The 1,121,806-nt window shown below is 46.2% G+C and overlaps 4 protein-coding genes, 1 non-coding gene and 1 pseudogene across 9 annotated transcripts; 2 read left to right on the forward strand and 4 right to left on the reverse strand.

The window, feature by feature from the left end:
• Positions 1 to 39,048: 39,048 nt before the first annotated feature.
• Positions 39,049 to 876,091, reverse strand: macf1a (microtubule actin crosslinking factor 1a). Of its 5 annotated transcripts, XM_038800551.1 has the most exons (104): positions 741,373 to 741,765; positions 546,094 to 546,155; positions 510,274 to 510,363; positions 498,390 to 498,467; positions 490,086 to 490,178; positions 431,328 to 431,494; positions 429,707 to 429,819; positions 428,750 to 428,856; positions 422,430 to 422,549; positions 421,264 to 421,359; positions 409,730 to 409,857; positions 397,684 to 397,777; positions 396,671 to 396,825; positions 394,039 to 394,318; positions 392,540 to 392,668; positions 384,620 to 384,697; positions 382,986 to 383,147; positions 375,441 to 375,545; positions 364,166 to 364,261; positions 357,935 to 358,060; positions 356,415 to 356,567; positions 356,021 to 356,110; positions 355,230 to 355,384; positions 350,613 to 350,739; positions 348,840 to 349,023; positions 339,053 to 339,213; positions 338,611 to 338,789; positions 336,504 to 336,642; positions 330,098 to 330,291; positions 328,655 to 328,817; positions 328,177 to 328,260; positions 327,967 to 328,074; positions 327,755 to 327,853; positions 319,508 to 319,660; positions 316,101 to 316,189; positions 314,119 to 314,254; positions 304,496 to 309,553; positions 296,371 to 296,520; positions 295,955 to 296,170; positions 288,059 to 288,208; positions 285,318 to 285,551; positions 283,308 to 283,457; positions 279,964 to 280,197; positions 279,062 to 279,313; positions 276,049 to 276,277; positions 275,456 to 275,772; positions 272,985 to 273,161; positions 269,484 to 269,607; positions 263,167 to 263,375; positions 259,164 to 259,481; positions 256,903 to 257,069; positions 240,679 to 240,835; positions 239,658 to 239,784; positions 237,860 to 237,922; positions 236,605 to 236,840; positions 235,127 to 235,256; positions 231,827 to 232,026; positions 231,231 to 231,720; positions 214,090 to 215,561; positions 167,435 to 167,596; positions 163,436 to 163,606; positions 159,344 to 159,510; positions 156,679 to 156,838; positions 154,191 to 154,517; positions 152,858 to 152,942; positions 150,160 to 150,401; positions 149,788 to 149,994; positions 141,031 to 141,150; positions 139,627 to 139,734; positions 139,033 to 139,251; positions 137,454 to 137,657; positions 136,355 to 136,363; positions 134,690 to 134,921; positions 133,171 to 133,397; positions 132,855 to 132,977; positions 131,575 to 131,676; positions 131,386 to 131,487; positions 125,009 to 125,182; positions 123,447 to 123,602; positions 122,410 to 122,607; positions 119,297 to 119,425; positions 116,870 to 117,040; positions 116,397 to 116,552; positions 114,477 to 114,683; positions 109,474 to 109,593; positions 105,682 to 105,851; positions 105,080 to 105,239; positions 104,687 to 104,881; positions 103,396 to 103,524; positions 102,999 to 103,142; positions 99,863 to 100,051; positions 97,456 to 97,552; positions 96,805 to 96,974; positions 95,868 to 96,030; positions 95,334 to 95,488; positions 92,234 to 92,308; positions 77,766 to 77,783; positions 73,766 to 73,883; positions 71,738 to 71,809; positions 70,333 to 70,401; positions 57,341 to 57,552; positions 55,686 to 55,796; positions 46,042 to 46,150; positions 39,049 to 40,274 (listed from the first exon to the last, which is right to left on the reverse strand). In XM_038800551.1, exons 1-104 carry the CDS (start codon positions 741,464 to 741,466, stop codon positions 40,021 to 40,023), a joined length of 22,335 nt encoding a protein of 7,444 aa, XP_038656479.1. In that variant the 5' UTR covers positions 741,467 to 741,765; the 3' UTR covers positions 39,049 to 40,020. The 5 variants fall into 5 exon arrangements, with proteins under 5 accessions (XP_038656479.1, XP_038656489.1, XP_038656514.1 ...); XM_038800561.1 differs by lacking the exons at positions 285,318 to 285,551; positions 288,059 to 288,208; positions 295,955 to 296,170; ... (1 more) ...; positions 304,496 to 309,553; positions 741,373 to 741,765 and adding an exon at positions 875,604 to 876,085; XM_038800586.1 differs by lacking the exons at positions 55,686 to 55,796; positions 70,333 to 70,401; positions 71,738 to 71,809; ... (2 more) ...; positions 356,021 to 356,110; positions 741,373 to 741,765 and adding an exon at positions 875,604 to 876,091 and having other exon boundaries at positions 339,053 to 339,210.
• On the reverse strand, positions 447,564 to 449,474 carry LOC119967714. Its single transcript, XM_038800598.1, has one exon. It carries the CDS (start codon positions 448,875 to 448,877, stop codon positions 447,618 to 447,620), a length of 1,260 nt encoding a protein of 419 aa, XP_038656526.1. The 5' UTR covers positions 448,878 to 449,474; the 3' UTR covers positions 447,564 to 447,617.
• Positions 703,406 to 703,477, forward strand: trnag-ucc. Its single transcript has one exon. It is a non-coding gene; the product is annotated as a tRNA-Gly (tRNA).
• LOC119967723 (protein ZBED8-like) lies at positions 729,174 to 730,383 on the reverse strand. Its single transcript, XM_038800611.1, has one exon. The coding sequence runs from the start codon at positions 730,294 to 730,296 to the stop codon at positions 729,178 to 729,180; it is 1,119 nt and encodes a 372-aa protein (XP_038656539.1). The 5' UTR covers positions 730,297 to 730,383; the 3' UTR covers positions 729,174 to 729,177.
• LOC119967732 lies at positions 737,964 to 738,934 on the forward strand (annotated as a pseudogene).
• A 127,509-nt stretch (positions 876,092 to 1,003,600) lies between the features above and the next one.
• ndufs5 (NADH:ubiquinone oxidoreductase subunit S5) lies at positions 1,003,601 to 1,011,679 on the reverse strand. The gene is made up of 3 exons (XM_038800635.1): positions 1,011,506 to 1,011,679; positions 1,004,284 to 1,004,501; positions 1,003,601 to 1,003,903 (listed from the first exon to the last, which is right to left on the reverse strand). The coding sequence occupies exons 2-3, from the start codon at positions 1,004,497 to 1,004,499 to the stop codon at positions 1,003,799 to 1,003,801; spliced, it is 321 nt and encodes a 106-aa protein (XP_038656563.1). The 5' UTR covers positions 1,004,500 to 1,004,501; positions 1,011,506 to 1,011,679; the 3' UTR covers positions 1,003,601 to 1,003,798.
• Between the last annotated feature and the right edge of the window lie 110,127 nt (positions 1,011,680 to 1,121,806).

Below are 1,121,806 nucleotides of genomic sequence, written 5' to 3' on the forward strand. Positions count from 1 at the left end.
TACCAGAATCACAGAATACTACAATTTTAACTCCAAGCCAACAAAACTTGCCCAAAGCAACTGAGCCTATCACTCCTCTAAGTGTGCCCAGAAAAAGGTCTCTGAATTTTCAAGCATCGAGACCGTCTGAATTTATAAAGTTGGAGACTTGAGGTGATGGTGGGAGAAAGAGTAACCATAAAGAAAGACTACTGTAAATTTGTTGGGTGAAGACTTGGCAGAGGTGTAGCATAAGGATGCTCAGCATAGCAAAGGTTAGTGTGGGACTGGAGAACATGTGTGAAAGTAGAAAGACAACAGAGTTGTGTGGAAAACCTCAAGCAGAAGCCAACATGAAATTAGCTCCCAGTTTGGGCCATACTTTGTACATATGTATATAGTTATGTGTTACAATAAACACTACTATTCAACCGTACAAGCCTCTGAACGTTTTCATGAGACCTACTGAACAAACTCTGACAGAAAAACCACGTAAAATGGAATGGAGGAAATTTAGTAAAATAATTCTGTTATGTCCAATTGCCGACACAGTAACTTATGAAATTGAATTCAACAAAATTTGGCATTTGCAACCTAACGTCAGGAAGGTAACGAGCAGAGGCCCCAGATTGTTCTACAAACCCAAATAGTTAATCAATGTCCTTCCAAGGAAGGAATTTGCCACCCTACATACTCTGATCTGTGTGTGTCTCCAATCCCACAGTAACGTGGGTGATCTTCAATGTTTTCTGAAGTGGCCTAGCAAGCCACATTGTTGTCAGGGAAACCTGGGATGGGCAATAAATGCAGCCTTACCAACATTGCCCACATCCTGAGAACATCACAAAAAAAGTAATGGAGCTGGCAGCACGACTGAAAAAAAAAATCAACACTGCATAAAGAAGGGTCATCCATGAAGAGATGCAACTATAAAATATTTAACATTAATCCGTTCAAATTTTGGATCGCCCCTTCTAGCAACTTCATATTGTGAGAATTGGAACCCTATCTTTCAGGATAGATTCCTTGTTTCTGTCCAGTCAGAATTGGTGTTGGCAATGGTTTGGGGAAACATGGGCTTTGTGAAGAACTGTTTCTCTTTGTTTGGATTACTGAATCAGGCTGGTTCTGGTATTCATTTTAAGACTTCTTTGTAGAATTGGGATTAAACCATGGAGGAGGCGTTGTGCATGTTCTTTGTGAAGGTTACAATTAGTCTTAACACGCATTTAACTATTTTGTCAGGGAAAGATTGTGTAGCTGGAAACAGAAGTAATGCTGGCTCAGAATTTCATATTTGTGGTTAGAAAGAGTGCCAGGCCAGAATGTTATCCTACTTTTATTATTCGATTCAGCCTCTTACCACACTTGCAACTTCAAATGGAAATCAGATGTTTTGCAGCTACCTCAGCCACCAGCTAATCAAGGTCTCAATTCATTATCAATTTGGCATTGGTACCTGCTGCAATCCTTTCACAGGGCTGGGAACTAACAACAATGTAACCTTCTTTCCTGGCATTTCAATGTACTTTTTGTGTTCTATGACTTATAAATATCAACATTGCAGCAAACATCTAGTCATTCACTGCCACCTCCCAATAGTCGTCATACAATGAGTTGTCCTCAACGTTTCTTCATTAGCTAAATGACAGATGTCTGCTTTCATTTCTAAATATAAATTTAGAGTACCCAATTAATTTTTTCTAATTAAGGGGCAATTTAGTGTGGCCAATCCACCTAACCTGCATATCTTTTGGGTTGTGGGGGTGAGACCCACGCAGACAGGGGGAGAATGTGCAAACTCCACACAGACAGTGACCCAGGGCCGGGATTCGAACCCGGGTCCTCAGCGCCGCAGTCCCAGTGCTAACCACTGCACCACATGCCGTCCCCATGTCTGCATTCATAATAATAATCTTTATTGTCACAAGTAGGCTTACATTAACACTGCGATGACGTTAGTGTGTAAAGCCCCTCGTCGTCACATTCTGACGCACGTTCGGGTAAACAGAGAGAGAATTCAAAATATTCCAAATTACCTTCCAGCACGTCTTGCGGGACTTGTGGGAGGAAACCGGAGCACCCGGAGGAAATCCACGCAGACACAGGGAGAACGTTCAGACTCTGCACAGACAGTGACCCAAGTCGGGAATCAAACCTAGAACCCTGGTGCTATGAAGCAACAGTGTTAGCCACTGTGCTAGCGTGTCGCCCATTGTGATAGAGGGCTGATGCGACCATCAATTCATTCAGAGACACGAGTTGAAGTAAACTGTGGCTTTAATCGGCTTACAACTGAGCCTGCCTGCGACTATACTGAAATGAGGGCTGACTTGTAGGACCGCAGCACTTATACTTCCTGCTGGGGGCGGAGCCAAGGGCGGAGCCCTGTACATGCTCCTCATCTCCCCCTGTGGGCAGAGCCGCACAACGGCTCACAGATGGAGCCCACAGGGACACAGTAATGTACAGTGTGAATTATAGTGGTTACACATTCACCACATTCACCCCGTGTTAAAAAAATCAAGTCCGGCGGGGCTGACGGGTCGATAAGTTCAGTCGGTCCTGCGCTCGAATCGTGCGTTGAGACCGACGGAGCACTGGAGTTGCAGCCGCTTTGGATGGCTGTGGACAGATGTTCGGTGCGAATCCGAGGATGGACTCTGGGAGTGGTTCTTCCAGAGCTTCGTTCCTGCGGACCGGTGTGACGGGTGGAAGGGGGCGCGGGAAGCAAGTAGGTGCAGGGGCGCAGGGCGTGGGAGGTCGGATGGGGTGACGTGTGAGGGGTACCTTGGCGGTAGTGGGAGTAGATCCTGCAGGTGCCAGGTCCACGAGGGAAACGGTGTCCTGTTGACCATCGGGGTGTTTGACAAACGCGTAGTGGGGGTTTGAGTGCAGGAGCAGGACCCTCTCTACCAGGGGGTCTGTTTTATGTGTCCGGACGTGCTTCCGAAGGAGGTCAGGGCCAGGTGTCCTCAACCAGGATGGAAGCGAGGCCCCCGTGATAGTGCCCCTAGGGAAGACAAATAATTGATTGTGAGGAGTCTCATTTGTGGCCGTACAAAGGAGGGACCTAATTGCACAGAGCGTGTTGGGGAGGACCTCCTGCTAGAGGGAGGTCGGGAGATTCCTGGGCCGTAGGGTCAGTAGGACGGTCTTCCAGACTGTCATGTTCACCCTCTCCACCTGCCCGTTTCCCCTGTGGTTGTAGCTGGTAGTCCTGCTCGAGGCGATGCCCTTGCCGAGCAGGTACTGACACAGTTTGTCGCTCATGAAGGACGAACACCTGTCACTGTGGATGTAGCTGGGGAAACCGAACAGGGTGAAGACACTGTGCAAGGCTCTGATGACAGTCTGGGAGGTCATATCGGGGCATGGGATGGCAAACAGGAAACGGGAGAATTCATCTATAATATTGAGAAAGTAGATATTACGGTTGGTCGAAGGAAGGGGCCCATGAACTCAGTCATTCAAAGAGCGGGGATGCCTTTACCAGGTGGGCCTTGTCTGGTCTATAGAAGTGTGGTTCACACTCCGCGCAGATCGGGCAATTCCTGGTGACGGCTTTAACCTCCTCGGTGGAGAAAGGCAGATTGCGGGCCTTGATGTAGTGGGTGACCCCCGGGTGGCAGAGGTCATTGTGGATAGCCTGCAGTCTGTCGTCTTGCGCGCTGGCGCATGTGCCGCGGGACAGGGCATCTGGGGGCTCATTGAGCTTCCCAGGACAGTATAAGATGTCATAATTATAGGTGGAGAGTTCGATCCTCCACCGCAAGATTTTGTCATTCTTGATTTTGCCCCGCTGCGAGTTATCAAATATAAAGGCAACCGATCTCTGGTCGGTGATGAGCATAAACCTCCTACCAGCGAGGTAGTGCCTCCAGTGCTGTACGGCTTCCACAATGGCTTGAACTTCCTTTTCGACTGAGGAGTGTCAAAGTTCCGAAGCGGAGAGGGTTTGGGAAAAGAATGCTACTGGCCGCTATGACTCCTTCACGTAAGAGACACCGGACTTCAGATCTAATAAACACCCTATCCTGCAGGCTATACCGCCTGCTGCGAGTGGCCACTGGTTTGCAGTTGGCGGTGAGTTTAGCGAAGAGTGGAGGGGGGTCAATTTTCAGAGTTATTCGACTGCATATAGTGAGTGGGGGAAGGGGTCCGCCGAAGCTGAGTGTTAGGCTCCTGAGGTTGCACTGGAAATCCAGTCCTAGGAGGAGGGGGGGGGGGGGGGGGGGGGGGGGGGGCGCAGAGGTCTGGGAGTACATACAGTTGGAAGTTGGTGTAGTTGGCGCCCTGTATTGTTAACGTCGCAATAGTGCGCCCTCGTATCTGAACGGAGTGCGACCCAGAGGTGAGGGAGATTGTTTGCTGTGTCGGAAATATCGGGAGCGAGCAACTCTCTGGGTGAACGAAGCTCTCGGTGCTCCTGGAGTCGAAGAGGCACAGTGTCTCATATCCGTTGATCTGGGCGGATATCATGGAGCTCTTGAGATGCTTTGGCCGCAACTGGTCCAAAGTGACTGCACTGAGCTGCGGGTAGTCGGTGGCATGATCGGCGGTGTTGGAGCGGCCCCGTGATGACTGTCCGTGGAGGTCGTAATCGTTGAGTGGCGTAGCGGGTGATGGTCAAGATGGCGGCCCCCGTTGATTGCACGTGGCGGGTGGCGAGGTAGATGGCGTCCAAGATGGCCGCCCCCATAGATCGCACATGGCTGGCGGTGAGGAAGATGGCGCCCATGAATCTTACATGGTCGGCCACGTGGGGGAGGATTGCCAAGATGGCGGCCCCCATGAGTCGCACATGCTGTGCGGAGGCGGAGTCGGCAGGCATGCTGCCACATTGTGGGGTCTGCGGGCCTGTGAGTTGGAGGAGCAAGTGTTCGGGTTAGGGTTCGAGTTAGAGTTTTTAGCTTTGGCCAGGCAGACCTTAGCAAAGTGCCCTTTCCGCCCGCAGCTGCTGCAGGTCACATTGAGGGCCGGGCAGTGCTGCCGGGAGTGTTGGGGCTGACCGCAAAAGTGGCACGATAGCCCTCCGTGGTGGGCGGGTGGGCGCGCGGTGCAGGCCTGGGGAAGTCTCTGGTCGGGGGTCCACGATGGGGTCGCGTGATCGGCCAGGAACGCATTTAAACGAGGTTGATAGTCTTACCATGTCATCCAGGTCCTGGGCCCCTTTCTCGAGAAGACGCTGCCGCACATAATTGGATCGGACCCCTGCAACATACACGTCTCGGACGGCGAGTTCCATGTGCTGGGAGGCTGTCACGGCCTGGAGGTTACATTCTCATGCTAGATCTTTAAGGTCACGCAGATAGTCTTCTAGCGACTCTGCAGGTCCCTGGCAGCGAGTTGTAAAGGTGTGCCGCGCGTAGACTTCATTCACGAGCCGCACGTACAGGCGGTCGAGTATCGCGAGGGCCTCGGTATAAGAGTAGTTACATCAAGTTGAGTTGAAATATGATGGCTCACCTGTGCGTGGAGAAGACTGAGTTTCTGTTCTTCTGTGACAGAGGAGGTAGTCGACGCAGCCAGGTAGGCCTTGAAGCACCGAAGCCAATGCAAAAAAATTTATTTTGCTTCTGCGGCCTGTGGATTGAGTTCAGTCGGTCAGGTTTGAGGGCTGATTCCATAGTAGTTTTTAAGTCGATTAAATTGATGCGACCATCAATTCATTCAGAGACACGAGTTGAAGTAAACTGTGGCTTTAATCGGCTTACAACTGAGCCTGCCTGCGACTATACTGAACGGAGGGTGGACTCGCAGGACTTCAGCACTTATACTTCCTGATGGGGGTGGGGCCAAGGGTGGAGCCCTGTACATGCTCCTCATCTCCCCCTGTGGGCAGAGCCGTGCAACGGCTCACAGATGGAGCCCACAGGGACACAGTAATGTACAGTGTGAATTTATAGTGGTTACACATTCACCACAAGGGCAATATTAGACAATTTGTGATGTGTCAGGCACCTTTATGTTTTAGATGTCTGTGTCTAAATGGTAGATACCAGGTTTACATTTTTAACAAATTTGGCCAAATATTACAAAAATGAAAAGTTTGACAAATCCACAAATACAACATTTCAAGAAAAGAAAAATGCTAAAAAGAATACAAACCCACACAACCCATACCCTCCTTCCCACCCCCACTCCCCCCAGCAACTGACAGTGATTAGTTCCTTAAAATAGTCAATGAAAGGCCGCCACCTGCGGTAGAATCCCTCGACCAATCCCCTCACGGTGTATTTGGCCTCCTCCAGGTACAGAAACTCTATTAGGTCCCCTAACCATGCCGAGGCACTGGGTGGGGTAGGAGACCTCCACCCCAGCAGAACTCTCCTCCGGGCGATCAATGAGGCGAAGGCGAGGACATCCACTTACTCCCCAATCTGCAGCTCCGGCAAGTCTGACACCCCAAATATGGCAACCAGAGGACAGCGCTCCAATTCGACATTTAGAATCCCCGACATGATGCTGAAGGAGGAGACCCAAAAACTCAAGTCTGGGGCAGGACCAGAACATGCGCGTGTGATTGGCCGGGCCCCTGGAACACTGCTCAAACCTATCACCCACCTTTGGGAAAAAGAACTCTCATCTTCGCCTCAGCCAGGTGCAACCTAAACACTACATTGAGCTGGATCAAGCCCAGCCTCGCAAATAAGAATGTGGAGTTCACTCTGTGAAGTGCCTCACTCCACCCTTGCCATCTACTATGGGCCCCAGGGAGACCGGGCTCTAACCTCATCAGTAGTACCTTAGGCAATACCTTGGCATCATCATTTGACAACGAAGTAGGAAGGTACGACCCACATGCCATAGGATCCTTAATATTTTTCAACAGGAGGGAAATCGATGCCTGCACTAGTGTCGCTGGAAGGGAGCCCCTTGTCGGAGAGTCTGAAACATGTCCACCAGCAACGGGACCAACTGTCTGGCAAACGTCTTATAAATCTCCACCAGAAACCCATCCGGCCCTGAGACCTTACCTGTTTGCATCTTCCCTGAGGCTGCGAAGATTTCCACATCTCTTCGCGCTCCTCCTTCCCCACCACAGGAAATTCCAGACCCTCCAAAAATGTCAACGTATCCGACCCCCCCGCAACCCCCTTACGGCTCTGACCTGTAAGATTTTTTATAAAATGCCTTAAGCGTACCATTAACTCAATTGGAGTGGACTCCAGTTTGCTGCTCGAGTCCCTGACCTGAATGATCACCTGGGAGGCTACCTGCCACCTCAGCTGGTGTTTCAGGAGACGGCTGGCCTTTTCCCCATATTCATAAATAACCTCCCTGGAAAGCCGCAGTTGGCGCACTGCCTTACCCATAGACAACAGATCGAGTTCAGTCTGAAGTTTCTTCCTATTTACCAGGAGCTCCAGGGTAGGTTCACTTGAATACCCGCGGCCCACATCCAGAATATCGTCAACTAGCTTCTGCTGCTTTTCCCATACCTCCCTATCCACGTGCACCTTGTATGATTATAATCTCCCCTCTGATAACCGCTTTCAAGGCCTCCCACAGTGAGGAAGGAGACACAGACCCATTCCCATTGAACCCTACATACTCCTCTATAGCCTTAGAAATGCGCCCACAAAACCCCATAAATTGGCAGTAGCCTCACGTCCAACCTCCATATCGGACCCTGAACAGGGCCCACCTCTTAACAAAGTCCGCCAAATACGGAGCATAGTCTGAAATGACTATAGCTGAATATACTGCTTTCCTCACACTGGGAAGGGACCTAACATTCGAAAAGAAGTCCATCCTGGAGTAAACCTTATGAATTGGGGAAAAGAAGAGTTCTTTACCCCCAGTGCATGAATCACCATGGGTCCACGCCCCACTCCTGCTATTCCTTCCATAAACATATAACAGAGCCTTCACAACCCCTGAAGGAGCCAACGACTTTGGGCTAGAGCGGTCTACCCTGGTCTCCAGCAAACAGTTTAAATCTCCCTCCAGGATCAACTAGTGTGTCCAAATTCGGCATGGAGGACACATCATCCCAATTTAGGGCATATACATTTACCAATAACTCCCCCAAGAACCTGCTGACCACCTCCCAGAGAACAATGCTCCCTCCCTCCTCTCCAACCCTACCCCCCCTCCTCTCCAACCCTACCCCCCCTCCTCTCCAACCCTACCCCCCCTCCTCTCCAACCCTACCCCCCCCCCCCCTCCCCCCCCCCCCCCCACCGGACAAAAAAAATCTTGGCTCATTGAACCACATCTGAACAGATCAACAGGCTGCATCCCCTCCTCCCACCACACTCATTTCTGAGCCAAAACTTTGCTGCTGGCAAGGTAACCCCTATTCAGGGTAAATATTAAGGGACAAAGAGAAAAGAAGCTCCCTAGCCTGTTCCCATTACATATGTAAAAAAACAAAATCCAACAACCCGGCAATGCTCAAATTCCCATCAGGGATCATATATTTCCATTACTGGTACCTTAACCACTACCCCTACCCACATTGGCCCCCCCTTCAGGGCCGGCTCAAGGCACCGGCAACTCGGGCAGTCGCCCGGGGCGCCATGTGCTAGGGGGCGCCATGTGCTAGGGGTGCCAGAGACTCGGGTCCCGCGCATGCGCAGTTGGGCCGGTGCCAACCAGCGCATGCGCGGTGGCCGCCCTCCCCCAGGGCGGCCCCCCCCCGGCTCAGTCCGCCTCCCCCGGCTCGGTCCGCCCCCCGCTCGGTCCGCTCCCCCCGCCCCCCCCCCCTCGGTCCGCTCCCCCCGCCCCCCCCTCGGTCCGCTCCCCCCGCCTCCCCCTCGGTCCGCTCCCCCCGCCCCCCCCCTCGGTCCGCTCCCCCCCGCCCCCCCCCCTCGGTCCCCCCCCACACCCCCCTCGGGTCCGCCCCCCCCGCCCCGCCCTCGGTCCGCCCCGCCCTTGGGTCCGCCCCCGGGTCCGCCCCCCCCTCGGGTCCGCCCCCACTGGGTCCGCGCCCCCCCCCGCCCCCACCTCGGGTCCGCCCCCACCTCGGGTCCGCCCCCCCCACCGCCCCCACCTCGGGTCCGCCCCCCCCCCCCCCACCCCCACCTCGGGTCCGCCCCCCCCCTCGAGTCCGCCCCCCCCTCGAGTCCGCCCCTCCCCGCCCCCACCTCGGTCCGCCCCCCGCCCCCCCACCTCGGGTCCGCCCCCCCCCCACCCCGGGCCCGCCCCCCCTCGCGTCCGCCCCCCCCCCGCCCCCCCCTCGGGTCCGCCCCCCCCCACCTCCCCCTCGGCCCCGCCCCCCCAAGGGCGCCGAAGTTCAGCTTGCCCGGGGCGCCAGCAACCCTAGGGCCGGCACTGCCCCCCTTCATATACCATAAGCAAACCCCGAATAACAAATACAGTATACAAGAAATATCAAACAAACCCATTTATCAACAACCGCTCTGCAGCACAGTGGGTAGCATCGCTGTTTCACAGTGCGAGGCTTTCAGGTTCGATTCCCGGCTTAGGTCACCGTGCGGCGTCTGCACTTTCTCCCCGTGTCTGTGTGGGTTTCCTCCGGGTGCTCCGGTTTACTCCCGCAAGTCCTGAAAGACTTGCTGTTAGGTAATTTGAAAATTCTGAATTCTCCCTCAGTGTACCTGGACAGGCACCGGAATGTGGCGAACAGAGGATTTTCATCAAGTAACTTCATTGCAGTGTTAATGTAAGCCAACTTGTGACAAAAAAGATTATAAAAAAAAAATGAACAGTCCCTTCAGAACCCCTTTAACTGAGTCCAGGACCGTGTGCTTTAACAAACGTCTCCGCCTCCTCCGATGTATCAAAATAGTAATCTTTCACGCGCAGCTCGCCTGAGAGGCCGCCCCGTTTCTTTGCCAGCTCTGTTCCTGATGGAACCATCAATTCACTAGACACGTGCTTTAAGATATGAACAGTGGTTTTAATCTACTTACAACAGAGCCAGCCTGTTCCACATTGAACTCTCGATGAACTGAACGACTGGCTCTGAGCATTGGTATTTATGCAGCAGTCCAGGGGGAGGAGTAGTGGGCGGAGCCAAGGGTGGAGCCCTGTACAAACTCCTAAGCATTCCCAGCGCTACTCCCCCTAGTGGTTGGGCAACGCAACTGCGCTTACAAATGCATGGTCCCATGTATATACAATACAGTGTGAATTACGGAGTCACATTCACCACAGTTCTGATGCCCATCTACAGTCTCAATTCTTTTTGGCCCACTTCAGGACCCTCTCCTTCTCTCGGAAGCTGTGGAATCTTACAGCTACTCACTCGCCGGGGACTTTGCTGAAGAGTTCAATGGGTCCTTTCAAACTCTGGAAGGGACATCTGACCATTTCCCCCCACCAGCTTCCTGAACATCTGAGAAAAACACTCAGTGGGATTCAGGCCCTCCATCCTCTCCAGCAAACTCCTTGATCTGTTCTCCAGGTCATCTACTTTCGCCCTAAGCATCTATTTTCACTCTCCCACCAACGAGATCTTAGTCTCCAATGATGAGATTTGATTACCAGGCTTACTTTTGCTCAACAGTTCAATCCAAGGCTTCATTTTAAGTTTAGTCCACCGCGATGTTGTGCGGAATAATAGGTTGGTATAGGCCATTGCCCCGTGTCTACAATCATTACTCTTTTACCTCTAATTGAAGCCTCACTTGCATGGGAGGTCTGAGTCATGAAGAAACAGTGTTATTTGTCATAAACTTAAACTTCATTGGGAGGATGCAATTATTAAAGGCAGATGACACAAAACAGATTTTTCCTTGCTTCTCAGCAGTCTCAAATAGCTGTGTCCAGGCTAATGTTGGTAGTCACCCCGTGACAAATGATCCTTGTATCTTGCATCAATACTCGAGATAGATTTGGAATCATGACTATCCTCAGAGTAAGTCTACCAACACCATAAAATTATCTGTGAGAGTGAGATAACAGCAACATTAGCTAATTATAGCCAAGCCATCTGTGAAAACCTCCAGCCTTCCTGTATAAAAAACACTTACCATTTGACAGCACTCTAGCAGAAGTGGTTCTCCACATTAACTCCGTGTTAAGAGCAGCACAGAATAGAGATTGCAAAGTTGGCATCCCCTGGCCATTTATCTGAAAAATTATGCAAGATAATATGTGATGTTAACTCAACTGAAATGAAATTTAAAAATGTATTAGTTGTACTTTTACTTGCCAAGTTCAGGGTACATTGTGACCTCTTTGGATCATGGAAGGTGAGAGTAGATGTAATGGTTGGTTCAAAATTTTAAAACAAAAATATATTGCACATAAAACTGAAGACATGACCTTCATAGAAAATGTGTCAATTACAAAGGACTTTCTAATTGTCCTTGATGTAACAATCGTGGGACATCCATTGCCATTTTTATTCTACTGAATGGATTGCATGTAACGAGGAACAGTTTGAATTCAGATCTTAAAATTCAACTATAACTTTAAAAATTATCAGAATTTGCATAACTATGGCGAACAGTTAGAAACAAAGTATGTTGCAATAAAACAAAAGATTTGAAGGCTAGTGAGTTTAATTGGCTGTGTGAATGAAACAATATAGAAGTATTGCCACAGGAGACTGAGTGGTAGAGCACATATTCTGCAAACTTTATGCAAAGTTTAAAACCACCCAAGACTAATGAGACAAGAATTTATGGTCCTTAGCTTGGAAATCCTGAAATCCTCATGGTCAAGGACAGTGCATAATTGCCATGAAATACTCAACGAGAGCAGTTGCAGGAAATAGAAAAAGAAATTGCATGATGCAGTTAGTAGTTATCTTGAGGTTATGGTTGACCTGCTAAGATTTGGCAAAGGGAACTTTACTGAGCACATATCTTGATCTAGGAGTCCTTAATGTGCACATAATTTATCAAAAAGGACTAACACATCCATGTGTATGATATAAATCTGGAAAATCTGAAAACGTAAGTTTGTATTTTTTACTGTGGAAACCAAGACACTCAAATTTAACATGAGCAATTTGAAAATAAGAAGGGGAGCTATATTGGAAAAGCATTTTAATTTAAATTAAAAGTTTTCAAAAAAAACTTGGCTTCACTGCTTAGAATCAAATGGGAATGTCTTGTTGCAGTAACTTAAATGCATCAATTACTATATAGCTGTAACTTCCAGTACTACATGATGAATACAAGACTGGGACGTTAATCAGCGCAATATGTAATCTGCATAGTGGAAACAAGGTACTCATTTGGGTGAAATAGGATTTAGGCAGCAAATGAACCATTCAAGACGCTGGACAATTGTACCACAGTTCCTCTATCACCGAATCCTGCTTGCTCTATCATATTCACTTTTTGTCTTGTTTTACTGCTCGGACCAAAAACACAGCTGCTAATCTTTCTTTATGAGTAAAAGTTCTGAGGTGAGACCTGAGGCATATTATTCAGTTAGTGTAGAGAGAGCTTTATAAAGCCATGTTTCACAGAAGAGGACTTTGTGATAACACTGAGCGACCAAGTAGAGAATTATTCGATGTACCAGACATTGCTCACCTTGATAAGCACACAACACAAAATAAATCTGATATATCGAAAAGGCTGTAAAGCAGGAATCTGCCAGGATTTAGATGACTTAATGAACTAGAACAAAATTGGTATAATTTATTAGTATAATTTGAATATCAGGATTATGACCCCCCCGCCCGGGCCAAGGAGACCGCTAACTTTTAAGAAGAAATTTAAACTTCCAGTTAACTGCTGAAAATTATACGACAAGATTTCACATTTTACAAATGTCTTAAACACTACGAAGCACTATCATTGTAGCTAACTTATACTTTAAACCACAGAACTGAATACCTTTTCATTCTTAGCCCAACCGAAAAATACACACTGTAGAAATAAACTTTGCAACATGCAGGTGGAGGTCGTGTTTGTGGCTCCTGCCAGAGTTGTCTTTTTTGGCTCTTTACACACAGTTTTTGGGAAAATTCTTTTGCAATAAGTTGTGGGGATTTCTAGAATGTCAAAAACCGGAAAAATAACCCAGGGAGAAGGGGAGTGAGCGTGGCAAGGAGTCCAGCGGGTGAAGGGATGGCGGGAGAAAGCTCGTCAGGTGGAACCGCGACCATCACAGTGGAAAAGGTGGCTGGAGTGATGGCTGGGGAGTTGAGCAGCTGTTCTCAAAACATTTTGAATGGCATTGGACAGATGATGTTCTCGCTTAAGGAGGGGGTGGGTGAGACCCTTGACCCCATGAGAGGGGAGCTGGTTAAAACCTTGATGGCAGTGCGGGAACAAGGATAGGAAATGAAGGGGGTGGAGGAGGCATTGCCGGGGCATAGTGACCCGATCTCCTCATTGGGTGAGGAGTTGCAGAATGTGGCAGAGATCAACAAAGGGCTGAGAACTAAGGTAGTGGACCTAGAGAACAGGTCACAAAGGCAGAATTTAAGGATCGTGGGTGTGCCTGTGGGAATGGAGGGCCAGAGGCCTATAGAGTACTTCGCTGAGATGCTGGTGAAGTTGATGGGGTTGGGGGAAGACCCCTCCCATTACGAATTGGACAGGGCCCACCAGTCTCTCAGACCGAAACCAAGAACGAATGAACGGCCAAGAGCTGTGATCATCTACTTTCACAATTCTCAAGTGAAGGAGAGGGTGCTGAGGTGGGCGAAGGAGGTGGAGTGGAACAGCAACGGTATACATATATTTGAGGATCTGACGATGGAGTTGCCAAGGAGATGGGTGGCCTTTGGTCGAACTAAGGCGACATTGTAGAAACAACGTGCAGTTTGGTGTGGTCTACCGATGAAGCCGATGTAGGGGTGGGGGCTCTGGCAGGGGCCACCACTCTAGCAAATGCAATGTTGGCTCCTTAACAGGAGTGAGGTGGGGGAGGGGCTATGGTCGTTGGAACCTGTGTGGGCAGGTTTCATTGGGCCCGAGAATGATGGGGGTCTGGGCATTATGCTGGGTGCAGAGTTTTCAAGAGGAAGTGGTTGGGGGGTTTCTGGGGGAGGAGGGGGGGGGGGGGGGTTGTGTGTGATGGTGATGAGGGCCGGGGCTGGGTCTTGTCTGCCAGGCGGGGTCTGTGGGGATGGTCATGGTGGGTAGGTAGGGTGGGGGGGGGGGGGAAAGAGAGATGAGAAACCCCTGGTCAGACTGGTGACATGGAATGTGAGGGGTTTGGGGAGACCAGTAAAGAGAGTGCGAGTTTTCTCACACTTGAAGGGCCTGAAAATGCTGTTACTGGAGACCCATCTAAGGGGAAAGGGCCAGATAAGGCTCAGGAAGGGCTGGGTGAACCAGGTGTTTCATTCAGGCTTAGACAGCAGGGCTCGGGGTGGGTTGGGAGCGATACTGGTGGGTAAATAGGTGAGGTTCCAGATGGAGAAGGTGGTGGTGGACCAGAGGGCAGGTATGGCATAGTGATGGATGGGTGCGTTGGAAGAGAGGCTGGTGGTGCTGGTTATAGCGTGTATGCCCCAAACTGGGACGATGCTGAGTTTGTGAGGAAAATGCTAGCAGCCATCCTGGATTTGGGGGGGAAGCGGTGAAACGACACTGGAATATGGTGCCGTACCAGAAGGTGGGCAGGTCCCGGCCATGCTTGCTGACCCTTTTTGGGGGGCGGGGGGGGGGGGGGGGGGGGGGGTGCGTGGCGTCAGCCAGGTTCATGAGGAGATGGGAGGAGTGAATCCGCGGAGGTTGTTACATCCGCAGGATAGGGAGTATTCGTTCTTTTTGCCAGTGCATCAGGTGTACTCAAGGTTTGACTTTTTTGTGCTGGGGAAGGTGCTGCTAGCTGGGGTAAAGAAGTACTTGCCGATCATGATATCAGACCATGCTCTGCACTGGGTGGATGTGATCTTGGAGAAGGGTCCGGCCCAGAGGCCGACATGGAGGCTAGATATGGGTTTGATGGCAGACCCGAATTATTGCACTAAACTGCGGAAGGTAATTGAAGAGTATGTGCAGTTTAACCAGAATGGGACGGTCTCGCCGTCAGTGGTCTGACGACAGTATTGAGGGGCAAAGTCATTTTATTCAAGGCGAAGACGGACAGAGAAGTGCGGAGCATGTGAATAAGGTGTTTGAAAACTTTCATAGCACTTGTACAAGTCAGAGCCACTGGAGGATGAGTTGGAGATGAAGGAATTTCTGGAGTGACTAGAATGCCTGGAGGTGGGGGAGAAGGAGAGGTGGGATTGGAGGAACCATAGGGGGTGGAAGAAGTACAGGCAGCGATAGAGAAGATGCAGTCGGGCAAGACGACGGGGCGAATGGGTTGCCGGTGGAATTCTATAAAAAAAACAAGGATAGGTTGGCACAGCTGATGGTAGAAATATTTGAGGATTTGATGTTTAAGAGAGTATTGCCGGAGACAATGGGGCAGGCATCCACCTCACTATTACTTAAAAAGGAGAAGGATCCAGTGGAGTGGGGGTCATACAGGCCCATTTCTCTACCAAACGTGGATACGAAGATATTGGCTAAGGTGCTGGCAGTGAGGTTGGAGGAGTGCCTTCCAAAAGTGGCGAGGGAGGATCAGACGGAGTTCGTGAAGGGCAGGCCGCTGTCATCGATTGTGTGGCTGTTGCTGAATGTGATGCTTTCTCCTGCAGAAGGAAGGGAGCTGATGGTGGCATTAGGTGCGGAGAAGGCATTTGACAGAGTGGAGTGGAGTTATTTGTTTGCGGGGTGTCTCTGTATGCTGACAACCTGCTGCTGTACATCTTGGACCCGAAGCGGTGGGGGATATAATGGGGTTGCTAAGGAAATTGGGGCGTGTTGCACGTTTTACTATGGGCGTAAAACGCGTTTATTGGGGTGTATTAACTTCCAAGTGCTTAACACCGCTAGGCTCTGTTGTATGTATTTATTCAGCTTTAGGAGTCGCCAGTTGCCGTATAGACAACGTCACTAGTATTCCAAGGTCAAGTTCAAAGTAATAAAGACGATACACCGATTAGTAAGGTCCAAACGATAATATTTATTATACAGTAATAATAAATATTCATGCACACACTAAGAGACTAAGCTATGACTAAACTAAAGTAATCAGAATACTTATCTAACAGGAACAGGCAAGGTCAGGGAGCGAGGCCTTCGTCCTGGTCTTGGGCTGCAACCTTCAGCAAGCGTCTGGTCACTGGGGGTTCTAGCGGGCTTAGTTTGCGTAGCGAGCGTCGTACTGGCACTTACGGTTCGGCGGCTGGTGCTCAACGGCTGGAGTCAGAGTGGATCTTCAAGTTCTTGGTCAGGGCCGGAGCACGGAAAAACAGACCGGACAACACGAGGTCCCTATCTTTTATAGGGGTTCCATTGTCCTTCCCTCTTCTCGGGCGGGCTCTACCTATTGGATCAATTTCTTATCGATACTGGATTAATTCCCCAATGCGAGGGGGTCTCCGTGATGGAGGGGGCGTTTCTTATGTCCTTTTGTTTGGAGGTTTCTGGTGCCTCGATGTCTGGGCCTTGATTAGAATGTGTCCATTCAGAACCAAATGTATCTATTGTGTGGGTGTTCAAGTCTGATGGCCTCATTAGCATGCAAAGCGTTTTGCCATTTGCACCTAGCTAAGGTCTTCTCACCTGAGCCCAAACTGGTTTCTGCTGCTGCAGAATGCAAACTGCTCTTTGCAGACTGCTGTTCTGGCTAAACTGGCTGTTTCCCAGCAGTCTTAGCGGTTGACCTATTTTGTAGCTCAGCATCCATTTTAGGTGGCTACAGGCGTTTTTGGAGGATAAGTTAAAGTTAGGGAAAAGTAAATATTTTGTGGTGTCTTCTCCAGGAGCAGGGGCGGGGGTTGGCAGGGTTGCCATTCCGGGTAGTGACAATTAATTATAGGTATTTGGGAGTGGAGGTGTCACGGGACTAGGCACACCTTCGTAAGCTTAATTTCACGAGCCTAGTGGGGAGGGTGAAGGAGGACTTGGTGCGATGGGATAGTCTCCCCGTGTCACTGGCAGGCCGGGTGCAGGCAGTAAAGACGAACATTCTGCCACGGTTCCTGTTTCTGTTCTAGTGTCGGACGGTCTTTTTGCCAAAGTCATTCTTTAGTGGGGTGGACAGGCTGGTCTCATCGTTCGTGTGGGCAGGGAAGGTGGCTAGGATATGGAAAGTGGTGCTCCAAAGGGGATGGCAGTTGAGGGCATCTCCCTTCTGAACTTGTTACACTATTACTGGCCGGCGAGTGCGGAGGTGTGGAGCTGCATTAGAGAGATGGAGGCTTTATGGGTGCAGATGGAGGCGGTTTCTTGTAAAGGGTTGGGATTGCGGGTGCTGGCAATGGCGCCATTACTGTTCACCCCAGGGATGCATTTGGGTAATCCTGTGGTGGTAGCCACATTGAAGATTTCGAGCCAATTCTGACTTTAAGTTGGGGGCAGGTTCAAGAGTGATGCCGATAAGAGGGAACCACGGGTTAGGGCCAGGGAGGATGGATGCCAAGTTCCAGGGATGGGAGGAGAGAGGGTTGAAAGAGATGAAGGATCTGTTTTTGGAGGGGTGGTTTGCAAGCTTGGAGGAGTTGGGGATGAAGTTTGGGCTCCAGCGTGAGGAGGCTTCAGATATATGTAGGTGCGGAACTTTGCAAGAAAGATCTTCCTGAACCTTCTGGTGGCACTGTCCTCCTCGCTGCTGGAGGAGGTGTTGTCAGTTGGGGGGGGGGGGGGTGCTGGACGCAGGGGGGCCATTTTGGCGAGTTACTGTCGGATCATGGAGGGGGATAGGGTTTGCATGAAAGGGATGAAGGCCAAGTGGGAGGAAGAGTTGGGCTGGGGTTGGAGTAGGGACTATGGTGCGAAGTGCTGCAAAGAGTCAATGCCCCAATCTCATGTGCAAGGTTTAGGTTGATTGACTTAAAGGTGGTGTACAGAGCGCATTTAATGAAGGAGAGGTGTGAGAGGGGCCCAGCCAATCATGACCATATATTCTGGTCCTGCCCGAAGTTGAAGAAATTTTGGGGGCCGTTTTTCAGCACCATGTCTAAGATTCTACATATGGATTTGGAGCCAGGTCCCCTGGAGGCCATATTCGGGGTGTCAGACCTGCCGGAGCTGCAGACCGTTGTGGGGGAAGATATTTTAGCCTTCGCCTCATTGATTGCTCGCAGGTAGGTCCTGTTGGGTGGAGGTCCCTGTACCTTGGTGTGGCTGGGGAATCTAATGGAATTCCTGTATTTGAAGGTGAAATTTGATCCGAGAGGGGCAAATAAGGCATTCCACCAGAGATGGGGGTTGTTTCCCTTACACTTTGGGGATCAGGTAGCTGTTAAGAGTTAGGGGGTGGGTAGTTCGGAGGGGGGGGGGGGGGGGGGGGGCAGGGGATGGTGTTGGAGCTGTGTCTCTTTGTTGTAAAAATGTTGAAAATTTGAATTCAAATATTTTTAAATAAAACTTTACATGCTCCTTTATGTGGACATTCAATTTTCCCACAATCAATCCAAACCAACTCCTGGCTCCTGTGGATTCATTATTTGTTTTTTCCTCAGCTTGGTAACTTTCAGTTTTGGAACTGTCTTTCACTCTGCAATTTTCTTTTCCCAGGGACTCTCCCTCTATCTCAAACTAGGCAGCTCTTCCAGCCTTGTTTCAACTCCCATGAATTGGGTCTTTTCAATTCAAGTGTGAGCTTTCACCTCTACATTTTTGGCCACTGGCTGCTTTTCTTGGATCTATAAAGACTCCAAAAAACTGTGATATTCAGTGATATTTCAGGAAAGCTTGTAACCTGGTCTTTCTCTGCATCCTTCCTCATGGCAATATGAATCACATGGACCTTGTATCTAGGTAGAAATTCTAATTAGCTATTCTTGGAGAAACCAACTCTCTTACATCTTGGAATTAAATGAGTACCCAATTCATTTTTTTTCCAATTATGGGGCAATTTAGCGCGGCCAATCCACCTACTCTGCACATCTTTTGGGTTGTGGGGGCGAAACCCACGCAAACACGGGGAGAATGTGCAAACGCCACACGGACAGTGACCCAGAGCCGGGATCGAACCTGAGATCTCGGCGCCGTGAGGCAGCAGGGCTAACCCACTGTGCCACCATGCTGCCCTTCCCAACATTTTATGGGACTGAGGAGACTCTGAAGTCTCTACTGTTGACAAACAGGCTGTGCCAATTGTCTCCAACTGTAAATATCTTGCATCTTTTCGCTACTAGAACAATCTAAACCATGGTTTTTCAAACTATGGGCCGTGACGCGCGGGTGAATCATGGGCATGTGTTGGGAGGGTCACGGAGTGATCAGTCATGGTGTTCCCGATTGGGAGAGACATGGCCAGCAGTTGCGACCGGCTTTGAATTGAGAATGCCTGCTGCAATTGGCTTTTAGATGCAGTCTTCCGACCAGATGTGGAGAACAGGTCACGCGCCCAGCATGTACAGTAATGTCACACACCCTGTACGTCTGTGAGGAGAGGTTCCTCCATTTTCTAGTTGTGAGCAAGCAAGGCAGATGAGAGTAGAATGTAATCGAGGCTTTATTACACCGAGATGTGTGGCCTCCTACAGCAGCTGACGAAATGGCTGCTGCACGGCGAGCATACATATTTATACTCCGCTTACTGGGTGGAGCCAGCAGGCAGGGATCTACCCCCGTACCTGTAGTACAGGGGCCTTACCGTAAAGCACCTATATATACATCAGTGGTGACTACCACAAGCTCTTTGAAAAACTTACGGTGGATTGTTTTAAATGAGCAAAAACTGAAACTGGGAACAAAGCTGCGTAAAGATGATTTCTTGAGGTATGGCTTGTTAATTGTGCCAATGTTGTTAAGGGCAAGGGTTTAGGATTAGTATATCATGGAGTTCACCTCACCTGCAATTGGTCCTCTTACCTCATGACCAAAAATAGGTTCAAAAGTACTGAATTTGGTTGACTCATTAGGTGCATCCCTAATTGCAAATAGTATGAATGGAATTCCTTTATCCCAATCCTCTGGATAATCTTGACAATAAGCCCTCAACATTGTCTTTAACGTCTGATGTCACTATTCCAACGCTCCCTGCGATTCTGGATGGTACGCAGTTGGTTTAAATTGTTTTACTCCTAAGTTATCCACAACCTCCTTGAATAACCTCGAGGTAAAATTTGATCCTTGATCCGATTGTATTTCTGTGGGTAATCCATATATAGTAAAAACTTTATGTAACTCCTCCACAATCTTGTTAGCAGTAATATTGCGTACTGGAATGGCCTCTGGAAACCTAGTAGACACATCCATTATAGTCAAAAGATATTGATTCCCACTTTTCATTTTAGGAAGCGGTCCTACGCAATCAATTAAGACCCTTGTAAAAGGTTCCTGAAATGTTGGAATGGGTATTAAGGGTGCTGGTTTTATCACCACTTGAAGTTTCCCTATCACTTGACATGTATGACATGATTGACAAAATTTACCTACATCTTTATGTAGTCCAGGCCAATAAAAATGTTTTTATAATTTAGCTCGAGTTTTCCTTCCTCCCAAATTAACTCCTACTGGTGCCTCTTGTGTCACTCGCAACACATCCTTTCTATACCCTACTGGCCATACCACTTGATGAACTTCTGCCCACTTTTTATCCGCCTGCTTATGTAAAGATCTCCATTTTCTCATTAAGTCATCATTTTTAAGGTAATAACATCCTAGTATACACTCAGATTCCTCCTCCGTGTATGCTTTCTGATACATCCGTTTTATTTCTATACCTTTCTGTTGTAGCTCCGCAAACTTTTCTGAACAAAATATATCCGCCACATCCTCCACCTGTTCTTGTTCTCAAAAATCGTTTCTAATAATTCAACTTCATCTTCACTCTTTGATTTCTCCTCATGTCTTAACCTGTGACTTTGCAACCTTGCTACTACACAATCAGGAAAAATCCCAGGATATTCGTCCTTCAACACTTCAGTTGTTTGATTTTCCCCTGGCTTATCAACCACAGTAGGCACCACTCCCTCCTGCGATCCAGCTATATCATTATCCAAAATAAACTATTCCTGGACAAGACAATTTGTCTATTACTCCTACTACCACTTCACCACTCTTCACTGGACTTTCAACCTCACCGTATATAATGGAAAACTACTCTTCTCACCCCGAATTCCACATATTACCACTTTTTCTGGCAATATTCCTCCCAACCAAAATAACTTCTAATCTCTTTCCATCAAAGATTGACTTGCTGCCGTATCTCTTAAAATTTTGACTTCTTTACCTACTCCTCCTGGTACACATGAATAAACTTTACCCACACAAGTAAATTCTTTAAAGAGATCTGGCACCTTCTTATCAATCACCTCTTGATCAAGCTGTACAATCTTTTGCACCTCCTTCGCTTCAACTGGGATTTCCTTTACCACTTTAACAAACCCCACAAGCTTAGCCTGTTTTACCACATTAGCCTTCCCAGTGCTTTTCATAAACCCCCAACACTGACTTTACATGGCCTAGTTTATTACAGTAAAAACATCTGAAACTTTTAATTTCTCCTCTACCCTCCTGGATTTCCTTTTTAATTTGAGGTATACTATCCTTATGATCTCCCATTAGATCTCCTTTACTTTTACCACCTGTGTATTCTCATTTCCCCAATTTCTATCCCTCACAGGCTGAAACTGATGTTGGAAACCAAATTTTAATTTATGAATTAATTCATAATCATCTGCCAAGTTGCCACCCCTGGCGGTGTATCTGACCTCCGATTTAGCCAGATCCTTCGCCAGGCAATCAGAGAGACGAAGGCCACAACATCGGCCCCCTTCCCCTCCAGTAACTCTAGCATTTTCCATATCCCAAAGATTGCCACCATTGGGTCAGGTCTTACCTCCAACCCACAATTTTAGATAACGTCCCAAACACCGCTTCCCAGTAACTCTCCAGCTTCTCATATCGCCAGAACATGCGTGCATGATTCGCCTGATCATTCGCTCACATTTCTCGCACTCACGCCACCCTTTGAAAAAACCCACTCATCCGTGCCCAAGTCATCTATACTCTGTGAACCACCTTGAATTGAATCAAGCTCATCCTCACGCAGGAAGTTGAACTCACCCTATGCACCACATCCTACCACAGTCCCCAGCCTATTCCCCCCCCCCCCCCAACTCCACCTCACATTTGTTCTTGATCCTCACCCTTGCACGCCCTGCCCCCGCTCTCCCAACCACCCATAAATATCCCTGATCCTACCCTCTCCTGACTCATCCGGTAGCAGCAGTTTCTCCAACAGGATATACCTCGGTCGCATAGGAAACGTCCTCCACTCCTTTCGTGCAAAGTCCCTTACCTCCATTTATCAAAATTCACTCCCCCCAGCAACTCAAACCTCTCCCGCAACTCATCCACACCTGCAAACTTCCCTTCCAAATACAAATCCCTCCCTCCACTTCCCATACATTCCATCCATCTCTCCTCGCTCCTGTCATGTTCGTGTGCCAGGGCCGGTAGGAGTGATGCACAATAGAACATCTAGTTCCTTTTTTATACCCTTTTATCATTGGGACGTGGCATCTTCAGGATTGCCTTCATTTATCTTGATCAGGCTGAATGTCTTTTGCAAAGAGCTTACTTCCCAAGAAAGTGACACTATCAACAACAATTTAACATTTGGTTTTGTTCAACTTCAAACCATTCTTTTTAATGCTCTTCAGGACCATGAGAAGCCTTTTGTTATGTTCTTCCCATGTTGATCTCCAGATGATTATGTCATCAACATAAACTCTGACTCCTGGAATCCATTAAACTGTGCTCCATGGCACGATTAAAAAATTCTGATGCAGAAATTATGCCAAATGGCATTCTTAAGAAACAATATCGTCTGGAAGGTGTGTTGAAAGTACATAGCTTTGTGCTTTCTTTGTCCAATTTAAGCTGCCAGAAGCCTTGTAAAGTGTCTAACGTACTGAAACATGTCGCTCCTGCCATCTCGCATGCTATTTCCTCCCTCTTTGGCATTGGACAATGTTCTCTCTGAGTGTTGAGGTTCAGGTCTTTGGGTTCCATACAGATTCTTCTTGACACAAACCATGGGGTTTACCCAGTCTGTAGGTTCTTCTAAGTGTTTAATTATGCCTAAAGCGGTCATCCGTTCTACCTCAGCCTTCAATTTGTCTTTCAATGGAGCTGGTACACGTCTCGCTGCATGTACTGCTGGCTTTGCGTTCTCCTTTAACTTATACTTGGACGGTAAAGTACTAAAGACTTGAAATATCTCAGGAAATTCCTTCAGTATGGAATCTACTGATGCATGTTGTTTGGTTGCAGCCCTGTATGCACTGTAAACCCACTTAACTAGCTAGTGCCTTACACGCTTCCACTCCTAATAGAGATTTGCGTTCCACCTCTACAATGGAAAGTTTTACTGTGTGAACTCTGTGTTTCACATTTACATCAAGATTGCATGCTCCTAGTGTCGTAATTTCATTTCCGTTGTAGTCTTTCAGTAGTAATGCTTTATGTAATACTTGCGGTTTAATTCTCAGCTCTTTTAAATCTGACAAACTGATAAGGTTGGCCTTCTCTCCTGTGTTGAGTTTGAAGTTTATTAAAGTGTCATTAATCATTAATGGAACCATCCATTTGTCTTTTTGAGTATTCTCATTTACTTCACTATTGCTGCAAATAGTCATGAAAGGTGTAGTTTTTTCTGCATATCTCAACTATCCATGACCTCACTGGAAATCATGTCGCCAAAGAACGTGTCTTCGAGGCATACTTCATCAACCATGTTGATTAATTTTGTTTGTTCCGCTTTTTTAGTGGTAAAGCATTGCTTAGCAAAATAATTGTTGCTGTTACATTTGGCACATATTTTTCCGAACGCTGGTCTGAATGTCGATTGTCGCATCGCTGGCATGAAATGGAGGATCCGGCTTGGGGGGGGGGGGGGGGTGTCTTTCTACCCCCCCCCCCCCCAACCTTCTTCTCTTTTTTAATATACAAAACAAGCAAAACAAAACCAGTAGAAGGGGCACCTGGGTGTGCCCCTGATATTGCTTGCATCTCTTGGTCGTTTTTTTTGTCCATTTGCCATAGCTTCGGCCATCTGTCGTTCCTTCTTCCTCTTTTACCTTGCTGTGTTTGTTGTGTACATTGTCGTTTCCTGTGTTCTCCCCCCTCTTTCCTCTGTTCTGGCTGCCCTCTGTTGTTCTCCTTCCCTCATCCTTCCTCCCTCCCTGTCGCCCCCTCCCCACCCCACCCCTCCCACTCTTCCCTACCGCCTTCTCCCCCACTCCCTTCCCCTACTTTCACCTTCTTCTCTGCTACTCCCCTTCCTTTTCTGTTGTGTTTTGCTACTCCCTCTTGCTCCGCCCACCCCCCCTCCACCCCGGTCCTCCCTCATTTCTCCCTCTTCCATCATGTCTTGGCTACTTTCCCTTGGCTATTTATGTATTTACGTGTTGGCCACAAACAGGTCCCAGAACAGTCGGGTAATGGCTTCCATGTTTTGAGAAAGCCTTCTTCCGACTTTCGGATGGCGAATTTGATTTTCTCCATTTGGAGAAATTCCAATAGGTCGGACAGCCAGTCTGCAGCTTTAGGTGGTGCTGCTGACCGCCACCTGAGCAGGATTCTGCGGTGGGTGATCAAATAGGCAAGGGCGTCCACCCTCCTCCCCATGAAGAGATCTGGCTGGTCTGATACCCCAAAGACCGCCACTTTCGGGCATGGCTCCACCCTCATCCCCACCACTTTGGGCTTTGCCTCGAAGAAGGCTGTCCAGTACCCAGCAAGTCTGGGGCAAGACCAGAACATGTGGGCGTGGTTGGCCAGGGCCTCCTTGGCACTGTTCATGTGTCCTCCACCTCCGGGAAGAACCTACTCATTCGGGTTCTTGTTAAGTGGACTCTATGTGCCACTTTTAGTTGCGTTAGGTTGAGGCTTGTGCACGTGGAGGTGATTTGATCCTGTGCAGTGCTTCACTCCAGAATCCGCACCCTATTTCGAGCCCCAAGTCTTCCTCCCGTTTCCTCCTTGTCGCATCCAGAACAATGTCGGCCCTCTACATTCATACATGTTGCTACAGTTTCCTCTACCCAGAAAGTCTGCATCCAGTCATCTTCTAGGGTGTTCGTCCAGTATTTTGTCCATTGCAGTGTCGTGGGTACATCCTTGACTCCTTCCGCAGGAGGTTTTTAAGCTGCAGGTATCGGAGTTTGTTGTCCTTAGCTAGCTGGAATCTCTCTGTCAGTTTGTCCAGTGTTGTGACCCTGCCGTTGTTTTTCCCTCGCCCGCTCGCCCCGTCCTGTCGCCATCTTTTAAAGGTGCCACTGTGGCGAGGGCCCGGAGTGAGGTCCCCCTGCAAGAGGCCTCCTCCGCGCACACCCACTCGACTTCTGGCTCCTTAATTCATCCCATAACTTTTTCTGCTATCGCTGCCAAGTGGTAGTACTGTAGGTTTGGGAGAGCCAGCACCCCCCCCCCCCCCCCCCCCCCCCCCCACTGGACTTTGTTTTCTGTAGTACCTTCTTTGAGATCCCAGCATTTTCCACCCCACCCAAACGACATGATTAACTTATCAAGTGAGTTGAAAAAGGCCTTGGGATATAGATCGGGATGGATATACATAGAAAGAGATTGTCTGCATTATCCCTGCGAGGGAGAGTGGGAGTGTGTTCCATCTCCACAGGCCCTTTTTGACTTCCTCTGTCAGACTGGTCAGGTTCCACTTGTGAACCCCGTCCAGTCATGAGCAATTTGGATTCCCAGGTAGCGGAATTTGGGCTTGTTTAAACGGCATTCCCACCAGTGCTGCCCCTCCCCCTTGCGGGTTCACTGGGAAGATCTCGCTTTTACTCATGTTTGGTTTGTAGCCCGAGAAGGCGCCAAACTCTTTCAGAAGCGTGATGATTCCTTCAATGCTGCTTTGTGGGTCCGAGATGTAGAGGAGCAGGTCATCTGCATAGAGGCAGACTCTGTGCTCTCTGTCTCCTCTTAGGATCCTCCTCCAGTTCTTTGCTGTTTTGAGAGCGATCGCTAATGGTTCGATTGCTAGGGCGAAGTGCAGCGACGACAGCGGGCATCCCTGCCTGGTGCCCCTCTGGAGCTGGAAGTATTGGGAGCTGGTGTTGTTTGTCCGTACGCTCGCCATGGGAGCGTTGCACAGGAGCATCACCCAGGATGTGAACCCTGTTCCAAGACCGAATCTGCGTTTTTTCTGCGTCCAGGGAGACGATCACCTCAGGTGCTCTGTCCCCGGATGGGGTCATGATCACATTCGGCAGGTGCCTGATGTTTGATGTTAGCCGTCTATCTTTGAAAAAGCTCGTTTGGTCTTCTGCGACCACCTCTGGTATGCCGTTCGCCAGCCTTTTAGCTCGGCTCTTGGCCAGTATTTTGGCATCTACGTTTAGTAGAGATTATCATAGAATTTACAGTGCAGGAGGAGGCCATTCGGCCCATCGAGTCTGCACCGGCTCTTGGAAAGAGCACCCTACCCGAGGTCAACACCTCCACCCTATCCCCATAACCCAGTAACCCCACCCAACACTAAGGGCAATTTTGGACACTAAGGGCAATTTATCATGGCCAATGCACCTAACCTGTACATCTTTTGGACTGTGGGAGGAAACCCACGCACACACGGGGAGGATGTGCAGACTCCACACAGACAGTGACCTAAGCCGGAATCGAACCTGGGACCCTGGAGCTGTGAAGCGATTGTGCTATCCACAATGCTACCGTGCTGCCCGAACCGGGCTGCACGAACCGCACTCCATTGGGTCTTTGTTTTTCTTACGTATTAGGGAGATTGAGGCCCGTGCTAGCGTAGGTGGCGGTGTGCCCCTCGCTAGCGAGTCTGTGAACATCTCCCACAGGTGCGGGGGCAGTGCTGGCACAAATCATTTATCGAAGTCGGCCGGGAACCCACCTGGTTCCAGTACCTTTCCCTGCCTGCATGGAGCTAATACTCTCCATGATCTCTCCCAGTTCTAGCGGTGTTTCCAGGCTCCATTTTCTATCCCCCCCCATGACTGGCATGTCCAGTCTGTCGAGGAACTGTTTCATCCCCGGGTCCCCTGCTAGGGGCTCTGAGGTGTTCAGTCCCTGGTAAAAGGCCTCAAAGGTTTTGTTAACCTTGTCTGGGTCTGTTTCCAATGTGCCTCTGCTGTCTGTAATTTGCACAATCTCTTAGTGGCTGCCTGCTTTCTCATCTGGTGTGCCAGCAGGCAGCTGGCTTTGTCTCCGTATTGCCTGGCGGAATTGGTGTACCGCTTTTCTCCTGGAGAGCAGGTCAAAGTCCATTTTTAGCTTTTTCCTCTCCGTCAGGAGCCCCAAGGTCAGGGCCTCGGAGTATTTACGGTCTGCCTCCAGTATAGAGTCGACCAACTGCTGCCGAGCCGCTCTCTCCTCCCTGTCTCTTTGCGCTTTAAAGGTGATAACTTCCTCTCGAATCACGGCTTTTAGCGCCTCCCAGAACATGGAGGGTAAGACCTCCCCGTTTTGATTGTTTTTTGTATATTCAGCTATGGCCTGTGTCGGCCAGTAATGCAGTGTCCAACCTCCATGTGGGGTGTTGGGCAGTGCCTGACTCCAACCTCACATCCATATAATATGGAGCGTGATCGGAGATTACGATTGTGGAGTAGCACATTCTCCCCATGTCTGCGTGGGTTTCACCCCCACAACCCAAAGATGTGCAGGTTAGGTGGATTGGCCACGCTAAATTGCCACTTAATTGGAAAAAAATAATTGGCTACTCTAAATCTATAAAAAAAAACGATTGTGGAGTATTCCGCTTTGACCTGCCCCGGAAACATCGATTTCCCCACCACAAAGAAATCGATCTTAGATTATACATTGTGCACTGTAGAGAAGGGGAACTCTTTCTCCCTTGGGCGGGTGAATCTCCAAGGGTCCACCGCCCCCATCTGCTCCATAAACGACCGAGTTCCTTTGCCATGTCTGAGGTCTCTCTCGGTCCTAGTACCGGTGCAGTTTGGCTTTTACTGCCCTCGGTTGTTCCCCGGCTTTGGGTTTCAGGCGCAGCGACCTTTGGGTCGTGTGTGTTTCTGGTGGATTGGGGAGAGTCTCCCTTCCCACCAGGTTGCCCAGCATCTGGGCCACGTAGTTCGCGGGGTCCCTGCCATCGATTCCCTCCGGAGTAGGGAAGAGCTGGGTGGAACAAACCTACCATTCCTGCTACAGGACAAGTGCTGGGGGGATGGGGGTAGCTATTTTGATAAGCTAGAGGAAGGTGTTTATGGCGACAAAGACGGTTACGGGCTAAGGGTGATAGAACGTCATGGTCAGTGGTATCCTAGACGTACCTACCCAACTGGGAAGGCATGGATTTTATAAAGAAGACCATGGCGGAAATCCCCGACATTGACACAGACCGACTGATAATGGAGGAGGGACACCTTTAACTGCGGGCCATTGATGGACCGATGAAACCCCAGAACAGGGAAAAAGGCAGACATGTTCGTGGAGCAGATGGGGGCTGTGGACCAGTGCTCTTGCTCAAAATGAGGCAGTACTGACCTGCACAAACATTGTTCATGTCTATTTCTTTCTCCTTTCTCTCTCTGCACCTTCCTCAATGCTGCCTTGTCTGCCCTTTGTCCAGGCCATTCGTCCGCATGACATTGTCGGTCTCTGCCGGGGTGTTACAATAAAGCTCCTTATTTTACAATGTCACCCAGAGCCCAGCTGGGAATAGCATCTGAAATTTAATTCAGTTTTTGTGCAGGGTCGATTTTGCTTTTTTGTACTCGGCCCTGCGCTTTGCCCCAATGTCTTGGTACACCCCTATTCTGTATCCTTCCCAACCACTCGCCTTTGTCTACTATGCCCAATGCAGGATCCTCTCCCCTTCCTGATACCCGTGTAGGTTGGCGATTATTGCCCTTGGCTGCTCCCCAGCCTTGGACTTCGGTCTGAGTGATCTGTGTGCCCTGTCGATTTTCGAAATCCGTCCCTCCCGATTAAGTTGCCCAGCATCTGGGCCACGTAGTCTGTCAGGTCCCTGCCCTTGATCAATGCAGGTGGGGAAGGCGTCGAGACTGGATGGGTTCCCAGCAGACTTCTACAAAGACGTCGCACCGGCTCTTGCCCCGCACCTACGGGGTATGTTCGCGGATTTGCTAGCGAGGGACACCTTACCACCAACGCTAACTCAAGCCACTATATTGTCATGAGTGTCCCTTTAAGAGATATTTTTGTTTCATCACATGGCTTCAGTGATGTCATTTTGTGGGTGGAGCTGGGCTGTGGCTCTGTGTTTTACATTCGTTTTCTGTTTGAACTAGTTTTGTACTGCAGAGACTGAAAAAGAGTTTCGCTAGCTTCATTTTAAAAGCTGTTTCCAGACTACTTGATAATTTGAGAGCGATAACTGCTTTCCGGAAGGAATTCAAACCTGCTGCAAGAATGCCGTGTTCTGGGCCACACTTTTGAGAAGGGTTATTTTGGGGGTTTATGGGATCTTGTTATTGAATTGGAACAGTAAAAGGGGGATTGTATTAAGGGTTATACATAGATTACCGTAGTTGTGTGGGGTATTTATGTTTGTAATGAATAAAAATGCTTACTGAGAGTGTTTGTAAAAATGTTAACACAATTCATAGAATAAAGCTTGTTGTTTGATTAAAAGCGCCTGAGATCTCTGCTGAGTAACACCTGAAAGGCAGGCTCTTGTGCTCATTGTAACCAACATCAGTAAACAGTTGTAGGTCAAGTGAACTTCATGATATACTTCGGAGTTTTCTAAACCCTGGCCCATAACAATATCGCTTCTACCCAAAAAAGACCCGATGGAATGTGGATCATATAGACCAATTTTGCTGCTCAAAGTAGATGCGAAAATACTTGCAAAAGGCCTGGCCAAGAGACTGGAGGATGGAGTACTGCAGGTGGTCGCAGAGGACCAAACGAGCTTTGTCAAGGGTCAGCAGCTAACTGCAAACATTAGACGGCTGCTGAATGTGATATTGACCCCATTTGGGGAGAGAACACCAGAGGTGATCATCTCCCTGGACGCAGAAAAGGCCTTCAACAGTTGAGTGGAAGTACCTCATCGAGGTACTGGAGCGGTTTGGGCTAGGGACGGGGTTCACCTTGTGGGTGAAACTCCTGTACAACGCCCCAAAGCGAGCAGCCGGACCAACACTACCAGCTCTGAATACTTCGAGTTTCACAGAGGTTCCAGGCAGGGATCCCACAGTCCCCGCTCCTGTTCACCCTGCGAGACTCTGGAAGGGTATCCGAAGAGGAGACAGAGAGCAGAGTTTCACTCTGTGCGGATCATCTGCTCCTCTAAATCTCGGATCCGCAGAATGGCACAAAAGAAATCATGAAGCTCCTGGAAGAGTTTGGGGCTTCCTCAGGCTACAAACTCACCCTGGGTAAAAGTAAGGTTTTCCCAGTGAACCTGAACGGAGGAGGGACAGAGCTGGAGGGTCTGCCATTTAAAATAGCCCAAAACAAATTGCACTACCTGGGGATCCAGATAGCCCACGATTGGACCCAGATCCACAAGTGGAATCTGACCAGTCTGGCAGAGGAAGTTAAAAAGGACTTGTAGAGATGGGATGCACTCCTGCTTTCCTTGGTGAGGAGGGTGCAGACGATCAGGATGAACGCACTGCCAAAATTCCTCTTCCTGTTTAGATTCATATGTGATAGCGAGGCTAGGAATAGCGAGAGTGCAGTTGAACACGTGGCTGCAGGAATGGTGTAGGAGGGAGGGCTTCAGGTATTTGGATAATTGGAGTGCATTCTGGGGAAGGTGGGACCTGTACAAGCAGGATGGATTGCATCTGAACCAGAGGGGCACCGATATCCTGGGGGGGAGGTTTTCTAGTAGTCTTCGGGAGGGTTTAAACTAATTTAGCAGGGGAATGGGAACCGGATTTGTAGTCCAGCAACTAAGGAAGCCGATATTCAGGACGCCAAAGCACGTAGTGATGCAGTGGGGAAGGTAACACTGACAAAGGAGAGTACTTGCAGGCAAGGAGATGGGTTAAAGTGTGTATACTTCAATGCAAGAAGCATCAGGAATAAGGTGGGTGAACTTAAGGCATGGATCGGTACTTGGGACTACGATATGGTGGCCATCACGGAAACTTGGATAGAAGAGGGGCAGAAATGGTTGTTGGAGGTCCCTGGTTATAGATGTTTCAACAAGATTATGGAGGATAGTAAAAGAGGTTGGGGGGGGGGGGCATTGTTAATTAGAGATAGTATAACAGCTGCAGAAAGGCAGTTCGAGGGAGATCTGCCTACTGAGGTAATATGGGTTGAAGTCAGAAATAGGGAAGGAGCAGTCACCTTGTTGGGAGTTTTCTATAGGCCCCCCAATAGCAGCAGAGATGTGGAGGAACAGATTGATAAACAGATTTTGGAAAGGTGCAGAAGTCACAGGGTGGTAGTCATGGGTGATTTCAACTTCCAAAACATTGAGTGGAAACTCTTTAGATCAAATAGTTTGGATGGGGTAGTGTTTGTGCAGTGTGTCCAGGAAGCTTTTCTAACACAGTATGTAAATTGTCCGACCAGAGGGGAGGCCATATTGGATTTGGTACTTGGTAATGAACCAGAGCAGGTGATAGATGTGTTAGTGGGGGAGCATTTTGGAGGTAGTGACCACAATTCTGTGACTTTCACTTTAGTAATGGAGAGGGATAGGTGCGTGCAACAGGGCAAGGTTTACAATTGGGGGAAGGGTAAATACAATGCTGTCAGACAAGAATTGAAGTGCATAAGTTGGGAACATAGGCTGTCAGGGAAGGACACAAGTGAAATGTGGAACTTGTTCAAGGAACAGGTACTGCGTGTTTTTGATATGTATTTCCCTGTCAAGCAGGGAAGAGATGGTCGAGTGAGGGAACCATGGTTGACAAGAGAGGTTGAATGACTTAAGAGAAAGAAGGAGACTTATGTAAGGCTGAGGAAACAAGGTTCAGACAGGGCGCTGGAGGGATACAAGATAGCCAGGAGGGAACTGAAGAAAGGGATTAGGAGTGCTAAGAGAGGGCATGAAAAATCTTTGGCGGGTAGGATCAAGGAAAACCCTAAGGCCTTTTACACATATGTGAGAAATATGAGAATGACTAGAGCGAGGGTAGGTCCGATCAAGGACAGTAGCGGGAGATTGTGTATTGAGTCTGAAGAGATAGGAGAGGTCTTGAACAAGTATTTTTCTTCAGTATTTACAAATGAGAGGGGCCATATTGTTGGAGAGGACAGTGTGAAACAGACTGGTAAGCTCAAGGAGATACTTGTTAGGAAGGAAGATGTGTTGGGCGTTTTGAAAAACTTGAGGATAGACAAGTCCCCCGGGCCTGACAGGATATATCCAAGGATTCTATGGGAAGCAAGAAATGAAATTGCAGAGCCGTTGGCAATGATCTTTTCGTCCTCGCTGTCAACAGGGGTGGTACCAGAGGATTGGAGCGTGGCGAATGTCGTGCCCCTGTTCAAAAAAGGGAATAGGGATAACCCTGGGAACTACAGGCCAGTTAGTCTTACTTCGGTGGTAGGCAAAGTAATGGAAAGGGTACTGAGGGATAGGATTTCTGAGCATCTGGAAAGACATTGCTTGATTAGGGATAGTCAGCACGGATTTGTGAGGGGTAGGTCTTGCCGTACAAGTCTTATTGGCTTCTTTGAGGAGGTGACCAAGCATGTGGATGAAGGTAAAGCAGTGGATGTAGTGTACATGGATTTTAGTAACGCATTTGGTGAGGTTCCCCATGGTAGGCTTATGCAGAAAGTAAGGAGGCATGGGATAGTGGGAAATTTGGCCAGTTGGATAACGAACTGGCTAACCGATAGAAGACAGAGAGTGGTGGTGGATGGCAAATATTCAGCCTGGAGCCCAGTTACCAGTGGCGTACCGCAGGGATCAGTTCTGGGTCCTCTGCTGTTTGTGATTTTCATTAACGACTTGGATGAGGAAGTGGAAGGGTGGGTCAGTAAATTTGCAGATGATACGAAGATTGGTGGAGTTGTGGATAGTGAGGAGGGCTGTTGTCGGCTTCAAAGAGACATAGATAGGATGCAGAGCTGGGCTGAGAAGTGGCAGATGGAGTTTAACCCTGACAAGTGTGAGGTTGTCCATTTTGGAAGGACATATATGAATGCGGAATACAGGGTTAACGGTAGGGTTCTTGGCAATGTAGAGGAGCAGGGAGATCTTGGGGTCTATGTTCATAGATCTTTGAAAGTTGCCACTCAAGTGGATAGAGCTGTGAAGAAGGCCTATGGTGTGCTAGCGTTCACTGGCAGAGGGATTGAATTTAAGAGCCGTGAGGTGATGATGCAGCTGTACAAAACCTTGGTCAGGCCACATTTGGAGTACTGTGTGCAGTTCTGGTCACCTCATTTTAGGAAGGATGTGGAAGCTTTGGAAAAAGTGCAAAGGAGATTTACCAGGATGTTGCCTGGAATGGAGAGTAGGTCTTACGAAGAAAGGTTGAGGGTGCTTGGCCTTTTTTCATTAGAACGGAGAAGGATGAGGGGCGACTTGATAAGAGGTTTATAAGATGATCAGGGGAATAGAGTAGACAGTCAGAGACTTTTTCCCAGGGTGGAACAAACCATTACAAGGGGACATAAATTTAAGGTAAATGGTGGAAGATATAGGGGGGATGTCAAAGGTAGGTTCTTTACCCAGAGAGTAGTGGGGGCATGGAATGCACTGCCTGTGGAAGTAGTTGAGTCGGAAACGTTAGGGACTTTCAAGCGGCTATTGGATATGTACATGGATTAGGGTAGAATAATGGAGTGTAGATTAATTTCTTCTTAAGGGCAGCACGGTAGCATTGTGGATAGCACAATTGCTTCACAGCTCCAGGGTCCCAAGTTCGATTTCGACTTGGGTCACTGTCTGTGTGGAGTCTGCACATCCTCCCTGTGTGTGCGTGGGTTTCCTCCGGGTACTCCGGTTTCCGCCCATAGTCTAAAGATGTGCAGGTTGGGTGGATTGGTCATGATAAATTGCCCTTAGTGTCCAAAATTCTATGATTAACCTAGGACAAACGTTTGGCACAACATCGTGGGCCGAAGGGCCTGTTCTGTGCTGTATTTCTCTATCTATCTATCTATACCAATCTTTATCGTCAAGGCCTTTTTTCAAAGGTTAGATTAAATGATTATGGGAGTCTGTATGAGGGGGCGCAGGGGAGAATCCAAAAATTCCTAAGACAATACTGCAGAGAAGAAGCATGGGTGGCCTGACCATTCTGAAGTTGCAATACTATCACGGAACAGCCACAGCCGAGAGTGAGGGGATGGGTAAGGGAATTTGAGGAGAAATCCATGGATCGATTGAGTGGCATTTCATTGAGTGGAGTATTGCCTGATCAGTCAGCCAATGGGCTTAATGGGACTGTGTATTTGCTGAAGACCTTGTAGCACGATATGTTATCCTTAAAATCTGCAGACCTTTGTGAAGATAAGTAGGAGCGAAGGATTCCGGCCATGTTTGATTAAAAGCTAATTGGCATCCCAATGACTCTCTTACTCCATGTTTAGCCCCCACAAAAATCCATAGAAGCATGGAACCCCTACAGTGTAGACCATTCGGCCCAAAAAGTCTGCACTGATCCTCCAATAGTACTCTACCAAAGCCCACCTTATCCCTGTAACCTTGTACCCACCTAACCTGTACATTTTTGGACTGTGGGAGGAAAGCGGAGCACCCAGAGGAAATTCAGATATTGGGAGAACGTGCCAATTCCACACAGTTACCCAAGGCTGAAGCGAGCCCATGTCCCTGGTGATGTCAGGCAGCAGTGCTAACCACTGTACCACCATGCCAGTCTTTCGAGACAGTTATGATCCTTTGAGCAGGGTTCCTTTCTGGGATCTAACTGTCCAATAGTAACATTAACTCGGATCGTTACATAATTTCCAGCAAGTATCGTCTCCATCAACCCATCTAATCACCTGCTATGGCTTCATTCTTTGTATCCTCATGTCCAAAGGGTGCTGAATTGTGCATACCACAACTGATTCAATCATCCATAACCAAGGTTGGCTGGACCACATTACCATCTTTTGCCAAAACTGCTCACTGTTCCCAGACCACCCTTTAGAGCAAATATAATTTGTTTCAATTCTCCATACCAAAAGCCTCCTTAAATGGCTCTTGCCTGCTCCTTCTATCCACACCAAAAAACTGAGCTCAGATTTTGAGGCTATTAATCCAGTTGCCTCACTCACTTCACCTTACCTCCACTGTCCTCATCATTAAACCATTTCCCCCAATTTCTCTGGTCTCCCCTCAAGCCATCTCTAAGCTTACCTTCCCCATCAACCTGCTCCTTCAACCTCCTGCCCATTAAACTGATGACCATTAACTTCCCTCCTTGGACCACATGTTAGCTTAAGTAGTACACTGTTCCCTCTTCTCAGGTGCTATCCCTCAGTTTCAAAACCAATTCCTCTTTAAAATCACCACTCCCACTTCCTCTGTCCTTGCATGCTCATTTTTCCTTGGACAACTAGAATCTTTCCAACTAAATTCCTGGCTAAGCCCTAATCAAGGGGTATTATTGCCATGCACACTCGAGCCCAAGTCCTTGATATATGTCTAGCAAAGCAATGCTCCTAGTACATCCCTGGGGAATTCCACTGCATGCTGATATGGTCCACCATATTATGAACTTTCAGTCAATACTTCAAAATTTTAAACAGCAAGACTAATAAAATGGTCACTGCAAATTATGTGCCCCTTGACATTTTGAGCACTCCTGAATCTCAAGCAAATATCTAATTAAATATGGGTGTTCACAGTCAGCTGGGGGAATTCATGCTTTTATTAAAGTTGAACTGTAAACAAAAGAACAGCATTCCAGCCAGCTTGTGTGTCTGTTTCACCATGGGGAAAGGAAACATGGAAATTCAATATGTATCAAGACAAATGTGAATTTAAGGTGCCAAAGAATACAGGATGCGCACAAACCGCCCCTTTTTGGATAAAGGGCTTTGAAGATGTACAATTCAGAAGTAGAGTAAGCCATTTTTGTTGCCTACTTTTAAAACAGCAAGAAACTGTTTTTCAGATACCCAGCTACATCACTGAGCCACCTACGTGTCATCTAAACAGCCAAGGTAATAAAGTGCAATACTTTGAAAGTTGGAGGACTTCCCAAAACCAATTCCAACTTTGAGTTCATCTGAGAATCAATGGTCTGGACATTCGATTACAACAAGCCTCATAGCTTACTGAGAATCCTTGGTTTTACAAGTTCATCGCTTCAACTAAAGCATCACCTCATCTAAGAAACGACAGGCTTGCGATGAAAGAGACTGCATCAATCATAAGTTGCAACTGTATTTTTTTTACCATCATCTGTATCTAAAGATTTATATTAGATAGTGTGAGAGAGCGAATTAATCAGATGTTGCATTTTAAACATCTGGGAAAGTTAAGAGTCAATATCATTAACCTTATTTTTTTCTAAAATATCAAAGCTTGTTGCTGGCATTGCTTAAATCGGGACCAACAATTGGAAGATAAGAAAACATACACATTTTACAGAGAAACTAGTTGGTCACAGGCAATAAGAAAGAAGCACATAAATTGTGTCTTTCATAATACTTTAGTGCCGTCCTGTCACTCAGTCAACTTTGTTTTCATCCTGCCAGTGTCTCTTTTTACCATGGGCTCCATTTTTGTTGCTAAGTACTTTATCAAACACCTTTTGCAAGTCCTTATAGACTCCATCAACTGCATTACCCTCATCAACCTATGGCAACTCATCAAAAAAACACATCTAATTTGGTTAAACACAATTTGCCTTTAAAAAATCTATGCTGACTTGTGTCATAGATTATTATTCCTAAAAGTTTTTCCACTAAAGTTAAACTGACTGCACGGCAGTTTCTGGGTTATTTGCCTTTCTTAAATTATTATAGTTGCGCATCCTTTTCCATAGCATCATAAGGTTTAAATGAGCTATGTTCACTGTTCTCTAAAAACATCTTCCACTGAAACGTGATCCAAATGGCCAACCATATACTGGTAAAGAAAATTCTACCAAGCACACTTCAAAAACACGTCTCCTTCTCTGCCCCTTACACAATATTATTCTAATATATGGGCGTGATTCAACAGGACAAAAACTGAGTCCCATTTCAGGCTCATTTAAGCAGGGTGTTTCTCAGCGCTGCAGCGCTCTCTGAATATCCTGAAATATTCTCAATTAATACTGCCTTTCTTTCCTTCCTGAACATGTTTTATCAAGTAATTTTAAAATTTTATTCATTTACGGGATGTGGGCATCGCTACTTAGGCTAGTGTTTATTGCCCATCCCAGGTCGTCCTTCTGAAGGTGGTGGTGAATTGCCTTTTTGAACTACTGCAGTCCCGGAGGTATAGGTACACCCATAGTGCATTCCTTTTTCGTGGTGGTTGAATACAACTGAATGGCTCGCTAGGCTATTTGAGAGACAACAACATTGCTGTGGGTCACACGTAGGCCAGACCAGGTAAGGATGGCACTTCCCTTCCCTAAGGACATTAGGGAACCAGATGGATTTTTACGACAATGGCTTTATGGTCATCATTAGACTTTTAATTCCAGATATTTTATTGAGTTTAAATTCCACTGTGGTGGGATTTGAAACCGGGTCCCCAGATCATTACCCTGAGTTTCTGGATTACTAGTCCAGCGACAATACCATTACACCACCCTCGCCCTGGTATAATACCCAGTTCTCCAGGACGTCTTTATTGCCCCATCATATTCCCATACATCTATTTACGCCTGCAGCTCAGCAACCATATTTACATGCTTCATGGTTTTTATAAAATAAATTTAGAGTACCCAATGCATTTTTTCCAATTGAGGGGCAATTTACGTAGCCAATCCACCTACCCTGCATATCTTTTGGGTTGTGGAGGTGAAACCCACGCAAACACGGGGAGAATGTGCAAACTCCACACGGACAGTGACCCAGGACCAGGATTGAACCTGGGACCTTGGCGTCATGAGGCAGCAGTGCTAACCACTGTGTCACCGTGCTGCCCGATGCTTCATGTTTTTACATAGGTACATTGTAAACCTGTATTGGTTCTTATTGAATCCTCTTAGTCTGATCTCAAGTAATACTTTACTATTTCTTTGGCATGCCTGCCTCTCCCAATCTCTTTGAACTTTTGTTTCTCCTTTCTAATGCTACATCCTGTTTCCAATACCCCTGCCAAATTAATGTAAACCCTCTACCGCGACACTAACAAACTTCCCCACAAGAACAATTGTCCTGGCCTTGTTGAGATGCAACTCATCTGGTCTGTACTGGTCCCACCTTCCCCAGAACTGTATTCCATGTCCCAGGAAGATATATCAAAATTATTCAAGAGTCAAGAAGTGAGCCAAGCACTCTTTCTTACCTTATTCTTCTCCAGTATGAAGTTGAAGTGTACAGGTGGAACCATTTCCTAAACGCTGCAATCAAAAATACATCTGAGTCTTGTTCCAGTCGAGTAATCTCAATTAATGAACAGGTTTGATAGTCTAAAGACACTGCGAGGACACACTGCAGTAAACCATTATGCAAGGTTAATTAGTCATGGTCTTTGAGTCAGGTCCAGTTCACAATGAAGTTTGGTGCATGACTCCTTGTTATTTTCTTTGAAGAAAGTGAAGTCTGTAAAATGAAATGTGGCATGGCCACGATTTACTTGTCCATTTACTATTTAATTAATCTGGTCAGCAGTTTAAGCCACAATCTAATACAGTGTTTATTCTGCACATGCTGAAGACATGTGATAGTATATATCCAGTAAGCTGAATATGGTGACAAGATTTTCTGTTTGGCATCTTGCTTACTAGAGATTACTTTCATAAAGTAAAGGCTACTCCAAACATTCTCCTTCGGGAATAAGGTATCATTTACTGAGACACTAAAATCTTTCCCAAGTAAAATCCCAAACTGTAAGAACGATATTAGATTGTGGTCATTCACCCCCATGTGTGGCTCAGTTAGCGACTCAGGGATGTCACCAATAGTAGAATGTTTTCTTACACTTTTTGGTATTTTTGTTAAAAGCATTTTAAACACTGTAGTAGAAATCTGACAAACATATGAAAATGAATCAGATTTTCTGTATACTGGGAAGTTTACACTAGGATTAGAGCCAAAAGCAGTATTCAGGCCAAATGGTATGTGTTTGCTGTAATTGAAATCTGTCACTAGAAAGGTGTACTGTAAGCACTAAATTTAATAGAAAATGTATCTATAGAACAGGGAAAATCTTCACACCCATGAATAATTAATATTGAGACAAGAAAAGCAGTACTTATTTTCTTTTAAGTTACTGAAAGTACATTTGTTTTTGAATACAAAAAAAATGAATGTTTGACTCATTGGTACAATTTCAGTTGAAGATTCACACAGCGACATGGTCAGACTAGATATCAATAGAATATAAATACGGCTGCTCATGTAGCCCCAGTGGTCAGTTCAAATGAACGAAAAGCAGCATAAAAAAGTGAGAGAAAGGCCCCGCTAGCAACTGCTGGTGTGGCCCACATAATAATCATCAGCTGCTATTAAAGTGTCCTTTATACTGCTTACAAGATAGCAATAGTCTTTTACAACTTGCATGTGCACTTTTTGTCATAATTATTTGCGTAACTTTCAGCAGGCAAAAATGAACAATCTTAAAAATAAGTAAAACTGTACATCACTCCATTTTTTTTTCCCACTTTAAATACTCCGTGAGGTATCCGTGATTTCTAACAAACACTGCAACATTTGTCTTGCTTACCGAGCAAGTCAAGTTTTCTTTTAAAGGGTTGTATCCTAAATGCAAGTTTGTTTTTAAAAAAAGCAGTAGTTCAAATATTCAATAGAACATGAACAAATTTAAATTTCCTTTCTCTTTAAAAGCATTCTCACTTCCCTCAGACACAGAGGTCATGGGAACAAAATATGGATGTTTTATCTACATAAATATTCACATGAAAAAACTTTTAACTTACAAAAACAAAAACAGATAAGGTACAATGATAAGGCAGCATTAGACCACAATTAATCTTTTACAATGGTGACAACAGTACTTTTTTTTGTAGAATATCATACATCTGGTGGCTTCTAAAACAGGGTGTTAAAGTGTGGGTGTGTGTGTGTGTGTGTGTGAGAAGTGACTATCTATTCCACAGTATTATTCATATTATCTTCTGGTGTTTGCATTTTTTGGGGTAGTTTTCTTTGAGGGTGTTGGGATTTTAGAAGGTTTTGTAGAACTCTTTCTTGAACTTGCTTGGGATCCTGCTGTGCTGGATTCAGAAATATCTGAGCACATCGACTGTGTTTCCAAAAGGTCAAAATCAGATGCGTCACTGCCTCGCCGACTGTTTGCCCTGCTGCCTGCACGACTCCCAGCCCGACTCGTCGGCCTACTTGGTGTCCTTTTAGAATCTGTAGCTAGGAGAAAGTCAATAGAACAAACCAAGTCATTCTTGGGAGATGTTGCATTTAGGTGCCAGCACCATATCACTAATATCACTAAGCCAAGCGCTAGTCTTTCCCTGCACCAAAGCAGTAGCCTCTGCAGCACTTTTATGTTTTTCCTAAGAATTGAGAGATTACAAATGGTTTTCCGTTTCCCATTCCCAATTTTCGTCTTGCCAACATGCTGTGGTACAATTCCACCAGACCCAGCCTCTGGGTCCTGCCCTAGTGCCACACTTCAAATGTGAGTTCATGGCTTGAGGATAGGACATCTGAACATCTCACTTGACTATCTCTAGAAATCTAAACAAGCACATTTTAAGCAGGGAGCAGAATTTGGCAGGAGAATACATGAAATACATGAATAGGATGGGAATAGAGGGATACGGACCCCGGAAGTGTAGAAGGTTTTAGTTTAGACGGGCAGCATGGTCAGTGTAGGCGTGGAGGGCCGAAGGGCCTGTTCCTGTGCTGTACTTTTCTTTGTTTTTTAGAATCCTGGGTTTATTTTCCCTTTAAATCAGGGAGGCTAAAACCAATAATGTACATGCAGTAACACAATAAATTAGCCATTTAAGTTTGAAGTAGTCATTTAACGCTGCATCCTGAAGTGGGATACAACGTACTAAAAACTAATCCAACAACCCAGTCCCATCTCCCCTTCTCCCTCCCATTCCCCCTCTACACACACCAATCAAATGACATCCACCTTGAATAGAACCTCTTCTGCAAACCCCTCATGGTGTATTGAATTTTTTCAAGTGCAGGAACTCCAACAGGTTCCTCCAGCCATGCCGTCGCCGATGCCCTCCACTTGAGCAAGACCCACCTCCGGGCTATCAGAGAGGCGAAGGCCACAACGTCAGCTCTCCTCTCCTCCTGCAGCCCTGGCAAGTCCGACACCCCAAAAATCACCACACATAGACACGACTCCACTCTAACCCACAAAATTCCGGACAGTTTCGAAGAAAGAAGCCCAGAATTTGACCAACTTAGGACATGACCAAAATAGATCCAAATGGATTGTGGAACACCTTGAACAACGCTTACATCTGTCTTCTACCCCCGGAAAAAACCTACTCATCCATGCCCTAGTCATGCGTGACCTATGCACCACTTTAAACTGAATCAAACTCGGTCTTGCATATGAGGAAGTAGAATTAATCTAATGTAGAAACTCACTCCACATACCGCCCTCAAAAGCACAAGCCAACTCTTCCTCCCATTTTCCCTTTACTTCCTCCAGCAATCCATTTCCCTGTCCATCAACTGTCTGATATCCTCCCTTCCTGTAATTCATCAAGGGACAGCAACTTATCCAGAAGAGAGGGGGCTGGCAACCGAGGAAATGTAAAAAGTTCCTTCCGGGCAAAGTTCCATACCTGTAAATATCTAAACCAACCCCCCACCAGGAGCTGGAACTTCACCACCAGCTCCTCCAGCCCGGCGAACCATCATCCATGAACAAATCACTAAACCTCTCTCAGATCTTATATGACTAATCCATCCAAGCTGGTATAAATTGATGTATATGGTTCCTACAGATTGCTGTCTAAATTGGTTCCATTTTCTCAGAGAGGCTGTTGCCACTGGGCCTATACAGTACATGGCCAATGAGAATGGAAGGGAAGCAGTAACGAGTGACCTCAAACTCGAATCTGTAAGGAAGCCTCCTCCCTAAACCGCCCCAGAGTCCATGGCCCCACCCTGCACTTTCTCAATGTTCGCAGCACAGTAATAATACATCAAATTTGGTAATGCCAATACCCCCCCCCCCGGACCGTTGATCCTTCTGCAGGAACACCCTCTGAACCCAGGGGGCCTTACCCACCCACACAAAGGTCAAAATTAGCTTGTAATCCTACTAAGAATGACTTAGACATAAAGATTGGAAGACACTAAAACACAAACAAGAACCTTGGAGGAATGTTCATTTGAACCGTCTGGCTCCTTTCTGCCAATGACAATGGAAGGGCATTCCACCTCTTTAAGGTTGCCTTCAACCCCTCCTCTACCAGACTTGCTAGGTTCAACTTGTTGAGCAAGGCCCAATAAGGAGCTACCCACATCCCCAAGTATCTAAAACTAGTCCTGGCCAGTCAAAACAGTAGTTTCTCCATCAGTTCCCTTCCTTGGAGGGTTCACTGGAAATACCTCACTCTTGCCCACGTTCAATCTATACCCTGAGAAGGAACCAAACATCCTCAGCACTTCCATCATCTTCCCCACATTAACGAGAGGGTCTGTAATATACATCAATAAGTCATCTGCTTACAGGGACATCCTATGCTCCTCTCTCTATCTCCTTCTGCCCCAAATGCAATAGCCAACGAATCGATCAGCAATGTAAACAGTAACAGGGAAGTGGATATCCCTGCCTTGTATTCCCATACAACTGACACCCCAAACTTAATGCATTGAAGCGAACGCTCGCAGTGGAGGCCCTGTACGTCAAAAAGGTACCCCACTCCACCCAGTCGAACGCTTTCTCAGCATTCATAGAGATTATTACCTCTGCATCAACCCCTAATGAGGGCAACATCATCACATTCAGATGTCTCCTAATGTTGACCGATAATTGCCAGCCCTTAACAACTCCCATCTGATCCTCGGATATTATCCCCACAGGCAGCCCTCCAAACGAGTTGCCATAAGCTTTGCAAGAGAAATGGGCCAATATGACCCACACTCCACAGGATCTTTATCTTTTTTCACAATTAATGAAATGGATGCCTATGCCAGTGCGGTCGGCCACAACCCCCGAACAGAACATCTTTAAACATGTCCAACAGGTGTGGCACCAACTCTGTTGCAAATTCTTTATAAAATTCCACAGGTAATCTGTCCAGGCTTGGTGCCTTCTCTGAACAGATACATTTTGTAATTTCCTCCAGCCTTCGTGGCGCCTCCAGCTACTGCCATCTTTCCTTTGCCACAATTGGGAAGACCAACCAATCAGAAACTGTGCCATAACCGGAGACTCAGCCCTATATCCCCCGGTAGAAGGTTTCAAATACCCCATTGACTTTTCCTGGATCAGAACCCACCCTCCCCCAGTTCTTAACCTGTGCTATGTCCTGAGATATGGTGAGCCAATAGACAACTGACCTTCTCCCCATACTCGTAAAATGTCCCTTTCACATGATCAACCTGGCTAACTGCTTTCCCAGTCGACACCAATTCAAACTCCATCTGCAGCATCTTCCTCTTTGCAACAGCTCTGCTGTTGGGGTAGCAGAGTACCGATGGTCCACCACAAGAATAGACTCCACCAACCTCTGCCTCTCCACCCGACCTGACTTAGCTCTGAAACTTAATCGAAATTAACTCCCCCATGATGACTGTCTTTAGTATCTCCCAGAACGTGGAATGTGAGACTTCCTTGTTCTTATTAAACTCCACATTGGTCCCAGTAGCGGAAGATATCCTTTCACGTATCCCCCGTCAGTGAGCAACGCTGATGCCAACCTCCATGGGGGGGGGGGGGGTCGCTGAGCGCAGCCCTCCTCCAAACACAAATCCACATAATGCAGAGCATGGTCAGATATCACACTCGCAGAATACTACTCTGTGTCCCTCCCCTGCCCCAACCCTTCTCCCTGAGCACCAATCAAGCAACACCCCCCACCTCCCCAAGGCTTGTTACCTTAACTAACAAAGGATACAAAAAGGGCCAAAACAAAACTAATGAAATGGATGCCTATGCCAGTTATGTGCGACCGCTCACTTCATGGCCGCCACCGAAGTTCCCGGTTTGATCCCTTCATGATATTACCTGGCGATTTAAAAAAAATTAATTTATGGGACATGGGCTTGCTGGCTGGGCAAGCATTTATTGCCTATCCCTAACTATCCTCCCATTCAGAGGACATTTGAGAGTCACATGGTAAGGATGGCAAGAGTTCCTCCCCTAAAGGATACTAGTGAATCAGAGGAAGTTTTACGACAATGATTCATAGTCATCATTAGACTCCTAATTCCAGATTTTTTCAAATTGAAATTCCCGCGGTGGGATTTGAACCCGTGTCCCCAGAATTCACCATGTCTCTGGATTAAAGTCTAGTGACAACGCCACTGCGCCACCATCTCGCCAAGTTTCCACACAAGCAAGTACCTAAATTAATTATCCCCTCATTGCATTTAGGAATAAGCGACTAATCAGGAAAAGTTTGATCATTTGCACAATGTCAAAACGCGATCAAACATACTTGGCTGTACAGCAGGCAATTGCATTTCGCTTTTTGTAAGAGGTTTCTCAAACAACTTTCCGTCTCCCATTTCTGCCTGTTCAGGTACAGTTCCATGGGAGCCAGCTGCTAAGTAGATATTATCCATGTATCAGCTTTAACAGGGAGTGTTGGAAGGGAATTTCATGAGGACACCTCAGTTGAGCCGGAATTGTAGGAATTACCGTCTCATTGCTTTTAGGGGCAATAAATGAGAGTCAATTCTGCTGAGGAATGGATGTTTGCAGTACCACAAACAGGGAGGGTGGGAGAGCAATAAGGGCGAGAAATTCAGGCGTTTTAAAGGTGAGCATAAAACATGTAAAATAAGTGACAACACTGGAACAAAATGGAAATAAGTTTGGTTGCAGAAAAGTGAAATATTTGGAATAAAGACATAGTATCTTGAATGCAGTAAAATGTACTATGGCACTTCAGAGGTCTAATCAGACACAAAATGGACACAAATGATGTTAGGAGAGGTGACCAAGGTGGATTTTAAGATGGTCTTAAAGGAGGAAGGAAGGGGGGAAAAATGGAGGAATTTAGCACAAGACTTAAACAGCTGTAGGGATAGACACAATGGTGAGTGAAGAATCAAAGTTATGGGACAGATCTTAGGCTTGGTAATGGTTACAAAAGTACGGGGAAGTGAAACTATGAAGGGATTTAAACATGAAATGAAGATTTGAAAATGAAATTGTTGGGAAATTGGGGACCAATGTAGGTCAGAAAGGGCAGGAGTTACTGATGAATAGGACTTGGTGGGATATAGAATATGGGAACCAGAGTATTGTGTGAACTGTAGATGATAGAGGATTGAAGATTGTCCATGGGAGCACTGGAAAGGTATAATAAGCATTTAACTGCAGAAGGGTTGATTGCAGATTATGTTACACAGATGGAAAGGATATTGAGTAGGAAGCGGATTGGACACAAGTTTCCAGAATAGTACAACCAGAGACGTTGATCAGGGATTTGGGGATGGAATCAGTTTCATGTGTATGGAGCTGATGGCAGGGGCTGAAGACAATAATGCTGGTCTTCTCAATGCATAATGCGAGGAAATTACAGCTCTGCCAAGATTGGCAGCACAGAGGCAGAACTGGAGCTGCGATAATGTTGAGAGATAGAAATGGGTGTTGTCAGAGTACTTGTCTTTTGGTGATTTTATCAAGGAGTAATACATAGATCTGAATGTAAGGATAGATTCTTTGAAGACTCTGTGGAGTTGCTGGGGTGTATTCTCTTACATTAGCACAAAATCATATGAAATATTTACATGTACATATACAAAACATCTGTTCCAAAATGCATTAAATTCGAAAAGTCTACACTAAAAGGAGGAATTCTCCAGAGTCTCAAGGAAAATAAATCTTCAAAATAAACCTAAGTCATTTTGAATTTTCCAAATCCACGACTGCAAATGGCAAGGTTCCCACACAATCACGAGAGAGGAGCACCAGAGTCTGTAACCATTCTCATTAGTTTTCAGCATTCTCTTTAGAACTCACCAGTTTTGCTGGATTTAGTGGCAGATGTGCTGCCATTGTCTCCAGTCAGCGAAGCCTTACTGGAGTGGTAGCTTGGTCGTCTGAGTTTACTACCCTGTGCAGGTGTCACCTGGTTTAAAGTACAAACATTTTAATATGCGAAGAGAAAGCTGATGAAAGAGCAGCAAAAATAAATGAAAATAGATCACCACATACATAACTGAACATTATATTCATTTTTCAGTCAGTTACAAATAATTTCAGGTCCACGATAACAGGTTTTATTCAGAGGAATAAAACATGGGAGGCTGGGGACATTTTCAAATCTCTTTTAAAATTGCACATATCAAACTCACACCTCCTTAACAGAAGTGGAAGAGTCTTTTTCTCTGAACTCTTTGTGATGTGAGATCTCACTGTTGCGACCATAGACTGAGCAAGGGATGTTGTTGGTCTCCTTAGTCAAGTACTGCACCACATGAACTTTTACCCTGAGCTATGAAACCTACTGGCATGTTCAAAAGCTTTGTCCAAAATATTAAAAAGAAACCATGAACATTGATACAAAATTTAAATTCAACAGCTTAACTACCCATCAAGCAAAAAGATAGTAATCCAGAGTGAATATTAACCATACAAGAACCCAATATTCAAATCTAGAACGTTCAGCTGTGACCCTAATGCAAAGTCAAAGCCAGTTCCAAACAGCAAATTTTGTTGTGCTTTTTGTTGGGAGTGATTTTACACTGACTGTGTTCTCAGAAGGGCTCTTCTACTGAGATGTTTTAAAAAACATGAAGTGTCAACTTGGCTTCTAGGATAAAAGGTTATGGGTTCAAGCCCCATTCTTCGGCTAGTTCATAGACACAATCTAAGATGACCTCAGGACAGTACTGAAGGAATGCTGCATTGTCTGTTTGATGAGTTGCTCATCGGAGGTTCTGTCCACCCAAAAGATCCCAGGGAACCATTTAAAAAGGAGCAGCGAGTTTGCTAATTTTTTTCAGTATTTATCCCTCAACTGTCACCACTGTTAGGAAAACAGAGGTAGTTTTAGGGATTTATTTAAGTGGGTTTAATTTAATGTTTCTGTTTATGGAAGGATAAAATCTATAGTTATATTCATGCTGGACAAAGATGTTTGAATGTGTGGGGGTTGGTTAGGTTCCAACTGTGATTCTATTTTACTTAGGGAGGGCTATGCCATGAAGAATAAATAAACCAGCAGTGGTTGCTCAGCAACTAGGGCCTTATTAAGGTAGTGCTTAGCTAATTTTTTTTTAAACAAACAATTTTATTGAGGTAGTTTTTCAGCATTGTAAACAGTTACAGACATCAACAGAAAGACAGCAAAAAAGTACAAACATCCACGTACATTCAATACTTCAATCGTACCATACTGCACAAGCCCGCTTCTCTCCCATCGGCGCTACCCGCCAATTTATCCCTCCTACTCTACTCTACTCTCTCCCCCCCCTGCTGACGCTCACTCTCCCGCAAAGAAGTCAATGAATGGTTGCCACCTTAGGGCGAACCCCTGTACAGATCCCCTCAAGGCGAACCTAATCTTTTCCATACCCAGAAAACTCGACATGTCCGAAAGTCACAACTCAGTCTTCGGGGGCTTTGAGTCCCTCCATGCCAGTAATATTAGTCGCCGGGCTATCAGGGAAGCAAAGGCCAAAACATCGGCCTCTTTCTCACCCTGGACTCCCGGGTCCTCCGAAACCCCAAAAATTGCCACCCCTGGACCTGTCGCCACCCTTGTTTTTAGCACCTGGGACATGATCCCCGCGAATCCCTCCCAGTACACCCTAAACCTTGGGCATGCCCAAAACATGTGTACGTGGTTCGCTGGTCCTCCTGCGCACCTAGCGCATTTGTCCTCTACCCCAAAGAATTTGCTCATCCGAGCCACCGTCATGTGAGCCCGGTGAAGTACCTTAAATTGAATCAGGCCGAGCCTGGCACATGTTGTGGTCGAATTCACCCTACTCAGGGCTTCTGCCCACAGCCAGTCCACCATTTCCCCGCCTAGCTCCTCCTCTCATTTAAGTTTCAGTTCCTCCGTCTGGGACCCTTCCCCCTTCATGAGCACCTTATAAATATTAGAACTCTACCCTCCCCTCCTTCTCCCCTGGAGACTATTCTGTCTTGGATCCCCATTGGCGGGAGGCGTGGGAAGGATGGGACCTATCTACGGACAAAGTCCTGCAACTGTAGGTACCTGAAATCATTTCCCCTTACCAGACCAAATTTCTCCTCCAAGCTCCTCAAACTCGCAAAGCTCCCTTCCAGGAACATATCGCCCACCCTCCTCACCCCCGCCATGCTCGAAACCCCCATCCATACTCCCAGGGGAAAACAGATTGGCGCCCAGACAGACGCCCCCATCTCCCCTACATGCCTCCTCCACTAGCCCCATATCCGCAGGGTCGCCACCACTACCGGGCTGGCGGAGTACCTGGCCGGCGGCAGCCGTAGAGGAGCCGTGACCAGGGCTGCCAAGCTGGAGCCCCTGCACGAAGCCGCCTCCACCCGCTCCCAGATAGACCCCGTACCCACCATCCACTTCCTTATCATGGCGATGTTAGCCGCCCAGTAATAGTTAATCAGACTCAGCAATGCCAGCCCTCCCTCGCTGCGGCTCCTCTCAAGCATCACCTTCTTCACCCGCGGGGATTTTCCCACCCAGACAAAGCTCATGATCATCTTGTTAACCCTTTTGAAGAAGGTCTGTGGGATAAAGATTGGGAGGTACTGAAAAATGAACAGGAATCTAGGGAGGATTGTCATCTTTACAGTCTGCACCCTCCCTGCCAGCGACAGCGGGAGTGCATCCCATCTCCGAAACTCTCCCTTCATTTGTCCCACCACCCTGGCCAAATTTAACTTGTGCAGCCTGCCCCAGTCTCACGCCACCTGGATCCCCAAGTACCGGAAATTTTCCTCAACCAGCCTAAATGGTAGCCCTCTCAATCTGTTCTCCTGGCCCCTTGCCTGTACCACAAACATTTCACTCTTGGCCATATTTAGTTTGTATCCTGAGAACTGGCCGAACTTCCTCAATGTTTCCAATATACTTCCATCCCGGCCAATGGGTCCGACACGTACAGGAGCAGGTCATCCGCATAAAGAGAGACCCTATGTTCTACCCCGCCCCTAACCATCCCCTTCCATCCCTTTGCGGCTCTCAGCGCAATCGCCAGCGGCTCTATGGCCAGCGCAAACAGCAGCGGGGAGAGCGGGCAGCCCTGTCTGGTCCCACGGTACAGCCTAAAGTACTCTGACACTTCTCTGTTTGTCCTGATGCTGGCCTTTGGGGCCTGATATAATAACTTGATCCAATTCACCAGTCCCTCCCCGAACCCAAACCGTCCGAGCATCTCCCATAGATAGCCCCACTCAACCCAGTGATATAGTGGCTTGCGACATCGTCGGCGGCAAGATCCCTCTGTCCCTTGCCTCATTAAAAACCCTCGCCAAGAATGGGCCCACCAACTCAGAGAACTTCCTATAAAACTCTTACTGGGTATCCATCCGGCCCTGGGGTTTTCCCCGACTGCATGGCCTTTAGGCCCCCCCAATACCTCCTCCACTCTAATCGGGGCCCCCAGCTCATCCACTCGCCTCCCACCTAATGTTGGGAATGTTAACCCGTCCAGAAATCTTTTCATCTCCTCCGGTTCTTCCAGAGGCTCCGAAGTGTACAGCTTGCTATAGAAGTCCCGGAATACCTTATTCAATCCTGCCGGGTCCTCCACTCTGCACCCCTCCCCATCCATCACTCTACCTATTTCCCTGGCTGCCTCCCTCCTCCTGCGTTGCTGCGCTAACAGTCTGCTAGCCTTTTCCCCATGCTCGTACACCACACCCCTCGCCTTCCTAAACTGCTCCACGGCCCTACTCGTGGATAGCGCCCCCAGTTCCGCCTGTAGTCTCTGCCTCTCCCCGAGTAAAACCCCCCCCCGGGGACTCCGCGTGTTCCTCATCTATCCGACCCATTTCCCTAACCAATCTGTCCGTCTCTGCCCTGTCCGCCATGGCTCTGTGGGCCCCAATTGAGATCAACTCTCCCCGCACTACTGCCGTTAGCGCCTCCCACAGGGTCGCCGCTGAGACCTCCCCCGCATCATTCACCTGCAAGTAATTTTGCATACACCTCCGAAGCCTCTCACAGATGCCCTCCTCCGACAGCAGTCCCACATCTAGCCTCCATTGTGGGCATTGGTGATTCGCCCCCCCGACCTGCAGGTCTACCCAGTGCGGGGCATGGTCCGAGATAGTGATTGTCGAACATTCCGTGTTCTTTACCTCCCCTATACAATCCCTGCTTAGAACAAAGAAGTCTATCCTAGAATATACTTTATGGACGTGCAAGTAAAATGAGTAGCCCCTTCCTGTCGGCTGTCTGACTCTCCAGGGGTCCACTGCCCCCATTTGCTCCATAAACCCTTTCAGCTCCCTTGCCATTGCTGGGAGTCTACCCGTTTTGGGACACGACCGATCCAGTGCCAGATCAAGGACCATGTTAAAGTCTCCTCCCCATTATTAGCCTACGAGAGTCCAGGTCCAGGATCTTCCCCAGCACTCTTTTAATAAAGTCCACGTCATCCCAGTTCGGGGCATATATATTCACCAGCACCACACTTCTCCCCTCCAGTCTGCCCCGTACCATCAGGTATCTGCCCCCCCTGTCTGCGGCGATGCCCTCTGCCTCAAATTGCACCCGCTTGTTGATCATGATTGCCACCCCCCTGGACTTCGAGTCCAAGTCCAAGTGGAAGACCTGGCTAATCCAACCCTTCCTTAGCCTAGTCTGGTCAGACACTTTCAGATGTGTCTCCTGCAACATAATTACGTCTGCCCTCAGAGCCCGCAAGTGCGCGAACACCCGCGCCCTCTTAACCGGCCCATTCAGTCCCCTGACATTCAGCCTCTCTCAGGCCGGCCATTCTTGGCCCGCCTCGTGGCTGCCTCCACCCTCGACCTCCTTCCCACTGCCTACTTCAAATCCCTCCCACATCAGCAGAACACCCCCCCCCCCCCCCCCCCCCCCAGCAACATCCCCCGATAACCCCACCCCTGCCATCCACTGGCTGTAATCTCCCCGCCCACCTGACTCCCTTGACTAGCCAATCTGCTAGCCTGGTGACTCATCACTCCGGTACCCCCCTGTCTCATTCCCATTGTTACCCCGTCCTCATCCCCACTCCTCGGCGGCCCATCCCCCTCTCCAACCCACTGGAGCAAACTCACTGGCACAGACAAGGCATGAACATCAGTAAAACAAAAACCCCCAACCCACATCCTTAACCCCCCTTGCTGACCGGCCACCCTTAGTTACCATACCGGCTCCAGTGCCCTCAGCGAGCCCCACAAAAAGTAAAAAATCCGCACGAAAAGGAAAAAACAGAAAAATGAAGAAAACAAAAACAAAAGAAAAAACCAGTAACCAAAAGCAAAGGGAAGAGTCCCAAATGTCCCGCTTGGCACCCAGCAAACTGTTGAACAGCAGTCCAGGCACATTTGGCGTCCCATCATATGATAGTTCTCGGGTCCTACTTCGCGCCCGTGGGACCTCTTTTTGGGACCAGCCCCTGATCCCTCGCAAAGTCCATCGCTACTTCGGGCTCGGAGAAGTAGTGGTGTTGACCCTGATGCGTGACCCAAAGACGGGCCGGGAACAGCAGACCAAATTTTACGTGCTTCTTGAACAGCACCTCCTTGACTTGCTTAAAGGCTGCTCGCCGCCGAGCCACCTCCTGGCTTAGGTCCTGGTAAATACGGAGAACACTGTTGTTCCACGTGCTGCTCCTGGCGCTCTTTGCCCACCGCAGCACCCGCTCCTTGTCCACGAACCTGATCACCATCGGACGGGGGGGGTCCCACCGGCCGCCCTTGCCTCGCCTGCACTCTGTATGCCCACTCCAGCTCCAGCGGTCGCGGCAAGGCTTCAGCCCCCATCAGCTGCATCAACAGGTCTGCCACAAACGCTGCAGCATCAGCTCCCTCAGCCCCCTCCGGGAGGCCGACCATCCTCAGATTGTTCCTGCGGGCTCTATTCTCCGACTCCTCCACTCTGTCCAACAGTCTTCTTTGCCGCTCTTTCAGCCCGTCAACCTCTAACGCCGCAACCGTCTGCGCATCCGCCTGCTCCTCCACCGCCTCTCCCAGCTCCTTAACTTTAACATCTTGAGCATCCAGCCTCTGATTCAGCTGATCCACTGCCTTCTGAAGTGGGTCCAGGTTGTCCCGCTTCAGCGACTCAAAACTGGTTTTCATCACCTGGAGCATGTTATCCAGTGCCTGCTGGATTGCTGAGTCCGAGGTCCGTGTTTCCGCCATCTTAGGTTCCAGGTCAGCTTCCTCTGCTCCTTGCCTTTGTCCCTTTCTCTCTCTCTTCCTCTGCTTCCTGGACTCTCGCGGTTCCATAGGTTGCAGCCCACTCTCCAGCACTTCCTCGGCCGCCTTTTTGCCGCTCCGTGGTCCCGCTATCGCGGGGAATCAGCCCCTAAAGCCCTGCCGGAGTGAGAGCCCGCGAATGTGCGGCTCACTCGAACATCGCCGCCACCGGAAGTCCCGGTAGTGCTTAGCTAATTTGATTGCAGTTGGAGATTGTGAGAGAGAAGGCAGCTTTCACAGCTCTGCTAGAAGCAGTTCATTTTAGAAGGCTAAAGAAGGAATGTATCTCTCAGCCTTTGCTCGAAGAAAAGCCATACCATGGAATAATAGTTAAGAAAACAGATGGCGGAAATCTAAAGTCCAGCTAGTTAAGAAAACGAGAGAAATGAAGAGAAGTGTGGAGTTAAGTGAACAGAGACCAAGATATTGTTCAGAAGAATTCAATGAAGAGTAACCAAGTGTTCTGAGTTAAATACAATTGCAGTAACGAGATTTAAAGTGGGACAGCAGACTTCAGAGATAGATAAAAAGTTTGATGCCATTTTAATACAGTCTGGGAATCGCGAGTTAAAGCAATTGGGGAAAGGTTGCACAACAGTCAAGACAAAGAAAACCTAAAGGTGTAACCTAGTTGATGTAAAATGCAGGACTGGATTTGCTTTTAAGAGTGGAGCAGAAGCTTTGATCTAAAGTGTAATTTGGAAAACTTGGTCTGGATTTCAGAATGTAAATTGCCAAGGGATTGCGCTATTATGAAAGAAGATTTTAAAGCATATTTTTGGGAGTGGAGTTTGGAAACTCTCATCTGGCGGAATTCGGAGGAGAAATCCACAGGCACTAACTTGGGTTCAGAGCAGAGTGTGTGTATTCGACCATAATCATCTTGTGTGCTCAAATGGGACTTTTGTGTTAATCAGATCAATGTAGTTTAAAATGTACTTTAAAATCCACTTTAATATTTAAATCTGTGTGTATTCGTAAAAATAAGGGGCGGCGCAGTGACAGTGGGTAGCATTGTTGCCTCACAGAGCCAGGGACACAGGTTCAATTCCAACCTTGGGTTACTGTCTATATGGAGTTTGCACTTTCTCCCCAAGTCTGTGTGTGTTTCCTCCAGTTCTCTGGTTTTCTCCCACAGTCCAACGATGTGCAGGTTAGGGGGATTAGCCATGATAAAAATTTCTCCTTAGTGTCTAGGAATGTGCAGGTTACAGGGATAGGGCGGGGAAGTGGGTCTAGGTAGGGTTTTCTTTCAGAGGGTCAGTGCAGACTTGATGGGCCAAATGCCCTCCTTCTGTAGTGTTGGGATTCTATAGTTCTATGGTGAAAGAGTATTGGATAATAATCTGACTTTTCATGTTTAATATTTTTTTTCTTGCTAAAACTAATTGGCGGTCCTGTGACTCTGTTCCTCGTCGTTTTATAAAAAAGAAATCTGTGAAGCTACGGTCTTTTGAGCCAGGGTTCCATTCTGGGATCTTCCCATCCAGTTATATCAACTGGGATTGTAACACTACCAAAACTAATTAACTGGTCATTTATCTATTATGGTATTTTGCTGTGCTCATAATAATAACATTTACAACAATACAAACTCACTCATTAGCCTTCAAACACTTTGGGATGTTCTGAGGATATAATAAAACCACCATATAAATATATAGTTACACAGGTTACACCCATGAATGTAAAGCCATTTCTCAACTCTATAAAGGTAACTAGCAGAAACATACACAACACAAAGTTCTAAATTGTGATGCAAGTTCTGGCACACAAATCTATCCTGAAGAGCAATCACATTGAAATTTAACAGATGAGAGCAGAGTTACAAAGAAACAAGGTTGCAAGTAAAGACATTCCAGTAATTGGTCTGATCAATTATACTCACTTTGTCAAAATATAAGCGTGTTGATATGAACCATGAACGATCTTTTGTATACCCAAAGTAGGTGTGAAAAATACCACAACTACTTCTGTTCCTCAATCTGAGAAACATAATTCAGTCTGATTGCTCTGCAGTGTGAATTAGTGAAAATATTTTAAAAATGTATCAAGTCAGGAAAAGAGTCTGACATACTGAGCTATTCTGGTGGTAAATAAAGCCTTTCAAATGTCACATGTATTATATATTAATTGATGTGAAGTTTGTGGAACATGACAAACAAACATGGTAAAAGCAGAGTCTGTGACAGAGCAATGGTATAATGTCAGTGAACCTGTTCCCTATTAGAAGTTGGTGGTAGGTCTGAAAAAAAAGAGTCAGACTTCAGAAAATGCATTCACACTTAAATTTCAGCAACTCTATCAAGACAGGCAGTCATCTCCAACTCTGCTTTGGTAGTTCTATTGAGATGAAACATTTCCTTCTTCCCCACAAAGCTCAATCAAAACAAATTTACAAATGATTTGCAGAATTAGGACTCTACTAGGGATAGTCCTGTTAGCAAACCTCAAATTCACAGCTGTCCAGTAAAGAAGCCAACCATGTATATTTTAAGGTACCTGCTGCATCTGTTACCAATAATCTGGTGAGCATCTATTTTCCAACGCATATAATCCTCCTTATAACTAAATATTTTAAATTTAAATGATAATGTAGTTGGAAAAATTCTGGAATAGAAAATCTATTCCTATAGTCAAGATTAATGATTACCCACAAATGATAAAGAAATTAAGAATTATATACGGAGATGTTCAAATGCTGGCAATGTAACTGCAGATGTTCACAAGCATATAATTGCCACTATTATGCATTTTCCCAACTTTATTCTTTAAAGAAAAAAAGTTTAAGGTGCAGAGAGGGAGATGAATGACTATAATGGGTAGAGTAAGAAGAAATTTCCTTTCATGTATATATTTCTCAAACTACAGCTGGAAATAAGACTTTGGGGATGTTTAACAATGCCTAATTCTTGAAAAATTACCACTCAAAAATGTGCAACTGTCTTTTTCCCCCAAGGGTGTAGAGTTTGATAGTTTACATACACACTGCTGTTACGCCTGATACTGTTCAGTAAAAACATTGTGATTTTTTTCTAATTCTAATACCCAGCACTAGAATTTAGAGAAAACCGATTTGCAGAAAATGCTATACATTTTGACATTAAGTATTAATTTTCAAATGGTTTTAACCCACTTCTTGAAAGTAAACCACCAAACTGTATTTAGGTTTAACCGGGAAACAAGTGCCACTCACTGACCACTGCTCTGTAAAATGTCAACTGTCTCTTGCTATTAGCTCTTTATGTATTATACTGTACCTCAATGCTTGGGATCTGGAACACATGGGAGTCTAGGCACTTAGTGGGAGTAGAGGCTTTACTGTTTGTCAACCAAGGTTTGTCATAACAACGTGTGAAGGTCTGGGGCGTCTGTGAGGTAGGATGGGGTAGGAAGGAGGAGGAGCAGATTAAAAACAAAATGGACAATGGATGATGAAAGAAAAAGGGTTTAAAGGATGGGTAAGAGAGAACAGAAAGGGATAGGGCAAATGTTAACAGAAAATTAACTTCAAATAATGAAATGGTAAAAAATGTAAATTATAAACAAAAGTAAAATGAAAACTATAACATCTGAAACAAACAATATGAACAAATTCACAAATTTCAAGGACAATGTGCATCCCTGTAAAACACTGAACAAGAAACTCTCTTTTTCTGAAGATTAAAATAAGATCAGACATCAGGTTGTTCATGTGTTCGAAAAGTTACTAATTTACCAAAAGCTCCTCTCCCCCCTCTTTCCTTCAATCAAAAATTTAATCGAAGCAACAGCAACATTTTTGAGTCTCTGCATTAATTACACATTTTACTTAATTGGGTAAATTTAGTTGTTTGTTAGATAAGGAAAGTTAATTTACCCCCCCCCCCCCCACCCCCCCAAACAAACTTCACGACTGGAAAAAAATGGAGGAGGAGGAATCCAGAATGTGGATTTCGACAGCTGCAGTTCAGGCTTGGATTAAACCTGGTTCTCGTGAAATCTTGCTATTCCAAACATTCATTCTTGTCCAGTGTAAGGGTGACATCATCATTTAAAAATGAGAATAAAATGGCATGGGATTGAATACTGGTGATAGAACATGAGCTGCTCTTCTGAATAAGGAATATTAGCACTGAGCAACATATTCAGTTGTTTCACAGAAGGACAAAGGAAATATTTTGTTGTTCTGAGCAGATAGTACTCTTTCTCGAAGAGGACTATTAACTATGATATCTGAAATTGCAAGCAACAATAATTGGCTCAGTTATGACACCAGATTCGTTTGCAGTTCCAATGTCTTACAGTGAAGCAAATTTAGATTAATGAGCAAAAATTCCAACAATGCATCTTCTCTACCGTCTAGAGATCAACTGACTGTTCATAGATTTAAAAAGTAACATCAATTTAAAAGAGAAGTGAATACATTAACAAAGATGTCAAAAGCCATCTTCATTATTGACTTTAATGTCTTTCTCATATTTACTCTTCTTCATATTAAGACAGACTGGGAAGTCTGACACCCTGCTAGTTTTGATTCAGTGTTACAAAGCCTCAGGGAATGCCCTAATTGCTAAATGAATGGTAAAAGCATCATACTATTGAATTAATATTCCACAAAGTACAGTAAAAAAACTTTCCGTTTTATAGTTTCTGCTTTGTGGATCTCATTAAAAGTTATTACACCATTGTGTGAATATCACAGCACAATTTATAGCCATCTCTAATGCTCCCATAACACTTTCTGCAGCAGTAGTGACGGGACTTAAATTATATCACATTCTTGCTTATAAATGCATGTCAATATACAAATAATACACGGATATTAAAATTTAATTCACTGGAGATTTTGGACAGCGATCAGCTTTCAGGCCTTTCCAAATAAAATTGAAGAGGTAATGTTAAAACACAACATAAATACAAACAAAAAGCTTACTCTGCTTCCACTGGCTGGAGTTGCAGGTGATGAGGGCATGGAGGTGCAACTATGGTTACTGTGGCTGGCACTGGAGCTGGATCGGGTTGGAGATGCAGCCCTGGAAGAAGGCTTTGATTTGCGCCCCTTCATCCTGAAGGTAGCCAAACCCTGAGAGGCTCCTTCTGGCAGGATAAACTTCTCACGCAGTTCTAAGTTGGTTCGTCCTCTTGCTGAAGGAGAAAAAAAAGGACAGAATATTGATATTGAGTTTTACACAGCACCTGAAAGAAAAGGAAGCAAACAAATCCATCAAAACAGATACCCATGAAATCAGCGACTTACATGACACATTATATCAAAAAATGGAGGAATAGTTACAAAAATTGTGGATGTAAAATGCAATGAAACAGTTTATCATGCAACAAATTTATTAGATTTGCTTTTCAACGCAATGGATTTTAACAATATTTGCCTTAGATGCTGTCATTGATATTCTTAAATTTAAGACTGCCCAACTCAGTCTTGTTGCTACTTACTTAGGTTCCCCTAAGTAATTCATAGGCTTATGATTAAAATCATTGCTACAGATTTTCCAATTTATTCAGTAACTGGATAAGATAATGGGTGAATGATTTGTAACAAGAGACCTAATTTGAAAGAATATGATACGGCGGAAGGCCAGCCTGACATTGCCATTCTTGCCATGCTACATGCACTTCTCTCATTTGACCACAAAACAATATCATGATAATTCAAGAGGTGTTCACAGCCTGGACTGAACTATCTTCTCAGCTGGAGGCAAGAATAGGAGATGGGGTTGGTCAGTTCGTATACATTTCTTAAATACACTCTCAAGTGGGACAAGTTAGGAGCCTGATTGTTGCAATTCTATTTACAGTGTAGGAAAATGTATTAGGCCACTGGGTTATCATTCTGCAGTCCTTCCAAATTGATGAATGAAATTAGTATTACCTGAAGAGTCAAAGCTTTCTTCAAAAAGAGACTGAACAAAAATATCACAAAAATCCCTTTCAAAACATTTAGTAAAGATAGGGTGCGGGATTCTCTGTCCCGTTGCACCATTTTCTGGTGTGGTGCTCCCCCACTGGCAGAGGGATTCTCCGTCCTGACAGCCAGCCAGTGGGATTTCCCACTGTGGGCATGGGTGTGCTGCCAGCGAAGCGGAAGATCCCTCTGATGGAGAATCCCTCCGAATGAGAATCCCGTTTGGATCTTTTAAGATAGATCTAAAGTCCCTTCACGTCAACAGCAATGTCATCCACTCTTATTTTTTTTAGCTCAGTTTTGAATTAAGCTCACCACATCACTATTTTAAAGAATAAAAAAGCCATGGAAAATAACCTAAATTGTTCATTTTTAAAGTCTAATGAAAGCTCAAAATTACAACTGATATCGTGCTCTGCCACTTGATCTGCACAGGCAAATGAAATCAAACTATTAGTGAAATAATTTTTGTATGTCACATTATGACAGAACAAATAATTTTATTTTTTATCACAATGAAATGGCAGAAGTGATATTTAACATAAATACAAAGGTTATTGAAAAGTCAAGATTCGTTTTTTCTGTAGAAATTAAAGCTTTGTCATGGACGGTAGCAGGGGATAATTAGTGCAATTAAATAGCCTCTGAAGAACAGGAACAGAAGTTCAAAGGACTCGGAGTTGGGAGTTGCCAATAATCTCATGGGAAAATTTTACAAGTGATGTTTTGTTATAATAAGTTTTTTTTTAAATTTTCTCAATTAAGAGGCAATTTAGCATGGCCAATCCACCTACTCTGCACATCTTTAGATTGTGAGGTTGAGACTGACCAGGGCAGGGATCGAACCCGGGTCCTTGGCACCATGAGGCAGCAGTGCTAAGCACTGCGCCACCATGCGGCCCCATAATTAAAATGTTAAATGCAGCAATGGCATGTATCCAGTTTACATGGATGCTAATGAGCATCAATTACAAAACCAATGGTTTTGTTTCAGTAGTGCTTGTGTCTAAATATTAAAATGCAAAAGATCTAAGATGACAAAGAACAAAAAACAAAGTGGAACAAAAAGGCTGCACAGTAGCACAGTGGTTAGTACTGTTGCTTCACAGCGTCGGGGACCTGGGTTTGATTCCCGGCCTGGGGCTTAAAAGTAGGCTGCTCTTTCCAAGGGCTGGTGCAGACTCAATGGGCCGAATGGTCTCTTTCTTTTTTCTTTAAAAAAAATTTATCACCAAAATTTCAAAGATACTTTGATATGCACTAAATAAAAAGCAAGAATGTCAGAGTCTGATCATACAGAAATAGAAGCAGCAGTGATGCTATAAACTGGACTTTGTAGTGTACAGGTTATTAACAGAACCTTAGTTGCTAAGTGAGGAAATTTCAATATAAGCAATGCATTCCATTTTGAAGACCATGGGCATGATTTATGGCCTCATTGCGCCTGACTTGGTGAAGCAACGAGGCCGTTTAATCTAGCTAGCGGCTTTTTGTAAGATTCGTGACGCTTAGAACACCTTGCATGTGGTAATATATATATATGTGTGTGCCTCTGTTAGGGGATGTACAATAGTACCGGCTATTACAGGTTTGTCGGTAAGCCCCTGCCGGCTAGCTCCGCCCACAGGAGCAGTATAAATATCCATGAGGTCTCCTGAGCTGCCATTTTACAGCTCCACTTGAGGTGATAACATCTCACGGTAATAAAGCCTCTTTTGTACCGTTTCGTGTTTCTGTGTGCAATTGTTAGCGCAACATCACAAAATGTAATATCTCGTAGATGTCGCCCAGCGAGATCCATATTAATATTTTAAACTGAGCCAATAGGTTCATTGCAATATGTTTACGCTGGATTCTCTCGAGGCCCAAAAAACTAAAGGCCTCACCTTGGAGACCTCGCCATGGCACCGTTTAGCACTGGTCAACACAAACGCGGTCCAGGCATAACTGCTCCTGGGGGGTCCCCCCCATGCCATTGGAGGTCTCCAGGTGGTTGGGCTCAGGGTGGTACCCTGGCACGCCCACTGATACTCAGGCACTTTGGCACTGCCAGCCTGGCAACTTGGCACCTTCACCTGGACATCCGGGGGTTGCAAGATGGAGGCGGCATTTAAAAAAGACTCCCTGAGAGTCCCATCATTAGATAGCGGGGTCGCAGCGCCGTGAAACACTCTGCTATACGTGCCCAAAATGGGACTCATTTCCCCCCTCATTAAATGCCTCATGTGAACACACAATATATCAAAGAGGAGCATGAGAGACAAGAGGAAGACAAGGTATCTATGCATGAATTCTCAATGCAATTCAAATGAATATTTATTTAAATTATGCTGAATAAATAAGTTATTTAGTGGTTTTAAAACAAATGTATCTTTATACATGCAAGTGGTTTCCTGCTGAAAAGATACTTTTCCTCAATTAATAGAGTTTTTGGTGAAAATGATAGTGATTAGTGGAAATGGAAAATGCCTACTATGGGCTAATATGGATTAGGCATCACCCAAAATTAGATTTTATGTTACCCTGTGGTCACTTTAGCGGATTATTTGGAAACTGATGAAGCATAAACTGAGTCAGAGGTCAAGTGTTTTGTAGAACTTGGAGCTGATTTCCTCCTCATCTTCATTCTTCCAAATCAAACAATCCCTGATGTCAATTAGTTTCAAGATCATAGAGGATTTTAGAAAATGAAGCTAGATAGTAATTACAATCTATCATCAAAGATGCGAGGTGATGATGGGCAGCACGGTAGCACAGTGGTTAGCATTTGCTTCACAGCGCCAGGGACCCGGGTTCAATTCCCGTTTGGGTCACTGTCTGTGCAGAGTCTGCATGGGTTTCCTCCGGGTGCTCCGGTTTCCTCCCACAAGTCCCAAAAGATGTGCTTGTTAGGTGAATTGGATATTCTGGATTTCCGGTTGCGGCTATGTGGAGCTAAGTCGCACGTTCGGCAGCTCCCGCTAGCAAAGGACTTTTGGGCTCTTTTTAGGGCCCGCAACGGCGCTTGTTCGACGTTTCCCAGTGTGGGAAGGGGACAGCAACATTCCCCTGCTGGTGTATGGATTGGACCAGGAGCGGGGCGATTAAAAAAGCGGCATTGCAGCAAAGAAAGGTGCGAGGGAGGAGGACCAAAATGGCGGAGGGCGGAGACCAGTTAACGTGGACGCAATGGGCCCCAGAGCAGCAGGAGCTGCTCCAGCTCTGTTTTAAGGAGCTAAAAGCAGAGCTGCTGGAGCCGATGAAGGCCTCACTCGACAAGCTGCTGGAGTCCCAGACGACCCAAGGGGCGGCGATCCGGGAGGTCCGGCACAAGGTCTCGGAGAACGAGGATGAGATCCTAGGCCTGGCGGTGAAGATGGAGGCGCACGAAGCGCTCCACAAGAAATGGCAGGCGAGGTTCGAGGAGATGGAGAACCGGTCGAGGCGGAAGAACCTGTGGATCATGGGCCTCCCGGAGGGGCTGGAGGGATCGGACGTGGGGGCCTACGTGGTCATCATGCTGAATTCGTTGATGGGAGCGGAGGCCTTCCAGGGGCCCTTGGAGTTGGAGGGGGGCCCACCGAGTGCTGGTGAGGAAGCCCAGGCCCAGTGAGCCGCCGCGGGCGGTGCTGGTGCGTTTCCACCGGTTTGCTGATCGAGAGTGTGTATTAAGGTGGACCAAGAAGGAGCGGAGCAGCAGGTGGGAGAACGCGGAGGTCCGGATCTACCAGGATTGGAGTGCGGAGGTGGCGAAGAAGAGGGTCGGTTACAATCGGGCGAAGGCAGTGCTGCACAGGAGAGGGGTGAAGTTCGGCATGCTACAGCCGGCGCGTCTGTGGGTCACCCACAAGGACCAACATCATTATTTTGAGTCCTCGGAGGAGGCCTGCGCCTTTGTTCAGGCCGAAAAACTGGACTCAGACTGAGGGTGGGGAGATGGTTGGGGATTGTTGTGTTGTGTTCCGAGGGCGTGTTCTTTCTTTGTTTTCTGGGGGTTGACAGGGCATTGTTTTGATTAGGCCTGATGGATGGGCTCGTGAGGTGGGGATAGGCAAACAACTTGGGGGGGTTGATGGTCGATAGGGTTTGATGTGGCGTCATTGGGGGGGGAGGGGGTAGTGAGACTGGGCCTGAAAAGGGAGCTGCGCCAGAGGAGGCGGGGCCGGCCGAGTGGAAAGCACAGGCTTTCTCCCGCGCTGGGGGTGGAATGGGAAGGACGTGAGCCTGCTTGTGGGCAAGGGAGGGGAGGGGGAAGTGTTACACGGGGGGGTCGGGTCGATGGTGCGGCAGGAGTGGCCGGGGTCAGCTGACTCACGGGAGTACAATGGGGGGAGCAACGCAGCTAGGGGGGGGGGGACCTAGCTGTGGGGTTGGGGGGGGGGGGGGGGGGAAGAGAGAGAGAGAAAGAGCCGGGTTGCTGCTGGAATGGCCAAGGGGGAGCTGGAAGTGGTAGAGGAGGTCAGGGCAGGGCTGGCCTAGGAAGAGTTATGGCTAATCGGCGGGGCAAATTGGGATGATGCGGGGTTCATGCGACGTATGTTGGGACGGATTCCAGATCTTGAGTCAGGAGGCCTAATAATGGGGGGGGGTTTCAACACGGTGCTGGACCCGGCACTTGATTGCTCCATGTCCAGGACGGGCAGGAGGCCGGCAGCGGCCAAGGTGCTGAGGGGGTTTATGGACCAGATGGGAGGGGTGGACCCATGGAGATTTACGAGGCCAGGGGCCAGGGAATTTGTATTCTTCTCCCATGTCCACAAGGCCTACTCCCGGATTGACTTTTTTGTCATGAGCAGGGCGCTGATTCCGAGGGTGGAGGACACGGAATATTCGGCGATAGCCATTTCTGATCACGCTCTGCATTGGGTGGACCTCGGGTTGGGGGAGGAGAGAGACCAACGTCCGCTGTGGCGTCTGGAGGTGGGGTTGTTAGCGGACGAGGAGGTGAGCGGACGGGTCCGGAGGTGTATAGAGAGGTACCTGGAGACTAATGATAACGGGGAGGTACAAGTAGGGGTGGTCTGGGAGGCGCTCAAGGCGGTGGTCAGAGGAGAGCTAATCTCCATTAGGGCACACAAGGAGAGTGGGGAGAGTAGAGAGAGGGAAAGGTTGGTGGGGGAGATGGCGAGGGTGAACAGGAGGTAGGCAGAGGCCCCGGAGGAGGGATTGCTGAGGAAGCGGCGTAGCCTCCAGGCCGAGTTCGACTTATTGACCACCAGGAAGGAGGAGGCGCAGTGGAGGAGGGCGCAGGGGGCAGTATATGAATACGGAGAAAAGGCGAGCCGGATGCTGGCGCACCAGCTTCGGCAGCGGGAGGCAGCTAGGGAGATCGGTGGAGTTAGGGATGGAGGAGGGAGCACGGTGCGAAGTGCGGTGGGTATCAATGAGGTCTTTAGGAGCTTTTACAAAGAACTGTACTGATCTGAGCCCCCAGTGGAGGGAGGGATGGGTCGCTTCCTAGACCGACTGAGGTTTCTGAGAGTGGAGGAGGAGCAGGTGGCGGGGTTGGGGGCGCCGGTTGGACTGGAGGAGTTGGTCAAAGCGATAGGGAACATGCAGACGGGGAAGGCACTGGGGCCGGATGGGTTCCCGGTTGAATTCTACAAGAAGTATTCGAACCTATTGTTGGTAAGGGCCTTCAACGAGGCAAGGGAAGGGGGGGCTCTGCCCCTGACGATGTCTACGGCGCTGATCTCCTTGATCCTGAAGCGGGACAAGGATCCCCTACAGTGTGGGTCATATAGGCCGATCTCATCCTTAAATGTAGATGCAAAGTTGCTGGCAAAGATACTGACCATGAGGATAGAGGACTGTGTGCCGCAGGTCATACACGAGGATCAAAGGGAGGCAGTTGAATGCTAATGTACGAAGGCTTTTGAATGTTATAATGATGCCGGCAGTGGCAGTGGAAGGGGAGGCAAGGATAGTGGCGGCGATGGATGCAGAGAAGGCCTTTGATAGGGTGGAATGGGGATACCTATGGGAGGTGCTGAAAAGGTTCGGGTTTGGGGAGGGGTTCGTTAGGTGGGTGAGGTTGCTTTATGAGGCCCTGGTGGCGAGTGTGGCTATAAACAGAAGGAGGTCAGAGTATTTCCGATTGCACCGGGGGATGAGGCAGGGGTGTCCCCCGTTCCCCCCTGCTCTTTGCGCTGGCGATTGAACCCCTGGCCATGGCGCTGAGGGAGTCGAGGAAGTGGAGAACGATAGTGCGCGGGGGGAGAGGAGGAGGAGGAGGAGGAGGAGAGGGGGAGGAGAGGAGCATCGGCTGTCGCTGTATGCAGATGACTTACTGTTGTATGTGGCGGACCCGGTGGGGGGAATGCCGGAGGTGATGAGGATCGTTCGGGAGTTTGGGGATTTCTCCGGGTACAAGCTCAATATGGGGAAGAGCGAGCTGTTCGTAGTGCACACAGGGGACCAGGAGAGGGGGATTGGTGAGCTTCCGTTGAAAAAAGGCAGAAAGGGTACAGGTAGCTAGGAGCCGGGGCTTAACTTTACAAGGCTGGGGGCAGCACGGTGGCCTAGTGGTTAGCACAACCGCCTCACGGCGCTGAGGTCCCAGGTTCGATCCCGGCTCTGGGTCACTGTCCGTGTGGAGTTTGCACATTCTCCCCGTGTCTGCGTGGGTTTCGCCCCCACAACCCAAAAATGTGCAGAGTAGGTGGATTGGCCTCTCTAAATTGCCCCTTAATTGGAAAAAATAATTGGGTAATCTAAATTTAAAAAAAAAAAAAAAAAAACTTTACAAGGCTGGTGGAGCAGATGGAGGAGGAGTTTAAGAGGTGGGACGTGCTGCCACTCACCCAGGCGGGCATGGTGCAGTCAGTCATAATGACGATGCTCCCGAGGTTTTTGTTCTTGTTCCAATGCCTCCCTATACTGATCCCCAAGGCCTTTTTCAGACGGGTCAACAGGAGCGTTATGGGGTTTGTATGGGCGCAGAAGACCCCGAGGGTGAGAAGGGTGCTCCTGGAGCGGAGCAAGGATCCGGGGGGGGGGGGGGGGGGGGGGGGGTTGGCGCTGCCCAACCTCTATGGGTAGTATTGGGCCGCCAACGTGGTGATGATACGCAAGTGGGTAATGGAGAGGGAGGGGGCGGCATGGAAGAAGTTGGAGATGGCGTCCTGTGTGGGCACGAGCCTGGAGACGCTGGTGACATCGCCGCTGCCACTTCCTCCAATGAGGTATACCACGAGTCCGGTGATGGCGGCTACCCTCAAAATTTGGGGGCAATGGAGACGGCACAGGGGGGAAGTGGGGGCCTCAGTACGGGGGAACCACCGGTTTATCCCGGGAAGAATGGATGGAGGGTTCCTGAGTTGGCACAGGGCAGGGATTAAAAGGATGGGGGACCTGTTTGTGGACGGGAAATTTGCTAGTCTGGGTGAGCTGGAGGGGACGTTCGGCCTCCCCCCGGGGAACACCTTCAGATATATGCAGGTGAGGGCGTTTGTTAGGCGGCAGGTGGTGGAGTTCTCACTGCTGCCGCCACGAGGGGTCCAGGACAGGGTGCTTTCGGGGATGTGGGTTGGAGAGGGGAGGATATCGGCAACGTATCAGGTGATGCAGGAGGAGGCGGCCTCGGTGTGGAGGAGCTGAAGGGTAAGTGGGAAGAGGAGTTGGGTGAGGAGATCGATGAGGGGACGTGGCGGATGCCCTGGGGAGGGTAAATTCCTCCTCCTCTGGCGCGAGGCTCAGCTTAATACAATTCAAGGTGCTGCATAGGGCACACATGACCTAGGCAAGGCTGGACCGGTTCTTTGGGAGAGAGGACAGATGTGTTCGGTGCTCAGGGAGCCCAGCAAACCACACCCACATGTTCTGAGCATGCCCAGCGCTTGAGGTCTTCTGGGGGGGGGGGGGGGGGGGGGGGGGGGGGGCATAGCAGAGACAATGTCAACGGTGGTTGGATCCAGGGTCGAGCAGAGCTGGGGGCTCGCAATATTTGGGGTGGCAGAGGAGCCGGGAGTGCAGGAGGCAAAAGAGGCTAGTATGCTGGCCTTTGCGTCCCTGGTAGCCCGGCGGAGGATTCTTCTTCAGTGGAAAGATGCGAGACCCCCAGGCGTGGAATCCTGGATTAACGACATGGCAGGATTTATTAAATTGGAGAGGGTCAAGTTTGCCTTCAGGGAATCGGTACAAGGGTTCTTCAGGCGGTGGCAACCGTTCCTAGACTTTCTGGCGGAGCGTTAGGCGATGGTCAGCAACAGCAGCAACCGGGGGGGGGGGGGTTCATGAGGGTTTGTTTGTTTTCTTGATTGGGTGTGTATATTTGCGTTTATATCGTTTATCTTTGTTAATTTATTCTTTGTGTATATGGGGGGGGGGGGGGGGGGGGGTTTGTTCTTATATCTTTGTGTTATTTTTATTGTTGACAATTTGTGAAAACTTGAATAAAAATTATTTAAAAAAAAGAATTGGACATTCTGAATTCTACCCGAACAGGCGCGTGGTGACTAGGGGATTTTCACAGCAACTTCATTGCAGTGTTAATGTAAGCCTACTTGTGACAATAATAAAGATTATTTATTTATACTTCTGAGCCAAAATTCATTGTTAGCAAAAATAGTTAAAACAAAATTCTCGACTAGCATTGTCTACTTTCGTTTTGGGCAGTCACCTGCATCATTTGATTTGAAACAAATAATATTTCAGTTCCTGCGGTAGAGGAAAACATAAATCAAGTGACATAATTTTGCACAGTAATTAACTTTTTATCGTTAAATCGCACCTCATGTGAACACACTATATCAAAGAGGAGTGTGATGGACAAAAGGAAGACAAGGGCCGGGATTCTCCCCTACCCGGCGGGGCGGGGGGTCCCGGCGTATTGGAGTGGCGTCAACCACTCCGGCGTCGGGCCTCCCCAAAGGTGCGGATGTCTCCGCACCTTTAGGCGCCAAGCCCTCACATTGAGGGGCTAGGCCCGTGCCAGAGTGGTTGCCGCTCCGCCGACTGGCCCGAATGGCATTTGGCGCCACGCCAGCTGGAAGTCCGCGCATGCACGGTGCGTCAGCGGCTGCTGACGTCATACCGCCACATGCGCAGGGGTCTCTTCCTCCCCCGCCATGGTGAAGGCAATGGCGGGGGCAGAAGAAAAAAAAGAGTGCCCCCAAGGCACATGCCTGCCCGCCGATTGGTGGGCCCCGATCGCGGGCCAGACCACCGTGGGGGCACCCCCCGGGGTCAGATCACACCATGCCTCCCCCAGGACCCCGCCCGCGCCGCCAATCCCGCCGGCACCAGAAGTGTTTGATTCCCGCCGGCGGGATTGGCCTGTCAGCGGCGAGACATCGGCCCATCGCGGGCCGGAGAATCGCTGCGGGGGCCCGCCGACTGGCACGGTTCCCGCCCCCGCCGATTCCCGGGTGGCGTAGAATTCGGGCCACGGTGGGGGCGGGATTGACACCGGGCGATTCTCTGACCCTCCCCGGGGGGGGTCGGAGAATTCCGCCCAAGGTGTCTGTGGATGAATTCTCAATACGATTCAAACTATTCCACAAATATAAAATTAGCTTTTCAGGCCAGCGAGGGTGTCCAGCAGTAATTAAAAGTTGGTATGCCATTAGAATCCCAGTAACACCTCCATCAACAAGGCATAATGTTTTCAAGGGGTTTTACAGTGAGAATAATAGCACAAAAATTAAAAGTTCAGGTTAATTGAATAATTTCTAATTGGATTTCTGCCTGATATGCCTTCAATGTACACCCTATGGGAGCAGCAGGAAATTACTGACAGTAGCTTTGGTATTTCCATATTTAACTTCACGGCAGGTGTCAGAAGTTACCATTGGTTTCACAGTTATAGAACAGTACAGCACAGAACAGGCCCTTCGGCCCTCAATGTTGTGCCGAGCCATGATCACCCTACTCAAACCCACGTATCCACCCTATACCCGTAACCCAACAACCCCCCCCCCTTAACCTTACTTTTATTAGGACACTACGGGCAATTTAGCATGGCCAATCCACCTAACCCGCACATCTTTGGACTGTGGGAGGAAACCGGAGCACCCGGAGGAAACCCACGCACACAGGGGGAGGACGTGCAGACTCCACACAGACAGTGACCCAGCCGGGAATCGAACCTGGGACCCTGGAGCTGTGAAGCATTTATGCTAACCACCATGCTACCCTGCTGCCCCTAATTGTAATGGAGTTTCGGCATCATTACAACTACAAAATCCTAGCTAATATTTTTATCATATATATTGTAAATTCTTTTTACTCTCTTCACATCCTTCTATATCAACGTTATTTATTCAAACTGGTCATTAATTGAGACGAGGATTCGTACTTGAAAATGCTTTGTTTTACTCCAGCTTTATTCATCCCTTAAAAATTAATTATATCTGTGCAAAGGTGAAGCAAATTGGGCCAAATATTAAATACCATTAAAGGAAAACAGTCTATACTTTGGACAGTAATCTGGACTACGAAACAGTCATAGAAAGTTTGAAGTATAACATAATATAAAAGTTACACAGCTGCATGAAAAAGTTAGTTCAGGTTATATTGTACCCACTCCAATCAAGGTAGAAATTGTGTCACTACAATTTTGGACTATTTCAGCGAAAGGGAACAAACGTAGAGCAGTTAGTGAGCAGTTTACATGCGATTTAGAATTAGTGCAATTGACACAGCACACAGTACAGCCTGGCTCCATGCTCAATTTGAATCAATCATTAACCTATCCATGCTTATTTTCGATATATCTTGCAAATTTCCTCTACGGATACATCTTATGATTGGAATTTGGAGTAAAAAGTACATAATTCACGAAATAATTGTGTACTTTATTTCCCCACCAGAAACAGTACACCGAATTTACTTTGGTCAGGTGAGGTTAGGGGGAAGATGGTATTTGGAAAGAATTGTAGAGATGGACTGAAATATGAATGTTGAGACAATGCTGATTGATTTTTCTTTTGGCTCCAACAATTATTTATAAGAGAAAGAAAATGTAATAGATCATATCATTTGGCAATATTCCAAGCAGGCAGAATGCTGCTGACTGTATTTTCCCTTTTTGTGACAATTTACGTAAGAATTAGGAGGAATAGGCAATTCAGCCCCTGCAGCCTGCTCTGCCATTCAATACGATCATGGCTGATCTCATCTTGGTCTCAACTCTACTTTACTACCTGTTCTCCATAACCTTTCAACCCACTACTAATTAAAAATCAGTCTAACTTAAATTTACAATGCATTCTGAGGTAGTGAATTCCACAGATACACGGCCCTTTGAGAGAAGTAATTTAGCCTCATCTAGGTTTTAAATCTGCTACCCCTCATCTTAAAACTGTGCCCTCTTGTTGCAAAGTAAAAATTGTTTCAAGATGCTTTTTTCTTGTGATCATGGATAATTCAGGGAAGATTAAATACATTAGAGTCAATCTTCTAAAACAATAATCACATCTGAATTTGCAAATGCAATACAGGACAAGAATGTCAGGTCAATGTAAACCATCCAATTAGGTTTGATATTGGCTCCGTTTGATTCAGGTGGTTAGAATGCTAAACACTCCTTGTCCAAAATTTTATATTTCTTTACATGAAACTTAAGAGCACAAAGTTAGTCCATCTCTTTGACAGATCAGCTTTCTGACCAAACCCCTTTTTGTTCTAGCTTTTGTAATTATCCTTTAGACCCATAGTCTATACCACAATGCTTTTGGGTAAAAGTTCTGCTGGACATTTATCCACATTTGTTTTTAATTTTTGTCATCTAGTATTTCAGGCCTTCATTATAGTGAAATTTTTAATCGGATTAACTTAAGTTTCTTGATTTCTGCCCTGTCTTAAATCACAATCCATGTAACAATTGGTCAGAGTTCAGATTTGAGACTATGTAAAATAGTGTAAGAAGCGAAAGGCAGCAAATAAAATAGTGAATTTTGAGAGCCTGGCTGTGGTACTGTGTGCAAAGAGTCAGTCTAACAATGTGGCTGAAGGAACAAAGCCAAAGCCATTCACAGTGAGGAGAAGGAAAAAGAGAAAGAGCTGGACAGAGAAGAATTGCCAACCTATTGGAGACTGACTGGAAATCGAAGAATTCGATTCCGAGCGTAATAATTTATTCCCTTGATGATGAACTAGAAAGAAATGACAGTAAAATCTGAAACTCAACCAGAGACAGACTGGAAAAGAATAGCAGTCATTTACTTAGTGGACTTGCACATGTCAACACCTTAACCATTTTCTCTTCAATAAGTTATTTTCCTTTCTGACCCATGCTGACCAAAATAGATTTGGATTTTAAAGTAGCAGTTGTAAAGACACGGAAGAACCTATGCAACATAGTGCTCTGCATGGATCAAAAAGGACATGGCTTAGACTGTTAGCTTGAACCCTCGATCTTAATCATGCTGCTGTTGAGAGGCATTTCCTTCATGGGAAGGAGTCTAATCAAAAGGATCAATGGCCTTGAAGTTGCTTTCCACTGATGGTTAAGGGAGGCAGTTGTGGAAACAATTCTGAAACTATTTTATCAGAAAGGGTAAAATTGAATTACAAAGAGAAAGTAAAACTAAATTAGGAAGGCTAACAACAAATAATCAGAGCACAATAAGTTGGGAGGGTTGACTTGTGAACAAAAATATTGAGGCCCTGTGAAAATTAAAATAATTCTCAACAATTTTAGGAATCAAAAGGTTAAGGTTTGACCATGGAAGTAGATAAGGAGTATAAAAAACATTTGCAGCATACTGCAAAAAACAAATGTTTTAACCATTATGTTAGTCTATCAGAAATCATATTATAATAACCATTTGAATTTAACTTTTACTTTGCAGGTTAAATGTTTTCTAATGACCATCCAATATGAAGATACATTTCTGCATGTAGCTCATCCTCGCCATTAGTTTCATGATCTAGATGTCACAAGTTTGAGTTCCAGGGTTGACTGGAACTTCCTCACCAAGTTCAGCAAATATGATCAAATCTGTGGATTTTTTTGTGGACGTGATAACTACCATGACATGCCAATAATTCATTTTACTTCACTAATACAATCCTTTCTGTTTGCCTATCAATTTGAAGGGATATATAGCAGTTCAAGTTGGTTACTCAATTTGGGTAAATCCAACCCATGCATTTACTTTTGTTTGAAGATATTAATTTCCAAACAACGACATTGTTTGATGAAATGAGAAATTGGCTGGTTTGAACATCTGAGATTCCTTAAGCAGCAATTGTAGAGAAATCTGCAACTGTCTGTCCTGATCTTTCAATTAAAGGTAGATTGGAGGAGCGTGGTAATATGAGGTCAAGAGAATTAATCTTAAAATAAAAGATTTTTTTGTAACTGATCATTAATAGAGGATGATGGGTGCAAAGGAGGAAATTCTGGCATCAATTCCCTGATAAAAACAGGGTCTTTGAAAAATTTGTCTTAATTAAAGGTAGGACTTCTCATGATTTCTATCATACCTTTGGTGTCTTGCAAGCATGTGCAGGAACACAGATTTGTAGTATGTGCAAGAGCATCAAGTAGAAAATCATCTTCAATCAGACAAACAAAACAGATAAGGGCCTTAGTAGAGGAAATAAAAGGAGCTTAAACAGTGTTAGAGAATCAGACAACAGAAGCTCAGAACAGCAGTTTCTCATTCAAATATTTTAACTACTTTGAATACTAAAGTACTGAACATTAAACTACTGTACTCCAACAACCTGCTGTTTAAAGGGTTTCTTCTTAATCTTTCTCTTCACTCTCAGTGACAATTGATGACCCCCTTCCAAATGATTCTACAACCAGAGAACAACTCTATTGAAAACTGTAATGTTAAAAATCACGTATTAAACCTGCTTTCAGCTTCTGTTGACCTAGATAAAATTGTCACAGTGGAGGGAATGATCCACTCTATCCACAGAGTGCTGATTGAGGTAAGAAAACTGGCAGGCAGCTCTCAAACTGCACAGTCAGGCTTTCTCTCAAGATATTCTGCACTCTCTGCACAAAAAACTTGGGAGGCGTGGTTCATATCATCATGGTGGCAGGCGGGGCCTGATAAAGCCAGACACCTGGCTCGGCAGAGATCAGGGCACCCTGATCTGCGCTAAAACAAATACCAACCCTTACACATACCAATGGAGTCCCCAGGCACTTTCTGGGTATGTCTCTCTTCCCCCGGGGAAGCTATATTTACTCTTGTGCTTTAGGCAAGCTCCCTTCGCCTGGTTCACACTTTTCAAAAGCTGTTGTATGCCTCACTGACTCGATGTCACAATAGCGAGGGAAATTTATAATGTGGGGGAAACATATGGCGGGAAACCCTATTCCTGCCTCATAATGTCACCGCCCAGGAAATTAGAAAACAAGATCGCCATCTGCGAGATTCTCGTTTTCTGAATTTTGTGAGATTTGGCGCCCATGGCGAATGCAGTATCTCATTACAACTATAGTGTCTTGTTCTGGCAAAATAATTCTGTACACAATTTCTAGCTTTGATGATACTTTTGGGTTGGTTACCTAAAAAGATAGTGTACAAAAACTGTGGCTTAACAAATGTTTTGAACAAACTCATCATTACTACCTTATTTTATTCTTGACCCTTTTATAAAACCCAACATTTGTCTGACATTTTTATGGATTCATCGACTTGCATTTTAACTTTGAGCGAACTATGTATTTGAGTCCCTATAATTCTGTTCATCCACCCCATTCTCACTTTTCCATGGAGTGCACACCCATTTCTGTTACTAACCTGTTACAAAGAGTCATACATATTGGATTCGAAAGTTTAACCGTTCCTCTCCACAGATGCTGCCAGTCCTGCGGAGTTTTTCCAGCACTTGTCCAATAACCTGTCCTTGCTTTTCCGAAATCTTTTAGTCCTCATCATTGATTGACAAACCCATTTTTGTGATGTGTTTCACATACATTTCTGACATTGAACGTATCACCTCAGCTTTAATTTCACCATGTGGAAGTTATTATTGTAGGTTTTTCAAAATTAAATTGTTAGTGATTACAGGGAAATTTCAAAGCCAGCATAAATATGTTTTGTAGTTTGTACTAAAATACAAGAGAGCTTGGGTGAAACATCTTCACATTATTATACAGTTCTCACTATTGCCTGCTAAATTACACCAGTAAGAAACCATTTGTAATACTGATCTCACAAAACAAAGGTCATATGTTCCTAAAGTATCCATATGCTATCTGAAATAGGCAATGGTATAACAAAATTAATTTTGAGATTGAAATCAAACAATTACAGCTTGTTTTCAGAAGTATCAAGCGTGTAAAAGCACTTCAAATATGAGCTCCAAGCATTGAAGTGCATTCTTAGTATCTTCATTCCATAACAAACACCTTACCTGTAGTACGAATTGCACATTGGTGTATCATACATAAAATACATAACACACCCCATAAAGGCAGGATGGTTCCAAGAGCTACTGGCAATGGTAGAAAAGATAAAGGTATGAGCATCCATTATCATTTGATCTTACCTCTGCAGGGGTCATTTTTCACTAAGAATTCATCTAATGCCATCCAGCCTCCTCCAACACGGACCATTACGGTGCTTCGCAGAATACGCACCAGGCGCAACTGCTGAGAATCCCCAAACTGTAGGATCATAAAAATGAAAGTTAAATTTGAAGACCAGTAATTGCCACCCTCAAATTAAAGCAAAATTTGCATGCTGGAAGCCTGAAATAAGAACAGAATATTCTGGAAATACTCAGCAATTCTGGTGAGAAACAAAGTTAACGTTTCAAGTTGATTCTGACTCTTTTTCAGAACATTGTAACTCCAGTTCTGAAGGAGTCATATTTGACTTGAAATGTTAACTCGTTTCTCTCTCCAGGGATACCACGAAACTTCTCAATACTTTGGTTTTTATTTCCACTTCTCAGCTTCCAATTGGCCAACTGAAGTAATTTTCACCCATTACATATTCCCCCAACCCCCCTCTCTTTTCACGAAACATGGGGAAGTCCTATTTTAAAGCATCTGCCAAAGTTACCCCATCTGTGGGTTGGCAGTGGGTTAACACAATTTTATTATTTCTTGCGCTCATTGATTTCTACTCAATAACTGCCCCAATGCCAGACCTTAATTCAGAAAGCAAAGCAGTTTAAAAATAAGTTGGCTAGGGCAATGACAAAATCATTGAAGCTTCAACAGAGTCTATGGTGTGGCAATTCATCTCCATAACCGTCCAAGCCAGAGTTCCTAATCTCAACCCTGTAGTACAAGGCAGAGCCAAACACAGGCCTTTTCAGAGATTGCAGAGACAAAAATTGTTAAAAAGTCAGCATCATGATCTTTGAAGGTGTAACTGCAAAAAATAAGATTGGAATCTTGAGATGGTTCACCTTCACACAATTAAAATGGGGAAAATTCTTCTTCTTCAGATTGGCCAGTGGGAAACGTTTTGACTTATAGCGTCTGAAAGTCAGCAATGAACTGAACATCTCATTACACCAAATTTTGGGTTAATCTAAATTATATTAATGATTAAACCAGCAGCTGGACTTTGTGGTGAAAATTATTTTATTCCTTTCATATTTTGACCGCATAAAATTTGATTTTTGCATCCTTCATAACTGAAAAAATGCCTTACAGAATTTGCAGCTCAGTTTAGAAACTTTTAAGACATAGAACTTAAAGTATTAATTTTTTTTGATCAGAATATTAGCTGTCTTCTTCAAAGTGTTAATTTCTGCATTAATTGAAATCGGGTTATACAAGAGTACAACAATTTCACCTGTTTCATTCAGTCCACTGTACAATGCTGATTTAACCTATTTAATCAATTTACCAGCCATTCATCTCATGCAAGTGCTATTATGGCAGATTTTATAAGCTGTCACTGTATATTCCATGCAGGTTTATGATCTGATAAATTACTTGCTGCCTTCAATGCAGCCAACTAAGCTTTGCACCACAAGGAGAACTGTATATTTATCCTAGTGGAAAGGACGAAGATAATTTTTTTTAATCATACGGGCATGAATAGCACTTGTTCCACTCAGTACCTACTAGAATAAAATAAGACTTCATATGTCGTAGCAAGGCCACTAATTTACCATTTTTACAATCCCCGCAGAATAACGCAGACAATTGGAGATTTTTCATAATTTAATGAAATGGTAATGTGATGCATTGTGAATCTTTCAATAACAAATGTATCCTATTTTTCAAGTTACTTACAAATATAGTCCTCGGTCATGTATGTTGATTTGTGTGCCAATGTGGTCTGCAGTAATTGAATTGCAAACCTGGATTTTTACTGCCACTTGCAATAACACTATGTCTCCTTCATTCGCTGCTTTATAAAATCACGCGCAGAATTTTGGTTCATAACGGTTTTGGTTATGCAGCAATGTTGTTTAGGAGTTTAATTTCAAGGGTGCAGAACCTAAACTGGATACAATCTTGATGTCCCAGAACACACTGCATGGAGCAAGGCCTTTGCCAACTGGCAAGATTTTATTTTTGCATAAATTACTCATTTAATCTTCAAGGGGGAGCTCCACTTTTCAAAAAAAATCTTGCAATTATCATGTGATTTTAAATACTTACTTCACAAATAGCCCATATAATAAAACCAGTAGCTCATGGAGAATAAGCGATTACGGACATTCCTTTACTTGTCACAAAAACATTTGAAGTAACTAACTTACCTTTATAAGGCTAATGAATTATAAGCCTTTCAAGGCATGGAAGAATTTCAATAATCACTCATTTTCAATAAGTTGTATAAATATTCATCAAACCATAAGGAATTGAAGAAAGCCCATGGGTAAGTTTTTAATACAGCAATGAAAACCATTCACCGCAAAACAAAACTCACAGCACAGTAATGTGATGAGCAGAGGTGCAACAGTTATTTAAAATAATTGTAGGCTATTTCCTACTTGCAGACTTCAAATACTTCCTTAGATCAGAATATTCAATTCAGAAACAAATAGGGTAAATGCCACAGAACGTAAATAAACAGATCCAAATCTAAACTATGCAAGAGTTATCACAGAAACCACTTTAAGTATGACATTTTTTTTGGTGGGGTGGGCGGCTGGAGAGCAGAATTCATTACCCAATAATCTTTAAATAATAATACGTGTAATAACTGTCACACCCCTATAACTTAGAAAAGGGCATGCAAATTGGTGATATACTACCAAATTGATTAGTGTGTTGGTAAGAAGTCTACCTCAGGGTAAAGACATGCCACCAGACTTATCCAGCATTAGGCTACTGATTTACCATTCTTACAATCTCTGCATAATAATGTAGACAATTGGAAGTTTTTCATAACTTGATGCAGCACATTCTAATTTTAGTGAAATCAATACCAGCCATGAGATTTCTTGTATTTTTCGTTAAACTGATTAAATCTGGTAGCAAGAAATTCCCTTAATAAATATCACACAGTGTTCTGAATACAGTCTTTGCATCTGTCTAACTGTACAAATACACTGATATCACACAAGGGGTCCTGTAGCGCACCCCAAAGATGGAGATCAGACAGATATAAATATTCACTGTTGCAATTTTTGAAATGTTGGAATTCAACATTTTGAAAATCCTCCATAAATGACAAGCATTTCAAATTTAAAATGCTGAATACTTTAGTCATATAATAAAGTTCTGTTTGATCTGAAATGCCCACGTAATGGCGCAGTGCACATGCCTGAAAGATGCTGCTCCTCAAAAACTAAACCAAACACTGTGAGATATAGTTCATTTTATATACCTGAAGATTCAGCATACAGTATCCGTAAAATTTATAAAATCGATTCAGCAATCTTAAATCAAACCCAACCTTTTAATTGACCTGACCTCAAAACTTCATGCATACATAGCACAGACTGCATTTAATTATTACTCAGTCAACAAAATCCTGGGAATATCCCCACATATGGATCAACCAGAACATGGTAATGGAGCAGTTTTCCTGTAGATAAAAGCTAAGAGAGCACCTGAAAATTCTCTCAACTGTCCAAAATGTTTAGCATATAATAGCCCGGCTTCACCAATATCATTGCTCTATAAGTACTGATGCTACTGTTTAATGCAAATACAAAGTTTGTTTCTTCTTCATCCCATTAACAATTCTTAACATGTCAAAAGTTTTTACATAAAGGAATCAGAAACACCAAAATGGTTGCTTCAGTATTTTGTTTAAATGGCGAGTACAAAAGGTACATCGGAGTAATGTGGTCAGCATGAGAATTTCTGGTACAAAGAAAATTTCTGCATTAACAGTTTTGTTGATGACATTATCTGTAAGTTTCATATTTTCACTTCTTAGATATATTTCATAAGTAATTACTGGGATTTTGTTTCCTTTTTGCACATTCTGCCAATGTATGTTTGGAACAGTTAACAGAATTTTCTAGGTGCTCGGTGAAAGACAGAAAGAATCATTTACATGCAGATCTAAGTGGCCATTCGCAGCACATAAGTCATATATTGTTTAGCACATGGCGTGCACTGTACCTGGTTTCCAAGGAAGAACTACATCCAGCAAGACAATGTGAAGGAAGAGAGAGAAAACATTTAGGAATAAGCGGTAAACACATTAAAAAGTAAAATTCCATTGCAATGGGATATATAACATATGCTATGGCAGAATACAGTATTCAGTGACTTATGGTGACACAAATGACTAAATTCATATCCCCTTCTCAACTTCAGCTTTTGTACACTAATTTTAATCAAGCCAATTGACTAGAATAGCTTGGCTACATATATACTACAACTGAATGTCTTTAATCGGTGCTCAGTGAGTGGTTTTGGATTAGAAACTGAAGTTTTCTATATTCAATAAACTATGGTTCTTGAGTGAACAAGCTGAAAACCAGTTACATCTCATGTGGTTGATAATGTTTTTGTTTTTTTCTTATTCTCATGATCAGAGAGCATATTGTACAATTAATATTATAACAAAATCTTGGGTTATTATTTCCAATTGGGTCTATCTTAAGTTATAGCCAATCACACCATGATGTCCATATTGAGAGTGCTGGTGCCTTCTTTTGATTTTTCCTAACCTTCCCAAAATGGACACTCTACTGACAAGGTAAAGCATAGCAACAGTGACCTTGCAGCTGAATAAGGAAACCAAATGTGACAGTTAGCAATCTTTAGTGCAAGAACACTGGCAGGTAAAGGTCCATACTAATTGGGAGCAATGAAGCTTTTTAATCACTTATATTCAGGTACAGGCTACTCCAGTTATGAACTGATAACTTAAATGATTTTTTAATCAAGATAAATATACCCGTACTGTTTTTGGATAAAACTACTGCACTGGAAAGTTCTTTATAACAATTATTATCTGTGAACAAGAGGTTTATGATTGGAAAACATCTTCACCCCTAAAAGAAACTGAGAATTCACATCAATTTTATTGCTTATTACAGCTGCTGGTCTGAGTCCAGCCAGGGAGAACCCTCGTCACATGAAAGTCTTGCCTGACTGCAACTTCAACACAAACAAACATGCACAGAACAATCTCTAAACATTTGAAGTTCTATTCTTTGAGAGTGCAGAAATGCGCGACTTACTGCTCTGTAATTTCAGAGCAGGTAGTTTGCATTGTGCTCACGGAGACGTAACTCATCCCAAAAACTTTGCAAACCTGGTTTGACACTGTCTTCCCCCAGGGATTTTTTCACAACTGCACTTTGGAATTAAGTGGCTCTCTGACTGTGGGTTTACATCCCTGATTTAGCTTATTGTTCCAGTCTACCACCAAACAACTAATACATTTTGTTGACATGCTAAACTCCCACGTGTTGAAGAAATCTTAGCTATTGATTAGTCCAGAATTTTCGGCATTTTTGAAATTTATTAGCTTTAAAGCTAAGCTGACCATAGTGTAAAGATGGTACTGGTAGAAGATACCAAAGTCTACCACACACTAAGACCTTTTCATCACAGAAAAGCTGCTTTAATAACATCTACAGCACTGTAAAGTGATCCAGTATACATCTCTCCTTGTTGGCTGCAACTTCTGTAATAGCTTTTATGCAAACAAGTTTTCTTGCTGTATCTGCTATAGGAGATTATGTAACAGAAAAGCTAAAAGGATTACAATAAAAGTTCAAAAAGTGTAGCAAAACATGTCATGTCCAATTAAGGATAAAGAAACTCTGAACCACCGCAATATGATGCAAGTGGTGGGAGCACCTGTGGCTTATCTTTGAACACAAACAAACATGCCAATCTTTCCTGCTTCTTACTACTATACAGTAACCCCATTTTGGAAGAGAGCAAAACATGTGTGTGTGACCAACAAGTGCAGCCCATGCTGACATTCTTTACTGGATTGGTCTACCATCACTCACGGTCAAGGCACACATATAAATAATACCTGCTACACTAAATGCTGGGGGTTAATCAGTGCTGTGGAAACATATCCAAGGAGTCAAAACTTCAGATGGGAAGGAAAGGAGAATGGAGAAAATTATCGAGAAGCATATACAACTCCTGCAGTGATGTCCTGGAACTGGGGTTACTGACCCCCAACAACCACTACAATTCTACTCATCAGTGAAACATTTCTCATCATACAATTTGTTTACTTATTTTGTAGCAAGCATGTTAAAAGTTGAAATTCTTCTCCCTTGGTCATGGGATGGAATTTTTTGCCAAATTTTAACAGACAGTATTTTGAAGAACATTAAACACTGAAGTCAGATAATGAAATATACAAACGGCAATGGAAAACTGAAATAGGAACGTTAGTCAACTGTAAAAGAACGTGTAATTATAAAAAAAAAATGACTGATTGAAGTGCGGCAGAGTCTAGACAGTTGGATATGTGCAAACTTCTAAACTGTGATTGCTCATAGTTTGTAACACAATCCCCAACATCCGTTAGTCTTCAATAATTTAGTTAATTATGTGCTACAGCTCTTTGCGATAGTTACACCAAGCAAATAATTATCCAATATGCTTATATTAAAATCATTAACAATTTAAATCAAGGCATGTAGAAAATGTGAACCGTTTTATACTTTCTGTATCTTTTTATACATTTTTTACATTTTGTGTGTTAGAAATTCATTTTTCAGTGGATTTTGTGAGAGTTCCTGGTAGATGTGTGAGGAAGCACTCTGTGCATGCTATGAATCAATGAGAAAGACGTGCATGGGAGTATTACTTGTGTTAAGGATATGCTATTTGGGTCATGACTGAGTTGTGGTCATGGGTTATGATCACAATTGATAAGTTAGTCGAAGCATTCACTGGCAGACATCAAGGTCAGGAAGAGCCCCTAGCTACAGGGAATACAAATAACAAACTCGGATTGGTTAATTGCAGAAAAGCTGCAGGGAGAGACAAGAGGAAAGGGGTCACAAGCCTTAGAAGTAAGTAGATAGTAAGAACTTGACAAGCCATATTACTACTGTGGTTACCAGAGCAGGTCAAAAGCTAAGAAACCTATGCCACGTAATTCACTTCCTGACCCCATGCCAGTCTACCTTCTCAGTGTAATGGAATACTCTCCACTTGCATGGATGAGTGCAGTTCAAGTAATACTCAAGAAGCTCAACGCCATCCAGGACAAGCAGCCCGTTTGATTTCTACCCCTTCCACAAACATTCAATCCCTCCACCGCCGACAAACAGTGACAGCCGTGTGTACCATCTACAAGATGCACTGCAGGAACTCGCCAAGTTTCCTTCGACAGCACCTTCCAAATCCACGATCACTATTATCTTGAAGGGCAAGTGCAGCAGATGCCAGATTCCTGCGAACCCCACCTCCTGGAGGATCCCTCCAGGTCACTTCCCACTCCGACTTGGAAATATATTGTTGTTCGTTCACTGTCGCTGGATCAAAATCCTAGAACTCCCTACCAACACAATAGGTGCCTACACCTTGGAGACTGCTGTGGTTCAAGAAAGCCACCACCTTCTGAAAGGCAACCAGGAATGGGCAATAAATACTGGCCTAATCAGCACCGCTCATAGCCCGTAAATGAATTTTAAAAAGCTATCCAATTAGGATACCAGTTGCTTTTGTTTGTTAAGTATAACTTTTATTGCTGAATAAATTGTTCTAATACTGCACAATGAGTCTCCTTGTCCAAATGTCATTATTTGGTCAGTGTACCTCTTACAAATGGGGCAGCATGGTGGTTAGCACAATTGCTTCACAGCTCCAGGGTCCCAGGTTCGATTCCCGCCTTGGGTCACTGTCTGTGCAGAGTCTGCACGTTCTCCCCGTGTGTGCGTGGGTTTCCTCCAGGTGCTCCGGTTTCCTCCCACAGTCCAAAGATGCACAGGTTAGGTAGATTGGCCATGATAAATTGCCCTTAGTGTTGGGTGGGGTTACTGGGTTATGGGGATAAGGTGGAGATGTGGGCTTGGGTAGGGTGCTCTTTCAAAGAGCCGGTGCAGACTCGATGGTCCGAATGGGCTCCTTCTGCACTGTAAATTCTATGAAATCCCTTCACAGAACATATAGGGACCATAACCTAGCTCAGGATTCCCAACGTGGGCTCGGATGGGACCGGGGGGGGGGGGGGGGGGGGGGGGAATGCTTTCTGGAGAACCCAGGCTCTGATTGGACAAGCTGGAAACAGTACGAAACACAAATTTCCATATTATGGTGAGTGTGGAGAGCAGAGTAATGGGAAGGGTGAGCCTTGGCCTCGGAAAGGAACTCAGAGCAGGAGACCGGAGCAAGTTTTGAGCCCAGAGTGCGCCTTAGAGCATGAAAAGAGATGTGCGTGTTGTGAGAAAGAGGGGGGCGTGTGTGTGTGAGTGAGAAGGAGGGACACGTGGATATGTATGAGATAGCAAGAGGGGGAGTGGGAGAGGTGTGTGTGTGTGTGAGAGGAGAGAGAGAGAGAGAGAGAGAGAGAGTGAGTGAGTGTGAGAGAGAGAGAGGGGGATGTGGCTGTGTACGAGAGAGAGAGAGACACACGGGTGTGTATGAGAGGGGAAGATGTGTGTGTGTGAGAGAGGGAGACATGTGTATGTGGCGACACACATATGTGTGTGTGTGTGGGGGAAAGAGACTGGAGTGTGTATGCGAGGGAGAGAGAGAGGAAACAGGTGTGTGTGTGTGTGTGTGAGAGAGAGAGAAAAAGAGGGAGGCATGAATGTGTGAGAGAGAAAGAGGGAGACACGAGTGGTCAGATATGAGTATCAGCTTTCCAGCATCAATCCTCTCATTCAAAATGACAAAGTTAATACATAAATGTTTTTTAAACAAGAGAACTTTTTGATTACGCACTCCTAAAGTGTGTACTACCTCCAGGGGTTAAGGTTAAGGGCCATGGGAGGGTGGTTTGGCCAGGGGTTAATGTAAGGGCACCATGTAGCTGGAGAATGTAATGTAGCTGGAGAATGCATTTGTGACTGTGTACCTCTTCCTAATATGCACTTGGATTATAGCTGGAAAAGACTTGTTTACATTTGAATTGTGTTCGCACCTACTTTGCGGCAAAAAAAAGGGCTGTCAACAGTATGAGAATGTTTGGTAAGGGGGATGTGTTGAGCAGACGCAGAGAAGGTGGCTCCCCTCCGGGAATTCAGAAAAAACACATTTTTTGTACGGAAATAGTGCACCAAAACTGTTGAAATCCCCCCACCCCCCGCCACAACTACCGAGAAATGCTCGGCAATAACTTCAGGACCTGAAAGGAAGGCCAGGCCAGAAAATGCCTGGAGAGGTGGAAGGAGACGACGGCAAACACGAGAAGTGAGTCAGAGCCGGCCACAAGCAGGCTGGGTCGCTGGGACCCACGCCGGACTGTCCACCGTTAAGCGAGGGGTTGGACCTCACCACTCAGGAGCTCCAAAAACACTGAGGTGCCATCAAGTTCGAAATGATAGAGGTGGTCGCGGGCACTCTTTAAGGTGGCGTTGGAGAAGACAAAGGGACAACTGGAGGGACAGGAGACAAAAATTGGGAACGAGAGAAAGGGTCGACCGACCATAGTGTCTGAAGCCTCCCTGGAAACATAAGTGTCAAGGTTGGTGGTAATGCAAGGGCCACTGAGGGGGAAAGTGGAGGACGAGAAAAATCGGCCGCGCCAGTGAAACCTCTACATTGTGGGCCTGCCGGAGGGCATAGAGGGCAGGAACCCCATGGAATATGTAGCCCAGCTGCTGGGTAACCTGGTCAGAAGGAAGAGCTTTCCCAAACCCCAGAGATAGACAAAGCCCACAGGTCTCTCTGGCCAAAACCTAATGCGGGGGAGCAGCCAAGGTCCGTAATAGCGAAACTGCGCAATACCAAGATCGGGAGAAGATCCTGAACAGGGCACACTGGGTCCTGCCAGTGGGAAGGCCATTCAATCAGAGTCTACCAGGACGTTGGCGCAGACCTGGGCAAATGCCGTGCTGAATTTAAAACAGCCAGTCAGGCAGGCGATGGGGGGGGGGGGGGGGGGGGGGGCATGGGAGCAGCTGGAAGCGGCGTCATGTAAAGGTATTAGTCTGGGAGCTTTGATAACGTCCTCGCCAACTTGTTACTTGGTGGTGGTGGCGACACTGTGGATCTGGGGACAGTGGAGGAGGTACAAGAAGGTGGAGGGAGCGTCAGTCTGGAGCCCGATATGTAACAACCACATGCTTGTCCCGGGTAGGATGATGGTGGGTTCCAGAGCTGGCAGAGGGCAGGCATCAGAAGGATGGGAGATCTGTTCATAGACGGAAGCTTTCCCAGTTTGAAGGCGCTAGAGGACAAATTTAATCTGCCGCCAGGAAATGCATTTGAATATCTGCAAGTACGAGCCTTCCTGAAAAACAGGCAGTGGCCTTTCCGACGCTGCCGCCACTGAGGATACAGGACAGGGTGGTCTCCGGCACCTGGGTGGGGGAGGGGAAGGTGTCGGCTATCTAGCAGGAACTACAGGAGGTGGAGGAAACCCTGGTGGAGGAGCTCAAGGGCAAGTGGGAGGAGGAGCTAGGTGAGGAATTGGAAGCTGGTCTGTGGGCAGAGGTCCTGGGCAGGGTTTATTCCTCCTCATCATGTGCCATGCTCAGTCTAATTCAATTTAAGTTGGTCCACCGGGCACACATGATGGCAGCGAGAATGAGCAAGTTTTTGTTGGGGTAGAAGACACTTGTATGAGGTGCAAGGGCAGCCCTGCAAACCATGCCCACATGTTTTGGGCATGCCCGGAGTTCAGAGAGTTCTGGCAAGGGATCGCGAGGGCAATGTCCAAGGTGCTTAACACACGGGTGGTGCCGAGTCCAGAGATAGCGATCTTTGGAGTGTCAGAAGACCCGGGAGTTCAGGGGGCGAATGAGGCAGACATCTTGGCCTTTGCCTCCCTAGTAGCCCGGAGATGGATTTTATTAACGTGGAGGGACTCGAAGCCGCCGAGTGTAGAGACTTGGGTTAACGACATGGCTGGATTTCTCAGCCTCGAGAAAATAAAGTTTGCCTTAAGAGGGTCTATGCTAGGGTCTCTCGGAGGTGGCAGCCGTTCGTCGACATTCTCGGGGAAAATGAAAATGTCAGCAGCAGCAGACAGCCTTCGCGGCGACAAAGACGGTTACGGACCCAGGTGGGTGCTATGTTCTGGTTAGCGGTGTCCTGGAAGGGACATCAGTGGGCCTCGTAAATATGTACGCTCCCAAATGGGACGACAAGGATTTCATAGGGGGGGTGGGGGGGGGGTGGCGGCGGCACTTAAACTGTGTAAAGGACCCACAGACAGACAGATCCAGCCCCAAATCTTGAAACTGTCAATATGGCGAGGAGCAGTGGAGGTTCATGCACCCAGAGGAGAGAGAGTTCTCCATCTTTACCCAGGTCAAAAGGGTCTACTTGAGGGGCAACTTCTTTATAGTGGGGAAATTGTGCTTGACGGTGTAATGGGAGCGGAATACTCCGCAATTGTAATCTCCGACCATGCTCCACGCATATTATTAAAAACGGGCCGGGCTCCAGGTTCGCCACGGAAGGCTTGATGCGGCCCTCCTAATCGACAAGTCATTTTGAGATTGGGTATCACAGGTCATCGACGGGTACGTATTCAACAACCAGAATGGGGACGTCTCGCTTTCTACAAACTGGGAGGTGCCGATGGCAGTGATCAGTGGGGGAAATGACTGCATTCAAGGCGCGAAAAGATAGGGAGGAGGGGGCGGCCAGGCACAGCTGGTCGACTCCATACTAGAGGTGGATCAGTGATACTCTACAGCCCCAACCGTGGAACTGCTGGCTGAGAGGAAAAAATTACAAATGGACTTTGGCCTGCTCTCCGCTGGGAAAGCAGTGGGTTAGCTCTGCCAGACATGGGGAGCCAAATAAAGCCGGCCGCCAGCTGACTCACCAGTTGAGAAAGCAGCAGCCACGAGGGAAATAGTTCAGGTTAAAGACAGAAGCGGCAGGCCAGTCGCTGTGCCAGAAAAGGTCAATGCAACGGCTGCACCTTTCTACCCTGTACACACCGAGACCTGGGAGGTGCAACGGCTGCACCTTTCTACCCTGTACACACCGAGACCTGGGAGGTGCAACGGCTGCACCTTTCTACCCTGTACACACCGAGACCTGGGAGGTGCAACGGCTGCACCTTTCTACACTGTACACACTGAGACCTGGGAGGTGCAACGGCTGCACCTTTCTACACTGTACACACCGAGACCTGGGAGGTGCAACGGCTGCACCTTTCTACCCTGTACACACCGAGACATGGGAGGTGCAACGGCTGCACCTTTCTACCCTGTACACACCGAGACCTGGGAGGTGCAACGGCTGCACCTTTCTACACTGTACACACCGAGACCTGGGAGGTGCAACGGCTGCACCTTTCTACCCTGTACACACCGAGACCTGGGAGGTGCAACGGCTGCACCTTTCTACCCTGTACACACCGAGACCTGGGAGGTGCAACGGCTGCACCTTTCTACCCTGTACACACCGAGACCTGGGAGGTGCAACGGCTGCACCTTTCTACCCTGTACACACCGAGACCTGGGAGGTGCAACGGCTGCACCTTTCTACCCTGTACACACCGAGACCTGGGAGGTGCAACGGCTGCACCTTTCTACACTGTACACACCGAGACATGGGAGGTGCAACGGCTGCACCTTTCTACACTGTACACACCGAGACCTGGGAGGTGCAACGGCTGCACCTTTCTACACTGTACACACCGAGACCTGGGAGGTGCAACGGCTGCACCTTTCTACACTGTACACACCGAGACCTGGGAGGTGCAACGGCTGCACCTTTCTACACTGTACACACCGAGACCTGGGAGGTGCAACGGCTGCACCTTTCTACACTGTACACACCGAGACCTGGGAGGTGCAACGGCTGCACCTTTCTACACTGTACACACCGAGACCTGGGAGGTGCACTCGAAGATTGAGCAGTTCCTCGACGGACTGGGCATGCCGGTCGTAAGGGAAGATAAGAGATGGGGCCTGGAAACACCACTAGAACTGGGGGAAGTCATGGAGAGCTTCAACACCATGCAGGCGGGGAAGGTGTCGCGGCCAGATGGATGTCCGGCAGACTTCTACAAAACATTCGCGCCAGCACTGGCTCCACACTTTTGGGAGATGTTTGCAAACTCGCTAGTAAGGAGCAATTTGCCACCAACACTGGAAGACTCGATGGAGTGTGGGTCCTACAGGCCCAATTCACTACTTTAAAAAACAAATTCCAATTAAGGGGCAATTTAGCGTGGCCAATCCACCTACCCTGTACATCTTTGGGTTGTGGGGTGTAACCCACGCAGACATGGGGAGAATGTGCAAATGCCATACGGACAGTGACGTGGGACCGGGATTGAACCTAGGTCCTCAATGCCGTGAGGCAGCAACGTTAACCACTGCGCCACCGTGCTGCCCCTCATCTCACTACTTAACGCGGACGCAAAGATCCTGGCGAAGGCCCAGCGAGGCGGCTGCAGAGCTGCGTGCCATAGGTAGACGCGAAGGACCAGATGGGCTTGGTCAAGGGCAGGCAGCTAACACTGAACATCAGGCATCTGCTGAATGCCATAATGACTCCACCTGGACAGAGAACACCAGAAGTGATTGTCTCCCTGGATGCAGAAAAGGACGTAGACAGAGTCGAATGGAAGTACCTCACAGAGGTATTGGAACGATTTGGGTTTGGGCCAGGGCTCACCTTCTTGGGTCAAACTACTCTACCGTGCTCCCATGGCGGCAAAACAGATAAACACCACCAGCTCTAGATACCTCTGGCTGCACAGAGGCACGAGGCAGGGATGGCTGCTACCCCCACTGCTGTTTGCCCTGGCATCGATCCCCCTCAGAAAGGTGAAGGGGTGGATGTACCTAAGGGGGGGGGGGACAGAGAGCATAGAGTCTCACACTACGCAGACGATCTGTTCCCCTACATCGTGAACCACCGGACCAGCATAGAAGGGATAATGAAACTACTAAAGGAGTTCGGAGCCTTCTCAGGTTACAAACCTAACGTGATCTTCCTATGAATTTGTAGGGGGGAGGGAGAAAGCTGAGGGGACTGCCGTTTAAGCAAGCCCAGCTCAAATTCCGCTACCTGGGGACCTAAAATAGTCACGACTGGACATGGATCCACAAATGGAATCTGACAAATCGGGTGGAGGATGTCAAAAAGAACCTGCAGAGGTGGGGCCCACCCCACTCCCCCTCGCAAAGAGAATACAGATGATCAGAATGAGTGTGTTGCCCCCTCTTCCTGTTCAGATCTCTCCCGATTTACATTCCCAAGGCCTTTTTCAACACAGTCGACAAACTAATCATGACGTTTGTGTGGGGGGTCGGGGGTAGGTGGGAAGAGCCCAGGAATCCAAAAGGTCTACAAAGAAAAAGAAACGAGGGAGGCCTGGCCCTTCTGAACCTATTGTTCGACCACTGGATGGCCACTGCAGAAAGAGTACGGTGATGGGTTAAGGAATTGTGAGCAGAGCGTTTGAAGATGGAAGAAAGTTCCTGCATGGGGGCATGCCTCTGAGCCCTAGCCAAAACCATTCTCAATCCCTCCCGGCCAAATACTGGAGCAGCCCAGTGGCAGTAGCCATGCTCCGGACGTGGTACCAAATGAGGCAACACTTTGGCCTAAGTGAAATGTCCACCATGGCCCCCAACTGCAACAATTACAGGTTCACTCCCACAATAATGGCCGATTGTTGGAGGAAGTAGGCTCCCCCTTGGATGAGACAAGGAACAAAATGGGAGGAGGAACTAGGCATAAAGATAGGGGGAACACTCTGCATCAAAGCACTGCACAGGGTGAATTTCACCTTCACGTTCGTAGGGCTGAGCCTAACTCAGCTAAAGGTGATGCACTGAGCCATCTAATCAGAACTCAAATGAGTGGGTCTTTCTGGAGGTGGAGGACAAATGTGAAAGATGCCAGGGAGGCTGGGCCAACCACACTTGTTGGGTACGGAACAACCTCCTTTGTGGCTACGTCCAGGTTTGTGGACGTGAGAGTGGAGCCAAGTCAAAAATGGCCGTGTTCAGGGTATCAGATCAGCCAGAACTCTTCATGGGGAGAGGGGCGGATACCCTAGCCTTTGCCTCCCTGATCGTCCACTGGAGAATCCTGCTCGGCTGGCGATCGGCAGCACCACCCAGCATATTGGCTGTTCGATAGGGAGAGGTCCAAGGGCAAGCTGCGGCCCAAAGTGTAGCACAGTTGCTTCACAGCTCCAGGGTCACATGTTTAATTCCTGGTTTGGCACACTGTCTGTGTGGAGTCTGCATGTTCTCCTTGAATCTGCGTGGGTTTCCTCCCACAGGTTCTGAAAGACGTGCTATTAGATGAATTGGACATTCTGAATACTTCCTCTGTGTACCCGAACAGGCGACTAGGGGCTTGTACCCGAACAGGCGACAAGGGGCTTTTCACAGTAACTTCATTGCAGTGTTAACGCAAGTCTACTTGTGACAATAAGGATTAGTAAAAAATTACAAATACGTGTTTTGGCCATATTGGGGAATGTAAAATATGTATGATGACTGAAGGGGGGTCATGGCCACAACTATCGTGAAGTTACTTGCTTGTGAACATACGTGTTGGTTTTTGGCACGTTTTTGTAATTTATAACTTTTTTTTTTTTAAAAAGTATTTTTATTCAGGTTTTGCAGACTTTTTCATAAAACAGTAATAACAATAATAACAAAACTAACTAGAGTGAATATTAACATAGTGTAAAAAGAAAATATAGAATCACAATTAAATAGACATTACCCCACGTGACCCAGTCTTCCCACACCATCCCAATGAAGCACTCACCCCCTACACCCCACCCCTACGGTGCCTAGCTCTGGGATGCCTATGGTGCCTAGTTTGGGATTCTCCAATGCTCTTGAAAGGTCACTTGGGGTTCATCAGCTCACAAAGTTTGGGAAACTCTGACTTAGTTCAACAAAAACCTATCTGCATAAGTCTATTTTTGAACCCTCAAGTACCTTCAGATAAAGCAATACTGAAAACTCTTCAGGGGTTTTCAAAGCTGGTGTACATTACCGGAGACACTGTCAATGAGCCATTTTTACTCTGCATAATATTCCAGCTTGTCACTTAGATTGATTATCCTATTAATTTAAATTACAGCAGGTTTTTTAAAATATAAATTTACAGTATCTAATTCTTTATTTGTTCCAATTTAGGGGAAATTTAGCATGGCCAATCCACCTACCTGCACATCTTTTTGGATTGTGGGGGTGAGGCTCGAGCAGACACAGGGAGAATATACAACTCCACACAGTGACCCGGGGCCGGGATCGAACCCAGATTCTCGGCGCCGTGAGGCAGCAGTTCTAACCACTGCACCATGCACTGCCACTACAGCAGCTATATTTAAGTGGAATACTTCTAAATCCTGTAAGATGACACACATCAAATTCTCCTTCTGCTCTGCTTAATAATGACAAGCAGCTGAGGTGGTGAGAATTATTCAATCATTTGGCAGCAGAATTTAAAGGTTCAGAAAGTATGCTGATATTGTCTATTCTGCCATAGAACAAATCTGTTTTTCACCTACACCTTACATGAGTGCATCTGCCAAAGCATTACTTTAGGGAATGCACAGAATTTGTAGCTTCATTCATTTTTAGTGTTAATGATTCAAAGTTTCAAACATATAAACTCACCATTGACATTAGCCCATTTAAAATACCAACTTCTTAAATTATGTAGATGTAGGGGGCGATTCTCCGATATTGAGGCCAAGTGTTTGCACCGTCGTAAATGCCGTCGCATTTCACGACGACGCTAACAGGGTCCGGGCATGACCTATTCTGGCCCCCACAGGGGGCCAGCACGCCGCTCCAGATTCCTTACGCGGCGCCAAATGGGCGCTGCGCCAACCCGCACATGCTCAATCTTGCGCATGCGCAGTTGGCCCGTGCCATCCTGCGCATGAACTTCTTACTCGTGCCTGCCCCGACCCAACATGAGGTCGGTGTTCAGGGTCCGGCTGTGCCGGAAAGTAGGCCGGGGGGAAGAGAGAAGAGGCCGGCCCACCAATCGGCGGGCCCCGATCGTGGGCCAGACCCCATCGGAGCCCCCCCCCCCAACCACACAGAGTTCCCGCCGGCAGCGACCAGGGGTAAACGGCACCAGCGGGACTCCGTCGCATCAGGGCAGCCATCCGGGCCGGAGAATCAGCGGCTACGCTGATTCCAGCGGCCCACGCCGCGCCAAACGCACTGGCGCCGATTCTCTGCACCTCAGAGAATCGCGCGCCGGCGTCGTGCCGCGGTTGCAGCGATTCTCCGGCTCAGCGCAGGCTCGGAGAATCGCCCCCTACATGTTATTTCCTCCAATAATTTATGCCAAGGGAAGTACAATAAAGAATTACTATACGGGACGTGAGCGGATGCCCTGGGGAGGGTGAACTCGTCCTCTTCTTGCACACGGCTCAGCTTAATTCAGCTGAAGGTGCTGCGTAGGGTGCACATGACTGGAGCCAGGATGAGCTGCTTCTTTTGGAGGGGGGGGGGGGAGAGAGAGAGAAAGAGAGAGAAGAGACAGGTGCGGGAGGCCCGCCGAACCACACCCACATGTTCTGGGCACGTCCGCCATTGGAGGGGTTTTGGAAGGGGGTGGCGGGGACTTTGTCCAAGGTGGTCAGTTCCAGGGTGGAGCCGGGCTGGGGGCTCGCTATCTTTGGGGTAGCATCGGAGCCGGGAGTGCAGGAGGCGAGAGAGGCCGGTACACTGGCCTTTGCGTCTCTAGTAGCCCGGCGTAGGATTCTCTTACAGTGGAGGGATGCGAAGCCCCCGAGCCTGGAGGCCTGGATCAATGACATGGCCGGGTTCATCAGGCTGGAGAAGTTTAAGTTTGCCCTGAGGGGGTCGGTACAAGGGTTCTTCCGGCGGTAGCAGCCTTTTCTCGATTTCCTGGCGGAGAGGTAGAGGGTGGTCGGTCTCAGCAGCAACCCGGGGGTGGGGGCGAGGGGGTTTCGGGATTTGTTAAGGGGGTTTGTTTTTGCGACGGTGTGTTTGCTATTTCTTTTTCTTTCTTGCACTGTTATTACTTATTAATTTATTACTTTGTATTGGGGTGGGATTTCTGTTTCTGTTTAGTTTTACACCTTGTTTACTTTAACTGTTGGGAGAAAATTGTTGTTGAAAAACTTGAATAAAAATTATTTAAAAAAAAAAAGAATTACTATCGAGAGGGGTGGCACAGTGGTTAGCATTGCTGCCTCATGGCACGAGGATCTGGGTTTGATCCTGGTCCTGGGTCACTGTCCATGTGGAGTTTGCACATTCTCCCCGTGTTTGCATGGGTCTCAACCCCATAACCCAAAGGTGTGCAGGGTAGGTGGACTGGCCACATTAAATTGACCCTTAATTGGAAAAAAAATGAATTAGGTACTTTAAATTTTTTTTTAAATTACTATTTTGACATGTTACGAATATTTATACTCCATAAAACAGAAGATTGAATCTTTATTTTTGATTTAAAATGTGCAAAATAAACGAGTGTTTGTTTAAATTGTAAATTGTTTAACTTACTCGGTACTTGTTTTCTCCAATCTGCTCCACCTGAAACCGTTTTGCACATTTACATTGCGCCACTTGCCGCGTCACCTATAAGGCAGAGATTTTGAATCAAAGTGTGCCACTTACAAAAATAGTTTTCTTTTACACATTAGTAGAGTGTGGCAGGTCTCAAGAATGAATCTAACTTCTTTTACATGAAAACTACCATCTCAAATACATGCTATGGTATTAAGGATTATCATTTGCAAGAGACAGTAACAGAAGGCAGTTGCATCCTATATAAGTAACCAAGATAGGGGTAGCAATTTTGGTGAGCAATCGGGTGACTTTCGAGGCGGTGGGCATTGTGGCGGATAAAGGGGGCCAGTAGGTGATGGTGAGTGGTAGGCTGCAGGGGGCCCGGGTGGTGCTGGTGAATGTATATGCCCCAAATTGGGACGATGCAGAGTTCATGAAGCGGATGCTAAGTCGGATCCCGGATTTGGAGGTGGGGAACCTAATTATGGGGGGGGGGGGGCAAGGGGGTTTATGGATCAGATTTTGGGGGGGGGGTGGATCCGTGGAAGTTTGCTAGGCCGAGGGAGTTCGCCTTATTTTCCCACGTGCACAAGGTCTATTCACGGATAAACGTTTTTGTGGTGAGCAGGGCACTGATCCCGAGAGTAGAGGGGTGAAGTACTCGGCCGTCGCGATTTCGGATCACGCCCCGCATTGGGTGGAGCTGGAGTTGGGAGAAGAGAGGGGCCAGTGCCCATTGTGGCGCTTGGATGTGGGATTATTGCCAGATGAGGAGATCTGTGGATGGATCCAGGGGTGTATACAGAGGTATATGGAGGCCAGACAATGGGGAGGTCTCAGTGAGTATGGTCTGGGAGGCGCTGAAGGCAGTGGTTAGAGGGGAGCTGATCTCCATCAGAGTTCACAGAGATAAGAGGGAGAGGAGGGAGAGGGATAGATTGGTAAGAGAGACACTTAGGGTGGATAGGAGATATGCGGAATCCCCCGAGGAGGGGCTGTTGAAGGAGCGCCGGAGCCTCCAAACGGGGTTTGACTTTTGACGTCGGGGAAAGCTGAGGCCCAGTGGAGAAAGGTACAAGGAGCAGGGTATGAATATGGGGAGAAGGTGAGTCGGATGCTAGTGCATCAGCTGCGGAAGAAGGAGGCGGTTAGGGAAATTGGGGGAATCAGGGACAAGGGAGGGAATACGGTGCGGAGTCCAGTCAGAATAAATTAGGTCTTTAGGGACTTTTATGAGAACATGTACAAATCAGAGCCCCCGGAGAGGGGGCGGAGGGGGAAAGAGGGGATGCAGCGGTTCCTAGACCAATTGAGGTTTCCGAGAGTGGAGGAGGAGCAGGTAGATGGCTTGAGGGCCCCCGATTGGGATGGAGGAGCTGGTTAAGGGGTTGGGGAGTATGCAGGCGGGCAAGGCCCCGGGACCGGATGGGTTCCCATTTGAACTTTATAGGAAGTTTTCCGGACTATTGGCTCCGTTGCTGTTGAGAACTTTTAACGAGGCAAGAGAAAAAGGAAGTCTTCCCCCGACGATGTCGAGAGCTCTGATCTCGCTTATTCTTAAGCGGGACAAAGACCCGCTGCAGTGTGGCTCGTATAGGCCGATTTCACTTCTTAATGTGGATGCCAAATTGTTGGCGAAGGTCCTGGCCACTAGGATTGAGGATTATGTCCCTGGAGTGATACATGGGGATCAGACGGGATTTGTGAAGGGCAGGCAGTTGAATGCAAATGTGTGGAGGCTTCTGAATGTGATTATGATGCCCTCGGAAGGGGCGGGATGCAGAGGTGGCGGCGGCTATGGACGCGGAGAAGGCCTTTGACCGGGTGGAGTGGGAGTACCTGTGGGAGGTGCTGGGTAGGTTTGGGTTTGGGGAGCGGTTCATAGAGTGGGTTAATTTGTTATACCAGGCCCCGGTGGCAAGTGTATCGACGAACCGGTTGAGGTCAGATGATGGAGGGAGAGGGGGCAGCATGGAAAAGGCTAGAGGCGGCGTTTTGTGTAGGTACTAGCCTGGGGGCATTGGTGACGGCACCGTTGCCGCTTCTGCCGACGAGGTATACCACGAGCCCGGTGGTGACAGCGACGCTGAAGATTTGGGGGCAATGGAGGCGGCACAGGGGGGAGATGGGAGCCTCAGTTTGGTCCCCGATACGGAATAACTATAGGTTTGCCCCGGGGGAAGGATAGATGGTGGGTTCCGAAGCTGGCACCGGGCGGGAATTAGAAGGCTGGGGGATCTAATCATTGACGGGCTTAAAGGCACTGGAGGAGAAATTCGGGTTACCCCCGGGAAATGCCTTCAGCTACATGCAGGTTTGGGCGTTTGTCAGGAAGCAGGTAAGAGAATTTCCATTGCTGCCTGTCCAAAGGATACAGGACACGGTGATTTCGGGTGTGTGGGTCGGATCAATTACATGGCGGGGTTTCTTAGGTTGGAGAAGATAGAGTTTGCCTTGCGAGGGTCCTTGCAGGCCTTCCCCAGGCGGTGGCAACCATTCCTTCACTTTCTCGCGGAACGTTAGGTGGAGGTCAACAGCAGCAGCATCCCGGGGGGGGGGGGGGGGAGCGATGATTTATTTTCCTTTTTGAAAGGGGCGCATGCCCTATTTTGTTTTGAGTTGGGTGTTAATTTGTTAAACTGTTTAGCGTTTAGAGGGTTAAGTTGTTCTGTTTGGTTGGCATGTTGCCCGTTTCTCTTTGTATTATTTTCCATTTTGGAGTGTTCTGTAAAACGTTTTGAAAAACTTTGAATAAATACATTTTTAAAAAAAGCAAGTAACCAAGATATAAGTTACTATGGTCTAAGAGAACTTGGCTGATTTTATTTGGGGCCCAGGAAGGAGGGAGAAGGTTGATGAAGTACGTTATGTTATACCACGACAAGGTGGCATAGGTTTCATGGGTCAATTGATAGCTTTCTGTCCTATTCATGTGTGCATAAACAATGCTGTTCCTAATTCACCATGCAATGCAGAAGAACTTCTGTCGCATTTTATCACTTTCCAGTTTTAAATATTTTGATACTATTGTTCTTAACCCAAATACAGGACTTGTGCATTGCCTATGCTGAAGTAAAGGCAGTGAACCACATACCTCATCCTCAATTTTGTCAGCATCAGTAACAGGCCGGTAGGCATCTTTATTTGGATGAAGTGCAGCCACAAATTCGTAGTAGTCAATATAACCATCTCCATCCCGGTCGAAGATGTCAGCAACAGCAGTCATTTCCAATTTACTGGTGGGAAACTCTGAAATCAGAGACAATGGAACATAAAGTTAGAAATTTTATGATATTTACCAACTTTCCAGATTTTCTTGCCCTGCCACCCTGTCTTCACGCAGAGTCCTGGCCACTAAAAACAGACTTCAAATTGCCAACGACCAATTCCGAGTGAAGCTGCATTCTACAACTTTAAACGAAAGCATGCAGCAGTACCAATCCATTCAATCAAGTTCTTGATATAGATGATCATATTTTTGAAAAAATTATCCCTTTTTAAAGTTAGCTCATCTCTTCACTGTAAACCAATTATAGCACTTGGCTCAATGAAGGAAACAAGGCTATATTTTACTCTGGAAGAACATTTCAAAATTAATGAACAAACTTCATAAAACCATTCCAATTACTTGAGGACAGGATTCCATCAATGAACTCCTGTCTTGTGATCTTTCCATCTTGATCTTTATCAATGCGCCGGAAAAAGTCCATTACGCGGGACTTCTTGTGGTTCATCCATCGCATGTATTTCTTCCGCCAAACATCAAAGTCAAAGTTGGCAAATTCTTTCAACTGAAATTGAAAGAAAGGTGTCATTGGAAATTAAAAAACAAGAACCCCACTTTGGGACAAAATTAGACTGTGCAGATTGCACAGTGCTCAGACTTAAAAAAATAAAATAAAAGTTTGATCAAAGATATTTAAATATAACTATATGGGATCTTGACTTTTTAAAATAGAGGTAGAGTACAAAAGCAAGGAAGTTATTTTAAATTCATATAAATAACAAACTAGGCCTCAGTTAGAATATAGTATCCAATTCTGGATGCCATATTTCAAGAAATATGTCCTGGAGAAGTGATGATACAAGGAAGTTCAGTTAAAGGGAAGGGTTAGAAAAGTTGGGATTGTTTCTGCGAAAGCACAAGAGGTTAAAAGGAGGCTTAATTGAGGTGGTCAAAATTATCAGAGGCTTGATAGAGGAATTAAGTAGAAAATGTTAAGTAGAAAATGTAATCAGAGATCACAGATTAAATGTAATTGGCAAAAGAACCAAAGGGATGATGAAGGGAATTATTTTTAAACAGCTAGACATTGTGATCTGGAACACATGGCCTAAAAAGGTTATGGAAGCAGACTCAACAGTAACTTACAAAAGGGAGCTGGATATACATTTGAAAAGGAAAAGGATTCTGGGCTATTGGACAAATGTGAGTTGGGCTAACTGGATAGCTCTTTCAAAGAGTTGGCACAGGCAGAAGGGGCTAAATTGCCTCTTTCTGTGCTGTAAGATTCTATGATTCATAGGTTATATATTCTAATATAATGTGCTTTTATAGCCCTTACTTCCTCTAACCGATCCAGACAGTCATGCAGCTTGCGCTGTCTCTCCAGTGCCAGTAACCAGACTTGCTGCCACCTGCCAGAAAGCAAATTTATCCGGGGGTTCTTTGCTTCAGTCTGTGACAGGATAGCAGTGGGTACAGGTGGATTAGTCATCTGGTTTAGAGGTTTTCCTAGAACACACAAAGAAAATGATCACCAAATGTTGATTTCCACAGTGTTTAAGTCATATTGTTCATCGGATCCAAAGGGTTTTAATGCCTCTAATAAAAGGTGTCACTTCAAACTTACTGTTTTTAATAAAAAAGTTTCAATTTAGTTAATGCTCAAAAAAAAAACAGCTTTATTAAGAGCAGCCATAGTACACTTAAAAAAAAATCAAAATTAAACCAACATGCTGTATGCTATAATCAACATGCTATAATCAATAATTAATAAAGTAAATATGGCAAAGCTATTCAAAGATCACTTGTTCATTCTTGACCATACTTTTTAGGTAAGAGATCATTCAGCACTCAGAAGTTATTCATCAAACATTACACCTATTCATTTTGTAAATTGTGACCAAATCCATAATTATAGTTTTTTGGGGGATCTTTTCCTGTATGTTTGATCTGTACGCTATTACCCTTTTATTGAATGAAAGAGGCTTACTTCCTCGCATGTGGGATGGTTCAACTGCTTTCCGTTTGTATGTTTTTGTTACTTTATCCACATCTGGTTGCTTCCGTGTCATTTCTTCCATGAAAGACTGAGAAAAGAAAGATAATTGAACAGGAAAGTGGACAGTTAATAATAGCCAAAACTAACGTGATGATTTTATTTAGCTTGAGCTGTATATTTAATGAAAATATTAACAGTGGGTGTTTCCATTCAATAAATGGGAAAATGTATAATTTACCATTCCAAAATATCATTGAAAAATCAGTACCTGATTATCAGCATGTGGTTGATTATTCTGGTACTGGACAAGGTTCAGAGTTTAAACCCCATCATGGTTCTTCATGAAACTGAATTCAATAAAGGTGATAATTTATAGGCTGGTACCAGATTGTGACCATAAAAGCTGCCAGTTTGCCATTAAAGCGAATATGTTTCCCTATTATCTTCCATGAAAAAGGATGTGCACCCCCTACAGAGTCTGGCCTGTACTTGACACCAGTTCCACACTATGTGATTAACCCCTTAAGAGCTACTTGGGGTGGACAATACATGTTGCTTTGTCAGCGTCAGCAAGATCACAGGAGCAAACCTTTTAAAAAGGTAATCTTGGGACTTCAGTAGACTACATTAACTAGTACTTTTCAGGCAATATATTAGTCCAGCTGGTTCCAGTCAATTTGCTGCTGTAATGATGGCGAAAAGGTCAGCATTCACCATCATTACTGCGTTGAAACTGGCAGTAATTGTGGGCGTTCGGATATCCGGAATAATGCGGAAATTCAGAAGTCGCCGTCAATGAATTTATGGTCCATCAAAGGTTGTGCTGCAAAGTTCCCACAAACTGCCATCTCGCTTGGCATCATGATTCAACAAGAGCTTTGACTTTAGCTCAGTCTGTTAAAAACTTAGAAAAGTTATACCTTGTTGAATGAGATGTTATGGATTTTTAACGGCATACTAACTTCAAAGTTACTGTTAAAGATCTTTGTTGGCTCTGTCAACCCAATTTCATACTTACAGAGTGAAATTTCTCCACAAATGATGAAAAAAATCCACGGGCGGGATTCTTCACTGGCTGACGTCGAAATCGGGAAAAGCAATTGGGCGGAGGATAGGTTCCGACACCAGAATCGCAGCGGGTGCCGATTTGACAGCAAATCGCAATTCTCCGTCACCTCAACAGCGGCGTCAACGCAGTCAGGAATACACATACAGTAAATACCGTTTGCATATCATTAGCGGGCCTGACCCGGTATTTTCCACAGCCTCTGTGATTCTCCCCCTCCGATGTGATGAGTTCCCGACGGCGGGGTTCACTTGTGCTTTTAAAAATCGTGAAACCGGCACCATGGCTGCTGAGGGAGAGAGGGTACGGAAAGTGTCCAACATTGCCATAGTGTGCTTACAGTTATGCCACTGGCCGAGGGGCCTCTGCCAGGACTGGGCTCTGGAGTCGGGATGGATGAGCAGAGAACTACACTGCTGCAGTCGGAAAGGCAGCCATGCAGATGCGCATGCTGCTGACAGCCCACTGTAAACTTACGGCCAAGGGTCATAAAGGTGTCTTCCTCAGGGCACTCCCAAGGTGCCCTCTGGCCCCAGCCGACCCATCAGCTGTATGGGAGTGCTCCAGCGCAACCATTGCCATCTTGTTGGCTGGGATGAGTGTATGGGGATCGTAGTGGATATGCGGTTGCAGTTTGTCAGCCACCCGAGTGTCAATCAGCGAATCCCGCACCATTTTTCATTGGAATTGATTGTGTTCCATGTGGCGCCAGTGCCAGCTACTCCACAGTCGCTGAATTCGTCCAGGTTCAACGACGGTTTTGCTGTCGTGAAAGTCCACGAACCCTGCCTCGGCGTCAACACTTAGTCACAGGAACGGAGAATCCAGCCACACATATATTTATAATGTTTTTTTTCTTCTATTTACAAAGCCATTATCTTTATTTTAGATTCTACCTTAATACAGTCAGACATTTATTTTGCTATCGGAAAAATGTAATTAAAAATGCAGGGTTTTAAGTGCTTTTAATTTTTTGGTTTGCTTTTGTGAAAAATTCAATTTGATTGGCTGCCTATCTGCTGACTAACATCATTGCTGCTGTATGCCAAGACGTCCCCTTTACTTGGCACTGGGGAAATTTCCACCACAGAGATCTCTAGATCTGCATGAGGTTGGTGGTGAGCAGCCTTGCATTGCTGCTGACCACAAAATCCAGGCCATAAAGTACAACATCCAATTAATTGTGAATCATAGAAAACACAAAGTACACATTTTAAAAAATTGATTGCTGAGCTAGAAATGCACCAGTCAATAAAACTGTTTTACAACAGGGTAAGGAACAATTTTGTCAATATATTTGTTGCTTGCCCGAGGCATAAGCTTTGGATATACCTGGTGCTCTGTGATGAGTGTTTTGACCTGTTCAATGTCCTTTGGCATAGAGTCCTGATCCCTCTGTACAAGCGTAGTTTCAGCCCACTGTAACCAGGCCAACAACTCATCCAATAATTCAGCGTTGGTGACCAACTCTGACAGTGCGGTTGCCAATCGTTGCTGGTGCTGTTTTGCCCATGTCAATACCTAGAGGTAGAATGAGAAAAAGAAAATGATAAATGCTTCTTTTTTTTGGCTTTGTGATAAACATAAAAATCCATAAGTAGAAAATCTTGATTATGAAGAGTTCTGCTGCTTGCTACAGACCCCTTTTCGAATACTTGACAATATCCTTGCCAAATATTACATCATTAAAAACATATATGGAGCCTGAGAAACTGTAAGAACACACTGTCCTGCATTTAGAATGCTCAAATGAGTGCTGCTATTAAGACTGTCTATGAGGTGAAATTAGCAACTAGAACTTCAAGCTTATTTCCTCTTTATTTAAGGCAATTTTTAAAGACCGGTATACAATGGGGAACCACAGCTGATGATTTCCATGCTTAGGTGGCGAACAGACTATTTGGGAATAGTATCCAGGCTACAAATTACAGTATATCATCTATTCTAAATAACTACAAATGTTCTATTTAGGCCAGGATCACAGGTGATCCTCGATGTGGCACTGTCATCCAATGAGCATCCAGGCCCATCTATATCTGAACCTGTAAAATGCGTACATCGGGTTCCCGCTGTCCAAGACCACAGGTGGACTCCTGCCACCTCTCCAATCCTAGCCCAACCTGACATTGGGATATTTCTAGCTCATCATTTTCAACTGTGCTGGCAAAGCAGTTCAGTTGGATGGCTCGGACTAGATGATCTGATTCTGGCACTGCTCCAGATAAGTACAGTAGACAACAGGCAGCAACATCCCTTCCTTCAATGTGAAGATGATCATATTCTGCTGGCTCTGCAGTCACCCATCACCCTCAGTCCATCTCATTCCTCGACAGGACCAGGAAGCAGAGGAATTAACTGAAACTACAAGCTGAGCAGATCATATCCATTGGGTCCACCCACCATAAATTGTGTCTATAGTTATATTCCTAGTAGTGTCACTGAACCATACATTGGGTGGTATAAAGTGCTGAGATAAAAATGATCACAATTAGGTGTAGCTACTCATTTTAAATATATACTTAAGAGATGTGCAACTTCTAGAAGTGCCAGTGAGAGCCCTTTTGTTTTCGCTCAAAATGCAATCTGCTCTAGTGATGACATCAACTGCTGGTCTGATTTGTAAGTTTGCAGATGACACCAAGGGTTGGCAGAGTGGCAGATAGTATTGACGATTGTCAGAGCTTACAGCAGGACACAGATAGATTGGAGACTTGGGCAGAGAAATGCTAATGGAGTTTAATGCGCACAAATGTGAGGTAATGCATTTTGGTAGGTCTAACAGAGGGGAAATATACAGTAAATCGCAAAACCTTTAGGAATATAGTAAGTCAGAGTGATCTGGGCATACAGGTCCACAGATCTTTGAAGGTGGCAACACAAGTGGACAAGATGGTCTAGAAAGCATATGGAATGCTTGCATTCATTGGACACGGCATAGAATATAAAAACTGGCAAGTAATGCTACAGTTGTAATAATAATAATAATCGCTTATTGTCACAAGTAGGCTTCAATGAAGTTACTGTGAAAAGCCCCTAGTCGCCACATTCCGGTGCCTGTTCGGGGGGGGGGGGGGGCTGGTACAGGAATTGAACCAGCGCTGCTGCCTTGTTCTGCATTACAAGCAATCTGTTTAGCCCACTGTGCTAAACCAGCCCCAGTTTGCAACTTTAGCTTCTTGCCTCACCAGAAAAAGTGTATGAATAAAATGCAGCTGAGATATTAGCTGATTTTTTTAGGGGCCTTGCTGGACAAAACCAGTTGCCTGATCATTTTGACGGTCAGTTTTATGATGAGCAACATTACACACCGTGTGCATCAGCCTCATTACAATATTAAAGTTTAAGAATGCAGGCAAAAGATTTTAATTTGGGGTAAGTCTCCACCCATACAGCACACACATTCCTCATATACACACACACACATTCCTCATACACAAAGCAGACATGACCTGCTAAAATTAATGTTTTAGTAACCACAAATTTATAGTGATGCCCTGTCACTGCTCTACAGCTGCCGCATCACCAGATTTTCCAGTTCCCAGTTTGTGTTCTAAAAGCAGACTATTTATTTGCCAATAGACTATCCAAATTAAGGAAAAGGATTCCCATCTGAAAACTGAGCATGCCCCGCCCCCTCCTTGAACTACCGGTCAGCTCTAATGCCTAGGACTATTATGGTGGCAGGCTATTCATTCCCTACTCTAACCTGTTTTCATGGCAACTATGATTGAATGGAACTGCTGAGCAGAGATAGGCTCTCTTCTTCTATGGAAAACGAAACTGGATATTAAATTTGAGAGAGTCACAATCTTGCACTTTACTTTAATTCATCTTCTGTTTATGCAATTTTGCCTCAGCGCCTTTCCCACTTCACATTAGAATTTCCAATGATCTGCTTTAGACTAGTCCAACATATAGGTGTACGCTGTAAAGAATTCCACCCATAGACATTTTTCTGTCTTCCTCTGTTCGTAACGTTAGAACAAAAAAAACACCAGTCCAGGGATTAAATAGGCAGATGCAAGTATAGAACATTTAAAATTAAGTAATAAAAACTTATTTTATTTAAAATTAAGTATCTTGACCCCACACCCGTGGGCAGCACGGTAGCACAGTGGTTAGCATTGTTGCCTCACAGCGCCAGGGTCCCAGATTCGATTCCCAGCTTGGGTCACTGTCTGTGCGGAGTCTGCACATTCTCCCAGTGTCTGCGTGTGTTTCCTCCTGGTGCTCTGGTTTCCTCCCACAGTCTAAAGACGTGCTGTTAGGTAATTTGGACATTCTGAATTCTCCCTCTGTGTACCCGAACAGGCGCCGGAATGTGGTGACTAGGGGCTTTTCTCAGTAACTTCATTGCAGTGTTAATGTAAGCTTACTTGTGACAATAAAGATGATTATTATTATTTTATGTAATCATATTTTTCACAAATCTAAACTCATCATCTGCCTCATTCCCTCTCCTACTTACTTCTTCGAAGCGGGCTCGGATAATTGTGATCCAGTGTTTTACAGTAGTCACACAGTCTGGGTGGCATACTGCGAGAATAGCCTCTCCCATTCCAGCTGCTTTATTTACATCTACACGCTTTTCCTCCACTTTCTTCATGAATTCCTGAAACATTCAAAAATTAAAAGTTAACAGCACATTATAGCTTTCGTAGAAGGACACTAAACTCAAGAATAAAAAGCTGTGACTGGAATCTGAGCAAGTTAAAAATCTTGACTTCCATCTTTAAAACAAAACTATTAAAATATTCATATTGAACATGAATCTATGGATTAATCTTCAATCCATTTATTCTATAAAGACACTGAACTTTTTAAATACAAAGAATCACACTTCACAATTCAACTGGGCAACTCACCTTGTGTAAATCTATTAAGGACTGCAGAGCCTCCACGTCATCTGGCAGGACTCCTCGGAACCGAAGTGACTGCTCTGCCTCAGAAAGCCACTCCAGGAGAGCATGGACAGCATTGCGGAATTCCTCTGCCTATGGCAGAGTTCGGTAAAGACACACATTAGTTGTTTTCTGACATTTATAGGAGAACATTAGAATTTCACAGTAATTGCATAGATATTTCAAAAAAATTACATTCACATAGATAAAAGAAAATCTAATTTTAATTTGCAATTAAGTTAACCCTTCATATCACCTTGGAATGGCCATGGGAAAAGATGATTGTGGATCACTGGGTCTACACAATTGCTAAACCACATTGATACAGATTTCTTGCCACCCAAATTCCACTTAGAATTTTGATTAACAGTTTGGATTATTCTTTTCTCTTCATAGTGAGAGGCTAGGAACTGCAGATCAGCCGAAGCATTGAGATGCTAATGTATAGAAATCACTAAAAGCTTATGCATAGATACAAAATGCAATCAGAATGGCTGAGAAACTCTTGCTTTTATCTCAAAGGGGACTGGAATATAGATTGGGGGGCAGGGGAGTTGTTCAAAGCCTTGGTCGGAAGCTATCTGAAGTCATACATTCAATTTTGGCACCATACTTCAAGATGACAAATTCACTAGTATCAGAACAGGTCTTAAATTAGGAGGACAGGCTGCATAAACTTGGTTTGTACTCCTTGAGGTTACAAGGCTGAGTCGATCACGTTTATGAGATTCAAATATGTTAGATAGGTGCGGGAGTCCAGAACAAGAGGCACAATCTTCAAATTAAAATGAGGCCATTCAGGAGTGAGCTCAGGAAGCATTTTTTCATTCGAATGGTAACTAAATCCAGAATTTCCCCCCAAATGACAGTGGATGCTGGGTCAATTGAAATTTTCAAGACTGAGTTTGATAAGACTTTTGTTAGCTAAGGTTATCAACAGATTTAACGGCCTACTCCTTCTTCCATGTTCCTACAACAGGTGTTGGTGTAGATGGAAAATTATTGATAATGCTTTGCATCATGCATTATCGGCCAATTTGCTGTGACTTGTTATTGATCGTTTTGTATTAATTACAGCATTATCTCCACTACTGATAACAAACTACATCACTGTAAAATTGGGATAGGCATCAATGCAGTGAGAAATACTTCACCAGTGCAGTTATAAATACAATATAGGCAGTTAATGTGCACCTCCTTTGCTTGGTTCTAAGTTGTACAAAAAATTCTATTAAATACCATAATGTGTTCTCACCTGCTTAAGCGCTTGTTCAAGTCGTGTCTGTTTAGAAACAGAGAGTTTACAGACTGTGTCCCACCGAATGCTCAGTTCCTGCAGCTGAACTTTCACCCAAGTTGTATCATCACGACTGTTTTCAATCAATTCACGAGCTGACCGCTTTAGCACCTGTACGCTACTGGTTCGCTTTCCAAGTTCTTTCTGGAAAACCTACGTGATAAAGGAAATGATTCAGTGTATAATATGAAATAGAGGTTAAGAAGTTTTAAATGAAGTTTTCAGCCCAAACTAAAAGCTGCAAAATTTGATGTAGACATTCAGCCATATAGAACCTTCAGTTGGCTGTTAATATTTCAAATAAACTACATAAGGATGGAATGTAATGTTTTCTTAACAATAATACTTTACCTTGTGAGCATCCATCAAATTCATCACTAGGTCCAGGTCTCCATGAACAGGCTGATCCTCAGCTAACTGTGGTTCGACCTTATAAAGCCAATCAACAAGAGCCTGGAGCGCATCAGTAAACTGTCCTGAAAACAGGAGGGCCTCCTCCAACTTGTGCTGCCTGAACAGGACCAAAACATCAACAATTATTTTGTAAAACTAAACCCGTTTAATATTAAGTTTATAGATGTGAAACTCTGTAGCCAGACTAAATGGATGGAGCTTATCAGCAAATAAACCTCCATTTTTAAAGTGAGTGGAAGTGAAAATAGATTGTGTTTGATGTAATATCATGCAGCTGTCCAGAGTAAGATTGCAGAGGGATATCAATAAATATTTAATATAATTGGAAAAGCTCTCCATATCTACACACACAAGTGTATCCAATTTCAAAGCATATATTAAAACCAGCTAACATGCTGTAAAATCCGTCAGAGCAATTTTGTCTGTTTCAAAGTAACTAATTATGACTAAATGCATAAAAATATAGCAATAATTCTCTTGGTTAGAAAGTTTCATTTGATCTTAGACAACATATTCAAAATATATTTACTCCCGCTCACCTCTCAACAGATTTTCCACAGACAGTGTCCCACCTATCTCGCACTTCCCCCAGCAGATTATCCAATTTCTGACAGTCGTCTGTAAGCGATGCCTTATCTTTCATGGAGCGGCCCATTCGGATTGTGGTGTCATACACTGGCTGTTTCCCACCCAGAGTTTTTTGGAAATCCTAATTTTTAAAAAAGAACAGCAATGTTGGAAATGCACAAGTACAGACTGAATGTCTCTGAGCAACACATCAGATCCCGATTTGGCAGTCACAGGCTTGATCATTAAAGTATCCACATTTTTGAGTTAATGCCTAAAATTTTTTATTTGATTGCCACTGGGGACATTTCCAATCATTTTACTTATAATGCTACATGATTTAGCTCCAAATCTTGTAACCAAATTTGAAAATTATATTTATAGGACCCACATGCTTTGAAACAATATTGATTTGACAGCTGCACATTTTGGGAAACATTTAAACTGTTCAATTGCAACAGCTTTTATCTAGCCACATGTTTTAGAAACAAAAACTGCGTTTTCATTTAGAAATATTCTATAGATCTAGGGTGCGATCTACCAGTCGCGCTGTGCTCGAGTGAGAGCGTGGATGGTAGATCCCAGGAGAGGCCTCCCGCGGGCATCCCTGCAGCCTTTACGATTCGCGAAGCTTCAGAATCTGAACCCCGCCCAAAATGGACTTGAACAAATGCCGCACGCAGGAGGTGGTTTTAAATCTACTTTGGTGAGCTTACCCAGTATACACCGGCCTCCTGCGATCTACCAGTCTCTCAGGGATGCCACAGCCAGGCGCCGTTCAGTACTGGTCCACACAAACATGGACCTGGCGGAAAGGACCCAGAGGGTCAACTAGGCTATCAGAGGCCCCTGAGTTGCCAGGGATAGTGCAGCGTGGCCCCTTGGCCCTCCCCCTGGAATGCAGGCACCTTGGCACAGTCAGGCTGCATATGTGTGTTGGAGATGGCATTGCCTATGGGTGGGGGGTGTGGAAGACCCACAAACTCACTTAGAGATCGGGGCACCCTTTCAAAATGGTGGCCCGATATCGGAGGTCAGCTGATGAAAATAATTCAAGCGAGGGCTAAACCGGTGACAAACTCTCCAGGACCCAAAAAAGTGACTAAGTATCATTAGACAGCGGCAGGAAACTCCCAGAAAAACCAGCCACAAATGACACTTAGAAGCTTTTTCTTGGAATTGAGCCCCTAGTTACAGTTGTGCTTCTAGTTTGATGAATTTAACTCTTCTGCCTGTACTAATCAAAATGGCTCCAAGTCTGGTGCCAACCGTGTACTCATTATCTATCTAGTTTATACAGTGAAGGAAAATGTTTAAATAATAAAACATGAATAAATGTCAATTTTGCAATTGCACAGCCACTTAAGTATGCAAGCGTATGCAGATCACCAAGAAGCAAACTGCAAACATAAGCTCACCTCAGTTAGCAATATCCTGAGTGATGCTACACAGTCAGGTAACGACAGTGAAAACCTTCCACTAACTGATGATGAATGGATAAAGATGAGGCCACTGTATATTCAACTATTCTTTTGTTTATATTGCAAAATTGGATCAAAAATTGGCTCAACAACAGGAAACAAAGAGTAATGGTCGATGGATGTTTTTGTGAATGGAAAATGGTTTCCAGTGGTGTTCCACAGGGCTGTGTTGTGGCCATTGGTGTTTGTTGTATATATTAATGCTTTGCACTTAAATTTCATGCAGAAATATTCTATAGATCTAGGGTGCTATCTACCGGTTGCACTGTGCTCGAATGAGAGCACGATTGGAAAATTTACAGATGGTAAAAAAGTGGTTGTGCAGATGACTGCGACGAGGATAGTCGCCATCTCCAGAATGATATCACTGGTTTGTTGCGTGGCAAATAGAATTCAATCTTGAAAAGTGTGAGGGCAAACAAGGCAAAGGAATGCTCAATAAATGGGAAGATGTTAGAGGGAGTGAGGAAGTCAGAGATCTTGGAGTGCATGCCCATAGGTCCGTGAAGGTGGCAGGACAGCGGTAGAAAAAACATATGGAATGCTTTCCTTAATTGGACGAAGTACTGAATGCAAAATCAGGGGTATAAATACACTGGAACTGTATAAAATGCTGGTTAAGCCACAGCTGGAATTGTGTACACAGTTCCAGTCACCACATTACAAGAAGGACATAATTGCACTGGACGCAGAGGAGATTTAAAAGAATGTTGCCAGGGCTTGAAAATTGCAGCTATGAGGAGAAATTGGATAGACTGGATAATTTTTCTTAGAACAGAGGAGGCCGAGGGATGATCTAATTGGGGTGTACAAAATTATTAAGGGCCTAGGTAGGGTAGATAGAAAAGGCCCGTTTCTCATAGTTGAGGGGTCAATTACCAGGGGCATAGATTTAAGGTAATTGGTAGAAGGATTCGAGGGGACATGAGGAAAAACCTTTCCAACCAGAGGGTGGTGGGCATCTGGAATTCACTGCCTGAATTGTGTATGAGGCGGAAATGCTCAACTCATTTAAAAGGTACCTAGATCTGCAGCAAAAGTGCTGAAAACTGCAAGGGTATGCATCAGGTGGTAGAAAGTGGGATTGAAACAAACACTAGTTTATTTTTTTCCCTCTTTTTTTGGACGGCATAGATACGATAGGCCAAATGGTCTCAGTGTAGTATATTTATTAAGAAGTATCACTTCTTAATACTTTTCCAGGGGCAGCACGGTAGCATGGTGGTTAGCTTAATTGCTTCACAGCTCCAGAGTCCCAGGTTCGATTCCCGGCTGGGTCACTGTCTGTGCGGAGTCTGTGTGCGTGGGTTTCCTCCGGGTGCTCTGGTTTCCTCCCACAGTCCAAAGATGTGCGGGTTAGGTGGATTGGCCATGCTAAATTGCCCGTAGTGTCCTAAAAAGTAAGGTTAAGGGGGGGGGGGGGGGGTTGTTGGGTTACGGGTATAGGTGTAGGGTGGATACGTGGGTTTGGGTAGGGTGATCATTGCTCGGCACAACATCGAGGGCTGAAGGGCCTGTTCTGTGCTGTACTGTTCTATGTTCTATGTATTAATGGTTTTCCATAGCAAAAAATTGCTTTTTAAAAATTTGGATCATTCTGTTTCCATTTGTAAGATTAATCAGAAATTGATATATTTAGCTTGGATCAATTGGCACACATTTTTTCTGGTGAGACTTGTTAAACACCTAGTTCGCTAAGAATTGGATAGAATTTCCACTGTTATAATTGCTGGCAAACTAGGCAAATTGTGAAGAGAGTAAAACATTGCTGCTGCCAGTCCACAGGTTTGATGGCTTTAATCACTTGGTTTTTAGAAAATGTTTCAGTTTTTTTTAAACTGAAAGGATAAATAAAATTTAGATATATATACCAACAGCCATGAAGGCAGGATATTGTTGCATGCAGACTTTTTAAACTGTACACTTTTAAAGACTTGCCATTTCCCACTTTGATTAAGAAACAGTTGTTGCTCAAATGACATGGGATGAAGTCTTCCTTATTGGTTCTGTCCAACTCTCTGAACTGTGCGTGATGGGGTGCCAGACGACAGGAGGCCAAGTAGGTCCACTGTCCAAGCTAAATTAGATAATTTCAAATAGTACTGCACTGAGGGCGTTAAAACTGTCATCAGCATTCCTCAGAGGTTGTTTAAAAGTCATCATCATCAACAGGGGATGGGCAAGGGGAATATTTGAAAGGGGGAAACAAAATCAATGAAAATTGCAGTTTGAGCCCAAAAGAATCAGAAGCAGATTTATGGAATGGAGCATCAGATTTCTTACCTTGTGCTTCGACAGCTGCAATTTGATTTTATCTGGATCATTGGAAATTTCAAGATCAGTGTCCAGATTGTTTTCCGCCTCCTCAAGCCAGTCAATCAATTTTTTCCAGGCTTCATAGAACTGAAGTTATAAAAGCACAATATTTTGAATTAAATTCACTTGGATCAAAATCAAAATATATATTTTAAGTCAAGAAATTGCAGAACCCACTTATTTGCATCATTAAAGTAGTTGGATACAAGCCCTTGGTAGAGATGAGTAAAGTAAAAGGCCTTTAAAGGAAAAACTTGCAGAAAATTAATGAGGGAAAAATATGCGGTAATCCTTGCACTTAAATTATCCTATATTTTGGAACAGCTATTTTTAGTTCCAGGCAGATCTCGAAACTCTTGATTTTCTTTAAAAATTCCAATCAGGGGGCAATTTAGCATGGCCAATTCACCTACCCTGCACATCTTTGGGTTGTGCGGGTTAGACACACGCAGACACGGGGAGAATGTGCAAACTCCTCATGGACGGCATATCTCAAATTGAGTGAAAAGCTGTTCCAAGTGACTTATTACTGTTCATGTATCAGTGCATATCAGTTTTTTTTTTACAAATTACATATTAATATTCCTCAAAGTATTAGTGACAACAAAAATAAATTCAACCAACTGTTTTGAGCAGAGTAACCCAAACTAGAAACCATAATTTTGATTGACTCTGGCACTCTGCGGTACTCCAGTGCAGAATCTTCACCAGTCTTAGTTTAGGGACGGTGAGAAGTTTTATTGCTAAGTACTGTCAAGGTATTTTCAAGGGAATGTATTAAATAGTGTTACTGACGGGCCTGCTGGAGAGCTCTGCTCAAGAAACATGATATGAAGAGAATGCTTACATTTTGTGATGGAGCATTATGGGTACATCAAGTATATTCATATTTATTCCAATAATTGAATAGCACCATGTAAGGATATCCTGCATCACACTGATTTTGATTTCTGTTAATATGGTCATTTTACCAGGGCAGCAAGGACTTTTGAAGTGTAGACATTGTTGTAATGTAGGAAACGCAGCAGGTAATTTTCACACAAACAGCAATGTGATAATGTCCAGATAATCTGATTTTTGTGATGTTGATTTAGGAATAAACACTGTCCAGAACACTGGCAATAACTCTTCTAACCAGTGCCATTGTATCTTTAATATCCATTCGAATAGGGAGATGGCGCCTCATTCTAACAAACCTCCGTACCACACTGTAGTGTCAGCCTGGATTTCTACGGTCAAGCCTGGAGTGGGTCAAAATTAGGACTTGAGTATGTTGCCACTGTTAATATTTTGCACCATCACAGGAGAGGTGGTGGTGTAGTGGTATTGCCACTGGATTAATAATCAAGGCACCCACTCTTGGGACCTTGGTTCAAATCCCACAATATTGAATTTGAATTCAATAAAAATCTGGAATCGAAAGTCTAAAGATGACGATGAAACCATTGGTGATTGTCATAAAAATTATAATAATCAGGATTTTTTTAAAATCACATTAATGTTTGCTGCACTGCCAGAGTTGAAGACATACAATGGCCAGATCAGAGAGATTAATTCTCCCAGGAATGGAAGGGGTTTTGGATAAGACAACAGAATATAAACGATGAACAATGCTATGAATCAGCTATTAATATATTACATATGAGTTTACTCTTCTCACTTGGTCTTTAAACTTGTTAACAACAAAAACAACTTGTATTTATATAGGGCTGGATTCTGTGTCGGTGGGATCCTCTGCTTCACTGGCAACGCACTCACGCCCGCGGATTTCCCGACGGCGTAGGATGCCCACAATGGGAAACCCCTTTGGCCGGCTGCCGGGATAGGGATCCCGCTGCCGGTGTGGGCGTGCCGTATCAGAAAACAGGTGCAGCGGGAAGGAGAATCCCGCTCTTAGTGCCTACAACATTGTCCCAGGAGTGTTATAGAGCAACATTTGACATTGAGCTACATGAAGTGATATTAGAGCAGATGCTAAATGTTTGGTCAAGGAAGAAGGTTTAAAGGAGCATCCCAAAAGAGGAATAAGTGGTAATGGCGTTTAAGGAGGGAATCCAGAGTTTAGAGTCCAGGCAGATGAATGCACAGCCTCCAATGATGGAACAATTGAAATCAGGGAATCTCAAGAGGTCAGAATTGGATGAGCAGAGATCTCAGAAGGATGTGGAGCTGAGTACAGAGGTGGAGAGGCAAGGACATGGAGGGATTTGAAAACAGGTTACTGAGAATTGTAAAATTGAAGAGTCTAATATGACACCAAGTTTGCAAATAGTCAGGTTCAACCCCTGACAGTTGCCAGGGAGGGGGATGGAATTGGTAGATAGGGAATGGAATTTGTAACAAGGACCGAGGACAATGGTTTCGGTGTTCTATTTAACAAGAGGAAATTTTTGCTCATTAGTACTGGATGTCAGAAAAGCAATGTGATAATTTAGCAACTATGGAGGAGTCGAGAGAGGTGGTGAAAGAAATCATATGTTTTCAGATGCTGTTGGTATGGAAATGTATGCTTGGCCAGGAAGGAGTCAAAAATAGATCCTTGGCAGACAACAGTTCTAACAATGCAGGAATGGGAGGTGAGGACACTATAAGTGAAATCTGGCTACAATCTGCTGAATAAGAATATAAAATAAGATGAACGCAGACCCACACAGTTGAACGACAGTGCAGAGGTATTGAACAATGCTGACCAACAGTGTCGAGGACTGCAAACTGGTCAAGAAGTACAAGGATGACTAGCTTACTTTTGACACAATCACATAGGATACAATTTGGAAGAGCTATTTCACTACTGTGGCAGGAGTGGAAATCATATTGGAGGGATTCAGAAATGGAGTTCTGGGAAATATGGGCATACATTTATAGCTAAGACTGATGAGTTTTTAAAAAAAAAAATTTTATTCTCCTTTTTCACATTTTCTCCCAAATGTACACCCAACAATAAACAATAATCAGTAATTAATATAATGTCAATCCCCATATCAATAACAACGATCCCATCCTCCCACCAAACTTCAGACATTGGCCCACATGTTAACATAAACAAATGACAAAAAGGAATCAGGAATCACCCATAGTGACCACTAACACACACAGTCGCCCTCCCCCTAACCCCCTCCCCCCCAGCCCCCCGAATGTTCGATGTGATCCAATTCTCAAAAGTGCATAATAAATAACGCCCATGAATTGTAGAACCCCTCCATCCTTCCCCTCAGTTCAAATTTAACCTATTTAAGCGTTAAGAATTCCAGCGGGTCCCCCCGCCACGCCAGGGCACAGGTGGAAAGGTGGATCTCCACCCTAACAAGATCCGCATTTGGGCGATCAACGAGGCAAAGGCTACAACATCTGCCTCCGCGCTCAATTCCAACCCCGGCTGGTCCGACACTCCGAATATGGCCTGACTCCAGGAGTATCTCTCCGGGCCCGTCGGGAGCGGGGCTGTCGCCAGCGCCTTCAATCCCGACCCCCTACCCAAACTCTCCTCCATTCTGACCAACTGGGAATCAACCCCTCTGATCCAGCTCCGTACCTTCTCCACATTCGCCGCCCAGTAATAGTACAACAGGTTCGGAAGACCCAAACACCCTGCCTGCCTTCCGCTCTGTAGTAGCACCTTGTTAATTCTGGCCACCTTCCCTCCCCATATGAACGAGGTAATTGTTCCCTTCAATCTCTCTAAAAAATGCCGTTGGCAGGAAAATCAGCAGGCATTGAAAAATAAACAGGAATCGCGGCAGCACATTCATTTTAACCGCCTGTACCCGACCCGCCAGTGACAGAGGGAGACCATCCCACCTTGCGAGATCAGTTTTCACTCTCCCCACCAAACTAGAAATGTTGTAGACTGATGAGTTAAGGGTGTGGATTGACACATGGAACTGTGATATTTTTACCATCGTAGAGATATGTTTGAGGAAGGGGGAGGACTGGAAACTCAACGTTCTGAGAATAGGATCTTCAGGAGAGTCATGGGAGAGTGCAAAAGAGCCGGTGGTATTGCATTATCAAGGAGACAGTTATTGGAGTGACGATATCCTGGAAGGGGAGGTCTTCATTTGAGGTTTTGTGGGTAGAAATTAGGAATAAAAAGAGGGCTGTCACATTACTGGGAGATTATTATAGGCCCCCCAAGCAGTCAGTGGGCAATAGGGGAGCAGATATGTCAACAATTCACTGAGGTGTATAAAAGTAATGATAATACGATCTTTTTATCAGGGGATTTCAACTTCCCAACATGGGATGGTCATAGAGTAATGGGTTTAGAGAGTGGATTTCTTGAAAAATGTATTCAGGAGATGGGATGGTGCAGTGCTGGATCTAGCTCTGGGGAACAAAGTCGGACAGGTGTTCGAGGTGGCGGGGGAGCATTTTAGTGTTTGTGACAACACAGTACAATTGAACTGGAGAGGTTGGAGGATGTTGCCTGGGATGGAGGACTTTAGCTATGAAGAGAGGTTGGATAAGCTTGGGTTGTTTTCTTTAGAGCTGAGAAGGCTGAAGGGGGACCTGATTGAGGTGTACAAGATTATGGGGGGTATGGACAGGGTGGGTAAGAAGTACCTGTTCTCCTTAGTTGGAGGGTCAATAACAAGGGGGCATAATTTTAAGATGAGGGACAGGAGATTGAGAGAGGATTTGAAAAAAAATCTTTTCACTCATGGGGATCTAGAATGCACTGCCTGGGAGGGTAGTAGAGGCTGGAAACATCACACCTTTTAAAAAGTATGTGGATGAGTACTTGAAATGTCATAACATTCAAGGCTTTGGGCCAAATGCTGGAATGTGTGATTTATGTAATTTTGTTAGTGCAGAATTGATGGGCCGAATTGCCTCCCTATACTGTATGATGCAATGAGATTCGAGCAGCAACAGGTGCCAACATAACAAACAAATCTTCCATCCAAGTGCTTTTGGCAAATAGGCCAGACAAATCCAGTCTTGCAAATATTCAAGTTGTTCCTGCATACCTGCTTTGCACGTTTTCTGGCCTCATCAAGTGCTCTTCCTCTCTCAACAGAACGCTGTACCACTTTCTCCCAACGTGATTGCACACTGAAGAGAAGATTCTTTATCAGAACCACATCCTGTTTTTGGCTAAGAAACTTCAATTGATTTCCAGTTTTATCCAGGTCAATGATTTGGTCACGATGGGAATTTACTTCATTAGCAAAAATCTGGAAAATAGCAACAAGTGTTAGCGAAACTTCTCATCTTCGCTCTTGTTTTCCATTCTCAGGTCTCATTAGACAATAGATAGTTCAAGTACTCTGAGTATTAACTTTGTAGTTAGTCATTGGGAAGTGTCTCATTGTCACCTGCAGAGTATTGTTATTTACATTTTCTTCATTTAAAATCTTTAAAAAAAAGAGTACCCAATTCATTTTTTTCAATGAAGGGGCAATTTAGCGTGCCCAACGTAAAACCCACGCAAAGACGGGGAGAATGTGCAAACTCCACACAGACAGTGACCCAGAGCCAGAATCGAACCCGGGACCTCGGTGTCGTGAGACAGCAGTGCTAACCACTGTGTCACCTTGCTGCCCATTTATCTTTTCTTCATGTGGGGAAATACTCAATATCTCAGCTGCAATTGGGAATCAAGGGCACAAGCCCTCTTCCTTGAATTTGATATAAACTGGGGACCACAACAAACAGCACAATGTTATTCCATTACATGACTACATTAACCAAAGAGAAACGTGACTACATTAAATTATTATATATTCTATGGCAACATCAAAGAAAGGTTTGAATTCTTTTGTCATTTTACTAAGAATTTTGTTAAATGGATTGTTAAATTAAATCTTCATATTCTTCACATCACGCCAATGTTTATCAGTTATCTATAGTACAATTAAGGTATTTTCATAAACTATTAAGGGCAAAGAAAAAGTAGGAATGTTTTGGTGTATGGACATGTTTTAAAAGATCTGGAGGTGAGGCAGTTGTCAATGCACATATTCAATCTTTTGAATTGCGCAGCTCTCCCATCTCAAGCACTGAGCAGTCACCCGGTTCTTGACCCCAGGATTGAGCAGTCACTCTTTCCCGGCTCCGGTATTGAGCAGTTGCCATGTTCCTGAACCCAGCATCGAGGAGCCGCCCGGTTCCTGACCCCAGCATCGAGGAGCCGCCATGTTACTGACCCCAGCATCGAGGAGCTGCCATGTTACTGACCCCAGCATTGAGGAGCCGCCATGTTCCTGACCCCAGCATTGAGGAGCCGCCATGTTACTGACCCCAGCATCGAGGAGCCGCTATGTTACTGACCCCAGCATCGAGGAGCCGCCATGTTACTGACCCTAGCATCGAGGGGCCGCCATGTTACTGACCCCAGCATCGAGCAGCCGCCCAGTTCCTGACCCCCGCATCGAGCAGCCGCCCGGTGCCTGACCCCAGCATCGAGGAGCCACCCGGTGCCTGACCCCAGCATCGAGGAGCCACCCGGTGCCTGACCCCAGCATTGAGGGGCCGCCATGTTCCTGAGCCCAGCATTGAGCAGCCGCCCGGTTCCTGACCCCAGCATCAAGCAGTCGCCATATTCCAGACCCCAGCATTGAGGCATCACCTGGTTCCTGACCCCAGTATTGAGCAGTCGCCCGGTTCCTGGCTCCAGCATTGAGGAGTCGCTGGTTCCTGACCCCAGTACTGAACAGTTGCCCGGTTCCTGGCCCCAGCATCAAGCAGTCGCCCGGCTCCTGACCCCAGCATCGAGCACTCAGCCCATTCCCATTATCGAGCAGTTGCCCTATTCCCCTTCCAAGAATGAAACAAAGCTGTTGTGTCATTCCTCATCCTACACCACTTCTACTATCCTCAATCCCCAACATGAAGCTGTCTGCCATCCCAAGCTCCTGCTACCCAAATTTAGTCCAGAACTCCAATACCTTGTGTTCATCTATCTGGAAAAGGACCGTATCGACAATAAGACTAGGAGGAGCTGCGATGTTCAAACTTTGCTCTGCTTGAGTAAGCCAATTAATGAAATCCTGCAAGGAATTCTGAAACTCTGTTGCGAGATTGAGAGCCTCCTCTAGCTTGGTCTGAAAAGAAAAAAAACAGGAGAATCATAGATTGGTTACAGCACAGACGAGGTCATGCTAGTTGTTTTAGAGAGCAACTCAGCTCGTCCCACTCCCCATCTTTTCACTGTAGTCCTGCAATTTATTTATTTTCAGGTAATTATGTAGTTCAATAAAAATATAGAATTTCTGGAGAGAAACATTGAATACAGCAATAGCTAACACTAGCTTTCTTTAATTAAAAGCCTTCATCTTATTTGGAATAATGATGCAATATGTTTAAAAAAAGACTGCTATTCTCCCACTTCTGATGCTGTTAACATTGCGAACATTCCCACCTTCTTTTCCGCCATTTTTGTGCTCATCGATTGCCACTTCTGTTCTAATAATCTGACACACTGTTCGACATTGGATCCTGCAGCATCATCGCGACTGTTCAATAAAAGCCGGCCTTTCTCGTGCAAGTTTTTGTAAGTCTCCTCATTAGCACAGAACTCCCTGTGAAGTTCCTAAAAAACAGAAAGCAATCTTTACAATTGATCCTTATGATTGTCAACTATAAGATTTTTTTGCCCCTTGTTGGCATATTAAGAAAAGTTTCCTTTCACTAAGTTTTTTGTCCTTGTTTAATTATATTTACCTGCTTGCTGTGTAGAAGATATTGTGAAATCACTCTATAACTTTGTCACACATTATTTATAGCAGAATACACTAGCAAATATCTGTAACTGATGAGTGCCACGATCAAGCTGGTGTTTATTCCGAAATTGAAATGTACAGGGAAGCTACTTGATATTTGGCATTTTGAGTGTTTACATTTGTATGGGATACCAGAGACTGTGTGTGGTTAGTGAGAAGCACCTCAAATGCATTTGAATAAAATGTCCATTATTTTAGCGAAATGAAATATATTTCCTATAAATAGTATTAACACATTGGCCCAAATTTTCCAGTCTCTTGATGCCATTCCTCGGGAGATCTGGGTCATTAATGATGCACCTGATATGATGCCATTCCTCCAAAGATCTGGGCCATTAATGATGCACATCACAACTGCAGCCCAAATATTTAACATTGACTGATAATATGCATTAACATGACATCTGTTGAACTCTTCGATATGATGCAGATCAGTGCTCGTGTTCTTTGTAACTTGAAGGGATATTTGTAAAACAACAATAAGTACACTATGTCAAAAGGTGATGGGATGATTATCTGCACCATGATCTTTGGAGATTTCCCAGAATTGATGAATTGAGGAGGGGAGGGGGGGAAGAGAGAGAGAGAGGAGGAGAAGGAGGAGGGAGAGAGAGGAGGAGGAGGAGGGAGAGAGAGAGAGAGAGAGAGAGAGAGAGAGAGAGAGAGAGAGAGAGAGAGAGAGAGAGAGAGAGAGAGAGAGAGAGAGAGAGAGAGAGAGCGAGAGAAAAAAAGAGAAAAGAAGAATAAAAGATATAATTGACTGGCATTGTACTGACTATTTGGAGAAAGGGATTGGTAAATATTTTACTCGGATAAATGTTGTAAATGAGAGATGGAAACTGGAAAAACAATGCATGAAGTACAATTTCTTTCTAATCAAGTCTTCTGCCAAATGCTCTTGTACATCAACTATTGAGCTTGTCGTTTAGATAATTCCCTCCTTATTTCTGGTTGAAGGTCTTGTCATATTTATTCTTAAATATTTTGGAGTCTTGGACTGACATTTTGGGTGGGATGCCCCCCGAGATCTAGATTAAAAACATTGGACAATGGCCAGTTAAAACGCATCTCTTAAACATTCAACTGCTTTTGGAACAAACTGACAGTCTTTTAATGAGATGAAAGTTGACAAGTCTAATTCTGTTACTGTGAACTTGCCATTGAATTTCCTTTTTGTAATTTGATCTATTTTTCCTCCCCTATTTTTTTGTCTTTATTGAGCTACTTTTGCCACCATAAGCCGAGTTACATGAAATATATTGAATACTTGCATTGGCCAGATTCCCCATGTAGGCTGCCGACACCCATGTTTACCTCACCAACTCCCTTAACCCTACCAATGTCTCTAAATTATCAGACTTGACTATTCTGATGCACTCCAGGTCAGCCTCTCACATTCTGCTGTCAGTAAACTCAAAACTGCATTGTACTTGTCTCAAGTCGCACCAAATCCCATTCACCCACCACCCTACTGCTTATTAACCTACACCAGCTCTCAGTTAAACAAATCCTTGATTTTAAAATTCTTCGCCTCATCTTCAAGTCTCTGTGGTCTCCACCAGACCACTAACTCTCATAAGATATCTGCATTCCTCCAATTCTTTTTGAGCATCACCAATTTTAATTGCTCTATTACTCCTAGTTGCCTGAACCATATGCTCTAGACTTCCGTCCATAAATCTCTCTGCTCCTTTACTTCACTTATCTCCTTTAAGATCCCTTCATGGCCACCACGTTGACCTAGCATCTCATGTGGGTCTACGTCATACTTGGTTTTAAAACACCTCCATTCAGCCTTGTGATGTCCTAAGACATTAAAGGTGCTTAGAATGCACACATTTCATGTTGGGTTTAGACAGAGAGTGCATGACATGTATGAAATACCACCGATTAAATAACACCACCTAGATAAAAGAAGCACTGAAACTCAAACTACACATTTCTTAAAGGATATCTTAAAGGAAATGTTTGTAACAAAAAGTTCAGTTGAATTCCATCAAATGAAAACAAAAAAGTTTTTGGGGGGAAATTCTTTTGCTTTTGAAGGAGGTAACAAAACCCATTACCAAGTGGACATTGAGTTGCTCCCGGGCTGTCTCAGGTAAACCTCCAGTGGATTTAGATGATGCCAACTGATTCTCAACTCGGCTCAGCCACTGCAAAAAGTCCTCAATTTCTCCATGAAATCCTTCAGCCTACAAAACAAGAGGTTTATTCAGAAAAAATACCAATTGACAACAAATGATTGCTAAAGACCACTGAAATGACTGAAATAAAATATCGATGGAAGCCAAATTCAGTAGATGAAGGCAACGCGGAGGAAGGCAACGCGCAGGAAGGCAAGGCGGAGGAAGGCAACGCGCAGGAAGGCAAGGCGGAGGAAGGCAAGTCGGAGGAAGGCAAGGCGCAGGAAGGTAAGGCGGAGGATAGTAGGGCGAAGGATGGTAACGCGGAGGAAGGCTTCAGTTCTACCTGAAATAGTTTGTGTTATTAATTTGCACAAAGCACACACTTAAGATGAATTCAAATTGGATTGCAACTTTAATAATAACTTATGCAAAAAACGTCTCTACATTTGTGGCCAACTAACAGTTCTAAGGCCAAATGTCAATTCTCAAGATACCAAAATGATGTAAAAAAGTAAAGTAATTTCTTGTGCTACATTGCTGCAAAAATGAAGTTACACAATATTAAATGGAAAGGAGCTGTATGGAAATAAATCAGTAGTGGACAGAAAAAAGTGTTATGGGTGAATGGACATCTTTAAGATCGGTGAATTTGGTTTAGCTCTGCAGCTGTGCTGTGACAAGTTTTATTTTATGTTTACATACATTATTTGGTTTTCGACTTAAAGTACAATGACATTGAAATTTGCTGACAATATCAATTCAGAGGGTATGCCAAGCTATGGGGAACAATGCAGAATACAAATGGGTGAGTGGAAGGTCAGATAGGCAGTTGATGTAGTGCAACGCAGAGAACTATTTACTGCTACATTTTGGAAGAAATAATTAAAATATATTGTAAGCTGGAGAATCCTTGGAGCGAAGGAACAAAGAGATCCAATGATACAGATCCACATATCTTTAATAATTGCCACTGAAGAACTGAAAGGTAAAGTTAAATGAGGTTCTGGGTTTTATATGTAGGGATACATAATACAAATTCAGTTGTGATATTAACATTCTAAGTTACATTGGTTACGCCACACATCCCAATTTTAGGAACCATATCATAGGACAAACATTAGAATTTCTGGACAAGTGTTAACATTGCTTAGAATATGAGATAAATGTGAATTTTATAAGATTCTTATATTTTGCGACTGTCTCTTCAATTTAAGGTAAATGGAGGAAGAAAGGCCATGTGACTTTGCTCTGAATTCTGACCGACAAAAAGTCTGGATTGGTTTGCTTGCTCGGGGGACAGCAGGGCCCAGATGACTTCCTGGAAGGAAGGTGCAAAATGTTCACAACTTTAGCAAGAGCAGGTGTGTTGAATAGGCTTTTAGTCTCAAGTCTTACAGGGAGGTGTTTAGGAATGTCAGGTTTTAGAAAGAGTTATACTTTAAACAGTCTGTTTAATTCAAAGATGAAGTAGAGTTGGGGAGGTCTAGAAGAAAACTAATTAGCATTTCTACCTGGATATAGGGCTTATGTGATTCACTCTGAGATGGAGATATGTTTTTGAAGGAGAGGTTCATACAAAGTCATTATATTATTAGGTTACAGAGTTTCTAAGAAATCCCTGAAACTCTCATACACAAGTCAATCTGCAGCCATCGAAAAGACAGAGATAAAAGATGGGACAGTTTTCTGTACCTGAAGCAGAGAAAATGCTGATTCTATTGGTTACCATACAGAACACAGCTGGTAACTCATGTTTAGATTGAAGAGATTGAGTTTGTGAAGATTTAAGATTTGTCTAACTTGCCCTAGAGGAAAGGAATCGCCAGTATAACCGTCACAATGGAAGTCAATTCTGGTATCAGACGTTACCTGACTGGGAAAGGAAAAGAAAGGACGCAAGACATCAGAAGCTGAGAATAACTTTGGACTGGTCCCGAGTGAATGAAGTGTTCATTTAAGCTACAAAATGACATATAATCATGATGTGGGATTTTTGGTTGGGTTAAAAGTCAAATGAGGAATTACTCTTCTGCAGTTTAGAGTATAGGTGCCTACTGAATAGTGTTTAGACAATGTTGCTTTTTATTTGTTATTAGTTTTGGTTTATTTGTTCAGTAAAAGTTTTAAAACTTGAAATCTTGTCGTGTCACTAGATATTCAAATACCCTTTTTTAAAGAAATGATTAGTCTTTATGGAAATCGTAACAAATTATACCAGGAATGAGAGGAATGAGAGGTTTGTTATGAAAGTCTTTCACTGGAACAGAGCCAGTTAAGGAGGATCTAAAAGATATTATCAAGACTATCAAGACTATGAAAATTGTTAAGGAGTAAATGTCAAAGATGAATTCTATTAATTTGGAAAAGAGTGACAAATAGGGCTTAAATCCAATCATTAGCAGAATGAAGGAGAAGTTATAGGATTTCTTTTTCATAATGGCTTTAAAGAACATGAATTTTGTTATTGTAAATGGTAGTTGAAACAAAGAGAATGACGTTGAGAGATAAAAACTGAAAATGCTGGAAATACTCAGTTGGACAAGTAGCATCTATGGAGCAAGAAACAGAGGTAACACTGAACATGTTTAATTCTATATCTCTCTCCGCAGATTCTGCCTGACCTGATGAGTATTTCCAGCTTTTATCTCAGATTTCCAGCATTTGCAGTATTTTCCTTTAACATTAAGAGAATTTGGCACATACTCCCAGAGTAGTTATGGGAAAAGCATATGAGGGAAAGGCAAAGAAATTGGATTGTATAGTAGAGTAGATGGCCTTTTTGCATTGCAATTTCAAGGCTTCAGACTCCCATCAATAAGTTTTGGTGAGAGGGCATTATGGGTTGACATATAGCCAAAACCTCAGTTTGCAAATATGTTAACCAATGCAAATTAATTTTCAAATGGTCTCAGAATGAACAGAGAAGGCAATTATAGATTAAATGCAACATAACGCAGCATCATACGCAGTGCCATGCAAAATCTGCTCGGAATTTGTCTTTGCCTAATGTAAGTACTGAAGTCTCCCAATACCCTCCTCCTATTGAATACCTGCTGCAGAGCAGCCTCCAATTGCTGCTCTCTCCGTTCAGTTTTTTGAAGCAGCAACTGCCAGCTCTGATTTAATTTATCGAGTCGACGCTTTAGGTTACTAGCATCCTCCCCTGCACTTGACTCCAGAAGTTCATTCCCAGCTTTATTTACAGTGTCGACTGTTGACTTGTGGGCAAGCACATCATTCTTCAAAACCTGTGGGGAGTTAAAGTTTAATTTACTGAAACATGCACACACATGTGGATCTAACAATGCTTAATTTAAAATGAAACATTAGCACTGGAAATACACTGCACATCCTCAGCATCTGTAAAGAGAATAATACGTGAACCCTCTGGCATCCTGAGGTCTATCCTACACAAGTTGCAACTTATGGAAAACTCTGCCATCTCTATTCTAATCCAAAGTCCAGCCCATGTCCTCCACTAGTCGCCTCTCATTCTCCAACACCCTGCTTTAAAAATCCACACTTCAGAACAATTTGCACGATGGTCTTTTCCCATATCCTTGCCCTATCTCTCCCGTTTGCACCGTTACTCCTCTCATACTGGCTGTCGGAATACTCTTACCCCTTCCTCAACTTCGCTTTAAGTAATTTAATCTTCAGCTGTCATAGCCATGAATTCTTGACTTTTTGCTCCTTACTTCATATTCTTCTACATTCACAAGCTTGTAAAGGTTGAAGTCAGCCATCATTCATTTTTGACACTGCACAAGATCAACTCTATCCTACACTATGCTATAAAATCGATTTGACTGAAAAGCAGGTGCGACAAGGAATGTACAGCTTTCACAGTTCTATGATGGTTCTTCAAACACAAGTAAAATACATTCTAAATTTAAGTGGGAGTTCAAGCTTATAATTAATATGTCATTAATATTAAATGGTTGTTGCATTAAATAGCTCTGTTTTCTTGATTTAGGACATCATCCAAAATGCTTTATATCACTTTGCAATGTCATATCAATTATATATGATTATATGATCCAATACATGCTTATGTAAGATAAATCTTTGCAGAGCTGTAACATACATGATGCTTGGCAAGTTCAATTTCTATGGCTTTTGGATCCCCAGTAATTGGCCTTTGTCCATCCAGCAGCTCCTCTGCATGATTCAGCCAAGTCATAAGTTCAGTCAATGCGTGTTGAAACTGACCCAGTGCCAGCAGGGCACCCTCCACCTTGTGCTGTGGAGAGAAAAAATACATTCATAGTTAACCATCCAGAACAAATATTCTTTCATGTTCTCAGAAATCTTCCCCAAAGTCTTCCCTCAGGTTGGGCATGTAAAGAAATATCCAGTCATTCTGAATATAGAAAAAAAAACTGTTGAGCACAAAATATTGAAACAGAATTCCAAGATAATTATGATCATGTGCCAATCCCCAGCATGCCAGCGTGGTAAGAGTGGTTCACATGCCATCCATAGTTTCTAGGAACTCACACATGTCTACTCTTGTACACTTCCAAGTAGTTGGATTGAGTGAGAATAATGGCCTGGGGTCAGATCACCTCCCTGCTTTATTAACAGAAAACTGAGGAGTGATAAGCAAAGAAGGGAAGGAAGGCATTCAGATGCTTTGCAGTCAACATGCCTAATAGCAGAACTGTAATGAATAAAAATGCACACAATGAGTTAAAGTTAACTTCACCCTTGGGAGTAGGCCAGGAGGGTCTGTAGAATTGGAACGAAAGGCGAGGAGTACACTGCCCATCATCTTCCTGACTCACCCTAATTCAATCGTGAGTGGGAAAGGTCGAGGACAACCTTACTGCCTGAAGATCAATTGAAGACTGTAAGTGGTCAATGGTCACCAATAATTTCATGCCACTGACCCAGGGACCCGATATCTCTTGGGAAGGTCAAGTAAAGCTGGCAGTCTCCTTGCAGACTTGAAGGCTCTCCTGCTTGGGCACCTTATGGCTCATGGGCCCCCCCCCCCCCCAGCAGCTAGATCCGCACCCATGGAAAGACAGAGCCTCTGGCAGCATGGCACCCCCTCAGTACTGAACTGTTGTGTTCATGTCTCTAGAGTGGGACTTGAACCCAAAACCTTCTGACCAGTTGGTTCTTTTGAGGGGTCTGATAAAGACATGAAAGCATTACTTAATAACCCATAATATCATTTTACTAAATAAAGTCCTTCACAATATGGGACTTGTATTCCTTATCAATTTAATGCTGCATCAAATATCATAACTTAGCCATTTCTTTTTAATTCTCCCAAACTCTTCAATGTGTGCTAATTTTCTCAGTGTAAATCAGGAAACCAATTGCACAATTACCATGGTCCGTTTCCTTTCATGGACTTTCACGACTTCTCCTACCTGCACAATGCAGCAATTCTTGGCTCATACATTGGCATATCTATACATGTATATCAACACCACATGAAAAACAGTGCGCGGGATTCCGTTTTGCCGGCACCCGGGGGTTTCCCGATAGTGTGAGGCTGTCCCACAATGGGAAACCCCATTGACCGGCCGGCGTAATGGAGAATCCCGCCGGCGGGTTGAGGCAGAAATGTGGTGCGGCGGGGCGGAGAATCCAGCCCAGTATCTGCAAATCATAGTTATAGCAGACCTCACGTACCTGTCTGTGAATAATCTTTTCTCCCAGATCTTCCCAGAGATGTTTGAGCTCAGTGAGTGGCTGTCGAATTAGGTCTCGGTCCGTGTCATCTGAGGCTCTCCTAAGCAGTAGCTCCCCCTGGTGGTTCAATTTTTCCATCTCTATTTGCTGCTGGTAAACTTCCATTTTAAATTCCTGTTGATTGCAGGTGCGATGGGAAAATTAAGCGACATCCATTAGGGCGTGTCAAATTTTAATGAAAATGTAACAAATTTAAAATACAAGTCATAATGTGACTTTTTTCCTCCTACTTTCCCCACCACGCTTTTTCTCCTCAACCTTTATGTGTTGCTGCAGGATATGTTCACGAACATTGGTACCCTGCCAACCATACTTCATATTCTAGTCTAGACAGTAATGCCAAAAGGCTACAATATGAAGGGATCCGCCGAGTGAGCTTGATTCTGTCCTCACTTGAAGTCTAGGGTCTTTTCCCTCCCTAACCCAATAATGCCACTGCTGTTGCCCAAGTCGACCAAGTAAACTAGCACAGCAAAGCCTTGACACCTTGTGCTCAATATAGTTCAGCTATTCACTGTCTACACCAGTTCAGCCATGTAATGAAGGAAATTTCGTAGATTTTTTGAATCTAGTAAAAGAATGATTATTCATGTTAGACAAAGCTAATAAGAAATTGATGAGAATCAAATGTGATCACATATAAAGTAGAAGGGGCTACTTTGGACAGGGGCAGCCGTGCTAGCAGGTTATGCTGGTGAACGGAAGTGAGGTGGTGGGGGAGAAGGCCAAGAGGGGTGGCTGGGGGGAGTCGGGGGGGGGGGAAGAGAAGAAGGGGAAGGAGAAAAGCGGGGGAGGGGGGGTTTCTACTTCGCGGCAGGGGGCGAGAGAAGACATGGTCAAGGTGGAAGAAAGGGCCCAGCTGGGATGGGCTAGGTACAGAGTGGAATTAAAGGGGCAGGAGTTAAGTGGGGAAGATGGGGTAGATGGGATTGGAGGCGCAAGCCTCCAGTAAGGTTGGTAACGTGGAACGTCCGGGGATTGAATAGGCCGGTTAAAATGTCGCGGGTGTTCGCACACCTCAGGAACTTGAAAGCGGGGATTGTCTTTTTGCAGGAGACACACCTCCGTGTGAAGGACCAGATTAGGTTAAGGAAGGGGTGGGTTGGGCAGGTTTTTCACTCGGGGTTTGATTTGAAATCGGGGGGGGGGATGGCAATTTTAATGAGCAAAAGAATGGGATTCGTGAGTGCGAAGGAGATGAGGGATCCAGGTGGGAGATATGTGATTGTGAGTGGGGTATTGGAAGGGGCACCAGTAGTGTTGGCAAATGTGTATGGTCCAAATTGGGATGATGTGGGTTTTATGAGGGGGTTGCTGGCAGCAATCCCGGATTTGGCCACGTACCAGTTTTTTTTCATTGAATTTACAGTGCAGAAGGAGGCCATTTGGCCCATCGAGTCTGCACCGGCTCTTGGAAAGAGCACCCTACCCAAGGTCCACACCTCCACCCTATCCCCATAACCCAGTAACCCCACCCAACACTGAGGGTAATTTAGGACACTAAGGACAATTTAGCATGGCCAATCCAGCTAACCTGCACATCTTTGGACTGTGGGAGGAAACCGGAGCACCCGGAGGAAACCCACGCACACACGGGGAGGATGTGCAGACTCCGCACAGACAGTGATCCAAGCCGGGAATCGAAACTGGGACCCTGGAGCTGTGAAGCAATTGTGCTATTCACAATGCTACCGTGCTGCCCAGTTGATCATGGGAGGAGATTTTCTTTTTTTTTAAATTTAGAGTACCCAATTATTTTTTCTAATTTTAGGGGCAATTTAGCATGGCCATCCACCTAACCTGCACATCTTTGGGTTGTGGGGGCGAAACCCATGCAGACACGGGGAGAATGTGCAAACTCCACACGGACAGTGACCCAGGGCCGGGATTCAAACCCGGGTCCTCAGCGCCGTAGGCAGCAATGCTAACCACTGTGCCACCGTGCTGCCCTATGGGAGGAGATTTTAACTATGTCCTGGAGTAGAGGATGGATAGATCTAGCCCCAGCTCGATGGGTAGGGTACGAATGGCAAGGGAGCGGGGGGGGGGGGGGGGGGGGGGGGGGGGGGTGGTTTATGGAGAGGATGGGTATGGTGGGTCGATGGCACTTTCAGAACCCAGGGGAAAGGGAGTATTTCTTCTTTTCACATGTCTATAAGGTGTATTCGGGGATTGATTACTTTGTAGTGAGTCGGAAGATTTTGGTTGGGGTGGAGGGGTTTGGGAGGTGGGGGGGGGGGGGAGAAAGAGTATGCGGGGATAGTTATCTCGGACCATGCACCCCACTGGCTGCATATTCGCTTCAGTACGGGACGAGAGCAGAGGCCGGGGTGGAGGTTTGACTCGGGGCTGTTGGTGGATGGAGGGTTTTGTGCTAAGGTGCGGTTGGCGATTGAAATGAAATGAAAATCGCTTATTGTCACAAGTAGGCTTCAAATGAAGTTACTGTGAAAAGCCCCTACTCACCACATTCCGGTGCCTGTTCGGGGAGGCTGGTACAGGAATTGAACCGTGCTGCTGGCCCGCCTTGGTCTGCTTTCAAAGCCAGCGATTTAGCCCTGTGCGAAACCAGCCCGACTAGGGATTATGTGGAGTTTAATCAGAATGGGGTGGTGTCAGCGGGCATTTTTTGGGAAGCACTGAAGGCAGTGGTCCGGGGAGAAATTATCTCATTTACGGTTGGTGAGAATAAGGAAAGGAGGGTGGAATATAACCGTCTAGTGAGCGAGATAGTGGAGGTGGACAGGGAATATTCGAGGGTGCCCACTGTGGAGGGATTTGCGAGGAGGAAAACGTTGCAGGCTGACAACAGGGGGGGGGGGGGGGCGCAACTGCGTAGGGCAAGAGGGATGCAATACAAGTATGGTGAGAAGGCGAGCCGCATGCTGGGGAGGCAGGCTGCGTCCAGGGAAATATTGAAGATCCGGACTGGGGCTGGGGGATGTGGTGTCACAGCCAGGGAAGATAACTGAGGCATTTAGAGAATTACCAGGGACTTTATGAGGCAGACCCAGGAGGAGAGGAGGGGGACATGGGGTGGTTTCTGGACGAGCTGGAATTTCCCCAGGTGGAGGAAGCAAAGAGGCAGGCGTTGGAGGAGCCCCTGGGGCTGAGCGAGGTGCTGGATAGTATCAGGGGCGCGATTCTCCGACCCCCATGCCGGGTGGGAGAATCGCGGGAGTGCCGGGCGATTCACGCCACGCCGCCCTGGCACCCGCACGCGATTCTCCCAACCCCCCCCAAAACGGCGTATCGCGTTTTGCGACAGGCCGCTCGGAGAATCCGGTCGAGCGGCGGTTCTCCAGCCCGGATGGGCCAAGCGGCCTGTCTAATCCGACCGGTTCACGCCGGCGCTAACCACACCTGGTCGCTGCCGGCGTGAACAGCGCGCGACCGCTGCGTGTGGGTCCTGTGGGGGGGGAAATCGAGCACAAGGGGGGTGCCCACCGTTCGTCGGGCCGGCGTCTCTGAAAGACGCACTCTTTTCCCTCTGCCGCCCCGAGAGATCAATCCTCCATGTCTTGTGGGGCGGCGGAGGGGAGGTGGCCAACCTGCGCATGCGACGTCGTTTAGGCGCCGTCGGCTGCGTCATTCAGGCGACGCCGCTTTGACGCAGGCGCCAAGGCCCGGCACGTGAAATTGACCTGCTGCCGCTCCTTGCCCCCTGGGGGTGGGAGAATAGGGGGCGAGGAGCGGCCTCCGACGCCTGAGTGAAACACTCCGGTTTTCACTCCGCCGTCGGCACTTTGTCTCCCTTTGGGAGAATCACGCCCCAGGGGTATGAAGTCAGGGAAGTCTGGGCCCGATGGGTACCCAGCAGAGTTTTATAAGGAATTTGCGGCGGACTTGGCACCGCACCTGTTGGGGGCGTTTAATGAAGCACTGGAGAAGGGGGAGTTGCCGGAGACGATGAAGCAGGCAGTAATCACACTAATCCCCAAAAAATGGAAGGGTCCAGTGGAATGTGGGTGGTATAGATCCATATCACTATTGAACACGGATGTGAAAGTATTGGCTAAGTTGTTGGCGGGGAGGATGGAGGATTGTGTCCCGGGGGTGGTTGCAGAAGATCAAACAGGCTTCCTGAAGGGTAGGCAGCTCGCGAGTAATACAAGACGGCTGTTGAATATGGTGATGAATCTGTCAAGAGCCCTGGTACCGGAGGTGGTGGTGTCCATGGAAAGCATTTGACAGGGTGGAGTGCCGGTACTTGTTCGAAGTTTTGGGAAGGTTTGGGTTTGGGCCGAGAATTGTGGCATGGGTGCGGTTGCTGTATGTGGCGCCAAGAGCGAGGGTGAGGACGAATATGAGCTCACGAAGCTTTGACTTACACAGGGGTATGAGGCAGGGGTGCCCGCTGTCGCCGCTGCTGTTTGCACTGGCCATAGTGCCATTGGCGATGGCTTTCAGGGGTTTGGCAGAATGGCAGGGGATAATGAGGAGACACAGGGAGCATCGGGTGTTGCTCTATGCCGATGACCTCTTGCTGTACGTTTTGGATCCGTTGTAGAGTATGGGAAGGATTATGGGCCTGTTGGGGGGGTTTGCAGGGTTCTCGGGATACAAACTGAATGCATGGAAAAATAAGGTATTCCCGGTGAATGAGCTGGCACAGCGGGCTCATTTACGGTAGTGAGGGATAGGTTTAGGTACTTGGGGATTCAGGTAGCGAGGGAATGGACGGGGCTCCATAAGTGGGACCTAACGAAGCTGGTGGAGGAGGCCAGGGAGGATCTTAAGAGGTGGGACACACTGCACTTAATGTTGGCGGGGAGGGTGCAAGTGGTGAAAATTAATATTCTGCCGAGGTTCTTGTTTATCTTTCAGGCTCTCCCAATCTTTATACCAAAGGCCTTTTTTCGGAAAGTGGACACAAACATCTCTGACTTTGTATGGGCGGGGAAGGTGCCGAGGGTGGGGAGGACCCTGCTACAGAGGCAGCAGGGGGGGTTGGCATTGCTAAACTTGCTTCATTATTATTGGGCGGTGAATATGGACAAGGTGCGGCGGTGGTGGGAAGGAGCCGGGGTAGAGTGGGTTAGGATGGAGGAGGAGTCTTGTAAGGGGTCTAGTTTGAGGGCTATGGTGACGGCAGCATTGCTAGTGTCTCAGAGTAGGTATTCAGGGAGCCCAGTGGTGCAGTCCAGAGTGAAGATACGGAATCATCTGAAAGGCATTTTAGGGTTGTGCGAGAATCATGGGTTTGAGCCGGGGGGGATGGATAGTGTATACAGGAAGTGGAGGGAAGTGGGGCTGGTCAAGGTGAGGGGAGGGATTTGTATTTGGAGGAAGGGTCGTCAGTCTGGAGGAGCTAAGGGAGAGGGTAGAGGTGCCGAGGGGTAGTGAGTTCAGGTATCTACAGGTTAGGGACTTTGCACAAAAGGTCTGGAAGGGGTTCCCTAGATTGCCGGGATACACCCTACCGAAGCGACTTTCTTCCGGATGTGGAAGGGGAGGGAAGAATTGGGGATATATACAAGTGGCTGGAGGAGCAGGGAGGCGAGCGGGTGGTGAAGATCAAGGAGAAATGGGAAGCGGAGTTGGGAATGGAGATCAATTGGGGAGTATGGAGTGAGGCACTGCGAAGGGTAAACGGGACCTCCTCTTTTGCAAGGATGAGCCTGATACAGTTTAAGGTGGTGCACAGGGGTGCATATGACTCGGGCGAGAATGAGTGGGTTCTTTCAGGGGATAGCAGATGAATGTGAGAGGTGTGGGCGGGGGCCAGCGAATCATGCGCACATGTTTTGGGGTTGTGAAAAATTGGTAGATTCTGGGCAGGAGTGTTCGCAGTCTTAGCCAGGATAGTGGAGGAGGGAGTGGACTCAGACCCTCTGGTGGCGATATTTGGGGTTTCAGAGAAGCCGGAGCTCATGGAGAGGAGGAAGACCGATGTCTTGGCCTTCGCCTCTCTGATTGCACAGCGACGAATTTTGCTGGAGTGACGGTCGACATCACAACCGGGGGTAGCAGCATGGTTGGGTGACCTGTATGACTTCCTGCGGTTAGAGAAGATAAAGAATGAGTTAAAGGGCTTAGCAGGGGAGTTTGAGAAAAGGTGGGGGATGTTTGTGACTGTGTTTGAGGAGCTGTTTGTCGCAGGGGGATGGGTGATGGGGGGGGGGGGGGGGGAAGGAGAGAAATCTGTACGAACTGAATAGTTGATTGTTGGGAAGAATGTTTCCCGGGGTGTTTATTTGCTGTAACCTACTTCGATACAAGTTTGAATAAAATGCGTTTAAAAATAAGAAAAAGTAGAAGAGAACTACTTTTCTTTAATATTTAGTGCATGTTATTCTGCTGTAACATTAACCCACCTTCATTTCATTTATTTGATGCTTCACAGTGTTGATGTCTGTGCCAACTGGAGACATCTCACCAAGCTTTATTACAGTGTTATCCAGCCAGTCAAACATTGCCTAAAAAAATCACAATAGATTAGGAAACATCATTGAAATTAGTACTTTATTCACATTTACAATGACACTATGCAGAACATTCCTTACTTGCAATGAATCTTGGTATTGCACAGCTGCCTGCATGACCTCCTCCAGTTTGTCCATCCGCTCCTTCCATGCTTTGTTCAGGTTATCCCAAGTATAATTGAGCTAGAATAGTCATGACACAATCCATTATAATAAAAACATGGTGGAACAACAACAACTTGCAATTACATAGCACCTTTAATGCAGTAAAACATTCCAATACATTGTACAGAAGCATCATCAGATAAAACAAGTGCCAAGACATTTAAGGAGCTATTATGAAAAGCGATATGAGGATAGATGATCAAATGTTTAAAGGTTTTAAGTGGTGCCTTAAGAGAGGATAGGTGAAAACGTTTATGGAGGAAATTTCAAAACCTAAAGGGCATTTCGTAGCTCAAGGCACTACGAATGGTGAAACAATAAAAATTAGAGTTACGCAAAAGGCCAGAAGTGGAGTGCAGAGATCTAAGAAATAGGGAGGGCGGCATTTGCTGAACATGACCTGCATAGGTTAATGCTTCCTATTTAATGGTCCACTCTGCATTGAAACAAAGTCACTCATAATTAATTCCTATTTTTCGAACAAAGTATCAGTCAGCCAATTGAATGTATGACAGACCAGTATTATCAGACTGCTACAAACCTTTGCTCATAGTATGAATATAAATCAAGCACTGCTGAGTCCTGATAATTAGTGTTTAGTCATAGTTATTATAATTCTTCTTCAATATTTACCTCTCAGACAGTCAATTAACTGATTTCTCATTAAACAAGTCAATGTTACCAAGGGGAATCCAGTGAGATTTGAGATTACTATCAGATTCACCATGACCTTATTAAATGGCGGAGCAGCCTGGAGGGAACGAATGACCCACTCCCGCCCCCTGTTAGTCTGCTTTATATAAACTAATATTGTTCAAAGGGTAGGTGATTGAAATATATTTTTGTTGAAAAATTATAATCTCAGCAAACTGGGGCTTGTTCAGCAAACCCAATGTTCATTTTATCAAACAGTAGTCTTGACCTTGGATTAGTTTTTAGGAGCCAAAATACATTAGAGAGGGAGCTATATGCAAACGTACATTACATTTCATGACATGTTATGCTACCTTCAATAGTATTACTTTTGGAGATACCTTATTGATTGTGACTGAATATCTAAATATACTCTTAATGAAATAATCAATTAACTTGGCACTAGTCTAATACTTAATGGTCTCTTAGTCACGTTTTATCATACAGATATTAACCCAGAGCACACATTATTCCTCACTCATTATTTAAATTTTATATTTTACCTCATCTATGCTTTTCTTCACTTCTGGTTTTTCAAATTCTCCACAAGCAAAGATAAGGTCTGCTCCCAGGATTCGCACAAATTCCAGTTCCTCATGGAGCCCATCTGTCTCCTCTTTAATTGTCTGAAATAAACAGATTATCAGAAAATTGTTATTAATCCTGTGTATTTACCACACCATAATCTATTGTTTTTGGAAAATCATTTTTTTTGTGATTCCAAACAAGACAAATAAATGAGACAAATATTGGCATCATGGTTAAAGCAGATTTGTTCACAAAAACAAAGTGAAGTTCATATTTGAACCATATTCATACCTCTGCAGCCTCCTGTTGTTGTTTAATGATTGAGGGGTCAATACCAGGACTCTCCAGGTCTCGCACAATATCCTGTGTGTCTTTAATGGTGGTCAGCAGAGCAGCCATGTCACACCAGAACTTTTCAGCCAGGTCAAGCACATCCAGAAGTTTAATATCTCTCTCTTCACCACGAGTTTTGATATCTTCCCAGTAAAATACCATCTCATCCAATTTGTCTTGAATGGCTAAAGCATTACAATTCAGAAGAAAATAAGCTAGACTATTTAAAGGTGTTCCTGTTCCGAAACTATGATAATAGAAAGATTGAATGCTGTCAGAAAGGATGTCCGTGCACACAATAAAGAGTAATAATGTTACATGTTGTAGACTCTCCAAAAACCCACTATTCAAAAGGTATTTGATAAAGTTGACTGTATAGAACTCTATCCAAATTGGGTCATATACTCAAATGTACAAGAACACTAGGCAAGAGCTTTGAGAATTTGAATTTGTCTAAACAGCATTAAACGGACAAAATTAATTATTTGTAACAAATTCTAATAATCAGAATACTTGATGTCCCCATTTCAGAGATGGGGATAAAATGATTACAATCTTTGATAATTGTATAATTCAACTGAATGCACCATACTCAAGATCTCTTCCTGCTGTGAGAACCTGAACATGGTGCAGAATTCAGAATTTAAGCACGAAAGTATGCTTTGCTTTCTGTCGCTGAATGTGAAATGAAGTAACATCCATTTTATTATGCCAAATAAAGATACAGGACAGAGGTACAAAGATCTTTCCCTTTTGTTAACCTTCCAACTCTCTAAAAAGTGACACATCTTACAAGTGAAAAGCACACATTCAACTGTGAAACTTTAAAAACGGAATAGGTCATTTAGTAACTTGATCGGTAGGTTACTTCACAGTTTTTGTTTGCAGAACACCTATCATGTGTTTGCAAGGCACCTATATATATTTGGATACTAAGCTTAGCTGGTCATTCATGTTACTGTTGTCTGGTGGAGCTTTCACTGCATAAATTAGCTGCATCATTCGTGTATTTTAGAACAGTGACTACTCTAAAGAATCATTATGGTCTGACATGGTGTAAGACACTGTACAAAGTGGATTTTAAAAAAAAATTCAGTTATGCTTCCTGAATTTGGTACAATACAAGTTTAAGGCAAAAATAGATACTGTATCATATTAACAGCAAGCTTTTAAAATTTGAAATTAGAGAACACATATAACATCAGAATGTCCCGAAGCAATAAAAAATACAATAATGTTCAAGTCTTTTGACTCCTGAACACATTCTTCGAATGGGGCTGAAAGCATTTTACATGAAAGGGATGTATCTTAATTTTGGTTTTAACATTTGAAGATTAGATTCAGGAATTGCAGCAGAACTTTAATGTGGAAACTATTAGTTTCTCATTTGAATTGTTAATGATTGTTGATCATCAGCTGGCTTCATAAAGGTGAATAGTCTTGATTATATACAAATTTAAAACTTAATATTCAATACCTTTAGCTGCAGGATCCTCATCTGCTCCAGTTGACCGTCCAATCAGCTCCTCACCACGACGTTTAAGAGCTTCAAAGGACGGCTGAAGCTTTTCTAGCTCCATTGCCATATTTTTGTTCTCGTTAATGTGCTCTTTAATCTTCTCAACTTCGGCAGGTATCGATGGAGGCATCCGCATCCGATCAGCAATGTGTTCCAGAGACTCTAACATCGGATCAATCTTATCATGGAACTAAACAGACCATAAATAAGAGAAGTTGGCAGTGACTGAAAATTCTCTCAAAATTATTCTTTATCTGAAACTGTGTAACAGAAACTATATCAGTGCAAACTAAGAAAAGCAATGAGCAGCAACACATTTATAGACATTTTGCAGTAAAAAACATTAATAACATTCAAGTAAAATCTGTTCTTGCATCAAAGTTTATAATAAATAACTAATTTATTCAGGGATTAAATAATCCAGGTTATTTTCATATGAATTTGAGAGATTTTTTAGGCACTCATCATTTGCACCAAATACAATTCAATTTTTGTATTTGGAGTAAGGGGAAGTCATTCTGTATAAACTAAACACAGACGTGTCATTTTATTTATTTATTTTTAGACATTTTCATCCCTGTTCAACCAGGAACTATTTAAAGATTTGACTCCTGAGAATAATAAGATTGTGCTGCAGATACAACAGCTGAGATTCAGGCGATTCTACAGGCGAATTTAAATTAATTATGGAAATTTATATTTTTATGCAGCTGTGTAAAACTAAGATTAAAAGAAAAAACATTTTCATAAATAAAAATAGAATAAAACATAATTTAGTTCATGTAGCAATGAAAATGCTTGAATTGTTTTCATAATTTTGCACTTATCAAGTTTATTTAGCAAAGGCTGTAATGTGGAAGACTGTTCAGCTCCTTCATCAGGTGATGAAAGCTCGTGATTCCAGATAAACCTGTTGGACTTTAACCTGGTGTTGTATGACTTCTTACTGTGCTCACCAATATACTAGTTGTGAAAATTTCCCTTTCACTCTGAAATCAGGACTTAAATTAAGCCCAGATGGTTGGGAAGAAATTCCATTTTCCATAAGGTTCCAACTTAAATCAATTCGAGATTGAAGTGGACAGGTGCCCACAATTCAGCACTAAAGACAATTACACTTGAACAGGCTATAGTGTGGTAAGTGGAATGGAATTATTGCTCTGGTGGAATACAGTGCTTTTTAAGGCTGAATGCAAGGCTATGATTGGAGCCATTAAGAGAGGGACACAGGGACACCTCAATTTAATCCAGATACTGCATTAGAACTGAGGAAAATAACACTCAATACAAAAAATGACTTTAATGACTGAGTATTAGAAGGGCTGGCAATTCATTTTAATGAAAATGTCTATCCTTAAGTACAGTGCTGTAGAAGAAACAGATCAATTTATAAGTTCAAAACAACCTATTTTATCTGGTAAAATTTAGCACCATTGAATGCATAACTATCCATTAAATAATAAGTGGCCTTTCAGAGTAGTTGGAAATTGTGCAGGGATTGTTCTTTACCTGCCAAAGTTTCAGGTAACTAACTAATAGCAACAGATATACCCACACAGAAAATAAAACAGAAAAGCAACCCTAAAGCGTGGCAGCATCGATTGTCCAAGGAACTCTGCTTACCTCGGCATTCTAATGAGATGTGATGAACACAACAATTAAACACAACGTAGCAGGAGATGTCGGCAAATAAACATTTAATTCCATGAGGTGAGCGGAATGGAAAACAAATGACATGTTAATATGAGAACACTATGATGGGATAGCACAAGGGAATGCATTGAACAAGAAAAATATGGAAGGGAAACACTTCACAAACATTACTATGTTATGCCAGAGTGTTTTTATTTCACTGGAAAGAACCAAATGTGTGTCATAAAATTCTTTTAATTCTGCTCCTCTGGCTCCTTCCCCCTATTTTGCTTCCATCGCTCCCAATTCCTGGCTAGAATATCATATCAAATTAAGCTGCTGTTAATTTAATCAACACCACTGATTAATTGACTAGCCAACGTATCAATAACCACTACATAAGGAAATGTGCCAATCTAAAGGAGCAAATAGACAACTTAATTCAACTGAGTCATTTCATTACTTCAAGGCAAAACAGCACGTTCTTTGTGAAAGAAGTGGAATCCATCACGCATCTAGTTGACAACGTTAAATACTTGTAGCACTTATCTAAATATCATCACTGTTTCTATTTGCTGGTCAGTCATTCACTGCAAATTATTCATACAATTTAGAGTGCAGAATGAGGCCATTCTGCCCATCGAGTCTGCACTGGCCCTTGGAAAGAGCACTCTCCTCGAGCCCATGCCTCCACTTTATCCCCATAACCTAGTAATGCCACCTAACATTCTGGACACTAAGAGGCAATTTAGTATGGCCAATCTACATAACCTGTACATCTTTTGACTGTGGGAGGAAACTGGAGCATCCGGAGGAAACCCACGCACACGGGTAGAAAGCGTAAACTCCACACAGTTACCCAAGGCCGGAATTGACCTGTGTCCCTGGAGCTGTGAGGCAACAGTGCTAACCACTAGCATTATGGATGTTGGCCAAGGAGATGTCTGTGACCTAGGCTAGCCAGTGCTCTGCAGATGTGACAGCAGTGGGGAGTTGAAAGGATTTAAAGTAAGATTCCCTTTAATAGACAAATAAACAGCCATAAAAAAAACCCACGCCAATATATACAGCGAGGATCAGCACAGAGTACCTGGGCAGACTGTGAAATTGCTTCATCCAACACCAAAGCACGCTGTCTTGCATCCTGTTTTATTTCAGCATAAAGTGCTTCGGCTGTGGTGTATTTCTCATGAACCATTTTCCCCTCATCAGGATTCAACACCATCAACTGAGGGCCAATCTTCATCAATTTATCGATATGGGGCTTGTGTTCCGCGATTGATTCACGAAGTTGCTGTTATAAAAAGATATACAGATTTCACAGTTTGAAAGAATGTCTAAATACATCCTGACCTAAAACACCTTTTGTATAAGATGAAAAGAAATGTCAATAGGGCAAGCTTAACACTCTTGTGCTCAAGCAGTGAGTCACATTCAAAGGGAGTTTGCGTGAGAACAAGACTACTGTACTTAACAAATAGGGTAGGCAATTGGTCCCTTTGAGTCTGCACCATTTTTCAATTAGATCATTGCTGATCTTCTACCTCAGCTGCACCTCCCATAATGTCCCCATATCCCTCAAATCCCTTCATTCCCTTAATATCCGAAACCCTGTCAATCTTTACCTGGAATTTATTGACAACTGAACACGCAAAGCTCAATGAGACAGAGAATTCCTAAGGTTCACAGCATTTTCAGTGAACAAATTACTCATCTCTAACACCCTGCCTTAGTCTGAGACTATGAACAATGACCCTTCTAAACGTTTTGTTCTGTGCAGTCTGTTCATTTCTTAATCGTTTGCGGTACCGGCATATTAAGTTTGTGACTATTAACTTTGTGACTTCTGTTGTCTTCAAGAATGGCTTCCTTCCTGGAGAAGTAAATTTTCCATTTTGTTGATATATGCAAATAGTGTGAAGTATATTCTCATATTTCAAAATACAGACATGTTTAACGTACCCGCAATTTCATTTTCACAACCAGATACTTTTTGGAGGGGGGGGGGGGCGCAATATATTGATTGGGCTATAATTGGCTAGGTTGTCCAGTTCTTGGCAGCTGCAGTGAGACAACGTTAGCCTCAAAGGCACTCCTTGTGGGTCAGACAAAGAAAAAGTACTTCCTTCTTGCTCCTCCAAGCTCACTCCAACCATCACAACCGTGCCAACCCTTACTGGGTACAGACAGCTCACCACCTACTCACCCCGAACCTCTATACTTTAGGATTGGACCAACCTACTCTACCCCATTTCAGGGTCGGCATTTTGAACACACTGATCCTGGAGTTTAGTGTCCTTCACCTGATTGGAAGCCAAGCCTGTCAATCAATTACTTCTGGGCAAGGAACCATCAGTGACGCAAGACACATCATGGAGTTAAAACTTCACAGCATGCAGGGCAACCCAGACTCACGAGTTCCCATTGTGCTGCTAGCTCCACCTGCGTAATTATAATTTCTCCCTTTATGGCACTACAGTCTCCTCGTCCCTTCATTGATTCATGGAAAGACCATGCACAGTAGAAATGCATAAACAACATGCACAATTTCAATCTTAAATCATTTACTGGTACCAAAGGAGAATCTGGTTACCCAAGTAGACTGGAGATATGTACACACAATGGTATTTAAAGGAACAGGCCAAACTACATTGTCTTTTTATCCATACCCTCATTTCTTCCTGTTGTAGTTTCAGCATCTCATGGTCAACGGCTGGTGGTGGGAGCTGTGTTATCAGGGTTTTGGTCTCTTCAAGCCATGGACACAGCTCATCATAGGTTTCCCAGAACTGGTTAATCAGGACTTGAGCCCGCTCCAATTGGGAGTACCTTTCAGTGTTCATCTGACTGACTGTCTCGTATTGCTTTTGCAACAAGTCCATCTTCTCCTATGTGGATGTGTGTGTATACAGACGTACATATTTTAGATTGTGGCAAAACAATTAAAACCTTGTCATTATTAAAAAATATTTGTCGGCTACAGGCAAATAGTTTGTTACTGGTAAATTAGAACACATCAACATTATCACAGAAACCTCCTTCAATATCCAAGGCCTTGACTGACAAATTTACATGGAATTTCTCACAAATTACAAGATTTCTGTATTTGGTCTGCAATCAATAGTTCATTTTGTGTAAGAAAAATAAACACATAAATTCACAACTTAAGTTTTCCGAGAAAGCCTATTCAGCTTTTAGGCATGATTTGAAAACATTTATTCTGTTGTAGTGGCTGGCCTGCTACAGAAATAAAGAGATAATACCTGCAACATAGTCTTCTGTTCATCACCGCAAGTGTTCAAGATTTCTTCTTGGGTGTTGATCAATTCATCTATTGAATCCTTGTGCCTTATGATATCTATTGAAAAGGCCTAAAGACATTAAAGAAAAATTCTTAAAATGTGAAATAGAGTAACACCATTACAAGAGCTCTGGTATACATATTGTAAATGGTGTATAATTATCTAGTTTCCAACCTCAACACAGATCAGAACTAATATTTATTTTATGTTAACTTGATAGGCACAAAGTAATGGATGAGTGAACCTGAGTTACAATAATAGAAATAAATCAGAAGTTTAGGACAACCAGAAGATTGTACATTTTATTTGCATGGAAATTTATGTGAATTTCAGCATTAATCAATGTCTATTTTGGGTCAACAAGAGGGAAACTTGTTTATAAATGACTTTATATTTAAAATAAACTTCAGACATCAGTCCATTATATAAAACCTATTACAATACAGGTATAAGCACCCAAAGCTGAATTTAATTATGTAAAAGAAAATTCAAACTCCCACTGGACACACATAAGACTTTGATGAGCTCATTTTGTCCAAAAGCTAAAAAATGTCAGCAGTTTACAACCATCTCCTATCCATAACACATTAACTGCCCTGTGAGCATTGCTAATATATTTGTACATTATGGAGGGATAAAGGGAAAAAAATAAATTGTTCATGGTCTGCCAACTGACATATCCACAAATAATAAAGGCACATGATTATGCTATCTTAAATTACACCTGCAGAATCTGATTTTAGGTTGAATCCTAATCTTTAATCCTCCGTCGAATGCGGCACTGAAGCTCATTAATGGAAGATAGCTTCACTATCCATTACAGATTTCAGCTAAACTGAATTGGGAGACAATCTCCAACTATTCATGCCCTTTTCCTCCACTCACTTGTTTTTTGTATTGAGCCGAATCGCAAAAGTGGGAAAGAAAAGAGTAACTACTACTATTTGGGAGCTGTGAATGAAATGGAAGGAATTAAACTATATTAGCAGAGGTGATTTGTTACACAATTCTTTTCTCCTTTATAATCTCTAATATTTTCTGGATGTTTCTTTTTGACTTGGTCAAGAAACTATGGTTTCCCATAGCTGCCATAGCTTTCCACACACACTCTCGAATTAGGACTGCTGACTAGAGCAGAAAATCAGATGAGAGAAAACTAATTATGAGGGAAGAAAAGTGACCAACATAAAAACTCTTTTCAGAAGATTTAGTATGGGACATGCAACAAACAAAATTGCCTGTGACATGCATACATAATATGGAACAAATATTTTGTGCATAATGAAGTGCAGTATTTGTTAAGGACACTCGTATTAATGGAAATCGGATACGAGTACTTCACCATTTTGCACACATCATTCCTACCTTCTGCACCTGTAGTTGAGCTGTTGTCTGATCCTGTTCCAGCCTTATCAGGCCTAAGGCTGTCAACTTTCGTGTGGTTTCTGCCACCCAGGTGAGCTCGGAGTCAGCGGACTGCTCATACTAGCAGAAAGGAGAAGCAGCACGGAACATTAAGGAAACAAAGCAGACACACAGCTGTAGACAAAAACACATGACAGAAACGAAGCGGAGCTGCAATCGGAACACAGGTGGTGCCAGAAAAATCAATGAGTAAAGCCACTCTGACTCTCAAACTCGAAAAATTCTTAACAGTGCACAAGGTCCACAGCAGCAGTGTGTTAAATCATGACCATGTTCAGTTGTAATGCACAGAAATACAGTGCTAGATTTTGTTCAATTTACTTCAATTAGATGCAGTGAAGGATAATTACATTTAGCAACTTTTGTTTTTTTTTTAATTTTAGAAAAAATAATGCAAATTTTTTATTAAACATTAAATCTGGAAATTCAAAATGTTTTTTGTATACTGACACCAACTGTTTTGAATTGCAGATCAGAAGAATATATTTACTGGCACTCAAAACCTGTTTAATAAAACACATTTGAATGACATTTTATTGTATTAAATGTTGACATTGCCAACAAGGTGTGATTTTGTATCCAGTGAGGAACAAGCAGGAAAGAACAGAGAAAAGAACATTCAGCAACACTAAACATTCTCCAAGAATTTAACCATCTCCCATGTAGCAACCTTTTAAACAAGACTTTTCTGGGTCTCAAGAATATACTGGATTCAGCAAATAATGCAATCAGTATTATCTTTATATTTTAATCTGTCTCGATTATTGGTATTTCATTTTGTAAAGCATTCCATACCCTGACACCTATCCGTGTAAAGTAATACCTTCTACCTTCCTTTCTCGATTTTAGTGAGGCCTTTACCTATTCTATCAAAACATTCACAACTTTGAAAAATCTTCATTAAGCCTCTCCCTTGTCTTTTTTCTTCAATGGAAATGGCCCCAATATTTAAGTCTATTTCCATAATTATAGCTTCTTAACTAATGTATTGCTCTAGCTAAGATGTCGATCATCAAGAGGGTAACTCATGGCATTGTGCTTCAGTTAATCAAACAAAGGCTACCACTTATCCATACGAGTTTAATTAAAAGTGCAAATCCGAACATCAGAAATTGATTTCCACCACAGGATGATAAAACTCAATTTTGGCAGATTCAGCCAGTTCACTCCACATTTCATAAGCAACGTAACTCCACTGAGCACTTGTTATGAGGGAAGCTTCATTAAAATTTCTCCAAATTCCCTCAAAAATAGTTAAATAAAACTGTACAATATTTATTCATCAAATTATATCAACTATTCTTCCCTCTGTTCAACTTCATTACATTGCAAGGTCCAAGGAGTTCAAAATCTGCTGTACACTGAAGTGATTTAATTATTCTTATCCAGGCTCATCCGTGAAATCTCTAGTCCTGGTCCCAATGTTATTTATTCAATCTACTTGCTAATGGAGTTCAAATTAAATGTTTTTATGGAGAGTGTGTTCCCCAGAAATATTACTCGGAGAATGGAGTCGGCATGGCTGAAGAGCCTGACTGAATTTCTTCGATGGGGTGGACAGGGCAATGTCAACAGATGTCATTTATGATTTCCAGAACATCGAACATAGAACATGCAGTGCAGAAGGAGGCCATTTGGCCCATCAAGTTTGCACCGACCCACTTAAGCCCTCAATTCCACCCTATCCCCGTGACCCAATAACCCTGACTAACCTTTTTGGTCATAAAGGGCAATTTATCATGGCCAATCCACCTAACCTGCACGTCGTTGGACTGTGGGAGTAAACCGGAGCACCCGGAGGAAACCCATGCAGACACGGGGAGAACGTGCCAACTCCACTCAGACAGTGACCCAGCGGGGAATCGAACCTGGGACGCCGTGAAGCCACAGTGCTATTCACTTGTGCTACCGTGCTGCCCTGAAGACATTTTACAGATGAGGAACTTTGTTTGCTAAAGTTGAAGGCTCATGGAATGGAGGGAAAATTATTGCCCTGGTTCGGTGATTAGTTCAGTGCCAAGAATCAGAGACTGAGGATAACGGGTCAGGTACTCTAATCGGCAGGGTGTAACCAGTGGCATTCCACAGAGATCTATGTTGGGGCCTAATTCATTAATGACTTAGAATAGAGACACACATGTCAAATTTGCCAATGGCACAAAGATGGGCAGTATTGTAGGCTGTGCAGATGGAAGTATCAAATTAGAAAGAGATATCAATACATTAAATTATGACAAGGGGAAAACTATGACAAATTTCAAAAGAGAAAAGTGAGGCCATCCACTTTGGACTGAAAAGGTAAAGATCAGAGAACCCTTTAAATGTTGAAAAGCTAGAAGCAGTGGAAATCTAGTCTTCGGGGTCCATGTATGCAGATCAATAAAATGTAATTGACAGGTAATAATCAAAAATACTAATGAGATTTATATTTTCCTATCTCTCGGAAGCTCTAGTTTGGCAACAGCTGGACTAGTGTGTTCAGTATGCCTTAGCACTGCACACCTCAGGAAGGATATATCTTAGGAGGGAGTGAAGTGTCAATTTTCCAGAATGTTATCTGGACTCCAATCACAAAAGGAGCTGTCACAAGTTAGGGTTGAATTCCTTGACACATAGAAAATTACAGGTCAGTTGATTGAACTTTTCAAGAATTTAAAGGGAACTGATAGAGAGATATAGAGAGATTACTTCTGTTGTTTGGGAAATATAAGACTCAGGCACAGCCTAAAAAGGTTAAAGAAAGGCCTTTCAGGGATGAAGTTAAGAAACACTTCCAAGTGTAAAATGTGTCAGAAATTTGGAACTCTCTTCTGCAAACTGGGTCAGTTAATTTTAAATAGGAGAAAACTAGATTTCAGCTGGTCAGAAGTATTAAAGGAAAGAGCACATGTAGGAATAGCAAATTAGATGACAGGTCAGCAGGATCGCATTGAATGGTGGAATTGGCTTGAGAAGTTAAATGGTCTGCTCCTGCTCCTATGACCTCAAAGCTCCAGTGACTGAATGAGTAGCTTTTTTGAAATATTCATGCCTTTTTGTACCATGCTCATCATTTACATTAAATAGCCCACGGTGATCTGAGTATGAATGTATTTTCTTGTGAATCTTCATTGGGAAAACAAGAGTTGGAAAAGGAAGCGGTTTTCCATCGTCAGCTGTCCACATGGATTCATGTTCATCCATGTTCAATTGGAGAGGATTGAACTTGTTTTCAGGATACATTTGACATTGCAAAATCAAACTCTGGTGTTTAACATAATGCAGGGTCAGGGTTATTTAACATTTCTTGCAAGATGTCAAAATTTGGATTGAGTGTGCAGCAGATGTTGAGCATTTTGAATGGATTTTAATCGTTACAAAATAGCCCATGCCCTGCTGCCAAACGTTCCATTATTACCATTAAAAATGTAGTGCGAGATGTTACCCCCATTTCTGAGGGACACTATGACAAATTCACATTAAAATACTGCAAAAAATAAGACACATTTTGGAACCCACGTTTAATTCTTCAGCAACTCAGATAATGAAGCAGTCTATATCCAAATGCAGCAAGCTCCAGACAATATCTAGGCTTCGGCTGACAAGTAATAAATTACATTCATACTACACAAGTGCCAGGCAATGATCATCTCCTATATGAGAGTATCTAGCCGTTGTCCACTGACATTCAATAGCTTACCATCGCTGAATTCCCCCACAATCAACATCCTAAGGCTACCATTGATCAGAAACTGAACTTGACTCACCATATTAATACCAGGACAGGCTGGGAATCTACAGCGAGTAACTCACTTCCTGACTCCCCAAAGCCTGTCCACCACCTGCAAGGCACAAGTTAGGAGTGTAATGGAATACACCCCACTTGCCTGGATGAGTGCAGGTCAACAACACTCAAGAAGCTCGACATCATCCAGGACAAAGCAGCCTGTTTGATTGCTCCCCCTGCCACAAACATTCAAACCCTCCACCACTAACAGTGGCAGTCATGTGCACCATCTACAAGATGCACTGCAGTAACTCACCAAAGTTCCTTAGACAGCACCTTCCAAACCCACTACCATGTACGAAGTCAAGAGCAGCAGATACCTGGGAACCCCGCCACCTGGAGGTTATCCTCCAAGTCATTCTCCACCCTGACTTGGAAATGCATCACTGGTTCTTCACTGTTGCTGGGGCAAAATCCTAGAATTCATTCCCTAACAGCAAAGTAGATGTAACTATACCTTAGGGACTGCAGCGGTTCAAGAAGGCAGCTCACCACCACCTTCTGAAGGACAACTAGGGGTGGGTAATAAATGCTGGCCAGCGACACCTACATCCCCCAAATTAATTTTTTAAAAACGTCATGTTTCTATTTCAATCCTATTAATATTTTTAAGCACACAGGAGAAAGCAGAAGTGAAGTTTATTTGATGTAGTTCTTCAGAAGGGGGAAAGCAAGGGGTTTGTTAGTGGAGAAGTTAGCAACTGAAAAATAAGAAAGCTCTTGAAAGTGATGACAACACAGAATATGTAAAACATAGCTAGATTAAACCCTTGGAGCATTGAATGTCTTTAATAGAATCCTGCTAGCCAAGTTTCCCATTTATATTTATTTAACAGCCTTAACCTGCAGATTACCAATCATGTGTAAAATTGTTCTTGAAAAAGAAGAAAATTGAAGGATTATCAATACTCTTCAGTGGAACTTAAAATGATCTTTGCATCTCAAAAATAATAGTGTCCCTAAAGGGTTAAACAATAAATAACTTCTAACAAATAAGTTAAGCGAAGCACACTTTAAAGCACCTGAGTTTATAGGCAAACAGTTACTAAGTTGATAGGCAAAAAGTTATTTGAGTGAAGTGTGCCGAATGCCAGTTTATGGTCAGTGAGTTAGGATCACATAAATCACTCAATTTATATAAATCACAGTGCAAACAGAATATATATAATTCAGCAGTGGTTGACAAATATTTGGCTACAAATTACTGATGTCTGACTAATGACCGACTGTTTTGAAACATGCTCATGTGTGCAAATATATGGAGGACCTTTATAGAAAACCACATTTGGTAAAAATCCACCTTACCACCCTTGGATTTCATGTTATTAACTCCTCCAAACATACAGCTGACAATATCTACCACAAACATAATTGTTAGATCGTGGTTAAGCCTTTTATTTTACAAACACTACAGTAACATACTATGAAAAGAATCAATCCACTAGGTTTAAGTCATGACAACCACCAATTGCACTTTCTTTCCCAATACGAAAACAGAGTTTTCCGATTATAATGCTGATGAAAACATTCATTTTAAATGGGCTACCATTGGCATTATGATTGGAAAAATATACAAATTTATAAAAATAATAAGCTACTGCTTTCAATGATGATACTCATCCCAATGGATATAATAAGCGATGTAATTTTCAAACTCATTCCATCTTATTATACCAGCTATTGGACAACTGAAAAAAAGAAAAATACGAAACGAATTTTGCTGAAAAAAAAGGGACACGTTGAAACTTTTTGTCTTACTCTCATCAGGACACTTCGCAAAAGTGCCAATATAAATGGGAAAACAACAATTTTTACCAGGGTCCTGTGTCGTAATATATGCAGCTTCCAGTAGATGCAAATGTACCTCACAGCGAGCCCTACTGACCATCTTAAATTGGTTGTTGCCGTAATTCTTTACATAGTGAGGATCATTGTTTACAAATGAGTACAAGGTGAAAAACTTCGACATGTCCCTTTTTTCTGCAATACTCAAGTTTTGTACTACCAAATGGCTATTTCAAATTAAACCAGGTGGAGTTAAACTGGGATACGAGCTTTAAAAAAAAAAATCAGATCACACTTGTCAAATTCTGGAGATCCTCCAACTTATGAAAACTTGAAATGGTCATTTGGAGTGTCTAGATTGGTTATACCATTCTTGAAATTCAGCAAATCATAGCGAAGCAATAATTTGCACCGACCATTTTTGAGCAAAGAAAGGAAATTGCAATACAAAAGGTGGAACAGCTTTTGAGGTTTTACACCATGCATCACACATTCACTCTCCCCTCTTCTGCACACACATTATACACACAGTGTTATGCCATGATCACAGAACCCATACCAACATATATCTTCACGAACTTAATGTCCGTGCACAAACAGACAGAAATGACAAATTTAAAATAATTATGTGGGCAAACAAGTTGTTTTGTATGTGTTCTTATGGTGTGGGGAAGGTTGCAGTGGATAGTGACACCACAACACTAATACTAACTAGTGTGTTTCACCTCCTGTGGCACTTTACGGAGGCACAAGAAAAACACGCACAAAACCAAAGAGATAAGAATTAGAAAGGGTAAAGAGAGAATTAGAAATGGTAAAAAAGCTTGGTGAGGAAGTGGCTTTAAGAGCTGTCTTAAAGGGGAGCATGCCGGGAGAAGATGGAAGTAACAAAATCCACAAGACCGAAAGAGGGTTTCAGCAAAGGATGGACTGAGGTGAGGAGGAGCCGAGATGCACCATACTCCATAATCAAGAATTATTACGGAACAGGAGGCAATTTTGTCCATTGCGTCTGCACCGGCTCTCCAAACAAGCATCATGACTTTGTGCCATTCCCCTGCCTATTCCCCGCACCCCAGCACATTGTTTCTATTCACATAATCATCTAATGCCCTCTTGAATGCCTCAATTGAACCTGCCTCCACCACAATTCCAGGCAGGGCATTTCAGACCTGAACCATTCATTGTGTGAAAAAGTTTTTTCTCACATCACAATTTCTTTTTTTGCAAATGACTTTAAAAATAGTGCCTTCTTATTATCAATCTTTTTTACGAGCAGGAACAGTTTCCCCATCATCATTTTGAATATCTATCAAATCTCCTCTTAGCCTCCTTCGCTCCAAGATGAACAGTACCAACCTCTCCAATCTATCCTCGTACCCAAAGTTTCTAACCTCTGGAACCATCCCTTTGCACTCACTCCAATGCATTTTTCCTGTAGTGTGGCACCCAAAACTGTACAGAACACTCTGTATAACTTCTCACAAGTCTGTAGCGTGGCACTATATCAAATATCTTTAGAAAGTCCATGTATACCACATCAACAGCATTACCCTCATCGACCCTTTGTTACCTTCTCAAATAACTCCAGCAAATTGGTTGAACATGATTTTCCCTTTTGAAATCCATGCTTGCTTTTTCTAATCAACCCACATTTTTCCATGTGACTACTAATTCCATGCCGAATACTGATCGCAAAGGAAGAAGCTCAGTATAAGGAATGGTTGAGGACTCTGGGTCTGTACTTGTTGGAGTTTAAAAGGATGAGGATAAGTTCTCATTGAACTTACAGGATACTGCAAGGCCTGGATAGAGTGGACGTGGAGAGGATGTTTCCACTTGTAGGAAAAACTAGAACCAGAGGACACAATTTCAGACTAAATGAACAATCCATCAAAACAGAGATGAGGAGGAATTTCTTCAGCCAGAAGGTGGTGAATCTGTGGAACTCTTTGCCACAGAAGGCTGCGGAGGCCAAATCACAGTGTCTTTAAGACAGAGATAGATAGGTTCTTAATTAATAAGGGGACAAGGGGTTATGGGGAGAAGGCAGGAGAATGGGGATGAATTATCAGCCATGAATGAATGGAGGAGCAGACGATAGGCTGGTGGTCTAATTCTGCTCCTATGTCTTATGGTCTTATTGGTGATGGAGAGGATATGGGGGGTCAACAAATCAGCTCATGGTCATGATTGTCATTGTACATGGTAGAAGGTATCCCTCTATATCTTCATGATAATCTTAGAAAATGAATAGCTTGTCGGATCTACACTAAACAGGTTATTATCTGATTGTCATACTAAAAAGGTAGAGCAGTTTTTTAAAAAAGTTCTCTCTTCTTTCTTGTATTTCTTTACATTATAATTACTTTTTGGCTGAGAGAATATACAATCCATTCTCTCACCCTCACCAAAGCTAATCTGGTATCAGTCATTTGATTCAAATGAGTACTCTTCCATTGTTTTCTTTTATTCACATGGAGAGAAATGTTTGATAGGACTATTACCGTCCCTCATTATTGTTGATCCCAGTACTCCATAACAAGAGTTTTCTAGGGATTAGGGTACAATGAATTGAATTTGATCATAAGTTTACAGTGGAGATTCTAATAGATGTGGCATTATCCAATGCCGATCCATTGCAACTGATTAATGCACACCTTCTATAACAGGAGTGTTCAAATATCTAATATCTGTGGGCTAATTAGGTGCATATAATGTTCCGATGTGCCATATATAAATTTTGAATCAGTGCTCCCATTAATCTTCAGATATTTGGAGTTGTGATGTAGGATTTATTCACTCATGAGGCAACAGCACTAAGTACAGATCTACAACATTTCAATGTGATAAAACAATAAGCATGAAGTCAATGGCCAAATGGAAAAGAGTTGTGTTGACTTCATCAGCCAGACCTCCAGGGCTCATGAGCCAGACTTCTAGAGTTCATTGGCCTATAATTTGAACAACCCTGCTTTTCAGACATTAGTGTTATAAACATTAGGTTACAATTCCAGTTCTGGCTTGTTTCCACAATTTTTTGAAGTCGGGCAATTTCACGTACTCTGGTTATAGAACATCTGGACACCCTTACTTAACTGAACTATTACACAAACACATCTATGCGTGTTTCTGAGAAAATCTACCTGTTGTGACCTTTGAATGGCAGCATCTATTGCTTCAACTTTGTGCGTTACAGTGTCACTGACAGTTTTGTATCGCTCATTGGCTTCTGCCACCTGCCGATCCAGACCTTCCCGTGCTCTCCATGGCACCAGTTCCAGCAACGCATTGCTCACTTCATTAATTGTGTCCAGAACTAGCCGGTATTCCATCACTTCCTTCTTCAACTCCTGAGTGTTAAGAATAGGCGATTAATATTCAGTTAAGCATAAATGTCTGCAATATTTTACAAAATATGTCAGATCACGAGAACAAAAAAAATAATATATTATTCCATTTTCCTTCCTTTCGCAGTTCACTTCCACCAACTCTAGATGCCTGGCCTTTGTGCTTACCTTCTGTCTTTCATGCACCTGTGGAATCTGTTCTCCAATTGGTGACTGAGGAGTGCTAGCAGCAAGCTCAGCCTCCACTAAATCAAGCCAGCCACACAGTTCTTCATTAAAGGCCTGGAATTTTGTGGCAAGCTGCAGAACCTGCTCTATGGTTTTCAGTGCCCTGGAACTGGAAGAAGTAATTTCTGCATAACGACTTTTAATACCATCCAATTTCTCCTGAATTATTATCACTTCTTCACCTGAGGAAACAAAATAATAGAAAAAAACAAGAAAATATTGAATAGATATACACAAAGTAATAGGAATATGTATATATAGAAAAAACAGATCATGAACTACCATTTTAACAAAATACCCTGCTTCCATGCCCACATGTCTGTCCTTGGCCTGCTGTAATGTTCCAGTGAAGCTCAACGCAAACTGGAAGAACAACATCTGATCTTCCGGTTTGGCACGCTACAGCCTTCCGGTCTCAACATTGAATTCAACAAGTTCAGATGATCAGCTCTACCCCACCTCGATCCACTTGTTTTCATTCTATTTCATTTTAACTGTCTTTTACCATTTCTTTCTTTCTTAATATATATTTAACCCCCCTCATCTTATCCACATTTCCTTACCCGTTCTCCTCTTTGCTTCCCCCTTCCCCCACATCTACACCCTTTGATGTTAGTTTCTTTGCTGTTTGGCCTTTCACATCTTTTGTCCTCTCTGGGGACTGCCATTAGCACTCTTTCCCTTTGATTTCTGTGGCCATTAGCACCCGGTTTCCCTGGGTTTCTGTGGCTATGACTCATCTTTCATTCTCACTCCACAGTATAAATATTTCCCACTTTCTCTGTCTGTTAGCTTTGACAAAGAGTCATCGGACTCAAAAGGTTAACTCTTTTCTCTCCCTACAGGTGCTGCCAGACCTGCTGAGATTTTCCAGAACTTTCTCTTTCAGTTCATGAACTACACAATTCTTTGTTAAAAAGTTGATGCCAAAAAAGGAGGAAAATCTCCAGTTTGAAGCACTGTAAAATCACAACTGCAAATACCTGTTGGTGGATTTTGCTTCACTTGCTGGACTCCATGCACACCATTTTCAGCTCAGGAGCTCGATTGTACGGCCTCGTCACGCCTGACTCTTGTGACACGGCAAGGCCAACTGAGATCTCGCAATCTGGATCTTGCCCTCACTGGGCGGGATCCAGATTTTCATATTTACTGCAGCTCAAAACCAGACAACATAGCATGCATTCTCATTATATCCATGTTGCATCTTCCCTTGGAGTTTGTTTTTTATTCATTACAAAGGCAAAGTAAAATGATCAAAAGTGGGGACTGCAATGGTAAAACCCATCAGACTAGATATTTTTAAAAATATCAACTGACTAGAAAGTGATAAAAAAAAATGCAGTGCACCGTTTTGTACCAATATAATTTCTCATCTTGCTGTTATAATTATGATGGCCCATCACAAAGGTTTTGTGAAAGAATCACAGCTTCACTTTCAGCATGCAAAACTGGCCTGATTGCCACTGAACTGGACTGATCAATTCACGATGTAAAATAAGCAAAATTGATCACTTGGGTTCCTGCTCCCACCACTCGAGCATACATAAGGTTGACTGGGAGGAAAATATTGATCACCCTGTGCAAACCTTTGTCAAGAGGATATTAGCATGGATTGAGGTCAGGGAATGCCAAAATATTTTCTGTAGTAATATATAACAATCATGATAAAACAGAATTATAAATTAATAACGCCAAAATATAGTCTTGGCTTGCACTGTGAGAAACAGACAAATACAAAAGCACCATATATGTAGGTACTAAATACAGAAAGCTGTGACTCTATGATAAACAATACAGGGCAGCAAGTGACCTGAGAACTGATGGAAGTTAGAAAGCATTTGAAAAGTTGACTCGAACACGGAGTGGTCTAAGAAGCAGTTGTGAGTAGTATTCTTTCATCACATTTGGAAACACTTTACAAATCAACACTATCTATTTTCTTCAGCCCACTAATTGTAGAGTTTCTTGACTCTAACAATTGCAATAAGGTCCTCAATTTCAGATTAGTCATTAGAGGAGCTTAGGGAGGGAGAGAATAAAATAATATACAAGCAGTCACTTCTGTCAGTGTTACACATTATCTGGCAGTTCGTTCAAGAGAAAGACTGGAAGAAGGCTGTCTGCTTGCAATCAATAACAAGACAAACAAGTTCTATTTGTGCAGTGGGTAAATGCCTTAGATTTCAGTCCCCAATGCGATAGAGAGATTCATTTTTTAAAAAAAGGTTCTCCAACTCACAATTGGTGTTTTAACTTGGGTGCAATTTTAACTCTCACTCTGTTACAGAATATTAAACAACGTGTTTTTAAAGTGTGCACATTTTAACTCATTCACTACTAAGGGTAGGTTTGGGCTTTGTTCCAACTTTATTTCTTGACGCTAGGAAGCTGGCAGATGGTGTCTTTATGCACTGTGCACAATGGTTGTTGGGCTTTAATAAATGACAACACAATGGCAACACAGAATAAATGAATCAAAAGGCTTGATTAAAGTTTATATCTTTGAACTGAAAAAAACCGTTGGCCATTTATTGTATAATTTCCCTCACTTGAATTCAGTAACTGGTCTTATTAAAACATTCCTAGCTGATCAATACCAAAAACAGAAAAGTTTGAGTGTTTCTTAACTGTTTACCTGTAGTTTGTTTCAGTAAGGCCTGTCCATTTTTAATGGCTTGATCTACATTCTTCTTCCGGGATATAATGTCATCATTCAGAGCCTACAAAGAGACCATCACAGCTGCTTAATAAAAGGATGGTGAGGTTTCTACGGAAACATCATTCCTGCTTCTCATGACTCTAATGCTAAGGGATTCAAAAGGACGGAATCTGAATCATAGCCAAGTGCAAGTGAAATTACAGAGCAGCTGCCTTGATGAGTGCTGAGAATTGCTGCGAAATGAGCAGCAACTCTTCAGAATTCGTTCTTACAACATCTCATTATATCACAAAATTATTTTAGGCCAACGTTAGACTATGTTGGTTATAAGAAAGTTGTTTTATGAATTATGCTGTTTTATAAGCCACATCTATGCAAAATTTAAATCTATGAATCAAATAGCTCAAAATGAAAAGATCAAAATGAAATCAAAAAGTGCAATTAGCAGATTAGCCAAAAATAATATATTTTTTTGAAAAGCCATGTGCCCACAGGGTGACACCAAAATTCTGCATGTCTGATGATTAACTTCTCAAATCTTGGTCTTAAATCATTAAGTCAATTTTTATTTAATATTATGCATCTTACTGTAAATCAAGTTAGTGTTCACAGCACAAAAACTGGCCTATCAGCTCAACAGGTCTATGTTGGTTCACAGATAAAGCACTCAATTATTATCCAAATGTGTTTACATCCTTACCTTAGATTGGTAAACATGTTTATTCTGGTCTTTCGAATGCAACAACTAAACAGCCAAAATATGATCAAAGGAGAATTAACTTCGAACTGTAATATTCCTATTTAAATCCAATAAAACGGACTAAGGAGGCACCATTGTTGAAGCTTTATAGTCTCTATCTCATATGCATAAATTTTTGGCTGCATAAATCTGATTTTATATTTTAGTCTACATTATGCTATTTTAAAATATTTATTAGCAATGCAAAGGTCAAGACAAACAGGGAAACCTGAAGAGGAATAACAAATGCAACAGTATAACCAAAGGCAGATAGATATTCAGCATTTTAACATGCAAAGCATAATTTTTAAGGATTTAAAAAAATAGCTTGATCTTAGCAAGATAGGTAGAGGGAAGTTACTTTAATTTAAACCTTTATGTTTTTTGAAGATAATATTGAACCAAATACTTAAATTGAGTCAAAGAAATTATAACTGAAACAACATAAAAATTAAATTATTAAACTCAAAATGAAGGTAAATTAACTAAACAGAAAATTTGTGAAGTATGGAGTAAATTAACTAAATTAATGCAACAGAAGAAAAACTTTACAAAAAATAAATGAAATACCAGCTGCTCTGTGTGTTGTTTATGCAGGATTTCAGATTTGTAATCTTTGATGGTCACCAGACTGAGCTTGTCCTGAACGTCAGCCAGCCAATTCAACACCTCCACCTCCTCCTCTCCAAAGATCTTGGCATTGGCAAGGGCTTGCTGGAGCAGGGCTGCCTTTCGGCTGCACCTGTCCCCAATCTCCCTATATTGAGTCTGGATAGACTCCAATTTGTCCTCTACCATCTCCTGGTCTGGTTTTGCGCTCAACGTCATGAGAAACTGGCCGACACTGACTGCCTGTTGGATGTTGTGACTTTGGTTTGTGATGTCGTCCTCTAAGGCCTGAACCAAGGATAAAATTATAGCATAATGAAAACCGGATTATGAAATGAAAATTTTCAAAAGAAAATAGGAGAAACTGATGCATCAAAATAAACGTCAACAAAAAAATGCACTTTTGCTATGTTGAAAGTTTAACTTTCTGGGGAGTTATAAAAAGTGGGAGGAGAAAAAAATACCAAGAAGGAACTGGGGGACATCTTTAATCTAGATCAAATACCTTTCATACATGATCTAGTGGAGGAAACATCGGCCTTAAATCTGCAATGGCCAGCTTTATCCAGAAATGAAATTAGTTATTTTCTGAGCTGAATACAAGTTTAACAAAGGATTATGGTTAGTGTAGCTTAAAGAGAGAGTCTGGGCCAAAATTATGGCAAACTGGCCAACAGGAAAAAATCTTGATACAACTTCAAAAACATTTTCTTCTTTGTTTTGAAGCCAAATGCAAACATAATAACAAATGACCTGCCTGGATGCAAGAAAGAAAGAAAACATCTGCAAAGCTAATTCTTCGCAATATAGTAACACAGAAAACATCTGAACACTTTGATACTGTTTTTTGCATGCAACATTTCTACATTAACAACATAATTAAAAACATATATAATACATAAACACAACCAATTCTGCAATCATTAAGAACGGAGTTAAGATTGGCCAACAGGTTATTTTTAACTAAAGTCAGGGCATTTTAATTCCATTAATTTGGTGGCAGGATTTTCACCGATGTTCTAAAGGTGACATAACTGAATGCTACTAAAAAAGTTTATTCACACCTTTATGTCTCTCCCGATGCCTTCAACCATTATCGTTTATGCTTAATTTGACAGAAGCAGCCTAGAGCTGTGTATTTCTCTAACATCCCCATGGATACTGTTCATTAATAACCAACATGTGGCAAGAAAACATAGATAGCTGATCTTTAGAAGTTCTTTATAGTTTGCAAAGCTCACCATAAATGCAGAACAGCACTCTTTCTCTTCATCCGAGTGCATTCAATTCGCACAGCAGAGTTGCAATAATTAAGAATGTAATTACAGTCTCAAACAAGTTCTTCAATGAGTTGGTTATCTGGTGAGTGACTGAGCCAAACAAATCAGGAAGTTTTTGGTTTTATGCTAGGAGTTAGTTAGCCTCAGCTAGTACAACAATGTGACTCTTGGGTCAGGTAGAAAGAAATCAACCAGAGTTCTAACCCTCAATAGCGAATCTTGTTTGAAGTTCACATGCATGGGTTTTGAGCAAGGACAGGTAGTGTAACCTGCTGAAATTGATTTCCATCCACTCCAACAGAGGAATAAAAGCCACCTGGGTGAGGCATTGAAATGTGCCTGTGGAACCTTACCCCAGCAAAAACTCAATGCATTAAGAGTAGAGAAAATGAGGAAGTGATTGAGACACAGCAGATGGTTTTTTGAATTTGAACTGTTTGGGTAAGAATGCGAATGAGTGATACACGTACATGCAAAAATCTTCTTGCTAGGGCTAAATCCAATTGGATCTCATGTTAGTTCAAATCAACGAACCAGATCCTGGCCTGCCCCCAACAAAAGTAGTAATTCTGCTTTCAATTGAATGGCATTGTGAAAACTTGGCTTACTCCCAGCTTATCTTCTCTTTCTAGTGTTTCCTTGTCATCCATTAAAAAAACAGAAATAAAAAGTCTGAACTCTTCCCAGTCCAAACAAAAGGAGCTTGTTTTTCTTTCTCATACCATCACAGCATTTGACAAGTGTTGTTAGGGTGGGGGAGGGGGAACAAAAAGGTGGTTGTGTTATATTTTCATCCCAACAATTCATTTACCCAAAACCAAAGTGGACTCTTGTACATTTCTGTAAATCATTCCAGACAAATATGGATTTATACTCAAGGTACTTCCCTTTTCCTGAAAGTTAATTCCCTTTTCCTGAAAGATTGTTGCTCTTTTTAAAAATGGTGAAGCAACGGCAAAGTGAGAATATTTTGCAATTATAAAGTCCATACATGGCTTCAGTAGAACAGCTAGGGCTGATGCATTGTGAACATTAGAATACGTAAAACTTGCATGTTTTAATATGACAACAAGAAAATAAAGTCTGAAAATGTCATCAATTTACAACATTTACAGCTAAACCAGTACGATACCACAAATGAAGATGTACCTTAGAATTATGCCACTTACCTTATGGCGGGTAATTTGTTGCTGGATTTTAGCAGTTTGAGTTCCTACAGGTTCAGAGTTGGCCAATTTCTTCTCCTTACTGGTCAACCACTCATTCAAGGGCTCCACGGTCTCATGGAACTGCTTTGCAATGACTAATATATCCTCTAACTGCCGCTGCCTACATTAACACATAAAGCAAGATACTGTGATGAAACATATGGGGAGGAATTTTCCAAAAATTGCAGATTACTGGGTCAGATGAGAAAAGTCGTGAGACTTATTGGCTTCATGGGCACCTTTCTCACCTGATTAAACAGCACTCTGTACAATTTATTTTAAATATTTTTTTATTCGCCTCCTTTTTCACATTTTCTCCCAAATTTACACCCACCAACAATAAACAATAATCAGTAACAAATATGTCAATCCCCATATCAATAACAACAATCCCATCCTCCCACCAAACCCCAAAAATTAGCCCGCATGTTTACATAAACAAGTGACAAAAAGGAATCAGGAATCACCCATAGTCACCCTTAATACACACAGCCCATATCAATAACAACAATCCCATCCTCCCCCCAAAACTAATGTTCAATGTTATCCATGTTCTTCATGGAACTAAGGTTCTTGCCAAACATGGCACTGGCATGGGGGCAGAGACGATCTCTAACTAAGATCTGACTGCACAAATCTCGTTTTGGCTGTCCCATGAGATTTAGCAGCCAGAATGGGATTTGCGCCCATGGCGAATGAGGCCGCTAAATCTAGCCCATGGTCTCCAACTGCTTAAATATTATTGTAGTGTAAACATCATCATAAATCATGCATAGTAACTGCATTCAATTAAATGGAATCCTAATACCCTCATTCTTAAATGTAGTTTAATTCTATTTTAAAATTATTTTCTACCAACCTAACCAAACTGATAAAGCTGTGAGGATATAAGCTAGAAAGCGAGGCAATGTGCACAACTACATTAACATGTGGTGCAAAGACAGGTGCATGATGACATGAGACATGGTGCAAGAAGCAGCTGGTGTCAATATTTGACTGGGACAAATTGACAAACAACAGAATAAATGACTGCAAATAATTATCTACATTGACTGCTGAGACTTTTTTGAGTTGAACTGGTTACATTTACTGAAAATTATTTTTCTCCTGATGTTCATTCATATATTTGGAATATTTCCAAATTGTGAATACCATCTGGTCAAAGACATTCTTTCTTTGTTATTGCATATCTGTGGTACTCTATAATGCTTGATCATTTGACACACTGACAGGCATCAAGGCAAACAACCGAGTACAGTTTTGTAAACAGAGTAGAGTATTTTTCTAGGACGAGCCTCTGATATATTTTAATGAGTAAAAGTCAATATTTACTAAATGTTACAGCTGTAGTATCATTCTTTGGAGAACATGTTGCATGGTTAATACTTGTTAACGTCTTTTCTAAGGGAGGGTCTTTGGATCAATGTAGGTTTTGATTTGTATAGTCCATAATCAGATGTTCAAATTTAACAGCTTTAGTTATTAAGCAGTGAAGCCTCATTGTAGCATTTAGACGATACGCTCTCCTACAAAGCTGCCAGTGATTCAGATGCACATCTAGTGTTAGTACTGCCACGCATCAGACATACAACAACCCTCATGACACAGCTGTGGATTTAGAAGAAGTCACTCAATTATTGAGAAAAGGAAGTAATAAATCACATAAAATGACAACTATTGAAATCTACCTTCTTTACATCTATGTGGAGATATCCTTTTGCAAATGCCTATGTAGCTGTTTGCTTTGTTAAAATGGATTTGTATTTAGATTAGTACCAAATATGATGCTTATCCCCAGTATTTTAAAATCAAATTTCTGAATAGGAGTGAGGAAATGGTACTGTGCCAGTGTCAGCTGTCGAAACAGTTGACATTTTGTATTCCTTCCAACACTTAACATACAGTGCAATGGCATGAATGGATCTACAGATTTTAAAATGGAGTAAAACTATTAACTTGGGTTTGCTTTAAGTTGCAGTAATCCAGTTGAGAATGAGCCTCTACTTGGCTGTATATGCACATGCTTAGTGAAGTTACGACAATAATGCAGCCAAATGTTTATAAGCCCAACAGCCAACACAATAAAAACTTTTCTCCACATTGACTAGGTGCAGTTAAACCTCATCATTGGTTCATACGTGATGCTCATTCAGTCTTTGCAAGATAAACATATCTCGAGTTTTGCTGAATTCAGATGTAGCAAGTGTCTGCTCTGCTTTTTGTGCATTATCTGTATTATTTGCATGTATGTATTTAGTCAAACCAACAATTAGGAAACCATTCTTGCTTCCAATGAAATTAATAATAAAAAAAATTAAAATGCAAGTTTTGTTCAACTGATTTTAAAGTTATTTGTTTTATCCTCCCATGGTACGGATATGAAAGCTTAGCATTCATACCATACCTACGATATAAGTTAAGGAACCACAATCCATCAAAATTAATGCGAGAATGTGTAATCTGTCTCAGTTTTGACGTCAAACTCTCCATGGCTATGGTGGGAACTTTTCATCCTGGGAAAATGAAATGTCTCTCCAAAGTTGTTTTGAAAACTATCTTGATATGCAAACACAGAAAAACATGATAATTTTGTCTCTCCCCACGTGAATATGAAAATATCTTGTACCTTGCTGCAGCCTTGCTGAGCAAACCACCCCATCTCTCGCCTAGACTCTGCAGTTGTTTCTGGATCTTTACTTTTTCATCTGTTTCTGCTGACTCTGCTATCCTCTCCCCTTCTGCCTTGATAATCTCCACTGTGGACCTGCGATCATCCAGTAGTCTTTGCAGGAGCTGAGCAAAAGAAAAGCAAAAATGACAACAGTTGCCAAGAGGTTTTACATTGAAATCTCACTTTTTTGTAGAGCAACTGCTCTAAGAGGCTACTTTATGTATAAGCATTTCTGAACTCCTTTATGCTTTCCATTTCTTTGCAAGATACTACAAAAACATTTTCCATCTGTTCAGTTGTTATTCTTACGAGTTTTATAAAACGCTTGTACATTTTAAGGAAAAATAAGCCATTGGTCTGTAACAGATTTTCAATCCTATAATCTGATGAAATAATAAAAAAAATAGTTACTTCGTACCTCTTAGTATACAATTCGGCTGCTTAACCTGCCATGTGCTTGTCTATGCACAGAGAGGGAATGGGCAAAAATTAAATATGGGATATGGGAGTTAAATGAAACCCCCCCCCACGAAAAGAGGTCAGAAGGAGATTGAAGCCGTGCCAGCACTATCATCTTAGGAAGAGATCTGTTGCTTGTTGACGACTTTGTCTAGTTGGTTAGCCTTTCAGTCCAGTCTGATGCAACAGCAAGATCCCAGGCATGATTACTACAGACAGATTTGACCCTGTTACAGGGTATTCCAGCTTTTTCAAGCTAGCTCCACCAATCCGTAAAATCATGGCTCATCTGATTGTGGCCTCACGTCCACATTCTGTCTGCACCAGAAACCTTTCAACTCCGCTGTTAGTCAAGAATCTATCTGCCTCTGCCTTAAAAATATTCAATGACCCTGTCCCCACTGCTCTCGGGGGAAAAGAGTTTCACAGAATCACAACCCTGAGAAAAATCTCATTCTCATCTCTGACTTAAATGTGAGACCCCTTATTCTTAAATTATGTCCCAGAGATCTAGTCTCTACCATGGGGTACATCTTTTCAGCATCCACCTTGTCAAGTTCCCTCAGGAACTTACATGTTTTAATAAGATCACATCTCATTCTTCTACATTCCAATGGATCCAAGTCCTGCCTGTCCCACCTCATAACAACCCCATTCTAGCTATCAGTCAAGTGAACGTTCTCTGAATTGCCCCTAACTGATTTATATTCTTTCTTAAATAAGCCGACCTAAAATTTACACAGTACTCTGGATATGGTCTCAACATCACCCTCTGCAACATCCCTACTTTTATATTCCATTCCCTTACAATAAACAACATTCCATTTGCCTTCATAATAACTTGTACTTGCTTCCTAATGTTTTGTGATTCGTGCACGAGAACACCCAGATCCTTCTGCCTGCAATTTCTCTCCACTTAAATAATATGTTGTTTTTTAAAATTCTTTTTGCTAAAGTGGACAAGTTCACATTTTCCCACATTATACTCCATCTGTCAAAATCTTTGCCCACTCACGTAACCTATGTCACTTTTCAGACTTTGGTTGGAATTCTCCAGCCGTTCACTGATGGTGGGATTCTGTGGTCGTGCCGGAGGCGCACCCCCACCCACGGGTTCCAAGTTGACAGCAGCAGGAGCAGAGAATCCTGCCGCCAGTGAATGTGTCTGGCACGCCGCCTCCCACTGGCAAGAAACACATGGCTGGGAGGTTGGAGAGTCCCACCCCTTATGTTCTCTTCACAACTTACTCTCCTACCTATTTTCATGTCATCAGCAAATTTAGCAATCATACATCTGATCCCTTCACTCAAGTCATTGATACAACCTACAAATAGTTAAGGCCCCAGCACTGATCCCAGTGGCAAGAATTGCACTTTTCCGGCAAAGAATAAAATTTCAACTTCAGCCAACCAAATCTGTTCAAGTAATCCCAGATCTCTCTATACACCAACTTCCTTAGCGCCAGACTGCCTTAACTCCAAAGATAGTCATAAACAAACCACTGACCTTTCTCATCAAGTACAATGCAGATCAAATATTCTCTTTATGCAAAATAATACATTTTGCTAAATTTTCAAAATCACTTTACAAATGATTTGTATAAGAAAACTGTCTAAATCAGATTAATCCTATATAAAACCCTTTTAAAAACCACACCTTATTATAATTACAGTTAAACTATTTTATAGTTAAACATGATGTTTTGAGTGTTTATTAACACATGTAGCTAAGTATTCAGTACTGAATAGGCTCAAGAGTACATTGTAGATTTAATTGTTTTACTGGCATAGATTATTTTAACTTGATAAATGGATTTACTACCAAAATACATCATATAAAAGTCCAAAACTCCTGAACTACTGTTGGGAAAAATAAACCACCAATCTGAATCTTTCTCTTAGCAGCAAAGAACAGTGGCTCAAAATAGTGGCACCATTAATGCTGCCTGACCAATATATATGAACTCAGTAATCAAGAACAAGTTCCTCCAAGCTTGAAACTTCCATTAATATCAGCACAAACAGATCATCCTAAGAAAGCTCCATGTGTTGATTTACTCCTTTTGCAAGCACCATTAAATCAAAATGCATAATTGCTTCACAAAATGAAGGCATATTCTTGGACATACAATAAAAACACACTTGCTCATTTCATTCAGCATGTGCAAAAGACTAAAAGTCATAAGTAAGAAGGCAAGTTTAAAAATATCACTGCTATTCACAAACACTGGAGTTAATTCAACATAGACTACTTGGAGCTTCACAGCCGTTGCTAAAACATCAAGGCTGCAATTCAGTACTAAGAAAACTCAGAACAGTCCAAAATGCAAACATTTTATCAACAGTTCTGGAAAGTGCAAGGGGATTGAGATTTTGCTGAACGCGAATCACGGCAGTAAACTAATTATGCCAGTCAGTTAATTATAGTAGTCAACTTCAATTTAAAGCTCTCCTGTTCCATTTGCACAGTTCTTTAGCTGTTCACATATTTTCTTGTGCCACTCAGATAATGAAAAATTTTAAACTGGATCAAATTTTAGAGAAAGTGAATTGTTATGGTCTATTGAAAAAAAGAGCCAACGTTTCCATGAAAAATTGTTTTACAAACCCCCGTTTTCTTTTGGTAGAAGCAGATGAATAATGTCCCACTTTCCTCATGGCCAAGTTATATACAAGTAACATTACAAACATTTCAAGCCTCCACATCGTATAGCAGCAGCAGCAAAAAAAAAAAAACCTTGTCAAAACCCTTGGGTGAAATACTTTGGCCTCCCCGCGCGGCGGATGATGGCCTGATGTTGGCTGGCTGCTGGATCTTCCTGTCCCGCTGCTGTCAATGGGATTTCCCATTGAATCCACCTCACCCCGCTGGGAAACCCATGGGTGGGGGTGCATAGTCGGTGGGACCAGAAGATCCTGAACGGCTGGAAGATCTCACCCCTCATCATGAAGGCAATGCTCTTTAAGAAATTATAGAAAATTGGCACCAAGAAGTTTTATTTTAAATAATGATTTTCACTATACAGATTTGGTATAGATTCGGTGGATGGCCACTTGTTCATCTTTGAATATGGATGGCACAAATGCCACTTCATAGTAGTCTGTACTCCAAAAATAAAAATGCAGCATGGTATTCTAGAAGTTTGCTCAATGCTACAAATTTCACCCCTATTACGTGTGTAGCGATTAAAACAGCATGGTGGCACAATGGTTAGCATTGTTGCCTCAGTGACAGGGGCCCGGGTTCAATTCTGGCCTTGGGTGACTGTCTGTGAGAGTTTGCACGTTCTGTGTCTGCTTGGGTTTCCCCTGGATGCTCCAGTTTCCTCCCACAATTCAGAGATGTGCAGGTTAGGCAAACTGGACATGCCAAATTGCCCCATTAGTCTCCAAAGGACAGATGAGGTTACAGGGTTAGGGCGGGGGAAGTGGGCCTCGGTATGGCGCCTTTCAGAAGGTCGGTGCAGACTCGATGGGCCGAATGGCCTCTTTCTGCACTGTAGGGATTTTATGGACAACCGCCAATATTCTAGTTTATCTATTGAAAATAATCCAGACCCATTGCCTCATTCCAACAGCATAAAATACCTTCTGTTCTTGAATTTGTGCCTTCACCACTTTGTATTCTGCTGATGGAGGTTTCTGATTGGCGATAAGTTCTTCAGTATCTGTAAGCCAACTCAACAAAGGTTCCAAAGCATCCTGGAACTTTCCACGATGCAACAGTGCTTCTTGTAACTGGGATATACGTTCTGCCACCTGGAAAAAATACATTTATCATTACATAACGTGCTCTTAACGCGGCGGTCTACAAGTTAGACTGAAGCAACGCGGTTTCAAGACCCCTCTCCCCAGCATACTCCTGGCAAACGTCCAAGCGATTGAAAACAAGCTGGATGAACTTAATGGCAGACTTACCTCTCAGAGGGAAGTAAGAGACTGCTGTGTGCTCTGTTTCACAGAGACATGGCTCACCCCCGCCTCACCGGACTGTGCCATACAACCTGAAGGCTTCTCTATTCACCGGGTGGACCGCACGGCATCTTCAGGCAAAGTGAAGGGTGGAGGGGTTTGCCTCCTCATCAACTCCTCCTGGTGCTTGGATGTTGCGACCCTGGCGACCTACTGCTCCCCAGACCTGGAATACCTGACCGTAAAGAGCCGCCCTTACTACCTTCCACGCGAGTTCACTTCAGCCATTATCACAGCGGTCTACATCCCACCCCAGGCAGAAGTGAGGAAGGCGCTGGATGAACTGTACACAGTCATAAACAACTATGAAACAGAATACCCGGAGGCCTTGTTCGTCGTGGCCAGAGACTTCAACAAGGGCAACCTCAAGAGTGTACTGCCAAAATTTCACCAGCACATCTCTTGTCCCACCAGGGGCGACAACACTCTTGACCACTGCTACTCAAAAATCAAGGGTGCCTACCGTTCCATCCCCCGACCGCATTTTGGAAAATCAGACCATAAGACTGTGCTCCTTCTCCCGGCTTACAAGCAGAAGCTTAAGTGGGAGAATCCAGCTAAGAAGGTTGTGCAGTGCTGGTCCGAGGAGACAGAAGAGCTCTTACGTGACTGCTTAGAGACAGTGGACTGCTCCATATTTAAGAACTCAGCGACTAACTTAAATATGAGTATGCCACCACAGTCACAGACTTCATCAGCAAATGTGTGGACGACTGCGTGCCAAAGAAAGCAGTACGTGCGTTCCTCAACCAGAAACTATGGCTCAACCGCTAGATCGACTCCCTACTGAAGGACAGATCGGAGGCGTTCAAGGCAGACGACCCTGTCCTACACAAGAAATCCAGGTACGACCTCCGCAAAGCCTTCCGAGATGCCAAGAGAGAATATCAAACTAAGCTAGAGTCACAGACAGACTCTCGGCGGTTGTGGCAAGGACTAAACAACGTAACGGGCTACAAAGCGAAGCCGAGCAGTATCTCTGGCAGCAGCGCACCCCTCCCCGATGAACTTAATGCATTCTATGCTCGGTTCGAGCAGGTAACTAACAATCTGCTGTCGAGTGCCCCAGCAGCCCGTAATTCACCCATACCCACCATCACAGCTTCCGAAGTCGGATCGGCCTTCCTGAAAGTGAACCCGCGGAAGGCGACGGGCCCGGACGGGATCCCTGGTCGTGCACTCAGAGCCTGCGCAGACCAGCTGGCCGAGGTATTCACAGATATCTTTAACCTGTCCCTACACCACTCCGAGGTCCCCACCTGCTTCAAGAAGACCACCATCATACCGGTACCAAAGAACCACCAGGCAACGTGCCTCAATGACTACCGCCCGCAGGCCCTGACGTCAGTTGTAATGAAGTGCTTCGAGAGGCTGATCATGAAGCGCATCACCTCCATACTCCCGGAACGCCTTGACCCACTTCAATTCGCATAACGTCGCAACTGGTCCACATCAGATGCCATTTCCCTGGCCCTACACTCATCCCGAGAGCATCTCGAAAACAAGGACTCCTACATCAGACTCCTATTTATTGACTACAGCTCCACCTTCAACACCATAATCCCAGCCAAACTCATATCAAAGCTCCAAAACCTAGGACTTGGCTCTCCACTCTGCAACTGGTTCCTCGATTTTCTGACCAACAGACCACAATCAGTAAGAATGAACACCAACACCTGCTCCACAATAGTCCTCAATACCGGTGCCCCGCAAGGTTGCGTACTTAGCCCCCTAGTCTACTCCCTGTACACACACGACTGCGTGGCAAAACTTAGTTCGAACTCCATCTACAAGTTTGCTGACGATACGACCATAGTGGGCCGGATCTCGAATAACGACGAGTCAGAATACAGGAGGGATAGAGAACCTGGTGGAGTGGTGTAACAACAAGTTCTCCCTCAATGCCAGCAAAACTAAAGAGCTGGTCATTGACTTCAGGAAGCTAGGTACTGTACACACACCTGTCAGCATCAACGGGGCCGAGGTGGAGATGGTTAGCAGTTTCAAATTCCTAGGGGTGCACATCACCAAAAATCTGTCCTGGTCCACTCACGTCGACGCCATCACCTAGAAAGCACAACAGCGCCTATACTTCCTCAGGAAACTAAGGAAATTCGGCATGTCCACATTAACTTTTCCCAACTTTTACAAATGCACCATAGAAAGCATCCTATCTGGCTGCATTACAGCCTGGTATGGCAACTGCTCAGCCCAGGACCGCAAGGAACTTCAGAGAGTCGTGAATACCGCCCAATCCATCACACGAACCTGCCTCCCATCGATGGACTCCATCTACACCTCCCGCTGCCCGGGGAAAGCAGGCAGCATAATCAAAGACACCTCCGACCCGGCTTACTCACTTTTCCAACTTCTTCCATTGGGCAGGAGATGCAGAAGTCTGAGAACACGCACGAACAGACTCAAAAACAGCTTCTTCCCAACTGTCACCAGACTCCTAAATTACCCTCTTATTGACTGACCTCATTAACACTACACCCTGTATGCTTCATCCGATGCCAATGCTTATGTAGTTACATTGTATATCTTGTGTTGCCCTATCGTGTATTTTCTTGTATTTTGTTTAATTCCCTTTTCTTCCCATGTACTGAATGATCTGTTGAGCTGCTTGCAGAAAAATACTTTTCACTGTACCTCGGTACACGTGACAATAAACAAATCCAAATTAATAACTGTACTTTAGGATTCCCCTTAGCCAAGCATCGCAGGGGAGAATAAAAATGAAAAGAACACAATTCATTGGGCAGCACGGTAGCATAGTGGTTAGCACAAATGCTTCACAGCTCCAGGGTCCCAGGTTCGAATCCCGGCTTGGGTCACTGTCTGTGTGGAGTCTGCACGTTCTCCCCGTGTGTGCGTGGGTTTCCTCCTACAGTCCAAAGATGTGCAGGTTAGGTGAATTAGCCAGGCTAAATTGCCCTCAGGGTCCAAATTGCCCTTAATGTTAGGTGGGGTTACTGGGTTATGGGGATAGGGTGGAGGTATGGGCTTGGGTAGGGTGCTCTTTCCAAGAGCCGGTGCAGACTCGATGGGCCCGATAGCCTCCTTCTGCATTGTAAATTCTATGAAAATTAAGCTGAGAAGAGGGTGAAAGTTAAGTTAGTGAAAGAGGAAATAGTGGTCCAGACCGGAGGGAAGGGGGAGGAATTTCCGTGAGTGACTTTAATGCTAGATAAGATGAGCTACCAGAACAAAGGCTGTAGAGCGAATCTCAATTATCTTGGCCTGCAAATATTAGTTTGGCTGATAAGAAACAAAGTTAATGGTCATCCCATTGTTGGTTGGCTTTGCAAGTTGGCTGCTGTCTTCACTCAAAATCAATTGTGATTGCACATCAAAATAATTAAGTACTTTGAAAAACATAAGGTGCTATATAAGAGTACACATTGGACAAAGTATCGAGTTATCCTGGGTGCCGAGCATGCCAATTCTAAAGGGTTATACCTTTTATTTTTCGAGCTGATCATGATTTAAACAAAGTATAAATATACAAAACATATTAAAAGGTTATAATTTTCAATTGGTCTTTTTTTTAAACTTCAATAATTCTTGTAACACTTTTTAAAAGGTTCCTTTTTAGACTTGGAAATAACTGACCTTTTTATTGAGTGTGTTCCATCTGGTGTTCATCTCATCCAGATCATGTTCAAGTCCTTGGGTGTTGGCATTCTTCGTAGCACTCTGAATAAGACCCTGCCCCACCCCATTAGCCTGCTGAAGTTTGTACTGGATAGGGTCCACCTGAACTTTCTGGAAGGTCTAAAACAAAAGAGTGATAAACAAATCAGTCCACAATACTGGTCACAATAGCCCACCTTGAAATACCATGAAATAATTCAATTTTGCACAGGAATGGGAGGATTATGATGTGTGTCAATATCATTCACTTATTAGATATAAAATGACATCTGAAATATAGTACAGCTGAAAGCTAAGGTCTAAGGTACAAAATATAAAAACAGCATGAAGATACAAAACGGGGTAATGGTTGTTTTAAAAGGCCTGTATTTTACCAGAATTGTTATGAAAGATCAAAGCAAGCCAAAGATTGAATCTTAGTTTACATGAAAACAAAACTCTCTCAAATCCTCAGATCACACTCCCACTGAAACACAAAAAAATACTCACCATCGTTAGATGGAGACAATTAAAACAACATTACCAAATTCTAATATTGGACAATCTTTCTTATGACATCTGAATATAATCAAATGCCTTTCAGCATTTTCTTCAACCTTGAGTTATGCTTTAATAATAATAATACTCTATTATTGTCACAAGTAGGCTTACATTAACACTGCAATGAAGTTACTATGAAAATCCCCTAGTTACCACAATCTGGCGCCTGTTCGAGTACACAGAAGGAGAATTCAGAATGTCCAATTCTCCTAACAAGCACATCTTTCTGGACTTGTGGGGGGAAACCCACACTGACACAGGGAGAACATGCAGACTCCGCACAGACAGTGACCCAAGTGGGAATTAAACCTGGGACCCTGGTGCTGTGAAGCAACAGTGCTAACCACTGTGCAGCCATGCCACCCTCTACATATTACAGGCTCATTAGTCAAGTAATCAAAACAGCATAGCCAATTGATATTTTATACCTTTTTTTTATAAATACGAAAATCCAAATAGTAGTCTTTGGTAATATTATGAAGATCATCTTCGGAAGTTATTTATAGACACTATCTAAAGTAATTATTGATATAATAATCGCTTATTGTCACAAATAGGCTTCAATGAAGTTACTGTGAAAAGCCCCGAGTCGCCACATTCCGGCGCCTGTTCGGGGAGGCCGGTACGGGAATGGAACCCGCGCTGCTGCCTTGTTCTGCATTACAAGCCAGCTGTTTCGCCCACTATGCTAAACCAGCCCAATTGTCTGTGTTTTGCTCAAGATTCTAACTAAATTAATTTCAACTCTCCTCGTAGAATCATTGCTTGCTTATTTGCAGCACAGTAGATGAATTCTATCACTCATTTAGTAAGGAAAATTGTCCCAATAAGATAAAAAGTTGGGTTAATTTCTTGATTTCCAATTCTCTCGAATTGAAAGAAATGACTACTCCATGGGACAGATTGTTTGACAATGGATCATACAATTCCAGTCCCAGAGGCAGAATGAAGCATGATGTAATTTGAAAAATTATAAATGGTTTAATTTTTAGCTATTCTCAATACTCAACGTAGTAGCAGCACGATAGCACAGTGGTTTGCACAATGGCTTCACAGCGCTAGGGTTCTGGGTCCGATTCCCGGCTTGGGTGACTGTCTGTGCGGAGTCTGCACAGTCTCTCCGTATCTGCGTGGGTTTCCTCTGGGTGCTCCGGTTTCCTCCCACAGTCCAAAGATGTGCAGGGGTAGGTGGATTGGCCATGCCAAATTGCCTTTAGTCCAAAAAAAGGTAAGGTAAGGTGGGGTTATGGGGATAGGGTGGAAGTGTGGGATAGGGTGGAGGCGTGGGCTTAGGTAGGCTGCTCTTTCCAAGGGCAGTGCAGACTCGATGGGCCAAATGGCCTCCTTCTGCACTGTAAATTCTGTGTTTTTTTCTTAAAATAAACAATTTGCAAACATTAATTGCATAGTTCTTTTGAATGAACATACAATGGCCTAACATAGTTGTGAATCTTCCTTAATTGTTGTGTAATGTGCATCACCTGGACCCACAGACTGACGTGCAAAGCCTAAGAAAAACAAAATGCCCAAGAATGAATTTCATCTTCTTTAAAGTCAAAAATTTCTCCTTTTATTTTTATTTTCTCCATTGTGCAGACAGAAAAACTTGTTAACAACTTCAATTAGGAGTGCCAAGAAACAATATTTAATTTTAGCTGTTTGATGTGGTAAGCCAACTCCCAACCAAATCTGAGACCAGGCATTTTAATTGATTTCCCTACCCCGTACTGAGCAGCAGAGAAGGTTCAGGTTCCTGACAAATCACTACTCTCTAAATTCATCTTCGAATAAAATGACAGTGGACTGGCAACCTGTTTTCTAATAGTCAACTAAAGGACAATTTGGGCAGAGTGCTAAACGATTTGCTGTTACTCATTTTGTTCTACAATTGATGACATATTTATATTCCACAATTAGAGATCCAGGAAAAAAAATCTTGACCAAGAGCACTTATGTAAAATTGAATTTGATCAAATAAATGACCAATGCTGGAAAATGTTTCGGCAGCTTTCACAATAGTAAATGCACTGGGCGCAATTCTCCGCACTCACGACGGTGCGGAGAATAGCGGGGTTCGTAAATTTTTACGGCCACGCTAGTCTGACGCCCTCCCGCTATTCTCCCCCCACCACGCCCGACTCCCGACACAAATCGCTGCCGCCGTTTTTTTTACAGCCAGCAGCGATTCTCAGCTGGCCGATGGGGCGAGTTCCAAGCCCTTCACGGCCGTTTTTACGAACGGCAAACACACCTGGTCTGACCGTTCATAAAAACGGCCGTAAAGTCCCGATTTTGAAAACCATGGCACCGATTGGCACGGCAGTACCACGGCCGTGCCAAGGGTGCCATGGGCCCGCGATCGGTGGGCACCGATCGCGGGCAGCGGGTCCAATTCCCGCGCACTCTTTGTCCTTCCGCCGCCCTGCTGTATCACTTCGCGGGGCGGCTGAGGGGCATCCCGGCCCGCGCATGCGCGGGTTTCACGCAAATGCGCGATGACGTCATCCGCGCATGCGCGGGTTGGAGTCTTCCAATCCACGCATGCGCGGCTGACGTCATGTGACGCGTCAGTCGGCGCAAACTCTGGCAAGCGGGCTTAACGAAATTCGTTAAGCCCTCGATGCCGGAGTTCACGGCCGCGGCATACTAGCCCCGACCGGGGACCAGAATCGGTTCTCGGTCGGGGAGGGGGAGGCTGGCGTCAAACCCGCCCGGATTTGACGCCAGTCTTAAGATTTCTCCCTGTCTGGGAGAATCGCGCCCACTATATACAACAAAAAAGAGTGGCTAAGATAAATATTGGTCCTTTCGAGGATGAGAAGGGAGATTTAATAATGGGAGATGAGGAAATGGCTGAGGAGCTGAACAGGTTTTTTGGGTCGGTCTTCACAGTGGAAGACACAAATAACATGCCAGTGACTGATAGAAATGAGGCTATGACAGGTGAGGACCTTGAGAGGATTGTTATCACTAAGGAGGTAGTGATGGGCAAGCTAATGGGGCTAAAGGTAGACAAGTCTCTTGGCCCTGATGGAATGCATCCCAGAGTGCTAAAAGAGATGGCTAGGGAAATTGCAAATGCACTAGTGATAATTTACCAAAATTCACTAGACTCTGGGGTGGCCCCGGCGAATTGGAAATTAGCAAACATGACACCACTGTTTAAAAAAGGAGGTAGGCAGAAAGCGGGTAATTATAGGCCAGTGAGCTTTACATCGGTAGTAGGGAAGATGCTGGAATCTATCATAAAAGAAGAAATAGCGAGGCATCTGGATGGAAATTGTCCCATTGTGCAGACGCAGCATGGGTTCATAAAGGGCAGGTCGTGTCTAACTAATTTAGTGGAATTTTTTGAGGACTTTACCAGAGTGGTAGATAATGGGGAGCCAATGGATGTGGTATATCTGGATTTCCAGAAAGCCTTTGACAAGGTGCCACACAAAAGATTGCTGCATTAGATAAAGATGCATGACATTAAGGATAAAGTAATAGCATGGATAGAGGATTGGTTAATTAATAGAAAGCAAAGAGTGGGGATTAATGGGTGTTTCTCTGGTTGGCAATCAGTAGCTAGTGGTGTCCCTCAGGGATCAGTGTTGGGCCCACATTTGTTCACAACTTACATAGATGATTTGGAGTTGGGGACCAAGGGCAATGTGTCCAAGTTTGCAGATGACACCAAGATGAGTCGTAAAGCAAAAAGTGCAGAGGATACCGGAAGTCTGCAGAGGGATTTGGATAGGTTAAGTGAATGTGCCAGGGTCTGGCAGATGGAATACAATGTTGACAAATGTGAGGTTATCCATTTTGGTAGGAATAACAGCAAAAGGGATTATTATTTAAATGATAAAATATTAAAACATGCTGCTGTGCAGAGAGACCTGGGTGTGCTCGTGCATGAGTCGCAAAAAGTTGGTTTACAGGTGATTAATAAAGCAAATGGAATTTTGTCCTTTATTGCTAGAGGGATGGAGTTTAAGACTAGGGAGGTTATGCTGAAATTGTATAAGGTGTTAGTGAGGCCACACCTGGAGTATTGTGTTCAGTTTTGGTCTCCTTACCTGAGAAAGGACGTACTGGCGCTGGAGGGTGTGCAGAGGAGATTCACTAGGTTAATCCCAGATCTGAAGGGGTTGGATTAAGAGGAGAGGTTGAGTAGACTGGGACTGTACTCGTTGGAATTTAGAAGGATGAGGATTAGAATCATATAGAAACATTAAATTATGAAGGGAATAGATCGGATAGATGCGGGCAGGTTGTTTCCACTGGCGGGTGAAAGCAGAACTAGGGGGCATAGCCTTAAAATAAGGGGAAGTAGATTTCGGACTGAGTTTAGGAGAAACTTCTTCACCCAAAGGGTTGTGAATCTATGGAATTCCTTGCCCAGTGAAGCAGTTGAGGCTCCTTCATTAAATGTTTTTAAGATAAAGATAGATCGTTTTTTGAAGAATAAAGGGATTAAGGGTTATGGTGTTCGGGCCAGAAAGTGGAGGCGAGTCCACCAAAGATCAGCCATGATTTCACTGAATGGTGGAGCAGGCTCGAGGGGCCATATGGCCTACTCCTGCTCCTAGTTCTTATTTTGAATGTTAAAAAATAGAGGGCTTAAAGCCCAAGGGTTTCACTATGTCATTACTTATCTATAACAGACAAAAGTAAAATCACAGTTAATAAGTACAGTGTTCTCATGCCAGGAGATCTGATTTCAAGTATTGCTTTCCATGCAATGTACACTGTTCTAATATACACAGTGCAGATGATAGCTGTGGTGAATGAGATTCACACGGTATTATAAGTTACCAATGTCACTCTGTTCCTATTGTATATATGTACCAATATTGTAAGTGCAGTTGCACTACCTGACCACCAGGGGGAGTAGCTCTGGGAGTACTCGAGAGTATGTACTGGGCTCCGCCCAGAACTCCTCCCCCGGAGCTGCGTATAAAGATCCGTGCCACAGAGTCAGCCAGCCAGTTCATCGAAAGTTCAACGGCTAACAGGCTGGCTCTGTTGTAAGTATATTAAAACCGCTATTCTAATCCTACACGCACGTGTCCGTAGAATTGATGGTTCCATCAATTTAATATACTTACGAAACAGTCGAAGTAAATCATGGAAGCAGCCCTCAAGCCCGGACGTCTAGAACTCGACCCGCAGGATGCAGAGACTAAAGAAATTTTCTCCCACTGGCTGAGATGTTTTAAGGCCTACCTGGCAGAAGCCAGCACCGCTGGAACAACAGAGGAACAAAAGCTCAGCCTACTGCATGCGAGGGTAAGCCACAGAATCTCCACACAGCTAAATCCGGCCGGTTCTTACACCGCAGCGCTGGCGATATTGGACAAAATGTACGTTAGGCCCATTAACGAGGTTTATGCACGCCACGTGTTTACGCCTCGCCGTCAGCGGCCTACAGAAACGCTAGCCGAATTTGTACGTGAACTGAACAATCTCTCTAATGACTGTAATTATCAAGCCGTTACCGCGGCTGAACATAGGGAGCTTGCTGTGTGGAACGTTTTCGTAGCGGGCCTTAGATCGAACTATGTGCGCCAAAGACTGCTAGAAAAGGGGGCCCAGGACTTAGATACTACTGTGGAGGCTGCTACCACTATGGAAGTCTCCTTCCGCAGCCTCACCTCGTTTCCCACGGACCCCGCGACCTCATCGTGGGCCCCCGCCCAACAACTCCCCCAGGCCTGTGTCGCACGGCCCCCCAGCTACCGCGCTGCCAAAGCCAGTTACTCAGCTGCCCCAGCCTGCCATTTCTGTGGCCAAAGCCAGCACCCGTGGCAGCACTGACCAGCCCGATCCGCGACCTGCAGCAGCTGCGGGAAGAAAGGCCACTAGGCCAGAGTGTGCCTCGCGAAAAGGGCCCCAGTTTCTAACTCCCCAGTAGAGAGAACAAATCGCTCCCAGCACCAGCAGGCCCGCAGGGCCCAAAACGCTGCGGCCTACGCCACGACTCCGCCCCCTCCCGCCACGTGCGACTCATGGGGGCCGCCATCTTCCTCGCCGCTCACCACGTGAGATCCACGGGCCCCATCTGCATCTCCATGCTCAGATAGCTCATCAGAAGACTACGACTTCCCCGGTCACTCATCACACGGCCCGCAACTCAGCGCAGCGATCCTGCATCAAGTTCGCCAGAATGTACCGGCATCTAATCAACCGGACGCCCACTCGGAATACTACGACTTCCCCGGGCACCCATCATGCGGCCCGCAACTCAACGCGGTCACCCTACGAAGTTCGATGGCGGAGGTCCAGATCAACGGGTACAGCACGCCATGCCTCTTTGAATCCGGGAGCACCGAGAGCTTCATACACCCAGGCTGGTAAGATGCTGTTCGCTTCCTATTTTTCCTGTGAGCCAAACTATCGCCCTCGCTTCGGCCTCCCACTCAGTCCAAATCCAAGGACGCACCATCGCTACGCTCACAATTCGAGGCGCTAGTTATTCAAAATTTAAACTTTATGTCCTGCCTGACCTCTGTGCGCCACTCTTATTAGGCCTGGATTTCCAGTGCAACCTCAAGAGCCTCACCCTCAGCGGGCCCCTGCCCCCACTCACTATCTGCAGCCTAGCCACGCTGCGCATCGCCCCCCCCCTCCTCTCTTCGCCAATCTCACTCCAGATTGAAAACCAGTAGCTACTCGCAGCAGGCGATACAACCTACAGGATAGGGTCTTTATCCGATCGGAGGTCCAACGGCTACTCAGTGAGGGGATCATAGAAGCCAGTAATAGTCCCTGGAGAGCTCAGGTGGTGGTTGTCAAGACCGGGGAAAAATTTTGCATGGTCGTCGACTATAGTCAGACCATAAATCGCTTTACGCTCCTAGACGCGTATCCCCTCCCCAGAATTGCAGACATGATTAACCAGATCGCCTAATATCAGCTATTTTCCACGGTGGATCTGAAGTCTGCATACCACTAGCTCCCAATCCGCCCGGAGGACCGCCACTACACGGCGTTCGAGGCCGATGGCCACCTCTTCCATTTCCTCCGGGTTCCCTTCGGCGTCACTAATGGGGTTTCGGTGTTCCAATGAGCAATGGACCGAATGGTGGACCAGTACGGGCTGCGGGCCACGTTTCCGTATCTGGACAATGTTACCATCTGCGGCTATGACCAGCAGGACCACGACGCCAACCTCCACCGTTTTCTCCAAACGGCACAGAAATTAAACCTCATTTATAACAAGTAGAAATGCGTTTTCCGCACAAACAGACGGGCCATCCTCGGCTACGTCGTGGTGAACGGAGTTCTGGGCCCAGACCCGGACTGTATGTGCCCCCTCTTAGAACTCCCCCTCACTCATTGACCCAAGGCCCTCAAACGGTGCTTGGGGCTCTTTTCATACTATGCCCAGTGGGTCCCTCAATATGCGGACAAAGCCCGCCCACTCTTCAAGGCCAAACGATTTCCCCTGTCTGCTAAGGCGCGCCAGGCCTTCAACTGCATCAAGGAGGACATCGCCAAAGCAGCCATGCGGGCGGTGGATGAATCCACTCCCTTTCAGGTTGAGAGCGACGCCTCAGAGGTAGCTCTATCAGCCACTTTAAATCAGGCAGGGAGGCCCGTTGCATTTTTCTCCCGTACCCTATCCGCTTCAGAACTCCGACACTACTCAGTCGAGAAGGAAACACAAGCCATCGTGGAGGCTATTCGTCACTGGAGGCACTACCTCGCAGGTAGGAGGTTCACCCTCATCACCGACCAACGATCGGTTGCCTTTATGTTTGACAACTCGCAAAGGGGCAAAATAAAAAACTATAAAATCCTTCGGTGGAGGATCGAACTCTCCACCTATAGTTACGATATTAAATATCGACCGGGGAAGCTCAACGAGCCCTCTGATGCCCTATCCCGCGGGATATGCGCCAGCGCGCAGATCAGCCGTCTGAAAGCCATCCACGATGATCTCTGCCATCCAGGGGTCACCCGGCTCGGCCACTACATCAGAGCCCGGAACCTGCCTTTCTCCAACGAGGAGGTAAAAGCGGTCACCAGGGACTGCCCGATCTGTGCGGAGTGCAAACCGCACTTCTATAGACCAGACAGGGCCCACCTGGTCAAGGCTTCTAGGCCCTTTGAACGCCTTGCGATTGATTTCAAAGGGCCACTCCCCTCAATTAACAAGAACATTTATTTTCTCAACATCATAGAAGAGTTCTCCCGATTCCCCTTCGCCATCCCATGCCCCGATATGACCTCCCACACAGTCATTAGGGCCCTGCATAGTGTCTTCACCCTGTTCGGGTTCCCCAGCTACGTGCACAGCGACCGGGGTTCGTCCTTTATGAGTGACGAGCTGCGTCAATACCTGCTCGACAAGGGCATCGTCTCGAGCAGGACTACCAACTACAACCCCAGGGGGAACGGGCAGGTGGAGAGGGAGAACGCGACGGTCTGGAAGACCGTCCTACTGACCCTCCGGTCTAGAAAACTCCAAGTCTCCCAATGGCAAGAAGTCCTCCCAGACGCGCTCCACGCAATTAGATCACTCCTCTGTACAGCGACCAATCAAACCCCACCCGAGCGGCTCTTCATTTTTTCTAGGGGCACTACCACGGGGGTCTCACTTCCGGCGTGGCTGAGGACACCAGGCCCGGTTCTCCTGAGGAAGCACGTCAGGGCGCACAAAACCGACCCTCTTGTTGAAAAGGTGCGCCTCCTCATTCCAACCCCCAGTATTCGTGGAGTTCCCGGACGGTCACCAGGACACAGTATCCCTTCAGGACCTGGCACCCGCTGGATCCAGCCCCCCCCCCCCACTGAGGAACCCCTTACCCTGTTCCCTATGCTGCCGCCCCCTCGCGCCCCCGATCCCGCAAGCTCGCCCCACCGGTTCCACGCGCCAGCACCAGCCCGCCCCCCAGTCGAGCCAGAGGTGTATGAAGTTTGGACGAAACCCACCCCGGAGTCTGCCATCATACCCCAGCTCTCAACACCCACCCAGCCACCGCAAGAGGCTGCAACCCCGGTGCTCCGCAGATCGCAACCAACAATTCGTCCACCGGACAGACTAACTCTGTGAGCCACCACCCCCGCCGGACTTGATTTTTTTCACAGGGGGTGAATGAGATTCACACGGTATTATAAGTTACCAATGTCACTCTGTTCCCATTGTATATATGTACCGATATTGTAAGTGCAGTTGCACTACCTGACCACCAGGGGGAGTAGCTCTGGGAGTACTCGAGAGTTTGTACTGGGCTCCCCCGTGGCTCCGCCCAGAAGTCCTCCCCTGGAGCTGTTGTATAAAGATCCGTGCCACAGAGTCAGCGAGCTAGTTCATCGAAAGTTCAACGGCTAACAGGCTGGCTCTGTTGTAAGTATATTAAAACCGCTATTCTAATCCTACAAGCACGTGTCCGCAGAATTGATGGTTCTATCAATAGCGAAAACAATAATCAATCAAGAAGCAATTCTATGGCATGCGAGTGATAATTAGGTTGAGTGGAAATAGCCTTTTAAGGAACGAAGAGCAAGGAATAATTTCACAGTCCACACCATCCTAAATGAGCTAATAACGTATTAACAAAAGAGAAGCTATAGAATTTAAAAGATGGTAAGCAGAAACAAATGACATTAAAGGTTTAAGAGATTTGTAACCATTGGAAGAGTAGCAACAATTAAGAATTGTTTTTTCTCCCAAATCTTAAAAGTCATGCATCTTTGGGAACATCCTGCTTGGGCAGTGATACATTATGTTTTGAGATGTTATGTCATTGATGTTGATGCCCACACATCAGTCTTCTGCATAACAGAATATACACTTGTAATAACTTTATAAAGAGTAAAATCCTGTTTTGCAAGGTTCTAAAGTGCCGACATGAGGGAGTATAATCACCTTGAGTATAACCACCTTGCTATAACAAATTAATGGAATTATCATTGCTGAGTCCCAACCAACATCCCCTGGCAGTGACAGTGGGAGGTCATAATTCATCAGAACATCCACAGGTTCAGCCACACAAAATAAAGTGCCTACCACAGCCAGCCAGATGCTGCGTATTTGGCAGACGACTCACCTCCTGACTTGCTAAAGCCTCTTTGCCACAAATAAGACACAAGTCAGGAGTGTGATTGGATACACTTCAATTTACCTGGATGATGCAAATGCAATAATAATCAAGAAGCTTAACTCCATTCACGACAAAGCAGTCTGCTTGATCAGTACCTCAATTCCTTGATTAAACATCCATGTCATCGCCACCAGTGTACAGTGGGAGGAGTTAGTGTGTACTGTCTATAACTGGAGAAACTTGCGAAGGTCTCTTTGACAGCACATCCTAAACTTTCCCTCCACTAACTAGACAACAGCAATAGGTGCAAGGGAACAGCATCACCTCCAAGTCCAAATCATACACCATCCTGATGGGGCCACACACACCTACCCAATAGCATTTTGAGTGAACCTTCAAGGAAACCAAGGATAGATAATAAATGTTGATTTTACCACATATACCTGCATCTGGCAAATTAATTAAAAAAAAGACTTTCAATATTTTTACAGGAAAACCAGAAAGTGTTGGCTGTCAAACTCTGTTCAAACTAATATCTGCCTGCATTCACATGTTGAAGTTCAAGCTGCATGTTGGGTGGATTGGCCATGCTAAATTGCCCTTAGTGTCCAAAAAGGTTAGGTTAGGTTGGGTTACTGGGATAGGCTAGAGGTGTGGGTTGGGTGGGGTGCTCTTTCCAAGGGCTGGTGCAGACTCGGTGGGCCAAATGGCCTCCTTCTGCACTGTAAATTCGATGAATTTTATGAAAATTAGTAACCAGATTCCAATTTCAACACCATCAGGCTGAACTATTAAGAAGATAGTTCAGGCATATTTTTTGAGATTTGGGTCCATTACTGCATTAAGTTAGCTAAGAAGATTTTAAACGAATTGAGTTGGCGGCAGTTCCAAATGACATTCTTTTAACCAAGGTCAGCAATGGAGGAGGATCTGGCTTGTGCTATGTTTTTGTCTGTTACAGGAAACATGCAGCTGTATTCTTAAGATTTAAAAACTATAGGTCCCAGTAGTCAGACAGCAAGGGGGTTTGGAAACTGATCAAGGTAAGAGTTTCTGATTAATTCAGAAGTCAAATGGGCTGCAGACAAAAATCTAGTACTGTAGTTATGTTTTTAAAGCAATAAGGTTAGCAAACACCAGAGGTATAATTTTCAATGGTTTCTATGTGCAGCTGGTAGCCATTTTCACAAAATCTAACTCGGTGATATCATTAACATCTATGTGTATCTGTTGCTAAGCATAATCCCATTTATGTAAATGCATAGCAGAACCATACATAACTGGAAAGTTATGGAACAAGTCATGCACAAGAAGGTTAAAATATCAGAACTTTCCAAAATTTGCTAAACTCTCATAGCACGAATATTTGAGTAATGAAGTTCAATGTAACTGTGCAATTATAGGGTTTGATTTCTAGCAATTGGCCATAACAATTCAATTTCTAGAAAGATTGGAATAATTACTACTTACTTTTAATTTGAAACAAAAGTTCTCAATTCATGTACCGCATGGAGATATCTGGATCATATTTAAATATGTATGTCATCAAAAAATAGAAAAATCTTAAAATCAATTTAAATGAAGGAACAACTAATGTTGCATCAATAAAAAATATAAATGTCAGTTCTTTGGGTGGGGGTTTCCAATCTTCACTTGGGCCATTGAGGCGAGAAGAATGGCCTGCCACAAAGCCTTTTTTACATCCCCTCCAAATCATTTTATAGTCTATTTAAATTACAGTATTGACACAGAATGGAGAACAACCTATTTTCCTACTCCCTCAGGGAATACACACTGTTGCAATGAGGATAACCCTAATATACAAAAAGGTATCCGACATGATATTCGCAAAATAACAAACTTGCCCATTCAGTATAAAGTAGCTAGGTAAAGTTGTCCAGTTCTGAGGAAGGCAAGTCATGTGCAAGCATTTTGCGTCCAAGCACTATTCATCAATGATACTCAGTGAAGCTGGTTTCACTTTCACGGTAATGAACAACTTTTATGTCAAAAATTGAAATAACAGACCAATATAATGCCCATGGCTCTGCCTATTTGTGACCATTTACGCAATAATTACATTGCTATTTCTTCTGTTGAAGCTTTTAGTAAACATGCATTGCTTATAATCTGATGTTACTCCAAGTTTTTCTTTTACAATTTAGCTAGAATATGAATGAGTATTAACCTAGATATCATTTTTACAGGCACCAGTTTTATTGTTGGAATTTAAAACTTCCACTCTATCATGATAGTGGAATAGTTTTGGTCAACAGACTTTTGAACTGTTGCCAAAAATGCTACTCTAACAGCCAGTTATACTTCTGTCCCATTTAACATCTTTAGAAACAACCAGACTTATTCAATAAAGATGGCAAAGTTTGAAAGTCAGCTGATTTAGATTCGAACTGAAGCAATTTTCCTGGGAATCTGATATATGAACTTTTTGCTCGTCCAGTACAAAATTATTTTACATTATCTTCAGTTTAGCCCTCCAGCAGTAAGAACTAGATCAGTGAGAGTCAATACTGCATTTTAATGCATATTTTATTTTTAATTGTTATATTTCTAAAATTGTGTGCGTAACACTTTGCCGTAGATAATCAAATTATTTGGTTTAGGCAAATTAACTGAGCACCAGGCCAGAGTGAGAACATTACAGCTGCTGGAGTCTCATGTCTTGAAGGAAGCTTTTGTTGCAATCACATTATAATAACATTTCATGGACGCTGCATTTAACTGCCTTTTGAGGCGGGGGGCCAGGAAATGACTCAAGTTTTATTCATGTGATGACTTATCATAGTTTAGTTCATCTCTGTTAGAGGCTTGTAGGCTTTGAATATGTATCAGAAATGAAAGTTAAATTTTTACTTCATTGTACAAATAAGTTGCTTCATATGCTTTTATGTCATGCGCATCATTAATTTGGCTGGGAAAACGAGCAATTTCAAACATCAGACAGTAACATAAATACCTCAATATCTGCATCCAGCTCTTCACTTAAAATAGAAAAATCAACTTCATTTGGTTCCACAGTGAATTCCTCTGCTTCTAAAATTATATTGAGTGAACCTGGCTCCAAGGTCAATTCTCTTGGATTAGTGTCATTGGATTCTTCCGGCGATTCTAACTCAAATAAATACTCTAGCATCCCAGCTTCAATAAAGTCATCCTCAAGGCATGAACCAGAAAGATTTTCCCACAGATCTGCTTTCAGGTCCGTTACCCTACTTCCAGCTGCAGTTGCTTCATTAATGTTCACTTCTTCATTAGATTGGAAGAGAAACCTAATTGCTTCAAGTAGCTGCTCAGTATCCATGTCAAATAACAATACTTCACTGGAACAGTTACTGTTTTGAACCATCAAATCAGACTCAAAATCTCTTTTTGGATGATCACTTTCAAATTGTTGTTCTGAGCTATGTATGTCCATTGGAGCAACAGGATCTAAACTTTCTGACCATTTCATTTCATCCAAATCTATCAAACTTTTCTGCTCATTGAACCGAATATCAGTGCAACCAGTGTGAAGAAGTTGAATGTCAGTTGCTTCAGGTTCCAGTTCCAAGTTTGAAAACTCGAATTGAAAGTCAATTTTCTGTACTTCAAATTCAATGCAATTCCTATTTTCTTTCTCTGAATTAAGGCGCTGCTCCTCTCCATTATAGTCACCAGGGAATTTCTCCACAATACAGCCTACATCAAGCACACAAGGAATTATTGATACTTCCTGATTATAGTTTGACAGTTCTTCACTGGATTCTAAAGGAGAATTTATAGTCAGAGGCTCAACAGCCATTTCACATTCTTCCAATTGTACAAAGGCTGCCTGCACATCCTTGGCCTCCTCCTCATTGGACAACATTGCTATCTCTAAAGCACAGTAGGAGAGACCTAGATGTGATGTTACAGTGGAGTTTGTTGAAGGATATCCAATTATATCAAGTTCACTTAATTGCATAGAATTTCCCCACACTTTCTTGGTCTCTTGCACATTGGGCAAAATTACGACTTCTTGAGCACAGCAATCAAAATTTATATTTGATGGTATGGATGAATCTGTAGGACAATGAATAGTTGTTTCATATTCTTCTAACTCAACAGACTTCTTTTGTCCATCTTTTTTTATGACAGCATTATGGATTCCACATTCCTTGGTTAAAGCTTTAAATCCACTACCTGTAGCCCTTTCTTCAAATACAACAGTGACTGCTTTATCACAAATAGAAATTTCCTCTGAATTGACTAGAACCTCTTCTGAACCAACCAAAATTTCCTTCCAATGATCATGACTGAATTTTACATTAAAATCCTCCTTGGACACTGCTGTAATCTCTTTCTGATAGACATCACCCTCCTCTTGTCCAGCTGTGTCAAAATATCCAAATGCCTGCTGTACTTCGGATTCAAAGGTGTACGCAGATTTCTCTTTCTGATTAATGTTACTTTTCCAATCAGTGTTAGTTGATTTTTGCTCAGTTGCAGTCATTCCCTCAGTGCTTTTAATGCTTTGTGATTTACCATCTAACTCTTCAGAATTCTCTTCAATTGTAGAACTTAATTTCTGGATAGCTATATGGTTTTCCTTTGCTCCTTTTGACATATCAGATTCCATTACTTTATCATCATCCAATAATTGGTTTTCACCTGCTTCAAAACTCAACAAAGAATTTGCATCATCTTCTGTGCTTTCCAAGATTACAGCATCTAGCTGCCGGAGTGCTGATTCTTCATCAAGAAATTCTCTGTCTTCAATCAAGCATCGCTCTTCTTCTTCAAACTGTAGTAGAGAGTCTGCATCACCCTTTGTGCTTTCCAAGATTTCTGAATCCAACTGAAGTGTTGACTGTTCATTAAAAACTTCTCTGCCTTTAAACAGGTTTTGCTCTTCTGCAAATTGGAGCAGGGATTCTGTACCTGCCTGTGTGCCTTCAAAGACTTCAGCATCTAGCTGCTGAAGTGCTGATTGCACATTAAAAACTTCCACGTCTTCGAACAGATTTCTCTCCTCTTCTTCAAATTGTAGCAGAGAGTCTGTGTCACCCTCTGTGGTTTCGATTACAGCATCGAATTGTTGAAATGTTGATTTTTGACCAAGTTCTTTGTTATCAATGAGTACTTGCTCTTCAAGTCTTAACAGAGAGTCTGCATCTTCCTCTGTGACTTTTATGATTGCAGCATCTAGCTGTTGAAGAGCTGATTCTTCACTGTTTTCAATTAATCTGTTCTCAAATAATCTCTGCTCCTCTTGTTCAAATTGCAACAGAGAGTCCATATCTCCCTCTGCACTTTCCTGGATTATAGCATCTAGTTGATGAAGTGCTGATTCTTCACTCAGAAATTCTGAATCAAATAGCATTTTTTCATTTTTACATTGCTCCTCAGTTTCAGGATTAACATGGCTTTTGAATTCTATGTCATAACCCTGTTCTTCAAATTCCGCCACAATCTCCTGCACGTTATATATGTCAGTGTCTAGTTTGGTTGTACCCAAATCCAAAATACCTCCACACTCCATTGATGTTGCATATGCAGTTTTCCTTTCCTGTGCTATTTCATAAGCTCTTCTATGCATAAACGAAGCATCCTCTAATGTTCCCTTAGCTCTGAAGGCTCTTGGCCATGTTGCAGATATGCATGCATGATTCTCTGGTAAATGTCTCAGCATCACTGGTACATCCTTGTATTCCAGTAATGGAGCACATTCACTTTCAGAACTTTGAGACAATACTGCAGCACCTTTCAATTTACTTTCTGCTCCTTGTTGAAATGTGGATTTTTTTTCATTTTCTAATGCTGATTTAACTGTGGTCAATTCTTTTTCAGGAAAGAGATTAGGAATTTCAACAGGGAAGTGGCTTGAATGTCTTTTCTCTTTATTTAAATTTGCACTGCCTGCAGGCTCATTTGCTGGGATTTCAGTTCTTTCTATGAAGTCTGGAAAGTTTGGTGGCAGGAAAGCTTTCCATGATCTCCTATTAATATTCTCTTTCCTCTCCACATGAGGTCTCCTTTTTGGTGGGCCAGAGGAGCGAATCACATCACTGCTTAGTTTTAATGCATCAAATATGACTCTTTCATCTAATTTTTTACTTTCAGAACTAGTTCTCATTTCAAATACACTGGATGTGGTAGGAGTTCCATTACTTGATAAAGTGCTAGTCTCCACAGCTCTCTGACTTACTGAGTGTGTGTGATCAGCAAAACCTCTTGATGGCTTTGATCCTAGGTCTATCTGTTCATTAATTCTCATAGTGTCATATATGGATCTTTGTGGAATGTAACAATCTTCAATGTACATATCATCTTCTTCACTTTTTCCTAAACAGGTGGGATTATTGCGTCGTAAACAGTCTGGCCTGCTGAGTGGCTTCCCCATAATTCCAAAGTGATTTTAAAAATCCACAAGAAAAACTGATGAAATTTTTAGCACTTAAATGACTTGCACTTCAATTCCAACAGAGAAATGTGTTTGAATTTTAATTCGGTCAGCAGTCTCTAATACGTCGATGTTCCAACAGCATATTACTCACTTGTCACATATAAATGAAGTAGATCCGATCAGTAAAATCACCTCTACGAAAAACGACATTTGTGCATTCAACTCAGATCCCCTCTGGTCTGTTCGTATCCATCATGGTTGATAAGAATTAAGCCTTTCGTATGTTGTAAATTCCTTTCATTTTAACCACAAACTACAATGCCCAAGTACCCGCCTGTTGCAGGAGAGGCAGTCCTTGAAAACTAGCATGTTTTCTTTTGAAAAGTGATTCCTAGCGGATATTCCAGCAGATTCAAAGACAGGAAGTTCTTCAATCAGTGGAGCTTCAGCTGCTTCCTTTCTTAGCAACATTATGACATTTTTAAAAACTGTACAACTTCAGAACAATGAACAAAGGTTTCCAGATGATTCTTTTTTAAAGGAATAATGCCAGGTTATTACTGAGAAATCAATCATTTGCAGGTTGATGTTATTAAACCATTTTGTCAGATGATCCTAAAATTTTCGGCAGTGTCTAGTTTACTGTTTATCCAGTGAGAGCAAAAATAACTCCAGCATGAACCACACTGGTGCCAGGAGTTGGCTGCTCCCAATTCAGCAAGGCTTGCTTAGTTATCTATTCCTGTTTCGTTCCAGGTGTTTTCCCCGTATCAGTTGGCAAAAAGCTTTTCTTTTTCCTCTTGGTTTATGAAATTAAACAACCAGACTGGAAGACGCATGCCAAACAAAGTTAATTTTCTTTCTAGTTCTTGAAAGCGTTGTATCCAGCTGTCACATACTGCAAGGCAAACTTTTCCTCTTGAACAAAAAGGGTTTTGTGAATTTCCGCTTTCTGTCCAGCCTTCCAAAAATCAGCTTCTCCCAGGCCAGCTCTTCCTGAGCATGTGCTGTTTAAAGAAAGTTAGCTGGGCTGGTTTGTTCATGGGCAGTGTGAAGCGGTTGTGATTAATCCCATAGCCTACGTCAGCTTCTGTGGCTAATTAGATGCAGTTACGTTTTCACAGCCAAAAAGAATCCCGTAGCAGCCTTGTCAAGTTCCCAGAACTTGAGGAGGTTGAAAATAGTTTTAAACACTTACTTAAAAAAATTCTGATTGTTAAACTGCCACAGGGTCTTTAACAGTACAGCAGGCAAACGGTTTCCAGTACATCATTTTCTATCAACTGACTTCAGTGTCTCCTTGCTGTACAAAGAAACGCCCTTTTTTGCTCGCTCGTTTTCTCCCCCTCACACACATCCTCTGAGTAGCATCTGCTGTGATCCTATTTTCACCGCCAGTCCTCCAACATTGTGAATGCTGCCGAAGTTTCGACCTTGTGCACTTTCCCCTTCCCCTCCTACGTTTCAGCCCATGTGGTCAAGCTGCAACTTCTGAAAAAGTTGACTCTTTAGTGGCCGTTTGTCTCCCACTTCTGCAGTAGTTTGCACACCAGACACCGATACGGTGTAAAATGTGTTGCAGCAGAAAACAAGGCTTTCAAATTTCCCAATTAATAATTTGACTTTGTTGAGCTCTTCTGCAACTTCCCCAACAAAAAGTATTTATCAGAAACAGCAAATTCTGTCAGCTCTATACAGCCGGTCTGTTACGTCAAAATAACGTAATCTAGGATCCCAGAATTGTTACAACCCAGGTCATTCGGCCAATCGTGTCTGCAAACGGCTCTCGGATGGTAAAACGCTAATATATAGAACATAAAACTGTGCAGCACATACGTGCAAGAATTAGAAATGAATTTAATTTAGCATTAAAAAAAGGTGTGCTGGTTGCTTTTATTTCAGAAACAAGAGTAAAATCAAAGTAAATATTCGAGACTTTAAAACGTCACTAATTTTCCAATTTTGTAGAGCTTTTTTATATACAATTCTACACTTTTAGCAGCTATATAATCTCATCAAAAATTATGGTGGTTTACATAGGATTCTCTAGCATTAATAGCATTTGATTTGACAAGATGACTCTTAAATTCAACAAAACAAGGCACTCTCTATAATTAAGAACTAAAATAAACTCTGCAATGCAAAACATTTCTACTCAACATCAGATCAGCCAATGGAATACAAGACCTTCTCGGAGGGGGGGGGGGGGGGGGGAAGGGAATTGTCTTTTTCAGCACAATCTTGATCCGCTAATATTACAGACTCAAAATTCCTTTTCTGTTTTGTCATGTATTGCTAGTCTCCCCAATCCCTGCCCCTTTAGTTTCCTTGTTTTGCTGCTTTTATTCAGTCACAATGAGACAACCACAGTAATGGATAGTGTAAACGGCCAACAGCCACCAGTTTAGGAAAACATTCCCTCCCCCGTGTAGTGTTTTACAGCAGGGTCAAAAAGCTTGTGCAAGTACAGTGGGAACTCAGATTCCCATAATAGCTTGTACTCAGCGGAGTTCCTGAAATAGCATTATTATAATTCACAATATGTTCTTTTTTAAAGCTGATTTGGTTTTAAGCTTTTTTGTTGCATAGCAGGACTTTGGAAGAGAAGGAATACACATGTTCAATGTTCACAGTTAAAAGAGCCAAAACATTTTAACAGCAAATTAACACTGATTTCAATTCACTTATATAGATTAATGTTTTTCAGATAATTTTCACTATAATCAATCCTTTACAAGTAGGACAGTGCTACTTAAGACATTTTTTAAAATTAAAGTGTTTAGTGCATAGTCCTTTTGACAGGTATTTTCAGATTTCAAACCGTCGTGGGGTGTCCAACCCTTTCCCATCAGGGGACACATTTCAATTTTGTTCTCACTCAAAGGGTCAATGAGTAAATTTCAGAAAGATAAGTTTTGGTGCAATGTTAAGAATACATTTTAAAAAATCAACGTCAAAGCAATAAATTGACATTTTTTAGAAAAAGTCAATTGACACAAATGACAATTAAAAAGGGCAAGCAGCAGAGACAAAAAAAATGCAACCTTTTCAGCCATTTTGGTTAAGAAGCAGAGCTAGAGAGACAGACTGGGCCTCAAGACATGGTCACTAGGGTAGCGGTGGGGACTGGGGCCGAGCCTTGGAGTTGGGATTAACAAACACTGACATTGTATTTGCCTTTGGTGCCACATACTCCAAGCTGGCCTCGGCACAATTCATAGAAGAACAGGGTTATATGGGCTCCCTCTTGGCCTAGGTTTTCCTGAGGAGACCACAAGGAACAGCAGGCTCAGCAACAGCACCCATCTGGCCCTCTGACCAGGGCAGGTGGCATCTCTAGGTGGAGTGAGGGTGCATGTCTTGGCACCACCACAGCCATCTCAAATTCCTCCTTGACATTAAAACCTCTCTTGATCTGCCTTGTGGAGGGAGGAGGCGGGGGCGTTTGTGTATGTATATATCCAGCACACTCCCAATCTTAAGGTTCTCACAGGCATACGTGCTCTCACTCAGACCCGCTCGCACGCGTGCTCTTGCACACTCCCCACTCAGGCTTGAGAGGTTTTAATGTCAAGGAGGAATTTGAGATGGCTGTGGTGGTGCCAAGACATGCACCCTCACTCCACCTAGAGATGCCACCTGCCCTGGACAGAGGGCCAGGTGGGTGCTGTTGCTGAGCCTGCTGTTCCTTGTGGTCTCCTCAGTCTGCTATGCCATCTTGACTCCATGCGCCTTTAGGGGCCCAGTGCCTGTACAGGAGGACGAGAGAGAGAATGCACCATAACCACTCACTTCCATGCCATTCCTCTAATCACAGATTGTTTCTCTCCTGTACAGATAAGCCTATCAGCAGCAATGCGTGAGAAAGTAGCCTGTAATTGGAGGAGCAACTCTTACAGGTCTTTCACTTCCACTTGCATGTATTTTGGTCAGAGAGTCAGCGGGCTGTATAGAGAGGCATGGTGCGATGGATTGTGGCCCATGAGCTGTATGTTGGACAACCTGATCTATATCAGAGGTGTTAAAAGGAATTACAAATATAACTCTCAGATTGTTGTGGCGAATTTCTCTCAATAGGCACACTTCTACTGCAGCATTTTTTTTTTTACAACCTTGTGATAGGATCAAAATGCTGGTGAATAAATAATTAAAATCAGCATCAACGATCAGCAAAGCAATTAGAAATCTTTTTAAAAATAAATTTAGAGTACCCAATTATTATTTTTTTCCAAATAATGGGCAATTTAGCGTGGCCAATCCACCTAACCTGCACATCTTTGGGTTGTGGGGGTGAAACCCATGGAGACACAGGGAGAATGTGAAGACACGACATGGACAGTGACCCAGGGGATGGGATTCGAACCCAGGTCCTCAGCGCCACAGTCCTAGTGCTATCCACCTCGCCACATGCCGCCTCTGCACAGATCCTAAATGTGATTAGGATCCGAGCCGGCTGCAGATGGAGTATTGGGCATTGTTCTAGTCTCCATACGGCAAAGAGGACATAGTGGCAATGGAGAAAGTGCAAGATGATTTACAAAGATAGTACCAGAACTGAAACTGAGGGGTTATAGATTTGGAAAAGGTCAAATAAATTGTTTTTTTAGGAAAAGAGACTTGCTAGAGGTCTTTAAAATTCTGACTGGTTTGGCCATGGTAGATGAGGAAAGTCAGATCTTATGAAGGGTCATCAACCTGAAATGTACACGTTTCTCTCGGCAGATTCTACCTCGCCTGAGTATTTTCTATTTTAATTTTGGATTTCCACTCTCCATAGTAGTTTACTTGAGTAGATATGGAAAGAATGTTTTCATGTGTGGGAGAATCCAAAACTAGGGACCATAAATATAAAACTGTTACTATTAAATCCAATGAGGTAAGAAAGGTAAAATCTCCATAGAAAGTAGAAAAGCTTAGATAGTTTTATAAAGGAAACTGAATGAGCCCTATGAAAGAAAGGGAAATAGAAAGATATGCTGAAAGGCTTGAAATGAAGTCGATGGAATGGGAGATGTCTTGTGTACAGCAGCATATGGGACAAATGACCAATTCTATATAGTATATTCTATGCAATTCTACACCTTGTACTTGTACAAGTCTCCACTTGTACCTAAGTTCTTCTACCCAGACCATAAAAAGACACAATTGATATTGTGATGTCCTAGTTATGTTACAAATTATACAGTATAATAGTCAAAAGTTATTCTTATATGTTACTGGTTCAGAACAAATGCATGGAAAATAGTCTCCATTTCAGTCAACTGTCGAGATACTTCAATCACAAGAAAAGTGTTAATTTCCTGAAAGCTACCTAAATAATTTCTTCAAACCTCATTTCTCTTTTGTTGCACTTTGAATCTTTGCTTTTTATGTAATTTCAGTTTCCAATTCATGTCAGATTAATAGTGATTAAATTTGACCAAGTGGTTAAAAAAAGCAAATTTAAAAGAACAGTTTACCTTTTACAGAATGTGTCTTATTGGAGTCCTAATAAAAAAGGATTATTATTTCAAAGCTCTGAAAAACTTTTATCTATTTTCTTATGTCTGTGATAGTGCAAATTGGATAAAATCAGAAATACGAGAGGAAAAAGTGGATTACCATCACACTTTGTCCCTTCATGTTTGGTATTTTGTTTGAATACACCCAAGTTAGGAAGACATCATCATCTGTTTTAATCCCATAAACAATGAGTTAAGCTCTCAATTCAGATCCCTGTAGATTCAGGTTGTAGAACAAAGCACAATTTGGCAATCTCAACCAAAAGACTATAAGGATAGCTAATGTGGGAAATGCAAGAATTTACAATGATGAAGCAAATGTGCTCAAAGTCACGTGTTTAAGCAAAATTATTGAAGGCAGAGTAGAGGCTGTTTTCTGTACCTGACAGCACTGTACCTGAACTAGGTACACTAGACATGGACAACTAATGCCCAAAGTGGAAAATGTTAAAAAAAATAGAAAATATTGCCGATACTGGAAATCTAAAATAAAAACATTCTGGAAATATTCAGCATAACTAGTAGCATCTGTTGAAAGGGAAATAGAGCTAATGTTTTGAGTAAGTATATGACTCTTCTTTAAAACTGGAAAAATGTTAAATTATCCCACTCTTCCATTGCAACTCAAATTATTTAAAATATACGAAAAGCCACAGACGGCCTCTCGCAATACCAGCTGTAAAATACAGTACTTACTAATGTAAAGAATTCCACACTTCCTCTCAAAAATAATGTATTGCCTTACTCAACAGATCACAGACAGCAAATGATATAAAATAGTATTGATTAGCAGTTAGTTCAATTAATCTCTCTGTACGAAGACACTGTGGCTTATTTTCCACCCCAACTCTCTCTCTCTCTCCCACCATCAATGGTCTCTTACTTTCACAAATGGAAATGGGTTTTATTGGTCAGATAGATGTTTAACTTCTTCAACGGTGCGAGAAAACTTGGAGGCATCACTTTTGTTGTCCAATTATGTGGAAAGGTTCCATACTACCAGGTGCTTTTATTTAGCAGACCGTGCCAAGATTTCACAAAAACAATCAAAGCTGGCAGCAGGCCATCTGACTTGAAGCTCCTTACCAGATACATTCAGCCAAAAGACAAGTATATCGCATTCACATTTTTGATGTATCATGCTCAATAAAGTTAGAATAATAAATACTTGGAGAAACTAATAGATCAATAGGGAAATAAATCTGCTACTTCAAATATGAAGATCTTTCAGAAACTACATTTCATGAGCATGTATTTTTATTTTGTTGATTGCATCGCTGCCTAAAACTAGATTTGGTTTGTTCAATTTAAAATATAAACAAAATATTTTGATGTGTTCTAATTTCCTTTCCATCACATGGCTCTTTTTGCAGATTGCACATATCAGCCATTTATTACTACACACCTAACCATCATTGGTCACTGGTGATGAGTACAGTAATGAGAAACGTGGCAAACATTTACCTTCCAAAGGTACTGGGGCTAAATGCACTGTTAAGTGCTGCCTTGCTAAAATGAATTAATTGAGCATAGATTGGGAAGTGATCTAGGCACTTGTCTGATCAGAATGGTTTTAATGCTAGACATGGTTTTTGTGCTAGGATGAGCTGCAGAAAAACCTTTGATAATAGCTTACTCTACAAGATTTTATAAAGGACCTTTAAAAGTAAACTAAAGACCTGTGTACATAATGGCAAAATATACTCTGTGCAAAAATCCAATAAAAAACATTTAAAAAAAGGTAAACCAAAGACACCTTAATATCTACTCGACCTTTTAGAAGTAAAGACAACAGAAAATAAAATCTTCATTAAACCCCTCCAAGGTTACCATTTAATGCTGCTAGTAGGTTTATATCCTTCCAACTAAGGAAATAATGCATTTTTAATTTAATTTTCTTTGCATGCTTTTAGATCTCTTTCTATGTTTAATACTGGTTTTATGTGGAGAAAAAATGAAATCTCTGCAATGTAACAGTTATTGTGTTCTTAAGTAGAGCTATTCCCTAGTTTCAAGTGCTCATAAGCATTGCGTGTCGACCACGTCGGAGTTCAAGAATTTTGAACAGTTCCATGGAAATCAAAATACCACAGCACTGCTTCTTCTGCCAGTTAGTAATTTAATCCATCAGGAGGAGGTGGGGGATTTGATTTGTAAGAGAGTAGAGTCTTGTCATGCAGAAGAAAACATTAATACTAAGACACTAGGAAAGGTCAACAAAAGTACACCTTGCATCAGAACATCTGGAGTTATCATATACAGCACTGTAATTGGTTAGTAACTGGCCCCAATTTTCAAAGTGACAGACTGCCTTGAAACTAAATTTAGTGATTTGAGTTTTAGACTTGCATGGAATTTTATATCAGAGATACAAGAAACTAAGTAGTTTTAAAAGAACCAGTGCATCAAATCCTTGTCTTTCAATAGGAGGTAACTTACTTTAAGACTTTAAAATCAACTGCGAAAAAGTAATTCGTTTGTGTGCACCACGTTTCGTGGAACAACTTAACACCAGGTGCAGAAGCAATGAGGTCAGAACTAGCATTGCTTCCACCACATTCCACAACCAGACAAATAGTTATCCTTTGTGTTCAGGGGAACCCAAAATACAGAATTTACATCTTCTATCTATATGTATTTCATGAAATGACTTCATGTTCACAATTGGAGATTATGGATATTAAGACGACTGCAAAAGATATACATGCCAGATGTATGGAAAGCAGCGACCTGCAGCTGGTTAGTTTTTAATATCGGTTTCAACTTTGTCAATAGGGTTTGCAATATAACCGTGGCACTGAAATGGCAACAATCATTAGCATATTCTAATTGGGAGAGCAAGCAGCACTCTTTTGATCTAAATTTCTATTAGGTCTTATATATATATATATATATAAGTCTACGTAAACAGTTGATCTGTTTTGCACATTAGCAAATGATCTTTAAAGGTAACATTTCAAAGTGATTTACCATAAGCTGCAGAAGTATATTACTGTTGGGATTGAAAATCATTGAATGATAAAGTATTATTAGAATGGTCAAATTGAGAAATAGTTCTGTTTGACTAATTTTCCTTTATGTATAAATCTTTCTGTATAGAGAGGAAATGAGCTGAACTGAGAAAGAATAAAATTGTGAATCCCCGATTCCGGGATATGTTCCTCAAGAATTATTTTAAAAACTAAAACCTTGCCCTAGATATTGTATTTGATGTCTCATTGTGCAGTGTGTACTGCAAAAAAAAATGCACGATATTTTAAGCAATGGCAGACAGTTGCAGTATAATATTTTAGGCTGCTCTTTAAGAATCTGATGGCTAGATATTTTCTGATTCATGATGTAAAAAAAATTCTTTGCATTGCTATTTCTAACCACAGCATGCAATCTATAAAAAGTTTGGTGTCAGATACTTAAAGGCTGAATGGAGATTCTGTACAATGCCCCTAAAAATGTGTTTAAAAGATGGCTCATTAATCGCTGATCTACACAGGTCCAGAAGCATGAGCTGTAAACCACTTCAACTGTAAATGCTCATTGTCACATATGCTTTCAGTATTTGTATTCGGTGCTCATCCCTGTTGTATCATCTCAGGGTTCCTTTCTGAACATTAGAACCACACGGCATTAGAACAGTTCCACAGTGAGAATAAGAATCTGGAGGCAACATTTAAATGCAACTTGCGTATTGTGGTTGCACAGATATCCTGATTACTCAAATACCATATTCTTAGTGTAATGCTCTCAGTTTATTGCATCGTGTCAAAAGGAATTTGCCTTCAGTACAATGCTATAATATACTTGAATAAATATATCACGTTATGCAGGGCTTTTATGTCCTTTGTGGTACACAAGAATCTCAATGTGCCTATTTAATACACAAAAAACTTGGTTCAGGAATACATAATAATGGGGAATCTGTGAAGAGGGATGAACTGCATCACAAACTGCCATTTTGGCTACATTTTACGACATGCAAAGTCAGTTGATAATATCGTTCAAAAGAACTAAGTGATGAAGGTTAAATAACAATGTTAAATTTTCACCTATCACACTGAGCGTAAATTTAGATAAATCATCTGGCCTTTCACACTTTGAAAGCTCCAGTCTCGGTGTAGGTTATCTGTCAGCATCACCATCTTCTGAAACTGGTAAACATTACAATGGGGCCTCACGGTAGCATGGTGGTTAGCATCAATGCTTCACAGCTCCAGTGGTCCCAGGTTCAATTCCCGGCTGGGTCACTGTCTGTGTGGAGTCTGCACGTCCTCCCCGTGTGTGCGTAGGTTTCCTCCGGGTGCTCCGGTTTCCTCCCACAGTCCAAAGATGTGCGGGTTAGGTGGATTGGCCATGCTAAATTGCCCGTAGTGTAAGGTTAATGGGGGGATTGTTGGGTTACGGGTATACGGGTTACGTGGGTTTAAGTAGGGTGATCATTGCTTGGCACAACATCGAGGGCCGAAGGGCCTGTTCTGTGCTGTACTGTTCTGTGTACACTGTTTATCAACAAACAAAATGCAAGAGTTCTTCTCTACCCGCCCTCCACTCAAAAATATATCATGTTGACCACTTTTACCCTCAAATGCATTTCCACCGCTCACCACTTACAGCTATAAAAATCATTTGTTACTCCAATAGAATTATGAAAAAAGTCAAAAACTGTAATGAATATTTTAGCACTCGACATTTCAATTTTCCTTTGGACTTAATCTTCCATTCTGTGCACATGTAAACATTGGAAGATAGTGGGATAGGATCTAAAAACTGTATTTCCACATGTTTAAATAGGAATATGTCCCACAGTGCTTCTTTGATTGGGAGGTGAGAACATGGCGAGAGGCTGGCTTTGAAGGCAGGGAGGGTGATGGAGAAACAGAGGGAATTCCAAAGTTTGGAGCCAAAGCAGAAGCACGACTGTTAATGATGGGATTCACGTGGAGCGAGTGAAGAGGGGTCATGCACAAGACATGGGACAGTAAAGAAATGTAATTAAACAGTAGGTTGGAATTTTAAATTTGAGGCATTGGAGGACCAGAAGCAATATAGGTCAGCAGAGATTGGAATGGCATATTATATAGGGAATGATATTTTGAATGAAATGAGGTTTAGAAAGTGGAAAATGCAAGACCAGTCAGGACATCACTGCAGTAATTGAGTCTGGATAAGACAAAAGAATGAATGAGGGCATCAATCGCAGATGGATTGAAGTGCAGAGTCAATGAAAGACGTCAAAATAGGTGTTTTTTTTAAAATCAGAAAAAACATGGGATTGGAAACTCAGTTCAGATAAGCCACAGAGGTTAAGCCTGAGACAGCGATAAGACAGGGGAATGAAATCGACAGGGTACAGAGTTTATGCCAGAGGCCAAGGTAGTTGTCTTCAGTCTTTCAGATGTTTTAGTTTGATGAAATTACAATTGGTCTGAGATCGAATTGTAACCATGTTGCACGATAGCACAGTAGTAATGGAGAACTTGACACAGATGGCAAAGAGGTACAACTGGTTTCATCAGTGACATATGGAAGTCAATTCCATCTGCAAATGATGTTGCCAAGAGGCAGTATGTAGATAAGGAAATGACATGTAATTAAAAAATATATTTCGCTATGATTTGACAGATAAAAATGAAACCAAGTGAGAGTAGCCCCATTGAGTTGGACAATGGGAAAGTGGGATTAAAGGAGAAAAGCCATCTTACCAATAGGTGAAGGATATTGAGGGGAGATAATGCACCACTGTTGTCACAGAACATGCCATTCCTCACTTTGGATAGAACAGTTTATTCGTTGCCAGAGAGGGAAAATTGAATGAAAGGATTCAAAGTGGATGTTGCAGGGGAAATGCATTAGTCCATCACAATATTGGTAGGAATGACCACTGCACTGTCCATGTAGAGATGAAGTCCTGCCTTCGCTCTGAGGACATGATCCATTCAGTTGTGTGGCACTACCACTCTGCTAAATTGGATAGATCCAGAACAGATTTTGCTGTTCAAAACCTGGCATACTTGAGGTGCTATGGGCATACTTGAGGGGCTGGTTTAGCACAGTGGGCTAAATAGCTGACTTGTAATGCAGAACAAAGCCAGCAGCGTGGGTTCAATTCCTGTACTGGCCTCCCTGAACAGACGTCGGAATGTGGCGCCTAGGGGCTTTTCACAGTAACTTCATTGAAGCCTACTTGTGACAATAAACAAGTATTATTATTATTAATCTTAGGAGTAGAATTATATTCAATCTGCAACCTCATGGCCTAACATATCCTGCATTCTAGTCTACCATACCCATCAATTCAGCTGGGGAACAACTTTGGTTCAATGAAGTGTATGGGAGAGCATCCAGGAGGTGCACGAGCCGTATCTAAAATTCAGCAACCAATCTGAAGCTTCAACACAGGACTGCATGCAAGCTAAAGCCTGAAAGAGGAATGCAATCGATAGATGGCGCAATCTGAGAATCAAACAGATAAGAACCATTTTCTGAAGCCTTTCACATCCAGTCATGAATGGTAGGAGAAATTGAGGCTCTATAAACATTTGCATCCTGAATAATGGCTGAGCCCATTATGTCAGTGTAAAGGACAAGGCTGAAACATTTGTAGCCATCTTCAACTCGAAGTATCACCGAGAATTCTGGACAAGAGCAGATGATTTAGGATATCACCACCTGCAAGTCCCCCTGTAAGCCAAATATCATCCAAATGATATTGCCCTTCCTTCCTTGTTGTTGGAACTCCCTTCCTAATAGAACTGAAAAGGGCACATACATATCACAGACTACAGCAGTTCACAAAGGTGGCACGTCTCAAGGACAATTAAGAATGCACAATAAATGCTCATACACGGAAAGAATAAAACGATAATCATGAACACTGGAATGCAACAACATGTTCAAGGACTTTGGAGAAGAAAAGACTGAAGATTCGGTGTTGGTTATTTGGGCCAGCGGGAATGAGGGTGAATATTTTAAGGAGGGCCAATATTGTAGTCATATTTACAATGCAAGGTAGCACAAGAGACAGGAAAGGGAATTTGGATGGTCAGGAGTGAGGTTGAAGCAGCAGGAAGTCAACTTCAAGTAAGAGATGAACTCAGAGGGTATGCAGAGAGAGGAGGTTGGGTGATTGAAACTAATCTTATATGTATATTGTTCAAATTCTAGGAGAATAAGAAGGAGATTTGGTTTGGTGGGAAAGAGTTAAGGGGTAACAGGTCTCATATCATGGTGAAGAAGTATAAGAGTTCTTTATATTTATAGTTGGGGGGTGGGGGAGATATGTAAAAGGGTTTTTTGAAGCAAGTCACAACAGGGAAAAGGATACAGGGCTTTATTTTCTTTCTAAAGATATCCTAGAGTACTGGATGGTTCTGAGATAGAAGAGGGAGGCATCAGAGGCAGATTTGGATATGGATAGCTGAGACAGCCATGCATCTGCTAAAAATTGTACTTCTGAATTTCAGAGAGAAATTAACATTTGTCCATTCTTTAGTGGAGACCAATCTGCCTTCTCCCATCTTAGTCCACAGAAAGTAATGAACACACCTTATCTGTGGTTCATATTTAGAATAAAAATCAAAGAAGTTTCATGCAGACTGAATAGGATTCCATTGTGTTTGCATGCAAGTCAGGAGTATGACGGACTCCTCTCCCCTTTCTTGGGTAGGTGCAACTCCAACAACACTCAAGAAGCTTGCCACCAGACAAAGCAGCCCGTTTTATTGGCACCCCATCCACAAACATTCATTCCCTCCACCACCATATGCACAGTGGGCTGGATTCTCTGGTCCCCAGCCGCGTGTTTTTTCAGCAATGAGCTGTTCACTGGTGGTGGAATTCCCGACTCCTGCCACTTGTCAATGGGATTTCCCATTGAAGCAACCCCATGCTGCCAGGAAACCCGCAGGCAGGGATGCACAGCTGGTGGGAAGAGAGAATCCCAACAGCTGGAGAATTCCAGCCAGTATCAGCAATATGTATCATCTGCAAGATCCACTGCAGGATATCATAAAGGCTCCATTGACAGCACCTTACAAACCCACACCCACTACTATCTAGGACAAGTGGAGCAGATACGTGGGAACCACCACCACCTGGAAGCTCCATTTCAGGTCACACTTCCTGACTTGGAATTATATTGCAATTTCTTCACTGTCACCAGAAACAATACTGGAGCTCCTTCCCCAACAGAATTGTGGATGTACGACATCATATCAACTACACCTTCTCAAGGGCAGTTAAGGATCCATATAAGAATCCATAGAATCCCAAGGCACAGGAGACATTTCGGCCCATCGAGTCTGCACCAACTCTCTGAAAGAACACCTGACCTAAATCCACACCCCCGTCCTATCCCTGTAACCCCACCTAACTTGCAAATCTTTTTGGACACTAAGGGGAAATTTAGCATGGCCAATCCATTTAACCTGCACATCTTTGGACTCTGGGAGGAAACTGGAGCACCCGGAGGAAACCCCACGCAGACACAGGAGAAAGTGCAAACTCCACACAGACAGTTACCCAAGGCTGGAATTGTACCCGGGTCTCTGGCGCTGCGAGGCAGCAGTACTAACCAAGTGGGTGATGAATGCTAGTGAGGCCCGCATCCCTTGAATTATGTTTTTTAAAAATGTGTAAAAAACAATGAAGACCCAAAATATCCACAGGCCCATGTGCTATTATTGTGGAACACCTTAAAATGCAGATAAACATTTAGTGGTCAACGAGAATGACCCAGAGAAACTCTACAATTCAGAAACATTCTACACCTGCAGGCTGCCAAAGCAGATTAATACACCACTCTATGGTGTTTATAAGAAGTGACACCACTACGTAGCAAATGTGGAAAGTTCAACCTCACCTCACATGTTGCTACATAGATGGTTGATCACTGATAATACTAGCTGAATGCATCACTGAACCACTTCACACAGCAACAGCCACCACTGTAATGAAATTGCAATTGGAAGTAGAACACCATTCCTGTACTGCATCAACATGTCATGGCAGTCATTTTCCCAGCATTTCTATTTATATGTTAATATAGCTCGAGTTCTGTACTTTATCTGAACCATTTGTGATGGCATTAGAAAGCAGGGAGTTTTTAAAAAAATGCCATGCCATTGACAAAGAAACATACTCAGAAAATGTTAGGTAAGCACATAATGCTTTGTTCCAGGTCATTCAAAAATACAAGATCAAAGAGCAAAATAATGGATCCTTGGGAAGAAACTAAGGGGAAGGGGATTTTCCGGCCGTTCTGGCACATGGTCATCCCGGTCCCGCCGATGGCAAACCCCTACTGTGGGTAGATTCAATTAGGAATCCCATTGACAGCGGTGGGACCACAAGATCCTGCTGCTGACCAAAGGTAGGCTGCCTCCCGCCATTAAGAAACACGCGGGGGTGTGGAAAATCCCTCCCCGAATTGCAGGTAGAGGAAAGTGTTGGTGAATATAAAGTAGAGGTCTGGTAGGTTAGTATCTTTTGAAGCACAATTAAACAGTAGATATCATCTAGTGTGCACTTGTGGGTAGGTTGTTATTTTATAAAAGGTATCACATATATAATGTAACAAGAGTCTGTTTTTTTTAGTTAATTTCTAAGAACAGCAACACAGTTCCATGCAAAGGTCAAAAAAAAATCATAAATGTAATTTAGTACCAATTTATTATCCACATATTCAGCAATATTTGCTTAACACAAATAAGTGCTTCATGGAGATATTTTGCTTGCTATCGAGATCCGGCATTAAGAAGTTGCTACTGAGTAATTATTTTTGTGGCGAATACAGTCATTTCTCACCCTAAAGTCCTTGGTTTAGCAAGCAAGGAACGGTCAAATTAAAATGTATCTAATTTATTTTTTCAGTGGGACAGGTCAACCTATATTTGAACTTCAAAACAGTCCAATGCAATCCTTTTCCCACTTTTAGCATAATCATCACTTCAAAAAACAAATTGGGAGTGTTGAATCCTCAATCAGCCATTCACGCACTGCATTGGGCTGTTGCACACATCTATGACTATTTGTCTTGATATACAATTGAATCTTCATATAATTTGACCACATAGGCTTGCAGCTGTGCTTACTAATTGCAAATTTAAACTAATGTTCAGAATAATTTTGAACAGAAAGTTTTTAAACTTGTAATTTTATTTTCTGCTGTAAGGAGACCAGACAACCTCCGTAGCATAATAATCACAAACCTAAATTTCAATTCCTAACCACTTAGAAGTCATCTCTTCAATGGCTCAGCTTGTTAAAGACAGTGTATAGCTGCACTATACAGATTGCAGAAGCCCCAGTGGTCAATGTTAAGCTAGTGGATTTCATTCATGGTAACGGGCTGTGTGCCACAACTGGCCTCTGCTCGCATGGTTTAGGGAAAATCGCTGACCAAGGTGTCTAAACCTGACCATTCTTCAATGATCTTCAGTGAAAGCTGGATGCCAGGTTCGAACAGAATTGTGCTTGGTTGTGACATACCCTGAACTCAAATGGCCTCCTAATATTTATTGTTTGGGGGATTACATTTGTGCAAGGCACTGGAGAGCAACAGCATCTGTGGAAACATGCCGTAAGTTGTTGGTGCCTATAGAAAAGGAAACTAAGTGGAAAAATAGCTTGGTAAAAAAAACAAATTAAGCTAAGAAAAAATGTAGGGTTAAAACATGAAATCACTTTTAATCATGGGTGTAGTTATTTTCAAAAAAATTTAAGGCCATTAAGACGGCTGTTAAATGCTCTCTGCTTTGCATCAGTTCTTAAAAATAGCAAAACGATGATATTCAAGCCCATGCTTCTACAGGGAGGGGTCCTGGGACAACAGGCGTAGAGTGCTGTAGAACTCCAGACACAAACTGCTATGTCAAATATTAGGGAGGAACACAAATAGTTAGCTGAAGACAGGTGACAGACTCTCTTATGCTATTTTTAGCAGAATTACTAGCTAACTCAGCCCAGCTGCTCATTAATGGAATTGGTGCAATTTAAATTAGCTGCAGGTAAGTGGCAGCATTTACAGTAGTTTGTTTCACCCATTTTCAAAATGCAAAGAAACAATGCTTCAGTCTAAATGCTTTATTCCAATAATACACCTGAAAAAAATGACTTAATGTATTTAGTGATTAAATGTACAGTTCCTTCTGATGTCATACTCAATGAATTGCTCATTTAAACAAAGTAATAGTGTGAAGTAATAGCACTTTTGAAGTACTATTATGGAGAGATAATATGATATAGATGGCACAACCAGAGTGTATGAAGTTGGCAGGGCTAGTTGATATAGTAATCAAATATGTAAATAGTTTACTTGCATTTCTAAATAGAGGAATAGATTATAAAAGCAAAAAAAAAATCATGCTGGAGCTTTACTTACATATCACTGGTGAGGCTTCGGTTGGGGTATTACGGACAATATTTGACATCATGCCTCAGGAAAGAGGAAATGCCTTAGAAAAGGTACAAAGCATTTTTACTTGATTATTAAGGAAGAGGGATTGCACTTATGAGGAGAGTGGAAAAGTCAGGATTTTTCTCTTTGGAACAGAGAAGGTTAAAATGTGATCTAATTGAGGTTTCCCAAGATGGTGGAGGTATTGATAGTACAGGTGGAGAGAAGTTGGCGAATGGGTCAATAGCTAGTGATAATAGATTTTAAATCATTAGCAAAAGATCTAGAGGGAAGGGGACAAATTATTTCACTGAGAGCTGTCAATCTGGAACACTATCTGCCAAGGTGGTGATTTCATTAATATTTTTAAAAAGGGAATTGGACATTTACTTGAGGTTGAGAAATTTACTACTAACAAAAAAGTAAGGATTTGGGATTTAGCATGATTGCTGCTTCAAAGAACTAGCCCAATGTGTGACAGGCTAAAGGTCTCCTCTGTGCTGTAAGTTCCTATTCTATGAATAGAGTATAATATTTCTAATATTAAATGCCAGCTTTTAGCATTACAATTTAGGATGGATTAGGTCCAAACAAAATGCACTTACACTTGTGTCAGGAATGGCATAAATGAGATAGTGTTAAAATGCAGATTACTAGAATAAAATGACAATCTTTTTATTCTTCCACAAATGTGATGAATACTGACTGAAGAACAGGTTTACATATAGTCTGAAAAGTATGAAAGTAATGGACTGGAGTCAGCAATAAAAATGAATTTTCCCAAGTACTTTGATGAGAAAGGTTTAATAAGTCTGCTAAAAGTGAGAGTCTAGCATGCTTTCATTATTGTTCATGATGCCAAATATTGTCCATAATACCCCAACCGAAGCCAGTGATTTGTAAGTAAAGCTCCAGCGTGATTTTTCTTGCTTTTATAATCTATTCCTCTATTTAGAAATGCAATAACTCATTTACATATTTGATTACTATATCAACTAGCCCTGCCAACTTCATACACACTGGTTGTGCCACCTATATCATATTATCTCTCCATAATAGTACTTCAAAAGTGCTGTTACTTAACACTATTACTTTGTTTAAATGAGCAATTCATTGAGTATGGCATCAGAAGGAGCTGTACATTTAATCATGGAGACAACAAATATTTGTTGGAACAGATGAGATTTAATATTTAACATTTCCGCTACATACTTCCATCCATATGTAAAAACATGTACTGGTCTTCTCTTACAAAAGTATCAGTCCATCTACTAAAATATTAGATGAGGTACATGAAGGTATGCGCAGAAGAGATGATATCCAGTTTAGGTAATCTGGTAGTATTATTATGTTATTGTCTGATTAGATAGTGAGTAGCATGAACACACTGCTGAATGCAGACTAATACAAGTAATGAGCACCACTGAACCCAAAAGATGAAGGCGAACCTGAAATTGAACAGACAGGAAAACTGAACTTCTGAACAACTACTGTGTGAATTGAAGATAGACTCCATTCTCCTTTCTAAAACAGCACATTTATATAAAACCCATTATGAATGAAGACATTTCAATATGCTTAAAGATGGACAATAGCTTTAAAAGTCATTCTACCTATTTTTCTCCTTGGATGGACATAACCACTTTCTCATCTCATCTGAATTTGTTAATATGTTGATGTACAATAATAGTATCATATTTAACTTTCTTTTCAACAGAGAAACCTTTCTGTGGCTTAACAAAAATTTCTGTATAGTTTGAGAAAGCTGCGAAGTTGCTAAATTTATGTCAGCAGTGGGACTGACTATCCTTGGAAAGTCAGTACTTTGTAGCTTGGGGAATCCCAGTGAAAATAACCTGACTGCACAGTTGCCCTTATCCTGCTGCTCATGTCACATGTTCTCAACCCTACCATCCCAGGCTTTGCTATGAATTGAGAGAATTAATGATGCATGAAGGTGATGCAAGTTGTCATCACAATTTCTCTAGAAAGCTACTTTGTCTCCTTGTCTAGTTCTTTTGAACCCAAATATAAATAAAGGTGGATAGGCGGACAGTGGCTAGCACTGCTGCCTCACGGCGCCGAGGACCCGGATTCGATCTCAGCCCCGGGTCACTGTCCGTGTGGAGTTTGCACATTCTACCCATGTCTGCGGGGTCTCTCTCCCGCACAACCCAAAGATGTGCCTGTGGATTGGCCACGCTAAATTGCCCTTAATTGGAAAAAAGGAATTGGGTACTCTAAATTGATTTTAAAAAAGGTGGATGTCTGACAGCAAGAGTAGGAGAAACCAATATATTCCTGGTTCTTTTTAGAAGTTCTATGGCAATTTTTCAACTTGCCCCAATTTTCCCAAAATAATTTAATTCCAAATGCGAAAGGAAAGAAGCTTTCTTGCAGATTGATTATGATGCCCAAGATTCTAAACATAGGCCTTCTCACTGAAATAATCTTTGTATTTCCATCTCAATTAACTTTTTCCAGAACACTAGGCATGTCATAGTTCTCATTTGGCTGTTGGGCATAAATTAGGCATTAAATACCCCAGTTTTCAGAGCACATTGCATTATTCTGAGTGGATAATTTGCCATAATTTATCTGTGATAAATTTCAGGAATCAGAAAGTAAAGTGGCAGAGAGCAAGTATTGAGAGGCTGGGGGATCTGTTTATTGCTGGGAGCTTTCCCGGTCTGGAGGATCTGGAAGTGAAGTTTGAATTGCAATGAGTTCCAATATCTCCAGGTTAAGGAATTTTGTGCAAAGGCAGGTATTTACCTTCCCGCACCTTCCGCCACAGGGGATACAGGACAAGTTTCTAGTGAGGGGGTGGGGGAGGGGAAGGAACCGGAAATTTATAAAGAACTCATGGGGTGGAAGGAAACCCAGATCGGGGAGACAAAACGTAAATGGGAAGATGAGTTGGGAAAGGAGTTAGAGGCAGGTCTGTGGGAGGATGCCCTGAGCAGAGTCAATACATCCTCATCATGCACCAGGTGCAGCCTGATACAATTCAAGGTGGTCCACCATGCACACATGACGGTGGCCCGAATGAGCAGGTTTCTTTGGGGTAGAAGACAGGTGTGGGCGATGTGCAGAAGGGCCCATAAATCATGTTTTGGGTATGTCCGAAGCTCAGGAGATTCTGGCAGGGATTTGCAGATGTCATATCCAGGGTGTTAAAGGTGAGGGTGGCACCGAGTCGAGAGGTGGCGATTTGTGGGTAGTCGGAAGACCCGGGTGTCGGGGGGGGGGGGGGGGGGGGGGTGGAAAGAGAGACTGATGTTTAGGTCTTTGCCTCCTTGGTAGCCCGGAGATGGATCTTACTAGCGTGGAGGGACTCAAAGCTCCTGAAAGCAGGGGTATGGATTAGTGACATGGCTGGGTTTCTCAGGCTTGAGAAAATCAAGTTCGCCCTGAGAGGTTCATCATTACGGTTTGTTCAGAGATGTCAGCTGTTTATCAACTTCTTCGGGGAAAATTGAACCGTCAGCAGATTGATTAACTGGGGGGGGGGGGGGGGGGGGGGTTAGGGAGCAGGGGGGGTAGAGGGGAGAGAGTTAGACTATGTCGGTCTAGCTTAGGCTGACAACCGTGGGAAATGGAGGGGTGTGTTACGCATTGAACCATGTTTATATCTGTACTTGCGTCTTTTGTTGTTATAAAACCATAAAAAAGAGGGACAAAGGAGGATTATACGAGAGAGGGGGAGAAAGGGGGAGGAAAGGGAGAGACTGGGGGGCGGGCGGAACACAGGGACGGAGGGACAGACAAGGCTAGAAAAGGAACAGCAATAGGGCTACAGAGCGCCGCAACCAAGGACCCGGAACAAGGAATTGCTGCTGCATCCACCCAGTACAGCCTCTGGGTGAAGGGAAACCCCAGAGTGAAGGGGGCTACCCGCATGGCGGCCGCACAGTGGACAACCATGGCGGGAGTCCCCTGGATGGAGGGAAGCCCCGGAGCGCAGGGCCCCGACCGCATGGAGACAGTAGTGACAGCGATCATCCTGGACGACCCCCTAACAAGGAGGAACCCCGGAGGGCAGGGGCGCATCCACCAGGTGAACATGGTTAATCCCACAGGAGCAAGGGGACAGAAGCCTCCCACCAGGATAGTCATCTGAAACATAAGGGGACTCAATGGCCCAGTGCAAAGATCTAGAGTCCTCAACCACCTAAGAAACATGAAGGCAGACATAATCTTCCTTCAAGAGACGCACCTGAGAGAGAAGGAGCGACTGTGGGCAAGAAAGGGCTGGGTGGGGCAGACCTACCATTCCTGTTACGGGACGAAGGCCAGGGGGTTGGCAATACTGATCAGCAAATGGACGATGTTTAGTGTGACAAAGACGGTTACGGACCCAGGGAGACAGTACATCATGGTTCGCGGGACTCTGGATGGGGTACCAGTGACGCTGGAAACGGGCAGGGCCCAAAGCCCCACATGGAGGTTGGACGTTGCCCGACTAGCTGACAAGGCCTTCAACGAAAAGATTTTGCGGGCCATAGAATACACGGAGAACAATCAGAACGGGGAGGTCTCACCCTCCACGTTCTGGGAAGCGCTATAGGCCGTACTAAGAAGGGAAATCATCGCTTTTAAAGCAGCAAGAGATAGGGAGGAAAGGGCGGCTGGGCAGCAGCTGGTCGACTCCATACTGGAGGTAGACCGTAAATACTCCGAGGTCCCGATCGTAGAGCTCCTGGCGGAGAGGAAAGAACTACAAAGGAACTTCGATCTGCTCTCCACCAGGAAATCAGTGCTTCAACTCTGCCAAGCACATAGGACCCTATACAAACACGGAGACAAAGCCAGCCGCCTGTTGGCACACCAGCTGAGAAAGCAGGCAGCAACCAGAGAAATTGCACAAATCAGCGATACCAGAGGTGCATTTCAAACAGAGCCAGAAAAGATCAACAAAGCATTCAGGGCCTTTTACCAAGGGCTGTACACCTCAGAGCCCCCAATGGGGGAGTCTGGGATGAAACGGTTCCATGATGCATTGGACATACCAGTCATGGGGGAGAGCAGACACTGGGGACTGGAAGCACCACTAGCACTGGGAGAGATCATGGACAGAATAAGCTCCATGCAAGTGGGGAAGGCACCGGGACCGGACGGATTCCCGGCGGAAGTCTACAAAGAATTTGCGACAGCACTGGCCCCGCACCTGCGGGAGATGTTCATAGACTCGCTAGCCAAGGGCACACTGCCACCCATGCTAGCACAGGCCTCAATCTCGCTGATACCCAAGAAAGATAAAGACCCAACAGGATGGGGCAGCAGGGTAGCATGGTGGTTAGCATAAATGCTTCACAGCTCCAGGGTCCCAGGTTCGATTCCCGGCTGGGTCACTGTCTGTGTGGAGTCTGCACGTCCTCCCCCTGTGTGCGTGGGTTTCCTCCGGGTGCTCCGGTTTCCTCCCACAGTCCAAAGATGTGCGGGTTAGGTGGATTGGCCATGCTAAATTGCCCGTAGTGCCCTAATAAAAGTAAGGTTAAGGGGGGGGGGGTTGTTGGGTTACGGGTATAGGGTGGATACGTGGGTTTGAGTAGGGTGATCATGGCTCGGCACAACATTGAGGGCCGAAGGGCCTGTTCTGTGCTGTACTGTTCTATGTTCTATGATGTGAGTCACACAGACCCATCTCACTGCTGAATGCAGATGCCAAAATACTGGCCAAAATCATAGCCAAAAGGCTGGAAGACTGCGTGCCAGAGGTGGTCTCAGAAGACCAGATGGGCTTTCTCAAAGGTAGACAGCTTACCTCCAACATCAGGCGCCTGCTGAACGTGCTAATGACCCCCTCCGGGGAGAGTACACCAGAGGTGATCGTCCCCCTAGACGCAGACAAGGCCTTCGACAGAGTCAAATGGAAATACCTCATAGGAGGTACTGGAGCGGTTCGGGCTTGGAACAGGATTCACCTCCTGGGTAAAACTCCTATACAACTCTCCCATGGCGAGCGTACGAACAAACAACACCAACTCCCGATACTTCCAGCTGCACAGGAGCACCAGACAAGGCTGCCCACTGTCCCCTCTGCTATTCGCCCTAGTGATTGAGCCACTAGCAATTGCACTCAGAGTGGCAAAAAGCTGGAGGGGGATCCGAAGCGGCGGCAGACAGCACAGAGTCTCACTCCATGCAGATGACCTGCTCCTCTACATCTCTGACCCACCAAGCAGCATGGACGGAATCATCGTGCTCCTGAAAGAGTTTGGCGCCTTCTCGGGGTACAACATAAGCAAAAGCGAGATCTTCCCAGGTACACCCACAAGTAGGGGGGACAGCACTAACGGGACTGCCGTTCAAACAAGCCCGACTCAAATTCCGCTACCTGGAGATCCAAATAGCCCATAACTGGAAAGGAATCCCCAAATGAAACCTCACCAGTCTGATGGAGGAAGTAAAAAAAGGTCCTGCAAAGATGGAACACACTCACACTCTTCCTCGCGGGGAGAGTCGAGATGATCAAAATGAACGTGCTGCCCAGGTACCTCTTCCTATTCCGATCCATCCCGATCTACACCCCCCAAGGCCTTTTTCAAAGCATTAGACAAGCTAATCATGCCGTTCGTATGTTGGGGGGGGGGGGGGGGGGGGGGGGGGAAGAGAGAGAAGAATGCTAGAATCCCAAAGAAGGTCTTGCAAAAAATAAAATCAAGGGGAGGGCTAGCCCTCCCAAACCTATAATTCTACCACTGGGCGGCGATGGCCGAGCGAATAAGGGGATGGATCAAGGAGCCAGAAGCCAAGTGAGTGGCCGCGGGAGAGGCCTCCTGTAAGGAGACCTCCCTCTGGGCCCTCACCACGGCGGCACTCCCATCCCCACCCAAAAAACACTCCAGCAGCCCGGTGGTGATAGCCACCCTCCAGTCCTGGAACCAGTTACGGCAGCAATTTGGTCTGACCAAAATGTTGAACAAAGCTCCCATCTGCAACAGTGGGTGGGGGGAGGAAACAATTCAATCTAAGAGAAAGGAAAGGTGAACCACGGGGGTGGGGAAAGAAACAGGGAACAATAGAGGACAGCCAGGGAGGCAGGGAAGCGTTAACCAACTTGACATCCACAGGAACAGAGAAAAAGGAGAATACAGGCGGAAGACGGGAGGGCTGGCTGAAGCGTCAGTGTGCACGAGAAGACAAAGGCGGTGAAATCCGGCTGGGAGAAGCGAGGGGCAACACCGGCACCAGACTCATTCGAGGATTGCCCTCCGGAAGTGCCTCGCCGGCACAAACGGATGCCTATTTAGATATATCATATCCCGTGTACATAACGGCAAAATATACTCTGTTAAAAAATCCAATAAAAAAAATTTATAAAACCATAAATGCCTTAATAAAACGTTTAAAAGAAATAATAAAAAAAGAAAGTAAAGTGAAAAAGGGCCCTTGCTTGAATTGATGAGCATTTGCCAAAGCTACTTTTGTCAGAGTCCAAAAATGGAAAACGGGCAGCATGGTAGCACAGTGGCTAGCACAGTTGCTTCACGGCACCAGGGTCCCAGATTCGATTCCCGGCTTGGGCCACTGTCCGTGCAGAATCTGCAAGTTCCCTCCGTTTCTGCGTGGGTTCCCTCAGGCTGCTCTGGTTTCCTCCCACAAGTCTCGAAAGAAGTGCTATTAGGCAATTGTGACATTCTAAATTCTCCCTCGGCGTACCCGAACAGGCGCCGGAATGTGGCGACCAGGGGCTTTTCACAGTAACTTCATTGCAGTGTTAATGTAAGCCTACTTGTGACAATAAAGATTATTATTATTATTAATTATTATTAAAGATTCACCAGCTTCAGAATAGAAATCTGGCTCCCATGATTACCAAGGAGTTTAAAACCCACTTTGAAGTATCTTGGTATTCAATGAGATGACTGGCAGTCATTATTGGTGAGGAGGTGGCGTAATGGCATTGTCACTGGATTAGTAGCCCAGCGCAATCATCTGGGGCCCAGGTTCAAATGCCACCATTTCACAGATCGTGAAATTTGAATTCAATAAAAATCTGGAATTAAAAGTCTAACAATGACTGTGAAGCTATTGTTGATTGCGTTAAAAATCCATCTGGTTCAACTGTTGTCCTTTAGGGAAGGAAACCTGCCGCCCTTACCCAGTCTGGTACCTGCGACTTCAGATTCACAGCAACATGGTTGACTCTTAAATGCCCTCTGTTCAAGGGCAATTAGGGATGAATAACAAATGCTGTCCCAGTGAGTAATGACCACATTCCATGTAAAAAAAGTTTCAGAACAGAAGTCCATACTGGAGTGTCTGTAAAGAAAATGTGTTCTGGATTTGGGACTCTTGATGTTGGGTGTATTTCCAGGTTCCGTGCTGTGTTGCACCAGCACCTGAGGCCCATTGCAACTTTTGACCAGCAAGCCTATTAGTGGTCAGACGTGCATACTTGCTGTTCAATTAAGGACAAAGAGCTTCTCCGAAGGCCAATAAGAGGCCCTCCAACCCTGAAAAGTTGGCAGCTCTATTGTCAGATCTGCCAATGCAGATAGGAGATGGGTCTCAAGCGGGAGGCACCCTCTCTAAGGTTTTAGCGAATTTGAAATTTATACTGGCCACAATGCCAGACCAGTATTGCCGAGGGGAACCCCTTCACTGGGGGTCTTGGAGGGGTTTAAAAATGTTATATGGAGTGCTGATCTCTGTGCCCCGTCTGCTGCTAGGAGGCTGCCTCCATTCAGCAGCTGGGATTTGGTCTCAGTGGAGGTCCAGACTGCCAACTGGAAAATTCCAGTCGGTGTCTGCACTTCAAGAGCCTTAATTGGCTCCCCGCCACTTGCAGGCAGGTAAAACAGTGAATGAGTAATTGGAAGCTTTCAAAGAAAAGATAAATCAGGTACTGACTAGGCACATTCCTACAAGTGGGAAAAGGAAAGGAATCCAAACCTAAAACTTCATGGATGATTAAAGATAGAGATTGAAATGAAACAAAAAAAGGAGGTGCATGATAAAAGTCAGGCTCATAAGTCAGTAGAGCCTGAAACAGAGTACAAAAAGTAAAATAGGGAACTGCAAAAGGAAGTAAGAGGGGCAAAGAATGTGTATAGGCAAGAACAGATTAGCAGAAAACAGAAAAGGGAAACCATGGGCTGGATTCTTCACACCCCAACGCCAAAATCGCATCCGGCGACGGGGCGGAGAATCTACTTTTGCACACAGAATCGGGACCGGAACCGGTTCCTCGATTCTCCGGCCCCATAAAAGCGGCATACCCGGAAAGTACGTCGCGCTTCACATCACCCACCTGTGGCGATTGCCAGAGGCCCACCCCTTTGTTCTCCGCCCCCGACCAGCCGAAGTCCCGACGGCGTGGATCTAATGTGGTCCTGCCATTCAGGATACTCGCGTGGCAGCTGCAGATTCAGTCCGCGCTGCAATGGTCGGGAGCGGACCGATCGGAGGGCAGGGGGGGCCTCATACAGGACCGGGCTATTTTTGAGCGGGCAGTCTGGGACATGCGCGTGGCCGATCGGGGGGCACTATTTACGAGGTCCAGCTCCGCGGTCTGAGTCCGCCATGGAGCATGGCGCAGTCTCTGAACCGGAAGTACGGGGCCCGAATCTGCAGCTAAAGCTGCAAGCTTCACAGCGGGTCCCTGCTAGCCCCCTCCAGGGCTGTGAATATGCGGCCTTTCAACGCCAGTTTTTCTGGCATGAAAGGCCACAGTTTTCACAACGGCATGGGGACAATGTCCCTGAAACGGAGAATCCAGCCCCATGAATCTTTTATACATACATAAGTAAAGATACTTAGAGGGATAGGGCCAATCAAGACCAAAAAGCTAATCTTTTTGTGGATTATAGAGGGCATAACTGAGATACTAAATGAATGCTTTGCATCTGTTTAGTAAAGACATTTAAGTTGCCAATGTCAACAGGAAAATAGGTGGTGGGAGAGAATTTGGACAGGACAGAATAGAATAGATTAGATTAAATAGATAAAAACAGAGCAGAGAAGGTACTTAAAAACACTCACAAAAAGTCAACCAGCCTGATGGAATGCATATTAGGTTGCTGAGTGAAGAGTAGAAATTGTGGAGATACTGAAGATAATGTTCCAATTTTCCAAGGATATGGGAGTGATGCTCGAGGACTGCAAATGTTGCACGCCAGCTCAAAAAAGGGTGAGGGGTAAACCCAGCAACAATTACAGACAAGTCAGTCAGTCTAAAGTAGGTGGTTGGGAACTTCATCCAGAACAAAACAAACTGGCAGTTGGAAAAGTAAAAGCTAAGAACTGAAAGCTAGCGTGGGTTTATTAAAGGCAAATCATATGTGACCTGCCCAGTTTGAGGGCTGCCGGGTGGTTGAGGGAGTCCTGTGGGGGTGGGGCCTGTATTTACCTCGAGGTTAAAAGCGGTTTTAATTCTTTTAACATTTTCAGGGTTATAATTACTGGAAGACAGTCAAAGCCATTCAAAGTTTGTGATTGAAATCATGGTATTGGTTGGTTCCCAGTTGAGAGCAATTGCCCAATGGAAGTTTCAATACCTGGGCAATTGCCATGAAATCTGAACATGGGGACTAGGGGATGGGGGCATCCCAGTGAATCCTTGTGGCACCCCTTAGCTACTCCTCCCCGGGAAACTCATGGGTCTACTGAAACTAAGGTAGAGGGGAGGAGAGATTTGATTGAAGTCTTAAATATTGCTGAAGGAAGACATTGTGTTGAAGCTTTTCATCTTTACTCTTAATGACCACTGCCAAAAATACCAATGCCAGTGGAAACAACAACTGTATACTGTACAAGAGGGTGCTGATTGGTTGGCAAGTGGACTCTGATTGGTAGAGGCGTTGCAATGGAGAATGCACCAGTTGACGGTAACTGACAGTTAGCTACCAAGCGTTGTCTGAAATTTAAACCAGGCAGCTTGACTCTGATTGGTCAAGGCATTGCCCTGTGAAATGAACCAGCAACAGGCATAATGTGTGCACATGTTCTTTCTGTCTGCTAAAAACAGGGGCTTATGTATATATGTAGCAACTCGTAGACACATTGGGCCTGTTTCAATATTTAAGACAACTGGCAAAAGAACCAGAGGTGACAAGGCAACAATAATTATGCAGCAAATCATGATGACCTGGAATGCGTTGTTTGAAAAGTTTCTTTCTTTCTTGGGATGTGGGCACCATTTATAAGGCCAGCATTCGTTGCCATCCCTAATTGCCTTTAAAAATGGGTTATTGAAGCAGATATAATAATAACTTGCAAAAGGGAATTGGCAAATTGCTTGAAACAAAAAAAAAAACCTGCTTGACTTTGGGGAAGTGCAAGGGAGTGGATTAATTGCATAAACATGGTGGCCCACTTAGCCACCTTCTCGGTTGTATTTTAATTCTACAAGGCTTGCCTGCCAATGATGGAATGCAGAAAGGGGAAATGGACACAAGGTCTGAGTATCAGTGAGTTCAGGGAAGAATGTAAATGTGATGCCAAGTCTCCTATATTGCACAGCAAACTCTGAAGGATCGGTGTATCAGCAGTTTCTTATTTTGTTTAGGTAATAACCTCTTTAGTTATGTGATGGATGTAAGAATTGAGGAAGAATGCATATTAATAGGTCTTGCATGCCAACTTAAAAAAATACCCCAACTCAAGTTAACACAAATGCTATTTTCATCCATCCAAAGCACTCACTTCCATTTTCTCTCCTATCCCCACTTCCCACCTGCTGCTCCCAAATTTTTTCACTTCCAATTAATGTTCTTACTCTCTCAGATCTCTTCACAAAAATTGTTCCTGCCTCTCCTCTTCTTCCAAAGTGGTGTCCCATGCTCCTGGAGTCACAACTATCCTCAAATCTCTGCACTCTGCTTCTTCTCCTCTAAATTTTCATTCCTGGGCTCACAACCATCCTGCTCTCCTTACCCTCAAAACAGGCTTGATATTTCTCTCCTTGACGCCCAAACCACCCTCCTGCCCCGATAGGTGCTGTTCCTTGATTCTCCCACTGTCTTCGCTCCTACTTGAAGGTTCTCCCTGACCTCCTCCCCATCTTGCTGCTCCCAATCTCTCCCTCTTGTTGAAGCATTTGCTTCTAGATTCTACACAATCCTCACCAACGCCTCTTTCCCCTCAGAAAAGAGCTGCTCTCAATTTCTCCAGAACTACAAAAAGCACTGGCGCTGACTTTCAAACACAAATTACAACCCTGTACATTTTGGAGCCATTGTTGTGACTGACATCACTGCACACTTTGAAGAATTCACTATTTTCTATCCATGAGAGCAAGTCCTCCACATACTTCCTACATTTCTGTACTTTCTGAAGACCCGATAGGCTGCTTTCCCAGACATGGCCACAAAAACATTTGAATTAAACATCGTAATGTATTTTAAAATAAATTTAGAGTACCCAATTCATTTTTCCAATTAAGTGGTAAATTTTAGAGTGGCCAATACACCTACCCTGCACATCTTTGGGTTGTGGGGGCGAAACCCATGCAAAGAAGGGGAGAATGTGCAAACTCCACACAGACAGTGACCCAAAGCCAGGATCGAACCTGGAACCTGTGAGGCAGCAGTGCTAACCACTGTGCCACCATGCTCCCCTATACATCGTAATATTAATCAACCGGTGAGATGCAGGGTCTGGCAGATAGAGAAGACCACAGATAACTGGACTATAATGATATATATTTGTATAACAGTGATAGTAGTGAAAGAAAATTCAAAAATACTTTATAGAAACAAAATTTCAACCTTTTAAAACTTCTTATAAACTACCATGGATCGAGTTAAAACAAACCTTACCTTAAAGTCTGCCAATTGCTGATTTATCACATCAACCTCTGTTCCCACATTCCCTTGCAATTCTTCACCCTCTTCTGTTTTGGTTAGGAGGGTGTTCAGTTCTTTGAGCTTTTCATAGAAATCTTCAACACGTGAAACAGTCGTCTCTACTTGTTCTTGTCTGTTCCTTCCTCGTTCCAGTAGCTTACCACATTGTTTGTTCAAGGCTTCAAGCTCTCGTTTCAGCCCTTGTAGATCTGGACTGCCTTCCAGCTCCAGCATTTGCTTGCATTCTTTTTCTGAAATTTCAATATCTCTCTTTAATTCTTTAAGTTTGCTCATGAATTGCTTAATATCATCAATCTGAGATTGTAGGCTGTCCAGGTCCCTCCCAACGGGACTCATGCTGTCCAGTTCATCATCCAGGTCTGCAAGGTGTGAAAACATTTCTCGCACATGGTTCTGGAAATGTCCAATTCCTTGAAGTTTGTTTTCCATTGACAAACAACTTTCATCTACTCTCTGTTTCACATCACTATATTCCTGCTGAACAACGTCTGCTTGCTGTAGGAGCTGTGATGAATCTGCACCATCGGGAGCATCTTGTATTAGACCTTGGACGAGGTCTCTCAGATACTCCACTTGTGGCTCCAAGATTTGAAGAGATTCTTGCCGTGTCCTTAGCTTTTCCAAGTTTTTATTACTGTAGGCTTGTGGTCCAAGAGCATCATAAATCTCAAGTTGTTGTTTTGTACCATCAAGTTTCTTCTGAATGCTTTTCAGGGAGTCCTGGAACTCCTTTAATCTTTGAGCCATTTCTTCAATTGATTCACTTTTGGTTTGAAGATGCTCTGTAATAAGGTCCATCCTTTGATTTATATTTGCTTTTTCATCCCTAATGTCTTCTTCATTGATCTGACAGGAATCTACAAGGATGTCAGCAGCAGTGTTCATCATCTCCAGCAGTGAACGGCGTTTCTCCACATCATGGTGTAGATCCTTAGCACAAGCTAAAGCGGAGTTCAATTGTGATGGATCAATGGTGATAATCAGTCCTTCAATTTTAAATTCACAATCTTCTATCCATGGGAGCAAGTCCTCCACATACCGTCTGTACTTTTGTGCTTTCTGGAGGCAATCTTTGAGTTTAGAATGTCTGCCAGCTACCTGTTTGCTTAGCTCATCCCAATGTCCTTTAAAGCTTGACAACTGACTCTGAAGTCTTATCTTTTCTTCTCCAGGTTGGGCACTTCGATATAGAGACTCCCCTTCAGCAAGAATCATCTCATAGGAGCCAGAATGTTGATTCAGGCTTTTCTGGAACTCCTCCTGCTCACTTAACTGAGACTGTAAAACATTAAGGTTTGAAGACACAGGAGACCTCTGAGCATGTTCACTACATTTATCATCTAGCCACAACTTGAGTTCATCAAACGTTTGTTGGAACTGCTGAGAACTGGCCAAAGTTGTTTGAAGTTGGTTTATGCGATCACCTGTAGATAACAATTACCAACGTCATTTGCCAATTAATTTGAAAGCATTAATTAATCAGGTAATATTTTCCAAATTTTCTACCAAATGTAAAATAAATATTTTAAAAAAGCATTCCAAACCAAGAATTACCAGCAAATGTAACAGCAAACTAAATGTGCGTATATTAATCAAAGTCTGTCATCTTGAGGTGGTGTTAGCTGGAATATTGGTTTTATTGTCTTGATTACAGTCCATCTGACTATTAGACTAATACTTTAGGAATACAGGAGCTAGAATAGGCCATCTGGCCTGTTGAGCCTGCTCCACCATTCGAGCAGATCATGGCTGATCATCTATCTCCAGATCATTTTCTCCACATTCCTTGATGTCATTAGTATACAGAAATCTATAGATTTCTGTCTTAAACATACTCAGCGATTGAGTTTCTACAGTCCCCTGGGGGAGAGAATTGCAAAGATTCACCATCCGAGTGAAGAAATTCCTCCTCATCTCAATTGTGAATGGCCTTCCCCTTAGTCTGCGACTGTAGATTCGCCAGCCAGCGGAAACATCCTTCTTGTAGCTACCCTGTCACACCCTGTATAATTTATTACATTTCAATAAGATTGCCTCTTATTCTTCTAAACATCAGAGAATAAAGGCGATGTGTCTATTTAATCTTTCCTCATGGGACAATGCTTCCATCCCAGGAATTAATCGAGTGAAGTTTCATTGCAGTTCCTTAGATAAGGAGACCAAAACTGCATAATACTTCAGGTGCGGTCTCACCAAAGCTCTATACAATTGCAGCAAGACATCTTTACTCTTGTATTCAAATTCCTTTGTGATGAAGGCCAACATACCAATTGCCTTCCTAATTACTTGCTGTGTTTGTTGACTCGTGAACAAGGACACCCAGGTTCCTATGGATATCAACTCTTCCCAACCTCTCACCTTTTAAGGAATATGCTGCCTCTGTTTTGGAAAACTTCACACATACGATCGGACACATTCTTGTCCACTCACTTAGCCTGTCCACATTCCCTTGTAAGTCACCTTGCAACCTCCTCACAACCTATATTCCACCTAGTTTTGTCTCATCAACAAATTTGGGAAGATCGCATTTGGTCCTCACATTGACCTCCGGTGACGGCCATGAGCCGAGCGGTTGCATGAAGAGGGACTCTCCTCTAAAAACATTGACTAAGTACTTTTAACCCCAAAAAACAGGCACCAGAAGTACAGAAAATCCGCCCCATCGACCTCACTGTCAACCAAGATGGGAAAGAATCAGCCGCCCAGCCGGAAACGTAGTAGAGACGATGGGAAGGAAACCTCAGCCATGGAACAGAGATGCACGTGTGGAGGTATAGGACCGGCAAGGGACCGCAGAGTTCCCAACGCAGACCCAGGCTCTGATGGACAAGATGATGTGCTTCATCACCTCTGAGTTCCAGAAACATAGGGGGAGGTGAAAAAGGACCTCTTTGGCAGCTGCCAAGGCGACATTGGAGTCCACAATGTCCCTCATGAGGGAAGCAATGGACAATGTAGAGCGGAAGCCAGAGGCCCAAGAGACAATGACATGGGACCTCAAAAAAGCCGCCATGGACCAAATCGTGGCAATTGAGGCTGAGGTAGTGAGGCTGGTCAACGTCCAAGTAAACCGATCACCTCAGCAAAACTTGAGAATCGTACGGCTTCCGGAGGGAAGGAACCCCACAGAATACAGAGCAGCGATGTCCGGGAAACTGGTTGGCAAAGAAGACTTCATCAAGTCCCCAGAGGTGGTCCGTGCCTACAGGTTGCTTCGGCAGCGCCCAGTGCTGGGTAACCACCACGGGCAATAATCGTGAGGCACCACATGTATCAGGATAAAGAGCAGATCCTGAAATGGGTGAAGAGTGCAAAAGGGGACAATCGGAAGGACATTCTATCCGCTTGTACAAGGACATTGGTGCAGATCTGGCCAAGCGGCAGGCAGAATTCAATGGTGCCAAACCTACGCTGTACAAAAGTGGGGTGCAGTTTGGCTTGCTCTATCCTGCCAAACCGTGGGTCATGTATCAGGGCAACAAAAACACTACTTTGACATCCTGGAGGCGGCCAACAAATTCGTCCAAAAAAATGGACTGGGCAACCAACAATAGAAGGCAATGGCCAGAATGTGGACTGGAAGAATCTGAGAGGGGCAGGGGCGACCACATCCAAAGGTGCGGGGAGGTGGTTAGAAGGGGCAGAGAGGTAGATGGGAGTTAAATTGGGGAATCCAACTATAGGGGGAGCCACTAAACTAGCAACAGGCTGGGGTACGGAGATCCAGCGAAGGAAGGGGCCGCAACGCACCTCCCAGGAGGTAGGGAGTGCCTGGCAGCAGGGAGGGGGATAAACATAATTTCAGGGGAAACAAAGGGCAAGAATTGGGGGGGGGGGCAGAGAAGGGGAGTTAGAGAAGGGGGCAAAGCCAAGGGGGAAGGGTAGATTGCTGGCTGTAACAGGTCACAGGTGAAGACAACACAAATGAGGAAGTAGTCAGTGGCCATCTTGAATTGCCCGTGAGCAAGGGCAGGCCTAGACAAATGGGGCCAGGCCCACAGGTCAAGTATGGCTTACTTCATCAGACAGTAACATAGAACGTGAGGGGCCTCAACGGACTGGCAAAAAGATCCAGAGTCTTCGCCCATCTCAAGAGTCTGAGGGTGGATGTAGCCTTCCTACAGGAGATACACCCGCGAGAGAGGGACCGACTGTGGGTAAGTAAGGCATGGGTGGGACAAACGTTTCATGAACGTTTCAACATTAGGGCAAGGGCGGAGGCCACCCAGTCAACAAGACAGTTTCATTCATGCGACGAGCATAGTGAGGGATCCAAGGGGGAGCCATTTGTTATGCTCAGTGGGACCCTGGAAGGGACCCCGCTAGTCTAGATAAACATATATATCCCGAACTGGGACACACAGTTCATCCAAAAAACATTGGGCAAAATCAGGATAGGGAGTGTGTTAGGTATGGCACAGAAATGAAATGCTTCAGGGAGTAGATGGGGGGGGGGGGGGGGGGGACCCCATGGAGGGTCAATGACCTGAGAGAAAAATAATTCTCCTTCTTCTCTCGTGTACAAGGCTTATTTGTTGTAGGGAAAATGGGGCTTCCAGAAGTAACAAAGGCTCTGCGACTGTAATCGCCAATCACGCACCACACGACATGGACATAAGACCATAAGACTCAGCAGCTGAATTAGGCCACTTGGCCCATCGAGTCTGCTCCGCCATTCAATCAAGGCTGATATTTTCGCATCCCCATTCTCCTGCCTTCTCCTCATAACTCCTGATCCCCTTATTAATCAAGAACCTATCTATCTCTGTCTTAAAGACACTCAGTGAATTGGCCTCCACAGCCTTCTGCGGCAAAGAGTCCCACAGATTCACCACCCTCTGGCTGAAGAAGTTCCTCATCTCTGTTTTATAGGATTGTCCCTTTAATCTGAGATGGTGTCCTTTGGTTCTAGTTTTTCCTACAGTGGAAACATCCTCTTCACGTCCACTCTATCCAGGCCTCGCAGTGTCTTGTAGTTTCAATAAGATCCCCTTTCATCCTTCTAAACTCCAACGAGTACAGACCCAGAGTACTCAAACATTCCTCATACGACAAGTTCTTCATTCCAGGGATCATTCTTGTGAACCCCCTCTGGACCCTTCCAAGGTCAGCACATCCTTCCTTAGATATGGGGCCCAAAACTGCTCACAATACTCCAAATGGGGTCTGGCCAGAGTCTTTTACAGACTCAAAAGTACATTCTTGGTCTTGTATTCTCATTCTCTTGACATGAATGCTAACATTACATTTGCCTTCTTAACTGCCGACTGAACTTGTACATTAACCTTAAGAGAATCGTGAACAAGGACTCCCAAGTCCCTTTGTGCTTCTGCTTTCCGAAGCATTTCCCCATTTAGAAAATAGTCTATGCCTAGATTCCTCCTTCGAAAGTGCATAACCTCACACTTTTCCACATTGTATTTCATTTGCCACTTCATTGCCCACTCTCCTAGCTTGTCCAAGTCCTTCTGCAGCCCCCTTGCTTCCTCAATACTACCTTTCCCTCTACAGATCTTTGTATCATCTGCAAACTTAGCAACATTGCCTTCAGTACCGTCTTCCAGATCATTAATGTATATTGTAAAAAGTTGTGGTCCCAGCACCGATACCCGAGGCACACCACTAGTCACTGGCTGCCACTCTTTATCCCCACCCTTTGCCTTCTGCTAGTCAGCCAATTGTCTATCCATGCCAGGATCTTACCCTGAACACCATGAGCTCTTAACATATTTAACAGTCTCCTATACGGCACCTTGTCATAGGCCTTCTGGAAATCTAAATAAATCACGTCCACTGGTTCTCCTTTGTCTAACTTGCTTGTTACCTCCTCAAAGAACTCAAACAGATTTGTCAGACAAGACCTCCCTTTGATAAAGCCGTGCTGGACTCAGTCCTATTTTACCATGTACTTCCAAGTACTTCCGATCTAATCTTTAATAACCGACTCTAAAATCTTACCAATGACCGAAGTCAGGCTAACCGGCCTATAATTTCCTATCTTCTGCCTCCCTCCCTTCTTAAACAGTGGTGTTACATTCACCACCTTCCAGTACTCTGGGATCCTTCCTGCCTCCAGTGATTCCTGAAAGATCACTAATGCCTCCACAGTTTCCTCAGCTATCTCTTTTAGGACCCTGGGGTGTAGTCCATCCGGTCCAGGTGACTTATCCACCTTCAGACCTTTCAGTTTCCCCAGAACCTTCTCCTTAGTAATGGTCACTGCACTCACTTCTGCCCCCTGGTTCTCCTGGACCTCTGGCATCCCACTGGTGTCTTCCACCGTGAAGACTGATGCAAAGTAACTATTCAGTTTGTCTGCCATTTCTTTTATTATTACTTCTCCAGCCACATTTTCTAGTGGTCCAATGTCTATTTTTGCCTCTCTCTTACCTTTTATAAATTGAAAAAATGTCTTCCTAGCTTCCTTTATATTACTAGCTAGCTTGCACTCATACTTCATCATCTCCCCCCCCCCCCCCACCTTATTGCATTTTTAGTTATGATCTGCTCACTTTTAAAGGGTTCCCAATCCTCTGGTTTCCCACTAATCCTCGCCACTTTGTATGTTTTTGCTTTAGCCTTTATGGTGCCCTTGACATACCTTGTCAGGCATGGATGCCTTGTCCTCTCCTTAACGTGTTTCCTCCTTATTGGGATGAATTTCTGTTGTGCCTCCCTAATAACCCCCAAAAACTCCTGCCATTGCTGTTCCATTGTCTTCCCTGCTAGGCTCCTTCTCCAATCAACTCTAGCCAGCTCCTCCCTCATGTCTTTGTAGTTACCCTTATTTAATTGTAATACTATTACATCTGATTGCAGCTTCTCCCTCTCGCACTGCAGGGTAAATTCTATCATATTATGGTCACTGCTCCCTAAGGGTTCCTTCACCTTAAGATCCCTAATCAAGTCTGCCTCATTACACATCACCAAATTCAGAATTGCCTGTTTCCCAGTAGGCTCTGTCACAAGCTGCTCCAAAAATCATCTCTTAGACATTCCACAAAATCCATTTCTTGGGATCCACTACCAACCTGATTTTCCCAGTCCACCTTCATATGGAAGTCCCCCATGATTATTGTAATATTGCCTTTTTTACATGCCTTTTATATCTCCTGATTAATTTTCTGCCCCACATCCTGGCTACTGCTAGGGGACCTGTACATAACTCCCATCAGGGTCTTTTTACCTTTGCGAGTCCTCAACTCTACCCACAGAGACTCTATGCCTTCTGATCCTATATCGCTCCTTGCTATCGATTTAACTTCATTCCTTACTAACAATGCAACCCCGCCCCCTTTGCCTGGTCTTTCAATCGGACATATATCCTTGGATATTTACATCCCAGCCCTGATCCCTTTGCAGCCACGTCTCTGCGATGCCCACAACATCGTCCCGGCCAATTTCACTGTGTGCAACAAGCTCATTTACCTTGTTCCGTATACTGCGCGCATTTAGGTACAACACCCTCAATCCTGCATTGGCCACCTCCCTTTTCACACTTTCCTCAGTCACTGTACACTGTAATGTGGCCCTTTTTGATTTTTGACTATGGCTTCTCTGCCTTACACTTTCCCCCTTACTGCTTTCTGTTTTTGGCCCTGTTTTACTTCCCCACCTGACTTCCTACATCGGATCCCACCCCCCTGCCACATTAGTTTAAACCCTCCCCAACAGCTCTAGCAAACACCCCCCAGGACATCGGTTCCAGTCCTGCCCAGGTGCAGACCGTCCGGTTTGTACTGGTCCCACCTCCCCCAGAACCGGTTCCAATGCCCCAAGAATTTGAATCCCTCCCTCTTGCACCATCTCTCGATCCACACATTCATTCTATCTATCCTGACATTCCTACTCTGACTAGCTCGTGGCACTGGTAGCAACCCTGAGATTACTACCTTTGAGGTCCTACTTTTTAGTTTAAATCCTAACTCCCTGAATTCAGCTTGTAGGAACTCATCCCATTTTTTACCTATATCGTTGGTGCCTACGTGCACCACGACAGCTGGTTGTTCCCCCCCCCCCCCGTAGAATGTCCTGCAGCCGCTCAGAGACATCCTTGACAATCGGTTACAGGGACAGGAAAGAAAGGGCAGCCAAGCAGCGGCTGATCGACACCATACTGGAGGTGGATCGGCGGTTCGCCACTGCCCCAACCGTGGAATTACTGGTGCAGAGGAAAAATCTGCAGATGGAATTTGATCTGCATTCCAAAGAAATGCAGTCCACCCAGCTCCGCCAGGCATTTACAAACATGGAAATAAAGCCAGTCGCATGCTAGTGCACCAGCTAAGAAAGCAAGCAGCTACAAAATTGATAGCTCAAGTTAGGGACAGAAATGGTAGGATGGTGGCAGACCCAAATGAGGTTAACTAGGCCGTTGCAAACTTTTACTGAGGTTGGTACACCTCTGAACCCCCGGATGGGGCTCGGAGATGAAGTAGTCCCTTGACAGACTGGATATATCAGTAGTGGGGAGGACAGGAAACAAGGGCTGGAAGTACCGCATAGGGCTGGGCAAAATTGTAGAATGCATTAGCCCCATGCAGTCAGGGAAAGCGGCGGGACTGGTTGGGTTCCCAGTGGACATTTACAAAAGATTTGCAGCAGCACTGGCCCCACACTTGCAGGAGATGTTCAACATCTCTCTGTCGAAGGGGGCTCTGCTGCCCACGCTGGCACAGGCCTCGAGTGTGGAGCATATAGACCCACCTCTCTCTTAAACACCAAGATAAAAGTCCGAGCAAAAGCTCTGGCAAGGCGCGTGGAGAGCTGCCTGCCAGAGGTGATCGCGGAAGATCAGACCAGGTTTGTCAAGAGTATACAGCTAACAGCAAACATCAGGGACGGGATTCTCCGAGCCTCTGCGCCTAAATCGTGCTCGGCGCGGGAGCGGAGAATGGGCGAAGAACCAGAGATCGGGTCCGCCCCGGTCCCACGATTGTCCGATCCCTCGGAGAACCGCCACTAATTGGATGCACGCGGTCGAGGCGGTGCCGGTCAGGGACCATTGAAAGAGGCCCCCGCGGCGATTCTCTAAGTGCAGCTGGCCAAGTTCCTGCCGGCGTGGTTCTCTTATGTTTCCACCCGGTGGGCACTCAGCATGGCGGTTGCGGACTCAGTCCGCGGCCGCCCTGGTTGGGGGGGGGGGAATCATTCACCCGGGGGGGGTGGGGGGGCCTCCAGGACGGCCAGGCTATCGATCGGGGGCCACCGATCCACGGGCACGCGTGATCTTTGGGGAGGGCGCTATATTTTTGCTGTCGCTCTGCGTTGTGGGTCGGCTATGTCGCGCAGGGTGGCTGACACAGGCCGCCGTGCGCATGTGTGAACCTCTGACCAGAAGTGCAGGACCCTGTATCGGCAACTGGAACTGCGAGGAGCATACCGGGGCCCTACCAGCCCCCTCCAGTTAGGAGAATCACTCTGGACTTTCTCCAGCTAAGTCCACAGTGATTCGCGTGGGGCATAGCCCCATTATTGGAGAATCCCACCCCTGATGCCTGCTGAATGGCATAATGACCCCATCAGGGGAGAGCACCAGAGGTGATCGTCTTCCTGGACACTGAGAAAGCCTTCGATCGAGTAGAATGGAGGTGGAGGTGCTTGAATGTTTTGGAGTTAGAGCAAGGTCCACTGCGTGGTGAAGCTCCTGTACAGCACTCCTATGGCAAGCACATGGACGAACGCCACCAGCTCCAAGTATTTTTGGCACAGAGGGGAACGAGGCAGGGGTGCCCGTTATCCCAGCTCCTGTTTGCTCTGGCAATCAAGCCAATGGCCATCGCCCTTAAATCAACAGAGTAGTGGACAGGCATTCAGAGAGTGACAGGGAGCAGAGAGTTTCTCTCTCTGCAGATGACCTGCTCCTCTACGTATCAAACCCACTGGGAGTACCGCCAGGATGTCAGGGACTTTGTGTACAGATGAGACCAGGAGGAAGACCTTTCGCCAAAGGGCACACAGGCCCCTTCCACAGATGTAAAAGCAAGGAAGCGGGCCATCCTAATCTCCCTCTCTCTCACACCCCCCCACCCCTCCATCAGAATGAGTGTAAAGATAAATAAAGTACATAGTTCTGGCATTGATTGTAAATACAAATATAAATAAGATAATGCGAGCCTGGGTCACAGGAAAAGTGACAACCTGCTGTACAGCTGTTTATGAAGTTGCTGTTACTTGGTTTCATCTTTCTTATTTTTGCCAACAGTTCTGTCTCTTGTGTATAAATCTTGTTACTAAATGATAAAAATCACCAAAAAAATATTTTGAATGAAAATTTGATCCCCACATCCAAATCATTGAGATAGATTGCAGAAAGCTGCGGCTCCAGCACTGTTTTGTGTGGTACTCCACTAGTAACAGCCTGCAATCCTGAGAATGACCCGGTTATTCCTACTCTCTGTGTGCTTTCCAATTCTCTATCTATACCAATATATTATCCCCAATTCCATGCATGCTAATTAGTTTAGAAACATCCTGAGTGGGACCTCATCAAAAACCTTCTGAAAATCCAAATACACCATATCCACTGGTTTCCTTTACCTGTTCTACAAGTAACATCCTCAAAAAACTTCAACAGGTTTGTCCATCAGATTTCTCTTTCATAAATCTATGTTGACGTTGTCTCTGCCCAATCCTATCGTAGTTTTGTGTCCAGATATCACATATTTTCTAATGATAACATTTCCCCTACTGACGTCAAATTAAAAGGTCGGTAGTCTGTTTCTCCTTCCACTCTTAAATAGTGGGATTATATTTGTTTTATTGTTAATGAGCATATAATTCAACTTGCAATTTCAGAGTTGGAAAGAAGTCTAAAATTTGAGATGAAATTAATAAAACCAGTTGGGGCGGGATCTTGAATTTAGGATAAAATGGAAGGGGTTATGTGACCCGTGTGCCTAAGTGACATGGCTGTTAAAGATCAAAGGTCGGTTTGCTGGAAAGAAGGTGCAAAGTATTCACACTTGGAGACAATGACATCAGCATCTGTGTTTACAGTGGTTAGACTTCTGCTCTCCAAAGTCTCAGAAAAGTGTCGAGAATGCTGGGTTGTAAACAGTAATGCTTTAAATTTTCCAGTTGCTTCTAGGGTAAAAGAAATTAGGAATCTTCAGGACAGCATTTCTATCTAGATCCAAAGCCCATACGATTCCATGGAGTGCAAATGGAGATGAACCTTGAGAGAGAAAGGATTTCAAAGATATTCCTGAAACTCCCAAACGGAGGTAATATTCCAGGAACTGGGAGAGAGCAGTAGAGGTCAAAAGTCTCTATAGTTCAACACACAAGAATACGAGTGGAGCACACGTTCAGATTGAAAATATCAAATTTGAGAGGAATTCAAACTAGACTGGAAGATTTTCCCAGCTTGAGGTAGACTGAAGAACCTCTAGGGGAAAAAGCTTCACTGTGAAAGACATTTCTGAGATTTAAAGTTATTAGGCCGAGAAAAGAGAAGATCACAACTAAACCCTCTGGAGGCAAGTATCACTTTGGACTTGTTCTGGGAGAACTATATGTTCGTGTAAACTATATCTGTGAAGTGACATTTTGATTGCATTAAAAATAAAAGGGAAAAGTTCTATTCTGCTGTTTATATCATAACATTGTGCATAAAAAGAGTTTAGTCTATTTTTAGTCAATTGTGCTTTCAATTTGGTCGGCACAGTAAAAGGTTTAAAACATGAAATTGTGTTGAGCCATCCTTTCAGCTATTAATTTGAAGTTTGAATTTTGTTTTTTTAATTGGTCTACTTTCCTGTTTTTGCTACCAAAGTGGATAACCTCACATTTATTCACATTATACTGCATCTGCCTTGTATTTGTCCACTCACTCAACTTGTCCAAATCACACTGAAGCATCTCATAATGCCACCATAACCTTCTCCATAAAATTTGTCCTTGGTTGATGGATGATATGTATGTAGCTAATAATGCACTTCAACTACTTTAGCATTGTACTTCATGAAGACAGTTGTGAGTATTCACTGTTTACCAAAAGTATTTTATTCCTTTTACAATTGTTTTGCTGACTACATCTGGAATTTTCAGATTGTGATTTTCATCCAGGAAAGAACAGTTTCCCTGCAACCGATTTCATTCATAAGAAAAACAATCTCAGTTTTAAATAGAAAGGAAGGACTGGATTTTCCAGCCCTCCTATCTTGGGGTGGTGGGTGGGGGGGGGGGGGGGCTCTCCGATATTGGGGTAGGGGGGCCCCTCCGATATTGGGGTTGGACCGTCCGATATTGGGGTAGGGACTGCCTCCGATATTGTGGGAGTAGGGGAGCAAGAGTCTCGACACCTTCATGCATGCATGCATGTTTGCATTGCGGGGGGAGGAGGGCATCAACCGCCCGGACCTCCCTATTGGGCCACCCACTCAAAATGGCGGCCAGATAGAAGGATTCTGAAAAGCGTCCCAGGAGATCCCTGACATGCATGAATTAACATTGCAATGGAGAGGAAATCGTTCATGGACACTGCTCCGAGCACCAGCGTAGGCAAGGAGCGATTCTACTCGCGCAGGAGAACAGTCTCCCAAACGGTAGAATTCTGCCCATTATCCTGGATTTTGCTCCATATCATGTTAAGCTGAATATTGAATTTATGATTTGTGCAAGGTATCTATCCTAATGTATCCTGGATAGGGGTGGGGAGACGAGCAGAGCCGGAGTGGGAGGAGAGGTAGAGGGGCTGGGTTGGTACGATTAGTCTGTCCTCGCTGTGTTAAAGGAAGCTCACCCAGTGAGAGCTAATCTGTTCCTTTTTGTTTAGCATCCTCTCATTTTTCAGGCCCAGTATTGTCATTCTGTAGTTGTATTACGGCTATCTGTTTTGGGCTGGGCCTGGACAAGAGTTCAATTTGCACTGTGTGTTAGTTGATTTCCCCTTTAGTTCTGGGGTTCTCAGTATATTGTTTTCTTTCTTCTGTCATCTTGTTTTGCCGCTATAGGTATGAAATAAGTCCTGTAATGTTGCTTGTATCCTGTTTTAGTGCAGACGCATTCTATACCAGTGAACGGAATATATGTTGGGGCTTTTATCCCTGATTCATCTGGTCTTATTTGTTCCCATTCTTACGAAGACACTGTATCTGTTGTACATTAATACCTATGGCTTGCTTTCCTCCTCTTTTGTTTGTTTTGAGGCGATTTTTGTAAAAATTGAAAATTATAATAAAAAGACTTTAAAAATGTCTGCTGCACATTGGAAGCAACAGTTGTGAGTGCACCACAGACCCACATAAATATACGCACATACACGAAGATAGCATGCAAAAATGACTAGGGTAACGATTCACAGTGGAGAAACCTACATTCAGAAAGTTAACAGGCTTTCTATGTTGTGAATGTTTGGATGAAGTTACAAAGTTCGTCTCTTTTGCCACTATCAGCATCATATTCTCAAAAAAAGTGGCAAACAGACGCTCACAGCCGAAGTTGACACAGGGGCAAGCACAAACATCTTACAAGTTGGAATCCTAAAGGATATGTATCTGGATCATTGGGAGTCAAAGATACTACCTACGATAGTCAAACTAATTGCATACAATGGTCCACCCATTCTTTGCATTGGTACATTGATATTGAACTGAAGTCTGAACTGAAGTATTCGAACTGGTCGACACGAGCAGACTAAAATAGCATGGTTATCGACACAGTGACTATGGCAGAAAAAGCCAAAATTAATTGCATTGAGTTAGTCCAGGACTGACAGCAGATGCACCCCAACAAATTTGGCACTGCAGGACATTTCAGAGGTGATGCTGTACTACACATCAGAAAAGATGCAGCCCTGCCAATTGACCCTCCTAGAAAGTGCAGTGTGGACATAAGCAGGTAAGATGGTTCCCTTGGTTACGGAGTCTAGAACCGGGAGCATAATGTCCAATTAAGGGGGATGCCACTTAGGACCAAGATGAGGAGAGATTTCTTATCACAGGGGGTTGTGAATCTTTGGAATTCTCTACCTCTGAGGGCCGTGGAAGCTCAGTCATTGAGTATGTTTAAGGTAGACACTGATAGATTTCTGATGAACAATAACGGAAAGGGTTATGGGGATAGTGTGGGTAAAAGGCTTGATCAGGCATGATAGTATTGAAGGGTGGGGCAGGCTTGACAGGCTGAATGGCCTACTCCTGTTCTTATGTTCCTCAAGTCCCAGGTTTGATTACAAAGATGTACTGATTTAGCTAATATTACCTGGGCAGCAATTTGGGAAAAACAATTAATTTCAGGAGGATGTGCTGGAAATTTTGAAAAGCATCAGGATAGATAGGTTCCCATGGCAGACGGGATATACCCAAGGTCACCTTGAGAAGCAAGGGAGGAGATTTCTGCGCCATTGGTGATGATCTTTGCGTCCTCACTTTCCACTGGAGTAGTACCGGATGGTTGGAGGGAGGCAAAAGTTGTTCCCCTGTTCAAGAAAAAGGAATAGGGAAAATCCCTGGGAATTACAGACCAGTCAGTCTTAAGTTTGTGGTGAGAAAAATACCGGAAAGGATTCTGAGAGATAGGATTTATGAATCCTTAGTTTCATTAAAGATTGCCAGCGTGGCTTTGTGAGGGGCAGGTCATGCCTCACAAGCCTCATTGAATTATTTGAGGATGTGACGAGACACATTGATGAAGGTCGGGCAATGGATGTGGTGTATATGGAATACATTAAGGCATTTGATAAGGTTCCCCATGGTAGGCTCATTCAGAAAGTTAGGGGGCATGAGATACAGGGAAATTTGGCTGTCTGGATACAGAATTGGCTGGCCGAAAGAAGACAGCGAGTGGTAGTGAATGGAAAGTGGTGTCCCGTTCTGGGATCTCTGCTCTTTGTGGTTTTTATAAATGACTTGGATGAGGAAGTAGAAGGTGGGTTAGTACGTTTGCCGATGACACGAAGGTTGGGGGAGTTGTAGATAGTGTCGAGGGTTGTTGCAGGTTACAACAGGACATTGACAGGATGCAGAACTGGGCTGAGAAGTGGCAGATGGAGTTCAATCGTGATAAATGTGAAGTGATTCATTTTGGAAGGTTCAATTTGAATGCTCAATACAGGGTTAAAGGCAGGATTCTTGGGATTGTGGAGGAACAGAGGGATCTTGGGGCCCACATACATAGATCCCTCAAAGTTGCCACCCAGGTTGATAGGGTTGTTAAGGAGGCATGGTGCGTTGGCTTTCATTAACAGGGGGATTGAGTTTAAGAGCCGCGAGGTTTTGCTGCAGCTTTATAAAACCCTGGTGAGACCACACTTGGAATATTGTGTCCAGTTCTGGTTGCCTCCTTATAGGAAGGATATAGATGCTTTGGAGAGGGTGCAGAGGGGATTTACCAGGATGCTGCCTGGACTGGAGGGCATGTCTTATGAAGAAAGGTTGAGGGAGCTAGGGCTTTTTCACTGGAGCGAAGAAGGAAGAGAGGTGACTTGATAGAGGTGTACAAGGTGATGAGAGGCATGGATAGACAGAGACTTTTACCCAAGGTGGAAATGGCTGTCACGAGAGGACATAATTTTAAGGTGATTGGAGGAAGATATCGGGGAGATGTGAGAGGTAGGTTCTTTACACAGAGTGGTGGGTGTGTAGAATGCACTGCCAGCGGAGCTGGTGGAATCAGAGTCATTAGGGACAAGTGACTCTTGGACAGGCACATGGACAGCAGTAAATTGAAGGGGTGTAGGTTAGGTTGATCTTCGACTAGTATAAATGGTCGGCACAACATGGTGGGCCCAAGGGCCTGTACTGTGCTGTACTGTTCTATGTTTCTAGACTAGAAAAGGGGAAGAGAAATAGTAGATTTTTCACTTTTTCACCATCTAATGACTCCACCTCAATGTGCAGGTGAAAAGTGGATGCTGGAACAGGATTTAATTTAAATAGAGGGGGCGATTCTCCAATATTGGGCCCAAGCGTTTGTGCCGTCGTGAACGCCGTCGCGTTTCACGACGGCACGTACCGGGCTCGGTTACGTACGATTCTGGCCCCCAGGGGGCGCTCCAGCCTCCTTATGCGGCGCGAAATGGATGCTGCGCCAAGCCACGCATGCGCAGTTGGGCAGCGCAAACCTGCGCACGCACAGGGGACTTCTTTTGTGCGCCGGCCCAACCAACATCGGATCGGTGTTCAGGGGCCAGCCGCACCAGGAAGTAGTCTGGGGGGGGGGGGGGGGGAAAGAGAAGAGGCCAGCCCGCCAATCGGTGGGCCCCGATCTCGGGCCAGACACCATCGGAGCCCCCCCCCCAAAGCCGGTCCCGCAGAGTTCCCACTGGCAGCGACCAGGGGTGAACGGCGCCGGCGGGACTCTGTCGTATTGGAGTGACCGCTCGGCCCATGCGGGCCGGAGAATCGGCGGCCCCGCCGCTTCTAGTGGCCCGCACCGCGCCAGTGCAAATGGCACCGATACTCCGCTCCTCGGAGAATCGCGCGCCAGCATCAGGGTGTCGTGGCACGGTTGCTGCGATTCCGGACCGGCGCTCGGAGAATCGCCCCCATAATGTCCTACACAATTAAATAGACTGTTAAGTCTCACTCTCTGGGCTCACATGTCAAGAGTGTCTAATTGATTGTTGTGCAAGAGAACAGGTTTAGCTTCCTGAGCGTAGAGGCCAAGCACTTTGGAATGTTAATCACAAGAGTTAAATATGAAATCATTTATTTGAACAGATTTTTAGAAAAGTAGCAACATAAAGGTAAATATCAAATAAAAATCCAATTAATCTGGCAAAGAATAATTTCTTGGCTTTTGGGATAGCAATGATGAGACTATTGGCACTCCCTGCTGTTATGGAATAAATTTGGTAGCAAGTTTGCAGCCCCAGCCAAAGATTTAGCTAAAAAGCACGAGCTTGGTTTCTTCCATTCTCTCTAAGGAAGTGGTCAATTCAAAATATTTCTGACAGCTTATTGATTACAGGGCTTTCAGCTAAATTTTAACACATAGTGACGGTGGAGTGGAACAAATCTGTATTAGAAGCAACTAAAGGTCACAACTGCTAGTTTGTTAGTTCATCTGGTCAGAGATGAAGAACTGGTTTTAAAAGTTAGAAGTTTATTTTGGCAAATTGTAACTAAATCTGTAGTATCAATACCAACCTGCTCTCTCTTCAAGACCACTGAATGGCATCAGAACAGATTCCAGGCGTTTTCGAAGCTCATCCTTTAAATACTGTTCACCAATAAGGGAGGACAGGTCATCACAGAGAATTTGTGCCTCTTCAATCTGCTCCTTTTGCTGTTCCAAATCTGAACGAATTTCACTGGTTTCTTCAAGTTGTTGCTTGACAATGTCTGGCTGTGTGCTAATCACAGATTGGTTGTTTAATTTATCACAGAGAATCCTGACTTTGTCAGTGAGTTGCTGCAGAAGCTCCTGATACTGTGTAGTCTTGGCTATGGCTTGATCAATATGACTAGAACGGCCACCGAGCTGATTGGTAAGTTTATTCCATTTGTCATTGATGGCTCCATGTTGATCTCTCAGCTGGCTGTCAGGAGATACATCTCCAGGTGCACAAAGTCCTTGTGCTGCTCTATTTAGTTGTTCATACTGGGGTTTACGAGTCTCAAATTCTTTCAACATGAACTGTCATAAACAAAAACTTTAATTAGGGATACCGGGAAACATTTCTTGTCCAGTACTTTGTAATACATAGGTAAATAATTTTTAAGTTTGTAGTTTTAAATTTTACCTGCACTTGTTGTTTCTGAGCACGTAGCATATTTGGATCAATTGATAGAGGGCCCAGTACGCTCATCATTAATTCCTTCTCTGATAGCCATGTACTCAACTGTGATTCTGTGTTCTGGAAACTTAAGAGCAGGTTGGCTGATTCCTCAAGTTTTTGTTGTCTCTCAGTTAATGTCCGATTTGCATGAGTCCACTTTGATTCTAAATAAAGTACAGATGACAATGATGATGCATTCAGTGAAAAGCTCTTTTGCTCTTGCTGATTCACAAGATCACAATGCATCATCTTAATATGTTTTACACTCATCATGCCAGAACATATAAAATGGTTTGATAGAAAGGGTGCATGGACAACAAACTATGCCTGAGTGAGATGTGGATCGAGTGAGGAGTTGGGAATTCAGTTCAGATGGGAATTTGATGCACAGCAGAGAGTGCTCCTTTTTCTACTTTTGTGCAGCCTCCAGTGGTCGGTGAGTTGCCTTCCTAGTCTCCAGGCTGGGTGAGAGCAACCTTCTATTACTTTAGCTGTGGTAAACAATTAATTAATTGGTGGAATAAATAAGGTTGGACATAAATGACACGGCTGGTGGTGTGCTGCGACTGCAGCTTGTGGGAATCTGTGGAATGCAATGCAATCTCAGACACCCATGCCTGCAGAAAGTGTCTGCAGTTTCGGGAATTCTGGCTCTGAGATGCTGAGCTGGAATCTTGAGTTGCGGACATCACGCATCAGTGGGGGGAGTTACCTGGACACTTTGTTCCAGGAGGCAGTCACACCCTTTGGGCAAGGCATAACTTTAGAATTGGTCAAGGAGTACGTGACTGGAAGTCAGGTGGGTAAGTGGAACCAGCATGTAATGATGGAGGAGCCTCAGCCTCTGACTTTGTTCAACAGGTACAAGGTGCTTGCTACATGTGTAGACAAGGAGAAGGACTGCAAGATATACGAGTAGACCATGGCGAATAATGCCATTCAAAGGGGCGGGGGGTTGGCAAAGAGGTATGTGGTAGCGATAGGAGACAGCATAGTCTGGGGGACAGATACTGTGCACTGCAGTTGAGAGCAAAGGTCTGTACGCCAACATTACCTGCTCGGTGCCAGGATTCAGTGCTGGAGAGTAACCTGCAGTGGGAGGGAGGGAGGATCCAGTGGTCATGGTCCATATAGGTACCAGTGACAAAGGTAAGACTAAGAAACAGGTTCTGTATAGACAGTATGAGGAGCTAATACAAGTAAATCGTAGAATTTACAATGCAGGAGGCCATTCGGCCCATCGAGTCTGCACCGGCTCTTCTTGGAAAGAGCACCTTACCCAAGGTCAATATCTCCACCCTATCCCCATAACCCAGTAACCCCACCCAACACGAAGGGCAATTTTGGACACCAAGGGCAATTTATCATGGCCAATCCACCTAACCTACACATCTTTGGACTGTGGAAGGAAACCGGAGCACCCGGAGGAAACCCACGCACACACGGGGAGGATGTGCAGACTCCGCATAGACAGGAAATTAGAGGTGTGTGAAACAAGTCTAATATAGTAATCATGGGTGATATCAATCTACATACATACTGGACAGACCTAATTAGTACTTATATCGTGGAGGACAAATTCTTGGAATGTATGCAAGATAGTTTTCTAATCAGTAGCGGAGGAACCAAATAGGGAATGGGCAATTTGGATTTTATGCTGTGTAATTAAAAAAAGGTTAATTAATAATCTTGTTGCAAATAAGTCGGAAAGAATGATCACAATATGTTAGAATTTTACATAAAGTTTGAAAGTCATTGAGGTCATAGAATCAATACAGTGCAGGAGGCCATTTAGCCCATTGAATCTGCACGGCCTTCCAAAAGAGCACCGTACCCATGTCCACTCCCCAGTCTACCCCACCCTATCCCCTGTAATCCCGTAAACTAACCTGCACATCCTTGGACACTAAAGGGCAATTTAGCATGGCCTATTCACCTAACCCTCACATCTTTGGACTGTGGGAAGGACCCAGAGGATATCCACACGGGGGGGGGACACTCCAAAACAGGCAGTCACCTAAGTGATGTAGTTCAGAAACTAGGATCTTAAATCTAAACAAATGAAACCACAAAGATTTGAGGAGCATATTAGCCATGGCAGATTGGAAATTGTTGAAATGTATGATGGTCGATGAGCAATGGCTAACATTGGGAGTTTACTGCATTTGTAAAGAATTGTTACTGAATGGAATGTAAGCTCATCCTGAATTTGGGGTGAAATCAATCTGGTTGCTGTGCCTAAGGATATCATAACTTCATCGACAGTACCTTCCAAACCTCCAACCTCTACCAGAGAAGGGCAAAGGCAGCAAATGCATGGGAAGACCACCACCTGCAAGTTCCTAAGTCACACACCATCCTGACTTTGAATTAAATTGCCATTCCTTTACAGTCGCTGGGTCAAAATCCTGGAACTCCCTTCCTAACAGCTCTGTGGTATACCAACACCACATGGACTGCAGCAGTTCAAGGCAGTGGCTCGCCACCACTTTCTGAAGTGAAATTAGGGATCGGCAATAAATGTTGGCCAAGCCAGCGACACCCACATCCCAGAAAGAATAAATACTTTAAAAATATATTTTGACATGTAATTATGCACAGGGCAACTACAGCAATTCATTTTTGTCCTCTCTCTTCCCATCCCATCTTATATCTTCACATACATACAATTCCAGGAGCCGTCACTGGACAACAATGAGAGAGGCTATTCTGACCAATTTCTTCTCTACAGGCCTGAATTTTCTGTGCTAATTTGGTATGAACCAGGAATCAAACCTGAGACTCTCCTGATATAATTTAACTGATGTAATTTTGAAAACAAAATCTTAATTTTATTAAATAACAACTAATGAAGTGATTTGGAGCAGTTCGTTGACCAGATTATTTAAAGTAGTTTGCCCAATTACTTGCTTTCCTTTATTTCTCTTGTCTTCATTGGTTTTCACTGTTCAAGAAGGAAGATCACCACCACCTTCTGAAGGTCAATTAGGGATGGGAAATAAAAGTGTTGGCTGAGTCAGCAAGTCCCACATCCCATAAAATAATTTTTAAAATCATTATCTAAAATACATTTTCCACACTTACATGGAAATTGAAACATGAAAGCATACCATTCAGCCTAACCAATCCATGTTGGTGCTTACCACAAGCGTCCACCTAATTTCACATGCCAGTTCAGTTTCAATCTGTTCCATAACTTGTTTTAAATGCAAGTTATTCCATTCCACAAGCATAAACACCAGTACTGTTTTGTACTTGCTTTACCTATTTGTTCTAGCACTTCCGTCCACTTCCTAGCTTCAGGTGAGTCTGGATTTTTGGTCAACAAGTCTTTCAACATCTCCTTCAGCTTCTCAACCTTTCCAGAATTCTGTTCAAGCTCAACAAGAAAGGCCTAAACAAAAATGGAGTTTAATGATTGACAACAGCTTTGCAAACTTGGTTTTACAAAAATGCAGCAGTAACTGTCATGTCTGACGCATTTAGTTACTATAGAGCTAAATGCTCGCTCAATTAATAGCACAAATTTTTATGTGGGCACTTTAAAGATCAAGGGCTGGATTCTCCGTTCCGCCGCATTTTTATTTCACCCCACCGACATGGTGATTCTCTGATACACCGGCTGGCCAATGGGGTTTCCCATTGTGGGGCAGCCCCACACCGTCGGGAAACCCGAGCATCCGGCCAGGGGAGAATCCAGCCCCAGTCATTGATTATTGCTTTCATATGCATTTTCTATGATATAAATTGTATCAGATTAAAGCTTTTTTTGTTTTTTTTATTACTTTATCAGAGTTACAAAGCCACAGCTCAGAGTGTGGATAAGGGCAAACCTCTAATCCAGCTCCTTGCCTGCTCTAAAAAACAATTCAAATTCAAATTGAATCCAATTCAAAGTCCCCACAAGAGGGACATACCAGATCCAGGTATTACACCTGACCTCACGCTCATTTTAGCCAAAAATCAGAGAAGCGATCCCAGATTAAAGTTTATCAATCAGAATAAGAGTAGAATTTAAGTAAAACTAAAAAGATCAAGGAATTAAACATCTCAATCTATCTGGATGAAAAGATATTTGCAATTTACATACCTCAACTACAGCATAAACTAAGTATCAAAATATTTAAAGACAAACTGGAGCTCTAGTTTCTTGAATAGCTTATGAATGTAAAGTATGTCCTTTCTACCGTAGTTTTATCTTTTTTCATTACCCTATCTACACTCGAGGGAAAGTGAAGACTAAAGTAACCTCAACTATCTTTGTTATCCAAATTAAAAATGCTTTTTACTCATAATAGAAATGAAAATTCAATTTTTCGACGAACAGTTATAGTACTTAATAATCTGAGCTACGCTTTGCGTGACCCAGAATTCAAAGCAATCCAGACAGTTAGCTTTACCACTTACGAATGCTGAAGTCCAGACATTAGTACTCATTCTAAATAAAACCAAATGAAGATGAAACATTCATTTTGATTTGCTCCCAACAGACTGGAAAAAGATAAAAATTAATCTGTCTATTTTCTTCCAATTTGACCCCTTTTAACAACAGAACTCCTTCCTCTCATTCGTCCTTTCTCCCCAACCAAGAGGTGCTGGGTTGTATGCTGGAAAAAACCCTCTGATTTAAAAGCATAGGCTTCAGAAGTTGAACTTGCAAAGATGTCATGATAATTTTAATAGCGAAATTATTAACTATGTGGGATCTTATTTATACCTTATCAGGCATATTTATCACTTACCTTGTTTTGCTCTACTTGTGCCGTCATAGTTTGAGTTTTGGCTGGTGATGAATTCAAAGTGGACAAAGTCTGTTCTTTCAATTCTAGCCATTTCATGACAGAGTTGGTTTCTTCTTGAACTTCTTGCATTTGGTTAATGGTGGTCCGAAGGTGGTTCTGACATTCCTTTAGTACATTACCCAATGTCTTATAATTATGATTCACATCAGAGACATTGTGCTGAATTTCAGCAAGTTCTGCAAAAGGCAAAAGACATGAGCAAAAGTCAGAAACATTTTTTTTTAATTCTTTGTAGCATAAGGATCTTCAGATCATCATTAAATTATGAGATGATCATTGTGCAACGTCATCAATGTATCAATGCATAATATTCACAAATAAATTTCTCTACCATTGGAGAAATGGGAGGTTTCATATTCAAGTCATAAGGACAGCCTACATGTTCTTAAGTGCAGAATTTTCTTTGTGATTCTTGAAACTAGGTGCGGCTTTCTTCTTTAATAACTTCATTAAGAGCGTTTTCCCCCCGCATGCCCTGGCTTCAGTTTCAAATTGGAAAAATATAACATCCACACCATATTTCATAACAATTGTCTACGACAAAGAGAAGTATTTCATTTGGAAGATATTCCAAACATGTTTATATAGAAAAGGGTAGGTCACATGGTTCCTCAGAGTACACTGTGCCAATATATTATTGTTACTCAAGCTTTATTATTATAATTTCATAATTGATAACTTAATAACTGAATAACCCTCTTATGGACTGAACTGATCTCTTCACATATTTTCTCTATGATGTAGCACTACACTCTGTATGCTTCACCCGATTTTTATGTATTTACATTGTGTATTTATCGTATGTCCTATGTTTCATGTATGGAACGATCTGCCTAGATTAATGCAGAACAATATTTTTCACTATACCTCGGTACACGTGACAATAAATCTAAATCTAACATTGAACTACATCTTGTTTCTTTTTTCTGGAGGAACCTAGGCAATTGAAAGAGATATTCCAAAACTAATTGTAGCAAATGTGTACTTTATTTTTCTTGGAGGTTGCATAACAAGTTATGAATTAAATTGGAACATTGGAACTGGTAACAACCAAGGCTGTATTCCAGTATGTTTATGGATTCAGCAGATTGACCATTAATTAATACCATTTTATTTCACCTTTGTTCAAATTCCTCCTATATGAATCCCATTGAGGAGAAAAATGGTTGGAAAATGCAACAGAAACAGAGCTCACCTTTGTTTCTGTGGTACCCATTCATACTAGGTGCAGTCACTCCACCATTCATCATTACAGAACCTGAATAAACAACAGGGAGACACAACAGTGCACAGGACAGCCAATATTAGGAACAAAAGCCAAGCACAGAGACAGGCTCCCTCTGCATGATATCACAAGGCACTAGCAAGCATTGTTCTACAGATGAAATTCTTACTGAAAAATAAAAAGTGCTTTGCAATGTGACACAGTTGTACTCAAATCTTAAATATACACATTGTTCGTGTTGCAGCAAATGTGAGTATTTGTAATTTATTATGTATGTTACGTACTACATCGCTAAGCTTCAGTAGTTTTATTTTGCAGATAAAATTGGGGAAACCCATGCCACCAACCATGCACCTTGAATTCCATATAAACACTCAGAATCCAGTGTGTCAGCCTTAATTCAGTGGTCACACATTTTTCTATTTTTGACGGCTGTGGATTCAAGTACCACTCCAGGCCTGAGCACATAGTTCAGACTGATGCATCTGTGCAGTACTCAAAAGATGCAGGATTGTTGGAGGAATATTTCAGATGAGACATTAAAACAAGGTCTTGAGTAACAGATCCGATACACTATTTGAAGAGGAGCAGGGAGCTCACCCCTGTGTACTGGCCAATATGTATCCCTCAATCAATATTAAAACAGATTATCTGGTCATTATTGTATTGCTGCTTGTGAAAGCTTGCCAAATGCAAGTAGGCTGCTGTGATTTTTTACATTACAACGACTAACACTTCAAAAGTGAAGCACTTTTGGAATGTGAAAAATTCTGTATAAATGCAAGTTCTTTCTGTTCAAGATGACTGAACTTGAGCTCTGTTAGACCAACTGCAGTTTCTTTTTCTTGTTGCAATAAATTTCACAGACTAAAATCTTTTAGCTTGAGGTATCCACTATATCATGTAAGTAAGTTAAGGTGTTGTGGAAATATGTAATTTGTATATTGTGTATATGTGAGGCATTTAAAAATATTAATGGAAAGCTACTTTCACTGCACCCAAGCGGCAAATGTCATAATATTTTCAGTTATGTACTATGAACAGTAAGTGTTTTTCTCCATCAAAGATTATATTCCAGTATAACAACTCAACAATTTTAAGCAATGCAAAGTGTCATGACTTAAGACTTCTACTGAGAAAAAGCGAGAAGACGACCACAAATTTGCTTTCTTGGATGGGTGCATACAATTAAGAAAAATGAAGCTACATGTAGGAATAAAGGTACACTACGGCTTTTCTAAGATAAAATATAAGCTACATATAAAGAGAATACTGACCAAATTAGCCTATGTTGACATGGCAAGCACATAGATCAAATAAAGTTGCACTGATTAGAAATTGTGACTGGTATTAAATAAAACATTTAAGCAAATTACAAACAAAGAAAGCTGAAACATAAGAAACGACTAGACAACATGAAATAATTAGAAATACATTTCAAATCATAAGTATTTTTAGTGGATATGGCCGAGTGTTATAAAGCAGCTCATTAATGACCAACATGGCAGCAGAGCCAATAATTCATGGGTGGAAAAATCCCAATTATGGCTATGTCATTAATTAGAGACTAAGCATTTCCCAAAGGTGTGAACAAATAAAATTTCCCGTTCACTCTCACACATTGGCAGATGACTGATGGATGGTATTGAGAGGGGTTGTGAGCTGCTCCCTTTTGATGGGAAATGGTACATTGCAAAGGGAACTAAAAATGATTTCTAAAAAAGGAAAAAATCAAGTCAATTGTATTTTTCTTTATCTCAGATGTTACCTGTTTTATTGGACAACAAAGAAGTATCAGGTGATGTAATTTCCATGATAAGACTTTCTAACTCGGTTCCTTTGTGATTTATTTCTTGCACTTGTGGAGATTTTGATGACCAATCCTCCAACAGGATCTGTGAACCAAAATAAGCCACGTTATTACAGTCATAGAATCCCTATAGTGCAGAAAGAGGCTATTTGGCCCATCAAGTATGCGCCGACCCTCTGAAAGAGCACCCTATCTAGGCCCACTCCTCCTCCGTATCCCCGTGACCCCATCAAACCTGCACATACATGGACACAAAAGAGCAATTTTTATCATTGCCAATCCACCCAACCTGCACATCTTTGGACTGGGGAATGAAACAGGAGCACCCAGAGGAAACCCACGTGGACACAGGGAGAAAGCGCAAACTTCACAGACAGTCACTCATGGTTGGGATTGAACCCAGGTCCCTGATGCTGTGAGGCAGCAGTGCTAACCACTATGCTGTCCCTATTGTCCTATTCCAATTTTACCCATGTAACTCATTTGTATCATTCTCCCCCCCTACCACATGAAGGAAGGCCAACATTACAAACAATTACTTAACCTCATGTTTACATCATATTGGCTGAGACTATTCTCCCTTGCCCCAAACAATTTCAAGCTTTATTTCATATAATCACATGACTGACGTAAGGATGGGATTTTCCAGCTGCTCTTGCCAGCGGGACCTTTTGGTCCTGCCGACAGTGAATCCCCACCACATGGGGCAGTGGGAGGGTGGATTCAATGCAAAATCCCATTGACAGCGGTAGGACCAGAAGATCCCATCGACAGTCAACAGTGGACCACCTCTCGCCACTGGGAAACATGCCATGGCGGGTGTGGAGAACCAACCCCCCATAACCCCTATGTAGGTTTGAGGAACCCACACAGAAACTGTTTTAATTAACCAGCCATTTTACATGTTAAAATTAAAAATGCATTCAATTCCACAAAAATATCAAATTCTGTGTGTTATATTTTCTTCATGCCTAATCACCTTTACTTGCTGGATCTGTTTCTCGAGCATGCCTGTATCAAGTGCTGATTCAAAAGCCGGTACATTAGCCTCCGTTTCCTTTAACCATTTTCTGATCGACTCCAAAAGAGATGTGAACTCACTCAGGTGCTGCTGGCAAGTTAATGCTTCTTCCTCCCTGAAAAATGAAAGCCCAATGTTTTATGTATTAACCTATTACTAGAAATTACAGTTGACAATGGAATTAGACTGATCTTGAAACTATCTTAGTACTAATACATCTATTTTACATATACATTTAATACAATTGCTTTTTTCTACATTAAATTTTCCATCACCTGCCATCATCTCTCAAGGCAGAGGTGCAATAGCATATTTCAGCAGTGGAACTAAACCATGTTAGCAACTGATAACATTGACAAGTAACTCTATTGATTGGCCAGTAAGAAGAATAAGTTCAAACAGGACAAATACGCAGGAATCCATAAAATTCAGACTAGCAACGGCTTACATTGATTACCGACTTGAATTTGTGATAATTTAACTGACAAGTTGTTTCCAGAAAATAATTGATATCAGACCCAGGGTTTGCTATAGATCAGTCACTTCCTCTAATATTCTGTATGAATATTGTCAGCTCTTTAGTCAGAGCATAAAACTACTTTGAACCTCTTATTAAAAATGTGTTTTTCAAAATGCTGAGAATTCTGGGTGTGAAAACCATTTGATGTAGTATTTAGGGAGCAAGTAATCCCAAAAGTATAAATTGAATATTACTTGCATGCTCATCTTCACACAAATCCATTGTTTTTTAAGGTGTCACTTTCACGTTTGATTACATTCTAATCAAGGGAAACTTGAAGGTCAAAAAAATGTGTTGCTGAACAAATCAAAATAAAATGGTTCAGATTTACAGCTCGCCTAATGACAGCAACCCAAAAATCTGCTGAAAGCATCTCATCAAGTTTGCCAAAGAACTCCTGACCCCACAATAAAGTACAAAGAATGTCTGCTTCGAGCTCCACAAGCCTGATAGTGCGCATGTTGCTAAAACCCTAGTCACAACTTTGTCAGATCTAGGCTTGATTTCTTGAATGGTTTCCAGGCTGGCATTTCATCATCCATTTTCTGCAAAATTAATCGCCTACAAAACTGCTATCCATATCCACATCAAATCCTTCTTTTGCTTTGTTTCCTGTGACTAACCTATATTTACTTGTCCCCAATCTCAAACTCCTATCGTAGTGTTTAAAATCCCTTGTGGCCTTGCTCCTTCCTATCTCTGTGATTCTCTTTAATAGCTAATCTTCCCAAACACTGTTTATTTGACTTAACTCCTCCTCCCGTGCCATGCATATTGGTATGTTAATAGGATTTTGCTGCATCATGTTTCTATCGAGTTAAAATCTAGTTAAAATATGCTGAAGTATGTCAAGTTATTAATAGTGATGATTCATTGGCAGGCAATGGCACATTTTATAACATAACAAATTCCTGAACTAGCTGACTGCTAACAGATTCAGTCAATAGAAACATGGTACTTTCCCAGAGGGAGGGAAATGAGAAAGGAGGAAAGAGTGACAGCGTTAATTGACCTCACCACTCTTGCATACAGTCTGGAGGAGTGATTCTCAAACTTTGCAATGCATACCCCTAGGGGCAGGTGAGGCAACTATGAGGGGGATATGCAGGAGAAATTGTATAATGGCAGCAGATCCCCGTGCCGCCCAATTCATATCTGCTTTCTCCTGTCCACTCCCTTGGCTAGATTCTAGAATCCTAACTACATCACAGAATATTATCCAGCATCCAAAGCTTTTATTCCCTCAAGGATCCTGAATTGGTTTACAATTCTTACTTTAAATTGTCTGATTTGGATTAAACAACAATTTAGTGATTTATTCTTTCATGTGTTGTTTAATGAAATGGCAGTTGTCCAGTAAAAGTTCCTTTTTGGGAGGAACTGAGGCATTTTGCTTTCATCTTTCTTCCGAAGTGAAAGAAATGGGTGCGGGTAAAGTAGAAATTGGTCTAATCGAGTCACATATTTAGATCACCATCTGAGTCTCAAATTGTTTTAAAATAACATTATGGCAGTGCTATAGTTCAATGATAGGATAATTTGTGCAAGCTTGTATTACCAAAATAGAGGTATATTATTTAAATAAAATTAGTTTCTCATCTTTATTGCCATTTTGTCCATATAAATTAGCATTTGAGTTTATCTTGAAGAGAAGGTTTTCTATGCATGAGCAAAGCTCGAGGGAGGGGATTGAATTGCAAAAGCTTGCTTCAGAAGTATTGAAATTTGCCTAAACATGTCTCAAACTCTGGCACGACAGGGTCAAAGTTACTCCAATAAAGCTAGCTTCCTGAAGAATGCTATCTATAATATAATTTACTATATTTCCAAGGATAAGTTTTTAGTTTTTGAAGGCGAGAGGCAGCAGAAGGGATGGTGATTGAGTTCTGATTCGGGAGTATTCACTTGTCAAGTCTCAAACAGTGCCACTGAACAATGGCCTTGTTTGATGCAGTGAAAAAGAGAATACATGCAAACAGTTTTGGTTTTATTTACATTTCACTGACTTTTATATTGCTCAATCCCTTGGTTAGATTCTAGACCTCAAACTACTTCATGGTATATTCGCTGGTAGGCACCGCATTTTGCCCATTTAAAAATCCTGATTTGGGTGACGAGCTTCACATAGAAATATAAGGAATTTCAAATTCGACAAATCATAATTTAATGTGTGACAAATAATCACTTAAAAAATATATATATTTTGATTCAACGCATTTAACATATATACACAGAATATCAAGAGAACGACACATCAACCCAATAAACAACCACAACCCTCCAACCCCTCCGACACCAACACACTGCCACGTCTCACCTTCCAATTTTTAACCTCCTTACCCCCCCTCAAAATAAACCCTGCTCCTTGTTGACCCCTCAATTCTGCTTGGAAGAAATCAATAAATGGTCTATATCTCTGAGTGAATACCTCTGAGTGAACCCCTCTGCTGACCCCCGCAGAGCGAACTTGACCATCTCCAACCTCAGGAATTCTGCCAGGTTGCTCACCTACACCTCTGCCTTCGGCGGCTCAGAGTCCCTGCAGCCCAACAAAATCCATCTCCGGGTTATCAGGGATGAGAAGGCCAATACACTGGCCTCTCTACCCCCTACCCCCCCCCCCCCCCCCCCCCGGACTCCTGCATCTTCCGACACACCAAATATCACCACCTCGGGACTCGGAGCCACCTCTACACCCAGCATCGTGGGCATCACGTCTGAGAATCCCTGTTAGAACCCCCTCAGTCTTGGACATGCCCAGAACATGGGGGCATGATCCGCGTCCACCCCGCGCATTGTCCACACCTATTCTCTACCCCTGCAAAGAACCTGCTCATCCTCGCCACCGTCATTTGGGCCCTATATACTATTTAAAACTGGATAAGGCTTAACCCCACACACACAAGGATGCACTTACCCACGCAAGATCTCTGCCCACGCCCCAGCATGCACCTCCCCACCCAGCTCCTTCTCCCACTTGCGCTTAATATCCTCCACCGGAGTGCCCTCCCTCCCCATCTAATTCATTACAAATATCCAACACCTTCCCCCTCCCCTAATTCGTCCTCCAATAATAACTTGCCTCGCAACACTGGAGACGGCAGCCCCGGGAAGACGGTGATGTGTTGGGTACTCTGGATCTGTGGAGACTTCGTTTACCTTAGCAGTGACATAGACAGGCTACCAACACTTGTAATAGTACAACACTATTTTATTACGCTAGGAACTGTTGAACATACTTGCACTGTGAGTCGACACTATGTTAGATTAACTGAAGACCTATGCCTATCCTGACCAGTCTAAACTGTTAGCACATGGTGAAGGTTTGTGCTACTAGCTGAGAGCTCTGTCCGTCTCAGAGGCTGCATCCCGAATGAGCAGGAAAACTAGTGCCCTCTGGCTTTATAGTGAGCGTGCCCTAACTGGTGATTGGCTGCTGTGTTGTGTGTGTGTTGATTGGTCTTGCATTGTGTCAGTCAGTGTGTGTCTCTGCACCATTATATACCGATGTGTATATTATGACAGACGGCACCTCTCCCCTCACAAAATCCCGAAACTGCAGGCACCTAAACCATTCCCTTTGGGCAACTCATACAATTCCATCTCGTCCAGCCCCTGAATTTTCCCCCGATAAATACTCAATCCCCATCAGCCGCCAACCCAAAACCTTGTATCTTGCCCCTGCCAGCACAAACTTGGTTGTCGCAGATCAGTGGCTACAGTGACATGCCCTCCAACTCAAAAGGTTGCCTGCACTGCCCCCACACCTTTAAAGCCAACACCATCACTGGGTCAGCGAGAACTGCAAAGGCGCCAATAACAATGCCCTCAAACCTGTTCCCTTACATGGCGCCGTCTCCACCCTCCCCCAGATCGACCTCTCCTCCACAACCAACTTAGGGGCTTTTCACAGTAACTTCATTGAAGCTTACTTGTGACAATAAGCGATTATTATTATTGTTATCATTATCACCATTGCAATATTCGCTGCCCAATAATAGTTCATCAAATTCGGCAATGCCAGCCCCCCCACCCCTCGTTCCAAAAATTCACGCTGCAGCTGCGGGACCTTCCCCGCCCACACAAACCCAAGGTCAGCTCATTGACTTTCCTAAAAAGAGACTTGGGAACAAGGTAGGGAGGTTCTGGAACACAAACAGGAACTGAGGCAGCACCGTCATTTTCACTGTCTGCACCCATGCAGCCAGGGACAGTGGCAAAACATCCCAGTTCTTAAAATGCACTTTCACTCCCTCCACCAATCCAGCCAAATTCAATCTATGCAGCTGAGCCCAGCTCTGCGCCACCTGAATACCTAAATACCTGAAGCTCATCCCCACCACCCTAAATGGCAACTCCCCTAATCGCCTTTCTTGCCCTCTGGCATTGATCGGGATCACCTCACTCTTTCAATTTATATCCTGAAAACCGGCCAAATTCCCCCAAAATCTCCATAATCCCTACAATGCCGCCCATTGGGTCAGAATATATAAGAAGTCATCCTCATATAGTGAAACCTATGCTCAGCATCCCCGCTCAATCCCTCTCCAAACCCTTGACGCCCTAAGCATCATTGCCAACAGCTCTATTGCTAAGATGCAAAGCAAAGGGGAGAGTGGGCATCCCTGTCTGGCCCACGATGCAGTCCAAAGTACCCCAAACTCACTCGGTTCGACTGCAAACTCACCATCGGCACCGAGTACAGCAGCCAGACCAAATCCAGAAACCCCTACCCAAGCACGAACTGCCCCAGCACCACAAACAAATACGTCCACTCTATCCGATCAAAAGTCTTTTCCACATCCATTGCCACCACTACCTCTACCTCCTGCCCCACCAGGGGTATCGTAATCACGTTACGTAACCTTCGCACATTCGCCGACAACTACCTTCCCTTCACAAAACCCGTCTGATCCTCCCGTATCACCCCTGGCACACAGTCCTCAAAATCACGATGCAAGCACTTCTGCCAATAGCTTGGCATCAACATTCAAAAACGATATCGGGCGGTATGCTCCGGGTTCTTATCCTTCTTTAAAATCAGGGAGATAGAAACCTGCAAATGTGGGGAGTGGGAAGACTCCCCCTCCTCATCGCCTCATCATACGCCTTCACCAGCAGAGGCCCCAGCTCCTCCACAAACATTTTATAAAACTCTACTGGGAACTCATCTGGCTCAAGGGACCTTCCCTGCCTGCATTGCACCCATGCCACCCATCACCTCTTTCTAATTGGGGCCCCCCAGGCCCTTCTCCACCTTGAGAAACTCCAACCCATCCAGGAACCGCTGCATTTCCTCTAACTCTGACTCATACAGCCTCCTTTAAAAGATCACAAATGTTCCATTCACTCCCTCCAGGTCCATTACCATTGCACCCCTATCATCCCTCTCTGTTGCTTCATTCCGCATCTGATCGGCCAGCATTTTATTCGCCTTGTCCCCATACTCATACAGTGGCCCCAGTGCTTTCCCCGTAGACACAAACCCAAATTACGTCTGGAGTCTCTGCCTCTCCTTCAACTTAGGCACCGAGTACCTCCAGTTCACCCTCAGAATCTCATCTCCTGACCTTGCCCTCTCCTCCCGCCCCACCTCTCCCTGGCACCCAAGTCAAAATAAAATCCCCCCCTAACTACAGCCTAGAGTTCCTCCCACAGCATGGCGGCCGTGACCTTCCCCGTGTCGTTCAACTCCACATAGCCCCAAATGGCAGCCCTCACCCGCTTGCACATCCGCCAATAGTCCCATATCCAGCCTCCACTGCGGCCGTTTGGTCTCCCCCTGAACCACCCGCAAATCCACCCAAATGCGTCATGTGACCAGAAACCTCAATTGGCTGATACTCCGAGTCAGCCACTCCTGCCAGCAGCACCTTGCCCATTATGAAAAAATCAATCCGGCAATACACCCGGTGCACATGGAAGAATATGAAAACTCCTCCTTCCTCAGCCTCCCAAACCACTACGGATTCTCTCCCTTGTGCTCCATGAACCCCCTCAGCTCCCGAGACACTGCCGATACCTTCAACGTCTTAGGACTCGACCGGTCCAGACCTGGGTCCAAGTACTTATTGAAATCACCCCCCATAATCAACCTACCCATGTCCAGGTCCAGAATCTTCCCCAACACCCACCTCAAAGTCCATGTCGTCCCAATTCAGGGCAAAAAGGTTTACCAGAACTATAGGCATCTCCTCCAGCTTCCCACCAGCCATCACATACCTACCCCCGGATTTTCTACAATGCTCTCACTTCAAACACCACCCTCTTATTAACCGACACCATCACCCCCCTCGTCTTCATATCCAAACCAGAGTGGAACACCTGCCCCACCCATTCCTTCAGCCTTGTCTGATCCCCAACCATCAGGTGCATCCCCTGTAGAAACACGTCTGCCTTCAGACTCCTCAAATTTGTGAACACACGAGACCTTTAACTGACCCATTCAACCCTCGCACTTTCCAAGTGACCAGCCTGGTCGGGTGGCTCCCTGTACCCCCTCCCCTGCCGATTAGTCATACCACCTTTTGAGCTAGCCTCTCTCCACGCCATGCACCTCTCCCTCAGGGCCCGGCCTTGGATGTCTACTGCAATCTCTCCCTTTCCACACAGACATGAGGAGAATGTGCAAACTCCACTTTAAAAAAAATATTTGTTCGTGGGATGTGGGCGTCCTTCGTCGCCCATTCCTGAAGACATTCAAGAGTCAACCACATTGCTGTGGGTCCGGAGTCACATGTAGGTCAGACCAGGTAAGGCTGCCAGATTTCCTTCTCGGAAGGACATTAGTGTTGTGTTCTCTATTTTGCTTTACCTGTATGGCTTGGATGCGTAGTGTTGAATAATGAACACGAAGATTTGTTAATAAACAAAACTATAAATTTGTTTGCACTACTAAGATTCATTCACATTCCTAAAGTAGACGGTTTCTATATTAATCTATGCTATCTCTAAATACAGAACTCTCATGTACAACTGCTCCGATGCCTGACCATCTTCCAACTGCCTTCTAATTCCTATAAGGTTTAGCAAAACTGCCTTATATAGTTGTATCTGTAGCTCCCTCCAGTGGCTACTCTCAACACTACATTAACCCTTGCAATGCTGATAGTTATGATAATCCCACAATTAGTGAACTAGATGGGTTTTTACAACAATCGTTATTAAGACTTTTAATTCCAGATTTTTTTTAATTGAATTTACATTCCACCGTCTGCCCTGGCGAGATTTGAATCCATGTCCCCAGAGCATTTCCCTGGGTTTCTGGATTACTAGTCCAGTGACAATACCACTCCGCCACTGCCTCCCCTAATGGAGTGACGAGGGGCCGGGACCGGGATCTCTTTCCAACTGCACCACACCAACCACTTCCACGTCAGCAACCCTCCCCTCCCCACCCCCCACTCGCACGTCAGCAACCCTCTCCCCCTCAAACAAAGAACCAACCCCATCCTTCCCTCCACACGCCTTCTTCCTGGAACCCCCCCATTAACCAGCTCGCCCATCTAGCATGGTGCCCCTACCCAAGGCCTCTGACTTCCCCTCACCTCATCAGTCCACCTTTCGCCCCCCCAATCATCAACAAATAAAGAGAGCAAAAGGCACACTCACTATCGCCTCTCCCATTGAAACCCACCCCAAACTGCCCATCCCATACACTTTGCAATGAACACAAAGCTTCTCTCCAAAGTTCAATATCCTCACACTTCTCCCAGTCCATGGTCCCTCAAAGTCCATCGCATCCTCTGAAAGTCAAAATAAAATTCCTGCTTCTGATGCGTCACCCACAAGCAGGCAGGTGCAAAACCCCAATCTTCACCCGCTTCTTGAAGAGGACGCCTTTACCCGGTTGAACCCGGCCCTCCTCTTCAACTCCGTACCCAGGTCTTAGTGGACCCACAGCTCACTCCCTCCCCCGGTGCATTTCCTGGTCTGTCTCACCCATTTCAGGATCTTTTCTTTATCCTAGAATCGATGCAGCCTCACCACCATTTCCCTCGGCAGGTCCCCCACCTGTGGCCTCTTCCTCAGTGCCCTGTGTGTCCGATCCACTTTGAGGGGCCAGTCGTAGACTTCTCCCGCTATCAACTTCTCGAGCATGCTTGCCACATATGTGGCGGCCTCCGCCCTCTCAATGCCCTCAGGCATCCCAACAATCCTCAGGTTCAATCTCCTGTAGCGGTTCTCCGGGTCCTCCAATTTATCTCAGCCTGTTTTGGCTCTCCAAAACCATTCCCAACTCCGTCTCCAATGAGACCATCCGTTCCTCATGATCCCGCACCACCTTGCCCCACCTTCTGAATCGCCAGGTCCCGAGTCCCCAGTTTTTACTCCGCTCTCTCAATCACAGCTCTGGGTGGCTCCACCACTTTAGCCAAGTCTTCCGAGGCCTCTTATCTCTGTCGTTCAAAAACTCCACCAGCTGCTCTGTCGACCACTGAGCAGGCAGCGCTGCTCCCTTGCCCTCTGCCATTTTCACCTGTGGCGCACCAAACATTTTCTGCTCCAGCTGCTCTCTCTTTCTCATGGCACTTCTTATCTCTGTGATCCATACAACAGTCTCATCAGAGGAGTATTGCCTTCCCTGGGCACTCACACACCCTTTGCCCTCAAATAAAAACCTATACAGATGTGGAAGGAACAACAAAATCCACCTAGAGCGGGAGCCACCAAATGTACGACCACTCACTTCATGGCCACCACCAGCAGTCGACCAATAACCAAGTTAATTGAATGCCTGGTTTCCATGTTCCAAAGTAACTTGGTTAACAATCCATTGTGCCTCCCCCATGCCCTCAAACCTTAGTCAGGGAAAACAAAGCATTGGCATCATGACTGGCATCAAAGGACAGGGCTGATTGACGCAGCCAATAATCCATAATGACACATGCAGGCTCTATATAAATCAGTAGCAACTTAAGTGGTTCCCGACAGCAACATATTGTCCGTCAAAAAGAATAATGAAAAAAACTAAAGATTCCTCATTGCATGTGGAATTTTCTGCTTTGTAACAGATTAAGTCCAAAGGTGTGCAACTCCATTTTCCAAAATGCAACTTATCCTCGCAAAACAAGTCCATGAGACTAGTTCTGTTTTTGGTGAAAATTATCCAATTACAATAAAAAGAGTGCCATTGATGCTTTTTCATACTTTGAACAAGATAAAAAGCCTACAAAAGAAATGTGAAGCATTTCAAATTTTAACAGTGCAACAAGCACCCGAGAAAACTTGACAGCAGTTCAATTCACAAGTTATTCAAATTAAAATACACAATTTGGTACTCTGCCCAGAACAATCCCCAGTAATCCTAGTTGATTTTCTCCTCGCCAACAAAGCATTAAGAACATTACATAAATCAACTGGCTTGATAAAGAATCTCACAATAGGACTCTTTCCCGAATGTATGAAACACACAAAGAAGATTGGTATGACATGATCATCACACTTTTTGAAATAACCCAGTCGCAGTTAAGAATCCAGTGTTGGCTGCCTTATGCGGTCTATATATCCAACTCCAGACATTGAGAATGAGTGAGTTATTGCAACCTGTGTCTGCCAAGAGGTCTTGATAAAGACTGGGGATAGTTGGAAGATGGTGGAGGGGCTTTATTTGCGGCTGAGCGCATTGCGCAATAACAATATCTACCAGGATGCAAGAATGAAAAATGGACAGACAGCAAGATAGATAGTGTTAAGCAGAACATAAAGTATCAATGATAAGAAGTGAAGCGATGAGATTTGTCTTGCCTTGCCAGGATCAGTGTACTTGATGAAATCGCAAGTGAGACAACAATTACTGACTGTAAATTTCAGCCGAACCTTGGCACAATGCACAAAACAAGATATATATCAAAGAGACATAAATATGACAAAATGCACATTAAACGAGGAATTACTTGGACTGGTCCTGCTGAGTACTCTCAGCTGCAGTGTGCACGTGTCATGGGGCGCACTCCTGTCAAACAATAGCATAAACCCATTTCTTCTATGGAAATACTTCGGAACATAGCATGCCAACACACAGGCAAACCACTAAAATGTTTCAAATGGACGTGGACGCAGCTAATGACAAGCAAGGCAAAACACAAAAGCAAAATCCTGTTGATGCAGGAAATCAGAAATAAAAACAGAAAATGCGGAAATAATCATCCGGTCATGCAACTACCATGGAGAGAGAAATAGAGTTAATGTTTTGGGTCTATGACCTTTCACCGGAAGTAGCTTTTTGCTTATGTATTGGAAATTATAATGTTAAAGCCATTGAAACTCATCTAGTGAACTAGAGTTATTAAGTCAGGAAGGCAACACAACTTAGCAGAACTACGAATATTACCTATGTCTGCAGATATGGTAAGCACTATGCTTGGAGAGAAGGTGCAAAATTAAGTCAGTTAATACCATTATTAAACAACCTTTTTGATTTAATTTATTAATGTCACATGTATTAGTATACAGTGAAAAGTGTTGTTTCTTGCATGCTGTACAGACAACGCATACCGTACATAGGGAAGGAAGGAGAGACTACATAATGTAATGTTACAGTCATAACTGGGATGTAGAGAAAAGATCAACTTAATATGAGGTAGATCCATTCAAAAGTCTGATGGCGGCAGGGAAGAAGTTGTTCCTGAGTCAGTTGGTACGTGACCTCAAACGTTTGTACCTTTTTCCCGACGGAAGAAGGTGGAAGAGAGTATGTCCAAGGTGCGGGGGTCCTTAATTATGCTGGCTGCCTTTCCGAGGCAACAGGAATTATAAACAGAGTCTGTCATAATAATACACATCGGTATATAATGGTGCAGAGACACACACTGACTGACAGACTGCAAGACCAATCAACACACACACAACACAGCAGCCAATCACCAGTTAGGGCACGCTCACTATAAAGCCAGAGGGCACTAGTTTTCCTGCTCATGCGGGATGCAGCCTCTGAGCAGACAGAGCTCACAGCTAGTAGCACAAACATCTACCATGTGCTAACAGTTTAGACTGGTCAGGATAGGAATAGGTCTTCAGTTAATCTAACATAGTGTTGACCCACAGTGCAAGTATGTTCAACAGTTCTTAGCTTAATAAAATAGTGTTGTACTATTACAAATGTTGGTAGCCTGTCTATGTTACTGCTAAGGTAAACGCAGTCTCCACAGATCCAGAGTACCCAACATATTGGAGTCAATGGATGGGAGGCTGATTTGCGTGACGGATTGGGCTACATTCATGACCTTTTGTAGTTTCCTGCGGTCTCGGGCAGAGCAGGAACCATACCAAGCTGTGATACAACCAGAAAGAATGCTTTCAATGGTGCATCTGTAAAAGTTGGTGAGAGTCGTAGGTGACATGCCAAATTTCCTTAGTCTTCTGAGAAAGTAGAGTCGTTGGTGGGCTTTCTTAACTACATTGCTGTCGTGGGGAGACCAGGACAGGCTGTTCGTGATCTAGAAACCTAAAAACTGAAGCTCTTGACCGTTTCTACTTTGTTCCCATTGATGTAGACAGGGGCATGTTCTCCACTACGCTTCCTGAAGTCGATGACAATCTCTGTTGTTCTGTTGACATTGACGGAGAGATTATTGTCGTCGCACCAGTTCACCAGATTCTCTATCTCATTCCTGTAATCTGTCTCGTCATTGTTCGAAATCCGACCCACTACGGTGGTTTCATCAGCAAATTTGAGAATCGAGTTGGAGGGGAATTTGGCCACACAGTCATAGGTGTACAAGGAGTATAGTAGGGGGCTGAGGACACAGCCTTGTAGGGCACCGGTGTTGAGGATGATCGTGGATGAAGTGTTGTTGCCTATCCTTACTGATTGTGGTCTGTGGGTTAGGAAGTTCAGGATCCAGTCACAGAGGGAGGAGCCGAGGCCCAAGCCACGGAGTTTGGAGAGGAGTTTTGTCGGAATAAGAGTGTTGAAGGCTGAGCTGTAGTCAATAAATAGGAGTCTGACTAGGTGTCTTTGTTATCTAGGTGTTCCAGTATTGTTCCAGTCTGCTGTGGACCTGTTGCAGCGGTAGGTGAACTGTAGTGGATCAAGGCAGTCTGGGAGGCTGGAGTTGATTTGTGCCATGACTAACCTTTCGAAGCACTTCATGATGATGGATGTCAGAGCCACTGGACAATAGTCATGAAGGCACGCTGCTTGGCTTTTCTTGGGTACAGGGATGATGGTCATGTTCTTGAAGCTGATAGGGACCTCGGATTGTTGTAATGAGAGGTTGAAGATGTCTGCGAATTTCCCCGCCAGCTGATCCACGCAAGACTTTAGTACTTGTCCGGATACCCCATCCGGGCCAGTGGCTTTCCGTGGGTTGACCTTCGAGAAGGCTGCTCTGACGTCTGCAATGGTGACCTTGGATACAAGTTCATCCGAGGCTTCCAGGATGGAGGGTGCGCTCTCACTGACCTTTTGCTCAAAACGGGCATAGAATGCGTTGAGCTCATTAGGGAGGGTGCATTGGAGCTGGCGATTTTACATGCCTTCATCTTGTAGCCCTTATGTCTTGCAGATCTTGCCATAGTCGGCGAGGGTCCTTGTGGCTAGCCTGGGACTCGAGCTTGGTCCGGTACTGTCTCTTGGCATCTTTGATGTGGTGCGGAGGGGGGTAGACATTAATGGGGTCTTCAGGGACTTTTATGAGAGACTATATCGGCCCGAACCTCCGGCTGAGAAGGGGGGGGGGATGGGGCGCTTTCTGGACCAGCTGAGATTCCCGAGGGTGGAGGAGGGACGGGTGGAGGGTCTGGGGGCGCCAGTTGAGCTTGAGGAGCTGGTTAAAGGGATAGGGAACATGCAGTCGGGGAAGGCGCCGGGGCCGGATGGGTTCCCGGTTGAATTTTACAAGGCGTCTACAGACCTACTGGGCCCCCTGTTGGTTAGGACCTTCAACGAGGCGAGGGAGGGGGGGGGGGGGGGGGGCTTTGCCCCTGACGATGTCTCGGGCGCTGATCTCCTTGATCCTTAAGCGAGACAAGGATCCCCTGCAGTGTGGGTCATACAGGCCGATCTCACTCCTGAATGTGGACGCCAAGTTGTTGGCAAAGATCTTAGCCACGAGGATAGAAAATTGTGTGCCGCAGGTTATCCACGAGGATCAAACGGGGTTTGTGAAGGGGAGGCAGTTGAACACTAATATATGGAGGCTCTTGAACGTTATGATGATGCCGGCGGTGGAAGGGGAGGCGGAGATAGCGGTGGCGCTAGATGCGGAGAAGGCCTTTGATAGGGTCGAGTGGGGGTACTTGTGGGAGGTGCTGGAAAGGTTCGGGTTTGGGGAGGGGTTTGTCAGTTGGGTGAGGCTGTTGTATGAGGCCCCGATGGCGAGTGTGGCCACGAATAAGAGGAGGTCGGAGTATTTTCGACTATACCGAGGGACGAGGCAGGGGTGTCCCCTGTCCCCCCTACTTTTTGCGCTGGCAATTGAACCCCTGGCTATGGCGCTGAGGGAGTCGGGTATTGGAGGGGGCTGGTCCGGGGTGGGGAGGAGCACCGAGTGTCGCTCTATGCGGATGACCTATTGTTGTATGTGGCGGACCCAGAGGCGGGAATGCCGGTGGTGAGGAGGATTCTCCGGGAATTTGGGGATTTCTCAGGGTATAAGCTTAACTTTGGGAAAAGCGAGCTGTTTGTGGTACACCCGGGGGACCAGGAGGGGGGCATTGGGAGGCTCCCACTGAAAAGGGTGGAGAGGAGCTTCAGGTACTTGGGGGTTCAGGTGGCCAGGAGCTGGGGGGCCTTGCATAAGCTAAACCTCACACGGTTGGTGGAGCAAATGGAGGAGGAGTTTAAGAGGTGGGACATGCTGCCGCTGTCTTTGGCGGGTAGGGTGCAGTCAGTCAAGATGACGGTGCTCCCGAGGTTTCTGTTCCTGTTCCAGTGCGTCCCCATCCTTATCCCGAAGGCCTTTTTCAGGCGGGTTAACAGGAGCATTACGAGGTTTGTGTGGGCACAAGGGACTCCAAGGGTGAGACGGGTGTTCTTGGAGTGGGGCAGGGATGGGGGGGGGCTGGCGTTGTCCAACCTCTGTGGGTATTATTGGGCTGCCAATGCAGCGATGGTGCGTAAGTGGGTAATGGACGGGGAGGGGGCGGCATGCAAGAGGATGGAGATGGCATCCTGTGTGGGTTCGAGCCTGGAAGCGCTTGCAACGGCGCCGCTGCCGCTCCCTCGACAAGGTATACCACGAGCCCGGTGGTGGCAGCTACCCTCAAGATTTGGGGGCAATGGAGGCGGCACAGAGGGGAGGTGGGGGCCTCGATGGGGTCCCCGATACGGGGGAACCACCGGTTTGTTCCGGGGAGAATTGATGGCGGGTTCCTGAGTTGGCACAGGGCAGGTGTCAGGAGGCTGGGGGACCTGTTCATAGACGGGAAGTTTGTGAGCCTGGGTGAGCTGGAGGGGAAGTTCAGGCTCCCCCCGGGGAACACCTTTAAGGACATGCAAGTAAGGGCGTTTGTCAGGCGGCAGGTGGCGGGGTTCCCCCTGCTGCCGCCGCGTGGGGTCCAGGACAGGGTGCTCTCAGGGGTATGGGTGGGAGAGGGGAGGATCTCGGAAGTGTACCAGGTGATGAAGGAGGTAGACGAGGCCTCGGTGGAGGGGCTGAAAGATAAATGGGAGGAGCTGGGTGAGGAGATTGAGGAGGGGACGTGGGTGGATGCCCTAGAAAGGGTGAACTCCTCCTCTTCATGTGAGAGGCTTAGCCTCATACAGTTTAAGGTACTGCATAGGGCTCACATGACCGGGGCAAGGATGAGCCGGTTTTTTGGGACCGAGGACAGGTGTATTAGGTGCTCAGGGAGCCCAGCAAACCATGTCCACATGCCCAGCGCTGGGGGAATTTTGGAAGGGCGTAGCAAGGACGGTATCGAGGGTGGTAGGATCCAGGGTCAATCCAGGCTGGGGACTCGCAATATTTGGGTTGCAGTGGAGCCGGGAGTGCAGGAGGCGAAAGAGGCCGGTGTTCTGGCCTTTGCGTCCCTAGTAGCTCGGCAGAGGATTCTTCTTCAGTGGAAAGATGCGAGGCCCCCAAGCGTGAAGTCCTGGATCAATGATATGGCGGGGTTTATTAAATTGGAGAGGGTGAAATTTGACCTAAGGGGGGTCAGTGCAGGGGTTTTTCAGGAGATGGCAACCATTCCTAGATCTCCTGGCAGAACGGTAAAAACAAAAGGTCAGCAGCAGCAGCAACCCTCCGGGGGGGGGGGGGGGGGGGGGGGGGGGGTTGTCTCTTTGTTTTTGTTTTGGGTTGAATGTCTGTTTTTTGCCAATGACGGGCGTTAATTTATTGTTTCTCTGTTGTATTCACGTCGCTGGGGGGGGGGTTCTGTTTTTTTTTGTTCTTAGAATTTTCTGTTATTGTTTTCTTTTTTGTGAAAATTTGAATAAAAATTTTTTTTTTAAAAAGAGAATGCGTGATATTGCATTAATTTGGGGTAAGTGTGTGAGAATAAGTAACCTTCTTTATTTTAAACTCACAAAAGTTCACTGCGAATACACATTCAAAAGGTAAGGAAAGACATACAAAACATACTGATAAGAGAGCCAATACATTCTGTTCATGGCACACTCATTCGATTAAGTAAGGGCTATGCCTCCTGTAGAAACTAACTTATAGATACGAAATAGCACAGATCGGTCTATTTGATACTGAAATGTCTCTCACCTTTTCTTAACATTTTGCTCTAGTTTTTTGTATCCTCTGGTTAAGTCTTTGACAGTTTCCATGAGCCGATTCTTGTCTATCAAAGTGCCAGATGCTGTCAGTTCCTCTGCCAGTTGCTGTAAAGTCTGTAGATCTCCTCTCTGCTTCACCATTTCTGTGCTCTCCTCCTATGGCAACCATAAACACAGTCACATGCATTAAGAAAATAGTCTGGCTCCTCTTCTTGTGTGTATTTCTAAAAAGTCTTACAACACTAGGTTAAAGTCCAATAGGTTCATCCTGGTGTTGTAAGGCATCTTACTATGCCCACCCCAGTCCAACGTTGGCATCTCCACATCATGTGTGTATTTGAACTTCCCTTTATTTATCAATGTAAATGCTGGGGAATGAACACTCACGCACACCAGGAATAAACCTGCTCTAGGAGCAGACCAGCTGAGAGAGTTTCCCTTACAGCGTCTTCACTTCAAACCACATTGTAATAGTGCGATATTTTAATTTCTTGCACATTTTAATCCAAATACCAAATTAGGCATCAAATCAAAGTGCAGTTTTACAATAATATATGATTTTATAATAATATAGAATTGCTGAATAAGAAATTAAGAGTATTTACAATTAAGTTCATTTAAAAGTAGTTACCTTTAAATTATTTTAGGGATACATTTATTGCCTATCCCCAGTTGCACTTTGGTGGTGGACCTTCTTGAAATGCTGCAGTCTATGTGGTGAAACAACTCGCTAGAATTTTGTTAGATAGCGGATCCTGGAGTTCAAACTAGCCACAATCAAGGAACTGCAATATGTCTAATTCAGGACGGTGCATGGTTTGATGGAAAATTCAAGGTGATGGCGTTCCTATGCATTGCTGCTCTTGTCCCTTTAGGCGTTGTAAGGTCACAGGTTTGGGAGGTCAAACAGTCGAGGGGGATTTCTGTGAAACATCTGGTAGGTAGTACTATAGCACAGTACACCTGTGCTGGACAAAGTGAATGTTTAAGGCTGGCTGATGGGGTGTAATTAAGTGAACTTGTGTGTCCTGGATAGTGTTCAGTGAACCAAGTGTAGCCGCTGCGCCCATCCAACTAAGTAGAGATAATTCCATGTGCCTTGTTGGTGATGGAGCAGCTTTGGGACGTCAGCAGTTAAAATATTCCCTGCAGAATTCCGAGCCTCTTACCTAACCTATGGCCTTGATGTGGCTGGTCCAGTTAACTTTCTGGTCAATAGAAGGGTTAGGAAATTCAGCAATGGTAATGCTATTGATTGTTAAGGGAAGGCAGATTTTAAAAAATAAATTTAGAATATTAAATTTTTTTTTTCCTATTCAGGGCAATTTAATGTGGCCAATGCACCTACCCTGCACATCTTTCTGGGATGTGGGACTGAGACCCACGCTGACACGGGGGGAATGTGCAAACTCCCACGGAGAGTGATCCGGGGCCGAGAACGAACCCAGGTCCTCAGCGCTGTAAGGCAGCAGTGCTAACCACTGTACCATTGTGCCGCCCAAGGGAAGGTAGTTAAGCTCCTTTTTGGCTCAAATGTTACTTACCACTAATAATACAAACCTGGATGCCGTCCAGGTTTTGCTGCATGCAAACAAGGACTGCTTCATTATTTGAGGAATTGCAAATGAAGCTGAACACTACAATCATTTAGCGAACAGCTGCATTTCTGGCTTTATAAAGTAGTGTACGTCACTGGTGAAGCAGCTTAAGATAGCTGAATCAAGAGAAGTTAATATGTTAAATTGTAAGTGTGTTAAATTTTATGTTAAGCATTGTATGTTGTATGTTAAATTGTAATATGTTAAACTGTAGGAATTCTATGGACTTTATGATACCCAGATTTGTAGTGTCTTTGCATCAGTTCTACAGTGCAGGACGAGGCCACTCAGCCCACTGAGCCTGCACGACTCTCCAAAAGAGCACCCCACCAGGACCTACTCCCTGCCTAACCTGCACATCTTTGGACACTGAGGGGCAACTTAGCATGGTAAATCCACCTAACCTGAAAATCGTTGGACTCTGGGAGGAAACTGGAGCACCCGGAGGAAACCTATGCAGACACGGGAGAAAGTGCAAACTCTGCACACCAAGGCTGGACTTGAACCTGGGTCCCTGGTGCTGTGAGTAAGTAGTGCCAGCCACTGTGGCACCATGCTGCTCCATTATGTAGAATGATTTTGCTGTGCTTTAAAACAAATGGAGAATGGTACATTGTGACCTGAAATATCAGTTTACAAATATTATATTCACCAGTATTTTCTGTGAAAAATGAGCAATATCTTTATTTGGATCTCCTCCAGCTGCCAGGCTTTGAGATTGAGTTTCCATGAACTGTCCAACGTCCTGTACCAGTTTCTCATATTGCTCCATTTTGGGGAGCAGTTTTCTCAGCTTCTCTTCCTTCTCCTGCTGTTCACTGCACACTGCTCCCAATTGGCTATTCAACTGGTCAAGTTTCTCTTGGAGTGAGGAAGCAGTTGCTCCATCTGCATTTTCAATGAAACCACAAACCATTTCCTGGATTGTGTTAATGCTGCTTTGATGACTAGCTATATCCTGCTTTAATTTCTGAAAGATACAAAAAAACAAGTTACCTTTATGCACTTTAATTTAAATGGACGTTTTAATTTTATTGCTGGAAAGTAGCCATTGGCTGTTCCTGTCAATTGTACTTGCACATACACACAAAACATCTACATGTAAGGAGAGGGGGAAGCAAGAGAAGAGGAGGTGCGAGAGAAAGAGGGTAGCGAGAGAGGGGGAGGGGAATGAGAGAAAAAGGGGAGCAGGAGGAGAGTGAAAGCAGGAGGAGAGTGAAAGCGAGGGGGGAGCGAGAACAAGAGAGGAGCGAGAGGAGAGCGAGAGGAGAGCGAGAGGGGAGCGAGAGAGAGCGAGAGGGGAGCGAGAGGGGAGCGAGGGGGGAGCGAGAGGGGAGCGAGAGGGGAGCGAGAGGGGAGCGAGAGGGGAGCGAGAGGGGAGCGAGAGGGGAGCGAGAGGGGAGCGAGAGGGGAGCGAGAGGGGAGCGAGAGGGGAGCGAGAGGGGAGCGAGAGAGCGAGAGGGGAGCGAGAGAGCGAGAGGGGAGCGAGAGAGAGAGGGGAGCGAGAGAGAGAGGGGAGCGAGAGAGAGAGGGGAGCGAGAGAGAGAGGGGAGCGAGAGAGAGAGGGGAGCGAGAGAGAGAGGGGGAGCGAGAGAGAGAGAGAGGGGAGCGAGAGAGAGAGAGAGGGGAGCGAGAGAGAGAGAGAGGGGAGCGAGAGAGAGAGAGAGGGGAGCGAGAGAGAGAGAGGGGAGCGAGAGAGAGAGACGGGAGCGAGAGAGAGGGGAGCGAGAGGGGAGCGGGAGCGAGGAGCGAGCGTGAGCGAGAGAGAGAAAGGGACGCGAGCAATAGAGGGGAGGGGAGCGAGAGTGAGGGGGCAGCGAGGGAGGGAGAGAGACGGAGCGAGGGAGGGAGAGAGACGGAGCGAGGGAGGGAGAGAGACGGAGCGAGGGAGGGAGACGAGACGGAGCGAGGGAGGGAGAGAGACGGAGCGAGGGAGGGAGAGAGACGGAGCGAGGGAGGGAGAGAGACGGAGCGAGGGAGGGAGAGAGACGGAGCGAGGGAGGGAGAGAGACGGAGCGAGGGAGGAGAGAGACGGAGCGAGGGAGGGAGAGAGACGGAGCGAGGGAGGGAGAGAGACGGAGCGAGGGAGGGAGAGAGACGGAGCGAGGGAGGGAGAGAGACGGAGCGAGGGAGGGAGAGAGGACGGAGCGAGGGAGGGAGAGAGACGGAGCGAGGGAGGGAGAGAGACGGAGCGAGGGAGGGAGAGAGACGGAGCGAGGGAGGGAGAGAGACGGAGCGAGGGAGGGAGAGAGACGGAGCGAGGGGGGGAGAGAGACGGAGCGAGGGAGGGAGAGAGACGGAGCGAGGGAGGGAGAGAGACGGAGCGAGGGAGGGAGAGAGACGGAGCGAGGGAGGGAGAGAGACGGAGCGAGGGAGGGAGAGAGACGGAGCGAGGGGAGGGAGAGAGACGGAGCGAGGGAGGGAGAGAGACGGAGCGAGGGAGGGAGAGAGACGGAGCGAGGGAGGGAGAGAGACGGAGCGAGGGAGGGAGAGAGACGGAGCGAGGGAGGGAGAGAGACGGAGCGAGGGAGGGAGAGAGACGGAGCGAGGGAGGGAGAGAGACGGAGCGAGGGAGGGAGAGAGACGGAGCGAGGGAGGGAGAGAGACGGAGCGAGGGAGGGAGAGAGACGGAGCGAGGGAGACGGAGCGAGAGAGGGAGACGGAGCGAGAGAGGGAGACGGAGCGAGGGAGACGGAGCGAGAGAGACGGAGCGAGGGAGAGAGAGAGACGGAGCGAGGGAGAGAGAGAGACGGAGCGAGGGAGGAGAGAGAGAGGGAGCGAGGGAGGAGAGAGAGACGGAGCGAGGGCGAGAGAGAGACGGAGCGAGGGCGAGAGAGAGCCGGAGCGAGGGCGAGAGAGAGAGACGGAGCGAGGGAGAGAGAGAGAGACGGAGCGAGGGAGAGAGAGAGAGACGGAGCGAGGGAGAGAGAGAGACGGAGCGAGGGAGAGAGAGAGACGGAGCGAGGGAGAGAGAGAGACGGAGCGAGAGAGAGAGAGAGACGGAGCGAGGGAGAGAGAGAGACGGAGCGAGAGAGAGAGAGAGACGGAGCGAGAGAGAGAGAGAGACGGAGCGAGGGAGAGAGAGAGACGGAGCAAGGGAGAGAGAGAGAGCGACGGAGCGGGGGAGAGAGACGGAGCGAGGGAGAGAGACGGAGCGAGGGAGAGAGACGGAGCGAGGGAGAGAGACGGAGCGAGGGAGAGAGACGGAGCGAGGGAGAGAGACGGAGCGAGGGAGAGAGACGGAGCGATGGGAGAGAGACGGAGCGAGGGAGAGAGACGGAGCGAGGGGAGAGAGACGGAGCGAGGGAGAGAGACGGAGCGAGGGAGAGAGACGGAGCGAGGGAGAGAGACGGAGCGAGGGAGAGAGACGGAGCGAGGGAGAGAGACGGAGCGAGGGAGAGAGACGGAGCGAGGGAGAGAGACGGAGCGAGAGAGAGAGACGGAGCGAGGGAGAGAGACGGAGCGAGGGAGAGAGACGGAGCGAGGGAGAGAGACGGAGCGAGGGAGAGAGACGGAGCGAGGGAGAGAGACGGAGCGAGGGAGAGAGACGGAGCGAGGGAGAGAGACGGAGCGAGGGAGAGAGACGGAGCGAGGGAGAGAGACGGAGCGAGGGAGAGAGACGGAGCGAGGGAGAGAGACGGAGCGAGGGGAGAGAGACGGAGCGAGGGGAGAGAGACGGAGCGAGGGAGAGAGAGACGGAGCGAGGGAGAGAGAGAGACGGAGCGAGGGAGAGAGAGAGACGGAGCGGAGGGAGAGAGAGAGACGGAGCGAGGGAGAGAGAGAGACGGAGCGAGGGAGAGAGAGAGACGGAGCGAGGGAGAGAGAGAGACGGAGCGAGGGAGAGAGAGAGACGGAGCGAGGGAGAGAGAGAGACGGAGCGAGGGAGAGAGAGAGACGGAGCGAGGGAGAGAGAGAGACGGAGCGAGGGAGAGGGATGGAGCAAGGGAGAGAGACGGAGCAAGGGAGGCGGGGGCAGCGAGCAATTCGGGGACAGAGAGGGGGAGCGAGAGGGAAAGAGGGGGAGCAAGACAGAGAAAGAGAGATAGAGGGGGAGCTAGAGAGATCAACAAAATTCTTTATTTCCTAATTCCTGGAATGTGAGGGGTGTCCTATACAGAAAGACTAAATACTTGAGCCTGTATTCCTAGGAATTTAGAAGAGTGAGGGTTGACCGTATTCAGGCATACAAGATGCTGAGAATGGTGAAATGTTTCCACTTGTGGGAGAGTCTCGAACAAGGGGACATAACGACAAGGTAAAGGACTGGTCTTTTAAAACTGAGGTGCCTGGAGATTTCTTCTCAGAGGGTGGTGAACCTCTGGAATTCTCTGCCCAGAGGGTGGTGGAGGCTGCATCATAATATGCAGTTGGGATCGGCATAGCTAAGCCATGATTGTACTGAAGAGCCGACTCTATTTCTTGTGTTTCATTACTCCACTCTAGTTCAGTTATTATGATACTACTGACAGGATAAAGAAGATTCATGTAGGCATGCCAGCAATGGCTAATCTCTGCAAAACGAAAAGTGTCCAAAAAGATCTATGTTTAATTTATGATTTGATGATGTGATGATATGAATACTAAAGATTTAATGATTTTGCCATCAATGGATAGTCTGACTGCTCTGAAAAGAAAATGTTTGAAAGAGAACTCACAGTGTTTTGGGCAAGAGTGTCTTGGATGGCGGCAGATGACACCAATAAATTATCCTGATTTTTCATGTTCTTTTCAACGTCTTCCAGCCAGTCTAGGAGGTTATCCAAGCCTTCTTGAACATTTTGGGACTGAGCAATTGACATTTGCACCTTCTCATTGCGCTCGGACACCGCCTGGGTTAAATTCTTATATCTCTGCGTGATAGAATCTGAAAAGGAACACAAGGTTTTGTTACAGTTTTTCAGGTTGTGGAGAAAATTTCTGATGAAGAGAAGGTTAATAACGCGAGTGTGAATTTCATTGTGTGCTTTCAATTAAACTTTAAACAAAGACGGACAAGAGGAAGAATGAAGGAGAGAGTAGGAACAGGAAGGATAAATGAGGGAAAAATAGAAGTCGGTAGAGAGAAGAATAAGTGTGAGAGAAAGATGAGAGGGAGAAGGGTAGATCAAAATGAGGGAAGTGGATCAGCGTCAGGAAAGGAAAGCAAATGTGGGAATACAAACAAAATACTGCAGTTGCTGAGAGCTGAAATCAAAACATGAAAGTGCAGAAAAACAGCAGGTCTGGCATCACTGGTGGAGAAAGAAACAATTAATATTGGATATAACTCTTCTTTAGAACAAGGTGTCCAAATGATAAAAACTGAAAGAACAATTTATAAATATCCCTTGAAGCCATATCTTTTCAGCAGTTACAACAGCAGATGCTGATAGCTATGCATTTCATATCTGACTATGAATTACATCATTATGAGGTTTATCAAATAATATTCACTGGATGTATATTCACACTTTTATTAGTAACTATGATATTTCACTTCTATAAGCAATGTAAGAGAAAAAACAATTTGTCAAACAATATAAATTGTAGCTGACTTGCAAGTTAGGAAATTAAAACAGAAATGGAGAAAAATAACAGTTGCAATAGCATCTGTAAGGAGAAAAGACCAACTAACTAAAATTAACAGAGACTCAAAACATCCGCAGTCAAATCACTATCTTGACTAAAGACATGATATTGAGTTATTCTTTCGCCAAAGACTTTAACAGAGTCAAAATTTCTCAATCTGGAAAAAGCTACATAAAAACCATGTGTAAAAGAGGCCTGGGAATATAAATTCAGATTTTAGCATGTGACTAGTTTATGATCATATGAGCGTCTGCATGAGAACTGTATTCTCCTTAGCTTAAAATGTAGGTTTACATTTGATGGGCTCAATATTGTTCAAGGAAGAAACAGTCCATTTCCTTGAAATATGCTCAATATAAATTCAGGCACCTAACATCTAAGAGACATTCTAACTACCGATGTATTCCTTGACAGAGTTCTTGTTCAGGATTCAAGTTTGGTAGTAATACTACAGCTGCTCCTTACTTGAGCCCAAATTTGTACAAATGGCATGCCTATTGGAGTTAGACTTTGTCAACCTTGGGAAGGTAGTGTTTCATCTTCTTTGCCAATAGAAATCAACACTGATGCCTTCTTTTAATTCACCTGACAGTTTTACAGAAACCTTTTCATTTAAAATGTGAGAATCTTAATTGTTAGCACAAATAATAGTTTTCTAATAAAAAGCTCAGCTCGGTGACACAGTGGTTTGCACTACTGCCTCATGCCGCAGAGGACTCTGGTTCGATCCCGGCCCCTGCCCACGTGGAGTTTGCATATTCTCCATGTTTGCAAGGGTCTCGCCACCCACAACCCAAAGATGTGCAGGGTAGGAGGATTAGCCACGCTAAATTGCTCCTTAATTGGAATTTTTAAAAAAAAGGCTACATATGGCCATTGCCTCTGCCATTTTGCCACATGTAGTTAATTGAATCATTTCATTTTATTAGTTCATGGGGTGTGGGTGTCACTGGTGAGGCCACCATTCATTGCTCATCCTTAACTGCCCTTGAAAGGTGGTGGTGGACTGCCTTCCTAACAGCTGCAGGCTACATGGAGTAGGTACACCCAGTACTGTTAGGCAGGGAGTTCCAGGATTTTGACTCCGTGACAGCAAAGGAACAGAGATATATTCCAATTTAGGATTGTGTGTGACCTGGAGAGAAGCTTGCAGGTGGTTTTTCCATGCATTAGCTGCCTTCACCCTTCAAACTGCTATAGGTCACAAACTGTTGTCAAAGGAGCCATGATGAGTTGCTGCAGTGCATCTTATAGATGATACACACAGCTGGCACTGTGCGTCAATGATGGAGGGATTGAATATTTAATATGGTGGATGAGGTGCCAATCAAGTGTGCTGCATATGGGCACAGACTGCTGTGGTATCTTAGGAGTCACGAATGGTGCTGAACATTGTGTAATCACCAGCAAACATCCCCAATTCAGACCTTATGATGGAAGGAAGGACACTAATAAAGCAGCTGAAAATGGTTGGACCTAGGACACTAACTACCCTGAGGAGCTGTTGCAGTGATGTCCCGGGCTGAAGTAGTTGACCTTCCAGTGACCACAGCCATCTTACCTTGTGCTGGGTATGAGTTTCCCCCAATTCCAATTGATTCCAGTTATGCTGGAGCTACTTGATGCCACCTTGGTCAACTGCTACCTTGATGTCAAGGCAGTCACTCTGACCTCAACTGTTGAGTTCAGTTTTTTTGTCAATTTTTGGGCCAAGGTACATTAGGAGCTGAGTACCATGGACAGGATCCAAACTGAGCATCAGTGAGTAGGTTACGCTGAGAACATGCTGGTTGATAGCACTGTCGATGACACTTTCCATAACTTTATTGATCGAATAAACTGATGGGATAATAATTGGCCGGGTTGGCTTTGGCCTGCTTTTTGTGGATAGGACGTACTTGGGCAACTTTCCACATTCCTGGGTGGATGCCAGTGCTGCAGCTGTGCTCGAACAGTTTGGCTCAGGGACGCAGCTTGTTCTGGAGCAGAAGTCTTTAGTGCTATTGCTGGAATGTTGTCAGGTTCTACGGTCTTTGCAATTTCCAATATCTTCATCCATTCCTTGATATCACGTGAAGTGAATCAAATTAGCTGAAGAGTGGCATATGCGACGCTGGGAACTTTGGGAGGAAGCCAAGATGGACCACCCACTCAGCACTTCTGGCTCAAGATGGCTGCAAATGCCTTGGCTTCATCTTTCGCACAAATGTGCTGGTCTCCCCCATCACTGACGATGGAGATATTTGTGGAGTCTCCTCCTCCAATGAGTTGTTTAATCATCCACAACGATTCCTGACTGGATGTGGCAGAACTGCAGAGCTTAGATCTGATCCCGTTAGTTGTGGGATCACATAGCTTTATCTATTGCACGCTGCTTCCACTGCTGGGCATGCAAGTAGTCCTGTGTTGTAACTTCACCAGGTTGGGTCCTCATGTTTAGACATGCTTGGTGCTGCACCTTTGATACCCTCTTCATTGAACTTGTGATGATCCCCCAGTTTGATGATAACAGTAGTGTGGGATATGCCAGGCCATGAGCTTACAGATTGTGGTTGAACACAACTCTATTGCTGCTGATGACCAGAGTGCCTCATGGATGCCCAACTTTTGAGTTACTAGATCTGTTTGAAATCACTTAGCATAGTGGTACTGCCAAGCAACATATTGGGTGATATCCTCAATGTGACAATGGGACTTTATCTCCACAAGGCCTGTGTGTTGGCATTCCTACGGATTCTGTCACAGACAGATGCACTGGTGACAGGTAGATTGATGAGAAGGTCAAGTATTTTTCCCTCTTGTTGGTTCCCTCACTATCTGCTGCAGACTCAGTCCAGCAGCTAAAATCTTCAGAGGTTGACGAGCTGGGTCAGTAGGGGTGCGACTAAGCCACTCTTGGTGATGAACATTGAGGTTCTCCACCTAGAGTGCATTCTGACCTCTTGCCACCCTCAGTACTTCATCCAAGTGGTGTTCAACACGGAAGAGTTCAAATTTATCAGTTGAGGGGGGTGTGTAGGGTTTCAGTAGGTGGTAATCAGCAGGAGGTTTCCTTGCCTATTTTGATCACGGTTTCATGGGGTCCAAAGTCAATGTTGAGGACACCCAAGGCAACTCCTTCTATGTATATCATTGTACTGCCACCTCTAATGGATCTGTCCTGTTGGTTGGACACAACGCATCCAGGATGGTGATGGTGTTATCTGGGGCATTGCCTGTAAGCTAAGTTTCTGAATGGCTAAGTCGGGGTGTTCTAGAATCACTACAGTGCAGAAAGAGGCCATGCGGCCCATCAAGTCTGGACCGACCCTCTGTAATAGCACCCTACGTAGGACCACACGATCCCCGTGACCCGTAACCCCACTTAACCTTTTGGACACTAAGGTACAATTTTGCATGGCCAATTCACCTAACCTGCACATCTTTGGATTATGTGTTGCTTTCATAGTACGTGGGACAGCTCTCCAAATTCTGTCAAAAGCCCAGAGATGTTACTAAGGAGGGTTACTAAGGAGGGCTTTTCAGGGTCGGCAAGGCTGGGTATGCCTAGGTCGTATGCCAGGTGGTCTTACCTGTTCCATTCCTGACCGACTTTTTTGTAGTCGTTTGAAACAACTCAGTGACCTGTTAGGGCACTTCAGAGGGCATTTAAGAGTCATTAGTGGGTCTGGAGTCACATTTAGATCAGGCCAGGTAAGGACAGCAAGTTTCCTTCCCTAAAGGATATTTGTGAACAACATGGGTTATTAACACAATCAATAATGGTTCCCATGCCATTCCTCTCATGCCATTCTATTCCTCCCATCGCTCCTAAGTCATCTCCATCCCACTCTCTGCCATTCCACCCATCCCATGCAATTTCTCTCATGTTCCCATTACTGACACCAGTTTTCTTTAAATAAATTTAGAGCACCCAATAATTGTTTTCCAATTAAGGGGCAATTTAGAGTGGCCAATCCACCTAACCTGCACATCTTTGGGATGTAGGGGTGAAACCCACGCAGACACGGGGAAAATTTGCAAACTCCAACACAGAGTGACCCGGGGCCGGGACTTGAACCCGGGACCGCAGCGCCTTAGGCAGCAGTGCTAACCATTGCACCACCGTGCAGCCCTCAGTTTTTAATTCCAGATTTATTAATCAAATTTAAATTCTGCCAGCTGCCAAGGTGGGATTTGAGTCCATGTTCCCAGAACATTAGCATGGGCCTCTGGATTACTGGTCCAGTGACATTGCCACCATCCTTTCCCCCATGCATCCTTTCATTTCATCCCTATCTCATTCCTTCTCTAGCTCCCAGACGATCACCGTCCCAATTTCATCCTTCAGGGAAAAAGTCTGTTTAGCCAGGGAAATTTGTTGTTAGGTTCTCCTAATTTTCCTCTGCTTTTGTTCTCCACCAACTCCTCCACCCCACCATCAACTGTTAGCAGCCTCAGGTCCGTCATACTTTTCCATCCATGGCCTGCATGCTTCTGAGCATGCCGGCCACTGCCCACTAAATAAACCCACGAGCAGGCCCAGAAACTTACCAATCGAAACAGTCCAGACAGACAGACAAAACCAGATTATAGATTTAACATATCTTCATTAATTATAGCTGCTGACAGAAGTGCGTACTTGCAATATTGTTTGTTTTTCTTTCAAATTCCCACTATTTATTATTGTATGGCATGATTTGAAAGTTATTCTGGTTTGCAATGAATCACCTCAGATTTTTAGAAATAGTTGGCTAGAACAACATTACTCTGACATAATTAGTTGCTTCATTAATTTAGTGTCAATATGTTACTGTGATTGAGAGACTATGCAGAAAATCCCATTTGGTGCAGTTTTCATTTTCACAATCTCCAAACTAGGTAGGATTAACTCGACAATTCGAAATGCAATACTTTCAAATGACTTAACACTGCAACTATGTGCCACTGCAGCAAAGACATCATTCAATAAATATGTGTTATGCAATACCAAGGGATTCTGGCATATTTGCCTGGATCACCACACCGTCCCATAAGGTTAAATTTCATACGGAACATAGCTACTCTTAAATATTTCTAAAATATTTTATAAAATATTAGAATTTGTTTCAATGTAGTCCTTAATTGGTCAGAAATCTAAAACAGTTGTATTTTCTTCATGTTTTCCAATCATTGTTCATGTGACTCGAAGCTATACGCAATATCAGATTTATGAGCTGCCTTATGAAAATAAGTGAACATGTTTGAAACCATATAGCTACAACTCATTTCTAAGAATGTGATCCAGACAGTTCAGTAGATCATTCATATTTAATTGTAACTGTTGAAGGATCTTGTGGCAATTGCTGATGGGAAGTAGTGTTTTCTTGTACTCATCATTGAAGAACTTCACTTTGGTGTAAACCACTGATATTGAAAGCTATACCTGTTCTTTGTTGAATTTGATCCTGGTCTGGAACAAGTTCATCATCCAAGGATAGTAATGATTTTGCTGCTTTCTGTAACTTTTCTACAGTGACTTGGTGTTCAGCTAAATCTCCCTGAAGCACCTGTAATTACACAACTGCAAAGTGAGACATCCAGAATACAAATTAATAATAAACTGCAAGAATTACACCTGGAAAAATTACAGTATCACAAAATGCAAATATTAACTAGATAACATTTTTTAAAATGTTCACTAAACAGTTTGGAACAGCTTTAAAAGTTACAGGTAAAATCTGGCAATCTACAACAACAACATGCATTCATATTCTGCATTTAACCTCGTCAAGTTTTTCGTGGCATTTCACAAGTGTGTGACCATTACGGAGTGTTTAATATGACGGGGTTGGATTTGACTTTTATTTAATAATGATTTATTTATGATAAAAATACAACTAAGTAAATCCTTTGTTCTGTGTAAAGTACCACAATGCTGCTTTGATGGCTTGATGGATTACTTCTCTGACATACAGAATACAAGACTCTTTCTGTAAAAGTGCTTTAAATAGTCTCAACTCTCCTTGGCCAGGGAGGGGAAAAATTGACAAAGGGACTTGGGCTTCTGACTGACACTCAGTACTCCTGTGGGTGAGTACATAAACTTGGATGTTTGGGCAACATTTGGGCACCACTGTTATAGTCTGTTGACACAGTCCTTATTGGAGCAGAACAGTCATTTGGCAAAAATATTGAAAAGGTGTTGCCCACAGGCAGCCTTCAGGAAATGAGAGAAAATTGTCAAAGCATGCAAAAATCTGTGACATGGATTTTCTGAGTGCTATTATATTATTAGTACTGGCAGTAGACTGTTTAAAACAAAATAAGCACGTTATTGATTGTCAGTGTTAAAATACCAGTTGGAAAATCTGGATTTGTCTTAATTGTTTTACAGATGCAAGAATGTATTAGGGAAATATCTTACAGGTGATGTACAGACAACATTCCACAATAGACTATCACAATTATCTTGACAAGCTTGTATATTGTTCCAGCTTTACTATAATTAAAAAGGACCCATTCTAAATTTACTAAAAAAGTGAAACTTTTCTCAAAGAACCACATTTATTGAGGAAATGTACAAGTATTACCAATATTTACAGATACAAAATCATACACATGGTTCTTAAACGAAAATGAAATTTTGCTGTAGCATCCAGGAGTACATCCCAGATATAGTATCCAAGACTGTTAAATATGCTAGTGGACTATTAAAAAAAAAATCATACATGACCAGCAGAAAACAATAATGCAACATATGAAACTTTGTTTAGTCCATAAATGCAATTTGTTTGAAAACATTACAACAGTTTTTCACAGTAAACAAATCAAGCACTTTACTTCATAAAGCAAAAATAAGCTAAATCCATGTTTCTTTTGCAGTGTTGCAGCTTCCCCTAGCTACAGGCAACATGTACATCATAACTTGAGACAGCCCTATCTTTAATCACTAAAACCATCAGGAACACAATGGAAAATTAGATGTGTGACATATGAGAATTGCATTTTGCCACAAGAAAGGTTCTGGGGAAAAAAAAAATCAACTCATCCTTCAACTGGATGGTTTGCATTTAACATATTAAATACAGTCAAATTACAATTAACTTAATGAATAATCTAAAGTTAGTACGGGTCAGAATTTTAAAATTTCACCCACAAAATTCCCATAGAGGCCACAGTAAAGGCATTAAAGTTAATCGACCAGAAAGAAAATACAGAACGGGTCTTTCCAGCCCTTCCTCTCGCAGGATTTTCCGATCCCAGCAAAGGCGAGCCCCGCCCCCAATGGCACGTTATCCAGAAACAGGATTGGCGAGCCACAAAAAATGATGTAGACATCGGTGGGACTGGAAGGGAAAACATGCCGCGGAGGGTGGGAGGAATCCCACCCACTGCCTTGCATTTAATAGCACCTAATCATATCTAGGAAATGTCTTAAAACACTTTGATAATAATAAATTACTTTGCTATATCGTGGCTTACACAGTAAAGGTACTATGTAAATGCAAGTTAATGTTGCACAAAGGTCAGAAAAGCATATTTTCTTCGCAAAATCTCAGAGCTCCACTTAAGGTTAAATTCTACAGGAGCCCACCAAGAAGCATCTATACTTGATAAACCCTGCAAAGAAATGGAACCTGGAAAAAAAGGAAAACATTAAGGGCAAGATATTCCAGCCTTTCCTGCTGACAGGATGTTCCAGTCCCTACCAAAGGCGATCCCCAGGCCTGGCAGGTTCCCCAATGGCGGGACGTGCAAGTCACACAAAACACTGTAGAGATCAGTGGGATCAGAAAATCCTGCTGATGGCCAAGGGCGAGCCACCTTCGCCGTCAGAAAATCCCGCCCTAAGACCATGATGATTTCCAACTTTTGTGATTTGTTCTTATAGAAGGGACTATATTTCTGCAAACCATGGCTCTTTTACCATTCAATATTGCAAAAATCATCTTGCTTGAGACTTTAATGGGATGAATAACCTCTGGCTTCTCACACTCTGTGGTTCTACAAAGTAGGAGAAGTTAAGGAAACTCCTGAGCTATGTCTTCACGTCACTCATGCCATACTGCTGCTGTGAAAAAAATTACTCCATCCTGCAGTAAAATATCATCTCACATCTTGAGTGAACAGAACAGCAAACAGCATTTTCAGAATGTACTTGATGAATTGAAAACAATATGTATTGGACAGGGTTTTAGAACAAGGGGGAGAAGTTAACAGTCAGGCACAGTGTGGAATTTTAACTCCAAAGTATGCATGTTTTTCATTTAAACAGTTTCCATCCCCAAAAGCAAGCCTGATTCATAGGTTTGACTGTAGAGTGGGGAATATCTCCAAAAAAGACGGCAGGGTGAGTGGTTGTTGGGGGTAGGGTTTGCAGAGTGTCAGGGGGAGGTGGGTAGTTTGTCTGGGTACAGTGTGGTTGGGAAGGGTTTGGGGTACAGGAGAGCCAGGGCAAGACTAGGAGGGGAGTTGGAGATTAGGGGCATGATTGGGACCACGTGGGTGTTGTTAGTGGGAGATTGTGAAGATGATGGAGTGTGGTTTATAGATTAGATTGTTGGACTTGGCGGAAATACTTGTGCTTCTCCTGGCCTAAAACTAGTGCTGTAAAAGGCACTTTTTGAACTCCTTTTACTGGGTTTACATAGGTTAATAGAGATCAACGTCCATTAAAAAGTATCAATCACCAATCCACCTCTTGGGATGATGGGCCAATTCTATCTGCTTTCAAACTGGATTTGGGTGGCCCTGAGCTGGATTGGGTTCCTATTTCGGCCTTTAAAATTTTTAACCTCCTCCCAACCCCAAACCTACCTATTTAATCGAGGTTTAAAATTTCCCTCATTGTTTGAGATCCATATTAAAAATATTTTGAAGAACTCGTGGCTTTGCCTATAATTTAAAATAAAGCATTTTACACATTTTTGTGAATTTGATTTACCTTGATACTCTCAAGCTGCGCCTGCAGACTTTGCCGATCAGAAGAAATTGTTTCAGACAGAAGCTGGTCTCCAGTTGTCTCAGAGTTCTCTAGCCACAAATCCAGCCCATTGACAATCTCTTGGAAATGTTGGTATTTCTCCAACATATTGGTCAGATGAGAGCCAAGTTTATTGCACTGTGAACCAAACAAATAACTTATGAATTTTTAAATTCACAATTTTGGTAGCAGTCAGATTTGTCTTTCAACAAGTATTAACCTGACATCATCCAAAGTATGTCAAGAAAGTACATTGCCACGCATTATTGATCAAGCAACCAATCATAACACAGCATAAGGTGTTTCCTGCATCAACACCTTGGAGAACTAGAGATTAAAAGACAAAATAAAGAGATCATGGAATCAATGAGTGACACAGGACAAAACAAGGACATTCAAGCAATCACCCCTGTGCCATGGCTGTTTAGTAGAACAATCCAATTAGTCTCCTCCTGTTACCAGCCCAGCCACCCCTCGGTCACAACGCTGACCTCTATTTAAGAGCATAGCCCTACCTGAGACGTGCAGCGCACACGGAGTAACATAGAACATACAGTGCAGAAGGAGGCCATTCGGCCCATCAAGTCTTCACTGACCCACTTAAGCCCTATCCCCGTAACCCAATAACCCCTCCTAACCTTTTTTGGTCTCTAAGGACAATTTATCATGGCCAATCCACCTAATCTGCACATCTTTGGACTGTGGGAGGAAACCGGAGCACCCGGAGGAAACCCACGCATACACGGGGAGAACGTGCAGACTCTGCACAGACAGTCTCCCAGCAGGGAATTGAACCTGGGACCCTGGTGCTGTGAAGCCACAGTGCTAATCACTTGTGCTACCATGCTGCCCACGGAATTATTCCAGGAATTACTCCTGGAGTAATTCTACCCTACATCCCAACTAGTGTGGAGTTACATTGGCATTGCTCAGAAACCGGAGTAGCGCTGTTGCAGGTAGGCTTCAAATATGGCACTCACCTCAAAGTCACAAGTGAAGTGAGGGCAGACAGCTGCATGCCACTTGTACCCGGTCGTGGTTTAGACCAGTCTAATTTCCCACTGGCATGGCATGTAATTGGGAGTGGCAACGTGATTCTGGTGAGTAGCGTTTTTATTGAGTATTCATGACATGGTAACGTATTAAAATAATGTTCCCAACATGGAGCAGATCCTCTAGTCCTCTGACACCGTATGCAAGGTGGATTGGAAAGTTATGATCAAAACCTCCATAACTTTCCATCCTTATTTTCCCCCAGTGATATAGGATGTCTCTTTTTTGCTTTATATTACTACCAACCCTTTACGTATCTCCTATCCAATTGATGAATCTAAAAATAATTGAGTTTAAAAGTTTGTAAATTGTGGAAAGGAAGACAAAAGAAAGAAAGGGGTTCCATAATGTTGACTTCTTGGGAAGGATAAAAGGGTCTTTGCTGAGTGAGTATTCACCACTGAATCACCTCACCTGAAAATTCCAGTGGGGAAAAAGGGGGTTCAATATTTTCAAAAGTCTGCCTTAGCAATTAACTGATTAAAGGGAAAAGCTTGACTCATACACACTAAACTGAAAAGAGATGCCTTCTCCTTAACTTCTCAAGGAGGAGATATTCAGGTTTGGTTGGGGAAGGTGGTGGGCAGAGTAGTAATGCCATTGGACTAGTAGTCCAGAGGCCCAGGCTAATATGCTGAGAATATGGGTTTAAATTTCACCATGGCAAGTGTTGGAATTTGAACCTAACCAACCAAGAAATAATCATTCCATTATTACAGCTAAAAGGAATAGGGAAGAAACCAAGGTTCTTGGTCTTTTAGGGTGGTTCTTTGGACAGCACAAAGAAACAAACTTTACTCTGCACCCAACCTGTGCTGTGCCCGAGTTGGGAGCATTTAATGTTAATGATGCTTGCCCAGAGTGGAAAGTGTTCCATTCCACTCCATCAACCAGCTCTTATTGTAAAAAGGGGGAAAAAAAACAATTATTTTGATTTACATGGCAGAAGATACAAAAACCCCGCAAAAAGTCGAATTGTCAAATTTTCAAATCAAGTGATCAGAGGTTCAACAATTGCCTCACTATGTTGAACATAATCAGTTCTGGGATTAATTCCTTCGAGGTTGAATCTTGCACAATTATGGTTCTCAGGAAATTAGATCTTATGTAGTAGGTTGCTATTATTTGTTGCAATGGTCTGTGCCTAATTGAAATGAGCTGGATCACTTAAGAAGGTGACAATGGGCAGCCTACTAAATAGTGTATATTGTGTCCCATGCTCATTATTTACAAATCAGATAACATAGTAGACAAAGACATTCCCTACCTGTGTCTAACCTCAGAAGAAACAGATTGTGCTTGGGGTATACTGGAATTTTTAAATACAATCGTTTAAAATACAATCAAACCTTTACATATCGAAAATGAAAATGTCTTACTTTTGAATGAAGTGTGCTAAAACGATTTTTGGCATCTTCCAACTTGTCCTTCACTAGTGCGCTGGTAGCAGAGGGATCAATTGGGGTCTTGAAATTTTCATTTGCATTGGTTTTAGCAAAGGCATTTGCGGTGTCCAGCACCTTTTGTCCAGAGATTGTGACATATCTTAGATCCCCTTTATGAGAAATGATATCCTCAGAGAAACTCTTCTGTCTCTGCAGTTTGATTTGTAATGAATCGGTGTCCATTTCTCCAGCTTTTATCTCTTCAAGCTCACTTTCAGATTGGATTAACCAGGCCTCAAATTCACCATGGTCTGTTTTTAAAAAAGATTAACATTATCAAATAATAAAGATGGTCATTAAATAATGCTGCTGTAATAAATCCCTATTAATGTTTTGGAGAATGGGAGACCACCAGAAAGATCCCAAATTATTGAATTTTTTTTAATGTCCTGGAATAATTACTTGAGCCAATTCCAAATCATGCTACTCAAAACCAGTGCTACATGTAATTTTATTCACAATTCTTTTCAGCTCACAAAACATGCACTTGCTTGAAATTTGGAAAACAAAGTGATTCTTTCACTCACCTTTTAGAAATTTTTGGAGTTCTTCCTGTAGGGCCTGAACATGTTTCAGTTGAGTGTCTGCCTGCAAAAGTGCTGTCTCGTACTGTAGCTTCAGCTCATTTAGGTTATTCTGCAGTCGCTCTTTCTCTTCTGGTGAAAGGTTATGGCCGTGCTTGTCCAGGAAGGACTGAGCCGACTGTGTTGCCAATAGGCAAGCTTGCTGTTGTGAAAATAGCTTTTCATGATGGATCTGAAGATTTAAAAAATGTAATCATGTGACAAAAAGAAAAAAAAGGTAATTTTCATTATCCTAAATTTATCTAAGGGATTTGGGCAACACAGTAGCACAAGTGGCTAGCACTGTAGCTTCACAGCTCCTGGGTCCCAGGTTCGATTCCCAGCTTGGGTCACTGTCTGTGTGGAGTCTGCACGTTCTCCCCGTATGTGCGTGGGTTTCCTCCCACAGTCCAAAGACGTGCAGGTTAGGTGGATTGGCAATGATAAATTGCCCATAGTGACGAAAAAGGTTAGGAGGGATTATTGGGTTATAGGGATAGGGTGGAAGTGAGGGCTTAGGTGGGTCGGTGCAGACCCGATGGACCGAATGGCCTCCTTCGGCACAGTATGTTCTATGTAATATGTTCTATGTTCTAAGTCTTTTCTTTAGTCCAAGATCAATTGAAATATCCAAATCCTCCTGATTTACTAAAATTTAGCAAACGATGTAGTTCAGAAAAAAAAAAGTGACTTTGGAAAGGTTTGTTTCAATTATTAAACCTTAATTTATATAATCACATCCAGCATACAACAAACCACAGTCAATAGTTCAAGTTAATCTACCGAGGTTGTAAAATGCTTAGTATTAATAATTTTTTTTATTGTCACAAGTAGGCTTACATTAACACTGCAATGAAATTACTGTGAAAAGCCCCTAGTCGCCACATTCCGGCGCCTGCTCGGCTACACTGAGGGAGAATTTAGAATGTCCAAATTACCGAACAGCATGCCTTCCGGAATTTGTGGGAGGAAACCGGAGCACCCGGAGGAAACGCACGTAGATACAGGGAGAAAGTGCAGACTCCACACAGACAGTGACCCAAGCTGGGAATCGAACCTGGGACCCAGGAGCTGTGAAGCAACAATGTTAACCACTGTGCTACAATGTTGCCACGGTATTATTGCTGCTTGTGATTTATTAAGCAAGTTTAAAACAGGTGCTATTTAGTTTCAAGGAACCATGTTGAGAATTGATGTCCAACTACGATAAAATGCAAAAAAAATTGGCTACCTGCATAAAAGCAGCTCTCCTGCTAAAGTTTGTCCATGCTCCCTTACCACTACTTCAGTTTTTCACTACTTCAGTTTTTCACTACTTCAGTTTCTTGTCTTTAAAAGGATTTATCTGAAGTGATATCATACCAAAAGACTGTATAGAGCATCAAATTGTATATAATGAAGCAGCTTTCTAATGAATGAAATGAAATTTCAAGGCGGCATAGGATTAATTTTCCTTTCAAATGGAAATTTTCAAACCTATGTAGCAGCCTGACTTGTGCACCATATTGACTGGAAAAACCAATAAAAGATTGTTTTAAATTTCTTAGCGGGGAAGAAGTCCCTTTACATGTGGCCTTTGACTACACCAAGACCCAAGCAAGGAGTTAGACTGGGTGGCTAGTGCTCCAGGCAGCCCTGTGTTGGGTGCTTGTCTGCAGGCACTGAACTGCACATCCTTCATGATGGGAAATAGGGGTCAGATTAGAAAATTTGAGTCGGCCACTTGAATTCCTAGTTAACAATGTCCTTAATTAATATATCTGCCTGCCTATTTGTTGAATGGGCGGTCTTCTCAGGCCCTGAATAACAGTCAGGTTCAGTAATGGGGTCAGGAAACTGGAGGCTGCCTGGCCTCATTAGGGCTTAAAATTCAGCCTAAAGTGATCAAAATATCCTTTAAAAACTCAGGCAAAATTGGAACTTAAAAAAAATTAAATTCTTGGGACGTGGACGTCACTGGCTCGACCCACATTTGTTGCCCCTCCTTAAGTGCCCTTGGAAACTGCTGAAGCCCATGTTGTGTTGGTACACCCACTGTGATGTTAGGGAGGAAGTTTCAGGACTTTGACTTAGCAGCAGTGAAGGAATGACAATACATTTCCAAGTCAACATGATGGGTGGCTTAGGAGGGGAACTTATAAGTGATGTTCTTCCCATATGTCTGCTGTTCTTCTACATGGCAATGGTCATGGACTTGGAAGGTGAGGAGGCTTGGTGAGTTCCTGCAGTACATCTTGGAGATGGTACACACTGCTTCCACTGCGTGTTGGTGGTGGAGAGAGTAAATATTTGTGGAATGGATGAATGCAAATCAAACCGGCTGTTTTGTCCTGAATGGTGTCAAGTTTCTTGAATGTTGTTGGAGGTGCATTCATCTTGTCAAGTGGAGAGTGTTCTGTCACACTCCTGACTTGTGCCTTGAAGATGGTGGACAGGATTTGGGGAGTCAGGAGTTGAGTTACTGACCACATATAGCCAAGTGGATATCCACAGTGAAACATTTAATCACAATAGTAGTCGAGTGTGGACTGGTTTAGCTGCTGATCAAAGAAGATGTGGAGGATACATTGGCAAATACTTGATTTACAAAAAGGAGGGAAGAGGACAGCAACGTGAACAAGGGAAAAAGACGAAGAAATGTTGTGTTGGAGAAGAAATGTTGGCGTACCTGGAAGAGAAGTGGTAATAAATTAACATAACAAGCAAAATATTGCATACAATGGAAATCTGAAACCAAAACAGAAAATTCTGAAAACACAAAGATGCTGCTTGTGTTACTTCAGATCTTATTATAAATTCCTTTCAGGAATTTAACAACATTAGATGCTTGAATACAAGAAGTCATGCACAGAATTATTTTGTTTAAGCAAGATTATTTTTTCAGTATATATAGATATAAGAGTAGCAGTGATTTTCTTTTTGTTCCTGCAATTGTTTGAACAGTACACTAAACTGAAACAGATTGAGGTATTCATACCTTTAATGCCTGTTGCTGCTGGCTCAGATTTCCACCCATCTCAGCCTTGGTATTCATTACGTCATTCTGGCCTTGCAGCTGTAAATCATTTCTTAATGCATCTAGTTCATCAGCTTCATGCTTTAAGTTTGGTTCCTCTTGAAGGAGTACATGTGGAATACACGATGCTGCCTGCTGTCCCATGGCTGAGAGCCAATCCAAAAGACCATTTATTTTAACCTTGTTTTCTTCAAATTCTTCAACTGCTTTTGCCTGTAATAATTAACTTTAAGTTAACTTGATGATGCAATGAAGTTTTGATGAAAGACATGATACTTGTCAAAACTTTGCTAGCTTCAATACTTCAAACATTTTAGAACCAAAATAATAACAAAAAGCTTGTGTTCTAATCTAGAGTATTCAGACCTTTCTCTCATAATCCTATAGATTAATGAGCAGCACGGTGACAAAGTGGTTAGCACTACTGCCTCATGGCCCCGAGGATCCAGATTTGATCCTGGTCCCGGGTCACTTTCCGTGTGGAGTTTGTACATTCTCCCCGTGTCTGCATGGGTCTCACCTCCACAACCCAAAAAGATGTGCAGCATAGGTGAATTGGCCACACTAAATTGGCCCTTAATTAGTAAAAAAGAATTGGGTACACTAAATTTTTAAAAAATATATAAAAATAAATAATCCTATAGATTACTATTTCCACGCCTTGTAATTACATTATTAAATATTAAGTTTCATACAGCAAAAAAGCTCGGAAATGGCAGGGCAAAATTATTAAATGACTGCTCCTATGTTTGCATTCTTAACCACTGCTGTTTGTCTGAGTAACATTCTCCAGTGTAAAACTGGATTTGTAGCTTATCAATAGTGATTTTCAGCATTTCTACAGATTTGGTCTTGTGTATTACCTTTTCAGTTTCCTGCTGGACAGCTTTTGTTAAGGCACTGTCTATTTGTTTCTGAAGTGTCTCAGCATTTTGGCTCACCACTTGGTGCTGAGCTTTAACTTCCAGCAGTTTAGTTTCAACTGTTGCCAATTCTTCAAAATCTAGTTTCCCCTGATTTTCCTCCAAAAAATGTTCTGTTGCTTTGGTCACATTCTCTACAACAGCAACATGCGACTGCATGTCTTCTTGCAACGCCTAAAGGGAACACAGCACCAAAATCAATATAATAGCATCCCTGCACAAAAAGACAAATGCAACATTTATCAATACATCCTGCATCTAAACATACTTATTGCCTGCATTATTTGACTTCCTGGATCATATCTTTGGCACACTTCGTCAGTTTTTTTCTCCGTTAAAAATGATAATTCCCACATTTACATTGGGGGTTTCACGGATGTAAATTTGCCTGACTGCAATTAGATATTTTGATCACTGGGTAGCTTCATGCCAGTCTGTGAAAGTTTCACGTTGATACTCTTGAGAAACCTCAGATTCTATCTACCATTTTGTTTTCTCCTCAGACAAGTTTTAGTTGTAAGTTTTCTCTTTCCAGAATAAGTTCTACTCTGGAATAAGGTTTATATAATGCCAAGATACAAAAGTCTGTTAATTACCAAATCTAAATCACTAATAGAATTTACAGTGCAGAAGGAGGCCATTCGACCCATCGAGTCTGCACCGGCTCCTGGAAAGAGCACCCTACCCAAGGTTAACACCTCCACCCTATCCCCATAACCCAGTAACTCCACACAACACTAAGGGCAATTTTGGACACTAAGGGCAATTTATCATGGCCAATCCACCTAACCTGCACATCTTTGGACTGTGGGAGGAAACCGGAGCACCCGGAGGAAACCCACGCACACACGGGGAGGATGTGCAGACTCCGCACAGACAGTGACCCAAGCCGGAATCGAACCTGGGACCCTGGAGCTGTGAAGCGATTGTGCTATACACAATGCTACCGTGCTGCCCACTTTACACAATATATCTCTCGCACAAGAAGATGCTCTCATGAAATGCTTGTTGTGATCTTATGACAATATAATCTACTGCATTACGTAAAGCCAGCAATTATTTGTTACTTATGTTACCCAACTCTTTCTAATGGATGTTCAGTGTGGTAGTCTGTGTAGAGGTATTATGGTACCTAGTAATGCTGGAACACCATTGGTAGATAATGTATGCTTTCCATTGGTCGAGCCTGTATGGTAGCTCCGCCCTGCAAGGCAGGGTATAAGAGCCCGTGCCGCCCCAGCAGCTTCCTTTCTGTACCTGAGCTGCTGGGGGAAACATCTAGCTTATTAAAGCCTTCAGTTGGACTACAACCTCGCTTTAGTAGTCATTGATCATGCATCAATCAGCAAATGACTGATGTTTATCTCACTGACATTAGCAGTCAACATAGAATGGATCCAGATGGGAATTTTGAACACACAGGTAATTCATAGTCACTATGATAGATTTAAGTCAGCTGTTCCATGCAATTTTGAGGTGGAAGATATATCTTCCTTCAATGCCTCGACAGCATTGGTAATAATACCAAATTTCATTAAATTTGATCATCAAGCTGGAGATCAAAAGAACAATGCACTTTTAAGGCAAAGTTTTAGTGATACTGAATTCTGGAATAGATGGATCGTCTCAGAAAAATTCTTTAGTTCATCGTCGTTTCTGGGTGCCATATTGAAAAGATGCCCAACATCAGTGACCCACTATTGAAGAAAGAAGTGAACGGTCTGAAAATAAAAACTGATCCTTGGCAGCAGTCAGAGAACAAAAATGGATCTTCAGGAGCATTGAGGCTGGAATGTGAAGCCCCTACAGGTAATTGAAAAGAGTGAACAATGGACCCCAGCACCAATTCATGTAGAATATCACTTCCCACTGTGGCCAGTTAGAGTAACTATCTTTAACTTATTTGTTTTCTGTTATGTAGCCAGCTCACTATCCATTTGGCTGCTTTTCTCCCGGACTCTACATTTTCTGACCTTAGTCATGATTTAACAATGCCTTATTAAACGCCTTTTAAAAATCGAAAAACATTGTGGCTGCGACTCAACTAAATGGGAACAAAGTCCAATAGTGAGCATGTTTGACTGCGTGTTTCCAGGCGCTCGTAGCGCTGAGAAACACACGGCTATAAAACGCTATTAACATTAAATATGGGGCCTCAGCGGGGAATGCGCGGCCAAGGCTTCTACACTGAGGAGCTCTGCCATTTTTAAATGGCGTCCTGACCTCCGAGGCCTCCCACCCGACCCCGACCCCCTCTAAGTCCTAACGCACTGTGGGAGAGTCCCCGGTTCCTCCCCCTCCCCAACACCCATCCCCAGCACAAAATGCCAACCTGGCACCGTACCAGTGCCCATGTCAGCAACACGGCAGTGCCAGGGTGCCACCTTGCCCAAAGTGCATGCACCTGAGGGCCTCTGATCCCTTGGGACACCCCCACAAGTACCATTCTGTCTGGATCATCCCTACATTTACCACATTACTAGTTTCTACACTTTCTGTTGCTGCTTCAATTAATTCAATAAGGTGTGCCCACAGTTTCCATTTTGAAATCCATTATATTTCAAGTTTCTAGTTGCTTTTTTTTTTACACCTTTGAGTAAGGATTCCATTATCTTTCCCAATTGGTCTGTAGTTCCGGGAACTTATTCTATCTTTATTTATAATATACAGGAGTCACATTAGTCTCCACCAATTCTCCGATGTGATAATAATCTTTATTATTCTAGTTACTAATGAATTAGAAGGCTGAATTTTAGCATGGGTTTTGCAATCCCGTTACCAGGGTGAAAAGCCAAATTTGCTATTAGAGGTACTGGCTCTGCGATTTTACTATTTTCTAATTCCTCATCTATGGGCCAGCCATTCAATAGCTGTGGGTTACTAATACTCTCAACAGTCCTGTAATAGTGGCTGTTAATTGGGCCTTTAATCATGCAAATTGGCTGCCTGCCTTAATGGTGGCCAGCGATCATTCTGTCTCACAGCCTGCGGCTGGGAAACTTCCCAGATGGTGGGGCCTCCTCAACATAGCTCCTTGCTATTTTACCGGTCGCTTCACCACCTGGTAAAATTCAATGGCTCTGTTATCACTTGCATGACTTCACTTATGTTAAAAGTTGTTACTTCTCAGCAAATTTAGAAAACCTTTGATTTCAATAAGCCAGAGGACCTATTTTTGATTTTGTGTTTTGACTGCATTATTTTAAATCAGATGACAACTAGAATAGCAGATTGGTGGAGGAGTAGAAAGGCTGCTTTATTACTGTATGCTTGCTGTCACCCACCTGAATTGCACCCTGTTGCTGATGAAGAGCGGGCAGATCACTCTCACCAACTGCCACTTGATGACTGGCTACTCTGCCAGCTGTCTGAGCCAGCCATATACTAAGCTCATCCAGTTTCTGCCTACATTCCTCTTGTTGCTCTTGCTGTGCCTGCAAGAAGACAAAAGCATATATGTCCAGTTCCAATTTCTGTGATGTTAGTTCTCAAAACAGTTTGTTTGAAATAAAACTTTATACTGTCGATAGAATATTTCTGGATAGGAGATCAGAGCAGATCAGCGCAGAATTTTGATGTCGAAGTTTACAAAACCCTTCTCATTAAATAGTACCTAATTATGTACAAAATCTATCGTTACATACATCTGTTGAATAAATGGCCGACTTCGAATCAATTAAAATGTACTGGAAAGTCTACAACAGCTACAAATTTGAATCCATGTTTAATTAGTAAAATCAATAGTAATATTTAAATTTGGAAAAAAACAGGCATTTGAAAACTGCGTTGAAAAAGTAACAAGTCTGCAATCTGTAATACAAACCTTATGTAAACAGATTGATTTAAATGTCACATATTTGTATGATAATAGAATAATCTAGTGATTTAATCGCCAATTAGAATCCTATACATTGTGGATTCTGGATCTAAAGGCACTTTACACTACAGATTCAGAAATCTCTAAGAACATACAGTTGAGCCAGTTTTATTTTTACCGAGCTGATTAAAAATAGTAACAGCCCTTCGTATTCTGTTCTTATCTCCAACCGTCATGTACACTTTAGCAACCATCGCATGAATTAGTAAAATTGAGCAGGATGTGTCACACAAATACAAGGAATAAATCCCAAGCCACAGTGTGGAAATTTCACAAAAATACATTTTAGAAGCAGTGCAGAATCAGTTGTTATTGAACGACAATGACAGGAAATAGAAGCATGTGATCTTGCAGTTAAAAACCACAGAATAAACTTGAATGACCATTTTCAGATCCACTACAAAGCATTATCTTCATTATAATGTGAGCCAGGGCGAGTTATGGAACAAAAGTATCTGGAAAAAGCAAGGCAAAACAGGTTACAAGATTGACACAATGAACATTGGTTAGAGGGTTACTGATAGCATTGCAGCTCAACAAAAGACACAGGAATAATCTACGCAACGTAATGGAATAGTGTGCTGATATACTACAGTCCTGACTAAAGTCTCCAACTAGAACCTGATTTTCACCAGACTAAAGGCTTCTGGGCTGCTTTACGATAAACCTTGTTGTAGTCAATGACATCACGGTTATGCTTCTGTTCCATAGGCTCAAATCACTTGGAATTCTTTCAATGCTTGGGTTGTGCCATTTTATTTTAAACCCCATTAAAACCAGTCCACTAGAGTATACTGCAACTTAATTTTTATATATCAAGCGCTAAACTGTGTTTAGCTAAATGTTTTCTTATTACCCAACAGGCCCTGAAGTATTTATGTTCTAATTGAATTGCATTATTGTACTAACCCATTTATGTCTTCGGCACCATGGTTGTTTAACAGTCAAGGAAATGCACAGGAAACTGTCCTATGTTCTTGAGTCCCTTGCTCAGTCCTTGCTAGTTAGGCCTGAATTGTACAAATGGTCTTAATGCTCAACATGCTAAAACAGCATAATACAGCTTTCACCAACCAAAAACTGAGTTTTTCATCATTCATATTAATTGTCTTTGTTTTAGGATTCTCACAGTTGGAAACTAATTGTGTATAAACATAACATTATACTGCAGTGATTTTACAACAATGCTTTCAAGTAGAACAATTAGCATTGCAGTTATTTCAAATCACAAAGAACATCAAAGGTCCTTTCCTCCAGTCAAACTTGCGGTATTAGAGTGTAGTCTCAAACTAAATTCTCACCATTTTCTCTATAGCCAGGTAAATATTTTAACAGATTCAACCCAAAACTGTGCAAATATTTTCTGCGGTTTAATATGCATGTATATATTTAAAGCTAGTTGCTGACTGGTGCAAACCTTCTTGGATTCCATAGACTTTTCATTCTGAAGGTGAAGATCTAATGCTCGTGTTCGTGCCACTACTTTTTCAGAAATTTCCCTGAATGATCTCTGTAGCTCATTTAATAGTCTAAGCAACTGTCTGCTTTGCTGAGGAGTTAGGTCTTGGGCACGTTCAGAAATAAATAACTGAATATCAAAAGCTGCATCATCAATATCTGTTTTAGTGCGTGACAGCGATTGTTTCAGTTCCTAGGTGGAGAGAGAGGAAGAACAAATTACTATGAATTTGAATCTCAAAGTGCGATAACACAAATTTTAGAATTGAAGAAAATACTTTAAACACATAAATGAAAAACATTTATTTTCTTTTAGGAAAGCAAAAATGCAATTCCAATGCTTAGATTCAGTAATTGTGTCATAACGGAGTTGCATACACCCAAGATGAAATTTACAGTACTTTATCAAAGATTCTTACTTTGATATTCTCTAAAATCTATTGAGAAGGGCTGTCAAGTAGTACAATAATACTTAACCAATTTCTATCAATGACTTAATATGTAACCCCTCAGGTGATTTGCTCATAAGAATTTGTCTAAATGAGAACTCTGGTTTCTTTTAAATTTCAAAGCATCCTTGCATTTACAACATGCCTGCAAATGGTATTGAAGTTCAAAGGAAACCAGAATAGCTAGGAAAACAGCTAATGAAAACAACCAAATTGGAGGTTGAAATGGAATGGAGTGCTTTTCAATATAACATATTTACACGACAGGTATTAGGAAACCCCCTATATTAGGATTTGGTATTTAACAATACAGCAGGACTTAATGAACTTAGAAACGATGATACTTGTGCAGTAATAATAATGATCTTTATTATTGTCACAAGTAGGCTTACATTAATACTGCAATGAGGTTGCTGTGAAAAGCCCCTAGTCACCACATTCCGGCGCCTGTTCGGGTACACAGAGGGAGAATTCAGAATGTCACAATTACCTAATAGCTCGTCTTTTGGGACTTGTGGGAGGAAACCGGTGCACCCGGAAGAAACCCACGCAGACACGGGGAGAACGTGCAGACTCCGCAGAAACAGTGACCCAAGCCAGGAATCAAAACTTGGATCCTGGCGCTGTGAAGCCATAGTGCTATCCACTATGCTACCCTGTTACCCATAAAGAGGGCCAATTGTTTTAAGGTCAATGTCAAAATATGAATGCGAGACACTTTGGAAGAACAAACTAGACATGCAAATGTGAAAATTGATGGGTAGCTGATCAATATAGCTTGTTCAAAGACTTCAAAGAAAGATCTTAGCACAATTTAAATGAGAAACGTGGAACTAGATATTGAACAGAAGGAGAATAATTCTTTTTAGAATGCTTTAATTCAAGTTCAAATAAATAAATAAATACAAGAGGTTATACTGAAGTAACACGGAAGGAAAATATAAGATGAGAAATAAACGTCAAGAATGAAGCAGGCAAATAAGGCGGTCAGAAACAAGCGAAGCAAAATAATTCGAAAAGGCAGAAGAAAAACAAGTGTGCAAGATTGGAATTCAGTCTTGTTAATCTATTAACTACTATGGAGGAAAAAAAACTACTTGCACATTTCACAAGACGTCATCATTGTTCGTATCTAAGCAACATACAAGATCATAGAGCATTGGTTTGCAACTTTTGCTGCTTTCTTAAGATGATTATTTGGCTCAACGGATACATGTTTGCTTGGAATTTTAGAAGGCATTTGATAAAGTTCCATGTGGAGCTGTCTAAAGGCAATTAAAACTCATGAAATTAGTGCAAATTATCCAGTTGGATGAAAGTGGTTTGGCAGAAGGTGATAATTACACACCTTTCTGCCTGCAGGCATTGCCTGATGTAGTTCATTCTGGATTGCCTATTATACGCACTATTAAAGAAAGCTCAATGCTAGGAGAGTTCTCCAATAATTTAGGCAATTTGCTGAAGGTACCAAGCTATGGGATCAAGTGATGAATTGGACAAATTAAACAGATACAAAATGTCAATGGGTTTTAATGCAGATAACCATTAATTAAAAACACAATCTGGAAATATGAATGAAAGACTTAACAAAAACTGAAAAAGAATTCAAATGCAACCATTTCACCAAAAGTATTCAATCAATAAAAAGTAGTTTGAAACATGGTTTGCCAAGATCTAGGATGCTACTTGAGGGTGTCTATTAGAAAACAAATATCTGTTCTTGAATGTTGTATAATTTAAGACAATAGTTAGAACATTACGGAAATTTGGTCTTCATGGAGGGCGTCCATAATAATAGCTGAGAAATATTTATCCAAGAAATTTAAACTAATTGCATGGGATGGACAAAGGGAGGAGAAAAATTATTTTTTAAAAAACTTAGGCTAGGACAGGGAGTTCAAAGATTTGCATGCAAAATAACCAAATGGGAGGAAAATATAACAGCTACTTCCTCAGGAGTCCAAAGAGAAAATCTACCTTTGGTTATCTATATCATGGGCATGAACTGCTGATCTTTGGAATTCATTATTCTAGTTTTAAACTATTGCTTCATGAAACAGATGTGTTCTGGTGGAAAGATGTTTTAGTCAGGAAATCATCTGTGGGAAAGCTACTTTTGCTATACCAAAGCCATTAATTAAAATTTAATTTAACATTTTGGAATGTTCCTTGGGTTTGTGATGTTATTTTTGTATTGCACACATGTTATTTACTTGTGAGATAATTTGAAATGAGGGGTTCAGTCGTTTACCTTGTATTGCTGTAGATTCTGTTTCAAGGCCATAATATCTTTTGAAGTCTCAGATTCTATCTTATACACAGATTGTGTGGTTTGAATTAGTAACTCCATAAGTGCTCCTTGTTTTTTTTGGAGCTGCTCATACTCTGTGATTACCTTTGACTGAAAACAAAGGAAGAATGTTAGTGCGGTACACTTCTGACATGCAATATCCTAACTATTCTGTTTGGAAAATGATCATCTCCTCCTCCGCTTTCCCAAGCTGCTGTTACTCTTATACAAAAACATTATCTTTATCTGACCAATTTTTTGCTAGATCTCCACAATTTCTAATACCTCTTCATTATATAAAGAGATTATTGCAATTTCAAATCCCAAGTTATTTTCTTTATACTTAAGAACTTTTCAATGAGTTAGCCATAGAGCTTTAGAGCACAGAAAGATATCCCTCAGTCCATAGTGTTTGCATGGGCCATCAAGCACCTATCTATTGTAATTCCATTTTCTAGCACTTGGTCCATTGCTTTGAATGCTCTGGTGTTTCAAATGCTCATCCAAGTACTTTCTTATCCACAACCTTTGATAGTGTTTTGTTTAGAACTAACTACATCTGTTTTTTTCCATCAACATAATTAGAGTGTAACAAGTCAATTTCTGATGAAGTTTGTTTTTGAAGATCTGCCCAATAGTCTGACTGAGTATTGTTAAAGTTTTGTCAAGTCAGTTTAAGAGGCAAGCAAGCAGATCTTTTAGCTTCATAATTGGCAGTTCAGGTACTTTTTAGGCCACCAATAAACCCATTTAACAGCTAAATGAATTGCACTCTTATTCTGGAATTAGAATTTTAGCCAGAGGGACTTCCGGTTGCGGCTATGCGGAGCTAAGCCGCACGTTCGGCAGCTCCCGCTTCAATAGGACTTGTGGACTCTTTTAAGGGCTCCAAATGGCTCTGATTCGACGATTCCCGGTGGGTAAAGGGGTCTGGAGGAAAACCCCCCGGGATTTATGGTGCGGACTTGGAGTGGGGCGAGGAGAAAAATGGCAGCAGCTCCCCTGGAAAAGCGGGGGGAAGGTGGACAAAATGGCGGCCGGTGGAGCCCCTGAGGAGTGGAGGCAGTGGGCTGAGGAGCAGCAGGCGGCCCTTCTGCGCTATTTTACAGAGCTGAAAGGGGAGTTGCTGGGATCCCTGAAGGTTACGACAAGCAAGCTGCTGGAGACCCAGACAACCCAGGGTACAGCGATACTCGAGTTGCAGCAGCAGGCCTCTGAGCGCGAGGATGAGGTCTCGCCCCTCGTGGGGAAGGTGGAGATGCACGAGGCGCTCCACAAAAAGTGGCAAGATCGTTTCGAGGAGATGAAGTTTCGATCAAGGAGGAAGAACTCGCGGATCCTGGGCCTCGCGGAGGGGCTGGAGGGGTCGGACCTGCCGGCCTATGTGGCCGTGATGCTGAACTCGCTGGTGGGGGCAGGATCCTTCCATCTGCCCCTGGAGCTGGAGGGGGCCCATAGAGTACTGGCCAGGCGGCCTAAGGCGAATGAACCCCCGCGCGCGGTGCTGGTGCGGTTCCATTGGTTCAGTGACCGGGAGTGTGTGCTGCGATGGGCCAAGAAGATGAGGAGCAGCAAGTGGGAGAATTCGGTAGTGCGTATCTACCAGGACTGGAGTGCGGAGGTGGCGAAGCGGAGGACCGGGTTCAACCGGACGAAGACGGTGCTCCACAGCAAGCAGGAGAAATTCGGCATGCTGCCGCCTGCACGCTTGTGGGTCACCTACAAGAACTGCCATTACTATTTTGAGTCCCCGGAGGAGGCGTGGGCCTTTGTACAGGCTGAAAAGTTGGACTCGAACTAGGGATTGGGGGCTGTCGGGGTTTTTTGTATCACTGTTTATGCTGGTGCTGGTTATTCTGTTTGTTTTTTTTCCCGCTTTCGGATGATGTTGGTTATGGTTTTGTGTTTTAAGGGGGGTGTTGGGGTCTGTGGTTGATCTGTTTTTGTTTGTACGGGGTTGGTGGATGGGTTGGGACTGCTATTTGGGAGCTGCGTTGAGGGGGTGGGGTGGGGCAGTGGGAAGGCGCGGGCTTTCCTCTGGTTTCCTGCGCTGCGGGACGAGGGGGGTGGAGCTGGAGGCAAGGGGCGTGGATATCAGTTCCGTTTTCCCGCGCTGGAGCGGTGCCAAGGAGCTGCTGCAGGGAGGGAGGGGTGACCCCATATCGGGAGTGGTCGGAGTTAGGGCGGGAGCTGCCGGGGTCAGCAGACGTCAGCTGGCTCACGGGAGTACTATGGAGGGAGCGTCGCGGCTAGGAGGGGTCCTAGCCGGGGGGGGGGGGGGGGGGGGGGGGATACCGGGTTGCTGCTGGATTGGCCAGGGAGGAGCTGGTGTGGGTTGGGGTGAGGTTCTATCGCCATGGGAAACGGGCCGAGTGGGGGGTGCGGGCCAGGGCCGAGCAGTCGATGGGTTATGGCTAGTCGACGGGGGAGGGGGGGGCGGGGTGCCCCCTGATCCGGCTGATCACGTGGAACGTGAGGGGGTTGAATGGGCCGGTTAAGCGGGCCCGGGTGTTTTCGCATCTGAAGGGGCTGAAGGCGGACATGGCTATGCTCCAGGAGACTCACCTGAAGGTGGCGGGCCAGGTTCGTCTGAGGAAGGGGTGGGTGGGGCAGGTTTTCCACTCAGGGCTCGACGCGAAGAACCGGGGGGGGGGTGGCGATCCTGGTGGGTAAGAGGGTGGCGCTTAAGGTGTCTGAGGTGGTGGCGGTAGATATGTGATGGTGAGCGGTAAGTTGCAGGGGGAGAGGGTGGTGTTGGTAAATGTGTATGCCCCAAATTGGGATGATGCTGGTTTCATGAGGCGTATGTTGGGCCGCATTCCTGACCTGGAGGTGGGGGGCCTGATCATGGGGTGGGGGGGAAAGAGACTTCAATACGGCACTGGATCCCCTACTGGATCGTTCTAGTTCAAGGACAGGCAGGAGGCCTTTTTTCTCCCACGTGCACAGGGTTTATTCCCGCATTGATTTCTTTGTCCTGAGTAGGAGGCTGGTCCCGAGGGTGGAGGATGCCGAATATTCGGCTATAGCGATTTCGGACCATGCTCCGCATTGGGTGGATCTGGAGATGGGGGAGGTGCGGGACTAGCGCCCGCTTTGGCGTCTGGACGTGGGGTTGTTGGCTGATGAGGAGGTGTGCAGGAGGGTCCGGGGATGTATCGAGAGGTACCTCGAGGTCAATGATACTGGGGAGGTCCGGATGGGAATGGTGTGGGAGGCTCTGAAGGCAGTGAATAGGGGGGAGCTGATCTCCATCCGAGCCCATAGGGAGAGGGGGGAGAGGGAGAGACTGGTGGGGGAGCTGTTGAGTGTAGATAGGAGGTATGCGGAGGCCCCGGAGGAGGGATTGCTGGGGGAGCGGCATAGCCTGCAGGCCAAGTTTGATTTATTGACCACTAGAAAGGCGGAGACACAGTGGAGGAAGGCGCAGGGAGCGGTCTACGAATATGGAGAGAAGGCGAGCAGGATGCTGGCGCATCAGCTTCGCAAGCGGGATGCGGCTAGGGAGATTGATGGAGTGAAGGATAGGGGTGGGAATGTGGTGCGGCAGGGGGCAGAGGTCAATGGGGTCTTTAGGGACTTCTACAGGGAACTGTACCGGTCGGAGCCGTCGGTGGTGGTGGGGGAGGGGAATGGAGAGCTTTTTGGACAGGCTGCGATTTCCAAGGGTGCAGGAGGAGCAGGTGGAGGGACTGGGGGCGCCGATCGAGTTGGAGGAGCTGGTTAGAGGGATTGGCCACATGCAGTCGGGGAAGATGCCGGGACCGGATGGGCTCCCGGTTGAATTTTATAAGAAATACGCGGAACTGTTGGGCCCCCTGTTGGTTCAGACCTTTAACGAGGCATGGGAGGGGGGTGTTTTGCCCCCGATGATTTCACGGGCGCTGATTTACCTGATCCTGAAGCGGGATAAGGACCCCTTGCAGTGTGGATCATATAGGCCAATTTCACTGCTGAATGTGGACGCCAAGTTGCTGGCGAAGATCGTGGCCACTGGAATAGAGGACTGTGTGCCGGGGGTGATACATGAAGATCAGATGGGTTTTGTGAAGGGGAGGCAGCTGAACACTAACGTGCGAAGGCTGCTAAATGTGATAATGATGCCGGCGGCAGAAGGAGAGGCGGAGATTGTGGTGGCATTGGATGCGGAGAAGGCCTTTGACAGGGTTGAGTGGGGGTACTTGTGGGAGGTGTTAGAGAGGTTCGGGTTTGGGGGGGGGTTTATTAAATGGGTGAGGTTGCTGTACGAGGCCCCGATGGCGAGTGTAGTGACAAACGGGAGGAGGTCCGAGTACTTCAGGCTCTACCGTGGGACGAGGCAGGGGTGCCCCCTGTCCCCCTTGCTTTTTGCGTTGGCAATTGAGCCTCTGGCCATGGCGCTCAGGGAGTCGGGGAGATGGAGGGGTCTGGTGCGGGGTGGGGAGGAGCACCGAGTGTCGCTTTATGCAGATGATTTGCTGCTGTATGTAGCAGACCCGGTGGAGGGAATGCCGGAGGTGATGGAGATTCTTGCTGAGTTTGGGAGTTTCTCGGGCTACAAGTTGAATCTGGGCAAGTTGAAGGTGTCGTACACCTGGGAGATCAGGAGGAGGGGATTGGTAGGCTCCCGCTAAAAAAGACAGTGAGGAGTTTTAGGTACCTGGGGGTTCAGGTGGCTAGGAGTTGGGGGACTTTGCATAAGCTTCATTTTACTAGGTTGGTGAAGCAGATGGAGGAGGAGTTTAAGAGGTGGGACATGCTGCCGCTGTCGTTGGCGGGTAGAGTACAGTCCGTGAAAATGACGGTGCTCCCAAGGTTTTTGTTTTTGTTTCAGTGCCTCCCCATTTTCATTCCGAGGGCCTTTTGTAGGAGGGTGAATAACAGCATCATGGGATTTGTTTGGGCGCATGGGACTCAGAGGGTGAGGAGGGTCTTTTTGGAGCGGGGCAGGGATAGAGGGGGGCTGGCGCTGCCCAACCTCTCTGGATACTATTGGGCAACTAATGTCTCGATGGTACGTAAGTGGGTAATGGATGGGGAGGGGGCAGCATGGAAACGGATGGAGATGGCGTCCTGTGGAGGCACGAACCTGAAGGCACTGGTAACGGCGCCGTTGTCACTCCCTCCAACGAGGTACACTACAAGCCCGGTGGCGGCTACCCTCAAGATTTGGGGGCAGTGGAGGCGATACAGGGGGGAAGTGGGGGGCTCGGTGGAGGCCCCGCTGCGGGGGAACCACCAGTTTGTCCCAGGGAACATTGATGGCGGGTTCCTGTGGTAGCACAGGACGGGCATAAGGAAGTTGGGAGACCTGTTCATTGACCTGTTCATTGATGCAAGCCTGGGTGAGCTGGAGGAGACGTTTGAGCTCCCCCCGGGGAATATGTTCAGGTACCTTCAGGTTAAGGCGTTTGCTAGGCGGCAGGTGGAGGGGTTCCCTTTGCTGCCCCCGCGGGGGGTAAGAGATAGGGTGCTTTCGGGGGTGTGGGTCGGGGATGGGAAGGTGTCTGACATCTACCAGGTGATGCAGGAGGTGGAGGAGGCATCGGTAGAGGAGCTGAAGGCTAAGTGGGAAGTGGAGCTAGGGGAGCAGATTGAGGGGGGACATGGGCGGACGCCCTGGAGAGGGTGAACTCCTCCTCTTCATGTGCGATGCTTGGCCTCATCCAGTTCAAGGTACTGCACAGGGCTGCAGGTTTTCTGGGGGTGAGGACAGGTGCATCAGGTGTTCGGGGAGCCCGGGGAACCATGCCCATATGCTTTGGGCGTGCCCAGCACTGGAGGAATTTTGGAAGGGGGTAGCAAGGACGGTGTCAAGGGTGGTAGGATCCAGGGTCAAACCAGGCTGGGGACTTGCGATATTTTGGATTGGGGTGGAGCCGGGAGTACAGGAGGCGAAAGAGGCCGGTGTTTTGGCCTTTGCATCCCTAGTAGCCCGGTGGAGGATCTTGTTGCAATGGAAAGATGCGAGACCCCCAAATGTGGAGACCTGGATCAATGACATGGCGGGATTCATTAAGCTGGAGAAGGTCAAATTCGCCCTGAGGGGGTCGGTACAACGGTTCTTTAGGCGGTGGCAGCCTTTCCTCGACTTTCTGGCTCAACGATAAGGAACTAGGTCAGCAGCAGCAGCAATCCGGGGGGGGGGGAAGGGGGTTTTCAGGGGGGTATTGTTTATGTTAATTTAATTATTTTTAATTTATTTTGTTGTTTATTGGGTTTGGGGGGGGCTGGGGGGGGTTCGTTATATGCGTTGTTACGGGTGCCGGGGGGTGTTTATTATTGTTATTATTATTATTGTTCTGTTGCTATACATTTTTCAAAAAATTTCAATAAAAATTATTTAAAAAAAAAAAGAATTTTAGCCAGAGTACATTCCAAAACATATCCAGTACCAGTCATCGTCCACTTTATCTCACTGAACAAGTGCATATTGCACTAGCATAGTTGACAAATAGTGGTGAATTACTGCCATCATAAGGTTGGCAATGATACAGGTTTAAACAACATATTGTACCAGATGGTGTAAAATTGGTCAAATCTTAATTTTACAGTAGGTATTTCACAGAAATGATATAAGATGGATACTTCATCATCAGATATCTACAATTCAATAGAGTCAAGAGTTCAGGGGAAGCAAAAAGGAAAATTAAGTTGAGACCATACCGAATTGCCTATTCCTGCTCCTAAATCTTATGTAATTGTCTCCGGCGCCGTTTTTCAGGGGGTGAAATTCACGCCCCTCAGTTGCCCCCCCCCCCCCCCCCCCCCCCCCCGGCAATTCTCCGGGCCGAGTGGCCATCCGTTATTGGCCAGTCCCACCGGTGTGGCTTATGCATGGTCCCACATGGCGGGACCTGGCAGGTAAGTCGGCGGGGGCAGACCTCAGGGGGATCCAACCCCAGGGGAGGCACCCACGGTGGCCTGGCCCGCGATCAGATCCCACTGATCTGCGGGCGGACCGGTTCCATGGGGGCACTTCTTCCTTCCGCGCCGGGCCTTGTTGGGCTCGGCCATTGCCGAGAAGAGAACCCCCCCGCGCATGCACCAAAATTAGCCGTCCGGTCTGCGCATGTGCGGAACCACACCGGTGGTTCCGCACATGCGCGAGATCACGCTGGCCTTTCGGCGCAGTCCCTTTGGCGCTGGCTGGAGTGGCGCCAACCCCTCCGCCGTCCACCTAGTCCCCGAAAGTGCGGAGAATTCGCACTTTTGGGGGCTGTTGACGCTGGAATGGTTGGAGCCAGTTCTCCCGCCAGCATGGGGACTTAGTCCCCCAGAAGGGAGAATCCCGCTGAATTTGTTCTAACTGGTACAAAACATAATTACCATAGCCTAAGGTTAAGATTTTTAAAAACACAAAATGCGCCATAAGCAGAGACTCAAACAGTTTATATAATTTGTTCCTGATTCCAGGGGAGACCATTTATTGGAGCTCAACATTACTATGGTGCTGTGATGCACCATAATTTTTGATTATGAAAGCAGAGACAAATTAGTTAGACATTAATTTGGATTTATGTGGAGATTGCAATAGCCAAATAAAGTAACTTAAGTGATAGTGTAGTGACTGCAAATATGAAGTGTTGGGTTTGCAACAATTTACCCAACCTTAAACAACGATCTTCACCAATGGTTAAGAATTCCCATGAGTTATTGCCATCCTTACACCGGTTATCTGTTGGATAGACTGCATACTAATCAAACAAATACTGTAGCAAGTAGTTAGCCTCCAGGGTTTGATGAAGGATAACATATAAATGAAGTGGTAAATAAATTAAGTTTTCTAAATATTATGGTTCAATTTATATGTAGATGAAATCTAAAATAATAACATTATTAACTGCTTATTTTACAACATTCTTTCACATAGCTCACTTTCTCAGTTGCCAGCGTGTTTGTCAAAGTTCCATGCCAAGCTTTTGACACTTCACGGACTGAAGTAAATGATATTTGCAAATTTTTTGAGTCTTTCTCAAGTGCTTTCAATAACTGTTTTGGCACATGTTGTGTGCATCCTTCGAGTATATTATTGACTGATGCCAGTTCTTGATCAATCAGGATTGATAGCTCCTCCAGTTCTACTTCAAAATCCTGAAAATGCAGGATAAGTTACCAAAACTCATTACCATTCAATAAAAATATTCACAAAAAACTAACTGAAACAAGCAAACAAAAGAAAATTTGATACATAGTTTAACAACTAAACTTGAGCAAAATTTACTGAAGATGTATGTGCAAAGAATTCAATCTTATAAAAGATAATTCTGAATGATTAAGCATCCTGTACTAACCTCTGCCACGCGGAATTGTTCATGAAGCATGGCAAGGTTGGTACCAGCTGATTGCTGCTCCTTCAGTCTGACCTCCACATCCAGTACGAGAGAGAGGTAAGTGACAAGATTCTCATCATGCTCCAGGCATTGATGTTTACTGTATACAGGCTAGTGACACAGGCAACAAAGAAATCAAACTTACTTGCATATTTTAAAATTATTAGTCAAATCTACTGGAGACAATTTTAATTTGGATTGATTTAAATTATTAATTTTGATTGCAATGCTGACAAGAGAGAGAGTTCATGTTGAACTGTAGCAATAAGTGGAAGATTAGGATATTTGCAGGCATTTTTACAGTAATGTAGGGCAAAATAGTTAATGTCTTGGTAGGTTAAGATGGAAAAAAGTAACTTTCTATCTTTCCTTTAATCGTTCAAAATAAATTATTCTCTACATAGCAAAATATTAACTCTCCCAATCTACAAGGTCAACCAGAGGACAAGAGAGCACTAAACTCTGTAGTTAAAGCACAAAGACTGCAATATGTATTTTGGAACTTTAACAAAAGAATATTCTAAAAGAGCTTCAAGTAGATGAAGATTGAATACTGAATGCCAATCGGAGTGAGAAGTTATGATCAAAGGTATGGTTGGAAAGCTGGAAAGAGAAACCATTTAGTTCAGCTACATTGGCTGCATTGATATTGTCATGTGAGAGTCCCTTTAAGAAATGGGTGTTTAGAAATGGTATGTATATAAATATCTGTAGTGAGAGTACCTTTAAGAAATGAATGTTTATTACTGCAGTGATGTCAGAGAGTGGGTGGAGCTGGGCTGTCAACTTTTCACTTTTGTTTTAGGCTGTTTGCTGCAGTGTGTTTTAGTTTCGTTTTCAGAGCTGGATAGCTGCAGTCACAGCCAGAAGGTGTATTAGAGTTTCTCTCTGTAATCTAAAGATTGTAAATCGATCCTGGTGATTTAAAACTAATAACAGTAGTGACTTTAACCTGATGTACTTCTGGTAAAAGGTGTTTTAAGTCTTATGGATGTTAAAAGGAAAGCTTAAAGGATTACTTAGTGTTGTATTCTTTGGGAGTTGTATTTGAATTAATGGCTGCTAAGATGTTCACTGTGTGTTTTAAAAAGGTTAACTTGAGTTCATAGAATAAACAGTGTTTTGCTTTAAAAAATACTTTTCCATTTCTGCTGTACCACACCCTGTAGAGTGGAACGTGTGCTCCCTCCCCATACCACAATCTATTAAAAGTTGTGGGTCAGGTGAACTCCATGATACACTTTAAGGTTCTCTAAACCCTGGCCCATAACAATATTTGGAAGTGGAACCTCAAAAATATCAGAGAGGTTAAGCAGATAAAAAAGATAACATTCTGAGGTTGCACTCACTAAGGATATTAGCTATTTTCTCAAGGTCAGCTTTGTTGATGTGTTCAAGGTGGAAATCAGACTGTAGGATTTCCAATCGGAAGACATGAGAGAACTGAGCACAATGATGATATCAGTTTCAAGGAACTTTGGAGTGGAAAAGGAAATTGGAGATTGAGCAGAAGTTGGAGAAGATAGAAACGGTGTGGGGGAGAGGGAATGATAATGTTGCAGGGGAAGCAATGGTAAGAATAGAGCGTATAGGGAGAAGAAAATTAATGAATTAATCAGGAGTTGAGTGGGGAGATGATTGAGGAGTATGTGTTGGGCATTAAAGAAGAGGGGAGCTCAGAGACAGCAAGACAAGAAATGGGTGGCAAACATGTGAAAGGAAGAATGAAAGGGTAGGAGAGGTTTGGCTGAAGCAACTGCATGGTGATGCCAATTCTTGAGACAATAAAGTTCAAGGAGCTACTTCCATGTTTCTCCTTCATGGGATGTGGGCATCACTGGTTCGGTTTTATTGCCCATCCCCAATTTTCTAGAGTAGGGTAAGTGTTGGAAGTGGAACCAATGGAAGTAAGGGAACTGAAACAACAGTTTGTCAGAAAGGATTGTCCTTGTCCTCCAGAGGATGTTCCTATTCAAACAGGAAAATTCAATGTCGAATGGCTTGGAATGATTAGGTCTGATCTGGCAGTAGATGGAAAGGGCAACCATGAACAAGGTGCCACAAAGTATAAAGTCCTCAGATTTAAGGATGGAATATCTTCTCATGAAACAGCAGGGATTAAAGATAGGGAGGGGTTTGATAGGGACAAGGACGCAAGGGTGAAAAAGGAGGGAACTGTGCAACAAGTCAATAGAGAACGGTCAAACGACAGGTGGGAAGTTAGTGTGGTGATAAATAGCAATCCACAAAGGATGGGGATTGGTGGGTAGAAAGAGTTATTCCCATAGGGTAGAGAATGAGGATAATGGAATTGTAAATAAGTAGGGAGAAGAGACTGATGAGTAAAATGGAAATTGGAATTGATTAAGATGACAGGGTCATGCCAGATGAGACAGTGGTGGAGGTGGCTGATCTGTTCTTAGTAGGTGTGAAGAATGAGTTTGAAAGAGAGGAATCAAAGGGAATCTAGTTGGAGGCTGAAATAGTTGCTTAATGCAGAGGCTGAAGGAGAGAAAGTACAAACTATCAGCAAGTAAGTCCTGCATATATCTTATAATGGTCTGTTCAGACCAAATAAGGATGTATAGGACTTAATTACAAGAGTTCTTTACAGAGGCATCTTGAGCTCCTGTATCAATGGATCATCCTTTCTATCACGTCAGGCGTTTGCAGAAGGTTCTGGTGTTCAGCTGTTAACAGCAACTTCAAAGTATAATAAGCTCACATGAGCCTAAAGCAGAATCCTGATAATATCCTTTCTTGGGGTGACTGGAGGCAGGTAGATTGTGTGCTATGTGAGTATGTGTAAATAATTACCTGCACCAAGAAAAAACTCTGCCAATTTATCTTGACCTTCAATGGCATCATCATGCCAGAGCAAAACAACAACTTGTATTCATATAATGCCTTTCATGAAATAAAATATCCCAAGCACTTCAGAGGAGCATCATAAAGCAAAGTTGTTGGTGAGAAAACTAGCAATGGTAAAGCCAGCGAATATTCTGTTGTTAGAGATGGTCGTTGCCTGACACTAGTGAGGTGGAAATGTTACTCGTCACTCATCAGGCCAAGTCTGGATGCTGTCCAGGTTTTGCTGCATACTGACATGAGCTGACTTATTATCTGAAGACTGTGCAATGGTCAGCGAAAAGCCCCACTTCTGATCTTACAGTGGAGAGGTGGTCATTGATGAAATAGTTGAAAAATGCTAGCCCCCCTGAGGAACCCCTGTAGCGATGTCCTGGGGTTTAGCTCCAAATACCACAACGAGTATCCTTTGTGCAGATCTGAATTTACCCAATGCAAACATTTCATCCTGATTGCCAATGACCAGTTTTATCTGGGCACCTTGTTTCCACACTCAATCAAATGCTGCCTTCCTATAAAGTGCAGTCACTCTTGCCTCATCTCTTGGTCATGTTTGGACCAAGGCTGTGTCATGACCAGTACAGTCATGTCATATTATGAACTTTCAGATTCTATTTTTACATATTGGACACAAACAAGCTGTTAAGATGGTTGTCAGAAATCATGTGACTTTGGCATTTAGATGACAGGCAGTATCAAGTCTTTGGTGAATATGTAATGAAATATGGACATAGACTGCCTGTCTCCATGTTTTATACAGGACAAAAGGGAATATTGAAATTCAGCCATTAACTTCCCATTGTATCACAATGGCCTTCTCCATCCAAATTAAACTGGACGGACCAGAAGTATTAACCCAGCCATCATGCAATCAAAACTGGCTTAGGGACTGCAGCCTTATTACCCCAAGAACCCGCAGATCCATCAGAACTATCAGTCATTAACCAGTCCAAGAACCAGACTCTGAATTGGGAGCAGTGGGCCCTCTGACCTCTTGCACCTGCTCCAGCATTCAATAAGATCATGGCTGATCAGATTGGGGCCTCAACTCCACATTCTGCCTGCATGGATTACCTTTGGCTGCCTTGTTAGTCAAGAATTTATCTACTGCTGCCGTAAAAATATTATTGACCTTGCCTCCATGGCTCTTTGGAAAAGATAGTTCCAAAGATTCACAGCCTTCAGAAAAAATAATTTATTTTCATCTTTGTCTTAAATGGGAGACTTCTTATTTTAAACTGTGTCCCTTAGTTCTAGTCTCTCCCACAAGGTGATACATCCTTTCAGCAACCACACTGTCAAGTCCCCTCAGGATTTTGTATGCTTCATTAAGACCAGCTCTCAATCTTCTAAACTCCAATGGATACAGATCCTGCCTGTCCAGCCTGTAAGAAAATCCCACATCCCAGCTATCATTTACGTGAATCTTCTCTGAACAGCTTGTAATGCATTTGTATCCTTTCTTAAATAAGGAGACCAAAACCAGGTACAGCACCCGAGATGGGGTCTCACCAACACCCTGCACAACTGTATCAAAACAGCCCTACTTTTGTATTCCATTCTCCTTGCAACAAATGACAACATATTATTTGCCTTCCTAATTATTTGCTTTATCTGCATACTAACTTTTCCTGATTAACATGCTCGGAAACCCAGAACCCTCTGTATTCCTCAGAGCTTTGCAATCCCTCTCCATTTAGATAATATGCTGCTTTTCTATTCTTGCTCCCAAAGTAGAGAAGTTAGCATTTATCAACATTGTACTCCATCTGCCAAACTTTGCCCACTCACTTAACCTGTCTATGTCCCTTTGCAAACTCACTACGCTCCCTTCACAACTTACTTTTCTTCCTAACTTTGTGTCATCAACAAATCTAGCAACCATACATTTGGTCCCTTCATCCAAGTCATTGATATAAATGGTAAATAGTTAAGGCCCCAGCATTGGTGCCCTGAGGCACTTCACTAGTCACCCCTTGCCAACCCCAAAAAGACACTCTGCTTCCTGTTAGCTGACCAAATCTCTATCAATGCTAACATGTTACCCGCTTCACCATAAGCTCTTATTTTGTGTCGCCACCTTTCATGTGGCACCTGTTCAAATCCTTTCTGGAAATCTAAGTATAGCATATCCACGGATCCCCTTCATCTGGTTTATCTGTTACTTCCTCAAAGAACACCAATTAAGGAGTCAAACATGATTTCCCTTTCACAAAACTATGTTGAAACTGCCTTATAGGTACCTTGCCATAGCCTCCTTAATAATACATTTCAGCATTTTTCCTCTGACAGATGTTAAGCCAACTGGCATGTATTTTCCTACTTTGTCTCCCTCCTGTCTTGAATAGAGGAGTCACATTCTCTATTTTCCAATCTGATGGGACCTTTCCAGAATCTGGAGCATTTTACCACTCCATCAGTCTATTCTCAATCATCAGTAAAGTGATGGAAGGTGTCATCAACAGTGCTGTCAAGTGGCACTTGCTTAGCAATAACCTGCTCACTGATCATCAGTTTGGGTCCTCCAGGGTCACTCAGCTTCTGACCTCTTTACAGCCGTGGTTCAAAATGCTGAATTCCAGAGGGGAGGCGAGAACAATTGCCCTTGACATCAAGGCAGCATTTGACAGAGTATGGCATCCAGAAGCCGTAACAAAACTGGAGTCAATGGGAAGAGAGGGAAAAACTCTGCTGGTTCGAGTCATACTTGGTACAAATTAAGATGGTTGTGGTTGTTGGAGGACAATTATCTCAATTCCAGGACATTGCTTCAAGAGTTACTCAGAGTAGTGTCCTAGGCTCAACTATCTTCAGTTGCTTCATCAATAACCTTCCTGGCATCATAAGGTCAAAAGTGAGGATAACTGCACAATGTTCAGCAACATTTGAGACTCCTCAGACACTGATGCAGTCCATGTCCAAATGCAGTAAGCCTGGACAATATCCAGGCTTGGGCGGACAGTGGCAAGTAACATTCATGCCACGCAAGTACCAGGCAATGACCATCTCCAATCAGAGAGAATCGAATAATCGCCCCATGACATTCAATGGCATTACCAATGCTGAATCTCCCACTATCAACATCCTGGAGTTACCATTGACAGAAACTAACTGGGTTGGCCATATAAATACTGTGGCTACAAGAGCTAGTCAGTGGTTAGGAATCCTGCGGCATGTAACTCACCTCCTGACTCCCCAAAGACTGACCACCATCTACAAGTCAGAGGTGTTTTGGAATGCTTTCCACTTGCCTGGATGAGTGCAGCTCCAACAGCATTCAAGAAGCTCGCCACAAACATTCGCTCCCTCCACCACCGATGAACAACTGCAGCAGCTTGTACCATCTACAAGATTCACTGGAGGAACTCATCAAGGTTCCTTAAGCAGCACCTTACAAAGACACAAGCGCTATCATCTAGAAGGGCAAGGTCTGCAGACACATGGGAACACCACCCCCTAGAAATTCCCCTCCAAGTCACTCACAATTCTGATTTGGGTATATATTGCCATTTATTTACTGTCACTGGGTCAAAATCTTGGAACACCTCCGCTAACAGCACTGTGGGACTGCAGCGGTTCAATAAGGAGCTCACCACCACCGTCTCAAGGGTAATTAGCGATGGACAACAAATGCTGGTCTAGCCACCGATGTCACATCCCATAAAAATGAATTTTTAAAAACCTAAAGCCCTGCTCTCAAGTAGACTCATCTCAAATGGGTGGGAGGATATTAATCTGTGCGTGGATGTCGGACAAATGAAGCAGCAAACAATTCCTGCAGGAATGAGAAGTTCTATTCCCACCCCACCTGCTGTTCCCTCCTTACATGGTTGCTATAATAATTATAGAAATGATTTCTGCTGATGAACCCATTTTACCTTTATTATAACAAGCACTACACAAGCAGATAATGGTCAAAGCAAGCCAAAGAAAGAATTGTGGAGGAAAAGGAGGAACAGACATAAATTCAGGATGATTGTTATATAGAATAAGAAACGAAATGACTATGCCTACACAATTCACAGAAATCATTTTAAATTCATAATTTACACTTCGCCATTGGGGATCAGCCCAAAGTGGATCATTTGATCACAGAATCTTACAGTACAAAAGCAGGCTATTCAGCCATTGCTGGCTCTTCAAAGTCCTGAGTTAAAATTTGAAATTGCTGCTTGAACAATGATGAGCAGTCATTCCTAAAGACGTCTCATGATTTGAATACAAGAGAAAGTAAACAAAGCTATTAGAAGTTTAGCTTTTTCATATAGTTCAGTTGATGAATGAATTCTGATCATATACTAGAAAAAAGTAGTATTTTCACACAGATATTGCTAGTAGCTGCCTTCAATTTCATCCAGCTGATATCAGCTAAAAGTTTTTGTTTTGTAAATTTAGAAAATGTAATCTATTGAGGCCACAGAGTGGATATAGAACTTGCCTCAGAAGTGTTTGTTAATTTTTAAATTTGATAACTTCAAATTGAATTGTTATTCATTCATTAACACTGTAATTAAATTTAGAAACAGCTACACCATCTAATTTTTGCACTTGGAATACCACAGTTTACATTAAAAACAAAGAACTATCGGCCAATGCAGCTCATCAGCAAGTTCGAAAACCAGCAAGTAAATTCTACAGCGAAGCAACATGTGAGCTCATGGATCTGAATTGGAGTTACCAATCTGACCATATTTCATTTAGCAGAATACTAATCAGAAATCAAATGATGTGGAAATGCCGGCATTGGACTGGGGTGTGCTCAGTAAGAAGTCTTACAACACCAGGTTAAAGTCCAACATGTTTGTTTCAAACACTAGCTTTCGGAGCACTTTTCCTTCCTCAGGTGAATGAAGAGGTATGTTCCAGAAACATCAAGGAATTTGTCTATATAGATGTTTCTGGAACATACCTCTTCATTCACCTGAGGAAGGAGCAGTGCTCCGAAAGCTAGTGTTTGAAACAAACATATTGGACTTTAACCTGGTTTTGTAAGACTTTTTACAGAAATCAAATGTTAGCCCTCCGCTAAATCAGAGGAGGAAGTTCCTCAAAGCTTTTATTCTGCATCTACTGGGGCTGATAGGAAAAATGTATTGAGAGAAGCCACAAGGTTAGACAATTCTCCAAGCTGGGATGGAGGAACCAAGAAGTGTGAAAAGACAGACAATACTAAAATTCAACCAATTAAAAAAACAATCCTACAATAAGCTTTAATTACCTGCTTGTCTTCCATTTTGTCTGGTCTATCCTGAATGTTTCTTGTGGCTTTGTTGATAACTCCTCTTTGCTCATTCAAGTTTATAGATGTTGGTTCTTCAGTTTGTTTCTGCAGGGAATCTTGGTTGATCATCAGCTGGGTACTTTCAATGTTGTCCATTAATGGGGCGCTCTTATTAGTTGCTTCAGAAATAGATGCAACTTCTAGGCCCAAAATATTATTCAATTTTTCTACATGCTCAGTCTTTTCCTGTTCTTCTGAACCAGTTATATTTGCAATGAAAATTTCTTTTGATTCTGGACTTTGTTGCTTATATTCAGAAAGCATTACGAGGTTTTCACTGACACTGTCATCACTTAGAAACGCAGCTGAGGGCACAATATATACGTCTGCTTTTTTAACACTGGAAAGTCCATCTTCATCTGATATTTTACCTGCCAATGTACCACTTTGCTCTATACTTTCCAGTTCATCTACTTTTGCATTTGATTCTTCATTGTGCTCAATATTTGTTGCCATTCCAACAAACAACGTATTTGATTCAGTTAAACTTTCATGAACCTGCTCTTTAATGGTTTCCTTGGTCTTTCTTAAAACTATTTCTCGATCTTTCAGATTTATAGCCACACTTCCTCTTGAAATTTCATCTCCTGTTCTTTGTTTTACCAAATCCTCAATTTCCTTCGGCCCATAATTAGGAAGATCATTTATCCTTTGTAAAATAAGTTGCTCCCTTTCTTCCAATTTGGGTTCCTTAATTTCATGATCCACCAAATAGAATTCTTCATCACTCTTACCTTCTACATTCTCAGAAATCATTCTTTGCATTCCATTTCCAGAATTATAATCATTTCCTTCCACAAATTTCTGACAATCACTCAATTCCAAACAAGTAATTCCCAGGTCTTTCTCCATATTGTTTGAGTACTTCTCCGAAACATTAGCAATCTTAATTTCATCCTCAACCTTTTGCTCGGCATCGCTAAATTTTGTTTCTGTATCCATATATACAAAAGCTTGAGAAGGGGCTGACCGGCTGTGTGAATTGGTATTATCAACTGAATTGGTATTATCAACAAGAGTCAGAGGTAATGAATCTTTTATAACTGCCTTTTCATTCGACAGTAACTCAGGTGGCACAGACTTGCAGGCATCAGGGAACAAAAATCCTTCATTTTTATAATTGATTATTTGAATTTCAGCATTCAATTGGTCTTCATTATCTGTTCTTGTAGGCAACATCTGGGTTACTTCATTTGGAGATCGCTTTTGCAAAGATGTTTTCTCCATAATGGGCTCAACTCTTTCTATTGCATCCACAGCACCCCTCTGGTCAGGATCAGTATATTCTCCAATAAAACCTAAATTGGATTGGATTTCCTCAGCCACCTTTTGACTTATCAGACCACACTTAGCCGCTTGTGCAAGTGGAACTTTCTCTCCAGTTAGCGTATCAAGTATTCCTCCACTCAAAACCTGATTGGTGACAATAATCTTAAGCATGTCATCATCTAATAGCTCACATTTTGAAGCTTGTGCTAGAGTCAATCTGTTACCAGTGGTGTTATCCACAATCCCACCACTGTCAGCTTGGGCTTGTAGCAATCGCAAAGCTGGCACTGGATCCACTTTCATTGATTTTACTGCTTCAGCAACAGACAAGGTCTTGCCAGTCGATTCATCTATAAGCCCCGTAAAATACCTGACCTCCAGATACCTCTGGCCAGATTGCATGTCTATTTTTCCTTTCTTGATCAACTCTGAGTAAGGTATTACCATACACTGTTTAGGATCCACAATTCCTTCATTTAACTCAGGAGAAACCATTGCCTTTTCCATTATAGATTTTTCCAACTTTCCTTGCTTTGCAGCTTGAGTTAACGCCAGATTTTTGAAACTTGATGATTCTGTGAACCTTCCACTCAATGCCTGGAGTTCTTCCACTTCTAAAGCAAAATCCAAGTTCACAAGGCCTAATGATGCTGCTTTGGATAGAGTGATTGGCTGCATTGTTTTTGGATGGAGATATGCATGTTGACAAGCTTTCTCTATTTCAATCAATTCATTAGCTATATCCTGATCAACCAGACCACATTTAATAGCATCTGTTACAGAAAGTCTCATCCCTGACACATGATTAATTCCCCCCAAAACCACTTGCTTTTTCAAAATATTAAGAATGGTTTCTTTATCAAGGATGCCCCTCTTTTTTGCTTCAACAATAGTCATGTGTTCTTTTGTTTGCGAATCCACTATGCCATTCATTTCCATCTGTAGAACAATCTTTTTCAGCTTTGTGTTTTCATCAGATTCCTTTCCTTTGGTCGCCTTCTCCAGCTTGGTCAAATTATCCAAATGCACATTATCCACTAAGCCCATTTTTGATGCTAAAGTCACTGATAATTGTTTGCCTCGCTTCAAGTCAATGATTCCTCCAGAAACCACCTGTCCCTCCAGAATTCTTGCTGCAGTTTCTTGATCCAGGAGACCAACTTCAGCTGCATCCTTAACGGAGTATACAGAAGAGGTATCTGGGTCAATTATACCACAAATAACTTTCTCAGATTTGAAGACTTTCTGAATCAACTGTTCATCCACAAGTCCTTCATCTACAGCCTCAGCTACTGTCAGTGTCTCACAAGTCTGCGGATCAAAGAAACCACTGAAGATACTCAATTTTTCCATTAGTTTGAGAGCAGTATGGCTCTGCAGCACTCCTTTGGCCACTGCTTCATTCAGTGCTAGTTTTTGTCCTGTCTGATCATTAATGATGCCACCACTTTGAAGCTGGCCAATTAGAACATTTAAAGCAGATTCCTCATCCAAATATTCTTTGGTCGGACCTGAATTTAATGTAGGTTCAATCCGATCTTTTACTGTCCCGTTCAGGCTGTCTCGTTCCATTCCATCTTCGCATAATATTGATTCAATTCTGCTAACATTTATCACAGAAGTATCTCCATTGTCTGTTTTAGTTTTCAGTGTTAAGTCATTATGAGATTCTTGGAGAGCCTCCTGAGCTGTTGGTGTTGTAACATCTATTACTGAACTGGTTAGCAACCCAACTGTTTGCAAATCTATGGCTTCTTTGTCAATGTCAACCTGATTCCAAGAACATGATAACATTTTCATGTCAGTTACTGCAGAAAGTGAAGTTTCAGTATCTTTGCTAGATGTAGTTACTCCGCTTTGTAGACCTGTAGCATTTTCAGCAAGAATTGTTTTATTACTGATTTTACTGGTGGCAGGCTTAGATTTAGATAGTTTCAGTTTTTCTTTTTCAGCAGGGTCACATTTTATGATTTTCTTCTTTCTTTTAGGTGCCGGTTGCATTTTAGTCGGGAGAATATTCTTGTTACAAGTTTCACTTTTATTTTCTACTTCCATTTTCTTCTTGACTGTTATTTTCTTGCTGATTACAGTTTCCTTAATCCGTGTATCTGACTTTGTCTCATGCTTTTCATGGACAGCTTCGACTTTCTTCTCATCACTTGCTTTTAATCTGTGCTCTAACTCTGCATTATCTGGATCATATATTTCAACAGACCCAGTGGCATTTGATTGATTTATTTCTATTGCAACATCATATTCTTCTCCATTACGTTCATCTAACAGATTTTTACCTTTCACGACTGCAGCTGCATTTATGAATCCTTTCATTGTGTCATTCAACTTCGCATCAACCAAAAGTAGCCTGTTACCGTTGTGCACATCCATGTAACTTTGCGTCATTAAATATGACAACAGCCTTTCCTTGACCATTTGGCTATCAGAGGCTTCAGTACTATTGTCCGATTCCAGGGATTTCAGGTTGGAATTTGCAAAGTTTTCACAAGCTGACCTCCAATTCAATCTGTTCATGCTTGGAGTACTTGGTTCTTTCATATTTGGTATTGAATCAGGTATATGAATAGATTGTAACACCTCAGCAGCTTTCGAGTCTAAAATTCCACGTCCAATTGATTTTTCCCAGGACAGCACCTCAGCCCTTTCTGGGACATAAAGTTCTGATATTGTGGCTCTCTTCTTCAGGATATTGTGTGCGAGTTCTGTGGAGACAAGACCTTGTTGCAATGCATTGGCCACAGGAAGGACTTCACCAGATTCTGGCCACAGCAGTCCCTTAAAAGACAACTGGGACTGTAGTACAGTCAGTGCACTTCTTGAAGTCATTAAATCCCATTGCACAGCTTCATCCAGAGTTAGTCGCTGACCTGAGATGGGGTCAATAACACCTCCCATCTGGATCTGACGAATTAATATGGAACAGGCTATGTCATGATCAATTAAATTATGTCTCACTGCTTCATCCACTGTTAATCGGTGCCCTGTCCTGGGATCTACAATACCTCCTGCAAAGAGTTGGGCCTCCAAAAGTCTGACCATCACCTGTTGATCTATCAGACCTTCCTGGATAGCACGGAATATGCTAACTTTCCTACCCGATTTCAGGCACACCATTCCACCAGCAAGCTGTTTTATTGGAAATAATGTTAATCCAGTTTCTTTATGTACAATACACCGTTGCATCAGTTCTGAAAAACTAAGCTTTTCTCCTGTGTTTGGATCAATCAGACCTTTCTGCATTCTTTGTCTAGTCTTCAGCTTAGAGTGAAGTGTAGCGGTAATCAGGCCCTCTTGAAATGTCTTCTCCAAATTCATAGCTTCATCTGTTGATGGGTCACGAAGGTCACCATTGATAAGCTGTGCCTCTAAAATCTTCATTCCCACATTCTCTTCAATTTTCTTTTCTTCAACAGCAGCAGCAACAGGCAGAAGCTTCTTATTTTCAAAACTTGTGCTTTTCAGGAGCTGTATGGCAGTCTCCAGTTCTTTCAAAGATTTAGCTGTCCGGTCATCAATTGCACCCTTTTCTAAAGCTTCCTCCACTGTCAGACTTTCACACGTCTCAGGGGTCATGAGGCCAGAATTAATTACTTGAATTTGCAGCAGAACGAGCCCTGTGTCCTGGTCTATAAGACCCTTCTGCATGGCACGGAAAATTGAAAATATTTCTACTGTTCCCAGGTCAATCACACCTGCAATTGTTTCATTCTCCTGGAAAATGTAAGGCACATGTTAGGTCACTGAACATTTAGCAAATAAATAATAAGCAAATATACTTGTAATTCTAAATGTCGTTTTGTGTATAGAAGTCATTAATTGAGGTTCATATTGACTAACCCATTCTTAAAAAAAAATCTAAAAAAATAGAGAAGGTGAAAGGCAAAATATATGGACTGTGTATCTGCAGCTACATAATCTAAAAGAAACTATGGTGTTGTTGGAGTTGTTCTTTAGCTGGTTTATGACTGCTGTCACTTGAATCTAATATACTCCAGTGGGGTGAATTTGCTCAGTTTTCAGTGTTGTTATAGTCCCCTTTTTAGACAAGTACTAAATTAACACTGGCAAGTGTGAATCTGGCATGAAATCCCCTCCAGAAAGCAATAAATCACATAATAATCATCATCACACCTCCAGTCAGACCACTGATACTGGGAAGTTCTATGTCGGCTCTATTATAGGGCACAAAACGGAAGTATTATTTGTAGCAGGTCTTGCTGACAGTTTAGTTCCCCACTGCTATATAACCACACAATCACTTTTTTGGGTCCTGGGGAGTTTCAAAGCTTTTTAACCAATACTTAGAATTATTTTCATCACTGAGGAGCTGAACTTGCTGGACAGACCGGCTCCTCAGAGATCAGGCCACCATTTTGAAAGGGTACCCTGATCTCTAGGTAAGCTTGTCGGTCCCCCACAAACATGGGCATTACCCCCCAAGTGAGGAGAGCCTATAGGGTTCCTGGGTAATCTCTTCAGGAACCCCCCCACAGAGGCCCCTTCTTACCTTTCATGTGCATGGCCCCCTCAGGTCCTGACCCTTGGCAGTGTCACCCTGCCAACTTGGCAGTGCCAAAGTGAAGGCCTGGCAGTACCAAGGATGCCACATTCTAGGGGCCACCCTGCCCTGCCCCTGATCACCAAGTGGCCTCTGATGGCCTGGGACACTCCCTGGGTGCTGTTCCGCCTTGTCTAGGTTGGTGTGGACCAATACTGAACGCTGCCCGACCAGGACCTCCCTGGGTAGGCCAGTATATGCCTGGAGACTGGTAGATCCTGGGTGAGTAGGGGCTTAGTATGTTTAAAACCTACTTAAGCGAGTCCGGCTTGGTCACAGCCTTTGTGGATGGGATCCTAATGGTGACACCTCGCAAGATATGGATAGATCTCGCGAGGCGCACTGGCTGCCGGGAAACCCACGGGAGGCTTTTCCCAGCATCCACCGGCCGTGCCCCCATTTGAGTGTGATGTGGCCGGTAGAATGCGTCCATTGTGTTTAGACCTGGCTCAAGCCAGAAAGGAGTAAGTATCAAAACATCATGATGGGGCACTGTGTAGTGTATTTTCTAACCTGATGCAATGCTAAGTTCTGGTTCTGGTAGGTAAGCTAACATGAAACTAGAACACAATTGTGTACAAGCAGGAACATAAAGGGAAAGAAAGGTCTGCAAAGCTAAAATTGCAAGGGTGTTGCTTGGAAAAAAATGAACAATAACTCACAAGGGAGCTCATCTATGGTTTTACAATGTAAACAAAGTACGAGAATTACATTAATGAGCCATCACACAAACTGCAAAATTAAGATTTTCCATTTGTGATTAATGCTGGATACTTCTGAACTATGGAATAACAACTATGCCGCTGGCTTAAATGTTGGTGTACACATCTTCTGAACAAAATCTAATAATCTAACTTTATAAATAGATATTAGAAAAAGTAGTTGAGTATATAACGTATTAATATTCCCTCTAAACTTGTAGCGTTGTAGGATGGAAATACAGTGAACTTAAAGCATCGCACAAAAAGCAAACACAGCAAACATAACAAATCTTTTGACCTAAAATACATAATTGAATTTTGGCAAACTTAGAATTTGTCAACTTTTGACTGCATCGCTGTCTAAGGACTTTAGTCATTAGGATTTTTGGATCTGCAAGCCACAAACTAGTTACATAGAATGTATTAATCCTTACAGGACTGTTTATGTCATGTAATGTAACCCTTTTTAAATGAAATCCACACCAGGACATTACAAATAATAGTATCTGGAATTTTACAATATATTTCAGAACATCTATTGCTCAAGGTAGCTGAAAGCCTATACTGAATTCTTAGATTTAGGTCAGTGTATGGATAGAAAGCAAATTCTTTAAGACCCCCAGCACTGTTTATCACTGATATGTGAAATTGATTTAATTATTTCTGCAGATTAACTATTGGATTTATACACACTTTAATTTCAATGTTCATCAATTCAGACGCAAGTGAATGGGAATACTCAATGGGCATGCCGATTTCCCTTTATTACTTGTGAAGAAACATAGGAACGTCTCTCGATTCCGAGACACAAAGCTATATCATGGTGTCTGCAATTGTGGAAAGGAGCTGGGTATCACAATTAAGCATTGACTTGCTGGAAATTGCATTTGATTCTCTGGGGAGAGGTTTTGAAGGAGCAATAAAAATGTGCTCAGTTTAAGACAATATATACAGAAATTGCTAGATTTGACAGTGCAATACTTACACAATCTAGATAAACTGTTTTGGAGTTTTATTTGGAAGACTTCTTCTTAATTATGATAATAATAATCGTTATTGTCACACGATTAAGGCTTACATTAACAATGCAATTAAGTTACTGTGAAAAGCCCCTAGTTGCCACATTCCGGCGCCTGTTCGGGTGCACAGTGAGAATACAGAATGTCCAAATTACGGAACAGCAAATATTTCGCGACTTGTGGGAGGAAACCGGAACACCTGGAGGAAACCCACGCATACACGGGGAGAACGTGCAGACTCTATAAAGACAGTGACCCAAGCTGGGAATCAAACCTGAGACCCTGGTGCTGTGAAGCAACTGTGCTAACCACTGTGCTACCGTGCCACCCATTATTATTTGCTATTATCTAATATTTTAACCAGAAATACATAAACACAATGAACAAATACAGAAATACATGACAACGTACAGTATAACAAATTTAGAACAGGAAAAGACAAAAACATTTACTTACCAGTTGGCTTGTCAGCAGCAAAACAGAGCTAATGCGAGTATTTCAGCAGTGTCACACACATAGTGTAAGCTTGTTGTTAGGTCCAGCATGCGGCTTTTATGGGGGTTTTGTATCAAATTTTAATCCATCTTCTAATTCAGAAGGGTTAGTTTTGAGTTGTAAGCAAGGATGCTGGTTAATTTAACATAATTATTCACAGGAAATTCATAGTGACACATCATGCTCAACTTGTCATGAAATTCAGACTTGACAATGATCGCACTATGCTGCTTACAGCAAGCAAAGATTATACCATACTTCAAACATGGTTCCTTTCTACAGTGAAGCAAGAAAGATATTATATACCCAACCTCCTTCTTTGCTGAATGATATAGAGAAGGCAGTTCTAGGATTGGCTACACATCAAAAGAAAGCTTTACAAATATTAATAGATTTGTGCCATATTATGTGGAATTCACACAATGACAATTTATAACATCAGGTTCTATTTCACAGTGCATCACTGTATGCAAGGCAACATATGGATATATATATCCTAGAAACAGAAAATGGATAGAAACTTTGGAAAAGTGGTAGTGAATGAGCAAAATTCACGATTACATCATTCCCATTTATATATAAACTCACACGCACACAATCATGCATTGATGAAACGATAAACATGGGGTCTGAATAAATTCAGTTTTTGTTTCTCAGACAATGTACACTCATCTCCTTGGTTAGACGTGGTCTTTAAGGCAGGATTCATCAAATACAATCAGCATTCCATCAATACTTTGGAATTAAGGCACTAAACCAAGGCCCCATCTGCCATTGTAAAAGGTTCCATGTCACTATTCGAAGAGCAGAGAAAACTGCCTGGTGTACTGGCCAATATTTATCCCTCACCTAACCTCTCTATTTTTCCATTGTTATTGAGGGACTTTGCTGTGGACAAATTGGCTGCCACATTTACCTATAACAGTGACTGCACTTCAAATGTAATTTGTTGGCTGCAAAGTAGTTTGAGAGATCTTCAATTTGTGAAAGGCGTTAGGTAAATGGAAGTTATTTTTTACTTTTTAATTTAAACCATACAACATAATTTACTTGCTGAATGACAAATGCATCAAATTATAAAATGGGAATTATTTAAATACTTAATGGGGTTAGGTTGACAGATTATTAGCAATGGTGCTCACTACAAATGAAGCGCACAGAGGGCACATACTTTTAAAAGAAACACAATTGAAGCAAAGCCGATACAATTTGCCATAAAAGAGTAGCACATTGAAAGCTAGCATTTGATTTGGAGATAATTGGCTGAGAAACGCAAAATTGTCTTTATGTGATGAGTAGTCTGATGTAAATGTGAGTAAATGAAGTTCACTCCGTGCTATTACAGATAAAACATACCATGCAGTGTCAATTTTTGGTTCATTTATACATTCACAAGTACATTCATACATTAATCCACGAGGTCATATGGTCTGATGTTTGACGCAATTAAAAGATAACCTGAAATATTAATTCAAAAACAATATTTTGATACGCCAAGTGTACCTTGCGTTGTACTTCCTGAGTGAGTTTATTCTGTAGTTGTTGGAGCTGTTCTGCAGACTGCTCACACAGTTGACCGTATGTTTCTTTTAGTGTGTTCAATTGTGATGTCACCTGTTGCTGTTCTTCTGGAGACATCCTGTAAAGATGAGTTAGCATTTAACAATTAAGATTGGGTGTGTGGAGGTTGGGGGAGATGTGAGGGAAGGAAGGCGACAGAAATGGGGAAGAAAATCCCTTGCCCAGGATTCTTTCAAAATCTGTATTTAGGTCAGACTCCATTTGGTCAGATGGCATTTACACTGATCCAGTTTACAGACTTTCCACTTCTTTTAACACGGATATTATGGTCAGTGCTTTCCACTTGTCCATTCACTTGTTTGCAATTTTCCTCCATTCATTTTAATAGATAGGAAATTCATAGTCTGCCAAGTGATTAAATATAAAACACTGTCCGCATGCAGCTGGCCTTGGAAAACTCAAGTTCCAGTTTAATCGAGTCTTTGACTAGAAGGTATATTGAGAGGGAAATAGGTGTCATGTGAAAATCGTCAAATAGTAGTATATAGATAAAATTCAAAATTTCCTTTCAAGCATGCTGGTCCTGGATGTTTTGTTTTTGTAGCTTGCTTGTGAGTCATTTCAGCATATGAAAAGACCTTTATGAACAATGGGAACCCAGGAGAACGGAGTGACTTGCCAGAAAAATTAGGTGTTTTCATACAATGCAGGGAAGAATGTAGTAGAAATATATTCACTTTTCTATAGACATGATTTCAGTTCTCTTAATGGCACAAATGGATCCTTTAATTTAGCAGCATTAGAGCATAAATGGAGGACTTTTACTTTACACCATAGTCCTGGCATCTTGGAATTCTTCCAAAATAACGGAATTAGATATTGAAAACAAGCATATTATTTAGATAAATAATCCTATTTTACACAACTACTTGAATGCTTTAGAAGCACTGATAATATCCAATTGAAAGCAGTCTGAACCAAACAGTAATGGGAAGCTGGTGTTATGCAGTATACAGTAGATGATCCCACAAATGCTCTGCTGCACACCATGGGCTGGATTCTCCGTCCCACCTCGCCAGATTTCTGGTTCAGCACGCCGGCGGGATGCTCCGTTTCACAGGCTGATGAATGGGGTTTCCCATTGTGGGCAGCCCCATGCCTGAGGGAAACCCCTGGGCTGCAGGCAAAACTGGAGCATCCCGAAGGCGGACAATCCAGCACCATATTAACTTATTGAGCATGTTGGAATCTGGCAATTATGTGTATTAACATTTATAATTGTGTGTATATCTATATCATTATTAAGATCAAATTCTGGTAATTCCAATAAAGATAGTTTTAAAGGCCAAATTACAATCATCTTCAAAATGATGTGGAGATGCCGGCGTTGGACTGGGGTGAGCACAGTAAGAAGTCTTACAACACCAGGTTAAAGTCCAACATGTTTGTTTCAAACACTAGCTTTCGGAGCACTGTTCCTTCCTCAGGTGAATTCACCTGAGGAAGGAGCAGTGCTCCGAAAGCTAGTGTTTGAAACAAACATGTTGGACTTTAACCTGGTGTTGTAAGACTTCTTACTATCTTCAAAATGTATCTATCTCCACTTTTTTTCTGTAGACATCAACGCAAAATTGTCTACAGAATAAACATCTAGATTGCCAATTCTAGAATCCATGTTGCTAATTAATTGATGATATAAAGTGGTTTATTTATCTGTTAATGTGAAAACACATTCTCTTGTGTTCAGACTGATCAAGGAATACAATAGAACTTCCTTCACAATAAACTAGTTTGCACAAACGATGATATCAGCAGGAATTCCAACTTGTGCAATCTCATTTTCCACACCCATACATAATTAAGAGGGGAAACAGATTTCCTCTCCCAGCTATTCAATTTTAGTGATGTGTTGCCATGGTAGCGACTGAATTCTCACCATAAATAGGAAGCAGTAACCAACTAACCTGTTCCCATGTTTTGCTAGAAAGATTTGTGCTGTTTTGATCGCATCCGCTATTTGATCTTTCTTGGCATCAAGTTCTTCAGTAATTGCCTGTGTCAAGAAGAAATAATTTGAGACATGGAACAGTATTACCCAATAGAAAAGTTTGAGGAGTCACAGGCATGGCTTCGGTGATAGTTTTAGCAATGTTCACTAATTTTATTTGACAAATGTTTGTACATAAAATGCAGGAAAATGCACACCGCATGCACATACTTGCTTGAAATCTACCACCATTCACTAATGCTCACATACTCTGGGAGGGATTCTCCGGTTTCCGATGCCGAAATAGTGTTCGGCCAGAGAAGCACCATTTGCGTCGAAACCGGGAGCGGCGCCGCTTTTGCAATGCTCTGCCCCCTCGAAATGGGCGTACTTGCAGAGTACAAGGCCATCAGGACGGCCTAGGACATCACCTGAGGCCCGCCCCCGGTGGGCCGAGATCCTGATGGCGTGGAACACCTGCACTTCTTATTTTCATGAACCTGGCGTTGCAGCTGGCGACTGAGTCCAGCGCCGCAATAGTCGGGTGGGCGCATTCCACAGGCAGGGGGCTTCGGCGGGGACTGGGGGCACTGATGGGTGGGTTGGGGGGGGGGGGGGGGGGGGGGGGAGATCCGGGGGTGGCAAGCCTGGTAAAAGGGGGACAGTGTTTGGCAGGCTGGGTCTGTGCACGGCCGCCGCCATGCGTATGCGTGGCCATGGACCCGCCAATTCTCCGGCCGAATCCCCAGGTAAAGCCGGGAGCGTAACGCTGCGTGCCTGCTAGCTCCCCACCAGACGGAGGATAGGTGCAGCTTTGGCAACGTTTGTTCAGGCGTAAAAGGCCAACACCCGGCGTCGTCTTCAAATCAGAAAAGCCAGCCCTCTGTTTTTTGTCTTACCATTTTCCTAACAAATTCACAAAAAAGGTTAGAAGAGACATGCACATGTGATGTGAATGAAGATGGAGATCACATGTCGCTGGTTGATAATGCATTTGACAATATTGGCTTCAAAGTCGATAATTATAACCAGCATTTTATGTCATTAATTTCAGCTGAAAATCTATTCTCTCTCTTTTTTTTTTTAAAAAGAACAATTCCATCATTTTCAAATTCATATTAGAAAATGGACATTTGCACATGTGCAGAATTAGTTAGAAACAGAGTATAAGGAGAAATTCTAAACATAAAGACAGAAAGAACTGCAATTACTAAGGCCTCACAGCATCGAACAAAGTTAGGATTTTAGATCTATATTCTCAAGAAAGGTCACAGACCTGAAATGTCAACGTTTTCTCTCTCCACAGATGCTGCCTGGCCTGAACATTGCCAGCATCTGTAACAATTTGGTCTTGTATTAGTTTTTTCCCAATAAATTTAAAGAGCCCAATTCTTTTTTCCAATGAAGGGGCAATTTATCGTGGCCAATCCACCTACCCTGCATATCTTTGGGTTGTGATAGTGAGACTCATGCAGACACGGGGAGAATGTGTAAACTCCACACAGATAGTGACCTAGGGGCGGAATGGAACTCAGCTCCTCGGCGCCGTGAGGTAGTTGTGTTAACCACTGCGCCACCGTGCCGCCCTTGCTCTTGTATTAGTAACTCTCTCACCTTGAGGAGGCACCTATAATAACCAAATTAAACAAGCATGCTGAAACAACAATATTTTGATCAGAGGAAACCCGCTTCAAATCTCAGCATTAGAACAGATGTTCAGTTGCAAAGTTGCATGAAGTTTGAGAGCCTCAGTTAAATTCACTTAAAGTTAATTCCTAAATTTAGCAGCTCAAACATGTGGAAGTGAATGACAAATTTCAGGCTACTCTTTCATACCTCTTAATAAAATAGCACTGCAGCTCAGCTCTATTAGTAGTACGTTTCATTCAAAGTCAGGTGGTCATGGATACAAACCACACTTCAGGGCCTGAGAACTTGGCCACAATCTGTGTCTGCTTAGTTCCTGTAGCACATTTGAAAAAGAGTCCTCCTCACCCCAAATATTCTTGTCAACGCTTTTCCTTCAACCACACACCAAAACAGTTTAATTGGTCAAGCCTTTAAATCATTGCTTGTGAGCTCTTGTCGTGCAGGAATTGGGTGTCATTTCTGCCTAAATAACAATAACATTCTGAAAGTCATTAAATTAATGTGAAATGCTTTGAGATCTCAGGAGTATGTGTTAAGATGCAACTTTCTTCTATTTAATGGCTATTGCACCAACAGAAATGACAAGAGTTCAAGAACAAGGGCCGGGATTCTCCCCTTCCCGGTGGGGCGGGGGGTCCCGGCGTGCCAAGAACCACTCCGGCGTCAGGCATCCCCAAAGGTGCGGAGAAGGGCTAGGCTCGCGCCGGAGTGGTTGGCGCCCCGCCGACCGGTGCGAACGGCTGGAAGGCGCGAGTCCGCGCATGCGCCGGAGCGTCAGCAGCGGCGCATGCATGGTGGAAGGGGTCTCTTCCGCCTCCGCCATGGTGGGGGCGGCGGTCGCGGCGGAAGAAAAAGAGTGCCCCCACGGCACAGGCCCGCCCGCCGATTGGTGGGCCCCGATTGCGGGCCAGGCCACCATGGGAGCACCACCTGGGGTCAGATCGCCACCCCCCCCCCCCCCCCCCCAAACCAGGTCCCCGGGGCCCGCTCGCGCCGCCTGCTCCCACCGGCACCAGAGGTGCTCTGATTCCCGCCGGCAGGATTGGCCTGTCAGCGGCGGGACTTCGGCCCATCGCGGGCCGGAGAATCGCCGCGGGGGCCCCGCCGACCTGCACGGCTCGATTCCCACCCCCGACGATTCCTGGGTGGCGGAGAATTCGGGCCACGGCGGGGGCGGGATTTACGCCGGCCCTGGGTGATTCTCCGACCCAGCAGGGAGTCGGAGAATACCGCCCCAGAGTTTTGTTTAGTTTCTTAGTTGGAGTGCATTGAAAAGCATGGCTAGCCTAGTGAAAGGGTAGGAGAAAAAAAATAACTTCAAAATTAATAGGATTAGTTTTCAATGCATGTACAAAAGTGTTCAAGAATTAAAATTTAAAAAAAGATGCATTAATGTATCAAATATGCAAATTCAAACAATTTTGCAACAATTTAGAAATAAAGTAGATAACTGCCTCAAGAGTGGTACCTCTCTGCATACATTGAAACAAACGGAAGTTTTGACTCCCTAGGCCTTGACATATGTACAGGCTGGCAGAGTAGGGTACAAGTGAGGCTGTAACTTCAGTTTTGATGGAAGATCTACATCTAAAATGTTTACCCATCTTTATCAGAAGATGGAGGTTCTATTGTGTATTTAGAACATTTTCTGTCTTTATGCTAGGTTTTCAGCATTTAAACTTTTCCCTTTTGTCTTAATAAGTTACATTCTGGTGGACATTTGTGTTCACATACCTGCTGCTCACAAAATGATTGTTCAATGGCTGCTAGATCTCCTTCTTCTGGTACAGTATTCCTGTTTTTTAGCACACGACTAGAGTCCGAAACCCAGCTTAGGAGCTCCTTCATTTTTTCAACACGCTCATGTTTCTCCTCCTCAACAACTTTCTGTAGTCAGGAATAAAAAGGAAGGCATGAATTGACTAAAAGAGCGGTGGAAGCAGATGCAATTTCAAAAAGGAATGTATACCCAATAGGAAATAATTTGCAGGGCTTTGGTGACCAGGAATGGGAACTGAATGTCCCAGGGTATTCAGTATTTAGGAAGGACAGGCATAAAAGAAAAGGTGGTGGCGTGGAATTGCTGGTTAAAGAGGATAAAGAGGAAATTAACACAACAGTGAGAAAGGATATTAGCTCTGACAATGTGGAGTCTGTATGGGTAGAGTTGAGAAATCCCAAGGGGCAAAGTGGGTGACACACGTGGATCCCCAAACTGCAGTGGTGATGTTTGGAATGGCATTAAACATGAAATGAAAGATGCATGCAATAAGAGAATATCGGTATCATGGGTGACTTTAATCTGTATGTAGATTGGGCAAATAAAATTAGCCAATGCTGTAGAGGAGGAATTCCTGGAATGTATACAGGATGGTTTATATGGAGGAACCAACTAGAGAGCAGACCATCTTAGACTGGGTACTGTGTATGAGAAGAGAATCATTGCCAATGTGGCTGTGCGAGACCCTTGGGGATGAGCGACCATAACATGATAGAATTTTTTTATCAAGATGGAGAGCAAAGTAGTTGATTTGGAGAGTAGGGTGCTGAATCTTAATAAAGGAAACTATGAAGATATGAGGCATGATTTGGCCTTGATAGATTGGGAAGAGTTACTTAAATGGATTACAGTGGATAGGCAATAACAAGCATTCAAGGAACGCATGTGGGAACTGCAGCAACTGTTCATTCCTGTCTGGCACAACAGCAAAATGGGTAAGAGGGCCAATCCATGGCTTACAAAGGAAATTAGAAATAGTATGTGATCGAAGGATGAAGCATACAGATTGGCCAAGAAAAAATAATAGGTCTGAGGATTGGGAGCAGTTTAGAATTCAGCAAAGAAGGATCAAAGGATTGATTAAGAGGGGAAAATACAGCCCACAAGTAAGCTTTCAGGGAACATAAAGGTTGACACTAAGAGTTTCTATGGATATGAGAAGAGAAAGAGATTGGTAAAGGCAAACGTAGGCCCCCTACAGACAGAAATGTATAATGAGGGACAAAGAAATGACTGGGCAATTGAATAGATACTTTGGTTCCGTCTTCACAAAAAAGGACACAAATCAGATCCCAGAAATGCTGGAGAATGAAAGGTTTAGAGAGGGAGAAGACCTGAGGGAGATCAACATTAGTAGAGAAATGGTGCTGGGAAAACTGATGGGATTGGAGGTGGATAAATCCCCAGGTCCTGATAATCTGCATCCGCGAGTGCTTAAGGAGGTGGCTCTGGAAATAATGGGTGCATTGGTGGTCATCTTCCTGGATTCTATAGACTCTGGAGGGAAGCTAATGTCACTCCAATATTCAAAAAGGGAGGTGGAGAGAAAACAGGGAAGTACAGACCAGTAAGCTGATGTGGTATATTTGGACATTCAGAAGGCGTTTGACAAAGTCCCGCATAAGAGATTATATGTTTAAGATTCAAGCGCATGGGATTGGGTGAAGTGTATGGAGGTAGATAGGAAACTGGTTGGCAGAGAGGAAACAAAGAGTAGGAATTAATGGGTCCTTTTCAAATAGGCAGGCAGTGGGGTGCCCAGGGAACGGTGCTGTGACCCCAACCAGTCACAATATATATTAATGATTTGGATGAGGGAAAAAAAATGTAACATCTCAAAGTTTGCAAATGATATCAAGTTGGGTGAGAAAGTGAACTGTGACGAGAAGGCAGAGATCCTACAGCATGATCTGGACAGGTTGGGCGAGTGGATAAATCAATGGCAGATGCAGCATAATTTAAATAAGTGTGAGGTTATTCACTTTGGAAGCAAAAACAGGAAGGCAGATTACTACCTGAACGGTTGTAAATTGGGAGAGGGGAGTGTGCAGCGGGTCCTATGAGTTCTTATGCGGCAGTCGCTGAAGGTAAGCATGCAGATGCAGCAGGCGGTAAAGAAGGCTAATGGTATGTTGGCCTTCATTGAGAGAGGTTTTGAGTATAGGAGCAGGGATGTGTTGTTTCAATTATACAGGGCTTTGGTGAGGCTACATCTAGAATATTGTGTGCAGTTTTGGTCTCCTTTTCGGAAGAAGGATGTTCTTGCTCTCGAGGGAGTGCAGCGAACATTTCCCAACTGATTCCAGGAATGGCGGGACTGTCATAGGAGTGGAGATTGACTCTGTTAGGATTGTTTTTGCTGGAGTTCAGAAGAATGAGGGAGGATCTCAAAGAGACTTATAATTTTGTAGAATTATAAAATTCTAACAGGACTAGACAGGGTAGATGCAGGGAAGATGTTCCCGATGGTGGGTGCATCCAGAATCAGAGGTCTCAATCTGAGGATTCGGGGTAACCCATTTGGGACAGAGATGAGGAGACATTTCTTCACCCAAAGAGTGGTGAGTCTGCGGAATTCATTACCACAGGAAGTAGTTGATGCTAAAACATTGAATATATTCAAGAGGCGGTGAGATATGGCACTTGGGGCGAATGGGATCAAAGGTCATGGGGAGAAAGCAGGATTAGGCTATTGAGTTGGATGATCAGCCATGATTGAAAAATGAAATGAAAGTCGCTTATTGTCACGAGAAGGCTTCAATTAAGTTACTGTGAAAAGCCCCTAGTCACCACATTCAGGCGCCTGTCCGGGGAGGCTGGTACGGGATTGTGATAAATGGCGAAGCAGGCTCGTCGGGCCAAAAGGCCTCCTCCTGCTCACAACTTCTATGTATCTATGAAAGAGCAGGGGTGTTGGATAGCTCTTTCAAAGAGCTGTCAGACGAACAGTGGCTGAATGATCTCTTTCTGGGCTGTATTATTTTATGATTCTATGATGTCCACTGTAACTTTAATGGTCTTTAAGACTAGATGCAAAGGACTGATTCAGAACTGCTAAAACCTGTTCCAAGTGAAATGACATCGACAGATAAATTTTCCAGTCCTGCCCGCTGCAGGAATCATTGCGGGCAGGATGAAAAATTTGGTCAACCATTTAAAGGGTCATTGACGTCGGGTGGGAATTTCCGATCTCGGGGCTGGTGCGACCATTAAATTCTGCCCTAATGTTTCACGAAGGAAATGGAAAAATATCAATACTGAATAAAACAAACTGAAATACAGACACCACCTCAGCCTCCATGCTGCCCCCAACTCTCCCTTCAAACCCCCCCCCCCCACCTTTTCTTCACCACCACCTCAACGCTGAACCACACTTGCAGATAATCATAGAATCAACAGAGCAGAAGGAGGCCATTCGGCCCATCGAGTCTGCACCGGCTCTCTGAAAGAGCACCCTACCAATGCCCATGCCTCCACCCTATCCCCGTAACACAGGAACACCAACTAACCTTTTTTGGACACTAACGGCATGGCCAATCCACTCAACCTGCAAATCTTTGGACTGTGGAAGGAAACCCACGCAGACACAGGGAGAACGTGCAGACTCTGCACAGACAGTGACCCAAGCCGGGAATCGAATCTGGGACCCTGGAGCTGTGAGGCAACTGTGCAAACCACTGTGCTACCGTGATGCCCTCTTTGTTTCTCTGCGGGAGAAGCTGTCCCACTGTCGCCAGGAGAGGGCCCAGACTGGCGGAGGGATGCTGAACATACAAATCCTCACCACCTTCAAGGAACGGGCCCTAGAGGTGACTGGAGGCCGAGGACAGAATGGTCACCAATGCGGAGGTTGGCGCGCCGCAGAGGTGAGGATTCACCGGGCCCCATCTGGAGGACCTGTCAATCATGAGTTGTTATCGCCATTCTGACTGACCCATCCCTCCCACTGACCACATGTCCAATCCCCCGCAGGTCGTCCAGCCAATGGCGCCGGCCCATCCGGGGTGACCCCCTCTCCTGCCTCCCATGAGACCACCTTGGACGTGAGCTCTGAGGATGCCACGATCGATGCATTACAACTGTCATCCCCACCCTCCACCAGTGCAGATACATGTTAGTGGACAGGCTTCCGTTCAACACAGTTGATGATGTACATCAGGTGGAGGCAGGAACGCCCAGGTTCGACAGCAGTTGGAGGTCTGCTGGATCCCAAGACCAGCTGGCTCCCAGCTTGATGCTGAGCCTATAGAATAGGTATACCCTATAGGGAGCGGCTGGGACATTCAGAGGGAGATGCCAGAGACACTCCAACAGGTCCACAGCCAATTAGAGGAGTCCCAGAGGCTACGGGTGCTGGAGCTGTGGCCGGCAATGCTTGGCACTGAGGCCAACAATGCCAGTATGGCGACCGCAGTGGAGAGCCTGGTGCACGACGTCTGCAGCAATAGTGGAGGTGTTCAAGTCATGGCGCAATCGGTGACGGCCATGGCTGAGGGCTTCGGCAAAAGGTCCGACTTGCTGGGGATGTGACCCTGTACCAGGCTGACCTTGATGAGGTGTTGCAGGACATGTCCCACTTTCAGATGGGAACGGCTGAGGCGCTGCAGAGCTTGTCCCAGTCGTAGATGGGCATTGCCGAGGCACTGCAGAGCATGGCCTAATCATGGAGGAGCATCGCTGAGGACATTGGCACCATGGTGCAGACATTGGCAAGCCGCCAGGGCTGGCAGGGCCAGGTAATTTAGGGGCAGCCGTGGCTCGAACCAGCTGCCCCTCCATCCCGAGGGGAACCCAGGGCCCCATGGGCACCAAGCGCGAGGAGAGGGCGCTGGGTGCCAACCCACACTCGTCCCATGGAGTGGGAATGGTGGCCACCAGTTCCCGAGAGTTCCACCACTCTGATGAGGCCACATCTCACATGGGACAGGATAGCACGGCTGTGCATGTGCCACCAAGTAGATCGGGGCCCTCCCGCCCCACAGCACGGCTGCTAGGGGCATCGATGGCCATGGAACATGGTAAGCAGTTGGCTGCCTCCATCTCAGATGTGCATGCTGTGGACATACCTAGACGTAGCGGTACAGCAAGGAAGGTTAAGTAGGTTGGTACCCAGGGGAAGGAGGGAGGGGGGGGGGGGGGGGGGGGGGGGGGGGAAAGAGAGAGAGAGAACGAGGTGTGATACGGCAGTGGGGAGAGTAAGGCTGCACCACTGGGAGAGTGGGATATTGTTGGACACCTGTGACACATTAAAAACTCTTGATCACAAGCAGCATGACGCCTCTGTAACTTTCTTCCAGATTACGGGCCAACCTCTAAACCCTTGGCTCATCTCTCCAGTTATATCCCCCTCCCCGGGCACACCACATACAGTGATGGATGTGAGCGAGCACTCAGCAGAAAGGCAGGGGTCAGACTATGGCATACGCTGAGGAGCACTGGCACTCAGCTCTTCGCAGGTTATCACCCCCTCCCCTCGACAGTGACCCGCTTACAGTGCCGACAGTCTCAGCACCCTGAAGTGATGCGACACAGACACTGGGAGGGTGGGAAATGGGAGTGAGGTGGTGGGTATGGTGGCAATGATTGACCAGGCCACACCCTGTGCAAAGTGGGCGGGTATGAGGGCCTCTCTGGCATGCCAAACCTTCGCGCTGCAGGCTCTGGAGGACACAGCAGACCACCGCAAAGCGGACGGCCCTCCGGGCAGTGTACGAGGCATCAGAACCGCATTTTGAGCAGTCCGATGCACCGCTCAATGACAGCCCGGGTGGCCACATGGGCCTTGTTATATTGGGTCTCTGCTTCGGTCTCTGTAATGGCGTCATTAGCCAGGTCCTCAGTGGGTACCCCTTATCTCCCAGGAGCCAGCGGCCTATCCTGGGGTGGTCCCCAAAGATGCCGAGGATGTCTGACTGTCCCAGGATGTAGCTGTCATGGTCACTCCCTGGGAAGCATGCATACATGTCCTTGATCTGCATGTGGTGGTCACACACAAGCTGTATGTTCAGTGAGTGGAATGCCTTCCTGTTAACATAAGGCACTCCAGATGGCCCGGTGAGTGCAAGGCGACATGCGTGCAATCTATCAGCTCCAGGACTTGGGCATCCCGGTGATGGCGGAGAATCCTGCTGCCTGGGCATCCTGTAGGGCTTGGTCCATGTCAAAGTCGATATAGCTTTCCACTCGGGCAAACAGGACATCTGTGACCTGTCGGATGCACCTGTGGATTGTAGCCTGAAAGATGCCACACATGCCCCGCGGGAACCCACTTGGGTTGTGTGAAGTTCTCAGTTAACCACGATTGCCAAATCCCTATTATCAATAGCCTTCAGCCTTCACGGCCAGAGGCCTTGGCAGTCGGTGGGGTTTTGAGTGGTCGATAGGACAGATTTTTCCTACGGAGTGGGCCAATTGCATCGCAAACAGTTTGGCGCCGGGCCTCTCCTGCTATTCACCCGGCTCGTTTCGCTCGAGCAAGAGCGTAGCGAGGCCAGATAATCGCTCCTCAAACGTGAACTAGACTGGAGAGAAGCTCCTGAAAATCCAGAGAAACGACCATGTCTGGGTGAATATAGGTCTGGATCTCACCCAAAAAGCTGTTGAGAAACACCCCGCAAAACTCACCCAAACTGACACTTAGGGCAGGACTCTCCGGCCACGTCATCCCGGCGAAACCTGCCCGAGGTCAATGGAGTTCCCTACGACAGCCCGGGGGAGACACCCGTACAACCCGTGGCTCTAAGTTCACAGTGCACACTTACCAGCATGCCCAGCTGCATGGCTGCCTTGCAGACTGCGGGAATGGTGTTCCTTGCCCGTCCACTCCGACCCCACAGCCCACCTCCTGGCCATCCCTCCGCTACTCCTCCCCTCCCCCAGCTCTGGCAGAAACCGCCCATCCAGTGGCACTCGTACACTATGGTGACGTACACATTCCGTGCTCCTTCTCTCCCCCCAGCAGTCACGGCACCTTTTTCACGATTTTTGAAAGTACAAGTGAACCTTGCCGTCGGGAACTCCCCCGCCCCGGTGGAAGCAGAGAATCTCGGAAACCCCCGAGAATACCAGGTCAGGCCCGCTAATGACATGCAAATAGCGTTTACTGTACTTGCGGAGTAGAACGCACTGACGCTGTTGTTGAGGCACCGGACAATTGTGGTTTGGCGTGAACCAAGCACCTGCCATGATTTTGGCGTTAAAGCTGATTCTCCACCCAATCGTGTTTAGTGATTCCGGCCTCGGCCGATGGAGAATCCCGACCATAGTCTCAGACCCACTCCTCTTTCCCTCAAACTGAATGTAAAATTCAATCATATTATCATTGCTACATAGGGGTGTTAACACTATATTTTAAAGTAATCACATCTTTTGGACAATACCAGGTCTAGTATCGTCTGTTCTTGCAAAAAGATTGATGTATGGAGCATTTTGTATGGGTAGGAGACTTGGAACTATGAAAAGTGGAGACCAACTTGCTAAATAGCTTTGAAATGTGGGTTTCGAGGAGAATGCTAAAGGAGCAGTTGGACAGAAAAAGCAATAAAAGACAACTTGTTATGGAGAGTGAACAAACAAATTTCTTTGCTGAATGTAGCTCGGAACAGTCAGAGTCTGCATATGGTACATTACAAGAGGAAATAGACTTGTAAGAGGTAGTATGGAAGAAGGTTTCAAGGAAAAAAAGATAATACTAATGCTAGATGGCTTGAACATTGAAGTTATTAATAAATAAAAAGTCTTGCACAAGATGGAGAGATTTGGAAAACAATGAGCCAAGGATCTTCATGAAGATTAATTTTTACGCATTATCTGTAACTGATTGGATATGTAAAATTTTGATTTCTATCATGGATAAACTAAATTAGGACTCCTTTGGTCTGCTTGAAGCCTCCTCCCCACAACTTGGCTTACTCCTCCCACCTCTTATGTACAGGCAAGCTGCAGCAGGGCGCCAACTTGGCAGCCATAGCTTGACAGGTATGAAGGAAGCCAAGGCATCAAAATGATTCTACCCTCACAACAGTATCAAAGGATGGGTAGAGAAATCACAGACTCAGTGCCTTGGCTGAAAACAGTAACTCCTTGGGTTTAACATAATGTCTTGATTGCAACACTAGTGCTTTATAGTTGAAGTTTGAAGGAGCTGAATTATTTTCATGCAAAAAAACTGGAAATGCTTTCCCTATTTTCTGTCTCCTTACCTCCTCCTCCTCTAGTCGCCTTAAAGCATCACTGATATACTTCACATGTTGAGTTGTTAGGGTCACTAGTGCTGTGTATCGGGTTCGGAGGTCCATGAACTAGAAAGAAAAAAGGTCATCAGATAAAAGCTGTATTGCTATTAAATTACTAATATGAATACTGATAATAACGATTATTCTAGTTTAGTGATATTTTCAAAATGCTTTCTCACCTCTTGGGTTATGTGATCTGACGATGAGTGCATTCTCCGACGCTTTGGAGATGATTTTTGGTGGGATTCAACAAAAGCTCTGTAGGTCATCAACTGCAATTCATAATCCTAGGGATAGTAATGTTGTATTTTAAATTGTGTTCCTTTTGACCAACAACAGAGTCTTGTTTATAACTTTTATTCAATAGTGTCATAAATGTGAAAGCTTACCTTTACATAGACAGAGTACTGTTTGGACAGATTTTGGCATTCATCTAATTTAGTTTGATTCTTTTCAATCTCAGCAACCAATGCCTAAACCAAAGTAAATAATTTGAATCCATGTATTTAATTTTACAAATACAAAGGTGAAGTTTACCGAGTTTTATATAATTTATTCACAATTGCCACACCATTCTTAATGTTTAGGAATGTTACATAATTGGAGTTCAAAATTTTGGAGCATCAAGAAAGAGACCAAAGTGCAGCTAATTGAAAAACACATGTTAGGGCTTCAACATTGAAGGCAAGTTGTAAGAAAGGTCTTTTTGAATATTTTGGTTTTAAAAACATAGTACATTTTCAAAGCATACTCTCCCTTGATAATCCTTCAGTGTGATTTATTTTAAGTAACTATAAATCATTTAATACACGACTGTCACGTTATTTATGAAGATTGGCATGTTACAATGGATTTAGTTTTTCTTACCGTTTGTTGGCTAAGTTGCTGTGACAGGATCTTGGTGTCTTCAGCCTTGCCTGGCTCCATCTTCTCTTGTTGTGCAGTTGTTTCCTCAATCCAATCAATCAGTGACTGATGGCAACTCCTGTAATTCTTTAATAGCTCTTCAATACTTTTCAATTCAGATTCTCTGTACAGTGCAGGGAAAGGATGAAGTGAAGTGGTTAAACATTAAGTTTATGGTCAACTCCTCCAGACAAGATTCAATTTTAAACCGCAACCATAGTTTTCTCACATAGGCAATATCAGAGATTTTGAGTGAATAGCCAACATAACATGCACAGCTTTAGCTAAGAACTTCACTTTAGCACTTTTAGGTTAAAAAAAAAAGAAGGTTTAAACCAGAGATATATGTGTTAAATACGGTTACCATATATTATTAGGATTACACAAGGTAGTCTGGACATTGCTGGTGGGATTTTGGGTACCAATTAGCTGGCAGTTTAGCTATTATTAGGAGAAATGTCCTCATGTTAGCTCTTGAAATGGCAATAGCACAAATACAATGACAATTGATCTTCATTGTCTTTTTGCTTACATTGCTGATAAATTAAAGTGAAAGACCAAAGTTTTTAGAGTAACGTACAAAATAATTCAAATAGAAGAGTGAGTAAATCAGCAAGTAACTACCAGGTGATACCGAGGAGAAAACAGACTAGCGGGAGTAGTTTTGATCTGGGAAAGAATGAGCTCGAAATGAAGAATGTATAATGAGTCTTGGCTAAAATACAGTCAGGGTGTAAGGGGCGGGGGGGGGGGGGGGGGGGGGGGGGGGGGATTGCCAATGGCAAGGAGATATTTTGAAGATACATTGAAAATCACCATTTACCACTTGTCAGAAAACAATACAAGCAAGCAATGTTTTGAGGTCTCAAGATTATTGTTTGTTCCAGATCTTAAAACAGAAGAATACAAAGATAGAATGAACTGATGTTGCTTGAAGTGGGCCTCAGTGAGAAAATATAAAAGCAGCAATAAAATGTCTACATTAGAGATGAAGGATGCAGTTCAGTGACCCCGTTCGGTCTGTGCTGGACCGATCGCGAGTCACCCGATCCGCGTTGCCTAGTGCAATCTGGATCTCACCCTCGCTGGGCACCTTGGCAATGCCAATGCCACCATGACATTGTCAGGGTGCCTGGGCTGGCACTGCGGTGGGGTTTGGGGAGACCTTCCCAATGTTGTGGTGGTGGTAGTGGTGGGGGGACCTTGTACAGCGGGATATTTCTTACACTGCGACTGCCAGGAAAGGCCCTGCTAAACATGCCATTCAGAGGACTTTAACTTCAGTCTGCTGAATCGCACTCGAAGAATGGGCTGATAAGATGTTGAAATCAATATTTCTACAAAGCTAATAAAAACTATATTAAAGATTTGAAAACTTTTTACAAGACGCAAAGAATGGCTGACCTGGTCTCGATCTGCGAACAGATGCTTCGCCATCGATCTTTCAGTTGTGCTGCCCTTTCTTGATATCGTTCCAAATCCAAGTTGCGCTCATTGTGCAGCTGGAAGAGATGTTCACCAACAGCATTTGCTTGCTGCATTTCCTCTTTCAAAGAGGAAAACACACCCTGTTTATCATTCACATCATGAAGCCATTGCTGCAAGTAACAAAAGTTACACCATATTATTTTCATATCAAAACAAAGCATCTCAAAATATCAAATATCAATAATAGTTCACAAAATTATTTTCATAGTTTTGTTATTCTCATCTACCATTACAGGTGTAATTCTCATGCTCCATAACCAATAACTGGTATTATGCTTAATATTTCAAAATAAAAAGATACTCAAATGTATGTGACATATTGTGCTTAAACAAGCACTTGCTTGGACAAATGTGTTCGTATCAATAATCATCAGAACTGCTGATAATAGATTTAGGAAACTCCCCAAAAATTAAGGGATGCGCCTGGAGATAATCAGTCAAAGCTATTACTTAATGAAATGGAAAAAACGCAGACCCATTGGAAGCCAAGAGCAACTGCTATAAGGGCTATAATTCCAGGAGTTTGCTGCGTGCAAATTAGTTGCCATATTTCCTACATTACAGCAGTGACTTTACTTCGGAAGTGTTTCGAAAAGCGTTTTGGGATGGCCTGGGGTGGTAAAGGACGGTATATAAATGAAGGTCTTTTTTTCTACCCGATGTAAAATTAGTTAACCTACGAGTTGATCAATTTGCAGAAAACTTCCAAACTTCTACTACCTTTTCAATATAGAATTGTTTCTGAACTTCACTCTTGAAAAATGTATTCAAAGCCACCAAGTGTCAAGAGTAGATTGGGAGACACTGCTCCCATTGCTTGAAGGATCAAAAACCAGATTTAAGGTTATTGGCAAAAGTAGTAATGAAAACAAGAACGTCTTTTTTCACGTTTTCACACAGCAAATATTGGGTCTGGAATGCACTGCTCGCATGAGTGGTCAATGTAGGTTCAATCAATGCATTCAAGAGGAAATCGGATCATTATTTGAAAAAGAAGATTGGGCAGGGCTACGGAGAAAAGGCAGGGTATTGCACTGGATAAACTATCCCTTCAGAGAACCAGCACAGACTCTACAGGTCAAATCTGTGATTTTGTGAAAGGCTTGATTCTTATTTTTAGGCAATGGTCCCCGAGTACAAGATTCCATAGCCAGTACAAATAGTTTCTATCCATCTACCCTAACAGCTCCCCTTAATAGTTTGAAAACATTCCAAAAAATACAGCCCAAATTGTTGAATCTCTCCTTGTAATTTAACTCTTGCCCTCCAGGCTTCATTCTAGTTACACTGCCTGCAAGACCAATATAAATCTTCCAAACGATGCTTAGATGTGAACACAGTACTCTGAGGTTCATCCAGTGCTTGTTTAGTTGCATCTCGACTTCTATCCCCTTTACTTCAAATCCTCTAGATACAGGTCAACATTCCATTAGCCATTTAAATTCTTTTGTACTTGTTCATGACATTTTAATGATCTATGTAGCTGGAATGCAAATCTCTGGGTTTCCACAGCTTCTCGCCTTAAGTACTCTGATTTATCCTTCTCAAGTCCAAATGGATGACCTCATGCTTGCCACAGATTGATCCATTCACTAAATCTATTAACATAGCTCTCTAATTTTTTTTTCTCCGCACAGCTTAAAATGCTGCCTATCTTTGTGCCACTGGCAAACATGGATATCTGAATAATTCAGGTCAGGCAGCGCCTGTGGAGAGAGAAAATGTTTCAGGTTCATGACCTTTCGTTAACTGCTTTTTCTCTCCACAGAGGATGTATGACCTGCCAAATATTTCCAGCAGTTTTTTTATTTTTAGTATCAATGGTATTTTTCTCTTAACATGTCATCGAGTTACCCCCCATTCGAAGAGCTTAGCTCAGTTTCCTATGAAGGACTTTATCGAACAGCATCTGGAAGTTCATACTCAAAACCATTCACTTGCTCACTATCTAGTCATCTTCAAAAATGCATTTACAAATCTATGTTGGTTAGAATCTTAGAATCACTAAAGTGCAGAAGGAGGCCATTCGGCCCATCGAGTCTGCACCGACCTTCTGACAGAGCAGTCCACCAGAGCGCACTTCCCCACCCTACACCAATGACCCCTTAACCTAACCTGCACATCACTGGACACGAAGGAGGAATTGGTCATGGCCAATCCACCTAACCTGCACATCTTTGGACTGTGAGAGGAAACCAGAACCCCCAGAGGAAACCCACGTAGGCACGGGGAGAATGTGCAAACTCCACATAGACAGTTACCCTGGAATTGAACCCGGATCCCTGGTGCCGTGAGGCAGCAGTGCTAACCACTGTGCCACCGTGCCGCCCTGATCAGTAATGTGATCAGATAGAAATGTTCAAGGTTTTTAGTCCCCAAGTTATAGAGTTTAATAATTTCCTGACATTAAGAGTACCCAATTCTTTTTTTCCAATTAAGGAGTAATTTGGCATGGCCAATTCACCTACCCTGCACATCTTTTTGGATTCTGGTGTTGAGACCCAAGCAGACATGGAGAGAATGTGCAAACTCCACATGGTCAATGACCAGGAGCCGGGATTGAACCGGGTGCTTGGCGCCTTGAGGCAGCAGTGCTAACTAATGGGCCACCGTGCCGCCCCCGACAACATTTGTTAGACCAGAGTTTTTCAAAGTGCAGGGTGTTGGAAGGGTCACAGAGCGATCGGTCGCGGCGTTCCTGATCACTGGTGAAGCGCCCAATAGCCTCGTCGGGCTTTTAAGAATGCCGGCCATGACCGCTTTTATGTTGAGAATGCCAGCTGTGACCGGATTTTAAGTGCGAACGATGTAGTCTTCTCGCCAGAAGCGGCAGCAGAGAGCAGGTCATGTGCTCGGAATGTACACTGATGTCACGCATTCTCTATGTGCATGCTTTTGACACAAAATCATGAAGAGATTTCTCCATTTTCTAGCTGCGAGCAAACAAGCAAACAAGGCTGTGAAGAACTGAAGATGGATCATTTTGTTATAAGGAAGAGAGAGCCAGAGACACAAACAGGTCAGGACTTCACAACTGATTCTGCTGGAGAGTCCAAGTCAGGACAAAGCAGTGCTAGTGTAAGCTGCTCGGGGAGAGTGCACGGCAGGACGAAGCAGTGCTAGTGTAAGCTGCTTAGGGAGAGTGCACGGCAGGATGAAGCAATGCTAGTGTAAGCTGCTCGGGGAGAGTGCACGGCAGGATGAAGCAATGCTAGTGTAAGCTGCTCGGGGATGGTGCACGGCAGGACGAAGCAGTGCTAGTGTAAGCTGCTCAGGGAGAGTGCACAGCAGGACGAAGCAGTGCTAGTGTAAGCTGTTCGGGGATGGTGCACGGCAGGACGAAGCAGTGCTAGTGTAAGCTGCTCAGGGAGAGTGCACAGCAGGACGAAGCAGTGCTAGTGTAAGCTGCTCGGGGAGAGTGCACGGCAGGACGAAGCAATGCTAGTGTAAGCTGCTCGGGGAGAGTGCACGGCAGGACGAAGCAATGCTAGTGTAAGCTGCTTAGGGAGAGTGCACGGCAGGACGAAGCAGTGCTAGTGTGAGCTGCTCAGGGAGAGTGCACGGCAGGACGAAGCAGTGCTAGTGTAAGCTGCTCGGGGAGAGTGCACGGCAGGACGAAGCAATGCTAGTGTGAGCTGCTCAGGGAGAGTGCACGGCAGGACGAAGCAGTGCTAGTGTAAGCTGCTCGGGGAGAGTGCACGGCAGGATGAAGCAATGCTAGTGTAAGCTGCTCGGGGAGAGTGCACGGCAGGACGAAGCAGTGCTAGTGTAAGCTGCTCAGGGAGAGTGCACAGCAGGACGAAGCAGTGCTAGTGTAAGCTGTTCGGGGATGGTGCACGGCAGGACGAAGCAATGCTAGTGTAAGCTGTTCGGGGATGGTGCACGGCAGGACGAAGCAATGCTAGTGTAAGCTGCTCGGAGGGAGTGCACGGCAGGACGAAGCAATGCTAGTGTAAGCTGCTCGGGGAGAGTGCACGGCAGGACGGAGCAATGCTAGTGTAAGCTGCTCGGAGGGAGTGCACGGCAGGACGAAGCAGTGCTAGTGTAAGCTGCTTAGGGAGAGTGCACGGCAGGACGAAGCAGTGCTAGTGTAAGCTGCTCAGGGAGAGTGCACGGCAGGACGAAGCAATGCTAGTGTGAGCTGTATACAGAACTCCAGGACCTCTGGTGAACAGCCTATTAAGAAGAAACTGAAATCTGGAACAAAGCAATAAAAAGATGATTTCCAGGTATGGCGTTGATAATTGTGCCAATGCAAATCAGGATGCAAAGTGTGCTCTCCGCAGTGAAGTACTGGAAAATGAGGCTGGATTTCCTGTCCTGCATGCTAACTATGTCTTTTTTTAAATTTAGAGTACCCAATTCTTTTTCCATTTAAGGCAATTTAGTGTGGTCAATCCACCAACCCTGCACATATTTTGGGGCTGTGGGGGAGGGACACACGCAGACACATGGAGAATGTGCAAATTCCGCATGGACAGTGACCCAGGGCCCGGATTGAACTCGGTAGCAGTGCTAACTACTGTGCCACCGTGCTGCCCGCTAACTATGTCTTAGCATGTGATACCTTTTCAATTTCAAACAAACTGAACCCCAAATTACAAGGGAAGGATGATGATTGCTTTTGGCACTGTGAAGAAAGAGATGCTTTCCAAAAGTCATTGAAAATTTGGCAAGTGAGAGTACAAATCCAAAACTATGTTCCTCACAGTGCTACGACACATCGAAGAAAACAGTGTTAGTAATAAACTGGCAAGCCTTGTTCAGTCACATTTGCCTGCGCTAATCAACAGTTTTTGTTGCTAGAGAAGTTTCAGATTTTGAAAGAGAAGAGGTGGGTGAAAAATCCTTTTTTGAGACCCAGAGTCAATTATTAACTTACAGCTGACTCCAAATGAAGAGGCTGAATTCTGCACTTCACCTGTGACAGCCCATTAAAAACATGCCACAAGTCCATAAGACTGTCAGCATTCTGGAGTAGTGTCTCCAATGAGCATCAGTGCTCAGTAAAACAAGCATTTTGTTACTATTGCTTTCACAATGACCTACATGTGAGGCTGGATTTCCTGTCCTCACAAAGATGACGACAGCACAAAGGAACCAATATGCGCATTGCACCCTCCTCCTGTAAACCTGAGATCGTGAGGACCAAGCAGGCTCACCTGTCGCATTAAAAGTAAGCAAAAATGGTGTGTTGTGAAGGTCAGTCGACATGGGTTGCGAAGGCCAGCCAGTTGGTTAAAATGGGTCCCAGGGAAAAAAGTTTGAAAAACATTGTTAGACTAGCCTTCTATAATTTCCTGATGTGCTCTTCATCTTTCTTCAAGAATGAAATGACATGCAATTTTCCAATCTTAAGGAATAGTTCCTTAATTGAGAAAGCTTTGGAATATCATTGTCAGAGCATCGGCAATGTTCTTGACTACTTAATACTGGAATCAAAATCATTGCATCCTAGGGATATGTCACTCTTCAGTTCTGCTATTTTAATGTACTCTTCTTAATATCTTGTCACCCGTGGCTGTTCCTTATATCTCCTCCATTCACCAGGGCCATCTTTTTCATTCTTATAAGCCTCTTAGCTGTCCCTTAAGGTATAAACTAGTGCTGTATCATAGTAAATGTATTTGAACTCTTCCCACCAATCTTCTGTTGTTTCACCCATCATCAACTTTTCCCAGTATACTGTGGTAATCCATGTTCCAGCCCATTGAATTCAACTAATTCAATGCTTTCCTGGTTAGCCTCCCACACTTTTCATCCCCCAAAAACTTGAGGTTAACTATAAGTCGACTGCATATATCCTCATCTCCATAAAATCCCACAAACCCATCACAGCAGTATCTGTTGATCTATGTGGACTCCTGATCTATCTTAGTTTTAAAATGATCATTCTATTAAAATTCCGCTGAGTCTTGTCCCTCCTCAACTCTTCCAGCCTAAAAACCCTCATCCCTCCAATTCTGGCCTCCTCCACCAAAGGTATCCACAACCCCCCAGCCTCATCGCACACGTTTGACTCTTTCAGCTGCAAGTCCCAAACACTGGAACTCCCTCCTTAACTGGCTCGCCTCCACTAACATGCCTCATTGACCAAGTTTTTATTTCAACCCTCCCGATACCTTCTTTGTCTCAGGGTCCATTTTTGAATGATTCCTATGAAATGCCTTAGGATAATGTCCCCTTTAAAAGGTGCTATGTAAATGAAAGTTGGTGCTGTTGTTAAATGCTATTTGGCCAGTCCCAGGATTTCCAGTCACATTACTGTAAGAGTGTGCTGATTTCATTAATTAGCTTTTCTAATTACTGAGAATTATCTGACCTCTAATAGGGTCCTCTGCCCTTCAATAGCCTCCTGGTTGACTGGTACTGCATCTTCCTCACACAGCTTCATTTCGTACATTTTAACCAGCATTTCAGCCCCTTGACTGGTTTTCAACATGACATCCACTGTTTTCAGCCTAAAAGAAATTAAAACAATTATTCGCTTGAAGGAAAACTTTTACACGTTGAATATGAGAGTTAGTTTTAGAATTCTTTACAGATTCAATCTGATTATTTCCCATCTTTTCTTGTGGTAAACTCACATTCTTCCATCTATTAATCAGGAATCTATATCTAACCTGCCTTTAAATACTTTGGTGAAGAAAGTATTTTAAATGTTTTTAATTCATTCACAGGATGTGGGCGTCGCTGGTTAGGCCAGCATTTATTGCCCATCCCTCGTTGCCCTTCAGAAGGTTGCAGTGAGTTGTCTTCCTAAACCGCTGCAGTCCCTGAGGTCTAGGTACACCTACAGTGCTATTAGGGAGGGCGTTCCAAGATTTTGCCCCAGCGAAGGAACAGTAATATATTTCAAAGTCAGGGTGGTGAGTGACTTGGAGGTGAACCTCCAGGTGGTGGGGTTCCCAGATATCTGCTGCTCTTGTCCTTCCAGATGATAGTGGTCATCGGTTCGGAAGGTGCTGTCTAAGGAAACTTGGCAAGTTACTGCAGTGCATCTTGTAGATGGTACACACAGCTGCCACTGTTTGTCGGTGGTGGGGGTTTAATGTTTGTGGAAGGGGTAGCAATCAAGCAGCCTGCTATGTCCTGGATGGTGTTGAGCATCTTGGATGTTGTTGAAGCTGCATTCATCCAGGCAAGTGGAGAGTATTTCATTACACTCCTTACTCGTGCCTTGTAGATGGTGGACAGGCGTTTAGGGGTCAGGTGGTGAGTTACTTGCCATAGGATTCCTCGGCTTTGACCTGCCCTGGTAGCCACAGTATTAATATGACTAGTCCAGTTCAGTTTCTGATCAATGTTAACCACCAGGATGTAGATTGTGGGGGATTCAGTGATGGTAATTCCATTGAATGTCAAGGGACGATGGTTAGATCCTCTCTTGTAGAAGATGGTCATAACTGAAAGGTGCCTTTTGAACAAAAAAAGTCCAATTCAGAAAAGTGTTCTGTGAAAGAATATACACCTTAAAAGGTACAATTTTCTTGTAAGCTGGCATAATTTTCTTGCTGCAAAAGATTTGATCAAATTCTAACATATATCAGATTAATGTCATAAGTTTCAAAAATGTTGGAGTCACATTAATAATTATGATCTTTGTGCATGCAAATAATGTCATTTGACCATTTCTTATTGTTTAAGATTTCCATTCATTTGTGCATGTGCATAAAAAGGTAGTGATACAAGAGCACATTTAACTTCTATGATCACTTCTGTAGCATAATTCCAATTGGTGTAACTTCTTGGATGCTTTACTGAGAGACACAAGGTTGTATCAATTTCAAATTCTATCGCTTTCAGTCTCCCTTGTTCAACTCAAATAGCAAGGCAAAGGAGGAAAGAACTGGAGCCCATCATTTACACACTTGGAGGCTTTTATTTACAGTGACATATGTTACAACCTTGCACCTCCAAATACAACAACCAGATATTTAGACTGTTCCTGTGTATGGGACCTGCATGAATCTGCAGTGTATGTCCACCACTTGAATACAACAAAAAACTCAGGGCAAGGTTTTCTGACTGTTCACGTTGGCGGAATCTTCTGGTCACGCCGATGGCACATCCCTGGCGGTGTGGGATGAATTAGATGGGAAATCCCATTGATAATGCTGGATCAGAAGATTCCGCCGCCAGCCAAAAGCAGGCTGCCAAGAAATACACTGCCAAGAAACACGCAGTGCGGAAGCCAGAGAATCTCAGCCTCAATATACAATTAACATCCTTGGTCTGAAGTGAAGTGCCTCCAAGTAAATCCAACAGATACAAATAGATGCAAAGTTCATAGTTGCTACTTCTGCTAGCCCATCAAAATATGATCAAGCTGCTATTTTTAAACACATACTAATATTGTAACTGATCATACATTTAACTCTTTCCAACTTTGTTCTAAATTAATCCCTTTTATGCAATTTCAGACTCACTTGTCCATGTAGATGGAGGATAATGAATGCACTTGATTCATTTTCTGTACAACCAAGTCCAACTCAGAATGCAACGCTGGGATACTAGTCGCAGAGGGAGACTGGTAGAAGAAACTCTCACATTTATTTGTCACCTGATTCAAATCAGATTTCAATCCATTTAATTCCTGCTGCATGCGCTGCAAAAACAGTAAATAATAAATGAATCGATAAGAAGATTTCTGAAAAGTTTACTTCCTAGAACAAGGATAAATTGACAAGAAAAGTGATAGCAAGGGATGTAATATTTTTCACATGAACTTGCCACAGGAAGTGCTGCCACATAGTAAGTATAATGGCAGCTTTAGTTAGAGTAACGCAGCATGACCACAAGTGAAATACTGACAGACTGTGGTGTCCACTAATCAATTTCAATGCATCATAGATACATATTGTGACAAACCTCTTGTTCAATGATTCTGAAGGCACTATCTTGCATGGCATCTCCTTCTACTGAGGCCTGGAGCTTTCGTATTAATTGGTCTTTATATTTTTCAAGATGTAGGCAGATGTTTTGCAGCTCGGTGATGTACGTCATACTCAATGTCTCATCCTTCTCCTCTACTTGACAAGCACATGATAATTACATATAAAATTTGAAATAACTCAAACACTTCTGCTATTTTCAAGTCACAATGATCATTGAGATAACCAGGAAGATAAGTATTCTCTTGTATGACAAATACAGTGCATTAATTAAAAAACAAAACAAAAGCAGAATAAATGATTGGGACATATACATGGGATTATAGTGGAAGCAAAAAATACAAATGTAGTTTTAAAAAAAAATGTTTTAAATATGAATTTTTATTATAATGGAGAAATTTGACATTCCACAAAATAAAATTATATTTTCAGGGACAGTAAGGCAATCCAATAATAATTAACAAAATTAGCATACCACTAAAAACTCAATTACCCCACATCCAATAAGATGTAACTTTTTCCAAGGGCCATCGTAACAAGACCAATCGCATAAGAAAGTGCGTTTTGCCAGAGCAGTGATTGCACTTTATTGCAGTTTGCAGGGGTCTTCAACGGAATACCCAGTGAGAGGGTATAGAACTACTGACAACAATTTCTGGGTTTCTTAGTTCAGCATTCTGGTTGTACCAACAGAATGTGGCTTGCCACAACCTCAAGGGCAGTTAGGGACAGGCAACAAATGCGGCCTTACCAGCAACACTCAAACTCCTTGAATGTATTTTTTAAAAAACTGTGCATGTGCAGACTCCAGAGGCTGCTGTCAGTTTCGTCTGAGTAACAACAGTCAATGTTGATGATCACATAATCAGTACAACATCAAATTTTGGGCCATGATACAGGACTCACCATCAAAGAATATTTTCAAGAGGTTAAAATACCTTTCTGAAAAAAAAAACAGGTGTTTTTCAACACCTTATGGTATGATTCTACTTCAGTTGTTAAACATTGTGGTTTTGAGCTTGTTTTCATAATTCATTCTGGGCATTGCTGGCTGACAGCATTTATTGCCCATCCATTGTTGCTCCTAAGGTGACGGCGAGTCTTCGTCTTGAAGTGTTGCAGTCCTTGTGCTGAAGATACTTTTGGAATACTGTTAGGTGAGGACTTGGACTTCTACGCAGTGAACATCAAGGAAAAATTATACCTATCCTGGCGAGAATGATGTGGTGTGCGACTTGGAAAAAGGTGGTAATGGCTTCTTGAGGACTTTGTCTTTCTTGGTGGTGAAGGTCACATGCTTGCAGTAGTACCGAAGAAGCTTTGGTAAGTTTTTTTTTTATAAATGTTTTTATTCAGTTTTCATATTTTATATTGAACAAATTACAAATTGTTAGGAGAAAAAAAACAACAAACAAACACGCAAAAATTAACATACATATTTACAGGTAAGCATCTTCGTAGTAGTAACTGCGCCCGCCCCCCCCCCCCCCCCCCCCCCCCCAACATGTTTATTTAGTTTGGTTTTGGGCCTTAGCTAGCCATCGAACCCCCGTACCGAACCTGTAGCCCCTCCCGCTACCTTCCCCCGACTATTCTTCCTCTTGTACATTGGCCACAAATAGGTCCCGGAACAGTTGCATGAATGGCTCCCACGTTCTGTGGAAGCCGTCGTCCGACCCTCGGATGGCAAATTTGATTTTCTCCATTTGGAGAGATTCCGAGAGGTCGGACAGCCAATCCGCAGCTCTGGGCGGTGCTGCTGACCGCCAGCCAAACAGGATTCTACGGCGGGCGATCAGGGAGGCAAAGGCAAGGGCGTCCGCCCTCCTCCCCAGGAATAGATCTGGCTGTTCTGAAACCCCGAAGACCGCCACTATCGGGCATGGCTCCACCCTCACTCCCACCACTTTGGACATAACCTCGAAGAAGGCTGTCCAGTACTCCACGAGTCTGGGGCAAGACCAGAACATGTGGGCGTGGTTGGCCGGGCCTCTTTGGCACCGTTCACATCTGTCTTCCACCTCCGGGAAGAACCTACTCATACGGGTTCTTGTTAAGTGGGCTCTATGTACCACTTTTAGTTGCGTCAGGCTGAGCCTTGCGCACGTGGAGGTGGAGTTGACCCTATGCAGTGCTTCGCTCCAGAGTCCCCACCCTATCTCCATCCCCAGGTCGTCCTCCCATTTCCTTCTTGTTGCGTCCAGTACGGTGTCGTCCCTATCTACCAGTCGGTCATACATGTCACTACAGTTCCCTTTCTCTAGGATACTTGCGTCCAGTAGGTCTTCCAGTAGTGTCTGTCGTGGCGGTTGTGGGTACGTCCTTGTCTCCTTTCGTAGGAAGTTTTTGAGCTGCAGGTACCGTAGCTCGTTCCCCCCAGCTAGCTGAAACTTCTCTGTCAGTTCGTCCAGTGTTGCGATCCTGTCGTCCGTGTATAGGTCCCTGACTGTCAGTGTCCCCCCGTCCTGCCTCCACCTTTTGAAGGTGGCGTCAGTCAGTGCTGGTGTGAACCTATGGTTGTTGCAGATGGGAGCCCTGTTCGACATTTTGGTCAGGCCAAGTTGCTGCCGCAGTTGGTTCCAGGATTGGAGGGTGGCTGTCACCACTGGGCTGCTGGAGTGTTTTTTGGGTGGGGATGGGAGTGCTGCCGTGGCGAGGGCCCGGAGGGAGGTTCCCATGCAGGAGGCCTCCTCCGCACGCACCCACTCAGCCTCTGGCTCCTGGATCCATCCCCTTACTCGCTCGGCTGTTGCTGCCCAGTGGTAGAATTGTAGATTCGGGAGGGCTAGCCCTCCCCTGGTTTTTGTTTTTTGTAAGACCTTCTTTGGGATCCTAGCATTTTTACCCCCCCATACGAACGCCATGATGAGTTTGTCCAGCGCTTTGAAAAAGGCCTTGGGGATGTAGATCGGAATGGATCTAAACAGGAAGAGGAACCTGGGCAGTACGTTCATTTTGATCGTCTGAACTCTCCCCGCGAGGGAGAGCGGGAGTGTGTTCCATCTTTGCAGGTCCTTTTTAACTTCCTCCGTCAGGCTGGTGAGGTTCCATTTGTGGATCCCTTTCCAGTCATGGGCTATTTGGATCCCCAGGTAGCGGAATTTATGTCGGGCTTGATTGAACGGCAGCCCCTTTAGTGCTGCCCCCCCCCCCCCCTTGCGGGTGTACTGGGAAGATCTCACTTTTGCTCATGTTGAGTTTGTAGCCCGAGAAGGCTCCAAACTCTTTCAGGAGCGCGATGATTCCGTCCATGCTGCTTTGTGGGTCCGAGATATAGAGGAGCAGATCATCCGCATAGAGTGAGACTCTGTGCTCTCTACCTCCCCTTCGGATCCCCCTCCAATTTTTTGCTGCCCTGAGCGCGATTGCTAGCGGTTCAATTGCTAGTGCGAACAGCAGCGGGGACAGTGGGCATCCTTGTCTGGTGCCCCTGTGCAGCTGGAAGTATTGGGAGTTGGTATTGTTGGTCTGTACACTCGCCATGGGTGCGTTGTACAGGAGCTTTACCCAAGCGGTGAACCCTGTTCCAAGCCCGAACCGCTCCAGTACCTCTATGAGGTATTTCCACTCGACTCTGTCGAAGGCCTTTTCTGCGTCCAGGGAGACGATCACCTCTTGTGTTCTCTCCCCGGAGGGGGTCATTATCACGTTCAGCAGGCGCCTGATGTTCGCGGTAAGCTGTCTACCTTTGACAAAGCCCGTCTGGTCCTCTGTGACCACCTCAGGTACACAGTCTTCTAGCCTCTTGGCTAGGATTTTGGCCAGTATTTTGGCGTCTGCATTCAGCAGAGATATGGGTCTGTATGACCCACATTCCGTTGGGTCTTTGTCTTTCTTAGGTATCAGCGAGATTGAGGCCTGTGCTAACGTGGGTGGCAATGTGCCCCTAGCTAGCGAGTCTGTGAACATCTCCCGCAGGTGCGGGGCCAGCGCTGTCGCAAATTTTTTGTAGAAGTCCGCCGGGAATCCGTCCGGTCCCGGCGCCTTCCCCGCCTGCATGGAGCTAATGCTGTCCATGATCTCTCCCAGTGCTAGTGGTGCTTCCAGATCCCGTTTTCTGCCCTCTCCCACAACTGGTATGTCCAGTCCGTCAAGAAACCGGTTCATCCCAGCCTTCCCCGTTGGGGGCTCTGAGGTGTACAGCTCTTGGTAGAAGGCCTTGAAGGTTTTGTTAATCCTCTCTGGTTCTGTTTCCAACGTGCCTCTGGTATCTCTGATTTGCGCAATTTCTCTGCTGGCTGCCTGCTTTCTCAGCTGGTGGGCCAACAGGCGGCTGGCTTTGTCTCCGTGTTCGTATAGGGCCCCGCGTGCCTGGCGGAGTTGGTGTACTGCTTTCCTGGTGGAGAGCAGGTCAAAGTTCCTTTGTAATTCTTTCCTCTCCGCCAGGAGTTCTACGGTCGGGGCCTCGGAGTATTTATGGTCTACCTCCAGTATGGAGTCGACCAGCTTCTGCCTAGCCACCCTTTCCTCCCTATCTCTTTGCGCTTTGTAGGCTATGATTTCCCCTCTTAGTACGGCCTTAAGCGCTTCCCAGAACGTGGAGGGTGAGACCTCCCCGTTTTGGTTGATCTCAGTGTACTCCGCTATGGCCCGCGCTATCCTTTCGCTGAAGGCCTTGTCAGCTAGTAAGGCACCGTCCAACCTCCATTTGGGGCGCTGGGCCCTTCCCGTCTCTAGCCGCACATCCATGTAGTGTGGGGCGTGGTCTGATATCACAATTGCGGAGTATTCCACCTTGTCTATCTCTGGAAGCACCGTTTTCCCCACCACAAAGAAGTCAATTCTGGTGTACACGTTGTGTACTGGGGAGAAGAAAGAGAATTCTTTCTCCCCCGGGTGGGCGAATCTCCAGGGGTCTACTGCTCCCATCTGCTCCATATAGTGACTGAGTTCCCTTGCCATGTTTGAGGTTTTCCCCGTTCTGGGGTTTGATCTGTCCGTCGTTGGGTCCTGTACACAGTTGAAGTCCCCCCCCATGATTAGTCGGTGCGTCGCTATGTCCGGGATTTCTGCCATGGTCTTTTGGATGAAGCTCGTGTCGTCCCAGTTGGGCGCATACACGTTAACTAGGACTACCGGCGCCCCATCCAGGGCCCCGCTGACCATGACATACCGTCCCCCTGGGTCCGTAACCGTCTTTGTCGCCCTAAACATTGTCCTCTTGCCAATCAGGATCGCCACCCCCCTGGCCCTTGCCCCATAACAGGAATGATAGGTTTGTCCCACCCAGCCCTTTCTTACCCGCAGTTGGTCCTGCTCCCTCAAGTGCGTCTCTTGGAGGAAGACTATGTCGGCCCTCATGTTTCTAAGGTGGGTGAGGACTCTAGATCTCTTCACTGGGCCATTAAGTCCCCTTACGTTCCAGGTGACTATTCTGGTGGGGGGCTTCTGCCCCCTTGCTCCTGTGGGGTTAACCATATTTGTCCGGTGGACGCGCCCCTGCCCTCTGGGGTTTCCCTTTGTTAGGGGGCCGTCCAGGATGTCCACTATCACTGCTCTCCCCATGCGGTCGGGTCCCTGCGCTCCGGGGTTCCCCCTTGTCCCGGGGACACCCGCCATGGCCGTCCACTGTGTGTCCGCCACGCGGGTAGCCCCCTGCACTCCGGGGGGCCCCTTCACCCACAGACCGTACTGGGTGGGTGTTTGCAGCAGTTCCCTGTTTCGAGCCCTTGTCTGTGGCACTTTGTGGCCCTATTCCCTTTCTGGCCTCTTTTGTCCCTTCGTCCCTGCATTTCCCCTCCCTGGTCTCTCGCCCCCCGAGTGCCCCCCCCCCCGCTCTATCCCTTTCGGGGATACCCCTGTGTACCCCTCCATTGCCCCTCTCTCCCCCATTCCTGTCCCCATTTGCTCTCCCACCTTTGATGGGTGATCCCCCCCCTCCCCTGCCTGGCGCCTTCCCCCCTGTTGGGGGTGCGCTGCGGCCCTGCTCTGTTGCGCGCCCCCTTCGCTAGCTTTCCTGCTAGCACGGTGGCTCCCCGCTCGGAGGTTGCTGTCCCCCTTCCCCTCTCCCCTCTCCAGTACTCCCGTTCCCTCGTGCCGGGGCCTGGCCTCCCACCTGGAGCGGGCCCTTGGGCATTGGGTTGTTTTTCCTGGGTGCTCCTGCCAGGGGGGAGGGGGCTGGCTTTGCCTCGCCCCTCCCCACCCCCCCGTCGGCATGACGTATCTCCTTGCCATGGGCCCCTCGTCCCTACTTCCCATGGCGTTTTTCCAGCCCGTGCTCCTCAACGAATCTATTCGCCTCGGCAGGGGCTGTAAAGAAATATTCCTTGTGTTGGTATGTGACCCAGAGTTTTGCTGGGTACAGCATACCAAAACGTACTTTGTTCTTATAGAGAGCTGCTTTCGCTCTGTTGAACTCCGCCCGTCTCTTAGCTATGTCCGCTCCAAAATCCTCGTAGATTCTGATGGCGTGCCCGTCCCAATTGCAGGCTCTATTCTCCTTGGCCCAGCGCAGGATTGTCTCCCTATCCCGGTACCGGTGCAGTCTGGCTATAACTGCTCTCGGTTTTTCCCCTTCCTTGGGCTTCGGGCGCAGTGACCGATGAGCTCTGTCCATTTCCGGTGGGGTGGGAAAAGTTTCCCGCCCCACCAAGGAGCCCAGCATCGCAGCCACGAATGTTGTGGGATTTCTACCCTCTATCCCCTCTGGCAGGCCCACTATCTTAATGTTTTGCCTTCTCGAGTTGATCTCCTGGTCGTCTACCCTGCCCTTCAGGCTCCCCTGTGTTGCACTCAGTTTCGCCATTTCCCTCTCCAGGGACATGACCCGGTCGCTCACGTCAGTCGCTGCCTTCTCCAGCTCTTTAATGGTTGCCCCGTGGGCTTCCAGTATCTTCCCTTGGGCATCCACTTTCTCCTCCATTCTGGTCAGAGCCTGCTGCACCCCTGACATGGCCCTGGTCATTGCTGCCTGTGCTGCGGCCTCTGTGTCTGCTTTTAACTCTGCCTTGATTGCCTGCAGCTGCTCCCTCACCACCTCTGCAATGGCTTCCTTCCAATTCACGCCCCCCTCTAACCCCAGGGGAGAGGTTGCCCGCCCGTCCAGCCCTTTTGGATGCGGCGATACATTCTTCCCGCTGCTTCGCGTGTTGACTCGTTCGCCCAAGCTGGTTTGCCCTTTGCCCCGTCCACCTCCGGTGCCCCCTTTCTCTTGGGTCCCTTCTGGCATTTTTTTCTCCCCCTTCCCCTTCATCGTTTCTTCTCTCCTTGTTCTTCTTTTCCCCCTTTTCCGCACCCTATTTTAATTTTATTTATATATATATAAAAATATATGTATATATTTTTTTTTTTAAATGAAAAATTTATTTCCCCCCTTCTTTCCTTTACCCCTTTATTTCACCCCTTTTCTCTTTACCAGTTTTCTTTTGGGTTTTTATTTTAAAAAAAAGAACAGAAATATAAGTCTCTTTTTTCTTTTGTTTTCTCTCTCCACTCGCCCAGGAGAGAGAGAGAGAGTCCCCCTTTGTCCTTGCCACGTGGTGGTCACTGCAGTTGGGGGGAGGGGGAGGGGCGAGTGGGGCTGCTGGTTGGGGGGTTGGGGGGGGGGGGTTTGTGTCCCCGCTGCTGGTTGGGGGGGGGGGGGGGTTTGGTGTCCTCGCTGCTGGTTGGGGGGGGGGGGGGGGGGGGTTGGTGTCCTCGCTGCTGGTTGGGGGGGGGGGGGGGGTTGGTGTCCTCGCTGCTGGTTGGGGGGGGGGGGGGGGGGGAGTTGGTGTCCCCGCTGCTGATTGGGGGGGGGAAGGTGGTGTCCCGCTGCTGGTTTGGGGGGGGGAAGAGGGCCCGCCGCTACCGCACCGTTCCCGGCCCGCGTGGGGGGGGGGGGGGGGAGAGAGGGGTTGGACCTGCCGCTGCTGGGCCTCCCTGTCGCCGTCGCTCCTCGCCTCCGCCTTCCGCCGCCGCCCGCTCCTCCTCAGCTGCCGCCCGCTCCTCCTCCGCTTCTCCTCCGCTTCTCCTCCGCTGCCGCCCGCCGCTGCCGCCCGCCGCTCCTCCGTTGTCGCCCGCTCCTCCGCCGTTGCCGCCCGCTCCTCCTCCGCCGTTGCCGCCCGCTCCTCCTCCGCCGTCCGGCCTGTCGGGGGGGTTCCTTCCTGGCGCTTGCGGGAGCCCCTCTCCCTGCGACCTCCTCGCTCGCCGCCCGGAAGTCGAGTCCAAGCTTTGGTAAGTTGCTGCAGATGGTACACCACTGCATTTTTCTCCGTCTTTCTACTTCTATGGGATATTTTATATGTAAATACATCTGAGCAAATATTTATAGTCTGTATGCATGGATCTGGTGCTATGCTATATTTGCACGAGACAAACTAGCAGGTTGGACATTCTATGTATTGTCCAATAAATATTGTATTGTGATTAAGCTCCCCTTTATGTCACAGGTAACCCTGAATTTGAACGATATCTTTGCTTCACTGACACTGGGTCAAAATCCTCAACTCCTTCCTTAAAAGTATTATGGGTGTACCAACAGCATAAGGACTGCAGTGTTTCAAGAAAGTGGCTCATCCTCACCTTCTCAAAAGCCATTAGAGATAGGCAATAAACATTGGTTTTCCTAGAAGCACACACATACCATGAATAAATGCAAAATAGGTTAATTATTAAACCTGAGTATACTATCCTATACACAGCATTAAATACATTTTGAATGATATGGGTCGGTGTCTGCTTTGGAGCCTGCCATTTAGCTGCGAGGTGAGAGCAGTATCAAAGACTTTGAAGTACAATACTTTCCATGCGTCTGACAACGATACTTCTTTGCTTCTGACGGCACCTCACATACCTTGACAAACCTGCTTTCAAGGGAAGTTCAGCTACCTGTAATAGTACTGGCATTGTTATTTTCTATGTACAAGATTGCTACCAACAGTATTCTGATTGTAAATACGACAGTTTAATAAAAGCTAATCACAAGCTTGCTTTTCAAAGATTGTCAATGTCTCAGTTGTTGGGAACATGAATAATTGTTGATCAAAATCCAATTCATGAAATGTAGCTTGTGATGCCTCTCTACCTCAAAGATATTGGGCATGAGTTACCGGCCATGACCTGCCTGGCACTGCTAATGACGCCTGGGCACCTTGGCCCTGCCAGGTTTTTCTATTCGTTCATGGGATGTGGACTTTGTTGGCTGGGCCAGAATTTATTGCCCATCCCTAATTATTCTTATGGGGCAGTTAAGAGTCAACCACATCGCTGTGGGTCTGGAGTCATATGCAGGCCAGACTAGGTAAAGACAGCAGATTTCCTTTCCTAAAGGACATTAGTGAACCAAGTGGGTTTTTACGACAATCGACAGAGGTACTGCCAGGATGCCCGGCTGGCAGTGCCAAGGTGTCCAGGTGCATTTTGTTCATTGGGACCGGGGGTGCCCTGCCAGTTTGAGGTGAGGTGGATGGGGTGTGGTTCAAGGACCCCCCAACAGGTGAATTGGAGGGGGGTGGGTGGTCCGGGTGTCACATTGGGGTGCCATTTAACAATGGCTCCAATCTCTTCTTTCACTGACTGAGGTCCCCAGTGCAGGAAATGTGACTAAGTGCAGCCTCGGAGGGGCGTTCCCAGCCGTTAGATAGCGGAATCATTCCCGGAACTACAAGCGTCAGGAACGACCGCTCTAATCCCCCCCAGAACTGATTTTTCTTTTCTTTTCGTGACTTCACGTCCATTGTGTTACTTCGAAGTAGTGGATCTCCCATTTTATTTTTTTATGAAATAATTACATTGAAAGTCTGGAATCAAGGGTATATTAATTCTTGTTTTGTGTTCTTTTTACTGACCTGTTTCCATGGATACCAGTAGCTTCTCAGAATGCTCCTTACAGTTATCCACCTCTTCCTCTAACCGTAGTCTGTCTGCAATGGAGAAGACCTGAGACTCCTGGCTGTCCTCGAGGAAATCCTCATAATGCATCTGGAGATTTTTCGTGACTTGTGACTGCTCATTTGCCTTCAGAGTTTTAAACTGGAATGAAAAGGTACTGAAGTTGCCTAAATCTGGTATGCATTTTCCATAAATAATTTAAATGCTTCGATTATAAGCAGGTCATTCAGAGGTTACTGCCTCCCTTGACCAATTTGGCTTTATAAGCTTTCAGTTGACTTATCGATTTGAAAGTAAGTTTTATGGCAACAATACTATTCAAATATTATGGTTATATATTACTAGTTTCAACTAAACGTTCTTTTAAAAAAAAATTTTTTTTAGAATACCTAATTATTTTTTTCCAAATCAGGGACAATTTAGCTTGGCCAATCCACCTAATATGTACATCATTGGATTGTCAGGGTGAAACCCATGCAGACACGGGGAGAATGTGCAAATTCCACATGGACAGTGACCCAGGCCTGGATTGAACCCAGGTCCTCAGCGCTGTAGGCAGCAGTGTTAACCACTACGCCACCGTGCCACCCTCAACTGAACATTAGAAGGAAATTCACTGAGGTAACCAATTTGTGCTATAAAGAAAAGGAAAATATTGATTAGACTGTTTAATAGCTTTTTAAAAAAAATAAAGGCCTGGATTACAGTCAGCGGCAAATTGACAGCACCCAACACAGACCTCGAAGAAAGCTGCCCAAGATCACCTCTTCGGTTTGATTTTATCTTTCCCAATGTTAATTTTACTGATGGCAGCTAGAGGGTAACTATGGTGTCTAGCAACAACTATGTCATCAAGTAGGTGAAGCAGCCAACAACATTGAAGAATTCTAAGAGACAGCAAACCAGGAAGTAACAAGCAGGTTTTACCATTTATCTTTTAATAATTTTAGAGAAAGCGAAATGAAGATTGGGACAGAAATATGTGATTAAAAGATATAAGCTGAAAAATGACAAAAAAAATCTCTGTAATTATCATAGAATGGAAAGAAAATTACATTCTGTAAATATCAGAATTTCAGGGCCAGTGAGGTTATTCACCAATGATCATGATTTATTACGCCATTAAAAGCTCAGGGATTTTCGACAAGGTATAACTGTTGAAGAACCTTTGCAGTAAGAAGATTGGCATAAAAGTACAAGTTCATGTCAATTCAATGATTTCTAATTCACTTCCATCTGTTCGGGCTTCAGTAGTGCATCCTGTGTAGCAGCAGGAAATCAATGACAGGAACTTCTGGATTTCCGCATTTAGTTACATGTGCGTGAATGCCAGAAGTTGTTGTCAGTTTCAGAGAGCAATGGCTACAAATGCTTAACATCTTTAAAACTGCTGCAAAATGTGGGCTATAAATGTATTCAGAATACTGGATACATAACTCAAATTCACAACCCTACATGAAATGCATTCACAAAAGAAAGATACTTCTGCAAAGTAAAAAAAAGATCATTTGCAAAATATTTTTTAGTCAAGAATGAAATTCATTTCATCATTGTGGAACTTCTATTGGGATTGTATCGGTCATGGGCATCAACAAATAACTTGGGCTAGAAGTCTCTAAATTCCATCTTAAAATGTCACTATTGTGCTAATAACGACACAGCACAGCTATAGTTTGTACCATTTCAATAGCCATTGACAGCAACATTTTAGCAAACTAGTGGATACATACAGTTTCTTTGTTCCAGGAGTGAATGGTGTCAATGTCTTTCACTAGATAGTTCCAGGACACAACACTTTTCATGTTAATGTGCAGCTGGTGCCACAAAGCCATAACATTCTGATACATTTGTTCAACTCTGAAATGAATAGAAAGGTGAGAATATAAAATCAAACGAGAAACAATCAGAAATGTTACATCAGAGCAGGACAACATCAGATTGAGATCTGTATGGTATTACCATCCACTTAAAATTCTCATTTGTGATGTGTTTCCCTAAAACAGTTGAACATGGACAACTAAGGCAGACCCAGGGCAGACTTGTTTTAACAAATTTCAAAAGTTTTTTTTATCTAGCAGGAAACAACTACAGAAAAAAGGTCAGCTTTCAAATCAAAGAATTAGGGTACCAATAAGGATCACAATAAATGTTTATCAGATATGTACCCAAGTTTATAATACCACAGACGGAATATCCAAACAGAATAGAACCTCGCACATTACTATCTTGAAAGGGACATGTGTTGGCCTTTATTTCAAAGGTAATGGAGGATTAAAATAGGGAAGTCTTGCTAATACTATACAAGCCACACCTGGAATACTGTGAATTGTTTTTGGTCCCCTAAGCTAAGGAAAGCACAGTAAGACGTCTTGCAACACCAGGTTAAAGTCCAACAGGTTTGCTTTGAATCACTAGCTTTCAGAGGACAGCCCCTTCCTCAGGTGAATGAAGAGGTGGGTTCCAGAAAAATATATATAGACAAAGTCAATGATGCAAGACGATACTTTGACTGCAAGTCTTTGTAGGTAATTAAGTCTTTACAGGTCCAGACGGAGCAACTGGAGAGAGGGATAATTCCAGGTTAAAGAGGTGTGAATTGTTTCAAGCCTCATACGCTGCAGAAAAGGCTGTCCCGGAGCGTAGTACATTGGCGAAACCATGCAGACGCTGCGACAACGGATGAACGGACATTGCATGTCAATCGCCTGGCAGGAATGTTCCCTTCCAGTCGGGGAACACTTCAGCAGTCAAGGGCATTCAGCCACTGATCTCCGGGTAAGCGTTCTCCAAGGCGTCCTACAGGACGCACGACAACGCAGAATCGGCGGGCAGAAACGTAGAGCCAAATTTCGCACACGAGTATGGCCTCAACCGGGACCTTGGATTCATGTCACATTACATTCACCCCACCATCTGGCCTGGGCTTGCAAAATCCTACCAATTGTCCTGGCTTGTGACAATTCACACCTCTTTAACCTGGGATTATCCCTCTCTCCAGTTGCTCTGTCTGGACCTGTAAAGACTTAATTACCTGCAAAGACTCGCATGCAAAGTATCGTCTTACATCATTGATTTTGACTTTGTCTATATATATGTTTCTGGAAGCCACCTCTTCATTCACCTGAGGAAGGACCAGTGATTCGAAACAAACCTGTTGTACTTTAACCTGGTGTTGTAAGACTTCTTACTGTGTCCACCCCAGTCCAACGCCAGCATCTCCTCATCATAGCTAAGGAAAGATATGCCGGTATCGGAGGAAGTCCCGAGAAGGTTCACGAGGCTGATCCCAGGTATGGGGGGATTTTCTTATGAGGAGAAGTTGAATAGGTTGGGCTTGGTGTTTAGAAGAATAATGGGAGGCAGCCGTAGAGGGATATAGAGGATACTCAGGGTAGATCCGGAGAGGTTGTTTCCCCTTGTGGGAGAGTCCAGGACCAGAGGGAATAATCTCAGAGTAAGGCGTCACCCACCCATTTAAGACAGAGATGAGAAGGAACCTCTTCTCTGAGGGTAGTGAATCTGTGGAATTCTTTACCACAGAGGGCTGTAGGGGCTGGGCCATTAAGTATGTCCAAGGCTCAGATAGACATTTTTAATCAGTAAGAGAATAAAGAGAATAAGGAGGGAAAGTGGAGTTGAGGATTATCGTATTAGATCTGTCATAATCTAATTGATTGGCAGAGTAGACTCAATGGTCCGAGGGTCTACTTCTGCTTCTATGTCTTATGGTGTCATTTTGGCTAGACTTTAGGTTTTTTAAAATAAATTTTGAGTGCCCAATTCATTTTTCCAATTAAGGGCCGATTTAGCATGGCCAATCCACCTACCCTGCACATCTTTGGGTTGGGAGGGCAAAACCCACGCAAACACGGGGAGAATGTGCAAACACCACACCGACAGTGACCCAGAGCCGGGATCAAAACTGGGACCTCGGCGCCGTGAGACAGCAATGCTAACCACTGTGTCACCCCAGTTAGACTTAACATCTTGTTCACTAGGGCCTGATGGCCTACATTACCATAGAATTTACAGTGCAGAAGGAAGCCATTTGGCCCATCAAGTCTGCACCGGCCCTTGGAAAGGGCACCCTACCGAGGCCCACACCTCCACCCTACCCCCACACCTCCACCCTATCCTTGTAACCCCACCTAACATTTTTTGGACACGAAGGACAATTTAGCACAGCCAATCCACCTAACCTGCACGTCTTTGGACTGTGGGAGGAAACTGGAGCACCCGGAGAAAACCCACGCAGACATGGGGAGAATGTGCAGACTCCGCACAGACAGTGACCCAAGCCGGGAATCAAAGCTGGGACGCTGGAGCTGTGAAGCAACTGTGCTAACCACTGTGCTACCGTGCTGTCCCTTTATATTCTAGGGTGTTAAAGGAAGTGGCAGCAGAGATAGGGGATCCATTGGTTATGATATTCCAAAATTCCATGGACATGGGTAAGGTTGCAGTGGATTGGGAAAATGCTAACGTAATGCCCATATTCAAAGAGGGAGGAAGAATGGGGAAATTACAGACCTGTTAGTTTAACATCTGTTGTTGGAAAATTGTTAGAATCAATCATCAAGGACGTAATATCAGGACAAGCCAAAGCGCTTTCCATCAGAGTCAGCATGGTTTTATGAAGGGCAAATCATGTTTGACTAATTTGCTTGAGTTCTTCAAAGATGTAACAAGCAAAGTGGATAATGGTGGATAATGAGGACCCTATAGATGAAGTATATCTAGACTTCCGGAAGGCATTTGATAGGTGCCACATAGGTTAATTCACAAGGTGAGACCACATGGGATTAGGGGTAATTTATCAGCTTGGATAGAAGACTGGCTGACGGACAGGAGACAGAGAGTCGGGATAAATGGGTCTTTTTCTGGATGGCAAGATGTAACTAGTGGGGTACCACAGGGTTAGTCCTTGGGCCAGAGCTATTTACAATCTATATTAACGACTTGGATACAGGGATAGAAGGTTCTATAGCCAAATTTGCAGATGATACAAAAATAGGTGGGACAGTAAATTGCAATGAGGAAATCAGAACCTTACAAATGGATATAGATAGGTTAGGAGAGTGGGCCAAAATGTGGTGGATGGAGTTTAACCTGGATAACTGTGAGAGCATGCATTTTGGTCGAAAAAACAGAAAGACAACTTATTATCTAAATGGGGAGAGACTTCGGGGGTGCTCCGATGCAGAGGGATCTGGGGGTCCTTGTGCACGAGTCACAGAAAACGAGCATGCACGTGCAGCAGATAATAAGGAAAGCAAATGGAATGTTGCCATTTATAGCAAAAGGAATTGAATATAAAGGTAAGGAAGTGTTGTTGCAACTATACAAGGCATTGGTAAGAACGCAACTGGAGTATTGTGCACATTTTGGTCCCCGTATTTGAGGAAAGATGTAGTGGCATTGGAGGCAGTTCAGAGGAGGTTCACTGGATTGATTCCAGAGATTAGGGGTTTGTCATATGAGGAGAGATTGAACAGTTTAGGCCGATACACTCTAGAGTTTAGAAGAATGAGGGGAGATCTCATTGAGGTATACAAGATGCAAAAAAGGTATTGATAAAGTAGACGTGGAGCTGATGCTTCCTCTTGAAGGGCATTCTAAAACAAGAGGTCATAATCTTAGAATAAGTAGCAAATTTAAAAAAGATTTGTCGAAAAACTACTTCTCCCAAAAGGTTGTGAATATGTGGAATTTGCTACCCCAGAGTGCCGTGGATGCAGGGACAGTGAGCAAATTTAAGGAGTTAGACAAATTTTTATTTGGTAATGGATTGAAGGGTTATGGAGAATGGACAGGACAGTGAGTTGAGGCCAGGATGGTATCAGCCATGATCACATTGAGGCGTGAGGGGCTCGGGAGGCTAAATTGCCGATTCCCGCTCCTAGTTCTAGGGAGGCGATGCACTGGCTGATTTCGCAATCCAGCTCTTGGCCTGTAACATTGTAAGTAGAAGATGAGGAACATATCAGCCATGATAGAATAGCAGAGCAGAGTAGATGGGCCGATTGGCCTAATTCTGCTCCTATATCTTATGAATTTAAGTGTCGTAACTGTAACAAATCTACTGCAAGTATGTTCTTTGGGATATCATTCAGAAAAGATCTGAAATTTATCAGAAAGATACCATTTTACATAAATATTCTGATTCCTATATAAAAGAGGTAAATTTATAAAATGCTAATAAATAATTTTTTTTTGCTGAATACAAACAATTCATCTTAAATAGATTTCAATCAATTAGTATTAGCAATGAGATTGCATTCTGCAATGAGATGCCACAGTCAATACAGCTGTATGAAATTGTGGTATAATAATGATGTATTTTCTACCTGCTGCCAGTGTCAATGGCTTCTTGGTTGGGTGCAGGGATTATGAAACAGACAGATGGAACCATTGCCTCATTCCCGGTGGGACTAATAACCTTCCACTTGGTTCGGTGAGAGTTATCCTCCAGAACACACTCATCGTTCTTGCAGACAGTAATCTGTTAATAATTACAAGGTTATAACTCTAGCAGCTTTTCCAATACATACATATCTACATTTCACTATGGCATCAGCAGAAGCACACTCAGACTTACAAGATGCCCATTTAATTAAATGTAAAATTACATTTTAACTTCTTAACTTGCTCGATTGTATGATAATGTGTGTGAGGTGCTGGTCCTTGGCTTCTGAGAAAAATTTATGCATAAATAATGAATGTGAACTTTTGGGAGGGATTCAGTATTCCATGGTGCTGACCCAATGAACCTTTAAAAAAAATCAAGACAACCCATGATCTACTAATTGTAGACATCAAGAAATTTACAAATGGCTACTTGATTTTTTGGGATAATAAGGAATGAGTCAGGGTCAAAAAATCAGTGTTCAATTTTGATCATTATAAAACTACTATTTGAGTGATTGAGAAAATAGTCTTTTTTTGATTAAGTAGAATGTCTATTCCCCAACTAGATAGTCATGGGTTTTCAATAGTGGCAGATATTAAAACACATGTACTATTGATTGGGAAGTATATTGCCAAGTCAAGTTGTATATAATTCCTTGCAAGGTGCAATGCACCACTCTCTGATGGAGGGAAACATTGCCATGGTTGGATGACCCCATTAAAAACGTACCTCCTGCTGGCCAATTCCGAAGTAACATTGACAGTGGTTATGGAGTGTTGACTGCGGCCCAGACCCTTTAACCTTCCCAGCTGATGGATGCTGCATGGTGCCAAGCGGCTCCCATGAGAAATAACAGAGACAGGGCAGGGAGGGGGTGGGGAAATAGGGATAAAAAATTGTTTGCAAAATTCATTAAATTTCTTACTTAATAAAACACTGCAGAGTTGAAAAGTTATGATAGTACAAGAACAAGATGCCAGTGTCAATTCTAGGTGCAAGTCATCCAGGGCTAAACAAGGAGACTGTATTTAATATATTTTAACACCTCTCTCTACACATTGCTAAAGTAACTCAGCATTTTGTTCCCTTTTCAATCTTTTACAGACAGGTGCAGAGATCATACCTCAATCTGCCTGTAGTCACAGATAGCCTTGATAGGGATACTGGTTCTTATAATGTTATCAGGATTTCTTGGTTTCAACTGAACAATTGTTTTTGCTCTTCCAACAAGACTTGCTATAGAACTCTTGTACTTGATCAGCTGTTCCTTTTCGTCCTTCAAAATAAAGGTTACAGTTAAAAATCACAATATTCAATAAGATAACTTGCACTATCTGAAGCAAACAAAGATAAGCTGTTGAACTGGGAAATTTGCATATGGAATGAACAGTCACATACATAATGATGTGGTGAGATTCTACAGTCAAAATTACAACTGTGATTTCATTTATTAAATGGAGAAGATATGTTCTTTACCTCCAATCAGGTTAAAATATCACGTACATTTCAAAGCAGATTTAAAAGCTGAATTTGAATTGTGAAATAATACAACCCTTTCACAAAACCATTTGTTTTCTGTCTTTGGCCTCTAGAGGGCATAGTGATACAATATACAAAGGGAAAGGTAACAAGTCCGAATTCCATTGTTAAATGGAAGGCGTTCAGTCGTAAGTACTTACAAGTTTCAAAACTTGAAATGATCACAAAGCAGTCTGCAGATTAATCCACAAACTCAATTCTATTGTTACAGATAAACATTAAATGCAGAGCAGGCCAAGTATTGATTCAGTCATTTTAGCAAGATCAAAAAATGAGCAAAACACCTGAATGATTTATATGCTTCCTCCCCGAACTAAAATATGGCTGGCAAAATGATCCCTCTAACAGAATATCACATATATTGGACGTATTTCTTTATTTAGCTGTGTACCTGGCATACATGGAAAATTATCCCACAGTGTTTAAGAATGTCCAGAATAAAGATAGATTTCTCTGTAGTTTTGTTTGACGAATGTAGAGCGTCGACTTTATTTCAAGAGGGACACGCTTTACGTTGGTACACGTTGACTACGTTGGAGGAGCCTTTAACTGTGCACAATTTCTGGAGAAATTTAACCAGATAAAGTGCGCAACTTACCAGATTGAAGCACTGTTAAGTTTATCCACTGCTTGTCCATCTATGAACAACCTGCTCATTAGGGCAATGGGTTACATTGACAGGGTTATCTTGAGCAGAGGGGAAAGAATCTCAGCCTCCAATGACAGGTCCATTCTTGTAAATTCTATTCATAAATCAAGCTGGATAGTGAACCATTATTCGTGAAGAACCAAAGACTTGGCATTGCTCCAGTGTCAGATAATTGAGCCTTCTGTAAAGGTTTATTTTCTTTTTTTTTAAATTAGAGTACCCAATTAATTTTTTCCAAGGGGCAATTTAGTGTGACCAATCCACCTATCCTGCACATCTTTGGGTTGTGGGCGTGAAACCCATGCAAATACAGGGAGAATGTTCAAACTCCACATGGACAGTGACCCAGAGCCAGGATCGAACCTGGGACCTCGGCGCTGTGAGGCAGCAGTGCTAACCACTGCACCACTGTGCTGCCCTGTATTCATGTCTAACGTGTATGATCTTATCCCTACCATTGAATCTTGAAGTAGATCCTCCAGTTTTGACAGACCACTGGTTCGATCGCACTTATATTTTCTCTTTATTGTCTCTTGCAGGCTCCGTAAATATTGTTCTGCTTCTTTAATGTCACTTAAAAACTGCAAGACAGCAGGAAAACACAAATAATACAAATAAACACTATTTTGAAAGGGTACCCTGATCTCTGTGAGCTTGAGTGCCCCCCACACCTCCACCCACAGGCAATGGCACCGTCTGCACAGATGGGTATTGTTACCACCCACACATTGGCATTTATCCCCCCCACCCCCAACGTGAGGACACTGCACCATGGGGTCACAGAGGGCCCCCCCCTTTTCAGGTTTCCTCATCCCCCCTCCTTTCCCCCCCTCTCTGGACCCCCATCTTAACCCCTCAACCTTTGAGGCCCGTTCATACCCTTCATAATCCCCTCATCCCTCTTTTCTTGGGCATGGCTCCCCTCAGGTTCTGACCCTTGGCAGTGCCACCTTGGCACCGTCTCCCTAGTACTTTGGAAGAACCTCTGCCCCTAGTCTGGCACCATGGCACTGCCTGCCATCCTAGCCTGCCCTGCCCTGCTCTAGACCACCCAGGGGTCTCCAATGGCCTGGGAAACTCCGAAGGTACTGTTATGCCTGGTCCACATTTGTGTGGACCAGTGTTAAATGGCACCTGGCCCAGACCTTGCTGGAAAGACCATCAGTTCACGGGTGCCCAGAGAATCTGGCATAGATATATTTAAATGAGCCGTACAACTCATTTAAATGTGCTGATCTGGATCTCGCCTAGCGAGGGAAAGGTCCAGATAGCGACGTTTCACAAGATTCAAATGAATCTCATGAGTCATCTCAAGCATCGCGTGAGGCCTCTCGTGAGATTCAACTGGCTCGTCGCGTCAACAGGTCGAGCGCGATGAGGCCAGTAAATCGCGTCCAATAAGTTCATGTTGGTAATACTCAGGGAAGAGTTGTACAAACCAACAATATAGTCTTGCATGGGGAAGGAAATTACTCTGGTCACTGTGTATAGCAAAATTGTAAACAACAGCATCTCCTCCATGATAGCCCTCAATAGCCCTGCAAAGCTGCGTAGGTAGCTCCCTATTATATTCTCTCTATACACACATTGTGGGGCAAAATCTGGCTCGAAATCCATCTACAGGCTTGCTAATGACACAACTGTATAATAATAAAAATCTTTATCGTCACAAGTAGGCTTACATTAACACCGCAATGAAATTACTGTGAAAAGCCCCAGGTCGCCACACTCCAGCGCCTGCTCGGGTACACTGAGGGAGAATTCAGAATGTCCAAAGACAGCACGTCTTTCGGGACTTGTGGGAGAAAACCAGAGCACCCGGAGGAAACCCACGCAGACACGGGGAGAATGTGCAGACTCCGTACAGACAGTGACCCAAGCCGAGAATCGAACCTGGGACCCTGCAGCTGCGAAAGAACAGTGCTAACCACTGTACTACCTACCGTGCTGCCCACTGTGGGTTCGATCTCAAACGACAATGAGTCAGAGTACAGGAGGGAGATAGAGAACATAGTGGCGTTGTGTAACAACTACAATCTCTCCCTCTATGTCAGCAAAACTAAGGAGCTGGTCATTGACTTCAGCAAGTAAAGTATCGTGCACACCCCTGTCTGCATCAACGGGACTGAGGTGGATGCAGACAGGGGTGTATTTCTGGCTGGTCCAACACCCGAAGATTGCCACTCTCGGGCACAGCTCCACCCTCACCCCCACAACCTTGGACATCGCCTCGAAGACTGTCCAGAAGCCGACAAGACTGGGGCAAGCCCAGAACACGTGGGCGTGGTTGGCCAGGCCCCCCTGGCCAGGTTCGCATTTATCCTCCACCTCTGGGAAGAACTGGTTAGTTCGGGTTCTGGTTAGGTGCGCTCTGTACAACAGTTTAAACTTCATGAAGCTTAGTCTAGCGCAGGAGGAGGTGGAGTTGGCCCTACTTAGTGCTTCACTCCAGGGTCTCCACCCTACTTCCGACCCAAACTTGTCCTCCCATTTCTGTCTTGCTCTGTCTAATGGTGTTCTCGCTCTTTCTAACAGTTGTACGTACATGTCTCACAGTTGCCCTTCTCCATACTGTCCATGTCCAGTAGTTCCACCAGCAATGTGTCTCTCGAGGTCCTAGGGTACCTTGTCGTCTCCTTGCGTATAAAGTTTTTGATTTGTAAATGTCAGACCTCCTGTCCGTTCAGTAGGTGTCCAGTTGTGGGCTCTCCGAATCCCCAGGTAGCAGAATTTGTTTTGTGCTAGTTTGAATGGTAGTCCCTCCAGCTCTGTCCCTCCCCCGTTTGGGGTCACCGTAAATACCTCGCTCTTGTCCAGGTTGAGTTTGTAACCCGGGAAAGCCCCAAACTCTTCCAGGAGCATCATGATCTCCTTCGAGCCGCTCCGCAGGTCCGAGACATAGAGGCACAGGCCATCTGCACAGAATGAAACTCTGTGCTCTCTGCCTGCTCTTCGGATACCCTTCCAGCCTTTTGCGTCTCACAGCATGATCGCTAGGGGTTCAATTGCCAGGGTGAACAGGAGTGGGGACAGCGGGCATCCCTGTCTGATGCCTCTGTGCAGCTGCAAGTATTCACAACTGATGGCGTTGGCCCCAACGCTCGTTTTGGGGTTAGTATCACATTCAACTGCCGTCTGATGTTCGCAGTTAGCTGTCTACCCTTGACAAAGCCTGTCTGGTTCTCGGCGACCACCTCTGGTACGAAGTTCTCCAAGCTATTGAGCAGGACTTTCACATGTATTTTCTCATCGACATTAAGCAGTGAAATGGTCTATATGATCCGCATTCAAAAAGGGTCTTTTATGTATCAGCGATAGGGTAGCCTGTGTTAGCATAGGAGGCAGGGAGCCCCTCACCAGCGAGCCTGCGAACATCTCCCATAGCTGTGGGGCCAGAGCTGGTACGAACGTTTTATAGAAGTCCACCGGGAACCCTTTGGGTGCCGGCGCCTTCCCGGCCTGCATGGAGTTGATGCTCTCCGCTCTCCATGACCTCTCCCAGTCGTATTGCCGCTTCCAGTTCCCTCCGCCTATTGCCCCCATGACTCTCATGTCCAGTCCATCGAGGAACCGTTTCATCCTCGAGCCCCAGTCGGGGAGGTAAGAGGTGTACAGTCCCCGGTAGAGGCCTCAAAGGCTTGGTTGACCTTTTTTGGTTCCGCCTCTGCTGTCTTTTACCTGGGCTTCCTGCTTTCTCAGCTGGTGAGCCAACGGGCGGCTAGCCTTCTCTCCAAGCTCATAAAAGGCAGAGTGTCTGGCAAAGTTGGTGCATTGCCTTACTGATGGATGGTAGGTTAAAGTCCATTTGCAGCTTTTTCCTCTCCACCAGAAGGTCTACGGTCGGGGCCTCAGTGTATTTTCTGTCAACCTCCAGGATGGATCAGTTGTTGGCCAGCTGCCCTCTCTTCCCCATCTGTATGAGCCTTGTAGGCTATGATCTCTCCCTTCATCACCGCCTTCAGTGCCTCTCAGAACGTGGAATGCCCCAATCTGCTCCATGAATGCTCCCAGTTCCCTAGCCATGCCTGTCTTTTTCCCTGTTTTGGGGTTTGATCAATCCGTCAATGGTCCTGCACACAGTTAAAGTCCCTTCCCATGAACAATTGATGTCGGGCATTTTCACCATGGTCTTCTTAATGAAATTCATGTTGTCCCAATTGGGCATTTACACATTTACCAGGACTACAAGTGCCATCTAGGGCACCATCGACCATGACGTACCGTCCCCTCGGTCCATGACTGTCCTCATCACAGTGAACACCCAATCAGTATTGCTACCCCCTAGCCCTCGTCCCATAGCATGAATGGTACGTCTGTCCCGCCCAGTTCTTTCTTACCCGCAGTCGGTCCTTCTCCCTCAGGTGCGTCTCTTGAAGGACGACCACGTCGACTTTCAAACTTCTCAAGTGGGCCAAGACCTTGGATCTTTTCACTGGGCTGTTAAGTCCCCAAACGTTCCAGGTGACAAACCTGGTGGGAGGGTTTGTCCCCCATTTCCTGCGGGATCAACCATACTTACCTGGTGGATGAACCCCTGCACTCCGGGATTTCCCTTTGTTAGGGGATCGGCCAAAATGGCTGCGGTCACCGTACACACCATGAGGCCCCAAATGACCTGTTTGAGCAGCAGCCAGAAAAATACTTTTCACTGTACCTCAGTACACGTGACAACATATAAATCCAATCCAATTCTCTGCGCTCCGGGGTTTCCCTTTGTCCAGGGGGCATCCAATATGGCCACCAACTGTGTGTATGCCACGTGGGTGTGCTCCTGCACTCTGGGGTTTCCCTTTGTTTAGAGATCCTCCAAAGTACCTACTTGCGGCAGCATCTCGTTCCTCAACCTGCACCTTACCTGTTGAAACCAAACTGATACCCATCCCTTTCTTCTACTCGTGTTCCCTTTGCGTTCCCTCTGCCCCCCATGCCCCGCCTGCTATCCACTCTGCCTCCCCCCCCTTACGTTCCCCATTCATGTCCTTGTTCCCCCCCCCCCGAGGTACTCCCTCCCTGACGGGAGGTGCACCACGGCCCCCCTTGGTATCATACCTCCTGCGCTAGCTTTCCCGGATAGTGTGGTGGCCCCCACTTCCCGGGGCTGATCTTGCCCCTGTCTCATGCTCGCTAACTATCCGTGCCCTCTGTCTATGCCTCACCCTCTCCCGCGTTCCCTGCCCTCGCCCTTCCCTGTAATCTGATCTTTCTGATCAAAGTGAGGCAGTCCAGTCCCGCGCAAACAAAGTGTGTGTCCATCATAGTTCTTTTTTTCTCTCTTTTCTCCTCCGCTTCAGCGTTGCCTTGCCTGACTTTGTCTCGGCCGTTCATCCAAACAAACCCGTTTGCCTCTGCAGGAGTGCTGAAGTAACGTTCCTTATTTTGGTATGTGACCCAGAGCCTTGCTGGGAACAGCATTTTAAATTTCACTCCGTTCTTACACAGGGACGATTTTGCCAGGTTGAACTCGGCCCTGCGTTTTGCCAAGTCCGCCCCAATGTCTTGATGGACCCCGATCCTATGTCTTTTCCAGCTGCTCGCCTTTGTCTGCCTCGCCCACCTCACGATCCTCTCACGATGCAGCTTCACGATTATTGCCTTGGTTATTCCCACGCTTTGGGATTCGGCTGGAGCGATCTATGCACTGTCGATCTCCGGCAGGTTAGGGAAGCTGTCCCTCCCAATTAGGTTGCCCAGCATTTGGGCCACATAGCCGGTTGGGTCCCTGCCCTCGATCCCCTCTGGCACACCCACGATTCGGATATTCTGGCGTCAGGATCTATTCTGCTGCTCGGGTCATCGGTCTGCCTGTGGCAGGGGACCCCTTGCCTCATGGGTCCGTCAACTCGTCCATCTGCTGTTCGTGGCCTTTTCCTCCGCTCTTTCCATCTCTGCGGCCTCTTGAGCTCTCGTTTGCTGGTATGATGGTTCTGTTCTTTCCCTTTCTATTAATTGTGGGTGAGATGCTAATGACATGGTGGGCTAATTTTGGCTAAAAGTGCCTATTTGGTTATGTTCTGGAGGAGAGCTGTGTCTGCTCATCACATATGCTGGTTTAGCACAGGGCTAAATTGCTGGCTTTGAAAGCAGACCAAGGCAGGCCAGCAGTGCGGGTTCAATTCCCGTACCAGCGTCCCCAAACAGGTGCCGGAATGTGGAGACTAGGTGCTTTTCACAGTAACTTCATTTGAAGCCTACTTGTGACAATAAGCGATTTTCATTTCATTTTTTTTTTCATATAACCATCACCGGAAGTCCCTGATTGCTGATGAGTTGAGTTCAGCAATGGCTGAGATCTTACAAGTAGCTCCCTGCTATTAAATCTAATTTAAAGTGGCAAAGAAACGTCACTTGGAGGGAGAAGAGTTTAATTTTGCTGAGCATTCACTATAATTTACTATGAATAGCCAAATCAAGCCAGTTTTAATAAGTCCACAATGCTGGTGGTGAATTTTGTGGCCTGAATAGTTGAGAAATCAGCAACATCCCCTGCATTTTCAACACGTGCTGTTGGTCAGCAATCCTATGCAACAGAAACCGGGCCCACAAAACTACCCGCTCAAAGTCGAAACAAAATAGCCAAAATATTTTAGTAATCAACGCACCGATTTACCTCAATGGGACACTATCTATTTGTACAAATAGATCTCTATAATCAGAATGTTTATTTTAACTATATAAGTCTGTCTTACCTGGAAGTAAGCAGTATTATCTTTCACATGTTGTTCCACACAGCAACACAGCTGTTTGATCCAGTGCCATTGTGTCTTAAGTGCTGCACTGTATGCCTGGAAAATGACAAAGTACTTAATCAAAATCTGAATGAATAGTGCTTTAAGTACCTTTATGATGCAACTATCGCATAAAATAAACAGACTGCATAATTTCTTATTACATTGGACAAGAATGCACATGCTCATCATTCTGACTAGTTGAACCTTCCCTAACAGAACTTACAATATCTTCAGGCCAACAAATTACTTTCTGAGATGCAAACGCAGCACCAATTGGACACTGCAAGAACCCACAAAAAGCATAGGATGTTTAATAAGAGCGGGAGCTGAGAGTCAGAGCACAGATTTTAAAAGAGCAGGAGCTGAGAGGGACATCTCTGGGCAGCGGGCTGAGTTTGAAAAACAATTCGGGAGAGACATCATAGGAAAACAATAAGATCATTGGTTGGTAAGTAACAGCTAATTTGCATGAGCTATTTTAACATGCTTTCAGATTAAAGATAACAAGAGAAATAATTTACAGATTAGAAATACTAAAACTAGCTGGATGTAGGGCCAGGTGATGTATTGTTCCTGCATGATGTGGGAGCTGGTGGACCCCATTGTGGTTCACAGTGACCACATCTGTACTAAGTATTGGTTGCTTGAGGAACTCCGACTCACAGTTGATGAGCTGGATTCTGAATTTTGGTCGTTTTGACACATCAGGGAGGGGGAAACAGGTACCCCTTAGACACCCCTTAGACTAACTAACATGGATTCAGCCAGTGGTCAGGGACAGGAGGTCGTAGCTGCGAGTGAGGCAGGTAGAGGGATCCAGGAGGTAGGGCTGCAGGAGCCTCAGCCCTTGACCTTGTCCAACACATTCGAGATTTTTGATCCATGTGTAGTCGGGAACACTGCAGGGAGGATGAGCTGCACCATGGCGGAGGCGGAAGAGACCCCCCTACCGCGCATGCGCCGGTGGTGATGCAGCGGCCGCTGACGCACCGGCGCATGCGCGGACCGGCGAAGGCCTTTCGGCCAGCCCCGACGCCGGGTGGTGTAGCACCAAAGGCCGTTGGCGCCGGTTTTGGCACCATCGGCGTAGCGGAAACCACTCCGGCGCGGGCCTAGCCCCTAAAGATGCGGAAAATTCCACACCTTTGGGGAGGTCCGACGCCGGAGTGGTTGCCGCCACTCCGCTACGCCGGGACCCCCCGCCCCGTCGGGTAGGGGAGAATCCCGGCCAAGATATCGGGCCAGAAGGCATAGAATCTCTGTGGGTAGAGTTGAGGAAGAGAAAAGGAAAAAAGACCCTGAGAGTAGTTATGTACAGGCTCCCTAGCAGTAATCTGGATGTGGGACAGAACATAAATCAGGAGATAGAAAAGGCATACAAGAAAGGCAATATTGCAATAATCATAGGGGGCTTCAATATGCAGGTAGCGGATCCCAAGAAAAGGAATTTATGGAATGTCTGCGAGATGGTTTTTTTGGAGCAGCTCATGGTAGAGCCCATGAGGGAACAAGCAATTCTGGATTTGGTGATGTGTAATGAGGCAGACTTGATTAGGGAATTTAGGTGAAAGAACTCTTCGGGGCCAGTGACCACAATATGATAGAATTCACCCTGCAGTTTGAGGGAGGAGCTGGAATAGATGTAACTGAATAAATGCAACTACAAAGACATGAGTGAGGAGCTGGCTGGAGTTGTTTGGAAGGGGAGCCTAGCAGGGAAGACAGTGGAACAGAAATGGCAGGAGTTTTGGGGGGTTATTCAGGAGGCACAATAGAGGTTCATCCCAAGGAGGAGGAAACATTCTAAAGGGGAGGACAAGACAACCATGACTGACAAGGGATGTTAAGGACCGCATACAAGCAAAGGAAAAAGCATACAACGTGGCGAGGATTAATGGCAAACCAAAGGATTGGGAGGCCTTTAAAAGCAAGCAGAGGACAACTAAAAAAGCAATGGGGGGGGGGGGGGGGGGCGGTGAGAAGACGAAATATGAGTGGAAGCTAGCTAGTAATATAAAAGATAATTGCAAGAGATTTTTTTGATACATAACAGGTAAGAGAGAGACAAGAATGGATATTGGACCACTGGAAAATGAGGCTGGAGAAGTAGTAATTGGGAACAAAGAAATGAGGGGAACTGAGTAGGTACATTTGCATCAGTCTTCAGAATGAAAAATACCAGTGACATACCAGAACTTCACGAGAGTCAGGGGGCAGAGGTGAATGAAGTGGCCATCACTAAGGAGAAAGTGGCCATCACTAAGCTGGGGAAACTGGAAGGTCTGAAGGTGGATAAATCACCCAGACCAGATGGACTACACCCCAGAGTTCTGAAGGAGAAAGCAGAGGTGATTGTGGAGGCATTGGTGATGATCTTTCTGAAATCACTGGAGGTAGGGACGGTCCCAGAGGACTGTAAAATGGCTAATGTAGCATCCCTGTTGAAGTGGGGAGGGAGGCAGAAGGCTGGAAATTAAGCGACCGGTTAGCTGGACTGCAGTCGTTGGTAAGATTTTAGAGTTTATTATTAAGGATGAGATTGCGGAGTAGTTAGAAGTGCATGGTAAGTTCTCTTGTTTGGGGGGGGGGGGTGGGGGAATGTGATACATGTGATGTTACGGTATGGGGGGAATTGTGGGTGTTATGGGGCTGTTAGTTGCATATTACTGCTTTTTGCTATACTTTTTGTTATATTTTCTGCAAAAAATTCCAATAAAAAAATTTAAAAAAAGAAAAAAAAAAAAAAAAAAAAAAAGAAGTGCATGGTAAAATAGGACTGAGTCAGCATGGATTCGTCAAGGAGAGGTCATGTCTGACACATCTAGTAGAATTCACGGCGCCAAGGACCGGTTTTGATCCTGGCCCTTTGTCACTGTCCTATGTGGAGTTTGCACATTCTCCCTGTGTCTGTATGGGTCTCACCCCCACAACCCAAAGACGTGCCCGGTAGGTGGATTGACCACGCTAAATTGCTCCTTAATTGGAAAAATGAAAAAAAATGAATTGGGTACTTGAATTTTTTTTTTAAGAAAACCCCCCAAATCTGTTGGAATTCTTAGAGGAGGTAACAAGTAAATAGACACAGGAGAACCAGTGGACATTTCCGGAATGCCTTTGACAAGGTACCACACAGGAAGCTATTAAATACATTAAGAGCCCATGGTGTTAGGGGCACAGTACTGGCATAGATATAGGGGCTGGTTTAGCACACTGGGCTAAACAGCTAGTTTGTAATGAAGAAGGCAGCAGCGCAGGTTCAATTCCCTTACCGGCCTCCCCAAACAGATGCCGGAATGTGGAGACTAGGGGATTTTTACAGTAACTTCATTGAAGCCTACTTGTGAAAATAAGCGATTATTATTATGGATAGAGGATTGGCTGACTGGCAGAAGGAAGAGAGTCTGGATAAAGGGGGCATTCTCAGGATGGCAACCGATGACTAGCAATGTTCCGCAGGGGACAGTGTTGGGACCACAGCTATTCACAATGCACATTAATGATCTGGAAGAAGGAATTTAAGGCACTATTGTTAAGTTTGCAGACGATAGACTTCCAGAGACGACCATGGCGTGAGTGGTGGCTCCCACTTATGGCGTTTTTTTCGGGTCTTTTCCCCAGTTAACAGGTGGATGCGAGGTGGAATAAAGGTGCAGGAGAGCGAGGGGAAGTGATTGACCCTCTGGTGTATGGAGCTGAGGGCTGGAACCATCGAAAAAGAGAGAATCAGTCGGAGGGAGCTGGTGCGCCGCCTGTGACGCACGTGGAGATGGCAGAGGGGCAGGGAGTTGCCCTGCCGGCTCAATGGTCGATGGACCAGCTGGTGAGCTTCTTGAATGAGAAATTCACCCAGCAAAGGAAGGAAAGTCTGGAGGACCTGGCCTGGGTGGTGGATTCGATCAGGTCTGTGGTCAAATGCGTGGAAACGAAGTTGGCAGCACAGGGTCAGGCGATCCAGCAGATGGAAGAGGAGGCAGGGGAACATGAGGAGTAGTTTGGCTCGATGGTAGTGGAGATGGGGGTGATGTACAATGAGCAGAGGCGGCTTCAGGAGAAGGTTGAAGACCTAGAGAACTGGTCCCGCAGGCATAATATGAGGATCGTGAGCCTGCCCAGAGGGGAGTGAAGGAGCCAATGCTGGCACATCTGCTGGGAGGATGCCAGAGAAGCTGCTCGGAGAGGGTGCAATTGCACAGCCATTGGAAGTGGATCGAGCGCACAGGACGCTAATGAGGAAGCCCCAGGGGAACGAGCCGTTGAGGGTGATGGTGGTGCGGTTGCACCGGTTCCTGGACAAAGAGCAAATAATGAGGGGGGCTAGGCAGACGTGGCGCTGCACCTGGGAGGATAGTGAAATCTGTGTGTACCTGGACCTGGGTGCAGAGTTGGCCAAGAGGAGAGCGAGCTTTAACAAGGTCAAGGCAGCCTTCTACAAGGAGGGAGTGAAGTTTGAACTTTGATGGAGGCGCTGTGATATTGCTGTTAACTTGCATTTGGGGCCATTTCTTTCTTTTTCGTCTTCAGGTTTGTTCTTTGTCTTTGTTAAGGGATGGGGGTTGGTCTCTTTATTTGGGCTTGGGGAGGGGTTGTTTTTGGTTTGCTTGCACTAGTGTTCGAGTGGGGGGGGGGGGGGGAGAGATCAGCGGGGGGTGGGATGCTAAGTGCCATGGGCGGGGGCTGCCAGGTTAGCTGGGTGGGCTAGTTCACAGAAGCGTAATGGAGGGGGGGTGACTGGAAGGTTAGTGGGGGATGGGGGTGGGAAGGGTACTGCTGACAGGGGAAGGGTATTTAAAGTGTAAAGGGAGGAGGAACGATAACGGTGGGCAACCGAGGGCGGACCTAGAGGTGCGGGACATGGGCCAGAGGCTGGCCCAAGAGGGACTATCGTTGATTGGGGGGGTGGGGGCAGGATGCAGGGTGCCCCCCAACCAGGCTGGTTACGTGGAACGTGCAAGCATTGAATGGACTGGTCAAGAGGGCCCATGTGTTCGTACGCTTAAAGCGATTGAAGGCGGATGTGGCCATGCTACAAGAGATGCACCTGAAGGTGGGGGACCAGATTAGGCTGTGGAAGGGATGGGTCGGGCAAGTATTTAATTCGGGATTGGATATTTCCACACATTCACCCTACCCCCATAATCCCAACTAACCGTTTTTGGACACCAAGGACAATTTAGTATAGCCAATCCACCTAACCTGTACATCTTTGGACTGTGGGAGGAAACCGGAGCACCTAGAGGAAACCCACGCAGACACGGGGAGAACGTGCAGACTCCGCAGACAGTGACCCAAGCCGGAAATCAAACCTGGGACACTGGAGCTGTGAAGCAACTGTGCTACCCACCGTGCTGCCCACGGGGCATTATCCGACACCACTATTGCCGAATAATCGACATCTACTACCCCTGCCAACAACGTCTTATCCACCACGAAGAGATGGGGAGATTACCACATTATGGTAAGTGGGAAACTGGAGGGGATGCCGGTGGTGTTAGTCAACATCTATGTCCCGAACTGGGATGATGTGGAATTTTTGAGGCGGGTGCTGGAGAAGATTCTGGACCTGGACTCTCATCGGCTGATCATGAATACGGCCCTGGATCCGAGGCTGGACCGGTTGAGCTCGAGGTCAGGGAGGGTCTTGGCTACAGCTAAAGAGCTTCGGGGGTTCATGGAACACATGGGCGGTGGGAGGGGGGATAAATCCATTGGGATTTGGGAGGCCGAGAGCAATAGAAGTTTTGTTTTACTGCCATGTGCACAAGGTGTACTCCTGCATAGATTTCTTCATGTTGGATAAGATGTTGGCGGGGTAGGAGATGTCAATTATTCGGCAATAGTGGTGTCGGACCATGTCCCGCACTGGATGGATTTACGAGTGAGCAAGGGGTGGGGGGGAGCACCCGCAATGGAGGCTGGATGTAGGACTGTTAGCGGAGGAAGAGATGTGTAAGCGGGTGAGGAAGGCCACCCGGGGGTATGTTGAGATTAATGATATGGGGGAGGTTTCAGCAGGTACTGTTTGGGAGGCAGTGAAAGCAGTGGTCAGGGGGGAGTTTATTTTGCTTCGGGCACACAGGAGGTGGCGGAGTGGGTGGAGATAGAATGGCTAGTTAGTGGAAGAAATCTTGCAGGTGGACAGGAGATATGCAGAGGCCCTGGAGGAAGGGCTGTTCATAGAACGCCACAGGCTGCAAATGAAATTCGGGTTTTTATCCACGGGTAAGGCAGTAGGGTAGTTGCGACGGGTGAGAGGGCGGTGTATGCCTATGCAGAGAAAGCGAGCAGGATGTTAGCGCACCAGTTGAGGAAGCAGGAGGTGGTGAGAGAAACTGGGAAAGTGAAGGACACAGGTGGGAATATGGTCTTGGACACAGCAGGGGTGAATTGGGTGTTTAGGGAATTTTATAACTAATTGTATAAATCGGAACCCCCAGCCTGGGAAGACGGAATGAGGTGGTTTCTGGGAGGGTTGGAGTTCCCGAAGGTTGATGAGGAGTTGGTGCAGGACCTGGGGCCCCCAATTGGGCTTGTAGAAGTAGTAGAGGGCTTGGAGGCAATGCAATCGGGTAAGGCCCCAGAACCGGACGGGTACCCGGTAGAATTTACCAAGAAGTTCTCAGGGGTGTTGGGACCGCTGTTGGCAAGGGCCTTCAATGACGCAAAGGAATTGGGAGTGCTCCCCTCAACGTTGGCACAGGTGCGATCTCCCTCATTTTAAAACGGGATAAGGATCCGGAAAACTGTGAGTCGTACAGGCCGATCTCCCTGTTAAATGCGGGTGCCAAACTATTGGATGGAGGGGTTTCAGAGCTGGTAGCAGGCAGAGATTGAGAGATTTGGGGATGTCTTTATTAATGAGGGTTTCCCAAGCTTGCAGGAGCTGGAGGAGGAGTTTGAATTGCTGGAGGAATGGGTTCCGGTATCTACAGGTAAGGGATTTTGTGCAGAGGCAGTTTTCAACCTTCCCACACCTGCCGCTCCAGGGGCTACACGATAAAGTGGTGTCAAGAACAGGAGTAGGAGAGGGAAAGGTCTCAGAGATCTATGAAGAGCTGATTGAGTGGGAGGGAGCCCCAATAGGGGAGGTGAAGAGAAAGTGGGAAGATGAGCTGGATGGAGAGTTGGAGGTTGGCTTACGGGAGGAGGCCCTGAGGAGAGTTAATGCATCCTTGCTGTGCGCCAGACTCAGCCTGATACTGTTTCGGGACATATGACTGTGGCCTGGATGAGCAGGTTCTTCGAGGAGGTGGAGGATAGGTGTGGGCGCTGTGCCTGGATCCTGCAAACTATGTCCATGTGTTCTCAGCATGCCTGAGGCTGAGGGGTTTCTGGCAGGGGTTTGCCAACGTCATGTCAGAGATCTTACAAGTTTGGGTGGTGCCGAGTCCAGAGGTGGCAATCTTTGGTGTGTCAGAAGCCCCGGGAGCCCAGGAGGTGAGAGAGGCCGATGTCCTGGCCCTTGCCTCCCTGGTGGCCCGGAGACGGATCTTACTAGGGTGGAGGGACTCAGAGCCCCCGGAGTCAGGGGTGTGGGTTAGCGACATGGCGGGGTTTCTCAGATTCGAAAAAATTAAATTCCCCGTAAGAGGTTCATTGTTACATGCAGGTTCGAGACTTTGCCAGAAAGGAGATAGAGCTTCCCAGTAGAGCCGGCTTTCACATTGCTGGAGGAGGTGCTGATGACAAGGGGACTGGAGAAGGGGGTAGTATCGGCTGTTTACAGGGCTATTTTGGAGGAGAAGGCGGTGCTGCAAGAAGGGATCAAGGCAAAGTGGGAGGAAGAGTGGGGCAGCAAACCATATTCATATGTTTTGGTCCTGTCCAAAGCTGGAGGATTACTGGAAGGAGGTGTTGAGGGTAATCTCTAAAGTGGTTGCACGTGAAACTGGACCCGGGCCCTCGGGATGCCACATTCGGGGTGGCGGACCAGCAGGGGATGGAATCGCGCGCGGAGGCAGAAGTTGTAGCCTTTGCCTCGTTGATCGCCCAAAGGCAGATCCTGTTTAGGGTGGAGATCAACCTCTCCACCCTGTGCCCTGGCGGGGGGACCTGCTGGAATTCTTGACGCTTGAAAAGATAAAATTTAAATTGGATCACATCGAACATGAGGGGGGTTGGGGGCTGGGAGGGGGGCTGTATGTGTTAATGGTGACTATGGGTGATTCCTGATTCCTTTTTGTCATTTGTTTATGCGGGCCAATATCTGGAGTTTGGTGGGAGGATGGGATCGTTGTTATTGATATGGGGATTGACATTACATTCGTTACTGATTATGGTTTATTGTTGGGTGTAAATTTGGGAGAAAATGTGAAAAAGGAGAATAAAAAGATATTTAAAAAAAAAGAGGTTTGTTACAGGGGTTTGTTCTGAGGCGGCAGCTATTCATTGACTTCAAAAAAAAATTAAGCTGTCAGCAGGAGGGTGGGGGGGGAGGCATGGGAGAGCTGAGTAAGGATAGGAGAACCTAGGGAGAGGTGGTTGGGGAAGGTGACATTATTTGTGTAAGCCATGTTGGCTGGGGTCTGTGCCTGGGGGTTTGTTGGTTATATTGTGTTTTTGTTGAAATTTGATGTTTAAAATTGTTAAAATTATAAATGGCTCAATAAAATATTTTCCAAAAAAAAGTTTGCAGATGATACAAAGATATGAAGAGGGACAGGTTGTGTTGAGAAAAGCAGAGAGGCTGCAGAAGGAACTGAACAGATGAGGAGAGTGAGCAAAGAAGTAGTAGATGGAATACGATGTAGAAAAATGTGAGGTTATGCACTTTGGTGGGAAGAATAGAGGCATAGACTATTTTCTGAATGGGAAAAGGCTTCGGAAATCAGAAGCGCAAAGGCACTTAGAAGTCCTAGTTCAGGATTCTCAAGATTAATATGCAAGTTCAACTGGCAGTTAGGAAGGCAAATGCAAGGTTTGCATTCAAGTCGAGAGGGCTAGAATACAAGAGCAGGAATGTATTATTGAGGCTGTATAAGGCTCTAGTCAGATCCCACTTGCAGTATTATGAGCAGTTTTGGGCCCCATATCTAAGGAACGATGTGCTGGCCTTGGAGAGGGTCCAGAGAAGGTTCACAAAAATGTTCCTTGGAATGAAGGACTTGTCATATGAGGAGCGGTTGAGGACTCTGGGTCTGTACTCGATGGAGTTTAGAATGAGAAGGGGAGGGGGGGATCTCATTGAAATTTACAGAATACTGAGAGGCCCAGATAGAATGAATGTGGAGAGGATGTTTCCACTGGTAGGAGAAACAAGAACACGAGGGCACAGACACAGCCTGAAGGGACCATCCTTTAAAACAGAGACAGGAGTAATTTCTTCAGCCAGAGGGTAGTGAATCTGTGGAACCCGTTGCCACAGAAGGCTGTGGAGGGCAAGTCACAGTGTCTTTAAGACAGCGATAGATAGATTCTTGATTATTAAGGGGATCAGGGGTTATGGGAGAAGGCAGGAGAATGGGAATGAAAAACAGATCAGGCATGATTGAATAGTGGAGCAGAGTAGATGGGCTGAATGGCCTAATTCTGCTCCTAAGTCCTATTTGTCTTATACGCATAATCAGTTAGTCTGGTTCGTCTCATTTTTAGTATTCCCATTAACGGTGCTGATTGAAGATGGACCGTGGGTGTGGCTGACGAGACCGGCTGTTGTCCATCCCTAATTGCCCTTGAATGGAGTTGCAGAAGGCCAATTACGTATCAACCACATTGCTGTGAGTCTGGAGTCACATGCAGGTCAGCCTGGGTAAAGATGGCAGATTTCATCACTGAAACACTTTAGTGCATCAGATGGGATTTTATGACAAATGATGATGGTTTCGTGGTCATCATTACTGACACTACATTTAGTATTCCAGGTTTATTAATCAAATTTAAGTTCACCAACTGCTCTGGTGGGATTTGAACACATGTTCCCATAAACATTAGCCTGGGTCTCTGGATATGAGTCCTATGACATTACTACGATGCCAGTATTTCTCCTAAGGTTCTCTGTGGAATATTTAAGGAGCAAGTGCAAAATTATTTAATATGAAATCTCTTGGAAATATTACGCATCTGACAATGCAGCATATATTATTATTATTTGAGTGCTACTAACTGAGAGAAGTGGAGTATTAATGGATCTTATTCATTGATTTTGGTCTTGCTATTACTTTGTTACTTTTGACTGAATTTCAAGACCTTTGTAAAGTACACATTTTGAATGTTAAAGAAAGTAAAACATGGATAATGTGCTTTCTTTTCACTTTTGCTCAGCAGTGATCTTATTATCCCGCAACTCTATATAAATTGGTGCATATTGGGCAGCACAGTGGTGGTGCTTAGCACTGCTGCCTGCGGCACTGAGGACCCGGGTTCATCCTGGCCCCAGGTCACAGTCTGTGGGGACTTTGCACATTCTTCCCGTGTCTGCGTGGGTTTCAGCCCCACAACCCAAAGATGTGCAGTGTAGGTGGACTGGTCACACTAAATGTCCCCTTAATTGGGAAAAAAAATTAATCAGGTACTCGAAATTTATTTAGAAAAAAACAAATTGGTGCATATCAGTTCTATAGTCAAAGTAACTAAAGGCAAGTTTTTCTAACTCTGAAGACGAGGAAGTTCTGCTTAAAAATATTTGTCCATTGCAACTGGAGAATACGGTAAATGTCTGTTATCTTTCTCCTATTGTTTTTTTAATATCTGCTCTTGTAAATTTACAGAAAGTGTCAAAAATCATTTATTCCTATTTTTAACCCCCTCAGTATGAATATCTAAATGTCATAATCATAAAACATCTGATTCCGCAACTCTACATGCACGCCCTATTCCCCTAATCTTGTGACGCTAAATGTATTTGTAAGGTCATGAACATATGTCTTAGTATTAACATTGTTCCCCAATTAATTAGAAGATGCATCTTCAGCAAATAGAATTGTGACAAAATGTACCACATATACTGGCTGGAATTTGTTAAAACCAAAGCAACAAGCAGCAAGTTAATGCAAATGAAACTGGGATTTGAGCAGTTTCCTGTGATTTCAGGAAAATATAACTACTGAGAACAACCACCATTATTTTTTAATTTAAAAAAAATTAAGCATGATTGAAGCAGCCTTAGATAGTCTCATAACAATTTAAATGCATAATGGATTGAACAACAGAGGGGAGCTATATTTCAGATTTACTTCTGTCATGAAATCAAATCTCAATAATTATTTGTCAAACTTCATACATCAGCAGAACAAATTACCTCAACTGTCTGCCTGGCTGGATGATTCTCCAATGAAAGCTGTTCTCCTGTCTCCTGGTGGGATTTGATAACCTTCTGTTTCTGCTCCAGTTCTTTCTTCAGTTCCTAGAGGAGATATGAAGAGTTATTTTTAAACTAACCTTCACGCAATTATTTTAATGATCACATCAATTATTGAGGTGCATAGAGACAGAGTACAAACAACTCTGAAGAAAAAGATATACAACTGCCAGTAGCAAAGATTAGAGCAGGATCTTGGAATTTTAATCAAGGTCAGCAAATGGGAGGAAGAAGGACAAATGATTCCCCAGTAACAGAAACCAGGAGCACAATATTAAGTTTTGAATCAGCACCCTGATGTTGGAGCCAAACGGGGGTCTCAGCTTGCCTAGTATATGGAGCAGTCACCCAACATTGATTTTCACCAATTTGGAGGGGACGGGGTGGGAACAATTTCAGGTGACCTGCAGGTGCAGCTGTGGCTCAGCAAAGAGGCCTCAAGACCTGCCATCCTCTTGCAATTGTCCTTTAATTATCTCGGTCTTAAACCTACATGCGATTTTATGCCCATGTGCTTGTAGCCATCTGGGATGGCCACTTCCAGAATACAAAATGGACACTAGCAAGAATGTAGGGAACTGTGGACAATGTTAGGAAAACAACCAGGCACAGAAGCCTGAATGCATATTGGGGAGACAGCTCCCAGATGGAATTGAACCCCTGGGTCGATTAGCATATTGATGGCCCATCTCCGGGAAACAAAGGACTAACACTCAGATAGTTGATACTGTTGCAGACATCCCGGCGCCAGTTCCCCACCGAAAGCACAAACAAAGCCAGGCCAACGGCCACCTAAGACACGCCCAGCCATCAGGGCACCCACTCCTTTATTGGTCAAGATCAATACCAGTGATCAAGAAACGGCCCAATTAATTGGAGCCAAGTTTAAGGCCCACCTAAAAATGCGCGAAGCCCCTCCAGGTATAAGAAGGAACCCCCACGAGAGAATCGCTCTCTTGGACTTGGCTCTCAAGGCGGCGAGACCCGTCCACCAGCATCACCAGAAGCAAGTAAGTTCAAGGTCAAGGCTCGCTACCAGACGGATGACCTTAGCTGTTCTCCTGTTACACCTTCGCACCCAACAGCCTCAGATCCGAACAACGGCCATTGTTCCTCTGACTGAGTGGGCACCCGAAGTTAAGTATAGGCGTTAGCGTTAGAGATAGTTTAGTTCGTAGTACTATGTGCATGAGGAGATCTTACTATGTGTGTAAATAAATAGGATCGACTTTGAACTAACTAACTGGTGTATTGGCTCTTTGATCAGTATTCAGGTTTGAACCTTGTGGCGGTATCGAGAGATACCTGGCGATTCTGAAAGTAAACATATTTAGGATTAAGTAAGGCAACCATATTGAATTTCTACCCCAGATTACAAATCTTTACTGATTTTCCTATTAATGTTGACAAACACTTGCTCAGTTGTCATGCGAGTGTTACTTTAAGAAAGGTTTGGTCTCATCATGTAACTCATAGCACGGCTTCAGTGATGTCATTTTGTGGGTGGAGCTGGACTGTGACAGTCAGATGAGGGTTTTTTTGGGGGTTTAAGTTTTTGTTTGGTTGCTTTGGACTGCAGAAGGAGAAAGAAGTATTTTCCCTGTTTTTCTCGGTTTTCATTTTAAAAGCTATTCCAGTGAAAAGCAGATTAGATGTGGCAAACGGCCTTGGTAATTTTAAAGATAGAGTTGTTTTCCAGAGGAGTTTGAAACTGCAGGTTGAAACAGGATCAGAATCTCAGGGAAAGGACCAGTCCCATTCAAGTGAGAGTACAGTGTCCTGGGCCACGCCCTTGAAAGGAGTTTTGGTTTATTGGATCTTGTTATTGAATTGGAACAGATATGGCAGAATTCATTAAGTGTTATATACATAGATTACTGTAGCTGTTGTGTTGTCTTTATGTTTGTAATTGATGAAGATTTTGTGCTGTGTTTATATATATATATATATATGTTAACTACATTCTTAGAATAAACCTTGTTTTGATTAAAGAGCTTAGGAAGTCTGATGAATCACACCTGAAGCAAAAGTGTTTGTGCACATAGCCAAATTCGACATAAAGGTTATAGGTCAGGTGAACTCATAATACACTTTGCTGTTTCTAAGCCCTGATCCATAACACAGTGAAATGCTCATAAATCACCTGTTAGTTTTTGAACCAGTCACTATTTTACAAACATTAAAGTTAATATTTTCATGATGCTATAAAATTCAGTGCAGAGATGGTTAATAGTTTGTCTCACTAATGTGCCCAGTCGTCAAATAATAACCCTAGGAAGGGTTTGACGTTGCAATTGAGTGCCATGCTTTAAATAATTTTTTCCAGCTACAACATCCCCTCACCTTCCTGAATATATTTATGGTATTTAAAATTTGGTGCACCTATATCTCTGTAAGCAGTGCAAATCACAAACTTTCCATAAGTTTGGCTCCAATAAATCCTTTCCCCTGTTGTCTGAAGTGTACTCTTGAGGTCAGTGCCACACTTTAAAAAATATATATATTTTATTGAGGCATTTAGATTATACATTTTAACACAATGGACAACCACACCCCCATAACCAGCCAACATGGCTTACAGAAACAACATCCCATCAACCCGCCCCAACCTTGTTTGCCTCCCCCAGCCTCCTCTTTTCAACCCCCCCACCCCCGGCAAATGGCTGCCACCTCCGGGCAAACCCTTCCATCGAGCCTTTCAGGGCGAACTTAATTTTCTCAAGCCTGAAAAATCCAGCCATGTCACTCACTGACACCCCTGACTTTGGGGGTTCCGAGTCCCTCCATACCAGCAATATCCGTCTCCGGTTTATCAGGGAGGCAAAGGCCAAGCCATCAGCCTCTCTCACCCCTGGACTCCCGGGTCTTCCGACACACCAAAAATCGCCACCTCTTGATTTGGGACCCTTGCTTTCAAAACCTCCGACATAACGTCGGCAAACCCCTGTCAGGCTCCCCCAAGCTTCGGACAGGCCCAAAACATATGGACTTGATTCGCAGGACTAACCGCACACCGCCCACACCTACAACACCTCCTCCACCTGCGGGGCTTTACCTGCACACAAACCCTGAAATCACCATGTTCACCTTCCTAAAAAACGCCTTGGGAATGGAGGTCAGGAGGCTCTAAAAAGACAAACAAGAACCTCGGGAAGACAAGCATCTTTACCGTCTGAACTCTCCCCGCCAATGACAACAGGAACACATTCCACCTCCCAAAGACCCCCTTCATCTGCTCTACTAACCGAGCCAAATTCATCTTATGCAGCTGCTTCCACCCCCGCGCCATATGAATGCCCAAGTGCCGAAAGTTCCCTCCTCACCACCTTGAACGGCATCTCCCCCAATCTCTTCTCCTGCCCCCTCTCCTGGATCGGAAAGAGCTCACTCTTCCCTATGTTCAATTTATAACCCGGAAAATGGCCTAATTCCTCCAAGATCCCCATAATCCCCGCAATATCTCCCAACGAGTCCGAAACATACAACAACAAATCGCCTGCATAAAGCGAGACTCTATGATCCACCCCCGCACTATCCCCTGCCAGTCCCTCGACGCTCTCAACGCTATGGCCAGTGGCTCTATAGCCTCGTCCCCCGATGCAGCATAAAATAGTCCGAGCTCACCCGGTTCCTGGTACAGAGGCTAGACCCAGTCCACAAAACCCTGCTCAAATCCAAACCGCCCCAGAATCTTCCACAGATAGTCCCACTCCACCCGATTGAAGGCCTTCTCTGCATCCATGGCGACCACCACCTCCACATCCCGTTCCGCATGGGGCACCATTATCACATTTAATAATCTCCTAATATTGGCTGCCAGATGCCTCTCCATCACGAACCCTGTCTGGACCTCTCCTATCACCCCTGGCACACAGTCCTCAATCCTCGAGGCCAAGACCTTGGTCAATAACTTGACATTCGTATTTAATATTGTGATCAGCCTATTACACCCACATTGCTCTGGACCTTAATCCGGTTTTAAAATTAAGGAGATAGAGGCCTGCGTTAGCTTTGCGGGGGGAGAAAGCACCCCTGCCCTCTCGCCTCATTAAACGCCCTCACCAACAAGGGCCCAGGACCCCCGAAAACCTTTTCGGGAATTCCGCTGGATATCCATCTGGGTCCGGAGCCTTGCCTCCAGCTCCTCCACCACTTCTATCAGACCAATAGGTGCTCCCAGCCCGTCCACCAGGTCTTCCTCCACCCTCGGGAACTCCAATCCCTCCAAAAGCCGCCTCATCCCCTCCACCCTGGCTGGGATCCCGACTCATACGGCCTCCTGCAAAAATCCCTAAAAGCCCCATTCACCCCCACCGGGTCCAAGACCAAGTACTCCCTACCCTGTCCTTCACATTCCCGATCTCCCTTGCTGCCTCCTGCTTCCTGAATTGGTGCGGCAACATCCTGCTCACCTTCTCCCCATACTCGTAAACTAGCACGGTGGCGCAATGATTAGCATTGCAGCCTCACAGCACTGAGGTCGAGGTCCCAGATTCAACCCCGGCTCTGGGTCACTGTCTGTGTGGAGTTTGCACATTCTACCCATGTTTGCGTGGGTTTCGCTCCCACAACCCAAAGATGTACAGGATAGGTAGATTGGCCTCGCTAAAATTGCCCCTTAATTGGGAAAAATGAATTGGGTACTCTAAATTTAAAAAAAAATAAAATACTCGTAAACCACCCCCCTCGCCCTCCCCAGCTGCCCAACTGCTTTACCTGTGGATTACAGCCGAAACTCCTTCTGCCACTACATCAACAGCCCTGCCTCCAGGGCCTCCAAACTTAATGCATTCTATGCTCGGTTTGAGTAGGTAACCAACAATCCGCTGTTGAGTGCCCCAGCAGCCCATAATTCACCCATACCCACCATCACAGTTTCCGAAGTCAGGTCGGCCTTCCTGAAAGTGAACCCACGGAAGGCGATGGACCCGGACGGGATCCCTGGTCGTGCACTCAGCCTGCGCATACCAGCTGGCAGAGGTATTCACAGACATCTTTAACCTATCCCTACTCCACTCCGAGGTCCCCACCTGCTTCAAGAAGACCACCATCATACCGGTACCAAAGAAGAACCAGGCAACATGCCACAAATATTACCGCCCGCAGGCCCTGACATCAGTTGTAATGAAGTGCTTTGAGAGGCTGATCATGAAGCGCATCACCTCCATACTCCCGGAACACCTTGACCCACTTCAATTTGCATACCGTCGCAACCGGTCCACATCAGACGCCATTTCCCTACACTGATCCCTAGAGCATCTCGAAAACAAGGACTCCTACATCAGACTCCTATTTGTTGACTACAGCTCCGCCTTCAACACCATAATCCCAGCCAAGCTCATATCAAAGCTCCAAAACCTAGAACTTGGCTCTCCACTCTGCAACTGGATCCTTGACTTTCTGACCAACAGACCACAGTCAGTAAGAATGAACACCAACACCTCCTCCACAATAGTCCTCAATACCGGTGCCTCGCAAGGCTGCGTACTTAGCCCCCTACTCTACTCCCTGTACACACACGACTGCGTGGTAAAACTTGGTTCCAACTCCATCTACAAGTTTGCTGACGATACGACCATAGTGGGCCGGATCTCGAATAACGACGAGTCCGAATACAGGAGAGAGATAGAGAACCTAGTGGAGTGGTGTAACGACAACAATCTCTCCCTCAATGCCAGCAAAACTAAAGAGCTGGTCATCGACTTCAGGAAGCAAAGTACTGTACACACCCCTGTCAGCATCAACGGGGCCGAGGTGAAGATGGTTCGCAGTTTCAAATTCCTCGGGGTGCACATCACCAAAAATCTGTCCTGGTCCACTCACGTCGACGCTATCACCAAAAAAGCACAACAGCGCCTATACTTCCTCAGGAAACTAAGGAAATTCGGCAGGTCCACATTAACCTTTACCAACTTTTACAGATGCACTATAGAAAGCATCCTATCGGGCTGCATCACAGCCTGGTATGGCAACTGCTCGGCCCAGGACCGCAAGGAACTTCAGAGAGTCGTGAATACCGCCCAGTCCATCACACGAACCTGCCTCCCATCCATGGACTCCATCTACACCTCCCGCTGCCGGGGGAAAGTGGGCAGCATAATCAAGGATCCTGCCCACCTGGCTTACTCACTTTTCCAACTACTTCCATCGGGTAGGAGATTCAGAAGTCTGAGAACACGCACGAACAGACTCAAAAACAGCTTCTTCCCCACCGTCACCAGACTCCTAAATGACCCTCTTATTGACTGACCTCATTAACACTACACCCTGTATGCTTCAACCGATGCCAATGCTTATGTAGTTACATTATATATCTTGTGTTGCCCTATTATGTATTCTCATGTATTTTCTTGAATTTTGTTTAATTCCCTTTTCTTCCATGTACTGAATAATCTGTTGAGCTGCTTGCAGAAAAATAATTTTCACTGTACCTCGGTACACGTGACAATAAACAAATCCAATCCAATCCAACCCAAATACCTCCTGTCCACCTGCAAGATCTCCTCCACCAACCTTTCCATCGCCTTCTCGCTGTGCACCCATATCAAGATAAGCTCCCCCCTCACTATTGCCTTCAATACCTCCCACAACGTGGCCTCGGAATCCGCCTGCGTCGTTCAGCTCCACATACCCCTGAATGGCCGCCCTCACCCGCTCACACATCCTCGTCCAACAAAAGCCCCACATCCAGCTTCCACTGCGGGCACTGGCCTCCTCCCTTATTTACCCGCAAGTCCACCCAATGCAGAGCATGATCCAACACAACAATTGCTGAATATTCCACGTCGACCACCCCACCTGCAGTGTCTTATCGAGCACAAAAAAGACAATTCGGGAGTACACCCTGTGCACAAGTGAAAAGAACGAACATTCCTTCACCTGCTGCCTCCCAAACATCCACAGACCCCCCCCCCCCCCCCCCCCCCCCCCCGAATATGCCCCATAAACACCCCCAGCTCCCTCGCCACCGCCAACACCCTCCCTGGCCTCAAACTCAGCCGATCCAGCCTTGGATCCAGAACCGTATTAAAATCCCCTCTTCCCTGTTATCAACTGATGCGAGTCCAGATCAGGGATCTTCCCTTGCACCCGCCTCATGAACTCCATATCGGCCCAGTTCAGAGCATAAACATTCACGTATCCCACTTTTTTGTTCCATTTCTGGCACCTGACTGCCCAAATCAACAAGCCCCAAGTAATGCAGAAGAGTCAGCTTCCAATTAAAAAGACTGCAATTCCCAAAAGCCATGGCTGGAATTGCTCATGAAAACATTTGTCAAGCGAGCTGCATTAGTAAAAGAGTTCATGGAAAATAGAAACTACACACTAGTCCACCACAATGAACAAGCTTTCAACTTTCTTCATTTCATCAGCATGTCCCCAGGGAATGGGGGAGTCAGAGAAACAAAGGAGCACGGTGGGGAAGTGAGACAAATAAACTTTCTTGAAAAGGCTATACGATAAAATCCATAACATAAAACTTACAATAAAATATTCTTTCTTTGCAGAAATATTTGTATTATTGTCACTCCAGTCATAAGCCAATTCTTCCTCCTCCTTTTCATTCAGCCAGATAAGCTCTGTTGTTACTTTTGATACAAAACTGTGCAAGCTGATCAGGTGTTTCATCCGCAATCTTGATGTTTCCTGAGGAAATTAATAAGGAATTTATCTTGTCAGTGACTAACACTATAAAGAAATCAGAAAAATATTAAGTGCAACTATTACCTGTATAACCATTGTTATACTGAGGTCAGCTTCTGATAATGATAATTATGACAAACTACTGCCAATTAAATTATTAATTTTCAAAATGAAAGTTCCTTTTATGCTTTTAGAGAATACATTTTGTATGTCGAACATATTGGCTTTCAATATTTGCAGAGGAAAGATCACCATTGTTCCAGCCATTGTTGTTCACCTCTTTTGACTGGTGCAGTGTAACATTGGCAGTTTATAGACCAAAGGTGAATCCTCCATGTCAGAGCAAAAAAATGCACTCACAAAGGAAACAAATCAAAAGAATCTTTAACTTTTCACAGAATAAGAAAATTGTTTAGACAATGGATTAACAGATACCAACATTATTTTTTTCCTACATTTCCATAGACTTGCAAAAATCAAAACTGGTGATAACTAATTTGATCAGATATCTACCTACTTTCTAGAAATAGGCCAACATCATGGTCTCCAATGCTACACAATTCCATAACCATGGAAATGACCAGAGACTGCGCTCCTACCATTGAATCAGGAGCAAGAGGAATGACAAGAGCAAAAGGAGCACAAGAATCAGGAGCAAAAGAAGTTTAAATAATACAGTAATCCTTTGCAGCAAACATCAATTAACACAAAGGTTCAAGGTTCTAAACGCAAATTAAAAATTCAAATTAAACATTCAAAGATTTGCTATAAAAAAGCAGATCGCATATTTTGTGTTTCGCTCATTCTGGATTCTAGTGTTTCTGTGCTCGCATCTTTGCTCTTTGTCCCTCCGCTCAAGCTCTGCTACTGCTCACACATCCTGAACTATACTGCTGGAGGTCACTGGCTGCAGGTAGGCTGGGTCTGGTTACAAGACATGATGACTGATGGTATGGGTATATCCTGCTGACTGCTTTCGAGTCCGTTTCCCTTTTATTGCTTGCCACTGAAATCTTTGCTTTGCTTCCTGTTAGCTCCTCTCCTCCTCATAGTATGCAAGTTAGTTCAAGTGTGATTGCTTAAACTTGAGCTTTAAAATGATTCTAAAATTGTTGCAGTTAGATTTTCCTTAGGCATAAATATGGAGTCTTGCTTGGCAACATGCAGTGGAATCTATACTCTTCTGCAACAGAATTTGGTTTGATGCTGCAGAAATTGGCTTTGAAGTGCTGCATAATTCTAGCTAGTTGAAGTAGGTTGGGACAAGAACAGATGTGACACATCTTGAGAGATGCATAAATATGTTTGCTTTGTTCCAACAAAGCAATTGGCTTACATTTAATCCAAAAGTTATAATGGACCATTCCAATGAAAATTGCTTACGTTTTCATCTGCTATTGTTTAACTTAATTATTGGTGTAGACATGTAAATGTATCAAATTAATGATACTAGGTGATTTAAATGATTCACTTACCAGTAGTTTGAGGTATTGTAACTCCAGTTTAGTCAATGTGTCTGAATAACTGGTCTTAAAGTTGGAAGAGATTTGGCCCTGCAAAGAGACAATATGCAAAACTTAAATACGTTGTAATGGAGGGTTTTACTGTTCCAGCAAGATTACATTACAGCTCACAACAGTGCAAAAGTGGGATTTACAGATTCAAACTTGTCATCAGCGAAGCGCTCCAAAAGCAGTGTAGCCACCTGGGGTGGCCACGTCCCGATTTCAAAATGGACACTCATAAGGAGTGTAGGGAAAATTGGACAACTACAGAGAACACAAGCAGGTGCAAGGTTTCCTGTGTATTAAGATTTGCAGAACCCAGACATAACTGAAACCAATAGCCATTAACATATTAATGGGCTATCTACAGGGACAAAAAGCAACATTAAAACAATCGAAACCAAGACAGACTCCCCGGCGCCAGCGGGAGCTAAGACAAAGGCAGGCCAACGGACACATAGGGCCCGCCCAGCGATCAGGGAACATCTCCGGTATTGGAGAAATCGATAAGAACGATTGGGACATGGTCCAATTAATTGGGACCAAGTCCGGGGTCCACCCAAAAGGGCACAAAACCCCTCGGACCTATAAGATAGCGTCCCCAAGTTCAGTTCGTTCTTCTTGGCCTTGGCTCTCAGCGAGGAGAGACATGCCTAGCAGCTGCATCAACCAAGTAAGTCTCAGATCAACGCACGCTACGAGATAGATGCTTTTAGCTACTATTCCGTACCAGCTCGAATCAGAACCGGACAACGGCCATTGTTCCTCTGACCTGGTGGGCCATTCGAAGCTAAGCATAGGCTTTTGGTAGTAGTGATAGTTTAGCAAGTAGAGTTTATGCATGAGTAGTGATTGACTGTGTGTATAATAAATGTGTATTGATTTCAAACTTACTAACTGGTGTATTGAGTTATTGATCAGTACTTGGCTTTGAACCTTGTGGTGGTATCAGAAAGATACCTGGCGACTCTAGAGCAAAGGTTACTAAAACAGAGCAATTAAAGAGAAAGCACAACGAGCAACAACAGAAGCTGTCAAATACCATAGTATCAAATTCATGAATAAAGTGTCCTTTACTTATCCAATTTGGGGCAAAAGGTGAAAAAGTAACTTACTTGAAAATTGTGTAAAAAAGTCTACAGTAAGAATATTTATTACCTCAGGTTGCAGGCAGACAGGATTAAGAAATATGAGGATAGAGCAGGAAAATGGAGATGAGGTAGAAAATCAGCCTAAACCTGAATGTTGGAGAACATTCAATGGGCTGTCTGGCTTACTGCTCCCATTTCCTATTCTCATAGTCCCTATTGTGGCCGGATAAGGAGTTTTATGTTTTCTATTGTGAATCTCAAACTGAATTTCAACATGAAACAAAATTTCACTTCTTTTGAATTCTGTGCTTCTAGAAATATATCCCAGTGCCTTATTAGCGATTCTTATCCGACCTGAAATTCTGCTTTTAATGACTTGTCCACATGTATTCCTCGACTGCTTTGCTCTTTAACCCATTCATTTTCTTAGGTTAATGTGATGTTTATGTTTCATGCATCACCTAACACATTTATCAATGTTAAAGTTAATGTGCCACTTAACCACCCAGTCTGCAAGTGTTTTTAATGTTGTCTGGAGCCAGTTGGTTGAGAAAGGAATGGAATGTAGTATGGAATTCAAAAACAAACACCTGCAAATTGTATATCAAAACCATGTCTCCATTACCAGAGGATTAAAAAGATGGGGCCGATCACTGCATTTATTTCTGACTTTTTCCTGCTGCTACAGTATGGAGAATTGAGAATAGTTTTTCAGCAAATTAAATTACAGCCCAATCGGAAGTTTGTAAATTCTACATGAAATTTCAGACAAGAATTTAATTTACCTCATACAATTAGTTAAAACAGGTTTCATATCCAAACAGACTTTCTTTGTCAATAATAATGGAGCTTGGGTAATAAATAAAGCCCATAAAAAAATTAAGTAACTAAAACAATTACTTACTTATTCCTTTGTTTTGTCCCATTAGCATGTTTACCTGCATACAATCTGGGCTAGGAAATAATATCTGCCTTGTTTAAAAAAAGACTACACTACACAAAGCAAAATAAAATGTCCATTTTTAACTTCACAGACAAGGTAACTCAATGTTAAACAAAATGGTATTTTAGAAATAATATATAGATTATAACAAAAATATGGTGATGGGTTTAATTTGATCAATTGATGTATTTGTTCCTAAAATAGAAAAAGTAGGACTTCTAGTGAAGGGGATGTGCTGAGCAGTCGCACACAAGGTGGCTTTCCTCCAAAGAACACGAAAATAGGCACTATTAATCAAAATTAGCCCGCAAAAACCAGACTAAAAAATCCCCTCACCCTCAACACCACAAGACTAGAAGAAATGTCAGGAAGCAGTAGCTCCACAGGCCTGAAGGAACTAAAGGAAGAAATAAAAGTCGAGAATCAGGCAGCGGTCAAGGTGATGGTGTCTAAAGCGCTGGCCACCATATAGGTGGTCCTCAACAAGGTGGAAAAGAGACTTGAAGCCCAGGAAATACAATTAAAGAACTGGAAAAAGTCTCAACAGACCAGAGAGACTGAATCATACCCTGAAGGTGGAAATAAAGGTGTTGGTGATAACCCAGGGGAACCTGAAGGGGAAGGTGGAGGACCAGGAGAACCAGACGAGGTGCCAAAACATTAGAATAGTGGGCCTGGCAGAAGGAACCGAGGGCAGGAACCCAACAGACAATGTGACCCAGATACTGGGAAACCTAATGGGGAGGGACAGCTCTCCCAAACCACCAGAGATCGACAGAGTCCATAGGTCGCTCCGCCAAAACCAAAGGCTGGGGAGCAGCCAAGGGCGATCATCACCAAGCTACACCACAACCAGGACCGGGAAAGAATTCCAAGTTGGGCCAGGCAAACAAAGGCCTCCAGCTGGGAGGGAAACAGGATCAGGATGCACCAGGACATTGGGCAGACCTGGCAAAGTGCCAGGCAGAATTTAATGGAGCAAAGTCAGCCATGTGCAGGAACAAAATCAAGATTGGGCTACTGTATCCAGCAGACTTTGGGTAACATACCAGGGCAGGGAACATTATTTTACCGCCCCTGCACATACGGACGTGTTTGTCCAAAAGAACAGACTAGAAAAAACAGCAGAGAAGAAGCGATGAAGTAGACACCGGAGAGACGGAGAATGTTAAATGACAATTTGCACGGGACTGTACCGCCTCGTTCTGAACCGGGGAACTAGTTCACAGATAGGAGAGCAGGAAAGGGTGAGAACAAGCCAGAGGGGGAACCAAAACAGCAGGTGTCAGTGGGGTTCGGGCCACTACACTAGAAGAAAAGCTAGCGCCGGGAGGTATGAAGGAGGTGGGGGAGGGGGTCGCACCTCCCACCAGAGAGAGAGAGGGCCTGGTGATGGAGGTGGGAGGGCACAACCAAGGGGGAGCAAATAGAGGGGGAGAAACACAGTAGACGAAAAGGGGGGGGGGTAGCAGAACATAGAACATACAGCGTAGAAGGAGGCCATTCGGCTCATCGAGTCTGCACCGTCCCACTTAATCCCTCACTTCCACCCTATCCCCCTAACCCAATCACCCCTCCTAACCTTTTTGGACATTAAGGGCAATTTATCATGGCCAATCCACCTAACCTTCACGTCTTTGGACTGTGGGAGGAAACCAGAGCACCCGGAGGAAACCCACGCAGACACGGGGCAAATGTGCAGACTCCGCACAGACAGTGACCTAACAGGGAATTGAACCTGGGACCCTGGCACTGTGAAACCACAGTGCTAACCACTATGCTACCGTGCTGCCCCTCCCAGAAGGGGAAAGAAGCAAAGCCGCAGTGGGAACAAAAGGACGAGGCAGGTGAATGGCTCTTGGTTGGCTAAAATAGGCTACAAGGAACAGAACAGCATCACAAGCAGCCAAACAAAAGGGAAACTCCAGATTACAGGGACTCAACCACATGGTGTACACATAGTTGGTGGCCATGTTGGGTGGCCCGTGGACAAAGTGAAACCCCCGGACGCAGTGATCCCGCCTCATGGGTGAGTACAGTGACCACATCCATTTTGGATGGTCCCCTAACAAAGGGAAATCCCAGAGTGCAGGGGCGCATCAGAATAGTCACCTGGAAAGTTAAGGGACTTAACGACCCAGTGAAAAGATCCAGAGTCTTCGCGCACCTGAAAATATGAAAGCCAACCTCGTCTTCCCCCAAGAGACGCACCGGAGAGAGGAGGACCGACTGCGGGTCAGAAAGGCCTGGGTGGGACAGACGTACATTCATTCATTCATGCTGTGGAACAAGAGCCAGACTGGAGAACTGCGTACCAGATGCAGTCGCAGAAGACCAGACAGGCTTTATCAAGAGTGGACAACTAACAACATCAGGCACCACGTGATAATGACACCATCCGGGGAGAGAACATCAGAGGTGATCATCTTCCTGGATGCTGAAAAGACCTTCAACAGAGTTGAGCGGACGTACATCATTGAATACTAGAGTGGTTTGAACTGGGTACAGGGTTCACCTCCTGGTTGAAACAGCTGTACAACGCCCCCTGGCGAGTGCACGTAACACCATCAGCTCCAAATACTTCCAGCTGGAGCTACACAAGGCTGGAATGCCCACTGCCCCCGCTCCTATTTTCCCTTGCAATTGAGCAGCTGCCGATCGCCCTTGGAACGGTGACAAAAATGAAAGGGATTCCGGAGAGGGACTTTATGTAGATGGCCTGCTGCTCTACTTCTCGGGCCCACGAAGCAGCATGGATGGGATCATGAATCTCCTGAGACAGTTTGGATCCTTCTCGGACTACAAGCTCAATCTGAGCAAGAGTGAACCCCAAAGAGGGAGGGGTAGCTGAATAAAAAGAAGCATGCGGGGCCTGGCCCTCCCATACCTACAATCCTATCACTGGGCAGCCACAGGCAGAAAGAGTGAGGGGATGGGTGAAAGAACCAGAAACAGAATGGGGGAAGATGGAGGAGAGCTCCTGCACAGGGATAGCCCTTGGAGCCCTTACCACAACGGCAATCTCATCCCCGCTGGCCAAGCACTCAACAAGCCAAGTATGGCAGGCACACTCCGTACCTGGAACCAAATGAGACAGCACTTCGGTCTGACTGAAATGTCCACTGTGGCCCCATCTGCAGCAACCACAGGTTTGTGCCAGTCGTGATGGGTGCCACCTTTAATAGATGGAGACAGGACGGGGCACACTGACTTCTCTACAGAGCACAGACAAGCGAAGTTGGAGGAATTGACAGAAAAACCAACTACCCAAAGGGAATGAACTGCGACACCTACAGGTAAAGACCTTCCTCCGCAAGGAGACGACATCACACCCTTGGAAGCTGAGACATTCAATGTTAGAGAAACTATTGGACACGGGCAATTTGGTCCGGGGGGGGGGGGGAGGGGGGGGGGGGGGGGAGAGAGAGAGAGAGGAAGAGAGAGACTGCAGGGTCCAGTACGATAACTGCTAGAAGGGGCACACTCCTCACTGGACAAGACACAGGAAAAACGGGAGGAAGAACAATGGATTGAGATACGAGTGGGGTCTCTGGAGCGAAGCACTGAACAGGGTCAACTCCACCTCCACATGTGCAAGGATCAGCCTCATGCAACTGAAAGTGGTCCTCAGAGCACACCTTTTATAAAAACAAAATTTAGAGTATCCAATTTTTTTTTTCCCCAAATAAGGGGCAATATAGCGTGGCAAATCCACGTACCTTGTGCATCTTTTGGGTTGTGGGGGCGAGAGCCACGCAGACATGGGCAGAATGTGCAAACTCCACATGGAGTTACCCAGGGCCGGGATCGAACGTGGGACTACAGTGCCATGAGGCTGCCATGCTAACTACTGTGCCATCCTCACAGAGCACACCTAACCCAAATGAGCAGCTTCTTCTCGGAGGCAGAGGACAAGTGTGTACAGTGCCAGGGAGGCCCAGCCAAACATCCAGACTGGTCAGGTTCTGGACAGCCCCTCTTAGAAGCAATATCCAAGGTTGTGGGCGTGGAGCCAAGCAAATGAAGTGGCAGCCTTTGGGTATCAGACCAGCCAGAACTATTTATGGTGAGAGGGGCCAATGCCCTTACCTTTACCTCCCTAATCGCCGCCAGAGAATCCTGCTCAGCTGGCGATCAGCAGCACCACCCAAAGCTGCAGACTGGCTGGCAAACCTGTCGGCATTTCTCCACCTGGAGAAAATTAAATATACCATCCGAGGGTTAGAAGAGGGCTTCCACAAGACGTGGAAGCCATTCACCCACTTGTTCCAAGACCTGTTTGAAGCCAACAGCCAATAAAGTGAGGGGAGGGGAGGGTGCATTGGGGCCACTAGGCCACCAAAGAATAGAAAGGAGGAGGAAAGAAGAGGGGGTTGGGGGGGGGGGGGGGGGGGGGGGGGGGGGGGGGGGGTGAAAGAGAGAAAGAGGGTAGCGAGGGACAGGGACCGAAACAGCCGGGATTGACAACGGGGAGCCGAGAACAATGACACAGAGATAGGACCCCATGGCAGGGATAAAGGGTCCCGGTCAGAACGGGGGCGGGCTCAGGCCATCCAACTCAGTACGTGGAGGGGCACAAAACCCGATCTCCCTCCCCCGCTCCGGTTTCCTCCAATAAGGGAATTTTCACAGTAACTTCATTGCAGTGATAATGTAAGGCTACTTGTAACACTAATAAAGACTATTATAAAAAAATTTATACAAAGATCTATCAGCGTTCAGTTTAGACATTAACTAAGTATATCTGATGGGGCAAAAAACAATTTCCAAATAGAGCTAATAAGCTATACTTAACTTGACTATTAACACATTTTCTTCTCCCATTTCATAGAATCCCCACACTGCAGGAGGCTATTCTGCCCATCGCGTCTGCACTAAACCTCCGAAAAAACACGCACACCCCTGCCCTATTCCCATAACCCCACCTAACCTTTGGACACAAAGGAGCAATTTAGCATGACCAACCCTCCTAATCTCCACATCTTTGGACAGTGGGAGGAATCCGGAGTACAGGGAGGACACTCACGCAGGCCTGGAAAGAATATGCACACAGAAACTCCACAGTGTCACACAAGGCTGGAATTGAACCCAGGACTCTGGCACTGTGAGTTGCAGTGCTAACCACTGTGCCATCGTGCTCTCCCTTGTTCCTCCGCTTCATCACTGACATACAAATAGGTTCAGAATAGTTTAGAATAGATGGGGAAAGCATCGCCACCAGACTTTTCTACTGTTTAAATTGTTCAGTAATATAGTGGTAGGCCAATATCCTTCAGCAGCCATCTGCTGAAGGTGGACCATTGTGCAGCCCCAGGTCAAGTAGGAGATGGCAATAGTGGAAATTTGGAACGCGAATGAGACCAATCTGGGACATGTCTTAGCGATCTCTTTGCACTTGGCATGGATCTGGGCACAATGGGTGAATCAAGAGCGAGCCCCAAATTGGACTCTGCGCCAGGCCCATCGCGGTTCACCCGACTTTCTCCACCCGGCGCAATCTGGATCTCGCCCTCAGTAGGGTGCCCATGTTTGGGGGGGGGGGGGGTTCCAGTGGCCTTGACAAGGTGGGGGTGGAAAAGGGAGATAGGGCTGCAAAATGGCGCCCTGATCTAAGAGGAACCGTTCCTGATGACAAGATCAGCTCTCCAGCAAGAAATCAACTCAGTGTAGCCTCAGCAGGGAGAAACTTCCAGAGGCCAAAAACACCGGCGCTGCAGCCACTGAGAAACACCCCGCCAAACGTGCCCAAAAGCAGACTTGGCCACTGAATTGTGCCCCTAGAGTTTTGATTTAATCATATAGATTTGAAACATATTTGGCTAAATAACTGAGACACATATACATAGAATTACTTACTTCATAAATTTTAGCTTCTTTAAGACTACATTCCAGTTCTTCCACTGCAGTATGGATTGTCTTGTGGGTATCAAGCTGTGTCTCCACACTCGGTAAGTCAGTGCCCCATTCAGTTTGGTCAAGTCTTATCTGCAGGATTAAGCCATGAAGCATCAGTTCAATCTTGGAAATGTTTTAAAGCTGCTTGCATATTGTGCAACACCTGTGTTGGTGCTATTGTTGTCCAATATGAGAATTTAATACAGCCAGTGACACCCTAAAACAGCTATATCTGATTCACCAAGTTGAAGATAGATAAGTCTTCATGACTGCTAGCCTTCATAAATCTGGCAAGGTTGATTTAGAGTACCCAGATTGATTGTGAAAGGCTAGCAATACCAAAGTTGGCAGCAGCAAGTTATATAACCCAATACAAAAACAACTGTAAACTCTCCAAACTGCATATACAATGTATGTACATCAGAAAATCTGCCAATAATGTACAACCTGACAGAAAATCATTCAGTCTACACTTTAGCCACACCAAGCCCTAAACACCTTCATGTGGTGACAGGTGCTATCTCTCTGGAACTAGGTTAGCATAATCTGCTCTGAGGAAGGGTCATATTGGAGTTGAAACAGTAACTCTGTTTCTCTCCATGAATGCTGTCAGACTTGCTGTGTATTTCCAGCACTTGCAGTTTTTAATTATAACAGTTATATTGACAAACAGATAAAACTGGGAGAACACTCCAAAGAGCAGTAAGTCCTTGCATTCTTCAAAGCTACAACTACATATGCTAATATGAAGCTCAGAAGATATCTATTTCCAATGATGAAAACTTGATATAGCACAGATTGCTGACACCAACCACAGGAATTCCCATTGAGCTGGACTTGGATTTCCACTGGGCTGGTCCAATGCTTATTATTAAATCAGAATCTAGAATGGGGAAAATAACATCTGATCCAACAATGTACTGAATCATATTTGTTTTGCAACCTTAGCAGTACATGGAAGAAGACATCTTAATTTATGGCAAATGGAAAATTCACGATAGCGAAGATTGTATTTTAAGGGATTGTTCAACTAATGCTATAGCATGAACATGGTATAATATTAAAAGACAATGGCGGTACAGTGGCGCAGTGATTAGCACTGCTGCCTCACGCGCCAAGGACCAGGGTTCAACACAGGCCCCGGGTCACTGTCCATGCGGGGTTTGCGCATTCTCCCCATGTCTGCATGGGTCTCACCCCCACAAGCTAAAAATGTGCAGGTAGCTGGATTGGCCACGCTAAATTGCCCCATAATTGGGGGAAAAAGGAATTGGGCACTTTAAATTTGAAAAAATAATAATAAAAGACAATAAATCTACTGTTATCAGAATGACAAAAACTTGCTGGTGGAAATGTTGCGATCTACAGATCATCGCTAATCTTTGTTATGAGCAATTCTTAGCTTGTACAAGAATAACACAGAGCTCTGACTTTTGTTCAACTTAAAAAATGTATAGTACCTGTACTTCCTCCACCCACGCCAAAAGTTCATACACAAATCTTAGGCTTCCTTCATCTTGTGTTGAAGAGACTGCAACCAATTCTGATCTTGTCATGGGTTTTTTAAACCCTGTGAGGGAGGTGATGTGCAAAGTGCCTGAACTAACATCAGTTGTTAAGTCAGTGACAGTCAAGTTCAAAGATTGCAAATGCTCTGTGGAGGAGATGAAATGTCCTTTTCTGTACAGGTTTGTGCATTCAAGCCTCAATGTCACCAGCTCTTCTTGTAGTTTAATAATTCTGCAATTAAGGAGATAAAGAAAGCTGAGAAATTAACTCTTTCCAAATGAAAATACATGGTTTATACTGGCACATCGAATCCAGTAGGCAACATTTCTACAATGGTTTTCATATTAAAACAAAATTTGGAACAATCTTAACACAGAATATGAAACTAAAAGTTATCTTTCATGTTTTCCTATTTTATGTTGATGTCCTCCAGCCCACCACCTAAATACCTTAAATGTAATATTGAGAACCTAATGCAACAAAATACATTTCGGGGAAGTATTTTACCATGGCTACATTTGAGGAATTGGTGCCACATTATTGGAGCAAACCTACTCAGTAAAGTAGTCAACTGAGTGACTAAATATTATGCTGTTTGGGTTCCTGCATATAGGGCTGAACCTAAGTGTTGGCACTCTCTCCTAAATCTAATTTTGGATTTAATCCAATTGAAACTCATGGGATATAATGCTCCCCATTTGGCATGCAGGCTTTACAGCACAGAAACAGACCTAGGTCTAGGCTGGTATTTATTCTTCACGCGAGCCTCCTCCAATCTTGCTTCATCTCACACTAAATGCCCTACGTTAGAGACTTAGGGAACTCTCTACACAGTTCCTATTGGGTTAAGACACGCAATAACTGCACACACACGTCATCACAAAAATTTGCATTACACTTCTATTACCATGGTAGCACCCAATACTAAACAGAGGCTCAAACCTTTGCTCCAGTGTTGGGTACGCAGAGTCAAGAAATTTCCTGATCCCACAAACCTGACTCAACAGAAAGTGTTCCAAATGATAGGATTTTTATTTTGAGGGTGGGGTGCCAATTGGAGTTAGATCCATTGCCCCCAGCAACAGAATGGAGGCAGCCCAGGTGCCGAGGTTCGCAGTTTAAAATGTTCTGGGACTTCATCCCACTTGTAAGAATTTTTTTTGAAAGCCCTATTACTCTCTCAACCCCCACACACGCCATGCCCCATCCATGCCAACCATGTCACCTCATTCTTCTCTACTCATCCTAATAGCCCTTAATACTCTTCATGTAAACTTAAGTCACTCTACTCACCCCTGACCCTCAATGCCAACCTATGCCTTTCTACCCATTCCCATAGTTCTTTATGGATCCTATTAAGTGCCAACTCATGACAACCCATACCCCCACCCCCCAAACCGTGTCCTTACACCCACCCAGCAACATCACCCAGTGTCCACCATGGGCAGACCTCAGGAGCCATGCTGAGATGAAATACAATCAAGTACATTCAAGCACACTGAATACATTTAAAACCTTTCAAGTACTTAATTCCCTACAAATAAACATTTGATAACCCCACATCAAAGATACCTTTCTGACCACGGAGTGTTAATCAAACTGCCAATTCATAGGTTACCCACTTGATTGTGATAGGTTGTGGAAGCAGAAATGTGGAAATAATACTATAATGATAATACTTTGGCTTATGTCAACAAAAATAAATTTTTAAAAATTAATTTACGGGATATGGACATCGCTGGTAAGGCCAGCATTTATTGCCCATCCCTAGTTTCCCTTCAGAAGGTGGTGGTGAACCGCCACAGTTCTTGAGGTTAAGGTACACCCACTGTACTGTTAGGGAGGGAGTTCCAGGATATTGCCCCAGCGACAGTGAAGGAGCAGCGATATATTTCCAAGTCAGGGTGGTGAGTGATTTGGAGGGGAACCTCCAGGTGGTGGGGTTCCCAGGTATCTGCTGCTCTTGTCCTTCTAGATGGTTGTGGCCGTGGGTTTGGAAGGTGCTGTCTAACGAACCTTGATGAGTAACTGCAGTGCATCTTGTAGATGTCACTGCTGGTCAGTGGTGGGAGGTTTGACTTTTGGGGAAGGGGTAGCAATCAAGCAGACTGCTATGTCCTGGATAATGGTGAGCTTCTTGAGTGTTGTTGGAGCTGTACTCATCCAGGCAAGTGGAGAGTATTCCATTGTACTCCTGACTGGAGTCTTGTAGGTGGTGGACAGGCTTTGTGTGGTCAGGAGGTGAGTTACTCCCCGTAGGATTCCGAGCCTTTGACTTGCCCTGGTAGCAATACAAAATAGCAATAATGCGAAAAATAATAAATTTGCTAGTTTACTGGATTGTAACAGCATTGCTTAAATAAATAACAAATGCTCAATGTCACAAATCACAATTGCATTTATTACTGAAAAACATGGATCGTGATATGATTTAGTTTTTCAGTGAAAATGTATTTCGGAAGTGCACATAAGGAATTCAATATGCAACAATTTGAATTTATGTTCTGCAAATAGATGGAGTTGCATGTGTATCAATGGAAAAAAAGAGTGTGTCATTGCAAATAAATGGACGGGGAAACTTACCTCATAATAATCTGTTCTACCTGATAATACTTCTCATCTCGGAGAATCTGTGCATCAATTTGCAGTTGTCGTATTAACCGCTCACATTCCTCCAAGTACATAACCACCTCAGTTTCATACTGAACCTGCTGGCCTGACTCTAAATGAGCAGCATCCTAGGAAAAATAAGTTTGAAATATACGAAATTCAATTAAGTCAATGCATTTCCAATGTGATTTACTAGATGGGTGTTCATTTGGGGAAGCTTAGTCATTAGTGAATATGATTGGTACATAATGACTTGATCCATTTAGACCAATGTGCATGTTCATGACCCAAACAAATATTAATCTATCTTCTTCTGCTGCTCATGATGTGGTTGCATGCATATTTGGGAGAGCAAACACAAACTGGTGAACATTTTACAGAACATACCATTTAGTCTACCATTTTAATTTAAAACTTTGCTTCCACTTTGATCTTCCTGTCCTTGACCTGCTACAGTGTTCAAATGAAGCACAACACAAGTCTGAGGAACAGCACTATTTTTCAACTGAGCACGGTACGGCCTTCTGGATTTGTCCCACCTATCTCCTTTTCACTTGCTCAAACTCTACTACATTTCTAACATTTTCCAGTTCTGTTGAAACATCACAGACTTGAAATGATAATTGTTTCACCCTCCACAGGTGCTGCCAGGTATTTCCAGTATTTTTGTTTTATTATTATTTTTTAAAATAAATTTAGAATACCCAATTATTTTTTCCAATTAAGAGGTAATTTAGCGTGGCCAATCTACCTAACTTGCACATCTTTTTGGGTTGTGGGGATGAGACCCACGCAGACACAGGGAGAACATGAAAACTCCACACAGACAGTCACCCAGGGCCGAGATCGAACCTGGGTCCTCAGCTGCGTGAGGCACCAGTGCTAACTACTGCATCACCGTGCTGCCCTTTTATGATATATAATCGATCTATCCTCACTGCACAATGATACTAGAAACCAGCTCTGTATTGTTCATCTCTACTTACTGCTTGCAGGGTGTTTTTGGCCAGTGTTAATTTTTCCTCACAGTTTAAAGCTCCATTTTGGATTTTGTTGGCAATCTGCAGCAGCAGTTCCAGCCTAAAGGAGTATATCATAAAATAGGAGAAATTAATTTAATGTTAAAAAGGAGACCTTCTAGAGATGGGCTTCAGCAACCAAGAGTCTTTTTTTTTGGAAAATATTTTGAGACATTTATGATTTTAACAATTCTTATCAAATTGCAACGAGAACAAAAACACAATATACCCAACACATCCCCTGAGCCTAGACCCCAGCCAACATGGCTTACATAAACAGTGTCCCCCAGCACCCCCTCCATTGGTTCTCCTGTCCTTACCCGTCTCTCCCATGCCTCCGCCTTCCATACCCCCAACCCGAAAGCTTAATTTTTCTCGAAGAAGTCGATGAACGGCTGCCATCTCCGAGCAAACCACTGTAACAAACCTCTCAAGGCGAATTTAATTTACTAGAGTCGGAGAAACCCCGCCATGTCGCTAATCCATATCCCCGACTTCAGGGGCTCTGAGTCACTCCATCCTAGTAGGATCCGTCTCTGGTCCATCAGGGAGGTAAAAGCCAGGACATCGGCCTCTCTCACCCCCTGGGCTCCTGGATCTTCCGACACACCAAAGATCTCCACCTCTGGACTCGGCACCAGCCTCACTTTTAACATCTTTGACATGATGTCAGCAAACCCCTGCCAAAAGCCCCTCAGCCTTGGACATGCCCAAAAGATATGGACATGGTTCGCAGGACCCCACGCACACCGCCCACACCAATCCTCCACTCCCTCAAAGAACCTGCTCATCCGGGCCACAGTCATGTGTGCCCTGGGGACCACCTTAAAATGTATCAGGTTGAGCCTGGCGCACGAGGATGCATTATCTCGCTTCAGGGCCTCCTCCCATTATCCGGCCTCCAACTTCCCCCTCCCCCCGATCCTCCAGCTCTTCTTCCCACAGTCTCTTTACCTCCCCTATCGGGACTCCCTCCCACTCCATCAGTTCGTTATAGATCTCGGAGACCTTCCCCTCTCCTACTCCTGTTCTCGACACCACCTTGTCCTGCAGTCCCAGGTGCGGGAAGGTTGAAACCTGCCTCCGCACAAAATCCTTCATTTGTAGATACCGGAACCCATTCCCACCTGGCAACTAGAAGTCCTCCTCCAGCTCCTCTAAGCTCGGGAAACCCTCATCAATAAACAGAACCCAGAAGTTCTCGACCCCTGCCCGCTGCCACCTCCGGAAACCCCCCCCCCCCCAGTTATCACATACCGGTGCCCACAACCACACCCTCTCCAACCCCATGTGCTGCCTCCATTGTCCCCACACCCTCAACGGGCTTGTCGAGTACCGAGTCGGCGAGGTGCCGTTAACAGTGGCCCAAAACTTGTGCCCTACATGAGGCTACCTCCAGCCGCTCCCATCATGACCGTTCCCCCATTACCCACTTCCTAATCATCACAATATTCGCCGCCCAGTAGCAATTAATGAAATTCGGAAGAGCCAGCCACCTGATCCCTCTATAACCCCACCCCCACCGCACGACCTTGTTCATTCGCGGGGTTTTACCCACACAAGCAAATCCGTGACCACTGCATTAACTTTTTTAAAGAACGCCTTGGGGATAAAATTTGGAAGGCTCTAAAAATAAATAAAAATTCCTCGGGAGGACTGTCATCTTAACCGTCTGAACCCGCCACGCCAATGACAACGGGCGCGCATCCCACCTCTGCAAGTCCCCCCTCATCTGTTCTACCATAGACCCAAATTCAGTTTATGTAGCTGCTCCCGCACCACCTGGATACGCAAATGTCAAAAGCTCCCTCCCATCACCTTGAACGGCATCTCACCCAATCTCTTCACTTGCCCCCTCGTCATGGATTGCAAAGACCTCACTCTTACCCATATTCAATGTGTATCCCGAGAACCGCCCAAATTCCTCCAATATTCCTATAATCCCCCCCAGCAGCAGGTCCAATATGTACAAAAGTAGATCAACCACATAAAGGAGACCCTGTGCTCTACCCTCTCCTGACCCTCGGCGCTCTTAATGCTCTACAGCCAAGGCAAACCTGAAATAGTCTGATCTCACCTGATTCGTCCACACACTCGCCACCGGTGCCTGGTATAGCAACTTGACCCAGTCCACAAATCCCTAAACCTCTCAGGACCTCCCATAAGTATTCCCACTCCACCCGATCAAAGGCCTTCTCTTCGACCATGGTCACCACCACTTCAACCTCACGCCCCTCTGAAGGCATCACAATTACATTAAGCAACTTCCTAATGTTGGTCGCCAAATGTCGCCCCTTAACGAACCCAGTATGGTCCTCCCCTATTACCCCTGGGATGCAATCTTCGATCCTTGCGGCCAGGATCTTCGGCAGTAGTTTGGCATTTAACAGTGAGATCGGTCTGCATGACCCACAGTTTTCCGGGACCATATCCCACTTTGGAATGAGGGAGATTGGCGCCTGTGTGTGTGTGGGGTGGGGGGGGGGGGGGGGGGGGGGAGCACTCCCAGCTCCTTTGCCTCATTGAAAGCCCTTACCAACAGCAGTCCAAACACCCCTGAGAACTTCTTATAACATTCCACCAGGTACCCATCCGGTCCCAGCCCCACTACTACTTCTACAAGCCCAATTGTGACCCCCCAGGCCCTCCACCAGCTCCTCCTCAACCGTTGGAAACTCCAACCCTCCCAGAAACTGCCTCATCCCCTGTTCCCAGGCTGGGGGTTCCAACTCATACAATTTGTTATAAAACTCCCTAAAAACCCCATTCATCCCCGTTGGTCCAAGACCGTATTCCCACCTGTGTCCTTCACTTTCCCAATCTCTCTCGCCGTATCCTGCTTCCTCAACTGGTGCGCTAACATCCTGCTCGCTTTCTTCCCATACTCTTATACCGCCTCTCTCACCTTTGCAACTGCCCTAACGCCTCACACGTGGATAACCCGAATTCCTCCACCCACTCGCCCTCCTCCCTATGTGCCCAAATAGAGATAAACTCCCCCTTGATCACCCGCTTCAAATTCCACATTGTCCCAGTTCGGGGCATAGATGTTTAACAACACCACCGTCATCCCATCCAGTTTCCCACTTACCATAACATATCTTCCCCCAGAGTCAGCCACTATATTTCCCACCTCAAAACGTATTGACTAAAATCGCAACCCACTTCATTTTAAAATCCAACCCCGAATGAAACACTTCCTCATTCTAATCTCATCCCCCAATCTCAGGCAAGTCTCTTGTAGCATGGCCACATCTGCTGTTTATCTTTTTAAGGAGATTTATTCTCAGTGTCACTTGACTTTGGTATAACACAGTTAAAGTCAATTCTCATCATATGAAATTTGAGTATTATTATAGATTAATTTTCTGTGATCTGTAACAGTTAGAAGTCATAAAATGTATCAATTATCCTCTCTTGATAAGTGTCCAAATTGAACATTTGCTGAGGAGACCAGATTCGGTCTCTAATGCACCGAAATAAATTGGAAAATAAAAAAATACAAATAGAAGAATTGATTTCAATTCTTTTCAGCATTAACAATTACAGTATGTAATTAAATGCACATTGAGACTCTATTGAGCAATAGGAAAGACTAACTGACAACAACATAGTCATGAAAGAATAGATGATGTTTGATCACTGCATGGTAAAGGACAGGTCATCACATTCCTCTTGAGGGCTGGAAACCAGAAACAACCTTTATTTAATGTCGTAAAAATATTTTTACTGAAGCACACTGAGATAATAGAAACAAGCATTTTCCTCAAAAAAAAGACAGCCAAAAGCTGTATAAATATATGCCTGCACCAAGGCTTCCTTGGACTACTTCAATCAAATTATTTGTTCTGAAACTAGCATTAGAAACAGTGTTACATAGAATTGAAGGTCTTTCTTCAAATTGTACTTTGGATGTGGACAATTTCAGCAAAGTTGCATTTTTTGACCCTTGATTGTGGCTCAGTTCATGCACTTTGCCTCCAAGTCAGAGGGTTGAGAGTTCAAGCTTGACTTCAGAACCTGAGCACATACTGTGGGCTGTTACTTCAGAAGTGTTGAAAGTGGCAGCATGGAAACAAGTTAGGGTTCAGAAGAGTCATTGAACAAAGCTCCATCTACTATTCAGGCAACTGCAAGCGCTCAAGATACTACTCGTGGAGGTGCATGGAATTCCTCCCAATGCCCTGGCTATCTTTCTTCTCTTAATCACCATCACCAAAAAACAGATGAATTGACCATCCAATACATTTACTATTTGTAACATTTGGTTGTGTTGCTGCGTTTGTCTATGGTGATTCAATTCATTGGGTGCACCACAATTTCAGTGCTGAGCTGTCCACTGTATCCAAAATTGCAAACTATGTTAAGATTCATTTTATCACTAAAAATAGCTGCATTTCCTCATCATATTCATGAATGAATTGAAGTGGATCAAAATGGTCAATTATACCAATGGATTTTTTTGCCTCAACTAGTCCTACAATTCCATTGTTATGAAATTGGGCATTTTCTTGCCCATTGGCCACTTGCGATTTACCAAGATTAGCAGATGGTGACGACTAGGTGATTTTCACAGTAACTTAATTGCAGTATTAATGTAAGCCTACTTGTGACATTAATAAAGATTTTTTCTTTTTTATATATGTTTCTGAGCATGCTCTAATGTTTCACAATCAGTCCTTCCCATACTGTCCTACATGGACATCATCTGTTGCCAGTCCTATAACTGAACCTTTTGGTTTGATATCTAGTTTCTCTGCTGAACAATTTGCTCTAGGTTACTATTTTAAGTTTTTAAGAAAATGTTTTTATTCGGATTTTCAATTTCATACATAGCAAGGTCATTTGGTGACACATAAATTACATAGTGATACATCAATCCTAGTCTACTGCATGTATTTACAATCCTTTTCTGTGTGTGTGTGTGGGGGGGGGGGGGGGGGGGGGTGCCCCCTGCACAGGGTGTGGTCAGCACCCATCCGTCCCCTCCTTCCTCCCCTTAGTTGGTGCTGGTGACCTTCCTGTGGGCCTCTTCTCCTCTTTGCTCTATTGGCTGTTGGCGACAAACAGGTTCTGTAACAGGTTGCTGAATGGCCTCCACGTCTTGTGGGAGCCCTCTTCCGACCCCCAGATAGCGAATTGATTTTCTCCAGTTGGACAATTTCCGACAGGTTGGTCAGCAAGTCTGCAGCTTTGGATGGTGCTGATCGGTAGCTGAGCAGGATTCTTTGGCGAGAGATTAGGGAGGCAAAGATATGGGCATTGCCCCCCCCCCCCCCCCCCCCCCCTCCCATGAAGAGTTCTGGCTAGTCTGATACCCTGAAGACTGCTACTTTTGGGCACGGTGCCAGCCTCACTGCCACGACCTCTGACATCGCATTCCAAAACCTGACAAGTCTGGGGCATGCCCAGAACATTTGGGTGTGGTTGACTGGGCCTCCCTGCACCGTTCACATTTGTCGTCCTCCTCCAGGAACCTGCTCCTTCGGGTTCTGGTTCGGTGCGCTCTGTGTACCACCTTTAGCTGCATTAGGCTTAGCCTTCCACATGTGAAGATGGAGTTGACCCTGTTCAGTACTTCGTTCTAGAGTCTCCACCCTATTCCAACCCCTTTCTCGTCTCATACAGTGGAAAGTGCGCCTTTCTCAACAGTTGCCCGTACAGGTGCCCGCATTTCCCTTCCCCCCCCCCCCCCCCCCCCCCCCCCCCCACTGCGCTAAAGGCCTTGGGGATGTAGATCAATATGGATCTGAACGGAGAGAGGAACCTGGGCAGTACGTTTATCTTGATCGTCTGCACCCTGCTACCAGGGAGAGTGGGAAATTTTTCCATCTCTGCAGGTCCTTCTTTACTTCCTCCACCAGACTTGCCAGATTCCATTTGTGGATCTGTATGCAATAGTGGGCAATTTGAATCCCCAGTAGCAGAATTTGTTTTGGACTTTTTGAACGGGAGTCCCTCCAGTTCTGTCCTGTCCCTTGCGGCTTCACCAGGAAGATATCACTTTTGCTCAGGTTGAGTTTGTAGCCCGAGAAGGCTTCCATGCTGCTTTGGGGGTCTGCGAAGTAGAGGACCAGGTCATCCGCACAGAGTGTGACTATGTGGTCTAGGATCCCCTTCCAGTTTTTTGCCGCTCGAGTGCGATCGCTAGTGGCTTGATTGTCAGGACGAATAAAAGCAGGCACAGCGGCATCCTTGCCCTGTGCCTCTGTGCATCTGGAAGTGATTAGAGCTGATGGTGTTAGTCTGCACACTCATCATGGGATCGCTGTATAGAAGTTTCACCCATGCCCTGAACCCTGCTCTGAGCCCAAGCCGCTCCAGTACCCGAGGTACTTCCAATTGACTCTGTCGAAGGCCTTTTCTGCATCCAAGGAGATGATCATCTCTGGTACTCTCTCCCCGGATGGGGTAATGATCATGTTTAGCAGTCGCCTGATGTTCAATGTTAGCTGCCTATCCCACCCAGCCCTTTCTTACCCGCAGTCGGTCCTTCTCCTTCAGGCGTGTCTATGTCGGCTTTCATACTTTTCAGGTGGGCGAAGACTCTGGATCTTTTAACTGGGCGTTAAGTCTTCTGACGCTCCAGGGGACTATTCTGGTGGGGGGGCTTCTGTTCCCCCCCCACAGGATCAACCTTACTTACCTTGTGGATGTGCCCCCGCACTCCAGGGTTTCCCTTTGTTTGGGCACCCTTCAGAGTGGCTGCGTGCGGCACTATTTTGTGGCCTGTTGTAGCCAGCCTAGAGCCCTTCTACACCCCCCCCCCCATCCCTTTGTTCTCCCTATGGTTCTGCACATTTACCCCCCCCCCCAACCCATCATCAGATGCTCTCTCTCACACGGGAGATGCATCGTGCCCCCCCCCCCCCTCATACGTCCTGGCGTTAACTATCCGGCTAGTTTAGTGGCTCCCCTCCCACGGTCGGTCTGAGCCTCTCCTTCGCCCGCTGTTTTTCTATCACTTATCTCTTCCTCCTTTTTTCCTTTGCCTTGCTGCATTGCTCCCTCCTTTCTATTCCTTAGTTTTCGGCTTCAGAACGAGGCGGTACAGTTCCACGCAAATTGCCCTCTAGTCTCTCAGTGTGACAGCTTCACCTTTGTTTCTGCTGCTGCCTTCCCAGCCGTTCTTTTGGACGAACCTGTCCGCGTCTATAGGCGCCATAAAATAGTGCCCCTTGCCCCGGAAAGTTACCCATAGCTTGGCTGGAGAGAGTATCACAAACTTCACCCCACTTTTGAACTGGGCCGCCTTTGCTTTGTTGAATTCGGCCTGGCACTTGGTCAGGTCTATCCCAATGTATCTGGTATCCTTCCCAGCTGCAGGTTCTCATCTGCCTGGCCCATTGCAGAATTATTTCCCGGTCTTGTTATCGGAACACCATCACAATTATTGCCCTCAGCTGTTCCTCGGTCCTGGGTTTTAGCCAGAGCGACTTGTAAACCCTATTTCTGGCAGGTTGGGGAACCTTTCCCTTGCCACCAGGTTTCCCAGCCACATAGTCCATGGGGTTCCTGTCTTCGGTTCCCTCCGGCAGCACCACCATACTTTGCTTCTGGCGCCTTGCCTGGTTCTCTTCATCTTCTACCTTCCCATAAAGATTCCCCTGGGCCACCACCAACCTTGCCATCTCTAGGGCGACGATCCGGTGGCTCTGGTCCATGGAGGTCTTTTCCAGCTCCTTGATTGTGCTCCCCTTGTCCTCTAGTCATCTCTCCACTTTGTCGAACGCTTCCATGACCGTGACTTTGACTGCTGCCTGGATTCAAAGTCTTATGTCCTCATTGAGTTCCTTTAGCTCTCTGGTGAGGAACTTCCTCCACCCGCCCTCCTGCAAGGGAGAGTTCAGTGTACGGCTTGTTGTCCCCTCGCTTTCAGGGACAGGCGGGGGGCTTCCTCGCCTCATGGGTCCGCCGTCTCGCTGACCAGATTATCTGGGTTCCTGTTGCCTCGTTTCCTTGCGGCCTCTGGTGCACCTGTTGCTCAGCATTTCGGTTTATATTGTGTTTATAGGTTGAAGAGGGTGATGAGGGAATGCTTTTCGGTTAAAAGTGCCTAAATTTGATTTCCTAGGAGATGAGCCATCTTCCGTGCATCCGCTCAGCACATTCCCATCACCCATCATTTTAAGTTTTAATTTATTTTTATCTGCTTTGCTAGAGCTATGCAGCTTTGCACTGTCACTAGAGTGGGAACCATGCTGCCAACATTTCTGCCAACTAAATTGGTTAACTTGGCCAATGCAGTCCATTTTGGGTGACGAGGAAACATGAAGCTATAAACAGCAAACCTACCATATGGATCATTAGTTTTATTATTTTCCAAAGAGTTAAATGCTCCAAATAGAGAAATAGATATTAAAGACAGCTCATTTTATTTACATAAGAACTGAGGGCAGGAGTAGGAAATTCAGCCCTTCGAGCTTGCTCCACCATTCAATACAAGAAGAGTATACAAAACGTATAATCGCCAGTGCCTAATGTCTCACTGGCACTGGCATAACTAAAGAAGCCAAAGAGACAGACTTGGGTTACATAAATCCTTCCAAAACCACTCTGGCATAGTGTAAAACCACCTGTACAAAGAACAAAGAAAATTACAGCACAGGAACAGGCCCTTCGGCCCTCCCAGCCTGCGCCGATCCAGATCCTTTATCTAAACCTGTCTCCTATTTTCCAAGGTCTACATCCCTCTGTTCCCACCCATTCATATACCTGTCTAGATGCCTCTTAAATGATGCTATCGTGCCCACCTCTACCACCTCCGCTGGTAAAGCGTTCCAGGCACCCACCACCCTCTGCGTAAAAAGCTTTCCACGCACATCTCCCTTAAACTTTCCCCTTCTCACCTTGAAATCGTGACCCCTTGTAACTGACACCCCCACTCTTGGGAAAAGCTTGTTGCTATCCACCCTCTCCATACCTCTCATAATTTTGTAGACCTCAATCAGGTCCCCCCTCAACCTCAGTCTTTCCAACGAAAACAATCCTAATCTACTCAACCTTTCTTCATAGCTAGCACCCTCCATACCAGGCAACATCCTGGTGAACCTCCTCTGCACCCTCTCCAAGGCATCCACATCCTTCTGGTAATGTGGCGACCAGAACTGCACACATTATTCCAAATGTGGCCGACCCAAAGTCCTATACAACTGTAACATGACTTGCCGACTCTTGTACTCAATACCCCGTCCAATGAAGGCAAGCATGCTGTATGCCTTCTTGACCACTCTATCAACCTGCGTTGCCACCTTCAGGGTACAATGGACCTGAACTCCCAGATCTTTCTGTACATCAATTTTCCCCAGGACCCTTCCATTGACCATATAGTCCACTCTTGAATTTGATCTTCCAAAATGCATCACCTCACATTTGCCTGGATTGAACTCCATCTGCCATTTCTCTGCCCAACTCTCCAATCTATCTATATTTTGTTGTATTCTCTGACAGTCCTCTTCGCTATCTGCAACTCCACCAATCTTTGTATCATCTGCAAACTTGCTAATCAGACCACCTATACCTTCCTCCAGGTCATTTATGTAGATCACAAACAACAGTGGTCCGAGCACAGATCCCTGTGGAACACCACTAGTCACCCTTCTCCATTTTGAGACACTCCCTTCCACCACTACTCTCTGTCTCCTGTTACCCAGCCAGTTCTTTATCCATCTAGCTAGTACACCCTGAACCCCATACGACTTCACTTTTTCCATAAACCTGCCATGGGAAACCTTATCAAATGCCTTATTAAAGTCCATGTATACGACATCTATAGCCCTTCCTTCATCAATTAACTTTGTCACTTCCTCAAAGAATTCTATTAGGTTTGTAAGACATGACCTTCCCTGCACAAAACCATGCTGCCTATCACTGATAAGTCTATTTTCTTCCAGATGTGAATAGATCCTATCCCTCAGTATTTTCTCCAACAGTTTGCCTACCACTGACGTCAAGCTCACAGGTCTATAATTCCCTGGATTATCCCTGCTACCCTTCTTAAACAAAGGGACAACATTAGCAATTCTCCAGTCCTCCGGGACCTCACCCGTGCTCAAGGATGCTGTAACGATATCTGTTAAGGCACCAGCTATTTCGACCCTCGCTTCCCTCAGTAATCTGAGATAGATCCCATCCGGTCCTGGGCACTTGTCCACCTTAATGTCTTTTAGAATACCCAAAACTTCCCCCTTCCGTATGACAACTTGACCGAGAGTATTTAAACATCCATCCCTAGCCTCAACATCCGTCTTGTCCCTCTCCTTTGTGAATACCGATGCAAAGTACTCATTAAGAATCTCACCCATTTCCTCTGAGTCCACGCATAAATTCCCTCTTTTGTCTTTAAGTGGGCCAATCCTTTCTCTAGTTACCCTCTTGCTCCTTACATACGAATAAAAGGCTTTGGGATTTTCCTTAACCCTGTTAGCCAAAGATATTTCATGACCCCTTTTAGCTCTCTTTATTGCGCGTTTGAGATTCGTCCTACTTTCCCGATATTCCTCCAAAGCTTCATCAATTTTGAGTTGCCTCGATCCTATGTATGCTTCCTTTTTCATCTTAGCTAGTCTCACAATTTCACCCGCCATCCATGGTTCCCTAATCTTGCCATTTCTATCTTTCATTTTCACAGGGACATGTCTGTCCTGCACTCTAATCAACCTTTCCTTAAAAGACTTCCACATTTCAAATGTGGATTTACCCTTAAACAGCTGCTCCCAACCACATTCCCTAGCTTCTGCCGAATTTTGTTATACTCTGCCTTTCCCCAATTTAGCACTCTTCCTTTCGGACCCCTCTTGTCCTTGTCCATGAGTATTCTAAAACTTACGGAATTGTGATCGCTATTCCCAAAGTAATCACCGACTGAAACATCAACCACCTGGCCGGTATTATTCCCCAATACCAGGTCCAGTATGGCCCCCTCCTGAGTTGGACTATTTACATACTGCTCTAAAAAACTCTCCTAGATGCTCCTTACAAACTCTGCTCCATCTACGCCTCCAACACTACACGAATCCCATTCAATGTTGGGGAAGTTAAAATCTCCCATCACAACCACCCTATTGCTCCTACATTTTTCTATAATCTGTCTGCATATTTGTACCTCTACTTCATGCTCGCTTTTGGGAGGCCTGTAGTAAAGTCCCAACAATGTTACTGCACCCTTCCTATTTCTCAGCTCCACCCATATTGCCTCAGTGCTCGAATCCTCCATCATGCCCTCCTTAATCACAGCTGTGATATCATCTCTGACGAGTAATGCAACTCCTCCACCCCTTCTACCTCCCTCTCTATCCCTCCTGAAGCATCTATACCTTGGGATATTCAGTTGCCAGTCCTGCCGTTCCCTCAACCAAGTCTCAGTAATACCAATAACATCATATTCCCAGGTACTGATCCAAGCCCTAGGTTCATCTGCCTTACCTGCTACACTTCTCGCATTAAAACAAATGCACCTCAGACCACCTTTGCGTTCATCATCTCTTCCCTGTCTACTCTTCCCCTTAGTCACATTGAGTTTATTGTCTCGTACCTTACTGGCTTTAGTTGCTGCTTCTTTACTGACCTCTAACTTCCTAATCTGGTTCCCATCCCCCTGCCACATTAGTTTAAAACCTCCCCAACAGTGACAAGATCCCAGTTTGCTGCTGCATCAACCCAGGTATTTCTACCACATTTATTCTGTCCTGATTGTTTGTGTCTTGCACTTGTGAAAACAATTAATTTCATCAACTGAATTGCTCACTGAGAATCTGCAGTATAAATAATCCTATTCTCTAAATGTCTACCAATGAGTAGAATTGCCAATACTTAAGAGCTTTTACCTAAAGGGAAGATTGAATGATTGTTCACAATGCTTATAAATGCTGTTCAAAAAAGTAATAATAATGATAAAAATGGAACATTTAAATATTCATATTAGTTTTCTGCAGGGCATGGTGTAGAGATTCCACTTCAACAGCAGATGCATTTGCTTGCAAACTGAAAGCATTATAAGAATACACAAACTGACCTTTCTACTGCAGGTCTGAGAGCCTTCTCTCGCTCTAACATTTCAATGATCAGTTTGCCCCATTCTTCTTCTACATCATTCGGGTGGTATCCTTGGGGAAGCAAAATTCGACCAAACTCTATCCAAACCTGTGGGAAAAGAAACAGGCAGTGCTGCTTAATTTAAAAAAATATTCCCAACACTACAAGTTTCCGATTACATAGCCCTATCCATTTTGTGCATGACTCCAACCTGCCAGTCACTTGCAATTTCAATTCTCATGTTCATATTTCTGTCCTGAGCCTCCTGCAATATTCCAGTGAAGCCCAGCATAGGCTGGTGAAACAGCCCCTTTGTAAGGATTAGGGAAAATTAAGATTAAAAAATGAAAATGGGCTAAAATAAAATAAAAAAAGAGAGCTAATAAGAGCAGCTGTCTGAAAAAATTTTGTGTTGTGAATTAGCATATTAGTGAGAGAAGGAAATGTTTATCTCTGTGACTTGGGGGGGGGGGGGTTTAGATGAGGTAACTTCAAAATGGAAAGATAAAAGAAATTGACATGTATATGCCAAATCCACAGGTGGGTAACATCAAAGGGAAAGGATGATCATAGAATCAAATTGACAGTGCAGGAGGTGGCCATTCGGCCCATCGTGTCTGCACAGGCCCTTGGAAAGTGGACCCCACTTAAGCCCACACCTCCACCCTATCCCTGTAACCCAGTAACCCCACCTAACCTTTTGGGACACTTAAGGGCCAATTCATCATGGCCAATCCACCTAACCTGCACACCTTTGGGACTGTGGGAGGAAACCGGAAGAAACCCACGCAGGCACACGGAGAACGTGCAGACTCCGCACCGACAGAGACCCAAGCCGGGAATCGAACCTGGGACCCTGGAGTGTGAAGCAACTGTGCTGCTCCCATATTATATACCTATAGCACAATAACTGGAGAAGGGACACTGAAGCAACTACCATTACAGCCACAGCCAGCTGCAGAAACAGTCCCCCAAAAACAAGTTATTGCCTTCACTGAAAAAAGTTTTCCCAAACGCTGCTAAATAGCCTGTACATGGTAATTATCGGTTTAATTTAGTGTATGGTGTTATATAATGCTGGATATTGCTTGGGAACAAGGGACAAGAGTTTAGGAATGGTAGGTAGTTGGGACCTGAGGGGTAACTTCATGCAATACTGTGTATAGCCATGAATGTAGTGTTGTGGATTATAGTCCTCTTAAGTGCATGCTTTTTCTCTTTAACATTCTTTATTAATTGATCAGACAATGACTGGACTGTCCCTCCCTGGTCTGCACATCTTTTCTCACAGCGTACCAAATGGAAAATACACACCAATAAGAACTGGGGTTCCAAGTTACCCTTCTGGGTTTTGGGATACCCTTGCATTAATATCAGCGGGGTTCTTAACACCTTATACATAGAAGCATACACAGAAAATAGCAGTAGGCCAGTCAGTCTTTCGAGTGTTTCTTAATATCCAAGGTTAGGTGGGGTTACAGGCATAGGGCAGGGGAGTGGGCCTGGGTATGGTGCTCTTTCAGAGGGTTGGCGCAGACTCGTTTGACCACCTTCTAGCACTGTAGGGTTTCTAGGATTCTATGAAGGCCAACATACCATTTGTCTGTCTTCTTTACTGCCCGCTGTACTTGCGCACTTACTTTCAGAGACTGATGCACAAGGACACCAAGGTCTTGCTGCGTATTCACCTCTTTCAATTTACACTCATTCAAATAATATCTTGTCCACAGTCTTCTGCACTCAACACGGAATTCAACAACTTCAGACCATGAACATTGTCCTCCATTTTGAGTTTCCATCCTCCGCGCCCACCCCACCCCAACCAAGTGCCAGTTTATATCTTACCTTTTTGTTTTCAGACAGAATTGACCATTATTCTGCTTTTAACACCTATTCTGGAGCAATATAGTTTGTTTCTTTACGAATAACATGACCACTCCCTTTGATTTTTGTTTCATGGCATCTTTGGTATTTAATCTACTTCCCACCTTCCAAACCTATCCCTGACCTTATTTTTTTTTCCACCTGACCCTCCCTCCCCACTTTCTCAACAGCATAGAATCAATTATATTTCTAATTCTCTCCTTAGTTCCGAAGTAATATTGGACTCAAAACATTGACTCTGTTTCTCTCTCCTCAGATGCTGCCAGACCTGATGAGTTTTTCCAGCATTTCTGTTTTTAGTCCAAAACAACATGCAGTATGTGCAAGTTAATTCCATGCTGGAATTGCTCAGGCTTTTCCAAAGCCATCCACAGCACCTACATGGAATTGGCTTTTGGCTAATATTTGTGAAAATGGGGTATCTAAAGATTGGTTCAGGTTCCTTTGTGAAATCAGGCTGTGCATGACTGCAACCTGTACGTGTATTCATGGTCTGGGGAGCCAAATCATCAATTCTGAAAGAGATACTGTTGCCCCAAGAACAAGTTGCATATATTTCTTTTCTTCATATGTAGTTAGGAGTGGTCCTCCTGGACCCATATTAAAACCAAAGGCAGTTGGGAGTCATCATCGATCCCAACAGACATTCCCCTCCTTCTACAAGTGGACACTCCTTTCACTCTTTTTTTTTATAAATGTTTTTATTCAGTTTTCATATTTTATATTGAACAAATTACAAATTGTTAGGAGAGAAAAAGAACAAAAAAAAAACAACAAACAAACACGCAAAAATTTACATACATATTTACAGGTAAGCATCTTCGTAGTAGTAACTGCGCCCGCCCCCCCCCCCTCAACATGTTTATTTAGTTTGGTTTTGGGCCTTAGCTAGCCATCGAACCCCCGTACCGAACCTGTAGCCCCCCCCCCCCCCTCCCGCTACCTTCCCCCGACTATTCTTCCTCTTGTACATTGGCCACAAATAGGTCCCGGAACAGTTGCATGAATGGCTCCCACGTTCTGTGGAAGCCGTCGTCCGACCCTCGGATGGCAAATTTGATTTTCTCCATTTGGAGAGATTCCGAGAGGTCGGACAGCCAGTCCGCAGCTCTGGGCGGTGCTGCTGACCGCCAGCCAAACAGGATTCTACGGCGGGCGATCAGGGAGGCAAAGGCAAGGGCGTCCGCCCTCCTCCCCAGGAATAGATCTGGCTGTTCTGAAACCCCGAAGACCGCCACTATCGGGCATGGCTCCACCCTCACTCCCACCACTTTGGACATAACCTCGAAGAAGGCTGTCCAGTACTCCACGAGTCTGGGGCAAGACCAGAACATGTGGGCGTGGTTGGCCGGGCCTCTTTGGCACCGTTCACATCTGTCTTCCACCTCCGGGAAGAACCTACTCATACGGGTTCTTGTTAAGTGGGCTCTATGTACCACTTTTAGTTGCGTCAGGCTGAGCCTTGCGCACGTGGAGGTGGAGTTGACCCTATGCAGTGCTTCGCTCCAGAGTCCCCACCCTATCTCCATCCCCAGGTCGTCCTCCCATTTCCTTCTTGTTGCGTCCAGTACGGTGTCGTCCCTATCTACCAGTCGGTCATACATGTCACTACAGTTCCCTTTCTCTAGGATACTTGCGTCCAGTAGGTCTTCCAGTAGTGTCTGTCGTGGCGGTTGTGGGTACGTCCTTGTCTCCTTTCGTAGGAAGTTTTTGAGCTGCAGGTACCGTAGCTCGTTCCCCCCAGCTAGCTGAAATTTCTCTGTCAGTTCGTCCAGTGTTGCGATCCTGTCGTCCGTGTATAGGTCCCTGACTGTCAGTGTCCCCCCGTCCTGCCTCCACCTTTTGAAGGTGGCGTCAGTCAGTGCTGGTGTGAACCTATGGTTGTTGCAGATGGGAGCCCTGTTCGACATTTTGGTCAGGCCAAGTTGCTGCCGCAGTTGGTTCCAGGATTGGAGGGTGGCTGTCACCACTGGGCTGCTGGAGTGTTTTTTGGGTGGGGATGGGAGTGCTGCCGTGGCGAGGGCCCGGAGGGAGGTTCCCATGCAGGAGGCCTCCTCCGCACGCACCCACTCAGCCTCTGGCTCCTGGATCCATCCCCTTACTCGCTCGGCTGTTGCTGCCCAGTGGTAGAATTGTAGATTCGGGAGGGCTAGCCCTCCCCTGGTTTTTGTTTTTTGTAAGACCTTCTTTGGGATCCTAGCATTTTTACCCCCCCATACGAACGCCATGATGAGTTTGTCCAGCGCTTTGAAAAAGGCCTTGGGGATGTAGATCGGAATGGATCTAAACAGGAAGAGGAACCTGGGCAGTACGTTCATTTTGATCGTCTGAACTCTCCCCGCGAGGGAGAGCGGGAGTGTGTTCCATCTTTGCAGGTCCTTTTTAACTTCCTCCGTCAGGCTGGTGAGGTTCCATTTGTGGATCCCTTTCCAGTCATGGGCTATTTGGATCCCCAGGTAGCGGAATTTATGTCGGGCTTGATTGAACGGCAGCCCCTTTAGTGCTGCCCCCCCCCCCCCTTGCGGGTGTACTGGGAAGATCTCACTTTTGCTCATGTTGAGTTTGTAGCCCGAGAAGGCTCCAAACTCTTTCAGGAGCGCGATGATTCCGTCCATGCTGCTTTGTGGGTCCGAGATATAGAGGAGCAGATCATCCGCATAGAGTGAGACTCTGTGCTCTCTACCTCCCCTTCGGATCCCCCTCCAATTTTTTGCTGCCCTGAGCGCGATTGCTAGCGGTTCAATTGCTAGTGCGAACAGCAGCGGGGACAGTGGGCATCCTTGTCTGGTGCCCCTGTGCAGCTGGAAGTATTGGGAGTTGGTATTGTTGGTCTGTACACTCGCCATGGGAGCGTTGAACACTCCTTTCACTCTTGATTCCCATCAAAGTCTGCCTAGCTGGTTGTCCCATACGAATGGCACCAAGAGCTCGCAAGTACTAACTAAATAAGATGCTGCCTCACTGATTAAATATCAATTCTGGACTTCCGGCGAGGGAATGTGCTGAGCAGTCGCACATCAGGTGGCCCTCATCCACAAAACAGCTAAATAGGCACTTTAGGATGAATTTAGCCCAGAAAATCAGACTCATTCATCATCCTCACCCACAAAGATAACAGAGAGAAAAATAATGCCAGGAAGCAGTAGCTCGAGAGGGCGCAGGGAAACCCAGGAAATGGTTGGAAGGCGTTCCTAACTAAGGAACTAACCATGATAAAGAACAAGATTAAAGGACTGGCAACTGAATATCCCAGGGTATAGATGCTTCAGGAGGGATAGAGAGGGAGGTAGAAGGGGTGGAGGAGTTGCATTACTCGTCAGAGATGATATCACAGCTGTGATTAAGGAGGGCATGATGGAGGATTCGAGCACTGAGGCAATATGGGTGGATCTAAGTAATAGGAAGGGTGCAGTAACATTGTTGGGGCTTTACTACAGGCCTCCCAAAAGCGAGCATGAAGTAGAGGTACAAATATGCAGACAGATTATAGAAAAATGTCAGAGCAATAGGGTGGTTGTGATGGGAGATTTTAACTTCCCCAACATTGAATGGGATTCGTGTAGTGTTGGAGGCGTAGATGGAGCAGAGTTTGTAAGGAGCATCCAGGAGAGTTTTTTAGAGCAGTATGTAAATAGTCCAACTCGGGAGGGGGCCATACTGGACCTGGTATTGGGGAATAATCCCGGCCAGGTGGTTGATGTTTCAGTCGGTGATTACTTTGGGAATAGCGATCACAATTCCGTAAGTTTTAGAATACTCATGGACAAGGACAAGAGTGGTCCGAAAGGAAGAGTGCTAAAGTGGGGAAAGGCAGAGTATAACAAAATTCGGCAGAAGCTAGGGAATGTGGATTGGGAGCAGCTGTTTAAGGGTAAATCCACATTTGAAATGTGGGAGTCTTTTAAGGAAAGGTTGATTAGAGTGCAGGACAGACATGTCCCTGTGAAAATGAGACACAGAAATGGCAAGATTAGGGAACCATGAATGACGGGTGAAATTGTGAGACTAGCTAAGATGAAAAAGGAAGCATTCATAAGATCGAGGTAAATCAAAACTGATTAAGCTTTGGAGGAATATCGGGAAAGTAGGACAAATCTCAAACGCGTAATAAAGAGGGCTAAAAGGGGTCATGAAATATCTTTGGCTAACAGGGTTAAGGAAAATCCCAAAGCCTTTTATTCGTATGTAAGGAGCAAGAGGGTAAGTAGAGAAAGGATTGGCCCACTCAAAGACAAAAGAGGGAATTTATGCGTGGACTCAGAGGAAATGGGTGAGATTCTTAATGAGTACTTTGCATCGGTATTCACAAAGGAGAGGGACAAGACGGATGTTGAGGCTAGGGATGGATGTTTAAATACTCTAGGTCAAGTTGTCATACGGAAGGGGGAAATTTTGGATATTCTAAAAGACATTAAGGTGGACAAGTGCCCAGGACCGGATGGGATCTATCCCAGGTTACTGAGGGAAGCGAGGGTCGAAATAGCTGGGGCCTTAACAGATATCTTTACAGCATCCTTGAGCATGAGTGAGGTCCCGGAGGACTGGAGAATTGCTAATGTTGTCCCTTTGTTTAAGAAAGGTAGCAGGGAAAATCCAGGGAATTATAGACCTTTGAGCTTGACATCAGTGGTAGGCAAACTGTTGGAGAAGATACGGAGATATAGGATCTATTCCCATTTGGAAGAAAATGGGTTTATCAGTGATAGGCAACATGGTTTTGTGCAGGGAAGGTCATGTCTTACCAACTTAATAGAATTCTTTGAGGAAGTGACAAAGCTGATTGATGAAGGAAGGGCTGTAGATGTCATATACATGGACTTCAGTAAGGCATTTGATAAGGTTTCCCATGGCAGGTTGATGGAAAAAGTGAAGTCGTATGGGGTTCAGGGTGTACTAGCTAGATGGATAAAGAACTGGCTGGGTAACAGGAGACAGAGAGTAGTGGTGGAAGGGAGTGTCTCAAAATGGAGAAGGGTGACTAGTGGTGTTCCACAGGGATCTGTGCTCGGACCACTGTTGTTTGCGATCTACATAAATGACCTGGAGGAAGGTATAGGTGGTCTGATTAGCAAGTTTGCAGATGATACAAAGATTGGTGGAGTTGCAGATAGCGAGGAGGACTGTCAGAGAATACAACAAAATATAGATAGATTGGAGAGTTGGGCAGAGAAATGGCAGATGGAGTTCAATCCAGGCAAATGTGAGGTGATGCATTTTGGAAGATCAAATTCAAGAGTGGACTATATGGTCAATGGAGGGGTCCTGGGGAAAATTGATGTACAGAAAGATCTGGGAGTTCAGGTCCATTGTACCCTGAAGGTGGCAACGCAGGTTGATAGAGTGGTCAAGAAGGCATATAGCATGCTTGCCTTCATTGGACGGGGTATTGAGTACAAGAGTCGGCAGGTCATGTTACAGTTGTATAGGACTTTGGTTAGGCCACATTTGGAATACTACGTGCAGTTCTGGTCGCCACATCACCAGAAGGATGTGGATGCTTTGCAGAGGGTGCAGAGGAGGTTCACCAGGATGTTGCCTGGTATGGAGGGGGCTAGCTATGAAGAAAGGTTGAGTCGATTAGGATTGTTTTCACTGGAAAGACGGAGGTTGAGGGGGGACCTGATTGAGGTCTACAAAATTATGAGAGGTATGGACAGGGTGGATAGCAACAAGCTTTTCCCAAGAGTGGGGGTGTCAGTTACAAGGGGTCACAATTTCAAAGTGAGAGGGGGAAAGTTTAAGGGAGATAGAACATAGAACAGTACAGCACAGAACAGGCCCTTCGGCCCTCGATGTTGTGCCGAGCAATGATCACCCTACTCAAACCCACGTATCCACCCTATACCCGTAACCCAACAACCCCCCCCCCACCTTAACCTTACTTTTTAGGACACTACGGGCAATTTAGCATGGCCAATCCACCTAACCCGCACATCTTTGGACTGTGGGAGGAAACCGGAGCACCCGGAGGAAACCCACGCACACACGGGGAGGAAGTGCAGACTCCGCACAGACAGTGTCCCAGCTGGGAACCGAACCTGGGACCCTGGAGCTGTGAAGCATTTATGCTAACCACCATGCTACCGTGCTTCCATATGCGTGGAAAGTCTTTTTACGCAGAGGGTGGTGGGTCCCTGGAATGCTTTGCCAGCGGAGGTTGTAGAGGCGGGCACGATAGCATCATTTAAGAGGCATCTAGACGGGTATATGAATGGGCGGGAACAGAGGGAAGTAGACCTTGGAAAATAGGAGACAGGTTTAGATAAAGGATCTGGATCGGCGCAGGTTGGGAGGGCCGAAGGGCCTGTTCCTGTGCTGTAATTTTCTTTGTTCTTTGTTAAAGTGGAGATTTACAGGGCAGTCAAGGTGGTATGGCACTGCTCAACGACATGGGAAAGAGGTTGGAAGCCCAAAAGAAAACGATATAGGAGCTGGAAAAGGCATCGACAGACCAAAGCGACTGAATCGTTGCCGTGGAGGTCGAGATCAAGAAGTTGGTAGCGACCTGGGAGCCTGAAAGGGAAGGTCGAGGACCAGGAGAACTGAGCCAGGTTACACAATATCCGAATAGTGGGCCTGCCAGAGGGAATCTAGGGCAGAGACTCAACTGATTTCGTTGCCCAGATGCTGGGCAACCTGGTTGGAAGGGTCAACTTCCCCAAGCCGTCGGAAATCGACAGGATCCACAGGTTGCTCCGATCATAACCCAGGGCTGAGGAGCAGCCGAGAGTGATAAAAGCCAAGCTGAACATATACCTGGATCGGGAGAGGATCCTGCGTTGGGCTCGACAGACGAAGGCAAACAACTGGGAGGAACTAAAGGGGTGGCATGGTAGCACAAGGGGTGGCATGGTAGCACAGTGGTTAGCACAGTTGCTTCACAGCTCCAGGGTCCCAGGTTCGATTCCTGGCTTGGGTCACTGTCTCTGCGGAGTTTGCACGTTCTCCCCGTGTCTACGTGGGTTTCTTCCGGGTATTCCGGTTTCCCCCCACAGTCCAAAGATGTGCAGGTTAGGGGGATTGGCCATGATCAATTTCCCTTAGGTTAGGTGGGGTTGCTGGGTTACAGGGTGGAGGTGTCAGCTTAAGTAGGGTGCTCTTTCCAAGAGCCGGTGCAGACTAGGGCAGCAGGGTAGCATGGTGGTTAGCATAAATGCTTCACAGCTCCAGGGTCCCAGGTTCGATTCCCGGCTGGGTCACTGTCTGTGTGGAGTCTGCACGTCCTCCCCCTGTGTGCGTGGGTTTGCTCCGGGTGCTCCGGTTTCCTCCCACTGTCCAAAGATGTGCGGGTTAGGTGGATTGGCTATGCTAAATTGCCCGTAGTGTCCTAATAAATGTAAGGTTAAGGGGGGGGGGGGTTGTTGGGTTACGGATATAGGGTGGATATGTGGGTTTGAGTAGGGTGATCATGGCTCGGCACAACATTGAGGGCCGAAGGGCCTGTTCTGTGCTGTACTGTTCTATGTTCTATGTTTTAACACAATATAAGGGTATACCAAGACATTGGGGTGACCTGGCGAAACGCAGGGCCGAATTCAACCACATGATGACGGCCCTATGAAACAACAATGTTAGAATCGGGGTGTTTTCCCAACCAGGCTCTGGGTAACGTAACAGAACAGAGATATTATTTTACCGGGCAAGGCAGAAGTGTTCGTCTGCACAAACTGTCTAGACATACAACAAACGAGGCAGCGGTGAGGAAGACGCAGAGTAATCGATTGAAATGGACAATTTTACACAGGACTGTTGCCTCACTATTAGTAAGGGAGCCCGCTCATAGGAAGGAAGGGGTTAGGGTAGCAGAGCACAGGGGAGAGTGAGAAGGAGACAGAGAGGATACCAACAGAACGGGCATAGGACGGGGTCAGAACAACAAAGGGAAAACCCGAAGCGCAGGGGCCTGGTCTCATAGCGGGAACAGTGACCGCGGCCATTTTAGATGGCCCCCAAATAAAGGGAAACCCTGGAATACAGGGGTGCATCCATAAGGCAAGTATGGTTGATCGCCCAGGTAGGGGGGTGGGTACAGAAACCTGCCACCAGGATAGTCACCTGGAACGTTGGGGCACTTGACGACCCAGTGAAACGATCAAGAGTCTTCACCAGCCTGAAAAGTACGAGAGATGACATGGTCTTCCTCCAAGAGACGCACTTAAGGGAGAAGGATCTACTGCGGGCAAGGAAGGGCTGGGTGGGACAGACCTAGCATTCCTCCTATGGGACAAGGGCTCGGAGGGGTAGCTAGTTTGATAAGCAAGAGGACGGGTGTTCACAGCAACAATTAAGTCACTGACCCAAGGGATGGCACGCCGTGGTCAGTGGTGTCCTAGACGAGGCACCGGTAGTCCTGGTGAATGTGTATGCGCCCAACTAGGACGACACATAATTTATAAAGAAGACCATGGGCCCAAAAGCCTTGACATAGACATGCAGTGACTGGTCATGAAGGGCCTTTAACTGTGTACAAGACCCGCTGACAGACAAATCAAATCCCAAAATAGGGAAAATGACGGGCATGGCTAGGGGACTGGAAATGTTAATGGAGCAGATGGGGACAGTGGATACATGGTGGTTCACGCACCCAGGTGAGAAGGAATTTCGTTCTTCTCACCAGTACACCCACATCGACTTCTTTGAAGTGGGGAAATCGGTGCTTCCAGAAATAAACAGAGAGGAATATTCTACAAGTGTAATCTCCGACCACTCTCCACACTACGTAGACGTGAGGTTGGAGACAGGCCGTGCCCAACGGCCCACATAAGAGATTGGACCAGACCCTCTTGGCCAACAAGGTCTTCTGCAAGAAAACACCACAGGCCATAGGCGGTATGTTATGAACAAATGGAAAGGGGAAATCTCACCTTCCATGTTCTGGGAGGCATTGAAGGCTGTGATTAGAACATAGAAAAATACAGCACAGAACATGCCCTTCGGCCCACGATGTTGTGCCGAACTTTCGTCCTAGATTAAGAACAAATTAATCTACATCCCATTATTCTATCGTAATCCACGTGGTTTCCGACTCAACTACTTCCACAGGTAGTGCATTCCATGCCCCCACTACTCTCTGGGCAAAGAACCTACCTCTGACATCCCCCCTGTATCTTCCACCATTGACCTTAAATCTATGTCCCCTTGTAATAGGGGAGAAACTATTGCCTACAAGGGCCGCAGAGATGGGTAAAAGAGGGCGGCCGGGCAACAACTGATCAGTTCACCCTGGAGGTCGACACAAAGTAGACCCAGATCGTGGAGCTTCTGGCGGAGAGGAAAATGCTGCAAATTGACTTTACCCTGCTATCCATGAGAAAAGCAGTATACCAACACCGCCAGAGACAGGGGATCTTTTACGAGCATAGAGACAAGTCTAGCCGTCTACTGGCTCACCAGCTGAGAATAGCGCAAGGAGGAGGGCTGGGTTGGTGAGGGGACGACACCGAAAAATAACTTGTAAATTGGAACTTTCACATCTCCCTTTAATGCATACTGTGTATAAAATGTTAAAGCGTCAATAAAAATATTTAAAAAAAAATTTAAATTGTATATTTTATCATGAAAATTAAACCTCCTCAATCAGATCATACTCTGATTTATGCTCAATCCAATTACTAACCGCCAAGGTCTTACCTCAAATAATTTATATAAATGTTGTATTTGTGCCTTTTCTGCTTCTTTTGCTGGTATTTCAGTTTCTTTAAAATGTACATATTCATTATAAAGTGCCTAGAGGAAGAAAGAGAAAAGAAACAGCAGTTCAAGCTCTGGACAACTCTGGACAACTGATTCCAAAAAGCTTTCTGCATCATTTCACACATTTTGGAAAAAACAAATTAACAATGTCATGCATATTAGTTTCTGCGTGGTTGCTCTAACAATCAAACTTTTTCCATCAACCAAAAGATCCAGCTGCCTCAGTTGCAGGCTAATCTATTGTCTGGATTAATATTACCAAGGCTAATTTATTCCAATGAGCGTTGGCGCTCAATAAATTTGGCCTCGCAAATTTTTTCTCTTTAGTTCCCACTTGGCAGATTAGGCACTGAAGATGATACGCAGTATTCCATCAAAGGCGTTTTGTCTAGAAGCTGGCAAAATTCATTCAGTGAACATAGTGAATTTGAATATTTGTTAGTTGGTGACTCAGACTTGGAAGAAATTAGTACATCTAATTGCCCTATCTCTTATGCAGACAAGAATTAATCAAAAGTCAAAACTGTAACCAGATTTTTTTTAACCAAAGTCAAATACTAAAATTGCTTCACTTCAAAGGAATCTGAAGTCCATCAATTAAGATACAAGCAGTAAGTGAAGACATGATGGGCAGCACTGTGGCACAGTGGCTCGCACTGCTGCCTCACAGCGCCAGACAACCGGGTTCAATTCCAACCTTGGGTGACTGTGCAGAGTTTGCACTTTCTCCCCGTGTATTTCCTCCGGGTGCTCCGGTTTCCTCCCACAGTCCAAAGATGTGCAGGTTAGATGGATTGGCCATGCTAAATTGCTCCTTAGTTTCCAACTGTATGTGGGTTAGGTGGGATTACGGGGCAGTGGTGGGGTACTCATTCAGAGTATCGGTGCAGACTCGATGGGCCAAAGAGCCTCCTGCACAGTAACAGTTCTACGGTTCTGTACAAAGACAACTCAAACACTGGTGTGCTATAAGTATTAGGATGAGTAGAACATACAATTTTCCGTTTTATACTTGGAGCAACTTTTTCACATTATGGACCAAAAGAAAACGTACTCTGAATTAATTTAAAATATGAAATAGCAAGATGATGTGGAGTGTTCACCTTAAGTTCTACAGGATTGTGTGGAAAAACTTTATCAGACATCAGTGTGATGTGTTGTCTGATCCACTGGAAGAGGTAGTTTACTTTATTCTGGTATTCCTGCCATTTGGAATCAACCTCCTAGATAGTAAGACAGTAACAATAATCAGAAGTATTCTACACAATTATTCACAATCATCATAATACTCAAAATATTAGCTCAAACACAAATGTAAACAACAATTCAGCATTATTTTTGCACATTTAAGCAATTGTACTGCCTTTATCACCTCCTCTGCTATTTCATTGAACAACTTAATAAAGTTCACCAGATACAGAACTGTAAAAACGGGATAAAGTAGCGACATATTCCAAATAAGTCATATGAACAGAGATGGTCCTGTACAAATTTAGATGGTCACCTTATATTTTCTTCACAAATATAGGGCTAGGCGGAGTAATAAAGCAGGTACAAATAAATGTAGTTCATCTAAATTCACACATTTGATTAGCTTCTTTAAAGCCCGTTCTGCAGTAGAATGCGACTGCAATACTGGGTAACATAAATATATCTTCAACCTTGAAATTTATAATGAATTATGTTAAAAGCAAAACATGCCGGACAAATCTGATGAAACATTTCGATGAAATTCAGTAAGGGTTTACAAAGATAGCACAGTTAATGTTGCGTATGTGGAATTTCAGATGAAATTCAAGGAAGTGCTCATAATACTGGTAAGCCAAATCGAAGCCCATGGGCTCTGGCAGCGGGGTATGCAATTGATTACAAGATTAAAAGCAGAGAGCAGTAGAGAAATGGTTTGGCAGATTAGAGTGAAGTATAGAGCCAAGACTTCAATGGATTGGTACCAGGACCATATTTCTTTTATAATCTTTATTAGTGTCACAGTAGACTTACATTAACACTGCAATGGAATTACTGTGAAACTCCCCTAGTCGCCACACTCTGTCACCTGTTTGGGAACACTGAGGGAGAATTTAGAATGTCTAATTCACCTAACAAGCACGTCTTTCGGGACTTGTGCGAGGAAACCGCAGCACCCGGGGGAAACCCACACAGACAGGGGCTGATTTAGCACAGGGCTAAATAGCTGGCTTTTAAAGCAGACCAAGGCAGGCCAGCAGCACGGTTCAATTCCCATACCAGCCTCCCCGAACAGGCGCCGGAATGTGGCGACTAAGGGCTTTTCACACTAACTTGATTTGAAGCCTACTTTTGACAATAAGCGATTTTCATTTCACTTCATTTCACATGGGGAGACTCCGCATAGACAGTGACCCATGCGGGAATCAAACTTGGGACCCGAACCACTGTGCTACCATGTCACTCTTTTTGATACATATCAATGATCTAGACCTAGATATGAAATTTGGAGACACAGTTAACTGTGAGGAAGATGGCAGCAGATTTCAGGAGTCCATTGGCAGACTGTTAGAATGTTGAGGCAAGTGGCAAGCAGAATTGTGAAGTGGTGCATTTGGAAGGGTTACTGGTAACAGAAAGTTACTATGAAATCACGTTTTAGTTCAAAAGATGATTTTTGAATTTACTGATTGGAAACCGCCAACTGATTTTTTTTTTAAAAAAAGACTAACGCCAGATTCCAGTGACTTGGAATCACAAAGATGGCTTTGCGTTTGCATCACTGTACCTCCTGACTTCCAAAACTACTGAAATGGAGACAGCTTGTCCACAGCAGCGCACCAGGAACAGACTTTAAAAAATGAACAGGGGCCAGCTATTGTCCCGTTAGCAAAATGTCCAGACGATCATCTGGGTACTCAACTGGGTGGAGACAAACCATCAGACAAAATCACTTGGGCAATTGGGACTCTGACTGAGGTAGGAATTCTAAGCATTAATCCAATCAAGGTAATTAGTATACACTAGCCACGGTCATTTTAGATAACTGGGCAGTTGGAGAAAAGAGCATGTAACAAGTCAATCTTTGTGTGCTTTAAGCATCTGTTATCTCTAAAGAACAAGACAAGCAACTGAGACGCTAAAGGAAAAAGACAGAGGGTTTCCTTTTCTCTCTCTCCATCCAACTTGCAAATTTTTTGAACCCTGTCTACTGATTTTGACTACCTAGTGCTGCAGACAGAGATTTTAAAAATAACTCAACCAATCACAGTCATCTCCAGAAGACCAGGTAACAGGCACATTTTAAACCCACCTCAACGCTGAAAGGACTTTCAGCCTTGAAGCCAACCAAGTGACCAACCTTCAAGAGTCATAGATCTCGTTAATTTTATTGGACTCTTAATTACTTAATCTATCCTCCCCACACTAATCTATTTGGGGGTGTGTGTGTGAGCCTCGAATATGAGACTATGTGACAGTCAGAGCATTGTTTACTATTTTTACTTAGACTGGATTAGGACCCTTTTCTTTTTTAAAAGTACAAGAAAACCTGTCTGATCATGTCATTTAATGCCATAGCACATAAAGTTAAACACTCATGGAACTAGCAAGTATAAACATTTTTTAAAAACTTATTGTGGTGAAACAAGGAGAGAGAAAAGAGGGGAGCCACCTGATCATAGCAGAGTATAAACTAGCTGGTATAATTTGAAAGGGAGTGCAAGAACAGAAAGACCTGGAGGTTCACATAGATAAATCTTTGAAGATGCAGGAGCAAGTTCATAATGCTGTTAAAAAAAGATGAGATTGTGAATTGAAGGATTCCTTTTTTGCTATAAGATTCAATGATTCAATGTAGATAGCAAATTAAGTTTAGTCAGTACGAGTGTCTGGTTAACATATACAATCAAGAATCATAGAATCTACAGTGCAGGAGGAGACCATTCAGCCCATCGAGGGCACCAGCCCTTGGAAAGAGCACCCCACTTAAGCCCACACCTCCGCCCCATCCCTATAACCCAGTAACGCCACCTAATCTTTTTGGACACCAAGGGCAATTTAACATGGCCAATCCACCTAACCTGTACATCTTTAGACCATCTATAAATGACCATCGTTGAATCAACCCAACCCAAATATTCCAGCTCTTATTTCAGTCTGCACTTTTATTTATGGCAAGGTTAGCAGTTTGTATTGATGTTTCTGAAACTTCACAATCAAACAAACTGAATACAGGGAGATTTTGGTCAGAATTTTTCAATCTTCTTTAAGTATAGTATACAAAAGCCCGGAGAGTAGCTGATATGAAATCCTTGTTCTAAAAGGAAAAGAAGGATAAACCATGTATCTAACAATTGATTCATCTAATGTCAATTATCGTTAAATTCTTAATATTCAAAATGGAAACCAAATTAGTAAGAGGTTTGCGGTACTCCAAATAATCAAGGTTAGGCAGCACAAATTTGTTCAGGACATGTTTAAGAAATGTAATGCTTTTTTTAAGGTCAGTCAAGTTGATAGCAGTATATATGAATTTTTCAGAAGGCATTTGATAAAGTGTGCTAAGGGGTTACTTGGAAAAGTTCAGGTACATTTTGTGATGAGAAACAGGGCAATATGGATGCAACGTTTCAAATCAACATTAAACAGATTGGGTAAACAAGCTATGCCCAGAATGGAGAAAGTTCAGCTGCTATCTGCCCCAAAAGGAAGTGCTGTGCTCAATTTTGATCCTGTTGCATATAGATTGTTTGGACATGGGCATATCGGGGCTTGTTTAGCACAGCAGGCTAAACAGCTGGCTTGTAAAGCAGAAAAAGGCCAGCAGCGCGGGTTCAATTCCCGTACCAGCCTCCACGGACAGGCGCCGGAATGTGGCGACTATGGGCTTTTCACAGTGAATTCATTTGAAGCCTACTTGTGACAATAAGCGATTTTCATTTCATTTCGAATGCAATTTGAACTTTGCTGCTGACACAAAAGTAGGACTTTTGGCAGTGTGGAGGACTATCAAACAACTTCAAATAGAGATAAACAGGTTAATGCAACGGGCAGACAAATGGCAATGTAATTTAACATGGATAAGCGTGAGGCAATACATTATTGGAAAAGTTGGGAACCTATACATAACGGCAAGACATGGAATGTTGTGGATGAAAAATTACAACTAAGACTTTAAATACGCCCTTCTCTGAAAGTGCAGATATTGTCATGAGACTTTCAACTAACTGGAAAGTTTGCAATTTGAACTGTAACAGAGCAAACTGCTTAAAAATACAATATAATTTGGGAGTTCACACATAGTAGTATATGGAGTAAAGTAGAAATTCATGGATTTAAACACAAAGATTTGATAGACCACAGAATACTTTGTGCATTTTTGGTGACCCATTATAAAAAAGGTGACATGGAGTGTGCAAATTTACCAAGATGATAAATGGGCAGCACAGTAGTTAGCACTGTTGCTTCAGAGCGCCAGGGACCCGGGTTCGATTCCCGACTTGGGTCACTGCCTGTGTAGAGTCTGCATGTTCTTCCTGTGTCTGTGTGGGTTTCCTTCGGGCTCTCCAGTTTCCTCCCACAAGTCCCGAAAGACGTGCTGTTCGGTGAATTGGACATTGAATTGTCCCTCAGTGTACCTGACCAGGAGCCTGAGTGTGACAACTAGGGGATTTTCATAATCGTTTCATTGCAGTGTTAATGTAATAATAATAATAAGCTTTATTGTCACAAGCAGGCTTACATTAACACTACAATGGAGTTACTGTGAAAAGCCCCTAATGTAAGCCTACTTGTGACACTAATAAAGATTATCAGGATGTGATGAAGTAGTTTTAAGCGGCTACTTGAGCAACTGTAATAATTTACAACAGAGCAATAAAAGCTTTTAAAATTCTGCGGTTTTCTGATAGAACTCCATCGGGAGGTGGAACATCGACGTCTGAAAGAACAAACCTATGTTAATTCAACTGAGCACAATATCAGCAACTCCATAACTGAGAGGCTAAATGCTTCTGGTAGCTTCCTTTAAAGGAAATACACTCAAGAAATAGTTCAGACTACATTTGTGTGATATCACATAACAAAGAATTGTTGGAAATACTTTCATACTTATTCTATTTTATGCTGTGAATTCTTTTTAGCTGCATTTTATATGAACTCCTGGCAGATGAAGAGTTCATTCTAAACGCATGCTTAGGACATACAGCCTGTGTGACTTCACTCAAATCAAAATCACACTGTAGCTGGAATTGATGAGTATCTTGTGAATATCAAAAGGCAAGTATCAAAAGGGAAAGTGGCCAACAATGTTACTCATTATGATTAAAGGACATGCGCTTTCAAATGTCCAGAGCAATGGACTTTGGGGCTACAACTAAATGAGTGTAAGCATTCTAAAGTTCGGAAGGATTGGAAATGGTTATACAGGAAAAAGGTTATGACAAACTGTTTAAATATTGAGGATATTGCGTTCACGCACCCTTGGCCAAGGATAAATGGAATAGTAAGATTGAAGTGTGACAGCAATAATAGAACATAGAAAGACCCCTGGCTGCAAAGGAAACAATAAGTCACTTGAAGTTAAGTGCACAGACGTCAAGAAGACACAAGGAGAGAAGAGGTGTCACAAGCCAAATTTAGGAGAAATTTATTTACACAGAGTTGATTGGAGCATGGAATGTTTTGCAAAAGGACTAAAGCAGAGACCATTGTACCTTTTGAGGGAAAACTCCATAAATATTTTAGGCACAGTACAATGCAAGACTTTATGAAAAGAACAGGTAGTGGAATTTGTTTTCAATTTGTCTGGAAAAGAAACAAGATGGCTTCTTTCTGTGTTGTAAAGTTCAATAATTATATGGTGCAATAAACAGTTTCTACACAAAATCTACTCCCCTTTTCAGGAATTTCCATTAGGTTTTAAAGTACAAAAATGTTGAGAAATGCAGTATGGGATGGAAATTTCCAGGTTTCACAAAGCACTAATTTTATTCAATGCAGAGGATAAGAACCAAATTGGACTGGCACTTGAAGGAAAGAAAGGTGCAGGGCTATAGGATCAAGCAGGATAATGGGACCAACTAGATTGCTTCACAGGGGCAAGGGCGACACAACCAGCATGTCGTAGATGGGATCAATAGCTTCCTTCTGTGCTGTGCTGTGCTGTGCTTTATGCCGTTTTAATAAACTCGATGAAAGTAGGGCATTTAATCAATAAACAGGTTATTTGGATAAGAGGTGTGAAAATTCTCTAGTTGCTAAACACATTGTGCAATTTTCAAGACAATTCAAGAAAATCTTGGTGTTGCACGATATAATTTGATCCATTAGCAAATCCAACTGGACAGTTTCACGTGACGAGTTCCGGTTGCTCCTTGCACTTAGACTGAAAATTCCAGTTTTCACCACATATACATTGACATGAAAGTTTTAAGATGGAAGTTTGAAACCTTACATTTGCACTAATACCGTCACCTCCTTCTGGGACCTTAGGGAATGATTCATATATGGAGGAGACATAGGTGAGGACTGACTTCTCATCGGGAGATGGAACATCAACGTCTGAAAGAACAAACTTATGTTAATTCAACTGAGAACAATATCAGCAACTCCATAGCTGAGAGACTAAATGCTTCTGGTAGCTTCCTTTAAGGAAAACACGCTCAAGAAATAGTTCCGACTACATTTGTGTGACAACGTATAAAAAAGTAAGTTTTAAACACATTAGTGGAAGATCCCAATCTCAAATTATCTTTTTATTCTCAGGATGTGGGTGTCGCTGCCAAGGCCTGCATTTATTGCCCTGAGAAAGTGATGGTAGGCATTCTTCTACGAGCATTTATTTTTGATGAAAGCTTGCTCAGCTACTTCAAAGTTCAGCAAAAGTCAACAACATTGGTGTGGGACTGGAGTCCCATGTAGTACAAATTGTCTAAGGTTTCCTTCCTTGTAGGGCATCAGTGAATCTGTTAGGCTTTTATGTCAATCTGACAATTTGATGATCATATTTACTGATGCCAGAGTTTAATTTCCAGGTTTTGTTTTTAAAAAGTGAATTCAGAATCACAAAATTTTATGGTGGGAACTGAACTCCTGTTTCCTGGATTATTAGTCCAGGTCTTTCAATTACTGGTTCAGTAATAGGTCATCACTACCCTTTAATTGTTGTGAGGAGGGAGAACTGAAAACTCATGCATTCTCCTTGTTTCGACTGGAAGAAGTATAACAGCAGCGATAGGTTTGCAAAAGGCTACCACTAAAACAATAGGGTATTAATGCAAATTTAAGAGAAAAATATTTTCAATGCAATTGAGACTCCGAATATTTCACCCACTTTTATAGAAGAATAACCCAAATATGACAGATAGGAGAAACACTATTCTTGTACAGTATAATCTCTGCAACAGTGTACCTTCTGGGTCCAACAGTCTTGTAACACCAAGTGCTTCAGCAACTGCAAAAGCTTGCTCCAGATTCTCCTGATTGCTCTGAAGTGAAACTTTCTCCATGTCAATGAGGTCTGGTCTGCAAAACAAAATGCCAATTGGACACACATATTAATTACAAATAGAATATGTATAGGGGAGACAGTGCTGTAATGGTATTGTCACTGGACTGGTAATCTAAAGGCCCAGGCTATTGCTCTAGGGATAAGATTTTAAATCCCACAATGGCAACTAGTGGAATTTAAATTGTGTTGTAAAAACCCATTTGATTCACTACTATCCTTTAGGGAAGAAAAATTGTCATCCCTACCTTATATCTCCAGACCCACAGCAATGTGGTTGACTCCTTTTTTAAAATTTAGAGTACCCAGTTCTTTCTTTCCCCCAATTAAGGGGCAATTTACCATTGCCAATCCACCTACCCTGCACATACCCCTGTGGGGGTGAGGCCCACGCAGACACGGGGAGAAAGTGCAAACTCCACACAGTGACCCGGGATCGAACCCGGGTCCTCAGCACCATGAGGCAGCAGTGCTAACCACTGCGCCACTGTGCCAGATTGGTTGACTCTTAACAGACTTGTGAAATGAGGTGGCAAGCCACTGAATTCAAGGACAATTAGGGATGGGCAGCAAATGCTGGCCTCGACAGTAATGCCCACATGCATGAATCATTTGTTTTTTTTTAAATCATTCGGGTTTATTTTAAAGATTTCTGGAAAATTGTAACAATCAAGTCCAGTCAAGAAGCAGTTGCATCTGAAAAATAAAAATGTTTCATCTGGGATTCAGAATTTTCAAGTGAGGTCAGTTAATTATCCTCTTTTCTTCCTCTGTCTCTTGATAAGAGCTTTTTCTGGGCAATGGTGACAGTTTGCTTTGGTCTGCTTTTAAATATTTCACACATAATTACATTAATCTGGGAGATCAAGGATAAATCAGAGGTGAGAATAAATCAGGGGGTGAGGCTAAAAAGGTGGATCTAAATTTTCAGATTTAATCATAAAATGGACATCAAACCAGAAAATAATTAACATAATTTTCCCACTTTACTGAACACAGAACCATAGAATTCCTACAGTCCAGAATTGGTGCATTGAGTCTGCAACCCTCTAAAAGAGCACCCCACCTAGGCCCACGCCTCCGCCCTATCACCATAACCTACACATCTTTAGACATTAAGGGGCTATTCAACATGTCCAATCCATCTAGCCCGCACTTCTTTGCACCGTTGGAGGAAACCAGAACACCCGGAGGAAATCCGCGCAGAGAAAGCGAAAACTCCACACACGGTCACCCAAGGCTAGAATTTAACCTAGGTCCCTGGCGCGGTGAGGCAGCAGCGTTAACTACTGCGCCTCCCTGCATATATGCACAGCAATCCAGATGTTTTAGTGTCAGGGAAATGCTCTTGAGGTACAATCAGCCATGACCTAACTGAACGGCGGAACAGTTTTGAGCGGCTGAATCGCCCACTCCTGTTTGTTTGTTTGTTTCATCAGCTTCCATGTATCTTCTGACAATGCTAACGAAAACGCACCAAAATCTCTCAAGCCCTTATTTCTGAAATCCAATCGTAACAGTTCACCTGTACTTATGGATGATAGCATTGAATACTTTTCCATCGCTCCAGCTAGAGGTGAAATTGGAGCACTTTAACCCAGAGTAACCTTCAGTCAATTTCTGTGTCCAAAGCAGCAGTTTTTCTTTGGCCGACATGTCACCTGATTCTCCACTCACATAGATCTCCGAGATCTGAAAAAAAAAAGGAAAAGGGCTATGTCAAAACCATTTCAATTATAGAATTATCATAGAATTTACAGTGCAGGAGGGCGGCATTCGGCCCATCGAGCCTGCACCGGCTCTTGGAAAGAGCACCTTACCCAAGGTCAACACCTCCACCTTATCCCCATAACCCAGTAACCCCACCCAACACTAAAGGCAATTTTGGACACTAAGGGCAATTTAGCATGGACAATCCACCTAACCTGCACATCTTTGGACTGTGGGAGGAAACCGGAGCACACACAGGGAGGATGTGCAGACTCCGCACAGACAGTAACCCAAGCCAGAATCAAAGCTGGGACCCTGGAGCTGTGAAGCAATTGTGCTATCCACAATGCTACCGTGCTGCCCATGAGCACATGCACTACCAACACAGTTTTTTAAAAAAAATCATTTTTATTCAAATTTTTCAACAACAAATTTTCTCCCAACAGTTAAAGTAAACAAGGTTTAAAACTAAACGGAAACAGAAACAGAAATCCCCCCCCCAATACAAAGTAATAAATTAATAACTAATAACAATGCAAGAAAGAAAAAGAAAAAGCAAACACACAGTCACAAAATCAAACCCCCTTAACAAATCTCGAACCCGCCCCCCCCCCCCCCCCCCCCCCCCCGGGTTGCTGCTGAGACTGACTACCCTCTACCTCTCCACCAGGAAATCGAGAAAAGGCTGCCACCGCCGGAAGAACCCTTGTACCGACTCCCTCAGGGCAAACTTAACCTTCTCCAGCCTGATGAACCCGGCCATGTCATTGATCCAGGCCTCCAGGCTCGGGGGCTTCGCTTCGCTCCACTGTAAGAGAGTCCTACGCCGGGCTACTAGAGACACAAAGGCCAGTGTATCGGCCTCTCTCGCCTCCTGCTCTCTCGCCTCCTGCACTCCCGGCTCCGATGCTACCCCAAAGAACGCGAGCCCCCAGCCCGGCTCCACCCTGGAACCGACCACCTTAGACAAGGTCCCCGCCACCCCCTTCCAAAACCCCTCCAAAGCCAAACACGCCCAGAACATGTGGGTGTGGTTCGCTGGGCCTCCCGAACACCTCCCGCACCTGTCTTCTCCCCCAAAGAACCGACTCATCCTGGCCCCAGTCATGTGCGCTCTATGCAGCACCTTCAGCTGAATTAAGCTGAGCCGTGCGCAAGAAGAGGAAGAGTTCACCCTCCCCAGGGCATCCGCCCACGTTCCGTCGTCAATCTCTTTCCCTAGTTGTTCCTCCCACTTCGCTTTCAGCTCCTCCACTGAGGCCTCCTCCTCTTCCTGCATCATCTGCTAAATCGCCGAGATCCTCCCCTCACCGACCCACGTCCCCGAGAGCACCCTATCCTGCACCCCCCTAGGCGGCAGCAGCGGGAACTCCGCCACCTGCCGCTTCACTACCAACAGAGTTAAAGGCCGACTCACAACTAATGAACATGAGGATTATGCCCCATCCTTTTAGACTAATTAAACAGAAGTCCCATCTTTAAATACTTCATACTGATAACACCTGCACCAACTACTGTAGGATTCTCTGTCGACTGGATCCTCCTCCCTGCTGGCAACGCACCCATGACCACGCATTTCCCAATGGCTTGGGGTAGCCAACAATGGGAAAACCGATTGGCTGGCTGCGGGAATGGAGAATCCCGCTGCTGGCGAGGGTGTGCCGCGCAAGAAAACGGGGCTGGCAGGATGGCGAATCTCGCCCCTTATCAGTTGTTTCCATTGCAGCCTTCTTGAGAACACAGTTGGCTAATGGATGCCATAATGCAAAATTTTAAATGCATACACACGCACGTCCACTCCCCATTCACTCATCTTATTGAGTAATGCATGCAGTCTTCTCAGGTTAGTTGTGTGCTCCTTTTTGAAAATGTGTGCTACTTTAATCAGCCACCAATCCGGTGACATTCATTCCCAATAGAACATTGAAATATAATTAGGTCATATGACAAAAGCTTGGTAAAAAGAGGTCAATTGGGCTTTAAAGATTCAGGAAGAATGCGGGGCTACTTTCCCCACAATGCAGGCTTCTGACCCCAATTTAAACACAGACTATGAGATTCTGAAACCTTTCAGGAAAACCCTGGCCGTAGTGTCTGAAATGGAGGGTGTGATTTTCTGGTCCTGCCACGGTTTGGAGGTCTTTCACCCATATATTTACCTCGATAGGTGTAAACGTCTAAATTAGAGGCAAGTAAATGCCCTCATTACCCACCACCCCTCAGATTGCAGTTAGAACATAGAACATAGAACAGTACAGCACAGAACAGGCCCTTCGGCCCTCAATGTTGTGCCGAGCAATGATCACCCTACTCAAACCCACGTATCCACCCTATACCCGTAACCCAACAACCCCCCCTTAACCTTACTTTTTAGGACACTACGGGCAATTTAGCATGGCCAATCCACCTAACCCGCACATCTTTGGACTGTGGGAGGAAACCGGAGCACCCGGAGGAAACCCACGCACACACGGGGAGGACGTGCAGACTCCACACAGACAGTGACCCAGCCGGGAATCGAACCTGGGACTCTGGAGCTGTGAAGCATTTATGCTAACCACCATGCTACCGTGCTGCCCCCAGTTCACTTCCTCTCTCCCCCACCTGCTCCCCCCAACCTCTCACCCCCACCTGCTCCCCCCTTCTGCTCCCTCCAACCCTTGGACAAGAGTGATATGGGAGGAGGCGATTGGTGGGGGAGGGTCAAGAGGTGGGAGGAGTCAAGATGGGGAGGGCCGACCGAGGTGAGGAGCGAGTTGAGAGAGGTTGAAGGGCCTGTATTGGGTGATATCAGCAGGACCTGAGAATTGCCGTCATCGATGGGGCCCAATGCCTCGAGACTGGAGGGGGGCGAGTGTGGAGGCTGAAGGGAGAGGGGAGGAGAGAGTAGAGAAGGGAGGGGAGATTTTGGAGAGTGTAGGATCAAGCCTGGAGGGCTGGAGAGAGCATGAGACAGAGAGAGAATTAAGAATTTAGACCCCGAGACCAGGAGAAGTGGATGGATGTGTGGAAAGTATAGACCCCAAGACTAAAATACAACAAGAACTGATGGGTGCTCTCAAACATGTACTAGATAGTGGAATCATTTTTTGGACTAAATGAAAAAAACTGAATGAATTAGACATTATTTAAACAATTACTTGCATTGCATTTTGCTGACTGCTTTGGATAGTTTTGAGTGCCTTTTGCCATTTGATGTGAAAGGTGGAAAAATCCTGCTGACTGTGATGAAACAAATTCCAAATTAGCACAGTTGGTTGCCCCTGAGTGCGCTGAATGCAAAAATGTCAACATTTTCAGGTAGGGAAGGCAGGCCATTGGCTTGCTCAAAGTGAGGTTGCACTATCTTGATAGACTAGGCCCCCTTTACTGTACTCCAACAACAGTCTCCAGAATTGTTGTAGTCTGCTGTGCCCTTCATAACATGGCACTACAGAGAGTAGTTGAACTGACAAAAGAGAAAGGGGAGTTGCCCTACATCCTTGGAGGAGGAAGATCAGAATGTACCATTTGTGCCTAGCCGACAAAACCACCAGTCAGAAAAGCCCATGACGCTCTCAGCCATGCACACTTCAATTGAAAAGTGAGCTTGCAGCAATGCAAGCTTTGCATTGCGATCCCCTGTGCAAACCCCCTCCCTGTCTCATCACCACCACCATCAAACCTTCTCCTGATAGTAACCCAGCCAACCATCATACTTGCATTAAGACTGTAGAATGAAAACTACCAGATTCAAAGCGGTATGCAACAAGATATAAGCCATGATAATGAGTAGCTCACAAACATATTAAATCTGGAGCATCAATGGAACAGTAAAAATATAAGCACCCAAGTAAATCCCTTTATGCAAATGAGACATTTTCTACATGTGTTCAATCTCATCTACATGCTGTTACAATCCCAGCTGATGTTACTACCAGAGAATCAGGTCCCAGGATGGAACCCTGGCTCAATAGATCACCAAAATATTTTTTGTTTTGAGACATGGATGAACAGAGCCACAGGACTGCTGATTTACTTTTAACAAAAAAACGTCATTAAACAAGAAAAATAGCTATCATACACAACTCCATCCCACCTCTATTTTTAAAAAAAAAATATTTTTATTGAGCTTTTAACATTTTATATTACTAATTCACAGGTCCAAACAAGACACATAAAACAAAAGAGGAAGTTCCAACCGACAACCGTAACATTAACCTCCCTTAATAAAAATACTTCTCTTACAAACTTTACATTGCAAGACATGGTCAAAACATGTTTTTACAGTGTTTAATGTACATTGTGGCTCAGGCATTAATTTGCCAGCAAACCAGTCTCCTTTAGCTTCCCTCCCTTCTGCCAATCTCCAGTGTTTCTCTTGGGTGCATCCCCCAACTCCCACTTTCTTTGTCTTTCTTGTTCCATGATTAGCTATGTGTCTTTCCCCAACCCCTACTTTATTGGTTGCAGGCCATGAACAGGTTGGTGAACGGCTTCCATGTCCTGTTGAAAGTCTTCTTCCGACCCATGGATGGCGAACTTTATCTTCTCCAGCCTGAGAAATTCCACCAGGTCTGACAGCCCGGCTGCAGCCTTGGGTGGTGCTGCCGATCGCCAGCTGAGCAGGAGTCTCGGTGAGCGACCAGGGAGGCAAAGGCTAGGATGTCGGCCCTCCACCCCAAGAAGAGTTCTGGCTCCTCGGATATCCTGAAGACGGCAACTAGTGGGCACGGCTCCACCCTCACTGCTACAACCCTGGACATGGCCTCAAAGAAGGATGTCCAATAGCCGACAAGTCTGGGGCATGCCCAGAATACGTGGGTGTGGTTAGCCGGCCTCCCTGGTACTGTTTGTATTTGTCCTCCACCCCTGGAAAGAAACTATTCATTCATGTTTCAATTAGGTGCGCCCTGTGTTGCTTTAGGTTCAGCCCTGCGCAAGCGGAGGTGAAATTTACCCTGTGCAGTGCTTCGATCCAGGTGCCTCCCCTATCTCCCTGCCTAGTTCTACCTCCCACTTTTCCTTTATTTCATTTAGGAGTGAGCTCACAGTTGTCCATACTGTCATAATATACATCTATGTATATAATGGAGTACAGACAGGCAGTGATTGACACACAGGATGACCAGTCAGCACACAAAACAGAGCAGCCAATCACCAGACAGAACACTACCACTATAAAGCCAGAGGGCACCAGGTTTCCCGCTCTCTCAGGACCCAGCCTCTAAGACAGTCAGAGTTCGTGAGCTAGCCAGTGCAAACACCATGTGGTAGCTGGTAAGTCTGGTTAGGCAAGTACCAGGTCTCCAGTCAAGTCAGCATAGTGTCAACCCACAGTTGAACATGTATAATAGTTAAGACGTTAAATAAAATCGTGTTGCATCTTATCAAGTATTGGAGGTCTGTCTCTCGCTACACTGCATCAAGTGCAGTCCACATCGACCCAGCCTGCCCAACACATCACATACATGTGAAATGAAAAATGAAAATGGCTTATTGTCACGAGTAGGCTTCAATGAAGTTACTGTGAAAAGCCCCTAGTCGCCACATTCCGGCGCCTGTCCGGGGAGGCTGGTACGGGAATCGAACAGTGCTGCTGGCCTGCTTTAAAAGCCAGCGATTTAGCCCAGTGTGCTAAACCAGCCCCTGTGTGCTAAACCAGCCCACACAGTCCACACAGTTCCCACCCCTAGGTCGCCTGCACTCCGTCGTCTTTCTAATAATGGATATCTTGGTATCTGGGAGTCTGTCATTGTTTCCTTGCAGAGGAAGTTTTTGACCTTCGGTCATTCTCTCTCAGGAGTTGGAATTTCTCAGTGAGTTCCCCCAGGATTGCAAATCTACCGTCCGTGTATATCCCCTTGTCCTACCGTCCATGTACATCCCCTTGTCCTGTCTTCACCTCTAGAAGGAGGCGTCCATTGTTGTGGGAGTGAACCTGTGATTATTGCAGATGGGGCCATGGTGGACATTTCGATTTGTCCGAAGTGCTGCCTCATTTGATTCCACATTCGGAACGTGGCTATTACCACTGGGTTTTTCGAATAGCTGACCGGGGGAATGGGAGTGCGGTTGTGGCTTGTGTTCGGATGGATGTCTCTGCACAGGAACTCTCCTCCATCCTCACCTACTCCGTTCCCGGTTCTTTGATCAATCCCCAAAATCTTTCTGCAATCCCCACCCTCCCCTCCCCACCAAACCGTGGTTAACTTATCACCCGTGTTGAAAAAGGCCTTGGGAATGTAAATGGAGGGGAATCAGAACAGAAAGAGGAACCTGAGCATCACATTCATCTTGATTGTCTGCAGTCCCCCTATAAGAGAGAGTGGGAGCGAGCCACACATCTGCAGGTTCTTTTTAACTTCCTCCACTAGACTCACCAGGTTCCACTTGTCGATCCATGTCCAGTCATGGGCTATTTGGATCCCCAGGTAGAGCAATTTGGTCTGGGCCAATTTGAACAGCAGTCTCCTAGCTCTGCTCCTCCTCCCTGCGGTTTCACGGGGAAGATTTCACTCTTACTCAGGTTTAAGTTGTTACCCAAGAACGCTCCGGACTCTTTCAGGAATTTCATTATTACTTCCATGCTGGCCAGGGGTTCAATATGTAGAGGGGCATGTACATCCGCATAGAGTGAGACTCGTGTGCTCTACGACTCCCCTTTCGATACCTCTCCACCGCTTTGCCACTCTAAGGGCGATTGCCAGGGCAAACTGCAGCGGGAACAGTGGCCATTCCTGCCTCATGCCCTGTGCAGTCGGAAGAATGGTGGTGAAAGAGAAAATGCTGGAAAATCTCAGCAGGTCTGGCAGCATTTGTAGTGAAATAAAAGAGCTAACGTTTCGAGTCCGATGACTCTTTGTCAAAGGACTCAAAACGTTAGCTCTTTTCTCTCCCAACAGATGCTGCCAGACCTGCTGAGATTTTCCAGCATTTTCTCTTTCCTTTCAGATTCCAGAATCCGCAGTAATTTGCTTTTATTTAGGAAGAATGATGGTGTTTGTTCATACCCTCCCCATGGGAGTTCTGTACAGTAGATTCATCCAGGATGTGAACCCCGGCCCAAACCCTTTCAGTATCTCTATGGGGTACTTCCATTCGACTATGTCAAAGGCCTTTTCTGCATCGGGGGAGATGATAACTTCTAGTGTTCTCTCCCGGGTGGGGTCATGATGACATTCAGCAGACGCCTGATGTTTGATGTTAGCTGCCTGCCCTTGACAAAGCTCGTCTGTTCTTCCGCAACTACCTCTGGAACCCAGCTCTCCAGCTGTCTTGCCAGGGCCATCGCCAGAATCTCAGCATCGGTGTTAAGGATGAGATGGGTCTGTAGGACCCGCACTCTGTCGGATCTTTTGTCTTTTTTGGGGATCAGTGATATTGAGGCCTGAGCCAACGTTGGTGGCAGGGTACCCCTTGTGAGTGAGTCTGCGAACATCTCCCGCAGGTGCATGGCCAGTTCTGGCACAAATTTTTTTGAAGAAGCCACCAGGAATCCGTCTGGCCCCGGTGTCTTCCTTCCCTCCATGGAGTTAATGCTCTCCATCGCTTCCCTCAGTTCAAAAGGTGCTTGCAGCCTCTGTACCCTATCTTCCCCCAAGGCTGGCATGTGCAGTCCGTCAAGGAACTGCTTCATCTTCAAGTCCCGGGGTTCAGAGGTGTGCAGCTTTTGGTAGAAGGTTTCAACAGCTTCACTGATCTGTTCTGACACTTCGGTGAGCTTGCCGCTCCTGCCTTTTAGCTGGGCTACTTCCTTCGTGGCTGCCTGCTTTCCCGGCTGGCTTTGTCTCCATGCTCGTAAAAGGTCCCGTGGCTGGCAGAGCTGGTGCATTGCTTTCCCGGTGGAGAGCACGTCAAAGTCCATTTGTAGCTTTTTCTTCTCCGCCGAGTAGTTCCACGGTCGGGGACGAGGTGAAATAACGGTCCATCTCCATCATGGAGTCGACCAGCTGTTGCAAAGCTGCCCTTTCCTTCCTGTCTTTGCGTGCCTTGTATTCAATAATGTCCCCCTTTACTACCACCTTCAGTGCCTCCCAGAACGTGGAGGGAGAGACCTCCCCATTCTGGTTGTTCGTAATGTACCCATCCATGACTTGCGATATCTGTTTGTAGAATGCTTTGTCAGGGAGGAGTGCCTCCATCCACAAAGACTGGCACGTGGTCATAGATTACAATTGCAGTGTACTCCGTTCCTACTATCCCTGGAAGTACTCTTTCCCCACTATAAAGTCGTCGATCCTGGTGTAGACCCTGCGTACCTGGGAGAAGGGGGAGAACTCTTTCTCCCCTGGGCGCGTGAAACTCCAGGGGTCCATTGCCTGATGAAGTTGTTCTTCGCCACATTGGATAGTTTCCCTGATTTGGGACTGTCTGTACATAGGTCCTGTATGCAGTTGAAGATAATGAGTCTACGTCGGGGATTTCTGCCGTGGTTTTCATAGACTCTACAGTGCAGAAGGAGACCATTCAGCCCATTGAGTCTGCACCGGCCCTTGTAAAGAGCCCCCTACTTAAGCCCACACCTGCACCCTATCCCTATAACCCAGTAACTCCAATTAACCTTTTTGGACACTAAGGGCAATTTAGCATGGCCATCCACCTAACCTGCACATCTTTAGTTTTCTTTATGAATTCCGCGTCGTCCCATTTGTGAGCGTACACGTTTATGAGGACCACTGGTGTTCCTTCCAAGACACCACTAATGATGTCATACTGTCTCCCTGGGTCTGTGACCATCTTAGTCGCCATGAAGGCTGTCCTCTTGTTGAACAGTATGGCCACCCCCCCTAGCCCTTGTCCCGTAGTATGACTGGTAAGTCTGTCCCACCCAGCTCTATCTTACCCACAGTTGGTACTGTTACCTCAGGTGTGTCTCTTGGAGGAAGACAACATCGTCCCTCACACTTTTCAGATGTGTGAAGGCTCTGGATCTTTTCAGTGGCATGTTAAGTCCTGTCGTTCCAGGTGACTACCCCGATGGGTTTGGGGGGGTTGTCCTGTCTCTCCTTCCCTCCCCGCCGCCCTCCTGCGGAGTTAATCATAGTCATCTTGTGGATGCGCCCCTGCACTCTAGGGTTTCCCTTTGTCCAGGGACAATCCAAGATGGCTGTGCTTGGTGTATGTGCTTTTGCTGTTGCCAGGTGCACCCCGTCATGGCCAGCATTTTATCTTCCCCACCCCTCCCCCAAAACATGGGCTAGTCTACCCCCACCCCTTTCCCTGTGGACCTCCCCATCTCCCCCTCCTTTCCCCCCTCCTATCCAGAGTTTTCTGCCCCATCCCCCCCCCCCCTTTCTGCCAGGCAGTCTCTCCACCTCAGGAGCTGTGCCATGGCCCTCCGCTTCTCCTATACTTCCCTGCACCAGCTTGCTCACTAGTGTGGTGTCCCTGCCCAGAACGATCTACCCGCTGTTTTCCTTCCCCACCCTCCCCTCCTCTTGCTTCTTCCAGTCCGTTTCTGCACCTCACCGCTCTCACCCCCTCCTTCCTTGGACACAGTTGATCAAAAATGAGGCCGTTCTATCCCACGCAATTGTCCTTTTTTTAATAAAAGTTCATATTCAATGCTGTTGCTGCTGCCTTCCCAGCACGCGCATGTGCCCGCTTCAGCCGGTGCGATGAAGTAACACTCCTTCCCCAGGTAGAGCTTGTATAGGGCTGCCTTGGCTGTGTTGAATTTATCCCAGCATTGGTCAAGTCTGCCCCAATGTCTTTGTACAAACGGATTGATTTTCCTCGCACTTACAGATCCATGTGTGCCTTGGCCCGTTCAGGATCTTATCCCTGTCCAGGTTCAGGTGCAGCTGATGGCACGGGGCTGTTTTGGCCAGTGACCTGTGGCTCTATCCACCTCACTCCCAACCCCCGCCCGATCAGTTTCCCCAGCATCCGGGCCACATACTCCGTGGGGCCCCTGCCCTCCATGACCTCTGGTAAGCTCACAATATGGAGATCCGGGTCCTCAACCTTCCCTTTCAGCATCCCCTGGGTCGCCACCAACCTTGCCATCTCCATCTCCAAATGAGGCGATCCGGATGCTCTGGTTGGTTACTGGCTTCTCCAGCTCCCTGATGGTTGCCTGCTATGCTTCCAGTCATTGCTCTGTCTTTTCCAGCACTACCTTGAAGGGGCCAGGGGGTCCACAACCGCCGCCTTCACCGTTGCCATCATCTCTAGTTTGATGGTTTCTCTGTGCTTTAGGAGCTCCTGTTAGGAGGTACATGAACTCACTTATCGGGGATTAGTCCGGCACATACCAGACTATCGGTGACTCGGCCCATTCGGGTACAACCAGCACTGTTCCGCTCTCCGTGAGCATCATCGACTGTCCCTCCTTTCCAGACTCTTTACTGATCCTGCCGTATTTTCGGCCCTTGGAATTGTTTGCAGGCATTTCCCAGTTACTGTAGTGATCTTGAAAGAGGATTTTGGGGGGGGGGGGGGGGCTTCACACACCTAGCAGCCCATCTTTGGCCTAAAAGTGCCACATTCAAACTTCCAAGAGGAGAGCAACCTTTCCTGTGTCCCCATCACCCAAATATATTTCCCCAGGTGTACACAGACTTGGAAGACCACAAGTTTCAATATTTTCTCATGGTCTCGGTAAGTGCATAGTCCATGTAAACCAACAGGCCAATTGTGGTAAGACACACTACACTCTGAAACCATGCCACTTAATACAATTTCTGTGGATTTCGTATCAAATTGCTCCAGATGCTCATTGCAGTGAGCCAACTGGTCTCACTGGAGCTCTGACTTTTCACACGAGTGTTTCCAAACTCCACACTTGAAATCTTCTCCGAAACAACACTTTCTCTCAGATGCTCTCATCAAGGATCCATACCCAGAATTTCAATCTGTCCTTTCAGTATTCCTCTGCCCTAGATTGCCACATACATTGAAATGCAATCTCTCAGGTACCCAAGCATGCTAACAGAACACCACTGTTTCACAGGCTGTAATATAGTGTCCACAACCGTTGGATTACTTCAGCTGTCTGGCTTCTCACTGTTGCCCATCTCCGGTACTTATTCATATGGAATGTGCTCATCACCTGCCTGAAACTCTCAGGGTGTGAAAAGCCACAACACAGGGTGTTTACCGGTCTAACACACCATCTTCTTTGGAAAAGGATTTTGGATTTGTAACATGTCACACAGATACAGCAGCCCTGTTTGTTATCTGCTTTTAAAAATAACAGCAGAAGCAGTTATGAAACAGATGTCATCAGAAAAACTATTTGCAAGGCAATTACTCAGCCAAGATATATATAGTAAGAAGTCTTGCAACACCAAGTTAAAGTCCAACAGGTTTGACTTGAAATAAACCTGTTGGACTTTAACCTGATGTTGTAAGACGTCGTACTGTGCTCACCCCAGTCCAACGGCAGCATCGCCACATCACGATATGTATATAGATATACCTTAAAACTGGGAAAAGTATTCTTCCCCCAACCTGTTCCAAGATGTTCATCTGACAGCTGACCCCTGTAAATTCAACTATAATAAGTCTTGCAGCCGACTGAGAATCCTCCACTTTTACAAGTCCTCCATTTTTGAGCTAAAGCATCAATTCTTCTGAGTTACAGGCCTATTAGGAAAGAGACTGAAATAATTCCAGGTTGTAATCATACTGTTTTTTTCTTCATTTGCACCTAAATCTTTGAATGTGTGATAACGCAAGAGAGATGTTGCGTTTAAACCTCCAGGGCAAAGTTTGATAACAAACAAGTGTCTTTATTTTGAAACTCACAAAAACTTGCTGCCAAAACCATTTAAATTGGAACAAGCCACTCTGAGGTTAAAATAAACACACTAACCTCACACTTTAAAAGACCTTGATCATGGACAGCAGCAAAACATAAAGATCTGTGCATGACATTCAGATGCTGCATTCATTGCAAAAAATAAACTCATTCTCAAGATGGCACTCAGTAGTCCCCATAATCTATAGAATCCCTACAATGCAGAAGGAGGCCATTCGAACCATTGAGTCTGGACCAACCCTCCAAAAGCGAACTCTATATAGACCTACTGCTCCACGCTATTTCCGTAATCTGTACATTGATCATAGCCAATCCACCTAACCTACACATTTTTGGATTGTGGGAGGAAACCAAAAAACCTGGATGAACCCCACACAGACATGGGAGAACATGCCAACTCCACACAAACAATCAACAAGGTCTGAATAAAACCTGGGTCCCTGGTGCTGTGAGGTAGCAGTGCTAACCACCTGCCACTGTGCTGTGTTGATATTCCTTAAGAATTGCATATAAAAAGGTCTGATACAAGACTTTGTGCCACTACATTTACAACAGGTCTTAAAAATAAGTATATCAAAATCATCATGGTGCAGCCATTTGAGAATAAAGGACTTTTGATATCCATTACTCGAGTTAAAAAAAATAAATCTGGGAGGATTTGTAATTCCTTGCAGTTTCATGTCAATCCCTGCAAAGTTTAAAAAAAATAAATTTAGAGTACCCAATTCTTTTTTTTACAAGGGGCAATTTTGCATGGCCAATTCACCTACCATGCACAACTGTTTGGGTTGTGGGGAGGGACCCACGCAGACACAGGAAGAACATGCAATCTCCACACGGACACTGACCCGGGACCGGGATGAAACCACTGCACCACCGTGCTGCCCTCCAATCACTGCAAAGTTAAGTATGTTCAATTTGTTACCTCGATATTTTAAAATATTGAATTTGATGAAAACATTATCAGTTTTTCTTTCATAGGTTTCTGAAACCTAAAATGTTAAATGGGCATTTGTTTGGAAGGATCTTTAAAAAGTGCCAGTTTCAAAGAAGCTCCGGTAATATCCAATTCATCCTGTCATAATATCAGGTTACCATATGGTATTTAGTGGCTACAACTTATCAGCCCAAATGTTACATCCAAATCTTTTCAATTTAAATTATTTGAACTGTTTCAGTAGATAGAAGCAGTAGTCCATTCAATAGTCCATTATTTTGCTTTGTGCCACTATTGTGGGGCAAAGAAGCAAACTATGCAGGACAGTACTAATTGACAGTATGGCCAACATTACAAACGTTAACAGGCAAACTTCAAATATTTGGTATAACAACTTGGATTTATATGGCACCTCGAACCTAAGACAATGTCCTAAGTCACTTTGCAGGAGTGTACTCAGACAAAAACTGACCCATCAAAAGAGATGACAATAGGACAGATCACTAAAGTTTGGTCAAAGAAGTAGGTCTTATTGGACAAAAATAGTTTCAGCTGCTTCGTTTGAAATTATTTTGATTGATCACATTCAACTGTGGACATGTGTAACTTGCCACTTGTTGAAACAAAGTGGAGAGGGTAAACTAAAGTGAGATCTAGCCAAAGAATTTGAAAATAAGCGGCCAAAGGAAAAAAAGTTCACAAGAAAACTTGGTTTCTGAGCAGATATTAGGAATGTAATAAAGCACTGGAGTTGACTGTCTCATGCTGTGCCTGGGCTAACTGGGCAGTAGTTGTAAAATGGGAGCCGTACTGCCCCAGCAGCACAGACAATCCAGTTGGTGCCATTTTGAAAATAACCTACTGATGAACACCTAAAGCACCCATCTGTTTGAGACGATTGATTTCCTTTAATAACTAAATTGGGGACTTAGGATCTTATCATTTTAAGCCTGAACCAGTCGGACTACCAGGCTCTAATTTCACACGCGATAGGATTGAAAATGGCCAGCAAAGGTAACTTATAAATGTTACAATCCCAGTTGATGTTGTAAATGGTAGGGAAGATCCCAGAATGGAACCCTGGCTTAAAAGACCCTAACCTTTACTTTTTTTAAATAAAATGTGCAGGAACAAAGTAACAGGGCAGGTAATTAGTTTTAACATCGAGAAAAAAAACATTTATTAAACATGAAAAATTGGATGATACTATACTACAATAGTCCTTTACTCCTCCCTTAGCTTTATTACACGTAAGTTTTAAGATTGACCCAGATTCCAAAGTACGTCTTAAGTTACAATGTTCCCATTAACACACTGATGCACGATCAATCACTACTGAAGCGAGATTGTAGTCCAATTGAAGGCTTTAATGAACAAGTAGTTACCCCAGCAGCTCCAGTACAGAATGACTGCTGTGGGTGAAACACAGACTCTTATGCTCCGCCTGTTGGGCGGAACCAGCAGGCAGGTTCTACCACTCATACTACAGTATAAGGTACATCCCACCTAGGTACCGCAATACCCCTAATATAGCCTACCACACACACAACGACCCTTTTAAGCACGTAAGATAACTGTGGTAAGACACACTCGCTGAACCCAAGTGAATGCCTGTGGATTTCTCCTCAAAATCACCTCAGATGATTCTTATACCGTGAGCCACTTTGTCTTATTGAACTCCACTTCTACGCGACTGATTTCACATTCTGCTTTCAAAAGACTCAATTTCAAATCTTATTTTAAATTATGCTTTCCCTCTGCTGCTTTCCATCACTTTCAGGTTTTAAATCTCCCCCTTCAGATTTCCTTTGTCTAAAAGGCTTTTACAGTTCTGAGGTCCAGCCAGCGATTTCCACAATTATTTCAAACAATCTCCCAAACTGTAGTAATTTCTCACAAATATAGCACTACTGCAGATATCTTTCTGGCCTCCCATGATCCAATGTCTTTTCAACTTGTGACTTCACTAAACAATAATCTGGTTCCTAGTTTCCTCTGTTCCATTAACTCTAGATCTCTTGGAAACTTCTCCTCATTTCTATAGTTTCCTTAACTAGCTGGACTTTAGGTTTCTGATACCTGCTTTCTTAACCATTAATCCATAGCATGGCTATTATTCTAGCAAGATTGAGAAAATTCCCTTTCTAACCTTCTAAAACCAATTGCTTCTAGCAGAGCTGTGAGAGCTGTCTTCTCTCTCACTACCTATCTCCAACTGCAATTGAATTAGCTAACTGTAACACATTGAAGAATTTCTACCTTACGATGCCCCAGCAGCTAAGCAACCATTGCTGGTTTATTTAATCGTCACACCGTAGCCCTGCACTCATGCACACGTGCACCTATGTCCAGCATGAACCTAACTACAGGTTTCACCCTTCCAGGTACAGAAACATTAAACACTTGGCACTATACCTTATTTTTAGTGTTTACCAATACAAATATAAATACCTTAAAACTACCTTTGTTTTCCTAATATAAATTATATTGTTGGAGCCTGGAGGAACTGCCAGCTCTTTAGCCTCTAATATCCCCTGTAATTGCGACCCTCCCTCAATAAGCTTTCAGCTGGGGAAAGCCCAATTTTTATCATCCATGTGTGATCTGATGAGCAGCAGGAGGAATTTGTTTGTACACCACAGCTCACATGTGAATGAAACCAGAGTGTCAAAATCACAGTATCCTCTTTGGCACCAGTATTGGGGTCCAACCAGTCACAATCGACTCTTTTGCAATCAAAGAATCATAGAATTCACAGTGCAGAAGGAGGCCATTCGGCCCATCGAGTCTGCACGGCCCTTACATAGTACTCTACTCCAGGCCACGTACCTACCCTATCCCCGTAACCCAGTAAACCCCCACGTAACCTTTTTTGGACACTAAGGGCAATTTAGCGTGGCCAATCCTACCTACACATCTTTGGACTGTGGGAGGAAACCAGAGCACCCGGAGGAAACCCACGCAGACACGTAAGAATGTGCCCCAGCCAGGAATCGAACCTGGGACCTATGGGAGCTATATTGGAGCTATGAAGCAACTGTGCTAACCACTATGCTACCGTGCTGCCCATAATGGAGTGGTTAGTTGCCTTGCCAGTTTTCTGCATCAGCTCTGCTTTGCACTTTAGCAAGTTGCCACATTTAAGGCTTCACAGAGCAGATCTAAAGTAGAAAATGTTAAAAACAAGTTAATTTTAAAATAAGAGCATGGAGATAATCTTTAGGCAGTTACTAATTAAGACCTTTCACATTTCAAGGAAACAAATGCAGTGCCAATACTGTTTGCTGCTTTCAGGAAGTAGTTACCAGCTTGAAATTTGGGGGTGCTGTTTGCAAGCTGCTTGTAGGAAAACGAAAAGGCACGTCAAGGCAGTTGAACATTTTCAAATGCTGCCACTTCAATTTTTTTGTGTGCCCCAGCCTTCATAACAGAAACATTTGGACACTAGTAATGATGACTATTGATCTTTCAAAGTAATCTTGCTTTGAAAGTAAGGTTAACCTTACCATTTCCTGATCCAGAAGTGTTATTGCCTCTAAATTATCTTCACCTTCACTATTCATCGATAATTCAAACTCATTTTCTGAAACGGACAAGTTACTTCTATCAGGCAAACAGCAGAGCAGTTCAAAATCTCTGCTTGTTCTTCCAAATTCACTATCTGTAGATAGCAAATTACTACAGTAACCAGAGGAGTGCAAAATGTTATTAGTCTGAGGCTCTGTATTTAAAGTGAAGTCACTCTGCAAAGGTGACAAATCAGTCTTTGTTCTTAACTTCACCTCCTCTTTAAGAGCTTCAGTTTCCCTGTGCACTGATGACTGGCTGCTCTCCCCATAAATGTGTTCTGTATGCAAGGGTCTGAACACCTCATCAAGTGGATCAAACCTCGTTGAGTTTTTCCCCTCCCACTCAAGCTGCAGTCTCTCCTCTGCTGCCATTCTGGATGATGTAGGAATTTCAACACCACCTTTTATTTTAATGCAGTCGAAGGCAGCAGCATCAGTGATATTCTCAATTCTTCCACTGCTTACTGCTGCATTTCCCTTTGTGCGCAGAGTTTCGTTCTCCGTTCCAGACACGGTGAAGGGGAGAGGTCTCAAATCTTCCTTCACTTCAGCTTCTGAAGGCTTTACACCTCGGTCACAGAGCTCTTTCCTTGATGAAATTTGATCAGGCAAAGGTATTTCTTTCCCAAATTTCTCTACATGTTCATCGATTGGTTTGACATCAATTTTGAATGAAAATGCCTGCTGTGCACTTTCTCCACTATCTTCAACATTTACATCTATTGATTTATCTGGCGTAAATACAGTCTTCGTAATGAAATTTGATGGATTACTCAGATGCACCGGCTCCTGTAGCACATCTGAAAAATCTCGTCCCTCGTTCTGGACTTTGGGATCGGCGTCTGTCTTCATCAACAATATTTCCACTGTATTATCCAAAGGGAAATGTGGCTCATTCAAACCGGTCTCACCATTTTTCTGCAGCAACTGAAATGATTTTTCTGTAAGGTTTTTCTCATCTCTTCTTGCAGCATCTCTAGAATGTGAAGCAACTTTCTTGTTTTTCTTTACACGTTTAAATCTGGTTTTTTTCTGTGGCCTGAGGGGAGATTTTTTCTGATCAGCTTCTGCAGTCTCTTGTTGCTGTCGAACACATCCTAAAGAGTTTCCCATCGTGTCGGCATTAAAAATACAGGCAGCATCTATTGCACTGGCATGATTCCTCAGACAGCCGCATCAGAGCCCAACTGATGAGAAAAGTTCTACCTCTTCCCACGAGAACCGAAAAGGCAATTTAAAATTCAAACTCACAGCATATTGTACAGCCAACCATCTTAAGATGCTGTTTCAGTAACATACAGTAATCCAATGGATATCACAACAGTTCAAACCACTTGACCTAAAACAAACTGATTTTTGATTGGTTAATATTTTCTCTAGTTGCTAGGTCATAATGACCACCTCTCCTTACTATCCCACAATTCAAATATCTCCAGAAAGTGACACGGAATGACACTGGCATGTTTAAAGGAAGTGCAAAAATTATAACGACACTCCCTAACCATTAATCACCAAGGTTGTCAAATTTCCACAGTAGGATTTAAACCTGCGCTTTAACCTTTTCAGCACTAAATTTAGTATTTTCTCTGTGTACCCTAAACATGAATTGTTGTCAGTTCTATACATGTATGCTTAATGCTGCTGAGCAAAGCTCAAAGAATTACTTTAATGTCTGTAAAGAAAAACAAAATTCTTTCAAGCTGTCACGAACCACTCCCAGGCAATGGGTTAATTTGTGCACCAGATTTTGTGGCGTACTCGTATGCTAACTCAAATGATACCGCAGTCTCGGCAGCAGGAGCAGACAGCTGCGTCATGACAAAAAAGTCATTGGCATGCTGCAGAATAAATTAAACTACATCAGCCTCACAGGTTGTCAAGTGACGTATATTTACTCACTTCCATTATCCTGAATAGAAAAATTCTAAATACTGAAATTTAAAAGTGAACAATTATTTCAGTACGAGATGTGCATTGTCCAGCATTAATGTTCAGTACAAGATAGAATCAAATGCTTGTATGGCTACCCCCAAATTAATTCAATGTAGATAATGATTTTTTTAAATGTATAAAGTGGCAGACATGTAGTGTTTATTTGGAGATTATGGTAATAAAATAATTAAATTAATGATAATATTCAAATTAAAAATTATAGTTATATCTACAGTAACATAAATGGAAAGTTACAAACAAAATTATTTAATTTCAATTACTTGCCCACATAAGCAGTTTTTACAAGTTAGTACAAATACAGGAAGGTTATACTGTATTGATTGCCTGAACATTGATTTTTCTTCACCATTTCTAAAACAGAATACAATTTCTCGAATTTCCAATTCTGTATACTGAGAGTACCTAATTAATTTTTTCCAATTAAGGGGCAATTTAACATGGCCAATCCACCTAACCTGCACATCTTTGGGTTGTGGAGGCGAAACGCACGCAAACACGGGGAAAATGTGCAAACTCCACAGTGACCCAGAGCCATGATCGAAACTGGGACCTCGGCGCAGAGGCTGCAGGGCTAACCCACTGCGCCACCGTGCTGCCCTCTTCATGGTTAAACTTGAACAAAGAAAGTGAAACAATATATTTGTGCATGGTATATGTTGAACTGTCTAAAGTAAAAATGCACTGAATATTAAATAAATGTGTTTCTGCTTCGGTAATAATAGAAAGAATAATTTAGTATTGTGCACACCTAAAACCTAATGCCATAATTTCTCTGACCTCACTGGCAAGGTTCTACAGCAGGGGTGGGCAAACTTTTCCGTGCAAGGGCCACATTCAGAAATTTACAATTCACAAAGGGCCGCATAGTATATTAAGTAAAATAATTACTTCACCCGGTTATGATTCTGGGCGCCTCATATAGAACATAGAACAGTACAGCACAGAACAGGCCCTTCGGCCCTCGATGTTGTGCCGAGCAATGATCACCCTACTCAAGTCAACGTATCCACCCTATACCAGTAACCAACACCCCCCCCCCCCCCCACCAAAAAATTTAAAAAAAAATTTTTTTTTTTAAATAAAATTTTTTATTTTTTTTTTTAATGACTTGGTGAGCCGCAGAAATACCTTTGGCGGGCCGCATGCGGCCCGCAGGCCGTAGTTTGCCCACCCCTGTTCTACAGTCTCTGATCAAGTCAAGCTATTAAATAGCTGGTTACAGGAAATGGCTGTTGAACCACGAAAAACTGGGAAGGGGGTGAAAAATGTTGAGCTTCAGTTGGGTATTGCTCAGTCCTCATACAAGATACACACAGTACAGATTGGAATTGCACCTATATTTGATGAAAGTTTATTACACGCGCACACATAATTAAAGAACGTAAACAGATTTAAGGCAAATCGTCTAAACTTTCTATGGAATATCTTCATTTTTGGCACAGCATGATGAGGATTTCAGGTTTAATGGTTCATCAGCTTCTGCAATCAAAGGGTTGGATAAAGGGAAATGCAACTAAAGGACCATTTTGTCTGTCCTCATGCCACATTCACTAAAGGAAACTGGGTTAGGCTACACAAAGTGGGAATACAGGAACTCTGTTAAGTTACTGCATATTGAAAATAACTGGCCTCGAGGAGCTGTGACTATCTGCAACCTCTATTCCTCCGCCCTCCATTACTAAATTTCTTTTCATCATGATGAATATTGCAGTAGAAATTCTCTGAATAAATACTAAAGATACCTCCTGCATGAATAGATATTTGGAGACAATCATAAGCATACATAACATAAGGCACAGATGATAAAAATATTTCTAAGCTATGCCCTTTTTTGTGTGGATTTGACTTAAGTTATTGAAACAAGTTGAAACAAGATACATGCGAGAAATTATATTAGGCTGGAATTTGAGATCAGCTGCGAACAGAACCCCAACCATTCAGTTGCTTACACTTTGCAATGGGAGTTCCTGTCAGCTAGATATCCCTTTGAAAGACATTGTGGATCTGAGAGTACTGGGAAACTCCTTAACCAGAGTTAAACGAGGAAACTGCAATTAGAATAAAAGCAAAATACTGCAGATGCTCAAAATCAGAAATAAAAACAGAAAACGTTGCAAAACGCCAGGAGGTCTAGCAGCATCTGTGGACAGGGAGACAGAGTTAATGGGCGGGAAGGAACGGCCTTGTCGCGCCCGACTCGGTGACGCAACGTGCTGTTAAATCTCACGAGAGGCCTCATGCGAGGTTTGAAACGCCTCGCAAGATCTGGTTGATCTAGGGGCTGGCTTAGCACAGGGCTAAAGAGCTGGCTTTTAAAGCAGACCAAGGCAGGCCAGCAGCACGGTTCAATTCCCGTACCAGCCTCCCCGAACAGGCGCCGGAATGTGGCGACTAGGGGCTTTTCACAGTAACTTCATTGATGCCTACTTGTGACAGTAAGCGATTTTCATTTCATTTTCAATTCAAGATCTAACGAGGTCTCACGAGGCGTCACAATCTGGATCCCACCCTTGCTGGGCAAGATCCAGATGAACATATTTAAGTAGTCACTAGGCTCATTTAAATATGTCTGCGCCATATTCACGGCGCCCAGGAACTAACGGCCTTGTCTGGGAAACCCGACATGGTGCCGTTTAGCACTGGTCCACACAAACATGGATCAGGCATAATGGCACCTGGGGTGGAGTTGGGGTTCCAAAGCCATCCGAGGCCCCTGGGTGGTCAGGCTCTGGGCAGCCTGGCACTGGGTGGTACTGCTATCCTAGCACTGCCAGGGTTCCTGGGTGGCAGGGGCATCGTCAGGTTGGCAGTTTCCAGATGCCAAGGAGCCACATTGCCTGTGCCAGTAGTGAGATGTGGCAATGCTGGAGGACCGTCTAAGAGGTACTTTGGGGTAGTGTGAGGGTGTCCTCAGACCCTCACATCGCGGTGTGATGCCCAAGATGGCGGCGGGGGGTGGGGGGGGGGGGGGGAGCGTTTACAAATAGTGCCCCAATCTCTTCATGTACTGGAGAGCCAAGCTTATCAGTCCAGGAAGTGAGGGAAATGCTGCCTTGGCAGGGTGTTCCCAACTGAGGCCAGAAAAAATTCCCTTTGACAGTGGAGTCATTCTCGGCACCTGTTTCTTTGGACGTTAAATCACACCCAATGAGTCAGCTCTAAAGAAGATTCAAAACATCAACCTTGTTTCCCTCTCCACAGATGCTGCCGGGCCTGTTTGGCTTTTCCAGCATTTTCTGCTTTTATTTTGGCTGCAGTTAGAACATTGTAGTCAATGTCAAGTTAGGTACAAAATTATGGTGGCTAGCACTGTTGCCTCACAGCGCCGAGGACCCGGGTTCAATCCTGGCCCCAGGTCACTGTCTGTGTGAAGTTTCCACATTCTCCCCATGTCTGCATGGGTCTCACCCCCACGACGTAAAGATATGCAGGGTAGGTGGATTGTCCCTTAATTAGAATTTTTTTTTTAAAGTTAGGTACATGTGAAATAATAAGAAAGAAATTGAGGAATATTGGAAAACATTATGATAACATAACTATGAATTAGTAACTGGAGTTTTAAGTTTTGAAAAAAATAGAATTCCTGGATTGGTGCCCTACCCAAATCAAGAGATTGCATAATTGACAGACGAAAATATTGCTACGCCTAGTAGGGAATGATGGGAAAATGTGCAAAAGAGGGGTTGGCAAATGATCAGGCAACTATGTGCATTACAGGAATGGCTACCGTTAGCACTTTAGATTTACAAAATCTGAATGCAAATTTGAGAATTTTAACAAAAGTGAAAAGTATATCAGGGATATTAAACAAAAACATTAAACAAGAAACTGATGGAAATGAAACAAATCAAGCCGGGTCAGATATTGTGAAAATACTGGAAGGACTTGCAAAAGCAATTTTCCAGATAATAAAAGAGAAGGCTAATGATTAAAACCAGAATCAGAATAGAATTACTAATAGAATTAGTAATGAGCAATTACAAAACTTGACCAATAGGGACATTAACCCGAAAATTACAGGGTGCCAACGTAGACAGCTAACTAAAGTTTGGTTCAATGAAGAATGCAAAGGTATCTGTGGAGGAATAATAGGGATGGTACTAGGGATTCCCATCTTCCCAGCTGAAGAGTCTGGGATGAGGGTCTATTAAGTAGAAAATATTGGGATAATCCAGCATGATGTGTGAATGGGACACTAAGATACGGCCCTATATGCGGTAGAATGGAACAAAACATTAGTAGAAATTGTGCTGGACAAATATTTGCAAGCCAGCAAAACAATAATCTGCTCACATCCAATACACGGTAGTTAACGGTAGCCATTCCTGTAATGTACATACTCCGATCAAGCCAAGTCCGGATTTTAAGACAAATAAGAATTTAACTTGTACCCTACAAGTTAGAGTCCTAAAATGGTCGCACATGTAGGTAAAGGAGAATATTGTGTTCCCAACTCACTGATATTGGTGTGGGACCAGGATGTGTCCAGTCGAGAAACCTACATTTTGCAAATAGCCCCAGGTTTCAGCTAGAATTGGTAAAGTTGAGTTAGTTGATATTCATAAACGAAAACAAGGCCGAATTGATGTAACGGAGGAATTTAAATCTCAATTAAAGGATTATTGGGAGAAATGTGACAAATATACAACTGTTGCAGAAATTTTAAGAAATATTAAAAATGCACCTTAAATTTGCTCCTATGTCATATCACAAGTTATACAAAATGTAATCAAAACAAACAAATTAAATTAAGGAAACTAGTTGATGGGATGATATTTGGAACTGGGGAACAAATAATCAACCTTACCCATGGGAAGTAATTAGATCACGTTTAGGAATAATAGCCATGCTTATTATTTTATTGCATAAAACGTATATCATGATTATGTTATAGCGCTGGAAAAGAAATTAGAAATGGAGTTGTTTCTGCAAAACCAGGAACAATGGATGGGAAAATTATATATATATATAAATATAGCAAATTACTGCAAATGCTGGAATCTGAAACGAAAGAGAAAATGCTGGAAAATCTCAGCAGGTCTGGCAGTATCTGTAAGGAGAGAAAGTAGCTAATGTTTTGAGTCCAGATGACCCTTTGTCAAAGCTATAAGACAGAGAAAGTGGGAAATATTTATACTGTGGAGTGAGAATGAAAGATGAGCCATAGCCACAGAAACCCAAGGAAACGGGGTGCTAGCGGCCACAGAAACCATGTGGAAAGAGTGCTAATGGCAGTCCCCAGAGAGAACAAAATGTGTGAAAGGCCAAACTGCAGAGAAACTATCAGAGGGTAAACTGTGACAGATGTATTTGTGGGGGAGGTTAAGGGGGAAGCAAAGGGGAGAAAGGGCAAGGTATATAAAGGAAGATAAGAAAGAAAAATAGTAAAAGACAGTTAAGATGAAATAGGATGAAAACAAATGGGTTGAGATGGGGTAGAGTTAATCATCTGAAGTTGTTGAATTCGATGTTGAGACCGGAAGGCTGTAGCGTGCCTAACCAGAAGTTGAGATGTTGTTCCTCCAGTTTGCATTGAGCTTCACTGGAACATTGCAGCAGGCCAAGGACAGACATGTGGGCATGGGAGCAGGGTCTTATGTTAAAATGGCAAGCAACGGGAAGGCCAGGGTCCTGAATGCGCACAGACCGAAGGTGCTCAGTGAAGCAATCACCGAATCTGCGTTTGGTCTCTCCGATATAGAGGAAACCACATTGGGAGCAGCGAATGCAATAGACTAGATTGAAATAGGTGCACGTGAAACACTGCTTAAACTGGAATAAGTGTTTTGGGCCTGGGATGTTAAGCATGGAAGAGGTAAAGAGGCAGGTGTTATTACTTCTGCGATTGCAAGGAAAGGTGCCATGGGTGATGGGAGAGGTGTTGGGTATGGACTAGATTATCTCGGAGGGAACGGTCACTGTGGAATGCTGACCAAGGGAGTGAAGGAAAGATGTGTTTGGTGGTGGCATCACACTGGAGTTGGCGAAAATGGCAGAGGATTATGCTTTGCATACGGAGGCTGGTGGGTGAAATGTGAGAACGAGGGGGACTCTATCCTTGTTCTGGGAAGGAGTGGAGGGGGCGAGGGTAGTGGCGTGGGAGATGGACCGCACACTGTTGTGGGCCCTGTCCACAACTGTAGATGGAAATTCGCGGTTGAGGAAGGAGGAACACATTTTCGAAGCATCAGCTCAGGCACTTCCCTTTCCTTTCTTGATCTTTCGGTCTCCATTTCCGGCAATAGACTATCTACTAATATCCACTACAAGCCCACGGACTCCCACAGCTATCTGGACTTCAGCTCTTCATACCCTACACCCTGTAAGGACTTCATCCCTTTGTTTCAGGTCATTCGCCTCCGTCGTATTTGTTCCGATGATGCCACTTTTAGCCAATATCTGTGTCAGGTAATATTTTTAGTTCAAGTTGTGAGTCTTGAAACTTATGTAATTGCATAAGTAAGCACATAACTGAAGTCTGAGTGAGTTAAATAAAGCTATGTGAAATTAAGCTTGTTGCGAGAACTGATTTGTCGTTTTCGTTAATTGACACCAGTAGAGGGCAGCAACATAACACATTAAAAGACAGAAAGGAAAAGTATTTAAAAGAATTCAAGCTTTTTCAAATCTCAAACAATAATTAAAGTCTGCAGGAATGAGTCATGGAGTCATAGAATTTACCGTGCAAGAGGACATTTGGCCCATCGAGTCTGCACTGGCAATTGGAAAGAGCACCCAACTTAAGCCCACGCCTCCACCGTAACCCAGTAACCCCACCTAATCTTTTGGACACCAAGGTGCAATTTAGCGTGACCAATCCATCTAACCTGCACATCTTTGGACTGTGGGAGGAAACCGGAACACCCGGAAGAACCCCACGCAGACACGAGGAGAAAGTGCAAACTCCGCACAAACACTCAAGGCTGGAATTGAACCCGGGCCCCTGGAGCTGTGCGCCAGCAGTGCTAACCACCGTGCCGCTCCCTCTACTGCTACTACTCTTCCCTTGTAAAACTTAATTCTCAATGTACAGAAGTTGTTTGGTAGAGGTTTAGTCCTGTCACCGTTAAAAAGCTGCTTACATCAGAATGGCAAAGTCTAACATTTCCTGGCAGGTTCAGTTCATATAGATCAGGCAAGTATCGCAACTTCGTACCGTTCAGTGCAGAGAATAACAAGTCTCACAGTAAGATATCACAATCACATAGCTTGTTCGAGACGGTAGTGGTCTTCGGTTTGGAAGGATTTAAGGAGCCTTGTTGTGTTCCTGCAGTGCGTCTGGTATATGGTACACACTGCTGGTGCACGGGTGGTGGAAGGAGAGAATGTTTGCGGATCAGAAGGAAATCATGCAGGCTGCTTTGTCCTAGATGGTGTCAAACTTCTCCAGTGTAGTTGGAGCTGCAATCATCCAGGCAAGGAGAGTTCATTCCATTACAATCTTGACTTTCGCTTTGTGGACACTCTCCCATTATTTAGGAAGGGATATTTGTGCAGCCTCCTCCTCCTCCAGTGAATCGTTTAATTGGCCACCACCATTCACAACTGGATGTGGCAGGACTGCAGAGCTTACAGCTGATCCGTTGGTAGTAAAAAAAAAACTTAGCTCTGTATCACCTGCTGCTTTTGCTGTTTGGCACACAAGTAGCCCTGTGTTGCAGCTTCACCAGGTTGACACCTCAGTTTTACATGTGCTGGCACTGCTTTTGGAATGCCCTTCAACGCTCTTCACAGAACCACAGTTGATCTCGTGGCTCGGAGGTAATGGTAGAGTGGGGGATATGCCGGGCCATGAGATCCCAGATTGTGGCAGAGTACAATTCTGCTGCTGCTAGTGGCCCAGTCCCTCATGAATTCCCAGACTAGAGTTGCTAGACCTGTTTAAAGTCTATCCCATTTAGTGCTGTGGTAGTGCCGCACAACAAGATGGAGGGTATCCTCAATGTGAAGACAAGACTTTGTCTCCACAAGGACTGTGCAGTGGTCACTTCGACCAATATCCACACCAGACCAGCTTGTTGAGGATGAGATAAAGTACGTTTTCTCCTTTTGTTGGTTCCCTCAAACCTGCTTTAGACCCAGTCTAGCAGCTATATCCTTTATGACCTGGCCAACTCGGTTATGGTGTTGCTGAGCCACTCTTGTTGATGGGACATTGAAGTCCCCCACCCAGAATATATTACGTGGCCTTGCCACCCTCAATATTTTTTTCAAGTGGTGTTGAACATGGAGAAGTACTGATCCACCAGCTGAGGAGTGGGTAGTAGGTGGTAATCAGTAGGAGGTTTAATTGCCCAAGTTAGATATAGCAGCTACATAGATCTGGTGCCATGAGACTTCATGGGGGCAGGAGTCGCATTGAGGATTCCCATGGCAATTCCCTCCCAGCTGTATAACCCTGTACTGCCACCTCTGTTGTATGTTTCCTGACAGTGAGATAGGACAAACCCAGTGATGGTGATGGTGGTTCTTTGGTATTGTCTGTCAGGTGTGATTCAGTAAGAGTATATCAGGCTTTTGCTTGACTAGTCGGTGAGACAGCTCCTTAAATTTTGGCACTAGGCCCCAGATGTTAGTACGGAAGACTTTTCAGGGTTGACAAGGATGAGTTTGTCGTTTCCAATGCCTGGGTTGGTGTCATGTCATCCATCTGGTTCCTTTCCTTTTGGACTTTTAGTGGTTTGTTTAAACTGAGTGGCTTACTAAGCCATTTCAGAGGGCATTTAAGAGTCGACCACATTGCTGTGGTTATGGAGTCACATGTAAGTCTACCAGGTAGGTATTGTCGATCTCCCTCCCTAAAAAGGACATCAGTGCATGCTGCTGCCATTGTGCATCGACGATGGAGGGAGTAAATGCTTCAGTTAGTGGATGGGGTGCCAAACGGACTTTACCCTGGATGGCGTTGAGCTCGAGTGTTGTTGGAGCCCTACTCATATAGTCCATAAGACCATAAGACCATAAGACATAGGAGTGGAAGTAAGGCCATTCGGCCCATCGAGTCCACTCCGCCATTCAATCATGGCTGATGGGCATTTCAACTCCACCTCCCAGCATTCTCCCCATAGCCCTTAATTCCTCGCGACATCAAGAATTTATCTATCTCTGCCTTGAAGCCATTTAGCGTCCCGGCCTCCACTGCACTCTGCGGCAATGAATTCCACAGGCCCACCACTCTCTGGCTGAAGAAATGTCTCCGCATTTCTGTTTTGAATTTACCCCCTCTAATTCTAAGGCTGTGCCCACGGGTCCTCGACTCCTCGCCTAACGGAAACAGTTTCTTTGCGTCCATCCTTTCTAAGCCATGTATTATCTTGTAAGTTTCTATTAGATCTCCCCTTAACCTTCTGAACTCCAATGAATACAATCCCAGGAACGCCAGCCGTTCCTCATATGCTAGACCCGCCATTCCAGGGATCATCCGTGTGAATCTCCGCTGGACACGCTCCAGTGCCAGTATGTCCTTCCTGAGATGTGGGGCCCAAAACTGGACACAGTACTCCAAATGGGGCCTAACCAGAGCCTTATAAAGGCTCAGTAGCACATCGCTGCTTTTATATTCCAACCCTCTTGAGATAAATGACAACATAGCATTCGCTTTCTTAATCACGGATTCAACCTGCATGTTTACCTTTAGGGAATCCTCGACTAGCACTCCCAGATCCCTTTGTACTTTGGCATTATGAATTTTCTCACCGTTTAGAAAGTAGTCTATGCTTGGATTCTTTTTTCCAAAGTGCAAGACCTCACATTTTCTCACGTTGAAATGCATCAGCCATTTCCTGCACCACTCTCCCAAACTGTCTAGATCCTTCTGCAGCCTCCCCACTTCCTCAGCACTACCTGCCTGACCACCTAACTTCGTATCATCAGCAAACTTCGCTAGAATGCCCCCAGTCCCTTCATCCAGATCATTAATATATATGGTGAACAGCTGCGGCCCCAACACTGAACCCTGTGGGACACCGCTGGTCACCGGCTGCCATTCCGAAAAAGAACCTTTTATCCCAACTCTCTGCCTTCTGTCAGACAGCCAATCCTCAACCCATGCCAGTAGCTCACCTCGAACACCATGGGCCCTCACCTTACTCAGCAGCCTCCTGTGTGGCACCTTATCAAAGGCCTTTTGGAAATCCAGATAGACCACATCCACTGGGTTTCCCTGGTCTAACCTACTTGTCACCTCCTCAAAGAATTCTAACAGGTTCGTCAGGCACGACCTCCCCTTACTAAATCCATGTTGACTTGTTCTAATCCGACCCTGCTCTTCCAAGAAATTAGAAATCTCATCCTTAACGATCGATTCTAGAATTTTACCAACAACCGAGGTTAGGCTAATTGGCCTATAATTTTCCATCTTTTGTCTTGATCCTTTCTTGAACAAGGGGGTTACAACAGCGATCTTCCAATCGTCCGGGACTTTCCCTGACTCCAGTGATTTTTGAAAGATCTCAACCAACGCTTCCGCTATTTCTTCAGCCACCTCCCTCAGAACTCTAGGATGTAGCCCATCGGGGCCAGGAGATTTGTCAATTTTAAGACCTTTTAGCTTTTTTAGCACCATCTCTTTTGTAATGGCAACCATACTCAACTCAGCCCCCTGACCCTTTATAATTTTTGGGATATTACTAACGTCTTCCACTGTGAAGACAGACGCAAAGTACTTATTAAGTTCTCCAGCCATTTCCTCATCTCCCATCACTAGCCTTCCAGAATCAGTTTGAATTGGCCCAATGTTTACTTTGGCCTGACGTTTGTTTCTTATGTATTGAAAGAAACTTTTACTATCATTTCTTATATTACTGGCTAGCCTGCCTTCATATTTGATCCTCTCCTTCCTTATTTGTCTCTTTGTTAACCTCTGTTTGTTTTTGTAGCCTTCCCAATCTTCTGATTTCCCGGTGCTTTTGGCCACTTTATAGGATCTCTCTTTTTCTTTGATACATTTCCTGACCTCCTTTGTCAGCCATGGCTGTCTAATCCCTCCCTGGATAATCTTTCTTTTCTTGGGGATGAACCTCTGTACAGTGTCCTCAATTATGCATACAAACTCCTGCCATTTTTGCTCTACTGTCTTCCCTGCTAGGGTCTGCTTCCAGTTGATTTTCACCAGTTCCTCTCTCATGCCCTCGTAATTACCTTTATTTAACTGTAACACCATTACATCCGATTTTGCCTTCTCTCTTTCAAACTGCAGACTGAACTCAACCATATTATGATCGCTGCTTCCTAAGTGTTCCCTTACTTTAAGATCTTTAATAAAGTCTGGTTCATTACATAGCACTAGGTCCAGAATAGCCTGCTCCCTTGTGGGCTCCATGACAAGCTGTTCCAAAAAGCCATCTTGTAAGCATTCCATGAATTCCTTTTCTTTGGATCCACTGGCTACATTATTTACCCAATCCACCTGCATATTGAAGTCCCCCATGATCACTGTGACCTTGCCTTTCTGACATGCCTTTTCTATTTCCCGGTACATGTTGCGCCCCTGGTCCTGACCACTGTTAGGCGGTCTGTACATAACTCCCATTATGGTTTTTTTGCCTTTGTGGTTCCTCAATTCTACCCACACAGACTCCACATCATCCGACCCTATGTCGTTTAGTGCCATAGATTTAATTTTGTTCTTAACTAACAAGGCAACCCCACCCCCTCGGCCCACCTCCCTGTCTTTTCGATAGGTTGTATATCCTTGGATGTTTAACTGCCAGTCCTGAACCCCCTGCAGCCATGTCTCTGTGATGCCTACCACATCATAATCATTCACGATGATCTGTGCCATTAGTTCATCTACTTTGTTACAAATGCTACGAGCATTCAGGTAAAGTGCCTTAATGTTAACTTTCTTATCAGTACAGATATTGGAAGTCCTAAGATGTCCAAAGTTATCCTTCCTTTTTGTTGCATTCCTAGTCTGCCTCAAGCTTAAATCCACCTGCCTACATGTTATCCTCCTGCGTATCTTGCCATTTAACTCCCTGCTCCCTGTCGCTTTCACTTTCACTTTCCCTTCCCCCCCATAGTCAAATGGATCCATGCGTTTATTCAATCACACTCCTGACTTGAGCCTTGTAGATGGTGGACAAGCCTAGGGGAGTCAGGGACTGAGTTTCCCACTGCAGACCTCCAGTCTCTTACCTGCTTTTGCAGCCAGTATCACATGGTGTGTTCCAGTTCAGTTTCTGGTCAATGGTAACTCCCAAGATGTTGATAGTGGGGATTGAGCATTTGTCCACCTCCATAGGCAACTATAAACGTCAAACAAGTCCAACTCAATCGCAGGTACCATTCTGTGGGAGACTTTTAAGGCAGTCCTTGGAGGTAAAATTATCTCATACAAAGCATATATGTTGAAGACAAAGAAGCAACTTGAGTGGAAGACAAAGAAGTTAGAGCAGCAGAGGTTGGTGGATTCCATTCTAGAGATGGATCACCAGTGCTCCCTTAATCCTACTCCAGATATAGAAATAGGAAAAAAGTTACAGACCAGTTCAAGTTACTGTCTACCAGCAGGGCGGTACATCAGCTACAGCGCTCCAGGGGCACTTTTTAATGAGTACAGGGAGACGGCAGTCTTCACCTGGCTCACTAACTTAAACGTCTAGCGGCCTCCCGTGAGCTCCCTCAGATACTTAATCCAGGCGGCAAACTTGTTTCCACCCGTCTCCAGGTCAATGTAGCTTTTAAATCCTTTTACCATGAATTTTATAAAATTGGCGTCTCCTGCAAATAAAATGGCCATATCTGACTTTCTGGATGGTTTACCCAATCCAACTATCGAGGTGAGTAAGAGCAGTGAGTTGGACTCCCAGTTACACTCCGACGGGATTTTAAAATGTATTGGGCTGATGCAGTCTAGCAAAGTCCCTGGTCTGGATGGCTTTCCGACTGAACTTTACAACTTTACAAGAACTTCTCGGAGCAACTTGTACCTTTGTTATTGGACATGTTCATTGCTTCCCTATCCCAAGGTCGCTGCCCCGACCCTCATTCAAACCTCTATTTCCTGGCTCCTTAAGACAGGCAAGGCCCGACAGACTGTGGTTCATATCATCCTATCTCACTTTTGAATGCTGGCGTCAAGCTTGGAACCACAGACTTGTGCATCAATGATGGAGGGAGTAAATGGGAGGGTTGAAGCTTTGCCTCCAGAGTATAATTTTGGAGGATCAAACAGGTTTTGTGAAAGGTATATACATTACCTGATAAATGTCATCCTTTCCCCCTCCCCAAAGACAGGTGGTAATATCTCTGGAAAAGCTGAAATAGTATTTCACAGAGTGTTTGTCAGAGATTCTCGGGAAATTTGGATTTCACTTATTTGATTCACCTGCTATATAGTGTTTCTACAGCCAGTGTTCATACAAATGCTTTATACTCTGGTTATTTTTCTTTGAATAGGAGCTCTAGACAGGGCTGACCACTTTCTCCACTCTTGTTCGTCCTGGTGTTCAGGTCCTCTAGTCAGCGGAGGGGTATTAGTTGAGATGAGGTGGAGCATCGGTGTGTCTCTATGCAGATGACCTACTTCTATATATTAGACACAGCCCCCTCTTGTGGATGGCATTATGAAGTTGCTTAACAGCGCCAGCTCCTTCTTACAGATTGACCTTGGGGAAGAGTGGATGTTTCCCGGTCAACCCCGCCCCCAGGATGCGAGCCCAAGTGGGGACATTACCTTTCCGCCACTCTAATCCAAGCTTTTGTTATCTGAAGGTGCGGGTGTCCTGCAACTGGGCCTCACTTCAGAAGTTGAATTACACAAGCCTGACGAATATTAAGATGGATTTACAGTGGTGGAACAACCTTCCTTTATTTTTGGTAGATAGGATTCAAACAAACAATTAAAATGAATGTGCTCCCGAGGTGCATTTTTTTCTTTCAATGTCTTCCCATTTTTCTGCTCAAATCCTTTTTTTTTTAAAAATCAAGATTAACAAATTGATATCTGCTTTTATTTGAGCGGGCACGATTCCCAGACTTCAGAGCGTTCTACTCCAATGGAATAGACAAATGGGGGGGGGGGGGGATTTGGCCCTCCCCAATTTATTGTTTTATAACTGATAACATCCAAAAAATTCTGTTGTGGTTCAGTGACCCCATTTCTATTTGGGGATGGAGGCTCGCTCCTGCAATACTTCTACTCTTCTTGCTAAAGTCACTGCACCTTTGCTCTTTTCCCCTGCTAAATTTTCCTTCAACCCAGTAGTGGTCTCCTCTCTTAGAATTTGGAAACAGTTTAGACAGCACTTTTAGCTCCTTTCCCTTTCTTCGCTAGATCCTATTTGTAACACTCATCTTTTCCCGTCTTCTGGTTTGGAACCAACATTCAAATCTTGGAAGGTGAAGGTTTTGGAGTGTTTTGGGGGCCTGCTTGTGGAGGGGTGTTTGCCAGTGTTAGGGAGTTAGCGGATACATTTCAGCTGGTTTAGCTCACTGGGCTAAATCGCTGGCTTTTAAAGCAGACCAAGCAGGCCAGCAGCACGGTTCGATTCCCGTACCAGCCTCCCCGGACAGGCGCCGGAATGTGGCGACTAGGGGCTTTTCACAGTAACTTCATTGAAGCCTACTCGTGACAATAAGCAATTTTCATTTTCATCAGTCTTTATTATTTTCAAGTTCTCTACTCACATACGGCTGTTCCTTACTTTGCTTTGGTGCCACCTTCTTCCTTGAAGAGGATACTGCCCCTGGGTTGGCCTGGTACCGAAGACAATGGCAGCTAGTCTGTTCAGGTTTATTCCTTTTTGACTTTTCTGTCGTGGTTTGTTACAACTAAGTAGCATGCCAGGGCAATTAAGAAACCTGTTTTGGGGGGGGGGGGGGGGGGGGGGGGGGGGGGAGGAGGAGGAGGAGGAGACACCATAAGGGAGATAGGTGAAGAAAGATGCAGGACATTAGACTGATGACAACAGGCCGCATGTGTCGACTTGGAACAACCTGGTGCTGCAAGCAACCAGTTGGGAAGATCACTGGACAAAGAGAAACCCCAGGGTGCAGGGGCTCATCCACCATCCACATGGCAAACTCACAGTTGGCGGCCATGTTGGGTGGTCCCTGGACAAGGGAAACCCCAGAAGCGCAGGGGCTGACCTCATGGGGAGAACAGTCACAACTGCCATTTTGGACAGCCCCCTAACAAAGGGAAACCATGGAGTGCAGGGGCACGTCCATCAGGTAGGTATGGCTGATCTCACAGGAGCAGAGGGACAAAAACGCCCCATCAGGATAGTCAACTGGAAAATTTGGAAACTTAACGGACCGGTGAAAAGATCCAGAGTCTTTTCCCACCTGAAAAACATAAAGCAGACATAGTCTTCCTCCAAGAGATGCACCTGAGGGAGAAGGACCGACTGCGGGTAAAGAAGGACTGGGTGGGACAGAGCTATCATTCCTGCTATGGGACAAGAGCCAGAGGGTAGCCATTTTGCTAAATAAGAGGATGATGTTCACAGCGACAAAGATGGTTACGGACCCAGAAGGACTGTATGTTATGGTCAGCAATGTCCTAGATGGGACACAGGTAATCCTCGTTAGCGTGTATGCTCCCAACTGGGATGACACGGAGTTTATAAGGAAGACAGACACAGACATGCACCGACTGATCATGGAACTCAGCCTATTTATGGAAAAGGTGGCACTGTGGACCAATGACAATTCACCCACCCAGGGGAGAAGGAGTTCTCCTTCTCCCAAGTGCATAATATCTACTCAAGGATCAACTTCGTTGCAATGAGAAAAATCGGTGTTTCCAGGGCTGGTCAGGGCGGAATACTCTGCGATCGTAATCTCCGACCACGCTCGACATTACATGGATATGAGGTTGGAGACGGGCCGTACCCAACACTCTCCATGGAGGTTGGTCAAGGCCCTCCTCGCCAACAAATCCTTTTGCAAGAACATATCACAGGCCATAGATGAGTATACTACTAACAACCAGAGCGGGGAGGTTCTGTGAGGCGCTGAAGGCTGTGATCAGTGGTGATGTTATCGCTTAAAGCACAAAGAGATAAGGAAGAGAGGGTGGCTAGGCAACAGTTAGTCGACTCCATACTGGAGGCAGACCATAAATACTCCGAGACCCCGACCATAGAGCTCCTGGCGGAGAGGAAAAAAACTACAGATGGACTTTGACCTACTCTCTACGGGGAAAGCAGTGCACCAACTCCGCAGGCACAGGGGACCCTGTACGAGCATTGAGACAAGGCAAGCCGCCTGCTGGCTCACCAGCTGAGAAAGCAGGCAGCCACGCGGGAAATTGCACAGATCACAGACAGCAGAGGCACCTTAGTAGCAGCACTGGACAAGGTCAACAAAGCGTTTAAGATCTTCTACCAGGGGCTGCACACCTCGGAGCCCCCTTGGGGACGCAGGGATGAAGCAGTTCCATGATGGACTGGACATGCCACTTGTAGGAGAGCACAGGAAACGGGACTTGGAAGCACAGTTAGACCTGGGAGAGGTCATGGAGAATATTAGCTCCATGCAGGTGGGGAAGGCACCGGGACCAGACGGTTTCCCGGCGGATGTCTACAAAAGATTTGTGACAGCACTGGCCCTGCACCTGCGGGAGATGCTCACAGACTCGCTGGCGAGGGGCACACTGCCGCCTATGCTAGCACAAGCCTCAATCTCGCTGATACCTAAAAAATACACAGACCCAAAAGAATGCGTTTCCTACAGACCAATCTCACTGCTAAATGTTGACGCAAAAATACTGGCCAAGATCTTAGCCAAACGGCTGGAAGACTGCGTACCAAAGGTGGCTGCAGAAGACCAAATGGGCTTTGTTAAGGGTAGACAGCTAACATAGAACATCAGGTGACTGCTGAAAATGATTGTGACCCCATCATCTCCCTGGACGCTGAAAACGCTTTTGACAGAATCGAATGGAAGTACCTCATAGAGGTACTGAACGATTTGGGCTAAAAACAGGCTTCACCGCCTGGAAGAAACTCCTGTGCAACGCTCCCACGGCGAGCTTACGGACAAATACCACCAGCTCTAAGTATTACCAGCTGCAAAGAGGCAGGGATGCCCATTATCCCTGCTGCTGTTCGCCCCAGCAATCAAACCATTAGCGATCATGCTTAGGGTGGCAAAGAGTTGGAAATGGATCCTGAGAGGAGACAGGGAGCAGAGTCTCATTCTATGCAGATGACCTGCTCCTCTACATCTCGGAGGGAAACAAGGACGTACCCATTACCACCATGATAATCACTGTTGGATGGCCTGCTGAACAGGGCCATCTTAGGAAAAGGGAACTGTGGTGAGATGTACGAGCAACTGCTAAGGGATGCCAACTTCCAACTTGAAGAGACAAGGGAGAAGTGGGAAGAGGACATGGGATTTTAAATAGGGTGGGGACGCTGGAGCGAAGCACTGCTCAGGGTCAACTCCACCTCCACATGCACAAGGCTAAATCTAATGCAGCTAAAAGTGGTACACAGAGCCCACTTATCCAGAACCCAAATGAGTAGGTTCCTCCCGGAGGACGATAGATGGGAATGGTGTCAAGGAGGCCTGACCAACCACCCCCATGTTTTGGTCTTGTGCCAGACTCACTGGATTCTGGACAGCCTTCTTCGAGGCAATGTCCAAGGTAATGGGGACGAGGGTATAGCCATGTCCGACAGTGGCAGTCATCAGGGTATCAGGACAGCCAGATCTATTCATGTGGAGGAGGGCCAATGCCCACCAGAGAATCCTGCTCAGCTGGCAGACAGCAGTACCACACAAAACTGCAGTTTGACTGTCCAACCTGTCGGAATTTCTCCAAATGGAGCAAATCAAATTTGCCATCCCGAGGGTCGGAAGAAGGCTTCCAAAAAACATTGCTCCAAGACCTTTTCGTAGCCAACAACTAGGAAGCCAAAGATCAGGAGGGGGTAACCACGACAACACAGTAAGGAGGGGGGGGGGGGGGTGTTGGGGGAACATGGAACTCACCCAAGCCCAACAAGAGAAGCAGGAAACACAAGGGGAGGGGGTGGGGAAGCAGGTGTAACAACAACCTGAACCAAAGGGAAGAAAAGCAAAGGAACAATCGGTGGGAAACAAAATGTAGGGGAACTCAATTGCAACTGCAAACACTGCAAGGAGGGAATTTAAAAAATGAGAAACTATGATATATCTACATAAATAGTTGAAACGGATCTGTATGTAAGTAGTTTTAGTTTTACTTCTTATTTTCTCTTTTTTAACTCCCAATGTTTGGTCATATTTATATTTGTTTTGTATACTAAAAACTCAATAAAAATCATTTAAAAGAAAAAGAATCAACCAGTTTCTCTGAAGCCTAGGCCAGATCAGATAGTGACAGCAGGTTTCTTTCCCTGAAGGATATTAATGAATCGGATGATAGTTTAATGGTACCATTACGGAGACAAGCTCTCAAATCCATACTTTTATAACTTGAATTCAATTAATTTAAATTCCAGCAGCTGCCATGGAGTTTGAACCCAGAGCATTCGCCTGGAACTCTGGATTATTGATTCAGTGACATCCCAGTCCACCACTGTCTCTCAGGTAGGTCAAAATTAGTGCTGTCAAGTTATTACAATTTAGAGAGTGATCCAATCATCCTAGTTAATTGTACTAGGTCATCATAGAAATCAGATTTTATTGAAGCAAAGACCTGATTGAAGACACTATTCATAACACAGAATTATTGTGGTGTGGGAAGGCGGTCATGGTTTAATTTTCCCTTTGTACAATAGCTCCGATAGAATAGTATAGCATAGGAGGGGAACTTTGGTCCCTCAAGTCTACACCAGCTCCTTCAAACAGCAGCCCATTTCATTCCACTCCCAACTGACTCTTTCCCCATAACCTTGCAATTATTTTTCTCCTTAAAGTGCTTATCGCTCCTAGTAAAAGCTTCTATCGAGTCTGTTTCCATCAACTTACCAGACATAGCATTCCAAATCCTAATCACTCATTGGATTAAAAAAAAAAATTCCTCAGGTCACCTTAATGTCAATGCACGTTGGGTGATGTGGCAAATAGGGAGTCAATGATCTTGGCACTGTGGCAAGCACCACTGCCTCACAGCGGCAGGGACCCGGGTTCAATTCCAGCCTCAGGTGACTGCCTGTGTGGAGTTTGCACTTTCTCCCCATGTCTGCGTGGGTTTTCTCTGGGTGCTCCAATTTCCTCCCACAGTCCAAAGATGTGCAGGTTAGGTGAATTGGCCATGCTAAATTGTCCCTTAGTGTCCAAAAAGGTTAGGTGGGATTATTGGGATAGGGTGGATCCTGATTCCAGTCTGCACTTTCAGAGGATCAGAGCAGACTCGATGGCCAAATGGCCTCCTTCCGCATCGTGGGGTTTCTATGATTCTAAGTCCTTTCCCAGCCTCGGCTCTGAATTAGTGTTACCAGATCTTCCACACTAAATTCTGGAGATCAATAACACTGGCCGGCAACATTTCTGTCAAAGCATGTTGCAATCTGGGGATAAGATACTCAAATTATTCATCTTTAGTACAAAGTGGCCTGGTTAGCTCAGTTGGCTAGATGGTTAACATTCAAAATGACACCAACAGCACTGTTTGGTTTCGGTTCTGACTTAGGTCGATTTGGGACCTGCCTCCACTGCCTGCTTCTGTGAGTGAGGTAGATTTGAGACCTGCTTCCATTGCCTGCTCCTGGGAATGGAAGGCAATGATAACCTAGAACTGACAAAAAGCTGCCAAGAAAATAGATCAGGATGTAGCATCAGCAAACAATGAGCCAAGGACCTGCCTTCAACAGAGCATAAATTAATGAATGAATTGCTATCTAAAAGGACTTTAATCTACCTGAATATTGAGCCAATGCAAATTAGATCACACCTTACCTGTGGTAATGCATATTATTTGCACCTAATGAGGTCGGCCCACCAATTTACAGGTGCCAGTTCAGCTTGGGAGTGAATGTCAAGATTTTCAGAGGAGTCTGAGATATTTGTGGGAGTAGCAATCAGGAGACATGTCAGCAGGAGCTGGCAGCAGAGTGTTTTTTTTAATGTGGGTCCAGGAGGAGCAGTCATATTCAATTAAGTTATCCAATAAAACAGAGACATTAATCAAAAAGCAAGAGAGTGGTAATATATTCAATCTCACAAGTGACAATCATCTCCCTTGGAATAACTGGCCACAGTTTTAACTTTTTATTTCCTTCCCATTTTCCTTTTCTGCTTAAAAGTTAATGACTTATGCTGATGTGATTTAATTAGGAGATACCACCCTTCTGTATTTGATCCAAGTGCTCCTTCTGCTGGACTGCATCCAGGTCCATAGATAGTCATTCTACTATTTTGTCCCAACGCAGAAGCCTTTTAGCCTTCAACCTCGTGCAAATATGGTAAAGCTACCAACATACAATTGATGAAGTGCATAACAATTTACAAATCATACAGTGAAACAAATATGTTGGGCAGGTAAGTCAAGAGAACAGGAACATGATTTATTGGTATACAGCACTGTGGACTCGAGATGATTGCATGCTTGATAACGATCTATGCTGATCCAGGCAGAGCTTGGTTATTTGTCTCACATGCTATTCATAGGGCTTCACCATGTGGGATTTGGTTAATCTGTTTGCTTACAAAACAACAATGACTCTACTTCAGAAGTAATCCATTTGATTGTGGAGCACTTTGCAACATCCTGAAGATATGAAAGAGACTATATAATTGTTGTTTTCTCTTCCAATTTAAAGAGTCGACCCTCAAAATCAGAACATGAAGTGTAAATTACACAATTATGCTGCAATATCACAATTTTTCATGTAACGTACATCAATGGATATATGTTTAGCCAAGGAAAAGTTTGAAAATACTTTTTTTAATGTATTTTATTCCAAACTTATATAAAAGGTTAGAAAACAAACAATTCGGGGAGCAAACTCCCCAACACATAATGATACAGTTTGTACAAATTGTTCCCTTTGTCATGTGAGTGTCCCTTTAAGAAATGTCTTTGCCTTATCACATGGCTTCAGTGATGTCATTGTGTGGATGTAGCTGGGCTGTAGCTCTGGGAGTTGGTTTTACTTTCATTTTGGTTTGGAGCTGGTTTGTGGTTCTGAGTTTTTACTTTCGTTTTTCACATTTGGCTGCTGTACTTAGACAGAAGTATCTTGGCCTGTTGCTCTATTTTCAATTTTTAAGAGTTATTCCAAGGAAGAAACCTAATGATTATATTTACCTACTGTTTTATAAAAAGGGGGTTTTGGTTTATGGGATCTTGTTATTGAATTGAAACAGTTAAGGGGGGAATTCATTAAGGTTTATACATAGATTACTGTAGCTATGTGGGGGTTTTATGTTTGTAGTTGATAATAATTCTTACTGTGTCTTTATACAAATGTTAACTAAATTCGTAGAATAAAGCTTGTTTTTTTTTTATTAAAAGTGCCGAAGAACTCTGTTGAATAACACCTGAAAGGCAGGCTCTTGTGCTCATCGTAACCAAAATCAAGAAACAGTTGTACGTCAGGTGGACTCCATCATATACTTTGGAGTTTTCCAAATCCTGGGCCCTTAACACCTTTTTCATTCTCCCACCCCCCGCCCCCCGCGAATAACAGCTCCTCAAACACAGCCACAAACATCCCCCATCTTGCTTCAAAGCCATCCGCTGAACCCCTTAATTCGCACTTGACCTTTTCCAGCTGAAGAAAGTCATCTAAGTCACCCACACAGGCCGCCAGCCCCGGCGACGTTGTTTTTAAAAAATTTTTTTTACAGTACCCAATTATTTTATTTTTTTTATTTTTTTAAATTTTCCAATTAAGGGACAATTTAGCCTGGCCAATCCACCTAACCTGCACATCTTTGGGTTGTGGGGGCGAAACCCACACAGACACGGGGAGAACGTGCAAACTCCACACAGACAGTGACCCAGGGCCGGGATTCGAACCCGGGTCCTCAGCGCCGTAGGCAGCAATGCTAACCACTGTGCCACCGTGCTGCGCGGCGACGTTGTTAACCGCCACTCCAACAGAATTCTTCACCGGGCAACCAGAGAGGCAAATGCCACAACATCGGCCTTCCTCCACTCTATCAGCTCCGGCTTCTCAGATACCTCAAATACGGTCACCAAAGGGTCCGGCTCAACCTCCTCCCCCACTATCTTTGTTAGTGTCGCGGACAGTCCTCCACCACACTTCTCTCACTTGTCTGCCTCTCCCTGGAAGAATCACTCATTCTTACCCGTGTCATATGTACCCTGTGTACGACCTTGAACTGCATCAGCGCATCCTTGCGCACAAGGTGGTCACGTTTACCCTTCGTAGTACCTCACTCCGTACTCCCCAGTTTATCTCCCCTCGCAGCTCCCCTTCCCACCTCTCTTTAATCTTCACCACCCATCCACCTCCCTGCTCTCCCAGCCACCTGTTCATTCTTCGATCCTGCCCTCCCCTTCCACATCCGGAAGCAATAGTCGCTCCAACAGGGTGTACCTCGGCAATCTGGGGAACTCTTTCCAGACCTTCCACATGAAGTCCCTTACCTAAACACATTTCCTCTAGCGCCTGCCTCTTCTTTCTCCAACTGTGGAAACTCCAGTTCATCTAAAAAACATCTCCCCCCCCCCCCCCCCCCCCCCCCCCTCATTGTCTGCCCTGTAGAGCTCCTTATAATAATCCTTAAATGCCTTGTTTATGTTCTTAGGCTCCGACACCACATCTCCAGTACCAGTCCATAACTTCAATATTTCCCTGGACACGGCCTATCTTCATAGCTGATGCACTAACATTCGACTCGTCTTCTCCCAGTATTCATACAGCACCCCACTTTCCCCACGCATCTGTCCTACCGCCCAACCGTCGTCAACCTATTGAATGGCCCCTGCAATTTTTTCATCCTCACCAATCCCTCCGTGGTGGGCGCCCTCCAGTACTCCTCATCTATCTCACCTATCGTTTCCCTATCCGCATATGCCTTGAACAAGATAGTGCTTCCCAGAATTTGGCCAGCGACACCTCCACGTTTTGTTCAATTCTACAGAATCTTTAATCGTAGCCCACACTTTGTCACAAAACCCTATATGTGCCAACAACCCCGAATCGAGCCTCCAACCCGGCCTCTGCTCCCATCCCAATCTAAGCCGAATCTCCAGCCAATGGGCCACATGGACAGAGATTACTATTCCCATATATTCTGCCCCCTCCACCCCAACCAAAACCTCTGGCTCACAACAAAAGAATTGATTCTTGAATACACCCTATACACGTGAGAAAAAGAAATACTCCCTTTCCCCTGGGTTCCTGAAGCACCACGTGTCCACAAGACCCATCTTTTCCATAACCCCGTCTAGCTTGTTTGTCATTCGTATTCTACCCATTGACCCGGGGCACGACATATCTACCGCCAGCTCAAGAACACAACTGAAATCTCCTCCCATAATCAACTGATGCATGGCCAAGTCCGGGATTTCGCCAACAACCCCCGCCTAAAACCTACATCGTCCCAATTTGGTGCATATAAATTAATGAGTACCGCCGGCGTACCCTTTAATACCCCACTCACCATCACGTATCTCCCATCCAGGTCCCTCACTTCCTTCGCGCTCATAAACCCCATTTTCTTGCTCATCAAAATGGTCACCACCCTGTGACTTTGAATCAAACCCAGAGTGGAAAACTTGTCCCACCCACCCCTTCCTGAGCCTAACCTGGTCCTTCACGTGGAGATGCATCTCCTGCAAAAAGACTGCCGCTGCTTTTAAACTCTTTAAGCGCCCAAAGACCAGAGATCTTTTCACCGGTCCATTGAGCCCTCGCACGTTCTGGGTTATTCGCCATACCGGGCTTACGCCTCCATTCTCCTCTACCATCCGCCATGCTACTCTTTTCGCTCTACCCCTGTTAACTTCACCCTGTAGCTGGCCCATCCAAGATGGCTCTTATTTCCACCCCTGACCATGTTTCTTATCCAACCTCATCACGGTGCATCTCCCTCCCTTCCTCCTACTCCCTACACTCCTTGATAAAGTCACTGGCCGGTTCTGGGGTCTCAAAATAATATTCCTTGCCTTCATAAGTAACCCATCGCCAGATAGAGCACCCCAAACCTGATCTGCTGTTGGTACAGCACCGCCTTAGCCCCGTTGAACCCTGCACGCCATTTTGCTAGTTCAGCTCCAATGTCCTGGTTTAATCGGACCTTGTTTTCCTCTCATTCGCAGTTCCTCTTCGCCCTGGTCCACTGCAAGATCTTCTCTTTCTCCACAAACTTGTGGAGTGCCCATGGCCGCTCCCCAGCTCTTGACTTCTGCCTCAGAGACCTGTGCGCTCTGTCCACCTCGGGGCTGGTGGCGGCACCCCCTCTTCCACCAGCCCCACTAGCATCCTCGAAACGTACCTTGTGGCACTCGCACCTTCCACTCCTTCAGGCGGCCCACTATCCGCAGATTCTGCCTTCTCAATCTATTTTCCTGCTCCTCCAGCTTTGCTCTCAATGTCTTGCAACGGTCTCCTAGGAGCCTCACCTCCACCTCCAATTCCACCACCCGATCATTGTGGTCTGACATCACCGTCTCAATCTCTTGGATCTGCGACCACTGTGCCACCAAGCATTTTTCCACCCTATCCATCGATCTCTTCGGGGTGCTACAGCCCCTTCAATGGCCTTCGGTCGATCCTTCTGCATTTCCTTCCTCTGCTGGCGGGACACTTCCTTGATGAAGGCCACCAACTGTTCCATCTGGGGCTTTCCAATTTACACCGATTCTTCCCCCTCCACCATCTTTCCACTAGCTTCTGTGCCACAGGTCTCGTCCCACTCCTTGGCCAGATCTTTCACCTTCTTCTGCCGGGTTTGACAACTAGCAGATATGCCATTCCTGGGGGAAAATCTCCTCCGACGTTCAATTACACTTTTCCGTCAAAGTTACACCCGATTTTGGGTAAATAGAGCACTTTCCTATGCCTTCAATCAGGAGCTGCCCTGTGTGCGACCACACACCATCACCATGGCCGCCACCAGAAGTGCCAGTTTGAAAATATTTTGGCACAAAGGCTTTCATCTAATCTCATTTCACACATACTATTCACAATTCAGTACGGCAAGCTTGTTATACAGGATTTTGTAGCTTCAAGTGCTAAAGATTTTGCCACAGCTTCTGTGCTAAACACCTGCTCTGAAATGAAGATAATAACAATAATCTACATTATTGTCACAAATTGGCTTAGATTAACACTGCAATGAAGTTACTGTGCAAAGCCCCTAGTCGCCACATTCTGGCGCCTGTTCAAGCACACTGAGGGAGAATTCAGAATGTCCAAATTACCTAAAGGCACGTCTTTCAGGACTTGTGGGAGGAAACCAGAGCACCGGGAAGAAGCCCACACAGACACAGGGAGAACGTGCAGACTCCGCATAGACAGTGACCCAAGCCAGGAATCAAACCTTAGACCCGGACGCTGTGAAGCAACAGTGCTAACCATTGTGCTACCAAGCCACCCGATGACTTTCAGCTGGATATGGGTGACAATTTGCTTTCACCTGGGCATGGTACCAGCTCTTTTGCAGCATGATCCTTTATGGACTCTCACCTAGACTCAGCCAAAAACTTCTTGTGGAATATTCTTCATGAACAACATTAGATAAGGCTAAACAAACACCAGTGGATTCAATGGAATGAAGATCTGAATGCTGCTCAGTCTCTAAAAATACAACTGGTTCTTCCAAAAAGACAGACTTCATAAGGTGACTCCAGCAACAGGATCAATGAATCATTCTTAAGACCCTCAATCTCCAAGAGATCGCTCAGTACAACAAGTACAACAAGGGGATTCTTCCTCATCAACCTCTAGGAAGCACCAATTTAAGTCGAGCAAGTCTTCATGGGGATTATTGTCTGCTGCTGTGCCTTCTGTAGCCACCATTCTGACCTTACTTCATGAAGAACTGAGAGAGATTCATAACTTCCATATCTGCCCTTGGTTTAGCGGATGGTGTCACTGTGAAAGAAAGAAACTTACTGCTGAGTGTATCAACTCCCTCAACTTCTGAAGGCTGAATATCTGCTGCTCTTAAATAAAAGGTTGAAGAAGTTTGTTGCATGAAAGACGAGTCGTTCAAATCATAAGCATCATCTGTTTTTTTAAGATTCTTAAAAGGATGCCAACATCGCCATTCAATAAGAATGTACATTAATTGTGAAGAAGTTAGAGAGAATCAATGATCTGCTGCCCTTCGAAGTCAAGAGGAGCAATAATTCTGCCTTTGATGAGAAGATTTATTCTGTCTGGACCTTGTAACTTGGTTTCTGATGGATGAAGGGTTATCGGTTATTGAATAAGGGTTGATTCAGCTCAGTGGGCTAGAAAGCTGGTTTGCAATGGAGAACAAGGTCAGCAGCGCGGGTTCAATTCCCGTACCAGCTTACCCGAACAGGTGCCAGAATGTGGCGACTAGGGGCTTTTCACAGTAACTTCATACTTGTAACAATAAAAGATTATTATTATTTATCAATTTAAAAAGTGGTATCAAAGCCTTGAACTTGGACTGTAACTGACAAATAGCCTGGATTACTTCCCTTAGGGACTCTGTCATTTCATCTTTTTGTTGACTTTCCATTTCTGGTTTCGGACTTTGATTAAAATTATCGGATTTTCAGAGATGCTTGAAATGTCCAATATTTCCACACTGGATGCATTCCGCACCCCTGTGGGGTACCTTGGCATCTATGCTGGGTTTTCACACCACAATGCAAGTGTCTCAAAATGACTGTCAGCATGGAGTTTCCTGCCATTTTGCTTGGTTTGGTGGGCTTTCTGATAGGTGGTGCATCCGTGGGTCTACCCAATTTGGAGTCACATGATGCTGCGGAGTCACATTGGACTCTAGACTGATTCTGCGCCTGGAGTTGGAGTCGTATCGCACACTGAATCGCCTGCTTGTTAATGGAGTCCCGTGATGGACTCTTGCCTTAGGAGAATGTTGATTGCCACCGGTCCCATGAAGTAACTAACTTGAACCTTTTGCTCCTTTTCACGAAGACCTGACCGTGCTCAATTATGGAGAAAATGACAATTCTATAACTCACACTGCTGACCTCTCTAGTGGGCCTTAAGCAATCAAGCAGGCAGGGCGAGGGCAGGTGATCAACACTGCCTCTCTCCCTTGTGCTTGCTTGGTCTGCCAAATTGTTTTCGTACAAGCTGCTGTCAAACGTTTCTTCTCTCCACGGTTCCTTCAATAACACCGGTGTTGTTTTTACACTGATGGCTGCCACCATGTTCTGAAATTAGTCCTTCTACCTTGGATTCTAGGAATGGGACTTGATTTTTAGGCAGGCTGTAGACATATTCTGCTATCTTCTTAACACTTATTAGTATAAAGTTTATTACTATTAGGTTACTAAGTAGGCATATTGCTCCTAGGCATGATTCCAATCTCGCGAGCAAGAGCGGGTGAGTGAGAGCTTAACACATGACTGACTGATATCCATAGTGCATCACCATCTGTCATAAGTCGTATATCCATTCTATTAACCCTTTATACTGCACTAATCACATAAATTAAACCTCTACAACATGAAAGCAATCGAGTTAAAAACATAGGAAAGAAGCTGACTAAATTCTCAAGTCCATCAGGCGGATCGATCAGACTAAACCATAAACATTTAACAATAAATATTGGCAGTGCCAATGCCCAATGGAAAAACATTCTTCCAATATTCAATTCCCATCATGGAATCACTTTCAGCATTGCACCTGCTTAGCAAATTTGGGTTTCATAATTGATATTTTCAGCCATGTATCCCTTTCATGAAACGTTTTGGATGGATTTGCACCGTGTCAAACAACATATTAAAATACAAAGATATATCAATGCAGGATGGCATTTGCAAAATAAAAACTCATGTGTTCACGAATGAGTAACAGCCACTTGAATAGAACGTTTTACATTATTGGCCAATTCAGCACACTCACTGTGGCGTACCAAGTGAGGAATCGCACAAACACTAAATGGCAAACAGCATTTGACATTTTGAAGAGAAAACATTTCTAATTCATTTAATATAAAAGCAAACAAGTTTAAAAACTTTGCCAAATTTAAGCACAACTTCACACAACATTTGAGAAGCCATGATAAAAGTGAGAGATAATGCTGCAAATCATATTGGCAGATATGCAATTATTTGATGTGAAACTACCACTCTGCGCATTCAACAGACAAGAAATTTGTTTTTCACTCTATTTAGAATATCATTCATTATTTAAATGGTAAACAAATCACTAATTTATTTAGGGATGTATTGGCCCAATTTTTCCCCTGCAGTTTCACTTTTTTGAAATGAGCCTGTGCCAACTTTTGTAGAGGGCACAGACTGAAGTTTATTATTTACAAGGTTATACAGAAACAAGTGAAATGAGAGGAAAATTAAATCTTGAATTTCTTTTCCAGTACAAGATCATAGCTTTGGAAATAAACACTACTCATCCCTCAAGCACAACCTTGTCTGGGAAACACTGAGACCTGTGTCTTGGTAAAGATTTAACCATTTCCCCGCCCCCACTCGACTTAAAAAGATTTCAACCATGGAGATAAACTGACGAATTATACATTTCCAGCATGCCACCAACACACACAATGGTCACCAACAGCATGAAGATTTCAGACCTGAAGAATGTAATTTGGGAACTGTAGCACATCCGTCAGATTGACTGTGCTAGCAGAACACACACAGAAGCCTGTACAATAGAGCTGACATTCATTTCAGTGTGAGATACAATTCAACAACACTTGAGCGCTGTGCAAACTATCATGACACCCTCCTACTACAGTCCAGGAAAACAACTGACAAGAGACGCATTTTACAAAGCAAAATACTAAAGTATCACCCAGACATTATACTTAACGGAAGCTGAATTTAAATTGTATTTTTGATTACTATCCATTACTATCAAACATCAAACTCTGAATAATATCTTCATTTTCTTAAATTAAATTTGAATTAATGAATGGCATTTTGGGATATTGTTTTAATCTACATACATTTTTTTACCTTTGATAAAATGACCTGAAGCACATTCAATCAAAGATTTACCACAAAATAGGTACTAACATTTCCGGCGCTAAAAATTCTGTACATCCTAAATAAAATGACATCTGAAAAGGATTTGTCACCATAAAAATACTGAATATGTTCCAACAATTTGGCAAGCAAAAAACAGAGAAAACTAGAGCAAGTTTGATACAATACCGCAAGAGGCACAGATACATTTTCATCATATACAGAACTTTTAGATAACAGACCGCAGAGTATTTCATCTAAAGAATACCGATAAATACCATTTGCATTTTTTTTCTTTTTTAAAATAAATTTAGAGTACCCAATTATTTTTTCCAATTAAGGGGCAATTTAGAGTGGCCAATCTACCTATTCTGCACATCTTTGGGTTGTGGGGGTGAAACCCATGCAGACACGGGGAGAATGTGCAAACTCCACACTGACAGTGACCCAGAGCCGGAATCAAACCTGGGACTTTGGCGCTGTGAGGCAGCAATGCTAACCACTGTGCCTTCGTGCTGCCCATACCATTTGCATTTTAAATTAAAATTTCATAAAGATTAACCTCAATTTAATGAGGGAAGATAATTAATTGCTGCAATGACATTTGAACCATTCCCATCTCTCCTGCAACTCTGTTGAATCTGGTTCCTGACCTCCACAGCAACAGTCTGAACCAAAGTTATGATTTATTCTATAAAACTAGGATGCATTATCCTTTCAAATACACCATATGACCTTTAAAGCATTAAATTGCTCCACCTTAGAATCCTTACAGTGCAGAAGGGGTCATTCAGCCCATTGGGTCTGCACCGATCCTCTGAAAGAGCACCCCACCAAGGCCCAACCCCAACCTATCCCCTTAACCTCACCTAGTGGCAATTTATTATGGCCAATCCACCTAACCCGTACATTTTTGGACTGTGCCCAAGCACCCAGAGGAAACTCACACAGACACGGGGAGAACGTGCAAACTCCAAACAGACAGTCCAAGGCCAAAATTGAACCTGGGTCCCTAGTGCTGTAAGGCAGCAGTGCTAACCACTGTGTAACCGTGCTGCCCAATGTCCAGGTGATATTGTTACAATCCCAGTTGACATTATAACTGAACGGAAAGATCCCAGAAGGGAACCCTGGCTAAAAGACCGCAACTTCTTTTTACATAGAATTTACAGTGCAGAAGGAGGCCATTCGGCCCATCGAGTCTGCACCAGCTCCTGGAAAGAGCACCCTACCCAAGTTTAACACCTCCGCCCTATCCCCATAACCCAGTAACCCCACCCAACACTAAGGGCAATTTTGGACACTAAGGGCAATTTATCATGGCCAATCCACCTAACCTGCACATCTTTGGACTGTGGGAGGAAACCGAAGCACCCGGAGGAAACCCACGCACACACGGGGAGGATGTGCAGACTCCGCACAGACAGTGACCCAAGCCGGAATCGAACCTGGGACCCTGGAGCTGTGAAGCAATGGTGCTATCCACAATGCTACTGTGCTGCCCCTAATATTTGATATTAAACAGAGAAAAATGTAATTATAGTACAGCACTCCTTTACTCCCCATTTAGTTTAATAATTACATACAGGTTTTAGGATTAACAGAATACAAAGCACATCCTAAACTAAAATGGTCCATTAACACAAAAGGTTCCTTTTAAGCACACAAGAATACTGTGGTCAAATACATGCACTCCGCTCTGAACCCAAGTTAAGTGTCTGTGGATTTCTCTTCAGACTTCCCCCAGACGGTAATCATATGAGTTTCCAAACTCAACTCCCAAAAACAAGCTTTAAAATCTTCTCACGGAACAAAGCTTGCCCTTAGAAGTTTGCATTCAGAAATCCAGTCCAGATTTTCCAAGAGACTCTCGCAACTCAAGATTCTGCTCCACGTTTGACACTGAATCCAGTCCAGGGTTTTACACCAACCCCTTGAAGATTTCTTTGTCTTGATTGTTGTGCACAAATTCTAAGATCCAGTCAATTTCCATAGTCATTTCAACTCATGTTTCCCATGAGTCTCACAAAACTGAAAATCACTTCAGATATCTTTCCGGCATTGCAACCTTCTTCTCAGCTCTATCTTTACTGAACAGTGTTCTGTTCTCGTACCTTTAACTTTAGACATTTTGGAAACTTTCCTTAACTAGCTGCTCTTCAGATCTCGGCACTTGTTTAACATCCTTAATTTTATGTTTAATTCCTCTCATAATAAAGGATGGCATTCCATTAGCCTTCTTAATTACTTGCTGTACCTGCATATTAACGTTTTGCGACTCATGAACTAATACACTTAGTTCCCTCTGCGCCTCAGAATTTAGCAGCAGTTCTCCATTTAAGCAATACTCTGCTTTTTATTCTTCCTGCCGAAGTGAACTTCACAATTTCCCTCATTATATTCCATCTGCCAGATTTTCCCACTCACTCAGTCTTTCTATGCCCATCGACAACCTCCACGTCCTCTTCACAGCGTGTCATCTGCAAATTTAGCTACCAAACATTCACTTAGCTCACCTAAGTCATTGATAGAATTTTTTTTTTTAATGCAGGCTCCATCATCGACTCCTGTGGGACTCCACTTATCATACCCTACCAATATGAAAAATACTAATTTATGCATACATTATGGGGAGGTGGTGGCGTAGTAGTATCGTCACTGGACTAGTAAACCAGAGACCCAGAGTAATGCTCTGGGGACGCAGGTCCAATCCCACCACTGCAGATGGTGATACATAGAACATCGAACATGCAGTGCAGAAGGAGGCCATTCTGCCCATCGAGTCTGCACCAACCCACTTAAGCCCTCACTTCCCATCTATCCCTGTAGCCCAATAACCCCTCCGAAACCTTTCGGTCACTAAGGGCAATTTATCATGGCCAAACCACCTAACCTGCATGTCTTTGGACTGTGGGAGGAAACCGGAGCACCCGGGAGGTAACCCACGCAGACACGGGGAGAACATGCAGACTCCACACAAACAGTGACACAGCGGGAAATCGAACCTGGGACCCTGGCGCCGTGAAGCTTGAAGTGGGACACTTGTGCTACCGTGCTGCCCTAATTGATATTTGAATTCAATAAAAATCTGGAATTAAAAGTCTAATGATGACCTTGAAACCATTGTGGATTGTCGTAAAAATCCATCTAGTTCACTAATTGAAATCTGCCATCCTTACCTAGTCTGGCCTACATGTGACTCCAGACCTACAGCAATGTGGGTGACTCTTAACTGCCCCTCAAGAGCAATTAGGGATGGGCAATAAATGATGGCACAGCCTGCGATGCCCACATCGAATATATAAAAAAAATACTCCCTATTTTTTGTCAGCCAGCTAATCTTACATCCATGCTAATATGTTAGCCCGACACCATGAGCTTTTATTTTCCACAATAACTTCTGATGTGGCACCTTATCAAATGCCTTCTCGACTTTCAGATGTCTTATCAGCATTTTTTTTTTTTATTCGTTTATTGGATGTGGCCGTTTTAGACTGTGCCAGTATTTATTACCCCCTTGAGGGTTCAGTTAAGAGTCAACCACATTGCTCTGGGTCCGGAGTCATGTATAGGCCTGACCAGGTAAAGACGGCAGATTTCCTTCCCTAAAGAACTTAGTGAACCAGTTGGGATTTTACAACAATTTTTTCGGGGGAGTTTTTACGACAGTTGACAACGGTTTCATGGTCATCACCAGACTTTCAATTCCAGATTTTTATTGAATTCAAATTTCACCATCTCCAATAGATTTGAATCTGGGTCCCCAGAGCATTACTCTGATCTCTGGATTACTAGTCCCGTAACAATACCTGCATGCCACCGCCTCCCCCTAGAATATCCTAGCATATCGAGACTTCCGGTGGCGGCTATGAAGGAGTAGGTCGCACATTTGGTGGCTCCCGTTCGGGTTCGGAGCTTTGAACCTTTTCCCCCCGATTTTTTACCGCACTTGATTTGGAAAATTGATGGTAGAGGCAAATGTTGATTGGATTCCCACATTGGTGCATGGGGAGGCGGACTAGAAGTGCTCGCAAAGGAAAAAACAGACAAACAGAGAAGGCTTCGGCTGAAGCTGCAGCGGGGGAAAGCATGGCGGATGACCGGAGTCCTGGCTTGTCGACCCAGCGGTCAACAGAGCAGCTGAAGCAATTTATCGAGGAGGGCTTCGCCAAGCAGAAGCAGGAATGCTTGGACCTGATTAAAGAATCAATTGTGCGGCTGGAGCTCAGACTGGATGCCCAAGATCGGATGATCCAGAAAGTAGAGAAGGCGCTGGCTGACCAGGAGGAACATCAAACTGCGGTGGAGTTGGAGGTGGGGCTGCTGAGAGACCAGCAGAAAAGGCTCCTGGAGAAGGTAGAGGACCTAAAGAATAGATCCAGCCGGCAGAACCTGAGAATCGTTGGTCTCCTGGAAGGGTCCGAAGAAGCAGATGCTGGGGCATACATAGCGGACATGTTCGAGAAGTTGCTGGGGGATGGGGCATTCTCCCGACCCTTGGAGGTGGACAGGGCTCACAGAGCACTCACGAGGAAGCCGCAAGTGGGGGAACACCCGAGGGAAATAGTGGTGAGATTCCACCGGTACTTGGACAAGGAGTGTATTTTACAGTGGGCCAAGCAGACACGGAGTTCTAAATGGGAGAACAGTATCCTGCAGATCTATCAGGACCTGTGCGCAGAGGTGGCCAGGAGAACATAAGAACTAGGAGCAGGAGTAGGCCATCTGGCCCTTCGAGCCTGCTCCGCCATTCATTGAGATCATGGCTGATCTTTTGTGGACTCAGCTCCACTTTCCGGCCCGAACACCATAACCCCTAATCCCTTTATTCTTCAAAAAACTATCTCTATCTTAAAAACATTCAATAAAGGAGCCTCAACTACTTCACTGGGCAAGGAATTCCATAGATTCACAACCCTTTGGGTGAAGAAGTTCCTCCTAAACTCAGTCCTAAATATACTTCCCCTTTTTTTGAGGCTATGCACCCTAGTTCTGCTTTCACCCGCCAGTGGAAATAACCTGTCCGCATCTATCCTATCTATTCCCTTCATAATTTTAAATGTTTCTATAAGATCCCCCTGCATCCTTCTAAATTCCAACGAGTATAGTCCCAGTCTACTCAACCTTTCCTCGTAATCCAACCCCTTCAGCTCTAAGATTAACCTAGTGAATCTCCTGCACACCCTCCAGCACCAGTACGTCCTTTCTCAGGTTAGGAGACCAAAACTGAACACAATACTCCAGGTGTGGCCTCACTAACACCTTATACAATTTCAGCATAACCTCCCTAGTCTTAAACTCCATCCCTCTAGCAATGAAGGACAAAATTCCATTTGCCTTCTTAATCACCTGCTACACCTGTAAACCAACTTTTTGCAACTCATGCACGAGCACACCCAGGTCTCTCTGCACAGCAGCATGTTTTAATATTTTATAATTTAAATAATAACCCTTTGCTGTTATTCCTAACAAAATGGATAATCTCACATTTGTCAACATCATATTCCATCTGCCAGACCCTAGCCCATTCACTTAACCTATCCAAATCCCTCTGCAGACTTCCGGTATCCTCTGCACTTTTTGCTTTACCACTCATCTTAGTGTCGTCTGCAAACTTGGACATATTGCACTTGGTCCCCAACTCCAAATCATCTATGTAAATTGTGAACAATTGTGGGCCCAACACGGATCCCTGAGGGACACCACTAGCTACTGATTGCCAACCAGAGAAACACCCATTAATCCCCACTCTTTGCTTTCTATTAATTAACCAATCCTCTATCCATGCTACTACTTTACCCTTAATGCCATGCATCTTTATCTTAAGCAGAAACCTTTTGTGTGGCACCTTGTCAAAGGCTTTCTGGAAATCCAGATACACCACATCCATTGGCTCCCCATTATCTGCTGCACTGGTAATGAGAAGAGCGGGGTTCAATCAGATAAAGTCGACCCTTTTTGGGCTGCTGTATCCCCCCCGAGGAGTAACATTTTTATTTTGAGTCGCCCGAGGAGGCGATGGACTTTGCGAAAAGGAAAGGACTGGTGGCGGACTGAGGATTTTGAATTTTGCTGCAACGTCACGTTAAAATAGTTTCTTGTTTTTCGATGTTAGTTGTAATGCCTTCTGTAATGATTTGGGGCCAGTTGCAGAGCTGATTGAGTTAAAGTTTACATTTGCACTGATGGAACTGATGGGGGATGGAGGTGTGTTTGTTAGATGCTGGATCTTACGTTTGATCTTTTCTTTGTTTATCGTTTTTTCCGAGGGCAATTGTGTTGGCAATTTCGTTTGAGTATGTGTGTATGAGGGGTGGGGGGCGGGGGGGGTGACAATAGGTGGGAGAATGTCTGGTGCCATGGGCGGGGGTCACCAAGCTAGCTGGGCAGGCTAGCTCATGGAAGCGCAGTGGGGGGTGAGCAGATGTTATGCTTGTCGAAGGGATCGGTTAACATTGTGCTCTTGCTGGGTGCGGGGGACAGATGTTCTGCTGACGGGGGAGGGATTATTGCTGAGGGACAGAAAGGAGGTCGGGGGCGGAGGCTGCCTGGGGGCGGGCCGGTGGTGGTGTGGGGCACGGGCTGAAAACGGGCCCAAGAAAGGTGATGGCTGATCAGCGAGGGGGGGAATGAGCCCCCCAACCAGGCTGATCACCTGGAATGTAAGAGGACTAAATGGGCCGGTTAAGAGGGCACGCGTGTTCGCGCATCTGAGGGGACTGAAGGCGGATGTGGTAATGCTACAGGAGACGCACTTTAGAGTAGCTGATCAGATTAAGGAAGGGATGGGTCGGACAAGTTTTCACTCGGGGCTGGACTCGAAGACTAGAGGGGTTGTGATCCTGATTAATAAGCGAGTGGTGTTCAAGGCGGGAAGAATAGTTACGGATGTGGAAGACCGGTACATTATGGTCAGTGGGAAACTGGAGGGGGTGCAGGTTGTAGTAGTAAATGTGTATGCGTCAAATTGGGATGATGTGGAGTTTATAACGAGGTTACTGGGGAAGATCCCGGGCCTAGATTCGCATAAGTGGCAAAGGAGCTAAAGGGGTTCATGGAGCAGATTGGGGGTGGCATGGAGATATGGGCAGCCTAGAGTGAAGGAGTTTTCCTTCTACTCGCACGTGCATCAAGTGTACTCCCGGATTGATTTCTTTATTTTGAACAGGGCTCTACTGACGGGGGTGGTGGACATGGGATATTCGGCGATCACAATCTCAGATCATGCCCCACACTGGGTTGACCTGCAAGTTAGCAAGGAGAGCAGCCAGCGCTCGCACTGAAGGCTGGACATGGGACTTTTAGCTGACGAAGAGGTGTGCGGACGGCTGAGGAAATATATTCAGAACTACCTGGAAGTCAACGACACGGGTGAAGTTCCGGCAGCGGTGGTCTGGGAGGCATTGAAGGCGGTGGTTAGAGGGGAACTGATCTCGATACAGGCCCACAGGGAGGAGGTAGACAGAGCAGAGACGGACAAACTGATAAAGGAGATATTGCAGGTCAACAGGAGGTATGCAGAGACACCAAAGGCAGGGCTTTAAAGGGAACGACTGAGGCTACAGGCGCAGTTTGGCTTGTTAACTCCAGGGAGGGCGGTAGAGCAGCTGAGGAAGGGGAGGGGAGCGATTTATAAGCATGGGGAAAAGGCCAGCAGATTGCTTGCACAGCGGCTTAGAAAGAGGGAGGCAGCCAGAGAGATAGGGAAAGTAAAGGAGGCAGCCAGAGAGATAGGGAAAGTAAAGGATTAAGTAAAGAGGACGAGAGCCTGGTTGGGGTCTCAGCAGGAGTGAATAAGGCGTTCAAGGAGTTTTACAGTAGGCTGTATGGGTCGGAACCCCCAGCGGGGCCGGAGGAGATGAGGTACTTCTTAGGGGCTGAATTTCCTGAAGGTGATATAATGGCTGGGGGCCCCGATGGGTTGGAAGAGATAGCGGAGGGTCTGAAGGCCATGCAGTCGGGTAAAGCCCCGGGGCCGGACGGGTACCCAGTGGAGTTCTATAAAAGGTTCTCTGGGATATTGGGGCCGCTGTTGATGTGGACATTCAATGAGGCAAGGGAGAGAGGGGTGTTTCCCCCAGCGATGTCACAGGCCACGATCTCATTGATCCTGAAGTGGGACAAGGACCTGGAGTTGTGTGGGTCCTATAGGCCGACATATTGAATGTGGATGCCAAACTGCTGGCCAAATTCTCGTCCTCTAGGATTGAGGATTGTGTCCCGAACGTTATTGGGGAGATCCAGACGGGGTTTGTTAACGGAAGGCAGTTGGTGGACAATGTAAGAAGGTTGTTAAACGTGATCATGATGCCCCCGGAAGGTAGGGAGGTGGAGGTAGTGGTCGCAATGGACGCAGAGGAGGCTTTTGATCGGATAGAATGGCATTGTCTTTGGGAGGTATTGGGATGGTTCGGATTTGGACGAGGCTTTATTAACTGGGTCAGGTTGTTGCATCAGGCTCCTGTTGCGAGCATACGGACAAATAGGACAACATCGGACTATTTTAGGCTGCATCTGGGGACGATACAGGGATGCCCCCTCTCCCCATTGTTGTTCGCGTTAGCCATAGAGCCGCTGGCAATTGCACCGAGAGCCTCATGGGGCTGGAATGGGCTGACCCGGGGGTGGGATGCAATTCAGAGTCTTACTTTACGCAGATGACCTGCTCCTGTATGTATCGGACCCATTAGAGGGGATGGAAGAAATTGTGAGGATTCTGGGGGAATTCGGCCGGTTTTCGGGATATAAACTAAATATGGGGAAAAGTGAGATGTTTGCGGTCCAGGCAAGGGAGCAGCAGAGGTGACTGGAGGAGCTGCCATTTAGAGTAGTAGGAGTAAGCTTTTGGTACCTAGGCATCCAGGTGGCGCAGGAATGGGAACGGCTGCACAAGCTAAATCTGGCCCGGCTAGTAGACCAAATGAAGGACAATTTTCGGAGATGTCACTTGCTGGGAGGTTGCAGACAGTGAAAATGACTGTCCTCCCGAGATTCCTGTTTGTGCTTCAGCGTCTCCCCATCTATATTCCGCAGCCCTTTTTTCAAAGGGGTCAATAAGGTAATCACTGGCTTTGAATGGGCGGGCAAGATCCCGCGAAAAAAATGCGCTGCCGAATTTCAGTAATTACTATTGGACGGCGAACATAGCCATGATCAGGAAGCGGGTGGTGGGGGGAGTGGGCCTCATGCAAGGGCACCAGCCTGGGAGCATTGATAAAGGCATCTCTGCCGTTACCGCCAGCACGGTACTCCACCAGTGATGGAGTGGACCTGTGGATCTGGCGGCAATGGAGGAGGCACGTGGGAGCAGAGGGATGTTGAGTAGAGTCAACGCGTCCACAACATGTGCCAGGCTCAGCCTGATACAATTCAACGTCATTCACCGGGCTCACATGACAATGGCCCGGGTGAGCAAGTTCATTAGGGTGGAAGACAGATCCGCAAGGTGTGCAGGAGCACCAGCGAACCACGTTCATATGTTCTGGACATGCCCGAAGCTTAGGGGATTATGGCAGGGGTTTGCGGAGGTCATGTCCAAAGTATTGAAAACAAGGGTGGTGCCAAGTCCAGAGGTGGCGATTTTCGGGGTGTCGGAAGATCCGGGATTCCAGGAGGAGAAAGAGGCAGCCTTTGCCTCTCTGGTCGCCCGGAGACAGATATTATTAGCTTGGAGGGACTCAAAGCCCCCGAAGTCAGAGACCTGGCTAACTGACATGGCTAGCTTTCTCTGTCTGGAGAACATCAAGTTCGCCTTGAGAGGGTCTACGTTAGGGTTCACCCGGAGGTGGCAGCCGTTTGTCGACTTCTTTGCGGAAAATTAACCGTCAGCAGAGGAGGGGGGGGGGGGGGGGGGGGGGGGGGGGGGGGGGGGGGGGGGAGGGGAGGGGGGGGCAGCTGGGGGTTAGCTTAGTTTAGAGTAGGGGGTTAGTAAAAGTGGGACCTGTAAGGGGGGAAGACGGCTTTTGCACTATGTTTATAAATTCATGGACATTGTTTATTTTGTTGTAAAACCAAAAATACCTCAATAAAATGTTTATTAAAAAAAAGAATATCCTAGCATATCCTAGAATTCTCTCTCAACACTCTTCTACCTTAGTGCCTAGCTCTTTAGCCATGTATTTGTTCACTTCTGCTAACCCATGTTTCTTTGGCAAAGCATCTACTTCTTACATCGCCAATTTGCATACCACCACAACCGGTCCACAACAGACACCATCTCCTTGGCCCTACACTCATCCCTGGAGCATCTCGACAATAAGGACTCTATGTCAGACTCATAGAACATAGAACATAGAACAGTACAGCACAGAACAGGCCCTTCGGCCCTCAATGTTGTGCCGAGCCATGATCACCCTACTCAAAATCACGTATCCACCCTATACCCGTAACCCAACAACCCCCCCCCTTAACCTTACTTTTATTAGGACACTACGGGCAATTTAGCATGGCCAATCCACCTAACTCCTATTCATTGAATATAGGTCCACCTTCAACACCATAATCCCAGCCAAGCTCGTATCAAAACTTCAAAATCTAGGACTTGGCTCCTCCCTCTGGATCTTCGACTTCCTGACCCATAGACCACAATCAGTAAGGATATACAACACCACCCCCATAAGGCTGCATACGTAGCCCCCTACTATGCTCCCCATACACACACAACTGTGTGCCAAATTCTGGCTCCAACTCCATGTACAAGTTTGCTGATGACACGACCATAGTGGGTCAGATTTTGAACAAAGAGTCAGAATACAGGAGTGAGATAGAGAATCCAGAGATAGAGACCTGTGCTTCCTCAAGACACTAAGGAAATTCGGCATGACCACATCAACTCTTACCAATTTTTACACATGCACCATAGAAAGCATCCTATCTGGCTGCATCACAGCCTGAAATGGCACCTGCTCAGCTCAAGCCCGTAAGAAACTACAGAGACTCGTGAACACAGCTCACTGCATCACGCGAACCCGCCTCCCATCCATTTACCCTGTCTACATCTTCCACTGGCTTTGGAAAGCGGGCAGCATAATCAAAGACCCCTCCCACCAAGGCTATCTGTTCTTCCAAACTCTGCCATTGGGCAGGGGATATAAAAGTCTGAGAACATGCACTAACAGATTCAAAAACAGCTTCTTGCTCGCTGTTACCAGTCCCCTGAAAGACCCTCTTATGGACTGAACTGATCTCTCCACACATCTTCCCTACACTCCGTATACTTCATCCGGCGTCTATGTATTTACATTGTGTATCTATCGTATGTCCTATGTTTTTCATGTGAGAGACAATCTGTCTGGACTGTGCACAGAAAAAAAAAAAATACTACACAAGCCAATCAATCCACAGAAATCCCTTACCTGAAAATGTAGAATTATGGTCCAAATTAAGCCAAGTGTTAGTTTTGGATTTCCATCAGTGATGTCATCATTTCGAATATTTACTAATTTCACCTAAAAGAATAAAAATGCAATTGATATTTCAATGTATCACACAGGTTTGCCTTTCTTCACTGTATATTTCAGAAATAAATCCCACATATGAATTTTTTGGGAAAACTTTGTTCAACAAGTCAAATAACCATGTACTCCTATAATTGGGGCATTAGAAATACTGGTGATAAATTATACCTGTCAAATACACAAAAATTCAAAGATAGATATCACAGCTTCCACTGCCAGAATTTTATCGAACGACTTCTAGTGACGTACTGTAGGGAGAGGATGTGCACGAGGTGGCTCAGCTAGAAAGCTGACACGTTTTACCCTCTATTCTGACGCCACAAGCTGGCGAAAAGAATAAATTTAAAAGGTGTCATATAGTGTCCAACAATTATCGGCCCTTCACAAAGCCGGTTTGATCCGCCAAATATCCTAGAATTCACTTAATAAAACTTAATAATTTAATGAAATGGAGCTTCATCTTACAGAGATGCCCAGGAGAAACAAAAATAAGAAGGAATCGGGCCGAAATCTGTCAACATATTCGGAAACCTCGCAGGATTCTTCTGGAAGCAAGATGGCAAGGGTGGGTCCTCCTTTTCCTTTCTCTACCACCCCATTAACAACCGAGGATCTGGTTAGCACTTGGCAAGCGAACTAGAGATACACCGTTAAGGTTTGCCAGTAGATCTTAAAAGATCAATTGAAGAGGCCTTGGCCACCATTCATTTTGCCTTAGAAAGCACAAATAAGACCGTTGAAGCTCATGAATCTACAATTAAAGGCATTGAGACGACATTAACAGACCGCACTGTCTTGGGGATCATTGTCTCCGATCCTCACTCAAGCCTCGTTTTCTTTGCTTCTTAAGGGGATCAAGGACCCAGCCGAGTATGGTTCACACTGACCCATCTCACTTTTAAACACATGTTAAGCTGCTGGCTAAGGTCCTAGTGCTCCAGCTGGAGCCTTGCCTCCCAGGTATAATTTTGGCGGATCAAACAGGCTTTGTGAAGGGTCGATAATTGCCGGCCACTATATGACACCTTTTAAATTTATTCTTCCCCCTCCCCAGCACCCGAGCCTGGGGTTATTGTATCTCGGGACATTGAAAAAGCATTTGCTAGGGTGGAATGGGATTATCTATTCGAGATTCTCAGGAGATTTGAGTTCGACCATAAATTTGCCTCCTGGATTCGTCTGTTGTATAATGACCCTACTGCCAGCATTTGCATGAACATTTAATAATCTTTATTGGTGTCACAAGTAGGTTTACATCAACACTGCAATGAAGTTACTGTCAAAATCCCTTTGTTCAGGTACATCCCTGTTCAGGTACATCGAGGGAGAATTCAGAATGCTCAATTCACCTAACAGCCCGTCTTTTGGGACATGTGGGAGGAAATCGGAGGACCCGGAGGAAACCCACGCAGACACGAGGAGAATGTACAGACTCCACACCAACAGTGACCCAAGCCAGGAATCGAACCTGGGTCCCTGGCACTGTGAAGCAAAAGCGCTGACCACTGTGCTACCATGCCACCCATTTTACACTCAGATTACGTCCCCTTGGGTAGGGGCACCAGATGGGGCTGCCCTCTTCCCCCACTTCTCTTCCCCTTGGCAATAGATACTCTTTCTATAGTGTTGCGGGCCTCTGATCAATGGAGGGGTGTTTGTCGGGCTGGATTGGAGCATCAGGTATTGCTTTATGTGGATGACATACGCCTGAACATTACAGGCATGATTCCCTCCACAGATAACATAATGAAGGTGCTTCATACATTTTGCTCCTTCTCTGGTTATAAATTGAATTTGGGCAGAATTAATGTTTTCTGGTATCCACCCCCCACAAAAAAAAAAAGAGTTCAGTTTATTTGTTACCTTTTCAATACCAGTCTCTGGTATTTGGGGGTCCGGGTGGCCGATAATTGGGCCTCACCATAAATTGAACAACTCAAGCCTGATCAAAATGCCAGAGTGGATCTGCAGAGGTGGAACAGCCTCCCTCTGTCTCTGGCGTGTAGGAACCAAATGATTAACCTGGGTTTTTATTCTTCTTTCAATGTATCATTATTTTCTTTTGCCCACAGCCTTTTTTTTATTAAGCTTAACAAATTGATTTCTGCTTTGATTTGGGTGGGTAGCAATCCCAGAATCTGCAGTGTTCTGTCCAAAGAGACAGGCTCTCCCAATTTTTTTTTTAACTTTTGGGCTGCCAATATCCAAAAACGTTTGCAGTGGATTAGTGACCCCATTTCTATTTGGGGCAGAATGGAGGCTCGCTCGTGCACTACCTCTACACTTCATGCTATAATTACTGCACCACTGCCCTTCTCTCCTGCTAGACTTTCCCTAAATCCGGTGATGGTCTCCTCCCTCAGGATTAGAGAACCGTTTCGGCAGCACTGTTTTCCATTTTCTTTTGCCCCTATTTGTAACAATCAGCTCTTCTTAATTTCTGGTTTGGACTCTGTTTAAATCTTGGAGGCAAAAGGACTTGAGCATTTTAGGGACCTATTTGTAGAGGGGAGATTTTGCCAGTTTTAGGCAGCTGGCTGACAAATTTCAGTCGTCCAATTATTATTTTCAGATTCGTGACTTTTCCCCGTAAGGTTTTTCTTTCCTTTCTGACCTCTTCTTTGCTCAGGAAGGTTTTACCTTTGCTCAACTGGCGAGGGGTCTATCTCAAACCTATATGGCTATACTCTCATCGGATCCCACCCCATTGGATGGGGTGAGGACTAGATGGGAGATGGAGCTGGGTCCTGTGCTTACTGATGAGGCTTGGTGTTTTTTATATTGTTAGTATTATTAGATAAGACTTCAATGAATACACTTAAAAGAAAATAATTTTATCGATCGCTTGTGGAGTTTGGGGATGTAGAAACTGTTTGTCACTGATTTTTCTAACTATGTGAATTTGAATTATGGCTAAATGATAATGATAGTTCGGTACAATATGCTGGCGCAGTGGATAGCATTGCTGCCTCACTGCTCTGAGGTCACTGTCTGTGAGAAGTTTGCACATTCTCCCTGTGTTTGCGTGGGTCTCACCCCGCAAGACAAAGATGTGCAGGCTAAGTGGATTGGCTACACTAAATTGTCCATTAATTGGAAAAAAAAGATTCGGGTACTTTAAATGGTAAAAACAAAACAAAGTTGGGGGGGGGAAGAAATTATAGTTCCACTCAAGTCACAATAATGGATGTACTTCTGGTTGAATTTTCATTGACCTAAAATAATTGAAGTTGGTGTAATGATTAGTCTTTAGTAGAGAAGAACTTGAGAATTGCTGAAAAATACATTTGCTGAAACATTTCATCTTGCATTCATCAGGACAATCACAAGAATACCAATATCAGGGGAAACAACAACTTTATACTGTATGAGACGAGAATTGCTTTGTTGGCAAGTGGACTCGGGTTGATAAGGCATTCCCATGGGGAATGCACCACTGATGGTGGCTGGCAGTCAACTGCCAAGCATTGTTTGAAATTTAAACCATGCAGCTGGACTCTGATTGGGCAACTCATTGCCCTGCGGAATGAATCAGTGAATGGCTATCACTTATTTTGTTTAACTGAACAGATGCAACATGTGTCCATAGAATCCCTTCTGTGCAGGAAGCCATTCAGCCCATCGAGTCTGCACCGACCCTCTGAAATAGCACTCCACCGGAGAACACTTCCCCACCCTATCCCGATGACCCTTTAACCTAATCTGCACATCCCTGGACACTGGGGAGGAATTTATCATGGTCAATCCACCTAACCTGAACATCTTTGGACTGAGAGAGGAAACCAGAGCACCCAGAGCAAACTCCACACAGACAGTCACCCAAGGCCGTAATTGTACTCAGGTCATTGGCACTGTGAGGCAGCAAGGCTAATCATTGTGCCACCTTGCCACCCTGTCTTCAAGCCATGTTCTTTCAGTCTGTAAAGAACAAGGCCCTGGCTATTAATATATGTAGCTTCCAGAGCACACAAATGCACCACACTGCAAGCCCGACTGATTATTTCACAAATTTTGCCCAATCATATCTAATGTTGAGTTTTGCATTTTGCAAGCATGGGTTGGTTGGGTACGGTCTATATTTGCACCGTTGAGAACAGTGGAAGAGACAAACTATTTTACACCATCTGCCAGTCTTTGGGATGTACAGCCTAAATACCTCACTCATTTCTCACATTACTGAACTGGGATAGGCAGAATGTTTTTTTTAGTTTGATGACAGTAGCCTAAGTGGCAGACAGCACTCACGTTGGTACTGCACTAATAGCAGCATTAAACAGTTGCTTCACCTGTGCCTCACATTGTAGATACACCTTCTCCTTTCAGAGTAATCAGATGTAGAACAAAGAACAAAACAACACAGGAACAGGTCCTTCGACCCTCCAAGCCCACGCCGATCATGAGTCCCATCTAGACCAACAACCTGTATCCTTCTATACCCCTGTTCATGTGCATATCTAGATAAGTCTTAAAGGTCGCAAACCTATCTGCCTCAACCACCTCAGTTGGCAGTGCATCCCAGGCCTACACCACGCTGTGTAAAAAAAAAAAAAAACTTCTCCCACACATCTCCACTGAACCTGTGCCCCTTTACCTTGAACTCGTGATTTTCAATTCCGCCCTGGGAAAAAGCCTCCAACTGTTCACCCTATTTCTACCGCTAATAATTTTATAAACTTCTCTCAGGTCGCCCCTCAGCCTCAGTCTCTCAAAGGAGAACAATCCCAGTTTATTCAATCTCTCCTCATGGCTAATACCTTCCATACCAGGCAACATCCTGGTAAACCTCTTCTGTACTCTCTCCAAAGCATCCACGTCCTTCTGGTAGTGTGGTGATCTGAATTGGACACCGTATTCCAAATGTGGCCTAACCAACGTTCGATATAACTATCATAATTTTCGAGCTTTTATACTCGATACCCCACCTGACGAAGGCAAGCATGCCATATGCTTTTTTTAAACTACCATTTCCACCTGTGCTGTCACTTTTAAGGATCTGTGGATCTGCACGCCCAGATCTCTGTCTCTATACTCCTGATGGTTCTGCCATTGATTTTTTAGCTCCCACCTGAATTGGATCTACCAAAATGCACCACCTCGCATTAGTCCGGGTTAAATTCCATCTGTCATTTCTCTGCCCATTTTGCAGCCTATCCATATCCTGCTGTATTCTCCGACAATCATCACTATCCACGACTCCTGCAATCTTAGTATCATCCGCAAACTTTGTTGTATTGTTCTTTGTTCTACATCTGATTACCCTGAAAGGGCAAGGTGTATCTCAAATGTGAGGCACAGATGAAGCTAGCTGTTTAACACTGCTATTAGTGCAGTACCAACATGCGTGCTATCCGCCACTTAGGCTAATCAGACCCGCTTTCTTCCAAGTCATTTATATATATTACAAAGAGCAGAGGTCCCAGTACGGATCCCTGCAGAACACCACTAATTACAGACCTCCATTCGGAAAAACACCCTTCCACTGCTACCCTCTGTCTTCTATGGCCAAGCCAATTCTGAATCCATCCAGCTAGTTCACCCCTGACCCCCATATGATTTAATGTTCTGCACAGCCGCCATATGAGGGACCATATCAAATGTCCATGTAGACAACATCCACAGCCCTTCCCTCGTCAATCATTTTTGCCACCTCCTCAAAAAATGCATTTAAATTTGTGAGGCATGACCTCCCTCGTACAAAACCATGTCGTCTGTCGCTAATAAGACCATTCACTTCTAAACGTGCATGGATCCTATCTCTGAGAATTTTTTCCAACAATTTCACTATCACTGACACCAAGCTCACTGGCCTATAATTACCCGTATTATCCTTGCAACCCTTCTTAATTAACGGCACAACATTGGCTATCCTCCAATCCTCTTGGATCTCACCTGTGGCCAACGAGGACACAAAGATTTCTGTTAGATGCCCAGCGATTTCATCTCTCCACTCCCTGCGATAAATGCCATCTGGCCCTGGGGATTTGTTTACCTTAATGCTTTTTAAACACGCCAAACACTTCCTCCCTTGTAATAAAAACCTGTTCTAAAGTGTTTACACATCCCTTTGAGACACCACCAATCAACGTGTCCCTCTCCTTTGTGAATACTGAATCAAAATACTCATTTAGGATCTCACCTACTTCCTCTGGTTCTGCACATCATTTCCCTCCTTTGTCCTTGAGTGGACCAATTCTCTCTCGCTACCCTCTTGTTCCTAATATACGTATAAAGTGCCTTGGGATTCTCCTTAATCCTGTCTGCCAAGGGCATTTCGTGACCCCTTTTTGCCCTCCTAACTCCCTGCTTGAGCTCTTTTCTACTTTCCTTGTATTCCTCAAGTGCTTCATCTGGTTTTAATTGCCTGTACCTCACGTATGCATCCTTTTTTCTTTTTGACAAGATTTTCAATTTCCCTGGTCATCCATGGTTCCCGAATCCTTGCTTTCCTGTCCTTCCATTTTACCGGCACATGCCTGTCCTACACTCCCATCAACTGCTCCTTAAAAAGACTCTCACATTCCAAATGTGGATTTACCCTCAAACAACCTCCCCCAAAGAACAGCCTCCAAATCCTGCCTAATCTGGTTGTAGTTAGTCTTCCCCCAATTTAGCACCTTAACCCTAGGACAACACTTGACCTTCTCCATGAGTATCCAAAAGCTTACGGAATAGTGTTCACTGCTCGCTATATAATAATAATGTTTTCCCACTGCAACTTTGGTGACATGACTGGGCTCGCTCCCTAGTACTAGGTCCAGTAGCCCCCTCTTTAGTCGTACTATCCACATATTGTTTCAAAAAACCTTCTTGGACACACTTAATAAACATATCAAGGAATGGGAGTTCATTTGACTGCTCCATTTCGAAGGTGAATTTGAGTACAGGATGGAATCCATTACGACATTAAGGAAATTATTACATGCTGTCGTGGATTTAAATATTGCAACTTCTCAACAACATCAGAAGTATGCAAGCGAAACAACAAAGTGATAGCCATTTGCTGGTTCATTCCACAGGACAATGTCTTGACTAATCAAAGTCAAGCAAATTAGAAACAGTGCTTGGCAATCAACTGTCAGTCATTATCAACTGTATATTCTCCATGGCAACCAAGCAGCACTTTCTTCTCATACAGCATAAAGTTGTTGTTTCTCCCAACAGTGGTACTTTGCAATTGTCCTGACCAGTATGCAGTACAAAATGAAAAGCTTTCACAAATTGTCTTTTTTCAGCAATACATATAAAGATATTATATTATCCTTTTATATAACCATCTCTCGTCATGCAGACATACAGATCAACAATTTTAACACCTTCATGGTTTCCATGGTTTAATCCCACTGGTTAATTCAATGGCCCATCAAGCCCCATGGGAAGCTTGCATGGAATAATTTATCTAATTACCATGACCCAACACTGTAAAGTTAAAATTGTATCTAAACCAATTTAAAATCCAACAGCGGAAATAGAAAACATGGAAGTAATGTACAAGTCAATAAATTATGTTTGTCCATTTCTTTATGTGTTTGAGATGTGGACAAAGCTGCATCTATTGCTTATCCTGAGACGACATAGGTTTAAGGTGCGAGGGGCACAGTTTAGAGGAGATGTGCGAAGGACTTGTTTTTTTTTTTTTTGTTTTTTTACACAGAGGATAGTGGGTGCCTGGAACTCGCTTCCAGAGGAGGTGGAAGCAGATACAATAGTGAGGTTTAAGGGACATCTTGACAAACATGAATAGGATGGGAATAGACATATGCGGTCCCCAGAAGGGTAGAAGGTTCTAGGTTAGATGACCAGCATGGCCAGCACAGGCTTGGCGGGCCGAAGGGCCTGCTCCCGTGCTGTACTTATCTTTGTTACTTTGACAGTGGCGAGCCTTTGACTTAAACGCTTGTAGTGATGGTGCTGCCATATAGTGCTGGATAGGAAATTGCAGGATATTGATCCAGAGACAATAACAGCACAGCAAGGTGTTGAAGTCAAATGGTGCATGACAGTGGCAAATTTGGAGGTGATGTCATTCAAGGCATTGTTATTCCTGTGCAATGGTAGAGGTTGCAGGGAAGCAAAAAAATTTAGCAAATTCAATTTCACAGCTTGGTATTGGGGGCAGGGGGGTTTTGAATGTACATCCCCTCGGGTTACAGTTCAATACTATAATTACGAAGCCGCCACATAACCATGTACCTATTTACCAACCTGTCGTTGCTTTAAGTAGTCAAGTGCAATCTGTACATTCTGCAACCTGTGGAAACGCATGCGGCCCTTCTCACGGGGCTAGAAAAAAAAAGTACAAGGAGATAAATTAGATTTGTCCTGGTCTTTAATATAAACTGCAGATTTGATTGATGCAAAACAGTTTAGACTCTTCCTTTTGGTCATATTTATAGACTTCAACACACATTTCTGAACAGGAAGTTTTATGGCAGCTGTCATGTGTACACAAGTTAGCAGGCAGCATTCCAAATAGGTTACAAGGTTAAAATCTTTATCTCTCCTGAAATATCTCAGCAACAAATTTAAATTAGACTATTTTAAAAAGCTAGGAAAGGGTGAACAATTCAGATCCTTTATACCACATGCACAGTAGTAGTGATATTTTGACTAATATGATTCATATTCATATGACTGTAATATGACACATCCTACTGTGTCTTACATCTCGTCACCAGAAGAGTGAACAACCATCTCTCCCTAGAGCCCAATTGAGTCACTGCTGCCTTCCTCATTCTCAAACTACCTGCCAATCTACCCATGGCTTCCCAAGATCTTATTCCTTTTCTGAGCCTAACCCTTCAGCTACCCACCTAGCCAAGTAACCTCAAGCCAACAAAACAGTAAGTTACGATATATGGTGACATTGAATGTATTAGTTCGAGTTTTATTAAGTTAAAGCTAGGAAGTACTTGGTTATGTTTCAGCCAATGAAGTACCCAGTCAGTCCAATAATGGAGGCAAAGGCAATGCTGACAATCTGTCAGAACCTCTAACAAAAGAATAGGGTCCTGAAACACAACTGTTTCTCTTTTTGCAAATGATGCCTGACCTGCTCAGTACTTCCTGCATTTTCTGGCAATAAAGGAGACTTCTATCAATTAGAAAGAATTGCAGAAGGAAGGAAATTAAAGCCTTCAAAATGCATTTGACAGTTCAAATTTCAATTTGAATGCCCACTGTTAACTTAGAACATACAGTGCAGGAGGCCATTTGGCCCATCGAGTTTGCACTGACCCACTTAAGCCCTTACTTCCATCCTATCACCGTCACCCAATAACCCCTTCTAACGTTTTGGACACTAAGGGCAATTTAGCATGGCCAATCCACCTAACCTGCACGTCTTTGGACTGTGGGAGGAAACCGGACCACCCGGAGGAAACCCACGCACACAAGGGGAGAACGTGCAGTCTCCGCATAGACAGTGACCCAGCGCGGAATCGAATCTGGCGCTGCGATGCCATAGTTCTATCCACTTGTGCTACCGTGTTACATAAGAGCAACATTTCTCTTAAGTATAAACTACTTGATGTCAGAATGGATGATGCGAGTAAATGAAACAGTTCCATTTTGTGCCTGCCAATACCGTTGAATCAGACATAGTGCAATGATACACTAAGAATTCATACTCTTGTGATACAGAAACCTTCTATTTTCCTCATAAACATACAATGGGCAGCTATGGAAAACACTCAAGATTTTATAAAAGATAAAATAGTCCTATTTAAACAGGACCCTTTGGCCATCCAATGCCATTGGTACTGCAGAGAGGTGGCCAGAGGTTTATTGCTGGAATTCCTCACTTGGAGAATTGGTAGCAGGTAGGGTTTAAGTGAGGGGAAATTTATAAAGCTTAAAGAGAGACGTTTAGGCCCCAGAGCAGCAGAGCAACTGTATCAATTAGAATACGATAGGAAGGGAAAATGGTAATCAGGGTGGGTGGCACAGTGGTTAGCACTGCTGTCTCACAACACCAGGGACTCGGATTCGATTCCCACCTGATTGACTGTGTGGAGTTTACACATTCTTCCAGTGACTGCGCAGATTTCCTCCAGGTGCTCGAGCTTCCTCCCACAGTGCAAGGATGTCCAGGTTAGGTGGATTGGCCATGATCAGCATGCGGTTACAGGTTTAGGGCAGGGGAGTGGGCGTAGGTAGAGAGCTCTTTCGAAGAGTCAGTGCACGCTCAATGGGCTAAATGGCCTCCTTCTGCACTACAGGGATTCTAATTGAACAGTGAATACAATTAAATTAGGGGAAATGATACAAGGTTAAAATAAAAGGCATGAAGCATTCTTAACAAGATAGATGAATTAACGGTATAAGTATAGGTAAGTGTGTTTGACCTAACAGTCATTTCATAAATTTGGTTTCATAATCACCAAGGTTCGGAACTAAGTATTCCATGTTTTAGAAAGACAAACCAAATAAACAAGGAGTGAGGATAGTCCTGATAATAAAGAGTGGGTAGAGTACAGTAGGGAGGAGGAATCTTGGCTCAGACAAGCTGGAAGTAGTTAGCATGGGTGGAGATAAGAAATGGCAAGGGGCAGGCAACACTGGTGGGAGTAGATTATAGTTGTCCACACTCCCCAACGCTAGCTATACTATCGAACAGAGTATTAATCAAGAAACAAGAGGGAAACGCAAGAAAAACAATGCATTAATTGTGGACCACTTTAATCTTCATGAGGCTCAGACAACTGATAGAATAATCGAATGGTTACAGCACACGTGGTGCCAATTTGGCCCAATATGTCTGTGATGGTTCTCGGCAAGCAAAATTCAGCTCAACCCATTCCCCCACTCTTCCTGCTTGGCAGTGATCAAATTTGCAAAGGTAATTTGGAAGGCAAGTTCCTGGAATAAATGCAAGATACTTTCTCAGAACAAGACATTGGGAAACCAACCAGGGAGGATGCCATATTAGCTCTTGTTTTGTATCATGAGACAGGATCAATGAGTATCTTATGTAAGGAACTTGGGGAAAAGTAATCATATGATAGAATTTCACTTTGAGTTTGAGTGGCAGACCCAAATCCAGAACCAAAGCAGTGAACTGAAATTAAACCAATTACATAGGCAAGAGGGGCATAGGGGCAGCACGGTAGCATTGTGGATAGCACAATCGCTTCACAGCTCCATGTGCGGAGTCTGCACATCCTCCCCGTGTGTGCGTGGGTTTCCTCCGGGTGCTCCGGTTTCCTCCCACAGTCCAAAGATGTGCGCGTTAGGTGGATTGGCCATGATAAATTCCCCTTAGTGTCCAAGATTGCCCTTAGTGTTGGGTGGGGTTACTGTGTTATGGGGATAGGGTGGAGGTGTTGACCTTGGGTAGGGTGCTCTTTCCAAGAGCCGGTGCAGACTCGATGGGCCGAATGGCCTCCTTCTGCATTGTAAATTCTATGTAATCTGTGTAAAAGAGTGATGAGCTGGTGAAGGTAGATTGAGAAATTAAATTAAAGGCCATGACAGTAGATGGATTACTTCAAATTATAGAATAGAATCATAGAATCCCTATAATACAGGTGAAGGTCATTTGGCCCATAGAGTCGACACCGACCCTCTGAAACAGCACCCTACTTAGACATACTCCCCTGCAAACCTGTAACCCCACCTAACATGTGGACACCAAGGGGTAATTTGCATGGTCAATCCACCTAACCTTCACATCTTTGGACTGTGGAAGGAAACAGGAGCACTCAGAGGAAATCCACGCAGACACAGGGAGAACGTGCAAACTCCACACATTTACCCAAGGTTGGAAATGAACCCAAGTGCCTGATGCTGGAGGCAGCAGTGCTAACCACTGTGCCACCATCCTGCCAAATCTACATTCCAATGAGAAATAACTACATGGAAAAATAAATCCATCATGACTTAAATAGGTTAACAATAATAGCATTGCATTATAGAAACCAATTGTTTATCAAGAAAAGTAGCAATTGAGGATTAAAGAGTTTTAAATGCCAAAGGATGACCACAAAATGGATAAAAGGGAAAATAATACTATGAGAGTAAATTAGCCAGAAATATGAAACGATTATAGGAGCTTCAAAAGAATGTAAAAAGGAAGCGAGTAGCAAAAATAAATGTGGATCCTTGAAAGGCTGAAGCAGGAGAAATTATAATGAGGAATAACAAATGGTCAAGTTGTTAAAAATATTTGTGACTGTCCCCACAGCAGGAGACAGAAAAAACAGAAATAGTAGAATTTAACTGTGGGAATAGTTTGTAGCTCGTCACCTCCACTCCCCAAATAGTAGTTACCTGGCAAGACATAGTATGCAGCATGAAATAAATGAGTAGTGTAATGAGTACCAAAATAATCTTCGGTGACTTTAATCTACATACAGATTTGGTGAATCAGATTGACAAAGGTGATCTGGAAAATTAGTTCATAGACTGTATTCAGGACAATTTCGTAGAGCACTACATTCTCAAGCCAAGCTGATAATGAGCAATGAGGCAGGATTAATAAATAACTTTAAAATACAAGAGCCTCTGGGATTGGAAGATAGCTAATGTAACAGGCCAGTTAGCCTAACATATATTATGGACAACTTGGTAGAATCCATCACTAAGTATGTTATAGCAGGATAGTTAGAAAATCATATTATGATCAAACAGAGTCATCATGGATTTGTGAAAGGGAAATAATGTTCAACTAATTTATTAGAGTTTTCTGAGGCAATAACAAGCAAGGAGGATGATGGGGAACCCTTACATGTGGTGCATTTGATTTCCAGAAGGCATTTGATAAGCTGCCACATCAAAGGTTAATGCACAAGATAGGATTCGATAGCGTACGGGTAACATATTAGCACAAATAAAGGTTTGGTTAGCTAACAGAGAATAGGGATAAATGGATCATTTTCAGGTTGTCAAATGGAGTATAATGTTCGCAAATATGAACTTGCCCACGTTGGCAGGAAGAATTGAAAAGCAGTATACAATTTAAATGGACAGTGGTACACATGGATCTGGGTATCCTTATACATGAATCACAAAAGTAGTATGGCGGTACAGCAAGTGTTTAGGAAGGCAAATGGAATATTGGCTTTTATTTATTTTATGGGCGGCACGGAGGTTACGACTGCTGCCTCAGCTCCAGGGATCCAATTCCAGCCTTGGGTGACTGTGTGGAGTTTGCATGTTCTCCCCATGTCTGTGTGGATTTCCCCCAGGTGCTTTGGTTTCTTCCCTAAGTCCAAAGGTGTGCCAAGCTAAATTGCCCCTTAGTTTCCAAAACATTAGGTGGTGTCACTGGCTTACGGGGATAGGGTGGAGACGTGGACTTGAGTAGGGTGCTCTTTCCAAGGGCTGGTGCAGACTCGATGGGCCAAACAACCTCCTTCTGCATTGTAAATTCTATGATTGTAAAGGGAATGAAATATAAAAGTAGGAAAGTTTTCCTGCAATTGTACTGAGCTTTTGAGAGACCATATCTGGAATACTGTGTACAATTTTGATCTCCTTATTTGAAAAATTATAGAATTGTATTATAAGCAGTTTAGGAGAAGGTTCACTGGACTCAATGAGAGGTTGATCTTATGAAGAAAGACTGAACAGATTGGATTTTTAGCCATTGGAGTTAGAATTATACAGTAAAGCAACATCATAGGATGCCAGGAGCTTGGTCTGTTAAAAATTCCACTGCCGTGGAATTGTCCCATGTTCTGCGGCCCATGTTGTGCAGCTGTCTGTGGCTACCTGGACCCCATGTCCTGTCCACCTCAGCATCCTCCTCGTTGTTGAGGCATGGCGTTCATCCTCCTCTCCAGCACGTCACCTCTCTGCTGCGCAATGTTGTGGAGGATGCTGTGGGCCACCACAATGTGAGAGACCCCCCTGGGGCTGTATTGGAGGGTCCCTCCAGTGCGGACCAGCCACCTAACCCGCATCTTCAGGATGCCGATGCACTGCTCAATGACGCACCTGATTGCTGCATGGGCATTGTTGTAGCAGTTCTACACATGGGCCTGTGGCCTCCGGATAGGGATCATCAGCCACAACTGCAGCGGATAACCCCTGTCACCCAGGAGCCAACCCCTCACATGGAGGGGCGCCTCGAACATGTCGGGACCCGCGAGTGTGTCAGATGAAGGTGTCGTGCATGCTACCCGGGGTATCGGTGGTCACACACCAACTGAACTTTCAGCGAATGGAACCCCTTTTGACTTGTGAAACTACCCCCTCATGTGACGGTGCTCATAGGGAGACCTGCGTCCTGCCGATCACCCCCTGGATTTGGGGCATCCCAGCAATGGCGACGTTTCACGATTCCAGACTTGCAGGACAGAGAATGCCGCCCATTATATATCTTATCAGTCTACTCTCAGTCATCTGTAAAGTGATAGAAGGGATCATCAACCGTGCAATACTTGCTGAGCAATAACCTGCTCATGGACGCTGAATGTGGGTTGTACCAGAGTCACTCAGCTCTTGACCTTATTACAGCCTTGGGTCAATCATGGACAAAAAAGCTGAACTCCAGGGGTAAAGTGAGTGTGACATTGAGGCAGCATTTGATCGAGTATGGCATCAAGGAGCCCTAACAAAACTGGAGTCAATGGGAATCATGGGGGAAACTCTCTGCTGGTTGGAATCATATCTAGCACAAAGGAAATGGCTGTGGTTGTTGGAGGTCAGTTATCTAAGTCCCAGGACATCAGTGCTCCTCAGAGCAGTGCCCTAGGCCCAAACATCTTCAGCTGCTTCATCAATTACCATCCTTCCAACATAAGTCAGATGTGGGGATATTCGCTAATGATTGCACCATGTTCAGCACCATTCGCAATGCCTCAGACACCGAAGCAGTCCACGTGCAAATGCATCAAGACCTGAACAATATCCAGGCTTGAACTGACAAATGGCAAGTAACATTCGAGCCACACAAGTGCCAGGCAATTACCATCTCCAACAAGACAGAATCAAACCATCGCCTCATGAAATTCAACGGCATTATATTCACTGAATCCCCCACTATCAACATCCTGGGGGTAACCGTTGACCAGAAACTGAACTGGACTAGCAATATAAATACTTTGGTTACAAGAGCAGATGAGAGGCCAGGAATCCTGTGGTGAGTAACTCACCTCCGGACTCCCCAAAGCCTGTCCACCATCTACAAGGCACAAGTCAGGAATGTGATGGAATACTCCCCACTTGCCTGGATGAGTGCAGCTCCAACAACACTCAAGAAGCTCAACACCATCCAGGTCAAAGCAGCTTGCTTGATTGGCGCCCTTTCACAAACACTTGCTCTCTCCACCACCGACGAACAGTGGCAGCCATGTGTACAATCTACAGGATACACTACAGAAACTGACCAAAGCTCCTTAGGCAGCACTATCCAACCCACGATGACTACTATCTAGAAGGACAAGGCCAGCAGATACATGGAAATACCACCACCTGGAAGTTCCCCTCCAAGTCACTCACCAACCTGACTTGGAAATATATTGCAGTTCCTTCACGGTCACGGAATCAAAATGCTAGAACTCCCTCCCTAATAACTCTGTGGGTGTAACTACATCACATAGACTGCAGCGGCTTAAGAAGGTAGCTCACAACCACCTTCTCAAGGGCAATTAGGGATGGGCAACAAATGCTGGCCTAGCCATCAAAATTCCTGTAAAAATGAATTTAAAATATATATACTTGACATCACACACCAGAACCAATACTTGCATGCATCTTCACCATTTTATTTGGGGGGGGGTTCTTAACTTTCATGAACTAGCAAGCATCCAGGGGATGAGCGATTCTCAAGGAGTGCAAGGTTAGTCCAGGTCTCACAGCAAACACTTGAAAATTTGTCTTGGTTAATTCATTAGGATAAAGGAAACCAATGCTACAATCTCAGGCAGCAGGCAAACACACAAAATATTTTTTCCTTTATTGTGGTTCCTTCAATTGTTACAGTGAAAGCACACAATTCATCATGGCTTCCACCGATTAGAGCTGTCCGGGTTATATAAATATGATGAAAGAATGATGAAAGAATGTCAGTAGGAGCTATTTTTAAAAAAAGAAGTCCTGCACAGAAAACGTTAAGCCTTATTTGGGCTTTTTGGTGCAGGAAATTGTTTTATCCAGTGAGTGCGTTATATCATTCAGCTGTGTATCCTATTCTTCCACCCCCACTCATGGATAGGGGCAAGATGCCAAAATCAAATTCCACCTGATGTCTACGCAGAGCCCATATTTTTAGGTCAGGCAGTATTTAAAATTATAAACTTGCTTAATTAAAACTTGAATTATTCACCCAAACTGCCGAAACCATAATGAATGGAGAAACTAAATGAAGGAAAGATTAGAATTAGAGTTGTTATTTTTGTTCATATTAATGCCACAAGCAAGATACTGGATCAATGTAGAGATAATCCACTTGAGTACCACATATTGATATGGTTGAGCCATTATGCATTTTAAGCTCTTTTCAATACCACATAAAAAAAGGGTTCACAACATTGTGCACCAAGTCTTTTCCTCAAAGATCAGCAGCACAATCAGCCGCTTTGGGTTCTTTCAATTAGTAAATAAAAATGGCAAACTTAAAGGTCTTTATAATTGGTAGGAAAAACAATATAGCACAATGCCAGAGCAAAAAATAAAATTAGCTGGGGTTACGGGATAGGGTGGAGGCGCTCTTTCCAAGGGCCGGTGCAGACTCGATGGGCCAAAAGCCTTATTCTACACTGTAAATTCTATAATATGCAACAATATTGTCCAGATATTAGACACGCTCCCGTGCCAAATTCGAAATATAAAATATTGAAAGCATAATATGTCCCAGAAGTTCTGTCATTAGAGAGATTGAATACCTCTGATATGGTCTGGATTCAAAACCCAAACCTTATTCCAATATGGCTACCCTCCAGAATGAAGTTGCGTCTTATTTAGAGACTGATATTGGGTTTTTTTAAGAAACAGAAATTACCATTTTTCAGGGTAAAATGGCATCTGTTTCTGTTTACAGTTGAAATGATTTAGTTATTCCAGCTGCTCAAGAGACACTGGTAAAGGGAAGTGGGAAGAAATGAGGCAAAAGGTAAAATATTCAAAATAAAACCATAAAACTTAAACTTGTGCAAAAAAAGTTCTATTTGAACATAATACCAATCTTTAAAAAAATAAATAATCCATATAATCTGAGGTGCTATTTCATTTTATAACGTTGTGGATTATCGAGCAGTGATACAGTAATTATTGCACCGCCTTTTGGAGGGGTTGGCACATACCCCCTCATAATACCCCTCTTCTTGACCATGTTGAGAAACACAGGATGACAATCTCACCAAGCGCAAGTTCTTCAGCACAGACTGTTCCTTTTTCTATCCAGCATAGGACATAAAGACAGAGTGGCAGAGCAAATAAGGGTAAAAGCAAACACAGAAATTGCACACAAAAGCTTCAAATGAACTTCTTGTAGCAGAGTTTGTTATGATGTATATATCTGCCAGCAAATTTTCTTCTCAACAATCACATTATGCTTATGAATCATCGAATCCCTACAGAGCAGAAAGAGGCCATTCAGCCTATTGGGTCTGCACCGACACCTCGAAAGACCACACAACCTAATAATTTGAAGCAGAACTGGGAAATATTGACCCATGTCCTTGCCAACATTTATGCCTCCGCAAAACAGCACAAATGCAGAGGGTCTGAAATTGTCTGGTCACTTATTAATTTCATTGTTGTTGTTTGGAGCTAGTTGTTCATAAATTGGCTGCTGCATTTGTCTAAATGTCAATAATGACTGCACTTCGAAATGTCTCATTGCCTGTGAAGCACATTGAGGTAACTTGAGGTTGTAAAAGCCATTGTTCAGGTGCGAGTTTTTCTTTCCCAAAGCTGTAATATGTATTTGCAGAATATGTGAAGCTGAAAATTTAGGGCGTTACTGAACACCACTATCAAGCCTAAGACATTTGGAAGGAGAACCATCAACTAGTTGAATGAGTTTTTCCAGAAATAGCTCCGGAGGAGCTGCAGATCTAATGATGCCACCATCGTTATAGGGAAAACTGCAATGCAGTAGAGTCCATTCAAGCTGAATTTAATGAAATGCAAGATGGGAATAATAATAAATCAGTACTAGAAGCACAAATCATATTTATCCGTTAGCCTCTGCTGTCACTAACTGAAAATTTAGTTTGTCGTCAATAGCTTAAATTTAAATAATACATTATTTCTAGCTAGTTATACCAGATACCAGCACTTGAGAAACATACTACAGCACATCCATTCAGTAACTCGACAGAAGTACTGAAAGAGGACAGAAGGGGATATTAACAGAGCACAGTTTAAACAAATATTAAAACTGATCAGCTATTCAATCTCAAGCTTCCCAAATAGCAAATCTTTTGGCCTCACCCAGGTTTAACAAAGGATTTACCAAAAAGATACTTGGACGTAGGAGTCAAATTAGAAGCACAGATTGCATAAGTTTGGCTTGTATTCCCCTCATTTAAGGAGGTTGCAGGACAATCAGATCGAGATGCTTGAAAGTATAAAATGGATTTGAACAAAGAACAATATAACACAGGAGCAGGCCGATAGGATGATTACTGGGAAACTATTTTGTATAAGCGAAAATACAGAACACAGTGGCACAGTGACATAGGCCTATAGTTAACAGTCCTATCGCACAGCACCAGGGACCTGGGTTCAATTCCGGCCTTGAAAATCGCTTATTGTCACGCGTAGGCTTCAATTAAGTTACTGTGAAAAGCCCCTAGTCGCCACATTCTGGCGCCTGTCCGGGGACGCTGGTACGGGAATCGAACCGTGCTGCTGGCCTGCTTTAAAAGCCAGCGATTTAGCCGAGTGAGCTAAACCAGCCCCTGAGTGACTGCCTGTGTGGAGTTTGCTCATTCTTCATGCGTTTTAATGGATTTCCTCCGGGTGAACCAGTTTCCTCCCACAATCCAAAAACGTGCACATTAGGTGGATTGGCCATACTAAATTGTCCCTTAGCACCCAGGGATGTGTTGGTTAGGTGGGGTTATGGGGCTGCAGGGATAGTATGGGAGCCTGGTTAGAGTGCTCTTTCAGAGGGTCGGTGCAAACGTGATGGGCCAAATGGTCTCTTTTTGCACTGTAGGGATTCTGTGATCTTAAAATTAGGGTTAGACAATTCAGGAGTAAACTCAGAAAACATTTTTTCTTTACAAATCGTAATGGAAATCTGGAAATTTCTCCCTGGAAAGACTATGGATGCTGGACAAATTAAAATGTTCAAGATTAATAAATTTTTGTTGGGAAAAGTTAATGATTAATAGAGCAAAGCTAGGCAAATTGAGTTGAGGTGTAGATTAGGTATGACCTAACTGACTAGTTGAACATACTGGAGGGGCTGAACAGTTAACATTTATTCCTATATTAGTAAGAGTATCTTACCCACTATCACACAAAACAATTATTTTATTCATTTCTGCCACTGGTTGGCGATACATATATATCAGACCCAATAAAAAAAAGTTGGAGTACTGATTGTTACCCACTAGATGTCATCAGTGTGTTCGACAAATCAACTCCATTGCATAGTGTTCTGACAGAGCATTTCCATTCATTTGAAATGATACTGGGGTCATCAAATTTTCCACTCTTATCATATTGTTATATGCAAAGTACCGAGTGAAAGTTAATTCAGACAAAACACACAAACTAGAGTCCCTTTGCAATTGTAGTTCAGAGCCTAAAACCAGCTGTAAACACAACAGCTTGAATGCAGGAGTTTTTAAAAAATAACAGAACACAAAAATGTTTTTATATTGACATAAGATAATCAATCTTTTTGTTGACATCTATTCAATGGAATATAATTTACAATATACAGAACTCGTATAGCATTGTTGATAAATACATGTGTAAAAATGACAAAAAAAAAGTCTCGGTGTTGCAGAGTGCCAAAAGCCCCGATTTCTAATTAAAAAGGTCAATCAGATAGCACAAATATCTTTGTTCATAATCGAGGTAGACTGATGTATTGTAAAAGTTCTTTAGTATTTCATCTAATAAGAGTTCAAATTAAGCATTCTGCAATGTTACTCACTTAAAATTCTTTTTAAAAAGCACTTACCAAAGTCGCTCCAGAGAGCACTTCTAAGAGGGAGATCAAGTTATGTCCATCACGTAGATCTTCATAAAGATCATTTATGTGCTTCCGTACCTGAACAAAAACAAAACCAGAAATCATCTTAAAGCAATTTTTCCTCTTCACAGTATAGCAATTAAAATGTTGACACATATCTCAAATATTCAGTCAGATTCACTTCCTTTCTCCTTTTTTGAAATTGCTAATTCATCCTGGGACACTGTTTTGCAGTTGGCAACTTTCCAAAAAATAACCATTTTTCACTTGTGAACTGGGACTGTGAATATGCAGGTGGCTATTTAACCACAAGACTGATTACAGACTTAGTTATTCTTAACCTCATCTTTTGCCCATGCAATAGCAGCAGAGTTAATAGGTAAATAACCAGAAGCAACAAGTCTGACCAATTCCCCCTCTCTAGTCCAGGGTCATTGAAACCAACTGTTCTGCTTTGCCACCATCCTTGGAGTTCAGCTCACAACTCAGACCATGTGCTTACATTTATAATAAGCTTTTGTTCTATTCTGATGAGCAACTCCTGCCAAGAGATGTCACAAAATGGTTGCAAACAGATTGAGAAAACTGATGCAATCATGGACATACAAAAGGCTGGTCAAAAAATGAACAAAAAAGATCCACGAAGGAGGTAGGGTGAAGGATTAGGAGTGTGGGGGAGAAAGATGCAACATTCTTTTTTTTTAATTAAATTTGTTTTTGCAAAGGTGATTATTTGTTTTGTTGTCTTTTGACCTCCTTGGTTAGCAAAATTAACATTGCAGATTGGTTGAAGATGACAGTTTTTGTAAATGTAAAATAAAAATTTTCAGTGCCTCATGAATTATCCCTCTGCAAGGAAGCTGTAAATTATTTGACGAGGCCATACTTGCATTCAAAGGGCCCTCAATATTATTACAAAGTAGTTCAGATCTGCACATTAATCCTTACTGAAATGAATAACATTTTTGCTATAGTTTAAAAACTATGCTTTCCATTATGCATTAATAAAATAGACAATAACAAATATACTGCTGTGAAGTACAGAAAGAAAATACTGCATTACACTGTTTTTGAAGACATTATGTATGTTCAAAACACTATGCTTTGGCCCACTTCCTCCTGTGTGCTCTTTGTATCCCTCGAATTTGAACTGCCTGAAAGCCACTTAGCGAGTGCCTATGGGATGCACCTACGCTTTTCAAAACCAAGTGCTAATGTGGACAAACGGAATAACACTACAATGGTAAGCAACTGCTTCTAAAAGAAAATGAGAGTTGTCATTCAAAGAACTTTCTTTCAAAGGGGATCAGAGCTATTTATTTAAAGTCACAATAACCTGCAGGCAGCACAGTAACTTCCAGTTATGATTTTACACCTAGCAATATTACAAAAGATTGTGATAATTTACACCTACTCTGTCACGTAGCACTCAACCTCTTGACTTGCATCACATATTACTTAAATTTACATCGTCAGCAGATATTGCTCTCATTAACTGTTGCATTGGGCGTGAACAATTAACAGCAAATGTGTTTGCAGAGAAGATGGGGTGGTGTGGGATGCAATGACTCAGCTCCTGACCTCATTGCAGCCTTGGGTCAAACATGGACAAAAGAGCTGAATGCCAGAGGCAAGGTGAGCGTGACTGTCCTGGACATCAAGGCAGCGCTGGCCCGAGTATGGCATCAAGGAGCCCTAGCCATATTGGAGTCAATGGGAATCAGGGGGGGGAATGATCCGCGAGTCAACATTCAACCCCTCCACCACCGCCGAAAAGTGGCAGACATGTGTACCATCTACCATACACACTGCAGAAACTCGCCAAGGTTCCTTAGGCAGCACCTTCCAAACCTATGACGTCTACTATCTAGAAGGGCAAGAGCGGCAGATGCCTGTGAACCCAATCACCTGGAGGGTCCCCTCCAAGTACCTCACTACCCTGACTTGGAAATATATCGCTGTTCCTTCACTGTCGCTGGATCAAAATCCTGGAACTCTCTCCCTCACAGCACTGTGGGTGTACCTATACCTCATGGGCTGCAGCAGTTCAAGGCAGCAACTCATGACCAACTTCTGAAGGGCAACTAGGGATGGGCAATAAATGCTGGCCTAACCAGCAACATCAACATCTCGTAAATTAATTTTTAAAAAACAATGGGAGCTTGTAAGAAAGATAATCATGGCTACTTTTAAACTTAATATAAATTGCACAAATAAAGTGGACAAATCAACTTGGCAAAGGCAGCCACGAGGATGAGTTTATAAAGTGTACTCAGGGGGTTTCTTAATACATTCTGAAACAACCAAGAATAAGTTTAACACCCGGTAACGAGAGAGGATTAATAACGATCCCATAGTAACATTTCCCCTACAAAAGAGTGATCACAACATGAGAGAAGTTCACAATTTGACTGAGCTGAGAAACCCAAGTCTGAATCTAGTGTCTTATACTTAAACAAAGGCAATTGGTATGAAGGCACTGTTGGCTAATAAGGACTGGGAAAATATAGACTGGCTAAGGCAGTAGATAAACATTGACAGATACTCAAAGAGCTATTGGGGGGGAGGGGGCGGTGGGAGAGAGAGAGACAGGGTGGCAAGCAAGGGTGTTCACTGTACTCTAAAATCATAAAAGCCCTCAAGAATACGAATGTACTACTGGGCATTTTAAAATATATTTTTGCAGCAGACGTTATTATGTTGTTCTCAGTATGAAGCTTAAGTGGTACAAAAATCATTTTGTGTAGGTTGTTTTGTATCTTTGGGCTACAGCATGCTTGGGAATTAGATTAGGACCAAATCCTAAGGATGTCCAAGAGCCAAAGAAAGAATATTGGGAAGAAAGACACGAATGCTAATCTGCCAGCAGAGTAGAGCACAGTGCGGAGTGCATCAGGAGGGAAGATGGCTGGGGCAACCACACCAAGTGGAGCCGCTCCTATTGCGGTGGATATGCTGGCAGAGGGAATGGTGGCTGAATTCGAACGACAGTTCAGCAAACACTGAATGGCATGGGAGGGAGATGGTGAAGATGCTCATGCAGTTAATGAAGGACTCACTGGCCCCGATAAATGAGACACTCGGACGGATGTCAGAGACGGCGCAGGAACATGGTCAGGTGTTGAAGCACTGTCGAGGCACAGTAACGACCTCGCCTCGCTGGAAGCTGAGTTGCAGATGGTGGAGGACAAGAATAAGGGCCTCAGAGCGAAGGTCGAGAACCTGGAAAATATGTCTCGGCCGCAGAACCTAAAGAGCGTGGCATCAAGAGAGAAAATGCTGGAAAATCTCAGCAGGTCTGGCGGCATCTGTAGGGAGAGAAAAGAGCTAACGATTCGAGTCCAGATGACCCTTTGTCAAAGCTTTGTGGTTTTTCTGGTGCCTCTTACTGTCTTTGTATTTAGTTATTGCCAATTCAAATAACATTTGGGGTTTATTCTTTTTGTTTTGGTTGCTTCTCTCCCTTTTTTGAGGTCGCATGGGTTTGGGAGAGCGTATGGAAGCAGAGAAAGGATTTGTAGTTAATGGGGTGGAGTAGGGGACGGGCAAGTTTGGTACTTTTGAGGTGGATGGGGTGAAGGGGGGGGGGGGTGTCTAAGTCGCTATCAAACTGCAGTTATTTATTGAATGCGAGCAAAGTAGGGGGAGGGGCTGTGGTCAGCTGAAATTGTGAATGCAGCTTATTTGCCGAGGAGGTGTAAATGTTGGGGGTGGGGTGGGGCTAGCGGAGAAAGGTGCTGTTTCAAGAGAAAGTGGTTGGGGGATTTCTGGGAAAGGGAATGGGGGAATAGACTAGTTTGCTGACAGTGACTCTGGGGTTTTTTTCCCCATCCAAATGGAGAGATGGGAGCATCCCTCGGGGTGATGATGGTTGAGTTTGGTGGTTGGGGGGGGGGGGGGGGGGGGGGGGAAGAGGAGGAGAAGAGTTTGGTGACCTGGAATGTGCAGGTGCTGGTGGGGCCGGTAAAATGGGTGAGAGTTTTTGCTTATTTGAAGAGTCTGAGATTTGATGTGGTGCTGTTGCAGGAGATACACTTGCAGGTGAAGGAGCTGACGGCCTGGAGTTTAGATGTGGGGCTGTTAGCAGATCTGGGGTCTTATGTGAAGATGGCACAAGTGATTGATTATGTAGGGTTCAATAAGAATGGGGAGGTCTCGCGTTCAGTATTGTGGGAGGCCCTGATGGCTGAGGTGAGGAGAGAGAATTTAATGTAAGGCACAGGTCGACAGGGAGGGAAGGGAGGAACGGCAACGCTTGGTGGATGAGATTTTGGAGGTGGATGGTAAATACTCTGAGGACCCCACTCCAGAGCTCCTGGTCAGTAGGAAGAAACTGCAGATGCAGTTTGATTCACTGTCCACAGATAAGGCGGTGAGTCAGCTGCAACACACGAAGGGGACAATGTGTGAATATGGGGACAAGGCCAGTCATTTATTGGCTGGCCAGCTGAGGTGGCAGGCAGTCTCCTGGGAGATCATTTAGGTTTGGGGCATGGGAGGTGGGCTGGTGACCGCATCAGACAAGATGAAAGGGGTGCTTGAGGCATTTTAGAAAAGGTTGTATGGATCGGAGCCATCAGAGGGTGAGTCAGACATAGCAGAGTTTCTGGGGGGATTGGAGTGCTCCACAGTGGAGGAGGAAGATCAGAAGGGTTAGAGGTGCCACTTGGCGTTGAAGAAGGGGGTATGTCGACTGGGGCCAGATGGGTTCCCGGTGGAATTTTACAAAAATTTGCTGACCGGTTGGTACGATTGTTGGTGGAGGCACTTGAAGATTTAGTAACACTGGGTCTCTCCTGGCATCTATCTCACTCCTATTAAAGAAAGATAAGGTTCTGGTAGAGGTTCATAGCGACTGATCCCTTTATTGAATGCTGATGCAAAGAGCTTGGCTAAAGTGTTGCTGCGCAGTTTGGATGAGCGTCTCCCTCAGATTGTTGGGGTAGATCAATCAGGGTTCGTCAAGGGTCGGCAGTTATGCTCTAATGTGCGGTGCCTGTTGAATGTGATATTGTCCCTGTTGGAAGGGTGGGGGGGGGGGGGGGGGGGTAACAAGAGGTTATTGTGGCGTTCGATGCAGAGAAGGTCTTTATAGGGGAGAGTGGAATTACTTGTTCGTGGTGTTGGAGCAGTTCAGGATAGGGCCCAAGTTTTTGTCATGGGTTAAGTTACTATATAAGGAACCCAAGGTCAGCGTTCATATAAATAATGTGAACGAGATATTTCCAGTTGCACAGGGGAACAAGACAGGGATACCCTATGTCCCCTCTCCTGTTCGCATTGGCGATTGAGCCTTTGGCCATCGCTTTGAAGAATTTATATAAGTGGAGGGGGTAGTGGAGCATAGGGTGTCCCTGTAAGCAGATGATCTTCTATTGTATGATGTGGATGCGGTCCGCACAATGGGGGACATAATGCAGCTGATGGAGGTTTGGGGCTTTTTCAGGATATAAACGGAATTTGGAGAAAAGGGAGTGTTTTTCCGTCACTCTGCTGGGGAAGTGAGCTAATCTGGGGATGTTGCTGTTACGTCTAACAGGCACAAACTTCAGGTATCTTGGGGTGCAGGTGGCCTGGGATTGGGCCCGGCTTCATAAATTGAATTTTACAACCCTGCTGAGTAAGGTTAAGGCTGATCTAGAGGTGGGATCGCCTCCCCTATCTTTGGTGGGCTGAGTTCAATCTGTGAAGATGAACAATTTGCCACGGTTTTTGATTCTATTCCAATGCCCAGTGGTTTTCTTTTAACCAAAAGTGTTTTTTTGTGGGGGTGCAAAGATTGAGTTTGCCCTTCATCTGGGTGGGCAAGGTAGCCAGGATTCGGAAAACAGTCCTGCAGAGGGACTGGAAGTCTGGGGTATGGCTTTGCCGATCCTGGTTTATTATGGGCGTTGAATGCGGAGAAGGTGTTGGACTGGTGCAAGGATTCAGGTTCAAGTGGGGGTCGGGGCTGCGGCATTGGTGACGGCCTCACTTCCGTTCTCTCCAGGGTAACCCGGTGGTGATCATAACACTGAATATATGGAGACAATTTCGGCAGTACTTTAAATTAGGAGTGGTGTAAAAGTTGGCACAGATTTTTGCCTACTATATGCTCTACCTGGAAAAATTGGATGTTAGGTTTAAAGGCTGGGAGGACAATGGGGTGAAAGGAATCAGGGATTTGTCTATGGAAGGGCGGTTCGCGAGTTTTGAGGAGTTGTCAGAGAGGTTTGGGCTCCCACTGTCAGAAACCATTTGGTATCTGCTGGTTTGTGACTTTGCAAGGAAGATCTTTTTCGTCATTCCCGATAGTGCTGCCATCGTCGCTGCTGGAAATGGTCTTGTTGCTTGCAGGGACGGAGGAGGGGAGTACTTTGAGAATATACGGGAGGATCCTGGTGGGGCAATTCAACACCCCTGGAGGGGGTTAAGACCAAGTGGGAGGAGGTGTTTGTGGTGGTGTGGGGTGCGAGGGGGAGGATAATTGGAGGAAGGGTGTGCTGTGAAGCCCTACGAAGAGTGAATGCTACATCTGTGTGTGCAAGACTTGGGCTTATACAAAGAATAAGGAAAAGTACAGCACAGGAACAAGCCTTTCAGCCCTCCAAGCCTGTGCCGATCATGATGCTGTAACTTTAAAAAAAAGCCTTTTGCCCTTACTCGGTTCATATTCCTCTATTTTCTCCCTATTCATGTACCCACCCTCATAAATGTTGCTAATGTGCCTGCTACCACCACATCCTCTGCCAGCACGTTTCAGGCACCCACCACTCTGGGGGAAAAAAAACTTAGCCCGCACATTTTCCTTAAACATTTATCCATCTCACCTTGAGATGTGCCCCCTTGCAATTGGCACACTCACACTCGGAAAAAGCCTCTGACTATCCACCCTGTCCTATGCCTCATAATTTTGTAGACCTCTCAGGTCTCCCCTCAGCCTCCACCTTTCCAGTGAAAACAATCGTACATTATTCAACCTCTCCTCATGGACCCTCACTGCAATGAAGTTACTGTGAAGGGTCCCAGGTTTGATTGCCGGCTTGGGTCAGTGTCTATGCGGAGTCTGCACGTTCTCCCAGTGTCTGCGTGGGTTTCCCCCGGGTACTCCAATTCCCTCCCACAAGTCCCGAAAGATGTGCTGTTAGGTAATTTGGACATTCTGAATTCTCCCTCCGTGTACCCATACAGGTGCATGAATGTGGTGACTAGGGGCTTTTCACAGTAACTTCAATACAGTGTTAACATGAGCCTACTTGTGACAATAAAGGTTATATTATAGCCAACATGCTCTCGACCACACACCATCCTGGTGCACCTTCTTTGCACCATCTCCAAAGCTTCCACGTCCTTGACTCATATGCCCATCATTTGTCCCATATATGTTTCAGTCATCTTTGTTGCATGAGGTTTTTATTCTATACAAGAACAAGGATGCATTTCTTGCTTCTAAAACAGTGGTAATATCTATTCAAGCCTCCTCTTTGGGGAGGGCTCTCCCTTTTCAGTGAAAAGTCTAGCATAATAACATCTAAGTGATCCAATCTACAACATTTTCCTTGAGCAAAAACAGGGCCTTCAACCAGCAGTAAACTATATTGAAGAACAACGGCAGTATTTCTCTTCTTTCCTTCTTAATTTACACTTGTCTTAGGATGTAATAATTGCATTCTTAAATTGGAGAGCATCAACCAGCTATCTGGATGCTATTGTGTTATCTACAATGTGAGCACTATTTTTTAAAAACTGAACAGATCTTTCTTTTGGATCCACCTCAGCATTTTAATTTGCAGTAAATATGTAAAACTGCAGAAAATGCATGCAGCAGTTTTATGAAAGTTACATTTAGTCCAATGTTACATGAGGTTAGTTCATTACAAAAATATTTAAATCTTTATCAGTTATTAATACATTTTTTTTCTTCTCATAAATTTAGAGTACCCAATAATTTTTTTCCAATTCAGGGACAATTTAAGTGTGGCCAATCCACCTACCCTGCACATCTTTGGGTGCGGGTTGAAACCCACGCAGACACGGGGAGAATGTGCAAACTCCACACAGAAAGTGACCCGGGGCAGGGATTGAACCTTAGACCTCAGCGGCATAGGGAGCAGTGCTAACCACTGCGCCGCCCTGTGATCATACCATTTTAGTTCAAAGTATATTTTGCCCTTTGACAGAGGTAGCGCAGTGCTGCAAAAATAATTAACCAAATATAATAGAGACAAATAACATTATGAGAATTGTTTACTTAATAGTTTTTAACTATTTTTGATTGTAGAGGAATTCATATCTCCACTACTCAAAAAAAATCCCAAATTACTGTTTCTTCTTTTGAGACTAGTTATTCAGCACTGTATGAATAAATATCAAGTTCCGAATAGAAACTGTCAAGTATCACTGGCATGGAGATTTCACCGAATAGATAGGCTTGGTTTCAAATGACTCAAGTCCAAAGGTGACAGTAATATGATAACTGTACAGAACAGTCTTTCTTTTACCATTCCCTTGGATTATTTGAAAAGGTCTTTGAGAATATGTCCTCAAAATACAAAGCAGGCTTATTCCAAGAAGGGTTACACTGAAGCACATAGATCTCTATTTCTACTGCAGCCCAGAATCCAGAGAGTTCAGTCAGGTAAAATTGCATAGTAAGAGCATAACAAACAAGCATAGATCTTATTCTGTCCAAGATTGTGCAGAATCAAAATGTACATATCAGCACATTCTCCCCGTGTCTGCGTAGACAACCCAAAACCCAAAAGATGTGCAGGGTAGGTGAATTGGTCGTGCTAAAATGGCCCTTAATTAGGGGAAAAAAAGAGCTGGATATTCTAAATTCATTTTTTTTGTAATGTACATATTAGCTTTCTCTGGACTATAATTTTTAAGGGTTATTGATAACTGAAGATCTTACACTCTGTATAAAACTTTGGCAGAGACTGGCCTACATATGCAGTGCAATGCATTCTATCTTGTTCTGCAAATCTACTCATCTTCCTCTCTTTGATTGATCTACAGTTGCCATTCACTTTACAGCTCCAGGATCCAGGTTTACAAACTGTATCACCTGAAGCCACTTACAAATCCTTTGGAATGTGAATGCAGTACAAATAAGGCAAACAAGAATGGGTTTGTCATGCTTTGTTGCAATGAATAAATTTGTAGGACAGAGATATTGACCAATTTGTTATCATGCTTGCTATGAATACACCCAGTTCAATGAAAATAGTTCAACTGGTGACAGTTGTTTACATTTTAGGTACGGGATCCAATCATCTGGTCAAGCAAAATTATGTAACAGCTATTCACGGAGACATTCAATTGGCCTTCATGTAACAACATGAGAATCCAGGTCTCACTACAAATTGTAAAGTTGAAAAGCAATGAACGTTTTGCAAACTTGATGCTACCAGCTCTTATGGAACACATTATCTTCATATTCTTTCCAACTCGCAGACTTCTACTTTATGGGGCACTAATGTGGTTCTACAGCCTAGATATAATGAGAATGATGGATAGCATACAGTACAATGCAAGCAATTATCAATTTTTTTTACAGACTAAAAAAGCAGTCATACTATTTATTTCCCAACAACTCTTTAAGAGAGTGTTCAGAGCACAAGCTCTATTCTCGACTGAATTCAGGATAATTCGGTCTTAATTCCGGTTTGCAGATTGCATTGTTAAAAGTAAATGATTGTTGTAGCAGAAAGGTGCACAAGGAGTGCAGAGCAGCACCGTCTTTGAGAATGTTATGTTTGCTAAGAGGTATTAAAAGATCAAATGCACTGGAGTTCATTGGCAAATTCGTATTCATTTATTGCATTAAAAACTTCACATTCAAAAGTGTTTTCTTACGTTCATTTACAAATGCTTTGACTGAATGAGTTCGCTCATTGATTATCTTGGTTTTCCTAATGAATTTCTCTCTTCTCAAATGTTTACAATCTTTAATCAATTTCACACTTTGGTATACAAACTATATTATACATTCACTTATCTTCAAACTATTTTGAAAATTGATCTTCAGTAGTGGACTTTGAGTCGGAAACACACAATGTTTCTTGATTTTTTAAATCAAGACATTATCCCTGTAGTTAAAGGAAGAAAACTAAACAAGATCCACAAATATTAAATAAGATAAAGATACATTTTACATTGAATAAAATTAGTCAATCAACTTTAATTTACTTCTTTCATACCAAAAGGAAGTAAAGAAACAGTGTGTGTGTGTTTTTGCATTGTCAGTGGTTTTCAGTGGCATTGAATGCAGTGTCTTCTTGGTTGAAGTTACCAAGGGTCAGCATGTAGTCGAAGGGACAGGACATCGAGACAGGCCAGTAATGTACTTCAGGATTATAGTGCATGGCAGAGAGTCTATTGCTGGAGAACCTCTGGTTATGGTAGTATAGATAAAAGAGTGAAACCAAGTATGGACCACCCCACTCATCTGGACAGTGGAAGGTATTCAAGACTGCAGAGATGTCAAGAAGGTATAGTCATTACCATCACAGAGGATGTAACTTGTGACTTTGATTCGGGCTATTTCAGTGGAAAAGTAATTGGAACAATTCAAACATGGTTGTATAAGGAAGATAGGTACAGATATGGGAGGCAATAAGGATTTTGGAAAGGAATAGAGTTTGAAGATGGGCTGGCAGTTTTCTTTTGAGGGGTGGGGGGATTAAGTGTGTTTTGAAAAAAAAGAGGTCCAAACGTAAAAGGGAACAATATTATGGGGGCCAGAAGAAATTTGGTTATGAGTTTGGCGGGAATTGGGTGAAGGAGCCAGAAGATGACTCATGGCCAATATGAACTTGCAGAAGATATTACAGAAGAGAACCTAGAAAAAGATGCAGGTTCGGGATTAGGGAAGAATGGATTCAGTGCAGGCAGTTGAACGAATACATTCCAATTTTGTGACAAAGTACGTGAGTTCCAAAGACATTTTTGGAGAGGGAAAAGGCGTTTAAGGAGAATCAGGGGGATTTATCTTGAAATTCCAGGATGATTTGGGATGGTGTGAAAATTTGGCAGAGAACAGTGAGATCTAATACCACTTGAAGTGGCCCAGCCATATCTGGCAAGAGTTACCTAAAAAGGTAGTTAGGGCCAGAGAAGTCTGGAAGAGCTTAAAAGATCGCTAGCTCCATGCTAAAAGGAGTTAGGCCTTAGAAGAAACCCTTGGAGTCATATGTACGTGGCTAGGTACAACTGGATGACCAGAATTGAGAGAAACCCAGGAACCTCACTGAGGCCAGTAACTAAAATTAAGTAAAAACGTAACTGCATACTTAGGAATCCAAGGGGAACAGAGTCTCATGCGACAAAATTGAAACCTTGCAAGGTGGGCCATCAGCAAGGCAGTCTGAGCTTGAGCGACATTTAAAGAGAATTCCAATGCAAGATCTTCAAAGGTGAAGACTGAAACCCCTTGAGAGAGAGAGAGAGAGAGAGAGAGAGAGCGAGCGCGAGTTTCAACAAGATTGGTTGACCCAGTGTTTACTGACATCTGGGTGGGTGGGTGGTTGAGAAATCCATGAGATCTGTCTTGCTAGCAAGTGCCAGTAATTGTGCAATGTTGGGTGTTCAACCACAATTTAATTGCTAATTCCCATATATCACACAGTAATCCTGAATGCCAGAGTATTAGATACTGTAAATTGTTTATTCTTCTGACCTTGCATAATGTTTATTTTTGTTTGTTCAAAACCCTTGGAATCTTGTGTATTATTCTTTTAGCAAGTGTCTTGAATCTCAAACTTTGTCTACTTCAAACAAGTTGCTAAAGGCCCCTAGCTAGATCTTACCAGATGCCTGGGGTCCGGTCCAGGATCTTAACAAAACCCAAACATTTAAAAGTAATTTAATGCTGAATTAAGATTAAAAAATCAACCCAAATTTGTGTCAGAGCAACAGAAAAACTGAGTGAATTGTGCATCAAGTAAATAGCCATGCAGCAATAAACACAGCTCCAGCCCAATTGGGAGGTTGATAGTATCGGTAGACACTGATAGAGGCATTTGAAAATTTAAACAAAAAAAAGTGTTGACTGTATTTGGTAGCTTATCGGCACTGGTGAAGAGGAAAGAATCAGCTACATCCTCCTGTGAGAAAAGAAAAAGTGTTACATTTGTTTAACAGCTGGGAGCTGAGTGAAGACAGTAACAGAAACCCAGGTAATTCACGTGGAACGTGAGAGGGCTAGGATGTCGGTTCAAGAGGTCAAGGGTGCTTGTGCATCTTAAAAGTTTAAAAGCCGATGTGGCAATGCTACAGGAGACTCACTTGAGGGCGAAGGACCAGGTGAGACTTAAGAAGGGCTGGGTTAGTCAGGTGTTTCACTCTGGATTTGACAGAAGGGCTCAAGGGGTAGTGGTGTTGGTCAGCAAAAGGGTACGCTTCCAGATGGAGAAGGTGGTGGCAGATCAGGGGGGTAGATATGTGATTGTAACAGCGGCGCTGGAGGGGAGATTAGTGGCGCTGTTAAGTGTATACTGTCCCAATTAGGACAATGCGGGATTTGCGAGAAGGTGCCATCTCAGACTTGGACAAACACAAACTGATTGTGTGTGTGTGTGTGTGTGTGTGTGTGTGTGGGGGGGGGGGGGGGGGGGGGGGGGGGGGGTGGGGGGGGGTGGGGGGAAGACTGGAACTTGGTGCAGGAGCCAAGGTTGGACAGATCACAGCCGCGCTCGCTGGTCCCATCAGGGGCGGGGGGGCGAAGGCGCTGGCTGGGCTAATGGTGGAAATGGGAGGGGTGGATCCTTGGAGGTTCCTGCACCCAAGGGTTAGGGTTCTTTTTCTCAGCAGTCCATACGGTATACTCGCGGATCGACTTCTTTGTGGTGGGGAAGGCTTTGCTGGTTGGGGTTAAGGAGTCGGAATACTCGGCAATTGCAGTATCAGATCATGCTCCGCATTGGGTGGATATGGTACTGGAGAAGGGGGTAGCGCAGAGGCCGGGGTGGAAGCTGGATGTTTGGCTTTTGGGGAACCAAGTGTTCTGTGAGAAAATTGAAACGGTAATTAAGGAATATGTAGGTTTCAACTGTACGGGCGAGGTGTCGAAGGCAGTTGTCTGGGAAGCTCTAAAGGCGGTGGTGAGGGGTGAGGTAATTTCGTTTAAGGCCAGGGTGGACAAAGAGGAGAGGTTGGAGCGGCAGAGGGTAATAGACGAGATTTCAGAGGTAGATCGGGGTTACACAGAGGATGGGGACCCATCGATGCTGGGAAAGAGGAAGGAACTACAGGCGAGCTTCGACCGACTGTCTCCCAGGAAGGCGATGCACCAACTGAGACGAGCAAGGAGTGCAGTTTATGAACATGGATGTATGTTAGCAGGTCAGCTCCGGAGGGAAGCAGCGGCAAGGGAAATTCTTCAGGTGAGGGATAGGGCAGGGAAGTTGGTGGTGGCTCCAGAGCTGATTAACAGGGTTTTTGAGGAGTTTTATGAGAGGTTGTACAGGTCAGAGCCACCCGGGGGAGACCGTGAGATGCAGGAATTTCTAGATGGGTTGGAGTGCCCGAAGCTAGGGGAGGGGGACAGGGCGACATTAGAAGGAGCAACAGTGGAGCAGGAGATAAAGGATGTGATTGGGAGGATGCAGTCGGGGAAAGTGGCAGGGCCAGATGGGTTTCCGGTGGAATATTATTAAAAAATTCAAGGATAATCTGGCACCCCTGATGGTGGGGATGTTTGTCTAAAACATGTTTATTGAGATTTTACATTTCATAAGATAATGCAACAGTTACCAAATAATACGTCACCATAAGCAAGGAAGGGATAAGAAGAAAAATGGTTTAACACACGAGCCCAGCAAGGAACAGGATAATGACATCACAACTGGCTTAATACAATCATTAAACAGAACAGGTTGCTCATTTCAACCCGCCAGAGACAAAGGGAGAAACAGGATAGGATCATGAAAATATGACGTCCTGACAAAATGGCGCATGCTGCACAACCCCAAAAAATCATCATGAGAAATCAAGATAAACTCCCCCCCCCCCCCCCCCCCACCTGTCACCAATGTAGGGACCAGGAACAGATTAGTCATATCCATCCTTGCAAGAACAAAAAGCAAATGCACAAAAACCCCAGATCTTCAGGGAGTTACATACATACTGCACAACACAACAAACTCCAAAACCAGGCTCAGGGCAGAATGACAATTAAGAGCGGAGTGGAAGATAGGACCGGCAACAATGACAACATAGTCATATTATGGTCAAGCTGTCAGGGCCTCCCAAGGTAGAAAACAAGAATGAAAAAAAAATCTACCGAGCTATTCCACCTGGTAACACCCACCAGTGAAGAGGAGTTATGAGGAGACTCAATCAACACAAAGGCAACACCCACCCCTCCACAGGGGAAACAACAGGGTACTCACTAAGGCACAGAACATGACCCACCCCGCCGCATACCAAAGAACCCAGCCTCCCAGGAAGCCCCTCCTGACATCCTTGGAGAGTGACATCCAAAGCCCCCGGAACAACAGGATAACAGCCAAAGCACCGGGCCTGGTCTAGCACAGCACCAACCGACACTCAAGAAACTGTCCCACCAGGGCTTCCAGCACATTCCAAAAACCTGCACACCCCCCCGCCCCCCCCCCCCCCCCCGAGCCTGTGCTCTACCAACCCCATCAAGAGCAAAGCACCATAAAATGGTGATTATTCAAGCCCCGGCAAAATGAGGGGCCTCCACCCAATAAGAACCACTGTCAAGACAACCAACAATTAGGTGTTCTGGGAGAGAGGGCCGATTCCCTCCACCCCAGCACAAAAAACTATGCCCCCACCCACCCACATCACCAGGCCAGATCAGGACAAGAGCCAACACAATGTTCACCCGGATAAAGAGAGAAAAAAACAAAATAGTCGTCACACAGCATAGCTCGAGGTGCCAACCGCTGCAGATAGGACATCCACTGCAACTTCTTTCTTCAACAACCCAACCACCACAATAACCCAGGAGAGGAAAACAAAGAGAAACCCAAACAGAGGAAGGGAAAAGACTTGACCTCAAGAAGGAGCCAGAAGGAACCCAGCCCTCCCCAAAATACAAACTCTGCCTAGGCCAAAAAGTGGTTAAAAATGTGGATTCTTAATTCAAAGAACATTTAAATAAAAACAATAAGATACACAAATCCAGAAGAAAAACCCAAAACAGATTAGCTGAGGAGAGGCTATCCTCAATCTTAGTGAGGACTGAACTAACCCCAACAACCATATCATATCCATCCACTCTCCATTCCGCCCCAGCTGCACTTGCCCTCTTGTAAACCAAAAGAAGTAAAACTGCACAAATCAAACTTCCCAGAATTGACTCAAAATAACCTTACAAACACAGGATAACAGGACAAAGTCAATAAACAGCACAGGCCGTCACAGTCACATTCCTGTACCAGCCTCCCCGGACAGGCGCCGGAATGTGGCGACTAGGGGCTTTTCACAGTAACTTCATTGAAGCCTACTCGTGACAATAAGCCATTTTCATTTTTCATTTCATTTCATTCAGGAGGGTAGCAGTTTTCGGAGTGTCTGATGATCCAAGTGCTGTGGTGGAGAAAGAAGCCGACACGGTGGCATTTGCCTCTCTGCTAGTCCAGAGGACGACCTTGCTGATTTGGCGGGAACCCGGAACCACCAAGGGTTGGGACATGGGTGAATGACCTAGCAGAAATCCTACACTTAGAAAAGATTTAGTTTGTCATTAGAAGGATGGACGAGGGGTTCTCAGTGAGGTGGAAGCTGCTCATCAACTTCTTCAAAACGTACCAAAACATCAATGTGGGTAGGGAGGGTGTGTCCTTTTCTTTGGGGGAAAAGGGAGGGTTGATGGTTATATGGAATAAAAAGCTTCATTGGGGGGAGGTAGGCGAGATTGCATAGATGTAGGGTTTGCCACATTACGTTATTATATTGTTTATATGATACATAGAACATAGAACAGTACAGCACAGAACAGGCCCTTTGGCCCTCGATGTTGTGCCGAGCAATGATCGCCCTACTCAAACCCACGTATCCACCCTATACCCGTAACCCAACAACTCCCCCCCCCCCCCCCCCCCCCCCCCCTCCTTAACCTTACTTTTTTTTAAGGACACTATGGGCAATTTATCATGGCCAATCCACCTAGCCCGCACATCTTTGGCCTGTGGGAGGAAACCGGAGTACCCGGAAGAAACCCACGCACACACGGGGAGGACGTGCAGACTCCGCACAGATACGTTATTATATCACGGTTCTTTTGCTATGGCTCTGAGTGTTTATGTTTCTGCACATATTTGGAAATACCTTCAATAAAGAGAGAGCAGAGCCAAAGCTCGCGAAAATGGAACCGCTCGCACGCTCACATCACATAAACCCCCGCACCACCAATATTTTTTTAAAAACACAGATAAATACAACAAGCTGTAACTGTCACTCAAACTTCAGGAATGCTGATGCAACTTTCATTTTCCACTACCTGCTCAGCCCGTTCAAAAGGTGTGGTGTGGCCCACTTCATCAAAACACGTAACCTCTCCTCACCAACATCTTTAATCTACCATCTACTCCTCCTCTAAGCAACTCATCTTGCTCCAGTCATCATTGTTGCATCCTCTGAATTCACTACCCTCCTTGTTCTTCCTTAACCTTTCATTCTCCATGTTCATATTCATAGTCATCCCCTCATAGCCTCGCGACTCCCATCTTCTTGACCACAGGCAAGGATTCCTGTGGCTACTTTCTTGCATATCTCACCACCCATATTAATCCACAAATGAGAAGATTAGATTTGAGGGCAGAACCTTGGGCTTTCTGAAATTGCGCATCAAAAGATGCTCAAGAGAACCAGCTTGCTGAGGAAATCTAAACACCCTAAACGAAATAAATCCCTTGAGATGGATTTTACTGTACATCACAGGAACACTTTGACTGAAAGCAGTATGCACATGTTTAGCAGGGTTAAATCACCTAATTGGTTAACAAATATGGGAGTACTCAATTGTTTCAAGTTTTTAGAAATTCATTTAGGGGATGTGGGCATCGCTGGTTAGGCCAGAATTTACTGCCCATCCCTAGTTACCCTTCAGAAGGTGGTGGTAAGTTGACTCCTTGAACTGCTGCAGTCCTTCCTGTGTAGGTACATCCACTGTGCTGTTAGGGAGGGAGTTCCAGGATTTTGACTCTGCGACAGTGAAGGGACGGCGATATATTTCCAAGTCAGGCTGGTAAGCGACTTGGGAGAGGAACCTCCAGGTGGTGGAGTTCCCAGGTATCTGCTGCTCTTGTCCTTCTAGATGGTCATGGACGTGGGTTTGGAAGGTGCCATCAAAGGAACCTTGGTGAATTACTGCAGTGGATCTTGCAGATGGTACACACGGCTGCCACGGTTAGTCGGTGGTGGAGGGTTTGAATGTTTGTTAAAGGAGGAGCAATCAAGTGGGCTGCTTTGTCTTGGATGGTGTCGAGCTTAAAGTGTTGTTGGAACTGCACTCATCCAGGCAAGTGGAGAGTATTAAAATCCTGACTTGTGCCTTGTCGATGTTTTGACAGACTTTGTGGGATCAGGAGGTGAGTTACTCGCCATAGGATTCCTATCCTTTGAGCTGTCGTGGTAGCCACAGAGTTAATGTGGCTAGTCCAGTTCCGTTTCTGATCAATGGTAATTCCAGGATGTTGATCGTGGGGTATTAAGTGATGGTAATGCCATTGAATATCAAGGGGCAATGGTTAGATCCTCTCTTATCGGAGATGTAATTGCCTGGCACTTGTCATCTCAAGCCTGGATATTGCCCAGGTCTTGCTGTATTTAGACACTGACTGCTTCATTATCCGGGTCATCGCGAATAGTGCTGAACATTGTGCAGTCATCTGCAAATATCCCCACTTCTGATCTTATGCTGGAAGGCAGGCCATTGATGAAGCAGTTAAATTTGGTTGGGCCTAGGACCCCGAGGAACACCTGCCGTGATGTTCTGGAGCTGAGATGATTGACCTCCAACCATCACACCCATCTTCCTTTGTGCCAGGATTGACTCCAATCAGCGGAGAGTTTCCCCCCTGATTCCCACTGACTCCAGTTTAGCTAGGGAACCTTGATGCCATATTCAGTCAAATGCTGCCTTGATGTCAAGGGCAGTCACTCTCACCTAGCCTCTCGCATTGTGTTTTTGTCCATGTTTGAACCAAGGCTGTAATGAGGGCAGGAGCTGAGTGACCCTGACGAAACCCAAACTGAGCGTCTGTGAGCAGGTTATTGCCAAATAAGTACTGCTTGATAGCACTGATGAATCCTTCCATCACTTTGCTGATGATGGAGAGTAGACTGATAGATTGGTAATTGGCTGGATTGGATTTGTCCTGTTTCTTGTATACAGGACATATCTAGGCAATTTTCCACATTGCCGGGTGGATGCCAGTGTTGTAGATGTACTGGAACAGCTTGGTTAGGGGTGCGGCAAGTTCTGGAGCACAAATCTTCATTAGTATTGCCGGAATATTATCAGGACCCATAGCCTTTGCAGTATCCAGTGCCTTCAGCAGTTTCTTCAAGTGGGGAGAATCGTATTGGCTGAAGACCGGCATCTGTGATGCTGGGGACATCTGGAGGAGATAGATCATCCACTCGCCACTTCTGGCTGAAGATTGTTTAGAATACCTCAGCCTTGTCTTTTGTACATATGTGCTGGGCTCCACCATCATTGAAGATGGGGATATTTGTGGAGCCTCCTCCTCCAGTGAGTTGTTTAATAGTCCACCACCATTCATGGCTGGATGTGGCAGGACTGCTGAGCTTTGATCTGATGCATTGGTTGTGGAATCGCTTGTGCAATGATTTAGGCCAGGCCTTTGAGATTGGTCAATTAGAATAAGAGTTCCCCGATTCGCGGCCCAATCAGTGTACATAACTTCTGTGTACATAACAGGGAGTGCCTGATCCTCTGCACTCCCGGTGCAGACAGCAGGCTGAGTGGTCATGGTTGTTCAGCTGTTGGGTTTGTAAATAAAAAGGAAATTGCGGTGATGGGACTTCTGCCTCTGTGGTCTTATTACAGTCGCAACAAGGAAAACGGAACGACCCGAAGAAACCTGCTCGTCGGCAGCTGCCGCATATCGCAGGTAAGCCATTGACAGGCAAAATGCCTTTATTCGGAAAATTGGATTCTTTTGACCCTGCAGTGGATGACTGGGTCCAATATGTAGAGCGGATGAAGTACTTCTTCAGAGTAAACTATATAATTCTGGATGGAAAGCAACGGGTCATTCTGCTGACCGCGTGTGGGCCAGCAGCCTTTGCTATCATGTGCAGTCTCACTTCTCCGGAGGCAGCAGACACGAAAACCTTCCAGGAATTGACGGACTTAGTATAAGAGTACTATGACCCTAAGCCACCTCTGATCCTGCGAAGGTACCGGTTTTATTGAGCATTCAGAGTCAGTTACAAACTTTTTAACAAGATTAAGGCGTTTAGCAGAGGCTTGCAAATTTGGCCTGACGCAAATGAGATGCTCTGAGACCATTTGGTATGTGGAATAAATAATTTAGCAATACGGAAACGTCCGTTAGCAGAGGCCGAGCTGGATTGTAAACAAGCATTGCAGCTGGCTTTGTCCTCAGAAAAAGTGGCAAGCGGAGCGCATGAGTTACAGGGTACTCCAATTGAGGTAGACGCCCATACCAGTGAAACTGGGTTAAGGGACTACCGCTGAGGATAGGCAACTGCATAGCCACAGTCAGGAACGACTCGGATACTAAGTTAACCAGGCCCACTCGCAGAGCCCTCTTAAGCAAGGGAAAATTAGGTCCAGACAGACAGCAGCCCCTGCAGCCTTTCGCCTGGCAAGACATTGTAGTTGTTGCCAGAGATCGGAGCCAGAGAGGAGAAATAGAAGCTCAAAGCCATCATCTTGGAGAAGGTCACGTAGGCCAGGGTACAGGAGAATGCACACCCTAGAAGCCCCACCTACCTCCGACGAGTAACAACTAAATTGTGTAACGATGGTGAAATCAAAACCCATTAAATTATCCATAAGGTTGAATGGACGTCCCACACTGATGGAAGTCGACATTGGAGCAGCCGAATCAGTGATAGGGGAAACAGTATTCAATAAAATTTTCACTGGACTCCAACCCTTATTCCTAACCAGGACCTCAGCAAAACTGAGGACATACACAGAGAAACCACTGAGAGTGTTGTGCACAGCACATGGAACTGTGGCTTATGGAGAGCAACTGGTTAGGCTGCCTTTAATGGTAGTGAAAGGTGTGGGGCCAAGCTTATTGGGACGAAACTGGCTAAAAGAGATCCGGCTGGATTGGGTAAACATTTTCCAGCTGGAAAATGGTCACCTGAACAAACTCCTGTGCAAATACCCAGAGGTTTTCCAAGAAGGGCTCGGAACAATAAAGGGACCAAAAGTCATGATGTGGAGATGCCGGCGTTGGACTGGGGTGAGCACAATAAGAAGTCTTACAACACCAGGTTAAAGTCCAACAGGTTTGTTTCAAACACCAGCTTTCGGAGCACTGCTCCTTCCTCAGGTGAATGGACCAAAAGTGACATTGCATGTAGATCCAGAGGGAGTCCCAAAATTCTACAAGGCCCGACCAGTACCCTTCGCATTAAAGCAGAAAGTCGATATGGAAATCAAACGATTGGAGCATGAGGGAATAATAAAACTGGTCTAGTTTGCAGAATGGGCGGCACCCATGATGCCTATCCTCAAGCCGGACGGCTCGGTCCGCCTTTGTGCAGATTTCAAATAAACGATTAATCGCTACTCACAACTGGCCAAATACCCAATTCCCAAGATTGAGGATTTGTATGCAAAGCTGGCTGGAGGACTCCCATGTTCAAAACTGGATATGAGCCACGCATATCTACAGCTGAAGCTGGATGAAGAGTCTCAAAAATTCTCAACAATAAATACCCTGAAGGGCCTTTCTCAGTGTACAAGATTACCCTTCGGGGTATCGTCAGCTTGTGCGATATTCTAGAGGACAATGGAGAATAGATTGCAAGGGCTACGACAAGTCACCAGTTACCTGGACGACGTCCTCATTAAAGGAAAAACAAAGGCAGAACATCTGTGAAACCTGTAGGAAGTCCTTAGGATGTTTTCAGCAGCAGGCGTGCGCCTAAAGAGGGAGAAATGTGTTTTTCTAGCACCTCAAGTAGCCTACCTGGGGTACAAGGTTGATAAATCAGGGCTACACCCTTTGGAGGATCGGGTGAGGGCGATTAAAGATGCTCCGGCCCCCACCACAATCTAGGAGTTAAGATATTTTTTAGGACTGGTGACATATTATGGGAAGTTCATACAGAACAGAGCTTCCATCTTGGACCCCCTACACCAATTACTAAAGGGGCAAGCCTGGGAGTGGTCCGCCCGCCAAGATAGGGCTTTCAAGAAGATAAATGAACAGCTTTCCTCAGAACGTCTTGGCACACTACGACCCCAGGAAAGAGTTGGTGCTCACGTGCGACGCGTCTCCATATGGCGTTGGTGCAGTTTTGGCACACAGAGGGCGAAACGGACAGAAACGACTTATAGTGTTTGATTCCAGGGCGCTGGCAGCAGCAGAACGAAAGTACGCCGAAACTGAAAAGGAAGGATTGGCTGTGATCTTCGCGGTGAAGATATTTCATCAGTACTTGTATGGGCGGAAATACACTAATTACAGACCACAAGCCATTGCTGGGGTTGTTAAAAGACGACAAAGCAATACCACCAATAGCTTCAGCCTGGATCCAGCGCTGGGCCCTACTACTGGCAGAGTACCAGTATCAACTGGAGCATCGGCCAGGAACCCGGGTGGCAAACGTCGATGCCCTAAGCAGGTTGCCATTACCGGTCGCCCCGCCATTAGTACCCAAAATAGAGGAAACGGTAACGACGTTACATTTCCTGGACACCCTTCCAGTGGCTGCACAAAGCATTCGTTTATGAACCCAAAGCGACCCGGTTTTATCCAAAATAAAACACAAGGTGCTAGATGGAAAGACTGGTTCAGGCGGAATTCCACCCTTACTGGAGCAGCGTACAAGAAGGGATCCTGCTATGGGGGGCTCGAGTAATAGTTCCAAGTCAAGGCTGTTGAGCCATACTGGCTGAACTATTTCCTTGGGCACCCTGGAATCTCAAAAATGAAGATGCTGGCCAGGAGCTATGTCTGGTGGCCGGGCCTGGACACAGACATAGCGGCATTAGTAAGTCGGTGCCAAGAATGCCAACAAGGGCAGAAGGTGCCACTGGCAGCCCTGATGCACCCATGGGAATGGCCAGGTAAACCATGGTCACGACTTCATGTCGATTTTGCAGATCGGTTATGGGTTCAATGTTTTTTATAATAGGAGACGCCCATTCCAAATGGCTGGACGTCTACAAAATGAATTCTGCAAATTCAACAACTACCATTGAAAAACTCTGCACCTCATTCGCAACTCATGGTATCCCGGCTGAGTCTACTATTCCCGAATTCAGGTGGCAGAATAGAGCGACAGCAAGCAGCCCAATGGAGGGGCCACGACAACACTTGCCAAGAAAGACAGTTCAACACAGGTGAAAATGTATGGGTCAGAAATTATGCGAATGGCCTCACATGGGTAGCAGGAACAGGCCAGGCCAGGCCAGGACAGGACCTGTGTCGTATGAGATACTGTGGGAAAACATGTAATGAAGAAACACCTGGACCAGGTGTGGGCCTCAGGTTAGTTTCCTCCTGCGGAGCCGACTCAAACCAGCATACCAAGGACCGTGGAGAGTCCTCCCCGACAAATTATTCACGTCCCTCCGACACCACTGGTGAGGACATCGGACTTGGACATGGACACAATGGATGATGCCGCAGCTGTACCCCTGCCGCCAGAGGAAAGGGGCGAACTGCCGCTCAGGCGCTCGCATCGGAAAAGATGGGCGCCTAGCCATTATACCCCTGCTACGTCGGAGTCCGAAGTGGAGGATCAACTCGGGTTGATCCCCTGGCTTGGTAGTTATGGTAGAGTGGGGGATATACCAGGCCAAGAGGTGCAGAATGTGGTTGAATACAATTCTGCTGCTGCTGATGGCCCACAGTGCCTCATGGATGCCCAGTCTGGAGTTGCTAGATCTGTTCGAAGTCTATCCCATTTAGCATGGTGGTAGTGCAACACAACATGATGGAGAGTATCCTCAATATGAAGATGAGACTTTGTCTCCACAAGGACTGTGCGGTGGTCATTTCTACCGATTCCATCATGGAAAGAAGCATCTGCAGCAGGCAGGTTGGCGAGGATGAGGTCAAATATGTTTTCCCCTCTTGCTGGTTCCCACACCACCTTCTGCAGCCTCAGCCTAGCAGCTATGACTTTTAGGACCCCGCTTGCCATCCAAGTGATGCTCAGCATGGAGGAGGACTGATTCATCAGCTGATAGTGGCCAGTATGTGGTAACCAGCAGATTTCCTTGCCGATGTTTAACCTGAAGCCACGAGACCTCATGAGGTCCAGAGTTGATGTTGAAGACTCACAGGGCAACTCCTTCCCGACTGTATACCACTGTGCTGCCGACTCTGCTTGGTCTGTCCTGTCGGTGAGACAGGACATACCCAGGAACGGTGATACACCGCAGTGCTGCCCTTGGTCTGTCCTGTCGGTGAGACAGGACATACCCAGGAATGGTGATACTCCTGCCTGGGATATTTTCTGTGAGGTATGATTCTGTGAGTATGACTATGTCAGGCTGTTGCTCAACTAGTCTGTGAGACAGCTCTTCCAAATTTGGCACAAGCCCCCAGATGTCAGTAAGGAGGACTTTGCAGGGTCGACAGAGCTGGGTTTGCTGTTGTTGTTTCCGGTGCCTGGTTCGATGCTGGGTGTTCTGTCTGGTTTCATTTCTTTTTATGTTCTTGTAGCGGTTGAATACGACGAGTGGCTTGCTCAGCCATTTCAGAGGGCATTTAAGAGTCAACCACATTGCTGTGGGTCTGGAGTCACATTTTGGGCCAGACCAGGTAAGGATGGAAAATGACAATCGACAATTTTATTGAGATTAAATTTCACCACCAGCTGTGGTGGGATTCAAACCCGGGTCCCCAGGTCATTATCCTGGGCCTCTGAATTACTAGTTCAGCAACAATACTACTATGCCACTGTCTCCCTTGTAATCAGTAGGTTTCAGGAAAATTTTAATGTTTGTGGCAAAAATAGAAAAAAGAACATGGCAACGTTTAATAATTCAGCAGTATTTGAAATGCAACTGAAAATGGCATTCGTCTGTCAATATATAATTAAAAGTCCATAAAATCTTTTACTAATAATTGCTACTATCCAGTTACTTTTACGACATATTAAATATGTTAATTTGTTTAGCTTTAAACTGTTTTAACATCTTAATTGATAACTATACCAAATGAATGGGAAGCAAAAGGCAGAATCTGAAATTTGAAAGATCAATGTTGTTCTCATGTAAGCGACCAACCATATTACAGTGAGGATATAACTCTTCAATCGGGCACGTCAGATTAAAAATAAAGTTATGTGCTATATATTTACGTACGTAGTGCATTCAATTGGTGAATGCACAAATACCTTGATAATACAAATATAAATGAAGAATGTGGATCCTACATTAATATATGCTTAGTTTGATACCTTTCATTTGCAGTGAGTCTAGTGCCACACCACTTAATTTACAGCTTGAATGAAAGGTGATACATTTACATAACTATCCCTTTTCGTTTCAATGCAAGTTGGGCATTGATAGAAATCCATGAATTGACAGAATTCTAGTAATTTAAATACAGCATTGTTTCACACTGCCCCCCCCCCCCCCCCCCCCCGAAACTATTGATAGCAAGGGGGAAAGAGGGCCAGCTGTGACATTTATAACCTAAAATGTGTTACTGTAAACTGATTTCAAGAAACAGCTCGAGGTATTTGAAAACGCTGCCTCATCGTGCTTTCATGCCATGGTACCCATGCAGAACTGGGAATTGAGACAGGCAGGCAAGATTCTGAGTGTGATTGAACCAAACTGAAATCCTCAACAGAAATCATGAACTTTTCAGCTCTATCCAGCTCGGTCTTTAACATTCAGCCCAACAAGGCTACATTTACACCAGCAAATTGAGGGGCACCCTTTGCATCACGCTAACAGCATTAATCTGCATCTTACTACATGTTCTGCACAAAACATCTAAGTGCACTCAAGGAAGAAAAATAGCCCAGAAAAGAGGGGTGCGTATAGAGAATAGAAATGTGGTTCACGGAGAGATCTTTGAAATCAGAGAGGGGCAACAAGGTAAAACAGTTTTAAAGAGAATGCTGGAAGGCCAGGGTGTTCTGGTTAAAAACTGGTTATCAACAGGTAAAGTACAAGTGAGGATGGTTTTCTTGTTAATACTATGTAAGAAGGAGTAAACACCCGGAGAAAAGTTCATAATAAAACAATGTTGTAAAAATCACTGTTATGAACAACCACAACTTAGTTCAAGTTGACTACACATTAACATGGATAAACAATATACCAATCTGAATTAATTTAAACTTGACATTATTGAAAACAGCAAATCAAACTTATAAATCCCAGCTAGTCACCTGTTGGTCGATCATTTTTATGTTTGGAAGATTTATTAGACAATTTAGAAGATCTATTCTTTGATAGAAGTAGCCCAGGCTGCCAGACGTGTCATTAATAATGCCTCAATAATGTTTTAACATTGAAATACTTAATATGCAGTTGAAAAATGATATGCTTTGTTCAAGTTTTAATTAAATATCCCACCAGCAATGAAATTCCGAATGGCTGATATACATTTACTTTGCACCGTCATATGAACAATGGGGGATTGAAAGCCCATTGTTTATTTGCACAGTCTAATGCCACTACAAATATGAACTGAATATATCACAAGCAGGAGACAACACCTTGGTTACATTCAAGTTACAACTAAATAAAGCTGAATACATTTTGTACTACTGTATTAATCAGCAACAAATTAATATTTAGACAATACCTTTTTTAAAAAAATTTAAAATTTAAAAGAACCCAATTCATTTTTTGTTCCCAATTAAAGGGGGCAATTTTAGCGTGGCCAATCCGCCTACCCTGCACATCTTTGGGTTGTGGGGGTGAGACCTACACAGACGCTGGGAGAATGTGCAAACTCCACATAGACAGTTACTTGGGACCGGGGTCGAACCTGGGTCCTCTGCACCGCGAGGCAGCAGTGAAAAGCACTGCACCTCCGTGCCACTCCCATATTCTTTTTGCGTGGATCATTTTTCATTAATCATGTAATACCAGTGAATATAACTGCAAAACTAACAGAAATAAATAAGACACAGGTGAAAGTAAAATGTTACCTATAAACGTTAGTGCCCAATTAAGTATCATATGGGTAACATACATGGTTCATTAGTTACAACTGAAGCAGAGAAACACTTGCATTTTATATGAAAGCAAAATACTGCGGATGCTGGAATCTGAAACAAAAACAGAAAATGCTGGAAATCGCTGGCCTGTGATCCAGATAATCATATCAATATTAGCCATTAGGCTCAACTAAATATTCATGGCCCGTTTGAGGGTGCATTCTCCTGGATCTAGGGAGTCACCCACTGCACCGACGAGGCCTCACTCAGGCACCGGTATTTGTACTGGTCTACACAAGCACGGACCATGTTTAATGGCCACTCCGGGGGTGTTGGAGACCAATGGATGACTTTCAGTGATGGGGAAGATACTCAACCTCGCTTTGAGATCTGGGTACCCTTTCAAAATGACACCCTGATTTCGGAGGATCTGGTCAGGCCAGCCAAATTCAGCCTTAGCAGGGATCGGCACATTCGTTGTCTCAATGGGGACTGTGATTGTAGATAGTTACTGCTGTGGGCAGATTATTGGTAAAAGTAAATCAACAAATATTTTCCTTTCTACAGCTGGCTTCCTTGTTATTAAACTGGCGATGAGGAAAACGGAGATTCCGGAATTGCTTTTTTTAAATGCCTAGTCTGCCCGGCCAACTAAGGTGCGGAAAAATCAGGATGAAAGGTTTGAAAATGCCACTGTTTAGTGAACTAGTGGCCTTTGATGCGGGTTTTGAAGATTGGGGCCAATCCGCAGAACACACAACGTACTTCTTTCAGGCCAATGGTATCTTGGGGGAAGACAGTCAAAAAATGATTCTCCAGGGCAGCACAGTAGCACAGTGGCTAGCATTGCTGCCTACGGCGCTGAGGACCCGGGTTCGAATATCAACCCTGGGTCACTGTGTGGAGTTTGCACGTTCTCCCCGTGTCTGCGTGGGTTTCGCCCCCACAACCCAAAAAGATGTGCAGGTTAGGTGGATTGGCCATGCTAAATGGCCTCTTAATTGGAAAATTAAAAAAAAATTTAAAAATAAAAAATAAAATAAAAATAATTGGGTACTCTAAATTTTTTTTTTTATTATTTTTTTTTTTAAAAAGTGATTCTCCTACAGCCTTTGGGGCCCTGACCCAGCTGTATTGGACTCCAATCATTTGACGAGTTGGTTGCACTAGGGCTGAACATTATGATCCAAAACCTTCCGTTATAATACAATGGTATAGGTTCAACGCGACTATGCTATGGTATAGGTTCAACGCGACTATGCTATCTCTCAGCAAGCCGGTAACTAACTTTTGGACCCGCCTTCAGAGGTTGGCGGAGCACAGAGTTCACCATCCCTATCGGAAATGTTGAGAGATAGGCTTATTTGTGGAATAAGTAAGATGGCCACACAAAGGAAGCTGTTACACGTGAAGCAGGCCACTGAATTGTCATTATCCCACATTAATATGGATAAAGTGGTACAAGGAGCTTCAGGGATCCATGGTCTGTGGAGTCTGTAGCTTGACCGGCCCTCTGTATTAGACTCCTGCAACATCACAGGGCAGTCACCTCCCAAGAGGCAACACGAGGCGCAATTCCGCAGTCAGGCTCAGTACTTCGGAGCCATTGCAGACCTGCAGGACACTGCCCCAAGGACGAATGGGAGAGTTGACCACATTGCCAGATGTGTGGATGGAGAACATGTGGTGGCTAGGGCCGCCAGAACAGTGCCCAGGGCAGCCAATGAGGTAACCACGAGAGCCTTGCACATGGCCCCATCAGAAAATGACAATATGATGCAGCTGAACTGCATCACGGCCCCAAAGGTGGCACTGATTCAGATCACATTGCAAGTGAATGCGCATCCTCTCTGGTGATGGAGATGGATTCAGGAGCTGCTGTCTCCATTGTGGACAAATAAACCTTTTGCCGGTTTCGTACCAAGATCCTACCTCTAACGCTGTGAAACACCAAGACCAGATTGACAACCTGTACAGGCAAACTGCTTTGTATCGTGGGGACCACCGAAAAAAGCAATTGGTCAGACTACCATTAATCATGGTGCAGGGACCGGGCCCAATCTGCGGGGGCGTGACTGGCTAAGAGTCCTCTGTGCAGACTGGCAACAGATTTTCCAGGTGGGCACAAAAAACTTATATGAAGTCGTGGGCAAGTACTTTGAAGTATTCCAGGAGGGTCTGGATGAAATAAAGGGGGGCCACAGTTCATATATGGACCCAGAGGCTCAACCCAGATATTTTAGGGCAAGGCCTGTTCCCTACACTTCACTCACCAAAGTGGATCATCCCATTTGTGGACCAGCACTGCCCCAAAGAGCTGCAGCATCTAACGGATCTGGGAATCATACGACCAGTACAGTTTGAGGAGTGGGTGAGGCCCGTTATACTCCATATCAAGCTCTGCGGAGATTACAAACTCATGGTGAACAGGGCTACGCACCTGGACCATCACCCGATGCCCAGGTTGAAAGATTTATATGTGAAACTGGCTGAAGGATGCTCCTTTACAAAGCTCAAATGTGAGCCATGCCTACTTGCAGGTGGAACTGGATTCTGCATCCAGGAAATACCTAACTTTAAACACCCACAGAGGGTTGTTTGCCTGCCTCCAGTTCAGGGTCTCGTTAACTATAGAGTAATGGAAGGTGTTCTTCAAAGATTGCCAAAGGTAGCTGTATACTTAGATGATGTGTCATCACGGGTGCCACCGACCGGGATTATTATGGGAAATTAATCTAAATTTAGCCAGCTTGTTGGCATCCCACCGCATACTGTTAGAGAAGAACCAAAAGGACAGCAGGGTGGCGCAGTGGTTAGCACTGCTACCTCACGGCACTGTGGGGGGTTGCACATTCTCCCAGTGTTTGCATGTGTTCCTCCCCCATAACCCAAAGGTGTGAAAGGTAGGTGGATCGGCCACACTAAATTGCCCCTTAGTTGGAAAAAATGAATTGGGTACTCTAAACTTTTGAAAAAAGAACCAAAAGCGGGTTTGGGGTGCCTTACAGGAAGAAGCATTCACCGGGGTGAGGAAAAGTCAAACATCCTCGCAGCTCCTCATCAATTATGACCCAGCTCTACTGCTAGTCCTGACTTGCAATGCGCCCCCCCCCCCCTTTTCTAATGTATTGGGGTGGTGCTGGTCCACAAATGGGATGTAATGTATTTTTGCTGGAAAATTTTGAATTGTTTCATTAAATATTTCCCACTGTTTATTTCACAACGATGCTTTTTAGGTTATTCCTCCAATGAACTTTAGCCAGCTCTTTCTTCACACCCAAGTTGTTGCTTTGTTTAAGTTTAAGATTTTTGTTCAAGACTGGAGTATATCACTTTCAAACATAATATGGAATTCAAATTCAAATAGGGGCCTCACGGTAGCATTAAGGGGCCTCACGGTAGCATGGTGGTTAGCATCAATGCTTCACAGCTCCAGGGTCCCAGGTTCGATTCCCGGCTGGGTCACTGTCTGTGTGGAGTCTGCACGTCCTCCCTGTGTGTGCGTGGGTTTCCTCCGGGTGCTCCGGTTTCCTCCCACAGTCCAAAGATGTGCGGGTTAGGTGGATTGGCCATGCTAAATTGCCCGTAGTGTAAGGTTAATGGGGGGATTGTTGGGTTACGGGTATACGGGTTACGTGGGTTTAAAGTAGGGTGATCATTGTTCGGCACAACATCGAGGGCCGAAGGGCCTGTTCTGTGCTGTACTGTTCTATGTTCTAAATGCACCATGATTACTATTTCCCAGTGCATAGTTTATGATGAGATTATGAAGTTACCCTATGTCATTGCCCAATACTCGATCTAAAATAGTTTTATCCCCAGTTCAACCTAATTAAACTATTATATTCTTATTGGTGAATGGTTATTTTATTATCCTTTTTCCTATCCACCTAGATATTTTACTTACACCCTACAAGGGTATTTGCTTTTCTTTCAGTATGTGTGCATATGTGCATGCGTGAGTGTAATACATTCATTTTGGAGATGCATATAGATGCACATGGCTAGAGAAACTAAACGATAGACCATGATTCACTTGCAATTATACGTACACAAGTGAACAATCAGTGTATAGTCTACAAGACTACACAACATATATTCCAATCACTGACAATATACTTACACCAAGTACGCTTAAAATACTGTTCTTAATCCTCCAGAGAAACCATTTTAACAAATAAAATTTTGCAAATTTAATGCAACAAAAATGACTAAAATCACCATCTGCCACTTATTCCAATAAGCAGTGTTTATTTTTAACCAATGGTCCAGTTTTACAACACAACTACCATAGATTTTTTTTAAACTAACACTAGAGTCTATTAAGAAAAAAATTGCTTCCTCAAAATGCTCAATGGGCAAGTACACTGAGCTGCACAAGGAGGAAGGTTCCAACTCCCTTCCCTGGCCTGTGGTGAGATCGTGATCAAGCTGTAAAAACTTTCGGACACTGCTCGGAGTCGCCAGTCGGCACGATGTCTAACAGAGGGTATGCATGCGGTTTCTCCCTCCCGACAGGGAATCAGGTACCTGGTTCAACTCTTTTGGTGCAACAAACTTGTGCCGTTGATTGGAAGGATACACACATGCATAGGAACGGTGTGTGCCCTTTTCCCTTTTGTTGCCAGAAAAAGTGTGTTCAGTCACAGGAACGGGACACGATGCTAGGAACAGCCGACACTGAGGAATTTCAGAGCTAGCTAATCTCATCTGGGACAGCATTAGACATGCTGCATTGGCATCATTACCTTTGTCTCTGGAAAGGGGGCAGGAGAAAGAAGGTCACTCCTGATCTTAGTTCAGGACATGCTGCTCACATACAGGCAGCAACAGATTTGGATTGATGGCCCAACAATATTTTTGCTGGCCTTGCTCACAAATAAAGGACAATTGGTTCCACTTGCCAGGAAGTACTAAATGCCCCTTGTAAAAGTACTGAAGGACAAAACCAGTAAGAAAATAAATGTATTCACTCTTCATAGAATCATAAAATTTACAGTGCAGAAGGAGGCCATTCGGCCCATCGGGTCTGCACCGGCCCTTGGAAAGAGCACCCCACTTGAGCCCACACCTCCACCCTATCCCTGCAATACAGTAAACCCACCTAACCATTTTGGGCACTAAGAGCAATTTAGAATGACCAATCCATCTAATCTGCCCTTCTTTGAACTGTGGGAGGAAACCAAGTAATAAACAAGTCAGGATCGCAAGGTTTCATGCCAACTCTGACTGGCAAATGCATTTGAGCCCTGCCTTAGATATTCTTGTACGGCAGTGCTAAGCACTCCTATAAGTGGTCTGGGCACTCTGTATTGGAGTTAAGACAGTGAACTTTCTTTGCTCCATCAGACTTCCGCTCCAGGCATAACTGGCTCCTAAATGTGCTTTTGCCCCTTACCCTTATCCCTTCATTCCCAGTTGTCAGAAAGAGCTACCCCAATGATTTATCTCCAATCAATCATTCACCAATAGACCAGTCAGAAAAAAACATTTACCAGGACTTCCCTTCTGAAAAAACCATCTGCTCCTGTCAAAATGGAGAACTGCCACCATTGCATCAGGAGCTTGGAATGAGACAGTGACCCTCATTGACTTAAGTCTGAAATAGATAGTGAGCCACAGCATTCCACAAACTGATTGTTCAGTTAGAAAATATGTTCATCTGCAGCCCTTTTATTTTAGACCTAGGGAAATACACTTTATTTCAAGGTACAACTCAGCCTTTTCACAAGAAAAAAAAGGTATGGATGAAAAAAATCCCCAATCATAACCCACAGTTTCACCTAGTAAGGGCACTTGCAACAGTAATGGGCTAACGGACAGAACATCCTATATATGAGAGACAGGAAGGGTGAAACAGTCAGCAGCTATAAATTATTCTGTCCTGTAAACTGAAGAATCGTGACAGCAAAAAGATAAAATAAAAAAAATTGAAACCTCTTGTTGATATTAAATTCCTGTAGTTAAGTAAACACATTTGGAATATGTATCATGTAATGCACTGCAGTGACAATTTATTACTCCTTCTTAAAATAGCTACACAATATTCTTATTCTATGGAAGTTTATGTGCGGCCACAGAATATTTAATGGGCAAGATAGCCTGTGAAGCTATTTAGAGCTTGGCGATGTGCTGTAGAGCTATTTGGGGCCCAGTGACATACTAAAGTAATCAGCACTTGTTTGAAAATAAGCTCTGAAAAAAACAACAAAGTACTTTGGGCGGAATTCTCCGCTCACGGGAAAAAGCGGAAGGGCCGTCGTGAACTCTGCCGCGTTTCACGACGGCCTCGGAGACCGCTCCTCGCTCCCTATTCTCCCCTCCCGGCGGGGCTAGGAGCGGCCCTCCATAAATCTCGGCCGCGTTGCGCCGAGAATGACGCGGCCGGCCCGCCTAATGACGTCAGCCGCGCATGCGCAGGTTGGCCGGTTCCAACCCGCGCATGCGCGGCTGACGTCATGACGCTGACGGCACAAACCCGCGCATGCGCGGTGGCCGTCTTTCCCCTCAGCCTCCCCGCAAGACGTGGCGGCTTGATCTTGCGGGCTTCTCACTCCCATTTCACGACGGCAGCGACCAGGTGTTTGCCGCCGTCGTGAAACAGCCGTGAACGGCAGGCCGCTCAGCCCATCCGGGTCGGAGAATGAAGGCGAACGGCGATTCTTCCGAGCCGGGGGGGGGGGGGGGGGGGGGGTGAATGTTGTCGGGGGGGCCCTCACGCGATTCTCCCACGCCGCGTGGGGAGTGGAGAATCGCGCCCTTTAACTTTCAATTAGGGGCAGATCACCATGGAACAGGTTGCAGTGGCAAGTAAGAGACAACTGCTAGTGGGTACTTTGGAGGGAAGGTTCAATCCCCAAACCTGGTGATGAGGGAGGTGGGTGGGGTTTAATTCCAAACCCGCAGGCAATCTTTGGGAGGCACAAGAAAAACTTGGAAGCACTCCTGCTCCACCTAGCCCAAAAACAACAATAAGAGCAGTTGACTTTACCAGAGCAGTGTTTGTTTCCCTTCATCTGCCAGGTTTCCAAAGGCCAGAAAAACCTGACTTGTGAAACTGGTTAAATGCTATGCCAATCATAGACTGGGTTTGATAACGGTCTCCTGTTGCACCATTAAACTCAGAAGTGGACAAGTTGTAGTCAGGTTTAATATTTTTAAATCACACCCAACCTCAAACCACCCCATAAATAGAAATAGAAAAAAGTACAGATACCAAGCTATGGAGGGATCAATTGGTTGAAGTGTCATAGATTTGTCCAAAAGTAGTGACTTTGAGAACATTTTCAAAGTGTAGAGAAAAGGACACAACCATTGCTCCAAATTCATTCGTAAAGATGTATGACATTAAGTAAGGGTAAAGTAGTAGCATGGATAGAGGATTGGTTAATTAATAGAAAGCAAAGAGTTGGGACTAATGGGTGTTTCTCTGGTTGGCAATCAGTAGCTAGTGGTGTCCCTCAGGGATCCGTGTTGGGCCCACAATTGTTCACAATTTACATTGATGATTTGGAGTTGGGGACCAAGGGCAATGTGTCCAAGTTTGCAGACGACACTAAGATGAATGGTAAAGCAAAAAGTGCAGAGGATACCGGAAGTCTGCAGAGGGATTTGGATAGGTTAAGTGATGGGCTAGGGTCTGGCAGATGGAATACAATGTTGACAAATGTGAAGTTATCCACTTTGTTAGGAATAATAGCAAACGGGATTGTATCTAAATGATAAAATATTAAAACATGCTGCTGTGCAGAGAAACCTGGATGTGCTAGTGCATGAGTCGCAAAAAGTTGGTTTACAGGTGCAACAGGTGATTAAGAATGCAAATGCAGTTTTGTCCTTCATTGCTAGAGGGATGGAGTTTAAGACTAGGGAGGTTATGCTGCAATTGTATAATGTGTTAGTGAGGCCACACCTGGAGAACTGTGTTCAGTTTTGGTCTCCTTACCTGAGAAAGGACGTATTGGCGTTGGAGCGTGTGCAGAGGAGATTCACTAGGTTAATCCCGGAGTTGAAGGGGTTGGATTACGAGGAGAGGTTGAGTAGACTGGGACTGTACTCGTTAGAATTTAGGAGAATGCAGGAGGATCTTATAGAAACATATAAACTTATGAAGGGAATAGATAGGATAGTTGTTTCCACTGGTGGGTGAAAGCAGAACTAGGGGGCATAGTCTCAAAATAAGGGGAAGTAGATTTAGGTCTGAGTTTAGGAGGAACTTCTTCACCCATAGGGTTGTGAATCTATGGAATTCCTTGCCCAGTGAAGCAGTTGAGGCTCCTTCATTAAATGTTTTTAAGATAAAGATAGATAGTTTTTTTGAAGAATAAAGGGATTAAGGGTTATGGTGCTCAGGCCGGAAAGTGGAGCTGAGTCCACAAAAGATCAGCCATGATCTCATTGAATGGCGGAGCAGGCTCGAGGGGCCAGATGGCCTACTCCTGCTTCTCGTTCTTATGTTCTTAAGAAGCATATTTGGGTACTCTTAAAATAAGAAACAATGAAGTCAGTACTTTCTAATAATTCAATGACAGATTTTACAAGAAATATTCATTGACTTGATTCAGAAGGTGTTCTAAAAAACACAGTACATATCTGCTCACAAACAGAAATACAAACTTGCAGAGTCTGATCTTCTTGCAGATTCTGAAATCCCTAACTGAAAAACTCATGCCTTATAAACTGTCAAATTAGCTTGGCTTTTGCAGCCCTGTCTGATTCAGGCAGCAATTTGTTTCTCCTGATGCCTGACCAACACTTTTTCGCCTCGATCAATGTTCCCAAAAATTGAACAACTGCTTCTCAATAATAATAATAATCTTTATTAGTACCACAAGTAGGCTTACATCAACACTGCAATGAAGTTATTGCGAAAATCCCATAGTTGCCACACTCCGCACTTTTTTAGGTACACTGAGGGAGAATTCAGAATGTCCAATTTACCTACCAAGCATGCTTTCAGGACTTGTGGGAGGAAACTGGAGCACCTGGAGGAAACCCACGCAGACACGGGGGGAACGTGTAGGCTCTGCACAGACAGTGGCCCAAGCCGGGAATCGATCCCGGGTCCCTGGTGCTGTGAAGCAACAGTGCTAACCACTGTGCACCGTGCCACACTTTGATGGTTGCAGAATATTGTTGAGCAAAGTAAACTGCCAAATAACAGAAATATCTGCAAGCGTAGCAAAGTCATCACAGTAATGCACTGGTCAATTGCAAATCTTGAGTTCGCACATAAATCCCCTGTAAAATTGCAGAGTACCGCTTTAGACATTTCTTAACTATAGAGTATATTGGAGTGCAATAAATTAACAGAGGACAGTGGCAAAGGAATAGAAATGAAAATTTGACACAGGAAGAAAAACCCGACACAGTAAACAAGTCAAAAAGCTTGTATATAATCTTCAGATCTATTTATTGATGCAAGATTAAAAATAGATCTTAAGCATCATGAAGTCTTCCCAGAGTGGTGAAGTTTTGTACCTTTATAAGATGCTTGTTGATCCATTTTGTGAATGTCTTTTTCTGCACTCTGTCACGCTCATCTGTACAAACAGAAAAAAGGAAAAGGAGTTACTTCTCCTCCAACAATTTTAACATTAGAAAATGATCTAAAGAATCATATGGACACAAAACGTTAACTGTTTCTCTCAGCACAGCTGCTGCCAGATCTGCAAAAACTTTTAATATCAGAAAACGTTAGATTTCCCCTCTCCGCTGTGATACCTTTTCTGCAATAATTAATTGCAATCAGCACAAGTTAAGCAATGAAGATTTTTATTATTACTAATAATTCACCAAATAAATATCGAGACTGCACCTCTACCATTCCTTTCCCTTGAAGGCATCAAATTAAAATTCAAATATGTTCAGATGTAACTCTGGTCCCTGAATGAGACAAATTTTCTGTCTATTTCTCCTCAGCTTTGTTGCTTCATATAAACTGTCTCAATCAACTCCAAAATGTTGTTTTCCAAAACACTGAATACCTTTCCAAAATAGCATGCATTGGAGAATATTCTTCTATTTTATGCCTTGTGGTAGAACTGAATCAGATATTGTGTACCACATTAATTGAGAACACTGTCATGTTTAACTTGCAAAAAGAAAATTAAGGGAGCTGAAATTCAGGTCTCCAATAAATATTAATGCCTTTCCCAAAATTAATTTAGTAACTTAATTTCATAAACATAGCTATTTGGCATTAATTGGAAATTTCATTCAGGAGGCACAGAGCCAACTGGTGCAGGAAATGGCAAAATATTGCATCAGCGCAGTTGGGATATTCTACGGTTAGGGTTCAGGTATGCTATTGGGCAGAATAAAAGAAGTTTTACTTTGCATCTATCTGGGCTATATCTGACTTAGGTGTATTTTCCACTTCCACCGCAAACATCTCTCATCTACAGGGCAAAAAGGTCACACACAAAATATATGCAAACATAACAGCAATCTACAAAGCACAGAAAAAAAAAAGAGTTGGTAAAAATGCCACAGAAACCAGGACATTATTTTAGATCCTTCACCACCTACATAGCTCATATAACCAGACACTATGTTTGTTTGTAAAGCACATACGGCCACTTTTAATTTTCCTTTCAGACAGAACCATCATCTCCATTCCATAGATTGCACGTTTGGAGACATCAGATAGATCACTTGTTCCCCTCAGTTACCAGCATTTGCTCTACAACTGTACATAGCCTAGATTAATGTATCCTTAAATATCTAGCCTCAAAATCCAGCAAAATGGCAAGTTTGATCAGAAGACAAATCACTGGACATGACTGAACAGGACAGAAACAGAGTCCCGTTTTGGGCGTGTTTAGCAGGGTGTTTCTTGGTACCTAAAACGGCGAGAAATACACCACTATTTAACGGCACTTTTATCATTTTTTTTTTAACCTCGGCAGGACTTTCGCACTTACATTATTTCCTGCATTGTCCCACACAGCATCCAATCTACCTCTTGCAGGTCCACAATCCCCTCCTCACCCCACCTCTTAATGGCAGGCAACCCTGGGACTGGGCCCGTCCTTGGCACTGGCACCTTGGCACTGCCAGGTTTGGCAGTGCCAGCCAGGTGTCAGCAGGAGTGCCACCCTTCCCAGAGCCTGACCACCCAGGGGTTTCTAGAGGACTGGGAGATCCCAAGGTGCTGTTACACCTGGTCCACAAAGTGGAAACGAATGCTAAATGGCACCAGGTCAAAATCTCCCATTAACGGCTGTTAGTTCCCTGGCCACAGGAGACAACAGTAAAAACATATCTAAATAAGCCTAATGGCCTAAGGAGGCTGAGATCCAGATCACAATGTCTCGCGAAATTCCATAAATTCTCATGAGATGTTTCATGTGTCGCAAATCCTGGGAGAGGCCTGTCGGGAGATTAAACGACCTAGTTGCGACACCAAATAGGGTGCAGCGAGGCCATTAAATCGTGACCACTGCAAAATATTTTTCTGTTTCAGAACTATCGCACACAGTACTATGTAACAAACAACTCTGTGAATCAGTATAGATCATACTCTAAATATGTGAACTTCTCAATGGACTTCCAATTAACTTTTTTCGAAATCAAAACGTTGAAGTAAAACATTTTGCATGCTGCAAGTGAAAACATCCAATTCATAACGGCAGAATTAAGAATAGACCATTGGATCCAACAAACATTTTATTGACAGATCAAAGGCCAAGCAATTCTTCTGCATTTGGTCCCCATAGCCTCATAATTCTTGCATACTTGGCAGATTACCATGTGAAAGTGCAATTTCCAAACTCCTGGCTCAGAACTGTGATTTCACATATATTGTATGTACTCTGCATAAGGCAACACTTCAGGTATACACCTGAAGACGGACAACTCAACCTTTGGGATCCATCAGATTTTGATGTCGAACCTATTAAAACCATTAATGATTTAACATGCATTAATCAAAAACACTATTAACGTAACAAAATTAACATAGTGAAAGGCTAAAGATATGACTAAACCAATACGTATACGTAAGTTAAAACACAGAGTGCAGAATAATAGCACAGTTGATAGCACTCATTGTACTGGACCACAGGGTGGTTGCAGACATGCTGAAACTCTCCTAATTGTAAAGCCATGACTTTTGGTCAATGGCAAGCAGTACCTCAGCATTTGCTCATAATAGGGATTTCTTTCTTTAAAAATTACAGGAATCACCTATAGTTCGTTCCACCACACATTTTAACTTCCCCAAAACAAGTGTGAGGTTTGTTTTCTGGGTTGGTGATTGGCTAATGAAAAAATAAGAAATGGAGAAAAAATAAATAGAGTAAATTCAAAATTTGAGGGATGGGAAAGAGAAATTGAAATCCAGGACCATATGTATTACAGTTACTATATCGGAATTTAAAGAGAGATCTTGGTACTGAGCTGGTCAATGAATCCAAATTCCAACTGATAACTTTTTTAAAATTTTATGGAGACGTTTGCCATTTGTTGGATGAACAGATGGAACATCCTGTGTGTGCTTCATTCCCAATGAGGTAAGACTGACTGCAAAAGCTGCAAACATGCAAGCATACAGAGTCAACCAGGTGATTTAATCCAAAAAAAAGCATGCTGCAGTCCATTTTCTGCAGAAAGTATTTCAAAACTAAAATCTTTCTTTTCACAAAAAAATCCAGTAAACAGACTCATAAAATAGGTCCAGAATTAATGTTTTACACTAAAATTGGAATTATATTTATGTGCAGTGCTGGATATTAAAATGAACCAAGCTTCATTGTAATTCTTTCTAGTTGTTAAAAAATAACCTGGTCAGGTATTTCAGCATTTTATCTGCTAGTTTAAGTATCAACCCATTTACTTCAATCAGTGAAATTGCAACATCTTATATTTACATAGCATCTTTAACATAATAAACTATTATAAAACAATATATGACACCAAGCCACATAAGGAGACATTATATCAGATGATTAAAAGCTTGATCAAAGAAGTAGATTTTAAGGAGTGTATCAAAACAGGATGAGGTAAAAGGGGCAGAGAGGTGTAGACTGAATTCCTGCAATATAAATTAAGCAACTATTACTAGCCTTTTACACCAGTCTCAGTCTTGGTATTGTAACACAGCTCAAATATCTGTTACACCAGTGACTGTGCTTTGTTTCTGCACATACAGCTCAATGTCAAATGTGATACATACAGACTTCAACAAAGGCCAGAGCAATTCTCTCACCCCCACCAGAATTCATTTTAGCATAACAAAACAGCTGTGCTAGCATCATTCTCAAGTGTTAAAAGCAAACTGATAAAAAGTTCCCAGGAGACATAACAGACATTTGGGAACCTTCAAACTTTGAACTGGCCTGAAATGTTATACTACAACTGATGAGAAGTGAACCAGAGGTGGTGTCACAACACTGGAATGACAGATTCCCAACTAGTTCAAGGATTTAAGAATATTTGAGGATGACCAGCTTTATAGGCATTCACGTATATTAATGTAGACGGTGCACAGTGACAACAGTCTTAGATACAGAAAACCAATAAATGCAGCACCTTAATCACTTTAATAACTTAGTAAAATGTTTTTTAATTTTTGAAGAGACATCATCTTAATCTGTAAATTAAGACAGTATGAAGTCTTACAACACCAGGTTAAAGTCCAACGTGTTTGTTTCAAATCGCTAGTTTTCGGAGCACAGCTCCTTTCTCAGCTGAAGTAGTGCTCCGAAAGCTAGTGATTCAAAAGAAACCTGTTGGTCTTCAACCTAGTGTTGTAAGACTTCTTACTGTGCTCACCCCAGTCCAATGCCGACATCTCCACATCATGTAAATTAAGAGTTTAAACAAAGATTAATTAATTTACTAGATTTGGGAGTTTAAATTATTTTGGTTCACGCGCACCAAAACGGAACAACAATACATTCTTAATTTCAGCTGTACAAGTGATCTCTTGAGAAAAGGGTAAACAATGCACAAGAGCTATCCCGGAGTGGCATTTGAAGAGGCTAGGATGGGGTCTGTAACCCAATCTCTTCTCTATAGTTGGCCCACACATTGGGAAACAGAATGGAGAGAAAAAATCTGGTCATAAATGGTTTCTTCTCCAATTTCAGGTTTGAGAATGTCAAAAACAATTGTGAGATTAGAGCAATTTAAAATATTTATATACAAACATAAAAAATTCTATCATCCACCCAGAATTGTCAAAACGATGAAAACAAATCCTCATCAAATCAGTAGTGATTAAAGCAAATGGTCCTTCCTTGTCAAGGAAGACAGACACTTGCCCTTATATTGCAGCGTGTTGTGCGCAACGCTTTGCGAGATCGAACCCACTGTGGGCGGGATCGCATTTTGGCAATTCTGCATATTAGAGCAAGAGAGCTAGCCTCATTTTAATATGCAGTTTCCCGAGGCACCTGAGACTTTGGGATCTATCATTGCCTCGGAGACCTCAGGCGAGTGCCATTCACTACTGATCTCCACAAACAGAGGCCGGACAGAACGGCACTCGTGGGGATCTCCCAGAGGATTAGAGGCCCCATGTACTTGTCCTCTGGGCATGGTGGCACCCTGGCACTGCTGATGCTACCAAGGCACCTTGGTACTGCATTTTCCTGCCTACCCCCATAAAAGAAATACAGCAGCCAACTTGTGCACAAGCAAGGTTTTACAAGCAGTAATGTGATAATGTCCTAATGTTTTTATGATAAAGAGGGATAAATAATGGTCAGAACATTGGGAAGAATGGGTTCATCATGGTTACAGTGGTTAGCACTGCTGCCTCATGGTGCAGAAGACCCAGGCTTTGATCCCGGACTTGGGTCACTTTCCATGTGCAGTTTGCACATTCTCCCCGTGTCTGCATGGGTCTTGCCCTCACAACCCAAAGATGTGCCGGGTAGGTGGATTGGCCAAGCTCTTAATTGGAAAAAAAAAAAAATTGGGTACTCTAAATTTATTTTAAAAAGAACATTAGGAAGAACATCTCATCTGGAAGGTGGCACTTATCACTAGGGTCTAAGCTTAAATTTTGAGTTCAAGTCTTTTGAATGGTGTTTGAAAAATATTTTGAGTCATGGGCAAGAGTGCTACCACTGAATCACGGCTGGCACTATTGGTCAAACTATCAACATGTAACGGCCAAGACAATCAACTTAATGCTGCACATTCTCAGTCACCTTCCCCATATGTTACGTGTTTAAAAAACGTTTGGACAAGTTTACTCAACATGTGCAGATATGTATTTTAGTTACTACAATCTGATTTTTACGAAGTCAACTTAATGCCATATTGTGCATGTTCACTACCCAAATATAGGGGCGGCACGGTAGCACAGTGGTTAGCACTGTTGTTTCACGTTGCCAGAGACCTGGGTATGATTCCCGGCTTGGGTCACTGTCTGTACAGAGTCTGCACGTTCTCCCAGTGTCTGCGCGGGTTTCCTCCAGGCACTCCAATTTCCTCCAAAAGTCCCGAAAGATGTACTTATTAAGTGAATTGGACATTCTGAATTCTCCCTGTGTACCCGATCAGGCGCCGAAGTGTGGCAACTAGGGGATTTTCACAGTAACTTAATTGAAGTGTTAATGTAAGCCTACATGTGACACTAATAAAGATTATTACAGGTGAATACCTAAAACAAAGACCATGTTTTTCAGTCTGGCCTGACCATGCACTATGGTTCAGACCAAACAGAGTAAATGGCAACACAAAATGAATGTGTTAAGCATCATTTAAAATAGCATGGAATACTCAAAACGTAAGTCAATTTCTGCAGCGTTGTGTTATTCAACATCCTCTCATGGTCGACACCATGAGAAATAATTTGCTATTAGGTATTACAAGGGGAATGCTACAGAGTGTTCAAAAAAAATAGTACGTGGAGATCAATATCAAAAATAAATTAAGGTATATGTATGATGGTTCTGTTAAATAATTACACGTCAACTCAACACATCTTTAATTAAAAAATACATATTTACCTTAATAAGTTTGCTTTCCTTCTGTGTCCCATCCCATCTAAAGTAGATATTTAACCAAAGCTGAGTGTAACTAGTTCAAAACCACACAACCATTAAATCTGATGTTTTCACTTCCCCTTTATGGAAAACTATTTGCCCCAATCATCAGTTGCCAGATGTAAAGAATTCACTGCCCATTGTAGAGAAATTGCAGGCCCAAAATTCCTCCATGAAAAAGTTTACTACGTAAATAGGTTGTATTTTCCAAACACTTATCGAATAAAAATAAAGCACAGGATGAAATTCAATTTATATTAAATATTCGATTTTTACATGCAACATTTGATTACCACTGGGTCTTTAAGTAACAGTTTTAAATTTTAAGTATCAGTACTAGAAGAGTGCCCAACATATTAAATTAAAGAGACTGAAATAGTTTTTGCAAGACTTAGATTCATAAATCAACAGCACTCAAATGGAACAATTATTCCACATGTCTTCAATTGGGGGAGGGGGGGGGGGGGGGGGGGGGGGAGAGAGAGGGAGGCAGTGCGGAAGAGAAAAATGTTACCAATATACAATTTGCCACTACCATTAAAAATATGTTCTCATTTGAAACTACCCAAGACTTCCAATGGTACAGATTAGTATTTTTCCAGCAATTAAAGAAAACTAACAGTCTTAAGTGCAATATTACTATAACTATAGTATTAAAAGAATGAAAGCATCATACTGACCCATACAGCACATCAAGGAAACCAGGCTTGCATTCAACTCCCTGTCATTACTGTAGAGGCCCCACATTTTACCAGCACGCATAGCTGACATTATGCTTCGTTTTCTACTCAAAAGCTTGAGGTTTTGAAGTACAACAGAATGTTATGATGCAACGGGCCAGAAGTGTGATATACAAGTACGTGAACCGCCCACTTCCTGAAAGCTTAAATAAGGATTTTCCCCAATTCTCTTTTGATTAAACCACCTTAATGGCCTTTGCAAATTGCCAAACTCCAGAGGAGTACATGTGAAGCTGAATGTCATTCATATCTGTTGCAGACATTGAAACTTTGAATCCAAAAGTTGGAAACAAGATGTTTTCGGGATTTATTAAAACCAGTTGAAATTATAGCGGCAGAGGCGATTAAGATGAAGTACGTCTCTTAGTGATAAACTGCTGCTTCCATCTGTACATTCCTACAGTTATTGCTCTGTCTTACAAATTCCAGTCAGGCTTGTTTCAGTCATCCAGTTGCCACAAAACTTCAGTCAAATTAAAAGCTCAAAAGAAAGAGCTGATGAATCTTCGTTCTTCTCCAATAATTAATTTTCCAGTGACCCACATTACTGAACTGAATCAGATACGCACAAGGTACTGAAACGTACCATAGGCTGCAACCATTTCCCTTTTTTTCTTGCTTCGTGCTGATAACAAGCACACTACTCAAGCGCTATAAATACCGTTTGCAGCTTGTGTAATACTCTGGCAGCCTTTATCTGGAACAGCTATAATTTTCTGCTGTATTCACCTGCCATTGCTGCAATATCTGTGCTGCACTGCTTTCAAGTACACTGTCAGATCAACCTCCTTAAAACATGGCAGTCCAACGTCATTTCCTCAAAGCTTAAAATGATTCATAGAAATACGAACACGGATGAAAAGGAGCCTGGTGGTGTCACCTAAAATCATGCAGCTAATAAAAACTACCACTAGGGATCTCTCCTCTCCCCCTGCATCTTCTCTCCCCCCCCCCCCTCCCCCTTTTTACCTCCTCTCCTCTCTTCTCCCCCACCCTCTCTCCCCTCTTTCTACCCCTCATTCATTTTCCACAAGCTGCTGCTTCCTTCAATGACATTAGGGTCGATCATTCCAGTTTTACAATTCAGTCAGTCCTAAAAATCTAAAAATGTAAATCAGAAGTATTTTTTTCTAAAATAGCTTTATTATTTTGAATATTTAACCATTCCCACTACCACTGGGCTGGCAGGATTTATAAACACTACTGCAGACCATCTGGACAATCCTAAAATAAAACGCTACACCAGAGATACATCAAAAATTTGCCAAAAAATCTAAACAACTCTTGGTTGAATTTTTCAACATAGCTACCCCCAAAGTCTGTACACGCAGTCTTTTCTACCCAATGTGCGGTAACTATATCTAAATTATATGTATTCTTTTGCCAGTCAAGTTTGGAAGAGGAAAGATTTATGATAATTGTGAAAAGTTTATGATGATTCAGTTTATCTACACACCCTTTTAGACTTCTGGATTTCAATTCGGGAATTCCTAGACTGTTTTCCACTGAATGCAAATATTTCCAGTCTCATAGTTCAGGCCCTCAATCCTGGGAATCAGATTAATTGCTCTCCTCAGTACTTCCTTTAATGCCAGGCTGCTCTCACTGTAATTTTGCTGACAAAAAGGTACACAATATTTTAGGTGGAACTGAACAATTGATCTCTAGTTTTCTCTCTCCCCATCCCCACTACACCCCCCCCCCCCCCACCAGTTCTCATTCTATCCCTCTGACTATACAGCCTAAAATCTCAAGTGCATTCTTCATTGTTGCATCACTAACCCCTCTCGTGTTGTGTCCTGTACATTTCTACTGCTTGTCTCAATCTCATCACCTTGCACTTGTTCATATTAAGAAAAATCTGCACATTTTCAGAACTCCCCAAGCTATCTAGATCATTTTGTATTCAATCTTTTTGTTCCCAGCTATTTTCCACCCAATTTTTAATATTTTGCATATTTGGGAAACGTCACTTACTAATGTACAATGTAAAAAATAATGGATCAAAAACAAATAAGTGCCCAAGGTGTTACATTCATCACCCTTTTCCACTCTCATGTAGCACCATTTAACCTCTCCTTTGCTTCTCTGCATGAACCAATATATATTCCACTCTTCCTGATGCACCCCATTCTATCCTGCAGATCAATTTCCCCGTTAAGTGTGCTGCCAAAAGCTTTATTAAACACTATCCAGTCGGTTAAAAAAAGGTGATTTTCCTGATGAGACTTCAGCAAAGTATTGCCTCAAGCAAGATTTCCACCTGAAACGGCTATGCTACTCCCTTATTTTAAATGCATCAATGTACCTCGTTATTCATTCAGGATACTCATCAATACATGCCTCACTACAAATGCCAGTCTCACTGGCCCTGCAGCTTCTAGAATTATCCTTAATCCTCCTTTTACTAAACTTATCTTGCAATAATTGATCAATTTCATCAGTAACTTCCTTAAGCTTGGGACTAAATTAAATATCAAACTTGAAAGCAGACTCCAATTTCCTATGATCTGTGGCCATCTAAAATGGCCGCAAAGGATAATGGGAATTTTGGTCAGGTTGGGACACAGACGGTACACAGCCCCTGTGTACTGTGCAAAGGGAAACCAGACCTAACTGAAACTCACACCTGTTAAAGGTCAATCACTGATTTCCCCAGGACAATGGGACACAGATCAAAACGTAGCAATAGTAGCAGACTCGGGGTGCCTATTTTTCTTATGTGGGAGTGCATACATGCCTTGGCCAATAGCAACTCAGACCCGCCCAAGCCATCGAGGTACCCGCCACTAATTGGCCAGAATCGATTCGGGTGATCGAAACCCTAACGATCCATTGGATCCCGAGTTGGGATCACCCAAAAGAGCGCGAAAGATCGGGGGATAAGAAGAACTGCGCAACCAGCATTCGGTCTCTTTTGGGACCGACCTCTGCTCTGACCAACTGCAGCATATCGACCGGCCAAGTTCAAGGACCCGCGATCGCTACCTGAAGGACGAGCCACAGCCGAGACGAACCTGAAGACTTCCAGCCGACACACGTGAGGATGCAGATAAAGGCCCTATCTAACCTGCACAGAGCCGGTCACTTGGAAGTTAAGTAAAGGTCATTTTAGTTGTTAGGTGTAGTTTAATAAGTAGCTGCATGCAGTTTATTACGCATAGAACCAAGCCTGTGTTTAATAATAAATTATAGTTGAACTAACATACTGGTTATGTGGTCATTTGTCCAATACAAGAAACGTACTCGCGTCTTGCGGTTCAGGTAAAAGAGCAACAGATTCAACCAATACACTTTCATGATAAAAATAAATGATGATTTATCTTACCCAAAATGTTATGTGGCAGAAAGCATCAAAGCAGGACTTGGATGTTATTTTCTTATTGCCTCCACTCTGCCTACCCATTCATTCATACTAAGATTTGGAAGGATCCATGCAAGCAAACAATACAACAACTTGCATCCAACTATCCCATTGTACTGCTTCATTATTATTCTATTTACTTTTAAAATAGAGTTTATTTGCTGCAGTGCACTTCTTTCTAGATTAAGATATTACTTCACCACCCAGTTAGTAATCTGTAATCGGCAAAGATAAACCTATATAGGGGTAGTATGAGAAACTGTACATTGGATAGAATTACAACACAGAAACAGGCTATCCCACCCAATTGATCAGTTTCAGCATTTGTGTTCCACACAGGCCTCTATTTATCCTTCTTCACCTTACCCCATCTAAAATCATAAGAACTAGGAGGTGTGGTAGACCATTCAACCCCTCAAGCCTCCTCAGTCATTCAATAAGATCATGGCTGATTAGAGTTGTAGCCTTACCTCCACTTTGTTGCTGGCACCCCCTCCAAAAACCCTTAGCGTCCCCCCATAACCCTAGATCCCCCCCCCCCCCCCATAACCCTAGACTCCCTTGTAGATCTGCATGAACCTTTCATTCCCCTCTCCTTCATTTGCTTTACCCTAGTTTTCCCTTAAAAATGTATAATTTTGATTGGATGTACTTCATGTGACCCCAACTTTCAGTGTTAAAACCATCATCCTGATGAGAGAGGTCATTTCTCAATGGGTCGAATTAATTAAATGTTGTCGACAGCAGTTTTAGTTCTTCATGGTAGCAAACAACAAGGTTCCACAGAAACATAACTAAATTAAAACACAATGTACCATTCTCAAAACTACTACCATACTAGTTTAACTCTCCAAGAATCATGGCAGCAACGTTGCCTTATTTAATAGAGCTTCAGCTGAGCAACATCCATCGTTGAATGCTTTTCTCAATCTCATTCAATACAACATCATAGGCTTCAAATCCCACTAAATAGGAACAATCAATAGGGGACAGTTTTAGATTTTGTCTTGTTTCCCCACAATCTAGTTGTTTTCCAGAAAGCTGAGGTTGAAACAGAATGGGAATTTCCTACAACAGGCAACAAACTGTCTTATTTGCCACAATCCTTTGTGCAGGGAAAGCATGGCTAAAATAGCAACTGTTTATTCTCTTGCCAATTACTGTATTGGAGGTACCATTGATAGCAGACACCAATCTGCTATTGGGTACAGAATCGCAGATTCAGAGTGCAGAAGAGGCCCTTCGACCCATTGAGTTTGCACCAACGCATGAAAAACACCTAACCTACCTAATCCCATTTGCCAGCACTTGGCCCATAGCCTTGAGTGTTATGACATGCCAAGTGCTGCTCATCCAGGTACTTTTTTTTAAAAAAAGATGAGAGGCAACCCACCTCTACCACCCTCCAGGTAATGCATTCCAGACCATCACCACCCTCTGAGTAAAAGAGCTTTTCCTCAAATCCACCGTTAACCTCCTGCCCCTCACCTTGAACTTGCGTCCCCTTGTGACTGACCCTTTCAACTAAGAGGAAAAGCTGCTCCCTATCCACGCCCCTCCTAATCCTATACACCTTGATCAGGTCACCCCTCAGTCTTTTCTGCTCCAATGAAAACTACCAAGTCTATCATACCTCGCTTCAAAACTTAATGTTTCATCCCAGGCAATGTCCAGGTGGATCTCATCTGCACCGCTTCCAGTGCAATCACATCCTTCCTATAATGTGGCGACCAGAATTGCAGAATTGCACACAGTCCTCCAGTTGTGGCCTCACCAATGTTCTATACAACTCCAACATGACCTTCTTGCTTTTGTAATCTATGCCTTGATTGATAAAGGCAAGTGTCCCATGTGCCTTTTTCACAACCCTATTAACCTGCCCTTTAACTTTCACAAATCTAACCCTAACGCATACCGTCGACTTTGGGGATTCCGAGACCCTCCAACCTAGTAAAATCCATCTCCGGGCCACCAGGGAGGCAAAGGCTAGGACATCAGCCTCTCTCATCCCCTGGGCTCCCGGGTCTTCCGACACACCAAAGATCACCACCTCTGGAAGAACTGTACACAGTTATAAACAACTACGAAACAGTGGCCAGGGACTTCAACAAGGCCAACCTCAAGACTGTACTGCCAAAATTCCACCAGCACATCTCCTGTCCCACCAGGGGAGACAACACTGTTGACCATTGCTGCTCAAAAATCAAGAGTGCCTACCGTTCCATCCCCGACCGCACTTTGGGAAATCAGACCATAAGACGGTGCTCCTTCTCGCGGCATACAAGCAGAAACTCAAGCGGGAGAATCCAGCTAAGAAGGTCCTGTACTGCTGGTCCAAGGAAACAGAAGAGCTCCTACGTGACTGCTTGGAGACAGTGGACTGGTCCATATTTAAGAACTCAGCAACCAACTTAAATGAGTATGCCTCATCACCGTCACAGACTTCATCAGCAAATGTGTGGACGACTGCGTGCCAAAGAAAGCAGTACGTACGTTCCCCAACCGGAAACCATGGCTCAATCGCAAGGCTGACTCCATACTGAAGGACAGGTCTGAGGCGTTGAAGTCAGGGTCCCTGACCTATACGAGAAATCCAGCAAAGCCATCTGAGATGCCACAAGAGAATATCAGACCAAGCTAGAGTCTCAGACCAGCGTTACAGACTCTCGGCCGTTATGGCAATGCCTAAACAACATAACGGGCTACAAAGCGAAGCCAAGCAGTATCTCCGGCAGCAGCGCACCCCTTCCCAATGAACAAAATGTATTCTATGCTTGGTTCAAGCAGGAAACCAACGATCCGCTTTAGAGTGCCCCAGCCGCCCATAACACACCCATTTGTTTTGAAGAATAAAGGGATTAAGGGTTATGGTGTTTGGGCCGGAAAGTGGAGCTGAGTCCACAAAAGATCAGCCATGATCTCATTGAATGGCGGAGCAGGCTCGAGGGGCCAGATGGCCTACTCCTGCTCCTAGTTCTTATGTTCTTATACCCACCATCACAGCTTCCGAAGTCAGATTGGCTTTCCTGAAAGTGAACCCTCGGATGGCGACGGGTCGGGATGGGATCCCTGGTCGTGCACTAAGAGCCTGTGCGGACCAGTTGGCAGATGTGTTCGCGGACATCTTTAACCTGTCCCTACTCTGCTCCGAGGTCCCCACCTGCTTCAAGAAGACCACCATCATACCGGTGCCAAATAAAAACCAGGCAACGTGCCTCAATGACTACCGTCCGGTGGCCCTGACCAGTCGTAATGAAGTGCTTCGAGAGGTTGGTCATGAAGCGCATCACCTCCTACTCCCAGAACGCCTTGATCCACTGCAATTCGCATACCGCCGGAACTGGTCCACAGCAGATGGCATCTTCCTGGCCCAACACACATCCCTGGAGCATCTCGACAACAAGGAATCCTACATCAGACTCCTATTTATTGACTACAGCTCCGCCTTCAACACCACAATCCCAGCCAAGCTCATATCAAAGTTCCAAAACCTAGGACTTGGCTCCTCACTCTGCAACTGGATCCTCGACTTTCTGACCCAAAGATCACAATCAGTAGGAATAAACAACAACACCCCCTCCACAATAGTCCTCAATACCGGGGGCCCCACAAGGCTGCGTACTTAGCCCCCTTCTATACTCCCTGTACACACACGACTGTGTGGCAAAATTTGGTTTCAACTCCATCTACAAGTTTGCTGACGATACAACCATAGTAGGCCAGATCACGAATAATGACGAGTCAGAATATAGGAGGGAGATTGAAACCTACTGAAGTGGTGCAGCGACAATGAGCTATCCCTCAATGCCAGCAAAACTAAAGAGCTGGTTATTGACTTCAGAAAGCAAAGTACTGTTCAAACCCCTGTCAGCATCAATGGGGCCGAGGTGGAGATGCTTAGCAGTTTCAAATTCCTAGGGGCATACATCTCCAAAAATCTATCCTGGTCCACCAAGAAAGCACAACAATGCCGATACTTCCTCAGGAAACTAAGGAAATTCGGCATGTCCACATTAACTCTTACCAACTTTTACAGATGCACCATAGAAAGCATCCTATCTGGCTGCATCACAGCCTGGTATGGCATCACTTAGCCCAAGACTGCAAGAAACTTCACAGAGTTGTGAACACAGCCCAGTCCATCACATGAACTTGGCTCCCATCCATTGACTCCATCTACACCTCCCGCTGTCTGGGGAAAGCGGGCAGCATAATCAAAGACCCCTCTCACCCGGCTTACTCACTCTCCCAACTTCTTCCATCGAGCAGGAGAAACAAAAATTTGAGAACATGCATGTACAGACTCAAAAACAGCTTCTTCCCCGCTGTTACCAGACTCCTAAACGACCCTCTTATGGACTGACCTCATTAACACTACACTCCAGTATGCTTCACCCGAGGCTGGTGTTATCTAGTTACATTGTGTACCTTGTGTTGCCCTATTATATATTTTCTTTTATTTCCTTTTCTTGTCATGTACATGATCCGTTGAGCTGCTCGCAGAAAAATACTTTTCACTGTACCTTGGTACACGTGACAATAAACAAATCCAATCCCTCACCTTTAAAACTTCTGACACGATGTCAGCAAACCCCTGCCAGAAACCTTGCAACCTTGGACATGTCCAAAACATATGGACATGGTTCGCAGGACGCCCCCCGCACATCTCCCACACCTTTCCTCCACAGCCTCAAAAGAACCTGCTCATCCAGGCCACCGTCACATGTGCCATGCAGACTACCTTAAATTGTATCAGCTTGAGCCTGGCACAAGACAAGGATGCATCGACTCGCCCAGGGCCTCCTCCCATAATCCGGCCTCCAACTCCTCACCCAGTTCTTCTTCCCACATTCTCTTCACCTCCCCTATCGGGGCTCCTTCCCACTCCATCAGTTCCCTGTATATCTCCAAAACCTTTCCCTCCCCTACTCGTAGTCTCGACACCACCTTATCCTGTAGCCCCTGGGGCGGCAGGTGCGGTAAATTCGAAACGTGCGTCCGCACAAATTCCTTCACTTGCCAATACCGGAACCCATTCCCACCTGGCAATTCAAACTCCTCCTCTGGCTACTTCAAGTTCGGGAAGCCCTCATTAATAAAAAGATCTCCAAATCGCTCGATCCCCACCGATGCCACCTCTGGAACCTCCATCCAGTGCCCCCAGAGCGAACCAGTGGTTACCACATATCGGTGCCCCCTCCAACCCCATGTGCTGCCACCACTATCCCCACACACTCAGGGCTGCCACTACTACCAGGCTTGTGGAGTACCTGGCCGGTGAGAATGGCAGAGCTGCCATTAACAATGCCCCCAAACTCGTATCTTTACATGAAGCTGCTTCCACCTGCTCCCATACCAATCCCTCCTCTCGACCCATTTCCAGACCATTGCTATATTCGCCACCCAATAATAATTTATAAAATTTGGAAAAGCTAGCCTCCCTCCCCCTCGCCCCCGTTCCAGCAGCACCTTCTTTACGCGCTGGGTTTTACCCACCCAAACAAATCCTGAGATCACCACATTTACTTTTTTAAAGAACGCCTTGGGGATAAAAATTGGAAGGCTCTGAAAGACAAACCAAAACCTTGAGACAAGCGTAATTTTCACTGTCTGTACCCACCCCACCAATGACCCTCGATGTTGGCAACGGCTCCATAGCCAGGGCAAATAGCAGTGGGGAAAGTGGGCACCCTTGCCTAGTCACCCGGTGCCACCCAAAACAATCTGAACTTACCCGGTTTGTCCGCACACTTGCTACCAGTGCCTGATACAACAACCAGACCCAGTCCATAAAACCCTGCCCAAACCCACACTGCCCTAGGACCTCCCATAGGTATTCCCACTTCACTCAAAGGCCTTCTTTGCGTCCATGGCAACCACCACCTCGACCTCTCGTCCCTCTGGAGGCATCACGAGGACATTAAGTAACCTCCTGATGTTGGCCGCCAGATCCCCTTTCACAAACCCTGCCTGGTCCTCCCCTATTACACAATCCTCGATCCTAGAGGCCAAGATCTTAGCCAATAGCTTAGCATCTACATTCAGCAGGGAAATCGGTCTATATGACCCACATTCTTCCGGGTCTTTATCCCGCTTTAGAATGTACGACAATGCCGGGGAGCACTCCCAGCTCCTTTGCCTCATTGAAAGCCCTTACCAGCAGCGGTCCAAATACCCCCGAGAACTTCTTGTAGAATTCCATCGGGTACCCACCTGGACCCGGGGCATTCGCCCGGACCCGGAGCCTTGCCCGATTGCATCGCCTCCAGCCCCTCCACTACTTCTACCAACTCAATTGAGGTCCCCAGGCCCTCCACCAACTTCTCATCCGCCTTCAGGAACTCCAACCTCTCCAGAAACCACCTCATCCCCTCCACCTCGGCTGGGAGTTCTGACCAGCCTGCTATAGAGGTTCCTAAACACCCCATTCAACCCTGCCAAGTCCAAGACCGTATTCCCACCTGTGTCCTTCACTTTTACAATCTCCCTTGCTGCCTCCTGCTTCCTCAACTGGTCGCTAGCATCCTGCTCGCCTTCTCCCCATACTAATACATCGCACCTCTCGCCCTTCTCAGCTGCCCCACCGCCTTACCCATAGATAATAGCCCAACTCCATCTGCAGCTTCTGCCGCTCCTTTAAGAGTCTCGTCTCTGGGGCAGCCACATATCTCCTTGCGTTGCTGGGTGCACGTATCGTTCAGGAAGCCCACCAGCTGCTCTGCTGACCACTGAGCCGGCAGGGCCGCTCCCTGAACCTCTGCCATCTCCACATGCGTCGCAAACACTGCACCAGCTTTTGCACTCTGTTCCCATCTTTTGTGACCACTTATGGTCCTCAGCTCCATGCACCAGTGGGTCACTCTTTTGCTGGCACTCCTGCACATTTTTTCCTCCTCACATTAACCGGGGAAAAGGTCCGAAAAAACCGCCATGAGTGGGCGCCACCAAATGTACGAACACTCACACCATGGCCGCCACCGGAAGTTCATGAATAAGATTTAATAGATTTAATATACACTCAATATTTATATAAGTTTTATCAACTTAAAATGGTAAAAACAAAATAAATATTTATACTTTCGACACTGCTCTCAGTCAATGCTATATGCAATCAGCATGCAACTCACTTTAATTGCCCTTGCTTTACAAGCGTATCACTTCAGTCAAACTAGTAAAAAGAAAAACTGCTGTGTGCATGGAAATCAGTGGAATGTGGCAACCCCGAGGTTGGGCCATGGTCAACAAAATGTTTTGTGGGCCACACTCAAGAACCATGATGTGGCCAAAGGCTGCCCGTTACTGTTCCAAGGCCTAGCACCTGCACAACATGAATAGAGGGCTAACTGGATTTTAAAGCTGCAAACTCAAACCTATATCTCCAATACAATTGCCGATCAAAGATGAAAAATCTAACTTAATTTTCATTCATTATCCTCATAGCCTTGAAAGCTATATCGTAATCACAGATGCTGCCCTTTGAATGTGGAATGGGGCCACTGAAGAATCAATTTTCCATTTCTCCTTAAGATCCCTATTGAGTAATGCAAAATACAAATCTTAGTCACAATTGCCATCTTAACTATTCAGTCCCTAATCATGCATTGTGTCTCGCAGGCTCTCGAGTTTACGGTACCAGAGTCAAAGACTACTGTTACTGTGTATGAGGTGAAGACAATTCTCCTGATTTTCCAGCATCATTACAAACCTAAATCATCTTTTACACTGATGCCCACCAAGCAAAACAATACATTGCTCAAATCCATTTTAGTTAAGTTGTATTAAAATAGTGTTTCACAATTGGGTTAGTTCACACCTATCAGTAAGGAGCTTTTCATTCACTAAACTCTACTCCACTGGTTTTATGCTCTGTGGTGCTGCTGCCAATTAGAAATGGACCAGCTTATACCACTTGATTCCATCCTGCCAATATAATGCTAGTACCATACTGACAGCAAAGATTGAAATGGCCGTAGTCTAGAATGCACAACAGGTATACTAAAGAGAATGCATGCGATGAAGCAGTTTTTAAAAAAGTGACAAATGATAGTGATGGAATTATCTTTATTTTATTTAACAATATTTAATATTTATCACTTTGCGGGTTTCAAAATATTTTGATTGCCTGCTTTGTTGTATTTTCCAAAATATTGTTTCAGCATATGAAACAACCCCAGATATTCAAAGTTGTCAAAATGAATTTATACCACAAAATTATTAAGGTTTTGTTCCGTAACAGATACGTGGTCAAAGTAGAAATGGAGGGGGGATGTAAATTCTTGCCTGTTGGGTCATAATAAATACTATCCACCAAAGTTTTGCAAAAAAATGGCAATACCACAACATGGACAGCTTAAGGATCCCCTTTAAAAATAAATCATTAACTTGAACACTTGTTTGTTTTTGTCTGTCTATTTCTGCTTAATTGTGGAAATAACAAATCTTCTGTGATACTAACGTTAGCTTTTCAAATTTACTGATTTTGGTAGTGTGTCAACTGATACCACTAAGCACCCAGAATGTTTCAGGCCCAGTTTAAATTTTTTTCACATCCTTGGGCTTAGTTGCACCTACAAGCTATTCTTTTTAAATGACATTACCAGCACTATAAAAAAAGTTAAGCAATATTACGAAAAGGTCACCACAAAATTAGTTATTTTCACTGTCCACAATATTAGCAACAGGATTGCATTTGAACAGACTTCAATTGCGTAATAAAGCATTTCAAAAAACTAAAGATTTATCTAAAAAAATATGAAAGAGGAGTTGATCTGAATTTTTGACTTTCATTGCTCTTATTGATAATTTTAGCAAACAATTTTGTGATTTTATTAGGTATACAGCAATAATTTTATAAAAACATTAAAACAGACTGGATTAATATAGCATTAATTTGTTCTACTAAAAAAAATAAATGTAATTTTTAGCCAGTTACATTAAATACTGTGACACTTCACTATAGCAATCCCATTCCAAAAGGGGTAAATGCTTATCTCAGCTCATGATTAGTAATTTGCAAGTACTGGAACATCTTTTTAGGCAGATTAGTGAAGTAAACATTATGCAGGCCAAATTAAATGATTCATTTCCTGCACCAGGCTGAATCACGCATGACCAGGTGCTGAATACTCACCTTCTCTACGACTATGAAAGTACCAGACACTAGCAATGCTGAGGAAATGTCCAACAGCAAAAAGTACAGGCCCTAGAAAAGAAGAGCTGGGTACTGGCATTTCTCCTCCAACACTCCTCCCAGGAAACTAAGAACTGCTGCAATGTTTTGATATGCTGCTGTACCACTTAACAGAAGATAAATGTTTTAGTTCTTCAAGTGAATAACCACCAATGTTTCCTGTGAAGAGATATCCGGTGTTTTAAACAGTTTTGGAAAAAAAAAACACTTAAAAGTTCTGCAGCTTTTAGTTTAACTTGTAGTACAGGTCAAGTTTCATTATATCCTTGTAAGTTTACTCAGAGCAGAAGCACTTTGTCTGTATTTGCTGTTGTAGTCAGTAGCTGACGCATTGGCGTTAACTGATTTCTGGCACTTTAGATGAAGTCATAACCCAAATTTGCCATTTTGTACTTACCAGCACCACAGAGATTGGTTATCCACTAGATGAGCAACAGAGTCAAAAATGTGTCAGTCAATACAGTTCATTTCCTGAACCTTTGTGGTCTGCTTTGCATTATGTTCTGTATTTATGCTGTAATTAACCAACCTTTATACCCTTTCCCCTGGCAGATGAAACACAAATCAACAAAAGTTGCATTTGTGTAATGTCTGTCACAGAGAAAAATCCCAATGCACTTTGCAGAGGAGCTATAGGGCCTTTAACATAGCCAAGCAGCTCACAAGAGCAATAATGAGCAAAATTTTGCACTAAGCTGCAAAGTGCTAGATGACCAAAATCTGAATTAATGAGGTTGGCTTTAAAGAGCATCTTAAAGAGATTGTGTGAGAATTACAGAATTTAGGGTCTCCATGGCTGAAGTCATGGTGACAACGGTGGGACACTAGAACTCAAGGATGCAGAAAGGCCAAGGCCGGAAGAGGAGGAGCTCAAAGTTCTTAAAAGGTGTAGAACTAGAAGGGGTTGCAGTGTTTGAGAGGGGAGACCACAGGGATTTGAACGCAAAGATAAGAATTTTAAATTTTAGATATTGTCATACTATGAGCCAATGGAGCACAGGGATGATAGGTGCACAGAATTAGTATATTGGTGTGGTTATTTTAAAGATCGGTTTGCCGATCACAAAAGGTACAAATAAACAAGAGCTTTATTAGAAAGGTATTCACTTAACAGTCTGTAAAGTTAAGACTGCCCATTTGGCTGTGCAAATGGTTGATGAGGTCTTCAATGGGCCATGTGACCTTATTCCAATTTGGAACAAACATGAATACACAACACTTTCCTCCCCATCTACATTGGAGGTTCTGGCAAAGAAACACAACATAATGTTACCAAAATTTACAATATGGACAATTAGTAAACACAACTGTCAACAAGTTGAACATTTCGTAGGACATTCATTTCTATGTGGTTGTCGGCAAACAAAGTGTTTGCTTTTCCATGTTGACTGCAACCTCTGGTATTTTTGGTTTAGTTTGGACGTCATCCATTGTTGCCGCAACCAGAGTCGTCGTTGTGTTTGCAGCAGGTGGGCTATGTTGAAGCGTCCTCAACATAGTTTTGAGAAGGTTACATACAAACAAGGAGTAGATATAGGTAATTTGGCTACTTGCGCCTGCTCCACCATTCAATAAGAATGGCTGATCAGACTGTAGCCTCAACTCCACATTCTGCCTCGAGCGGATAGCCTTCGACTCCCTTGTTTATCAAAAATATATCTAATGCTGCCTTTAAAATATTCATTGGCCTTACCTCCACCTCTGCCTGGGGTAGAGAGTTCCAAAGTGTCAAGACCCGGAGAGAAAGAAAATCCTGATCATAAATGGGAGATTACTTATTTTTAAACTTTGCCCACTTGTTCTCGTCACTCCCACAAGGCAAAACATCCTTTCAGGATCCCCACAGGATTGTGTATATTTCAAACCGATCATCTCTCAATGGATATATGCCCAGCCTGTCCAACCATTCCATGTCCTTAAGGAACCAACTGTAGATTCTCGCCCAAGTCAAACTACTGGTTAACCCACCAGCCTTTTCAGGCACTACTGTTCTATTCACAGGGAAAAAGCTACTCTGTTCACAGAACGGATCCTAACTAAACCGCTTCTCCAGAAATTCCACACCTGACTGTCTCAGCCCCTGGCTCCTCCCATTAACTGCATCATCGTATTATGCTAAACAAAGTTTCTCCAATTATCTACTCCCCAGGGAACCTTCTTAATATAAACAGAAGTCCATCAGCCCAACTGCAGCAAATAAGATCAATGGCTGGAATGAATTATGATCTTACTTTTATGAAGCTTTAATTACTCCGTCTCCAAAAGGTCTAGCTGCCTTTCAAACCAGGATTTTTCAAAACACGACTCCAGCCGTCACACATTAACCCAGGCTTTTTTTTAAAATTTAGAGTACCCAATTCATTTTTCCAATTAAGGGGCAATTTAGCATGGCCAATCCACCTACACTGCACATCTTTGGGGTTGAGAGGGCAAAACCCATGCAAACACAGAGAATGTGCAAACTCCATACGGACAGTGACCCAGAGCCGGGATCGAACCTGGGACCTCGGCGCTGTGAGGCTGCAGTGCTAAACCACTTCGCCACCGTGCTGCCCTATTAACCCAGGCTTTTAACCCTTACTGCACCAAATACCTATAAAGCAACATATCTAAAATACCTATATTCATCACATATGAAACAGCAAACCCAGATCTCGCTCTCCAGTTAAATCATATGCTCTTTTTTTATTTTTCCTGAAGAGGACATGTTCATCTTTTCCACATTAAACTCCATCTGCCAATTTTTTGCCTACTCACTTAACACATCTCTATCCCTTTGCAGACTCCTTATATCCTCTGTACAACCCACTTTCCTCCCTATACTTGTGCCATTAATACTTTGTCCCTTCATCAAAGTCATTGGATATAAATTGTAAATATTGAGTCCTCAGCACTGATACCTGTGGCACTCCACTAATCACTTCTGGCAAACCTGAAAAAGACCCATTTACCACTATTCTCTGCATCCTGTTAGCTAACCATACCTCTAACCATGCTAATATGTTACCCCAGACACCATCAGCTCTTATTTTGCACAATAATCTTTGATGGGACACTTTGTCAAATGCCTTCTGGAAATCTAAGTACAGCACAGCCACAGGTTCTCCTTTATCCATGTTGTTTGCTACTTCCTCAAAGAACTCTAACAAATTAGTCAAACAGGATTTCCCTTTCATAAAACCATGCTGAAAATTGAGAGAAATAGAAGGAGCAGAGGTTTGGGGAGTAGGGCCAAGACTGCTCATATCTCTGAAGGGCAAAGTGAAGGCAGATTGTGCAATAGTTGAGCCAGAGAAACAGGAGATGACAAAATATATATATTTTTTTAATCAATGTCCTGTGGGACAGGAAGTCTATTTACCTCATTAGCATGAGAGTTATGGACAAGTGGAACTTAATGTGGGATAAGATATGTGCAACAAAGCTTAGTGTTGACAGGGGGCAGAGAGTGAGAAACCTATTCACAGTACTTTGAGGAAACATCTATTCTGGAATTAACAAAATTGTGGATGTGGGTTTTAGTGGTGGGGCTGAAACAGAGCCAGAGACGGATAAACTTGAGAAATTGGCAGTACTTGTAAGTTTAGCTCTGGCTCATCTCTATTTTCTTGTTCAGTTTCAGCCCAAGGAGCAGGTGGAGTCAGTCGCATGATGGAATTCATGGCTGGAACTGAAAATCTCTTCCCAACGTCCAAGTGGGAGAAATGTTTCAATTTATTCACGGCTGTGACTAACAGGTAATCTGACTACCCAGAGGTGGGCTGGGGCTGCATTGCATATCACCAGCATACATATGGAAGCTAAATATGCACTACAGATGATGGCCAGAATTTAGTTCTGATGCAATTTCACAGAATCACAATGGTTACAGCACAGAATTAGTGAAAAAAAAAATGAAAAATCACTTATTGTCACGAGTAGGCTTCAATGAAGTTACTGTGAAAAGCCCCTAGTCGCCACATTCCGGCACCTGTCCGGGGAGGCTGGTACGGGAATCGAACCGTGCTGCTGGCCTGCTTGGTCTGCTTTATAAGCCAGCGATTTAGCCTTGTGAGCTAAACCAGCCCCCTAGTGGCAGGGGGGGTTGGATGCAAGGACCAGAGATTGGTTTTCAAGACATCCCTTCAACCTCTGGGTGCTGGATCCCTCACTCTGGCACAAATTGCCTCACAATAAAGGACCCCTGACCCCATGAGGCTGCAGGTTTTCTGGGTGGCCTTTAGGGGCACAGAAGACTCCTGCGAGTCCCATTAAATCCTTGAACCACCATTAAATTCTGTGGGCTGAAGATTAATGACCTTAACCGACATTCTGCTGTTAGTGGATTCCAGTGTCGGGCCAGTGCTGCACCTCACTAAATTGAGAACAGTTTTCCTGACTCCAAAAATCAAAAGTGGGCAACTCCTGCCTGATTCTACAACCCTAGAATTACAGCCATGATGTGGAGATACCGGCATTGGACGGGGGTGGGCACAGTCTCACAACACCAGGTTAAAGTCCAACAGGTTTGTTTTGAATCACTAGCTTTCGGAGTGCAGCTCCTTCCTCAGGTGAATGGATTCACCAGAGGAAGGAGCTGTGCTCTGAAAGCTAGTGATTCGAAACAAACCTGTTGGACTTTAACCTGGTGTTGTAAGACTTCTTACTGTGCTCAGCCCAGCCCAACACCGGCATTTCTACATCCTGGTGTTGAAAGACTTCTTAATGGAATTATTTAGAGTTGGGCAGGATGACCTTGTAACAAAAATTAAGCACTTCTGTCCAATTTCACCGGTGGTAGCTGCTCCTATATTTCAGTCATATTGCACAAGAAGTTAAAAGCCAACTGTAGTTGAACATCAGACCTAATCAATAAAAATGCTCAGAACACAAAATGCTCTGCTGTCTCCTGGACGCTAAATGGCTTCAAGGCAGAGATAGATAAATTCTTGATGTCGCGAGGAATTAAGGGCTACGGGGAGAATGCTGGTAGGTGGAGTTGAAATGCCCATCAGCCATGATTGAATGGCGGAGTGGACTCGATGGGCCGAATGGCCTTACTTCCACTCCTATGTCTTATGGTCTTATGGTCAGTAGCTTAGGGGAAATGCCAAAACAAAATTTCAAACATAGAACAAATATGCCATGTGATTTGCTCAGTCACATATTTGACTCAGGTTTGGGAGCCCTTATAGTGGTAAGAATTCAAGACAACAAATACATGCACAAAAGTTAATTTTAACAAGATTAGCAAAGAGAAATACAGACCATTTATTCCTTTTCTTATCTGAGCAATTACCAGTCTAGCACCTCATGTAACCATAAAACTATTTCTTGAAAACATGAAAATCATTTTATGGCGGCAGAGCAGAGAGCGAACAGCTAAAGTAAACAAGAAGAAAAGGTTTTCTGTTCATTATCCTGGGTTTTATTAAAATTATCACACCAAGGCACATGATGTGATGCTCACCTATGAGAACAGACTGGCCCCTGCACTTGTATACGGAAAATTATTTTTAAAAAGTAAAATAACCTTAACAGTAATCGATCTTGGATTAGAAGTTATTTTTTTCTTAAATAACACAGACCTTTTTATCTTGTTGCATGGGCATTTAAAAAAATCTTTCCTCTCTTCAAAAAAACTGTTTGGTTTATGTATTATGACATAATTCAATATTCTGAACATAGATAATTGGTTTAACCCAAAACACCGAGCCAGGAATTATGCATCTAAAATATCCTGAGCAATCAGTGTGAAGTTGTACCAATGATTTTCCAACAAGGCAACCAACAATGGTCTGTACCATTGCTGAAGCTATAGCTCAAAGTCTTAGTAAATATCTGAAACTTCAACTGCTTCAGCTCCTGATCAAAGACTTGAGCACCTAATGAGAGTGCTGCACTGATAGATGCTCCGTTCAAAAGATGGTAGGGAAACAGAAATAAAGCTTGAACATTTTATCGGTATTAAAAATGTTGTAAGTAAAATGTTGTGGCAGCTGACAATTCAGCACATGTTTGAAAAAATCTGCCATCATCTTTCTGCACAATAACCTGCAGTGAAAGCACTTCTAAAAACAAAACACCTCGAAAGAACTTTACACAGGTGAAGTAGAACAAAGAAATGGAGGAACAAGGGTTGAAATCCTGCCTGAAGGCAAGAACAAAGAAATAAGCTTTGAGGAACATTTTGAAAAGAAACCGAAACACCTCATTAATCTTTGCAAAGTGCTTCGAAGTTAACACTTCCTTCAAGCCATGATGAAATGTCACCAAGTTCCCCAACGAAAAAAACCCAGTGGAGGCACATGTACACTATTTTCTCCTTCAGCATGCACCCGGAAACACAACTAGGATATTCTGTAATCCCAACCACAAAATGGAACGTCGCAGAAATCACAATTCCAAGTAAAAGCTGTGAGTAAAAACAGAAAAATAAGTGAACCTATAAATTACAGATACATAGATTAGCAGCCCTTTTTTTGCAGATGTGTTTATTTTTTAAATAGTTAATGTACAGTAAAAATGCTCACAAAAAAAAGAGTTCTTTACCTGGCATCCATAGCAAAGAGGAAATTACTATATCCATGGGATACAGCCATGTAGCATCCAACACCAGAGCTGGAACTTATCCATCACTATGGATGCTGGGTAAAGTGCTACCCATTCTTGAAAAATAATTTGTTCCACAAAATCTCATGCTGGCCTGCTCATTAAGTTGAAAAGTGATTTGATATGTTGAAGGTTGTCTGTCCACACTTCAAATTTTACAAATGTCATTTTTTTTTGGAGCACTCTTCCATATTTTACTATGCACGTTACATGGGGGGGGGGGGGTCTCAGTAAGTTTCCCTTTCTTTCAGCAAGTCTCAGTTTATTGGCAATGACCACTTATATAGGTTTCACTGTACTGTAAATTAACATGAATGCAAGAAAGAACATTAAGGGGCAATAAAGAGCAATTTGGCCCAACTCTCCCAATCATTCTATTCAATTGTATCACAAATTATAGCACAGAAGGATGCCATTCTGCCCATCCTATCTGTTCTGGTCTAGCTAGTATGTTACATTCTTCCTTTTGAATACATTTCAAATTAAATTTTCTATGATTTCACCTGCAGTAAATAATCTATGGCATAATAATCCCTCCATGGCATGCTTTGCCATTCACTGTTCTCGTAACAATGCTGAGCTTGTTTGATGTGGAGAATTGTAACAGGAAATAGTGTAAATGCACAGCAAGTGGATTGACATCAATGAGCATGTGAAAGTGTAAGATTTTCAGGTGCAACTCTAATTAGAATTCAGTGGTACTACTAATGTCTATCTTGTACTCGTTACCAACTCTTTTTTTAAAAATTCATTTATGGGGCCTGGGCGACGCTGGTTAGGCCAGCATTTATTGCCCATCCTTAGTTTTCCTTCAAAAGGTGGTGGTGAGTTGCCTTCTTGAACCACTGCAGTCCCCAAGGTACAGTGTTGTTAGGGAGAGAGTTCCAGCATTTTGACCCAGCAGCAGTGAGCAACTTGAAGAGGAGTATATAGATGGTGGGGCTCCCAGCTATCTGCTGCTCTTATCCTTCTAGATGATAGTGGTCATGGGTTTAGAAGGTGCTGTCTAAGGAACCTTGGCGAGTCCCTGCAGTGCATCTTGTAGATGGTACATACGTCTGCCACTGTTCATTGGTGGTGGAGGGATTGAATGGTTGTGGAAAGGAGAGAAGTCAAGCGGGCTGCTTTTTCCCCGGATGGTGTCAAGCTTCTCTAGTGTTGTTGGAGCTGCACTCATCCATGCAAGTGGAGAGTATTCCATTACACTCCTGACTAGTGCCTTGTTGCTCACTGTAGGATTCCTAGCCTTTGACCTGCTCTGGTAGCCATAGCATTAATATGGCTAGTCCAGTTCAGTTTCTGTAAATATTCATCGTCAAAATCTTTCAAACTTTCTATTGGGCCCTTTAAATCAGTGCTTCGCAAGCTCAAAACACTGGAGGGTCCATAAAGTCCAGGGTGTCCCTGATGTAATGGAGAAGTATGATCTGGGAGACAGTGTCAAGTCGCTGAATGCTCATCCAGCAAAGAAGCTGAAGCCTTCAACTTGCCTTCACAACCCAATATAAGTCAACTACTCTTCTCTCTGTGTCCTAACCTTTCCCCAATTAGTATCAACTACTTTTAATCGCAACGAGCACATGCACTCAATTGTCACAACATTTCCAACATTAACAGGTGGGTGCAATCGCCACATGTGCAGAGCAGCGTCAGCAGGCTGTCTCATATAGGTGAGGGGCATACATCAAGGAACACCGAGAATGGCACAAAAGTAAATACCAGTTTAATTAAGGCATTATTAAAATATTGGTTACGCAGCAGTTTCATTTATAATTATAATGTGCTATAATTCAGATGGGGTGGCATGATTGCACAGTGGTTAGCACTGCTGCCTCTTTGCAAATGGAATTTGGGTTGTACTTTAAGCTGGTCCATGTCCATATGTTTTGGGCATGTCCGTGGCTGAGGGGTTTCTGTCAGGGGTTTGCTGACGTCATGTTAGAGGTCTTACAAATGAGGGCGATTCAGAGGTGGCGATCTTCAATGTGTCGGAAGACCAAGGAGCGAGAGAGGACACAGCCTGGGTTTGCCTCCCTGGTGGCCTGGAGATGGAACGACTAGGGTGGGGGGACTCTGAGCCCCCGGAGTAGGGGGTGTGGGTTAGCGACATGGCAGGGTTTCTCAGACTTGAAAAAATTAAATTCGCTTGAGGGGTTCATTGAAGGGGTTTGCTCGGAGGTGGCAGCCGTTCATCGACTTCTTTGAGAAAAATTAAGCTGTCAGCAGGTGTGGGGGGGGGAAGAGAGAGAGAGAGAGAGAGGAAAACAGAGAAGGGGAGGCATGGGAGCTAGTTGGGGAAAGTGGCACCGTTTGTGTAAGCCATGGTGGCTGGGGTTTGTGCCCGTGGTGGGGGGAGGGGTTGTTGGGTATATTATTGTGGTTTTGTTTTTATTGAAATTGGAGGTTTAACATTGTGAGAATAAAAATGCCTCAATAAAATATTTATATATATTTTTTTTTAAAAAGCACTGCTGCCTCTCTGGTTCAATTCTAGCCTTGGGTGATAGTGGAGTTTGCACTTTTTCCCTGAGACTGTGTGGGTTTCCTCCGGGTGCTCTGGATCTAGGGGTACAGGTTCATAGCTGTATGAAGGTGGAGTCGCAGGTGGATAGAAGACATTCAGCATGCTAGGTTTTATTGGTCAGAATATTGAATACAGGAGTTGGGGCGCCTTGTTGAAGTTGTACAAGACATTGGTAAGACCACACATGGAACACTGTGTTCAGTTCTGGTCACCCTATTATAGGAAGGATATTGTTAAACCAGAAATAGTGCAGAAGAGATTTACGAGGATGCTACCAGGACTTGATGGTCTGAGTTATAAGGAGAGGCTGAGACTTTTTTCCCTGGAGCGTAGGAGGCTTAGGGGCGAACTTATAGAGGTTTATAAAATAATGAGGAGCATAGATGAGATAGATAGTCAACATCTTTTCCCAAAGGTAGAGGAGTCTAGAACTGAAGGGCATAGGTTTACAGCGCGAGGGGAGAGATATAAAAGAGACCAAAGGGGAATTTGTTTCACACAGAGGGTGGTGAGCATCAGGAACGAGCTGCCAGTGGCAGTGGTAGAGGCGGGTACAACTTTTTTTCCTTTAATAAAAGTTAGACAGTTACATGGGCAAGGTGGGTATGGAGGGATATTGGCCAAATTGCGGCACGTGGGACTAGCTTCTTGATAGAAACTGGGCGGCATGGACAAGCTGGGCCGAAGGGCCTGTTTCAATGCTGTAAACATATATGACTGGTTTTCTCCCATAGTCCAAAGAAGTGCACGCTAGGTGGGTTGGCCATGCTAAATTTCCCCTTAGTCTTCAAAGGTGTGTCGGTTAGGTGGGGTTGTGGGTTACGGGAATAGGGTGGGGGAGTAAGCTTAGGTAGGGTTCTCTTTCAATGGGTTGGTGAAGAATCGATGGGCCAAATAGGCTCGTTCTGCACTGTAGAAATTCTGTGATTCGATGGAATGGAAAAAGAACACAATAACTTGAAATTGTAAAACCGTTTCTACAAAAGGATCTTTCAACCAAAGTATCAGAGTCACTGCGCAAAACCTTCTCAGTTCTAGTGAGGAATGTTCTTATTTTAAATCTTTTTTCAAACCTTTACTCAAAATAGCAACCTCTCCTTCCTGGTACCATTCTAATAACATCCTCTATAAAGAATTGCTCAAAACTGCACATATTTCAGACAGAATATAGCTCATCCATTTTATATTTGAGGAGGAAAAGGGGAACGCACTGAAATTTGTGTTGTAGCTGATTTACAGGGGTGATCTATGCAGACACAAATATCGGTACACAAAATATACATTTTTAAAACTCTTCCAAGAAAAATTACAATGTTATTTCTTACTTGCAAAATCAAAATTCCATCGTGTTCCATAATTCCAACATCTACATGCCAGTTTAAAATTAAATTTTAGATTGGACAGGAGATTGTGAAAAAGCTGCCTTCTAACAATACATTTTCCATCTTTGTGTGGGGAAAGTGACAACACACAAATCTTTTGAGGAGATAGTTACAGGTTTCACAAAAGGGGAAAAACAGGCTACCCTCTCCATTGGGCTGTCAATCGTATAGATTTACAAGCTCAATTTTCAGTTGTTTATGTATTCACAGATACAGTTTCATATCAATATGGTGTTATCTTTGAGAACAGTAAAGCTATTTGATATGCAATATAAGTGCCAAAAGCAACATAAATCCATCAAATTTCATAAATGTATATGGCACACTTCATTCACTTGAAAAATAAAGTTAATTATTAATTAATGTTGAAGGACTGCTTTGATCCACAGCATTAAAGCCTGTGTGCAATACATCTGCTGATACATGTCTGCAGCTTTAACCATATTTCCATGGTGTAGTAGCAAGACAGGCTCCATTCAAAATCTTGGTTCAAAATCTCAAAAAGAGGATTCTAAGATTTTGAACAATTTATTTATAAGATCATTTAAAATATGGTGTGCATTCATATAATATCGGATTATCAGCTGTATTTCTTTTACTTATCCACAAAATAAATTACTAGTTATTGCCTGAACAATGTGTTTTGACAATTTTTTTCTGCTTCATGGAGTCTGTGGAAACCTCAATGCAAAGCATGTCTTAATAAATACAGTTTTCAATTGTCACACCTGTAAATAGCAAATAAAAGATTTCCAAATTATAGGTCTGCCCATATGAGATGCATTTTGTTAAGACTTGTAAAAATAATAATAATAATCTTTATTGTCACAAGTAGGCTTAAATTAACACTGCAATGAAGTTACTGTGAAAAGCCCCTAGTTGCCACATTCCAGTGCCTGTTCGGGTACACAGAGAGAGAATTCAGAATGCCCAATTCACAACAGCACGTCTTTCGGGAGTGGGAGGAAACCGGAGCATCCGGAGGAAACCCACGCAGACACGTGGAGAACGTGCAGACTCTGCACAGACAGTGACCCAAGCCGGGAATCCAACCTTGGACTCTGGAGCTGTGAAGCAACAGTGCTACCCACTGTGCTACCGTTCTGCCCACATGGAAATTTGGTTAAGAGTTCAAACTTTATAGTAATGTTTTATTTACAAGGCTTTGGAAATATAGTAAAACAAGTCCATTTCCACTGGGGAGAATAGTGATCACTTTTTAAAAAAGCTTAATGGAGGTGAAATGAAAAGAAAGTCAATAAAAAAAACTTTAAATAGTATGGAAGTATTACATATTTTATTGTCTGTTTATATTATTTTCTCTGCAAGTATATTATGCTGAACATTACTTTGGTTAATGATAAGTAACATTACCACAATCTCCTTTAACACATTTTGCTATTAGCACGCCAAGTATCTAATTCTGTGGTCATAAATCAGAAATGGTCATAAATCAGAAATGGCCACTGCACTTTGCTGAGAAAAACCACAGTACTGCAAACTGAAAATTCAACACTACAAAATCCAACAACTGCTCAAACAAGATACTTTCTATAATGCAAGCATAATGTACATTATTATTAAGTGCAACATCAACCATATAACATTCACTTCATTGATTTAATCAATTACAACAGCTTGAAAGCCTCAAAGATTTGGGAGCAAAAATAATTTCCTGAATTCACTACTTTTTTTTTATTTATTAAAGAAAGACAGTACTCTGCTTCAATTTTTTTTATACCAGAGTATTAAACTGTCCTTTCCGTCTCTTTGTATTGATTTTTTTGTTTCAACCAGGCGACAGCATTGTCCAAAAATGGATGTACAGTGTACAAGGGTTGCATCATGGACTGGATAGGACATGCTTAATGAACCACAATCTTTCTCACCTTGGATTTCCACAATATTAGTCATACTGCAGTGTGCAATGCAGATTCAATAGCAATGCATTTTGAGGTTACACAAACTTAGTTTCCATTTCCTGGATGTCAGATCGTCGAGGAGTTTTCTAATTGAGATGCTTAAAATGATAAAACCATTTGATAGAGTAGACAGAAAAACAATTTCCTCTGATGGGGAATTCATGACAAGTGGGCACAATCCTAAAATTAGAGCTAAGCCATTTAGCAGTGAGATCAAGGAATTGTTTCCTCCACGCATAAATCTGAAATTCCCTTCCCCAAAAGGCTGCTGATATTGGATTGAAATTTTCTAAAAACAGATTAATAAGGGGATCAGGGATTATGGGGAGAAGGCAGGAAAATGGGGACGAGAAAAACATCAGCCATGATTGAAGGCGGAGCAGACTCGATGGGTCGAGTGGCCTCATTCTGCGCCTATGTCTTATTATGGTCTGATAAATTTTTGTTAAGTAAGGAGTGCAAGGGGCTGAATTGCCTAACCTGTTTGTATAGAAAAGTTTGAAAACCAATATCCTTTAACAATACACCCATTGGCCTTAGATTTACATTCCATTGCAGTGGAGTATTCACATATGGCATAATTCAACTTCATACTCACTTGAAGTACTCAAGACCCCTGGTTGATGATGGTTTGTACGATGACAAATGTAACAATCAGTTGAACAACCCATTAAAAATTCATGTTGGTAGGAGAAGGGAGTCAGGGCATTAAAGGATTTGTTTCCAGGGGGCCAGTTTGCGGGATTGAAGGAGCTGGGAGCGAAATATGGGTTGGGGCAGGGGGAAATGTTTGGGTATATGCAGGCCCAAGATTTTGCCAAGAAGGAGATATAGAGCTTCCCAGTGGTGCAGGCCTCCACACTGTTGGAGGAGGTGCTGACGACAGGGGGAAATGGAGAAACGGATGGTGTCGGCGTTTTATGGGGCAATTCTGGGAGAAGAGAAGGTACCGCTGGAGGGGATTAAGACAAAGTGGGAGGAAGAATTGGGAGAGAGCATGGAGGTGGGGTTACAGTGTGAGGTGCTCCGGAGGGTGAATGCCTCAACTTTGTGCACGAGTTTGGGGCTAATACAGCTGAAGGTGATGTATAGGGTGCACCTCACAAAGGCGAGGATGAGCCGACTCTTTGAGGGGGTAGAGGATGTTTGTCAACATTGCGGGGGGGGGGGGGGGGGGGGGGGGGGGGGGGGTGGGGGCAAACCACATTCATACGTTTTGCTCCTGTCCAAAGCTGGAAGGGTATTGGAGGGAGGTGTTCAGGATCGTTTCAACGGTGGTACATGCAAGGCTTGAGCCGGGTCCTCTGGAGGCCATATTCGAGGTATCGGATCGGCTGGGGTTGGAAGCGGGTGCGGAGGCAGATGTTTTAGCCTTCGCCTCACTGATCGTCCAACGGTGGATCCTGTTGGCGTGGAGCTCAGTCTCTCCATTCTGTGTCTTGGCGCGGCTGGGGCATATGTTGGGAGTTTTTAAACACTCGAGAAGGTGAAGTTTGAGTTGAGGGGAAGGATGGAGGGGTTCTACAATTAATGGGCTTTGTTCATTATGCATTTCAAGAATTGGATGACATTGAACATTGTTTGGGGGTCTGTGTGTTGTTGGTGACTATTAATGGGTGGATGGTGGATTCCTGAATCCCTTTCTTTGATGTTTGTATTTTAAATGTTGAGGGTTGTTTGGGGGTTGGTGGGAGGAAGGAATTGTTGGCCAGGGGATTGGCATTGTATTTGTTACAGTTGATAGTTTGCTGGTGAATGTAAATTTGGATGAAAATGTGAAGAAGAGGAGAATAAAAATATATATATTTTTTTAAATTGTTAATTTGAGAGGACAGTTTAATACTCTGGTGCAAAACAAATTTCAAGCAAAGTATTTCCTCCAAAAAAAAGGATAGTTAATTTAAATATCCACATTTCTACATTCAATGAATATAATTTTAGCTGGCACAGTTAACTGACACGCACTACATCTTCAATTAACACGCAGATCATGATTATCACGCAAGAATAAAATAGAATACCTACTTTTTTTTTAAAAAATCACAATTCATGGAAATAATCACCACAAGATTACAAATAGTGGTCAAACAGAAATTTCAATAGTCACTTGAAGACTGGCAAATTCTCTGCTGCCTCCCCATTACAGTGGTGACTCATACTAGGGAGTTTTCACAACGGCCGGCAAGCCTATCTACCAACTTGTTCAAGTGCCCTATTCACTTGCAAAAGCCTAGGCAGCATGCATCAACAAGCTATGGAATCAGCGGTATTACATACCCATTTAGCCAGGTCCATACATTGTCATAGAAAGACAATCAGTCAGGGAAGCCATGCAGGTTTCCGTCCCACTCTCGCCCCAGGGGCATTGAAGTCAACTGCTGTGACCAACTGCAAACCTGGCAAATATTAGTCAACCATGGATTGAACTAGGAACACATGTTACTACGCCACACTTTTATCCATTAAGCCAGTGCTTCTCAAAGTGTGGACCGGTACGCGAGCCATCGTCTGCCGGTACTTGGAGTGTTTCCAGAAAAGAAAGAGACAGTAATCCTGGATTGGCATGTTTCGCTCACCGGTCCCTGGCACATTGAAAAAAAAACTGCCGGTACGCCACATCAGATAGCTTAATGCAGTGCATCTCAAACTATGGTAGAAAAGCACAAAAATAACTGTCAGACTCTGTGGTGTGTTGCTTATACTGAGTCAGAGGATATGTTCTATTACATTGCTATTCACTGCATTGTCGCACAAGTCTATCCTTTTTCTTACTACATCTCCCTGGGCCATTTTTTGGACCATCTCTGATATCTGCCTAAGAGAAGGGTTCCCAAAACTGTGGTTGCAACCCCACAAGTAATTAGAGTCACATATTCCTCCTCCAAGACAGCAATGCCGACTGTGAAGCTGAGACACTGGTTGGGGATATGGGGAAACAGAACAACACTGGAATCATTTTGGCTCTAAGACCCTATGACACACATGTGCACAATTTCTATTCCTCGTTTTATGGAGTGGTCTAATGGAATGAGCTTCAATATCCCAGCACTGCTGCCAGAACCAGCAAAATGATTGCGGAAAAGTCAAAATTAATCCACGTACTCACAAGCTCCTACTCACCAAGCGCTCCCTACCCTTTCCCCATCTGCCTCCCTACATTCCCGTTCTCAACTCTTTCCGTCCCTTCCTTAGCATCGCTGCTCTCAAAACCCTCTCCTGCCCCCACATCTTCTCACTCAGAACCCTCCCCACCCACATCTTCCCACTCTCACAGCCCTCCCCACCCACATCTTCCCACTCTCACAACCCTCCCCACCCACACCTTCCCACTCTCACAACCCTCCCCACCCACACCTTCACACTCACAACCCTCCCCACCCACACCTTCACTCACAACCCTCCCCACCCACATCTTCCCACTCTCACAACCCTCCCCACCCACACCTTCCCACTCTCACAACCCTCCCCACCCACACCTTCCCACTCACAACCCTCCCCACCCACACCTTCCCACTCTCACAACCCTCCCCACCCACACCTTCCCACTCGCAACTCTCCCCACCCACACCTTCCCACTCACAACCCTCTCCACCCACATCTTCCCACTCACAACCCTCCCCACCCACACCTTCCCAGTCTCACAACCCTCCCCACCCACACCTTCACACTCACAACCCTCCCCACCCACACCTTCCCAGTCTCACAACCCTCCCCACCCACACCTTCCCACTCGCAACTCTCCCCACCCACACCTTCCCACTCACAACCCTCTCCACCCACATCTTCCCACTCACAACCCTCCCCACCCACATCTACCCCTCTCATAACCCTCCCCACCCACATCTACCCCTCTCATAACCCTCCTCACCCACACCTTCCCACTCTCACAAACCTCCCCACCCACATCTTCCCACTCTCTCAACCCTCCCCACCCACATCTTCCCACTCTCTCAACCCTCCCCACCCACATCTTCCCACTCTCTCAACCCTCCCCACCCACATCTTCCCAGTCTCACAACCCTCCCCCACCCACACCTTCCCAGTCTCACAACCCTCCCCACCCACACCTTCACACTCACAACCCTCCCCACCCACACCTTCCCAGTCTCACAACCCTCCCCACCCACACCTTCACACTCACAACCCTCCCCACCCACATCTTCCCAGTCTCTCAACCCTCCCCACCCACATCTTCCCACTCTCACAACCCTCCCCACCCACATCTTCCCACTCTCAAAACCCTCCCCACCCACACCTTCCCACTCACAACCCTCCCCACCCACACCTTCCCAGTCTCACAACCCTCCCCACCCACACCTTCCCACTCACAACCCTCCCCACCCACATCTACCCCTCTCATAACCCTCCCCACCCACATCTTCCCACTCTCACAACCCTCCCCACCCACACCTTCCCAGTCTCACAACCCTCCCCACCCACACCTTCCCAGTCTCACAACCCTCCCCACCCACACCTTCCCACTCTCAACCCTCCCCACCCACACCTTCCCACTCTCAACCCTCCCCACCCACACCTTCCCAGTCTCTCAACCCTCCCCACCCACACCTTCCCACTCGCAACTCTCCCCACCCACACCTTCCCACTCACAACCCTCCCCACCCACAGCTTCCCACTCACAACCCTCCCCACCCACACCTTCCCACTCGCAACCCTCCCCACCCACACCTTCCCACTCGCAACCCTCCCCACCCACATCTACCCCTCTCATAACCCTCCCCACCCACATCTTCCCACTCTCTCAACCCTCCCCACCCACATCTTCCCACTCTCTCAACCCTCCCCACCCACATCTTCCCACTCTCTCAACCCTCCCCACCCACATCTTCCCACTCACAACCCTCCCCACCCACATCTTCCCACTCTCACAACCCTCCCCACCCACATCTTCCCACTCTCACAACCCTCCCCACCCACATCTTCCCACTCTCTCAACCCTCCCCACCCACATCTTCCCACTCTCACAACTCTACCCCCACCAACTCAGCTTTCATAATATTACTCTTCCCCATTGCCCTTCCTCTCATAAGGCACAATCAATCTAGGTCTCCCTCTCCAAGAAACATTAATTTACTGGTTACTTATATTCGTCCGAAATTGTCTTGTTCCCATACACAATTCTTTACGGAAGTTTTTAATTTCCAATAACAGATTACCATATCAACAAGGCGATAAGCAAATTGTAGTTAATTCATGGTGGGTCAGGTACAAGGAGGTAGTCGCGTGCAAGTTGAACTTTGGATTCAGCGGAGGTTGGAGAGAATGGAGAAGGGACAGAATTTGAACTTAATAAACATTTGAAGTTTTTGGGAGCAATGGAATGTTTAGTGTTTGGCAGCATGTGAAGTGACTGGCTTTAGGGAGCAGTCCAAATAGGAGAGTAACACAACCATTGAGGAGCTTTCCATGAGTACAGATAGCAGCTCTACAATCAAAGATAATACATTAGTGTAATGACGGAAAGAGGCCAAAGCAAGAGATATTATTCATTCACAAAAGATGCCAAGAATCAGTAATTTAACAGGTGCAGTTTGTGCAGAGCCTTGGGGAAAAAAATTAGAATGAAAAGCCCCCTTCCACCTTCTGGGCTTGGGCATGAGACAAGGTAATGCTATGTATGTCAACACTGATATGCTAATCCCAATTTGATTAGTTAAATAGAAGAGAGTCCGCTCTCCCAATGCCCAGATCAACATACTCCCTCAACCAAGTAAAAGTAAAGACACCGTAGCCCGAGATGACCCTAGGCTGCTTTCCCCTTTGAAGAAGAGAGCTGACTGGTGGTGATTTAACGAGAAGATCACCACACATCAGACGAGTGGTAAGGTTCAGAAGTCGGGCCTTCAGCTGGTACAGGGATTGAACCTACGCTGTTGGCCTTGCTCTGCGTCACCAACCAACTGACCAGCCAGCTGAACTAAGCCTCAACCAAACATTATTCCAAAACAGATTCAAGATAGCCACAAAGGTAACATGCAACAAAAAACATGCATCACATATGCTACGGCATGCAAGATTTTCTTTTTCCTGCACCAATTCGCAATGGCCACATAACTACAATCTTAACCTTTTGATGTTGCCTTTTTCAATTGTAGCAACAAGAGAACAACATACTACAACAAATTAAAATCAAATCCACCAGGGTCTATTTCCAAGCACTTTCAAGGCAGGTGTGGAGTTGAAAAGTATAATGGAGCACATGAAATACAGCAATAATTTAATTCCTCACATATCTCCTTTGAAAAAGTTCTCATTGATTTCAGTTTGATGAAGAGCCACTAGAGAATAACGGTTTGCTTGTTAACAGTACTTGAGGTTCAGCCAGTGGTGGACTACATAGCCTGTACAGTAATCATAAACATGCAAAGATTAGACAAATTTTAAGATCAATGAAATACAATCCGCACATCAAACCTGTGCTTGAATCAAGTTCAAGCGTATGGCAGAAGTGAAATGTTATCACTCAGCCACTTAATGTACCATTTCTCCTGTTTCTTACTTATTTTCTCCCCTTTCAAGGCACTGGTTCCTTCCATGGGTATAATTGCATTAGCCCCTTATTTAGTTGGAGGAATAGACAATTATGTCACATGGCTCAGCATTTTCCTCTGAGTAGCTAAATCCAATAAACCATGAAAGATGTCTAATTTGGCGATCAAACCACACAAAGTGAACAGTCCCACTGTCTATCGGGAAAAAAATGTGTGTTACAATGGTGTGGGGAGTGGATGCATTGTAAAAGAATCACAACTGTATGGAATGGCCTGGCTCGACCAGCAGATTTTTAAAAAACTGTGTTATTTTTCAGATATTTGGCTAAAGAGAAGGATGATGTTGGCATGACATCTTTAAAGAGCAAAAAGAAAAAAAGACTTTCATTAATATAGCACATTTCACAACTATAGAACATTTCATTGCGCTACACTGGCAATTAAATACTTTGCCATGTAGTCATTGCTGTAACATAGGAAACATGGTAGCATATGTGAACGCAACAAGTTCCCACAAACAGCAATCTGATAATGGCCAGATAGATCCCTGTGATGTTGATAGAGGATTAAATATTGGCCAGGACAATGGGGATAACTCCCCTGTTCTTCTTCTAAGCAGTGTCATGGACTTATGATGTCCACCTGAAGAGGCAGATAGGGTCTTTGTTTAATGTCCCATCTGAAAGATGGCTCCTCTGATCGTGCAACAGCCCCTTGGTACTGTACAGGAATTTTTATATTTATATTTATGCCATATTTATGTTCAAGTACTGGGATGAGGCTTGAACCCACAATCTTCTGACCCAGAAACAACAATACTATCAACTGAGCCACAGGTAACACTGCACAGAGAGGGAAGTGAAATAACATGGCCATGTTTCCTTTCTCTGATCTGTGCTCCATTTTGTAGGTACATACATGTGAACACCCGACGAGGAAAAGGTTTGGGTTTAACCTCTGAAGCTCCCAATAGCTGAACAGCCTGCTGACATTCACCATTCAGATTCTCACATGAATAATGCTCACTTGGAGAAGCATCAATGGACTTGTGGAAATGTAAGAATAAATCTCAATTCGGAAAAGGTCTTCTGGGGAAGGATGTGTTCTTCTTGCTGCCATTTGTTTTGAGTGAAACTAGCGACACAGGGATGAGGGCTGCATTACTGAACATGTTCCATGCCTGCAAGAAGCTCTAAATTAATGTAAATAATGGAGTACAATAGAGTACATGCAAGACAATCAGCCCACGTTATGAGCTGACAGCTCCTAGTGGGGCCATCAGGGTGGGCCCCCCTAGAGCCCATTCAAGCACGCTGCAACTTCTGGATGTGAGCGTAATTGAAGCCCCTGGAGGTTGCTGCAGTACCATTGTGGTCCTCAAGAGGGCTGACTTTCCATCGTTCACTGCTATTGCAATCGCAAGATATGGGCCATTAAATTTTCCCCAAGTATGCAGATGCATTTTACTTTATGTTTACTGTTATTATCCCCTTACGGCTGCATCTGTAGCCGTGCGTAAAATGCTGTTGGAAGTTAAAGGTAAGCAGAACAGAATGCTTAACCACATTTCCTATTTCAGGAAATTTGGAAACACAAAAGAAAAAAAACAGAAGCATATTGCATCAACATACCCAGTGTGCTCCCCCAGCTCCGACCTTTGCATCCTTAATTTTAATTACTACATCAGCAGTGACATAGTGCCTCAAGATCTGGAAACCCCACCCCAAATTTCTGACCTCTCTTCCCCCTTTAAGATGCCCCTTAAAATCTTTTCATTAAAAATATTTTTGTCATCTTTCTCAATATATTATGAGGATCAGAATTAACATTTATTTGGTAATGTTCTTGCATGCACCTTGAGGCATTCCATACAAAACCTTATTTGGAAGAAGCATCCAATTAATAAAGCAGTATTTCCCATGGACCCCACCCTTGCTCGTACTTCCCCATCTCTCACAAAGGTACTGACGTACACGGAGGTATGTTTTAATGGGCACTGGTAATTCTCCTACATCCCTCCCAAGTAGTCATTCCTCATGCAAGTCTAGACAATGTTGGCAAGCTTTTTAACCATAGAACGACAGGCAAGCCTGAACCTATTGTCAGACTTTCACTGACTTTTTATCCCCTTTCTCAGCCAAGGGACACAAACCAACTGTACCATCTATCAGCAACCCAAGCTGAGGCTCAACTCATTCAAACCCCAAATTTATCCACCGAGCTTAAATTTGGGGGAGAATTTCATTGTAATATCACATAACCACAACCATCCATCCCATTTGAACTTTTCAGTTGCTGTGTGTGGGAGCCACAGATATTAGAAGCAGTTTTGTATTAATGTACTTTTTGGGGTAAATGTTCAAGAATAAAAAATATTTTTTTTACATTGACAGTTCCCTTTAGAAAAGTGTGGGAAAAGCAGCTACTGCAACACTCATCTTAGGTACTATAGAAGAAGTAGGAAGGTCAAAAGGGTATTTTCAGAATGTCCACGATTTTCCCCAACTTGAATTGGGGTACAGTTGGTCTATTATACAAATTCAAATGTTTAAACAGCATACAGAGTTATGGTTTCCTCATTCATTACACAAGCGAGCCATAAAAAATTGCCTAACAATTGAGAATGAAGATCTACGCAGGCTGAACATGTCAGGATTAACAGAAGAGCTAAGGATCCCAAAAAGATATGTACTACATTGGAAGACCAATTGAGGATCAGGTTAAACTGTTTTTCATCGACTGGAGTTCATGTTATTTTGACAACAGCCGACAGAACCCATAGACCACAAAGTCAGCAGATGGAGAGAAAAGGGTATGTACTGTGACTTTTGAGAGACCAAGCTAGCAAACAGAATTGTTAAGTAAAGCATATCCATGTCCATGGAAGCATTTCAGAAAGATCGATGGGACAAACCCAAAACATATAGCATCGAAGAGCTACTCAAATACGGATGCAAGTATTAAGCAATCCTCACAGGCTGACAAAGTGTACAGGTCCTAAGTAAGAATCATAGAATTTACAGTGTTGAAGGAGGCCATTCGGCCCATCGAGTCTGCACCGGCCCTTGGGAAGAGAACACTACTCAAGCCCAAGCCTCCACCCTATACCCGATCCCCGTAAACCCACTTAACTTTTTTTTTGGACACAGTAATTTTGCATGGCCAATCCACCTAACCTTCACATCTTTGGACTGCGGGAGGAAACCAGAGAACCCGGAGGAAACCCACGCAGACACGGGAAGAATTTGCAGACTCCGCACAGACAGTGATCCAAGCGGGGAATCGAACCCGAGACCCTGGAGCTGTGAAGCAACTGTGCTAACCACTGTGCTACCGTGCTGTCCCAAGTACAAGCCCAATCAGAAACATGTACAAGGTGAATAACAAGCCTGAAAATGACCATGCTGTGCATGACAAGACTAAGAGCGGTGAAGGCATTTCACAAAGTGAATCTCATACAATAAGAAGTCTTACAACACCAGGTTAAAGTCCAATACGTTTGTTTCAAACACTAGCTTTCGGAACACTACTCCTTCCTCAGGTGAATCAGTATATCTTTCCGAGATGCCTCAAGAGCTCACTACATTTTATTCAGACCCCATTCAGACAATACGGCTTTTAATTACTTCCTTTCGGCCTGTTAGCTAGGATCTCTCAAGCTCACATGGACTGCATTATATGCACTGTACCAGGCCGCATTTGTAACACAGATGACATAGCGAACGTGGACAGAACAATGCAAAACATGGCAATCATCTGCATTTATTGACGTTAAGTAGCAAGCAATGGAGAATTGGTGTTCAATGCTCCGAAATGTGACATCAGCATGCAGGAGATCAATTTCTTGGGTTCTATTTATTCCAGTGCTGGCATATATCCGAAACAAAGTAAAATAGAGGATATTAAAGTCACAATTCCTCAAAGTAAAGATCATCTTTGAAGATGTCTAGGATCTTTAATTTCTTGTCTCCACGTATTCCCAATTTCAACCAAAAATCTTATTGTTAAAGAAATTGTTGAGAATGGATGCGCCTTTCCCGTGGCATAAAGATCAACAATACCTCTTTGAAACTCCGAAACAATTATTATTAGAGGTGATGCGTTGGGTAGGCTGGGTCTATGTGGACTGGGTTTGATGCAGTGTAGCGAGAGACAGACTTCCAACACTTGATGAGATGCAACACGATTTTATATGTTCAACTGTGGGTTGACACTATGCTGACTTGACTGGAGACCCGAGGCTCGCCTGACCAGACTTACCGACTGCCACATGGTGTTTGCCCTGGCTAATGCTCACGAGCTCTGACTGTCTCAGAGGCTGGATCCCGAGAGAGTGGGAAAACTGTTGCCCTCTGGCTTTATGGTGGTTCTGTCCTGTCTGGTGATTGGCTGCTGTGTTCTGTGTGCTTACTGGTCATCCTGTGTGTCAATCACTGCCTGTCTGCACTCCATTATATACATGGATGTATATTATGACAAGAGGCATTGCCCATTTAGGACTGAGATGAAGAACATTTTCTTCACTCAGTGACCCTGTGAAATTCTCTTCCACAGGAAGTAGTAGGAGAACCTCCTGTGGAGTTCAAGAAAAAATGAATAATTTTGTAGATATTAATGGTATTAAGGGGTATAGGAAGAAAGCAGGAACATGGTATTATGTTTGAAGATCAGCCATCATCAAATGATGAACAGTCTCGAAGGGCCAAATAGCTTACTCCTGCTCCGAGTTTTTATGATCCAAGGGAGGCAATACCCTTGAAGTATATGCAAAAGCCTGGGGTATGCATACTATAAAAAGCCAAACTGATTGTATTTGTTTGAACATCTCTGTCCCTAACGGATCCAAATACTCCAACATAGAGCAGGAAACATAAGTTTTCATACCTATCTGGCAAAAGGTTGGTTAGAAACCAACAAGTCACTGGAGATGATTTGGTAAAAGCCACTGGCAGTGCACCACCAAGATTGCAACTTCTCTTGATCAAGATTCAAGGTTATGACCGCGAGGTTAGGTGCAAGTGAGTTAACATGATGATCACATCAGATACATTTAACAGATTGCCTAGCCCAGCAAAAACAGGAGACATATCCTTGGGTCAAGTTGACTTCTTTGCAGGTGGTTCTCCAACTGAAAACTTGAAATTGATTGTGTGTGTGTGTGTGAGTGAGAGAGAGAGTGTGAGAGAGAGTGAGAGAGAGAGTGAGAGTGTGAGTGAGTGCGTGAGAGCGAGAGTATGTGAGAGCGAGAGCGAGAGTATGTGAGTGAGAGAGTGAGAGTGAGTGAGTGGGAGAGAGAGAGGCGGAGTTGAGAGTGGGGAGACGGGAGTTGAGAGTGGGGTGAAAGAGAGGGCATTGGGGTGAGAGAGTGAGAGTCGGGGGGGGAAGAGAGAGTGAGTGAATGGGGGGGGGGAAGAACCCTGTGAAATTCTCTTCCACAGGAAGTAGTAGGAGAACCTCCTGTGGAGTTCAAGAAAAAATGAATAATTTTGTAGATATTAATGGTATTAAGGGGTATAGGAAGAAAGCAGGAACATGGTATTATGTTTGAAGATCAGCCATCATCAAATGATGAACAGTCTCGAAGGGCCAAATAGCTTACTCCTGCTCCGAGTTTTTATGATCCAAGGGAGGCAATACCCTTGAAGTATATGCAAAAGCCTGGGGTATGCATACTATAAAAAGCCAAACTGATTGTATTTGTTTGAACATCTCTGTCCCTAACGGATCCAAATACTCCAACATAGAGCAGGAAACATAAGTTTTCATACCTATCTGGCAAAAGGTTGGTTAGAAACCAACAAGTCACTGGAGATGATTTGGTAAAAGCCACTGGCAGTGCACCACCAAGATTGCAACTTCTCTTGATCAAGATTCAAGGTTATGACCGCGAGGTTAGGTGCAAGTGAGTTAACATGATGATCACATCAGATACATTTAACAGATTGCCTAGCCCAGCAAAAACAGGAGACATATCCTTGGGTCAAGTTGACTTCTTTGCAGGTGGTTCTCCAACTGAAAACTTGAAATTGATTGTGTGTGTGTGTGTGAGTGAGAGAGAGAGTGTGAGAGAGAGTGAGAGAGAGAGTGAGAGTGTGAGTGAGTGCGTGAGAGCGAGAGTATGTGAGAGCGAGAGCGAGAGTATGTGAGTGAGAGAGTGAGAGTGAGTGAGTGGGAGAGAGAGAGGCGGAGTTGAGAGTGGGGAGACGGGAGTTGAGAGTGGGGTGAAAGAGAGGGCATTGGGGTGAGAGAGTGAGAGTCGGGGGGGGAAGAGAGAGTGAGTGAATGGGGGGGGGGAAGAGAGAGGTGGAGTTGGGAGTGGGCGGGTGAGAGGTGGAGTTGAGAGTGGGCGGGTGAGAGGTGGAGTTGAGAGTGGGCGGGTGAGAGGTGGAGTTGAGAGTGGGCGGGTGAGAGGTGGAGTTGAGAGTGGGCGGGTGAGAGGTGGAGTTGAGAGTGGGCGGGTGAGAGGTGGAGGTGAGAGTGGGCGGGTGAGAGGTGGAGTTGAGAGTGGGCGGGTGAGAGGTGGAGTTGAGAGTGGGCGGGTGAGAGGTGGAGTTGAGAGTGGGCGGGTGAGAGGTGGAGTTGAGAGTGGGCGGGTGAGAGGTGGAGTTGAGAGTGGGCGGGTGAGAGGTGGAGTTGAGAGTGGGCGGGTGAGAGGTGGAGTTGAGAGTGGGCGGGTGAGAGGTGGAGTTGAGAGTGGGCGGGTGAGAGGTGGAGTTGAGAGTGGGCGGGTGAGAGGTGGAGTTGAGAGTGGGCGGGTGAGAGGTGGAGTTGAGAGTGGGCGGGTGAGAGGTGGAGTTGAGAGTGGGCGGGTGAGAGGTGGAGTTGAGAGTGGGCGGGTGAGAGGTGGAGTTGAGAGTGGGCGGGTGAGAGGTGGAGTTGAGAGTGGGCGGGTGAGAGGTGGAGTTGAGAGTGGGCGGGTGAGAGGTGGAGTTGAGAGTGGGCGGGTGAGAGGTGGAGTTGAGAGTGGGCGGGTGAGAGGTGGAGTTGAGAGTGGGCGGGTGAGAGGTGGAGTTGAGAGTGGGCGGGTGAGAGGTGGAGTTGAGAGTGGGCGGGTGAGAGGTGGAGTTGAGAGTGGGCGGGTGAGAGGTGGAGTTGAGAGTGGGCGGGTGAGAGGTGGAGTTGAGAGTGGGCGGGTGAGAGGTGGAGTTGAGAGTGGGCGGGTGAGAGGTGGAGTTGAGAGTGGGCGGGTGAGAGGTGGAGTTGAGAGTGGGCGGGTGAGAGGTGGAGTTGAGAGTGGGCGGGTGAGAGGTGGAGTTGAGAGTGGGCGGGTGAGAGGTGGAGTTGAGAGTGGGCGGGTGAGAGGTGGAGTTGAGAGTGGGCGGGTGAGAGGTGGAGTTGAGAGTGGGCGGGTGAGAGGTGGAGTTGAGAGTGGGCGGGTGAGAGGTGGAGTTGAGAGTGGGCGGGTGAGAGGTGGAGTTGAGAGTGGGCGGGTGAGAGGTGGAGTTGAGAGTGGGCGGGTGAGAGGTGGAGTTGAGAGTGGGCGGGTGAGAGGTGGAGTTGAGAGTGGGCGGGTGAGAGGTGGAGTTGAGAGTGGGCGGGTGAGAGGTGGAGTTGAGAGTGGGCGGGTGAGAGGTGGAGTTGAGAGTGGGCGGGTGAGAGGTGGAGTTGAGAGTGGGCGGGTGAGAGGTGGAGTTGAGAGTGGGCGGGTGAGAGGTGGAGTTGAGAGTGGGCGGGTGAGAGGTGGAGTTGAGAGTGGGCGGGTGAGAGGTGGAGTTGAGAGTGGGCGGGTGAGAGGTGGAGTTGAGAGTGGGCGGGTGAGAGGTGGAGTTGAGAGTGGGCGGGTGAGAGGTGGAGTTGAGAGTGGGCGGGTGAGAGGTGGAGTTGAGAGTGGGCGGGTGAGAGGTGGAGTTGAGAGTGGGCGGGTGAGAGGTGGAGTTGAGAGTGGGCGGGTGAGAGGTGGAGTTGAGAGTGGGCGGGTGAGAGGTGGAGTTGAGAGTGGGCGGGTGAGAGGTGGAGTTGAGAGTGGGCGGGTGAGAGGTGGAGTTGAGAGTGGGCGGGTGAGAGGTGGAGTTGAGAGTGGGCGGGTGAGAGGTGGAGTTGAGAGTGGGCGGGTGAGAGGAGTTGAGAGTGGGCGGGTGAGAGGAGTTGAGAGTGGGCGGGGGTGCGGAGTTGAGAGTGGGCGGGGGTGCGGAGTTGAGAGTGGGCGGGGGTGCGGAGTTGAGAGTGGGCGGGGGTGCGGAGTTGAGAGTGGGCGGGGGTGCGGAGTTGAGAGTGGGCGGGGGTGCGGAGTTGAGAGTGGGCGGGGGTGCGGAGTTGAGAGTGGGCGGGGGTGCGGAGTTGAGAGTGGGCGGGGGTGCGGAGTTGAGAGTGGGCGGGGGTGCGGAGTTGAGAGTGGGCGGGGGTGCGGAGTTGAGAGTGGGCGGGGGTGCGGAGTTGAGAGTGGGCGGGGGTGCGGAGTTGAGAGTGGGCGGGGGTGCGGAGTTGAGAGTGGGCGGGGGTGCGGAGTTGAGAGTGGGCGGGGGTGCGGAGTTGAGAGTGGGCGGGGGTGCGGAGTTGAGAGTGGGCGGGGGTGCGGAGTTGAGAGTGGGCGGGGGTGCGGAGTTGAGAGTGGGCGGGGGTGCGGAGTTGAGAGTGGGCGGGGGTGCGGAGTTGAGAGTGGGCGGGGGTGCGGAGTTGAGAGTGGGCGGGGGTGCGGAGAGTTGAGAGTGGGCGGGGGTGCGGAGAGTTGAGAGTGGGCGGGGGTGCGGAGAGTTGAGAGTGGGCGGGGGTGCGGGGAGTTGAGAGTGGGCGGGGGTGTGGAGTTGAGAGTGGGCGGGGGTGTGGAGTTGAGAGTGGGCGGGGGTGCGGAGTTGAGAGTGGGCGGGGGTGCGGAGTTGAGAGTGGGGGGGTGTGGAGTTGAGAGTGGGCGGGGGTGTGGAGTTGAGAGTGGGCGGGGGTGTGGAGTTGAGAGTGGGCGGGGGTGCGGAGTTGAGAGTGGGCGGGGGTGTGGAGTTGAGAGTGGGGGGGTGTGGAGTTGAGAGTGGGCGGGGGTGTGGAGTTGAGAGTGGGCGGGGGTGTGGAGTTGAGAGTGGGCGGGGGTGTGGAGTTGACGCCGATGGGAACGGTGGCATTTTACGACTGAAAAAACAGCGCTAAACAGCCACCGCTCCCCTGTCTGGTGGGGGGCTAGCAGACACGCAGCATAGAGCACCCGGCTCTAGCTGCGGTTATGGCCAGAGAATTGCCAGGTCCTTGGCCACACGCAACATGGCGCCGGCTGAGTGTGGATCCGGCCTGCCGAATAGTGACCCCCTTTAGCCAGGCTCTTGGCCCCTGGACCACCCCTCACCGGTGCCCCCACTCCCTGCCAAAGGCCTCCCTGCCACAGAGCAGCTCCCCCAGACTGTGGCGGCGCTGGACTTAGTCCGCAGCCGCCACGCCGAGTTCCTGAAAATAAATATCACACGCAACCGACGCCATCGGGAGGAGGGCCTCAGGTAACATCCTGACGCCGTCCTGACTGTGTGCGGCATACTCCTAGAGTACGCCGTTTTGGAGGGGGCGGAGCATCGCAAAACCAGCGCCGCCCCCAATTTCAGCGACAACATGGATTCCCCTGCCGATCGCCGAACGCGATTTTGCCGTCGGATACTGGAAAATTCTGCCCTAAATCTTTTAACCTCACTCACCTTTAAACTTCAACACCATTTTGGCCTGGGAATATATCACACTCCTCCAGCATCATTGAAATCAAATCCCGGAATTCCCTATCTGACAGACTGCGAGAGTATATTCACCACGTAGTCCGCAGTGGTTCAAAAAGGTGACTCAGTGGAACATTCTCATGGGCACCTTAGAAGTAGGCAATGAATGCTGGCCTGGTCAGTGATGCCTACATTGCGTAAATGTATAATAGTAAGAAATGAAGAATGAAAATACAGAATGTCGACTTCCGGTTGCGGCTATGACCAGCTAAGTCGCACGTTTGGCTGCTCCTGCTACAAAGGTGTTTTCGGGCCAATTGGAGGGCCCCAACGGCGCTGTAAGGACAAATCCCGGTGGGGGAAGGCTCCCTGAAGAGAACCAGACCAACTTTATGGTCGGTACCCGGAGTGGGGTGGTAAAGAAAGCAACAGCAGCTCCCAAAAAAAAGCGGGGGAAGACGACCAAAATGGCGGCCGGTGGCGCACCCGAGGAATGGAGGAAATGGGCGGAGGAGCAGCAGGCCGCTCTCCTGCGCTTCTTTACGGAGCTGAAAATGGAGCTCTTGGAGTCAATGAATGCGACGACCACCAGGCTGATGGGAGCCCAGGCGACCCAAGAGGCGTCGATTCGGGAGCTGCAACAGGAGATGACTGTGAGGGAGGAGGAGGCCACGGTCCTCGTGGGAAAGGTAGAGGTGCACGAGGCACTCCACCTGAAATGGCAGAGCCGTTTTGAGGAGCTGGATACCCGAATGAGGCGGAAGAACCTGAGGATCCTGGGCCTGGCAGAAGGCCTGGAGGGGTCAGACCTCCCGGGATATGTAGCAGAAATGCTGAGCTCCCTGATGGGGGCCGGGGCCGTCCCCTCGCCCCTGGAGCTGGAAGAGGCCTACAGGGTCATGGCTAGGAGGCCAAGAGCAAATGAGCCCCCGAGGGCGGTGCTGGTGCGGTTCCAGCGACTCAGCGACCGTGAGAGAGTGCTGGAGTGGGCCAAGAGGGAAAGGAGCAGCAAGTGGGAGAATTCGACGGTGAGGGTCTACCAGGACTGGAGTGCGGAGGTGGCAAAGCGGCGGGCCCGGTACAACCGGACGAAGGCGGTGCTACATGCAAAACGGATCAGGTTCGGAATGCTGCAGCCAGCGCGCTTGTGGGTCACCTACAGGAACCAACACCACTATTTTGAGTCCCCAGAGGAGGCGTGGGCCTTTGTACAGGAAGAGAAACTGGACTCGAATTAGACCCAGGGGATACTTGGCGGCCGTAGCCGCTCGGGTACTTTCAGCTGAATTCTCTGTTTGGATTTTGAACTCTTGCTGTGGTTTTTCTTCTGATGTTTTTTCCCCCTTTGCCAACTTCCCTTAGTTATTGTTATTGTGGTTATTCATGGTTATTTATGGTTATTTATGCTGTTTGGTAGAGGGCGACTGTTAAGTACATCGTTATTTGTTATTTATCTGTTATTTATAATGTTAAGTTGGGGAGGTGGGACGGGGGGGGGGGGGGGGAGAGCAGATCGGGGATATGGGCCCCTAGGGGGGGTTCTTTTACAGGCATGGACGGGGACGGGGGTGGAGCTGAAGATGGCGGGGTGGGGTGTGGCAGGGCGAAAGCGCGGGCTTTCCTCTGTTTTCCCGCGCGTGGGGCAGAGGAGGGGGGGAGGGGAGGAGTGCGGGGCGTGGCTAGCAATGGCGACCTTTCCCGCGCTGGAGCGGGGCCAGGGAGGAGTGGCAAGGGGGGGGGAGGCCCCCCCCCGAGCCGGGGGGAGTCGGAGTGTGGCAGGAGCAGCCGGGTCAGCGTGAACCAGCTGACTTACGGGAGTACGATGGAGGGTACATCGCGGCTAGGAGGGGTCCTAGCCTGGGGGGGGGGGGGGGGGGGAGGGGGGTTAGGGAGGGACACCGGGTTGCTGCTGAAAAGACCAGAAACGGGAAGTGGAGGACTGGAGAGGTGGGGGGAGGGGGACATCGCCATGGGGAGCGGGTCAGGAGGGGAGGGTCGACCCGGGGCGAGCAGGGAACAGGACATGGCTAATCGGCAGGGGAAGAGGGCGGGTCGTCCCGCGACCCGGCTGATCACTTGGAACGTGAGGGGGTTGAATGGGCCGGTCAAGAGATCAAGGGTATTCTCACACCTGAAGGGACTGAAGGCTGATGTAGCAATGTTACAGGAGACCCATTTGAAGGTAGTGGACCAGGTTCGCCTGAGAAGGGGGTGGGTGGGACAGGTGTTCCACTCTGGATTGGACGCAAAGAACCGGGGGGTGGCGATTCTGGTGGGAAAGAGGGTGTCATTCGTGGCGGAGGAGGTGGTGGCGGATAAGGAGGGTAGGTATGTGATGGTGAAGGGTAAGCTGCAGGGGGAGAAAGTGGTGATGGTCAACGTATATGCCCCGAACTGGGATGACGCGGGTTTTATGAGGCGCCTATTGGGCCTCATTCCGGGACTGGAGGCAGGGGGCTTGATCATGGGGGGGGACTTTAACACAGTGCTGGACCCCGGGCTAGACAGATCGAGCTCAAGGACCAATAGGAGGCCGGCAGCGGCAGAAGTGCTGAGGGGGTACATGGAGCAGATGGGAGGAGTAGACCCATGGAGGTTTGGTAGGCCGAGGGCGAGGGAGTATTCCTTTTTCTCCCACGTCCATAGAGTGTACTCCAGAATCGATTTCTTCGTGTTGAGCAGGGGGCTGATCCCGAGGGTACGGGAAGCTGAGTACTCGGCCATTGCGATCTCTGATCATGCACCGCATTGGGTGGATGTGGAAATGGGGGAGGCGCGGGACCAGCGCCCGCTGTGGCGGCTGGATGTGGGGCTGTTAGCGGACGACGAGGTGTGTAAAAGGGTCCGGAAGAGCATTGAGAGCTATCTGGACTTGAATGACACGGGTGAGGTGCAGGTGGGGATGGTCTGGGAGGCCCTGAAGGCAGTGATCAGGGGAGAGCTGATCTCCATAAGGGCGCACAGAGAAAGAAAGGAGAGGCAGGAGAGGGAGAGGCTGGTGGGGGAGCTATTGGAAGTGGATAGGAGATATGCGGAGGCACCAGAGGAGGGGCTGCTGGGAGAACGGCGCAGCCTGCAGGTCAAGTTCGACCTGCTGACCACCAGGAAGGCAGAGACGCAGTGGAGAAGGGCACAGGGCGCGGTCTATGAGTATGGGGAAAAGGCGAGCAGGATGCTGGCACACCAGCTTCGCAAACGAGATGCGGCTAGGGAGATTGGGGGAGTGAAGGAGAGGGGCGGGAAGGTAGTGCAGAAGGGGCAAGAAGTGAACGGGGTCTTCAGGGATTTTTACAAGGAGTTGTATCGGTCTGAGCCGCCGACGAGGAGAGGGGGAATGGAGGACTTCCTAAACAAATTGAGGTTCCCAAGGGTCCAGGAGGGGCTGGTAGAAGGGCTGGGGGCGCCAATAGGGCTAGAGGAGCTAGTCAAGGGAATAGGTCAGATGCAAGCGGGGAAGGCGCCGGGGCCAGATGGGTTCCCGGTGGAATTCTATAAGAAAAATGTGGACTTGGTGGGACCGGTACTGGTACGAGCCTTTAATGAGGCGCGAGAGGGGGGGGTTCTGCCCCCGACAATGTCGCAGGCTCTGATCTCCCTGATATTGAAGCGGGATAAAGACCCCGTGCAGTGCGGGTCCTACAGGCCTATCTCGCTTCTGAACGTGGATGCCAAGTTGCTGGCAAAGATCCTGGCAGCTAGAATAGAGGATTGTGTGCCAGGGGTAATCCATGAGGACCAGACGGGGTTCGTGAAGGGGCGGCAGCTCAACACGAACGTGCGGAGATTGCTGAATGTAATTATGATGCCGGCAGTGGAGGGGGAGGCTGAGATAGTGGTAGCGCTGGACGCGGAGAAGGCATTCGATAGGGTGGAGTGGGAGTACCTGTGGGAGACGTTGGAACGGTTTGGGTTTGGGGAAGGGTTTATTAAGTGGGTGAAGTTGCTCTACTCGGCCCCGACGGCGAGTGTAGTGACAAACGGGAGGAGGTCGGAGTATTTTGGGCTCCACCGAGGGACCAGGCAGGGATGTCCCCTATCCCCCCTACTTTTCGCACTGGCGATTGAACCGTTGGCGATGGCACTGAGGGGTTCAGGGGGTGGAGAGGACTGACTAGGGTAGGGGAGGAACATCGAGTATCGCTGTATGCGGATGATCTACTGCTGTACGTGGCAGACCCAGAAGGGGGAATGCCGGAGATAATGGAACTATTAGCAGAGTTTGGGGACTTTTCGGGGTACAAACTAAATTTGGGCAAAAGCGAGGTTTTTGTGATACACCCGGGGGACCAGGGAGAGGGTATTGGGAGACTCCCCTTCAAGCGAGCAGGAAAGAGCTTTAGGTACTTAGGGGTGCAGGTGGCAAGGAACTGGGGGACCCTCCATAAGTTGAACTTTTCCAGGCTGGTGGAACAGATGGAGGAGGAATTTAAGAGGTGGGACATGGTACCGTTGTCGCTGGCGGGGAGGGTGCAGTCAATCAAAATGACGGTCCTCCCAAGGTTCTTGTTTTTATTTCAGTGCTTGCCCATCTTCCTCCCTAGGGCCTTCTTCAAAAAGGTGACGAGTAGCATCATGAGCTACGTGTGGGCGCATGGCACCCCAAGGGTGAGGAGGGTCTTTTTGGAGCGGAGTAGGGACAGTGGAGGGCTGGCACTGCCCAATCTCTCGGGGTACTACTGGGCGGCAAATGTGTCAATGGTGCGCAAGTGGATGATGGAAGGGGAGGGGGCAGCTTGGAAACGAATGGAGAGGGCGTCCTGTGGCAACACAAGCCTGGGGGCCCTAGTAACGGCACCATGGCCGCTCCCCCCCACGAGGTACACCAGGAGCCCGGTGGTGGCGGCCACCCTCAAGATATGGGGGCAGTGGAGGCGACATAGGGGGGAAATGGGAGGTCTGTTGGCGGCGCCAATAAGAGGGAACCATAGATTCATCCCGGGGAACATCAACGGGGGATTTCAGAGCTGGTACAGGGTGGGCATACGGCAGCTGAAGGACCTGTTTATAGAGGGGAGGTTTGCGAGCCTGGGAGGGCTGGAGGAGAAGTTTGAGCTCCCCCCGGGAAACATGTTCAGATATTTACAAGTGAAGGCATTTGCTAGGCGGCAGGTGGAGGGGTTTCCCCTGCACCCCAGTAAGGGGGCGAGTGATAGGGTGCTCTCGGGGGTCTGGGTCGGAGGGGGGAAGATATCAGACATCTACAAGATAATGCAGGAGGCGGAAGCAGCATCAGGGGAGGAGCTGAAAGCCAAGTGGGAAGGGGAGCTGGGAGAGCAGATAGAAGACGGGACGTGGGCGGATGCACTGGAGAAGGTCAACTCTTCCTCCTCGTGTGCGAGACTGAGCCTCATTCAATTTAAGGTGCTGCATAGAGCTCACATGACGGGGACAAGGATGAGCCGGTTCTTTGGGGGTGAGGACAGGTGTGTCAGATGTCTGGGAAGCCCAGCGAACCATGTGCATATGTTCTGGGCATGTCTGGCGCTGGAAGGGTTCTGGAAGGGGGTGGCAAGGACGGTGTCGAAGGTGGTGGGGTCCAGGGTCAAACCAGGATGGGGGCTTGCGATCTTTGGGGTCGGGGTAGAACCGGGGGTACAGGAGGCTAGGGAGGCCGGAATACTGGCCTTTGCGTCCCTAGTGGCTCGACGAAGGATATTAATTCAATGGAAGGACGCGAGGCCTCCAAGCGTTGAAACTTGGATTAACGATATGGCTAGCTATATTCAGCTAGAAAGGATCAAATTTGCCCTGAGGGTCGGTACAGGGATTCGCCAGGCGGTGGCAACCTTTCCTTGACTTTTTAGATCAGAGATAGACGTTCGGGGTCGTGGCAGCAGCAACCCGGGGGGGGGGGGGGGGGGGGGGGGGGGGGGGGGGAGGGAGGGGAGGGGGGCAGCAAGGGTCGTGGGGGGACATGCACGACTGTAACGCGGGCAGGTCTGCTCGCTGCTCATGTCTGAAACTGTAGGCTGCCTGGTTTGTTAAGGTTGCCTGGGGGGGGGGGGGGGGGGGGGGGGGGGGGAGGACTGGTGCGCGCGAGAGGGCGGGCGAGGGAGGGACATTTGCCTAGAGGGATTGTGTTGTAAATAATTTAAAAATTAGTAGGGGTAAATGTCTGTATGGAAAAACTCTTTCAATAAAAATTATTTAAAAAAAAAAGAAAATACAGAATGTCTTCACAATGTTGGACTATTTCCAGTTATTCCTTTATTTTGATAAGAAATAATAAATGTCAGTAAAGATTACTAATCCATCTTCTCGGCATGAGCATTTTGGTAATAAATCTTGGAATTATTTTGTACTGCGATAATGTTCCAACAGATGAGGAAGAAATCTTCACAATATGGTTGCTGATTGTTATAATCATATCTGATTCAGCATGAGCTGGCAATGAACCAGCTCATTCTCTTCCTCAAGGCTCTACAGTTCAGCACTCAACAGCATGCCAAAACAGTCCTGCCCTCTGGAGGCTGAATTTAATACTTTTCATTTCAGACAAGAATATAAAACATACATAATTAAATAAATGTTCCTTTCCTTTACCCTCATCAGGGGCTGGTTTAGCTCACTGGACTAAATCGCTGGCTTTTAAAGCAGACCAAGCAGGCCAGTAGCACGGTTCGATTCCCGTACCAGCCTCCCCGGACAGGCGCCGGAATGTGGCGACGAGGGGCTTTTCACAGTAACTTCATTGAAGCCTACTCGTGACAATAAGCGATTTTCATTTCATTTCATTAGTCTTGTACATTTCAAATGTCAATATCCTCACTTCTGGTGGGGGAGGCTGTGCTGAGCAGTCACATGAAAGGTGGCTCTCCCCCTAGAGACTTCAACCACGTTACTTTTAGCCCGAAAAATTGGTACACAAAGCAAACAATAATCCCGCCCGCCCTCACCCGGAAACATAAAGCATCTGAAGAAATTACCCCAAACCAGCAAATAGACCGAAAAGATAGTAAGAACAATAAGAGCCCGGAGAGAAAGATAGAGACTACGGATAGAGACTTGGGCAGCATGGTAAAATAGTGGTTAGCACTGTGGCTTCACAACAGCAGGGTCCCAGGTTCGATTTCCACTTGGGTCACTGTCTGTGCGGAGTCTGCACGTTCTCCCCATGTCTGCGTGGGTTTCCTCCGGCTGCTCGGATTTCCTCCCACAGTCCAAAGACATGCAGGTTAGGTGGATGGCCATGGTAAATTGCCCTTGGGTATGATGGGGTTTCTGGGTTACGGGGATAGGGTCGAGGTGTGGGCTTAAGCCGGTGCAGACTCGAACTGCACTGTAAATTCTATGACACTAGGAGCGAGGTGCAGCAGGGCATGACGGATCGAGCGGAGTCATTTACCCAACCGCTTGACCTCTCGCCGACAGAGCTCCTGACATGAGAACTCCTAAAACTTGGGAAGACCTAATGGAAAACCTAATGGCAACTGTGAAGTCTGCGGTAGCAGACATCCTGGCCCCTTCAAGGTGGCACTGGAGCGGACAGAACACCGTTTTGGAGACGCGGTGGTGACAGTGCAGGAACTAGAGAAGGCAGCCACCGACCAGAGTGATCGTATCACCTCACTTGAAGTAGAGGTGGTACGGTTGGTGGCGGCCCAGAGAGCGCTGGCGGAAGACCAGGAAACCATATCTTGCTGCCAGAATCATAGAAAAACTGAACTGCCGGAGGGCACAGAGAGTAGAAATCCAATGAACTACATGACGCAGGTGCTAGGAATACTGGTCAGGTGAGAAAGCCCCCTGACATGGAGAGGGACCATAGGTCACTCCAGTAGAGGTCGAAGGCAGGAGAACCAGCAAGAGTGAATACCAGCAAGCTTCAACCATTCCAGGACAAGGAACGGATCTTGAACTAATAAGGAACATGCAGTCCTACAAATGGGAATGGCATACGATCCATATTTATCAAGACATTGAGGCTGATTTGGCCAAGCGCCAGGCCGAATTCAACAGAGCCAAGGTACAGTTTAGGATGCTGTACGCAGCAAGACTCTGGATGACCTATGGAAATAGGGAACACTACTTCACCACAGCGGGAGAAGCAGAGGAGTTTATTCACAAGAGTGGGCTGGGAAAACAGCAACACATTTGGACCATTGACAATGATAATGTTTCTTCATTTCCTAACAACTGAGCAAACTGGGGGAAAGGGGGGCGCACCAAGATGAGAAAGGAGGGGTGGGGTGGTAAGGAACAGAATGGGTGGAATTGTGGGGGAAACACCACACTGGCAAACACGCAGGTACATGGAAAAGAGAGGGGTACCATGGTGCAGCTCCCAAAATGGAGGGAGTGCCAGGCCCGGGGGGGGGGGGGGGGGGGGGGGTGGGGTGGGGAGAGACCCTAGGTCTGAGGTAGGGATGGGGGGGGGTTAGAATGCTGGCTACAACAGGTTGCACATGGGAACGGCTGGAACAAGGAAAGTCACTGGTGGCCACCCTGGATGCCGCCCAAACAAAAGGAAACCCCGGAGTGCATGGGCTCATCCATCTGGTGAGTATGGCTGACCCCGCAGGAGTTGGAGGGTGGAGACACAGAAACCCCCATCAGGATAGTCATCTGGAACGTCAGGGGACTCAATGGCCCAGTGAAAAGATACCAGAGTCTTAACCCATCTGAAAAGCCTGCAGGCTGACAGTCTTCCTCCAAGAGACACACCTGAGGAAGAAGGACCAGCTGAGGGTAAGAAAGAGTTGGATAGGACAGACGTGGCAAGCGTGCTGCAGGGCAAGAGTTAGGGGGTGGCCATACTGCTCAGCAAAAGGGCAACAAACATCAATATCCTCAGCTGCACCCCAATCAAGCAGACTGATGTCAACTCAGGATTCCTTGAATGACTGCAGTCATTACAAATCTTTGTTTTCGAAGTTCGAATTATTTGGCATTGTAATGTAATATTAAAATTGCATTTTTGAAATGTCATTTGGAAAAGTGAAAATGAAGATTGCTGCACAACAACGTGCAAAGATCTAGCATTTTTGTACTACCTTTCAGGATTTCCAAGATGCTCTATAGCATTTCATTTTATTTCAAAGTGTCGACATTATCCTAATACAGCAAATAATGTCAGCCAAATTCCACACAAGATATCACAAACAGCAATGAGATAATGACCAGGTAGTCATAGAATTTACAGTGCAGAAGGAGGCCATTCGGCCCATCGAGTCTGCACCGGTCCTTGGAAAGAGCACCCTCCACCCTATGCCCGTAACCTCACCGAACCTGGTTTAGGGCCATTCGATTTCAGCACAACTCCTCCTATGCGGGAGGCAGGAGGGCGGCCTCTCGGGGGGCAGGAGGGCGGCCTCCCGGGGGGCAGGAGCCCGGCCTCCCGGGGGGCAGGAGCCCGGCCTCCCGGGGGGCAGGAGCCCGGCCTCCCGGGGGGCAGGAGCCCGGCCTCCCGGGGGGCAGGAGGGCGGCCTCTCGGGGGACGGCCTCTCGGGGGGGCAGGAGTCCAGCCTCTCGGGAGGCAGGAGTCCGGCCTCTCGGGAGGCAGGAGTCCGGCCTCTCGGGAGGCAGGAGTCCGGCCTCTCGGGAGGCAGGAGTCCGGCCTCTCGGGAGGCAGGAGTCCGGCCTCTCGGGAGGCAGGAGTCCGGCCTCTCGGGAGGCAGGAGTCCGGCCTCTCGGGAGGCAGGAGTCCAGCCTCTCGGGAGGCAGGAGTCCAGCCTCTCGGGAGGCAGGAGTCCAGCCTCTCGGGAGGCAGGAGTCCAGCCTCTCGGGAGGCAGGAGTCCAGCCTCTCGGGAGGCAGGAGTCCAGCCTCTCGGGAGGCAGGAGTCCAGCCTCTCGGGAGGCAGGAGTCCAGCCTCTCGGGAGGCAGGAGTCCAGCCTCTCAGTAACAATTTCAAGTGAATTTCCAATGTTTCAGGGCAGCACGGTGAAGCAGTGGTTAGCACTGCTGCCTCACAGCGCAGAGGATCCGGGTTCAAACCCGGCCCCGGGTCACTCTCCATGTGGAGTTTGCACATTCTCCCTTTGTCTGCATGGACCGCACAACCCAAAAAGATATGCAAGGTAGGTGGATTGGCCACGCTAAATTTCTCCTTAACTGGAAAAAAAGAATTGAGTACACAAAATTTTTTTTTTTTTTTTAATTCCCATGTTTCCAACCAGCCTGCATTCATTCCCATTGCTGATTAAAACACAACACTGCAATACAACATTCTAATTGAACATGCACAACCATTCCCATCTATTTGTGAACGCAGAACATATTAAATGTCTTAATTTCAGTGCATGTTGTACCAGGAAACAATATTATATTTTGAAGATTGATATTTTTTCAAAATATCCTGTTACAAGATTGTGGGTCGTGAGAGCCGGCCATTTGGTAAAAGTGGAAAAAAGAAAAAAACGTTTGAAAAACACTTGTCTAGACTATGTGCTTAGTCTCTGGAGAACCTACAATCTTCTGACAGACATGAGAACTGCGAAAAGCATAAGCTGATCCTACATATCAATTTGGGTCAATGTTATGGTTGCTCAAGAAGTGTTCCAAATAAAATTAAAACTGTGCTGTATAATTTCAAAGCATAATTCTTTGGAAAATTGATGTAAACTGTAATCAATAAAATAAAATCCAAAGAGTTCATTGGCATAAATTGTGTGTGGGGAAGCAATGTCGTGTAGGTGGGAAATTTCACGTTCATCCATCAACTGGTATACTAGCTAAGTCAGCATAGGTCAGTGATCGAATCTTAAGCCTTCCTGCCGTGGACTGCCGAATATCATGCATGCTCTACTTAATGACTGTGCCAGAAGTTTATTTTTAAATCCCAACAATTATGATCTTTCACAAACCTGGAGGTAAAAGAAAATAGCACTCTATTGGGATTTGCCTTTGTTTGAATATGTATCCAAATTGATAGCCCACCTTAATTTATCTTCTCAAAGTGGGATTTTTCAAAATGCTGGCATAAAACTGATACTATTTTAAAATATTAAATCTCCACAAGCACATCAATAATAATTCTCACATTTATGTTTCTTTCAGTCTGGTGGAACACAATACTGCACTGCCAAATGGTTGATGAACATGGAGATATTGTACAAAAATTGCACGTCTGTGAAACAGCATGAATACTATTTAACTAAAATGGAAATTAAAATGTTGCCTCTATATCATACTGGATGGGTAAAAATTGTTGCACTATTGTACAGTTTGTGTAACAGCATCACATATGCCTACCATACGTCCCTGCAGCACTATCCCAAAATAGATCAACTTCCCTGCATTTGGTTTGCCTGTCCACCAGATGACTTACTTGCCTGTCCACCAGATCAAACATACTAGAAATTAGGAAGAAATGCAAAACAACATTTCCTCTCCATGATAATGTTCTAGCTGTGAGCACAAGAAACAGACAAATTGACACCTGATAGAATGCAGCGTGCATGACCGGAAGAAAGTGCACTGAGCGTGACTGGAAAAAAATGTTAAATTTAGTTGAAATCATGGAAGTTTTAGATTCTCTCTCCCGCCCTCAAGAGAAACAAATTATCTGTACTTACTCTATTGTCATTCTTATTTTTACTCCTGCAAGTTGAACTGAGTGAGCAGCTGTCACGGAAACTGGGTACCACAGGAAGTTTCTGATAGTGACTGTATGTTTCTGGAACTGAATCAATTGGAAATGACATGATAGGGCTGCACGGTGGCGCAGTAGTTAGCTGTCTCACAGGGCCGAGGACACGGGTTCAATCCTGGCCCCGGGTCACTGTACGCATGGTTTTTGCACATTCTCCTCGCCCCCACAACCCAAAAAGATGTGCAGGGTAGGTGGATTGGCCACCCTAAATTGCCTTTCAATTGGAAAATAATAATTGGGTACTCTTTTTAAAAAAAAGGAAATGACATGACAGAAATTATTGAATAGGCTGCAAAGGCAGGTGAAAGATCAGTCATCTCCAAAAGTTATTAGGTTCTGCAACACGAATGATTGAAGGAATATTGGTGAGTGAAGCAAGTAACTGTACAACATAATAGAACATAGAACAGTACAGCACAGAACAGGCCCTTCGGCCCTCGATGTTGTGCCGAACAATGATCACCCTACTTAAACCCACGTAACCCGTATACCCATAACCCAACAATCCCCCCATTAACCTTACACTACGGGCAATTTAGCATGGCCAATCCACCTGACCCGCACATCTTTGGACTGTGGGAGGAAACCGGAGCACCCGGAGGAAACCCACACACACACGGGGAGGACGTGCAGACTCCACACAGACAGTGACCCAGCCGAGAATCGAACCTGGGACCCTGGAGCTGTGAAGCATTGATGCTAACCACCATGCTACCGTGAGGCCCCCGGCCTATGTCACTGGACATAGAAGTCTTTTGCCTGCATGAATGAAAAATAATCGATAGTGAAAAATACAGTTGAGATCAAAAAAAAGGCATTTTGAGTTGGAAAAGACAAGATTTAAAGTGGTTATGGCAGATGGCAATTGCCACTCAGATGCTGTTTTGTATTCAGAGCAGTTTCAATTTTCTGAAACACTTAACAGCTCGTGTCAAATTTTCATGAAGTGGTGATCAAATCCTACTTATTTCTTTTGAAAAAATTGCTGAGAGATTAAAATGGCCAAAAGATTCTTGGGCCCTCCTTTTGCGAGGCAAATTGGTTGGGAGAGCCTGTGAAATTTACTCCATATTATCAGAGGAGAGCTCCTAATATTTCAATTTTTAAATGCACCCGAGGAATACCGTCAAAAATTCAGAAATACACGAGTTAGGCCTGCCCAGACTTGCATTGAACTCTAGAGAGAAAAATACACAAATTTTGATAATTGGATGAGACTCTAAAATTAGACACATCTTTTGAGAACTTATAGAAGGTACTTCTATTTGAAGAATTTAAAAATAGCATCCCAATAGTCATTAGGTGACATCTGGAAGAACACAGCATTTCAAAAATGAGGAATGCGGTTCTTCTGGCAGGTGGATATGATGCATCACATAGGCAACTGGGGAGCAGAACTCCATTTGTAAATGCACAGGGAAGCAGGAGGAATAGAAGAGATTCTGCCTTTAAGAAAATTGACAGAAACTGTTCCAGTCAATAAAAATGATGGTATAAAGAATACGTAAAGGAACCAGTGTGCTTTCATTGCCATAAGACGGGTCATGTAAAAGAAAATTGTTGGAAGCTGAATGTTAAATCAGTGGCATTGGTGCAAATAGCAGGAATTTCCAGAGAAGGTCTCACCACAAATGTGAAGCTTATGAAAAACCCACAGCTTCTAATGTTTTTACAGTGGGAATCAATAGAGATACAAAGGACTAAGAGTTTAGACTTGAAGGGGAAGCCACTTTTTTTTGTCCAAGAAAGAGCCTAGAAAAACTGATATTCTGAACTTATTGCTGGCAAAGGGTGGAGATCTTTCAGAAGGTTTGCTAACTAAAAATGTATTAATGGGAAGTGTATGCCAATCTCATTAAATAGCCTAAATTTAAATTGTGCTTGAATCAAAGGGTCTGATGTGATTATAATTGTTTCTAAATTAACCATTTAAGGTCAAGATTTTATAATGGAAAATTATATAGTTGGTAATCTATTTTTTCCACCATCTGGGACAGGTCTCAGTACCGAAGTTGGTTCTGAGTAAAAGCTCCTTGCTTATTTGTGAACCACTTGAACAAACAACTGATTCAAGGTATCCAGCTCAGTAAAGGAGACAGTAAAAATACCTGCAAAATTTGAAAATAACATTTTCCAATAAGAAAGACCAAAGTGACCCGAAAGGATTATTGACACTGGACATCAAACCAAAAGTGCCAGTGTTAAGTGACAGGATACAGCAGCAACAATCCAGGGAACAGGGTGTTCCGGTTTCCTCCCACAAGTCCCGAAAGATTAGTTTGTTAGGTAAATTAGATAATCTGAATTCTCCCTATAAAATGTACCCTGCAGTGTGGCGACGAGGGGATTTTCACAGTAACATCATTGCAGTGTTAATGTAAGCCACCTTGTGACACTGTTAAAGATTATTATTATTACGTGGATAGTTCACAAAAGATCATTTAAAACCCAAAGAGGATTTGAATGACGTGGTTCTTGAATTGTGTGGAAGACAAAGCGTTAGAAAGGAAAAATCAGAAGTCCAGAATAAGGAAGCTGTTGACATTGTTTGAACAGAATTAAATAAGACACGTTCGGAATGGGATCAAGAGAAACTGAAAGATTTTTGTTCAAAGATCAAACTAATCAGGAATATCAAACCCTTTGTTTGAACATACAAAACAACTCAATGGCATTCTTGGAATAGCCAAAAGAGAATTAGATCAAAGGTGGAATGAGTTGTTGGCACACAAAGAAGCCATTTTAAACTAGTCTCAAAATGAGAATTTACAACATTGGGAGCTCAGAAAATGAACTTAAAAATGGAGATATGCCTGCAGCTAAAGAACAGTGTGACAATTTCACTGCGGTCTTATCCGAGACATTCTTTGTATTATTTTTTTTTTTTTAAGTATTTTTATTCAACAAATTTTCAACAGTTTTACAATACAAAACAACCCGCCCCTCAACAGTCAACGGTTACCAACTCCCAAAAATGTATGATGAACAATTGTAGAACCCATCACTCGCCCCCCCCCACCCCCCCCCCCCCCCCCCGGAGCAAATTTCACCTTTTCCAGGGTCAGAAACTCCAGTAGGTCCCCCTGCCACGCCAAAGCACAGGATGGAGAAGCTGACTGTCACCCGGACAAGGCCTGCCTGTGAGCAATCAGCAAGGCAAAGGCCAAAACATCTGCCCGGCCTGCAGCTCCAACCGGTCCGACACCCCGAATATGGCTTCTACGTGACCGAGCTCCACATTCACATACAGAACCCCCAAAATGGTGCTGAACACCGTCCTCCAACATCTTTCCAGCTTCGGGCAGGACCAAAACATATGGACATGATTTGCAGGGCCCTTCCCACATCGCTCACACACATCCTCCACCCCTTCAAAACAGCCAGCTCATCCTAGGCTTTGTGAGGTGCGCCCTGTACACTACCTTCAGCTGTATTAGCTCAAGCCCCGTACAAAGCCGAGGCATTTACCCTCCGCAGCACCTCACAGACCCTCCTCCAGCACCACCCCCAATTCTTCCTCCCACTTAACCGTAACTGCCTCCATGGACATCCCGTCCTCCTCCAAAATCCTCCCGTAAATCACCAAGCCAACTTCCCTCTCCAAACTGCCTCCAAATGTTCAATGTGGCCACCATCACCGGACTCTCCGAATACTTCCCTGGGGCCATCAGGAGCGGCATGTTCCCAGTGCCCACAACCCCGACTTCCCCGCTGACAGCACCGCCTCCAGCAAGGAGGAGGCAGGCACCATCAGAAAGTTTGGGGGCAGCACGGTGGCACATCGGTTAGCATTGCTGCCTCACGGCGCTCAGGTCCCAGGTTCAATCCCGGCTCTGGGTCACTGTCCGTGTGCAATTTGCACATTCTCCCCGTGTTTGTGTGGGTTTCGTCCCCACAACACAAAGATGTGCAGGATAGGTGGATTGACCATGCTAAATTGACCCTTAATTGTAAAAAGTGAATTGGGTACTCTAAAATTTAAAAAAAAGAAAGTTCGGGAAGACCTTCCTCACAAAGTCCCACACCTACATATACCTAAAGCTTTTGCCCCGCGCCAGCCCAAACTTCTCGCCCAACTTCTCCAAACTTGCACATCACCCTCCCAGAAACAGATCCTTAATTTCTTTAATCCCCCTCTCTTCCCATCCCCGAAACCTTGCATCATCATCCCTGGCTTGAATCCATGATTCCCCCTGAGTGGCATCCCCCCCAAACTCAGCACCCAACCTAAATTGCTGTCTAAACTGCCTCCAGATCTTCAACGGGCCACCACCACCGGACTCACTTTCTGAGGCCACCGGGAGTGGCGCCGTTGCCAATGCCTGCAACTGCGGCCCCTGCAAGAACATGCCTCCATCCTCACCCACAAAACCATTTGCATTTGCCATCTAATAATAATAATACATTAAATTTGAGTGGCCTAACCACCCCCCCATCAACCCCCGCCCGTCTCCCATCCCCTCTTCAGTATCAGCTGTTTCCCACCCACCCCTGCCAGAGAAAGCACCACGTTCAACAACCTCCTCACATTTGAGGACAACTGCCGTCCCTTTACAAACCCCATCTAGTCCTCCCCAATCACATTTGGGAGCCACCCTTCCAACCTTAACGCCAACACCTTTGCCATTACCTTGGCATCCACATTCAGCAGAGATATGGGCTTATACGACCCACACTCCACCAGATCCTTGTTCTTCTTTAGCAATAGCAAGATGGAGGCCCGCCCCATTGTTTGCTGCAAGACACTCCTAACCATCGCATCCTCAAACATTCTCACCATCAACGGCACCAGCCTATCCTTAAATCTTTATTAAAATTGGACCAAAATCCATCGGACCCCGCCGCCTCCCTTGCCTGCATCCTCCCAATCGCTATCTTCACCTCCTCCTCCCCCAATGGCCCCTCCAACCCCACCCGCTGCCTCCCCCAACCTCAGGCACTCTAGCCCACCCAAAAACTCCCTCATCTTCTGCTTCACACCCCCCCTCCACCGGTGGCTCCGACTCATACAGGTCCCCATAGAACTTCTCGAATACCTTATTAATCTGTTCCAGAGCCACCACTAATTCCCCAGTCTCCTCCCGTACCTGAATTATCTCCCTCGCCCGCGGCCTCCCCATGGAGCTGACCTGCCAACATACGCACTGCGTTCTTCCCATACTCAGACAGCCCCCCTTGCCATTCTCAACACTTTCCCCATGGACAATAGGTCGAACCTTGCCTGCAACTGCTTCATCTATGCCAGGTGACCCAGGTCCGGGTCCCCCGCAAACCTCCAAAATCTCATTTATCAGTTGTTGGCATTGAGACATTCTTTGCAGAGTTAAAGAAAAGTGTAGGAGATAACGGCAGCTGAGTCTTAATAGTTCTCTCATGTTCAAATCCTTCACGTACTTGCTTTTCTTTTGGTTGAGTTCTTTTCCTCTAAATACAGATATGTATAATTGTGAAAAATGAGACGGTTACCTATACGCAATGTAATAGTATGATACCCATATCCCAAGTAATGAATAGCTATTCATTAAAAAATTATGATAAGAACTCATATTTCCAATGATGTAGTTCCTGAATTGTGTGGAAGACCGTTTTAGAAAAGACCCTTCAATATGATGCAGCTTTCTTTTGCCCAAGGTGAGAATTGTGAGGGAGTCAATCATTGTGGATTTTTATTTGTTTTCTTTAATTAGCACCTGTTGTGGGTGGGGGAGAATGGGAAGACTGTGACATTTAAAGTACAGAATGTGGCAAGTTTGATGTTAAACTCCACCTCAGAATACTGGAAGATTGTTGTCAGATTTAACAGGACAGTTCTTTAGTCTAGAGCTGGAGAAGCAGCAAAAGGTTTCCAATTCCAGGCAACCTGGGGAACTCTTTGCAAATCTTCTGCATTAAGTCCCTTACCTTCTTTTTAAATTAGAGCACCAATTCATTTTTTCCCAATTAAGGGGCAATTTAGTATGGCTAATCCACCTACCCTGTACATCTTTGGGTTGTGGGGGTGAAACCCATGCTGACAGAGGCAGAAACTCCACACAGACAGTGACCCGGGGGCTGGGATCGAACCAGGGTTCTCAGAGTTGTAGGCAGCAGTGCTAACCACTGCGCCACCGTGCCACCCATTCAAAGTCCCTTACCTGCAGGTATCTAAACTCACTTCCTCTCAGGAGCTCTACCCTCTTCTTCAATTCATCTGTACTGGCAAACCCTTCTTCCAGATCCATATCCCTCACCTTAACCAGCCCCACTTCTCTCCACTTCCTAGACGTGCCATCTATCCCCCATGGCTCAAAACCATGGTTTTGACACAACGGCTTTAACACCTATATCCCCTCTATCCTACTGTGCTTCCTCAGCTGGTTCAGATCTTCACCATGGACTGCGCCACAGGGATCTCAAAGTATCTGCTTGGTGCCATTGGCAATGCTGCTGTCCCCATAGCCCGTAAGCTTGGCCCCCTACAGGATACCTCCACCATCGTAACCCATTCTACCCCCTCTCCTTGCCACCATCGTCTCACCTTCTCAACATTAGTCAGCCAATAGAAATGTAGCAGATTCGGCAATGCTAACCCTCCGCGCCGCCTCTGAACAGGGTCCTCTTAACCCTTGGCATGTTCCCTGCCCATACAAAGTCCAAATTAATCATGACTATTTTTCGAAAGAAGGCCTTCGGTATAAAGTTCGGGAGTGTCAGGAATAGGAACAGAAACCTCGGCAGAATGATCAGCTTCACCACTTGGATCCTCCCTGCCAAAGTCCAAGTGCAGCGTGTCCCACCTCATGAGATCCTCCCTAGCCTCCTCGGCCAGTTTTGTTAAATTCCATTTGTGAAGCATTGCCCACTCCCTCGCTACCTGAATCCCCAGGTATCTGAACCTGTCTCTGGCCACCTCAAATGGCATCCCAACCCAACTTGTACACCGGGAACTTCGCATTTGCCTACATTTAACTGATATCCCAAACGCCCCAAACTTCCCCAACAAGCCCATGATCCTCTCCATGCTCTCCAGCGGATCAGTAACATACAATAGTAGGTCGTCCGCATAGAGCGACACACAATGCTCCCTTCGTCCCCTCCTAATCCCTCAACACTCTGCCAACCTCCTAAGAGCCATTGCCAGAGGCTCCATAGCCAGTGCAAACAACAGCGGCAACAGCGAGCACCCCTGCCTTGTTCCCCTGTGTAGTTCAAAGTTCCGTGAGCCAATGTCATTGGTCCACACACTCTCCCTCGGTGCCACATATAACAGGCGCACCCATGCCACAAACTTCGGCCCAAACCCAAACCTTCCCATGACCTCAAACAGGTACAGGTACCGCCACTCCATCCAGTCAAATGCCTTCTCCGCATTCATGACCACCACTACCTCCGGTACCTCAGCTTCCGACAGGGTCAGGATCACATTTAACAGCCTCCTTATATTGCTAGAAAGCTGCCCTTTAGGAAGCCTGTTTGTTCCTCCGCAAGCACCCCCCGGGACAAAACCTTCCATCCTTCCCGCCACCAACTTAACCAGCACTTTCACAACTGTATTATTCATTCTGAATGTTAGTATATAGGAATATTTTGTGTTTACTTTGTGACCAGTTGTATAGTAAAAAATTTATCTGTTTGTCTCAAGGAACAAAATGTTACAAGTGCACTGTGAAAAGTTTCATAACCTTGAGGGGTACATGGGAATGAACGTGTGTGAATCATTGCTATTGGGAACAATTTAACTAAAGAAAAACAAAGAGAGTCTGTTCTGGGCAGAATTAGCTGGGTCATCGCAATAGGAACGACCACACTATCGAACGGCACTTTCTTTTGTAGCCCTGCTGAGGCCACACTCAGTCACATTTCCTGCACTGAGGACCCCTGATGAGCGGAGCTCCTCAGTGCTAGATGGTGCCCCCATCTTTCGACCCCCTGAACCACCCCCCCCCCCGGCAATGTCCCAACTCAACTGTTGGGGAATCTTCGAGACTCCATAGAATCCACCACACCGGCAGGGCACTCCCGCACCTTAGCACTGCTATCCTGCCACTGCTCCTGCCAGCCTGGTAGTGCTAGGGTGCCACTCTGTCCAGAAGCCGACCACCCTGAGATCTCAGATTGCCTGGGATAAACCCCCCCACAAATGCCATTTCACTTGGTCCCAGTTTGTGGAGATCAGAGGCCAATCGATGCCGGGTGCCGGTTAGATCCAGCGGGAACATTGCGAAGTGAGCTTTTAAGTTCTTAATTATGCAAGTCTGGGTTTCACTCATTGTGGGTGGGATCCAAATCGCAACATCTCACGAGATCTGGTTAGATCTCATGAGGTGTGACGACAGTCGGGAATCCCGGTAGAGGCTTCTCCCAGGATCTACTATTCACATCCCGTCCCAGTTCTGGCAGGACACAGCCAGTAAATCACGCCCATCGTGTATTTTACTTGTTTGTAATTTGCCATGTAACAAAAATGAAAAGGGACTTGGATGTCCTTGTTCATGAGGCATTGACAGATAACTTGCTGGTCCATCAAGCAATGAAGGTGACAAATGGCATGTTGGCCTTTATTACAAGAGGATCCCCATGTAATAAAGATGCCTAATTGAAATTATATGGAGTCCTGGTGAGACACCGTCTGGAGTATTGCTTGCAGTTTTGCATCCCTACTTAAGATATACTTGCCATAGAGAGAGTGCAAGAAAGGTTCACTAATTCCTGGGATGGAGGGACTGTCCTATGAGGAACGATTAAATAGAACGGGCCTTTATTTTCTGAAATTCTGAAGAATGAGAGGTGATCCCATTCAACCATACAACATTGTTACAGGGCTCAGCAAGGTGCCTGGCTTCAGGTGTCCAAAGCCAGCGCCCGCTGGCTCAGAATAAAGGGCAAATCATTTAAGATTGAGACGAGGAGGAATTTCTTCACTCAAGAGGATCGTGAATCTTTGGAATTCTCTGCCCCAGAGAACTGTGGAAGCACAGTCATAGAATATGTTTAAGCCTGAGAGTTTTCCACATATTAAAAACGCGAAGGGAAATGGGGACAGTGCAGGAAAATGGTATTGAGTTTAGCCATGATCTCACTGAGGAGGGCGAACTGGTCTATTCTATTTCTAATCATAGAGGAACCATAGAACACCTACAGTGCAGGAGGCGGCCATTTGGTTCATTGAGTCAGCACCAACACTCCGAAAGAATGTCCCGTCCACATCTACTCCCATGCCCTATCCCTATAACCCCACCTAACCTTTGGACACTAAGGGACAATTTAGCATGGCTAATCCACCTAACCTGCACATCTTTGGACTGTGGGAGGAAACCAGAACACCTGGAGAAACCGGGGGAATGTGCAAACTCCCAGTCACCCACGTTCGGAATCGAACCTAGTTCCTGGCGTTGTGAGGCAGCACTGCTAACCACTGTGCCACCGCGCCGTATGTTATTACATCAAAAACAAATTGAAATTTGGCACTTTTTTTTCCTCTTTGTGGGGATAAGTTAGGATTGTGCACATGGTTTTCATGGCCAGAATGTTGGCAATGTGGGGACAGGAAAACATGTAATAATGAAAGATGCTTTATAACTGATACTCTGTAACTGACACTTTTTGATATATTCTCAACTGACATGTTTCTGAACTGCCAAAAGTTAGTTGATAGAAGACTGCCCCAGGGGAAAAGATCCCGATGCAGCAAAAAAAAAGAAAATCTCCATTTGCCTTCAAGAAACCAAGAAAGAATTCTTCAAGCCTGCAACATTTTCTATCACCATCTTAAGGACTGCAAATAAGTGGCCCATTTAGTTTCTACCATTACTATAAATGAAGTGTATGTTAACTTCCTAGAAATTGTGGGCGCGATCTTCCCAAAACGGAAGAAAGTCCCTGGACGAGTTTAGCCACGCGTTTCCTTTTTAAAAAAAAATGTAATTATCCAATTCATTTTTTTTTTCCAATTAAGGGGCAATTTAGCTTGGCCAATCTACCTAACCTGCACATCCTTTGGGTTGTGCGGGGTGAAACCCACGCAAACACGGGGAGAATGTGCAAACTCCACACGGACAGTGACCCAGAGCTGGGATCGAACCTGGGACCTCGGCGCCGTGAGGCCGCAGTGCTAACCCACTGCGCCATCGTGCTGCCCTTGCCGCGTGTTTCCTGGCACTTGCAGTGCTGAGAAACACATGGCTATCCAACGCAATTCATGTTAAATAAGAGCCCTGAATGGAGAACGCGTGGCAGAGGCCGTACATGACCCCGTTTTCTACAATGTAGCGAGAGATCGGGGCGCAATTTTAAAATGGCGTCCCGATCTCAGAGGCACACAAAAGAATCCCCGACCACCCCCCCAGCACAAATGCAATATGGGAGAGTCCACATTCTCCCCCCCCCCCCCAAAAAGAAAACTCATGCCGGGCAACTGCGGACCAATCCCACGAGTGCAAAAATGCTAGCTTGTCACCTTGGCAGTGCCAACTTGGCACCCTGGCAGGGCCCCTTGTGCCTGCCAGCTGGCCCCCTGGCAGCATCCCTGCCAGCTGGCACCCCAGCAGTGCCCCTGCCAGGGTGCCCGGCTGGCATCACCCAGCTCAACGGGTATGGAGCTGGGGGCCTCCGATCCCCCCACGAGTGCCGTTCCGTCTGGTCCCCGTTGGTGGAGACCAGTACCAAAGGCCGCTTGCCCAAATTACCGAGGCTAAGGGATTAAATCCCAAAGCCTCAGGTACCTTGGGGAATCTGCTAATTAGAGTAAGGCTTTCGAACATGCAGATTTGCTTAAAAAAAAATGATTTCGCCCATTGTGGATGGGATTCACCTGGTAACGTCTTGCAAGATTGCGTTGAATCTTGCGAGATGCTGCGAGCCACGTAGATCCCGGTAGCAGGATCTCCTGGTCTTCAACGTCCATGCTGAGCCGCGGCGAACTGCTTTTCCAGCGCAGCGTGGCCAGAGGATCGCGCTCTGTGATTGTGTTTGGGGAGAGTATGTTTGTTGAGTTTTGCACTGAGTTTTGTGATAAGTAAATGTTTATCCTTTACTATTATTTTAAGTGTAAAAGGAAGCCTCTTGGGGACGGTTCTTAAAAGTTACAGCATTGGAGGGCTTAAAATGTTCCTTCTCTGAAATAAATCTTGTTGCAGTCAGTGGAGAAGGAGGAGAAATTATCCAACATCTCTCCCATGCCCCAAGCGGCACAGACAGATTTAGATCCACCAAGAAAAGCAACATTTTGTTCAAAGAACTGACACATGAGAGCATATTTACCCAAAGTCTCCCCCTGCTGCCTGGAGAAATGGTTAGCCTAAATTAAGGTATGCTGTGGAAACAATCTCATCTTTCACTGCAGTGTAATTGTACATTGTGTTATTTACCATTAATGGCAGACTGTAGAAAAGCCTTCACGGGCTTCAACATTAACCCAAAATCTTATTATTGTAAAGTAACATGACTAATGAAGCACACTAAACAATAATGAACAACACTTCAGGATAACATACCACAGTTTTGATTCTGTAATTAAATTTTGAATTCAGTTGTTAGGATATGTTATAGTGGAGAAATGAAATGAAATGAAATGAAAATCGCTTATTGTCACAAGTAGGCTTCAAGTGGACTGGATCTGTTGAATGGCCTCCTTTTGCCATAATGGTTGTATGACAAACATCCTAATGGCACTATGTAATGGCTTGCTGTGAATTAAATATGCATGTGTTGAATGAAAAGAACTGGATCAATGATTCAAATCAGTAACAACGAATGAATTAAACATTTTGTTTAATCCGATTTTTCTGCAAAACTGCACTCTTGTTTTCCCATACACAGCACAAATTTAAATCTAAAAAGGGTACAAACTAGAAGCCTTTCAAACTTTAGAATCAGCCAGAGCCTCATTTGGTGGAGAACAGGAAGGTCAGTGCATGCTCTTAATATATTTTATTACTTGCAGATACCACACACACATTGATTCTGTTTGAGCGTTACTTTCAGCTCTCAGATTATAAAAGGAACACATAGGCATTCTCATCATCAAATGTGTAATTAGCACCATTTCAAGGTCTCGGAATATATAAACATATCTCAAGTATAATGATCTTCTGGTATAAAAGATAATGACAGCTGAAATCTATCGTTACAAAACACCTCAAATCTGGCACCCAATGTCATTGCCCAAGTGCAAATTGACAGATAATACATTACGGTATAAATCTTTGGATTAAGTCTTTATTTTTAAGAAAAGAGTACTTAATTTTGGGTATGTACAAGATCCAAAATTTTTGATAGAAATATGCAATCTGAATGAAAAAGTAGGTTAAGGAAATCAAATCTGTATACTAGAGGCACGATAACTAATAAAGTGGCTTGACAGACATTAATTTACAAATTTACGTTCTTTTTTTTTAAATGTTCATTTGGCATTTGAAATCAATCACACAATAACACAAACTAAGTACACACTCCATAACAATCACAATGAACTAGCTCTAATTCACAGTGAAATAAATTTGCAAATCTTTGTAATGCAGAATGTTGTGATTTATTAAGCAAAGCAGTCTTTCTGCGATGGTCCAGTACAAAAGTGCAGACAAAGATCCCAAATTTAATCCCCATTCTGTGCTGAGATGGTTGGCTTAATTTGGAGTGGCAAAAGGGTCTGCATTTAGTATCTGCACCCCTGAATTTCAGAAGAAAAGCCTGCACAGGATTATGCAGTGAACCTCAAGCAAAAACACATTCAAATGGTGACTTTGCCTCCCTCACTGTAATCAAATCGCACGCTAGAGCTCAATCACAACTCTCAAAAGGTATTGGAGGGCACCCAAGAAAAGTATCCAAGCAGAGAGTCAAGACCTTCAGAAGCGGGGACCGTGAAAATAGTCAGATATTACAGTATCAATTTAACTCGTACAATACTGTGGTGACTATGAATTATTTAAACAATGAATTTGGATGGGCATGCCAGAGAAATAAATTTGCAACGTTTCAGAGAGGAGAAATGGAATGATTGGATTCCTCTGCAGGGAGCTGGCATGATTTGATGGGCTGAATAGCCTCCTCAGTGTGATAAAGACTAAGACTAACTAACACCCTGAGTTCTGAGCAAAGCGTAGCTATGAACTGAACCTGCATAATGTATAGAGCAAAAAGAAACTGGACCAATGATTCAAATCAGTAAGAATGAATTAAACCATTTCTTAGGTTCTTAGGACAGAATCAACAATCTACTTACCCATAGTTTATTATGCGGTTTGGTTTTCATTCTCATTTCATACATCAGTTTACATCAAAGATCTTTGATGCATTCCTTTTGGTCCATTTGTATGAAGATATTCCAATGAGATTAATATAAGAGTGTCTACTATTTAATTTTTAAATTCTTCTGAAGATAAAGTAATTCCTTGGGAATTCGGTTTATATCAATTAGGAAAACCAATTTAAAAAAGTGAAAAAACTCAAACTGTTGGATTGTGGGGCAAATGGTGCAGTGTAAAATACAGGAAAGTAACCATTTTATCTTTAGCTTTTGGAAGCATAGTGAATATTGACAGTGCATAATCCTGACTTTATCTGCAAGGTAAACGTTGTTTATTCTACAGTCTTAAATCATCCTCAATGAAGGATGTTCACCAATATTAAATTCTTGGCCAGATGCTGGGACAAATGCCAGGACACTAGTTTAACTAAATTCGGCCTCGTTAACATTCCAACAATGCAATTACACAGTTACACATGTGAAGTGTAAAGGAGAATGCAGATATGAGAACAGGTGGAGTCACTCTGACAAGGGTTAAGATGGTTGGCACAGATTCAAGTTGTGGAATTCTACTGAAATGAATTCTGCAATTAAACTCAAGTGCTAGACTGGGTCAACAGTTGGTATAAACAAACAAAACTAGTTTGTACGATTCCAGACTCCTTAGACTGCGGTCCATCCCATCTGGCACAGTAGATTGTCATTTATGCTTCAACTGATCCGTTCTTTGAAAAATGGCCAGTAACCCCGCTCAGGCTGATAAGTGTTGTTAAAGTTCAGAGTGAAAAGTTTTGGCGTTGACCAGTTTCTGGCTGCTATCTTGGCTCTCCCCACCCATTCAGTATTCATTCAGGAAAATAAGGACACCAAATATAGAGGCTTCCAGGCCTTGATTCCTGCAAAGTTTTTGGATTAGATTGGAGAGGGATCATGGGTTTAAAAGAGCTTTACCCAAAAATATAACTGTGCGTTGCATATGGATTTCAATTCCAACTGCATTAATCAAAATTGAGTTGAGTAGCAACTCTTTATACCAATTCCTCTCCAGCACCAACAAACATCAACCCAATGGGTCTTCCAATCCAAAAGGAAGCAGGTATTCATGTGGGGGGGAAAAAAACACTAATCAAGATGCAACAGCAGTATACAAACCATTTATAGTTAAAGAAAAAGCCCTGAATAAATATTGAATGACGAAAGTGGCAAGGAAAATTACGGATTGGTATCTGGTTTCTTTTCCCATATGGAAAAGAAAGATTTTGAAAATTTAATTTCAGCATTTCTTCAATATATGAGGAGAAATTAATGAATGGCGCACAACAGAAACAAGAGTTTGGATTTCAGTTAACAGTCTGGCATGTTTGTTAAAACTTTGATATACCAAGCCATTGGTGCCAAGAGTTCACCAGAGAGGAGTTCCCACTTTGATTTCAATGTGAACAGAAAATGGGAGGGAAGGGTACTTCCTCAGCAAGATGGAGAAACAAAGGTTACCCTACACTGAACCGCAAACAAGTCATTCACAGATTTTCTAAACTGGTATAAGAACATAAGAACTAGGAGCAGGAGTAGGCCATCTGGCCCCTCGAGCCTGCTCCGCCATTCAATGAGATCATGGCTGATCTTTTGTGGACTCAGCTCCACTTTCCAGCCCGAACACCATAACCCTTAATCCCTTTATTCTTCAAAAAAACTATCTATCTTTACCTTAAAAACATGTAACAAAGGAGCCTCAACTGCTTCACTGGGCAAGGAATTCCATAGATTCACAACCCTTTGGGTGAAGAAGTTCCTCCTAAACTCAGTCCTAAATCTACTTCCCCTTATTTTGAGGCTATGTCCCCTAGTTCTGCTTTCACCCGCCAGTGGAAACAACCTGCCCGCATCTATCCCATCTATCCCCTTCATAATTTTAAATGTTTCTATAAGATCCCCCCTCATCCTTCTAAATTCCAACGAGTACAGTCCCAGTCTACTCAACCTCTCCTCATAATCCAACCCCTTCAGCTCTGGGATTAACCTAGTGAATCTCCTCTGCACACCCTCCAGTGCCAGTACGTCCTTTCTCAAGTAAGGAGACCAAAACTGAACACAATACTCCAGGTGTGGCCTCACTAACACCTTATACAATTGCAACATAACCTCCCTAGTCTTAAACTCCATACCTCTAGCAATGAAGGACAAAATTCCATTTGCCTTCTTAATCACCTGTTGCAACTGTAAACCAACCTTCTGTGACTCATGCACTTGCACACCCAAGTCTCTCTGCACAGCGGCATGCTTTAATATTTTATCATTTAAATAATAATCCCGTTTGCTGTTATTCCTACCAAAATGGATAATCTCACATTTGTCAACATTGTATTCCATCTGCCAGACCCTAGCCCATTCACTTAACCTATCCAAATCCCTCTGCAGACTTCCAGTATCCTCTGCACTTTTCGCTTTACCGCTCATCTTAGTGTCATCTGCAAACTTGGACACATTGCCCTTGGTCCCCAACTCCAAATCATCTATCCCAGCAGTCGGCTCAACTGAGTATCTGAGGTGTAGACCTTGCACCCATTTACTTGGCTGGGGAATGGAATAGCAGGCATACCTAGAAAGGAGAAGTAGATTGGTGGGAGGAGAACAGAATTCATTAAAAAGTAGACTGCAATCTGAAAATCACTGAAATCTGGTAGCAATCCAAAGAAAAGATTTCAATATTCTAAGCCAAGACATTTTGGTATTTGTGCAAAGTAATAAGCTTCATCATAAAATTAGATATTTTAAAAAAGGAATGCCAAAAAGGATTCTGATGAAAATTTCACACCATAAAATCCCATCCTCGTGGGCACTGGAGCATTGCCCCCTCCCCCAAGTGAGCCAGTGTTTTTAATGCCAGTTACTTCTTTCTGCCCTCTACGATGGTCTCTAATATGCAGAGGAATGCATATTATATGCATTTTTAGACTGACATTTTTACCCAAGACAATATACAAAAATTATTATTTTTGAAAAGGGGAACTAGAGTTTGATCAAAATAATTTTGATCAAAATAATAATGATCACGGTTTATTGTGAAGACCAGCTTTTTTTCTAAAAAGATGTAAAAAGGGCTTTGAGATTAAAAACAAAATAGAAAGTTCCATTTAGTAAGGGAAATTCCTGGTTTTACATTGCTCTTAATTTTAAATCCAATTTGCTGCTTTATTACTATTAAAATAGAGCACAAATGATCTCAATACAAGCATTTTACATTTGTTTTGTAAACTGCTATTGATGCAGCTACTCAATTTTGAAAATGAGGAGTGATAGATGAGAAATCGGCTTAATATCGGACTCCTCGTCAACCTTCAAATATCATAAATTAAATCTTTAAATGTTTTTAATTAAAGGGAATATAAGTGGATGGAGAGAGGAGCCAAAGGCCATTTTCATCATTAAATTGGGCCATAAATTACTGGCAAAATAACAGGCGAGGCTAAAACAGTTTGCTGTTATTTATGCACAATGTTACAGCAATTTCAGATGAAAAAGGACAAACTTTTAGGTCAGATGACCAAAACCTTGGTCAAACTGTGACCCTGTTTCTGGACACACCCACCATTGGAACATCCTTCCTGCATATACCCTGTCCAGTCCTGTTAGAATTTTATAGGTTTCTATGAGTTTCCCCCTCATTCTTCTGAACTCCAGTGAATACAATTCTAACCGATTCAATGTCTCATCAGCTGCACTCATTCTATAGCTAGAACATCTTTCCTCAGGTAAGGAGAACAGAATTGCACACAATATTCCAGGAGTGGCCTCACCAAGGCCCTGTGAAATTGCAGCAAGCCATCCCTGCTCCTGTACTTGAATCCTCTCACAATGAAGGCCAGCATACCATTTGCCTTCTTTACCGCCTGCTGTACCTGCATGGTTACTTTCAGTGACTCATACATGAGGACATCCAAATCTTGTTGCATGTTCCCGCGCTTCAGATAATAGTCTGCCTTCTTGTTTTTGCCACCAAAGTGGATAACCTTGCATTTATCCAAATGATACTGCATCTGCCATTCATTTGCTCACTCACTCAATTTGTCCAAATCATACTGAAGGATCTCTGCATCCTCCTCACAGCTCATCTTCCCATCCAACTTGGTGTCATCTGCAAATCTGGATATATGGCATTTTGTTCCCTCATGTAAATCATGAATATATATTGTGAACAGCTGGGATCCAAGCACTGATTCCCGCGGTACCTGATCAGTCACTGCCTGCCAATTTGAAAAAGACATGTTATTTCCTATTCTGCTTCCTGTCTGCCAACCAGTTTTCTATCCATCTCAATACACTACCCCCAATCCCATGCGCTTTAATTTTACACAAAAATCTTTATGCAGGACTTTGTGAAAAGTCTTCTGAAAGTCCCAAAACACCACAGCCATTGGCTTCTCTTCATCAATTCTACCAGTTACATCCGTGAGGAATTCCAGTAGATTTGTCAAGTATGATCTCCCCTTCATAAATCCATGCTGACTCTGTCCGATCCGGACACTGTTTTCTAAGTGCTCTGCTATAAAATCTTTAATAATGGATTGTTGAATTTTCCCCAGTACTGACGTCAGGCTCACTGGTCTATATTTCCCTGCTTTCTCTCTACGTGCCTTTTTAAATAGTGGAGTTACATTAGTCACCCTCCAATCTGCAGGAACTGATCTGCGGTCTATAAAATCCTCGAAAATGCCCACCAATAAGACATCGGAGCAGAATTAGGCCACTCGGCCCATTGAGTCTGCTCCGCCATTGAATCATGGCTGATATTTTCTCATCCATATTATCCTGCCTTCTCCCCATAACCCCTGATTCCCTTATTAATCAAGAACCTATCTAACTCTGTCTTAAAGACACTCACAGATTTGGCCTCCACAGCCTTCTGCGGTAAAGAGTTCCACAGATTCACCACCCTCTGGCTGAATAATTTCCTCCTCATCTCAGTTTTAAAGGATTGTCCCTTTAGTCCTGAGATGGTGTCCTCTGGTTCTAGTTTTTTCTACAAGTGGAAACATTCTCTCCACGTCCACTCTAACCAGGCCTCGTGGTATCCCACAAGTTTCAATAAGATCCCCCCTCATCCTTATAGACTCCAACGAGTACAGACCCAAAGTCCTCAACTATTCCTCATACGACAAGTTGTTCACTCCAGGGATCATTCTTGTGAACCTCCTCTGGAACCTTTCCAAGGCCAGCACATCCTTCCTTGGATTCGGGGCCCAAAACTGCTCACAATACTCCAAATGGGGTCTGGCCAGAGCCTTATATAGCATCAGAAGTACGTCCCTGGTCTTGTATTCTAGCGCTCTTGACATGAATGCTAACATTACATTTGCCTTCTTAACTTCCAACTGAACCTGCACGTTAACCTTAAGAGAATTGTGAACAAGGACTCCCAAGTCCCTTTGTGCTTCTGATTTCCTAAGCATTTCCCCATTTAGAAAATAGTCTATGCCTAGATTCCGTCTTCCAAAGTGCATAACCTCACATTTTTCCACATTGTATTTCATTTGCCACTTCATTGCCCACACTCCTAGCTTGTCCAAATCCTTCTGCAGCCCCCTTGCTTCCTCAATTCTACCTGTCCCTCTACAGACCTTTATATCATCTGCAAACTTAGCAACAGTGCCTTCAGTACCTTCTTCCAGATGATTAATGCATATTGTGAAAAGTTGTGGTCCCAGCACAGACCCCTGAGGCACACCACTAGTCACCAGCTGCCATCCTGAAAAATACCCCTTTATCTCCACTCTTTGCCTTCTGCCAGTCAGCCAATCCTCTATCCGTGCCAGGATCTTACCCTTAACACCATGGGCTTTTAACTTATTTAACAGTCTCCTATGTAGCACCTTGTCAAAGGCCTTCTGGAAATCTAAATAAATCACGTCCACTGGTTCTCCTTTGTCTAACTTCCTTATTACCTCCTCAAAGAACTCAAACAGATTTGTCAGACACGACCTCCCTTTGATAGAGCCGTGCTGACTCAATCCTATTTTACCATGCACTTCCAAGTACTTCCGATCTCATCTTTAATAACAGACTCTAAAATCTTACCAATGACCGAAGTCAGGTTAACCGGCCTTTAATTTCCCTTCTTCTGCCTCCCTTCCTTCTTAAACAAGGGTGTTACATTAGCCACTTTTCAGTCTTCTGGGACCCTTCCTGTTTCCAGTGATTCCTGAAAGATCATCACCAAGGCCTCCACAATCTCCTCAGCTATCTCTTTTTGGACCCTGGTGTAGTCCATCCGGTCCAGGTGACTTATCCACCTTCAGACCCTTCAGTTTCCCCAGAACCTTCTCCTTAGTCATGGTCACTGCACTCACCTCTGCCCCCTGGTTCTCCTGGCGCTCTGGCATCCCACTGGTGTCTTCCACCGTGAAGACTGATGCATCCACAATACATCCACTATTTCTAGAGCCACCTCCTTCAGTACCCTGGATGTAGATTATCAGGCGATATCTGGTAGATTTATCAGCCTTCGATCAATTTCCCCAACACCATTTCTCTACTGATATTGATCACATTAAATTCCTCCCGCTCGCTAAATTCTTCATTACCTAACATTTCTGATATCTTGTGTCCTTATTTGTGAAGACAGAACCAATGTATTTAGTTGCTCAGCCATTTCTTTGCCCCCTATTATACATCCCCTGTTTCTGACATTTGCTTTGACCACTCTTTTTCCCTTCGCGTACCTATAGAAATTTTTAGAGTCAGTTATTATGTTCCCTGCAAGCTTACTTTCTATTTTCCCCTTCTTAATTAGTCCATGGGTCCTTCTTCGCTGAATTTTGAACAGCTCCCAATCCACCGTTGTTTTTCTTGGCCAATTTGTAAGCTTCTTCCTTGGATCGAATACTATCCCTAATTTCCCTTGTAAGCCATGGATTGGCCATCATTCCCATTTGACTTTTGTGCCAGGCAGGAATAAATAATTGTTGCAGTTCCTCCATGCCCTCTTTGAATGTTGCCATTGCCTATCCGCTGTCATCCCTTTAATTAATATTCCCCAATCGATCAAAGCCAACTCACGCCTCATTTCATTGTACTTTTCTTTGATAAGATTCAGGACCCGACTTAGAATCAACTACATCACTCTTCATCTTGAAGAAAAATTTTATCATATTATGGGTCCTCATCCCCAAGGGGTCTCGCACAACTAGATTGTCAACAATTCCGTTCCCATTACACAGTACCCAGTCTAAGATGGCCTGTTCTCTAGTTGGCTCCTCAACATATTGATCCAGAAAACCATCCCGCATGCACTCCAGGAAATCCTCCTCTTAAGGTATTGTGGCTAATTTGATTTTCCCAATCCATATGCATTTAAATCACCCATAATTACAGTTGTTCCATTATTACACAAGACTCTAATTTCCTGTTCAATGTCATTTCCAACAATATCACTGCAGTTTAGGGGTCTATATATGATGCCCACTAATGTTTTTTGTGCTTGCTGTTTTTCAGCTCTATCTATACAGATTATGCATTGTCGGAGCTTATACCCTCCCTCACTATTGTGTTAATTTCCTCCTTGACCAGCAATGCAACCTCAGTGCCTTTTCCTTTTTGTCCGTCTTTCCTAAATACGGAGTACCCCTGGACAAAGGTCCCATCCCTGGTCACCCTGCAGCCACATCTGCGTAATCCTGACTATATCATGCCCATTCACTTCTATTTGCGTGATTAGTTCATCCACTTTATTGCAAGTTTTCATCGCATTAAGGCACAAAGCCTCCAAATTCGTCTTTTTAACAATACTCGTCCCGCTCCCAATATTTTTCACTATGGCCCTGTTTGAACCTGGCTCTTGGTTTATCTGCCTATCAATTTTCTTATTGTCCTTTGTCTTTTGTTTTAATCCTTTTCTCATCTTCCGACTGTCTTCCAGTTTATCCATCATTATTTGATGATGCAAGCGGTCATGCGAGAGTCCATTTAAGAAAGAATTTTGTCTTATCACATGGCTTCAGTGATGTCATTTTGTGGGTGGAGCTGAGCAGTGGCTGTGAGAGCTGTTTTAGCTTTCGCTTTCAAGTTTTGACTGCTGCGGATTACAGACAGAGAAAATAAAAGTGTTTTAGCCTGTCACTCTCTATTTTAAATATCTGTTCCAATAAAAAAAAATTGATCACAGCTACCTGCTTTTGTAACTTAAAAGATATAGTTTGCTTTCCGGAAGGGTTTAAACCTGCTGGTGATACGGGGTCAGAATCTCAGGGAAAGCCAGTCTTATTCAAGTGAGAATGCAGAGTGCTGGGCCACGCCCTTGGTGGGCTTCATAATATACTTTGGAGTTTCTAAGCCTTGGCCCATAACAAAAATTCCAAACCTAGCTTGCTAGGTCTTTTTCTTGAACTGAACATTCCCTTCCATGGTGGTTAACAAGGCTCATGACTGTACGTTCCTTTTTCTGCACTTGTGTTTTGAATCCACTTCCTCCCTACCTGAACTGAGTTCCATTTGCAGTTCTGATAAATTGTTGTATTTAATGGTCGTCTCTCCACCCCTTCCTACTCTGACCTAGCAACCCTCGGTTTCCCACACTATTCCGAGGAAGCTCCATGTAAACTCAGACAGCCTCTATTTTTAATAATGGTAGTATTTGGTAATGATTCAGTTAATCCCATTTCAGCCTACGCTAGACCAGCTTTTTTAAAACCTGACCCATTATCAACTCCTTTTGCCTTGCCATCATCCATTTTTCCACTTAATCCCCATTACCTTTCACACTATTGCTTCCTTATTACACATTTTGCTATGCTCTCTCTTTTCAAAGATTTCCTTTCATACTTTTGGATGTTAGGGCCCAAGACCTGCAATGTGCATCTCAGTTTAAATTAAAGGCCTCCTTTGCATGTCATTGGATACGCTTCTTGGTTTTTGGACACGTAGCAAATTTTGCATTAGTAGAGCACTAATCAATTAGGAATCATGGACTGTCTGATTGGGGTGTGCGGGGGGGGGGGGGGGGGGGGGAAAGAGGGAGAAAGAGTGTAAGGGGCTATATTATATGGGGGTACAAGGATAGTGTGAGGGGGAAGAGGGAGGAGTGTGCAGGGAGAGAGTGTGAGCACAGGGACAGAATGTGTCCTAAGTCTGGCTGACTCCCAGTTACAGGGTTTACATTCACCCTCACACACCATCATGCACTCTCAAAGCGGGTGAGGACGAGTTAGAACCCTGGGGCTGGGTGTTAATCAGACACACATACCCTCACCCTATTACACTCAATACTCATCTTTATTTATTAGTCAGCTTTTTCCCCCTGCTTTTGCTCAAGTTTTTTATTCCAAAACTCCTTTTAAAAACTCCATGTGTAATGTTACATCAAACTTTATCTTTCAGAAAGAAGTCTTACATCATCAGATTAAAGTCCAACAGGTTTATTTTGAATAACTAGCTTTCGGAGTGCAGCTCCTTCCTCAGGTGAATGAAGAGGTGGGTTCCAGAAACACATTTATAGACAAAGTCAGTGATGCAAGATTGCATCAAAACAAACCTGTTGGACTGTAACCTGATGTTGCAAGACTTCTTACTTTTCTTTCAGTAGTTTGCTCACAGGCCACTCTGAGTGAGTAAAAAATTCAACTGTGGATTTCCAGGCAAAAGGTTTGGACAACCCTGCCCGATACACGTATTAAAATGAACATAGACATTCCAGTTTTCATTAAGGATAAAATCCTGTGAAAAATGAAGCTGAAGCATCTTCGTCCATGCGAGCACAGGCAACACAAAATATTAACTTGTCGAGAGTATATTGCAATTAAGGAACTGAGCAGCACAAGTAGCATACAACTTTATGGAATGAAGGCCTAGTCTGACAAAGACAGAGACCCATTATCTTGATTCTGATAATAAAAAGACAAAAGAGCATCAGTATGATGTTCAAACTGAATACAACAAACTTGGATAGATCTTATCTGATCATAATCCTCTTTCTAAAGAAAAAGACAATGGCCAGGATTTTTTACTCCCGCAACATGGATACAAAATCCCAAAGAGACCAAAAGTGGGATTCTTGTAGGCAAAACTTTGCAGTGCTATTGCCCCAGCCCCCCTGGCATGGGCGTAATGAGGCGGGTATTATCATTATCATCGTATGAGCAGGCTTCCCCACTCTAGTGTCCCCACATTGCGATTCCTCCCCTCACTAACGTGACGTCACGTCGACAAGGTTTACAACAGGTCTGGCACAACGTGAACCAAGCAAAGAGACAATGCCGGGTGCAGACAGGTAACTGGAGGGGGACATAGCCAGGCAGTGCTATGCCATTGCTCCCTGGTACTTCCATGAGGAGGGTACCTCTGGAGAGCTCTATGGCGGGCAGCGCTTCCACTATGCGCGTAGGGTGTTGAGTTTTTTTTTAAGCTGGAGATGTGAACACCTTGATCTCTGGAAAGCCAATGTTGCTGGTCCTACAACCCCACCCCAGCAACCTGACAGCATGGGATACACCTCTGGGATTTTTTTTCTTCGAAGCGCTGGACAATAAGGCAAGAAAAGCCGGCTGTGCAGCCAGCACGCAGCACACTGCTTTTCCCTTCTGGTCTATCAGAAGAAAAATGGAAAATTCTACCCAATATCATAAATTTAATATATGGGCACGGGGAGAAAGCAAGCCATAGCAACACATTGTCACTGTGTTTGTGTGCGTTATTGCTGTCTGTTCTCAAAGTATTTTAATGTGCAAAGTTACTATCAAAGTAGTTTGGTCCCAATTGAAATGATTCAAGCAACAAGATTTTTGTCAATTTTAAAATAAGGATGATTAATTATTAGCTTACATTTGCTGTAAAGGTTTCAATGCAATGCCTTACAAACCATGATGCAGTCAGAAAAGGAGTAAATCCAGATGAATAGTGAATACGATTACAATCTGGAATGTTAGTCGCTTTTGTAGCAGGCTTATAGTTCCTTGGGTGAATTGATGCTTTCGCTGGAGTGCAGGTCTTGTAAAACAGATAATTATCAGTGAGCTGTGAAATTTCTCGCTATTGAATTGCCAGGTGCAATTCTGCGTTACAAACCAGATATCTAACCCACTGAGCTAAACCAGCTCGAAAATCACCCTCCCGCTTTCAAGATATAGTTGTTTTACTGTGACTGCATGATGGTCTTGCAGTTGGTTCAATAATTTTTCAGATGGCATCTGTCATGGTGCTGATGGTCTAAATAGTGTCCAATTGCCCATTCAAAGTCCTTATTCCAAAAAAGGTAGAGTTGATTTCTCTCCACATCCTGCATTTTAGCCTTTCACACATTGAGAACTTTTGAGACAGCCATGGTTTTTGTAATTGATTGACCACACATTTAAATTACCCGAAAATACCTTTCAAAAAAGACATTGAAACTCAATGTCTTTATGGCCCAGGGTGAAGTGAAAAAGTTAATGTGTAACAATCTTGTTCAGGAGTTCAAAACCCAAAAGCCATGTGGAAGTACAATGCCCTATTCATACCACACAATTCTTCAAGACAATGACCTGTAGCACAACCTCTGCTCCCAGGTCCTGGTACACCCAAATCTCAACAGCTTCGCAATTGCATCGCCTCACTGCCTGGCCCACCTCATAATACGTTCCTTGTCCAGGAACCGATGTAATCGTACCACCATCGCCCTCGGCGGCTCACCCCCCTGGGGCTTGCGCATCAGTGCCCTGTGGGCCTGATCCACCTCCAACGGTCGATCAAACGCACCTTCTCCAAGCAGCTTCTCCAACATCTTCCCCACATACGCACCAGCATCCAATCCTACGATTCCCTCCAGCAGATCCACAATCTAAATGTTCTGCCTCCGAGAACAATTTTCCAGGTCCTCCACTTTCTCCAGCAGTCTCTTCTGCTGGTCACGCATCATCCCAAATTCTTGCTGCTATCAAGGTGGGCTGTTCCTCCTGTTCCCCTGCCTGCTTCTTCAACCTCTGGATCGCCTGTCCCTGGGCTGCCAGTCTCGTCTCCACGCGGTCAACCACCGCCTTGATCGAGTCCACCGCCCGGACACAGCACTCTGCTGTTGGGTGAACTTGTCATTTAAGAAGCTCACCAACTGGTCCATCGACCACTGAGCTGACAGGGTCCGACCCTGTTCGTCCGCCATCTCCATGGGCGTGTCCGCTCCTCACTCGCCACCACCACCTGGTTCGTTCTTTTCTGAATAATATACTTCTGGACCGCAGCTCCATAAACTAGGGGTCAATTTCTTCTGTCCTTACTTCTGCACCTTTCCTCTACAAAATTCCTGCAAAAAAACTGGAAGTAAAGGCCACAAAAAGACCACCATGAGCGGGAGCTACCAAATGTGCGACCGCTCACTCCATGGTCACCTCCAGAAGTTGACTTGTAGTACAACAATCATAAAGAGTGAAGTCCTTGCCAAACAACTGAATAAACTAGGGCTTTCCAGCTTTAAAAAAATTAGATACAGGATATATATAATGGGATACAGAAAAATAGTTCAAACCCAGTACACACCAGGACTCCAAGAAAGCTTAGGTTCAGGGCTCTGGAGTCCAAATTCAGTGCAGATGTCAGGAAATATTTCCTTACAGAAAAAACAGCTAGAACACATCAGCAATGGCCGAGTAGGTTTATTCAATAAATGATTAGACATTGAAACGGAAAAAGTGGAAGAGTGGGTATTGTGGAAGGATGAGAATCAACAGGTCGAAGGCCTTTCTTCATTAAAACACATTTTGCAATTTTGTGATTAAGAGGTTGTGCTTGCATTTACTGTAGACATTTTCTCATTTACTTTTATATTGTAGTTTCAGTTATATTTCAGGGATGTGGGATTTAGAGAGCTGCAGATTATTGAGACAGACATGAGTGAGGCCATTAATTGACAAACATGAAAATTTTAATTTGGGTGTTGTGAGAGCTAATGTCAGTTATCAAGGATAAAAGCAAATTACTGCTGATGCTGGAATCTGAAACAAAAAAAAGAAAATATTGGACAATCTCAGCAGGTCTGACAGCATCAGGGGAGAGAGAATGGGCTTAGAGTCTGGATGACTCTGTCAAAGCTTTTTGTTATTTAATCAATCCCCCCTTCTCCCAATCTCTCTGCCTCTGTAGTTGCTTAAACCCCAATACATTTCTAACTTTTTCCAGTTCCGATGAAAAGGTCATTGATCTGAAATGTTAGGTAAAGTCACCATCATCCAGGGGCTTATTTCCCCTTGAGGGGGAGAACTGGCTGCTGGTAATTTAACCCTAGAATCACCATGCCTCAGGCAAAGGGCAAGGCTGAGAAGGCAAGGCCTTCATGAAAGATTATTATAGAATAACCTCAGCCAGCATGGGGATTGAACCGGCATGCTATTGGTCTCGCTCAGCATCACAAATCACCTGTCTCGCCAAGTGAGGGAAATGTTAACTCAGTTTCTCTCTCTACAGATGCTTAACTCACCAATATTTCCAGCATGTTCTGTTTTTATTTTAGGACATCCTAAAGGCTCTAAATGTAATGAGTTACTTTTTTGAAATGTACCCTGTACCTGCAAGTCATTGTCACAAGTAGATAAATGCTAGTGCTCATTTTGCACCTACCAAAGTTCCTATAATCAGCAGAAGTAATAACCAGGCCGTTGTTTTTGATGGCATCGGTGGAAGGATACAAACTGCCCAGAACACAGGAAGAACTCTCCAGCCCTTCTCTGAAAAGCAGCATAGCATTTTACATCCAACTGAGCAGTTAGTCCGACTTGGAAAACAGCAGGTGGGATTCTCCACCAGCGCATGCCCGACAACTGGGAATTCCTGCCCGAGGTCAATGTACATTTACATGGTCCACGTCCGGTCCATGGCGATCTTGCAGCGGGCAGGGCGGAAGAATGCAGCCCATCACTTCCAACAGTGCAGCACTTTGTCAACACTGCACTGAAGCATTGGCTTAAAATATGTTCCTCTGGAACTCAGGAGGAGGGAGGCGGCCAGGGAAATAGGTAGAGTGAGGGACGAGGGGGGGGCGCAAAGTGGAAGATCCGGCAGAATTGAATAGGGTATTCCGGGACTTCTATCGTAAGCTGTACACTTCGGAGCCCCCGGAAGACCGGAGGGGATGAAAAGGTTTCTGGACGGGTTAACATTCCCAACAGTTGGGGGGGCGGGGGGGGGGGGGGGGGGGGGGGGGGGGGGGGGGCGAGTGGAAGAGCTGGGGGCCCCGATTAGAGTAGAGGAGGTATTGGGGGCCTAAAGGCCATGCAGTCGGGGAAGTCCCCGGGGCCGGATGGATACCCAGTAGAGTTTTATAGGAAGTTCTCTGAGCTGGTGGGCCTGGTCTTGGCGAGGGTTTTCAATGAGGCAAGGGACAGAGGGACCCTGCCGCCGACAATGTCACAAGCCACCATATCTCTGATATTGAAGCAGGGTAAAGACCCGGAGGTGTGCGGGTCCTACAGGCCAATCTCCCTGATTAATGTAGACGCCAAGCTCCTGGCAAAGGTACTGGCGGGTAGAATGGAGGACTGTGTACCGGAGGTGATTGGGGAGGATCAAACGGGGTTCGTGAAAGGTAGGCAGCTGGCGGCCAATCTGAGGAGATTGCTCAATGTGATAATGATGCCCCCGGCAGGCAGGGAGGTGGAGGTAGTGGTGGCGATGGACGCCGAGAAGGCCTTTGACCGGGTGGAGTGGGACTATCTATGCGAGGTGCTCGGACGGTTTGGGTTCGGGGAGGGACTGGTGGATTGGATCAAATTATTATATCAGGCCCCGAGGGCCAGCGTCAGGACCAACAGAGAAGTGTCGGAGTACTTTAGGTTGTACCGAGGGACCAGACAGGGCTGCCCGCTCTCCCCGCTGCTGTTTGCGCTGGCCATAGAGCCGCTGGCGATTGCGCTGAGAGCCACAGAGGGTTGGAAGGGGATGGTGAGGGGCGGGGTTGAACACAGGGTTTCTCTTTATGCAGACGACCTGCTCCTGTACGTGTCGGACCCAGTGGCCGGGATGGGAACTATACTGGGAATGCTGAGGGAGTTCGGCCAGTTCTCAGGATACAAATTAAATACGGTCAAGAGTGAAATGTTTGTGGTCCAGGCAAGGGGCCAGGAGATCAGATTGAGGGGGCTACCGTTTAGGCTAGTTGAGGAAAATTTCCGGTATTTGGGAATCCAGGTGGCACGAGACTGGGGCAGGCTGCATAAGTTAAATTTGGCCAGGGTGGTGGAGCAAATGAAGGGAGAGTTTCGGAGATGGGATGCACTCCCACTGTCGCTGGCAGGGAGGGTGCAGACTGTAAAGATGACAATCCTCCCTCGATTTTTGTTTATTTTTCAGTGCCTCCCGATCTTTATCCCACAGTCCTTCTTCAAAAGAGTTAACGGGCTGATCATGAGCTTTGTCTGGGCGGGAAAGTCTCCGCGGGTGAAGAAGGCGATGTTGGAGAGGAACCGCAGCGAGGGAGGGCTGGCTTTGCTGAGTCTGGTCAATTATTACTGGGCGGCCAACATCGCTATGATAAGGAAGTGGATGGTGGGTACGGGGTCTATTTGGGAGCGGGTGGAGGCGGCTTCGTGCAGGGGCTCCAGCTTGGAAGCCCTGGTCACGGCTCCTCTACCGCTGCCGTCGGCCAAGTACACCACCAGCCCGGTAGTGGTGGCAACCCTGCGGATATGGGGCCAGTGGAGGAGGCATGTGGGGGAGATGGGGGCATCTGACTGGGCGCCAATCTGCGACAACCATCAGTTTGCCCCCGGCAGTATGGATGGGGGGTTCAGAGTATGGCGGCGAGCAGGGGCGGGAAGGGTGGGTGATATGTTCCTGGAAGGGAGGTTCGCGAGTTTGAGGAGCTTGGAGGAGAAATTTGGGTTGGTAAGGGGAAATGATTTTAGATACCTACAGTTGCGGGACTTTGTTCGTAGACAGGTCCCATCTTTCCCACGCCTCCCGCCAATGGGGATCCTCGACAGAATAGTCTCTAGGAGGGAAGAAGGGGAGGGCAGAGTCTCGGGTATATATAAGGTGCTCATGAGGGAGGAAGGGTCCCAGACAGAGGAACTGAAACTTAAATGGGAGGAGGAGCTAGGTGGGGAAATGGAGGATGGGCTGTGGGCAGAGGCCCTGAGTAGGGTAAACTCGACCGCGACATGTGCTAGGCTCGGGCTGATCCAATTTAAGGTCGTTCACCGGGCCCATATGACGGTGGCTCGGATGAGCAAATTTTTCGGGATAGAGGACAAATGCGCTAGGTGCGCGGGAGGACCAGCGAACCATGTTCACATGTTTTGGGCATGCCCTGAGCTGAGGGGGTACTGGGAGGGATTTGCGGGGGTCATGTCCCAGGTGCTAAAAACAAGGGTGGTGATGAGTCCAGGGGTGGCAATTTTTGGGGTTTCGGAAGACCCGGGCGTCCAGGGGGAGAAAGAGGCCGATGTGTTGGCCTTTGCTTCCCTGATAGCCCGGCGACGAATATTATTGGCATGGAGGGACTCAAAGCCCCCGAAGACTGAGTGGTGGCTTGCGGACATGTCGAGTTTCCTGGGGATGGACAAAATTAAGTTTGCCTTGAGGGGATCTGTGCAGGGGTTCACCCGGAGGTGGCAACCATTTATTGACTTCTTTGCGGGAGAGTGAGCGTCAGCAGGGGGGTGGGGATGGGGGGGGTAGAGTAGAGTAGGAGGGAAAATATGGCGGGTAGTACCGGTGGGAGGGGAGCGGGCTTGTGCAATATGTTACGCTGGAAGTATTGAAAGTACGTGGATGTTTGCACATTTTTGCCTTTTTTTGCTTCCTTTCTGATGATGTCTGTAACTGTTTATAAAGCCAAAAACTACCTCAATAAAATTGTTTATTAAAAAAAAAATATGTTCCTCTGGGAAGTGGTGTTTTTATCCACCACCTCTGATAAGTGTGCGCACTATCACTGGATTATTAATCAGTTTTCACAATAAATACCACTGGCTAATATGAAACAACCCGGTGGCACTTCTTTTTTTAGTTGCAGGAAACTGCAAAGGAAGTTTCAAACATGACCCGGATACTTCACCATTTCTGCTAAGTGGGAAAAGCTCATGACCTTAAGTAAAGCAGGATGTGGGTGGAATGGTTCCAAATCACTGAACAGCCAAACTGGGGTTCATTCAACAACAATGCTTCCTGTCCTTAATAAAGCAAGCAGATTCTCAGGGCTAATCACAAACTGGCTGAGAAGTATTTCAGCTTTTCATGTTGGTAACACCATCCATGGAAAACTGAAATGGCATCAGCAGGTTCGCATATGAACTTGACAGATTAATTAGCAGCATTGGTAGAGGGCAAATATTTAAAGCACTGTGATAAGCATAAGGAACTGTACTCCAGGGTGTGTACTGTCAATAGGCAGTATCGTGGGAAAGCTGCTGGTCAAGTTTTAAAAATGAATTCTCTACAGCATTGAGGGACAAGTGCAATCTTTGAAGCACATCATTCACAAGGTGGAATTCATAGTAAATTGGGGAAAGAATTATTTTGTCTGGAATGCTTTCTACATTATCACATTAATTTTCTTTACTTTTTCTTTTCAGGCCTTAACTATAAAGCATTTTTGGAATGTATTTACCAAAATGCTAAGTGAGCATGGAAAGCATAGCTTGAGTGAGATGCCCAAATTAACCCAAATTTTAAACATGGGGTTCAGTTGGATGGCACTTTACTTGTCTTTATACCAGTGACAGTGAAGTAAAAATTGAATTATGTTTGAAGTACTTATTTCTAAACAGAAATGCTGATGATGCATCCTCATTCTCAGAGCTCATGAGACAGCCGTTGCTTGTATTTTGTAGACAGTCATACAAATCAGAAAGGGTGCAATGCTCAGAAGCATTCTAGTCAGCATGTCCTGCATCAGCAGATTATCAGGCACTGATGTAATGTGTACTATCGGAGCCTGTAAATCACTGTTTTTTCCCACAGTATGCAGCAGCTGCTTGCAAATAACACTTACAGGGATTTAGTTCCTGGAGTCCAGCTTTCAGAAAATCAAAAGAAATAGGAGTTGGAAATTCAGCCTATCGAGCCGGCTCCACCATTCAATAAGATTCTGGCAGGCCTAATTGTGGCCATAATTTCACTTTCTTGCCCCCCCCCCCCCGAACCGTCAACTCTATTGATCAAAATCTTTCTAACTCAGTCCAGAATATATTCAATGATCCAGTCTCCACTGCTCTCGATGGAAGGGAATTCAGAAGACAAACACTACTCTCAGAGGAGAAATCCTCATCTCCATCTGAAGTGGGGATCCTGATTTTCAAACTATGCCCCTTACTTCTAGATTCCTTCACAACATCTTCCTAGCACCAAATGGTCAAGCCCCTTCAGAGCCTTATATGATTCAATTAGATTACCTCTCATTCTTCTAAACTCCAATTTGGCTCAACTTTTTCTCAAAAGACAACTCCTTCATCCCAAGATTCAGCCTAGTGAATCTTCTGAGCTGCTTACATTGCAAATATATCTCTCTTTAAGGTTCCAAAACTGTATACAGTACTCCAGGTGTAGGTCTCAATGTTCTATACAGCTGTAGCAAGACTTGCCAATTTGTATATTCCATCCTCCTTGCAATAACGGGCAATATTCCATTTGTCTTCCAAATTACTTGCTATACCTGTATACCACCTTTTTGCGATTCATGTACAAGGACATCTAGATCCCTCTGTACTGCAATCTCTCTCCATTTAAATAATACTTTTCCTATTCTTCCTGCCAAAGTGTACAACCTCACATTTTCCAATATTACACTTTATCTGTCAAATTTTGTCCACTTATTTAACATATATCCATTTGAACATTTTTGATATCCTCTTCATAACTTGCTTTCCTACATATCTTTGTATCATCAGCAAATTAGCCTAAAACAGATGCTGCCCCTTCATCCAAGTCATTAACATAGATCCTAACTAGTTTGAGTCTCCAGGACTGATCCCTGCAGCACTTCACTAGTTAGTTTGTCAACCTGAAAAAGATCCATTCATTCCTACTGTCCATTTCCCGTTCGTCAATCTTCTATCCAATCTAATAGATCAGCCCAACACCATGAGCTCAGGCTACTGCACAAGATTTCATGGGGTGCCTCATCAAATGTATTTTTGAAAATCCAAATACATAACATCTGCTGGTTTCCTTTTGTTCACTCTGCTTGTTACATCCTCAAAGAACTCTAATAACTTTGTCAAATACAATTTTCCCTTCCACAAAATCATACTCTGCCTGATTGTATTATGGTTTTCTGACTGCCCTCAACAGCTGCTTCTAACATTTTCCCAAGAATAGATATTAGACCAACTGGCTTATAGTTTCTTGTTTTTGTCCTCCTTCCTCTCAAACAACTCAGTTGCATTGGTTTTCCAATCCATGGTACCTTTCTAGAATATAAGGAATTTTAAAAGATTACAGCCAAAGCATCCACCCTCTCTGCAGCGACTTCCTTCAAGACATCAGGATACAGACCATCAAATGCTGAGACTTGTCACACTTTAGTCCCATTAGTTCTCCCAGTACTTTTTCTCTAATGATCGTGATTATTTTACGTTCCTCTCTCCCCTTTACCTCTTGAAATGTTACTTCTCTTGGGATGCTGTGGCCAGGCTTTATCGCTCCTGATTGAGTCAGGCAGTGGGAGCAGAAAATATCGCAAGAACTGCAAAGTTTCTTTAAAAAATATGTTTATTGGTGTTCACATGTATGTGCTTTGCATGTAAAAGCCAATGCAACAACGACAACAAAAAATAGAAACAAGATTTGAGCCCCTCGCTGCCACCATAACCGCGACTGTGGCTCCAATACTAATTTACATCTTTACAGTAGTGTGTATTTTTTTTTTTTTACAGTGATTCAATGGGTTTCAGCTGGGGCTCCTACTGCCTGGCCATATAGGTTGTATCCAGCTTTACCCACATATATACAGATATAGCTGGGATCCTTCCCCTAGCTCGCCGGTAGGTCCTGCTCCTCCCTCTAGTTTGAGGGTGGGTGGGTCTGGACCTTGCCCTAGTTTTTTCCCCATGTGGCGGAGGTCCGTGATCTCTCCAGTGGGTGGCCATTCTCCCCATTCTCTGTTCTTCGCGAGCTCACCTCCCTCTAAGCAACCTTCCTTGTCTGCCCTATTCTGCCCACCCTACCCTCGTTAGTTCCCCCAGTTGGTTGTTGATTGAAAACACGTCTGTGAAGAGGCTTGTGAATTTACTCCATGTGCCGTGGAATCTCTCCTCAAGTCCCTGTTATTTCAAATTTTGTTTTTTCCAGCCTCAGGAATTTTGGCCAGATCTGAGAGCCATGTTGAGGCCCGCGGTGGCGCTGCCAACTTCCACCCTATCAGAAGTCTCTGCCTAGCGATCAAGGGGGCGAAGGGCGTCCGCCCCCTTTCCTGTCCAGAGCTCTGGATGCTATGACACCTCAATGGCCACCACAGACAGGCACGGCTCCATCTCGACCCCCACCACCTTGAACATAGCCTCGAAGGCCATCCAGAATTCCCGCATTCTGGGGCAGGACCAGAACACATGGGTGTGGTTGGTCGGGCCCCCCTGACACCCGGTCGCAATTGTCCTCCACTTCCGGGAAGAATCTGCTCATACGCGTCTTGGTACACTACCTTGAGCTGCATCAGGAAGACATGGAGTTGGGCCTTGATTCAGAGTCCTCCCCCATCTCCATCCAGTGGAGTCCTGGCCTTTTCTACAAGTTGTCGATAAATGTCACCGCATTTGGTCTCCTAACCAGTCCAGTCTCATCATTGTGTCCAGGAATCTGTTTGCAGGTCTCTGTTTTTGTCTTCTTGCGGAGAAGGTTATGCAGCTGCAGATATCCAAGCTCATTCACTTTTGGGAGTTAGAGCGTCTCCAATTTCTCCCATGGTCACTAGTCCGTCTTCCACGTTCATGTCCTCAAGTATCGCTGACCCTTTGTCCTCCCATGTCCCAAATGTGGAGTCTATCTTCATGGTTGTGGAAGGTGGAGGCCTGGGTGGACATCATGCCAAGTTCAAAGTAGCACCCACGTCCTTCGGGTCGCTACTACCACTGGCGCCTGGAGTGTGTGCATGTGTGTGTGTGGTGTTGGGCGGGTGCTGGAGTGGCACAGTGACCAGTGCTCAGAGGAGGCCTCCGCCATTCAGACCCAGTCCACCTCTGGCTCCCTTAGCCACCCCCTCACCGCGTTGGTCGCTCAGTGGTAGAACAGACGATTCACTAGGGCTAGGCCTCCCACGTGCTGCCCTCATTGTAAAATAGACTTACTTACCCTCGGAGCTCTTACCCCTCCAGATGAAGGCCACGATGAAACTTGCCGACCCTGGTGAAGAAGGAGGATTGGGAATGAAGATCAGAAGTGATCTGAATACGAAGAGGAACCTGGACAGCACATTCATTTTGACCTTCTGTACCCTTCCGGCCAGTGAGAGCGAGTCCCATCTTTGCAGATCCCTCTTCACCTCCCCCACCAGGCTGGACAGATTCCATTTGTGGAGCCTCTTCCAGGTGTGGGCTACTCTTGGATCCCCAGATATTAGAACTTGAACGGCAGTTCTTCCAGCTCTGCTCTCACAGGGATTTAACGGAAAGATTTCGCTATTTCCCCGATTGAGTTTGTAACCTAGGAAGGCACAGAACTCCCGAAGGAGTTTGATTATCTTTCCCACACTAACTAGGGGGGTTCGACACTTGGAGGAGCAAGTCACCTGCATGGTGAATGCTCTCTGCCCCCTCAGAATGCCTGTCCACCTATCCGCCGATCTGAGGGCGATAGCTGGCGGCTCAATTGCAGGCGCGAACGGGAGCAGGGATAGCAGGCACCCCTGCCTCGTTCCCCTGTGCAGCCGGAAGTACTCAAAAGCTGGCTGCGTTTGTCCATACGCTCAGCATTGGCGTCACTATTTGGCAGGAGTCTGATGTTCGCTGTTAGTTGTCTACCCTTAAAAAACCCGATCTGATCTTCTGCGATCACCTCGGCAGGGCGGTCGCTAAGATTTTCACGTCAGTATTTAAGAGAGAAATGGGTCAGTATGAACCACACTGTCGGGTCTTTGTCCTCCTTGGGGATCAAAGAGATAGAGGCCTCTGCCAGCATGGGCAACAGGGCCCTCTTCGACAATGAGTCGTTGATCATCTCCGGCGAATATGGGGCCAGCTCTGCTGAGAATTTGTTGTAAAAGTCTATTGGGAACCCATCCGGTTCCGGCATTTTCACAATTGTATGGAGTTGATCCACGATTTGGTTCAGCCCTAGCAGTGCTTCCAGCCCTGTTTCCCGTCTTCCCCCATCACCGGTATATCAAGTCTGTCGAGGAAATGTTCCATTCCCGAGAGCCCCACCGGGGACAGGGGGGTGTATAGCCCTCTGTAAAAGTTCATAAAGGCCTTATTAATCTCGTTTGGCTCCCATCCAGCCATTGCTGTCCCGAACTCGAGCTCCGTCTTTCGCGGCCACCTGTTTTCTGAAAGTGGTGTGCCAGCATGCGGCTGGCCTTGTCTCCATGTTCGCAAAAGGCTCCAACATGCCTGGCAGAGCTGGTGGACTGCCTGTATGGACAGCAGGTCAAGTTCCATCTGCAGCTTTTTCCGTTGCACCATCAGTTCCACGGTGGGGGCCGTGGAGTATTGGTAATCCACCTCCAGTATGGAGTTACTTAGCCGCTGCTTGGCTTCCCTTTCCTTCCGATCCCCAAGAGCCCTACAGGCTATAATTTCACCACTGATCACTGCCTTCAGTGCCTCCCAGAACATGAAGGGAGAGAGCTCACCGTTCTGGCTGCAGGATACATTGTTGTTGATGGTATTTTAATGCCGAATTCCTCATCAGCAAGGAGAGCTGTATCCAGCCTCCATGAGGGGCGTTGGGCCAGTCCCTTCTCCAACCATATGCCAGCGTAGTGCAGCGCGTCGTTAAGAGATTATAATCGCGGAGTATTCTGCCTTGGTTATCCCTGGAAGAACCCTTTTGCCTACCACAAAAAAGTCCAACCATGAGTTGGCCTTATGCACATGGAAGAAGGAGAATTATTTTTCTATTGGATGGTGAAACCTCCACGGGTCTACCCCCATCTGCACCATAAAGGCTTACAATTCCTGTGCCATGCCTGTGCTGAGTTGGATCCCCAGTGTCGGGTCCGGCACACTGTTAAAGTCGTCCCCTATGATTAGTCCAGGATTTCATTCATTGTTTTCTTGACAAACTCTGCGTCGTCCCAGTTTGGATCGCATGTATGTGCCCGAAATATCAGGGCCCCGGTAATTTAGCATGGCCAATCCACCCAACCTGCACATCTTTGGATTGTGGGGGTGAGACCCATGCAAACACTGAGAAAATTCCACACGGATAGGTGACCAGGGCCGGGATCGAACACTGGACCTCCACACCGTGAGGCAACAATGCTAACCACTGTGCAGCCCCTTACTACTTCTTTTTGCCATTTCCACAGGTTATTTGTTTCAACAAGCGCCTTACCCCCAACCCCCCGTTAACCTCAGTTTCCCCTCCTGGTCTCTTTCCTTCCTCCTCCACCCCCCCCCCCCCCCCGCAACCATGTCCCTCCCTTCTTTTGCCCTTTGTTTCCCCCGAATTAGTTTTTCCCCTCCCTTCTGCCAGGCGCACCCTCCTTCCCAGGAGGCACGATGCAGCCTCCTCCTTCACTGCACCAGCTTACTTGCTAGTGTAGCGGCACCCCTCTTGGTCAGGTTCCCCTATTTAACCCCGTCTGCCTCCTCTCCTCTCTCTTTTCCCCCCCCCCCCCCTCCCCCCACCACCACCTCACCATCTCCGCTCGCATTCATCCCTGCCGCCTCAGCATCTCACAACGCTCGTTCTAGCCCTTGTGCTCTATCACTGCTTGCCCAGACCATTATTCTAGACAAATGTGTGGGTTCATCTGGGGCGTCAAAATAATATCATTTCCCTTGGTGTGTGACTCATAACTTGGGCAGGTAACATGCCAAACTGCACCTTACTTTTGTACAAGGCGGACTTGGCACTGTTAAATTCAGCCCGGCGCTTGGCCAGGTCTGCCCCAATGTCCTGGTACATGCGGCTGGAAATGTCTCGCACCTTTTTCCAAATTCAGGATCCACTTTTTGTCCTGGTACTTATGGAACTTTACAATTATCTCCCAAGGAGGTTCCCTAGTTCTAGGCCACTGCAGAAGTGACCTGTGTCCACCTCCGCGGGCTTGGCAATGCCCTCCTCGCCAACCAGTTTCCCAAGCATTGCCACTATGTATTCCATAGGGTTCCTCCCCTCCATACCTTCTGGTAGCTCCGTGATTTTTTAAAAAAATTTTCATTTTTAACTTTTTTAAAAATAAATTTAGAGTACCCAATTAATCTTTTTCAATTAAGGGGCAATTTACCGTGGCCAATCTACCTACCCTGCACATCTTTGGGTTGTGGAGGCGAAGCCCACGCAAACACGGGGAGAATGTGCAAACTCCACACATACAGTGACCCAGAGCCGGGATCGAACCCGAGATCTCTGCGCCGTGAGGCAGCTGCGAACCACTGCGCCACCGTGCTGCTCTAACTCCGCGATTCTTAAGTTCTGGTGTCGCGACCTGTTATCCTGGTCGTCGACTTTTTCCTTTAAGCCCTTCTAGGTCTTATCTGGCTCGCCACCTCAGCTTTGAGTGCCGCGATCCAGTCCCCTTGGCCAGTGGCGGCCTTCTCGAGGTCTCTCACTGTCGACTCTTGAGCCTCAAGCCGCCACGCCACCTTGGCCATTGCTTCCCTTATGGGGGCTGTTTCAGCCTCCATTGTTATCTTGATGGCTGCCAGTAGGTCTCTGTTCAACTCTTCCCTGTGCCTTTGGAGCTCTGAGGTGATGATGAAGCCCATGAATTTGTTCATCAGCACCTGGGTCTGCACTGAGACCTCTGGAGTTGGGCCTTCCCAGTTCCATGCCACCTTGAGCTTTGACAAAGAGTTATCGGACTCAAAACGTTAGCTCTTTTCTCTCCCTATAGATGCTGCCAGACCTGCTGAGATTTTCCAGCATTTTCCCTTTCGGTCCATGCCACCTTGTGTGGCTGCCACGTCAGAGGCCGAGGCTTCCCTCCCCGCATCCTTGCTAGCCTCTCTGTTGGGCGGTTGGCTCTTTCCATTTTTTGTCGATGTGGTTTGTGGCAGTTGGGTTCGGGTGGTTGTGGATATTTCTGGTGTTCGTTTACTGGAGTTAAAAAGTTGCGTTCAAGAATTTCATACAAGAGCCACCTTTCATGCGACCGCTCAGCTCATGGCCACCACCAGAAGTGGTTTTCAAAATAGTTGGTTGGTAGTACAGAACTGACATTTGCTGAACCTTCAACCTGAAGGCGGTGTTTTCAAACATTCAGCAGTTCTGCTCAAGAACTGCAAAGTTGTGTTGGCGTAAACACAAGGCGCGAATGTCATACTTCAATTTCTCCCTCCATTTCAACATATGCTTCTTCAAATTTTCCGCAAGAATAGTCAACTTTTGGTGAAGATTTTAAAATTTAGTTACAGAGCTCACGTTTTGCAAAATACGCAGCTTAAATTTTCTGTGGGAGTAAACAAAGTATCTATTTACATGCATTGCCTAAAATCCTTCAGCCGCCAAGATCACATTTAACCCAACAGTTTTTAATGATATCACATAACTGTTACGGCACAGGAGGCCGTTTGTCCCATCGTGTCTGTACCAGCTCTCCAAACGAGGGATTAAGATTTAGTGCCATTCCCATGCCTTTTCCTTGTCCCCCTGCACATTATTTCATCCAATGTCCTCTTGAATACCTGAACTGAACCTGCCTCCACAACATTTCCAGGTAGCACATTCCAGGCCCAAGCCACAATGTGCAAATGTTTCTTCTCACATTACATTTTCTCCTTTTGCAAATTACTTTAAATTTGTGTCCTCTTGTTCTTGATCCTTTTACAATTGGGAACAGTTTCTATCTATTTACTTATGATTTATGATTTTGAACATCCCCTCAAGTCTCCTCTTGGCCTTCTTCTCTCAAAGGAGAACAGTCCCAATCTTTCCAATCTACCCTCGCAACTTATGTTTCTCATGCCTGGAACCATTCTGACCTCTTTTGCACTCAAGGTGCTCACATCCTTCCTATAGAGTGGCGCCTATAACTGTACACTATACTTTAGCTAACTAGTGCCATGTATAAGTTCAGCATAACCTCCTTATTCCTCTTGTATTCTATGCAATATATTTAATAAAACACAGGATACTATAACTACTCTCCCAAACTGTCCTGCCACCTTCAATGATCTATGCACACCAATGTCCCTCTGATCCTTTACCCGCTTAACAATTTTGTCTCTTATTTAATATTGTCTGTCCATGTTCTTCCTACCAAAATGCATCACCTCACACTTCTTTGCATAGAATTTCATCTGCCAGCTACCTGCCCACTCCACCGACTTGTCTATGTTCTTTTGAAGTCCTACATTGTTCTCTTCACAATACTTCCAAGTTCTGTATCATCTGAAAACTTTGAAATCGTCCCCTGCACACCAAGATCATTAACATATATCAAGAAAAGCAATATGCAAAAAGGAAACAGAACAAACATCATGCCCGTGTTCTTCTCACTGATAGAACTCAATACAATTTCAGAAGAGTCAGGAGTGCTGTTGTGCAGTCAAATTACCAGCCAAGACAAAGAACTGAACAATGTTTGATTTTCTGTAGTAACTGTTAGTTAGTGATCACATATATAATTGTCAACCACTCAGTGAAGCACTCTTTTAATAACATCTGCCACTAAGCCCAGGGTAAACTTCTCAACTTCCTGTAATACAAGAATTAACAGGTCACAGGTGCACTATTGATAACTGAGAATTTATACATTTCAGCAAAATTGCTATTTACTGCACTGAATCAATTTAAAGGTTGTATTCAAAAAAACAAAAAAGGAGACCATTCTTTAACAATTACAGCAATTGATTTGAAATGCATGAAAAGCTATGCCTCGCACAAATAGCATCATGGGTCAAATTCCACAGAAACGATAAGAGCGGATATTTTGGCTGTCTCATCATCCCTCAGGTTAGGGTGGAGTTAACCTACATATTATGGAATTCCAGATGTCTTTAGCTTTGATCCAAACAATGGGGAATTGGACCGAATCGTACTTGAGTATCAAAAGTTAACCTGCCACAGGAATGTTTAATCTGCCAAATGGTGCAGATTTCAATTACTTCACTAACTTTTTGCAGCACAAAAAAAAAGAGGAAAAACATTTCCTGCCATCATGTATAAAAAGTTTTGATTTAAAATCAGCTAGAGAACAAAAGTAGATTTTGCCCAATGAAAGACTAGTTTTGCCAAATGTGTTCCAACTAGCAAATAGTTCATAGCAAGGGGGAGAAACAACACGATAAATAAAAAAGATAAAAATTATGTTTCTGCCCGACTTAATTGTTTTATTTTTCTTGCCTTTACTTTCCAAAATATTGAATATAAAGACATTAACAAGTCAAAAAACAGGCAAGAGAGAATGGGAAGGCCCAGGAAATCACATGGAAATGTAAAAATCATATATTTCAACAAGATTGTGTCTTAATTGCTTATAATCTTTGAGGTAATAGTCTAGCCTTATGGAAGAGCAAAAATGCAACAAGAAAGGCTTACATCATGTTGCAACAGGTGGCCAAGGTTGAGGTTCAGTCAAGTAACTGACTAACGTTAATCAGTAAAACTTCAAAACAAATTCTAAATTACAGGATAACATGCTTAATATTTTCAAACTTAGGTAAAATGTTTGTAATTTGTTTATTTTTAAATTTCCATTATTTTAATGCCTGTAAAACAGACTCCTGTTTTAAACCATAATTTAGGAGACTTGGTGCAATTGGCCTCAGGTCTTTGGAGAAAAAGACAGCTAGATACTGTGGCAAGAGTAGAAATTAAGTTCAGTGCACGGGGCAAGTGCAAGCTTGTGGAAACTCAGGAGAGAACAGGATGCTCAGCTATGATGTCTCTTCAAACAGCCCAATGGTCAGAGTCATGATCCACTATAAATAATGCAAGTACCCATGGACTCATGCCCAGTATGAAATCAGCAACTTCAGGACAAACCCAAGAAAAGAGGCAAGGCATGAATCATGGCACATTAGATATTCTGCCTACTTTGCAAAATTGTGTAATTCCCACCCATGGCTTTCTGTGGAGACTTGCAATTACATAAATTTGCAGCATGCATGCCCAGCAAAGTTTTCACTGCATGATTATTTTATAAAATTAATCAAGGTTTCCAGGCAACAAACCCTAGATTTTTAACATATCAAACACGTTTTGACTAAATTGACTGCAGACCAAATTTCAAACATCATATCTTTTATTAAATCATCATATATTTTATTAAATCAGTGGCAGAATATGAAGGAATCGGAATTTTATTCCTTATGCAATATTTGTTCAATGTGATTCATCACCTTCTTCATGAACCAGATTGATGGGAATAGTATCACCATCCACAGTAGAGCAGTAACTAATGGCCTGGATTTTCTGAGTGGCAGCAATCATCGTCATATTACCTCTCTGCTCACATTTTGCCCCGTCTTCATACTGCTCCACATTTCCTGTGGGGCTTTCAAGTTCAGTCTTTCCAGAAATGCAGAGTGTCATGTCCCTCCAAGAGTTTTGTCACAGTGCTGTAGTGTCGGGGGAGACAGGACACTCCCACCTTTTACAGCATTATCTACCCTATGGCAAGCTTAAAGGTTCAGTGTGAATGTTGGTGAAAGAGCAACATTCATTATGAGTGAATGGGGGGTGGGGGGAGGGTGCAGGGTGGGAGATGGATGAATGGGGGGGCCGGGGAGGAGGTGTTCGAGAGGGGTAGTTGCATGATGGGAGTGGGGGGAGGGGGTAATCAGGAGTGGTGGCCAGGAGAGGAGTCAGGGGTATAGACAGACTGGGGATAGGGGTCATCATGTGATGGAGTGGAGAGTTCATTCTGTAGTTTTCCCAGGACTTGTTTTTTTCCGTCTAACATTTCCTGGGTAATTATTCAGTCCCAGTCCCATGGATATCAGCACACTGGGACTTCCAGAGGCCCGCCATGTATCTTGGGTCATAGGTCCAGTCACCAACAATTCGAAGACTAAGATTTGGACCAATATTTCAGTGCAGAATTCTCAATGCCCAGCACACAATCTACTCTTGACTATTCTTGTAAAACATTCCAGATAAAATTTCAGATTTACTTTTCTTCCTTCCAACGGAAGTCAACATAGCAGTAAAGAGGCCAGATGGAGTAAAATCGACTCCCATACAGCACCATAACATGTGGTGTTCAAAAGCACCACCTTCATTTAATCAAAAATGGAATAGGGCGTTATTCCAAACAGCCTATCCGTATCCCTAAATTTCTTGCTCTTAATCACAATGCTGATAAAAATAGTTCAATTTATATTACAGCAGAAATAATTTATTTCCTGGTTGTATTTTTAAAACATCAAGATCATCACAATTAACAAAATTAATGGGTGCGATTTAACCAAAAAGTTTCCAAGTGTTCGCAGACATGCCGAGAAGACCAGCCCCAGATTACTGGATGCGTTAGAGGCCAAACAGGATACCCTGTTCCCCGGAGGGTCTCGGAGGTTCAGCCAGTGCCACCTGGGAGGAGGTGCCAGCAGCCATCAGCGCGGATGCTGCGACAAGGAGGACCAGCACCGCCAGAAGATGATCAATGACCTCCACCAGTCCGCACAGGTGAGTTGGCACCAGACCCGTGACCACCACCCCACGCCAATATGGACCATCTCACTGAACCCCACGTGAACGCTGCATGCAACTAACAATGTACCCTCAGCGTCCCTGCAGGAGAAGTTGGCCCACACAGGCGGGAGAGGGCCCAGGTGGGCAACGAGATGCTGGACATCAGAGTCCTCACCCACTATGAAGGACAGATCCTGAAGGTCGCGGGAGTGACTGAGGACAGATCAGTAACCAACAGAGAGTGACATGCAGCACAGAGGAGAGGATCCACCGGCCCCCACCCTGACAATCTGTCACATGTGGGTTATTAATGCCATATAGAATGATCCATCGCTCCCATTCTCCCCCAGGATCTCCATCCGATGGTGCCATCCCATCCAGGGTAGTCCCCGCCCCCGTCCCCCAGGACAATACCTTGGAGGAGAGCTCCAAAGATACCACCAGTGAAGCGTGACAGCTGTCATCCACATCCTCCACCAGTGTAGAGATACACATCGGTGGGTGACATTAGTGTACAGTGTCATGGGAATGTCACTTTAAGAAATGTTTGTCTTCTCAAGTGCATTGATGTCATTGTGTGGGTGGAGCTGGGCTCTGGCTCGCATTTTTACTTTCATTTTGAGTTGGAAGCTGTTTCATCCACACCAAGGTGTATTTTGGTCCCTCTCTGCATGCTAAAGAATGTCTCCAGATCACTTGATAATTTCAAAGTAATACCTGTTTCTGTAAAGAATGCAAAGCAACTGTTTTTGTAGGAAAAAGGGTGTTTGGCTTCTGGATGTTGTTAGGAAAGTTACTAAGGGTTACCTATAGAGTACTGTATCTTTGGGGAGGGGGGAGTAATCAGTGTTGGTAGTTGATAAGATGTTTACTGTGTTTATATAAAATGTTAACTGGATTAATAGAATAAACATTGTTTTGTTTAAAAATACTTTAGATCTCTGTTGCATCACACCTGGAAAGTGGGCCCTTGTGCTCCCCATAACAAAAAGCTATCAAGGTTGGAGGTCAGGTGAACTCCATGATATACTTTGGTGTTCTCTAAACCCTGGCCCATAACAACAGGCTTCTGGAGCATATTCTGGTGAGCCTCACACAGTTGCTGATGCACATCAGGTGGAGGCAGGAATGTCCATGCGAAACAGCAGTCAGAGGTCTGCTGGATCCCAGGACCCAGCTGGGTCCCAGTCAGATGCCGAGCCTCTGGACCAGGTTTACCTGGAACTGATGCAGAAGCTAGGGTGCGTCCGTGAGGGGGATGTCAGTGACACTCCAGCAGGTCCATAGCCGATTGGAGGAGTCCCAGAGGCTACGGGCACAGGGCTGTCGCCGGCAATGGTTGACACCGGCAATGGTGCCCAACACTGCTAGGATGATGACCACAGTGGGGAGCCAGGAGCACAACATCAGCAGCATGAATGGAGGAGTCCCAAACCATGGCGGAGCACCTCAACACCATATCCCAGTCGCTGGGGTGCATGAACAAGTACAAGGCGGACCTGTCATCCACATCCTCCACCAGTGTAGAGATACACATCGGTGGGTGACATTAGTGTACAGTGTCATGGGAATGTCACTTTAAGAAATGTTTGTCTTCTCAAGTGCATTGATGTCATTGTGTGGGTGGAGCTGGGCTCTGGCTCGCATTTTTACTTTCATTTTGAGTTGGAAGCTGTTTCATCCACACCAAGGTGTATTTTGGTCCCTCTCTGCATGCTAAAGAATGTCTCCAGATCACTTGATAATTTCAAAGTAATACCTGTTTCTGTAAAGAATGCAAAGCAACTGTTTTTGTAGGAAAAAGGGTGTTTGGCTTCTGGATGTTGTTAGGAAAGTTACTAAGGGTTACCTATAGAGTACTGTATCTTTGGGGAGGGGGGGAGTAATCAGTGTTGGTAGTTGATAAGATGTTTACTGTGTTTATATAAAATGTTAACTGGATTAATAGAATAAACATTGTTTTGTTTAAAAATACTTTAGATCTCTGTTGCATCACACCTGGAAAGTGGGCCCTTGTGCTCCCCATAACAAAAAGCTATCAAGGTTGGAGGTCAGGTGAACTCCATGATATACTTTGGTGTTCTCTAAACCCTGGCCCATAACAACAGGCTTCTGGAGCATATTCTGGTGAGCCTCACACAGTTGCTGATGCACATCAGGTGGAGGCAGGAATGTCCATGCAAAACAGCAGTCAGAGGTCTGCTGGATCCCAGGACCCAGCTGGGTCCCAGTCAGATGCCGAGCCTCTGGACCAGGTTTACCTGGAACTGATGCAGAAGCTAGGGTGCGTCCGTGAGGGGGATGTCAGTGACACTCCAGCAGGTCCATAGCCGATTGGAGGAGTCCCAGAGGCTACGGGCACAGGGCTGTCGCCGGCAATGGTTGACACCGGCAATGGTGCCCAACACTGCTAGGATGATGACCACAGTGGGGAGCCAGGAGCACAACATCAGCAGCATGAATGGAGGAGTCCCAAACCATGGCGGAGCACCTCAACACCATATCCCAGTCGCTGGGGTGCATGAACAAGTACAAGGCGGACCTTGATGAGGCACAGCGGGGCATGTCCTAGTCTCAGGTGGGCATTGCAAAGACCCTCCAGAGAACATCCCCGAGTGCTCGGATGTTGGCCGCTGCTTCCATGGTGTTGCTCCCTGCAGTGTTCAGGCACAGTGTCCAGGTCTGATTGGGATGCTAGCCAACAACTCCCATATGCTACATTGCATGCCTAGCCACAGGGATCCACTTGGGAGGTCTGAAGTACTCACTTAACTACGACTGCCAATTCCCAATTAGCGATAGCCTTCAGCCACATGGCCAGAAGTCTCTGCAGTCAGTGAAGTTTTGGGTGAACAGTGGGGCAGTCGTTTCCCCTGGAGCAGGACCACACAATCAAGGCCTGTCATGGCAGACCTGCGGGCACTGAGACACCCATCTCCCCCTAGTCCAGCCACAACCGCGCACCCCACCTCCCCCAACCCGAGCACCAAGTGCCCCAGAGCTCATTTGCCTGGGAGCAAAGATGGCTACTCCCCTCCCCAAGTCCCCGCAGCAGCCCTTCCACCAGTTTTTAAAAAGGAGCATGAATCGGCACCCGCGTGAACACTTGGTGGTGGGGGGGGGCATTCTCGTTAATTGTATGGAGATTGGACTCAAGTGGTGATTATTGGTTTCTTGCCACGGTAAGGCAGGTCCCTGTTTTCAGCAACAGGAGCAGGCCGGTTAGATTGCAAACAGATTCTCAATTTTGGCCTATCTCGCTATTTAACAGCCTTGTTGTGCTCTCGCTTGAGCGCAATTAAATTAGGTCCAAAATCTTACCATACAGTATCAAATTTTAATACTTGGATGACACAAAACATAGGGCTGTGGAAGAGCTACAGTTACCAAAAGTACGAATAAAGACCATTCTAACTTCAGACTCTGAGCACACAATCTTCACCCTCAACTGAAAGTATCACCAAAAACTGGCAGTGGTCAGTTTAACAAAATCTTTGATAAAAATTCTCATATATTACCATTGGAAAATATTTCAAGTGCTGGGAATTTTGTGTACAGTACGTAAATGGAAATATCCACTAGACAACGACTAACCAGATAAATCAAAGCCTTATTAATTTGACACAGGTGCTTTTAAATTGGATTGCATCAGTGATCTACAATACGGTTTGGTGGATTAGAGCAAATGTCATAATATATGGACTGTACAAATCGCCCCAATTGAAGTCAGTAATATATACATATTTTATTTAAAAACAGGATACAGCTGAAAAGCATCTTCAAACATAATACTAGGTTCAAGGCGATACATAAATACAAGTTGTCATTGTCTGTCTATTGCATGTCAAAATCTGCAAGCATTGTTAAACATTCCTTTTTACAAACATAAGCTTTCCAATGTTTATCGACAAAAGGCATTGGCATGGAAGTCTTCAGAGCAAAGTAGTATAATACATCTGCAAACTCGAATCAAATCCAATTCATAGAATTTACAGTGCAGGAGGCCATTTGGCCCATCGAGTCTGCACCTGCCCACGGAAAGAGCACCCTACTCAAGCTTACGCCTCCACCTCATCCCCGCAACTCAGTAACCTCACCCAACCATTCTTTGGACACGAAGGGCAATTTATCATGGCCAATCCACCTAAAGCTGCAAATCTTTGGACTGTGGGAGGAAACCGGAGAACCCGGAGGAAACCCACCCAGACACGAGGAGAAAGTGCAGACTCCACACAGGCAGTGACCCAAGTCGGGAATCGAAACTGGGTCCCTGGAGCTTTGAAGCAAATGTGCTAACCACTGTGCTACCGTGCTGTCCTTAATTCAATTAAATTAAATGTTTCTTTCCTGAAGAACAGTTCAGGGGCACCTCTTGATTGAGCCTGCAATTTTATCTGATTGGAAACCACATTCCACCTCACTGAAGCCACTAATCAACATTTTAATGCTGAAATAACACTTTGATTTTCTATGGACTAGCAAGAAATTCAGACCCAAGATTAGTTATTTCCTTTCAGTCACACAACTGCATGACATTGACCGGGAAGCAATATATCTTTGACAGGATTCCACAAATACCATGCAATTACAACTTTAATGAAGGGTGGTTGGTGTCCGTCAACAGAATCCAGCCAAGCGATTGGTTCCTTATTTGTAAATCTTGAAAAACTTCAAATAATTTCTTCATTGGTCACTTAACTCGTAAAATACCAAGTTTATTAATGCTTCAGAAAATGTTTCATCCTCCAATTCTAATGAAGATGTTCTGTTTACAGTGTAACCTTATAGTATTTTTAGCAACATATTTGCTCCTGATCTTTTGCTACTAAGTATAATTTGAAATGAACATCACATCTTGATCTATATATCAAAATGCATAGGTCCTGTATTTAATGCAGTCTTCATCACACCATTTCCTTTATCACTCTTCAGCAGAAGTTTCCAGAGATGTCAAAGAATAAAACTGAATGAAATAAATGTCATAAGCCAGATCTTGTCATCAGAAAATGCAGTACTCCAAGGTTAAAATTAAGCACTATAGACCAAACCAAGACCAATCATATTAGCAACAGACCCATCAACCATGACAAGCAAGGCATATCTGATGGGCTAGTGAAAATTTTGGATGCCAGCATGCCCTGGTCACCATATCCAGAAAGAGTTCTGTTCAGTCTCTCTTTATAAATAGGTCTGACAGCGTGCAAAAAAGTCAGTTTTAGTTTCTGTGATATTGTAGTTCAATATTTGAGCTTTTAGCACTAGCATCCTGCATCACCACAATTAATTACACAAATAAAGGAATTTGAAAAAATAACAAACGTTTTTACTGTTGCTTTGCATGTAGATTATTTCAATGTATCAGCAATTGCGTTCTAAATCAGCACTAAAAATGAATGACTCTGCAGCTGTTTCTTACAGGACTCAAGGGTAATTTGGGGGGGGGGGGCAAGGTAGAAAAATAGAGTTATGGCCACAATCAGATTTGTCAATATATTATTGAATGGCAGGGAATGCCCAAAGGACTAAATGGCCGCCTCCTGCTCCCAATTCTTTCTTACATGTTTCTGCCCAAGAAATGTTTCTTCATTCAGAAAACATATCAAGCTTGTCTTTTTGCATTGTATCATAGGTAGGGAGAATATCACAGCTGTACTGCGGGACGACACCATGTCACAATGTTGGGGGTTTACTACAGGCCACCCAATAGCCAGCGGGAGATAGAGGAGCAGATAGGTAGACAGATTTTGGAAAGGAGTAAAAGCAACAGGGGTGTTGCGATGGGAGACTTCAACTTCCCCAATATTGACTGGGACACACTTAGTGCTAGGGGCTTGGACGGGGCAGAGTTTGTAAGGAGCATCCAGGAGGGCTTCTTAAAACAATATGTAGATAGTCGACGAGGGAAGGGGCTATACTGGACCTGGTATTGGGGAATGAGCCCGGCCACATGATAGAAGTTTCAGTAGGGGAGCATTTCGGGAACAGTGATCACAAATCACTAAGTTTTAAAGTGCCAGTGGAAAAGGATAAGCGTAGTCCTAGGGTGAATGTGCTAAATTGAGGGAAGGCTAATTATAACAATATTAGGCAGGAACTGAAGAACCTAGATTGGGGCGGATGTTTGAGGGTAAATCAACATCTGACATGTGGGAGGCTTTCAAATGTCAGTTGAAAGGAATTCAGGACTGGCATGTTCCTGTGCGGAAGAAGGATAAATACAGCAAATCTCAGGAACCTTGGATTACGAGAGATATTGTAGGCCTCGTCAAAAAGAAAAAAAAGAGGCATTTGTCAGGGCTAGAAGGCTGGGAACAGACAAAGCCTGTGTGGAATATAAGGAAAGTAGGAAGGAACTTAAGCAAGGAGTCAGGAGGACTAAAAGGGGTCATGAAAAGTCATTGGCAAATAGGGTTAAGGAAAATCCCAAGGCTTTTTACACGTACATAAAAAGCAAGAGTAGCCAGGGAAAGGGTGGGCCCACTGAAGGACAGGCTAGGGAATCCATGTGTGGAGCCAGAGGAAATGGGCGAGGTACTAAATGAATACTTTGCATAAGTATTCACCAAAGAGAAGGAATTGGTGGATGTTGAGTCTGGAGAAGGGTGTGTAGATAGCCAGGGTTACATTGAGAGCCAAAAAGACAAGGTATTGGGCGTCTTGAAAAATATTATGGTAGACAAGTACCCAGGGCCTGATGGGATCTACCCCAGAATACTGAAGGAGGCTTGAGAGGAAATTGCTGAGGCCTTGACAGAAATCTTTGGATCCTCACTGTCTTCAGGTGATGTCCCAGAGGACTGGAGAATAGCCAATGTTGTTCCTTTGTTTAAGAAGGGTAGCAAGGATAATCCAGGGAACTACAGGGAGGGAAATTACTGGAGAGACAAATGGAAGCAAATGGATGTATTAGTAAGAGGCAGCATGGTTTTGTGAAGGGGAGGTCGTGTCTCACTAACTTAACAGAGTTTTTCGAGGAGGTCACAAAGATGATTGATGCAGGTAGGACAGTGGATGCAGTCTAAATGAACTTCAGTAAGGCCTTTGACAAGGTCCCTCATGGCAGACTGGTACAAAAGGTAAAGTCACACGGGATCAGGGGTGAGCTGGTAAGATGGATATAGAACTGGCTAGGCCATAAAAGGCAGAGAGTTGCAATGGAAGGGTGCTTTTCTGATTGGAGGGCTGTGACTAGTGGTGTTCCGCAGGGATTAGTGCTGGGACCTTTGATGTTCGTAGTATATATAAATGATTTGGAGGAAAATGTAACTGATCTGATTAGTAAGTTTGCAGATGACACAAAAGTTGGTGGAACTGCAGATAGCGATGAGGACTGTCAGAGGATACAGCAGGATTTAGATCGTTTGGAGACTTGGGCGGAGAGATGGCAGATGGAGTTTAATCCGTACAAATGTGAGGTAATGCATTTTGGAAGGTCTAATGCAGGTAGAGAATATACAGTGAATGGTAGAACCCTCAAGTGTATTGACTGTCAAAGAGATCTTGGTGTACAAGTCCACAGGTCACTGAAAGGGGCAACACAGATGAAGAAGGTAGTCAAGAAGGCATATGGCATGCGTGCCTTCATTAGCCGGGGCATTGAGTATAAGAATTGGCAAGTCATGTTGCAGCTGTATAGAAACTTAGTTAGGCCACACTTGGAGTATAGTGTTCAATTCTGGTCGCCACACTACCAGAAGGATGTGGAGGCTTTAGAGAGGGTGCAGAAGAGATTTACCAGGATGTTGCCTGGTATGGAGGGCATTAGCTATGATGAGAGGTTGAATAAACTCGGTTTGTTCTCACTGGAACGACAGAGGTTGAGGGGCGACCTAATATAGGCCTACAAAATTATGAGGGGCATAGACAGAGTGGATAGTCAGGTTTTTTCCCAGGGTACTTAGAGCATACAGTGCAGGAGGCCATTCAGCCCATCAAGTCGGCACCGACCCACTTAAGCCCTCACTTCCACCACCATAATCCAATAACCCCATCTAACCTTTTTGGTCACTTAGGGCAATTTCTCTTGGCCAATCCACCTAACCTTCACGTCTTTGGCCTGTGGGAGGAAACCGGAGCACCCGAAGGAAACCCACGCAGACACGTGGAGAACGTGCAGACTACGCACAGACAGTGAGCCAGCGGGGAATTAAACCTGGGTCCCTGGTGCTGTGAAGCCACAGTGCTATCCACTTGTGCTACCGTGCTGCCCCAGAGGGGTCAATTACTGGGGGGCATAGGTAAAGGTGCGAGGGGCAAGGTTTAGAGGAGATGTATAAGGCAAGTTTTTTTTTTTTTTTTTTTTTACACAGAGTAGTGGGTGCCTGGAACTCGCTGCAGGAGGTGGTGGTGGAAGCAGGGACGATAGTGATGTTTAAGTGGCATCTTGACAAATACATGAATAAGATGGGAAATGGACCCCGGAAGTGCAGAAGATTTTAGTTTAGACGGGCAGCATGGTCAGCACAGGCTTGGAGGGCCGAAGGGCCTGTTCCTGTGCTGCACTTTTCTTTGTTCTTCCATGGTGGGAGGAGGGTTGTGAAGGAAGGGTGGGTGAAGGCAGGGTTGAGGACCACATGAAGGGTTGGGTGGGGTGGATGATAGTGTGGAGGTGGAAAGGTCTCCCGGGGGCAGCACATTGGTGTCAACTCACCTGTATTGCCTACTGTAGGTGATTCACCTTCTTATGATGCTGGAGGTCAGTCCTACTGAATACACTCCCCGAACTCACGGTCACCGCCACCTCGTCCCAGGCAGCACTGGCTGCCCTGTGGCTCACCCTCCAGGACCCACGGGGGAACAGGACATTCCTCCTGGCCTCCACTGTATTGCTGAATCTTGGGGCCCGTCTTCTCGGCGCCATGGCTGTGAGTTGAGTGGGGTTGGCTGTGAAAGTGCGCTGCTCGATCTTGTTAGCGGGGGGGGGGGGCGCTGCCGTTTGCGGTCCCAGGGAATCACCCGGTGAGCCTTCATTTGTTGGAAGAAGCCCATGAGGCCTCGTTAAATGGATCAATTAACATTGAATAGCATTGTCGGCCTCGCTGGGCCAAGTGCCGAGAAGCTTGCGGCAATTCCCGGCTCGCTACCACACTTTAGAAATCTTTCTGAAGAATCGCACGCATAGTTCTTTTCCCCCAAATACTGCGTTTTTGTTTTAAAAAGTAATCATAGGGCAGCACGGTGGCCTAGTGGTTAGCACAACCGCCTCACGGCGCTGAGGTCCCAGGTTCGATCCCGGCTCTGGGTCACTGTCTGTGTGGAGTTTGCACATTCTCCCCGTGTCTGCGTGGGTTTCGCCCCCACAACCCAAAGATGTGCAGAGTAGGTGGATTGGCCATGCTAAAATTGCCCCTTAATTGGAAAAAATAATTGGCTAATCTAAAATTTATTAAAAAAAAGTAATCATTTTAAAATATTCTCAAATCTATTCGTTGTAGGCAAAAGGTCAAGCGTTTTACGAGATGCTGCCTAATCAATGAAAAAATGTTAAACAGTAACGTTGAAAAACCTTTATGTGCAAATTGTCAATGAGTTTGACTTTTAAAGTAATATCAAAATTGTGTCATACAGCATTCACATTACACTATCCAATCTGTGCCCTAGTCAGCATTTAAAATGTGGTAACCTCAGGAATTATGATTAGTTCTTATTATTGTATTCAATATCTGGTGATATTTGGTACAATGACGTGACACACATAATACAATGAATACTTGTGCTTGGTTTAAAGCACAATTCTTGTGTGCAATATAATTTAAGCTGTCAGTAAGTACACCACAAAGAAATCAATGCTGTATTTTGTGTAACTGTATCCTCGGGTTGGGTAACGTATGTAATCTCAACACAAAACAGGTTTTTACTGGTGCAGCAGGAAACCACAGGGTGAACATTATACAGAAGAAAGCAGTAAAATCACCTTTCCAGACATTCAGACAAGCTCTGCTTATAGGGTGTTGGCTCCAAACAGGATCACAGTGAATTTACACCTTGGGTGTGGTTCAGGACAACTTGATTAACAAATCAAAGTTTGGAAATTTAAGGAAAATTCACCATGCATTTCCCCCCACTGTGAAGATGGCAACGCTAAGCTGTGTTCGCCTCCTGCTCTGTAACCTGCAGACAAAGCAACAAACATGATCCCAAGAATCTCTCATTCCTCTGATGAATCACTCTCAAATGTGAATTGCATTCATGTAATGTTCTCATGAATCAATTGTAAGAAACAGAAAATATCTAATTTTACCAGAGTCCACATAAGTGTGCAATTATGGAGTCGTCAATTTGCCATAATACTGGATAAACTGGTAATCTTTGTATAAAACGTCTGATCAATTCAATGAAAATTGGAGACAGAAACAGAAGATAGAAAGCTTAACGGATAATATTTGGCAATGAAAATCCATAAACTAATCATTTGCAAATTATTCAGTCTAGTGCCTCATGTATTAATCTAGCATGCTCCACACCAGGTAAAATTTTGTAAATTTTTATCATGGCCAATCCACCTAACCTGTACATCTTTGGACTGTGGGAGGCAACTGGTGCATCCAGAGGAAGCCCACACAGTCACGGAGAATGTGCAAACTCCAGTCATTCAAGACCAGAATTGAACCCGGGTCCCTGGCGATGTGAGGCAGCAATGCTAACCACTGTGCCACCCCACTTGACAATTTGTGGCACTTCGATTTGATTTATTGTCACATGTACCGAAGTACAGTGAAAAGTGTTTTTCTGATGAGTGTACAATGATTGCAATAGAAGCGGTGATTCAGACCATCCCCTGAATCAATTTAAAGACAAGAAACAGTAACACGGTTTCTCTTTCCACAGATCAGCTTAACGATTCCAACATTTTTATTTCCATTTCAGATTTCCACAGTAGATTACTTTCCAACACCAACATCTTACTCTGTACTAAGAAGCACTCTCCCATCACACCATTCTCGGTGAACCATCACGTTCTATTCTACAGCATGTTAATCTTAATTCACAATTCTCCCAGTTTGCTGATTGTACCTCATCCTAAAAACAGTATTGGTCATTGTAGAATAATGGTGCGTCATTTTTTAAAAAGACAGATTCCACCATTTTGTTCAACTCACAACTGCTACTTTTCACCACTCCCTCTTCCCAATCAATAAGAGCCTCAGGAAGTTTAAAAGGGTATATTTACAAATGCAGGTTAAGACGGGATTCTATCATTTTGTTTTGAATCCACCTCATGCCGCTGGGAAACAAGCAACAGAGTATGCCATTGGCAGGACTGGAATATCTCACTACTGTAAGCAGCCAGGAGATCTTGTCCTTGGAGATTTAGGCCATACAAAACCTAATATAGAAAATCTCACCAAAGGAATACTTCAATATATTGGGCGCGATTTAACCAAATGGGAACTATGTGCCATAGCGAATGCGTTTAGCCCAGCGTTTCCAGACACTCACAGCAACGATAATCACAATCCTATCTAACATGATTCTGGTTAGATAAGGGGCCTCAGCGGAAAATGCACGGCCAAGGCTGCACTTAAGGCCTGTTTCCTGCACTGAGGAACTCTGCTCGTCGAAACCACTCAGTGCAGGGAGCTATCGGGATGCCATTTTTAAATTGTGTCCCGACCCCCAAAACTGCTCCCCGCCCGCCCCATCTTACACCCATGCAGGTCGCCTCCTGCCTGGTCACCACCGTGCAAAAACAAAAAGCCAGCTTGGCACCTTGGCAGTGCCATACTGGACCTTGGCATGTCTGCCAGCTGGCAGTGCCAACTGGGCACTTTGTCAGTGCCAGAAGGCATGAACCTGGGGATCTCTAACACCCTGGGAGATCCTGAGTGCTATTCCTTCTGGTCGCCGTTTGTGCAGACGAGCAGCATTTACCAGAGGCCTTCAAGGCGATGGAATTCGATCCCAAAGCCTTGGTTGTATCAGGGAACTGCATATTGTAATGATATTAGCTATTTTGTTCTAATATGCCTATTTGCCAAAAGGTGATCCCGCCTACAATAGGTGGGCTTAACATCGCGACTTCTTGCGAGATTGCATTAGATTGGGCGAGGTGAGGTGTGACTTACCGGCTACGTTACACCACAGCACACTGCTTTTTGGACATAGCATGGCCAGTAGATCACACCCTTCATCCTTTATTAGCTGATCTGACAGACAATGAGTAGCTAAACTATACAGATAAAAGTGACCGGGGGTTTAATCACACACCAGTGCCAATTAAGCCAACCTCAGCTGGTAAACTGAGCACTGCAATTAGTCTCAGTGTTCACTCCACCTCCCTCCACACCCTAGTTTGGGAGTGTAGAATCAACCTCAGAATTAATGATTCATATGTTTATGGTGCCTGCCATGACTCACTGTTTAACATGGAACACAAGACACTTGGACAAAATATTTTTTCTTTTAATAAACATTTTATTGAGGAATTTTTGGTTATGGTAACAACAACAAAACAAACAATATACATGAAACCATAAACATAGTGCAAAAGCCATTTACCTCTCGTACAGGTCCCAACCTTATTCACCCCTTACTCTAATCTAGGACCCCTTACTCTAATCTAGGACACCCCCCCATCTGCTGACAATTAATTTCCCGCAAAGAAGTCGACGAACGGTTGCCACCTCCGGGTGAACCCTAACAGTGACCCTCTCAAGGCGAACTTGATTTTCTCCAGAGAAAGCCAGCCATGTGAGAAAGCCAGCCATGTCCGATAGCCAGGTCTCCGACTTCGGAGGCTTTGGGTCCCTCCAAGCTAATAGCATCCGTCTCCGGGCTACCAGGGAAGCAAAGGCCAGGAATTCTGCCTCTTTGTCCTCCTGGATTCCCGAGGGGTCATCTGACACCCCAAAAATCGCAACCTCTGGACTCAGCACTACCCTTGTTTTTAACACCATGGACAGGACATCTGCAAACCCCTGCCAAAATCCCCTAAGCTTTGGACATGTCCAAAACATGTGGACATGGTTCGCCAGTCCTCCCGCACATTATGCGCACCTGTCCTCCACCCCAAAGAATCTGCTCATCTGGGCCACTGTCATGTGAGCCCGGTGAACAACCTTAAATTGTATCAGGCTGAGCCTGGCACATGTGGCGGACGTGTTGAGTCTACTCAACGCGTCTGCCCACAGACCATCCTCTATCTCACCTCCCAGCTCCTTCTCCCACTTGCACTTCAACTCCTCTGTCTGCGTCTCCTCCGACCCCATATGGTCCTTAATGTCCCTTCTCCGACCCACCCACTGGAAACTACCCTGTCCTGAATCCCCCTTAGCGGTAGGAGCAGGAAGGTTGACACCTGTTTATGTAGGAAGTCCTGCACCTGCAGATACCGGAATTTGTTTCCCTTCGCCAACCCAAACTTTTCCTCCAGCGCCCTCATGCTCGGAAAGCTCCCCTCTATGAACATATCCCCCATCCTCTCATTCCCCGCTCGCCGCCATAACAGGAAACCCCGGCCATACTCCCCAGGGCAAACCGGTGATTATCACAGATTGGGGCCCAGACCGATGCTTCCACTGCTCCTACATTCCGCCTCCACTGGCCCCAAACTCTCAGGGCCACCACCACCACTGGATTGGTGGAGTACCGTGCCTGCGGGAACGGCAGAGGTGCGGTTACCAACACCCCCAAACCGGTGCCCTTACATGAAGCCGACTCCGTATGCTCCCATGCCCCCCCCCCCCCCCCCCCCACACCCACTTCATGGCTATATTAGCCACCCAGTAATAGTTGCTAAAATTTGGCAGCACCAACCCGCCCTCTCCCCAACTCCGCTCAAGCATTATCTTCCTTACCCGCGGGGTCTTGCCCGCCCAGACGAAGCCCGTGATCACTCTGTTGACCCGCGTAAAAAAGGACTGTGGAATAAAGATGAGGAGACACTGAAATACAAACAGGAATCTCAGGAGGACCGTCATCTTCACCATTTGCACCCTCCCAGCCAGAGACAACGGAAGCACGTCCCATCTCCGAAAATAGTCCTTCATTTGGTCCACCAGCCGGGCCAGATTCAATTTATGCAGCCGGTCCCATTCCCGCGCCACTTGGATGCCAAGGTACCTAAAGCTTCCCTCTACTAACCTAAACGGCATCTCGCCCAGTCGCCTCTCCTGTCCCCGTGCCTGGACCACAAACATCTCACTCTTTCCCATATTAACGTCTACCCCAAAAACTGGCCAAATTCCCCTAGAGTCCTCATGATTTCTTCCATCCCCTCTATTGGGTCCGAAACGTACAGAATCAGGTCATCCACATAGAGCAAAACCTTGTGCTCCACCCCCCCCGGACCAGTCCTCTCCAGCCCCTCAAGGCTCTCTGAGCAATTGCCAATGGCTCTATAGCTAGCGCAAACAACAGTGAGGAGAAGGGGCATCCCTGTCTCGCCACCCGGTGCAGTCTAAAGTAGTCCGATGTTGTCCTATTTGTCCGTACTCTTGCCACAGGAGCCTGATACAGTAACCTGACCCAGTCAATAAAGCCCCGCCCGAATCCGAACCGTCCCAGTGCCTCCCACAGATAGCCCCATTCCACCCGATCAAAAGCCTTTTCTGCATCCATTGCGATCACTACCTCCACCTCCCTACCTTCCGGGGGCATCATGATCACATTTAACAGCCTTCTGACATTGGCCACCAACTGCCTGCCCTTAACAAACCCAGTCTGGTCCTCCCCAATAACATCCGGAACACAATCCTCGATCCTGGAGGACAAGATATTGGCCAGCAGTTTGGCGTCCACATTCAATAGAGAGATCGGCCTGTAGGACCCACCCAGCTCTGGGTTCTTGTCCCACTTAAGAATCAGCAAAATCGTTGCCTGTGAAATCGTCGGGGGCAACACCCCACTTTCCCTTGCCTCATTGAACATCCTCAACAACACCAGCCCCAATATTCCAGAGAACATTTTAGAAAACACCACTGGGTACCATTCCGGACCTGGGGCCTTACCCACCTGCATGGCCTTCAAGCCGTCCACTATCTCTTCAGGCCCGATTGGGGCCCCCAGCCCTCCTACCCGCTCCCCATCCACCTTTGGGAAATTCAGACCCTCCAAGAAGTGCCTCATCCCCTCCGGCTCCTAGGGGGTTCCGACCTGTACAGCCTACTGTAGAAATCCCTAAATGGCTTAGTCACCCCGACTGAATCACCAACCAGGTTCCCATCTCCGTCCTTTACTTTCCCCATCTCACTGGCTGCCTCCCTCTTTCTAAGCTGCTGTGCAAACATTCTACTGGCCTTCTCTCCATGTTCATAGATCACCCCCCCTTGCCTTTCTCAACTGCACCACCGTCCTCCCTGTGGTCAGCAAGCTAAACTCCGCCTGTAACCTCCGTCGTTCCCTTAAAAGCCCTGCCTCTGGAGTCTCCGCATACCTCCCATCAATCTGTAGTATCTCCTTTACTAGTCGGTCCGTCTCTGCCCTGTCCACCTTCTCCCTATGGGCCCGGATCGAGATCAGCTCCCCCCTGAACAACGCTTTCAGTGCTTCCCACACCACCGCTGCTGAAATTTCCCCTGTGTCATTTACCTGCAGGTAGCTCGGAATACATTTCCTCAGCCACTCGCACACCCCTTCATCCACCAAAAGTCCCACATCCAACCTCCAGTGCGGACGCTGGTTACTGTCTTTACTAACCTGCAGGTCAACCCAGTGCAGAGCACGGTCTGAGATTGTAACCGCTGAGTACCCAGTGTCCACCACCCCAGCCAGCAAGGCCCTGCTCAAAATAAAGAAATCAATCCGAGAATACACTTTATGCATGTGTGAGTAGAAGGAGAACTCTTTCACCCTTGGCTGCCCAAATCTCCATGGTTTTACTACAAGGTGCGTCTCCTGCAACATTACCACGTCCGCCTTCAAGATGCGTGAACACACATGCCCTTTTGACCGGCCCATTTAACCCTCAAACATTCCAGGTGATCAGCCTAGTTGGGGGGCTCATTGCCTGCCCACCCCCCCACCGATCAGCCATTCCCTTTTTTAGGCCTGCTTCCAGCGTGTGCTCCGTGCCTCCGCCGGTCCATCTCCAGGCAGCCCCCGCCCCCAACCTCCTCTCTGTCCCTCAGCCCAAGTCCCTCCCTCACCAGCAGAACATTCACTCCCCCTACCCCCCAGTAACAACACCCTGTAACCCAACCCCCTACTAAACCAAACACATGTACACCCCCCACTGCGCTTCCGAGAGCTAGCTCGCCCAGCTAGCTTGGTGGCCCCATCCCCAGATAGTCTCCCACCTATTGTTCCCTTCCCACCCACACCCACCACCCCCAGCTCATACAAACAAAACTCCAACATCAAACAATCCCCACACAATTGCCCAACAGAAAAACACCAAGATCAAAAAAAGCACACCTCCATCCCCCAACAGTGCAAATGAAAACCTTAATTCACTCAGCTCTACCGCTGGTTCCAAATCGATGCAGATGGCATCACAAACATCTTCCATGAAACACAAAACAAGAACTTTTTACAAAAACAGAAACAAAAAGAAAAAACAAAAACATGAACGTTGCAGCCAAGTTCAAAAGTTCTCAATCCATCACAGGCACTCTCTTTTTCCTAAAGTCCAATGCGTCCTCAGGCAACTTGAAGTAGAAGTGCTGATCCTCATGCATGACCCAGAGACGGGCTATGTCCAAACTTCACCTTTTTCTTAAAAAGTATCGACCTAATCTGGTTGATGCCTGCTCTCCTCCTGGCCACCTCTACACTCAGGTCCTGGTAAACCTGCAGGATGCTATTGTTCCATTTACAGCTCAGTGACTGCTTGGCCCACTATAGAATGCGCTCCTTATCCAAGAACCTGTGGAATCTCACCACCATTGTCCTCAGTGGGTCTCCCATTTTCAGCTTCCTCGCAAGTGCTCTGTGAGCCCTATCCACCTCCAAAGGCCGGGAGAATGCCCCATCCCCCTTCATAAACGTGTCTGCGATGTATGCCCCAGCATCCGTTCCTGCGGACCCCTCCGGGAGCCCGACGATTCTTAGGTTCTGCCAGAGGGACCTATTTTCTAGGTCCTCCACCTTCTCCAGGAGCTTCTTCTGTTGGTCCCTCAGCATCCCCACCTCCAGCCCCACCGCAGTCTTATGTTCCTCCTGTTCAGCCAGCGCCTTCACTTTCTGGATCGCCCGATCCTGGGCATCCAATCTATGCTCCAACCGCTCGGGTCTAAGCAGTCCCGTTTCTGCGTAGCAAAGCCATCCTGAATGACTTGCATCAGCTGCTCCATAGACTGCTGGGCCAACAAGCCAGAGGTCCGAACCTCCGCCATGCTGTCTTCCGCTGCAGTTACAGCCCAAGCCGTCTCTATCTTTTTGTTTCTGCCCTAACAAACACTTCTAGTCCATCTCTCCATGCACCAAGTGGGAATTCAGTAAACAATTGCCACTAACATCCGTTTTACAATTCAAGTCCGGTAGAAAATGGGGGGAAAAGGTCCAAACGTCTGACCAGAGAGGAGCCACCAAATGTGCGACTTACTCCTTCATAGCTGCCACCGGAAGTCCCACTTGGACAAAATATTGGGAAAGCCCAAAGTGATGGCCAGGGAGTCACACCCTTTCAAAAACAGTACAAGGAGAGGACGCAAAGAAAGAAAGTTAGAGAAAGAATATGGTGAAGATAAAAGCCATGTTTCGTTAGTCCAGTTATCAATCCCCACATACACTTTCCTTGCCTATGCAAATTACCCAGATGCCCAAAGTTTACATAGTATTGTGGTATATCCTAAATATTGTTCATAATAGTTTGCTCAAGTGTTTACAGAATGGCTATTATTTCATAATTCTGCAATGATCCTGAGGAACATAAATGGGGGGGGGGGGGGGGAAGAGTAAAGTTGCAGTTCTCGTACTTCTGTAGAGAGGAAAGTAGGGTATACTTGGCAAAAACTCAAAAGTTTATCTGAGAAAGTGCCATCAAAAACCCTGGCACAGATACAATGGATCTCCTTCTGCATTTCATCATTCTATTCTTCTGAAAGGAAAGGAAAACAAAAGATGAGCAAGGCTAAAATCTCCTCCAGTTAAATACTAGGTTAAAATTAAGTCATCATCTCGGGTTCCTGCCACATAGACACAGGGGATACAGACAAGTGGCCTACTTCTGCTCCTACATCTTATGGTCTCAGTCTTTCCACTAACTCCATTCTCCACCTGGCCACTCTCTCAGATTCAACCAGGCAATGCACAGCCTTGGTGTCCCATGTGACCCCTAAACTGAGCATCTAGTCCTATAACGTCCTATTACAAAGGCCACTTAACTCTCGTCTCACTTTTGTTCATTGAATTACCTTGACTCCTGGTCCCCAATGCCTTCAACATAAAATTCTCAACCATGTATTGAAAACCCTTCATTGGCCTCACTTCTCATTATCTCCACTTGCTTCAGGCCTTCACAACCCCTGCATCCAGCATCTATTTTTCCAGAAAACGTATTTTCTCTAGTTTATGATACTAATTATTGTAATGAAGATATGCCAAAACCTCAGTAATAACTGGATAGTGTAATCACGTTCAAAGCATCAAATCAACTTGCATTGATGGACATCATAAAATAAATTAGTTATTTCAGACAGTAAAATTATATTCCTGCTGCAACTTATTGACAGAGCATATTAATATGCCAGCAGCTACAACATTAACACAGTCAAATTTACAAACTTGGTGCAAATTGGCCAAATTAATCAACAATGAAGTTGCTAAACTAGAAGGCAGTCCACTGTGGAGGTTACAGAATTAAACAAACATTGTATTTAAATGTTGGAAGAGTAGAAGAAAAAGAATGAGTAAAGTACTGCATAAAAGAATATATTAAAAATGTATCCAACATTGTCAATGACAGATAAATGACAAAAACAGAAACCACTGGAAATACTCAGTAGCTCAGGGAGCATCAGTGGAGAAACGGAATTAACATTTCTGGCCAATGACCTTCCGTTTGAATTTGGAAAAGTTAGAAAAAGAGCAATGGGGAAGAAGTGGTAGGGTGGAGGGAAGGAAAAAATCAAATGACAAGAGCGCTGTTGGTGCAATGTCAAAAAGAGTAATAATGGAAAAAGTAAAGAAACAAAAAGGTGTCTAGAGAATGATAGAATGGCTGAATGATGAACTGATGCACTCCAAAGCAAAAACAACAGGGTAGCAATAGAGTATGGAGGTGAGAGAAAAGACAGAGAAGCTTGGGTAGAATCGTACAATGAATGGGGAGGCACTGTGGGGCTTTTAAAGGCCTATTGATAATCAAAAGCATACCATTACAACACTAAAATATTTATTTTGGTTGGCCGGTAGTATCCTTTTAGTGCCGAGTATCACTTGTGTTGCTACTGTATAGTAGCAGCATGTGAGTTACCTTCGTTGCTGCTCAAATGTTTTGAAATATCTTGCCCTCCAGGGTAATCTGAGGTAGACTGGGCACTGTTTAGGGATGAAAGTGGCGGTGTTAGGCCTGTTCATGAGTTTACACTATATACATCTGGAGAATGTCTTTAATGCACCCTATTTCAGCATCAAGCTTGCATGGTGAGCAAAAGGTTAGTGTCCAATTTATGTGGTTGGCGATAAGACCAATCTTATAGCAGGTACTACTAAATCTCAAGGCATGTATTGACCAGTAAAAACAAGCTTGCGGTGGACCATGTTAGAGAGCCCCCTGTCAGCTTTCTCAACCAGTACTTCAAGGAAAAGGGGTTAATTTGACTTTTCCATTTCAAAGCTGAATTTGAGCGCAGGATGATTAAGGCATGCAAATAAATTATTACATGCGGTTGCAGATTTAAATACAGAAAATGTATCATCCACATATCAGAAATATGCAAGGTGTAGGAGGTTAGGTATTATTCTATCATTTGCTATGGAACCCAAGACATTTGAAAGCTGAGCCCAGAGGCAATCCCATGGCAACATCATCTGTTTAGGCGTACATGGTGTTGTTAAAATTGAACTCAACTGCTCAAGTTTCGAGTTAATAAATTCAATGAATACTGATTCATGCAATGGCGGCATGAACTACAGTTGCAATGCAAATATTAATTTATCAGCAATTCTACCTTTTGCAAACATTTTATTTTTTATACTTGGGGGATGAGGTTGGTTTGTCCTGCATTTATTGTCCATACCTAATTGCCCCTGGGAAGAAAGGAATGGGGACATGCTGACCATGTTCTTGAGTTGCTAGTTTGTTTGATGCAAATATACCTAGTGTTTGAAGTGAATTAAGACAATGGCTTCAGTCATCCTAATGATTAGTTGGAGGAAATTTCTGCTCACCAAAAATGGCACTCGGACCAAACCCCATTCACCCATCTCCCCTGAACTCCAGTGAACTATACTGGCTCCCAATTAAGCAATGCTTCAAATTTAAAATTTGCATCTTTGTTTTCAAATCCTTCATGGCCATGTCCTTCCTAATCTCTGTGATCTCCTTCAGCCTTGCGATCCTCAGTGATATTTGCACTCCTCTAACTCTGGCCTCTTGAACAAATCGCTCGATCACGGGTGGCATTGTTAATCTATTTTGCTAAAAATTGTCCCCTTTTATTTCTTTTTCACTTTACTGAAAAGTTGGCCTTGAAGTGCGTGATTTCTGTCAATTAACCCTTTAACGTGCTCACAAAATCTAAATGGTAGGATTTGGAACTTTAGTTCTTTTTTATTGCTTATCTGATTAAGATGCCTAGCACTAGAGTCCAAATACTGTAATTGCCTGAGATTGGAGGGTATACCTAAACTGAATAGCAGGCACCCATAAAATTGTGTGGTTTGTGTTGTTGAATGGAGGTAAAAGGGATAGATTGTGATCATTCTCCTTCATCTTAATCCTATTTTTTTCTATCTCAGATTTTTGTCTCAATGAAAAAACACTCCTTCTCCCTCTCCTGCCCCTCACACCAAGCCATCAATCTATTTCTTGCTCTGAAGTTTGCCACACTTCTGTTGTAATCTCTTCCAGCTACAGTGTAGTATCAAACAGATTTTCCCTCAGTTCTGAAGAGCCCAAAGAATGCAACTCTGTTCTCTCTCCCTACAGATGCTGCCAGACCTGATGAGTTTTCCAGTTTTCAGTTTTTTGGGAAAATGGATAGAGAGATGAAGATATAATCGATAGATGCTTGGGACAAGTCATGTTACGTATCTAGTTATGAAGTATAACTGGATTTTGGTTCTTGAAGCTGACTGTCGCTGTACCAGCAGGGGGAGGGGAGGAGAAGAGGAAACGAGAAATCAGCTTGGGTTTCTACTCCTAATTACTATCACCCTGCTACAAAATGTTCTATGAACACTTGTCAGAGGACAAGTTCGGACTCAGTTAATGCTTACTGCATCAAATGCCCAGTCACTTTTCAGAATCTAGGTTTTCACATTAAGAAAGAATGGCCATTTGGCTGGACACCCACTAAACGAGAGTGCAAGTATTAAGAGAAGACATCCTCCACAAAGGCTTCTGTTTTATTACAAAAAGCTTAAATATTTGGTTTCTCTGTGCAGCTCGGATGTCATTTGCTTCAGCAGATAATTCAAAGTAAATAAAGGAAGAGCAGGAGATCCATTTACAGCACAAGCCACTCAATTAGTACACTTCGTGTTTTTGTCTTTTTAGAGACAGATTTCATGCTATTAAAATCGCATTCTGCAACAGTTTTAAACTATTCAGCAGCTCTTTTCACATTTCTACGTGAAACCCTGTGAAGTGACTTCCACATTTTTACTTTAAATTGATGAGTGCTGTATCTAGGTTTTATTTTGAAGAAACACAACACTATTTAAGACAACCTTGCTCAAGTTTTATTCTAAAATCTTTCACATGCATATAACATCTAGAACAAAAACACTGGGCAGGCTGGGCAGATCCTATTTCTTTAATATGTTCTGTTAGCTCTGAAGCACTTGATAAACTGGACCCACCCTGTTTTGTTAGTTGAAGATTCGAAGTGCCATTCTTATCAGTTACACCACATTGAACATTCTAAGTAAAGCACCAGCACTTTCCTCAAACAACCAATGTATAATGAATGAATTGCTAAATATAATGAACAATTTAAAGTGGAGAGAGGTACAAACAAGTCTATGCTGTACTTTTAATTCCATAATATGGATACACCATGAGTTCAAAGTATATAATATGATGAATGCACAATTCCAGATTAATTTTAATTACTTTATACTCGATAAAATACGATACCAATACCATGAATCCATAATGCAATAAATAATATGCTAGACAGCTTCAGCAGTTGGGGATTTCAAGTAGTTTTCAAATTTCAACGGTGGCAACTTTACTCTGGTTCAAGTATGAGACAATCACCCAAAATTGGAACAAGAAACAAACATGAGAAGGGGAGTCTATCTGACTATTAACAGTAGCATGCTTTATACACAGTTATGTGTGCATCAATATGCTGACATTCATAATGTGCACTTGACTGGATGTATAAAAATGAATTTCTAAACTACCAAAAGATTCAAGAAATAAGACCTTGGAAGTGCCAGCCTGGCAGCACCACCCAAGTGCACTGCCAAGGTGCCTGGGATCAGGCCTTGGGGTTCCCTGACTTTGAGATGAATGGGGCTTGACGACCCCCTAAGACATAAGTTGGAGTACGGGGGCAGCGGGGAGAGGGGGTGTGCTGGTGACTGCAGTGGGGTAGTCGTCGAGAGATCAGGGCAGCATTTAAAAACGGTGGCCTGATCTCTTCCTCCACTGATGAGCTTAAGTGCAACCTCAGCCACAACAAAAAGCAGAGACCCGTTTGATAGCAGGGTCATTCTCAATCCTGCAGGTGCCCAGAAAGACCCCAGCAAACGCGAATACAGGACTCTTTATTATGTGTTAAATCGCGCCAATTGACTTGTACTCAAATATAGGAGCAGAGTTTCAGAATTTTGAATCATTTAGCTTACAATTTTCTACTGACTAGGAGGTTTTCTACTGACCAGGAGATACATGATGGGGATCAACTGTCAAGATTTTCAAACATGCAGGTAAAGGTAGTCCCAGTCTGAGAAGGAAGACAGTAAGACTCCAAAGATTCCTGGTCTGATTCAGTAATTAGGCTGACAAAACAAAGTGTTAATATTACAGCTATTCAGGCTGGCATTGAGTATTTACACAATGAATAACTAAATTGCATCAAGTATGGACTTGTATCTGGTCATTAAGCCAAGATACAGAAGAGATATCAATAAACAATGTTTAATTTCCAGTATTATTACATCCCATGCATTAGGTGGCCAAATGTCTATATAATTGATCCTTGGGATATACACATTGCCGACAGGGCCATCCATGGCAGCCCAGAGGTGAAAATGAGCCTTATTGAACTACTGATACTTTGATAAAACTAAGCAACTTTGCAAGGCAACTTCAGTGGGTATTTAAGAATTCATAATCAGAAACATGATAATGAATACCTGGAAAAATATTCATTGATTAACATAAGACATAGGAGCAGAATTAGGCCACTCGGCCCTTAGAGTCTGCTCCATGCTCCAGCATTCAATCATGGTTGATATTTTTCTCATCCCCATTCTTCTGCCTTCTCCCCATTCTCCCGATCTCCTTATTAATGAGTGAACATTGATTTGAGAAAGCTGGGTCATAATTTGGTAAACTGCAAACATGGGTTTAAAAAGAGATTGACATCAATGCTGAGAATTTGTTTTGGAATGAAAGCAAGTTGGGAGTTGGAGGCAAGTCCTGTCTCCCATTGATCAATGTTAAATTGCCAGATTTTAATTTCCTAGAAATGACCTGCATAAAATTGCAGAAGAATATGCATTATATTGAGCAGGGAGCGGAGTGAAAAACAACAACAAAAACATGTGAGGGCAGTGCACCTTGGACACAAAGATGGCAGATTCAAGCTTTCTAATTAGGAAAACATTTAGGGATAAACCAAAGGACTTCAGGGTTAGTTATATCAGCAATTAATAGCTCACTACTCGGTGTAAAAAAAATGAAAAGGTGAATGGGATACTTTACTTGATTAGATGAAGTACTGAATATTTTTAAAATGCTACAGCAATTACGAGATAATTCAACAAGAGAAATATTGAAAATTATGAAGTATTTTGATAAGATAAATAAGGGAAGCTATTTCCTTCAGTAGCAAGTTACAGCACAAAAAGAATAATGGGAGAGATTAAGAGAAACTAGCCCTCACCCTCTTCCCACAGCAGCCTGCTATGCAATCACAAAAGGTGCAACACCTGCCCCTTTATCTCCTCCTTGCTCATCATCCAAGTGCCTGAACAGTCTTCAGGTGAGGTAGCGCTTCACGTGCACCTCCTTCAATCTGGTCTATTGCATTTGTTGAAATGTGGTTTACTCATCATTGAAGAGACTAAACACAGACTGGGCAACCGCTTTACAGAGCACCTTTGGTCCACCTGCAAGCAGGACCCAGGTCTTCCTCTCACTTGCCATTTCAACTCACCGTCCAGCTCTCATGTCCACATAGAACATAGAACTGCACAGCACAGTACGATGTTGTGCCAAACTAGTCTGAAACTACGATCAAATGAACCTACTCCCAATCATTCTAGTGCTCTGTGTCTACATGTCCATCCTTGGCCTGCTGCAATGTTCCAGTGAAGCCCAGCGCAAACTGGAGGAATAGCACTTCATCTTCCAATGAAGCACATTACAGCCTTCTGGGCTTAACATTTGAGTTCAACAATTTCAGGCTGTGAATTTTCTCCTCCAGCTTCACCTCTTTTTTATTCCTACCAATTTATTTCATTTCTTCCATTGATCAGTTTTTCCCCTCACCATTGTCTCCCGTCCCCCACCCCATTCGGGCCATTTGTTCCCTGTTCCAAGTTGTCCTTTGACACACTGCTTACCCCTGTTCTGCCATTTACACATTGTGATCTCTTAATTTGCTTTTTCAGCACCCTTCTTAATTATCATCATTTACATTCTTTGTATTTTTGTGCACATCTTTGTCAATTTCCACCTTTCGATGGCCCTGGATCCAGCCCCACTGTTCCACACCCCCACCTCCCACAACAGAATAAATCTTATCCAATTTCCAGTTCTCTCTAGCCATTAGAACATTACAGCGCAGTAAAAGCCCTTCAGCCCTCAATATTGCGCCGGCCTGTGAAACCACTCTAAAGCCCATCTACACTATTCCCTGATCATCCATATGTCTATCCAATGACCATTTGAATGCCCTTGGTGTTGGCAAGTCCACTACTGTTGCAGGCAGGGCATTCCACGCCCTTACTACTCTGAGTAAAGAACCTACCTCTGACATCTGTCCTATATCTATCTCCCCTCAATTTAAAGCTATGACCCCCTCGTGCTAGACATCACCATCCGAGGAAAAAGGCTCTCACTGTCCACCCTATCTAATCCTCTGATCATCTTGTATGCCTCAATTAAGTCACCTCTTAACCTTCTTCTCTCCAACGAAAACAGCCTCAAGTCCCTCAGCCTTCCCTCATAAGATCTTCCCTCCATACCAGGCCATGACAAAGAGTCATCCAGACGTGAAACATTAGCTCAGTTTTCTCTCCACAGGTACTATCAGACCTACTGAGATCGTCCAGCATTTTCTGTTTTTGTTTCAAATTCCAGCATCCACAGTAATTTGCTTTCATCTTTTATTTTAAATTTGGGTCATATTCCCTGAAGAGGCAAAGGTGGGAAATTTCAACTAAACTGGTCAAAAGTGAATTTCAGGCTGGTTTAGTGCTCTCCTAGAGAACCACCCACTAACCAGAGATGGGAATTTCGGGGTGGGCAATAATGCTCATCTAACCAATGATGCCAACATCCTGTGAAAGGATAGAAAAAACTAGAAAGAATGGCAGATGCAGATTGTTTAAGAGCTTTTAAACAGGAATTACATAATTATTTGAAAAAGTGAAAAAGTTTATAAGGAAATTCCAGAGTTCTTTCAGAGAAGGCCAAAATACTGCTGTGCTGTAAATGTGATAATTGCCTTCAATCAAATATTTATAAAGTACCAAAAGCATATTCAAAACCACTGCATACAACAGTGTCCAAGCTTTTTTTTAAAAAAAATTGACGCACAAAGTATAATGGAATAATTGTGCTAGTTTAGACAGGTAACTCTCCCCCTCAAGTTTCCACAAGAAAAGTTTAGTGGCACATATTAAAATGTGCCACGAGCTCAAACAATTATTTGCAGAGTTTTAGAATGTAATTCTTTTAAAGACATTTTTTCACTGTAAAAAAGAAAATGCCGGATATAATTGGGAATGGCAACTTGGGGCAGTTTGAGCATTATAGTTGAAAATGAGCTTATCACAACAAAAAAGTATTTCAATCAGTATATCTGACCCATCGCCTCAGAGTAACACAATTTTAACAAAATAACAAGAAAAAAGTTGAGATATTGGAGTGGTCACTTTCTGAGAAAATATTAGAATTGTGAGGTTTAACATTATTGCTTTGGGTCTGTCCATTTAAATAGAGTAAACGGAGGGTGCCATGTGACATGTTCTGAAGTCTTCCTGAGAGCAAACCTAGATGGTTTGATTGTTAGAGATTAAAGGAAAACTTAGGTTATTTGACATGCAAGGTATTTACACTTTGAGACATGGATAACTATTCTGAGTTTACAATGGGTAGACAGGGAGACTCCAAATATCCCAGAAAATTTTTGAAAACAGGTGTAAACAATTGCTCTGTAGACTGTCCATTTACTTCAGGATGAAAGAGCTGAGATCAAGGATAGTTAATGAGCATTTCTATTTGGATGCAAGTCTAATATTGGGAAGAGGGCAGAGGAAGCCATTTTTGAGGTCAGGTTACAGGTTTCCCTACAAATCAATGAACGTCTCAGACAGACAGCAACTGTGTAGAGCAGGGGTGGGCAAACTACGGACCGCGGGCCGCATGCGGCCCGCCAAAGGTCTTTATGCGACCCACCAAGATTAAGTCAAAAAAAAAAATAAATAATTTTATTTTTTTATTTTAAGGTTAATTGGGGGGGGGGGGGGGGGGGGGGGCTGTTGGGTTATTGGTATAGGGTGGATACGTTGACTTGAGTAGGGTGATCATTGCTCGGCACAACATGTGTTTCATGTGAAGTTTCTACTTTAAAATATTAATTAATAAAAATTAAATGCTTTTTTTTCTTTAAACGGAGTTACTTTGTTTTTCAAATAAATGTGTTTCCTGTAAAGTTTCTACTTTAAAATATTAATTAATAAAAATTAATTGCTTTTTTTTTCTTTAAAAACCTTTTATTTTGGCTATTTTAAATATTAATTACTTTACTTAATATGCTATGCGGCCCTTTAAAATTGTGAATTTCTGAATGTGGCCCTTGCACGAAAAAATTTGCCCACCCCTGGTGTAGAGAGAACAGCCTGCTTGGCTCAGCGAGCTACCACAACTGGATGGTGGAAGAAGACGGTCTCTAATTAAAGAGATGCATCCTGCAGCCACATAAGGATTCCAGGAGATTTATCCTTGCATGACCAGGAGGAAAAATCATTGGAACAGGCTTTAATGCTGGGGGTAATTTAAAAAACTCACCAAAACGGAGGATAATACCCGGAGACAGTGACGTGAAGTTATTATTCGGCAGAATGTGGATACAGCAATCCATTAGAAGCTAAGTGCAATTGTGGATTGTTTTCCAAAAGGACTGCTCTGGTCCCCTCGCACTTCTTTATCCGGTGCACTGATGATCGTGTCAGTAACATTTCATGTTCTTGCCGTGAACTTCGAAATTTTCACCAACATTGCCTCCAATATTTATGCCTTTCTCCTTCACGTGGTCCATCTCTGACTGTCCTTAGACAACATCTGTCCCAGTTTCCTGCAAAATTTCAGATTTTCGGCAAAAGAATCCGCTGACAACCAATTTAAGATTGACAGTGGGGGTCGCAGTGTGGTGTGTGTGGGTGCGCACACTGGAGGTACATATATTTTAACACAGGGCTTTATTCCTTGCAAACAGAAAGAACATGTACTCATATTGAGCCTGTGCCTGTTATAGCTAAACAAAGTAAGTGACAGTCAGTTGCTGATTCTGAACTCAAGAGCAATGCCTTGACCGATTAGTCATGTTGCCTGGTTTAACTTTCAAACGGTGCTTGGCAGTTAACTAATTAGTCACCATCAACTGGAGGATTCCTGCGAGCTCGACGGTCACGTTGTGGAGCTCATTACCGCTGTCGGCGGCACTTCGTAATTTTTTGGGGCCCTAGCGAGTTCCCCCCGGGCTAGCCAGAATTATTTTCAGCATTGAGTAGTTGAGTTCACTGGCCAGACTGGTTCCTCGGTGATCTGGCTGCTATTTTTGAAGGATGCCCCCACCCGATCCTGGAGTGAACATAGGGGTCCCCCAACCACAGGTTGTTTCACTCCCACCCCCTGGTGAGGACGCCCACATGGGGTCACGGAGGGCCCCCTTTTCAGGCTGACCCACACCCCTTTTCCGGGTTCCCCGCCCTTCAAACCCCACTCTTTCCCTCTCCCCTTCTCTCACAGGTATCACTCCCCTCAGGCCCGGACCCATGGCACCAACACCCTGGAACCTCGTCAATGTTCCAGCCAGTGCCACCCTGTCAGCTTGGCATTGTCAGGGTGGCGTTGTCAATGTGCCAGATGGGCAGTGCCAAGGTGCCGGGCGAGAGCCGGGACACCACCCCACCCTGTCCCAGACCTCCCAGGAGCTTTTCAGGGCCTGAGTGTCCCTTTGGGTGCTGTTCCGCTTGGTCCACACATGTGGACCAGTACTAATCATTGCTCGCGGGGCCTCTCGCTGGCAAGCCCATTAGATCCCAAGAGGCCGTTAGATAGGACGACCATCTCGTTAATGAGTTGGAGATTGGCCTGGATTGGTGATTGTTTACTTGCGGGCCTAGGTGAGTTCCAGGACCTGACAACGCGAGCAAGCCTGTTTGATCGCAAACTGCCTGGCAAGGTTCCTGATGTAGGCCACTCCCGAACTGGCTCTCAGATTCTTGCCAGGCCCAAGGCTGTTAAAATCGTGGCCCGTGACAGCTAGACAATTTTCTTCCCAATTGAGGGCAGCAGAACAAATGAGAAAAAAGTGGCACTTCAAATATTTAATTAACCACCTTTCTTCCAATATCAGCATTTTAAAAATTACTTGAACAATACGTAAAAGTCAACTTACAAACGGGGGAGGGGGGGGGGGGGGGGGGGGGGGTGAAGAGGGAGAGAAGTGTTCTTCTGGTTGCTTGGAGTGCTTCAATGAAAACTCACCTTCAGACCAGTTTTTCTTTTGGGGGAGGGGGGGTTGTCACGGGGAGTCGAGAGAAAAACCTGCTCCACAGAACCATTTATGCTCATGTTTATAGCTATGCAATAAATGTTGGCCACTAATGCTAATGTTTATTAGCACAATGCTCATAGGCATTGGCATTCCAAGAATAAATCTAGTGCCCAATTACCAGAACGCGCTTGACTTGCCCTGCGCTGGATAAAAATTTATAGACAGACCTTCAAAAAATTACTGGAGGTCAGATTTTGCAAGTTGATATGCCAAGCAATATCGGGCAATCCAAAAAAAGAACCTTTTTTGCCTAATGCATTACCTAAAAACGGAAATTAGCCTAGCCACTGCAAGATCGTTTTACGGCATTCAAATTAAATAAGGCTAATCAGATATATAGAATAATAGATACCATGGGATGATTTAAAGATCATAATTTGATTGTCCCATGGGACAGAGTATGAATTATTTCAGGTAACTCTTATTATAATCTTGACATCTAGTCCCTATACAAAATAGCTTTGTACTTCTTTCAGTCTTTTCTTGCGACCATCAGTATATTGCAAATCCATGATCTATAATCACATCCCCTGAAGCCAAAACTAATTATATGATTAATGCAGGCTTATCAGCCGATTCTTTGTAGTTTAGAGGAGTCTGAAAAGCAAATAAACAAAAATGCAAATGAAAGGATGATCACTAACCTTTCAGTAATTGCTGCTTTACTGTGGGCCCACCAAAGTTATTATAATTGCAAGGTTGGTTGTGGATTTTTTCCATATTACACACAGCTACAAATTAAGTCTGGCTCTTACCCCATTACCACAGTATTGATATTATGCATCGGTATAGAAGCACATCAGGATAGATTTGCACTGTATGATTGTGCTAGTCATACCCAATCAGATATCACTGAAAATATGAAAAATGACCTTTAACAAAAGTGTCCCATTGAGACTCATGTACTTGGTCATTTTAAGTTTGGATGTAAAACTTTTTTAAAAAAAATTTACAGTACCCAACAACTATTTTCCCAATTAAGGTCAATTTAGTGTGGCCAATCCACCTAACCTGCATATCTTTGGGTTGTGGGGGTGAAACCCACGCAGACACGGGAGAATGTGCAAACTCCACAAAATGAACCGGGGCTGGGATCGAACCCGGGTCCTCGGCACCGAAGGCAGCAGTGCTAACAACTGCGCCACCGTGCAGCCCTCACAAGCCAAGTTTGGTGCAGTGGATGTAGCCTGGACACAGATGTTGTTTAAGCATTGCAACTTGAAAATAGCTGTAAAATGCATACCCAGAAATGTCAAATGGATTGGCTATTAAGCTACATCAAACGCCAACATTTCTACTAAAATATTGACTGAACTATTCTGCTGAAGGCATCTGCATTTCAACATACAAGGACAACTCAATATCAAGCCTCAACACATGCCATTATGAAATGGAGCTTTCATGGGAACCTGCAAATTAAAATTTCCAGAAGATCATCATGGTGCATCAACCCCAGTTTAAGAAAATTGCAGGATGCGTGTGCAATGCCCATGGCAAGGCTGATACCTATATGTAATTGTCCTCAAAACACAGTGATAGACCTTATTCATTAACCGCAAGAGAAAATGCTGGAAATTCTCAGGAGGTCTGGCAGCATCTGTATGGAGAGAACAGAGCTAACATGGAGTCCAGATGTTTTAGGGACCCTATTCTTCAGCACTGCAGACTATTTCAAGTATACAAAAGAATCGCCATGTTTTAGCTCTGTAAATATATCACTTAAAGCAACAGAATTATATTGATCACTGAAAGAGTTTTTTTTTAAATGATGCAGCAATTCCTAGTTAATTGGAGTGATGCAACCTGCGCAAAATAAACCTATTTCCCCCGAAAACATTTCACTCTTAAAAAAAGATGATTAATTTCAAGTTAGAAGCATTTTAGTAGTTGCCAAGGTCAGATAATTTGGCAACAGACAGCTGAGAAACATAAATAACATAAATACAAACTTCAATGACTGAATAGAGCTAAATTTAAATTTTAAAAGATAAACTAAGGCAAAATGTTCAGGTGACATGCTAGATTTCACTCAATCCGCTCAGTTTCCAGTTACTACTGTGCTGCTATGTTGGGGAATTGGGAAGAATTGAGCTTCATCAATAGTGGGGGGGGGGGGGGGGGGAGCCTAGGCTACCAGTTGTGCTCAAAGACCTCATGGTGGAGGCTTTGGAACATGATGCTCTTCCACCAAATAATCCATGAAATGTCAACCAGAAAAGGTAATGTTGGCATTTGTAACCCAAGAGCCCCAGAAAAAGCTCAGATGTCCCACTATAAATGGGTCAGCCATACATACCAGACCTGTTTGGCAGCTGGTTGAAAACTAAAGCAGTCAGAGTTTACTGTGCAGGTGGTTTCTCTTTCCCTCCTGTCCTCTGTTTTATTTCTGATTATAGCAAAGCCATCTGGGTAGCACAGGGCAAGTTAACAGAGGTTTGTTTTGTACACTTTTTCAGAGCAGCCCATTCCCCTGTGGCAAAAAAGCACCTAAATATAAAGATAGCCACCAATTACAAGGAAAGCAAAGAACCAAAAAGAAAATAACGGCAGGGAATTATCTCTGGATATTGTTGTCAGCTGTGTAACTTGGAAAACAATGAAGTGCAACTGCCATTAATAAAATAAATGGCAACAGATTCATAAAACAGCACCATTAGAGATACTGCTCAAATGCAGGAAATTCTGTTCAAGGACAGACCTTTAAAGCCAATGTTAATGAAGCAAGCATATTGCAGAGGACAGTCATTTCAAATTAGATTATACACATGAACCTGCCATTAGAAAAGGGTGATCAGCCTATGTTGCAAAAATACAAACTATTTTCACATCTTTGACAATTTTTGACAAGTTGTCATTACAATGAGGAGTCATGTTATGGTACCAGACCAGACCCCAACTTCCATTAGGAAACCAGATGAAAAACCCGAACAATTTTCCAATTTGTAAAACTGAGAAAGGATACTTCGCTCCAAATGTGATTCCACTGACAAATAGGAATATGTCATGATGTGGAGATGCCGGCGTTGGACTGGGGTGAGCACAGTAAGAAGTCTTACAACACCAGGTTAAAGTCCAACAGGTTTGTTTCAAACACGAGCTTTCGGAGCACGGCTCCTTCTTCAGGTGAAATAGGAATATGTTATGGTAAAACCAAATTTCTTTTTTTTTTTAAAATAATTTTTATTAAAATTTTCAAAAACATAAAATAACAAGAAAACCATATTAACAACAAGAAAAAAAACACAATAACCCCCAAAACCAACCCCCCCCCCCCCCCCCCGTCACTACAAAAAGAAGAAATAGATAAGCACCCGCCATATTCAATAAACACAGAAACATTTCTCCCTTCACCCGCAACGAACCCCCCCCACCCCCACCCCGGGTTGCTGCTGCTACCAGCCTATTTCCCTACTGTTCCGCCAGGAAGTCCAAGAAAGGCTGCCACCGCCTAAAGAACCCCTGTACTGATCCCCTCGGGACAAATTTCACCCTCTCCAACTTGATGAACCCCACCATATCATTGATCCAGACCTCCACGCTTGGGGGCCTCGCATCCTTCCATTGAAGCAAAATCCTCCGCCGGGCTACTAGGGACGCAAAGGCCAGAACACCGGCCTCTTTCGCCTCCTGCACTCCCGGCTCCACTGCAACCCCAAAAATTGCGAGTCTCCAGCCTGGCTTGACCCTGGATCCTACCACCCTCGACACCGTCCTTGCTACCCCCTTCCAGAACTCCCCCAGCGCTGGGCATGCCCAAAACATATGGGCGTGGTTCGCTGGGCTCCCCGAGCACCGAGCAAACCGGTCTTCGCCCCCGAAAAACCTACTCATCCTCGTCCAGGTCATGTGGGCCCTATGCAGCACCTTGAACTGTACGAGGCTAAGCCTCGCACAGGAAGAGGAGGAATTCACTCTCCCCAGGGCATCCGCCCACGTCCCCTCCTCAATCTCCTCACCCAGCTCCTCCTCCCATTTACACTTCAGCTCCCCCACCGAGGCCTCATCCACCTCCTGCATGACGTGGTACACGTCCAAAATCCTCCCCCCTCCAACCTACACCACCGAGAGCACCCTGTCCCGTACCCCACGTGGGGGCAGCAGAGGGAACCCCTCCACCTGCCGCCTGGCAAGCGCCCTAACCTGCATGTACCTAAACATGTTTCCCGGGGGGAGCCCAAACTTCCCCTCTAACTCACCCAGGCTCGCAAACCTCCCATCCACAAACAGGTCCGTCAACTTCCTAATAACGTACCCTGTGCCAGCCAAGAAACCAGCCATCGATGCTCCCTGGAACAAACCGGTGGTTCCCCCGTATCGGGGACTCCATTGAGCCCCCCACCTCCCCCCTATGCCGTCTTCATTGCCCCCAAATTTTGAGGGTAGCCGCCACCACCGGACTCGTGGTATACCTCGTTGGGAGGAGCGGCAACGGCGCCGTTACCAGCGCCTCCAGGCTCGTGTCCACGCAGGACGCCACCTCCATCCTCTTCCATGCTGCCCCTGCCCCGTCCATTACCCACTTACGCACCATCACTACGTTGGCAGCCCAATAGTACCCACAGAGGTTGGGGAACGCCAGACCACCCCTATCCCTGCCCTGCTCCAAAAACACCCTTCTCACCCTCGGAGTCCCATGCGCCCATACAAATCCCATAATACTCCTGTTGACCCTCCTAAAAAAGGCCTTCGGGATAAGGGTGGGGAGGCACTGGAACAGGAACAAAAACCTCGGGAGCACCGTCATCTTGACGGACTGCACCCTGCCCGCCAGCGACAGCGGCAACATGTCCCATCTTTTAAACTCCTCCTCCATTTGCTCCACCAGCCTAGTGAGGTTAAGTTTGTGTAGGGCCCCCCAGCTCCTAGCCACCTGGACTCCCAGGTAACGAAAGCTCCTCCCTGCCCTTTTCAGTGGGAGCCTACCAATCCCCTCCTCTTGATCCCCCGGGTGCACGAACAGCTCACTCTTACCCAGGTTGAGCTTGTACCCAGAAAAGCCCCCAAATTCCCTAGGGATCTTCATCACCTCCGACATTCTCCCCCCACTGGGTCCGCCACATATAGCAACAAGTCATCTGCGTATAATGACACTCGGTGCTCCTCCCCACCCCGCACCAGACCCCTCCAATTCCTCGACTCCCTCAGCGCCATGGCCAGGGGCTCAACTGCCAACGCAAAGAGCAAGAGGGACAGGGGACACCCCTGTCTCGTCCCCCGGTACAACCGAAAGTACTCCGATCTCCTCCTATTCGTGGCTACGCTCGCCATCGGGGCCTCATGTAACAGCCTCACCCAACTGACAAACCCCTCCCCAAACCCAAGCCTTTCCAGCACCTCCCACAAGTACCCCCACTCAACCCTATCAAAGGCCTTCTCCGCATCTAATGCTACCACTATCTCCGCCTCCCCTTCTACCACCGGCATCATGATAACATTCAGAAGCCTACGTATATTGGTGTTCAGCTGCCTTCCCTTCACGAACCCGGTCTGGTCCTCTGTCCTTGTGGCCAAGATCTTCGCCAACAGCTTGGCATCCACATTTAACAGCAAGATCGGCCTATATGATCTACACTGCAGGGGGTCCTTGTCCCGTTTAAGGGTCAAGGAAATCAGCGCCCGTGACATAGTCGGGGGCAAAGCTCCCCCCCCCCCCCTTGCCTCGTTAAAGGTCCTAACCAACAGGGGGCCCAGCAGGTCTGCATACATTTTGTAAAACTCAACCGGAAATCCATCCGGCCCCGGCGCCTTCCCCGACTGCATGCTACCTATCCCTTTGACCAGCTCCTCCAGCTCAATCGACACCCCCAGCCCCTCCACCTCTCCCAAAACAAACTTTCTTAACAACACAGGATTGAACACACCATCACACATTAACAGTTTAACAATTCTTACAAGAAAAGAAACACTTCAGCTACTAACCTATTCTTTTACCTCCAATTAACATAACCCATTAGAGGTAACAAACTGCAAACACAGGGATACTTCTGCACTAATACGTAAGAATTTCTTTTCAGAAGAGTAGAAAGAGAACCTCAGGCACAAAATGCAAATCGTTCTTTTTCTGTCAGACTCCTGCTCAACCTGACAGCATTTGGCAAAACTCTTAGCATACTGCCAAAACTACCAAACTACAGACAGACCTGGCTCCTCCCATTAATTACATCACCTTTCTCCCACTCAAATCCCATGATCTGTTTATCCAAGTTTAAACACAATGTCTCAAATTATTTACTCTCACAGGGAATCTCCAGCAATCATAACAAAGTTCCATTATACAACTCTTTGTAAACAAGTGCATGGCTGGAATGAATTCTTACTTTTACAACATCTTAATTGCATCTTTTGCAGACACACAACCCACCTGATGTTAAACCAGGATTTAAAAAAATATTATTGCAAGAAAAACAAAGGCACACACCTTAACCTAGGCTTTAAATATCATTACTGCAAAGGATTTATACAATATAAAATTACATAAAAATGTCCTACATTCATTGTAGTCAATGGTGGTATTAGCTGCAGAACTGTAATTTTTTTACAAGCCAAATTAAAGGGGTCTTTATTAAATAACTAGAAATCTGTCCATATTTTTGGAAATTGTCAGCAATTATTCAAGAACCAAAAATATTCAAGAACCAAAATTATCATGTTTTCTTTGGGAAAAAAAGCTGATCAGTAGTAACTTGCTAGTTGTAACTTAGTCGATGTAACCAATGAACTTCTGAAACCAATGAAAAACTATAGCCAACACACTTAACAAAACTTCAATTTCAGTTTCAATCAGAGGCTAACATGCCACTCCCAATGAATTCTCCAGTATCATAAATAACATTTTTTTGCAGAGTTCTTGCATTAAGGGATAATTCTGGGTTTTCAAAAGGATGAAAAGGTGGAGTGGAGAAAACACATAACTAGACTGAAGAGAGCTTTGTGGATTTCTATACGTTTAACCCAACAATCCAGCAGTGTTCCTCTTACTGCTTCTGTAAACAGCAAAAAGATTAACAGGTCAAATTTACACAGCAAATGGAAAGCTGTTATTTATTCAGAGTTTTAGGTCGCAAAGTCCACTGGTTTTACAAATGAACAAAAAGTCCAATAGTTTTACAAATAAAATTTTACAAATACTGAGAAAGGATCACCATTTCTCATTTAATTCAGGGAGAGGCTTTTCAAGACTGAGAAATCGACTATACTGTTTGTAATTGTTACATTTTTCAACAAAAGCAGTTTGCATAATTACTTCAAAACCATAGTTTTTCATTGAAGGAAGAATTTGGGTAAGTATTTTCAGCAGACGCTGACTAAAAATAGTCTTAAATTTTCCTTTTAAACATTAGTTTATTTTACAGGTTAAAGACGACATTCAAAATCTGAATATTTTACTTACTGATTTTTTTGCACAATTGTGGCCCCTCAGTGTGGAAGATATAAATGCAGAGCTGTTTGTCAAACTAGTCACATCAACCCAATTTCTTCAACTTAAGTAACCAGCTTTTTCAAGTTAATCTCAGAAAATCTTCATGCGATTAATAAGGTTAATTCCAACTGTGGCTTTGTGTCCTTTGCCAAAATTCTTGAATTCTATCCATTTTGTTCACAAAATGCCGTGTGAGAAAATGTATTGTTTAAACAAAGTAGGAAAAAGAAATTAGGTCAGCACCTTGCTCTCAGTATTTTTCACAAATTTGAAATATAACTGTGTGTTGCCTTTTGGCTAGAACTACAAATCCAGGGAGTGAAGTCAAGAAACGGACCTCCAGAAGACATTGTACTTCTAAATCAGTAAAACGGAGTACAAGCTGAACCACATGACATGCTACAGGTCACAAACAGTTAAATTCAACTTACCTTTAAGGATCGCAATTGCATTTAGAAAGGTTTGATAGGACTTCATAGAGATAACTGTTTTAGTGCTGTTTGGAAACTTATCCCGTAGTATAATACTCAAACATACCACTCCGTATTAATGGCACAGGAACTTTGACCACACCGTACTAATGATGTCATACATGGTTCAGACTGAGGCTTTTCTACTTCCTTGTTTATTCAAAAGTGAACCAAATAACACACCACCTCAGCTGGTCTTTAAAACAGCCAGACAGCACTGCAAAATTGTTGAACCAGTTTATATTTTTGCACATCTTGGACTCTCACATCACCACAGTGCAATTTACTACCAATATCACTGCAGGCAGGTATCTAAAATTATCTCCAGAGCAATATCTTTGATGAATTCAGTTCCTGTCAGCGAAAACTGATTCTGTTTTCTGTCAGTGAATGCTTTTACAAGTTTGAGTAGCAAATTTTAATTTCCACTTTACTACATAAAACATGGAAAAAGAGATGGCACAATCTACAAAACAAGCATTACAATACAGGGTTAAAAATAAAAACCTGCAGCATTATACTGTAGTTTTTATTTTAACTGCCAAAATGTAACCCTGGAAAAGCTCAAGATACTGCCAGAATATTTTAGTTTGCACCCAGTGTGCGTCAGGAATGCATGCATTACAGAACAGCATACATGTTGGGAGTCCCAAAACAGACGTGCATTAAATTACATAAGTGCCCAATTTGCATACGTTACACTAAAAGTGTCAGACTACATTATACCTTGTACAGTTTTACAGCACAGGATAATCAGAGTTAAATATTAAGATAACATAAGGAGGGCAATAAATATCGAGAATCAGCAGGAATTGACTGTCTCCTAGTTGTGGAAATTTTTTGATTTGATCGTTGTAAGCGAAATAGATTTTTTTTTTTAAAAATATACATTAATTGAATGTAACCATTGTTGGCACCCTAATCGCCCTTCAGAAGGTGGTGGTGAGCCATCTTCTGGAATCACTGAAGTCAATGTGGTGTTGGTCCAGTGCTGTTACAAAGGGATTTTTAGGATTTTAACCCAGCAAAAGTGAAAAAGCAGTAATATAGTTTCCAAGTCAGGTGGTGGTATTCTCAGATCTTCTGCTCTTGGACTTCTAGGTGGTAGAGGTCATGCTTTTGGAACGTGCTATCGAAGGAGCCTTGGAGAATTTCGGCAATGCATCTTGTAGATGGTATACAATGCTGAAGTGCACCAGTGGTGGAGTAAGAGGTGGTGCATGGGACACCGATCAAACCAGTGTTTTATCCTAGGTGATATCAGGCTTCTTGAGCTTTATTGGAACTGCACTTATCCAGGCAAATGGCTATTATTCCATCATACTCCTGACTTGTGCTTTGCAGGTGGTGGACAGATTTTTGGGAGTCAGGAAGAGAGATCGAATCCATTCCTGGAATAGTGGGACAGGTGTACGAGGAGGGGTCACGTCGTTTAGGATTATATTCGCTGGAGTTCAGAAGAATTAGGGGGATCTTATTGAAGCCTATCAAATTCTTTTTTTTTTTCCCCCTTTTTTTCTAAATTTAGAGTACCCAATTAATTTTTTTCCAATTAAGGGGAAATTTAGCGTGGCCAATCCACCTACCCTGCACATCTTTGGGTTGTGGGAGGGCAGCATGGTGGCACAGTGGTTAGCATTGTTGCCTACGGCGCTGAGGACCTGGGTTCGTCTCCAGGTCCCCCTATTGGTTGGCAAGTGGACTCTGTCAGAGGCGTGGAGAATACACCAGTTTGTTCATGACAGACAATTAACTGCCAAGTATTGTTTGAGATTTAAACCAGGCAGCTTGACTGATTAGTCAGACATTGCCCTGAGGAATAAACCAATGAATGGCTGTCACGTATTTTGTTTAGCCGGAACAGACGCATGTGTATTGTGCTTTCTGTATGCAAAGAACAGGGTCCTGTGTATTAATCAATGTAGCTTCCAATACACACGTGTGCCACTTGATGATCATTTGCTTCCACTCTTTGATCAGTTCAGAGATGGCTGATAAGTCCAACATGCAATTTGTACCCTCTGCCACATGCGGGTCAGGTGGCACTTGAAGGGGTAGGGAAGGCAAAGCTGTTTGGAGGTTTTTCCGCTACTGCCAACACCTTGACTTCATCTCTGCACCTTTCTGATAAAGTCTTGTATGTCCAGTGCATTCCCAAATGAACCTTCTCCATTTTGATCAGTCACAAGCCAGGCTCTCCATGAGTCAATGGGTATGTTTGCCTTCTTCATGGATGCTTTAAGCTATTGCTAACGTGTTTCCTTCCATGACCAAGTTCAGATTAGAGCAATTGCCTTGGGAGTTTGGGGTCAGGCAAACACATGACATGCTAACCCACTGGACTGCTGGGCAAATTAGCTTGGGAGAAGACACCCAATAATGGAGATTGCTACAGTTTCCATATATAGTCCCCATGGGAATTCAAAGCTTCATTAATCTGTTGTTCTTCAAAATTTTCCATTGCTTAAAACTATTGTGAAGATGTGAATTTTAATTCATATGAATTTCTAGCTGAATGCATACGTGAATGACTGCTTTGACATTCTTTTTAGCACTCGAACTTACCAGGTTGAATAAAATCCCATCAAATCCAACATGTTTTTGTATGAGCAAATTTTGGAAAAAGATCACCTGTATGAACAGGAAAGGCCATCTGATCCACATTAGTTTATCTATCAGGGAAATCCGAACATCCCATTTGCCTTAAAGCAGAGAATGCCAGGGAAGTTTTTATGGAAGAGCTTAAAATCATAAAAAGGTACATGGCAGAGTAAATGAAGAGAAACCATTTCCTATGTCTGAAGGATCAATAACTTGATGGCACAGATCTAAAGGTGATCTACAAAAGGACATTAATGAGGAAAGTAGTATGCAGGTAGGATTGCAGTTTTCAGAAGGGAACTGGATAAATAATTAAGGGGGGAAAAATGCAGAGAAATGGGGGAACATTAGGGTAGTGGGGCCAGCTGAATTGTTTATCCAAAGAGCCAGCATAGACTTGTGTTCCACTATGCTGTGACTACAAAAAACAATATTTGTTTCTTGCACAATTTTCTCCTCTCCTCTGCTAGGAGGTTAATTCTTGGAGCCCTCCAGCGCCTTGTACGTGGTATCCTTTTTCAAACATGATGCAGCCTGGAAAGGCTCCATCATACTCTCATTTGATGTCCATCCATATAGCACTTTTGCAGGGAGGTCACCAATTTATGACAATGATTATTTCTGGATCACTTTTCTCCATTGGACAGGAGTAGTAAGAACATTTGCAAAAGTCATCCAACATTGTCCCTCGATTGGAAAATTCTGCTAAATCATAGGGATCAATCTTTGGACAACTGCAATTTGTATTGCTGAGCATTCCAGTGGTTGGCGCAATGCAATTATCTACCAAGTGAGCACAAAACTCCAATCTTAAGGAGTTCTTCATAGTGATGTATATTCATTACACTGAAGAATATGGGAAATATTTTATTTCGATTTTCTATCTGTAAGCTGGCGCAGTCCAGTACCCATACCAGCCTCCCCGAACAGGCGCCGGGAATGTGGCGACTAGGGGCTTTTCACAGTAACTTCATTTGAAGCCTACTTGTGACAATAAGTGATTTTCATTTCATTTTTCATTTCAGTCAATAGGCCAAGGTTCCAATCTCACTAATAAAAATCTGGAATCTAAAGTTTAACGGTGACCAAGAAACCATTGTCGATTTCTGTCGAAACCCACCTGGTTAACGAATGTTCTTTAAGGAAGGAAATTGATCATCTTTACCTGGCCTCCATGTGGTTACTTGGTTAAATATCAATTAGAGATCAGTAATAAATGCTGGCCCAGCCAATGACGCCCACTTCCCATGAATACATTTTTAAAAAACATAATTCTCTTACTTGGCAAGTGCCTCCATTTCTGTTAATTTGCCAAGAAATAACTACACAATATGGAATAAGAAGACCACATTCTTAAATATTTGGCTGCATCATATGTTCAATGCCATTGTTGAAAATATTGGAACCTAAATGCCCATAGCATTTAAAGCAGGGGTGGGCAAACTACGGCCCGACAAAGGTTTTTATGCGGCCCGCCAATGAGGTGCCCGGAATCATAACCGGCATTTTTGAAAAGCCGCTGAAGTAAATGCGCTTATTCAATAAGCGCATTTACTTCAGCGGCTTTTCAAAAATGCCGGTTATGATTCCGGGCACCTCATTGGCGGGCCGCATAAAAACGCGCGTAGTGGGGTGGATGAGTGGGGCTGTCTCATTGGTCGGTTTAGTTGGGTGTGCGACCAATAGGAGTCCAGGTTACAAACAATAAGCCTTATTATTGTTTGTAACCTGGACTCCTATTGTTCGCTCACCCAACTAAACCGACCAATAAGGCAGCCCCACTCATCCACCCCACTACGCACGTTTTTATCGTTGACTCGGCCAGGCTGTGTGTCTGTCAGTGTTAAGGATCAGCACAAGCAACGTGACACCTGATTTCAACAAACTGGTAAATGACTGCAGTCAGATGCATCATTCTCATTGAAATTGCTCTGTTACTTACTGAGTTACTTTGTTTTTCAAATAAATGTGCTTTTTTTTTCTTTAAAGACCTTTTATTTTGGCTATTTAAAATATTAATTATTTTACTTAATATACTATGCGGCCCTTTAAAATTGTGAATTTCTGAATGTGACCCTTGCACGGAAAAGTTTGCCCACCCCTGATTTAAAGAATGCTGGTCAGTTCAAACAGAAGGGGAATGCTATACAAGGTGCAGTTTGATTTCCACAAACCTCCTCATTAAAAACACAAGGGGCTTCTTTTAGTATTCAGTTTTTGTTACGACACCCTGGCGAGTGAGTGGTCAATTCCAGCCCCACGTGTCCCAGAGTCACAACACAAATGAATTACCCAATAATTCTTAGAAAAATACCCGAAGACTTTGGCCCTTGGCTGCCCAATATTAACAGTCACTAGGTTTGTAAGTTTAAGCACAATTACTGTTTATTTATAACAAGGGCTATGTAGCAAATACATACAACTGGTTAACGACAAGCGAATACCTACTACCCATTTTAACTGTCCCACCCTCTACCACACACACACACACAGACAAGACTGGCAAACACAGGGGTTAAAAGAGGTAAGAGAAATAATGAGGTCAAAAGATAAGAGGCTTTGCTTCTTTTGCACACTTTCTTCACTGCAAGCTTGCCAATTAAAGTCTCTGGTTTACAGCCGGTAATGATCTTCTTTGTACTGTCCTTCATTAAGGTCCCTGTAGTTTACAAAATGGAGTACTCACAGGCAGCAAGCTTTCTGGAAAGACACCTTTTTTCTCATAAAAAATTGGCCTTCAGCTTAACGTTTGCATTCAGGTCTCTATCTTTCAGGAGAGAGAGTTGGTTGGTTCTGGACTGTTGCCTGTACAGAGTCATCCAGGCTCTCTGCCAGTTCAGAAACACAGGCGTTATGGAGGAAAATGGAGGAGAGGAGAGGAGTGGAGAGAGTGTTTCCACTTGTAGGAAAAACTAGAAGCAGAGGACACAATCTCAGACTAAAAGGGATGATCCATTAAAACAGAGATGAGGAGGAATTTCTTCAGCCAGAGGGTGGTGAATCTGTGGAACTCTTTGCTGCAGGAGGCTGTGGAGGCCAAATCATTGAGTGTCTTTAAAACATAGATAGGTTTTTGATCAATAAGGGGATCAGTCGTTGTGGGGAGAAGGCAGGAGAATGGGGATGAGAAAAATATCAGTCATTATTGAATGGCAGAGCAGATTCGATGGGCCGAGTGGCCTAATTCTGCTCCAATGTCTTATGGTCTAGGAGAGAATAGCAGGTCCTTTCCTGGGGCAGCCAATATCAAAATTGAAACCAAACTCAATCCTTGGAGCACCAAAAAACATTCCAATGGGATCAGATCCAATAACCGCCTGTTACTGGACAGAGCACAACCTTTTGGACCAATGTACTGACCACCAGCCAATCAATCAAACAGAGTTCTCACTGATGCCGGCCAGTCTGCAATCACATTTTTTCCAATTAAGGGGCAATTTAGCTTGGCCAATCCACCCACCCTGCACATATTTGGGTCGTGGGAGCAAAACCCATGCAAACACGCGGAGAATGTGCAAATTCCACACGGACAGTGACCCAGAGCTGGGATCGAACCTGGGGCCTCGGCGCCGTGAGGGCAGCAGTGCGAACCACTGCACCACCGTTCTGCCCAAATAGTTCAATTTATCAACTATTAATACAATACATGAAGAAAACCAAGCTGACATATTAGGCATGGATTTTAGCCCCGTGCCATGTGCACGCGATGGGGAGGTAGGGAGTGATTCAACGAGTTTCCAATATTATTTTTATTCCTGCCTGTTTCCCACTGCAGGCAATAGATGAATGGCAAAGTGGAGGTCCATCAGGTGAAAAAGCCTACAGGATAGGCCACAACTAAAGAAGAGCAGATAGGTCTAGTATGGTGGGTGAGAACTGGATGAATTACAATGGTTCAACGTGTTTACAGAAACAGCATGGCAGATCAGAGGCTGTTACTAAGGCTACTATTGAAGTTCGCATCTCTACATGCAAATTCGAAGAATTTTAGTTTAAATGACAAAAGCAGGTGCAACAGTTTCCCCAGACATTTAGACAGCTTCTAACTAACATCCTTCTTAAAAGACACTGAACTACATAACCTTAAAATGTAAAATCCCCTTCACGTCCAAATAATTATACAAAATACTATTCAAATATACACTGTATTCTCAGTTTGAATGACCAAATTATATATAAAATTGAAGCACTGGTCAAAACGTACAAAACTGAAAAACTGGTAATCACGTAGTTAACAGCTTTTTTTGTACTGGGCATCTGTTCAAGCAGTGGAATTAAAAACAAACATGACAAATGTAAAATCTGCAACAGACTTCACAAGAGGATTTGCCAAATTGAAAAAATACCTAAAAGTGTGACTAAACTTGGAGGAATAAATCAGATGCAAGAAAGCATCATGTCCATCAATTTTATCTGTTCTAAATAAAGTCTATATTCATGGCAATTATCAATAAGCTGTTTTTGAAAATCAGTTTACATGAAGTAAAATAAAACATGGTCCTTCCTGGAAAGCAATTTCAGCTCCTGTCCAACAAAATAGCCAGCAACTGAATGCAAAATAACTGGAGAATCTGTTGAGCGCCTTTAAAATTGCTGTGTCTGCAGCCATTAAAAAGATCCGACATTGGAATGCAGTCTTCAAATATCCATGACAGGTGCAGCTTTCATTCTGCCTGTGAAACACACTTTTAACTACTGTGGATAGGCAGGTGAAAGACAAGTGAACCATAAGATATTTAAGTATTTCAGAATTATAGAAGACAAACAGCAACCACCACACCAGAGTTTGAATGACAGGCACAGGTGTAAAAACATGTAATTCATCAAAATTTTCCTCATATACAGGAAAAGTGGAAATATGTTTTTCTGAAGTGCATAAATTCCACATACCAATCGTATTTTTTAATAATTGCACGACAAAGTCTACTAAATTACATTTTAAACTAGAACTATAGCAACAATGTGATCTGCGCACTCAATACCCACGGGATCCTCCAGATCTACCCGCTTTATGCAGAATCGTATCGGCCTAAAATCTGGAATTGCGGTAGGTGGCAGACCCTTCGCAGGCTCCTTGTCCGCCACGCCGGCCATAGCAGGTTTCCTGACGTCCCAGAGCTATTTTACATGTCCTTGACGGGCAGGATGCACCACTCACTAACCAGCTGGGATACTCCAGCAGCCCCAGCTGAGAGTCCCACTGGTGTGAATCGGTAGAAGTATTGAGGAACATATGCCTGCTGGCGAGGGATGGCAAGTTACTGCCAGAGTGCCAAGGGAAGTCCTTCATAGGGCGTGGGAGTCAGGGGGGCTTCTGCTAGGCTGGAAGGGCAAAAAGGGTGCAAAATAGACACAAATCAACTCCACAATGAACTGTGAGGTGGTACTTCAATTTTAAAAAAGTTTCTTAAAATGCATTTTACTAAGCTAAATAAGTAAAGCGAGTGAAGTTCCATGACTGCCAGAAATCAGTAGCTCCAAAACATCCTGGGTGGAGTACATTTATTTAATTGGTTTTGGAAAATGATAGACGTTTCCAAACATGTCATCACTTCAATAACTTTTAAATAGTATAAACTTTAACAGAAGCTGAAAATTCAAAGGTGTCTTAGGGAGGGACAACAGTTTCTCATACCAAGCTCATAACGATGTCCAGCATTTCAGCTACTTTAATGTCAAAAGAAACCAACAGTAAAATACTGGCCCAGATCAGACATATGCCAAAGATGTACATCGGAACCCTACTGGAAGTCCGAACATGCTGACATCCTTGGTAATAGACTAGCAACTCCACTGTTCCCCGGGACCCTATGCAAAAGTCTTCGACTCAAGAGTTGTAGAATTGGAGTTTGGACAGTTCTGCATGACTTACCTGTATAGTTACCCAGGAAATGTTGGACAGAAAAAAAACAATCCCCTGGATAATTACAGAACCACCCCCCCTCGACAACCCTCCTGACCGAACCCGACATCTACCTGCCCACTCACATAAACTTACCTTAAGGTAGCCATAAGAAAAATATTTGCTCATCTTCATTTACCCAGTATGCTATAATGGAGTTCTTCATGGGATTGTAACTCAATATTTCTGAAGCTGAACTTGGAAGACACGGCCAGCAATACAAAGCACCATAGGTTCAAGCAGAGTCACAATGCAATGATGATTGCCGCTTCGTGGAAAGTTCAAGTTGTTGCATCTTGCCAACAGTTTATGAAGTGGAAGGTCTAATGAAATGGGAATCACTTGACCGTGGCAGGCTTACAAACATCTCAATAATTGAAGATACCTTTAACATTCCACCAATGTGTCTTTGATGCTACTATTTTTAATTCTTTGAGGGGGGGGGGGGATTGAGAAAATAAACACCGCACTGGAAAAGATGGCACCAAAAACTATGACTGTTGTATTTATATGGAGCCTGTGTAAATTATACATTAACTCAGCCATAACACATGACTGGAATGCATTATGATTGCACATTACCACTCAGAGGAGCACCTTCAATCAACTAAGAACTCCAAAATACTGAAACCCTGACTAGTAATTAGAATATAAAAATGTTAACACCCAAATTTTAAACTGCAAATTCAATTTACGAAGAACAAAATGGGAAAACTAGGCCATTCGGCCCTTTGAGATTGCCATTCAATAAGATCGATTTGTGTTTCAAATTCACACTCCCACACGTGATTAACTTTTCCCAACAGGAATCTATCTACCTCAAAATATATTCAATCACCCCACCTCTATCTCGAGGCAAAATCCTTAAAGAAAGTTCCCCTCTATTTCTCACCCGCAAGAAGAAACATCCTTTCCATTTTGTCAAGACCATTCTGGATCTTATGTTATTCAATCAAGTCATCTCTCACCTCTTCTAAACTCTAATGGAAACAAGCCCAGCCTGTCCAACCTTTCCTCACAAGACTATCTGTTCATTCCAGATTTCAATCTAATAGACCTCCCTTTAAACTCTTCCAATACATTTACATTCTTCCTTAAATAAGGGGACCAAAACTACACGGTGACCACAATCTATCCTCCCCAACCAACTGCACCCGAAAACCAGTCATGACAACCATGCCGGGGGCTTGGATATGCCTGTAGCCCCTGTGGGTAGAGGAATACACCTGGGCATTGCCCTCTGCAGTACCCCCAGCACTGCCTGGGAGCACCAATGTCCATTTGGGGGGTGAGGGGTTTTGATTCCCCCCCCCCACCCCCAATTTGAAATTGCTCTGAAATTGTCAAATCAGGCAAGAAAAGCCTGCAAATTTCACACAGCCTTTCATGCCTGATCCAACACCATAGAACATAGAACACTACAGCGCAGTACGGGCCCTTCGGCCCTCGATGTTGCGCCGACCTGTGAAACCATCTGAAGCCTATCTGACCTACACTATTCCATTTTCATCCATATGTTATTCAATCAAGTCATCTCTCACCTCTTCTAAACTCTAATGGAAACAAGCCCAGCCTTGGGGCAGCAGGGTAGCATGGTGGTTAGCATAAATGCTTCACAGTTCCAGGGTCCCAGATTCGATTCCCGGCTGGGTCACTGTCTGTGTGGAGTCTGCACGTCCTCCCCCTGTGTGCGTGGGTTTCCTCCGGGTGCTCCGGTTTCCTCCCACAGTCCAAAGATGTGCGGGTTAGGTGGATTGGCCATGCTAAATTGCCCGTAGTGTCCTAATAAAAGTAAGGTTTGGGGGGGGGGGTTGTTGGGTTACAGGTATAGGGTGGATACGTGGGTTTGAGTAGGGTGATCATGGCTCGGCACAACATTGAGGGCCGAAGGGCCTGTTCTGTGCTGTACTGTTCTATGTTCTATGTCTATCCAGTGACCACTTAAATGCCCTTAAAGTTGGCGAGTCTACTACTGTTGCAGGCAGGGCGTTCCACACCCCTACTACTCTCTGAGTAAAGAAACTGCCTCTGACATCTGTCCTATATCTATCACCCCTCAATTTAAAGCTATGTCCCCTCGTGTTGGTCATCACCATCCGAGGAAAAAGACTCACTGTCCACCCTATCTAACCCTCTGACTATCTTATATGTCTCTATTAAGTCACCTCTCAGCCTTCTCCTCTCTAACGAAAACAACATCAATTCCCTGAGCCTTTCCTCGTAAGACCTTCCCTCCATACCAGGCAACATCCTAGTAAATCTCCTCTGAACCCTTTCCAAAGCTTCCACATCCTTCCTATAATGTGGTGACCAGAACTGCACGCAGTACTCCAGGTGCGGCCGCACCAGAGTTATGTACAGCTGCAGCATGACCTTGTGGTTCCGAAACTCAATCCCCCTGCTTATAAAGGCTAGCACACCATATGCCTTCTTAACAGCCCTATTAACCTGGGTGGCAACTTTCAGGGATTTATGTACCTGGATGCCGAGATCTCTCTGTTCATCTACACTACCAAGAATCTTGCCATTAGCCCAGTACTCTGCATTCCTGTTACTCCTTCCAAAGTGAACCACCTCACACTTTTCCGCATTAAACTCCATTTGCCACCTCTCAGCCCAGCTCTGCAGCTTATCTATGTCCCTCTGTATCCTATAACATCCTTCAGCACTATCCACAACTCCACCGACCTTCGTGTCATCTGCAAATTTACTAACCCATCCTTCTACACCCTCTTCCAAGTCATTTATAAAAATGACAAACAGCAGTGGCCCCAAACAGATCCTTGCGGTACACCACTAGTAACTGAACTCCAGGATGAACATTTGCCATCAACCACCACCCTCTGTCTTCTTTCAGCTAGCCAATTACTGATCCAAACCACTAAATCACCTTCAATTCCATACTTCCTTATTTTCTGCAATAGCCTACCGTGGGGAACCTTATCAAACGCCTTACTGAAATCCATATACACCACATCAACAGCTTTACCCTGATCCACCTGTCTGGTCACCTTCTCAAAAAACTCAATAAGGTTTGTGAGGCATGACCTACCCTTCACAAAACCGTGTTGAGTATCGCTAATCAACTTGTTCTTTTCAAGATGATTATAAACCCTATCTCTTATAACCTTTTCCAACATTTTACCCACAACTGAAGTAAGGCTCACAGGTCTATAATTACCAGGGTTGTCTCTACTCCCCTTCTTGAACAAGGGGACAACATTTGCTATCCTCCAGTCTTCCGGCACTATTCCTGTCGACAAAGATGACATAAAGATCAAGGAAAAAAGGTTCTGCAATCTCCTCCCTGGCTTCCCAGAGAATCCTAGGATAAATCCCATCTGGCCCAGGGGACTTATCTATTTTGACATTTTCTAAAATTGCTAACACCTCCTCCTTTTGAACCTCAATTCCATCTAGCCTGGTCGACTGAACCTGAGTGTTCTCCTCGACAACATTGTCTTTCTCCAGTATAAACACTGACGTAAAATATCCATTTAATGCTTCCCCTATCTCCTCTGATTCCACACACAACTTTCCACTACTATCCTTGATTGGCCCTAATCTTACTCTAGTCATTCTTTTGTTCCTGATATACCTATAGAAAGCCTTAGGGTTTTCCTTGATCCTATCCGCCAACGACTTTTCGTGTCCTCTCCTCGCTCTTCTTAACTCTCCCTTTAGGTCCTTCCTGGCTAACTTGTAACTCTCAAGTGCCCTAACTGAGCCTTCATGTCTCATCCTAACATAAGCCTTCTTCTTCCTCTTGACAAGTGCTTCAACTTCCTTAGTAAACCACGGTTCCCTTGCTCGACAACTTCCTCCCTGCCTGACAGGTACATACTTATCAAGGACACGCAGTAGCTGTTCCTTGAAAAAGCTCCACATTTCGATTGTACCCATCCCCTGCAGTTTCCTTCCCCATCCTATACATCCTAAATCTTGCCGAATAGCATCATAATTGCCTTTCCCCCAGCTATAATTCTTGCCTTGCGGTATAGACCTATCCCTGCCCATTGCTAAAGTAAACATAACCGAGTTGTGATCACTATCACCAAAGTGCTCAACTACATCTAAATCTAACACCTGGCCGGGTTCATTACCCAGTACCAAATCCAATGTGGCCTCGCCCCTTGTTGGCCTGTCTACATACTGTGTCAGAAAACCCTCCTGCACACAATGCACAAAAACTGACCCATCTATAGTACTCGAACTATAGTATTTCCAGTCAATATTTGGAAAGTTAAAGTCCCCCATAACAACTACCCTGTTGCTCTCGCTCCTGTCAAGAATCATCTTTGCAATCCTTTCCTCTACATCTCTGGAACTATTCGGAGGTCTATAGACAACTCCCAACAGGGTGACCTCTCCTCTACTGTTCCTAACCTCGGCCCATACTGCCTCAGTAGACGAGTCCTCATGCGTCCTTTCTACCGCCGTAATACTTTCCTTGATTAACAATGCCACACACCCCCCTCTTTCACCATCTTCTCTGTTCTTACAGAAACATCTAAATCCTGGAACCTGCAACAACCATTCCTGTCCCTGCTCTACCCATGTCTCCGAAATCGCCACAACATCGAGATCCCAGGTATCAACCCATGCTGCAAGCTCACCCACCTTATTCCGGATGCTCCTGGCGTTGAAGTAGACACACTTCAAACCAGCGTCCTGCTTGCCGGTGCCCTCTTTCGAACTTTTAACCCTATCCCTGACCTCAGTACTCTCAACATCCTGTACACTGGGACTACAATTTAGGTTCCCATCCCCCTGCTGAATTAGTTTAAACCCCCCCGAAGAGCACTAGCAAATCTCCTCCCCAGGATATTGGTACCCCTCTGGTTCAGGTGAAGACCATCCTGTTTGTAGAGGTCCCACCTACCCCAGAATGAGCCCCAATTATCCAGGAAACCAAAACCCTCCCTCCTGCACCATCCCTGGAGCCACGTGTTCAACTCCTCTCTCTCCTTATTTCTCACTTCGCTAGCACGTGGCACGGGTAACAACCCAGAGATAACAACTCTGTTTGTTCTAGCTCTCAGCTTCCACCCTAGCTCCCTGAATTTCTGTCTCAAGTCCCCATCTCTCTTCCTACCTATGTCATTGGTACCTATGTGGACCACAACTTGGGGCTGCTCCCCCTCCCCCTTAAGGATCCCAAAAACACGATCAGAGACATCACGAACCCTGGCACCTGGGATGCAACACACCAACCGGGAGTCTCTTTCGTTCCCACAGAACCTCCTGTCTGTTCCTCTAACTATGGAGTCCCCAATGACAAGTGCTCTGTTCCTCTTCTCCCTTCCCTTCTGAGCAACAGGGACAGACTCTGTGCCAGAGACCTGTGCCCTATTGCTTACCCCTGGTAAGTCGTCCCCCGCAACAGTATCCAAAACGGTATACTTGTTATAGAGGGGAACGACCACAGGGGATCCCTGCACTGCCTGCCGGTTCCCTCTCCCTCCCCTGACGGTAACCCATCTACCTTCTTCTTTTACCTGAGGTGTGACTACCTCCCTATAACTCCTCTCAATAACCTCCTCTGCCTCCCAAATGATCCGAAGTTCATCCAGCTCCAGGTCCCTAACGCGGCTCTCGAGGAGCTGGAGTTGGGTGCACTTCCCGCAGATGTAGTCAGAAGGGACACATTCTGCAGGAGGAACATTCAACTGCCATGTGCAATTTTGTGACGATTCCACCCAGTATTCGAGATGTGGTCTTACCAATGCCTTGTAAAACTGAAGCATAATATCCTTACTCATAGCCTGTCATTAGCCTTAATTATAGTACAGGCCCATATCTCTCCTTAATGTAGACGCCAAGTTGCTGGCAAAGACCCTGGCCACCAGGATGGAGGACTGTGTGCCGGGGTGATACACGAGGACCAGACAGGTTTTGTTAAGGGAAGGCAGCTGAATACGAATGTACGGAGGTTGCTAAATGTCATTAGGATGCCGGCGATTGAGGGGGAGGCGGAGATAATGGTGCCGCTGGATGCGGAGAAGGCCTTCAATAGAGTGGAGTGGTGGTACCTATGGGAGGTGCTGGAGAGGTTTGGATTTGGAGAAGGGTTTATTAAGTGGGTGAGGCTACTGTATGAGGCCCCGATGGCGTGTGTGGCTACGAATGGGAGGAGGTCGGAGTACTTCCGGCTCTACCGAGGGACCAGGCAGGGGTGCCCCCTGTCCCCCTTGTTGTTTGCACTGGTAATCGAACCTTTGGCGATGGCGTTGAGGGAGTCAGGAAGGTGGAGGGGTATGATGCGGGGTGGGGAGGAACATCGGGTGCCGTTGTATGCAGATGACCTGTTACTGTTTGTGGCGGACCCAGTGGGAGGGATGCCGAGGGTGATGGAGCTGTTGGCTGAGTTCGGGGCCTTTTCAGGCTATAATCTGAATCTGGCCAAGAGTGAGGTGTTTGTGGTGCACCTGGGGGACCAAGAGGAGGGAATTGGAAGGCTCCCATTTAAGAGGGCAGGGAAGAGTTTCAGGTACCTGGGGGTGCAGGTGGCCAGGAGCTGGGGGACTCTTCACAAGCTCAATTTACCAGGCTTGTGGAGCAGATGGAGGAGGAATTTAAAAGATGGAATATGCTGCCACTGTCGTTGGCGGGTAGAGTGCAGTCCGCCAAAATGACGGTGCTCCCGAGGTTCTTGTGCCTGTTTCAGTGCCTGCCCATCTTCATCTCCAGGGCCTTTTTCAGAAGAGTGACTAGTAGCATTTTGAGTTTTGTGTGGACGCGTGGTACTCAGAGTGTGAAGAGGGTCTTTCTGGAGCGAGGTAGAGATGGGGGGGGGCTGGCGCTGCCCAACCTTTCGAGTTAATATTGGGCGGCCAATGTGTCAATGATGCGTAAATGGGTGATTTGGGGGGGGGGGGGGGGGGCATGGAAAAGAATGGAGATGGCGTCCTGTGGAGGCACGAGCCTGGGGGCCCTGGTAACGACGCCGTTGCCGCTCCCTCCCACGAGGTATACCACGAGCCCGGTGGTGGCGGCGACCCTAAAAATATGGGGGCAGTGGAGGCGGCACAGGGGGGGGGGAAGTGAAGGGCTCGGTGGAGGCTCCATTAAGGGGGAATCATCGGTTCGTCCTGGGGAACATCGACGGGGGATTTAGGGGGTGGTACAGGGTGGGCATTAGGAAGTTGGGGGCCCTGTTTATGGGCGGGAGGTTTGCGAGCCTGGGGGAATTGGAAGAGAAATCCGGGCTCCCCCCAGGGAACACATTCAGGTACTTGCAGGTAAAGGCGTTTGCTAGGCGGCAGGTGGAGGGATTTCCTTTGCTGCCCTCGCTGGGGGCAAGGGACAGGGTGCTTTCGGGGGGGTGGGTCGGGGATGGGAAGGTGTCTGACATTTATAAGATGATGCAGGAGAGGGAGGAGGCGTCAGTGGAGGAGCTGAAGGCTAAGTGGGAAGGGGAATTAGGGGAGCAGATGGAGGACGGGACTTGGGCGGATGCCTTGGAGAGGGTTAACTCTTCCTCTTCATGTGCGAGGCTTAGTCTCATTCAATTTAAGGTGCTGCATCGGGCTCACATGTCCGGGACTTGGATGAGTAGGTTCTTTGGGGGCGAAGATAGGTGTGTCAGGTGTTTGGGGAGTCCTGCGAACCATGCCCATATGTTCTGGGCATGCCCGGCACTGGAGGAATTTTGGAAGGGGGTAGCGAGGACGGTGTCGAGGGTGGTTGGATCCAGGGTCAAACCAGGCTGGGGACTCGCGATCTTTGGGGTTGCAGCAGAGCCGGGAGTGCAAGAGGCGAAAGAGGCCGGTGTTCTGGCCTTTGCGTCCCTAGTAGCCCGGCGGCGGATCTTGCTGCAGTGGAAGGATGCAAGACCCCCAAGTGTGGAGACCTGGATCAGTGACATGGCGGGGTTTCTCAAACTGGAAAGGGTCAAATTCGCCCTGAGAGGATCAGTACAAGGGTTCTATAAACGGTGGCAGCCTTTCTTGGACTTTCTGGCTCAGAGATAGGGAAATGGGTCAATAGCAGCAGCAACCGGGGGGGGGGGGTTATCTATTTGTTCTACGGTTATTCAATTTAATATGTTGTTAATTTAATTTGTTGTTAATTTATTTTGTTGGCCATTGGGGTTGGGGGGGTGGGGGGTTCGGTGTACGGGCTGTTACGGTTCTGGGGGTGTTATGACTGTTATTGTTAGAGACCGTTGCTATTTTCATTACTGTTTGTTGTTGTATAAATACAAAATTTTTCAATAAAAATTATTTTTATTTTTTTTAAATGAAGGTTTCCTGTATCAGATTTCCAAGCAGGTGTTGATCTTGATGTCCTTTTTGATTGGTTCAATTGAGGATATGTTAATTCCATCGTTCTACTTGTACTGGGTTTCTAGATGAGATCACTCTTAAAATATGGGTGGCTAATCTTAATTGTGCAATTTCAAATGGAGGAAAGGGAGACTACTTGGTCTGTCGATGGCCCACAATGAATACAAGAGCAGCGCATGAAAATTCTTCATTCATTGGATGTCCCCGATTCAAGGATCATGTGTACTCAGGGTGATGAGTTTTTGCCAAGAGTCTTCAAGTGACTAAACTGTCTGATTATTAACTCAGATAGTGTGATCTAAAATGCAAGAATTGCTTCCTTTTCTTTCCTTCCCTGCCAATGTTCCATCTCATCAGTAAGGCATTGTGACTAAAGCATTAAGCAGCTTGATGGGCAAGTTGTTGCTATTCTGAATGATTGGTAGCAAGCTCCTCCCAATTATTCAAGTCAAAGCTATCATCCTTCAAGTGAGCGATGGTGGTATAGTGGTGAGCATAGCTGCCTTCCAAGCAGTTGACCCGGGTTCGATTCCCGGCCATCGCAAAAACAAAGCTATCATCCTTCAAGAACAGTTTCAGAGTGTCTTTGAAGCATTTTCTTGGTTTTCCCGAGGAACTTTGGCCACTTATAGTTAAGAAAATAGGACATGGCAGGAAAAATAGTCTTTGGCCACTAAGAGTGTTTAATCCATCAAAGTTGATTTCACACAGGAGTTTTGCCTGAATGCCTGTGGAGCTGGCTTCAAGACAGGCACCAGCACTTGTTTGACAGTCGCCCATCGGTTCTGGAGGATATACCGGAGGCATTAATTAAATGTATTGCGCGCGAGATAGACAGTGGGATATTCAGTAGAATGGGGCTTAGATTCTCTGAAGTAAGAATAAGAGATGATCTCACTGAACAAATTTTGAGAGTATGTGACAGGGTAGATGCTAAGAGTCAATTTCACCTGACAATTGAATCTAAAACTATAGAGTTATAGTTTTGGGATAAGGGGTCAGCCAATTTGGATCATTTCACTCAATGATTGTGAATCTTAGATTTTTTTATTTATTCCCAAGGGCCTCGTATATTCAAGACCTAGATCTATAGTTTTTTGGGCACTACATAAATCAAGGAAATGGACCATAATAGGGGCTTTTCACAGTCACTTCATTGAAGCCTACTTGTGACACTAAACGATTGCTATTAATAAGGAAGTAGAATTAATGTAGAAGTTTAGCTACGGCCATAATGGATGGTAGGGCAGGCTTGAGGGACCATATAGCTTACTTTGCTACTTTTTATGTTCATACGTTTTTATGCACATCATTATAGCTGCATTACTGCAGCCTATGATTTGGATCAGTCCTAAAGAAGGGTGTGGATTAGTCAGCTTCCCCCAAATGCTGGACTTGCGCCCAACTCCAGTCATGGCTGGAGTTCAGGTCAGTCATATCTGCCTCAACCTTTTAATGTATTGCATCTTGGCCTGAGGAGGTCCCATTAAACTATGGAAATGCACATTTAAAAGAAAGGCTGTATGCTAGACTGTTGGCTTTGAGCTCTCTGGAGACGGGCAGTGATGCTACAGTGCTTGGAGGGGAAGTTGGGGGGGGGGGGGGGGGGGGGGGGTGAAATCTCTGCAATTATCAAAATGTCCACTAATCTGAACTGGCTATTCAGATCAAATGAACTGGGTACTTTTAAACCAGCCTAACCCAAGAAAATTCCTAAGTCTACTTTTAAAGCCTGTGCCGCAGGCCAAAGCAGATGTTAGTATCGTACTGAAACAGGATTAGGAGTGAATAGATTCGTAAGGCAGCCAGTCACATGTAAAACAGGATGGTTTAACTTGCTGGATTTCAAGTTCACGAATGTCAGACTGTCTGACTTAAAGTTAAAGTTGCAGGAATATAATATATAAATCACAATTAACTGTAGCTCTGTGTGCGATATTTCTTAAAGGATTCCAAAACAAATAATTAGAATGCACCAATAAAAATCCAGCTTTTAAGATTGCAAAACTTTGAGAACAAGCAGCTCCAGCCTCCAGTGTCATAAATCAGTATTCTGAATTGCTCAAAATTCCAACTATCCTGTATTCTTTAGAGAAACAAGCATCATCTTGTCAGAAAGCTTCAGTTGTTTGGGAACAGGTGGCTTGCCAGTGAACACTACAGTGTCAGCAATGTTTAAATCTTAAACCAGCTGCATGGAATCCAGTTGTGAACCTTATTGCCCAGAGGGACTGAAATATTTGGTATCCTGGTTCTGAAGAACTTAAGCAGCGCAACCTATAAAAGTCTTGGCCCTTTACCTTTTAAGAAAATGAGATGTATCAATATATCAATCCTCCTCCTCCAGTAATTCTTCCATGTGCACAAAATTCAGACTGCACCAAACAGCCCCAATTTGTCTTAAAGTTGATAGAAGATTTTTTTTGATAACGGTGAGGGATCCTAACAGTTGCTTGGCTAGCAAGAGGACACAGCATGCTACAGTGCACAAAAGGAATTCACAACATAATTTACAAACTGTCAACCGATAAAATATGGACATCCTACAAAACAAAAATGGAGCAAAAGAAAAATAGAAACTACAAAGTAGGGAGACAAGACCATGTCAAAAATATGTCAAACAACAGACCATAATGGAATAAGTTGAATGTCAGTTACAGTAGTACTGGAACGATACAATAGAAAATAATCCCACTATCTCGATGATCTTTAGCCAAAAATAAGTACATTTAAACATTTAGCAATCTATATGACCGGGACAAGCTTTTAACAGATTGCTGTTTAATAACAAAACACTGGTAAACCTCAGTGGGTCTGGCAGCATATGCATAGAGATAAACAGATTTAACTCAAGTCCCATATGACTCTTGGCTGCCAGACCCGCTCAGTTTTTCTAGCATTTTCCATTTTTATTTCAGATCTCAAGCATCCTCAAGATTGTTTTTACTTGTATACATCTCTTAAATGAAATTAAGTTCCAAAATGTGCAACAATCAGGATAAAGCCCAGAGGACTGCATTTATGAAATCATATATAGTATGGCATTACTCTCACATGCTTTGGTTCTTCCACTGCCATCTCTTTGCTGTAGCTGTTTTTTTAAATCTAAAGACACAGCACGGTAGCCTTGTGGATAGCACAATTGCTTCACAGCTCCAGGGTCCTAGGTTCGATTCTGGCTCGAGTCACTGTCTGTGTAGAGTCTGCACATCCTCCCCGTTTGTGCGTGGGTTTCCTCCGGGGGCTCCGGTTTCCTCCCACAGTCCAAAGATGTGCAGGTTAGGTGGATTGGCCATGATAAATTGCCCTTAGTGTCCAAAATTGCCCTTAGTGTTGGGTGGGGTTACGGGGATAAGGTGGAGGTGTTCACCTTGGGTAGGGTGCTCTTTCCAAGAGCCGGTGCAGACTCGATGGGCCGAATGGCCTCCTTCTGCACTGTAAATTCTATGATATTATCTATGATAAAACATTACAAATGATCAAACAGTTCAAAGCCTATTGTCATTTGCTTTCAATTTCCTAATAGGTTTTTAGGTCTCTTACCTGCAACACTGTTCAAGAATTACAAAACACATTGATTATAGAAACCAAGCAGGAAAGGTGAACGGCAGTTTTAGAAATCCTGCAAATCATAACTCGCATTTCTATAGCGCCTTTAACTAACGTACCAAGGCACAGGAGCACTAGAAAACAAAATTTGGCATCAATTTGCATAAGGAGCAACAACAGAAGATGACAAATAGCCTGGTCAGAGAGTTGAGTTATAAGGAGCATCATTTAAAAAAAGGGAAAGAGAGGCAGAGAGGGACTGCCCAAGTTTGAGAGTTTTGGCTACTAGAGGCATTGCTGCCAAAGATGGAATGATTAAAAATTGGAAATGTTCAAGAGACCAGAATTAGAGTAGCACAGATGTGTTGGAGGGTTCAAAATCCAACCTCAGATTCCAACAATAAAGATCAATGATCATTTATCAACTTCTAATGATCCTGTCTGCAATCGCAGCAGGTTGATTTCCAAGGATTAGCCAATTTTAAAATCAATATTGAGTCCAACTATTTTCATCAGGCTTGTTTAGGAGAGTGGAGTTTGTGCTGAATTTAACATTAGCTACTTTCTGCACCAGTTTATGCATCCGTCAGTATACAGTCCGCTCACTGGCCGCTAGCGGACCACATTTAAACAGGTAGGCTTGACATTGATTGTGAAGTTTGCTGTTCCTTTGAGTGGCGGGGAGAGAATGCTGCCCTTAACACTCAGATCTGTGGTTAGTGGAAATAGGTGTTTGAGAGTTACAAATAGAAGTGCAGAAGGGCAGCAGGGTAGCATGGTGGTTAGCATAAATGCTTCACAGCTCCAGGGTCCCAGGTTCGATTCCCGGCTGGGTCACTGTCTGTGTGGAGTCTGCACGTCCTCCCCGTGTGCGTGGGTTTCCTCCGGGGGCTCCGGTTTCCTCCCACAGTCCAAAGATGTGCGGGTTAGGTGGATTGGCCATGCTAAATTGCCCGTAGTGTCCTAATAAAGTAAGGTTAAGGGGGGGGGGGGGGGGGGGGGGGGGGGGGTTGTTGGGTTACGGGTGGATATGTGGGTTTGAGTATGGTGATCATGGCTCGGCACAACATTGAGGGCCAAAGGGCCTGTTCTGTGCTGTACTGTTCTATGTGTTGGTGCTGTTTCTAAGAAATCATAGCTACCGAAGCAGCCCCAGGTTATGAAATGAGTTTTTTTGTACAGTTAGTTTATAAATTCTTGATTATTTTAATTGTATTCAACAGTTGTTGCACATTAACTGATTAGAGGAAGAAAATATTCAATACATTTCAAAATTGTAGAAGTTGATACTTCTGGCCTCATGCGTCATTTAGAGAATAAAGCCAACCAACCGTACATTTGTACACTCTTATCACAAATACGGGTGAAAACCTCTTGAGCATTATTGACATTATCTCACACAGTAGGTTCACTGCATCATTAAAGACCATGGTACTGTATTTCTAAACGAAAGGTAAACTACAAAATTCTCAATTTGCATTTTTATTTTGGGTCAAACTCTACTTTGAGCTTGTGATTTTCCATAAAGAAAGAGCCTCAGATAGAAAGGTATTGAAATTGCCAATGATATTCAAAGTGGTTAAAATAACCTTCAGCAACAGATGAGAATGTGAGTAAATATAGCATTCACATCCAGAATTCTCACTAACCAATAAACACTTGGCAAGTGAAACAACAGGAGCTAGGTCAGCTCCTTAGGTCTATCCTGCTCAAATGTCCAAAAGGATTGTGCAAAGTTTTGCATTACTGAATGATAAAGTCATTTATTGGCATATGCATGACAGTCTGTGGGTTTGCTAGGGGTTCCTCAAATTTGAAGTATGTCACAGTTGGTTTCCTGGATGACACAAAATTGAACAGCTGATTCTGTGTTCAGCAAATCAACTCAGATCCAGACTTCCTGGCTACAATAGACAGGAATACTCTACATTCCACAGATATTCCATTTAAGCAGCTTCAATTGCACTAGCTTGCTGCATCTTGGTGTTCATGCATGGTAGAAAATCTGACCAAAATAAATCAAAAATTAACACCTCTGTAAGAAACATTATTTTGAATAACAAATTAGGGAATTTAAAACAATGACGTGCAGACACAACTGATATTAATTGTGAAAAAAGCATGATTGCTTTTACATGATGGATGTGGTTCAGAAGCTTCAAAATACTTGTGCCCGATAATTCTATACATGTAAATACTAGAAAGGAACAGAGGCGCAATTTAGCCCCTCAATTCCTTCAGCCATCCACCCTTCCAGTGCAGAAATGATTCCTAAAGTCACTCCTGAAATGTCAGGTTTTTATTTTCAGGCTCTGCTCCCTAACCCTAGACAACCCAACCAGTGGAAATAGAATAGGTGGAACAGCAAGGGATTTGCATAGCTGCAGTTTGGCATCTAATCCTCTGAATATAAAAAGGTCAATATTTCAATTACCGTTTTTTTTTCCTGTCCACAACATTTGAATGGCCTGCATGCATACCTCCAATGCTTTTAGCCTTTCACCATCAGAATATGCACTGATCAATTCTTTTTAGATCCCAGGTGGATAACCAAACATCTGCCTATACTGAATCCATTTGCCAAAGTTTGGTCTATTCACTTATTTATTACTACCTCTTTGTAATTTTATGCTTACAACTAAATGGTTTACAAAATCACCCATCTTTGTGTCATCAGTAAACTTGGATACGAGACTCTCCCTCCCATCAGCTGGGGCTCTTTCAGAAGCTCTGTGCAGACTCGAAGGGCTGAATGGCCTCCTTCTGCACTGTAGGCATTTGATTTATCTTTGACACTGCCTTGGTAGAAAAAAGGTAACATTGTAATTACATCACAGAATGACCCACTATCCTTACTTGACTCTGTAAATTACAGATTATAGTTCCAAATATAATGCAATTTTTTTAATTGGTCCTGATTTGGTCAAAAAAAAACACTCAAAAATTCAGCCCTGCAACTAAAATTCAAATTGACTTGCAGATTTTGCTCCAAAAATTGAAATGCCTGCATCATTTTCAATAGGCAATTTGTAGTAAAACTTTTACTTTCAAATCTAATACAAGCAACTAAATCTCACGTGCTCAATACCTTACATTTGGGTCTAAAACAGTCCAAACTATAACCTTTCCAGAAAGATGGAGATATAAAGTGAATAATGAAGATTTAATAATCCTTGTGCATATAGAATAGTTCCCACAAAAAAATGGTACTTTTGTTTTACTTCAAAATACAATTAAATTCCATGAAGCATGACCATCAGAACTGTTGCCTGCTTTAACTTTATCTTTCTTCACACCCTCCTCCTCAAACTTTGTTCCAAGCTCCCTCCAGTACCAGTAGTTATCCGAAATAGGTATACAGGCCCCTCAGAACATCAACACATCCCAATCATATCATGAAACAAAGCTACACAAGAAGAAGTGGTGAGAAGAGCTCTTTCATGAAAAGGACTTACCTAGCAGTAAAGTTTATGTTAACTTGAATAAATTGCTCCTACTCCTTAACACATGGCATCACACTTGGCATATCACACTAACATGCAGAAAATAAGTTCCTGGTGACAAACGGTGGTCATGATAAAACGTCATTGTTATTTAGAGAAGAATTGTTCAGGGCAGCACAGTGGCTCAGTGGTTAGCACTGCCGCCTCATGGCACCGAGGTCCCAGGTACGATCCCAGCTCTGGGGCACTCTCCATGTGGAGTTTGCACATTCTCCCCGTGTTTGCGTGGGTTTCGCCCCACAATCCAAAAGATGTGCAGAGTAGGTGGATTAGCCACGCTAAAATTGCTCCTTAATTAGTAAAAATGAATTGGGTACTCTAAATATATTTTAAAAATGAGAAGAATTGCTTCAGGCAGTTATAACATTAGACAATTGAAGTCACATGAGAATTTACAACAACCATGATTGCGACGACAAACTTATTCTTTCTGAATAAAAAAACTCCTGGCACCTTTGCAGTCATAGCAAGCTCAAAAGAGTTTATTTTTCTGGAATAGAGTTCCGATCGTAAGTAAATAATTTAAGCTATTATAATTTATTACTTGAAGTGAAAATTTAGGAATCAACTTTTCATTACCAATTTGTTTAGGTTCTTCTGTAATGCAAACAAACAAATTAAGAGTAGGCCATTCAGTCCTTCGAGTTCGTCCACCATTCAAGAAGATTGTGGTTCATCTGATAGTAACCTCAAGACCACATTCCTGTCGATCCCCAATAGCCTTTCACCACCCAGTGCCAGAAGCCTGGTGATCCAGAAAGTGGAAGAGGCGGTGGTGGAGCACGAGGACAAGTTGGTTCATTGGTGGCTGAGATGGGAATGATGCAGGAGAGCCAGAAGAGGCTGAGGGAGTAGGTGGAGGATCTGGAGAATCGCTCCAATAGGCAAAACCTCAGTATTGTTGGGGTGTCTGAAGGTATTGAAGGTGCGGGGGCCGGGGCATACGTGGCATTAGGGGCTAGTTTAGCACAGGGCTAAAGAGCTGGCTTTTAAAGCAGACCAAGGCAGGCCAGCAGCACCTGTCAATTCCCATACCAGCCTACCCGAACAGGCACCGGAATGTGGTGACTGGGGGCTTTTCACAGTAACTTCATTTGAAGCCTACTTGTGACAATAAGCGATTTTCATTTCATTTTTTCCAAAGATGCTGGAGAAATTGATGGGCCTTTGACTGGCCCCTGGCGGTCAAGGGAACGCACAGGGCACTGATGAGGAGGCCTCAGGTGGGTAAGCGTGGGCAAGGAGAGGCAGACCAGGAATTGTACCTGGGAAGGGGGCCGACCTGGCGAAGAGGGGTGCCGGGTTTAACCGGGTTAAGACTTCCCTCTTTAAAAAGGGGGACCAAATGAGGTGGAGGAAGGGATGGGTGGGACAGGTGTTATTTTTTAAATTATTTTTATTCAAAATTTTTCACATTTTCAACAACAAACAAATCCCCCCCCCACTTACAAAAATAAGAGAAACACCAAAAAACGCATAAATGAACAGATTATAGCTATATCACACATTCCCCCAGACTACCTGCCCCCCATTAAACGATAAACAATAATAAATACAATAATAAACACAAAGTATCCCCCCTGGGCTGCTGCTGACCATCTCCTAACCCTCCGCCAGAAAGTCTAGGAACGGTTGCCACCGCCTGAAGAAACGGAACCTCTTAAGGCAAATTTTACCTTCTCTAATTTAATAAACCCTGCCATGTCGCTGATCCAGGCTTCCACACTTGGGGGCCTCGCATCCTTCCACTGCAACAGAATCCTCCGCCGGGCTACCAGGGAAGCATAGGCCAGAATACCGGCATCTTTCGCCTCCTGCACTCCCGGCTCGTCCGATACACCAAATATTGCGAGCCCCCAGCTCGGCTCAACCCGGGTGTTCACCACCTTCGACACCGTCCTCGCAACGCCCCTCCAGAACGCATCCAGCGCTGGGCACTCCCAGAACATGCGGGCGTGGTTTGCCGGGCTCCCTGAACACCTCACAGGGGCTGGGGCCCCTAAACAGCAGGGGCTGTTTAGCACAGGGCTAAATCGCTGGCTTTGAAAGCAGACCAAGGCAGGCCAGCAGCACGGTTCGATTCCCGTAACAGCCCCCCGAACAGGTGCCGGAATGTGGTGACTAGGGGCTTTTCACAGTAACTTCATTCGAAGCCTACTTGTGACAATAAGCGATTTTCATTTTCACACACCTGTCCTCTACCCCAAAAAACCGACTCAGCCTTGCCCCAGTCATGTGCTCCCTGTGCAGAACGTTAAATTGTATCAGGCTAAGCCTGGCGCAAGAGAAGGAAGAATTTACCCAACCCAGGGCGTCCGCCCACGCTCCCTCATCTATCTCCTCCCCAAGCTCCTCCTCCCATTTACCTTTTAGCTCCTCCACCGAGGCCTCCTCCTCCTGCATCTCCTGGTAGATCGCTGAGACCTTGCCCTCTCCAAGGCAAGGTCACAGTGATCATGGGGGACTTCAATATGCAGGTGGATTCGGTAAATAATGTAGCCAGTGGATCCAAAGAAAAGGAATTCATGGAATGCTTACAAGATGGCTTTTTGGAACAGCTTGTCATGGAGCCCACAAGGGAGCAGGCTATTCTGGACCTAGTGCTATGTAATGAACCAGACTTTATTAAAGATCTTAAAGTAAGGGAACACTTAGGAAGCAGCGATCATAATATGGTTGAGTTCAGTCTGCAGTTTGAAAGAGAGAAGGCAAAATCGGATGTAATGGTGTTACAGTTAAATAAAGGTAATTACGAGGGCATGAGAGAGGAACTGGTGAAAATCAACTGGAAGCAGACCCTAGCAGGGAAGACAGTAGAGCAAAAATGGCAGGAGTTTGTATGCATAATTGAGGACACTGTACAGAGGTTCATCCCCAAGAAAAGAAAGATTATCCAGGGAGGGATTAGACAGCCATGGCTGACAAAGGAGGTCAGGAAATGTATCAAAGAAAAAGAGAGATCCTATAAAGTGGCCAAAAGCACCGGGAAATCAGAAGATTGGGAAGGCTACAAAAACAAACAGAGGTTAACAAAGAGACAAATAAGGAAGGAGAGGATCAAATATGAAGGCAGGCTAGCCAGTAATATAAGAAATGATAGTAAAAGTTTCTTTCAATACATAAGAAACAAACGTCAGGCCAAAGTAGACATTGGGCCAATTCAAACTGATTCTGGAAGGCTAGTGATGGGAGATGAGGAAATGGCTGGAGAACTTAATAAGTACTTTGCGTCTGTCTTCACAGTGGAAGACGTTAGTAATATCCCAAAAATTATAAAGGGTCAGGGGGCTGAGTTGAGTATGGTTGCCATTACAAAAGAGATGGTGCTAAAAAGCTAAAAGGTCTTAAAATTGACAAATCTCCTGGCCCCGATGGGCTACATCCTAGAGTTCTGAGGGAGGTGGCTGAAGAAATAGCGGAAGCGTTGGTTGAGATCTTTCAAAAATCACTGGAGTCAGGGAAAGTCCCGGACGATTGGAAGATCGCTGTTGTAACCCCCTTGTTCAAGAAAGGATCAAGACAAAAGATGGAAAATTATAGGCCAATTAGCCTAACCTCGGTTGTTGGTAAAATTCTAGAATCGATCGTTAAGGATGAGATTTCTAATTTCTTGGAAGAGCAGGGTCGGATTAGAACAAGTCAACATGGATTTAGTAAGGGGAGGTCGTGCCTGACGAACCTGTTAGAATTCTTTGAGGAGGTGACAAGTAGGTTAGACCAGGGAAACCCAGTGGATGTGGTCTATCTGGATTTCCAAAAGGCCTTTGATAAGGTGCCACACAGGAGGCTGCTGAGTAAGGTGAGGGCCCATGGTGTTCGAGGTGAGCTACTGGCATGGGTTGAGGATTGGCTGTCTGACAGAAGGCAGAGAGTTGGGATAAAAGGTTCTTTTTCGGAATGGCAGCCGGTGACCAGCGGTGTCCCACAGGGTTCAGTGTTGGGGCCGCAGCTGTTCACCATATATATTAATGATCTGGATGAAGGGACTGGGGCATTCTAGCGAAGTTTGCTGATGATACGAAGTTAGGTGGTCAGGCAGGTAGTGCTGAGGAAGTGGGGAGGCTGCAGAAGGATCTAGACAGTTTGGGAGAGTGGTGCAGGAAATGGCTGATGCATTTCAACGTGAGAAAATGTGAGGTCTTGCACTTTGGAAAAAAGAATCCAAGCATAGACTACTTTCTAAACGGTGAGAAAATTCATAATGCCAAAGTACAAAGGGATCTGGGAGTGCTAGTCGAGGATTCCCTAAAGGTAAACATGCAGGTTGAGTCCGTGATTAAGAAAGCGAATGCTATGTTGTCATTTATCTCAAGAGGGTTGGAATATAAAAGCAGCGATGTGCTACTGAGCCTTTATAAGGCTCTGGTTAGGCCCCATTTGGAGTACTGTGTCCAGTTTTGGGCCCCACATCTCAGGAAGGACATACTGGCACTGGAGCGTGTCCAGCGGAGATTCACACGGATGATCCCTGGAATGGCGGGTCTAGCATATGAGGAACGGCTGGCGTTCCTGGGATTGTATTCATTGGAGTTCAGAAGGTTAAGGGGAGATCTAATAGAAACTTACAAGATAATACATGGCTTAGAAAGGATGGACGCAAAGAAACTGTTTCCGTTAGGCGAGGAGTCGAGGACCCGTGGGCACAGCCTTAGAATTAGAGGGGGTAAATTCAAAACAGAAATGCGGAGACATTTCTTCAGCCAGAGAGTGGTGGGCCTGTGGAATTCATTGCCGCAGAGTGCAGTGGAGGCCGGGACGCTAAATGGCTTCAAGGCAGAGATAGATAAATTCTTGATGTCGCGAGGAATTAAGGGCTATGGGGAGAATGCTGGGAGGTGAAGTTGAAATGCCCATCAGCCATGATTGAATGGCGGAGTGGACTCGATGGGCCGAATGGCCTTACTTCCACTCCTATGTCTTAACCCACGCCCCCGAGAGCATCCTATCCTGGATCATGCGTGCTGGCAACAGCAGGAATGCCCTCACCTGCGAACGCCCTTACCTGCATGTACCTGAAGGCATTTCCAGGGGGAGCCCAAATTTTTCCTCCAACGCCCCAAGGCCCGCGAACGTCCCGTCTACAAACAGGTCCCCCAACCTTCTAATACGTGCCAGCTCAGGAACACCCCCATCCATTCTCCCCGGGACAAACCGATGGTTCTCTCGGATCGGGGACCACACTGAAGCCTCTACCTCCCCCGTGGCGTCTCTATTGCCCCCAAATTTTGAGGGACGCCGCCACCACTGGACTTATGGTGTACCTTGTCGGCAGGAGTGGCAGTGGTGCCGTCATCAGCGCGCTCAGGCACGTGCCCACACAGAACGTCATCTCCAGCCTCTTCCACGCCGCCTCCTCCCCCTCCATTACCCCATAGTACCTGCATAGATTAGGCAACGCTAGCCCTCCTCTGTCCCTGCTCCGCTCCAGAAACACCATTCTCACTTTCGCCCACACAAACCCCATAAAGCCCCTGCTGACCCTCTTAAAAAAAGGTCTTGGGGATCAGGATGGGGAGGCACTGGAATATAAAAAGGAACCTCGGGAGCACCGGCATCATCACCAACTGCACCCTACCCACCAGGGAGAGCGGCAGCATATCCCACCTTTTAAACTCCTCCTCCATTTGCTCCACCAGCCTCGTCAAGTTGTGCTCATGTAGGGCCCCCGAGCTCCTGGCCACCTGGATCCCCAGGTACCTAAAACTCCTTTCCACCCTTTTCAGTGGAAGCTCATCAATCCCCCTTCCCTGGCCCCCTGGGTGTACCACGAACAGCTCGCTCTTCCCCATGTTGAGCTTATACCCAGAGAAGTCCCCAAACTCCCCGAGGATCCGCATCACTTCCGGCATCCCCCCCACCGGGTCCGCCACATACAATAACAGATCGTCGGCATACAGCGATACCCGGTGTTCCCCTCCCCACACCGCACCAACCCCCTCCAGTTCATGGACTCCCTCAAAGCCATCGCCAAAGGCTCAATTGCCAATGCAAATAGCAGGGGGGATAGGGGGCACCCCTGCCTCGTCCCCCGGTACAGCCAAAAGTATTCCGACCTCCTCCGATTCGTAGCCACACTCGCCACCGGGGCTTCATATAGTAACCTAACCCAATTAACGAACCCCGCCCCGAACCCGAATACATCCCAGGGGTACCCCCACTCCACCCTATCAAAGGCCTTCTCCGCATCCATAGCCGCCACTATCTCCCCCTCCCCCGTCAGCATCATGATTATATTTAGGAGCCTCCGCACGTTGATGTTTAGCTGCCTTCCTTTCACGAAACCCGTCTGGTCCTCGTGGATGACCCCCAGGACACAGTCCTCAATTCTAGTAGCCAACACCTTCGCTAACAGTTTTGCATCCACATTGAGGAGCGAGATTGGCCTATATGACCCACACTGTAAGGGGTCCCTGTCCCGCTTAAAGATCAGCGAGATCAGCGCCTTAGACATCGTCGGGGGTAGGGTCCCCCCTCCCTCGCCTCATTGAAAGTCCTCACTAGTAGTGGGCCCAGCAGGTCCATATACTTCCTGTAAAATTCCACCGGGAACCCATCTGGCCCCGGCGCCTTGCCCGCCTGCTGACTCGCCAGCCCCTTTGCCGGTTCCTCCAGCCCTACCGGTGCCCCAAGCCCCGCCACCTGCCCCTCCTCTACTCTCGGGAACCCGAGCCGGTCCAGAAACCGGCGCATCCCCCCCTTCTCCGTCGGGGGCTCCGACCTATACAGCCCTTCATAAAAGTCTCTAAATGCCCCGTTTATTCCCACCGCACTGTGTTCCCCCTTTATCCCTAATTCCCCTGATTGCCCTCGCTGCCTCCCGCTTCCGAAGCTGGTGCGCCAGAATCCAGCTAGCCTTCTCCCCGTATTCATACACCGCCCCTTGCGTCTTCCTACACCGTACCTCCGCCTTCTTGGTAGTCAACAGGTCAAACTCGGCCTGGAGGCTTCGTCGCTCCTCGTGTAGTCCCTCCTCGGGGACCTCTGCGTACCTCCTATCTACCCTTACCATCTCCCCCACCAGCCTCTCCCTCTCTCTCCTCTCCTTCCCCTCCTTGTGGGCCCTAATGGAGATTAGCTCACCCCCGATCACTGCCTTCAGCGCCTCCCAGACCACCCCTACCTGCACCTCCCCATTATTGTTGACCTCTAGGTATCTTTCCATGCACCCCTGGATCCGCCCGCTCACATCTTCATCCGCCAACAACCCCACCTCCAGGCGCCACAGCGGGCACTGGTCCCTCTCCTCCCCAAGCTCGAGGTCCACCCAGTGCGGGGCATGGTCAGAGATGGCTATGGTCGAATACTCCGTGTCCCCCACCCTCGGAATCAGCGCCCTGCTCATCACGAAAAAGTCAATCCAGGAGCAGGCTCTATGGATGTGGGAAACGAATGAGAATTCCCTGGCCCCCGGCCTAACAAACCTCCATGGGTCCACAAACCCCCTCAGCACCTTGGCCGCTGCCGGCCTCCTACCCGTCCTGGACCGAGAGCGGTCCAATGCTGGATCCAATACCGTATCGAAATCCCCCCCCCCCCCCATTATCAAGCTCCCTGCCTCCAGGTCCGGGATCCGGCCCAACATGCGCCGCATAAATCCGGCATCGTCCCAGTTCGGGGCATACACATTCACCAAGACCACCCGCACCCCCTGCAGCTTACCACTCACCATCATGTACCTACCTCCATTGTCTGCCACAATGCTCAGCACCTCAAACGACACCCGCTTCCCCACCAAAATCGCCACCCCTCGATTCTTTGCGTCCAACCCCGAATGGAAGACCTGCCCTACCACCCCTTTCTCAGGCTAACCTGGTCTGCCACCCTCAGGTGCGTCTCCTGGAACATGACCACATCTGCCTTCAGGTGTGCCACTCCATCGACCCCCCAGGTGAGAGAATCTTCCTACCCTTAGCCCAATTGTACCCAGCCCTCTTGTTGGCCACCTCCACGCTCCAGTCCTGGCATATCCGGACCTCTGCATTCTCCCACCTGCTGCTCTGTTCTTTCTTTGCCCACCTTAAGACACATTCCCTGTCCACGAAGCGGTGGAACCACACCAGCACCGCCCGCGGCGGCTCGTTGGGCTTGCGCCTCCTCGCCGGGACTCGATGGGCCCCCTCCAGCTCCAGGGGCCCAGGGAAGGCCCCTGCGCCCATCAGCGTGTTCAGCATCGTGACCACGTATGCTCCGACATCCGACCCCTCCATCCCCTCCGGGAGACCCAGGATCCGCAAGTTCTTCCTCCTCGACCGATTCTCCATGTCCTCGAACTTCGCCTGCCATTTCTTATGGAGCGCCTCGTGCGCTTCTACCTTCACCGCCAGGCCCAAGATCCCGTCCTCGTTCTCCGAGGCCTTTTGCCACCTACCGAATCTTCACCCCTTGGGCCTTCTGGGTCTCGAGCAGCTTGTCAATCAAAGCTTTCATCAGCTCCAACAGCTCTGCCTTCAGCTCTGTAAAGCAGCGCTGGAGAAACTCCTGCTGCTCCTGCGACCACTGCGCCCATGCTGCCTGGTCTCCACCCGCCACCATCTTGGTTTTCCTCCCTCGCACTTTTTGCCGCTCCAAATCTGCTTTCTTCACTGCTCCACTCCTGGTCCAATACATACTGTGCCGGGGAAATATTGCTGTCACCTTCCCACTCTGGGAATCGTCGAACAAATGCCGTTGGGGGCCCTAAAAAGAGCCCAAAAGTCAGTTTCTGGCGGGAGCTGCTGAACGTGTGACTTAGCTCCGCATAGCCACAACCGGAAATGAGGGACAGGTGTTTCAATCGGGGCTGGATATGAAGACAAGTGGGGTGGTGGTGTTGGCTTATAAGCAGCATTCGAGGTGGCCAACATTGTGGCCGATCCGGGGGTGGGGAAATATGTGGTGGTTGGAGGAAAGCTGGATTGGATGTCAGTGGTTCTGGTAAACGCCTATCCCCAAATTGGGATGATGCAGATTTTATGAGCCTGGTGTTAGGGAATATTCCTGACTTGGTCTCGCATCGGTTATAGAATCATAGAATTTACAGTGCAGAAGGAGGCCATTCGGCCCATCAAGTCTCTTGGAAAGAGCACCCTACTTAACTCCACGCCATCACCCTATCCCCATAACCCAGTAATCCCAGCTAATCTTTTTTAGACACGAAGGGCAATTTAGCATGGCCAATCCACCTAACCTGCACATCTTTGGACTGTGGGAGGAAACCGGAGCACCCGGAGGAAACCTATGTAGACACAGGGAGAACGTGCAGACTCCGCACAGACAGTGACCCAAGCCGGGAATCAAACTTGGCACCCTGGAGCTGTGAAGCAACTGTGCTAACCACTGCACTACTGTACTGCCCATTGATTGGGTGTGCGTGTGGAGGGGGCTTATAGAACCGAATTTGGGCCGATCGAGAGTCCCAAGTCATCGAGGGCTTTGGCAGTGGCAAAGGAGTGGACCCTTGGCGGTTTGGGAGGCTGAGGGCAAAGGAATTTTCATACTTCTCCCATGTGCACGGGGTGCACTCCCGGATTGATTTTTACGTGTTAGAGAAGATGTTGCTGGTCGGGGTTGTCGACTTGAGTATTCACCGATTGAGATATCTGACCACGCGCTGCACTGTGTGGATTTCCGTGTGTGTTTGGCCCGGAGGGCGGGGGTTGTATGCGGATGCTGTATATTTCAGACCCATTGGGTGGTATCGGAGGCATCATGGGGATTTTAGAGGAATTTGGCCGGTTTTCAGGGTTAAAGGTTGAATATGGGGAAGAGACAGGTGTTCCCAATTGAGACTAGAGGGCAGGAAAGACAGTTAGGGGAGTTGCCATTTAGGGTGGTTGGGGTGAGTTTTAGATACTTAGGTATTCAGGTAATGTGGGGCTGGACGCAGCTGCACAAGTTGAACCTAGCTCGACAGGTGGAGCAGATGAAAGCGGATTTCAAGAGGTGGGATGTGTTGCTGCTGTCACATGGGGGGGGGGGGGGGGTGCAGCCAGTTAAAGTGATTAAAACCAAGGTTTCTGTTGGTGTTCTGGAACTTCCCAATCTTCATCCCCAAGTCGTTTTCAAGAAGGTCAATGCGCTGATCCCTGTGGGTGGGGAAGACCTTGTGGGTTAGGAGGGCTGCTGCTACCAAACACTGATTACTACTGGGTGGCAAATATTGCTATGATTAGGAAAGGGGTCGATGTCAGGTCAGATAGAGCAGGTATCGTGTAGCAGAACATGTTTGAGGGCTTTGTTGTCGACGCCTCTGCTATTCTCGCCAGCCAGGTACTCCTTGAACCCAGTGGCCCCAAGGGTGTGAGGAAAGTGGAAGCAGCATTTGGAACTGGAGGGTGTGCGCACCAATCTGCGACAACCATAGGTTTGTGCCTGGGGGGTTGGATGAGAGGTTGAGGGTGGCAGCAGACAGGGATTGAGCGATTTGGCAATCTGTCCATATGGGGAAATTTGCAAAGTTGAAGGACCTGGAGAAAGACCATGAGATGTCCCAGGGGAACCGTTTTTGGTACCTGTACAAGACGGTGAGGAGGTGCTGTCCTTTCCTGGGCTGCCGCCCCTGGGCTTGTAAGACAAGGTGCTGTCAAGGGACGATAGGAGAGGTGAAGGTGTCCGATATCCAGAAGGAGTTGATTGATTGGGAGAGAGCCCTGGTGGGGAACATAAAGTGCAAAGAGGAACTGTGAGAGGAGGTGGGGGCCTAGATGTGGGCAGAGGCCTAACGGAGGGAGGGTGAACACGTCCTCGTCGTGTATGCGGGGAGCCCCATGAATCACGTCCAGATCTTCTGAGTGTGTCCAAGGTTGAAGGGGTTCTGGCAGGGGTTCACGGACATGATATCCGAGGTTCTGGGGTTGGTCCAGAGCCCAGTGGAGGTAATATTTGGGGTGCCAGAAGATCTGGGAGTCCAGGGGGTGAGAGGCACCCATGTCCTGGCCTTTGCCTCCCTGATAGCCTGGAGACGGATTTTGCTTAGGCAGCGGGACTCTGAGCCGAAAGCGGGGATGTGGGTGAGCAACCTGGCAGAATTCCTGAGGCTAGAGAAGGTCAAGTTTGTCTTGAGGGGGGGGGGGGGGGGGGGGGGGGGGGGGGGGGGTGGATGGGTTCACCCAGATGTGGAAGCCCATTTATTCATTTCTTTAAGGAGGTTTATGGGGTATGGGGTTAAAATGGGGAAAGTGGAATGTGAGAAGGGGGCGGTATTAGGGGAGATGGGAAGTGGGTGTTGATTGTTCTGCTTTTGTTTGCTTATATGAAAATTCCTTGAATAAAACATTTTTAAAAAATCTACCTCTGCCTTCAAAATATTCAAAGATGTTGCCTCCACTGCCATTTGAAGAAGGGTGTTCCAAAGACTCCCAACCCTCAGAAAATTCCTCCTCATCGGTCTTAAATGAGCAATCCCTTATTTTTAAACACTGACCCCTAGTTCTAAGTTCCCCAACAAGAGAGAACATCTTTTTCACATTCACCCAGTCTAGACCCTGGAGGATCTTATACGTTTCAATCAAATCACCTCATATTCCTCTAAACTCATACAAGCCTAGACTGTCCAAACTTTTCTCATTGGACAAATTGACCATTCCAGGTATTTGTCAAGTAAACCTTTTCTGAACTGCTTCGAACACATTCCTTCCTTAGATAAGGAGACCAATACTGTACACAGTATTCTACATGTGGTCTCACCAATACCCTGTACAACTGAATACCTCCTTACTCTTGCATTCAATTCCCTTCATAATAAACAACAACATTCTATTATCTTTCCCAATTACTTGCTGTACGTGCATACTGTTTGTGATTCATGTACTGGGACATCCAGGTCCCTCTGCATCTTAGATCTCTGTAATCTCTCCCCATTTAGATAATTTATGTTATTCTTCCTGCCAAAATGGACAATTTCACATTTTCTCTGATTACACTCCAGTTACCAGAGCTTTTGACCACTTACGTAACCCATCCTTTTGTAGCCTCCTTATGCCTTCTTCACAACTTGCTTTCCTACCCATCTTTGTATCGTCAACAAATTTAGCAATCATACCGTTGGCCCCTTCATCCAAATCATTTATATTAAAAATTGTAAAGAGTAGAGGCCCTGACACTAATCCCCCATGGCACATCACTCATTAGAAAAGACCCATTTATGCCTACCCAGTCTCCTGTTAGCTATCCAATCTTCTATCCACACCTATGTTACTTCCTACACCAAGAGTTTACATTTTCCGCAATATCCTTTGAAGTGGCACCTTTTCGAATGGCCTTCTGAAAATCTAAATACAGCACATACACTCTTTCCTCTTCATCCAAAGCACAAAAGAATAAATTAAACAGGATTTCCCTTTCACAAAATCATTTTGACTCAGCCTACCTTGAAATTATTCAAGTTCTCGACTTGCATTCTCTCACCTCCTTATTAATCTTTGACAGGAGCTTCTAATATTTTCTCTATGACAAGTGTTAAGGTAACTGGATGATAGTTTCCTGTTTCTCTGCCTTTTTAAATAAACATTAGCTATTTTCTAAACTAATAGAACCTTCCCCAAATCTAGTAAATTTTGGAAAATGAATTTAACACCCTAGATTGAAATCCATCAGAACCTAGGGACTTAACAAACTGTTGGAACTGCAGGATAACAAGTACTACTTCCCTGGTGATGAGTTCCTCCCTCCCTTCCAATTCTTGATTTGCAGCTATTTCTGGTATTTTTTTTGTATCCTTTGCAGTGAAGATCAACACAAAATACATGTTCAATTCATCTGGCATCGCCTTATTTTCCATTATTAATTCCCCAGATTCACTTTCTATAGGATTGACACTCATTTTGTTAACTCTTATAAATATCTGTAGAAATCTTACTACTTTTCTTTATATTTCTAGCACGAATTCTCTCATACTCAAAAGATTCCATCCTTATTAATGTTAATCATGCTTTGCTGTTTTTTTAATAATCTATTCAATCTTCTGACCTGCCACCTATAGTTCTGCAGTTTGCAATTATTTGTATTTTCTGGTACTATCTTTAACTTCAATTTAGCCACGGATGGAGAGTCCTCCCTTTGGAGTTTCCTCTTGTTGGAAGGCATCTACCCTATGTATTCAGAGATATCCCCTTAAAATGTCCACCACTGGATCCTTATTGATCTATCCCGCAAACTAAATTGTCTGTTCACTTTTGCTAAGTTTTCTTGTCACCATAATTGCCCTTTAGTTTAAAATATCAGTCTTAGACCCACTCTTTTTTCCCTCAAAATTCAGTCACCAGTCCATCTTGAAGAATTGATTGATCTTGATCATAAGCCTGATACAGGGACGGCACAGTGGTTAGCACTGCTGCCTCACAGCGCCAGGAACCTGGGTTCGATTCCAGCTTTGGGTAACTGTCTGTGTGGAGCTTGCACCTTCTCCACTTGCACTCTCCCCATGTCTACGTGGGTTTCCTCCAGGTGCTCTGGTTCCCTCCCACAGTCCCAAGATGGGCAGTTAGGTGGATTGGCCACACTAAATTGTACCTTAGTGTCTAAAGGTTAGGTAGGGTTTGGGGGATAGGGCAGGGGAACAGGCTTAGGTGGAGTGGTGTTTCAGAGGGTCGGTGCAGACTTAATGGGCCAAATGGCCTCCTTCTGCATTGTAGGAATATGATTCTACACCCATAATAAATGGAATAAAAGAGCAATTATCTCCAAGTGTATGGCTATCTGAGGATTAGCCAACACTATTTATTACTGTGGTCTTTGAATAATGTTTGTATGAAAATAAATTAAGCAATATTTACTGATGGTTCTACAGACAAACTTAAAATATATACAATATATTAAATAGATTCATTGCTAAATATTTATAAATTGTTTCTATTAAAATGTTCTTATGCATCAAATTAGACCTCAATATATTAGTACAGTAGTGCACAGTAGCAATACTGAACATTGCTACAAAGAAAATGACCTTTCTCGGTTACCTGTACTATGGAAAGTACTACTGAAAATGCATCTCACAAATGAAGTACAATTGTGGGGAACAAGATATTAGAAATTAATAGGCTTCTGCTTATACATGTCATTTGTCAGAAACAAACTTGTAATTTCCTTTTGTTCTAACTATCAAGTCAATGAGATTCCAGCTGAGCAGGGGTGAGTTGGGGGAAAATCATGGTTAGGGTTAATTACAACTGCTAAAGGACTCTAAGTTAACTCTGCTTTCTGTCCTTATAGATGCTGCCAGACCTTCCAAGTTTTTCCAGCAACCACTGTTCTTGTGGGTAACAGTAATCTGGATAAGAGGTCAACAAGTCACCTGTCCACTCTCTGTCAGGGAACCATGCAATGAGAATTTAGGGGAGAAAAGAGATGGGAGATAATGTGAATAGAAACAAGGTGACAAATATTTAGCTTTTCTTCCTGCTAAAAATGTTCATTAATACAATCATCCCATTTTATTTGGTGAATTACTGTAGCTTGCAGTATGCCATGATTATCTCATTGCTACACATAAGGAAGAGAGAAAAAAGCGAGAGGCTGAGAGAGGAAGAAAAAACAAGCAATGAGAGAGAACAGGAGAGAAAAGATGATAAAAGAAATTAGAAAAAGGAAAGGATGCAAATAATAATTTATGCTTTTCTGATAGGGAACAAATGTTTGTGAAGTGAGGAAACCAACAAAAACACCTTGATATTTCTCCAACAGTGTGAAAGGAATCTTTAAGGCCCACCTCAATAGACAGAGCTGGATGATAGAATTAGACCAGATAGATCTTTTTAGAACAGCACAGAGTAGTCCAAATGGCCTCCTTCTCATAGAATCCCTACAGTACAGAGGCCATTTGGCCTATCATGTCTGCGCCAACACTTTTAGAGAGCACCCTACCTGGGCCCATGCCACCATCCTATTCCCGCAAGCCCATCTAACCTTTTGAACACCAAGTGATAATTTAGCATGGCCAATCCACCTAAACCTGCACATCTTTGAACTGTGGGAGAAAACCGGAGAACCCAGTGTGTAAATCTTTCTGTGCTGTAAATCTTAGACAAAATGTTAAAGCAAATAAAATAAAAGATGGCTTCTCTGACAATGCAACAGTTCTGCAGTCTAAATTATATGATAAATTCTGCAGTGAGCCTTGAACCCATAGCCTTCTGACTGAAAGAGGTAAAGTGCTGCGACAGAACCAAGCTGGCATTTAAATCTTATCCTATCGTTTTGTCTGCAAGAAAACAATTATAACACATTTGGCTTTGTAAACATCACTACTGTTCAAAGTTCCTAATTCTTCTGTTGCATGGGCATTTACAACAAAAGCTTATCTCCTATGAAATTACTCACTGTTTTGAGTCAGAAGACAAACTAATTTTATAATGACTGTAGCACTATAAAATGTAACATTCAATGCAGTTCTTTAATTGGTGGGAGAATGTTTATACAAGTCCTTTCCTGTTTATTGTAAAGGAATATCCCTGAGCAAAGTTCTCTGCTGCTAAATGGAACTTTGCTCATTAATGGCTTCTGCATTTAGGCCGTAATGCTTGCCTGGAACCAATGTTCTGACCTTTCAACTTGCTTTCTTTTAAGAGATGCTAAAAACAAACAGATATTTGTAGTCAACAATTACACACCAGCTGATGCTCAGAGAAACCCGTGTGAAAAAAGCATGATGGTACATGGTCATTATGTTCCCTGAAATTTGTTGCCATTTAAAATAATACTTGAGCAAATCAGTTGCAAGTGTGACATACATGTCCCTAGTATAATACGATGAACCCATGGTCCACAAAATCTTAATTATACAAAATAGTTTTGACTACTTTTACTTTTTTTCCCTTCTCATTAAAGATCACAATAGAAAAAGGTGTTAGGCCCCAACAAACAAGCTTTCTTTTCATAGATTACCCTCACATCATCATATCCACATCCTTCAAAATATGTCTCATAACTCAACAATATTCAAATTTTCTTCATTCATTGTTCAGAATATCATTGCACAGACATTGAACAGGCAGCCAATGTTCACATGGAAACAGAGCTGCCAGCAGACTCAATCCTATTGAGACCATCAGTGTGAATGTTTAATAGAGTTACAGTAACTTGTGACGCAAAGGATGGGTTCAGCCTTTCGATTCTATGCTGGCTCTGTATCGAGAAAGCCAGTCAGTCCAATTCCCCAGTTAATCCCCGTAGCCCTGCAAGGTTATTTCCTTCAAGTGCCCGTCCAATTTTCCTTTGAAATCACTGGATTGATTGCCCTTCGGAGAAAATAAATTGTTGATATTTAATAGGAATTACCAGGCACAAAAGGCATTCTAAAACCACATAGTACATTTTGTAATTCAAAAGCAAAAAACATCTTAGCAAAAAAAAAAAAAATGATTAATTTGAAAATAGACTCAGTTGATGCTTTCAACAGGAAGTCAGTCATGTGAGGGATGACTTCAAATTATCACAACAGAAAACCAGAATTAAAAAAAATAATTAAGCACATGACTGAAAAACCCATTTTTGAATTTATCACCATAACTTTAGTTCTTTGCTAATTTATTGTATTTTCAAATGCAATATAATCAAATCTGTTCATAAATCAGGTTCTATGTAAAATCTGACACGTTATGCATACCAACTTCCCTGCCCCATATTAAAAAGGAAAAAATCACATCTAGCTCCCAGAATCACAGCCATCTGTAAGAACCTAGGATTTTTTGGGAACTTTTCATTTTCCAAGCCATTGAAATATTACTCGGTAGATGATTTACTGTAAATTCACCGAGTGTGACTGCTGCAGTTAGCAATCCTTGATAGCATGTGATAAAAGATCAGCTGAAAGACATGATGACCTAATCTTTAGAGAACCATCAAAATGCAAGTGGCACAGATGACTGGTTTATACCAGTATGTATAAAGTTCTAAGCATTTGAGAATATCATGCCTGCCTTCCTCCACCTACTCATTTCCTTTCAATTTTAGCTTGAGTACTGTATTAGTCTTAAATATTATAGACGATGGAAAAGCAAACATACACTTACGATAGTAACACGTTGTTTGTAATAGAAATCCAGATGTACTTTTGTCATTTCCAATTTTTCTGCCCCTTTCACATATCTAAATCAGCCTATCACCATCTCAGAATTATTCCACTAACCCAAAACAAAATTAACCGTATGGCACAGTATCACACTTCTTGTTAAATCAAAAGCAAAAAGATTAAACTGTTAACCAATTGATTAAAACTAGATAGATCTTCACTGAAGTTCCTATGCGCATGCATCAAGGCAATTAACAATATTTGGTTCTTAAAAAGTATTTGCTACACATCAAATCACAATTACTGTAGATAAAACAGCAAGATCTTTTGCTCAAAAGTTATTTAGAACCATCATCAAAGGGAAGCAATAAATTAAATTTTGATTTTATCCCTAGTTACTGAAAATAAAGTTCACCAAACAATTCTATAGCTCTTGTTATTCTTACGACAAAACACTCATCAATAAAAATGCAACTTTCCACAATAACAAGCAACTTGTTAAAGGCGCAACAACAAGCAACTTTAAACTTATAATATACAACTTAAAGCTAACCAAACTATTTTGCAGCAAACCTCAAAAGTACACACTGCCCTGACAAATTCAAAACACGTAAATAACTTTTTTAATTATTTTAAGTGTCCTGATAACACAGGTACTACATAAAGTACACCATATCGCTTGTAAGGAATTCATTTGGATGCAAGTACAAAGACACTACCATCTGCAAATTAATAGATCAAAGCATATATTTCTTAAGATAATTAATAAATAGAATGGTTAGGTTTTGATGAGACTTTTTTTTTTTTAAAAAGGTTGAGATGAAGTAGCCAAGTGGAAATGTTGAAGGGAGCTCCTCATGATACTGATGAACTGAAACCTGCCAGAAGGAACAATAGGGGAGATGGAACATACATGTCAGAGGACTGTTGGACTCGAGGTGCAGGGTTATAATGTGACCTATTCAACCATAGTTACAGCATTTCCAGTCTTTGGCTTCTCTTCTGCATCCATCCCTTCACAGTGCCCCAGATTTCTATATTTGTCCACACCATCTCTCTCCACCTCTTTCATGGTACCCTGCAACCCGGAGAACAGGAAACCCCACAAAAGTAATTGTCCAAAACTCTTTGTGGCTTCAAACTTTTCTTTCTCTAACCTCTTCTACTACTTCGTGAAAACTTTACATTCATTCAATTGGGCAGCACAGTAGAATGGTGGTTAGCACAATTGCTTCACAGCTCCAGGGTCTCAGGTTCGATTCCCAGCTTGGCTCACTGTCTGTGCGGAGTCTGCACGTTCTGTGTGTCTGAGAGAGAGAGAGAGAGAGAGAGAGAGAGAGAGAGAGAGAGAGAGAGGAGAGATGAGAGAGAGAGAGAGAGAGAGACGAGAGAGAGAGAGAGAGAGAGAGACACAGAGAGAGAGAGAGAGAGAGACACAGAGAGAGAGAGAGAGAGAGAGAGAGAGAGAGAGAGAGAGAGAGAGAGAGAGAGAGAGAGAGAGAGAGAGAGAGTTTCCTCCGGGTGCTTCGGTTTACTTCCATAGTCCAAAGATGTGCAGGTTAGGTGGATTGGTCATGCTAAATTGCCCTAAGTGTCCAAAATTGCCCTTAGTGTTGGGTTGGGTTACTGGGTTATGGGGATAGGGTGGAGGTGTGGGCTTATGTGTTGTGCTCTTTCAGAGGGCCGGTGCAGACTCGATGGGCCGAATGGCCTCCTTCTGCACTGTAAATTCTATGATACTATGAACTCCAGCCTCAGGTGCACCCCTGCTTCCTTTACAACCATCACTGGCAGATTAATCTTCAACTGCCAGGACCCCAAAGTTCCAGAATGTCCTCCTTAAACCCACCTATATTTCAGTCAGTCTTCTTATTTTGGTTGGCAACAACCCACTATGGCAGTGGTTCTCAACCTTTTTTAACCCATGGACCCCTTTTCCTCTTAATTTTTTTTTGTGGACCCCCATAGCCATTCCACAGAAAAAAAAGCTTCTTATATTTTTCACTAACAAAAAAGTAAAGGAATTGTATCAAATATTAAAGAAATAGTAAATGATTATGCTTTATTTTGAAGGAAAACTAATTTATTGCAAATAAACATATTTAACAATTAAATTCTATAGAGCATTATGTACACTAGTAAATAATTCATAATAAACCATTTTAAGATAGGCCTCAGTGAGTAATTAAGAAAAAAATGCAGATTTATTCAATGAGATCCCTGTGGTTGATGCTGCTCAGCGAGTTTTTTAATATTCGGTTCCATCGCGATCAATGATAGTCGAAGATCACCCTTTTTCACAATGTCGAGTCTATTACGAGCTTTGGATAATAAGTGAAGAACACGACTAAATCCTGATTCAACAAGGTAAGATGATGGAAAAGCTATAACGTAGAGCTGTGCTTTATCCCAGAGTAGTGGGTACTTTTTAGCAGTGTCATTTGCGTGCAATATTTCATCACTTTGTAATTCAATGAGGGTCTCCTGTAAAGAAATGTCTACATCAGCAGCATTAACTTCAAAAGGAATTGCCACCCAAGTTGGTATATCCATCATGAGTAGGTCACTAAACCGAGCTTGCATATTTTCATGCAAATTTTCCAAATATTCAGCATACAATGCAAGGTCATCATCGTGCAAATCGCTGCTAATCGAGGTCAAACAAGGAAACTGTTCAAATGCACGACGTCTGATATTAATTTTGTACAGCGGCAGTTTTCTCAGAAAAGCAGTAATAGCACCTTTACTGGATATGAGATCAGAATGTTTTCCTTGGAGCTGTTTATTAAGTAAATTGGTTTTTTCAAATATATCAGATAAGTAAAATACATCACATTTAGCTGCAAGCAGTTGTTCTCTAAGCTGGGTGTTAGCCAGAAATAAGACAATAGAGTCCCAAAGTTTAGTAAAACGATGAAGACAATTCCCCTTTGATAACCACCTCACCTCAGTATGCATTACAAGGCGTTCAAACTCTTCTCCATTTTCTCTGCAGAATTCACGAAAGAGGCAATCTCGAAGAGAATTTGATTTAATATGGTTAACCACTTTTATCACAACACTAAGGGCATCATGCAGACGTCCGCCCAATTGCTTTGCAACTAAGTGTTGACGGTGTATCACACAGTGTATGCAAAATACTTCGGGGACAGCCTTTTTCAAGAGTGTAATAAAACCTTTGTATTTGCCAGTCATGGATGGTGCACCATTAGTAGCACATGCAATTATATTTTTGAGTGGAATATTGCTTTCCTTGAAATAAGTAACAACTTCATTAAAAATTGTTTCACCTTTTGTGTCTGTCCTAAGACTTCTGGCAAAGAGCATTTCCTCTCTGGGTCCTTCATAAACTCCTTCAGCCCTCAAGGTAAATTAGATAGATTATAATCTCTCTTTGACCTTTGTCAGTGCGAGAGAGAGAGAGAGAGAGAGAGTCTAATTTGTTCTGAAGTAGAATTGCTCTATGGACCACTAAAATATCACCATGGACCCCCAATTCGGTATTTTACTTGTGTGGATCCCCAGTAATGTTACATGGACCCCCAGGGTCCATGTGGACCCCGGTTGAGAACCATTGCACTATGGGTATCTGGGAGTGCAGATTTACTGAAGTGGGACGGCCTTCCCCAATCGTTGGCAGGCCGGATGCAGGCAGTCAAGGTGAACATCTTGTTGCTCTTTTAATTTTTATTTCAATGCCGACCGGTCTATTAGCTGAAATCATTTTTTATGGGGGTGGATAGATTGGTTTCATCATTTGTGGGGGCAGGTAAGGTGACAAGGATTAGGACGATGATATTTCAAAGAGAGCAAGAGTCGGGGGGGGGGGGGGGGTCTGGCCCTTCAAAACCAGTTATACTATTATTAGGCAGCAAATACTGAGAAGGCGCAGGGTTGAAGCAGGGAGATGGAGGCTTTGTGGGTGAGGAAGGAGGCAGGCTCTTGTAATGGGTTGGGGTTGCGGGCGCTGGTTCCGATCCAGTTTGCCCCAGGGAAGTACTCGGGGGATCCGGTGGTGGTGGCCATGCTGAAAATGTGGAGGCCATTTTGGGCAGCACTTTAGAGTGTGGGCGAGGTCAAGGTTGATGTCGATTTGAGGAAACCATGGGCAACATGGACCTGAGCCAGGATGGATGCAAGGTTCCTGGGATGTGAGGAGTGATGGAAATGAAAGACTTATTTTTAGAAGGACGGTTTGCAAGATTGGAGGAGGTGGGGGAGAAATTTGGGATCCCGTGAGGGGACGTTCTCAGGTATGTGTAGGTGCTGGATTTTGCAATAATGGTTTTTCCAACATTTCCGGTGGCACCACTCTCCCTCGTTGCTTGGGGGGGGGGGGTGTTACAGGTGTTGTGGTGGGGGGAATCTCAGTGATCCATGGGAGAATTCTGGAGGAGGATATGGTGTCTCTGAAGGGGGTTAATGCCAAGTGGGAGGAGCTGGGGGATGGCGCTGGACGAGGGGCTGTGGTGTGAGGTGCTGTGGAGGGTGAATGCCTCAAACATGGGCGCAATGCCGGGCCAGTTGAAATTTGAAAGACTAAAATTGATGGATATTTTTTCTAGTTCTTGTGTTCCGAATCCAGCCCATCTGATTTTTATGGTGTCATCTCCTTCAACTTGGGAAGATGAAAAATAGATGGAGCAATTAAGCTGTAAACTATGAGTGCTATCGAGCAGCCTTGTCGCGCCCGACTTGGGACACGGCGAGGCCGTTAAATCTCACAAGACACCTCTCGTGAGATTTGAGATACTCAGGATGCCTTACGAAATCTAGTGAAACATTGCAATCTGGACCTCACTAGGCAGTTAGGTTCATTAAATAGGTCTGTGACGGATTCTCCCAAGGCCTGGGATCGAACATACGCACCTGGGAGACCTCGCCATGGTGCAGTTTAGCACTGGTACACTCTAATGTGGACCAGGTGTAACTGCAGCTGGGAGGGTGTGGTTCTCCCAGGCCATCAGAAACCCCCCCCCCCCCGGCCATCAGAACCCCCCCCCCTGTGTCAGGGCACTGAGCAGGGTGGTACCCTGGCACTCCTGCTGCCACCCAAGCACCTTGACATTGCTGCCCAGGGTGGTGCTGCCAGGGGCACTGTCAGGGTGCCCTGCCCTCATGAGGCATGAGGTAGGGCTTAAGGACCCCCAAACAGGCAAGTTGGGGAGACCCGGAGGCCGCGTGAGGGGGTTTAGAGAGATCGGGGAGATCAGGATGGCATTTGTGATCAGGTAAGAGCTGCCTTAGTGGGGTGTTCCTCGCAAACGCCAAAAGAAAAGCCCCATTTGATCATGGGTCATTCTTAACGCCGCAGGCATCAAGAAACATCCCGTTAAGCCCAACCAAAACAGGACTCTGTTTTGATTCCCGTTAAATCATGCCCTATGAGTTGCAAATGTAACTCCCTAAACCGCACCCTACGAGTTGCAAATATAACTCCGCTGATTTAAGTTATCACTGTTACCTATTTTTGGCTTTCTCCACTGTTCCAAAGAAATTCAACAAAAGCTATCCAGGTTGTACCTCGTCTTTCTATTGGGCACTTTATAACCCTTGGCCATAATATCAACTTTACTCATTTGAGACTCAATTCTGATGAAAGATCGACAAGTGAAACATTAATTTGTTTGTTTCCATGATAGGATTGAATGACCTGAGTGTTTCCAAGATTTTCTGTTTTTATTACAATCATTTGTAATTTTGCACTTTCAGGGACGAGTGCCAATGAAGTCAGAAAGGACAGAAAAGTGCAAATAGGACAAACTGTGACTATGCTAAATGTTGCAAGTTTGTTTTCCTACACCAGAGCTCAATGTGCCTCAACCACTGACATGCACATGGATTTCAGTTCCAACCATTGATACCATCTTAGGTTAATGGGCATTGCTACTTTCCTAACATTTATTTGCATATTATAGGGAAGGTCTTTTTTCTGAGGTAGCAGTTTCAACTCTTATAAATTGATTCAATACCCCAGGTCAAAAATAAATTCAAATCTGGGCTCCTGTTCTGCTCGCTCTGGCTACAACATGCATAAGGGCATCAAGCAAGGACAAGGTTGGGCTTGACTGCAAGGCTCCTATGGTCAATATTATTGTTGTCATTCACTGTGTTCACCCATGAAAAATAGTTATGGTCACCATAAAGTTGTTAATTGATGCATTCAGCAAAAGGAACAAATTGGCACAGAACCCAAAAACAAACTGTGCAACAATATATTTTTGCATTTGGTCGGCATTAAGGAAATGTAATCAAGGATTCACAAACAAAAATGCTGGAAAGATTCAGGTCTGGCACCCTCTGTGGAGAGAGAAACAGACTTAACTTTTCAGGCTGATGACCCATCAGAGTCTTTCCAGCATTTTTGTGGTTTGGTTTCAGATTTCCAGCTCCTGCAGTATTTGCTTTTGTGGCAAATTCAATATTTGATAGTTCAAGCTAAAGAAATAAATAATTGGAGTGTTTTGTGGAAATCCTCACCCAGTTGCAGAACAATTTAATAATGTATTTCCTTCATCATTCTGAATGCATGCAGGACTGTTCAATATGCCAAATAAATAAAGGTATAAAACAAGATATTATATTTGAAAATTCAGATCACTAAATTTTACATATTTTACATGTGGAATAGTAAAATTTCTGCCCTCCTTTTCTGAAGGCAATAATACATTGCATTACTATCGAACAGCCTGCCAGTACCTCATTCACATAGCCATCCTTCAGAAGGGAAGCTATACAAGATGTGCTACGAAAGAATTGGATCACAGAAGGAAACTTGACTAATCCCAATCGTATGTCTACACAAAATGCCTTTCCAGATGTTTGCTAATGTCACTACACAGCAAGCAAGAACATGTACCCTGGTTGGATATATCTTTTTGCAAATAAACCGTGAAATGCAAACCGTAATATTGCAATAACAGCCCTGACTGAGATCAGCTAATTCATTATAGGGAGAGCTGAACTTCCCAGCCTGCATAACACCGTATAATACCATACCATGGGCGTGATTCAACTAAAAGGAAACACGTGGCTGAGGCCGCAAAGCCTCGTTTTCAGCACTGAGGAGCTCTATTTGCCAGAATGTCTCAGTGCAGGAAGAGACCTCAGAGTGCCCCCAATCTCCAATGCACTATGGGAGGGCCCCTACCCCCCAACACCCACGCAGGGCACCTCTGACCCGACTGCCAGCACCCAAAAACTCCCAGCCTGGCACTGCCAGGGTACCACACTGCCCAAAGGGCAAATACCTGGGAGATCCCCAGAGTGCCATTCCATCTGGTCCCCGTTTGTGGAGACCAGTGCTGAACGCCACTCATCAGAAGTCTCCGAGGCAAGGGAGATAGATCCCAGCCTCGAAAACTCAGGAATCTGCACATTAAAGTGAGACTAGCTCTCGCTTTAATATGCTAATGTACTAAAAAGTGATCCCACACACAATGGCCGGGATTCACATCGCAACATCTCACGAGATTGAATTCGACCTCGCGAGGCATTGCGAGCCAGGTAGATCCCAGGAGCAGGGTCTCCCAGTTTTAATCAGCCACACTGCGTTGCGGCGAGCTGCTTCGGCACAGCATGGCCATTGCATCGTGCCCCATGTTTATCAAGTTCAAGAAAACAAATAAATAAATTTACGCCCATCAGCAGAAATTACACCATTCAGTTCATACTGCAGGTGCATGGACGAGTGAAAAAAGACAATGCAAGAGGAGGCCAGATCTGTCAGCAAATTGTCAAGTTTAAAATTTCAGTGTCAGTATCAAAAAAGTATCAGCAAACTGGTGGTGTGGTGGTTAACACTGCTGCCTCATGGCAGCGAGGACCCAGGTTCGATCCCGGCCCTGGATCACTGTCCGTGTGCACATTCTCTCTGTGTCTGCGTGGGTCTCACTCCCACAACCCAAAAATGTGCAGGATTGGTGAATGGGCCATGCTAAATTGCCCCTTGATTTGAAAACAATAATTGGGTACTCTAAATTTTTTTTTTTTTAAAATAGTATCAGCATCATTCTGCTACCCATGGGGTTACTGCATGATCAGCTCAAAACTAAGGCCAAGCCAGAAGCCAAGGTGGACAGCCTATAGACAACTGTGAAGAGCGAAAGATCAGTATTAACCTTACCAAGAAATTATGGATATCACCCCAGTCAGATGCAAGGAATTATTAGGGCCTGTTATACCAAAATGAGACGGGTGCAAATCATCCTTATGAACCCAAAGGCAGAGGTTCAGCATACACTGGGAACCAAACAGTATGTGTGCTCTTTATTAGGAGGATAAATTATCTCTGAAAATAATTTAAAATAAGTTCCAAGTTGGCTTTTCGCATGAACATTATTTAGCCTCCTGAGTATTATTTCTGCTTCTAAACATTTTTATTGCTCTCACAGAAACAATGCCCTGCTTTAAAACTAATATTTACCATCTCAAAATAAATTCCTAATGGTCTATAACTATTTGTTCCAGTAACTAGATTTTGGTAACATTTAGAAGAGGTTCTTTGTTTAACTTAAAAAAAAACACTATTAAACAAGATGTTTTGCAATGCAGTAAGAATCCATTTATAATAAAATCTCATTTCACATGACACCTTGTTCTATCATGAGCCACAGATTAAAAGTTGCTGAATGAAAGCTTGATTTCTTAACCTGATAAGCTGAAAGCAAGTCCAGGCGGATAAAATAGCTCAAATCTGGAATTAATACATCTAAACATCCAAAAGAGGAATTCAGATGCACAGGTCTCACAGACATAGTGCCATTATGATAGAAACACATTCAAATCTGAACAGAGTGTCATTTATAGAGGTGTGCACCTCCAATGATCACTTTACTGTCTCTGTTACACATTGGTGTGTTGCTGCAGTACAGTGGCACAGTAGGGCAGCACGGTAGCACAGTGGCTTCATAGCACCAGGGTCCCAGGTGCGATTCCCTGCTGGGCCACTGTCTGTGCGAGTCTGTACATTCTCTCTGTGTGACACGAATATTACTTGCAATTTTTATTCACCCAAACCCAAATGCTGATCATGGCTTGCTGTAGGGGAAATTGGCTGCTATATTATCTCATAATTATGAATGGAACTGAACATTGCAATCACAAGTGAACACCCCACTACAGGCCTTAGGATGGAGGCATGATTGTGGATAAAGAAGCTGAAGCTGGTTGGAATTTGGATACTATCCCTACTGCCGTGGGCAGCACGGTAGCATTGTGAATAGCAAAATTGCTTCACAGCTCCAGGGTTCCAGGTTCAATTCCAGCTTGGGTCACTGTCTGTGCGGAGTCTGCACATCCTCCCCATGTGTGCGTGGGTTTCCTCCGGGTGCTCCGGTTTCCTCCCACAGTCCAAAGATGTGCAGGTTAGGTGGATTGGCCATTCTAAATTGCCCTTAGTGTCCAAAATTGCCCTTGGTGTTGGGTGGGGATACTGGGTTATGGGGATAGGGTGGAGGTGTTGACCTTGGGTAGGGTGCTCTTTCCAAGAGCCAGTTCAGACTCAATGGGCCGAATGGCCTCCTTCTGCACTGTAAATTCTATGATAATCTATGATAACTCCTGTCATAATGTTCTGGTGGCATGATGATTGGTCTTCAACAACCATATTCCTTTGTGCTTGGTATGACTCAAGCCAATGGAGTTTTCTTCCCCCGCCGCTTGGGGCTCTTCACATAACTTCATTGAAGCCTACTTGTGACAATAAGGGAGTATTATTATTATTACAGTTTTTAAACTAGATTCTTCGAAGGCACAGACAATCATACTAGTTGGCACAAGAAATCACACTCTCAACTATCTCCGAAATTCAGTTGTCTATGTTTGAGATGCAGAGCAAAGGGATCCCAGTGGAACCCAAACTGAGCATCACTGAACAGATTATTGGTGAGCAATTGCCAATTAATAGCAAAGTCGGTAATGCCGACCACCACTTTGCTAGCTGTCAGTCGGCTGATGAGGCATTAACTGCTGGATTGAATTTATCTTTGGTTTTCGAGGACAGACTATATCTGGGCTACATCCCACATTGTAGGGTAGATGCCAGTGTTGTTGCAGTGCTAGAGCAGTATGGTTGGAGCACAGCTGGTTTTGGGTGAAACTCTTCAAGATGTTATTGGGTCCCATTGCTTTTGCTGTACCAGTGTTCCAGGTGGCGTGGGTCAATTAGTTGCTAGTGGGGACAAATGGTGGTCAGATGAAAGAAGCAAGGAGGAGGAATAATCCGTTATTGATTGCACCTACAGACACCAACTGCAAACACCTCTTATGTAAATCGCATGGATCTCATTTCTCCAGCGCAAATTCACAGCTTATTTGGAAATGTTTTACACTATTACAACTGAATGTAACCTCAATTTATAAGTAAAAATGTGAAAATAAAATATCTCCAATCTAAAGATGGCACCATATTCTCAGCTTCTCTTTCTAGTTCCTGGCAGAAGACTTTGCAGCCAACTCCAAATGCTTTACATAACAAGAATAAACATTTCTGTGGATTATAAATTCTAAAAGTATGAACTGTAGCAGCTTCAATTACATGATTTGCAAAAACTTCCTAAATCTTTATGCATAACATTTGTTTCCACCTCAGGTACTTGGGTCCCAATATTACAAACACCACACTGCAGTTAAATCAAAAAACTGAAGTCATTACATGCAGACAAAAAATATGATAAAATTCACCACAGGCAGACTTAGTTCTTCTTGTATTCACAAATGGAAGACAGAAAAAGCAAAAAAGTAATTTTCCTGAGCCCATTAAGTACACGAGAATCAAATGCGCACTTATTTTCACCCTCTTTAAAATTCTATCCATTGTAATAAGCCAAATCCAATATTAATGGTAATGAAAAATGATCTTGCAAGGTTATCAAGGAATATGAAATCAAGTGGATAAATGGGGACACAGACAGGACTGGAGGAAGAGACACAGCCCCTCCCTTGGCCAAGACTCACACAGAGCACTCAAAGAGCCCGAACTGAGACACAGAAACATGGTGAAGATCGGCATCAGCGGATTTGGATGCATTGGTCATCTGGTCTCCAAGGAGGCCATTGCCAATGGCAAGTTGGAGTTGAATGGTTTTAATGACCCATTCAATGTGAACTACATGGTTTACATGTTCAAATATGACTCTACCCACAGATCGTTCAAAGGAACAGTCAAGGTCAAGAATGGGTAACTCGTCATCAATGGAAAACATGTCAGCATTTTCCAGGAGCATGACCCGACCAACATCAAGTGGTGCGGCGCCAGGGCTCAGTACGCAGTACACCATGGGGGTCTTCACCACCCTCGAGAAAGCTTCGACTCACCCGAAGGGCGGTGCCAAGCGAGTGGTCATTTCTGCCCCGTCTGCCGATGCTCCCTTTTTCGTCGTGGGTGTCAATCATGACAAATTCGACAAGAGCATGACCATTGTCAGTAATGCCTCCAGTACCATGAACTGCCTCGCTCCTCTGGCCAAAGTCATCAATGACATTGGTGAGGCTTTGATGACCACTGCCCATGCCTACACAACCACCCAGAAGACAGTGGACGATCCCTCCGGGAAGCTATGAAGAGATGGTAGAGGCACCCATCAGAACATCATTCCTGCTTCAAATGGTTCTGCTAAGGCTGTGGGCAAAGCCATCCCTGCTGACCGGGATGGCTTTCCGGGTGCCAACTACTAACGTCTCTGTGGTTGATCTGACCTGCCATCTGTCAAAGGCTGCCAAATATGATAACATCAAGGCGGCCATGAAGGAAGCTTCTGAAGGACCCATGAAAGGAATCCTGGGATACACAGAGGACCAGGTTGTGTCGACTGACTTCACAGGGATTCACATTTCTCCATCTTTGATGCGAGTGCCGGGATTGCGCTAAATGATAATTTTGTGAAACTTGTCTCCTGGTCCGACTGTGTTTGCCTACAGCAATAGGGTCATTGACCTGATAATCCACATTTCCACCAAGGAGTAAAGGTGGAAAGTCAGCCTGGCGACCCAGAGGCTGCTGCGTTTCACACTGGTTAACCCCCCCTTGATGGCCCTTAACCTGCACATTCAACTCCCTCATCACATTGACCCTCTCCAGGAAGAGAAAGTTCTGACTGTTAGACAAGGCAAGAAATACACCTAAATAAATCAAAAATTGTAGGCATTTAAAAAAGTGGATTATTGAAGATACCGAGCAGCTGTGATCTAATTGAATGGCACAACAGGGCAAGTGGTCTATTCCAGTTTCTGTTGCTAATGATTAAAATCAAGTCTCCATATTCTGAGCGGCATAGTGATACAGTGGCCTGCACTGCTGCCTCACAGCTCCAGGGGCGCGGGTTCAATTCCAGCCTCAGGTGACTGTGTGGAGTTTGCACTTTCTCCCTGTGTCTGTGTGAGTTTCCTCCAAGTGCTCCGGTTTCCTCCCACAATCCAAAGATGTACAGGTTAGGTGGATTGGCCATGCTAAATTGCCCTTAGTGTCCAAAAGGTTGGGTCGGGTTTCGGGGATGGGGTGGAGGCATGATCTTAAATAAAGTGCTCTTTCCAAGGGCCGATGTAGACTCAATAGGTGGAATGGCCTCCTTCTGCACTGTAAATTCTATGATTCTATGATCCGAAATTGTACAATTTCATAAATAAAATTATTTAATCAGATTACCAAGTTCTTGCATTGGATCCATACACCTTAAATAATGACTTTGAAGGACTCAAGGAGCATTTAAAATATTTTTAAAATAGTAACGGTTTTGACACAATGCTTGACTACGAACACCGGCCATAACGACACTTTGCATTACAATGAAAGTGTGGGGGGGAAAATTCAAATTCACTCACTCTAGTCATTTTAAACAAAACCGCAATCTAGTTTTAGCTGCAGCGCTATTTAACATCGAATTCTATGCTACAAATCACAAACTGTCAATCAGCCCCTTCAAATCGTGCATCCTGCTTCTGGTGAGATTCAATAGGTTTACATTGTTATTTGAAGCAACTTCTAAAGCAATCCCAGGCCTCCTTGCCAATGCGCACGCACTGGTCCCAATAGCTCACTCTGAACTGTGTTTCAGGCTCCTGGTCAGAGCTCTCGCAGGGAGGGAGGCAGGCACAGGAATACTGCATTGGTGTAACGGGTTCAAATTGACCTTTAAAACACATCTCCGTATATACAAGTCTATTATGATAGGTAAAATGTGCAAGTGGGTGTCTCTTCAGGAACGCGTGTTAAATTATGAATGCTGCAAAGTACTAACCGCTGCATGGTATATAGTGACTTTAAATCCAATTGTATGCCTAAAATTACATTACATAGAAAAGCGAGCAACCTCAATGTACTTTAAATGAAGCGATAAATTGGAGAGCAGGAAGGTCAGAAACGGGGGAGGGGGATTTTTATCTGCCGTTTGTGAAATCTCAACTGAATGAAATTCATCCAGTTTCGTTCTGGAAATAGTGTGGTATTGTGCACTGATTTAGCGGACAGATCTATTGCATCACCAGATTAAGAACATTCTGAACAATCTTTCTTTGCCCACAAACATCCTCTTCCTATTGTTCAGTAAAAGTCTGAACTTGCAATGCAGCCACCTCCCTGGGCAGGTCTGTCACACCTTGTCTCAGACCGGTAGGATGAAATAAAAAAACAGGTCCCAAGTTTCCAGTAAGAACAACCATCAGAATTAAAACGTTATCTACAAATCTCGCCGTTCACTTGCGTGAGCAATTTATCCATCAATCCGGTACATTTAAAACTAAATGGTAGTTTGCTGATTAAGACAAAGAGATTAATTGCTCTTCCTGTAAATAATCTACTTTCCAGCATCCGGATTATGCGACTAGTTAATATCAGACAGGAAAATAATTAATTTCCATTTCAAAAAATCTATTAAACGTCCGACAAGTACACATCGAATAGGACAAGTAACAAACCTCGCTGAACCCCAGTAAAATTTATTTCGGAAATGAGCCTTGGTGTGAAAATAAAAACACTAAGGACTGTCACATGAATAAGAAAAAAGGGCGTCGTGAATTTAGGGAAGAATTATGTCCAAACAAAACCGAGAATCGAAGCCCTGCAGAACTTGACAGCATCTTTCTCATTTCTGTTTTCAACTTGGGGGCATTTGAACAATTAATACTGGATTTGTGCCACTTACAACAACAAAAACAACCTTCTCGGCGATTAATTAAACACCTCGGGTCAGATGAAAAGGAACAAAAAAAAGGGGGGGGGGTGAGGAGAGTGAGAAGAAAAGGGAAAATAAATGTACAATTATGGCAGGGACATGCCGGTGCTGCTACGAATGTGAACGTTCAGAGGGTAAATTTCTATTTCTATCGGGGTGTGAACCTTTTGATGGGATGCCGGGCGGTAGGTTTCGCCCCGAGAAGCGGTTATTCCAGGGGAGAGCTGCCCATTACCTTTGTATCTCTCCAAAACGTCCTCATAGGCCTGAACATACTCCTTCTCCTCGGCGAAGGTGGTCGGTAGCTGACCCGGCACATAGCCGGCCATGGTGGCAGCAATCCTCGCCGCTTCCCCGGTACCAGAGATCCGAGTGCAATCGGCCCCGCTCTCACCGGCTCACAAACACGGAGTTAACCCGACTTCCCCGGGCTCGCTTCCAGCCAGCGCCGCGGGATGGGAGTGAAACTGCAACGGACTCCCAGTCAGCTCTTCCCGGGGATGAGTCTCCGCCCCGCCGATTCCCTGCCCTTTCTATATATTTTTTTTCTGCTGATGAATGGTTTAGTCCCCCCGCCGGCAAATTGTTTGGCAGCGCCGCCCGGAGTCTGACTCACTCTCGCGCACAGGCCGACTACATTCCCCAGGAGCTGAGGAGAGTCAGAGCGCCGCCTCTGGGCTCCCGCCGGCTCAACGGCCAACTGGTGAAGGGGGGGGGGGGGGGGGAAGCGACGGCGGCCAACAACCACAATAACGTCAGGTGAGATTATGGAAAGATCAACCAACTACATTCACTGCCAGGTGACATTCTGCAGAGATGCACCAATTGCATCACTAAGATGAGATTCTGCAGACATCAACCAATTGCATTACCCCTTTGAACCATAGACTCCCCACTGTGCAAAAGGAAGCCATTTGGTCCATCGAGTTTGCAACAATCCTCCTATATCCCTCTAAGGGTGCTCTTTGTAAGGGCCGCTGCAGATTCGATGGGCCGAATAGCCTCCTTCTGCATTGTAAATTATATGAGTCTACCACTTTCCATTCCCCTGCCCTATCCCTGTAACCCCAGCTAACTGGCACATCTTTGGGCACAACGGGGGCAATTTTAGCAAATCCACCTAACCTGTGCATCTTTGGATGATCGGGGAAATGCTGGAATCTATTATTGAGGATGTTATAGCAGGGTTCTTAGAAAATCCTAATATAATTAGGCAAAGTCAGCATGTTTTGTGAAAAGGAAATTATGTTTGACCAATTTATTAGAGTTCTTTGAGGAAGTGACAAAGCAATGTGGATAAAGGGGAATTTATAGATGTGCTGTACTCAAAATTCCAAGAAGCATTTAACAAGGTGCCACATCAAAGATCACTACACAAAATAAGAGTTCATAATATAGGGGCGACATATTACCGTGGATAGAGGGTTGGTTACCTAACACAAATCAGAGTAGGGATAAATGGGTCATTTTAGGATTAGTAACCAATGAAGTGCAACAAGGATCAGTGCTGGGGCATCCAGACCTCCAATGAATGAAATGGATGAGAGGAACAAATGTATAATTGCTAAATTTACTGATGTTACCAGGATAAGTAGGAAAGTAAGTTGCAAAGAAGATATAAGGAGTCTGTAAAGGGTTATAGATGGGTTAGGTAAATTGGCAAATGTGGGAAAATGTGAACTTGTCTACTTTGATAGGGAGAATAGAAAAACAACATTATTTAAATGGAGAGAGATTACAGAACTCTGTGGTACAGAGGGATCTGGTTGTCTTGTTTGGCAAATTGTTTAAGTTAGCAGGTACCGCAAGTGATTAGGAAGACAAATGGAATGGTGTTGTATGTTGCAAGAGGAATGGAAAGTTATAGTAGGGAAGTTTTGCTACAGTTGTACAGGATGTTGATGAAACCACATCTGGAGTACTGGGCTGTTTTGGTCTCCTTATTTAAAAAAGGACTGTAGAGAATATTCGCTCAACTGATTCCTAGGCTGAAAGGACTGTCTTCTGAGAAAAGGTTGGACAGGTTGTGTCAGTGTCTATTGGGGATTAGTGGTGATCTTACTGAAATATATAAAATCCTGAAGGGAGTTGACAGGGTCGATGTTGAAAGGATGTTTCCTTATATGGGAGGGACTCTTAACTCAGGGACACCGTTTAAAAATAAGGGACCTTCAATTTAAGAGAGATGAGAAATTTCCTCCCAGCATGTCATTGGTTTGTGGAATTGTCTTCCCCAGAGAGCAGTGGAGATTGAGTCATTGAATATTTTTAAAGCTGAGTTAGATACATTCTTGACTGACAAGGGAGTCAAAGGGTATAGGTGTAGACAGGAACACCGAGGCCACAATCAGATAAACCATGATCTTAGCCAAGTGGAGTAGGCTCAAGAAGCCAAATGTGCTACTCCTGCTCTTAACTCATATGTTCCTAGGTGTGATTATAGAGAGAGCCAACCACTCACACGACTAGCAAAGAAGAATAAGATAGGATCAACCAATCACAGCATTGTCAGGTAAGATTATTATGAAATGTATCAATTACATCACTGCCAGATGAGATTATGGGAGATTAACCAATCACCTCACTAGAAAGTGAGATTTATAGGGCAATCAGGCTATCACATGACTGCATGGTTAAATTCTGGTGCGTTCAACCATCACAACATTGTCACATGAGATTATGGGGAGATAAACCAATAATATAGCTCTGAGATTAGATTGTGGGGAGATCACCCGATCCTATCACTGGCAAATGAATTTGTGATGGGCTCAGCCAACCACATCACTGATAGGTAAGTTTATGGAGAGATCAACCCATCACATCACTGATAGGTAAGTTTATAGAGAGATTAACCAATCACATCACTGGCAAGTGAGATTATTGTGAGATTAAATAATCATATCACAACTAAATGAAACACCAAACAACCACATTTGCCATGTACGGTTGTGTAAAGCCTAAAGATCATATTACTTTGAATCTGCATGTGGGCTCGGAAGGCATTCGTTTGTGTGGTTGAAGTTTTCCTTAGTGGTTTGGTCAACAGAGACAATGTTAACAGCATTATGATATAATTTTATACATTTTCTTTGTTTTTAATAGTTTAGTTGTTTTATTAATTACGTCCTCTAAAAAAGGGATTTTTTTTTTCTTTTTGAAGATGCTGAGACAACCCAGAGTCTCGTTGTTGGTTTATTTTGGAAAAACATCTTTCAGAAAAGTTGATGTAGAATCTCCAGCACAGAAACACCGTTTGGCCTCATTGATCTATGTTTATACTCTAATATCTATTCCCATACTGCCCCTGTCCCCAATGCTCTATTCCTTTTGTCCTCAAACCACCCCTTAATTACATCACTGCTAACTACTTCAACATTTGCAAGTGGCAGGAAGTTCTATATTCTTATCTTTCTCTGTGTAAAGACATTGCTCCCAAGTCCTTTATTTGACCTCTCACTACAGGTGCCTTTTATTTAGTCTCCAGGTTTTGGATTAACCCAACATGGAAACAATTTTACCACACACACCCTATTTAATCTCTTCAGAATTTTACAGACCGCCAAGAAGTGCAGACTTTTCTTTTACAGATAAAGTAACTTCAGGCTGGTCTCACTTTCCCGATCGCTGGGCCCTCTCAATTTTGGAAATATCCTTGTAATTTGTTTTCTGCATTTTCTCCAGTGCTTCCACTTTGCAATATGGACACTAGAACTGCACACAGTACTCAAGTGCGGTCTCGCCAAGCTTCTATATAAATTTAACCTTAGCTCACTGATTTTGTTTTCCATTCCTCTAATTTTGAACTCCATTTTTGTTTCCACTCTTTATGATATTATCAACTGGCTCTGCTATTTTTAATAATTTAGCTATTTGTTTTTCTTGATCCCTTTGTTCCTCCAGCCCCTTTAGTTTCATACCCAAGGAAGGTTATACTGACTATAGGGGGAGTGCAATGAAGGTTCATTTAGTAGGCCACAGACCAGTCTGAATCAAGTAGGTAAAAGAAAATGATGTTTATTGCAAATTAATTATATTTACAATATACATCATATCACAGCCGGGTCTGCTCTTTCGGTTCCCTACCTGGCTGAATTTATATAGTACTTAATCATGAATGTCCTCCGGCTCCCCGCCCCCTTAGCCAGAGCTCGTAATCGGCGAGACTGAAGGGGAGACTGATTGCTTCAACCCCGTAGGTCTCCTGCGGGTTATAACATCCATCCCCCCCAAAGTCTGAAGACTCTTCTGACCACTGCGGAGCAGGAGGGCACCGGACTTTCTTCACCTGTAGCTGTGCTTCCTGCACTTACGGGGCCAGATCAGGTGGCTTATATCTGGATGGCAAACGGCACTTCCATTCGGAACGCCATGGTGGAGGTACTGTCTGAGGCTGTTGCAGTGCTTGCTCCCCATCGGAGACCTCCGGCACCTGGATCTCTATGTTGGAATCCATATCTACGACCTCTCTCATTTTGGCTTCTTGACCCTCTTGAGTTAATGCTCGAGCCTCTAATGGAATCGGATTTGGTTTGACTGCAATTTTGCTCTCCCGAGGAACTTTTTGTAAGACTGGGCTCTTGGACCTGATGTAACCGATGTGTTTTTCATGACACGACCCTTTGCCTGAACTTGATGTGATATTGGCCCTGTCTGGCAGACGTCTGTTTCTGAGATCCACTGGGCGCCGTCTACAAACTTGCGAAAATAGATTTAGTCACCTGGTACAAACAGTCTGGTCGGCTTTTGTCTAACTGGGCAACATCTTTGCTGCTCCTCCTGCAGTGTACTTTCCGGCCAATATCAATGAAAACAAGACTAAGATGGGTTCCAAGCCTCTGGCCCATTAGCAATTCAACCAGTGCTACCCCAGCCGCAGCATGCGGACTGGTCCAATTGCAGAACAAGAATCTGGCCAGTCATGTCTATTGATCCCGAAGTCTGCTTTTTCAGTCCTCAATTGACTATGCACTGCCCTTTCTGCCAGCCCATTAGATGCTGGGTGATATGGAGCCTTACAGATGAGCCAAACCCTGTTTGCCTGTGAATTTCTTACTAGCGAAGGGCATTCCATTGTCAGTAACCAACATCTCTGGGTATTGAAAGACAGGAGCAGCTATTCAATGGTCACCTTTGCGGTGGTCGACAGCATTATATGGACTTCCAACCACTTAAGAGTGGGCATCTATCATGAGTAAGAACATCAGACCTGAAAGGGACTGGCATATTCGGCATGTAACTGCATCCAAGGTCATCCTGGCCATTCCCATGTTTGAAGGGCCGCAGCTCACCGAAGATTCTGTTGTTTCTGACAAAAAGTGCATTGTTGGTCTACCCATTCCATATATGCGTCCAAGCTTGGCTACCAAACAACGGTGCGGGCGATCTTTTTCATTTTGGACACCCCGGGTGCCCGTTATGCAGGTCCCTCAAGAACAGGTCTTGGCTCTTACTCGGGACGACGATGCACACACCCCACAAAAGGATGCCGTCTTCTCCACTAAACTCGGACATTTTTGTCGAGAATGCCTGTGAGTTGTTGGCAGTCTTCTATGATGGCCCCCAAAGAGAACTCTGTGTCAAAGTTTTGAAAGGACCGGGTGGGTTTGTGTCGACTGATGGACTTTGAACGCTGAAACAGACAATGAGTCCGTAAAATTGAGCGTGCCTACCACCTCATCAGTCCTGGGAGGTGAAGACGGGTGCATCAGCAAAGGCAGTCGGCCTAGCGCATCCGCCTTCATGATCTGGGTACCTGGATGATGCTCAAATGAGTACTCATACAAAGCCATCAGGAGGGCCAACGCTGTATCCCGGTGGAGGTAATGGGCTGTCTTCTTTAAAAAGACCCAGCAGCGGCTTATGGTCCATAATGATTGTGAACCATCAACCATACGCATACTGTTAAAATTTCTTTACGGCAAAGACAACTGCCAGACCCTCTTTCTCAATTTGCGCATAATTTCGCTTGGCCACGGCTAGTATCCCAGAGGCGAAAGCGATCTGCCGTCTTCCATGCTGTGTGATAAAACGGCACCAATGCCGTACGATGATGCATCAGATGTGACAATTAGTTGTTTGGCGGGATCGCTATGCGTTAACAAGCCAGAGGAAGTCAATTGTTTTTCCACTTGTCTGAACACTTCACCCTGCTGCTTTTTCACATATTCCTGGTTCCTTTTTAAGAGGTGGTATGGGGGGGCTAACATGGTCAAGAGACCAGGGTTGAACTTTCCATTACAGTTCATCCACCCAAGAAAAAACGCAATCCGTGGTATTTTCAGGTGTAGGAGCGTGTTGATCATACGTTCCCGATGACCAGGGGTAACCCCTCACGGTCCACTCGGTTGCTCAGATGCACCAATTCCCTCATGTGGAACACGTGGTTTTCTCTCCGCATGCAAACGCCCGTCTCTGAGAAACTTGGTCCAAATTGCTTAAATGTTCCTGTTCAGTTGCCCCTCTGACTAACACGTCGCCCAGATGCACTACCACCCACGGCAATCCTCTCGGTATGTTTTCCATTACTTTCTGCAAAATTACACAGGCCGACGACACTCCAAAGGGCAGTCTGGTGTACTCTTATAGGCCTCTGGGTATTTATAGTGACATATTTATGTGAGGCAGAATCCAATTCTACCTGCAAGTATGCTTGGTTCATATCGAGCTTCGTAAATGAGTATCCACCAGTCCATTTTGCATATAGATCCTCAATGCGGGGCACCGGTTAATGATCAGCTGGGAGGCCCTGTTGACTGTCAACTTATAGTCCTTCACACAATCTTCTTTTTTCCTTTTTTTATATTTTTAAATAAATTTAGAGCATCCAATTCTTTCTTTTTCCAAGGAAGGGGCAATGTGGTGTGGCCAATCCAGCTACCCTGCACATCTTTGGGTTGTGGGGTGAGACCCACGCAAACACGGGGAGAATGTGCAAAGTCCACGCGGACAGTGTTCTGGAACCGGGATCTAACCTGGTCCTCGGCGCCGTGAGGCAGCAGTGCTAACCACTGGGCCACCGTGCCGCCCAGTCCCCACATAATCTGACCGTCTTATCTCCTTTGAGTTGGCGAAACACACTGGTCTAATGATCCCAAGGCCTTTGAACCGGCTTAGTTTGGCCTCAGCTTTCGCTAACAAAGGGCCGGACGAGCCCTAAAGCACCTTGGTTGTGTGTCCGAATCAACCTGTATTTTGCCATGGCCCCTTTTATTTTTCCCAGTCCTGGCTGGAAAACCTCAGGGTATTTCCCTAGCACTTCGTATAGGCCCCTGGATCTCATTTGGAAAATTTGTTGCCAGTGCAGGTGTAGGCACTTTAGCCACTTTAGCCTAGCAGTCTGGGGCCGTGATCCTTTACTATGATCAATGAGAGTTGCACCGACTGTTGCACAAAAATTACCAAGTTTATAGTGGTTCGCGCAGGGTTGTTAAGAAGGCGTACGGTGTGTTAGCTTTTATTGGTAGAGGGATTGAGTTTCGGAGCCATGAGGTCATGTTGCAACTGTACAAAACTCTGGTGCGGCCGCATTTGGAGTATTGTGTGCAATTCTGGTCGCCGCATTATAGGAAGGATGTGGAAGTATTGGAAAGGGTGCAGAGGAGATTTACAAGGATGTTGCCTGGTTTGGAGGGAAGATCTTATGAGGGAAGGCTGAGGGACTTGAGGCTGTTTTCATTAGAGAGAAGAAGGTTAAGAGGTGACTTAATTGAGGCATACAAGATGATCAGAGGATTAGATAGGGTGGACAGTGAGAGCCTTTTTCCTCGGATGGTGATGTCTAGCACGAGGGGACACAGCTTTAACTTGAGGGCAGATAGATACAGGACAGATATCAGAGGTAGGTTCTTTACTCAGAGAGTAGTAAGGGCGTGGAATAACCTGCCTGCAACGTTAGTGGACTCACCAACACTAAGGGCATTCAAATGGTCATTGGATAGACATATGGATGATAAGGGAATAGTGTAGATGGGCTTTAGATTGGTTTCACAGGTCGCGCAACATCGAGGGCCGAAGGGCCTGTACTGCGCTGTAATGTTCCATGGCTAACGGTTTGCCGGTGTACGTTGCTAACCTTGCCTTGGTGTCCCGCAGATCTAACTGTTGCACCCCACTTTTATCCTGTTGAGGGTTTGTTTTCCAATAACTGAATCCGCGGCTCCTGTATCTCGTTCCATGTCGAATGCCTGACCATTAACTTGCACAGTTATCTTGATGGGGACCACTCGGGATGCTGCAATGCAAATCAACTGTATATACTCCTCCTCTGACTGTCCAGGTGGCAAGTGGGAGCCCTTGTTTGGAGCCTGCCTCCACTGGGATGCCAGGGTAGCTGGCTGACTTGTGTCTTGCGCTTCCTGTGGCTGCTGTGTCCACATGCCCCTCAACGCCTGGGCTCCCTCTTGACAGACCCCGGGGAGGTATCCCATTGAGACGTTTCAGTCCTTGACCAACAGACCTGGCCTCTAGGGTACTTGGTCCAGGGCAGGGTTTCAGTCTTGTGGGGGGCACTCGCCGGGAGGGGGCGCATCCTCGGGTGTTTCCCTCCATACCCTGGATCTCTTACACTCCTCTCTCACGGGAAAGCAACATTTGCACAGCCTGCTGAAGGTTTAGGGCCCAAGCAGTCTCGCAGCATTTCAGAAAGAGAATTTCCGCATTCACAAAAGTCAGCCAGTTTTCGTAGCCGCGGTTACAGGCTCTCGTGAGGTCCTCTCTGCCGCGTCGAAATGGTATCTCTGCATTATAATGGATGGTTTAGGGTTTAAGCGTTGTGCTACTAGAGTTACCAATTCTTGAAAAGTCTTAGTATCCGGAGCTGTGGGATATGTAAGGCTCTTTATCACTCCATAATTATGAGCCCTACAGGCAGTCAGTGATATCACTGTCTGTCAATCATCACCTATGCTAGTGTTCGCACAGGAAAAGTAACACATGCATTCTGCGTACTGTGTTCAATCCTCTATGCTCGTGTCTAACACATCCAATCTTCCGAACAAAAGGCATTTTCGTGATAGAAAAAAAATTGACTCCAACTTTAGGCTACTAGTGGAAGGAGGTGGTTGTTCATCTGAAAGTGTAGCAGCTTCGACAGTAGTCCAGTCTTATCCTCGTTGCCAATTTAGTAGGCCGAATCGAGTAATGAAATGAAATGAAAATTGCTTATTGTCACAAGTAGGCTTCAAATGAAGTTACTGTGAAAAGCCGCTAGTCGCCACATTCCAGCACCTGTTTGGGGAGGCTGGTACGGGACTCCTCAACGACTCCCCCTCAGACTGATCTATTTCCTGTAAGAACACTATTCACGGCGAAAGAAACCTGGGTGCAATTCTCCCATCGGGAGACTAAGGGCGAAATTCTCCGCCCCCCACGACGGGTGGGAGAATAGCGGGAGGGCCTTCCCGACATTTTTCCCGCCCTGCCGCTATTCTCCCACCCCCCCGCCGAAGTCCCGACCCGAATCGCTGCCGCCGTTTTTTTACGGCCGGCAGCGATTCACAGCTGTTAGATGGGCCGAAGTCCCAGCCCTTTCCGCCGTTTTCACGAACGGCAAACACACCTGGTCTTGCCGTTCGTAAAAACGGCGTCACCAACTCGCTTTTTATAACCATGGCACCGATTGGCACGGCAGTACCACGGCCGTGCCAAGGGTGCCATGGGCCCGCGATCGGTGGGCACCGATCGCGGGCAGCGGGCCCGATGCCCGCGCACTACTTGTCCTTCCGCCGCCCCGCAGTATCCATTCGCGGGGCGGCTGAGGGGCAACCCGGCCCGCGCATGCGCGGGTTTCGCGCAAAAACGCGATGACGTCACCCGCGCATGCGCGGGTTGGAGTCTTCCAAACTGCGCATGCGCGGCTGACGTCATATGGCGCGTCAGCCGGCGCTAACTCCGGTAAGCGGGCTTAACGATTTTCGTTAAGCCCGTCTTGCCGGAGCCTACGGCGTCGGGCTGCTAGCCCCGACCGGGGACCAGAATCGGTCCCCCGTCGGGAAGGGGCGCGCTGCCGTAAAACCCGCCCGGGTTTGACGCCAGCCTTACGATTTCTCCCGTTTTGGGAGAATCTCGCCCTAAGTCCCGACGCCGGAGTGAAAACTGGAGTTTCACTCCAGCGTCGGAGGCCACTCCCAGCCCCCTATTCCCATGCCCTTGGGGGGCTAGGAGCGGCGTCGCATCATTTACGTGCGCCGGGCCTTGGCACCGCATAAAAGCGGCGCCACGTAAATGACGCGGCCGGCGCCGCATAAATTACTCCACCCGCGAATGCGCAGGTTGGCCGGTGCCAACCAGCGCATGCACGGTTGCCATACTCCCCGCAGCCGTCCCGCAAGAAGATGTCGGATGGATCTTGCGGAGCAGCAGAGGAAAGGAGGTCCTCCTTCAGAGAGGCCGGCCCGCCGATTGGTGGGCACCGATCACGGGCCAGACCCCTTTTGATGCCTCGCCCGGTGCAAGAACCCCCCTCCCCAGCGTTCCCGCGCTGTTCCCGCCGGCAGCGACCAGGTGTGGACTGCGCCGGTGGGAACCTGTCGTGTTGTGCAGGCCGCTCGGCCCATCTGGACCGGAGAATCACCGCTCGCCCGTTACAAACGGGGAGCGGCGATTCTCCCAGCAGCCAGCCATGATTCCCGCCACGCTGGTTTGGGGGGGTGGGTGGGAGAATCGCGTGCGGGTTCCAGGGTGGCGTGGCGGGACTCACTCGGGCCCCGGCGATTCTCCCACCTGGCGTGGGGGGGGGAGAGAATTCCACCCCCTATGTTTATTGCAAAGCAATTATACATACAAAATCCCAGCCAGGTCTGCTCTTTTGGTTCCATACCTGGCTGACTTTGTATAGAACTCAATCATGAATGTCCTCGGGCTCCCACGCCCCCTGAGTGGGGCAGCTCATACTCAGCATGACTCATCGGGAGACAAATTGCTCCAACCTTGTAGGTTTTGTTCGGGTTATAACAGTTAACAAGTCTAATCTGTAGTTTGGCAGGATTGTCTGAAGAGAGATTGAGGAAACTGGATCTGTATTCATTTTTAAATTTTTTTTTCCTTTTTTTAAAATTTAGATTAGCCAATTCATTTTTCCAATTAAGGGGCTATTTAGCTTGGCCAATCCACTTAGCCTACACATCTTTCGGTTGTGTGGGCGAAACCCACGCAAACACGGGGCGAATGTGCAAACTCCACAGAGCCGGGATCGCACTTGGGACCTCGGCACCATGAGGCAGCAGTGCTAACCACTGCACCACCGTTCTGCCCAACTGGATCTGTATTCTCGAGTGGAATGAGAGGTGATCTCATTGAAGGGGATAAAGTTGGACTTCCAGTGACGGTGATGTGCTGAGCAGTCGCACATCAGGTGGCTCTCTTCCAGAATACAATCAAATTGGACTTTTAGATTAATTTAGCTGAAAATGGGTAGCACGGTAGCACAAGTGATTAGCACTGTGGCTTCACAGCGCCAGGGTCCCAGGTTCGATTCCCTGCTGGGTCACTGTCTGTGCAGAATCTGCACGTTCTCCCTGTGTCTGCGTGGGTTTCCTCCGGGTGCTCCGGTTTCCTCCCACAGTCCAAAGACGTGCAGGTTAGGTGGATTGGCCATGATAAATTGCCCTTAGTGACCAAAAAAGGTTAGGAAGGGTTATTGGGTTAGGGAAATAGCGTGGAAGTGAGGGCTCAAGTGGGTTGGTGCAGACTCGATGGGCCGAATGGCCTCCTTCTGCACTGTATGTTCTTTGTTCTTCGTTCACACAAGGAGGAAAGGGAGAGAGAATAATTACAACATGCCAGCGAATGGGAGCTCAAAAGGCCGCAGAGAAGGCAGAAGCGGAGGAAAATACCAAGAGAAGCGGGTGAATGAGTCGGCGGATGCATGAGGTGAGGGGTCCCCGGCCACCTGGGAGAGCGTGAGACCGACAAACAGAACAACAGAACCCCTCCCCCAACCTGGAGATAGATGGAAGACATTCCTGATGAAGGAATTGATGGCAATGAGAGAGGTGAAAAAAGTGGACATCCTGGTGGTGGTTAAGGCGGCAGTGACGGAGGAATTGGTTGCCATGCAGACAGTGATCAACGGAATGGGGAAGAAACTGGAAGCTCAGGGGAAGACGATCCGGGTGCTGGAAAAGGCCGAAATAAAAAGGTTTGTGATGACCCAGGGGAGCTAGATGGGGAAGTTTGAGGACCAGGAGAATAGGTCTCGGCGTCAAAATATCCAGATCGTGGGCCTGTCAGAGGGGATCGAGGGCAGGGACCCGATGACTATGTGGCCCAGATGCGGGCAACCCAGTCGGGAGGGACAGCTTCCCCAAGCCGCCAGAGATCAACACGGCACACAGATCGCTCCAACGGGATCAGCCATGGGCAATAATTGGCAAATTACATAGATGCCAGGATCGGGAGAAGATTCTGCAATGGGCAAGGTAGACAAAGGCGAGCAGCTGGGAAGGACATAGAATATGAGTACACCAGGACTTTGGGGCAGACCTGGCAAAGCGCAGGGCCGAGTTCAACCAGGCAAAATCGGCCCTGTACAAAATCAGAGTGAAATTTGGAATGCTAATCTAGTTACATTCCAGAATAAGGAAAATTATTTCAACACCCAGCAGAGGTGGACGAGTTCATGCGGACGAACGGCCTGGATAAGGGGCAGACAAGACAGCGTTGAGGACGAAGCAGAGGAGGAAAGGAGAAAAGAACTGTGATGGACTTATACAATGTTTGCACGGGACAATACTGCCTCGCTTTGAACAAAAATATCAAACCACAGGGAAGGGCAAGCGCAGCGGAATGCAGGAGAGGGTGAAGAGGTGACAGAGGGAACAGCTATCTCGCGGGCATAGGAAAGGGGTAAGATCAGCCTGGGAGGGGGTGGCTACCACACTAGCAGGGAAAGCTAGTGCTAGGAAGAACGAAAGCAAGGGGTACCGCGGCGCACCTCCCGGTAGGGAAGGAACGTCTGGCGGGGGAGGGCGGTGGGGCACCACAGAGGCAGGGATGGTAAATGTAAGGAGGTGATAGATAGGGGACCTGGGGTGGGAGGGGGAAGGGTAGAAGAGAGGACAAAGGGGGGGAAGGGAAAACACAAGGAGAATACAAGGATAAGAAAGAGGTGGGTTTCAGATTGGCTTCAGCTGGTAAGGTGCAGATTGAGAGAACAAGATGGTGTCACAAGCAGCCACATTGGAGGGTCCCTAAACAAAAGGAAACCCTGGAGTGCAGGGGTAGACCCACGTGGCGTACACACAGTTGGCAGTCACGTTGCGTGCTCCTGGACAAAGGGAAACCCCAGAGCGCCGCAGGGGCATGTCCATCAGGTAAGTATGGTTGATCCCAAAGGAAGGGGGAGAACAAAAAACCCCCACAAGGATTATCACCTGGAACATCAGGGGACTTAACGGCCCAGTGAAAAGATCCAGAGTCTTTGCCCACTTGAGAAGTTTGAAAGCCGATGTTCCTTCAAGAGAGGCACCTGAGGGAGAAGAACCAACTGTGGTAAGGAAGGGCTGGGTAGGACAGATGTACCACTCATGTTACGGGACAAGAGCTGGTGGGGTAGCTATCTTGATTTGCAAGAGGACGGTGTTTACCGCGACAAGGACGATCACGGACCGAGGGGGACGATATGTCATGGTCAGCCGTGTCCTAGATCGGGCACCGGTAGTCCTGGTAAACATGTACGCACCCAACTGAGACAACACAAATTTCATAAAGAACACCATGGTGTAAATCCCTGACATAAACAAGCACTGACCATGGGGAAGGGGATTTAACTGCATATAGGACCCACTAATGGACCGATCAAACCTGAAAACGATAGGCATGGCTAGGGAATTGGGAATGTTCATGGAGCAAATAGGGGCAGTGGATCCATGGCGCTTCCTGCACCCAGGTGAGAACGCATTCTCATTCTTCTCATCAGTGCACAAGTATTGACTTCTTTGTAGTGGGGAAATCGGTGCCCCCAGAAATAGTAAGAGCGGAATACGCCACGATAGTCATCCCCAACCACACTCCACATTTCATGGATGTGAGGCTGGCGACGGGCCGTGCCCAACGTCCTGCATGGAGGTTGGACATGGACTTTTCGGCTGACAAGGTCTTCTGCCAGAAAACATCGCAGGCTGTGGGAGAGCAGGTTATTAACAACCAGAATGGGGAATTTTCACCTTCCACGTTCTGGGAGGCACTGAAGGTGACGTATAGGGGCGAGATTATAGCCTACAAAGCACATAGAGATGGGGAAGAGAGGGCGGCAAGGCAACAACTGATTGATTCTATCCTGTAGGTCGACAAAGATACTCCGAGACCCCAACCGTAGAGCTTCTGGCAGAGAGGAAAAAGCTATAAATGGACTTAAACCTGGAAGGCAGTGCACCAACTCTGCCAGACACGGGGGACCTTTTATGAACACAGAGATAAGGCTAGCCCCCTGCTGGCTCACCAGCTGAGAAAGCAGGCAGCCACAAGGGGGATAGCACAGGTGAAGGACAGCAGAGACGGATTGGTAGCCGAGCCAAAAACGGTCAACCAAGCATTTGAGGCCTTCTGCCAGGGCCTGTACACATCCGAATCTCCCGACAAGGACTCCGGGATGAAACAGTTCTTCGATGGACTAGACATGTCAGTCATGGGGGATGATAGACGGAGAGAGCTGGAAGCACCAACAGGACTTCCAGCTCCCTCCGTCTGGTGAGGTCAAGATGATTATTAACTCCATGCAGGCGGGGAAGGCGCCAGGATCCGATGGGTTCCCGCCAGACTTCTATAAAAAATTTGCACCAGCTCTTGCCCCGCCCCCAAGGGAGATGTTCATAGACTCGCCAGGAAGGGGAATTTTACTCCTACACTAACACAGGCCACAAGACAAAAACCCGACAGAATGCGGATCGCCTAGACCCATTTCGCTGCTTAACGTAGATGCGAAAATACTCGCGAAAGTCCTGGCCAAGAGAAATGGTCGCAGAGGACCAGAAGGGCTTTGTCAAGTGGAGACAGCGAACTGCAAACATCAGACGGCTGCTGAGGCACTCTCAATTACGACACGAAAGTTAGGTCAGTAATCAAAGGCTTTAATAAGCAGTGAACAATGGCAGCCTCCATGAGAAGTGTGCTTGCAAAATGGAGTCTCATCTTAAGTACTGTTTCCCAGGGGGCGTAGCCAGAGGCGGAGTCCCCCAGGGTTCCAAGCCTCTTAAAGGGGCAATGTATTCCGATCATCACAAGCCTCTTAAAGGGGCAAGGTATTCCGATCATCACAGCTGCTGAGTGTGATACTGACCCCATCCGAGGAGAGAACACCAGAGGTGATCTTCTCCCTGGAGGCAGAAAAGGCCTTCGAGAGTGGAATGAAAGTACCTCATTAAGGTACTGGAGCGGTTTGGGCTAGGGACGGGGTTTACCTCGTGCGGGAGGCACCTGTACAACGCCCCAAGGCGAGTGTTTTGACCAACACCACCAGCTCTGACTACTTCCAGTTCCACAGAGGCACCAGGCAGGATGCCCACTGTCCACGCTCCTGTTCGCCCTGGTAATTGAACCCCAGGCGATCCCCCTGTGAGATGCAAGAGGTTGGAAAGGTAACTGAAGAAGAGGCAGAGAGTCTCACTCTATGCGAATGATCTGCTCCTCTACATCTTGTTCCCGCAGAACGGCTTGAAGGAAATCATGCAGCTCCTCGAAGAGTTTGGGGCCTTCTCAGGCTACAAACTCAACCTGGGCAAAAGTGAGGTATTCCCGGTGAACCCAATTGGGGGAGGGACAGAGCTGGAGGGTCTCCCATTTAAAATAGCCTGAAACAAATTCAGCTACCTGGGGATCCAGATAGCCTATGACTGGACATGGATCCACAAGTGGAATCTGACCACTCTTGCTGAGGAAGTTTAAAAGAGCCGCTTTTCCTGACAGTGAGGGTACAGACGATCAAGATGAACATACTGCCAATATTTCTCTTCCTGTTTAGATCCACACCGATCTTCATCCTCAAAGCCTTTTTCCAAAGAATAGATAAAATGATTATGCCGTTTGTTGGGGGGGGGGGGGGGGGGGGACACAAATCTAAGACAACACTGCAGAGAAGAAGAAGCATGGGTGGCCTGGCCATTCCAAACTTGCAATACTACCACTGGGGATCCACAGCCGAGAGGATAAGGGGATGGATAAGGGAGCCGAGCAAGGAATGGGCAAGGATGGAGGACCCACCGAGCGTTAGTCACAACAGCGCTCCCATCCCTGCCGGCAAAGTACACATCCAGTCCAGTGGTGGTAGCAATGCTGCAGGCTTGGAACCCAATGAGGCAACACTTTGACTTAACCGAGGTGTCCACCATGGCCCCCATCTGCAGTAACCACAGTTTCCCACCAGCCAGGCTGGAGCCACCTTTAAGAGATGGAGACAGGACCGTGGGGGACGCGAGTGATTAGGGACTTCTACATGCAATCTCCAACTTTTACAAACCAAACATTTTCTCCACAAGGATATGGTTAGGTAGCCTAGGGCCCTGAGAGACACAGTGCTGGAGGAACTACTGGATGTGGACAGTATAGAGAAAGGGAACTGTGGGGACATAAACGGGCAACTTTTAGAAAGGGAGAGAACATGACTAGATGGAGCAAGACATAAATAGGAGGAAGAACTAGGGACGGAAGTAGGGTTGGGACTCTGGAATGAAACACTACGTAGGGCCAACTCCACCTCCTCCTGCGCTAGGCTATACCTCATCCAGTTTAAATTGGTACACAGAGTGCATTTAACCAGAACTCAAATTAGTAGGTTCTTCTCGGAGGTGAAAACAAGTGTGAATTGTGATTGGGAGGTTCGACCAACCATGCCTGCATGTTCTGGGCCTGACCCAGACTTGTCGGGTCCTGGACAGCCTTCTTCAAGGTGATGTCCAAGATTTTGGGGGAGCGGGTGGATCCGTGCCTGAAAGTGGCAGCCTTCAGGATATCGGACCAGCCAGCACTTGACATGCGGAAGAGGGCCAATGCCCTTGCTTTTGCTTGCTTAATTGCCCAACGGAGAATCTGCTCAGTTGGCGATCAGCAGCACTACCCATAGCTGTGGACTGGCTAGCGGATCTATTGGAATTTCTCCATCTGGAGAAGATTAACTACACCATCCAAAGGTCGGATGAACATTTCCACAAAGCGTGGGGGTAATTCATCAGCCTGTTCCAAACCTGTTAAAAGCCAATAACGGATAGGAAGGGAGGGGGCGGGGGACCAATAAGAGCCAACAGGACCATGCAAAGCAGACAGGAGCAAGGGAGGGTGGGCAACAAGGGAGGAACCCAGGGAAATAACAAATGGGTACGCAGGGAAAGAGAGAAGAAGGGCCCACAAAGCTATCGGGACAACAACACAAGATGAAAAATAGGCTATAACATCTGCAGCGGAAGAAAGGGCCTAAGACAGAGCCCAAAAAACAGAAAAAGGGAGGGGGGAATGGGAGGGTGGGGGGAGGATTGCCTAAGAAAGAAAAACATGTAAATTGTAAATAATAACCATTTCAATCACCTCCTGTATAGCGTACAAATGTAAAATTCAATAAAAATATTTATTTTTTAAAAAGTTCTTACAGGGCTCAACAGGGTAGATACTGGAAGGATATTTCCCCTGACTGAGGTATCTAGAATCAGGGGACACAGTCTCAGAATAAGAGGTAGGCCATTTAGAATCAAAATCAGGAGGAATTTCTTCAGTCGCAGAATGGTGAGTCTTTGGAATTCTTTATCCCAGAGGGCTGTGAAGGCTCAGTCATTGAGTATGTTCAAAACAGAGATTGATAGATTTCTAGATAGCAATGATATCTAGGGTTATGGGGACAGTGCAGGAATATGACACTGAAGTAGAAGATCAGCCGTGATGCAGTTAAATGGTAGAGCAGGCTCAAGGGGCTGAATGGCCTACTCCTGCTCCAATGTTCCTATTTTCTATGTACCTTCTAAGACATAAGTGGCCTTATTTGTCCTTATTTCTGCACCAAAATGAATCAGAATTGAATTTCATTTGTCATTTATCTGTCCTTCAGTAACCGTGTTTATGCCTTCCTGTATTTTTGGTGCAGTCCTCCACACTTAGTTATATTACAATTCAGTAAAATCCGAAAACTTTAGTACAATATATCCAATTTACGAGCCAGCATTGTTTATATAAATGCTGATCAAAGGTATCCCCAACACAGATCACATTTCTCATTTTTTTGCTAATCCAAAAGACTTATTTCACTTCCACCCCATATTTTCTGTTTTGCACTCGCCTTTCAATTCATTCTGCCACCCGATCCCTCACTCCACATGCCCTGACCTCTGTGGGGAGTTCCTTATGTAGCACCTCAACAAAGGGTCTCTGAAAGTCGATGTTTACGAAATTCACTGCATTGTCCTTGTCCACTCTTTCTGTTATTTCTTCAGAGCACTTGAAAGAGGTTGGTTTAATGAGACTTTCGTTTCTGAAATCCGAGCTGATTTTTAAAAAATCATATTCTCTCCATCTTTAGCTGAGTTGCCTCTGATTGTTTAGCAAAAATTCTGCATCTTTCCTACCACTGATGTTAAGCTAAGCAGTCAAGAAATCCGTGGGTTAGTTCTACCTTTTTTTAAAGATATCAATGACATTTTTTTTCCGCAGATTCTCAGACACTTTTCATGATTGTATTAATTTTTTCTGTAAAGATATTTGTGTCCCTGCTGCTTCATCCCTAGTTTCTTTCGATCTCCAAGAATGCAATCTATCTGAATCTGGGTTATTCTCCTTAAATTTGGCTAGTTTGTCTATTACCTCTTTTCTTTCAATCTTAACTGTTGTGATAACCCCCTTGACCTTGTCTACTGTTGTCATTTCCACTTTGGTAACCTCTTTGGTGAAAGCGGTGGCAAAGAGTTTACAGCACAGAAAGAGGCCCTTCTGCGCCGGCCATCAAGCACCTATCTATTCTAATCGCATTCCCCAGCACTTGTTCCGTAGCTTTGTATGCTGTGGCATTTCAAGTGCTCATCTAAATGCTTCTTAAAAGTGGTGAAGGTTCCCGTCTCCTCCGCCCTTTCAGGACGTGAGTTCCAGATTCCCATCACCCTCTGGGTGAAAAAAGTTTTTCCTCAAATCTCCTGCCCCGCCCTTCAATCTATGCTCCCTGGTTATTGATCCCTGTACTCAGGGGAACAATTTCTTCCAATCTACCTTTTCTAGGTCCCTCATAATTTTCTACAGCTTAATCAGGACCCCCGCAGCCTTCTTTGCTGTAAGGAAAACAACTCCAGCTTAGCCAGCCTCTCTTCATAACTGAAACGCTGCAGCCCCGGCAACATCCTGGTGAATCTCCTCTGTACCCTGCTGTATTTTCTTTGTTGCTGCAAAGAGAAATGGATGTTGATGCCCACACCCTGGATTCTTCTAAAACACAATGACAGATTTATTAAGAGTTGTTGCTCACACAATCAAGATGGTGATTTGCCCAAAGCCTGCACAAACACTCTGCTGATGTCACTACATGACACATAACCAGCAGGAATGTATTCTCTGATACATAGCTTATATGTATATGTGTATAACTTCAGGGCCGGCTCAAGGCACCGGCAACTCGGGCTGTCGCCCGGGGCGCCATGTGCTAGGGGGCGCCAGACTCGGGTCCCGCGCATGCGCAGTTCGGCCGGCGCCAACCAGCGCATGCGCGGTGGCCGCACTCCCCCAGGGTGGCCGCACTCCCCCAGGGTGGCCGCACTCCCCCAGGGTGGCCGCACTCCCCCAGGGCGGCCCCCCCCCCTGGTCCGTCCCCTCGGTCCGCCCCCCCTCGGGTCCGCCCGCCCCGCCCCATCCTCGGGTCCGCCCGCCCCGCCCCCCCCTCGGGTCCGCCCGCCCCGCCCCCCCCCCTCAGGTCCGCCCCCCCTGCCCCATCCCCCCTCGGGTCCGCTCCCCCGCCCTCCCCTGGGGTCCCCCCCCCCCGGGTCCGCCCCCCCGGGTCCGCCCCCCTCGGCCCCCCCTCTCGGCCCCCCCTCAGCCCCCCCTCTCGGCCCCGCCCCCCCTCGCCCCCCTCGGCCCCCCCTCGGCCCCGCCACCCCCTAGGCCCCCCCCCTCGGCCCCGCCCCCCTCTCCCCCCCCCCCCCCCCCCCCCAAGGGCGCCGAAGTTCAGCTTGCCCGGGGCGCCAGCAACCCTAGTGCCGGCGCTGTATAACTTATATGTATTCATTAGTGCAATGACAACAATTAACATTTATACAACAGATCCCCTTATGAATTATTTCTATACATATATACAATTCAATAAGATAAGTCTCTGTGGTGGACGTCTATTCCTTTTTGGTAGAATTCGGCGTTCTTGAACTTGGTTACTTGTGATTTCGGAAGTGTCCTCATTCCTTTCTGTAGATGGTACTTTTTGAGTAGTTATTTCAGTATCTGTCACTATAGGCATTGAAAAGTCCTCAGAAGCAGAATCTGAACTCGTCACTGTCTCTGGTCTCTGTTCTGAAGTATAGCTCTCTAGATTTCACAAGGTAAGAACCTCTTGAGAAGTTTCTGCAAACTCACTTTGTGCAGCAAGCAACTGATCAGCATGACATCGGCAAACTCTTTCATTACCCATCTGTGCGGTGTATGATATTGGACCTGTCTTTGCTAGGATCATAGCTGGTACCCATTTCTCATTGATGGTGTAGCTCCTAGCTAACACTCTTTCTCCCTGGTTGAATTCTCACTTTTTAAAGATTTTCTCCCTCTTAGCAATTTGTGCTTGTTGTTATCGTTTAACAATTTCTGAAGTATCAGGCAGAACTAACAAATCAAACTGTGTTTGTGGTTTCCTCTTGAACAATAGCATTGCTAGTGAACTTTACATGGTAGCATGTACAGTGTTCCAGTAAGATATTCAACATTTGTTTCCTCTTCTTGATAATGTCCCCTGGTCCTTTAATGCTTTGGTAGAATGCTTGGCCAATCCATTTGTTGCTGAATGATATGGAGCTGACTTGCTATGGTGTATAAGGTTCCCTTTCAAGTACTCCTCAAACTCATTCAAAGTAAACTGCATACCATTATCACTGACAATCTGTCCAAATCTTGCGAATATTTTGTATAGTTTCTCAATGGTTTGCTCAGTCGCCATTGACTTCATTATCACGACTTTTGGCCATTTCAGTGTGCATCCACAATCACGAAGAACATGTGACCCTCCAGTGGACCAACACAATTGATGTGTATTCTTTGCCATGGCTGTGTCGACCATTCCCACGGTTGAGTGCTCCTTAGATTTTCACAAGAGTGGCTTTGCCCAACTTTTTCTTCAATTTGAACATCTAATTCCAGCCACCAAAAATAACTATGTGCCAATTCCTTTATCCTCGCCACACCTGGATGTCCCTCATGCAGTTGGTCAAGGATTCTACACCGCAAGCACGGAAGAAACATCACACAGATTCCTCCTAATAAAATTCCATTCTGTGGTGTCAACTCAAGTCTTTGTATGATGAAGGGCTTGTGGTCTGGATTTTTTCTCTGAATGTCTGACAGCGTTCCTTTTTGGACCAAGTCCATCACCTTTGCCAACACTGGAACGGTTCTTGTATATCTTTGAACTTGAAGTGAAGTCACAGGTACACCACCCACGAGTGAGAAAGTCAAAATATTGGCAAAATGTTCTTCAGAGTCATGCTTGGGATTATAATGAACCAACAGCTCTGACTTTTGCAAAGATTTTTCACTTGGCTGTCTGCATTCCTCATATTCTTCAACCAATGCCATGCCTGTTTGACACATAGCAAAGTATGTAAAGGCATCAATCGTGTTGCTAAATTCAGCACAAGTTTACCATAATAATTGATCAATCCTTAAAGCGACCTGAATTGTGTCACATTTTGAGGAAGATTTCAGACATTTTTTCCTGCTCTTTGTGTAAGCAATCTTTGCCGATAATATGTCCAAGGTGGATGACTTGAAACACTTTTCCTTTTTAACTATTAGGTTGTGGCTCTGTAACCGCTTCCAGGCAGCTTCTGAATTCTCCAAGGTTTGGATTTTTCTGCCGTGCCTGCCGCAAGATCGCCATGGGATGGGACCATGTAAAGGTCCGTTGACCTCCAGGCAGGAATTTCCAGTCGTCAGGCAAAAAAATCCCGCCCTCTATTTTCCTCGAACGGGTGATGAGTGGGACATTTAAATAACATCACACTCCATTCAACCCACTTAGAATTTGATCTATGGATCTTTGAAAAAGAACAAGTGCAGACGTTATTCCAAAAGGAAGTCTTCTGTAACAAAAACGACTTTTGTGCATTATGATGGTGAGTAGTCATAGAATTTGCAGTGCAGAAGGAGGCCATTTAGCCCATCGAGTCTGCACCGGCCCTTGGAAAGACCACCCTACTCAAGCCCACACCTCCACCCAACCCAGTAACCTCACCTAACTTTTTTGGACACTAAGGGCAGTTTAGCATGGGCAATCCACCTAACCTACACATCTTTGGACTGTGGGAGGAAACCGGAGCACCCGGAGGAAACCCATGCAGACACGGGGAGAACGTGCAGACTCTGCACAGACAGTGACCCAGCAGGGAAACTGTGCTAACCACTGTGCTACCGTGCTGCTCATTGACTTCAGCAGCCACATTAATATAGATATGCTTGTGAAAATCAATTGTTCTGTATTTCTGCCCTCCAGGAAGTTCAGCAAACAAGTCTTCAATCAGCAGCAGTGGATAATAATCTTCGCGCAATACTGGATTAATAGTCCTTTCAAAATCTCCACAAATTCTCACTGAGCCAAATTGTTTTAATACAGGAACGATTGGTGTTGCTCAAACACTTGTAGCAACAAGTTCAATTACTCATGTTCGTACTAATCTTTCTAGTTTTTCTTCAACTTTAGGCCTGATGGCGTATGGTACAGTTCGAGCGTTGAGAGATTTGGGTGTGCTGTCTGGCTTGATTTTAGATGTACCTCAACTCCAGTCATATGGCCTAGTGAATCTTTGAACACCTTCTCGTACTCGTTGGAATTTAGAAGGATGCGGGGGGATCTTTTAGAAACATATAAAATTATGAAGGGAATAGATAGGATAGATGCGGGGAGGTTGTTTCCACTGGCGGGTGAAAGCAGAACTAGGGGGCATAGCCTCAAAATAAGGGGAAGTAGATTTAGGACTGAGTTTAGGAGGAACTTCTTCAGCCAAAGTGTTGTGAATCTGTGGAATTCCTTACCCAGTGAAGCAGTTGAGGCTCCTTGATTTAATGTTTTTAAGATAAAGATAGATAGTTTTTTGAAGAATAAAGGGACTAAGGGTTATGGTGTTCGGGCCGGAATGTGGAGCTGAGTCCACAAAACATCAGCCATGATCTCATTGAATGGCGGAGCAGACTCGAGGGGCCGATGGCCTACTCCTGCACCTCGTTCTTATGTTCTTCGGAAGTTGTTACAAGTTGTTCTTTGAATCCACTAATTGTATTTCCCTGTTAAGCCTAATCTTAGCCGACCATGCTCAGCGAGACAAAACAGGAACATTTCCATGGACAACGTGAAGAGGCAAGTTCGCCGTCTGTCCATTTGCTTCTGCTTTCACCATAATGCATCCTGTTAATGGTACAAGCTACAGTATTCGGTGTACGTCCTTGGGATTATATTTGACGATTTTAAAGGTAGATGCTTCAGCTTTTGATGATAAATTGTCTCAGGTATTAATGGTACTGCTGCGTTCACATCCACTTCCATTTTGGTTTTATGACTTTCAGGATTTGGATATGCCCAAAAACATTGTTGATCACCTTGCATTGACAAAATACCTAGGTTAAACTCTTGCAGTGCCTTGGTTGCCCGGCTTTTTGAGCTTTGGAAGACACAATTAGATTGTTTGACTGTGTTTTTCTTCTTGCACCTTCTTGGTGAAGGAGAAGTTTTATGAGCCCAACACGCCTTGGCAATGTTACCCTTCTTGCCACAGTTCTTGTGTGTATTGGATTTACTCCAGCATTTCTCCACTGAGTGCCCAACCTGTGAACAGCGGTGACATGGTTGCCCTTTGCAGCCTTGTTCCTTGGGGTGAACATTTTGTGGATCTTTGTTCCAGCCCCTGGGCAGGATTCTCCGTCCCGCTGGTGCGGCGCTAACCCGCCAGCAGGCACGATTCTCCGCCTCACCAGCCAGTTTCCAATTCACAAAACCTAGGTAACCTTCTTAAAGATGCTATAAACTATAAAAAGCTGTTACCTTCTTCCTGACTACAGCGGTGGAACCAAAGATTTTCTGCAATCAATAAGTTTATGAAACAAATGTTCCTCAAAGATTTTTATTAATGCACTGTAGGACCTATCTCCTGGCCTCCAGGTGAACTAGATTCTGTCACAGCATAAACGTTTTACGGCCAACTATGCTGAGGGTATTGCAACCTTTAGGTCCTCCAGTGTCTGATTTGCTATGAGAAACAATTGGAATATTTCCTCTTATTCCATGTCTCATAATCCTCATCAAACGCAACCATGGCACCCATTTTCTCCTCCAGATTTTGGATTCCAACTCTTATGGTCTACATTTCCTCCCTTCCAATTTTTAAAAGTGCGGCACAAACAATTCCTTGAACAAGCAACTAGGATCTCTTTACCTAACTGTAGTTTGACCTTCCCCCCCCCCCCCCCCCCCCCCCCCCCCCCCCCACCCCCAAGTTGTGGCCTGTGCAGAGTTGGCAGACTTCCAAAATTTCCATTCCCAGCAGCCCGCTTAGCTTTGAACCATGTGCGTTCTCTGCAGCCCATACCCCACTCATTTCAATGCAAGTCTTCCCTGATTGTCAGTCTTCTTACTCACAGCAACTGTTGAAATTTTTTTTTTTTCAAAAACCTTCACATTGGTGGCAGTGCATCCCATGAGGTCTATGTATGTGCGAGTCCAGTCCCGAGAATCTTCCGTTGTTCCTGATGCCATCCCACTGTTAGCCGACAAAATCTTCTTTGTCAGTGGTGTTTCTTGTCTCAAACCTCATTACCAGTTTTCTCTCCTGTTATATTTGCTTTGTTGCTGCAAAGAGAAAAGTTATGGAAGTGCCCAAACTCTAGATTCGTTCATTTAAGCACTTAATATTAGATGTTGTGTGGAAAAAGTGGTGTCTCAGAGTTCAGGTAAGCGTAGGTAGTTGGGGACCAAGGGTTAATTTCCTGTGAAATTGTGTGTATGTAGTCTTCAGTATACTTAAGTGTGATAGGGCGTGATTCTCCTGAAAAACTTCTAAGTTAATTTGTAACGGGTTTTTCAGGGAGTTTCCCATTGGTTCTAGTGGCGAATCTCCCGCCACTGATGATCCGTCGGGCCCAATTGTTCCAAAACATTTCTCAGTTCATTTGTAGCGGATTTTTCTGGGAGTTTCCTGCGGCTCTGGTGGCGAGTTCCCCACCACTATTCAATGACAGTCACTTTTTTGGACACTGGGGAGTTTCTTATCAGTTTAGGCCACACTCAAAGTTTTTTTTGATGTGGAGATGCCGGCGTTGGACTGGGGTGAGCACAGTAAGATGTCTTACAACACCAGGTTAAAGTCCAACAGGTTTGTTTCAAACACGAGCTTTCGGAGCACGGCTCCTTCTTCAGGTGAATGGAAAGGCTTGTTCCAGAAATGTTTATATAGACACAGTCAGAGATGCCCCGGAATGCGAGCACCTGCAGGCAATCAAATCATCAAAGATGCAGAGAGAGAGGTAACTCCAGGTTAAAGAGGTGTGAATTGTCCCAAGCCAGTTCAGTCGGTAGGCCTCTGCAAGTCCAGGCTTGTTGGTGGGGGCCGAATGTAATGCGACATGAATCCCAGATCCCGGTTGAGTCCGGGGAGCACTGGGGAGCTGAACTCAGAGATCGGGCCATCATTTTGAAAGTGTGCCCTGATCTCTAAGTGAGCTTGTGGGTCTCCCACACACCCAAACCCATGGGCAATGTAACCCCTCACACAAAAGAGCACTACCCCACACCCCCAAGTGAGGATACCCTGCTATGGGGTCCCTGGGGCCACCCTCTTCAGCCCCTCCAAGCTCCCTTACAGCACCCCCTCACTTACAGAAACCCCACCCGTCATCCCCATAACCCCCCAGAGGTCCCTACCGACCTGCCTTGCAACCCCCCCCCACCCTTCAAACACCCCCCCCCTCGAGGGACTGAATGGCCTTCTTCCCCGCTACTGGTGTAACAAACTCAGGAGAGTGAATGGCTTCCTCGTCCTTCTCTGGTGGAATGGACCCAAAAATGTTAGTGTTCTACAGTTATACTACTTCTTTCTGTTTGACATTATTCACCGTATGGATTTGGCTTTTTTGGTAGGTACATGTCAATTTCCTTATTTCTCCATTTTGAAGTTACCACCTGTATATCCCCGTTGTTTTCTATAGTCACATATGTAAATTTCAGGGTCAGGGCCCTGACCCTCCCATTGCTTGCCACTTTAACACAAGACCCTGCTCCCATGCCCACATGTCTGCCCTTGGCCTGCTGCAATGTTCCAGTGAAGCTCAACGCAAACTGGAGGAACAGCAGCTCATCTTCCAGTTAGGCACGTTACAGCCTTCCGGTCTCAATATCGAATTCAACAACTTCAGATGATTAGCTCTATTCCACCTCGAACCCTTTGCTTTCATTCCATTTCATTTAACTGTCTTTTAGCTTTTTTTTCTTTCTTGGCTTTCTTTATATATATATATTTCCCCCCTCCTTTGTCTCATCCCCCTCTCCTTACCTTTTCTCCCCTTTGCTTTCCTCTTCCCCCCTACATCTTACCCTCTAATTTTAGTTTCTCTGCTGTTTGGCCTTTCACACCTTTTATTCTCACTGGAGACTGCCATTCGCACTCTTTTCCCTCAGTTTCTGTGGCCTTGAGCACTCTTTTACCTTGGTTTCCGTGGCTATGACTCATCTTTCATTCTGTCACCCCACGGTATAAATATTTCCCACTTTCTACACATTTTAGCTTTGACAAAGGGTCATCTGGACTCGAAACGTTAGCTCTTTTCTCTCCCTACAGATGCTGCCACACCTGCTGAGATTTTCCAGCATTTTCTCTTTTGGAATGTAAAATCCTTGTTTTCCACTGATAGGTGAATGTGCGTCTCATCATTGCCTCTAATCAACTCCCTGCTATTTGTTTTTGCTTTTTTTAAATCTTAATTTCCCCCCTTCTCAACACAATAAAGTGATGGAGGGAGGTGTTGTAATTGATTCTGAATGGTAATGGGCTGGGCCTTATCAAACTTTAATGGCACAGCACTTATGCACTAATGGGTGTAGTGAGGAAAAGGAGAGAGATATTCTGACCCAGCAATGTGAAGAAGAATCTGAACAAGCATGGCTGGAAGTGGAAAAGCGTATCAGCAGCAGGAGCAATGTGCCTGAAGAGTTTTAATGTTCTAATCAGATTAAGAAAGGTGAGTACATAGTTGCATTTTCTCCCTTATCCTGTTGTGCATCTCACTTCCACCACCCCTCACTCTGCCTTGCCAAGACGCATAACTGGTCATATCCAATTACCGTTCAACTGCACACACCATATTGTATCTAACCACTTACTCACGCCTCCATCTACCCATCCATGACTGCAACTCACCATTATGCAATTTGATGCCTCTCCCCAATAATCACCCACACCAGATTCCCTGCATCCATGAAAACATGCCACTACAGTCAGTAACAGGTCTGATATATCCCCATTGCAGGTTAAGCGAGTACAAAATATGAGGAAAAGCCACGTGACCAAAGAAGTGAAGTAGAGTAGTGGTGTTTCCGCCTCCAAAACCATTGGACGGCAAGAGATTGGCACAATACAGGTACCTGGTGATGGAATTAAATATCAATGATCTACATGTCATATAACGCTTGGTCACGTTGTCTAAATTTCAGCAGTGAGTGAAATGTGATCATCTTCATAATATTGCAACATTCTTGTCTTGCCAGTATTAATTCATATTGTTTCCATTTGACAGGGTCCTCGCGTGTACATCTGTAGCCGATGGAGTTTCCAGATGACGAATACTCAGAAGAGCCCATTCTTTCTGAGAGCACGGCATAATAGTATTCATATTTCAGATGCACCTTGCAGATACATGCACCATCCTGGACACAGTTAGGCAGCTAGATGGGATTTCACTTGGTGACTCATCACTACAAGTGAGCGAGGCAGGGACACCAGTCCTCTCCAAGCTCTGCTCAGATGCTGAATGCCGGATAATCATTGAGGGTGGCATCAAATCTGAAAAGGTACTGATAGTCCCTCCGCACAAACTGTTCATGATTGCAGAGAGAATGGAGGAGTCCAGTTCAAGCGGAATGGTGTCAGAGAAATAATTTACGTGTTTTCTTACTGCCTGTGAACAATATGTTTCACATGTGAGGTGTGTGATTTTCTTACCATCAGAGTGATTGTCCCAATTTAAATTATTCCAGCGGCAAGCTTTTTTGGGGGACTTAAAATAAAAAATATTATTTATTACTCCACACTTATCCTAGAGGTTTAAAAATGCAATGCCTCATTCACTTTCTTCACACACACCATCACTCACACAGATAAGATACAGATGGTGAAAAAAAATACAATTACAAAGTATACTTGTCTCAAGCTCTCTTTCATGACAGGCCTATAGTTTCTGAGATGAGTTGATATTTTTTTTTGTTTAAGTGAAGGTCTTGTAAACAGAGGATTGTCCCCGACCTGAAAAAGTTTATCATTTGTGTTCAGTAGTGTTCATTTGCATTCACTTGGTATGATTGCACTCACTTCATCTCAATTGTGCTTCGGAGTAATCAGTTAGCTCTCATTTAACATCAATTGCTCTCAAAGGCAATAATTTAGCTTTTATTTAACATTACATGTACCGCAGCTGATATGAATGTCACCAATTGCCCCAAACCGCAGCACTCAAACATTTGCAGTGGGCAACATTTCTTAAATATTCGAACATCAAAAATGATCGTAGAATGTATTTTCCATATTTCTGAATTTTGTTATCTTCAAACCTGAGCTACCCTAGAAAAAGAAGACTCTGTTTTGATAAGGTATCTTTATGTTTTTCTTCATAACCTATAACTCATGCAGCACAAACCTGCCCACTGCCACACCCACCCACTCATACCCAAGACAAGCCCAGCTGACCCCTCACGCTATACCCCACAACCCCTGGATTGCAGCAGTTATGCCAATCGCCCCCTCCAACAGAGCAATTATCTCCCCCCTGCCAAAATATTTCTGTCCCACCTAGCAATTATTTTCTTCTGCAACCTCTCCCCCGCTCCATACCCCCCACCACCACCAAATCTCCCAAAAGCAATTTGCTTCCACTCCCCTCAAACTTTCAAAAATCTTCAGGCAGGGTGAACCAACATAAGGCAGTGTTAGGTCATGTGATCAAAAGCTTGGTCAAAAAAGTTAAATGTTTTTTTTAAATTCAGGGAAAACACAGATTCCCAGATTGCGCAGGTTTTCTGGTTTTCTTCCTCCATCCTCTCTCTCTCAATCTCTCTCCCTACTCTCTCTTTCTCTCCACTTCTTCCTCCCCCCAACTTCCCTTATTCCCAGCCCTCCTTATTCCTCTCCCTTTTCCCCCCTCCCCTTTCTGTCTCCTTTCCCACTCCCCTACCCCTTTCCCATCCCCACTTTTCGCTCTCCATCTTCACTTTCCCATCCCCCTCCTTTCCCTTTCCCCTTTCCCCCCTCCTATCCTCTTCCCACTCCTGTCCTTTTCTCCTTTCCTTTTTTCCTTTTCCCCCTCCTTCCCCCATCACCAACTGAAGATATCCGTTTACAGGGTCATCTGGAAATCGGAAGCAATGTTTCCTACGGCGACCCTGTACAGATTTGAAATCGGCATAGGGAGCAGTACCATGGAAACAAGTATTTGAGATGTTGGAGAGAAGTGAGGGGAGATTGGAGGGAGCGAGGCCAAGAAAGAGAGAGTTCAGGAGGCTTGGAGAGAATTTGGAGGCCCAGAATGAGAGTTTGATGACCTCAGGGCCTGAAAGATCAGCAAGGTCTGGAGACCAGAAAATGTGTGGCTGGAGGATGGGTGAAAAGGATGGAGGGAGAGGGGACTTGCTGGAGGGAGAAGAGGTTGGAGGGAGGGGAAAGATGCTGGAGGGAGGGATGAGAGGCTGAATGGAGGGGGAAGCTGGAGGGAGGGGGAATTTTTGGAGGGGAGAGTGCAGTGGAGACTGGTGTGAAAGAGGGGGAGCATTTGGAGACTGGCAGGAGAGCTGGAATGAAAGAGATGGGAGAGATTAGATGCTAAAACTGGAGGTGGGTAGAGAGTTTAGCCCCTGAGACTTGGAGTGGGTGGATGGAATATATGGACACTAAGACTATAATGAATTAAGAGCTAATGGGGAAATTGCATGGTGCTCTCAAACATGTACTGTGTAGCAGAACAATTTTAGTGAATGAAAAAATTGGAATAAATTTAGATATTTTTTAAGCAATTAATGTCCTTGTATTTTTCAATGCAGTTTGCTGAGTACACTTGATGATTATGAGTGTATTGCATAGCATTGAGCACGGAAAAAGCTTTAAGCGCAAATGGATATAGCTTTGAGCGCACCATCAAATTTGATATTAATTTCATTCCAAATTAGAATACTGGTGTCAAATTGTAACTGGGAGCATTGAGTCACATGAAAGCAAAGAATGGGTGATGTGAGGCTTCTTGTCGTAAATTGGTTCTCAGGTGAATTTGAAGTAGGAACAGTTTGGGGTGAGTTCTTCTCCTACTTTCAAGGTATTGCTGCTTACTACTTTTGTTGCATAGTTGAATTATAACTGGTTAGATGGTTTCTCTGTCTCTGCAGAATGGATTCTTGCTATTTTAAAAATAGGCATAAACATAGCAGACTGACCTATGTAACCTGGTACATGCCCAAAGCCTGTTTCCAAATAAGATGGATAGTCAGGTTGATAATATCGAGGGCGGGATTCGCCATCCTGCCAGCCCTGTTTTCTTGCGCGGCACGCCCTCGCCAGCAGCGGGATTCTCCATTCCCACAGCCGGCCAATGGGGTTTCCCATTGCGGCTACCCCACGCCATCGGGATACCCACGGGCGTGGGTGTGTTGCCAGCGGTCCAGAGTATCCTGCCGATGGAGAATTCTGTCACCTGTGTTCGTCATTTGACACTTTGAAATTTATCCATTCAGGATTTGAATGAGGCACCATAACAATGGGAGGTGGTGGGGGGGGGGGGGGGGGGGGGGGCAGCACGATGGCGCAGTGGTAGCATTGCAGCCTCACGGCGCCGAGGTCCCAGGTTCGATCCCGGCTCTGGGTCATTGTCTGTGTGGAGTTTGCACATTCTCCCCGTGTTTGTGTGGGTTTTGCCTCACAACCCAAAAGATGTGCAGGGTAGGTGAATTGGCCACACTAAGTTGCCCTTTAATTGGAAAATGAATTGGGTACTCTAAATTTATTAAAAAAAGAATGGGAGGGGCATTGCGATCCATTCACATTCGTCCCATGCATATTGAGTTTTGATGTGTCTTTTGCCAATGATGAACCAGAAAGATTTGTCAGCTGGAATGGTCCTTTTATTGACACTCTATCATAGAACATAGAGCATACAGTGCAGAAGGAGGCCATTCGGCCCATCGGGTCTGCATCAACCCACTTAAGCCCTCACTTCCACCCTATCCCCGTAACCCAATAACCCCTCCAAACCTTTTTTGGACACTAAGGGCAATTTATCATAGCCAATTCACATAACCTGCACGTCTTTGGATTGTGGGAGGAAACCAGAGCACCCGGAGGAAACCCACGCAGACACGAGGAGAACACGCAGACTCTACAGTGACCCAGCAGGGAATCGAACCTGGGACCCTGGCATTGTGAAGCCACAGTGCTAATCACTTGTGCCACCATGCTGCCTCTATCCTTAAACAAAGGGAGGTTTAAATTTCTCAAATAGTTGTGAAGGTCCGTATTTAATTAGTTATTTGCTTGGGTTTCAGGACGGCCTAGAGCTGACATTGCCGAAGGCACATGATCGGCAGTGACCATTTTAACAGTCTGTTTTTGGTCAAAATGTTAAAGTATTGTCTGAAAATTCATTACATACAGAATGTTAACCCAATAACCCCACCTAATCTTTTGTGCACTAAGGGGCAATTTGGCATGGCCAATCCACCTAACCTGCACATCTTTAGACTGTGGAAGGAAACCGGAGTACCCGGAGGAAACCCACGCAGACATGGTGAGAAAGTGCAAACTCCACACACTCACCCGAGGCTGGAACGGAACCCAGGTCCCTGAAGCTGTGAGGCAGCAGTGCAAACCACTGTGCCACCGTGCCGTCAGTGGTAATAGTGGTACACGGTGTTACAAAAGAAAAATGTACACATTCACTTCTTTGTACGTACTCAGATTTTCACACACAGTAATCTGGTACTGCTACAGCTTCTCAGCCACGTTACCCTTAAAAACCGTCAGTTATGTGTTATCTGCTGAACATTTATTAATATCGGTATGCAGGGATTCGGGAATGTGGACTCTACCGGACATAAGATTCTCAAATCACTTAGCAGTTGGTAAAAGTTCAGAATCCATACTGGCTCTGAGAGAGGAGTCAGGTTTCACCAGGCTGGTTTCTGTTTTGAAGCTTGTAATATGTAAGTTATTCTGACTGCTGGGTGTTTGTAAAGCTGTTAACCATTTCATGTCTGGTTCCACACACTGGAGTCAGGTAGATTCTGGTCCACTGAGGATTCGTACTTCTCGGGTAATGATGTGGGGTGTATTGTTTTTAGACTCCTGTGAAGTGTCTGTGTTCTCCCCCCTGCATCTTATCATCAGTGGCACTGAAAATAAAACTGTTGTGTTCAGATAGATTAAAATTTTGAACATGAGGTTTTTGTGGAGAAATTTGTGTTAGCTACACTTGGGCTTCCTTTGTGGCTTTCACACATGTGGTTTGCCTTAAGAGGCACTGATTTCCCCTTTTCTGTTACTTTGGGAATGCGTTTGTCCCAATCTACCCCATGACCACTGCCCACAGGTGGCTGGCCCAATCTGATGCATTGCCCTGTGTATGGTGCCTCCCTCGCTGTCTGTATGCTGATTTAGGAATGCTCTCTGATCCCACTAACATCTGAAATTAATGTCTCTGCTTAACCAGATCTCTGGTTCAGCCCTTCCTTCCTTTTAAGGCACATCCTTGGCCTCTTTAAACTCTCCTGGCTGGTTTTGGCTTTTTTTTTAGCTCCAAGGGATTCTATACTGACCGCTCTTTGCCTCAGTAGATCCTTTATGGACTTTGGAAAGTCCTCTGGCTTGCCCTGAACTTCCCCAATCCTAAATGTCGATATTGCCCCCCAGTAGGATCTTAGGGTCTTCTTCAGCTCTCTGCAGGTCTCTTCAGGTCTTCAAACCCTTCTGTTTCCCCAGTCTCCATAGACTGTATTTCACCCTAGGGCACAGATCCTGGTCCCTGTTCAAGTTTCCCAGAAAAAGATCCAATCGCCCTATAGGTACAATCAACGTAACCTTGACTATCACTACACTGGTGACCCGTTATTGTAAATTAAAATTGGTTCTCAATTGACTTACTGGTTAAATAAGAGTTAAAGTTAAAAAAATACTTTCTAGTTGAATCTTTGCTCGGGATGTTGTGTATTTATCATGCTTTCAGTGATTCCTTTCCAGCAACCTTATAGCTGAACCGGGGCACTTTAAGAGAATGCTTGCCTGATGTCATCGGCCATTTGTGCTGGTAACTGGGGAGTGTAACATCGTAGCCTGTAGTGGTAACATCTCTTGAATAAGGCTGTTTGAACCTCCATGGCTCCTAAAGTAAATCCTGTGAACATGAGCAGCACGGTGGTTAGCACTGCTGCCTCACAACGCCAGGGACCCAGGTTTGATTCCAACATTGGGTGACTGTGTGGAGTTTGCACATTCTCCCCCTGCCTGCATGGGTTGCCTCTGGGTCCTCTGGTTTCATCCCACAATCCAAACATATGCAGGTTTGGTGGATTGGCCATGCTAAATTGCCCCTTAGTGTGGGGTTGCAGGAATAGGATGGGAGATTGGGCCTAGGTAGGGTGCTCTTTCAAAGGGTCGGTGCAGACTTGATGAGCCGAATGGCCTCCTTCTGTACTGTAGGGATTCTATGAAAAACCTGGCAACAAGAAAGCCGGACAACGCTTGCAGCCACTTGAAGAAAACACAGAAGGAGAAAAAAAACAAGAATAAAAATTGTCGTCACACAAAAAATTGACAGCGAGAGAGTCTAACAACAGATGCAGCCACCCGGAGGGAGGGAAAACAGCAAAAATTAAATGAAAACAGCTTTAGCGAGGAGCTCGCCACATGTTCTGCCCAAAACAAACTCATGTAACCATGAGTAGCAATTGTTCTTCAACATCAAATTTAGAAGTGGGGATGAGGTAAAACACAAAGAAAAACAGGCTGAGCTCAGATTCTGCCTTGTTTTGGGAGAAAGGAAGCAAGGAGCTAAACATTCGTGGCTCATTGTGCACACGCAGATCCTCCCATAGAGAAAAATGACAAACATTTCTGGCACCATGGGACCCTTTGACGAGAATACAGAGTAATGGAGCTCATATACAGAATGATTCAACTATTTTGTTCAAGCTAACAAGATAGCAGATATAAAACTCCCAACATACCTGAGCACAACAGGAAAACATTGAACCCCTGAGGCGTCTGGTACAGCCAGAAAAACTGAGCACAAAAACATGAGAAATTGTAGAAATTTTGCAGAAAGCTTTGGTGTCCATAAGCGAAGCCAAGAAGAAGGGGAATCGATTGCACAATTTGTAGTCACACTGGAATCGATTGCACAATTTGTAACTACACTGAAAAGATTGGCTGAACACTGCAAATCTTTGGATGTTTTAAACAATACCATCCGAGATAGACTAGCCTGTGGGTTAAAGAGCAAGGCAATTCAAAGGCATATGTTAACCAAAAGCAGCCTGACTTTAAAGAAAGCGTTGGAAGTTGCTGTATCAATGGAATTAGTAGCCAAAGAAGCTCAACAGTTGGGTTCAAACATAAGAATTCATAAGATGTCGGTCAAAACCCAAACGCAAACAAACACTTGCAATTGGCATAGTTGTGCCAAAATTGGGCACTTAGCAGCAGATTGTTTGTGCAAAGACACCATGTGCGGAAATTGTGGGGGGAAAGGGACACATTGAACACGCACGTTGGAAAAAGAAACACACTTCAGGTAAAAGTTGCAAAATACAAGAGCTGAATAAAACAAATGGCAAAGAAAAAAAATGAAAAAGTGTCCATGTAATACAAAAAAGACGTGAAGAGAGACCCAATTCACAGTCTGAAGATGAGTTCTCATTAAATGTATAAGTTAATGCAGGTGCTACAAATTGGTACTGGGTAACTCCACTACTGGATGGACAGACAGTAAATGTAGGGGTGGACTCTGGGGCAGCAGTTTCACTGGTGCCAGAGACTATTTATAATGAAAAGCTCTGACTTTCTCTCTGAAATCTCAAAGATAGTTAAAAACTTACACTGGAGAAGTAGTTCCATTGAGGGGTTTGATTGATGTATAGATGGCAGGTGGAGGATTTGTCCATGGACATAGTTAAAGGAAATTATCAGGCACTAATGGGAAGCATTTGGTTGGAGAAGATCAGGCTAAATTGGGCCGAAATAAACCTAATGACAGACTGTAAATCAGGCCTTACCAAAATCCTGAAGAAACACTCCATTGTTTTTAACAGTGATCAGGGAGGTATGATGGAAATCTCAGCAAAGTTCAAGATCAAAGAAGAGAGTCAGGCGAAATTCTTAAAGTAGAGGCAGAAATAGAGTGACTGGTCTAGACTGGGGTCCTATAACCTGTTAACGTGAGTGCAAGGGCTACACCGATCATGCCAGTAATGAAAAAAGACGGATCTGATCGCATTTGTAGTAAGTTCAAAGTAACCATTAACCCTGTATTCCGTGCAGAACAAACAATACCCTCTACCCCTGATTGAAGACCTGTTTGCAGGGTTGGCTGGAGGCCAACACTTTAGCAAGATCATCCTCAGCCAAGCATAACTACAAGTGGATGTGGATCAGGAGTCAAAACAGTTCCTGACAATTGTGGCACACAAAGGGTTATTTTGATACAAAAGATTACCATTTGGCATCACTTCAGCTCTGGCATTGTTCCAATGCGCTGGGGCACAAATTTTAAACAGGTTAAACTGAATTCAGTGTTATTTAGATGACATTCTGGTGACTGGGATGAACGAGGAAGAACATCTCTGCAACCATGATGCCACATTTCAGAGATCAGGAGGTTATGGGTTAAGAGTCCAAACAGACAAATACAAATTTCTCCAATCTTCAATTGAATATCTGGGACATGTAATCGAATTACTGAGACACCCGCACATCAGAATGTTAACCAACTCTGATCTTTCTTCAGTTTAGGAAATTACTACAGAAGGTTTGTCCCCAATCTGGCTTGTACCCAATCTATTCTTAAATCCTTGCATAATCTACTGTGTCAAAATAAAAAGTATTCTCTGTTATGTTATGCTGTTTGATTGACATAAGTTGCTATTGACCATAGACCCCAGTCCTTTAAGTATGTTGAAAGGATTTATTCAGTAACAACAACCAGATAAATGAGTTCGACACTCTGCTGATCTAACTCTGTGATAATGACTAACTGTACAACTGGGATCTAGGCCACATGTGGTGACCCAGGCTGAGATCTAAACTATTCTGGTGCTAATCCTACAGACCCTGTCAGGAGTGAGAGGGAGGGTCCAACTTTTCAAGTTGGAAACTTCTCGCCCGGAATTTTCTTTCTTCCTTTTTGTTCTGAAATTCAAACTCTAGCCCCTGCTTTTCTCAGCAAATTTCAGCTAGGATAACCTGATTTGTATCAAGTACTGTTTCTTCTTCTGTTATGAGTGAGGATGAGATGCCCAGACAGCATCTTTAATGCCTTGGATCCTTGTGCTTTTGTATATTGAGTTACACCAGCTTAGCTATGGCCTTCAGCTATTCCATGTTTCGGGATACTAATTTTTATCCAGTTTAAGTCTTCCTCTTGCAGAAATGATTTTACATCATAAATAGCCATCTTCTTATTTTCTATTGTTTTTTTTTAAATTTCCAATTTAAGGGGCAATTTAACCTGGCCAATCCACCTACCTTGCACATCTTTGAGTTGTGTGAGACCCAGGCAGACACGGGGACAATGTGCAAACTCCACATGGTCAGTGACCCGGGGCTGAGATCGAACCCGGGTTCTCGGCGCCGTGAGACAGCAGTGCTAACCACCGAGCCATCCCTTGTTTTCTATTGTTAGTTCTCACACAGATTACTGCTGTAAACCCTTTACTTTTTTGTTTCAACCATTTTGGCTATCCTGCTCTTCCCTCTTACTTCCAATTCCTCTAAAGTCAGATTTGGTTCATTTGCAATGGATTTATTCTGAACTGCAGCACCCAATTTGTCATGGAAGTAATTTATGTGTTTTCCGACTGGAGTGGACAAATATTATTTGTATGTGAAGTGTGTGCATTTCCTTGCCCACAGAGTGATTGTCCCAATTGAAATCATTCCAGCAGCAAGCTTTAGCCATGAGTTATAAAAATAAAGATGTTTATTTAGTATCCCACTTTCGTGGAAGATTTTAAAAACATAATGGGCTGGATTCTCTGCCCTGCCGCACCACATTTCTGTTTCACCCAGCCGGCGGGATGTTCCGTTACGCTGGCTGTTCAATGGGATTTCCCATTGTGTGGCGGCCCCATGCCATCGGGAAATCCCCGGGCTACCGGCAAAACGGAGCAACCCACTGGCGGAGAATCCAGCCCAATATCTCACTCACTCACTTCACACACACAATCACTCACACCAAGATTAGATACGGATGCAGAAATAATGCAATATGATTACAAAGTATAATTCTCTCAGTCTCTCTTTCAATGCAAGGCTGCAGGCAGATTTCCAGCATCTGCAGTATTTTGCTTTTGCGTTCGAAAGGTGTATCCTTTGTCTCGCTTAAGTTTTCTTTTAAATCTGGTCACAGAGCCAAAGATGTCAGTGAGCTTTTACTGCTGCAGGATGCAAGCATTATGGCAGTTTTTCTGGAATCCAGTGCACACTTGCATGAACGTTTTCTTGTTGCACACCAGCTGCACAAGTGCCAAAGTAACCCCTTGTGGTTTACGAATATTCCTGGTTGATCTAGGGTGCACGGATTGCGTCATGTATGCAATCAATAACACCTGCAGCTGTGGAAAGCCAGCCAAAGAGGGAAACCTGAGTGCCCACTCTTTCTGATTGGTGCCATCACAAGCAAAATTGGTATATCTGCCTTCTCTATAAAACACAGCGAGATAGATCCTTCATTAACAAGGGGGTGAAAGGTTATCAGGGGTAGGCAGGAATGTAGGGTTGACGTTACAATCAGATCAGCCATGGAGGTGGTGGTCACTTTTACAGGCACTGGCAACGTATGGACACCAAGTCCAGCAAAGAGCAGATCTTCTGTCAGCAGGCTGCAAATGTCTGCCACCACCTGACTTCGCAAACACAGCCTCCAGGAGTACTTCTTTTCTGAGAGTTCTGAGAAACTGAGCCTCTCCATATACATCCTATTAGACATTTGGAGCCTCCTTTCACCCCTCTGCTGCTCTTCCCTCCACTGCTAATCCCTTCTCTGCTGCTGTTCTCTGCTGGGCTGAACATCTGCAGGTCTTTGTACAGCAGGTTTTATCGGAGGTCTAATCTAATCCATGGTGCTACAGACGAGTCTCAATACCTCTAAATTGCACAGATTAGCCCCTCAAGACAAGTACTCTTACAAATTATTTTCCAACAGAAGGTAAGAAAGGAGATGTGACACTGAATAGTTATTGATGTTTGTTTAGAAAATTTTAATCAGCCCCATGGTTCCTTTCACTCTATTCATCTTCACACCAAAGAAGAACTTTAGGAAACTCAGGGCTATGCAGGTCATGCTAAATGTGAAAATCTTATTCAAACTGCTTCATGGAAAAATTATAAGCAGTCACCCTCTTCTCTGGAGGATATTTTGTGCACACATTGAAACATGCATAAACATTGAAATTGTTGTATTGGAGTCAGCTGCTCCAGGCCCTGATTTTCACAAATTTTAACAGACCTCCAAATTCAGAACAATGTATTCTTTATTATTAAGTTCCTCCTAAAGTATCTGTATCCCTGCCATTCCATTATTATCTTCTTTGAGTTTATGCAATTTGTCACTTGGTGGTTTTAGTCCTGTCTTAATTCTCCTGTTGTTACTTATTCATTTATGGAATACTGTTTCTTTTTATATTAATCGATAGTTTCATTTCATGGTTCATCTTTGCCCTTCAAATTTTCTTCCTAACCACTTTATGGAATTATGTCGTGGTCCTCTCCTTTATTGCTGACGTACATTACTTTGTTTTTTCATTTTGAACCACTTTCAATCACAAGTGAGATGATGGGCATGATGTGGAGATGCCAGCATTGGACTGGGGTATGCTCAGTAATAAGTCTTACAACAGCAGGTTAAAGTCCAACAGGTTTTTTTCAAACACGAGCTTTCGGAGCACTGCTCCATTCACCTGAGGAAGGAGCAGTACTCCGAAAGCTCGTGTTTGAAACAAACCTGTTGGATTTTAACCAAGTGAAATGATGAGAAAACTAGCCAATCACATCACTGAAAAAAGTGAGACATGGGAACAACTATTCATCACAGCTGGAAAGTAAAATTATGAGAAAATTACCCAACCACAACACTGACGAGTGAGAATAGACAAAACCAATCAACTACATCATCGAGCACTGATGTTATGGAAACATGAATCAAGCGTATTATATCCAGATGAGATTGTGGAAGGCCATCTCACAGCCAGGCCAGGTGAGATTAGTGGGTGAAATATTCAAACACAGACCATTCGTGTCTCAACCAATGATATTACTACCCGATGAAAAGAAGGTAACAGCAACCAATCACATCTGTCAACTAAGACTGGAGAACACCAACCAATCACAAGAGCAAATTAGAGGGAAAAGTCAAGAAATGGTGGGGGAAAGTGTAACAAAATGTGCATGGCATGTGGGAAAATGTAAAAAGACTTCCCGAAAATAACTTTACCAAAAATGTACTTTTCCCTCTTTGAGAAACCTGCTTCAGTCGGCCAAGTACTCTGAACCCACTACATCCAATCTTAATGAACAAAGCTCACACTTCAAACAGTGTGTCACCTGAAGGTGTAAAATTCAGTACTGGATATATTATCATTGTACTTAAATATTAATGATGAAGCTACACAGTTCAGTAGCTTGGCCTCATTATTTGGCCTTGGCAGAAAATCAAGTGGCCTGTGAATAGCTCCAGCAGGTTTGAGTGATTGATATCTCACTGACACCCATGCCTGTTAGACCATGCGCTGCAACTTCAGAATTACAATTGGTCCTGATGAGCTCTGAAATATAAGAAATAGCACAGCAGGTAAAGATAGACCAAGACAACAGATCAGATTACTCAAAGCATACAAGTGACACCAACAGAATATGACACAAGACAATGAACAAAACAAATCACACTGCTGCAATGTGAGACAATAATAGCTTAAAATACAAGATGGAAATCACCCAACATGAGTTTACATGGACAACATCAACTACAACGGAACAAATTACTGGGTACAGAACAAGATTTGGATGCACGCTTGTTTTTTTAAAGGATTGGCTCGCAGACCATGAAGGTACAAACAAACAAGGGTGTTTGGATAGACCGCCTATTTGCTCACTAAGTGGCTGATGATGACATAAATATGTCACATGATCAGACTCTTAACGTGACCTTGTTCCAACTAGGAACAAACATGAATACATAACAACACTCATATGAGGTGAGACCAGGGACAAGAACCAATCACTTTACTGCAGTTCAACACCAGCAAGTTGAGCACCATGCAATACAAAAGAGGTCAAGCAATTACATTTGCCACACAAGAGTAGGACTATAAAGATTTTGAATGTAACAAAAAACTATACAGCATGAAATAAAGTTGAGGATAAGCAATCACATTAGAGTAAAATTTCATGGTTACAATCATGCCACTTCATTGTAACAGCTGCCATTCTTTTCCATAATTAATATTCTTCAACCACTCTTAAGGCATTGTTATACTGTTAACATCAACATTACAGGCAGTTCACAATTACAGTATCCAGATAATTGAGTTTCGAAAACCATACAGTGCTGACATTGCAATATAGCACATTGTCAGTCGAAGCACAGTAAAGTGAAGTGCGCAATATAGAATGGACTTTGGGCAGAAATGAAGAATTAATCACGTTGTTGTTACTTTTAGGTGAAGGAAGGAGATCTAGAGAAGTAAAGAGTAGACCATATGGTGAAGGCAATAATATGATAGAATTTTTTATTGAGGTGGATAGTGAGGTAGTTGATTCTGACACCAGGGTCCTGAACCTCAATAAAGGTAATTATGATGGTATGAAGCATGAGTTTGGTATGATGGACTGGGAAGCATTACTGAAAGGAAGGAAAGTGGACAGGCATTCAAGGAACGAATAGGTGAACTCCAAAAGTTGTTTATTCCTATTTGGTGCAAGAATAGAAAGGAAACTCTGGCCAAACCATGGCTTACATGGGAAATTAGACTTAATATTGGATTCAAAGAAGAGGCATACAAATTAGCAAGAAAAAGCAATAAATCTGAGGATTGGGAACAATTTAAAATTCAGCAAAGGTGAACCAAGGGATTGATTAGGAAGGGGAAAATACAATATGAAAGTAAACTAGCAGGGATCATAAAAACTGACTGTAAAAGTTTCTATAGGTATGTAAAGAGAAAAAGATTGACAAAAATGAATGTAGGCCCCTTACAGTCAGAAACGAGGGAATTCATAACGGGGAACAAAGAAATTGCCGAGGAACTAAATTTGTACTGTGCTTCTTTCTTCACAAAGGAATACATGAAAATGCACCGGGAGTTCTGAGAAACACAAATCTTAGTGAGGAGCTGAACCAAATTAGGATTAATAGAGACATGAGGCGGGATTCTACGTAGCCCAGCGCCAAAATCGAGAACGGCGGAGAATGGCTTCTGACGCCGGAATCAGGGCAGGTGCCGGTTTGACGCCGGTTCGATGCTCCGCCCCTCCAAATCAGCGTCATTGGGACGGGCACCGCCCACAGCCGCAATACCGTTGACGCATCATCAGCCGGCCTACCCACGATTCTCTGGCCTCATAGAACATAGAACAGTACAGCACAGAACAGGCCCTTCGGCCCTCAATGTTGTGCCGAGCCATGATCACCCTACTCAAACCCACGTATCCACCCTATACCCGTAACCCAACAACCCACCACCCCTTAACCTTACTTTTTAGGACACTACGGGCAATTTAGCATGGCCAATCCACCTAACCCGCACATCTTTGGACTGTGGGAGGAAACCGGAGCACCCGGAGGAAACCCACACACACACGGGGAGGACGTGCAGACTCCGCACAGACAGTGACCCAGCCGGGAATCGAACCTAGGACCCTGGAGCTGTGAAGCATTTATGCTAACCACCATGCTACCGTGCTGCCCAGTTCCCAGTTGCCCAGTTCGATGGGCCGAGTTCCTGATGGCGCGGGCCATGTGTGGTCCCAGCGGTCAGGAACCTGACGTGCCGGCTGCGGACAGTGTCCAGCATCGCCACACTCGGCCGACACCCATGTTGCTGCCCGGGGGCTTCTAATAGGGCTGGGGGGGAGTGGTGGGGGTGGCCAGGGAGTGGGCTGTGGGGTCGGGGTGGGCTGGCACGCGGTCCAGCATGGCCGGTCCCATGTTTTCTGGCATGACCAGTTGGAGCGTAGGTGTGCGTGGCTGCAGCTTGTCAGACTTGTGCATGGGCGGCCCAGGAACGTGCAATTCTCCAGCCACTTTCCGTGCAACCCGCGAGTGTTCCACTTGGAGCCGGTGCTAGCCCCTCACCAGTGCCGGAATCGGTGAGCGATTCACGCCGATTTCCCCGTCGTAGAGCACCACGGATTCTCTGTTGCCGCCGGAACTTAGGCTCAGAAATGGAGAATCCAGCCCATGGTTTTGTGTAAATTAATGGGACTGAAGGTGATTAAATCTCTAGGGCCTGATAATCTTCATTCCAGAGTACTTAAGGAAGTGGCCCTAGAAATAGTAGATCAATGGTGGTCATTTTCCAAAATTCTTTGGACTCTAGAATGGTTCCTGCTGATTGGAGGTGTAATGTACTTGGCGGATGGCCTGATTTATTACAAGAACACTTGCAGCTTAAGCTATAAACAATTTATTCACATGAACTGTGGGTAAACTATATTTCAGACAACAGATGAATAACAGTAAAATCATGCACAAGCAACCTCTCTCTTCAACTTCCTCCAGTCAGTCTGAGGTCAGCTGATGCTAACATTCACTTATATACGAGTGAGGTTCCAAGTGGTCAGTCGGTGAATTACAACACAACCATGATATCACTATAGGAGGGTAGCTAATATAAGCTCACTATTTAAAAGGGAGGGAGGGAGAAAACAGGGACTATAGACCAGTGAGCCTAACAACGGTAGTAGGGAAGTTGCTGGAGACCATTATCAAGGATTTCATAGCACAGAATTTAGAAAGCAGCAGTATAATCAGACAAAGTCAGCATGGATTTACGAAAGAAAAGTCATGCCTCACAAATCTCACTGGAATTCTTTCAAGACGTAACTAGTGCAGTTGACCAGGGGCAACTGGTGCATATGGTTTATTTAGACTTTCAGAAGGCTTTCAACAAGGCCACACATAGCAAATTGCTATGTAATGTTAAAGCGAATGAGATTGTGGGCAGTGTCTTGAGATGCATAGAAAGCGGTTAGCAGACAGGAAGCAAAGAGTTGGAATAAATGGGTCTTTTTCCAATTGGCAGGCAGTGACTAGTGGGGTACCGCAGGGATCTGCTAGGCCCCAACTGTTCACGTTACATATTAATGATTTGGACGAGGGAACAAAATGTATTATCTCCAAATTTGCAGATGATACAAAGTTGGGTGGGAGGGTGAGCTGTGAGGAGGATGCAGAAAAGCGGGATTCGGCTGAGTGAGTGGGCATATGCATGGCAGATGCAGTATAATGTGGATAATTGTGAGGTTATCCACTTCAGTAGCAAAAATAGGAAATCAAATTATTATTTGAATGGGTGTAAATTGAGAGAGGTGGATAGTCAGCAAGACCTTGGTGTCTTTGTGCATCAATCGCTGAAAGTAAGCGCGTAGGCACAGCAGGCGTTAAAGAAGGCAAATGGTATGTTGGCCTTCATGGCATGAGGATTTGAGTGTAGGAATAGGGATCTTTATTGCAATTGTATAGGGCATTGCTGAGGGCAAAACTGGAGTATTGTGTACTAGGATGTTCTAGCTATGGAGTGAGTGCAGCCAGGATTTACCAAGTTAATTCCTGGGATGGTGGGGCTGTCATATGAGGAGAGACTAAATTGGTTTGGATTATATTCATTGCAGTTCAGTAGAGTGAGAAGGGATCTCATAGAATCTTATAAAATTCTAACAGGATTAAACAAGTTAGCTTCAGAAAGAATGTTCCCAATGGTGGGGGAGTTGAGAACTAGGGTCATAGTTCGAGGATAAAGGAGCAAACCTTTTAGGACTAAGGGAGGAGCAATTTCTTCACCCAGGGAGTGGTGAATCTGTGCAATTCACTACCACAGAAAGTAATTGAGGCCAAAACATTTAGTGATTTCAAGAAGGAATTAGATTTAGGTGTTGGGGCATGGTTAGCACTGCTGTCTCATGGCACCTAGGACCCGGGTTCGATCCCGGCCCCGGGTCACTGTTCATGTGGAGTTAGCACATTCTCCCCATGACTGTGTAGGTCTCACCCTCACAACCCAAAAGGATGGACATAAAAGAAGAAAAACAGGATATAGCCCTTGGGAATAAAGTGATCGATTGAATTTGATGACAGCCATGATCATAATGAATGATGGAGCAGGCTCGAAAGGCTGAATAGTCTCTTCCTGCTTGTATTTTCTATGTATGTTCCTAGTAAATAACCAAGCACGACTGAATGGAACCTAAAAAGTGTTAGGAAATTAGACAAGAAAAAAATTGAGACAACAAGCAATAACACAGGAGGGATTCTGGGACGAGTACAACATTATTATCACTGTTTCAAGAGTTGGCAATACCTACAGCATGAGATGGTAACCTATGTGATATATGAAGCAAAACCAGGCATCAACAAGCAGGAACACTGCTTGTTCTGCAGTGAAAGACCTTAAAACCCAATACAAGTACAGAACACGCTGTGTCAGAGACAAGGTAGGAAGAAGGCAACAACAAATTATTTTGCCGATACTATTGTGTAAGACAGGAGTGTCTACAGCAGAAAACAAAAGACTGACATTTACTTGAATGTAATTTGCAAATAGAATGTCATTGTTAAAAACACCCATGCCATATTACTGTTCCTAAATGGAGATCAACAAATCATTCGCATGCTAGGGAAGTTCATTATAGAGTTATTGAATTGCTATAATATTTGTGTCAATTTCTTAGCCCCAAACAACGCCAAGTATGCCAAATGATTCAGTATTTTCTTAGGACATAAAATAAACTATATGATAATGAAAGATGTGACTTGAGCATACAATAACTCCCAAAACCATCAACATAATTCTTTTCAAATAATCTCCATACATTTCTAATACCTAGAAGTTGACAAAACCACTGAGCACCAATAAAGTCACATAACGTCCCAGAAATGCTCAGAACAGTCTAGGAAGACAAAGCGTAATGGATGCTGTTCCCATTCTGCTGCTGAGGAGAATAAACATTTTCAAAATGAACATTCTAGCTCAGTCCCACAGAATGACCCTTTTATTAAGCGATCCTAACTGATGAGGCCATCTGGGCTACAGTCTCATAAACACTCATGACATTATAAACCTTCTTCCCATTCAACAGATACAGCAAAACTATCGATACAAGGGATTTTTATTTCCATCTGCCTGACAATTCGTATCAAGCAAAGATATCTGTGAGAGAGGCCAAGCAGACTGATCTGGATACCTTTTGTGAAGCAGTGAATAAGGTTTGAATTTGTATTAAATTATAAGAGCAAATCAAAATTATCGTGAGGATATATATGATAATATTTTTGGTATGCACAGGTGGAATGACAGAATCATGCAACGGCTCTAGAGTAGAGGGTGCAATTCTCCAGAGTTTCCAGTTGTGCCCTGAATTCAGTCCGACTGGGAAAGGGTATTTATTGATATGACATCCATAAAATCACTAGCAACCCAGTGAACCAGAACTGTCACAGTGCCTACTTAACTTGTTCACTGTGAAACTCCTGTATCCAAATAAAGATAAACTCGCTGCCTCCTTGTCCTCCTCATAGTGATCCTAACATGATTATTCCTCTTTTTTTTTTTTTTTCCCCTTTTTTTTAAAAATAATTTTTATTGAAAGAATTTTTTACATGAAGATATTTACCCCAACTAACTATAAAAATATTACAAAATATTCCCTCTCAACAAATATCCCCCCCCGCCCGAACTCGGCGCGCGTTGTCCCTCCCCCCCTCCCCCCCCCCAAAAACAAACAAAGCAACAATCAACATCAGACATGAACTGCGAGCAAATTTGCCCGCGTTTCACCGTAAATAACCCACCACAACCGTTGTTGCCACCCCCCCCCCCTCCCCCCCCCCCCCCCCCGGGTTGCTGCTGCTACGACCTCTGTACCCTATCTCTGAGCCAAAAAGTCGAGGAAAGGCTGCCACCGCCTGAAGAACCCTTGTACCGACCCTCTCAGGGCGAATTTGACCCTTTCCAACTGAATAAAGCTTGCCATGTCATTAATCCAAGTTTCCACGCTTGGAGGCCTCGCGTCCTTCCACTGTATTAGTATCCTTCTTCGAGCAACTAGGGACGCAAAGGCCAGTACTCCGGCCTCTCTCGCCTCCTGTACCCCCGGCTCCACCCCAACCCCAAAGATCGCAAGTTCCCATCCTGGTTTGACCCTGGATCCCACCACCCTCGACACCGTCCTTGCCACCCCCTTCCAGAACTCCTCCAGTGCCGGACATGCCCAAAACATATGGACATGGTTCGCTGGACTTCCCGAACACCTGACACATCTGTCCTCACCCCCAAAGAACCGACTCATCCTTGTCCCCGTCATATGGGCTCTATGTAGCACCTTAAATTGAATGAGGCTAAGCCTCGCACACGAGGAGGAAGAATTAACCCTCTCCAGGGCATCAGCCCATGTCCCATCCTCTATCTGTTCTCCCAGCTCCCCCTCCCACTTGGCTTTCAGCTCCTCTACTGATGCCTCCTCCGCCTCCTGCATTACTTTGTAGATGTCTGATATCCTCCCCCCTCCGACCCAGACCCCCGAGAGCACCCTATCACTCGCCCCCCTACTGGGGAGCAAGGGAAACCCTTCCACCTGGCGTCTAGCAAATGTCTTCACCTGCAAATGTCTAAACATGTTTCCCGGGGGGAGCCCAAATTTCTCCTCCAGCTCTCTCAGGCTCGCAAACCTCCCATCTACAAACAGATCCTTCAGCTGCCTGATGCCCACCCTGTGCCAGCTCTGAAATCCCCCGTCCATGTTCCCCGGGATGAGCAGGGGGGACAAGGGGCACCCCTGTCTGGTCCCCCGGTGGAGCCCAAAGTATTCCGACCTCCTACCATTCGTCACTACACTTGCCATCGGGGCCGAATAGAGCAGCTTCACCCATTTAATAAATCCCTCCCCAAATCCAAACCGTTCCAGCGTCTCCCACAGGTACTTCCACTCCACCCTATCAAATGCTTTCTCCGCGTCCAATGCCACCACTATCTCCGCCTCCCCCTCCACTGCCGGCATCATGATGACGTTTAGCAGTCTCCGCACGTTCGTATTAAGCTGCCGCCCTTTCACAAAACCCGTCTGGTCCTCGTGTATCACCCCTGGCACACAATCCTCTATCCTGGTAGCCAGGATCTTTGCCAGCAACTTGGCGTCCACATTCAGGAGCGAGATAGGCCTATATGACCCACACTGCACGGGGTCCTTGTCCCGCTTCAAGATCAGAGAGATCAGTGCCTGCGACATTGTCGGGGGCAGAGCCCCCCCCTCCCATGCCTCGTTGAAGGCTCGTACCAGCACAGGGCCCACCAAATCCACATATTTTTTGTAAAATTCCACCGGGAACCCGTCTGGCCCCGGCGCCTTCCCCGTCTGCATATGCCCAATCCCCTTGACTAGCTCCTCTAACCCTATCGGCGCCCCCAGCCCCACTACCAGCTCCTCTTGGACCTTGGGGAACCTCAATTTGTTCAAGAAGCCCTCCATCCCCCCTCCCCTCGTCGGCGGCTCTGACCGATACAGCTCCTTGTAGAAGTCTCTGAAGACCCCATTTACTTCTGGCCCCTTCTGCACTACGTTCCCACCCCTCTCCCTCACTCCCCCAATTTCCCTGGCCGCATCCCGCTTGCGGAGCTGATGCGCCAACATCCTACTCGCCTTCTCCCCATACTCATAAATCGCGCCCTGCGCCCTTCTCCACTGTGTCTCTGCCTTTCTGGTGGTCAACAGGTAGAACTTAGCCTGCAAACTGCGCCGTTCCCCCAACAGCCCCTCCTCTGGTGCCTCCGCATATCTCCTATCCACGTCCAAAAGCTCCCCCACCAGCCTCTCCCTCTCCTGTCTCTCCCTCCTTTCCCTATGTGCCCGTATGGAGATCAGCTCCCCCCGGATCACCGCCTTCAGGGCCTCCCAGACCATCCCCACCTGCACCTCCCCCGTGTCATTAGTGGCCAGATATCTTTCAATGCTCTTCCGGACCCTCTTACACACCTCCTCATCCGCCAGCAACCCCACATCCAGGCGCCACAGCGGACGCTGGTCTCGCGCCTCCCCCATTTCCAAATCTACCCAGTGTGGCGCGTGGTCTGAGACCGCTATGGCCGAGTACTCCACTTCCCGTACTCTCGGGATCAGTCCCCTGCTCAATACAAAAAAGTCAATTCTAGAATAGACTCTGTGGACATGGGAGAAAAAGGAATACTCCCTCGCCCTCGGCCTCCCAAACCTCCAGGGATCTACCCCTCCATCTGCTCCATAAACCCTTAACACTTCTGCCGCTGCGGCCTCCTACTCGTCCTTGAACTCGATCTGTCCAAGCACGGGGTCCATGCACTGTGTGAAGTCCACCCCCCCATGGATCAGGCCCCCTGCCTCCAGGTCCGGGATGAGGCCCAGTAGGCGCCTCACTGAAGCCAGCGTCGTCCCAATTCGGGGCATACACATACCATCACCACTTTCTCCCCCTGTAGCCTACCCTTCACCATGACATATCTACCCTCTTTATCCGCACCACCTCCGCCGCCACGAACGACACCCTCTTCCCTACCAGGATTGCCACCCGGCCCGTGTTCTTTGCGTCCAAGTCCTGAGTGGAACACCTGTCCCACCCACCCCCTCCTCAGGCGGACCTGGTCCGCCACCTTCAAATGGGTCTCTTGTAGCATTGCTACATCCGCCTTCAGTCCCTTCAAATGTGAGATTACTCTCGTTCTCTGACCGGCCCATTCAGCCTCCTCACATTCCAAGTGATCAGCCGGGTCGAAGGGCAGCCCGCCCCTCTCCCCTGCCGACTAGCCATATCCTGTCACCTGCTCGCCCCGAGTCAGCCCTCCCCTTCTGACCCGCTCCCCATGGCGGATGGCACCCTCCCCCCACCCCTCCGGTCCTCAACTTCTCCTCCCTGGCCTTTTCAGCAGCAACCCGGTAGCCCCCCCCCTTCCCCCCTCCCCTTCCCCCCCCCCCCCCACCCCCCTCCCCCCCCAGGCTAGGACCCTTCCTAGCCGCGATGCACCCTCCATAGTACTTCCGTAAGTCAGCTGGTTTACGCTGACCCGGCTGCCCCTGCCACAATCCGACTCCTCCCGGCATGGGTGACATCACCCCCCTTACCACCCCTCCTCGGCCCCGCTCCAGCGCGAGAAAGGGAGCCATTGCTGACCCCGCCCCTTCCTCCCACCCTCCTCCCTCCTCTGCCCCGCGCGCGGGAAACCAGAGGAAAGCCCGCGCTTTCGCCCTGCCACTCCCCACCCCTCCATCTTCAGTTCCACCCCCGTCCCCGATCCCACCCTGATACAAAGAAAAACCCCACAAGAAACACATACCCCCGGCACTCCCCCCCCACCCCGCCCCCCCAACATAACATTATAAATAACAGAAAAAAGAAAAAAACTGGTAGAGAGAAAAAAAAAGGGTCCAAAAATACAACCAAGTAAAAATCCAACCAAAGAAAGCCACGTGTCCAGCTTAAAGTACCAGAGCGGCAACGACCGCCAAGTATCCCCTGGTTCTAGTTCGAGTCCAGCTTTTCTTCCTGGACAAAGGCCCACGCCTCCTCCGGGGACTCGAAATAGTGGTGCTGGTCCTTATAGGTCACCCACAAGCGCGCTGGCTGCAGCATCCCGAATCTAATTCTCTTGGCATGCAGCACCGCCTTCGTCCGGTTGAACCGGGCCCGCCGCTTTGCCACCTCCGCACTCCAGTCCTGGTAGATCCTCACCGTCGAGTTCTCCCATTTGCTGCTCCTCTCTCTCTTGGCCCACCTCAGCACCCTCTCTCGGTCACTGAATCGCTGGAACCGAACCAGCACCGCCCTCGGGGGTTCGTTTGCTCTTGGCTTCCTGGCCATTACTCTGTAGGCCTCCTCCAGTTCCAGGGGCGAAGGGACGGCCCCTGCCCCCATCAGTGAGCCCAGCATTTCTGCCACATACCTCGGGAGGTCCGACCCCTCCAGCCCTTCTGCCAGGCCCAGGATCCTCAGGTTTTTCCGCCTCATGCGGGTATCCATCTCCTCCAGTTGGTTTTGCCATTTCAGGTGGAGTGCCTCGTGCACCTCCACCTTTCCCACGAGGACCGTGGCCTCCTCCTCCCTCACAGCCATCTCCTGCTGCAGCTCCCGAATTGACGCCTCTTGGGTCGCCTGGGCTCCCATCAGCCTGGTGGTCGTCGCGTTCATCGACTCCAACAGCTCCACTTTCAGCTCCGTGAAGAAGCGCAGGAGAACGGCCTGCTGCTCCTCCGCCCATTTCCTCCAGTCCTCGGGTGCGCCGCCGGCCGCCATTTTGGATTTCTTCCCCCGCTTTTTTCGGGGCGCTGCTGCCGCTTTTTTTCCTGCCCCACTTCGGGTGATGACCATAAATTTCGCAGGGTTCTCCTCTGGGGACCTTCCCCCACCGGGAATCGTCGTTCCAGCGCCGTTAGGGGCCCTCCAATCGGCCCGAAAACACCTTCCTCGCAGGAGCAGCCAAACGTGCGACTTAGCTGGTCATAGCCGCAACCGGAAGCCCCTGATTATTCCTCTTAATCCAAATATTATTGTGTCCAACTGCAGTGGGATCTGGTCAATGTAGATTGGTCTCCACAACAAAAAACATGTTCTGACAGAGGGTAGAGGTGATGTTTTCACCGCTGTTTGCCTGTAAACAATATATCTTAGTAACTAATGGATGGAGTCCAACAAAACATAGTACACAAATAGGGTATGGTCCATGGCAGAACTGATTGTTTTTTTAGTGAAGACATGGAAATGATTTCAGATCCAGGAATCCAGTACCCAATTCATTTTTTCCAATTAAGGGGCAATTTAGCATGGCAAATCCACCTATCCTGCACATCTTTGGGTTGTGGGGGCAAAACCCACACAAACATGGGAAGAATACATGTGCAAACTCCACACGGACAGTGACCCAGGGCCAGGATTGAACCTGGGACCTTGGCGCCGTGAGGCAACGGCTAATCCACTGCTTCACCGCGCTGCTGCTGGACCAGGAATCTTTTAAAGGATCCCTTACCATTGGGAGAGAGGGCGATTGACTTTTTGTTTTAAGAATGTCGTGGGCTGTTTTATTTCAAGTGTGGTTGATTGTTTTGGAATTCTGTGGATCGTCTCAGCTGCTGGGGAGGAATTTATCCCAGCTGTCAAAATGCGGGCAGAGTTTTCAAAGCAGTTGTTGGACGGATTGGCTTGAAGCCTCCTCAGTGAAATGGAAGCTCTTCATAAAAATATTTCTTTCTTCAGCTTTGTAGCTACGGCGCATCAACCAGACGAAGAAAAGCTGTGTAACGGCAATAAAGATTGTAAATTATATTGACACATTTTATGGGACACAAGATTGGTGGAGGAATGCGTACTGAGTGTCCTCTTCACTTGCTTGTTATTATATTACACCTTTAACATAATGAAGCAAATGCTTCACATGGCATTATAAAACAAAGTATGATTCAAAATCAAGGAAACCATTCAGTCAGGTGACTGAAAGCTTGATCAAAGATTTAGGTTTTAAGCAGTGTCTCAAAGGAGTTAAGCATGGTAGAGAGCTGGAGAGGTGTAGGGAGGGAATTCCAGAGCTTGGGATCTAGGCAACTGACGGGCTGGTCACCAATGGTGTAGAAATTAAAATTGCAAGTGCACAGAGGTCAGAATTAGATGAACACAGATATCTCAGAGGTTTATGGGGCTGGAGGAGATTAAGAAAGGGAGGGGTGAGGTTTGAAAATAAGAATGAAAATTTAAAAATCAATGCATTGTTTGTTCCGGGGCTAATGTCGGTCAGCCAGCACAAGGTTGATAGGGAATTGGAACTTGCTGCAAGTTAAGATATGGGCAGCAGATCTTTGGGTGACCTCAAGTATACAGAGAGTAGAATGTGTGAGACCAGCAAGGAGGGCACTGAGATAATCAAGTGGAGAGGTATTGATGGCATGAATGAGAGTTTCAGCAGCAGATAAACTGAGACAGACGCAAAGTTGAGCAATGTTTTGGTGTCAAATAGATGGACACTTTTAGTGATGGCAAGGAAATAAGATTGGAAGCTAATCTCAGGATCAAATGCAACAGATAGTTTGCAAAGAGACTGGCTCAATCACAGAATATTGCCAAGGAGAGGGATGTAGTCATTAGCTGGGGAATGGAGTTTGGATTGGGGGCTGCAAATGGCTTCAATCTTCTCTGTACTTAATTGGAGGAAAATGTTGCTGATCCAGTCTTGGAAGTTGGATAAACAGTCCGATAATTGAGCAACAGTGGAGAAGTTGAGAGATTGCTCATACGGTAGAGCTGAGTGTCATCAGCACCCACGTCAAAATTAACACTGTGCCTTTGGGCGCTGTCCCTGAGGGACAGCTTTTAGAGCAGAAATAGGAGGAAGCCAAGGATAGATCCTTGAGGGATACCAGAGGTAACATGTGGGACTAGGAAAAGAAGCCTTTATGATTCTCTGGCTAGATTAGATAGATCGGAATGGAGCCGAGTGAAAGCATTCATACTGAGCTGGATGATAGTGGAGTGCTGTTGAAGGAGAACAGTGTGGTCAACCATATCAAAGACTGTAGACAGGTCAAGAAGGGGAAGTTTAACTTCATCCCAGTCGCATAGGATGTCATTTATAACTTTGATAAGAGCTGTCTCAGTATTATGGCAGGGTGGAAATCTAATTGGAGGGAGCTAACATAGTTTCAGGAAAGATGGGAACGAATTTGGGATGTTAAGACACATTCAAAGCTTTTGAGAGGAAAGGTGGATTGAAAATCAAAAGTAGTTTGCATGGATAATGGAATAAAGGGCTGTTTTTTGAGGGGAGAGTGACAACATCTGAAGAGAGAGAACCATTTTCAATATCAGAATTCCTCACCCATGACAGTAATTTGTTGTTTGTCAACAAGTTTCCCATAAGTTGCATTTCAAACACCTGAAGTGTGCTCCACCTTAGCCAAACAAATTAAAGGTCTAGTGGTATAACCAAAATCTCTTGTTGTTGACAAAGCAGGCAAATACAATACACACGAGCAGCACGGTAGCATAGTGGTTAGCATAAATGCTTCACAGCTCCAGGGTCCCAGGTTCGATTCCCGGCTGGGTCACTGTCTGTGCGGAGTCTGCACGTCCTCCCCGTGTGTGCATGGGTTTCCTCCGGGTGCTCCGGTTTCCTCCCACAGTCCAAAGATGTGCAGATTAGGTGGATTGGCCAGGCTAAATTGCCCTTAGTGTCCGAAAAAATAAGGTTAATGGGGGTTGTTGGGTTACTGGTATAGGGTGGATATGTGGGCTTGAGTAGGGTGATCAATGCTCGGCACCACATCGAGGGCCGAAGGGCCTGTTCTGTGCTGTACTGTTCTAAATTCTAAACTAGCTGGAATCAATCCCCAGGGTCACCCGCAATGCACTATGTGCACTTTCCTGCATGTATGGTATGCAAGGAATATAGTGGATGCGATTTACCGGCCACGTCTCTCCGGAATCGAATCGGGGCACGACTGGTAGATCCCACGAGAGGCCTCTTCCAGGATTCGCCACGGTCATTACATCTCACAAGATCTAACTGTGAGATGTCACGATCTGGGTCCCGCCCATTGTGGGACTTGCAAAGTTAAGTGAGCTTACTTTTTCCGGTGCCGGATTGGTTCCCAGTGCCGTTTAGCATTGGGAACCAGGTAGAACGGCACTTAAGGGGTCTCCCAGGTGATCAGAAGCCCTTGGATGGTGGTATCTGGGCAGGGGTGGTACCCTGACACTGCTGATGCCACCTGGGTGGGTACCTTGGCACTGCCAACCTGGCACCCTGGCAGTGCCACCCAAAGAACAAAGAAAATTACAGCACAGGAACAGGCCCTTCGGCCCTCCCAGCCTGTGCCGATCCAGATCCTTTATCTAAACCTGTCTCCTATTTTCCAAGGTCTACTTCCCTCTGTTCCCGCCCGTTCATATACCTGTCTAGATGCCTCTTAAATGATGCTATCGTGCCCGCCTCTACCACCTCCGCTAGTAAAGTGTTCCAGGTACCCACCACCCTCTGCGTAAAAAAACTTTCCACGCACATCTCCCTTAAACTTTCCCCTCTCACCTTGAAATTGTGACCCCTTGTAACTGACACCCCCACTCTTGGGAAAAGCTTGTTGCTATCCACCCTGTCCATACCTCTCATAATTTTGTAGACCTCAATCAGGTCTCCCCTCAACCTCCGTCTTTCCAACGAAAACAATCCTAATCTACTCAAGCTTTCTTCATAGCTAGCACCCTCCATACCAGGCAACATCCTGGTGAACCTCCTCTGCACCCTCTCCAAAGCATCCACATCCTTCTGGTAATGTGGCGACCAGAACTGCACGCAGTATTCCAAATGTGGCCGACCCAAAGTCCTATACAACTGTAACATGACCTGCCAACTCTTGTACTCCCGTCCGATGAAGGCAAGCATGCTGTATGCCTTCTTGACCACTCTATCAACCTGCGTTACCACCTTCAGGGTACAATGGACCTGAACTCCCAGATCTCTCTGTACATCAATTTTCCCCAAGACCCTTCCATTGACCATATAGTCCACTCTTGAATTTGATCTTCCAAAATGCATCACCTCGCATTTGCCTGGATTGAACTCCATCTGCCATTTCTCTGCCCAACTCTCCAATCTATCTATATTTTGTTGTATTCTCTGACAGTCCTCCTCGCTATCTGCAACTCCACCAATCTTAGTATCATCTGTAAACTTGCTAATCAGACCACCTATACCTTCCTCCAGGTCATTTATGTAGATCACAAACAGCAGTGGTCCGAGCACCGATCCCTGTGGAACACCACTAGTCACCCTTCTCCATTTTGAGACACTCCCTTCCACCACTACTCTCTGGCTCCTGTTGCCCAGCCAGTTCTTTATCCATCTAGCTAGTACACCCTGAACCCCATACGACTTCACTTTTTCCATCAACCTGCCATGCAAAACCTTATCAAACGCCTTACTAAAGTCCATGTGTATGACATCTACAGCCCTTCCCTCATCAATTAACTTTGTCACTTCCTCAAAGAATTCTATTAGGTTTGTAAGACATGACCTTCCCTGCACAAAAGCATGCTGCCTATTACTGATAAGTCTATTTTCTTCCAGATGTGAACAGATCCTATCCCTCAGTATCTTCTCCAACAGTTTGCCTACCACTGATGTCAAGCTCACAGGTCTATAATTCCCTGGATTATCCCTGCTACCCTTCTTAAACAAAGGGACAACATTAGCAATTCTCCAGTCCTCCGGGACCTCACCCGTGCTCAAGGATGCTGCAAAGATGTCTGTTAAGGCCCCAGCTATTTCAACCCTCGCTTCCGTCAGTAACCTGGGATAGATCCTATCCGGTCCTGGGGACTTGTCCACCTTAATGTCTTTTAGAATACCCAAAACTTCCCCCTTCCGTATGACAACTTGACCTAGAGTATTTAAACATCCATCCCTAGCCTCAACATCCGTCTTGTCCCTCTCCTTTGTGAATACCGATGCAAAGTACTCATTAAGAATCTCACCCATTTCCTCTGAGTCCACGCATAAATTCCCTCTTTTGTCTTTGAGTGGGCCAATCCTTTCTCTAGTTATCCTCTTGCTTCTTACATACGAAAAGGCTTTGGGATTTTCCTTAACCCTGTTAGCCAAAGATATTTCATGACCCCTTTTAGCCCTCTTTATTGCGCGTTTGAGATTCGTCCTACTTTCCCGATATTCCTCCAAAGCTTCATCAGTTTTGAGTTGCCTCGATCCTATGTATGCTTCCTTTTTCATTTTAGCTAGTCTCACAATTCCACCCGTCATCCATGGTTCCCTAATCTTGCCATTTCTATCTTTCATTTTCACAGGAACATGTCTGTCCTGCACTCTAATCAACCTTTCCTTAAAAAACTCCCACATTTCAAACGTGGATTTACCCTTAAACAGCTGCTCCCAATCCATATTCCCTAGCTCCTGCCAAATTTTGTTATACTCTGCCTTTCCCCAATTTAGCACTCTTCCTTTCGGACCACTCTTGTCCTTGTCCATGAGTATTCTAAAACTTACGGAATTGTGATCGCTATTCCCAAGGTAATCACCGACTGAAACATCAACCACCTGGCCGGGATCATTCCCCAATACCAGGTCCAGTGTGGCCCCAGGTGCCACCTTGGCATTACCAGGGTGCCCAGGTAAAACTGCCAGGCTTGCCAGGTGGCACTTCCAGGTGCACTGCCAGAGTGTCATGCTGGCAGTGCCAAGGCACCCAGGTGGCATTTTGCCCACACTGGGATCGGGTCCGGGGTGCCCTGGCTGTTTGAGGCGGGGTACAGGGGCCTCAAGGGTCCCTGAACAGGTGAGTTGGGGATGTGGATCCAGGAGTCGCATCGAGGGGGGTGTCGAGAGATCAGGGCACCATTTTTAAAATGTGACTGAGTGCAGCCTCGGTGGGGCATTCCCCGCTGAGGCGCGAAAAAATACAGTGTACCATTAGGTAGCAGGGTCGTTGCTGGCGCTTAATCCTGTTTTTTTTTTGTTAGATCCCGCTTCATAATAATAAGAAGAATCATTATTGTCACATGTATGCTTGCATTAACATTGTAATGATAATGAGTTATGAACAGAGAATAATCATAGTAAAATTAATTGCATGTTTGTTTGTTTTTAGCTATTTTACCAAATGTTTATTTCCTTTCATAGATTACATAGATTACATAGAATTTACAGTGCAGAAGGAGGCCATTCGGCCCATCGAGTCTGCACCGGCTCTTGGAAAGAGCACCCTACCCCCTACCCAAGGTCAACACTTCCACCCTATCCCCATAACTCAGTAACCCCACCCAACACTAAGGGCAATTTTGGACACTAAGGGCAATTTATCATGGCCAATCCACCTAACCCGCACATCTTTGGACTGTGGGAGGAAACCGGAGCACCCGGAGGAAACCCACGCACACACGGGGAGGATGTGCAGACTCCGCACAGACAGTGACCCAAGCCGGGAATCGAACCTGGGACCCTGGAGCTGTGAAGCGATTGTGCTATCCACAATGCTACCGTGCTGCCCCAATGAGGGGCATTCAAATGAGGTTTGGCATCATTTCAGCAGCAACACATCTTGGGCGGGATTCTCCGAACCCCCTGCTGGGTCGGAGAATCCCCGGGGGGCGGTGCGAATCCCACCCCGCCGCCCCGACACCGGCTGCCGTATTCTTGGGGCCGGTTTTGGGCGAGGGCGGGGTTCACGCCACGTCGGTGGGGGCCGTTGGCAGCGGCCCCCCTGGCAATTCTCCGGGCCCTGATGGGCCGAGCGGCCATCAGTTTCTGGTCAATCCCACCAGTGTGGATTAGACATGGTCCCACACGGCGGGGCCTGCCAGGTAAATTGGCTGGTGCGGGCCTCGGGGGGGGCGTGGGGGGATCCCGCCCCAGGGGGTCCCCACGGTGGCCTGGCCCGCGATTGGGGCCCACTGATCAGCGGGCGGGCCTGTGCCATGGGGGCACTTCTTCCTTCTGCACCAGCCCCAGTAGGGCTCTGCCATGGCCGGCGTGGAGAAGACACCACCCTACGCATGCGCCACAATACGGCGGTGGTTCTGCGCATGCGCGGGATCACGCCTGCCCTTTGGCGCATGCTCGTGTTATCCCTTCGGCGCCGGTTGGCGCAGCGCCAACCCCTGCGGTGTCCACCTAGCCCCCGGAAGTGCGGAGAATTCCATTACTTGCGGTCGGCCCGACGCTGGAGTGGTTCACGCCGTTTTTGACGCCAGTGTCGGGGAACCGCGCCGATTGCAGAGAATCCCGCTGCTTATTTCAGAAGGCATAATGTCATGAAAGCATCCATGGGATTTGTAACCACAGACACAGAAATGGGATGGCACAACAAATAGATCATCTGATTCTGCTGTCCAGTGTGGGACAAGCAGTTCCTATGTTCCTTATTCATTTTACCAATGAAAACAAAAGCAAAGGACAGTTGTTTTAATCAATGTGCAATTAAATTACAGAATTGTGGTAAGTTTACAGTGTTCAAAGGTGGTGCAATGTTTGTTAGTCTTTTAAAAGTCCCTTTCATTTATCTTCTCCACCTGATTGGGTAGAATATTGTGTTCAGGTAATCCACTAGAACTAGAACCTTCAATCCACCAGAGACGAGATTGCTGCAACTGAAATTTCTTATATCACAAAAACCTGTAACCTACATTCACTGATAATCAAAGTAGTAATTACGTAGCAAGCACATGTGTTTTTGACCATTCTTTTACATTTACTTATGGATGGTACCACTGCATTGCTTCTGTCTTTTGTATTGCCCCTTTCTCAGATTAAGTTGAAACTACCATTTATAAAAACAAAATATCTTATGTAGTCATTAGTTTGAAAGTACACATTGACTTTTCATCAGAGGACTACATTTCTTCATTGTTCATGGTAAAGGCAACAATAATATACTATACATGTACTGTTTTCAAAAAAAATACAATCAATTGTTTGATTTCCTTCAATCATTGGTCCATAATGTGTGCTAATATTTGCTGTAGTCCTCCAATCATTGTTGCAGTATATTTGGTTACCTGTTAATCTTGAAATTGAGTCATTTTCAACAAAAAAGTTTAATTGCACCTGACCTTATCAATGTTTCAATTACTTACTTTCAACACATTGAAGTCAAAATGAAGGTCATACAATACACAAGGACAACAAATGTCATTAGCAGATTATCTAAAATTACGATCCAATGCTGTCTGAATTTACCATAATTTGGATCTAACACAGTTTAAAATATTGGCTAGTTGCCAAAATTGACAATATAACATTTACAAATAGATTTCAAGCTTGTATATACAATGAACCCAATTAAAGAATAACGAAGGACAGAAGGGGGCTATCTAGCTCAGACTTGTCCAATACGCAGCCCAAGGGCTGAATTATGGCCCTTGAAGTCATCTATGTGCCCCCCAGGATTCGCTGAACAAGCTGCCAGTTGAAAAGGTAAGTGAAGTTGAAGATTCTGCTCTTTCTTCCACAGACTATTCCTCTCCCACATTTACTGCTGATAAGTAGCAAATAATTTTTTATTTACAGGGTGTGGGCACACGGGCCAGGCCAGCTTTTATTGACTGAGCAATTAAATACATACTTTGGTTCTGTCTTCACAAAAGAGGACGCAAATCAGATACCAGAAATGTTGGAGAATGGAAGGTTTAGTGAGAAGGAAGAACTGAGGGAGATCAATATTAGTAGAGAAATGGTCCTGGAAAAATTGATGGGATTTAAGGCGGATAAATCCCTTGGGCCTGAGAATCTGCATCCGCAAGTGCTTAAGGAGGTAGCTCTGGAAATAGCGGATGCATTGGTGGTCATCTTCCGGGATTCTATCGACTCTGGAACAGTTCCTGCAGATTGGAGAGTGGCTAATGCCACTCCAATATTCAAAAAGGGAGGTAGAGAGAAAACAGGGAATTATAGACCAGTAAGCCTAACATCGGTAGTGGGGAAAATTCTTGAATCCATTATCAAGGACTTTATAGCGGAACATTTAGAAAGCAGTGGCAGGATCAGTCAGAGTCAGCATGGATTTATGAAGTGGAAATCATGCTTGACATGTCTGTTGGAATTCTTTGAAGATGCAATTAGTACAATTGACAAGGGGGAGCCAGTCGATGTGGTATATTTGGACTTCAAAAGGCATTTGACAAAGTCCCGCATAAGAGATTATTGTGCAGGATTAAAACGCATGAGATTGGGGGGAGTGTATCAAAGTCGATAAAAAACTGGTTGGCAGAGAGGAAACAAAGAGTAGGAATTTCAAATTGGCAGGCAGTAACTGGTGGGGTGGCCAGGGGATGGTGCTGGAACCCCAACTATTCACAATATATGTGAATGTTTTGGATGAGGGAAGAAAATGTAACATCTCAAAGTTTGCAGATGATACCAAGTTGGGTGGGAGGGTGAATTGTGATGAGGATGCAGAGATCCTACAACATGACCCGGACAGTGAGAGGGCAAACCATTGGCAGGTGCAGTATAATTTGGATAAGTGTGAGGTTATTCACTTTGGAAGCAAAAACAGGAAGGCAGATTACTACCTGAAAAGTTGTAAATTGGGGGTGGGTAGTGTGCAGAGGGTCCTGGGTGTCCTTGTGCACCTGTCGCTGAAGGTAAGCGTGCAGGTGCAGCAGGCGGTAAATAAGGCTAATGGTATGTTTGCCTTCATTGCGAGAGGTTTCGAGTATAGAAGCAGGGATGTGTTGCTGCAGTTGTACAGTGCCTTGGTGAGGCCACACTTGGAGTATTGTGTGCAGTTTTGGTCTTTTCTGAGGAAGGATATTCTTGCTCTCGAGGGAATGCAGCGAAGGTTTACCAGACTGATTCCAGGGATGGCGGGACTGTCATATCAGGAGAGATTGACTCGGTTAGGATTGTTTTCGCTGGATTTCAGAAGAATGAGGGAGGATCTCAAAGAAACTTATAAAATTCTAACAGGACTTGACAGGGTAGATGCAGGGAAGATGTTCCTGATGGTGGGTGAATCCAGAACCAGGGAGTCACAGCCTGAGGATTCAGGGTAAACCATTTCGGACAGAGACAAGGAGACATTTCTTCACCCAAAGAGTGCTGAACCTGTCGAATTTATTACCACAGAAAGTAGTTGATGCTAAAACATTGACTATATTCAAGAGTACTTTTCTCAGGTGCACAAGGTGTACACCCATATAGACTTCTTTGCAGTGGTGAAATTGGTGCTTCCTGGGATCACGGGAGCGGAATACTTCGCGATTGGTAGAGTATACTGTGTTACTAGAGTCAGATTAGTAGAGTGTAGAACTCATTTAGGAGCTTTGTTAATCGCTCAATAAATGCGTTCAACTTACCTCAAGGTCTGGAGTATCCTTCAGCAACGCCTACACCAAAGGTAGCGGCTTATATTACTCAGAGTAACATAACAACACAAGGGGTAGGCTGGAAAGAGGCTCTGGAGGTCTCTGAGGGAGATCACAGAGGAAGCGGAGGCTGGAGAGAATAGCGAGAGAAAATAAGTGCATGAGAGAGAGAGTGAGTGTGAGAGAGAGTATATGTGAGAGAGAGAGTGAATGTGTAAGAAAGTCTGTATTTGTGAGAGCAAGAATTAGTTTGTGAGAAAAAGAGGGAGTGTGTGAGAGATGGATGAGTGTGTATGAGGGAGTGTGAGAGTGAGTGAGTGAGTGAGAGTGGGTGTATGTGTGAGTGCGTGAGTGAGGGTGTATGAGAGTGAGTGCATGAGAGTGAGTGTCTAAGAATGAGTAAGTGAGTGAGAGTGAATGATTGAGAGTGAGCGTGAGAGACAGAGTGTGTGCGTGAGAGAAAGTGTGCATATGTGAGAGTGTATGTGTGTAGGTGAGAGAGTGTGCGTGAAAATGACTACGTTAAATGAGAATAATTGTGAATGAGTGTGTGTCGAGTGTGTGAGAATGAGAAAATGAGTTTGTGTAGAGAGTGAGTATGTGTGTGTGCGCAAGCGAGAGAGAACATGAGTGTGAGAGTGAATGTGTGAGAGAAAGTATGTGTGAAAGAATGTGTATGTGTGGGAGAGAGAGAATGTGAGTGTGTGTGTGTGTGAAAGAGACAGAATGTGAGTGTGTGTGAGAGGACAGTATGTGTGTATGGCTCTCTCCCATGCCTGGCTCTCTCCCAGTCCCAGTATTCACACTCACCCCCATCACCATATGCTGATTCACAGCCACTCACATGATAGATGAAGGTGAATGAGTGAACACCCCAAGACTGGAAATGAGTTGGACACAGACTCTGACCCTCTCACAGACGAATGGTCATCTTTATGAAGTAGTCTTTTTTTAAATGATCAATTTATTGCTTTGCTATTGCTTTATTTTTGCTCAGCAATTTGTTTCCTTTCTTCATACTCAGCTTTTTAAAAACAATTATGTATCTTTCTGAAATTTGCTCATTGGCTCCTTGAGAGAGAAAAAAAATGGAAATGTGGTTTCCTCTTGCAAAAAGTTTGGCATGCCTGGTCTAGCTCATAGCGACTGTACCAGCTTTCTGGAAGGGTTATAAATTAGTTCAACTCCCATTCTCTTTTTTGTAACCATGCATCTTTCTTTTCTTTTTAGGCAGAGATCCAATTACCTTTTGAAAGTTACGATTGAATCTGCTTCCACCCTATCATGTAAACCAGCCCAGATCATATGAACTTGCTGAATAAAAAAGTTCTCTTCAGCTCGGCCTGGCAATTTTCCCATTGTTTTCAGTCTGTGTCCTCTGATTACCTATCTTCCTGCGAGTGGAAACAAGTACTCTATTCAAAACGCTACATAATTTTCGGCATATCTATTAAATCACCCCTTAACCATCTTCAAACCTCCTCTCTCGAAGGAACATTTAAAGTTTCTATCGAGAAGTCTTGGTTTGGATCGCTGTATGCTAGGGTGGATACCACGACATGTGTAGTTTTGGTTTGACAGGTTCCCTGTTGAGAGGCCAGTCTGATTAACAGTGGAAGAAGTGGCTGCTACAGTCTAAAAGCCTGGAAGTGTCTGATCACTGACTCCAAAGTGGAGAGTGCAACAAGGGGCTGAGCGGTGATTTTATGAGGAAGAAGTATACCTTCTCCCCAAAGCTGCCCTCGCCTCTCTTCCAATTGTTTGGTTGCCTATTGCCCAGGAAATCTGGTCATCCATTGTTCAGCCTGCAATGCAGATTAAATCAAAGGCTGCCAGCCTACTTAAAATAAATTGGTCAATCCACCTCCTGGAGTGGGTTGTTAACCTCTGTTAAACCCAAATTATTGAGTGGAGGCAGGTTGGGGTCAGGATTGAGGACTTTTAAGTATTAACATTTGACAAAAACCCTAGTTACATGTTTTGAGGACAACATTCAACCTGTAATTATTTTCTTTGCTCCACCTTGGAATATACATGGGCGGGGATTCTCCCCTACCCGGTGGGGCAGGGGGTCCCGGCGTAGCGGAGTGGCGCCAATCACTCCGGCGTCGGACCTCCCCAAAGGTGCGGAATTCTCCTCAACTTTAGGGGCTAGGCCCTCGCCGGAGTGGTCGGCGCCACACCGACTGGCACCAAAACCGGCGCCAACGGCCTTTGACGCCCGCTGCCCGGGCTGGCCGAAAGGCCTTCGCCGGTTCGCGCATGAGCCGGTGCATCAGCGGCCGCTGATGTCACCACCAGCGCATGCGCGGTAGGGGGGTCTCTTCCGCCTCCGCCATGGTGGAGGCCGTGGCGGTGGCAGAAGAAAAAGAGTGCCCCCACGGCACTGGCCCGCCCGCCGATCGGTGGGCCCCGATCGCGGGCCAGGCCACCGTGGGGGCACCCCCCGGGGTCCGATCGGCCCGCGCCCCGCCCCAGGACCCAGGGGCCCGCACGCGCTGCCCATCCCGCTGGCACCAGAGGTGGTTGAAACCGCGTCGGCGGGATTGGCCTCTCAGCGGCGGGACTTCGGCCCATCGTGGGCCGGAGAATCGCCGCGGGGGGCATGCCGATCGGCGGGTCGGGATTCCCACCCCCGCCAATTCCCAGGTGGCGGAGATTTCCGGCCACGGCGGGGGCGGGATTTACGCCGGCCCCGGGCGATTCTCCGACCCTGTGGGGGGTCGGAGAATTTAGCCCATGATTTTCCATCATCCAGTTACCTTTAGCTTTCAAATAATAATTGTCAAATGATTGAACAGTTTGTTGGTTTTGAAAGTTTTCTGACTTTTCAGGTTCATACCCTGGCCAGCATTCTCCATTTGGGAGACTATGGGCTGGATTCTCCGATTTTGAGGCTATGTCCGGAGGACCGGAGAACCACGAGGGCGCGAAGAATACCTGCTAAGTGGATGCAAACGGGCCATTAAGAGCAGGGGCGGGAATCGCCGGGGGCCATCGTCAATCCCACCCCCGCCGTGTCCCGAATTCTCTGGCACCGGAGATTCAGCGGGGGCGGGAATTGCTCCGCGCCGGTCAGCCCCCCCCCCCCCCGGCGATTCTCCGGCCCGCAATGGGCCGAAGTCCTGCCACTGTCATGCCTCTCCTGCCGGCGTGGATCAAACCACCTACCTTACCGGCGGGACCAGACGGCACAGGCGGGCTCCTGCGGGGGGGCATGGGGCGATCTGGCCCCGGGGGGTGCCCTCATAGTGGCCTGGCCCACGATCGGGGCCCACCGATCGGCGGGCGGGCCTGTGCCATGCGGGCGCTCTTTTCCTTCCGCCTTCCCCATAGTCTTCAACATGGCGGAGGCGGAAGTGACCCCCTCCCTTGCGCATGCGCGGAGATGACGTCAGCAGCCGCTGACGCTCCGGCGCATGTGCGGACTTCCGCCGGCCGGCGAAGTCCCTTCGGCCCTGGCTGGCATGGCGCCAAAGGCCGTTCCCGCCAGCCGGCGGGGCACCAACCACTCCGGCGCGGGCCTAGCCCCTCAAGGTTTGGGCTTGGCCCCTAAAGGTGCAGAGTGGTTCACGCCACTCCATCACGCCGGGACCCCCCCCACTCCATCACGCCGGACCCCCACTCCATCACGCCAGGGACCCCCCCCCCCCCCCCCCCCCCCCCCCCCCCCCCCCCGGCCGGGTAGGGGAGAATCCCGGCCCAGAAGTGAATGAGATTGAGGCAGTGTGTTTGACATTTTTTAAATTTTAACATCCCAACTGATCCAAACCCATCCATTTGGTTAAAATTACTCTGTGCATGTGCCAATAATGGTTCTTGAACCAGATTTGTTAAAGAGACAGGTTGTTGCTTGCCCTGCTACCCTGTAGAGGGCATTACACGGAAGCAGGTTTCTAATTACTGTAAATTCCAATCTAAAAGGCCAGAAAACCCCTGTGGCAAGTCATAACGTGAAGTGAAAGGCAAGAGTTGTTTCACTATTGACTGAAATCACGGGCAATATCTTTTAAAAATCAATCTGTCTGTGTCAAAGCATCTCTAGAATATTTGAGGTATTGTCCTGTCTGTGGGGGTGGGATTGTTTAGTCTGTGTTTAAACTGGTCCACCTGAAAACAGGACCCATCCATGTGCATTTATACATTTAATCACTTTCGTTCATCTCCAATCTTTGGTTACCTGTCCGCATAGTAAAGTCACCATAGTCCTAGATGACCATAGGCTGCTTTGGCCTTTGAGGAGGAGAGGTGTTTTAACCTGAGGATCACCACACCTCAGGCAAGGGGCAAGTTGGGCCTTCATCAATAACTTCAGCTGGTACAGGAATTGAACCCGCACTGTTGACCTTGCTCTGCATCACAAACTAGCTGTCCAGCAAATGGGCTGAACTGACTCCCATAGCTAAACCTGTCTGCATAGCTTAATGTCATCAGCAAATCTGACAATTTTAATACACATCCTGTCTTAAGTAACATTCTCTTTTTTTTTAAATTTAGTGTACCCAATTATTTTTTTCCAATTAAGGGGCAATTTAGTGTGGCCATTTCACCTAACCTGAACGTCTTTGGGTTGTGGGGGTGAAACCCACGTAGACACTGGGAGAATGTGCAAACTCCATACAGACAGTGACCCAGGGCTGAGATCGAACCCGGGTCCTCAGGGCTCAGGCAGCAGTGCTAACCACTGCGCCAACATGACGCCCTATTTAAGTAACATTCTCCAGGTCACTTACAAGGACCCACAGAAGGTATGAAGAGACAATATGAAGTTATATACTGGCAACTTCTTTGAACATGTACCTTTGTAAAATCCTATTTTGAAACAACTCATCAATCACTCCAATTTTAATGTGGGGGGGGGGCAGATAATTAATTAGCTTAGAGCTCTAGGTGATGCCTATTTGTAATTAGCCGCTCAGTGATGCCCAAGATCAATCTAGGACTTGCCTTCAGGTGGCACAATTTCAATTTGACTGAATTGTCACATGAGACTCAAGACCAACGGAATTCAAGTGGTTTATTGATCATAATGTGTCGTAATTTATTGTCAAACCAATGGTGAGAGGCTAATTATTAATGTACAAATTGTGCAGCAACTTCAGGAAAGAGGCAGGTGTGGGATTAAACTCAAATATCCAAACGCTAGTGTCCAGGTTGTGACTTTTAGCTGTTAACTTTGCAAAAACAGCATCACATCAATGCCTCACCATTGCAATTCAATGAATAGTTTGAAGTTGCACTTGCGAGGTCGATATGAATTGTATTGTCACAGAAAGTTACCTCTTGTCCCTTTCAGCTTAAGTACCTTTTAACAATGTGGCATGTGTTTATTGCAGCCTCCTCGCTGGCACTGAAAATTAAATATTACAAATGAAAGGTCTCATTTATTCAGGTTTTAGTCATTGCTGGAAATTTTAAAAATGCAAAGTTTAAAACAAATGTTTAGCTTTTCCTTTCTTACTCTTCTTTCTTGCCCTCTCTATTTCTCTTTCTACGCTTGATTTTAGGTTAAATCCATCCATTCTAATTTACACTTCCCAGCGCTTGTACTGTTTAGCTTGCAGTTCCACAATCTGATTGGTTTAGGAGACAGACAGATGCTTGCCTCGTTTACCCAGCTCCCAGATGCCCTACTTCCCTCAGGTAATGTTACCACTAGTTCTTCCTTCCAGCTAGTTGTCATGCCAAAACATTTTAAAACCAGGATGTGCAGATCTGACTAATGGCAGATACTGTTAGATATCTTGCCACAGCAAATGATTGTTTATCCTTTATAAGATCAAATTATTTTGTAATAACGGTCTTTCTAGTGTCATCATATTTGCAATAAGTGCCATCTTCCGGCATGTAGGTGGAGGTCGCATGTTTGGTGGCTCCTGCCAGAGCAGTCTTTTATGGCCTTTTTAACCCAGATTTTGGTGAAGATTTGGAGAAGACAACAGAGGTGATGGCTGGGGATGGCTGTTCCTGAAGCATTTCGAGAAGCAGCAGGTGGTGATAATGACCTCGCTTAAGGCGTAGGTGGAAGAGACCATTGCCCTGGTGAGAGAGGAGTTGATGAGAATTTTGACGACAGTGCAGGAGCAGATGGAGAAAATGGAAGGGATGGAGGAGGCCCTGTCTTAGCTTAGTGACCATTTCACCTCGGTGGATGAGGAGCCGCAGAGGGTGGCAGAGAGCAACAGAGGGCTGAGAGACAAGTAGAAGACCTGGGAGAACAAGTCGCAAAGGCATAACCTGAGGGTGTGCCTGAAGGGGTGGAGCGCCAGAGGCCCACAGAATACTTTGCCGATATGGCGGCGAAGCTGAGGGGGTAAGAGAAGATTTTGGAGGTAGATGGAAGATACGCAGAGGATCCGGAGCTGTTGGTGAGTTGGAAGGAGTTGCAAGTGAAATTTGACCGCCTGTCTACGGGGAGGACGGTTCAGCGGTGGAGTCGAGCACAAGGGGTTGTGTATGAGTACAGTGAGAAGGCCAGTCGATTGCTGGCGAGCCAGCTCCATCAACTGGCAGCGGCGAGGGAGATTGTGCGGATTAGGGATGGGTCAGGAAGGGTAGCACAAGTGGCTAGCACTGTGGCTTCACAGCGCCAGGGTCCCGGTTCGATTCCCCGCTGAGTAACTGTCTGTGCGAAGTCTGCATGTTCTCCCCGGGTCTGCATGGGTTTCCCCTGGGTGCTCCGGTTTCCTCCCTCAGTCCATAGACGTGCAGGTTAGGTGGATTGGCCATGCCAAATTGCCCTTAGTGTCCAAAAAGGTTTGGAGGGGTTATTGGGTTACAGAGATAGGGTGGAAGTGAGAGCTTAAGTGGGTCGGTGCAGACTCGATGGGCCGAATGGCCTCCTTGTGCACTGTATGTTCTATGTTCTATGGTAGTGGTGGCTCCGGAGCAGGTGAACAGGGTGTTTGAGAATTTTTATAGGGGTTAATACAAGTCAGAACCCGCCGGAGGATGAGTTGGGGATTCAGTAGTTTTTGAAGCAACTGGTGTGGCTGGAGGTGGTAGAGGTGGAAGGGGCCGGGTTGGAGGAAGTGAAGGTCGCGTTGGGAAGATGCAGTCGGGTAAGGTGCCAGCAACGGATGGGTTCCTGGTGTAGTTTTATAAAATATTTTTTTTTATTATTACTTTTTCAGAGTTACAGCCAGAGCTCAGTGTGGACAGGGGCAAACACCTAATCCAGCTCCTTACCTGCTCCAAAAACCAATTCAAATTGAATCCAATTCATGGTCCCCACAAGGGAGGCATACCAGATCCAGGCATTACACCTGACCTCACGCTCAACTTAGCCAAGAGGCCGGGAAGCGATGTTTTATAAAATGTTTAAGGACAAGTTGGTGCCGCTGATGGTGGAAATTTTTGAGCATGTGATGGAAAAGGGGGAGGGGGGGGGGGGGGGGTGGTGGTTTTCTCAGGCTAAGAAGCAGGCATCTATTTCATTGTTACTGAAAAGGATTTGAACCCGGTGGAGTGTGGGTCATATTGGCCCATTGCCTACTGAATGTGGATACCGTGATATTGGCGAAGGTGCTGGCGGTGAAGCTGAAGCTGGAGGGATTATGGTGCAAAGTGCTTCGAAGGGTCAATGCCTCAACCTCGTGTGCGAGGCAGGGGTTGATTCAGCTAAAAGTGCTGTACAGGACGCACTTAACAAAGGCGAGGATCAGCCAGTTGTTTGAGGGGGTGGTGGATAGTTGTAAGCGATGTGGGAGGGGCCCAGCCAATCATGTCTGTATGTCCTCCCCGAAGTTGGAGATATTAGGAGTCATTTTTTAGCATCATGTCCGAGGTTCTGCATATGGAACTGGAGCCGGGTCCCCTAGAGGCCATATTTGGGGTGTTGGACTTGCCGGAGTTGCAGACTGGAGCGGGGACCGACATCATAGCCTTTGCCTCATTGATCACTCACAGGCGGATCTCCTGTTACGGTGGAGGTCAGTTTCTCCCCCCCCCCAGTGCCTCAGCGTGGCTGGGGGACCTGTTGGGAGTTTTTGGCCTTGGAAAAGCTCAAATTTGTTCTCAGAGGGGCAGAGAGGGGTTCCACCAGAGATGGGAGTTGTTGATTTTGCATTTTGGAGACCTGGTTGCTGCCAAGGGGTAGGGGGTGGGGGTACTGTTTCAGTGAATATTTAAAATGTGGAATAAAAATATCTTTCAAAAAAAATATTTGCAATAAGTTACCCTTAGATTATTGGTGATTTAAACAATGAAATGATTGGTAGCCAGTCAGCAAGGGTCCTATTTTTTCCAAGTCTCTGCATTTCATCTGGCAGCAACCCTCCCCCTCAGCCCCCATTCCAGAACGCTCCAACATTTCACTATTCTACATTATATCTCAAGGAGGCACCGTACCACCTCCGCTTTTCATTCCAAATACTCACCCACCTGTACTTTTCTACCTACTCTGCTGACTCTACCAGTATTCTGTTCTCACATGGTAGCAATTGCTAAACAATATACTCCTCTGATGGCCTCTTTTTAACTTCACACTCCGGTCTTCGTCTTTCCAGTTGAACATCCCCCGACCCTGTTCAGCAACTCCTCCCCTTCTCTCTCAGTGGAACATGAACTACATGGACAAGAACATTTCTTTTTGACAGCCACTCACTAATTCTCTCACTTTCCTTTTGAAGAAAACACTTTTTAACAGCCCAACAGAGATTGATTGGTTGTGCAATTATCCTGACCTTTAATAGAATCAAGGAGGTAGCACTGAAGTACACTAGTCCATCAAGAGTAAAAAGCTTCAGGTATGGTGAGACTGGGGATACAGTGAGCATGTTGTCTGCCTATTATTTGTACCTTTCCTTTACCTCCAGCAAATTATATATGAATCGATGTTGCCAACATCATGGTTCTGAGTGAAGCTTGCATCTGCTAACGTCTAGCCTGTCTGTACCATGCTGATTCCTTCTCGGTGCTTGGACCCTGTCAAAAGGAATCTGGATAAGAATGATCCCCTGAAAGATGAACCATCATGTGCTCCATCTCTCCCACCTGCCAGCACAGAGATTGACAACCAGGTGGGCTAGACGGAGTTAGAGAGGTCTGCACCTGGTATGTGTGAGCAGAAGCAGGGACTAGTGAAAATGACAACCCATGCGATGGTTCATCCATGGGACATGATTGTTTCCAAACTTTGATGAGGAAAACAGAGGCACTGACTTTAGGGATTCAGCTTTTAGAAGAAAACTTCTTTTTGGCACATATGTAATTGTATAATGCATTGGAATAAAATGCTGGCAGATCTGGCAGCATCTGTAGAGAAAGAAAAGGTCAGTGTCCTTTTGTTGGAACTGTATTGAAAAGCCTGCCAGGAAGTTGCTGTATCATATCTGAAAGTTTGGATGAACCCACTTTCAATTTGTGTGATATTCTATTGCAGGGCATCAGCAGTCTATTGGCTACAATACAATATGTGGTAACCTCCATGGACACTAAGCTGTTTCTCACATACAGAGTCTGTGTTACCAGCTTTCGTAGTTTTACTGGAAAGTCAAACTGCATTCATTCAGACTCCGGTACCTGCACCACCTCGATTGGTCTGGTGGTGGACTCCATATCGAGCGGCTTTAAAGACCCAAGGCTTCTATTCGTGGGAGTGATGAGCTGTAGCCCCATGAGAGCGGCAGTGATACAATGGGAGCAGCGCATGTTGCTGTCTCTCAGGGTGTCAGCACATTTGCTCCTTAGCCACCCTTCAGCCGATACATAAGAACATAAGAACTAGGAGCAGGAGCAGGCCATCTGGCCCCTCGAGCCTGCTCCGCCATTCAATTAGATCATGGCTGATTTTTTGTGGACTCAGCTCCACTTTCCGGCCCGAACACCATAACCCTTAATCCCTTTATTCTTCAAAAAACTATCTATCTTTACATTAAAAACATGTAATGAAGGAGCCTCAACTGCTTCACTGGGCAAGGAGTTCCATAGATTCACAACCCTTTGGGTGAAGAAGTTCCTCCTAAACTCAGTCCTAAATCTACTTCCCCTTATTTTGAGGCTATGCCCCCTAGTTCTGCTGTCACCCGCCAGTGGAAACAACCTGCCCGCATCTATCCTATCTATTCCCTTCATAATTTTAAATGTTTCTATAAGATCCCCCTCATCCTTCTAAATTCCAACGAGTACAGTCCCAGTCTACTCAACCTCTCCTCATAATCCAACCCCTTCAGCTCTGGGATTAACCTAGTGAATCTCCTCTGCACACCCTCCAGTGCCAGTACGTCCTTTCTCAAGTAAGGAGACCAAAACTGAACACAATACTCCAGGTGTGGCCGCACTAACACCTTATACAATTGCAACATAACCTCCCTAGTCTTAAACTCCATCCCTCTAGCAATGAAGGACAAAATTCCATTTGCCTTCTTAATCACCTGTTGCACTTGTAAACAAACCTTCTGTGACTCATGCACTAGCACACCCAAGTCTCTCTGAACAGCGGCATGCTTTAATATTTTATTGTTTAAATAATAATCCCGTTTGCTGTTATTCCTACCAAAATGGATCACCTCACATTTGTCAACATTGTATTCCATCTGCCAGACCCTAGCCCATTCACTTAACCTATCCAAATCCCTCTGCAGACTTCCAGTATACTCTGCACTTTTCGCTTTACCACTCATCTTAGTGTCATCTGCAAACTTGGACACATTGCGCTTGGTCCCCAACTCCAAATCATCTATGTAAATTGTGAACAATTGTGGGCCCAACACGGATCCCTGAGGGACACCACTAGCTACTGATTGCCAACCAGAGAAACACCCATTTATCCCAACTCTTTGCTTTCTATTAATTAACCAATCCTCTATCCATGCTACTACTTTACCCTTAATGCCATGCATCTTTATCTTATGCAGCAACCTTTTGTGTGGCACCTTGTCAAAGGCTTTCTGGAAATCCAGATATGCCACATCCATCGGCTCCCCGTTATCTACTGCACTGGTAATGTCCTCAAAAAATTCCACTAAATTAGTTAGGCATGACCTGCCCTTTACAAACCCATGCTGCGTCTGCCCAATGGGACAATTTCTATCCAGATGCCTCGCAATTTCTTCCTTGATGATAGATTGCAGCATCTTCCCTACTACCGAAGTTAAGCTCACTGGCCTATAATTTCCTGCTTTCTGCCTACCTCCTTTTTTAAACAGTGGCGTCACGTTTGCTAATTTCCAATCCACCGGGACCACCCCAGAGTCTAGTGAATTTCGGTAAATTATCACTAGTGCATCTGCAATTTCCCTAGCCATCTCTTTTAGCACTCTGGGATGCATTCCATCAGGGCCAGGAGACTTGTCTACCTTTAGCCCCATTAGCTTGCCCATCACTCCCTCCTTAGTGATAACAATCCTCTCAAGGTCCTCACCTGTCATAGCCTCATTTCTATCAGTCGCTGGCATGTTATTTGTGTCTTCCACTGTGAAGACCGACCCAAAAAACCTGTTCAGTTCCTCAGCCATTTCCTCATTTCCCATTATTAAAACTCCCTTCTCATCCTCTAAAGGACCAATATTTACCTTAGCCACTCTTTTTTGTCTTATATATTTGTAAAAACTTTTACTGTCTGTTTTTATATTCTGAGCAAGTTTACTCTCATACTCTATCTTACTCTTCTTTATAGCTTTTTTAGTAGCTTTCTGTTGCCCCCTAAAGATTTCCCAGTCCTCTAATCTCCCAGCAATCTTTGCCACTTTATATGCGTTTTCCTTCAATTTGATACTCTCCCTTATTTCCTTAGATATTTCCTTAGATACCTGCCATGGTACCAGAAATTGAGATTGGCCTGACAAGCAGCTGAGTGTTGCAATCTGTAGTCTGGCTTTCTAAGTTAGAAATGTAGGAAAAAGATAAACAGAAAGAAATAGAAATGAAGAATTAGAAAAGAAAGAAAAAGAGAGTGGCAAAGGCAGAGGAAAAGCAAAAAGAGCTTTTCAAAGGAAATAGAAATGAGGAAACTTGATGTGGAAATGGAATGATTCGCAAGGGAAGAAAAGGGAAAGGAAAGAGCGAAAGAATATCAACTTATATTGTTGAAGTTAAAAGCAGTTGTTGAGGAAAGTTCAAAGGAAGAACTAACCCTTTCTAGGTCCAAATCCTAGTGGAGAGATGTTTAAATATATTCAAGCACTGCCGAGGATTGATGAGAAAGATGTGGAAGCCATTTTAATTTAATTTGAGAAAGTAGCTAAACAACTGGCCAAAGACCATGTGGTTATTGTTGGTTCAAACATAGTTAGTAGGTAGAGCAAGTGAAGTGTTTGCATCACTATCAGAAGAGATATTTAGAGATTATGACGAGGTGAGAAAAGCCATATTAAGCGCATATTAACAAGTGCCAAAGAAAGTTTAGAAATCTAAGAACCAAGTCAGGCGTATATGGAATTTGAAAGAATTAAACAAAATAATTTTGATAGATGGATAAAAGGATTAAAAATAGACCAAATACAGGAGGTGTTTAGGGTCATCTCTAAAGTGGTGCACGTGAAACTGGACCCAGGCCCTCGGGAGGTCATATTCGGGGTGTCGGACCAGCCGGGGTTGGAAATGGGCGGGGAGGCAGATGCTGTAACCTTCGCCTCGTTGATCACCTGAAGGCGGATCCTGTTGGGATGGAGAGCAGCTTCTCCACCTTGTGCCCTGGCGTGGCGGGATGACCTGCTGGAAATATTGACACTTGAAAAGGTTAAATTTGAACTGAGGGGAAGGATGGAGGGGTTCTACAATTCATGGGCGTTATTCATCCTGCACTTTTGAAAATTGGATCACATCGAACATTGGGGGGAAAAGGCTGGGAGGGTTGGGGGGAGAGGGACTGTATGTGTTAATGGTTACTATGGGTGATTCCAGATTCTATTTTGTCATTAGCAGCAGGGTAGCATGGTGGTTAGCATAAATGCTTCACAGCTCCAGGGTCCCAGGTTCGATTCCCGGCTGGGTCACTGTCTGTGTGGAGTCTGCACGTCCTCCCACTGTGTGCGTGGGTTTCCTCCGGGTGCTCCGGTTTCCTCCCACAGTCCAAAGATGTGCGGGTTAGGTGGATTGGCCATGCTAAATTGCCCGTAGTGTCCTAATAAAAGTAAGGTTAAGGGGGGGTTGTTGGGTTACGGGTATAGGGTGGATACGTGGGTTTGAGTAGGGTGATCATGGCTCGGCACAACATCGAGGGCCGAAGGGCCTGTTCTGTGCTGTTCTATTCTATTCTATTTGTTTATGTTAACATGCGGGCGAATATCTGGGGTTTGGTGTGAGGATTATTAAGAAACGGTTAAGATCAGGTGGTTAAAATGAATGTGTTGCCGCGATTTCTGTTTATTTTCCAATGCCTGCCGATTTTCCTGCCAAAGGCTTTTTTGAAGGAATTATTACCTCGTTCATATGGGGGAGGGAAGGTGGCCAGTGTTAGAAAGGTGCTGTTACAGAGGGGAAGGCAGGCAGGGGGTTTGGGTCTTCCGAACCTGATGTATTACTACTGGGCGGCGAATATGGAGAAGGTAAGGAGCTGGGTCAGAGGGGTTGATTCCCAGTGGATCAGAAGGAGGAGGGTTCGTGCAGGGGATCGGGATTGAAAGCACTAGCAACAGCGCCGTTCCCTTTGGCCCTGGGGAAATACTTAGGGAGTCCGGTAATAATAGCTTCATTGAGAATTTGTAGGCAGTTTCGCCAACACTTTGGGTTGGGGCAGGGTCAAGGGAAATGCCGATTCGGGGAACTACAGATTTGAGCCAGAGAGGTTGGATGGAAAGCTTCGGAAATGGGAGGAGAATGGGATTAAGACACTAAAAGATTTGTTTCTCTGGGATCGGTTTACAGCAGGGGTGGGCAAACTTTTCCGTGCAAGGGCCACATTCAGAAATTCACAATTTTAAAGGGCCGCATAGTATATTAAGTAAAATAATTAATATTTAAAATAGCCAAAATAAAATGTTTTTAAAGAAAAAAAAAGCAATTAATTTTTATTAATTAATATTTTAAAGTAGAAACTTCACATGAAACACATGTTGTGTCGAGCAATGATCACCCTACTCAAGTCAACGTATCCACCCTATACCAGTAACCCAACAGCACCCCCCCCATTTTTTTTTTTTAATGACTTGATCTTGGTGGGCCGCATAAAGACCCGCAGGCCGTAGTTTGCCCACCCCTGGTTTACAAGCTTGAAGGAGCTGGAAGCGAAGTGTGGGCTGGAGCAGGGGTAAATGTTTAGATACATGCCGGTTCGAGATTTTTCCAGAAAAGAGATACAGAGCTTCCCGGTGGAGCTAGCCTCCACATTGCTGGAAGACGTGCTGATGACAGGGGGACTGGAGAAGGGGTAGTGTTGGCGGCTTACGGAGCTATTTTGGAAGAGGCGAAGGCACCCCTGGAAAGGACCAAAGCAAAGTGGGGGGAAGAGTTGGGAGAGGATATGGAGGAGGGGGTCTGGTGTGAGGTGCTCCGGAGAGTAAATGCCTTCACCTTGTGCGCGAGGTTGGGGCTGATACAGCTGAAGGTGGTATATAGAGCACAGCTCACAAGGGCGAGGAGGAGCCGATTCTTTGAAGGGGTAGAAGATGTGTGTGAACGTTGCGGCGGTGGGGGGGGGGGGGGGGGTTTGGACTGAGGGGAAAGATGGAGGGGTTCTACAATTCATGGGCGTTATTCATTGTGCACTTTCAAGAACTGGATAACACCGATCATTAGTTGGGGGGGGGGGGGTTGGGAGGGTTAGGGGGAGGGGGACTGTATGTGTTAATGGTGACTATGGGTGATTCCTGATTCCTTTTTGTCATTTGTTTATGTTAACATGCGGGCTAATGTTTGGGGTTTGGTGGGTGGATGGGATGGTTGTTATTGATATGGGGATTGACATTATATTTGTTACTTATTATTGTTTATGGTTGGTGGGTGTAAATTTGGGAGAAAATGTGAAAAAAGAGATTAAAAATATTTTTTCAAAAAAACGATCTTATGAGAAACAGGAGTAGGTCAATTTTTAATGGTGAGAGATAAGGAGGTATGCAGTTTGGAAGGGGTATTGCCAGAAAAGGTGATAATATGTGGAATTAGTGGTGAAAGGAGTAGTGCGCCATTATGCAAAGTAAGGTTAGATAGTCTGGTGAAACGTGGTGAAGTGGAGGTAGGATTAATAGAAAAATTATCCGTTTCAGGAGTACTGTTTATCCTGGGTAATGATGTAGCTGGATCACAGGTGGGCGTGATACCTACACCTGAGGTGGTGCAAGAAGCATATCCTGGGGTGTTTCCATACTGTGTCGTAACAAAATCACAAATTCACACGTCGAGACAGAAGGAGGGGAAATCAAGAAGTAAAGATAAGGCTAGGTTCAGTATCAGAAACAATCTTTGACCAGATGATTTATAAAGAGCAAGAAAGTTTGTAGAATTACGATAGAAGGATTCAGAGATAAAGCAATTGTACAGATAGCATACACAGAAATAAAATCTGAGTGTATACTGGAATGTTATTACATTAGAAATAATGTCGAAATGAGAAAGTGGAAACCTTTACATATTCAGACATGGAAAATGGGCAGAAGTATGGTCAGAAGTTCATCAATTGGGGTATTGCTAGTGGGTTATAGAAGGAGGCATTGTGGGTAGTGCATAAGGTTCCAATTAAGGAAAACTCAAGCAAAAATACAAACACAATTTTGTTGGCCTGGACTACATAAGGATGTCGCTGACTTTTGCTGTACATGTCACAAATGTCAAGTATAGGAAAACCTCAAGCTACAATCAAACCAGCACCCTAAATATGCATTCCGACATTTGAGGAACCTTTAACTGGGGTCCTAATTGAGTGTGCGGGATTCCTTCCTAAAACAAAAAGTGGCAATCAGTATTTGTTGACCATAATGTGTCTACTAGATTTCCAGTGGCTATTCTAGTAATACATATTACAGCTAAGAGTGTTGCAGAGGAGTTAATTTTTTATTTACCCAATACTGACTACCAAAAGAAATGTAATCAGATCAGGCATCCAATTTTATGTCAAAGTTATTCAGAGAAATTATGGATACCTTATGGAAAGCAATTTAAATCAACTGCATATCATCCAGAATCACAGGGAGCATTAGAAAGGTAGCAGCAAACTTTAAAGACCTTGTTGAGGGCCTATAGTCAGGATTATCTAGAGGATGGGGATAAAGGAATTTCAATTGTACTATTTGCAATTAAGGATAAAAGGTAAAGTCGGCATAGTCCCAGATGACCATAGGCTGCTTTCACCTTTGAAAGGGAGCTGACTGGTGGTGATTTAACCTGAGGATAATCATACCTCAGGCAAGGGGCAAGGTTGAGAAGGCAAGGTCTTCATGAATAACCAGTATGGTAATTGAACCTGGCCTTGCTCTACATCACAAACCAGCTGTCTAGCCAAGTGAGCTAAACTGGGATACACCAAATGAATCAACTAATGTTAGTCCGTTCGAATTGATTTTTGGTCAGAGGACTACTTAAATTTATTAAGGAGCAATTGGTAGTCAGCATTGAGAGACTATGTTGTTGGACTATGTGTCAAACTTTAGTAAGAGATTAACTAGGACTGGTGAGTTGGCTTGAAAGCATTTAAAATTGTCACAGCATGTGATGAAAAATTAGGTGGATAAGAACTCAAAAAGTTTTGTTAGTGAGGCAAAAGTTAGTATTATTACCAATGGTAGGTGAACCATTAAAAGCAAGACTTAGTGGCCCATATCAAATTGAAAGGAAATTAAGTGAGATGCATTTTTGATAAGAATATCAGATAGAAAGAAAACTCACAGAGTGTGTCAAGTAAATATGCTTAAAATATATTTTGCTAGGGAGGAAAGCAGAAGGAGGAGGCGTTAGTTTTTGTAATTCAGGGCGAAGTAATGAATCCAGATGATTTTGAATTTGACATTCCTCAAATTAGATTAGACAACAATGAGGATGGAATAATAAGTAGAGATAAATGACTGAGTTACCTTCCGGAGGAAAATCAAAGTGACCTGAAAGAGTTATTGCAGTCACATAGAGCTATATGTGGGAACTTGGAAATACAAAAGTAATTATGCTTGATGTAGATGTAGGAACTTCTATTCCAATTAAGCGACATCCATATAGACTCAATCCACTAAAGTTGGCACAGGTATAAAAGGAGATTGAAAGCATGTGTTAGAATGATATCACTGAAGTGAGTTGCAGCGATGGGGGCTCACCTATTGTGATGGTACCAAAACCAGATGGAACACAATGATTGTGTGTGGACTATAGAAAATTCAATGCAGTTACAAAGTCAGATTTGTATCCTACTCCGCATTTGGAAGATTCTATTGGAAAGCCACTGACAGGCAAAATGCCTTTATTCGGGAAGTTGGATTCTTTGACCCTGCAGCGGAAGACTAGGCTCAATATGTAGAGCGGATGAAGTACTTTTTCTGAGCGAACGATATAGTTCCGGATGAGAAGCAACAGGTCATTCTGCAGACTGCGTGTGGGCTGGCAGCTTTTGCCATTATGCACAGTCTCACTTTACAGGAGGCACCATACCGCCCAGCATCAAATGGGTTGGCGGAGAGAGCCATGCAGACCTAAACGATCGGATTGAAAAAGCAGTCAGCAGCATCAGTAGACACCAAACTATTACGCTGGCTTTTGGCTATAGGACAGCCCCACACGCCACAACGGGAAATGCACCAGCGGAGCTACTCATGGGCAGAAGACCCCAAACCAGGCTGAGCCTACTATTCCCAAATTTAGGCAGAAGAGTAGAAAAACACCAAGAGGCCCAATGCAGGGGCCACAACATCACTTGCCAAGAAAGGCAGTTCAACGCGGGTGAAAAGGTATGGGTCAGAAATTATGCAAACAGCCCCACATGCGTAGCAGGCACAGTCAAGGCCAGGACAGGGCCTGTGTCATATCAGATACGTGTAGGAGAACACATTGTAAAAAAGCACCTGGACCAGGTACGGGCCTCAGATTGGTTTCCTCCCCTGCAGCATACCGAGGACCGAGGTGAGTCCTCCCGACAGCCTATTCACGCCCCTCCAACATCACTGGTGAGGGCTTCGGACTCTGATATAGACAGCATAGATGAAGCCGCAGCTGTCCCCTTGCCGCCGGAGAGGAAGTGGGCGAAGTGCCCCTCGGGCTCTCTCATCGGAAAGGTGGGCGCCTAGCCATTATACCCCCCCCCCCCCCCCCCCCCCCCCCCCCGAGGCCGAATTGGAGGATCCAGACCCGGCGCAGAAATGAAGCAGGCGACCCGTGAGCCACGAGGACCATGCGGGCTCTTCGGACTATGGGGAGGGGGGGGAGGGTGTAATGGCTTAGACCAGGCCTTTGAGATTGGCCAATTAGAATACAAGTTGCCTTTTAGGGAACCTCTTCTTTGCATATAACAGTCAAATCCTCTGCACTCCCAGTGTAGACAGCAAGTTGAATGCACATGGTTGTACTGCTGTTGGTTTTGTTAATAAAAGGTTTCTGAAGGGACTTCTGCCTCCGTGAACTAATTACAATTTCATTGGATGTCAAAATGTCAGGAAGTATTTGACAATCTGAAAACTGTGTTAACCACCACAGCAGTTTTGGCGACTCCAAATTTTGCCAACCAATTTAAGGTGGCAATTGAAGCGAGTGATGTGGGTGTTGGTGCTGTGCTGTTACAAGAAGACAACGAAAATAGAAAGACCTGTTGCTTATTTTCCCAGAAAACTAAATGTTCATCAAAAGAAATATTCGACCATCAAGAAGTAGGTATTGAGCTTGGTTTTTGCATTGCAGCCTTTTGACATTAAATGTTGCAAACAATTATTCAGACAATTATATATATACAAACCATAATCCATTAAAGTTTCTGGAGGAGTTTAAGGATCAAAATGCAAGACTGTTTAGATGGAGTTTTTTTTACTACACTACAACCATTTAACTTGAAAATCATACATGTAGCAGGAAGAGAAAATATGATTGTAGATGCTTTATCATGACTTTGAGATGTAAGAAGGATAAACATTCAAAGTTGGAAAAGAAAGACTGAAATACTAATGTTTAAATTTGCATACTTAAATATAATAAGATATGTATCTTTGAGTACTAGTAGTTTTTAAAAATGAGAAGTGTTTAACAGTGAAATTACTTCGGGAAAATGAAGCCATCTTTTTATTTTGCTACTTCATTTCTTTTAATGGGGAGATGCGATGAATGTAGGAAATTTGTCTCTATACTGAGCACGATTCTCCATTTTGGAAGCTTAAGTGTTCCCGCCGGAACGGAATCGCATGCAATTCGCATTCCCGCAGGGGGCGCTGTTTGTTCAAGATTCAGGATATGCATATAGGCCAGAATTCTGCCGACGTAAATTGGAAGCAATTCCCATTCCCGCTGGCGGCAGATTTGCTGGGGCCAGAATTTGCGTTAAAGAGCCTGACAAGCTGTAGCTGCTTATAAGGGCCCCACTCACCACCCACTCTCACTCCAGCCAAGAAGATGGCTATGAGAAAACCTGCCCCCCCCCTCCCCCCTCCCACCAGTCTGAAGTGGACCCACTGCTCGATACCATTAAGTAGAGGAGGGACACCCTTTTCCCCAGGGTGGGCCTCAGACTCAAGCCCGCCCTTTTGAATAGTGCCTGTGCAGAGGTGGCAGAGGCAGCCAGTGCTGCCAGCATCACCAGGGGGAAACAGCTCCTGATCCTATGGGGTGGGTCACTGGTGAGGCCCCTACTCTGAGAGGGGCTGTATGCCAAAGAGGGTTTCAAAGGCCACAGTGCAGATGTCCTTTGATTGGGGTGAGTTCTGCTAATCCCCTGCTTCCTCTGCAGTGGGACTGCACATCTGAGGAGTGCACTGACTGTCAATGCCTGGTGGATCAGCGATTATAACATGGCCACGCCCATCCTTCTGGGGTATGAGGGTATGAGGGTTTCCGGGGGGGGTTGGCTGGGTGGGTTTCCACATGACCAGAGGGTCTCTGAGCATCTACAGCTCACAGTATTCAATCAGGTGGGAATAGCTAGGGCCTGTAAATTGCACCAAAGGTGTGCATTTAAATGGTATACTGCCACAGTGGCAGTCTGAACCAGGCCACCCCGATCCCGAGGGGACACCCCGACTGCACGGACTGGACACCGCCGCTACTCCCTATGGCGCAGGCAGCCACCACCGCCCACCCACCAGCAAACCAGGCACTGGTTTACCTTCTTGCTCCCCCGAAACAGCCATGGCGCCCAGGCCACAATTGTACGTACTTGCACCAATTCGCGCCCGCGTGACTCCCACCTGAGAGGGATGGAGCACCGTAGAAGGGTGGAGCACACTGCGTCCAACTCGCCAATGACATTCAACTCCATGCAAATGATGGTTTTGCATGGTTTTCCAACTCGGGGCACGAACTTTACTAATGCCGCCAGTGGGAGACTGGAGCATGGCATTGGAATCAGCGGCAGGTACAAATCGCGATTTTTGCAATACCCAATATTCTCTGCCCGATCGCGATTTTAGCTGCTGCGCTCCTGGGTTAACATACAGGCAGGTGGTGTGTCTGCAAAAGGCGCAATTAAGACATTGTAAAAATTAGATCATCATTCATTCCAACCTGTTACAAAGAGAGGACTAATGAAACGTTGTTATGATTGCTGGAGATTCCCTAGAGAGTAGACAATTTACAACGCCAAAATCGGCGCCGAACCCTCACTGATTCTGGGACCGGTGAGGGACTAGCAGCGATGCCGGGCAAAACGTCTGGCTCCCACGTCAAAAACAGCCGGAGAATAACTGGGTCAGTGGCCACGCATGCGCACAGCGACGACCTGCAGCGGTCACGCTGTACAACATGGCGCCGGTCGCACGCAGATCTGACCTGCCAGATAGTGCCTGCCTGGATCCCCCCTCACCACCCCCCAGCCCTCGCTGAAGCCTCCCCGGCCAGCGGCATGGCAACCCCCCCCCCCCCCCCCCCCCCCCCCCGACTGTGGCGGCGCTGGACAGGGGCCGCATCCGTCACACAAGGGTGAAGATAACTGAGAGCACAAGTGATCCACGCCGTCATGAACTCGGCCCAAAGGGGGCGGGGCATCAGAGGAGGGCCTTCAGGTGATGTCCTGAGGTTGTCACAACGGCGTGCGCCGTACTCCCCGATGACACAGTATTGGAGGGGGTGGAACATCCAAAAACAGGCACCGCTCCCTGATTCGGTTGTAAAATGGGATTCTCCGCGGGATCACCAATTACAATATCGGCGTCAGGCAACAGAACATCCCGGCCATTGTGTTTAGATTTAGGTAAGCAGGTCATGGGATCTGATTGGGATACTAATTCATGGGAGGAGGCAGGTCTCCCTGTAAGTTTGCAGATTGATTTGTGTTTGGCTGTGTGCCAGGAGTCTTTAAATTGAGCAGCAGATTTTGGCAGGTTGAGCATTAGTCTGACAAAGGCAGAAGGATCTGCAGGCTGTTTCCTGGAAGGGTCTCTCTCTCTCTCTCTCTCTCTCTTCAAGCAGTCTTTCCAAGAAACCTCTATACAAGGATACAGCAAGTAACTGTGTTTGTCAACGTTATTTATAAGTGGCTTTTGACCTGGAATGAGCTTCGCTTAATTGTAGATAGAGACGGTATAAGTTAGTAATAAAAAGGGTTTCCTTTAATTTTACTAATTGCTTAACTGTTAATTGAAAAGCTATTTTCTGTGATGTTTAACGCTGTTAAAAATAAAAACGTTGAAATGTCTGTGAAATATCAAATGAAACTTTTTCTCTCTTCGTCCTGCACCTTTAAATCCTGGCAACTACTTCATTAAATTCTGTGGCTAATGGAGACTTAGGAAAGCTGTGATGGTGTCCTCTGATACTTCTTTGCATATGTCACGGCCGGGATTCTCAGAGCCTTTGCGCGAAATGGTGCTCGACGCGGGGGTGGAGAATGGGGCCTCAGGCCCGCGATCAGGTCCGACGTCGGGACTCAATTCTCCGTAGAATCGGCGGCAATCGTGCGCATGCTAGGTCGACGTGGCTCCAGTCGGGGACCATTGAAAGAGGCCCCCACGGCGATTTTCTGCGGTCAACCGTCCGAGTTCCGCCCCCCCCCCCCCCCCAGCGTGGTTCACGTATGGTTCCACCCGGCGGGAGCTTGGCGTCACAGCTGCGGTGGCCGTCCTGGTGGGGGGCAGGGTGATCAGTCTCCCGGGGGGGCCTCCACCGGCCGGGGGGGAGGGCCTCCACCGGCCTGGCCCACGGTTGGGGGCCACCGAATGGCGGGCACGTGATCTGTGGGGGGTGGGGGGCGTACCTTCTTCCACGCCGGCCCGTTGTGTGGCTCCGCCATGTTGCGTGGACCAGGCACGGAAGAGGCCGCTGCACGCATGCGCGGACCTGCATCGAGCCGTGCAGGGCCGCATACGGCAGCTGGCGCAGCGAGGAGCACTCCGGCGCCATGCTGGCCCCCTGTGGGCTACAGAATCGCTGGGCCAAGAGGCCCGTTCACGCTGGCGTGAAACACTCCGGTGTTTGCGCCGGCATCAACACTTAGCCGCGTTTTTAGAGTATCCCGGCCCACATTTTTCACTAATAACTACAAGTTTGTGCACTCATGAACTTTTGGTAGGATTTTTAATCTGTGATAAGTGGGATGAGCAAATTATCGATGTAATTGAAGACTATTTATTTTCATATTCCTAGCACCTTGTCCAGCAGCAAGAGCACCTTACTTGATTACAAAATCTATACTTTTTTTTCTTCTTTTTTAAAATAAATTTAGAGTACCCAATTATGTTTTCTCCAATTAAGGGGCAATTTAGGCTGGCCAATCCACCTAATCTGCACATTTTTGGGTTGTGGGTGTGAAACCCACGCAGACATGGGGGGGAATGTGCAAATTCCACACGGACAGTGACCCAGGGCCAGGATTCAAACCTGGGTCCTCAGTGCCGTAGGCAACAGTGCTAACCACTGCGCCACATGCCGTCCTCAAAATCTATACTAATAAAGTGGATTAACTCAGTTAATTTACATGGAATCGCCACCCTTTTCAGTGATTTTAACATGTTGTCATCCCTGAACCTGAAGCAAGTAAAACTTTTTATTCCTTGAGCTTATTTTGATCCTTACTACTGAGTGAATCCAATAGACATGTCAACCAAAGCTTTTCACATGCTCTGGATGTGCGACCATTGGCCAACATGATGCAATTAAATGAATTTGTAATTGGTACTATCATAACCAGACTGAAACTTCTCCTGACAATTCCCTTAAACTAATCAACACCTCCACTTTCCACTTCCAAACCTTCCATGTCATGCATCAGTGGAAAACCCTGTTGTTGTTCCATTTGGGACAATTTACCACAGGATGATATTTTGACTCATAACTAAAACACTTGTTAAGAATTCCCAGGGCATTCCTCGGGTTCATTGTTTTGATATTATTACTCCATTCCTGTTGCCTTTCAAGTCTTCTTGAAAGGTTTCCATCCTCATTTTCCATCTGAGTCTGGCAGCTATGTCATGCGCCACTTGGCTCGCTCCATCAGTAATGATGTGCCATTAATTAACACAAGACAAGTAGTGAACAAAACTGAGGCTTTAATAAGCTAAACAGAAAGCCTCCTGGCCTCTGATCCCGAACTGGGGCAGGGCCGAAGGTCGGCCACTTTTATACCGAGCCCGAGGGGAACGGTAACAGTTTACCACATACATATAATATACTAACAGTGGTTTACCACATTCACACCATGTTAAAAAAAAGAGTCCAGCAGGGGTTAAGTGGACTTAAAGGTCGAGTCTGTTGGGGGCTTTGACCTTCCGCCGTGATCGCCTCAGTCCCGGCTGTGGCGTGTGCACTGGTGTCGAGATCTGCGCATCCAGGAGCGTGTTGTCCTCTTCTTCACCCATGTGTTGAGTCGGTAGGGGGGGGGGGGGGGTGGCGATGGTTGCCGGTGGGCCTGCAGGTGCCAAATCCCGGAGGGAGACTGGGTCCTGTCGCCCGTCATGGTGTGCCACGTAGACATATTGTGGGTTGGCATAAAGGAGCAGGACCTTCTCAACGAGGGGATCCAACTTATGACTCCTCTCATGCTTCTGGAGGAGGACGGGCCCTGGGACTGTCAGCCAGGATGGGAGCGAGACCCCAGAGGTGGACTTCCTGGGGAAGGCAAACATACGCTCGTGAGGGGTCTCATTGGTCGCAGTGCACAGGAGCGACCGGATGGAGTGGAGCACATCGGGAAGGACCTCCTGCCAGCGAGAGACTGGGAGACATCTAGACCGTAGGATCAGAAGGACGGCCTTCCAGACCGTCGCGTTCTCCCTCTCCACCTGTCCGTTTCCCCGGGGGTTGTAGTTGGTCATCCTGCTGGAGGCGATGTCCTTGCTGAGCTGAGCAGGAACTGACACAACTCGTCGCTCATGAAAGAGGAACCCCAGTCGCTATGGATGTAGGTGGGGAAACCGAACAAAGTGAAGAGACTGTGCAGGGCCTTGATGATGGTGGCAGAGGTCATGTCAGGGCACGGGATGGCAAAGGGGAATCCTGAGTACTCATCAATAACGTTGAGAAAGTACACGTTACGGTCAGTGGAGGGGAGGGGGCCCTTTGAAGTCGATGGCGACCCCCACGGGTCGCACATGGTGGGTGGCAACGAAGATGGCGGCGCCCACGAGTCGCACATGGTGGGTGGCATGGCAGATGGGGGAGGTCCCGACAGGCAACAGGCAGCGCTGCTGGGGCTAGGAACTTTAGGGACAGGTCGGGCCTGGCAGACTTTGGCGAAGTGGCCCTTCCTCCCACACCCGTTGCAAGTGCGTTCCGTGCAGGGCAGCGTTGTTTGGGGTGCTTGCCCTGGCCGCAAAAGTAGCATTTTGGGCTTCTGGCATTGGCGGGCGGCTGCGCGGCACAGGCTTGCGCTGCACTCGAGTCGGGTGATGGCGGCGCCCATGATGTCCACGAGGGTGCTGTGTGGTCAAGGTGTAGGCCTCCATGTTCTGGAAAGCCTCTTCCAGGGAGTTTGACAGCTGCACTGTCTCTGGTAGGCCGAGCATACCCCGTTCCAGCAAGCGCTGGCAGATGTAATTGGATTTAACACCCGCGACATAGGCATCCCTGATCAGCAACTCCGTGTGTTGGGCAGCAAATACTGCCTGGCAAGCACAGTTCCGGCCAAGTACCCGCAAGGCACGCAGGATTTCGGCTTGTGATTCTCCGGGGCATTGTCGCCTCGTGGCAAGGAGGTGCCTAGCATACACCTTTTTTACTGTCTTTACGTCCTGTCCCTTCAGCAGCATTATCGCCTCCGAATATGAGGGGTCGTCTCTGATAAGAAGGAAAACTTGCGGGCTCACCCGTGCGTTGAGTATTTACTGCTTTTGGAGGTCGGTGACGTCTTCGGTGGAGGATCAGAGGTACGCTTCGAAGCAGCTTAGCCAGTGCTCGAATGTTGCAGTGGCCTCGGCTGCTTGTGGGTCCAGCTCCAGGCGATCAGGCTTGAGCAATGAATTCACCATAAAAGTTTAGCTTATTAAATTGATGTGCCATCAATCAACACAAGGCAAGTCGTGAACGAAACTGAGGCTTCAATAAGCTAAACAGAGAGCCCCCTGGCCTCTGATCCCGAACTGGGGCAGGGCCGGAGGTCGGCCACCTTTATACCGAGCCTGAGGGGAGGCGGAGCCAACAGGCGGTGGTTTACCACAATACATGTAATACAGTAACTGTTTACCACAATACATAAAATATACTAACAATGGTTTACCACAAGTAATAGTGCTACTGCGCCCCCTCTGCCAGAGGACATTTTGTGCCCCTGCTACACTCAGTGCTTCTTTTAAGCAGCATGTAATATGGAGGAGTACTGATGCATCTCCCAAGGGAAGATGTAAGTGGTAATACACAGGAACTGTCCATGCTCAAATGTGACCTGAAGCCATGTGGCTGTAGGGGGTGAGAACTCTCAGGTCCAATCCCTCCTAAATGTTTACCACTGTGATACCTTTGGTGGGAAAGATGCCAGGATGCTGGTGGCAGGATGCCGTCTGATAGCTATTGATGTTATTTATTCTTGAAAATAAATGTTTTATTTAATCATCTTAATTTTTCATGTAATGCAATACGTTTATTTATTTAGTACTTATAGCATCATCAACTTGTCGTCAGAATAAAGTGGGTCCAAGTCCCACTTGAATAATCTAGGCTGACACTCCAGTGCAGTACTGAGGAATACTACATCGACTATTTTAAACTGAGGCAACACATGTACATCAATAATTTGTGTGCAGTTCTCAATGAGGAGCATGGTATTTTTCTCGGTGACAAAGCAACATCCCTCACTCAACCAAGACCGCCAAAACATTCCACATAATAGGCACTGCATCATTGTAAGTAAACGTGTTAGGTTGTTTCTGGGAGACATTTAAATAGCACAGCTAATGTAGCGAAGACCCAAAGTGTTTCACACTTGGAGTCAGACAGTGAGTCAGGAGTAAGAGGGAAAGCATGGTTTCTACACTGGGACAAAATTTAGCAAGGAAGGAGAGTTTAATGAGAACATTCCAGTGTGTGGGAGCTATAGCTAAACGTTCTGCCACAGGTGATAGATTGGAGGGAGTGGATGTGGGCAATGTATAGCAGTAATCAAACAAACATTTAATAAACTGTGCAGCATTATTACAAGTTACAGTCATAAATATATGTACTTAAGTTTTGGGTTTCAACCTATTTTTTAAAATGCTACAATATAAAAGGAGACAAACAATCTACAGGCCTACCATTAAAATTGAACCCCTTGTGGTAAGATGAGTCAAGCGTTTTAGTCTCTCAGGATGTTGAGAATGTGCTCTGCAGCTGGATTTTCTCAAACTATGCACCGTTTAAAAAACAGTTTAAAGATGTAAACCCAGACTTCAAAATACGGAGATACTAAACCATTAAGATTCCCTTAATGCCTCATTTTGTTAGTCAAATAAGTAACTGAGCCAATGCAGATGATGAAGACAGCAGATTTGATCCTCCGTCTACATTCAGTTAACTTATCTCAATCAGAGCCGAGGGAGTTGGTGATGGCTCCGGAACAATTAATAAGGCATTTGAGGCGTTTTATAGGGATCTGTATAAATCGAAGCCACCGGAGGAGGAGCGGAAGATATGGGTTTTTTTGGGTGGGCTAGAGTGCCCGAGGTTGGGGGAAGGTGGAAAGGGCAGGGTTGGAGGAGTCGGTGGGGGAGGAGGAGGTAAAGGTGGTGATTGGGAAGGTGCAGGCAAGGAAGGTGGCGGGGCCCAATGGGTTTCCGGTTGAATTTTATAAAAGATTTAAGGATAGGCTGGCACCGTTGATGGTGGGTTGTTTGAGGACACGATGGTCAGGGATGTCTTGCCGCAAACAATGGGGCAGGCCTCCATCTTGTTGTTGCTAAAAAAGGACAAGGATCCGGTGGAGTGTGAGTTGTATAGGCCCATGTTTCTGCTGAATGTAGATGCTACGTTATTGGCAAAGGTATTGGCGTTAAGGTTGGAGGGTTGCCTTCCATATGTGTTTGGGGAGGACCAGACGGGGTTCTCCAAGGGAATCGTAGGCCCCCAGCTTCATGCACTTTGGGCAGGGTGGTGTCCTGGCACTGGTGTTATCTGGGCACCCTGGCAGTGCCACCTGGGTGCCAACCTGGCACTGCCCAGCTGGCACTGCCAGGGTACCAGGTTGGACTTGCTGAGGTGCCAAGCTGCCATTTTTTGCACTCGTACAATCGGGCCTGGGTTGCCCGCGGGGGGGGGGGGGGGGGGGGGGGGCAGGGGACCCTCCCATATTGCGTTTGAGCTGGGGGGGGGGGGGGGAATAGGTATGTTTTTGGTGGGCCTCGGAAATTGGACGCCATTTAAAAATTGAAAGCGAGTCACATTGAATAGCGAGTGCTCACTTTGGAACTTTGTTCCCTTTTAGGAATATTACGCCCTGTAAGAACTCAGGGTATTTTGCATTGCACCAGGATACGAGGCAGGGGTGCCCCATGTCCCCCCTTCTGTTTGCATTGGCTTTAGAGCCCTTGGCCACTGCACTGAGGAGCTTGTGGAATGGGATAGTGAGGGGAGTGGTGGAACATAGTGTGTCCTTATATGCAGATGACATGCTGTATATCTCGGAGTCGTGTTCTTTGGTGGGGAGTATAATCAGGTTGCTCCAGAGATTTGGGACCTTTTCAGGACACAAACTGAATTTCTGGAAAAGTTGATACTTTGTGGTTTCCATTCGGGAGTGAGAGCGGGGGTGGGGGGCCTGCCATTCCGTCTGGCGGCATCTCATTTTAGGTATCTGGGGATACCGGTGGCCCGGGATTGGGCAGGACTTCAGAAGTTTAATTTCACTAGTTTGGTGGGAGAGTGAAGGCTGACTTGCTGAGGTGGGACAGTCTCCCTCTGCCATTGGTGGGCCGGGTGCAGGCAGTAAAGATGAATGTGTGGCTGTGATTCCTGCTCAGTTCAATGCCTGCTGGTCTTTTTGCCCAAGACGTTCTTTAGGAAGATTGATAGACTGATCTCCTCATTTGTTTGGTTGGGGAAGGTGGCTAGGATGACGACGAGTGATATTGCAGAGGAGACTGCAGGCAGGGGGCTAGACCTCCCGAATGTTTGAGCCAGGGAGGATGGATGTAAGGTTTCAGGGATGGGGAGAGGGAGGGATTAAGTAAATGAAGGATCTGTTTCTGGGAGGGTGTGTTGCAAGATTGGAGGAGTTGGGTGAGAGGTTTGGGCTGGCGCAGGGCGAAAGCTTCAGGTATATGCAGGTGTGGGACTTTCAAGGAAGGTCTTCTCAAACTTCCCAATAGCGTCTGCCTCCTCCTTGTTGGAAGCGGTGCTATCAGCAGACAGGTTGGAGAGGGAGGTTGTCTCGTCGATTTCCGGGAGGACTTTGGAGGAGGACGGGGTGTCCATGGAGGGCTTAACGCGAAGTAGGAGGAAGAGTTGGGGGTGGTGCTGGAGGAGGGTCTATGGTGCAAGATGCTGCAGTGGCTAAATACCTTGACTTTGTGCGTGTGACTGTGGGCTGATGCAGCTGAAGGTAGCGTACAGGGCGCACCTCAGAAAGTCTAGGATGAGCCAGCTGTTTGAAGGGGTGGAGGATGCCTGTGAGCGATGTGGGAGGGGCCCCGCAAACCACGTGCATATGTTTTGTTCCTGCCCGAAGCTGGAAAGTTTTGGACGAGGTGTTCAGCACCATTTCAGGGGTTCTGCATGTGGACGTGGAGCTCGGTCACATGGAAGCCATATTCGGGGTGTCGGACCGGCTGGAGCTGCAGGCAGGTGGGTGCAAGGGGCAGATGTTTTAAACTTGTATTGCTAATTGCTCGTAGGTGGTCTTTTTTTAATAAATATTTTTATTCTCCTCCTTTTTCACATTTTTCTCCCAAATTTACACCCAGCAACAATAAACAATAATCAGTAACAAATATGTCAATCCCCATATCAATAACAACCATCCCATCCTCCCACCAAACCCCAAACATTAGCTCGCATGTTCACACAAACAAATGACAAAAAGGAATCAGGAATCACCCATAGTCACCATCAACACACACAGCCCCCCTCCACCCAACCCCCCCCCACCCACACGCCCCAACTAATGTTCGATGTTATCCAGTTCTTGAAAGTGCATGATGAATAATGCCCATGAATTGTAGAACCCCTCCATCCTTCCCCTCAGTTCAAACTTAACTTTCTCAAGAGTCAAGAATTCCAACAGGTCCCCCCCCCGCCACGCCAGGGCACAGGGTGGAGAGGCTGCCCTCCATCCCATCAGGATCCGCCTTCGGGCGATCAACGAGGCGAAGGCTACAACATCCTCCTCCGCACCCGTTTCCAACCCTGGCTGGTCCGACACCCTGAATATGGCCTCCCGAGGGTCCAGGTCCAGTTTCACATGCACCACTTTAGAAATTACCCTAGAAACCTCCTTCCAATAATCCTCTCGCTTTGGACAGGACCAAAACATATGAATGTGATTAGCCCCCCCCCCCGCAACGTTCACACACATCTTCTACTCCTTCAAAGAATCGGTTCATCCTCGCCCTCGTGAGGTGTGCTCTGTATACTTCTGTGAACGAGGTGGAGGCATTCACTCTCCAGAGCACCTCACACCAGAACCCCTCCTCCATATCCTCTCCCAACTCCACCTCCCACTTTGCTTTGATCCCTTCCAGTGGTGCCTTCTCCTCTTCCAAAATAGCTCCGTAAACCGCTGACACTACCCCCTTCTCCAGTCCCCCAGTTGTCAGCACCTCCTCCAGCAATGTGGAGGCCGAATCCACCGGAAGCTCTGTATCTCCTTTCTAGCAAAATCTCGAACCTGCATGCATCTAAACATTTCCCCCTGCTCCAGCCCATACTTTGCTTCCAGCTCCTTCAATCCTGCAAACCGACCCCCAAGAAACAAATCTTTTAGTGTCTTAATCCCCTTCTCCTCCCATTTCTGAAAATTCCCATCCCACCTCCCTGGCTCAAATCTGTGGTTCCCCCGAATCGGCATTTCCCTTGACCCTGCCCCCAACCCGAAGTGTTGGCGAAACTGCCTCCAAATTCTCAATGAAGCTATCATTACCGGACTCCCTGAGTATTTCCCCGGGGCTATCGGGAGCGGCGCTGTTGCTAGTGCTTTCAATCCCGACCCCCTGCACAAACTCTCCTCCATTCTGACCAACTGGGAATCAACCCCTCTGACCCAGCTCCGAACCTTCTCCCACATTCGCTGCCCAGTAATAATACATCAGGTTCGGAAGACCCAATCCCCTGCCAGCCTTCCCCTCTGTAGCAGCACCTTTCTAACTCTGGCCACCTTCCCTCCCCATATGAACGACGTAATCGTTCCCTCAATCTCCCTGAAAAAAGCCTTTGGCAGGAAAATCGACAGGCATTGAAAAATAAACAGAAATCGCGGCAACACGTTCATTTTAACCGCCTGCACCCGACCCACCAGTGACAGAGGTAGACCACCCCACCTCGCCAGGTCGGCTTTCACTCTCCCCACCAAACTAGAAATGTTGTACCTGCGGAGCCCACCCACTCCCGGGCAACCTGCACCCCCAGGTACCTAAGGTGAGTCCCTGCCCTACGGAATGGCAGCCCCCCCCCCACCCCTGCCCCCAACTCTGGCCAAAACGCCACAAAATACTCATTCTTGTCTAGATTTAGTTTGTACCCCAAGAAAGACCCAAACACTCGAAGCAGCTCCAATATTCCCCCTTTCGACACACTCGGTTCTGACACGTATAACAGCAAGTCATCGGCATATAAGGACACCCTATGCTCTATCCCCCCCCCCCCGCACTATTCCTTTCCATACCCCCAAACTTCTTAATGCAATGGCCAACGGCTCAATCGCGAGTGCAAACAGCAGGGGGGGCATAGGAGTTCCTGCCTAGTCCCACGGTGGAGAGAAAAGTTTCTCGAGCTGATGCTGTTTGTGCGGACACTCGCCCTCGGCTCCTTATATAGTAGCTTTACCCAGTTCACAAATCTTGGTCCAATCCCAAACCGTTCCAGAACTGCCATCAAGTACCCCATTCTACCCAGTCAAACACCTTCTCAGCGTCCAATGCCACAACCACCTCTGTTGCCTTCCCCTCTTCTGGTGCCATAACGACGTTCAATACCCTTCTAATGTATGAAAAGAGCTGCTTCGCTCTCACGAACCCCATCTGATCTTCACCTATCACCTTCGGGAGGCACTCCCTCCAGCCTACCCGCCAGTACCTTCGCCAATACTTTTGCGTCCACATTCAGAAGTGATATGGGCCTATACGACCAACACTCCGTCGGATCCTTATCTTTTTTTAGCAACATGGAAATCGATGCCTGCCCCAAAGTATGTGGCAACACCCCCTTCCCTATCGCCTCTTCGAACATCCCCACCGTCAGGGGTGCCAGCTTATCCTTGAATTTTTTATAATATTCCACCGGAAACCCATCCGGCCCTGCCACCTTCCCCGACTGCATCCTCCCAATCGCATCCTTTATCTCCTGCTCCACTATCGCTCCTTCTAATATAGCCCTGTCCCCCTCCCCTAGCCTCGAGTACTCCAACCCATCTAGAAATTCCTGCATCTCACAGTCTCCCCCCGGTGGCTCTGACCTGTACAACCTCTCATAAAACTCCTCCAGATTTGCTGGGTCCCCATCTCCTGCATAACTCCTATCTACCTCCAACATCTCATCTATTACCCTCAGCCGCTCCAACCTCTCCTCTTTGTCCACCCTGGCCATAAACAAAATCACCTCACCCCCGCCTTTTGAGCCTCCCATACAACTGCCTTCGGCACCTCACCCGTACAATTGAAACCTACATTTTCCTCAATTACTTTTTCAATTTTGTCACAGAACCCTTGGTCCCCCAAAAGTCCCACATCTAATTTCCATCCTGACCTCTGCGCTACCCCCTTCTCCAGTACCATATCCACCCAATGCAGAACATGATCTGACGCTGCAATTGCCGAGTATTGCAACCCCTTAACCCCAGCCAGCAAGGCCTTCCCCACCACGAAAAATTCGATCTGCGAGTATACCTTACGGACTGCTGAGAAAAACGAGCACTCCCGTTCCCTCAGGTGCAGAAACCTCCAAGGGTCCACCCCTCCCATTTCCACCATTAGCCCAGCCAACGACTTCGCCCCCCCGTCCCTGATGGGACCAGCGAGCGCGGCCGTGACCTGTCCAACCTTAGCTCCTGCACCAAGTTCCAGTCCCCCCCCCCCACTGTCAGCTCGTGTGTGTCCAAGTCGGAGATGGCCCCATACACATTCTTTGCGAATCCAACCTTGTCCCAATTGGGACAGTATACACTTAACAGCTCCACTAACCACCCTCCAGCGCCCCTGTCTACATATCTACCCCCCTGATCTGCCACCACCTTCTCTATCTGGAAGTGTACTCTTTTGCTGACCATTATCGCCACCCCTCGAGCCCTTCTGTCAAATCCAGAGTGAAACACCTGACTAACCCAGCCCTTCTTAAGTCTCACCTGGTCCTTCACCCTCAAGTGAGTCTCCTGCAGCATTGCTACATCGGCTTTCAAACTTTTAAGATGCGCATGCACCCTTGATCTCTTGACCGGACCTCCTAACCCCCTCCCGTTCCACGTGACTATCCTAATTGGGGGTCTCTCCTCACCCCCTCCCCCCCACCCTTCTTATCGACCATCATACCACCGGGCCCTGCCCCATGAGCCTGACCCACCCCTATCCATTATTAACATTGAAACCACTTCCCCCTCCTAAAACCCCACCTACATTTCCTCTCGAAAAAACATCTCCCAGCATCGATCCCTTCCCACCCCCCTCCCCTTTGCTCGCCTCGTAGGCCTTTTGAAACCTGCTAACCAGGTTCCAATATCTGCAGCCCTCCTCTCACCTCACCTCACCTCCGTTCACTAGCCGACTTTAGTAAGCTGGAGCGGGTGGCTACCCCCGCCAAGGTATACCGTCCCCTCCCACCCAGTCCCAGAGAAAGAAAAATCAAAAACAACAATCCAACACATACAATTCACTAAAATAAGATATAACCGTCGCAACACAGAATGCCAATCAACCCAACCAATAAGTTGAACTCTGTAACAATGTGAAGAGAAGTAAATTACAATGCACGTCAGTAAAAAAGAAAGTTATAGCATTTATACATTTTCCAGCTGCCCAATCACAGTCCAGTGTCTCTCTTCCCGCTCCGCTCCTCACGTCTGTTCCAAGCATCTACCCTCACGAACGCCTCAGCCGCCTCGAAATAAAAGTCTTTGGCATTATACGTCACCCTCAGCTTCGCCGGGTTTACCATACCAAATCGTACCCTCTTTTTGTACAGAGCTGCCTTCACTCGCCCGAACGCCGCTTGCCTTTTTGCCAACTCCACTGTCAAGTCCTGGTAGATCCGGACTCCAGCACCATCCCACTGCACCTCGCACTTCTGCTTTGCCCAGCTTAGCACCTTCTCCTTCATGCAGAACTTATGGAAGCAGATAATTACTGCTCTTGGCGGCTCATTCACTTTGGGTTTCGGCCTTAATGACCGATGAGCTTGGTCCAGCTCGTACCAGGAGGGGTTCTCACCCTCCACCATCAACTCCACCAACATCTTAGCGAAGTACTCTGTTGGCCTTGGGCCCTCTGTCCCTTCGGGCAAGCCCACAATTCTCAGATTGTGCCGCCTCGAGCTTTGGAGACCTTCACCACCCTCCGCAGCTCGTCCCCCATCGAGGTGAACTGGTCGCTGTGCTACGACACGGCCTCCTCCACTTCCATCACCTTCTCGCCCTGCTCTCTCACCTCGGCCGATGTCTTTGCCACAGCTACCCTCACCAGGGCGATTTCCTCCTCCACCAATGACTTCAATGCGACCGCCGTCTCCTTCCTCAAAGCCTCCATGTGCCTCGCAAACTGCTTTTCCAGCTCCACCGCCATCACCTCGGTCATCTTCTCCACCGTAAGTAGTGCGGCCCCACCATGCGGTCCGGCATCCGCCATCTTGTCAGCACTTTTGCTGGTCCTCTCATTCAATGGTGAGCCCACGTTTCCTCCCTTCCTTGACGCTGCTTTTCACATCCTTTAACGACTTATTATTTTTCCCTTTTTTTTCCACCCTTCTTTCCTTCTTTAATCGTTTTTTTATTATGGAGAAACTTCAAACAGGCCCCGCTTGATGCCCGGGGCGGCCCCAAAGGCAAACAATAAATCGGGGGGGGGGGGGGAGCGAAGAATTGGGGAAACCCCCAAAAGCGCTGCAAAAAGAGGCCACTGCTCGTAGGTGGTCTTGTTGGGGTGGAGGTCAGCTTCTCCACCTTGTGCCTCAGAGTGATGTGGGGACCTGCTGGTGTTTCTGACCATTGGTAAAGGTGAAATTTGCACTAAGGGGAACAAGTTATGGGGTCAGTTGTTGGGTTTGTTTATCATACACTTTCGGGAGTTGATTACCATTGAGGGGGGGCGGGGGGGGGGGGGGGGGGGTTTGTGGGGTTGTCGTGAATTGTAAAATTGTTGAAAATTTATTGAATAAAAATATTTTTTAAAAACGTATCTCAACCAGGAAGATGAGGGAAAGGCTACAAATAGCCTGAGTACCACTGGTAAGGGTGGGGGAAACTGGCCAGGATTGAGTGACCCTGCTCGAACCACAGATGTGTGATTATTGAATGATGACAGGTGGATTGGTCTCAGCCATGATGCTTTGTTCTGATATAATTTATGAACACTCAATGCGGAGGCTCACATAAATGCTAGCCATTTGGCAAGTTACTAGAGGATGCTGATTGCAAATTGAACTGTCCCCCAGTTGGGAACCAAAGTCTTCTTGAGGGGACAAAATTGGTGAAGGAAAAGTCTTTCTGAAGTAACATCTTTTGTGTCTATAATGAACATTGTAGGCTAGATTTTCTGAATGGAACTGCGCTGAACTGGAAGTGGAGATTCTAAGAGTACAATGCATGCTGATCATAAGTGTATTCAAGTTTTCATGTCATCTGCGCAATGCATGTGACCTTTCATCTTGAAGTCATGTTGCTGGAGCTTGTCTAATGTACGGGAGGGTTTACAGGCTTGGAAAAGCGTATCGGAACTTGGCTTGTCGCATTTGGGACTTCTGAAAGCAGCAATCTTGCTTGTTGGTGTATAATGTCTGGAGGGAACAGTATGACATATTTTTACGCCCTAGCCATAAAAATTACGACAGAGAAAGTGAGGCAGAGGAGAAGACATTTTTTTGAAATCAAACACTATTGGAGCCTCGGGAAAGCTGTTCAAAAATATATCAGGAGGTGACAACCATCATTGAATGCCTGGAAACAATATTGGAAAAAGATTAATAATCTTACCATGCTAGTTAAGGGAAAATGCTTTCATTCTACTAATTTAGGGTAGAAGCACTTACAGCACTAACAACTAGATCTCCCCATACAGTAAGTGCCTGTAATAAATGCTTAATACACACAGGGTGCACTTGCAACTTAAATTCTTCTACTGGCCTCACAGTGACCGGTTCCTTCTCTACACCAACCAACTGCACACGCTAACTTGTGTGTGTCATGCAGAGAGCTCCCTTCTGGCTTGCTGTCCAAATCTTCCAGGATTGTTATATCTGAGTATCTGTTTGTATGGACATGAGGATGTGGACTTTCTGTCATTGCATGGTGTTCTGCTCAAAGTAATTGTTGTATCATTATAATGCAGCGCTATATTGCATTTGCAGAGCATCACATCATTTCACGATATCACAGTGGGTAGCACTGTTGCTTCACAGTGCCAGGGTCCCAGGTTCGATTCCCGGCTTGGGTCACTGACTGTGGAATCTGCACGTTCTCCCCAAGACTGCGTGGGTTTCCTCCGGGTGCTCCAGTTTCCTCCCACAAGTCCCGAAAGACGTGCTGTTAGGTAATTTGGACATTCTGATTTCTCCCTCTGTGCACCCAAACACGATAACTGGGTACAACTTCTTCCTTGGTAAAGACAGTTGCAAAGTATTCATTGATAACCTCCGCCATGCCTCCTGCTTCCATGCATAAAGCTCCTTAATTGGCCATACTCCTCCTCATCACCATTTTACAATTCATATGTCTACATAAGAATACACTCAAGCGGAACGAGGCCGGTGAATAACAGGAGAAGCCAAAAGCGAGATCTGCGCCGGGTGCCAGTTTGCAATGCAACCGGCCCCGCTCCCGTACGCGAAGTCGAGATTTCGCCGTAGCATAGCAAGAAACCAATTTTCATCACTTAAGTCCCATTTCAATACAATTAATGAGAGTGACCCCTTATCCAATGGCCTCCCATCATTCAACGGTCTCTCCAGTAAGTGCTGACGCTGGCGCCGATTAGTACTTGTTTTGAAAAACGTGAACCTGGCGGAAGGGCTTCTGTGGGGAGCTGAGGTGTGTAGCCATCTTTGCTCATTGGCAAAGAGGCACTGGGCTTGTCACCCTGGTGCTCAGCGGAGGGTGGGGTACCCTTCATAGGGGTGGGCCGCCATGGGGGAGGCGCAACCGCTTGCTGCACCACCATGCCAACCCCTGGTTTGTGCGTAACTGGGCTAACCTTGTCTCTGCCCATTTTCCCCACTGATCACCCATACCCCCCACCGACTGTCGAGGCCTCTGGTCAAGCGGCTGAATACTATTGTTAACAGGGAATTGGCAATCGCGTTAAGTGAGTACTTTACAAATGCCAAGTGGATTCCCGTGGGTAGACGGGCCATGTACCATGTAGCGCGGGCTGGCGGGCGTGGTGCCATTTGGATCGGGAAGGCAGTGAGACCTCGTTAAATGGGCCAATTAATTGTTGAATAGCATTGCCGGCCTCACTGGGCCGACGCCGAGAAGCTTGCAGCAATGTCCGCTAGCTACCGCACTTAGAATCTTTTCCGGAGAACTGCACCATGATAATTCATTTTATGTTAGCTGACAGTCTCTTTCCACACTCCCTTATGGCTTCTCACATTTGTTTTTAATTCCCTTATGAACCTTCTATTTCTACCCAGTTCTCAGATGTATTATCCACCTGACATCTGTCATAAGCACATTTTTCTGCTTCACTATAATCTCGATCTCTTTTGTCATCCAGGTAGCTCTGGACTTGTTTGCCCTGTCTTTCTCCTCTGTGGGAAACTTTGACTGTGCCTGAACTAAAGGCAGCCCATTGTTCAGTTACAGTTTTGCCTGCCAACCTTTAATTCTAATTTATCGGGCCAGATCCATACTATCCCATTGAAGTCGGCTTCCCTCCAGTCAATTATTCATACTGTGGATTGCTCCTTGTCCTTTTCCGTAACAAACCTAAAGTTACGATACAATGATCAATGTCCCTGAATTATTCTCCTCCAGACACTTGATCCACTTGGCTCAGCTCATTCCCACGACCAAGGACCAGCATCGCCTCCTTTCCCATTGGACTGGAAACACACTGCTACAGAGAATTCTGAGTTCAGTCAATTCTGAGTTGAGTGCAGTCAATTACACCTTGTATTTGTGGGAATCACGTGAGGGCGCTGAAGCCAACTGCTCTTGCGGCCTGGCTATCACCATCCATTGGGAATCTGCTAAATCTGTTGGCCTCGGAAGGACCTGCATCTCAGGGAGAGTATGGTGTTGGGCAGAACCATGTGTAGAAGCAAGCATGGAGACAGCTCCCAGCTTGAACTTTTACATATGTATATAGTTTGTAGTAGTTAATAAATACTGTTCGGGGATGGCAAGTGGCACAATGGTTAGCATTGCTGCCTATGGCGCTGAGGACCCGGATTTGAATCCCGGCTCTGGGTCACTGTCCGTGTGGAGTTTGCACATTCGCCCAGTGTCTGCGTGGGTTTCACCCCCACAACCCAAAGATGTGCAGGTTAGGTGGATTGGCCACACTAAATTGCCCCTTAATTGGAAAGGAAAATAATTGGGTAATCTACATTTATTAAAAAAATACTTACTGTTCAACTACCTAAGATTACGAATGTTAATAAGAGCTACTGAACTATGTCCAATGCCTTACAACAGCCTCTCCCACAACAACCTGATCTCATGTGAACTCAAATGTTCTGAGCATGCTAATGGACATGTAAACTCTGACCTGCAGCTGCAGCCCAGCCACCTTTAGCCTCCCTCTGTTACCCTTAAGCTCCTTGCAGCGGGTTCCCTAGCTGCGCGGCTGGCAAGCAAATAGACATTGACTTTGGCAGGACCAGAGCCCCTATTGCCGGTCAATGGCAAGCTGACTCCCAAAAAGCCTGTTTCTTGTGTTTCCCAATCATGGCTAATGAAAATCAGACTTGACTGTTGCCAGCTGTTTTATATAGGCAGTTGCCTCCCCAAAACATAGAACATAGAACAGTAGAGCACATAACAGGCCCTTCGGCCCTCGATGTTGTGCCGAGCATTGTCCAATATCAAGATCAAGCTATCCCACTCCCGTCATTCTGGTGTGCTCCATGTGCCTATCCAATAACCGCTTGAAAGTTCCTAAAGTGTCCGACTCCACTATCACAGCAGGCAGTCCATTCCACACCCTAACCACTCTCTGAGTAAAGAACCTACCTCGGACATCCCTCCTATATCTCCCACTCAGCGCCGGCCCTAGGGTTGCTGGCGCCCCGGGCAAGCTGAACTTCGGCGCCCTTGGGGGGGGGGGGGGGGGGGCGGGGGGGCGAGAGGGGGGGGGGGGCCGAGGGGGGGCCTAGGGGGGGGGGGCCGACGGGGGGGGCCGAGGGGGGTGAGGGGGGGCGGGGCCGAGAGGGGGGGCTGAGGGGGGGCCGAGAGGGGGGGGCCGAGGGGGGCGGACCCGGGGGGGGGGCGGACCCGGGGGGGGGGGGGGACCCCAGGGGAGCGGACCCGAGGGGGGGCGGGGCGGGGGGGGCGGACCTGAGGGGGGGGCGGGGCGGGCGGACCCGAGGGGGGGGCGGGGCGGGCGGACCCGAGGGTGGGGCGGGGCGGGCGGACCCGAGGATGGAGCGGGGCGGGCGGACCCGAGGGGGGGGCGGACCGAGGGGACGGACCGGGGGGGGCCGCCCTGGGGGAGTGCGGCCACCCTGGGGGAGTGCGGCCACCCTGGGGGAATGCGGCCACCCTGGGGGAGTGCGGCCACCGCGCATGCGCTGGTTGGCGCCGGCCGAACTGCGCATGCGCGGGACCCGAGTCTGGCGCCCCCTAGCACATAGCGCCCCGGGCGACAGCCCGAGTTGCCGGTGCCTTGAGCCGGCCCTGCTCCCACTCTGAACCTTATAGTTATGCCCCCTTGTAACAGCTACATCCACCCGAGGAAATAGTCTCTGAATGTCCACTCTATCTATCCCTCTCATCATCTTATAAATCTCTATTAAGTCGCCTCTCATCCTCCTCCGCTCCAAAGAGAAAAGCCCTAGCTCCCTCAACCTTTCCTCATTAGACCTATCCTGCAAACCAGGCAGCATCCTGGTAAATCTCCTTTGCACCCTTTCCAATGTTTCCACATCCTTCCTATAATGAAGTGACCAGAACTGCACACAATACTCCAAATGTGGTCTCTCCAGGGTCATGTACAGTTGCAGCATAACCCCGCGGCTCTTAAACTCAAGCCCCCTGTTAATAAACGTTAACACACTATAGGCCTTCTTCACGGCTCTATCCACTTGAGTGGCAACCTTCAGAGATCTGTGGACATGAACCCCAAGATCTCTCTGTTCCTCCACATTCCTCAGAACCCTGCCGTTGACCCTGTAATCCGCATTCAAATTTTTTCTACCAAAATGAATCACCTCGCACTTATCAGGGTTAAACTCCATCTGCCATTTTGCGGCCCAGCTCTGCATCCTATCAATGTCTCTTTGCAGCCTACAACAGCCCTCCACCTCATCCACTACTCCACCAATCTTGGTGTCATCAGCAAATTTACTGACCCACCCTTCAGCCCCCTCCTCCAAGTCATTGATAAAAATCACACATAGCAGAGGACCCAGCACTGATCCCTGTGGTACACCGCTGGTAACTGGTCTCCAGTCTGAAAATTTTCCATCCACCACCACTCTCTGTCTTCTATGTGATAGCCAGTTACTTATCCAATTGGCCGAATTTCCCAATATCCCACACCTCCTTACTTTCTTCATAAGCCGACCATGGGGAACCTTATCAAACGCCTTAATAAAATCCATGTATGCGACATCAACTGCTCTACCTTCATCTACACACTTAGTTACCTCCTCAAAGAATTCAATCAAATTTGTGAGGCAAGGCTTACCCTTCACGAATCTATGTTGACTATCCCGGATTAAGCTGCATCTTTCCATATGGTCATAAATCCTATCCTTCAGGACCTTTTCCATTAACTCACCGACCACCAAAGACTAACTGGCCTATAATTACCAGGGTCATTCCTATTCCCTTTCTTGAACAGAGGAACAACATTCGCCACTCTCAAGTCTCTGGCACTGTCCCCGTGGACAGTGAGGACCCAAAGATCAAAGCCAAAGGCTCTGCAATCTCATCCCTCGCCTCCCAAAGAATCCTTGGATATATCCCATATGGCCCAGGGGACTTGTCGACCCTAAGGTTTTTATAAATTGCTAATACATCCTTCCTCAGAACATCTACCTCCTCCAGCCTACCCGCTTGTATCACACTCTCATCCTCAAAAACATGGCCCGTCTCCTTGGTGAACACTGAAGAAAAGTATTCATTCAATGCCTCTCCTATTTCTTCTGACTCCATGCACAATTTTCCACTACTGTCCTTGACCGGCCCTAACCTCACCCTGGTCATTCTTTTATTTCTCACATAAGAGTAAAAAGCCTTGGGGTTTTCCTTGATCCGACCCACCAAGGACTTCTCATGCCACCTCCTAGCTCTCCAAAGCCCTTTTTTTTAGCTCATTCCTTGCTACCTTGTAACCCTCAAGCGACCCAACTGAACCTTGTTTTCTCATCCTTACATACTCTTCCTTTTTCCTCTTGACAAGACATTCAACCTCTTTTGTGAACCATGGTTCCTTCACACGGCCATTTCCTCCCTGCCTGACAGGGACATACCTATCAAGGACACGCAGTATTTGTTCCTTGAACAAGCTCCACTTTTCATTTGTGCCTTTCCCTGACAGTTTCTGTTCCCATCTTATGCTCCCTAATTCTTGCCTAATTGCATCATAATTACCCCTCCCCCAATTATAAACCTTGCCCTGCCGTATGACCCTATCCCTCTCCATTGCAATGGTGAAAGTCACCGAATTGTGGTCACTATCTCCAAAGTGCTCTCCCACAAACAAATCTAACACTTGGCCCGGTTCATTACCCAGTACCAAATCCAATGTGGCCCCCCCCTCTTGTTGGCCTATCCACATATTGTGTCAGGAAACCCTCCTGCACACACTGTACACAAACTGCCCCATCCGAACTGTTCAACCAATAGAGGTTCCAATCAATATTTGGAAGGTTAAAGTCACCTATGACAACTACCCTGAGACCTCCACACCTATCCATAATCTGTTTTGCAATTTCTTCCTCCACATCTCTATTACTATTTGGGGGCCTATAGAAAACTCCTAACAACGTGACCGCTCCTTTCCTATTTCTAACTTCGGTCCATATTACCTCAGTAGGCAGATCCCCTTCGAACTGTCTTTCTGCAGCCGTTAAACTATCCTTGATTAACAATGCTACTCCTCCACCTCTTTTACCACCTTCCCTACACTTACTGAAACATCTATACCCCGGAACTTCCAACAACCATTCCTGTCCCTGTTCTAACCATGTCTCCGTAATGGCCACAACATTGTACTCCCAAGTACCAATCCACGTTCCAAGTTCACCTACCTTATTCCAGATGCTCCTTGCATTGAAGTAGACACACTTCAACCCACCTTTCTGTCTGCCGGTACACTCCTGCGACCTTGATACCCTCCTCAGTACCTCACTACTCTCAACACTGGCTTCTGGACTACAGCTCGTTTTCCCACCCCCCCCTGACAAATTAGTTTAAACCCCCCGAAGAGCCACAGCAAATTTCCCTACTAGGATATTGGTGCCCCTCTGGTTCAGGTGCAAACCGTCCTGTTTGTACAGGTCCCACCTTCCCCAGAATGTGCTCCAATTATCCACGTAACTGAAACCCTCCCTCCTACACCATCCCTGCAGCCACGTGTTTATCTGCACTCTCTCCCTGTTCCTCACCTCACTAGCACGTGGCACCGGCATCAAACCAGAGATGACAACCTGGTTTGTCCTGGCTCTCAGCTTCCACCCTAGCTCCCTAAATTTCTGTTTTAAATCCCCGTCCCTTCTCTTACCTATGTCATTGGTACCGATGTGTACCACAACTTGTGACTGTTCCCCCCCCCCTTAAGGATTCTAAAAACACGGTCCGAGATGTCACAGACCCTGGCACCGGGGAGGCAACATACCATCCGTGAGTTTCTTTTGTTGCCACAGAACCGTCTATCTGTCCCTTTAACTATCAAGTCCCCAATAACTATTGCTCTCCTGTTCTCCCTCCTTCCCTTCTGAGTCACAGGGATGGACTCAGTGCTGGAGATCCGTTCACCGTGGCTTACCCCTGGTAGGTCGTCCCCCTCAACAGTATCCAAAGCGGTATACTTGCTACTGAGGGGAATGACCACAGAGGATCCCTGCACTGACTGCTTCCTCCTAGCCCCTCTCACCATCACCCATCTATCTTGATTATTCGGAATAACTACATCCCTGAAGCTACTATCTATGACCACCTCTGCCTCCCGAATGAACCGAAGTTCATCCAGCTCCAGTTCCCTAACGCGGTTTCTGAGGAGCTGGAGATGGGTGCACTTCCCACAGGTGAAATCAGCAGGGACACTGACGGCGTCCCTCACCTCGAACATTCTGCAGGAGGAACATTGCACTGCCTTCCCTGCCATCCCCTCTAGATAAAACAAGAAAAACAAAGAAAGAGCTTACCTGTTATTCACTCTACCCCTTAGGTTAAAGGAGGTGGAAGGGTGGGGGACACTACAAGTGTAGTGTCTAAGGCTTAGGAACCGCCCAACTTAAATAAAGGTAAAAATAAAACACTTAACCAGCAACCACTGCACCCCGCAAGAGAACAACAATCAGCTGTTATGGGCCCGCGCAAACAACTTAAATCTTTATTACTTACCCAGCAGTCACTCTGTCCTCACTCTGACCGGATTCAGCTGGAAACTCCCAACAGTAAGTTTTTTTAAAAATTACTCCCCTTCCCAGCAAGCACTCACTCATCAACCACTGTGCCCCGCACAAGAACAGCAATCAGCTGTTATGGGCCCACTCAAACAATTTAAATCATTATTCCTTACCCAGCAGTCACTCTGTCCTCACTCCGACCAGATTCAGCTGGAAACTCCCGACAGTAAGTTTTTTTAAAAATGTGCCCCCCTTCTCAGCAAGCACTCACTCAGCAACCACTGCGCCCCGCATGAGAACACCTCAGGGAAAAGAAAAACTACTTACCAGTCACTAGCCAATCACTTACCTGCAGGCTGTGATGTCACGGTTCAACTTCTTTCTACTTCTACCTGCCCTCGTCGCCCTCTTGATCTTTACTCGGCTGGGATCCTTACAGTGATTGATTTTTTTTTGGTTTTTTGGAGGAGGTAGGGAGGGAAACACTGAAGAAGTGTTTGGGGTTTAACTGTCACTTGACAACAGCTCCTCCACAAACCACCTTCTAGATACAGTGACCGCAATGCTCTGCTGCCCTCTGCTGGATGCTTGCCTTCACTTGAACACAGAGGGTGTCTTGCTCAGGTACACGTTCTGGATACAGTGACCGCAATGCACTGATGCAAATTTTCCCCGCAACAGCCAATCAGCAGCTCCGAATGTGCGGACCGGCCGGCGTATTTCCGTCCAAGCGCGGGGGTTCTCTTCCTCACGTCGGCCCCCGGGCAATATGGCAGAGCCACACAGAGGCCCGGTACTGAAGAAATGAGAGCGTACATAAGTCCCCCCATGGAACAAGCCCACCCGCAGATCGGTAGGCCCCGATCGCAGGCCAGGCCACCGTGGGGTCCCCCCCCGGGGTCGGATCCCCCCCCCCTCCCCCCCCCGAGGACCTTCCCCGCTCACTCTCCTGCCAGGTCCCGCCGTGCGTGAGGTGAATAATTTACACTGGCGGGACTGGCCAGAACTGGATGGCCGCTCGGCTCATCGGGATCCGGAGAATCACCCGGGGGGAGGGGGGGGGGGGGGGGGGGCTGCTGTTAACAGCCTCCGGCCGGCGTGGCGGAAATCCCGGCGCCGCCCGAAAAATGGCGCCAGAGAATAGGGCAGCTGGCCTCGGGGCGGGATTCCCGCCTCCCCCGGGGATTCTCCGACTCGACCCCGGGGCGGGGGGGGGGGGGGGGTGTCGGACAATCCCGGCCGTGGATTTCAGGCTCTCAGCCATGCAAAGATCCAGGCCACAAACTCTGAGGTGCTTAGACAATCTAGAAAATTACAATGGGACTTAATTAAAATATTTTATAGTTCTCACAAATTTCAAAATTTCTATCTATGCATTTTTGATTTCATCTTTCAACCTCCTTATAGATTTTTTTTACATATTTAGCCTTGGTTTTCTTATTTATTTGTGTTTTTCTCGTTCATTGTTTATTTTCTCTTTTCTATTACTCTTATCATATATTCTTTCCTTTTTCTCACCTTTTGTTAAGATAGTAGGAAACGTGCAGCCGGCGCGTCTGTGGGTCACCTATAAAGATCGGCACCATTATTTTGAGTCCTCGGAGGAGGCGTGGGCCTTTGTGCAGGCCGAGAAATTGGACTCAAACTGAGGGTCTAAGATGGGGGATGCTGTATAATACTGTATTTGTATTTGCTTGGTTTAATGTAAGATGTGGGTTGGCCTTAGGGTGGGTGGGGTGATGTCGATTTGTCTTTTCTATATGGGTTTTTTCTGCTGGGGTCGGTGGGACGGGTTCGGGCAGAGGGGTAAACGGGGAGTTCGGGGAGCTGGTGGGGGGGGACTGACAATGGGAGTAGCCCTGGAGGAGGCGGGGCCGGGCAGGGTGAAAGCGCGGGCTTTCTGCGGGTTTCCCGCGCTGGGAGATGGTGGGGGCGGGGTCGGGGCTGAGAAGCGCGGGTCGTTGCTGGCTGTTTTTTTTTCCCGCGCAAGAGCGGGGGGGGGAGGACCCGTTGACGGGCACGATGGAGGAGGGGTAGTCCCACGTGGGGAGGAGTCGGAGGTAGGGCGGGAGGCCGGGGTCAGCTGAAGTTAGCTGGCACACGGGAGTGCTATGGTGGGAGGGGCGCGGCTAGAAGGGGTCCTAGCCTTGGGGGGGGGGGGGGGTACCGGGTTGCTGCTGAAACGGTCGGGAAGGAGCTGGAGGACGCAGGGGGTGCTGGAGGGGGGGGGGGGGAGTTGCCGCCGTGGGAAACTGGCAGAGCGGGGGACGCTGGCCAGGGGTGCGCAAGGAATGGGGTATGGCTAATCGGCAGGGGAGGGGGGCAGGGAGCCCTCGGATCCGGCTGATAACCTGGAATGTGAGGGGGCTGAATGGGCCGGTCAAACGGGCCCGGGTATTTGCGCACCTGAAGGGGCTGAAGGCGGATGTGGCCATGCTCCAGGAGACACACCTGAGAGTGGCGGACCAGGTTCGGCTGAGGAAGGGGTGGGTGGGCCAAGTGTTCCACTCAGGGCTGGATGAGAAGAGTAGGGGGGTGGCGATCCTGGTGGGGAAGAAGGTGTCGTTTGAGGCGTTAAATGTGGTGGCTGACAGTGGCGGGAGATATGTGATGGTGAGTGGCAAGCTGCAGGGGGAGCGGGTGGTGTTGGTGAATGTTTACGCCCCAAATTGGGACGATGCGGGGTTTATGGGGCGTATGTTGGGCCGCATTCCGGACCTGGACGTGGGGGGCCTGATCATGGGGGGGGGACTTCAACACGGTACTGGATCCCCCATTGGATCGATCCAAATCCCGGACGGGTAGGAGGCCGGCAGCAGCTAAGGTGCTGAGGGGATTTATGGACCAGATGGGGGGGGGATCCCTGGAGGTTTGCGAGGCCAAGGGCTAGGGAATACTCATTTTTCTCCCACGTACATAAGGCCTACTCGAGGATTGATTTTTTTGTCCTGAGTAGGGGGTTGGTTTCGAGGGTGGAGGATGCGGAATACTCCGCCATAGCCATTTCAGATCATGCCCCGCACTGGGTGGACCTCGGGCTGGGGAAAGAGAGGGACCAACGTCCGCTCTGGCGCTTGGAGGTGGGGCTGCTGGCAGATGAGGAGGTGGCCGAGAGGGTTCGGGGGTGTATCGAGAGGTACCTTGAGGCCAATGACAACGGGGAGGTCCGAGTGGGGACGGTCTGGGAGGCATTGAAGGCGGTGATGAGGGGGGAATTGATCTCCATCCAAACCCATAGGGAGAGGGGGGAGCAGAGGGAGAGGGAGAGACTGATAGAGGAGATGGTGCAGGTGGATAGGAGATATGCGGAGCCTCCAGAGGAGGGATTGCTGGGGGAGAGGCGTAGCCTTCAGGCCAGATTCGACCTATTGACTACCAGAAAGGCGGAAGCTCAGTGGAGGAAAGCACAGGGGGCGGTGTATGAACACAGGGAGAAGGCGAGCAGGATGCTGGCACACCAGCACCGAAAGCGGGACATGGCCAGGGAGATTGGGGGAGTGACGGATAAGGCTGGGAAGGTGGTGCGGAGGGGAGTAGATGTTAATGGGGTCTTCAGAGACTTCTATGGGAAACTGTACCGGTCAGAGCCCCCGGTGAAGGGGGGTGGAATGGGGCGCTTCTTGGACAAGCTGCGATTCCCGAGGGTGGAGGAGGAGCAGGTGGAGGGACTGGGGGCGCCGATCGAGCTGGAGGAGGTGGTCAAAGGGATAGGGAGCATGCAGTCGGGGAAGGCGCCGAGGCCGGACGGGTTTCCGGCGGAATTTTATAAAAGGTATTTTGACCTGTTGGGCCCCCTGTTGGTCCGGACCTTTAACGAGGCAAGGGAGGGGGGACTTTGCCCCCAACTATGTCACGGGCGCTGATTTCCTTGATCCTGAAGCGGGACAAGGACCCTCTGCAGCGCGGGTCATACATGCCGATTTCGCTGCTGAACGCCGACGCTAAGCTGCTGGCAAAGATCCTGGCCACTAGAATAGAGGATTGCGTGCCCGGGGTCATTCATGAGGACCAGACGGGGTTTGTGAAGGGAAGGCAGTTGAATACGAACGTGCGAAGTGCTCAATGTCATTATGATGCCGGCCATGGAAGGGGAGGCGGAGATAGTGGTGGCATTGGATGCGGAGAAGGCCTTTGATAGGGTTGAGTGGGAGTATTTGTGGGAGGTGTTGGAGAGGTTTGGGTTTCGGGAGGGGTTTATTCGGTGGGTGAGGCTGCTCTACGAGGCCCCGATGGCGAGTGTAGCCACAAATAGGAGGAGGTCGGAGTACTTTCGGCTGTACCGGGGGACGAGACAGGGGTGCCCCCTGTCCCCCTTGCTCTTCGCGTTGGCGATTGAGCCCCTGGCCATGGCATTGAGGGAGTCAGGGAACTGGAGGGGCCTGCTGCGGGGTGGGGAGGAGCATCGAGTGTTGGTTTATGCGGACGACCTGTTGCTGTATGTGGCGGACCCGGTGGGGGGGATGCCGGAGGTGATGAGGATTCTTAGTGAATTCGGGGGTTTCGCGGGGAATAAGTTGAACCTGGGCAAGAGTGAGTTGTTTGTGGTGCATCAGGGGGATCAAGAGGAGGGGATTGGTAGGCTCCCATTGAAGCAGGCAGGGAAGAGTTTCAGGTACCTAGGGGTCCAGGTGGCTGGGAGCTGAGGGGCCCTGCACAAGCTCAACCTCACAACGTTGGTGGAGCAGATGGAGGAGGAGTTTAAGAGGTGGGATATGTTACCGCTGTCACTGGCGGGGAGGGTGCAGTCCGTTAAGATGACGGTGCTCCCGAGGTTTTTGTTCCTGTTCCAGTGCTTCCCCATCCTTATCCCGAAGGCCTTTTTTTTAGGAGGGTCAACAGGAGTATCACGGGATTTGTGTGGGCGCATGGGACTCCGAGGGTGAGAAGAGTGCTCCTGGAACGAGGCAGGGATAGGGGAGGCTGGCGTTGCCCAACCTCTGTGGGTACTATTGGGCTGCCAACGCAGCGATGGTGCGTAAGTGGGTAATGGACGGGGAAGGGGCAGCATGGAAGAGGATGGAGGCGGCATCATGTGTGGGCACGAGCCTGGAGGCGCTGGTAACGGCGCCGTTGCCACTCCCTCCAACAAGGTATACCACGAGCCCGGTGGTGGCGGCTACCCTCAAAGTTTGGCGGCAATGGAGATGGCATAGGGGAGAAGTGGGGAGCTCGATGGAGGCCCCGATACGGGGGAACCATCGGTTTGTCCCAGGGAGCATTGGTGGTGGATTCCTGAGCTGGCACAGGGCAGGGGTTAGGAGGTTGAGGGACCTGTTTGTGGAGGGGAGGTTCGCGAGCTTGGGGGAGTTAGAGGGGAAGTTTGGGCTCCCCCCGGGGAACATGTTTAGGTACATGCAGGTGAGGGCGTTTGCCAGGCAGCAGGTGGAGGGGTTCCCCTTGCTGCCCCCACGAGGGGTGAGGGATCGGTTGCTCTCGTGGGTGTGGGTTGGAGGAAGGAGGATTTCTGACATATACCGGGTGATGCAGGAGGTAGACGAGGCCTCGGTGGAGGAACTGAAGGGTAAATGGGAAGAGGAGCTGGGTGAGGAGATTGAGGAGGGGACGTAGACGGATGCCCTGGAGAGAGTGAATTCCTCCTCTTCCTGTGCGAGGCTTAGCCTCATACAGTTCAAGGTGCTGCATAGGGCCCACATGACTGAAACGGAGATGAGTAGGTTTTTCGGGGGCGAGGACAGGTGTGCTAGGTGCTCGGGGAGCCCAGCGAACCAGCCCATATGTTTTGGGCGTGCCCAGCGCTGGGGGAGTTTTGGAAGGGGGCAGCAAGGACGGTGTCGAGGGTGGTGGGATCCAGGTCAAGCCAGGCTGGGGACTAGCAACTTTCGGGGTTGCAGTGGAGCCGGGAGGCAAAAGAGGCCGGTGTTCTGGCCTTTGTGTCCCTAGTAGTCCGGCGGAGGATTCTTCTTCAGTGGAAGGATGCGAGGCCCCCAAGCGTGGAGGCCTGGATCAATGATATGGCGGGGTTCATTAAATTGGAGAAGGTGAAATTTGCCCTGAGGGGATCGGTACAGGGGTTCTTTAGGCGGTGGCAGCCTTTCCTGGACTTCCTGGCGGAACGGTAGGGAAATAGGCCGGCAGCAGCAGCAACCTGGGGGGGTGGGGGGTTTGGATCGGTGGGAGGGAGAACTGTGTACATGGGTGTGTGGGATGTGGCGGGTGCTATCTCTTTCCCTTTTTGTTGTTGGGTGTTCTTTTGTTTTTTTATTTTGTTTGTAGTTGCTTTTGAAGTTGGGTGGGAATTGTTCTTGGGGTGTTTTGTTAATAGAGTTGAGTTGTTTATATTTTGTAAAAATTTCAATAAAAACTATTTTTAAAAGAAAGATAGTAGGAAAGGTATAACGGTAGTGAAATACATTTCTCTGTAGCAGTTTGATACAATTGGGTGATTTGTGAGGCTATTTCAGAGGGCAGTAAATTGTGTGGTCTGGAATCACATTAACCAGATCAGGTTAGGGCAGACGATCTCTTCCCCCCTAACGACATTACAGAAGCACTTGGGTTTTTATGACAATCTGATAGTTTCTTGATCCCCATTACTGAGACGGGCTTTTTTAAATTCCAGATTTATTAATTGATTTTAAATTCTACCAGAGCATTAGCTTGGGCCTCGAGAATACTAGTCCAATAACACTATCACTACACCACTGTCCCCATCGAACTCTTCCTAACAGCACCATGGGTGTACTGACACCAGATATACTGCAGCGGTACAAGTAAGTGGCTCATCATCTCCACCTTTTTGAGGTCAATTAGAGATGGGTAACACATTCTGACCTTACCATGTGCTCACATCCCATGAAAGGTCAAGAAAAAAATATACCAGTGAGATGGCAGAGATATTCCCATAAAACCACTGAATTGTTTGAGAATATTTAATCTGATCTATCCTTTTACAGTTGGAGCAAGCAGCTGCTTCTTAAATGCAACCCATGTCCTAGTCTCAACCAGCTCTAATACCGTCTGTTCCAATTACAAACCCAACAAAACAAAGATTGTCAATCAATAGTACAATTAAAAATAATTTGTTGCAGGCACACAACGATTAACTTTAATTGCTGAGTACTTCATCATCATTCACTGATTTGATATGCTTTTAAGTTGCATTGAAATTACATAACAGCCTTACTCTGGGCATTTGGTATTTCTTTTCTTTGTTCATGTGGTCATCGCTGGCAAAGACAGCATTTGTTCTCCATCTCTAATCGCCTGGAGAGGTGCCTTCCTGAACTGCTGCGGCCTGTGTCGTGAGGTTATTCTAGTGTTGTTAAGTAGGGAGTTCCAGGATTTTGACCCAGCAACGATGAAGGAACAGTGAGATATTTCTCATGCATGACATGGAGGGTTTAGTAAGGACACAGGGAGTCCATACCGAGTTAAGTATGAACAAAGTTTTATTTACAGAACAATATAGACACTAGCTGGTAGATCCCTACCGGGTTCCTCTCTGATCGGTGCCTGACTGGCTGACCTTATATACACTGGCTAATTGAGATACCCTTCCCCCAGTGGAGGGGTTCGTACTCCGCAAGAAGTATGGGGAAGACAAGCATTCCCACCCGTAGGTCCAGTGCGGAATATTACAGAGGGAAACTTCCTGATGGTGGTGTCCCATGTACTTGCTTTTCTTGTTCTTCCAGGTAGCAGAGAATGTGGGATTGGAAGGTGCTGTCTAAAAAGTCTCGATGAGCTGTTGCTCATGGAAGATGGTACACACTGCTGCTACTTTGTGTCAGGGTGACAGGAGAACATTTTTTAAGCAAGCCTTGTTCTGAATGGTGTCAAACTTTGAATGTTCCAGGCAAGTAAGGAATATTCCATCACACTTCTGACAAGTGGCTAGCAGTTGGTGGAAAGATTTACAGAATCAAAATTGAGTTATTCTCTGCAGAATTCCCATCCTCTAATCTGTTTTTGTGGCGACAATATTTATGTGGCTGGTCCACTTAAGATTCTGGTGAATGGTGACACTCAGGATGTTGATGGTGGGGGATTCAGTGATGGTCATGTCATTGAATATCATGGGGAGATGGTTAGATTCTCTCTTGTTGGAGATGGTCATAGTCTGGCACTTGTGTGGCACAAAATATTACTTGCCATTTTCAGCCCAAGCCTGAGGTCTTGCTGCTTGTGGACATGGACTGCTTCAGTTATGAATGGAACTAAACACTGTGCAATCATCAGTGAATATCCTCACTGAAACAAGTACATTAATGAAACAGATGATGACAGTTGGGACCCTGCTCTTAGGAACTCCTACAGTGATGTCCTAGATCTCAGTTTATTGACTTCCAACACACCAATTATATTCTGTGGGGAGTAACTCACTTCCTGGGCGGGATTCTCCCCTACCCGGCGTGACGGAGGGTGCCGGCGTAGGGGAGTGGCGCCAACCACTCAGGGGTCGCGCCTCCTCCAAAGGTGGGGAATTCTCCCCACCTTTGGGGGCCAGCCCCGCGCCGGAGCAGTTTGCACCGGTAGACTGGCGCAAACACCCGGCGCAGTCGGAAGCGGGGCTGGCCGAAAGGCTTTCGGCGGTCGGTGCATGCGCCGGCAGTGACGTCAGCGGCAGCTGGCTGCTGACCTCACTGCCGGCGCATGCGCGATGCGGGGTTCTCTTCCGCGTCCGCCATGGCGGAGGCCGTGGCGGCGCGGAAGGAGAAAGAGTGCCCCCACGGCACTGCCCCGCGGAGTGAGCGGGGGGCCCCGATCGCGGGCCAGGCCTCCGTGGGGGCACCCCCCCGGGTCCGATCGCCCCCCGCCCCCCCCAGGACCCCGGGGGCCCGCTCGCGCCGCTGAGTCCGCCGTTTCCGAGGTGGTGTACACCTCGGCGGCGGGAGAAGGCCTCCCAGCGGCGGGACTTCGGCCCATCCGGGCCGGAGATTTAAGGTTAGTTGTTAAAAAAAGAAATCCCGCCGGCGCCAGCTGTTTTCACAGGCTGCCGGCGGGATTTGCACAACGCCGGTTTTTTACCGGCGGGAGAATTAGGAGACCTGCGGGAGCGGAAATCACGCCGCTTCCCGCCAATTCTCCGACCCTGCGTGGGGTCGGAGAATCCCGCCCTATGTCTCCACAAAGCTTTTCCATCACCCACAAGGCACAAGTCAAGACTTGCCTGAACGAGTACAGCTCCAACAACATTCAAGAAGCTCAATACCATCTAGGGTAAGTAGCCCACCTAGGTGCAACCCATCCATGACCTTAAACTGTCTTTCCCTTCACCACTATTGTGCACCAGCTACAAGATGCAGTGCAGCAGCTCACCAAGGCTCCTTTGACAGCACCTTTCAAACCCACTGACCTCTACCACCGAGACGAGAAAGGGCAAGCAGATGCACGGAACACCACCACCACCTTCAAGTCACACATCATCCTGACTTGGAAATATATTGCGGCCATCATTAGTTTCAGAATCCTAGAATCACTGTTGGTGTCCCTAGACCTCATGGACTTCAGCAATGGAAGAAAGCAACTCCCAACTACCTTATCATGGGCAATTAGAGATGGGCAAGAAATACTGGCCTTGTTGGCAACATCGATCTCCCATGAAGAAGAAATATTGTGTTATGTTGTAGCTCACGTGTATATAACAATACTACATTTATTAACATCAGGGGAAAATAGATTCATTGAGCTATTATGTGACATTTCTGTGAAAGGAAAGGTCTAATCAGGGGCGGGATTCTCTGACCCCCTGCCGGGTCGGAGAATCGCCCGGGGCCGGCATCAATCCCGCCGTGTCCTGAATTCTCCGCCACCTGGGATTCGGCGGGGGCGGGAATCGCGCCACACCGGTCGGCGGGCCCCCCGCGGCGATTCTCCGGCCCGTGATGGACCGAAGTCCCGCCGCTGACAAGCCTCTCCCGCCGGCATGGATTAAACCACCTACCTTACCAGTGGGATTGTCGGCACGGGCGGGCGCCGGGTCCTGGGGGGGGGGGGGGGGGCGCGGGGCGATCTGACCCCGGGGGGTGCCCCCACGGTGGCCTGGCCCACGATCGGGGCCCACCGATCAGCGGGTGGGCCTGTGCCGTGGGGGCACTCTTTTTCTTCCGCCTTCGCCATGGTCTTCACCATGGCGGAGGCGGAAGTGACCCCCTACCCTGCGCATGCGCCGGTATGATGTCAGCAGCCGCTGACACTCCGGTGCACGCATGGACTTACGCCGGCCGGCGAAGTCCAATCGGCCCCGGCTGGCATGGCGCCAAAGGCCGTTCACGCCAGCCGGCGTGACTTCCGCACCTTTAGGGGCGGCCCGACGCCGGAGTGGTTCACGCCACTCCAAAACGCCGGGACCACCCACCCCAGCGAGTAGGGGAGAATCCCGGACCAGGTCTTTGTTATATTGCCAGCAATGAATATCTTTTTGAGGAAGTAATTAGAACAGTAAACTTTGTTTCATCACCAATATATTTTGCTGCAAGGCAAGATACAGGAATAAATTTTTGCTGAAGGATTGTTCTCATCACCTATGGGCCTTGCTGACGACAACTGCTCTATATAAACCCTAAATATCTATTTCCAAACACGTGCACAACCTACTCTGCCTTTACAGCTTGAAAACTATGTTTACCGGATTATAAGAGAGCACAAGCCACACCTCCACTTCCAACATGGATTCCTGAATGGTCACCACCAGCAGCAACCCTCACAGATTAAGGGTTAAAAGTAAGGTTCCTATTGCTTTCCTACTGCAATCAGCTAAAAGCATAAGTAGTGTGGATAACTCACTTAAGAATCAACCTGACCAGCCATTTTACCAACTGATGTAAAACTGCTGCCTTGAGTTTGAAATATTACTTCCGAGTGGTGATATAAGTGTTCACATATTAACACCTCAAGAGTATATTTCAAATATTAAGGCTGGATTCTATTACCATTTTCTGATAAACTGATATTGTAATATACAGTATAGCATTGGAGTTGGGAGAGATGTCGGAAATTCACACACCAGCAACTCGTTAATCCCTGCACCCACATTATCAGACTCACCATGGACTACTCTCCCGAATCGGTTGCATTCTTGGACACACTCATCTGCATCAAGGACGGTCACCTCAGCACTTCACTTTACCACAAGCCCACGGATAACCTCACGATGCTCCACTTCTCCAGCTTCCACCCGAAACACATTAAAGAAGCCATCCCCTATGGACAAGCCCTCCATATACACAGGATCTGCTTACGTGAGGAGGAGCGTAACAGACATCTACAGATGCTGAAAGATGCCCTCGTACGAACGGGATATGGAGCTCGACTCATCGATCGACAGTTCCAAAGCGCCACAGCAAAAAACCGCACCAACCTCCTCAGAAGACAAACACGGGACACAACCGACAGAGTACCCTTTGTTGTCCAGTACTTCTCCGGAGCAGAGAAACTACGACATTTTCTTCGCAGCCTTCAACACGGCAAGATGCCAAGGTCATCCTCACACCCCCAGAATCTCTGCAAGATGTGCCAGATCATTGACATGGGTGCCACCATTACACGCAATAACACCACCCACCAGGTACGTGGTACATACTCGTGCGACTCGGCCAACGTTGTCTACCTCATACGCTGCAGGAAAGGATGTCCCGAAGCGTGGTACATTGGCGAGACTATGCAGACGCTGCGACAACGGATGAATGGACATCGCGCAACAATCGCCTGGCAGGAATGTTCCCTTCCAGTCGGGGAACCTTCAGCAATCAAGGGCATTCAGCCTCTGATCTTCAGGTAAGCGTTCTCCAAGGCAGCCTTCAGGACATGTGACAACACAGAATCACCGAGCAGAAACTTATAGCCTAGTTCCGCATACATGAGTACGGCCTCAACCGGGACCTTGGGTTCACGTCACATTGCATTCACCCCCCACCATCTGGCCTGGGCTTGTGAAATCCTACCAACTGTCCTGGCTTGAGGCAATTCACACCTCTTTAACCTGTGATTATCCCTCTCTCTGGATCCGACTTAATAACCTGCAAAGACTTGCATTCAAAGTATCATGTTGCATCTTTGACTTTGTCGATATATATGTTTCTGGAACCAACCTCTTCACTCATCTGAGGAAGAAGCTGTGCTCCGAAAGCTAGTGATTCGAAACAAACCTGTTGGACTTTAACCTGGTGTTGTAAGACTTCTTACTGCACATTATTAGAAACAGCAATTTGCAGCCCAGAATTTACATTTTGTAGAAAAGTTCATGTTAAACATTGACATAAAATTATGAAAAAAATCAGACCGCAGGAAACTTGGTAGGAAGTGCATACCAACACAAGTTTATAATACATGAAATTTGACTTTTGCACACAGGTTACAAGACCACATGTAATCTTCAGGTGAAGCAAGGTTGGAAGGTGAGGGTTAAATAGACCAGGGAGCTCATTCATTCCTCAGCTTAACGCCATACGTTCTGACTCTTTGTGCTAAGTTTCTGTCATAAATTCCTGCATCCGCCCACTTATAACGGAAAACAACTCGGTAAACTTGTTATGCTGTAAATCCACCTTGGCACCACTGCTGTTGCTAAAGCACACCCATTGGCAGGAATTTTCCATTATAAATGTGACGTAGCATGCTTTCAAGGAAAAGGTTGATGGGAGGTGTACGCAAACATAACTATATAATGTATAGTAAATATACTATATATATGCTATAATTCATATTAATATTACATTATTAAGAAGATCCATCTGTGAATGCTCCCCTTATTCACTGATGTGATATTCTGGGTCGTGGGTTGCTGGCGACCTCCATTCCAAACTCCAGAGGCAGGCGTTGCTCGGGTATGCATCTAGCTCTGCATGCCACAATGTTCCAGACATTTTTTGCACTGGTTTTCCTCCTGCTGGTGCAGGGAATTGGATGAGAAAGGAAGATTCTGGTCAGGCCTTCATCCCGCGAATGGGATGCAAATCAGTTTCGTGCCAGCCTGCAGCATGTTTCCCGAAGCGCTGTGGTGGGTAGATCCAGTTCAAAATTCCCACCAACGTGAAACTGATTTTTGGGCCTTCTGCTGAATTCCCCCACCCCCGCCTGCCAATGAACCTGCTGGCGGGGGCGTGAGAGAATTCTGCCCATAGTGATGGTAAAAGTGTAAGTAATAAAGATCAAGCTGAAGGACACCATTGGGGCAGCACGTGGGCACAGTGGTTAGCGTTGCTGCCTCACAGCACCAGGGACCCGGGTTCAATTCCAGCCTTGGGCCACTGTCTGTGTGGAGTTTGCACTTTCTCCCCGTGTCTGCGTGGGTTTCCTCCGGGTGCTCCGGTTTCCTCCACAGTCCAAAGATATGCAGGTTAAGTGGATTGGCCATGCTAAATTACCCCTCAGTATTCAAAAGATCAGGTGGGGTTATTGGGTTGTGGGGATAGGGTGGGCTGTGGGCTTGGTGGGGTGTTCTTTGAGAGAGTTGGTGCAGACTAGATTCTATGATTACTATCACATAGTATTGCACATGGTAAGCTGGAGAGCAATGTCTCTTACTTGTATTTGCTGTTGCCCTATTACTTATTTCTTTGTTTCTCTTTACTCCTCTTAACTCCTTTTGTTTGTCTCTGTAAATTTTCTTCCTTTAGGATCATGGGGTGGTATTCCCTCTCTCCATGGCAGATTTTCCGGCAGCAGAGGTGGTCCACCATTGGTCAGCACCAGGATTTTCCGAGTTCTGGTGATATCTATCGCGATTCTGGGGCCTGCACCCTCCCCTACTGGGGAATCCACTGCGGGTGGTTGCCACCGACGGGACTGGAAGATCCCATCACAAGGAAGGACTGGAAAATGTCAGCCATGGTGTATTATGGCTTAGGGCAAAGATATTTTGTTCATCACGCCCATGCAAGCTCTCTTTGGAGCAACCCAATCAGTCCCATTCCCTCCTTCTGCCCCCATAACTTGTAATAGTCTTTTCCTCAGTTGTTCATCCAATTCCCTTTTTAAAATCATTCATCGTCTTCGCTTCCACCATCCTCATTGGCAGCAGGTTTTGGGTGCTAAACACTTGCTGCATAAAAAGGTTTACTTCCAAGGTGCTGCATAGGGCCCACATGACTGGGACGAGGATGAATAGGTTCTTTGGGGGTGAAGATAGGTGTGCCAGGTGCTCGGGGAGTCCAGCGAACCATGCCCATATGTTCTGGGCATGCCCGGCATTGGAGGAGTTCTGGAAGGGGGTGGCGAGGACGGTGTCAAGGGTGGTGGGATCCAGGGTCAAGCCAGGATGGGGACTCGCGATCTTTGGGGTTGGGGTAGAGCCGGGAGTGCAGGAGGCGAAAGAGGCCGGTGTGCTGGCCTTTGCGTCCCTAGTAGCCCGGCGAAGGATTTTGCTACAGTGGAAGGACGCGAGGCCCCCAAGCGTGGAGACCTGGATCAATGACATGGCGGGCTTTATTAAGCTTGAGAAGGTTAAATTCGCCCTGAGAGGATCGGTGCAAGGGTTCTTTAAACGGTGGCAACCTTTCCTCGACTTTCTGGCTCAACGATAGGGTACTGGGACAGTAGCAGCAGCAACCCGGGGGGGGGGGGGGGGGGGGGGGGGCGTTGATTATGTTAGCTTATTTTACTTAAATTTGATTTATCTAATTTTAATTTATGGTTAAGTTCTCTTGTTTGGGGGGGGGGGTGGGGGAATGTGATACATGTGATGTTACGGTATGGGGGGAATTGTGGGTGTTATGGGGCTGTTAGTTGCATATTACTGCTTTTTGCTATACTTTTTGTTATATTTTCTGCAAAAAATTCCAATTAAAAAAATTAAAAAAAAAAAAAAAAAAAAAAAAGGTTTACTTCACATCCCTGCTTTATCTCTCACCCCAAACCTTAAATCAGTGTCTTGTGCTCCTTGTACCTTCAGTGAATGCTGTGTCTACCTTAACTAAATCTGATAATCTTGTACCACTCGCTGTGAGGACAGCTCTGGTGATCTTCAGGATTTAATTGAGTCCGTCTCTTGTCGTTCGTCTGACAGCGCTCTCACACCTATCCTCCTGACGGAGTCTGCATCAGGGGCTTTTGATCTCGGGCAACTGTGCAGGGGGGTGGCTGCAGGCAGACCCACTGTGAACATTGAAGTGACAGAGACCTTACATGTATCAGGTGTGAAATGTTTCAGTGGAGAACGTTTCAATGTGACACATTTCCATTCTCCCTCACTCCAGATAGTGGCCTCACCAGTGCTCACTCAGGTAAGCACTTGATCTTTTTGATCCTCCGTGCTCTACCACTATGTCTAGGTGTGTCCCCAGGATACACATCAGAGGTAGGGGCAGCCTGCTGTTTTCCACTGCCTTTGGCCTTTGATGGACATCCCTGGAGGACCTGGAGCCGGAGTGTCCCGGCCAACTTACTGGCATCACTGGGTCTCGCTGTGTCACCCTGTTCTGGCTGCTGCCGTTGAGAAGCATCAGTGTCAGGAGCGGGGAATTCGGAAGAACAAGGAGACTAGACTCGTTGGTGGAAGGCCCCACAGTGGGCTCCACCACTTTCTCCCACCTGAGGGTGTCTGTAGGTCGGTGGGTGACTCCATGGGATGGAGGTGCAGCTGGAGTGAGGGCCAGAAGCCTCTTGAGTCATGTGGCACTGCCAGTCGTGGAGGCTCTTCATTGTCTGCACTATGATGTTGACGCCCTCATTGATAGTCCTTAGTGACTGGGCCAGGCTCTGGAGTGCCTTGGCAATGTCCACCTGTGTCAGCAACACGTACCTCAGCAACTGGGACATTAGGTTGAGGCCCTCAGTCATGGTCATCACAGACTGAGCTACACCTTGAACACATACAAAGCGTGGACATCGTGCTCCAGGCTTTCCACTGCAGTCACCATCCTAGCAATGTTGGCATGGGTTTCACAGAAGGCCGGCACCAAATTCTGCACCTGAAGGATTTGGGATACCTCCAATCGGCCTTGCAGTTGCTGGAATGTCCTTTCTGATTGTCACGGCTGTGTCCTATTTCAGGGGGAGAATCTTGTCCAGGGGCTCAACATCTGGCTGGGACCCAGCTGTGCCCTGGAACCTCCCTCCAACTGCTGTGTCACTTGGATGTTCCAGCCTCCACCTGATAATGTGCATCAGCACCTGTGTGGTGCTCATCAGATAGTGCTCCAAAGTCTGTCCAATAATGTTGCACACTGAGGTGGGTGCATGTGTTGGTGGAAGGTGCGGCTGATAGCTATGATGCCTCAGCGGTGTTCACCTCGGAGCACTCTACCCAGGTGTTCTTTGGTGGGGGGGTATCGCTCCAGATGGCTCGGCCTCATCAGATGGTGATCATGTGAAACAATGGACATGTGGTCAATAGAGTGAAGGATAATTCTGTGGGACATCAACAACTCATTTGAAACAGGTCTTCTGAGTGAAAGGACAGTGGATCCTCACTTTTCTGGCACAGGCCGACATCATGTCGGTCACTGCTCTCTCCTTGGGCAATCCCGGGGTCTCCAGCCCCCTTTCCTCATAGGGATATGGACTCGGATCAATCCGAGAGTATACCATGTGCACATGGGAGAAGTATGAAAACTCCTTTGCCCTCGGCCTCCCAAACCTCCACAGGGCCACCCCCCACCCCAATGCGCTCCATGAACCCTTCAGCTCCTTCGCCATCGCCGAAACCCTCTCTGACCTTGAGCTCGACCGGTCCAACCCTGGAGCAATGACCATGTTAAACTCTCTCCCCATAATCAACCGGTGCGAGTCCAGGTCTGGGGTCTTCCCTCATAAACTCTACATCATCCCAATTTGGGGCATAAATGTTTAACAGGACCACTAGCATCCCCTCCAGCTTCCCACTAAGCATCACAACCTCCTCCCGAATCTGCTACTATATTCCCCATCTCCAGCGCCAACCCGATCTTCAAGTGTTTTTCTTGTAAAAAGGCCACGTCCACCTTCAAGCTCCTCAGGTGCGTGAAAACACACGACCGTTTAACTGGCCCATTCAGCCCCCTTACATTCTACTAGCCCGCCCCCTTTCTCCTGCCGATCAACCATACCCCTTCTTAGGCCAGCCCCTGGTCCATGCCACGCGACCCTCCAGGTTCACCCTTGGATGGCCACCATCACCAATCCCTCCCATGCTATGAGACAGCAACAACACCTTTTTCAGCAGCTCCCCCCTTTCCCCCGAACAAAACAACAACCCCATCCCCCTCTGCTTCACTAACTACTTGATCACCCCCCACTGCGCTCCCATTAACTAGGCCACCCAGGTATCCTGGCAGGCCCCACCCAAGGCGCCTGAGCCTCCTAACCACCCCCCTGCTGATTCTCCCCTCCCCAATCACACACCTCATAAACAACAATGAAACAAGAAAAAAGGTGCACTCACTCTCAACGCAACAAAACATCTTGAAGGAGAAAAGTTCTCCAACAATCTACAAACGAGAAAAAAGATACAAGAAAAAATGGACAGAAAAAGCACCGATCTCCTCACACCTCTTCCACAGATCAATGTTGTCCTTCTCCTGCCAGACCATTGTCTCTTAAATCTTCATCGCCTCCTCTGGTGTTCCAAAATAGTGATCTCGGCTGTACCCAGAGGCGAGCCGGGTATCCCAAACTTCACCCCCTTCACCCGATTAAACCCGGCTCTCCTCTTCGCCAGGTCCGCACCCAGGTCCTGGTACACCCGAAGCTCACTCCCCTCCCGGGTGTATCTCCTCGTCTGCCTCGCCCATCCCAGTATCTTCTCCTTGTCCGGGAACCAGTGAAGCTGCACCACCATTGCCCTCGGTGGTTCATTCACCTGCTGCTTCCTCATCAGCGCCCTGAGCGCTCAATCGTCCTCCAGGGACTGGTCAAAGGCCCCCTTCCCCATCAACCTCTCCAGCATCCTGGCTACATATGTGCCAGTGTTCGCTCCCTTGATGCCTCATGATTCTTAGATTCTGTCTCCGGGAGCGATTCTCCAGGTACTCCACCTTCTCCTTCAACCGCTTCTGGATCTCCACATCAGACCCACTTGAGCCGCCAACGAGGATAGCTGCTCCTCGTCCTCCCCACCGCCTCCTCCACTTTCCGAATAGCCTGGCCCTGGGACTATAGCCTCTGCTCCACGAGGTCAATTCCCATTTTTAACGGTTCCACCACCTCAGCTCAGTCCTCCTGGGCTTCCCTCCTCTGTTGGCTACACTTCTCATTTAAGAAGTCCACAATGTGCTCCGTCGATCATTGGGCAGACAAGGCAGACCCTTTACCCTCCGCCATCTTGACCTGTGGCGCACAAAGATTCTCTTGCTCCAACTGATCCCTTCTTATTGACCTACTCCTAGTCCGTGGATCCATCCATCAGCTCCACCAGTGGAGTCAAACTTTCCTCCAGTCAATCCTACATCTTTTTTCCACAAAACATCCACCCTACAAATGGGGAAAATATCTGGAAAAAAACCACCATGAGCGGGTGCTGCCAAATGTGCGACCATTCACACCATGGCCGCCACCGGAAAGTCCAGCTCCGGCATTTCTGATACCCCAAAAATCACCACCATAGGGTCCGGCCCGGCCTCTACACCCACAATCTGTGCTGGAATCCTGAACACCCTCTCCTAGGATCGCTCCAACTTCTCACCTCCCCAGAATATCTGTATGTGGTTCGTTCTCACACTCGTCTGCCACCTCCTGGAAGAACCCACTCATCCTCACCCAAGTCATGTGCACACTGTGTATCACCTTAAACTGCATCAAACTCATCCTCGCACATGAGGAAATCGAATTTACCCTGCGTAGCACCTCACTCCACAACCTATCTTCCCCCCCACAACTCCTCCTCCCATTTTGTCCTTGATCCTCGCCACTTGTGCTCCCCCCTGCACCCCCAGCCACCCGTATATGGCCCCAATCCTACCCTCCTCTTCGCATCCGGAAGCAGCAACCCTACCACTAGGGCATACTTCAGCAGCCTGGGAAATCCTTTCCACACCTTCCGTGCTAAATTTGCTTCCCTTCGGGAGCTCTACCCTCTCACGCAGCTCCTCCGCGTCCATAGGCACCACTTCCTCCGGCTCCTGTCCTTTTGACAGGGTCATGATAGCCACCTTATATTACTCGAGAGTGGCCTGCCCTTCACGAAGCCCGTTTGATCCACTGCAACCACCCCCGGAATGCATCCTTCCATTTTCTCCGCCACTAACTTAGCCAACATTTTCATGTCTGTATTCAAGAGATATAGGCCTGTGTGACCCACACTCTAGTGGGTCCTTCCCTTTCTTTGGTATTAGCATATTAGTCGCCTGTGTCTTTGTCTCCAGCAGCTCCCGCTTCTCCAGCATCTCGCTAAATGCCCCCAGTAGGTGTGGTGCCAGCTCCCCTGCAAACCCCTTATAAAATTCCGCCCGGTAACAATCCTGCCCCGGGGCCTTTCCTGACTTCATCCGCCTTATGCTATCCATCACCTCCCTCAGCCCTAGAGACTCCTCTAGCACCTGCCTCCTCTCCTCATCCAGCCGTGGGAATTCCAACACATCTAAAAACCGCCCATATCCCCTTCTTCATCCCCCAGATTGGCCCTATACAATTTCTCATAATACTCACTAAACGCCTCCCTGGCTCCGATACTACCTCCCCCTTTCCTGACCGTATCCTCAGGATTTCTCTGGACGTGGCCTACCTCCGTAGCTGATAGGCTACCATGCAACTCGCCTTCTCTCCACATTCATACTGCACCCCTCTCGCCCTCCGTAGCTGCCCAACACCCCTTCCCATCGTCAGCCTATCGAACTGCCCCTGTAATTTCTTTCACATTGTCAATCCCTCCATGGTGGGGTCCCTCGAATATTTCCTGTCCACCTCGACTATCTCATCAAATAATCGTCCATACTTCTCTTTCCTCTTCTGATCTCCATCCACCTTTAACAAGATAATCTCCCCCAAACCACCGCCTTCAATGCTTCCCAAGATGCACCCGCTGATATCTCCTCAATTTGGTTCAGCTCTACATAGTCCTTAATCACTGACCGCACCTTATCGCAGAACCCCCTGTCAGCTAACAGTCCCGGGCCTATCCTGCATCCCGGCCTTGGTTCCTGCTCGAGCTAATTAAACCTCCAGCTAGGGTGGCGCATGGTCCGAAATTACGATTCCTGCATACTCCACCCCCTCCCTCCCAACCAACACCTCACGGTTCACCACAAAAATCACCACCCCCGCCTTCAAGCATCTCAAGTGCGCAAAGACCCGAGATCTGTTTACGCCTGAGCTGAGGAGGAACTTCTTCACCCAAAGGGTTGTGATTCTATGGAATTCCCTGCCCAGTGAAGCAGTTGAGATAAAGATAGATAGTTTTTTGGAGAATAAAGGAATAAAGGGTTATGGTGTTCGGGCCGGAAAGTGGAGCTGAGTCCACAAAAGATTAGCCATGATCTCATTGAATGGCGGAGCAGGCCCGAAGGGTCAGATGGCCTACTCCTGCTCCTAGTCCTAGTTCTCATGTTCTTATCTCTTCACCGGCCCAGTCAGCCCCCGCACGTTCCATGCTATGAGTCTAATCGGAGGCTCGCGTCTCCGTTCCCCTCTACTGTCCGTCATCCTCCCGTACTGATTCTGTCCGCTTTAATTTCACCCTAAACCAGCCCCACCCAAAACGGCTGGAGCTTCAACTTAGCTCTCTGTCCATGACCACGCTTCTCCTCTAACACTGCCATGTCACATCCCCCTCCCCATCTCCCCACCCCACCTCGACCAATCCCAGCAGCCATTTTCCCCCTCACTTCTGTTCACCAGCATTACCTGCCAGTGTGGCAACTCCTGCCCGAAGTAGACGGTTCCCTGTGGACCTCCCCTCCCCCACTCAAACACAGACAGATCCAAAATCACAGGTCACCTCCTCCAAAACATAAACACCACCACAGGCGGCGACCGGAGGGTGGGGGTGGGGGGTGGGGAGGGGGGGGGGGGTGCAGTTGCCCCCTTGAAAGCTATTACCACTTAACAAATTATTACCACAATGAAGTTCCCCCAAGAACCTCCTTTGGGGTTTCAAAAATAATACCCCCGGCCTTCAAAGGTCACTCACAGTTTCGCAGGGCACAGCACCCTGAACATCATCTGCCATTGATAGAGAGACGCCTTGGCCTTGTTAAACCCAGCATAGCTTCTCGCCAGCTTCGCTCCAATGTCTCAATACATTTGGAACTTGTTCCCGTCCCACTCGCAGTTCCGTTTCTCCCTGGCCCACCGCAGGCTCTTCTTTTTCTCCACAAACCTGTGAAGCCTCACAATTACCGCCTGTGGTGCCTCCCCCGCACTTGGCTTCTGCCTGAGGGGTCTGTGCACTCTGTCCACCTCTGGGGCCTTCCCCAGCACCTCCTCTGCCACCAGCCCTGCCAACATCCTCGAGACGTATCTCGTGGCACTCATGCCTTCCACATCTTCAGGCAGCCCAACAATACACAGGTTCTGCCTTCTGGATCTGTTCTCCTGCTCATCTACCTTTGCTCTTAATGACTTGTGAAGGTCCCCCAGGAGTCCCACCTTATCACTGTGGTCAGATACGCCCCTCTCCATCTCCTGGATCTGCAACCACTGTGCCTCCAAGCACTCTTCAGCTCTCTCCATGAAGCCTTCCAGGGGTGCAACCACTCCTTTAATGGTCTTCGCTCGGTCTTCCTGCATCTCCTTTCTTTGTTGCCGATACTCCTCTTTTGTAAAGTAAATTTAGAGTACCCAATTCATTTTTTCCAATTAAGGGCAATTTAGCGTGGCCAATCCACCTATCCTGCACATCTTTGGGTTTTGGGGGCGAAACCCACGCAAACATGGGGAGACGAAACTCCTCTTTGATAAACGACATCAACCACTCCATCTGGGTTGGACTGGGTTGGCATGTAGAGGGGGCATCGCATGTTGGGTGGCTCCTGCTTGAGGCATATTTTGGGAAATTTTTATGTCCAGTCCTGGGAGCAATTTGTGAATGATTGGGTGTAGGAAGCTATAAAGAATGTCAAAGAGGCAAAGGAAAACAGCAGTGAGGAAGGGAGAGAGTGAGGGTTCACCATCAAGTGAGAGGGCCAGCCTGGGGGCTGGCAAGATGGCGGAGGCCGGGCCACTGGGTGGGGCCGCACTGCTTACGGCAGAGAAGATGACTAAGGTGATGTCCTTGGAGTTGGAGAAACAGTTTGCGAAACATATGGAGGTGCTGAGAAAGGAGATGGCAATGGCACTGAAGGTGTTGGTGGAGGAGGCAATTGCCCGGTGAAGGTGGCTGTGGCGAAGACATTGGCTGAGGTGAGGGAGCAGAGCGAGAAGATGAAGGGAGTGGAATCCATGTCGCTGCACAGCGATCAGCTCAGCTCAATGGGGGATGAGCTGCCGAGGGTGGTTGAGGCCAATAAAGGGCTGCGAGCAAAGCTGGAGGATATGGAGAACCGCTTGAGACGGCATAATTGAGGTTTGTGGGCCCACCTGAGGGGGTGGAGGGCCTGAGGCTGACAGAATACTTTGCTAAGATGTTGGGGCAACTGGTGGGGTAGGGAGAGGAACCCCCTCGGTATGAACTGGACCGGGCTTATCGGTCGCTGAGGCCGAAGCAGAACGAACCGCCAAGGGTAGTGATCGTCTGTTTTCACAGGTACCACATGAAGGAGGTCTTCAACTGGGCAAAGCAGAAGCGGGAGGTGCAGTGGGCTGGTGTTGGTGTTTGCATTTATTGGGACTTGATTGTGGAACTGGCAAAGCGGCAAGCGGCTTTTGGCTGAGTGAAGACAGCATTGTACAGCAGTGGGGTGTGGTTTGGCGTGGTGTATCCAACAAAGCTGAGGGTGACCTACAACTCCAGAGACTTCTATTTTAAGATGGTGGAGGCGGCAGAGGCGTTTGTGAAGGCAGAAGGATTGGGGCAGAAGTGAAGAATGGGACTGAAGAGGTGGACTGTGGAAGAGGAGTTAGGAGAATGTAGTTTTGATTTATGTTTTTACTTCATGCTGTTATAGAGGTTAATTGTTTTACTGTTGTTCTTTGTAACAACGTTTTTTTCTGAGATGTGCACGTTTGATTGTTTTTCCTAGGACTGGAGGGAGGGGAGGGAAGGCCTGGACAGGGGACCAAACTAGCAAACCTAAGTCAGCTAGTGAACGGAGGTGTGGTGGGGGGATGGGCTGTGGACATTGGAGCCTGGCGAGCAGGTTTCAATGGGCCTAGGAGGTGTGAAGGGGCGGGGGGAATGATACTGGGTGAGGCTTCTTCGAGAGGAGGTGTCGGGGGGGATTCTGGGAGGGGGGATGGGGTGCAATATCAACAATGGACGGGGCGGGTCAGTCTCAGTGGGCAGGGCTCGGAGTTATGATGATGGTGGATAGGAAGGGAGGGGGTGGGGTGGGGGGGTGGAAAGAGACCCCTTGTTTGGATAGTTACGTGGAACGTGAGGGGATTGGGAGGCCCAGTGAAGAAGCGAGGGTGCTTGCACACCTGAAATGTTTGAAGGCTGATGTGGTGATGCTGCAGGAGACACACTTGAGGGTGAAGGATCAGGGGAGGCTTAGGAAGGGCTGGGTTAGTCAGGTCTTTCACTTGGGTTTTGATGGGTATGCTATACCTGGGATTACAGAGACACGGCTGCAGGGTGAACAGGGATGGGAACTGAATGTCCCAGGGTTTTCAGTATTTAGGAAGGACAGGTGTAAAAGAAAAGGTAGTGGCGTGGCACTGCTGGTTAAAGAGGAAATTAACACAGTTGTGAGAAAGGATATTTGCTCTGACAATGTGGAATCTGCATGGGTAGAGTTGAGAAATACCAATGGACAAAAAACATTAGTGGGTGTCATATATCGACCTCCAAACTGCAGTGATGAGGTTAGAAATGGCATTAAACAAAAAATTAGAGATGCATGTAACAAAGGAAAATCAGTGATCATGGGTGTTTTTAATCTTCATATAGATTGGGCACATCAAATTAGCCACAATGCCATAGAGGAGAAATTCCTGAAGTGTATACGGGATGTTTTCTTGACCAACATGTGGAGGAATCAACTAGAGAGCAGGCCATCTTAGACTGGGTACTGTGTAATGAGAAGGGAGTTATTGCCAATGTGGCTGTAGGAGACCCCTTGGGGATGAGCGACCATAACCTGATAGAATTTTTTATCAAGATAGAGAGTGAAGTCGTTGATTCTGAGACTCGGGTGCTGAATCTTAATAAAGGAACTATGAAGAAATGAGGCATGAGTTGGCCTTGATAGATTGGTAAAAAGAACACAAAAACGACGGATTTGAGCCGGAGCTGCCCTGTGTGCGACCACTCACTCCATGGCCGCCACCGGAGGTCCCAGCTCCCCCTTGTTAGTGGTTAGCAGTTGAGGTGCGAATCAGGCCAATCAATGGCGAGGGAGCCAGGAATGGCGAGTTTCATGTGGGGGCTCGTTTATTTGCACTAAGTGAGAGTGAATACAAGTTGCTATCTCACCATGAGAACCAGCACGAAACATCCTGCCAAATCTGCCCAAAATGACACATAGGGTGCGATTCTCCAGAAAGTGTGATAGCGGGTAGGAACAGCTGCGAGCTTCCCGATGCTCGGCCCAGTGTGGTCGGCAACGTTATTCAATGTAAATTGGTTCACTTTACGAGGCCCCACGGGCTTCTCGCTGCAAAGGAACGCTCGGAGGGTCAGACACAGGGCAACCAGCGCTGCCTGGGATGAGGTGGCGGAGGCTGTAAGCTCCAGGAGTGCGACCAGGAGGACTAACCTCCAGTGCGGAACAAAGGTCAACAACCTACACCGGGCAGCACACACCAATGAAACAGTTCAGAGGGGTGTCATACCCACTACAAACATGAAGGTATTACACATTTGAAAGCTGTTTTTTCTAAATGGGTGCAGCAGTTTCTGAGATAACGCATAATGTGCCTTTTTGGACAATGTCAGTTCCAGACAGTACCTGAAAATCGAGCAAAAGCCTCATTAAAATAAAATTCTCAAGTCTTTAGTTAATAGTGAATGGTAAACAACTAGGTGCGTGATACCAGCAAATCCATCTCCCTGCAGCCTCACCATGGACAGTAAAGATAATGAACTCAATGGGTGTTAGACAAATATGAAATTAGTTTCATCAACGTTTCATTGTATTGTGATGGTCCTTCATTGTAACACACACTGTTGTAACCTACATGAGACCCACGGGGCCACGTCGATTTTAGTATGAGTTTTCCCGCTGAGGACTGGAGCTCCCTCATCAGTAGGAGAGCAAATCAAGATAGAAAAACCCCGGCCCAAGTGTGGGCTGATCACGCGTCCCTACATAGAGTTTTCATTCTACATCAGTAAACCTGTTGTTTCCTTACACTCCTCTTTGGTCGCTTCCTCCAACTCAACACACTCAAAGCATGAAAGGCCACCATGTGTATTGGTGCAATCTGCTGGCTTATTTGGGCAAGTCTTTGGACTTGCATAGGTCACATTGTTAAGGCAGCCATGTTTGCACCTGCTTTAAAATGTTACAGCAGAAGCTGTGCGATTCGGAGAAACACCAGGAGAGAATTAAAGCATTTGAACCAGCTGCAAGACAACACAGGTAAGGTAAAACAGCTACACCTTGTAAGAGGGAGAAGGAATCTCCGCCACCCCCCCCCCCCCCCCCCCCCGCAAACCTGCTCCACTTTAAAGTTCATCTGTAAACCGACCGTCTGACAATTCAACTACAGCACGTCCTACAGCTTACTGAGAATCCTCTGATTTTACTCGACTGCTACAGTGTCAGTTCAGCTGAGAAACTGCAGGCCTGCTATGCAAAAGACTGAACTAATTCCAATGTGTAATTATATTGGTTTTTTTCCTCATCTGCATCTATTCTTTGTGTGTGATAGTATGGCTGAAATTTTCCAGTTGTTCCCAGCGGACGGTGCAAACAATGGGAAAACCCGTTGACAGTGGCAGGACCAGAAGATCACACCACTGCCAGTGGCCAGCCATCTCCACGACCGTGAAACATGTTGCCGGGGTGGGTGGGGGAACCCCACACTACGTGCGAGGCATTGCATGATAACCTCTCGTATGATAATAAATCAACTTCTTTATCTTTAGGTTCACAAAAAAACATGTTGCTGGAAATTATTTAAATTCGGACAAACATTCTCAGAGTAAGAACACACATTGCACACATAAAAAAAACTTTGATTACAGACAATAAGAAACACGTCACTGCCCAGGGATCGGGAGACAGACATAATAAGAGTGAAAGAAAATTAGTGGATTATTTCCTCATTCTAATTTATAAGACCATAAGACTATAAGACATAGGATCAGAATTAGGCCACTCAGCCCATCAAGTCTGCTACGCCATTCAATCATGGCTGATCTGTTTTTCATCCCCATTCTCCTCCCTTCTCCCCATAACCCCTGATCCCCTTTGGTTTTATTTATTTTTTTAAATCTGAATTTCTTGATCACACATCTAAATCATAAGCATGACCCTTTTATAATTCAAAATTCAACAGATTCATTTGCAAATTAGTGAATCGTTTGGGTTTTTATGACAATGCAGCATCTTTGATGGTCATTTATTTAGTGCTGGCCCACAAGTTTTCTATTATCAATCCAGTACCATAATCTTCTGGTTAACATACCTTTTTTATATCACATAATTATTGGCTGGTGTTTTATTAAGCAGAATTCCTGTATTCAATTCCAGGATTACTGGCGATTGTTTGATATGGCAGGATTGCACATATTGCAAGATTGATAGCTAATGATTTACATGGTTATTCTGCTTTTTGTATTACAGGAATATTGGTTAATTATTTATGTTCCATGGTTACTGACTGGTGTTTTACATTACAGGATTATTGGCTGGTGATTTGTAGTGTGTTTGTATTTTTTGGTCTTTGGTTAGATTATTGGCTAGTGTTTGAACTATTTTGAATTAGCTAGTGTTTGATATTGCTGGAGTATTGATTGGTCTTTTAGAGGATAATTGATATGTAACTAATTTGATTGAGTTTTTTGATGAACTAACAGAGAGGGTTGATGTAGCATACACAGACTTCCAAAAGGTGCTTGATAAACTGCTACATAACAGGCTTCTCAGACGAGGCATGTTAACAAAAGGGACAGTGGCAGCGTGGATTCCAAGTTGGCTAAATGATAGAAAAGTGAGTAGTCGTGAATGATTGGTTTTCAGACTAACTGAAGGTGTATTGTGAAGTTTCCCAAGAGTTGGTACTATGATCACTGCATTTCTTAATAATCTGGATTTGGGTGCGTAGGGTTCATAATTTGCAGAACGAGTGGTTAGGATCTGGAAGGGAATGGCTGAGCTGGAGGCAGTTGAAATTGTGGCTTTCAAAAGGGAATTGAATAATTACCCAAAGATAAATAAATTGCAGGGCTGTGTGGAAAGGGCATTGAAGCTGGATCAGCTAAATTGCTTTTATAGAAACCCTGCATAGGCATGATGGACCAAATGGCCTCCTTCTATGCTGTAACCATTCTCTGATCCCAGGATTATTGACTGGTATTTTATATGATGAGAATATTGGTTACATTTTATATTGCAGGCTGTTCTCTTACATTACACACATATTAGCTAATGTTTGATATTACAGGTTACAGGTTGGTTGTTTTGAATTAAAGGATTATTGGCTCATTTTTACTGCAGGATTATTAATTTTTCATTATATTACAGGATCATTGACTAGTATTTTTTAATTACAGGTTTATTGACTCTTATTTATATTACATGACTGGCTGGCCTTTTACATTGGAAGATAATTAGTTTTTTTATAATGATAAAATATTGATGTTATAGATTGCAAAATAATAGGCTGATATTTAATTTGTTAGACAAATAGCAATTTGACATGACTGGTTCTCTGAATGTCACCATTACCAAACAAATTTCTATTTGGAACAGGTTTTTCAAAGATGAATATTGCTAGTTATAGTTTTTTCCCCTCGGGATTATTGGACGATGTCAGTATTTTACGAAGACTAGTGGTATTTTTAGGGTTGCGTTGCGTTTTAAGAATTGATAGTTGGCGATTAATTTTTCAGGATTGCTTGCAGTTTTTCATTAGACACACCCAAGAGGCGTAAAAATATCCAGAATGGAGGCTTCTAGCTGGTGTTTCACAATTTAGGGATTATTGATTTTTTTTTATTGTTCACGATTAATGGGTGTTTTACACCATAACCAACAGCTGTGTTCTTCGTGGTTTGGCTTTGCTGAGTGGTGTTTTAATTTATCACGATTACAACTTGATGATTTTATTTTTTTAATATCCTAAGCATGTGACACGCCTCTGTATAAAAGGGAATCTCACCAGAGGGGCTACTGGCTGTTTTTCATACATTGTTTCATACAGTGAAATAGCTTTTGTGTTCTCAACCAGAAACACCAGCTATTATATAGATCCGAATCGATGTACTTCAGTTCACATATTGAGAAGTAACTGGTACATCAGATTGCTTGTTAGAAGATAAAGTCGAGATGCTAACGTTAAATCATGTGTGCCCCGCCTCCGTGTTGGGGAAGATGGTAGTATCGGGATTGATGGCGGGTGTTTCATTTGTAACACTTCAGACGCACAATTAGGAACGCGAACGACTCCTCGGCGGACGGAGCCATGGCAACCGAGACCACATATTCTGGGTCATGAAAAGTGGGGGGGTGGGGGGGAATTGGGCGCCGCCACCCACGTTGGTTGTCGTCGAATGACATTACAAGCAGAATTTGTAATTTTTAAAAAGGGTTTGACGGAAAGAAACTCCAGCTGCAACCTTGTAATCTGCCCTCTCTCTCCTGCCCTGCGCTGGGACTGACGATTAACCAGCACTGTTGCTATCGGAAGTGTGGATCCCCTGCTTTCTGGTGTCTCACTGGTCTTTCTCCATTCGGGGGCGGAAAGGGACCGAGCTCTTGGGATCCATCCTGATCGTCAGGCCAGGGGGAGGGGGTGCTGCTTAAGCAATAAAATACAAACACTGACCCGACCCCGTTTGTTCACATTTCTGACTGAAATATTTTTCTCTCACACTCCAATCCCATGGTCTGGTCATTCAGAATGTGAATTAGACCATTCATAAGGAAATAATCCACAATTCGACTGGCTGGTATTCGGGGCATTTTTGTTGCTGGGGGTAATTTTATATTCTGCACATAATTTAATCCCCCCCCCCCCCCCCCCCCCCCAATGCCTTCAGGATACGAAGGTGGCATTTGGCCCATAATATTTAGCGCCTGGGGCGGATTGAGAGTTTTCGGCTCGAGTACCTCTCGACCCCACATCCTCACCCTGTTCAAAGAGATTGCTTACCGGCGACTCTGACCACGGCTCTCTCTGCGGGATCCAGCACCGACTCCTGGCTTTGCCGTTTGGATCGCTGATGTTTGGACAGATTCCAGGGTAACGTGTCCCCCGGACACGGGGACAGACTTCCCGACCTTTCGCTCACACTCTCTTCATCTGAGGAAGACATCAGGAGGCAGGGAGGACGTGGTCTCCTTCCTCTCGCTCTCTCTCCCCCTCTCCCACACAAAGATGCGAGAAAACAGCAATACTTGACTGACTAATGTGTAAAAGAAAGGGAGTGCCACCGTTTCTTTTCAATGTTGACGGGTTTTAACCCCGGCTGGTGTGACCAGTTGTTTTTCCCTGAACACTGTGCTGACCTGTGACTCTGCAATGGCTGTCACTAAATAACCGCCGATTGCAATATATTCTCTCAGAATAGTCAATCCCGCCGTGCAAACGTGTATCCTCCAGCATCAGCCGTCCAACACGCTGCCTCTGGTTGCCCAGCACGGCGTCAAGATGAAAGCAGTGCCGGCAGGATTTCTGATTTGCCTTTTGGGGTGGGGGGTGGGGATCCTGGCGCGTGTGTGTCCCCCCTCCCGCCCAACGCGCTCAGCTTTTCCAACTCGCGGTGTGAGGGAGCAAAAGGCAGGTTGCTGCCAACTGCAAGAAAAAAGATGGATTATCTCCGCGCATCCCTCACCTTCCACTGGTCCCTCTGTCTCCACACAACCCGGATTGGTCCAGGCTCTACCAAATCATTTCACATCGCCTGCTTTGGATTTTACGAAATGAATGTTCAGTGCAATAAAAGAATCCCCAGTCAGCATCCCCAGTGAAGGATCGAATGCTGGATTTTAAATCTACATCTACATTTTTATTTATGTGAATATATTTTAATTACATTTTTGCCCAATTGATTCCGATCAGATCAATTCAGATTAAATATAAACTTTCAATCATATTTTTCAATGGTTTTCAATCATCTCTGGACCTGGTTTATGTTTTCCCAAATGGGCTGCTCTTTTTAGTCACACCCCCCACCCACCCACACATCCCATGTTGTAAATAATTCACTTAAAAACATTATATAAAATGTGGAATTCCCTCCTGCACGTGGATTAAGAAAAGTCACGTTAACAGACACATTCTGTAGGGTGCTCTTTCCAAGAGCCTCGATGGGCCGAATGGCCTCCTTCTGCACTGTAAACTCTATGATTCTCCAGAACACAGCCCTCTCTCTACAAACAAGCGCCCACCACCCACCCCAAGAAAAAGCAGGAAGGTGAGCAGGGACTCTGTGGGTTTGACTGTTCATCTTTTTGACGGTGTGACAGTTTCTCATTACATTTGATGATTTGATTTACATTCTGACCCTGGGCTCCTCTCATCCTCATCTGGTCTGGTGAGGTGAAAGCGACGTAAGGTTCCAGCAAGCCCCTCCCACCCCACACCCCACCCCAGCCAATGAATGGAGCTGGATCCGCAGAGATATTGGGGAATTTATGTGTGAATCATAGATCATAGAATTTACAGTGCAGAAGGAGGCCATTCGGCCCATCGAGTCTGCACCGGGTTAACACCTCCACCCTATCCCCATAACCCAGTAACCCCACCCAACACTAAGGGCAATTTTGGACACTATGGGCAATTTATCATGTCCAATCCACCTAACTTGCACATCTTTAGACTGTGGGAGGAAACCGAGCACCCAGAGGAAACCCACGCACACACGGGGAGGATGTGAAGACTCCGCACAGACAGTGGCCCAAGCCGGAATCGAACTTGGGACCCTGGAGCCGTGAAACGATTGTGCTATCCACAATGCTACCGTGCTGCAGCAAAATCAACTCTGCAAATGATTGCTCCAATGTAACATTCCGAGCAGTGAACTGAGGCATCACTGGAGCATACTGCATACTTAGTACACAGGCAGATCCCACAGCCCAATCTCTCGTGCTGTATTCCAGCGCCACTACAAACCAATATCATGGTTTGCTCTTTATCCTGTGCTTCGCTGGCTATTGCCCATCTCCAATTGCCCTTGAACCGGGCATTTGGGAGGCAGTCCAGAGACAACTCACATTGCTGCGGGTCTGGAGTCACCTGTAGGCCAGACTGAGTAAGGATGACAGATTTCAAACCAGATGGTTCTTTTTTTTTTACACCATTCAATGATCGTTTCACAGTCACCATTACTGAGATTAACTTTCAATTCCAGATTTTATTAATTGAATTTAAATTCCACCAGCTGCCTGGGAGATTTGAATCCACCTCCTCAGAGCTTTAGCCTGGGCCTACTGGATTAGGAGTTCAGTGACATTATTACCATGTCACCATCCCCCCTATAATGATATTTGAAGATATTAAAATATCACACATTTAGAAAAATGTTGTCCAAAAATGTGAATGGTATTCCTATTATTTGATTAGGACAATAGCATCAATAAGAATATTTTCCTGGTAACAATGAGCCTTCTAACCGATTTACAGACTGTGCTGATTCAGGATGGACAGCGGCATCATGTATTTAAACTCCTTACATAGACCAATTCCCCCAAGACCTCAACTTCAAAAAAAATTTAATTATCCAAGGATATCGTTCTTCTGGATCTCTGGACAACTCCGACACTCCAAGAGCTCTATGGATAGGGGCTGGTTTAGCACACTGGGCTAAATAGCTGGCTTTTAAATCAGACCAAGGCAGGCCAGCGGCACAGTTCAATTCCCGTACCAGCCTCCCTGAACAGGTGCCGGAATGTGTCAGCTAGGGGCTTTTCACAGTAACTTCATTGAAGCCTACTTGTGACAATAAGCGATTTTCATTCATTCTATAACTTTGGCCTCTTGTACACTCTAATTTCCCTGTGACCCACTCCAGTACTGGCAGCTGAGTCCTCAGCTATCTGGGCCCTGAACACATAGCAGTCCCTCCCACACCTGCACCTTTTCCAGTCCCCTTTTTTCTTTGTGATTTCCCCCATCAATTACCTTTGACCAAACCTTGGGCGGGATTCTGTGATCCTGAGGCTAAGTGTTGACGCTGTCGGATACTCCGTTGCGTTTCTCGACAGTGTCAACACAGCATCAGGATTAGCAATTCTGGCCTCTACAGGGGGCCAGCACGGCACTGGAGCGGCCCATGCCGCTCCAGCTGCTGATCCTGGCGTGAACTGAGTGCCACGGGGTCCGCGCATATGCAGTGGCGCTGGCGCCAACGCGCGCATGCACAGTGGCACCTGCGCCAACGCGCGCATGCGGAGTGGCTCCCTTCTCCACGCCGGCCCCGACTCAACATGGCGCAGGGCTAGAGGGGCCGGCGTGGAAGAAAGGAGGTCCCCAGCCAGAGAGGCCGGACCGCAGATTGGTGGGCCCCGATCGTGGGCCAGGCCACATCAGAGCATCACCCCAGGGGTCGATCCCCCCACCCCCGCACAGGCTGCCCCCGGACCCTTCCATGCCGAGGTCCCACCGGCTGAGAGCAGGTGTGAACGGCGCCGGCGGGACTTGGGTTTTTTGTGACAGTCGCTCGGCCCATCCCGGGTTGAGAATCGGCGAGGGGGGGGGTCGCGTAGAGCGGCCCCCGACCAGCGCCGCGCCAACCACGCTGGCGCCAATGGCAGCGATTCTCTGCGGAGAATTGCGTCCCAACATCGGGGCAGCATGGCGTGATTCGCGCTGGTCGCAGGGATTCTCCGGCCCAGCCCCGGGCTGAGAGGATTCTGCCCCTTTTGTCTTTTCTCCTCATCCCCAATTGGTTATTTGACTTTTTTCTGATTATCTTTTTGTGAAGTGCCTCAGGGGGCCATGCGTCAGTGTTCAGGGTGCATAAGGGAGATGCACATTATTGGTGCTGCTGATTAATGAGTGTGAATGGAAGGAAATGCAAAATTACTAGAAAGATTGAAACAACTTTAAAATCCATTTGTCTGGAGACACTCTTGTTTGCTCTGACAAAGAGTCATCCAGACTCACAGAATGACAAAATGATACAGTGCAGAAGAGGCCCTTTGGCCCATCAAATCTGCACGGATGCATGAAAGACATCTGACATGCCTATGTAATCTCATTTGCCAGCAGTTGGTCCATAGCCTTGAATGTTATGACGTGCCAAGTGTTCATCCGGGTACTTTTTAAAGGATGTGAGGCAACCCATCTCTACCACCCTCCCAGGCTGTGCATTCCTGACCATCACCACCCTCTGGGTAAAGATGTTGTTCCTCAAATTCCCCCCAAACCTCCTGCCCCTTACCTTGAACTTGTGTCCCTCGTAACTGACCATTCTGACAATAATAATCTTTATTAGTGTCACAAGTAGGCTTACATTAACCCTGCAATGAAGTTACTGTGAAAATCCCGTGGTTGTCACACCACAGCGTCTGTTCGAGTACACTGAGGGAGAATTCAGAATGTCCAATTTACTTAACAAACACATCTTTTGGGATTTGTGGGAGGAATCCGGAGCACCTGGAGGAAACCCACGCAGACACGGGGAGAAAGTAGAGACTCTGCATGGACAGTGACCCAAGCCGGGAATTAAACCCGGGTCGCTGGTGCTGTGGAGCAACAGTGCTAACAATTGCGCTACCGTGGCCTCACAAAAGTTCTATACGACTCCAACATGACTTCCCTGCTTTTGTAATCTATGCCTCAGTGGATAAAGGCAAGTGTCCCATGTGCCTTTATCATCAGCCTATTAACCTGCCCTTCTGCTTTCAGAAATCTATGGAAAAACACGCCAATGTCCCTTTGTTTGTCAGAACTCCCAGTGTCAGGCCATTCATTGAACACTTCCTTGTCAAATTAATCCTTCCAAAGTGTATGACCGCACACTTTTCAGGGTTAAATTCCAGCTGCCACTTTCCTGCCCATTTGACCATCCTGTCTATAGCTTCCCGTAACTCAAGACATTCAACATCACTGTTAACCACCTGGCCAATCTTTGTGTCATCCTCAAATTTACTGATCCTACCCCCTACATAGTCAGCTACATATTTTATATAAATTATGAATAATAAGGGGCCCAGCACAGATTCCTGTGGTACGCCACTGGACACTGGCTTCCAGTCACTAAAGCAGTCAGCTGTCATCACCTTCTGTCTCCTACCGCTAAGCTAATTTTGAATCCACCGTATCATGTGCATTTGCCTTCTTTATGAGTCTCCCATGTGGGACCTTGTCGAAGGCTTTGTGGGAACTGCATCAACTGCACACCCTCATCTACACACTTAGTCACGTGCTCAAAAAATTCTATCAAATTTGGAAGACATGACTTTCCTATGACAAAGCCATGCTGACTATCCCTATTCAAACCTTGTGTCTCCAAGTGGAGATAGATTCTCTCCTTCAGAATTTTCTCCAATAGTTTCCCTACCACTGACATGAGACTCATTGGTCTGTAGTTCCCTGGCTTAGCTCTGCAACCTTTCTCTCACCCTCTGGCACCTGCCCCGTGGCCAGAGAGGAATTAAAAATTTGTCTCAGAGCTCTTGCAAACTCCTCCCTTGCTTCTCGTAGCATCCTGGGACACAATTCATCCAGAACTGGAGATTTGTCCACTATTAAGCCTGCCAAAACCGCCAATATCTTGTCACTCCTTAATGACAATTTGCTCAAAAACTCATTCTCCCCGAGTTCCATAGCTACGTCCTCATTCTCTTGTGTGAAGACAGATGTGAAGTATTCGTCCAACAACTACCAATGTCCTTGACTCCACCCACAAATTTTCCCCTTGGTCCCTAATGGGCCCCACCTATTGATATACTTATAGAATATATTGGGATGTTCCCTACTTTTACCAGCCTAAGCTTTCTCATATCCCCTCTTTGCTTTCCTAATTGCTTTCTTAAGCTCCATCCTGCACTTTCTGTACTCCACTAATGCCTCCATTGATTTGCTCCTCCTGTACTTGATAAAGTGCTCCTTTTTCCTTCTCATCGTGTGGACTCGAAACATTAGCTCCGACCTCTCTGCACAGATGCTGGCAGATCTGCTGAGATTTTCCAGCTGTTAGATCCCACAATGGGGAGCTGTCGGTTTTGAAATTGCCGTTCTCACCGTGACATCTGTACCAATGTGTGTCGCCATCAACCTCTGTGACTATGTGCGTGCGCTGCAGCTATATCTGAGCGTGCCTAGATTTGTCTGTATCTTTGTGCCTTTTATCTATATCTATAGATGTTGGCGTCACTGTGCATACCTGACATAGAATTTACAGTGCAGGAGGTCATTTGGCCCATCGAGTCTGCACCGGCTCTTGGAAAGAGCACCCTACCCACAGTCAACACCTCCACCCTATCCCAAAAACCCAGTAACCCCACCCAACACTAAGGGCAATTGTGGACACTAAGGGCAATTTATCATGGCCAATCCACCTAACCTGCACATCTTTGGACAGTGGGAGGAAACCGAAGCACCCGGAGGAAACCCACACACACACACGGGGAGGAGGTGCAGACTCCGCACAGAGTGACGCAAGCCGGGAATCGAACCTGGGACCCTGGAGCTGTGGAGCAATTGTGCTGCCCCTGAGTCTGCATCTGAGTCAGTTTCTATGAGCCTGTATGCATATCCTCATTTGTATGGGTGTCCATGTACCAGTGTGAGTGTGTGTCCATATGTGTGTCTATCTCTGTGTGCTCTCCTTCCTCCCTGCTGCTTTATTGCCGGCCTGCAGGCTGCTCATCCATTCTAATAAACCGCGCACGAGTGAGGAGAATGGGAAACCAGGCGAGTCAAACATTGGCGCTGGCGTGAGATGGCGGCTTTTCTCCTCATGTATTCCTCCTCGGGGACCCACAAGTTCCCTTTCGATTCCAGCAGCAAACGTGGAAGATGTGCCAGTCTCGCAGCGTTTTTCTGTACAATGTTAAAACCGCACCCGCAATGATTTTACATCACGACAGCAACTTGCACTGAAAAAAATAACCTCCCACAGAAAACGTCAGGTGGAAACGATGGAATATTCGGCTTTTCCACCGGGTTCATTAGAAGCTGAAATGTGTTTCCCGGGTCATTGGTAAAGTAACCACGTGGTGGTTAGTCGAAGCTGCGAACCTTTTAAAAATATTTTTTAAAATATTAATCATAATGGGCCCAAGAATGTTGTGTAAATGGATACATTGCCTTCAAACGGCTTCTTTATATCGAAACAGGAGATGAAGAAAATCCTTGGGAAGCCTGCAAACGTGACAATGTGAATATTAAATATAGCCTTGAATATTCAAATCACCTAATATTTTAATGTTGCCATGACTGCATGCATGCATTTAATAAATGTGATGTTGGGTCCTGTCTGTGCGGCCATCTGTGTGCACATTCTGTATCCTGTGTTTAAGGTGGAACTCCTTCCTGGTATCATAGAATCCCTACGGTGCAGAAGGAGGCCATTCAGCCCATCGAATCTGCATCAACCCCTTGGAGAGAGCATCCCACTTAAACCCACACTTCCACCCAGTAACGACACCTAACCTTTTGGACACTGAGGGGCAATTTATCATGGCCAATCCACCTAACCTGCACATCTTTGGTCTGTGGGAGGAAACTGGAGCACCCGGAGGAAACCCACCCAGACACGGGGAGAAAGTGCAAACTCCACACAGTCACCCAAGGCCAGAATTGAACCTAGCACTATGAGGCAGAAGTGCTAACCAATGTGCCACCGTGCTGCCAGTTTATTCAAATCCAACCCCCAATTTAAAAGGAGCAAAATTCCGCTGATGCTGAAAATCTCAAATAAAAGCAGAAAGTGCTGGAAATCATCAGCAGGTTTGGCAGCGTCTGCTGAGAGAAGCAGAGTTAAAGAAGGAATTCAATGCTCTCCACCCAGTCCCTGCCTGCCATAGACAGATGACCGCCTCTGGCTGGCAGCTTTTGCGGGGGGCGGGGGGTTCACTGCCCCGCCCCATCACCTGGGTCATTGATCTGGGGGAATTCTCCCCTTTTCATTTGAAATACTTGAAAGTTGAAAAACTTTACTATGCTAAATTCCTGTATTAGTAAATGAGATAACTTGGAAAATAAAAAAACATAAAAATAATACAGTAACTTTTGACTTACCAGTGGGCAATTCCCAAAGGAAGTGATATGGGTTCTCACCAGCCCTATCGATGGTAGCCCAGATGCCCCGCCTTGCCTCAGGATGCTGGCTGAATCTTCCAAGCCTACCTGCAATGGGAAACTTGGGGGTGGCGGAACTTAATGCGAGTCTAAAAAACAGTTTCCCAACAGTGGGATGAATTTTATTGCAATGATGTTCTTGGGACTTTAATGTTGCTTCCAGATGAGCAATGCCGGTAAGTCATGCATGCTCACTAAATATCCACCTCCTCAGAGCTAAGTGCCCCTTCCATTCAAGTTCCCCGCCAATCAGAAATTACAACGTTCACATTGACGACCGTGTATCAGTGGTGAGCTTGACTTCCACGACTTTTTAAAAATTCATATAGGGATGTGGGCATCGCTGGTTAGGCCAGCATTTATTGCCCATCCCTCGTTTCCCTTCAGAAGGTGGCGGTGAGTTCCCTTCTTGAACCGCTGCAGTCCGCTGAAGTGAGTAAACACTGCCTTGGTCTTCTTGGAGATTATTTAGAAATGTTAACCTCTTGAGTAAGACCAGGTGCCAGTAGGCCAAGTTGTGTGGAGGCTGAACAGGAGAGGCAGGTCCAGCAGTGAAGACTGCGAGGCTGTCCTGGGAAAGAAGCGAGACCTTTTGGGGCATTTCAAAAGGACTTTCTAGGAAGGAAGCCAATTCTCATGGCTTGGTTGAAAGGGTAAGCATGTCACGCATGTATTGGTTCTGCTGTAGGACAGCGGAAGGCCTCACTGGGCAACGGACGCCATGGAGAGATATATCTAAAGGGCATGGTCCATCAATTCAAGAATTTGATCCTCGGGGTTTTAAGGAAGGTCATGGGAGGCAAAGGGTACAATGATAGAGCTGTGAGTTGGATCAGATGGAGTAGAAGTGCTAGGCTCATGGATTTAGCTGCCTTCAAAAATAGGAGGGGCCAGAGTAAGGAGGGACATAGACACATCGACACTGGGGGAGTAGGAGTGCCAACATATATGATAATTAGGTCCAGGATCACGGGGGAGCCTGAATAATTATAGAAAGAGGAGGAATGAGGAGTTATGAGGATGATGAAGGGAACTTGCTGGGTAACAGGGAGAGGCGAGAAGGTGCTTTGTGTGCTAGTAAACCTCACACGCAGCATTGGATTGCTCCAAGGGTTCATTATGTTCTGGACACAATGTAATTAAGAGAACAACAACAGAAGTTCATCTATTAGCAAAGAAGAATACAAATAAGAATATAATATGAAAAGAATACAAAACAAGAAGATAACACAAGAATCTCACACCCATCTCTTGTTGGGGACCCCGGGGTTGACAGCGGCTGCAAGATTCAGCTTCTGGCACCTGTCGCGACTCAGGTCCGAGGTGAAGTACAACGAACTAGCAAAAAGGCCTGATATTTATACAGTGAAGTAAATAAGTCTAATAGATAAGATAAGCAGTTGGGAAAGTCAGCAAGATACATGAGAACACCTGAGTCTGGACATCTGGTGCCTCATGTTCCAGTAAACATCCTGGCTCTGGAAGGCTGCCAAGTATCCTCACAGCGAGCAGAATTAATCCAGCCTTTACATTACACCCCAGGATACTTGAGAGCATTCACAGTGGTCTTTGATGGTACCTTTGTTTAGGAACAACCTTCAACATAGGAATGGGTGCTTCTTAAAAAAGGATTACAAGCATTTAGAGTTAGTAAAAATAAAAGTGAGTGGTAAAGAGTTAATAGTAAGGGCCTCTTGACATCCTTTTACAGATGCATTTGACTGTCAGAAATGCAAGATATGTAGAGCAAAAGTAAGTGCTAAGAATATGACCAAGCGTTGCACCATTGAGGCTTCCTAAGGGTCCCAACCACTCCATGGCCCACCTTCAAAAGACTCGGGTTGTTTGAGTCTTTCTAACCTCACTTTTAATGGGTTTTGCCAAATTAGTGATCCTTTTGGAGCTATCTGGCCCAATAAAAGGTTTCAAGCTGAGCAAGAAATCTATCTCGTGCAGTGAGGGCACGTTTACTTCTTTGGGCTGATAGTTTGTATCAGTAATTGTTCAACCTTGATATCTAACATCACTGTCTTAAGGCCATATGTCCTTTCTCCCTTGCCAATTTTGAGTGTGATGCGAAGACCGGGCCATGAGATTAACTTTTGATCCGAAATTGACTATAAAATCATATTGAGTTGCCATACATAGATCAACGAAACTAAAATAATTGTCATTTCAACTTGTGAGTAACGTCCAATGCAGTTCCAGTTTTCACAGGATGAGATCTTACTCTTCCACCCCTTATCTCATTATTATTCTTGGTCACTTTCTTTCTCTCACCCTTGAGTGGGGTGATCTGTGCAGAGGGAAAATTCACTTCTTTGTTTTTGGTTTCGATTCCAGTTTTTTCCATAATCTATGGTAACTTGACCGCGATCTCTGAATAATTGGATTGATACCCCTTGCTCTCTGACACTCCCCATTTGCAAATCATCTCACTCAATTATCATTCAAAATGACATCATGCATGGACTTAAAATATTATCCAGCTCTCCAAATTGCCTGTATCCATCTTGTGGATACTCCTCATCAGGTTTACTTGCTACCAGACCCTTACTTGTTATTATCCAAATATTTCATCCTGTCACTTCAATTGTGTTTATTTCGACAGGTATCAGTGTGTTTGATTCTATCCCAATTATTTTATAGTCAGTTTCTCAATGGAATATGTGTCAGTGCCTTGATCACTTAATGATGTTGTTTCACTCTGTTGGCCCCATTGACAATTTCCGGCCATGATGTTTGTCAAGCAGTGTGCATGCATGGGGCCTGCTCTTCAATGCATAATGGAAAGCCTGCCTATTATCACTTCACACGTAATTCATTTGCACACGCACGCGGTGCCCCCAATATCATACCACACATTCTCAAGCCTTTTGTGACCTTATCAAAATATCTCAAAACTGTTGCTAATCTCTCCATGTATGATCTCAATGCCTTAGGTGGTGGCCAGAGTATCAGACTTTACCAAGAGAAAATTTATTGTCATGTGAGAGTACCTTTAAGAAATGGGTGTTTTTTATAGAATAACTGTAGTGGGTGTACCTTTAAGAAATGGGTATTTATTACTGCAGTGATGTCAGAGACAGGGTGGAGCTGGCCTGTCTGTCAGCTTTTTACTTTTGCTTTAGGTTTTTTGCTGCAGGGTGGGTTCGGTTTCATTTTAGTTTTGGAGAAGCTGAAATCACAGCAGGCTGTGTATGAACCTCTGAAAGCTTATACATGTTCATTTGCTGATTTCAATGTGGTAACTGCTCTCAGTAGCGAATGTAAACCTGATCTTTGTGTTAAAAGGGTCTTTTGTCTACTGAATGTTGTTTCGGAAATTGGTAAGGATTATTTGGTGTTGTATTCTTTGGAGTTGTATTTGAATTGATGGTTGCTAAAATGTTCACTGTATGTTTTTAAAAAGGTCAACTTGAGTTCATAGAATAAACATTGTTTTGCTTTAAAAAATACTTTTCCATTTCAGCTGTACCACAACTGTAGAGTGGGCTGTGTGCTCCCCATGCCACAATCTATTAAAAGTTGTGGGTCAGGTGAACTCCATGATACACTTTGGGGTTCTCTAAACCCTGGCTCATAACATTATCAATTTACTAGCCTCCTCTAAAGTGTCCCCTTCATATTAACGACAGACGTTCGTCTACTCTACTTTATTAGCAAAGAATAATACAAATAACAATATAATATAAAAAGAATATAAAACAAGAAGATAACACAAGAATCTCACACTCATCTGCTCGTCAAGGACTCGGGGTCGACGGCAGCTGTGAGATTCAGCTCCTGGCACCTGTCGCGACTCAGGTCCAATGAACGAGCAAAAAGGCTTGATATTTATACAGTGAAGTAAATAAGTCTAAAAGATAAGCAGTTGGGAAATTCAGCAAGATACATGAGAACACCTGAGTCTGGACATCTGGTGCCTTATTTCCAGTAAACATCCTCGCCCTCGAAGGTTGCCAAGTATCCTCACAGCGAGCAGAATGAACCCATCCCTTACACACGCACCATGCTGAAACTATCAAGCTTGTGCAATTCGTAAAACCTCTCAAACATTCAATATGGGAGAGGTCTCACAATGGGTGGGAAGAGGTAAAACCTCACTTTTGGGCCAAGTGAAGGTGCAGGCAATTAATTATTAGCGCACTCTTTGGGGAACCAGGCTCAGCTCAGTTCCCTCAGCTGAGGGAATGTCATGTTTAGATGGAAGCCAGGTACAGGGCCAAGCACTGGCTTTGTCACTCAGGGATAGAGGCTGATCTACCAATAATATACTTAGTAGATGGACTACTGCAATTCGTTCACAGATTCATTGAGGCCTAGATGATGCAGGCTCCAGCCAGCCCTGCCTTTCTATTGACCTTTCTCCAGAAGAGGAGGAACTGGTACAAGTTATCCCATAGTCAGGTAGAGCACCGAAGAGGCAGTGGGGCCTCAAGAAGGTCAGGATGCTGACGACCAGGCAGCAGTGCAATGGTAAGCAATGGCCCAAGCACAGGCAATGCGGCTGCCTACAGATGATCAAAAGGCAACGTCAGAAACAACTTAGGATGTCCTGGAATGTGGTTGCTCACATCTGCCAGTTTCTCCCTGAGGACCTGGGGCCACAAGGCCTTGGATGCAATCCCATGCCGGTGGCATTAAAGGTCACCGCCACCCTAAACTTCTTTGCCAGTGGCTCCTTTCAAGGCTCCGCTGGGCATCTGTGTTCCATCTCTTGGTCAGTGATACACAATGCATCTGGGAGGTGACAAATGACCTCTTCAGGAGAGCGCAACAATTGATCAAATTCTACCTCAATCCAAAAAGCCAGGCTGCCAGAGCTTGCAGTTTTGCAGCAATCGCTGGTTGCTTGCAAGTATAAAGGGTTATTGATTGCCCACATGTGGACTTGGGAGCTACCTGGCAATAGCCAGTCACATTCATCATCAGGAAAGGTCCACTCTTTGAACATGCAGCTGATACATGATCATACGACAAATCTTGCATGTTTGTGCTCGATTCCCAGGGAACTCTCACGATGTCTACATTTTGAAACACCTCCAGGTGCCACAAGTTTTGGAAGGATATCGGCAATTGCAGTGCTGGATTCTTGGGGCAAGGGATACCCAGAAGACCTGGCTGATAGCTCCAGTCTGCCATCTGCAAAGTGCCACTGAGGAATGACACCGATGCTGCACATGCCTCCACAAGGGCCATGAATGAGCAGATGATGGATCTCCTAAAGATGAGGATCAGATGTTTGGACCACTCAGGCAGGGCTCTCTGGTGCTCACCACAGAGTGTGTCCAGGATCATCATTGTTTGCTGCACCCTGTGCAACTTGTGCTACAAAGAAGGGATGCCTTGGCTGAGGGAGACATGGAGGACTGAGAGGTCTCCTCTGATGATAAGACAGGGGACTGTCATGACTACAGCCAAGATTTCATGGAGGCATATGCAGAGGCCATAGCAAGAGTTCAAGGCAACAGACAGGCCTGTGACAATCTGATAGTTAACAGATTTGAGACAGAGTAAGCTGCCAATATATTTCCTTTATTATTTAGTTTTCAACCCTCTGCTGGCTGGCAGGCCGCAGATCCTTTTTGGTAACATATTATACTTTGCTCTCATGCATTTTGATTTATGATAGCTGAATAGAATTGCACAACTTAACATCTGCCCCATTGGTGGTTTGATCTTTTGCACGCACCAAACTGTGCTGATACATAAAGTCCCTGTGCCACATCCACACATTAGAACCTGTACAGCACTCTGTTCTCCCACGACCATAGGTACACGTAAGTAGAAGTGAAAATGTCCCCATGCCTTCACAAAGTCCGTGTGCGTGGCACCTTTGCAAACAACATGAAATGTTACCTCAGCAGGAAACACTCAAGTCACCCTCACACCTCTCCCAATGTGGGGGCACAGATCTTGCAGGGCTCTTTCAGGCAGAACAAGATATATGTGTACACAGGGAGGAGCAGCATGAGAACACCAAGTGCCCCTCGAGATCTCTTCCCCTTGCTGATTAATCAGGGAAGTTTGTGTTCCTTCTCCCCGATTGCCACTTGCTCCTATCCCTTCACATCTTTGTTGTCCTGAAAAGTTTTGGAGTCCATTCAGTGCCTCAGCTGCACAATGAATTGTTGAATCGCAACCTCTCCGGACCCTTCAATTGCAGAGTCTCCGACAGTCTCAGTCCTAGATGGCCTTAGTATTACTGCGAGACTGTGATCCATTATTCAGGACACAGTTAGATCTGTTGATGCTCCACATGGATAGCCTCACAGTCCTCGGCACAGTCAACATACAGGCTCATGGGCGGCACGGTGGCACAGTGGTTAGCATTGCTGCCTACAGCGCTGAGGACCCGGGTTCGAATCCCGGCCCTGGGTCACTGTCTGTGAGGAGTTTGCACATTCTCCCCGTGTCTGCGTGGGTTTCACCCCCACAACCCAAAGATGTGCAGGGTAGGTGGATTGGCCATGCTAAATTGCCCCTTAATTGGAAAAATTAATTGGATATTCTAAATTTATAAAAAAAAAACATACAGGCTCATTCTACACACTCTCACCTCATAGAATAATGCCCGGTCCTTCAACGAAGTCCCGTGCACTTTTGTTGCAATACCTTTATGTAAGGTCTAATGCAGGGTCATGACCTGCAGGTAGGTCATGAGTGGGTATCGGGAGGATCGCAAAGCGATCAGTTGTACTGTTCCCGTGGTGGTCTCGTTCGCAGTACAAGGGGCCAACAGCATGCACCAGCTTTCTCAATGAACGTACACATTTAAAAAAAATAAATTTAGAGTACCCAATTCTTTTCTTTTTCCAATTAAGGGGCAATTTAGCATGGCCAACCCTGCACATCTTTGGGTTGTGGGGGGAGACCCATGCCCACACGGGAAAATGTGCAAACGCCACATGGGAGACCCCTGGCCGGGATTGACCCCAGGTCCTCAGGGCGAAATTCTCCGCCCCCCACGACGGGTCGGAGAATAGCGGGAGGGCCTTCCCGACATTTTTCCCGCCCTCCCGCTATTCTCCCCCACCCCCCGCCCAACTCCCGGCCCGAATCGCTGCCGCCGTTTTTTTACGGCTGGCAGCGATTCACAGCTGTTCGATGGGCCGAAGTCCCAGCCCTTTACGCCGTTTTTACGAACGGCAAACACACCTGGTCTGGCCGTTCGTAAAAACGGAGTCACAAACTCGCTTTTTATAACCATGGCACCGATTGGCACGGCAGTACCACGGCCGTGCCAAGGGTGCCATGGGCCCGCGATCGGTGGGCACCGATCGCGGGCAGCGGGCCCGATGCCCGCGCACTATTTGTCCTTCCGCCGCCCCGCAGTATCCATTCGCGGGGCGGCTGAGGGGCATCCCGGCCCGCGCTTGCGCGGGTTTCGCGCAAATACGCGATGACGTCATCCGCGCATGCGCGGGTTGGAGTCTTCCAATCCGCGCATGCGCGGCTGACGTCATATGACGCGTCAGCCGGCGCTAACTCCGGCAAGCGGGCTTAACGAAATTCGTTAAGCCCGTGATGCCGGAGCTTGCGGCGTCGGGCTGCTAGCCCCGACCGGGGACCAGAATCGGTTCCCGGTCGGGAAGGGGCGCGCTGGCGTCAAACCCAGGCGGGTTTGACGCCAGCCTTACGATTTCTCCCGTTTTGGGAGAATCGCGCCCTCAGTGCCTTGAGGTATCAATGCTAACCAATGCACCCCCTCCCTGTACGTACACTACATGTCAAGTACCCTGCTGTTGTTGTGGTGCCAAATCACGGAGCAGTGTTCTTTCCATTTTCCAGCTACTGGCAAGCAAGGCAAGCAAACTGCAAAGTTGAATGGTTTTCTTAAAAGTAAGAAAGGCATGAGAGACTTAAATAAGCTGTTTACCTATTGGACAGGGTGTCACAACAGAATCTGCAGAGAGAGCTGCTCAGCAGATTCCAGGGCAGGACAGAGCAGTGCCAGTGTTAGCTCTGTACAGAGATCTCGGGCCTCTGGTTAACAGCCTACAAAGAAGAAACTTAACTCGGGAACAAAGCAGTATAAAGATGATTTCTTGAGGCATGGTTTAGGCACAATTGTGTCAATGCAAATAAAGATGTAAAGCCCATGTGCATTATATGCAGGGAAGTACTGGCAAATGAGAGGAGAAGTTTCAGGTTTTAAAAGCGAAGCAGTGAGTGAAAAAATCATTTTGTTGTTGAGACCCCAGAGCCAGTTATTAATTTAGAACTGACTCCAAATTGGGCAGCACGGTATCTCCAGGATCCCAAGTTCGATTCATGCTTGGGTCACTGTCTGTGCGGAGTCTGCACGTTCTCCCCGTGTCTGCGTGGGTTTCCTCTGGGTGCTCCGGTTTCCTCCCAAAAGTCCTGAAAGACATGCTTGTTAGGTGAATTAGACATTCTGAATTCTCCCTCTGTGTACCAGAACAGGCACCATAGTGTGGCGACTAGGGGATTTTCACAGTAACTTCATTGCATTGTTAATGTAAGCCTACTTGTGACAATAATAAAGATTATTATCAGCCGGAGCTGACCTGCAGTACCACATTTACAACATGCCAAAAGCCCATAAGACTGTCAGCATTCTGTGCCATCTCCCAGGAGTATCCAGTGCTGAGTAAAATACGCATATATTGCTGTTGCCCTTCATGGCAACCTACATGTGCTAGGTTGGATTTTCCGTTATCATAAACATGAAGATTGCACAAAGGAACTGGCTGGAATCTGCACCAGACCTGTGCATTGCCCTCTCCTCTTTCGAACTTGATTGGCGTGTGATCGTGAGGATCAAGCAGGTTCCCCTTGCGCAGAAAAAGCTAAGTGAACGTGGCGTGTGTCACCAAGGCTGGCCAGAATGGGTTTCGAAGGTTGGCTGCCATGAGTGAGGAAGTCCGCCGCCGAGGGTCCCGAAGGTCGGCCAGTTAGCAAAAGCGGGTCCCGGGAAACAAAGTTTGTAAAACACTGGTCTAAGGCACCCATTGAATAGGAAGTGAGCAGGTCAAACAAATCTCCTTGTGAGGTCTCACAAAGGTTTCGGTCAATTACACATGCCTCTTTAACCCTCACTACCCTATGGGGGAGGTGGTGGCATGGTGGTATTGTCATTGGGCTAGCAATCCAGAGACCAAGGAATGCTTTGGGGATCCAGGTTCAAATCCCACCATGGCGGAATGGTGACATTTGAATTCAATAAAAAATTTGGAATTAAAAGTTTACTGAAGACCAAAAAACAATTGTCGCGATGCCCCCTTAGAGAAGGAAAGCTGCCATCCTGGTTTGGTCCACAGGTTGACTCAAATGTCCTCTGAAATAAATGCTGACCCATCCAGTGATGCCCACATCTAATGATATCTCTCTTGCAGTCACTTACCCATTACCTCCTTACTTGCAGCTTTCAACTGCATGTTAGCTCCGAATGACAAATCAGCAAGGATGCCCAAACATGTAGGGAAGCCTCTGGTTTTCTATTCTTAAAAGCATAACGTTTCAACCTTAAAACTGTATCTCCTGTGTTCCTTGCCACTCATGTTTAACTGCTCGAGTACTCCTTGATGCTTGATCCACATCTCACATCAGGGCAACAGCAGGAGGTGCAATGACCTTGTTACAGTGCTCAGAAAATGATGAGCTGCAGGCCATGGATGGCATGATATGTGTCCAGGCTGCACAAATGACAGCCAATGATTAATCATGCAAGTGTGAGATCACTGTGTATTCACTATGCTGATAATGTGAGAGAAGTGGATCTATAGGATTTAATTATTGAGCTTTGATAAGGGACCAAATTTCACTCCCTTAAATTCTCGAAAACATTGAAGCAACCACGAGGTGTGAATGCAGGACACTGCCAAACTAAGCCAGTTAATATATATTTGCAAGTGCCAAAAATGGTTGTATACCCATGCTACCTATGTGCCTACAAAATGTCTTTATTGTTCTTTTTCTATTATTAATTTTAGGTGCCTTGCTGGTGGTCCTCCTCCCTGTGGGTGCCCAATGATACTTCCCTGAGGAGAAGGGTCACTGTAGGATGGTCAATGTGCCTCATCAATCTCTCAGCTAGTTACTGGCGAGTGCGACAGGGTGCAGCCCCAAGTACAAATCTGGCAGCTGTTGTGGGTTTTTCTGGGATGGGTCTCCAAGATGCTGTCACCCTTTCCACGGAGGCAGCCAAGCACTCGCATGTCAGAGCAACAACATCAGACAGAATGTGAATGTGCCTTCAGTCCAGTTTGTTCATGGTCTCTGTATCTCTGCCTGTTGTGTCCCTGCCTGTATCTGCATCGCCAAAGGCCTCTTACGGCCGAGTCCAGAGGCTCATCACCTGCATGGGGCTGAGCAGGGGCCTGGTCTCCAGCAGTCCTCCGAGTGTCAGAGACCTCGGATGTCACTTCCTCTGCCAGCTGTGGATCCAGAATGTGATCCCAATCCAAATCTAGAACATGGACCCACCGAGATGAATGTAGCTGCGCTGGTAGAGGGCGCAGGTGAATACTGTGTCAGTGGATCCTCTGAGGCTTCAGAGGCATCAATCTCGGGGTGAGGCTGAGGCTGGTTCTGTGGGTAGTCTCTGTTCTTTGCTTACCCAGTATCTTGCTGATACCTGGAATGGAGAAAAGAAAGATTTAGTGGATGTCTAAGCAGGCTCCCTGGTTAGAGCAATGTCTGACTCTGTCGGTGAATCTGACAGATGCAGACTGGAGGCATCCTCACTGCTGCCTTGGAGAGTCTTATCTCACCTTTAGCCCAGGAATGGTCTTGCTCCTCCTTGGCCCCCTCCTCGAATGGGATGAGGATTCAAATATGGGCGGGCTGTCACTGATCTTGGCCCAATACCCTCCTGTCATGCGGGTTCTTGTCCTGCAGACAGACAGAAGGATTGATTGCCATCCTGATAGGTGCGTGAGCTGTTTAGGTGCGTGCGGCCTACACCAGCTCCTGAGGCCTTCCCAGTAAGTGATTAATAAGCAGGATGTACTGCAACTGATACAACATTGAGAGCATGAAGTGCCTGCCACACATTCAGTGCACATGTCCCATCAGCAACTCAAATTCCTGTCTGACATCTCTGCACATTCACACACTTACACTGCCTGGTGACCCTAGGAGTGTATCTTTGCAGTGAGTAGGTGGTGCCACTTACCTTGTGGAGTGCAGCAGGTCATTCATCCCTTTTCTACACTCCTGGGCAGTTCTCCTTTGGGCCCCATGGGTGCTAACCTCTGCTGCCACATCCACCCAGGATGCTGTGGTCAGACGGGAGGGCATCCTGCTGCCACCCCTGGGAAATAGGACCTCCCTTTCACGACGGCCTGGAGATGAATCTATAGGGAGTCTTTGCTAAATGTGGGGTCACTTGTTATCTGCTCTGCAACATTCTGGTGGATACAGAATTTGGAATTTTGGGCCTGAGTGAGTGAATGATGTCCCCGGGTGCCCTTTAAATGAAGTTCCAGGACCTTTGACCCTTTGAGGTAATGGTGGAATGACAACCTCCTGCGGACCCCACTGCCAGATTCATCATGCCCCTTGTGGATGCACATGTCATGAGCTGAACAATGAAAAATTGCACATGTCCAGCCCTCCCCGTCTCCCAATGAAAATCATTCTTAATTCTCCTCCTGCCACCAAACTTATTCTCCAAAATGGAAGATTCCCCTGCAAACTTTCATCATCTCATTACATTTTCAAAATTTGTAACAGCTACTCAGAAATCAGAACAGGATTGATAGCTACCTGCAAAATGACGGGGCTGAATAAAACAGTGTGAGCAGGGGAGGGGGGGGGGGGGGCATGGAGTGGGCAGCTCAGTTCACGACTCCCTGCCTGCCCCCCCCCCCCCCCCCCCCCCCCCCCACACCTCACTGGCCATTGGAAGGAATGTCAACTGTAAGGATCCTCCTGGTTTATTAAGCCTGGTTTCCCTTGTGTATTCCCTTTATTTTCTGTGATTCTTTGCTTTTTTAACTTTTGCTTTGATTTGATTTATTATTGTCACGTGTATTTGTATACAGTGAGAAGTCTTGTTTCTAGCATGCTGTGCAAACAATGCATACCGTACATAGGGAAGGAAGGAGAGATTGTAGAATATAATGTTACAGTCATAGCTAGGGTGTGGAGAAAAGATTAACTTAATACGAGGTAGGTCCATTCAAAAGTCTGATGGCAGCAGGGAAGAAGCTGTTCTTGAGTCGGTTGGCACGTGACTTCAAATTTTTGTATCTTTTTCCTGACGGAAGAAGGTGGAAGAGAGTATGTCCGGGTGCGTGGGGTCCTTAATTATGCTGGCTGCCTTTCCGAGGCAGCAGGAATTGTCGACAGTCAATGGATTGGAGGCTGGTTTGCATAGATACATAGAAGATAGGAGCAGGAGGAGGCCTTTTGGCCCTTAGAGCCTGCTCCGCCATTTATCACAATCATGGCTGATCATCCAACTCAATAGCCTAATCCTGCTTTCTCCCCATAGCTTTTGATCCCATTCTCCCCAAGTGTTAAATCTAGCCGCCTCTTGAATATATTCAATGTTTTAGCATCAACTACGCCCATTGGTAATGAAGTCTATAGGCTCACCACTCTTTGGGTGAAGAAATGTCTCCTTATATCTGTCCGAAATGGTTTACCCTGTTAAAATGTTATAAGTCTCTATGAGATCCCCTCTCATTCTTTTGAACTGATGCATGATGGATTGGGCTACATTCATGACCTTTTGTACTATTCTGCGGTCTTGGGCAGAGCTGGATCCATGCCAAGCTGTGATACAACCAGAAAGAATGCTTTCTATGGTGCATCTGTAAATGTTGCTGAGAGTCGTAGCTGACATGCCAAATTTCCTTAGTTTTCTGAGAAAGTAGAGTCATTGGTGGGCTTTCTTTACTATAGTGTCGGCATGGGGTGGGGGGGGGGGGGGGGGGGAGGGCCAGGACAGGTTGAAACTTGAAGCTCTCGACCCTTTCTACTTCGCTCTCATTGATGGGGGCATGTTCTCCACTACACTTCCTGAAGTTGATGACAATCTCCTTCGTTTTGTTGACATTCAGGGAGAGATTACTGTCGTTGCACCAGTTCACCAGATTCTCTATCTCTTTTTTAAAAATAAATTTAGAGTACCCAATTCATTTTTTCCAATTAAGGAGCAATTTAGCGTGGCCAATCCACCTAGCCTGCTCATCTTTCGATTGGGGGGGGCGAAACCCAAGCAAACACGGGGAAAACGTGCAAATTCCACACGGACAGTGACCCAGAACCGGGATCGAACCTGGGACCTCGAGCCGTGAGGCAGCAGGGCTACTATAGCCATCTCAGATGGCCACCTGCAAAGGACCATGGGAATTATGGCCAACCCAGGACTCAGACAGACTCAGAGCTTGTGTGTGTATTTGCAACTCAGATAGCTAGATGCGATCGAAACCCCCGCTCGTTTGCATTCTAATGGCCCATTTCCCCAGAACAATAGGACTGCGCTCAAGAAACCGATACAGCCACAGACTGATCGGCGCCACCCCCTTTACTCAGGGAGCTCAAACAGCCAAGGTCAATGACCTTTGAGGACACAACCAGCCATCACGTCATATTGGGCAAAATCGAAGGCAGTAATCGAAGCCTGTCGAATTATTGGGTCCAAGTTAAGGACCGCCCCAAAGAGCGCAAAATCCCAGAGGGATAAGAAGAGACACGGCCATGTGCTCGGTCTCTCTTGGATCCGGCCTATGCCAACCTAAGTGCTGCATAACGACCAGACAGACAAGTTCAAGACCAACGATCGCTACCAGATGGATGAGCCAGCAGAAACAGAGCCACTTCTTCCACCCAGCCACGCAAGATCCGGACAAAGGCCTTGTTCATCTGCATAGAGCTGGTTGCCCTGAAGTTAAGTATAGGTCATTGTAGTTGTTAGGTGTAGTTTAACTTGTAGTGTTTTGTATTGCATGTCGAAGTAATCCTTGTGTGTAAATAAACCATCTTTGAACTTGAACTGACTAACTGGTTGTGGGGTCCTTTGATCGATATCTGGTAAAGCCTTGTGGTGGTATCATTTGATACCTGGTGACTCTAAAGAGCATCATTATTAATTGGCAACATTATTAGCGACTCTGGTGCCGATTGGCAACACTACCCACTGCGCAATCGTGCTGCCCTCAAATTCTCTATCTCATTCCTGTACTCTGTCTTGTTATTGTTTGAGATCCGACCGACTACGGTGGTGTCATCAGCAAATTTGAAAACGAGTTGGAGGAGAATTTGGCCACACAGTCATAGGTGTACAAGGATTATGGTTGGGGGCTAAGGACACAGCCTTGTGGGCCACTGGTGTTGAGAATGATTGTGGAGGAGGTGTTGTTGCCTATCTTTATCGATTGTGGCCTGTAGGTTAGGAAGTTCAGGATCTAGTCGCAGAGGGAGGAGCTGAGGCCCAGGCCATGGAGTTTGGAGATGAGTTTCATAGGAATGATGGTGTTGAAGGCTGAGCTGTAGTCGATAAGTAGGAGTCTGACATAGGTGTCTTTGTTATCTAGGTGTTCCAGGGTAAAGTGCAGGGCCATGGAGATGGCATCTGCTGTGGACCTGTTGTGGCGGTAGGCGAAATGTAGTGGATCAAGGCAATCTGGGTGGCTGGAGTTGATTCGTGCCATGATACCAATCATTTAAAGGGCAGCACTGTAGCACAGCGAATAGCATTGTAGTTTCACAGCGCCAGGGACCCAGGTTTGATTCCCTACTGGGTCACTGTCTGTGCGGAGTCTGCACGTTCTCCCCGTGTCTGCGTAGCTTTCCTCTGGGTGCTCCGGTTTCTACCCCACAGTCCAAAGACGTGCAGGTTAGGTGGTTTGGCCATCTTAAATTGCCCTCAGTGACCAACAAAAAAAGGTTAGGATAGGTTATTGGGTTACGAGGATAGGGTGGAAGTGAGGGCTTAAGTGGGTCGTCGCAGACTCGATGGACCGAATGACCTCCTTCTGCACTGTATGCTCTATGACTAACCTTTCGAAGCACTTCGTAATGACGGATGTTGGAGCCACTGGACGATAGTCATTAAGGCATGCTGCTTGGCTTTTCTTGGGTACAGGGATGATGGTCATATTCTTGAAGCTGATAGGGACCTCAGATTACTGTAAAGAGAGGTTGAAGATGTCTGCGAATTCCCCCGCCAGCTGATCCACGCAAGAGCTGAGTGCTCATCCGGATACCCCATCCGGGCCAGTGGCTTTCCATGGGTTGACCTTCGAGAAGGCTGCTCTGACGTCTGCAGTGCTAATCTCAGATACAAGTTCATCCGAGGCTTCTGGGGTGGAGGACTCGCTCTCGCTGACCTCTTGCTCAAGGCGGGCATAGAATGCGTTGAGCTCATCAGGGAGGGTTGCGTTGGAGCTGGTGATTTTGCATGCCTTCATCTTGTAGCCCGTTATGTCTTGCAGACCTTGCCATAGACAGCGGGGATCCGTGTGGCTAGCCTGGGACTCGAGCTTGGTCCAGTACTGTCTCTTGGCATCTTTGACGGATCTCCTTAGATCATATCTGGCTTTCTTGTATAGGTCAGGGTCGCCTGAATTGAACGCCTCACCTAGACTTCAGCAAGCAGTGGATATCCCTGTTCATCCAAGGTTTCTGGTTGGAAAACACGTGGATTTGTTTCTTTGGCACACAGTCTTCTACACCCTTACTAATGAAGTCAGTCACTGTAGTGGCGTACTCATTCAGGCTGGTCGCAGAGTTTTTAAATACTGACCAGTCCACTGACTCTAAGCTGTCCCGTTGGAGATCATCTGATTCCTCAGACCAACAATGCACAACTTTCTTTGACAGATTCTCCTGCTTCAGTTTTTGCTTATAAGCCGGGAGCAGGAGCACAGCCTTGTGGTCAGATTTGCCAAAGTGTGGGGAGGGAGGGGGGGGGGGGGGGGGGGGTGATAGAGCGGTAGGCATGTTTGATATTTGTGTAGCAGTACTCCAGGATGTTTGGACCTCTGGTGGAACAGGTGATGTGTTGGTGGTAACTTGGTAGTACGCTCTTGAACTTGGCCTGATTAAAGGCCCCAGCTACAATGAACAAGGCCTCGGGATGTTTCGTTTCAAGGCTATTTGTGGTGGTATATATTTTGTCCAGCACGGACAGTTGCTGGGATTTATGCCTTTCAGATGGACTGCACGTTTAATTTTCAAAACAAACCAGACACCCCCGGCAGATGTGCTCATTGGTTTGACCTCAGGACACCCCCCCCCCCCCTATTTTGATGGACGTGGCTAGCAGCCAACCAGTTACTTCACATTCCTGTAACAGATCTTCATTGGTGATTGGTGCTGATCGTTCTGGAATGTTCTTCACTTTGTAAGACTGTGTGTTGGTTTTTGTTTTTTGTTTTGGATCAAGAAGCAGGGAAGCCACAGGTTGGATCTCTCTCTCATCTGATGGCCTGTGACTGAAGACCTTTCTCTCTCTGCACAGCCTGTGAGTTTGTTGGGAAGTAGTCTGTTTCATTTTGATTAAGAAGCTGGAAGGCCAGAGCTCTGAATTCTATCTCACCTGATGGATTCTTTCTGAAGGTCCAGGATAAAGAACGTTCTCTCTACAGTCAGTTTAATCTGCCAGAGGATCCAGTCCAGAACCAACTGCTGGCAGAGGGGTGTGTTTGAAAACACTTTTATAATTCTCATGTGGAGAACTCTCGTCTTATCAGTGAGGCTGATAGTCAATCTGGTGGAGGTGGGAGCAAGTTAGAATTAAACAGACCTGGGTGGGTGGTGGGTGGGGGGGGGGGGGGGGGGGGGGATCTTAAATACAAGTTAAAGTGACTCCCTAGAAAGATTCCCACAGCCTGAGACTCCTGCCTGAATGTTCCAGCCAGAAGATCAAAACCAAGTGGTGATTTCAACACTCTGTATCCTGGGAAGATAACCGGCTACAACAATTTCAATATTAGCTACAAGGGCACTTACCTCTCTTTCTTCCATTCTAATCCCTATCATTTTTACCCTTTCCCTTTCCCCTGCATGTCTGTCTTGTGTATGTCTAGGTAGAGAGTGGAACGGAAAGGACGGGGGGGGGGGGGGGGGGGGGGACTTAATAAAAAGAACAAAGGAAACAAAGAACATTACAGCACAGGAACAGGCCTTTCAGCCCACCACGGCTGCACCGATCTAGATTCCTTATTTAGGCCTATTACTTATTGCCCAAACGATCTGTATCCCTCCATTCTCCACCCATTCATATGTCTATCACCAGGCATCTTAACGATTGTATCATGCCTGCCTACACCACCTTCACTGGCAACACATTTCAGGCACCCACCACCCTCTGCGTGAAAGACTTTCCCCGGACATCTCCCCTAAACATCCCTCCTCTCACCGTGAACCTGTGCACCCTTGGAATTGAGTCTTCCACCCTGGGAAAAAGCTCCTGACTATTCACCCTGCCAATACCTCTCGTAATTTTGTAGACCTCAATCAGGTCTCCCCCTCAGCCTCCGTATTTCCAGCAAAAACAATCAGAGTTTATTCAACCTCTCCTCATAGCTAACACCCTCTAGACACACAGAGGGACCTGGCCGATGAAGGCAAGCATGCCGTATGCCTTCTTGACCACCTTATCCACCTGCATTGCCAGTTTCATGGAATTAAGGACCTGAATGCCCAGGTTCCTCTGTATGTCAATGCTCCTAAAGGTTCTGCCATTTAGTGTATAATTCACACCTGAATTTGATCTTCCAAAATGCATCACCTCACATTTGTCCGTATTGAACTCTATCTGCCATTTCTCTGCCTAACTCTCCAATCTATCTATATTCTGTTGTATTCTCTGATAGTCCCCTTCACTATCTGCAACTCCACCTATCTTAGTGCCATCTGCAAACTCACAGAGTACTTTCCTGAGGCCATCGGAGCAGCGCAGTTGCCAGCGCCCACAATCCCGACCCCCTATATGAGCCCGCTTCCATTTCTACCCACAGAGCCACCCCCCACTCCTTCCTCCAGTCCCACACTTTCTCTGCATTCACCACCCAGTAATAGTTTAGGAGGCCTAGCCCCCTCGCCTATTGTCCGCTCTGCAAAACCACCCTTCTCATCCTCGACACATTCCTTCTCCAAATGAACAAGGAAATCAACTTGTCCACCCCTCTGAAGAAGGACTTTGGTAAAATGACCGGCAGACTGTAGCCAACTAAGGTGGCCACCTGCAAAGGACCATGGGAATTATGGCCAACCCAGGACTCAGACAGATACAGAGCCTATACGTATCTGTAACACAGGTAACCAGACCTGATCAAAACCCTCGCTCGTTTGCATTTTAATGGCCCATTATCCCAGGACAATAGAACTCCAATCAAGCAACCGGTACAGCCACAGACTGATCGGCACCCCTCAGAAAGCCCAACTGCCAAGGTCAATGACCGCTAAGGACCCGCCTAGCTACCAAGGCATCCACCCTTTTATTGGCCGAAATTGAAGAGAGTGATCAGAGCCCTGTTGAACTATTGGGTCGAAGGTTAAGGACTGCCCCAAAGAGCATGAAATCCCAGAGGGATAAAAGAGGGAACAGCCATGTGTTCTGTCTCTTTTGGATCCAGCCTGTACCTACCCAATTGTAGCAGGAACAGCCAGCCAAGTTCAAGACCAACGATTGCTACCTGACGGATGAACCCAGCCGAGACAGAGCTGCTTTCTTCAAACCAGCCACGTGAAATCCAGATAAAGGCCTTATCCATTTGCACAGTGCTGGTCACCCTGAAGTTAAGTATAGGTTATTGTAGCTGATAGGTGCAGTTTAACTCGTAGTAGATATTGTGTTTGCATGTTGAGATAACTCTTCTGTATGTAAATGAGCCATCTTTTGGACTAACTAACTGCTTGTGCGGTCATTTGATTGATATAAGGGAAGGCTTGTAGTTCACCAACATTATTAATAGAGCAACAAGATATTGAAAGAAAAACAGAAACTGCGGCAAAACATTCATTTTAACTGCCTGCACCCGGCCCATCAACGACAGAGGGAGACTGTCCCACCTCGACAGGTTGGCCTTCAACCTCCCAATCAAACTACTGAAATTATACTTCTGGAGCCCACCCCAATCTCGGGCCACCTGCGCCCCCCAAATACCTAAAGTGGGTTGCTGCCCTCAGAGGCCATACATTACTTGCTCCTTCCTAAATTCAGTTTGTATCCTGAAAACCTCCCGAATCTCTAAAGTAGCTCCACTATACACCCTACCGACCTGCTCGGTTCTGAAATATACAACTGCTGATCATCGGTGTACAGGCTATGCTGCATACCCTCCTCCCTCCCCCCCATCCCCCCAACTATCCCCTTCCACAACCCCAAGCTCCTTAGCACAATGGTCAGGGGTGTGATGATATGCATAAGCAATCATGTAAATAGTAATATGTATGACCTCCAACCAGCAGGTGACAGTTGAGAACAACCACGTGACACTGTTACCTCAGAGAGTCTGGAGATAGTTATCATAGTGGATAGTCATATTTATAGTAGCTCTCAGACAATTTATAGTTCTTAGTAGATTTTGATCATTTTCTCATGGTTATCTAACCCACTATATTGTTTAACGATAAAACATTTAACTTGTCACGAACTAGACGTTCTCTCGTGCACTTATTCCTACCGGCCAAGCACCAGAACGTAACGAGGGGCTCTATAGCCAATGCAAACAACAAGGGGGACATAGGGCACCCCTGTTTCGAACCCTGGTGCAGTGCAAAGCACCCTGGGTTCATGCTGCAAACACTTGCCTTCTTTTATAACACACTAAAAACCTCAGCCGCATTCCAAATCTTTCCAAACCGCCATCAAATAACCCCACTCTACCCGATCAAACGCCTTCTCTGCATCCAGTGCCAGCACCACCTCAGTCTCCTTTTCCTCCGCCGGAGACAGGATCATATTTAACAACCTCCTCATGTTAGAGAATAACTGCCTTCCCTTCACGAACCCTGTCTGATCCTCCCCAATCACCTTCGGAAGACATCCCTCCAACCTTACCGCCAACACCTTTGCCAATATCTTGGCACCTACATTCAGCAGAGATTTGGGGCTACACGACCCACACTCCACCAGTTCCTTGTCTTTCATTAGCAGCAATGAGATAGAAGCTTGCCCCATCGTTTGCGGCAACGCACCCCCACCGATCGCATCCTCAAACATTCCCACCATCAACAGCGCCAGCTTGTCTTTAAATTTCTTCTAAAATTCAACTGGGAACCCAACAGGCCCCGTCACCATCCCTGCCTGCATCCTCCCATTCACGTCCTTCACCTCCTGTTCCGCCATCGGCAATCCCAAACCTGCTCTGTCCTCCTCTCCCAGCTTCAGATATTCCAACCCGTCCAGGAATTCCCTCATCCCCCACTCTTCCCCCAGTGGCTCCGACCTATACAGATCCCTATAATACTCTTCAAATACTTTATTAATCTGCTTCAGGGCCACCATCAGCTTCCCCACCTTATCCCGTAATTAAACTATCTCCCTGGCTGCCACCTCCCTCCGGAGCTGGCCAGCCAACATACGCCCTTGCCTTCTCCCCGTGCTCGTGAACCGCCCCCTTTACCCTTTGCAGCTGATTCACTGCTTTCCCCGTGGACAACTGGCTGAACCTCTCCTGAAGCTCCTTCTCCTTGGCCAAGGGACCCGGGACCAAGTCCCCCGCTTACCTCCCATCCACCTCAAAAATCTCCTTTGTCAGTTTTTTGGCACTCCTTTCTCTCCTCCTTATCCATCTTAGCTTTGAACGAGATCACCTCCCCCCTCACTACTGCCTTCAAAACCTCCCAAACCACCCACCGACGGCGTAACCTCCTCCGTGCAATTGAACCCCACATATGCCTCAATCAGCTTCTCGATCTTATCACAAAAGTCTGCTAACAACACCATGTCCATTCTGCACCCCGGCCTCTGGGCTATCCCCTTTTCCAAAACCACATCCATCCAATGCAGAGTATGATCCGAAATCAGGATTGCTGAGTACTCCGCCCTCCTAACCCCAGGCAATAGTGCCTTCCTCACCATGAAAAAGTCAATCCTGGCGTACACCTGGCGTGTCGAGGAGAAAAGTGAATACTCCAGTTCCCTCGGGTGTAAGAACCTCGAGGGGTCCACTCCTCCAGTGCCTTCAAACCCCCCCCCCTCCCCACCCCTCGCCTCGACTGGGTCAGTGAGCGCGGCTGAGACCTGTTCACCTTTGGTTCCTGCATAATATTCCAATCCCCCCTACTACCAGCTCATGCATATTCAGATCTGGGATGGCACCCAGCACCCTCTTCACAAACCCCGCATCATCCCAGTTGGGGCCATATACGCTCGCTAGTGCCACTAACCTCCCCTCTAACGTCCCCGTTACTATCACGCATTTGGCCTCATGATCCACCATCACCGTCTCCATCTGAAACCTCACCCTCTTGCCCACCAACACCGCTACCCCCCCCACCCCCCTCCCCCCCCCCCCCCCCCCCCCCCCACCCCTTCCTAAGCCCCACCTGATCTTTCATCATCAGATGGGCCTCCTGCAACATAACCACGTTGACCTTAAAGCTCTTCAAATGTGTAAAAACCCTTGACCTCTTCACCGGTCCCCCTAGCCTCACGGTCCTCGTCACTATTCTAACCGGGGGTCTCTCACCAGCCCCCATCCCTGCTATCCACCATCATCATAACCCTGGGCCCTGCCCCTCAGGCCGGACCTGCCCCATCCTTTTGTTACTGTCGAACCCCTCCCCCCTCCCTCCCAGAATCTCCCTTTCCACTTTCTCTTGCAAACACCTCCCCCAGTATCAATCCCATCACCCCATCTTTCACACCTCCCAGGCCCATCGAAACCTGTTCAACCGGGTTCCAATGACCGTGACCCCTTCCCCCACCACACTCCCATTCACTAGCCAACCTTCGTTGCTCGTGCGGGGGGCCCTGCCCCTGCCTAGGCCCCCCTCCTCCCAAACCCCTCCCCCATAACCCAGTCCCAGAAAAACAAGCAAAGCCAGTGCAGACATTCCCTCTGTCAAATAAAACAAGAAACAACCAAAAAGAGAGATAAAGACAAAGTACAGTCCCAATCCTCAGTCCAAGTCCCAATCCCAGTCCCATCTCTCATTTCAATCCCGGTCCTTTAGCCTTCACAAATGCCTCTGCCGCTTCCACCGCCTCAAAGTAGAAATCCCTTGAGTTGTATGGCACCCTCAGCTTCGCCGGGTAGACCACACCAAACATTATACTGTTGCCGTACAGTGCCGCCTTCACCCGTCCGAAAGTTGCCCGCCCTCTCGCCAATTCCACCATCAAATCTTGGTATATTCGAATACCAACGCCTTCCCACTCCACCACAAGCCTTTGCTTCACCCAACTCAGGACCTTCTCCTTGACGTGAAACTTATGGAAGCAAATTGTAACTGCCCTTTTCGGCTCATTTGTCTTTGGCTTGGGCCTGAGCAACTGATGTGCCCTGTCCAGCTATATTGGGAGGGTTCTTCCCCCTCCCCCAACAGCTCTGCCAACATCTTCGCGAAGTACCCGGTTGGCCTTGGGCCCTCCATCTTCTCAGGCTGGCCCACAATTCATAAATTCTGCCACCTCGACCTGCTCTCCAGGTCCTCCACTTTGGCTCTGAACCCTTTGTTAGCCTCCGCCACCCTCCGCAGCTTCTCACCCATTGAGGTGAGCTTGTCACTTTGCTGCGGCATCCTCCATCCCCTTCAACTTCTTTCCTTTTTCCTGTACCTCAGCCGCTCTCTTTGATATTGCTGCCTTCACCGGGGCAATTGCCTCCTCCACCCACTCCTTCATCACAGACATTATCTCCCTCCGCAGTGCCTCCAAATGCTTGGTGAACTGCCTTTCAAACTCTCCGGCCATCACCTCGGTCAGAGTTCCCACTGTGAGAGGAGAGGCCTCTTGCCTCCCACAGCAACCTGGGACATATCCCATCCGGCCCAGGGCACTTGTCCCCCTTAATGCATTTTAAGATATCCAACACTTCCTCCTTCATTATGCTGACATGTCCTAGAGCATTCACACACCCATCCCTAACCTCAAAATCCATCATGTTCCTCCCCTTGGTGAATACCGATGCAAAGTACTCATTAAGGAACTCACCCACTTCCTCTGACTCCATGCATAACTTCCCTCCTTTGTCCTTGAGTGGGCCTACTCTTTCCCTTGCTACACTCTTGCTCCTTATTTATGTATAAAAGGCCTTGGGATTTTCCTTGACCCTGCTTGCCAATGACATTTAAAAGGTTTTTTTGAAGTTCCTTTTAAAAAAAAAATCAGGCTGCCTGCACCCTCCGGTTGCCCATGCCAAACATGTTATGGCATGGGCAGAAATTTATGAGGGCCAATTGGCTTGGCAACAAGCCTTATTCACTCTTGGTTATCTATTTAAATATGGCAGGTGTGCTGCCAATTTCAGCATCTGCCCAGAGCTCAGGGGTGGGTATGAAGATGGTGGGGTGGGCACCCGAGTGGGCATCTGCCTTACTTCACCCATTCCTGATGGAAACACACCCAGCGGGAGCAGGTAAAATACAAGCCATTGCACCTCAACTAAAATAGGACATTTGAGATTCAGAACAAGAGTAAATGCCTCAAGAAAATGTGACTAAACGATCAGAAAACAGGACAACAAAAGTTAAGAATGGCAAAAGGAGCAGAATTTGGAAGAAAAACATTTTTGTTTTGCATGATAATAATCTCCAGTGGGTGAAAGAAGAGAGGAAATAGGGTGACGATGATTTGCAAGATGCAAAATACATAGCCAATTCCAAACAATAAGCGATTTTAACAAATACCTGTTATCGTAAAATCCGTAAACTGTCATCAAAATGTATTCAGAATGTTGCAGGAGTCGATAAATTGCCTTTAAAACTCGCATAATAATAATAATCTTTATTATTGTCACAAGTAGGCTCCATTAACACTGCAGTGAAGTTAATGTGAAAATCCCCCAGTCGCCACATTCCTGCACCTGTTCGGGTACGCTGAGGGAGAATTCAGAATTCACCTAACAAGCGCTTCTTTTGTTCAGGATAACATGTAAAAACAAATAGTGTAAAATATTAGAAATTTTGAAATAAATTTTATTCAACAAGGAACAGATAGATGTGCACTTAATATTCTAGAGGAAAGGGCACTTGTTAAAGGGGGAACAGGTTGATCTCAGTTGGGAATTCAATGCTGTCATTTCATTAAGGAATGTGAGAAGCTTTAGGTAATTATCCTGATGAGAATTCCTTTGAAATAATTGTGAATGGGCAGGTGTCAGCTAAATATGGATAAAAGCAGTTCAACAATGAGTGGGACAGAGGGAGAACATCGGTGGGAGAAAACAAATCCCATGTAAATGGAATAACCTTGTTTATTATAGAATACCGGGAATCAGGTATCATTCTCAAATCAGGGATAGAAAATGGTTTCTTAAAATCATAAAATGTTTGCATAAACTTGAGACCAATGCAATTAATATGGACAAAACTGAAATGAAAAGTGAAAGTAGCCATAGTTCCCAAGGACCAAAGTCTGGTCTTCCCTTTTGAGAGAAAGCTGACTGGTGGTGATTTAACCTGAGGGTCACCATGGGTCAGACAAGGGGCGAGGTAGAGATGATGTTGGCTTCTCCCTTAACGAGCTATAAGTCCAGTCCCCCTCTGGGGCCTTGTCCAAAATCATCTCATCCACCAATCCAGCCAACATACTCACGACGTAGCTCGTAGCACTCATTTCCTCCACTCCCTCCCGCAGGCCCACAATCCCCATATTTTGCCGCCTAGACCTATTCTGCTGGTGCTCCACCTTGAACTGCAGCGACTTGTACAGATCCCCAGGATCATCACCTCCGCCTACAAAGATGCAATATGGTCACTCTGGTTGGACACTATCTTCTCCACCTCCTGGATCGCTGACCCCTGTGTCTTGAGGCACTTTTCCACCTATTCCGGGGTCCCGCAAGGAGGTGCCACAGCCTGCTCAATTGCTTTAGACCAGTCATTCTGCATCTTCTTTCTATGCTGCCAAAACTCCTCCTTGATGAAGTTCATCAATTGCAGCTCTGTGTCGATGACAACACTTCTCCCTCCGCCATCTTCATAATTGGAACTGCGCCACAAGTCTCCTCCAACTCTTTTGCCAGGTCTTTAAATGTCTTCAGCCAGGTCTGATATGCCATAAACATGCCCATTCAGAGAACTTCTTTCATTACCTTTTCCGCTCCACGTTTTCACTAAATCTACTCAGAACTTGGGTAAAAAGGATCAAAACCAACGCCGCCCTGTTTGCGACCACTCACTCTGCGGCCACCACTGGAAGTCCCCCCAAAACCTTTTCACCTCTCTCTCCTCATTTATGATTCTCCTGGAAATCTAACTCTTTGACCAAGCTTTAGGCCACCTGTCCTAATTCTCCTTATGTGCCTCAGTGTCAAATTTGTTTGATAGAATTCCTGTGAAACACCTTGGGGACATTTTACTATATTAAAGGCAGTTTCGAAATATTAGTTGTTGTGTAGATTAGATAATAGCATTATTTCAGTGGTGGCCAACCTGTGAGTCTGGGCCACACGCGGCTCATCTGGGTTTTGAGTGCGGCCCATGAGACATTTTCTTGTGACTGTTGTATTGATATGTATAATCTAAGGAGAGTAAAGGGTTAACAAGATGATGTTCATGTATATCAATGCTAGTTGGCATCACTGGGTAGTCTTATAAAAGGCTGCGTCTCTAGACATTCTCACAGAAGCTGTTGGAGAAGTTCATAGAATCATAGAATTTACAGTGCAGAAGGAGGCCATTTGGCCCGTCAAGTCTGCTACTGCTCTTGGAAAAAGCATCCTACATAAGCCAACACCTCCACCCTACCCCCATAACCCAAGCTAAACTTTTGTTCTGGACACTAAGGGCAATTTATCATGGCCAATACACCTAACCTGCACATCTTTGGACTGTGGGAAGAAGTCAGAACTTACTGAGGAAACCCACACAGACAGTGACCGAAGCCGGGAAATGAATCTGGGACCCTGAAGCTGTGAAGCAACAGTGCTAACCACTGTGCTACTGTGTTGCCCATAAACAATGGTTTTGTGGTTACCACCTTAAACATAGCTTTATGTTTCAGATTTTATTAATTCAATTTAAATTCCACCAGCTGCCATGGTGGGATTTGAACCCGTGTCCCTGGAGCATTAGCCTGGGCCTTTGAATTACTTACCATTGCCACTACATCACCACCTCCATCCAGTTGATGTAGAAGGATAGTGTGAAGTTGAGTTAGAGTGTAGGTTATATATGAGAGATTATTAATTACTGTATCACAAATTCACTACTATTATTTTGTTAATTGTTACTCAGTAGAGTGTGCGAACCAAGATAGTAGTGTAAAATAAATTAGTTTTGATTTAAACATATAGCTCTTTGTTCTTTGTCAACACTACAACTTTGGCTATCGTGGAGAAAAATACAAGGAACATAACAATTGTTGCCCACACAGAGTTCCGCTGGTTTCCATCTGCGTAGCTTTAAAAATTTCCGACAGATACAACTGAAGTGACACTCACGTAAAGCAAGTGAGGTGCATGCTGTTTACACATAATATTGATGGTGAGGACCATGTGCTCCCGCTACATCCAAAGTGTAAATATTTCTTTTGTTTTTACCACTTGAAGTTGATGATAATTCTATTAATGTATGAATGATTAAGCATTCTCTATAACTTGTTATGAAATATTTAGCGTGTAGTAAATGTATTCAACATTATTTATGGGGTCATGGTTAGTGAACAAGCCCAATTTCAATCTTGCAAGCCACTGAGATAAAGGGGGCCACTCTTGCGGCCCATTTACTAGCCTTAGTTGCCCATCACTGCATTATATCCTGCTCCAAGCGACATATTTTCCTATTGGACAAACATATGACAAATATTTTTAAAAGGTTACTGACAAAGAATAATAGTGATTTTGTGAAATTCCAAGGATTACTAATAAATTTCAGTAATGTCAAAAATGAAATGTAAAGAAAGTTGAAAAACATATTAGATAGTTAAAATCATTAGGGTAAATGATTGAATTGATATCAATAAGATACGTTCGGGATACAGATTGAAAGGAAGGACGTGATGTAAGACATCAAGATTTTTAGATGGATGCTACTTTAACACAATTCTGTAGGAAATTGAGAAAAATCACCATTTAGTGCAGCTGCTACATTAATGTTTGTTCAGCTAACAATGCTGAGCAGATTCTGAATGATACAATGTTCTAGAAAAATGTACATGATGTGTGTTTGAATCAGCTACCAGGCTAGCTGGGCGCGCTAGCTCGTGTAAGTGCAGTGGGGGGTGAGCAGATGATACGTTTGCTAAAAGGGGTTGGAATTGTTGTGCTGTTAATTGGGGGGGAATTGCTCTGCTGACAGGGAGGGATTGTTGCTGGGAGACAAATGGGAGGTCGATGACGGAGGGTGCCGAAGAGCTGGCATGCAGGGGCACGGGCTGGAGGCTGGCCTAAGAAGGGTGATGGTTGATCGGCAGGTGGAGGAGATGCCTCCCAGTCAGGCTGATCACGTGGAACGTTAGAGGGCTGAATGGACTGGTTAAGAGGATTTGCATGTTCGCGCATTGGAGGGGATTGAAGGTGGGCGTGCAATGCTACAGGAGACAGACCTAGGGTAACAGATCAGACCAGATTGAGGAATGGGTGGGTCGGGCAGGTATTTCACTCGGGGTTGGACTCTAAGACTAGGGGGGTGGCGATCTTGATTAATAAACGGGTGTCATTTGAGGTGGGGAAAATAGTTGCGGATATGGAGGGCAGGTATATTATAGCCAGCGGGAAGCTGGAGGGGACACCGGTGGTGCTCGTGAATGTCTACGCACCAAACTGGGATGATGCGGAGTGTATAAGATGAGTGTTAGGGAAGATCCCGGACCTGGATTCACACAAGCTGATCATGAGGGGGGACTTTAATACGGTTATTGATGCAAGGTTGGACTGGTCGAGCTCAAAGACAGGAAGGGTGCCAGCAATGGTGAAGAAACTAAAGGGGTTCATTGAGCAGATGGGTGGGGTAGATCCATGGAGGTTTGGTCGGCCAAGAGCGAAGGAGTTTTCTTTGTTTTCGCATGGACATGAAGTATACTCCCGGATCGATTTTTTTAATCCTGAACAGGGCTTTACTGGTGGAGGTGGTAGATACCGAATATTCGGCGATTGCTGTGTCGGACAATGCCCCACATTGGGTGGATTTACAGGTGTGCAAGGAGGGGGCCAGCAACCGCAGTGGAGATTGGACGTAGGACAGTTAGTGGATGAGGGGGTGTGCGGGTGTGTGAGGGAGTCCATCCAGAACTGTCTGGAAATAAATGACACGGGGAAAGGCTCGGCAGCAATGGTTTGGGAAGCGCAGAAGGCAGTGGTTAGAGGGGAGCTAATATCGATACAGATCCACAGGAGGAATGTGGAGAGAGCAGAGATGGATAAGTTGGTTGGAGAAATACTCCAGGTAGACACGAGATACGTGGTGGCTCCGGAGGCAGGGTTATTGAAGGAGCAGCCAGGAGTTTGATCTGTTGTGTACGGGGAAGGCAGTGGAGCAGCAGAGGAAGGCAAGGAGGGGGCGATATATGAGTATGGAGAGAAGGCCAGCAGAATGCTTCCACACCAGGTAAGGAAAAGGGAGGCGGGCAGGGAGATAGGTAGAGTGAAGGACAGAGCTGGGAAAACAGTCATGGACCCAACGGGGTGAACGGGGCGTTTAAGGCGTTTTACAGCCGGCTGTATGAGTCGGAACCCCCAGCTGGGGTGGAAGGGATGAGGCAGTTTCTGGGAGGGCTGGAGTTTCCGAGGATGGGGGAAGGGTTGGTGGATGGGCTGGGAGCCCCGATCGGGATTGAAGAAACAGCAGAGGGGCTAGAGACCATGCAGTCGGGTAAGGCCCCGGGACCGGACGGCCACCCAGTGGAATTTTACAAAAAGTTCTTGGAGATTCTGGGCCCACTGCTGGTGAGGACATTTAATGAGGTGAGGGAGCGGGGGTCCCGTCCCCCGACAATGTCACAGGCCTTGATCTCATTGATTCTGAAGCGGGAGAAGGACCCTGAGCTATGTGGGTCATATAGGCCAATTTCCCTATTGAATGTTGATGCCAAACTGTTGGCTAAAATCTTGGCCTCAAGGATAGACGATTGTGTCCCAGAGGTGATCGGGGAGGGCCAGACGGGGTTTGTAAAGGGCAGACTGCCAACGGCCAATGTTAGAAGGCTCTTAAACGTGATCATGATGCCCCCAGAGGGGAGGGAGATGGAAGTAGTTGTCACGATGGATGCATAAAGGCCTTCGACCGGGTGGAATGGAACCATTTGTGGGAGGTGTTGGGACGGTTCAGGTTTGGGCGGGGCTTTATTGATTGGATTCGGTTGTTGTACCAGGCACCGGTAGTGAGTGTCCGAACGAATCAGTTGACGTCGGACATTTTAAATTGCTCCGGAGGACTAGGCAGGGATGCCCCCCCCTCCCCACTGCTGTTTGCTTTGGCCAAAGAGCCTCTGGCTATGGCGCTAAGAGCGTCAAAGAACTGGAAGGGGTTGGTCCGAGGTGGGGGTAGGACACAGGGTCTCGCTATACTCCGACGACCTGCTCCTGTGTATTTCTGACCCGTTAGGGGGGATGGGAGAGATGAGGATTTTAGAGGAATTTGGCCGGTTTACGTGGTACAAAGTGAAAATGGGGAAAAGCGAGATGTTTGCGATCCAGGCAAGGGGACAGGAGAGGAGATTGGGAGAGCTGCCATTCAGAGTGGTGGGAGGAAGCTTTCGTTATTTGGGAATCCAGGTAGCACGGGACTGGGGCTGTTACATAAACTGAATTTGACCTGGCTAGTAGATCAGATAAAGGAGGATTTTCGAAGGTGGGACATGCTCCCACTGTCACTGGCAGCAGGAAATGGATTCAGATATCTGCAGGTACGGGATTTTTTGCGAAGGCAGGTTTCGACCTTTCTGCTCCTACTGCCACAGGGGATACAGGAAAGGATAGTTTCCAGAACGGGGGTGGGAGAGGGGAAAGTTTCGTGATATTTATAAGGAACTCATGCAGTCGGAGGAAACGCAGACAGAGGAGCGAAATCGCAAATGGGAAGATGAACTTGGCGGTGGGGGGGGGGGGGGGGGGGGGGAAGATAGAGGCAGGTCTTTGAGCGGATGCGTTAAGCAGAGTCAAAACATCCTCATCATGTGCCAGGCTCAGCCTGATTTAGTTTAAGGTCGTTCACCGGGCACACATGACGGTGGCCCGGATGAACAAGTTTTTTGGGATAGAGGACAGGTGTGCAAAATGTTCGGGAGGGCCAGCAAACCATGTCCATATGTTTTAGGCCTCCGAAGTTTAGGGGACTTTGGCAGGGATTTGCAGATGTCATGTCCCCGGTGTTAAAAATAAGGGTGGTGCCGGGTCCAGAGGTGGCGATTTTCGGAGTGTCGGAAGATCCAGGAGTCCGGAGGATGAGAGAGGCTGACGTCTTGGCCTTTGCCTCCTTGGTAGCCCAGAGACGGATACTGTTAGCGTGGAGGGACTCGAAACCCCCAAATTCAGAGATCTGGCTTAGTGACATGGCTTGGTTTCTCAGAGTTGATAAAATAAAGTTCGCCCGAAGAGGGTCAATATACTAGGGTTCATCCAGAAGTGGCAGCCATTTGTCGACTACTTTGGAGAAAACTAACTGTCAGCAGAGGTTGCGGGGGGTGGTTAGATTATTGTTTAGAGGAGGTGAGACTTGAAGGAGGGAGGCGGTCTTTGCACTATGTTTATATTTGTATTGTTCACTGTTATTATTATAAAATTATAAACGCCTTAATAAAATGTTTTTAAAAAAAGAAACGTGTATTTGAATCAGTTCGGACTGGCAGGTTGAACAGTCCTTGTCTCTCCATTTACTGATGAATGTCTTTCTGAAAAGAATCACACTTTCAACCCAGCTCTGACCAGCTCTAAACCGTGCCAGAGTTGACACGAATTTGTAACCTCCCTCAGAGAGGATGCGAGGGAGACTGGTGCAGGAAATTGAAATATTGGCGTCGCAGAATGCTTACTCTAATTTACCTTGCGGTGCATGGTTTGCATCTACACTGTCCTGTACTTAAACTGTAGTGTGTTATTGCTAATGGGGTACAAAAAGTTGTAACATGTTCAATTTTCTCACCTTATGGGCTTAAATTAAATCACATATTGTTTGTAAAAATTGGTATTAAATAACTATAAACTCAGTGTGGTGGTATGATTTGCATAGCTGTCTGCCATTGGTGCAGAACACCGGCTTACCATTGGCCCTGGTCGGTCATGTGCCTCTCGACCGATTGGTTGAGACCAGTCATGTGACGGCTCTCCGATTGGTCGAGAGGCTGAGTTAACCACGCCTCTATACCGAGGTATAAATAGTCAGAACGCCCAGCGGTCGTCCATTTACTGTAGTCGACCGCAGGGCTAACTTCTAGCTTATTAAAGCCTAACTTTTGTACAGCAACTCGTCTCGCGTTCGATTGATGGTTCATCAATTTAATAAGTTAGAATTTTGAAGATGGTGAACCGGATCAAGCCCGAATGCCTCCGCATCAGCCCGCAAACTCAGAACGCTTCAGACATTTTTCAACATTGGCTGGCATGTCTCGAAGGATACCTGGCGTCTGCAAACAGCCCCCCCACCATGGCACAGAAGCTTCACATCCTCCACTCCAGCGTGGGCACAGCAGCCTACGCGATGATCAAGGAAGAGAAAGATTACGATGCGGCCATGCTTAAGCTGAATGGACAGTTTCTTAAACCAGTCAACAGAGTATTCGCTAGACATCTGCTGGCCACCAGACAACAGCTCCCCGGTGAGCCATTAGACCAATTTTACCAGGCCCTCGCTATCCTGGCGAGGAATTGCTCCTGCCTCCAAGTTTCAGCCACGGGGCACGTGGAACTGCTGATCAGAGATACTTACGTAGCTGGGATGCAGTCCCCCGCTATCCGCCAGCGGATGCGGGAGACAGACGACCTCAGCTTAACTGAGGCACGGACTCTCTCCACCTCCCTGGAGGTCGCCGATTTAAACGCCCGCGCCTATGTCCCCAGCCGTGCTGCACCGCCCTGGGCCTCCTGGCACGCTTTCCCACCGCCATCCGCCACTCCCGACCTCCCTCAGGCCTGTGCCACGGGACGCCCCGACAAGTCCACGGGGCTCCGCTGCTATTTTTGTGGGTTCGCAAAACACCATCACCCGCGCTGCCCAGACCGCTCCGCCATCTGTAAGAGCTGCGGGAAGAAGGGCCACTTCTCCTCCGTCTGCCAGGCCAAATCAGTCGCTGCTGTACCATGCAGTGACCGGGAATCCCCCCCTCCGGGCCCTTGCTGGCCCCTCCAGTACGCCGTGCCGATCTCCCCTCCCCCCTCCCGCCTCCTGCCTGCGCGTCTCCCCCTCTCCTCCGGGCCCTTCCGGGCTCCTCCAGTGCACCGCGCAACTCTCTCCTCGCCGCCCCCGGGCCCCTGCGCCTGGCCTGCGCGCCTCTCTGCCCCCGCTCCCAGTTGCTCCAGTCAGCCTGCCGGCACCGCTAACTCCGCCCCCCTCAACCACGAGGGCCCCGGGGGCGCCGCCACCTTGGGGCGCCGACTCCACGTGCGGGTCCTGGGTGTCGCCATCTTGGGGCGCCGACTCCACGTGCGGGTCCTGGGCACCGCCATCCTGGGGCCCCGACTCCACGTGCGGGTCCTTGGCACTGCCATCTTGGGATCCCGACTCCACGTGCGGATCCTGGACATCACCTTCCAGGTCTGCCACGCAAGGTCCCTCCAGCATCGACTCGGACGGCGACGATGGCTCTTCTCCACTGCTCGCGGCCATTCAACTCGACCAGTCACGACCACGCACGCTCGCCAAAACAACGACGCTGATCCACCTCAACGGCCATGAGACGGGCTACCTGCTGGACTCCGGGAGCACGGAAAGCTTCGTTCACCCTACCACGGTATGACGCTGCGCGCTCCCTGTCCATCCTGTAAAACACAAAATCGGGTTAGCCTCAGGTTCACACTCTGTCCGCATCACCGGCTGCTGCATCGCGGACCTCACGGTCCAAGGGAAGGTTTTTAAAAATTACAAACTCCTTGTCCTCCCTGATCTTTGCGCACCGGCACTCCTAGGACTGGACTTCCAGTGTAACCTGCAGGGCTTGACCTTCCAATTCGGCGGCCCTATACCCCCCCTCACTGTCTGCAGCCTCACGTCCCTCAAAGTGGACCCCCCCTCCTTGTTTACTAATCTCACCCCCGATTGCAAACCCGTCGCCACACGGAGCAGACGGTACAGCGCCCAGGACCGGTCCTTCATCAGGTCCGAGGTCCAGAGGTTGCTGAAGGAAGGGGTCATCGAGGCCAGCAACAGCCCCTGGCGAGCCCAAGTGCTGGTGGTCCAGACTGGGGAGAAAAACCGGATGGTCATCAACTATAGTCAGACCATCAACCGGTTTACGCAACTGGACGCGTATCCTCTCCCCCGTATTTCCGCCATGGTAAACGATATCGCGAAATACAAAGTCTTCTCCACTGTGGACCTTAAGTCCGCTTACCACCAGCTCCCCCTCTGCATGAGTGACCGCAAATACACCGTGTTTGAGGCAGATGGGCGCCTCTACCACTTCCTTAGGGTTCCATTTGGTGTCACAAATGGGGTCTCGGTCTTCCAACGGGAGATGGACCGAATGGTCGACAAGTACGGATTATGGGCTACCTTCCCGTATCTTGATAATGTCACCATCTGCTGCCACGATCAGCAGGACCATGACGCCAACCTCCAGAAATTCCTCCAAACCGCAAAACTCCTTAACCTCACATACAATAAGGATAAGTGCGTGTTTAGCACCGACCGTCTAGCCATCCTTGGCTACGTAGTGCGTAACGGAGTGATAGGCCCCGACCCCGAACGCATGCGCCCCCTGATGGAACTCCCTCTCCCCAATACCCTCAAATACCTCAAACGCTGCCTGGGTTTCTTCGCTTACTACGCCCAATGGGTTCCCAATTACGCTGACAACGCCCGTCCCCTCATTCAAACCACGACCTTCCCGCCGTCGACAGAGGCCTGCCAGGCCTTTGGCCACGATGTGCGCCATCGACGAGTCCCTCCCCTTCCAGGTCGAGAGCGACGCATCAGAAGTAGCTCTGGCGGCCACCCTGAACCAAGCGGGCAGACCCGTGGCCTTCTTCTCCAGAACCCTCCAGGCTTCCGAACTCCGCCACCCCTCTGTGGAAAAGGAAGCCCAGGCCATAGTCGAAGCGGTGCGACATTGGATGCACTATTTGGCCGCCAGGAGATTTACTCCCCTCACAGACCAACGGTCAGTAGCCTTCATGTTTGATAATGCAAAAGGGGTAAGCTTAAGAATGACAAGATCTTACGGTGGCAGATCGAGTTGTCCACGTACAACTATGAGATCTTGTATCATCCTGGGAAGCTCAATGAGCCTCCTGATGCCCTGTCCCACGGTACCTGCGCCAGCGCGCAGATAGACCGCCTCCGCTACCTCCACGCGGACCTCTGCCATCCAGGGGTGACCCGTCTCTACCATTTCATTAAGGCCCGCAACCTGCCTTTCTCCATCGCGGACGTCAGGACAGTAACCCGTGACTGCCACATCTGCGCAGACTGCAAACTGCACTTCTACCGCCCCGAGTGCGCACATCTGATCAGAGCATCCCGCCCCTTCGAACGTCTCAGCATTGACTTCAAGGGGCCCCTTCCCTCTAACAACTGCAACATTTACTTCCTGGCGGTAATCGACGAATACTCCCGCTTCCCCTACGCCATTCCCTGCCCCGACATGACCACATTGACCGTCATTAAGGCTCTCCTCTCCATCTTCTCCCTGTTCGGCTACCCTGCGTACATACATAGCGATCGGGGGTCTTCATTTATGAGCGACGAGCTGCGTCAATTCCGGCTCAACAGGGGCATTGTCTCTAGCAGGACGACCAGCTATAACCCCCGGGGTAACGGACAGGTCGAGCGGGAGAATGGTACCATCTGGAAGACCATACTACTGGCCCTCCGGTCCATAGATCTCCCTATTTCCTGATGGCACGAGGTTATCCCCGATGCTCTACATTCTATCCGCTCACTCCTCTGTACCGCAACAAATCAGACACCTCATGAACGTCTTCCTGTTTTTCCCAGGAAATCGTCCTCCGGATCCCCTCTCCCGACGTGGCTGGCCGCCCCCGGACCCATCTTGCTGCGGAAGCATGTGCAGGTGCAGAAGTCTGACCCGTTGGTGGAACAAGTCCAGTTACTCCACGCTAACCCGCAGTATGCGTATGTGGAGTACCCCGACGGTCGGCAGGACAGTGTCTCCCTCTGGGACCTGGCACCCGCCGGCGTGCGGCCTTCCCCCCCTTCACCACAGACCCCCCACTGTTTTTTTCCCCCAGCGCCCCCCCCCCCGGCCACCCCTTCCCCATCCATGGCGTCTCCACAGCCAGCTTGGGTGACGGAGACTGTTCAAGGACCATCGCTCATGGACTCCAGGACATCAGCGGAACCACCACCATCGGCTGAACCGACGTCACTTACTCCACTGCGGCGGTCTGCCAGAACGTCACGGGCCATGAAAAGACTGATCGAATCGATTTAAATTACAACAACTCCATGGACCTTGTGGGACTTTTTGTACTATTGTTAATTGTCTGGGCCAGTGGGAAGCCAAAATAAAAAAAAATGTAATAAAAGAAAAGAAGAGAATTTTTTTTCTCTCTCCCTTCTCTGGCTGCTACTCATACCATCAGTTCTCCCCCCCCCCCCCCCCCCCCCCCCCCCCGGCTCTCGTTGATACCCCCCCCGGCTTCTTTCTCCGCAAGGGGTGTATGTGGTGGTATGATTTGCATAGCTGTCTGCCATTGGTGCAGAACATCGGCTTACCATTGGCCCTGGTCGGTCATGTGCCTCTCGACTGATTGGTTGAGACTAGTCATGTGACGGCTCTCCGATTGGTCGAGAGGCTGAGTTAACCACGCCTCCATACCGAGGTATAAATAGTCAGAACGCCCGGCGGTCATCCATTTACTGTAGTCAACCGCAGGGCTAACTTCTAGCTTATTAAAGCCTAACTTTTGTACAGCAACTCGTCTCGCGTTCGATTGATGGTTCATCACTCAGAATTTCATAGGTTTTCATACGGGGAGACCAATCCTGTAGGAGAGCCCCACGAGTGCCGTTCCATCTGCTCCCTGTTTGTACAGACCAGCACTTGCCAGAGGTCTCCAAGGTGAACAGGATAGGTCCCAACTCTTTAGTTACCTCAGGGAACTGCATATTAGAGTGATTCTAGCTGTCTCGTGTAATATGCAGATCTGCCAAAATATGCCCTGCCCACAATGGGCGGTCTTCACAGCAAGACATCTTGCGCGATCACATTGGTTCTCGTGAGGTGTAGTGAGCCGGGCAGACCCAGGAGTGGGATCTCACATCATTTACTGGCCACATTGCGCTGTGGCATGCTGCTTTTTCACGTGCAGCGTGGCGGGTAGATTGCATCCATTGCATGGAATTCCCCCATGCACCAACCGGTGAGTTCAATTGCGGTGAATGGTGTTGGTAGGTGGGGGGGGGGGGGGGGGGGGGGGGGGGGGGGGGGGGGGGGGGAGAGAAATTTATTGAAAGACCCTAAAATCAGTCTTACACCTGTGAGGATCTCCCACAGGATCCTCCGACGGTGCCCATCATGACAGATCAGGAAACCCACTGATGGTTGACCATTTTGTATCCCGCTAATGTTATGCAGATGAAGGTCTGACCGGAATCTTCCTCCCACTCCTGATTCTCCGTTACACCAGCAGAAAAACATGTCGGTGTAAGACATGTCTTGAACAACATACCATGCAGAGGTTGCGGCCTACCCTTCTAGCGTCCTGCTCACATCACAGATATCCAAGGGGCGGATGTTGCTGGAGGCCTGCAGCTACCGGACCCTTTAGGAACACATCATGAATACGGTGCCAATGTAAAGCAGCTTCACATGTGGTGGGGGATCCCCATACAGCAGCTTCCATCTCCATGACAATCAGCGTGGCTTTGGGATGTCTGGACTCCCACCATCTTCCATGGTCTTCGCTGACTTCTCCACCTTGTTTCAGAAAGTCAGGATCCTCACCAACCGCAGGTAGGTATTTGGCTATTCGGCAAAGGAGGGGCTAAGGTAGGGTAGATGTTTGTGGGCGCTGAAGGTCTTAGGGTGGAGAGGGTGTCTGGGAGAGGGGAATAGGAGTCATTGGGAATGAGGTTCGGAGGGAGGAAAATGTGGAGTGGGCTTAGAGGGATAAGGATGTCTGGGTGAGGAAGGGGTGACTGATAGGCATATAGGGCCATGGAAGAAGGTTTAATGAAAGAAATTGGAACATGGGAGGGTGTAAGGAACGGTGAAGGCGCGAGATAAGATGAGAGGGTGAGGGATGATGCAGGACTAGACGCTGAGGTCACAGTAAGGGAGAATGTGAAGGAGTGAGAAAGTAGTGCGGAGTGCTGGAGAAGTAGAGGAAGAGGGGAGGAGTCAGGAACACTGAAGGTGGAGGGAAAGTGGTTAAGGTTACGGAGGATGAGGAACTGGAGGGGGATGATGGGCAATGTTGGAGTGGAGGGTTAAGATACAGTGAGGGTGAGGGATAGGAAGAAAATGCAGGAGGATGCAGGGATGTAGGGATAAGAGGAAGTAGTGAGGGTGGATGCAGGAGCCATGGTAGTGGGTGATGTCGGGAAGGGTTTGCTATTTGGCCTTTGTTCGCTTTTGCGACAGAAGTGAAAGCAACCTTAGCTAGGTGTTGGACGAACACAGATGCTGCATGGGAGTGGGTGGACTGTGATCCTGGTCAGCACGGATGCACAGCTGAAAGAGACCCCAGCAGGCAGCATTGGAGAAACTTATCCGTCACGTGAGGGTGACACGAAATATGAGCAGAAGTGGCCATTTGGCCCCTCGAGTCTGTTCCACCATTCAATAAGATCATGGCTGATCGGTTTGCGGTGAATTACACATTCCCAACTACTCTCAATAACCTTTGATTTCCTTGCTCATCAATAATCTATCTTCCCTGCCTTAAAAATATTCAGAGACCCCCCCCCCCCCCCCCCCCCCCCCCCCCCCCCCCCCCCCCCCCCCCCCCCCCCCCCATTCTACTGCTTTCTGAGGCAAAGAGTTCCAAAGTCACTCAACCCTCTGAGAGAAACGATTGTCCTCATCTCGGTGCCAAATTGCGACCTCTAATTTTTAAAACAGTGCCCCCTAGTTCTGGACTCACCTATGACTGTAATAAGTTCTGATGTGGAGATGCCGGCGTTGGACTGGGGTGAGCACAGTAAGAAGTCTTACAACACCAGGTTAAAGTCCAACAGGTTTGTTTCAAACACGAGCTTTCGGAGCACGGCTCCTTCTTCACCTGAAGAAGGAGCCGTGCTCCGAAAGCTCGTGTTTGAAACAAACCTGTTGGACTTTAACCTGGTGTTGTAAGACTTCTTACTGTAATAAGTTCAGGGAGGTAGAATTCCCTTCACCAGAATTCCTTTTATTTACAGAACCAGCAGCCTAACAACCAGGTGCTTTCAGCTTGCTGTCTACACTGGGAGTGCAGAGGATCTGACACATCCCTGTTATATACAGAGAAAGGGGTTCCCTGATTGGGCCACTAATCAGGGAACTCGTATTCTAATAGGCCAATCTCAAAGGCTTGGTCTAAATCATTACACCCCTCCCCCTCAAATTCCGAGGAGCCCCCATGGTCCTCGTGACTCACGGGGCTCCTGTGTCATTTCTGCGCCGGATCCGGATCCTCCACTTTCGCCTCCGACGTAGGGAGTGGGTATAACGGCTAGGCACCCGTCTTTTCTGATGAGAGCGCCTGAAGGGCGGTTCGCCCCCTCCCCGGCGGCAGGGGGACAGTTGCGGCTTCATCTATGCTGTCTATATCAGAGTCCAAAGCCCTCACCAGTGATGTTGGAGGGGCGTGAATAGGCTGTCGGGAGCACTCACCTCAGTCCTCGGTATGCTGCAGGGGAGGAAACCAATCTGAGGCCCGTACCTGGTCCAGGTGCTTTTTTACAATGTGTTCTCCTACACGTATCTGATACGACACAGGCCCTGTCCTGGCCTTGACCGTGCCTGCTACCCATGTGGGGCTGTTTGCATAATTTCTGATCCATACCTTTTCACCCGCGTTGAACTGCCTTTCTCGGTGAGTGTTGTCGTGGCCCCTGCATTGGGCCTCTTGGTGTCTTTCTACTCTTCCGCCTAACTTTGGGAATAGTAGACTCAGCCTAGTTGGGAGTCATTGGCCCATGAGTAGCTCTGCCGGTGTTATTGCCGTTGTGCGGTGTGGGGTTGTCCTGTAGTTGAATAGCCAGCGTGACAGTTTTGTGTCTACTGATGCTGCTGACTGCTTTTTCCAACCCGACTTTTAGGGTCTGGACGGCTCTCTCCGCCAATCTATTTGATGCCGGTGGTATGGTGCAGTCCTTATGTGGCGAATGCCGTTTGACTTCATGAATTTTGTGAACTCCTGGCTGATGAAAACCGATCCATTGCCTGAAATTAACACCTCCGGAATACCATGTGTTGAAACGAGGTGCAAAATTTTTCAATGGTTGCTGTTGTGTTTGCAGAGTTCATTTTGTAGACATCCAGCCATTTGGAATGGGCGTCTGCGATCACAAAAACAATGAACCCATAAATGGGCCTTGAAAATTGACATGAAGTCGCGACCATAGTCTACCCGGCCATTTCCATGGGTGCAGCGGGGTTGCAAGTGGTACCTTCTGCCCTTGTTGGCATTCTTGGCACCGACTTACTAATGCCGCTATGTGTGTGTCCAGGCCCGGCCACCAGACATAGCTTCTGGCCAGCATCTTCATTTTTGAGACTCCAGGGTGCCCAAGGAAATAATTCAGCCAGTATGGCTCGATGGCCTTGACTTGGAACTATTACTCGAGCCCCCCATAGCAGGATCCCGTCTTCCACGGTGATCTGCTCTCTTCTGCTCCAGTAAGGGTGGAATTCCGCCTGGACCGGTCTTTCCATCTCCCCCGTTCGCGCTATGTGGTTTATTTTTGATAAAACAGAGTCTATTTGAGTCCACAAACAAATGTTTTGTGCGGCCACTGGAAGGGTGTCCAGGAAATGTAATATCATCATAGTTCCCTCTATTCTGGGCACCAATGGTGAGGTGTTCGGTAATGGCAGCCTGCTTAGTGCGTCGGCTGGTGCTCCAGCTGATAATGGTACGCCAGCAGTAGTAGGGCCCAGCATTGGATCCAGGCCGAAGCTATTGGTGGCCCTGCTTTGTCTTCTTTCAGCAAGCGGCTTGTGGTCTGTGATTACTGTGAATTTCCGCCCATAGAAGTACTGGTGAAATTTGTTCACCGCGAAGATCACAGCCAGTCCTTCCTTTTCAATTGGGCGTACTTTCGCTCTGCTGCTTCTAACATCCTGGAAGCAAGCGCTATAGGCCGTTCCTGTCCATTTTACCCTCTGTGCCAGAACTGCCCCAACGCATTATGGAGACGCATTGTAAGTGAGCACCAACTCATTCCTGGGGTCATTGTGTGCCAAGGCGTTTTTTGAGGAGAGCTGTTGTTTGATCTTCTTGAAAGCCCTGTCTTGGCGGATAGACCACTCCCAGGCTTGCCCCTTTAGTAATTGGTGTAGGGGGTCCAGGATGGAAGCCCTATTCTGTATGAACGTTCCATAGTATGTCACCAGTCCTAAAAAAGTCTTAACTCCTGGATTGTGGTGGGGGCTGGGGCATCTTTAATCACCCTCACCCGATCCTCCAAAGGGTGTAGCCCTGACTTGTCAACCTTGTACCCCAGATAAGTTACTGGAGATGCTGGAAAAACATATTTCTCCCTCTTGAGGTGCACGCCTGCTGCTGAAAACTCCGAAGGACTTCCTCCAGATTTTGCAAGTGTCCTGCCCTTGTTTTTCCCGTGATGAGGACGTCATCCAGGTAAATGGTGACCTGTGATAACCCTTGTAATATATTCTCCATTGTCCTCTGGAATATCACACAGGCTAACGGTAATATTGTATACTGAAAAAGGCCCTTCAGGTTGTTTATCGTGGAGAATTTTTGCAACTCCTCATCCAACTTCGGCTGTAGATATACGTGCCTCATATCCAACCTTGAGAATAAGAATCCTCCAGCCAGCTTTGCATACAAATCCTCAATCCGGGGAATTGGGTATTTGTCCAGTTGTGAGTAATAATTAATCGTTTGTTTGAAATCTCCACAAAGTCGGATCGAGCTGTTCGGCTCGAGGAAAGGCACCACGGGTGCTGCCCATTCTGCAAACTGGACCAGTTTTATTATTCCTTCACGCTCCAATGTTTTAATTTCCATATTGACTTTCTGCCTTAAAGCGAAGGGTACTGTTCGGGCCTTGTAGAATTTTGGGACTGCCTCTGGATCTACATGTAATGTTGCCTTTGCTCCCTTTATTGTTCTCGGAAAACCTCTGAGTATCTGCACAGGAGTTCGCTCAGGCAACCATTTTCCAGCTGGAAAATGTTTCCCCAATCCAGCTGGATCCCTTTTAACAAGTTTCGTCCCAATAAACTTGGTCCCGTACCTTTCACTACCATGAAAGGCAGCCTAACCAGTTGCTCTCCATAAGCCACAGTTCCATGTGTTGTGCACAACACTCTCAGTGGTTTCCCTGTGTATGTCCCCAGTTTTGCTGAGGTCCTGGTTAGAGATAAGGGTTGGAGTCCAGTGCAAATTTTATTAAATACTGTTTCCCCGATCACAGATACGGCTGCTCCCGTGTCGACTTCCATTAATGTTGGATATCCATTCAGCCTTATGGTTAATTTAATGGGCTTTGATTTAGCCATCGTTGCACAATTTAGTTGTTCCTTGTTGGGGGTAGGTGGGGCTTCTAGGGTGTGCATTCTCCTGTACCCCGGCCTACTTATCCTTCTCCAAAATGTTGGTTTGGGGCTTCTATTTCTCCTCTCTGGCAATAAGCACAATATCTTGCAGGACGAAAGGCTGCAGGGGTTGCCGTCTGTCTGGTCCTAATTTTTTGTTGCTGGGGAACGGTTCTGCAAGGGGCCTGGGTTTCTTAGTATCCGAGTCGTTCCTGAGGGTGGCTATGCAGTTGCCTATCCCCCAACGGTAGTCCCTTAACTCAGTTTCACTGGTGTGGGCATCTACCTCCATCGGAGTACCCTGTAACTCATGCGCTCCGCTTGCCACTTTTTCTAAGGACAAAGCCAGCTGCAATGCTTGTTTGCAATCCAGCTCGGTCTCTGCTAGCAGATGTTTTCGTATTGCTAAATTATTTATTCCGCACACCAACCGGTCTTGGAGCATCTCATTTAGCGTCAGGCCAAATTTGCAAGCATTTGTGACTGACTCCCCCGTGTCTCAGAATGCTGAGTAAAACCGGCACTTTCGCAGGATCAGAGGTGGTTTAGGGTCATAGTACTCTTTTACTAAGTCCGTCAATTTCTGGCAAGTTTTTGTGTCTGATGACTCCGGAAAAGTGAGACTGTGCATAATGGCAAAAGCTGCTGGCCCCACACACGGTCAGCAGAATGACCCGTTGCTTTTCATCCGGAATTATATCGTTTGCTCTAAAGAAGTATTTCATCCGCTCTACATATTGGGCCCAGTCTTCCACTGCAGGGTCAAAAGAATCCAACTTCCCAAAAAAAGGCATTTTGCCTGTCAGTGGCTTACCCTCAGTATACGGTGGCTGCTAATGAGCAAGTTCCTTCGGGTCATTCCGTTTTCCTCATCACCACTGTAATAAGTTCACGGAGGCAGAAGTCCCTTCACCAGAATTCCTTTTATTCACAAAACCAACAGCTGAACAACCCGGTTCATTCAGCTTGCTGTCTACACTGGGAGTGCAGAGGATCTAACACATCCCTGTTATATACAGAGAAAGGGGTTCCCTGATTGGCTCATCGCAGCCAAAAAGCCGAGAAGCAATAAGTCCAGCCTTTTCAACCTGTCTCGTAAGGCAACCCACTCATTCCAGGTATCAATCTAATAAGCCTCCTGTGAACTGCCTCCCGCCCATTTACATGCTCCTTAAATATGGAGACCAAAACTGCACACAGTATTCGAGGTGCAGTCTCACCGATACCATGTGATGTTTGGAGGATCTGTGCATGTGAGGGAGTGCTTGCATGAGGCTGTGAAAGGTTCTGCCATAGACACTTATCCCTCTGTGTCATCACAAAGACCATCTGTTTCCAATTGTGTAACTCGCCTAACTCCCTCCCTGCCTCAACTCATCTGCCTCCGAACTCTCATCCACACCTTTGTTACCTCAAGATTCGACTAATGTTACCATTCCTACAGAGACTGATAACTTTTAAAATAGATTCAAACTTCCAGTTAATAGCTGAAAGAACGATATGTGAGGGTGGGACCTGTACGAGAGGTAAATGGCTTTTACACTATGTGTATTGTTTATTTCGTTGTTGTTACTATACCAAAAATACCTCAATAAAATGTTTATTAAAAAAAAAAGAAAGAACGATATGCCAAAATTTCATGTTTTAAAACCTTTAGTGTAATATGACTAAACATTATTGACTAAACCTTATTTTCTTTTTGTTGGTGAATTATATTTAAATTGCAGAAAGGAACGTTACCCTTTTATACTTACCTATAACATTCTCTATGAAATTAGTTGTTATAGCAGATGGCCACAGTTGCTCCCAGCATCCATCCAATGGGTTTGCATTCCCGGGTTTCACTGTAGTAACTTTGAGGGACTGTGCCCGGACACTTCACTAGTCTTTCAGGTGTTTTGTAAATCCACTACCAGCAGTAAAGCCTGTCCTGATTATTCTCCCCTGTAAACTCTCCAGGACAAATTTCCCAAAATCGTTCAATGGCCACAGGATACATTGCTTTGATTGAAGACCATCTCCCTCCTGCATCCGGCTGTGGTAATTCACAAAGTCTGCTGACCACACAAAAACCGCTTTCTGTGATATTCATTGATTTGTAGGGAAGAGTGTAACCTGATCTCAAAATTGGGTTCCTCCACCCTAGTCCCCATGGCAACATGAAACACATTGGCCTTACATACAGGTGCAAATGCGGATTAGTTATTCTTGACCCGAACTCTCTTTCATCATCGAGGTAAATGGACAGTTTGCAGCTCTACTGTTTACAACCTGATGCTATCGATACCTTTCTGGAACTTTGAAAGAGTCTATCCATTGTGAACTCAGAAACTGTTGTCATTGTTTCTAATCATGGACACTTTACACCATTGCCCCAGTAACACAATCTGGCCTTTCCTTTGATCTTCAATTGCCCCAGGCCTGTTGTCAGGCAAACTTCAGACCCCATCCATTTTACCTGAAATGCACATTTCCAAAACATAATCTTATAAATCTCATAATTGTAACACTATTCCAATGCTCTCCTGGCCCGCCTCCCATCTTCCACGCATTATAAATATGATCCAAAGATCTGATGGCCGTGTTCAAACCAAGTCCAGTTCATCCCTATGCTCACCGATCTACATTGACTCCTGGTGCAACAACTGCATTTTTAAATTCTCATCCATGTCTGCAAATCCCCCTTTGATCATGCCCCTCCCTATCTTTGCAATCTCCTCCAGTGGGTGCTTTCAACTACCTCGGCCCAAAGCTCAGGAATTCCCTCCTTCAAATCTCTCTGCCTCCTGACTGCACCCTCCTCATTTAAGACCTCCTGTAAACCTCCCCCATCAACAAGCCTTTGCTCAACTGGCCTAATAGCTCCTTGCATGGTTCAAATTCTGATTGGTAGCACTCCTGTCAAGCACCTTGAGATGTTCTACTACTTAAAGGCGCTATATAAATGCTTGTTGTTGAAACCTAGTCATAACTCTAGAATGTTGTAGAGCATGAACTCTGTGCAATGGAACAGGCCATCCACTGGTTGCAAATAGCTTTGGAGTCCAGTGAGCTGCGTAACAAAGGAAATGTTTGCTTTCAAACCTTTTGAGCAGAGATGCAATATTGCATCACAGGGAAATTGGGAGATTTACGTAACAGCAAAGTTGTTCAAAGTTAGGTCAGGGAGAGCTTTTTGCATCTTCACACCCTTCTACCACTCTGAATTACCTTTGCTAACTGTTTGACCAGGTCAGCATGCATATGACTATCAAAGCAATAAGTGCTGCGTATCTGTAATTGAAAAAAACCTGGCGGCCTTACTGAGATGTGAAATGTGGGCATCATAATTGTCAGAGGAGGGCAGAAAACACTGAATTCCACATTTTGTCATTAAATTGCTCTCCAGAGCATTGACAATGGCAGAGTAATTGCACATCCATCATTTACCTCTTCTTATACCTGATGGAGGGGTAGACATAACATGGTAAACTAAAAATACAACTAGAATAAAAAATAACAGTGCAAAACTAGATAAGTAGAAGGGGATTTGTACCAGCTATTATTTTAGTAAGCACTATAGAGCGAAGAAAACGAGTTTGAAAATGATCCATTCAATGCAAAGTGTTCCCATCTGAATATTTCTTGTTCTATCTGCACTGAATGTGTATGTGATATTTTTACTGGAATGTGTTCAATGCCAATATTTAGAATATTTCTCTTGCACCAGTTCTCATCGCTTAAAAACACATGTAAGGAATGCAAATATATATTCCAAACACTGGTTGTTACTGATTGGTAGAAATTGTGTGAATTTAGGTCCACAATTGGCACTTCCCTTTGATCAATTACATTTTGCAAAAGCCCCTGGATGAAGTAAGCAAAGCTGGAGGGGGATGAAAGATTGCTGCCTCAGGGAAAGTAAAATTTTAAAAGTAAAAAGAAGTGCTTGGCAGCGCAGAAAATAAGCTTATTGTTGCAAAAGTAGAACAGAAAGCACAAAATGTCTTTCTTTTTGGCATCTGAAGTGTGGAAGTAGCAGCTGCCAAAAATAGAGTGGTTTGGCATCGTTGGTGCCGTTGTGAATGTAATTTTCTCAAAGGACCCCAGAAACTTTTAAAAAATGAATAGAAGGTATGCACTGAAAAATAAGATGGATTTAACAGAAGGAAATAGCTCTGGGGGTATGGGCGGAAACTCAATTCATTTTTTTCTCCTTCCCAAAAGGATCTTTGCACTCTTATTGGCTGGCAGATTGCTGATCAATTCCCTGTCGAGCCAATGGAAACATTTTGTGTAATTCTGTTGAAGTTTTTTGTATGCTTTGTTTAATTGTTGGAGGACATATAAAAGATCATTTTCCCTTTTCCTTCTTTCTGTTTCACTGGGTAACTTGTAGCTCTTTTCCAAGTATGCCATTCTGCTCACGTTAATGTGCTTTGGAATAACGGTTCCATTTTGGGTGAACTTTTGTGCCTTCCACAAAAGTCTTTCATTGCACAAACTTTGTTTTATTTTCCAACTGAGATGTTTCTGGAAGAAGTAACCGGCTCAAATATGTGAACTGGCTGTTACCTCTTACATAAGAACATAAGAACTAGGAGCAGGAGTAGGCCATCTGGCCCCTCGAGCCTGCTCCACCATTCAATGAGATCATGGCTGATCTTTTGTGGACTCAGCTCCACTTTCCGGCCTGAGCACCATAACCCTTAATCCCTTTATTCTTCAAAAAACTATCTATCTTTATCTTAAAAACATTTAATGAAGGAGCCTCAACTGCTTCACTGGGCAAGGAGTTCCATGGATTCACAACCTTTTGGTGAAAAAGTTCCTCCTAAACTCAGACCTAAATCTACTTCCCCTTATTTTGAGGCCATGTCCCCTAGTTCTGCTTTCACCCACCAGTGGAAACAACCTGCCCGCATCTATCCTCTCTATTCCCTTCATAATTTTATATGTTTCTATAAGATCCTCCTGCATCCTTCTAAATTCCAACGAGTACAGTCCCAGTATACTCAACCTCTCCTCGTAATCCAACCCCTGCAGCTCTGGGATTAACCTAGTGAATCTCCTCTGCACACCCTCCAGCGCCAGTACGTCCTTTCTCAGGTAAGGAGACCAAAACTGAACACAATACTCCAGGTGTGGCCTCACTAACACCTTATACAATTGCAGCATAACCTCCCTAATCTTAAGCTCCATCCCTCTAGCAATGAAGGACAAAACTCCATTTGCCTTCATAATCACCTGTTGCACCTGTAAACCAACTTTTTGCGACTCATGCACTAGCACACCCAGGTCTCTCTGCATAGCAGCATGCTTTAATATTTTATCATTTAAACAATAATCCCTTTTGCTGTTATTCCTACCAAAATGAATAACCTCACATTTGTCAACATTGTATTCCATCTGCCAGACCCTAGCCCATTCACTTAACCTATCCAAATCCCTCTGCAGACTTCCGGTATTCTCTGCAATTTTTGCTTTACCACTCATCTTAGTGTAGTCTGCAAACTTGGACACATTGCATTGGTCCCCAACTTCAAATCATCTGTGAAAATTGTGAACAATTGTGGGCCCAACACTGATCCCTGAGGGACACCACTAGCTACTAATTGCCAACCAGAGAAACACCCATTAATCCCCACTCTTTGCTTTCTATTAATTAACCAATTCTCTATCCATGCTACTAATTTACCTTTAATGCCATGCATCTTTATCTTATGCAGCAACCTTTTGTGTGGCACCTTGTCAAAATCTTTCTGGAAATCCAGATATACTACATCCATTGGCTCCCCGTTATCTACCGCACTGATAATGTCCTCAAAAAATTCCACTAACTTAGTTAGGCACGACCTGCCCTTTATGAACCCATGTTGCATCTGCCCAATGGGACAATTTCCATCCAGATGCCTCGCTATTTCTTCCTTGATGATAGATTCCAGCATCTTCCCTACTACCGAAGTTAAGCTCACTGGCCTATAATTACCCGCTTACCCTCCTTTTGTAAACAGTGGTGTCACGTTTGCTGATTTCCAATCCGCCGGGGATCAATTGGATTTTGGGATTGATGCAGCTTTGAATGAACTAAAAGCTGAGGTTAAAATTGAAAAATAGTTTGCAAGATAAAACGATCTGTAATCTTACCCACACTCCATAATGTAGATCTTGGGAATGCAGTCAGATATTGGAAGGAATAACACCTATTATCATTTTGATTTGCCTAATTCATTAATTTGGGCAACATGGTAGCATTGTGGATAGCACAATTGCTTCAAAGCTCCAGGGTCCCAGGTTCGATTCCGGCTTGGGTCACTGTCTGTGCGGAGTCTGCACATCCTCCCCGTGTGCACGTGGGTTTCCTCCGGGTGCTCCGGTTTCCTCCCACAGTCCAAAGATGTGCAGGTAAGGTGGATTGGCCATGATAAATTGCCCTTCGTGTCCAAAATTGCCGTTAGTGTTGGGTGGGGTTACTGGGATATGGGGATAGGGTGGAGGTGTTGACCTTGGGTAGGGTACTCTTTCCAAGAGCTGGTGCAGACTCGATGGGCCGAATGGCCTCCATCTGCACTGTAAATTCTATGATAATCTATGATGTATATTATCCACACTAAACTACTAGGAATCATGTCACATAAGTTTCTCCCCACCAGCTACGTGATGGAAACATTCCAGCTATAATACTGCTATCCAAACTCTGTTCAAATACCTCAATTAACAACAAAACCAATAGTTTGCATATCCATAGTGCCTTTAACAGAAAAACACCCCAAAATGTTTCACAGCGTTGGAATCAGGCAAAAAATAGACACTTATCAAAAGAAAGAGATATTAGGAGCGATGACTTAATTTTAGTGACAAAATAGCCAAGGAGCTCTTTGCTCCAGTTGTTGAATGTGAGAATGAAAGAGGGCAGGGAAGGAATGTTTAAGGAAACAGATGGTAGCTGAGAATTAAAGATATACTTGCTAAGTGTTGTTAGGAATCTTTTTTTTAAATTTAGATTAGCCAATTATTTTTTCCAATTAAGGGGCAATTTAGCGTGGCCAATCCACCTACTCTGCACATTTTTGGGTTGTGGGGGCGAAACCCACGCAGACACGGGGAGAACGTTCAAACTCCACACGGACAGTGACCCAGAGCCGGGATCGAACCTGGGACCTCAGCGCCGTGAGGCGGTTGTGCTAACCACTAGGCCACCCTGCTGCCCTATTTTTAGGAATCATGCCTCCCACATCAAATCAATAAAAGTTGACAAGTTAAAATCATCAACCTAACAAACCAGCCTGACAATAATTGAACACTAAAAAGCAGGCAATAGAAATCATGGGCTGGATTCGCCACTGGCCGCTGTTGATAGTGGAGTTCTTGATGCGGCAGAGAATCAGCGTCAGGCAAGAAATGGGATCGGACAGCTCGGAAGTGAAAGCACTTAGCTATCTTTGTTGTGGTCCAAGAGCGGTCAATCATAGTTCGATGTTTATAAACATTGTGTTTAGTTTCACAGCTGACTACTTGAAATCCACTCAGGCCTGAAGGGAGATGACATTAAACAATCCAGACAGTTGGGTATGTGTGGAATCATAGCCAAATGAAATCAATTATACATAAATATAAATGAAAGTCTTGCAATTCAGAGATCTGAGGAGGTTTAAACCAAACTGATATGGTTTTCTCTTTCTAGCAATTTACAGGGCCTGCTTCCTCTGCCTGAGATAGCAGGTGTATTGCCCAGGTGAGTTTTAAAGCAGTCATTTGTTTTAGCGTCTCTATCTGAACTGCTCTCTAGCTTCCATGCAGTGCTCTCTGGAATGGGGGGGGGAAGTGTTTCTGGTGGGGGGTCTCTTTTATGAGGGGGTCTCTCACAGGGGACTCTGGTGGGGGAGGTCAGGTCACCCTCATACTGTGGGGGGGGGGGGTGGGGAGGGGGGGGGGGGGTGATGTGAGGGGGCTGGCTGAATTGCATTGTGAGGGGGCGGGGCAGCTGGCAGACATCGCTATCAGGCGGTCCACTCAAAATGGCAGCCCATAGCGAGATTCGCAAAGCAATCACCGCAATCCCCCGGCGTATATAAATTTGCATTGCAAGAAATAGGGAATCGCCTCTGGGTTTGTGCTCTCAGTGCGAGTGCAAATCAGTTGCGATTCATCTCTGGCCTGAGAACATAGGGTGGGATTCACCATCGGCCGATGTGTGAAATGTGATTGGACGGAGATTGTCTCCGTGCCAAAATCACGGTAGGCGCTGGGATGACGCTAGCACACGCTGGCGCTCCCGCGCATGCGCCAACTCGCGCCAGCCAGTGGAGGCCCTTCAAAGAGCAAAGAACAAAGAAAAGTACAGGACAGGAACAGGCCCTTCGGCCCTCCAAGCCTGCGACGACCATGCTGCCCGTCTAAACTGAAATCTTCTACACTTCGGGTCCGTATCCCTCTATTCCCATCCTATTCATGTATTTGTCAAGATGCCCCTTAAATGTCACTATTGTCCCTGCTTCCACCATCTCCTCCGGCAGCGAGTTCCAGGCACCCACTACCCTCTGTGTAAAAACACTTGTCTCGTACATCTCCTCTAAATCTTGCCCCGCGCACCTTAAACCTATGCCCCCTAGTAATTGACCCCTCTACCCCAGACTATCCACTCTGTCTATGCCCCTTCATAAATTTGTAGACCTCTATCAGGTCGCCCCTCAACCTCCGGCGTTCCAGTGACAACAAACCGAGTTTATTCAACCGCTTCTCATAGCTAATGCCCTCCATACCAGGCAACATCCTGGTAAATGTTTTCTGCACCTTCTCTAAAGCCTCCACATCCTTCTGGTAGTGTGGCGACTAGAATTGAACACTATACTCCAAGTGTGGCCTAACTAAGGTTCTATACAGCTGCAGCATGACTTGCCAATTCTTATACTCAGTGCCCCGGCCAATGAAGGCAAGCATGCCGTATGCCTTTTTGACTACCTTCTCCACCTGTGTTGCCCCTTTCAGTGACCTGTGGACCTGTACACCTAGATCTCTCTGACTGCCAATACTCTTGAGGGTTTTACCATTCACTGTATATTCCTGACCTGCATTAGACCTTCCAAAATGACCTTCCAATTAGACCCTACCTGCATTAGACCTTTGGCCGTCCTAGCCCCTGAAGGTGTGGAGGATTCTGCACCTTTGGGGCGGCCTGACGCCGGAGTGGTTCACGTCACCCCTTCGCGCCGGAGTTGCCCGCCTCGCCGGTTTGCGAAGAATCCCGCCCAGGGTCTTTTGCATATTAGGACATATAATTTAAATGGACATGAAATGTCTAAAATGGCAATTAATTCAGCCAATTGGTATTTGGAATGCGAATCAATGTTCACCTTTCTGATTTTTAGACTATGGTTGCAGTGCTTTATTTTGTTCCACTTGGAGCGGAAAGCAACGTTAACAAAATCATCAAGGGTTAGGAGCAATGCATAACTTTAGGTTTTGTGTGTTAAGAAAGGTTTTAGTTTCACTTAGATTTTTTTTGTGAGCTTGGTGCCAGGAAGCCGAGAGGGCCTCCTCTCAAAAAGGATAGGTTTTGTGGTTTTAATGAGGTTTAAAACCCTTGAAGTGAAGAGAGGTGTTACAAAGAAGTTCATGGTGTAGTGCCAGGGACCCAGTGACCCACAGAAACACAGGGAAAGACAGGAAAGAAGTTAACTGCAGGAATTATTTGATTGAGCCGGTGAGATTAGATGCCGCATTTAAAAAAAAAATTAGAGTACCCAATTAACTTTTTCCAATTAAGGGGCAATTTAGCGTGGCCAATCCACCTACTCTGCAAATCTTTGGGTTGTGAAGGCGAAACCCACGCAAACACAGGGAGAATGTGCAAACTCCACACGGACAGTGACCCAGAGCCGAGATCGAACCTGGGACCTTGGCGCCGTGAGGCAGCAGGACTAACACACTGCGCCAACGTGCTGCCTGATTAGATGCCACATTTGGGTGGAGGGGGAAATGGTTGGAGGGGCGGTTTTCCACCTTGGAGGAGCTGAAGGAGAAAGCAGGATTGGTGGAGGTAGATATGTTTAGGTATTTCCAGGCACTGGATTTTGTTCGGAAGGCAGTCCCAACATTTCCGGCAGCCCCACCGGCTACTTTATGAAAGAGGATTCTTTCCACTTCCGGTGATGGCCATGGAGTGAGTGGTCGCACATTTGGTAGCTCCCACTCAAGGTGGTATTTTTAGGTCCTTTCCCTGTCTGAGGGCTGAGGTTTTGGATGGAAAGAGGTGTAGGAGTGCCAGGAGAAGGTGTAACTCCTCTGGTGTGGCTGGTGTTTGGATCCATGAACTAGGAGTGGGTCAAGAAGAAGGGTGCTGTCGGAGCAGGAGATTCTTTGTGATGCACCACAGGCTAAGGTGGTGGAGGGCAAGGGGCTGTTCTGCCCGCCAGTGGTCAACGGAGCAGCTGGTGGACCTTTTAAACGCTAAGTGTAGTCAGCAGTGGAGGGACGCCATGGAGGACATGGCCAAAGTGGCAGAGCCACTCCAAAGAGGTATTGAGGGAATGGAGCAGAGGCTGGTGTCCCAGGGCCGGGTGATCCAGAAAGTGGAGGAGGCAGTGGGGGAGAACGTGGAGCAGCTCATCTCATTGGTGGCCAAGGTGGGGGTGATGCAGGAGACCCAATGGAGGCTGAAGGAGACGGGGGAGGATCTGGAGAGTCGTTCCAGAAGGCTAAATTTGAGGATTGTGGGGATGCAGAAGACATTGAAGGTGCGGAGGCTGATGTGTTGTTCTCTGCTTTGCTTTACCTGGATGGCTCGGATGCGTAGTGTTGAACAACAAGCTTTGCTAATGAACAAAACTAACTTATTAACGCAACTAAATAAGATTTGTTCACATGCCTAAAGTAGAAGGTTTCTATATTAAACTATGCTATCTCTAACTGCAGAACTCTCAAGTACACAACTGCTCTCGTCTGTATCTGTATCTTCTTCTGTCTCAGAAGGCTTAGCACCATCCCTTCTATGCTTATAGGACCAGCTCCCTCTAGTGGCCGTCATTAACCCTTGCATTGCCTTTATGTATGATAGTGCCACAGCCAGCACGTATGTGGCCAAAACGTTGGAACAGCTGATGGGGGAGGGAGCCTCCGGAGGTCAACTGAGCACACAGGGCGCTGATGAGGAGGCCGCAGGTGGGCGAGCCACCAAGGCTATCATGCTGCGATTGCACCGCTTCTTGGATAAAGTGAAGATTCTTTGGGGACGAGGCAGATGAGGAAGTGCACCTGGGAAGGGGACGAGCTGCGGGTGTATCCGGACCTGAGTGCAGATCTGGCGGAGGGGAGGGACCGGGTTTAATCGAATCAAGACTGCCCTCTTCAAGAAGATGGTGAGGTTTGGAGTGCTGTACCCGGCCCGTCTCTGGGTGACTTTCCAGAAACAAGAATATTGTTTTGGTACCCCAGAGGAGGTGATGGATTTTCTGAGGGACAATGGACTTAGTCCCCGGCAGGAGAAGATAGAATATTGAACTTTGGAGGAGTTTGCGAGGAGGTTTCTTTGTTCTTGGGAAACTTTTCCGCTTGAAATGTTCCTTTGGTTTTGATGGCAGGGCGCATGGTGGGCAGGTCCCTTCTTGGGGGGATGTTTTTTTTTGAGGGGGGAGTGTGGATGGGGGTGGGGGGTGGGAGGGAAATCGGGGGCAGTTGTAGATGGTTTGGAGGACTTGGGTGGGGGGGGGGTGATATGGTAGCTGGGAGGGCTAGTTAATGGGAGTGCAATGGGGAGTTGTCAGGAGATAGATGTAGGGAAGGGGGATGGGGTTGTTGTTTTGTTTGGTGGGGGCGGGAGGGAGAGGTTGCTGACAAGGGTGTGGTTTGATGCACAATCAATGGACACGAAACGTAGATAAAGTCCGAACGATAGAGTTTAATACGCAAGAAGTGACCCAGCAGCAGACATACAGAAGAATGGCTGACTGCCGGGGAACACGGGTTCTTATACCCGTCTTGTAGGCGGAGCTACCTTCCTCTCAGCCTATCATCCAATGGGCAGTGAATCCTCTGCACCAATGTCAGCTCACACTCCCATGTACCGTAATACCCCTAGTCACACTACCACATTCACCCCCTGTTGAGAAAGGTACCGGGGGGGGGGGGGGGGGGGGGGGGGGGGGGGGGGGTGAGTACGGGGAAACATGGACATGGAGGGGGGGGGGGGGGGGGGGGGGGGTACGTGTCCCGTGAGTATGTGAGAGACTGGTAGTATGACTAGAGATGTTAGATCGTACCATTTCATTGATGGCTGCCCACTAGCCCGCAACTATTTACAAAATACAGAACACAGTAACTATGTACAGTTTGGGAAATGGGGAGAGAAAAGAAATGGAGAACAGGCAAAAACAAGAGTCCATCAGCAGTTCACATGGATTCGATCAGCCGATCGGGTGCCTTGGATGTCCTGTGCGACTTGCAGAGCTGTGCCGGCACGTTGGAGTGGTGGTCATCCGTGACTCCGGGAGCGATGATCCTGTTCTTGCGTCCATACCCCTAGTCGGAGCTAGCGGGGGCCAGGCCGGGGAGGGTCGTCCTGTCCACTAGGCAGCGTGAGTGTAGGTGGCGGTGGGAGGGGGGACGGGGGGGGGAGGGGGGGGGGGGGTGTGGGTGGCGGCCGGGATCCGGCGGGTGCCAGGTCCCGGAGGGAGACCGTGTCCTGTCGGCCATCGGGATACTCCACATACGCGTATTGCGGGTTCGCGTTGAGTAGCTGGACTCTTTCGACCAACGGGTCCGACTTGTGCACCCGCACGTGTTTCCGGAGCAGAATGGGCCCGGGGGTAGCCAGCCAGGTCGGGAGCGGGGTCCTGAGGAAGACTTCCTGGGAAAAACAAGAAGGCGTTCGTGAGGCGTTTGGTTAGTGGAGGTATAAAGAAGTGACCGGATTGAATGGAGGACGTCTGGGAGGACCTCTTGCCAGTGGGAGACTAAGAGATATCTGGACCGTAGGGCCAGCAGGACGGTCTTCCAGACCGTACCGCTCTCCCTCTCGACCTGTCCGTTACCCCGGGGGTTGTAACTGGTCGTCCTGCTTGAGGCAATGCCCTTGCTGAGCAGGAACTGACGCAACTCATCACTCATAAAGGAGGACCCCCTATTGCTATGAATGTAAGCGGGGAATCCGAACATGGAGAAGATGGTGTGTAGGGCTTTACTGATTGTGGTGGTGGTCATGTCGGGGCAGGGGATGGCGAACGGGAAGCGGGAGTACTCGTCAATCACGTTGAGGAAGTACGTGTTGCGGTTTTGGAGGGAAGGGACCTTTGAAGTCCATGCTGAGACGTTCAAAGGGGCGGGAGGCCTTTATCAGATGCGCTTGTTCGGGGCGGTAGAAATGTGGCTTGCACTCCGCGCAGATGTGGCATTCCCTAGTCACTGTCCTGACCTCCTCGATGGAGTCGGGCAGGTTGTGGGTCTTTATAAAGTGGAAAAAGCGGGTGAACCCCGGGTGGCAGAAGTCCGCATGGAGGGTTCGGAGGCGGTCCACTTGTGTGTTGGCACAGGTGCCGCGGGACAGGGCATCGGGAGGCTCGTTTAGCTTCCCAGGACAATACAAGATGTCGTAGTTGTAGGTGGACAGTTCGATCCTCCACCGCAAGATCTTGTCGTTCTTTATCTTGCCCCTCTGTGCGTTGTTGAACATTAAGGCCACTGACCGTTGGTCTGTGAGGAGGGTAAACCTCCTGCCGGCCAGATAGTGCCTCCAATGTCGCACAGCTTCAACTATGACCTGTGCCTCCTTCTTGACCGAGGAGTGGAGGATTTCGGAAGCATGGAGGGTACGGGAGAATAAGGCCACGGGTCTGCCTGCTTGATTGAGGGTGGCTGGCAGAGCTACATCGGACACGTCGCTCTCGACCTGGAAGGGGAGGGACTCGTTGATAGCGTGCATTGTGCTCTTTGCAATGTCTGCTTTGATCCGGCTAAAGGCCTGGCGGGCCTCCATCGACAGGGGAAAAGTGGCTGATTGGATGAGGGGGCGGGCTTTGTCTGCGTAATTGGGGACCCACTGGGCGTAATATGAAAAGAAGCCCAAACAGCGCTTGAGGGCTTTGAGGGAGGGGGGAGGGGAAGCATGCGTTCGGGGTCGGGGCCTATCACTCCGTTACGCACTACGTAGCCGAGGATGGCTAGACGGCCGGTGCTAAACACGCATTTGTCCTTGTTGTAGGTCAGATTCAGGAGTTTTGGGGTTTGGAGGAATTTGCAGAGGTTGGTGTCGTGGTCCTGCTGATCGTGGCCGCAGATGGTGACGTTATCGGGATACGGGAAGGTTGTCCATAAACCGTATTGGTCGACCATTCGGTCCATCTCTCGTTGGAACACCGAGACCCCGTTTGTGACACCGAAGGGAACCCTGAAAAAGTGGTGGAATCGCCCATCTGCTTTGAACGCGGTGTACTTTCGGTCACTCGCGCGGATGGGGAGCTGATGGTAGGCGGACTTGAGGTCCACGTGGAGACAACCTTGTACTGCGCGATCCTGTTGACCAGGTCGGAGGTACATGGGAGAGGGTACGCGTCCAGCTGCGTAAACCTGTTGATGGCCTGACTGTAGTCTATGACCATCCTGTTTTTCTCCCCAGTCTTTACCACCAGCACTTGTGCTCGCCAGGGGCTGTTACTAGCCTCGATGACCCCTTCCTACAGAAGCCGTTGGACTTCGGACCTGATGAAGGTCCGGTCCTGGGCACTGTACTGTCTGCTCCTGGTGGCGACAGGTTTGCAATCCAGGGTGAGGTTTGCAAACAAGGACGGGGGATCGACCTTGAGGGACACGAGGCTGCAGACAGTAAGGGGGGGCATAGGGCCGCCGAATTTGAATGTTAAGCACTGGAGGTTGCACTGGAAATCTAACCCCAGGAGTGCTGCCGCGCAGAGGTGAGGAAGGACGAATAGCTTGTAATTTTTAAACTCCCTCCCCTGGACCGTGAGGTCTGCTATGAAGCACCCCGTGATCTGTACCGAGTGCGAACCGGAGGCCAGAGCGATTTTTTGTTTGACTGGGTAAACAGGAAGAGCGCAGCGTCTTACTGTGGTGGGGTGGACAAAACTCTCTGTGCTCCCGGAGTCCAGCAGGCAGCTTGTCTCGTGGCCGTTGAGGAGGATCTTCGTGGTTGCTGTGGATAGAGTGCGAGGCTGCGACTGGTCCAGTGTGACTGAGGCGAGTCGTGGCAGAAACTCTGAGTCATCATCAGGCAGAGAGTAGTCATCTGCGGGGTTCTCGGCGCCGATCCAAGATGGCGGCGCCCGTCGGCCGCACATGGTGGGGGGGTGGACAAAATGGCGGCGCCCGTTCCCCGCACGTGGAGTCGGGGGCCCAAAATGGCGGCACCCGGGGATCGCACGTGGTGGTGGGGGGTGGGGGCAGCGAGGTCCGCGGGCCACATGGGGCCCCTGAGGAGAGGGGGGAGGAGGACCTGCGGTGGCTGCTCGGGACCGCAGCGACCGCTTTGGATTGGCAAATGGCCACAAAGTGGCCCTTCTTGCCGCAGCCCTTGCAGGTTGTGGAGCGGGCCGGGCAGCGCTGGCGTGGTGCTTTGCCTCGCCGCAGAAATAGCTGCGGGGCCCCATGGGTTTATCGGGGTGCCCTGTGGTGCAGGCCTAGGGGGGTCACGTTCCACGCTGCCCAGGGGACCGCCGCGCGGTCGGGGGTGTACGCACGAGAATTCCGATTTGCAACGTCTAGGGAGGAGGCAAGGGCCCGTGCCTCCGTGAGGCTTAAAGTGTCTCTCTCTAAAAGTCTTTGACGGATCTGCGAGGACTGCATACCTGCAATGAAAGCATCTCTGATTAGAAGTTCGGTATGCTCGGCAGCAGAAACCTGTGGGCAGCCACAGTCCCTCCCCAGCACGAGGAGGGCACAGTAAAATTCGTCCAGGGACTCACCAGGTATTTGCTGCCTCGTGGCCAGTAAGTGCCGAGCGTAGACCTGGTTCACCGGCCGTATGAAATGTCCTTTAAGTAAGTCCATGGCCGCGTCATAGTCTGTCGTGGCCTCTATGAGCGTGTACACGGCGGTGCCGACGCACGAGTGGAGGATGTGCAATTTCTGTTCTCTCGTCGGGACGTTTACGGCTGTGCTCAGGTAGCTATTGAAGCAAGCCAGCCAGTGTTTAAATGCTGCTGCTGCATTTGCTGCATGCGGGCTGAGTCGAAGACTCATAGGCTTGATACGAAGCTCCATCCTTTAAAATCTTGCGTATTAAATTGATGCACAATCAATGGACACGAAACGTAGACAAAGTCAGAACGATAGGCTTTAATACGCAAGAAGTGACCCGGCAGCAGACGTACAGAAGAATGGCTGACTGCCGGGGAACACGGGTTCTTGTACCCTGCCTCATAGACGGAGCTACCTACCTCTCCGCCAATCAGCTGAGAGGCACATGACATACCTGGTCCAATGGGCAGCGAGTCCTCTGCACCAATGGCAGCTCACACTCCCAGGTACCGTAATACCCCTAGTCATACTACCACATGGTTTCTGTGGCACAGTTGGAAAAGGAGTGAGGCTGGGAGGGTCGCTTGACACGGGCCGGGGGCTGGTCCAAAAAAAGGTATGGTTGATCGGCAGTGGAGGGAGACGGGGAGCCCCCCAACCAAGCTGGTCACGTGGAACGTGAGAGGTTGAATGGGCCATTGAAATGGTCACGTGTGTTTGCGCACCTGAGAAGTCTGAAGGCCGACGTGGCCTTTTTGCAAGAGACGCACTTGAAAATAGGGGATCAGACAACGTTGAGAAAAAAAGAAAATTACTGCAGATGCGGGAATCTGAAACCAAAGAGAAAATGCTGGAAAATCTCAGCAGGTCTGGCAGCATCTGTAGGGAGAGAAAAGAGTTAACGTTTCGAGTCCAGATGACCCTTTGTCAAAGCTAAAAGACAGAGAAAGTGGGAAATATTTATACTGTAGGTTGGGGGAATGAAAGATGAGTCATAGCCACAGAAACCAAGAGAACGGAGTGCAGAGGGGCAGTTGCCAGAGAGAACAAAAGATGTGAAAGGCAGGCAGCAGAGAAACTAACATCAGAGGGTAAGCTGTGACAGATGTAAATGTGGGGGGAAGGGGGGCATGGGTGCGAGAGGGGGGAAGGGGGAAGCAAAGGGGAGAAATATTTCTCCCATGTGCGCCAGGTGTACTCCCAAATTGACTTTTTTGTGGTGGATAAGGCGTTGCTGGGGAGGTGGTCGACTCTGAGTATTCAGTGATTCTGGTCTCTGACCATGCGCCGCAGTGGGTGGATTTGCGAATGGACCGGGGTGGGGATGGAGGGTGGGGTGGGGTGGGGTGGCGCCTGGGTGTGGGGGGACGGGGACGGGGACGGGCCAGGCCGGAGTGGAGGGTGGATGTGGAGTTGCTGGCGTATGAGGGGGTGTGCAACCAGGTGAGGACACCCACCTGGGGGTATGTGGAGCTCAATGACACGGGGGGGGGGGGGGGTGTTCTTGGCTGCCACGCTGTGGGCAGCACTCGAGCTGGTGGTTGGGGGGGCGGGAGTTTATTTAAATCTGTGCAGATAAGGAGAAGGTGGAGTGGGCAGAGATGGCAAGGCTGGTGGAAGAGCTTCTGAGGGTGGACAGGAGGTATTCAGAGACCCCAGAGGCACAGCTGCTGAAGGAGAGTATGGGGCGATGCAGGCAGGGAAGGCACCAGGTCCAGCTGGGTTCCTGATGGAATTTCATTAAAGGTTTGGGGGGGACTTGGGCTGCTGCTGGTGAGGACATATAATGAGGTTAGGGAGAGGGGAAGCTCCCCCCTACACCATCTCACTGATATTGAGAAAGGACAAGGACCTGGAGCCGTGTGGATTGTACCATCCGATATCGCTGTTGAATATGAACGCCAAGTTGTTGGCTTTGCGAATTGAAGATTGCGTCCCAGGGACAATAGGCGAGGAACAAACGGGGTATGATAAATGGGAGATGGTTATCGGCAAATGTGGGGAGGCTGCTGAATGCAATTATAATGCCCCCGGAGGGGCAGGAGGTGGAGGTGGCAGTGGTGATGGATGCGGAGAAAGCTTTCGACTGGGTGGAGTGGGAATATCTATGGGAGGTGCTCAGGCAATTTGGGTTTGGGCAGGGGTTCGTATACTGGGTCCGGTTGCTGTAGAAGGCATCGGTCACAAGCGTTTGGACGAAACTGGCAAGCTTGGGGTATTTTGGGCTGCTTCGAGTGATGAGGCACTGGTGCCATCTCTCCCCATTGATTTTTGCCTTGGCTGCAGAGCCATTGGCAATGGTGCTTAGAGCATTGTGGGTTTGGAAAGGGATTGTGTGGGGGTTTGTCAAGCACAGGGTTTCGCTGTTCCTGAAATTGTTATTATATATTTTGGACCCACTGGGTATCATTGGGGCATTATGGGGATTTTGGAGAACTTTGGCCGGTTCTCGGGGTACAAGTTGAACATGGGAAAGGGTGATGTATTCCTGATTGAGACCAGAGGGCAGGGAAAGAAATTGGGGGAGCTGCCATTTAAGGTAGTGGGGGCAAGTTTAAGATACCTGGGCGTACAGGTGACGCGGGGTGGGTGCAATTACATCAGTTAAATTTGACTCGGTTGGTGGAGCAGACGAAGGGGGATTTTAAGAGGTGGGATGTGCTGCCATTGTCGCTGGTAAGATGGCTGCAGACAGTGAAGGTGATGGTGCTGCCAAGGTTCCTGGTTGTATTTCAGTATCTTCCGATCTTTGTCCCGAAGTCATTCTTTAAAACGGTGAATGCATTGATCTTGGGGTTTGTGTGGGCAGGGAAGGCACCACGGGTCAAAAACGCTTTTTTGGAGCGTGGGCAGGGGGGTGGGGGGGGGGGGGGGGGCGCCGTAGCTGAATATGATGAATTACTACTGGGTGGCAAACATGGTTAGGAAATGGTTAGTGGGGGAGGGGTCAGCATGGGGGTGGATGGAGGTGGCTTCTTGTAGGGGAATGAGCTTGAGGGCATTGTTAACAACGCCTCTGTTGGCCTTTGCTTCCCTAGTAGCCCGGCGGAGGATCTTGCTCTAATGGAAGGATGCGAGGCTCCCAAGCGTGGAGGCCTGGATCAATGATATGGCGGGGTTCATTAAATTGGAGAAGGTAAAATTTTCCCTGAGGGGATCAGTACAGGGGTTCTTTAGGCGGTGGCAGCCTTTCCTGGACTTCCTGGCGGAATGGTAGGGAAATAGGCCGGCAGCAGCAGCAACCTGGGCGGGAGGGGGGAGGGAGGGAGGGGGGGGAAGGGAGGGGGGGAGGCGGGGAAGGGAGGGAGGGGGGAGGGAGGGAGGGGGGAGGGACGGGGGAGGGAGGGGGTGGGTTTGGTTCGGTGGGAGGGAGAACTGTGTACATGGGTTTGTGGGATGTGGCGGGTGTTATCTCTTTCCCTTTTGTTGTTTGGGTGTTCTTTTGTTTTTTCTTTTGATTGTAGTTGCTTTTGAAGTTGGGTGGGTGTTGTTCTTGGGTTTTTACCATGGTTCTTTTGTTAATATTGTTGTGATGTTTATATTTTGTAAAAATTTCAATAAAAATTATTTTTAAAAAAAACAACGCCTCTGCCGTTTTCGCCAGCCAGGTACACCGTGAGCCCAGTGGTGACCCTGAGGGTATGGGGGCAGTGGAGGCAGCATTTGGGACTGGAGGGTGCCTCGGTGGGGGCGCCGATCTGTGATAATTATAGGTTTGCATCGGGGGAGGGGAGGGTGCTGGATGCTGGATGTGAGGTTTCGTGGGGGGGGGCGGGGGGGGGGGAGGCAAGTATTCAGCGATTCGGTGACCTATTTGCAGTTTTGCGAAATTAAAGGACCCTGGAGGAAGAGTATGAGCTGCCCAGGGGGAATGGTTTCAGGTACCTGCATCTTCCGGATTTTGTGAAGAGGGAGGTGGCTCCTATCCCGGTTTGCTGCCCTTGGGGTTGCAAGACAATGTATTGTCGAAGGGGGAGATAGGGGAAGGGAAGGTGTCTGAGATCTACGAGGAGCTGATGGATTGGGAGGGGGCTCCTGTGGAGGATATAAAAGGAAAGTGGGAGGAGGGGCTGGGTGAGAAGTTGGAGGCCGGGGAGTTGGAGGAGGCCCTGCGAAGGATGAATGCGTCCTGGTCATATGCGAGGCTAAGCCTTAGTCAGTTTAAAGTAATTCACAGGGTGCATATGACAGCTGCACGCATGTGTAGGTTTTTTTGGGGGTGGAGGATAGGTGTCGGAGGTGTGTGGGGAGGCACACCTCCGCATGTCCACATGTTTTAGGCATGTCTAAAGCAGGGATTTGCTGACATAATGTCCAAGGTGTTGGAGGTCCAGAGGCAGCGATATTTGGCGTGCCGGAAGACTCGGATGTCCAGTGGACGAGAGAGGCCCAACATTTTGGCCTTGCCTCCTTGATAGCCTGGAAACAGATCTTACGGGGATGGAGGGACTCAGAGCCGCCGAAAGCGAGGGTGTGGGTGAGTGCCCTGGCAGAATGAGGCTGAAGAAGGTGAAGTTTGTCCTGAGGGGGGGGTCAGGTGATGGGTTCGCTCGGAGGTGGAAGCCGTGAATTGACTTCTTTAAGGAGGATTGAGGTGGCAGCAGAGGGAGAGGGGTTAAAGAGGGTTAAAATGGGGAAGGCAGGATGGCAGGAGGGGGCATGATTGGGAAGCAGGGGGGAGCGGGTGTTGATTATTTATAATGTTGTATCATTTTACTTCTGCTTCAGTTTGTTTTTTATGAAAGTGCCAGAATAATGAAAATGCCAGGGCGGCACTTCAAGGATACATGGATGGATCTTGGGGGAGGAGCAGATCTCAGTAGAAGAGGTGAAGGCCAGGTGGGAGGAGAAGCTGGCATCATCTTGGAGTAGGTGGTGTGGAGTGAGTCCCTCCGCAGGGTGAACCCTGATTTAGCTTAAGGTGATATTCAGGGTGCACCTCACCAAGGCCAGAATGAGTCAATTTTTTGAGGGGGTTGAGGATAGGTTGTAGCCACCTGGGTTGGCCACTTCCTGACTTTAAAATGGAGATCCGCTAAGAATGCAGGGAGAAATGGCCAAACGCAGGAAAACAAGCATGTGCAAAATCTCCTGTATATTAGAACTTGCAGAAACCCAGACAGCACTGAAACTGACGACCATCTACATATTGATAATCAATCCCCGGGAACAATTGGAAACACTTAAGATAATCGAGGCCAAGCCAGACTCCTCAGCGCCAGCAGGAGCCAAGACAAAGGAATGCCAACGGACATTTAGGAACCGCCCAGCGATCAGGGAACAGCTCCAGTATTGGGGAAATCAAATCAATTGATTGGAACATGGTCCAATTACCAGGGCGTCCTTAGGTGAGATTGCATGTCGATTTTGCTGGCCTTTCAATGGGGTCCGTGATTCTTATTGTTGTGGACACCCACTGAAAATGGCTTGGCATTTACAAAATGACCTCAACAACATCCAGGGCTACTGTCAAGAAACTGAGGTGCTTGTTTAGTACACATAGCATTCCTGAAGACCTGGTGATGGACAACAGAACGCCGTTCACAAGTGAAGAGTTTGCCACATTCACTAAGCTGACCAGAATCCGGCACATCAGAACTGCCCTGTACCATCCGTCCTCTAAAGGCCTGGCTGAAAGGGCAGTTCAGACATTCAAAAGAAGCATAAAGAAGCAGACCATGGGTTCCATAGATACGTGTCCGGCACGGATCCTTTTAATTATATGACGACGACGACTGTGACAACAAGATGTAAGGGTCCATCCTGTTTGTTTCTGTTTACTCCCTGTTTATTCCCTTATTTCCCATTTCTATTATTTTTGCCGTTACAATTTTGATCCATAGATGATTTATGGACACATGTCTTTAAGGCGGCCTGAGTCTTTAATTCATGCAGAAGGCTGTGCAGTTTTAGACTGGTGATTGCCGACTAACTGGTGTCAGGGATGACTTGGTTTGATTGAATTGGCTAATGGTCAATGAGCTGGCCCAAAAGGCTGTGCTCTGCCTGGTAACAGGTAGTGATTGGATATTATCCCACTGCAATGTTTTTTAGAGCCACGAGGTTCCATTTTTGCCTTCACTTTTGATTTCGACAGCCCAGAGGTAAAAGGTCTCGATAAATCCTCATCAAAAAGCCATTTTGCTTCACTTTTGATTTGGGCAGCATGGGGGTAAATGATCCGGGTAAATCCTCCCCAGAAAGCTGTTGCTAAGTCTCTCAAAATAAGATCCAGCTAACTCTCTCTCCAATAAGCCTGTGGGCCTTGGATTCTTGAAAACAGGGCCTGAAGGCAGGCTATGAATTTAGAGCAAAGTCTGATGAAACAGGCACTCTGTCTCTCCAGGAAAATTGTGAGTACAGGCTGCAAAATAAGGACTGTGGTTTATAAGCTTACTGTGGAGAAAGCATGCAAGGAACCATCATCTGAAGCAAATACTTTTTTCTCTTTCATTTACATTTTTTCCATTTCTCCTCTCTATGTTTGTCTGTCTTGTGAAAGTGTGCAGAGAATGGAGAGGCATTAAAGTAGGAGTTAGGTACTTATTAATATTTAACCAACTGTAATTGCTGCGTATTTCACCACTATTCCTGTTATAAATAAAGTTATTGGGCAGCACGGTGGCACAATGGTTAGCATTGCTGCCTACGGCGCTGAGGACCCGGGTTCGAATCCCGGCCCTGGGTCACTGTCTGTGTGGAGTTTGCACATTCTCCCCGTTTCTGCGTGTGTTTCACCCCCACAACCCAAAAGATGTGCAGGATAGGTGGATTGGCCTCGCTAAATTGCCCCTTAATTGGAAAAAATAATTGGGTACTCTAAATTTAAAAAATAAATAAATAAAGTTATTTTGTTTCAACTTACAAACCTGGTGACTGTAATTATTGGGCAGCCAAGGGCCGAAGACTTCAGGATTTTTAATAAGTATTATTGGTGAATTCACTTGTGTTGTGACTGCGGGGCAGGTGGGGTTGGAATTGGCCGCCCACTTGCCCAGGGTGGTGTAACAGGAGTAACAGCAGCTGAACAGCTGATGGGCTGCAGGCTCAGGAACCGGTTAAGACTGACTTTCCTGAACCTGGGTGGCAAAGTGGAAGTCCAGCAAGAAGCACAGAAAAGGCACCATGACCTTTGGGCTTCAGGGCGGAAGTTCCAATCAGGAGACACGGGGCACTCTGGTTCCTTGGAGTCATAATTGAGAGAATGAAGCCGGTCTCTTATTTTTTTATAAATGTTTTTATTCAGTTTTCATATTTTATATTGAACAAATTACAAATTGTTAGGAGAAAGAAAAAAGAAAAAAAACAAACACGCAAAAATTAACATACATATTTACAGGTAAGCATCTTCGTAGTAGTAACTGCGCCCCCCCCCCCCCCCCCCTCAACATGTTTATTTAGTTTGGTTTTGGGCCTTAGCTAGCCATCGAACCCCCGTAACGAACCTGTAGCCCCCCCCCCTCCCGCTACCTTCCCCCGACTATTCTTCCTCTTGTACATTGGCCACAAATAGGTCCCGGAACAGTTGCATGAATGGCTCCCACGTTCTGTGGAAGCCGTCGTCCGACCCTCGGATGGCAAATTTGATTTTCTCCATTTGGAGAGATTCCGAGAGGTCGGACAGCCAGTCCGCAGCTCTGGGCGGTGCTGCTGACCGCCAGCCAAACAGGATTCTACGGCGGGCGATCAGGGAGGCAAAGGCAAGGGCGTCTGCCCTCCTCCCCAGGAATAGATCTGGCTGTTCTGAAACCCCGAAGACCGCCACTATCGGGCATGGCTCCACCCTCACTCCCACCACTTTGGACATTACCTCGAAGAAGGCTGTCCAGTACTCCACGAGTCTGGGGCAAGACCAGAACATGTGGGCGTGGTTGGCCGGGCCTCTTTGGCACCGTTCACATCTGTCTTCCACCTCCGGGAAGAACCTACTCATACGGGTTCTTGTTAAGTGGGCTCTATGTACCACTTTTAGTTGCGTCAGGCTGAGCCTTGCGCACGTGGAGGTGGAGTTGACCCTATGCAGTGCTTCGCTCCAGAGTCCCCACCCGATCTCCATCCCCAGGTCGTCCTCCCATTTCCTCCTTGTTGCGTCCAGTACGGTGTCGTCCCTATCTACCAGTCGGTCATACATGTCACTACAGTTCCCTTTCTCTAGGATACTTGCGTCCAGTAGGTCTTCCAGTAGTGTCTGTCGTGGCGGTTGTGGGTACGTCCTTGTCTCCTTTCGTAGGAAGTTTTTGAGCTGCAGGTACCGTAGCTCGTTCCCCCCAGCTAGCTGAAATTTCTCTGTCAGTTCGTCCAGTGTTGCGATCCTGTCGTCCGTGTATAGGTCCCTGACTGTCAGTGTCCCCCCGTCCTGCCTCCACCTTTTGAAGGTGGCGTCGGTCAGTGCTGGTTTGAACCTATGGTTGTTGCAGATGGGAGCCCTGTTCGACATTTGGTCAGGCCAAGTTGCTGCCGCAGTTGGTTCCAGGATTGGAGGGTGGCTGTCACCACTGGGCTGCTGGAGTGTTTTTTGGGTGGGGATGGGAGTGCTGCCGTGGCGAGGGCCCGAAGGGAGGTTCCCATGCAGGAGGCCTCCTCCGCACGCACCCACTCAGCTTCTGGCTCCTGGATCCATCCCCTTACTCGCTCGGCTGTTGCTGCCCAGTGGTAGAATTGTAGATTCGGGAGGGCTAACCCTCCCCTGGTTTTGTTTTTTGTAAGACCTTCTTTGGGATCCTAGCATTTTTACCCCCCCATACGAACGCCATGATGAGTTTGTCCAGCGCTTTGAAAAAGGCCTTGGGGATGTAGATCGGAATGGATCTAAACAGGAAGAGGAACCTGGGCAGTACGTTCATTTTGATCGTCTGAACTCTCCCCGCGAGGGAGAGCGGGAGTGTGTTCCATCTTTGCAGGTCCTTTTTAACTTCCTCCGTCAGGCTGGTGAGGTTCCATTTGTGGATCCCTTTCCAGTCATGGGCTATTTGGGTCCCCAGGTAGCGGAATTTATGTCGGGCTTGTTTGAACGGCAGCCCCTTTAGTGCTGCCCCCCCCCCCCCCCCCCCCCCCCCCCCCCTTGCGGGTGTACTGGGAAGATCTCACTTTTGCTCATGTTGAGTTTGTAGCCCGAGAAGGCTCCAAACTCTTTCAGGAGCGCGATGATTCCGTCCATGCTGCTTTGTGGGTCCGAGATATAGAGGAGCAGATCATCCGCATAGAGTGAGACTCTGTGCTCTCTACCTCCCCTTCGGATCCCCCTCCAATTTTTTGCTGCCCTGAGCGCGATTGCTAGCGGTTCAATTGCTAGTGCGAACAGCAGCGGGGACAGTGGGCATCCTTGTCTGGTGCCCCTGTGCAGCTGGAAGTATTGGGAGTTGGTATTGTTGGTCTGTACACTCGCCATGGGAGCGTTGTACAGGAGCTTTACCCAAGCGGTGAACCCTGTTCCAAGCCCGAACCGCTCCAGTACCTCTATGAGGTATTTCCACTCGACTCTGTCGAAGGCCTTTTCTGCGTCCAGGGAGACGATCACCTCTTGTGTTCTCTCCCCGGAGGGGGTCATTATCACGTTCAGCAGGCGCCTGATGTTCGCGGTCAGCTGTCTACCTTTGACAAAGCCCGTCTGGTCCTCTGTGACCACCTCAGGTACACAGTCTTCTAGCCTTTTGGCTAGGATTTTGGCCAGTATTTTGGCGTCTGCATTCAGCAGAGATATGGGTCTGTATGACCCACATTCCGTTGGGTCTTTGTCTTTCTTAGGTATCAGCGAGATTGAGGCCTGTGCTAACGTGGGTGGCAACGTGCCCCTAGCTAGCAAGTCTGTGAACATCTCCCGCAGGTGCGGGGCCAGCGCTGCCGCAAATTTTTTGTAGAAGTCCGCCGGGAATCCGTCCGGTCCCGGCGCCTTCCCCGCCTGCATGGAGCTAATGCTCTCCATGATCTCTCCCAGTGCTAGTGGTGCTTCCAGATCCCGTTTTCTGCCCTCTCCCACAACTGGTATGTTCAGTCCGTCAAGAAACCGGTTCATCCCAGCCTTCCCCGTTGGGGGCTCTGAGGTGTACAGCTCTTGGTAGAAGGCCTTGAAGGTTTTGTTAATCCTCTCTGGTTCTGTTTCCAACGTGCCTCTGGTATCTCTGATTTGCGCAATTTCTCTGCTGGCTGCCTGCTTTCTCAGCTGGTGGGCCAACAGGCGGCTGGCTTTGTCTCGTGTTCGTATAGGGCCCCGCGTGCCTGGCGGAGTTGGTGTACTGCTTTCCTGGTGGAGAGCAGGTCAAAGTTCCTTTGTAATTCTTTTCTCTCCGCCAGGAGTTCTACAGTCGGGGCCTCGGAGTATTTATGGTCTACCTCCAGTATGGAGTCGACCAGCTTCTGCCTAGCCACCCTTTCCTCCCTATCTCTTTGCGCTTTGTAGGCTATGATTTCCCCTCTTAGTACGGCCTTAAGCGCTTCCCAGAACGTGGAGGGTGAGACCTCCCCGTTTTGGTTGATCTCAGTGTACTCCGCTATGGCCTGCGCTATCCTTTCGCTGAAGGCCTTGTCAGCTAGTAAGGCACCGTCCAACCTCCATTTGGGGCGCTGGGCCCTTCCCGTCTCTAGCCGCACATCCATGTAGTGTGGAGCGTGGTCTGATATCACAATTGCGGAGTATTCCACCTTGTCTATCTCTGGAAGCACCGTTTTCCCCACCACAAAGAAGTCAATTCTGGTGTACACGTTGTGTACTGGGGAGAAGAAAGAGAATTCTTTCTCCCCCGGGTGGGCGAATCTCCAGGGGTCTACTGCTCCCATCTGCTCCATATAGTGGCTGAGTTCCCTTGCCATGTTTGAGGTTCTCCCCGTTCTGGGGTTTGATCTGTCCGTCGTTGGGTCCTGTACACAGTTGAAGTCCCCCCCCATGATTAGTCGGTGCGTCGCTATGTCCGGGATTTCTGCCATGGTCTTTTGGATGAAGCTCGTGTCGTCCCAGTTGGGCGCGTACACGTTAACTAGAACTACCGGCGCCCCATCCAGGGCCCCGCTGACCATGACATACCGTCCCCCTGGGTCCGTAACCGTCTTTGTCGCCCTAAACATTGTCCTCTTGCCAATCAGGATCGCCACCCCCCCTGGCCCTTGCCCCATAACAGGAATGATAGGTTTGTCCCACCCAGCCCTTTCTTACCCGCAGTTGGTCCTGCTCCCTCAAGTGCGTCTCTTGGAGGAAGACTATGTCGGCCCTCATGTTTCTAAGGTGGGTGAGGACTCTAGATCTCTTCACTGGGCCGTTAAGTCCCCTTACGTTCCAGGTGACTATTCTGGTGGGGGGCTTCTGCCCCCTTGCTCCTGTGGGGTTAACCATATTTGTCCAGTGGACGCGCCCCTGCCCTCTGGGGTTTCCCTTTGTTAGGGGGCCGTCCAGGATGTCCACTATCACTGCTCTCCCCATGCGGTCGGGTCCCTGCGCTCCGGGGTTCCCCCTTGTCCCGGGGACACCCGCCATGGCCGTCCACTGTGTGTCCGCCACGCGGGTAGTCCCCTGCACTCCGGGGGGCCCCTTCACCCACAGACCGTACTGGGTGGGTGCTTGCAGCAGTTCCCTGTTTCGAGCCCTTGTCTGTGGCACTTTGTGGCCCTATTCCCTTACTGGCCTCCTTTGTCCCTTCGTCCCTGCATTTCCCCTCCCTGGTCTCTCGCCCCCCGAGTGCCCCCCCCCCCCCGCTCTATCCCTTTCGGGGATACCCCTGTATACCCCTCCATTGCCCCTCTCTCCCCCATTCCTGTCCCCATTTGCTCTCCCACCTTTGATGGGTGATCCCCCCCCTCCCCTGCCTGGCGCCTTCCCCCCTGTTGGGGGTGCGCTGCGGCCCTGCTCTGTTGCGCGCCCCCTTCGCTAGCTTTCCTGCTAGCACGGTGGCTCCCCTCTCGGAGGTTGCTGTCCCGCTTCCCCTCTCCCCTCTCCAGTACTCCCGTTCCCTCGTGCCGGGGCCTGGCCTCCCACCTGGAGCGGGCCCTTGGGCATTGGGTTGTTTTTCGTTCTAGGTGTTCCTGCCAGGGGGGAGGGGGCTGGCTTTGCCTCGCCCCTCCCCACCCCCCCGTTGGCATGACGTATCTCCTTGCCATGGGCCCCTCGTCCCTACTTCCCATTTATTTTTTCCAGCCCGTGCTCCTCGACGAATCTATTCGCCTCGGCAGGGGCTGTAAAGAAATATTCCTTGTGTTGGTATGTGACCCAGAGTTTTGCTGGGTACAGCATACCAAAACGTACTTTGTTCTTATAGAGAGCTGCTTTCGCTCTGTTGAACTCCGCCCGTCTCTTAGCTATGTCCGCTCCAAAATCCTCGTAGATTCGGATGGCGTGCCCGTCCCAATTGCAGGCTCTATTCTCCTTGGCCCAGCGCAGGATTGTCTCCCTATCCCGGTACCGGTGCAGTCTGGCTATAACTGCTCTCGGTTTTTCCCCTTCCTTGGGCTTCGGGCGCAGTGACCGATGAGCTTTGTCCATTTCCGGTGGGGTGGGAAAAGTTTCCCGCCCCACTAAGGAGCCCAGCATCGCAGCCACGAATGTTGTGGGATTTCTACCCTCTATCCCCTCTGGCAGGCCCACTATCTTAATATTTTGCCTTCTCGAGCTGATCTCCTGGTCGTCTACCCTGCCCTTCAGGCTCCCCTGTGTTGCCCTCAGTTTCACCATTCCCCTCTCCAGGGATATGCCCCGGTCGCTCGCGTCAGTCGCTGCCTTCTCCAGCTCTTTAATGGTTGCCCCCTGGGCTTCCAGTATCTTCCCTTGGGCATCCACTTTCTTCTCCAGTCTGGTCAGAACCTGCTGCACCCCTGACATGGCCCTGGTCACTGCTGCCTGTGCGTCTGCTTTTAACTCTGCCTTGATTGCCTGCAGCTGCTCCCTCACCACCTCGGCAAAGGCTTCCTTCCAATTCACGCCCCCCTCTAACCCCAGGGGAGAGGTTGCCCGCCCGTCCAGCTCTTCTGGATGCGGCGAAACATTCTTCCCGCCGCTTCGCGTGTTGACTCGTTCGCCCGAGCTGGCTTGCCCTTTGCCCCGTCTACTTCCGGTGCCCCCTTTCTCTTGGTTCCCTTCTGGCATTTTTTTCTCCCCCTTCCCCTTCATCTTTTCTTCTCTCCTTGTTCTTCTTTTCCCCCTTTTCCGCACCCTATTTTTATTTTATTTATTATTATATATCTATATATATATATATATATATATTTTTAAAAAAAAAATTTTTTTTTTAAATTTATTTCCCCTACCCCTTTTCTCTTTACCAGTTTTCTTTTGGGTTGAACAGAAATACAAGTCTCTTTTTTTCTTTTGTCTTCTCTCCCCACTCAACCAGGAGAGAGAGAGAGAGAGTCCCTTTGTCTCTTTGTCCTTGCCACGTGGTGGTCACTGCAGTTGGGGGGGGGGGGGGGGCGAGGGGGCCGGTGGTCGCTGCCGGTTGGGGGGGGGGGGGGGTGTCCCCGCTGCTGGCTTGGGGGGGGGGTGTCCCCCCTGCTTTGGGGGGGGGGGTGTCCCCGCTGCTTGTGGGGGGGGGGTGTCCCCGCTGCTTGTGGGGGGGGGTGTCCCCGCTGCTTGTGGGGGGGGGTGTCCCCGCTGCTTGTGGGGGGGGTGTCCCCTCTGCTTGTGGGGGGGGGGGGTGCCCCGCTGCTGGCTGGGGGGGGGGGTGTCCCCGCTGCTGGCTGGGGGGGGGGGGGAGAGAAGAGGGGCCGCCGCCGCCGCACCGCTCCTGGCCCGCGTGGGGGGGGGGGGAGAGAAGAGGGGCCGCCGCCGCCGCACCGCTCCTGGCCCGCGTGGGGGGGGGGGGGAGGGAGAGAAGAGGGGCCGCCGCCGCCGCACCGCTCCTGGCCCGCGTGGGGGGGGGGGGGAAGAGAAGAGGGGCCGCCGCCGCTGCACCGCTCCTGGCCCGCGTGGGGGGGGGGGGGGAAAGAGAAGAGGGGCCGCCGCCGCTGCACCGCTCCTGGCCCGCGTGGGGGGGGGGGGGAAGAGAAGAGGGGCCGCCGCTGCCGCACCGCTCCTGGCCCGCGTGGGGGGGGGGGGGGGGAGGGAGAGGGGTTGGACCTGCTGCTGTTGGGCCCCCCAGTCGCTGCCTCTCCTCTGCCGTCGCCGCTCCGCTGCCGCTCCTCCGCTCCGGCTCCTGCGCTCCGGCTCCTCCGCTGCCGCGCTCCGGCTCCTCCGGCTCCTCCGCTGCCGTCCTCCGGCTCCTCCGCTGCCGCGCTCCGGCTCCTCCGGCTCTTCCGCTGCCGCGCTCCGGCTCCTCCGGCTCCTCCGCTGCCGCGCTCCGGCTCCTCCGCTGCCGCGCTCCGGCTCCTCTTCCGCCGTCCGGCCTGTCCAAGCCGGTCTCTTATAAAGTCAAGGTCCATCGCTTCTCGGCCTTTTGGCTAAGATTGAGCGTAGATTGAGCCTTTTGGCTCAGATCTGGTATGTCTCCTTTATGGGGACCATGAATTGGATTCAATTTGAATTGTTTTTTTGGAGCAGGCAAGGAGCTGGATTAGGGGTTCGCCTCTGTCAACACTCTGAGCCCTGGCTGTGTAACTAAGATAAAGTAATTTTTAAAATAAATAAATAAATAAAGTCAAGGTCCAAGGCAAAATCCAACGAAAACACATGGACCACCTTAAGGAGCAGGAGCCCGATTCAGCAGCCTTGTCCTGCCCTATTTGGTGTCGGGACGAGGCTATTGAACTTCACGAGAGACGTGTTGTGAGATTTGCAACTCTCAAAACATCTCGCAAGATCCAACGGAATCTTGCGAGACTTTGTGATCTGGATCTCGCGCTCAATGGGCATGACCCAGATTAGCATATTTAAATAAGTCATATGGCTTCTCCAATTATACATTCACCAGATTCTCCCAGCACCCGGTACTCAATGACTGCGCCTTGGAGACCTCGCCAGGGTGTCGTTTTATACTGGTACACACAAAGGTGGACCAGGCGTAATGGTACCTGGGAGGGTCACTCAGGCCATTGGATACCCCAGGTGGTCGGGGACAGGGCAGTGTGGCACCCTGGCAGTGCTCTTGATACCTAGGCATTTTGGCAGTGCCAGCCTGGCACCCTGGAAGTGCCACCCAGGCACACTGGCAGTGACTGTCGGATGCCCAGGTGGCACTGCCAGGGGCACTACCAGGGTGCCCAGATGGAGTGTCGGTGTGTCAGGTTGGCACTGCCAGGGATTGGGCCCTTACCAGGTAGGGGGCTGAGGAGGGGGTTGAATGGCGAGATGTTTCATGGCGCTACAGTCGCTGAGAAACATCCCGCTAAACGTGCCCGAAGGCGGTCATGGAATATTTTCAGTGAATCGTGGCCATTATCAATCACCATCTGAATTACTGGATGTGGGAAAGAATTACTTTTGCCCAGTTGTTGATCAATATGTTATGGTGCGTTTTATTTTCATGAATTAAAAAGGAAAAATGAGAGTCAGAATTCTGAAAATGCTGGAAATCTTAAACAAAACAGAAAATAGTGTAAACACAGAGTTAATCAATATCTCTAAAGAGAGGGCAGCACGGTAGTACTGTGGCTTCACAGCGCCAGGGTCCCAGGTTCGATTCCCCGCTTGGTCACTGTCTGTGCGGAGTTTGCACATTCTCCCCGTGTGAGCGTGGGTTTCCTCCAGGTGCTCCAGTTTCCTCCCACAGCCCAAAGACGTGCAGGTTAGGTGGATTGACCATGATACATTGCCCCAAAAAAAAATCTCTAAAGAGAAAATATCATATTAATACCCCCAGTACACACCTTCTCTGAGCTCATCTTATCAATGAGTCTGACCTCCTGCCCCCTCAACTCTATTCCCACTAAACTTATGACCACCCTAAATCCCTTCCTGGTTCCCAAGTTAGTTGATACCGTGAGTAGATTCTCCTCCTCAGATATGATTCTACTCTCCTTCAAATCTGCCACCACCAGTCCAAAGATGTGCGGGTTAGGTGAATTGGCCATTCTAAATTGCCCCTTATTGTCCAAATGTTAGGTGGGGTTCCGGGGTTCCGGGGATAGCACAGGGGAGTGGGCCTAAGTTAGGTTGCTCTTTCAGAGGGTTAGTGCAGACTCGACAGGCCAAATGGCCTCCTTCTGCATGGTTGGGATTCTATGAATTCTATGGATTCACTGCTTTCCTTAAAAAAAACACTTGACCCCTCCATCCTTGCAAATGACTGCCTCATTGCCAACCTTATTCCTTGGCAAGTCCTTGAACATGTGGTCACCTCCCAAATCCATATCCATTTTTCCCAGAACTCCAGGGTTTGCATCCCTCCAATCAGTTTTCAGCCCGACCACAATAGTGAAATTATTCTATCAAAGTCACAAATAATACCTACATACTGTGTCAAATGAAATCCCTCCTGCAATTTCTCAACTTGTTTGAGCCTTTGACACAGCTGTCCACACCATCCATCTCCGTTGCCTTCTTCACCGTGGTCCACTGAGGTAAGACTGTACTTGCTTTTCCACTCTTATCTATTTAACTGTCACCAGAATACGACTTGCAATGATTTCTCTTCCTATACTTGCATTGTTACTTCTGGGTCCATCATTATTTCTCATCAACTTGCTGGCCCTCAACAATATCATCCACTATTTTAATCGCGTCACCATTGCTGACTGTGCTTTCAGCTGCCAAGACCCTAAGGCACTCCCTCTCTCAACCTTTTTGCCTCTTTTTTTCCTCCCCTATAAGGTGCTGCTCAATCCCTCCCTCTCTGATCCAGTTAGAACATAGAACATAGAACATAGAACGATACAGCGCAGTACAGGCCCTTCGGCCCTCAATGTTGCACCGACATGGAAAAAAAAAACTAAAGGCCATCTAACCTACACTATGCCCTTATCATCCATATGCTTATCCAATAAACTTTTAAATGCCCTCAATGTTGGCGAGTTCACTACTGTTGCAGGTAGGGCATTCCACGGCCTCACCACTCTTTGCGTAAAAAACCCACCTCTGACCTCTGTCCTATATCTATTGCCCCTCAATTTAAGGCTATGTCCCCTCGTGATAGCCACCTCCATCCGCGGGAGAAGGCTCTCGCTGTCCACCCTATCTAACCCTCTGATCATTTTGTATGTCTCTATTAGGTCACCTCTTAACCTTCTTCTCTCTAACGAAAACAACCTCAAGTCCATCAGCCTTTCCTCATATGATTTTCCCTCCATACCAGGCAACATCCTGGTAAATCTCCTCTGCACCCGTTCCAAAGCTTCCACGTCCTTCCTATAATGAGGCGACCAGAACTGTACACAATACTCCAAATGTGGCCGTACTAGAGTTTTGTACAACTGCAACATGACCTCATGGCTCCGGAACTCAATCCCTCTACCAATAAAGGCCAGCACACCATAGGCCTTCATCACAACCCTATCAACCTGGGAGGCAACTTTCAGGGATCTATGTACCTGGACACCGAGATCCCTCTGCTCATCCACACTACCAAGAATTTTACCATTAGCCAAATATTCCGCATTCCTGTTATTCTTTCCAAAGTGAATCACCAGTTAATGGTCTTCTGCTCTGGTATCTCCTTATGTGGTCTGGTATGGAATTTGGTTTGCTGCAGCTTGGGACATTTTATTATGGTAAATGCGCAGTATAAATACAAGTTGTTCAGGACAAAAAAACAGAAAATTAAGCAGCTCACTGGGCTAAATCGCTGGCTTTTAAAGCAGACCAAGCAGGCCAGCAGCACGGTTCGATTCCTGTACCAGCCTCCCCGGACAGGTGCCTGAATGTGGCGACTAGGGGCTTTTCACAGTAACTTCATTGAAGCCTACTCGTGACAATAAGCGATTTTCATTTCATTTCATTTCATCTTTAGTAAGATTGGAAAAATAAAGAAAAAGAGGGAGGGAGGTGGGGCTTAAGAATGGACGTTGATTATTCTTTTGTCTACTATGTATGTACTGTGTACGTTCCCTCGGCTGCAGAAAAATACTTCTCACTGTACTTTGGTACATGTGACAATGAAGTCAAATCAATCAATTAATCAATCAATCATTCAGTGACAGACAGGAAACCATTTCACAGTGGTTCACTCGCTGAAATAATTACTGGAGCATATAAAAACAGTCAGAATAAACTTTAATTAACAATATAGTTCATTTCAGTGCTCCAGAACAATGGTGCTTACTGCAGACATTCCAAATTATTCCTCAGTAAATGCAATCTTCACCATCTGCAGCTTGCTGATAAATCAGCATCTTATACTTGGCTACACAGAAAAATCGACTGAAGAAAAAACACAGGTCACTTGAGAACAGATGAATACAATCAGATGATGTTTTATGAATGACAAGTTCCTCGAACTGAAAACACAAATGACCTTTCTGGCACCGAAACTGCTCAAGGTATTCAGATCATAGAAACATAAGAAAGTCTATCAAGATTGAGGAGGTGAATGGGGCTGACTTTTCTAAACCATAGTGTGATGTTGAATGCAGTGACGCAGTGGATGTGACAGAAGTCAGCAATTACTTAGAGATATGTAATGATTAATGATTGCACTAATACTCAGAATGAAGTGAAACATTCCTCTAAGGTCAAGGGAACAGATGCTGATAAGACACAGCATAGATTTTTACATGATGCAAAAATAGCTATGCATCTGATGTTTCTTTTTAATGTAAGTGATGGGAGGACTGGAAATTGAATATTTTATATGCCAAGTCAATATGGTGCAGTTCCAGGTAAGTACAGCACAGCTTAGAAACTGACATGCTGTCTCAGCAACATGCTTTAATCCCAGCCTCGAGTGAAATGCTGCCTACTGCACAAGAACAACATTTGCTTGAAACTCATTTTATTTGATCTTGACTGTGATCAGAAAGAGTAGATTTTTATCGCATCAGTCTGAGCTGTGTTTGGACCAGTTCCCAGCACTGAATAGATAATGGCTGAATCTGCTGTGCCACCTGACACATCAGTAAAATCTGCTCCGACTGTCAGGGAAACTCTTCATGGATATTTTGGAGGATATTTAGCACAGACGCTCGTAGACACTACCCTGATAGAATCATACCTTCTCATTTACACTTTTGTATCTATGTCCATGAAGCAGAACAATGGATTACCTTTGAGGAGGTCAGTTCAATGTTAACATAAAACCCTCATTATAAATTGTGGAGAGGCAATGCTATTTAACAATGTTTTGGATAATCTTTTACTGTAACATCTTCCTTGGGACTTTTTAGTGAGGGAAAGTTCTCATGGCATTCTGTTAAAGTGTTTCTTTGTGCTAGAGTATCTTTTCACAGTAGTTAACTATCTCCTGCTACTTTACCCGATAATCATGCTTTACATGTCAGCCCTCATTGTAAACCAGCTGACTCATCCACGATGTGTGGTATCATAGGTGAACGTGACATAGAGTTCACTTGAGTTCCACAAAAAACATTTTAAGGGTCTTGATCAGGAATGGGAACCTGGTTAATATTCTCTTCTGTCCTCCTCCACTTGCCTCTCCCACCACCCTCTAGACATAAGAGCACAGAAACAATTTGTTACATTCCCACTGCTTCCCCAGTTCAGATTAGCTAACACAGCAACAGAGGAAAATATTTCTCCAAATCTCAATAGGTATGATTGAGCATACTATTCCATAATTACTCTTGATCAAAGGCGTAAAAGTGATTGAGTTCAAAGTGATTCTTTTTTCAAATTATTGCATGAAGCCCTGAAGGAGATTGCCCATACTGCACTAATAGAACATAGAACATAGAACAGTACAGCACAGAACAGGCCCTTCGGCCCTCAATGTTGAGCCGAGCCATGATCACCCTACTCAAACCCACGTATCCACGTAACCCAACAACCCCCCCCCTTAACCTTACTTTTATTAGGACACTACGATGTAAATAATTTAGTCTGATGTACATTTTAAAATTCGAATGTCTTAAACTCAACATTTACACGAGGCCATGTAGATTATTTTTCAATAATTTTACACCTCTGCTGTTTCATTTCATGCACAGTGTTCATCATAACTGACATCCTGCTCAGCTATTTTATTATCTTTGTTTGAAACTATACATGACGAGTGAAAAATGGTGCAGCAAAATTAATACCGGAAAGCTTCAAAATATTTCAACAATTGTCACTTGGCAAAGTGGACTTATTCTATTAGTTGTTTACATATTTCAAAACACTCGTATGCTCTAAGGTTGGTGATATCCTTTCATCGATGAGTGAAACAATTTGCTTGGTACAACCTAAGAAATAAAGAGTCAGAAATATTTATACATGTGGCATTTTACTTTGATCTTTATCCACAAAAACACTCAAGGCTCCTTTTTCCTTTGGTGCAGTTGCCATTTATGTACAAAAAGTTATATTTAGCCAGACTTACAAGCACAAAGGCATGAAATTATTGTGATTCTATGCCAAACTTTCCCATGAGCAAGATTATTGAGCACAACTGCCTCTGTGCCTAATTGATACGTTCATTTGGATCTCATTTTCATGTTCAAGCTAAATTTCTAATGTAAATTGGAGACACCAGCTAGATCTCTAGATATTAAATGTGGGAAGTACATCAGCAGACAAAAACATGGCAGACTTTTGTCCTTTGAAGTATTGGAGAAGGTGTGTGTGAAACTGTGGAAGAGGAGCCTCGTTGTTGTTGATTTGATGGCTGATTCAGAAGCAGATTCTCAGTGGCAGCGACTGCGACAAAAGATTAATCTTTTGGCATTACATCTTTCAGGCCTTTGTAATCAATACTGCCAGCTGTTCCACTCAATTTTAATTGTGAAAAAGCAGATGACAGTTTCTTAGTCTAGGATAGTTAAATTGGCACATCTGTTTCTCAATACTTTTACAATTGAATATCACTGCTTAGCTTGATGATTTTGTTGTTGTCAGTTCTGTTACCTTAAGGCCCTGAAAGTAAGTCAATGCACCTGAGTATACAAAATGGAGCATCTTCCTGGAAAACAACCTCCTCTGGAGTTTTTCTCACAAAAGGTGTTTTTGTTCTACCCTCAAAAGTAATGAAAGTTTTGTGTCAAAGATGAATAGAGAGAGTGATTTGTACTATATCTCAGTTAATGGGTAGATTAGATGGGACCTACTGTTACTCCAATTACACCAATAGAAGAAGCAGAAGTCATGCCTCACATTGGCAGATTCATCGTAGTAGAAAGTACATATTTTAGACTGACAAGTGGCATATACGCATTAATCAAAATACACACACAATCAAATCCTGTTGTTGAAATGTGATGGCGATGCATGGGTGGCATGGTGGCACAGTGGTTAGTGCTGCTGCCTCGCAGTGGCAGGATCCCAGGTTCAATTCCAGCCTCGGGTGACTGTCTGTGTGGAGTTTGCACTTTCTCCCAGTGTGTGCATAGGTTTCCTCCGGGTGCTCTGGTTCCTCCCTCAGTCCAAAGTTGTGGGGCGGAATTCTCCGCTCCCGAGAAAAATCGGGAGGGCCGTTGTGAACTCGGCCGAGTTTCACAACGGCCTCGGAGGCCACTCCTCGCCCCCTATTCTCCCCTCCTGGCGGGGCTAGGAGCGGCGCTCCGTAACTCTCAGCTGCAGGGGTGTCGCGCCAAGAATGATCGCGGCCCGACGATCGGTGGGCACCGATCGCGGGCCTGTCCCCTCCTGAGCACAGTCGTGGTGCTCTTTCCTTGCTGGGCCACCTACAAGCCCCAAACGGGCTTCTCACTCCTGTTTCACGACGGCAGCGACCAGATGTGTTTGCCGCTGTCGTGAAACGACCACGAACGGCAGGCCGCTCGGCCCATCCGGGTCGGAGAATCGCCGTGAAAAACGGCGAGCGGCGATTCTTCCGAGCGGGGCGGGGGGGGGGGGGGGGGGGGGGGGGGGGCGGGGGGGGCGTGAAATTTGTCGGGGGGCCCTCCCGCGATTCTCCCACCCGGCGTGGGGAGCGGAGAATCGCGCCCGTGCAGTTTAGGTGGATTGGCCACGCTAAATTGCCCCTTAGTCTCCAACGGTTATAAGACCATAAGACATAGGAGCAGAATTAGGCCACTCAGCCCATCGAGTCTGCTCCGCCATTCAATCATGGCTGATATATTTCTCATCCCCATTCTCCTGCTTTCTTAGGTGGGATTAGTGGGTTATGGGGATAGGAGTTGTGCGCTTAAGTAGGACGCTCTTTCAAGGGCTGGTGTAGACTCGATGGGCCGAATGGCCTCCTTCTGCACTGTAGATTCTATGATGTGTTTTTTGACTGCTCGCATTACAAGATGCCAACCTGAAGATAACGTTTCTGACTTTTGGAAATGCCAGAGCATATTTTCATCTGTAAAACTTTTTTTTTAAAAATAATTTTTATTGAGAAATTTTGATTTTATACAACAATAACGCACCTTAGTAAAATACCGAAAATAACAATAATATTAACAATCATATACATTGGCCCCATCCCCATGAACAACCCAGCATTTTAACAACAACGCAAATTAACACACTATAAAGTTACAGAATAAACACTACAATAATGCACCCCCCCCCCCCCCCCCCCCCCCGGGTTGCTGCTGCTATTGACCCAGTTACCTATCTCTGAGCCAGGAAGTCCAGAAAAGGCTGCCATCGTTTATAGAACCCTTGTGTTGATCCTCTCAGGGCAAATTTGACCTTTTCCAATTTTATAAATCCCACCATGTCACTGATCCAGGTCTCCACGCTTGGGGGCCTCGCATGCTTCCACTGTAGCAGAATCCTTCGACGGGCTACTAGGGACGCAAAGGCCAGGACCCCGGCCTCTTTCGCCTCCTGCACTCCCGGCTCCACCCCAACCCCAAAAATCGCGAGTCCCCACCCTGGCTTGACCCTGGATCCAACCACCCTCGACACCGTCCCCGCCACCCCCTTCCAGAATTCTTCCAGTGCTGGGCATGCCCAGAACATATGGGCGTGGTTCGCAGGACTCCCCGAACATCTGGTGCACCTGTCCTCACCCCCGAAGAACCTACTCATCCTAGTCCCGGACATGTGGGCCCGGTGCAGCACCTTAAATTGGATGAGACTAAGCCTCGCACATGAGGAGGAAGACTTGACTCTCTCCAAGGCCTCCGCCCAAGTCCCGTCCTCTATCTGCTCCCCGAGTTCCTCCTCCCATTTAGCCTTCAGCTCCTCCACTGACGACTCCTCCACCTCCTGCATTACCTTATAGATGTCAGACACCTTCCCCTCTCCTACCCACACCCCCGAAAGCACTCTGTCCATCGTCCCCTGCGAGGGCAGCAAAGGGAATCCCTCTACCTGTCGCCTAGCAAACGCCTTTACCTGCAGGTATCTGAACATGTTCCCCTGGGGAAGGCCAAATTTATCTTCCAGTTCCCCCAGGCCCGCAAACCTCCCGCCAATAAACAGGTCCCTCAATTTGCTGATGCCCGCCCTTTGCCATCCCCTGAATCCCCCATCCGTGTTCCCCGGGATGAACCGATGGTTGCCACCCAGTGGAGCCTCCATCGAGCCCCCTGTTTCCCCCCGATGCCGTCTCCACTGTCCCCAGATTCTTAGGGTCGCCGCCACCACCGGGCTCGTGGTAACCCTCTTGGGGGAGAGCGGCAACGGTGCCGTTACCATGGCACCCAGGCTCGTACCTCTACATGATGCCATCTCCATTCTTTTCCACGCCGCCCCTACCCCCCCCATCACCCATTTACGCACCATTGACACATTGGCTGCCCAATAGTACCCCAGAAGGTTGGGCAGCGCCAGCCCGCCTCTATCCCTTCCTCGCTCCAGGAACACCCTCCTCACTCTCGGAGTCCCATGTGCCCACACAAAGCTCAGAATACTGCCGGTCACTCTCCTAAAGAAGGACCTGGGGATAAATATGGGCAGGCACTGAAAAAGGAACAAGAACCTCGGAAGCACTGTCATTTTGACGCACTGCACCCTCCCCGCCAACGACAATGGCAGCATGTCCCACCTCCTGAACTCCTCCTCCATCTGATCTACCAGTCTGGTAAAGTTATGCTTGTGGAGAGTCCCCCAATCCCTGGCCACTTGCACCCCCAGGTACCTAAAGCTCTCCCCTGCCCTCCTAAGCGGGAGCCTACCAATTCCTTCCTCCTGGTCTCCAGGGTGCACCACAAACACCTCCCTCTTGCCTAAGTTTAATTTATAACCTGAGAAGGTCCCAAACTCGGCTAGTAACTCCATCACTCCCGGCATCCCTCCCACCGGGTCTGCCACATACAGTAACAGGTCGTCGGCATACAACGACACCCTATGTTCCTCTCCACCTCGCACCAAGCCTCTCCACCTCTCTGAATCTCTCAATGCCATCGCCAGCGGCTCGATTGCCAGTGCAAACAACAAGGGGGACAAGGGGCAACCCTGCCTGGTCCCTCGGTAAAGCCGGAAGTACTCCGACCTCCTCCTATTCGTGGCCACGCACGCCATCGGGGCCTCATATAGCAGCCTTACCCATCTAATGAACCCTTCACCAAATCCAAACCTCCCCAACACCTCCCATAAGTACCCCCACTCCACTCTATCAAAGGCCTTCTCCGCATCCAGCGCCACCACTATCTCTGCCTCCCCCTCAATCGCCGGCATCATAATGACATTCAGCAATCTCCGCACATTCGTGTTCAGCTGCCTTCCCTTCACAAAACCTGTCTGGTCCTCATGCACAACCCCTGGCACACAGTCCTCTATCCTGGTGGCCAGGATTTTTGCCAGCACCTTAGCATCCACGTTGAGGAGAGATATGGGCCTGTATGAACCACACTGCTGGGGGTCCTTGTCCTTCTTTAAAATTAACGAGATCAGTGCCCGTGACATCGTCGGGGGCAAAGTCCCCCCTTCCCACGCTTCGTTGAGTGTCCGCACCAGCAAGGGGCCCACTAGGTCCACAAACTTTTTATAAAATTCCACCGGGAACCCATCCGGCCCCGGTGCCTTCCCTGACTGTATCTGCCCGATCCCCTTAACTAGCTCCTCCAGCTCAATCGGCGCACCCAGCCCCTCCACCTTCTCCTCCTGCACCTTCGGGAAAGAAAGCCCGTCGAGGAACCTCTTCATTCCCCTCCTCTCCCCCGTTGGCTCCGACCGGTACAGTTCCCCGTAAAAGTCCTTGAAGACCTCATTCACCTCTACCCCCTTCCGCACCACATTCCCACTCTTGTCTCTCACTCCAGCAATCTCCTTAGCCGCATCCCGCTTACGGAGCTGATGAGCCAGCATCCTACTCGCCTTTTCACCATGTTCGTACACTGCCCCTTGTGCCTTCCTCCACTGTGCCTCCGCCTTTCTAGTGGTCAGCAAATCAAATTTAGCCTGCAGGCTGCGCCTCTCCCCCAACAGTCCCTCCTCTGGTGCCTCTGCATACCTCCTGTCCACCTCCAGCATCTTTCCCACCAGTCTATCCCTCTCACTCCTCTCGCTCCTCTCCCTGTGTGCCCGGATGGATATCAGCTCCCCACGAATTACTGCCTTCAGGGCTTCCCAGACCATCCCCACCTGAACCTCCCCCGTATCATTCACCTCAAGGTACCCCTCAATACTTGCCCGGACCCTCCTACACACCTCCTCCTCCGCCAACAACCCCACATCCAACCGCCACAATGGACGTTGGTCTCGCACCTCCCCCATCTCCAACTCTATCCAATGCGGAGCGTGGTCGGAGATTGCAATGGCCGAATACTCGGCCTCCTCCACTCTCGGAATCAGTCCCCTACTCACCACGAAGAAATCTATCCGAGAGTAGACCCTATGTACGTGGGAGAAGAAAGAGTACTCACGTGCCCTCGGCCTCACAAACCTCCATGGATCCACTCCACCCATCTGATCCATAAACCCTCTCAGTACCTTGGCCGCCGCCGGCCTCCTACCCGTCCTAGAGCTGGACCGATCCAGTGAAGGATCCAACACCGTATTAAAGTCCCCCCCTATGATCAGACCTCCCGCCTCCAGATCCGGGATCCGTCCCAACATACGCCTCATAAAGCCCGCATCGTCCCAATTTGGGGCATACACACTAGCCAGTACCACCTTCTCTCCTTGCAGCCTGCCCCTAACCATCACATACCTACCCCCCTTATCCGCCACCACCTCCGATGCCTCAAACAACACATTTTTCCCCACCAGAATCGCCACTCCCCGGTTCCTCACATCCAACCCCGAGTGGAAAACCTGCCCCACCCATCCCTTCCTCAGGCGGACCTGGTCCGCCACCCTCAGGTGGGTCTCCTGCAGCATTGCCACATCCGCCTTTAGCCCCTTCAGGTGAGCCAGTACCCTTGACCGCTTCACCGGCCCATTCAACCCTCTCACATTCCAGGTGACCAACCGGATCAGAGGGCGTCCCGTCCCCCTCCCCCGTCGGCTAGCCATAGCCCGTCGACTGCCCGCCCCAGGCCAGCATCCCCTGCTCGACCCCGTCCCCATAGCGACAACCCCTCACCTCTGTCCCCCCAACCCCCACCAGCTCCTTCTTGCCCCTACCAGCAGCAACCCGGTATTCCCCTTTCCCCCCCTCCCTTCCCCCCCAGGCTAGGAACCCTCCCAGCCTCATCTGTAAAACTTGATAACTGACTATAGTCCAGCTAATTGAAAGCAGATGGAAATCGCCCCTCTGTGAATTATAAACGTTTTATCTCTTAGACAAGGTGCAAGTATTTTGCGATCACTTTCTGCTTTAGATGTTAACAGACTTTAGATAAACTACTTTCGGAAATAAAGGGAGAATATTTTTCATGTAATTGCAGTAATGAGGTGGATTTGTGGAAATGGGGCGAAACGTGACTGTTTAGTCTTGCAGGAAAATGCAGGGGTCAGTAAGTAGACTGAGCTGCTCTTTCCGGGAATTTACTTCTCTCTGTCTCTACATGTATACACTGGCTCAAGTCCGAATTAAAGGAATGTAATTTTGTAAAAGAGGGTATTGACTGCTGAATGCACATGCATCAGATATATAATTATCTCTGGATTCTCACCATTACATAGACAAAAAGAGGAAGTATAATAGATGCAGGAATAACATCGTCTGAACATGCCTTGGGTTCTTGTCACGAAAAGGCTTCTCCATCCAGACCTGCAGGGACTTCATTCTTTTTCTTCCGTTTTCTCTCATTTCTGAAATAAATGGCAGTAGGATTCCTCGCTTTCCCACTTTATCTGGTTGAAAACTGTAATAATGTTACCGTGCGTTTTCTCAGCCAGCTATTTGCAGGTTATGTATGGCTTGCTCGGTTGATTTGCATCTGTGTTTACGTATTCACCATTCTCTCCGTGTCAATGAACACCGAGCTTGTGTCTGCACCTGATACTGTGCCACTAGTCAGTGGTAAGTTGTTCATTAACCAAAAGAGATCAGAGGCCGTGGGTGAGATTCTCAGTTTCAGAAACTAAATGTCGACGCCGGGATTGAATTGGTGGACTCGTATAACAACTAAATTGGTGCTGGTCCTGGAGCAATTCAGGATCCTTTACTGGGCTGACACCGGTGTCACGTGGAACACGACTATTTCCAATGAGAAATGGTGTCCGATTTGCTGGGGTCGGGATTGCCACTCAAGAGGCTGACAAGCTGCGCTCCACTCCCGGTTTGCGGACACCGAGCTGGAGACACTGCTGGGCGCCATGGAGGAGAGGACGGTCACCCTGTTCCCTGGGGTGGGAAGGAGGCTGCCACCCACCGGCGCCTGGGCGCAGGTGACAAGAGGCCATGAGCGGCGTGGGCCTCACCAACAGGACCAGCCAGCAATGCCGAAAGAAGCTGCACGACCTTCTCAGGGCGGCCAGGACGAGTAGGCAGCACTGTGCCCCTGGCACCAACCTCCGTCCCACAGACCCAGAGCCACCCTCCCAATTCGGAAGGCAACCGACGGCAACCCCACCTTGCACCACATGCCAGCACCCATACGGGCCACCAGCTGCCCACCCCCGTGCTGCCCGCGTCTGACTTTTTAACACTGCGTTTTCTGTCTGCCCCGTTCCAGGAGAAGGTGCCGCATAACCGGAGAGAGAGAGAGAAAAGACCAGAGGGGGACCGCCGGACCTGTGGCCCTCACCGCAATGGAGCGGCGGGCAGTGGACCTGTTGGCGGGCCTGGAGAGAGGGCATTTTCTGAGGCAGAGGGTGACATCAGGCACCGAAATGGGTTGAAGTGTGTATACTTCAACGCAAGAAGCATCAGGAATAAGGTGGGTGAACTTAAGGCATGGATCGGTACTTGGGACTACGATGTGGTGGCCATCACGGAAACTTGGATAGAAGAGGGGCAGGAATGGTTGCTGGAGGTTCCTGGTTATTGGTTATAGATGTTTCAATAAGATTAGGGAGGGTGGTAAAAGAGGTGGGGGGGAGGGGTGGCATTGTTAATTAGAGATAGTATAACAGCTGCAGAAAGGCAGTTCGAGGGGGATCTGCCTACTGAGGTAATATGGGTTGAAGTCAGAAGTAGGAAGGAGCAGTCACCGTGTTGGGAGTTTTCTATAGGCCCCCCAGTAGCAGCAGAGATGTGGAGGAACAGATTGGGAAACATATTTTGGAAAGGTGCAGAAGTCACAGGGTAGTGGTCATGGGTGACTTCAACTTCCCAAATATTGAGTGGAAACTCTTTAGATCAAATAGTTTGGATGGGGTGGTGTTTGTGCAGTGTGTCCAGGAAGCTTTTCTAACACAGTATGTAGATTGTCCGACCAGAGGGGAGGCCATATTGGATTTAGTACTTGGTAATGAACCAGGGCAAGTGATAGATTTGTTAGTGGGGGAGCATTTTGGAGATAGTAACCACAATTCTTTGACTTTCACTTTAGTAATGGAGAGGGATAGGTGCGTGCAACAGGGCAAGGTTTACAATTGGGGGCAGGGTAAATACAATGCTGTCAGACAAGAACTGAAGTGCATAAGTTGGGAACATAGGCTGTCAGGGAAGGACACAATTGAAATGTGGAACTTGTTCAAGGAACAGATACTACGAGTCCTTGATATGTATGTCCCTGTCAGGCAGGGAAGAGATGGTCGAGTGAGGGAACCATAGTTAACAAGAGAGGTTGAATGTCTTGTTAAAAGGAAGAAGGATACTTATGTAAGGCTGAGGAAACAAGGTTCAGACAGGGCGCTGGAGGGATACAAGATAGCCAGGATGGAACTGAAGAAAGGGATTAGGAGAGCCAAGAGAGGGCATGAAAAATCTTTGGCGGGTAGGGTCAAGGAAAACCCCAAGGCCTTTTACACATATGTGAGAAATATGAGAATGACTAGAGCGAGGTTAGGTCCGATCAAGGACAGTAGCGGGAGATTGTGTATTGAGTCTGAAGAGATAGGAGAGTTCTTGAACGAGTACTTTTCTTCAGTATTTACGAATTAGAGGGCCATATTGATGGAGAGGACAGTGTGAAACAGACTGGAAAGCTCGAGGAGATACTTGTTAGGAAGGAAGATGTGTTGGGCATTTTGAAAAACTTGAGGATAGACAGGTCCCCCAGGCCTGACGGAATATATCCAAGGATTCTATGGGAAGCAAGAAATTAAATTGCAGAGCCGTTGGCAATGATCTTTTCGTCCTCGCTGTCAACAGGGGTGGTACCAGAGGATTGGAGTGTGGCAAATGTCGTGCCCATGTTCAAAAAAGGGATTAGGGATAACCCTGGGAATTACAGGTCAGTTAGTCTTACTTCGGTGGTAGGCAAAGTAATGGAAAGGGTACTGAAGGATAGGATTTCTGAGCATCTGGAAAAACACTGCTTGATTAAGGATAGTCAGCATGGATTTGTGAGGGGTAGGTCTTGCCTCACAAGTCTTATTGAATTCTTTGAGGAGGTGACCAAGCACGTGGATGAAGGTAAAGCAGTGGATGTAGTGTACATGGATTTTAGTAAGGCATTTGATAAGGTTCCCCATGGTAGGCTTATGCAGAAAGTAAGGAGGCATGGGATAGTGGGAAATTTGGCCAGCTGGATAACGAACTGGCTAACCGATAGAAGTCAGAGAGTGGTGGTGGATGGCAAATATACAGCCTGGAGCCCAGTTACCAGTGGCGTACGGCAAGGATCAGTTCTGGGTCCTCTGCTGTTTGTGATTTTCATTAATGACTTGGATGAGGAAGTTGAAAGGTGGGTCAGTAAATTTGCAGACGATACGAAGATTGGTGGAGTTGTGGATATTGAGGAGGGCTGTTGTCGGCTGCAAAGAGACATAGATAGGATGCAGAGCTGGGCTGAGAAGTGACAGATGGAGTTTAACCCTGAAAAGTGTGAGGTTGTCCATTTAGAAATGTGAATGCGGAATACAGGGTTAACGGTAGGGTTCTTGGCAATGTAGAGGAGCAGAGAGATCTTGGGGTCTATGTTCATAGATCTTTGAAAGTTGCCACTCAAGTGGATAGAGTTGTGAAGAAGGCCTATGGTGTGCTAGCATTCATTAGCAGAGGGATTGAATTTAAGAGTCGTGAGGTGATGATGCAGCTGTACAAAACCTTGGTAAGGCCACATTTGGAGTACTGTGGGCAGTTCTGGTCGCCTTATTTTAGGAAGGATGTGGAAGCTTTGGAAAAGGTGCAAAGGAGATTTACCAGGATGTTGCCTGGAATGGAGAGTAGGTCTTACGAGGAAAGGTTGAGGGTGCTAGGCCTTTTCTCATTAGAACGGAGAAGGATGAGGGGTGACTTGATAGAGGTTTATAAGATGATCAGGGGAATAGATAGAGTAGACAGTCAGAGACTTTTTCCCCGGGTGGAACAAACCATTACAAGGGAACATAATTTCAAGGTGAATGGTGGAAGATATAGGGGGGATGTCAGCGGTAGGTTCTTTACCCAGAGAGTAGTGGGGGCACGGAATGCACTGCCTGTGGAAGTAGTTGAGTCGGAAACATTAGGAACCTTCAAGCGGCTATTGGATAGGTACATGAATTACGGTTGAATGATGGGGTGTAGATTAATTTGTTCTTAATCTAGGACAAAAGTTCGGCACAACATCGTGGGCCGAAGGGCCTGTTCTGTGCTGTATTTTTCTATCTATCTATCAGGCAACCAAGTGCGACCCCACTGCATTGTGGTTTCCAAAAGCATGTGTAGCACAACCCCCACCCCACCCCTCCACTCCACCCCCACAGCTCCCACACCACCCCCTCACCACTATCCGCCATCCCAACCAGCAATCCAATCATGCGCTATGTCTTGTGTTTCGCAGGATCACCTGGCGACGAGGTGGGTTCTTCTGGTGTTGCCCCAACCTCAAGTAGATTCCACCAATAAGGTGGCAAAGGATAGTGAAGAGAGCCCCTAAATGCCAGCCTGAGACATCCCAGAGCACCAGTCTGGGGACGTCACTGACTTCCCATCACAGCTGTCTCCAACAAACGCCTCCATCCCAGAGGCACACGCCTCGGTTGGATACTCTAGTGAAGAGTACTATCTGGGGTACTATCTGGTGAGCACCACAAAAGTGCTCCAGGACAGCAGGTGGAGTTGGAACCCCCGAGGGGCAGACGGTCAGAAGGCAGCCCGACCCCAGGGACTAGCTGCCGCACAAACAGGTCTCGGTCTTCTGGAATGTACGATCCCATCGATAATGGAGATGCAGACACAGAGCCAAGTACGACATGGCGGGGAGGGGGGGGGTGTGGTCAGCAACCAATCAGCACCTGCAGGTGCAGTTGGTGGAGCCGAACCGTCTGCAGGTACAGGAGGTGGGTCCAACAATGCGTGCCACCCAGGCTAAAGCCGCACAGGTGGCGTCCGTGGTGGAGACCTTAGGGATGAGGTATTGACCATGGGTCAGGATGTCCAAGGCATGGATCACTCTATGCAGGCGGCGACTGAGGCACAGGATAGGGCTACCCTGTCACAGGCAGCTATGTACCAAGGCCACCTGGACAATGCAGCGTCGCTCCAGAGCTAGGCCCAGTCACAATGGGTTACCCCTGAGGGCGTCGCCGGCACTGTCTAGGTGTTGGCTGACTTGAACCAGTCTCAGAGGGAGGTGGCACAGACACTGATGGATGTGGCACAGTCCGAGAGGGAGGTGGCCCAATCTCTGTGCTCCATGGACACGAGCATGTAGACCCATTTTGAGATGTGAGCGGGTCTCCAGGACTGGCAGCGCCAGGTGGCAGTGGAGCCCCAGGAGTTTGCTCCGGCTGCACCCCAGTCCCACGGAGTAGCCGAGGGGCCATAGGGCAACTCGAAGGAGGAGGTGGTGATGGGGACCGTACTGGTGTCTCCCTCAGGGGAGATCCTGGAACACCACAGTACCTCAAACTCCCCCTCTTCCTGTCCCTGGCTTCGTTGTGTAGGACGGGTGGTAATGGGAAGGGGTGGCCAGCCGGGGAGGGTACAGGGGTCGGATGGGATGTCCGTGCCGTCGGCCAGGCCTCCTAGTCAGTGAACCTGGAGGTGATTAGAGCGTCCCGTGCATGTTGCCCTGGCGCACACGTCGTGCGGCCTACTTGCCCTACTTGGGGGTGGGGGGGGGGGGGGGGTGCCTTCAGGAGCCATCTAGTGTGCCAGGATAAGGGCAGCACGGTAGCATGGTAGTTAGCATAAATGCTTCACAGCTCCAGGGTCCCAGGTTCGATTCCCGGCTGGGTCACTGTCTGTGCGGAGTCTGCACGTCCTCCCCGTGTGTGCGTGGGTTTCCTCTGGGTGCTCCGGTTTCCTCCCACAGTCCAAAGATGTGCGGGTTAGGTGGATTGGCCATGATAAATTGCCCGTAGTGTCCTAATAGTAAGGTTAAGGGGGGAGTTGTTGGGTTACGGGTATAGGGTGGATACGTAGGTTTGAGTAGGGTGATCATTGCTCGGCACAACATCGAGGGCCGAAGGGCCTGTTCTGTGCTGTACTGTTCTATGTCCTATGTTCATTGTGCACACAGCCTGAGTATCGGGCGCAGACGTGCATGATGTGCAGCTCAAGGTTGCACACCTGCTGCAAGTTAATCGAGTGGAACCCCTTTCGGTTTGTGAAGATCGGCCTGTCGTAAATCGGTGCTCGTAAGGGATCCCGTCAACCACTCCCTGTATCTTGGGCATCCCAGCGATGGCAATGAGCCCCACTGCCTGAGCATCCTAGTGGGCTCAATTTACATTGAATTTGATATATTGTGCTGAGCGGCGTATAGGGCCTTCGCGACGGCACGGATGCACCTGTGCACCGAGCTCTGTGAGATTCCGGACAGGTCCCCATTCGGCATCTGGAAGGACCCCGGGGCATAAAAGTTCAGGGCGACCGTCACATTGACGGTGTCTCCCCCATACACCCACGTTTCCAGGTGCACCATGATCCGGCAGATATGTCACAATGTCCCGAGTGCTCAGCCGGGTTTTTCGAAGGCATGCCTGCTCCGGCAGGTCATCGAATGACAGGCACTGCCGGTACACATGAGGCCTGATGCGGTACCTCTATCCCACTCCTTCTTGGCCTGTTGGGCATAGAAAAATAGAACCTTGGAGCAGGAGGAGGCAATTTGGCCTTTCGAGCCTTCTCCGCCATTTATTAGGATCATGGCTGATCATCCAACTCAATAGCCTAATCCTGCCTTCCCCCCATATCCTTTGATCCCCTTTGCCCTAAGTGCTATGTCTAACTGTTTATTGAAAGCATGCGATGTTTTGGCCTCAACTACTTCCTGTCGTAACAAATTCCACAGGCTCACCACTCTCTGGGTGAAGGAATTTCTCCTCATCTCTGTCCTAAATGGTCTACCCTGTATCCTCAGACTGTGACCCACCCACCATCGGGAACATCCTGCCTGCATCTACCCTGTTAGAATTTTATAAGTTTCTATGAGATCCCCCCTCATACAATCCTAACCAACTCAACCTCTCCTCATTCGTCAGTTCCACCATCTCAGGAATCAGTCTGGTAAATCTTTTTTGCACTCTCTCTAGAGCAAGAACATCCTTCCTCAGGTAAGGAGACCAAAACTGCCCACAATACTCCAGGTGTGGCCCCACCAAGGCCCTGTATCATTGCAACAATACATCTCTGCTCCTGTACTCAAATCCTCTTGCAATGAAGGCCAACATACCATTTGCCTGTTTAGCGCCTGCTGTACCTGCATGATTACCTTCAGGGACTGGTGTACGAGGACACCCAGGTCTCATTGCACATTCCCCTCTCCTAATTTATGGGCATTCAGATAATTCTCTGCCTTCTCACTTTTGCTACCAAAGTGGATAACCTCGTATTTCTCCAAATTACGCTGCATCTGTCATTCATTTGCTCATTCACTCAATTTCTCCAAATCACACTAAAGGATCTCTGCATCTTCCTCACCCTCACCCCAGATGGTGTCATCTGCAAATTTGGGAATATTACATTTTGTTTTCTCATCTAAATCATTAATATAAATTGTGAATGGCTGGGTTTCTGGCACCGATTCCTGTGGCACCCCTCTAGTCACTGCCTGCCAATTTTAAATAGCCCTGTTAATTCCTACTCTTTGTTTCCTGTCTGCTGGCTAGTTTTCTGTCCATCTCAATACAATACCCCTAATCCATTGCACTTTAATTTTACACGCTAATCTCTTTGTCAAAAGCCCTCTGAAATACGGTGACGGGCCCATTAATGATATGCCAATGATGTTTACTGAACGTGCGGAATAGAATGCATTGACGCTGCTATTGAGTCACTGGAGCACGGTATTCTGTTGGGTGCCCGGAGCCGGCCACTATTTTCAGCTCACGTGTGAATCTCCCCCACAATTACATTCCCAATGGAGAATCCTACCCAAAGAAGTAACATTGTCAGTGCTTATTGATGAGCATGGAGATCAAGGTTGAGTGACTGAAAATTATGTGAATAAGTGATCTGAAGGAAATTGATGAACGTAATCAGGAAGTGATGTACTGGGCTAAATGATGAGTGGAAAGCATGTTCCTCGTTATTTCTCTACTCTCCTGGTCTCCTTAAATCACCTACCTGCTCTAAGTGAGATGGTTAAAATCACCCACTTGTTCCAGTTGAGATGGTTAAGCAAAAACAAGCTTCCATCAATGCTACCCTGAAACCAACTGGGAGCAGAATGGGCGTCTCTGCAATTTTCCTCCATCGATACGGGCAAACCCTTCAATTCTGCTCCAATTATTCTACAATGAAATGACGAAAATGAATAGATTAACAAGGTTGGGACAGAATCTGTGGCACACCACTCTTTGCCATTATGCCACCCTGTGACGCTGAAAACCGATTTTATAGTGGAACTCAGATTTAGTGAACTCAAAAACTTACCTTCGCCTATGTCAGACTACAGAAAAATGTTTTCTTTGTTCCAATATAAACGATAGCACAAGGAGCCCATAAATCCATGTAATTTCCAATCAGCATCAATTTGTAACAAGGCCTGACAGAATCCAACTTTCTGTGAAGACAGTGGATGATTGATTTGACAACACAAAAGCAGATAGGTGATCGGTTGCTGAAGGCAGTAACACAATCTGGGTTCAGGGGATTGTCACAACTCTGCTTCTGGAGGGCCTCAGGTGACACCATAAATAAACCAGAACTGTGCTCCTGCCTTCTTGGTTCCCCTTTGCTAAACATTATTCCCTTTATAGAGCAGTCATTGCAATCTGAGTAAGACAAAGATGAAAATCAAAAAGGATATGAGAAAGCAGGAACAGATTATTGGACAATAAATAATGAGCTTAATGGACAGTGGTAACACAATGTCTCTCACATGTAATAGAAGGACGACTAAGGTTGCAGAGTTGAAGTCAAAACAGGAAGTCTTTAGTAAACTACACACTCCAGACAACTGAAAATGGCAAATGCACTGTTGTAACAGGAAATATACCAGTAAGAAGTTCTCATAACCACCATTATCACAATAGTGAGTTCCATACATTATATCAGAATTGTGACTAACAATGCAGAAGAAATTCTCTCTTTAGACCATTTTAGAACAGGTATATTATGATTGTAGTGCAGCATGATGTGCAGAAACATTGTTGTGAGAAAGCCTGTACAATTTATACAAATTACCAGATAGTTCATTTTTAAGCAGGAGATCTCCACTTTATCAGGTTGTGTAAATATATTCAAATATTATAAAATTCAATCTCCTTCGTGCAAAAGTGCCTTCAAATTCTCAGAACTCGACTGCAAACTGATTTATTATTTTCTCATTACAGTTAGATTGTCTTTTATTTTGGTTGAAAATGAGGTTTAAGACTTGGCAAAACATTTCATAGAAGAAAAGATTTAATCAGACTTGCATGTGCCGCTGTGATTAATTTGCTTTTGTACTGTAATGTTGTTAGCTTTCAGACATTGCTAAATAGGGAAGTATGATTCTCAAAAGAGTTGCAATATCTGGAAATGGTTACAGTTGTACATTAGCAGAACAATACTAAGTTGATCAATGAACTATTAATTTCAGAATTACCCGTAAGTTCTAATGTGAAATAACCATCTGCTTAGTAAAACATTACTTGGGAACATAATAATAATCGCTTATTGTCACGAGTAGGCTTCAATGAAGTTACTGTGAAAAGCCCCTAGTCGCCGCATTCTGGCACCTGTTCGGGGAGGCCGGTAAGGAATTGAACCCGCGCTGCTGGCATTGTTTTGCATTACAAGCAAGCTGTTCAGCTCACTGTGCTAAACCAGCCCCTCACATGGATCGGAAGACTTAAAAAATAGGGTACAAATTTCAGCACACAGTGAAACACAGCATAACGTGGCAGAAAAGCTCCTTCTCTCTCCGAAAGCAGCACAAAGAAAGGTAGCTCAACTGAAAAACACCTGCATTTTTAATATGGCATGGACGATGCAAGACTGTTTGGCTCTGATCTCATGATATTTTAACTGGTGCCTTTGAGATGGATAATGTGCCCACGTTATAGCCAAATTAAGGGAGTTAAAAATAAAGAGGGCAATTGTTGCTGTGCTGCTCTGTAGGTTTGACAATGCTCCAGTGGCATGTTTTTTTAAAACTACTTTAAAGGTATTATATAAATGTACAATTTTATTGTTGTGATGGCAGAACATCTGTGTAGAATGCAAACTTGCATCAGAAAGTCAGACAGTGGATGTGAGATTTTCCAGTGTACAGCTGTGGTAGCAGTCTTGCCTGGCTCAGAAGGTTGGGACTTCTGGTCCCACTACAGAGACTTGAGTGTATAATGTAGGCCGACGCCTCAGTGCAGTACTGCCCCAGTGCTAAATTGTCAGTTGCTGTCTCTCGGTTCAGATATTAAACTGAGACCTGGTCTCCCTTCTCAGACAGCGTTCTGAAGAACCGGGGTGTTCCCCGGGTGTCCTGGCCAAGGCTTAACCCTCAACCAACATCACAAAAGAAAAAAACTGGTTATTAGGCCTGATTCCAGGCCGCTCGCCACCAGTAGTGGATATCTCGATGCGGCGGAGAATCTAGCGTCGTCAATAAAACGGGATGGCCTGGTCCCCCGCTGGCAGCAGTATTGAGGCTTGCCCTTCACGCCAGCGGGAGGATTCAAATAGGTCAAATTGACCATTTTTACCCTATTAAAGGGAGAGGCACTAGATTCTCCAAGACTGCATGATTTTCTGGTCCTGTGGTTCGGGATTCACATGGGCGAGAATTGGTGCAGGTATTTCTCAGAGTGACGCTGGCTCAGTGGACCTCACAGTGGGTCAAAGGGGTGTTACTGTTTAAGGGAGTTAGGTCCATCAGAGGGTTCCCTCCCTCCATAATGCAAATCCTGCCCACCTCACCCCGACCAGACTGGAACCCTCCAACAGAGACCCCACATATGTGAGACCCCCATCCGAGATCCCCCATTACCGAGGCCCCACTAGAGACTTCCCATAAGAGGGAACCCCACCAGAGACTCCCCCATTACAGAGACCCCCATCAGAAACCCTCCGATAACAGAGAGCCCTGCTAGAGACCCTCCATAAAAGAGATCCCCACCGGAGGTCCCTCCTCAATTATAGAGACCCCTGCCTGGAAGCAGCTATCCAGACAGACAGTGAAAAAAAATCACTGATTTAAAAATCACACGTGTCCTATTGCAGATAGAGATTGCAGATATTGCAGAGGGTCAGGCAGAGAAAGTAGCACCTGTAAATTTCTGGAATGCAAAAACCACATCGGCTGGGTTTAAACCCACTCAGAATTTTGATCTACAGGATTTTCATTCATATCAATGTGAAATGGGTTTTACTAGGCTGTGATTGACAGCTTTCCCACAGCCAGCCATTTGGATTGTTTAATTTAATTTCCCTTCATGCTTGAATGGATCTCAAATGGAACTCCTGCTGTGTACTAGCTATGTACTAGCTATGATTGGCAGCTCTTGCACCACATCAAAAGCAGTTAACTGCTTTCTGTAGAGAGAAAGGGAGAGCACTTAACTGCTCGACTGCAGTTCAAATTTGGTGCCAAGTCAAGGGGGTGCAAGTGATAGTGGGAAGTAGGTAACCACCCAATGAAATTCACACAGAGAAAACTGGGAAGTTAACAGTTCTTCAAATCTTTCACTTTTAATTTAAATTTTCAGATAGTGAAATAAATGTATGACTACTAAGAACCCAAAATAAAAATAAACAGAATTGTAAAATAAAAACATGTATGTTTCTATAAATGTGAGATTTCTAGCCACTGTGGAAATAAATTGAGTTTTCATAAATATAAAATTAGCTTTTCAGAGCCTTTGAGGGTATTTAGAAGTAATAATGAAGCTAGTGTGTCGTTCAAACTTCAGTTTCAACAAGGTGTTAGATATGATAGGGTTTTTACAGCAAGACTAACAACATTTGAGTTGAGGTCCTCGTGAATTCCTGATTGCAATGGAGATTGAAGTCTATGGAAACCTCTGCAGTGCCCCATGTGAAGGAGCATAGACTCACTGACAGCAGCTTGTGGATTTCTGGGTTATTCGCTCCATGTCCAGATTCTCAAAGTTGATGTCAGTTTCAGTGGAGTCAAGATGGTAAATGCTGACAGTTTCAGCAAAACTCTGGCTGATAAATCTGGGAACACTTGACTTCAAGGCTTCAACATTATTAATCGTAAAGAATAGATCAAATCTTATAAATAAAAACCCTTCCTCTAACAGGAATTTGGTACAGCTCTAAACTAATCAGATATCTGTATATCTTTCATATATGATGAAAGTAAATATAATTCTGAATGGACTATCTGAAATCATTAGGATGTCAAAGTGTCAGGTTGAGAAATATATTCAAGCAAAATTGCACAAATTATGGAACGAATGGAACTGTAACTAGAATTCCATTATTCTAGCAACTGCGTTATATCTTAAAATATACTTTATATACACACGTCATATTGAAACCATATCGAATCTGTTTCTTATGATTCAAATCAGAGTCTCTGTACAGAGGCTTAAAGAAAGAAAGACTTGCAGTTGTATAGATTCCATACAGTGCAGAAGGAGGCCATTCGGCCCATGAAGTCTGCACTGACCCTCTGAAAGAGCATGCTACCTAGGCCCACTCACCACCCCTGTGCCCGTAACCTTGTGCATTGATCATGGCTAATCCACCTAACCTGCACATCTTTGGACTGTGGGATGAAATCCACGCAGACATGGGGGGAATGTGCAACTCCACACAGTCAGCCCGAGGCCGGAATGGAACCCGGGTCCCTGGCACTGTGAGGCAGCTGTGCTAACCACTGTGCCATCATGTCGCGCCTTTCATGGACAGTGAACACCTCAAAGCACTTTACAGTTCTTGTGAAATGAAACGAGAAAATGCTGGAAAAATTCAGCAGGTCTGGCAGCATCTGTGAAGAGAGAAATAGAGTTCACGTTTTGAGTTTGAAGAAGTCATATTGAACTCAAAACCTTAACTTTATTTCTCTCTCCACAGATGCTGTCTGACCTGCTGAGTCTTTCCAGCATTTTATGTTTTTATTTCAGATTTCGAGCATCCGCAGTATTTTGCTTTTATTGAAATACTTTTGAAGTTGAGTCACTGTCATAATGTGAGATATGTTGCAGTCAATTTGCACGCAACAAACTCCCACAAATAATGATGTGATAATTGGCGGATAATCTGTTTTTGTGATGTTGATTCAGGCATAAATATTGGCCAGCACTCAATGGCTTTTTCCAAATATTCTCAAGGGATTTCTTACATCATCCACCCGAGCAGGCAAATGGAGCCAAAGTTCAGCGTTTCATCTGAAAGACCCCACTAAAAAGCTGGGTCTCGGGTGGGTGGGGGGGGTCCACGTGACATGAGCGCGGGAGTGGTTGCGTTTCCATGAGCTCCGGCTCTGCTCATCCTTTAATCCGCCTTTTCATCCTGGTGCATGTTTATTTTTTTGTCTTTTCTTGGTCTACATAGTTTATACGATGTCCCGAGAATTGTTGGTCGGTGTTTCTTTTTATTGTTGAAAAGTATTTTTATTCAAATTTTTTGCATTTTAACATTTTACAAAACAAAACAAAAATATTACACTCTCATATACAATAATCCCTGGACCCCCCCCCCCCCCCCCCCACCACCAACAGTTGAGGGTAACTAGCTCTTCAAAATGCAAAATAAACAAACCCCATTTCTTGTGAAACCCCTCATATGCCCCCCTTAGGGCAAATTTTACCTTCTAAAGATGTAAGAATTCCATTAGATCCTCCAACCATGCTGAGGCACAAGGTGGAGAAGGTAACCTCCACCCCAACAGAACCCGCCTGCGAGCGATCAACGAGGCCAAGGCTAAAACATCTGCCCCCCGCTCCCGTCTGCAACTCTGGCAGGTCCGGCACCCCAAATATGGCCCCCAGGGGACCCGGCCCCAAATCCACACGCAGGATCGCCGACATGGTGCTGAGAAACGACTCACAAAATGTCTCCAACTTCGGGCAGGACCAGAACATGTGCACATGATTAGCCAGGCCCCTCCCACACCGTTCGTAGGAATCCCCTACCTCCTCCAACAGCTGGCTTATCCTTGACTTTGTCAAATGTGCCCAGTGCACCTCCTTCAACTGTATCAACCCCACCTTCACGCTTGAGGTTGATGTATTCACCCTCCGCAGAACCTCACATCACAGTACTACCTCCAGCACCATCCCCAACTCCTCCTCCCACTTGGCCTTAACCCCCTCCATAGAGACTTTATCCTTCTCCAAAATCCTCCCATAAACCACTGTGACGACCCCACCCTTGAACCCCATTACCGACAGCACCTCCTCCAACAACGAGGAGGCAGGTGCTGTCGGAAAGGTCGAATTAACCTTTCTAGCAATGTCTCACATCTGCATATACTGAAAACCCTCCTCACGGGGAAACCCAACCTTCCCCCTCAACTCCTCCAAGCTTGTGAATCGCCCTGCATCTCCTTCACTCCTTTCTCTTCCCATCCCCAAATCCTCGCATCCATCTTCCTCGGCTCAAATCCAAGATTCCCACGGATCGCCTTCAGTCTCGATGCTGCACCCAACCTAAAGTACAGCCGAAATTGTCTCCAAATCTTCAACGTGACAGCCACTACAGGGCTTCCCAAACCCCGACCCCCTACAAGAAGCCGCCTCCATCTGCACCCAAAAAGCCTCTGACTCCCTACTCCAGCCTCCATGTGCCCTGCCCAGTAATAATACAACAAGTTGGAAGGATTGTGGGTGGAGCCCTCCCTGTCTTTAGTGGGCAGTTGCTTTTGCAGGGGCACCCGACCTGATGGTGTGGTGAGCATCGACAGATGATAGCTGCCAATGAAGATGTTGTTCTGGCTGAAGATCTCGGCTCTGCAATACAGGTCGTCAAGGACCAATTCCTAGAGTTGTGGGGTGTTTTTATGGAGGTGCACGAGGAGGTTCTTGCAATAGGCAAGTTTGATGGAGCACACCCAATCCTGACTTCTGGGCCTGGGGTTGGTGTGGCCTTCCGACCACTAGTCCTGGATTGTCGTATTCCGGATGTTGGTTGTGAGGTGTTGGGGGCGGATGAACCGGTTGGGTCATCTCTCCTGACCGCCTGGGTTCTGGTGGCATGGCATGGTGGAAGTAATAGTGTCTCATCCTTCGATTGCTGAAATCCTTGAGAGATCCTGAAGAGTGCTCGTTAATCCTGATCCTGTCTCATCCTTAATTTTGGATTTCTTGCTGCGCCAGTGAAGAAGTCTTTATCCTGAAGACTGCCTTTCATTTCTGCATCTCGGTCATTATCCTGGACTTCGATCCCTGTTGATCCTGTTGTCTGCTTGATGTCCGTTTACAGGGAAGTGAATAATGTGGGTATGATGTCCTGTACCATTGAATATTCTCATTTGACCAGTTTATATCATGACAAGCTGAATATTGAGCGCAGGATTTGTGCACAGTCTTTATTATTTATCCTAAGTGTATTTGGGCCTTATACTGTATGGCCATCCTTGAATTGGAGGGAAGGGGTGTTTTTTGTTATTGTTTCCACTCCCCCCCCCCCCCCCCCCCCCCCTCGCTTAGAAGGAAGAAGAGTGGAGTCAGAACGGAGTGAGGGGTGGAGGGTTGTACATGATAGTTTTAATTTGTCCTCGCTGCGGTCGAGGATGGTTCCCCCCCCCAGTTAGAGCCAGCCAGTCTTGGGTTTATTTTTCTTACTTTTTCTTTTAATTTGGATTCAGAGCATGTGTGTTTTTTCTTTTGAGGCCCATGCAGACTGCATGGATGGGTGTCTGCTCTGACCTGGGCCTTGAAGGGAGTTGGATTGCATTGTGGATATCAGTATAATTCCCCCTTAGCTCTGAGGTTCTGGGTTTTTGACCCTCTGTTATTTTTCTTTGAAGCTGTGGGCATGATGCAAATCTGTGCTGCTGACTATATTCTGCTTTGATGCAGATGGATTTTGTATCCGTGGAAGGAACACATTGGGAATTTTGTCCCTGACTCATCTGTTCTTATTTGTTCCTATGTTTGCAATGACTTTTGTTACGTGTTGTGCCTATTTGCCATTGATACCTAAGGCTTTCTTTCCTCCTCGTGTTTGTTTTGATACATTAATTGTAAATACATTTAACAAAAAAGCTAAGTCTCTTTAAAATGGAGCAGGCAAATCACCCTGAGGTAGCAATGAGGGAACTCCTCCAAAAAAGTAAGATACAATTCCAATGAGGCACAATGGGATTGAGTTTCCGTTTGTTATATCCACACAAGCTGTGCAGAATCAGACAGAATATGGAATTTTAAATGCAAGAAAGATACTCGCCAAAACCCCCTATGCAAGTTTTCTGTGACTTTTTTAATGCTGGTTCAAACTTCACTTGACCCAAAGCATGCATTGTCCACAAAGCTACTAGTCTCACCGCAAAATAGTGGAGATGGTGGGTTCCTGACAATTGTGCCAATTTGGGAGGGGTGATCATATTGAGCTTGTATTTTATGGCACACAGGACAGTGTAAGATTTGCAGTAGTTCTGAAATCAATTTGCATTGCACGCAGATTGAAATCAGTCAGTGCTCTTAACAGTTACAGATTAATTAAAGTTAATTTACATCTAACAAATTAATGCTCTTAAGGAGTGGCACATGTAGTAAAAGGTTTGCAGAGACGAGATCTATAGGGCCGCTCCTCATATACTTGAGGCTCAATGTCTATAAACATCAAGCTTTGATAGACAGCTCCTGGACCACTTTAGACAGAGTTAAGTGCTGTTAGTTTCACAGCTGACCACTTCAAAGTCTCTCAACCATGAAGGGGGATGAATGGAATAATGCTGACAGCTGTGTTTGCATGTGGAAGCTGTCAATCACAGTTTAGTAAAATTAATATCAAAGAAGAATGAATTGATGGCTTGCAGGTCAAAGATCTGAGGGGGTTTAAGCTCAGCTGACTGGTTTTCTCTTTCCAGGGATTGACAGGTGCTGCTTCCTCTGCCTGAGCCAGCATTTGTCTTCTGGGGAATTCCTGAGAGAGGTCTCTCTTCTGGGGGCTCTGTCGGGGGGTGGGGGGTCTCTTTATTTAGGGGGTGTCTCTTTAATTCGGGTGTCTCTTTATTTAGGGAGTCTGTGGGCGAGGTCTCTATATTTAGGGGGTCTCTTGGGGGGGGTTCTTCATTAGGGGGTCTCAATATTTAGCAAGTCTCTGGTAGGGGTCTGGTGGGAGTGGGCTGGGCAGGTCTTGCATTGTGGGGGGGAGGTGGCCTTCCAATGGACTTTGGGGGCAACTCCCTTAAAGAATTGGGTGGCAAGGTGGCGCAGGTTAGCACTGCCGCCTCACAGCGCTGAGGAACTAGTTTGATCCCGGCCCCAGGTCACTGTCCATATGCAGTTTGTACATTCTCCCCGTATCTGCATGGGTTTCACCCCACAACCCAAAGGTGAGCAGGGTAGGTGGATTGGCCACGCTAACTTGCCACTTCATAGGAAAAAAATAAAGAATTGGGCACTTTAAATTTAAAAAGACAAAAAAAAACTCCCTTAAAGAATTACCCCCATGGTCCACCGCGTCAATTGTAAACTTGGCAAGACCAGCACCAATTCTCGCCCTCGTGATTCCCGGTCCAGAGGACCTGAAAATCACATGGGCCCGGAGAATATGGTGCCCGACCTGTTAACAGAACGCAACTGGGTCTTAATGAGCCATTTTTATGCTCCCGCTGGCGCGGGCGTGAACCTCGATCCTGAGGCCAGCGTGGGGGCTGGAGCATCGGAAGCAGATTTTTGCCATTCTCCCCGATGCTGGATTTTCCGCCACATTGGGATCTCCGCTACCAGTGCCGCAAGGCAGAGAATCCAGCCCTATACCACCGTATCTGCAAGAACAAAGCAAAGATTTGCTATTCTATGATGAATTGTTCACCTGCTCACTCCATTAAATCCTTTCTACCATCTACCTTGACGTTATGGACAGGAGAGAGGCAAGCAAACTGTACTTATTTCCTCTCGCCACCTGTCTGGAAGTAGAAGGTGTTTTCAATTATTTTAATGCATGCGGTGGTGGGTGTGGTGATATGATCTGCATACTCGTCTGCCATTGGGCCAGAACGTCAGCTTACCATTGGCCCTGGGCGGTCATGTGCCTCTCGACCGATTGGCCGAGAGGCTGAGTTAACCACGCCTCTATTAACGAGGTATAAATGCCCAGACGCCTGACGATCGTCCCTTTCCACTGTAGACGATCGCAGAGCTGTGTTCTAGTCAATTAAAGCCAGACTTTGGTAAATCACTCGCCTCGCTTGCAATCGATGGTACATCAGTGGGTTTTTCCAAACCTTCAGTTGATGTGATCCAATTTACTAATAATCCACAGCAAACATGCATTATGATTAACTCAGAAAGTTAGTTTATTTCACACTCAAAACTCAGCAGAGGGAGGTTGGCAACTTTCCATGCCTGCCGCCAGCGGGAGCTTACACATGGCTCACACATATGGTAAAGTGGGGGGGGAGATAGAAAAAAGAGTTTTACAACTATGGATAGTAACAATACAAGAACCACAGATATTAATTCTAATTCACATAGAGTCATAGAGGTTTATAGCATGAAAACAGGCCCTTCGGCCCAATTCGTCCATGATTTCCAGAGTCCAATGAGGAATTCTTTCACATAGCAGTTCCAGTTCAGCTTGAATTCACTTTACAGCTGGTGCTGGTACCACGAGATGAAGTAGGTACACAGAGACCGGGCCAGTTTTGCAGGCAACGGTCGAAAATCTTTCATCAGAAAAAGGCTGTTGTTCTGCTTGGAGGTCTGCTTCTCGATGGTTCACCAGTTGGATGTAAAACAGCAGACTCTTTGCAACGTTAAAACTGTATAAAATGGCCAGAGGCTTGGGACATGTGTCATGTTGCATTAAGGGCAAAATGCAGCTTAACAATCAGTTCCAGTGCATCTGATCAGATTTCCATTGTTCCTCCTTAGGAGAGGAGCAAGTGGTTATCATCTCTTCTGGTATAATGAGTTTCAGCTTCTTTTTTGTGATAGCTCCATTTGGGGAGCTGGTTTGTCTGCACTTCGTCTGTTTTTGTTGAATTCAAGGAATCTGTATGAGGTGTGAGATTTCACAGGTTGCGTGAAGAATTCTTTAGCTCTTGTAACTGCTGGTGGTAGTCCCAGAACAAAGGGCCAACCTTGTGGTCATATGACTTGTAGCAGCCATCCTTTATAGTTCAGCAGAAAATCCATTCTACAAAATAGCAAAAAGAAGTTTTGGACAGGCAGCGTTGGAACCTAACATGTGTGATGAGAAGCCAATTGCCAAACAGCTGCAGCTGCAAGCTCAATACAATTAAAGCAAACAGCAGTTCACTAGATTGGTCGCCATCATTGTTGGAAAGCAATGCTTGGTAAAGTGGTATTCGGATTCTATTTTGAACTAAAGATTAAATTCTGTGGGTAAAAGGCAACTTCTTCAGAGATGTATTTAAATAGCTGATTTCTGGAGTGAGAGCTTGCAAAACTGGTGTCTGCATCTGCATCGAAGATAGATTTGGAAGCTGTGACTTTTCTAATGATACATCTATCTGGTTGGTGATTAAACATTTTTTTCTGTACATGTAAATAATAAGGAAGTCTGTTATATTCTGAGGCCATGCTGTGAAATCTTTTACCTCCTGATACGAAACAGTCTTTGATAGTTTGAGAGAATAGGGCCTATTGTCAATCAGCTGTTAGTTTCGCAGGAGGCACATGCTGGAATGGTCTTTTAGCTGATCTCATATCGCGAAACACAGAGGTCTGATCCGCTGACAGTTTGAGACAAACACTTGTATTGCAACGTCTCCTACAGCCCTGGCATTGCTAGGTGTGTTGTTTGTGTCATTTTTGGAATACAATCTGCAAAATTAAGATTCTGCATTTAGAATGTTAATTCTCGGCAGTGAAAGGTTTCTCTGTAGGGATAATCACCAGTTATCGGGTTCTCTGAAGACCTGTACTACCATGTCTTTTTATTAAAACAGTAAAAAAATATATACAAGGCCAAACGGTACAAACACTCATTTTGTGTTGGATAAACAGGATGTCCTCCCCTCAGTACCAATGTACGGGGAGCGGGATGGATACTCTGATTATTAAAACAGTTCACAACACGTTTCCACAAAAAAACAAATGGTACAAGCACTAAACCTTGCACTGGAGAGACCAGATACCCACGCCTCTGTACCAACAGAAGGGAAAAGAAGGGGGTGGTGGGGAGAGAGGGGAAAGGAGGGCGGTGGGGAGGGAGGGAGTCGGAGTGTTGGTGAAGTGGGGGCCCAATAGGGTACTGCCTGAACTATCTACAGAGAAAGAAAAACAAAAAAAAAGAACCTTCAATTATGATGTTCCAGATTCTGGGAGTTCCCCAGAGTGGGTGAGGGGCGACACAGTGTCAGGCATGAGTGAGACCCGCAACCCGGCACAGAGCGTCTCGTGCACCCTGCGCTCCTGACGCTGGGCAGCTGACAGTTGCCCTCCGGGCCCGAATTCTCCACCACACTGAGTGCGACACGGCCTACCAACCAACTCAGGGGCAGTCTTGATCCCGCCACCGGGATCATCGATAGGCGGGATCTCCTCAGGCTCCTCCCGGGGCTCCGGGCCAGCAGGAGGCCGTGGTGCAGATGCCAGCTCCGCCCCTGCCGCCTGGCCACCGGAAGGCCCCGAAAATAACTCCGGAAACAGGCCCGGGATGGTGGCAGAGGTGCCAAAAGACAGCGGTTGGGACAGATGGTCTTCCAAACCATAACCCTCTAAGAACCTAAGAAGCAGGGGGTTATCGTTGACCCCCTCCCCTGAGAAATTGAACAAGTTCGGGGTGCTAAATTGTACTGGGTGGAACGGTCCCTCTCGGGTTCCGGTCAAAAGCAGAGCATTGTATAAATATGATCATCTTCCAAGCCACAAACCATCTGGCAGTGCTCATATGTCATCACTCCTTTAATACAATTGTGGCGTCAGTATCACCACAAAGGATTATAACTGATCAAGGGGAGGACCCACCACCACCTGCGGAGGAACATTTATTTTTTTAGGTTTGTGACTGAGGCTTCCTGCAGTAAGTATCAAGAGGGGAGGGGAGGGGGGGGGGGGGGGGGGGCAATCTTTCAGTGTACTGGGGCTGAATAACACAATGCGTCCATCTAATAGCAAGCTCCCAATTTCATTTAAAATCCCAAGGAAACATCTCTCCAGAGGAAATGAGGATGATTAGAGACTGGGTTCTTACAATGGCAGACATCTGGAATGAATGAAATCTGGTTAATAATTGCCATAATTGCCTTTCCATGGAATTGCTCTGGGTTATACCTGGTGATATCAACAGATAAAGGAAAAGCTTTGTGGATTATCCATTCTGTAGAAACTGTTGATGTTGGGGAAGAGAGAAGAACACCTATCGACCTTAGATTGAAGTCATGAATTGAAAGTTGTTTCTGTTTTCAAAAAGAATCAAAGTGCACTTAAAAATCTTTGCAGCTTTGAAACTGTTTTCAGGAGCCATCGGGCATCTCAATTTTGTCTGCACATTACAACCTCCCATTTTACCCCAGTGACAGCTGGAACAACGGCAGACAAATGAAAACAGACAATTAATTAGCTTCCCACCTTGGAGTGGGCTAATTACTGAAGTAGTGCTTTGTAAACTCCGATTGAAGGAGTATCCAGGGACCATTACTGAATTTCAGCCATTGTTTTCTTTCGACAAATACATCAACAAACAATGATTCAAGATCAAAGGATACCGTAAATATTCTCAACCATCAACCCCTCTGAGGAGAAAAGTCAGTTGTGATGAATATTGATAAGATGGTGGAATGGGCAAAAATTACTCAAACTATAAGACTGACAATGATTTAGTTCATCTGCTCACCCAGCAAAAACACTGCACGAGTACTCATGAAAGGTGAGTAAAGACAGCAAGCAACCGGAGCTCTGATCCAGCTCAAACATTGTACAAACTGTGCTGGTTTTTATATCATTGTTCCATAGACATTCCATTATCATTTAAAGTGAATTTGAATTCTGTCCATTTTGCTTTAATGAAGATATACTTGAGTTGAGCCATCTGTTATGTTCCGTACTACCCCAATCACCAGGAGAGGGAACCCTCACCACCATGTGTTGAATCAGTTACCATCCCTAAGGTAGAATTTTAAGGTTGGTGAGGAATTGGGGGCAGGGGGCTGTGGTGAATCACTGTTATTGTTGTTCCACTGTTACTTACAGCGCTGTATATATTCTCTGTTACTGTTTATTCCATTGTTACTCACTGTGTTATATATTGTTGTTCTTCCGTGGCTCCGCCCCACTGGGTGTTGTATATAGTTGACTGATCGGTAGCCCTGTCTCCAGTCTGGGTTCAGCAGCAGACAGGCTACATTTTAGAGTATTAAAACCATTACTTTGTTTTCTACAACTTGCCTCGTGTGTAATTGATGGTGCATCAGGGACGAGGGTGATCGCAGCGTCGTGGGAGGGGTCCCGAGCTCCAATTTCCCGGAGAGCGGGGAGGTAAAGGTCCCCCAATTGCCCCAATTATGCGGGGGGCCTACAGAGTGAGGTAGCCACCCCACCCCCTACTTCCTGCCTGAGATGAGGAAAAGTTTAAAAATCACTTTCTCATCTCATCCTACCCACCAGCCTAAATATTGAGGCTGGGGGGGGGGATAAGGCCTTAAGTGGCCCTGGCCCCTACTCATTCAAGTTGGAAATTGCGTCTGTGGGTCCAAGGGTGGGGGTGGTGGAATCCCACCCATTCAATTTTATGCTCACCCCCCCTCCCAACCAACCCAACCCTATCTCAATGCCCACCTGGGGGTGGGTGGTGGTGGTGGTGGGGGGGGGGGGGGGTGATTGGGGTGGGGGGGGGGGTGATTGGGGGGGGGGGGGGTGCAGGAGCATAAAATTATGCCTGTCGTCTCTTTTTACAGGCTCAATGGTGAAATAGAAGGCAATTACTTCCTGGTGCTGAAGGATACATTTTATTTTCCCAGTTACGGGGCAATTTAGTGTGGCCAATTCACCTACTCTGCACATCTTTGGGTTGAGGGATGAAACCCATGCAAACACGGGGAGAACGTGCAAACTCCACATAGACAGTGACCCAGAGCCGGGATCGTACCTGGGACCTCGGTGCTGTGAGGCAGCAGGGCTAACCCACTGTGCCATTGTGCTGCGCTGTGCTGAAGGATACATAATAATCTTTAATAGTGCCACAAGTAGGCTAACATTAACACTGCAATGAAGTTACTGTGAAAATACCCTAGTTGCCACAGTCCCGGCGCCTGTTCAGGTTCACAGAGGGAGAATTCAGAATGTCCAATTCACCTAACAAGCACGTCTTTCTGGAATTGTGGGAGGAAACCGGAGCACCCGGAAGAAACCCACGCAGATACAGGGTGAACATGCAGACTCCACACAGACAGTGACCCAAGCAGGAATTGAACCTGGGACCCTGGAGCTGTGTAGCAAAGTGCTACCCACTGTGCTACCATGCCACCCAATGCAATCTGTGGGAAACAGATCCAGGGAGAATCCTCAACAGAAAACTAATTAAAGTTAATTCAGGGGCAGATTTATTGCTCAAGGGTGATCAACCATTGAAAACCTTATCTGGCTCCACTTTCACAACAGGCAGTACTTCCAGGATGCTGGTGATGTGGCAAATCCATGGCATACGCTGGCAGTTAACGTGGGAACACCAAGTTCTTTGTGGAATAGGTTGAAATAAGTACCAATGTTACCATTATCACCACTTAGTGAGCAGGATTCTGAGACTAAGTGATTGTGGTGATATGCATCACTGTAAATACACAAGGGGTTAATGTAAATACACTGGGACTAAGTAAACACTAGAGGGAGCACCAGAGACATCATGACACACAGACATTCAACCAATAGGCCAGTAAGATAGGACACGACCAATGGGCATTCAAGACACCCAGAGGTGACACTACCACAAGGGGGCTACCCATATAAAAGGACAGGGCATACATGCTCTTCCTCTTTCCATAGGCGCCACTCAGAGAGACAGGGGCAGATCAGGAAGCATCACACCCACCGCATGGATTGGAGCAGACTGGTTAGTTAGACTGAGTTACTATAATTAGATTAGCAGGAGAGTCGAACCCAAGTAGGAGAATTGTTAACTGTTCAATAAATGTGTTAAATCAATCTCCAAGTCTGAACCTTCCTTTGTCAGAGTATACATCAAGGAAGCAGCTTATGCTACGTGAAGAAGCATAACACAACAGTGATGAGGCCGGCACAGAATTCATGTAGCTCCACGACAGCAAAACTGGCGCTGCACCTGGATCGATTCCATTACTGTTAAGGGGCTAGCACCGGCGCCATGTGGAACACTATCGATTCCAATGAGAAACGGTGCCGGATTTGCCAGTTTCGTGATCAACACTCAGGAGGCTGACAAGCTGCAGCCGCACGGTAGCATAGTGATTAGCACAGTTGCTTCACAGCTCCAAGGTCCCAGGTTCGATTCCCGGCTTGGGTCACTGTCTGTGTGGAGTCTGCACGTTCTCCCTGTGTCTGCTTGCATTTTCTCCGGATGTTCCGGTTTCCACCTTCAGTCCAAAGATGTGCAGGTTAGGTGGATTGGCTATGCTAAAATTGCTCTGAGTGTCCAAAAATGTTAGGTGGGGTTATGGGGATAGGGTGGAGGTGTGGGCTTGGATAGGGTGCTTTTTCCAAGGGTCGGTGCAGAGTCGATGGGCTGAATGGCCTCATTCTGCACTGTAAATTCTATGATTATACACATTTCACCCCCCCCCCCCCCCCCCCCCCCCCCCCCCCCCACACACACCATCCCAGCAAGATGGCAGCAAGACGCCTGGCCCAAGATTTACTGACACTGAGCTGGAGACCCTGATGGACGCGATGGAGGAGAGGAGGATGGCCTGTACCGCGGCCTGGGAAGGAGGCTGCCAGTCGGGATTTGCTGTGGCTGGGCGCAGGTGGCAGATGCCGTGAGCACAGCGGGCAACATTGTCTGGACCAGCCAGCAGTGCCAAAAGAAACTGCACAACTTCCTCAGGTTGGCCAAGGTGAGTAGGCAACACCATGCCCCTGGTACTAAACCCCGTCGCACACACCCGGAACCCGAAACCACCGCCCCCCCCCCCCCCCCCAACCCAGAGGGCGGCAGAACACCCACCCTGCACCACACGCCGATGCCATGACCGGGTGCCCTGCCACTGGGCTGCATGCATCGAACTATTTAACTACCTATTTCTGTCCCCCACCACCCCCAGAGAAAGCCGCACACAACTGCCGTAGCGGGAGAAGACAGGAGGGGCACGCTGGAGCTGCGGCCCCTCACCATGACTGGGCAGAGGGCACTGCATGTGGTTGGTAGCCCGGAGGAATGGTAGGTTGCTGAGATGGAGTTCGGCCATGGGTGAGGAAATGAGAACCCACTTATTTGCGGTTCCCCATGGCACATGTATCAACATCCCTCCCCCTCTCCAACACTGCACTCACCCCACCCCCACCCACACACTCACCCCCACCCAGGCCTGCAGTCCAAACATACTCTTGTCTTGTTTCTTGCAGGAGCAGCTGGAGATGGGACATGCCCACCTGGCATCCCCTGCCCCCAGCCAGTGCCACAGTCAGAGCCCTCCGTGATCCGAGCAGCGGCAAGAGCATCTCGGCCACCAGTCCTGCACCTGAGGTTCAGGAGACGCTGGAGCTCGGGTCGGAGAATGACAGTGATTTTCCATCACAGCACCCTCCACCGTCCCAGAGACACTCTCACCTCGGCTGGGTATGTTATTGAAAAGGCTCCTGGGACACTATCTGTTGCTCACCACACGGCTGATGCGGTACAGCATTTGGAGGTAGGAACATCTAAGAGAGCGGACGGTCGGAGTGCAGGCTGGTCCCCTAGGAACTAGCTGCTGTCCAGGTGAGTTTCAGGCTTCTGGAACGGACAGTCCCATCAATTGTAGAGATGCAGTCACAGAGCCAGGGACTACATGAGAGGTTGTTGGTGAGCATCCAGTACCTGCAGGTGCAGTTAGAGGAGTCCAACCGCGTGCAGGCACAGGAGGTGGTGCCAACCATGCATGCCACCCAGGCCAATACCGCACAGGTGGCATCTGCTGTTGAGGCATTGGGGGCAACGTTTTGGCTATGGATCAGCATGTCCAAGACCTGGGGCATTCTGTGCAGGCGCTGGCTGAGGCCCAAGGCACAGTTGCTGCCTCACAGAGGAGATGCCGGAACACTGCAGCACCTCTATCTCATCCCTCCTGTCCCGTACCAGCCTCCCCGGACAGGCGCCGGAATGTGGCGACTAGGGGCTTTTCACAGTAACTTCATTGACGGCTACTCGTGACAATAAGTGATTTTCATTTCATTTCATTTCATTTCATTCATTTGGTGCATCTGGTGGGCAGTGAGCGGATCAGGGCAGCGCCATGTCACCTGGGACACCTGAGCAGCACGGGTCCATCCAGGCCTGGTCGCCCCAGAAGATGCCCGTCAATGGGGACACAGGTTACAGGGCAGGAATCACAGCAGGTCAATAAGGTCCTGTCAGGGCTCGTAAGGCCAGAAAATTAGACACCAGTTAAGTTGGCATAGGTGCAGGGCACAGAGTAGTTATAGGGGCTAGGGCACGTTTATGTATATATTTGTGCACATTAAACACCTGTTCCCACTGTTACAACCAGTCCCCCAGCCGGGGGAGTGTCTCAAACATGTCAGGAATCGTCGAGTGTTCCAGGATGAAGTATCGGGAGTCGGGCGCAGACATGAACGATCCGCAACTGATGGTCACATATCAGCTGCATGTTCATCGAGTGGAACCCCTTTCGGTTTGTGAAGAGCGGCCTGTCATCTACAGGTGCTCATAGGATGAAATGCAACCTGTAGATCACCCCCTAGAGCAGGGGCATATCGTTGATGGCACCGCACCCCGCTGCCCGGGCTCAGTCCATTGAATTGGATGTATTGAGCTGCCTGGGCATATTGGGCCTCCGTGATGGTGCGGGTGCACCTGTGCACCGAGCTCTGTGAGATCCCGGACAGGTCCCCACTTGGCGCCTGGAAGGACGACGTGGCGTAAAGGCTCAGAGCGACCGTCACCTTGAGGGCCACCGGGAGCGGATGACATTCCCCATGTCCCCGTGGTGCCAGATGTGCCATCATCTGGCAGATATGTCTCTCTGCTCAGACGGGGTCTTCAACGGCATGTTCGGTCCATCAGTTTCCCGAATGACAGGCGGTGCCCATACACACAAGGCCTCATGTGGTGCCTTCTTGGCACCTCCTCCTTGGTGGGGAGGGTGTATGGCGGAGGGTGGGTGCACCTGTACGGCTGGTGGCACTCTGCGGAACCAGGGGCCAAGGTGGGTGGTCAGTGGAGTGCACAGCAAAATGGCTGCCTTGCAGTTCGGGGTATTGATTGTCCATGACTGGATACCGCCCCAGTCCCATTGGAGGGGGGGGGGGGGGGGTCACCCTGGCCACTTGGCCTGTTCCCCCCCCAGGCCCTGGCAGGGCCCACCACACCCCAGCCAGTGTCCGCCTGGCAGCCTACTGTCACGCCTCGCTGTGTTCTAACTCCCCTCTCTCCCTCATCAGCCCCGATGCCAGTTTTACAATTTTTAAAAGCACAAGTGAACCGCTCCATCGGGAACTCGGGCCATCGGAGGAGGAGAATCGCGAAGGCCCCGGTGAATACTGGGTCAGGCCCACTAATGATATGCAAATGATGTTTACTGTACGTACGTTCCGGAATGCACTGACGCCGCTGTTGAGGTGACAGAGAGTTGTGATCTGACGCCAAATCGCCACTCGCTGCGATTATGCCGTCGCAACCGATTCTCCGCCCATTCACGGTTCAGCATCAGCCAACAGAGAATCCTGCCCATTGTGTTTCAAATGTCATTGAAGGGATGGAAGACACTACCCCTCCCCCCATATCTAGACAGATATAGCTGGAGTGACTCCCAATAAACAGCCTCGTTCTTCAAATGTGGAGAGATCAAGAGCCTTACACCAATATATCCAGTGAATGAAAGGCAGCCAGATGATCCTGAGAACTATACTATACCTAATGCAATACACGTTCATGTGCACTAACAACTTGCATTTATATAACACCTCTAATGTATAAAAACATCTCAAAGTGCTTCTTAGGAGCATTCACAAAATTTGATTTTATAAGGAAACGGGGCAGACAATCAAAAACCTGGTGAGAGGGGTTGGTATTAAGAAGCCTCTTACGTTAACAGGAATAATGAGGTGGGGAGGTTTATGGAGGGCATTCCAGAGCATTGGGCCCAGACAGCTGAAAGCAGAATCATCAATGACCGAATTATTAAAATCGGTGATGAAGAAGAGGCCAGAATTGGAACAGCATGAAGATCTGAGGGTTTGCAGTGCGAATAGAGTTTGTAAATAGGGAGGGGGGATATCATCGAGGAAATTGAAAATAAGAAGGAGAATTAAAAATAAATTTAGGTGTTGCTGGACAGGGAGCCAACATGGGTCTGCAAGTATTTGAGTGATAAGTGAATGGGACCTGGCAGAGTTTCAGATGAGTTCAACTGTACAGAGGGTTCAAGGTGGGAAGCCAGTAAGGAATGGTTGGTAACAAAGATAGGGATAAAGATTTCTGAAGTAGACAAATAGGTGTAGGAGGAGACTTCCGGTGGCGGCCATAGTGTGAGTGGTCGCACACAGGGCAGCTCCTGCATGAAGGCACAGAAAAGAGCTCTTTTTACCTGATACTGGGTGGAATTTTGATGAAAAGGTGTAGGTGAAGGTCGGAGGAGTAGTTTCCCCCGGGAGTTGATGGCTGCTGGTTACCAAGCTCGGCAGAAGACGGTGAGAGACCTGGCCTAAGAGTTGGAGGAAACCTGTGCTGCAGCAGCCAGTGTAAGATGGCTGTGGGGGGGAAGGGCTGGTGCAGGGTGGAAAGCCACAGATAGAGCAGTAGATGGCTTTCATCTGGAGGAATTCCGCCAACAGAGGAATTCATCTGGAGGAATTCCGCCAACAACTTGTGGGCAGCACGGTAGCATGGTGGTTAGCATAAATGCTTCACAGCTCCATGGTCCCAGGTTCGGTTCCCGGCTGGGTCACTGTCTGTGCGGAGTCTGCACATCCTCCCCGTGTCTGCGTGGGTTTCCTCTGGGTGCTCCGGTTTCCTCCCACAGTCCAAAGATTTGTGGGTTAGGTGGATTGGCCATGCTAAATTGCCCGTAGTGTCCTAGAAAAAAATAAGGTTAAGGGGGGGGTTGTTGGGTTACGGGTATAGGGTGGATACGTGGGTTTGAGTAGGGTGATCATTGCTCGGCACAACATCGAGGGCCGAAGGGCCTGTTCTGTGCTGTACTGTTCTATGTTCTAGAGGAAGGAAATGCACGAGGATCACTCGAAGGCCATCAAAGGAGATGTGGCACCCTGAAGAGTTTGTTGGAACAGTTGAAGAAGTGTTTGGAGGTGCAGGAATTGCAGATCGAAGGAGTGATCTCGGACCACAGCAATTGTGTGGTGGCTCTGGAGGTGGAGGTGGGGCTCCTAGGAGACCTTTGTAAAACACTGAGGGCAAAGGTGGAGGAGCAGGAGAATACCTCAAGGCAGAACCTGCGAATAGTGGGCTTGACTGAAGGAGCAGAAAGTGTGAATGCCATGAGGTATGTTGCGAAGATGCTGGCAGGGTTGGTGGCATAATGGGTGCTAGGTAAGGCCCCTGAAGTGGACAGAGCGCATAGGACCCGAAGGCAGAAGCCTAGAACTGGGGACCCACCGTGGGCGGTGATCGTGATACTCCACAGATTTGTGGAGGAAGAAGATTCTGCGTTGGGCCAGGGAGAAGCGTACCTGCAAATGGGAGGGGAACCAGGTCCGAATTTATCAGGACATCAGAGCCGAGTTGGCAAAGCAGCAGGCAGGGTTCAACAAGGCTAAGGCGGCGCTGTATCGGTGGCAGATCAGGTTTGGATGCTCTACCAGGAAAAACTATGAGTGACGTTTGAAGGCCGGGCGTATTATTTTGAGACCCCAGAAGCGGCCAAAGACTTTATTAAGGAACATAAACTGGGGGCGAACTGAGTGGACAATGCTTGGGAACCTGGATGCTGGCACTTCATAATGGCAGAGAAGGGAGCCATCTGGGATGGGCTAGGTATATGGTGGAATTAGGGGGCTGGAATTAAGTAGGGATGATGAAATGAAAAAAAAAGTGAAATGAAAATCGCTTATTGTCACAAGTAGGCTTCAAATGAAGTTACTGTGAAAAGCCCCTTATCGCCACCTTCCAGCGCTGTTCAGGGAGGCTGGTACGGGAATTGAACCATGCTGCTGGCCTGCCTTGGTCTGCTTTATAAGCCAGCAATTTAGCCCTGTGCTAAACCAGCCCCTGTAATGATGATGGACGGTAGAGGGGTTTGGAGGCATAAGCCTCGTTAAGGCTGGTAACATGGGATGTCGGGATTTGATTTGAGATCGAGAAGAGTGGCGATTTTAATGAGCAAAAAAATGGGATTTGTTAGTATGAAGGTAAGGGATCCGGGTGGGAGATATATGATTGTGAGTGGGGGAGTGGGGTGTGGTTAATGTGTATGCCCCAAATTGGGAAGATGTAGGTTTTATGAGGGGGTTTCTGGCAGTGTTCCCGGAGTTGGCCACGCACCAGTTGATCATGGGAAGAGATTGTAACTGTGTCCTAGAACCGAGGGTGGATAGGTCGAGTCCCAGGTCGATGGGTAGGTTATGAATTGCAAAGGAGCTGGGTGGGTTTATGGATAGGATGGGTATGGTGGATCCATGGCATTTTCAGAACCCAGGGGGGAGTATTCCTTCTTTTCACATGTCTATAAGGTGTATTCGAGAACTGATTACTTTGTAGTGAGTTGGGAGATTTTGGTTGGGGTGGAGGGGGCAGAGTATGCGGGAATAGTTATCTTGGACCATGCGTCGCACTGGCTGAAGATTTGGTTTAGATCGGGATGAGAGCAGAGGCTGGGCTGGAGGTTTGACTTTGGGTTGTTGGCAGATGGAGGTATTTCTGATGAGGTGCGGGTGGCAATTAAGGCGTATGTGGAGTTAAATCAGAATGGAGAGGTGCCGGCGGTCATTTTCTGGGAAGCACTGAAGGCCCAGGGTGAAATTATTTTGTTTCAGGCTGGTGCGGATTGGGAAAGGAGGGAGGAATATGTCCGTCTAGTGAGCAAGATAGTGGAGGGGGGCCAGGGAATATTCGAGGGTGCCCACCACGGAGGGATTGGTGAGGAGGAAAAGGTTGCAGAGGCAGATTGACAGGTTGATGGGGAGAGCGGTAGGGCAATTGCTTTAGGCAAGAGGGGTGCAATATGAGTAGGAGGAGAAGGCGAGCCGCATGCTGGCGCACCAGCTGTTGGAGGCAAGTTGCGTCCAGGGAAATATTGAACATACGGACAGGGGCTGGAGATGTGGTGTCGCAGCCAGGGAAGATAATGAAGCGTTTAGGGAGTACTACCGGGGACTACGAGGCGGAACCACGGGGAGAGGAAGGGGACATGGGGCGGTTTCTGGATGAGCTGGAATTACCCCAGGTGGAGGAAGCAAAGGGGCAGGCGTTGGAGTAGCCCCTCGGGCTGAGGTGCTGGATAGCATCAGGGGTATGAAGTCGGGGAGGGCCCCCGGGCCAGACGGGTACCCGCCGGAATTTTATAAGGTATTTGCGACGGACTTGGCACCACAACTGTTGGGGCGTGTAATGAAGAACTGGAGAAGAGGGAGCTGCTGGAGACGATGACGCAGGCAGTAATCACGCTAATCTTGAAAAAAGGGAAGGATCCGGTGGAATGTGGGTCGTATAGACCCATATCACTATTGAACACGGACGTGAAAGTAGTGGCTAAGTTGTTGGTGGGGAGGATGAAGGATTGCGTTGCGGGGGTGGTTGCAGAAGATCAAACAGGCTTAGTGAAGGGCAGGCAGCTCGCGAGTAATATAAGACGCTGTTGAATGTGGTGATGAATCCGTCGGCGGCTCTGGTACCGGAGGTGATGGTGTCCATGGACGCGGAGAAGGCATTTAAAAAATATATATTTTATTAAGGTATTTGAAAATTTTTATAACAGTAACATAAACAATGACATCAAAATGGTAAAATAAACATTTCCCCACCCAGCCCAATCTTCACACACCTCAACCATACAACAATCCACCGCCCCCCCCCCCCCCCCCCAACCCCTTTGGAATACTGCATCTGCTGACATTTTAATTTTCCCCGAGAAAGTCGACGAACGGCTGCCACCTCCAGGAGAACCCTAACATTGACCCTCTTAAGGCAAACTTTATTTTCTGAAGACTGAGAAACCCAGCCATGTCACTAATCCAGGCCTCTACACTTGGGGGCTTCGAGTTCCTCCACATTAACAAGATCCGTCTCCGGCTACCAGGGAGGCAAAGGCCAAAACGTCGGCTTCTTTCGCCCCCTGAACTCCCGGCTCTTCCGACACTCCAAAGATCGCTACCTCTGGACTCGGCACCACCTGTGTTTTTAGTACCGTGGACATTACCACTTCAAAATCCCAGAGAAGGCATTTGATGGGGTGGAGTGGAGTGGTGGTACTTGTTTGAGGTTTTGGGACGGTTTGGGTTGAGATTTGTGGCATGGGTGCGGTTGCTGTATGTGACACCAAGGGCGAGTGTGAGTATGAATAATATGAGTTCGCGAAGCTTTGACTTATACAGGGGTACGAGGCAGGGGTGCCCGCTGTCACTGTTGCTGTTTGCGCTGGCCATAGAGCCGTTGGCGATGGCTCTTGGGGGGTCGGCGGAGTGACATGGGGATCATGAGGGGACAGAGGGAGCATCGCTCGTCTCTCTATGCCGATGACCTGTTGCTGTATGTTTCGGATCCACTGGAGAGTATTGAAAGGATTATGGGTCTGCTGGGGAGGTTTGGAGGGTTCTCAAACTGAATGTAGGGAAAAGTGAGGCTTTCCCGGTGAATGAGCGGGGCAGCGGGATAATTTAGGGGGGTGCCATTTAAGGTAGCAAGGGCTAGTTTAGGTATTTGGGGATTCAGATAGCGAGGGAATGGACAGGGCTTTGTAAGTGGAACTTAACAAAGCTGGTGGAAGACAAGAGGGATCTCAGCAGGTGGGATATACTGCAGTTGACCTTGGTGGGGAGGTTCCAAGTGGTGAAAATGAATATTCTGCCGAGGTACTTGTTCATTTTTCAGGCTCTCCCAATCTTTATGCCAAAAGCTTTTTTTCGGAAATTGAACATGATCATTTCTGACTTTGTATGGGCGGAGAAGGTGCCGAGGGTGGGGAGGACTCTGCTGCAGAGCCAGAGGCAGCAGGGGGGGGGGGGGGGGGGGGGGGGGGGGAGGTTTGGCGTTGTCTGCTTCATTATTATTGGGCAGCAAATGTGGAAAAAGTGCGGCGATGGTGGGAAGGAGAAGGGGCAGAATGGGTTAGAATGGAGGAGGAATTTTGCAAGGGGTCTAGTTTGAGGGTTATGATTACGGCAGCATTGCCAATGGTTCCGAGTAGGTATTCAGGGAGCCGGGTGGTGCAGTCCACGGCGAAGATATGGAATCAGTTGAAACACATGAAGAGGTATTTTAGGGTCGAAGGGATGTCTGTGTTAACGCCGCTGTGCGAGAATCACGGGTTTGAGCCAGGGGGGATGGATAGTGTAAACAGGAGGTGGAGGGAAGTGGGGCTGGTCAAGGTGAGCGATCTATATTTGGAGGAAGGGTTCGCCAGTCTGGAGGAGCTAAGGGAGAGGGTAGAGCTGCCGAGGGGGAGTGAGTTCAGATATCTGCAGGTTAGGGACTTTGCGCAAAAGGTTTGGAGGGGGTTCCCTAGATTGCAGGGATACACAATGCTGTAGCGCCTGCTGCTTCCGGATGTGAAAGGAGAGGGCAGAATTGGGGATATAGTTGATTGCTGGGAGTATGTTTCCCATGGTGTTTATTTGCTGTAACCTGTTTTTATACAGGTTTGCAATAAAATATTTTTTTTTTTTTTAAAGTGGGTGCAGGAGTAGAAATAGGTAACATTACAGAGATGGTGGTAGATGATCTCGGTGACGGACGGGATAAGGAACAAAAGCTCAGCTCAGGGTCAAATAAGATAACAAGATTGAAATAGTCTAGTTCTGTCTCCAGTTCTGTGGATGATCAGTCATGATCATAATGAATGGTGGATCAGGCCTGAAGGGCCTCCTCCTGCTCCCAATTTCTATGTTTCTCCGTCTCAGACAGTGGTCAGGATGAGGGATGGAGTTAAGTGGCTAGGCAACAATTCCAATGCATACTGATCAAGCATGTTATGTTTAACAATGTTCACGGAGTTTTGGGCTGTACAGGAGTATGAGACTGTCGAGTTGCGGGAGAGGTTTGAGTTGCTGAAGGGAAATGAGTTTAGGTCTACAACGGTGCGGGACTTTGCAAGGAGTGGAAGGCGTTTCCCAGGTTGCTGGGGTATCTTATCAGAGCAATTGCTACTCCTGAACAAGTTGGGAGAGGGTAGGATTGGGGATATATATGGGTGGTTGAGGGAACGGGGGGGGGGGGGGGGGGGGGGGGGGGGGGGGCACAAGTGGTGAGGATCAAGTGCAAATGGGAGGAGTTGGGGGAGGAAATAGACTGGGGTCTATGGTGAGGCGACGCGCAGGGTGAATTCAACCTCCTCTTGCGCGCGGATCAGCTTGATTCAATTCAAGGTGGTGTACAGATTATACATGACCCGGGCGCAGATGAGTGGGTTCTTTCAAGGGGTGGCCGCCGAGCGCGAGAAGTGCAGGCGGGTGCCGGCGAATAATGCACGCATGTTCTGCAGTTGTGGGAAGCCCGACAGTTACTGGGAAGCGGTGTTTGGGATGTTATCTAAAATTGTGGGGGTGGAGGTAGACCGGACCCAATGGCAGTGATCTTTGGGGTATTGGAAATGCCTGAGCTGCTGGCAGGGAAGAGGGCCGATGTCTTGGCCTTCGCCTCTCTAACTGCCTGGCGGAGGATCTTGCTGAATTGGTAGTCCTATATACACCACCAGGGTGGGGGACCTGTATGACTTTCTATGGTTGGAAAAGATCAAATTTGAGTTGAGAGTGTCGGAGGAGGGCTCTGAGACACGGTGGGGGTTGTTCATGACAATGTTTGAGGAACTGTTCGGCGCAGGGGATAAAAAGGGGTAAAACTGTGGATTGTGAGGGTCTTGAGTGTGTTGTGTATGTTACTGTTTTTTAAAACACGTTTGTAATAAAATACATTTAAAAAAAAAAGAAAACACATAGCAAGCAGTGTCACATTAAGTTAAATTTATTCTCTGATGTTAAATTATACAGATTTGGCCAAACCCACAACAACTAAACACATGGCATACAGGCTTTCACGATAATCTTTAACAGACCAACTCCAGTGTTTCAGTCTTTAGCTGGAACTGGTGAGAGGATCCTCACTGATGTTTGCTCTGACCAATGCGATAGAGCGAGGGCAGCACCTTATGGACGTTGCTCATCATTGCCAGTGTGGTGATCTGGAGGAGTGTACTTGCCTTCCTTCACCAGCTTTTCCTTTTGCATTCTGATTTCTGCCAGCCTCTTTCTCTGTAAACAAGGCAACATGCAGAAGCAATGTAAGCAAAACACTTGGGAGCTTGTGGAGATCTAATCTGCTATAGGCAATGGGGAAGTTACCTGACAACATGGCAGTATTGCCATGTGTGTTTAGTGAATGGGTACAAAGTCATTGCAGAGTGGGGAACAAAAACTGGTACTTGAACCAAGTTAGGGTGATACCCACATTTCAGATGGCTTCCAACACTACAATTGTGTGTTACTTCAAATAATTTTTGATCTAACCTAAGCTTGAGGGGCTGAATACACAGTTGTATTTTTCAATTTGGCCAAATAATTTCATACCCATATAGTTTACCAAAATCTTTGTGACAGGACAGCACATAACCCCGACCCCACAGTATACTCACCAATTTCTGCCGATCCATACATTCATGGAAATCGTCCATTTCCAGTTTACACTCCTTCATGGCTCTGATCTTCCCGATTCCATGTGCACACTCAATCCACTCCTTTTCAAATGCATGGCAACGAGCTGCACGCCCGTTGGGTTGTCCACCACTTTGGACCAGCAGCCATTTATCAATATTGAGACCTATCTTTTCTTGAAGATCAATCAACGGCATGGCTGAGAGTGGAAGTACAGGACATTCACAAATTAACTGATGGAAATAAATGTAGCATTGCGCGTTGGGTAGGGGAATTTCCAAGCTGAATATTTACACCATGCAGAATGCGGGAAGGATCTCCGTGCTTTTGTTTGCAACATTTTAATTAAGTTTTATACAAAACATGTATATAATTATACACAAAAAAGACACCCCACCACAGACAGAACTATGACAAAAACCCTACTCCACGCCCCCTCCCCAAGCAGCTGATGGTGTCCAACTCTTTGAGATTACAGAATGAATGGGCTCCATCTTTTGTGGAATCCCTCGGTCGCCCCTCTCAAGGCGAACCTAACTTTTTTAAGGTGTAGGAATTCCATCAAATCCTCCAGCCATTTGGAGACACAGGGCGGATAAGCTGACCTGCATCCCAACAGGACCCGCCTGCGAGCAATCAGCAAGGCAAAGTCTAAAACATCTTCCCCGCCCCCATCTACAGCTCCAACACCCCAAATGTGGCCCTCATGGGACTGGGCTCAAAAAGATTGCTTGTCCTCCACTCCCTCAGACAACCAGCTCATCCTCAACCACTTTAAATGTGCCCGATACACCACTTTTCATTGAATCAACTCGCACACGTAATGGTGTTCACTCTGCGCAACACTTCACACCACACCACACCCCATCCTCCAATGCTATTCCCAACTCCTCCTCCCACTTAGCCGTAACCCCCTCCAGCGGTACCATACCCTCCTCCAGAATCCTCCCCATGAATCCCCGAGGTACCCCCCTCCTCCATGCCCGCCACTGACAGCATTCTCTCTTGGAAAGAACTTCCTCGCAAGTTTCAGACTGTGGGATTCCAAACTTCTGCGTCAACTCTTCCAAACTCCTGAATCGCTCCTCCAGAAACAAATGCTTCATTCATACCATCCCCTTGTCCTCCCGGCCCCAAAATCTAACATCTCATCTAGCCAGCTAAAACAGGTGGTTTGCACATATCAGCACCATCTTCGAAGCCGCCCCTAGCTTAAAATGCTGCCGAAATTGCCTCCAAATCTTCAGCTGCTACACCACCGGATTGCCAGAGTATTTCCTTGGGGAGAACGGAAGTGGCGGCATCACCAGCGCCCGCAACTCCGACCCCTTACATGAACCCGACTCCATCTTAGCCCAAACTTCCTCTTGGTCCCCGTATCAGCCCAGCACCTTTTCGGCGTTCGCTGCCCAGTATTAATAAATCAAATTCAGCAGAGTCAAATCACGCACCCGACTGCCGAACCCTCTGAAGCAACATTTTCCAAATTCTGGCGACCTTGCCCATCCAAATAAACAATGTGATCAATCACTCCACTCCCAGAAAAAACACTTTCAGCAAAGACTCTGGCAGGCATTGGGATAAAAATAAAAACTGGCCTGCCAATGACAGAGGGAGGCTACCCCACCTCTGTAAATCCGCGTTGACCCGACCCACCAGGCTCGCGAACTTTAATTTACACATCCGGGCCCAATCTAGAGCCACCTGAGCCCCCAGATAATTGGGAGGTCACCACACGAAACGGCAGCCCCCTCCAAATCCGCACCCCTCCCCGGCGGAGGAACTGAAAAGCACTCGCTCTTCTCCAAGTTCAGTTTGTATCCTGAGAAAGACCCAAATCGAGTCAACAGCCCCATTATATCCCCCACCATGGGACGGGTCTGAGATGTACCAAAGATCATCGACATATGAAATGAAATGAAAATCGCTTATTGTCACGAGTAGGCTTCAATGAAGTTACTGTGAAAAGCCCCTAGTCGCCACATTCCGGCGCCTGCTCGGGGAGGCTGTTACGGGAATCGAACCGTGCTGCTGGCCTGCTTTCAAAGCCAGCGATTTAGCCCAGTGTGCTAAACAGCCCCTTGCTCCACCCTCCTCATTAGCCCCCTCCACTTATCCGGCTGCCTCAGTATGATGGCCAAGGCTCTATCGCCAATGCAAACAGGAGGAGGGACATAAGGCACCGCTGCCTTGTTCCCCTATAGAACTGGAACTATCCCGAGTTCAGATTATTCATACGGACACTCGCTGTGGGCTCCCTATAAAGCAACTTAACCGACGACACGTTTGGACCGTATCCCAAACCGTTCCAACACTGCAAAGTAACTCCACCCTATCAAAGGCCTTCTCCGCATCCAGCGCCACAATTATCTCTTGCTCCCTCCCTCACAACGGGGAGCATGCCACGTTCAAGGATCTGGGTGTTATGAGTCACTTAAAGATGCTTTATCAATTCCTTGAGGCTATTGCAAAAGCAAACAAGATGTTGTCACGACAATTCCAAACAAGAAACACTATTATGCCATTGTGAAAGGCCTTGGTTTCAACTAGAATATTGCATCCTGCTTTGGATCGCTCATATGCTGAGGGCCAGGAAAATGTTCATTGGAAAGATATTTGTTTAATACTCTGTTCAAAGGCTCTCAGTTATGAGTCGGTTTAGAGAGCTGAACGCTTTTGTTACACTAGGAAAGTAGAGAATCTGAAGGCATTTGATTAGGGTCTTTTGAAATAATGAAAGGATTAGACCTGGCCTAAGTAGACATGCTAACCAATCTATATAGATAAGGGAGACCAAGAGGAATAAAGAGATGCACAAGCAGAAAAACATAGTTTGATTTTAGGAGATACTAGTTGTTAAGAGTCACTAACCTACAGAGCAAGTTGTAGCACATACAGTGAATGCAGATTACAACAAATATTCAAAAGTGAGCCGGATGAGCATCAAAGAGCAGCACTATATCTACAGCACAAAATCACAAAATTGTTACGGTGCAGGAGGCTGTCGTTTGGCCCACTGTATCTGTACTGACTCCAACTGAGCATCGTGACTTCATTCTCCCATCTCTCCCCATACCCCTGCATAGTTTCTCTTCAAATAATCATCTCATGCCCTCTTGAATACCTAAATTGAACAGCCAGTCTTCCTCTGTATTAAGTATTGTCCCAATTTAGTGTTATCTGTAAATTGTACCTTTACAGAGTCCAAATGGTTTACAATAAAGGGAACAGCCATTCCAGCATTAATCCCTGTGGAACACCACTTCCTATCCCCTGCCAGTCTGAGTGATTACCTTTAACCTCTGTACTATTTTCTCATTTGCTTACAACTACTTGCCCCCTGACTCCACAGACTCTGACTGCAGACAAGTCTATTATTTGGTACCTTATCAAAGTGTGACATCTACTGTATTATCCTTAACTATTCTTTTTATTGCTACTTCAAAGAATTCAATAAGAGGGCTATAGTTTCCAGGACTCAGTGCCCCACTATCTCCTTTCTAGCTTATTCTAATGTGCACAGTGGCAACCCATTCAACCATGTCCTTCAGTGAATTGATTTATAAAATCTTCATTTAACCAGACAACCTCCCCTACTCTCAGTCCATTCACCTTTCCAACTCAAATGTATTGTAAATTCCAATCTGTACTAGTGGCACCTCCAAGTTTTAATTTACAAGATGTGGGCTTCACTGGCAAGACCTACATTTGTTGCCCATCCCAAGGTGCCCTTGAGAAGGTGGTGGTGGACTTCCGGTGGCAGCCATGGAGTAGGTTGCACATTTGATAGCTCCCGCCTGTGATGGACCTTTGAGAAATCCCCCTCCGGTGTATGGAGAATTGGACCAGAAGTGGATGTGTGAGAAGGCAAAGTCCTATAAGGAAGATGTGAGCAGAGCCGGTCACGCGGGACAGCATGGCGGCGAGCAAGGGCGCGAAGGGGTGACGGCAGAGTGGTCGACGGAGCAGCTGGTGAAGTTTTTCGAAGATTGCTTCGCCAAGCTGAAGGAGGACACGCTGGACTCAATTAAGGCTTCGATTGATCAAGTTGTGCAGAATCAAGAGACCCATGGAACAGCAATCCAGGAGGCGGAGAAAAAGGTGTCCGAGCACAAGGAATACATAACCGTGCTGTCGACCAAGGTGGAGATGATGAAGGACCGCCAGAGAAGAATGCAGGAGAAGCTGGAGGACCTGGAGAACAGGTCCAGGAGGCAGAATCTTAGAACTGTCAGCCTCCCTGAAGGCAGTGAGGGATCGGATGCAAGGGCTTATGTGACGGACATGTTGGTGAAGTTGATGGGGGCTGAGGCGTTCCTCGGCCCCTGGAAGTGGATAGACCGCACAGAGCCCTGGCGAAGAAGCCCCGAGCGAACGAGCCGCCGAAGGCAATGGTGGTTTGCTTTCACCGTTTCCTGGACAAGGAACACGTTCTGCGGTGGGCCAAGAAGGAACGGAGTAGCAAGTGGGAGAATTGTGAGCTGCGCATTTATCAGGACCTGTGCGCGGATCTGGCCATTGGGCGAGCTGGGTTTAAGCGGGCAAAAACGGCCCTCTTTAAGAATGGGGTGAAGTTTGGGATGCTGTACCCAGCCCGTCTGTTGGTCACACATGAGGAACGGGACTTCTACTTCGAAACACCAGACAAAGTATGGACCTTTGTTAAAGAAAAGAGGCTGGAGGCAAATTAAAAGTCACTGAAACCTTGGAGAAGTACTGTGGCGGTGATGTGTTGTGCTGGGCTATACAAGTATATGTGTAATAAGGGGCTGTTTCGATGGTAAAGGTAACTTTGCCTTGCAGGGAGATGGTCAGAGGGGGGTGGTCTTTGGGGTTGGTTCTGTTTTTGGGTGTTTTTTTTCCTAACGTGGCTGTTTCTTCACTGTTCTTTCTGATGTTTGTTTACTGGGGAATGTGATGCTTTTAATGTTTGTCAAAGTGAGGGGAGAGAACAATGGGGGGACAGACTGCTTGATGCCCGGGGCAGGTGCTATTACGTCAGCATGGGTCAGCTGACACTCGGAAGCACAGTGGGGGGTGAGCAGGTGTTAAGCTGGAGCTTGACTTGGGGGGTTGGGTTTCTCGTATTGTTGCTGGGGGGCGGGGAGAGGGAGCTGTTTTGCTGACAGGGGAGGAACTATTACTCATGGACAAATGGGAGGTCGGGAACGGTGAATGGCTCGAGGAGGCGGAGGGCGGGAGCTAGAGGTTGGCCTAAAAAGGGTGATTGTTAGTCGGTCGGAGGGGGGTGTGGAAGCCCCCCGACCAGGCAGATTACATGGAATGCCAGAGAGCTGAATGGGTCGGTCAAGAGGGCTCACGTGTTTACGCATTAGGGGGCTGAAGGCGGACGTGGCAATGCTACAAGAGACACGCCAGTCGAGACTGAGAAAGGGGTGGGTTAGCCAAGTATTCTACTCAGGACTGGACTGAAAGACCAGGGGGGTAGAGATCTTGATCAACAAACGAGTGGCATTCGAGGCAGGGAGAATCGTGTCAGACAAAGGGGGTTAGGTACATAATAGTGAGTGGGATGCTGGAGAGGATGCGAGTGGTATTTGTGAACATATATGCTCCGAATTGGGACGATGTGGAATTTATGAGGCAGGTTTTAGGTAAGATCCCAGACTTAGAGTCACATAACCTGATCATGGGAGGAGACTTTAACACAGTCGTTGATCCGGAATTGGACCGGTCAAAATCCAAGACAGGGAGGAGGCCGGAATTGAAGGGGTCTGTGGAACAGGTGGGGGGGGGGGGGGGGGGTGTGGAGTCGGCCCATGGAGATTTGCACGGCCAAGGGAGAAGGAGTTTTCCTTTTTTTCACATGTCCTGAGTGTAGAGACCTGGATTAGCAACATGGCTGGGTTTCTGTCTCGAAGTTCGCATTAAGAGGGTCAACGGTCGGGTTCACCCGGAGGTGGCAACCGTTCGTCGACTTTCTCGGGGGAAATTAAAATGTCAGCAGAAACAGAATTTCAAGGGGGGGGGGGGGGGGAAGAGGGAACGAGGGATGGATTGTTGATTTATGGTTCGGGTGTGTGAAGGTTGGGTTGTGGGTGGTAATGTTTATTTTACCATGTTTATGTCATTATTATTATTATTCTAAAAATTTTCAAATATCTTAATAAAAATATTAAAAAAAGAGTTGGTGGTGAGCTGCCTTCATGAACTGCTTCAGTCCACTTGGCGTAGATACACCCACCATACTGTTAGTGTGGGAATTCCAGGATTTTGACCCAGTGACAGTCTTCTTCTTGGGCAGTCCCTCAGTGTCAAGGTTAACTTGCTTCTGCTCCGGGGAGGTGGATTCTGCGGTGACTGAAAAGTTCAATCCTGGATCCGCAGACTTAGCCGCAGGTTTGGCAGCTGCTGTCTGATGAGGTGGGTGGGTGGGACGATCTGGATTTTCCTTCCACTGCTTACACTTGGCCTCCATGTGCCCCACCCTACAATGTTGAAGGTGACTGGCGCCATCGCGGATGTTTTTGCAACAGCTTGAGCATTTCTACGGCAAGCGACTCCCACGTGTCAGTGGGGAGATTGCATTTAAGGAACAGTGATGTATTTCCAAGTCAGCGATTTGGAGGGAAACTTCCAGGTGGTGATGGTCCCAGGTGGAGACTCTGGGGCTCTCACTCTCTCTCAAACCTGCCATATTCTCATCTTCACAAACCACTTCCCCTCTCCCACCACCTTCCCCCTCTCCCCCCCTCCACCACCACCTTCCCCCTCTCCCCCCCTCCACCACCACCTTCCCCCTCTCCCCTCCACCACCACCTTCCCCCTCTCCCCTCCACCACCACCTTCCCCCTCTCCCCTCCTCCACCACCTTCCCCTCTCCCCTCCTCCACCACCACCTTCCCCCTCTCCCCTCCACCACCACCACCTTCCCCCTCTCCCCTCCTCCACCACCACCACCTTCCCCCTCTCCCCTCCTCCACCACCACCACCTTCCCCCTCTCCCCTCTACCACCACCACCTTCCCCCTCTCCCCTCCACCACCTTCCCCCTCTCCCCTCCACCACCACCGTCCCCCTCTCCCCTCCACCACCACCTTCCCCCTCTCCTCTCCACCACCTTCCCCCCTCCTCTCCACCATCAGTGGCCTCTAAAGGCTGCTCAGCTGTTTCTATTCAAGTGGAGAAGCCTCCGGCCCGGGCTGACTCGGTTCAAAAAAAAACTCCCCCTTTCCCTTCTCACCTCCCAGGCGTTTTTTTGCCCTTCCACACCAACTGCTTCACTTTCCGGCCTGCTGTAAAACGCACGCAAAGTTTACGACCGGACGTCCTGCCGTCACTGGCGGGGCTCTGCTGCCCCCTAGAGCAACTGAGCTGCTCCAACACGCTCAATGGGAAAAGCCAGTGACCATCCAGCGCAAAATGTGCTTCTTAATATTTCACCCGTCAGCCCAGCAGCCAGCTACATCCCCGAATATCTTTTTAACCCGTTACTACACGTAACATCCCAACAGCTCTGAGATATGTTAAAATTTACAGTTGATTTATTTGATTTTCTATCTTTGAAAAATATTCCAGACCTCATCCATTCATTTATTCACATGTGTACCCTGAGCAGAGGGAACTTCTTGGCTCATTGTGTGTTTATGGTTCATCCTGAACTATTTTTTCTTGAAAAACATTTGATTGAAGGCATTTTGAAATATTTACAAACACAAAACAGCAAAACCAAAAGGACAATGCAAATACAAGCCCCAATCACCACCTCAACCCATTTGTTTCCATCCCATTTCATTTTAACTGTTTTTTTACCATTTCTTTCTCTCGTCTTTATATATATTCACCCCCCATCTTATTCACCTTTCCTTGCCCTTTCTCCCCTTTGCTTCCCCCTTCCCCTCCCTCCACATCTACATCTGTCACTGTTTACCCTCTGATGTTAGTTTCTCTGCAGTTTGGCCTTTCACACATTTTGTTCTCTGGGCACTGTGGTGATATGCATCACTATAAATACACAAGGGGTAAATGTAGATACGCTAGGACACTGTAAATACACAAGGGATTAATGTGAACACACACCTAGCTAGACACTAGAGGGAGCACCAGAGACATCACGACACACACACAGTCAACCAATAGGTCAGTAAGATAGGACACGACCAATGGGCATTCACGATACACACAGAGATGACACCACCACAGGGGGACATTACACCAACCCGTATATAAGGACACAGCACACATGATCTTTCTTTTTCCAGCGGAGACACTTAGTGAGTACAGACAGGGTTGATTGAAACACATCACACCCACCACGTGGATTGTAGCAGACTGGTTAGTTAGTCTGAGTAGCTATAGCAGGATTAACAGGAGAGTCGAATCCAAGTGGGAGAATCGTTAACAGTTTAATAAATGTATTAAAGCTATCTCCAAGTCTGAACCTTCCTTTGTCAGAGTGAACATCAAGGAAGCAGCTTATGCTTCGTCAAGAGCATAACAAAACAGGGACTGCCATTAGTACTCTTTCACCATGGTTTCTGTGGCTATGAGCATCCCGTTTCCCTAGGTTTCTGTGACTATGACTCATCTTTCATTCCTACTCCACAGTATAAATATTTCACACTTTCTCTGTCATTAGCTTTGACAAAGAGTCATCGGACTCGAAACGTTAGCTCTTTTCTCTCCCTGCAGATGCTGCCAGACCTGCTGAGATTTTCCAGCATTTTCTTTTTGTCCCCAATCACCATGCCAGCCCGCAAATGCTTCCCTCCCCTCAGAAATCACCATTCGCTCATCTACCACCCCAGTATCCGCCTTCTTTTTCCAACCTTTCGTCCCCCCCAACCAGAAACTACAACCCAAATCAAACGCAACTCAAAACTAACCATCCCCCCGCCCGCTGATGACTTAATCCTTAAAGAAGTCAATACATGACTTCCACCTCAAAGTGAATCACTCTTCTACCCCACGAATGGCGAACCTGACCTTTTCCAGGTGCAGAAATTCTGCCAAGTCGCTCACCCATATCCCGGCCTTCAGCAGTTCGAGTCATGCCAGCCCAACAAAATCTGTCTCTGGGATATCAGGGAATCAAAGGCCAAAATATCAACCGCTCTTCCCACCTACACCCCTGGATCCTCTGGCACTCCAAAATATCGCCATCTCCAGACTCGGAGCTATGTCTACCCCCAAAACCTTTTTCGTAATCTCTGAAAAGCCCTTCCAGAATCCCCTCAACTTTGGGCAAGCCCAAAATGCATGGACATGGTTCGCCGGCCCCCCTTCACACCGCCCACACCTATCCCCCACTCCCGAGAAGAACCGATTCATTCTCAACTCCATCATGTGTACCCTGTGCATCACCTTCAACTGAATGAGGCTTCGCCTCACAACGAGGATGCACTCACCTTCCACAAAGCTTCCCTCCACACTCCAGCCCCCAACGCCCCTCCCAGCTCCACCCACTTATGCCTAATCTCCTCCACGGGGATGCTGTTCCTCTCCATCAGCTCCACATATATGTCCACCACTCTGCCCTCCCCCAATTTCATCCTCAGATAGAAGCTTATCCTGCATCACCAGGCGGCAGTCTCAGAACAACAGCATCTCCTTCCTAACAAAGTTCCTAACCTGCAGATACCTGAATCCAATCCCCTTTGGTTACAGATATGTCTCCTCTAGCTCCTCCAGGTCTGTGAACTTTTCCCCAATGAATAAATCCCTGAAACATTCTATCCTTACCTGCTGCATCCCTGGAAACCTGCATCCAGACCCACCGACGCAAACCTATGATGATCACAGATCGGCGCCCACAAAGACGCGCCTTCCAAACCAAAGTGCTGCCTACACTGGTTCCAGACCCTCAGCGCTGTTACCACCACTGACCACATGGTGTGCCTGACTGGCGAGAGTGGAAGGGGTGCCAACAACAGTGCCCTCAAACTGGTCCCCTTACACGAGGCCACCTCCAGTGCCCCCAAACCGACTGTTCCTCCACCGCTGATCTCCTAACTACCACCCCCTCCTACCCTCGTTCCCTCTTCATGAACACCATCCTAACCCATGGGATCTCACCTCAAAATCATACGTTCACCTTCTGAAAAAAAGACTTGGGGACAAAAATTGGGAGGTTCTGGAACACAAACAAACCCTTCAGCAGCACCGTCGCCTTCACTGTCTGTACCCGACCCACCAAAGACAATGGCCGCACATCCCACCTCTTAAAGTCCTCCCTCATTCCCTCCACCAGCTGTGCCAAATTCAACTTGTGCAGCTGGGCTCAACTCTGCGCCACCTGTATCCTAAGGTATGAAGTTAAAAACTCACCACTATTCTTAGAAATCCCCCTATACCAAAAAGGGTCGATATTCTAATGGTGAACAGGGATTCTCACTCTCTGATTCCCATGCAGGCTTAGGTGGTGCTATTCAGGTCAAACTGTGTTTTCAAGTTATCCCCCGGTCTAACCCATACCTTCACCGAAGAATTCTACCTACTTACCACTTAGTAGCATCAATATCCTGGGTCCCGCATTGTTAAGTAAGTAAAGTAGGCTTTGTAATAACCACTGTTTCAGGTTAAAACTTTTAAGTTATTTATTATTATATGTTTTCTTTTAAAAGATGCAATCACTGTTTTTACAGAAAAGTAAAAAGATCTTGCTTCTGGATTCTCCTGGTTGGTTGAAGGGACCTTCAGGTCCACCTTGACAATCACTTTTCTTTAGCTTTTGATCTTCCTCAGATGTATTAGCTGTTTTAGCTCGGCTGCTTTGCTCTATCTTTCCCATGTATCTGAGCTGTGAGAGCTGGCTTTCTCTCTTCTTTAGCTTTTGGTCTTTCTCAGATGTATTAGCTGTTTTAGCTCGGCTGCTTTGCTCTGTCCCTTTCCCATGACCGAGCTATGAGAGCTGACTCTGCTTGCTTCTCTTGTTCTTCTCTGCCTACCATCCCCTTTCTCAGGGGTTATATATCTTTCTAACAGTTATTAAGTTTTTATGACTTTATTATAAAGTAACTTTTATTTCACTTGGATTGTAAAAAGTACCTTGAATCTAAATTTTTCTAACACAACTAAGTATTCATTTTGAGCATGACCTCAGCTCATAGATCTCTGATTACATTGTTTCTTTTGTGATGTTCTAAAGTACTTTGATTTCAAAGTGGTGTTACTTCTGGTTCCTGTCATTTCTATAGTTTTATTATCAAATTGTGTCCCCAGTTCATAATTTTGACTTAGATTTGGGTCTAATTTGTGTTCTCGTAGACACGTTGTCTCCAGCTTCCCATATTCACCTGGTGTCAGCACAATTTCACCTCTAAACATTTGTCATCTAATTCAACTGAACCTTACCCATTTTTCCATCTGTTTACTTAACTTCAATGAAGGTGTGAAATATTGCTTTTAGCTTTATGCTAAAAGTTCAATTGGTGGTGAGTTAAAAGACTTGCTCACATTTAAACATTTGTCACCCAATTCAGCTGGAAACCTTATCCATTCTTTTCCATCTGCTTACCTAACTTCAAAAGGAGGTGCGAAACATTGCTTTTAGCTGTCTACTAAAATTCACTCGATTGTGACTTGAAAGACCTGCTTGTTTTGTTTGCTAAGCCTGCTTGACTGTCTGCTAAAGGCTATCTGCATTTCACAGCCCTCTCCTGCAGTTGCTGTTGACTCTTCATGGGATCTTGCCCTACATTCTCTCATGTTTCTTAGACCAGGTATTGCCAGACTTCCATGTTTCAAATGACATATATTTCCATATTTTCAATTACAGGTAGCAAAATCCCGCTCCCACCATCTGAAACGGCAGTTCCCCAGACTCCTGTCCTGCCCCCGTACATTGATTAGAAACACCTCACTTTTCCCCATATTCAACTTATACCCCGAAAAGTGGCCGAACTCCCCCAGCATCCCCATGATCCTATCGGTGCACCCAACCGGTCCGAAATATACAAAAGGAGGTCGTCCACATACTACGGAACCTGGAGCTCAACATCAACCGCCCCCCCCCCCACCCCCCAAACTCAATGCCCCTCCACCCCTCGAATTCCTAAGCGCCATTGCCAATGGCTCAATCGCTAAGGCAAAGAGTAGCAGGGAGAGCGAACACCCCTGCCTTGCCCTCGGTACAACCCAAAATATTCCGAGTTGACCTTGCTTGTTCGAACACTCGCTTTAGGTGCTTTATACAACAGGCGAACCCTATCCACAAACACCTGTCCAAACCCAAAATTACCTCAAAAAAATACTGCCATTCGACTCAGTCGAACACCTTCTCCACGTCCATTGCCATAACCACATCAACGTCCCGCCCCTCCAGCTCATCATAATAACATTGAGCTACCTCAGAACATTCGAAGATACTGCTGCCCCCTCACAAACCCCGTCTGGTCCTGCCCTATCATCCCTGGCACACACTCCTCTATCCACGTCGCCAACACCTTCACCAATACCTTTGCATCTACATTCAGCAACGAGATCGGACGATACAGCCCACACTGCTCCCGGTCCTTATCCTTCTTTAGGATAAGCAAAATAAAGGCCTAGGATAGGGTACGGGGGAGTTCCCCCCTCACCTTCGACTCATTAACATCTCCACCATCAGGGGCCCCGAGTCCATCCCAAACTGTTAATGAAAATCAACTGAGAACCCCTCCGGATTGGGGGCCTTCTCCGCTTGCATCAACCTCATACTGTCCATAACCTCCCTCAGACCGATCAGGGCTCCCAGTCCCTCCACCTTCCCCTCCTCAGGCCTTTCAAACTCCAACCCACGTAGAAACCGTCTCATCCCTTCATCCCCTGTCGGGGGCTCCGACTTATACAGACTCCGATAAAAAGCATAAAAAACCCCATTCGCCCCCCCCTCTGGCTCCGACACCACCCCCCCCCCTCTCGTTCCCTACCCGCTTCCTGCTTCCTGAGCTAATGTGCTAGCATCCTACTCGCCTCTCCCCGTGCTCATATATTGCCCCTTCCGGCTCTGCGCAGTTGTCCCACCGCCTTTGCTGTAGACACCAGCCCAAACTCCAACTGGAGCCTATACCTCTCCTTTAATAACGCCTCATCCAGTGCCACCAGATATCTCCGATCCACCCTCAAAATGTCCTCCACCAACCTCACCCGCCTTCTCCCCATGCGCCTGAATCAAAATGAATTCCCCCCTTACCACCACCTTCAGCATCTCCAATGGAATGGAGACCGAAACTTCCCCCATCTTATTCAGTCCCACATAATTCTGGATGGCCACCCTCACGCAAACCTCCTTGTACGATGGTGACTCCACATCCAGCCTCCATTGCGGCCCATGGGCTCCCTCCTGCTTCAACTGCAAATAATAATAATCGCTTATTGTCACAAGTAGGCTTCAATGAAGTTACTGTGAAAAGCCCCTAGTTGCCACATTCTGGTGCCTGTTCGGGGAGGCTGGTATGGGAATTGAACCTGCGCTGCTGGCCTTGTTCAGCATTACAAGCCAGCTGTTTAGCCCACTGTGCTAAACCAGCCCCTGCTATTCCACATAGTGCGACGTGTGGTCCCAGACCATAATCGGCGGGTACTCCGACCCTACCACCCTTGCCACCACCGCCTTGTCCAAAACAAAGAAATCAATGCGGGAGCACGTGAGAATAGAACAGTAATTTATTTGCCTTCGGCCTCTCAAACAGCCACGGATCCGCCACACCCAAATGCTCCATAAACCCAACAACCCTATCGCCATCACTGAAACCTTCCGGGACCTCGGGCACGATAGATCCAACCCTGGATCCAGAACTGGGTTAAAATCATACCCCATAATCAGCTGGTGTGTGTCCTGGTCCGGAATCTTCGTTAATTCCTGCCTCACAAAATCCACATCACCCCACATCACTCCAGCTTCCCACTCACCGTCACAAATCTTCCCCCCCCCCGGGTCAGTCACAACACTGCCCACCTCAAAGGCCACCTTTTGTTAATCAGCACCACCTTGTCTTCATATCTAACCCCAAACAGAACACCACCCCCACCCAGCCCTTCCTCAGTCTTGTCTGGTCTCCCAACTTCAGGTGCGTTTACTACAAAAACACAACATCCGCCTTCAAACTCAATAGATGAGCAAAAATGAGTAACCTTTTGACCGGGACATTTAAGCCCCGGATGTTCCACATAATCAACCAGGTCGGGGGCTCCCCGTGCCCCTCCCCCCACCTCACCAGTCAAACATAATCCCTCTTCAATCAGATCCCCCAGGTCCACGCGGCGCTCCCCCTCGGGCCCTCCCCAAGATGTTCGCTGCCATCTCCTCCTTTCCAACTGCGCCACACTAACTCTGCCCATGTCAGCCTCTCTCCCCTCCTCCCCTCCAAATCCCAAAACAAAAGAAAATCAACCACCCCCCCACTCCCTCCACAACTCGAACCCACACTGCACTCATGTTAACTAGCCAACCAGCTAGCATGGTGGCTCCCGCTCGAAGCCCAGGCCTATTCCGTCTTCCCCCAACCTTCACCCACACATCCCTGAAAACCATAGTAAAAAAAGAGAAAAAAAGTAAAAAAGAACAGACTCACCCACTCTGCAACTGTGACCAGTAAATACACCCATCCACCCACCGTACAAAACCACGTTCCCCACATTAACATCTCTATAGTTCAAGTTCCTCACAGCCACCCAGTCCATGGTCTCTCATAAATTCACCCGCCTACCCCAACGTGTTGAAATAAAACTCTTGGTTCTGATGCGTGACCCAAATGAGCGGGATACAACGCCCAAAACTTGTAGAGGGCAGCCCTGATGCGACTATACCCGGCCAGCCTCTTGGCCATGTCCACTCTCAAGAACTGGTAGATCCTCAGCTCGTTACCTTCCCCGGTGCACTTTCTTGTCCGCATAGCCACCTCAAAACCTTCTCCCTGTCAAGGAAGTGATGCAGCCATATCACCATCGCCCTCGGAGCGCCCCCTCCTTCAGCCTCCTCCTCACTGCCATTATGCACTCGATCCACCTCGTGGGGACACCAACGTCTCAAACATGTTCGGCACATATTTTACGGCCGGAGATTCCTCGATCCCTTCAGGCAGCCTCACAATCCGTAGGTTCTGCCTCCTTTACTGATTCTCAAGGTCCTCCACCTTCTCCCTCAATCTCTTTTGGTTCACCACCACAAGCACCATCTCAACCTCCATCAAGGCCAGCCGTTCCTCATGTTCGCTCACTGACTCCTCCACTTTCTGGCCCTGCACCTCCAACCTTTGCTTCACTCTCTCATTCTCCGCCTTCAGCTGCTCCACCACCTTCGCTAGATCGCCTGAGGCCTCCAACCTCTGCTGCTGGAACTTGGCATTCGGGAGTTCCACCAGTTTCTCGGTAGACCATTGGTTGGGCAATGACACCTCAGCACTCTCCACCATCTTTTCTTCTGCCGCACCTTGAACCCTCTTGCTCAAGCTGCTGCCTTCTACTCATCAAACATCTGGTCAAGTAAGCCATAAACTTGGCTCACCGACAGAGCACCGCTATCCCTCAATGCTCCTTTCACCAACCAACACCCCTTAATTCGGATGAAAAGGGGACATAAAATTCCACCTCAAGTGGGAACCACCAAATGTGTGACCATTCACTCCATGGCCACCACCGGAAGTCCCCTGAGCCATTTTCTTGACAGTTTTTCAGTGGCAAACCCAAGTTTGCCATCGCCTTCCATGAGGAGGCACGTCCTGAGCCAACCTGAGCCGGAACAGGAATAAAATTCACATTGTTGACATTATTCTGAACCATATATCTGGCTAACTGGTTAACCACACAGCTGGTTAACAAGCGCATCATTTTAGAGTTATCTCATGCATTGAGCAAACAGAAAGTGGGATAAGCTGGACGATCAATACGGGTAAATATTGCACCAGTTCTGAATGACAACAAAGAAATTCTGGAAACATGCCCATCCTCACACTCTCACCCTCCCTCATGCTGCCTTATCCCCATCAACCTCCATATCCCCTCAATAGCCTCTTGGCCTTCTCACCCCTTGACAGCTGGGTCAACAACCTCTGTTCATAGATGATCATAGAATTTACAGTGCAGAAGGAGGCCACCCGGCCCATCGAGTCTGCACCGGCTCTTGGAAAGAGCACCCTACCCGAGGTCAACACCTCCACCCCATCCCCATAACCCAGTAACCCCACCCAACACTAAGGGCAATTTTGGAGAATAAGGGCAATGTATCATGGCCAATCCACCTAACCTGCGCATCTTTGGACTGTGGGAGGAAACCGGAGCACCCGGAGGAAACCCACGCACACACGGGGAGGATGTGCAGACTCCGCACAGACAGTGACCCAAGCCGGAATCGAACCTGGGACCCTGGAGCTGTGAAGCAATTGTGCTATCCACAATGCTACCGTGCTGTTGAGCTGAATCTATTAGTAGGACTGGAGTTTAGCCAAGCATTCATTTTTTTTTTTAAATTTAGAGTACCCAATTATTTTTTCCAATTAAGGGGCAATTTAGAGTGGCCAATCTACCTATCCTGCACATCTTTGGGTTGTGGGGGTGAAACCCACGCAGACACGGGGAGATAGCCAAGCATTCATAATTAAACTTCCCAGCACAACTGTATGAACAAAACCACCATTGCTGAATACATTATACCCTTTGAAGTCATTCAAATAGCTTTGCCATTTGGACAAGATTTGAAGCAGTCAAACAGATGTCTGAGCTGAAATTAGATGAAAAGATTGAACCATGGGATAATTGACACAGTCAAACCTGAATTTCAATATTATTCAATGCAGAAGACCATTTTATCATGTGGATAATCTCCAATGCATCTGAAGACTTTTCCATTTTCACAATGCTGGCCAATGTAACGGTATTTACCTTTTAATAACAGAACACCATCATTAATTGTTGCATTAAAAATATATTTAACTTATACAACATTACATTGTGACGTATGAAGTTGTCAACACCTTTTGAGCTTACCTGTCATAGGATTCCTGACTCCAGGCCAGGGACCCTCCATGGCTCCTGATGCCTGTGAGTTAGCATAAATCATGTTCCTTTCAGAAGTTGGTCTGAATCCATTGGAATTGCGGGTGGGGGGCATCTAAAATGCCAATTTCTGCAATGGAGCCAGCAAGGTTCCTGCTTTTGGGCTCCATCGCATCCCCTTATCCTATCGTGAGCAAAATTGCCTGTGGTGGGAATGGGAGCTGGACATGCACTTCTGGATCTCACCCATTTCTTTCTTACCCCGCCACTGACATAGGTTTGCCCCACTTCAGGAAGGGAAAATCCAGAATTTAGTGTATCCTGCAAAGAAAAGAACAGGCCAACACCCTGGGTGCAGAGAGACCTCCAACCCACCAGCACACCCCACCATCCTCATCAGAACTGTATTGCCACAAATCACCAGCCCCAGCCCTCCCTCACAGATGCCAATCAATCTATCCCCCGCAGGCAAGCCTATGGAGAAACTGGGATCAGAGTGCAGATGTTTGCCAAAGTACCTGACTGCATTTGACAAATATCTTACATTTATTTGGAATTGTCACCCTGATCTCTCTTGGATTCCAACGTACAGGTTCGTTCATGTGAGATTTTATCAAGGGTTTTCTGGTATCACAGGATGCTAATTACTAATAATAATAATAATAATAATATTTTATTGTCACAAGTATGAAGATACTGTGAAAAGCCCCTCGTCACCACATTCAGGCGCCTGTTCGGGTAAGCTGGTATGGGAATTGAACCCGCACTGCTGGCCTTAATTCTGCATTACAAACCAGCTGTCTAGCCCACTGAGCTAAACCAGCCCATAATTAATTAATTGTAACATTCTCAAAGACGTCAAGGACATTTGACAAAAATCAAGCCTTCTAGCTCTGTACCGACTGTTCGTAATAAAGTCATTAACATACAGGCACCCCTCCAATATGTTCTGTAGTCTCATTTCTTGCTTTTGATGTACGGCTAATGGAATTGTAATTATTTGCGTTTGATATATTTCCTTTCTAAGCATAGGCACAATGGCATTACATAAATCAATGAGTCGCAGTTTCATATGGAACTTTCAAATCAACCGTAGTCACATTTCACACCCTGTGGAAGACACTCCTCCATCCTAAGCACCAACACTTTGGCAAAAATCTTGGCATCCACATTTAACATGGATGTTAGCCGATATGACCAACACTCCACTGGGTCCTTACCTTTTTTTAACAACAGCGAAATAAATGCCTGTCCCATTGTCTCTGGAAACGCCCCCTCTGGCTACCGCATCCTCAAACATCTCCACAACAGCAGCACCAACCTATCCAAAAACTTCTTATAAAATTCCACCAGGAACCCATCTGGCTTTACCTGTTTGTACCTTCCCTCCCACCATCCGAACTTTCTCAATCCCCACTGGCTCCTCCAACCCTGCGCTATTTTCCGCTTCCACTGTGTGACACTCCAGTCCCTCCAAAAAGCCCCACGTATCCGACTCATCCCCCGGGGGCTCCGACCTATACACCCTCTTATTAAACCCCTCAAATGCCCTATTCACCTGCTCTTCACCTGCAGCCACCAGCCCTCAGCCCGTCCCGAACTGAAGGAATCTCCCGGGAGGCTGTCTTCCAGCAGAGTAGTCCTGCCAGCAAGTGACCAGACTTCTCCCCATCCTCGTATACCCCCACCCTTCGCCCATCTCACCTGATGTACCGCTTTCCCTGAAGACAAAAGGTCAAATTGCATCTGCCGTTCCTTTCTACTGGCCAAAAGTTCCAGAGTGGAATCTTCCCCATCCTTCGCCTCCACTTCCAAAATTTTGTCTACCAACTGGTGCCGCACCTCTCTTGCCTCCCTACCCACCTGAGCCTTAAACAAGTTGCTCTCACCTCTTAACACCACTTTCAGCACCTCCCAAACCACCGACGGTGAGACCTCCCCTTTCTTATTAAACCCACATAATCATTACTCACCTTTCCCATCCTCACACAAAAACACGGATCCGCGAGCAATCCCACATCCAACCTCCATGCCGGCTGCTGTGCAGACCCCTTCTCCAAGACCACATCCACCAAGTGTGGGGCACGATCTGAAATAATTAGCGCCAGGTATTCTGCCGTCCTCACCCCCATCAACAACAACCTCCCCATAATCAAGAAATCAATCCTCGAGTATACGTTGGGCACTGGCAAAAGAAAAGTACCCTCTACCCCCTGGATACAAGAACCAGCTCCTTCATAAAGGCTGTCAACACCCTCGCCCACCCCAAAGAGGATAATGGGCGCGGCTCAGATCGATCCACCTTCGGGTTGCAATATTGCGTTTAACATCCTCTTCATAAACCCGACATCATCTTCTCCATTTGAAACCTCACTCTCTTACCCACCATTATCCCCGGGTTCTGCTTTTAAAACCCGAGTGAAACATCTGACTCACCCAACCCTTCCGAAGCCTAAACCTGGTCCCTCACCCTACGATGGGTCTCCTGCAACAGCACCACATCAGCTCTCAAGCTCTTTAAATGTGAAAAGACTCTCGCCTGCTTCACCAGTCCACCCAACCCCATTACGCTCACGTTACCAGTCGGACTGGGGGGTGGGGGTTATTCACCCCCCTCCCCCTCCTATCAGCATCACCATCCTGCAGGGCATAGCTGAGCCCCCCCCCCCTCTCCACCCTCCCTTTGTCCACCCAAAATGGCCCCCAGCCCTGCCCCGAGGCACTGTCAACCAACCCCCCCCCCCCCCCCCCCCAACAACCACTTCCTCTCTAAACCGCCCCTCTCTGCATGCTCCCCATTCTCCCACCATTCACACTCCTCGGCCTGTCAAAACCAGTGCATAGATGATCGGCCAGCCACGGCCCCTCCCCCCGCCTCATTCCCATTCACTATCCAACTGAGGCTTGCTCGCGAGCTGGCCCCAAAAGAGCTCCGTCCCCACACATACCTGACACAAAAGCCAACAGAGAACCCCACACCCAGCCTTTCTACATAACCAAACATGTTAAACACCAAACCAAGGGGTGAAACTCTGACCCATTATCCCATCGTCCCCTCCTAACCACAACGTAAGAAATCAAATTCCAAACTCAGTCCCAGTCCTTCAGCCCTCACGAAAGCCTCCGCCACTTCTGTTGTCTCAAAGAAATGGTCCTTGGAGTTATACGTAACTCTCAGCTTCATCGGTTAGACCACCCCAACACCACATCGCTCTGGTAAGGTGCTGCCTTCACCCTGCCTGCCTGGCTGCCTGCCAGCTTGCCAGCTCCACCGTAATATCCTGGTATATGTGAATATCACTGCCTTCCAACCTCACCTCCCAATTCCACTTGGCCCATTTCAAGACCTTCTCCTTTATCTGATAGCTGTGAAAACAGACAACACAGCTCTCAGTGGATCATTCAACTTTGGTTACGGCTGGAGCAACCAATGAGCCCCATCCTCCCCGCCACTAACTTAGCCAACAATTTAACATCCGTGTTCAACAGTGGTTTAGGCCTGCATGACTCACACTCCAACAGGTCCTTACTTTTCTTTGGGATTAGCGTGATCGATGCCTGGGTCAGTGTCTCCTGGCTGCCGATACCACCCCATTCTGATTCAACACCACATAATCTCTGATCACCCACTGCACCTTCTCACAGAACCCCTTGTCCGCCAAAAGCCCTGAAACTGAGCACTATCCCGGCCTCTGTTCCTGCCTCGAGCTAAGTCTGATCCATAGCCAGGGCGGTGCATGATCTGAGATCATGATTCCCACATACTCCGCCCCCACCACCGCCACCAACACCGCCCGGCTCAATTCTGGGGTATTCCTTGTACATATGCGAGACGAAGGAGTGTTCCCTCTTCCCCGGGTTCCTAAACCATTCCCATCCATTCCATAAACACTCCCAGCTCCTTCGCCATCCTCAACCTTCCCATTGGCTTAGGGCTCAACCTATCCACTCTTGGTTCCAGCACTCAATTAAAATCATCCCCCATAATCAACTGATGCATGTTCAGGTCTGGAATCATTCCCAGAAACTTCCTCATAAACCCCACGTAATACTAATAATAATTTTTATTATTGTCACAAGTAGACTTACATTAACACTGCAATTAGGTTACTGTGAAAAATCCCCTCTGCCACATTCCGGCGCCTGTTGAGGTACACTGAGGGAGAATTCAGAATATCCAATTCACCTAATAGCACGTCTTCCGGGACTTGTGAGAGGAAACCGGAGCAGCCGGAGGAAACCCACGCAGACACGGGGAGAATGTGTAGACTCCGCACAAACTGTGATCCCACTGAGCCTACTTATTCTTTTCTTTAAATTTAGAGTACCCAATTAATTTTCTAAGCCTACTTATTCTTAAACAAAGGCACAACATTTGCTACCCTCCAATCTTCAGGCACCTTACCTGTGGCTGTTGACGATTCAAATATCTCTGCTGAGGACCCACAATTTCCCCCATAGCTTCCCACAATGTCCTGGGATACATTTCATAAGGTCCCGGGGATTTATCTACCTTGAAAACTTCCAGCACCTCCTTCTCTGTAATATGACACTCCTCAAGGCATCACTATTTACTTCCCCAAGTTCCCTAACATCCATGCCTTTCTCAACAGTAAATACCGATGAAGAATATTCATTGAGAATCTCACCCATTTCTTGTGGATCAGCACATAGATGACCTTGTAGATCCTTAAGAGGCCCTACTCTCTTCTTCGTTACTCTTTTGCCGTTTATGTATTTGTAGAAGATCTTTGGATTCTCCTTTGCATTATCTGCCAAAGTAATCTCATGTCACCTTTTTGTCCTCCTGATTTCTCTTTGAACTCTACTCCGACAACCTCCATAATCTTGAAGGGAACCACATGATCCCAGCTGCCTATGCATGTTATATGCCTGCTTCGTCCCTTTGACTATGGCCTCAGTATCCCGGATCATCCAGGGTTCCCGACTTCTACCAGCCTTGCCCTTCACTTTAAAAGGAATATGCTCACCCTGAACCCTGGTTAACACAATTTTGAAAGACACCCACTTACCAGCCGTCCCTTTGCCTGCCAACAGACTCACCCTTTTGAAAGTTCCTGCCTAATACCGTCAAAATTGGCCTTGCCCCAATTTAGAATATTAACTTTAGGGCCTATTATTTAGAGCTGTGGCTCATGCCAGGGGCATCAGAAGATCCAACTGGTGGCACTGAAGCACCCGTGGGAGTCGTCAGGGCGACCGTAGTCCCGCAGACATGTCAGCTTTGCCAGCCCGTTTCAGTGGGTCATCCTGATCATCATGGACACCGACTCCAAGTGGCTCGAGGTGCACAAGGTTTAGGCCATAACCATGAGGGCGACTTTGGACCGGTTGTAGCACACCTTCAGCACCCCTGACATCCCGAAGTGTTGGTGTCCGACAACGGCATCGCTTTCACCAGTGAGGAGTTTCAGACATTCGTGGCATCAAACGACATCCGCCACATGAGGACCGCCTCGTACTACCTGGCCTCGAACAGTCTGGCTGAGCGGGCGTCCAAACACCCAAGCGCGAAATGAAGAAGCTGACCACTGGATCCTGGGACACCCAGTTGGCCCGGTTTCTATTCAGCTCCGGACCAAGCCTCACGTCACCATGGGAGTGGTGCCAGTGGAGTTGCTAATGAGACGGCGCCACAGAACACGCCTCAGCCTGGTCATCCCGGATATTGGAGAACGGGTCTGCCACAGGCAGGACCGATCAGAGGTAGACGCTGGCCGATGCACGCCGCTGTGCTGTTTCAAATCCAGGGACACCGTATGTGTCTGGAATTTTAGCATCAGCGCCATATGGATCCCAGGCGTGGTGTTCCGAACTACAGGGCCAATCCCCTGTGCCGTCTGGGTGCAGGGGAAGAGGGTCAGCCCCCAAATGGACCACATCCGCAGCCACATTCCGGAACTGCCGGTGCCAGTCCCAGATGCTCAGCTCCCGGAACCTCTGCAGCCCCAATCGCCTTTCCTGCCACCGCTTCTCCGCCTGTTGATGTCCTGGAGGCTGAAATGCTTTACATTGACCCGGAGAACTCAGACTCGGACTCCAACATGGATGTTTGCCCACCAGAAGACATCATAATGCTGCCAACCGCACTGATGCCCACACCAACCTTGCCGGTCCAAACTCGGCACTCTGCTCATTCATATTGTAGCAGTCAGCAAACAGCCAAAAGCAGAGGCCTGGTTTGATGATAAAGCGTCTGATTAAAAGGACCATCTTGCATTGGCTCTAAGTATGAAAAAGCAGTAATTAGCTTCCAGCCTCAAATGTCTGACAGGATTCCCCCAAAGCCTCTGGAATACTATCCCGAGGGATGCTGTGCCAGCAATGCTTAAATCCCATGAATAAACATGAAAGAAGTATGGGAAATATAGGGCGGAATTCTCTGCCCCCCGCTGGGTCGGAGAATCGGCACGGTGCCGCGCGAATCATGCAACGCTGGCCCGACGCCGGGACGCAATTCGCCGCAGTGCGGAGAATCGGCGCCATCGGCGCTGGAGTTGTCGGCGCGGTGCCGGTCGGGGTATGTGCCAATTCTCCAGCCTGGATGGGCCGAGTGGCCGTCATCAAAAAGCCGAGTCCCGCCGGCGCCGTTCTAACATCCTCTGAGCCGGCGAGACCTCAGCGTTGAAGATTCCAGAGGCGACCTGTGGGGGGGGGGGGGGGGGGGGGGGGGGGGGAGGCCTCCGTAGTTGCCTGGCCCACAATCGGGCCCCACCAATCGGCGGGCCAAACTTTCTGCCCCTTGGCCTCCTTCCGTGCCAGCTCCTGCAGCCCTGCACCATTTGGCGTTAGGGCCGGCGCGGGGAGGAAGGCCACTGCGCATGCGCTAGTTGGCGCCGGGATCCGCAGCTGGAGCGGCATAGGCTGCTCCAGCGCCGTCCTAGCCTCCTGTGGGCCGCAGAATAGGGTCCCGGAATGGGCGCCGACGCCGGAATAAAACACTCCCGTTTTTACTCCGGCGTCTGCACTTAGCCGCCCGATGGGAGAATCCCGCCCATTTTAAAACTTGTATTTAACTGCATTAATAAAATGGTGTGGCCGATGAAAGCTGGGAGACCCTGCTCCTGGGATCTACCCGGCTCACAGGATTCAACGCGATGGTGCGAGACGTTGCGATGTAAATCTCGTCGACTGTGGGCAGGATCACGTTTGGTAAATCTGCTTATTAGAGAGGGACAGCTAGTCTCTTTCTGATGCGCAGATTCCCGAGGGACCTGAGGCTTTGTGATTCACCCCCTTCGCCGTGGGGACCTCGGGCGAGTGCTGTTCAGCGTTGGTCCCCACAAACGGGGACTTGTGGGGGGGTCTCCCAAGGGATAGGAGGTCTCCAGTTGCATGCCCTTTGGCAGGGTCGTGCCTGGCACTGCTGGTGCCATGTGGGCACCCTGGCAGTGCCACCTGGGTGCGAGCCTGGCATTGCCAATATGCACAGGTGGCACTTCCAGCTGACAGGGGCATTTCCAGGCTGGCACTGCCAAGCTAGCATTTTCTGCATGCGTCTGATTGGGCTGGGGGTATCTGGTGTGGGTGTTGGGGGGGGGTTCAGGGGGGTGCAGGGGTGGTCCCTCCCATAATGCGTGCAGGGTGTGGGGAGGATGGGATTGTTTCGGGGCCTCGGAGATCGGGACGGGCATTTAAAAATAGTGTCCCGATCTCTCGCTACACTGGGGAGTTGCGGCGATCGGTGCGCCCCCAGTATATAATGGGGCTCTGTGTGGGCTCGCCGAATTGAGGCCCCTTATACAACATGAATTGCGTTGAATAGTCATGTGTTTCTTGGCATTGCGAGCACCGGGAAACACACGGCTAGACACGCTCGCTAGGGGACTTTGTTCCCTTTTGGGAGAATCTCCCCAAATAACTTCAATAGTGATGAGGTAATGACCAAGTCAGTTGATGTTAAGATGCTAAAACTGAAGGTGACTCTCTTCTACTAACGGCTGAGCATTGTTCAAAGTTTAAATTCAGTAATGATTGCTCAGAAAATACATTATTTTTTAATGTTTAAAATAAATTTAGAGGACCCAATTAATTTTTTCCAATGAAGGGGCAATTTAGAGTGGCCAATCCACCTATCCTGCACATCTTTTGGGTTGTGGGGTGAAACCCACGCAAACACGGGGAGAATGTGCAAACTCCACACGGACAGTGACCCAGAGCCGGGATCGAACCTGGGACCTCGGCGCCAAGAGGCAGCAATGCTAACTGTTATGTTATGCTGCTTCAGATAACACAGGCTGCTACCTGATGCAGTCTCAACTAAAGGATGCTCCAGACTCTGAAATGAGTTCAATGTGTTTATTGAACTATTAACACAGCTCAAATGAGTTTGACTCTCTGCTAATCTAACTGTAGTAACTTAGTCTAACTGTAGCAGCTTGCTCTAAGCCACGTGCTGGGTGTGATGCTGCTGATCAACCCTGTCTAACTCTCTAGATGTCGGTCTGTGGAAAGAGGCAGGGTGTGAGTGCCTCATCCCTTTTATAGTGTTTATGTCATGCTCCCTTGTGGTGATGCCACCTCTGAGTGTCCTGGCTGCCCATTGGTTATGTCCTATTCTGAGTGTTCATTGGCTGCATGTTTACATAGCATGATATCTCTCCCCTTTTCTTGTCAATGGATATACATGTGAATGTGTCTGTGTAATGTGACTGACTGAGGAATACAGAACAGAACAAACAAAACAAATGCTCATAAGTCCAGTCTCTGAGGCTTGATTCTGATCCTCGCCGACCGCCAGAGAGGTGGTGGAGGAGATGCCGGTGTCTTGACAGGCGAGCGGGAGGCACGACTGGCGACCTCATGGTTTGAGGTGTCTGGAGGTGGCAATTCGACATGTGGAAATGAAGGGGAAAGTGGTTGTGGGCAAGCAACTTTTTGCAGTGCCCTTTGATTCCTTCGCACAATGGAGCCATCAGCCATACGTATGACATAGGATCTGAACGCGGCCTGTCGAACAACGACAGCCGGAGCAGACCACCCACCATCCGGTATCTTGATCCTGACCATGTCTGCCAAGGATAGCGCGCCCAGATCAGTGGCATGTGCATCATAGCCCTGCTTCTGGCTGTCGTGAAGCTGCTGCAGCACCAGGAGGTGATCAAGGTTGGGCAGGTGTATGGCTGGCAGCGTCGTCCGCAGATCCCTGTTCATCAGCAGTTGAGCTGGTGACATGCCAGTGGACAAGGGAGTCGCCTGGTACGCAAGTAGTGCAAGGTGTGTGTCAGAAGCGGAGTCCCAGGCCTTGCGGATGAGCTCCTTAACGATGTGCACCTCTTTTTCGACTTTGCCATTGGACTGCGGATCATGCGGACTGGAGGTGACATGCCTGAAATTGTAGCTCTTGGCAAACGTGGACCATTCCCGACTGTGGAAGCACGGGCCATTGTCGCTCATGATGGTGTTCGGGATGCCATGCCGTGAGAATGTCCCTTTACACGCTTTGATGACGGTCCGTGAGGTGAGATCTGGCAGCTTGAGCACCTCAGGTTAGTTCAAAAAGTAATCGATGATTAAGATATAGTCGACACCATTCGCGTAGATTAGGTCAATGCCAACCTTGGATCGCGGAGAGGTATCTAAGTCATGTGGTTGGAGCATCTCCTTGTTCTGCGCTGGTTGGAACCTCTGACAGGTTTCACAGTTTTGACCATGTCCGTGATGCCGGGCCAGTAGACAGCCTGCCGGGCCCTGCGTCTGCACTTTTCTACGCCCAGGTGTCCCTCATGAATCTGCCGCAGCACCATCCTCTGGAGACGTAGCGGGATGACTATCCTGTCCAGCTTGAGCAGGGTGCCGTTGATCAGCGTCAGGTCGACCTTGACGTAGAATTGAGGGCACTGCCCTTTCTGCCAGCCATTGCTGAGGTTGTGGATGACTCGCTGCAACAGGGGGTCTTTGGCCGTCTCTTCTCGGATGAGAACAATCTTCTCATCTGTTGCCGGGAGAGTTCAATGTGCTGGATGATCTCCAGTAGTTCACTGGGTGACTTGATGGAACGGGACAATGCATCGGCGATGATGAGCTCTTTGCCAGGTGTGTACACCAAATTGAAATCATACCTCAGGTGTTTGAGCAGAAGTCTCTGCAAACGAGGCATCATGTCTTTCAGATCCTTTTGGATGATGTGGACCAGAGGCCTATGATCTGTCTCAACAGTAATTGTTGGCAAGCCGTAGACATAATCATGAAATTTGAGGATGCCGGTGAGAAGACCTAAACACTCCTTCTCAATCTGCGCATATCTGGTCTCAGTGGGTGTCATTGCCCGTGACGCGTATGCTACTGGTACCCAGGGTGACGTGTTGTCTCTTTGAAGCAACACCGCCCCAATGCCATCCTGACTCGCATCTGTGGATATCTTGGTCTCTCGGTCTGGGTCAAAGAATGCAAGGACGGGTGCAGTGGTGAGCTTGGCTTTCAGCTCCAGCCACTCTGTTCGGTGCTCCACCTTCCACTCAAAGGCGGTTGATTTTTTTTCCTGGTTGCGTAGGGTCGTGGTGTGTGTGGCCAAATTCGGGATAAACTTGCCAAGGAAATTGACCATTCCCAGGAAGCGCAGTACTGTTCTTGTCCTCGAGGACTTTCATTGCGTCGATGGCTTTAATTTTGTTTGTGTCCGGGCGCACACCGTGTTGCAAAATCTGATCGCCCAGGAACTTCAGCGTGGATGTTCCCAAACAGCACTTGGACTTGTTTAGCTTGAGGCCATGTTCATGTATGCAGCGGGACACTTTCTTGAGTCCCGACACATGTTCCTCTGGGGTTGTGGACCAGATTATGATATCGTCAAAGTAGATACAAACCCCTTCTATTCCCTCCATCATCTGTTCCATGATGCGATGGAAAATCTCTGATGCCGAGATGATGCCAAATGGCATTCGGTTGTTGCAGAATCTGGCAAAAGGCGTGTTGAAGGTGCAGAGCCTTCTGCTGGATTCTTCAAGTTGGATTTGCCAAAATCCTTGGGATGCGTCCAATTTTGTGAAGAAGCGCGCGTGTGCCATCTCACTCATGATTTCTTCCCTCTTTGGGATGGGGTAATGTTCCAACATAATGTTTTTGTTTAGATCTTTGGGGTCAATGCAGATGCTTAGGTCCCCCGAAGGCTTCTTTACGCACACCATCGAGCTGACCCAGTCGGTTGGTTCAGTGACCTTGGAGATGAAGACTTTTTGTTGTAGACTCGTGAGCTCTGCCTTCAGGCACTCTCTCAGTGGAGCAGGGACTCGTCGTGGTGCATGGACCACTGGCTTGGCATCAGGCCACAGTAGAATCTTGTACTTGTACGGCAGCGTGCCCATCCCGCTAAATATATCTGGGTACTGGGTTAGGATGTCGTCGATGTTGACCTGAAGATCCGAATGGGACGGCATCGTGGTGTAGACCCTTTGAATGAGGTTCAGTTGCTTGCAGGCATGAGCACCCAGCAGGGACACCCTGTCTGGTTTTACAAACTTGAAGCGTAAGCTTGCTTGTGTGTGACGGCTGGACACCTGCAGATGGCAGGACCCCAGTGCCTTAATTGCGTTTCAATTGTAGTCCAGGAGTTTGCAGGAAGCTGGAAGGATTGTGGGGGGGCTTCTTGATTCTCTTGAAGTCCACCTGCAAAATCAGGTTGGCGGAGGCACCTGTGTCCAGTTTGAACTGGATGGGGCAGTGGTTGACCTTCATCACTGCATGCCTTTCGTCCTCGGAATCCACGGCGAGGATTGATTGGATTTGCGATGTGACCGGTGTGGTGTATTCGCACTTCGTAATAATGCCGACTTGGTAAGTGTTGTCCAGGTATTTATCATCTGGATCTGTCACACTGCCTGGATCAGAGTCATGCATTCTGTGTTGCACACTTCTGATGCGCCGCTGTCGGAATTGGGAGCGCTGGCTCCTGACTGGTGGTGCAGATCTGCACAGGGCTGCATAGCGGTTTGGTTTCCCACAGTTTAAACAGCGTTTGCCTCTTGCAGGGCAGTGTTTTAAAAAATGGGGTTTGCCACAGTTCACACACATCATGATGCTCAGTGCGTCGTTTCGCACGCGCAGTCTGGTTCTCGGACATCGGCACCTGCGCAGTACGGTTTTCGGCCGCTTCATGTTCCCGGTCGCATTGCGCATGCGTCGGGCCCCGGGAAGAGCGCGTGAAATGGCCGCTTTCGTCAATGTGGAGGCGCTGCATCCGGGAGATGGCCTGAACACTCTCCACCTCGTGGGAGGCTTGTTTTTTACTTTATGCCGTTTTGTACTGTGAATAGCGATTTTTAGAGTATTCATGCATAGTACACGTTTCAATCGCGCCTGGCAGGGCCATTTGCTTGATTTTCAACAATTACTTTCGCATAGGATCAGCGTGGACTCCAAAAACGATTTGGTCTCTGATCATGGAGTCAGTGATATCACCGAAGTTGCAGGATTGCGCTCGCAGTCTAAGGTTAGTTAGAAAGGAGTTGAAGGATTCGTCTTTACCTTGCATCCTCTGCTTGAAAATGTAGCGCTCGAAGATTTAATTGGTGTCCACCTCGCAGTGGCTGTCGAATTTGTCCAGGGTGGTTTGGTACTTTGTTTCGTCCTGCCCTTCGGAAAAGTGAAAGCAGTTGAAGATCTCTATCGCATTGTGACCCGCAGTGGTGAGTAGAAGGTCTATCTTCCGCGCTTCGGTCGCGCCATTGAGGTTGGATGCTTCCACGTACAGTTGACATTTCTGCCTGAATGATCGCCAGTTGGCACTAAGATTGCCGGTGGTCCTGAGCTGATGAGGAGCCTGAATCTTGTCCATTGTGCCTGTATTCAGTAGCTGGTTGTCACGGATCTTGCAGAGTTGAATTAAATAGATTGAACTGTCACTCCTGGTATCATGTTGTGTTATGCTTCTTCGGATAACACAGGCTGCTACTTGATGCAGTCTTAACTGAAGGATGCTCCAGACTCCGAAATAAGTTCAACGTGTTTAATGAACTATTAACACAGTTCTCAAATGAGTTCGACTCTCTGCTGATCTAACTGCAGTAACTCAGTCTAACTGTACCAGCTCGCTCTAAGCCACGTGCTGGGGTGTGATGCTGCTGATCAACCCTGTCTAACTCTCTAGATGTCTGTCTGTGGAAAGAGGCAGGGTGTGAGTGCCCCATCCCTTTTATAGTGTTTATGTCATGCCCCCTTGTGGTGATGCCAACTCTGAGTGTCCTGACTGCTCATTGGTTGTGTCCTATTCTGAGTGTTCATTGGTTGTATGTTTGCATATCGTGACACTAACCACTGCGCCAACGTGCCTCACCCTCAACCTCACTTTGAGATCTGGGCACTCTTTAAAAACGGTGTCCCGATCTCTGAGGAGCTGGTCTTTAGTTCCCCACTGTAGGAAACAATTCGCAGTGTAGGATGATTCAGTGAGAATCTCCCCAAGCTCCAAGAAAATGACGAAGTGTGGGCGATTACCGGTTTGGATCGTGTCCAAACACCCAGCGGGAATCACCCCACCAAATCCACCCAAAATACCACTTGCAATGAATCGGCCTGGCATTTCTCTGCTTTGTCCACCTGTTTATCTTCCTATGACTGCTTTCATTCCAAACAAAATGAATTCAAACTCCCTTCTCTTCTTCAGAGCAGAGTGGATACTATTGCAAGACATCTCTCCACACGAAGCACTACTGAAGTGGTGTTTTGTTTTCCTGGAGGTTGAGGGGAGTGTGCACCATGGCAACAGTAACCTCAGTTTTTAGTGAAATTATGAAAACTGTTTTCCCCAGAATGTTGAGTCAATGCATTCCATGGGATGGGGAACAAAGTGGCAATTGTCTTGTGAAAAACAAAAATCAGCCCTTGCAGAGACAGGCTTAATAAAACCAATTGCGCAAACAGTAATTTACTGAGCTCATTTTAAGATGACAATGGCAGTGTGGTTGTATTGATGCGAACCGCTAACCACAGAACTTTGTAGCGCTAGTTTTGCAGTGGTTGATCTGGAATGTTGACCTTCTTGTGGTTACTATAGTGGTTGTTCATGTGGTTATTCATGAAGGTCCCGCCTTCTCAACCTTGCCCCTCGCCTGTGGTGTGGTGATCTTCAGGTTAAATCACCACCAGTCAGCTTCCCCCCCCCCTCCCCCCTCAAAGGGGAGAGCAGCCTATGGTCAGCTGGGACTATGCCGACTTTGTCTTTTACCTTAATACAGTGAACAACAGTAGATGTAATGGATATTGGGCAGGTACCAGCATTCGTCCTGACATTCAATATGTTGTCACTTTGGGGCTGTACTCTCAGTATCGACGACGGCCATTAGCGTTTCAAACCATGTGCCAAATTGTCAGCATTTCAAAAATAAACCTACTTCCACTGGGACTCGAAGTTACTAATAACAACCCCAAATTCAGTCTTTATCTCTCTCTGAATTGGAGGCCAGCAATATGCAGCAATGAGAAAGAGCAAGAACGAAGGCTGTTGGAACTAAGTAGTCAGACAATACAACTGCAAAATACTGCGGATGCAGGAAATCTGAACGAAAACTGGAAATCCTGGAAATACAGTCAGGCAGCATTTGTGGAGCAAAAGAACAGAGTTAACATTTCAGCTGTAATGGGAGAAGGAACAAATGCAAGTCAAACGTTGGCAATGGTTATTTGGTAATTACCAAGACAGTTGATGTTAAGATGATGTGGAGATGCCGGCGTTGGACTGGGGTGAGCACAGTAAGAAGTCTTACAACACCAGGTTAAAGTCCAACAGGTTTGTTTCAAACACGAGCTTTCGGAGCATTGCTCCTTCCTCACCTGAGGAAGGAGCTGCGCTCCGAAAGCTCATGTTTGAAACAAACTTGTTGGACTTTAACCTGGTGTTGTAAGACTTCTTACGATGTTAAGATGCAAAGAGGGAAAGTGAATCTCGTCTGTTAAAGTTTAAATTCAGCAATGAGAGAGGCAATTGCTCAGAAAATACATTGGTTGAAGTTGCTCAACGAATAGTCAATACATTGGCACAATTTTCTTCTATTTAATCAGGAAACAGGGATAGCTTTCTCCCACTATTGGTTGTCAAGGTTAGGTAGCAAGGATTTTAGGCCAATTCATGGTTTGAAAATCAAACTGCCAGACGTGTTTAGAACATAGAACAGTACAGCACAGAACAGGCCCTTCGGCCCTCGATGTTGTGCCGAGCAATGATCACCCTACTCAAACCCACGTATCCACCCTATACCCGTAACCCAACAACTCCCCCCTTAACCTTACTTTTTAGGACACTACGGGCAATTTAGCATGGCCAATCCACCTAACCCGCACATCTTTGGACTGTGGGAGGAATCCGGAGCACCCGGAGGAAACCCACGCACACGCGCATTATTTTAAAAAAATAATTTTTATTGAAAAGTTTTGTATTTATACAACAACAAACAGTAATGAAAATAGCAACGGTCTCTAACAATAACAGTCACAACACCCCAGAACCGTAACAGCTCGTACACCGAACCCTCCCCACCCCCCCAACCCCAATGACCAACAGAATAAATTAACAACAAATTAAATTAACAACATATTAAATTGAATAACAAATAGATAAGACCCCCCCCCCTCTCTTACCCCCCCCCCCCCCCCCCCCCCCCCCCCCCGCGGGTTGCTGCTGCTATTGACCCATTTCCCTATCTCTGAGCCAGAAAGTCCAAGAAAGGCTGCCACCGTTTATAGAACCTTTGTACTGATCTTCTCAGGGCGAATTTGACCCTTTCCAGTTAGATAAACCCCGCCATGTCACTGATCCAGGTCTCCACACTTGGGGGGCCTCGCATCCTTCCACTGCAGCAAGATCCGCCGCTGGGCTACTAGGGACGCAAAGGCCAAAACACCAGCCTCTTTGCCAGACGTGTTTATTAAATGTTTGCCCTTAAAGAACTTTTACAACAAATAAGCGACTGAAATGTATTTACAGGGGGTATTTTGTTTGATAACCCACATATTCCCGTACCAGCCTCCCCGGACAGGCGCCGGAATGTGGCGACTAGGGGCTTTTCACAGTAACTTCATTGAAGCCTACTCGTGACAATAAGCCATTTTCATTTCATTTATTTAATGGGTCAAGTATCCTCAATAGGTGAATTGCCCAGAAAAGTCGGGGAAATAAGACAGAAAGTAAACGTTTGTCAACAGTATCGGAGGCATCTCCGGGCTCGTTGGCAGAAAATATGGCGGAGGCAGCCTCAGGGACTCCTACCACTCCACTAACGGCTGAGATGCTTACAAGCACCTTGGTGGCAGAATTTGACGAACACTGGCGGGTTGTGCCAGGGGACCTCCCCAAATCAATGGAAGAAGCCTTGGCTCCCATCTGAATGGATTTGGAGAGGACCAACGAAATGGTGAAGGCCCATGGAGCCACGATAGAAGGTGACACTTTTGAGCCATAGTGACCAGGTTTCCTCTCTGGAAGCAGAGATATCTTTAGTGGCCAAAGCAAATAAATCGCTGAAGGTCAAGATGAATGATTTAGAAGATAGGTCCAGGAAACAAGGAGCCCGAATTGTGGGTCTGCCGGTGGGGCTGGATGGCCCGACTCCCATAGAGTATTTTGCGGAAATATTTGGGAAGGTGATGGGAGGCAGGTTGGATTCATGGCCCCTCCCCCCCTCCCGCCCCACCCCCCGAGTTGGACCGAGCCCACCAAACACTCCGGCAGAGGTCTCATCCCGAGGACCCATCGCGTGTGGTAATTGTGAAGTTTCATAGCTTCTAAGAAAAAGAGCAGATTCTGAGATGGGCGAAGGAGCATCTGATGTGGGAGCGGAGCTGGCAAAGAAGAGGGCTGTGTTCAATAAAGCCAAGGCCGCTCTTTACAAAAGTGGATTCCGATTTGGTGTGGTGTACCTGGCGCAGCTAAGAGTGACTTTTGGGGGAAAGGGCTATTATTTTGATGTGCCGGGAGAGGTGGGCGTGGTGTGACTGAGTTTTCTGGATATTGGGAATGGTGTCATGTGAGAATACCTTTAAGAAATGGGTGTTTATCAAATAGCTGCAGTGATGTCAGAGTGTGGGTGGAGCTGGGCTGTCTGTCTTTTTACTTTCGCTTTTGAGTTGGCAGCTAAAGTTTGTGTCTAGTTTTGTTTTCAGAGTTGGAGCTGCATCCAGCCAAACAAGGTGTAATTTTGATCTCTCTCTGTATGTTAATTATATCTTAAGATCACTTGCTAATTTAAAAGTGATAACTGCTCTCAGTAGAGAATTTAAACCTGATGTATTTGTTAAAGAGAGTATTTGTCTTCTGGATGTTGCTAGGAAAGATTAAGGGTTACTTATAGAGTACTGTATTCTTTGGGGGGAGTATTTGAGTTGATAGTTGCTAAGATGTTTACTGTGTGTTTATAAAATGTTAACTGGATTCATAGAATAAACATTGTTTTGTTTTAAAAGTACTTTAGATCTCTGTTGCATCACACCTGTAGAGTGGGCCTTTGTGCTCCCCATAACCAAAATCTATTAAAAGTTATGGGCCAGGTGAACTCCATGATACACTTTGGGGTTCTCTAAACCATGGCCCGTAGTAACGGACATGTTGAATTGTTGACTTGTTGGGGTTCCATGTTCTTGTTTGCACTTTCCTATTCTTGTTGGGGGTTCAACCTTTTACAGTTTGGGCTTAGGTTTGTGGTTTAGTTTATGTAGGGTTCTGTTCTAATTGTCATAAAACAGCTCCCTTTTGGGGTATAATGTTTTGTTTTGAAGAATATTTTTATTCCAATTTTCAACATTTTACGTTTTACAAAAAAAACACAGAGGATGTTAAACCCCCAACCAATAAGAACCCCTTCCCCATTTCCCCCTCGTCCCCTTCACAGTCAATGGTAATCAACTCTCCATAATGTAAAATGAACAAACCCCAACTTTTGTAGAACCCATCACACATCCCCTCTTAGGGTAAATTTCACCTTATCCAGGGCTAAGAACTCCGCCACGCTGAGGCACAGGGTGGAGAAGCCGATCTCTACCCCAACAAGACCCCCCTGCAAGCAATCAATCAGGCAAGGGCAGAAGACAGAACAGGAAAATCCCCTCCAAAGTTCAATGTCCTCTTTCTCCTGCCAGTTCAAAATCCTTCTGCCCCCACACCTGCCTGCAACTCTGGATGGTTCGACACCCCGAATATGTCCTCAAGGGGGCTGAGTTTCATATTTACGTGCAAAACCGCCAAGGTGGTGCTGAAAACTGACCTCCAAACTTTCCAACTTTGGGTAGGACCAGACAATATGCACATGATTAGCAGAACCTCTTCCACATCACACAAAAATGTCCTCTATTGCCTCAAACAGCCGGCTCCTCCTTGACTTTGTCAGGTGTGAGCTGTGCTCCACCTGCACCTGTATCAGCTCCAGCCTCACACGAGGTCGAGGTATTCACCCTCTGTAGCACCTCGCACCACAATCCCTTCTCCAATGCCTCCCCAACTCCTCTTCCCACTTAGCCTTAATGCCCTCCATGGACACCTTATCCTCCTCCAAAACCCTACCATAAATCACCGAGATGAGCTCCTTCTCCAACCCGGGCCCCCCCACCGCCCGCTGATAGCACCTCCTCCAACAATGACGAGGCAGCCGCTATTTGGAAAGCTGGAAAGACCTTTCTCGCAAAGTGCTGCACCTACATGTACCAGAAACTCTCCTCCCATGCCAGCCCAAACTTCTCTTTCAACTCCTCCAAGCAGGCAAACCGCCCTCCCAGAAACAGATCCTTCATCTCCCCGACCCCCTTCTCTTCCCATGCCCGGAACCTGGCACCCATCCTCCCTGGCTCAAATCCATGATTCCCCCGGATTGGCATCACCTTCGACCCTGCTCCTAACCTAAAGTAGTGCCGAAACTGCCTGCAAATCTTCAGCGTGGCCACCCACACCGGACTTCCTGAATGGACCCAATGGGAGTGGCACCATTGCCAACGTCGCAACCCTGACCTCCTACATAAACCCGCCTTCATCCTCACCCACAAAGCCTCTGCCTCCATATTCCAACCCCACACCTTCTCTGCATTCTCCGCCCGGTAATAATACATCAAATTTGGGATGGATACCACCCCCCCCCCCCTCCCCCCCGCCCCGACTACTGTCCCCTCTGAAGTATCCCCTTTCTTATACTGGCCACCTTCCCTCCCAGACAAACACCCCCTTGAAAAATGCCTTGGGCAAAAAGACAGGCAGGCACTGAAATGAAAACAAAAACCGCAGTAAAATGTTCATCTTTACCGTCTGCACCCGGCCCAACAATGACAGAGGAAAATGATCTCATCTCAGCAAATTTGCCTTCACGGACTTCCGGTGGCGGCCATGGTGTGAGTGGTCGCACATTTGGTGGCTCCTGCTTGTGGTGGAATTTTTGGACCTTTTCCCCAGTTCACCGCTGGGCTGTGAGATTGTGAAAAGACGCAGGTGGGATGGAAGGAGAGAGTGTGCCATCGGTGTATGGATTTGTGAACCAGAAGTGGTCGACAAAGGAGGGAACAATCGCCGAAAGCTGGTGTGGTGCCTGCGACACAGGGGAAGATGGCGGAGGGTCAGGGTCCGATCCTGCCGGCTCAGTGGTCGATGGATCTGCTAGTGAGCTTCCTCCATGAGAAATTTGCCCAGCAGAGAAAGGAGAACTTGGAGGACCTGGCCAGGGTGGTGGACCTGATAAAGACGGGGATCGACCCCATGGCAACGAGGTTGGAGGCCCAGGGCCAGGCGATTCAGAAGGTGGAGGAGGCGGTGGGGGGAACATGAGGAGCAGTTCGCCTCAATGGCAGCAGAGATGGGGTTGATGTGGGATCAACAAAGGAGGCTGCAGGAGAAAGTGGTGGATCTGGAGAATAGGTTGCACAGGAAGAATTTAAGGATCGTATGTCTGCGGAGGGCAGCAAGGGAGCAGACGCCGGCACGTATGTGGCACGGATGTGTGAGAAGCTGCTGGGAGAGGGGGCATTTGTTTGGCCCTTGGAAGTGGACTGGCGCACAGCGTGCTAATGAGGAAGCCGCAGGGGAATGAACCGCCGGGGGCGATGGTGATGCGCCTGCACTGGGTCTTGGCTAAGGAATGGATTTTGAGATGGGCCAGGCTACACCTGGGAAGGTAGTGAGCTGCGTGTGTATCAGGACTTGGGTGCAGAGTTGGTGAAAAGGAGAGCGAGCTTCAACAAGGTGAAGTTGGTCCTTTTTAAGAAGGGGGTGAAGTTTGGCATGTTAGACCCAACGCGTTTGTGAGTAACATATCAAGGTCGGGAACTCTACTTGTTTTTTTTAAATAAATTTAGAATACCCAATAATTTTTTCCAATTAAGGGGCAATTTAGCGTGGCCAATCCACCTACTCTGCACATTTTTGGGTTGTGGGGGCAAAACCCACGCAGACACGGGGAGAATGTACAAACTCCACACGGACAGTGACCCAAATCGGGATCTAACCTGGGACCTCAGCGCCGTGAGGCAGCTGTGCTAACCACTAGGCCACCGTGCTGCCCCACTCTACTTTGGGACGTCGGAGGAAGCGATGGATTTTGTCAGAGGATTTTGAACTGGCAGGAGAAAGAGGACATTGAACTTTGGAGGGGATTTTCCTGTTCTGTTCCTTTGGGGTTTGTTTGGGTCACTTTTGTACTATGTTTGGGGCCATTGTTTTGTTTTGGGTTTGTTTTTTCTTGATGGGGGGTTGCTCTTTTCTTTATGTTTGGTGCGGGTTGTTAACTTTGCACTGGGAGGATGGTTGAATGGGGGGGGGAGAGGAATCAGTGTGGGGTAGGATCCGAGGAGCCATGGAGGGGGGGGGGATACCAGGCTAGCTAGGCAAGCTAGTTCACGGAAGCATAGTGGGGTGGGGGGAGGGTTGAGCAGGTGGTTAGTGGTGGGGGGGTTGTTATTTTGTGTTGGGCAGGGCGGGGGGGGGGGGGTGAACTGCTGACATGGGAGGAGCTTCCAAAAGGTGATATGTGGAGGGTCGATGATGGTGAGCGCCCAAGGGCAGGCCTGAGAGGGTGCGGGACGCGAGTTGGAGGCTGACCCAGGAGGGGTTGTGGTTGATCGGGGGTGGGGGGGCTGCCCCCAGACCAGGCTGATCACATGGAACATGAGAGGGTTACATGGGCCAGACAAGAGGGCCCGCGTGTTCACACATTTGAAAAGCTTGAAGCTGGACGTGGCGATGGTACAGGAGACGCACCCGAGGGAGGTAGATCAGACTAGGCTGAGTAGAATCTAGTTTGGGCAGGTATTCCATTTGGGGCTAGATTCCAAAACAAGGGGGATGGTGATTTTGACGAACAAGCAGGTGGCGTTTGGAGTGTGAAGTATACTGCCGGACTCTCGGGGGAGGTATGTTATAGTGAGCAGGAAGCTGGAGGGGATGCCGGTGGTGCTGGTGAACATTTATGCTCCGAACTGGGATGATGTAGAGTTCATGAGGCGGGTGTTGGGGAAGATCCCTGATCTGGACTCACATCGCCTGATTATGGGAGGGGATTTTAATATGGTTACAGATCCAAGGCTGGATCGCTCGAGCTCGAGGTCAGGGAGGGTGTCGACGGCAGCAAAGGAGCTAAAAGGGGTTTATGGAACTAATGGGAGGGGTAGATCCATGGAGGTTTGGGAGGCCAAGAGTGAAAGAATATTTATTCTTCAGCCATGTGCACAAAGTGTATTCCCTAATTGACCTCTTTATTTTAGATAGGACTTTGCTGGCGGGGGTGGAGAACGCTGAGTACTCGGCGACAGTGGTGTCTGATCATGCCCTACACTGGGTGGACTTGCGGGTGAGTAAGTGGGAGGGGGGGACAGCGCCCGTAATAGCGGTTAGATGTGGGGCTGTTGGCGGAGGAAGATGTGTGTGAGTGGGTGAGGGAGGCCATCCTGCGGTATGTGAAGATAAAGGATACAGGGGAGGATTTGGGTGGACAGGAGGTACTCAGAAGCCCCGGAGGCGGGGCCGCTGTAGGAGAGACAGAAGCTGCAGTTGGAGTTTGGCTTGCTATCTACGGGGGACGGCGGTGCGACTGTTGAGAAGGGCGAGAGGGGCAGTGTACAAATATAGGGACAAGACAAGCAGGATGCTGTTGCACTAGTTGAGAAGGCAGGAGGCAGCAAGGGAGATCAGGAAAGTAAAGGACAAAGGGAAGAACATGGTCCTAGACCCGGTGGGGATGAATGGGGTGTTAGGGAGTTTTACAGCAGGTTACACGAGTGAAAACCCCCAACCGGGGTGGAGGGGTTGAGGTGGTTTCTAGAGGGATTGGAGTTCCCAAGGGTGGAAGAAGAGGTGGTGGAGGGCCTGGTGGCCCCAATGGGCTGGTTGAAGTGGTAGAGAGGCTGGAGGCGAAGCAATGGGGTCAGGCCCCAGGCTCAGAAGGGTACCCAGTAGGGAATGCTGGGGCCTTTGTTGGTAAGGGTGTTTAATGAGGCGAGGGAGTGAGGGGTGCTCCCCCAACGATGTCACAGGCCACGATTTCTCTCATCCTGAAGCGGGAAAAGGACCCGAAACAGTGTGGGTCGTACAGGGTAAATGTAGATGCAAGTTGCTGGCCAAGATCCTGGCCTCGAGTATAGAGGATTGTGTGCCAGGGGTGATAGGGGAGGACCAGACGGGATTAGTGAAGGGGAGGCATTTGGCGGCTAACATCATAAGGCTGTTAAATGTGATAATTATGCCCTTTGAGGGATGAGAGTTGGAGATGGTGGTCACCATGAATGCGGAAAAGGCCTTTGATCAGGTGGAGTGGGAATATGTATGGGAGGTCCAGGGCCTGTTTGGGGAGGGTTTTGTGGACTTGGTCCAGCTGCTGTACCAGGCATTGGTGGTGAGTGGACAGATGAACCGAGTGAACTTGGATTATTTAGGCAGCATCGGGGGACGAGGCAGAGATGCCCATTCTCCCCACTGCTTTTTGCCTTGGCTATAGAGCCACTGGTGATAGCGCTGAGAACATCGAAGGACTGGCAGGGGATTGTATGGGGTGGGGGTGGGGGGGGGGGAGGAGTGGTGGTGGAGCACAGGGGCTCGTGGGATGCGGATGTCCTGCTTTTGTATATTTCTGACCCGCTAGGAAGAATTGGAGAGATTATGGAGAGATTCGAGGAATTTGGCCGGTTTTCGGGGCACAAATCGAATATGGGTAAAGCGAGGTCTTTCTGATCCAAGCAAGGAGGCAAGAGAGGAGACTGGGGGAGATGCCGTTCAAGGTGATGGGGGGGGGGGGGGGGGGGCGCTTTTGGTATTTGGGTATTCAGGTGGCGCGGAAGTGGGGGAAGCTACACAAGCTGAATTTAGCTCGGTTGGTGGAGCAAATGAAGGGGGACTTCAGAAGGTGTGATATGCTTCCATTTTCACTGGCAGGGAGGGTGCAGACGGTAAAGGTGACAGTTCTCCCGAGGTTTTTTGTTTGTATTTCAGAGCCTTCCTATTTTTATTCTAAGGTGTTTTTCAAGAGGGTGAACACCGTGATCGCTGGGTGCGTAAAACCCCGCGGGTGAAGAAGGTGCTGCTGGAGCGGGGTCGAGTGTGAGGGGAGGGGCACTGGCCCTTCTTAACTTTATAAATTATTATTTGGTGTCGAACAGAGCAATGGTCAGTGTGGGAGCGGGTGGAGGCGGCCTCATGTAGGGGCAGCACTGCCGTTCCCGCCGGCTCAGTACTCCACAAGCCCGGTAGCAGTGGCTGCCCTGAGGGTGTGGGGACAGTGGCGGAAGCATATGGGGGCAGAGGGGGAGTAGGTATGGGCACCAATTTGTGGCAACCACCGGTTTGCGCCAGGGGGACTAGATGAGGAATTTTGGGAGTGGCAGCGGGTGGGGATTGGGCGGTTTGGGGATTTGGTTATAGACGGGGGCTTCCTGTGTTTGGAGGAATTAGAGGAGGAGTCTGAGCTGCCCGGGGGGGGGGGGGGGGGAGGCAGGTTTCGACCTTTCCGCACCTGCCGCCCCAGGTGGTACAGGGCAAGGTGGTGTCGAAAACGGGAGTGGGGGAAGGGACGGTATTAAACATTTATAAAGAGTTCATGGATTGGGAGAGAGCCCCGATAGGGGATGTGAAGCGAAAGTGGGAGGAAGGGCGGGGTGGGGAGTTGTAGGCCGGGTTATGGGAGGAGGCCCTGAGGAGAATGAACGTGTCCTCGATCAGAGGTGGCAGCCGTTTACCGACTTTGGGGAAAATTAAGTTGTAAGCAGTGAGGGGTGGGGCACATAATGGCAAACCCCTCGACCCCAACCCCCAACCCTGGGGAGGAAACCACAGAATACTCGCCTTTCCCCAAGTTTAGCTTATACCCCGAAAATGTCCCAAATCTCTGAAGCAAACCCATTATGTTCCCCACCGAGGAGCCTAGCTCTGAAATGTATAGCAAGTCATTTGCGTACAAGGACACGCTATGCTCCAACCCCTCCTCGCTATCCCCCTCCACAACTCTGAGCTTTCAGTGCAATGACCAAGGGCTCTATCGCCAACGCAAACAGAAGGGGGGACATGGGGCACCTCTGCCTCATTCCCCGGTGCAACATAAAATACCCTGAATTCATATAATTCATGTGCACGATTGCCATTGACCCCTTATACAGCAACTGCAGCCAGGCCACAAACTTCAGCTCAATCCCAAACTTCTCCAACACTGCAATCAAATAACTCCACTCCACTTGATCAAATACCTTCTTCACATCCAAGGCCACCACCATCTCCAACTCCCTTCCCTCTGCCAGAGAAAGCACCACATTCAGCAGCCACCTCACATTTGATGACAACTGTCTGCGCTTAGTGAATCCCATGTGATCTTCCCCACTCACCCTCAGAAGGCACATCTTAACGCTAGCACCTTTGCCAATATCTTGGTGTCTACACCGGGTCCTTATCCTTCTTTGGCAGCAATGAGATGGAAGCCTGCCCCATCATTTTCAGCAAAAGCCCCCTGATCATCACGTCCTCGAACATTTCCACCAGCAACGGCGCCAGCATATCTGTAAATTTATTATAAAATTCCACCAGGAACCCATCCGGACCTCCACCTACATCTTCCCAATTGCCGCCTCCACCTCCTCTACCCCTATCGACTCCTCCAGCTCTGCCCTCTCCATTTCACCTACCCTTGGGCACTCTAACCTCCCCAAAAACTCCCTCATCTCCCGCTCATCCTCTAATGGCTCCGATTCATACAAATCCCTATAAAACTCCTCAAACACCTTGTTAATTTGCTCCGGGTCCACCACCAGCTCACCTGCCCTATCCTGAACCCGAACTATCTTCCTTGCCGTGGCTTGCCTGCGGAACTGACCTGCCAACATATGCCCTGCCTTCTCCCCGTACTCACAGACAGCCCCCTTCGCCCTTCTCAGCTGACGCATCGATTTCCCCGTGGACAGAAACTCAAGCTTCCCCTGCAACTCCTTCCTCTTCACCTGGAGTCCTTGATCTAGGTCCCCTGCATACCTCCCGTCTACCTCCAAAATCACTTCTATCAATCGTTGGAGTTTTCCCCTGTCCTCCTTATCCACTTTAGCTTAAATGAAATCACCTTCCCCTTCACCACTACCTTCAGAGCCTCCCAAACCACTGACGGTGAGACCTCCCCAGTGCAGTTGAACCCCACATACTGCTCAATCACCTTCCCCATTCTATCACAGAAACTCCGGTCTGTCTACAACCCCACATCCACCCTCCACCCTGGTTTCTGGGCCATCCCCTTCTCTAATACCACGTCCCTCCAGTTTGGAGCATGATCCAAAATCACCCTGTCCTCTTAACTACAGCCAAAAGCGCCTTTACCACCACACAAAAAAAATCAATCCTTGAGAATGCCTTGCGCACCGGGGAAAATAACAAGTAGTCCCGAACGCTTGGGTGTATAAATCTCCACGGGTCAACCCGTCCCGTCTCCCTCATAAGCCCAGTCAATGCCTTCGCACTCACCCATCCCCTCCCCCCCCCCCCCCCCACTCCCCCACTGATGGGGTCAGCGAGCACGGCTGGACCTGTCCACCCTCGGTTCCAGCACGGTGTTCCAATTTCCCTCCCCCCACCCAAAAATCAACCCATGTGTATCCAGGTACAGAATGGCAGCCAATGTTTTCTTCACAAACCATGTGTCATCCCAACTGGGGGCATATATGCTAACCAATGCCATCAACCTCCCCTCCAGCGGATCCATTATGATCATGTACCTGCCCCCGATCCGCCACCACATTCTCCATCTGATACCTCACTGGCTTGCCAGCCAAAATGGCTACCCCCCCAGGCCTACTATCAAACCTGAATGAAACACCTGGCATACCCAACCCTTCCTAAGCCTCATCACCCCTTCACCCTCAGATGGGTCTCTTGTAGCATCACCACATCAGCTTTCAAACTCTTCAAGTACAATAAAACTCTCGCCCTCTTCACCGGTCCCCCCAACCCTCTCACATTCCACGTTAGCATTCTGATCGGGGGCCTCTCACCCCCCCTCTATCTGCCATCACCACTATCCCAGGCCCCACCCATTCAGCAGGACCCGCCTCATCCCTTAGTCACCATCCCTTCCCAGAATCCCCCCATCCACTTCCTCTTGCAAATACCTCACCCAGTATCGATCCCCTTCCCCCACCATTCACATCTTCCAGGCCCATCGGAACCTGCCTGAGAGGCTCCAATGACTGAGGCCCCTCCCCCATCACACTCCGGTTCACGAGCTACCTTCGCTTGCTAGCGCAGTGATCCCTGCCACAGACCCTCCTCCTCTTCTCAAACACACTCTCAGCAACCCAGGACCCCCATGCCCAGGAGCTTCCAATCCCCCCACCCCACACTCCCACTAAAAGCAAACTTTAACCCCCACCCATACGGTCAGAGTGGGGAAACGATATCCACAGAACAAAAAAGGAACAGACCAAAAAGGAAAAAACACATAAAAAACCCAGTGAAAAAAAATCAAAGAAAAAAGATCCCAGTCCATACCGTTCAAGTCCAGATCCCAACTCTCAACTCAGTCCCAATCCTTCAGCCTTAACGAACGCCTCCATCACCGCCACCGTCTCAAAATAAAAGCCCTTCGAATTGTGAGTCACTCTCAGCTTTGCTGGATAGATCGCTCCGAATCTCACTCCGCTGCTGTACAGTGCCGCCTTCACCCATCCAAAGACTGCCCGCCTTCTCGCCAACCCCTCCATAAGATTTTGGTATATATGTGTACCAACGCCTTCCCACTTCATGTCCCGCTTCTGCTTCACCCAGCTCAAAATCTCTCCTTCACCTGGTAACTCTGGAAGCAGACCCTGATTGCCCTTGGTAGGTCATTCATTCTAGGCTTTTGCTGGAGTGACCGGTGGGCCCTGTCCAGCTCTTCCCCCTCCCCATCAACGTACCGAACAAGTCCGTAAAGTACTCGGTTGGCCACCAGCCCTCCACCCCCTCGGGCAAGACCACGATCCTCAAATTCTGTCTCCTTGACCTGTTCTGCAGCTCCTCCACTTTTGGCTCTTATCCTTTTATTGACCTCTGCTACCCTCCTCAGCTCCTCACCTATCGAGGTGAACTGGTCACTGTGTTACAACAGTGCCTCCTCCACCCCCTTCAACTTCTCTCCCTGCTCCCACACCTCAACCGGCGTACTCTTCAATGCAGCCTTTATCGGGCAAGCATCTTCTCCATCCACTCTTTGAGCGAGGTCATTATCTCCCCCCCGAAGCACCTCAAAATGTTTGGTGAATAGCCTATCAAACTCCCTCGATACCACCTCAGCCAGAGTCTCAACCATGATGGGAGCGGCTCCACCTGCCATTTTCCCTCTTGTTGGACTCTCAACAGAATTCGCCGGTGGACGTTCGCTCACCCCCTTCCTTCCGTGCCCTTTCTTCTGGAACTTTGACATTCCACCGATTCCTTAGAACTTCCCTCACCAACTCATCCAAAAATTACCCCTGAGACCGGGCATAAAAGACCCATAAAACAAAAATTCTAGCAGGTGCCATCCAACGTGTGACCTCCACCTATATGTCGCCACCGGAAGTCCCTGGGTAGAAGGTTTTGAACAGATTTTGGTAATCATTTTTCTACATTCTAGGTGGGAGCCGCCCTGCTAACCGAAGAATTAGCTAATGGGAGCATTGTTGAGGGGTTGGCTGCAGCTCATTACAGTAGTTCTGTTTTAGATAATGAGCTCAGTGTTTTTGTTTGTTTAGTTTAGTTTTATTAGAAGTAGGTTTTAGTTGTTTATGTTCGCCTTGCTATTATTTGTATACATATTTGGGTGTGACAGTGTCTGAAGGCGAGGACCAGGGGGGAGAGGGTGGGGGTTGTTTGCTGATGGTGACTGCAAATTTTTCTTTTGTTTAGTCTTGCGAGTGGTTTTGGTGGCCATCTTGAGTGGGCTCGGTTCCTGTACCTTCTCTGTATCTTGGATAATCCCTCTTGGTGAACTTTGGATTGGGGGTGGGGAGGCTGGGAGTAGGCCCAATTTATTTGGTCACCTTATATCAGGGTGTTGAATGACCCAGTAAAAAGATTGAGAGTATTTGCTCACCTTAAGAGTTTAAATGCCGTCATGGTGTTTCTGGAAGAGACTCATTTGCGGGTGAGAGGTCAGAGAAGGCTGTGGAAGTGGTGGGCGGGAAAAGTTTTTCATTCGAGCTTTGATGGCAGTGTTGACGTGCGGAAATTTGAACCAATATTTGTTTCCTGCCATTAAGATCTTGGCTAATGCCAATGGTGACATATTATTTTCTGTGGGTCTCTGGTGGACACCTCGGTGTTTCTGGTTAATATCTATGTTCCAAAATAGGACGATACGGATTTTATTAATGATCCCTGATTTCGATTCTCATCAGCTTATTTTGGGTGGTGACTTAAATTGTTGTCTGGATTGGTCCAGGCCCAAATCTCTGGCTCCATCAGGGCTTGCCTGAGCTTTGTTGTTTTTCATGGAACAGATGGGGGGGGGGGGGGGTAGAGGGCAGATCCCTGGCACTCTTTACACCCAGGTGCACCAGGTGCACTTGCATATCAACTTTTTTAGTGGTAGATATATCTCTCCTACCTTTGATGGCGGGGGGGGGGGGGGGGGGGGGGGGGGATGGGTTGCTCAGCGATTGCGAGTACCATACCCACATTTCATTGATTTAGCACTAGAATCAGGCCCCTCCCAGTTTCCGTCATGGAGGTTGGATACGACATTGTTAGCGGACAAGTGATTCTGTGAACACATGTCTGCTGCAATTGGGGAATGTATTAAATTAAATAAAAGTGAGTATGTCTCACCATCTACGCTGTGGGAAGCCCTGAAGATGGTTATCAGGGGGGAGATTTTGTCCTACAAAGTGCACATGGTGAATACATCGAGGGCACCATGGCTGGGGCTGGTGGACTCCATTCTTGAGGTGGAACACCAGTACTTGTGTACCCCAAACCCGATGTTGTTGGCAAGTAGGAAAAGCTGCACACATTTCGAGCTAGTGTCAACAGACGGAGATGTGGGTCAGCTGCCACACTGGAGGGGCATGTTTTATGAATACGGGGGGAAGGCCAGTCGCCTCTTAGCCCAACAGCTGAAGCGACAGGCGGCTTCCCTGGAGATTGTACAGGTACCTGACTCGAGCGGTAGCCTGGTTTCTGTTCCTCCTCAGGCCAATACGGTTTTTGAACGGTTCTATCAGGGCCTCTACAGATCGGAGCATCCAGCTGAGGGTTCAGTCGTGACTGATGTTTTGGACGTATTATCCATCCCAGATGTGGAAAGGGAGATGTGTGAGGGGTTGGAATTCCCTTTGGGCCCGAGAGGAAATTATGAAATGCATTGGGTTGATGCAGACTGTTAAACTCTTGGCTCTGATGGCTTCCTCATTGAGTTTTATAAGATATTTGCGGAGCAATTGGTATCAGGTGTTAAGCTACTTGCCAAAGTGCTGGCACTGCAGTTGGAGCCCTGCCTCCCAGGGATGATCTCAGAAGACCAGACAGGCTTCATTAAGGGTTGGTGATTGTCAGCCAATATATATGCTAAATGTTGTCCTTTTCCCCCTCCTCGGTGCCAGAACCAGAGGTGATTGGAGGTGATTGTTTCCCCAGATGCCGAAAAGGCATTTGATAGAGTGGAATGGGAGTATCTCTTTCAGATTCTTGGGAGGTTTGGATTTGGACACAAGTTTATATCCTGAATTTGTTTTATAAGTTCTGTAGTGGTTTTTATTCATTTATTTATTTTATTCATTTAATTTTTATTTTTTAAATTTATTTTATTCATTTTTTTTTACAAGTTTGGGGGGGGGGGTTTATTCATTTTTTTCATTTATTTTACTCACTTTATTTATTTATTTATTTACAAGTTCGGCGGGGGGGGGGGGTTTATTTGGTAAAATTTACAGGAAAAAAATTCAGAACTTTGGACAGATGGAGACTCCATACTTTCCGACACCGGAAGGCTTCACCTTCATCCAACAGGTTCCATTGGAGGAGTGTGTACGAGGGCCAAAGGGACCCAAAACCATTTCCTCCATTTTTGTCAACAGCAAACAAGGGAAAATGGTGGGACGCACAGGTCGGCCGGCGTGGAGCGAAGTTCGGCCAGCGTGGGTCGCAAAGGTTGGCCGGGTTGGGTCCTGAAGGTTGGTGGGTCGGTAAAAATGGGTCCCCGGAAAAAAAGTTTGAAGAACACTGATCTGGTATAAGCTCTGGAGAGAGAACAAACTTACTCAATAAAGCATTTACTTCAACTGGAAGACTACGAGCTTTATTCATACATAAGAAATAATACATGGTACCAGGTCTGGCTTCAGAATGCTGACTAGAAGATTTCACAAGATTCAGACAAAGGAAGATCGAAAAGAGAAGAAAACTCGTACCGGACATTCGACATGGGGAGACTTCGCTGATTCGATGGAGCTCGTTGGAACTCCACCACAGCTGGAAACAACCAATAATTTAAGTCATAATTGGAAAATTTTTAAACAAATGTTTGAAATATATATCGTAGCTAATGATTTGAATACGGCCTCTGTAGAAACAAAAATAGCACTGCTACTAGCAGGACATGAAGCTAGAGACATCTATAACTGCTTTAATTACTTGAAAGGTGAAGACAACAAGTAATACTCAAAAAATTTGAAGATCACTGTAACAGCAGTAACAATGCTGCTTTAAGATATTCAATGCTTGGAGACCAAATTGCACAGGGAATGAGTGAAGCGAAACTCAAACAATCATTACCACAACAGAAAGGTTTAACGCTGGAAATCATGATTGAAAAGTGCAGATCGCAAGAAAAAAATAACATTAAGTTTTTACCATGAAAGAACGCCGAAAACGTTCTTCTCCACAGGTCTAAAGAAGTTAAAATGGCGTCTGAGCACATTTTAAACTGCCTGGGGAACAAAAAGCACAAATCTGGTTCTGCGCAGGCGCAGTAAACTGCAGCCACTCATGCGCAGTTGAAAATAGCCATTTTGTGCGAACACCAGCCTGTGCATGCACAAGGCGCGCATGCGGAATAAGGATGCAATTGAATAAGGATGTTTTGGACGCAGATCGTTCTGCACATGCGGAAGTCGTGCATGCACAGTCAGAAAAAGATCGAACACCGTTCGAAGATGGATCTGTGCATGTGCATGGCGTGCATGCGCAGTTGAAGAAAAAGGGCACACAGTAAAGTAAAATCGATGTGCGCATGCGCAATCGATTAGTACGTATGATGTCATGAGCGTCATGACATCAGAAGACTGAGACCACGCTCACTTAAAGGTGAATTGTCCAAAAATCACAAACAAGACTCTTAAAGGCTCAAAACCCAAAAGTTCAACCTCAAAAGGCACAACATTGCCTGAACTTCTGCCAGCAGTTGAAAATAACTTCCACAGCACCTCTGAACTAGCAATTTGCAGCACAAAAGGTGAAGCGCTCAATAACAAATCCAAAGCCAAAGAAAATGATTTTTTAAATTAAAAGTGAAATGCTCAATAACAAATCCAAAACCAGAGAAGATGATTTGTTTATCAAAGAATATGACTCAGACATGGCTGAGTTGTTCGGATATGATAATAATAGCATCAGCAACACGGTTGAAAAGCTCAACAAGACTCTACTCATGGTAGATGAATCCAATATCATGATGCAATGGCAGATCGTCGACACATTGGATGACAGCAACCTGTCAAATACCCAAGAAGAAAATAACACCCCACAGCGAGTACTGACCGATTCCGTTGAGAGAGCACAGATCGACTCCGTTGAGAGATCACTGATAGACTCCGTTGAGAGAGCACAGATCGACTCCATTGAGAGAACACTGTATGATTCCACACAGAGAGTGATGAAAGACTCCACAGTGAGAGCGATGCAAGCCTCCACAGAGAGCTCGTTGACAGACTCCAAAATGGAAGCAACTAAAGACTCCATAGCGAAATCCATGTATGAACAAGACCATGAAGGTCTATCCACCTTATCTGAGCAACCAGAAGCAGACTATGAAAATCTACCAAGCTCATGTGAACAATAAAATGACTATGAAAGTCTACCCAGCACACATGAACAACAAGAAGACGATGGATGTCCAACCACTGAATGTACAAATAGTGACACAGTGATCACAATCAGCATACACAATGTACAAGATCACAGTGAGACTGACAGATCTCAGCTTGTCTTTACAGAAGCACTCAACAATCAGAGTAAAACTACTCATGAGTCCAGTGAGACCGTATCAATTAAAACCTCATCCACTCTTGACAACCCACAAGACACTGAAATCTTGACGATGTTGACTCCAGAGGTGGAGCACCAAAAAGTCAACGCAGAAGCAAATCAACCTGGAATGACTCCAGAAGAGGAGCACGAAGAGATCAACGATGAAGCAAATCAAGCAGAAATTACTCCAGAAGAGGAGCAACAAGGAATCAACGAGGAATCACATCAACCACGAATGACTGATATGACCAGAATTAATGCAACATCAGATCATTCTCACAATCCTCAAGTCGAAACGCTCAATGAAACGTCAGATATCACAAAGGACACTGATACCAACAACTTTGAGAATGATTCAAATCATCCACATGGAACAGTCATTGAGCGCAACAAGAACAACAAAAACCACAAAAACAACAAGAAGCACAACAAAGATAACAATAAAAACAACAAGAACAACAAAAACAACAAGAAGAAGCATCACAAAGACAACAGAAACAACAAGCCCACAAAAACAACAAAAAGAACAACGGAAACAACAAAGACAGAAACAACAGAAACAACAAAAACAACAACAATGAAACAATGACCTGTACAACATGGTACAACTCTGCACATGAAGGACAATGTAACAGCAAAACAAGCAAACCAGTTTTCAAGGCAGATGACATACAGAATCAATACCGCAAGCACAGGAAAAAGTCCAGGTCCGACAACAAAGATGACATACAGAATCAATACTGCAAGCACAGGAAAAAGTCCAGGTCAGCCAACAAAAGTTATTCGACCACTCAAACACCTCATGATGACCTGTTGGTTACTTAAACACAAGAACACTGACGATGTTCACAAATAAATTACAATATCAACATCACCTCATCAACAACAGAAGAAGACAGAAACTCAACCGAATAAATTCATAATTTTTAAATTAAGATTGGACTCATAAATATTAATTGGCTTTGTATAATTCTCAATATCATCACAACTTGTACATATCATGATTAATCTACCTGTTTTGTACAATTTTCTTCAACAAAGTACAGAAAATATGTAAAAAGAAAAAAGGGGGGATGTAGTGATCAGCATCACTGTATACACACAAGGGGTTAACGTAAATACACTACAACTAAGTAACCACTAGAGGGAGCACTAGAGATGTATAAAATAGACAGTCAAAAGCCAGGAGTGGTCTCTTCACAGGAACGGCAGCTAGTGACCAGACACAGACAGACAGCTCAGATGTAACATCTAGTATAAGCTCTGGAGGGAGAACAAACTTACTCAATAAAGCATTTACTTCAACTGGAAGACTACAAGCTTTATTCAGACATAAGAAATAATAGATGTGTTGGGAGATGGCCTGATTCTTTATATTATGGACCCAGTATCCATTATTGATTGATTGATTTGACTGATTCGATATATTGTAACATATACTGAAGTACAGTGAAAAGTATTTTTCTGCAGACTAAGGATCGTACACAGTACATACATAAAATAAAAAATAAAGATATAAATAATTTTTATTGTCACAAATAGGCTCACATTAACATTGCAATGAAGTTACTGTGAAAAGCCCCTAGTCGCTATATTCCAGTGCCTATTCGGGTGCACGAAGGGACAATTCAGAATTCTCAGCTGGTATTGGAATTGAACCCGCGCTGCTGGACTTGTTCTGCATCACAAACCAGCTGTCTAGCCCACTGAGCTAAACAAAAGAATAATCAACAGAGTACATTGACAAATGGTACATCGACAAACAGTGATTGGTTACAAGGAACAAGGGGCCAAACAAAGCAAATATATGAACAAGAGCAGCATAGGGTGTCTTGAATAGTATTCTTACAGAGAACAGCTCAGTCCGAGGGGAGTCGTTGAGGAGTCTTGTAGCTGTGGGGAAGAAGCTGTTCCTATGTCTGGATGTGCGGGTCTTCAGACTTCTGTACATGCTGCCTGATGGAAGGGTCTGGAAGAAGACAATGCCTGGGTGGGAGGGGTCTCTGATAATGCTGTCTGCCTTCCTGAGGCAGTGGGAGGTGTATACAGAATCAACGCGAGGTTGGCAAGCTTGTCTGATGAGTTGGGTTGAGTTCACCACACTCTGCAGTTCCTTGCGATCTTGGGCTGAGCAGTTGCCATACCAAGCTGTGATGCAGCCGGATAGGATGCTCTCTATCGCACATCTGTAGAAGTTTGTGAGAGTCGATGCAGACACGCCGAATTTCTTTAACTTCCGGAGGAAATAGAGACGGTGTTGGGCTTTCTTGACTGATGCATCAACGAGAGTAGACCAGGACAGACTGTTGGTGATGGTGATGCCCAAGCTATTGACCATCTCCACTTCGGAGTCATTGATGCAGACGGGAGTGTGTGTCATGCTATGCTTCCTGAAGTTGATGAGCAGTTCCTTGGTCTTTCCAACATTTAGAGAGAGGTTGTTTTCGGTACACCATGCAACCAAGAGATTTATCTCCCTTCTGTAGTCTGATTTGTCATTGTTTGGACGAGATGATGAAGTTGCTTGGAAATTTGGGCTTTCTCTGGGTAAAAGTTAAACTTGGATAGGAGTGAATGCTTCCCAGTTAACACCTCTGGGAGGAAAGGCCATCTGGGCATGTCACCTGTTTGCCTCACCAGAACTAGCTTTCGTATTCTGGGTATTCGGATGGCCCATGATTAGGCCTTGTTTCATAAATTAAGTTATACTAGTCTGGTTAATAGTGTCAAATCTAACTTACAGAAGTGGGATAACCTCCCCCTGTCCTTGGTGGGCAGGGTTCAAATCAAATATTACAATCTGCTCCTGAGGTATTTATTTTTGTTCAATGTCTCCCCGCTTTTCTCCCAAGTCCTTCTTTGTCAAAGTTAATAAATTAGTGTTCTCATTTATTTGGGTGGGTAAGACCCAAGGATCCATGGGGTGTTGCTCCAGACAGACAGGCAGGCAGGAGGCTTGGCTCTACCCATTTTATTATTTTACTATTGGGCTGCCAATATTCAGACAGTATTGTTGTGGTTCAGTGATCTGGCTTCCATTTGGCGACAAATGGAGGTGAGTTCCTGCAAGGTTTCGAGACTTGGTGCAAAAGTAACCACACCATTGCCTTTCGCTCCAGTAAGATTTTCCCTGAATCCGGTTGCGGTGTCCATTCTGAGAATCTGGAAGTAGTTTAGGTAGCATTTTTCCCCCTTTCCCCTTGGCACCTGTTGAAGAGGATTTTGTCTTTGGCTGTGTCTGGTGAGGGTACTATTTTGTGCATAAACAGCCAGATCCTCTCAGCGGAGTCAGCTGTTGAATGAGGTAAAGGTGAAATGGGAGGGTGGGTTGGGCTGCATTCTGGATAATGAGGTATGGAACGAAGGTCTTTCACAGAATCAACTCCATGTTCTAATGTGCTCAGCTTAGTCTGATCTAACTCAAGGTGGTGCACAAGGCGCAGCTGACTAAAGCGAGGATGGGCGGATTCTTCTCTGGGGTGGAGGGCAGGTGTGAGCGTTGTTCTTGGGGAGCCGGCTAACCACATTCACATGTTCTGGTCTTGTCCCAAGTTAATAAACTTTTGGACCTTTCTTCAACATCATGTCAGAGATACTTAATGTTGATCTGGGCCATTTTCGGGGCATCAGACTCGCCGGTGCCGCAGACAGGAGTGAAGGCAGATGTCCTTGCCTTTTCCTTGTTAATAGCCCGGAGACGGGTTTTGCTTGGGTGGAAGTCTCCTAATTCACCTATTTCAGCCTGGTTGGGTGACCTCATGTCGTTCGTACATTTGGAGGAGGTCAACTACACCATTAGGGGGTCGGTGAAAGGGTTCTTTCTCAGATGGAAGCCATTCATTTCCTTTTCTTAAAGAGCTAGTCACCGTCAGTTGTTAAGGGGTTTAGGCAGCACGGTAGCATTGTGGTTAGCACAATTGCTTCACAGCTCCAGGGTCCCAGGTTTAATTCCCGGCTTGGGTCACTGTCTGTGCGGAGTCTGCACATCCTCCTCGTGTGTGCGTGGGTTTTCTCTGGGTGCTCCGGTTTCCTCCCACAGTCCAAAGATGTGCAGGTTAGGCCATGATAAATTGTCCTTCGTGTCCGAAATTGCCCTTAGTGTTGGGTGGGGTTACTGGGTTATGGAGATAGGTGGAGGTGTGGGCTTGGGTAGGATGCTCTTTCCAAGAGCCGGTGCAGACTCGATGGGCCGAATGGCCTCCTTCTGCACAGTAAATTCTATGAAAGTTTAGTTTTTTTGGGTTAGGTTAATAGGTGCGTTTTCGTGTTAATCTTGTTTTATGTTTATTGTGTAATTCTGGTTGGTTCTTTTGTATTGTTTTGTTTTTTATGGAAATTTTTATAAACATATTAAGAAAAAGAGGTTACATAGGAACAAAGGACCTAGGAATGCCCTGCCTGCAACAGTAGTGGACTCGCCAACACTAAACGCATTCAAATGGTCATTGGATAGGCATATGGATGATAAGGGAATAGTGGAGAGGGTCTTTAGAAGGGTTTCACAGGACGGTGCAACATCGTGGGCCAAAGGGCCTGTACTGCGCTGTAATGTTCTATGTTCTATGTTCTATAGGAGCAGCGATATGTTCTATAGAGCTTTCCAACCTTCCCAATGTACTGTACCATTCAACAAGGTCATGGCTGAACTGATTCTGTTCTCACCTCTACTACTGTATTTTCCTGTCTACCACAACACCCTTCCCCCCACCCCCACCCCAATGCCATCTATGCCTGCCGCACCTATAACCCTTGCTTCCCTTGTCTATCAAAAATCTAACTCAGCCTTGAATGACTTCAATGGCCCAACCTCCACTGCATTCTGGGCTAGAGAATTCCATTGACTAATGATCCACTGAGAGATAACATTGCTCCTCATCCCCCTATTAAAAGGGAGACCTCTTCTGTATAAACTGTACCCCCTAGTTCTAGACTCCCCCACAAGAGGAAACACCTTCCAAGCATCCATCCTGTCAAGGATCTTATATGTTTCAAAAAGATCACCTCTCAATCTTCTAAACTCCAATGGGCAGAGGCCCAACCGGTGCAACATACCTTCACAAAAAAAACCCTATGTAATGATATGTATATAGGCAAGTTAGTGACGGGTTAATTATTACATCTCTGTGTAATTCTAACATTAGAGGGCACCTCTATATATAAATCAGACCTCAGGGAATGCTGGGTTGTTAGCAAAGGAGAAAGCTAGAGAACAGCACAAGGGGTAGATTAGATTAGAGAGAGTTAACACAAGGTTAGATCACAGTATAATTAGTGACTATTTAGATTATTGATTACTGCTAGACAGATTCAATATTACTTTATTATTAACTATAGCTCAGTAGCGTGTGCAAACTTCATTTAATTAATCGTTATGCAATAAATTTGTTTTATTTCAATCTAATGATTGGTGGATTCTTTGTCATCAACTCAACGGACCATTCTAGATCAAAAGGCAAAGAACACGACATATTACCACCAAGGGTAATGTAATGCCCTGCATCCCAGGTATGAGTTAAGATAACCTTCTCTGAATAGATTCTAACAAAATTATATCCTTTTACAAATAAGGAGACCAAAGCTGTACTCAGTACTCGAGATGTGACCTCACAACTGCAGTCAAATGTCACACCTTTTATATTTCATTTCCTGGCAATAAGTGTCAATATTCCATTTGCCTTCCTAATCACATGCTGTCCCTGCATACTAACCTTTTGTGATTCATGTATCAGGACACCCAGATCCCTCTGTACCACCAAGTTCTGTAAGCTCTTTCCATTTAAATCATGCACTGCTTTTCTAATCTTCCTGCCAAAGTGGACATGTTTATATTTTCCCACATTATACTCCATTTGCTACACTTTTGCCCACTCACTTAACTTATCTACATACCTTCCTGTCTTAGGGGAGATGATGGCATTGGGGTAATGTCACTGTTCTAGTAATCCTAAGGCCCAGGTTAAAGCTCTGGGTTCAAATTCCAATACAGCAGCATATATAATTTAAACTGAATTAATAAATGGCTATTTTCCCATCCGTTGGAACCCTTCCAGAGTCTAAAGAATTTTGGAAGAATATAACCAATGCCTCTACTATCTCTGCAGTAACTTATCTCAAGACCCTAGGTTATAGGTCATCAGGTCCGAACAACTTGTCAGCCTTTAGGTCTAATAACTTTCCCTGTACATTTTCACTGATGATGGTGATTAAGTTCCTCCTTCCCGTTCATGCCTCCATTTTCTAGAACACGAAGGAAGTTTTCTAAGTCTTTTGCAATTAAGGCAGGCACAAAGGGGCGATTCTCCGAGCCCCGTGCCGGGCCTGAGAATCGCCGCCACTGCGCCACGACGCCCCTATGCCGGCGTGCGATTCTCTGAGGTGCGGAGAATCGGTGCCATTTACACTGGCGCATTTGCCGTGGAATCGGCAGGGCCATCGATTCTCCGGCCCGGATGGGCCAAGCGGCCGCTACGATACAACGTCCCGCCTGTGCCGTTCACCCCTGGTCGCTGCCAGTGGGAACTCTGCGGGAACGGTTGGGGGGTGGCCTGTGGGGGGGGGGGGGGAGGGGGCTGGGAGGGGTGCTCCGTCCTCGGGGGTAGCCTCCGATGGTCCACCGATCGGCGGGTCGGCCTCTCCCCCCCGGGACTACCTCCTGGCGTGGCCGACCCCTGAACATCGACCCCACGTTGGCCGGGGCTGGCGTGAAACGAAGTCCCCCTGCATGCGCAGGTTGGCACGGCCCAACTGCGCATGCGTGGGTTGGCACGGCGCCCATTTGGTGCGGGGGCCAGAATCGTACGTAACCGGGCCCGGTTCGCGCCGTCGTGAAACGCGACGGCGTTTACGACAACGTTAACTCTTGGGCCCAATATTGGACAATCGCCCCCAAAATTCCTGTTTAACGCTTCTGCCATTTTTTGTTTTCCATTTTCAAATTCCCCAGACATACTCTCTGGAGGACCAGCACTAATCTTAGTTACTCTTTTCTTTTTAAGTAGATCTAGAAACTTACTATTTGTTTTATGTTTCTAGTTAGCTTTCTGCCATACTCTAATTCTTTTCCCTTTATTACTATTCCCTGTTGGTCCTCAAAACCATACTGTTCTAAGAAATTGTCTCGCAATACACTCTGTGCACTCATTTTCCAGCCGACCTTTGCCAATCAGATTTATCCAAATTCCATGTAAATTAAAATTACCCATGATTTAAAAACCCAGGCAGATACGGTGAGAACATTGGAGGAGGAGGACAGACAGTTGGAGGAGGGCAGACAGTCGGAGGAGGGCAGACAGTCGGAGGGCAGACAGTCGGAGGAGGGGCAGACAGTCGGAGGAGGGCAGACAGTCGGAGGAGGGCAGACAGTCGGAGGAGGGCAGGCAGTGGAGGAGGGCAGACAGTCGGAGGAGGGCAGAGAGTCGGAGGAGGGCAGAGAGTTGGGGAGGGCAGACAGTCGGAGGAGGGCAGACAGTCGGAGGGCAGACAGTCGGAGGAGGGCAGACAGTCGGAGGAGGGCAGACAGTTGGAGGAGGGCAGACAGTCGGAGGAGGGCAGACAGTGGGAGGAAGGCAGACAGTCGGAGGGCAGACAGTCGGAGGAGGGCAGACAGTCGGAGGAGGGCAGACAGTCGGAGGAGGGCAGGCAGTGGAGGAGGGCAGACAGTCGGAGGAGGGCAGAGAGTCGGAGGAGGGCAGAGAGTTGGGGAGGGCAGACAGTCGGAGGAGGGCAGACAGTCGGAGGGCAGACAGTCGGAGGAGGGCAGACAGTCGGAGGGCAGACAGTCGGAGGAGGGCAGACAGTCGGAGGAGGGCAGACAGTTGGAGGAGGGCAGACAGTCGGAGGAGGGCAGACAGTGGGAGGAAGGCAGACAGTCGGAGGAGGGCAGACAGTCAGAGGAAGGCAGACAGTCGGAGGGCAGACAGTCGGAGGAGGGCAGACAGTCGGAGGAGGGCAGACAGTCGGAGGAGGGCAGACAGTCGGAGGAGGGCAGACAGTGGGAGGAGGGCAGACAGTCGGAGGAAGGCAGACAGTCGGAGGAGGGCAGACAGTCGGAGAAAGGCAGACAGTCAGAGTAGGGCAGACAGTCGGAGGAGGGCAGACAGTCGGAGGAGGGCTGAGAGTTGGGGAGGGCAGACAGTCGGAGGAAGGCAGACAGTCGGAGGAAGGCAGACAGTCGGAGGGCAGACAGTCGGAGGAGGGCAGACAGTCGGAGGAAGGCAGACAGTCGGAGGAGGAGGGCAGACAGTCGGAGGAGGGCAGAGAGTCGGAGGAGGGCAGACAGTTGGAGGAAGGCAGACAGTCGGAGGAGGAGGGCAGACAGTCGGAGGAGGGCAGACAGTCGGAGGAGGGCAGACAGTGGGAGGAGGGCAGACAGTCGGAGGAAGGCAGACAGTCGGAGGAAGGCAGACAGTCAGAGGAGGAGGGCAGACAGTCGGAGGAGGGCAGAGAGTTGGGGAGGGCAGACAGTCGGAGGAGGGCAGACAGTTGGAGGAGGGCAGAGAGTCGGGCGGGGCAGAGAGTCAGGGGAGAGCAGACAGTCGGAGGAGGGCGGAGAGTCAGTGGGGGGAGAGAGTCGGGACGGGCAGAGAGTCGGAGGAGGGCAGAGAGTTGGGGAGGGCAGAGAATCAATGGGGGCAGAGAATCGGAGGAGGGCAGAGTGTCGGGCGAAGCAGAGAGTCGGGACGGGCAGAGAGTCGGGACGGGCAGAGAGTCGGGAAGGGCAGAGAGTCGGGACGGGGGAGTCGGGAAGGGCAGAGAGTCGGGAAGGGCACAGAGTTGGGAACGGCAGAGAATCAGTGAGGGCAGAGAGTCGGGAAGGGCAGAGAGTCGGGACGGGCAGAGAGTCGGGAAGGGCAGAGAGTCGGGAAGGGCAGAGAGTCGGGAAGGGCAGAGAGTCGGGACGGGCAGAGAGTTGGGAACGGCAGAGAATCAGTGAGGGCAGAGAGTCGGGAAGGGCAGAGAGTCGGGAAGGGCAGAGAGTCGGGACGGGCAGAGAGTCGGGACGGGCAGAGAGTCGGGAAGGGCAGAGAGTCGGGAAGGGCAGAGAGTCGGAAAGGGCAGAGAGTTGGGAACGGCAGAGAATCAGTGAGGGCAGAGAGTCGGGAAGGGCAGAGAGTCGGGACGGGCAGAGAGTCGGGAAGGGCAGAGAGTCGGAAAGGGCAGAGAGTTGGGAAAGGCAGAGTCGGGAAGGGCAGAGAGTCGGGAAGGGCAGAGAATCAGTGAGGGCAGAGAGTCGGGAAGGGCAGAGAGTCGGGAAGGGCAGAGAGTCGGAAAGGGCAGAGAGTTGGGAAAGGGCAGAGTCGGGAAGGGCAGAGAGTCGGGAAGGGCAGAGAGTCGGGAAGGGCACAGAGTTGGGAACGGCAGAGAATCAGTGAGGGCAGAGAGTCGGGAAGGGCAGAGAGTCGGGGGGAGAGCAGAGAGTAGGGGGGAGAGCAGAGAGTCGGGATGGGCAGAGTGTCGGGGGAAGGGCAGGGAGTAGGGGGAAGGGCAGAGAGTCGGGGGAGAGCAGAGAGTCGGGAAGGGCAGAGAGTTGGGAAAGGCAGAGAGTCGGGAAGGGCAGAGAGTCGGGAAGGGCAGAGAGTCGGGAAGGGCAGAGAGTCGGGAAGGGCACAGTGTTGGGAACGGCAGAGAATCAGTGAGGGCAGAGAGTCGGGAAGGGCAGAGAGTCGGGAAGGGCAGAGAGTCGGGAAGGGCAGAGAGTTGGGAAAGGCAGAGAGTAGGGAAGGGCACAGAGTCAGGAAGGGCACAGAGTCGGGAACATAAGAACATAAGAACATAAGAACTAGGAGCAGGAGTAGGCCATCTGGCCCCTCGAGCCTGCTCCACCATTCAATTAGATCATGGCTGATCTTTTGTGGACTCAGCTCCACTTTCCGGCCCGAACACCATAACCCTTAATCCCTTATTCTTCAACAAACTATCTATCTTTACCTTAAAAACATGTAATGAAGGAGCCTCAACTGTTTCACTGGGCAAGGAATTCCATAGATTCACAACCCTTTGGGCAAAGAAGTTCCTCCTAAACTCAGTCCTAAATCTACTTCCCCTTATTTTGAGGCTATGTTCCCTAGTTCTGCTGTCACCCGCCAGTGGAAACAACCTGCCCGCATCTATCCTATCTATTCCCTTCATAATTTTAAATGTTTCTATAAGATCCCCCCTCATCCTTCTAAATTCCAACGAGTACAGTCCCAGTCTACTCAACCTCTCCTCATAATCCAACCCCTTCAGATCTGGGATTAACCTAGTGAATCTCCTCTGCACACCCTCCAGCGCCAGTACGTCCTTTCTCAAGTAAGGAGACCAAAACGGAACACAATACTCCAGGTGTGGCCGCACTAACACCTTATACAATTGCAACATAACCTCCCTAGTCTTAAACTCCATCCCTCTAGCAATGAAGGACAAAATTCCATTTGCCTTCTTAATCACCTGTTGCACTTGTAAACCAACCTTACCTTCTGTGACTCATGCACTAGCACACCCAAGTCTCTCTGAACAGCGGCATACTTTAATATTTTATCGTTTAAATAATAATCCCGTTTGCTGTTATTCCTACCAAAATGGATAACCTCACATTTGTCAACATTGTATTCCATCTGCCAGACCCGAGCCCATTCACTTAACCTATCCAAATCCCTCTGCAGACTTCCTGTATCCTCTGCACTTTTCGCTTTACCACTCATCTTAGTGTCATCTGCAAACTTGGACACATTGCCCTTGGTCCCCAACTCCAAATCATCTATGTAAATTGTGAACAATTGTGGGCCCAACACGGATCCCTGAGGGACACCACTAGCTACTGATTGCCAACCAGAGAAACACCCATTTATCCCAACTCTTTGCTTTCTATTAATTAACCAATCCTCTATCCATGCTACTACTTTACCCTTAATGCCATGAGTCTTTATCTTATGCAGCAACCTTTTGTGTGGCACCTTGTCAAAGGCTTTCTGGAAATCCAGATATACCACATCCATCGGCTCCCCGTTATCTACTGCACTGGGAATGTCCTCAAAAAATTCCACTAAATTAGTTAGGCATGACCTGCCCTTTACGAACCCATGCTGCGTCTGCCCAATGGGACAATTTCTATCCAGATGCCTCGCAATTTCTTCCTTGATGATAGATTCCAGCATCTTCCCTACTACCGAAGTTAAGCTCACTGGCCTATAATTTCCTGCTTTCTGCCTACCTCCTTTTTTAAACAGTGGCGTCACGTTTGCTAATTTCCAATCCACCGGGACCACCCCAGAGTCTAGTGAATTTCGGTAAATTCGGAACAGTAGAGAATCAGTGAGGGCAGAGAGTCGGGAAGGGCACAGAGTCGGGAATGGTAGAGAATCAGTGAGGGTAGAGAGTTGGGAAGGGCAGAGAGTCGGGGGCAGAGCAGAGAGTAGGGGGAAGGGCAGAGAGTCGGGACGGGCAGAGTGTCGGGGGAAGGGCAGGGAGTAGGGGGAAGGGCAGAGAGTTGGGGGGAGAGCAGAGAGTTGGGGGGAGAGCAGAGAGTTGGGAAGGGCAGAGCGTCGGGAAGGAAAGAGCGTCGGGAAGGGCAGAGAGTTGGGAAGGGCAGAGCGTCGGGAAGGGCAGAGAGTCAGGAAGGGCAGAGCGTCGGGAAGGGCAGGGAGTCGGTAAGGGCAGAACGTCGGGAAGGGCAGAGATTTGGGGGGAGAGCAGAGAGTCGGGAAGAGCAGAGAGTCGGGAAGAGCAGAGAGTCGGGAGAGGGCAGAGATTTGGGGAAAGGGCAGAGAGTTGAGGGAGGGCAGAGAGAGGGCAGAGAGTTGGGGGGTAAGATGGTCGGGCCAATGTTATTGGTTTTGCTTCTCTAATTGTCCAATGGAGAATTTTGTTAAATTGGAAGGCAGACACACCACCAGGAGTGGCAGCCTGATTGGGGGAACTTTATGACTTTCTGCTTTTAGAAAAGATCAAATTTGAGTTAAGGGGGTCGGAGGAAGGATTCGAGACACGAGTTGAGGGGGCAGAAAATCAGGGGGAAAGAGTTGGGGGGGCAGAGAGTTGGGGAGCAGGGAGTTGGGGGGGCAGAGAGTTGGGGGGCAGACAGTTGGGTGGCAGAGAGATCTGTTGTCTCGCTACCCTGGAGTTACCTTCTCGAATAATTTCTGTGTAGCTATTCAGGTAAGTAAGACTCACTTCGCCCGGCGCGATCTGGACCTTGTCTTCGCTGTGTGAGATCCAGATCTGAATATTTAAATGGGCCTAATGGCTGTACCTGGGAGACCTCGCCAGGGCGGCATTTAGTATTGGTCCACATAAATGTGGACCAGATGTAATGGCACCTGGAGGGGGCGGGTCTCCCATGCCAATGGGACCCCTGGGTGGGCAGGGACAGGGCAGGGTAGTACCCTGACACCTGGGCACCTTGGCACTGACATCCAATGGCAGTGCCTGTGGGCACCCTGAAATGCCACCCAGGGTGCCAGACAGGGAGTGCCAGGATGCCCAGGTGCCAGGTTGGCACTGCCGGAAGTCGGGCCCAGGAGGGGGGGGGGGGGGGGTCCCGGCAGCCCTCCCCAAGGGCGGTGAGGGAGAGTGTTGAAAAAGCAAGGGGGGGGAGAGATTGTGGCTGCCAGACAAAATGGCGCTCCGATCTGTGAGAACCGAGATCTGCTCGCCAGCAGGAAATTCCTCCAAGTGCAGCCTTAGCAGAGAGAGTCTTCCCGAGGCCAGATAAATGGCAAAGTGCCGCAGGCTAGCAGGGTGTTTCTCAGTTCTGCAGCCACCGAGAAACACCCCACTAAACGCACCAATCAGCAGAGTTTAACTTCACCCTGCTGAATCAACCCATTGTCTGGTGGGAATGCAATAATTGGTTTTAATTGAGTCTTGTGGCCACCCCACTTTAGTTGACCATTAAATTGTAGTGTATGATTTTTATTTCCTGTACAAGAAAGTAAACTTTTACGATAAAGTAAAAAGATCAATATGGTTAACATATACATCTGACATCTGTCTATCCTTTACTTTAATAAAACCGTTTGTTTTAATTGTAGCCTATAAGGTTGTATTTAAGTCTGAAGAGACACTTGGGACAAATTTGTTCAGGATTTCCTCCTTTGCCACCATTACTTTGGGGAAGGTTCAATAGACGCGAGATGAACACAAATGTATATTGTTAGCGGAATTACGAGTTGAGTTCGTCAGACCGTGTGAAACTTTAACAAAATAACTTTATTTGCCACATGCATGTGACAGAGCTAAAACTTAGTTGTCTTAGCTGCAGCTTGGTTCAAGTCGTCTTGGCCCATTAAGCCGTCTTACACATTTTGTACAGGTTTGGATAGTCAGACTAATTCAAAAGAATGCAAGGTGATTCAAAGTACTACAATACAATCGATTATTGATACCGGCAGTTTGATGAAGTTACAGTCACTCCCCTGATTAGATGATGTGGATACATTGCCTGACGTACTCTACTTCTAATCGTTCAGTGGACACATCCAGTCCATCTGCTTTGTATGACAAAGGAACGTCCTTTAGACAATCAGCCCATAATGAGGTGGTAATGCTCTGTTACATGTATATGGGTGGGTGCACACTGACTCTCCCAGACATTCAGGAGCCAGGCTGAATGTTTCCGATTTGTAGGCTTGGCAATGTGTTACCTGAGATATGCCTGTGTGTAGTATGCTAATTTGAGTTTGTCCATATTTTGAGTTTTAGAGGTTGTCAGGTTAACCCTTTCCAGGCATTTCCTTCCCTGCTGTCCCATGTGGACCTCAAATACTCCATTTTACCCACTACATAGAATTTACAGTGCAGAAGGAGGCAATTTGGCCCATCAGGTCTGTACCGGCCCTTGGAAAGAGCACCCCACTCAAGCCCACACCCCACCCTCCCAGTAACCCAGTAACCTGTCATGTGAGAGTACCTTTAAGAAATGGATGTTTAAGCAATGTACCTTTAAGAAATGGAGCAGCTCATATTACTGAAGTGGTGGCAGAGGGTGGGGGTAGCTGAGTTGAGCTCACTTCTGCTTTTAGTTTCAGTTTGAGAGAGCAGCTGAAAAGTGCCTGGCTGGTTTGCTGAGAGCTGCATGAAGAAAAAGAGCTTGGGTGTGTCTGCGTTTGCAGTGAGCTGGATCTGCTGTGATCTCTGCCATGAAAGACTTTCTCTGAATCATTTGGGTGATTTGAAGTCATAATAGTAATGTCTTTAACCTGATGTGTTTCTGTTGTTAAAGGTGAAGTCTTTTGGAGGTTTGAAGGAACATTTTGAGGGATTATTTAGTGTTGTATTGTTTTCTGGGTTATCTTTGAAGTATGCAGTGCCAGGGTACACCCTGCCCAAAGGGCATGCAACTGGAGTCCTCCAATCCCCTGGGAGACCCCCTTGAGCGCCATTCTGCCTGGTCCATGTTTGTGGAGACCTTTTTTTTTCAAAATATATACTTTATTCATAAATTCTCTAATAAACATTACAGAACCTTTCGAATTGTTGTGACTGTACATTTCCATCAAAGTTACATATTCACTTGGCTATCTTACATTCAATTGAGATGACATTCTGCACGTTTCCCTGTTTACTTTACAATTCTTTCATAAGTATTTACATCGTCATGTTTCTTTCAATGCCTTTATACATTGGAGTGTTAATGACCCAGACCGAGGGGTTTTACACTGTTACCCACCCCTCGGTGTACATTTGCTGGTGAGACCTTATACAGTGGCCTTTCCCCATTGCGCTTTGGCGGCAGCTGCCCAAAGCTTGAGTGCGTCCCTCAGCACGTAGTCCTGGACCTTGGAATGTGCCAGTCAGCAACACTTGGTCGAGGACAGTTCTTTGCACTGGAAGATCAGCAAGTTTCAGGCAGACCAAAGAGCGTCTTTCACCGAGTTGATGGCCTTCCAACAGCAGTTGATGTTTTTCTCGGTGTGTGTCCCTGGAAACAGTCCGTAGAGCACAGAGTCCTGTGTCACAGGGCCGCTCGGGATGAACCTTGACAAATACCACTGCATCTCTCTCCAGACCTTCTTTGCAAAGGAACATTCTATAAGGAGGTGGGTGACCATCTCATCTGTCCTGCAGCCACTCTGAGGGCAGCGTGCAACGTTGCTGGGCCTTCGGGTGTACATGAAGGATCTGACAGGTAGGGCCCTTCTCACCACCTGCCAAGCTAGGTCTTGGTGCTTGTTTGAAAGTTCTGGTGATGAGGCGTTCTGCCAGATGACTCTGACAGTCTGCTCAGGGAACCATCCAACGTCCTCCACAGTCTCCTTTTCCCTGAGGGCCTCGAAGAAATTACGTGCTGACCACTGCTTCATTGCCTTGTGGTCAAAGGTGTTTTTCTTAAAAAAAATTCCACGAGGGACAGGTGGTACGGCACGGTCCAACTACTTGGAACGTTCCGCGGCAATGAGGCCAGACCCATCCTTTGTAACACCGGGGACAGGTATGTAGTGACACTTGGTGTTTGCATACCGGGGGTCCACGCACAGTTTGATGCAGCTGCACACAAAGGTGGCCATCAGCATGAGGGAGACGTTGGGTACGTTTCTCCCTCCTTTGTCCAGAGATTTGTACATGGTGTCCCTTCGGACACAGTCCATCTTGGATCTCCAGATTAATTTGAAGATGGCCCCGGTGACTGCTGCGGTGTAGGGTCGGGTAATGGGCCAGACCTGCACTATGTACAGTATCACCGAAAGTACCTCACACCTGATAACCAGGGTTTTGCCTGCAATGGAGAGGGAGCGTTACTCCCACCAGCCGTGTTTCTGTCTCGCCTTGGTGATGCGCTCCTCCCAGTTTTTGGTGCACGCCACAGCCGCTCCGAGCGATATCCCCAGCACCTTCAGGTAACCTGAACTGACGGTGAAGGGGACAAAGGATCGGTTGGCCGAGTTACCAAAGGACATGGCCTCGCTCTTGACATGGTTTACCTTGGCTCCCGAGGCCAGTTCAAACTGGTCGCAGGCGTTCAAGAGCCCGCGTACCGGCATGGGATCCGAGCAGAAAACGGCGATGTCGTCCATGTACAGGGAGGCCTTGACTTGCGCGCCTCCGCTGCCTGGGATCGTCACTCCTCTTATACCCGGATCCTTCCTGATGGACTCGGCAAAAGGTTCTATGCAGCACACAAACAGGGCAGAGGCGAGTGGGCAGCCCTGCCTGACTCCAGATTTTATCTGGAACTTTTCTGATTCCCACCCATTGACTGAGACTGCGCTATAGATGTTTGTGTAGAGCAGTTTGATCCAATTGCGAATTCCCTCCCCAAACCCCATTTTGGAGAGCACATCCATCATGTAGGTGTGCGATATTCTGTCAAAGGCCTTCTCCTGGTCGAGGCTGATGAGGCAGGTGTCCACCCTCCTGTCCTGCACATAGGCAATCGTATCCCTGAGTAGCACGAGGCTATCAGAGATCTTCCTGCCGGGTACAGCACAGGTCTGGTCAGGGTGGATCACTGTCTCCAGAGCAGACTTGACTCGATTGGCGATGACCTTGGCTAGAATTTTATAATCCACATTCAACAGTGAAATGGGTCGCCAATTTCGCTTGTCTTCCCTTTCCCCCTTCTGCTTGTGAATGAGGGTGATGATGCCTTTCCTCATGGATTCTGACATGCTGCCGTCCCGAAGCATACTCTTGTCCACTTCCAGCAGGTCTGTGCCCATCCAGTCCCACAGAGTCGAATACAGCTAAGCCGTTGCTTCCGGGAGTTTTACTCATCTCAAAGGACTTGACGGCCTTTGTCAGCTCATCCAGAGTTAGTGGTTTGTCCAGGTTTTCCCGCTGGCTGTCGCCTAATACCTCCGTGATAGACGACAGGAAAGACTGGGAAACCGTGCTATCTGTTGGCTTCAGATCATACAGTCCGGCATAAAAGGATCGACTGATCGTCAGGATGTTAGACTGCGATGTCTTTACAGAGCCATCTTCTTCCTTCAGGCTGCTGATCACAGAGGTCTCTCTGTGTACCTTTTGGAAGAAGAAGCGTGAGCACTTTTCATCCTGCTCCACGGAACGAACTCTGGAACGGAAGATAACCTTGGAGCCCTCCAACGTGTAGAGCGAGGCTTGCTGGCTCTTCACCTCTTGGAGATCCTCCTTGACATCAACCCCCATCGACTGCAGCTGGAGCAAATTCTGCATACTTTTCTGGAGCCTGGACATGGTCCCTCGTCTCTCTCTCACCTTTTGAATGCCTTTGAGGATGAAAAACCTTTTGATGTTCCCCTTGATTGCTTCCCACCAGAGATGTGGAGACTCAAAGAGGGGTTTCGCGGTTCTCCAACCTTTGTAATCCCTTTTAAGTTCCTCAAGGTTCTCTGGAGTCAACAGTTTCACATTCAGATTCCATGTCCCCTGCCCGCCCTCTGGTTTTCCTGCAGGTGGGAGTCGGCCAGTAGGAGGCAGTGGTCAGAGAAGAACACCGGCTTAACGTCGGTGGACCTGACTGTGAAAGCACGGGACACAAAGAAGTCTATCCTGGAGCGGACAGACCCGTCTGGCCGTGACCATGTGTATCTACGCTGCGCTCCGTCTGCAGGGTTGCTGAAGACGTCGAGCAGCTTGGCATCTTTTACCGTTTCCATCAGGAGTCTGGACGTAGTGTCTAGTTTGCTGTTGGCTCTGCCAGATCGTCCAGCCGCATCGATGATGCAGTTGAAGTCACCGCCCAGAATGACCGGCTTGGAGGTGGCCAACAGCAGTGAGAGTTGCTGAAGGACTGCCAGCCGCTCACTCTTTACGGCCGGGGCTTACACATTAATAAGTCTGAGAGGGGAATTTTTGTATTTGACGTCTTCTACGAGGAGGCGTCCGCCCACCACCTCCTTAACGTCGGAGAATACCCAGGCTGGACGAACAACAGTCGTTTCCTCCTGACCAGATGGATGGCACGTGGGACCACCAGCTCGACCAGAGCCTGTAGTTGCTGAGGTGCGGAATTCCGCACTCCTGCAGGAACAGTAGGTTGGCTTTCACGTTTGTTAAGTGGCTGAATGTGGCTATACACCGTGAAGTGACTTTAATGCTTCGCACATTAATCGATGCAATTTTAAACCCCATTTTAAAAAGAGTCCAGAGCCTATACAGTTGGGTGTTCCAGCTGTTGAATGTTCCCCAGCATGCCGGTGGTGCTCACAAACTGTTGCACAGTTGCAGAGCTGAGAAAGCTGTCCTGGTCCGACTGGGCCCATGAACTCAACGGGGATGCATTGGGGGGATAGTGTAGCCCTGGCGTCCGTCGTGGCAGTCAGTGGGTGTTGGGGTTGCAGGCTGGTTTTCGCCTGGGTTGTTGCTGCTTCTTAATTTCTGGAGCTGGTCTGTGACCTTGTTTTCAATGCCCGCCGTTTGGTGGCCATTGGTCACATTGCTGTTCCCATCGACCAGAGGTTGATGATCTCGGCCTGTTTTATTTTCTTTCCTGTCTGTGGTCTGGGGGTGATGTGTTAGCCAGGTTGGTTTGACGTTAACTGCAACTGGATGCAGGGAAGCTAGAAACAAATGTCTGACGCAGGAGATGATCCAACACTGTTTTATTTAACTATGAACTGATGTACATGTTCAGCTGTGGGTTGACACTCTACTAATCCTAGTGATGACCTCTTACTGGCTTGACCAGACTTACTAGCTACCGCATGGTGATAGTGCTCACTAGCTTGTGAACTCTGACTGCCTCAGTAGCTGGGTCCTGAGAGAGGGAGAGTCTTAATGCCCTGTGGGCTTTATAGTGGTGGTGTCCTGTCTGGTGATTGGTTGTTCTGTGCTGTGTGTTCATTGGTCATCCTGTGTGTCAATCACTGCCTGTCTGCATCTCATTATATACATGAGTGGATATTATGACATTGCCCCTTTTTTAAAATAAATTTTGGAATGTGGAGATATATACATGCCTGACTATGTACAAGTGGTGAGTTAATTAACATATGTACATGGGAAGGTGTCTATCGTGCAGATACAGAGCAAACAGAACAAAATATACAAGAGTTAAGTCTATAGATTCAGTCTTTGAGACGGGCGACAATTTCTTGTCGATCGCCGCAGAGATGGAGCAGGAGACGCCGGCACTTGGGCAGGTGGGATTGCTGCCATTGCGGTGGCCTCGTGGACAGGCGGGATTGCTGCCATTGTGGTGGTCTCATGGACAGGCGGGATTGCTGCCATTGCGGTGGTCTCGTGGACAGGCAGGATTGCTGCCATTGCGGTGGTCTCATGGACAGGCGGGATTGCTGCCATTGTGGTGGTCTCGTGGACAGGCGGGATTGCTGCCATTGTGGTGGTCTCCTGGACAGGCGGGATTGCTGCCATTGCGGTGGTCTCATGGACAGGCGGGATTGCTGCCATTGCGGTGGTCTCGTGGACAGGTGGGATTGCTGCCATTGCGGTGGTCTCGTGGACAGGAGGGATTGCTGCCATTGTGGTGGTCTCGTGGACAGGCGGGATTGCTGCCATTGTGGTGGCCTCGTGGACAGGTGGGATCGCTGCCATTGTGGTGGCCTCATGGACAGGCGGGATTGCTGCCATTGTGGCGGTGTCGTGGACAGGCGGGATTGCTGCCATTGCGGTGGTGTCGTGGACAGGCGGGATTGCTGCCATTCCGGTGGTCTCGTGGACAGGCGGGATTGCTGCCATTGCGGTGGTCTCGTGGACAGGTGGGATCGCTGCCATTGTGGTGGCCTCGTGGACAGGCGGGATTGCTGCCATTGTGGTGGCCTCGTGGACAGGTGGGATTGCTGCCATTGTGGTGGCCTCGTGGACAGGCGGGATTGCTGCCATTGCGGTGGTCTCGTGGACAGGTGGGATTGCTGCCATTGCGGTGGTCTCGTGGACAGGCGGGATTGCTGCCATTGTGGTGGTCTCATGGACAGGCGGGATTGCTGCCATTGTGGTGGTGTCGTGGACAGGTGGGATTGCTGCCATTGCGGTGGTCCCGTGGACAGGCGGGATTGCTGCCATTGCGGTGGTCTCGTGGACAGGCGGGATTGCTGCCATTGCGGTGGTCTCGTGGACAGGCAGGATTGCTGCCATTGCGGTGGTCTCGTGGGCAGGTGGGATTGCTGCCATTGCGGTGGTCTCGTGGACAGGTGGGATTGCTGCCATTGCGGTGGTCTCGTGGACAGGCGGGATTGCTGCCATTGCGGTGGTCTCGTGGACAGGCGGGATTGCTGCCATTGCGGTGGTGTCGTGGACAGGTGGGATTGCTGCCATTGCGGTGGTCTCATGGACAGGCGGGATTGCTGCCATTGCGGTGGCCTCGTGGACAGGCGGGATTGCTGCCATTGCGGTGGTGTCGTGGACAGGTGGGATTGCTGCCATTGCGGTGGTCTCATGGACAGGTGGGATTGCTGCTATTGCGGTGGTCTCATGGACAGGCGGGATTGCTGGCAGATCGGTGGCCTCGTGGCAGGAGACGTCTGGAGGAAGCATGATAACCGGCGGAGCAATGTGGTCAGGTGGTGGGCAGGGAACTCTCCACAGCGCCCTCCTGTTGCGCCGGAGAATGGAACCGTCAGCCATTTGAACAATGAAAGACCTTGGGGCGGCCTTCCTGACAACAACAGCTGGGGCTGACCAGCCTCCCTCAGGCAACTGGACACGAACAATATCTGCTGGAGCCAGCGCAGGCAGATCCGTGGCATGAGCATCATACGTGATCTTCTGCTGGTCCCTGGATCGCTGTACGTTCTGCAGCACCGTGAGGTGGTCAAGGTCTGGAACATGGATGGCTGGAACAGTCGTCCTCAGGTTGTGGTTCATGAGCAGCTGCGCCGGAGACAAACCAGTTGACAGAGGGGTTGCCCTGTATGCCAGCAGCGCCAAGTTGAAATCGGATGCTGAGCCTGCAGCCTTGCACAACAACCGCTTGACAATATGAACCCCTTTCTCGGCCTTCCCGTTTGATTGTGGGTAATGGGGACTGGAGGTGATGTGACTGAAGTTGTAGGATCGTGCAAAATCGGACCACTCCTGGCTGTAGAAACATGGACCATTGTCACTCATTACTGTGAGTGGTATCCCGTGCCTGGCAAATGTCTCTTTGCAGGCTTTGATGACGGACCTGGAAGTGAGGTCCGACTATTTCACCACTTCCAGGTAACTGGAGAAGTAGTCGACCAAGAGCACGTAGTCATGCCCATTGGCGTGAAAGAGGTCTATCCCCACTTTAGACCACGGAGAGGTCACAATCTCGTGCTATTGCAGTGTTTCTTTGGGCTGAGCTGGTTGAAACGTCTGGCATGTTGTGCAGTTGAGGACCATGTTGGCAATGTCCTGGTTGATGCCCGGCCAATAAACCTCCTCCCGAGCTCTGCGTCAACATTTTTCGAGCCCAAGGTGACCCTCATGGATCTGTCCGAGCACCATAGCTCGCATGCTTTGAGGAATGACGATGCTATCCAGTTTAAGAAGGATTCCCTCAATGACCGTTAACTCATCCTTAACGTTAAAGAACAGGGGACATTGCTTCTTTTACCAGCCATGGGCGAGGTGTTGCATCACGCGTTGCAGCAGAGGATCTTTGGCAGTTTCTTCACGTATTTGGACCACTCGTTCATCAGTGGCTGGTAGGTTGCTGGCACACAACTGCACCTGTGCCTCTATGTGGCAGATGAAGTCGCCCTGTTCACACGGCATGGTGATGGATCGGGATAGGGCATCCGCAACGATCAGCTCCTTACTCGGTGTGTAGATGAGTTCGAAGTCATATCGGCGGAGCTGAAGAAGAATTCGCTGTAGCCGAGGTGTCATGTCATTTAAATCCTTCTGGATTATGTGGACTAAAGGCCTGTGATCTGTTTCCACCGTGAACTTCGGCAGGCCGTATACGTAGTCATGAAACTTGACCATTCCTGTCAGGAGACCCAAGCACTCCTTTTCGATCTGGGCATACCATTGCTCGGTCGGCGTCATGGCCCTGGAGGCAGATGCCACTGGAGCCGAGGACGAGGAGTCGTCTCGCTGGAGGAGCACCGCCCCAATACTGACGCTGGCTAGCATCAGTAGATATCTTGGTGTCCTTGGTTGGGTCAAAGAACACCAGTACTGGGGCTGTGGTGAGCTTCGCCTTCAGCTCAAGCCACTCCTTTTCATGTGCGGGCAGCCACTGGAACACTGTTGACTTCTTTACGAGATGCCGGAGGGCCGTGGTATGGGCTGCCATATTGGGAATGAATTTCCCAAGAACATTTACCATCCCGAGGAAGCGGAGGACCGCCTTCTTGTCCTCCGGGGCCTTCATGGCGTTGATCGCCAGCACCTTGTCGGCATCAGGTTGCACCCCGTGCTGTGAAATGTGGTCACCCAGAAACTTGATAGCGGATTGACCAAATGAGCATTTGGCCCTGTTGAGCTGGAGGCCATTTTCATGAATCCGCTGGAAGACCTGTTTGAGGCGGGCAATGTGATCCTCGGGCGTTGTGGACCAGATGATTACATCGTCCACATAGACTCGCACCCCCTCGATGCCCTCCATCATTTGCTCCACGATGCGATGAAATACATCGGAAGCTGATATGATACCGAAGGGCATGCGGTTGAAGCAATAGCGGCCTAACGGAGTGTTAAACGTGCACAGCTTCTGACTGGACGCATCCAGCTGTATTTTCCAGAAGCCACGGGAGGCATCCGGCTTGGTGAAGAATTTGGCAGGAGCCATCTCACTGGTTAACTCTTCACGCTTTGGGATCGGGTAGTGCTCTCGCATGATGTTGCGGTTCAGGTCTTTGGGATCAATGCAAATGCGGAGTTCACCAGAGGGATTTTTTACGCAGACCATGGAGCTGACCCAGTCTGTTGGTTCCGTGACCTTTGAGATGTTGCCCTGGTCTTGGAGATCTTGCAGCTGCTTTTTCAGACGATCCTTGAGAGGAGCCGACACCCGGCGTGGTGCATGGATCACTGGGGTGGCGTTCGGCTTGAGCAATATCTTGTCGCGATATGGGAGCGTGCCCATTCCATCAAACACATTGTGGTATTGTGTGAGAATGTTGTCTATCTCAGCCTGGAGATTCCCATCGGGCGAGGCAGTCGCCAGGTTCGAGGACATGGTGTGGACTCGCTGGACCAGATTCAGGAGCTTGTAGGCACGAGCACCGAGCAGAGACGCCCTGACAGGCCAGATGATCTCGAATCGTAATGTTGCCTTGATTTCCTTGTGAGATACCCCTAGCCGACACAATCCACTGGCAGCTATGGCATTGCCATTGTAGTCAAGGAGCTGGCTGGCTGGTGGAAGAATGCTTGGTTGGTCATGGATGCTGTCGAGATCTGACTGTGATATGAGGTTTGCAGACACGCCGGTGTCCAGTTTAAATCGGATGCGAGCCTGGTTGACTGTGAGGATAGCACACCACTCATCGTCGGGATCCACACTGAGGGTCGAAAGGTGAGTTGCAGGTGCAGTGAAGACCAGCTCACGTGTGGTTATGATGCCCACCCAATATGGAGACTTGAGGCAGTCAGCATCGGGGTCCGTTGAGCTGTCGGGATCACAATCCTGCATGTCTTATTGTACTTCTGCGCTGTGTCTGGGATGGCTGGCTAATAATCGGTGGAGCGGACCTGCACGTTTCCCACATTGTAGACATCGGCGTCCTTTGGCTGGACATTGCCGCTTTAAATGGGCGGAGCCACAGTTTGGACACGTCATAATGCTGACGTCAGCGTGTTCCATGCGCCAACGCGCATGCGCAGTGCGGTCGGCTGACGTATGCACCTGCGCATTAGGGTTTTCGACCTCGTCGTCCACCCGGTCGTGGCGCGCATGTGTAGGGACCCGGGAATAGCGCACGAAACGGCCACTCTCCTCAATACTCAGGCCTTGCATTTTTGCAATGGCTTGCATCCGTTCTGCCTCGTGGGAGGCCAGTTTTGCAGTTTCTGCCGCCCTGATGTGGGAGTAACGATTCTTGGCATGCTCAAGGACCACGCACGTCTCGATAGCGACGGAGAGAGTCAACTGTTTGATTTTGAGGAGCTGCTGCCGCAGGGAATCGGAGTGGACCCCGAAAACGATCTGATCCCGGATCATGGAATCAGCCATCGAGCCATAATTACATGACTGCGCTAGGACGCGGAGATGGGTCAAGAAGGACTGAAAAGGTTAATGCAGCCTCAGTTGGATTATGTACCATTTAAAGCTCTCATTCACTTCAATGTCGCAGTGGCTGTCGAATTTTAGCAGAACTGTTTTCAACTTCGTCTTGTCTTGTAGTTATGGATGGCATGGTCCCTCGCGGTCGAGAGAAATAGCGAAATCTTCCTGGCATCTGATGCTGCCTCGAGGTCAGAGGCCTCGATATACAGGAGGAACTTTTGCTTGAAGATTTTCCAATTGGCAGCGAGGTTGTCGGAGATGCGGAGCTGCGGAGGAGGTTGGATATTATCCATTGCACTGGATGGTCGCTTGCTGGCCATTGCAGATTCACTCGAGGTTGGTTCATTAGGATTACTAGCACTCTGGTACCATGATGTATTTGGCAGGTTGGTTCGACATTGACTGTAACTGGATGCAGGGAAGCTAGATACAAACGTCTGACACCGAAGATGATCCAACACTGTTTTATTTAACTATGAACTGTTGTACATGTTCAGCTGTGGGTTGATACTCTACTAATCCGACTGATGACCTCTTTCTGGCTCGACCTGACTTACTAGCTACCACATGGCAGTAGTGCTCACTAACATGCGCACTCTGACTGTCTCAGTATCTGGGTCCCGAGAGAGCGGGAGTCTTAATGCCCTGTGGGCTTTATTGGTTATAGAATTTCATAGAATTTTCATGGAATTTACAGTACAGAAGGAGGCCATTCGGCCCATCGAGTCTGCACCGGCTCTTGGAAAGAGCACCCTACCCAAGGTCAACATCTTCACCCTATCCCATAACCCAGTAATCCCACCTAACACTAAGGGCAATTTTGTACACTAAGTGCAATTTTTTTTAATCAGGGCCAATCCACCTAACCTGCACATCTTTGGACTGTGGGAGGAAACCGGAGCACCCGGAGGAAACCCACGCACACACGGGGAGGATGTGCAGACTCCGCACAGACAGTGACCCAAGTAGGAATCGAACCTGGGACCCTGGAGCTGTGAAGTGATTGTGCTATCCACAATGCTACCGTGCTGCCCTGTGTTGTTCTGTGTTGTGTGTTCATTGGTCATCCTGTGTGTCAATCACTGCCTGTCTGCATCTCATTATATACATAAGTGAATATTATGACAGGGGGGTCTGTGCATCCCGTTCCACATTGGTACTTGGCCTCTTTATTTGAGGCTGATCCTTAGCTTGTTTTTCTCATCGGAGGAGGTGTCGGCGCTAAGGCCGCTGGCTGGAAGTTGCCGCTTTTTGCCATTCACCATCAGGGATTTCTTCAGTTTATTTCTCTGTTTCCTCTTTCATTTGTCCCTGTTCACCGTTTCCCAGCGCCCTTCATTCTTCGTTCCATCCTCTTCCGTTGAGTCTTTCTCGTTAGATGAGGTAGGGGTTGAGTTGTCAGGCTGTGCTGGGGCCTTCACTTTTTGTTGAGGGCCCTTCTGTTGATTTTCAGCATTCTGTGCTGTGGTGTCTTTGTTGATGGAGGGTGCATGAACCTCCTCTGAGGTCGCCTTTTTGACTCCGCTGCTGATAATTTGTGCCTGCGTTGCCCCTCTTTCTGGGCAGGCCCTGTAAAGATGGCCGGCCTCACCACACAGGTTGCAGCATTTGTCTTCCTTGCAGCCCTTTGTCATGTGTCCCTCCTGCCTGCAGTTCTTGCAGAAGGTGACATTGCAGTTGGCGGCAACGTGCCCCGTTTTGCCACAGGTGCGACACACATGTGGCTGCCCCGCATAATAGAGGTAGCCGCGATTTCCTCCAATGGCGAAACTGGAGGGGGGATGTAGGATGGTTCCGTTGCCGTCCGTTCTCAGGGTCACCTTGACCTGGTGCTCACTTGTCCAGATGCCAAAGGTGTCCTTCAGTTGCACGCTGTTACTTTTCAGCTCGACGTACCTGGCGAGCAACGTAAGCACATCAGACACGGGGATGTGGGGGTTGTATGTGTGCAGTGTAACAACCTGGTTTTGCTGCGACGGTAGCGTGAACATCCGCAGTCAAGATAGACAGGGGGCTCTGGTTGCCTTTTTCTTTAAACACATTCAAGAATTTGATGCAAGCTGCAACACTATAGAAAGTGACATCAAAATATCTAATGTTGGGGAAGTCTTGCAAGCAGAAGATGTCTGTTGCTTGAAACCCGCAGCACTCGAGCAGCACCCACTTCACAAAGAAGTTCCGATCCACAGGCAATTCTCCTTCCGACTTCTTCACTGTAACTCGGACAGTGTTTCGCACTCCCCAGCCTGGTGCATGGCTTGCAGCTGAAGCCATAGCTCAAACGTTGAGTCTAAACTGTATCGGCGTTAGGCCTACACCAGAGGCTTAGACCAGCATGAAGATCCACCAATAGCAGCACAGCTCAACACGTTTCCTCTTCGATGTCTTCAATCCCTCCGTGTTCTTCAATCCACAATCGACATAGAAATCCTCAGCTTCCCTTGATCAAGTGCGCTCAATACACTTGATCTTAGCCAAAGGGCCGAGAAGCGATGTTTGTGGAGACCAGTACTGAACAGTGCTCGCCCAGGTCTCCGAGGCAAAGAAGATAGATCCCAATGCCTCAGGTACTTCGGGAATCTGCATATTAAAGTGAGACTAGCTGTCTCGCCTTAATCTACAGATTTGCTAAAAAGTGATCCTGCACAAAATACAGAGCAAGATTGCGTTAGCGACGTTGTGAGCTGGTTAGATCCTGGGAGCGGGGCCTCCTGGCCTCTATTGGCCACGCTGCACTGTGGAGCACTGCTTTTCGGATGCAGCGTGGCTGTAAAATCCTGCCCAGTGTCTATTGGTCATGAGAAGCAGGTGGGTAAGGAAAAGACGGGCGAGGTCGAGTTTCTCCTTTCTTCTCTCAGAGGGTAGTGAATCTGTGGAATTCTGTACTGTGGAGAGCTGTAGAGGCTGGGTCGTTAAGTATGTTCAAAGCTGAAATAGACATATTTTTAATCAATAAAGGAATCAAGGGTTATGGGGATAAGGCCGGAAAGTGGAGTTGAGGATTATCATCTCAGATCAGTCGTCACCTCATTGAACAGCAGAGCAGGCTCGATGGGCTGAATGGCCTCCTTCCGCTCCTACATTTTATGGTCTTACGGTCTCTTGCTCAGATGACATATTTAGGTCATGATTCTGTGTTAGCATCTAGCAGGCAGACCATTCTCTTTCTGTGAGCAGTGGCCCAAGTTTGTGTTCAGGGTTTGTGTGTAGGTTCGTGCCAAAATGAAGAGAGGAGCTGTGGGTGTAATTGGCTTTAAGGTGGGTGAACAGTGCAGAGTTTAAGACTCGAGTGGCCTGGGCTTTGTGCTAAGGTTGTTCTGCAGTAGGCTGGGAGAAAGTGGAGAAGGGTGGGGTGTGGGGAATAAGGAGCAAAATGAAGATGAAGGAAGGGTTGAACTCTAGTATCAGTTTTGAAATGTTTTTCCTCCTAATCCACAGCTTGTAAATGTTACTTTGAAACCAGGAGCTGTGCCCCGAGTGCCAGCTGTCACAATTGCATCGGGCACATCAGTTTACAATTAAGATGACCATAACTCAAGATGCAAATATTACTATACCAGCTCGAGTGCACAATAGACATTAGCCGCTGAGGAATTACACCCACGGTGCTGCTAGGGGGGAAAATGAAGTCATGTTGACATGTTGTGCACTGGAAGAAAAATCCTCAATCATGCTGCTACCATCTCAGCTCCAACACGTCTTAGAATCATTAGTGAAACAATAATTAAAGAGACCATTTGGCCAATCACACCCGTGCTAGATCTACATCTAGTCCTGTATTTGATATTTCAGTTCATTCTTGTTACTATTTCCCTTCCAGATCACGCGATTGGGCCAAATAGATTATTAAACTACCTATCTGCAGATTGACGATACTATCCCACATTTGTCCAGTTCTTCACTTTTTTGTGTGACAGTTCTGTAGATTTAGACCATAAGACCATAAGACATAGGAGCGGAAGTAAGGCCATTCGGCCCATCGAGTCCACTCCACCACTCAATCATGGTTGATTTCAACTCCATTTACCCGCTCTCTCCCCATAGCCCTTAATTCCTCGAGAAATCAAGAATTTATCAATTTCTGTCTTAAAGACACTCAATGTCCCGGCCTCTACCGCCCTCTGTGGCAATGAATTCCACGGACCTACCACTCTCTGGCTGAAGAAATTTCTCCTCATCTCTGTTCTAAAGTGACTCCCTTTTATTCTAAGGCTGTGCCCCCGCGTCCTAGTCTCCCCTGCTAATGGAAACAACTTCCCTACGTCCATCCTATCCAAGCCATTCATTATCTTGTACGTTTCTATTAGATCTCCCCTCAACCTCCTAAACTCCAATGAATATAATCCCACGATCCTCAGACGTTCATCGTATGTTAGGCCTACCATTCCTGGGATCATCCGTGTGAATCTCCGCTGGACCCGCTCCAGTGCCAGTATGTCCTTCCTGAGGTGTGGGGCCCAAAATTGCTCACAGTATTCTAAATGGGGCCTAACTAGTGCTTTATAAAGCCTCAGAAGTACATCCCTGCTTTTATATTCCAAGCCTCTTGAGATAAATGACAACATTAACTATTAGAATTCCAGGCTATTAGAATAGATGGCATTGAGGTGCGTAGGGAAGAAGTGTTGGCAATTCTGGACAAGGTGAAAATAGATAAGTCCCCGGGGCCGGATGGGATTTATCCTAGGATTCTCTGGGAAGCCAGGGAAGAGATTGCTGAGCCTTTGGCTTTGATTTTTAGGTCATCATTGGCTACAGGAATAGTGCCAGAGGACTGGAGGATAGCAAATGTGGTCCCTTTGTTCAAGAAGGGGAGTAGAGATAACCCCGGTAACTATAGGCCGGTGAGCCTAACGTCTGTGGTGGGTAAAGTCTTGGAGAGGATTATAAAAGATACGATTTATAATCATTTAGATAGGAATAATATGATTAGGGACAGTCAGCATGGTTTTGTGAAAGGTAGGTCATGCCTCACAAACCTTATCGAGTTCTTTGAGAAGGTGACTGAACAGGTAGACGAGGGTAGAGCAGTTGATGTGGTGTATATAGATTTCAGTAAAGCGTTTGATAAGGTTCCCCACGGTCGGCTAATGCAGAAAATACGGAGGCTGGGGATTGAGGGTGATTTAGAGATGTGGATCAGAAATTGGCTAGTTGAAAGAAGACAGAGAGTGGTAGTTGATGGGAAATGTTCAGAATGGAGTTCAGTTACGAGTGGCGTACCACAAGGATCTGTTCTGGGGCCGTTGCTGTTTGTCATTTTTATAAATGACCTAGAGGAGGGCGCAGAAGGATGGGTGAGTAAATTTGCAGACGACACTAAAGTCGGTGGAGTTGTAGACAGTGCGGAAGGATGTTGCAGGTTACAGAGGGACATAGATAAGCTGCAGAGCTGGGCTGACAGGTGGCAAATGGAGTTTAATGTGGAGAAGTGTGAGGTGATTCACTTTGGAAAGAATAACAGAAATGCGGAATATTTGGCTAATGGTAAAATTCTTGGTAGTGTGGATGAGCAGAGGGATCTCGGTGTCCATGTACATAGATCCCTGAAAGTTGCCACCCAGGTTGATAGGGTTGTGAAGAAGGCCTATGGTGTGTTGGCCTTTATTGGTAGAGGGATTGAGTTCCGGAGCCATGAGGTCATGTTGCAGTTGTACAAAACTCTAGTACGGCCGCATTTGGAGTATTGCGTACAGTTCTGGTCGCCTCATTATAGGAAGGACGTGGAAGCTTTGGAACGGGTGCAGAGGAGATTTACCAGGATGTTGCCTGGTATGGAGGGAAAATCTTATGAGGAAAGGCTGATGGACTTGAGGTTGTTTTCGTTAGAGAGAAGAAGGTTAAGAGGTGACTTAATAGAGGCATACAAAATGATCAGAGGGTTAGATAGGGTGGACAGCGAGAGCCTTCTCCCGCGGATGGAGGTGGCTAGCACGAGGGGACATAGCCTTAAATTGAGGGGTAATAGATATAGGACAGAGGTCAGAGGTGGGTGTTTTACGCAAAGAGTGGTGAGGCCGTGGAATTCCCTACCTGCAACAGTAGTGAACATGCCAACATTGAGGGCATTTAAAAATTTATTGGATAAGCATATGGATGATAAGGGCATAGTGTAGGTTAGATGGCCTTTAGATTTTTTCCATGTCGGTGCAACATCGAGGGCCGAAGGGCCTGTACTGCGCTGTATCGTTCTATGTTCTATGTTCTATTACATTTGCTTTCTTAATTACGGACTCAACCTGCAAGTTTACCTTTAGAGAATCCTGGACTAGGACTCCCAAGTCCCTTTGCACTTTAGCATTATGAATTTTGTCACCGTTTAGAAAATGTCCCCACCTCCTCAATACTACCTGCCCCTCCACCTATCTTTGTATCATCGGCAAACTTGGCCAGAATGCCCCCAGTTCCGTCATCTAGATCGTTAATATATAAAGAGAACAGCTGTGGCCCCAACACTGAACCCTGCGGGACACCACTTGTCACCGGTTGCCATTCCGAAAAAGAACCTTTTATCACAACTCTCTGCCTTCTGTCTGACAGCCAATCGTCAATCCATGTTAGTACCTTGCCTCGAATACCATGGGCCCTTATTTTACTCAGCAGTCTCCCGTGAGGCACCTTGTCAAAGGCCTTTTGGAAGTCAAGATAGATAACATCCATTGGCTCTCCTTGGTCTAACCTATTTGTTATCTCTTCAAAGAACTCTAACAGGTTTGTCAGGCACGACCTCCCCTTACTAAATCCATGCTGACTTGTTCTAATCCGACCCTGCACTTCCAAGAATTTAGAAATCTCATCCTTAACGATGGATTCTAGAATTTTGCCAACAACCGAGGTTAGGCTAATTGGCCTATAATTTTCCATCTTTTTTCTTGTTCCCTTCTTGAACAGGGGGGTTACAACAGCGATTTTCCAATCCTCTGGGACTTTCCCTGATTCCAGTGACTTTTGAAAGATCATAACTAACGCCTCCACTATTTCTTCAGCTATCTCCTTTAGAATTTAACTGAAAAGTGCCTTAAAAATCAAGAATCCTGAAAATGACCAGCGGCGAATCAATTCTCTCAACAACTGTTACATTCTAGTGTTGCAATGATTGAGTCAGTACAGCAAAAAATGTCTAGTTCGAGACTAATTTTATTAAATTACAATAACATCGGTAGAAAACAATACTAATACTTCTAACAAACGTAAACTGGTAACAACTAGAAAAGAAGAGCTAATACTAAACACAACAATCCACGCCGACTCCTCACTCAGACTCCCCAAGGTTGCAGTGTCACATGGTGTAGTTCTACTGCCACCTGCTGGTTGGAGGTCTAACATATTAACATACAGAATTGCTTATGCATATCATTTCATCCCATTTCCTTTAGACTTTAATGAAAAATATAATATACATCATTTCAACCGATTATCATACATATGGGGTGGGATTCTCCGACCCCTCTGCCATGTCGGAGAATTCCCGGGGGGGGGCGGCGTGAATCCCGCCGCTCCGACGCCGACTGCCGTATTCACCGGCGCCGGTTTTCGGGTGGTGGCGGGGATCATGCCACGGCGGTCGGGTCCGTTGGCAGCGGGTCCCCCCCAGAAATTCTCCGGGCCCCAATGGGCCGGCGTGGATTTGACATGGCCCCACACGGCAGGACCTTGCTCGTAGGCCGGCTGGTGCGGTCCTCGGGGGGGGGGGGGGGGGGGGGGGGGGGGGCAACGGTGGCCTGGCTCACGATCGGGACCCACTGATCTGTAGGCCGGCCTGTGGCGTGGGGCACTCCTTCCTACTGCGCCGGCCCCTGTATGGCTCCGCCATGACTGGCGCGGAGAAGACTCCCCCTGCACATTCGCCAAAATACGCCGGCCGGTCTGCACATACGCTAAACCACGGCGGCAGTTCTGTGCATGCGCTAACCCGTGCTGTCCCTCTGGCACCGGTTGGCGCGACGCCAACCGCTCAGGTGCCGTCCTAGCCCCCGGAAGAGGAGAGAATTCCGCAACTCCCGGTTGGCCCGACGCAGGAGTGGTTTGCGCCATTCTTGGCTCCGGCGTCGGGCCAATTCACCGATTGCGGTGAATCCTGCCCATGATATGCATAGAATAGCAATTCAGATTATTTATAATTACACTGGCCACTACAGATTCAGTCTGTCTGGCTTTTTTCGATGTCTCATTGACCTTCTAAGCTTTTGTTGATCCACCAAACCTGCTTGACATCCTAGTGGCTCTGAAGATGCCTCTATTGGAACTGCATTACTCTGTGCATCTTCAGGTTGTACACTTGATTATTGTTCAGATTGCTTTGGTGTATAGACAGAAGTTTTCACACACATCGGGCGCGATTCTCCGACCCCCACGCCGGGTGGGAAAATCGCGGGAGTGCCGGGCGATTCCCGCCACGCCGCCCTGGCAATCGGCACGAGATTCTCCCACCCCCCCCCCCCCCCCCCAAAACAGCGTGTCGCGTTTTACGACTGGCCGCTCGGAGAATCGCCGCTCGCTGTTTCTAACGGTCGAGCGGCGATTCTCCGGCCCGGATGGGCTGAGCGGCCTGCCTAATCTGACCGGTTCACGCCGGCGCCAACCACACCTGGTCGCTGCCGGCGTGAACAGCGCGCGACCACTACGTGTGGGGCCTGTGGTGGGGGGGGGGGGGGGGGGGGTGGGGATCAAGCACCAGGGGGGTGCTCGGCTGGGGTCTGGCCCGCGATCGGTGCCCACCGATCGTCAGGCCGGCGTCTCTAAAAGACACACTCTTTTCCCTCTGCCGCCCCGCAAGATCAATGCTCCATTCTTGCGGGGCGCCCGCGGGGAGGACGGCAACCGTGCATGCGTGGCTGATGTCATTTATGCGCCGCCGGTCGCGTCATTCAGGCAGCGCCGCTTTGATGCGGGCGCCAAGGCCCGGCGCGCGAAATTGACGCGCCGCCGCTTCTAGCCCCCTGGGGGTGGGAGAATAGGGGGCGAGGAGCGGCCTCCGACGCCGGAGTGAAACACTCCAGTTTTCTCTCCAGCGTCGACACTTTGTCTCCCTCTGGGAGAATTGCGCCCATCATCTGCTGACAGTGATGTAACAGGCTGCTGAATTTTTAACAAAGCTCTTCTGTTCCACCTGAGTACCTGTCCTCGCTCTGTGATGACTGAATGGGACTTTGGACCTATCTTCTGTTTCACCTTTGCACACTTTGACCAGCCATCAGGATCCTCCACCCTTACGATATCATTGTGTCTCAAGGTTGTAGAGACCTGGTTGACCTGTCAAGTATCTCTTCTGCTTCCTCTTTTGAGACTGCAGTTGATGTTTTATTTTGTGACTTGCTTGTTGATTTGAAAGACATGCCAACTTTGTTCTTATCTTCCTGTTCATCAGCAATTGCGATAACAGGGTGATGTCAAATATGGGTCGTCCTGGCTGTCCCTCGATTTTTTTAGTAACTGTTTCACAACTTGTACACCTGTCTCTGCCTTTCCATTTGACTGTGAGTATGAAGGACTGGATGTGACATGCTTGAAGTCGTACTTTGGCGCAAATTCCCTCCATTCCTGACAACTGAAACATGGACTTTTGCCACTCATGCAAACCTGTGGAATGCCATGACAAGCAAAGATAGCTTTAGTGTACATTATAACACACCTGGCTGATGAGTTGGATAACTGTGCCACTTCAGGAAAATTGGAAAAGTAATCTACGACCAATAAATACTCCTTCCCTTCGAGATAAAACAAGCCTACCCCTACTTTCTGACATGGAAGAGTCACTATGTCGCCCATCTGCATTGGTTCTTTCATTTGTCTACGTTGGAATTTTTGACATGTCGTGCATTTCTCTACCATCCTTTGAATATCCTCGTTGATCCCTGGCCAATATACCGTGTCTTGTGCTCTCCTTTTACACTATTCAATTCCGAGGTGGCCCTTTTTTTGGGTAAAATTTCGGCTCGCAGAGACTGTGGTATTACTATTCTTTGTTGCCTTATTCTTTGGATTCCCTCCATTCCTGACAACTGAAACATGGGTCTTTGCTACTGATGACAACCTGTGGAGTGCCATGCTGAACAATCCATTGGCTACATTTAGTTCTGCTCTGATGCTGTGGTACTTTGAACATGACCCTTTTGGCCATCCGTCGTTGAGATTCTTGAATACCATCTGCAGAACTTCATCCTTTTTGGTTTCTGCCACTATTAGTTTTGATTTTGTATCAGGCACCGGCAGTGTCTCTCTTATCAGATTGACATACAGTTTGGGTCGCTGTCTGCACGGAGTCTGCACGTTCTCCCCGTGTCTGCGTGGGTTTCCTCCGGGTGCTCCAGTTTCCTCCCACAAGTCCCGAAAGACATGCTGTTAAGTGAATTGGATATTCTGAATTCTCCCTCTGTGTACTGGATCAGGCGCCGGAATGTGCCGACTGGGGGATTCTCACAGCAACTTCATTGCAGTGTTAATGTGAGCCTACCTGTGACAATAATAAAGATTATTCTTATTCTTATTATTATGAATGAATCTCCTATGGTGTTGCTTATTGTTAATTAGATGAAATGGAATGTATGTTTGTATGGTTTTGCCTTTTTGTCTTTGTTTCTTTAATATTTATCCAAGAGGTGTGTGTGCGTGGCTCGGCTGGTTCAGAATGGATCCTCATCCCTGTCTCTGCCAAAGTTCGCAGGGTGAGGGAATATGCTGTGGAAACTGGGCATTCGGTGCCTCAGGTATAGACCTCAGATGGTCCCTAACCCTGACTCAAACCCCACCTCTGAACTCTCTCTGCAATTACCGCAGGAGCCGCAAGGGATGGCTGCTTTGGCAGTTTCGGTTCGAGGGCGCAATGCCATAGCTCGAGCAGGTACAAATAAGGGGCTGTTTAGCTCACAGGGCTAATCGCTGGCTTTGAAAGCAGACCAAGGCAAGCCAGCAGCACGGTTCGATTCCCGTAACAGCCTCCCCGAACAGGCGCCGGAATGTGGCGACTAGGGGCTTTTCACAGTAACTTCATTTGAAGCCTACTCGTGACAATAAGCGATTTTCATTTTCAAATAGAGGGCATTACCAGAACCAGTGATTGTTACCCGTTGATCTCAGTAGATTGGGAATGTGACAATATTACTGACAACCAATTTAAGATTGTCAGTTGGGCTTGCAGTATGATGCATTTGTGTGTACTGGAAGCTGTATATATATTATTACATGGGGCTCTGTTCTTTGCAGACTGTTTCAGCTAAACAAAACAAGTGACCGCCATGCGCTGGTTCATTCCTCCAGGAAAAGCCATCACTAGTCAAAGTCAAGCTGCCTGGTTTAAATTTCAAATAATGCCTTGCAGTTAACATTATCAACCATCAACTGATACATTCTTGTTGGCAACGCCTGTACCAATCAGAGTCTTCTCCAACAGTATAAATTTGTTGCCTTTCCCTAGCAATGATGCTCTTGTGAATTGTCCTGATAACTGGAAGCTGAAAAGCTTTTATAAAAATGTCTCTTTTTTCAGCAATATTACTGACTTGAGGACTTCCGGTGACGGGGATTTGCTGAGAAGTCGCACATCAGGTGGATCTCCTCCCACAGACCTGAAAAATATACACTTTGTGCTTGAAAAATGGCTGCAAACGATACAAATCATCCCCACACCGCCAACAAAACAAAGACGTGCAGGTTAGGTGGACTGGCCACGCTAAATTGCCCTTAGAGACCAAAAAGGTTCTGAGGGGTTATTGGGTTCCGGGGATAGGGCGGAAGCCGGAACAGCTGAGGGCAATAATTGCAAAAATGCACCGGTACCAGGACCAGGAAAGAATCCTGCGCTGGACCAGGCAGTCCCAAAATCTGCAGCTGAGATGGTCACAAGATCCGGATCTACCAGGACATTGGGGCTGACCTGCCCTAGCACCAGGCCAATTTGAACAAAGAGAAGGCCGCGCTGTACAGAAACGGCGTGAGATTCGGAAGTATAACAACTCCCAGGAGGGGGCCACCATAATAACGAGATTACTAGCACTGAGATTCATGAGGAGGAAAGAGCCCGCGGTGCATTCCCAGCAAAGTGGAAGGCACCTGGCAAAGGGGTGGGCAGATAACGGATTCGCGGGGCGGGGGGTAATTGGGGGAAGAAATGGGGCAAGGGAGAAGGGGTGTTTAGCGATGGGATGGGGGGTAGAATACAGTGGGGGGGAGAGGGCACCATGAGGGAGAGATAGGTGTAGAAAGATGGAGGACATATACTGGCTAAACCAGGCCACATGTGGCAACTTGGAACAGAATGGCACTGCAAGCAACCACTCGGGAAGGTCCCTGGACAAAGGGAAACCCCAGAGTGCAGAGGCACATCCACCAAGAAAGTATCCCGCAGGAAGCGGGGGACGTAAACCCCCGACCAGGATTATCACCTGAAATGTCAGGGGACTAAACGACCCAGTGAAAAGATCCAGAGTCCTCACCCACCTGAGAAACATGAAAGCTGACATAGTCTTCCTCCAAGAGACACATCTGAGGGAGAAGGACGGACTGCGGGTAAGGAAGGGCTGGGTGGGTCAGACATGCCATTCCTGCTATGGGACGAGGGTCAGGGGGGTAGCCATTTTGAGAAATAAGAGGACGAAGTTCACGGCGTCAAGGACAGTTACGGACCCAGTGGGTCGATACGTTATGGTCAGCGGTGTCCTCGACTGGGCCAGTGACCGCAGAGTAAAGGGGTGGCTAAATGAGCCAGAAGCTAAGTGGGTGCTTTTGGAGGAGGACTCCTACAGAGGGACCTCCCTCGGGTCAACGCCACGGCAGAGCTCCCATCTCCATTTAATAAATATTCAATGAAAAATATTCAGTGATGGTAGCAACACTCCAGCCATGAAGCCAACTGCAACAGCATTTTGGGCGAACTGAAATGTCCGACAAAGCCTCCATCTGCAACAACCACAGGTTCACCCCGGTGACTGTGGACACCTCCTTCAAAAGGTGGAGACAGACCAGGGGGACTCTGACATTGAGGGACTTTTACACCTGTTCTGATAGGCATGCGGATAATGATATACAGACAGGCACAGACAGGCAACTAATGAACACAGAGAACAGGACATGACCAATGAGCAGACAGGACACTCATGGGTGGTATCTCATTATAAAAGGCATGAGGCACTCACACTCCGCCTCTTTCGACTGATGAACATCTACAGAGTGAGTCAGGGTGTATGTACAGTATCACACCTCCAGCATGTGGCTAAGAGCCAGTCTGATTCAGTCAGACAGAGTAACCACACTTAGGTTAGCAGCGAGTCGAACTCATAGAGAACTGTGCTAACTGTGTTACTGGTTCAATAAATCAGATTGAACTAACTTCAAGGTCTGGAGTATCTTTTGGTTAAAGCTGCATCCAATTGCAGCCTGTGTTATCCCAGAGTACATAACACGTCATGCTACCAGGAGACTGCTTAATCTAGGTGGTTTACCTCAGTCCGTTCCGTGACGACCAGCGAATGTATCCCAGCACCATGGAGAAGATTCAGACTCCTCACCAGCTCAGGACCTCCGGCAATCTCAGTGCCAACTGCTGTACAGCGAAGCTTCAGACCTCGTGGGTGCATCTGATGCAAGGAAGATCGCGCTTCTACTCTCAACAGCGGTTGATCAAGCCATTGAACTCTTCAACTCTTTTCACTTCACCGAAGGCCAGGACAAGACAAAGTTTCAGGTCATCCTGGACAAGTTTGACAGTCACTGTGAAGTGGACACCAATGAAATCTTCGAGCGCTACATATTCAAACAGCGTCTACAAGGTAAAGATGAATCTTTCAATTCCTTCTTAACTAGCTTCCGCCTGCTAGCGCAGTCCTACAACTTTGGTGATATTGCTGACTCCATGATCAGAGACCAAATTGTTTTTGGAGTTCACTTTGATCCTCTGAGGGAGCAGCTGCTGAAAATCAAGCATATGACCCTGCCAGTCGCGATTGAAACATGAACAGTGCATGAGCACGCCAAAAATCGCTATGCCCAGTACAAAGCGGCTGAAAATGAGAAACTTGCCTCCCATCAGGCAGAGAGTGTGCAGGCCATCTCCCGGATGCAGCGCCTCAGCATTGATGAAAGCGGCCTTTTTGCGCACCTTTCCCGGGACCCACGCATGCGGGATGCGAACGAGATAACAAAGCGGCCGACAGCCGCACTGCGCATGTGCGACGATGCGCAGAGCGCAGGACGTCGACGTCATGACGTGCAAGGCCCACTTGAACAAACACTGCCCTGCCAGAGGTACGCAATGTTTAAACTGTGGGAAGCCTGGACACAATGCAGCCTTGAACAGGTCTGCACCACCAGTCAGGGGCCAGCGCTCCCAATTCCGATGACGGCGCGTTCAGAGTGTGCAACAACGATTATAGGATTCTGATCCTGGCAGCACAGCGGATCCAGAGGATGAATCACTGGACTCCGCCTACTGTGTGGGCATCATTACCAAATATGAATATGCCACATCCAACTCATCACAAACTCAATCCATCCTCGCTGCAGATTCCGCGGACGAATGGCGGCGGTGATGCAGGTCAACCACTGCTCCATCCAGTTCAAGCTGGACACAGGTGCTTCTGCCAACCTCCTCTCACAGGCAGATTTCAAACGCATCAAGAAGCCCCCCAAGGTCCTTCCAGCAGGCTCCTGGACTACAACGGAAAAGCCATCACGGCACTGGGATCCTGCCACCTACTCGGCTCCAACCGGAGTACCCATGCACGGTTACGTTTTGAAATCGTCAAGCCAGACAGGGCATCCCTACTTGGCGCACAGGCCTGCAAGCAGCTGAACCTCGTGCTGCGGGTTTACACAACGACATGCTCCAATGTGGATCTTCAGGCCAGCATTGACGACATCCCCACTCAGTATCCGGATGTGTTCGACGGGATGAGAACGCTGCCTTATCGATACAAGATTCTGCTACGACCTGATGCCAAGCCAGTGGTCCACGCACCATGCCGGGTCCCTGCTCTGCTCAGGGAGCTCCTGAAGGCACAGCTCAAGGATCTTCAGCAACAGGGCATCATTTCCAAGGTAACCGAACCGACTGACTGGGTCAGCTCGATGGTATGTGTTAGAAAGCCTTTGGGAGACCTGCACATCTGCATTGATCCCAAGGATCTCAATAAGAATATAATGCATGAACACTACCCCATCCCGAAGCGGGAGGAACTCACCAGTGAGATGGCACATGCACGTTTTTTCACCAAGTTAGATGAGTCACATGGATTTTGGAAAATCCAGCTGGATGAGTCCAGCAGAAGGCTCTGCACCTTCAACACACCGTTTGGCAGATGCTACTATAACCATATGCCGTTTGGCATTGTTTCGGCATCGGAGATCTTCCATCGTATCATGGAGCAGATGATGGAGGGCATTGAAGGGGTTTGTGTGTACGTGGACGACATCATCATATGGGCCATGACCCCTGAAGAGCATGTTCCCGTCTCCAGCAGGTATTTTGCCATGTCCACGCCAATGGCCTGAAGCTGAACAGGGCCAAATGTTGCTTTGGCATGTCGACACTCAAGTTCCTAGGTGACCAGATCTCTCAGCAGGGCGTGCGCCCGGTCACAGACAAGGTCAAGGCCATCGAAGCCATGAAGGTCCCTGAAGACAAGAAGGTGGTGCTGCGCTTCCTGGGCATGGTCAGTTTTCTGGGAAAGTTCATCCCAAACCTGGCCTCACACACCACGGCCCTACAAAACCTCGTGAAGAAGTTCACTGCCTTCGAATGGAAGGCAGCACAGCAGGCAGAGTGGTTGGAGCTGAAAGCCAAGCTCACCACTGCACCCGTCTTGGCATTTTTTGACCCAGACAGGGAGATGAAGATCTCGACAGATGCAAGCCAAGATGGCATCGCTGCGGTGCTGCTGCAACGCGATGACACTTCATCCTGGGCACCGGTAGCCTACGCATCGAGGGCCATGACACCCACCGAAACAAGGTATGCACAAATAGAGAAGGAATGCCTGGGTCTTCTCACTGGCATTCTCAAGTTTCACGACTATGTCTACGACCCGCCGGCATTCACTGTCGAGACGGATCATAGGCCTCTGTTCCACATTATCCACAAGGACATGAATGACATGATGCCTCGGCTGCAGTGCATCCTCCTCAAACTCAGAAGGTACGGCTTTGACTTAGTGTACATGCCTGGCAAGGAGCTCATCGTTGCTGATGCATTGTCTCGCTCCATCACATTGCCTAGTGAGCTGCTGGATATCATCTGGCAGATTGAATCACAGGTGCAGCTGTGTGCTAGCACCCTCCCGGCGTCTGATGAGAAAGTGGTTCGTATCCGCGAGGAGACAGCCAAAGACCCCCTCGTGCAGCAGGTCATGCACCACCTCGCCAATGGCTGACTGAAAGGGCAGTGCCCTCAATTTTACAATGTAAAGGACGACCTGATGGTGATTGATGGTATCCTCCTCAAGTTGGACCAGATTGTCATTCCGCTCAGTCTCCAGAGCTTGGTGCTCCAGCAAATCCATGAGGGACACCTGGGCGTCGAGAAGTTCAGACGCAGAGCAAGGCAGGCTGTCTACTGGCCCGGTATTCGCCAGGACATCTCGAACATGATCCTCAACTGTGCGACCTGTCAACGCTTCCAGCCAGCACAGAGTAAGGAGATGCTCCAGCAGCATGAAATCGAGATCTCCCCGTGGTCCAAGGTTGGTATCGACCTCTTTCGTGCGAATGGTCGTGACTACGTGTTGATTATTGACTATTTCTTCAATTACCCTGAAGTCGTGAAGCTCTCAGAACTCACATCTCGGACCGTCATCAAGGCCTGTAAGGAGATATTCTCCAGGTATGGTATCCCATTCACTGTCATGAGTGACAATGGCCTGTGCTTCAACAGCCACGAGTGGGCTATGTTTTCATACCATTTCAAACATGTCACTTCCAGCCCACACTATCCGCAGTCCAATGGGAAGGTGGAAAAAGGGGTGCACATTGTGACACAGCTCATCTACAAGGCCGCGGATTCTGCCTCTGACATCTACCTCACGCTGCTTGCGTACAGGGCGACCCCAATGTTCACTGGCATGTCATCGGCTCAACTCCTGATGAACAGGGACTTGTGCAACATGGATCACCTCCCGGTGCTGCAGAAGGTGCAGCAGCTCCGAAACCAGCAAAAGCAGGGCTATGATGCTCATGTCACCGATTTGCCCGTGTTATCCCCGGCAGACACTGTCAGGATCAAGATACCGGATGGTGGCTAGTCTGCTCCAGCTGTCATTGTTCGACAGGCTTCACCCCGCACGTATGTTGTACGTATGGCTGATGGTTCTGTTGTGCAATGGAACAGATGGGCACTGCGCAAAGTTGCCTGCCCGCAACCGCTTTCTTCTCCATTTCCGTCTGTTGTTTTGCCACCTCCTGATACCTCGAACTATGATGCCACCAGTCTGGCTTCCATCCCGCCTGTCAAGGCGCCGTAGTCCCCACCACCACCTCTCCGCTGGTCGACAAGGATCAGACACAAGCCCCAGAGACTGGACTTATGAACATTGTTTTGTTTGCTATGTTCTGTTTTCTCACATTAGACAACTGTCTTCACATGTAAATACGTTCACATCTGCCACCACTTGTAAATCTGTTAACATATGCCACCACATGTAAGTACGTCAATGTGCCAACAAAACATAAAAAAAGGGGAGATGTCATGATATGCAGACATGCAAATAATGATATACAGACAGGCACAGACAGGCAGCTAATGAACACAGAAAACAGGACAAGACCAATGAGCAGGCAGGACACTGAGGGGTGGTATCTCACTATAAAAGGCACGAGGCACTTCAGTCAGACAGAGTAACCACACTCAGGTTAGCAGAGAGTCGAATTCATAGAGAACTGTGCTAACTGTGTTACTGGTTCAATAAATCAGATTCAACTAACTTCAAGGTCTGGAGTATCTTTTGGTTAAAGCTGCATCCAGTTGCAGCCAGTGTTATACCAGAGTACATAACACAACAACACCAACAACAGGTTAACAACACTCAAAAAGCTGACAGAAAGATTCCAGCTGACGGGGGGTGGGGGGGGGGGGGGGGGGGGGGCAAAAAGCTTATGTACTTCCAACATCAAAACCTCCTATGAAAAGAAAGAAGGATGTACCCACGACCACCACGACGATCACTTCTAGAGAACCTGCTAGACGCGGACGTCTTAGGAAAATGTGAGTTCCAGTGGCGCAATTGGTTGGCGCGCGGTACTTATATGACAGTCTTCGGAAAATGGAACTGTGGTAACATGTACAGACAACTGCTAAGGGGGGGGGGGGGGGGGGGGGGGGGCAACACCCAACTGGATGAGACAAGGGTGAAGTGGGAGGGAGACTTGGGTTTGAAATTAGGTGGGGCCTCTGGAGCAAAGCACTGCACAGGGTCAACTCCATCTCCACATGCACAAGACTCAACCTAACGCAACTCAAGGTGGTACATCGAGTCCACTTAACCAGAACCCGAATGAGCAGGTTCCTTCTGGAGGTGGAGCACAGATCCGAACAATGCCAAGGAGGCCCGGCCAACCACGCCCACATGTTCTGGTCTTGCCCCAGACTTGCTGGGTACTGGACAGCCTTCTTCGAGGCCATGTCTAAAGTGGTGGGGATGAGGGTGGAGCCATGGCCGAAAGTGGCGGTCTTCGGGGTATCAGAACTGCCAGATCTCTTCACAGAGAGGAGGGCGGACATGCTTGCCTTTGCCTCCCTGATCACCCGCCGGAGAATCCAGCAGCACCACCCAAAGCTGCAGACTGGCTGTCCGACCTCTCAAATTTCTCCAAATAGGGAAAATCAAACTTGCCATCCGACGGTCGGTAGAAGGTTTTCACAAAATGTGGGAGTTATTCACTTGGTTGTTCCAAGACCTGTTTACAACCAACAATTAGGAAGCCAAAGATCAGGAGGGAGTAGCCACAACACAGCAAAGAAGGGTGGGGGGTAGGGGGTGGTTAGGGGAACAAGAAACTCAGACAAACCCAACAAAGGAACCAGGAGACACAAACGGGCCGGGGATGGGGGGGGGGGGGGGGGGGGGTTGTGCAGGGGCAACAACAATCTGAACTAAAGAGAAGAAAAGCGAAGAAGGAGGATAGGGTGAAAGGAGTGACAGCCCACAATTGATATCTGCAGATAAAGGCTGAAACCCCCCCCCCCCCCCCCCTCGTTGAAGCCAATTTTCCTGTGAACCTTACCAGTGCTCAGTGTTTGAATAGATGGACACGGACTGAAGGAAACAAAATAGGGTTCATTCTAATTCTTTGCTTTGGTTTAGTTTATTAAGGAGGCACTGATAGAAATCTCTTCTTCAGCTTTCCCTGACACAGATTGTGTGCCAGGAGATACAGAAATACCATCCCATATATCTTCTGTGCTGAATACTTGCTGGCTTGTGAATAAATAGCAATGGCTCTGCATTTTGCACCAGTCTGATGGGAAGATCCTTCTTCACAGTCAAGGTCAAATCCAATGTCAGGAGAAGGGAACGATTACTCTGGCCAGTAACCAGGGTGAAACATGCTGAGCTGTGTGTATTTGGCTGTGTTTCAGCTCCAGAATTTCACCTGCAGTATAAACAAGGCCAAGTTAAAATTGAGGAAGGGTGAGTGATGGCAGCAGTGCCAACTTGAGAAGCAAAAAAGCAAGATCGGGTGCATTTGTATTTGGGTGCACAATTTGTCCCTTTATTCCGACAGTAGAAACTCTACTAATTAAACTCTAGAGATTGGAACCAAAGAAAGCTCATTGCTGGAATAACAGAATGAATTCTCAAGGAACTTCATTGCTGCCAATGCTAAATGGGAAACAGACCCTCATTTATCTTCTTTCTTTAAATTTAGAATACCCAATTATTTTTTTTCCAATTAAGGGGCAATTTACCGTAACCAACCCACCGAACCTGTACATTTTTGGATTGTGGGGGTGAAAGCCAGGCAGACAAGGTGCAAACTCCACACGGACAGTGACCCAGGGCCAGGATTCGAACCTGGGTCCTAAGCTCCACAGTCCCAGTGCTAACCACTGCGCCACCGTGCTGGCCCCCTCATTTATCTTCCGTCATCTCAAGCACATCTCAGCTTAGCAACTGTCCCAGGCTCTTCCAGCAATTAGAAATTTTTGATAGCAATGCTCGACTGTGCCAAATATTTTAATAAGACTATCTTTTCAAACACTATTTACATATTATGACCAAACACATAGAACCCTAAGTGTGTTAGCAAGTGGGAATTGCCGCGTGTTTCCCGGCGCTCGGCCCAGCGAGGCCGGCATCGCTATTCAACCTTAATTGGTCCACTTAACGGTTTACCAGCCCGAACTCCATCTGGAGCTGTCTCTCCTTCAACAACTCCTCCTGTCCACCCGAAGAATCTCATCCACCTGTACTGCCCTCTCTGCTCGTTCCTCCTTCTCTGTGCGCCTGGATCAAAATTAACTCTCCCCTAACCATCGCCTTGAGCGCCTCCTATAGTGTTTCGGCCGAGACCTCACCCATGTCATTTAGTTCCACATATCCCTGGATGACACCCCTCACCCGCTCACATGCCTCCTCATCCGCTATCAACCCCGCATCTCGCCTCCACTGCGGGCGCTGGGTACCCCCTTGGTCCACTCGCAAATCCACCCAATATGGCACAGGTCTGAAACCACGATTGCTGAATATCCCGAGTCGACGACCCCAGTCAGCAACGCGTTGTCCTCCACGAAAAAAATCAATCTGAGAGTACTCTCTGTGCTCATGGGGGAAGTACAAAAACTCCTTCACCCTCGGCCTCCCAAATATCCAGTGATCCACTGCCCCTACACGCTCCATGAACCCCTTCAGCTCCTTCGCCATCACCGACACTCTCCCTGACCTCAGGCTTGACCGTCCAAACCTGGTTCAATGACCGTGTTAAAGTCCCCCCCCCCCCCAATAATCAACCAGTGCCAGTCTAGGTTCGGGATCTTCCCAACACCCTCCTCATAAACTCCAGATCGTCTCAATTTGGGGCATAAACATAAATCAAAACCACCAATATCCCCTCCAGCTTCCTGCTCACCATCATGAACCTCCCCCCCGCCCCCAACCGAATCTGCCACAATGTTCCCCACCTCGAACGCCGCCCATTTGTTTACCAGCACCGCTTTCCCCCTCGTCTTCATGCCCAACCCCAAATGAAAGACTTGCCCTATCCACCCTTTCATTAATCTTGTCTGATCCCCGATCTTCAGGTATGTTTCTTGTAAAAAAAGCCACATCTGCCTTCAAGCTCCTCAGATGCACGAAAACACAAGACCATTTGGCTGGTTCGTTCAACTCTCTCACATTCCATGTGATCCAACCTGGTTGGGGGCACCCCACCCCCCTCCCCTGCCGTTCAACAATATCCTTCCTTGAGCCAGCCACCAGCCCGTGACATGCGACCCTCAAGGCCCATCTTCGGATGCCCACCATCATCGCTCCTTTTCTTGCTGTGCCACAGCAACCACACCTTTGCCAGCAGCCCCCCCCGCTCCCCTCCCCCGAACAAACAACAACCCTGTTCCCCTCCTCTGTGCTAACCACCTGGCCAGCCCCCCCCCCCCCACTGTGCTCCCATTAGCCAGCCCGCGCAGTTAGCCTGGCAGCCCCGCCCAAGACTTCTGAATCTCCTACCCCCATGGATTCCCCCCCCCCCCGCCGCTTGCATACCTCCATAGCACAAACAACAATGAACCAAGAAAAAAGGTGCACTCACTCTCGACGCTCTCCAAGCATCCCACCACCAAGCCCAACAAAACATCTCAAAGGAGAAATGCTCTCCAACAACCAACAAGCATAAGGACAGAAAAAGCAAACATCCCCTCACACCTCCTTCGAGGTTCAGTGTCCTCCTTCTCCCTCCAGTCCACTGTCTCTCAAAAATTCCATTGCCTCCTTTCGTGTTCTGAAACACTTGGCTGTTAAAAGTCACCCAGTGGCGGGCCGGGTACAACATTCCAAACTTCACCCCCTTTTTACAGAGGGCAGCCTTCAGCTGTTTGAACCCAACCCTCCTCTTCGCCAGGGCGACACCCAGGTCCTGATACACTCGATGTTTGTTCCCTTTCTTGGTGAACTTCCTCATCTGCCTTGCCCATCTCAATATCCTTTCCTTATCCAGAAATCGGTGAAGCCACACCACCATCGCCCTCGGCGGCCCATTCGCCTGTGGCTTCCTCATCAGCGCCATGTGCGCTCGGTCAGCCTCCAGGGGCCGCTCAAAGGCCCCCTCCCCCATAAACCTTTCCAGCATCTTGGCGACATACAGGCCAGCGTCCACTCCCTCGATGCCTTCAGGCATCCCCACCATTCTTAGATTATGTCTCCAGGAACGATTCTCCAGGTCCTTCTCCTTTAGCCGCTTCTGGGTCTCCTGCATCACACCTATTTTGGCCACCAATGAGGTGGACTGTGCCTTGTGCTCCCCCACCGCATCCTCCACTTTCCAAGTAGCCTGGCCCTGAGACTCCAGCCTCAGTTCCACATGGTCAATTCCCGCTTTTAATGGTTCCACCGCCATGGCTAGGTCCTCCTGGGCTTCCCTTCTCTTCCGGCTGAACTTCTCGTTTAAAAAGTCCACCAGTTTCTCTGTTGATTCTAAGCACAGCGACGGCAGCTGCTGTGAGATCCACACCAGCAAACATATTTGTATCTGAAAGGAATTGGAGGGGAGACACCGACACTCAGTTATAGCTTCTGTCCTGGGGCCCTCAAATTCCCCCAGGCCTCCCTCACCCTTATCATGACTGTCCTGCCTTCTCTCAGAGTGCCGCCCAGTGGGCCAGTTGTGCTGGCTAACCTCACATTGGACACTCAGGAACTCTTAGACCCCAGACCTTTGCCAGCATCATTAGTGAGGCTGTGCTCAGCTGCCCTCTGCTCCTCCATACACTTGTCCTTTGGCCATGAGAGGGTCCTCAATGGTGAATCTCTGATCTTTAGTGTTTGATTGTCAGCAGCTGCCTGTATGGTGCTAACGCTCATAGCGTACAAGCACAATGTTCAGGCATCAAAGGTTGCAGTTCATCCAGTCCACTTTCATCCAGTCCACTAAGCACCCTCTCATAAAAGGCAACTATTACTTTGAGGAGCCACTTGAGAGTTCAGGAGCAGGAAATGTTATTACAACAAACAAGGTTATTTTATCGCTTAAAATAGCCTTTAGTCGTGAAGCTAGAGGCTGCTCACAGTCAAAGGGGGTGAAATGGACTTGCAGGAGAGAAGCTGCAGCAGGGCTGTGTCCTGGAGAGTTTGATAGGATAGACAGTGCCGAGATTGACAGCTTTATTCAACGGTTCTTAGCCATTTCTTTTAGGTGACTGTTTTGTAGAAAACCTCCATTCAGTCTGCAAAGGTGACTCCCAGATTGCAGTTGCTTGTCATTTTAACTCTCCCCCCCTCAGTATTTTTCCAATGAAGCTCAGTCTAAATAAAAGCAGAATACTCTGAATGCAGGCAATCCAAAATGAAAACAGGCCATGCTGAAAACCTCAGCAGGTCTGGCAGCATCTGTGGAGAAAGAAACAGAGTTAATGTTTTGAGTTCGCATCATTCTTCTTCAGAGCTCAAAGTAAACTCGTGGCACAGAATGCTGGGCGGAATTCTCCGCTGGTGGCCAAAATCGTGGAGGCTGTCGTGAACTCGGCCGAGGTTCACGACGGCCTCGGGGCCAGCTCCCCGCACCTAATTCACCCCCAACCGGGGGGACTAGGAGCGGGCCCCCGTCGTTCCCGGCCGCGACCTCGGCCGCCGGAAATGACGCCCGAACGGCGCTTCGCTGGTGTCATCTGCACATGCGCAGGAACCCGCGCATGCGCGGATGACATCAGCGCGCAGACGACGAACCCCAAATGGGCATCCGCCGCCCGTTTCACGAATGCAGCGACCGGGTGTGGTTGCTGCCGTGGTGAAATGGGCGTGAAGGGCTCGGCCCATCGGGCTCGGAGAATCGCCGTTCGCCGTGAAGAACGGCGAGCAGCGATGTTTCCGAGGGGGGGGAGAATCGCGGGGGCGCCGGGGGGAGGGGTGTAAAAAATGTCGGGAGGCCCTCCCACGATTCTCCCACGCCACGTGGGGAGCGGAGAATTCCGCCCGCTATTTTTCGATTGGGCATTTGGAATGGAAGATTGGATTGGATTTGTTTATTGTCACGTGTACCGAGGTACAGTGAAAATTATTTTTCTGCAAGCAGCTCAACAGATCATTCAGTACATTAGAAGAAAAGGGAATAAAAGAAAATACATAATAGGGCAACACAACATATACAAAGTAACTACATAGACACCAGCATTGGGTGAAGCATACAGGGTGCAGTGTTAATGAGGTCAGTCCATAAAAGGATCATTTAGGAGTCTGGTAACACGGGGAAGAAGCTGATTTTGAGTCTTTTCGTGCGTGTTCTCAAACTTCTGTGTTTCCTGCTCGATGGAAGAAGTTGGAAGAGTGAGTAAGCCGGGTGGGAGGGGTCTTTGATTATGCTGCCCGCTTTCCCAAGGCAGTGGGAGGTGCAGATGGAGTCAATGGATAGGAGGCAGGTTTGTGTGATGGACTGGGCAGTGTTCACAACTCTCTGAAGTTTCTTGCGGTCTTGGACCGAGCAGTTGCCATACCAGGCTGTGATGCAGCCCGATAGGATGTTTTCTATGGTGCATCTGTAAAAGTTGGTAAGGGTTAATGTGGACATGCCGAATTTCCTTAGTTTCCTGAGGAAGAACAGGCGCTGTTGTGCTTTCTTGGTGATAGCGTCGACGTAGATGGACCAGGACTGATTTTTGGAGATGTGCACCACTAGGAATTTGAAACTGCTAACCATTTCCACCTCGGCCCTGTTGATGCTGACAGGGGTGTGTACAGTACTTTGCTTCCTGAAGTCAATGACCAGCTTTAGTTTCTTAGTCAATAAATATGTGTCTGACATAGGAGTCCTTGTTGTCGAGATGCTCTAGGAATGAGTGTAGTGCCAGGGAAATGGCGTCTGCTGTGGACCGGTTGTGACGGTATGCAAATTGGCGTTTTGGGAGTATGGAGGTGATGCGCTTCATGATCAACCTCTCAAAGCACTTCCTTCCGACTAAAGTCAGGGTCACCGGACAGTTGTCATTGAGGCATGTTGCCTGGTTCATCTTTGGCACCGGTATGATGGTGGTCTTCTTGAAGCAGATGGGGACCTCGGAGTGGAGTAGGGACAGGTCAAAGATGTCCGCGAACACCTCTGCCAGCTGGTCCACGCAGGCTCTGAGTGCAAGACCAGAGATCCCGTCTGGACCCGTCGCCTTCCGAGGGTTCACTTTCAGGAAGGCCGATCTGACTTCAGAAGCTGTGATGGTGGGTATGAGTGAGTTATGGGCTTCTGGAGCACTCAATAGCGGATTGTTGGCTACCTGCTCGAACCGAGCATAGAATGCATTTTATAGCATTCCTCACTCAACATTTAGCTCAATAATTTCAGATCATAACCTCTACCCCAATTTTTCTGATGGCATGTGTTGGTGATAATACTGCTTTTCCCATTTGCACCCCCTCTCAACCCAACTTTTGTTTCCTTACTTGTTCCATTACCATCTCCTTTTGCCTTTTGTCATTCAATCTTTCCTGTCTTCCTCCTTATCACAGACCTTCCCTTCAGTTTCCATCTCTTCCCTATACCATACCTCTGTAATTGCTTAAAGCTTGTCCACCTTGTGGTGATATGCATCACTGTAGATACACAAGGGGTTAATGTAAGTACGTGTAAACTAGCTAGACACTAGAGGGAGCACCAGAGACATGACACACAGACACTCAACCAATAGGTCAGTAAGATAGGACACGACCAATGGGCATTCACGATACACACAGAGGTGACACTACCACAGAGGGTCTTAACACCAACCCATATATAAAGGACACAGCACACATGATCTTCCTCTTTCCAGTGGAGACACACAGAGAGTACAGACACAGGGTTCATTCAATATCACACCCACCACGTGGATTGTAGCAGACTGGTTCGTCAGTCTGAGTAGCTATAGAAGGATTAACAGTATTGGCGAATCCAAGTAGGAGAATTGTAAATAGTTTAATAAACGTGTTGAAGTTATCTCCACGTCTGAACCTGCCTTTGTCAGAGTGAACATCAAGGAAGCAGCTTGTGCTACGCCAAGAGCATAACAAGACACACCTGAAGCATTTTCTAGTTCTGACAAAAGGTATTGGCCTGTAACTTGTTCTTCTCTCTTCACAGATGCTGTCTGTCCTGCTGATTATCTCCAGCATTTTCTGCTTTTATTAGAGGCAGCGTCTTTGCAGAGAAGATCTCTAATTAGACAAGTAATGTAGTAAAACATGGGAGAAGGTTGGCTCCAGATCAAAGCGTTTCATTCTTCCAGATCAGTGCAGGGAGACCTGTGATAGTAATGGGGAGCATTTGGAAAACGTATCAAATAAACACAATAAGGAGACAGCCATGAGCCAGTCTTAATAGTGACCTGATTTGCGTGTGTATCTGGGATTTAAACCATCCAGTGTCTATTTGAAGTTGAGCTTTGCTTTGGCAGATGATGATGTTTTAAATCTTGACTCACAGTAACTTCATTGAAGCCTACTCGTGACAATAAGCGATTTTCATTTTCATTTTTTTCACGCTCATTATTGTCTAACCTCTGCCAGCTGCTCTTAAAACCCTTTGTGATTCAGTGTTTTGTCGGTTGCTACTGTATTATTGATCAAACTTCATGAGAAATGAATCCATATCACCCAAAAATGGGGCAAAAAAACCTGAAAATGTTGAAAATCTGAAATAAAAATGGACATTAATAGGAACAGAAGTTTGTCAGGGGAAAAAGATAGACTTTTAAACAGAAAGGAGAACTTAAGTATTTTTTATTAACAAACAATTTTTAATGAGGTATCCTTGGCATAACAAACAACCACAGTACATCCGTCCCTCCAAGGCCCGCCTACTTAACCCCCCCCCCCCCCCCCCCCCGTTGACGATTAATTCCCCGCGAAGAAGTCAATGAATGGTTGCCACCTCCGGGCAAACCCTGACACCAACCCTCTCAAGGCGAACTTGATCTTTTCCAGGCTGAGAAAGCTCGCCATGTCGGTTAAACAGGCCTCTGACTTCGGAGGCCTAGACCGTAGTATCCGTCGCCGGGCTACCAGGGAGGAGAAGGCTAGAACATCTGCCTCTCTCTCCTCCTGAACACCCGGGTCCTCCAACACCCCAAAGATCTCTACCCCTGGACTCATTTCCACCCTTGTCTTCAATACCCTGGACGTGACATCCGCGAACCCCTGCCAATATCCCCAAAGTTTTGGGCATGCCCAGAACATATGGACATGGTTCGCTGGTCCACCCGCACATCTGACACACTTGTCTTCCACCCCAAAGAATCTACTCATCCGGGTCGCTGTCATATGTGCCCAGTGCACCACCTGAAGCTGAATCAGGCTGAGCCTTGCGCATGTAGCGGTCGCATTGACCCTGCTCAGCGCCTCTGCCCATAGGCCGTACTCCGTCTCACCCCCCAGTTCCTCCTCCCAATTACGCTTCAGCTCTGTATGCATCTCCTCTGCCTCCATTAATTCTTTGTCGATGTCCGAGATGTTCCCCTCCCTCACCCACCCCCTAGACACTACCCTATCTTGAATCCCTCTTCGTGGCAGGAGTGGGAAGGATGGTACCTGCCTGCGCAGAAAGTCCCGCACCTGTAGATATCTGAAATCATTCCCTGGTGTCAGCCCGAACTTCTCCTCCAGCGCCCTTAAGCTAAGAAAGCTCCCTTCCAGAAACAGGTCCCCATCTTCTCAATCCCCGCCCTTTGCCATACCCGAAATCCCCCATCTCGGCTCCCCGGAGTGAACCGATGATTGTTACATATTGGGGACCAAACCGATGCCCTCACTGCACCAACAGATCTCCTCCATTGACCCCAGATCCTCAGGGCCGCCACCACGGGGCTGGTGGAATATCTTGCCGGCGGGAATGGCAATGGTGCCGTTATCAGTGCCCCTAAGCTGGTGCCCCTGCATGAGGCATCTTCCCAAGCTGCCCCCGTCCCCACCACCCACTTCCTTATCATCGCAATATTGGCCGCCCAGTAATAATTGCTGAAATTTGGCAGGGCCAGCCCCTCCCCCCTCTCCCCGATTCCTCTCGAGCATAACCCTTTTCACCCGTGGGGATTTACCCGCCCAAACAAAGCCCAAAATGATTTTGTTGATCCTCTTAAAAAAAACCGTGGTATGAAAATCAGGAGGCATTGGAACAGAAATAAAAATCTCAGCAATATCGTCATCTTAACTGTCTGCACCCTCCCCGCCAGTGATAGCGGGAACGCATCCCATCACCGAAACCCGCTCCTCATCTGCTCAACCAGCCGGGACAAGTTCAACTTGTGTAACCGGCCCAGTCACGCGCCACTTATATCCCCAGATACCTAAAGTTGTCCCTCACTAACCTGAACGGTACCTCCCCCAGCCGACCCTCCTGGCCTCTTGCCTGGACTACATACATCTCACTCTTCATCATATTCAGTTTGTATCCCGAAAACCGGCCAAATTCCCCCAGAATCGTCAAAACTCCCTCATCCCTGCCCCTGGGTCCGCCACATATAGTAGTAAATCATCCGCATAAAGCGATACCCTATGCTCCACCCCCCTCCCCCTGAACCAGCCCTTTCCAGCCCCTCGAAGCTCTCAGAGCAATTGCCAGCGGCTCTATGGCTAACACAAACAGCAGCGGGGAGAGGGGACATCCCTGTCTTGTCCCCCGGTACAGCCTAAAATTGTCCAAGGTCGTCTTGTTTGTTCTGACACTAGCTTCCGGAGCCTGGTACAGCAGCTTGACCCAGTCGATAAAGCCCCTACCAAACCCAAATCGTCCCAGAACCTCCCATAGATTGTCTCACTCTACCCGGTCAAACGCCTTCTCTGCATCCATGGTCACAACTACCTCTAACTCCCGACCCTCCGGGGGCATCATAATCACGTTAAGCAACCTTCTAATATTGGCAACCAACTGCCTACCCTTGACAAATCCGGTTTGGTTCTCCATAATCACCTCAGGCTCACAATCTTAGCCAGCAGCTTAGCGTCCACATTGAGCAACGAGATCGGCCTGTAGGACCCACACAGCTCCAGGTTCTTGTCCCGCTTCAATATTAACGAGATGGTGGCCTGTGACATCATCGGGGCAGCACCCCTCTATCCCTGCCTCGTTAAAAACCTTGACCAGCAACGGCCCTATACCTTGTCAAGTTCTACAGGGAACTCACCGGCCCCGGAGCTTTGCCCGACTGCATTGCCTTCAAGCCCTCAGAAATTTCTTCAGCCCTAATCGGAGCCCCCAATTCACCCAGCTGCTCCCTGCCCACCCTTGGGAAAGTCAGCCTGTCCAGAAAGCGTTTCATCCGCTTGGAGCCCCCCTCGGGGCCCGCTATAAAAATCCATGAACGCCCTATTTAGCCCAGCCGAATCCGTTACCAGGTTCCCATCCCCATCAACCACCTTATTGATTCCCCTGGCCGCCTCCCTCTTCCTCAACTGCCGAGCCAGCATTCTGCTGGCCTTCTCCCCATATTCATACAGCGCCCCCCTCGCCTTTCTAAGCTGCTCCACTGCTTTGCCCGTGGACAGCACCCCAAACTCCGCCTTCAGCCTCTGATGCTCCCTTAACAGTTCCACCCCTGGGGTCACCGCATACCTCATATCTACCCATAAGATCTCCTTGATCAGTCGGTCCATCTTTGCCCTATCCGTCCTGTCTCTATGTGCTTGGATTGAAACCCCCGACCTCACTCTATAGCCCAACCCCTGCCCTGTATTGAACCAGTATACACCCCCCACTGTGCTTCCATGAACTAGCTCACTGAGCTAGCCTGGTTGGCCCTCACCTCCGGCGCCGCAAAGTCTCCCACCTATTGTTTCCTACTCCCCCCCACCACCCATCGAAACCACTTCCCTCATCAAACCAAAACTGAACAATCTCCTAATTACCATAGGAGACAGCCCAAGACAAACAGAGGCCCGCACAGCCCACCCCTCAATAGTGCAAATTAAAATAATACAACATAAAACATAGAAAGCCCCCACCAACCACCCCCATCAAAACACCAAAGAAAACAACAACGACACCGAACATCTTTTACTCCCCCGTCTTCACCCAAACTTCAAAGACAAACAAAAAAGAAAGGACAACAATCAAACCATATATACATCGTTCAAAAAAGAATAAAGAGAAAGACGCTGCCACTTAAGTCCGAAGTTCTGCGCCAGACCCTTCTTCTTGGCAAAGTCCATCGCCTCTTTGGGTGATTCAATAGTAGTGGTGCTGGTCCTCGTGGGTGACCCAGAGGCGCGCTGGGTAGAGGAGCCCAAATTTCACTTTCCCCTTAAACAGGATCGCCTTCACCTGCCTGAAGCCTGCCCTCCTTCTGGTCACTCCCACACTCAGGTCCTGATCGACACACAATATACTATTGTCCCACTTGCAGTTCCTGGTACGTTTGGCTCACTGGAGGACACACTCTTTGTCCGGGGGGGGGGGGGGGGGGGGGGGGGGTGTGGTCAGGGAGACCGACAATTCTCAAATCCTGTCGGCACTGTTCTCCAGATCTTCCACTTTTTCTAACAGCCTCTTCTGCTGATCCTTCAGCATCCCCACCTCCAGCTCGACCACCGTTTGGTGCTCCTCCTGGTCCGCCAACGCTTTCTCCAACTTCTGGATCGTCCGATCCTGGGCATCCAGCCTGCGTTCCATCCAATCGATCAACTCCTTTATCAGGTCGAGACAATCTTGTTTCTGTCTGGCGAAGCCTCTTGAATGACCTGCATCAGCTCCTCCATCGATGGCTGGGCATCGCTAACTTCAGCAGCCACTTCTACCCAGCCCTTGCTTATCTTTCTGTTTCTTGAACTTAAGTATTTTGAGATGGAAGCACATCAGAGTTAATTCTTTTCACCTTAATCATCCAGTCTAATTATTAACATTAGTCTGTTAATGTCTTGTTCTCAAAGCCATTGTTGGGTCTGATAACATCTTTTTGTTTTATTCGGAATGAATGTCCAAATGGGACTGAGCTAGGTCACCCTTGTGGGGGGTGTGCAGCCACTCAATAGGGCAGCCATCGGCTTGAATTCCCACGTCGGAATGCGAGGAGGGCCTGTCGGCACCCTAGCCTGTTGCTTCTCAGGCAGTTGATCTTCCCACCATTTGTGAAAATTGTGGTCGACTGCAGGATCCCAACTGGTTCCATCACCCCTGTTTAATAAGGCTCTCAATGAGCCTGATGAGCCTATTTACCTGGCTTCCTGGGCCCCAAAACACAGTCAAAATGGCCTTTGTTAGAAACAGGGTTGGGAAGCCTCATAACTTTCAGGCCCTGTCTGCCTCAATTCCCGTTGTCAACAGGGCCCAAGGGTTTATCCTTTTGTTTTTAGTCAGTGTTTTCTGTTCTTACTGCTGATGTGACCCGACAAATATCTGCATGGTTTTTGTTCCCACAAACATCAAGAGCTCTCAGGCAGCACTTTCAAAAATGGAGCCAGATTCCTGATCAAATGAAATTTGGATTTAAAGTGGTCTCTGGAGGAATGATCTTATTGTAATGGTATTTTTCATTTGCTTCTAACTTTTATTTTAAATTTATAAAACCCTTATGTCTGATCATCTCAGCCCAACCCGAGTTTGCATTTTTAAACTGTACTTAATATCCTGTCATTCACATCTAATGTTCAATCGCCCTTTAATTTGTCCTTTAGAAAAGCCTAAAAGACAAGAAAGAAATTCCCAGAATTTTGCTGAGACACTAGATTGCAATCAGAAACATATGGCGGTTGGACTATTTCTTGCACATGCCTGAATCTCCCCATTGGGAGGAAGAGAGTGGATTTATGCTGAATGCTCCATTGTCAGCCTCCATGCCATGGATGGTAATTAGGTTCTAAGATGTGCATTTAAGTTTGAACTGATGAGCATTGGGTGAATGGCGGTTCCTTGGATATTAGGATTATTAAATGGTAAATTGTCTCTAATGAGTTAGATCCAAGATTTCTGAGACAGTATATAAACAATGATCAAAGCAATGGTCGATTTGGATGGTGCCAAACCAGAAGCAGATTACAAGTAAATATTTAGCAATGTGAAGAGCTTCGAGCTCACTTGTATTTTGAGCACCCATTGATGTTTTATTTTAGAAAGAACACAAGGCGGGGAAAGCCACTAAGAGGTAGGAAGTGGGTTTACATTCATGATTCCCCATGCATTATGATGGGGATCCCAGCCAAGCACAACATTTAGTTTTCATGCTTTCATACAAGGAGGTATAGCAATTTGGAGACATTGAGGTGGAATTCTCCCAACCCACCAGCGGTGGCTTTGGTGATGGGCGGCAGGCGGGCACTGAAAATCTGGCGAGAGCCAAAGTGTCAGAAACCCGGCAGTGTGAATTCACACTGCAATTCTCCCAATGGAAGATTAATGATGGCTCAGTCTTCCCACTGGAAGGTGGAGCGAAGGACATTTGCATCTCATGAATGCTCATTAAAACAGCTGCCTGCAGGGATCTTGCCAGACCTTCCAATCTTGCATCACATCTGCAGGAAATGATGTCAGCGTCAAACCTGATTGCTCAAGAGTGGCGTGACCTCAGTTTGCCACAGACTTCGACATGCAAAACCTACCTGCCATAGTGCCGTGCTTCTCCTAATGTGCTGTACACTCGCCTGCCAGGGCAGACTGGTTCCTGCCCTCCACCTTCATGCTGAGCTTCACGGATAGGACAGTGCTGCTGGACCCATGGACTCTCCCCAGTCATCAAATAGGATCAGTAGTCCCCCAGAGGTTGGGGAGCACAGGCATCTCCTTCCCCCAATGCCACATACTGAAGGGCTAATAAAGCCACTGAAGCAAAGCTTCGAAGTTCAATGGAGGGGTGGTGGGTATGGGTAGACTACCAAAAGCAGAAGAGGCAATGTGGAAAGAGGGTTATGGAAGGTGGGTTAAGGACAAGGGCTCACAATGACGGGATCCAATAGTGGGGGAGGCTGGAGAATAACAGGTGACATCTCTACCTGCAAATTTTGAGGCTCCAGGTAAATTGGAGGCTCTTGGACAGTAAGTGGGGGAGGGTCAAACTCCGTCCTGTAATAAAGGTGCAGTACTATCATCTCAACATTCATGTGAAATGCTGAACGTAGGTTGTGTACTGCTGGGGAGGGGTATGATTAACTGAGATAAATGTGAAACTGGCCTCTGGGACTGCTTCTTGCAAGGCATACTCACTGTTGGTGTCACTACAGTGGACAGACAGAGTTCAGGTTAATTACACAGGTCTCAGAGCCAGCTGCCTAGGAAGCAAGAGCAAGTCAGATTTCTAGTTCCGTGCTTATAAAGGGATCAGCACAATTCAATAAGCTCATATCAAATATTGAAAAGCTACATAGTGGAAGACAGGAATGCAGTCTTGGAGAGTGAAGGCTATAGTGAAGGGGGCACTGCTGCACCAACTCTGCCATCCCATCCGTGAAGGGGAGTCACGGGTTAACAATTAAGTTCATGCATCAGTGTCCCAGCAGATTCCATTTATTGACCAGGAGCAAACGAGTGCTCATAGTGATGCCAAGTCAATGAGTGGAGTTCAGAGCAACATTGGTTCAATTATGTAATTCACAAGTTCTCACCCCTCATCTGTGGAAAGAAATGCTACTCATCTCTATGTGTGTGCTGGAGTCGCAGAGGGAAGATAACATGAGGAACAATGTAAATTATGGTGCCAAAGCTTAGGTGCCCAACAAGTTGGGTGGAAGTGCCAATTTCCATGCTGTAAACCACTGTAATTCTATGACTCTATATGCCACAGGCTCCGAGAAGACCTGACACCATGTTGGTTTGGAGGCTTCCCCCTAACACTGCCCCTGAAGGTGACGGATGCACTTAGCTTCGTTGCCTCTGGGTTTTTCCAGGGAACAACTGGGGACCTGTAAAGCATTTCTCAGTCAGCAACACATCACTGCAGTCAGGATGTGACCAATACCATGTACAGGAGGGACCATCATTATGAAAACTTTGCTCTGGACGAGGATAGCCAGCCTCAGAATTTAAGGGGCCTTGTGGGTATCTCTGGTCTCCCGAGAGCACAATTAGTGATAGACTGCGCCCATGTGATTATATGGTCTCCCTGGCAGCAGCACCTGATGTTCATCAACCCCAATGGCTTCCATTCCGTCAACGTGCAGCTGGTGTGAGACCATTGGAAATATATCCTGCATGTTTGTGCTCGGTTCCTTGGGAGTTTCCATGACTCCCACATCCTCAATCACTGCCAGGTGCCTGTTATCCTTGAGGGACCAGAATGTCTGCGCAGTTGGTTGCTGGGAATAAGGGCCAGAGCCACCCTCCACCGCACTTAGCCTCAAAATAGGAGAATGATGTGCATGGAGCTTTAAGAAAGAGAAGATGAATGGAGCCAGTAGACTGGATTAATTTAGTTTCTCCTACTCCATATAGTGTCAAATATAGGACCACCGTCTCAATAATATTTTCCATCCATTCAAACACTGGAGCACTGAAGAAAAGAGGTCAACCAATTATTATCATCAGCAAATTTGGGATGTCCTGAGGCTGATATCATGCTACAGAAATGCAAGTTCTTTCTGCATCTTGGCCGGATTCTCCCCTACCCGGCGGGGCGGGGGTCCCAGCGTGTTGGAGTGGCGTGAACCACTCCGGCGTCGGGCCGCCCCAAAGGTGCGGAATTCTCTGCACCTTTAGGAGCCAAGCCCTCACATTGAGGGGCTAGGCCCGCACTCGAGTGGTTCCCACTCCGCCGGCTGGCGTGAATGGCCTTTGGTGCCACGCCAGCTGGAGCTGAAAGGACTTCGCCAGCCAGCGTAAGTCCGCGCATGTGCCGGAGCTTCAGCGGCTGCTGATCGGTGGGCCCCGATCGCGGGCCAGGCCACCGTGCAGGCACCCCCTGGGGTCAGATCGCCCCGCGCCCCCCCCGCCAGGACCCCGGAGCCCGCCCACGCTGCCAGTCCCGCCAGTCAGGTAGGTGGTTTAATCCACGCCGGCGGGAGAGGCCTGTCAGCGGCGGGACTTCGGCCCATCGCGGGCCGGAGAATCACCGCGGGGGGCCCGCCGACCAGCGCGGGGGGCCCGCCGACTGGCGCGGCGCGATCCCCGCCCCTGCCGAATCTCGGGGGGCGGAGAATTCGGGACATGGCGAGGGCGGGATTGACGCTGGCCCCGGGTGATTCTCAGACCACCCGGGGGGTCGGAGAATCCTGCCCCTTGTCTGGAAACCCAAAATTGCTTACTTAAATTGTGAGTTTGGAGTTTTGGGAACTACAGTTCCCAGCAGGCTTCTGGACCTCTGTGTATGTGCCAGTCTGTGCTGGGGAACCGTGATGAAATAAAAAGCAAAGAAATCCAATACTGAAGTGATGTCAGAAAGTGGGGGTAGCTGAGTTGAGCTCACTTCTGCTTTTAGTTTCAGTTTGAGAGAGCAGCTGAAAAGTGCCTGGCTGGTTTGCTGAGAGCTGCATGAAGAAAAAGAGCTTGGGTGTGTCTGTGTTTGCAGTGAGCTGGATCTGCTGTGATCTCTGCCAGGAAAGACGATCTCTGAATCATTTGGGTGATTTAAACTCATAATAGTAATGTCTTTAACCTGATGTGTTTCTGTTTAAAGGTGTTAAGTCTTTTGGAGGTTTGAAGGAACATTTTCAGGGGTTATTTAGTGTTGTATTATTTTCGGGGATATCTTTGAAGTAAGGGGTGTTCGGGTTCCAATGTTTATTTAAAAAGGTTAAGTTGAATTCATGGAATAAACATTGTTTTGTGTTTAAAAACCCAAGTGTCCATAATTGTAATACCACACCTGGAGACCAAGCCGTGTGCTTAAAAAGCAACAATACATTAAAGGGAGAGGTTGGTTGAACTCAATGATACATTTTGGGGTTCTGAAAATGCAGCTCCCATAATATAATGGTTGTCTGTTTAAAAAAATGTTTTAAATGTGGTATAGATGGATTGACTGGGTTGGTGGAACTACTGTTTTGAAATATTCATAAGCCTAGCCACACTGTAAACAGTGTGAGCAAGTTGGTAAAATGGAGAATATAATGTGAAGAGTTTAAGTAAAGATGTTAAAAGTTGAAGAGAGAAGATGTGGTGTGAATTTCATGATTACATTGTAAAAGGTGAACACAGGATGAATGTATTTAAGAGTGACTTAGTAGGTTAATTCAGATAAGGGAAGATCAAATGGGAAAAACTGTATATCGGGGGCAAGTTTACTCTACGTAAGTTAGCTGCTTTTTGAGAGCTCAGCCTGCAGGAGGAAGCTGGATCAACTTCCAACAAGCTGTGTTTGGAAAGCCCGTTAAAGAAGCCAGTTGTTCTATCCTAAGTCAGAAGCAACCCCGAAAGATATAAGAACCTTGTCTGGTAACTATTGCTGGATTTTGCCAGTAGTTGTAAAACCTATGGGATGTTGTTTAGGGAGGTTTAACTCTGAAATTTAGAAACTAGAGGGCTTTGGAACTGGGGAAATTTAAGATACTGTGTATAGCCAATAAAGTAGTTAAGGATATTTCTAGTTGACTTTCTTGTGTGTCTTATTGCTCAATAACCATTTATTTTGTTTAAAATCATTACAAAATCATCTGGGACATCCTTCACTGGCCTTCACAACTTCCCTCACATTATATCACATCGTAGAAACAGTGAGAGGAGGCATTTCAAGCTTCCCTTCTGGGATTTGGAATACTCTAGTGTTTAACATCAGTTGAACTCTCAACACCGGAAAATGACCTCACGTGTGCAGTTGGTGTCTTTTATGTCTTCAGCTTGGAAACCAGCCCTGCTGCACATGTGCAGAAGAAGTAGACTAAAACTAGTGAAACAGCATGAAACTGGAGGTCAGGTTACCCAAGCAGTAGCACCATTCCATAGAAGGGTGCCACAGTGAGTAGGACCTGGAGAGGGAGACAAGGAGGAGGTCCCTAACCAGGCAGGGACAAACACAGGGAATACAGACGTACCCCACTGAGTCATGATGAAGAACAGGAGCAGAGTAAAAGGCTTCAAGTTAAAAGAAGGAGCAGACTGGGAATGAAGTGAGCTCAAGCGAGCCCTGAAGATCTGAGAAAGAAGTTGGAGGTTAATGACTAAGTGCTGTGAGCTATACGGACAAAGATATCCCTTTGGACCTGCGATGTTCTGCTTGGTACAGCCAGAGATTTGAAATTGTGCTTGGAAGCTGAAGTCTGAGCATTTTTGGAGATCCAGTGGAAAGGAGTTTGCGAAGGTGAGACTGAAACTCTGGCGTTGGTCCCTGTTGAAGCCATCCAAGTAGGAGCAACATTTGAGGGGCATTCTCAGGTGAGATCATCAAAGGAAGAGATGTAGAATTTGGAAATCCTCATGATAAAGGAAGTGTTTCATTGAGACCAGTTGACAGTGTGACAAGTGTCTGGGTGGGTTGCTGAAAAATCCATAGAATCTGCTTTGGTCGCATTTGTCACCTACTTTGTAGTTTGGTGTGTCTGACTGCAGTTCACCTATAAATTGATACACACCACATACTGGCTCCGAATATTAGAGAATAAGATAGAAATGGTAAATTGATTATTTTTTCCTAATTTGTATCTATCTGAAAAGATATAGCTGGGGTGAAGGAATAGTGAATATTTGACTCGTATTTTTATGCTTGTATTGAGATCTTCCCAGCATTTTTGACTGGTGCCATATAGTTAATTATTCTTGTTTAATAAATGTTTTACTCTTTGTGCTAAAAGTTCATTGGCATATTTCTCTGAATTTGTTCAGTAAATTTGCTCCACGGTTTCTAAAAAAACATTAGGGGTGCAATTCACCTGAAAAATTTCCAAGTCCATATTTGGATGTGTGTCGGCGGGATGTTTCTCGATGGTTGCAGTGCTGAGATTGACACCGCTATTCAACGGCACATAGTCAATTGGGCCTCGGGTAGATTCTCCCCATTGAGGCCACAATTAAAAGGTTTTCCTGCACTGGGAAGCGGAGCTCACCAGCAGGACCAGCTCCTCACAGATCGGGGCGCCATTTTGAAAGGCTGTCCTGATCTCTACACCCCTCTCTTTCAGGACTGCCCCTTTCACCCTCCAACCTTTCACCCCCCCAAACTTTCACCCCCCAAACTTTCTTTGGTCCCACAAACCCCTCTCAACCCTGCCTTTCATGAGCATGGCCTCCCAGGTCCTGACTCTTGGCAGTGCCACACTGGCACCGAAGCAGTGCCACATGGACACTCAAGCAGTGCAAACGTGCCTGGGTGCCAGGGGGACTGCCAAGCTACTACCCTGCCCTCTCCCCGACCACCCGAGGGATTCCAATGGCCTGCGAGACTTCCCAAGGTGCCAGCATGCCTGGTCGTTGCTTGTGGAAACCAGTGGTAAATGGTGCTGGGTTGAGGCTTTGCAGGCGTGGCCGTTGACTACTGAGCACCGGGTGAATATGGCGTCTGGATATCTAAATGAGACAAAGGTGTGATCCAGATCGTGGGTCGAGTGACTCGAGCGAAGTCCCGCGTTCAGCGTGGGGCTGATTTGGAGCTCTTGCACGATTCACCTGTCATGCCTGCGCAGAGCTGGGCACAACGTGGTGGGTAGATTGTGCCAAGGATCTATCGAAACAGGTTTCATTCTGACTTTTCCAGTAGTAACATCACCTTGGATTGTAACAATATATTCCAGATACAAATTGTGCATTTGTGTATTTGCATGTATGTCTCTCAGATTGTGTGTAAAAGTGTATGTATCGTCTCTCAAGATTTGTGATCCATGTTTTTATCATGGAAAGGATTTTGGTATTGAGTTATATTTAAGGTTTATTTTTAAAACAAACCAATTTTGTTCAGGTTTGAAAAGGAAGGCCAGCGACTGCAACTCTGGATAATATATATATACATCAGCATCGGTGACTGTGGTTTCACATCACAATTTGTTTAAATTAAATTTGCAAGTTACGTTAGAGAGGGTTCCTGTTATAACCTGCCTGCTTACCACTGGCTGGGGACTAATGACAATCCCACAATCTTATGGGAGTATGAGCTTCAAATGGGTTGGCGGAGCGTGCAGTGCAGACATTCAAACGAGGCCTAAAGAAGCGGTCTTCAGGGTCGATGGACACGAGACTGGCTCGGTTTCTATTTTCATATAAGACCACCCCCCCATGCGGTGACTGGGGTAGCTCCCGCAGAACTCCTAATGGGCCGGAGACTTCGCACCCGCCTTAGCATGGTTTTCCCGGACATTGGCGCAAAAGTACGCCGCACACAAGAACGGCAGGGACATGGTTTTTCTCGGCATCGGCCTATTCGACAGTTTGCGCCCGGTGACAGAGAGGAGTGAGCAGCAAGGGACGTTGCTACTGCTGTTGTATATATATGTTATTGTAAATATATGTTATTTCTTGGTATCCTGAAGACTCATGCTGGATTCTTTATGGCCGTCACAAAAGTTCCATAGGCCCAACCTTCTTTTCTACTCGTACCTTAGCAGTTTAGCCAAATGTGAAGTCTAGGATTCTCTGTTCCGCAGTGAATTATGAATGGATGCAGAATTGTGGGAAATCCAGAAATCGAGGTTTTCACCCAGCTCTGATTCCGATAATGTGCCCTGGTCCCGCGCTGGCAGATCCATATACAACTGTCATGAATTTAAATAACATGAGCTGGTTGGGCACAGCATGCTCCACCCTTCCATGATGCTGCGCCCCTCTGAGGCGGAGGTCATGCGGGCGTAAATTGGTACAAGTACTTACAAACATGGCCTGGATGCCATGGCCACTGAGGAGCAGCAAGAAGGTAAAAAAGCTTTAAAAAACTCTCCAAAGGCTTGCTGGGGGGGGGGGGGGCTTCCTAGGCCAGGGACGTGGGGTTCGCGGGGGGAGGAGTGCAGGGTGGCAGAGAATGGCTTGGTGACATTGGGGTGGCCTCCATTGCTGCAGTATGTGCTACATACAGGCCCCTGGCATTTCACATTGTGCTGATTGCTTATTGCGTTCTGTAAATGTTCAGAGAGCCTCTGGTCATCTGAGCGCCCTCCCAGTCTGTCCTTCTGGAAACCTCAGATCCCAGCTGTATCATCAACTTGATGGGCATGGTCAAACTCAATCAGTGGTACACCAGGTGCTGCCGCTCCTCAGTGCACTCATCAGATGAGCAGCCCAACTGCAGGGGAAGCAGGAGCATAGCAGAGCTCACCCCAAATAAAGCCACATGCACTGTGCTTTTTGGCATCCTCCCTGGTAAACTGTCTCTCTCAGGGCAGAGGCCTCACCAGTGACACTTTCAGCTAGTCTACTCTGCCAGCCGTCTCCAAGCCCTCACTACCCACCGTGCCCCTGCTCCCATCCAAGCTGTTCCTGGTCAGGTTGTCACAACTTCTCTGTCACACCCAGGACCCACATCACATGGCAGCTAAGCGCCCAGCGGAGGTCCACTTTCGTCAATCACCCCTATCTGTCTGACCTGCCCAGACAAGCCACTAAGTATGGTGGCAATTGGTGGCAGATGGTTTCCACCTCACAACCAGGTGCCACCCTGTTTGCGGAATAACATACAGCCCATCCAATGAGGGCACCCACAGTAGACCCCACTGGGCAAACAGGAGAGGGGCCACAGAGCCGATCACTAACACGGGTTGTGGCAGCCACTGGTACCCCTGTTCACAGGAACAGGTGTTGAGGAGAGAGGTTCCCCACATCACAGACCCGGTGCCACTCACTGATGCGGACAGGGGTGCATTGTGGATGACAACATATTGAGGGGCTGGTTGAGGGGCAAGGATGGAATGGGGTAAGGGGGGGCATGTTGAGGGTGGTACTGCAGTACAGCTAAAGATGACTATGTAACCTGTTGGAATTGGACGGTCAAAGGAATACTTATCTTGCTAACATGTCTTCTCTTTTCTCTCCTGCAGAGAATGAATTTCAGAGTACAGCCCGGAATGCTTGCTATCTACCTGGCCGCAGATACCATTATGGTTGCACGGAGGCTGGAGAAGCAGGGCCAGCTTGGGGAGGACCCTGCACAAGAGGAGCCTGCCCCAGGAGAGCGGGGGCCAGCTGGAGAGGTTCAACTGCCGGCCGTTCAACAGGCCGAGGAGAAGTTGCGAAGAAGGCGTTGCAGCAGGGCATTTTTTTCCCCCTCGGCACCTGTCCCTCCAGGAGCTGCCAGACCACCTGTATCACCTATACCGATGAAGACTTTGGCTAAAAGCTGAGACCCTGCGCTACCTGTGCCAGGTGGTGGCGCACCTGGCACCATGGGGGTTTGGAAGAGGACACTCCCGGTGTCCGTCAAGGTGATGGTCGCCCTGAACGTTTATGTCTCTGGGTCTTTCCAGCGGTTGAGCGGGGACCTGTGTGGGATTTCGCAAACGCCCACAAACAGCTGCATCCGTGATATGACAGATGTCCTAGGGGTCGGGCAGCAGTCTATATAGCCTTCAGTCTCGACCAGACACACCATAAGAACTAGAAGCATGAGTAGGCAATTTAGTCCCTCGAGCCCGTTCCACCATTCAATACGATTATGGCTGATCTCCTCCTGGCCTCAACTCCACTTTCCTGCGCATTCTCCATAACCCTTCAACCCATTACTAATGAAAAATCTGTCTATCCCCTCCTTAAATTTACTCAATGTCCCAATATCCCAGCATCCACAACACTCTGGTGTCGTGAAACCCACAGATTCTCGATCCTTTGGGAGAAGTAATTTCTCCTCATCTCTGTTTTAATTCTGCTACCCCTTATCCTAAAACTATGACTACTTAGGTAATAAACAAGAGGAAGCATCCACTGTACGTCTACTTAATCAATACTGCTGAGTGGGGAAAATGGCTAACATTGTGCTGTTTGCCTCTGCTGGTTACAACTAGTGAATGTAGGCAGAATTAAATACTCACAATCAGGTTGATTTACCTTTAAATACAGCTTTTATTATTTCTTTGAGACTTCACCAAGACTACAGTCAAGTGTTCATTTAAACAGTGAAGACTCACGGCTTGAATCAAGTATGCTTTCCATTAGAGAGAGCTTGGCCAGGTTCTCTCTGAGAGGCACGAGCTGATAAGCTTTCAAAGTCAGGTCTGCACATATGACAGTTGATCCCAGGTTATCGTTAGTTAAATCTCGGTGTTACCATATTTTATACGGTTTAAGTTCAACAATCCTTCAAGCCTCAGACATCGATTGAGCTTATCCTTGAGAGAGAGAGAGCCTTGTCCCGAAAACAAGGGTGTTATCAGCGATGTATCCAGCTGTAAGTTGCCACTCTGTCTGCCTCCATAAAAGCCATGTTGTACAGGGCAGCGGTTTTCTTGTTAACTTCTTTAAAGTTAGTCATTGACTTCTTCTCTCATGCTGCCTCACGACTCAATGTTGCCCATCTTTCCCACTCAGCAGTGCTGCGAGGTATGATGGTAAAAGAGGCTAACCGACTTGTGTGTGTGTGAAGACTGCAGCTTAGCGTTCCCATCTTTCCCACTCAGCAGTTCTGTGAGGCATGATGGTAAAAGAGGCTCACAGACTTGTGCGTGTGAAGACTGTGAAGACTGTGGCTTAGCAGAATGACGTTTGTGGGAAATGAGAACAGCATTTTGCAACTGGACTTTTCACTGATAATACTGTTTTGAAGCAGTGAAAATAAGGACAAATAATGCCCATGTGCTACAGGATTATTTATAAGAATGAACTATATAACTAATAACGATAACCTTATAAAAAGGACATTGAGATCTCAGCAGTGATAACCCTGGGATCAACATTCGCCAGATAGGACGCCTGAGTTTGGAAAATCAGAGTGAGCCTGGCCAATTTTCTCTATCGGGTAGTATATTGAGTTCATGTTGTGAGTCTTGAAACTTGCGTAACTGTTCAGATAAGCACATAACTAAATTATTACTGAGTTAAATAAAGCTGTATTACATCAAGCTTTTATTGAGGACTGATCTGTCTGTTTCATTAGTTAACACCCAGTAGAGGGAAGCAACAATACCTTTTATTATCTTATATACCTCAATTTGATCTCATTTTATTCTTCTAAACTTGAGAGAGTATCGGCATAAACTGCTGAATCTCTCTTCACAAGACAAACCCCTCGGGCGCGATTCTCCGTTGCCCAGGCCGGGTGGGTGTATCGCGGGAGGGCCGCTCTGGCCCCAAAACACGTCGCTCAGAGAATTGCGGGTCGCCGTTTTTCCCGGCGACCGGCAATTCTCCGGCCCAGATGGGCCGAGCGGCCTGCCGTTCCCGACCTGTTCACGCCGGCGGCAACCACACCTGGTCGCTGCCGGCGTGAACATCGCGCAAAAGGTGAGTTTGGGGCCTGTGGGGGTCGGAGAGGGGATCGAGCACCACGGCCGTGCTCGGGAGGGGACTGGCCCATGATCGGTGCCCACCGATTGTCGGGCAGGCATCTCCAAGAGACGCACTCTTTCCCCTCCGCCGCCCCACAAGATCAAGCCGCCACGTCTTGCGGGGCAGCGGAGGGGAAGATGGCAACCGCGCATGTGCGGCTGACATCATTAGGCGCAGCCGGCCGTGTCCTTCTCGGCGCGCCGCCTTGCACGAAACACCGCTCCTAGCCCCCCCCCCCCGACGCCGTCGTGAAACACTCCGGGTTTCACGACAGCATCGGCCGTTGCGGAGAATTCCGCCCCTCATCTCTGGAATCAATGTAGTGAACCTCCTCTGAATGGCCTCCAATGCAATGACATCCCTCCTCAAATAAGTGGAGCAAAACAGTACACAGTACTCCAGGTACGGTCTCACCAATGCCTGAGACAGTTGCAGCAACACCTCCCTACTTTTATGCTCTATTCCTTTAGATA

Source organism: Scyliorhinus canicula, chromosome 1 (assembly GCF_902713615.1).
Source record: "Scyliorhinus canicula chromosome 1, sScyCan1.1, whole genome shotgun sequence".
Classification (NCBI taxonomy): domain Eukaryota; kingdom Metazoa; phylum Chordata; class Chondrichthyes; order Carcharhiniformes; family Scyliorhinidae; genus Scyliorhinus; species Scyliorhinus canicula.

What these genes read in the sequence shown, in the direction of transcription:
- macf1a (XM_038800551.1), bottom strand. Translation starts at nt 741,466, where the DNA reads ATGGCCGGCTATGTGCCGGGTCAGCTACCGACCACCTTCGCCGAGGAG. An exon ending in TTGAACAAGCGCTTAAGCAG is followed by an intron (nt 103,525 to 104,686) that starts GTGAGAACACAT and finishes ACTCTGCCATAG; the next exon opens with GCAGAGGAATTCCGCAATGC. An exon ending in TCCAGATCCCAAGCATTGAG is followed by an intron (nt 46,151 to 55,685) that starts GTACAGTATAAT and finishes ACTTTAAACCAG; the next exon opens with GTGACACCTGCACAGGGTAG.
- ndufs5 (XM_038800635.1), bottom strand. Translation starts at nt 1,004,499, where the DNA reads ATGCCGTTGATTGATCTTCAAGAAAAGATAGGTCTCAATATTGATAAA. An exon ending in GTATGGATCGGCAGAAATTG is followed by an intron (nt 1,003,904 to 1,004,283) that starts GTGAGTATACTG and finishes CCTTGTTTACAG; the next exon opens with AGAAAGAGGCTGGCAGAAAT.
- LOC119967723 (XM_038800611.1), bottom strand. Translation starts at nt 730,296, where the DNA reads ATGCTCTTTGCCAGAAGTCTTAGGACAGACACAAAAGGTGAAACAATT.
- LOC119967714 (XM_038800598.1), bottom strand. Translation starts at nt 448,877, where the DNA reads ATGGGAAACTCTTTAGGATGTGTTCGACAGCAACAAGAGACTGCAGAA.